This window comes from Homalodisca vitripennis, chromosome 6, assembly GCF_021130785.1.
Source record: "Homalodisca vitripennis isolate AUS2020 chromosome 6, UT_GWSS_2.1, whole genome shotgun sequence".
In the NCBI taxonomy this organism is placed as follows: Eukaryota; Metazoa; Arthropoda; class Insecta; order Hemiptera; family Cicadellidae; genus Homalodisca; species Homalodisca vitripennis.
The window spans coordinates 145,868,200-147,021,632 of NC_060212.1; the positions used below are offsets into that span (position 1 = coordinate 145,868,200).

Sequence of the window (1,153,433 nt, forward strand, 5' to 3'; positions counted from 1 at the left end):
TTAAATGGAGGCCTCGTACACAGATGTAAAAAATAGTTAAAAAGAGAGTACATGTATTATTGATAAATGTTAAAAAGTGAATTTGGTACATCACTTCCTTTGGGAGTGTAAAAGAAAAGTACAAAGAAGTGATGTGGAGTGCCCCAAAAATGGCCTTAGCAAACAAATTTGATTAAGAATTGGTATTTTTACTTTTACATACACTGAAATCTCTATGAAAATTGAAACATATTTTTTAAGGTTCTAGAGCAATTACACTGAACAGTTTCTTTTGGAAATGTTATTTTCATAGATTAATTAATGTCATAAAATTTAAGGTTTCTCCAAAAAATACTTATTTCTTCCCACTTATTTAAAAAAATATAATAGTCTACATCCTTATTTTTGGCGTTGTAAAATGTATTTTGTTAGTTGACCAAACAACAAAACTATTACTTGTGCACTTCTAGAGAAAACTTACAACTATATGGTTATGCACATTTTGATGGTTTGGGCTATAAAGATATTGCTGAGAAAGAAAGTTTTTTAAAGACTGGCTAACTCAGACAGCATTAGAGATTTTTCAAATATTCTTCAAATAGGTATTCTACATTTCATACAAATGTATATTATTTATTTTGTGGCTTTGGAAAAATTATAGATTTCTTTTCTATGTCTTAACCTCCTCATAAACCTCACCACAAAACCAATAAAAGTTCAGCGTTTGGAAACAACCGTTATTGTCCTAAATCAAATTTATTGTGTACATTAAAATCATGAAAGTTTGTGAATGTGTGGAAATGCCTAAAAAGATTAAATATTATCAATAGGAAGCAGAACTGAAAAGTGTATTGTGGTGATGAAAATAGAAATAATAATTAATAAGTCAGTGTTATTCTTTTATTGTTGTTTCGTGTGACAAAGTGTGTGGTGCACCTAGCGGATATAGATAGACATAAAAGTGTTAGGTGTAGCCATTTCCGTACAGGTAACAATTTTATAAAAAGCATATTTTAAAATTTATATTTCCAAGAAAAAGAAAAACAAATTATAACTATAGCAAAAACAAATTCAAACGAAATCTCTTTCTTTAGTGCTTTAAGAGGGTAAAAGTAAAAAAAACACAAAAGCCAGCAAAATCATCAATATTTTTTTTATGATTCATGAATACAAGCTGAATGTTATAAGGTGATTTCTGTTACATTGTACAAAATGGTTAAAAAGGCTGTTTATAAACATTTAAAAAGGACATAGCTCCATCGATATATATATATATACATATATAGTAGTTATTTACCTGTACTGTGTCCATACGAGAGAATGTTGCTGGCGGTAAGAAAATACGGAGCTGGATCCTGGAAACCACTGGGGAGTCAAGAGACTTTTGGGTACCAGCTGGTCGTATATACATTCCATTTTATCATTTATCTTGTCCATGGCTAAGAATTGGAAATCACACAGACCTGCAGTTGTTGAAAGAAGTATAGTTAGATATAAACACAAAAAGAAACCTTTCCCATATTTAAACTAAATACGATCTTCTAATAGCATAATTAAACAACACGCATTAAATCTAAGTTGTTGCCTTGGTTCCAATGTGTGTTGTAGTAGCTTGAGCTTTCGTAACAACATATTTCAAGTTCAAATTCCTTAAACTTTCACAATTCAGTGTTAAGAAAATAAAAACATTGCGTTATTGAAATGAGAAGCCCAAAGTAAAATATATAAAGCTAGAAGCTTTTTACGAGTTGTAGACTGAGTAGGAATACTTTTTAAAACCATAGCTCATTACTTAGAAAATGGTTTACACTATATGAAAATCACGGATCTTTTCCGTTATGTGTCAGCACATTTCTATTTATTGTCTATGAGGCAAAACTGGAGTGGAATTCACTTTGTAATGGAAGAATAGGTTTTTTTAGATATTACAAAATGCCGGACAGTAGTTATAAACCGGTTGGACTTTGCCCGTCTGGACAAAGATAACGAGGCGGCGCGGATAACGGGAGCCACTGGTTGAGCGGTGCAGAGTCAGTTCCTGCTCTTGCCTGTGCGTGTATTGTTGTCCTGTTTTAGTCGTCTTTAGTGTGTTTAATGGTGTGTAATGAATTTTATCCAGTTGGTTGAAAGTTGTAAAAATGATGAAGAAGACGCTGTGTCGTTTTTCCAGAAAAAAAGGATTGTTACACAAATCCACGTAAAATGTGCGACAAACGGGACATGAAATGAAATTATATTTACAAAATCGATTTCCGTTGGGTTTGTAATAAAACAACGTGCCGCGCGAGTACAAACAATTGCGTCAAGACACATATTTCACGGCTCAAAGTTTACCTTTTCGAACAGTTCTGTTTTTACATATATTGTTGGTCACAAGAATTGACGTCGACAAAAATTCTGCGAAAAAGAACTTGGTATAAAATCATGGAACTGCGGTGGACTGGAACAATTACATGCGTGAAGTGACCGCGAGTCACTTGGTACAAAACCCTATTGTAATTGGCGGACCTGGCCTGACGGTTGAAATTGACGAAAGTTTATTTGCTCGCCGGGAAGGAAAAATAACGGGTCGGTCGTGTTATTTATTCCAGAACAGTGGGTTTTCGGTGGAATCTGTAGAGAAACTAAAGAATGTTTCTTGGTTGCCGTCGAAAATAGATCAGCCACACAATTAATTCCAATAATTAAAAACTACATTCGAAGTGGAACGACAATCATTTCAGACGAATGGAAATCATATAAACAATTGTACAAACACGGTTATGAACAATTTTACTGTTACTCATAAATACAATTTTGTTGATCCGGAGACAGGTGCTCACACACAAACGGTTGAAAGTAAACTGGCGGCTTGCAAAAACAATCGGAATAAAGTTCAGTGCGGTACGCGGCGCTCTATGATTGATCATATTTGTGTGAATTTTTTGTGGTGTCGCCGAAATCGTGATAAAGGACTTATTTGAACAAATTATTAGTGATATTGTCGCCTACTGGCCTCCAGAATAAAGGTATGTGGTATTTGTTTTATTACAAAGACATAGAAATAATTTTTAGAAATTGCTGACACATAACGGAAAAGATCCAAAATCACATTGCTAAGTACCTTACAACAAATAACACACAATACAACACATTGCTATCTATTCTCTTTCGCTCTCTGCATATAAAAAATAATACGTTTCACTGTACTATTTCCAAATGGCTCAAAATATTCCACAATCCTAGATGCTCAGATCAGACATATTTCACACCTCTATGCATTGTGCTAAAGGAGTAAAAGATTGAATATTGATTACCGAAAGTGACATTAAAAAAGTGATAGAAAACTTACTTGTAAACTTAAAAGCCATATTGACCTTCCCGACAACAGTGGGAGTAACGTTCACTACATCTCCACTGCTCTTTTTTCCGTCTCACTTTGACAGACAGCAACAGACCACTGACCTTCTGTCTATCTGCACACGCAGGTCTGCAATACACATCATCTGGTCGAAAACGCAGCTCTAGTCTTCGATTACGCTCTGCGTAGACCTAGGACAGAAGTTACTCATGGCACTAAACTCAATTTGAATTTCTTTCTAATCTACTTATTTTGTAAATTATAAGTACAGTACACTCTCAAAATTCCGGCCTAATGTGGTGGGGGCCCCGATCCGGACTTTAAAAAATCCAGATTTACGGAGGTTGGTATGACTCATTATTTCTGTCATTATCATGGAGAAATATGGACAATGTGCAGAGGAAATTAATGGCATAAAGCGTTTGCAGTAATGTTTAAAGACAACACGAGCATTTTTTAATGTAGTACACTGTAAACTAAACACAGTTAAATCAAATAACATGTAGGAATTTTACCAACTAAATTAAGTAAAAATACTAGGAATAAAAATTATATTGTTGAGATTAAATGCATTAAATATTCACTGGTCTAACATTAAATATATAGGAATGGAAATTATTTCTTGAATGGACATCTACTGCACTGTTTTGGCTTGTCTTCTACCTGCAAAAGTCTCTCAACTTTGTCAAACACAAAATGTCAACTGTGGATAATCCTTCTAGTTGAGTGATGTATTCTAGTGGATAATCCTTCTAGTTGAGTGATGTATTCTAGTGGATAATCCTTCTAGTTGAGTGATGTATTCTAGTGGATAATCCTTCTAGTTGAGTGAATGTATTTCTAGTGGATAATCCTTCTAGTTGAGTGATGTATTCTAGTGGATAATCCTTCTAGTTGAGTGATGTATTTTAGTGGATAATCCTTCTAGTTGAGTGATGTATTCTAGTGGATAATCCTTCTAGTTGAGTGATGTATTCTAGTGGATAATCCTTCTAGTTGAGTGATGTATTCTAGTGGATAATCCTTCTAGTTGAGTGATGTATTCTAGTGCCCTGTCTATTATCTTAAACCCTTCGGAATGTGGGATACAATGTTCCTGGCTCTTGGGCATTTCATCTTTCAAAGTTTCGTTATTTGTCACCATTTCAAACAATATCGTCATCTGTTATTTCGTCTTCTTCATTATTTTTCATCCACTAATCAAAGCCGTGTTCATTTACTTAATCATATCTGGGAAGTTTTTTGTAACATTGAAACAACATTTTCTTTATCCAATTAATTTTCTTTAAGCCATTGATTTCTTTGGACTTGTTGCCATCATGTCCCAACAGAACCCTCCACAAAGAAACCAATTACAAAGGAACGATTTCTTCCCATCCTTCAGCTGCCCACCTAATTATATCTAACATTTCATTTTTTTTCAATGAACTGATGAAATTGTTATCATTATCTATTGCCAAAACTAAATAACTAAGAAGATGGTGGCAATATTTCAACTTTAATGTCTGAAGTATGTCTTGATCCATAGACTGGCAGAAGGTTGTCACATTTGGAGGTAAAAATACAGCTTTGATGCCTTTGTCTTTTAATTTGTTAGCCATTGGGTGTGTTGAGGCATTATAAAAAAAAAAATAGCTTTCCTTAATAAATTGTTCTCAGCCGTATTTTTTTCTACTGACGGCATAAATTTATTTAAAACCATGTCTTAAAAATTGTAGAATTCATCCATGCTTTTTGTTGGTTTGGGTACCAAACTGACAACATATCATCTTTCTTTTAGTTTTTAAAGGACTCTAGGCTTTTTTGAGTTCCAATGCATGTTAATGTAAGCTTATGACTGCTAGTTACATTGCTACAGGCTAACACTGTAATCTGTTCCTTGCTCTTTTTGTAGCTTGGTGTTGAAGCTTCTTTTTTCAAAGCAAGCATTTTCATGGGCAATATTTGTAGTTCAGGCCAGTCTCATCACAGTGCTATAACTTGGTCAATGGAAATTTGTTCTTTGTCAAGGAATTTGTCAATTTTGGTATGTTTTCCTTTGTGCATTGTTTCCCTAACTTCCACCGCACATATTTAGGTTTATTTGTTATGTATTAATTGTTATTGTTATGTTGGTTATATTGTTAATTTAGCTTGTTTATTTATTAATGCTTATTTATTGAAAGGTTGCAATTAATAAAATACTAAATATTTATTAGAATGTATAAAATTCAGTTCTATGACAGTTGAGTTATAAAATAAGTTTATTTGTTATGTATTAAATTGTTATTGTTATGTTTAGTTATATTGTTAATTTTATTGTTATTCCTTCTTGTAAGTTATTATATATGTATAGTTTGTTGTTATAAAATTTATATTGCCTATCAAATACAGGGAGATGGTGGTACAACAAAGACTGCTTATATAGCCAAATAAAAATACAGTATATTACAATTAAATTATAATAACCCCACACATGCGAGTGCACATGGGGAATGATGAAATGTAAAAAAAAAAATATTTTTTGTTGAATAAAGTTTTTTGAATTGAATTTAACTTCCATTAGATTGAGAGGAACAAGACTTTTCAATTTGTTTATAGTGTTTTCTCAAATCTGAAAACGTACTTGTTAAAATGCCTTACTCTAATGCAACATTTTCCGCTGATTCCTCAGCACCAATGCACTTTATGGCACAAAAATTTTGTCCACTGACACCAACATCTTTTAACGTTTTTCACTTATCTTATTTTAAAGCGACACACAAATGAAACAACAAAGCCAGTGCACTGAACAGAAAAGCAAGTGAACTGACCCTACTGCAGGCCACTGCGCACAACAGGTGAAGGATGATGCACTCTCCCCTCCACAACCGCATGGACATTTCCACTATCAAGTACAAATGAAACCATTGTACTGAGCAGCAAGCGCCCGAAAAACAGAAGTGCGTTAAATTTGTGTTATGCTGACTATCTGTACCAAAACTTTTATCTTTCAAAAAGTATTTTTTACTTGATAATCGGTCCAGACTTTACGGAGTTCGGATTAATGCGATGTGAATTTCTGAAAATGTGCTGTAAAATAATTATCTTTTATATGCACATGAACATATGCAACAAAATTGTAGACTATGTAAGCAATGTGTACCTGTTGAGAAGTAGCTGAAAGTGGTTTTAAAACTAGTATTGATAGTTATAACTCGACTTATTTGATCTCAAACCAATAACGACGGTTTAGCCATCCACAACAGGCTTGTTCAAATTAATCAATATTACAGCTGATTACATTCTCTAGTGATGTACTCGATGATACTATTTCCTATTTCACAGTAGTTAAGGTGCTGGCTCCTAATGTCAGAATAATAATCAAAGTTTTGACGCCAATTGTCCTGTCGTTTTCTCGTCCCAAACTCCTCTATAGCCTATTCTGAGTTATTGTGCTGAAGTGACTGATGTATGACTGTTTTATTAATACTGTGGTAAAATGGATGATTATCTTTAGTAAGTGTTGTTTACAAAAGTGATCTTATTAGAATACATGCAATCAAAAACCCTAAACGCAAAGCTTCACATCATGGACTTCTGAATAAACACAATCTGAAATTGGAAACACATGTTGCACTGAAAGAAGAGGCCGCAGCTGTTGCGTCCGGTGGATCAAGCCCAGCAGCGGCTACGCTTGTCAGGTTGCCATTTCCCGCATCCTTCACCAGCAAGCAGGGCCGTGCGCAGAATTTTATTTAGGGGGGTGTTCTATACTTATTTATTCGTGGCTGCAGGAGGACTGAGCGCTGCACGCTCCGTCGCTCTATCGCTCTGGTCCGCGCATGCGCACTCAGTTTTTGGTCCGCGCGCGACCAATTGTATAGTGCGTCGGAGCTCCAATTTTTAAACAGTATATAACACAAATCAGGCGGAAAGCGCGCGCAATCAAACGTTGGAAATATTTGTGTGCGCATGCGCGTAAACTGACGGCGCAATAGAGCACAATTAAAACTGATATATGCAAACAATATGATATATCCCAATCTTCAAGGGGGGGGGTTTGAACCCCCAAAACCTGCCAGCAAGAGAAAATGGCCAAAGAAAACTAAAACGCTGTTTTGTGTGCTCAAATACACAAGGACTGACTACAAAAAAAGAGAGTGCTTTTGATTGTACTACATGTGAAGTAGCACTTTGTATGTACCTGTGTTAAAAAAATATCATACTTTGGAAAAAGTAGTAAAAAAAGTAAAATGTACAGTTTTAACACCAAGAAAGTGCAAATAATGCATTATTTTGGTCTTTTATAATGTCTCAACAAATTTTGAATAAATACAACTAAAAAGTGCCATTTTACTCCTTGAAGTTCAGTAATGATAATTTTGCTTACTTTAGTATATGTTACGTAGGTTGACAGTTATAGCCGTCAGTACCTCAATAAGTTAAATTTATAAATAATAAGCACATAAAGTCATTATATTACTATATAATATTACTATATATTTACTATATATGTCATTATATAGTAACAATCCATGTGCAATAATACCAGCATTAGTGATAAATGGACATGCAAAAATACTATAAATTCACGTACATTTACAATAAAAAATTTCAAATGCATTATTTATTGGAAGATACAATGAGAATAATGCAAAATCATATTAATACAGTAATGGAAATATAATACATTGTAAATGGTTTCAAATATTTACGTGAAATGTCAGTAAGATGTTTATGAAACTACACAGGTTTTAAAGGTCTATGGCAAACTGTGTAAAGTGTGTATAAATTCTAATCTGAAGAAGTTCTCTTCACCTAGTTTCCAAACAAAAATATCAGAATTTTAATTCTGGTGATCAAAATATATCTACCTTTGATATTTTGTGGATACCACCGAGAGAGTCTGTATCATTTTGTCATCATTCTGTACAATAGCAGGATATTCTACGCATACCAGTGTTCTTCCAAATTGATGTTTCTGTTCTGTAGTATTGTCACAACTCATCCTGAAAACAATTACAGATAACTGTAAAAGACAAAAGAGATCTGTAAAACACAAGAACAGAATAAGATTTACTGTACAACTTCTTTAGGTTGTAGAGTTTGGATGTGATCAGTTTTCTACATGAAAGTGGCCTATGAAGCTGGAAGCAAGTGACAAATCTTTATACAAACAAACTTGATATTTTGTTGTGTTCATACAAACTTAACCATGTATGGGATTGCTTATGTAAAAGTAAAAAAGTTAATGTATTGACTGGTATAATTTAAATGTCTGTATGTCTATTTCAACTGCCCAATGATAAAGATTTACATTGCCATTTCTGATAAAAAAATAGTTCAATGTAAAAATAACATAATATTAAACAAAAGTAAAAAAATTTGAACAAATAAAGGACATAATAAGTTTATATTCCTTAGTTTCACAACAAATTTAACAGAATTACAATATTTATCCTTACAATAATTTGTGTCCATAATGTTAAAAAACTGACAGTATTATTAACTATTTTTATAATTTAATTTCTAAATCACCAATATATTTACAACTTATTAAAATTTTGAATTTGGACAAATCTGAATTAAAACTTTTGAAATATAGTTCTAAAATATTGGATATGAAATTGACAATTTCATTTCATACAACAGATTTACATAAGAAATAATTTTGATAAGTAATGATAAAACTGAGTTGCCAAAGTGGGAGTTTCTTTCATTTGTTCTAAACAGCCTCAGCTGTATAAACAATTTTTTAAAACTTGAGGACAATTTATTGCTAATCTATCTGCATTATTAATTCACTTTTATAATTTAATGGTTCTTCAATATTATTTATAAAATTAGATAATAAAGATACAGTAAACCAACTACAACAGCAGAGATAAATTTTGGTATTTTGTATTCAGTAGCATGTAGAAGTGGATGATTATAAATGAACACTAAAGACAAAGCAGCAAAAGTTCATTGCTACATAAAATGTTTTTATGTTATGCACTATTTTAAAAGAAATTTACGTCCAATTTACATGCAATAAATTAATAATAATGTTAAATATAGTAGAATTAGATATTTGCAATTATAAAAAACCAAGGTTAACTAATTTTTATATTTTATATAATATACCAATAATTATAAAATTAGTAATTAATTATAATTAAATATTTTTAATGAAATAAAAATAGTTTGTTCTTTGTATTACATTAAAAACTTGCTTATACACGAAGAAAATTACATTTTTACTGTTATTGGCTAAAAACACTAGGTGTGCACCCTCTTATGTTTCAGAATCCATGTCTTGTGACAGGTTAACCCTAGAGGTGGTAATGGTAAATTCTCTGTAGTGGCTGGGCGTTTTGGCCCAAATTTTCTATTTTTCTAAAGCATAATCTCAACCAATGCTTTAAACTTAATATATTGAAATGTAACATCATTTTTATCATAAAAAACACACAGAAAATATTTTATACAGACAAAAACAATAGAAACAATTTTTTACATAAGATTTCATCCTTGGATTCTGTTTTTTACTTAACTTTATGCACATAAAGAAACATTATAAATATATATATTAATTAAATTTTTATAAATGGCAATAGCCGAATTTAATTTTTTTTAACAAACATTGAATCACAAAAAGTATTTGCTCCGCTTGGACTCGAACCCGGATCTCTCACTTGCCGGGTGAATGTGCTACCATTACACCACAGAGCCCTTACTTTTTACGATTCAATTATTTTGTATTTGGCCGTATCAGTCACATATGCGTTTAAATAACCAAACTAACATATGATCGGAAGACCAAATATAAATAAATATATATAATATTACTATTTAATGTCGCTATTTATGATATACATTTTATCGTAAATTTAGTGGTTTCCAGAAATATTTATGAGTTTACATGACAATACATATGTACACTTTTTATGTATATTCATGAAAATGTACAAATGCACTCATTTATTTTTTATTTATAAGTGAGTAGCCAAAAGTTTCATTATATACATTTTTACATATAAAGTATTCAAAGCTCTAAAACACAGTATTAATGAAAAGTTTGATTTTTCCTTTTTTCAAATATATGAATTTGATCACAATCAAATAATATTGACTCTTTAAAAAATAATGAAATACAACACAATGTAATTGGGCGGATGTCCGAAGCTGCCACTTGAACAATAGCTTAGTGCACTGTATATCCGGTACCTGCCACTTCCAGAGTTAAAAGTCAAATGACGCCACTAGGGTTTAAGGTAATATGTTTTCCACTCTAACAGATAGTACAAGCAAGAATAACTTAATGTGCAGTAAGAAAAGTTTTAAAAGCTCACCTTGATATTTCATTTGAAAGATCATCAGCAACAGAGTCCATTGGTGCAGATGTACTCTCCATTAATGCCATTATTTATGTACCTAGTAAAACACATTATTATTGTAGGCGGGTTTTCATGAATAGCATACCTGTATCATTTTATCATTTATTTACCAATACCAATTTTTTAAATGTAGCATGTCGTAATAATATTCTTAAAGTTGCATTAGAATGCTTTAAATTAAATAGTATTTAATTTTATTTTTGGTATATTTTGGCTTGTTTTATGATTGAATTACTGAATGAGCGTTTAAATGAGAAAACATCTGATATTTTACTTTAATCTTCCATATTGTATATAATTAGGCTTATATTAAAACATTTTATATTTATTTTTTTAGACAATCAAGTAGCAAATATATTATAAACTGATTCATCCAAATTGAAACATTTTTGTCAAGGTTACATTTTTACTCTCTTAGTCAAAAACACTTCAAATTACACATTTCATATGTTATATTTACACTAGTACAGCAGTAAATTACTTTTTAATGTACCTAAGTAGTAATCCTACTATTTAATTAGAAATTAAGTAACTCAAAGTCAAATAAACTTGATTTTGTATCCCACGTACAAAAAATAGGGAAGAACACAATAACTTATTCTTCAATAACTCATACGCAATAAACTCCTAATTATACACTCACATCCCCAAACTAATGATGTTAGGCAACAAGGTTGTTACGTAAACTTTACAGCCAAAGCTGTGCTGTGTTCAGAAACTGAGTTTGTCATTCTTTTTAATCTCAGATTCTCTTGAGTTCCACATTCAGAGGATCTTTAAGCAAGCTTTCAAAACGGCAACCTTTATACCAAGAATTAAGAACCTAATTTGCAATGCCAATGCCAGGATGAATAATCTAATTTGGTATTAACATGTATCCTACATTGTTTTTTAGCCACCATAACATTATTACTTTTTATACTGTAATTTGAAATACAATATAATTAAAATATAACGTAATTTGGTTTAAGTAGTTGTAGCGAGGATTCTTTACTCATGAATATCGATTATTCAATAATGTTGATCACTCGACTATTGGATGCTTATTATACTGCAGCCGAGTTTGCTTATCATAGTCTACCTATCTAGGACTTTTCTATCCATTCATATAGCATTGCTTGGTAGGTTACTTAGGTAGCTATGTGGCTATATAATAACTGCTGTTAGAAGGGCTGCAGTATAATAAGAGGCCACCACCACAATAAAATCATATTTATGATTAACTAAACTATAGAAACAAAAATGTTGACACAAATTACGTTATATAAAAACTATCTATGTTATGTGTATATATAAAATATAACAGTTTAACATTTAGAAATTATAAGATTAAAGGCCGACCTGGCAAAACACGAATTTGACGTTATCAACGTATTCTGCTCATCCTCCTTAACAAAAACCCGGGCAGGTTCCTTTTTTTAAAGAACACGCTTAGACATAGAGACATATTTTGGTTTGGTGACCACGTTGTTGCATTTGAAGCCACTGAGACAACGCTATATTTCGTTGGAGTTTGGCGTTTCTGCACATTCTGTGGAACACACTAGTGGTAAGTGTTCTCTATTAATGTACTTTGGATTACAATTTAATTTATATTTCTGATCGGCCCCGCTAGAATTTTATATTTTATTGATAGGTACTATCTCGAGGGATGATTTTCTTTCGTTGACATCAGTGTGGAGTCAATCTTCTCACCTGATAACAACTAATTAATTTGTAGCTTGATATTAAGAAAAACATTGTTCATTTGGATCAAAATTCTGCTCATTTTATTATGGTACTTTGGGATTACACCGACCACACCAATATGAAGAACACAAAAATATAAATTTATAGAAACAAACATGATAGAACGAAAAAACAACTCTTTAATTACACAATTACAAACTTACAACGATTATCAATTGTTAATAGGGTCAGATTCCTTCATATGCTCCCAACGCTTAAACTTGTATCAATGAACTTAGAACGTTATAAAACGATGTAGTTGAGTAACAGAACTAACATTCCATCAATCAACAAACATTTCCAGGTATTGTGATCCGGTATTGTTGTCGCTGTTATCTTATCTTTCTCGAGAAACCTGATTACGGCAGGCCGCGCGGCATCACATGATTATTTAAGCTTTTTGCACGGTACATAATTGCCTTTCCATTACAATTCAATTTATATTTCTGATCAGCCCCTCTAGGAATTTGATATTTTACTGATAAGTACTATCTCGAGGGATGTTTTTCTTTCGTTGACATCAGCGCGGGTTTCGACAGTCGGAGGCATTCGCATTTTGGGTGGCGGAGTGTGATCAAGAATAAAAACAAGTTTTGTGTGTTTTTTTCAATAAAGAGTTTAGTTTTTGTTTGGTAATGTTTGTTTTTGTTGAATTTTTGTGTTTGGAGAAATGTAGGGGTAAAACACGGAAGTACAAAAAAGCGACGCTCCAGCTCAATGGGCGGCGAGACTGCAATCTACTAGACTGCTCGACTTTGACCTCTGTCTGAGGATGGGGAGGGGTTTGAGATAAGACAATTCCTGTTTTATATTGACGAAATATTGTTCTACGCTAATCTAGTAATCAGTAGAAGCAAAATGTCAAATAAGATTCATGTCTGGGTGTGGTCGGTATAATCCCAAAGTACCTTATTTTTCATTTACGTTTGCAAAGATGGTGCCGCATCCGATGAGGTTACCACGAGGTTGAATCATGGTCACATAAGGTCACGTGACGCTCGACGTGGATGTACAACATGGAAATATTGCTCCGCGAGGTGAACAGTTGTTCCATTTTTTTATATTCTAGAACTTTGTTATTTCTCATTTTCACCCCATCAAACCTTATATCTTTTTGTTCTATAGGACGATTCCAATAAGTTAAAAACGCAAAAACTCATATTTTGCCGCTTCCGGCCGTTGTTAATATGACAATTACCTAACATTTAGTTACTTTTTACTGTTTTTAAGGAATTATAGTAGCTACTATGATTCTATTGTGGTAGTGACCTCTTATTATACTGCAGCCGTTAGAAGACCTGACAAGTGATTGTGGTAGCACAACTCAAACTATGAAAAACACATTTCTTGACTGCTTTTCACAGGTTTATTCTAATGGTTTAGCTTGTTTAAATTAGTTGAGTTAAGCAGGGCCTAAATGGTTAAAGGTGTAATGGAAGTATAAATTGGTCAGTCAGCATTTTAGACATTCCAAAGCAAGAATAAATATAACTTAAGAAACACCAAAATAAACTTTAACATTCCACAAACATAGACTAACTAAAAACCAGCATCAAGATTGATTTTGATGATTCCCTAGTCTACAAGACTACTGTGAAAAGGTAATTGGTAGGTAGGATTCAGAATTCATTGTACTGGCTGCTTACTTGCCTAAAATTAAAATACATGTTCCACCCAGACCAACCTTGTCATCTACACAGACTATATTCTTTCTGCGTTTAATCGAAGACATCAAGTGGACAGCATTTATTTAGACCTTTCCAAGGCATTTGACAAGATTAGTCACTCACTTCTGATTTCCAAGCTCGAAGGATATGGTTTCTGCGACGGACATCTCTCTAGAATGGTTCAAGAGCTATTTAAGTGGACGCTCGCTGAGGGTCAAACTTGGAAACCATTTGTCTGAAGAATTTCCTCCCACCTCAGATGTCCCACAGGGGTCCAAGCTTGGCCCTATTCTTTTCAACTTGTTTGTCAACGACATCATCAGGCCACCTATCATCGGAATATCTCCTCTTCTTCGCAGATGACCTCAAGATATTTCAAAGAAATTTACTCTCGTGATGACTGTCTCAATCTTCAACGTGATCTGAACCTAATTGCTGAGTGGTGCGATGATAATAAGATGGTCATTAACTCAACCAAATGTCTTACAATCACCTTCTGTCGTCTGAAAGAATCCTGTTGCTTTCAAATTACACTGTATCCGGCGACATCAAGCGAGTGACCTCGATAAACGACCTTGGAGTTAAGTTTGACTACAAATTTGTCACCCGATGCACACATTGATGCGGTATCCTTGAAGGCAAACAAAATGCTAGGATTCATTTTTCGAATGTCTAGAGGGACGTTCGGTGACGAGACACTACTGTTCTTGTATAAGGCTTTAGTTCGGCCTAATCTGGAATATTGTACTCTTGTTTGGTCCCCTCATTACGCATCTCATATTCACAAACTACAGAGTATTCAAAACAAATTTTGCAGACTTCAAGGAGTCCGGAGAGGTGCAGCCTATCGGGAGGTCTCTGTCCCCGCACTTGAAGCAGGAATTTCTTCTGCCTACGCTGGAGTGCAGAAGGGAGAATGTTTGATATTATTTTCCTGCACAAGCTTATCAACGGGGCGATCGATTCACCAGAGCTTCTGAGTAGGATATCCCTCTTGGTGCCTGCTGGAACCAGATCCAGGAATATGTTTTTCAACCTGCACACCACTCAAACAATTACAGCTATCACGGTCCTATTGCTCGACTTCATAGGCGTGGAAACAGCATTCCTTCCGATGGTGATATGTTTTATGACAGCATCGCACACCTTAAAAAGAGACTGCAACAGTAATGAGTGATAGAGTTTTTTTTCCCCTTAATATCAGTTAGAGATGATGTTTGTGATTTTTCACTATTGTAACATTATTTCACAAATCTTAATACTTATTTATTATTCCACTGCATTAATCACTACTTTCTGTAATTTAATTGTTGTTATTTATTTTGTTGATGTTATATTTAAGTTGCATGAAAATGTTGTGAAATTATTGTTATATTGGCGGATGCCGTTGAAATAATAATAAATAAATAAATAACATGTCCATGATATTTACACTATTACATAAAAGAAACAAAGAATGGTTTACAAAAGCCTATAAATATAAAATTAAGAAAACATGTCAGTACCTTATATATGATCCTTGAGAGACGGCGGCTGGAGATCCTTAACCTAACCTTTTTCTTAACCAACACGACTAATAATCATAACCAGTACTTTACATTAATCTGCTAAAGTCCTGCTCGAACAACCTCTCATTTCAAAGTCTGAACAAAGTCGTCTTTGTTTGGAGTTTGTTCTGTATTCGTAATATCGTTACCACCCTACATTAGGTACTGTACATACCTAGACAATTCGAAAAATTTCATAAGTTGAAAACATACAAAGTAAACACTACTCACTACTGAAGTTTTTTTCACCGTTGACTATGCAGGCTAGCAAACATCTGCATTGTGCAACCCATAAAACTTCATTGTGATGTGGCTTGATATTGGTTTATATTATATATATATTAAAAAATGTATATAATACCTTTAAAATTACAAAAAAAAGAATAATTAACATTAGAACGTAATAGATGATAACAATGATTAAACCCGTTACCAAATAATTAAATATATTGAAAAATACGGAGTAAATGCAGTGTAATGGTAATAAAATGATATAGCCCAAAATATAATCACAAAGAAACATTTTAATAGCTTACATAACTTTTAGACACACATGTACAGACACATTCCTTTAACTATACATAAAAATGTTTTTAATAAAACATACATATACGAAAACAGCTAGGAATATAATCAAGAGCGAGCTGAAAAAAAGAGTTAATCAAACCGGTCATTACTCTGGAGGACTCAGGACTGTCCATAACTGACCCTTACGCTGTTTCATATAGTTTTAAAACAAATATTTCAATAATGTCTGCAACAAATTAATTGCATGCCCAAACGCCCAAAAAGCTTTTGAAAGTATTCAATGAGATGAAAAACCAGTACCGTATATCATATTAAACTTTGAACCCATTCTTGTAGACGATGTAATAAAAATTATATCGGAAATAAAGTTTTCTCGGGCAGCTAGCTGGGACGGTATTTCTCCTTTTCTTCTACAAGAATGCGCCTCAGTTATTTGCTCCACCCCTAACCCACTCCGTAAATATGTCCCTTCAAACTGGAGTTTTTTCCCGACAAACTAAAATTTTCTTCTATCACTCCAATTTTCAAAAAAGGTGATTTGAAGTCCATGGAAAGCTATATACCTGTATCCATTCTTTCTGCATTATCTAAAGTTTTTTGGAAATCTCAATTTTTTAAATGATTTCTCCTTCATGATTTTCAATTTGGATTCCGGAAAAAATAAAAACACACATTCCGCTTTGTACATCTTTCTCAATGAGGTCATCACTGCTGTAGATGAGTCACAGCGTGCCGTTGGAATATTCTGTGACCTGTCTAAAGCTTTCGATTGTGTAAACCATTCTCTTCTTATAAACAAGCTATCTTTTTATGGTGTGCAGGACAAAGTAAAATAATGGATCTCCTCTTATCTAAAAAATCGCCAACAAAAGGTCGTCATTGGAGATCAACACATTTCTTCAAAATATCTTAATGTTCAACACAGATTTCCACAAGTGTCTATATTAGGGTCACTTTTATTTCTGATCTATGAAAAATGACCTTTCAAAATGTCTATCAAATTGTACTCTTATTTCATACGCTGATGATATTATTAAGAATCCAAATAGGATGCAACTACTTCAACATCTTGCATCAGAAATTACAAAAATGAAAGAGTGGTTCAGCAATAATGGCTTGCTTCTAAATACAGAAAAGACGTTCGCAATAAATTTTCATTCCAACTATCAAATGAGTGCTAGGGCGGATGACTCATACCTGCAGCCACTGTTCAACATTAATCCGATAAGAAAGTTTCTGGGCCTCCAGATTGAGGGCAGTGTCACCTGGGGAGCTCCACGTGAGAAGACTTTCAAACAACCTTAAATAGAGCCTACTATGCCATTCTCACATTATCAAAAATCGTAGAACTGTACGTAATTTTGATGGTTTATCATGCCTATGTATATATTCTCATCTTCTCTATGGTATTATGTTTTGGGAATCTTCACACCATAAGTCAGATAATTTTTAAAATTCAAAAAAGAATAATTCGTTTAATTGCTAATGCCACAAAAAGATCATCATGCAAACCTCTCTTTTTCAAATTAAACATACTTCCTCCCTCCATGCATCTATATCGATCAAACAATATCTTTTGTAAAACAGTTACCCTCTCAGTTTCCCTCAAAGCTTTTACACTCAATCATCCTAACTTACAAGTCATAGAAATAATATGATCCTTCCTCTTTATAACGCATCTTCTTACGGAAGAACACCAGGCTATTAAGGGAAGAAAACTTTACAATAAACTCTCAATATACCTTAAAAAACGAACCATCAATAACAATCTTCAGAAAGAGGCTCCGTGAGCTCCTCATGGAATGTTCTACTCAGTAGACGAATTTCTTCGAAGACGCTGGTGGGGCTTTCCGGTACATCAAGTGTCATACCTGAAGTTTGTAAGAATTCGGCAAATATGTACAATTTATTAAGTTTGTTGTTAAATTAATTATTATTGTTACGTTTATTAAGCTTATCTGAATTTTATATTTATTATTTAATACCATAATATTCCATTACTTTTATCTGTTGCATATTTATTCATTATCACTAATAATAATATAATTTTTAATACTAGCACTTAAATTGAGTAATATCATATCGGCGAATACTACTTGTATGATTAATACAGTTTACAATGGTGGACAATATCACCTGTTACTATAGCGCTGCTATGATATGTAACGTTTATGTGAAAATAACAATTTGAATTAGTCCTCCTCCGTAGACTAATGGTTTATAGTCTCGGCTCTCTAACCGAGAGATCACGGGTTCAAATCCCGGGGAGGTCCAAAAATGTAATAATAGCAAAAACCAGTGCACTTCGAAGCCGGCATAGTTGACGCTGAGGCTTAAATGAGATAAAAAAAACAATTTGAATTTATAGGAACTATTATTTCTAACACCCCTTCAATTTCAAGTTTGTAGAGGGATTCTAATCTCATAGGAAAATATTAACAGGAACTATTCCTTGAACTGCATATGATGGGGATTTATTTAGTTGATATATAGTACAGCATACAGGTCCTCCCCAACGTTGCTTACGTAAATTAATATCTAAAAACATAGATATGACTTGATCGAATATTGTCATGCTTAACATTTTAATAACACTATTTTGCTAACGTGTGAAAGTAGCTGTATATTCTAATTTGATACAATAATATTTCCAATAATATTTTAAAGTAGTTTGAAGAGATCTCATATCCACTGCCTGATCTCAGCCAAGGAACAAAAAAATTTGCCCTCTCATCTACTCTGCTCTGCGGAAAATACTTCTTACGTATCACCAGGACTAGATGTTCTGTCTGGTGTCAGACTTGAAAATCCAGATCCGATTTCGTTCCCCGCACGTAGGTGTGTTTTCATTACTTCAACCCACCCCGTGATGCGTTTTACGACGTTCCTTCTTTCTTACTAGTCTATTTCTACAGTTTTTACTTGCAGAAGTCGTCGTGCGCAGCCTGCGACTTCCTTCCAGTTTTTCCAATGCTATAGCATGTGCAACGCCAGGCTTGACGGATGGAGAACCTTTCCAAAGATCGCCTCGGTGCTGGCTACGTTGGTTTTTCTGTTTCTCGCATTCGATAAACGCTTGCTCAGAGTCTTCGGTTTTTGTCTGGGCCATACTTGCAAATCGGGGGGTGGTGTTGGCCCACCTTGTATAATTATGCTTTGAACAATCCATAGCCCGTCAACAGCTGCCGTCAGAAAATCCTGTTTTCTTATGGTTTCCTTTGGGCTAGACGTTAATGTGCAGGATCAGACCCGCCCATCTATCTGCCTTTGTCGCACGTCGCCAATCTTTCTTGCAATTCTTCTAGCGATTCCACTCTCATTTAAATTGTCTTTCCCCCCCACCCCCCCCCCCCCCCACCCCCCCCCCCCCCCACCCCCCCCCCCCCCCACCCCCCCCCCCCCCCACCCCCCCCCCCCCCCACCCCCCCCCCCATAATATGGAAACTAAAATATTTCACTAATTAATACGAAAATAAGGAAGGATAAATTTTTTTTGAAATGGATTTAGATATAAATAATCTAAGGGAAATTAGTAACAACTCTCAAGCTTTAAATTTGTAAATGTTTTATTATAAATTAGGCCAAAAATAATGGTTCACAGAAATAGAAAGCTTAAAAATCAGAAATCACGATTTAAAATCAACATCTTTGTTCATTCATTGTTCAAAAAACATTAACACAACCAGGGAAAACATAGGTAATTTTTCTATTTTTGAATGTGGTCAAAGGGAAAGGTAACACAGCTTCTATATCCATATAATCAATATTGAATATGTCCCCTTCATTGTACACAAAATCGGTAATTTCATCATTGCAGCACCTTAAGCCTTGTACGGTAACTTCACCATCATCCATATCGACATGTTCTATGAGGCAGACATATTTGTAATGGGTTGATTTCCTCTTACCACCTTTAACATCAACTAAAACAAAAGTCCCTTTCTTTATATTTTCCTGAAAAACAGGTGCCTCATATGCAACAGGGTTGATTATGTCCTTTTTGGAGTTGGAAATTAAATCACTTAACGATTCCTCGTCAGTATCACAAAGAGACGGTTCATCACTATCAGAGGTATCTTCATCTATTTCTATCTTGATATGTCCTGCCTTTCTTTGCTTCTTTTTCATGGGCCTACTACTGTTTTCCATTTTTAGATACAACTGGTTGTCAGTTTGGGTAATTACTGTTGGCCTACCACTCGATATTTCATCTAAACTTTCTGCATTGGTTTTCTTACTTTCAGCATTTGAAGTTAGAGGATTACCATTACCCAGAGGAATAGATGATAGGAGGTTTTGTTTATTTTTAGGCCTAATCTTTTTGTTTGCGTTAGATTTCTTAGCAGTTTTTTTCCTCTTTATTTAGCTTACCAAGACATTGCTGTTCTTTTGTTTTTCCAATTTTGTCATTTTCCCTTGGTCTTTTTTTTCAATTGCCGGGCAGCAATCCCATTCATCCTTTGTAATTACTTTTGAGCTTGCCTCTACTCTTTTATCATCTTCTTTTTGGGAGCAAGGGAGTTTCTATTAATTTTTTGGAGCAGTAAAACATCTCAGAAAGACCGAAGAAGACAGTGACCCATCACCTACAGGTGAACCCAATAAGAAGACTCGGAAATTGCTAGTACTAGCCTTAGACATAGTTTATATCCGATGTAGACCATAGAAACTTCTAGATCTCGTGGCTTATCTGATGTCGAAGTGGCAAGGTTTTACATTGCCCAGAGAGCAGAAGACTCAGTGACAGTATTTTTGGATTTTCAAAAGTTTCAGCCTGTTATGCAATGCATTAGGAACCCATCACAAGTTGGACCTATCCCTGTTTGTTATTAAAAAAGCTCTATACCTGGCCAGCTTTCTTTTTTTTCCGCATCAAAGCGTGATACAGGATATTTAGCATGATCACATGGAAAAATGCCTACATGGCTGAAGCCTTTTTTCTAACGTTAATCTGGTGTGCAAACCATAATATGCCAAACCTGACAGAGTTGAATCGACAAACTCATTCTTTTGCCTCTTTCTTTGATTCAGTCTGGTACCACTCGGTTACTTTTAAGTCCCATGCATATTTCAATGTTTTGAAACTATTGTTGTGTCCAAAGGTTTTGGGAAGAAAACGTCTGTAGTGTGTGCTGGAAGTTTAATTATTGTAACCAGATTCTGTCTAGCATACATGAGCAGTGTGAAACATCTACTAGGTCATATGGCCATCGTAAATCAGCAGAAGAGCTCTCTCTTTCCCTTCTTGGCAGAACCTTCACACAAAAAAAACATTGAATATATTTGAGTGTCCAATCCAATCCCTTTTTCACTACAGGCATAGAATGTGCCTGGCAAATCATATTGCCCTTATCCAAGAGGAACCATAAAATTTGCTCCTTGAAAAATAATTAAAGGAGGAAGAACTACTCCTGCAGTGCATTACAACAGCCCAGTACAGTAGTATTGATCCCCCTACCAGTTCCTTCTTGAGTACGGTGAGCTTTTTGGCCAATGCCTGATACAAACTTGACTCATGGAGGGTTCCGAGCAGAATGATGTCTCGTCAAGATTGTACACATGTGATGGTTTATTTGGCAATATCCAATTCATCATATTTTTTTTTTTCAAGCAAATCGTAAAATTCATAAATTAGAAAAGGATCACTTGTGGTTTATTTTGCGTGCTTTTCTTCCAGAGGCTCCATATTTTTTTAAGCTTAGTTTATGCCCTTTTGCAAAAACCAATGTACCAATCATGGCCTGGACGATTGTCCCTTGAATGGAACAGTTAACGAATTTTGCTCAACATATTCCTTAAAACAACGTCCAAAACTTCAGTCTAACTCAGATCAAAACCATTTTTAGCCACGACTTTCAAGTGATCAGCTAATTTATTTTCAATCTCATTACTCAAAGCATGTTTTGTGGGACCTGGAGGTCCCTTAAATCAACTGCAGTTTCACACTTTTTTAAATAACGAAACAAGAAAGTTGTTTCAATAACTGAGTACTTTAGCAACACTAAAGCTGCCTACGCAATGATTCACCTTTAGTTACTCTTTTCTTAGCTTCAATCCAAAATGTTTCCTGGATAAACTCTTCTACTTCCTTTCTTTTTGTAATTGCGCACCATTTTCAACAATAACAAACACAACCACGTTAGTTTACACATCGGGTGTTATGAGGTTAGCTACAAATGGTAATGAACAAGACAATATTGAGAAACAGCTGAATGGGAACTAACGCAGCTGATAAAAATTCCCACCTTTTAAGACACAGAGTAAAAAAAAAGAAGCTGCATGAAAAAGATCAAAAAGATATGCATTTATTTGTGTTCAAATGAAATGTGGTGGGGTGGATACAAATTTTATGTTGTATAATAGTTTTGTTCAAGTTTTGTTTCTAATTAATCCCTGGTCATCGTTTCAATTAAGCCCCCAACCACTGTTTCAACATTAGCCCCAAACACTGTTTTCATATTAGCCCCTCAACTTTGGTGGTTAATATTTTAGGTTATGTTAGACTTAAGAACAAACATTAATAGCTAAAAATACTCACCAACTCCTCTAGAATGCCTAACAAATTAGTTATTGGTTTTTTGATAGTTATTTTTTATGACATGATGAAAAAAAGTTTTTGCATTCCGTTTAAAAGTTTTTTTACGTAAAATTCCAATGGACTATGATTTTTTATTTTTTTTCTGTATATGACACTAAGTGGATTCTCAGTAAGTTTAAAATGGGATTTTTAAACAAAGTAATATACAAGCTACAAAATGACATTTTTTTTTAGATATCCATCTAACAAAAACTTAGATAAATTATTTACATGTTTTCACATTAACCCCCAAAATTTAGTGTGTTTCACATGAGCCCCGATTGACCCTACGAATTTTAAAAATTTAGTATAAAAAGAAATTGTAAATGAAATACCCTTTTGAGTGTAATTGGTGAATTTATGTCCAATTCACATTTTATGAATGTTTTTTTTTGGGATAACGCTTAGATAGTACATTAGAAAAAGACCAGAAAAAACAAAGTCCATGAGGAAAACCCCCATAAATTTTAAAACATACAAAGACCTAGATAGATAAAGAAGAATATTTGGATGGGCTGACAATGACTTTCCTGAGACAATCAGTACAGGACAGTACTAGACTAAAGTGTGTTGACGAAACAAAAGATTTTCATTATCGGTCAGTAAAATAAAAAAATTCCAATGGGTCTGATCACGATTGAGATCGTCACCCTAAGTATCAATGGCACTATCCTATTTGGGAATAATCAGTTATGTATGATATTAATTTTTGTGTGTAATATGTACAGTTGTGTGTACCTTGGAACTTCTTAGAATAAGAAATGATACTACTAGAAAAAGTATTAATAGTGGTTTTTAGATACAGTTTTAAAAAAAATTACCCTTAATAATAATACAAATAACTATTTATTGTATTTTGATCATTTAACATCATCCGTCTCAAATTAAAAGAAACGATTTATTAGCAATGAATCAAAACGCTTGGTTTTCTGCTTTACGTGGCAAGAGCTTTCGAACAACATTACTAGTAAATGAAGCATACAAAGTATAGCATGTTTCCAAAATTATAAGTTTCCATAATATTGTTTAATCCCACAAATTTAATCCTGATTGATTTAAATTAAATTCTGATACCAGGATATAGAATATGGCTTTTCTAAGGTAGGTACCTGATGTATTATAAAGTATCGCCAATCTGTCTTTCTTCTAATCTTAATACAAACCAGATTGAGATGAACTTTTCTTCAATCTCTATTTAATCCCAATACTTTCTTCACATAGCCTATCCTTCAACCATATTTAATGCTATAAAATTCGAACAATTTGTGTGTTTCTATATAGTATTTCTTCTTCATACCGGAAGTAGAAGAAGATTTATACAGTAGTGTTCGGCAATTGCCACAACTGAAATGTTTGGGTTTGATTGCCATAAGAATGCTAGGCAGGGAAACCTATTCACTGTTCCAACCAATGCAAAATTTACGTACCACAGTGGTAGAAAAAAATTACAATTTAGACATTCGATGTTAAAAGTGATCTGTTAGAGCAAGAAACCAAAGTTTGTTACAATTTTCTATTTCTTTTACTGGGCTGGTAAACCCATGAGAGAAGTGACAATTCCGTGGAAAAAATCAACGTGATGCTTATCTCGTGTTGTAAAGTTATTCAGTTTCAAAATTAGGTCTGACTTTCTTCTCTTGATAACATCAGAGAGAGAAGTGGGTGGAAAACCAATTCATAGTTGTGTTTCACCTATGGTAGTCGCGACAAAGAATAAGTGATTACTTGGGTCGTTTAAGGATGGTATGAATGATTGTTCTCTTCATAAATCAGCATTCATTATGAATTAAACCAATATTTTTCTTTAGATAGGGTGAATTAATAATAAATGTTAGCAGCCTCCATGGGAAAAAAGGTCTGTGCTTCTATAAAAATAGGTAATGCACAAATTGTGTGTAAAAGCTGCCAATATCTTGCCCTGAGTTTAGCAAGGCTCTAAATAGTTTCCCACAAAAGCTTTTGAAATTTATTAAAATGGGTCCGTGTTTTGAAATGCCTGGATAGTAGAAGAGGATATTTTTTGTATTTCCACAAGTTTTTTTTATTCTTACGACAAACTCATATACTCTATATTCTGGTTAATCATGTTTGTTTTTTGATCGGATTGCTGTGACTAGAATCATTAACCTGCATCTTTCATTGAGACTGATGTTTAAAGAAATACTTCAATTTCAATTATGAAATCTCTTTGGAAGCGCACAAGCTGGCATCACACAGTATAGAGAGGAAAAAGGTTTTGGTAAAAAATGCTTTAATTCACATAACTTAATTTGTTGCCACCTTCTTTAGGATTAAGATTTTTTACTTCATTGGCAGTCGATTTTTTTTCCAACTTGGCAAATTGCTTTTTAGATAATTAGCAGAAATTATTCTAAAATGTGGGGATAAATGAAAAAATCGTTTGTTTTTTTTTATAAATCTTGCTAATATTTAATATTAACTTCGTTTTCACAATGAATTAGACAAGTACATGTGCTGTATAAATATTATCCGTTTATGTAGGGTCATATTCTTTAATAACTAAAAAATTTTATAAAAGTTAATTATATAAACAATAAAACAGGGTTGTAGGGGTTTGTGTGAAAAAATAATAAAGATAGAGGAAATGTTCCCTTGAAATCTATGCTATTTTATTTTTAAAGTTTGGTTTTATTTTTGGTTTTATTTTGTGACCAAATAAATGTTAATATCACCATTAGTGATCGGTACATTTAAACAGGAAATGTATGTGAAATTCATTATTTGATTTGTTATCTATGATTAGGAACATAAATTAATTTATTGTCTGACAAACATTACTTTTGGATCTTTGTATGTAAAACTATATTAATATAAAACTATAATCAACTAAACACCCGATACATTTTTCTTGAAACAATTACGTAGAAACAAGATCAAGATGGTATTTTATCTTCCTTGCTCGGTACTTACAGTAAGGAATGATAAAACAACAATTTTTATTAAAATTACTTTTTGTATTTTTTTTTTACTTTTTTTTTATATATAAATAAGATTACGTTGCTTTTTATGAGATAACGAAAACATTGTATAAACGACTTATAAGACAGAATAGTTATATTAATAATAACAGACCAAATGTTCATTAACAGTTATGTAAATGAATTTAATAAATCAAATAAGATTAAAACAATAAAGGAAGGGCTCTAAAGTATCCTCTTATTGGAGGCAAAGAAAAGTTCTAGGGACTACATGGTTGGTGTGAGGACATTATCGAGAAGGTTGCTGGATATGAGCCCATATTGGGATTGCTGGTCCATAGTTATTCACATCGGCTCCTTGCTTACATAGGTCTCTTGATCTTTTATTAGTAAGTGGGAATGTGGGAAGAAGCTCCAGGACTCTCCATAAGTGAGGTCAGGGGCAGACTAATCAGAACAGCTTGTGGAAAGGAAGCAATGTCTTGAGATATCGTGTCTGGTTTTCAAAACTAAGGAAGATGTATCTTGTTGAAGTTTTGTACTTAGAAAATACAATGGACAAGATCTAAAACTAGTATGTCAATAAGTTTTGTTCGGTCATCTATCTGAGATGTACTCTCATAGGTCAATGGAATAATAGGGCCATTCACGTTATTGAGGCTGTGTGAATGTTGAAATTTAGCTCCACGGTTCTCTTCTTTCTAGAATTAGCCACTTATTACTGGGTTTTGTAAATCGTAGGTCTGTCTCTGATTGTCAAAAATTATTTTAGGTGCAGTGGAGTTCATTGATAGCGTAAGGTTCTTTTGTCACCTGAACTCTTTTTTTTTATCTCTTGATCTACATGTTGAAGCCAATACATTGACTATCAGAATCCAGGAGTCAAGTCTGTGAACTAGAGTTCCGAAATTCCAAGACGTTTGTGCACTTCTATAAAGTAAAATGAATTGGGAGCCTTAAACTCAACATCAACTCTTTCCAACCTAGCTCATGTTTTGTTATTGAGCTGTTCATCACAATTATTCAAAATTATGGTTACAAATCGTTGTGGAGCGATTTACGACAAGTATGTGTAAATACTACTTCTGATAAGTTATATCGAATTAATGGATGGGTCGTTTACTACACCAATTGGCTGATGCTTTAATCGATGGAATATCCACTGGTTGGCTGCTGACCACTGATTACAGTAAATGTTCTGTATTACAATGCTCCAAGATTCTTCACACATAAGTACTGTGGTTAGGGAAAAACGAGTGGTCTCAAATTATCTGAAATATGAAAGGAGGTGATTAATTAGATGGCTTCTTGATGGCCTCTTCCAGTTCCTTGTTCTCACTTTCTTTAATTTTTAGGACTATAATTTCTGAAATACATTCTATAAAGATTATCTACATCAGTGAAATGTACTATAATGACAGATAGGTATTTCTCATATCGCCTTGCTGTTGTTGGTCATTATTTTTTAACTGACATCTAAAAGCACACTCTATCTCTTGGAGGTTACTCTAAATCAATCTATCAATTTCAAGAGCTTGCAAGAGTGAGGACTGAGAGAAAGACTGTGATAATAGTTTATAACGGTTAACACAACAAGTTGAGGAGTTAATGCTAAAGTCTTAACATCATCTGCTCTGTTATTAGTCTTTTTTAGTACGGAATATTTAGCCCTCTGAGACAACATTGTTTATGTGTTAGAAGATGATGTTCAAGTACACAGTACAACAGGATGATTTAACGGGCATCTTTATAGTTCACACACTTCAATTATTAACAGTACTAAGTTTCCCTTCAAATATAAGGTGCAAGCAGGCTTTGATGAGAGAGTTTTACAGTATCTTGCCTGCTCCCAATCTTCACACTTTACAGGATATTCCAGTACTGGATATTCAGCTTCTCAGTTTCATACTCGGTAGCTTTTTTGCTCATTTATCTAGGTAATAATTTGTGATTGTTTGACATGCATCATCAGTGGTGTAGTTAATGGATGTGATGGGGATAGAATCTCCCAAACCCTAAAAAGTTTTAAAATTAAACATGTAATAAGCATACCAATTTGTTTGGAATGCAACAGTTACATGTTTTACTTTGAATTAGGTCTATCTAACTTATTTATATTTATTCCCTACCCCCATGGTGTGGTGTTCTCTTAAGTCAGATTCATACACCCCCACACCAAGTCCTAGTTGTTTTTGCCAATGGGCATCGTGATAGCAGACCCTCATAGAATCTTATTGATCGTGATTCCCAAGGAGAGAATGGGTGTGGTTTACTGCTACTGTATCGGATTTGGATCTGTAAAACTATTAAAACTAAAACTTAGGCAAAAAAACTGTCATTTTAGGATCCTCCAAGAAAATAGAAAGACCACCTGTCAAGCAATGTTGTATTATAAACACTAATTAATAAAAGTAATTTTGAACAAAAATCAATTAGTTAAAAAAAAATTACTTTTTGTTTGGAAGTGTCATTAATAATAAGTGTATGAGGGGTGGCTGATTTACAATGGGAACAACTAATACTACAGTAGTGTATTAAATGCCAGATGTATAGAATATGTGACTTTTCGTGGTGATCTTCTGTTTCAGTTTCAGTGTTGAAAAAGTCCCCCACCCCCCCCCCCCCCCCCCCCCCCCCCCCCCCACCCCCCCCCAAAATAACGGCAAACAAGCTACCCCCTCCCTCCTCCCCGCCACCCGCCCCCCACCCCACCCCCCCCCCCCCCCCCCCCCCACCCCCCCCGGCGCGCGTTTATCACTGAAACCGTACATCGCCGCTCGCACACACCCACAGCAAACCATCAGGGAAGCGCGCGCCCATGGTGGCGAACGGGATGCCGGATCAAAACTAAACTAGGTTAAAAAAAAAAGAACACCGTGGTCAGCATACTCAGGTTCATTTACTAAGACACAACATAGGCCTATCTAGTCAATATAAATATATAAGTATAGATACTATAAATAAAAAAATAAATAAATAAATAAAAAGTGCCTGCAGTAGTATATTCCTCAAACAATCCTTATCAGGTGCACCTGCATACAAAAAATTAGAAACGCCATAATTTGAAACAAGAAATGCCAATTCCACCCGGTATCCTTTCGGCTAAGGGCGGGCTCCTAATGAAATCCAAGAAATAACTAAATAATATCTAAAACTAACTTAAAATTAAATAACAAAATATAAACTATATAAATGGCAACAATAACAATAACAAATAAATAAAGAATATGAGCAGGGTATCACAGATGTTGACTAGTAGCAATGTCCATCATGGTGGCCGTCCTTCAGCAGAGCGCAAAAGCGAAGGTTCTCTGCGACCACGCATGATGGAGAGATGACAGCAGAAAATCAACTCATCTCCTGGACCTCATCAGTGAGGGGCCGTAATAAACTTAGCCGCACATGTCAGAAGGAGAACAGCTCAGCAAAACTAACAAAAACACTTAATTAAACAAAATTTAAACTGAGCTACTCCTAACTTGTACACCACGGCTCGGAGTCTTTGCCACTCTCCCGGAAAGGCCAAACGCCTTCAAATGGTCAGTGGCCTCTGCAGCCAATAAACCACACACACATACACTATATAAAACACACATGAGCCGGGGAGATATAGGTATTGAACCGGCTCAGACTCCCCCCCCAAAAGGAGGAACTCCCCTCTGTTAATTTCTTCAAAATGAAGAAACCAAACGAAATGCCTCTCCCCCCCAATGGTTGAAGAATTATAAACCGGAAACCCTGAAGTCTGCAGAAGGGGAAAAACCAAGAAAATCCAGTTGGAGACAAGAAATCACTCCAAGAGTTGCGTGGGTACAAAGAAGAAAACAGGAACCTTGATCAGGAAGAAAGAGCAGAGGTGATCAGGCCTCTGGACCTAAAACCCTCCCGCACAGACTAAAGAGAAATCACGGATGACTCCGGCAAGGCTTCAGATGGGATATGTGCGCCTTCCTGAAAATCTTCCCGGACTGAGGATCTCCCAGTCGGGCAGTCACCGGAGTCAGAAACTTCAAGATGCGGTGGGGACCAGTCCACCTGTAGCAAAGTTTAGCAGCTCTTTTATCCACAGCCGAACTGACTGGGTGAGCCATGCAGTAAACTAGATCCCCCACCTGGAAGGGATTGGCCAATACGACCTCGGTTGTACTTCCTCCTTACTAACTCCCTAGCCCGAATGAGATTCCGCCTGGCTGTCTCCCAAGTGGCTTTCACATTGGGGGTACCAGGAGGTGGCAGAAGATCGCTAATTTTCCAAAGGTTCGCCAAAGGGTTGTTTGGCGGAAAGCCAAATAATAACTCGAAAAGGTACCGCCTTGTGACTTTCATGCTGGGCCGTATTAAAGGCAAATTGGATCCAAGGTAGTTGTTGATCCCAGGTGGTCTGATTTTCCGCATGAAAGGCAATGAGAGCAGATCGAAGATTGCGATTAAACCGTTCGGCGTGAGAAGGCTGAGGATAGAAAGGGGAAGTAGTCACATGGCGGATTCCGTGCCCAAAGCACATTCTTTTAAAGATATTGGAGACAAACTGTGAACCATTATCGGAAACTAAGGTGGCGGGGATTCCAAAGTGTTGAAAAAAATGGTTACGAAGTGCTTGCACCGTGAGCTGCGCGGTAGCACTCCGCAATGGGAACAACCAAACAAACTTGGAGAAGGCATCCACACAAACAAGTAGGAACTTATTTCCGGACTTGCTACGCGGGAGAGGCCCAACATAGTCAATGAAAACCTTCTCCAAAGGTTTTTCCGCCACCTCAGATGACAAAAGACCCAACTTGGTATTTTGAGCGGGTTTGCTTAGCGAGCACAGTTCACAAGAACGTACTCGAGCTGCAATATCCCGGTCCATACCTTTCCAGATGAACTGATCCCTAATCTTCGCGATGGTCTTATGAATTCCTAGATGTCCGCCCACAGGAGAAGAATGAAAATACTGAAAGACCATCGGTACAAGAAAGCTTGGCAGCACTAAACTTAGGTTTTCTCCGCTGCTTGTCACGGCAGCATAGAGCACCTCGGTACAGAAAATAAGGAGGGTGGGCACCTCCGTTTTTAAGCTCATTGATGATAGCAGTCAGCTCGGGATCCTTAAGTTGGTGTGGAACAATGTCCGAAAATGCCAGAGGAAAGTCTAGGAGCACGCCACAACATGGCGGCTCTGATAAATTCTGGTGGTCGTTGGGTAAGTGATACATGCGTGACAGAGTGTCCGCTATGATATTTTGGGTGCCTCGCACGTGCTGCACTGTGAACTTAAGGGCAGAAATTTGGACTACCCAGCGACCAATCTTCCCGAGCTGACGGGGGTGGGCAAGGAGCCAAGAAAGTGCCTGGTTGTCGGTTTCCAACAAAAATTCTTTATGTTCTAGGTAACGCCTGAACTTATTAATTCCAAACACGACAGCCAAACATTCCAGCTCATAAACAGAACAACTCTTCTTCTCACAAGGGGTTAACGTGCGTGAAGCATAAGCTATGGGCTGCCGGATACCATCTACTTCTTGCGATAAAACAGCAGCAACGGCTAAGGAGGAAGCATCAGTTTGCAAGACGAAACTTACGACTGAAATCAGGCATAGCCAAGACTGGAGGCTGCATCACTGCCTCTTTCAGCTGCTCAAAAGCAGTCTGTTGCGCTTCACCCCACTCAAACTTGGCACCCTTTTTCCTAAGAGAGTTCAGAGGGGCCGCCACTTCAGGAACATTGGGGATGAAACGACGATAAAAATTTATCATTCCCACAAAACGGGCAATCCCCTTGGCATCCTTAGGAGGAGGAAAACTCCCTGATTGCCTGGGTTCTCTCTGGATCAATACAAACACCTCGAGAAGAGACAAGATGACCCAGAAACGATATTTCAGGCTGAGCAAAACTCACCTTTTCAGGATTGACGGTAAGGCCAGACTCTCGCAGCCTAGTTAGAACTTCCTCTAGATGAGTCAAGTGCTCCTCCATAACTCTCACTGTACACAAGCAGGTCATCCAGATAGTTGAAACACGAACTTAAATTTGACATCATGAAAGATAGATAGGAATCCAGGAGTCTGGTGAGTGTCTGGGCCCCCACAGCCAAGCCCATTGGCACTCGGGTGAAACTGGTACAAATTCCAAGGCACACAAAAGGCAGTGAGAGGTCGAGACTCGTGTTTTAGAGGAATCTGATGATATGCCTGATTAAGATCAAAAATGGAGAAATACTTGGCCTTACCAAACCAGTCGAAAGCAGAATGCAAATCGGGGAGAGGCACGGAGTCAATTTCTATCTGAGCATTGAGCTTTCGATAATCCAGGACCAATCTGGACTTCCCATTAGGTTTCGGCACTAGAAACGCTGGACTGGAAAAATTTGAGCAAGACGGCTCGATTACCCCACTCTTAAGTAAATCATCAATCATATTTCTCAGAATTTCCATCTTGGGCGGAGCAAGCTTATATGGATGGGAACGTACAGGACGGGTGTCTGTAAGACGAATCTCGTATTCCAAGAGATTGGTCGTGCCCAGTTTGTCAGTTAGGACTTCAGGAAAACTGGAACAAATCTGCCTTATGTCCTCAGCCTCTTTCGGCGTAAGATGTCCTAGTTGGTCAGGAGGAGTCAAGCTCTTATCTTCCATCTCTAAGGCAGCAGTCCCACGAGACTCGACATCTGAAAAGGGAACGAGCACCCGCCTGAGCTCGAAAGCAAAGAAAACATGACTGGAGGCCAAATCCAAAATCATGCCAGTTTTTCCGATAAAAATCTGCTCCCAAGATGAAAGGAAAAGTCAGGTCCTTAGCCACCAAAAAGCTCCAATCCCAAGAGAAATAATTAATTTTGATGTGAATCTGGGCACTACAGATAATAGGTAAAGGTGTGCGTGAAGCAGTCCAGCAGATAAGTGAAACTAGGCTCAAACCTGCCGTATTAGCCCAGAGGATTTTAGATCTTCAAAAAACGACAAAGAAATCAGGCTGCGTGCTGACCCAGAATCAACCAGGGCCTTCTGCACCACATTCCCCACAAGTACATCCAGTTGTGGGCAGGTTGAGCGGGCAGCCCTTACTCCCTGCGCAGCCAGAGCAGCAACCTCCCCTCTCGGCCAACGATGATAACTGTCCCCAAGTCTATTTCTTTCTGTTTTCTTTCTGTTCTGCATTAAACCAGCTACCCTTTTACCATCAAAATCAGGTACATATTTGCCCTCAAAATTACCTTTACGGCACGAGTCGGGCTTACTCGTCCGCAAGCTTACTAGTTTTTTTTATTAAGTGGGACAAAACGGTCTAATATGTCCCACTTGCTTGCAGCCATAACAGGTAGGAGGCTGCCTACGGGAAGGAGCAGCTGCTGGCTCAGACTGCACCGGAGCATGGACCGGCCCCGGAGGCAAGTGAGGAAGATGCCTCGACATGGCCTCCCTTTGATCATCCGCATCCTGAACCCCTCTAGAGATGATGGAGAGGCGGTCCAAATCCGCAAAAGATTGCGGGACGGCTACAAAAAATCAAACGGGAGCGTTCTTCAGGTTTAATGCCCTCCAAAATAAGGCTCACCAACTCCGTTTCGCTCAAGCTCAAGCGCAACACCCGGGCTACATCCCGTATCTCCCCGACAAAATGGCTCAAACGTCTCGTCTGGTGCCTGAGGACGATAAACGCGTTCCACCCGCAAGCGCTCCCTAACCCGAGCAGGTACAAAGAACTCCAAGATCTCGGCGTGGAACTGGTCAAAGGTGGCACCTCTCTTAAGGCAGTCTAGAAGGCGATCAAAAAGCGGCCTTAAGGAAAACTGCGCTAAAATCTGCATAAGCATGGCATCTGTCATACCAGGAAATTCTCTTAGCTTAAAAACTTCCAGAAGGAAATGGATAAGTAAATTAGTGTCAAGCCCATCAACTCTGGGGAAGTGTTGTAAAACACTCCCCAAAGGATGGGGCAGTTTGCCAAAGCTAGAAAAGGAAGGCACAAACTATAGATGATGCCTCACCAGCCGCTTCAGGAGGGCCACTACCCATCGGAGACATAGTAACTCTGGGAGGCTCGAAAGAAAGAGCCGGAGGATGGTTAGCAAAAGTAATGGTAGTGGGAACCTCCGTTGGAGTGACAGCGGTAAATAGTACCCCCTTCTCTTTCACCGAGGCGCACCTCACTCAAACCATCTAAGGCTTGTTTTAATTTGTTACTGGCCGAAAAAGCCCAACTTTTAATATCAGAGTCTAAAACTAGGAGCTGACATAAGTAAAAACTATTCTGTCACGCCAATGTAAAAGCTGAGATGCCAATCTAGCCTTTGCTGACCCGGACATGGGAAGTGACTCAAAATTAATATCGTCTTCTAATTCCTCCATTCGGGTTTTACAAAACTCAAATTCTGTGTTAATTTGGAACTCTGCATTCCAGCTGCGGTCCAACGCTATACAAGCCCGTAATTGAGCCCTTAATGCCCTCACATCTCCCTCGGGCTTCTGTCCTCTCGCCAGGACCTCAAAAACCAACTCGGGCTTGCGTAGATGTTCAGGCACCAGGGAAAACGCCATACCAAACGATTAAGACAAATAAATACAACAATAAACAACAAAGCGTACGCAACAATTACTTAGTAACCTAAGTGGACTCAACTCACAAAAGGCTTACACTGACGAGGTCCAAGTGAAGAACCTAATACCTGCTACCTAATAGAAGGATACCCTGCAAATATACACTAACCACAACCTACAAACACAGAAGCAATAAATATAACAAAAACAACACATTGATAGGGGAGAAGTAGAGTACAGTTAGATAAATTTAGCGGTTAAGCAATTTAGAGTCCCTTGCTCCCTGCAAAGGGTAAGTCTGCAGGAAGCAAGACACTAAACCAATTCCACCCGGTATCCTGTGCTAGGGCGAGCTCCTAATGAAAAAAAAAAGTTGTGTACTCTAACCTCCCCCTACCTAACACTAACCTACACCAACAAACAAAACCAGAACTGAGAGGACAGCTGAGAGAGCAGCTAACCACGCTCTGCTACCATTGAAACCGTACATCGCCGCTCGCACACCCACAGCAAACCATCAGGGAAGCGCGCGCCCATGGTGGCGAACGGGATGCCGGATCAAAAACTAAACTAGGTAAAAAAAAAGAACACCGTGGTCAGCATACTCAGGTTCATTTACTAAGACACAACATAGGCCTATCTAGTCAATATAAATATATAAGTATAGATACTATAAATAAAAAAATAAATAAATAAATAAAAAGTGCCTGCAGTAGTATATTCCTCAAACAATCCTTATCAGGTGCACCTGCATACAAAAATTAGAAACGCCATAATTTGAAAACAAGAAATGCCAATTCCACCCGGTATCCTTCGGCTAAGGGCGGGCTCCTAATGAAATCCAAGAAATAACTAAATAATATCTAAAACTAACTTAAAATTAAATAACAAAATATAAACTATATAAATGGCAACAATAACAATAACAAATAAATAAAGAATATGAGCAGGGTATCACAGATGTTGACTAGTAGCAATGTCCATCATGGTGGCCGTCCTTCAGCAGAGCGCAAAAGCGAAGGTTCTCTGCGACCACGCATGATGGAGAGATGACAGCAGAAAATCAACTCATCTCCTGGACCTCATCAGTGAGGGGCCGTAAACTTAGCCGCACATGTCAGAAGGAGAACAGCTCAGCAAAACTAACAAAAACACTTAATTAAACAAAATTTAAACTGAGCTACTCCTAACTTGTACACCACGGCTCGGAGTCTTTGCCACTCTCCCGGAAAGGCCAAACGCCTTCAAATGGTCAGTGGCCTCTGCAGCCAATAAACCACACACACATACACTATATAAAACACACATGAGCCGGGGAGATATAGGTATTGAACCGGCTCATCACTGATAAGATAAGACGAGTGGAAAACGCACCTTATTTAGGTAGGATGTGGCCAAACTCGTGATTCGTTGGTTAAAAGTGACCAACCAGAGTTTCAGGATTTCCCGCTTTTCAAATGACAATGAATTAACCGTTTTAATTACGATCTTTGTGAATGCGGGGACATATTAGAAAAGACCCCTCAGGTAAGCTAGAAAGGGTATTTCAACGCAAGAGTGCGTTGAAACAATTTCTTGTGTCTGACTTCTTCACTCTATTCATTTTCTTTTTACTCTGTGTTTAAGGTCTCACGTGTTTGGAATTAATTTGTTTAGAAATATGTTTATTCTGCTATTTTCTCGTTCGTGGTTACCCATAAGACCATTGTAAAACATTCGCTAAGCCAAATTCCATGGAGAGACCATGCACTATCGTCAAGATAAGTGTTTCTCATATAGAAGTGAAGTTTCATGCAGTTTCCTTTTTGAGATGTCGTGCGGACAGACTGACAGGTAGAGAGACGGAAATGACTTTTTCCAGTAGGCTTCGCTAACGCTCAGTCAATAACAAGTTTACGCTAATTTTATATGCAATGTTCTTTTCCAATAGTGAATGTCACTTAACAAAGAAACTGCAGTAAATTAAATAAGGCACCACTGGACATTTAGTAGTAATAGTTTAACACTGTTCGGCAATAAAGTTAGAATTTCAACAGGAGTAACGATTGAATGGTATCAGATGTTATTTAAATCATAGAAGAAAACAACTTACCATCTAGTGTCATGACACTAGAAACATATTACAAGTACTTTAAGATAAAATTCACTACGTTTTTACATATTTTTTTTCCCAAAAGCCATGCTCATGCACCGTCAGCTGCTACACTTTTTTTGTTCACATCTGTGTTTTCTTGGTTAAATCTAAACTTTCTGTACTTATTCTATATATTTTAAAGATATACTCAAAGAAGTGTACAAGAAACATTTTTTACTATGCCGTGAAGAAGGTGCACTCTTGTTTTATTATTCATCTGTGCCTTTTACAACTTCCAATCATAGTATCATTCCAGTCCACAGTCTTATTAAAAGTGCTGTTACAATTATTCATTATAATACTTTCATATATTTTATTTTTAAATGAAAAACGTAGAAATGAATCCTGTTCTCTTAGCTCAAGTGAAAACCCAATTGGAGCCAAGTAATTTGTACATCATTAGCGGATACCCCTGCAGATTCGTATGCACGTTATGAAGACGCTTTCGTCAATAAGATACAAGCCTGTTCGATGTTATTGTAATTGAAAAGAAAGTAGTCACTTTTCAGCTGCATCTAAGTCTTTGGATTAACGCTGCTCTGAACGATGCTCTCTTGATTTCTTGCACCTTCCACATTACAAAGCGTCGGGCTGCCGTTTAAAACACGCCATTGATAACACTGAGAGTATTTGACTGATATAGAATTGATACGAATAAATGTTGAACGAGGAAATGCATGTTCTTGTGTGATTCAGTGGTTTCGACACGATACAGTGATCGATACTAGCGAATGTCTAAATTTATCATTTCCCATAATCCTCACCATATCTAGCGAGGAAATGCCTTATCAGACTTTGCTGTTTTAGATAATGCCATATTCAGTTATCGATAACCACAAGAAGCTTACCTGACGGTACTTTACACGAATGCTTCGTAAACAAAAAAAATGTGAACTATAATTATAATCCTATGATATTCCCCTCCTTTCCCCCTCTCTTCACGTTTCCCCCATTCGCAGATCCGATGATTTGTTGACATTTCGCATTTCTATGTCAGTGCGCACACCGCGGATTGTTATCAGCTGCCGATAAGTCAGATTGTCCTCCGCCTTGTCGCAAGGTGTGAGTCACGGGCCGCACCTCGAGGCTCAGACCAGTCGTCCTTCCACCGCCGCGTGGTGCCGATGCCGAAGTGGACCTCTCTGGATCTTGGACTGTAGAAGTTTTTGCGTTTTAGAATGTAAATTTTTGCCAAGACTGTTTTTGTAGTGAAATGTAAACAAGTGCCGTGCCATGGCATGCTTCCGCTGATGTGTTTCTGTTGTGTTGTTGGTGTTCGACATTATATGGATTCGTCATTTTAACCTGTGAAGTGCTGTACTCAGAATAAGTGATCGGATCCCTTCAAACCCATAGGTGTGCGTATTACTGTATTGTATTTCAAATTGATTGGTTCATGTTTGTGATTGAAGTTTGCGTTGTTGTTTTCTGTGAGGTCATCCTTTATCAAATCACTTTTATTCCACATACTTACAAGTATATACAAGAAAATAAAAACGCTTATTCGTATGGAAAAATTCCCAGCAAGATTATAGGTCAGAGTACTGAGAAGAGATCTTTCTTAAATTTACATACCATTACACAAAAAGCTATATTAATGTATGACAGAATAAAAATAAAATTTCTTTAAAAGTATAACCTAAAATGCTAACAACATTGAAAAGAAAGGATTACAAACTAATACAAACAACTTGTCTAACAAACAAAAGTAGGCTCACATATGAAAATTAATTGCTACATATTTAAATTGACAGGTGCCAAGTTGTATGCAAAAATTAAATTAATAACTAATAGTCATAAAATAATTATGGGATAAAAAATGATATGATTGATTTGGATGGAACAGACAACCCATATAAACATGCGTGTTTGAACATTACATGTAGTATTTTAATGACTTGCGTATCAACGAGTACTAATTCTTATGTATTTAAAACTTACTCTTACTTATTTACTCCCATGGCCATGGATAACCTAGGTGGTATTTGGCCTCGCCAACCAGCTGCTTCCATCTCACCCTGTCTTCACAATCCCCCTGACCCGCTCTCAATTTCCGCAAGTCCTTCTCCACCTGGTCCTTCCAGCGATTTTTGGGTCTACCTCGAGGTCTTCTCCAACTGGATTGTGTTTCCAAACCTCTTTAATCAATTTATCACCCTCCCTCCTCATCACATGGCCTGCCCACCGAAGTCCCTTGTTCTTTGCTTCTCCTACAAACGTCTGGAGATTGAAACATCTCTCTGATTTCTTGGTTGTGCCTGATTCTCCAATCCATCTCCATCTCTAATAGGTCCGAAAATTTTCCTCAAAATTTTATTCTCAAATGTAACCAATCTCTTTTCTGCCTGTTTATCTATAATCCATGTCTCTGCTCTATAGAGAAGAACTGGTCTTATAACAGGAAATAAAACTGTATTTAAAACTGTGAATAAAAATCACTCCTCCGGGGTTTGGAACGATTTGGGTCACATAGCATCACCATACTTGATAAGCAATAAATTAAATCTCTTTAAACCGCCAAATAATCAATTTGGAGAATTGGGAACAAATCACTGGGATATTTACAGCCACACGTGATTAACCTTGGGCCTAGAGACCTCGGCACCTCAAGGTTCTGAGTTCCTTGGGAGAAGGACCTTTCTTTTCCTTGTGGATCACCTCATAACAATGCCTCAGAGTCGTCTCGATTGCATTTTCTATTTCCCTTGGACCCCCTTGAGCATTTGCAGTTGTACTAAGTGGACTTAGGACGTTACTGTACACTGGGCTGTTTTGATATTTATACAGTACATTGCGACAGTCATCACTGTTAGTGATTTTGCTAAAACTACTACAGTTTCTGGATCAAGATATGCCAATATAAACTATAGAAACTTATGTTGAAGCTTGTTATAGTTAAGATTTTAAACAGCAATGATAATAATACTTGTGTGGCATCAGTATATATCGTTCTAGTTCTAAGAGATAATCTGGATCCTGTCCAGATTACACGTCAATACATGACGTATTTTGGAACTGGTTTCGCTGTGCGAGGAGCCGTCAAGATTTAAACTCCAAATGTCTTCGGACTCCGTCCTGTCATTTACCGAAACATCAATGAATGTTTGAAAATTTGTGAGAGGTTGCTAGCTGTAACATTTCAGAATCCATCCGTTCCATTCTTTATTGCACAGTGTGAACCCAAAATTACAACATTAATCTTTCCGAAATTTCTCCTAATTATTATGGGTTTAGGTAATGTCTCCTTAGTGAATTCCTGGAAGAAATTAACCATTCCTAGTACATAAAGGGCTAAATGTTTGTAGTCGTTGAGCTATCAACTTGATGGTTTCCTAACATTTTTGTAATAACACTACGGCAAATATTCGCACTTCTTTTACATGTAATTAGACCACACCATTTCACAAGTGTTCTTCGTAGATAAGGTTAGAAATGAATAGTTATCAATTCTTATCATACTTATATGCATGTTCATGTTGCAGCGGCCCCCCAAGTGGTACTGACGGTCCAGCAACGGGCCGCCCCTTCACCTCCAGACACACCCCCGGTCGCCGTCAACCTCTCTGGCCTCCCCAAACATGGCACGGTCGCCCATGTTACACCACCCCACCACCCCCTGCCGGGACCGCATCACCGGCCCTCAGCCTGTCGACGTGAGTAGTTCTTCCACATTTATTATTGACGATGGATGCTTAGAAGGGATGACATGTTTTCTGACATTTACCTTCGATAATTGTTACACAACGTGGAAACTTAGTTTCAAGGATAAGAAACTAACACCATGTATGATAAAATCTATAAGGCATAATGTTTAGCAAACACAGAGTTGAAGAGTAATCAGTGCATAGAGATGTCTTCACCAAAGGCGGGAAAAGAACGAGTTGCTTGCACGTCGTAAGAAAACTTAGGTATTTACTTGAGGATCCAAAGTAAGTTAAATACACAAATCATGTGGCCGCACAAAAAAAGGTACTCAGAACGCTCCTAGTGTTTACCGAGTATGTGTGGTTCTGTAGGCCTATATTGTCCTTTCAAAATCTAAATTTCAAAATGTTTTTTCATACGTATGCAATTTATTCAGTGAATGATTCGTACCCCCCCCCCACTCTCCACCACCACAACATCGGTTGAACACCGCTAGTTGCTATTATGTGTCACACCGCTAGTTGCTACTATGTGTCACACCGTAGTTGCTATTATGTGTCACACCGCTAGTTGCTATTATGTGTCACACCGTAGTTGCTATTATGTGTCACACCGCTAGATGCTATTATGTGTCACACCGCTAGTTGCTATTATGTGTCACACCGCTAGTTGCTATTATGTGTCACACCGCTAGATGCTATTATGTGTCACCACCGCTAGTTGCTATTATGTGTCACACCGCTAGTTGCTATTATGTGTCACACCGCTAGTTGCTACTATGTGTCACACCGCTAGATGCTACTATGTGTCACACCGCTAGTTGCTATTATGTGTCACACCGCTAGTTGCTATTATGTGTCACACCGCTAGTTGCTACTATGTGTCCACACCGCTAGATGCTATTATGTGTCCACACCGCTAGTTGCTATTATGTGTCACACCGTAGTTGCTATTATGTGTCACACCGCTAGATGCTATTATGTGTCACACCGCTAGTTGCTATTATGTGTCACACCGCTAGTTGCTATTATGTGTCACACCGCTAGATGCTATTATGTGTCACACCGCTAGTTGCTATTATGTGTCACACCGCTAGATGCTATTATGTGTCACACCGCTAGATGCTATTATGTGTCACACCGCTAGTTGCTACTATGTGTCACACCGTAGTTGCTATTATGTGTCACACCGCTAGTTGCTATTATGTGTCACACCGCTAGTTGCTATTATGTGTCCACACCGCTAGATGCTATTATGTGTCACACCGCTAGTTGCTATTATGTGTCACACCTCTAGATGCTATTATGTGTCACACCGCTAGTTGCTATTATGTGTCACACCGCTAGTTGCTATTATGTGTCACACCGCTAGATGCTATTATGTGTCACACCGCTAGTTGCTATTATGTGTCACACCGCTAGTTGCTACTATGTGTCACACCGCTAGTTGTGCTACTATGTGTCACACCGCTAGATGCTATTATGTGTCACACCGCTAGTTGCTATTATGTGTCACACCGCTAGTTGCTATTATGTGTCACACCGCTAGTTGCTACTATGTGTCACACCGCTAGATGCTATTATGTGTCACACCGCTAGTTGCTATTATGTGTCACACCGTAGTTGCTATTATGTGTCACACCGCTAGATGTATTATGTGTCACACCGCTAGTTGCTACTATGTGTCACACCGTAGTTGCTATTATGTGTCACACCGCTAGTTGCTATTATGTGTCACACCGCTAGTTGCTATTATGTGTCACACCGCTAGATGCTATTATGTGTCACACCGCTAGTTGCTATTATGTGTCACACCTCTAGATGCTATTATGTGTCACACCGCTAGTTGCTATTATGTGTCACACCGCTAGTTGCTATTATGTGTCACACCGCTAGATGCTATTATGTGTCACACCGCTAGTTGCTATTATGTGTCACACCGCTAGTTGCTATTATGTGTCACACCGCTAGTTGCTACTATGTGTCACACCGCTAGATGCTATTATGTGTCACACCGCTAGTTGCTATTATGTGTCACACCGCTAGTTGCTATTATGTGTCACACCGCTAGTTGCTACTATGTGTCACACCGCTAGATGCTATTATGTGTCACACCGCTAGTTGCTATTATGTGTCACACCGCTAGATGCTATTATGTGTCACACCGCTAGTTGCTATTATGTGTCACACCGCTAGATGCTATTATGTGTCACACCGCTAGTTGCTATTATGTGTCACACCGCTAGTTGCTATTATGTGTCACACCGCTAGTTGCTATTATGTGTCACACCGCTAGTTGCTATTATGTGTCACACCGCTAGATGCTATTATGTGTCACACTGCTAGTTGCTATTATGTGTCACACCGCTAGTTGCTATTATGTGTCACACCGCTAGTTGCTACTATGTGTCACACCGCTAGATGCTATTATGTGTCACACGCTAGTTGCTATTATGTGTCACACCGCTAGTTGCTATTATGTGTCACACCGCTAGTTGCTATTATGTGTCACACCGCTAGTTGCTATTATGTGTCACACCGTAGTTGCTATTATGTGTCACACCGCTAGTTGCTATTATGTGTCACACCGCTAGTTGCTATTATGTGTCACACCGCTAGATGCTATTATGTGTCACACCGCTAGTTGCTATTATGTGTCACACCGCTAGTTGCTATTATGTGTTACACCGCTAGATGTGTAATGAGATTAAAAAAAGTGTTATTATTTTTTTTATTTTAAGCCTCAGCGTTCAACTATACCGGCTTCGAAGTGCACTGTATATCCTGTGTGTTCCTGCTGGAACCTCCCCGGGATTTGAATTCGTGATCCTTCAGTTAGAGAGCTTAGACTATAACCATTAGTCTACGGAGAAGGTTACTTAATTATATATGTGTGTTCGAGTTCAAACCATGCATACCTCGATATTAGTGTTAACATTACCTGACCGTTTAATCCGTATTACGTCATAATTAATTTAAGGTAGCTCCTTTTGAGTTGACATGTGTAGAGAAATTCGCCGGAACCATTCTACCTTACTAATTAAGAGTTTTTGTCGTATACGTGAAGTTTTACTCCTACTTTTCTACAAACCACAGCCCCAATAGTTACAGCTCCTATTTAGAGATCCAGAGAATAAACCTTCCTTTTTAAAGGAAACTTAAAGCTAATAAGAACTTAATTCAAAATTAAATGCCAATTTTGTATACAGAATATTCATCTTAACTCTGCCACAATTGGTATATAAAAAACAACAAAAATTTATAGGGTAGTATAATTAAATGGTAGGCTTCACCATTGTAGTTTTCATTAGAAATGTCATTCATCAGAATATTTGACACCCGGTATTTTCACTTAATACTATAAAGCCGGGTCCACACTGAACAAATGTTTGAAAAACATGTTTGTTCAAACAGTTTGGGCAAATTTTATTATGTTTGACAAACAATGTTTGCCCCGTGGTCAGTGTGGACGCCTCAAGAAACAAAATATTTCCAGGTAGGGGAGAACAGTGCCGCCATCATTGTTTGGACTCGATGTTTGCTCTCAGAGCGACAACTGGCAAACTGTGTGTCGTCAGTCTATGCGAGTTCCTAGTCAGAAACAGGTCTATTGTGGTGTTTTCTGTTAGTGAGTTGCTGCTCTTTGTGTTTCCTATTCGATTGGTAAGTGAAGAACAATGAGTAAGGACTTTTGGACACAAGATAATGTAATTTCGTTAATACAACTGTACGAATCGCATAGGTTACTTTGGGACACTAACGAACCAAACTATGAAAACAAATACAAGAGGAAAGATTCCTGCACTGGTATAGCGAAAGAGTTAGGTGTAAACAATACCGAAGAAGTTAAGAAAAAATCTTTTAGTGCAATTTAGAAGAGAGAAAAAGGCAGTAATACCAAAGTCAGGAATGGGAACTGCCGACAAGAAAAAGGCTTGGTGGGGTTTACAATTTTTTCAGTTTTTAAGTGACAAAAATGTACCTAGACAAACAGTGTCAATCAAGACACAGGATGAAGTTTCTGAAGATCTATTGAGTGAAAATGAAGATTTACTTTCATCTGCTGGCCCTTCAAGAACCAGCACACCTTTTTCGTCTGCTAGTCTTTTTAGTGGGCACTTCAAATAGTAGTGTCAGTAGTAAGCCTGTTGCCAAACGAGGAAATAAAAGAAAACTAGTTGATGAAGCATTTAATATCATGACAACTTGTTTCAACGAAATGCAGCAAGAGCCAAAACCAACGAAAGATGAGCACGCAGTTTACGGGGAGTGCGTTGCCAACCGAATAAGAAAAATACAAAAACCCCATGAGACTCTGCATTGTTAAAAACAAGATAGACAATATACTTTTTGAAGCTGAAATGGAAGAGTACAAGGACGTTTTTGAAAAACCTGAACAAAACAAAACATCTGAACAACCAGGAACTTTTGAGAAACCAGTGGAAGAGGGAAGACATCGGAAATATTTCTTCATTGATAGCCTCATCAATGAATACAGTTTCTGGATACTTTGAGGACTTATAACATTTACACTTTCTAATCAGTTGTTTGCAGTTATTTTTTATTACATTTAATACAATTTAATGATGGTTAACAGTGTTGTATTCAGTATTTGTTAAGAGTGTTGTATTCAGTGTTTGTTCAAGAAAATTAACAAGTTTTTCATGATACAATGTGAGTAATATTTATTTGATTTACCTTACAGTTAGGTTAGATTACAGTTAGGTTTAATTAAAATTATAATTAGGTTATAGTTATGGATTAAGTTATGTATGATTTGTTATATATTTACCTACAGCCTTTAAGGTAAATGTCCAAATTTCGAAGAACATCTAACTAACATCACTTCCAATTAAAAAAATTCAAACTTTATAAAATAAAAAAAGTCAGCTGTAGTTGTTTATGCCAAAAGGAACCAGAGTTCATCCCACACTGCTCATGAGTAGTCATTTTGCCACGGTACACTACCAATGTTGGAGACGAAGTAGTTTGCATATTCTTCTCTCACAGATTTCGCAAACTCACTGGGTTTTCTTTCCTATTCGAGGAAGTGGATAAAATGACTGTAATCCTTGGTTGTCTTCTCTCCATTCTTCAGGAACAATACTCCCATCTGGAGCTACGCTGTCTAGGGAACCAGGAGGTGTGTATACATTTGCTGATGATTTGCTTTGAAGCAAAAAGTTATGTAAATGGACACAAGCACATGTAACAAGAGTAGATTTTTCTGGGTCTAGGAGCATTGGCTTTCTCAGTACTCTAAAGACTGAACTGAGAATTCCAAAGGCATTTTCAGAACGTCTGCGAGCTCGAGACAAGCGATAGTTGAATATCCTTTTTTTGCTTCCCTTTTCTTGGTGGCCTGGGAATGGTTTCGTTATGTGCTTATGTAAGGCGAATGCATCATCTGCCACAATCACATATGGTACAGCAAATAATCTTCCAGGTAAAGCTTCTTCCTCAGGTAGACTTGTTCCATTTTCCAAGATTCTCCACAAACTACAATTTTTAAAAACGCCACCGTCAGATATTCGTCCTTGGCATCCAATGTTCACATAGATAAACGAGTAATTAGAGTCTACAAGTGCCATTAACACAATGCTGTGGTAAACTCTTGTAATTGAAAAAAGTAGAGCCACTGTTTTCTGGAGCTTGTATCACAATATGCTTGCCATCTAGAGCACCGATGCATTGGTCAAACTGCCAAGCTCGCTTAAAATCAGTTGCAATCGATTTCCACTCTTCTGGTTTGCTAGTCTACTCTTATGGGTCTTTGTATATAGTCCTCCAACATACTAACAAGGGCAGAACACACTTCAGGAACGATTTGGGATATGCTTTGCTTTGAATACTTTATATAAGTACATCAAAGAATGGGTAAGAATCACCAGTTTGCTAAAAATCGTAAAGTTTATAGCCAAATGATCATTCACACTTATCACTTCTCGCCAGTTTTGTATTTTTCTTAGCAACCATGGGTCCTATTATTTTAGCAAGTATTTAAAAATCTGCATTTGACACATCGTGTAAAGTTAGTGAACAAACAGCCAGCTCTCAAGTCAAGTTACGCAAGTCTCTCACACCACTATACTCATACCTCCTTTGCAACAGCTGCCTCTGCCACCATCTTCGAGGTCTAGGTGAGTTGATGAACACAAAACGCCGCGGTCACGGCTATACAAGCATGGCAACGAACGACCGGTAACAACAAATTATCGTTCATGTCTGTTCCATTTGATAGCTCAGCACTGACTGACTGTTTTAGCAAACACTGAAATGTTTGGCCAAACAGTAATTTTTTGTTTGACAAACAATGTTTTGACCAAACTTTTTAAAATGTTTGTCACCTGATCACCTCAACGAACATATTTGTCAAAACATGTTTTGTCAAACATTTGTTCAGTGTGGACCCGGCTTAATAATGAACACCGTAGCCGACAAACTAGTCACTTCCTTATATCCTTTCAATTCAAATATTCCTTTTATGTTTAATTGTTATACTCGTCGGTTTTTTAATTACAATACGTTTTTTATTATCGCGCTTTTAATACAAAATTGTGCTTACACATGCCAAAACGTGTCATTAAAAATAGGTAATTGGCTCCTATAAACGAGTAAGTGAAAAATAAAATTCGCCATGAATAAAAAACGTTTTCTAATGCTATATTATTTTTTAAACTGCACTAGAACATTGGTGATTCGTATAAAGTTTTAAATTTGGCAACCGTATTGAAAAATGGTGATTACCTTCTAATCCAAAACCATATTTTGAATTACGTTACATTAAAGAGAAGGTGAAATTCCCAATTTAACTTTCCTGGACATTTTGTAGTTTTTGAGATACCAGTGCACGGGGTTACACCGTATAAACGTTGAAGACGAAACAAAAGTGTAATGTTGTCACCTGGGATGGCTTGGGAGCTCAGTTCTCACTCGAGCTGGCCAGTTGCCCGAGTCTCGTAAAGCGGCGACGTTTGTCACTTTGCGCACTTCCTAGTCTGCGAGCTGCCACCTGTTTGTTGGCTATACACGGCTCCGTTATTTCTGTTTGTGATATAACCCCATCTTACACCATAGACTTCACAACAGTTTGGGCGCTCTGCTTAGTTAGAAAATGTTGGGGTCGAAGATCCCATTACTTTCCTTTGACCAAAAACTCAGATTTCAGGTAGATTTTGTATACACAAAATTGCATGCTCTATATTTAATTTTAAATTAAATTAACGTAAAACCTATAAGAAAATAAATACCTCTAAGGCAATATCACTTAATTTACAATATTCAGACCTATCCGATTAAGCATAACTGTGACCAAAACCACACTTAACTCAAAAACATTAAACCAGAACACTATTCTCTAACTCCAAAAACAAGCATTTTATTGTAATAAACCATGCATTAACCTCTCCGAGTAGCATGCCTGTAACCAACGCAACACAACTCAAAAGCATGTAATAAGTGGCATTCTCTAACTCTAACAACAGTATTTTTTGTAATAAACCATACATTACCTTGCCAAAGAAGCATACTTGTGACCAAAAGCCACGCTTAACATGTAATAAGTGGCATTCTCTAACTCCAACAACAGTACTTTTTGTAATAAACCATACATTACCTTGCCAAAGAAGCATAATTTTGACCAAAACCACACTTAACTCAAAAACATTAACCAGAACTATTCTCTAACTCCAACAACAGTATTTTTTGTAATAAACCATACCTTGCCAAAGAAGCATACTTGTGACCAAAACCACGTAAAGTGGCATTCTCTAACTTCCAACAACAGTACTTTTTGTAATAAACCATACATTACCTTGCTAAAGAAGCATACTTGTGACCAAAGCCACGCTTAACATGTAACAAGTGGCATTCTTCAACACCAACAGTATTGTTTTGTAATAAATCATGAATTGACTCTTTGATTAAGCACGCATTGTGGCCAAAACCACAGTTAACCCAAAAGCATGTAACAGTTTTTTTGTAATAAACTATGCATTACCTCGCAGAGTTAATCATACTTGGGACCAAAACCACACTTAATCCTAAACCATTTAACAGGTTGCATTCTCCAATCCCAAAAACAGTATTTTCAATATAATGTTGATCTTTATTTATACTTTTTGGTGGAAGGGGATTTTTCAAGGTTTATTGCACGATTACTTAAAACCAGACACAGCTGGCATTTATCACTAGACGTTATATTAATGTATTATACTTTTAAAATGGTTAGTGGAATATTCGTTTGGAATTTAAAGCCATAAGTTTAACCTTACATTACCTGAATAAGAATGAAATTATCAAATTAAAATTTTAGAATTAGTTTCAAAGAATGTTTATAATTGCTTTCATAGTTGAATTTAGGTATGCTGTCTTAGAATTAAACAACGCGTCGATACAAATATAGATAGATGATTCTTAATCTAACGCCGTGAGTTCCAAGATTTTAGAACACTTTGGTAAATAACCGAAACCAATTTGGATGCTTGCCGCCTGGCGCTCTGAGCGCACCGTATTCCGCGGTCTTATATCATCGTTTATCAGGGAGCTTCTGGCGATTCACCAATTTCATAATATACCTCCCCAGCGGTTGAAAATCGTGATTATTTTCGTTTTCACATTTTTAATTCCGCGACCTGTTTCCTAGTCTACCCCATTCCGACTTTTGGATTTTCCAATCTGATTAGACATTTCAAGATCACACACTAAAAGGAAGCTGCACTGGGAAAAGATTTTGAGTAAAAAAAGAAATAATAAAAGATTTCTTTTAATTGCTGATTGTTTCGACATTTGACCCTTTTACATTTAATTTGTGATGTCTCCAGCAACAAAATACAATGACCATTTTAAACGTAGGTTACAGCTTATCTGTATTCAAATACTTTTTGTGGAGTCGTGTAATATTTCTTATTAGTTTTTACATAGTTAAGCAGTTTCAATAATTACAATTCACTTTTTTACAATTCCTGTTACCGGAAAGACTGAAAGGCATTTTGATATCGTTACTTTTAAACAAAGCATATCGCAAAAATATGCGATAAAAATTAGGAAGTAGCCTAAAGTAGGCATTTTTTGTCATGGCTGAAATCAAAATGGCCGCCAGTTCAGGTAGCTCAGATAATTCGCAGTATTTTCTGTGACTATTGCACTCCGGTTTATTAGAAACCAGTAATCCCAATTAACGTGCCCACAATTAAAATAAAATCAATACTCACGGGAATTGGTTTCAAATCAATAATATAGACGATCCGTATCAGTTACCGGTTGTTACGGTTTTATGGTGGCGGTAAAATACTGGGAATGTTACGACCACGGCAGTAAATGTAGCAAAGCAATTCGTCCAGTTCTCACGTAGCTTTCAGAATAGTAATTTAACAACCACTCCTTACCGATATAAGTGTGTTATCTTATAAATTGAATTCCAGGTGATATGAACTCTTGCAGTGATAATTAATTTATTTCAGTCTGAGATAGTCAAGGATAGTCTTAGAGTAAAGGTGAGAGTTTCCGATCATGTCCTTTTGGAGATCGGATCTAATCAACATAGCTTGGTGTAGGTAAACTATGTGGAAAATAATTATAAGACAAAGAGTGGAATGTCGGTTCCAAATGTTGACCACCACGCGCTCTCCGGTTATACCGTCCCTAGCTCACCAAAAACGGCCAGGACTAGTATCCGGAATCTACCACAAGATCCCAATATCTGCTAGAAACTAGAAACGTTTGTTGACTTTGGTTTCTAGACATTTCTCTCAAAATGATCAACTCGTCTTTTATTTCACTTTGCCCTACAGTTTTTGTTAGTAAGGTAAGATAAGCACATGGTTTACAATGGATTAAATGAACATTTGAATACTTATAGCAATGTGAATAAATCATCGTAGCAATAAATAATTAAAGGTAAAAGAACGTAAATTTAATCATTATTAATTTTATTCGTTATTTATCTTAACTACTCTTTGGCATTCAGCGTAAATCGGCTTCAGCCAATAGAAAACTGCGTACCTTCACTAGCGCTCTTTTCGGTGTGGTTTGTTCAATCATAGCTGAAGAAGAATAAGAAGTGGATAATGGCCCGATCTCCTTGTGTTTAGTAAACCGGGTCTAGTCTTATCAGCCAACGAATCACAGTGAGGAAAATACGGCCGGAGCTATTTGATACATAATTATAGTACTGTATAAAATCACACTGTAAGTATGGTTGGACTTATTTTGTCTAAAAAGACAAATATTTGATTTTGTATTGTGAAGTCTTATAAGGTTCCACACTGACCTTCTCCGTCGTTAAGTACACGACATATCCGGAGACAGTGAATTGGCCATGGATGGAGGTGGCACAATAAATTATGTTTATCTTACGGGTTTAGATGATGATAATACCCTTCGAAAACTACTTGAAAAACTAGAGAGTAGATGACAATAATTCGTGTTTTAATCCCCCAGATGTCTGAGAGGTCACGCGCTCAAGCCTGGCGTTATTTAAGTGGGTGCCATGAGGGCTTACTGCAGTAGTGGCAGATTGGCGCAGATCTGTCCACAATGAGTTGATTGGAGGCGGTACAAGGCACCACTACTAGCTTCTCCACACTTCACTCAGTAGTTGTTGTTTTCATCTCTTGTCATACTTTCACAACCTGGCAGGTTAATAGGGAAGTATGGTGGAAGTAGGAGAGGACATAAACTGGCAGGTAGAGCTCGACTTCCTCATGTGAATGAACTATCCAACTCCACATATCCTCTTAGAGTCCAGGTAGTTGTCTTGCTACCCGAAAGCAGGTACGTATGACTGTCTCTGAACCCATATCTCTCAAAGTCTGATGTGTCTATGCCGCTGAGGTTCAGAACTACCAAGGACTTCAACCAAGATGTCTCGTAACAGGCTTTGCTAAGTTTGCACGCAACATTTCAAATTTATATCGCTCATTCATTATCTAAATGTCATGCGGTCAGATAGACAGACATACAATTATACGAATAAGAAATATTTCAATTACTCCGGGAGGCAAAGGAGACATAAAATTGTTTCAGCTTACTGAGTGATAGGATTCAATGACACTCAGCCAACTTCCATGGTTGGACGTGCGCCATCATAAGATTCAATGGAGCTCAAGCCAAATTCCATGGTTGGATGTGCACCATCATAACATTCAATGGAGCTGAGCCAAATTCCATGGTTGGACGTGCACCATCATAACATTCAATGGAGCTCAGCCAAATTCCATGGTTGGACGTGCACAATCATAACATTTAATGGAGCTCAGCCAAATTCCATGGTTGGACGTGCACCATCATAACATTCAATGGAGCTCAGCCCAATTCCATGGTTTGGACGTGCACCATCATAACATTCAATGGAGCTCAGCCCAATTCCATGGTTGGACGTGCAACATCATAAACATTCAATGGAGCTCAACCAAATTCCATGGTTGGACGTGCACCATCATAACATTTAATGGAGCTCAGCCAAATTCCATGGTTGGACGTGCACCATCATAACATTCAATGGAGCTCAGCCAAATTCCATGGTTGGACGTGCACCATCATAACATTCAATGGAGCTCAGCCCAATTCCATGGTTGGACGTGCAACATCATAACATTCAATGGCGCTCAGCCAAATTCCATGGTTGCACGTGCAACATCATAACATTCAATGGAGCTCATGCCAAATTGCATGGTTGCACGTGCACCATCATAACATTCAATGGAGCTCAGCCAAATTCCATGGTTGGACGTGCACCATCATAACATTCAATGGAGCTCAAACCCAATTCCATGGTTGGACGTGCACCATCATAACATTCAATGGAGCTCAACCCAATTCCATGGTTGGACGTGCAACCATCATAACATTCAATGGAGCTCAACCCAATTTCCATGGTTGGACGTGCACCATCATAACATTCAATGGAGCTCAACCAAATTCCATGGTTGGACGTGCACCATCATAACATTTCCCCCCCCCCCCCCACCCCCCCCCCCCCCCACCCCCCCCCCCCCCCACCCCCCCCCCCCCCCACCCCCCCCCCCCCCCACCCCCCCCCCCCCCCACCCCCAGGTGCATGAGCATGGCTTTTTGGGGAAAAAATAGATAAAAACGTAAAGAATTTGATTTCAAGTACACGTAATATGTTTTCTAGTTCATGACACTAAATGAGTTGATAAGTTGTTTTCTTCTATGATTTAAATAACATCTGATACCATTCAACCGTTACACCTGTTGAAATTCTAACTTTATTACCGAACAGAGTGAAACTATTACTACTAAATGTCCAGTGGTGCCTTCATTTCATTTACAGCAGTTTCTTCGTTAAGTGACATTCACTACAGGAAAAGAACAATTGCATATTTTTGGCGTAAACTTGTTATTGACTGAGCGTTAGCTCAGCCTACTACTCGAGAGACTAAACGTTTCATTTCTGTATATATCTGTCAGTCTGTCCGCACGACATCTCAAAAAGGAACTGCATGAAACTTCATTTTTATATGAGAAACGCTTGGTTTGACGACAGTGCATGGTCTCTCTATGGAATTTGGCTAAGCGAATGTTTTACATTGGTCTTATGGGTAACCACGAACGAGAAAAATAGCAGAATAAAACATATTTCTAAACAAAATAATTCCAAACACGTGAGACCTTAACTTGTGCCATATTTTTCACAGAGTAAAAAGAAAAATGAATAGAGTGAAGAAGTCAGACACAAGAATTGTTTTCAACGCACTCTTGCGTTGAAATTACCCCTTCTAGCTTACCTGAGGCGTCTTTTCTAATATCTTATCTTAAATATCTTTTCTAATATGTCCCCGCATTCACAAAGATCGTAATTAAAAAACGGTTAATTCATTGTCATTTGAAAAGCGGGAAATCCTGAAACTCTGGTTGGTCACTTTTAACCGACGAATCACGAGTTTGGCCACCTCCTACCTTATATAAGGTGCGTTTTCCACTCGTCTTATCTTATCAGTGATAAACGCGCGCGCCACTTGATCTGGGCTTGGACTTTGCAAGCTCGAGTTAATTTTTTTTCTAAAAGAGCAAGCAGCGCGAAGCGCTGCGCAGCGGGCAACCATCGCGTTGATCTAACCCATTCTGAAAAATTTGTTGATCCTACAACAGGAGCACACACACGGAGAATCGAATCGCTCTGGGCGTCGGCAAAACGGCGTAATAGGAACGAATGCGGTACAAGTCGCAACTTGCTAGACTCATACTTGTGTGAGTTTCTGTGGAAACATCGCCACCAAAACACAGATTTGTTCGAAAAAATCCTGGAGGACATTAAAGCGTTCTGGCCACCAGAATAGTATATTATTTTAAACATCTTTCATTACTAATTTGTGTTTTTTCGTACAAATTAATAAACTCGTTTTTCAATTGTTTTTGCAAATTATTGTCAAAAACCTAACTTAACCTAACATCAATTACCTTTAGAAATTACATTTGTAGCTCTAGTAACGTAATCTAACTTATAGAAATTAAAAATAGAGAATGCGGGGACATACTAGAAAAAGACCCTACCTGAGCTTTTATTATTTGAACACAACTATGAAACCTAACTTAATAACACAAATGTGAATGTATCATGTGGCAAGAAAGATCTTGAGAAAGATTTCTCCGCAAGACTTTGAATTTTGTATACAACTGCATTTCTCCATAGACAAGGATGAGTTTCTACGATGATGGAGTATGTCCAACCAAGGTATTTGGATGTGTCATTGAAGCCAGCTAAGTATTCGGACACAATTTGTTTTTTGTCTGTAAAGGGATATAACAATTTTTTATGTATGATTATGTGGTCACCTATCAGTCCTTGTTTTTTAAATGAAGAATGAAACGAACGATTATGTTTTGCACCCAATCTCGACGCGTCACCGCACCTTGTATTATACCATATAGGTTAGTATAGCATAATTAATTAAGTGCAGCACACCGGCAATGTCCAGAAGCCAAGATTGAAATTTCATTGTGTTAGCACATAATCTGTTTTTTGTCTTGAAATCGATATATGAATTTCTCTGCTCGTAAACAAGAAATACATCGTTAGTCACGCTAGGTTTGGTGGATTTTGTATTAAAAACATGAAACTATAACTTTTCCTGAGGTTATAATTTGAGAAATCAATAGTCAACCACGTTACTTTTGATCAGGATCGAATTATTAGGCGCTAGAACAATTTCATTTCTGTACCTCTATTTGTCAGCAGGATTCTCGAGAGCGAACCGACATACAGACTTGTTATTGTGCATGAAGCTTAGATTTTACATAAGCAAAGTCGAATTCGATAATGGTGCATGGGATTCGGCTGCGTCTTCAGATGATCTGATTTTCATCTCTACCATGATGGTAGCGAGAAAATCGTACGCAAAATAAATGCGTAAACAAACTGATTACAATTATATGAAATTTTTTGGTCAGATTTCCGTTACATGCCCCCAACGCTTAAACTTTTTTCAATGAACTTAGAACGTTATAAAACGATGTAGCTGAGTAACAGAACTAACATTCCATCAATCAACAAGCATTTCCAGGTATTGCGATCGGTATTGTTGTCGCGGTTATCTTATCTTTCTCGAGAATCCCGATTACGGCAGGCCGCGCGGCATCACATGATTATTTAAGTTTTTTACACTGTACATAATTGCCTTTCCATTACAATTCAATTTATATTTCTGATCAGCCCCTCTAGAATTTGACATTTTACTGATAGGTACTATCTCGAGGGATGTTTTTCTTTCGTTGACATCAGCGCTGATGGCCGGAGGCACTCGCATTTTGGGTGGCGGAGTGTGATCAAGAATAAAAACAAGTTTTGTGTGTTTTTTTCAATAAAGAGTTTAGTTTTTGTTTGGTAATGTTTGTTTTTGTTGAATTTTTGTGTTTGGAGAAATGTAGGGGTGTGGTCGATATAATACGTAAGTACCCTTTTTGCTTAGCTAATAACCAATTGTAATTTATTATAATCATCCGTAAATGAAAAATTAGCGTTGTGGGCATAATGTTAGTTCTGACACTCAACTACATCGTTTTTTATAACGTTCTAAGTTCATTGAAAAAAGTTTAAGCGTTGGGGGCATATAACGGAATCTGACCGAAATTTTAACATGTGACCTAATACAATGAGTATATATCTAAATTATTACATGCAAGCTCAGCGTAGCCTGTTACGCGACCACGTAGTGGCGTACTCCTACCTCGTAATAACAAAGCAACGATCAGAAACCGCGAACGGGGACGACGAAACACAAATGCAAATCTCCGGCCTCATTATACGTTAGGAAGAATAAACTCCTGATCGCGTTGAGTTGTTATCTTTCTGGTCACTGCATCATCTCTTTGTGCCTCGCCGCCGCCGGCAGATACCGCGATGCCGCCGGCGCTGCCGTAGCTACTCGTTCAGAGAATCAATAAAAACTTGTGGGAGATAAAAAATAATTTGTAATCGTTTAATTGCCTTGTTGAATCCATTTGTGTTTTTCTGCTGACATTTGTTGTGTGTCATTACGTAAACCGTTTATTGCTGGAAGTGAACGCACTTATCTCACTAATTGCTTCATTAGGCTGATACCGGGGCGTGCGTACGTTTTGCATGTAATAGAGCTTGATAATTGATAAAAATCCACCACAATTAAAAAGCTATTAAATGCATAAATCATTATTGAGCGAAACACGTGCCCCTCAGATTTATTTTCGACTATGCAGAATTCTCTGTATCTGTGAAGGAAAAATGATTTTTCGGTACATTTGACATCGTTCAGTGATACAATACATGCTACGTTTCGAGATCTGCAATCTGGTATTTTCTTCAGGTAAACTAAATCATGACAACAACCTAGGTTAAATTACAAAACATACCAGAGCGTTGTTACACGCTTAAAGGCCGGGCCACACATGCCCGAACCGCGCCCGACTCATGAGTCGGCCGAGTGTTGGCTGTCCATACGGTAAAAGAATTGCAGCACAGTATTCAACCTGCAAGTTCAGACATGTCCGCACCGACACCAGACCGTCGTAGCCGCACCGTCACCGATATGTGGAGTTTGAATTTTGACGGGCACGGTGCGGTCTAACGAGCGGCATCAGTCATGGATATAGAACACTTATCGAAGAAGTAAGGAAGTTTGCTGGTTATTTATATATTATTTATCTGTTATTTATTTATCCTATTTTAAAGTTATGATCAATCAAGTGAAAAAATATCGGAATGAGAGTATAATGAGAATGTGTGGAATAAGATTACGGAAAATGAGGAGTTGAAAAAGCATATATTTGAATAGAGTTTTGAAATATAATTCTATGTTGGTTACTGGTGCATTCTTCTTTTTTTTAAACTAAGTAGTCTAAACGTTCTATTTTATTGAATTATTTAGTATAGCGCTTCTCGGCCTTTTGGCTAAGATCAAAGTGGTTAATTTGATCTTAGCCAAATTTTAATATTAAAATCAAAATTTTCGTGCAAAACCGGACAATCCGGTTGTTTTCCGGTTTTGCACAAAATCATTCCGGGGGTGGTGGGGACGCACCCCTGGCAGCTTCGCCTTGCCTAGGCGGGTGGGGTCGGTCTGACGTGCCGACGTTCCTGATAAGGCGGTGAGCCTAGGATTCGTCCGGGGGCTGTTCAATGTGGGGAGTTCGCTGACTCCCCGTCTGTAACACCCGAGTCCCCCCACTCTTCTTCCTTCCTTATTTTTGGTTTATTACAAATCTGTAATAAATCTGTTTGATACTTTAGGTTAGGCCTCTTTCACACACATCGAATTTGGACGTCCGATATTTTATCGACCGTCCATATTCCAATAGTGGCGCATAGCAGTAAACGGGAGCTTTCAGACTAGACGATTTCTGAACGGCAACGATAAAATGCCGTTTAGCAGCCGTCCACTGCCACTGCAGACCAAACGGCACCGTGCCGTTGCCGTCCTTACAGTGGCGTACGTGTCCATTCGTGCGCTTCCAGACATCTCGATATTTTACCGTCCGGTCCTCACTCCTCACTTCTCACTGCGCCTTCTCTCTGCACAATCGCTGTTAAACTGTAACTGTGCCCAGCTTGTTAATATGGATGGAGAATTTGCTATTGATAATGAAGTGCTTATTTCCCTAGTGGAAGCCAAACCATCTTTTAACATCTCGTGAAGTTCATCAAACAAAACCGTAGACATTCTAAAGAAATTAAAAAACTTCTTTCCATCACGTCGAAGTTCTTCAAAAAGGGTGTGAAAGGTTCCCACCTGTTCCCTTGACTTATTAATTGGATGTATCCAGCACTTCCGCTTAATCCTACGACGCTTTATACGGCGGTATAGGAACCACATAGCCACAACACGTTTTTATTTATTAGAGAGAAGCAATACAACACTCACTACAGCACACCATATACTCGAATAACTTTCTGAACGGTAAAAAAATCGATGTGTGTGCAAGCGGCACCCAAACGATAAAATATCGCCCGTTATTTTATCGGAGTCCAAATTCGATGTGTGTGAAAGAGGCTTAGGTTGTGATTTATTGTTAGTTCATTTTTCAAAATTGGCAACCGAAGCGGCCTAATTCCAACTGATGGTTGAGTTAATTAATTGGTTTGCCAATTTAATGTATGAAGTTTCAATTAATTTCCTTTTCAAAAATGAGGTTTCTGATGTAATATGATAGCTTCATCCCAATTCATACGATGGTCTTCGGACCAACAATGATGTTCAGTTTTAGACTTTTCTGTCAGGCCTTTTCTCGTGTTTTCTTTTTGTGTTCTTGTATCCTTACAATTAATGGTCTTTTTCTCTCGCCTATGTATTCTCTACCGCAACTAAATTTTATACTGAAAACACAGTTTTTGGAATCCTGTGTGTCATTTTTTGGTTTTGTTTTTACGAGACTGTCTTATTGTGTATTGTAAATGCGGTTCTACTGCTGTATTTTCTACCTACTCTTCTAGTTTTTTCAATAATCCTGGCACATAAGGGATTGACATAAACGCAAATTTATCACTATTTTGGTTGACTAACTTAAGAATGTTTCTTCTGGTTCGTTTGCACTTGTTTATTATTCACTTAGGGTATCCATTGCGTCTAATACCAGATTCAACTTTCTAAAACCTCTCTTTTAGTCCATCTTTATCTGGGCATAAGCTCTTTTGCTCTATCAAATAAAAAATATACCACTCCTTATTTGACAGATTTTTGATGGTTTGACTGATAATTATATATTTTCCTTTGTGTGTTTTCTTTCGAAACCCGTAGTCTTAAAAAACATCCATATCTATTAACAAAATTCTCGACTGTGACTATTATCCATAGTGTATCTTAACAAACCAACAATTACTTATGGCATTCGAAGCATTTGTACAAGATAAACCTTAAGAAACCAGCTGAACAAAATAACTCGAATTCTGAACATTAATAAACATACAAAAGCCAAGTGAGAATATATTATACAGCCGCACCAGTTTTCTTTGTCATATACTTTGACTTATACATATATAAGCTATTTTCAATTTGCGTTTCTAAGAAACAGCAGTGGGAAACGAGCAGTTATTATTTTACTCGGTACTCGTTTCAGATAAGCTTATCACCTTGTGTTGGCTGACTAATGAATGTGTTCAAGCTGACATGTGGCGCGTTCCTCTACTGGCGTTGTTATCTTCAATTGTGTTTAAACTGTGTACTAATGGATTCAGCTGAGGCTCAAACCTTATAGGCATTAACAACTTTTGAAGGAAAAAAAAACTAGTAACCGTAACTGACGACTTGACAATCCTACAAATTTTACTAGATTTTTTCTTTGTACTAACAAAAATAAGACCTAAAATATAATTTCGAAAACTAAGGGCACTTCATAAACACAAAAAGGGAAATATTTTCATATAATAATATAATTTTCATATAGTATTGCAAGTAATTAAAGGCAGCTTCCAGTTTATAACAATAACCACCAAACACGTGAATAACAGCATGACACTCAACACTAACCACCAAACACGTGAATAACAGCTTGACACTCAACACTAACCACCAAACACGTGAATAACAGCATGACACTCAACACTAACCACCAAACACGGGAATAACAGCATGACACTCAACACTAACCACCAAACACGTGAATAACAGCATGACACTCAACACTAACCACCAAACACGTGAATAACAGCATGACACTCAACACTAACCACCAAACACGTGAATAACAGCATGACACTCAACACTAACCACCAAACACGTGAATAACAGCATGACACTCAACACTAACCACCAAACACGTGAATAACAGCATGACACTCAACACTAACCACCAAACACGTGAATAACAGCTTGACACTCAACACTAACCACCAAACACGTGAATAACAGCTTGACACTCAACACTAACCACCAAACACGTGAATAACAGCATGACACTCAACACTAACCACCAAACACGTGAATAACAGCATGACACTCAACACTAACCACCAAACACGTGAATAACAGCTTGACACTCAACACTAACCACCAAACACATGAATAACAGCATGACACTCAACACTAACCACCAAACACGTGAATAACAGCTTGATACTCAACAATAAACACCAAACACGTGAATAACAGTTTGACACTCGACGCTAACTACCAAACACGTGAATAACAGCTTGACACTCAAACACTAACCACCAAACACGTGAATAACAGTTTGACACTCAACACCAACTACCAAACACGTGAATAAATGAGGGTCACAGCTAACGAGATACAAACTGAAAATGTAAACTTTCACAATCTTATATTTATCTTAAAAGCGGTCTATTACTTAGCTACTACTTATATGACTAAAACGATTGGTTTACGCATGTCAAACTTAAAAAGATATGATGTGTGAAAATAGTTCATATGGTATTTATAAAGTTTCGCTACCAAATTGTATATCCCTTTCTTATAGACTCGTTTTAAGGAAAAGCTAGGTTTTGTATTCAATAAGTGCTAAAGTAGCTCTCGCATCCGAGCTAGGTAGGCAGTAGCTTACAGAAGCCATGTTTGAAAAGTTCAGTTGTTACCAAGTCAACTAGAAAAGGCGTCATTCGAACATTCCAATGTAAGAGGGAAATATTACAATAATCATTGGGACAGGGTTTAAGTTACACTTGGATCAAACTTATGCCAATTCCGAGCTGTACTTACCTGATACGTTTCCAAAAAGGGTAAAACTATTATGAATTTCCATTATTCAAAACCAATACACCCGTCGTATGTCTGAGTTGTATGAAATGAATAGATTTCCAAGTCTTTAGTGATGAAAAATGTCGAAGCAGCTACGTTATTCAGTGGTAGAAGAGGTGCGAGTATTAACTAGTCCTCGGCGTACATATCTTTTGCTGTATCGACAATTGTCAATTATACGATATATATAATTACGAAATCACTGACACGGCAACCCTTACACAAGATATTTTGGAAATACTCAATACGAAACAAATATTATTCATATATGTTTTGGATGTAAACGAAGCGATGCATTTGGAAGAAATCCTTTACGGATACCAAATTGGAATACAGAGAGAACAAGAAAGCTCCGTGGACTATTGAGACTTAAATTTTGCTTTTAATTATTTCCACTCTTCCACACAATTTAATTAGTTATGTAATTTTCAGCTTTTAGTATTCAAATTTTAATTTGACAAACCCCATTTACAACACGGCATTGAACGCCTATTTTATGTTTCAGGATCGAAAAACAAAAGCTGTCGACGAAGCTGTTACTGTTTCTAAATTCGATGCCTTTCAGATAAATTAGCTGCTCGTGTGATTCACGTAAACCATTGTATATGACGTGTAATTCATCATACCTTAGCTGAAGTTACAACGCCGTATCTTAATTCTGACTGTTTTTGTTTTTGTCTGAGCATAATGCAAATGCATTTTTCACAGACTATGATAGGCAAGTCCGTGTGCAAGGTGAAGCCCGACAGCTTCGCACTCAACCACCACAGTCACGACCTCAGGAGGAGGTGGACCCTCGTTGCCTTCAGTTCTGCTTCCAGCTCAGCTGTAAACTCAGAATTTTATCAATCAGGTTCCAGTGTCAATGTAAGATGGGTGATTCTGGCTAAAAAAGATCAACTTTGGACTTCAGACACTCATCATCAGTCTGAACATATTTTTCTGTAAGCCTAACCATGTTTATCTGTTAGGTGCGAGACAGCGACAGTCTGCGACTTAAGGGGTGATTTCAAATACGTCTTCTTCAGGAACTGAGACAGAGGAGACACGTTGCGACATGTCTGTACATGTCGCCCCTTGTGTTGTGAACCACTATGGAAGTATATTCGTTGTTATATTTTACATACGTTTCACACGTACTGCCTAGACATCTCGACTGCCAGCATGTGCTTCTCTGTGGCCAGACATAGTTTACCGGTGGTACACTGTTCTAACACTAAAGCAATTTCAATACCAATAGAAAGTAAATCAGAGACACAAAACAAGTAGTATTAAAATATTTTAACATCAACGTATTGGTCTATTGAGCGAGAACAGCAGCTTCCACAATAAAGCCACAAGTACCTCTACACTGAGATGGCACTAAGAGGTAGGTGTCACCGAAGTTGTAGGCACTTTCAAATTTAAATGAAAAATACACTTCATCCGAAGATGAGCAATAAAATTAAATATCACAAGTGTTTATAAAAGCAATTTAAGTGTATAATTTTAAATGGGAATAATAAAAATTTACATTGATAAAAATTTGTTTAACAGTTATATGCAACGAAACATTGAAACTGTCAAATTTTTAGTTTTATACAGCAATGTTTGTTAGTTGGAAGCAAAAAGATTCCACTGGAATCCTCCGAAGTACTCTCCAGCAGCACTCCTCTCGACCACAAGCAGCGCTGGAATGAGATGTCATATATTTCGCCTCTGAGAAAGAACAAACAACGTGGAACTATTTATTTGCTCACGGTTATTTTGCCTATCATAAGTACTTTTACCAAGTAGAACTGACTTCGATTTTGAAAATGACGTGTAGAACCGCAGGTAACAGCTAGTTTATAATGTAATGTTAATTAGTATTTTTAATAAGTGTTATACTAATTTTCTATACTCATACGATGTTAAAAAAATGAACCTCAGGCCTAAGGGCATTAAACAACAGTAAGAAATACAGACACCTAAGTTAAAGTACTTACAATTTTATTCAAATTTATTCATTCATAAACATAAGAACATAAACTTTTGATAAACTGAGTTTAAAGTTAAAACTATTCAATCGTATTGCAAGACGGGACTGTACGTTTTTACAGTCACCATATATTTCTTTTCCCTCTGGAAGGTACCAAAATCACTAAGCGACGTGCCAACTGAATAACCAATAAAAGAAGTTAAATACATTCGAATGCGTATTAATCAAATCTTTATATGACACATTTCCATGATTTCATGATTCAAAGTTAAGAATGTACAAGGCTTTAAATTTAACATTGTAAAATCAAGACGGGAGTAAGTAACCGCCATATCGGAATGTCAATGACATAATCTATATTGATACTGGCTTGAGATCCTTTGCGACAACCGTCACCAGACGGCCACTCTGTCTGAGACTGCGATTGCACTATCAGAGACGCTGTGTCACCAGCAGCGCCACTGATAAGATTCGCTGCAAAAAGAACCTTGAAGATGGAGTTTGTCTCGGTCCACCGCAGTGTCGCGTACTCTGTCTGCGACTGCGGTTGCACTATCAGACGCTGTAGCAAGAACCTTGCAGATGTCAACCGTTTGTCTCTGGCCACCGCAGTGTCGCGTACTCCGTCTACAACTGTGGTTGCACTATCAGAGACGCTGTGTCACCAGCAGCGCTAGTGATAAGATTCGCTGCAGCAAGAACCTTCCAGATGGCAACGATTGCCTACGGCCACCGCATTGTCGCGGAGTCTGTCTGCGACTGTGGTTGCACAATCAGAGACGCTGTGTCACCAGCAGCGCTAGTAATAAGATTCGCTGCAGCAAGAACCTTCCAGATGGCAATGATTGCCTATGGCCACCGCATTGTCGCGGAGTCTGTCTGCGACTGTGGTTGCACAATCAGAGACGCTGTGTCACCAGCAGCGCTAGTGATAAGATTCGCTGCAGCAAGAACCTTCCAGATGGCAATGATTGCCTATGGCCACCGCATTGTCGCGGAGTCAGTATGCGACCACAGTTGCAGTATCAGAGACGCTGTGTCACTAGCAGCGGTACTGATAAGGCTCGCTGCAGCAATAACCTTCCAGATGGCAACAGTTGCCTACAGCCACCGCATTGTCGCGGAGTCTGTCTGCGACCACAGTTGCAGTATTATATACGCTGTAGCAAGAACCTTCCAGATGGCAACAGTTGCCTACGGCCACCGCCTTGCCGCGTACTCTGTCTGCGACTGTGGTTGCACAATCAGAGACCCTGAGTCACTAGCAGCGCTACTGATAAGTTTCGCTGCAGCAAGAACCTTCCAGATGGCAATGATTGCCTACGGCCACCGCATTGTCGCGGAGTCTGTTTGCGACCACAGTTGGAGTATCAGAGACGCTGCAGCAAGAACCTTCCAGATGGCAACCGTTGCCTACGGCCACCGCGTTGTCGCGGAGTCTGTCTGCGACTGTGGTTGCACAGTCAGAGACGCTGTGTCACTAGCAGCGCTACTGATAAGTTTCGCTGCAGCAAGAACCTTTCAGATGGCAATGAATGCCTACGGCCACCGCATTGTCGGGGAGTCTGTCTGCGACCACAGTTGCAGTATCAGAGACGCTGCAGCAAGAACCTTCCAGATGGCAACAGTTGCCTACGGCCACCGCCTTGTCGCGTACTCTGTCTGCGACTGTGGTTGCACAGTCAGAGACGCTGTGTCACTAGCAGCGCTACTGATAAGTTTCGCTGCAGCAAGAACCTTTCAGATGGCAATGAATGCCTACGGCCACCGCATTGTCGCGGAGTCTGTTTGCGACCACAGTTGCAGTATCATATACGCTGTAGCAACAACCTTCCAGATGGCAACACTTGCATACGGCCACCGCATTGTCGCGGAGTCTGTCTGCGACCACAGTTGCACAGTCAGAGACGCTGTGTCACTAGCAGCGCTACTGATAAGTTTCGCTGCAGCAAGAACCTTTCAGATGGCAATGAATGCCTACGGCCACCGCCTTGTCGCGTACTCTGTCTGCGACTGTGGTTGCACAGTCAGAGACGCTGTGTCACTAGCAGCGCTACTGATAAGTTTCGCTGCAGCAAGAACCTTTCAGATGGCAATGAATGCCTACGGCCACCGCCTTGTCGCGTACTCTGTCTGCGACTGTGGTTGCACAGTCAGAGACGCTGTGTCACTAGCAGCGCTACTGATAAGTTTCGCTGCAGCAAGAACCTTCCAGATGGCAACACTTGCCTACGGCCACCGCCTTGCCGCGTACTCTGTCTGCGACTGTGGTTGCACAATCAGAGACCCTGAGTCACTAGCAGCGCTACTGATAAGTTTCGCTGCAGCAAGAACCTTCCAGATGGCAATGATTGCCTACGGCCACCGCATTGTCGCGGAGTCTGTTTGCGACCACAGTTGGAGTATCAGAGACGCTGCAGCAAGAACCTTCCAGATGGCAACCGTTGCCTACGGCCACCGCGTTGTCGCGGAGTCTGTCTGCGACTGTGGTTGCACAGTCAGAGACGCTGTGTCACTAGCAGCGCTACTGATAAGTTTCGCTGCAGCAAGAACCTTTCAGATGGCAATGAATGCCTACGGCCACCGCATTGTCGGGGAGTCTGTCTGCGACCACAGTTGCAGTATCAGAGACGCTGCAGCAAGAACCTTCCAGATGGCAACAGTTTGCCTACGGCCACCGCCTTGTCGCGTACTCTGTCTGCGACTGTGGTTGCACAGTCAGAGACGCTGTGTCACTAGCAGCGCTACTGATAAGTTTCGCTGCAGCAAGAACCTTTCAGATGGCAATGAATGCCTACGGCCACCGCATTGTCGCGGAGCCTGTTTGCGACCACAGTTGCAGTATCATATACGCTGTAGCAACAACCTTCCAGATGGCAACACTTGCATACGGCCACCGCATTGTCGCGGAGTCTGTCTGCGACCACAGTTGCACAGTCAGAGACGCTGTGTCACTAGCAGCGCTACTGATAAGTTTCGCTGCAGCAAGAACCTTTCAGATGGCAATGAATGCCTACGGCCACCGCCTTGTCGCGTACTCTGTCTGCGACTGTGGTTGCACAGTCAGAGACGCTGTGTCACTAGCAGCGCTACTGATAAGTTTCGCTGCAGCAAGAACCTTTCAGATGGCAATGAATGCCTACGGCCACCGCCTTGTCGCGTACTCTGTCTGCGACTGTGGTTGCACAGTCAGAGACGCTGTGTCACTAGCAGCGCTACTGATAAGTTTCGCTGCAGCAAGAACCTTCCAGATGGCAACACTTGCCTACGGCCACCGCCTTGTCGCGTACTCTGTCTGCGACTGTGGTTGCACAGTCAGAGACGCTGTGTCACTAGCAGCGCTACTGATAAGTTTCGCTGCAGCAAGAACCTTCCAGATGGCAACACTTGCCTACGGCCACCGCGTTGTCGCGGAGTCTGTCTGCGACTGTGGTTGCACAGTCAGAGACGCTGTGTCACTAGCAGCGCTACTGATAAGTTTCGCTGCAGCAAGAACCTTTCAGATGGCAATGAATGCCTACGGCCACCGCATTGTCGGGGAGTCTGTCTGCGACCACAGTTGCAGTATCAGAGACGCTGCAGCAAGAACCTTCCAGATGGCAACAGTTGCCTACGGCCACCGCCTTGTCGCGTACTTTGTCTGCGACTGTGGTTGCACAATCAGAGACGCTGTGTCACCAGCAGCGCTACTGATAAGTTTCGCTGTAGCAAGAACCTTCCAGATGGCAATGATTGCCTACGGCCACCGCATTGTCGCGGAGTCTGTCTGCGACTACAGTTGCAGTATCATATACACTGCAGCAAGAACCTTCCAGATGGCAACAGTTGCCTACGGCCACCGCATTGTCGCGGAGTCTGTCTGCGACCACAGTTGCAGTATCATATACACTGCAGCAAGAACCTGCCAGATGGCAACAGTTGCCTACGGCCACCGCATTGTCGCGGAGTCTGTCTGCGACCACAGTTGCAGTATCATATACACTGCAGCAAGAACCTGCCAGATGGCATCGGTTGTCTACGGTCACCGCATCGTCGCGTATTCTGTCTGCGACTGCGGTTGCACTATCAGAGACGCTGTGTCACTAGCAGCGGTACTGATAAGGCTCGCTGCAGCAAGAACCTGCCAGATGGCAACTGTTTGTCTCCGCCCACCGCAGTGTCGCGTACGCCTCTGGGTTATTGTTACAATGATGTATGATCGTCCACCACCGACCTTAATGGAAAGATGATCCCTACACATACACTCAAGAGAATCTCGGGCTTTGTTTTCAAATCACCTGGTTGTTCCAAGCCCGGATGGTAGAGATAGCCGTTTTTCGAAACAGACGAGTGTCCAGAAACATAACTAATGGCACAAACATTTTCTTGACAAGAGAATTCGTCCCCCAAGAGATTTTATCAGTCACATTTCGGAAACTCTCTCGCTCTTAGGAGTCTCTCAAAATCCATTCTATTTTGTAATGTTTTACTCTACGTATAAATCTAACCTTCCATAGTAAAATCGTATGCCTTTTGAATCAAGGATAAAAATTGTTAAAGAATTACTTACGGCAATAAATAATCTTCATATATTTTCTAGTGGTATTTCTAAGCAACAGAGAAACCTACTTTGTGTGTTTTTGTACAAAACACAGTACAAGTTATTCAGTTAATTTCATGTTATAGTTATTTTATTTCAATCATACAGCGTTTATGGTTTATTCTTTCGAAATTCACGTTCAACTAACATAAAACGGCGATTTTTAAGCAAGTACTACATTACTTTCCTATAAATATTTTCTAATATTTAAGATTAAATACTAAAAGTAGGCTACGGAGTATGTACTACATGAGTGTGTGTATTTATGGCGAGAAAAGTTACGCAAGAAAACGCAGAGTAGTAAGAAAATGTTTCCAGTATATTAGCAATCGGAGCCGAGCAACAATGGAGGCGAACGAATTGAATTATTGAGAAAGACTCGTATTTGGTGCTAGAGCGTAAGCTAAGACTTAGAATATAAGGGCTGGTAACAGGTTACCTCTTCAACAGAGGTATAAGCACTAACATATATCAACAAAACATTTAAAAAATCTAAGTAAAACAACCCATATTTAAAAGGAATGAAATGTAATTAAACCTAAAAATTGCAACAACGTACGAAAATCCATTATTTGTCCAAATAACAGCTAATTCGCTGAACTCACTATTAATTTTACTGTAAATGAACAACAATTACAAACATCAGAGAGAAGATTTAATTACAAAGTAACGATTGTTAATATTTTGGAAACACTACCTTGATTAATCTTAACAAATAAAACTATTCACTGATACCGTAAATAGATATCTGCAAGTCACCGATAGACGATTACTGACTAGTGCTGTTCCCATACCATCACTATGTTCAGTAACTGTCACTTCCAGTTCGTGTAGAAGTATAAACATATTAGTAATGTAACAGAAATAAAATGTTTTAGAAACTTTGGGAATTTTGAAAATCCGAAAGAGAAACCACCTCTAAATTAACACTTTCGCTCAAATCACCCCTATCCCTTCACAACATGCAACAATGTAAGATGACATAAATAAATAACCATGAACACTGTGAATGAACATTTTTTTAATCAGCAAAAGTGATAAAAATATAAAAGTGTAGTTTTGCAAGTGCCTCTCAAACTAGACTACGAAAAAGGCTTGAATTCCTTCTGTTAGTTTTAAATTATGTTTTTACTCATAACTTTCGTGCCAATTCACCCGATAGCACCCACTTTGGTGCTAAAAGCAAGTGTAAAACAGAACGGGGGATTTGATTTGAAACGAAATACTTTTTATTGCACTAAAACAACGTACATTTTTCAAGGCGTACTATACTAACTACAAACTGAACTAACAGAACACTCAAATTTAACTTCGAGATCCGCACCACACTGGGGTGAGACTGTCAGTCTTGTTTCCAGTAGAATCAGTGAGCTTCACATTTCTTTTCCACTGGAGTCGGTCGCTGTACATTCTCACAGGACTCTGTCCATTCCATAACGAGATCTTCCTCGATTGATAATTTTCCTAGCTCTATTGAAGGAATATCATCTGCAGATTCCTCCCATTCCATTAACTCCTGATTAGTTTTCTTTCTTGCCACATTCTGAATTTCACGCTCTAAATCGAAATTCCACTTACAAAATCCCTGTACATTTGCAATAAAACCCATGTTTCACTAACGCTGAATTCTTTAGTCTGTATAGTAACGCAGATGTTCTAAAGCTGCGACCAGAATTAACCTCAAATTATAATATAAAACTTTGGAATAATAAATAACCTGTCTCTACGTACGTCCAGGTATTGCAGGAGCGACGCCAAGTCTTCTGTCCACAGCGATAGTTTCATGAATCAATAGCACTTGTTCAGAGAAGAAAATTATTAGTTAATTTTAAAATGAAGCAAAGCATGCAATAAATTATAAAAAAGGAACATTCGATATTCCTCTGATGCAATCCAAACATTTACTGAATAAATGATTATTTAGATCCATATTATTATATGAGAATGATGCCAAATTAATTCCGTTTTCGAGTGAGATGATGACAAGGCGTGATGACATCAGGGTGCCTGGTGTAGAGCGCCGACAACGAAAGCGTTAGCGTTCATGACCTTGGCCACTGGTCTCAGAGCTGAGGATGACTTGCGTCACGTCGATATGGCACATTAACAGGCACACTCGCCTGTAGTGTCTGCTGCAGAACAGTATAAACTTAATTGGCAGTTATCCGACATCGTACTGTGTATCAATTATCCCTGTAAGTCGGCAGCACATTACTATAGTAACAAACTATTCTACAGAGCTGAGAATGACTTGCGTCTCGTCGATATGGCACATTAACAGGCACACTCGCCTGTAGTGTCTGCTGCAGAACAGTATAAACTTAATTGGCAGTTGTCCAACATCGTACTGTGTATCAATTATCCCTGTAAGTCGGCAGCACATTACTATAGTAACAAACTATTCTACAGAGCTGAGAATGACTTGCGTCACGTCGTTATGGCACATTAACAGGCACACTCGCCTGTAGTGTCTGCTGCAGAACAGTATAAACTTAATTGGCAGTTATCCGACATCGTACTGTGTATCAATTATCCCTGTAAGTCGGCAGCACATTACTATAGTAACAAACTATTCTACAGAGCTGAGAATGACTTGCGTCACGTCGTTATGGCACATTAACAGGCACACTCGCCTGTAGTGTCTGCTGCAGAACAGTATAAACTTAATTGGCAGTTATCCGACATCGTACTGTGTATCAATTATCCCTGTAAGTCGGCAGCACATTACTATAGTAACAAACTATTCTACAGAGCTGAGAATGACTTGCGTCACGTCGTTATGGCACATTAACAGGCACACTCGCCTGTAGTGTCTGCTGCAGAACAGTATAAACTTAATTGGCAGTTATCCGACATCGTACTGTGTATCAATTATCCCTGTAAGTCGGCAGCACATTACTATAGTAACCAAACTATTCTACAGAGCTGAGGATGAGTTGCGTCACGTCGATATGGCACATTAACAGGCACACTCGCCTGTAGTGTCTGCTGCAGAACAGTATAAACTTAATTGGCAGTTGTCCGACATCGTACTGTGTATCAATTATCCCTGTAAGTCAGCAGCACATTACCATAGCAACAAACCATTCCTACAGAGCTGAGGATGAGTTGCGTCACGTCGAGATGGCATTACCTGAAGAACGTTGTTATACGCTTCAAAACCATTTGTTTTTGGTTTTCTATTATGTATGTTATATCTAGGTTCCTACAGTGTAAGGTACGGATGTTTAAGCAAAGATTTAGTAAATTGACATCAATACAGCCCCAATTCCGGTGTAACTGATTCGAAAAATCTGTTAAGCTCCTCAAAGTTGTGTGTTGAAAAATCCTATAATAACGTCATCACGGGCATTATACGAAATATTTTAAGCGATGTAAAAGACATGGTTTTGAAGATACAAATACGTACTTCAGAGAGTTTCAACGTATTTGAGTTTTTATTAATGCCTAGATGTAGACCTTAAGGGGCCCGTAATGACGTCATCATAGGATTTTCATCGGATAGTTTTGAAGAGCTTAACAATGATTTCGAATGTGTATCACCGTATTTGTTTTTGTATTTATGCCAATTTACTAAATCCTTTTTTAGACATCCGTATTTTAAACTTTAGGGAACCGACTAAACTTGAAAAAATATACCTTTCAACCCCAGTTGGAAGAAACATTTCACACGATACGAGGTTCTTATCTTGGAATAGCTGCCATGATCGGGAAAAAATCCAAAATTCTGTTCATGTCCTTTCCAGTTTATTTGTGGATCATACGAACAAGGTTTTTTTGACGTTGCAATTTAATTTAAACAATTTCAGCGTGTACAAGATATGTTACAGTCTCAAAATGTAACATTACGTTGTTCACTAATTTTTACAAAGCTTGCATCAAAACATCAGTAATTATAAAACTATTGAAAAGATTTTGCTTGTTATAATTTTGTACAGTTTACGATGCTTTACCACGTTTTTTTATTGTAAATTTGTAAAAAAACGTTAAATTGATTTCCAATTAAGGTAATAGATTTGAAGAGGTTTTAAATAATAAATCACTACAAACTATTATCGTTAATAACTCAAGTGAAAACTAAAATTTTCGAAATTAAAGTTTGTATTGCGCGCCTGAGTTGAAGTAAAAATTTCTTGTAATGTACAGAATAATTCTAGTGATACTAGCAATGCAGGTACGGTTGGTTATAAGGTAACTGTGCTGTAATTAAACGAATTATCCCTGGAAGGATTTTTACAAGCATAACAATATTTATAATTGCTCACTGGAGGTAGATTTTATTATTAAAACTTTAAATTCCGTATTTAAAAAACGACGATTCATTTAGCACAGGACCTGTCAATCTATAGTAACACACTTTTATCTTTCTTTATAGCTTTGAATCGTGTATAAAAACATAAATAAGCCAAATGTGTTTCAGTATTTTCTAAATGAAGTTATGAATATGAATATTCATTAAGTTTGTTTGAAGTGATAACAATCACTCCTACACAAATGCGAACGGACTTCACGGACTTGTACGACCACAACTATATTGGAATTCTTTGTTTGAAGGTTATTTTTGACGATGGAAGGATTGTGAAGGAAACAGGATTTTTCCGGACATTTGCCATTGTTCAGTGAAACAAGAAATCAGTAACACTACGTTTCGAGATCTGCAATCTGATCTGACTACTGAGTCTCAGGTGGCAGTCGTAGGTGGTTAGTAGACGAGTGAAGACGTATTGTGACCTGTATTCCGTAGTTAAGTTTTAACGATTAGTGTTTTGTATAATTTTTTTATTAAGTGCATGTTTATATAGTTAGTGAAGTTGACAAACAACATGTAGGTTGTGATTCCTGACTTAGGCGTGCCACAACGCTTTGGTAAGATTTGTTTATTTTAACCTAGTTTGTAATTATGTATTAGGTTAGTTCTTTACCTGAAAAAGAGATCAGATTGCAGATCTCGAAACGTAGTGTTACTGATTTCTTGTTTCACTGAACGATGGCAAATGTCCGGAAAAATCCTATATTGGAATAATTAACGAAATAATAACTAGAAAAATAACATTTAATAATTGAGTGTTTGTTTGAAAATTAATTAAAACTACATGGGTACGAAACTGTATCTCAACTATCTTAATTTATAATTGAGATTGCTGAAAACATCGATACTACTAGAGTCACTAGCGATGTTCCCGTTCCAATCAAAACAGTAACAAAGAAGTTTTTATTTTTACAAAACAAGTATCCAAAAACAAACTGACTTTGACAAAACTTATTGTGTAAATCAAACACCACACCACACACACCATACGTCTCACTAAGTTTACAAACACTAGGACTAGTCAACAGAGTTCGCTGGTGTTGCGCCGATGGTATGTATCGGCAATGGTAGTTCCTAGGTCTGGCCGTCGGATGGCGCTGTCAACAATGTTCCACTAAGATTTCAGTATTCTATATGTTCTGTGTATTCTGTGTTGTATATTGTGTGTTGTACTTGTAATGCAGTCTGCCTAACGTAGCACCTTGGATGCATTATTTAGATATCTGCAAAGTACGCGTGATGCGGCTGAAATACTCAGTAAAAAGGGAAGGACCATTGATTATCAAACTTTATTGGCTGAGCATCAGCGAAGCCTATCGCATGAGGGTTTGGAAATTGTACTAACTGTCTGTTTGTCTACACAATATCTAGACAACTATCTCACCTATAACTTGAAAAGCTTAATTTCTCTATAAGCAACATCGGGGTTGTTGACGGTGTAAGTTACTCTATGTGTTTAGCTGAGCTTTAGCGAACATTTATACATCGGTCTTATGGGTAGCCAAAATGGCAACGAAAAAGTCGCAGAATAAATATATTTGTAAACAAACTCAGAACAATCATGTAACATTTCAGCATTTCTGATGGACGGATCAATAACACAACAAGTTTAGAGAAATAGGAGATCAAAATAGCATCGAATCGTCCAGGCCCTGTTCGTATTACAGTTGCGAATTGAATGCGATTGCATGTTGCTTAGGTTAACATGAGCAGAAGAAGCTTTTTCTTAAGGACACCAAGGTTCATCTGCGACGGATGACGATTGCGATGACAGTGTGGGAGGCCTTGGAGTATAAACATAGCGATGCGACAACCGCTGGCCTACAGCCAGTCGCCCCGAGCCCGAGCTGATCAGCTGGGATCGTCTAGTGGAGAACGGGAAACTGGCAACAGAGAAATTACAGGCAGGCAGACACCACACCACCATTGTGCCATTGTACAGTTGTGCTGCCTCGATAAAAGTGGAGTATGACTTAGTTTTTAAACGGAAATTACAGCTGTTAATACTTTCTAACTCAATCTTGAAGTATTATTCTAAGAGGGTACCTTCCGTTTTACGTAAATGCAGAATAGGTGACGTAATAGATTTTTGGTTGAGCAATTTTGAAAATTTTATATTCACAGTCCTTTAAGATAACTTTCCTAAAGATTTTCCCAAAATGTCATATTTTTATCTGTAAATACTTTTATTTGTGTCTAATTATAAGATTTCCCAAAACCTTCAAATTTCTACCACTCCATCTAGAATAATCTTTTCAACAATTCTACTCTCATCAAAATGAAATCATTAGAGGGCTGTGACCAACGTTTTCTTTAAAAATTTTAAAACATTATTCCAACTAAAAACCAAAAACGCCAATACTTCTAAGTTACTTCGTTAAGACATGCCCGTTTTATATCCTATACGTTTATTTCCGACCTCAACTGTTACGTAGAATATTCAATCCACGCGTCTTCAAATTTCGTGTTTTGTCAGAGATACCTAGTCAGAGTACTTCTTTGTTCTTGCACAATCTATTGTCGACAAGGGATGAGGAAAATGTTTATCAATTATACATTAATTTATCACAGTGAAAAAGAATGAAAGCATGGAAAACTCGCTCAGTAGCGAACCGAAAGGGCTGGACAGGTAAATAGGGTTGTAGGATACTTGCAACACTGAAAAGTCTGATACCTTTTTTCTATCACAGAAACCTCAACAAACTTTTTCTTAAAAAAAAATTAAAACAATTATTCCAACCAAACCAAAAACGCCAATACTTTGAAGTTATTTCGTTAAGACATGCCCGTTTTATATCCTATACGTTTATTTCCGACCTCAACTGTTACGTAGAATATTCAATCCACGCGTCTTCAAATTTCTTGTTTTGTCAGAGATACCTAGTCAGAGTACTTCTTTTTCTTGAGCAATCTGTTGTCGACAAGGGATGAGGAAAATGTTTATCAATTATAAATAAGGTTATCACATTGAAACAGAATAAAGGCATGACAAACTCTCTCGGCAGCGAACCGAAGGGGCTGAACAGGCAAACAGGGTTCCTGCAACACTGAAAAGTCTGATACCTTTTTCTATCACAGAAACCTCAACCATTTTTAATTTAAAGCCCATATCGTATCTTAGTGGGAAAATATGATTGTCAATACATTTAAAATTCGAATTAATTATTAACGTCAAAATTTGTTCACGTCTCTTCGGCGACAATCTCTCAGCAGAGATCTGCAAATATAGAACAACACACAAACAATCTTAAACATAACTTTGAACATAGCAACACCAGACTAGACTTTCACTGGATTTCACTGTATTGCTCACAAAGGAGATACATCCATCATATATAGGAATGTGGTGTGCCCCATTATCTGACCCTATACTTCTAACTTTGTAATGTCACAGCATGTCTTGTTTCGTACCTTATATGGATCAATACTACCAGTAAGAGCTTCCTTTATTATAGGAAGGCTAGAATAGAAGGAATAGAAGTGTCTAGTTTTGCAGATACAAATAATTATTGTAGACTCTTGGAGCAATTGGAAAATTCTTTAAATATTACTAAATGTTAATAAAAACACTACTTTTTTCCAAATTGTTTATTTTTTGGACGAGGCCTTTCGAAACCAAAGGTTTCATCTTCAGGCAACTCCACAAATAAATATTTACACATTGTTTGTTACAATTAATATTAAAATAACATATGGTGTAAAAATGTAAATACAAAAATTTTGGAAATATTTCAGCCAGTATGAAAAATTAAATTTGACTAGAGTTTAATTTTTGAATAAATTGAGAAGAAAGATTACATAAAGATTCAAAATGTTTGTATTTGCATTTTTACACCGTATGTTATTTTAATATTAATTGTAACAAACAATGTGTAAATATTTATTTGTGGAGTTGCCTGAAGATGAAACCTTTGGTTTCGAAAGGCCTCGTCCAAAAAATAAACAATTTGGAAAAAAGTAGTGTTTTTATTAACAAATAATTATTGTTTATTTCGCCCTTCTATAATCAAATTTCCGTTAAATATGAAGTTTCTTCGATGTAAATCTACTTGTACAAGGAATAGATGAAAATTACTGGTCACACAACTTAAAATATCTAGAAGTTTCACAGCAACTTTCTCACTTTGCCGAACTTCCTGCTATGAGCTAAATAAAGATATGCATCAGAGCTGGGGGCAAAAAGGAATTACAGATTAAGCCGAGGGAGTTAATAAATACGTAAACATTTCCTTAATACCTTCAATTAATGTGAATTTACAATAGAACAATTTTTAAACTGTATCTAATGTGGGAATACTGGATACATGTTTCAAACTGTATAATGTTTATAATTTTAAATTTCCGTTCAAAACGTAACAACTTAACAATTATTTACGTTTTCAGCACAGCCATATTTCATATTTCTTTATTACACTGAAGCAAATTGAATAAGACTTTTATTATACAAATTAATATTTTCAAACTATATACATTTTCTAAATATATACAGCAAATTGTAAGCACAAAGCTTAGAACAAAAAAACCTGGATCGTAAAAAAAAACTATTTTAGCTGTTTAAATAGTTTTATAGCGGGCCAAGAGGCTTACACGGAGATTATTAAAATAAACCAGAAGCAATAATTATTTTAATTGTAACAATTTATCACAACATGGTTACAATGAACGACGAACTTTTCCCTTCCTTACAAGACTATGCGTCATTTAACATCATTAGAATTACCTGGTGTGTCATGTTTTCGCTTTTGCAATTATAATTTTTCTAAGAGACAAACTTGGGGAAGCCCATTGTTTGTTGCACAATTTAGGTTGCCAACAACCTAAAGGTACATAACTATGTTAATATTGTTACACTGGTATAAACAACTAAAATCACTGTTTAATATGTCACTATAACAGTATTATATTGATACTGAGTATTATAGTGAAGAGTATTATATTACAGGCTTTTTTCATCTGCGTATGTATCATCGAGCCATAAATTAATATAAGGTGAGTGGCTGTAAACTGTAATTAGCTCTGCGATTTATTGCGTGTTAAATCAAAGGTCAATATCTCCGCTCCCATGGAGACCATATTGCCAACTCCTAGCAGTTTTACAGCCAATAGAATAGACGATGTATGTATGCATCATCGAGCCATAAACTAATATGAGCTGAGTGTATATAGTGCGTGGCTGTAAACTGTAATTAGCTCTGCGATTTATTGCGTGTTCAAACAAAGGTCAATATCTCCGCTCCCATGGAGACCATATTGCCAACTCCTAGCAGTTTTACAGCCAATAGAATAGACGATGTATGTATGCATCATCGAGCCATAAACTAATATGAGCTGAGTGTATATAGTGCGTGGCTGTAAATTGTAATTAGCTCTGCGATTTATTGCGTGTTAAATCAAAGGTCAATATCTCCGCTCCCATGGAGACCATATTGCCAACTCCTAGCAGTTTTACAGCCAATAGAATAGACGATGTATGTATGCATCATCGAGCCATAAACTAATATGAGCTGAGTGTATATAGTGCGTGGCTGTAAAATTGTAATTAGCTCTGCGATTTATTGCGTGTTCAAACAAAGGTCAATATCTCCGCTCCCATGGAGACCATATTGCCAACTCCTAGCAGTTTTACAGCCAATAGAATAGACGATGTATGTATGCATCATCGAGCCATAAACTAATATGAGCTGAGTGTATATAGTACGTGGCTGTAAAATTGTAATTAGCTCTGCGATTTATTGCGTGTTCGAACAAAGGTCAATATCTCCGCTCCCATGGAGACCATATTGCCAACTCCTAGCAGTTTTACAGCCAATAGAATAGACGATGTATGTATGCATCATCGAGCCATAAACTAATATGAGCTGAGTGTATATAGTGCGTGGATATAAAATTGTAATTAGCTCTGCGATTTATTGCGTGTTCAATCAAAGGTCAATATCTCCGCTCCCATGGAGACCATATTGCAAACTCCTAGCAGTTTTACAGCCAATAGAATAGACGATGTATGTATGCATCATCGAGCCATAAACTAATATGAGCTGAGTGTATATAGTGCGTGGATATAAAATTGTAATTAGCTCTGCGATTTATTGCGTGTTAAATCAAAGGTCAATATCTCCGCTCCCATGGAGACCATATTGCAAACTCCTAGCAGTTTTACAGCCAATAGAATAGACGATGTATGTATGCATCATCGAGCCATAAACTAATATGAGCTGAGTGTATATAGTGCGTGGCTGTAAAATTGTAATTAGCTCTGCGATTTATTGCGTGTTCGAACAAAGGACAATATCTCCGCTCCCATGGAGACCATATTGCAAACTCCTAGCAGTTTTACAGCCAATAGAATAGACGATGTATGTATGCATCATCGAGCCATAAACTAATATGAGCTGAGTGTATATAGTGCGTGGCTGTAAAATTGTAATTAGCTCTGCGATTTATTGCGTGTTCGAACAAAGGACAATATCTCCGCTCCCATGGAGACCATATTGCAAACTCCTAGCAGTTTTACAGCCAATAGAATAGACGATGTATGTATGCATCATCGAGCCATAAACTAATATGAGCTGAGTGTATATAGTGCGTGGCTGTAAAATTGTAATTAGCTCTGCGATTTATTGCGTGTTCGAACAAAGGACAATATCTCCGCTCCCATGGAGACCATATTGCAAACTCCTAGCAGTTTTACAGCCAATAGAATAGACGATGTATGTATGCATCATCGAGCCATAAACTAATATGAGCTGAGTGTATATAGTGCGTGGCTGTAAAATTGTAATTAGCTCTGCGATTTATTGCGTGTTCGAACAAAGGTCAATATCTCCGCTCCCATGGAGACCATATTGCAAACTCCTAGCAGTTTTACAGCCAATAGAATAGACGATGTATGTATGCATCATCGAGCCATAAACTAATATGAGCTGAGTGTATATAGTGCGTGGCTGTAAAATTGTAATTAGCTCTGCGATTTATTGCGTGTTCGAACAAAGGTCAATATCTCCGCTCCCATGGAGACCATATTGCAAACTCCTAGCAGTTTTACAGCCAATAGAATAGACGATGTATGCATCATCGAGCCATAAACTAATATGAGCTGAGTGTATATAGTGCGTGGCTGTAAAATTGTAATTAGCTCTGCGATTTATTGCGTGTTAAATCAAAGGTCAATATCTCCGCTCCCATGGAGACCATATTGCCAACTCCTAGCGGTTTTACAGCCAATAGAATAGACGATGTATGCATCATCGAGCCATAAACTAATATGAGCTGAGTGTATATAGTGCGTGGCTGTAAAATTGTAATTAGCTCTGCGATTTATTGCGTGTTCAATCAAAGGTCAATATCTCCGCTCCCATGGAGACCATATTGCCAACTCCTAGCAGTTTTACAGCCAATAGAATAGACGATGTATGCATCATCGAGCCATAAACTAATATGAGCTGAGTGTATATAGTGCGTGGCTGTAAAATTGTAATTAGCTCTGCGATTTATTGCGTGTTCAATCAAAGGTCAATATCTCCGCTCCCATGGAGACCATATTGCCAACTCCTAGCAGTTTTACAGCCAATAGAATAGACGATGTATGCATCATCGAGCCATAAACTAATATGAGATGAGTGTATATAGTGCGTGGATATAAAATTGTAATTAGCTCTGCGATTTATTGCGTGTTAAATCAAAGGACAATATCTCCGCTCCCATGGAGACCATATTGCAAACTCCTAGCGGTTTTACAGCCAATAGAATAGACGATGTATGCATCATCGAGCCATAAACTAATATGAGCTGAGTGTATATAGTGCGTGGCTGTAAAATTGTAATTAGCTCTGCGATTTATTGCGTGTTCAATCAAAGGTCAATATCTCCGCTCCCATGGAGACCATATTGCAAACTCCTAGCAGTTTTACAGCCAATAGAATAGACGAGGAGTTAATGCAATGTACGTAACGAGAAATACTTGGTGATAGGGTGTTAAAATTATTTTAAAGTAGACACAATTCTTCTTTGTAAAATTTGTTCAAACTTCGAAAGGTGAGATCAATCAATACTTATATCACATTTTTATCATTAGAGACTAGCCTATATGCAGCGGCTGCAGAAAGTAACCTTGGTTTTTCCCCTATAATAACAATGTTAATCCTCATGCATGAAGTTTAACATTGTTCTAATTGTTTTAACATTGTAGAAAAATCATTTTACTACAACCGGCTCGCAAAATACAAGTGAGTCCAACAATCCACTTGCAACACATTTGAAAACTCCATTTTGATAAAGTACCTGATAAGTTATGTTATTCAATGGTCACTGTATCAAGAAAGTGGCTAAAGACCCAAAAAAGGTCAATGACCGGAAAGATTTTAAATTGTAATGCGAAAATGCTATTAATGATTACGAACATTTGATTCTCTCGATGATGTCTTGAAGTCCGACTAATAATTTCGGTCACATCTCCATATTAAGTAGCTGAGCCATATGTTTTTTTTTATAAGAAAATTTGTTATTCTAAGTAATAACGTCTACTATTACGCTTGTACTCATAATGATAAGACCAATACCAAGGTTCGGTTAGAGACTGGGTTGCCTTAAAAAAATAGTTGGTTGGTAAGTTTCACGTTGGTGAGATTCACACATCGTGCCTCACAACTGTAAGCATTTTAAAATGTAACATTACTGATTTCAATGATTTCATAATTAATCGTTGTAAACAGATTAAGTCAAAATAAAAAAACAGAAGTTGTAGTAAATCTTTGTTACGTCGTTTTAAAAAACGATTGGGCAGTAGTTCAGTGCACATTGCAGTCACACTAATCCCTGTCCATGATAACACATTGGCGCCATTGACGGAACCAATGCCAGAGTCTAATTCGGTATTTTCAGCAGTTTTGTTACGATAGTATCGACGTTGAAGTACATTTATTGGATCTGATTGAACTCTGTGCAATGGCTCTCCCAAAAATATAAAAATTACAACTGTTAATTCTGAGGAAAACTGTGTTTTTGACGTGACAACGTCTTAAATTAGGTTGCGGCTCGGAGTCACTCATGAAAAAGTGTAACGCCCGGTAACGTTACGATGCCCGTCCAGTGGGTCCGCCGCACGGGATCCGCACGGGATAAAGCAGATAACTGTGGGTCCGCCGCACGGGATAAAGCAGATAACTATGTTTATTCGTGAAAATGTGGGAGTGCTTAGATTCGTCATTTACAACAACTACAACAATAAAGGTAAATAATTGTACACTGATATTTCATTATCGTAAACTATGATTGATTGATTAATTGTTAGATTGACACAAAAGTTGAAAAACTGAGTTTATAGGTTATGTCATACTATTGACAAATGTTGATAGTGTTTAAGTAAATTATTAGTTTAAATCACTCTGCAATCAATCGTAATTCAGTCGATTGAGAAGAAACAGCGCGTATTGATAGTCAAACATTTAAAATAACAAATTATAACCTCTAACCTGTCATAACAGTGCGACCAAACAAACGAACTAAACCGACCAATCACCACACGCAGAGTTAGAATTTAACTGTGTTTAGCAAGAATTTCAAATTCCAATTTTAGTAAATGTTTTATTCAACTTTACCATTTACAATAACAAATTTTAATTAATTTCAAATTATGTACAATGTTTTAGTAAACAAAATATATTTCTATAGTTAAAATTTGTGCAATTCTTATTTTCCTTGCATTTGCAATTCCTTGTTCCTATTGTGCAATTTAATAATATTCATATCAATAAATATTCTACCGAGAAAAAGACGTTGTCACGTAAAATCTTCGCCCGTAAAACCGACTTTACAGGCAACCATAACTTTTTTTTCCTTCTAAACCATTTCAATAATATTGAGTCTGATCTGTAAAAGTTAAGGTTAAAACCGACAGAAACCATCTTAACTATCTTGGAATCCCCATACATTGTTCCACGTGCGCCATGAGAAAGACTTACGCCGGTAGTTGATAGCTTCAACAGACACAAAATAACTGAGTTCCCAAGGCCCAAGGCCGAGGAAACAAAGACCAGTTAGGCCGGGCAAAGGCGTGACTAATTAAATATCATTCATCCTTCCGTCCTGAGGAAATATAGGTAAGATCTGGAGGACACTCAAGCACGACGTGATTTATCGTCTGAATGAAGTCAAAATATTGCTGAGATGATTCCTCTTGACTATTTAAGTTCCAATATCCGCACAGATCACTTCAGGCGGTACGTAAACGGTTAATGGAAGACAATCGTGTAACATTTACTGCATGGAATTGTTAGGTTGGCAATAAAAAAAAAAAAAAAAAAAAAAAACCACAAATAGTTGGAAGAAGATCACTTAATAACAAGAAGATTTGACAACAATTAGCTGGAAATCTTTAAATTATTTGCCATTATAAAACAAATTGACAATATTCGCTGACTAGATATTATATAAAAGATATCCAAAAAGTCCCAGGAAGGTTAAATATTTTTGAAAAGATTTAAGGTAGAGATACAGAACTTGGTACTGACCTCCTACTGGACATAAAACTCTTCTACTCTGGATACCCAGTGATCTTCTACTTGATCAGGGGTCGGCCCACATGGAGTCAGAAGAAAATTACTATATTTGTATATTACCTCCCTCGAATCAGACTATTAATTTTTCTTTTGCTTTATTTATTTATTAACTCGTTCTTTGCCCTTGATTAACTAGCTATTGATATAAATAAATACAAGTTTAATTTACAATTATTATTGAGTTTATTTATCACATGTATAATAGGCTACAGGGTTTCGTGAATTATACTGCCATGGGCACATAAAAAAATATATCCAACATAAAAAAGGTTTGAGTGCATGTTGTTTGAATTTATACAAAAAAATAGATTTGATTTTTTAAAGATTTGGAATCATAAATTGGGTAGATCTTACTTGAGTTCAAGTCCAGTTTTACTTTGTGTGTTCCATTGACACTCATTCATCCTCCAATCATCCTTGTCGGTTTAGTGTGGATTTAATATTGGCAATGTTAATCCTTGAAGATCTGAGAGTTCTGGTTGCCATCCAATATTCGAGTGGTCATCATCTAGTAAATGTCTATTCTGTTCGTTTACAAAAATCGAGATACACCAATTTAACACAAATAATAAAATGTATGACTGTATTTAATAACTCAAATGTTGATTAACTTTGTGTTTTTTAATAAATTTCTTGACGAAAAATATTCTTGTCTGTCTCATTAAGTCATGATTCAAAAGAATAAATTCCATTATTGTAAAGTCACCATCTGATCTAAATACACTTTATAACTCAAGGTGATGTAAACTTACTTTGCATAACAATCTCCTTGTTTTTGATATTAAGATTTAATGTATTCTGTGGTATTTGGTCTAAAGAAATTACTTTATTTTGTCTAATGATCCAATTTTACAATAGTCTATGTATTCTATCTTATATGTATGATAATTTGTTTTATATTAATGGTAACTCTAAAATAGGTTGGTATTGATCTTAATTTTAAAATCTATTGACTTATATATGTTTACTAGCGGACCCGGCGCGCTTCGCTGCGCATTTCAATAAGTTTCCCGCGGCTTCGCACGCAATTTCCCGTTGAAAACAGTACACTATATTCACTTATTCATTTTCTATCACATTCTAAACATTGCTGAGATAATTGATAGTCGTTCCTTCGTGAGCTTCTTGGGCGCATTATGAAGGTATGTACCACATTCCTGATACTTCTGTCAAAAAAAAAACAACTAAGGTTGATTTTATAACATTCTTTATATTTGTAGCCAACGTAAGATAGTAATTATGATATCTGCATTGCTCTTCTGATCAAGCATGAGCATGGTTTATATTAAATAAATATTGCAGTTAAAGGTGAATTTTTACGTCAAATTTTAATTGTATTATCTGGATAGTAAAGTCTATGTTTAACAGTGATTGCAGAAACAGTTTAAACAAAATTTGTCGTTTCTCTTAAGCTTACTCTATGCTTTAAAACTATAAGTGTAGTAATTAAATTATATATAAATATATTTTTTGTCGCATTATATATGTTTACAAAGAACAGCTGATTAAAAATTTGAAAAGACTCTTTCACTTAATAACGTATGTTTGCTGCAATGCATTTCTTACGGGTATTTCTGTAACCAGTGGGGCGGAATCCTGAATCGGGAAAGGGATAAAAAGTATCCTATAACCTTCTACAGATCAAGACGAACAAATTAAAAAAAAAAATTAGGCGAATCCGTCCAGCCGTTTGTAAGTGATGCTGTTACACACGAACAGTTTCATTTTTATATAATAGATTGTAAGTTATCAAAGTTGTATTAGTTATTTATTAATCTTTTATAAACAAACATAAAATAATATAAACTATTAACTTTTCAAAACAAAACTGGAATAAGACCATTTTTAGTTGAGGAATTGTATTATTTTCGCATATTCACCCAGTGAAACCCGGCACTTTTTGTCTGTATGTAAGCCTACTGTATTGGGGAACCAAGTCTATGAAACTTCTTCCAAACATTGAGTTTTAGCGTCTTATTATAGTGAAGTACTACAGCAGTTGAATGGTGTTAGAACGAATGTTCCTTTATGATGTGACTTTTGGATGTTTGTTGTTTAGAAACAAATAATCTGTGCTAAGGGTAAATATAGGTCTATATGAAAGGACATCATAATATTCAAGCTGCAGAAAGAACGTATTCACACTCTAATACTCTGTGAAGATTGGTGTCATTAGAACTAATTTCAATTCGAACCTTTTATTCCACGGTAAAAGTCGCCAAACACTTTGGCAAGGCTAGTCTTAAGCGTTTGCGTCAAGGGCCCAAGAGCCGACAGCCAAATTTCAGTGTAAAAGCACTAAACCCGGCTGTTCTTGAAATCTATTTTACATATTAGATAGAATGTCTTCCAAGAGAGAAGTCGATCGTAGCCACGTTAGTTTTCAAAATAGAAGAGTAACAAAGTGTTAAAAATATGAAACTTTTATCCTTTGCCAGATCATAGTTTTCAACCGAATTTTTCCCCTTTTTCGAAGGTCACTTGGATGGTCATATGTATAACTTCCTTATCAGTTACTTGCCTAATTTATTGTTGAATATTTCTAAACAAATTATTCAAAAAAATTGGTTTTTGTGCGATGGGGCACCAGCACACTAATTTGAAGCGGTATGAAAAACTCTGGACGAGAATTTTCCTCTAAAATTGATTGGAAGAGGTGGACATGAAGAGGTAGCTGGATAATCTTAAAACAAACCTCCATACTCCTAAATAATGTGAAATCAACGTCACCTAACCATTTACAGAGAGACGGTGATAGTTACCATTTTAAGTTTATGTACTTGTCCGACAGTTGTACACCTATAATTTTTGTGTTTGACGGTCAGCTTTAAGTATATCACGGTAGGAAAAAATAACCTGAGAATAAAATTGTCGATTCGTCTTTAAACAACTTTTGAAACCCTCCCGTTTCCATCTCCACCAAAACTAGAGCGGCTGATAACTCAAATTATTTTTTTAAGAAAAGTTCCTATGCCGATTTCAAGAAACAATTTGTGTGCTTATACAGTGTGAAATAGCCTCCGGCTCCCAGATACGAGGTAAGGCCACACCACGTGTCACGTAACAGGATTCGCTGAGGTTGCACACATAATTTCAAGTCTATATCACATTTAACTTTCGATATGTTCTAAAAACAGATTGACAGGCAATCATAAAAAGAAATGTTTTAATTTTTCAGATTTAAAATGTAACCTTTACTTAATCTGTTTTACTGGTTTTAAAGGAAGTCCCTTCGTCATGTATGGACTAAAGAGAACAAAATACAATACGGAATTATCTTTCACGCTATAACATTGTAGGAACATGGATTTGTGTATATATAGCTGCATGTACCACACATTGTCGGCGATGGAGGATCCCGCGGGTATGGGGGCTACACTATGATATATTTTTAAGATGGAGAACCATATAAAGCAGCTTGCGGAAAGGCCCAATTCCTTGCCGCCGCCATGGACTCCACTAAGCTCCCAGCATACTAAAAAGTATTGTTTGATCAATGACTCAATATGAGTAATAAAAAGTATTCGCGTATGAGACAAGCGCATAAGTTGGTCCCAGATACGTTAGACAAGAACAACGAAGCCTTAAAGTCATCTGCCGTGATATTATATTTGTGTAGCCCTAAAATGTGTAGAAATTGAAAAGGTCAATTTTCCTCGCGAATGGTTGTGGAATACAGCCAATAAAATATGATCTAGATAGTCGAGCAGGGTACGTATTTAGTTGTAATTTAATTCAGACTGTCTGTGAATTAAGTTTAAAAGAATAACCCCAACAGTCTCAACGAAAAAGAATACGCGTTAATTGTAGACAATAAATTTGTTACAAATCGGTAAAAAACCCGCCTACCCAATGCCAGCCTCGACACTGAAGTGTACAAAGCGACAGCAGTGTGTTTCCGAGTGTATTGTCCCGTCTATTTACTGTTTGTTTAGTCATCAAGAACGCGGCGTGTGCAGTTACATTCCTCGGGTACTTCCGGCAATCGGTACCGCCTGACGTGTCTGCCTGCGACCTTCCTCGTGCACAATACTTACTGTACACCTCTAACCTTTCATGGTTCTTCAGAGGTTGTTAGACCTTCCTCATGAATAACACTTACTGTACACCTCAAACCTTTCATGGTTCTTCAGAGGTGGTTAGACTTACCTCATGCACAACACTTACTCTACACCTCAAACCTTTCATGGTTCTTCAAAGGTGCTCAGACCTTCCTCGTGCACATCACTTACTGTACACCTCAAACCTTTCATGGTTCTTATGAGGTGGTTAGACCTTCCTCATGCACAACACTTACTGTACACCTCAAACCTTTCATGCTTCTTAAGAGGTGGTTAGACCTACCTCATGCACAACGCTTACTGTACACCTCAAACCTTTCATGGTTATTCAGAGGTGCTTAGACCTTCCTCATGCACAACAGTTACTGTACACCTCAAACCTTTCATGGTTCTTCAGAGGTGGTTAGACTTTCATCGTGCACAACACTTACTGAACATCTCAAACCTTTCATGGTTCTTCAGAGGTTGTTAGACCTTCCTCATGAATAACACTTACTGTACACCTCAAACCTTTCATGGTTCTTCAGAGGTGGTTAGACTTACCTCATGCACAACACTTACTGTACACCTCAAACCTTTCATGGTTCTTCAAAGGTGCTCAGACCTTCCTCGTGCACATCACTTACTGTACACCTCAAACCTTTCATGGTTCTTATGAGGTGGTTAGACCTTCCTCATGCACAACACTTACTGTACACCTCAAACCTTTCATGGTTCTTCAGAAGTGGTTAGACCTTCTTACGCACAACGCTTACTATACACCTCAAACCTTTCATGGTTCTTCAGAGGTGCTTTGACCTTCCTCGTGCACAAAACTTACTGTACACCTAAAGACTGTCATGGCTCTTCAGAGGTGCTTGGACCTTCCTCGTGCACATCACTTACTATACACCTCAAACCTTTCATGGTTCTTCAGAGATGCTTAGACCTACCTCATGCAACAACACTTACTGTACACCTCAAACCTGTCATTGTTCTTGAGAGGTGCTTAGACCTTCCTCGTGCACATCACTTACTGTACACCTCAAACCTTTCAGGGTTCTTCAGGTGGTTAGACCTTCCTCGTGCACATCACTTACTGTACACCTCAAACTTTGCATGGTTCTTCAGAGGTGGTTAGTCATTCCTCATGCACAACACTTACTGTACACCTCAAACCTGTCATTGTTCTTCAGAGGTGGTTAGACCTTCCTCATGCACAACACTTACTATACACCTCAAACCTTTCATGGTTCTTCAGAGGTGCTTAGACCTTCCTCGTGCAACAACACTTACTGTACACCCCAAACCTTTCATTGTTCTTCAGAGGTGCTTAGACCTTCCTCGTGCACAACACTTCAGTACACCTCAAACCTTTCATGGCTCTTCAGAGGTGCTTAAGACCTACCTCATGCAACAACACTTACTTTACACCTCAAACCTTTCATTGTTCTTCAGAGGTGCTTAGACCTTCCTCGTGCACAACACTTCAGTACACCTCAAACCTTTCATGGCTCTTCAGAGGTGGTTAGACCTTCCTCATGCACATCACTTACTGAACACCTTAAACCTCTCATGGCTCCACAGAGGAGCTTAGGCTGGCCGGACTATGGTCGTTTCTGCACGTATGCTGACGATGTCTCACTATGATTTCCGGGAAGATAGTTAAACTCGTTTTTTATCTTCAGTAGACGGTCTCCTAAACAGCAATCGCAGGAGTGTCTCCTGATGTCTAGCTGATGATACAGCCGTGATACTGTTAAATTACTAAACTTATAAAAATAAGAAATAAAACTGTAATCTGCCATAACATTGAATTGTATTTTCAGAACCACATTTTTTTAAAACATAAACAAAAAAAACATCTGATAGATTAATTATAATAGGCAAAATTAATCAATTATATGTATCAATTCTCCCCCCCTAAACTTCACATTTCAATAGCTGGTCAACATGCCTCCTCCAAACATTCCATCGTCCATTTTAACTTTGTACAGTAGCGAACTTTCTTTTTCCATAAATTGTTCCAAAACTCCATTTGTATCTTGAGTTGGGTGTAATCTCGAGCCTGTACTCTGTCTCCCACCTGAAATTGTCTGCGTACGATTCGTGTAACTTCTTGTGCATTTTTTGCTATCTGGTAGTAATAGGCTCAAGTGAGTTCGAACACTTCTTCCAAACATTAAGTTGTATGAGTTTGAGCCCAGTTGTGTTTGGAGATTGTCGAAGTTGCATCAAAAGCCTGTATAATTTTAGCTCAATCTTTCCCCCCTCATCTTCCATTGCCCTCAGTGATTTTTTTTACTGTTTGGACATAACGCTCAGCTTGTCCATTAGACGAAGGATGGTAGGGAGCTGTAGTTTTGTGTACAACACCATTAGCAGATAAGAACTGGCGAAAATATTGTAGATGTAAATTGGCTTCCATTGTCTGAAACTAAGACCAAAGGAAGGCCGAATGTAGAAAACATTTTTCTTAGCTCCTTCATACACCATCTCTGCTGACGTGTTTTTAGTAGGGATTACTTCAACCCACTTGGTAAAGGCGTCCACAACAATGAAATACCACTGACCCTTGTATCGGGCCAGCAAAATCTATGTGTAATCTCTCCCATGGGTGTTTGAGGGGTCAGCCATGGATGATTCGGTTCTTTTGCAGGTTGATTTTGTTTTAGTCGACATTGTTTACATGTACGTACCATTTGCTCAATATCTCTGTCAATACTTTTCCACGTGCAAAAACTTCTAGCAAGGATTTTCATCTTCTCCATGCCTAGATGTCCAACATGTAGTTCATTTAACACTGAGTGTTGTAAAGCTTCTGGAATCAAATTATCCTGTAGCCCTTGAATATGCAACCCATTTTGTAGTGTTAGTTCGTTGTCGTGGAAACCAAAAGGTTCGACCGTCTCTCCTGTTTCAAGAGCATGTAGTACTGGTTGTAAATATTTATCTTGAGCAGTTGTTCTGGATATAAGCATACTGTCAATCTGCAATGAATCAAGTTGATTAAGTTGAAAAAAGGCTGCAATCGTCCACAAAGTTTGTAGTGCTATGTTCAGTAGGAAAACGAGACAAAAAGTCAACGTTGGCATGGTCAGAGGTTCTTCTATATTCAATTGAGTAGTCAAAACCTGATAAAAAGTGTGCATAATTGAACAGTCTTGTAGCAGATATTGTTGGAAGGGTTTTGGTGGGACTGAATATTGACACTAACGGTTTATGGTCAGTCACTAAAAATGAACTTTCGCCCGTAGCAGTAAGGGAAAAATTTCTTGAGTCCCCAGTAAATACCTGTTGCTTCCTTATCAATTTGACTGTATTTTTGTTCACATTTGGTCAAAGTGCGTGAGGCAAAACTAATTGGCCTCTCACTTCCATCGCTGTATCGATGTGAAAGACAGGCTCCAAGGGCCCACTGGAGACGCATCGGTTGCAAGCACTAATGGAGTTCTGGATTGTAGTGGACAAGTACATGTTACTGGTTATTTCCGACTTAACCTTCTGAAAGCTTTCTTCACATTTTGAAGGCCACACATAACGGTTTGCCTTTCTTCAGTAAATTATTGAGTGGGTGGAGGATTGTTGCTAAATCTTTGATGAACTTGTTGTAATAGTTTGCCAGACCGAGAAATGTTCTAAGTTCACTTATGTTTTCCGGTTCTTTTGCTGTTCATGATAGACAAGACTTTGTCTTTGGTTTTGTGAAGTCCTTGAGCATCAATGACATGCCCAAGATATTGGTGATACTCGTTTGAAAAAACTTGCATTTATCTCGGTTCATCTTTAAGTTATTGTTTCTTAATCGTTCTAGAACTTTACGTAATCTAGCCAATAATTCTTCAGCTGTTTTACCCTGAACGATAATATCGTCAAAGAAACATTGTACACCAGAAAGTCCCTGCAAGGTTTTGTCCATGAATTGTTGCCAGAGAGATGGTGCTACCTTCACCCCAAACATCAAACGATTTACTTTGTACATACCTTTATGGGTGCTGAGTGTCTGCATGTGTGCACTTTCTTCGTCCATTTTCATGTGGAGGTAAGCATTAGATATATCCAAGGTACAAAATAATTTTCCTCCGTTCATTTGAGAGAAGATTTCTTCAATCCTGGGTAATGGATGGTTTTCGTCTTTGATCACTTTGTTTAAAGTCACTTTATAGTCAGCACAAATCCGTGTTTGACACGTTCGGCTTGACAACAGGTACGATGGGTGTTCCCCAGTCTGAATGATCTACTTTTGTTATGTGATTCCACATTCTTCTAGTCTCGTAAGTTCATTTTCTACTTTACTTCTTAGGGAAAACGGTACTTGTCTTGGTTTTACAAATATTGGCGTCGCGCCATCAGTAAGTCTAAAATGTCCCAGATATTCAGGTATAACACCAATTTTTCCATCAAATAAGTCACTAAATTCACTTAACAAGCTTCCTAGATTTGAAGTCTGACTCGTTGTAAGACTTTTAATCTCACCCCAATCTAATTTAACTTCTCTCAACCAGTCCCTTCCGAATATGGCGTCAACGTTTTGATCAATTAGGTAAAGTTTTCCAACAAACTTCTGAGTCTTGTACGTGCATTTAACAAAATGTTACTCCTTTCGGTTTTATGGTTTCTCCTGTATAAGTTCGAAGTTCAATGTTAGTAGGAAAAATTTTTTCTGTGGGATGGCAAGCTTTTTAAACTCGTTGTAAGACATTGTACTAAGAGCTGCACCAGTGGATTGTCTAATTCCATGGGTAATGTCCTGCCTTCGATGTTGATGTTAACCATAAATTTGTCATTATTTCTGTCACTAATTACATTAATCTCATATTCATTCTCACTATTCAAGTCACTTTTGTTTTCAGTTTGATGTTGTCCAGGTTTCATTTGTAATTGAGATTTACTTTGCAAACAAACACTAGCTATGTGTCCAACTTTTCCACATTTTCGGACAAGTTGCATCTATGAATCTGCAGCTATTAGCACGATGGGAGGGTGAACCACAACGATAGCATTTTCCTTTGAGCTTTTCAATGGCTGAATTTGTTGAACGTGGACTAAGTAGAGGTTTTGGCCGAGTGAGACTCTCTTAGATGTGTTTTCTTCATTTTGAATGTCTTTGCTGAACCTGATTTAATTCAATGTGTTCAGTACGTGTTCGGCTAACAGTCATTACTTTCTGCTTTGGCAAAGCTCTATAGCCGAAGCTATGTTCACAATGTCCTGATAGGTGTGTTTCTCGCGGTCTTGGAGTAATTTTAGTCCGAATATCTATGTCTTTCAATCCACGAATAAACTGTAACTTGAGAAATAAGTCTGCAACTGATTTACCGCAACCACAATTGAAGTTACAGTTAATTGTCATCTTCTTGAGAGCCACCGAGAACTCACTAACTGATTCATGTTCTTGTTGAGTCCGTGAAAATAAATTTATGCTGCAAAGGCCCACTGGCTTGGTTGCGGGTCGATAAAATCCTTAAGAAGCTGTACTAACTCGTCGTAATCTTTATCTAACGGGTCGTTGGGAGCACAAATATCGTACAGTTGTTGGTGCAGTTGGGGAGTGAGAGCATGTAGCAATGTGTAAACTTTTAAGTTTTATCATCAGCTCTTTGATTCTTTAGTTGTAAAAACACCTCTAATCTTCTCACAAAATTTGAAATGGTTTCATCAGGGTGGTAGGGATTGAAATTTATATTCCTGAAGTGTAGTTTTGAAACCGTACAAACAGCTTCACTTGGAGATGAAGTAGATGTAATGTTTGTGTCTTTGAGATTGTGTACCATTTCTTGTAATTTTGTTGTAAGGTTTAAATACTCATCTCCACATTACATCTGTATTCTATTTCATGTTCTAAATAGTTTTCATCTGTCAAACAATCAATGCCATTCTGGAACCTGCTTGTAAACGTTCCCAGTATTCAGTCACAGCCTTGATTTTTATATTTAGTTCGGTTAATGTAGGGTTACCTTCAGCAAGTCTTTTGCCCTTTGAAAATTGGCCCTTAATAATAGATCGAGCTTTTTTAGTTTTTGTAACTCTTCTTCTTCATTAGTCATTTCTCCTTCTTTTTACCTCGTCGCCACTGTTAAATTACTAAACTTATAAAAAATAAGAAATAAACTGTAATCTGCCATAACATTGAATTGTATTTTCAGAACCACATTTTTAAAACATAAACAAAAAAACATCTGATAGATTAATTATAATAGGCAAAATTAAATCAATCATATGTATCAGATACGTTAACTACAGCCGGCTGTAAGTTGGTGGTGAGTACTTTTGGTATTACAAAACTGGTATCAGGCAACCAAAGTGAAGTTCATTTGTTAAGAGGTTACTGTAGTAAAAATATCATGATTTTGACGTCCAAGCACACCAAACTTGAATGTTTTTCTGAACAACCCATAAAAATATCGAAAAACTGTATTTGCGTACATATGGATTTTAGCCCCATATGAACAATCTTAAACCTCGTGTACTTTGATAGCCTTATTTTTAGTTGCAGAAATGGGAGATGTCTCATTTTAAAGACATTTTCATCGATAATTTCATTGTTCATTTTGAGATAAATAAAAAGCTTTTAGTACTTATCATTTAAACATTATCCTAACAAATTATATACGTATTCTTATAATATTATAAGAAAAATTAAAACGCGTATTAATAATATTTTCATAATTATACATCGCCCATATCGCTACGACCAAAAAATAAGGGGTTAAAGTGAGGTATAAGATTGTTTTATAGGAAGAAAATAAATACCGTTTTCACTATATCCTGCTCTTAAGAGGCATTTTTTTAATTTTTGTGTCTACACCTGTGGCCCTAGCATTTGTAGCATGTTTAAGGGACGAGTTTAAACCCTCTTTGAATAAGATGAATAGTGCCCTGTGTAGAATTGACGCCGTATTAATCTTAAGTCATTGACCCATGGAATGGTCAATTTCATTAATCAAGCTGGTACACACCACTGAGGCAAAGGTGTGACTGTACTAAGTTAGATTTAACAAAATACCTCTCTCACTCTTTATGAAGTCCGAATAAAATTCCCTAGCAACACAGAAACATTTGAAATCTCTTAACTGTGGCCAAACTGGCCGTGAAATTCATGTGGACATGTGTCAAGTTAGCACGGGATTATGCATGTTCAAACCTGGTCGCCTGAAATCATCTATCTGTTTAATCCTTCTTGCTGTAATCCTTCGAGGATTTGGATTACGGCGCTGCTCCAGTTGTTCTGACCGATTCAATTTGTACAAACCCCAATAGTAAATCTACGCTCGTAGGCCCATTAGACATTATTGCGAGAGTTGGATTATATTTACTTATGGATATCTTTTGGTAATACGCACTTCTATATCCTAACAACAAACTATTAAGGATTTTTCCGGACATATATCATAATTCAGTAATACTAAATATCAATAACACTACGTTTCGAGATCTGTAATCTGATATCTTTCTCAGGTGAATAGTTATAATAGTTATTCACCAGAGGAAATATCGAATTGCAGATCTCGAAACGTAGTTTTTTTTGTATTACATTGTTCGATGGAAAATATCCGGAAAATGGAACAACATTTTTCCGGATATTCACAATCTTCCATCGATAGAAACTTGAAACATGGAAAACAAATCAGTAATTAATTCATTTTATTATATTTTTAAACTGTGTTAACATGAATTTATATAAGTTTATACTTAATTCTGTATGAGCTAGCAACGTAGCCTACACCTACGTATAAACTAATAACATACAGTGAGTGACACGTAATCGTACGCCTGATTTTATTCTAAGCGATGAGGCTGTGCGCCCCCACTGTGCCCCCGTCCTGTTATCCCACATTCAGACACCTGTCTTGGCTACGTAAACCGTACTAACAAGTAGTTTGCGACTTAAAGGATTGGTTCTATGCGAGGCATTTTCTAAACTGTTCTCTTAACCTAAGTAAGGTTCATGACACAGACACTCATATCGTACTCGGTGACAAATATTTCATCATCATTTCAAAAGTAAGGCTCTCTACCACAAGCTTCCCTCAAGGTGGTGCAATCGAGTTGGTTGCTATAATATATTGTCCACTTTAAAGCCATAACCCTTTAATATAACCTTTCCTGCAGACTGAAAAAGTAGAAACAATTTTTATCATTCTACGAGGAATTAAAAACATTTAAGTAAGGAAATTTGGCCAATTTTGTGATTAAGCTCGAATATAAATGAATAAAGGGTAAACATTTTAAATTTTCGCAGTATTTACATAAATTTTAGCTAACAGAGAGGAATTTTTATTGATTTCAGAATATAATTTAAAAAATACATCTTTTTAACACATTATAAAGGAAATTGTTTTTCTTTTTATATACAAAAACTGCATTCCCTCCACCTATTCTTTATGTACATACTGGAAAAATGTCATATTCATATCTTCTTATATCCTCTTTTATTTGGGCCTAATTATAAGATGTTCGAAAATTCTGCTTCAAATCCCTATCACTTGTCGCGGAATAATATTTTTTCCTACTTGAAAATGATCTTAACGGGATGTGATTAATATTAGTTAAAAAGAATTCTAACCAAATACCGATTGCACTACCTTAACGTAGACCAGTATGTATCACGTAAACATGCACGAATACGTAAGACTTTGGGAGAGCGTAGACTGAGTGGCAACTTATTATCGATAAAAATAAATGAAAGTATTTAATATCGACTTTACAGTTAATTTAGGTTTCCCTTTTATATTTCTTCTCAAACTTGGCTCTGTATTAACAGGTGAAATCTCACTCAACAACTGAACTCTGAAGTTTGTGTTTTAATACAAATTTTTAACATGCACGATGTTGCTTGTTTTAACTTTTTGGGAGCATTGTGTACAGAATGTCTAAATATCTGTTGGATATAAAGCACGACATAATATCTTGGATTGCTGTTTTCTATTCAAGCACTAGAGAAGACACTCGCGTGTGCACATCCACCTAGAGAACTCTGATACATAATATATATATATATATATATATATATATATATATATATATATATATATATATATAAAACACATCTGCAGAAGCTATATTACAGTGGCAGACAACTAAGTCCTAAATAACTTGAATCCAAACTAAAGATTAAACTTCAAGTATGTCGATTTTCTCAGAGTAAACATGCAGATGTAGTATCTTACTATTTTTGTCGTTTAAGCCAAATGATTTATGGCTGAACCAACACTCTCATTCAACATAATTTCAATAAAAACAAAAAGGTATGTGAAGTTATTTTTTGAGTGTAATAACAGTATAAGTGTAATAAATGGTGTAATGAACCTCGTACCATGTTCATTTACTCCTTCAGATGGTTAAAGTTGAGGAATATGTTTACTGTCCAAATATAACTTTATTCTGTAATCCTGAAATTACACATAATAGAAAGAATTATTAAGTCGAATTTTAAAATTAGGTATACATTTATTCTTCTCGTATTTCAATAATAATAATAATAATAACGATTTAAATAAATATATTGGCAGTGATTAAAATGGTAGTTCTTAATCGAAAACATTGAGTATAATTATTTATTTTCTGTGTTTAACATACGCTATCTTTACAATATTTCCTTAAACTAGATCAATACGTAAATATTAATAATAAACGTCGCTGTATTTTATTCAGCAGTACCAAACTATGCATACCAACCATGTTCCCAGAACATTCCCACTATTTCTATAGTTTCTTACGTGCAAATGATTTGCATTTATAGTACTGCAAAGTGTGGTTATTACATAAAATGAAAATGACATTCTACTGTCATTTCAAATGAAATTGTCTACAACTCACCGCACTGTATCACAAAATTGCGTTCACACTTACCTGAAACAAATAAAATTTATAAGCTAAACAGAATGTATAAAATAACCAAATTCCAATTAAACGTAAGCTACAATTATTTTAGGCGCGAGTAAGTTCCGCCACTCCTTTTCAAAAATGGCGGCGAGATCCAACTAATACCAATTTAAATTTAATTAACTGAAGCGCACAAAAAAACACATTCCATTAAAATAGTTTGAGTTGCCAAAATTATTAGTTTTAGGATAGAGAATGTTAGAAACCAAGGACTATAGTACATCATATCATCTTATATAAACTTTTTAGTCTTTTTCCGTGTTTTGGTGATAGGTCAATAATTTTAAAGCCTATCATACACACTCCAATAACATGACAAATCCATAAAAGGAGTTAGTTTCAATCTATCGACCCATTTAAAGATATGTTTGTAGAGGTATTAATTCATACATTAAATCAACTGGAATTGAATTGGAATTAGGAGTGGTCTGTGGCCGTAGCACTTTTTATTAGTACCACTGACGTTATCTATTTTGTATAAAGATTATTCCCCTTCCTATCTGTCTGAACGCTTTTCTTTCATTTCTGAAACAAGCAATTGGAATACTCGACGTGGAGCCTCTCTGTTATCTATTCCTGTTCATAGATCCTCTATTTACAGTAAATCATTCACAGTCTCTGCTTGTCGACTTTGAAATAATCTCCCGGATCATATCAGAGGTATTCGTAGTCGGGAACGGTTTCGGGGGGTGCTTAGGGACCATCTGTTTTGGGCCTCGTCGGGTTGACGATATCGTGGCATAGGGTATGGGACGATGGCTTTGTATGAATGGTGATGGAGATGAATGTCTGTTAATTTCCTAGTAAGTTTTATTCTATTTATTTAATTTTAGTTTCATAGAGAACCTTTATTTCATTTTATTACTTTATATAAATAGAGATTATAATTTTTGATTGTAAAATAGTAATGTAAACTGTATTGTGGCTCTTGTTTTACAGTAATAGTAGAGTTTATTAATTTATGGTTAGGTGTAAGAGAGGACTTAATAGTCCTAACCTCGCCAATTGAATATGTTTTACGTTGTATTCAATAAAGACATTTTTCATTTCATTTTCATTTAATTTCATTTCACTGACCTTGAACTGTATCCAAAGAGACTTTCCTCTTTATTCTTTTTTAAAGATCCTTCGCACAAGCCCATGGCCCATGAGGACGGGGAGAGTAAGGCTTATGAGTACCCAGCAGGGATCACTTCTGGCTGGTTTATACCTTCCAGTTGAACCTACCACTGGGCACAGCAAAAACCGATGTGTCACTTAAATCTGAGCAACCCTATGGATGTCTAGGAGCGGCACATCACTAACCGCAATGTCAATATTCTGGGGTGCAAAGGCAATTCGATAGGTCTAGTCTACTGCGGGAGATGACTGTTGGAGTTTGTTCCCTAACTATCAGAGGTTCTTGCTAGCCTCAACAAGGATGTGCCACCCCCTGCCTGCTTTGACTAAGCTAGACTCCCCTGCTTCCGGGGGGACATGACTTTGAGATTAGTGCCCTAATTCTTCCTCATGTATCACGATAGGAGGCGGCCCCTACCCCCTAACCTTACCCATCTTGAATATCGTGACACTACGGAAGCAGCGCAAATGTTCTAAGAGGAATAAGTGCAATTTATAAGCCCTAAGAGAACAAAAGAATAAATAAATAAAAAACAAAAAGGTTTAAAGAGAATATGCATCTTAAAAAACTGCATTTCACACTCGACAGTGATATCTGGATCCAGTTCGAGTTGGACTGCGTTGATTGGATTTCCGATTATTCGCAATTACGGTGGACGCATCTCAAATCATGATGTGCTATATATATATATATATATATATATATATATATATATATATATATATATATATATATATATATATATATAGCATATATATAAAATATATGCTATATATAACACAGCTTAACCTCATGCTGTTTGGCCTGTTAACACCGGAGGTACAAGAGCTTTGTTTGTCATTTATGATTATATGGAAAAAGCGCACAGCGCACGGCGAACAAATATCCATATAAATATTTTCGAAGAACAAGGGCCAATATGATAGTTTAAGCTAAGGGTACGTTACAAGAAACTGAATACTAGGAACTGCTTGGAGGTGAGTCATCATTCAATACAATACTTCAGGTACATTTCTCCTGATCATTCAACCCAGTTCATAGCACCCTTGGGTGTAGTGTAATACACTAGCTAGGGTCATTTCTGATCAGTAATTCCCGACCTCAAATAATGCCTCACATCGTCCAAGGTCAGATTACGTTTAAGAAAGTGGGAAAAGTACCGATCGGAAATGCCCCTAGTCATTATTGCGGGATTCGGTCACCTGCAATTCTATCTGAAACAGAAAACATCTTTCGAGATAGTCCTCAATTTTAAGCTCAAATTACGCGAGCGCTCTGTGTGCGTAACGTTCCTTATTTATCAGAATGTAGGGGCTGGATTCCTTTTCCCCAAAAGGGTTAACTGAGTGCTTTCTTCGCAGTGCGCTTTTTCGTGACTCCGATACTTATGAGGGAACCGACGTCTGAAAAAGAGGCTACGACAACCTGTGGTCACTTACGTTCAATTGGAAATACAGTGACTACTCTTAGTGGTTTGCACGCTGCTCAGGATGCTTGAATATCGAATGTTGGGCTGAAAATGAATCAAGACTTGGATTCCATGAAGAAGCCATGTGAAGTTAGATTATGCAGTAAGACGACAGTCTGGATGGAGCGACTGAGAGGTTTCAGATGGTCCGCCCCCCTAACCCACATGTGGGAGAAGGGTGTGTTAAAAGAGTTTAGTATCGAGCGTACGTGTTCACTTCCATTAGTCCTGAAAGGAGAAGCCATTTTGTGTTGGACAAGAACACAACCTGCTTTCTTTTGAATTTGATAGGCGGATTCTCCATACGAAAGAAAATAAAATGTTTTCACATGTCAAAATTATTTTATTTTGACATACTTAAAACTAGCTGTCAGATTCATCGCAATAGTTATATCAACGCCAACCAATGAAATGAAGAAATAACATGAAACTCACACATAATCTCGTCCGTAAACTATTATTGTTAAGGACCCATAACGATAAAGTCACTTGTCTGTCAGTCTATGCGTTTATTTTTTATATACAGGTTCTAGAAACTTGAAACTTGGTGGATACGAGTAGATTTGGTTTGGCCAACAAACTATATTACATTTGGGGATAAAACATCAAAGGGTATCATATTTGCAATCTGATTTTAAAACTTTCGGTGATGAATGGAATAAAGTTACAGTAAGTTCGGTCAGACTTTCGTTACGGTCTGTCGGTTTCGTCTACATTCCGTTGTATTAGTTTACTATATTTGTGTCCATGGTATTATTAACTCTACCGCAACCATTCTATTTCGACCTCCTCCAAAACTAGCGCTAGAGATGAACAAGCCCTTTCTTACGGGACATTCATATATTGGTTTATAAAATATTTTGTTTTTATACAATGTCTGTTAATTTTCATATCCCGGACCACAGTATGGTAAAGATAAAAATACTTAAAAGGGGGAAGAGGGATAAATCAAGTATTATTTAACCAGATGAAGTTAGGGCTAATAACCTTCTGTAACACTTAACTTGGAGACCAACGACTTAAAGGTGACTTCCGAACCACCATCAATAACCGGGCAGGCGAGCTGCTTGCAAGGACAGGATCTATCAGCGGTCACCCATCCAAGCAGCAGCCACACTCGACGTTGCTTGATTCGTTTCAAATCAAATCAAATCAGTTTTATTGAAGCGAAAATAGTACATTGCATAGGATTTTAATCTAAAATGTCTTACATTCATATCACAAGATTCTCATTCACATATACAATTTTACAATTATGCACCTTTCATTCTTCGCCAATGTACAGTTCGAGGACTTGAGCTGTGCGCGTGACCTTGAGTGTGTGGTGATAAGCGGGAGGGGTGGCGGGGGTAGTACCATTATGCGCTGCGTCCCGAAAACATTTCCTGTGACACATAGGTAAAACCCTCCTTTCAGGAATCGTATTGGCCCAAATAACTCATCACACTCGCTAAAATCAGTCTGTTTTGTGACAGTGCTGATTGTGGTGGAATTAAAAAAATAAGAGAATACCAAATAATAGCAATAATCCTTGTTTTTCAGTTGTTATAGTGTTGTTTAATGTGTTTTTGAAAATAAAGTATTTGTCAATACTAATCTGCAAATCGAAATCGTGAGTTTAAAGTCGTTAAAGAGATTGTCGCGCCTTCATCTCAGCGGCTAGCACGTAAACGCAACCCGCCACACAGATAGCGTTTATTTGTTGAGAGGGTAGTTATTAGGGCCCTACGAGCACAGCTAAATTCCTCCAACTGTAACCCACTTTAAACAGCAGAATCAGTCGTGTAATTGGGCGTTCTCCCAGTTGTACTTATCCAGAAATCTTGTACGGCGATAACCACCGTACCTGCTTGCTACACTTCGCCATTTGCCACAACAATATAGTATTTCTTTTCGTATTGATGACTAGATATTTTATCATTTTCCCAACTCCGTTATATGCCCCCAACGCTTAAACTTTTTTTCAATGAACTTAGAACGTTATAAAACGATGTAGTTGAGTAACAGAACTAACATTCCATCAATCAACAAGCATTTCCAGGTATTGCGGTCGGTATTGTTGTTGCTGTTATCTTATCTTTCTCGAAAATCCCGATTACGGCAGGCCGCGAGACATCACATGATTATTTAAGATTTTTACACGGTACATAATTGCCTTTCCATTACAATTCAATTTATATTTCAGATCAGCCCCTCTAGAATTTGATATTTTACTGATAGGTACTATCTCAAGGGATGTTTTTCTTTCGTTGACATCAGCGCGGAGCAGCACCGAAGGCACTCGAATTCTGGGTGGCGGAGTGTGATCAAGAATAAAAACAAGTTTTGTGTGTTTTTTTCAATAAAGAGTTTAGTTTTTGTTTGGTAATGTTTGTTTTTGTTGAATTTTTGTATTTGGAGAAATGTAGGGGTGTGGTCGATATAATACGTAAGTACCCTTTTTTCTTAGCTGGTAACCAATTGTAATTTATTATAATCATCCGTAAATGAAAAATTAGCGTTGGGAGCATAATGTTAGTTCTGTTACTCAACTACATCGTTTTATAACGTTCTAAGTTCATTGAAAAAAGTTTAAGCGTTGGGGGCATATAACGGAATCTGGCCCCAACCACTTATGTATGTGCTGCACACTTACAAAATATTAATATTACTTGACACTTTAATCAAATGAGCTCGAATATATGGATCTAGAACTCTACAACTGTACAGAATGATCTGAGCGGCGACACTTCGAGTTAGTGCTGAGAGTAGTTTGGTGTGACCTTAGTTTATAGCAGTGTTCTCTAGAGTCTAGACCAGAGTGTAGGCCTACAACCTGACAACAGGCGGGTCCAGCTCGGGCGTGTTCAGTGCCTCATTGTAAACACACAAGAACGCTACGCCACGGTCGTTCACAGCGATACGCCCCCGCTACGCCGCCGCCGCGCCGCTTACCACAGGACACAGGATAGGATTACCCAATCATGTCATCTCCTTTATTGCCAACCACGGAAGAAACCATTACTACACCAACAAACTAAGAGCAACCACATTCGTTTTTTCTGACGTCTACTCCTTTTAGGATTATACGGACAACATTCAACATGCAGATTGTCTGTTAGGCAACTAACACTACTCAAATAATAACACATTGAATAGTTACAATTATTATTATTTCCTGTTGCATCTATAGAATTTACTCCAACAAAAAATGCTTGTTCGTTCCAACCAGCCCGAGTAACTATTATATTTTGAAAGGATAAATAGAATTTTGCCATCGTTACATGGTACAAAAAGGTATAACATTATGTTTTGAGCCGTGAAATCTACCCTCCTTTCCAGGCGTTAAAAAGACAATCAAAACTAAAATTGCGGATATGGGCTGTCCCTCAAGGTTAAAATGATTATTAAGTGACACCTCGTGAACTGTGTGAAGTCTAAACTGCAGATAATGAACCCAAGCGATTCCACTACGCTGGAGCGAAGAGCACAAACAAGTCACCCTTGAACTAAGAAAGGTGAGGCAAATCAAATATTACTGTTTTGTTGGAAAATATAAAATTTAACGACACGACAAAATGTCTTTTTTACTAACATGGATTTGCAGTAAAACAGTCTATTCAGAAGGAGAATAGTAGAAAATCAAAATGTCACTGAAGTCACATAAATGGAAACTTTTTCTTGAGTCGATAACAGGTATCTCTAGTTATAGCGTGCGTCCTGGACCTGGTGAAACGTCAGTCAAAAATGGGTGGCTCACTCAACCATGGTTCTAGAACATCTTCCAAAAACTGTGTCGTAAACATCTTCCCAAAAATGTATTGTAAAGCTTACTTAAAGTTAAGAGACAATTACAACACAATGGTGGATATTGAGAAGGATCTTTCATATGTTCCACATGAAGGATTACTGTGTAAAAAACGTATTGTCCAACAAGTTCTGTTTACTGGTCACGAAGATGATTTAAAGTTTTCCACGCGGTATGATACAGAAAAATTATATACATGTTAGTTAATAGTCGGTAAGTCTACGAATGAAAAACATCAGTACCAGTACTACTGTATGTGTTGGATGAGTGGGGGCAACTTACATATTCCTAAAATACTTCAACTTTTTCCTCTAAGACAACCGCCAAGTGGGGAACAACTCTCATCGTCATTAGATGGGTGTGGCAAAATATTAGTAAAGCATTCCAGTTTATCCAAAGGACGACCGTCAATGCAGGTAGCAACTGAAGTATAATCAACTTGTTATATGGATGGGCAAAAGCACAATCCCAGAGCATTACCAATTTATCCAAAGGTCAACTGCCATGTAGGCAGCAGTTTAATAATATGCTCTGAGTGATAGTTGGTGGGCAACGTGCACCACCCTAGAACAATGCCAGTTTGTTCACAGGACAATCGCCACGCAGACAACTCAGTGTCTGTCTGTACTATGTGATGGTTGAGTGAGCAACAAGCAAATGCGTGGAACATTGACACTTTCCCAAAAGGAAAACCTCCAAGCACACAGCAACTCAAGAGTGTCAGAGCAGTGCGTGGACAACATCAGATAAGGAGGCTTACACAAGGAGAGACGTCATTGGTGGCGGCTTTCTCTGGTATATCCGGGCCGGGCCAGGACAACCGCGACCTTCGCTATTGCCGCTCCGCTACCTACATACGCTTCCGGCGATATCGTCGGCCCTCACCATTCAATGTGTTCTCTCCAAGTAATTCGTGAATCGTTTACTTCAAAAACTGTTACCAAAACTTAGGAAGTGCTATCGTATACGTATATACTCATTTGCTCCCGTTGTTGCCAAACCGGAACTAGATTCATTGTAACTTTTGGTGTGGATAAAGGAATATAAATATTAATGAACCTTTAAAAATTTGAACATACCCTTATCAAGTACTCAAAAATGAAAGTATCAATGTTCTTTAGGGTTTACCGTTTAAATTACGAGCCAAATCGTCAAAAGCCGACGTTGTTTTTGGTTTCATATAATCGGTTTGACAGTCTTTGGGTGCACACACTTCTGTACTGTCAAACCTTTCCAGAGGTTTTGATTGTGTCTAGCATTTTCTTTCGTGAAAAGGCTGAAGTTTTGCGGCATTAAGAGGTGTAGCCAACGACTGGTTGGGTTTTTATCTATTCGACAGGAAACAGAGAGTAGGTAGTTTACACGGATAGCTCCAATACAAACCACATGTGATCTAGAATTATCAACAGTCAGGGTTATTCAGCGGGCCGTGTTGGGTCCAATTCTCTTCTATATCCTTCCTCCAGAGCATAATTATTTGCGGATGACACAACATTAACTACTTGACCAATGTTCTTTGGATGTTTGGGTAATACATTGGATACAACCTTTATTTAAGTCAATGATCTAATGTTTAATAAACACTAAAGAGTGGTAGTGGTTTAAGATTAGACTAAACACTCATTGACATTCTTAGTTCAAAGAAATTTCATATATGATTCATCGAAGATTCTGGCGTTCACAATAGGCTTATAATGTAAACTGTATCAGCTGTTGCAGGAAAACTGAGTTTTTTTATCTCATTTAAGCCTCAGCATCAGCTATGCCGGCTTCGAAGTGCACTGGTTTTTTATTAAAGTACAAAGTACATGATTGGACCTCCCCGGGATTTGAACCCGTGATCTCTCGGTTGGAGAGCCGAGACTATACCCATTAGTCTACGGAGGACAAAAAACTGAATTCTGCATGTTTTCCACTTTTTTTCTGTCCTTCTTTTTCTGTAACTCATTCCGAACACATTAAAAACTGTCTACTATGCTTAAGTATATTGGCATCGGATATGTGGGGTGGTGCTTTGGGGTAATTGAAGTTTGACTCGGAGTGTTTTTAAAATTTAGAAAAAACTAATACCGTAGTTAGAATCATGTTTCGGCTGAGCCCCAGACAGTACTGTAGGTAATTTTATTCTACAGAACTCTTAACACCCCAGCTATAAGACTATATTTTCTACTATAAGGCTAATTCAGAAAAAAAAATTTAACCAAGAACACCAACAGTATCTGTTGAGACATGACATTCTTGAATACCCAGTTCACAACTGACTATTTACAAACGAAAAGCTCAATATGCGTCATTAAGAGTTTATGTACTGAACACTATTCGGACATTGAAACAGTTCAGATTGTCCCAACCAAGTTAAGTATCACCACCAACCGTACTCTGTTGAGACATGACATTCTTGAATACCCAGTTCACAACTGACTATTTACAAACGAAAAGCTCAATATGCGTCATTAAGAGTTTATGTACTGAACACTATTCGGACATTGAAACAGTTCAGATTGTCCCAACCAAGTTAAGTATCACCACCAACCGTACTCTGTTGAGACATGACATTCTTGAATACCCAGTTCACAACTGACTATTTACAAGCTCAATATGCGTCATTAAGAGTTTATGTACTGAACACTATTCGGACATTGAAACAGTTCAGATTGTCCCAACCAAGTTAAGTATCACCACCAACCGTACTCTGTTGAGACATGACATTCTTGAATACCCAGTTCACAACTGACTATTTACAAGCTCAATATGCGTCATTAAGAGTTTATGTACTGAACACTATTCGGACATTGAAACAGTTCAGATTGTCCCAACCAAGTTAAGTATCACCACCAACCGTACTCTGTTGAGACATGACATTCTTGAATACCCAGTTCACAACTGACTATTTACAAGCTCAATATGCGTCATTAAGAGTTTATGTACTGAACACTATTCGGACATTGAAACAGTTCAGATTGTCCCAACCAAGTTAAGTATCACCACCAACCGTACTCTGTTGAGACATGACATTCTTGAATACCCAGTTCACAACTGACTATTTACAAGCTCAATATGCGTCATTAAGAGTTTATGTACTGAACACTATTCGGACATTGAAACAGTTCAGATTGTCCCAACCAAGTTAAGTATCACCACCAACCGTACTCTGTTGAGACATGACATTCTTGAATACCCATACCCAGTTCACAACTGACTATTTACAAGCTCAATATGCGTCATTAAGAGTTTATGTACTGAACACTATTCGGACATTGAAACAGTTCAGATTGTCCCAACCAAGTTAAGTATCACCACCAACCGTACTCTGTTGAGACATGACATTCTTGAATACCCAGTTCACAACTGACTATTTACAAGCTCGACATGCGTCATTAAGAGTTTATGTACTGAACACTATTCGGACATTGAAACAGTTCAGATTGTCCCAACCAAGTTAAGTATCACCACCAACCGTACTCTGTTGAGACATGACATTCTTGAATACCCAGTTCACAACTGACTGACTATTTACAAGCTCGAATATGCGTCATTAAGAGTTTATGTACTGAACACTATTCGGACATTGAAACAGTTCAGATTGTCCCAACCAAGTTAAGTATCACCACCAACCGTACTCTGTTGAGACATGACATTCTTGAATACCCAGTTCACAACTGACTATTTACAAGCTCAATATGCGTCATTAAGAGTTTATGTACTGAACACTATTCGGACATTGAAACAGTTCAGATTGTCCCAACCAAGTTAAGTATCACCACCAACCGTACTCTGTTGAGACATGACATTCTTGAATACCCAGTTCACAACTGACTATTTACAAGCTCAATATGCGTCATTAAGAGTTTATGTACTGAACACTATTCGGACATTGAAACAGTTCAGATTGTCCCAACCAAGTTAAGTATCACCACCAACCGTACTCTGTTGAGACATGACATTCTTGAATACCCAGTTCACAACTGACTATTTACAAGCTCAATATGCGTCATTAAGAGTTTATGTACTGAACACTATTCGGACATTGAAACAGTTCAGATTGTCCCAACCAAGTTAAGTATCACCACCAACCGTACTCTGTTGAGACATGACATTCTTGAATACCCAGTTCACAACTGACTATTTACAAGCTCAATATGCGTCATTAAGAGTTTATGTACTGAACACTATTCGGACATTGAAACAGTTCAGATTGTCCCAACCAAGTTAAGTATCACCACCAACCGTACTCTGTTGAGACATGACATTCTTGAATACCCAGTTCACAACTGACTATTTACAAGCTCAATATGCGTCATTAAGAGTTTATGTACTGAACACTATTCGGACATTGAAACAGTTCAGATTGTCCCAACCAAGTTAAGTATCACCACCAACCGTACTCTGTTGAGACATGACATTCTTGAATACCCAGTTCACAACTGACTATTTACAAGCTCAATATGCGTCATTAAGAGTTTATGTACTGAACACTATTCGGACATTGAAACAGTTCAGATTGTCCCAACCAAGTTAAGTATCACCAACCAACCGTACTACTCTGTTGAGACATGACATTCTTGAATACCCAGTTCACAACTGACTATTTACAAGCTCAATATGCGTCATTAAGAGTTTATGTACTGAACACTATTCGGACATTGAAACAGTTCAGATTGTCCCAACCAAGTTAAGTATCACCAACACCCGTACTACTCTGTTGAGACATGACATTCTTGAATACCCAGTTCACAACTGACTATTTACAAGCTCAATATGCGTCATTAAGAGTTTATGTACTGAACACTATTCGGACATTGAAACAGTTCAGATTGTCCCAACCAAGTTAAGTATCACCACCAACCGTACTCTGTTGAGACATGACATTCTTGAATACCCAGTTCACAACTGACTATTTACAAGCTCAATATGCGTCATTAAGAGTTTATGTACTGAACACTATTCGGACATTGAAACAGTTCAGATTGTCCCAACCAAGTTAAGTATCACCACCAACCGTACTCTGTTGAGACATGACATTCTTGAATACCCAGTTCACAACTGACTATTTACAAGCTCAATATGCGTCATTAAGAGTTTATGTACTGAACAACACATTGAAACAGTTCAGATTGTCCCAACCAAGTTAAGTATCACCACCAACCGTACTCTGTTGAGACATGACATTCTTGAATACCCAGTTCACAACTGACTATTTACAAGCTCAATATGCGTCATTAAGAGTTTATGTACTGAACACTATTCGGACATTGAAACAGTTCAGATTGTCCCAACCAAGTTAAGTATCACCACCAACCGTACTCTGTTGAGACATGACATTCTTGAATACCCAGTTCACAACTGACTATTTACAAGCTCAATATGCGTCATTAAGAGTTTATGTACTGAACACTATTCGGACATTGAAACAGTTCAGATTGTCCCAACCAAGTTAAGTATCACCACCAACCGTACTCTGTTGAGACATGACATTCTTGAATACCCAGTTCACAACTGACTATTTACAAGCTCAATATGCGTCATTAAGAGTTTATGTACTGAACACTATTCGGACATTGAAACAGTTCAGATTGTCCCAACCAAGTTAAGTATCACCACCAACCGTACTCTGTTGAGACATGACATTCTTGAATACCCAGTTCACAACTGACTATTTACGAAAAGCTCACATGCGTCATTAAGAGTTTATGTACTGAACACTATTCGGACATTGAAACAGTTCAGATTGTCCCAACCAAGTTAAGTATCACCACCAACCGTACTCTGTTGAGACATGACATTCTTGAATACCCAGTTCACAACTGACTATTTACAAGCTCAATATGCGTCATTAAGAGTTTATGTACTGAACACTATTCGGACATTGAAACAGTTCAGATTGTCCCAACCAAGTTAAGTATCACCACCAACCGTACTCTGTTGAGACATGACATTCTTGAATACCCAGTTCACAACTGACTATTTACAAGCTCAATATGCGTCATTAAGAGTTTATGTACTGAACACTATTCGGACATTGAAACAGTTCAGATTGTCCCAACCAAGTTAAGTATCACCACCAACCGTACTCTGTTGAGACATGACATTCTTGAATACCCAGTTCACAACTGACTATTTACAAGTCAAAGTATCACCAGCACTGAACACTATTCGGACATTGAAACAGTTCAGATTGTCAGTTAAGTACAGTACCTTGAGACATGACATTCTTGAATACCCAGTTCACAACTGACTATTTACAAGCTCAATATGCGTCATTAAGAGTTTATGTACTGAACACTATTCGGACATTGAAACAGTTCAGATTGTCCCAACCAAGTTAAGTATCACCACCAACCGTACTCTGTTGAGACATGACATTCTTGAATACCCAGTTCACAACTGACTATTTACAAGCTCAATATGCGTCATTAAGAGTTTATGCACTGAACACTATTCGGACATTGAAACAGTTCAGATTGTCCCAACCAAGTTAAGTATCACCACCAACCGTACTCTGTTGAGACATGACATTCTTGAATACCCAGTTCACAACTGACTATTTACAAGCTCAATATGCGTCATTAAGAGTTTATGTACTGAACACTATTCGGACATTGAAACAGTTCAGATTGTCCCAACCAAGTTAAGTATCACCACCAACCGTACTCTGTTGAGACATGACATTCTTGAATACCCAGTTCACAACTGACTATTTACAAGCTCAATATGCGTCATTAAGAGTTTATGTACTGAACACTATTCGGACATTGAAACAGTTCAGATTGTCCCAACCAAGTTAAGTATCACCACCAACCGTACTCTGTTGAGACATGACATTCTTGAATACCCAGTTCACAACTGACTATTTACAAGCTCAATATGCGTCATTAAGAGTTTATGTACTGAACACTATTCGGACATTGAAACAGTTCAGATTGTCCCAACCAAGTTAAGTATCACCACCAACCGTACTCTGTTGAGACATGACATTCTTGAATACCCAGTTCACAACTGACTATTTACAAGCTCAATATGCGTCATTAAGAGTTTATGTACTGAACACTATTCGGACATTGAAACAGTTCAGATTGTCCCAACCAAGTTAAGTATCACCACCAACCGTACTCTGTTGAGACATGACATTCTTGAATACCCAGTTCACAACTGACTATTTACAAGCTCAATATGCGTCATTAAGAGTTTATGTACTGAACACTATTCGGACATTGAAACAGTTCAGATTGTCCCAACCAAGTTAAGTATCACCACCAACCGTACTCTGTTGAGACATGACATTCTTGAATACCCAGTTCACAACTGACTATTTACAAGCTCAATATGCGTCATTAAGAGTTTATGCACTGAACACTATTCGGACATTGAAACAGTTCAGATTGTCCCAACCAAGTTAAGTATCACCACCAACCGTACTCTGTTAAGACATGACATTCTTGAATACCCAGTTCACAACTGACTATTTACAAGCTCAATGTGCGTCATTAAGAGTTTATGTACTGAACACTATTCGGACATTGAAACAGTTCAGATTGTCCCAACCAAGTTAAGTATCACCACCAACCGTACTACTCTGTTGGAGAATTTTTTGAATTTTTTTTAAATATTTGTTTATAAACTCAGATTTTGGGGTCATATAATACTTGTATTTCTTTATTAAAATTTAGTTTTTTTAATTAGTATGTTAATTTCAGAAATTATTTTTGACAAGTAATATATTCATTAGCTAAGCGTCATTTTTGTAAGAACATTCAAGAAATAAAAATAAATAAATAAAACGTGATTAAATTTGATGAGAGTAGTTATAATTAAGATCAACTGCTTCTTACTCTGATAGTCAATGGAATCTGCTCGGAACGCTCTTTTCATATATAACACTTAACTGCCACAATTACTCTTTTATTTCCATTGTTGCACCATATAACAGTGTACTTTATTACTGGCGTGTAAAGTATTTTGGTACGAGATCATGATTCGCCCGAAGGCAAATAAGTAGATTCGTCGCATGCTAAGAATTTTGGACGAGGATTGAACGATACTTTTCAAACATGCTACAAAATAGTTATTGAGAAGAACAATAAAAAATCAATTATATGCTTCACGCAATTAAACAGTAGTTTTTCATACTTATACTTCTACAGGGTAGAAATACGCCAAACCACGTGACGCATAAGAGGCTTCGCTAAGGCTGCATGTAAAAGTGGAAGTCTCGACTTCTCATTTCATTCGGCTCCATCTGTTATGTCTTATGTTCTTATTATTATTCCCAGTTTGTTTACAAATTTATTCACTTCTTGGCAATTCTTTGGGGTAAAGCCAGTAACTCCAACATCGAAATTCTCCAACGTTTTCAGTCTAAAGTCCTTCGGAACATCCTGGAAGCTCCGTGGTATATAACTAATCAATTAATACATCAAGACACCAAAATTCCCACAGTAAAAGAGGAAATAACTCGCTACAGCAAGAAGTACCAAGACAAGCTGTATTCTCATCCGAACTATCTTGCGATGAACCTGTTGGATAATAGTGCGTCAGTTACACGTCTGAAGAGACACTCAATCCTGGACTTACCTCTTAGGTTCTAATTTCAAACTTTCTTGTTTATTTGTGTTAGCTCTATCGCTGGATAGAGTCTAACTCGTGTTAATTTATTATTTTATCTAATTTACTTATTGTTCTAAGAATGTCTGAACAGATTGTAAATAAAATTGTAAAAAAAATTTCTCCTTGCCATTATGGTTCCCACGGAGTGATATACACCATTATCGAACTCGTTTTTCTTATATAAAAATGAAGCTTCGTCTAAAATTTCAATTTTATACATTAGTTCGCTCTCCAGATATTGTGGAACAAACAGACGGACAGACATACAGAAATTAATTTGTTCCTGCCTCACGTGTGACTGGCTTTGCTAACGCTCGGGAAAAGAAAAAAGCACAATATTAAAAACAATAGGCACATATGAAATACAGTCGGTTTCAATGCAGTTTGATGAAAATAATTATTTACCGAATCTTATTGTATTATTGCGATACGCCTTGATAAGACTAGCCAAACCATCTGTTTAATTAAACTTTTGCTATCACATATACAGTGTTCAATATAGGCTCTCTATATTGGATTCCAAAAATTTAGACTTCCAGATAAAGTTAATTAATACCTTAAAACTTTAAAAACTTTGTACCGAACAATTATGAGGTAGGTAAGCAAATGTTACAATGCTCGAAACATTCATTTTCAGACTGTATACAATTAAATTTCATCACTAAGAACATCAAATTTTGATTTTTTTTAAACAGATAATTGGGAATAATTAATTTCAAACCTCTTTTTAATTATTAAACCAAAATTAGTATCACAGTTTCTTTTTAGAAGCTATTTAACATCATGTATTACAGCTAGACAGTTATTGTACAGTCTAGTTTAAACCATTAACAATTATTATTTGTTTATATTTATGACCGTATATCTACTTTCGAAAGTTCAATAAAACTGTAAAATGTATTTTGAACACTACAATAAGTTTAAGGTTAATTATGAGACTGCCCTAATTTCGTCTTGCGAGATAAGACATTTTTTACCTTTTTTTTGAATAGTAAACATAATAACTATTAGTATATTTAATCACACCACGACCATATTCATACCATGGTTCAAAAAGGCTCGAGTTGAAGTTATTTAAATATACGAAAGATATTCTCTCTTTTCTGCCAAAAAGAAGAGCCATCAATATTCCAGCAGTAAGGACCCCATCGTGTTTTCCAGGCACGATCCCTTTCTCGATTTACTCTTTAACGGCCTCCATCCCCTTCCCGGGGAACAGTCGATTCTCACACTCCCGGGAGGCTGGGATTTACAACTCCCAAGCTAAATAAACGTCACACATTCCTCACTGTACTCTCAACTCGGATACCAACATCCTGCTCCGTAGGATCTTACCTTACACCAAGCTTGATCTTTTGTATAGTTTCTTGAATTAACGCATCATTTAATGAAGATGATTTCTAGATGTGTTCATCCGTTGTTACATTCGATTTCTGAACATCTCGGAAAAACTAAATGATTTTTCTCCTTAAACTAGTTTCCTTACCTACGATTAGAATCCCCTTAAAAACCTGAAACTCTAAATGGAAAAATGCAACTTCCCTTAACACACTCAAAGTAGGAATTGATATTCCTTAAATAAATCCAGTTTTGATATTGCACAAAAATTCATTTCCATTCAAAATGTTGATAACGTTGTTACATACGAGGTAAAAATACATGAATTATTCTTAAATTAGTAAACAATGTACAAGAAAATACTATATATTTCTCTTCCCAAAAATATTTTTAAGTGCTTCAAACCCATTAAATGTATCAATCTTTAAGTCCATTAAAATCTGACATTAACTGTAGAATAGGAGTAAGGAGATTCCCATGTCTCTTCCCCTCTGTTAATAAACATAATTAAAAACCCTGCTGCTCTCTAACCGAGAGGTCACTCGTTCAATTGCAGAGAGTCCAATAAAAATTTGCAAATGATTTGTTCAATTTTCCATTTCAAATCAATTGCCGCTGTAGTGCAATCAACTCGCCTTCGGCTCGCTGGGGGGCTACGCCCCCAGGTCCCTAAGTGAGGTGTCGCTAAATTCGGGGATAAGTGGAATTGGGTGACAGAGTAAGCCCGGACATTAGATTAGAGGTTAGGGAGTTTAAAGTAGACCTATTGAATTGAATTTTCCGGATTTAACCAACGTTTTGACTTTGAGGGCGTTTTGTGGCTGAACCGTTAGAGATAAGAGAAAAAGTGACCGGACCTTTCCTGTAGGAAATTTAAAATTGGAGGGTTATTCTGCTATCAGATTTAAGGTACTACCTCTGGTTTAGCCGGTACAGAGCTTGGGAGAAATGACTGCACTGGTCAGCTATTGTGAACCGTTTAGTCTAAATAAAAAAAAACCGACCAGCTTTCAAATATGTTCATGGTGTTTCACATTCTAAGCAAAAATTGCACCAAATTTTAAATTTCTAGCATAACAGGAAGTGGATTAGACTCTGTACTGAGTAAATCTTCCCACCAGAGCGTTATGAGACAAGCTGTTTTATTAGTCTTAGATGTTTCCTGCACCTATCATATTTTGGTCTGAACAGCGCCCTTATAAAGTCCCCTGTAAAGTATAATCTTATAAAAGCCCACTTTAAAGACTAATACATACACACTACACTGACTTCAATGACCCGACCACTTTTCTGTCCCCTAGTCCTACCTCACTCTTCGACCTACCCACTACGAACATGTGATCTCGATATGTCGGCACTATCGCGTCAATTAATGGGAAGGTTATTCGAGATTATCACCTTGTTAAGCATTCACCCAGGATATAATACGGGGCAGGATAGCCGATTGTCCGAAGATAGTGCGGCGAGGCCGGGGTCCCAGGGACAATGGGCGCTATTGAGCCCGTGACTTCTCCCATGCCACGCCGCTACCCTGTGGGTTTCGCCAACTTTCGATGTTCCAGATATTAGAAGAGCCTCGTTAAACTTGTATTATATGTATCCTAATTGCGGGAGAGAGTTATCCAGAACATTATAAACGATGCAGAACTGGCGGAGAAAACGTTTTTACACGCATTGGAAATTTTCACATATTACTGGTTACGAAAAAAATCAATAATGAAGTAAACATTTAGATTCTCTACGTTAAACCTACTCCTGTATAATTGAGAAGCATGCTAGACTCTGCGACAGGGGAAACCCCTGTGGCGGATATTTAAGGAATAACGTAGAGAGGAAAAATAACGGGTAGATTGGAGAAGAGAATGAAATAAAACTTCAGCGATAATACATAATCTTGTATATTTAAAAATAACTAAAAGCGATATAACTGGGTAGAGTACAAGATAAATCTCCTGCGACAAAATATAAACCTGTGACGGATATTTGGGGAAAAAAAAAAAAAAAAAAAAAAAGAGGAAACGTTCGTTTGGGGGCAGGTTCTGCGACAAGGTATATCCCTGTGGCGGATATTTTGGGATAACGAAAAGAGGAAACACACTGTTTAAAACAAAGGAAACACGAGAAGAATATAATAAAAAGACAATAATACTAAATAAATATGTCTGATAACCCAAAATTTACAACTGACAAACATTCTAGACGATTACAATATAGTTTTAAGTAGCTGTTAGGGTATCACTAACAGGGTATCAACTTATGTTAGTGATATCCTGCATTATTGCAGGATTGTAGTGAATTACATACGATCGTAATAACCTTGACGAGTACCGTTACGAACTTTATTGAGCGCGTGTTAGTTTTTTACATTATTTTATCTACGACAAATACCATATAGTACATTTAAAAAACTATTTATGTCCTATACATTCCAATACTACTATTTCTATGTTCAAGAATCTTACTGACATCACTATAGTAACAGCCGAAGTAAGTTGAACAATTGTGTATCTAACCAAAGTGTCAAGAAGAAAATGTTGTGTTCAGTACCGTAGTGTAGTTGAATATGTAATATCAACGACACTATGAAACAAGTGTTGGACGAATTCAATGCTATACATGCAGTTTGCTACGTTCTCTATAAAAAGTAAATACATAGCCCCATTGGAAAGGCTGATGAAAGCGCTATCCGACGGCCGTTTTAGTACTACTATTGGTGGGATCTATCGCAACACTCGCGAAATCTGTTGACTGGCCCCAGTAACTAATCTCAGTAAGACGTCTAGGTTAAGATTGTCTGGTTCCTATTACCCTCAAGGCGGTGGTAACCACAAACTGTGTATGAGTTCATCTACATTCTGAGAAACTGTTTAAAAGGCAATTTAATTTCAAAACATCCATAGATTTAAAAATATAGCACAGGGTTAAAATAGTCCAACACATGTCGCATAACAGGCTTTGCTGAATTTACCAAAGATTAATTTGTTCTCGATATCTCCTATGGATATTTAGACTTCACTAACGCTAGACCATGGAGGGACATGCACCATCTCCCAACTCTATAATGCCTTATGTATATAAATGAAGTTTCATTACTTAAAATGAATTAAATTCATTCTCGAGATACCTTATGACAGACAGAAGAGACAACGCCCTTGAGTGACAAAATATCGTGAAGATAGATAATTGAAATCGATATTGGCCTCATACATGAGAGGTTCAAACAAAATTTCAAACTTATATTTCAATACGTTCTCGAGATATTAGATGGAAAAGAAACTTCGTCAGCCCTCCGAGTGATAGGTTGGGCTGAGTTGGGTCAATCAACATCAATGTTTTTCAAACTTATATTTCAATACGTTCTCGAGATATTAGATGGAAAAGAAACTTCGTCAGTCCACCAAGTGATAGGTTGGGCTGAGTTGGGTAAATCAACAACGTTAGGTATCGAGAAAATATAGTGATAGTCTAATAGTTAGATTTAAGATCTTTGCAAACAAAGTTAATAAATTCAGCCAACGTGATGTGAGACGGGCCACACCCCGCCACCATTCTCGTGTAACAAAGGAGTCAGAAGGTGAGACAGGAAACATTCTTCATACCAGGACTCCAGGAGGTTCTCACATCACTCAGCGGGGCTCATAACATATTTCTGCTGGGAGTACAAGGTTATTCAAATATGGTTCCCGTGGAAATCACGAATATTTTTGCGAATTCGAAATTGAGCTTGATGATTCATTGATGTGATTTCTCCATCATCGTTCCTGAGGAAGATCCAAAAACCATCGATCCATCTTTACGCATGACTTTATGTACAGACAAATTGTCAGCGAAAGCTTTTTTCGAAAGCCAGAATAAAATAGTACAATAACTTGTGATCGCATCGGTTGAACTTACCTTGCTCTTCCGAGTCTTTGCGTTTCTAAAGAATACTGATATTGTTTTGGGAAAATATAGTTAAAACGATATCTGAGAAATATCCTTTTTTTTTTGGTACTGAAATTCACGGAAAGGTGTAATTATTGGACTTTTCAAACAGGGAGTTTTTTGGTTTGGAACATAAGGGAACATCATTTTTCATTTTGCACTGGATCAAACTTTTTAAGTGCTTTTGCGGTATTCATCGCTGCAAGACAAACCATTTAAAATTAATTACATCTTGACTGATGTTTACGTTTAATATTTTAGTATCTTTGTGAACCATCCTCCAATGAATGTGAAGAGTCACTAACTACCCTAAAAACTATTTCTTAGGTCCAGTACGCATTTAGAAAGTTTACTATTCCCAATTTGAGCCAAGAAAAAAATATTCACTCGTCTACAACAGAACATACATAGTGGCTTTTTGAAACTGTAAACCTGCGCCATGTATACAGGGTTTGAACCGTTTCATTTTGGATTTGCGACTCCGTATTCTCCTAATAGCCATTTAATTTGGTGTACTACCCGACCTATACTGTCAATAAGATTGATTGTCTTCTGACTCTTTGTAGGCCTTCTCCCTGATGTTACATACGAGTAAATCTGATATTAATTAATTCAAAAAGTAAATATTTGGTGTGGTAATATACCAATTGTTAGTCCTTTGTCTGTATCTTTTAGAAAATATTTGGTTAACTTTAAGAACACCCTGTATAACCCTGCACTGCTACGTTCGGACGCAATAACTTGATAATCCTACATATCCTATTTTAAAATCACGAGAATACGAAATTAAGTTACAGATTTTTCCCTATTTGGAACTCCATCAGTTTCCCTTCCGATGTTGACATGAATGCTGCATACCGCGAGTGTCCCGGCTCCTATAACCCTTTGCTGGGAGAAGGCCAACAAGGAGACAGATGAGATGGGAGGGTGAAGATGGAGAGCCGTTGATATTATTTATGTTTCGGGAAGGAGAAGGGTCTGGGGAGCCAACTCGTTGTTTGCCGTGTCTGGAACGGGGCGTGGGGTGGCGCTGTTTACACTGGTCGAGAGAGAGGGGGACACACACGTGTACGCTCACTAACACACTCGTACACGTCCCCCCGTATCATTGACACCGGCAATGGGGTGGTGTCTGGACCCGAACTCAATTGTCTAGACACGAGATCAAACTGAGATACCGCTATTGGCTTCCACGCGCATTCGTCGATGAACGGAAAATTACAGATCCAAAAGTATGGCCAAGTGGTTGAGGAAGTTGCAGGAATTACTAAGCTATACTGCCAACACCTTACTTAAGTGCCTTGAGTTAGTTAAACGTAATAGCCAGGTTATTATTGTCTATTTATTCTAATAGCACAAACATATTTCTCCAAAATGACAATGATACTGGAGTTATTACTCCAGTAATAACAACAATACTTTGTTAGCTCCGGTAACTATAAACCCTCTCTTAGAGAACTTTCTGGTATGGCCAAATAACCTCCAGCGTAAATTGAAATCCCTGATGAAATTATTCTGCTGATAAATTTTATTGATTTATATGAAGTAATCTGAAGGTAATAAAATAGCTCGTCATAACCCTCTGGACCTGTCATGGAATTCCGCTTATCCTCGGATTTGGAAATAACCCCAGTTAGGAGCCTGGGGGCGTAGCCCCAGCGAGCCGAAGGCGATTTACTAAGCTATAGCCTACTAATGCAATTAAATGCTGTTACACAAGGCCCTAAAAAACTAGTATTTCAACAGGACGTTTATAAACATAATTCTGAATGGAATAATCTTTAGAATTAATAGTATAAATAGAGCGATATATTAGAGAAACAAAGTGAATATGAGCTTTCAGGACAATTAAAAAAAACGAAATTATCATTTTTTTAAATATTTTTTAACCCTCCTCTTTCCAAAAAAACTGCTCATACATGTTACGCAATTTTAAAGGTTGCAAACTACAGGCATGTTTGTTGATTGTAAATTTGGAAAACTGATTTGACATTCCACACTTACACTTTATTTTAAAAATCATTTTTCATTGACTCAACACATTAACAATTGTTTACTCAAATGGTTTATTATTATTTGTTTAAGATTTATCGATTAAAATTTAAAATTTTAATAATTTTTTAAATTTAGAAAAGTGCAATTGCACCATACAAATATGTATATCAGTATAATAATATATTCTTTGTTTAAAGTTTGTTTTTGACGATGGAAGGATTGTGAAAGAAATAGAATGTTTCATAACTGAACGATGGCAAATGTCCGCAAAATTCCTGTTTCGTTCATAATGATATATCTAGCCTTGTGCACTCTTCTACTTACACTGCCTGATAAATGTATTACCCAAACCAATTGATTGAATTTGGCAAAATAAGGTTAAAGCGAGATCAGTTTCTTAAAAAAGAACATAATTGTATTATCAAAGAGTAAGCTAATCTGAAATGTTCAATCATTTTTCAAATAAACGTCCGCTAAACAAATCACGTTTAAATGTGTACATAAGGATTTTATCCTAATCATTTGTACAATGCTTCACATAAGCACTCGAACTAAAATGAAGTATAAATAACATAACTTGATACTAACATTAATTTGTATCACAATCTTAAGTAAGAAAAGAAAATGTGATGGAATAGTTTAGAGTAATCCGGACAAAAATGTGATGATTCGTCCCAAACAATGGCGGAAAACGGAACAGACGAATGCCTCAGTCGCAATGAGAACGCGAGACGATGAATGTTATCACTAAGTGTGACGTCTGTTTGTGTACAAATACAACCATGTGTCACTCCTCCGATAGTAAGTCGACTTGTCTCCCTGGTGGCCAAACGTCAAGTTCAGTATCTCATCTTTCAAGTTTATCCGTCAGCGCTTTAATTTCTTTCCGTGTTTTTGATACATGGATCATTCCTACTATTTTAAAAACTCTGTGTTATTAACTTTGTAACATATGCAAAACTGGAAATAATTTCAATCAAGACACATTCTGGCTAGTTATCTTGCACGATTGCCAGGTAGAATCAAACGTCTGTTACCATGTTATTTTAACAGTCCGGAAAAACCTATTTAAAATGATAAAAATTAGCAATTTAGTTATTAGTTTCTTTAGATGAAGAATGGTCGTATCCTAAGTGATATATTGAAAAAAAGGAAATACAATTTTTGTTTCATCGCTACGTTTTAATGTTTTATTTTGAATAGACAATATTTTATTGTCTCGCTTTTACGACTAGTTATCATGGTAATCATGTATTGTGAGGGAAGGTATCAATGATGGGTGATTTGTGTATTTAAATTATTCGAAGCAAAAATTTCTGATTCTTTCTTACTTGACTCGAATGATTTGAAGAACATTTCTGACTCTTTCTAACTGACGTAATATGTTGTAGCATTTTATTCTGAAAGGCAATGCAATAACGTATTATTCTCTTCGAACGCGCCAGACAACAAAACTCGTACACTGGTTTTACTCACAAGAATAATCATTTATAAAAGTTATCTACAAGACCTTTCCCAAAATTTCCTGAAGTATCCCAAAATAACCCATATCCTGTCACTTTTGAGTGACAATACTGAGAACGACTTGATTATCTGGGTGGCTATGTGCACAATACACTGGTCAAAACACATCGGGTCTATTCAACCATTTCACCCTTGTTTGGTAATTAAAGTCGAAAATGACGTTGATTTAACAGCCACATCTTTAATTTAATACAACAAATTTAGTTTTTTATATGTTTAGTCGATATATAATAAATTAGAACTATTCGATACATTAACAACATCTTATACTGTACAATTATAAATAAAATAGGGGGAAGAATAGATCCTTGAGGTAGTCCTCTTTCGAAATTTCATAAACGGTAAAACACGAAAAATATTTCCATTGATTTATAATAATTCCTGTATACAGATATAACAAAAGGTAATAAATCATGGTTCTAAACTTCATATTTTAGTTATTATTTTAGGAATAATATAAAATATTTATGATGAAATGTACCGCGTCACGAACATTATTTAATCACCGAACACATGGAGTATTTTTTTTTGTATATAAGGATAGATTTGGTAATATATAAAATTGTGTGCAGGTGTTAATAGGGAATCCAAACTTTTACACATATAGTATCTTACTACACTAAAACTCATGATATAATAGACAAAATGATTTTTGATAACTCGTGTGGCAATGCAATGACTGAAATTCTTAGAGGAATAAAGTTGCTCACCAATGTGAACTGACTGAATTTTGCTGATTTAACTTGTAAAATTAACACCCAAACTAAAACAATAATGATATATATACATTAATTATTTTCCCCCCGTAACATAAAAACTCAAACAAATGCAGTTGAAGCGACAGCGTGAGTTCGTTCCCACAGTGAGGTGCGATATTTAGAATGTTGGTCTAAACTGAGACTACACGTGCGTACTGCTTCGCTTATATAATCAAATTATGTCTGTTGCGCTCCTACATTAACGTCAACTATGCCTCTGTAGGGTCGAGATCAAACTTGGCTCTAAATACAATAATCAAAGTAGACGTTATAATTTGCGTTTTAAACGTGTGATTTTTCAGGCTTAACAAACCTTTATAAAGAGTGTATACGGAATGTGAATAAACGTTCGTAATTTTAAACAGATTCAAATAAAAACCAACATGGGTGTTCAAGAAGGAAATGACAAGTTTTACCCTTGGTACTTTAGATCCTGGTACATATTGAACCTCTCAAGTTACCTAGTAGTTATTAGATCTATAAGGCTTAGTTCATTGTTGAAGTTAATTGGAATCTACGTAAACGGAGCTCCATAGCCAACAGAAAGGGGGGATCAATACATAAAGTAGCCATGGCAGGAAGGGTTGATTCCTTGTGAATGTTGAGTCAAGCTCCAATTCACCTTCCTCTTAGTGCAGCATCTGGAATCTGACGCTGTTACAGTCTTGTTGACTCCTGAAATCTGAAGTCATTTTCCTGATGAAGTCAATTGTGAACCTAATGAGACGATGAGAATACCTCTTCATATTACACTATATCTTGTGGTCTAGGTGTCTCTGATGTCGAAACGATATAATAAGTTCATTTTGAGCTTCTTCGTCGCCAATTTTTTTATCTCTTCAGACGAACTTGACTCCAGATTTCAGAAGCTAAGTCTGTAACAGTGTCGGATTCACAATATTGGGATTCTTGTTTTATGGAAAATATGTTGACAGAGAATATGTTTTGAGTACCACTGTATACCTGGATATGCCAGGACCAAATCCATTTTTCTATAACTATTCTCTACGTCCAAAGTATCCATATATTTGGATCAAAATTAGTATACACTCTAGGAATGAACACGTTTTCACCAAACTACACTGCACATCTTAAGGATGCATGGATTTGAACAAAAATGTGTAAAAAGTCTATGGAGTATCTACGGAAAATAGTCCAACAGACACCATATAAATCCGTGCATTTTTATTATAAATTGCAAGAATTTTCCATAGACACAGAAAAGTTACTGAGTGCATTTAGGACAGAGCTCCAGATACGGTTCCACATAACTGTTCTACATGTATTATAAGTTTTCATCAAAATTGAAATTAATATTCGATAAATGGAAATAACGTCAAAATTGTTGGTGATTGAGCTGTCAAAGACGCGCAGGTTAAAGGTTTAAATCCGTTCCCCCCACAACCACTTTCGACATATTATAATGCATGGATTTTTCAGAAATTAGGACGAAATCGATGGAACAACAGTTTTTTAACGACGCTTACTGCCATATACACACTTTCCATCATAAATTGATTGGCATGATGTTTACAAATACATGTACTCGTATTTTACCCAAAGTTTGTATGTCTATTCTAGGGAAGCCTATTCTCCTAGAGCTTTCAGAGGCCGGAAGTTGTGTTTGCCCGGAAACTCAAAAATCATGTACAACCATAGGACAGACAACACATACAACACAAGTAATGAAGTCTAGATGCCACTAAGGACTAGATTATCCATGTACCTATTTTAAATAGTGTCATAATGAAACGACTCTAGTGGCCGAAATGTTGTATATGGCCAGGGCCTCCTGATATATGGCAAAGATTGACTTTCCCCAGAGCTAATAAATGAACACTTCAGGAGTAAGTTCGTTCAATGCCTGAAAGTTTCCTAAACGTTTTATTTGTGATCAACAAGAAGGAAAATATCAATACTGCGATCAGTGACCCCAAAGAACTGGTATTTACATTTATTGCCTATTTCGTACATCAACATTGAAATAGATACGGACGTGCGGTTTGCGGTTATTATTAGTGGAACATATTGTTAAAAATCCCATATTAAAGATGCGATATTTTTTAAATTTTCAAAACCTATTTAGTCATAGGAAAATTTATTTTCTTCATTAAAGTAAAAAAATACCGAATTTCCTGTTAGGTTCATACCCAAATATGAAGAAATAGATACGGACGTGCGGTTTATTATTAGTGGAACATTATTAAAAATCCCATATTAAAGATGCGATATTTTTGAAATTTTAAAAACAATATTTCTTCATGGTAAAATTTCATTTCTTCATTAAAGTAAAAAAAAAATAGTTAATTTTTTGTTGGGTCCTTACCCAAATATGAAGAAATAGATACGGACGTGCGGTTTGCGGTTATTATTAGTGGAACATATTATTAAAAATCCCATATTAAAGATGCGATTTTTTGAAATTTATAAAACCATATTTCGTCATAGGAAAATTCCATTTCTTCATTAAAGTAAAAAGAATAGTGAATTTTCTGTTGGCTCCTTACCCAAATATGATGAAATAGATACGGACGTGCGGTTTGCGGTTATTATTAGTGGAACATTATTAAAAATCCCATATTAAAGATGCGATATTTTTGAAATTTTAAAAACAATATTTCTTCATAGTAAAATTTCATTTCTTCATTAAAGTAAAAAAAAAATAGTTAATTTTCTGTTGGGTCCTTACCCAAATATGAAGAAATAGATACGGACGTGCGGTTTGCGGTTATTATTAGTGGAACATATTATTAAAAATTCCATATTAAAGATGCGATTTTTTGAAATTTATAAAACCATATTTCGTCATAGGAAAATTCCATTTCTTCATTAAAGTAAAAAAATAGTGAATTTTCTGTTGGCTCCTTACCCAAATATGATGAAATAGATACGGACGTGCGGTTTGCGGTTATTATTAGTGGAACATTATTAAAAATCCCATATTAAAGATGCGATATTTTTGAAATTTTAAAAACAATATTTCTTCATAGTAAAATTTCATTTCTTCATTAAAGTAAAAAAAAATAGTTAATTTTCTGTTGGGTCCTTACCCAAATATGAAGAAATAGATACGGACGTGCGGTTTGCGGTTATTATTAGTGGAACATATTATTAAAAATCCCATATTAAAGATGCGATTTTTTGAAATTTATAAAACCATATTTCGTCATAGGAAAATTCCATTTCTTCATTAAAGTAAAAAAAATAGTGAATTTTCTGTTGGCTCCTTACCCAAATATGATGAAATAGATACGGACGTGCGGTTTGCGGTTATTATTAGTGGAACATATTATTAAAATTCCCATATTAAAGATGCGATATTTTTGAAATTTTAAAAACCTATTTAGTCATAGAAAAATTCCATTTTTTCATTAAAGTAAAAAAATAGTGAATTTTCTGTTGGGTCCTTACCCAAATATGAAATTTTATTTAGAAAAATATGAAATCTATTTGTTCGTTTACTGCTCTGTAAAAATATAAAATATTGATAACAACTTCAAACTCTCTAGAACCTTGCTAAACAAAATAATATTATAATGACTTTTTTTAACTATTCTTACATGCTTTCATATCAAGCTGAATTATAACTTTAATCAAAATACCGATGGGTTTCACTAGCATGCTCTGCAAGCACGAACTTGGACTATTCTTCAATGTCGAAAAGATCTTTTATTACTCTCTCTAATTGTAGTTTGAAAAATAGAAGCTTCCTTCGTTCTAAAATCACGCAATGCGACTTGATATTCTATGGAATAAAATAAGAACGGTCTCTACAGACTTATCCTAAGAGTATTCTCCCACAAGACTGTGTCCGCGGTCGCAGGTGTTAAGCAAGAGCCGCTGATGGATCGCCCTCACCTAAGGAAGCGAGTAAAGCCTTGACTCCACAATGGACACTTACTTCACCTTATCAGATAGACAATACGGCGGTACGTATATCGTATACCAGCATTCCCTCTCAGGTGATTTTCCCAAGCGTCGCCGTCTCAGCGGCAGCTCAAGGTGCGAGTTTCATAATCACCGCGGTGATTGTGGACCTGAGGAGATTTATGGTCGTGGATAAGGTCTAGCTACGAGTGCGATAGAACCTTGCATTACTTAGCTAGCTTTGTTCTTAGTTATTCCATCTCCCATTTTCTATTTCCCCTGCTCTTGTCACATATCCTCAGTCATGCTCTAAATCAATAAGGATGCTTACAACGATAATAACATTATTCACTATAGTAACAATATTCACGATTTAAATTCACGATAGTGCCAATTTTCCGAAATTTTAGGCTCTATAATAAACCATATATAATTCCGGTCACTAAGATGTATAATATTCTTGTTCCAAATCAACAGTGGACACATTCAACATGTCCTCAAGAAAGATACATGAAACAAACTGTTTAGAACATAAACTATGAGGATTACAGACAACCATAAACAGACAAAAGAGATTTCCGTGATGTTTCACGTTAGTTGCTCAGGGGTTGTGATGAATTTAGCTACTAAAGATCAGTTGATGGGATTAAAGCTTATTTCTCACGGTAAGTTTACACCGTTTCTCGATAAGATACAGATCACAATGTAAATGATTAGAAATCTATATCAAACGAAGCATGTAAAGCAAATCTGATAACTGATATTTTTAGATTTGATTCTTTATGGAAAGTAGTCAAGCTTAGATCCTGTCACAGTACTACCAAAGTACTCACAGCCATTCTTTAAATCGTTCATCCTATGCTTACTCTACGGAATTCCCCATCAAAACAATTTTACAAATGATACCACTGACAATTGTACAAACACTTGCTCAATTTAATTAAAATAATACTAAGAAGCCGTAATTAATCAAACCTCTTTACGAGTAAAGCAAGGGAACCCGAGTCAGCTATGTCACCAGGTCCGTCTCCAATAAAGAATATTATTGCCAAGAGTAGTCCAAATCCCTGACAATGCTGTGTAGGCTCCGAAAATGCCACCTATTCCCTGGTGTCCGCCGCTTCGTTTAGCCTAACACACTGTCATTAGGGTTACAATGCTGGTAACCACACCAAAAATGTTTCCGCCGAGTAAGCCACGGAACCCGAGTAGCTATGTCAGCAGATGCGTCCTAACAAATAATATAATTTTTGCCAAGAGTAGTCCAAATCCCTGACACAAAAAATGCCGCCTAGTCCCTGGTGCCTGCCGCTCCGCCTAGCCTAACACACTGTCATTAGGGTTACAATGATTGTAACCACGCCAAAAATATTTCCGCTGAGTAAGCCACGGAACCCGAGTTAGCTATGTCAGCAGGTGCGTCCCAATAAAATTATCATTGTTGCCAAGAGTAGTCTGAATCCTGACAATGCTGTGTAGGCTCGACAATGGCGCCTAACCCTGGCGTCCGCTGCTTCGCCTAGTCTAACACACTGTCATTAAACCTACAATAATGGTAACCACACCATGACCATTTCCGCTGGATAAGCTACGGAAATATCCAAGCGTTTGCAGATTCGTCACTTCGCCAACAATCTTTTACTGAGATGATTTATCCAGCATTGCTTTATTCTAGTTTTATTTTTTCTGGTTATTTATCTATATTATTGATTAATTTCTTGCTTATTTTGTCCATATTCCGGTTTAACCCTATAAAACCACCGACGATGTAGCTTTGTTAGGTTAAAGCTTATCTGCTACAGTCTATATCGTCAGTTAGTCTCCAGAGGGTCAAAACCAATTTCAAATAAATTTTGAAGTAAAAAAAATATAATGATGTAGAAATATGTGTGTTATCACAACATGAATCCTTGTGGCACGCCACACACCCACATATCGCGTTAAAGCTACTAAAATTGTTGTCGAATTTAAATTCAACATGTTAATGAGTTTTACTTCCATCTATTTCAAAATAACTATTATATATATATATATATATATATATATATATATATATATATATATATTGCTATATATAAAACAATAATAGTATAACAATTATATATATATATGTAACAACAAATATATATAATTGTTATATACTATTTGTATGATTCAGTTTAGAGAAATCATTGTTTAATTTGAGAATGGTGTGAAATAAAGAATGAAGTGATACACACAGAGCTATTGATACACTTTAATCTTATAGAAAAAGCTGCAATAACGTTAATATTTTCTTTTCACTTTAGATAAAATGTAAAATAGAAGAAGACTATACACTTCGTTGTCAAGCAAGATTATAACTTTGTAAAATCAACGAAAACTACACAGTTATTGCTTCAATTATTTGAGAATAGTTTTTTAACCCATGCTTATAGACACAAATTAGGCTTACTGGACCGTTATTCTTTTTATATGGGGAATAAATTGCGAAAATGGCAACACTTGTTTTGGAAACAACCGGTATTGGGGTGTAAGTGAATTATGAATGAATGTTAACGTACGTAGGATCGAGTGTATAGTCCCGGTTTGATCACCCACCGTACAAGTACAACGGTACTAGTATAGTAACTCTCTGACACGTTATATACTCTCAAAATCACAAAGACGCAGGTACTGATAACATTATATATTCCCACAAGACTCAGGCTTCAAACTCACTGCAACTTATGAGATCCATACAAAAGTTCGTAACTCTCACCGGAAATCAAAACCGCCTCCTCCCGCATTAGTCTGGACAAGATATAATAATATATAGCCTACAGAGTGAGTTTTATGTCCTGGCACACCTGGATATAATTTAAACGGCACGAGATAGCTATGTGAAACCTTGATCCTAGATATTATAACATATTTTTTTAATTTTTCAAGTTGTTGAAAATTTTGCCCCCCTTTTCTAAAGGGGGGTAAAGGGGGGCAACTAAAAATTTTCAAATACAAACCCCTATCATGTGACCCCTCGTTTTAAAGGGAATAAAAAAAAAAGAAATCCAATAATGCAAACTAGAGGTCTCTACGTTTATTTTAACAGATTTTATGACAAATTTACAATTGAGTAAAGGGGGGAGGTAAAGAGGGGCAACTAAACATTTTTAAATACAAACCCCTATCATGTGACCCCTCATTTTAAAGGGAATAAAAAAATAAATCCAATAATCCAAACTAGAGGTCTCTACGTTTATTTGAACAGATTTTATGACAAATTTACAATAATAAAATCAGTAACTATCTTGTTTTGTTTATCGTAACATGAGTCAACACTAACGCAAATTCTAAAAACAGTTATTTGAAAATTGTTAGTTGCCCCCATTTACCCCCCTTTAGAAAAGGGGGGCAAAATTTTCAACAACTTGAAAAATTAAAAAAAACAAATGTTATAATAGGTAGGGTCAAGGTTTCACATAGATATCTCGGGCCGTTTAAATTATATCCAGGTGTGCCAGGACATAAAACTCACTCTGTATATACTCAAAATCACAAAGACACAGGTATAATACTGATAACACTACATATTTCCATAAGACTCTGGCCTCAAACTCGCTGCAACTTATGAGATCCATACAAAACTCTCACCGGAAATGAAAACCGCCTCCTCCCGCATTATAGTCTGGACAAGATATGTATACTCAAAATCACAAAGACAGGTATAATACTGATAACACTACATATTTCTATAAGACTCTGGCCTCAAACTCGCTGCAACTTATGAGATCCGTACAAAACTCTCACCGGAAATGAAAACCGCCTCCTCCCGCATTAGCCTGACAAACATGAAAGACTGCGACGTCACCGCACCGTCGTGTACATGTCCCCGGGGTGTGGGCGGCACGACGGCCTGACAAGGCGAGTTCGCCAGGTGAAGGATGCCCGTGGGCGTGAGCCAAGGACCGGGACAGGACACAGACACCGACTACACGCCGTATCCTCTCGCCTTGACATAGTCTCTTGTGCTGCATAATTCGGCACCTGGATAATCAACGCAGCCATGTGCCAGAAAATCAAAGAGAAAATCCTAACCTGTTACAAACATGGGATATCCTACAGAAATCCTATTTCAGTGTCCGGAGGAACACGTCGGGGCCGTTCCGATCTTCAGGAAATTACCTACAAGACAAAAGTCCTAACACTTATTCGATAGACCCCTGCATCTCGTAGCGTGCAATTTTGTGAGCAAAGTCTTTCCATACTAAAGCACCCACCTAGAAGATTTTTTAATCTTGAAAGGTCCCCCGCCCCACTAACCTATATAACTTACAACTACAAATGAATGGAGTTCAAAATGCCGTCACCGATTAGGATTTACAACTATTACCCTATTTCTACTTATTCCATATTCAACCATGCAACGCCAAGAGTATCCAAAATGATACGCAACAATACACAGAACCTTTTAAGGCAGGGAAAAAGGTAAAATTTACTTTTACTATCGGAGACCAAGGGAGTTTTAAGATAAATAAGACACTTATAAACACTAAATTGATTATTTTTAAATCATTGAAACAGTATTGGTGATCCGACAATTGTTCATGTCTAAGCAGTCTGTTTCAATCAGTAATTTTTGACGACGGGACGATGGATTATTTTTATCTATTGTGTAATTAGCAAGGTACAAGTGTTTTGATACATATAGGTCAAACTATAAACTAACGCGTGTATTAGAAATGATACACGTGTCCCAATTAGTAGCATGGTGTATGTATCAATTCTGAAACACGTGGCGCTGAACGCTAATATATAAAAAAGTAATGGCCTGTGGGGAATGGGTTACAGGTGATGGCAATTAATGTGTTAATACTGTGCTTGTGCTCCAAGTCAATAAAAACAACGACTGCGACGTGTTTAGTATAAATTTAAACTTGTCAATATCTTTCCTTTGGTACCTGAAACGCAGCGTTTTAAAAATTGCTAATACACAAGAATTTTGTATTGTACACCCAAATGGCGTCTGCGAAAAACTAAAAGGCAAACGCAATAAAACCAGCTCGTTTGGCAACTGCACTTGTAAAACTGAATTTCATAGAATTTAGCAATGTCATACATGATATGTTACACTGTGTTGCTCAACAGCTTTGTCCTATTGACCATGAAATTGCTGTAAACTCTGAAAATATTGATCCAAGTTCACATGTTTATTCTTGTTACATTCTATTCACTCACTAAAAGCTAGCATGATAAGAGATTCGGTCATGAAATTGCGGTATACTCTAAAAATATTGATCCAAGTTCACATGTCTATTCTTGGTACATTCTATTCACTCGCTAAAAGCTACCATGATAAGAGGATCGGTCATGAAATTGCGGTAATCTCTAAAAATATTGATCCAAGTTCACATGTCTATTCTTGGTACATTCTATTCACTCACTAAAAGCTACAATGATAAGACGTTCGGTCATAAAATTGCGGTAATCTCTAAAATATTGATCCAAGTTCACATGTCTATTCTTGGTACATTCTATTCACTCACTAAAAGCTACCATGATAAAAGGTTCGGTCATGAAATTGCTGTAATCTCTGAAAATATTGATCCAAATTTATTATGTTCTGTTTACATTCTATTCACTCGCTAAAAGCTACCATGATAAGAGGTTCGGTTATGAAATTGCTGTAATCTCTAAAAATATTGATCCAAGTTTCACATGTCTATTCTTGGTACATTCTATTCACTCACTAAAAGCTACCATGATAAGAGGTTCGGTCATGAAATTGATGTAATCTCTGAAAATATTGATCCAAGTTCACATGTTTATTCTTGTTACATTCTATTCACTCACTAAAAGCTACCATGATAAGAGGTTCGGTCATGAAATTGCGGTAATCTCTAAAAATATTGATCCAAGTTCACATGTCTATTCTTGGTACATTCTATTCACTCACTAAAAGCTACCATGATAAGAGGTTCGGTCATGAAATTGATGTAATCTCTGAAAATATTGATCCAAAATTTACGTGTTTATTCTTGTTACATTCTATCCACTCACTAAAAGCTACCATGATAGAGGTTCGTCGCAGTGACTTTAGAAGATTCAACAGCAACTTTTAAAATGTTTTAAACTACTCAGCCAAATGCCTTTGTTCCAAAGCGGATTGTTGACAAACCGGATCGATTGCCAGGTTGTGAGGCTTTCCGCCAATGGGCTTTAAATATAAGATCAACGATTTGGAAGTGGGTTGATTATAACCTCCAACGCACACCTGACGAATGCCTAGGATGCCATTTTAAAATGTTTCCGTGGACTGCGTAGAACCTTTGAAATATCAAGCTATAAAAATATGAAGTATCATATAAACTCGTACAGTAATTGTCGATTGCATCAATTCAAGAAATTTCATGGCGACCACAAATGGTTCTATTTCCGGTTACAAACCGAAGTAGGTTGTATAGCAGTTCTATACTCATATCCGACCAGATAACGAGATCGGTCGTCAAGGTCTTCAACTGAAACACAATGAGATTCTGAGCAATGGTCGTATAGTGACTGTCCATCTACAAATATCGGTGACTCAGCCTCACTATAGCGGTCACCTACCCGTTGGCCGTCACTTACTCACAGGTCGTAAACCTACGTCCATTCCAAAGATCCCTTATTCCGATTAACGATAGGTTCATTGGAACGGTGGACCAATGAGAATGCTATACTTGGATAGCCTTTATCTTAGAGGACTTTATCGGGGATCCCAAAACGTCTAGTGGTGTTCTCATTTGCAGTAATGGGACACAAAACGACAGATAGTTTGGAGTGGTAGTGGAAGTGAATAACGAATGCGGATAGAATTCTTTTGAGCAGTTCGTAGCCCCTGGATGATCTTTAAGTGAGATAACGAGCATAAGTTTGATTGCAAAATTTGAGAAAGCTGGTCAGTCAAAAACATGGTTGATACTCAATAAACGTTCCTTTGAGCCGAGAGTAATACACTACTGAGTAAATGACAATATGAGGGAATCAATTCATTAACGTAGTCACTATTCAGGTATTATCTCAGTGTAGTTGCCATTTGGCTAAAATAGACTACCGGGATATGACAAAGGTCCTTTGCCTCAAAAGGGGGTCTTTTAAGAAAACGTACTATATGGCGGGGCGGACACTTTACTGATGGAGACTAGAACAAAATTTGGTGATCGAAACTGTCCTGCAAGATCATGCCTCATTACGGCTTATTATTTGTAGTTACTGGCGTACTTGAATACCCACCAAACTGTTCAGAATTATCAAGAACAGAGGAGAAGATTCATTGTGTTGTTACTGAAGTTCGGTCGGCCACGTGTGAAAATGTGGTTGCCAATTTTGTCAGAAGAGCGAAGGATAACTGTGGATTTTGTTATTTAAATTCAAATGAGATTTTATTGGTACGCCTTTTATATTAGGAGCCCGGCAATTAATTACCAATTAAAACCGTAGGAATATGATCGAGCAAGCAAGAAGATTCTACGAAAAAGAGCTTGGAACTTGCGTTTTCAATGCCTTCATCATAATCCACGTAAAGGATTTGAAACGGTTTCGCCTCTGTTATCAATACAGGACTGTGGCCTGGTTGGGCCGCAGACGAGGTCACTGTCAGTGCCGTGCCTCGCGAACTGGCCGTGAAACTCGGTGTCACACATTACTGGAGGAGACCCGTGCTGTGATAAACCACCATAACTAACCTTGACAGCGAGGGGCTTGCTTCATGACTCCTCTGTTCCACTTTCTATCACTTTTTCATCACAAATTAAAATCATGTCCTGTTCGGGATTTGTGAGGGTCCATACAAGATGAGTAGACTCACATGGCAGTAAGTAAACCATGCCAAATGTTCAATTGTTGTGGTAGCCATGATGGTGACATAATTGGAATTAAATGTCCTTACAAAAATAGAAATGTATGCACGTTATTGGATTGTGTCAGTTTTAAATTCAGGATAGAATCATCTATGATGTGAAGAGACTATCTTACACCAACATTGTTGCTACTGCCACTACCATCCTCTGGAAGACTTTGTGAATCCTGCCGTGAGAGAGCTGAAGTGACGTCTGTACATACTGCAGTAGCTCCGGTGCCTCGGAGAGAGAATGAGAGAGAGTAAGTTATATTTAAAGAGATGACGGACAAGACAGGTTAGGCCTCGAGATGAAATGACGTGTCTCGGTCCCCACCTGACGGCCTTGGCATACAAGTGGAAGGGACAACACCACACCACTGTCCAAACCGCGAACTTTACAACTTTCTGCTTGCTTAAAACTTTATTCCTGGATATACAAAACTGTACACAGGGTTACATTTCAGGAATTGAAAGAGCTATAACAAAGTGCTTTCACGTTTTTTTTCTGATATCAAATATATACTAGGTAACTTGGCTAAAGAAGGAAAGTCAAATAAAATACCATTCACCGTTTTGCACTATTGGACTTGGAAAAAACTGTTGAATATAGGGACAACTTGCAACTCTTATAAAGTACTGAAGGCAAGTCATTTATTATTTACGAAATTACATACAATGCTCGCAACTAAAAATTTCTGTTTTCGCGCTAGTGTTCCTAAACTGCTATTTTACTTTGCAGAGAATTTTAGTGTGGATTCACCATGAAAACAAAGTCCAACTGTATAAATTATCCACAGATATTGATAGTTGTTGTTAGCAAAATACAACAATTAGGATAATTTAAAATATTTGGGGAAACGTTTCCATAAAACGTAAAAAAACTACATTCTAGTCACGTCAAACCAAGGCGTAATAATGACTACACCTTTCCCTGGCCTGCCTGAAGCTATGACACAAAGGCCAGAGAATTTTTGGAACATTATAGACACTAGGCAAAACATACATCAAACACGAACGAGACCAAGATTTTGTTCGCTCAAACCTAGAGCCAAATAACAAAGGAAAAGTGCATACAGTTAGTATGGTCAAAGTCTATTAGAGCAGCCTGCACCAATCTAGTTCGACATTTGAGGCAGTGTTGCTATATCTATCAGCTGCTCCCGGTAGGCCGTGGCTACGATCAAAATTACCTTTATTTGATTTACAAGTTGTTTGAAAAACAGACGAATGAAACAACATACGTACGTACATTTGTTTATGGCAACATTTAATGATGTTTGTTGCAACAGACGTTGAGACGTGTCAATAATGCTTCACACAGGTAAAACTGGCAACAGTGTTTAGCGCGGGTTGTAGGGAGGGGGGATTGAAACGCAACAGCCAACATCGGACTGTTTTTGTGCGGGCTCCTTTAGTGTCAAAAACGGTTTCGAGACCAAACGTAGTCCAATTATCGTTTTTTACAGATAAATTTAAAACCATTATATAATTTCTTGCACTATATGTGTAAATATAGAAACAATTTATTAAAAAAACCAATGTGTTGCAAACAAAGAGTTATATCTCAATACCTCTCGGATATAGTATGATATATATATAATATCCTAATAAAATCAAATAATTTATAAATTAAAACCGTACAACACAATGATACTGATCGAATTTTTAAGTAGTAAGAAGGAGGACCATGCTGTTGCTGCTGGGAGGGAGTACCACTAGCAACTACCAACTACCAACATCATTCGGAGTGGAAGTGCTGAAGTACTATTAAAAAGTATCATGATAATGATCCTCTTCCAGATGCGAGAGGAGTACCTGAAGTAGTTACATGAAAATCCCCTTAGCTGAAGTAACGCCAGAACCGGCCTACTTAGGTGGTTAGGAGAATATAGAAAAATATGTCATTATTCAGTAATACAAAATATCAGTAACACTACGTTTCGATAACTATAATCACATATTTTTATCGGGTGGTTAGATGGTAAACCCCCTTTTAAGGTGGTTAAATCAATTTTGAGCTTGAAAAATACGTTTTAATTTTATTTCATGTCTCTTTCATATAAGTAAGCTAAGCACAGAAAAAGAATACATTTTTACTACTCCACGTGAAATTTCAGGCATTTTAAGTAGGAAATTCAGGTTTAAATACAAAAACAGCTGAAGATAAGGATATGAAATTTTACAGCATGTGACTGAGTTAGATTCAGATATTTACATGTTTTTGAATATTTGTTTTTGAACGAAATTTTTTTCACAAGTAGAAATACGTCTATTCAATATGCTATAACTCGTACATGCTGTTAAAGTTCACAACTTTATCTTGAGCCTGAATTGGGCCTGATTACAAACTGCCTACATTTCCCAATTTAAATACATGTCATATCACGAGGAGTGGTAAACAAATCTTCCCTACTTTTTTGTAATGAGGGAGGTCATCTTAAAGAGCTATGAATTTAACTAAACAGTAGTTTCAAAACCCAAAATTGATTGCCACCTCATTAACCTCAATTGCAGTTTTATTGCAAATATCGAGCGTAGGTGCTCATCTTTTGTATCACTGAATAATGACAACTGTTCGAAAAATCCTTTTACATCCACAATTATTCCATCGTCAAAAACGAACTTTTACTAAAGAATTGGGAGCAATGCTTCAGCAGATGAGGATCCTTAATAGCCAGAAAGAGAAACAAGGAGTGTTCAAAATTCCATGACAGTTGACAGATTTTCTTCTTTACGAAAGAAAAAACGACGATGCACGAATTTGCTAAAAGTTATTATTTTATCTAAATCAAATTATAACCGATCAATTCGTGGTCAAGCTCTAACTCTATTAGAGATTGCCACCCACCTAGGATCGCACCGCGGCTGTCGTGTGACACAGGGACGGCGCAAGTCACCTTGAGCACATACGCCGTACGGTACTCTGTCTTCATCGCTTACTGGAATTCTCTACTTGTTTTTCTATAAAACCATTAACAACACGACAAACATCGGCTCTTTCCTCATTCTGTATTATTCTCATTTTCTATTTATCCTTCAGCCAATTAAGTGCTTGCACAAGAACATTATTTCATTTGTCGAAGCAATCAATGATCCTTGGTAGCTTACATTAAACATTAGGAGGTCATTTACTATATTTCTGGAATGATTCAATGACTTAATTCATAAAATTGTCCTACCAAATAGAGGGTTACAAATGAAATAGTGTACGACCTACAGGGATATGCCTAAAAGACATTCATTACCCATCTTATAGTTTTAAGGGATCTTTTTGGGAGGTTGTAATACAAAAATTTCCCATAAAAATTCATTTGGACGATTTTGTAAACTTCCATAAAACCCAAAATACTCGACGAAACAATAAAACATTTAGCATACATGTAGTTTTAAACGTTTATTTGTTACGTGTACAATTCAACAGTATCGAAAATGTTACTTCAATATGTGGGAGTCAATATTTACCTTGGTAACAATTTGTTTTGAAATTCTCGAAATACCTCAACGATGATCAACTGAAAAACAATAACTATATTGAATAATAATGTACGGTGGAATTATAAAAAACAACGTACCCAAGATCGGAAGGGAGCCAAAACTTATAGTTACAGCCCTGGAGTCAACCCCTTGAAAAGGTGAGTACGCTATAACCATGGGCGCCGCCATAAAATTTTATAGTGGGATTTTAAATACCGGGGGAAATATAAGGTTCTGTATTACGCTCCTGGGAAAGTTAGCGAAATCTACGTCTCAACAAGAATTTTACGTTATTAAAAGTTCTTAAAATATAATAGTTTATTACAACTCAGTGGACTTTGTATACTTGTGAAGAAGAGGGTGAGGTAAAATGCAGATTTTACAATTTACAAATCAAGCAATCAAGAAATGTTGACACCAGCCAAGGATAATGTTGAAGTTTGTGGATTTAACGAAAACAAAACTAAAGATTTGTGTAAAATCGTCCACATTTGCAATAATAAACAATGACTTACGAAAAGTAATATTTATTTTTTCATCGATTTCCCTGATGTTGATATAATTTAATAGTTCAAGAACCAGGAAGGGTGCACCCTCTTGCCGGCGTCCACGGATATAGCCAGGCACCACTGCAGGTGTCACCAGAGGAAAGAAGGCGGCCACCCCGGCGCGCTCCAGGTGTCATTTCACGCTCACTAGTCGCTGTGAAATCGCTTCTGGATTTATTCCATTTCATTAACCAAGTCCCTCGTCAATTTGACTTGTTAATATCCCCCCTCCCTCTCGCCCCGCCTGCCACTCTTGCTCTTTATTCCCAGTTCCGGCCTCCAGCAGCCACACCGCACTCGCCACTGCCCGCCAGCTGGTTCACGGCACGAGTCCTGCCTGGACCCTTCCTGACCTCTCCGAACTTCCTGTTCCAGTGGACGTGACACAACACTTCTGTTACTCATAGAGCATTACTTAACAAAATTACAGGTTCCGGTAATAATTAGGAGTAAATACGATTTATAATATTTTATTGGCTATGCGTTAGCGAAGCCTCGTGGAACTGGAAAAATTGCATTTCTATCAATCTATCTATCAGCCTGTCACACGATCTCAAAAACTAACTGACCTACAGTCTTGAAATTTTGCATGAAGCTTAATTTCCATAAATGCAACAGTGAGTTCCATTTTGGTGCAAGTCACTAAATGCGAACGGAGAGAAACGCCCTGCCTGACATCAAAATGGCCGTGTTAGTCTGGCACCTAGCGGCTACAGAGCAAACAAGCGTGATGCTTGTTCCGTGACGCGAAACAAAAAACTTACATCCATAGCCCGCCAAAAGAAGTAGTTACTTCCAAAATAAAACCATTACAAACCATTTTAGTCGTAAATTACGAATTAGCACGCAATCATGAAATGAAAATTCTATCTTATAAACGGGAATAGTGAATTTTCGACTACTTATTTTTGCACTGTAACAAGGCAAAGGTGGTAGTTATACGGTATAAACATACATATAATCTTGACCATACAGCGAATCAATACGGTTTTATACGGGCTCACATTTTCCTCAGTTATGATAGAATGGCTGTTATTTGTATATAAACATTTAGTTAATATATATTTTCCAAACATTACCATGATATCAAGTGTGTATCTAGAGATCAAAACTACAAATTATAAGTTTAAAATATTAGACAAGGAGTTGTAACATTGTAATGGAGAGGCGACAGTGTCCAAATACCCTTCAGCCATGTACTCACTACTACCTGCTGTTCCCTCCCTCCCCTACTTCCTGTGTGTGATAGTTGTTGCTACCCGATGCAGGGTTTTGTGGCACAGAACTGTTCCAGAGGCCTACCAGTGACACAGATACTATAAGACCTAGCTGAATAGAGGAGGGTTATAATTTAACCCAAAATAACACTAAGTAATCAAACTACAAAAAAATATATACATAGTACACACAGTTTATATAATTTATTTTCAAATATTTTTCAATATACTAAGATACATTATTAATGAAAGATTTATGATTTTTTTACTATTCATTAATTGTGATTTTGGATATCAAAGAGAAATTAAAAAAAAACACACCTGATTGTTTTTGTTTTTCATACCATTGTTAACTCCGATATTGGCCAAAATAACTGTGTAAATAGAGAAACCTCATTTCTGCTGCTGAGGATTAAATTGTTCCTAAAGTAAAGGTTAAGCACAATAACATAGTATCTTGTGTTACCTAATCTATTAAAACTATTCTACTCCTTTTCTTTGCCTATATCTTTCTACACAGTTTTTCCTCAATGTACATTTCATTCAATGTTATTTACACAATGAGTATTCGAAATTCACAAATTCTGGACGAATTTGAGAATTCACATATCAGTCATGGACAACAGAGCATTATAAATATTCAACAAGCTTATTACAAGTTAATACAATACTAAAACGTCTTTATTACGGATCATTTAGATTTAGAATCAAATTTGACCGCCTATGGGTGCGTGAAGAGAAAAGGAAAAGGCAGGAAGTCTTGTCTCGGTGAAACGGTATAGAACAAGGATTTCACGGCGGAATGCCTCCGCTCTCCGCACCCGGGCTGTGCTAATTGCTGGGGTCGTTACACGCGCAAGCTGGTACGAGTATATGGTATAACTACTGTGTCTCTCACTCCAGAACAATCGATAGTTTTACTGTATTTACCAATGTACATATATCGATTCTCACTGCCTAAGTCGATAGTTTTACTGTATTTACCAATGTACAAATATCGATTCTCACTGCCTAAGTCGATAGCTTTACTGTATTTACCAATGTACAAATATTGATTCTCACTGCCTAAGTCGATAGTTTTACTGTATTTACCAATGTACATATACCGATTCTCACTGCCTAAGTCGATAGCTTAACTGGATTTACCAATGTACAAATATCGATTCTCACTGCCTAAGTCGATAGCTTTACTTTTTTTACCAATGTACAATATTGATTCTCACTGCCTAAGTCGATAGTTTTACTGTATTTACCAATGTAAAAATATCGATCTCACTCCCTAAGTCAATAGCTTTGCTGTTTTTACCAATGTACAAATATCGATTGTCACTGCCTAAATCGATAGTTTTACTGTATTTACCAATGTACAAATATCGATTCTCACTGCCTAAGTCGATAGTTTTACTGTATTTACCAATGTACAAATATCGATCCTCACTGCCTAAGTGAGATCAAATGACTATCGCCCAGGATTTACATAAGGGCTATAGCCTAGAGTGGCAGAAGTTCCCAAATATATAAAATAAAATATATTATAAAGATCTTAAAACGCAGGGAAATAAAGAGCCAAAAGGGCAGGCTTGATTACTGTCGTATCGTTGCTACAATTAAAAAAATCAATATTCGATAGCCTAATAACTCTCTGCTAACAGATGTACATTGCAGTACAGTATATGTCGTCGAGCTACTGAAGACATATGAATTGGCTGACACTGGTTTGATGAAAATTTTATAGAGAAAGATTTTTCATTCATGTGTGACTGACTATTGTAACAGAGATGGATATCTGTACTACCTCTAAAATCTCTTAAATTCTAGGCGATTACCGCGCAGATATCGGAATTTGACTAAATATTTGTAACCATCGCTATGATGATCGCGTAGTGTAACCTCATATCCACCGTTGCTGTGTATCTACTATCGCAATAGCCTATTGGAAGCAAATTTTCAAATCCGCATCTACTTTCGCCTGAGAAAGGAACGAACTGTCACTTAAAGCCGCGAGTTTCCTTTTGAATTTCTGTGGTCTTTGGTCTTGAGAGATTTATTTGGTCTTAAGTCTTTGGAGGTGAATTGTTTACCATACGCCGAGGCATTCTTGGAAATAGGGCGCCCCTTAGCAGAAGAATGTATTTGGAAGTTGAAGATTTACTAGAAAAAGACAAACCCAGCTAGCTCTATTGCTTATTTAGTGTCACCCTAATAAACTAGAAGAAAGAAACACAATAAATAAAGAAATGAACAATAAATAGTTACGTTAGCATTGTGTTTTAAATTACAATAGGTGAAGCGATATTTGTTGAAAATTGTGACTCGAGTTCTTTCGACACCAGGAAGTCCCAACTCCAGCCTGTGCTCTCTTCGTTTTTTTCGTTGTTGTTTTTTTTTTTAAGGAGAAGCCGATTCCCTGTTATGCCTTATTCTGCCCGTCCTCGTGGGCCACTGGCCTGTGCGAGGATCTTATCAAACAGAATAAAGAGGAGAGTCGATACAGTACAAGGTCGATGGTACTGATAAAAAGTGCAAGGGTCACAGACAGGATTCAAACCTGCGCTATCTCTAACTCAGACTCAAAGTCCAACATCTTAGACCGCTCGGCCATCGGCACTCCTAATAGGTTTCGCTTTCCTTTTTGGGACCATCCTGTTATTTTTCAAGGTAGCAGAAGGATTCCCAACTGTCTTGTTTGTTGCCTAGCTTCTACGCCTCACCTGTTTTTCCCTCACTCCAGTTCATGATCTCCAAACGTGTGGTACAATAGCGTTTATACAGGAGTGTCTGTTAATTACTATATCAAACTTCACTACTTGGATTTTCATGTTAAGATAAGACAGACAGACTGTAAACTAAGTAAAATAGGACTATACTTAAATGACATTTCTTACTTATTCTAACCTAACAAATAAAATGGTGAAGTTTGATAGTGTAATTAATGGACACACCCTGTTTATCTGTGCGCCTCTGTTAAAAAGAGACAAATTAATTGTTACCGTAACCCATTACTGTATATTCAAGAGCCTATAAGATTTCGCTCGGAATACAGTAACAATCCACACAGTTTCTAATTTGTCAAAACGTTGACTATATATTTCTTAGTACATTAAGCTACGAATTTGTCTCGTCACCGCTGGAATTGAGCAACAATAAGCCGCCAGTATGAGTACTCAGCGGTGTTAAATGTTTGCTAATATAGAATTACGAAAAACTAAATGAATCATTTGGGAATAAACGTTTCCCTTTGAGTTATCAGACCCACTTATCGTGCCCGACGTGACCGCAGGCGAGATCCGCGAATGCATGAACAAACAGCGGACTGGTGCAATAAAACATGCCCGAGACGGAACAGAAGAGCTCGGCTAAGTGAGTCACAATGCTGGGCCCACCGCCTGGGCGCTGCCGCGGCCTACACGGCTCCAATTGCGTAAACCGTGCAGTTTATATCCTGGTACAGTCAATTATCGATTATCAGATTCAACTATCGATTGTCAGATTCAACATACACAACGGAATCAAGAAACGATTCTCCGCTAACACGCTCCCACTATACGAGTGCACGGTCACACTAACTTCGGTTGTCCATGGAAAGGCAACGACATGCCGAAACGATTAGGAAAAAAATGGCGAATAAAGTGCACATACAGATATTTGCGAAAAAAGCTCACAAGGGCCAATGTGACAGTTTAGGGTAGTGGTTACGTTACTAGGAAATTAATATTTCGAGCTGCTTGGAGGTTAGTCATCACACAATATAATACCTAGGGTACATTCCTTCTGACCATACACCACAGTTCAACCACCTTTCAGGTGTGTCATCACGTAATACAAAAGCCAGGGGCATTTCCGATTGGTACTTCCCGACCTCAGATCATGTCCCAGATCGTTCAAATTTTCCGACGTCAGATCACGTTTATGAAAGGGACTAAAGGACCGATCGGAAATGACCCCGGCAATCGGTGGCGCTTATCCCGGACTTCTGGCGAAAAGAGAGATAAACATCCGTGGTGATGGTACACTAACTAAAACTCAGATCACGTGGGTGCTTTGTGTGCATAACATTTATAAGAACATGGAGGCTGTATCCTTTTTGTTCAAAAAGGTTAACTTTTTCGCTTTCTTCGCAGTGCGCTTTTTTCGCGACACCACCGAACCTGCGGTTTTAGCGTCTCGCTCCTAAGGTCGACGTAAAGTCCGGCTCTTGCACCCCCTCATGGTGATGCAACTCCTTTGATTTTGTAAAGAATATAGTCAAATGTAAATACACTCGATGGCAGTTCAAAAACAGGCAAGTTAATTTAGACGAATTAAGAGCCGACTGTACTGGTAGCCATGTTGATTTTAACCTCATAAAACATTGTTAAAACCTCACACTGTTACGCCCTTGTTGGTTGTAAAATGATAAAATATGTATCATTTTAAAGATTTGATTCTATGCGTTGTGTATTTTTTGTTAAATGTCACACTTTCCGTAATCGTACTGCAAAATATTGGGTGTAAAAGTGGTTGGGGTGTCAAATCAAATTTGGACAAGTGGAGCTTACTCTACTGTGTCAGTTCAAGACGTGCAATCAAACTGGCTGTATGAATACTGAACATCAGGTATTGAATATTTCACTGACACTGTTCATCCAGCAGTAAAACTGACTCTTTTAATTCAAAATTACTTTTTATTTTGTTATAATACAAAAACATTAGTAAATTGATTAGAAGTCCTACGTAAATAAAGTTACTGTTTTTGTAGATTATAAAATTTTAATTTTCTTCGTGTTCGTTTATTTATATTTTAATCAAAAGAACCTATAACCTAAATAGGTAAGGATATTATGGCCATAGTTCAACAATGCAATGTTATAATCAGGTGATAAGAACAGCTGATTGTTGTGGCTCACAAGCAATGGTGTCACTCAATGACTCTTGATACGGTTTAATACATGGCCTTTTAAAATCAAATTATCTCACTTATTTCTCAAACAGATTTTCTTAAACTTGGTATCGCTGAATTTTTAATTAAATGGTGTAACTAAAATGTAACAACTGTGACTTTTTTATTATGCCGTTTTTAAGATATTAACGCTTTAAAGATTTAAGAAGCTGCCATTTTGAAAATAAAGCTTGTTAAAAATGTTATTTTTACTGTAATTAGGCCTTTACGTTATAAAGCTGTGTACAAAATTTCAACTTATTACAAGCCACTCTAAAATAAAAAATAAATAAGTGAAAACTACAAAGTGGCTGTACATTTAGGTAATTATAAAGTTTTGAAAGTTTGAATATGATATTTTGGTTTGTCTTTGGTCCAGGAATAATTAATACTTAAAAATATTGGTACAGAGTTCTGGGACACCCTGTACCAATGTATATTTGATCCCGGCTTGTGCAAGCATACCTTTAAAGTGATCAAAGTATAGTTAGAATTATTACAAAAATTGCAAAATACTTGTTTATACATTGACCGATATCGTTGACAAAAGTACCTTGGAAATTTGTGACACCCTTTTGTGAACACCATTTACATACAGGCTATAATATAATGTAGCTTGATGAAAAATTGATTTTATATGTATCTCAGGTAAGTTAGCTGACTACCTTGTTTCATTATGGCAGCCGTTTATACCTTAAAAATTGACAACTCCCTTAATTATGTAACTAGAGAAAAAAACTTATTCTGGAATGAACATGACATTTCAAAAACATTTTGTATTATACAACTTTTTTGTATCGAAAGGTTTTAAAGATATTGATTACATGTAAATTCTCTGAGAGTAAAGTAATAGTCTTATTTGTCACATAACCTAGCTACTTCTTCTGACTAATCCGGAGGGACTATTTACTTTTTCTTTAATATAAAAATCAATAATGTAAATAAAACTAAATGTATCTAACCTAATCAATAACACAATCATCATTTCAAATACACGTTTCCATCAAATCTTTTTATTAAAATACATATCCACATAAGAACAAATCCATTTGACAGCACATCAAAAATGGGAATGTGTCCTTCTGCAGTAGCTCAATAGAAGAAAACCTTACGGAGACAAAGGAGGAATATTATCCTGGAGTGTTGGACTCAGAGGGAACCACTGAAGGACAGAGCTCTTGAAGGGCCAAACAAGGGAGTGGGTTTGGGATTGAAGGTTCTATCTCTATTAGCCAAGATACCCCCGAGATGCACCTAAACATCAAAAACGAGTTTTTTTATGTTTAAAACTGAAACTAACAGATTTAATTATTTTTAAAATAATATTGCATTGCAGGATCCTTATGACAAATCTTCAATCAGAAATATAGGGCTATGTTACATACAATATTGAGTAAATAGAGAAACAATACAAAGTTATTATAATGTGTTTATAAACTGTACTAGTGTTTGTAGATTAAATTTTATCGAAATGAAAACATACAAAACTTTTTATTTAAAACAGCATTGTAAATCTCCTTTTGATTTGCAGCATGCTTTTATTACTGTGCCTGTTTTTCTCAAGTAATTTACTTTACTTTAATATCTGGCAATCGACATTGTAAAAGTTTAGTAAAACTATTTTTAAACAACATAAACCTCAGTAAAGTATTATATATTAAATTATGTCTATGTAAAATATATATTATAAAAAAGTTTATATTATAGCATATATTATTATAGGATCATTGTTATTTACAACCGTGACATGAACACCTTACGGCTTAGATACCTGATAGGGACCATCACAACTAAAGCCTATTTTATATACAAGTCCAACACACAATTTAGTGTTGCATTTTATTATACGTGTGCAAAACTCATTTACAAATTTTGATTGAAATCATAATTATAATGGGTTTAATATAAATTAAACATAGTAATCCCTCTGTTTTCTACTTAGCGTAAAAAACCCAATACAGAAAGTTTTCTAGGTTAAGATTGGGGAAATATACAGTTTCATAACAAAATCTGTACATATATTCCCAATACAGCCTTGAGGTGGAGAAATATATAAGATTTTGCCAATGTCTATGTTCATAAAATTTTGTTCTTATTAATGAGTAAGTGAGTCCTTTTAGGACTAAGTGCAGGATCTTAAAATCTCTTTCCCTCACTCACACAAAAAAACTGGAAACAAGAGAGAGAGAGAGAATTGAGCCAAAACTTGATTCAGTAAATTTTAGTATAAATTGAACTAAATTTAAATAACACATGGTTCATTTAAATATATTATGAACATTTTATTTTATAGAATGACATGTTTTGGAATCAAAGGTTACAAAAAAGTTTGTGCCAATAGGATAGTAGTGTTACATTAAATTTTCTAAATGTTTAATCAGAATCATAAACCAAGTCAATAACTGCACAATAGACGAAAAAAAGATGACACATTGAAGTTAGATTTAATGAGTTTTGTACAGAACAAGGTAAGTCTTTGAGGAGCATCTACTTCCATGAGTTACGTAATTATCTTAAACAAACAATAACTATTCTGAACTATTTACACAAAACTTTTGCAAACCAAACATTATAATCTATAAATCATTAAAAAAATATTTATTAGCATTCAGCAGATCATTACGTGATAACAATAAAATTTAATTTAACTTCTACCTGCATTAAAGCACCATTAAACACCATACATGTACAAACTACTGCTGCCATTATAGAAAAGGTAAATAGCACAAAAAGATTACTTAAATAAAAGAACATCCAACATCTTAGGCAAATCTTCTAGGTTCAATATAACAGACTCTCAGACCAAGTTAATCTTTAATGTACTGAGTTAAAACTTTAAAACTCATGCAGAATATAGGTAATAAGACTTACATTTGATAAGCTCAACAACTTCCGTGTGAGTGGAATGAGTTACATTAACTCCATTAACCTGAAATCAAGAACAGATAATAAGGTGATGGTCTACAATAACTTATTTTTATTCTATATACAAAAACACACACAACTTATGACTCATATATATATATATATATAACAATTTGATATAACTAATTAGTATTTTACAGTAAATATTACGCCTACTGAATGTAGCTATTCTAATGGGTTTTACTACTTGTTCAAATTTTTAGAAAATGTAATTCATCAAAAGCCCAATAATTCACTGCAACAAAAAGATTTGTAGGGTTTTATACTGAATTCAAAACCATGGGAATTCTGATCTTAACCAGCGTCCAATGCTGAACTTCAACTCTTCATTACAAGATGACTAGAATGGGGAATACCGGCCACCATAGGGTGACAGAGAACTGACTCAACAAGTAGCGGGTTTGAAGGACATCTACAGGTCTCATCAGTCATGTTTTTTTCATTGAGGTTTTGATTTAGGTAATTCATCTCTATATGCCTTACGACGAACCTATGCAACTAGCAACCTTGAATCCACTAAAATAGCGTACTATGCGCTATTTGAAAGTCATTTTGTTGTGCTTCCCCATGGAATAGAAGCATGGGGAAGCACAACAAAATTCAACCTTTCAAAAGTCCTTAAAAAAAAAAAAAAAAAAAAAAAAAAAAAAAAAAAAACAATACGTTTAATGGGCAACCTAGGACCTAGAGAAAGTTGTAGAGCTACGTTTAAAGAATTGAAAATACTTACGGTAACATCCCTTTACATAATAGAAACAATATAGTATTGCCTAACAAGAGACCTTCCTCGAAATGGTGACCTCCATGAGCATAATACAATACATGGTCAAGACTTCCCACTACCTCTTCACAGAACAGCCTTATTTGAGAAAAAACCTACCTATGCTGGGAAGAAACTATTTAATGCTCTGCCAGAAAAAAATCAAGAATAATCAAAATAATCTAAAGAAAATGAATACAGTAATGAAGAACTGGCTACTGCAGAGAACCATCTATACAATAGAGGGATTCTACTCTTGGAGGCAACTCAATCAAGACCACTAATACTTTTATAATAAGACTTAACTAATAACTATGTACATGTATATCTTATTTTCATTGATGCTACTTGTAATCTTAAAGATTATCAATAAAGAATCTCTGATTTCTGTAACATTCTACTTCAAAAGAATTAAAAGTGTTTAAAACTACAGTTATTTAAAGTATCACACTAAGCAGATAAAATTAATGAGTGAGGTTTTTCACAGTAATAATTAATTTAACTGTTATAAAAAGAATACTTTAGTCTTCTTAAAAATAATTGTATTAAATGCTGGTTATATTTTAAAAGTGCAAAAAAAAGCATTGATTCCTAGGCTAAAAGAATGTTGGAGAAAAACATTAAGTAAACTCAGTGCAATCAGGTGTAAAAACTATATGAAACTATTAATATATTTTCAAAACATTCACACGTTACAGTAGTAGTAGTAAGTGGTAACACTTCCATATTAGACATTATACAATACCAACCTTACAATTTTGGCTACAATAAAGTCTTCCAACCACTTAACAAACATACAAAGAGTTTTAAACAAAGGCAATATTGCAGAATAGTATTTTTCTAATCACACCTAAATATTATAGACAAAGCAACATCAGTACCAACAAGCTAAATTAATACTGAGTATTTTACTTATGAAACATCTTACTGCAAGCACAAGAATTCTACCACTGTCTATACAAAGGAAACTGGTCTTGGCAACACACCAGCTTCTTTATGCACAACAACAAAAATATAACAGACAAATATGTGGTCCATTAAGACTGTGCAATCAGGTTCTCTGAAGGCAGGAAAGTTTGCAAAGAAACAATTTTTCAAGGAATTATAAGCACTTTAAGTAGTAATTTGGGCTATCTAGAAATTGAACCCATGGAAAATTGATGACAATGGGGATGAATGGTATAGATTTTTGACAGTGTCTACATTGTAAAATACGACTGGAGGAATGACATATTTTTAATAAGTAACACATACTATCTTTATGTCATACTAGCAGTTACTCACAATTCAATTTTGAAAAACAGGGACACACAATGAGCATATTCACTAAAAATGGAATTCTAAACAATCCTGAGATAAGCGATAGTCACTGAAAGATATTCCAATCTCTTGATCCATTTCAGATTCAAGTTTAAAGATGGGGACCTTGAAGTCAGAGTTGCTCTGAAATTTTTGGACTTCTCTCCAATTATTCGTGATATATTATTAGGTAGCTCTTAACAATTTTAGTAACAATTGAAATAATTTAGACCATTATGGAGAAATCATAAGTCTAGAGGGAGACTAAAGTCAAAAGTCCTTAGTTTTTCTGATAACACACTTATGATGTAATAAATGATGGTATTTTAACTGTAGTTAATTCAAACAAACCCAGACAAAGGAAAGCTTCAGCACATAACATAATAAATTATAAAGAGTACGTGACTTTGACACATGAATAACAACAAACATTTACTATCAGCTGGTTAAATGTGTATGATTATTATACTTAGTATTCTTGACTTTGACACGTGATAATTGGACAACACTTACTTACACCCTTTTACAAGTATTTAAATGTATTTGTGCATTTGTGGGGTTACCATGCACAAGTTATTTTAACAACAGCCTAATTCACCATATACATAGCGGTCTGGTAGAAAAAGAAAACATTTTAAGAGATGATTGTGGACCTAAAAACAAGAGAAAAAGTTCATAACTTGATTAAAAAATTATTTGTAAAAATACAAGTTTTTACATTTGAGGCACTATAATCTCATTAAATGGCTAAACAAATGCGTAAAATCTATTTTAAAAAATTGTAGAGAATTTAATTCTGAGAAAATTTATGTAAATAGAATCAATACCAAACAAATTCTAAATTAATCAATTCAAATGTTATTGAAAGAAAAACACTAAAGCAAATACACTTTGACAGTCTGACACAATGCTGTGCGTCTGCAATACTGTGGATGAATTTGGAAAAGCATCATTGTATTGTTTCAAGAATACTTTTTACTGATGAAGCTACATTTACTCGTGATGGTGTTAACAACACCAGCAATTTCCATCAGTGGTCATATGAGAATCCTCATGACACAACGGACAATAAGTTTCAACACAGATTTTCAGTCAATGTGTGGTGTTGTGTTGTCGATGATAAATTAACTGGCACTTTCATATTAGAGAACAGACTTGAACATACATGGAACTTTTACGTAATTAACTGTTTACTTCTCTGGAAAATACACCATTTTTAACACAAATGATTATGTACTTACAACATAATGGTGCTCCTCCACATACTGCTCATCGTGTTAAGAAAATTTTTAAAATAACACTTGGCAGGCAAACTGATTGGTGCTGGAGAAGTTATTAACTGGCCTCCAGACCTTACACCACTGGGCTATTGTATATAGGGTTGGATGAAAAGTGAAGTTTACAAAGTAAAAGTTAGTACACAAGTTGAACTAATCACTCTGAAAAAATTTGATGCTGCTGCTCTTATAAAGGAAAAGAAAGCTGTTCTAGCAACAGTGATACAAAATATTCTGAAGCGTATTAAGTAGTGTACTGTAATGGTGGAAATTTTCAAACCTTATTTATAATGTAATGAAATTAGTTATGTTTTATTTAAAACAGAACTATGATGGTAAATTAAATTTGTAAAAGTTTAATTTTTTTAAGTTTATTATTAATAATACAGTATTGTTACATTTTTGCAGGGTAATACAAGTTACAATAAATTTGAATACATTAATTTAGAATTTGTTTGTTATTGACTTTATTTACATCAATTTTCTCCTAATTGAATTCTGTACAATTTTTGTACATGGAGTTTATGTATTTGTTAGCCATTTAATAAAATTATAGCACCTCAAAAGTAAAAAACATGTATTTGACAGTAAAGTTTTATTTTTTAAGCAAATTATTTTAAAACTGAGGGACAACTTACAGTCTTGGGACCTAATTTATTCAAATTTTTCAGTTTAAAATTCATATGAAACGATAAAATGTTTGTCTTAATTACTGTTCTAATGGTTTCAGTCCGGGGTTCATTGAATCCTTGAAGTGGAAATCTGGACAAAATCTTTCACTAGTCTTATCTCACTAACAAAGCATTTCCAGACATATGTTTATATAAACTTTTTTTTCTTCTTTTTAGGTCTAACATCACCTGTTAAAATGTTTTCCTTCCCTCCAGGACATCTCTGCATATGTGGTATATACTACTTTGAAAGTCTAACTCTTATAATTCCTTATAAAGTGGTAAAAAAAATATATTCCTCTTGTTTTTGAGAAGACTCATAAAAGGGCTATTATTGTGAAAAAAATATAAACTAATAATTAATTGCACTATCAGATTATAACAGACTATGGTTAGTAAAAAGTACAAATTTATCTCTACTTTATTTAACTACAGTCTGAAGTTTATCTGTTTTGAACATCATTCAGACGTGATGTCAGCAGACATAAAGATAGGCAGAAGACGAAGCAACAATATCTTGAACCTTCACAATGCATAATAAAGATAGCTCTGTTTTAGTTACAACACTTTTTGCAATTAAGGCCATTACGTATTGCAACTTAACCTTAGGTAAGTACTTCATAATTGTCCAGAATTCCAAGAGGAGCCATTATTTCATTTATAAATTTCAATATGAATATAAATAAATACCTAGTTTTGAAGAACTAAAAAAATTTAAAAATGAATATAGAATGGGTTGAATTTATATACAACCCACACAAATCTTTTACAGACTCTGTAGCTAGCCTCATTTATAAAATAACAAACAGTAACTTTCTTTGGCCCAAGACTCCACCCATGATTATTATCTCACTTAATACAGAAATTACTATACATACGTGATAAATTAACAAAAGTACAAAACTAAAATTACTTGAATAAAGATAAAATGTATTTCTCTCATTCAACAGATTATCAATCTAAGGATAAAGGTATACTTCATCCTTATTCATGATCTTGGTATGGTTTGTACGAATATAAAAAGACATAGTTACATTAAATGTACTTCTGGGTGATGATTTGTTATCTCATATAAAACCAAAATTATATATTCTTACCTTGATGATTTTATCTCCGTGGTGAAGACCTGCTCGCTCAGCCGCACCCCCTGTAACATTGGTTTAAAAGTAAAATAAAAAGATCCAAAATTAAGTACATATTTGTTTTTCTTTATATGTACTGGGCATCCCCCCCCCCACCCCCCCCCCCCCCCACCCCCCCCCCCCCCCACCCCCCCCCCCCCCCACCCCCCCCCCCCCCCACCCCCCCCCCCCCCCACCCCCCCCACTTGAAAAACTAGAGAGTAGATGACAATAATTCGTGTTTTAATCCCCCAGATGTCTGAGAGGTCACGCGCTCAAGCCTGGCGTTATTTAAGTGGGTGCCATGAGGGCTTACTGCAGTAGTGGCAGATTGGCGCAGATCTGTCCACAATGAGTTGATTGGAGGCGGTACAAGGCACCACTACTCGCTTCTCCACACTTCACTCAGTAGTTGTTGTTTTTCATCTCTTGTCATACTTTCACAACCTGGCAGGTTAATAGGGAAGTATGGTGGAAGTAGGAGAGGACATAACTGGCAGGTAGAGCTCGACTTCCTCATGTGAATGAACTATCCAACTCCACATATCCTCTTAGAGTCCAGGTAGTTTGTCTTGCTACCCGAGAGCAGGTACGTATGACTGTCTCTGAACCCACATCTCTCCAGTCTGATGTGTGTATGCCGCTGAGGTTCAGAACTACCAAGGACTTCAACCAAGATGTCGCGTAACAGGCTTTGCTAATTTTGCACGCAACATTTTAAATTTATATCGCTCATTCATTATCTAAATGTCATTCGGTTAGATAGACAGACATACAATTATACGAATAAGAAATATTTCCATTACTCCGGGAGGCAAAAGAGACATAAAATTGTTTCAGCTTACTGAGTGATAGGATTCAATGACACTCAGCCAACTTCCATGGTTGGACGTGCGCCATCATAAGATTCAATGGAGCTCAGCCAAATTCCATGGTTGGATGTGCACCATCATAAAATTCCATGGTGCTCAGCCAAATTCCATGGTTGGACGTGCAACATCATAACATTCAATGGACCTCAGCCAAATTGCATGGTTGGACGTGCACCATCATAACATTCAATGGCGCTCAGCCAAATTCCATGGTTGGACGTGCACCATCATAACATTCAATGGAGCTCAGCCAAATTGCATAGTTGGACGTGCACCATCATAAACATTCAATGGAGCTCAGTCAAATTGCATGGTTGGACGTGCACCATCATAACATTCAATGGCGCTCAGCCAAATTCCATGGTTGAACGTGCAACATCATAACATTCAATGGAGCTCAGTCAAATTCCATGGTTGGACGTGCAACCATCATAACATTCAATGGCGCTCAGCCAAATTCCATGGTTGGACGTGCACCATCATAGCATTCAATGGAGCTCAGCCAAATTCCATGGTTGAACGTGCAACATCATAAGATTCAATGGAGCTCAGCCAAATTCCATGGTTGGACGTGCAACATCATAAAATTCCAATGGAGCTCAGCCAAATTCCATGGTTGGACATGCAACATCATAACATTCAATGGACCTCAGCCAAATTCCATGGTTGGACGTGCACCATCATAGCATTCAATGGAGCTCAGCCAAATTCCATGGTTGGACGTGCACCATCATAACATTCAATGGCGCTCAGCCAAATTCCATGGTTGGACGTGCAACATCATAACATTCAATGGCGCTCAGCCAAATTCCATGGTTGGACGTGCACCATCATAACATTCAATGGCGCTCAGCCAAATTCCATGGTTGGACGTGCAACATCATAACATTCAATGGAGCTCAGCCAAATTCCATGGTTGGACGTGCACCATCATAACATTCAATGGCGCTCAGCCAAATTCCATGGTTGGACGTGCAACATCATAACATTCAATGGCGCTCAGCCAAATTCCATGGTTGGACGTGCAACCATCATAACATTCAATGGCGCTCAGCCAAATTCCATGGTTGGACGTGCAACATCATAACATTCAATGGAGCTCAGCCAAATTCCATGGTTGGACGTGCAACATCATAAGATTCAATGGAGCTCAGCCAAATTCCATGGTTGGACGTGCAACATCATAACATTCAATGGACCTCAGCCAAATTCCATGGTTGGACGTGCAACATCATAACATTCAATGGAGCTCAGCCAAATTGCATGGTTGGACGTGCACCATCATAACATTCAATGGAGCTCAGCCAAATTCCATGGTTGGACGTGCAACATCATAACATTCAATGGCGCTCAGCCAAATTCCATGGTTGGACGTGCACCATCATAACATTCAATGGCGCTCAGCCAAATTCCATGGTTGGACGTGCAACATCATAACATTCAATGGAGCTCAGCCAAATTCCATGGTTGGACGTGCACCATCATAACATTCAATGGCGCTCAGCCAAATTCCATGGTTGGACGTGCAACATCATAACATTCAATGGACCTCAGCCAAATTCCATGGTTGGACGTGCGCCATCATAACATTCAATGGCGCTCAGCCAAATTCCATGGTTGGACGTGCGCCATCATAACATTCAATGGCGCTCAGCCAAATTCCATGGTTGGACGTGCAACCATCATAACATTCAATGGCGCTCAGCCAAATTCCATGGTTGGACGTGCAACATCATAACATTCAATGGACCTCAGCCAAATTCCATGGTTGGACGTGCGCCATCATAACATTCAATGGCGCTCAGCCAAATTCCATGGTTGGACGTGCAACATCATAAGATTCAATGGCGCTCAGCCAAATTCCATGGTTGGACGTGCAACATCAAAACATTCAATGGAGCTCAGCCAAATTGCATGGTTTGGACGTGCACCATCATAGCATTCAATGGAGCTCAGTCAAATTCCATGGTTGGACGTGCAACATTATAACATTCAATGGAGCTCAGTCAAATTGCATGGTTGGACGTGCACCATCATAACATTCAATGGCGCTAAGCGGAATTCCGTAAGTACAATTGTCACTTGTTAAGAAGTCATATGATTGTACTCTGTATGTTTGCAAGAGGAATGTATTCCAGAAATGTTTGGCCAAACGTATTTGCTCACGTTCAACCAATTTCTATGAGGTGACAGGTGTCATCATCTAACTCTGTGTCGCTAATTTAGAAGTTAAGTTTTTTAGAAAATCTTGTCCACAGTCAATTTATTTCCGAGATATTGTGTGAACAGACGGATATACACACAGACAGACTAAAATGAAATTTTTCTAGCGCCTGGGGTGATACCAATAACGCTTTAAGTGAGGAAACTACGTGATTGAACTCGGTATTGTACTTATAAATATAAACTAGCTCAAGGTACTTGAAGTGACATGAGTCGGATTATGTCTACATCGGTGTTTTGGCACATATCCATACAATGATTCAGGATATTGCCGGTGTAATGATCACTTTACTCGCACTTTTACACTTCACTCTGTGGTTGTTGTTAACACAAACCACTAACTGTCTGCCGGTGTTAAAGGTGTCATGGGTGGGCGATGTTATGTCTACATCTGTATATTGACATGGATCTCCACAATGACTCAGGATATTGCCGGTGTAATGATCACTTTACTCGCACTTCTACACTACACTCTGTGGTTGTTGTTAACACAAACCACTAACTGTCTGCCGGTGTTCAAGGTGACATGGGTGGGCGATGTTATGTCTACATCTGTATATTGACATGGATCTCCACAATGACTCAGGATATTGCCGGTGTAATGATCACTTTACTCGCACTTTTACACTACACTCTGTGGTTGTTGTTAACACAAACCACTAACTGTCTGCCGGTGTTCAAGGTGACATGGGTGGGCGATGTTATGTCTACATCTGTATATTGACATGGATCTCCACAATGACTCAGGATATTGCCGGTGTAATGATCACTTTACTCGCACTTCTACACTTCACTCTGTGGTTGTTGTTAACACAAACCACTAACTGTCTGCCGGTGTTCAAGGTGACATGGGTGGGCGATGTTATGTCTACATCTGTATATTGACATGGATCTCCACAATGACTCAGGATATTGCCGGTGTAATGATCACTTTACTCGCACTTCTACACTTCACTCTGTGGTTGTTGTTAACACAAACCACTAACTGTCTGCCGGTGTTCAAGGTGACATGGGTGGGCGATGTTATGTCTACATCTGTATATTGACATGGATCTCCACAATGATTCAGGATATTGCCGGTGTAATGATCACTTTACTCGCACTTCTACACTTCACTCTGTGCTTGTTGTTAACACAAACCACTAACTGTCTGCCGGTGTTCAAGGTGACATGGGTGGGCGATGTTATGTCTACATCTGTATATTGACATGGATCTCCACAATGATTCAGGATATTGCCGGTGTAATGATCACTTTACTCGCACTTCTACACTTCACTCTGTGCTTGTTGTTAACACAAACCACTAACTGTCTGCCGGTGTTCAAGGTGACATGGGTGGGCGATGTTATGTCTACATCTGTATATTGACATGGATCTCCACAATGATTCAGGATATTGCCGGTGTAATGATCACTTTACTCGCACTTCTACACTTCACTCTGTGCTTGTTGTTAACACAAACCACTAACTGTCTGCCGGTGTTCAAGGTGACATGGGTGGGCGATGTTATGTCTACATCTGTATATTGACATGGATCTCCACAATGATTCAGGATATTGCCGGTGTAATGATCACTTTACTCGCACTTCTACACTTCACTCTGTGCTTGTTGTTAACACAAACCACTAACTGTCTGCCGGTGTTCAAGGTGACATGGGTGGGCGATGTTATGTCTACATCTGTATATTGACATGGATCTCCACAATGATTCAGGATATTGCCGGTGTAATGATCACTTTACTCGCACTTCTTCACTTCACTCTGTGCTTCTTGTTAACACAAACCACTAACTGTCTGCCGGTGTTCAAGGTGACATGGGTGGGCGATGTTATGTCTACATCTGTATATTGACATGGATCTCCACAATGATTCAGGATATTGCCGGTGTAATGATCACTTTACTCGCACTTTTACACTTCACTCTGTGCTTGTTGTTAACACAAACCACTAACTGTCTGCCGGTGTTCAAGGTGACATGGGTGGGCGATGTTATGTCTACATCTGTATATTGACATGGATCTCCACAATGATTCAGGATATTGCCGGTGTAATGATCACTTTACTCGCACTTCTACACTACACTCTGTGCTTGTTGTTAACACAAACCACTAACTGTCTGCCGGTGTTCAAGGTGACATGGGTGGGCGATGTTATGTCTACATCTGTATATTGACATGGATCTCCACAATGATTCAGGATATTGCCGGTGTAATGATCACTTTACTCGCACTTCTACACTTCACTCTGTGCTTGTTGTTAACACAAACCACTAACTGTCTGCCGGTGTTCAAGGTGACATGGGTGGGCGATGTTATGTCTACATCTGTATATTGACATGGATCTCCACAATGATTCAGGATATTGCCGGTGTAATGATCACTTTACTCGCACTTCTACACTTCACTCTGTGGTTGTTGTTATCAGAGACCGCTTAACACGTTTTCGAGTGTTATAAGTAACAGTATTCAGCAAGATTATAGCAACATTGTACCTGTATTTGGTTGCAGTATCTGTTGTTGGTGGTGCAGGGAAAACAAATTTGCCTCACTTCTACGCTCAACTTAAAAACGGATTTTCGTCTAATTGTGTCTCTTATTTTTCGGCTCGTTAAGCTCCTCTCAGACTTTATATCGGTTATTGACAATACTGTTATCATTCTTCTGGTCACCGTTGTGAGTTATTTGTTCAATGTCATATAGTACGTTTTTTCAATAGCAGCTTTGTTGCTCGACAAGACTAAAGTGAATGGTAAATTTGTTCCATCTCTTCTTTATAAAACATAGTTTGATAAGTACTCAAATTGGCGGTGTGACGTATGTATTATTTTGTGTATATATTGGTTTTTAGAGTGATGCCACCACTACAATATGCTTCTTGTGGTGCATATTATGACGTGTGATTAAAAATACGTCTAAATCTTTTCAAATGAGAAATAATAATAATATTCTTGATTGCAGGAAACAATTAACAATAATTGTATTGCAAGCGTCATATAAAAATAAAAGTCCTAATCTAATAACTAACATAATTTTAATTATAAGTAAAAATAATAGATAAATAAATATAGAATTAAAATTACTTTTTGGGTACGTGACACCTGTCGCCGTTTCCTCAATAGTGGCTGAATTTTCTTGGATATCAGAAGGGGAGTTAGAAATTTTTTTATGTAAGTGAAGATTATCCCAGCGATCTATCGCAAACTCGCCAACTGAATAAAATGACCTAAAAGAAGTGTTTTAATCGAGATTTAAATTGTTTGTGGTTATCGACGCGTTTGATCTCTTCATTAGCCTTACACCAACCTGAGATGGCAAGCATTCAAAAACAGTAGTTCTGTGCTGTGCCATACGAAAGTTGTCCCGGCCTCTAGTTCCCTATTGGTGTACGTCGCTACCCCGAAGTGAGACGCGAATTTACACGACTCTCTTTGATTTAATTTGTAAATGATTCTGACAGCTTTCTTTTGCATTCTAAACACTATTTAATTTGTATCTAGAACAGCCAACCCTTAATCTCAGACCATAAGCTAAATGTGGATGTATTAGACCAAAGTAAGCTGTCTTCAGAATGTCCAATAAACAGAATTTTGCCAAATTGCGTAAGACATAAATGCTTGAAGCAACCTTTGAACAGACACTATCAATGTGATCGGTCCATTTCAGCCCTCGATCAAGGTGCATCCCAAGAAACTTGGTGGATTCTTCTTCTTCTAGTATGGTTTCATCCACCATCACAATTGGTCGGATTTCGTTTTCATGTTGCCGAAAACAGAAATTGATTACGCTTGTTTTTGAACAATTTGTTTTCAAATTGATTTTGGAAAAAAGATCAATGCATGAGTTGAGTTCTTCAAAGGCTTTCATTTCAAGATCTGGTTTGGTTTTTATCTAATGCAGCGAGTCGTATCGTCAGCATACTGAGTCATCTTTCCATTATGGATGGATGAACTCAATCTGTTGACGTAGACGAGAAATAGGACTGGCCCTAGAATCGATCCCTGTGGGACTCCATAGGGCATTTTAACTTTGCCTGAAAGGGTATTCGCAACGTGCACACATTGTTCTCTATCATTTAGGTATGAGAGCCATTTGTGAGGCAAACCACGAACACCGCTTGACCATAACTGGTGCAACAGTGTTTCATGATGCACACAGTCAAAGGCCTTTGAGAGGTCAAGAAATATGCTAAGCACATGTTCCCGCTTCTCTAAACCATCTACAACAGAATCAATGAGACTCGTGACAGCATCAGTAGTCGATTAGTTTTTTTATAAATCCAAATTGTTCAAACGTCTTCAAAACTTAGTTGAAATAATGCCTGTGGATAACTCTGCTACGAGGACGCAGTCTGGCGGTCAGATAAAGATTGTAAATATGTACTACGTGTAAAAATAACGGAAATAGGCAAGTAGTGTGGGGGCCACTACGTCCAGCACTGCCAGTAGATACGCGGTATCGGTATCGTATCACGCGGTTTGTTTGTGTCAGGATTAGTTGATGGTTTGTTGTGTTGTGAGTGGGAGAGGGAGCGCGGGGCTGCACCAAAATAATCAGCTGATCGCCACGCAGGGCCAGATGGTCCAGCGGCCCGGCAGGTTGGCCCCACTGCGTCTAGCAACAACACTTGGGTGTGGGATAGTTACACAATCATTCTTACCATTACCATTACATTCGTACCAAACACACAGAAAAAGGTGAGAAAAGAAAGGAATTTTGTAAAACCTGATTGAGTTTATCACTCTGGGACATTTAAAGACCTTGAGTCGAATAAGTAACTAATATTGAGTTGCGCGGAATTGTGAAGCAGATTATGTTTCACCTCCCTCAGCGGTTTGGTTCTGCTGTTGGTACAGTTGTAAAACATCCGTTTATTCCGCCAAGCTGACTGCTCAGAGCTTGCAGATAGCAGTGTCAGAGTTCTCACAATTAGAATCAGCTGACTAATCGTTAAATATCTGTTATGGGAAGAACAATGTGTTATAACCATTATCGATTGTGGATTTTAAGAGCCGGCTGTAGTAACAAGACCTTGAGTAATATTTCTAGATTCTTTCACGCTTATAATTTCTTTAACGCACAATCCTTGTCAGTTTTTTAAAAATCGTATCAATGAGTGGCTATTGCAATTAGGCGTATCAGAGGCGGAGATCATTATCACTGCCGGGTACAGGGGACCTGACCCTTGACCATGACGTTGTTACTATTACTAACCGAACACACACACACACACACACACACACACACACACACACACACACACACACACACACACACACACACACACACACACCTATCTCTCTCTCTTTCTCTCTCTCTCTCATCTCACTTCTCCATAAATTGATTATTTGAGTTTAGCAGCACATAAACCATTTTTATTTTGTTTCCACCGCTTGATTAAAAACAGTCACTTACACAGTAAAATTCAAGTAGCAATAGACATATATCCCCCTTTATCTTTTTTACCTTATTTTTACTCTACTACTAACATTCCAGCGTTTTATTTAAATTTTATGTTGGCGGCTAGATGCAACTAGGCCTACGCACAGGCAGATTGCCCATGTAGGCTTTCCAGTATTGTTATTTTCATTGTGCTATTCGTTACATTTTCTTACATTTCTTCTACATATATGAGCTGCTGTATATATAATAATAGCTATTTCATTTAAGAACCATTGTATATATGTTACATATAAACTGCTGGAATAAACGTTATTCATTCATTCATTCATTCATAAGAGCAATATTAGACGTCATACAGTTTTACGTCATATGTTTTATCGTAGCGTCAGCTTTTTTTCTGTAAAGTGTATATTTTTTTTAATACTTAAACAATTGAGTACAACAAAGTTTGAGATTCTTTTATGAATAACCCATAACAGTAGAAAAAACGAAACGCGTTTGGATGCGTATTAACTGGATTCATTTAAAATTAGACATTCTCCATAACTGTACGACTACTAAAGAGGGCTTTAAAGAGCACATGGTTTAACATTGTTCTTGTGGGGAAAAACTCAAGGTCATTTTATTACAACCGGATCTTCAAAATAAGGTTTCATTTGAATGATCAGGAGGAACAGAGCTAATTTTATCTTTATCAGAACAACTACACTTTTCGTGAAACTAATAAAGGAATTTCCTTAACGCAACGAATTGATAGTCAACCGCGTATATTGTAACATGATAAAAATGTTTACAGGTTTTTTTTTACGTTGATACATTTAAAAAAAATCAGCAATTAATGACGTAAATAATAGTTATATCGATGGAAGCCAACAAGTTAAAAGGATTTAGTGAAGTAAATAAGAATTATATCAGTGTGAGCCAATTAAATAAAGGATTTAGTGACGTAAATAATAGTTATATCAATGTGAGCCAACTAGTTAAAAGGATTTAGTGACGTAAATAATAGTTATATCAGTGTGAGCCAACTAGATAAAAGGATTTAGTGACGTAAATAATAGTTATATCAATGTGAGCCAACTAGATATAAGGATTTAGTGACGTAAATAATAGTTATATCAATGTGAGCCAACTAAATAAAGGATTTAGTGACGTAAATAATAGTTATATCAACGTGAGCCAACTAGATATAAGGATTTAGTGACGTAAATAATAGTTATATTAACGTGAGCCAACTAGATATAAGGATTTAGTGACGTAAATAATAGTTATATCAATGTGAGCCAACTAAATGGAAGGTTTTTAGTGACGTAAATAATAGTTATATCAATGTGAGCCAACTAAATATAAGGATTTAGTGACGTAAATAATAGTTATATCAGTGTGAGCCAACTAAATATAAGGATTTAGTGACGTAAATAATAGTTATATCAATGTGAGCCAACTAGATATAAGGATTTAGTGACGTAAATAATAGTTATATCAATGTGAGCCAACTAAATGGAAGGATTTAGTGACGTAAATAATAGTTATATCAGTGTGAGCCAACTAGACATAAGGATTTAGTGACGTAAATAATAGTTATATCAATGTGAGCCAACTAGATATAAGGATTTAGAGACGTAAATAATAGTTATATCAATGTGAGCCAACTAAATGGAAGGGTTTAGTGACGTAAATAATAGTTATATCAATGTGAGCCAACTAAATGGAAGGATTTAGTGACGTAAATAATAGTTATATCAATGTGAGCCAACTAGATATAAGGATTTAGAGACGTAAATAATAGTTATATCAACGTGAGTGAGCCAACTAAATGGAAGGATTTAGTGACGTAAATAATAGTTATATCAATGTGAGCCAACTAAATGGAAGGATTTAGTGACGTAAATAATAGTTATATCAATGTGAGCCAACTAGATATAAGGATTTAGTGACGTAAATAATAGTTATATCAATGTGAGCCAACTAGATATAAGGATTTAGTGACGTAAATAATAGTTATATCAATGTGAGCCAACTAAATATAAGGATTTAGTGACGTAAATAATAGTTATATCAATGTGAGCCAACTAAATGGAAGGGTTTAGTGACGTAAATAATAGTTATATCAATGTGAGCCAACTAGATATAAGGATTTAGTGACGTAAATAATAGTTATATCAACGTGAGCTGAGCCAACTAGATATAAGGATTTAGAGACGTAAATAATAGTTATATCAATGTGAGCCAACTAAATAAAGGATTTAGTGACGTAAATAATAGTTATATCAATGTGAGCCAACTAAATGGAAGGGTTTAGAGACGTAAATAATAGTTATATCAATGTGAGCCAACTAAATGGAAGGATTTAGAGACGTAAATAATAGTTATATCAACGTGTGAGCCAACTAGATATAAGGATTTAGTGACGTAAATAATAGTTATATCAATGTGAGCCAACTAGATATAAGGATTTAGTGACGTAAATAATAGTTATATCAATGTGAGCCAACTAAATATAAGGATTTAGAGACGTAAATAATAGTTATATCAATGTGAGCCAACTAAATGGAAGGATTTAGAGACGTAAATAATAGTTATATCAATGTGAGCCAACTAGATATAAGGATTTAGTGACGTAAATAATAGTTATATCAACGTGAGCTGAGCCAACTAGATATAAGGATTTAGAGACGTAAATAATAGTTATATCAATGTGAGCCAACTAGATATAAGGATTTAGAGACGTAAATAATAGTTATATCAACGTGAGCCAACTAGATATAAGGATTTAGAGACGTAAATAATAGTTATATCAATGTGAGCCAACTAGATATAAGGATTTAGTGACGTAAATAATAGTTATATCAATGTGAGCCAACTAAATGGAAGGGTTTAGTGACGTAAATAATAGTTATATCAATGTGAGCCAACTAAATGGAAGGGTTTAGTGACGTAAATAATAGTTATATCAATGTGAGCCAACTAAATGGAAGGATTTAGTGACGTAAACAATAGTTACATCAGTGTGAGCCAACTAGATAAAGAGATTGAAAATGGTTATTTTCATTGTCTTGTAGGTTGACGCTAATAATGTTTACGTGTCTGATTGTTGGTGTTTGAAGCTAATACAATAGGATATGTGAAAAAAATGAATCATTTGGTATTTTAACACTTTCTACATCTATTCTCCATCACGATCCGTAAAAAGGACTAATGATTAATTACCATCTTTAGAAGAAATACCCATATCGAATTTTACGAAAAACTAGGTTGTATTGTCGGTCTACAGTGCAAGTTGATTTTGCCTCCTGTAATCTTGACTTTCAACTATTTTATTTACAAGGGGTTTTCGACATTTTTTAAAAGGCCATGCAACATTTGTTTCAAATATTGTGTTCCTTAATATTCGTTATCTATTAACAGCTTTTTGTAAATTTGCGATATTTAAATATATATTGATATAAATTTAGATATATGTAGAAAATAAAAATATGCTCCATAGAAAGTACCGATTTACTGCCTATAATAAAACAATAGAGAGGGTCTGTGACGAGGAAATAAATACCGTTACAAGAAATTTGATATATGCTTGATATGTCAGGTAAGCTATATATACTTACCTGACATATAAAAAATTTCAAGATTTTAAATAGTAACCCTCTCAGCTTTTTAATATCCATACACTCCTATCAGGAGAGGATTTAAACAAAAACCGATGCAGACGAACAGCTTGCAGCACTCCAGTGAAATCAAGATGAGGTCGACATCATAAAGTCCGTATGACAATTGAGGGAATGGAAGGGGTCAATAAGAGGGGACGGGTGGGGATTCGCCGCCGGAGATACTGGCTCATCATGATGGTGGTGGTACCGATACTCGACTACGATACCAGCTGTTTCAGAACTGGCATTCCTTGACGAGATCTAGGCGCATGAATGAGCGTGCGCAGCGTGAGAACTCGTTTACCGTACGAGAAAATAATGTGTTATTTTTGTATGAAGGGAGAAGTGTCACTTTGTGCTACAAAAAGTTAGCTGAACAATTGCGAGGTTTAAGCCTATACTTGGTGTATCACAGGGATTTGTACTTGGACCTTCATTATTTACTTAGATTATAATTATCTAAGTTTTAAACGGATAATCCTTTTACGTTAATTTTTGTACTGATAATTTTTTAATCTAAGTTTTTGTGTAAAGTTTATAATTTGAATGCAGTTGTTAATGTTATCATTATTAATAAATTGAACAATTAGTAAAGTTGACTGAAAAGTATGGAGTTAGATTTGACTAGTACCGTCAAGGTTATCTATCATATTGGTTCCTCTTGGCCAATTAATTATGTGTATTGTCTAACAAATGTGTATAGTGTTACGAACTAATTATACCCAAACTGCACCTTAGGAACTTGATACAAGTGATTAACTAAGCAGTGGACTGGGCAGTTAATGTAGAAGCTGATCGTAAAAAGTTTTTTTTTACTTAATTTTAAGCAATAGAAATGGGTTTTAACATCCGTATTAAATTTTTAGTTGCAAAAAACTAGTAATTCTGAATTCGAATAATTATGACTGTGTGATTAATAACTGATTGTAGTTTTAGGAAACACATTTGAAGAAGTCAAATGTTTGCATCAGAAGCGGATGTTTGTTTGGTTTGCGAAAGCATAATAATATTGCCACGGGCCACTTTCGCGTATCGATGTTGAAATGTGCTTATTTAAGAATAATTTTGAATACATTAATGTTGTAAAAGAAACTTGTCAGCTATTTTAAATATGTTGGTGGAGATTGAGTGCAAGATAATGCGTACCTAACTACGAACTCCTGATAATAACTTTTCGATAAACCATAAAATGGCACCACAGCAATGAAGTCGAGCATGGAGTTCCCCTCTAGACTACATCAAATAATTACTGTAATTGAAACCCATGTCCAATTTAAAGCGGCTTTAAAACATTTCTGTGGACGAATATAGAATTCAAATAAAAAATTAAATAAATAAAATATCCTTATTGTAACAATAACCATGTTCTTTTTGTTATTGTAATTATTTTTAGTTGTTTATTTAAATTATATTAAGTAACCGTTAGTTTTAACAGCTCCTTTATTGGCTTAATGTATTATTCTATATAAATCATAATCAGTCCAATTAAGATTTTAAAGTTGGATATAGGACGAAGTGTAATTTAATTCTATAAGTAATGTGGAAATAAAAAAATTGTAATAAGTCACTCGGGCCATAAATAACTAGCCGGTTATGTTTTTATAATTTACATTATTTATTTTATTTTTTAATAACATCATTTGCCTTGGCACATAACAGCATATAATTGGCCACTACATGGTTCTTGTTGATTTTAATTTGTAATAGGCTACTTTTAAGGCGACGTGTTTGACAGTATAGAAACGATATACATATATATATATATATATATATATATATATATATATATATGTGTACATATAATTAATTGTATTATATTTAATTGTATATACATGAATTAAATGTTTATAAATGGCAATCGTTGAATTTAATTTCAATAAACAATGAATCACAAAAAGTTGCTCCGCAGGAACTCGAACCCGCCAAGAGATCCGGGTTCGAGTCCCGGCGGAGCAAGTACTGTTTGTCATTCTATGTCTATTGAAATTATATATCAAAATTCAAATATTTTCTGCCCGTGTACAGAAGTATATTGGTATGACGGTAAGCATTTTAAAAAGCCCAGTTTGTTTTTATGTTTATTTGGATCAATTATAAACATTAGTACCACAGCGTTAGTTTGTAAAAAATAAAACACGGCAAATTAGAAAGTAAAAAAATCTTGAACTTGAAAATATTTGGGCAACAACCCAAAACTAAAAGGCAAAAGATTATTTTTATATTTATATATAGAATCGTTTGACAGGTATTTGGTCTTCCGATCATATGTTAGTTTAGTTATTTAAACGCATGTGACAGATACGGCCAAATACAATATAATTTAATTATATATATATATAATATATATATATATATATATATATTATACAATAAATATAAATTATATTATACATAATATATTATATATATTTATAATATATATATATATATATATATATATATATATATATATATAATTGGGTTGTTGCCCAAATATTTTCAAGTTCAAGATTTTTTTACTTTCTAATCTGCCGTGTTTTATTTTTACAAACTAATGTTGTGGTACTAATGTTTATAATTTATTAAAATAAACGTAAAAAAACTGGGCTTTTTAAAATGCTTATCGTCATACCAATATACTGTACACGGGCAGAAAATATTTGAATTTGGTTATAACTGTAGCGTATGCTTTACGTTAGGTTAATGATATACGGTAAATTAAAACTGAGCCGCCAATAAAAGGCCGGCTGTGGTTCGGTTTAAACTTTTTTAACGCTTATTATATGAGAATGCTCAGTCTATTTCTTTCTCTGTTCTGTGATAGGAGGAGAAGTGGATGGGTAGGAAAAGCACTAGCTGGTAGATATGTTACAGACGGTGCCAGAAACAAAATATGTTCCCAAAATTCCTGAGGAGACATTGAGGGATCCTGAAGAAGCACGATATCTTACTGTTTGTACAATAATTTTATGTGGTGTCTCTAGGGCGAGAAGAAGCGGCAAGTGGAGTTCGAGAGAGTTCACACGCTACAGCTGATGTTGGAGAAGGAGCAGAGGTTCGTAGAGTGTCTGCGGAGCGAATTGGCCAAAAGCAACGACGTCAAGAAACAAGAGCAGCTCGTAGGAGCTGAGCGAAGAGTGCAGACCCTGCAGCAGCAGCTGCTAAATCTGTCCTCGCACTACGAGCAAGAGGTTAGAATTCGAGGATCGGACATTTTGAGTTTTGCTTGTATGATTTTATCTGATGTGTTGTTATGAATGAAATGTTCGTATTCGATGTTAGTTAGTCATCTTGAAAGTAGATGTCAATAGTTAATATTTTCAGTAGATTAATAATTATTGTAGAGTTATTTTTATTTTCGGTAACTGCTTTTATACAGGGTGTTAATTTGAAAACTTCAAATTCGTATTAAAAGACATAGACCAAGTATAAAAATTCTGTAAACGGGAGTGTATAGTACTAATTGGGGGGAAAAAATTATCAAAATGGGGGTGCTCATCCCCATGCCTCCCCGTACCCAAAGCCAAAATTTTGAAATGGCAACTAATACCTTGTGACACCTCAAATTGAAGCTCATAAAAATGCTGTATTTTGGTAAACAAATTGAAACTGGCCAAGCCGTTTGGTACCAGCAGCCAATAATGTAATTTCTTGCACAACAATTTTTAGTCTACAAAGTACTGTACTGCTGCTAATAACAACAAAATTACTCACTGAATACTGTTGTAAATTCTTTGTATACTCCAAATCAAATGTTCAAATCGGTAGCCATTGTTGTTTAAGCAAAAAACAATCTATTTTCTATAATAATTCTTGCATAACCTTTCTAAAAGTTTCTCTGCTTAAGCTTCTGCACTCAGCAGTGATCCTGTTTTTCAAGTCTCGGGACACCGTAATAGGTTTTATTTTCAACAAGATTATTTTCCATTCTATTCTTGTCAAGTGAGTTGTTTCTTTTCGCACAATATCGTAAATATTTTATTGAGTTTTTGTGTAGAAATTGGTCGGTGGCATGTCCACACTACATTTTAATAAAGGACAGCTAACACTATGGTTTGTGAAACACGGGAATGGTGATGAGACAGGGAAATTGGCCGGTAATGCCTCGCCACATATTGGGATTAACTTTTGGTTAGCGCTACCGTCCATTAAGTGAAAGCCTTCCTTATCTGCACGGACCACGGCGACGCATCGTCGGCATTAGCTGATTACCTCAAAATCATTAACAAAATGATGGATGAGGCTGTGTTTACCCCTGTCATGCAAATTGCCCCACGCAATAGATGCGTCGTTACTTTCATTTTGTTTTCATATAATCGTAGACTGCACAATTCACGCTGATTAGAACTAACACGTTATATGTAGCTGATCATTCTGTTAGTACACTTTTTATTGACCAACAAACTTACTAAGTCGAATTTTTCTTCGCCAACAGTCGATCAAAGTGATCGTTGTTGTCGGCTATTTTATCAAACTAAGACTGAAAAGTATTGGAAAACTTTCGTTTAAGTATTGGTTTATTGGTCGTTGAATAAACATACACATAATTAATGGTATGAAATTGATTGAAGCGGTATGGATCATTTTAAATCTTAAAAATTAAGCCCTGTTTCGGAACTTACATTATGATCAAAGGCACTAATGTATAATACTATACAATAGGCGCAGCGAATAGTGGAATTGCACTTCTTTGTGCAAACACTCGAATCGAAAGACATGAGCATGTTTATATGTGCCGCGCGTGGTTTATGTGCAGCATTCAAGTCTGAATTGTCTGGAATGCAGTATAATGTCGTTGGATCACATTCAAAATGCAGTACACATTCAACGATGGCGATACACACCGAACATCGCAGGAGGGCTTGTAGTGGGTGTGCGGTCGGGCGGATAGCGACGGACACGCCCCCATATAACTCATAGAGGATTTAACTGCCAGGTGCGTGAGTGTGCGTGTGTCCGTGCTGCCATATAGGACACAATCCGACGCTGCACGCACCGACAGTCGCGGGTAGTATGGAGCTGTGTACAAAGCGGAGTGTGACCTTTAGCGTGAAAGGTCGCGGGGCACCACTTTGGGCCCGGTTCCAAGTTGCAAATCCACGTAAATCCTTACAAACAAACACACCCACCTAAACACACTAATGAATAATCATGATCAACATTACCAAGTACACGGCACGTTACGAAATGTCACTGGTACTTGATCAAACGTGCCGATGTCGCTCAATACCCGGTGGTAATCACTCTGCCCTGACAGCTGCTCGGCGAGTGCATGTAAACACACTCTACTCTCGGGCCCGACATGACGTTATCTTCTGAGAAAAGTGACTTCATAAGGTCTATCTTGATGTGTTTCAAACAGCAATTTTGCCCCTTATCTCTTAACAGCCGCATAACGTTATCAGAACTAGCACTAGACGGATGATTTGTCTCAGTCTCACAATTCACCTTGTACCCACTTTGTAGTTGCACTTGCTGTGTGCTTGTGGACATAAAAGTGCTTTCTCCGACACTCACTTTGTTTCTTTATTACTTTTTAATGGCCTAAGAAAATATAACCGAACAATTAAAATGAAAAATCTTAAGGGCAAACGAACAATCATATCCAATTTGTTAGCAAAATTAAAATAATTTCTAAATTGGGGAATTCATAATAGTTACATTGTACCGAAATAGCGAAAAAGAGAAAATATACGTGACGTAATTAATCGGCAACGACAAGACCAACTACCAAATCTAGATTACCCTTTGGCACGATGACGTCACGCTTGCGAACATTCCCACATTCAGTGTTCCATCAATCTTCATTTGAGGACCTCCAGACTCAGAACTGCTGCAATTTTAAACGTTTTATATGATTCAAGTCCTTTAATTTCTATGCAGAGTTTAGTTTTCTTTTTGGGGAATTTAATCTGTTTGTAATGTACTTTTTGACATAAAAATATTTTAATCTAAATTCTAAAATGGGACTCAAATCGCAATTTCAAAGTTATTGCTATGAATCATTTGGTTCTCAAATTGGCCGACAAATTATTGATGACAGTTATTTTTGTATGCACATAATTTCAATAAACAATGAATCACAAAAAGTACTTGCTTCGCCGAGACTCGAACTCGGATCTCTCACTAGCCGGTGAATGTGCTACCATTACACCACAAAGCCCTTACTTTTTACGATTCAATTATTTTGTATTTGGCCGTATCTGTCACATATGCGTTTTAAATAACCAAACTAATATATGATCGGAAGACCAAATACCTGTCAAACCAAACAAATTGTATTTACATTAATTAAATTTGTATGACTGGCAATAGCTGAATTGAATTTAAATAAACATGGAATCGCATTATGTATTTATATATGTATATATATATATATATATATATATATATATATATATATATATACATAAATACATCAAGTGAGAGATCCGGGTTCGACTCCCCGCGGAGCAAGTACTTTTTGTGATTCAATGTTTATTGAAATTATATATATATATCTTATATATATAAAAATCTTGAGTCACGATGTATGTTGCCAATAAACTCCAAAACGACTGAACCAATTTTAATCAAATTTCACATGTATCCGTAATTTAGTCTAACTTAGAAGATAGGATAGTTATTATCTGAATTATTCGCTTATGTCGTGAATATAAACGAATAAAATGAAGAAAAGTTTTCAAAGCGCCTGCACATTACAACCTGCAATTACGAGATAGATACGTATATTAAACAGTGAAACACTATTTGAAGGCGCTAAGTTATGATGTATAATTGTCTAAACTAAATTTTTGGTTTGAACTTAAAGGTTGAGTGGTAGACCACTTTGTAATAAAATACATTATGCATGTACAATACATTTTTTGACATATTTTCTTGATCGTGACATCAAGGTAAAATCTACATCGGGGTTGGAAATATAATTTACTTCAACCAGAAATGCTCATACGCGGGCAAAACTTACGAAAAGCGTGCGAAGCCGCGGGAAACAGCTAGTATATATATATATATATATATATATATATATATATATATATATATATATATATATATACATATATATATATATAATAGTGAACGTTTTTATTTTTATAAATGCATAGCCAGGCATTGATCCATTCCGAGATTTTATTTTAACAGTAACATTTCTTCATTCCAAACAGGGGTTGTATTTTATCAGAAACAGTTTCATGATAACCGCCAGTCTACGCTATCAGCTACGATATTTCGTTTTATCAAGCATTAACTGTCCTCTAAAATAGTTGCAATCAACTATAGTGTTTCGTGGACGAAATTTGTATTACTTGTATTTGTAAAAATGTCCCACTGTGTTTGTGTAGTCATTAATATTCACTCTAAATTCGTTCAAAATATTTACTATTTTATTTTACTATGGTATTTTAGTAAATACTATAATATAACCGAAGTTTTTATTTGCCATCAAAGTAAATTGAAACTGCCGGTTTACAAATGAAACAACCAAAATTATTGGTATTTTTGAAAATTTTCAGAAGAATTCATTTTTTCTTCAAAGTGAAAATGTCTCGCCATATAATAATAGCACTGGATTAAAGAACCTTTTCTATGTAATCGAAAATTTCAATAAAGTTGATTTTGGAGTACTCGGAAAACGTAATTTTGAAAACAATAGTTGTCGAATCTTCTGTTTTGTTGTTAGCATTATTATAGTAGTAAAGTCCAGCTGTTAATTATTGTAAACGTAAACGGAATTAATTTGGAATCTGGGAAAAGTTTAGGTGGTTGTAGTTGTGGGTGATTATAAATAAAATAACGATGTCTAAGGCAGCACGGTACGTGACATGTGCAAAAACAGCGAATTAGCCTTCGTCTCCGTGGAGAGGCGATTACGTTGGTGACCGACTACTACAGAACTGCGCGGAACGGCCGTCTTGAATACCCCAGTCCGCGATCGCGCGGTCCAGTGCTTGGTGGTCCGCAAGGTCCGTGCGATGTTTACATTTCGTAATTAGTTTTGTGGCAACCAGGCCGCCGATCGGAGCTTGCTGGTGTGTGCAGTTACGCGTCTCCGCCATGGACGACGACAGTTGGCGCCATTATGTCCACTGCCCTCCCCAGGTACGGTACACTATCAGTGCACGACACTATTTACCCCACTGACACACATGATACAGCTATCGGAGATGTTAACCCTGCACTTGACCCCGGTCAGTGTTTATTGCTATATTATCGTGCGGTTTCTTCTTTGATTCCAAAGCGCTTCTTCCCTGCTTCACATTCCTATAGATTCAGAAACTATTGACAATTCATCTGTAAGCCTTTAAACACCGAGATATTGATTCAGATTTCAATGATTCAGTGTATAAAATTACATACTGTAGTTTGATTGTCAATGAATTTATTATTTTGTCCACATGAGCGATATATAGAAGAGACAATTAATTAGATATTTTAAAAAGAATTACACACACACACTTCATTGGTATCCAATCATTTAAAATATATAGATTGCAAATTTAGGTTTGATGAAGAATTGTCAACCATAATAATTATTGATAGTCTGTGTGTGTGTGTATCTGTAGCATAATTGAATATAATAGGATAGTAATATTCTAAACCTTTAATTGTATTTTAACAGTCCTTTGGAATTAGGAACTCCACTGGGTTATCCATACAACAATAAAAAAGTTTTATTTGGTTAAGCAGCTAATTACAAAATTTAAAGGTTTTTAACGTTATACATATTTTTTGTGGAAACTTGTTTAATGTCCCTGTTGTTTCTATTCCAAGCTCTGTGTAGTACTTTTTAAAGTTTGTGGAAATCCCAATTGGTTATAATTAAAAGCCTATGTTTTTAAGGTTTACACGTTAGATAAAAGTTATTTAAAATTCTTTGTGATCTAATCGGGGGAGGATTTATGTACAAAAACTGAACTTTCCACGAGTTGTTGACATGTCCTTAATTTTCTCATGATTAAAACAGACCAGTGACTCACGGCAGTTAATAGTTCAGCAAATTTATTGTTCTTCTGTTTCAACAAAACAATAACTCAGAACTCTGATCCTGATTTAAACTTGTTTCTCAATTTAAATTGTGGTGTAGTATATTAAATCAATTTTAAAATTCAGCAAACATGTTTATGAGTTGGTGGACTGGACTAAAATTCATCTAAAAGTTAAAAGGATTGCCATTATTAATTTGGGCCTCTTAAATGAATACCAAACTAACAAATGTTCCATCTAAAATTCAGCATTCTTTGTGTGGAAACATTATTAATTTGATTGTAACCAGAATTCATTTCAGTGAGAGGGGAGGGCAGTATATAGGAGTACTTACTTTTTAAACAGTATGTATTATCAGTTAAAAATTCTCTACCAAATTATGTTGAGTTGTAAACATCAAAATTCAAACTCAATATTATTATTAATCTAGATTTTTAATTCGTTTTCTGCTCAATAAAGTTAGCTTTGTTTTATTTTGTCAATGAGATCTTCTAACTAGCAAAAAGAGAGGTTCTGATTAGGTGCGAAAAAACTTTGTATAATTCATGAGAACTTGGGATGGTGTTAACCAATTGAGAGTCAATATTAAGAATTGTTTATTGTTGCTATTCTAAAGATGCCGAGGTCTAGTGTGAGAGGAGAGAGAGATATGGGACAGGACCACCAAGGCAGTGCTAATTGTGGGACATTGAGTGGGACAGGGAGTAGTCACTAGTCAGTACCAGTAGTCAGTAAATGTCAATATGTAGGTCATTACAGCCAACGTCACTCACACTCATCATTGCATAACAGCTTCAATAACTGCTCTGGTTATGCATCATATTGTGCATCTTGATATCACAGCTCAGGCTCAGTTCCACTATCCACTGTCGTTTTCAACTGTTAACAATATTACTGTGACTATTTGTAATACATTTATATTTGCACATTTTAAATTTTCTTGCACCAACTGAACAATATTTTTACTTTGTTCAAAAAAAGATAAACAAAATATAGAAATCAACATAACTGTAATTTTGTGTGTGTTATTTTCTGAAATTTAATAGAATCTGTATGCCGTTATATTTTATTTGTACAATACATGAGTATGAAAACGAAAACAATTAAATTAAAAATGCTTTTATGAAAGAGGTGGAGTTAGGACTATCAAGCCCTCTCTACCACTCAACCTCATATCTTATACAGTAATTTTACAATAGTTTGATACAGATATGTTACATTAAATTATTTACTTGCTTAACTTATACAAAACTAAATTAACTAAAAGTAAAAATCTATATATTGAAATGAATAAATTATAAAAACTTAAAATGCCAAAAATTCCAAAAATGTACATATATATGTAATAAATACAAGAAAATTTCAACGTGCAGAACGAGAAGTAAAGACGCATTCAACTGCTCTAAGACATCAGTTGCTAGATGAACACAAGCAGCAACACACGTCACCCCCACAGGCTCCTAGGCCATTTAAAAAAAATTTGTATCAATATTTTGAAAGTTGGTGTGTCATATTGTGCAAACAAAAATATTTGTCAATATGAACATGTAAAAAAAACCAATATAATAACACTTTTTATCTAAAATTGTAACTTAATTGACTAGTAATAAAAATTATTGTTTTCGCTCGTGTTTTGCAAGCCAACTTTTACTTTTTATCAGGAACCACATTTATTACCACAAAGTGAAGCTATTCTATTTTATATGAAATGAAATGAAAAATGCCTTTATTTACAGAGGCGAAGTTAGGACTTAAAAGTCCTCTCTACCACTTAACCAAGCAAGGAGTAAAAATTATAATAGTCAGCAACAAAAACATTTTTTTTATATAGTGTTTACATTTCTGTTTCTCAATCATTTACAAAACCTTTCCTATTTCACTTCATATAAATCTCAGGAGGTAATTCTTAAAGACACTGGATTATTTTCTTTAAATTAGAAAATCAAGAATTTTTGTTTGCGCCTTGTACTTGCTTGGTTAAGAAATACAACAATAATAAAATTTAGGATAATGCACTGCAAAAAAAAAATAAATGTTGCTCCAACTGACTTTTAATACACTAGAAAAAGGAAGCTAAAAACAGTAACTTTATAGACCAAGTCGATGTATTTAAATAAGATTTTTTTGCAATAAGGTAAAAATTGTTTGTTGAGAAAGCACAATTGTACGAGCTTTTAATAACTTTGAAATTTTGTAGTGTTTAACCTGTGAGGTTATTTAATCCACTGGCTGACACCATCAAAGCCATATTTGGCACATCATCTAGACACTTAGTGCAAGTTTTTATATTCTTTATTTTTTTTAAATGTAGTCGTTGAGTTAAACAATGTGTAATAATAATAATAATAATAAACATTTACTCAGAGGAATAAGCAGCGAATATAATAAAAAATTTGATTTACTCAAATAATGGTAGATGTTGTTGATCAGAAGTCCAAACTTTATTTTAAAAACTATTTTTGTTTTATATTACTCAAAGGAAACACAAATATTTGTCTTGGTTTTTAAAGAAATAAACTTGATGCATTTCAATCATACCAGGAGACTAGAATATGTACAATTTTATTTAAAATCTTCCTTTTTTTATAATGAGAGAGAGACAGCTTGTTAAATATTGGTTGATTTAAATATTACTGTTTTGTTTGCAACAGCTTAATAAGCTAATGGATTAAGCCGCAGAAATTATACTAATTCAAGGTTTAATAGACAATTTTATTATTGGAACTAGAATATGTTTTTTCTACAGTAATTGTAAATTAAAATGTATAGAAATAATAATTAAAGAGTATGTTTCTAGTTATAAAAAGTATAATGCAAACTACTTAGTATAGGTGCAGTTTAATAATTATGTAAGATTTAACTTAGAAATGATATAAGACACAGTATTCCCTTTGAATTCACATGACGTTTTCTAGCCTTTGCACAAAACTTATTCTTGTTTCTCAAACCTTTTGGGATGAGTCTATTGTATAGAAACAGTTTGATATATAAACACATTTATTTTAGATATTAGTGTTTCTAAAGCTCACACTGGATAAACATTGTTCGTCAAACATTTTATCGTTTGGCGACGAATTTTTGTTTTCGATTAGTGTGGACGCCTTGACAAACATCTTGGGGTTAGTATCCCATAATTTTTTTCAGTCAAAATTTTCACCCTGAGCGAACTGTTGTTGGGTTTGGTGAAGAAGCCCTTTGTGGTACATCCATTGCAGTCCGTTTCTTACCGAAATTTTGTTTCTAGTGAAATTTTATGTTATATGTACACCGTACTATAATAGTAGTAACCATATAAAGAACAGTATTTGGACATTTAAAAACTCTTCTTTAAATTATTAAATTATGTGAAGTTAATTTACTTAGTTTACTTAGGGAATTCATGAAATAATTTAGTGAAGAATAGACATAACAACAGTTTAAAATAATTGCTACAGAAACTGGTACAGACGTTAATTCAGTGAAAAAGAAAATTTAGTTTATTAGGACATTACAGAATTCCCATGAATGGGAATGGAGGAAAAGAAGAAAATCCCAGTGGAGTTTAAAATATTTCACATTTTTTAGTGATCCATTAAGGCCCACCTTGTCTAGCCTTACAGTACAATTTCAAGAGGAAGGAATAAAATATAGCGATGATATGTATGATGATATCGAAACAAGATGTCAAAAACCATTTAATATTATGAACAATTTTTATAACAAATTAAAATAAAAGTTGACAAGAGGAAAAAAGCTGTCTATTTTTGTAATTTTGTATTCTGCTTTGAACTTTCAGCAAGCATTTTAATTTTCTTTGCAATTTAAAAACAACATTCCGGTAAATTTGGAGAAGTAGGAACTATATGTCAAGTCCACTCTGATGTCTTCACTACTATATTCATATTGTCTGTTTAATAATTGTCTCTCCAGTTTCTCCCACCACTGGCGATGCCGTTGAAGGCAAATATTTGCAGCAGTAACAACAGTTCAAGAAAGTAAATTGCTACTGCGCACCAAAGTTTATTTTCATTGACAAAACAAACACTGAATTTACAGTGAACACCATAATTTGTGAGAAACAATTTTGGTAATAAATGTTTAGTTTAGTTTAACAAACAATATTATGTTTGGCAAAAACATGTTCTTTGTGAATGTTTGCCTAGTGTCGACGCATATTTATGGAATGATTTAGATTTAGTTGTTTCATTTGCACTGTGTTTCTTATACTTATTTATTTGTTTATTTTTCAACTTTTTAGTTTTTATCCATTATGTTGTAGTTTGTATTGTATGAAATTTTAATTTTTTGAATGATTTTCTGGTCCTTGAATGGTTGATGGCTAACAGCGTATAACATTAGTTCAAACACTGATAGTACCGAAATAAAGTCTAAAACAACTGATTGAAGTAAGTAACCAAACAAATGTACATAATCCATTTACAAGTATTATAATTATTATAATGCTGGTGAAAGTTTTGTTAATCATATTTGCCAATTACTTTTATTTAACCTTTCGGCTTCTTAAACTCATTTTACCCTTTCAATTTTAATCAGAAGGCAATTTTTTATCATGGTTCACTAACATAACTGATTAATATAAAACTTTAATTTGTTTCTTAACTGTATATTTGAATAAATATGTTTGTTTTGCATGAAAAAATAATGCTAAAGAAGCAGTAAAGTATCATTTTAAGGCGAAGTGTGAGCTTCACGCTCATAAATATTAATCTCTTAACAACAATAACAATAATATGGTGTGACAGAAGAGATTTCTAGTACTCCAGGTTGTCTGCTATTAGCGGAGATCAAGGGTTAAATGAGTTATACGTTTATAATATGAGAATATTGAATGGCACTAAAGTGGAAGACATGAGATTTCTCATGGGCTCCTATGTTGTCAATCATTCAAGGCTCCATGGTCGGTAGATAGTTGCTTGTGTGTGGCTTGTACTAATGGCTCTGATGGTTGTCTGCAGCCTCTGCCTACTCGACATGTGGACCCCGACACTCCCCCACCTTTACCTAGTCGTAACCCGCCTCAACCCTCACCGTCTCCTCAGACCCCACCACCACTCCCACCCCGCCAGTATCTCCTCGCTCACTCAGAGTCTGTCCCGGTGCCCGCCAACACTAACTCACCCGTAAGTAACATCTAACAGTGCATTTAATAGTTAGTAAATACGCATAACTACGTTGTGCTACAAGTACAGTTCTTTAGTAAAGTTGTTTAGATTCTCTAGCCAGAAACCCTCAAACAAAGTATTTTTGTAGGAGCCATGTGTGAAATGGTTCAGGTACTCTTAAAAGAAATCATAGCACTTAATTTAAACTGTTACGTTAAATAGAATTAATATTGGTTTAAACAAAGGTTTTATGTGATGGTAACTTTATTAAGGAGTATAAAACTACTGTCCCGTAACCACCTAAAATGTTTGAAAACTAAGACATCACCTGTAAGTTATTTATTATAATGCTCTATTGTCAAGTGACTTATATTGTCAGTTTTCTAACAGTTCATATAAGAAGTTTAAATCCTGTTTACAAGAGAAAGCCATATAAACTAATTAATTGTATTATTGTCAGTCTGCAAGAATATAGTAAGGAAAAGAGAATAAGAATTATTCAATGATGCATTCTGCAAGTGTTCAAACGCAGTTTGAAATAAAATTCCAAAAGTATTCGTCAATCTCAAATAGTAATTCATATAGTTTGGTTTTGTTCAAAATAATTTTTAGTTACTCAATGATTGATGGGAAATACACTTGTTTAGAGGGTAAACATTATTACAATTACTGCTCTAGAAAAAATATGAAGGAACAGAAGGATTAGTATTGTACTTGACTTACTATGCTTATTATCCTATATAACATGTATTCACATGTTACAGAGCCCCAGTGGTCATCATCGCACCAAATCTAACCCAGACACTATGTCGGCTCACAATCTATCACTAGCTGAGGGTAAGTTATATTGTTAGCAAGTAAAACTGATTGTATAGACATTTGCCATTGTTATGTTTTTCAAATCATCAAAATGTGTGAGGTTTTGAGAACTTCTGTCTCAATAATATTTCATTGAGCGTCAGTGGTCTGCACGAAAAGTATCCGGCCTGCGTTTATATCTTTGCATTGGTACTATTCCACGCCATCTGGGCTGTGCCGTCCTTCAAAGTAGTCCCAATTTGATCGAACCACATTCTCCCAGCGGTACTTCCATATCTTAAAGCAGTCCTTTAACGTCGATTTTGGAATGGCCTCTCAATGTCGTGAAACCGCTTTTCTTTGGGAACATCCAAAAGTCGAATAGAATTATATCGGGACTGTGCAGAGACTGGTAAAGAAAGTTGTGCAATTTTGTGTTTAACTAAAAATTGCTGCACAAGATTCGATAAATGCGCTAGCGCATTAGCGTGGTGAAGAAGCAAGTCACCGATTGACCAGAAACACTTTTGTTTTCTTCTCACACAGGAATCACACAGTCTTTATAAGACTGCAATGTATTATTCTTTGTTGATCATCTGACCTTTTGGAATAAATTTGTAGTGCACAACAACCTCAAAATTGAAAAAAATCAGCATTGAAATGACATGGCTCCAACTTTGATATTCTTTTTTTCCGTGGCTCGCTTAGATTCTTCCATTGTGAAAATTGTTGTTTAGTTTCAGGATCATAACCATAAACCCCATGACTCATCACAAGTAATAATCTTCTTAAGGAAATTATCATCATCACTGACCATTTTCAAGTTGTCTATACTGATTTCACAAACAAAGTTTTTCTACTCGGTTGTGAGCAATTTTTGAATGAATTTCACATGCATTCGAGTCATTCCAAAAATCTTATTCAAAATATCCCAAACAATAGTTTTTGGAATGCCAAGATCGTTTTCTAATTCACGAACAGCCAATAAAAGATCACCTTTAATCGTAAGTCAAACATGCTTAATGTTTTCAGTTAGTTTGTCACCGATCAAAGGAATGTCATTACCTCCTAGACTTTGTATTTAATCACCAAAGGTCTTGGAAAAGTTTTCTGGAAGTGCTGTGGAAGAATGCTATATTTATAGAACAATCCATTATTATTATTTTTTTTTTCATTTTCAAAATGGTTTGTCTTAATAGTTTTTATTTTTATAATTTAATTCTCCAATGTTCTTGGTTTTCCATTTGAAATTCTTTCTGCTTCAATTTTTATCATCATAAACTGAGGGTGCTACCAGGTCTATTGATTTATAGCTGTAACTTTATCCAGTTTTTAATGAAAAATCCGGAGCATATGTAGTTTTTTATTATTTTACTTGATTAATCTTTGAAGTGAAGTAAACAGTTATAAAATAAAAAAGCAAACAAATTTGTGTCATACAAAGTGGAACAAATTTATTGTGACACATGTTGTTGTGGCGGCACAAAGATCTGTACCAGCAATATCTAAGCAGGGTGACATTCAACCCGCCATGAAATATGTTTTGTAAGTTAAATGGAATTTTATTCTCAACGGTTCTCACTCTGAGTTTGTCGAATAAAACATTGAACACTAAGTATAAAATATGTAATTCCTTTTCTTCAATACTTTGACTGGTTTTTTTGTTTATTGCGGCAAGGATTGGATGTGGATTTCAACTCCAAACCAGTTGAGAATGAGAGTCGTAAGTACTGATGAAAGCTGTTATTGTTACTGGTCTGTTAAAATCCTATTTACTTAAATACAACCAAGTGAAAAACTGAAGGTGCTCATTAGATAGGACATATTGGATTGAAGTAGATTGGGAATCTCACCCGAAATAGATTGGGAACAATGTTTTCTTTGAAACAGCTAAATACACTTTTAACAAATTGCAATGAGGATGGACTTTAACCCTCCGGCTGGCAACGTCGTAAATTACCACTCATTTTTTCCCGCCGTGAACTGGCAGAGTCGTAATATACGACTCATTAAACATCGTCTACTAATTACGTCATAGTTCCGATAATTACCGCTCGAATCGCATAAAAGTTATATCACTTTAATCACAAGATCCCAAGCCTTCTAATAATGTATTCACTTATATATATATATATATATATATATATATATATATATATATATGAATATTTGTTATTTTACTGGCCGCTAAAAGCTCCCGACTACTTCCGCGTGATGCGACTCGGCAACTGTTAGTGCTTGTATATAGTTTTGTTTTTTTCAATTCTAATTTCATTTATAAATAAAAGTGTTTATAACTATGTATTTTCTTTTTGTGCATAAGTAAGTGAACATTATGCATATTTTAGATTTTTAAATAAAATTAATTTTAAGTTTTTTTTAATGGCTTAATATAAAAAAGTGTTTTTTTGAAAAAAAAGTTTTGAGTTCTGACCATCAAACATCCACCATTATTTAGGCAAGTCAAATTATAATTATGTTTATATTGTACAACATATTCTGCAGAGTAATTTGATGTATAACACTTTTGTGTTTTCTCCAATAATTAATTGTACAGGATAAAAAATTAAAAACTCTGCACAAAGCTTCAAAAGAGGGTGCCAGTCAAGGCTCAAATGCGCGCCAGCCGGAGGGAATGGTAGGGACAGAAAACTGTCACTTAGTTGTTTATGCTTATCAGATGAAACTGCAAGACCCCAGAAAAGACATATCAGACACATAGATTTGACATTAATGTGATGGAGAAACTTTTCTATTCGATCTTGATTCTCCCATCCAAGGAATTGCATTCTTTTAATGTTGATAAGTTCTGATGAGTTTTTGTCAAAATCAAAGATTCAGCCGTTGTGCCTTATTTGACTTTTATCTTCAAAAACTTAATTTGAACTCCTTGGTAGTAATTTTTTTAACAGCTGACTGTAGTTTTAACTGTACTCACAAATAGTAATACTTGGTCTCTTAAATGTTGCAGCATCAAAGCGGCTGATTGCATCAGAATCGATGTCTGAGTTGCGGAAAGCTAGAGGTGGAGTGGCGTGGGATGTGGACTCACCCCGTGTGACACCCCCCGGCACTCCTCCTCCTCCATATGGAGGTGGTACCACTTCGGCGGTCGAAGATTTGGTGGACCAGCCACTCGATGAGAATGATACTACACGCGGCGAGGTAACAGTTTACTCCTAATGACCTAATATGATGAATTCCTGGGTTCTACTAAAAGGAATAGAAGTAGTAACAAATCTTAACATTCTTGTTAACGTTTGTATAATTGTAACTGTTAAATAGTTGTAAAACTGCAAATAATGGACTAGTCCAACAATGTGAGTGTTAACAATGTGTGCTATTTAACTCTTGCAACTGGCTTAACAATATGTGTGTATTGTATTACAAAAATGTTTCATCAAAAATTGTTAAATAACATAAAAAAAATTCACTCTAGCATAGTTAAAATAATCTTAATAATTGATGTCATGTGAGGATGCATTAATTGTTTTAATGATTGAATGTTAAAAAGTTGTTCCTATGACATACCTGTATATTACTAGCATGTGACTACGTTATTTTGAAAATGTTGAAACTCTAGTGGTCTGAAACATTGCAAATATCTACATACTTGTAAGCACATATAAGTAGTTTCTAAAATCTTATTTTTTTTAAACAATATTTTTACACTATATAAGATAAAAACCTCGATGAAAATGTTCTGTGAAAGTAAAAACCATACCTTAGCCTACTCTTAGCTAGCAAACTCTTTGTGTATATTGTCTTGACACAAAAATACATTGCTTCAATTTAATCACTTTTTATTACTCGATCAAGCTGAAATGTTGCATGTAGACTCAAATACCGTGTCACGTTATTCTTTTTTAATTTAGAAAGATTAAATTACCTGCCCTCTACCCTATTGGCTTCTAAAGTTAAAGAAATCCATTGGTGAATAAATATTTTGAATTTTAGTCATATGTTCAAAGTAAACTTATGAGCTGATGTAAAGCTCTGTGTATATTATTGTTAATTGATTTCACCATTCTGTTTTAAATGTATAAAACACGAGGGAAGTTTGCAAATTAAATAGAAGAGAAGAAGCATTTACGATTACATAAAATAAAATGCGCTTATTTAACGAATCACAAGAAGAATGCAAAGCGTGATTAAATGCTTATGCTCTACTTTAACCCTAGAACCAGCATGCATTATAGCCTTAACTGGCCCAGTTTTTGACTCCTTGCACAGAGGTAAAAGAAAGGAAATAACTTCAAAATTAGTCACTTAGCAAAACAAAAATTGTTATATATATAATTTAATTCAGAATAAATACTGTATTGTAAGAGAAGTAAACATTGGGTTTACCTTCACATTAATGAATGTAAAGAATAGTTTTTACGCCTTACAGTCCAATTCTACTCTGTTTAAGCTGGTCCTCAGCGTGCAACCCCATTGAAATAAAAAATACAGGTTCCGTTTAGCCTTTTTCTTATATCCTACTATAAGATTTTTCCCGTACCTGTATTATTTTGGTTTTTTCAAGCCAAGACTCTCATTGAGTACTTTTTTTACACAAATCTCTTGAATTTCTATTTATGGGTCCATTAGTGAAAGGTATTTTACCCAACAACTCCTGGACAAGTGGAATTTCGGTATAGAAATTATCAGTACAAATATTGACCTTTGTCCAATAAGTGACAGAGTTAGTTGGTCCATACCTACTTTGTGTGCATAGGGCTCTTCACTTTTTTATAAAAAGTTCCTTCCATTGTAAACAGCAACATGAAGTATGTAACTAGTCTTACTATAACTTGTTTCAAAATTTTTACCAAATATTTTGTGCTTTTTGTTTGGCATATACTATAAATGTTCTAATAAATGTGCTGTGATTTTTTCCTAGTAAGACTTTTGTCTCTTGAAATATTCTGCTCTGCAATAAATTATCTTTTGAATAATTCATTCATGCTGTACAAAAGCTTGCGTACTTTGGACCAAGGATCATACCCAGCCATACCACAATTGACATTTTGGTAATGAGCTTATATGGAACATAGAACGTATTAACTGAAACTGTTTAAAAAGTTTTTCCATATGTCATATGGAAGTAGTTTTTCAAAAAAATTAGTCTTCAAAAAATTTTTTATGAATTAAGCCCATTTTTATTACTAGAAAAATAAATGACTTTATTTTTTTGACATTTCATATCAACCCATTTTTTGCAGTGGAGTGCAAACTTAACATTTTCTGTGGATTTCCCTATGTGCATGAAAATTAGTTTGAATAACCAGCAAATTCCAGGTTGCATTTGTAAAAAACACAAAAAGTATTTTATAGGTTTACTATTTTCTGGAGTGCCAGGTTTCCTTACTTACAAGTCTGTAGTTACAACTATTTCAGGCTTAGGAGGGGAAACACAAAGCCAAATATGTTGTTGGTCTTCTACAGGGTCTGTATAATAAGTAACCGGACTGAGCCTGCCACGCTCCGTCAAAGCGTCTGCTAACCGGTATCTGGTGCTGTAGTGGTGGTGGGGGGTCTAGTGAAAGGGAACCGGGCTGCAGCAGTTGCCTCCAAGCGCTTGGAGAGTTAGTATCGAGCGAGAGCGGAGTGCATGTTCAGTTACCCCGTCGGAGTGAAAATGGAGAGTACGATCGAGCAACGTTTTAGCATTAAATTTTGTGTCAAACTCAAGAAAACGGCCACAGAAACTCTTCAAATGATTCAAGAGGCTTACGGTGAGGATGTTCTTGTCCAGAACTCAGGTGTTTCAGTGGCACAAAAATTTCCGGGAGGGCCGCGATGACGCGGTCCTCCATCAACGAGTCACACGGACACAAATGTGCAAAAAGTGCGTGATGTGTTGAACAGTGATCGTTGTCTGAGCATTCGGGCTATCGCAGATGAGGTCGGAATTGATAAGATGACCGTTCAAAACATTATTAAGAACGATCTGGGCATGAGGAAGATCTGCGCGAAGCTGGTACCCAAACACCTGACTGATGAGCAAAAGAAGTGTCATGTTGCTGTTGCTTCGGAAATCCTTGATCGACTGCAAACCGAACCAGAGTTTTTCAACCACGTTATTACAGGAGACGAGACGTGGGTTTTTGAATACGATCCTGAGACGAAGCAGCAGAGTTCGGAGTGGCACACACCGGCGTCACCACGACCGAAAAAAGCACGCATGAGCAAATCGAAGGTGAAGTCGATGCTCATTGCTTTCTTTGACGTGAAAGGCATTGTTCACAAAGAGTTTGTGCCACCCGGTCAAACTGTAAACGGCCAGTACTACAGAGAGGTGCTCCGTCGACTAACCGCCCGGGTTCACCGAGTCCGTCTGGAGATTGCCGATTCGTGGATTCTCCATCACGACAATGCACCGTCGCACACCTGCCTGCTCGTCACCGAACAGTTGGCAAAACAGTCGAGGGCAACGTTGCCACAGCCTCTGTACAGCCCGGATATGGCACCACCGGACTTCTTTCTGTTCCCCAAGATCAAGAGACACCTTAAGGGGATGCGGTTCGGGACTCTGGAAAACGTTCAACGTGCTACGACGGGGGCTCTAGACAACATCGAGGTTGCCGACTTCCAGGGAGCGTTCAGGGATTGGAAAATACGGTATCAGCGTGTTATCGACTCCAATGGGGACTACTTTGAAGATTTCTAAAGAAAAATTGTACATATTTTGCCAATAAAAAATTTCCTGAAGTCAGTCCGGTTACTTATTATACAGACCCTGTAGGCATATCTCAGTTCTTCTTGTAGTATTTTCTTGGTCACGAACTTGTACAGGATTCGTAATATCGTTTTCAATATCACTGGATGATAATTCCTGACTGTAAGGAATATAATAATCATTAACATGCAAAATATCTTTTAATGAAAGTTCAGGAGGGAAATTTTAAGCAGAAACATTATTTTCATTATTAGAAATAATACTACCATTGACTAATAAACCGCATATGTCACTGGAAAGTAAATCAAAATCCATTTTCAATTCGTATAGTAAGAAAAAAAAAATATAAATAAACAGAACAAAATGCAAAACTATACAAAATAGAGTGATTCAAATCTGAATCAATCAAATCAAATAGAAAGCTGATTCAAACAACAAGAGTTGTCTAGATTGCACAGCACATCCGGCATCATTAGCTTTTAGCGGTCATTAACAATACAAAGAAACGTTTTATGTATAAAAGTGAATACATAAAAAGAATGTACAGAGTCTGAAAATTACAATGATGTCTTTTATTTGAACCAAAATTGTTTGAAAAATGACGAAGTAGATGATGTGTAATGCTTTTCAAATCAAGACTTAGCCAGTTCCAGGGTTGTAATTGATAAAAAAAGTTATGTTACTTGTTAAACAATTACTTTAAAGAGTCTGTATTTTCAAATTATTACACAAATGTTCATAACTGGCAATAGAGCTTATTTACTGAATTTTATTTTGAATGGATGGCATGGAGTCACTTGCAGAGGCAAGGTTTTTTTAACATATTGTTCTCTCAAAATAAATTTGTGATAAATAATAAAATTAAGCCAAATTAATTATAAAATATAATAATACAAAAGATTAATTGTTATCTTTTATAGCCACCTCCAGGAGAGATACCCCCTAACCCTGGACTCCCAGGAAGTCCTCAGCCTCCGATAATCTCAATGGAGGATGATGAAATGTCTGATCAGGAAATGGTGAGTTGTCACAAATAAAATTGTAACTGGTAGTTTTAAAAGTTCAAATTTACCTACCTGGTTTATGAAAAGTACCAAAAATATTTTATTATTAAACGTTTGCCTCTTACAAAATTAATGATTGGTAATGATTCTGGTGGTTTGCATGTAAAAAACGAATTCCTGTTCCTGCCGTTCGCAATAAATTAACAAAACCTGCTCAATTAAATCTATGTTATAAATTAAACATTTTAGATAGTGATTCAAAAGGTTACATGCTCGAGATAATGGCCTTAAGACTTCCATAATGTAACCATAATAAATCTGTTAACTTAACCTTTATACCATCTTGATTTTAAATAAAAGTTAAGATGGTAATTTACTTACAATTTTTTTCATATAGTTCTAAAATTACATACTTAAAAACAGTGCACATGATTACAAATTCTTCCTTATAAATTTGGTCTAAATTAGATAACAAATTTCGGAGTGATGAATTTTCTAAGTTTCAGTTTGGTTGAAAAGCACAAACAAACCTTTATTTTTTTATTATTATCGATATAATAAATGAGTGTTGTTGTTTGTAAATTATTTACTTTGTATGTCTAAATACAGAAATAGACATGGTAAATTTTAATGTAACTTCTGTTATTGTAGCTTTACTAGTTAAATTGTGGTTTACGTTCAAACTCGGGTATCTATACTATTGATCTGAGAATAATCACACATTTAGAAGATTTATATAATTATTTATGCCTTTTTTTAAACTTTAATATTTATAATGAATGATTTAAAAGAATAATAGGATTGGATAACTTTCCCGAAGTTACGTGTTACAACAGACACGCAAGTGTTTGATAATTGTAATTTAGTGTAGAATAAATAATTTTATTAAAACGGCTTGTCTGGATCCCATATGTCAAAAAATGTATGATAAATTTTATTACACCAAGTACAGAAACTCTGTGCCTTAACTAAACTATAAATTTAATCTCTTCTCCACCTTTACAACCATAAAATAACTGGTATCGTTCTGTGGTACACAGTCTTTTTCACTACACTTTTAAGTATATATAACTGTGAAAAAGAATTTGCGAACTATAAAACACACTGCCACAGAAAGTGGTGGTAAAAACAATATTATGAACAGATTTAATTTGAAAATGTATAACAAGACAAGCTTGAAACGTAATGCAGACTGGGCAGAAATTGCTAACACAAATAAAAAAGTGTATAACCCAGTTGAGTATGATCCAAACATTATGTCTTGTGTTTGAAAAAAATACTTCATAACCGTATCATACAATTGGCTTATAAAACAATTAACAATTTTCATAACTTTTAGATCCCGTGGAATTGACAAAAGGTTGCCCTTGGCTTGTATAACACTTTACAGCGGTTTGAATGATATGCACATTGGGCTGATTTGTCAGAATTCGTTTAAGGTTAATATCGAGTTGGAATTCAACCTATTATCAAAATGTTTGTTAATGTCAGAGCCAGCAAGAAGACCATGGGCCCTTCAAGAGCCTGTCTCGCTTGTGGAACCACCACGCCCACCTCGCTGTCTTCATGAACTACGTCATCTCCAACAGTGAACCCTCCAGTCTGGTAAGTTAACACCCAGCCATGACAACACTGCTTGCTCATAGGCTGACAGTGTCACATGAAAAAATTTGAAGAATTAATTACAAGTCACAATGTCCAATATTTAGATACAGTCAATGGGTTAATTTATGGGAGAAATAACAGCATGAAACCAAAGTATACAAAGACTAAGGGTAGTTGTATAACATTCAGTATTACTTCCATTGTTTAATTGTGTAAAGCTGGTCCATTTGGGTCTAAAAAGTAAGTATCATTTGTAATACAAAACACAGAAAAGTTAATGTGCCACCATTGTTCAGGCACTTGTCATCGTGGTTATCCACCTATCAAATCCTCTTGCAAAGAAACGTCCTGCTATTGAAAACTAAAAATCTCAAATCTAAAATAATGGGAATCTAATTTTGTTGAGATACGTATAATTTTAGTTTCGTTAATCGTCTTGTCTATTGCGATACACACACAGTTAATACCCTCCTCTCCTTTTACCACTTTGAAAAATATTCAATATACTCAAAAGTTAGTTTGAATAGTTGTATGATTTACAAAGCTTTATATAGGTATTAGGGGTCCCTAAATCATTATTCATGATATCTAAATACATATTTGTTTATTTGATATCAATTTAATTTTTATTTTAGCTATATTTCACCTTTTGCTCAGTGCAGCGATTGAATTCTGACACTGTCACAGACTTGACGTGTGATGGAGTGTACGTCCACCTGAAGAAGTCATAAAAATGTCGGTGACATAGACATTCTAAACAAACTCTACATATTTTTCTACATAATTCTTTTATAATTTATTAGTTTTTGGTCTTTACAGTTAGTTTTAAATTTTATTCTATTTTATCATATGTTTATTCTATTTTACACATATGTTTTTTCTGTAAACAATATCAAACTGATGATGCCTTAACCGGCGAAAGCGCTTTTTAAATAAATTTAATGTGGAAGTATAAAAAATGTCTTTTCCATTAAAACCTACTCACTTCCACCAAGAATACAAAGCAGAAAAAGCTTTAGTGTATTGGATACCATTTAAATACATATTGATTTTGTAATAATGAACCAACATAATCTAATTTTTACTTTTACAGCAATTTTATTCTAATTCATTTGTTGTGTTTCTTTGTGCTGAAAATAACAAAAATGGTTTGAAAATAAGTACTGTAACAAATACTTTTGTTCTGTTTCTGAAGAAATTGAAGGGTCGACAACTATTTTCTTATTTTTCATATCAATGTTCAATAGTATTGTTTAGTATTATTTTATATTGCTTGTCATACATGTTCTACTTTTTTCTGTTCCAGTTGTTTTACTTGGTAACAGACCTCTACAAGGTAGGGAATGCGAAGGAAATGAAGAAGTGGGCTTATGAAATACATTCAAGCTTCCTCGTACCTGGTGCAGTAAGTGAAATATGAATTGTTATTAGAATTAGTTTTCATTTAATTTGTTTAAAATTGTTTTAAATTTGAAAATGGTCACAAATAAGACTTAGTCTAACATCAGTGAAACATTGGAAACATACAAAAGGATATTTGATCCTTTCTCAAGGGCAATTATAGCAAGTCAACTTTGCTCTAATAATCGAAATACATACATGAGTCCATGTTCAGATATTTTTACTCTTTCGGATTTGGTGGGGTGAAGGAAATGTGTTTTCCGTTAAATTTTGTCTATAGTACATCAACATTTTGGGTTGCAATTGTAATTTTTTTATGCAAGATATTTTTGTTTAGAAAATCTGGGCATAGTAGCATATTTTCTTTTTATTGTTTTGCTGTAGCTGCAGTTCCAAAAAAGACAGATTCTTTTAAAATTGTTACATGATTTGGATTTATATGTTGTGGGTTGCATTTGTACTGTCTTCAAATATTCAATATTTTTACCTAATGGTAATCCAGAAAGTAACCACCATTTATGGATAGCATGAGAAGTATGGATAAAAAGGTCATGTTGACATCAGTGTGTACATTGGTCTGTATGCTTCTTACTGTGTAAGGCGTAGCATTGTATTTCACTCACGTTATTCAGTTAAAACCTCAAAATACGAGTGCCGTAATAAAAAATCCTACCAAGTGTGATGTGTGTGGTGTAAAAATATTATTCTTTGGCCAACATATCACTTAAAACCTGAGTTTCATAGTTAATTGTGTGTGGTTCATGGCCAAAATATTATAAGTGAAGATGTATTTCATAAAAAGATGCAATCTCGTAAAAATATAAGAACAACACTCACAGTGTTAACCCATTGCGGATCGTATTGTTTTGGCGCGCGGGCACGAATTAATTTACGGTTAGCGGCTGAACGAACAGCAATGGTGCGCCACATTGTATCGCTCGCTATTGTATACTAGAAAATTCAGCTGTGAAGGTATTCGTTCAGATGGGACATGGGTCTGCTGGGGTATCCGTGATGTAGGAACGATAATATGCAAGCAAGGTTCTGGGGTGGCAGGGATGATTTCTGAATCATAGTCTAAATAAAGCGGCTCGGGCGAAGCGATTACAACATCCGGGCCATTGTCTAGACTAATCCCGCCAACATGTACTTCTGCGGCGTTTAGTTCTGTGTCACTAACCTCAAAAATATTATAAGAACAACTGTGGAAAACACCCAATCAGAAGCGCTAAAAAGCAGATAGTAAACTCATATAAATGATTTTTCAACTTCGACATACAACTGCGATCTGTAGGATATTTATAAAACTTTTGAAAACTCTAAACGTAGACCGTTGTTAAACACTCTTAGTTGACTAGTGAAGACGATCGTCCGATCTATCAGACATTACTAGAACTATTTGGAGGGAAACTTAAAAGCAGACCTCTTTTGCAACCTGAGCTCGTCATCCCGTTATCGTTAGGCCCGGCCGCTGCGTGACGTGGGTTAAGAAAGGAGTGGTAGGTCTTCTCATTAACCTATTGAACAAAGTGAAATGAAAAGTTTGTGAGAACCTCAGTGAACAATTTCCAATAATTTTTCTGAAATTCTCGGAGCCTTTTTCATGAGTTAGTGAGAGAAAAACTAGGCTACCTCAAGTTTTGATCTCGTTGGGTAACAAAACTCTTTACCAACAACCACAAAACAAAAAGAATGAGTTCTACTGTAGACTTTCTTTTTTCTTTAATATTTCATGATCCCCAAATAGCCTGGATTTTGTGCTAATTGTTATATTAGGAGAAATAGTTGCTATATGGAAATTATTGTTAAATTGCATAAAGTATGATTATTTTTATAATCCAGATGTTTGGATTATGTGTTTAATTACAAAATATCCAAAACCCATGAATAATATGCTCTGCAAATGTAATACTACATTCATCAACTGTTATACGAGTACATAAAATCATCTTACAGTGATACCTGTGCTTTAATATAAAATGATATTGTACCTTACATCAAAGCACTAAAGATCTATATTTACTATAATTACCATGTTATATGTAATTAGCTTTTACAATTTATTGAGTTATATTGAAGGATAATAATGATATGAATTGGTTTTACAATGGGCTTTAATGGCTTAGGGGGTTTATTATTTTCTCAGTGACTATAGTGTTTTGACAAATTCTCATATTCCTTTTAATAATTTAAAATTTTGTTGTAAAAGAGGTACATATTTTTTTAAATGTTTGATTTGTTTCATCTCACTAAACTCTAAATATCATTTGGGAAAATATATTAAAAAATAGAGTAATATTTGCAATTGCATTCAAGTAATATTTTTAGTTTTAAAACATTGAATTTTTTAGGTGAAAACAAATAAAATTGGAATAGACAGTACTTTTCTCAGTAATGAGTAAATTATATATAAAGTGTTTATTGATTGATTCAGTATGTATTTTTTCAGCCTCTACGTCTTACCAATGTAGATGAAAACATTGCCAGGGAAGTTGACGATGTCTTGCTTAATGAGTCCGGCAAAGAAGAGATTCTTAGGAAGGTGAGTAACCTGGAATAGAACATAAACCTTTCCAGATTCAACCCATAATAACTTTATGACAATAATATTGTCTTGTTACTAAAAATAATTTATTGATAAATAAATAATCAATTACCAATTTGGAACTTGTACACAGACAAGTGAATATTTTTAGTTGAATATGTACAAAGGGAAATCTTGATCACAAACGTAATGGGGCGAATGAGATGTTGTCTTGTAGTTAGTCATGGGGAAGAAGGGTACAACTGGGTACTATATTATCCTATCTCTCTAACAAGTTCTGCATTCTACATGAAAATATGTGAACCAAGTAGCATCTGCAGTGTAATGACATATTATTCTAGTATTTATGTATTTCATAATATTTCGTCAAAATTGTCTGGTAGCATCGTAAATTGGAGAGATGATAAAGCAGATCAAGGTGATTTGGGGCAACTGGCTGGGAAAGGGGTAATGCAAATTATACAATAAAAATAATCAAAACTTCTGTTTTCTCTCTTTCATTGACAATAGCCCAGAGTGTTAAATCATCTTGGAGTCCACAAAATCTAGACAAAGACTGCCAGTAAAAGAGTTTATGATTATATGTTACTAATAATATTGTTCTATTACAATTGTGTAACTATATCTGATACATTTATTTCGTTAGATATTTTAAACAGCAGAGAATAAGTAGTCACATATATTTATTTTATTGGTTTAGAATTAAAATTAATTACAATGTTTTAGTTAATAAATACTTTTTAACACCAAGCCAAAACCATGGGCCTTGTGTTTCCTATAATAGTCGGTGCAGAAATAAAATATTTTATTCTCGCAATTTACAATTGTTAATTGGTTATCATAGACTAATTATATATGTTAGGTATTATACACAAATTAATTTCTCATAAAAGTATTCTCACACTATATTTACTTTTACGCTCTGTACCTACGCTATGGAAAGGTCATTTAATTATATACACTTTCTTTGTATGAGACAAATATTTTCAGACCGTGATTAGTTAATCTGGTTTTCACTGTATTGACTGTACATTTAATCCACAATTAATTTGATTTAGTGCTCATATATTACAGGATTATTATTTTTTAACAAATCACTAACAATAATAATTTTAATACTATTAACATGTTAAATTTGCTTTATTTATCTTGAGATTTCTGGTTCTCTCAAATATCATTAGTGCGAAGGGAATTTTAGCTTAGAGTAGCCCATTGTACAGCACATGTACTATTTTCTATTCACTATGCACTTATCATGCAAAACAGAATCAGATGTGGTGCTTAAAATAATATAAATTGTTCACTATAAAGGTGTATTGAGTCATTTTTCAGTTTTTGTTTTAATGCTTTACAATAAATATATCAAGGCTTTAGGTGTATGACTACATCATATCTTAATGCTGAAAGTCGAATATGAAATCAGAAACCTAGTATTTCACAACGAACCCTAGAATATTCTGATCACTTGTTAAACATTTTGCAATGTGTAGAAAATTTCTTTTGCAACAATATCTACAAAGCATGTTCATAAATTAAGTTTACTTCATTTTCCTAAGATGTTACAAGCCATAATCTCAAATAGATATACACTGTTTTGTGAAGGACAAGAAACCGGAATCGGAGTGTATCATTTGATTGCAGTTTAGGCTCTGATAAACATAGCAGCAGACGGATGGATGTTTTGGTCAATAGACAAAAGGCAATTCCTTATTGGTATATTCATAGAGAGCAGTAATGCGTCAGTTACAACTGCTTTTATTGAAGCTAGATCGAGTAGAACGGTCCGTCCAGGAGCAGTGTTGTCAGTTGCTTCTTTAAGTGTCTGGGTTGTTCTCTCTTGAGGTGCTCTGGTAGGTTGTTGAAGTGGAGAGCACCTTTACAGGATAATTTCCGCTCAAACAGACTAATGTGGTGTTGTGGAAGTGTAAAATTGGTGAAGTTTCTGGTGTTGTACTGATGATTATCTCTGTGTCTTGGCTGGGTTTTTGTGGTGGTGTGGATGATGAATTCTCTTATGTAAAGTAAAGCTCTTGTGAGGAATTTTAGGTTCTTGAAAGATTCTCAGCAGCTGTCCCTGTAGTTTAGATTGGCCAGGCATCCAACTGCTCTTTTTTGCTGTATAAGTACGTTTTATAAGTTTGTTTTCGATGTTCCTCCCCACATTGCAATGCCGTATCTAGGACTCAAGTAAAGCAATGCTGGCCACTTCTGAACTGCTTACTTGCTTGATGCTACATGTGACGTAGAGGCTTGAGCATAGTTTCTTGCTGAGTTTGTCTATGTGAGGTTTCCAGGATATCTTGGAGTCAACTATGGTGCCTATGTATTTTGTGTTTGTGGTGCGTTACATGGCCAACGCATACTGCAGCAAAAATATTTTGGGTCAGATCTGTCATTTTTTGGCATAATGTTTTGCTATTAGATCGTAAACGAGCACCCTATGCAAAACATTTGGGTCGTACAATTGACAAATTATCTCCCAAGGAATCAACATGTAGAGTATTGTGATCAAAACTCGGTAAAGCACTTTTTGTTTGATAGAGACTCAAACTTATTAGCACTCTAGAAGTTACCAGAATAGCTTACTTTGCACTATTTAAGACTCATCTTCGCTGTGGAATAGTTCTTTGGGGTGAGAGGTCATCCATCACCAACTACAGTGAGTGCTAATTTTGCAAAAGAGTGCAGTGCAAATGAATCATGGCTAGCTTAAATTTTGAAGACAGTTTTAGAGAGGCTTTTAAGAATTATATGTTATGTTAGTTATTTACCTAAAGAAGAGGTCAGATTGCAGATCTCGAAACGTTGTGTTACTGATTTTTTGTATAACAGAACAACGGCAAATGTCCAGAAAAGTCCTGTTTTCTTCACAATCCTTCCTTCATCAAAAACAAACTTTAAACAAAGAGCTTTTAAGAACTTAAGTGTAATCACAGTGGTTTCTATTTACATCACTGTGGCAGTTCAGCAGGCTTTAAAAGGAAATCTTTTGAGAAACAATCATATCCATAATCAAGACAATAACGATGATTTTAAATTGCTCTATTTTTAAAATAACCGTTTTATGCAAGTGCCAGGCTCTACAACAGGTTACCAAGAGAACTCAAGAACCTTGGCCCTCTGGTTTTTAAGAAGAAAATGTTCAAGTGGATAATGGACAGAGCTGTTTACATTCTGAAGAGTTTAAAACCATCATTATCAATGACTAATAGAAGTTTCTCTGAATGCTTGTAATTGTAAATAATATATCGATACTATCTCTGCTCTTAATGAATTTAAGATTATTTTTTATTGTCTTAGTTCAGAATCCAAACTGCTTCGCTGATTGTCACAGTAATCATGAGATGGCGTCAAATGTAAAGTGTGATGGGAATTCTTCAAAAAGTATTCCATGGGTCAATGATTTAAGTGATGTAGTTAAAGAGTTTCATAAAGAAAAAAATGTATACTTGTAAAAAGTTTTTTTTAATTGTGATTACTATTTTAGAGTATTGTAATTGATAGAAGCTATAATAATAGCAAAAATTCCAAATTACAAAAACCTGAGTAAATTATGCAAAAAATGATAATGAAGATCTTACACCGAGATTACACATTGGGGTGTGAAATAAAGTTGATGGTATAAATTTATTAGATAATCTGTTTAATTAAAATTTACCTAATAAAATTATAAATTAAACCAAACTGCCAAGATGGAGTTTAGCACATAAACTAGACAAAATATCTGTTTACGTATATTCTAAAAATCCCCCCTGATATTTTCAAAACATATACATATAGACAGATGGATTTGTGTGATTGGCACATCTGGTAATCTGTGGAGCATCCGTGTGCTGCCGTGTGCACCAGCCTTTATACTAGAACTTTGATTTACTTTGTCATGACAGTACTGATGTCAGCTGAAACAGGTCTACCACAGTAAAATATGTAGATAAATATTAGAGACATATAGATTTTTGAGGTGAACTACCTCACCTCACAATTGAAGGTAATGAGGGGTTTATTTGCCCTTGGTAATAAATAGTGATATTTTAAATCAATGATTATCTGCCAACTATCAACCAGAAAGAGTCCTATTGATGGTTAACTAAATTGACTGATTGATGTGGTGGTGGTCTGATAGGTATTCTGGAAAGCGAGGGTACGAGCGAAGGAGGACCTGACAGAACAACTAGCAGACTTCCAGCAGAAGCGTACAGCAGGCCTGGGCACGTTGTTCGGGCCCCCAGACACTGTCCTGGATGAGAGTATTCATGACAAAGGCAAGGAGATCAAAATTGTGGAGAGCATCTTATTGCCCAAGCTGGAGCCTTTTATGTGAGTCTTGTTTCAATTTTAAATAACTCCAAATTTAGATTAGCAAGATTGTTTTTGCACCAATTTGGTTTAATAACAATTTGGAAACTGCCTGAATTCTGTATATTTTATTTTTCAACTATTGCCTTTTGTATTTTCCAATTTTACTTAGTACAATTTTACTAAGATCACACCAGGCAAAAAAATAGATTTATAAATTAAAAATGGTTTAAATTTATCATCACAGGCAGGTGTCGTATTAGTAAATGAATTTTTGTACAATATACACTCTCATGTTTCATTTGGAATAAGTCTGTATGTATCAACAGAAAAAGAAAATCTTGATAAAAGTGTTAATCAACAAAAAATAGCAATTGGAATCATAAAAAACAACTACCCTGAAAAAATCTGGTAGGGAATATCTTAGATTTCTAAATATCTTAATAGTTAATACCCAACATGTTGTTGTGAATTTCTGTAGCAGCTCTACACTGGATTTCCTAATACATCCATAAAATACCAGAAAAAACTAAAAATCGTACCCAGTCACCATTTACATAAAACATAAAGTAGAAAGCACAGCTGTGAAAATTCAAATAAACATATCACAGCATTCTTTTATTTATGGAACCATATTGACTCCATGAATAAATTAATACTTTGCTTTGTAATTATTCTGCTTCTAGTATAGATAAAAGGTAAAATAGATAAATAAAAATTTTGTATTAAATTAGATACAGATAATAATCATATATACATTGAACCATAAATAAGTGAATAAATGTTAACTTTAACTTTTTTCAAGGTAGGCCTATTAGTAATAATTAGTAAACTACAAAATATTAAAAATGGTTTATTAGATATATTACAAATTATTTTATTTAAATGTGTATTAAACTGTTTGACAACTTTATTCACCAAGTGTATGTATATTGTATACATTTTTAAAATTTATACTGTGAGATATAGACAGAAAAAACTATTTTTATGAGGCTTATTCAGAAAGTAAGTACCGTTTTATTCTACTGCCGCCGTAGTGCTGCAATTGGTGTTCCGCGCATGAGCACTAGTCGTCCTTGTTCACTGGCTATTGATTCAAACCATTTTAGTTGTTCTACGTTGTGTTTTCAGTTTTCTTTGAATGTTTAAGACTATTAGTGATCCCGCTAAATATATATATTGTCTGAGCTTTGCAGTAGCTGACACTCCAGTTGTTCCAGGGAGGAGCTGGAGAAGGATGTGGTGGATGATCGCAAATTCACTACAGGAGCAGCTCTAGGTACTGTCATGGGCAAGGTGTTTGGGGTCCGAAGTCAAGCCTTCACCACAATGCTAGACCGTTGTCCCACATATGTCTCCAAAGACAAAAGTCTCAAGGCTAAGCTCCTTACCGGCAAAACACGAAAGGTAAGTTGTCATGATCTGTTCAAAGTGCTCCATTCTGTAATTTTTCCTTTCCTTTTAAATTTTTATTGTCTCCCCTACAAGCAGTGTGACTTTGGAATTACTACCCACTACCCTTACTTGTAACATGTGATTATGGCAGGATTCCCAACCTTGCAATTACTGAATATCCTGTTATTGCTGCAAAGAGACCCTTATAGGACTAAGTACAATGAGGTTTCTTCAGCTTCTTGTCCTGAGTACAAATACCTTGCAAGAAAAATTTCGGTATCGGACAGCACAGTTATTTACTCCAGGGTAGCAACCTGCTCGGAAATGTGGTGCACTGGGAATGTAACACATCGGGAATAAGCTGGGAATCTCCCTGTAGGACTGGGAAATACGATCTTTCGTCTCCAAGAACTTATGAAATCAAGAAATAATTTAAAAGCTCATTGAATCACAGATTCATTAATCCCAAACATTGTATTTCACACAATGTGATCCTTAAACCTGTAAATGAAGATGTGTGGGTGCTTATATTGCTGAGGTTAATTCAAGGTTGCCTCCACTAGTGTAGATGTGTTTATCTTAATTAGCACAACTCCTATGTTGTGTTAAGCCCTACCATACATATAATGATCCGTTTAATTAAAGTTGGCTGAACGGTCATCTCATTTTGGTCACTGAACAATTGCTCTTCATACACGTTGTGATTGGTCACCAGATTATATAGGTTAAAACAAAGAAAGTGAGGTTATGTTTTGATTTTGGAGCCGGCTGAATTCTCCACACACGTCAGTTTTCGTTGTCAGAGCAGCATTGGCTGGATGATGGCTGGGGGAAACCCCAACAATTTTCTGATCTAATGCTCATCTGAACGAATTCTCCTCACACGTTACGATTGTTTGGACAATTCAAACTGTTCAAATCAAATCGTCTAACCAATCTTTAGTGTTTGAGGTGTCATGTTTTTTATAGCCCAAGACTACAATCTAACGAACACGTTGTAACTTAAATTAGTGTATTTATTTACTTAATAGTTGTGTTATTGTGATGATGTGACCCTATTTCTGAATTATCTTAAGGCAGATGCAAAACATTTAAGAGCCAGTAATTGATTAACTTAATTATTTTTGTATTCCGGGGTCATGAATTAACTGCCATTCAGCTGAATCTCTAATCCAAATAACTCTATTTGTTGATGACTCTGATTAGTTGTAGACAAATTAGAAATTGTTAATATGTGTTTTTGTTATACTTTCTTTATGATAAATGTAGATAAATAACAAATTATCAAACTACTGTAGTTTAGCAAATAACATTATGGTTATAACTTGTATTTTCTATAGTTGTTTTGGCGCTTTGTCATGAATATGCTGTGTCTATTCATGGACCAACTGATCAGCAATACGGAAAATACTGATTGGTAAAACTTGTTTTTGTAGTTGTTTATTATTTAGAAACATATATTAGCAAAATAGCATGATTTTAATAATATTTAACTTGATGTTATTTTCTATGTTTATATTTGTCAACGCGTTGGCCAAGAATTGACCTGGAAATAGTCAACATTTACATACATATAAAACCAGTACATTTAAGCTACATTCTTAATTCTTAACACTAACGCATGTGTTGTGTGTGGGTGAGGGTCATGCTAATGCTTGCAAAATTATTTACGCAAAGGTCCAGGTCACTTTTGTTGTCCCCAGAGCAGGGGCGCACCCAGAATTTTGGTTTGGGGGGGGCTTCGGCTTCCCAAGTATAAAATGTACGCCTATAGTTTTCCATTACATGACCTTCAATGACCAGTAATATATAATTAGTTGGCCTATAAACATATCGAACTACAATAATGTAACATTTGGTACATCACTGTATTACATGATCATTAGATAATTGAGTAAGCTAAAACCAACTGTCTGTGGCCTGTTTCATAATCAACTACAAGTTAATCTTTATTAGAGAAAAATTTAAGTTTAATAGGCTACTATTACATTAAACCAGCTTTTTAGCTCCAATTTAAAACCTTATTAAAATTACAAGTTAAAGCTTTATATTGATTTTTATTATGAAATGTCATCCTGGAATAAGTTGGACTGTCATTAATTAGTTTTAAGTTTTCAAGGAAAGAAATAATACATTTAAATTTACAAATGTAAATTTAATGATTACAAAATGAGATGTAAGTTAAAGTTAAAATATTTACAAGACAAAATCTAGACGTCTGGTCGATTTTTTGAGAACAGAAACTAACCTCTGTATTGGTCACTTCTATTTCACGGTGAATATTCAAAGCCGCCAGTCCACTCAGTCTGTTTAGCACCCATGGTATTCCTTAGATAGGTCTTGAGTCTACGTAATGTTGAGAACGACCTTTCTGCTGTACTCGTAGTTACAGGGATAGTGGCACAATATTTCAACAATATGTGGATGTTAGGGAAACATGTCCTTATCACACAAGTTCAACAAATCAATTACATTTTCTTGGTGTGTTGGTGTGGGTCTTAAAGCTGTTGTGCCACAACTCAAACTCGGCTTTGAGCAGGCTTTCGTTGTTCCCACCACTTTCAATTATGTCATTTTTATAAAAACCAACACAGCTGCAGATAATTAAGTTTTGAGGTTTCTTCCTTTCCACGTGATCCATCGGCTGTAGGCATCAGACACTCAAACCCCTTCAATATGTCTTTATGTTTCATGAATCGGGATTCCAAAGAACTTATCAAAGATTCAATCCAAGGGATGAAAAATAGATCGCCGGTAGTACACTTCAGGCGTATCTGCTGGTGTGTTGTTTCTATTTTGTTGTCTGCCAACTGTTCGGGGCATGGAGATTTTACATCCAAAAGTTGTTGGCCATATGGGTAGCCTCTTCAAACAAGGAGTGAAACTCTTCATCCGCATTTGTTCTTATGGATTTTAGGCTTTCAAGTACAGTTTCAGCATGTGTGATTGCAGAAGATAGTTCCAAATCACTTCCTTGCAGCTTTTTGCTTAGGTTTACAGTGTAACCCAAGGAGCTTGTCTGATGCCAAGAGAGAAATGATGAATTCGCCTTGACGTAAAGAGCTGAGTAAAAATAAGAGTTCCAGAAGAAGAGTCTCTATCACTCCAGTTTTTTATTTCCTCCAACGCTACTTCACTGGTTGAAGAAGCTCCTTCATGACAAAGACGGCATCATGCCTTTGCACCCATCTTGTTGCACAAAGTTGTAGCAGTTTTTTTCCTGTTGGTTTCAAACATTTATCTCCGATGCAATACACTGTTGTAAAACGGCTTGTCTTTTAGGAGTGTTGAAAAAATTTATACACCCTCTCTACTATTCCGAAACAGTTTCTGATAGGTGCAACTTCAGAAGCGTTTGAATAATGCCAGATTAAGGCTATGAGAAGCGCAATGCACAAATATTGCTGTGGGGTGAGCTTCTTGGATACAGGCTTGGGTCCCATTAAACTTCCCACTCATGGCAGCCGCTCCATCGTACCCCTGGCCACGTAGGTTATTGACGTCATGTTACTATCTTCAAGTCCTTTTATTACAGTTTTTGCCAACTCCTCCCTACCGGTTGTGGAGGTTTAGTGGCATGAACTTGAGAAATTGCTCACATATTTGGTAATTATTTGATGCATCAGAATCTACGTATCGTAGACACAACGAAAACTGTTCAATTGTTGAAACATCGGACGTTTCATCTGCGAGAATACTAAAAAACTTAGCCTCTTTAACTTTAGTTGCTATTTTTTCAGTTATGATCTGGTTACAAGCATCAATTATTTGGTTTTGGGAAGTTCCAACTTATGTACGTAGCATTTTTTCCACATGATTCAAAGTGTTTTTTTAAATCTTGATCCCCCGCTTCAATTCTGGCTCTAAGCAGTGCTCTAAAGTTTACCCTCATTCTCGGCAGGTCTACGATTTATATCAAACTCGCCATAATCTCTATGGCCCCTAAGAGCAATATTTTGCCTTCCACACAAAATAATAGTGTCTATTATCGGAAGGATTCTTTTCACGTTGTTTTGGGCTTGAAGGTCTTTCCCTTTATCAAGGGATTTGTCGATTGATTTGATTTCACTATCCATTACTCTTTTAAAGTTAGCTGCGCTTACACAAGAGTCCTTGTGGTACTGTGAGGCTGCATGCTTTTCAAATTTTTTCTAATGCTTTTTTCCAGTTAGAAAAAACCTTCCTCAACAAGTTGGCCAGTATGTTGAGCGTTACTCTTGCCTACTTCTTTTTTGGAAAAAAGCATACAATGAACACAGTATGCAGAGTCTTCAATTCCAGAATAAGACAGCCAAGTATATTTATTTAGCCATGAAAACAAAAATTTTCGTTGTTGAGTCCCGTACGTTCTGTAAGGAAAGTTAAAACTACTTTGAGGGACCCATCTGTCATTCAACACTTTTAACTTTTCACTGTCTGTCAATTTTTTTGTTTTAAACAAAAGCAAATGTCTAAGTTATTTTGACTTACATCGGACTGCAGAGTTCTTACGTTAGCTCCCGAGACATCCTCCAACACAAACTCAGGCTGTTCAGCACATGTAGGCAGCTCCTTACTTGCCGAAATATTTTTGTGGCATTTCAACGGTTTAAAATAGTTTTGTATACTAGCTTTTCTTTTATCACCCATAACTTACTAGACTACTGTCCAACCAATTTGTCAGGGACCTAGACCACAAACACAGCTTGAACTTGACAGCCAGACAACCCATAACACACACTATACTGCAATTCGATAAAACTACGACTGTTCAACTGGACAAAAGACAAATTTCACTGCCGGGGCGGGCACGGGCGCGTCTGGTGAGAGTAGTGGAAACTAGAGCTGGTCGCCATGGCAACGGCACGTAGTCATCGCCATAGAGCAGGATGGAATGGAGAGGAGCTAACACAGCAGCGCAGGCAGTTATACTGTGAATACATACGTCTAAATATTTGTTTCACAACTCTTGATTTCTATGATTTAATCTGTGTTACTTTAATAAATAGGTTTAACGGTTACCATTCATTATAGTTTATAAAAGTACGATAAAACATATATGATGATACATAACGAATGATTAGTCACATACAGTATTTTATTAGTCGGATATATCAGGTCCTTGGGGGGGGCTTAAGCCCCCAAAGCCCCCCCCTGGGTGCGCCACTGCCCCAGAGTATACTTCCAACACTAATATTTTGCATTTTTTGACTCTATTCCGACAAAATACTGTTTGATCCTAATCCTGGTCAATGCTATAATACTGTCTTGCTCAAACTAACAACTTACGCAAATGGAAAAATCAGACCTGGTATCTTCAGTGTAATTTTGTACTCACTTCCTACAGAGTTCTTAATTTTTTAAATAGTCTTGAAATCCGGTGGCTCAGATAATCAGACTTCTGCTGTATTTCTTAATTTGTATTTTTTTTAGATCTTTGGTTTTCAAGATGATCATCCGAGTAAAATGTGACTGTTGCAGGTAACTGCGCGAGGCCACCACTTCTTAGCACATCAGTATTACACCGTGACGTACTGCAACCACTGCCAGCTGATTATCTGGGGCATCGGTCCTCAGGGTTACCAGTGCTCTGGTGGGTAATTTGTTAATTTTGTCCTTTTTGAAAATACTAGGCCTATATTAATACTTAGTTAAACCTTGATTATCAGAAAATACACAGTTAAACCTTGATTATCGGAAAATACACAGTTAAACCTTGATTATCGGAAAATACACAGTTAAACCTTGATTATCGGAAAATACACAGTTAAACCTTAATTATCGGAAATAATAAGGGCTACAATTTTAAACGAATAATTTTCTGAAAATAAACGTAAGTACACTCAAATTATAACATTATTGTATTTTATAATATGTACTGAACAAGAATATTTTGCGGAACATGTACAATCAACTGAATATGTAGTTATATGATCTTGACAAAGATCGAAAGAGAGAATAAACTACACTGAAATTGCCATTGCAAGACAAGCACTGAGCATGAGAGATAATGGGGGACTCAGATTTTGCTGCTGGGGTTGGCGAGTATAGCACTTTGGAAGAGGTGGTGGTGATGGAAGAATAATCATGACTCATCTACAGTTATGACTGGTTGTACGGCTTGTGAAACTCAGATGGTATTGAGGAGGAGGGTTTTTTATTGCTTTTTTGTGAACATTAGATCAGCAGCAAGGCGGTTAAGATTTTCTCCATTGACAGCCCTTGCAGTAAATATTTGGAGTGCTGTTAATTTAATATTGGGGTTGCCGCTTATTATTTCTTCTTTGTATAGCTTCTTGATTAGACCAGCAGCAAGGCAGTTAAGATTTCCTCCATTGAAAGCCCTTGCAGTAAATATTTGGAGTGCTGTTAATATAATATTGGGGTTGCTGCTTATTATTTCTTCTTTGTATAGCTTCTTGATTAGACCAGCAGCAAGGCGGTTAAGATTTCCTCCATTGAAAGCCCTTGCAGTAAATATTTGGAGTGCTGTTAATATAATATTGGGGTTGCCGCTTATTATTTCATCTTTGTATAGCTTCTTGATTAGACCAGCAGCAAGGCGGTTAAGATTTCCTCCATTGAAAGCCCTTGCAGTAAATATTTGGAGTGCTGTAAATATAATATTGGGGTTGCCGCTTATTATTTTCTTTGTACAGCTTCTTGATTTGAGGTTACTAGAAATCAAGTCATTTCCTATAATCCGGGTTTCCAATAATTGAAGTTCCGATAATCAAGGATTTACTCTACAGCGAAAAACAAGGTTGATCAAACAATGTCTAATTAATTATTCCATGTAAGCAGTAGTATGAGGTTAATAGGCGTTTCTTAAGTGCCAAAAACGAAACAATCTATAGTAAACTTAGTTACACTTTAAGCCTAATTATACAAACATAAACATTTGTAATAGAAAATTAAAAAAGTTGTTTAAAGTTATAAAACAATAGATGCAAAAACTGTACAAACAAGTTTGTTATCACCAAAACAATAAATTTAATTCACTTCTTAAAACATTTACTTGTCTTAGGAATTACATTATAAATCAATTGATTCTATAGCTCTGCTGCTTTGAGAGATAAATACCTTTGTTTAATCATTTTAAGGGTACAAATAACACCTCTGTGATTTTCGGAAAAGTTTTTATTTTGTTTTCTAGCTACAGAAGTAAGTTCAAATTCATTGATTATAAATTATCGCACTATTTGTTTTACAACAAATTATCTACCACAAAGACATTCAATAACATTTTGTATATGAAAATAAACAGTTTGGTACATAGTTTGTATATTTAAAAGTATATGATACAAATAAAAACATATATTGACTGTATGCAATACTTGTTGATTGTCGCTGTGTAAAGTTTTTTTCAGTATCAGATGAGGCTATTTTTGCCCCTAGGGTTGTATACTTTGTTATACAAAATGAAACTATAATAAAAATAATTATAACTGACTTATACTAAATTAATTCCAGCACAGTTAGCCTGTGAATTGCTCATTACCGTTTCTTATCAAACGTCAAAGAGGTTAAGGACAAAAATGTGTAAAAAGTATCATGTAAATCCAGGCTTTCATTTAAGAGATTTCGTGATGAGTGAGTCATTGGTATTTGGCCTTTATATATGTAGATTAATGTTGTATAATATTCAGAGGACAGGTTTTATTTATTTACTTATTTTTTTGCTAGAAATATATTTTTATTGGCTTTTTTAGCAATTTGTAAAATTTTATTCCAGTTATGATAATAGTAATAATAGTTTTACCAACTAATCAAATCTGAAACTGAATTTACCGTAAGTACTCATGTGGTAGTGCACCAAAAGGAGTATTTATGTATTAATGGACAACATTAATACTAATATGTATGTTTGTAGAAACATCTTTAAATTTTGAAAATTATTTCTAAACTGTTTCAAACACAAACCAAAATGTCAAAACCAACGTTTCAAAATGTATGCTGGAATAAGCTAATGAATGGTTACAGATTGTGGGTTGAACATACACCGATCATGTGTGAGAAGCCTAGATGAGAACTGCCCTGGCCCTATGGTTAAGAAAGATAAAGGCAATGATCGTATCAGCAAGTTGATGGAGAGAATAATGCCAGAGAACACCCGACGGAAGCCAAGCTCCCTCAACCTGGCCCACGGTAAGTTCACTGTTGCTTTGCCACATAATTTGGGTCACCTTACATTAATTTCAAACCTGTCCATTTGTACAAGGTCCATTCAAATAGTATCTGGAATTGTTATCATATATCTGCAGATAAGCATTACAGGATAATTTATGAGACTTGACAGAGTTGAATTACCTAACTTATTAAAAGGTTTGGTGAATCTATGTTGATTAGCTCTGTTACAGTATTAGTTTATTTTCATGATCATTGTGTCTTTGTCGGAAAAAAACAATAAATGTATGGTGAAAATTCTTTGAGCATTGGAACTATTTTTATTTAATACCAATATTGAATTAAAACACATTTTCCAGTATTAATTTAAATTTGCGAGACCTTTCAAAAAGAAAGAAGGATTTTTTTCGTGAAGGATTCCATTGTCTGGTAACTTCACGAAAATAAGTCTCAAAGCTGTAAGTCCCACTTCTTTTATAATAATAATGCAAATCCAGATACTTTTTGAATATGCCTTTTGAATACTATCTTCTTAATTTTGTGTTGACAGTTTAAAAACGTTTTGTTTTAATAGAATAAAGTATGTTTTTAAATTATTCAGATATTACATGTTACTCAACCAATTTTATTTTTGTATGCTGCTTAGAAGGGAATTTTCAGATTCTTCCGAACATTATGCCTGGTACAGTATAAATTTGAGCTTGGGTTTTCACAATAGTTATTTGTGTTCACAAGGGAGGAAAGTGTTACTTTATTACCGTGAAGGAGAAGTTTGAGTGCACGAGTCAGAATTAAGGGCACTGATTCCCTTGAGGACGACAAGGAAATTTCCTCCCGAGTTACACTCACACTTTTCCCCCACCTACAGCTTAGATACCATACATTAGTCCTACATTCTGAAGCACTATTGAAGCACTCTGTTTCTTACTCTAAGTTAAATAGCACAGAAAGGTTTAACCCATTGCGGATCACTGACGAGCTCAGGTCGCAAAAGCGGTCTGCGTTTAAGTTTCCCTCCAAATAGTTCTATTAATGTCTGATAGATCGGGCAATCGTCTTCACTTGTCTACTAAGAGTGTTTAACAACGGTCTACGTTTAGAGATTTCAAAAGTTTTATAAATATCCTACAGATCGCAGTTGTATGTCGAAGTTGAAAAATCATTCATATGAGTTTACTCTCTGCTTTTTAGCGCTTCTGATTGGTTGTTTCTCTCATCTGTTATTATAATACTTTGAGGTTAGTGACACAGAACTAAACGATGCAGACGCACATGTTGGCAGGTTTAGTCTAGACAATGGCCCGGATGTTGTAATCAGTTCGCCCAAGCCGCTTTATTTAGACCATGATTCAGACATCATCCCTGCCACCCCGGAAGCTTGCTCGCGTGTTATCGTTCCTACATCACAGATACCCCAGCAGGCCCATGTTCCATCTGAACAAATACCTTCACAGTTGAATTTTCTAGTATACAATAGCGAGCGTTACGATGTGGTGCACCACTGCTGTTCGTGCGGCCGCTGACCGTAAATTAATTCGTGCCCGTGTGCTAAAACAATACGATCCGCAATGGGTTAATAGTTATTAACATTTTGTTAAAAAAAAAAACACAAATGTTTTACTTTACTCCTGAAAAAGTACTGCTTCTATGCACATTAGGTGGGGAAACTAAATTTTTCTCGATTAAATCACGGTTTTCGCAATTGCACACTTTTTGTAGGTGTACTGCACTGTTGTAATGCTCCACTACAATGTTTGCACAATATTGTTTTATCAACCTCTAAAAAATCAAATAACTGAAAACCTCTATAGCATTCATCAATCTTTACAAAAACTAAGATCCTGTATGCAGGAAATTGGCTCTTTCCAGATGATTTCCTTGCTCTTTCCTTTTACATCTTTTAAAGAAAATATTTAGCATCTGCCTGAAGAGAGTCTGTCTAGGATACAAGGATTTTTTCAGATTTTTAAATGTTGGTCTATCTCAGAGGTGTGTTCTGGCACCACTCTTTTTAACATCACACTACAAACACTCCATTATTTGATAAAGTTTAATTTTTGCTGATAGTATTGTGCTAGTCAGTCAGCACAGGGAATTGTTTTAAAAAGTTTCTTAGCTATTCTCTCTGACTTCTTTTGAAAGTGGAGAATATACAAAAAGCACAAAGACAGAACTGACCTGTTCAAGATACAATTGTTACAACATAGAGAAACGTTACTAAAGTTCTGGATACCGTAACATTACTATTAACCCTCTCTTGGGCATTCGCGTCAAACTGTCTCGACAGGAAGGCTGGCGCTAAGTCCCATCACCACCTGCTTTATCATTACTCTCTACATTGTGCTCCTATCATACAACTACTTTTGGAACTGATAATTGAGATATCCTATTGGCAGTACTGTTTTCCTTGTTCATTTCATGTTTTATGCCTAGTGATACTATTTAAAATTAATGTATGAAACATTTTATTAATCTTTTCATTAACAGTGATTTAGCTGTTTTTCATCAAAATTCCAACTTCTTTTGCTATTTTATAGAATTATTAGATCTATTTTGTAACTTTGTGCAACTACTGTTTTTCTGGCATATTGTTATGTTGTTTTTACAGTTCTTCATATCAAGACAGCTAGTCTTATCTTAATATAACAATATGAACAAACATATCTTACACAAGTGAATTTTCATTTAGATTTAGTTTATCCTATAGATTTGATAATTTTTCAAATTTAAACATGTTATAGAGTTTAGTAATACTTACAATGATGTAATAGCATATGACAGTTTTCGTTGAATAGAGTTGTTAAAATAATAAAACACGAGAGTGTTCACCGTTAGTGGATCGGCCCAATTGGTAACACCAGAAGCGTGTTACTGTAATTCGATCGGGAGAGGGTTAACTCTAGTAGAAATGGCAGTTTATTTTTCTCTAACTGGCAGGGTTGTTTTTTTGGCTGTTTCCAGACTGTTTTTATAACATGTTAGTTGTAAATGTACATATACTTGGTATCCTTACACTCAAAAGGAACCGTAGAATACATGGATCTGTAATACTCTCCGTAGTAGAAACATGTCACATTTTCTTTGTAAAACAAATAAAAATAGTGTGTAAAAAATTATGGTTGCCTGTAAAGTCGGTTTTACGGGCGAAGATTTTACGTGACAACGTCTTTTTCTCGGTAGAATATTTATTGATATGAATATTATTAAATTGCACAATAGGAACAAGGAATTGAATGAAAATAAGAATTGCACAAATTTTAACTATAGAAATATATTTTGTTTACTAAAACATTGTACATAATTTGAAATTAATTAAAATTTGTTATTGTAAATGGTAAAGTTGAATAAAACATTTACTAAAATTGGAATTTGAAATTCGTGCTAAACACAGTTAAATTCTAACTCCGCGCGTGGTGATTGGTCGGTTTAGTTCGTTTGTTTGGTCGCACTGTTATGTTATGACAGGTTAGAGGTTATAATTTGTTATTTTAAATGTTTGACTAGCAATACGCGCTGTTTCTTCTCAATCGACTGAATTACGATTGATTGCAGAGTGATTTAAACTAATAATTTACTTAACACTATCAACATTTGTCAATAGTATGACATAACCTATAAACTCAGTTTCTCAACTTTTGTGTCAATCTAACAATTAATCAATCAATCATAGTTTACGATAATGAAATATCAGTGTACAAATTATTTACCTTTATTGTTGTAGTTGTTGTAAATGACGAATCTAAGCACTCTACATTTTCACGAATAAACATAGTTATCTGCTTTATCCCGTGCGGATCCCGTGCGGCGGACCCACTGGACGGGCATCGTAACGTTACCGGGCGTTACACTTTTTCATGAGTGACTCCGAGCCGCAACCTAATTTAAGACGTTGTCACGTCAAAAATAAAAAGGTGTGTGGGGTTTACCTAGGAAAGATAGTAAAGTAAATACGTTTTGAATACCAAGATAGCCAATTACATTCTAAATATGTTCTAGTTTGTGAATACACGTAGTTTTATGTATATGGTTTGTCTATGGTTTTAGTATATGGTTTGTGGTACATAAACTGGAAGTAGTACGTAACACTCTAAATTTGTTAGCATGGAAAAAACTTTTAGCATATGAAATTATAGCATATAACACGTGACATTGATGGAAGTCAGAATTAGTTTATGGTGTATTGTCCAACGTTGATGATGCCATATGAAGAAAGTCAGCTTCGCGGTGTGGTTAATAATCGTTCTAACTGCCCTCATACGTTGTGTGCCATACGTCGTACTTGATGATTAGATGGATGTCCGATGTAGGTTAAGATGAAGGTGTTGAATTATGTTATATGATGTGGTTCCAGTTCATAGTAAGGTTATGTTAGCCGGTACACATGGTCACTCACTGCATATGTTGAAAAACCCATGTCATTGAATTTTGTTAGCGCATGTAGTTGTTTGGATTTTTTGCACAATTTTATATACGATGAGTAGATCGAAACCAGTTTGCGGAGAAAAAAAACCCATTAGTTGCTGGAGTAAAGTTTTACAATAGTATCCCCGAAAATATCAAAAGCACTCCTAATGTCAAATTGTTCAGATTAAAATTAAAAGAATATCTTGTTGACAAAACATTATACTCACTTAATGAGTTTTTTTAAAGCAGTGTGGAATAAACTATAGATTATTGGTTAAATATTAATTATACTTTTGATTATATACATACTGTTTTAGCAAATTGACTTATGTATTTAGTTCTTAAATCTAAGTTCATACTATTGACACCGTTTATATTTGTATATTTATTCTTGTAATGTAATGTGCAAATGGTAAATGAAGATTGTTTTGAATTTGAATTAGATAACTTGATTGTGAAGTGATTCCAATCTAGGTCTGGCTGTCAGTAAAAAACACAGTGTACTCACAATTAGATGATCTCCAGGATAATAAATTTCTATATATTTCACCTATGTAAATTTTTGTGTGTATTGTAACGTAATTCCATTTACTAATTTTATTTACTTGAACATGTGACTCTGATGATCGGTATAACGCTTGCTCTTTCACAACATGATTAAAACTAAGTATATTCAGATACAAATTGAACTATATTTATCTAACTATATAATCTAACTATAATTTCCAATAGGCACTTCACAAATTTAATCGAAATAAAATTTTATAAAAATATATATGCTTTCTAGCACAAGGTATACCTATACACATCCTCTCTCTTTAATAGATCAGGCAAGAAGAAGGCTGGCAATCCGCTACAGCTGCCGGGTCTACAGACCGGAAGTTGTGTGTTCTTTCAGCCTCCGACCCAAACTAATACTTTTTACCTTGAAGTTCGTTAATATCGCCAACAGATTAAAAATTTTTTTAGTGGTTATCGCAATTAAATAACTCAAATCTATTCCAGTATAAAGTTGACTTATCTTTTGCTTTATTAATTATTTTAGATTTGCATGTAATAATCAGCTCTTTGTGATACACGAAAACTTCTGTCACCTATCTTGCCAATAAACAATAACAGAAAACATGACGAAGTTCTGTCAGAAAATTTCGAGTTAACAAAATATATATGAACGAACTGATCATCATTGGTTTTTGGACTGTTACTGTTATCACTATTATAGAAACAAATAATTTCACTATGTTATTCAGCTATCTATGAAGTTTTCAGTGATATATAAATTGTATGGTTGTTCATCTGAGTATGTGTACTATAGTAAACAACAACAAATAATGCAAATTGACGGATAATCCATTGATTGCCATTGTGCCAACACTGTGTAAATAAAGCAAAACTTATAGAATATTATTTCTTTATTAAATTTTTCCGAATTTACTTTCTAAATTCATTAAAAAGTTCCTCATTACTAATGGGAGATCATCCACTAAATGTCTCTAAGCTCTAACCACAAAATTTGTTTATCTGTCAAAAGTATGTAAATATTTACTGAATGCTATTATACTACCAGGTAAATACTTATACGGAATAAGGACCACCTTATTCATTAGGCCACATGTTTAACCCTAGAGCTGGTATGAAACGAATTTTCATCGCCAAAGGCCCGTCCGATTTGGCAACGACGAATATTCGTCGCCAAAGTAGACATGTACAGTTATTGGAAATTGTAGGCAATTAAGGTCATATAAATGATTTTTATTTGATATATTCTGGAAGAGCAATAACTATAGTACCGATTTACTGTTCTTACTTCGATTATTGTCTTCTTTGTTTACCATAAAACATCGTTTTTTTTTTTTTTACAGCTGACGTGAACGTAGTACGGGTCAACCACATTGTTGTGAAACTGTAAACAAGTGCCGGGTTTTGTGTTTGAGATTACGAATCCAATAGTATTTGGTGTTGTTATTATTGTTTTTTTTAGCTTTCTTATGTTATAGTTTTAGTTGTTCAGTAATGGGTGAAAACTTTAGAGACCGATCAAATGATCTTAGAGAGCTCGCAGGGCGGAATCTAGTGACGCTGAGTGAAAAATGAAACTTTGTATATATTGTACATATGTAAATAAGGTAAGATTAAAATTTATTATTTTATTTTATTTTTGTTTTAACTGTCTATAAGTATAACTGTCTATAACTATATATAAGTATAAATGCAGTCAAGAGATTACGTTTACCCACGAACAATAATATTTATTTAGAAATGTACGCATTTTTGAACATAAAGTAAATATGGGTGCTTTTTCATACAAAGCCCTGTAACACATACGTTTTGAGGTAAAAGTTACAATAATTATATATTTTTGGAATCAGAGACAAAATTTGAATAAGTTATACATTTACGGTTTTGATGTAAAGTTTATTGCTAAGCAGTTACACAACGGAATATGTACAAAAAAAATTTCCAAAAAACATTTTTCTTACATTTTGTAAAAAAAATTAAAATATGTTTCCATGGAAACAATAAGATATTGTTATTATAATGCTCTCCGTATAGTTTTGAATACATTGACATATAATAGTTTATATTTGGACAAACAGTTATGAAATGTGATACATTATAAGAAACGTCTGCGAGGCTGTTAAAATAGAGCCGCCAGTACAGAGTGACACCATTGCCAGTTCTAGGGTTAAAATTACCTACTTTGTTTTATTAAGTAATTTTTTGTTACCATGGTAATAAATTTTGTTTAGTTGAATTCTTCATAGGAAATTATTTGATCAAACTTGTGCTTCAATCCTAGAACTAGCTAAAAACTTCTGGCAAGTCCTTTGTGTGTGATCCCTTGTAGTCAAAAGTGAGTTTTTATTTTGGCAAGGGATTCGTTTATGAGTATTATTTTTTTCCGCCTTTTGTGGTTTAAGTTTTTGTGTTATATATATATAACTAGAAGAAATTTTACATTCGACAATGACATAATTTTATAGTTTAGTGTTTCTATTATATTTTTATGTAATTTATATAAGCAACACTATGTAAATATTTACATTTTTTAATACCTATAAACATAGCAAACTTTTGATTACAATTCAATCTATTTTGGATTTGGTTTAGATAATTATATTGTTTTTATTGTCATTTTTTTCTTTAGCGAATTCAAAATTCTGATTTAACAATGAAAATAAAATAAAATGTACAAATTTTTCAGTAAATCCATGGCAAATCCTGTGGATTAACTCATTTTCTTCAAATTGCAATGTATAAAAGTATTAATTGTAATGATAATTTAGGTTTTTAATTTTACACAAAATTGCACACCATTTGTTAGAATTTTCCTAATTTAGAAATGTTGTGTATATGATATAAAAGTGCATAAATTTTATTTGTAATTCTTATAGATATCTTTTTCTGTGTTTTTTATGTAATACATTTTACATATAAAATATTTCACAATTTTTCAAAGTCCTAAGCTTGTAATTTTAGCTCAATGGTAGGTGTTTATTTCGTTCTACACATAAGAAGAGTGCATAAACTGTTATGAAAAATTATATAATATAAAATTAAAGAGCATTTCTGTCTAAAACATTATGCAACATTGTAAGATATGTATGAGAGCACTATTTTTATGAGTTTTTAAAATATACCAAATCATTATCAATGAAGAAAAAAAACTATAATTTGTTTCATATATTATTCTTAGATAGGAAGTTACAAACAAGATTATAGTTGAATTAAGAACAGAAGGGTATTGAGAACCCGGCAGCGACGGCCGAGGTTCGGGGCTCTTCGGGACCGCGGTCGGCTACAGTGTTGCCAAGTTGTTCTGTCTGACTCGATCATCCACAGCGTTCACATCAACCGCTTCTAGGTAGGGGTGGTTCGCAGCGGAAACATGTGGACACATTTATCGAAGCGATAAATTAATAGCGTTTCGTTGTTTTGAGAATTGTTATTTTAATAAGTAATTGAGTCAGAAATCAAAACCTTTTAAAGGATTTTTACTGAAACCACGAGTGTATTATTGAAAATATATACATAAGCTTAATAATAATAATTTGAATATGGTACATTTTTATGTTATTAATAGTTAACTTCAAAACACCAAGGAGTATAGTGAAAAGAACTAAAATTATATTCGTTAAGTAAATGCAAGTCTGCTATGTTATAAATTATTTACTCAGTCTTATTAGTCTTAGCAAATCCATTGAAAATAACCACTGTGCCGCGGTCAAAAATCACCTTAAAACAAATAAAGATACTGTAGTTTGAACCTGATTAAAGCTCGTTTAGGATAGTATTTTTAAACCAATAAAAGGTATCCTGTTAAAACCGTTATAGGATTAATAATTGTTAATTGTTGAGTCTAAACTTAAATTGCTAGGGTGACCAAAATGCAAAAAATTTGCGACTAGGGCGTCAATATCCGACTATGATATGAAATTTCCTTCAGTGTGACTTTTATCGATCAACTTAATGTATGGTGGCAGACGAAGTACTCGGTGACCATGTTTTCTTCGCAATTTCGTCGACTTCATAATTTGTCTAAGGTTTGTTTCTTTGAATAAGTTCTAACAATTCGGCCTTTTAAACATCGCCTTTTTTCATACTGTATGTCATGATTATTTAACCACTCTATTATTTCATCCTTTCTAGAACTGCTGTTAGGTGGTTTTTTAACTACTTTTGAGTGGTACTTTGCATTGTCCATTACAATGAGCGAGGGGCCTCGTTAGGTTTGGAAGTAAAGCATCTAGAAACCATTTTTTGAAAAATACTTTGTGGTTTCATCTCTTCATGATACTCGTTGGTTTTCTTTGATGTAAAAACGTAATGCACAGTTAGGAATAAATCCAGCAGAGCTGCCAGCATGCAAAAGAATTATCCTCCCCCTTTTCCAACGGGAACAGGAAACGTAACTTCAACAGAATCAATCAGTCCGTCCAATTTTTTTACAGTGCCCAGAATGTACCCAAGTTTCAATCAAGCCAAACTATTTCGTCAAAATTTAAATCTGTTATTATTTCTCTAAGAAATCTGCACCTCCAAGCAATGATGTCTCCTCTTTCCATTAATATTTTTACGGCTGCCAAATTTTCTTGTGTTTGAAAACCCAATCTCTTCAATATAATGACAACAGATGATTTGCTTCCACGAAAAAGATCTGCTTCTGCAAGTCTTACTTGTAGCTTCCTTACTGTGGGATACTCTCTTCTTACGAAGAATCCGTAGACATGGTAGACATGGCGGCGGATGGCATCTTTTTGAAAAGCGTCCAGCTCCGTAACAGGCTTAAACCTCGAATATTTCTTATCGGGAGTGTTCAGTTTCAAGCCACTCTGTTCACTTTGTATTTTCTCCTTTCCAATTCTCACCAACTGTATTTTTTTTCCTATCTCCAAAGCCGCAGCAGTTTCTTTCGATAACTTTTTCTACTGGAAGTATCGGTCCTTTGTTAATTTTCTCTCGCTGGAAGTAGTCTCTCACTCGACAAACCAAACTCCCGGGATTGGCCTCGCAATGGAACGCTTTTTGTCTCCAACCTTGGTGTAAGGCACACTTATCACGCGAGTGCAGGCCTACCGCGTTTTTTAATCACTGTTTCAGTGCTCTGAGACATGGTATGGAATTAACAGTAATTAAATAATATCTGTCACAAAAAATGTAACACTAGAAAAGTACGTGCATACACTTGTCTTTCAAATAAGGTTTAGTCTTGAAAAAGACTGTTTAAACACTTGGCCACGAACAAACAGAAGCGCAATAACACCACACGAAAACAACATACATAACCAACAACCAATAACGTAATGAAGCACGTTTGCTACTGCGCATCACCCAGCTGATACCTACCGGATGACAGCTACAACAGAGGAGACGTGACAACGCTGCTTCCGTCGAAAAGGAAAGTGCTCGGCTGTGATTGGTGGAGTGGTAGGGCAAGCCTTTGTGAGGCAGTTTCGGCTGTCTTCGGTCGAGCTCGTCCCAATACCCTTCTGTCTTTAATTTCAACTATAGTAATTTTATACAATGGCAAAAGAAGTTGGAAGGAACTATTATGATACACAATTAAACCATTGTCAATGAAGAAAACTATAATTTGTTTCATATATTATTCTTAGATAGGAAGTTACAAACAAGATTAGTAATTTTATACAATGGCAAAAGAAGTTGGAAGGAACTATTATGATACACAATTAAATCATTGTCAATGAAGAAAACTATAATTTGTTTCATATATTATTCTTAGATAGCATCATTAGGTATTCAATGAACAAAAGTACTGCCAATAGATATTTCTATTAGCAGTTTCAAAAGTAGCCGTATGGTGGCAGCACAAAGCAGAGAGCAATGAAAAAGTAATTGATGGCAATCTGTCGTGATTGGAGCACTAGGCTCCCTGCCATGGTGATTGCCCAGGTAGGGTTAATACTTCTCCCTTATTTTGATGACGTAATTTGCTAAAAGAGAGCTATCAGTTTCAAATATATTTACTTATAAATGGTTTGACTTACAATTTGTGGGAAAACATTGCAAACATATTTTCAAAATTTAACCCTTGACCTGGCAGGTTGTTTTGCCCTAACTGGTACGTGATGTTTGGGTGAATTGTGTACTGTTTTGATAAGTCATAAAAAATTTTTTCAATAATTTTTTTTATAATGAACTAGAGTTTAAAGCACAATGTGATATATAATACAAATCATAAAATAACTTTTTTATAAATAAAAATAAAAATTCCAGTTGTAATAAAATAGAAGAGGGTGGGGTACGTAGGGAATTTAGTTGTGTGAATAAATTTACAGTTCAAAGGTAGCAAAAATATCACAAAAATATTCTAGTATTTGAAAATGAATAGTTATGTATGCTTTATTTCATAAATACATTATTCGCAATCATGAAAACATAAATTTTAAAAATATTTAAAACAGTTAAGTTTAGGGTTACACAGTTCCAATTTATGCTAACATTTAGCTAAATACATGTTGCCTACACTTAACAAACTTTATACACTGAATCTCTCTTCCTTGCACAAAAACAAATTACTAAAACAACAGTACACAAAATCACAAATCATTGGAATTTTAAGTTATGTACATTAAACGTAGAATTAAATAACTTAGTTTTAACTTAGTAAATAATAACTTAGTAAATAAATTATAAAAGTTCATTTATTGTGAGCTATGCTATTCAAAAGTTTTGTATAAAAACATAAGGCAAAACTTAAATTTGATCAGATCTTTAGGTAGGTTTTATTTTACACAATAAAATTAAATCATAATGCGTTTTGCTCATTAAAATATAACTCTCAAATGTGTTTTGGTGTGTTCAAGTTCAATTAAACAAAGTGTATCAATGCATGAAAACATATAAGACCAAATAAACAAACCATAATTTCTTTCAAGAAACTAAACATTTTATTTATTTAATATAAAATCTTTAGTTGTGACATTGCAATTTTATTGTTATTTTCAATTTCAACACACATGTGCCTTATAATATTAACCGAAAAAGTTAATTTATGATTTATAAAATGGGAGTTCAGTGTAGAAATTCAGCCACACACATACAATAATCACATACATTATTGTGACTAACTTGAGGTCACAATATCTACCAAGACCACAATGGATGATTTCTTATCAGTTGAGTATCTTTGTTCACCAATAACTGATAACAGAATGTGAGCTACTTATGCATCACGCATGTTTTCAGTGTTCAAATATCTCTTCGTTCTACTCTCCTGAAAGTGATCTTATTGAATGAATTCAGTTTAAGTTTAATATTTTTCAAAAACTAGTTTAGTGCAAACATGTTGTTGAGATGTTGTGTCTAGTTGAATTGGAGTGGCCTCCACGGAACTGACTTAGTTTGTCGTATTGATAATACCTCCTTATCGAACTGTGATAATGGCTCAATGGCACTAACGTCTCCCCGTACTCTACTCAGTATTATTGTAAGATGTCGAGTGGACAGTGTCAGATAGTGTGATAAGTTGTGTCAAAATGAGTCGGAGACATAAACAATACAGAGATTCACCTTTAGAGAGTCGTGAATATGTCAAACAGATTACAGCAGTTTTTATTCACAGTGAGTGATTTTTGTGTTCATTTAAAATTCAATTCAATTCAATTGATGTAGTGATTCAGTACCATTATTGCTTGGTAGGAAGGGATTTTTGTATATAAATGTTTCATTTTTTCCTTAAATTTACAACAGAGTAAATAACACAAGTTTTAGTTGCTATTGTCCCGTATACCCGTGTGTTTGATACAGCTGTTCTATTCAGTTTGCTAGTCTGTTTCACTTCAAAATGTGCTAAATTCTAGTACAGAAATATGATCTAATTCTACTTGGCTACTTTCATATACTGCTACCTCTGTACCTTTTTGCTGTAAATATGTCAAAATAATATGGTCATACGTGTAAATGTAATTTACCAGTTTTGTTTGTTGAATGTAGTGGCTGAATTTAGTTTTATAAATGATTCATTCAACAAATTGATCTTTCATAATTTGTAACCAACGAACGACTTTTTTAATTGATTTTTTTAACTTTTTACAGTATACCTCCCATTTTCTCCATTCCCCTAGATCCTCTATTTGTATACAAAAGAATGGGATTTTTATTTGCTTATTATACTGTAATGTAACAATATGTCAAGCATATATTCCTTACAAATGGATTTATTTAAAATTTAAGCAAATAAACGTCAATTTACGTATTGCAGAAAAAAGACAGCAGAGGCTGATACTGAACCACCAAAAAACCCCAACCGTTAAGAAGAAAAACGGGTTGTGAAAAGTGTTAAAATCAATGTAATTAATATTAACAAATTACCAAAGTAAAATTATAATAAATCTTCATAAATAAAATAAAAATAAATAAATCTTATTCAAAAATTTACAAGTCCTGTATTGGAAGCTTCTCAAACTCTTTTATTTAAAAAGTTTCTCGTGTTCGATTTATGGGAGAGAGAAACGGGTACATTAATGGTGTTCAACACTGTTAAATGTACAAAAAATAACTTAATACAATGTTTAAAAAACTTGTATTTGCTCTCTTCTTCAGTTGAGATAATAAACTAAAACATACAGTTAACAAAAGAAGTTGCCAATTCATAATAAAGTGTTTGACGGATATAATGTTGTCATTGAATTGTGGTTAAGTCTGTTGTTTAGTATCTAATTTATCTTAATTTAGTATATATATTTATTATATATACTAATTATATTTGATATTTATACATCTTTGACACAAGTTAGAAAAAAATAGATACTGGATTATTTGATAGTCTCATCGCTGTTTTTTAAAGTCAGTTGTTTGCTTGTGTTTTCGTTGTGAGTAACATAATATAATATTTGCAATTATTATGTAGGTAAATTGAAATTATTAATTGTCTGAATAAAACATTTGACTATTGTTTGAAACATTAGAAATGAAATTTGTATTTGACATGTAATATAGTTGAAGTTTTCTTGATGAATAAATATGTTCAGTTTTGCTAAAAAAATAGTTTTTAATTTTTTTGCTAAATTAGGTGATATTTATAAATGTTTGTGTAAATTAATACTATTTTAGGCATGAAACAGATATATTCCAATGCAACATGTTACCTGAGTAATTTCAATTTTAGAAACATGCTCCATACTAAGCTTAAATCAGTATAAAACTAAAAAGTTATGATATAAGTTCATCAAACTATACAATTTTTAAAACTGAAAGAATTTTTAAAAACTGGAAGAATTTTAAAAATTGGATTTTGAATTTTGTATAGCAAACATACTAAGTCTGTTGGGTGCTTCCTTTAAAAAGTAAAAATACTTTATTTATATATAGTATATAGTAACAAATATTTTTCACTTACAAGCATATTTATTAAACTATTAAAACTTGTTAAAAATATATGTATGACAAAAAATACGTAACTATAAATATTTATGACAGAAAATACATAACTAAAATAACTCTCAGTATTTCTTATGATTTTTATAAAATATCAGAGAATATAACCTGTCAATAGGGGTTATAACCTGCCTAATTATTGTTTTTACTTTTTAACTAGGCCTGTATTTAATTGAAGGATTTTTTACAATTATATTTCTTTCTAAATTATTGTTTGAAAAAAATAAGATTTAAGTATTATTGATTAAAAACTAATTCTTGATAGAATGAATCAAAACAGTATTTTAGTCTAGATGTTTACGATCTTTGACATGGTAAACACAGAACAACCATTCTGAGATTCGTTGAATTTTCTTACCCAAAATACTGTTTTCAAATCGCAGTCACATCATTGAACTACGATGCACACTAACAAGCGACAGGGTAAAAATAACCAGCTGAAGGCTGCAGGAAATTTGTAACGATGCAAACAGTGTTTAGTTTCGCTAGGAGCTTATAAAGAGTGTTGCACGACAAGCGCAAGCACTGCAGTGGCAGTGGCAGTGGAGTTGTGTTATTTGCAGTCTAATTGGATCCGCCTGTATGCCACTCAATCGAAACGTGTCCACAGCCTGCTTTCATCTCAATGTTAAAAACTAAATGTTTTAAAAATAAATGTATTCAATGTGTTTGACTAATTTTTAGATATCAAGTAAATGAAAAATAATGTTTACACGTTTACTAATACACTTTTTCTTCCCAATGCCAATCATAGAAACACTTTAGGGCACAATACCAGAAAACTCTCTAAAATTGTTCTGAACACCATAGTATTAGGGTAATGTGTTCACTAGGATCAAAAATTTCTCATAGAAAAAGCATTTCATTTTATACTTTTTTATTTTTTTTTTGTTTTAGCATTTTATAAAATCCTGAAAATAGAAGCAATAACAGTAACATTACATACACCTTGTATATGTATTGCTAATACTTACCTCATATAAGTGTTGTGTGTGATACATGATGTGAAGAGTCACTATTATTGTGACATACTGAATCATTTTATAATTTTGGATTTAATAATGGAGTAATTAGAATCATTTCCTTTGATCTAAATTTTATGATGTAAGCAAAATGTAGACAAATCGCAGCATTGATATTTCAAATTAAAACATCGGAACAATTATATTTTGAACATGACCCATATAAAGGTGATGAAAGCTGTAAATTAATAATAGTCAGAAACTACATGTAAGTGGAAAACGGTTTTTTTAATGAACTGTTAATGATTTTTTTATGAATAACACCTTGTGTTTAGATACCTCTGTAACTGGAAAAATGTTTTTAGAAAGAAATACTGCCCCATAATATTAATTCCTTTTTAACAAATTTATTTGTCCAACAGCTGAGCGAGTTCGAAGACAACAAGAGGAGGCAGAGTTCACCGATCCTGAATCTGGTGAGTAAGTTTAGTATATCAGTTCAATTCTTTTTTAAGTGCCAAGTGATTTTTGCTTTTAAAATTCCACATTATTTATATTACCACAGTGCTGGATTTGAGACAGAATAAGAAACTTTTCGCATCATCTCAGAAACACATAAATACGCTCTCTATGGTCTTATGCAATCAACATTTTTTGAGGGAGGGATCCCTGAACTCCCCTTTCTTGGGAAGTCCCCCTAACCCCAGGAGTGCCAGTTCTGTCACTTCTAGTCGTAGAAATCGTGCATTCTATATATATATATATATATATATATATATATATATATATATATATATGTTAAGTTTTTTTTACTAGGAATATCATCAGTTAAATTATTAATTTTTTTATGGTTTAATTGTTTGGCTTGTAATTGGGTAAGTTTATTGGTTTAGATTATTCTTTAGACATCGTTTGGGTTGGATTATTGTCATAAAAATTGTTTTAAAACGAGAAGAGCTGGATGGCCCATTGTGAAAATTAGAAATAAATACTGACCAGATGAATATCAGGTAGTCAAGTACTTGAATTATCATGTTGTGCAAGTTAACAATATTTCATTTGGTGTTTTTGGGCTATTCTTTGAGTAAAATAGTCATCAGATGTTTTACAGAGAGGGGTGCTCCCATACTACTACAGACCCGTATGATGAGGTGCTCGAATGTCAAAACAGTTCGGATAAACCTTGTCCTTAAACATCTAAGATTATGATAAAGATCTATTGACGTGTTGAAACAGGTAAATTTGAAAAACACATTGTAACAGTAACGAAACCAGTTTTTGTAAAATATTGAGCTAGCGATGCAGCACAGTTGTAAAGGCGAATCTCTAGACCACATTACTTGGCCGGAGAGTGCACATTAGCGTGTGCATTTATTGCTGAAAACTTACTGCAGTTCTGGGCATTGCGCCAGTCACTCCACTTCGACTATGAAAGTTAAACATAGTCATCAGGAAGTAACTGGGGCCAAAACCTCCGGGCCATCCCTCAGACACCACACCTGCACTCTTGCGAAGGTGCTGGCTATATTTACCACCAATTACTTCAGTCTTATTTAGCAGATCTCAAATTAAAATTAATCGGACATGCAGCATCGGTAACGTCTTTTATACAATTTAGCAACATTATGTTTGTTGTTTTGTTACAACTAATTTCTGTTTATAAGAAAATCTTCAGGATCTCCAATGGTTTACTTCTATATGCTAACTATACTCTGGCTCTATTTCCTCGAGGTATCCATGTACTGCAGGTTTAGATGCCATATATTCTCTGCAGTGATGTCCATGGGTACATTAATAGAGGTAGGGACAACTTGAGGGTTGAGCAGTATCAAACATAGTCTTTTAGAAACTTCCTTCAAAAGTCGGTTAGGCTAGTCAACTGGCTCCCTAGGGACACCAAGCAACTGCAAAATAATTTCAAAGCAAGAGTAGAACCCTTCTTGGCATCAAACTCCTTTTATTCGCTTCATCAGGTCATGGTTAGCTACTGGGAAACAATAAGTTAATTCACTTCTCCTGTTGCTTGGTTTGCTAAGTGTGAAAGAAGTGAATGCAACAATAGTAAAAGTTTAATTTTTAGCTGGTTTTATTCAAACGATTTCTCTACCATCTTACCATTAAGTTGTTGCTATACAATATAAATATTTTTTTTGCTATAAAGCATATTTGATTTGATGTAAAATTCGTTGATAATTAGAGAGATTAGTTAACTGATAAGCTAAAGATGATTTAGTAATATCAAAATTAATTCTTATGCAACTTATATGTAAATTCTCTCAAGAAAATTGTACTGATGTGACTGCACTCATTGGAAGGGTGTGAACTATACATAACTCCAAGAATGCTGTAGATGGAGCTTATATTGGTCACTGTTAAATTACATTAAAATACAAAACCAATATTTAATACATATTATTGTGAGGCCTTTCGATATCCAAGATACCTTCATCATTATTTTGTGATGTGTCTGATGAAGGTATCTTGGATATCGAAAGGCCTCACAATAATATGTATTAAATATTGGTTTTGTATTTTAATGTAATTTAACTCCAAGAATGTTTCTTTTTGTTTTTTAGCGTAAGCTTTTCTATCTGAACGTTGGATAAACTCATGTCATGGTTGTTCAGTACCTAAATTTAAATTTACTCACATCTACCTGCAGTATTGCCACTATTGCCACTCTGAATACTAAAGATAGTTAACACGTGATACCAGTGTGACCTATTTAACCCTTACCGAGCCAATGACGTTACTAGACGTCATGCCTAAACTGGCGCTAAAAGCCAACGACGTCCACTGACGCAAAATCAATTTTTTATTTTAATATTATTTAAAAGCATTTCTGGGTAACAAACTTAGTAAAAACTGTTAAACAAGGTTTATCTAAACAAGAGACAACCGTTCGTGTCTATTTTGAAGGTCACGGCTCTTGTTCGATCGACAAAATAGCGGGCGGCCGGACGTTCATAGTCTCCCGCAGAGCCAACGACGTCTACTGACGCGCGCTCAGTCCGCCTGTAGTCTTCCGTGAGGTTAGATGTTTATTCGCCCTTCCATTTTCGATCCGCGTATTTATCTTTTCAATTTTGATGTTAATCAATAATTTTGATCAATGTGCAGTGTAGTTTATGTATTATTATCGTGATGTAGGGCTTTATTGTCAAGTTTTTTTTTAGTTCATTGCTTTTATTTAATTTGTGTATATATATATATATATATATATATATATATATTTTTTACTATATTCTTTATATTTTCTCTAAATACAAATTACTATATGCTTGTTTTTTGTAAAATATAAGAATAATTGTGTTCAACTATTGTTAATTTTATATATGAACATATAGAATTAAATTTTTTCAGTGAAATTATGATTTTACCATTTTTTGGCTGTAAATTAACAATAAAGAGTGAAAAAAAATATTTTGTCATTTTTTTACCTCTTATGTTATAAGAATTATAAAAAAAATTGGTTTTGGTATGTGGGAATTTTTTTATTTTTAAGGTGTATGGCTCTTAGGAGTAGTTTTGGTTATTTATTTGTGGCTCGCTAAGGGTTAATGTACCAGTAGGATAATATGAGTTACATAAAACACACGTCCTGTTCAAGAAGTATTTTTATAATATTTTAAAAGAGAAATGTATAAAAAGTTTTATTTAAATGTATAAATTTAAGCTTAGTTCTACACTGGTCCTTAAGAAATTAAAATTAAATTTCCACACCAGCCTTAAAGGTTTCTATCAATTTTATCCTACATTAAAGTCTCTGAGATTTACTCAATGGTTCATAATTTATAGCTATTAAAACTACTACTATTATTATTGAATGGTATATACTAAACTATTTTATAATAACAAAAATTATAATACTAGCACTATATTCAGGAGTGAAAAAATAATTATTATTGTGAGGGTTTAGGCAAAAAGTACTTTTAGTGTGATATAAATAAATAGTGTTTAAATTTGTTTAAATTTTGTGCATGAATAGACAGGTGATATAGTGACTTAGACTCAAGAATCAAGATCTTTATTGATCTTCAGTAATACAAAATTACAATAGGCTTCGTCAGTTCCAACAATAAAATATCACAGCTTGCTAATTTAAAGATACATAAAAATAACAATACTAATAATAATAAAGTAATTTTTTGGGGTTAGTTCACATATTATATAACAATAACATATTATGTGCAATAAATAACACAAACACCAATACTAATATAATACAATACTACATTACATAAAAATTTTAAAATACCCACATTTAACTGTCACTAATATTATATTCTAAAAATTCTGTTATGGAGTAAAAATGCACGACTTGACAGCCAACTAGAAACCTGCCTCTTAAATGAATTAAAATCTAATAATCTCCATGATTCAGGGAGTTTGTTAATAAAAAATTTTATTTGTAAATATTTATGACTCTGCATATTTTTTCTAGTCTAGGAATAGGCAGGACTAAGTTGTTTACATTTCTTTCTTGTTTGATAACATGGATACCATTTAACCCTTTTAAGTGCTATAAGCGTCTACGTCGTAGACGCAGCGTATTTTTATATATATATTGGTTCAGTTTATGCAAGTTACTGGCTGCAAACGATGACAGTTTCATCCAAAAGCCATAGAGTAACGACATTTGTATATTTAATTGCCGACAACCAGCTATTTTACGTCATTTACGTGAAATAAAAAGGTCAGTTCAGATGTTTATGTTGTGAGCGAACTGACGCTGTGCTTTGTTTTACTCTGTTTTATGTTATTTTATCCATTAAATTGTGTGTTATAGTTGTGAAATTACTACTTCATTAGTATTCCAAATCATTGCATTACTTTATTTTTCATTGGTGTTTTTCCTTGTGTATTATATTTTACTAAGTTACAATGTCTTAATAAGAACATTGCAGGTTATGATGAGTTACTTTACCTTTTTTATAGTTTTATTACTGAATAAATACAATTATTTAGGTAAAAAAAGTTGTTAACTGTGCTTGAATTTCTTCTTTTATAAATTTAATAATAATAAAGTTAGTAAAGCATTTATGCTAATAATAGTAAGTGTATTACTTTTTCTCTTGAGCATTTCAAACATTAGGCCTATATGTAGGGCACATACATATTATATTTTTAATCCACGCTTCTTATTTGTTGTGTAAAAATAAAATCAAATATATGTAATTTGTTTAGTTTTAGTTGCTCTTTCCTATGGTAGCCTCAGAAAAATAATATAAAATTGTTTTACCTACTAAAATTGTATGCCAAAGTGAAAAACCAATTATAAAAAAACATTTAACATTATAAAGAAAATTTATTTTATAACAATCCAAATACGTAGAAATGTATTTTTTTTTTTTGTATTTATTTCTGTTTACTGTTTATTTATCTTCAATAAAAAAAAAGTAATAAGATATGACCTCAAATAAGGAAATAGTAAGGAATTTACTAAAACTCTGCATTTATGCACTAAAAATGCTTAGCACTCTTGGGTATGGCAATGCGCCAGACCCCTTAGCACTAAAAGGGGTTAATGAATACAAGCAACTGAATTCTTTTACTCCTTTACTCCAATCGCAAAATAGGCTGTTTGAATAAAAGTTACTGCCTTAATCTAATTGGGTAATACCAAATTAGGTCAAGAAAATAAAAATAAAGAGACATTGTACTGAATTATGTTTGTAATTAAAAGTATTTTTTATTATTATATATTCAGTTCCAGAGACTACACTTCATTACAATAAATATGAATTATAATATTTCTATTTATCATAATGGAAAAAATTACATAATGGAGATTTTCAGATATTGGAGGATTTAGTGCTAAACTGTTTTCTAGTACATATAAATGTTACAAATAATTAATTATTCAATTTCTTAAAATTATTGGTTAAACTAAAAACATTTAACCATTCTGTGAATTTAAAATGTATAGGATTTCACTAGTGCATTATTTCTCCTCCCGGAATTTTTCTGAAAACTATGATGTTCATATATTGATTAGGCTTCAAAGGTACATAATTAGAGATGAAATATAGATAGCAGAAACCTTGAGTAAGATTGTTCAACAAATTCGTCGCAGTAGAACCACATTTGCTAATAGGATTATGTATTTATAATCGTACCCTTTCCATGCCAGTGCCAAAGTGGCTCTACATCTTAAGGTATTAACTCATATTCCGGGACTGTTAGTTAATTGCTGTCAAGGCCGGTGGGGATATTTTATCGAGACATCCTTGAGTTTTTGTCTAAAAGCAGCGGGTGGCGCAGCGAGTGTGATGACAGGGCCTTGTATCCTCTGTGTTTTATGTGTCAGGTGTCAAATTAAGAGAGACAAACATCAGGTCGCCACACGTTCCAGTGTGTGTTACCAGCCAGCCGATCAGCCTCGCTGTTCACGGCTCGTAAACGTTATCGTGACACCTTGTGTCGTCTGACCACACCGAAATAGTCTCACGTACCAGACTGTATGTTTTCTAATTTGACCAGAGAAGTTTGAATCGTACATGTTTTTCACACAGCAGCATTATAGGCTGGTCGTTGAAAAAGTTGTAGCACCAATCAATACAGGAATGAGCCGATTAAACATGTGGTTGTTTGAATCCTAACTATTTCTTTGTTTACAGTCCATTATTGACGATAATTTTAAGGAATAACAGGCATTGACTTTCATATTTATTCAATTGACTTACATGAAAAATATGTGCCTAATATGTATTTTTTAAGGTTTATATGCTGTGATCATTGTAAATAATTAGCTATGACTTTGTCAATTGCATTTCTATGGATTGCCTAACGACAATAAAAACCTTGAATCTTGAATCTTGAAATATTTTGGTAATGAAAGAGCCACTTAACAATTGTGAGTATCTGTAATATAAATTTATTCATTCTTATCTGAGTTTAATATATTACTTCAATTTTCTAAACACCTCAGATATAATAGTAGTTTACATAATAATCCTATTAGTATTATAAATTAAAAAGTTTATGATAAATGATATTTTGATATTTATATGTTTGGGATGTTAGTATTTTTGATACTCAATCATACAAAATTTAGTGGACATATTCAGATGAATTTTTCATATTGTTTAGATACAACAATAACACATATTTATATGACAAATGACACAACAATTTATATATTTTTATTTTAAAATACTACTTATTCCAGAAAATTGTATTTGCATAAAAAGAATACCCTTTGAAAGGATAATAGGACTTGGGACATTTGACATTGTCATGTATTCCAAAAATGTATAACATTAAGTTTTGTAAAATTAATTTATAAACAAAAAAGTGCAGCAATAGACTGCCACTGTGATACCTGTCTGGTACATGAACAGCATGAAATCCTGACTGGGGAGAATGAACGCAAATCGATTTCACCGCATTGGAGCCAAAACCACAGACAACATAACTCACCCGAACTAATGAAGATGGAACACTGTTTAGAAAATCAATGCCAACATTTTCAGGTGGTGTCGACATTTCGAGTTTGACGTGTTATTTGCTCTTGTGCAATGACCGTAGTTTTAGTTAATTCTCTCCAGTCTGGACTTCATGCCGTTTATGTATCAGTCAGCTATCGCTTAAATATACCACCTTTGAGTGTCACCCTTTTGCCCCACAGTATGGTTTATAAGTATTTTTTAAAGAAGAGGTTAGATTGAAGAACACCTGGGAATGGATGTTGAATGTACTTTTAATAATAATAATAATAATGTTGTCTTTATTTTCATCAAGCGTTTCTCAGTTACATACAGAACAACTATCGTCACATACAACATATACATGAAAATGAAATACAAATAAATAAAGAAAATCTATACATTAAGCAAATTCTGCCTCATCTTATTCTTAAATGTAGCTATTGAACATTGTTTCACATTTGGTGGGAGGTCGTTGTACAATTTCGGGCCGAAATAAGAGAAGCTCCTCCTTCCCAACTCCAGCCTAACTTTGGGAAAGTGAAGAAGATTCCCATGGCGGGTTCTGCGCTGAGAGACCTCATCCCGAAATGAGAGCTTCTCACTAAGGTACTGAGGCTCCTGATTAACAAGAGCCTTGTGGGCCATGCAGCACGTCATGACCCTGCAGATCATGTTTCCCAGAAATGCTATTCCCGTAGGCTGGGAAACAGTAGGCGAAAACGGACAGGACTAGTGACTGCATGATACGTAGTTTCGCAGACTCAGGCAGAAGATTTCTAAATCTGTAGAGTCCCCTCAGTCTAACCGAGTGCTCGTTGACAGGCATGCGTGACATGGTCAGAGAACGTGAGGCCGCTGTCTAGCACAACGCCAAGAGTCCTCGCCCTATCAAATACAGCCAAACTCTGGCCATCAAGCCTCACCATCACTCCTCTTTCACTGAGGGACTGCACAATGTTGTGTGGCGCCGTATGCAACACAGTGCACTTGCCTATGTTTAGTTTCAGCCCATTCACCATTGACCACCCCAATATTTTTTCAAGGTCGACATTGATCATATCAATGGCTGACACCATCTGCGATGGCTCATAAGACAAGTGCAGCTGCGAGTCGTCAGCATACAAATGAACTGTGCAATTGTGCACACAGCTTGGCATATCGGCTGTGTACATATTGAACAGAATATCTTCCTGTTATGTGGAATAACTCTGTCATCATGATTCTAGTCCCAAAGACCAGATCTTCTACCCTACAAACAAGCTGATGCCATAGAAGTTAGTAGTCCCATTATGTCAATTACTCCAAGTGTATATATATACACAAAGCTAGGAGCAGAAAGGGCACATTCTGTGCTAGAACTGTTGTATACAAGACATAAAACAGGTATTTTAAAAATTAAATTTTTCATTCTTTTTATGTTTTTTGTCTTTAAATAAGTATCATTATACTAATAGATTTTCTCCTGTTTACAATTGTGATAATGTATTTGTACTATTGATTTTGAGCAACTGTTCATACTATTTTTGGGCAACCCAATTTTTAAAATACTTAGATAACAGACATTTCTTATATTTTACAATATAAAAACCAAGACAAAGTTGAAAATACATACAATATTCTGAGCACTGGTATTGCAACCACCGTACCCAAAGGCTGACTCAGCAACTTTTATATTTCCCACTAAAACTTCCTTGTTTCATGTTTTCTCACACCGAAAGTTCCTTTTTATAGGCGGCATAGACTCGCAGGTAGACCAGTTGGCACTTGGGTAAGGTGGTTGGCCCTATTGGCCCTCTGGTTGGTCATTAGGTGGTAAGATTAGATGAGTTTGAACCTTTTATCGCTTGCTGCAGAATCAATTCATTAGTAACTTCTAGTTTTCTTATACTTCCTTACCTTATTATTTAGAAAGTTTATTGAAAAGATAAATCAAATTTAAGCTGACAAATCAATAATAGCTCAAATTCACCTATTTACTCAGTTATGATTGTGTGTCCATACAAAATTACTTAAAACATACAAATAATTGTTTTGTGTATATAAAAATCTTTGTAATTGCGTTTAAAATATTGCTTTTGTTGTTTTATTGTTGTTTATTGCATTAATTAATATTATAATTTTGCTGATACATTGTGTTGCTTGAATTGCAATCAATGGATCTCTTTTTTAAATGTTTATGTTTTATTATTTTTGTTACTGCTAAAATGTTGACTAGATGACATGATCTTGTATGTACCGCAATGTGGTTTTTCACATACTTGTGTGTGTATATATATATATATATATATATATATATTGCACAAACAAGCATTTGAACTTGTATCAGATTATTTTAACCTGTATATTTGGAAAAAATCAAATAACGATGTGAAATGGAATGAAATGAGATGCACTCTATTGGGTTGTATTGACTAAGGCTTAGGTTGCAAATTGAAACTGGAGCCAGGTATGAAAGAGTTCAATTTAGTGTCTAACAAGCATCAATACTCCAACATCTTGTGATGAATAACTGCAGACTTTATTGTTCAACTTCACAGACCTTCCATATTTTTAAACCACCTCAAACAATATTGTCAGCCATACGGAGACAAATTCCACTTTGTAAAGATTTAACACAAAAATATTTTTGAAGATGGGATTTACTTTGTAGACTAAGTATTACAATTATTAACCAAGTAGTGCCTCTTTACAGAAAAATATTGATTTAATCCACTTATGTTATAAATAAAGATTAAGTATAGTATAGTCATTTTCTGCATAATATTTTAGGTTAACTGGTGTGTATTATAATGGCACTAAAATTAAGTGAAAATGTGGAAATACATTTAAAAATAGGTCCACACAAGAGCAATGTATATTTCTTTAATAAAAGATAAGTTGTTATGCTTCTCATAGAAATTTTAAGTAGAATAAAAATAAAAATTTCACAAGAACTACACAGATAAAATTGATCTATTATTCAAATTCAAACATTTACATAATGTGTATAGAACTTTGCTGGAAGTTGTTTCACATATTTTGTTTTTATAATGCCCTATGTGTTGCGTTTTATATGGGTTATATGAAGGGACTAAGTAGTCCCTTGATATAAGTACAAGTATGTGTCCTTTTGTAAGTACATTGAGGATAATTAAGAAACAGAAGAAAAATTACTAATTAAAGATAAACTTGTACCAAATTTACATTATATTTGATATGTAACAATATAGTACAACAATTTCAAGTACCAATTTCATTATAATTTAAATGAAACCTAAATGAATAGAATGAATCAGTTATCTGTTATCCAACATTTTTAAATGTTAAGATCCATTAAATGACATTTGAAAGGTCTTGGTAAAAGAAGAAAAACAATGGAAACTAGAGCTTTCTATCCAAACCGAGTACAAAATGTCATTTACAAATTTTGAGCCGCCTCTCCAAAATTCCATTTTAGGAAAATGGGCGAAGTTGTAACAGTGACTAAAAATTTCACTTATACTTTCTAGAAAGGTGTCCCGAGTTCCATCCCTCCATCTTTATCCATCAAAAACTAAACAGAGTATATCCATACTTTTAACTCACACTATATAAGCCAACCAGAAAGTGAAAGTGAGTCCTCCTGGGGAACATGAACAGTTAGTGGAGTTTCCCTGAATGAGCCAAAGGCTTGCAATGGCTAGGTGTCCTGAAGTGGTTTTAATTTACAGTTAATATCAGATAATAGCATAACATCACATAGTGATTGTGATTATGAAGTTTCAGTATCCAGCCTGAGGTCAGGTATGGATAAGAAACCATTATTTTTAACTTAGCACTGGTATGCGGCATTTTCCAATCTCCTCCAAACTAGTTGTGCATCCTTGTGTGCAAAAAGAGCTACCAAGACAGCTTGAAATAGACAGAAGGCATTGTGGGCCAAATCTGGACTGTAAGGTGAGTGCGAATTTCTTCGCAGCCTCCCACATTGTTCCACCGTGAGGTGTGAACTGCGACTGTGTGGCAGTGCCGGGCAGGTGTCAAGCCGCTCACAGTGTCACAGTGCCAGAAGGTCAGGGTCGGATGGAAATAGTCACTGTTGGCTTAGTTACAACTCCAGTGCATTAGTTCACTTGCACTCTGACAATTTTTGTTGGTCCTTTTGCCCCCTGTTTGTTCAAAATTTATTTTGCTCAATCAATTGTTATGCATCCACCACTATGAAATGATGTTATATGCTCATCACCCTTCAGTGGCTTTAATCATAAATAAATATGTTCAAGTTGATAAGATTTGTTTCATTCACTTAAACATACAAATGTTTACAAAACTGCTAAAAACTCAAAATATTTTTGGATAAAATTTAAATACAAAATAAGAGTTGATGTTAATAAAAGTTCTTTATTTAGTATGAAATTTTGTATCAAAATTAATATGTTTTTATTAGAACATAAACAGGCTACTTTTTTAATTAGCATTTAATTACTTTGAAAAACGAATGTACTTGTGCCATTCTATTTCGAATGTACTTGTGCCATTCTATTCGTGCACCTTCACTTTGCTATTTCATTCTCATCTCAGGAGCTGGCTCAAACATACTATTGCATGAAATATTTTCAAAGTCAAAAGACTCAATTAGGTGACTCGTGGAAGAATTTGTTTTGTGTGACACTGTTTGTTAGTTTTTGTAAAGAACCAAAGAAACTGCTTTTCACACATTCAATTTTTATTTGACATAAACATTTCATTTGTACTATGTTAACATCTGACATGTCATTACAATTTAATATAAGTAATATATTACTAAATAGAACATATCAAAAATATAAATACTATAACTAAATTTAATAACAAATGTACAAGGTTTGTAGGTATTATGTAAAATCCATCAAAACTTTATAGTTTTATAACTAATGAACTAAACAAAAAAATCACGTCTCAGCTACTAATTATGACAAATTTGACATTTTTTATACTTTAAAGTTAATTTTGTAAAAGAAATTTGTAGGCAGTTTGATAAGTCAAAAATATGGCAGCACTGGTCCATGGAGATACCACAAAAAAAAAAAAAAAAAAAAAAAAAAAAAAAAAAAAAAATGAAATGAAATGAATGTGTAAATGAAATATGAAATCACTAACAAGAAGGTTATGGAAATATTTTCAAATATATGTAAGGAATAATATTCTCGAACAATTTTGGAATCAGTTGTTATGGAGGTGTATTTTGCATTGTTGTTGAACTGATTAATTAAAAGAATTGCATGAAATTGTCCTACCTGGACCTTAAAAAAGTCTTTTAAAAAAGCACCTGCGTTTCTCTGTAATTCTGACATTAAAATAAAAATAATAGAGTTACAAAATCCACCCTTCTTTATCCCCACATTTGTTTAAAGATGAAATTGTAAAAATGAATACCTAAGTTGTAAATTTCTCTCAGTTCCAATATTTGGTACACCATTGAACAATGTAACCTTTTTTTAGGAGGAGAAAACATTTATAAAATTAAACACGATTTATACAAATACGTAAGTGGTTAATTCAAGTCTTTGCACCAATTATTCAAATTAATGTACTTAAACAGTGACACAGAAACTTCCAATAGTGTTAGCCAAACAGGTTTAAATAGACGAGTGAAAGTACCCTAGCGATGATGAAGTGACAGGCCAACTGGTAATCCTTCCTTTAGTTAATACTCCAGCACGCTAATCATTGATTTATTACAGTGGACAGATTTTTTAAAATACACAAGAGAAGACAAAATGACAGCTGTTCACAAACGAGACCACAATATCATTTACACAACATAATTTAATATTACGGACTTTCCATTTACAAATCAATTTGCTTTTCGATCTCCAATTAATTTGTAAAGGCATTATTGCAAGCTCTCAAACTGTTTTGGTTCTTACATGCGAGGTACACTCATCATGATGCCTACACATAACTGTTCTACACACTCATCATGATGCCTACACATAACTGTTCTACACTCATCATGATGCCCACTCATAACTGTTCTACACTCATCATGATGCCTACACATAACTGTTCAACTGCGTTTAACCTGCAATAGAGAAATCTGTTAAGTTGTTTAACATTTTGTTAAAATTGTTTATAAAGTATTTACTACACAAACAAGATGAAAATGACTAAAAACTCCACAAACAAAATTGTTCCTGAATTGAGATCACTATGATGAACAGTCAATTCTCTATCTTAGAAGACAAAGAATTTAATTAGATCACATTCATTACATCAGAAATATCTTCCATTAAAACTGTGGTATAGATTTAAAATTCACCAATAAAGATTTATTTCTATTACAAATATGTCAAATAATACAATAAAGCTAGTGTGGAATATTATAAATTAACTTAGATAAACTACATCAAAATTAAACACAAATTTAAGTTAGAGGTTAGTAATTATTGAGTATTATGAGCCACAATATTTTATGACTATTTTACAAATATCTCAGATATATTAAATAACGAGTGGTTAGTTAAATACGTTAATTAAATAAACGTTAATTAAATACCTGGATGATGATGATGATGATGATGATATTAAATAACATTTGATTTTTAATTTAATAGCAAGACTTCTGTATTATTTACATATAATCCTCAAGGAGAAATATATGGTAAATAAATATCATTATTAAATAGCCTAATGGAGATACTCATAAGCAGATTGTAAGCTGCAGAAATGAGATTTTTAAGAGGGATAGAGAAGACTACAAGAAGAGATAGAATAAGGAACGAAATAAACAGAGAAAGATTGAAGGTAGTTTCACTGCAAGAGACAATGGAAGGAAGAAGAATACAGTGGATGGGGCATGTGAAGAGGATGGGAGATAATAGAATGCCTAGAATAGCACTGGAGAAGGAGGAAAGAGGAAGAAGACCAAGAGGAAGACTGAGAGGAAGATGGGAGGACCAAGTGTGGAAAGACATAGAGAGAAGGGGACTACAGAAAATGCAGGTGGAGGAAGAGGAGACCTGGAATGACAGACAAAAGTGGAGGAGGCTGTGTACGACGACCCGTGATAACGGAAACGTCAGATGATGATGATATTAAATAACATTTGATTTTTAATGTAATATCAAGACTTCTGTATTATTTACATATAATCCTCAAGGAGAAATATATGGTAAATAAATATCAGTATTAAATAGCCTCATGGAGATACTCATTCTGTATAGTGCAACCCCTCTGTACAGTCACCCAAAGTGTAAAAAGACATTGCTGGAAACTCCTAACTATATACTGGAACACTATAGATTCCTTTTTAATCTGTATTTTTTATTAGTAATGAGAACCTATCATCTGTACAGTCACCCAAAGTGTAAAAAGACGTTGCTGGAAACTCCTAACTAACTTTATACTGGAACACTATAGATTCCTTTTTAATATATTTGTATTTTTTATTAGTATTGAGAACCTATCATCTGTACAGTCACCCAAAGTCCAAAAAGACATTGCTGGAAACTCCTAACTAACTTTATACTGGAACACTATAGATTCCTTTTTAATACATTTGTATTTTTTTATTAGTAATGAAAACCTATCATCTGAATAGTCACCCAAAGTGTAAAAAGACATTGCTGGAAACTCCTAACTAACTTTATACTGGAACACTATAGATTCCTTTTTAATACATTTGTATTTTTTATTAGTAATGAGAACCTATCAGTATTCCAAGTGTGTAGCTACTCATATCTGCACTTGAGATCGTGTTATGAGATCGTGTGGTCCCAGCTCAGGTGCTGGCTAGTTAGTATTCCATCAGCTTCCTTGTCTGGAATGCACCCCTTTCTTCCTGCGGCCTGTACAATGCTGGAGTATTGAGTCGATAATAGAACTCGTATGACCCTATTCTCCAATACTAAGATTCTATGGTGATGGTTTGTAATATTAAAAGGGTAAATATAATGAAAACTTCTTTATAAATGCCATGTGAATGAAATGAAATGAAAAATGTCTTTATAGAATAAAACGAGAAACATACTCAATTGGCGAGGTTAGGACTATTAAGTCCTCTCTTACACCTAACCATAAATTAATAAACTATACTATTAGTGTAAAACAAAAGCCACAGTATAGTCTACATTATTATTTTACATTCAAAAACTATAATCTATATTTATACAAAATAATAAAATTAAATGAAGGTTCTTTATGAAACTGAAAATAAATACATAAAATAAAACTTACAAGGAAATTAACAGACATTCACCCATCACCATTCATACGAAGCTATTGGCTCATACCCTATGCCACGATATCGTCAACCCGATGAGAATGAATGAATGAATGTTTAGAATTTATTTTTCTTGAGTTGTCATTTAATTATTTTTGTAATAGGTTTCTGTAAATGAAACTGGTAAGTAGTATGTTCCCAAATTAGCTCAGTTAATTTAGTTGCCATTTGGGATCAAGAAGGCCAACACTCTGGTATCCTTCTGGAGCTTTTGTTAGTTTACAAAGAATATAGTACTCATTGCTTTTAATATTAGGATTTATAGTTCTTTTCATTTTGGAAGACATGCTGGAAATGTGAGAACAAACATAAGCATTGACAACTACTCGATTGGCTGTGTAGAAAGTTTTAAATATGTGGGTGTAACAATAAACAGCAAAAATGTGGAGGATATAGAGATACAAAGCAAATTAGCTAATGGAAATAGGTGTCTTGGGGCGTGTACAAAACTCTTTACGTCAAGATTGTTGTCACAATGCTCCAAAATAAGAATTTATAAAACAATCATTCAACCAGTCCTAATGTATGGAAGTGAAACATGGACATTAACGAAGAAAAATGAGGGGCGGTTGATTGTTTTTGAGAATAAAGTTCTCCGAAAAATATTTGGACCAATATGTGATGAAGGTGTGGCGAATAAGAAAAAATAGAGAATTACGCAGTGTATACCAAGATCCTGATATTGTGGCTTTGGTGAAGGCAAAGAGAATTAGCTGGCTAGGACATGTACATCGGAGACAGGAGGGCACAAGGTTAAAAGAGGTCTACCAGGCGGTACCGGCAGGAAGGCGCCCTTTGGGTAGGCCAAGGATAAGATGGGGCGATCAGGTGGTCGAAGATGTGACCCGGTGTGGAGGGTCTGTGGATCTGGCGGAAGACAGGGTGGCGTGGAAGAGGCTCATAGACGAGGCAAAGAATCGACTGAGATTTGTTACGCCCCGGCAGTAAGTAAGTAAGTTCTTTTTATAAGGCAGGCATTAGCTCCTTTTTAATTGCTATGTATTTTGGTGATTGTTGGGCATGTTTATGTCTCTAACAATCAAAATATTTGGATGTGAAGTTATTTTCCTTTGGGATTTAAGGAAACTAATCCACCCACTAATACCATATTCAAATTTTTAATCAAACAAAAATATTTAACTGTCACTCTTTCTGAATTTCTTTACAATTCAATTTAAATATACGGGAAAAAACCGGTTATTACTCACACGCCCAATGTTTTTAGCCTGAGCCCAGTCTTGTGTACAAACAACTGTATGGAAGCATCTACTGATATAGTGGTTGCACAACATTAGTGTTATCATTCTAATAGTTATGTTATTTAAGCCGGTCTATAAAATTCTCGCTGCTGCAGTTTTATTGGTTTACAACTAATACATCTGTTAAACAGTGACCTTGTATTGTATAAATCTTATTTCCAACCAATTTTATCATATGGAGCAGAGACGTGGACGTGGACTAAAAATGATTTAAGCAGATTGCAAGCTGCAGAAATGAGATTTTTAAGAGGGATAGAGAAGACTACAAGAAGAGATAGAATAAGGAACGAAATAACCAGAGAAAGATTGAAGGTAGTTTCACTGCAAGAGACAATGGAAAGAAGAAGAATACAGTGGATGGGGCATGTGAAGAGGATGGGAGATAATAGAATGCCTAGAATAGCACTGGAGAAGGAGGAAAGAGGAAGAAGACCAAGAGGAAGACCGAGAGGAAGATGGGAGGACCAAGTGTGGAAAGACATAGAGAGAAGGGGACTACAGAAAATGCAGGTGGAGGAAGAGGAGACCTGGAATGACAGACAAAAGTGGAGGAGGCTGTGTACGACGACCCGTGATAACGGAAACGTCGGATGATGATGATGATAAAACAGTGACCACACTGGATTGAGAATGAATTAATTTTGTCTGCATCCATTATAAGTTGAACAACTATTTGATTCACCTCCTGGATTGTTTCTGTAGCAAGGAGTCTGAAAGTTAATACTTTCAGTATAATTACTGAACTCATTTTAGAATGATGGGTGACTATTATGCTTTCAATATTCATTGATCAATATTCATATTGATCAATCATGTGATGAATATTGAAAGCTTATATCAGAGCTAATTCTGGTCTGCTCTATTGTGTAATGTCTTCGAATATTGTTAACAAACATACATTTATTGTAATTTTAATATGCAAATAGAGAGCTCTTTGAAAGACTACAATAAAGGCCATGATTACAATTATGTCTCACTGAGGTTAGTTACTATCTAGGTCTAATTAACAGAGATTACTGACGTAATCAATGGTGGTATTAGAACTAATCATTAGATTGCACTCTAAACACGGTTTTACTGAGATACCCTTATTCTTTTGCTGTATTATTCGGTTACTTTTTATTTAGTTTTAAATGTTTTATACAAATAATAATGGTTTGTTTTTGTTACAGGTGAGTTTATTTTGTGCCAATTACTACATTTTGGTAAGAACATCTTCACTGTCTTGCTTGCTTGCTTGATTGGTTTTGCTTTTCATGTGTTGTGTGGTTGTATTTTATATTTGTATTAGTTGCTTCATTTTCCGAGAGTTATATTCAATAGTACTTTGTGCTTCCCTTGTTTGGATATAAGGTGCAACGCTCGCTCAAGCAGCACAGAAGCGGAGTAAGTGTGAGTTGTGAGTTGAGCAAGTTGAGTAGGTTGTCTCTCATGAGTCAAGCTTTATACTCGGTCTGTTAGTATTGGCTCACTGCTCCGGCCCCCGATGTTGTGTCACTTCTTCCTGTGTTGTTGAACATTTATAGACCAACCTGACACTTCTTCGTTTTGTGTTTCTGTTCAAATGTTCTTGGCCGGTTTACAAAAGAGTTCAGATTTTTAAACGAATTCTCCTTCATAATAATCTCAAGTTTACTATCCCATATGTACTAGTGAACCATAAATTATTCTTTTCTAGATAATAAAATTTCAGGCTCCAAAAATTAAGAATGTTTTTGTCCACTTATGAAGTCAATCATCTCAACCAAATTTGCTTAAAGTTCATGTATTGTAATTAGAAGCCGTTTTATGAAAGGATTCTTCTTAGCCCACAGGTGATATAGGTTTTAATTGTTACTTTGACACCAGTAGTAGTCTAGGAGTCGAGGGACAATTTGCATCGTGTGAGCACACAGTCTGGTTTATCCTAAAATTGATAGAGGAAATTTTCTTAGCAAAGAAATCGATGGTTAGCCACACTAGTTTTAATGGGGTATCAAAAGGGTTAAAAATATTAAATTGTATATTTTTTAGATACTGTTTTTTTCTATCTTGACGCAGTTAAATTTTTTTTATGAATAAATGATTTATTTCCTATAAACTTACAAAATTAAATTAACTTAACAATGATAGGCAGCAGTGAGGTCAGCGAGAGAAAAAAATCTACAATGTATACGACAATTAATTTCCAATTTGCAGGTTTAAAACAAAATAAATTTCTATGTCTACCTTCTTAAAACATATCTAAAAATATGACCTTCTGCAGCATCCACAATCATCCTAAATCAATTATTATATTATACTAATAGTTAATTATTTACACTAATTTTACTTATTTTCTTATTAAAATTTATCAAATTATACAGTTATCAACATGTCAAAAATTTACTGATATAGTTATGATAGTATTCTAAATAAACAACTTAATTCTGGTTTTCGAAAAAGCCACTTTTTTCACTTGTGCACAGAGTGCCTTAAAGTTTTCTATCTGCTTAATGTGCAAAGGCAACTGATTAAATTACTTTTGGACCAGCATAGGAAAAAGATTGTCTGAATTGTGATTTATAAATTAACTGTATGACACGTAAATAACACTTATATCACTGTTAAGACAACTAGATAAAGAGTGTGAAATTCAACACTTGTATGGTCTGTTTATGATTAGCTGACACAGATATAACATTATTGGCTGAGGGGCCTGAAAAAGTTTATTTCTGTATGTCTCTCCACGTTATATCTTGTAAATGAACTGAACTAGGTTTGTAATTTTGCATGGTACATAAATAATGGTGCATATCACTCAATTCGATTTGGCTGAGCTTTAGCGAATATTTTTACATTGGTCTTATGGGTAATCATGATGGCAATGAAAAAATAGCAGAGTAAATAAATTAGTAAACAGACTGAGTTCAACCATATGAGGTTTTAACATTTGACATATTAAAACGTGTATTGTCTTTTTTACAAAGCAACTGAAATTATGTTTTATCAGTGAGTCGACAGCTCAAGGCTTGTCAATGTCAAAAATACGTGATAGTTCAGATACAATGTGCCTACGCTGAAAATCCAATTTCATTGTTTCTACCACTTGGAGCCTTTGTCTCCTTTATTCTCCTCCTTAAACTTGATACTTTCTTGATATGAGTATTTTGTGTTTGGCCATGAGTGTGTTTCAAAAAACAAATTTGACTGGCCGATGAAATGTTTCTATTTTGTGAAAGAGATTTCCATTATTACTTATTAATATAAAGCAACAGTTTGATATGAAAAAGTATGGTAGTTCAGAATCAGGTAAATTGTAAAAGAATTAGACTCCAATTCCGTTCAAGAATTTAAAAAAAATCCTATTCTGTTCAAAATATCAGTATTTTATATGTTTATAATAAATTACCATGTTAGTATGCTGTACTATCTTCGTAAAATTGCAGAGAAATACATTTAAGAAACAAGGGTATTATTTGTTTATTTTAATGCTAATTAACTTTTTCCAATTTTTATAGGAATATTACAGAGGTTGTATTATTTGTATTATTTCAACCTCAGTTTACCGTGAGGTTGAAATAATCAATTTCAGAAATGCAAATCGCAGTTGATTTCCTTGATGACATGAAACTTAAGTTCAGACGACGAGAACCTTGTCTCAAAGCCGCCAACCCGTGTTTCAGATTCAGTGTAATGAACACGAGTTACTGCTTGTCTTAGCCCTAGCCCGTATTCCTCCCACTAAACTTTGGTGTCACTCTTGTGTACAAATTTACTTTCGCCCGCTTTCAAATTAAACTTTAACAATTATTGTCAACCATTTATTTTACTCTTTATTTTTGTTTATAGGTATTTAGTAATTAAAAATTGATTTATTAAAGGAATAACAATACATTTTTCTAGTAAAAGGTATTCAACGTGTTACTCTAAATCAAGAGTAACCAAATTTCTAATTCTAATTTCAAAATTCTAATTCTAGTATCAAATTTCTATGTTGATACTATGTAATACTGCTTTAGACTTTAGATAGTTGATATGGACTTAGTAAAGTATGATTTTTGTATACGTACAAATAGATTTTTAAAATGTCATAAATTCTCTAAATACTAAAAATTAATTCAAATCTACAACAAAAAAAATATGAGATTTCCATGAATTCTTAAAATTTAAAATAAGTGTAATCTATTTGCATTAAAATTTTACTTTATGATCAGTGATTAAACTTTAATATTTCTTTCTGCTCCTGGGTTCCTTAGGCTTGTTCTTTAAAAGTACCAAAGTGCAAGGGATCGTTCAAAACAGGTCAAAAATATATATTTTCAAAGCGAGTTATATATGTATAAGAAACAAAATCATAACACTTGTATTATTTTGTTAGATTTCATTTTCTACACTGAATGTAAAACAAATTTTTTTGGAAAATTTCAATCGAGGGCCATTATTGTACATAAAAGCACGTACAATACGTTGACCTGTAGAATGCCCAAAATCTGTACAATGAGAAACTGGATGGTTCGATTTACAAAGCAAACAACATAACCTGCACATTTGCTGGGGTTCTGTCTCAAGTAGTACATAAAAGCACGTACAATACGTTGACCTGTAGAACGCCCAAAATCTGTACAATGAGAAACTGGATGGTTCGATTTACAAAGCAAACAACATAACCTGCACATTTGCTGGGGTCCTGTCTCAAGTAGTACATAAAAGCACGTACAATACGTTGACCTGTAGAACGCCCAAAATCTGTATAATGAGAAACTGGATGGTTCGATTTACAAAGCAAACAACATAACCTGCACATTTGCTGGGGTCCTGTCTCAAGTAGTACATAAAAGCACGTACAATACGTTGACCTGTAGAATGCCCAAAATCTGTACAATGAGAAACTGGATGGTTCGATTTACAAAGCAAACAACATAACCTGCACATTTGCTGGGGTCCTGTCTCAAGTAGTACATAAAAGCACGTACAATACGTTGACCTGTAGAATGCCCAAAATCTGTATACTGAGAAACTGGATGGTTCGATTTACAAAGCAAACAACATAACCTGCACATTTGCTGGGGTCCTGTCTCAAGTAGTACATAAAAGCACGTACAATACGTTGACCTGTAGAACACCCAAAATCTGTACAATGAGAAACTGGATGGTTCGATTTACAAAGCAAACAACATAACCTGCACATTTGCTGGGGTCCTGTCTCAAGTAGTACATAAAAGCACGTACAATACGTTGACCTGTAGAACACCCAAAATCTGTACAATGAGAAACTGGATGGTTCGATTTACAAAGCAAACAACATAACCTGCACATATGCTGGGGTCCTGTCTCAAGTAGTACATAAAAGCACGTACAATACGTTGACCTGTAGAACGCCCAAAATCTGTACAATGAGAAACTGGATGGTTCGATTTACAAAGCTAAACAACATAACCTGCACATTTGCTGGGGCTCCTGTCTCAAGTAGTACATAAAAGCACGTACAATACGTTGACCTGTAGAACACCCAAAATCTGTACAATGAGAAACTGGATGGTTCGATTTACAAAGCAAACAACATAACCTGCACATTTGCTGGGGTCCTGTCTCAAGTAGTACATAAAAGCACGTACAGTACGTTGACCTGTAGAACGCCCAAAATCAGTACAATGATAAACTGGATGGTTCGATTTACAAAGCAAACAACATAACCTGCACATTTGCTGGGGTCCTGTCTCAAGTAGTACATAAAAGCACGTACAATACGTTGACCTGTAGAACGCCCAAAATCTGTACAATGAGAAACTGGATGGTTCGATTTACAAAGCAAACAACATAACCTGCACATTTGCTGGGGTCCTGTCTCAAGTAGTACATAAAAGCACGTACAATACGTTGACCTGTAGAACGCCCAAAATCTGTATAATGAGAAACTGGATGGTTCGATTTACAAAGCAAACAACATAACCTGCACATTTGCTGGGGTCCTGTCTCAAGTAGTACATAAAAGTACGTACAATACGTTGACCTGTAGAACGCCCAAAATCTGTACAATGAGAAACTGGTTGGTTCGATTTACAAAGCAAACAACATAACCTGCACATTTGCTGGGGTCCTGTCTCAAGTAGTACATAAAAGCACGTACAATACGTTGACCTGTAGAACGCCCAAAATCTGTACAATGAGATACTGGATGGTTCGATTTACAAAGCAAACAACATGACCTGCACATTTGCTGGGGTTCTGTCTCAAGTATCTATATTTGACTGCTCTGTTAGCAGAGCTGTTACTGTTTTACCAGTCATCTGCAACCACAATTATGTTCTATATACACACCATGCATAGTGGTCTTATTTTTAAGTTGTATTACACCATAACCTCTTACTGTTGAGAACCTCCTTGTTGGTGTTACCGAGATCCAAAAATTAACATAATATGCCCTGAAATATATAAGAGTAAATTAGATTACAATAATCGTCATAATTGAATTCTAACCTACAGTAGTAAACAGTTGAATAAAATACTTTACTGTTTAATATTTGTGGCCATTCTCAAATGGGTGGGCTTTCTTTCACAGCTTAGTGGGTTACAAGGTATAATAATATTTTAAGCAATTACAGTTAAGTGTGTAAAAAAAGTTAATGAAAAGAAACCGAAGTATTGTTACACATGTTAAAAGAATATTTTTATTTCATGAATAATTGATTTAAACAATTATATTTATAACTAATTTTTGGAGGATGTTAACAGTGTTTTATGTTGTAATAGTTTTAATTTTAATTAAATAAATCATGACACACAAGACACTCTATATATATATATATATATATATATATATATAATATATATATATATATATATATATATATATATATATACTGGGTGTCCCAAAATTACAGGACCAAACTTCACCAAATTGTTCAGGAGGTTAAACTGAACGAAAAATGTCATATAATGTATAATGGCCGCCATTTTGAAAATACACATAAGATTTAAAAAGAAATATTTTTTTACAACTTATGTTCGTTCATGTTTATAATATTTATGCCAAGTTTCAACAAAGTCGGTAAACCCGTATTGAAAATAAAATTACTTGTATGTAAAAAACAAAATGGCCGATCTAAGGTAAACGAAGCTAGATAGGACTATACATTATATGACATTTTTCGTTCAGTTTGACCTCCTGAACAATTTGGTGAAGTTTGGTCCTGTAATTTTGGGACACTCAGTATATTGCTTGTGTTCGTGTGTATGTGACTGAACTCCTCCTAAACGACTGGACTGGACATTACATTAAAAATTTAGAACATTATTATTGTAAAGTGCTTGATCAGTAGTGTAATGCAGGTTGCATAGAAGACGTCATTGCCTAATTTGAAATTTAGATTGCACCAATGATCAATAAACTATCTAATGCAATGAAAATACTATTAAACGCTATTATGAAAACAACCTCATTGTAAAAATCCGTGAATGTTTGTACATAAGGTAATCGAATTTGGTTAGATCGAAGGTAAATGAAAAGAGCTGAAAGAAGACACTTTATGATCGAAATTGGTTTTCGTTGATACAATTTCTTGAAGGCACACTCCTCAATAATACTGGAAATATCTTAGACAGAAAATTAATTTTAACAGACCGAATTTGATTCTTTATAACATAATTAGTTTATCGAGATTCATCTATATAAATTAATAGTTCTGAATAACTTATCAACACCTAGCAAAAACCACGAAAGATAGAGGCAGGGAATACGGTACATACCTTCATAATGCGCCCAAGAGGCTCACGAAGGAACGACTATCAATTATCTCAGCAGTTGTAGATGGAACTTATATTGGTTACTGTTAAGTTAATTACATTAAAAACGTAAAACCAATATTTAATACTTTTATTTTTGTGAGGCCTTTCGATAGCAAGGCTATCTTCGTCAGACACATCACAAAAGTAAAAGTATTAAATATTGGTTTTATGTTTTTAATGTAATTAAGTTATCTCAGCAGTGTTTAAATGTGATAGAAAAAAATACGTGAATATAGTGTACTGTTTTTCAACGGGAAATTGCGTGCGAAGCCGCGGGCAACTGCTAGTGTTTATGTAAATTTTTATATTTTATAAGTTATGAATGTTCAAAGTCGCAGTTTTTGATGAAAGTGAAAAAAAAACCGGTAGGCTTTTTCGTTGTTATTGACATGAAAGTGGAGTTGTTGTTTATAAATAATTTGCTTTAATACATAAAGGCAGAAATAAACATGCTACATTTTAATATATCTCCCATTATTACATTGTTTGTTATCGATTTCAGTGGAATTGTGGGATATTTAGCACCAAAGGCAGGCAACGAGGATAATGTAACAATAACCACATCACAACCAATTAGTGACTGCGTACATAGAGCCAATCCATTATCATCCGTGATTGAGCCCTGTTTTCCTCATGTATACAAATGAACATGTAAATGTAGGTTATGTTTGGCTGTGTACATGATAAGCCATGTCGGACACATTGTACTGGCTGGGTGCGTTGGACAACACGACTCAATGTTTGCCAAGTTCAATTGCCCTTGTAATGCTGTACACTCGAAACCTTTATAGCGTTCGCCCCCCCCCCCCCCCAGCTTTTCAGTGATTGGTACACACACGGCCTCATAGCCACGTGCATTGAGTCAATCCATTATGATCTGCGATTGATTGCTGTTTACCTCATGTGTGTAGGTTATGTTTGGCTGTGTACATGATAAGCCATGTTGGACACATTGTACTGGCTGGGTGCGTGAGACAACACAACTCAGTATTTGTCAATTTCAATTGCCCTTATAACGCTGTACACCCAAAGTCTTTATAGCGTTCCCCCAACTTTTCAATGAGTAGTACAAACACGGCCTCATAGAATAATGTAATGCTCACTTACTGGGATTGAAAAGACATTTTGGAACTAAGTAGAGGAAGGATGCGTTTGGACTTACTGACAAACACAATGTACAAACGACAAACCGAGTTTAAAAGTTTAAATATGCTGCAATTGTTGTTTGATTTTTATAAATTTCCATTGGTTTTTGTAGAAATTTGAAAATTTCCAGATTAAATCAATCTCTGTATGAAAACATTACACTGCTTTGGTTATTTATTCCGATTGTTTGTGTTTTTAATTTATCTACAAATCGTGTTTTTCTGTTTGTAATAGCTTCAAAAATTACGTAAAGTCATGATAGCGTACCTAAATTTTTCATTTCCAGTTGTATGTTTTGTTGGAAAATTTGTCTCAGTGACGTTACGTTAATAGGCAGTTGCCAGTTTGCACATGTTATTATTTAACATAATACCATTTAAAGAGCAACATGATTATTCAGCTAAAGCAGTTTAAATATAATATTGTATACCATGTATTTTTTAATTATGTTCTATTTATAGAAGACTGAACAAATTTTGGAATTATAGAAATCTATCTTACATTTGTATAAGTATTGTGTTATGGAAACATTTATTTATTTATTTACGTCTTAAAATTCTGGGCATCAATATTGTCGAGATTAGTTATGTGTAGAATACAAATTGTGAAATATGTTGCGGTTTCTAAATAATATATAAATTTAACTAACAGATATTATGATTTATTATATTTTTGAAATATTTGTTTATTAAAATTATGTGTACGTAATTCCTAAGAGATTAGTTTTGTGTAGTACAACGATGTGTCTCCGTGAATTCTTGTTACTAATAATGTACTAATCAATAGAAGGGGCAAGGACACGACATTTAGGACAACGAAACAGATATTGAAATACTCTGGAAATAACAAGGTGGTATTATCTTTATTGTATTAGTTACAAAATAGTTAACTCATCAATTCTATAAATTGGGGCATGGATAAATGAGCGCATGGATATGTGGTGTGAGAAGTCGGGTGGCAAATATTTTAACAGTAACAATCAAATTTAAGTGATGCAGCCCTTACGTCGCACCTCAGAATTGGAATAATTCCCTCAGACCTCAGTAAACCTTTGTAACTAATACAGTCAGAGTTAATATGTTCATTCATCCGGGTTTGAATACAACTGCTTCTCAACAATAATACAGTCGACTCTCGATAACTCGAACCTCAATAAGTCGAATTCTTTGATAACTCGAATTTTTTTCCGTTCCCTTGAGAAAACCTGCCTAAGTCGAAAAAAAACCATGCGTAACTCGAATTAATTTTGCACCCGAATTTTACCTCAATAACTCGAAGTGATAGAAAAATTACCTCTATAACTCGAAGTTCAGTAGATAAGTCGAAGTCTTTAAATACATTACCTCTACAACTCGAAATTTTGTATTGTATGTACGTATGAATTGTAGGCATACATTGCAGTGTGAGAGTAAGTACAAATGCTGTATGTAGTTACAGTACATACATTAGTTTTGCAAAGGATGTAGGGAATAAAAAACATAGTTTATTTGTACCTCTATAACTCGAATTTTATTTTGTTTACCTCTGTAAGTCGAATTACCTCTGTAAATCGAATTTAGTGAAATATTACCTTTATAACTCGAACTATTCTTAAGTCGAACTATACGTAACTCGAAGAAAACAGCCGTTCCCTTGAAATTCGAGTTATCGAGAGTCGACTGTACTACAAGGAGAATCAAGCTTTCATATGATCACTGCCGTGCTGTGTTACCTGTCATGTGTCGGAGACTACTACACACATGATACACAATTCCCTCAGAAAATAATACCTTTATAAGTTGGTGGGATTTAAGTGCTAGAGTTTTAATTGGTTTTCGATGTAGTTAATCTTTTTAAAATTGAAAAATACACTTTATAGCCTTTGAAGCTCTCTTTTCTGAAGAAAAGAGTTTAAATATTGTTTTTCATTTTGCGAAGAATTGTGGGAATTTATTAATTGTATTAATAGTAATAAGCATTACTTAGGTTACGTTGGGGGGCATCTTTACATAAGACCTACATAATATAAAAGAGCGTATAAAATGCAGTATTTGTGAAAGATGAAGATAATGACAAGTATTTATATATAAAAAGTAGTATTTTAAGTTAAGAAATGTAATATTCTTAAATTATATCTAATTAAAAAGGTTTTTTCCTGGAATGATAATTGATATGAACAGTGTTAAATTCTAAACATAATATTATCTTCTGCTTTTCAAGAGCTGGTTATAAAGTTACTCAAAATCAAATACGGCTGTATCATAGAACTCCGATCAGCTTTAACAATCATTGTAAACAAGTAAATGATTGCTTAAAATTCACATAATTCCCGTAAATTGTATATAGATTGTCCTATGTGGGTCTAAAATTAAAATAAAGTTTTACGTTATATTTTTGAGACAACAATGTAAAAATAATGTGTTTAGTTTGTATATAGTATGGAACAAAGAATTAAAATTAATATAAAGTTAGAAGGTATAATACTATAAATTATACTAGTATGCTGCTTCAAGACTTTGTCAAATATGTTCTAGGTGCTGGTGAATGTTTAAATCTTAGGTTCTAGAATTGAATAATTCAAAATTTTATGGAAATTTATTTTTACAAATTAATGAAAACGCTACTTTAAATTAAAATATTGCAGCAAAATAATTTTCTTGTGTTGACCTCTCTAAATTAAAATAATATATTTCTAGGAAGGAAGTTGGAGCGGCAAGTATTAAGAGTTCCAAGAAGTGCAGTAAACGTTTAATTTATTGAGCTCTGAAAGAAGCGGGATCTAGCCGTGGACTTAACTAAAAGCTCGGCTGTGTAGTTACGTTTTATGAAAAAGAAACATCTTTACGTAAAAGCATGTTGTTAATTGAAGAACTTTCCAAGAAAGGTGGATGTCGTGAATTAGTAAGTGTTTTCAACACTCAACAACTTGAAGAATGTCTATGATGATTGTAAACAATTCTTGAATAGCATCATTTAAATTGTAAACACTGTTGCTGCGCGGAGTGAGCAATTCGTCCATTCATTCTGTTTGCGGGAGTAGGTGAATCAAAATGACTCTGTGTTGTCAGCCCTGACATCCCACTCCTCTCCTTTCCTGTTACCACCCTCTTCCACTGTTATGTCAGTTTACATCGTATTTAAACAAGTGAATCATGATGCGAAAGAAACAATTTTGTTTGTTTGTAACTAGCAAGCTAAACTTCTCCACCCATTAGAGTTATCACACATTCGTGTTTGGTTCAAACGTACTTTGATCATAAGTGTCGGAGTGGCAAAATCATAAATAATATAACGGGAGTTCAGTATGCCATAAATACATTGATCTGATCGGCTAAGTAGACCATAGAAATCGATTTGCTTGAAGAGTATATAAAGTGATGTTTGGTTTGACGGGGATTTGGCTTGTAGCGGCTGAAGTAAAGGACGCTTTAGGGAAAATTTGGTTTGGAGTGGCTGGAGCAATGGTCACTTTGAGGGAAGTTTCTATTGGAGCTGTTGACATAATAGGCGCTTTGAGGAGAATTTGGTTTGGAGTGGCTGGAGAAATGGTCACTTTGAGGGAAGTTTGGCTTGTAGCTATTGAAATAATGGACGCATTGAGGAGAATTTGGTTCGGAGTGGCTGAAGCAATTGTTACTTTGAGGGAAGTTTGGCTTGGATCTGTTGAAATAATGGACGATTTGAGGAGAATTTGGCTTGGAGTGACTGTAGAAACGATCACTTTGAGGGAACTTTGACGTGAAGCAGATGATGCTAAGATCGTTTTGGGAGAATTTTGGCTTGAGCAGCTGTAGCGATGATCGCTTTCAGGGGAATTTGTCCTGAACGCTAGTCCTCCTTAGGGGTGTTAGCAGTCAAATTTGTTCTGTGTTTACAATATATTAAATAAAAGCACCAAATGCATGTGGAAGCGTATGTTATGGAAGTAAATAGAGAGAAGTTTCTTCTTCGAATCTTATAAAACAAGTTTACAAGTAAATAAATTCTTGTGCTATATATAGTGTAAAAAGTTATTTTAAATTACCATAAAATAAAATTACCTTCAATCACAAATAAACGTATACAACTGGAGCAAAATGACTGTATAGTGTTGAAGTATACAACAGTATACAGAAATATTGGTAGAAATTACATGGCGAGATGGGACAAGCAAGTATAGTAAGGTCGGAGCAGACGCTGAGAGTGGCTCGGTAATACAATAACCCTGACACAATGTTCCTCGGGCTAATGCCATTGTCTGCCTCATCACCTACTGTTCTCTTGTGCTACCATAGTTGTGTACACCTTACCTGTGTGTTGTATACACCATAAGGCGAGATGGGGACAAGCAAGTATAGTAAGGTCGGAGCAGACGCTGAGAGTGGCTCGGTAATACAATAACCCTGACACAATGTTCCTCGGGCTAATGCCATTGTCTGCCTCATCACCTACTGTTCTCTTGTGCTACCATAGTTGTGTACACCTTACCTGTGTGTTGTATACACCATAAGGCGAGATGGGGACAAGCAAGTATAGTAAGGTCGGAGCAGACGCTGAGAGTGGCTCGGTAATACAATAACCCTGACACAATGTTCCTCGGGCTAATGCCATTGTCTGCCTCATCACCTACTGTTCTCTTGTGCTACCATAGTTGTGTACACCTTACCTGTGTGTTGTATACACCATAAGGCGAGATGGGGACAGGCAAGTATAGTAAGGTCGGAGCAGACGCTGAGAGTGGCTCGGTAATACAATAACCCTGACACAATGTTCCTCGGGCTAATGCCATTGTCTGCCTCATCACCTACTGTTCTCTTGTGCTACCATAGTTGTGTACACCTTACCTGTGTGTTGTATACACCATAAGGCGAGATGGGGACAAGCAAGTATAGTAAGGTCGGAGCAGACGCTGAGAGTGGCTCGGTAATACAATAACCCTGACACAATGTTCCTCGGGCTAATGCCATTGTCTGCCTCATCACCTACTGTTCTCTTGTGCTACCACAGTTGTGTACACCTTACCTGTGTGTTGTATACACCATAAGGCGAGATGGGGACAAGCAAGTATAGTAAGGTCGGAGCAGACGCTGAGAGTGGCTCGGTAATACAATAACCCTGACACAATGTTCCTCGGGCTAATGCCATTGTCTGCCTCATCACCTACTGTTCTCTTGTGCTACCATAGTTGTGTACACTATACCTGTGTATTGTATACACTATAAGGCGAGATGGGGACAAGCAAGTATAGTAAGGTCGGAGCAGACGCTGAGAGTGGCTCGGTAATACAATAACCCTGACACAATGTTCCTCGGGCTAATGCCATTGTCTGTCTCATCACCTACTGTTCTCTTGTGCTACCATAGTTGTGTACACTATACCTGTGTATTGTATACACTATAAGGCGAGATGGGGACAAGCAAGTATAGTAAGGTCGGAGCAGACGCTGAGAGTGGCTCGGTAATACAATAACCCTGACACAATGTTCCTCGGGCTAATGCCATTGTCTGCCTCATCACCTACTGTTCTCTTGTGCTACCATAGTTGTGTACACTATACCTGTGTGTTGTATACACCATAAGGCGAGATGGGGACAAGCAAGTATAGTAAGGTCGGAGCAGACGCTGAGAGTGGCTCGGTAATACAATAACCCTGACACAATGTTCCTCGGGCTAATGCCATTGTCTGTCTCATCACCTACTGTTCTCTTGTGCTACCATAGTTGTGTGCACCATACCTGTGTGTTGTATACACACGTAGATTAATAACTGACATTATGACATAACTTATTTTTTAAAAAACTAATGCTATAATTTTGATTGCATGAACCAACTACAGCTAAACAAACACGACTGCATAATATAGACTTTCTTATATTTATTTTTTTGTAGAAATTAACCAGAATGTCTTTATGAAACTAAGACTTGCTTCAGTTTTAAACTGAAAAGTTGAAATTATAGAAATTAAAAAAGAGAACGTAAGACATTGTGGTTAAGTATTTGCATTTATAGCTCTTTGTTGGCGATGTAGATCTTATCACGTTGAGGAATCCTAGTTATCAACACAAGTAACAGATATGTTCGCTTTTAGTTTATTCTGAAATAAAAAAAAATTGCAGCACACACGCTCAGTTGTTTAGGAGCCAAGACCCTATTCCCATTGTATAAGCAAGCAACTGAGTTTTCTTGGAATCCGATGTGCAAGAAGAAATTAATCGCCAGTCACGCTAGTTTCGTTGTAGGTCAAAATGGGGAGTATCGAAAAGGTTAAAATTATGAAACGATAGTTTTTTTCGCAGATCATATTTTTCCTGCCTTGATACACTTCAAACCGGCCGTAAAACACATAAACAGTAGTTATATCACCGTTAGACAACTAGATAAACTCGGCAATTTCAGGATCTGTATATGGTGAGATGACTGTTTATGGAATAAACGAAGGACAACTGCTTATTTTGTAGCCTATTATAAAGGGTGACGCAGACCACCCGTTCGGTGATGTATGCAACCGAGAAACCTACCTTCCTCGTTTTAACGAAAATGTCCTGCAAATTAGTATTTTGATGCCATTTTTCCTCCATCCAAGGTACAGATGGTCTAATTTTAGGTACAGAACATATTAATTTTTTAATAGATCTGTTGTTGGGTGTAATAAAAGTCATGTTTTGGATATTTAAATTTGTTTAGTCTTCAAAAGTTTTTGAAATATATTAAGTTTGAACTAATTATAAAAATTGTAAATGAACTGAAAAGTGACAACTGTAACGTATTTTTTTAGAATTTTTTGGTAACCTTGGATAAAAAATTGGATTTACAAAACTTTGTTACAAGGTAACGCAGTAAAATCTAGTCAGTACAACTTTGACAGTTTACACCACCCTGTATACAAACATCGAAATAAATTAATACTTTTTTCTAAATGATCAGTGAATATTTAAAACGAAGCACGGCTCGACCTGCCTTTACATTAGAAAATATTTCAAAAACGATTTTTACCTCCCCCAAAAGTGCCATTTTTGTGTCTTTTTGGGTGTTGCGAAATATTTTCCCGAATTCTTTGTGACAAAATTTGAGGGTTTACGTTAAAACGAAGAAAGTAGGTTTCTTGATTCAGCCACTAGGCCTATACACCGCGGACGGGAGTTTTGTCTAGCCCCGGATAGTAGAACCAGTATTATACTTATACAACTTAGACTTATTGTTGTTTAACATAACCAACGAAGGTACGGTTATAAACTAAACTAAACTGCGCCTATACAGCTTTCTATCAGCTTCTCATCTTCTCTGGGAGGAAAAATCAGAACTTTGTATGAGTTTCCATGGTTACACCGAGCACAAAATGGGATTGTCTGCTAGTGATTTTATGTTCAACTAACAGGCTTTAGTACTGGGGCAGAAGTTCTGCGTCAGACATCGATTTACTATTTTTGAACGAAATAAAAAGCAGTTTTATATCCATTTTTCTTCTTTTTCTCTCCCCTCTCCGCCAATCGCAATGAGCCCTCACCCCTGTATTGATCATGACTGAAGATTAAGTATCATCACGTAGGAAGACACCAATAAATTGCTGGTTCCTACCGAAATCGTCCATTCCAGTCAAAAAATTAAAAAGTCTGTAAATTTTTATTAAATCATATGAAATAATAATAAAAATTGAAACTCACGTTTAAGTAAATTTAATGCTCTGCAACCCTCATTTTGTCAAATCATATGCAGAATGATAACTTGGAACACTGGAGACAGAAGTTTGGCGAAAATTGTGTTGGCAAAAAGGTTTAGTCGAAAATTACCAATTTACGATAGTTTATAGCCTACGTTATTAATGGTACCTACCATATAACAAAAAGTGTATAAAAGTTTATCAGCTTTAATTTTGTATACTTTTAAATTGTCTGTGGAACCAACCCCTGCTGAGGTATAGGCGAAAAAGGAAACTTTTGAAGCCAACTCCCCCCCCTCCCCCTCTTCCTACGCCCACTAGGTTGACCACTTTTAGTATGTTGTACTATCAGTTACGTTAAACTACGTCCCATATCTATGGGGGTTTTCCGTTTGTTGACTTTCTATAATCATCCGTTGATTGAGATATCAATGCATTATATGCCCCTTTCTAGCAAAAATGCATCTTTTACTGCAAATAACATTTAATAAAGTTGGTTACACTTGTAATTTAGTCGTTCTTAAAGACTAATTGCCTCTTTTCGCCGGAGGAGAAAACGGTAATCTCTGGTCGGTCGTAATGTGTTGCTTGGCCACGAGTGTCTCGGTGCGGTTGCGGGGGTCAGGTACAGCACTTCTCTGCTCTCTGGCCCGGTAGACGTGCGCGTGTGCCGCCCCCCCCCCCCCACCATGCACGTACACCCGCCTGCCCACCAGTGCTCGCCATGCCGCCGCCGCGCTCGTGTCTAGTAACGTGAAACTTCACGGTGTTCAGTGTGTGTTTGTGATAGATAGTGCAGTGCGCGCGTGTTGTTAGTTGGTGACCCGCTGGATTTAGTCGTACAAAATTCGGGAAGGGATTGTGCACCAATTGTGTTCCAGTCACACGTAATGATCATTCTGATTCTCTATTTAAAAATTTTCCATTTTAGAGTTTCCAATTTATTTAAAAGCCCTTAGCGTATTAGTTTTGTTCCGGGGGTTAAAGATTCTTCCTATATGAAATAGTACTAAACTTTTATTGTACGTATTTTACTTATACGGCATTTTCTCAAAATAATTCACACATTGTTTGTTTTGGCTCAAACATTAGGGCTTCCTTATTCGATCTAATATTTAAATGTATTTGTGGTTGCGTTTAAAGTACTATTAACAATTATTGGAAACACGATTAAATTGACGGATAAAGTAAAGCAGTATTCATTCGAACTGTGTCTTTTATTGAGATTCATTTCGCGAGTTTCCTAATTATGTTAAAATCATGCTAATAGTAATGTAATTGTAATAATAATACATCGATAACTTGAGCGATATCTTAATGTTCTCTCAGGGATATTTTATATCGTCGACAAAAGGAATGCAGTTACTTTTTTATTCCCTGATGTAGTTTTGCATTCCTCGCGATCATTTAATTTAGTATCTCCCTGATAAGATAGTTATTAGACGGGCTATTAACAAAACATTATAAACCCTGAACTTCATGCGTACTTAAATGTGGCAAAAACGTTTAAAAAATATTGTTGAAATATTGGACGTTGTTTAATTTTGTTATAGTTTATCATGCATTTCAGGTATATTAAGCAATATTTCAAGGTTTTAACGGTGATGTGCGTAAGTGGTCATCGACTATGTACGAATTTTAATTTGCTTATAATTCTCCAGCATTGCCGCGTATGTTAAATATATGTAACAAATCAACCTTTCACCTGACAATCGTCTCGTTGTAATATGGTTCTGGGCCAAGTAGATTTGGTTCAAAATTTCATTTAAAAAAAAGGTGGTGTTGTTAAGGGCCAATCAGACTAAAACAATATTAGAATGGTATTAACAATCCATTTTGTTATTAACGAATGATGGAATGTTATTCGTTCATTAAAACACCCAATGAAACCCTTAAAGCGAGCATGGAGGAAAACACGACTGTAAATTATGTAGACTACAGTGCATGACGGGTAATCAACAGTATATTTTCACCGATAGTAGGGATACTGCAGGCATGTGCAGTGAGTGGTACGTGCCAACTGCACTATCCAATCAAAAGTAATTGCTCAGAGGTTTTGCGCAAAATAAGGCTCAATAAATTTCTTGTTTGGTATAATAACATGTAATATTAGATTTATGTTTGCAGCTTGTTTTTGACGGTGGAAGGATTATGAAAGAAAACATGAATTTTCCGGACATTTGAGATCGTTCAGTGATAAAAAAAATCAACGTTTCGAGATTTGTAATCTGATCTCTTCCTCATGTGAATAACTACCGTAACGCAAACTATAATCCAGTTTAAAATGAACAAATCGTACCAGAGCGCCGACACACACAGTGTTGCCACCATGTTGTTTGTCAACTCCACTAACTCCAAAACATGCACTTAATAAGATCAAATACAACTAATTATTAAAACTGAACTACGGAATACAGGTCGCAATAGGTGTGCACTCGCCGACCATCTACCTAAGACTGATCTCAAAACATAGTTTCCGGCAATTGTCCGGGAAATTCTGTTTCCTTCACATAAAATTCATGTGGTTATCAACGCGTTATGTTTGCCTTCGATTAATTTGTTAATCAGAATGTTTTAACCATGACCTCATTGTAAATCAGATTGATGTTTTTAAATACGTTTATTAAACCGTGAATTTTTGCATATGTGTGTGTGCCTGACTCAAAAAGCGTTTTTATGCATTTTGAGAAGGAAGTATTTGGAGAGGTATTCTCGTATTTTAGTAACACAAAAAAAAAAAATGACACTAAAATTAATTAACTCACCACCGCCTAGCGTAATTAGCGCAATTATCAGCAAACTTAAACATGCCGGTTACTATGAGGTGGGAATTTTGAGCCATTTTTTACTCTGCTTTAGCATATTAAAAGCCCGCACGCGCTTACACGGGTATTGTACGCGGGGCAGAGAAATTGCAATGGTGGTCCGCGCGTGTGCAATGAACGTGCTTGCGTGCAAGGCTCATCCTACGGTCTTCTTGTCTTTTAATCAATTATTGTCAATGTCCGCATTTGATAATTGTAGACATGTGTATACTATTTCACATACAATATTTTAAAACGTGTATAAATACGTATAATATCAGTTATGAAAACGCAATATACAAAATTTGATTTCATTAAATAAATTTGTTAGCAACCATACTACACCATCGGTTATCTATAGTAACCAATCTTTTTTTTATTTATTATTTTTTTTTTAATATCTATAGAATGTTTACATTTAAATAATGAGGCGTAAATTTGCTGTGGTTCTCAAACTTATAGTTGGCTCTTAACATCTCTAAACTGTAGCAAGGGGGACTTACAGGCAAAAGATAAGCGGCGCGCGTTTATCACTGATGAGATAAGACGAGTTTATACTAGAAGTAGTACCTGGACTACTGCCCTACGAACTAATAACAGCAAAAAAAACGATTAAATGCACTGTCAGTCAGGTATAGTATGTTTGTAAGGTGCTGGCCCTTAAACGAAAAAGACCCACTTTCTTACTTGGTTCTGACCTCTGTGCAACATTTGCACCTCTTTGCAGCACCTGCAGCTCTGGTGGCCATCTACTACAATACCCTTCGATCTAGGATCAATAGCACAAAAAGAAAGAAATTAATTTTCATGATCAAATACATTTTCTGGAAATATCTAAAATTAATACTAAGCAATACAATTCTTTGGCTCGTTGAATGGACAAATAAAGTGTACGTTTACCTAAAATGTAGTAAAAGATAAAACTGTTGGGTGTGTTATAAATTTGTTTGCACATTATAATTTGTTACATCGTAAATATATTTTCTTTGATTTTTTCATTGAACGTTAGATATAATATACGTTTACAGAAAGAGAGTAACAAGGTTCAGCGCAAGACCCACAACCTTTTCGAAGAATATAGGCTTCGTATTGTCACGGTATTGGGTAAAAAAAATGAAAATCACATTCTTGATCATACTTGAGTGTAGAAGAAAGTAGAATGGCGATGATCAAAAATATTTTGATCAAATATATAATTTTATTTTTTTTAGCGCAACATAATTATTTTTATAGTTCTGTATAGAGCTAAATTTGACCTACTTTGGAATACGGATATAATAAATACCCGCTTACAGATCCTAAATGTTTTAATTTGGAACTTGTTTACAAAGTTCCGTATAATGCAATTTTATTAAGGGCTTTGCAATTTATTTCTCATTGAATACTTAACAAAATGGAACTGCATCACTGTGTTCAGATAGTTTTGTAAAATTCAATTAATTAAAACTGAGTCAGCTAGGGGCCATGTCGATGGCTTCTTACTAATAAAATATGGGCGCCCAGGTTTAAATCTTAGGAGGAAACCCTATTTATTTTGTAACATCAATGTTGTATTTAATATTGCAATCATCATAAATTATAATTTGTCTTGAAACCTCTTACTCATGTTGTTTTCAGATTTAAATTGTATTACTTTATTTTGATTTAATGTTTCTTAATAATAAATAGATCATTAAATGGTCAAATAGGTCAAGCAACATTTGCATAAAACACCGCTTTAAAATTATTAGTTATGGTTAAGCGTAAATATGGAAATGAAACCAGTAACGCTTTAATCTAGAACAACTTGGTAGAGAGAAGCGTTGAAATGTACTTTTTTAACGGGGAATTAAAAGGATGTTTTAACCCATTTTATAGTTTATATGTGCTATAATGACACAGCTAATGCTCTGGAGATATAAAGCTAGCTTTTACTCAGAGCTACTTTATTAAACGTATTGATTTCCAATTCGATAATCTAATGTATACAGTACATTTAGAATAGCACTAAAATCCTTTTCTTGGTACGAGCTTATTGTCTACAATATCAGAGGCGTATCCATTATTTTTAGTCAGATACATTAAAAATTTTAACACCTTCATACTTTATATCTATTGATATTTGTTGCTCTTATTTGTTCATATATTATACAAACCTAAATTGGTTTTGGTTGTAAAAAAGAAAACCCCCACCCGAAACAATTCTTGAAAATACGAATTTAGCGATTGGCTTATAATTTGATCCCCAAGGTAGTGTAAAAACAATATACATAAATTTAAAATGTTCAAGTATGACAGTTTTTAGGCGAGACTTTAAATTTAGTTGTATTATAGAACGAGCCCCTCTTGGACTTAAGGCCGAACAAATGAAGGCCCATTCGCATTCCTGTTTTATGGCCGAGTAAAATTACTTGTACTACAGTGGAATGTTTTCCGAAACATTAGTTGTAGGGAATTCCCTTTCCAATCGAAGCGGCACGCCGTGGCGCGGCGGTACCTCATAGTCGGCCTCAGAAGTGACATCACGGTCTGTTGGACAGGAAATGATCGCTGTTAGGCTCTCTAAATGTGGCAGTGTGGCGTGTGTATATGTGTGTGTGTGTGTACGCAGTGAGTCGCCCGAAATAGCACGTGATCTGATTCATTATCCGCAGACAAACGGTTAATGAGTGAACAGTATACTACACAGCCCCTGTTGTTTCCCTCCATTCACCAAACGGGTCAGGGTTCTGCTGCCGTAGTCGAGTTGCATGTGAAGTTTAAGGCGGGCGGCGCGCAGTCTTTCGCTTCTGATAGATCCTATTCATTATCAAGTACTTCGTGTGAATCAATATTTTTCTAAATATAGGAAAAGCTAACATGTAATATTAAAGTACTGCAATATATATTTCGCATTACGCTTCTTCAGATACAGTTTATCAACATTAAACACGTAACATTACCAAAAATATAAAATAGCAAACTAATAAACATAATCATTTTTTTAAAGTAAAACATATTCGTAACTGTGGTTGTAAAGATATGATGAGTGCTCAGATGATCTAAATTAATTAACTACAATTGAATCCATAAGGAAATTCTGATCTTGTGAAATTTTGACATGCTTGTTCAAAATTTCTTAATGTCCGTATTGGTCTTACTGTATACGAATTTTCAAAAGATTCGTTGTGTATTTTACCATGAATGACGAATGGTTTGTTCCATCATTATGCTTGAAATTATAACGGTGGCCTGCCATTCTTATTCTTAGATTATTTGTTGTAGAGCTAATATAGTCTTTCGGCCATTTTTTAAATTGAATTTGATCCACTGCATTTTTCGTATCACACGTCATATCGTCTATAATTTTGTAAACTTCTTTACTTTCTTATACATGTAATAGAATTAACACAGTACACAGTATAATCTTATTTTGCTGTAATGAGCCTTAAATGTAAGTAAATACGTTTACATTAAAACATTATCCTACATTTGAAGCTCTAAATGTTTCAATCTCCCTTTCTTCCGGCGTATGAAGCATTCAATTTGTCGTGGTCACCCGTGTGTACATTCCGGATAGTTTCAACTAAAAATAGTGAAAATCGACACAATTTGCATTTCTTTTATATATTATTAAATATTGTCTTCTGTTCAAAATCGCGGAATGCGAAATTTTGAACCATTTTCATACTTGCTTTTGAAATCTTGTTCTCATTATGTATAGTTTTGTGTGTTTTCCAATATTTCGTTTAAATTATGACAACTAAACCTGGGGTTTATGAAATTTATAAAATTTTTAATTAAAAAAAAATGTAATTAATTTTGTATATGGAAAAATCATAAAATATTGATTTTGAGTTACATGTTGCTACAGTTATCACTCCGCTATGTACAATAAAAGTTATTTTCCCCCTTAAATCGGTAGTAGTCAATTGTATATTTTTGATTTTTTGAGTTTATGGGGTTACCGTGTTTAGTGGTACAATTGAAGTTAACAACTAAACCTGGGGTTTATGAAATTTATAAAATTTTTAATTAAAAAAAATTTAATTAATTTTGTATATGGAAAAATCATAAAATATTGATTTTGAGTTACACATTGCTACAGTTATCACTACATTATATACAATAAAAGTTATTTTCCCCTTAAATCGGTAGTAGTCAATTGTATATTTTTGATTTTTGGAGTTTGTGGGCGTTATCGTTTATAGCGGTACAATATTGAAGTTAACGTGATTCTGGTCCGACAGACAGGAGGATTTAAGGCGATTGACGGTGTTGGAACAGCTGATCGCTGTTGACGTCACTCGTCAGTGAGTCAGTAGTTTGTCATCAAGTGTCTCCATCTGTAGTACCTTCTGCACATACAGATGTCGCCCCGCATTGTCTCAAGCCAGAGTCTGTATACCGACATCAGTAAGCGAATTTACATCCACGTGTCTAAACCACACCGGCGTTATTTTCCACTTCAATCATTATTTATCTTTGTCCAATAACATTATAAGTTCTCACAATGACGTAACTAGTACTTGGATTTGTAGGCGGGGGGGGGGGGGTTGAATATGAAGAGCACACCACTGAGGTGTAAGGAATATAACTGAAGAAATATAAATTTGAATAAATTATGTAGGCCTAATTCAAAGTTAAACATTTAACCAATCTATTTTAAACAAGTTGAATTGCTGCTGTACGAATATTGTTTTTTGGCTCTTAGAGAGGGAGGGGATGCTGTAAATAACCTGCATCCTTCATATTCATAGTTAAGCCACCTCGTTCCCGAGAACCAAGCAAGTAACTGGAAATTTGAAGGCCATAATAATTACAACAAAATCGAAAACAGAGTGTATGTTTAAGGCCTGTTAAGTGTTCTTTTATCCACAGCGAAAGCTTGATCCTAACCTGGATGTTTTCCACTCTTGTCTGTTACATATTCTAGTTTGGGTAATTGATACTACTCTTATTTCGTGACCATTCATATTCCTTATGAAATTTGAACAAATATCACTTTGTTCTCTCGACAAATTTTGGGAGCGGTTGGTCACGTGATCGAATTACTTAATAGCACATATGGCCTAATTAATTAAATTACTTGGTTCTGAACCTCAACTTTCCACCCAACTCTTTACTCCGGTAAGTCTGCAAATATACTTGCTTGAACATCGGACTAGGCGGTGGTGTAAACCTGCAATCTGCGTTCCTTTGAGTAATCATTTTTTTGTATATTTTAAACATTTATTAGTCACAGTATTTAAAACAATACCTTCAAAACTGAAAACATGTAATACATTGCATTATTCCAAGAGGGATTGTGGGCATATTTAGTATTTACAGACCCATCTACAGTAATATTAAGCCCAAAGAAAATGTTTGAATGTCTGATATTTTTACAGATGTATATGTAAGATGACTGATTTACTGTATATACAAATAAGTCCATAAGTAATACTGTATGTAAGTTTTTGAAATTATTTTTTATATTTAAACTATAGTCAAATTTTTATCTTCCATAATTTCTTGTTACAACTGAGGCTTATTACACAACTACTATAAATTCCTGTTGAATATAAACTCTTCGAACAGTGATCCATAATTTTTCTATTTTCACTTTGAAAAAAATGTCAACCTAAAATAATCGATAATCTAAAATAATCGATTTCACAATTTGCATAAATGAGTAATCGGAAACTAGTCAACTAGGTGACGACATCGAACCTCTTGCGATGACCATATAAGGCGAGATATCATTTGCAGGCCCTTACGGAAAGTTGTGATAATGCTGTTTTGATAAAAAGTATTTAATCTATTAGTAATTTACTTTTCAGTACTGGACGGCAATTATCAAAGCGTTAATTATCGTTGCTAGTATTGTTAGTGCTTAGAGCTTTATTACGAGTTTTCCGAACTACTGTTGTCCCTCAATATTGTACTATATATATATATATATATATATATATATATATATATATATATATATACACCTCACCGTTCTTATTTCGACTTAAACAGTAAGTTAGACTAATGTGTTTGTGGTAGCTACAATTGTTTATCTTTCACAATCCTTATATCGACCTCTACAATGAGGTAGAGTATACTGTGTAACAGGTATGATTGCTTATCTTTCACTATCTTTCACAGTTCTTATATCGACCTCTACAATGAGGTAGAGTATACTGTGTAACAGGTATGATTGCTTATCTTTCACTATCTTTGCACAGTTCTTATATCGACCTCTACAATGAGGTAGAGTATACTGTGTAACAGGTATGATTGCTTATCTTTCACTATCTTTCACAGTTCTTATATCGACCTCTACAATGAGGTAGAGTATACTGTGTAACAGGTATGATTGCTTATCTTTCACTATCTTTCACAGTTCTTATATCGACCTCTACAATGAGGTAGAGTATACTGTGTAACAGGTATGATTGCTTATCTTTCACTATCTTTCACAGTTCTTATATCGACCTCTACAATGAGGTAGAGTATACTGTGTAACAGGTATGATTGCTTATCTTTCACTATCTTTCACAGTTCTTATATCGACCTCTACAATGAGGTAGAGTATACTGTGTAACAGGTATGATTGCTTATCTTTCACTATCTTTCACAATCCTTATATCGACCTCTACAATGAGGTAGAGTACTGTGTTTGTATTAGCTATAATTTGTTATCTTTCACAGTCCTTATATCGACCTCTACAATGAGGTAGAGTATACTGTGTAACATGTATGATTGCTTATCTTTCACTATCTTTCACAGTTCTTATATCGACCTCTACAATGAGGTAGAGTATACTGTGTAACAGGTATGATTGCTTATCTTTCACAGTTCTTATATCGACCTGTACAATGAGGTAGAGTATACTGTGTAACAGGTATGATTGCTTATCTTTCACAGTTCTTATATCGACCTGTACAATGAGGTAGAGTATACTGTGTAACAGGTATGATTGCTTATCTTTCACTATTTTTCACAGTCCTTATGTCGACCTCTACAATGAGGTAGAGTACTATGTAACAGGTATGATTGCTTATCTTTCACTATCTTTCACAGTTCTTGTATGGCCTCAACAGTGAGGTAGAGTATCTACTTAAATTGACGTCTTTGTCTGAGCATAAAACAAATTTCCTTTTGATTTATTTGACGGTATTACCTGAGGCTTTTGTCACGTTCCACGTCTGCCCTTGGTATCCCATGAGGGTGTATAGTGCAGTAACTCGGTGAGAGGATGATCCCAGTCCGCGCTTTATGTCAGGAGAGCCTGAATCATTCACACCCTCATGCAAGGGTTGTCTGATATACTGCTGGTATTAACATAATCAGTGGCGACAGCTAGGACTGTCGTTTATTCAGGTGTGATTCCACCACGCCACCCTTATGCTATTGCCTCCCTCTTTAAACACTCTTTTTCTGTTTATCCCTAGTTTTTCGATTTTTACGAAAGGATTTCCCTATAATTTCCCAAAACAAACACACCCACGTAATGCGATAGACACCAATTTGAAGATTTTACATTTTTACATTCATCATTTACGCTACTGGGGTACAGCACTAGTAGGTCTACGATAACGAACGAATGGTAACGGAGGTAATGTGTCGAGAAATCGATTCTGTAGCCGCACACTTTAATGTTCGTTGAACAAATAATTGCCGGCACGACAGTACTCCCACGCACAAACATTGGTACGGCAGACAGTATGGCGTCATTAATTTACGTGACGTCAAAAACAGGCGATCCGTCGCCTCCTGATTGCCAATTAGTACATCTGATGGAATATCTCGTGGATCGCTATTCCTTCAGTCGATCTGTGAACTTATCATTGAGTTTTACTCGTCACGTTCCAGAAACAACCTCTAATTCTGACTTATTGAAGCATTTGCATTTGTAGTTTCTCCCGGGGTGTGCCAGTTTTGTGTGGGAGAGGTAATCAACAATTGGTTGTGAAGTTATTAGAATTTGGATTTTTAATTACGAACCGGGCTAAACTCGAATTTTCCAACCTAAACAGTAACAAAGTATCCAACCACCAAACTTGGGGTACACGTGACCCAGTACAGCCCCTGCAGCTCTGGTAGTTGCGAAAGTGTTTGGTCCAAACTCGGCGGTATAAATTAGTCATGTCCGAAGCCAATAGTCCTTCATGACAGGAAGCCAATTTTATTGGCTTCGGTATTGTACTTTTCAGACATAGCCAGTCTCAATGAGTGAATAAGTCTGATACTTGGGATACCTTCGCAGAATGCAACTGTCAACAACAAGAACTCTATTTACTAATATGCAATGACACAATTGTCGCCCCTTTTATAGACGAGGTAGATTTCAAGCGCTGAACTAAGTGTCCTTCTTCGAAGTCCTGTCATCACTGACATCATCAGATAAAGTCGCCGTCTTGACGTTTGATGTCAACTACATGTCGCGTGGGTGACAGTCTCCAACACATTCGACAATGAACATCTAACATATTGCCTTAATCTGTCAGCGCAGTGCCTCGGACATATTGTTGATGTTCACAGTTCTTCGAACGTGAATTGATCATCGATTCCAAGTAGATGCTATCATCTTGATGAGTGTATATTATCGTGATATATCATATCCCCATCGGTGCCTCAAGCGTATTCTTGTTGTGCAAATATCTATTGGAGGTAAGAACTGTCGTAGATTCGCAATGAACGGAAATGTATTAGTATAAATTGGCTCATTTTATTGTTTTAATGGCAAATCTTATAATATCTGATTCGATAATATCCGATCATGATTTGGTTTAATAACAAGTATATTAGATGATACAAGGATGGAAACATATCCATCCATAAATCACTGGGGATTTTTGTTGTGTAGGCATTAAGCTTTCCGCCAAATGTTTATTTAATTCGGTGTTTACAGCGCTGTTTGCCTTAGGTTATTCGATTTTAATTGCACAAGTAATGAGAAAGATTTATTTACGTTTGTAAAAGATTCACAATTTAATGCGTCAGTTCTCTGTAATCGATTATCCAACTTAGCATTCGACTAAACCAGATTGGTATCGATAGTCGAAATGAAGCTTCCATTGCGAAGTAAAAACTGAATTACTTCAATCATTTTAATTCATCGTCATCATTGCACGAATGTAATTGCACCCTCTTAAGGTTAAATGACGTTTCCAGTCACGTTTACACAAATTTCGCCCAAACGAGACGGAAATAAAGTTTGGTGGCAGAAGAGGAAGCGATTCACGGTTCACAAAACCGAGCTTTTTAATGAAGGAGACTCGGAACCTGGAGTTCAGTAGCTCTAGATGAAATTGAGAAGGAAGACTTTTCGCTTCCTTCGTTTTTCTCGGTAAAATAAGACGAGATCTTTTGCTGTATTATTGTTACAGTGTATATTGTTTACAATACCTGCGTCGTTTTAAGTCATGAAACAGTTGTATAATTCGCACTCTTCTGAAATTCTAGTTAGTTAAATGTAAATATCCATTGTGTGTTCGGTTGTTAACATTATGTGGCTAGGGGAAAAGGGTGGACTGGAATCAGAAGGAAGAGAGAACATTCGATTGGAACCGAATCTAATTATTTTGCCTAGAATATTGCCTTTGCTGTATTAAAAAAATAGAAGATCCTTAATCCGGCTCGCTTTTGCTTCATAATTGCTTTTTAATAACAAATCTAGCATAAATTTTGTAATGTAATGTGTGGAGTAGTACTATAAGTACATGTTAGCTTTATTCTTCTCCTAAAGGGTATATAAGTACATGTTAGCTTTATTCTTCTCCTAAAGGGTATATAAGTACATGTTAGCTTTATTCTTCTCCTAAAGGGTATATAAGTACATGTTAGCTTTATTCTTCTCCTAAAGGGTATATAAGTACATGTTAGCTTTATTCTTCTCCTAAAGGGTATATAAGTACATGTTAGCTTTATTCTTCTCCTTAAAGGGTATATAAGTACATGTTAGCTTTATTCTTCTCCTAAAGGGTATATAAGTACATGTTAGCTTTATTCTTCTCCTAAAGGGTAAACTTTCCGTCTAATATCGGGGCTTTTACTTTTACTGTTTAAAATTTTTTTATTAAAATTTTTGCAATATATCCATAGCAAAATCGAGAATATCCATATATCGAGAATCTTCCCGTTAGTGAACCTATAAATGAATGGAATGATACTCCTAGAGGGTCGGAACTTTATTAGGATCAATACTAAAGTAAGAAACGTAAATTAAATGTACTGGCAGTTAAATTAAATACTGTATTCGCTCTAATTTAGTTTTCATCACTTTGTATCAACGTTTATGTCCGGTGAAAAGATTGTTGTATATAAAGTAGTTTTTAGTTTGAATGTTGATCTCGTTAAAGTAAGATTTTTAATTGTGTTTACTTATTAAATTTTAATTTTAAAAATGAAGATAAATATTCGTTTTTGCTTATATTTTTTTAAATTCGGTATTTCATTTTTTTACGCAAACCGCCCTTTTGATGCCCGATAGTACTGCAAGAGTCTGGCAGTCTTCATATGATAATCCATTGTGGTTATCGGAGGGAAGGAGAGTTTTTCATTATCCTTAGCAATAGTAAAAACTAACAATGTGTACCTATAAATTGAAATTTCGCTTGTATATTGCGTTCTTACCATTCAATATGTGAGGGAAAGATATACTGGTATGTTTATTCTACATTTCTAAAACATTCAAAATAAAACTTTTTCAAAGACATTGTGCAATTGAAGAAATTTGATCTTTTTTAAACCTTCAAACTCATGGCTCCGCGTACACTCAATGAGTTAAAAACTTATTTGTAATCAACTTACTTTGCAACAAACAAACACCTGCACGTATAATTTACTTTAATTAATGTTTCTAAAATTGAACACTTATTACTGTTTCCTGCCGCCTGAAACACTTGGTTATTAAAGTTGCAACGGTGAATTTTTGCCAAGAAACCCGAGAGACTCGGAAAGAAATTACTGCATCGGACCTACAAAGACACACTGCGGCAGGACGGGCGCGGCGGAAATCAAAGGCTGTTCCATTTCCGCGCCGTGATTCGCGTGGTTAGCAAAGTGTGCTTTGAAATATTGCGAGAATTCGCAGATCGTGGTAGAGTGCTGATTGAAATATTAACAGTTATTCGTTCGTTGATTGCAAGTTTCTTCTTGCGTAAGACGCCGTGCACTCTGAATAAAAGATTGTAAATGCCAAATTCGTTATGTTTGTTAATGATTATTGTAAGAAACAAGTATCTTCTCTGTTGCCATGGAGGGGTCATCTGTGAAGGCAGAGGTCGTTTGGAAAGCAGTACAACCCTGTAGAAAGCATTTCGATTCTTGTAGCAAATATCTATATGTCTAAAAAAAATTTGAATAAATATGAGCACAAAATTGAATACAGATATTTTTTGTATAATCTGCACAGATGCTTAGGCATCTCCAAACGTCACGGGTTTGATTCTTAGGGAGGCCAATAATAATTCGCACCCCTCCCTTAAGAACGTTTAGTATGACAAATTGTAATGCGACGGGCGTAGAAAGAACCACCTTAAAAAGGTTTGATAGATAAGAAGTTTTATTACATTGTATAGCACGAATCTTAGTGTGGGCGCAATTACTATAAGAACCTGACCCTTAGCGAGATCCCTCCGTCTTGATGCCGTTCGTCACGCGACTGTCGCCCTTATGGCATTGCGTGACCTGTCGTGGCTACTTGTGTTTATAAATACAATCTGACAACACTAAAAATACCCCTTTTCGTGTGTCTCGCGATCCGCAGAATTACCGCATTTAAAATCAACCTCAATCTTATGGACGGAGGCAGGACAGCCTAATCATGCGCTATTGTTGTACTACAAGAATTGGTGAAATATTGTGACACCAACAGTACACTATTTCCTGGACACCACAGTCAACCCACCCTATTTTGATGGGGATATTTCGCTCAAATTGGGAATATACGCAAAAATGCTTAGTTTTTTGGGGGACTATGTTCTGGTGAAATGTGCGCGAAGTGCGGTTTTAGCTTGATCGCTCCCACTCAGTTATTTTGTGAGTGTATTGCACTTCCAGGTGGCAATGGTGAATCCGCTTATCGGCAGCAGTTTAGGCGCCACGTATGTTCATGAACAATGGCGTACTCAGCAGTTGGTCAGCAGTCCATGCAATCAGCATAGACTACAATGCACACGTATTGCAGGTTTACCTCGCATTCTAGGGCGTCTTGTTAGAAAAATTATTTGTCATATTGGATAAAGGAGATTTGGTCAAAAGTATTTAGACATTCTTAATGACCATACTTTTTAATTTTTTTTAACTTTTGGTGATATGCCGTTAAATTACGAATATGATTGGAATTTATAAATATTTATTTATAGTTTAATCTTTAGGAAAATCAGTTACATCTTTTGCAAAAACACATCGTTCATACGGCCGAGGTATGCTGAGGTCCGGGGAATTATTTGAGATAGTTCTGAGGTCCGACGCTAGGACTGCGTCGCGTAACTTTGATTGTTAACGTTCAAATATTTTACTATGTGTACCTCTCACTCCAAAATAGACTCCTCGAGCGCCCATTCATTCCAGACCTCGATTTATAGCATTGAATGAGTTATATCTGGTGCAAATAATACAATCGTAGGTTATTTTAATCATAATTACATTAATGTACTTTTTTTTCAAGATGCAGAGATGAAAAATTGTTGGTCGTTCTAATGGTTGGGTCTTGTAAGGATGACAGGAATCAGGATATATCCCATCGTTATCTATCACAAACTAGAACATTACGTTTCGAAAATTGAAATCCATCCTCTTCTTCCGGTGTAAAAACTCCTTTTCATGATACCTGCAGAAGAAGGCGAATTACAGTCCTTGAAATTCTTGTGTTGTAACACATGAAGTTGGTAAATGTTCGAATTTCTGTTACTTTAAAATTATTTTTATCATCGCCAATGATAAAAAAAAACGTATGCTCTTCTGGAAAGTAGAATGAAACGTACATTATTAATGTTGAAATAAGAGTAAATCAGCAAAGTGGATAGTGCTGAGCGCGGATGATGGAAACTCGGTTAATCGAATGTAGGCTGTGGATGTGATGTGCAGGATATTACTGCCAATAACCGATCACTGCAGAGGAACTCTGGCTTTCCTGCAACGTGTTGCCGTCTAATAACCAATCGCTGTCAGTGGTTTGTCACATCTTGTTAAGGATTATGTACTGTGTGCTTGTGTGTAAGGATATGAATATTTATTGGCAATCGCTCTTTCATTGCAACGGCCTCTAAATTATCTAAAAAAACTGCGATATTGTGAATTGTATTGTAACAATTTCTCGATATCGATTCAATTAAAGTTAAAGTTAGGAATTGAAAAGATACTAAAATATTCTATAATATGAAATAAATTATTTAACTTATGAAAATATTGTTAGTTGTCTCTATAAACTTAAATATGCCTACAAATATCAAATAAAGTAATTAATTTTTTAATCCTTTGCGGCGGTCTATGCTTGTACGATCTAAAGCATCGTTCTTTGGGACCGAGTTACGATAATGCATTCTTATCAGTATTGTTGACCTTGTATTACACCGATTCTTTTTATTTGGTTTGATAAGATTCCGTGCAGCCCAGAGAAGCCTATGGGAACGGGCGGAATAAGCTTAAAAAGTAGAGCGTTCTTTTTTTTATTTTTGTGTTGTTTTGTACGAGTATATGGACATGGAGAGACAACATTGTATTAAAAGTACTTCTTTGATGGAGATCAAGACAGCGAGGAAGTCGTCGGACAGTGGCGTATTTTCTAACCTATCTTTAACCGATTAGGAAATAAGAGAGGTGTACAGGTCCATAGGTGCAGTTAAATCAGAAGCAAGTAATAAATTTGTACTAAAACGACGTGATAAATATAGCAACTTTTATGTATAATATACATCAGTATGACATGATGGTGAGTTTACTTGCGTTTAATTACTTGATTTTTTCATACATATATTACGTATTCATGCAGATACAAAAACAATTACTCTATAATACACTACAAGTCCACAATGAATCACAATACTAGCCAGAATTTACTTGAGGGAAGGAAGGGTGATTTTATTAGCCGAGGCGCTACTAGCTTACGTTTAGTATCCACTGAATGAGGTGGAGAATTTGACTTCTGATTGTTGTAAAGCGGTCACCAATAATCAGTGAACGTGTAAGAGCATGTTGTCGCCCTTTAGGGTAGTGAACAACATATTTTGAGGCGGTGGGGGGGGGATAAAAATTTAGAAAAATTATATTTGGACAATACCCCGTATCTCACTTTTTATTGGTGATTGGGAAAAAAATCTTTTTTCATAAAGGAAACAGGATTTTTCCGGACATTTGCCATCGTTCAGTGAAACAAGAAATCAGTAACACTACGTTTCGAGATCTGCAATCTGATCTCTTCTTCTCAAGACTCAATGAAGAAGAGATCAGATTGTAGATCTCGAAACGTAGTGTTACTGATTTCTTGTTTCACTGAACGATGGCAAATGTCCGGAAAAATCCTGTTTCCTTCACAATCCTTCTATCGTCAAAAATAACCTTCAAACAAAGAATCTTTTTCTTTTTTGTATGTTTATAGTAAAATAATCTAAATTTTGATCTCTAGTAACATTATGCGATAAACTAAACGGTCATCACGTAGCAAGTCAAAATTTAACAACAGCTAAGCTTATTACAGTGATTCTCACCCAATACTATGACGTAACAGAACATTGCACAGCAAACCATAATGTATTGTAGCTATTAAAAATTTTACAAAATTGCCACTACATCAAAATCATGCTCTTAATACGTTACTTCAAAATGTTTTAGTAGATTTGCAACCCTCCCCCCCTCCCCGAGTAATCGCGGGGCGCATTAAGTTCCAACTGCCCGATTGTTAGATCACGTGTTAGAGCAGACCGGTACCCGGGAGCCTGGTGAAGTGCAGTCCTCTCTCCACTCCGGTATGACAAAGGCAGATGCAAGATAAGGTAATCTGTCCCGCTATAAACAGAGTACACACACAGACGGTTATCAAGGATGCGGGTCGTATATTACCTTACCTCACCGTAATAGCGCAGTGTGTACCGTGTAGGCACGCGTTGTACCAGTAACATCTGGTACGGTACCATGCAACCGTCTCGAGTCGTGGCGTACACACATTTGGGAAAAGGTCCATTTTGTAGATTTCATTTGGTACTTTGGTATAATGCGGAGGCCACTCACTATCTTTGGAAGAGTTTTTCTTACCGGGGTCCTAAAAAACTACATTATTAGAAAGGAAACACTTTATTTCACTTACCGTCAGAATGTCATGTTTTATGACGATCGGTTCTTGTGTTCTGCCTCCCAAAAGGAAGCGATGTCGGCGAGAAAGGGGCCACTCTGTCCCTATCTATTACATATTATTTTGCGCTATATTGTAGGTTTATATTACGTTATGATAAATATGATCGTAGTAGTACCAAAGTTAAAGATGACGCTTTTACGAGCGTTCACGTGATCTGAGTTAGAATTTGGGTACTATCTCGAGGGATGTTTTTCTGTTTTCACCAGAAGTGCGGGGGGCCACCGAAGCTCGCACTGATGGCCAGGGGCATTTACGCTTGGTACTATCCGCATTTCCTCCGGACAATACCAAAGTACCGTTTATTTAAAGAGGATATATACTTGAGGATGAATTCTTAAGTGTCGGTGTGGGGGCTGGTCTCAAAGCAATCCAGTTGCTGTTTGACGCGTAATCCAACAAGAGACTGGAGAATTCTGTGCTTACTGGAGCGAGCGGAGAGAACCGCAAGTCTGGACGACCCTAGATCTCAGGAACGATTGTGCTGGTATTTAAATCGTGCCTACAGGCTCGTGGACCACCAACATAAAGATCTGCCTTCAAGATGTACAGATCTGTACTTTTGTTATAAATATAGTGTAGCGTATGTTGTTCATTACCCGACCTCGATAAAGACAATTCAATGTAACATTAGCAGTTTGATTTAAAATTATGTAGTTGACCTTGTTTTCATGTTTAATTCGTAGTTCTTTAAGATGAATTTCCTGAATACAGAAATAGATTTTTATCACCACGTGAAATAACAGGCAATGAAAGTAGGAAATTCAGGCAGTTAGGCAGTTAGGCCCAAATAAAAAGCTGTTTTGAATATGTAAAATGAGTCATGATTATGTACATGAGTTTCTTCAGGTAATGACACGTTTTTGATTCATTAATTACAAGTAAATTATTTTTTAACAGACATTTTTATAATGGATTAACACGTCACGATTGGTACTTTGGTGCAAATATTCCTCACTATCAAAGTGGTAATTAATGCTACGTAACAGTAATTGCCGCATAATCTAAAAAAATCATAGTTTGGTTAAGTAATTTGGTCGTAACGACATGGGTTTGTGATAAATAATTGACTAGCTTTTTTTAATCACGTAAATGCATTGCCTCTTTCATTTGTAACAATATAAACGGTGCAAATAATTAAGAAGGTTTAGAAACTCGCAATTTAACGAACAGTGACATGGTTATTTCATCAGCGTTGTTAATTGTTATTATAAAAATCTGATCCTACTGCATTTAAAAAATCTATTTTATGGGTTTAAACTTAAAATGTAAATATTTTACAACAGATGCTGCATGACTGGAATCAGAATCTACGCTTTTTCTTGGAAAGATCTTTTAACGTGTTCAATTTAATTATCCGTTATTGTAAAAACTTATGATTCTTGCTTGTTATAATTATTGTGAATTTTATGTTATTTTAAAATTATTCCTTGAGATAAATGCATCAATAATTGATGATGAAGTACACTTTATCTTACACTTATGTTTTGAACAACTCTTTTCAAGCCATTAATATCCATCACGTTCCAATATTGCTGGCGTTCCAATGTTTCTGGAGAATTCTAGTTGGATTTTGGAATTTGCCAGTTTACAAATTAGAAGCGTTAAAATCATTTAGATCTGTTAACGATAGATAAAATAAAAAAAAACGACGTTCCGCAGAAAATCACTGCTACATACATGATTTATTTACCTGTTGGCAATGTATTACGACATGTAAAACGTTGTTTTAAGACAGAATCCAGCCGGTGTATGTAAATTTTGCCAGCACATTCAAACAAGAGGCGACATTTCCATGTAAATGTAAAGACGCGCTGTGCATGGCATCTGTGTCCTCTTATAGCTCGATTTGGCGGTGACGAATTCCTGACACTCGCTGTTCATTTTAATTGCGTTTTTGTTGTGGTTTGTATACTATTATGTTAAGCTGGAGTATCCTCTGGCGTTTCCATTCAGGTTTTAAATTTACACATCTTTTTAATTGATTTAATCAGGAAAGGAAACAAAGAAATAAATCGTGTCTTTTCATGTCTGCTTATTTTAATATTATTATTTTATCATGTTAAGAGTAATATACCTCTTATCACCTCAGGTTTGATTCGTTAAGCGAAAAGTTATTCGACTTATATTTATGTCTCTAACACTAAACTCTTCCGTTACACAATTCATCCATTGGAATTTAAATCATCATAGGAGTTTTCCCTTTTTGATCCTCCGTACCTTGAAACTCAGTCTGATGAGACAGTTACACTGATTTCTACAAAGTTGAAAGTATACACAAAGGGAAAAAACATTAAAAGTGGTAAGGGAAATCTGTTCAAATCGTAGAAGAAAAATATTTCCACCACTTAAAGTGAATTTATTTAGTGCAGGGATGCTACAGGTCAGGGAAATCAGGGAAAAGTCAGGGGGAAAAAACAGGACTGGAAATCAGGGAAAAGTCAGGGAATCCGGTCTCAAGTCAGGGAAAAGTCAGGGAATTTCGACGTTGGTCAGGGAAAAATATAAAATCCCTTTACACAAATAAACTCTGTAATTTCTATGTGCTACTAATTACTTATGGTGCAGTGTTCTAAAGTATTTTACTTCTGTGTTGTAAAAGATCATTTAAGTCAATCTTTTTGTACGTATTAAACTGTGTTCACTTTATTTTTTGCTTTTTTATATTTGCCACCCTGTTAGCCTCAACACCGCTTTTTTCCACCCATTAATTGCCAAAAACCCTGGGGATTGCGTCGAAAAAAGTCAGGGGAAAAATGAAAAATTTGGTCTGGAAATCAGGGAAAAGTCAGGGAATTTCATTATTGGACTCCTGTAGCAACCCTGTAGTGTTCACTCTTTCGAATCGGAACAAGGGTTAGTTTGATACAGTCCGAGCCTGATACGGTATACTGTTATAGAGCTTCAGATGATGTAGATGAATTAAAGATATTAAAGATTATTCGGAGTTTTTGCTAATTGCTAACTACGCCAGTAGACGACGAAAATAACAACGAAGAAAGATTAATCGGAAGAGGTATGAAAAAAGTTTTGTTTAATCAATCAAATGTCAGATCTATCTACACCGTGGCGACATATTGTTGCGGTTTAACATGTTGCGGTAGCAACTGAAGATGATTGTCCATGGCGAGACCGAAATATATTAAACTTTTCGGATAGTCAAGGTAGTCTGCACACCGGTCGCATATTTTTAAGAAATAAGGTATTTTATATGTTCACATAAGATAGAAAATAACTTAGAAAATCAATTTTTTTGGCTTTTATGATATGGAATCCAACAAGAATTTACATAAAATACAAGCCTATTCGAAAATTTTTAAATTTTATTTTATTTGTTATGTTCCATTCGATGTGATAAATTGATTTTGTTGATTTCCTCTTTATTTGATTTTTCGTTATTTTTAGCATATTTGTTATAAATCTGTTACTATATTAGTAAATGTTTCGGCTGTTCATTGCACTCCAATATTAATTCTATGTTGTAAGATACACATTATATCTTCATACAGTATTACCAACATTGTAAAACTTAAGGTGTAGTAGTATTTTTAAGGACAAATACATAAACACAACGACGCGAGATAGGCCATACAATAGTAGCATTATGGTCATTTTGATGTAATAACGCACGATTGTGAAATTTGTTAGTACAATTCAGTGATACCCTGTACACATCCAGACGCACTTTAAGTTATTTCTTACTTTCTACTGGTGTTATTGAGGTAATAATTTACGCGTTTAAATAATGCAGTGAAAGCTGTTACTTGCGAGGACAGTTCTTTTATTGTCGATATTTCCTATTTTTATTGCGCGAAATTACCACCCATTTACATATTCTACATTTGATTTATTGTATATTTACCTTTTTCCTGAAGAAACTCGAAGTACCTAGAATTATTCGAGTGCTTTTGCCACATGCGCTTTAGTTATCATCAAAGAACGTCGTTGTAAAAAGAAGTAGTTTTCAGACGGCTACTTGTTTAAACCACCACAGAACTATAGATGGACGAGTAAATCGTGAACTGAATGCTGGAAAAGTAAGCGTGTAATGGAAGCTCTGTTCCGCTTCTAAAGCTGAATTCTGAAGTGTGCAGTGATGCAAACATTGCCGTGTTTATCTACAGTTTTATGTAAATAGCGCTCGCCGTCGAGCTAAGTTGGGGTTTACGAAAGGGCTCATAATGGCAAAGTGGGACAAAGGTATTATTTTATTTTTACGGCGTCACAATACAATGTTTACCAAATTATCAAACATGATTTTGTTATGATGTTTAATAATGTTGAATGATACTTATCTCCTCCCCCTCACAACCCTCTCGACAGTTTAGACACACTGAAAAGATGACATGATTTTTAACATTTTCTATCGTTGCAAAAAAATAGAATACTACGTTTCGAGAATACTGATCTATCTTTTTCTTCAAGTATCATACAATGTTAAGACATGAAGTTAAACATACATAAAAAATCAAATCAAGCAATGTGCGGCGTTGAACTTGACAATGCAACAGTTGTAACTCGAAGAAACAAACCTATACCATGGCAGATTCTCTCATCGTCTTTGGTGCGTGTGGAGTATCATGCGTAGTGCGCCTGATTATGTGCAGTGGAAGTGGTTTCGAGTCATTCTTACTAGTGCAGTGTAGATTTATAGGTATACGCTAGGTTTTTATGAGTTAAAACTGCTTTTTTTTGTAAGTTTCATTCTGTATCTTATCTTTAGCAATTTGTCTATAGGCCTCCTTACCCATATAATTATAGGGTGTAACAAAATTTTTCACAAACTTTAGGATATTGTTGCATGGACCAAGATGAGCTGAAAACTAATTGCCACTGATGGGTTATCTCTTTTCAATTACCGTCTCTCTGTATGTATGTATCTTTTAGCTTTTTTTAAATTGAGAAACAAGTAAAGTAATAGAACTCAAATTTGGCACTGTTGTTTTTTTCAGCCTAAAATCAAGAGGAAACAAATCAATATTACGTTATCATATCACGCTCCAAAATGGCGGTATTTTTAATGCTTAATACTGTGTATATATTATTAATATATTATAATACTGTAAAAATATAACTATGACACTTTTTGAAGAATAACACAAGGTCCTCAATCTAATTATAAACATTTTGACATTGGTTGCATTAGGTTTTTAGCTCCTCTTGGTCTACCCTAAGGTTTGACTGGAGAGTTTTTTGCACCCGTATATATATATATATATATATATATATATATATATATATATATATATATATATATATTGTCCTCGGAAAAAACTAAAATATAACTGACTATAATTTTTCGGTCATTGGTTTGAAAATTTCCTTTAAACCACTGCTAAGATGAGGGTTCAACGTCTTAGACGTTGATAGAACCGGTATTTGACTGGTATCCTTGATTATAGATCCTTCTGAGGATCTTCTTGAAGGATCCATAATCGATGCTAGTACCTAGACGCCGCGCCGCCACCAGAGCGCAGTACGAGAGCTGTCAGTGCAGTGCAGAAGCTGGCACCGTGTCAGGCGACATTAGCTAGCGACAGACGGCAGTTATATGTCGTTGCATAACTGTCACTATTGTTAATGACGAGTTAGCTAATGTAGACTGGCCTCTCAATGCTAGTCTAGGGGACTCCCACGCTCGCTTAGCACCACGATGTGGATATGTTCATCACATATACTGTCCTCTTTTGTACAGTAGGTGTGTTAAGTTTGTGCTTTAACACCGTCATTAACTCTCGGTCACTCCAATGAAACTGAAACTTGCCAGCAGTGTATGAAAGTTATACGTTAAATTGTTCAAAAAGTCATGATATTCCTTATCTCAAATTTCAAATAACTTGTAAGCAAGTAACATTTCTGTATATCCTTTTGAGGACCTATGAATAGAACAGCTTGTGTTTAAAACCGTTACACTAATATAAACAGTAAAAAGAGAAAATTAAATATAAACAGGCATATACAGATCAAGGCGTGTGGAATAAAACGAAGCAGACTGTGAATTATGAACTGTGAACCGAGTTTTCTCGCGTAATATTCTCTTTATTTAGGCTTAAACATTAGTTCTAAATGTAATTTTAACTGCTGTTTCGTATTTTATACAAGTATTATTATTACATTTTAAAACTTATGATGCCATTATTTGGCGAAAGAACTTTCGTAAAATAGAACTTTCATTTAATATTATAGTAAAAATCATGGTTTTACTTTTAAAACAGCTCACACTGATAGGTTATGATCATTCAGATCAGTCTGTATCATTCATATTATGTTTGAATGTTTTTAGATTGTATCCTTATTTAATGAAATATGTTTATAATGCTTACTGACTGTTTGAAAGTAATACTGAGTTAACCTTAAGGCAATAAGAGGCCTTAACACTCGTATTTCTTACTAAATTGATTAGTATCGAAGTATCATTGGAGAACTAATTGTATTGATAAATAAATACCCCTTACTACTCGTACGATGGCTTATCCCACTTGCACCAGCGTAATTAGAAAATATTGAATTCTCATCGGAGCACTAATTGTGTTGATAAATAAGTACCTCTTACTATATTGATTCAACTCCCACTTACTACAGCGTGTATTCAATAGTTGTTAATGAGTTGTTTTTCGAAAGCATTCTTATTTTTACGTTTGTTTCCACTCATTCTCTTTTAGTTTGCTTTCGGCCTCTTCGTATTTTCGATCTTCGATGGTTTATCGATCTGTCTGTTCCCCTGTTCCAGACGTCCCCTGCTCGCAGGTATGCCCACCATACTATGATAAATGTCAGCTTAGAGGTCAAAGCGATCCTGACCTCCGCCGCGCCGCGCCGTACCTCCAGACTGGGCCGAAAAAACCGGTCCACGTACACCTATGATTTATTCTTGCATCATTTACGGCCGCGTTCAAAAATTCGCCCTCGTTATGTTTTCGCGGTCACGAAGCCCTATAATTGCACGGTTCGCCCGCCTGATTGTGACGTGTGTTGTCTGTATCCTGCAGGAACAGGTTATTAGTAGACCATCGGTGTGTTCCGACTGTTCGTGGCGATTGTTTCATTGTCATCACAGTCGCGTGTCTTGTAATACTCACTCTCCAATAGTTTTCCGACAAAACCTCCTCTTAAGGTACATTTATACCTTGAGTGAGGGTCAATTGAGTAGAGCATGTTGCAGAAACTGCTATGGCACAATGAGAGTGCCACAATGGGGAGTGCCGATGGCCGAGTGGTCTAAGACGCTGGACTTTGAGTCTTAGTTAGAGATAGCGCAGGTTCAAATCCTGTCTATGACTGTTGCACTTCTTATCAGTACCATCGACCTTGTACTGACTGTATCGACTCTCCCCCTTATTCTGTTTGATAAGATCCTCGCACAGGCCAGTGGCCCATGAGGACGGGCAGAATAAGACATAAAAGGAGAATCGGCTTCTCCTTCAAAAACAAATAAAAACAAAGATTTGCAGAAATATGCAACCAACTACTCAGCATGAGGTGGCCGTGTCGATTCGTTAAGTTGTTTTATTTCATTTCTATATTAATGAATCAAAATGAAGGTTGCTGTTGAGTAAGGCCGAATGAATCAATATTATGAGAAGCTATGTCGAGCTCTAGGAAAATATTAAATTTACTACATCTTCTTGATTCTTCTTGGTTAGTCACATTGTTCAACTTTGTATGTGATGTGATCCAAAAACACCGCATTCAGTCAGTGGTAATGTATTCTTTTTATCCAGTTATATAAATATTGATGACCACCATTTTGACGCCTTGATAGGCTATATCCAAGAAATTGAGTAACTGTGAATGGTGATGAATTTATTAATTGGAAGAACTCACCAATCATTTGCTGGTAGCCATCCTGTTGCACCTACTTATTAAATTACCAACGGCTGTTTCATGGCGCTTAGTCATTATTACCAAAATATATGTACGATAAATTACGATTGATCATGACGAACAGACGATATCAAAAGCCTCAACTTATATCCGAGGTACAGCTAACGCCGTCAATGGTTGATAACTTCGACAGTTACCCTGTTTCTCGGCGTATAAACCATTAATCGCAAACACTCCAATTATGAATAACACTCAGGTCGTCGCTTCTTACGCAGATCACAAATGCAGTCCTCATCAGTAATCTACCGAGGGACCTGCGGGGTACAGTCCATCCAATTGAATCTCTTTAGGGGATTCTTTCTACGCCAGTATTATTCTAATTTATTTAAAAAAAAATGTTTACGAGAAAACTGTCCAAACCAAATGAAACTTTGTATAATTTCAAACCTACCTTTCAGAGAATCGAACCCGTGACCTCTCGGTTAGAGAGCGGCAGCGTTAACACCACACTATGGTGAAGGTCGTACGTGTTCTTCGAGTCCACCACAATTCGGCATTGGATTGGACAGTAGTCAATATGGTACTTAACTGTTTAGTGACAACGGAAATATGTATATTGAATAATGTGGCTTGAGAGCCAGAATGTGCTAAGTGATACTCGGTTGTTTTCGTCTTGCCGGAACAGATGTAGACAACTCTATTATAGTTGTGGCTAAGTGAGAGGTAATGTTTACAATCCAATGCCACCTCGACCCGCCTACGGTGGCCGCGAACCTCAATATTTACGCGGCACTGCGCCTGCTGGCCTACGCTACCAACAGATCATTTTCCTACAGTGAGTCAGTCACGGCGGTGTCGTATTTCGAGAATTGGCGCACTCAAAAACTGTATGTATTTTTAGATTACTGCCGTTAATGGTGCCCCTGACATTATTTAAAATATTAATGTTTTGGCTGAGATAATCTGCTAGGTTTTTTCAACCTGACAGAGAATTTGTAACAAGGTTATAGAAGAATGCCAAAAATGATGACGCGCATTGTAGGAGTTTGAAAAAAGACTGTTTTCTTTTAAGAGCACATGTCTGGAAATGATGTACACCCCATAACGTGACGAAGAAGTATTATTTTTGTCCTTTCATCCAGAGGAATACACTTGATCATGAAATTTTTAACAGAGTTTAGGGTGCAAAATTTAATGAAATGTCAGTTGAATGTTGGAATGGTTTTTTAGTTTCGACAATTTTGAGGTGGCACAACAATTTCGGTGCAGAAGAGAATATACATTTTTCCACAATTCATAAAGAGAGTAGGGCATAGAACTATTGTTTTGCATAATATTGCTGCAATTTTCCGCTTCTGAAATTTTACTAGATTATAGATCATGTACTTATAATATCTATATACTTCTGTATCGCTGACATAGGAAGAACCTTTCTTAAATTAAAATACAATAACATTAATGGTTTCTGATAAATAGTAGTACCGTGATAATAAACCAATATTCATTGGCTTTGTATCAGCAATAACTGGGAACAAACGGCTGTAAGAGGCATTACAGTTGCTAAAGGTCAAGAAGTAAGTGGAATTTGAACACTTAGTCACGTTCGATTAATCCTCAGTTGTCCTTTCCACTTGACGGATCCTGTAACTCGGTATTGGCTTTCAGCCTATATTGTACGAGCAATGCAGGCGAGTGAACATCAATTTATCATTGCCAATGTAACCCATAGATAACCTCTGACAAAGTTGATATCTCAGTTGAAATTAATTGAATTATATGCGATTGTCTGCATAAATTACGCGTAAGTGGGGCAACAAGTCTCGTAGGCTGAAAAATCAAGGCGAGTCCGTAACCTAATTATTTATTTTTCTCTTATCGTCATTGTTGCACTGCTTCGATCTATTGCATACTTACTTATATACTTTATGTAACACTGAATAAATAATTTTGAAGCACGTTAATTAAACCAAAGTGGTAAGCATTAAGAGAATGACATTAACATAAAGCTGTATTATGGTGTAAAGGGGACAAATGAACTAATATTTACACGTGGACTCCGAACCATATATCGATAAATCGATGGTGGGTGAGATGTATGACTATTTGTTATGTGACCTCCGACAATACAAATCGATTGTGGCACCGATAGTATTGTTCGATTGTGAGAGTAGTCACATTAAGCTAAACACTGTGCTGTCCGTGCGTCAAGTGACATGTGCGTGTGCCACTGATGCAGCCATTAAAGGCTCTGTACGAATTCAGGGCCTCGAGGAAAGTACTATTGTAGTATCTGTGTGCTAAAACATCCATACGAACTCAAGGTAGGCGCCTTTGGCATTTGAATGGCGATGGATTCATTCATCCATTGGAATGTGGGGGAGACTGCTGCGTGCGGTTCCAATCTAACGTAGCCGGGAGCGTAGCGTGCCGATATAGTGTCTGCTAGCCGGTGTCGGTACCGGGGCCTCCTTATTGTCTGCAGCGGCGGCGGTGGCGGCTGCAGCATTGTGCGCAGTCGCAGTTACTACGCGGTCGTGACCGTGCGTATATTTGGGAAGTTCTGCAGATGTTTTTACAGTGAATACTCTTCCCTTTCACTGTTGTCGGTTGAGCAGTTGTAGGCTCCTGCGGCGGCGGTTTGGTTGCAGAATGAGACGCTTAAATATTCATATTTTCTTTCAATGTGGTACTCAGTGATAGTTGTTTTTTATGCTCTGCATATTACTTGAGCAAGTAAATCAACAAATTCAAAATTCATTGCTACCGATAAATGGGATTAGAGTACTATATCATCGGAACAAAATTAGGAAACGAATAATCTTTTTTTGATCTATAGTACTGTCTAAAGCTAATTGATACCTAAACTTTAAACAAGCCATCACAGATTCCCTCTGATAATTTGGTACCCTTACAATCATGAATTATCTCATAGTCGTTGAAGGAGGAGCTCTTCTTATTGGAAAAAAACAATTTTCGATTATTTCATAAAAGAAAACTCACAATTATCCAATATTTTTTTATATTTTCACACGAGGCCTTTCAACATCAAAGATGATTCAGACCTGACGGTAGCATCTTTGATGTTGAAATGCCTCGTGTGAAAATTTAAATATTATTGGATAATTGTGAGTTTTCTTTTATAAAATTATCTCATAGTCGTTTAGGAAAAAAATTGTAAAATTCATTTTACTGCTATTTCTAGCTATCAAGCACGATAGGCTGCAAATAATTGTCGTTTTTCCGCAGATATACATCTGAGTTACAGTATGGTAACCAATCTCTGTATCAAGGAGTGGCAATAAATTGAGTTCTATTGGAAATATTGATTCAGTTTTATTGTTGCGTAACAAAAAAAGGGTTAGGAACATTTATACCTGTAGTACACATTTTTTTTCGAACAATAACATAGTAAGAGATACAATTAACTATTATTTGAGAATTTGGAATAAAAGGATTAATGGTTCGGACCGAATTTGATTTACATCTTATTCAGACCAAATACAAATTCTTATCTCTTAATCTTATCAATTAATTGTTTTCTTGGCTTACTTGCTTTATACAAAGTTATAGTTTATAGTTAGTACTTCTTTCTAACGCAGGGTTAACAACTGTATGGAAGAATACTTGGTGTTTATACCTTAAGAAAATAATGAACCAGTTTTCTACTTGTGTCGTGACAGTTTTGCTTTCGTTTAGGGAATACGTTTCAACCATTGTCAATAATCATATGAAACAAAAATGCTGTACCTCTTGTTATAAAAGTAATGTATGGAAAATGAATGAATCCTCAGGAATAGGCTTATCTCCCCGATCTTCCCCGATGTCATCAAGTCACATCAAAAGCTTCATCGTCGTTCAATCAAGAAGGCTTTTGCAGATAAAGTCGAGGTTGATGTAATTTGTCACTGCTTCTTTTCGGATTATAGCCCACTCCGCAATTTCACCTTCAAATATTACTTTCCTCAATTTTCTTTCTTCTCCCATCTCCACTGACTTTCCCCGCATGTTTCGCCGCCAACCAGCCTTGCCTAGGTTTGTTGAGTCAGACAGAGTAGGTCGACAAATCGCCGCATTGAATTTGTATCCGTAGCAGTAGTTTTTATGGACACATGTAAAAAGATCATGCAACATAAATCTACGAAAAAGTTAAATGTCATTGGAATTTCACCTACGTTCATGTGATTAAAATGTTCACTGTTTAAATGTCATAAAAAAAGTTACATTACTTTCTAGTTCGGTAAGGCGTGACGATGTGGTAGGACGTAGTAATACACGAATTAATCTTAATATAACACTAGTTACCATACATATTCTCTCCATAAATATAACTACAGAGAAATTTATACCTGAATATACCTACGTCCAGTGTCCAATCCAAAAACTATACAAACTACATAGACGTCTTACTGGAGTTAGTAACCATTACGCGTCAACAGAGTTCGCTAGTATCGCACTAGGTCCCGTCATGGCCGTCGGAAAGCGCTGGTAATGGTCAGTGAGGTTTCTGTTTTTTTTTTTAATTTTTTTTTTTTATTCGGACTATCATTTCATCGCAGGCTAAACTTAACGCGTCGTATGACCTGCAATAATTAGTACGCCTTAGAGTACAGAGTACAGAGTACGCCTTAGAGTACAGAGTACGCCTTAGAGTACAGAGTACGCCTTAGAGTACAGAGTACGCCATAACTCTGTATACATATAAAGCCAAATAAGGAATATTGAGTAAAGGAATATTCCTGGGAACATTACCAATCTGGATCGGAAGATAATATTACAGCCATGTGCTTGTAGTCCGCTACTAATTATTTTAGTATACTAGAGATTAAGATATTCCAATTTTGGATTCCATAAAGAAGTTCAGTAAATGTCCTGTCATTTATACCTGATACCGGACGTATTGTTCCTTATTGTGTGCTTGTTAAATTCCGGAACGGGCTGCCTGGGCGGCCATCTTGACCTGCTTTTGTCCCGTAAGAACAATACTAAACCTTAATTCATTATACTCTCTTTCTGTCTCTCAGTTACATAGTGGTGAGAGATATGTAACTTTAAAGGTAGGAATTATCCGCAATCAACTGCATTATAGATTTTTCCCCGTGTTAGTAGACGATAATTATGACTAATACAAACTCTTCACACGAAAATAGGGGAGAAAAGGGGTGTAAGTGTAAACATTACCTTATGAGACCAAACTCAGGGGCATTTAAGTGCACCTGAGTCCTAAAGCCCAACAGTGAAGTTTGAAAATTCCTGACTATCATACAATTATTTTCTTATAACTTGGGCTTATTTTTATTTAACATCTGTTGAATAAAGTTGGAAGATTTCCACAGTGAGGACAACATATTTCAAAATTTTCAATTGTGTTTACAATATTACGATTTGGTGTAAACCGGGAGAGGTTGTGGCCACGTAAGCCCAACGACTGTTATTTTAAAATTATATCCAAGCTTTGGTATTGTAATTGTTTTATAGGGAGGTTAAATATTTGTTATTATGATCGTTCGTTTTATAATCAAAGTTCATATTCTATATTAAAAATTATAAATTATTGATGAGTTTTTCGATTTTACGAGGGTGAGTGTTTTCGTTAAAGAACGGTACGACTCTTCAGTGTGGAACGAATTTAATTGGATAGAGGAAGAACATTTCTCTCTCCGAGCGATTAGTGACCACGTAATCAACTGTAAGACGTAACAAGCAGCAAGCAATGATCATAACTATTAACTGTTAATGGAAAGGCACAATGATTGTTTCCATTAGGTGCCACTGTGAGGACGTGTAGTTTCTGCTTTGTGCTCAATAGGGGTCGGCGTGCTCGATATCGTCCGAGTTCTCGCTCCCGCTACACTTCAGGCCCATAACTCAGCGGGAAAGTCGCACTGTACAACTAGACCGTTGCTGGTGCGCGTGCGTGCGTGCGTGGAGCGGTTCTATTACTAACAAACTTGTTATTAACTGCGCTATAATCTCCGTGGATTGTTGTGCTCATCCTAGTTGCAGAAATGTATTTCTTCTGTTTGTGGCTTACCAGCTATTAAAACACCTTCACACAATGATTATCTGGTTTACGGATAGGAACCCTAATGAGAGAAAAGCTATTACATTAAGTTTGTACATGTTTACATGCACCGTAAGTATAATTGCTGTCCGCCAAAATTTTTTAATGTAATAGTCCAGAAGCTGAGTGCCAATTTGTGCTGTATAAGCACTAAGTCTGGGTTTTCTTGAAATCGACAAAGGAATTTCTCCCCTGAGGAAGAAATCACTAATTTTTCATAGAGGTCGAATATGAGGATATCGAAATTGTTAGAAAAATGTATAAAACTATAATTTTTGTTGTCACATTTTTCTTAGCACGAGACAAGTTCAAATCAACGTCAGAAACAAAAGCAGATGTTATATCAGCGTCAGCTAGCCTCATACAGACCCTAAAAATGGCGGCTGTCACTAATTTCTTGATATAATTATTATTTACTTGGAAAATAATTGGTTTTTAATGTGTCAATATATGGAAAATATGATCTGAAAAAAAAATGTATCTCTTCATATTTTTAACCTTTTTGATTATTTTTTAAATTGTGACGCCCACCAAAACGAGCCCGTCTGATGATTTATGTCAAGAAAAACCAGGTTGTATGCTTACGCAGTTCAAAATCGCCTTTGACGTCTAGAAGTTAAGTGTTATATAATTCTTAGAATTTTAATACTAAACATAATATTCGAAAAATTGTTAAAAAGACGTTTTGCAAGTTTATTAATAAGATATAATAAACCGTATAATACAACTAATGAGATGGATTTCGTATGCAGAGAAAATTATACATTACCATACGATCTCAAAATCCAAGTCAAGTAAATTTGCCTTACCGGACCGCCTGGTTGCCGAAAACTAACACAGTACTGGTAAAAACTCTCAAAACTGCCTCGCGAAATCAAAATTTTATTGTAAACTACAAACGATCTTTTCAGCAAAAACGCAAGAACTATCTTATTGTCGGCAGCTACCACTCAGTATCTGAGTGTTAGGGCCAATCGTAAAAGTTGTACTTTTTCATAGTCTTCTTATAACATTTGCATACAGTGTTGCATAATTTGTATTATTTATTACCAATGGAATATGCTTACTGTAAATGTAATACAAATAATAGTATTCTTCTTGACATTCTTACATTGTTATAATGCTCCTGACAATAAAGAAATGAACGTTTGATTGTTGGATCTTTATGACGTGACAGACTTAAAACTACTATCTATATTAATGTTCCTTCAGAGTCTTCAGGTCAAAGATAACTTCTAGCTTGTCGCAAGTAAGGCTAAAGTAGGGTGGAAGCCGTAGGTCTACGGACAAGGCTTCACCGACACAGAGTCGTCCACAACGCGGTCACGACGCACGGCTTTAATTTACCCAAGGTTTCCCGTTCATTAGGCAAAACTTGTGAACACCGGCGCCTTCGCTCTAGCGACTGTGTCGCAGTCGGCGTATTTTTATCTTGCACTTGCACCACTGCTGCTACTAGCAGTATAAGCGAATAACGTAGCTATGGTGGGAAGGGCGGTTGATTCGGTGTAGTTCAGCTCCAGTTCACCTTCCTCTTAGTGCAGCATCTGAGATCTGATTTTGTCACAGAAAATGACTCGTCTGAAGGGATCCAAGAAAAAGTCCGAGACGAAGAAGACCAAAACGAATTCTTTGCATCGTTTCGATATCAGAGACACACATACTACAATATATAGTGTAATCTACGTGAAGAGGTAATCTCATCAGGTGCACAGTTGAGTGCACTACGATTTGTGACACGATCCCAAAAAAAGGATAGAGCAACAGAGTTTCTACGGCGGGAAGGATTGATTCAAAATTAATGTTGAGTTTTCCTCCAATTCACCTTTCTCTTGGTGCAACGACTGAAATCTGACGCTGTTACAGACTGGCGTGTACGAATATAATAAACATATATAATTATATATTCCACATTGGGGAAATCCAAGATGGACCATATTCGTCTCTTAGCGGATGAATCAAGGTGGCGAGCAAAGCTACAGGTACACTAGGGGATGGTGGTTCACCCTTATTCCCACGAGAACTGCTATCCGTAAATAACAGATGTTATACATCCACCGTCGGTTGTTGAACCTTGCCGTCTATTGGTAACTAATTCCCTCCCAACACATTTATCCTTTATTTGTCCAATGTTTTAATAATCTATGAGCTGTAAACTGAAACATGGGCTACTATAATATATTTACCGTTATTTTACGTTTTAAGTTGTGTTGTGCCAGATTATTAAGCACTTAACAATGATTGGTTAATCTAACAAGAGGTTTAACAGCCACAGCCTTTTGGTTTTTTTTATAATATGAACAATGCAGCCTAATATATTTTTTATTATTGGTTTGATTTCTCGTTTTAAAGATGTCGCCGGCTTTTCGTATATTATTGTTAGTGTTTTAAAATGTTTACGGTCAGCTATGATTAACATGTACTTAACTCCCATAAACTCCCAATAAACTGTTGGGCGATTGAAAATAAATACTGCCAAAAATGTGAAACATGGAGTGCTTTACAATGAAAAATAATGAAGTTAAAAGGAATAAAACTTCTTATGGTTGTATAGGTTCTTATAGAGAAACAAAATCAAGACGGTCGCCAATCTAGCGCCAATTTTACATCTCAATTTTATATTAGTAAGCAAAACAGGCTATTTACTATTTAAAAGCACTATTCAATAAGCCCGGATAGCTCAGTCGGTAGAGCATTAGGCTTTTAACCTAAGGGTCCAGGGTTCAAGTCCCTGTTCGGGCGGTTCTTTTTGCACCCTCGGGTGAAGAACCCCAGCCGAGCACACACCGAGGCGAGACGCCGCTTTTCGTTTAATGTTTCTTTTTTATTTTATTTGATATTGTTACAAATACAAACTAATAATGATACTTTTGTTTTTTTCTACCAACAAATGTTACCTTCGCCATGACGTTTTCATTCCACGCTACTACTATAGGTACGCGTGTTAGTTAGTGAACAAATGAAATGAATACATTGAGAAGTTACGTGACAATTCAAATTATCTCGTACTTTTTAACAAGCCCATTACTTCATTAGAGGTTTCACTGTTGTTTCGGATTTAAAATTCGTGGAAATAAGACGCATGAAGTTAGGGGATATGATTTGTAAAGTATTATGTATTTTTTTTATCAAACTCAAACTTAAAACAGGGGTGATTTACTTTACCTGCGTTTTCATGATTTATAATCGATCTTGTCTTTATATGATTGGATAGTATCTCTCGAACTGTGGAACCAAATCCAAAGTTCGAGTCTCTCCTCGACGAACTGGTTTTACCCACTTGAAGTGTGCCGACCAACAGGACGTTTAGTGATAGTGATACCGCCAGTGATGGAGTGATAGTGATGAGTGTGGTGATCGCGAGTGGGCCCCGGAGGGTGGAGTGTTGCAGACCGGAGTACCAGGAGAACCAGTAGTATGCCCAGACAGGTGTATGGAAGTCCTCTATCATCCCTATATGGAACACCATGAACCCTCTAGGAGTGGGACGCTGAAACGCAGCAGCAGCTTCAAGAAGATACTCAAGCTATGGGGATCAGGTAATGGTAGATGGTTAATCTAGAGTTGTAGTCACAGATTCTAGATGTACGTTGAATGGTTGAATCAAGGAAAATCACTTTACACAACAAGTACATTCCCTTACGATCAGCTATAATATAGGCCTGTATACTTGTATTTGTTTAATATAAAAAAAACTTTCAGCACCGTAGTTTTAGTGCTCTGCCAAAAATACCAGCGCGGTTTTACAGACCGTAGTAAATCATTCATTTCGTTTTTTTTTCAATTTATATTCAAAAATTGTCCCTTTTCTTTAGCATTAAAGTATACATAATTATAATGAACGTAGAAAAATATTTAATCGCGCAATAAATTATACATAATTTTAAAAAAACTGACCTAAAACAGTTTTAATATAATTATTTGACTTGTTATTTTGAAAGGTATATAAAAATATAACACTTATCTGATCGCTTATATAGTATGTTAAGTATGGGCAATATAAGAGGTTTAATTAATTTATCACATAATAAATATAGGATATTTACAGACTGAACTTTTTTCATGAATTGCAAGTTTACTCAACATTACTAGTATACTAAGTCAAACTTTGTGTGCTTAACATAAAAAAACCCTTAAAGTATAGTAAAATCATAGAACAATAACAATAAATTCAGTTATAATTTACAGGTGATTAACACATAGAAGTGTAGCAAGTTACAATGCCAGCTGTTACTTTGGAATTGAAAAATTCGTAACGTTTTATATTTTGAACCAATCAATATAACGTTGGCATCAAAATGGTCCAAATATCATTAATATGGTTTTCATTTTGTGTTTTCGTTTTAGTATCTCAGTGAGATATGCATGGCTCGTTTTGATTAACACATGCTGAACAGTGAACATTAACAAAGAATACAAAATTAACTGGCTGTCAGTTCCATAGAGAAACAAAATATAGCTAAACTTACTGCTTAAAATAAAGAATACTGAAATAACATGTTGCACTGTTGTATAACAAGAAGTAATAAAAAAAGAAAGAAAGAAAGAAACACTTCTTTATTGAGGCGAAATTAGGACCACATGGTCCTTTCTTACATTTAACCTCTTAATAATACAGAGATGTACCGCTTTAATAGATGTACAGTTGTTGTTATCACCAAATTTATTTGTTTATTTAACAATTCTCTGGTAAAAATAAGACAAATAACTTGAAATACCTGACCTAAAGGAGTGGAAATCGGAAATATGGTTTTACGTTAGGTTAGACGAATTGAAATAAAACAAGATTTGTAAAAAATCTAAAATCTACAATATTTTTGAATTATTTAATTTCAAATAAATTGAGTTTTGCCTGAAAAAAGTATGTGCTCTATAATTTAAGAAATAACGTAGTTGGCCTAAATCAGGTATTTAGATGATTTATGGTTATAGTTTTAATTTTGTTCATATTTTGGGGTTCTTTTTTTACATGAATATTTATTTTTATTTATAAACTTAGTTTGGCGTTTTGAATTTTAGTACATTTGTACTATTTACACATATCAACTTTATTTGACTAAACACCCCAGAGTTAATCAAGTAAAGCACAGGATAAATAAGTTCTGTTTTCCCCTTATTATTAAGAACTATATTCCCATTTATTAAGCCATAAGAGTTTATTTTTAAGATATGTCAGCGCAGACATTAAAAGTGCCCTAAAATTGTACATTGAATCTTGTCCAATTTAAATGTCAAAATGCAAACAATGTTTTGCTTTACCAGCGAAGTTAAGGCTGAGAAACCCTCTCTAACACCTAATACTGTAGTAGCGTTAGTGATCGACTGTCCTGTATTATGGTATTATGTAAAACTCGGCTATCGTAGAGCTTTGCTCTAAACTTTCCTCTTCGAATGTGTTTACATGGATTTTGAGCATTCATAATCAAACGATATGCACCAAGTAAGTTTAATGTTTTGTGATAAATTCTATTTGAAAATTTTATAACCTGGTGACCTGTTTCGTTATATAATAATTGCATTCGCCTAAAGAAATTATTCAGAATATCAAAAACATAGGCACATAGAATTAGTAATGCAAAGACTAAATGTAAAACATTCGTATTCAGGCGTTTACTGTGTGTAGAATATTTTACGTCGGATTATTTTTGTGTCAGGTCTCAATATAGTTTGCCAAGTGGTGAACGCCGAATTCCAAGCAGAGACCGTGTTCAGTGCTCGGTGTGTAATTTTAAATAAACGACATACCTCGTTGAATTTTCCATGAAGGAAGTTCCTTTTGTAGCGTACATTAAATCGACTATCGGCATAACCGAGTTTGACAGGACGAGGAGCTTTGAATGCCACGCTCGACTCGCGTTGTTTAAGTATTCACGAGCGCCAACTTGTAGTCCAATATAATCAGCCAGGCGCAGGCGGCCCGCCCCGCCAACAGCGATGTTCAAAGTAAACTTAGCAATATACCCTTTGTCGGACGTCTCACACTGTTATGCACGGAGTTTTATAAGCTAAGTGGTTTATTCTGAGTTCAATTTTCTGACGGAACATACGTTTCTATGTTTCGTTGAATTTTTATCGCAATTTAAAATACATTACAGACTGTTAAGTTAAGTGCGTAAAATCCTTCTCACCTGCAATGAAAAATCTATATCGTAAACTTATTCTTTTTTAGTTTTTATTGTGTAAAGTCTTTTCCATTGTAGTCAGTTATCAAGATTGGTTAAAGCGCTGGCAGCTTCCATCAATAATATACCATTCGAATGCTACCCTCATGTTCTACTTTTCCTACTGTTCTCTAACTAGCCATATTGGGAATACAGGATTATTTCTTTAAGAAGAAACTAATTGGGTTACCATACATAAGTAAAACATACCAATATCTGCTCTGTTGTTGATGATCAACTTTTTGGAGATCCCTTTATACAATATGTTGGCTGAAAAATATCCCCCTATCCTACCACCCTATGTTAACCGTAACGACATACGCGATGTTGTGCTCTTGCTCGTACTGCAGAAACACTGCATATTTATTGTTCGTTCCTCAGGACGCAATACGCGATGTTGTGCATGAGCTCGTGCTGCAGAAACACTGCATATTTATTGTTCGTTCCTCAGGACGCAATACGCGATGTTGTGCATGAGCTCGTGCTGCAGAAGCCCTGCATATTTATTGTTAGTTCCTCAGGACGTATTACGGTATGTTTTGCATGACCTCGTGCTGCAGAATCCCTGCATATTTATTGTTCGTTCCATTGGACGCAATACGCGATTTTGTGCATGAGCTTATGCCGCATAATCCCCGCATATTGCTGTTCGTTCTTCAAGACGAATGAAATACGAGCTGTTGTACTTGTCCTCGCCTATTTCCGACTGTTCTCCGAGACGATATTTGCTATGTTGTTTACGATTTAGCCGAATGACTGAGTTTTATGTCTTTTAAATATCATTCCTTATTGGGTTCTCTGTAATGAATTAAAATTTCAAGGCATGAGTTGTTCTTTTCAATAAAATTAACATTAGCGCTCCTGTCGTGTCCTCCCACTTCTGTAAAGACGCCGGATATACGCTCATGTACACCCCCGAGACTAGCGATCACCGAGTTCTGATGAATCATTGACTCCTGAACACACTGGGTGACTCGGGTCGGCTGTGGCGTGGCGTGAGTTGTCCCGGTCAGCATACCAAGGTCGGTTGTCTTCGGAGAGTTGTCTATTTTCATGCCGCTTGGCAGAGATTTTGGCAGGGGACTTGCGACCGCCCGCGCCCCCCGCGTCACAGCTCTTCTCTTCAAGTGCTGTCTACTCATTGAAGACCACCACAATTGGTGCAGAAATAGAATGAATATTTTGGAACACCTTAGGGTCAGTTTTCAACTTTGCACCACGTAATATTCTGTTTCCCTGATTTTTTTTTATTTTGAATTTATTATGTTTGGAGGATTGAGATACATATTTACTCGAGTTAACCGGTTAGTGATATACAAATCTCTATGTTACTATTATGCAATTGTTAATGGTACATTCGCGAAGACATGCATTGGAATGTTGGTAACAGTAAAATATATTCAGTGCGATATGTTTGTATCGCGGATACTGTTGTTTGTTATGTAACTATGGTTACAATGTTAGCCTATTGGGCAGAACCATATAGCGGGATTAGTTTTCCAATCCATTGAACGAGATTGGTATGTCTGACATTATGAAATAGCATTTTTCTATTCGTTGTCGCCTCCTTCTTAGCAAAAATGTCACAACAGCTCTCGACACTATTTGCTATTGAAAAAATTCCACTTAAAGAGTTTTTATCTAAAAATTCCAATTAAAAAAATACGATTTGTATTTTAATGTTTTCTTAGTTTGGGAGTACAGGTGGCCGAGCGATCTGAGACGTTGGACTTTGGATTTAAGTTAGAGATACCGCAGGGAAATCCTGTCTGTGACCTTAGCTCGTTTTATCAGTACCATTAACCATGTTCTACATCGACACTACCCCTTATCCTGTTTGATAAGATCCTCGCACAGTCCTGTGGGCCATGAAGACGGGCAAAACAAAGCTTAAAAGGTGGTCGGCCTTTCCGTCAAAATAAGTTAAACACTGTTTTAGTATTATTTTCTACGAAATATTTAATTTTTGGAACTGACTAGCATACATAACATTATAATAATAGTCACATTCCCTACAAGTTAAATAATGTTTCTGATCTTGAATATTCGTGACACCAATACATGCATGAGACACGAGGTAGAGAACTACTACGAACTGCGAGACACAGAACAGTGGTTTTTGAACACCTACCCTTAAGTAGGTGTTAATTTTATTAGCAGACTGTCAAATTTAATAAAAAATTTCCTAACGCCCAAGGCGTTCAAAATGCGCCTTAAACACCTTTTGGGGTTTTTAGCTGGGGGACCTCCCAATTACACGACTGATTCTACTGTTTAAAGTGGCTTATATTGGCGGAGAATGAAAGGTGCATAATTGTAAAATTGTATGTGTGAGTGAGAATTTTGTGATATGAATGAAAGACATTTTTTATTGAAATCCCTGATGTTTGCTAAAAAATGTCCCATTGTCGCTGCAATAAAACTGATGTGATATGACCAAATATATTTGTTATAGGCGGAACAAAAAATGTTGAAATTTTTTGGGAGTAGTTAAACCATATAATTACAAAATACTACAGCCCTATATCATGTACAAATACAATAGTACTATGTTTTAACCCGCCGCGATGTGTTGTGGTTGCCGCGGGGAGGGGGGGGGGGTCAGGATGTCGCTCTACACTCACGTCAGGTACCTGAGCACACTTGCTATGCGAACAGAGTGCGCGGGGCCGGCCGAGGGACTTTCTCTCCACGCAATGTCTCGCCACTATCCCGGCAATGAGGTTAATTGAGATTTATCCCGAGTAAATGACCGGTTATAGACACATCTTCACTTGTTGGTCTGTCCGCTTATAAGGAACAGTTTTGATAGGCGAGGCGACGTCTGGAATACCTGGAGACGGCGCAGATAAGCCGGCTGGCTCGACGTTTGTCTCGTAACAGCTAATATTAAAACTTTAAACGATTTCACTACTATATTTTTGTTACATAGTTTTGCATGATGTCGAGTTTTAAATATACATGTAATACTTATACATATGCACTTAATTATACGTTTACATAACATTAAAGGTTTTTGATTATTACAGTCGTTTATTCTACTAATTTTGAACATGTAGGATAATTGGTGATTGCTCAACCTGGGTGATGCTACTGCAGAGGCACTGATTCGTTCGCGTTACCAATAAAGTATGTAGAAGCCTGTTAACAGGAAATAATGGACATTCCTGTTAACATGGAAATATTGTGTACATAAGCATTATTATTGTGGGATATGGTTTGGTGGGGCTGTTGGATTGTTTCCATCCATCTGATAGTAAATATGGTGGTTAAGCAGTGCTTAAATTGAATAGAGGTAGATGGGCATGTATGAATATATAAGAAAAGACTAATTTATGGACTCTTCCCCTTACACAGACCTTTAGTCTATATTGTTAATTTTTAATTCGAAAGTATGGAAGTGTACCGCATATGTCATTGTTTTGTGTATGTGAATAAAAAATTTGAATTGAAATGTCCAAATGTTACAAAGCGACATAGGAATATGATACAAAATCACGCACAAGTCTTGACTAAATTAAAATTGGGGGTGCTAAACTAAGGTAGTTTAGCAATGCTATTCCGTTTGGGGAGGGAGAGGGGTATGGTGGTCGTGAATATAGCCAGCCAGCATTTTAAGAAGTAACATTACGGTTAATTCAGAATGGGTAAAATTATTTATTTTAAATGCGAGGACAAATTTACTTCAGCTATACATAAAAATTGTGCTAATAGTACGTAATCGCTTTTGGTGCTCTATGTTCGGGTCTAGTTGATTTTTTCTCAAAATTAACTGACGTTAAAGGGGGTTATATTCAGGTATATGCAGAGATTGCGTGCAATTGCAAGATTGTGTGGGCCATCTACGAGTACTTGCAGGCAAACTTGAGTGAAAGATTTAGGTCGACGAGGTTTGACCACAGTTTTGTCACGGTGACTATATTGTCAACATCATCCCTAGCAGCATGACTCTGCAAGAGAAGTCCTTTATATCAAGGACCTTGGTGTGTCCTTCCTCCGTGATGAAGGAGGTGATGAGAATTAGGTCGTAATAGTTGCAACCAGTCCAGCGCCTAATGGTTCGGAGGTTTAGGTGAGTCATTGTATGATTCCATATTTATTTAGCCATCATTCATACTTTTATTTCGTGGTAAACCTCCTCCGACAGTAATTTTATCCCGTAAAACAGCAACTAGCAGTTCTCGTTCAAAGCATTTCGTTAGGAATAAGAGACAAATTTGGCACCTAATGGTTCGGAGGTTTAGGTGAGTCATTGTATGATTCCATTTTTATTTAGCCATCATTCATACTTTTATTTCGTGGTAAACCTCCTCCGACAGTAATTTTATCCCGTAAAACAGCAACTGGCAGTTCTCGTTCAAAGCATTTCGTTAGGAATAAGAGACAAATTTGGCACCTAATGGTTCGGAGGTTTAGGTGAGTCATTGTATGATTCCATTTTTATTTAGCCATCATTCATACTTTTATTTCGTGGTAAACCTCCTCCGACAGTAATTTTATCCCGTAAAACAGCAACTGGCAGTTCTCGTTCAGAGCATTTAGTTAGGAATAAGAGACAAATTTGGCACGTAATGGTTCGGAGGTTTAGGTGAGTCATTGGATGATTCCATTTTTATTTAGCCATCATTCATACTTTTATTTCGTGGTAAACCTCCTCCGACAGTAATTTTATCCCGTAAAACAGCAACTGGCAGTTCTCGTTCAGAGCATTTAGTTAGGAATAAGAGACAAATTTGGCACGTAATGGTTCGGAGGTTTAGGTGAGTCATTGGATGATTCCATTTTTATTTAGCCATCATTCATACTTTTATTTCGTGGTAAACATCCTCCGACAGTAATTTTATCCCGTAAAACAGCAACTGGCAGTTCTCGTTCAAAGCATTTCGTTAGGAATAAGACACAAATTTGGCACCTAATGGTTCGGAGGTTTAGGTGAGTCATTGTATGATTCCATTTTTATTTAACCATCATTCATACTTTTATTTCGTGGTAAACCTCCTCCGACAGTAGTAGTTTTATCCCGTAAAACAGCAACTGGCAGTTCTCGTTCAAAGCATTTCGTTAGGAATAAGAGACAAATTTGGCACCTAATGGTTCGAAAGTTTAGGTGAGTCATTGTATGATTCCATTTTTATTTAGCCATCATTCATACTTTATTTCGTGGTAAACCTCCTCCTCAGACAGTAATTTTATCCCGTAAAACAGCAACTGGCAGTTCTCGTTCAAAGCATTTCGTTAGGAATAAGAGAAATGTTTGGCACCTAATTGTACAAAATTGAACAATAATTGTATGTAGAGCAAGCTATGTGTAAGTTATTGGGGGTAGTACTTTTCAAGTCTTTCGGAAGAGTCATTGGTAACTCAATTCCATGTAAACTGTTACATTCATAAGGTGCTACGCACTCTGAACTTTTTATTGCTCAACTGACATGTTGAATAGGGTATTAACCTCAAAACAAAAGGCATTATCACTATTTTCTTTACCTATAACAATAAATTGAGAATTGAGATAATTACAAATTGAAATGAGATGGAGCGTATTTTTAGTAGTGGTTTCTTCTCCAATAAAGCGGTTTTCCTTATAATTGGACTTTAAAAACCACAAACTTCTTTTAAAACTGTTACTCGTTAGATGGCGAGTAACTTGAAGAGAAAATCTTCATCCTAGCTTGTAGAATGTGAATGAATTAATTAATAATTTCTTTATTTACACATGAGTACAGAGGTGAAATTATGGCCACATGGCTCTTTCTTACATGTAACCTAAAATATCAACTACAGAACACATAGCAAACCATATGACCACATAATATGGATTGTGTCCATTTGTGATAAACTGCGTCAGGCAGTCTGTACGAGAGGATGCCATCCTCGTACAGGCCGACCGATAAACGGCGGAATAGAGCAGAACAGGCAAGCGTGTGTACTGCACAATTAACCAATTACCCTCGTAATAGTGTTACCTCATTTGGTGACGTAATTCTCCTGAGCATCGGACGTCCCTTCTTCGTTGTTTCTTAACCTCAAGAGTACAGTAATTGGCAAATGGTCTGGTAGTGTTTTGTAAGTATCCCCTTAAGAGATTACTGTCGTCGGTAATTTGTAAGTTCAATGCAGAGGTTTACGATGGTATTTGTATATTTTGAAAACAATGTACCTATGATGAGTTTTAGATTCGTACCCACGCTTTTATTCTTCCTCTCTCCTAGTAAATCTTATTAAAGGACCCGGCAGTGTCTTCTCAAAATCGTGTAGTTTTTGTATGTCTGTCTGTACATATACACGATGAATATTCTTATAGGGTTCATAGAGACTTGAACCTTAGGTTCTTCTCGATTTTGGGGTTTAAATGTCAAAAGCATCCAATTCTAACATTTTACATTGGTCTTTAACCATGTAAATAATGGAAACGATGAAATCGTCGAATAAACAAGTCTGTAAACAAACTGAGTACAATTATTTAACATTTTATTGTCATATGACTTAGTAAAATGGTGGAAGTTGGATCCACCATTTTGGGACAAACCTACTTTTTCAAGTACAAAATCACTCAAGATTTACATAATAGTTAATATTGACTATTGATTATTTTTTTCGATTTGCTGTTATTGATTTGTGGAATGTCGAAAGTCAACCCAGTTGATGGCCAAATGGAGGTCAGACATTCACATAAGATTAAATTTATGTCCATTTGAAAAACCTCTCGTTTGTTCAATAATACCCAAATATATTGTTGGCTACACATTGAAAACCATCGAGCAACATCGAGCCTCTCCCCAACCGTGGCCGGCTTCGCGTAACCGTACACGCGTTTCGAGTTGTAAGGCTTCGTGAGCTCGAGTGACGTTTCAGCCTCAGCGTCGTGCATCTCCGCTTGTCTGCAAGGTCGTGGTCGGTTCTTTGAGTTGTCTTCTACTATTGGTCGCCATACAATTATTGACGTCCACACATGTTTTCGTCATGCGTGTAACGTAAGATCTCAGTATTGTGGTTAACTTTGGACTACCTACAATAGATTTACAATAATAACTGATTACCAGTAACAACTTTCTCCCTAAATCGCAATTCAATTTTCAGCGCCGAACACGTCAGGTTGAGTGATGTAACAACTCCTAACCACTTTGGATAATCATGTTTGTGCAACGCAGAGATAACCTCTCTTTGAAATAGATTCAGTCATAAAACCGCTGTATCGGAACAATTACGTCACTTGTCATCGTGCACGATCGGTGATTTCTAAATCGGATTATCTTAAGTTGCACAACTTGACATTTGTTGTGTACCTTAATTTATCTTTGTGAACAGTACATGGTGTCAAACAGTACCTTCTTTTATACGCCTCCTCTTTTTTATTTAGTTTTCATGGCCATTTACTTGTATGGGGAATAGTCAGTACCGATATCCATAAAGCCTAAATGCTAAACGCAATATAGAAACGTTTGTATACTATTAGTGTAATATTAAATCTGACTGACTAATTGAAAACCAAGTAACAGATTAAAATGCTAGGACTGTGGATATGTTTTACTGGTATGGGTGAGTGGAACAGAAAGATTGAGAGAGTGAATAATAACAGTTTTTTACAAGGAAGTATTTAAGCTTTTTTAAAGATGAAGGGGAAGGGCTGGTTTTTTAATAATCTGGAAATCTATAACAAACTGTACATATTATGTATTCTTTTGATTTTCGAAACGTGTTATTATTATGATGGGAGTGCATTCAAACTGTTTTTGTTTCTTGTAGAATACAGGTATACATGATTGGGAGTAGAGAAATCTTGAATATTTTTAAAAGTGTAAACCGATTTCTCGTTCTTTATTTTGTATACTCTCTCTTTAACGGTTCAGAGGTAACCTGAAGAGATTGTTGGATGATTTCAAGATCGTACTCTCCCACCATAAACTTTGTACTTACTCTTACAAACATTCATCTTTGAGGGAGAGGTAACATATATATGTATCAATACTCTCATCTGTCATACACACTCATTTGACGGTTTTAATTAAAATAGAACAAAAGAAATAAAAATATTAAGTTGACTCCGATTGACATAGTGTTCAATTACAGTGTTAGTATTTTCCTTTGTTCTAATGGTACTTATTTAGTATAGAGTGGTAAAAAATCTTTCTTTAGTGTCATGATATTGTACTGATTTAATACTGCTTTTACTCAATGGGACAACTCGTTTAAAAACTTTTGATTGCCCCTGGTCCCCTTTTGCGAGAAGGGTGGTAATTTTCAAACTCATCTGTCATATACTCTCATTTGACGGTCTTTATTAAAGTAGAACTAAAGAAATAAAAGTATTAAGTTGACTCCGATTGACATAGTGTTCAATTACAGTTAGTATTTTCCTTTGTTCTAATGGTTACTTATTTAGTATAGAGTGGTAAAAAATTTTTCTTTAGTGTCATGATATTGTACTGATTTAATACTGCTTTTACTCAATGGGACAACTCGTTTAAAAACTTTTGATTGCCCCTGGTCCCCTTTTGCGAGAAGGGTGGTAATTTTCAAATTCATGTGTCATATACTCTCATTTGACGGTCTTTATTAAAGTAGAACTAAAGAAATAAAAGTATTAAGTTGACTCCAATTGACATAGTGTTCAATTACAGTTAGTATTTTCCTTTGTTCTTGTACTTATTTTGTATAGAAGTGGTAAAAAAATCTTTCTTTAGTGTCATGATATTGTACTGATTAATATTGCTTTTACTCAATGGGACACCTCGTTTAAAAAACCTTTGATTACCTCTGGCCCCCTTTAGCGAGAAGGGTAGTAATTTTCCAGTTCATCAAAAACGTCTTCTGGTAGTTTTATTCTTTGTTAGGCAATGTGATTTGAAAATTGTCAACCGTTCTAAAAGTTTATTCATAATAAATCTCTGAATGTCTTCTGTCAATAAGCATTTCCTGATGGCAATTGTGATATTAAAATTCCCATTGGGAAAATGTATATATATATATATATATATATATATATATATATATATAATTTTGAAACAATTAGAAGTACAGTATATGAATAATATCTTCATAATCATACCAACTTAAAATAATACGTCGAAAATGTGCATTTTATTTGGCACTTATTTTTCCAAATAATAATATTTTGTGTGCTGCTGCCGGACGTGCAAAAACCATCTCGGGTGATATTTAATGCCCAAGAAAAACTTAACCCACTCAGGTAAATCGTGTTTGAACAGCTTCTGTGGAGGTCCCATACACGTGTGGCTAGATAGTCCGGGGGCCACCGGGAATCTGTTAACCTCGCTGTCACTCACCTGTCACCACGGGGACACCGATGATTTGCATGTAATTGACGCGATATTTACGTTGTTATAATTACACCTTAACAGCTTGGCTTTTGTTGAGGCATAGTGTTTTGTGTCAGGGTCTCCCTTTGTTACTACCAACCCGATTCAAGGGCAAGAACTTCGTAGAGCAAGTTTTATTTTTCAAACATGCCCTAAAATTGAAAAGCTTATATAAATCGCTGTTTTGAGATGAATATTGATTTTTCATTTTAATTCGAAAGAGTGAATGTTTTAAAGCCACGACAATTTCAAGTTTAATTTGCGCTATTGAAGAGCGCATTTCTGTTATTATAAGGCTCCTTATTTTATTCATCTATTCCAATCCTTAAGATATGCCTTTTAAAATGTGTTTCAGACTTGGTTATAAGGACAATGTTGTCAGTCAGACAACGTTGTCTGGTTTAGATGGCCTGACTGTGTGAGAAGGAATGCACGATGGACCAGTATATGACCTGGGCTGCAGCCAAGATGTCACGTCAGTCAGACGGCTTTCTTAGGTTCAGCTGGCCTTACTTCACCTGGCCTGTACGTTTATAGGTGACTGTGTGAGAAGGAATGCACGATGGACCAGTATATGACCTGGGCTGCAGCCAAGATGTCACGAGACAGTCAGACGGCTTTCTTAGGTTCAGCTGGCCTGTCTTCACCTGGCCTGTACGTTTATAGGTGACTGTGTGAGAAGGAATGCACGATGGACCAGTATATGACCTGGGCTGCAGCCAAGATGTCACGTCAGTCAGACGGCTTTCTTAGGTTCAGCTGGCCTGTCTTCACCTGGCCTGTACGTTTATAGGTGACTGTGTGAGAAGGGAATGCTCGATGGACCAGTATATGACCTGGGCTGCAGCCAAGATGTCACGTCAGTCAGACGGCTTTCTTAGGTTCAGCTGGCCTGTCTTCACCTGGCCTGTACGTTTATAGGTGACTGTGTGAGAAGGAATGCACGATGGACCAGTATATAGACCTGGGCTGCAGCCAAGATGTCACGTCAGTCAGACGGCTTTCTTAGGTTCAGCTGGCCTGTCTTCACCTGGCCTGTACGTTTATAGGTGACTGTGTGAGAAGGAATGCTCGATAGACCAGTATATATAGTCTATGTTTTAGGTAAACATCACGAGACAGTCTGTGGGCTGTTGTTAGGTTCAGCTGGCCTGTCTTCACCTGGCCTGTACGTTTATAGGTGACTGTGTGAGAAGGAATGCACGATAGACCAGTATATGACCTATGTTTTAGGTAAACATCACGAGACAGTCTGTGGGTGTTGTTAGGTTCAGCTGGCCTGTCTTCACCTGGCCTGTACGTTTATAGGTGACCGTGTGAGAAGGGATGCTCGATAGACCAGTTTATAGTCTATGTTGCAGGTAAGATGTCACGAGACAGTCTGTGGGTGTTGTTAGGTTCAGCTGGCCTGTCTTCACCTGGCCTGTACGTTTATAGGTGACTGTGTGAGAAGGGATGCTCGATAGACCAGTTTATAGTCTGGGCTGCAGGTAAGATGTCACGAGACAGTCTGTGGGTGTTGTTAGGTTCAGCTGGCCTGTCTTCACCTGGCCTGTACGTTTATAGGTGACTGTGTGAGAAGGGATGCACGATAGACCAGTTTATAGTCTATGTTGCAGGTAAACATCACGAGACAGTCTGTGGGTGTTGTTAGGTTCAGCTGGCCTGTCTTCACCTGGCCTGTACGTTTATAGGTGACTGTGTGAGAAGGGATGCTCGATAGACCAGTATATAGTCTATGTTTTAGGTAAACATCACGAGACAGTCTGTGGGTGTTGTTAGGTTCAGCTGGCCTGTCTTCACCTGGCCTGTACGTTTATAGGTGACCGTGTGAGAAGGGATGCTCGATAGACCAGTATATAGTCTATGTTTTAGGTAAACATCACGAGACAGTCTGTGGGTGTTGTTAGGTTCAGCTTGCCTGTCTTCACCTGGCCTGTACGTTTATAGGTGACTGTGTGAGAAGGGATGCTCGATAGACCAGTATATAGTCTATGTTTTAGGTAAACATGACGAGACAGTCTGTGGGTGTTGTTAGGTTCAGCTGGCCTGTCTTCACCTGGCCTGTACGTTTATAGGTGACTGTGTGAGAAGGGATGCTCGATAGACCAGTATATAGTCTATGTTTTAGGTAAACATCACGAGACAGTCTGTGGGTGTTGTTAGGTTCAGCTGGCCTGTCTTCACCTGGCCTGTACGTTTATAGGTGACCGTGTGAGAAGGGATGCTCGATAGACCAGTATATAGTCTATGTTTTAGGTAAACATCACGAGACAGTCTGTGGGTGTTGTTAGGTTCAGCTGGCCTGTCTTCACCTGGCCTGTACGTTTATAGGTGACCGTGTGAGAAGGGATGCTCGATAGACCAGTATATAGCCTATGTTGTAGGTAAACATCACGAGACAGTCTGTGGGTGTTGTTAGGTTCAGCTGGCCTGTCTTCACCTGGCCTGTACGTTTATAGGTGACCGTGTGAGAAGGGATGCTTGATAGACTAGTATATAGTCTATGTTGTAGGTAAACATCACGAGACAGTCTGTGGGTGTTGTTAGTTTCAGCTGGCCTGTCTTCACCTGGCCTGTACGTTTAAAGGTGACCGTGTGAGAAGGGATGCTTGATAGACCAGTATATACTCTATGTTTTAGGTAAACATCACGAGACAGTCTGTGGGTGTTGTTAGGTTCAGCTGGACTGTCTTCACCTGGCCTGTACGTTTATAGGTGACCGTGTGAGAAGGGATGCTTGATAGACCAGTATATAGTCTATGTTTTAGGTAAACATCACGAGACAGTCTGTGGGTGTTGTAAGGTTTAGCTGGACTGTCTTCACCTGGCCTGTACGTTTATAGGTGACCGTGTGAGAAGGGATGCTCGATAGACCAGTATATAGTCTATGTTTTAGGTAAACATCACGAGACAGTCTGTGGGTGTTGTTAGGTTCAGCTGGCCTGTCTTCACCTGGCCTGTACGTTTATAGGTGGCTGTATGAGTAGGGATGCTCGATAGACCAGTTTATAGTCTATGTTTTAGGTAAACATCACGAGACAGTCTGTGGGTGTTGTTAGGTTCAGCTGGACTGTCTTCACCTGGCCTGTACGTTTATAGGTGACGGTATGAGTAGGGATGCTCGATAGACCAGTATATAGCCTATAAACGTATAATTACAGTTTGGATTAATTAAAATTTTAAGTTATAAACAAGTGTATGTACCTTAATATATAGAGACTATTTAAAACCATCAATATAATTTTTGAACGTAAAGTCAATTAAAGAATGTAACTAATAAATATGTACTGACGATTTTGAGGAAGGGTGTTTCACGAAAGGGGAGCCCTCCAACTTAAAATACTCTAAACTCTCTTTCCTTTTTGATTAAATCTTTTGGCTGGAGACAATATGCATGAAATGTATGTAAATCGTGAAAATTCTTGTTTTTAATCTTTTTCAAGATCAACATTTCAACAATATACATAAGTAACAGTTTGGCTCATCAACCTGTAGAATATGCCAACGAAGAGGGAGGGGTTGTGTACAGATTCCTCGTTTAAATAATTAGTTTTGGACTATGGTAGGTTTAAGCAGATTTAACAATAAGATATTATTCACAATGAAACAAATAACCAAAAGGCCTAGTAATTAATTACGTGTTTATTGTTTATTTTAATTTTGTGTGTGCTGTGTATATTAAAACTTCTGTATAAAGTACTGTGCATTTCCCCCAATAAATCAAACCTAAAGTGACTTACTCTTGTAAATGACTCGGGATTCACCTGACGACAGTTGTCCAAATCTGATGGTTCTCTCTTAAGGAATTACTCTTCAATTACCAGTACTCTTTTTCGTTCCTTTGTCTCCGTCCCCTTTTCAATGGTCCTTGTCCACACCAATCGATCGTTGACTTTCAGTATTCAATTCAGTGCAGCCTTTTGTTTCACAATTTCTTCGACCAACATAACCCAGTCGCATTATAGACTTATAATGCTTTTTTTTGTTTTTGCAAGTGTCTGAAATAGTCCCCAATAGATTATACACAAATTCGTAACGCATTTCCTTCCATTTTATAGTTTTATTTTAAATTTAGCGGCAAGTATAATTTAGAGCAGGGCAAACCCATGGGTAATTGTTGGATAAAAGACTTTCGAGAAAGAAGAACTTAGGTATTGAAAAGATTAATATATAAGTTTTAAGAGTTGGTTGTACTGGCGGCTATCTTTATTTCCGCTTCATAAGAACAGTGTTAAACTTAACCACGTGTCCTTATTATTAGTCATAGAATAATGGGATATAACACTTTTTAATGGCTTGATAAGTACGTGTTCTATCGCCTTATGGTTAATTCTATGTCTTTGTTCGTTGTTCAGAAAACAAATCCTAACCTCGTTTGCACACCATCGTTTAACCACTAAAACATTGTACAATTTAAAAAATATATAAAGAATTTGGACGCGATCCCACTATTTCACGTAACAATTAAAGGTATAAAAGTGTGTAAATATTAACATGGTTCTTATGGTGTACAACTCAAGGTCGTTTCACCACAGCTTGCTCTTAAGGTGCTCCAGAATCGATTAAACCGCAGTGTAGTTCGATATTTAATGAAAGGTTCACGTTTAATACTCTCTTAGCAATGCCCGATGTCGGGTGGCGGCCTGCCAGTTGGCACTTTGACTACGGTGCCGATGCAAGAGCGCCGCCTCGCCTGATTGGGATCGAATTGGGGAAGACCTTCGATCGCGAGACAAACAGACGCAGTGAGCTATTTGACCCAATTTGCGGTGATACCAACATTGGAAACACATGACTACGATAGACGGGAGTTCATACTCGAGGGCACACCCATCTCGTCGCCACACCCTCTAATGTGTTTGTTCTGGCCGCCAAGTGTACGCTCGCCTGCGTCTCAGTGACGGGGCGGATAAAACGGACAGCTGGAATACGGATAAAAGTACAATTTCAATCCTTTCCACTGGATTTGGCATTTTACCGAAAAGCTGGTTCGTGTCACATTGATTGCTGGTAAAGGAACAATTCAAGTTTTTTTTCTATTTGTATTTTGTATTCTATTTAAATCCAAATTGTAACAAACTTAATTTTTTATTTTAATAAAAATACCTGTTACGAATTTTTTTTTAAGTACGGTACTTCATTGAGCAAATATTAGCAATGTAAGTATTCATTGTAAAATTAACGTACAGTAAGTTACAGTACAGAGGACCAACTCGTAAAACGCGATCATGAATGTACATAGATGGAAGTCTTCATTATAGAGGTCATTTAAACTTATACGATTCAATTCTTCACTGTAGAAGTCATGAAGATTCACCAGGACGAATTAAAAAATAATATACATCCAAACTTTAATTACCGAATGGTAATTATTAGACCATTCATTTTTTATAATTACAAAAGACCAAGACATTTACAAATACATTTTGAAAAGTAATGTCGATCGTTCTAGCGAGTGCTGTACAAATATAACACAGTGAAAGCGAAACAGTAAACCTTAATATGTAAATCGTAGACCTCGTAAGCTGAATTGTAAGCATCATTACTGAATCGCGACCCTATACGCAAGTATAATCGTTTACTTTTAAGCTGAATCGTATGCCATGTTAACTGGATCTTAGACGGTGGTGAGGGGATGGGAGGGAGAGAGGAGGGATCTGGAGTACTGATTAACCAAACATGGCAGATTTCCCGTTGTTCTCTGAGGAAAATGACGGCTGAGTGTACATTGATAGTGACAAACTCAGGGAGGAAGCAATAGATCGAATCAGTATTTCCTTATCCTTCCATGAATTATATGTACAGCGTGTAAGCTTCGTCTTAAAATAGAACGATGAGATATGTTTCCCTCCGTATCCAATATACAGGGTGTATATTATGTCTGGAAACACCCAAATATATCCTTTAATAATTTAAATATAAATTTGAAACCTCTTACAATCGTGATAGAGATTGGGCATCTACTTTTTGGAACAATGTTTTGTTATGTCACACCAACGGGGGACGTCCTGCCGAGGGTATCGTGAATATTCTTAATGGAAGCCTATACCTTGAGATACATAATTTTAAAGGTAATAGCTTACTGAATTGAATGCCACAAACCGCATCTCAAAGGAATTATTCTATCAGAAAATAGAGCATTTTTAGTATTGAAAATTTACTGATGTTCAACAATGTAATTTTAACATGGTTCTTGCCACAAAATGTGTTACACTAATTTTTTAGCATTTTTTAAATGTTCAATTAAAATAAAATAAACAATTTATTTTTAAGCTGGTTTCATTAGTACAAATTTACCAGTTTTTATTACAATGAATAAAACTTATGAGTCACTTTCTCTGATTACTTATGAATCTGTACTTGGTGTTTTCCAGTCAGCAGGAAGGTTTAAAGAGACAAAGGTCACTAGCCTATGAGAAACATTATTGTGTTATTAATCATCTGGTCTACAGGTTTCAGTTTGTTGAGCATGGAGCTTTCACTAGACAGGTCTAAGCTTGGGAATTACAAATGGACAAAGGTCATATCATTCCTGTCGAGTTAATCAGTGTCTCTGAAGCATTGCTGTCAACAAGTTATCTAATTACAGTAGTTCAGTTTTTATTTGGCATTTTAATGGAATTGTCTGAAAGAGAACGAATTACTCTGTTGATGATGCGAGGATATGGCGATCGTCAAAGATCTTGTCGGGAAGTTTGTAATTTGTTTAATGACACTTTCCCAGAAAGGAATCCCATAAGTGTTTCAACAATATCAAAAACTATTGAGCGTTTTGAAATGACAGGGAGTGTACGTAATCGGCCAAAGTCGGGTAGGATACAATCTGCAACAGATGAAGAACATGCACTAGATGTTTTGCAAACATTTATTGAAGACCCACATACATCGCTCAGAAAAGCTGCACAGCAACATGATATGCACCCTATGTCTGTGAGTAAGATTTTGAAAATTAATAAATACAAACCATTTAAAGTTCATTTAGTCCAACAGTTAAGTGAGGATGATTACGACAGAAGAGTTGAGTTTTGTGAACTTGTGATGCGCAAATGTGATGACAATAGAGATTTTCTGACCAACATACTATTTTCTGATGAGGCAACTTTTTTCCTAAATGGCAATGTTAACAGGCACAATTGCCGTTACTGGGCTAGTGAAAACCCACATTGGATTACTGAGTCCCATTCACAGCAACCACAAAAACTGAACGTATGGTGTGGAATTTTAGGTAACAAAATTGTTGGACCCTTTTTCATCAATGGAAATTTAAATGCCGAACTTTACTACAATATGCTCCAAAATGAAATAATCCCAGCTATTCAAATTGCATCAGGAGAATACTTTGATAATGTATGGTTTCAGCAGGATGGTGCTCCACCCCATTATGGGAGACAGGTAAGAGAGTATTTGGATTTAAGGTTTCCTCATAAATGGATTGGCCGAAGAGGAGAAATCGAATGGCCTCCAAGATCTCCGGATTTGTCACCAATCGATTATTTCCTATGGGGTCATTTAAAATCCAATGTTTATAGAAGAAAGCCTCATAATTTGGAAGACCTAAGAAACAGGATTATAGAGGAGATTGCTTTGATAACTGAAGAAATGTTAGGCAACTCTGTCGAATCATTTTACACAAGATTGGCTCATTGTCAAACTGTAGAAGGAACACAGTTCGAACAATTGCTTTGACACCAAATGCAGGTAAAACGTTTGTTGTAAGACTTTTCTAACAGCATACATTATTTTTTATTTGTAATAAGAAATCAATAACATAAGTATTTCCATAATTGTACTGTAATAAAAACTGGCAAATTTGTGCTAATAGAACCAGCTTAAAATGAAATTTTTGTTTTATTTAATTGAACATTTAAAAAAATGCTAAAAAATTAGTGTAACACATTTTGTGGCAAGAACCATGTTAAAATTACATTGTTGAACATCAGTAAATTTTTAATACTAAAAATGCTCTATTTTCTGATAGAATAATTCCCTTGAGATGCGGTTTGTGGCATTCAATTCAGTAAGCTATTACCTTTAAAATTATGTATCACAAGGTATAGGCTTCCATTAAGAATATTCACGATACCCTCGGCAGGACGTCCCCCGTTGGTGTGACATAACAAAACATTGTTCCAAAAAGTAGATGCCCAATCTCTATCACGATTGTAAGAGGTTTCAAATTTATATTTAAATTATTAAAGGATATATTTGGGTGTTTCCAGACATAATATACACCCTGTATTATGAGCAGGAGGGGGAGGGGGGCGATGTAGAAATCTACTATGTTTAGGTGCTAAATGTAATACATTATTGATGCGGTTGGTGGCGTAATAAAAGTATGTGTTTGCAAATACGAATGTTTAAAAATTTGTAGAAAATACACACTTCAGATTGTGGTTTTCACCAGTTTCGGATTGTATGAATCCAAACTGGAATAGCATTTTCAAGTGTTTATGTTCATTTCATTGCTAATATCACCTACCACACGTCCGGGTTGGTTATTTGACAAAAACCTAAATTTCAAATATTTTTAAGGTGAAGACCTTTTGGTGACTGGAGGGTAGGGGTTGGTCTTCAACAGTCTCCACAAAAGAAAAAGACGATACTGAAACACCTTAGTCCTCCTGCCGGAATAATGAGTTCCAAAATTCAACTCGTCGGTTGCCTCTGTCCGTTATGATCCATTATTTCTGAGGGATTCAGGCCAAGTATTCTACTCTGCCCTGCGCGGCGCGGCGTGTGGAGCCGGACATACCCAGGGTAAACGCTACGATAGCCACGGGGACAGGATTAAAGAACCGTTTGAGAACCAGCTTATCTCGTTGGGTTAATTAGAACAACGATGTGTACTGATTGCGCCGGCCTGGCCTGTGTACCTGCCGGTTGCTATGGCGACCGTGTGTGATTGGCTCTGTTATTATCATTGCTGGTGCGTGCCACTCGCCACTCGACCCGTTCTCTCTTCAGACATCACTTATCTCGGTCGGTCTTCCTCTGCCAATTAAAGACACACTTTTCCCGCTAACATTTGTTTTCATCAGCGTTTTACCGCATTATTGTGTTGAAACGCATACTTCCATTCCTTCCTCGCTTTATCCAATTACGATTTATCTATGTGCGCAGCAATGCTGCACCGAGTATTTGGTAAATGTTAAAGGATTGCTTTTGAAAACGTATTGGGTGCGCGTTAGCAAAGCGTATCACTCAAGGTATAGAAAAGCTTTATTTCTCTCTGTGTGTTCCATAGAGCATAGAATATTCTGTGCTCTTTGGTCTGTTCGCACGATATCTCGAGAACTGACCTTATAAATTTGAAGACTTGGTTGTTTTGCACGAAGGTTTATTTCGTATATAAGCAACATCGAGCTCGATAATGGCGCATATCACTACATGTAATTTGGCTGAGCGTTAGCGAACTTTTTACACTGATAGGTAACCGTGATAGTACGAGAAAACCCTTGAATAGTGGATTTGTAAACAAACTGATTACAAAATGACATGACACTTTAATATGTGACAGAAGTATTCTAATGAGCAGTAAACTTGAAATTTTGCTTACAACCTCTTGTTTGTAGTATTTCATACCACGCGGTATAGTGTACTCCTACATTGTTTGACATAAACTATTTACTACGTACGAGTATAGTTTTTGTCATTGATAAGCATTGTATACAAACCCTTCAAAATTTATTGGATTATTATTTTTATATTAGTTTTCACCATTGTTTGTTGGAAATTAATTAAGCCGTCTTGATGTGTGATTAAAACGAAATGTCGCAAACTCGATTCTAGTGTAGACACCGATATTTGATTTATAATTCATTTCGAATTAATATAGATGAAATTCTTCGATAAGTTATATCACTTTTTTAACGAACCCATTTTTATCGTCTAATACAGATATTTCACTTGCCTTTAGAATGTGTTAGTTAAAAGTATACTTCTGTGAATGGCAAACAGTTGCATTATTTATGGTTTTGTATTTCTCTACATCGCATCGCTTGAGTATTAAAGAGCGGCTCCTCACAGAGCTGTTCATGTTTACGACGAGGTTTACTTTTATGTCCCCGTTTGCTATTGACGACGGTGGAAGACAGTAGTTGCGGACATCAAACCTGTTTCCACCATTGAGGACAGATCTATCTTCAATACTTTCCAATCTACAACACCAATGTACTTTCTATGCTTTTCGTCGCTAATTACCGGATGATCCTTAGCAATTTTTAAATCATTGCTAGCTAATGCGACTAATGTTATGTAGCTTTACAAATTTGTATTCTTTAGTAATTTATAAAATGTCCATTTTGATGCTGTGTCTTCTTAATCGTCATAGATAATGTAATTTTTATAAAGACATTGATCATTAGCTTAAAAGATGACTAAGTTGGGAATAAAGATGACGTTTTTTTTTTGGTATTCGTATAATAGTTAGCCACTAATGTTCTGGCCTGTCATTTTTAACTGTTCTTTCATATTGTCGAAGTTGGTTGATAAGTCTAAAACGGAAACATCATACGATTTTGAAAAATAAAATAACCAGGCAATAAGAGTTTTTTTATATTATCTCTCGTTATCATACTAAAGGTGAATCTAGTCACTTACTACTTTAACTCGGAGCTTACAGACGAACTGGGTGTTGTGCTGTGTACACTTGGCAAGTTTCCGTTGAGCCAATCTTCTTGACTGAGAAAATACTTGTAGAAGTCAGATGTAAGTCAGTTGCGTCGTTCTGCCGAATGGAATGAAGAGGCCCCCTGGCCAGCAGAACAAGTCCAGCAGGAGCAGCAGCAGAGGTGGACTCAGCCGAGACTCAGCACGACCGCCCTGGGCGGGAGGCGGACGCTGAGCCGGACTGCTAATGCTTCTGCGCGTTATCCGGGATCTGACCCAGGACATCGTGACGGACCGGCGTGACCTGGCCTGCCGCGTGCGTGCCTGAGCGTGTGTCAACCTGCAACAGATTGTTCATGGTTGGAGATAAGCGATAGACCATAGGATGCAGTAAATTAATCATTAAATGTAAAAACCATCACTGATTTACTACTAACACCATCTTTTAGGTTCGTAGGGTCTAAAATTATGTCTGGCTCCGTCGCGTCGCCCTGGAAGACATTTTTGTTCTTGATTTGAAATTTTAAAGACAAAAATGTATTTGCACTGGGACACCAATTTTATTTGCATTATCCGGCCCAGTGAGGACCTAATTGTCTGATTATTGCGTAACATGCATATAACACATAGCATTGTACTACATAGACACAAGAACTAATCATGGCCTAATGAGTGATAAGGAGATCCCAACTCACTCTTAACATTTAATTATCTATAAGCCTGGCAGTCCTTTCTCCCATAAATCGCTGTACAACTTTAAAACACTAATTGATTCGTCTATAAATACACAGTTTAAACTATAAAATGTCACGATCACAAAGCGAACCGATTCTGGAAACCTGAAAATGATAGATCGGAATCAGAGAGATAGACAGACGATGGCCGCAGAGTAGTGAAAGTACATGTAGTTCTACAGTACTGTACCCGTTGCAAGTACAAGAGCTACAATTAATTGGTTGTAATGTAATACTGCAAACTACAGTGGAAGTGTCCATGGGATAGAAACAAAGATAGCAGCACTGTGCATCTATGTCGTTACTGAAAAGAGTATAAAACTTAAATCTGAGAGGATTTATGAGTATGTCGTTACCTTAAAAAGAGAGTCAGATGTCCGGGTCTGGCATTCAAAGTTAAAATCAATGAAATATTAATTTTAGAAGATTGTAAAATTAACTTCTAAGGTATAATAGTACAAAATTCAGACCATTCATCGTGACCATATGGAGCAATGAAGATTTTGAAACTCTTACGCCCTTATATTGGGGGTCGTTTTATCAGAATAACTCAAAAGAGTTTTAGTGCGTATTTGTTATTTATTACTTAAGGAATTCTGCGTATAGAAGGGTAATTTTTTTCATTTACTTCTTTAATTTTTGTTATTATTTTAGATTGCCCACATACAAAACCATGATCTGAAATCTTTTTTTAATGATATTTCGTTTTGGCTTAATGCAACAAAAATAAACGCTTTTGGGAACGCATTTAAATAAAATTTAAATTTATATGCCATGGTGATAAAGCAATATAAATTCCCGATTTATTAAATATTTTGTAGCCAATACCAATCACTAAAATTCTATGTATTTTCAATGTATTTTTTAGTTATATATTCGAGAATAGGTATTGCATATATTTTATAGTTTTTGAGAGTTAATAATTTTGATATAATAAAACAAACAAAGGTATAATATATAAAGACTGAAATGAAAAAAATGAATAGTAACTCAACCCATAAACTGATTGCACAAACTATTTCTTGGAATTGAAATGAAAATAGCAGTGTAATGCGTAGTTAAATGAAGAATATCTTTGTTTCTTCAGTGGATAAGATTAATTGTTTTCTGCAATTCAGTAGTTGGAACTTTCAGCTAAATCGGAATTAAAACGATTTTGATCGACTGTGATTGTAAACAACCGAGCGTGCTTCAACAAAACACACACACACAAGAAATGGACTGCCGCAGACTGTAGTAGTGTTTGTTTAGACTTGGGAACGGAGGACACATAAACCCGATGTCTGTGGGTCAACACCCCCGCCGTCGCAACCCCCCCCCCACACCCACTCAGCCCCCCACAGCACGAGACTGGACTTTGCAGTTTTTATTACCTTTCGGCCGCTCTCATTCCGTGCTGACACGCGTTTCTGGTGCCTTTCAGCCTGAAACCGACCGGTTTCGTTATTCTAATCACGGTACAAACCGTACAGTTCATCCCGGCGAATGTGTTACTGGCGAAATTTCTATTTTACTTACGCAAAAAACCGCACACCAATTCGGTTGAGAACCGGGTTTAGTGAAACGCCGTTCGGTTTTATCTTGCAAGAACCATTTTGGAAACTTTATGCACTTATTTTTAATCTTAGAATTATGGAAATGTCTCATTTTAACCGTAAAGATGTTATATTATTTTTTTTTATTAAATATAGTATTAATATGCATCCAAATTAAAGTATACTTTTTCCTATTCAAGCGATGACATACAAAATGCTATGAGAAATTTCTTCCGAATAGACAATATATTTTTTAACTGAGATATGTTTAAACGTGTTTTAGCGATAAATCGCAAAACATTTCTGTAGTGTTTTTCAGAAAAACCTTAATTCTAATTTCTAAAATTCTTAAAAAGCGTATCGATGCTTATTGGTTATAATTTTAAAATGAGACATCTCCCATACAACTAAAAATAAGAGTGTTATAGTGTTTGAGGATTAAGGATTAAAATAATCAGGTCTATAGGTTTTATGGGATGAACACCAAGATTCTCGCCAGTACAGCCATCACTTGAATGATGCTCCATGTTTGTTTCAATGAACCCGACATGTTCTGCTGTGATAATTATGTCGTTTATAATTTTTACATATAGGTTATGCAATAATCCTTTCTAATGTCATATATGATAGTAAGAATCAGTTGGGAAAATTTGCGCATTTCAGAATAACTCAGCCCAATTGAATCGTCTCATGGCATTTTCCATGTACGGTATTCTTTTGGAGTTAAATATATAAGCGTATTTAATAATGACAAAATTATAATAATATACTAAAAATTAATTTGAAATAGGTATTTCTTATCAAACCTCGCACTCCCACCTAGCACACTCCCCAACCATAATCTGTAGACAAGGGTCATATTTTTACGGGTTACTTTTAAGTAAAACTCGTAACACGTTGTACATTCATATTTAATGAAGATTCGCAGATCATGTCACAAATTTGATCATGTTTCGAATGCAGGAAGGAAGTAACGGACAAAGGTACCATCTTTTTTTCCTACCCGGTAAAGTACATTACTGGAGAATTGACTTGCGGAATAAATGGTTGGGCTTAGAACCGAAATAAGCGGCAGAGCGATCGTGCCGATTCGGTTAACTCTCCTCACAATGATGTCCAAGTGATATATAGGGTGGACTTGACTTTCTGCGGAGATCTTTGTAACGGTTACGGTCTTCACAACATTTTCCGTTATTGTTATAGAGCTTCAACTCTGCTGCAACTGCAATTGTTTTCATGTACACTTTTGCTATCGTGTTGTTTTACGTACTATTGCATCTTAGATAGTATTAATAACCATTTTGGACTGTGATTTGTCGATTTTACTAAGCTCAACTCAACTAAATGTAATAAATTAAAAGGGACTTGTTATTATTGAGACCAATTATTAGAAAAGTTGAACGCTAAAATTATTTCTACAGACTAAGAACATTATTTAAAACCGGTTTGACTACTTTGGTAAAGCGTCATGTTAGATGTAATGTTGATGTACAAAGTTTTAACTCAACCGATTGTAATCAAATAAAAAGTTAGGGTCTTCTTTTGTACAGATTTCATTATTTTTTTAATCAAACAACGCGTAGTAGATATGTATGTGATACGATGTTCAGTTGGAGTATTAAATTAATTTGTCGTATTTCAGTTTCGAATGCTATTATTGTGAGCAATTATTATAAAATTCTGTTTCGAATTTTTTTAAATTCGTTCTTTGTTAATTATTTAAAAATACTGCAATTATCACCTCTACAAAATGGTATATTTGATTTGAAGTAGTAATTTTTTACAAAGTTAGAACTACAACTATTATTAACTGAAATTTATTGCACCTAGTTTATCGTCAGGTAAAGGTCAGTTGACGAGCAAATCACCCACTCCTACGAATAGCGCTATTTTAGACTTTAATTGTGTACGCGATGAACAACACGATACGCAAACTGACTCGGACGCTTGTTAAATACGTTTTTAAACCATTCGCTTTAAGCGCGTTACACATTGCTATCCCTATAATGTAGTAGTTTCAATTTGTCATCGCTTTATTGCAACTATTGAATGAAATAATAGTAAAAATCAATGATATGATACTAGCGTTCAGTCTCTCATTTATGGTTCGATCGCGTTACCATTTTAAACACTCCTTCCGTCTATGCATGTCGTAATTAAAATACCCAAAGTTATTTTGTTGATACAAGAAAAGTCTCCGTGGACTAACTAATGATAATGCGAAAATCATGTATGATAATAATCAGAGAGGGTGAAATAGCTTATTATACCAACAATAATGTAAATAACATCAACATATATTATACTTGCAGTATATAATTATAATAACATATATTATACCAACTTCTTTCATAACTTTGTACTGCTAGCTGTTTTATTTTTACTGAACAGTAATGAAATTGTAACTAATGTTTCCGGACATTTTATCTGGAAACTTATTTTTTACTAAGGACCTTTTAGCGATTACAATTGTAAAATCGGTTGGGACAAAGGCGTTGTTATCAGCATTTTCTCAAATATAGCTAAAGTAGGGATAGTCATTAGATTAAGTCAGATTTTGTACCCTTACTGCACCGACCCGTAATCTCATGTGTTTCATATTTGAATATTATCAAGTATTCGTTTTCGATCCATATTTCAAGTCCTGTTATCCATTATTTATGAATAGGATTAATTTCAGTGAATGATACCGCGATTTACCACAAATTCACGAAATCTGTTAATATTTAAAAAAAAACATGCAAAAAGTCTCGTCATAGCTATAGGACTCTGGTGGAACCTAATGGTAATTTTAATGTTTTGAAAATTGTAAATGTGATACAAATTATCATTAAAACTGTCGTGGATTTTTCATACAGTTTTTTTTATTGTGCACGTAAGAAGATTTATACAAACACGTGTACTAAGTGTCAAGTCAATCACAATATGTATATTTAGATTCCTCTGCTATTATAACACTGTACAAACTTCCCGCTTTACAGTTAAATAACTTTTTTGATATTTCCATGTTGCGTAGAGGATTATTTTACGTTTACAGTTAAACATATTACACTTTATTTACATAAAACAAAATACCTATTCCGACGTTCCAACAACCGTTGTTATTATTTATTTATGTATAACCACAACAATCGACCCAAGACTAAGGTCGAGTCATCCAGTTCAATGGTTGTATCTCGCGATGCCCTCGATAGATCTGGCCGGCGTCTCCTTTGTAACTCAGATACCGACTCAGATACGGGCCTTTTTGTCTGTTACGTATTGCAACGTGTGGCCATTTTACCGCAGTCACTTATCTCACTGGGACAGTCACTTGTGAAGAATTCGTTAGTAAAACTAGTCCTTTCCACAGTTTTTATCGTTTCTGTTGAAACCACCATTGGTATTAATAAGGCTAAAACTAGGTTGACTCTGGTAGCCAAAAATAAATATGTTATTGAAAGTTTTATCTTGAAAATGTTCACCAAATTTGAATCGATCAAAGTGTAACTGCATGCTTAAATGTAGAGGTTTGATCCCTTAAGAAGATAAGAGCGTACGACAAAATAAATATAATGTAATTTTGTATTAAGTGACAAGATTCCCTCTTCATATTGAGTCAAGATACACATTTAGGAGAATCTTCAATTAACGACTACAAAAACTCTACAAACTGATAAACAAGAAATGTTAGATCCTACTAGCTTCTACACCTGTTGTAACATTCCAATAACATCGTTTTTGATCAAATGTTAAAAGAATGTTCTACATTCTTCAATCCATACATTATACCATAAAAAAATAACTTATTTTTAAAACCGTTCTGCAAAGTTCAACAACTGAACATTTGTATACTGAGTGGTGAGCTGATACAAAACAACTTTATTTCATTGAGTATTCAGTTATATTTACTCGCATCATTCTTCAATATCTTCAACAACATAGGACATCTTTTTTTAATGGTTCTGCAAAGTTCAAGAATTGAAAATGGGTATTCTGAGTGGTGAGCTGATACAGAAACAAAAACTATTTCAACGAGTATTCAGTTATATTCACTTTTAGCATACTCGAGGGTATGATTTAAGTCTTCGTAATTAGTCACGGAATAATATTCTATAAGAAATTAGTGACGTCATCTATATTAACATAAGAAAGGGGAAATGGTAGAAGTGGAGATACGAAGACTAAATATATTTTTGTGAAATTGATTTAACAGTCATTGATATAGCTGACACAAATCGCCTGGCCTTAAAGAACAGTTTTTATGCCGGATGGAGAGAAGATCGCTCTCAATAAACTTCCGGAAACATACTGAAATCCCATGAAAGGGCAGATGTCACCGCCATTGGTATGCAAGGAGTCCAGCCCTGTCGGCGCAATCTGTATTCCTGCCCAGACACTCGAGTGTCACCCTGTAACATTTCCTAGTGTCTGTTCACGGAATAACGGTATTTCTGTACAGTCGAGTTGAAGTTGGCCGTCAAATATTCATCAGCTGTCTGCCTGCAGATGATCGATAGACTGCACCGGTTGTCGCGGGGCGCGCGGGGTGGAGGGAGGGTGGAGTTAATGGCCCTTTCGCTGACAAAATAGGTGTAATAAAACCGTAACCACGATACCAGTGCAGTGTGAGACGGGGGAGTACACGTTATGCGGTAGCTTGTTCGCAACGTTCAACCCACGTGTGTAGTTTTCAACTTCGTATAAGAACAGTTTTCTGTGTATTAGTTGCAGTTTGAAAGTTCATGTTTGGTGTAGCAGACAATACCGGTTTACAGTCTCACGGGTGTCTCAGACAGTACAAAATCCAGTTACAGTTACAGTTACAGTTAGAAATCACATTTCAAAGTTCTGTTATAGTAAATTAGTATGCTAGCTTTGTAGGATATACTGACTATAAGATGTAACAGCGTCAATAAAGATTCTTTTATGAATCTACACAGTTTAAGTGTTTCAGTTCAGTCATAAAACGTTATTAAAACAGTGTTTCAATTTCAGGAAGTACTTCACCTTGTTTGTCGTCCGGAAAGTAATAACTTACTGATCCCGTAAAAACTTATTTTGTTTGGAACTTATTGGAAGATTATTAACACAGCGGTCCGTCAAATTCAGTTTTGCGTCAAATTCATCTACGAACTCTCTGTTTTAGCATTAATTCATTATACATTGATCAACGTACGATGGGAGTGGTTGATTCAAACAGCGTTACTATCATTTTTGTGGATTTTTATTTTGTAAATAATCTCTTATCATTTAGGCTGACAGTTATCAAATCGAACGTCGCTGTTGCACAACTCAGTTACACTTCCTTATGAAGGTGTCCACTGATGTTGTGTAAATGCAACATGTTATGATCGAGCGCATGACGGCATCTATCTTGTTATAGTGATAGATATTACCTGTACCCCGCCCCCTCCTTTCTCAGTAACACACAGTGCACTGCATCAATCATTTACAGCCAGACATCCTGTGAGCTTGCTGCAGTCATACAGGTCTGGTTACACGTATCTCGCCAGAGCAGTGACCTGAATTTACTCATAATTTAGTTTAAATTGCAATCATGCGACCTCGTGTCGTCGCGACCGGAAGAGGGCACCTTCCAGAGGAGTAATAACCGTGGATCCGCCACTAGATTCCTCCTATCCAAAACCTAACCAGCTTTGATGACTAAAGATAACTAATAATAAATTTGGATATGGTTCCGAAAGGTTCCCAGATGGCTGATGGGGCTGGGCAGGGATCGGGTTAAGCAAGTGATTGCCTTGATCACTGGACACGGCCACTTCAGGAAACACCTAAACACTCTAGGTTTACGAAATGAGGACTCGGAGTGTAGACTCTGCAATAAGTCTGAAGAGACTGCAAAACACATAATACTGGACTGTGAGAGACTGGGAGCAAGGAGAAGGGCTCTTTTCGGTGATAAACAACCAGGCGACGAACCAGATGCTAGTATCGGGGAAAAGCTTCTTAGCCTAATTAAGGGCACAAAGATAGGCTTACCCCTCTAACATCAAAGGGGCACACAATAAGCTCAGGTTGACGTGTGAGGATCTATGAATCCACCCCAATATCCCAAAGAAAAAAAAAAAAAAGAAAAAAAAAATCCCAGGCCACGTACACTCACTTCTACCGTCCACTCTACCCGATCGCTGCACAACGACTCCCGCACAACCTACGGTCTCAGCTTGCTAACGTAGCAGGAATCATCCTACCAGAACCTGTCCAGAAGAATTCCGGATGGTAGGAGGCTCCTATTGTTCAAGCTAAGAGCTAGAGGTCGGCGCAGCTGGCTATCGCGTTCGCGGCTACTGAAGGATTACGCGCGCCAAATTCAAATCTATAGCGGCACTCGCCGCAATCATCATGCCAAAACTTTGATTAATGATTGATCAATTGCTTTAGATACAAACAAACTGCTATATAGAACAATAGAACACGTATAGGTTTTAAAACACAACTAAATGTGTTGAGGGCTAATACCTATTAACTCAACCACCTGTACTCGTAGCGTTTTTCTATCTTATAAAATTAAAGTACGTTACGTTAACAAGAAATATGTTTTAGATATAAATTATTTGCGGGAGAATAACAGGATAACGGATTGTTCTACCGTACTTCCGTCATAAAAAACGGGTGTACACACGGCCATTTTAATTGTAGTCCCATAAAAACAATGGTAAACTTCCTGACCTTTTACGACCTTAGTTTTAGTTAAGGAATCTTGGCAGATGACTTATCATACAGATATATTTAATACGCATCCAAACGCTTTTTAGTTGATGTTTTTTTTTTTAATTTTTGCAGAAAAAAATTACAAAATTTTCCACACTTAACGGCTTAAATACTTAAAAAGTATATACTTTAGAAGAAGAATTAAAAAGAATTCGTACGCGTGTTATTTATATCTTCAAAATGAGACATCTACTATAACGCTGCTACGATATATACGATATAGACCTAGAGAGGTGGAGTTACAAGAGCATAAGGCTTAACATCTGTTCCTAAGGAAGAAATCTGAAGTTTGTTTCACGCCAGTCGGGTATAAATTGTGGCCAGAATTGAATTGACTGAAATTGTACTTATTTCTTAAACACTTCCGTTGAAATAAAACACAATTGTGTTTGTAGTGGTAGTTTGTAGTGTACATAGTATGTGGTGATGAAGCCGATTTAGGAACGGTAGCGTGGCGGTAAGAACCGGGCTGTGGAGGCCGGCGCGGTGGCCGCGGCACGTCTGTGCGGACAAGTCCGGTTTTGACCCATTCAACTTCTCTGGTAGTTATAATCAACTGGTTTGAACTAATTTTCTCTCTTCTCGTCGCTTCCAGATATTTTACAAATTGCCTCCATTTCCTCCTACCGACACAAGTTCCCCCCAGGCCATGCTGGATCTGCATAATAGATCCGTGTTCAATCTAGAACCAATCAAATCCAGACCAGATTACTTTGGTTTTAAATGTATTTTAAAACCACTTTTTTATTCGTGTCCAATGTAACTAATAATATTGATTTTGTTGTTTATTCAGTCAAACCATCAGTTTTCATTAATAAAAGTAATCATATAGTTCAAATCACCATTAGAAAATAGTAATTACAACGAAACGCGATTCGATTAAGCAATTTGTAGCTATTTTTATTATTTAATTCACTATTGGAATTAGGACAGGTATTTTATGACTCTTGTACGATCATTTTCGTTCTAGACTTTCGTGCTTTTTACAGGTCGAGACATCATTGCAAGCCCGGCCATTTCACTGTATTATTTAGTAACGATATCAAGAGATTTCAATTAATAATGTTATTACTTGTGTTATCGTAATATGCTAATCTTATGCTATCTGTACTCGTACGAAGTTTAGACAAACTACACTTTATATGCCTCAACCTCAACTGTACTTTATTATAAACTAGCGGGCCCGGCGCGCTTTGCTGCGCATTTCAATAATTTTTTGCAAAAGTTGCCCGCGGCTTCGCACGCAATTTCCCGTTGAAAACAGTACACTATATTCACTTATTCTTTTTCTATCACATTCTAAACATTGCTGAGATAATTGATAGTCGTTCCATCGTGAGCCTCTTGGGCGTATTATGAAGGTATGTACCATATTCCTGCCTCTATCTAGCTGTTACCCACGGCTTCGCACGCAAATCTTAAGAACCGAAGTCCTTATATTACTTAGTAATTTTTTTTTTTTACTATAATAAATTTTAGATTAAATTAGTTATATCTCCGATGCCACGATTGAGCTTGCTTTGTTGTCTCGATCGAGAGAATATGTACACACGGAGTTTTGAGAACCATACTTCTGTCAAAAAAAACAACTAAGGTTGATTTTATAACATTCTTTATATTTGTAGCCAACGTAAGATAGTAATTATGATATCTGCATTACTCTTCTGATCAAGCATGAGCATGGTTTATATTAAATAAATATTGCAGTTAAAGGTGAATTTTTACGTCAAATTTGAATTGTATTATCTGGATAGTAAAGTCTATGTTTAACAGTGATTGCAAAAACAGTTTAAACAAAATTTGTCGTTTCTCTTAAGCTTACTCTATGCTTTAAAACTATAAGTGTAATATATGTTTACAAAGAACAGCTGATTAAAAATTTGAAAAGACGTTAACATATGTTTGCTGCAATGCATTTCTTATGGGTATTTCTGTAACCAGTGGGGCGGAATCCTGAATCGGGAAAGGGATGGGCATAGCTTATAAACCTTCTCTGTGGAAAAATACATATACGTACAAATTTTCATCATGATCGGTCCAATAGTTCACGATTCCATAAAGGACAAACATACAAACATTCATTTTTATATATATAGATAGAAGATATAATACTTTAAAATACCCTGAAATTGTTACCGTTTCCGGAATAATGGTTAGACGTGTAACTATCGATATAAGCGATATATCGGTTAGTTCCTCTCGGTGTATATATACTCGTATGTACGTATCAGATTACGAAACGTGTAGATATATCTGTTTGTACATTTTCAATTTAATTTTAAATATGTAATTTTTATTGATACATAAACTTTAATGACATCTTTATCATTGCATTAAAATTACGTATCAGGTCTCAGGTGGCAGAATACTCGTACGTTTAAAAAACTACGTACTTAAGAAAACTAGCTAAAGGATGGCATTTTATTAGAACAGCGATTGGCGTAATATTACAGAATCCATCGTGTGATGAAGGAAAGGTGTATAATCAAACGTCGAGCGGTCAGAATTACCATAGAAACAAATTTATATATGCTTCAAGTTTTATTTAAAAAAATTATAGCACTGATTTTACCAGGGACGAAAACGTTACTTTTGTTATTAACTTAAGAACAATTTATTTCATCATCTTAATGATTTATTAAATATTGATTTGTGTCGATATATTCCAATCGCTGACATTGATTGACATTTTCGTATTATCAGATGGTAATTAGTTGTATCTTTATTATCATTGGTTGGCTGTGGTCTATAGCGGGTAACATTTGAGCAGTCGGTGGAGTCGATTCCTCATTCTAATCCGTGGGGAGCTGAAAGGAAATGTTGTAAGCATTTATAATTAGACAAAATGTATCGCAGACATAAACAAATTATACGCCGATATAAGGGAGAGATATGATATAACAGGTTTGTTTCCTGGTCCTGTTTAGTTTTTTCCAAAATATATACTTTTTATAGGCGTCCCTTAGCAACGATAATATAATAATAACTAATCTGGAGACCAAGCAAGTAAAGATACTTTTAACACTGATTCACTTCTAACGTCCGCTCCACACCATTTACAGTCTGTTCAGACACCGAGGACGGTTGAGTGATAGGCGATCGGTTATATTGTGACGTGTATGGTCGTTAATCCTGTCGCTGCCAACGTTGTTTGGACAGAGTATAGGAAATGTATTTGAGTGATTGCGTCTTGACTCTGACGTTGGCCTATGACCAGTTTGTCTTCAATCACGTGTATCAAAGTTCTAAAGATATGTATTTTGTTATAAACGCTGCGTTCCATTCACATATATTTTTTGTGTGATTCTTTGGTGTTATATCTAAAATATAACCAATATGTAACATTTTTTAATACTTTTGGTATTATAATTAAAAGAAATGTACCACCATTTTGTATTAGCCATTACAAACTGGACAAAGTATTTTCATTCAAATACTTTTTTATTGTTTTTGAGATAGAATACGTGCTTTAAAATGAATACAGTGCAAGGTTTTCTACACGTATGCAAAACAGTTTGTGTATCACGTTTGGGGAGTTTGTTTTGAACAAGATAGATGTGCTCTCTTAGAATAGAAAATCTGGACACTTAATTCATAAATCCATCTTCCTAGTTTAAATATGTATAGAAGACATTGAAGTTGAATTTTTGAAAAATCGGTGTTATGTAAAGAATAGATTGCAAACAGCTGATTCGATTATATAAATCATTCGAACTGAATAGTTCAGGAGCCAAGAACCAATTTGCACTAGGCCAATCAATTTCATGAATATCTTCTATTTGGCAAAGGAATTTCATTCTCTTTTGGTTTTCTCGGTTGGCCTGGATAGTCAAGTCTGTCAAGATAAACACAATATTATCAAGAAACATTGTTTTTTGATATTGTTAACCCTTTTGGTGCCCTCCCATTCCAACCCTCACCAAAGTTAGAGCGGCTGATGATGTATTTATTTTATGTGGGTGAGTTTTCGATTTCAAAAAAGTAGGCTGTGACTTTATGCAATGAAAATGGCCTGTCGAGTCCTAAAGTAAGGAGCACCGTGGCTTAATTGATTATGTGGTATTCCTTTTTGCAACACGAATTATTTTTTATCCGGATTAATACTAATCGGACTGTTAATTACCATAAGAATATCGTGTAAGATGAGCGTGTGAGACTATATCGTCAGCTGTTCTTGCCAGCAATGACAGAATGCGGTAGCGGGACAAAAGCCAACGGGGGCCAAGAGCACAATGCTGCTGCGGTGCTCAATATCCCCGCCACCCCACTCCTGCTGTGGCTTATCAATTAGATACCCACACGTGATAATTTCACCTCCTGTGGACTTGTGTATAGATATTGATCGCTAGTAGGTTTAATGGAAACGTTGGAAAGGGAATCATATGTTTATTATATAAGGTAGTACTGTAGTAGTACAGTGCGGGTAGGCCCTAGGGTTAGATTTGCCGAAGTTACATAGCAGTCTACGGGCTTATTTAATTCTCAATCAAACTTACAGACAATGAGACAGAAAATACATTTTTTCGACCCAAACATATCCCATGGATAGGCATTGAACCTTCATTGAACTCTGTCATTGGCCGTTCACTGATATAACGGGGTTTTGAAGGACCCGAAAGATTACATGTAAAGTCTTTACAAACAGTCTACCAAATATCGCAGGTTACATTGTCAAATGATTATACTAAGTCTCTTTACAAATAAAAAGCTTCATATAAAATTTAGTGTATAGGTAATTCGTTCTCGAGATCGTGCGGACTACCGAACAACTTTTTTATTATCTCATCTCGTTTTTTGGGTAATAAGTGTTTTAGTTAGTGTCATATTCAGGAGGGAGCCCTAGCGGCGGACCTCCAAACCCTTTAAGAAAAATAGTAAAATTCTCCAACTAGGGTAATTTTGCAATTTGATTAAATGTTATAAATTTTTAGTTTTTAGACTACAAATTCATATTCACTTATTAGTGGTAAATTTGTGTTGTTTAAGGAAAGGAAATTTAATGTTTGATTTTGTTATCTGTTGTTAGCTACAGCAACATGAAAGGATAATATGATTATGGATATTTGCCACCCGTTACATGTTACAAAATGTATAACACATAAATATAATGATCACAAGATGCTAAGTACCCAATTTTAAAGATATAATACCACGTTAAGTTCAGTTTTTAAGTAATAAAATGTTATACGAGGCACGTCCAGAAAGTAGGTGTACTGGTACTCTCACAGCTGTAGGGAATACTTTTTCGACATGTCGGCAACACTGCCGCGTAGCCTGAATCCTCCCCTTCAAAACGAGACGAATCCGAGGTTAGTGTGTTGAAAACTCTTGAGCTTTTCCCTTCACAACGAGGTAGCGAATGACGGCGCGAATTTCGCACTTGGCGGGAGATACGATCGATATTATTCGCGAGAGATGCTACTGCGTCAAGAGTTTTTTAACACACTAACATCGGATTGGTCTCGTTTTGAAGGGGAAGATTCAGGCTACGCGGCAGTGTTGCCAACATGTCGAAAAAGTATTCCCTACAGCTGTGAGAGTACCAGTACACTTACTTTCTGGACGTGCCTCGTATCAAGTTTAAAAAAATATTTTATCAATAGTTTAAACGCTCCGTATCTGAATTACTTTCGAGGTAGTCTACCCAATGCTCATGAAATATCCGTTAATGGGTTTGGATGGACTCTCCAAATCCGAATCCTGGATTCACCACTGAGAAGGATCCTAACTCCATAACTTAATTTATGAACCCTCATAAAATTAGACGTAAAACGAAGGTAAAGAGTACGGTTCTTCTAATTCATGGATTCGTGGCAGGCTGTGTAGGATTAAACTATCATTGGCCCGATTGGAAGTTGCTAGTGTACGTTAATGGGTTTGGATGGACTCTCCAAATCCGAATCCTGGATTCACCACTGAGAAGGTTGCTAACTAATGTTGTTTACATTAAGTCTTGTTGGATTAATCTATGTATTTGCCCGATTGGAAGTTGCTAGTGTAAGTTGAACGTTAATGGGTTTGGATGGACTCTCCGAATTCGAAAGCATTTACCACTGGCGTGGATGCTAACTCCATAACTTCATGTATGAACCCTCATAAAATTAGACTTTATGCAAAATAATGAAGGTAAAGAGTACGGTTCTTCTAATTGGAGGATTCGTGGCAGGCTGTTTAGGATTAATTAAATAAAGTATTTGCCCGATTGGAAGTTGCTAGTGTAAGTTGAACATTGACAGTGATGTAGTGGTGCATGTATGTTCACAGGGGTGACGAAGTGTAGCAAGGTGCCGCTGAGCGCCGCCTGTTTCCCCCCCAAACACGGGTTTAGGATACCCTCCACCCCCACGTACCGTGTGCTGGAGGAGGCTGTAAGTTGTGGAGGTGCCACACCCTCTCTGTGTTGTTGTGTTGTAGCGGGTACCACGTAGGCCGTTGGTGGAAGGGAAGTCACTTTCACAGCTTCAGCACCGGTCCCGAGCAGCGTCAGTCTTCACACTTGTGCTTCTACTGACACCTGTCCACTTAGCGTCCAGGCTGGAGTACGTGCAGTGTTAAATACACGCAGGAACGAATTAGTCGTGTTTTTGTAGGTTCTCATTTTATCAGTGTAAACGCCCAAAGGAAATATTCTTAAAAAAAAACTCACTTTAACAGTTCTTTTGAGTAACGTAGTGCCAAACCGGGCTGGAGGAATTTTGCATTAAAGTTGAGAATGTAAAAAGCTAAATTCGTTTAACTTTCATAATTAGTGGTGAAATAAACGTAAAAGAGAGGTTAGAGCGCAGTTAAAAGAGAGCAAAGAAACAAACCAGCGCTCCCAACGGAAACTAAAAACATTGACTGACCCCGACAACTTCTCTCCATAAATTCGTGCTGTTATCCTCAATTACCCACTTCTGTATGCAAAATCAAAGTTTAAACTACTGGATTTGTCTGGCTCTCATAAGCTGGTACATAACAAAATATTGTAATTATTAATCGAAACGTGTTTACTATTTTTAAAATCGGTAGTATTTATGAAACTTGTTACGGCATTGAGATCGTTTTCGATTGTGAAAGGTTGGAACTAAGTATCTAAAAGTGGGTTTAGGTAGCTTACGTATAAACGAGAATTGTCGTGGGTTGATCTCTGAAAGGTTTAGGATCTATCCGTTACAACTCGACATTGTGGTATTAAATTAATTTCTGCTACTTGCCAACATTACAACCACATTTAACCATCAAGCTTGTCCTTCATTTATATTAACCAAATACACACTTGGTTATATCAGCATATGTGGTTGGTTATTGTCTTAGGTCGAATTAGTTGCCAATATTTGTATGTACGTGTTAATGTCAGTGTTATTGTTGCAGCTTTTGCAGTGTTTTGGTGCTTCTGTTTAATGCAATTTTGTGCTTATCATGTTATAGTTAATAATACTATATTACCTAACTTAAATATATAATACAACTCATTCATTAGTCATAACAACCGATTTGTTCGATCTTTTCAGGCTTCTACATGCCGATGACTGAGTTGAACAGCTCAACTAAAGCCACTGACGTCGTATTGTACTATATAACTTACGTACTCTGAGCAAAGCAAACAATCTAGTGTTTTCGTATAATCATTACTAGCATATCCTCTAAAAAGGGCATTTATAGTTTGTCGTGCTAGTATTGGTGAATTTCTAAATGGAGGTATCAAAATAGTTAAAATTTCAAGTGGTAAATTATTTACAGGTAAAACTACTTTCTACTTTAAGTTTCTAACTAACTAGTCCTCTGGTAACCAAATAAATACATTAGCGCGGTGTCAACTAACGAGATAAAGAGACTAAAAGTTGCCAGTTTCAGCTGATATATCGTTATCTTTTCGTTGGCTAACGCTAGTTTAAATGTTATTTGTGTGTCGTGCGATTCATTAGGTAAAGCTTTAAAAGATATAATCTAATATAAAATTTAGCATTTATCTAGTAGGTTTAACCTCTTTCAATGGGTTTCCATTTCAACCCAACGAATATTATTACAGCTGAAGATCAATTTATTTCAATTTTACTAAAAACTAGGTTAAGATTTATACATTACAAATGGGCTCATGGCTCCCAAACTATGAAGTTCGATACTTGTAATTCAGCAATGATTTTCCGTGACCATAACACGAGTATTGTTTGTTACAGGGGATATTGTTTAGATATCCCATTGTGTAATATATACTAGTAATCATAAGTGATAATATTGTTGTCCAATGTAATGCGTTGCTACAGATTGTGGGGATATTTAGGGTATCAGATGCTCACAAGAGATTGTGTTACTGTGTTATGTAATTGGTCTCGACGCTTTATCAGTATTACAATGTGGCAGTTTAGTGGTGACGCAGAGTAACTGGTGACCATTTCAGCTTATTCTTGAACCACTTGTAGTTAGTCATCTTTAGCGAGCGTTGATGAACTAAAATCCATTATTTAATCGAACGTATGTGTAGTTTCAATTTTAATTACGAGAACATCGACGTGGTGATTTCTTTGTGTCCGTAAGCAAGGAAGGATAATCATGATGAAGTGGTAGAAAGAACAAGGCTAAACCTTAATTTAGCCCTGTTTAAAAAGATAATTACACTGTAGTAAATGAGGTACGTCTGAATGGCAAAGGGCCGATTAAGATAGTTTATAAGTCGTGTAACAGATTCAATCACTGCGCGTTGTCTCTGATTAAGGCACACGGAAATCATGTATTAGGAAATGCGGGTTTGGTGAAGTCAGATAGAGAATCACTAAAACATCAACAAAACAGTGTCCACAAAATCAGTCCTCCTTATCAACAATCCAGAACTTCTCTTACCAACAATCTAAGAGTCCCTTACCAACAATCCAGATGTCTCCTTACCAACAATCCAGCAGTTGCCTCACTTACAATCCAGACGTTCCCTTACCAACAATCTAGACGTTCCTATACCAGCAATCCAGATGTCTCCATACCAACAATCCTGAAGTTCCCTCACTAACAATCCAGACGTTCTCTTACCAACAATCTAAAAGCCCCTTACCAACAATCCTGATGTCTCCATACCAACAATCCAATTAATGTTTCCTCACTAACAATCCAGACGTTCCCTTACCAACAATCTAGACGTTCCTATACTAACAATCCAGATGTCTCCATACCAACAATCCTGAAGTTCCCTCACTAACAATCCAGACGTTCCCTCACCAACAATCTAAAAGCCCCTTACCAACAATCCTGATGTCTCCATACCAACAATCCAATTAATGTTTCCTCACTAACAATCCAGACGTTCCCTTACCAACAATCTAAAAGCCCCTTACCAACAATCCAGATGTCTCCATACCAACAATCCAAATGTTCCCTCACTAACAATCCAGACGTTCCCTTACCAACAATCTAAAAGCCCCTTACCAACAATCCTGATGTCTCCATACCAACAATCCAATTAATGTTTCCTCACTAACAATCCAGACGTTCCCTTACCAACAATCTAAAAGCCCCTTACCAACAATCCTGATGTATCCATACCAACAATCCAGATGTTCCCTCACTAACAATCTCTAGACGTTCCTATACTAACAATCCAGATGTCTCCATACCAACAATCCTGAAGTTCCCTCACTAACAATCCAGACGTTCCCTTACCAACAATCTAAAAGCCCCTTACCAACAATCCAGATGTCTCCATACCAACAATCCAGATGTTCCCTCACTAACAATCCAGACGTTCTCTTACCAACAATCACTAACAATCCAGACGTTCCCTTACCAACAATCTAAAAGCCCCTTACCAACAATCCAGATATCTCCATACCAACAATCCAAATGTTCCCTCACTAACAATCCAGACGTTCCCTTACCAACAATCTAAAAGCCCCATAAGACGTTCTCTCACTAACAATCCAAACGTTCCTTCACTGTTGGTCTAGAAGTTCTTTTTCAATGGTATGCCACACTCCATAATTAACCTTGCCTGATGATAAAGTTCGAATAACATAATGCTACCCAAATTACAAATCAGATTGGCTAGTCTCTCAAGTATTAGGCAATTTTTCCATTGCAATCTCGAGCCCACCTTGAATACAATAAAACACCCCAACAGAGTAGGCCAAACCACCAAAGAAGAATTGGTGAGGAGCCAAGTGTGCGAATGGACGCGAATAGTGTATGGTGACTAAATAATAACCTAGCACAGACAGGTAAAACTCATTGGGCACTTTAAAAACTATATCGAGTAGAAGGAGCTAATTGGCCTAATTTGACGTAATTGACTTCTACTTAAAATCTGATCGTCTAAATTGCTCTGTCTTAACTCTGCTGGCTTATTAAAATCAATATTGGTTACAAAACGGTCGCATTTAGGTTATCATTTGCTCATTATTGTTACTTAAAATTAGGTAGGTGAAAATTATCTTTCCATTTCTTTAAAAAAGTCATTGATAATCTTCTTGGCTTAAACTTTGAGGAAGGCATTAGCGCGGCAGCTACAAGTAATTCAGAAATATTGGGATGTTGGCAAATAGAATAATTAACAGAAATAGAACAATTAATTAATTAAAGCTATTAAAAAAAGAACAAAGTTGATTTGCCGGATGATATTTAAAACTAACAAGTTATTTCAGAATTAACCAGGTTCACGGCAATTAGTTGCTAGAGTGTTTAAATAACGTTGAAATGGCGTGATTAACAAACTTAATTGGAAATCTTAATCGTGTAGCAGAAATAATTTGAAATACCCATTAAAGACCTATAGAAAGGTTAATGATATGGAAACGTCTATTTACCGATCTCAAATCAATGCTTCGGATATTTTCACTAAAGGGAAGTGAGTGGGATTCAGGTTATTTGTTTTCCTCGTCCTAAATGGGACCAGCTTCCTTATTCCGTTCGGCGAATTGCTTTCCGATAGGTTGCCTCTGTGGGCCTCTATAGGGCGATCTATCGATTGTTTTAATCCTCGTTCTGGAATCGAATGAATTATTTACGAAATTCAAGCAAACAAACAAATCATAATAAGAGATCTCCTATAGCATATTTGTTATTGTACTAGGGATGGGCATTATGTATACAGGATGTTTCACTATTTAAGTAGGTCTCTGCGCACGTACTTATTATCTAATAAACTGTTTGAGATAAAAAAAAAATGGTTAACTCGAAAATGTTTTGGAAATGTTATCAACAGTCTCCAGAAATTTTAATTTTTTTTCTTAACGTTTATAAATAATATCGGAGTAAATTTTGTAAACGTTACACGGCCGCTATGTTGTTACAAATTCTCATAACAGGCTGGCAATAGAACGTGGTTGACATATTTATAAAATACATTTTTGTAAGAAGTTTAAACTTGTTTTGGCTTATTTGGGGAAGTAATCGTTTTCAAAAGCTATACAGGGTGTCCAGCAACCATTCGAACAAACTTTGCCACATTGTTCAGTAGGCCAAAACTAACAAATAATGCAATATAACAGGTGCCCTATTTCGCTTCGTTTAGCGTCTGTCTGTCTGTATGTGTTTTTTGGGAAAAAAATTACTACTCAAAAACCACTTAAGATACAGATTTCAAACTTAACAGTTATGTTAACCTAGTGTTGGTCCTTTTCAGTGAAAAAAATAAAACAAATATCTCATTGCATTTCAAAATGGCGGCCGTTCAAAATTTTCAAATTGTATTAGCTTTGAAACGGCTACTTTGAAAACAAATTCACCAGGATAACTTTTTTTAGCGTATTTTATTACCAATTCAACAATTTTTGTTTCAAAAAGATTGAATAACAAATAACTGGCAAAGTTTGTTCGAATGGTTGCTGGACACCCTGTATATGTAGCCTATATATAATATTTTAATAGGGAGTGGTTTTGGCATTTTTTGGTGAGTTGTATTGTGGAAGGTGCTTCCACGAGGATACTTGCAATAAACTTTATTTTGTATACAGAATCGATTTAAAATTAATGATTTACCATAAATCAATCAAAATAGTCACCTTATATTTATATCTTCGTTTGGAAATGAGTTTTTTACAGGACCGGAGAAAACCTGTGTCCGTGCTTTTATCATAAGTTTCCTTCTACCGATACTTCCTAGAATCCAATGATATCCAAAATACAGTAGGTATTGAATCTTTAGGCTGTATTGAAATGGCATTCACCTAATTTTCTAAACGTGCTAAATTCATTTTGGGTAGGAAGATGTATTCATATCACTCACTGCCTTCACAGTGACTTGAAACTTTGTCAGTAACTAAGTTGCGACTATTTGCTAACTCGTCCTTCAGGTGGACATCCTTAAATGGATTAATTAATTACAAGGATGATGCTAATTCAAGTCATAAGTAACTCGATTTCAGATTGAAAATATCGTGTCAAGTTTAAACTGTTGAACTGTTCCAGAACATTTCAATATAAACAGTTTGTGTAGTGAAGTGTTGCATTTTGCATTTAACACGACTGTACTATATATAATTGCTTCCAAATGGTACAATGCCCCGCGATCGTTTTGCAATGGAAAAGCCTTATTGCACACAATTGCACGTTCCCCGTCTGAATCTGCCATTGTTTGTGCAACTCCAGTAACGTGTCCCGTATAAACCAATTCCGCCACTGTGTTTCCAGTACAATAATATTGTAGTGCCACAATTCGCCTACCGTCGGTGTAGAGGTTCAAGTTTCCTTCCCCTCCCATCGCCACTGTCGATGTAGCAACCCTGATTACCCTTCCTACCCGGTGGATTGCTGAGGTATCCGTCCGCCTGTCTGTCTGTCTGTTGCACGATTGTCTCTGGATCAGCACCTTGCATTTCATTCGCTTCAGCAGTTGTCGCTCACGTGTTTCACCTTTGTCTTCCAAAGAGGTATCGAACAATTGTGCAAACTGCTGTGGATAGAAATTGTGGCAATTTTATCGTGTTCTCTCGTTTCTTATACAGTTCTGACTGATCAATCAACAATTCGAATGTGATATATCATTCAACAGATTTATTGAAAAATGTTCGAATGAAGGAACTTGCTACGAAACGTGACTAAATTAATTGATTATGAATATTGTACGAGGAAACAGGTCATTATGATACGATATAACTTTATACAGGGTGAGGCAGACCACCCGTACATTACGTATAGCGGCCATACCAAACGAGGTAGATTATTCGTAACAACTTAAACCCCCCTATTTCCACCCCAAAGAATTTGGAGAAATTATTTAGAAATCTCTAAAACTCCCCAAAAGGGTAGTTTTTGGGGGGTAGGGGTGGTTTTTGGAAAATTTTCAAATGTAAAGGTATGTTGAGTTATACCTCATTTTAAAGGTATTTCTTCGCTGATTATTTTGATGCAAAAAGTTTGAACCTATCTTGCCGCTTATGTACAGGGTACACCAAAACGTTAAAAAATCAGGGGTTTGTGGGTAAATTTATTGCAATTACCTGCACAAATGTAGAGAGACGATATTTTTATTCAAAACTAATGATGAGACGGCTTATCAAAAAATATCATCAAATGCCACCCTACCCCAAAATTTACACATTTTAAAAATACATAGAATTTTGAAATACTTAACAGCCCCAATCTAAAAAAAAAATCAAATAGCAACCTAGGTCGTGTTGTACATCATTAGAAAGGTCTTTAAAAAATAAACATTTTCTTTACATTTAAAGTTTGTCTCTATCTCCAATGGTTTCAAAACTGTAGTTTTGTGTTGTTTTATTTCATATTGTGCCAGCCATCAACCAACACGTGAGAAAAGAAACTTACTGAGAAACAAACGTTAACACTGTTGTTTTGCGACCGATAATTTGAGACGGTTTTAAACGGTGAATTAACGTGACTTGTAATTATCAACCGTGTATTGAGATAAGTATAACCTTAACAGCTGACTTCGTGTTCGGCGTTCTTAGGCGGTGTAGCACGTGGATGGCGGAGCAGCACGGCACGGCGCGGTGGTAGCGACAATCGATACAGGCCTCGGTTTGTTGGGGATGTCGAGTGAGGGAGCGGTTGTCCGGGCAACTGGCACCGCCGCCGCTGGTACTCGCGCGAGTAGTACAAAACTGTGGGCAGGTTGTGCTGTCAATATTCTTACTTGAAAGTATCAAATATCTAAGCAGAAACATTCTGATTACTATACTAAATTTCAATCTTCTATTTTCACTATGGTTTGATAAGACATTTTAAATAATAAAAAAAAAAATGAAATGCAAAGATTTTCACACTTGAGTTTGTGCGAAAAAATTACAATGTACTTAAGTAGAACAAAATTGTATATACTTGGTCTCGATTATTCCCTTCTTTGCTCAAATATATAAAGAACCGAGTGCACAATTTTTATAAATTAGAATTTATGGACGAAAGTTTTGTAGTAAGAACTGTACAAAGAAATCAAGTGTAAAATGAATAGAATAAAAAGACAAATTTACAAAAAGGAAATACGTAGATACTGTAGAACTTCTGGTTGGAAGTAGTACAGTGTTGCCAGAAAGTTTAGGGACACCCCACATAAAGTGATATACTACTTGTGTCCCTATACTAACAGCAGATTGGCTAACTCTATATATTTCCCCATTAACGCAGTGAAAACAAAGTATTTTGGTGTGACTTTCATTACTTTATGTATAAAATCTTTCAAAATATGAACTTTTTTGTTCCTTTAATTTTTTTTTACAAACACGGAAATGGCAATTTTTTTGTAGCTGACGGCAACAAAGCAAATTATGAAAAAGGAGTGCGTGCGCATCAATATCCCTTCTTCTGTTTTGTGAGGAACAAGCTGGTGTGCGTGGATTGCCTACCACTCTCATAGTTCGAGCGCTACAATTCACTAAAGTTATCAGTTTTTCATTTCTGAAAAAAATAAAAATAAAGGAACTTTGAGCGATCACCAAACTGTGAGTTATTTTTTTCTAGTTGCCACAATTGCATTTATTTACTCCATATCTTATGTTAAAACAACGTACCAATTATTAAGATGATTGGACAATTATTTTAGAAGTTATAAATTTTAATGTCTCAAAACACAGGTGTTTCATCCAAAATTTTAAAATCACAAAAAAGTTCATATTTTGAAAGATTTTATACATAAAGTAATGAAAGTCACACCAAAATACTTCGTTTTCACTGCGTTAATGGGGAAATATATAGAGTTAGCCAATCTGCTGTTAGTATAGGGACAAAAGTAGTATATCACTTTATGTGGGGTGTCCCTAAACTTTCTGGCAACACTGTACATGTCTATTGCTTATAGAGCAGGACGGGCTACATACCTTTTCATAAGAAACTAGAGCCAGTAAAAAAAAAAAATTCACCTCAGAATTAAAGGAAACGCTGAAAAATGTGGACCAGTTATTTGCTTCATCTTCATTGTCTGGTAATGAAATACAATGTTTTCTACACATATTTTTTAAGTGTACTCCAACAAAAATATAGATAATTCAGCGGAAGAAGATTAAAGTTATAATGCTAGCAAATTTGTTACACAAGGTGAACATCGCGTATATGGCCCTGTTAACCTCGCTTAATTAGTGCAAACGCTTTTCTTCGTGTATTTCATGTCATGTGTTCGTGCATTGTGTTTGTTGCTTGTTTTTGTTGCAAAGTGTTTGGTAAAGATTTTCATTTATAATATAACTTGTTAAGATATTCTGTATAAGCCTTTTAGATTTTTAGATACTCACTCTTCTATGGAATCATATATTTTTCTTGTAACATTTATTGGTTTTATTTATTGTCTTAAAGGATGTTTTTACTCACATCGAAATTGAGATTTTGTTTTATTTTTAGATCTTTCAATGTAGTTTCTTTTAGTTCTATTTATTCATAGTTATGCAGTTATTCATGTAAGTCCAGTATTACATATGATATTTACCAAACTAATTTAGTTTTCTCATTTCAGGTAAGTCTGTCCGATGATGAGTCTTTAACATCACTCGGTAAGTTATGATATCTCTGCTCCTTAACACTGAGAGTTGGTACTGTTTTAGTATGTAATAATTTATTATTTCGTTACAATCATTAGAAAAAAATTGTGTCTTGTTGCAAGTGCCATGTGTATTACAAGTCCGTACATTAAAAGACTCTGTTTCTATAGAGTTGCAACTATCATGGGGAAAACAAAGAAGTTTCATTATGGTAAATTATCCATATAATACAGTTTGGCTCTGGGTTTCGAATAACTAGACGAGATATTTGTTGAGACTAGTTTTGACATATTTACAACACTTACCTGAAACTAACACCTAATTAACTTTAGGTATTGATTCTTTGTAACCGCAAGTGTTTTTCCAAAAAAATTACTTACTTCTTTCTTTAATTAATTTGTGTGGTTAGATTGTATTGTCCATCCCCAGAACAAAAATTTGTAACAAGGTATGATTAATGAAGAATCTTGGAGCATTGGAAAAAGTTTAATTTACTAATAAATGAATACACATTATTGTTAAGTACATTTTAGAATACATCTTTCTTTAGTCCAGTATTCATTAACTAAGTTTAACTTTCACAACTTGAGCTAAGACAAGAATATTAAACCACCTAGAACAGGACCTACATTGTAAATGTTTCAAACTTTAAACCTGCGTAATTTTTTAGAGTGAACCTTTTCAGGTCGGATTTACGGCATTGTACTCTACTAATAGAAATCTTTAATTTGGTGTATTACTCGATCTTTCCTCTAATTTAAGATTTTCTTCTGACTCCTTGCGGGTCATCTCCCAGAGACGATCAAAAATGGTAGTTACTTTAAAAAGTAGATTTATTAGTGCGGTAATGATGTACCAAGTTTTATTGCTTTACCTGTAATCGTTCGGGAATTATCAAGCATGTGCGCGGGACTCTTTTACACCCTTTACCCCCAAGAATTTTAACCAAGCATCACCTTTTGGTGCCTTTATCGATGTATAGTAATGACATTAATAGCTTGGACTTTTACCCTCGTTGTCGCTCTTCTGTTTAAACCGTTTTTGTGTTAATCTTTAGTTGTGTAACAAACTTTGTAATTTAGAAAGCGGGAAATTTAGCCAACGTAAGGAACCAAAGTATTCTATGGTTATTATTATTTAATTAGAATACGTTTTACGTTTTTTATCAGAATTAAAATAAATGCGATTGGGTAGTGGTCCATTTTTTAGTCTCGGCATGTCAACTCTGGTACATTTTTCTCGTAAATCATCAAAGGTAGAAACTTGTTCGTTGGCCATGATTAAAAATTATGTAAAAAATAGTAAAATTGTATTAAAAACTTCTATACATTATAACCTACGTTTAAAATATTGTACCATTTGTATCTATAAGTGGTAGATATATAAAAATGAAAATTGTATAACTTTATATGTACTACTTAAGTAATTTTGATAAAAATTTACACAGATAATAAAAGAAAGATTAAAAAAAAACATAAGAAATTCAATTACTAATGATTAAGAATGCTCACGGGAATATGGATTTCCATTTCCAGGATCTTCACTGTCATCAGATACAACCTATTCTTGTTGCCTCATTTTTAAGTATTTCTTCCAGTGCAAAACCGTGGAGCGCCGAACTTTCTCATAGATTTCATGCAGCTTATTTCCAGGATGTAGGCCCATAAGCTTGAAAACAAGGCAGTTAAGATACTTACGTAGGCTTTACAGTAACGAGTTACAGCTTTGTTTACGCCAAGGTTAATGAATATTACAAATGCCCTTTTTGGGATTACAGCACCAAATTATAATGTTTAGCGACCTTAATGTTTTGTATTCAGCCATGACAACATACACTGTTCAAGTGGTATTGGTAAGGTAATCGATAAATTTTTAACGTAATTGTCATTTTATTAAATTAAATATTGATTTTTCATTTACACCGTAACTGTTTTCTACTATTTAGTAATTCAACATATTATACACTTCTATGTAGCTAAATGTTATACATTTAAACTCACACGATCAAAAAATTACGTATATTTTTCCTATGCACGTGCATTAGAAATTTGTGTTTCCAAACACCAAAAATTTCTTTTTTTCACTGTCATAATGTTTTGTGGTTATAATATAATATCTTATAATTTATATATTTAAAATTTATACATTTTTTTGAAAAAAAAAAAAAATTTGGGTCTTTTTCGTTTAAGGGCCAGCACCTTACAAACATACTATACCTCTATACCTACCTGACAGTGCATTTAATCGTTTTTTTGGTGTTATTAGTTCGTAGGGCAGTAGTCCAGGTACTACTTCTAGTATAAACTCGTCTCATCTTATCAGTGATAAACGCGCGCCGCTTATCTTTTGCCTGTAATGAAACCTGCGTTAGTTCTGTCTTTAGTTTTTCTTGTTCAATAAAGCGTGGTGAGTTGATCTGGGCTTGGACTTTGCAAGCTCGAATTAATTTTTTGTCTAAAAGAACAAGCAGCGCAAAGCGCTGCGCAGCGGGCAGGCATCGCATGATCTGAGTTTTGAATAGGCAAGCTAGGGTCTTTTGTGCTGGCCCTTAAACGAAAAAGACCCAAAAATTATATTGTATACTAAAGGGTTTAACTAAAAATATATGTCAAAAATATAAACGAAAGTTATTTCAAAATGGAACTTAAAAGACTTGCGAAAGGGTGTTTTAACCTAGGTTCATCGAGGGCCAATCAAATTATATTCTCAAAGATAAAGCATTCATACGGATGTGATGTGTTGAGGCCCCGGGAATTATTTCAGTTAGTTCCGGGGTCTGCCGCTAGTGCTGCGCCACCTAACTGTATTTGTTATTGTTCCAATATTTGCTACCTCACATCTCACTCCACAGATGGCAGTCCGAGTTCTCATTTTTGCCGAGCCTCAGTTTATTGGATTAGATGAGTCATATCTTGCGTGACTAATAAAGTCAAAGCTGCTACTGAACATGAAATACAGCTGTATAAAAACTGTCTGTAAAATACATAATCACTTAACAGTCCCCTTGTTATGGAGGAACTTCGCTCGTTATTACTTGACCTGGTTTATCTAGCAGCAACTGTTTCACCTACTAGATTACTACGTTGGTCTCGAGACCACAACTGTGATACTGTCACTGTATTAACCTCTGCAACCTTGCCTTGGAACTGTCGGGCGCAGATTGTCCTAAACCGTTAAGTATTGTTTGGCCCATTTTGATGGTTTCCTGTCTGACAACGAAGACATTATGGAAACGGAAACCAGCGCCGGATAGCTCTCTCCGAGTGGGCTATTTTGCCAAAAGCTGTCGAATTGATACCTCACAAATAGACATAATGGGTTATCCAAAGATTATCATAATGGAAATATTAATTATTGCCAAGAAGTTGACATTTAAATTGGGACTGCCGATGGTCGAGTAGACTAAGACGTCCGGACTTTAAATCTGAGTTAGAGATAGCGCAAGTTCAAATCCTGTCTGTGAGTGCACCACTTTTTGTCAGATCTTGTACTGTGTACACTCCTGACCTTATTCTGTTTGATAAGATCCTCACACAGGCCAATGACCCATGAGGATATGTCGAAAATAGTAAGGCTTTAAAATGGATCGCCCTCTCCTTAAAAAATGTTCGTCTTTATTTTGTAATAGCTGAACAAGTGTGAGCGATCTTAATAATGAAAGCCAGGGGATAAATAAATTTGTGTTATATCCAATTGGGACTCCATGCTCTGTTTTTTTTATATATTATTCGAAATTTGTGTGGTCTATGACGATCGATGTTAGAAGAAATCAGTAATTTTTCAAGAAATAATTTGTATTCCTTACTTTCATACCAACGAGGGATAGTATATATATATTTTCATTTTTTGCAGCATAATTTTGAAAGGTGCCGTGCTGGATCAACTAACCCCTACCGCTAGGAACATGTGAGGCGGGCAGGTTGGCTAAATGACAGTTACCGCTCGACTCCAGAGTCCACACACGTACAAAGCTAACTCTGTTATCCCGCCTTTCTACCCTCTTCTCCTCACCCCCTCGCCCTCCATCTGTGGACCCGCTATAGTCATACATCCGTACAGGTTTTAGTGACCGTCCCGACTTTGTGGCCAAACTATAAAACCTGTCTCGGTTATTCCCAGCTTGTCGTGCTACTATTGTTGAATACTGACCTAAAAAGTCGATTGAAACTCAGGTATAGTTTCATTTTTCACACAGTACTGGTGGACTATTAATTTTCATTCGGTTTTAGGACACTCTCCGTTTCCAAAGCTAATATAATCTGTCCGTAGGGCCGTGGCCCCTAAACAATTATAAACCATATTAGCTGTCTCATGTTATAGCCTACCAGTGCATACAGGAACTATTTACAAAACCTTGTTTGTAACATTTAATTAATAAATATTATGAAATTTGTTATGCCCACGAAAAAAATATAGTTACCTATTTGTAACATTTTATTGTGAACTAATTTAATAAAGTAATACCAAAGACTAGTCAAAGCACAGTCCATGATTTAAAGAGAAGCGCGATCGGGGTCCGTAATACTGAAGGGGGCATCGTTCAAATGGACAGGATATTATCATAAACTAGCGTTTCGGCTTTACAAAGGTGATTTGACGGTGACTATTGAGTCGTGGAAGCCCAGTAATTGTGTTATTATCAAAAATTAAACACTGCCAGAACGATCGCTTTTAAAAATAAAGCATTTTTTTCAGTTTTTCATTATACAATCTTTTATATATATATATATATATATATATATATATATATATATATATATATATATATATATATCTTGTGGAGTAAACTCTTTGCTTACGTATCTAGTGGTTCATTAGTTGTTAGGCGGGCGACTACGTTAAATGTGTATATCCATACGTACTTTTTTAATGGTTTACTTTAGTTACTTCATAATATTTGTTGTTTTTCTAAAGGAAACGTTTGAAATTTGAATAAACACACAACAGATAACAATTGAATTTCGTAAAGATTTTTTATCTCGTAAAATGCACTCACTAGTAGGTTAAACGGGCTAACGGTAATGCCTGCGAGCAATAGCGCGGAGCGGGACATTCCCGCGGTGCTTCCCCTCGCGGATGGCGACGTACGATGAAAAATCCCTGAGATATACCCATCAGTAAAATATAAAATTCAAACAGGCTTATCACTAATGTTTAATTATCACAAACTTATTAATCCGGTCTAAAACAAAGAAAACAACAGTGCATCCTCAACTAGAAGACAAACTACACAATATCAGAACGTCATTATAAAACAATCAAAAACTTGATAAAGCAACGGCTACACATATTGTCCGTAAGTAAAACTTTCAGAAGGTAAATCCATTATTCTAGAAGCTGACTATCACACAAACAGCACAACTAGTGTACGAATGGCTAATTTAATTTTTTTTAAATTAAGTATTTTTAATTTAAAATTCACAACACAGCAAAATCTGACCAACCACGAAATGTGAAAACTTAGTTTAACAGTAAGATGTGCTAATAAGATGCGTATCGGCAAACAAGACCGAGAGTTAGTCAGACAAAAAAACGACAATCGAAATTCACCATATATGTAGAAACTGTTGCATAAATACCGAAATAGAGGAAAAAGTTACCGAAAAACTCATAAATTATCCCGTTGCATGAATATTGGTATCCCAATTGTCCTCTTCAATGCCTACCCGTGCTTATCTTGTTTCCTCCCCCACCCAGAAACCCCAATCCCCTAGATTCAAGGACTATTTATTCAAGGACGAAAATTTCAAACATATAATCAATTACTTTGCAATATATGAATCTCTAGCTCCTAAAACTTCTGCCTGGTAATGAAAACGGTAGGCCTACTGTTTTAAGGAATGATTTAAGTGGATTTAGATGATTATAGTTAATATGGCTAGTAGTAATTTCATCCTAAACGTTTATTACTATCATAGGAAGCTATCTGATTCTGTGTATACATTAATGAATGAACAGTTTGGTTGACACATCTATTTTGGGGTTATTATAAAAAATTACTTACGATACTTTCAGTTTTGAGAATAAATAATTCTAATATTTCTGAAAAGTTTGTTTTAAAGCTGTCTACGCGTGATTAGTAACGAAGTAATAAAAACACATTGTGTCAAAATTGAAAAATGTGTCCAGTAAAAACATACAGTTGGCCCGAGAAGGTTTCAGTCCGTAATATAACTTTTGTTCTAAACAAGTTTTACCGCGCGTACAAGTGGACTCTGGCCAAAACGTGGTAACCGGGGCCGTAACTCAAGATGTGTGTAACTTTTAGTTCGCAAGATAACTAAGTTCAGGAACTGCTGTCGGTTGGTGATGTGGTTGTGCGGTGGTGAGGGGGGGGGGTTGGGGTGGAGCTGAAGTTTGTGTATAAACCGCGAGTCGTAGCTCAGGCGTGTCGACTCATGACATCTGACAGTTCAGTACCATAGCGGGGTTAGCGGACTCTTCTTAGAGGATATTACTTACGTCATTGCTGCGTTTCTCTTGTCGTTGTTCAACTTTTTAACGAAACTTCCCGAAACGAGTTTGTCCCATAAGAGCATTGTTAAATTAACGTTTTTATTATGGGACTAAAATCGAAATGACCGTCACGTATCATTTGGGTCAAGTCAAAGTCAATCTGTATTTTGTCTGTAGGCAATCTTGCATTGTGGTTCTGGGCGTTCCTCCAAAAATCGTTTGGGAATTACATTCCTAAATATTGGAATTTTATATAGTTTTTATTATTTCTGGTTGGATTATAACACATATTGTGGTACAAAGGCCATAAGAAGTAATAGTTTTAACGATGTAATATCTTCGCCGTTGTTAGAGTCAGCGAATTGTTAGGGTATGTGTTTTCAATTTAGTTTTTTTTACAAAGTAGAGAGAACAAGAGCACTTTCCTCATAATTTCACGTTGTTTATCCAAAGTGTGTTTTTAAAGTCACAGCTCATACATTCATTAGGTTACTTATCAGTTGATTGATGAATGATCCTCAATGAAAAATACAATGCTAGTCGTGTTAAAAAGACATGGTCATCATAAATAGACCTGTTATAAATTGCCAAAGTTAACGCGAGTTCGGAGTTATAGTTTGTTTTGGGTCTGCAGTACTTTAGTATTAATAATCGTGACGCTTGGTTCTTCCGGTTGCAGATGCCCGAACGACTCCACCTGATATATGTTACTAATTTGAAACCCTTATAATGGTATTATTTATAAAAATGACAATAGAGCATTTAGTATGCCGAACCTTAACGATACAATTAATTGTACCATTTTCCCGTTGTAATATTTCCACATCGCTTCCATTATCAGTGACAGACTTTACTACGCGTGAAGCATTTTATTTCGTAATGCTGGGCATTGGATACTTTTCAGCATCTCGGCGGAAGTTGATCCCAGGATGTCTTATACCGTACCCCATTAAAGCCGTCCACTATACCAAGTGGTAACGGCGGAACTCTTGAATACCATTAGATAAAAATGTAGAGTTTTTAATTTAATTTAATTTTTTTAACCTAATCTTAGTAAACGTAATTTCTTAATTTTCCAAGATTCCCAATTGTTTACGAAACTCGTCTTACAAGATTTGCTGTAAAGACATGTCATTCGTTTATAGTTATGTTATTCAAATGCTTATAAGACCAATGGCAATTTGTACAGAGTAACATAATTTTTCTGTAGCATTTTATTGTACATTATTGATGAGCTACATAAACCTAGAAGATACATTACGCTGGTATTGTATCCCGGGGCTTGTACCGCCAGTGTAGCCAGAGGTAGGGTTCGGGAGCGGTTGTAAGGGGAACTGCTCTGGAATATATAATAAGTTGAGACGCATTCTGTACTCGAGCGATGTGCTGGTGTACTGTTTGAAGTGGGGTTGTGTTTAGGCTTATATAGACATATGCTTTGTTTGAGGGTTTTTTTTGACAATGGAAGGATTGTGAAGTAAACAGGATTTTTCCGGACATTTGCCATCGTTCAGTGAAACAAGAAATCAATAATAGTACGTCTCGAGATCTGCAATCTGATCTCTTCTTCAGGTAAAGAACTAACCTAATACATAATTACAAAATAGGTTACAAAATAAACAAATCTTACCAAAGCGTTGTAGCACGCCTAAGTCAGGAATCACAACCACTATTGACCACCATTGACAAACAACATGGTGGTTGTGATTCCTGACTTAGGCGTGCTACAACGCTTTGGTAAGATTTGTTTATTTTAACCTAGTTTGTAATTATGTATTAGGTTATTTCTTTACCTGAAGAAGAGATCAGATTGCAGATCTCGAAACGTAGTGTTACTGATTTCTTGTTTCACTGAACGATGGCAAATGTCCGGAAAAATCCTGTTTCCTTCATAGACATATGCTTACTATTCAAGATAATATTTCGCTTTTTTATCGTAGCACAGAGGCTTTCAAATAAAAAAAAACCCTTACTGAATGCTCTCCTCATTTCAGATTCTTTAACGACCTGAAAACATGGAATTTCAAATGACTGAAAATCTTATATTAAAATGTGCAAAAACCCCAAAGTCTTCTTTTTACATGTTGTCATCCCGAATCAATATGTTTAGATATTATATTATCGCTCCTTAATTTGAAGAATATGCCCCACAGTTAGGCCTACTACGGTTTTTTAGAAAGCTCTGCTAAAATAAGATGTTTTAACTCAGATATTCCCTATTTTCAAAATTATAACAACATAGAACTCGTCCTCTTAAGTTTTGGGGTTATATAGATTCTTTTCTGAACCAGCATTAGAATTTGACCAATGAAAATGATCATAACTAATCTTCTTCAACTAGAGCAATTGTTGTGGTTACCTTAAATTGATTGATGTACTGTTATGAATATTATGTCCAACAAATAATAATATGAGTGTTTTAGTATATAATCCTAATCGTTATAGCAATTTATTGGTTTTTCACTATTTTGCTACGTCACAATTCTATTGTTAAAAAGGTAAATACATCCAATTTTTGTAAAAATAAGCTGTATAATGGGTAAAACGTGAATGAAGTAAAAACTCACGGAACGAAATGCGTTAATAAATTAATCTATTTCACTAATTCATATAGTACATCTGGTCAAAGTACGTACAGTATTGTATGAGAATCTAAAGTAATTTGCTGAGAGAGAAAACAGATTTTTGCGATCGGATATACCGGTTTTTCCACGAAGAGGTTTAAACGTTTGATTTTATCTTATTTGCCCATTTATGCACCGAACATTTTCATACTCAACACAATTAATGAAGTAAGGTTTTAAAAATATTCTGTGAAAATTAAAGCTCCCTAACAATTGTATAAAGAAAATGGTGACACATTGAAAATCCTTTTTAGCGATTACTAAATGACAACGTTCATGGCCGTTGGATTGGTCGTAAATGTGATTTTTTAGATTGGCCACCCTGATCCGCAGATTTAACTGTGTGATTTCTTTCTATGGGGTTACTTAAAGGAACAAGTTTATACTCGTAGCTTCAATAAGGATGAGGAATTAAGACAATCAATTGGAATGTAACTTCTCCGGACACCGCAGTATTTCTTTGTAAGAGCGTTTGATTAATTTGTTAAGCGCTGTTATCAGTGTGTCCCTGTGGATGGATTTCAGTTTCGAATAATTGTGGACTGTGATTGTAGCTTTTTTAAAAGGCTATGTTCTAATTTTCTGATTGAAATGCTTTATTTCTGTAGAATATGACAATAAATAATTTTACAAAACCAAAAATACTGTTAAAAGCAGTATAGTTTTTTTCAAATTGCCACCACTTGTTTCAACAATTGCTAGAGAGCTGAAATTTTCACAGAATATTTTTAAACCCCTATTTAATGAATTGTGTAAAGTTTGAAAATGTTTGGTGCGTAAATGGGCAAGTAATATAAAATCAAACGTTTAAACCTCTTCGTGGGACACTCGGTACATATTTGAGCAAACCTTGAAAAGTTGGTAATGGATGTCAGTAGATAGTTTGTAGTACTTATACTGTCACGGACACTGAATCCTTGTCATACACTTTCCTCTTGGGCGTCTGGAAATGACATTTAAAAGGTCTGTAAATCGAAAACTACACAATATTTCCCATTTTGATATTTACTTATATCTCATATACTAATCTCACGTGTTGTTTCTTGAGGTTAAATCTTTGGATAACGTGAGTAATGTTTTGTATGCCCAGTTTGCCCACTTTAGGCAATGACAAACGAGTCCTTAAGACGCTAGAAACATTAATTTTAACTTATAATCTCTTTGCCTCAGTGTAGACAGTTGTTAGTTTGTCTCGTTCAGTTTTGATAAGCAATTCCAGATATGATTCGGATACAATTTACCTCAAGAATATATGTTGTTGTAAATAAAGCAATATAGTCATTTCATTATAAATATAGATAAGAGTTTTTAATGTTGTTTAATTAGATTGTAATTAACGAAATAATACAAGAAAATGGAGAAAACTTGGTTATAAACAAATGAGTTGGGAATTTTGTGAGATTTACACAGTGCGTGTAGATTTAGAAGCAAACCAAAAATGGAAGTAATTATGCCAGAGGAAACGTTTGCTACATCGATAGAGTTCACCAGTCCAATACCGGAGCTAAAATTGGGACGCCCGAGTATGGAGTCCCAGCAGGATGTGCGGCGTGCCGGCACGATTAGCATATGTAGAACCGTCGTGCAATAATAATACCTTGGAATGATGGAGGGGAGGGAATTTGTACTGGCAATCATATGCTACTATTTGTGCTATTAATCCCCTGTGTATTTCCTATTCTGAGTGTTCCAATCAATTTTCTTGGCAAAACTATTCTATAAACAACCCCCTCCCTCTTCACCCACCGTTGTGAAATATCATGCGAAGTCAAATATAATGACAGCATAATATTTCTGGGGTATAGAAGTAGCTGAGAAGTCGTAACCAGTTGAGGTGTAAAAATCTGAAGCTCCCAGTAATATAATCCGGTTAGCGAGTCCTTAAAAGAGCGTGTTGAAGGGTTTCAGCCCTCCTTCCCTCACCTAATAACTAAATCTTCTAATTTTGAATATTAATTTACCCTTTCTTTGGAAACTTTCACCACATGCTATTACGAATGTCCGGAAAAATTGTTCCGCAGTTTTTGCTTCTATTTCACATGCTTAAATGATTACTTCACTCACTAACGCGGAATTTTATAATGCCGGTATTTTACTGCCTATTATTTGAAAAAGTCGTTTATTAGAATAGAATGCTATTTTAAAAGTAAGTACTTTGAGGTGTTGTTGGTTCAATAAGGTTTAGATAAATTTTAATCATAATGTGTAGGGGACGTAACTTAATGGAAATGAGCCAAGGAAATACAATGTACCCGTCGACCATCGCCACCAAGAAAGCATTCACCTAACCTTGCTCTTTGTTGCCAGATAATAGTTACTATAAATTCTGTTTAAACGCACCAGGGGTCTCCGCTTTAGTTAGTTTTACTTAAATTGAACCTCTTTAAGAGGAACTAGAGTTACCATTACCACAGTATACGTTATGGGGAACCACAGGGTGTAGCGCTCGCAGCCCTTATATTTATTACACAAATAAAAATAAAATTTACGGCTGCTTTAGCTTTAAATATTTTGGTAGTATATTATAATGTGTGTTACAATGTAATGTGGTCATTCAAAAGCATCAGAAATAATTATTCTTAAATGACTCATTATTGTAGATCTAACCAGATAACGACTTTCAATTTCATCATAGCTGTGAGTCCAGGAATAAGTTTTAACCGCATTATTCGCACATTAGCCAGATAGTTGAAGATAAAAGAGTTACATCTGACAAAGAGCAGATTAGAAGGATTATTTTACTGTACAATTTTGTGAGAAATTCAATTTTAAGACTGTCTTTTTCTCATTAAACTGTGGACTGGTTTTTATATGTAAACTATAGTGCGTATGATGTGTGTGTATCTATTTTGTCGAATGTTTTGAGTGACAATATAACTAATAACAGTATTGGAAAAAAAGATATTCTGTTCCGTACGAAATATTAATGTAATATGAAACTCTTCCCAAGGTAATGGAATCAAATCTAATGAAATGGCCACCAAAACAAACTACTGGTCTATCAACACTTTTCGAACTTTAATGGTGTGTTTTTGTTGTAGCTGGATTTTTCCATGATCGACTAGTCGTATTTATTAAGTCAGATATTATCGGGCTAATTGCTATTAAGATGAATTTAATAAATACATTCATACATAAATGAGAAAAAATGTAAAACGTTCCTGGCAGCAGCATCACCAGTTCAGTAACGCTGTTGGGAGGACGCCTTCAATATTTATAAGCAACAAGTCGTGTCGCGTTGTACACTGATTGCCAGCATAGCGCCGTCATATTTCTTCAATTTTTTTTTTAAATAGCTCTTTAGAAAGAACTGAATTTTTTTATATAATACAATAATATTAAAAAATGGGATAAACAACAATAATACATTTTAGTAAATAGTTGCTGTAAATTAACTACAATTAATAAAGTAATTAATTACTACAACTCCGTTTGCAATTATCTTGCAATAGTGAGGCTTTCAGTTTTTAGAACAATTAAATCTTGTCACATTATTTAATTTCGTTATAATTAAACAGGTTTACTACCTGACCTCTTGATTTTATTCTCATACGTTACAATATTGAACCTTGATTCTTTGAACCTTATTTTTTATTGTAAAAGTTAGGTAGTTAATTTGCCTTACTCAATACGAATTCAAACTACTTTATCTGTTTTCTATACCGTATTAGTAACTCAGTAAACGTCCTCGTGAACTTTTTGATGCATCATGTGTGTTATAAAGTTCACCCATTCCAAATTTCTGGGTCCAATAATAATGGGAGTAAAAGTTTTTACGTCGTATTATATCAAGTATAAGTTTAACATAGTTTTCTTTTCAAGAACGTGGTCTCACTACACCCGGAATTAGTTTTTTATTTTACTGAAGGAATTTATGCAAGCAATTGAGGGCTTTTCCTAATTAAGATAATACTTTGCCTTTAATAAATTCAGTTAAATCTGGGTTTCCTAGTATTGACACGTTATTCATGAATAATTGTTGGTGAACATTTTTTTGGCGAATTATATCACTCGGAGGGCTGATCAAATTTTTTCTCTTTCTTGTCTGTCTGTCTGTCTGTCTGTTTTTGTACGATGCATCGAGAACAAACTGATTTATAGGCCTGAAAATGTGCACGAAGCTTCATTTCGATATAGGTAATATGAGTTCGATGATGCTATGTGTCACGCCATGGGATAACATGGAACATAGTTCTTTGTCTAAAATTTATTTTTGACGATGGAAGGATTGTGAAGGAAACAGGATTTTCCGGACATTTTCCATTGTTGGGTGAAACAAAAAGAGATTGTGTTACTGATTTTTTGTTTCACTGAACGACGGCAAATGTCCGGAAAAAAAATCCTGTTTCCTTTCATAAAACATAGTAATACATACACGTAACTATACGCATAATATCTCGAAAAAGATTTGTTCTATGGACTTTAAATTTTGCATGAAAACTTCATTTATACATTGACGAGAATGACTTCCATAATGGGATTTGGCTGAGAGCTTATTTTGAACTGAGTAGGCTGGCACCACAGTTTATCTTTTATCCGCCAGGAGGTGTAAAAAATCGTTTACTTTTTTATTTTCTTTCTGTCCACAGGACATATCAAGAATAAAATGAAAGCATGCAATTCCTCATGCAACCTTAGCTAAGCAGGTTAAAAGTACGTCACGTGGTTTGGCATACTTATGCTTTATTTACAGTATTATCGACGTTTTTAAAACCACCGTTATGGGTATTTGGAGTGAACCGGCTATTTCCTATGTCTGGAAGGGAAGTAGTTAGGAGGGCCCAGTGACTCAAAATGAACGCACGTAAGTTCCCCACCACGTCCCCAAGCCATAAACTTCCCCTCTGTATTCCATACAGCCCCTGCCCGAATGGCTGGATGGGGGAAGTACGGGAAGAGCCACCCGTCCTCGCTCACCCCCCCCCCCCCGCAACTGTCTCTCTTACAAACCCATCCGCTATAGCGCTAAATTAAACCACCGTCCATGTTTGTAGTTCGTTGCCGGTGTAATTTACAACCGGGTGGTGTTCCAGATCGTCCCCGTTAGTTATTGCACAACTTTGCACTTAATTTCGCTCGTATTTTTTGTTTTTAATATGTGCACATCACAGTGTATTGCATTTGGTGTTGTTTACTTGGTTTATGGTGAAATATAAAATGAAAAGTTAAGTTCGTTGCACTGTAAATGTGTTATAGCGCTTTGCTTTTTTTTATTTGTTGCGCAATAATAAGTTACATGTTTTAAACTAATATTTACTTAAATTAATTCACCACTTTAATTTAACTAAGGATGGCAATTCCCTTGATATTGTATCCAAATTAGCTATATCCAATCCCTAGTAATGTTATGGAAATTAGGGATTAGCAGCATATAGGAGATAGCAGCGCCAGTGGAAGTTTCTTCCTTGAAATTTAAAATGTGTCCTTGAAATTCAGAAAGAGTAGATAAAAGGTTATATTTTGCTATGCTTTTTATTGAGCACCCGGTAGGTTTTCTTAAAATCGTGTATGTCTGTCCATCTGTCTGTTTTGCCGGACGACACCTCTTGATAGGTCGTAGAGAGTTAAACGATACAGACGTTATCTTGGTCCAAGGAAGAACTCTATTAATTTTTAGAGTCTAAAGTTTAAAATTAAAAATAAAGTTTTAACATCTTCGTATTGATTAAGGGTAACCATTTTGGTAATGAAAAATGAGGTTTTACATAGTAATTCGTGTTATGATGATACATTGTTGGATTGGTTCATAAGATTTTCGTTACGTTCTGTCGGGTCCTTCTTTGTCCCGTTACAATATTGATTTATTAAAATTGAAGAACCAATTACAAAAGGATGGCCTAATAGATCCAATAGGTTCTTGAATTTTTGCAAAAATTATTAGTATGCGTGCTACAAATTTGCCGTGGTCTTTTTGAAAACGAAATCGTTTTACTGGAGCTATTATCGGAGTGATCCATGTAATTCAATCTTTAGACTGATACGTTTGGGTCCTAACAAGACAACATTTTTTGTGAGCTAGTACGACCGTCGAGTTCTCTAATGCGTCGTGTTTCAATCTCTCCAAAAGTTTAACTTTTCGGAAGACGTCGTGTAGCGTCGTGACGCCTGTGTGGAGGTGGAGCCGAGCGTTGAAGGTTACGCGGTCCCGGAGCGACGAAGATCGACCGACAGGGAAATGCCAGGCTGCGATAATGCTATAAACGGACACGGTACAGTTCCTCGTGTCACGTGACGCCGCCATTTTGTCCGAACTGGTCGGTTATATCAGACCAGTGTCATTGTTCATTTTCTTGTAAGTGGTATCTTAATTTTCACATAAAACAAAAGGTGGAGGATGTCGGAGTGGTCAGCTAAGTGACGCTGGTAGCATGTAAGTGGCAGATGTTGAATCTAACGCAATACTTATCGTCCGGTATTTAAAACACAGTGTTTTGTAGTGACACTAACACAAAATCATGGGATACTGTGATTCTCTATTTTCCTTTTTTGAAATTTGTTTCGCCATCCTACCTCCAACAACACACGTTATGCTATAATTCGTTTGAAGCATGATCAGTGTAATATCGGCAACCCTGACGGTACCGATCGCCACGAGATAATACTAACACGTTTGATATAACAATAGTGAGCTGAAAGCTGCTTATATCAGCTCGGTGTACGGCCACCAATGATCGACAATTTGAAGTATCATTACATTGCGTTCAGTATTACAATTAGTACATAAGATTAGTTTTAGTACTCTTCTTCATTATGACAATCTCAATATTTTTGACGTTTTGCCGTCAAGTATTACATTCTATCGCGATTTTTCATGTATCGATTGAATGTTTCGGTTGTTTTGTAAATTTTGAGAGTGTACCCAATAAAGTGTTCAATAGATTAATTAGCTTGGGTTTCTCCAGCGGTTCTTCAACACACCTTTGTAGTAAAATTTTCATGCACTAATTGAGGATTTTGTATCTATTGAACAATTCAAAATGTAGTATTAAAATTATACACATTGAGGTACTGTGATTTAAGTTCCTAAAGATCCAATGACAGCAAATCCTTTTTATCGAAAGACTCGGACCAAGAAATCTACGTTGCAGGGTATCCTGACGAACTGCTATAGAATCCTATGTTGACTCGCAGAGAACAAAAACCTGAGTCTTCGTGAGCCACAATACCAGAAACTAGACATTTTAAAATACTTCAATTATTCGAAATAAAAACCTATGAACAAACAAAGTATCTCAAATACAAACGGATATTTGAAATACAAACAAAACATCCTAAAAATAAATGTTGGTATCATACGTTTTTAAATAAGGACCCATGTTACAATGGGAAACAGTTCAAACCCGTTTCAATCAGTGCATTACCAACTAGCTAGTAATAAATTTAGAAAGCAACTTGCTTTTCCGTGCAGTATGATGAACAACTGAGATAAAAGTCTACGAACTGTCTGTTAAAAATTTACAGCACTTGACTTCTCCAAGTAAGACGCTGTGGCCAGTTAATAATTCAGTCTGATCAATACTGCCGTTGTGATGTGGGCTTTCCACTAATGGTTCCTCCCCTTTCTGTCTTGGACACGTCCACAAATTATATAAATATAGTTAATGAACAAGCAAAATACCGCATGGACAGTCGAGTATTGGCAGCGATATTATTACACCTATAATGGAACGTCGAGGATTGGCAACATTTCGTGAAACAGTGTTGAGCAAACTATGTTATTACACCTATAATGGAGCGTCGAGGATTGGCAACATTCGTGAAACAGTGTTGAGCAAACGATGTTATTACACCTATAATGGAGCGTCGAGGATTGGCAAAGCATTTGTGAAACAGTGTTGAGCAAACGATATTATTACACCTATAATGGAACGTCGAGGATTGGCAAAGCTCGCGAAACAGTGTTGAGCAAACTGATGTTATTACACCTATAATGGAACGTCGAGGATTGGCAAAGCTCGCGAAACAGTATTGAGCAAACTGATGTTATTACACCTATAATGGAACGTCGAGGATTGGCAAAGCTCGCGAAACAGTATTGAGTAACTGATGTTATTACACCTATAATGGAACGTCGAGGATTGGCAACAGCTCGCGAAACAGTATTGAGCAAACGATGTTATTACACCTATAATGGAACGTCGAGGATTGGCAACATTCGTGAAACAGTGTTGAGCAAACGATGTTATTACACCTATAATGGACGTCGAGGATTGGCAAACATTCGTGAAACAGTGTTGAGCAAACGATGTATGGAGCGTCGAGAATTGGCTAACTGATGTTATTACACCTATAATGGAGCGTCGAGGATTGGCAACATTCGTGAAACAGTGTTGAGCAAACGATGTTATTACACCTATAATGGAGCGTCGAGGATTGGCAACGTTCGCAGAACAGTATTGGGCGAACGATATTATTACATCTATAAGAGAGCCTCAAAGATTGGCAAAGCTTGCGAAATAATGTAGAGCAAACGATATGTTATTACACCTATAATGGAAGCGTCGAGGATTGCAACATTTGTGAAACAGTGTTGGGCAAACGGTGTTATTACATCCTATAATGAAGCGTCGAGGATTGGCAACGTTCGTGGAAAAGTACTGGGTTGAATGATATTATTACACCTATAAAAGAGCCTCGAAGATTGGCAAAGCTCGCGGACAGTGTTGACTGAGCGAACAACATTATATTATTTCATTATTTTATTACACCTATAATGGAGCGTCAAGGATTGGCGATCGACATTACTCCTATAATATTCAGTATTATATATGATTACACTCCATTTTAATAGCTCATCAAACAATTACTTTGTTGAATATTGATTAGTATTCACTGAATCATCAATTTTGAAATATTTATAAAAGTCTATAACAAGTATGTAAAGAACATAGATAGGTGTTACAAAGCACAGAAGCACTACATTGTGAGGTGTCCAATCCAATTTCTACCACTAGAAAAATAGGAACGTTAAGATATCAGACAAGTAAGGTACTGAAGGTTAATCTAAATTTCCATCTGCTAGAGACCGCGTACACTCGAACTTCAATGTTATATCTTTGTTATTGGCTGTTCTTGTTATAATTCCATTTCTCTCTGTCTGTCTGTCTGTCTGTTTCTGTCCGCACGATATATCGAAAACGAACTGGCCTATACACTTGAAATAGTTACGCCATGTGATTTGGCTGAGCGTTAGGGAATATTTTTACAATAGCGTTGTGGGTAACCACGATAGCAACGAGAAAATAACAGAATAAATAAATGTGTGAACAAAGCCAATTCATACCCATAAGAGATTCTTACGTATGACATATTAACACATGTAACCGAACTATCCCAAGACATAAATACGTCATTTTATAAAACGTCATGACTTGGTTTATTACTTAATTGTAACTAGTACTTATCAGTACTAATATTATTTAAACACTGATATGAAGCCCAATTTAACCCTTTGAATGCCAACGTCCGATTTTACCGGACGTTCGCGAAAAAAAATCACTAAAAATCGAAAACTGAATATTTTAAAACTAATATTATATTAAATTGTTTGTGAAGAACTGTTCTTTTCAAAATAAATTGTTATAGTACACTTCCGATCAATTGACTTTAACGAAAATCAACCTAGAACTCATAAGTAAACAAACATTTTTGGTTGACATGGCTACAGGAAACAATGTGACATTAGTTGCTTAAATGTTGTATAACTCACTCATTGTTGAAGATAATATAGAGATATACATTTTTCAAGATTTATAGATAATTGAATACCCTTTCCAGTGATATGGACAATGAAAAGGATATGATTTTATTGGTAATGATAATTAGGTTAAAAATGAAATTTAAAATATTTCTCGGAATTTTTTGACGTAAGTACTTTTTTTGATATTCCTAAATTTAACTTTATGGTAACTTTGTTATTTTATGTTAATTAGGCAGAGTTTTATTTTATGTTAATTAGGCAGAGTTTTATTTTATGTAGGCAGAGTTTACAAAGAAGAATTACAAATAAAGTATGTTGATAGCTTATTAAATAATGAAACTGTGAACTTTTTACTGAAAGCTTGCAAAATGCCTTCAAAAGGGCTGGCATTTTTAGTTGCACACACTAGAAAAATACCTGGCACTTTTCAGTACACCCACTTAATAAACACTTGGCACTCAAAGGGTTAAGGGAGAAAATCTAAATACATATGTTATGTGGCAAGATATGTAGAGAAAGATTTCATATGTTAGACTTCAAATTTGCATGAAACTATGTTTCTACAAGAATATGTTGTATGATGCTTCATTTGTCATGTCAACTTCTTTTCTGTATGATTGTCTCCTGTCTTTATGTCCGCAATACATATTGAGAATGTAATAATTTGAAATTTTGCCTTCCCTCTCAGCGAAGCCTGTTACGAAACTTGGCACTGTTCAACCTTGCACTTAGATTTGGCAAATATTCATAACAATGTTCTTATTCTGACAAAATTGTTCTTATACATTTTATTTTTACTATACCACATTTAAAACGAAATGTTTCACGAATGGATTTTATGTTATGTATTTCACATAAATCAATACATTTCGCCACATAGAAGGCAACCTGGTTGTATTCAGTGTATATTTGGTTGGTTCTAAGCATAAGTGACTTATTTTTGAAACTACAGCCAAAAAGTGGTTATTCTCAGTTGTTCGGCTGAGTTAATTTATCGCGTGGACGGCTTTGTGATTGAAACAAGGTAGTCTGGAGTAAGAAAAATAAGTAAATCCTTATCGTTATACCTCAATTAAATTAAATAGCCCTTATCATATTAATTGTATTTTGTAGACTTTTAGGAAGTGAGAATTAACTGGATTTCGGAATTTTACCGTGTTTAAGTTTATACAGGACTGAAAACCCCGTTTCTAAATGTTTATCTGTCCTCTTGTACGAATTAGCATTGGAGTAAACATTCACGTAAACACATTACCATATGCTTAATATATGATCAAACACTCAAAAATAAATGAAAAATGTTTATTTTGTGGGGCCTTTCGTGCTCAAAGAACACATCGTCAGACCCACATAACTGAAATAAAAGTAAAGTAATAATACAAACAATTTAGATTTAAATAAAAAACATATGTCTTGAAAAATACAAAGAGATAAGATTTTAAAGGCCAGGAAGTATGTCTACTGTATATATATATAAAAATTAATATTTAATTAGATTAAAGGCAGTAACGGTGAATTTTTAGAGGTCCAGGCTCATTATTTACTAAATAATTTTGGTTCTTCTGCATAAAAATAGTTTCGTAAGCATCGAGGAATTTGTTGTTTTTGATTTCTTTTAATAATTTGACTTGTGAAAAGCAGTGTCCAGTATGAAGTGCATGTTTCGCCATGGCCGATCTTTCCTCTTGTTGATACTTCAGACATGCTTTATGTTCCTTTACTCTCTTTTTTATTTTCCTTTTTGTTTGGCCAATATATTTTTAATCACAGTTGTCACAATTACCATGTGCCAAATGCCAAAATGTTGCGCTGTCCTTTAAAATCATCTATAGTCAGTAATGTGTGGACAAAGAAACAGATTAATACTCGTAAAATATTTTTATAATCTTTACAAAGTTTACAAAAAATCTTTATTCAGTAAACATGCAAGTTTTACAAGATAGGCTACATCCCATGCACCACTAAAACGAGCGCGTGCGGGAACTCGTTTGTGTTTTAACATTATGCTTTTTACAGATTTGCTTTTTATTGATTTTTTACCTTTTTGTCAGTTGTCAGTGGTAAGCTATTACTAAGTAAAGACCTGTTATTATCTGTATTCTTAGGTTTAGTTTTAATAATTAGGGTTTGTTTTGTTGCAAGCATTGGGCATACTGTGGATAGATTTTGACACACGTTGTTTTGTTGTAAATCTCGACTCATGCTTGTCACACTGCTTTGATATGATATGTTTATTTTAACTTAGATTTTAGTAATGTGTTAAGTGAGTTAACCACCTGAGGAAGACTTGTGATTGTTAGTTTCGAAACGTAGTGTTAGTAATGTCTGAAAAACTCCTGTTACTTTTATGATTCTTTCGTTGTGCACATCCTAATTTATTTTGTTTGTGCTATTTTGTTTTAAGAATAAAACGGTAGACTATGGTATTTATACTTTTAATCGGTGTGACATAATTTAGATTCGAAAAACGTTTATACGACTAGCTCGGATATAGCGTGGCCGACCAGTGCGGACTCACTACACAGCCGTCATATAAAAGTGCCGCATACAACGTCCTGTGTTTATTACGGCACTCAAGTAGTATTGGATCGATCCCGCTAGATGGCGCAGGTGTCTAGGAGCTCTCATTGTTGTCGCGTTCCACAAAGTGTATTGTCTGCGTTAATTTAGGTGCCCTCCCCTCTTAATTAATCCTCAGTTAATGACTGTTTGGATTTAATGCGGACTTCTCGTTAATTACAATCCGCTCAGCCAGCACTGTTTGTTTATTCAGGCTGTTCGTACTGACAGTTACTAGAGTGATCTTGTTCTTGAAAAACCAATTATCAGTGAAATTCTTTCCTTTCAGTGTTGGTAGTTTCTGAAACTATATACATTTTGTCCAACAGCTGTTGAAAGTTAATCTAAAATTAGGACTTACAACGCTGTGCGAAGTGCGAGGAGTTCTAATTAAAAATTAATATGTTGGTGAACTTTTGCAGAACTTTTAAGATAAAGTAAGAGTCTAAGTACAAAGATATTACGTTGCGATATATAAGAACCACATTTCCTTTAAAAACAGAATTATGCTCAACAATAAAAAAACTTCCTATTATTAAAATTTAGTATATTAACTAAATTTTTGTCCTTCAACGTAAATCGCCCCCACCCACTCATTCAGCACTAAACATTACAACCTTGTAGAATGTAGACAATTATACGCTATTTGTGAATATTGAATACGTTTAATGTGTTTTAACAAAGAACAGCTCAAACTGACAATAATTTGACATTCATTATCTAGGGCATATTGTTTTGTTTATTTTGTGTCTCTCGCCTTTTCGTGGATGTTATGTTATAAAGTTGGCTTTCATGAGTCTCTAAACCGAACTGTGACAAAATTTTGTGTAAACAAACTGTAAAATGATATTGTAATAAGCATTGTGTACAGATTATCATATAGTTAATGCAACGGTTATTTTAACAATACTTTATTTTAAGCCTATGTCTAGAGAATTTAATAATTTTTCCTCTCACTGCAGAGTTGTCGGCTCGCAGAATATGCAGCTCTTGGCGACTGACGCGGCGGCAAGAGAACGTCCTCCCAACACTTCCGCTACGTAGTAAGTGCAGAGGTGCCAACACAGATGGCGTTACAAGCGTTATTAGCGCGTCTGTTTCGAAATCATCGTTTTTTCCATGTTTGCGGAAAGTATCAAATACGATGTCCTCCCAGGATTAGTTAGAGCAAACAAATAATTATTTCAACAGCGTTTTCTTCAATAAAACAGCTAGGTTGTCGCAACTTCTTTTTACCAGAGATCTATTTAGAGACGAAGTATCCGGAAATAGATTGATTATATTTAGGTGTCTGCCCCAAAATTCTACGATTTCATAGAAAGTTATGGTTGGTTGAGTTTATAATACGTGTTAGCTCTCTCTCTCTCACTATTTCTATCAGGCATTCGTGATCATACGCGAATTAGAATTTTGAATTGCTATGCTATAGATCTTGTCCCGAGGAATATCTATTTTAAATTTAGATGACAGGTTTGCTATTCTCTGAACTGTAGAGAGTGTGAGAGTTTGGATCTATAAGTTGTAAATTGTATGAATATTTGATTTTTCAGGTTTGATCATTTTCAATTGAATACGATAATTGTATAGTGATACTATGCTATGTGTATCCCCCATGGTACGATTATTACCATAGATAATATTGAAACACGTTTAAAAGGTAAAGGCTGGCGGGAGTGAGTGGCAGGCCGGATGTTGTGTGGTGGATGTAGCCAACACGCGTGTGCAGCGTCCAGGGACTAGTAGTGACCGGCGCGGCGTGGCGCGGCACGGCGGGCGGCAAAGCGGCGAGGAGCGAGGGCACCGCGACCCCTGTGACCCCGCAGTCAAGTATAAATAGCCCACTTTATGCTGTGCCGCGGCCGCGTGCGCTAGTGCAAGTCGCTAACCACTCCGAGGCCATAAACTGCCCGGCGACCGCCATGCCCGTAGAGATGTGGTGTCAGGCTGTCCGGAGAGCCATAGAAAATTGCACCATAAACCGACTGACTACCAGTGGGAAGATCTAAGAAAGAGGCTGTTATATAGCTACGCTGTAGTGGCGAGAGAGTATGAGCGTGCACGCAAAATCGAACTGTTTAATGTTGTAACATTGCCAGCGCTGGTTTTGCTGGTAAGCCATGCCGGCTATCCCAGCTTGCAGCAGCAACTGGTGCCTTCATTCCATCTCCTCCACATTCTGATCTTGGAAAAATAATAGAGGAATATTCAATACTCAACTTGCACCAGCAACTGGTGAACTGTCACGAGGCCTTAAAGTGCATTTATTAGTTCTACTCCACATTCTGACCTTGGAAAGATAATAGGGGAATATTCAATTCTCAGCTTGCGCCAGGAGCTGGTTAACTATCTCCGTATGACCAGGCCTAGAGAGGGCCTATATTCGTTTTACTCCACATTCTGATCTTACAGAAATAATAGAGGAATATTCGATTCTCTGCTTGCGCCAGCACCTGATAAACTATCTAAATGTACCAGGCCTTAAGACTGCCTTTATTCGTTTACTCCACATTCTGATCTTAGAAAAATAATCAGAGAATATTCAATTCTCACCTTGCGCCAACAGCTGGTGAATCATCTCAGTGTGACCAGGCCTTAGAGTGCCTTTATTAGTTCTACTCCACATTCTGATCTTGGGAAAAATATCAGAGGAATATTCAATTCTCACCTTGCGCCAACAGCTGGTGAATCATCTCAGTGTGACCAGGCCTTAAAGCGCCTTCACTAGTTCTACTCCACATTCTGATCTTGTAAAAGATTAGAGCTAACTTGATGTATGTCTGAATGTAAAATTTCATTTTAATTACACGATCTTTATCATTATTCTGAATTAATTGGAATGTTAGTCTCTTTACACGTCACCAGTGAAGGAAAAACCTTGTTATCATACTCTAAACGAGAGGTAACTGGATCAATACCGGATAAATGAACTGATGATTCTGGTCTTCTGTCTGATGTCGCTTCCATTAAAAGTTCAAGAAGCGATTGAATTAAGATGACACAGCATCCACTGAATCACAAAGTAAAGTTCTCTTTTTCTTGGGCAGGTCCATTGATTGTCCTTTGATCTCTACTCTCCTTCCAGGCTTTCAGTGCCGGTCTTGATTGAATTACGGGACTGAACTTAAATTTGTAAGTGATTTTTAGCGTTTTTACTCGTCGTTCTTTCCCACGAGACTTAGCTAATTTTTGACTTTAATGTAGTGGTTACATGTACATCACGTATGACATATTAATTAAAACAACTAAAGTATTTGCCGAATCAAGTTGTGACACTTAAAAGTACGTTCTTTTGACAAATCACACGGAATTATACTGGTTTGAGGTCAACTTGTTCTCGGGAATCGTACCCGAATAGAACCCTGTCCCAAGTCGTTATCCACTCGAAGCGGTTGACCTCAGTTCAGGTGACGCGGTGACAAGTTTGTTGGAGAGGCAGCAAACCGAACTTCAACTTCGCAGGTAGGAGATTCTATCTTGAAAGTTGACCAGAATAAATTTTCGATAGCGCAACTGCGACCAACTTCGATGTCTCTAAGTTGGTCCAGATAACAAAGCTGTCTGTACTGGTGGCGAGTTAACAAACTACGACATCAAATCAAAGTAAGATGTTGTGATGACAGTATATTACGTCTTATTGCACACTTCGTTATACGATAATTGTTTTGAGTTTGTGGATTCTGATTCATTTCCAAAGGAATGTGATTGGTTTAATGAAATTTGTGTTAAATATGAAATACTATATTATTGCTTATGTTGTATGTAATATAAGTATTTGAACGGTGAAAATCACAATTACGTGGCGCAATTCTAGTGTCATACCTCAGAAATAACTGAAATAATCCGCTGGTCCTTGAAAGACCTCGCCCATATGAATGATTTATCTCTTGTACAATTATTGCAATCAAGGATGTAACGCATGATGGTAATTACTATCCTCCATCGTCCAGTGAGTTCCGAATATCGTAATTTTTTGTGTTTATATTACTGGAATTACAATATTAATTACTGCAAGTATGATCCGCATTAAAACGTGGGAAAAGGTTAAAACTCATATAAGTAAGATATTTTGTCAATAAAGGAAACAGTTGAAAAGCATGTTTTTTTTGTCAAACATATTATTAAATTGTATTTTAAAGAGTCTAATATAATTAGTTCACACCTCAAGGTCGTACACGTTATCGTAATAATTTAAATCCAAATTTCACACACACACACACACACACACACACACACACACATATATATATATATATATATATATATATATATATTATATATATATATATATAATGTCCGATTAAATATTGTAAACAATCATGTGAGCGTCGATGAATTATTTTTTTTTTTTTTTTTTTTTTTTTTTTTTTTCCTGGAGTCACGCGCTGGGGTTGCGTCACGTAACTTTGATTGTTACCTTTAAACTATTCACTACCTGTGCTACCTGGCCTCTCAGTCCACAGAGGACAGACAGTCCAAGTGCTCGCCTTTTCCGTGCCTCAACCTTTAGTACTGCATGAATTATCTCTTGTGTAACTAATGCAATCTAAGGTATACTTATATTATTATACGGTTAATAAATGTCATACATGTAGATTATTTACATCTCACAAATACACATTTTATTGTGTTGCAACATTTAAATACAGGTGTCATCTTAAATAAATGGTTGGTTAGTTCCACATGACTTACGTCTATGGTTGACTATCTTACAAATCTATGGCGGTGCTTATTAGTGGTCCATAAATATTGTGTTCATTAGTTTTAGCAAGAAAATTGTTTTCGTCTTAAAGATTCCTACACAAATCGTCTTGTAATTAAATGAAGACTACTTTTTTTCGGTCAGTCTAGCAGAACATGTGGATTGACTTGTTATATAGATTAGAGTTTTTTTTACCCAATCAATTAATGTATGATTAAATAAAATCTTTTAAGTGTTATATTTACTAGAGTTCAGACTTAGTTTTGAGAACTGATATTTTTTCCATATTTAATTTATATAGTTGTAATTACGTACAATAGCTGTACAAGGGCGAGGTTGAAGAAGAAGTGTCCAGAGCGTGTAACTCTGGGTTGGCGTTCAACCTCTAATATGATCAACCCCGGCGTTTCTAGTCGGTGTCACCAAATATAACGCCAACGCCAAACTTTGCCTGCATGACAGTGTAGCAATCAGGTCACCTTCATTCAATTAAACGGCCGGCTTCCCGACGTCAATTTAGACGCTTTGTGCAAGTGGCAGTTCATTAGTTATTTCTGCTCAAATATTCTCCAGTCGGGATGGTTTCCGTTGTGTGAGCTGTTAAAACTGGAGTTTGCAATTTGTTTTCCGAGTAACAGAACAGTCTTGGGCCAAATATAGAAATTATACATTTGAAACATTCTCTTGCTGACAACATTCTCTTGTATCAATCACAACGTCGTTAATAGTGCCACGAATATAACCCTTTGAATACAATGAACAGGTATTGTAACTTTTAGAAAGTAACTTCCCCGGAGACGTTTACGGAATAATGCAAAACTGTAAATCTAATCAATTTCTGAGAACATAAAAATACCATGTAAATAATCTCCACTTCTTCAGTATAGAGGGTTTCTGCTTTGGGAATCCTAAAATTGTCGTTAGAGATTTTGATTTCTACAGAAAGTTTATATTCTCATTCTGAATTGTGTGTTGTGACCACGAATATAACTGCTGAATGTGCAAGGCCCCATTATTGCTCCTTTTTAAAATACAACTACCCTGCAGACATTGCATGCAAGACTGTAAATCTAATCAATTCCGGAGAAGATAAAAATACCGTGTGGATGGTTTAAATATTCTCCTCTTCTTCAGTATGGATGGTTTCTGCTTTGGGAATCCTAAAATTGTCGTTAGAAGTTTTGATTTCAGCAGAAAGTTCATATTCTCTTCTTGAATTGTGTGTTGTGGCCACGAATATAACTGCTCAATGTGCAAGTCCCATTGTTGCTCCTTTTTAAAATCCAACTACCCTGCAGACATTGCATGCAAGACTGTAAATCTAATCAATTCTGGAGAAGATAAAAATACCGTGTGGATGGTCTAAATATTCTTCTCTTCTTCAGTATGGATGGTGTCTGCTTTTTGAATCCTAAAACTGTCGTTAGAAGTTTTGATTTCAGCAGAAAGTTCATATTCTCTTCTTGAATTGTGTGTTGTGGCCACGAATATAACTGCTCAATGTGCAAGTCCCATTGTTGCTCCTTTTTAAAATCCAACTACCCTGCAGACATTGCATGCAAGACTGCAAATCTAATCAATTCTGGAGAAGATAAAAATACCGTGTGGATGGTCTAATATAATGGATGGTGTCTGCTTTTTGAATCCTAAAACTGTCGTTAGAAGTTTTGATTTCAGCAGAAAGTTCATATTCTCTTCCTGAATTGTGTGTTGTGGCCACGAATATAACTGCTCAATGTGCAAGGCCTATTATTGCTCCTTTTAAAAATCCAACTACCCTGCAGACATTGCATGCAAGACTGTAAATCTAATCAATTCCGGAGAAGATAAAAATACCGTGTGGATGGTCTAAATACATGGATGGTTTCTTTGTGAATCCTAAAACTGTCGTTAGAAGTTTTGTTTTCAGCAGAAAGTTTATATTCACTTCCTGAATTGTGTGTTGTGGCCACGAATATAACTGCTCAATGTGCAAGGCCCATTATTGCTCCTTTTTAAAACTCAACTAGTCTGCAGACATGGCATGCAAGCCTGTAAGTCTAATCAATTTCCGAGAATCTCCACTTGTAAAAATGCCATGCGGATAGCTCTAAACGGCCTCCTCGCGTGAGCACCTTTGAGCAAACTGATGTCTGGCCGTAATTTATCCTTACACAAAGCCACGAAATGAAGACGAGGGTCTGTACACAGCCAACAGGCCACAGTTAGATTGGCAGCGAAGCACGCCCTCATCACTTTGCCACGCCCATTCCAGGTGAGTGAGTGAGTGAGTGAGTCAGACCCTTGAGTACTGACGTCATCTGGTGCCGCTTGTTGACCTATTGGTTGCAGATTAAACAATCGCTGTTCCTATAGTGTATTGTCTTATACAGACAATTTTATATTTAACCATCGTCAGTCCTTAAATAGGATTCTTCATATTTACGTCTTCTGCAGAGGAGAAGAAAAAACTGTACAGATGCGTAATAAAGTCTCTTAAATGTATGCTGAAAGATTCCAGTTAGATTTAGGTATGTTTTGCGCCATAAAAATATTTAAAGTGATAACTTTTAATCCATAAATTCATGATGGCTCTTCATCGTACTGTCGCCTCATTTGCTACCACCAAACTCGCAAAGAGAATTGGTGCTTAATGATGCTTGAAGCACGAGGGCTGTGACAATGCTGCGTGATGGTGTAACCAGCGAAGGGGAAAATTATGCTTCAAATAAAACCGATGGTGGAACTTTGATGGAGTCCGTGTTTAGGGTAATCAACGCATAACGTGTTACAGTATCATTCAGTCGATGGAGCATCATGCTTCGGAGGAGTGGTGTACTTTCTCTGGTATTCTTAGGACATTTGAGGATTCCTTCTCGACTTGTGAGGAGCTTCTCGCCGCTAAGACTAGATTCTAGTCTGCAATTTGGCTGGATGGAGTTACTTTATCCAATGAAATGCAGTTCCATTATTTTCAGCGTTTTTATTCATTTGATTCTCTTTCTCTTACGTTTTATTTGGCAGTGCTCCAAAATATGTGCTTTGGATCGAGAAGTAGTGAGCAATTATTTTTATTTCCTCGTTGATTTTTTAAAATACTGATTACAATTAAGGATTTTTACACTAAGTCTCTTTTGGCCAATGGCGCAGTGTAACACACTGAGTGGATCTGTCCTTGAAAGCAGCCCATCTACACGGCTGTTGGAGGTGGTTCGGAAGGTTCCCACGTTAAGTCTTAGAGAGGGCTTCTAAGCACTAACTTTGCTTGGTAAAATAAGACATCATTTACTTTACTCCGTCATAACAATAAATTTCTACCGTTTTTTTTTTTTTTTTTTTTTTTTTTTAATTAAGTCACATGTTCCTTGTTTCTGGTTGAAGGGGGGGGGAGGGTCGTGAGGAAAACAGCGTAAGCGTTATCTTGTGTCAGATAAAACAGGAAATGAGGAAGAGAGATTTGTTCGCTTTGCGTCATATGATGTTGATTGCGGTCTTTTACAATGAATAAGTTTTATACGATTATACATTATAGAAAATTACTTTACTTTCATAAAGTTAAAGATATTTAACCCGAACACATTGTCAGATTGTGAGGCATGTTGCTGTTGGTTCATTCGTCAGCTTTATTTGCTGGCAATAACTTAGGGAACGTATGTATACCTGGAAAGTAAAATGCAGGAAGTAAAATACGAGTAAATGATCTAAACCATTTAATGGAGTTGTGAAAATTACTCCAGGCTGCTGCTTCTGCCAATGTAAGGGGGAGAAAGGATCCGTCAGTAATATACAGTCGGCAGTTGCTTTAATGTGTTGTATAATTAAATTCCGTTAAAAGAAAAAAAACTTTATAAATTTTAGATGTCAGTGATTGAAAAAATCCGATTCAACGGAGGTAAGTGAGAAGTCTTTGAAAGTACCGACAGACCGAGGCCACAGCTGCGGTAATCTGAGACTTATTGGGGCAGTGTGGGTATACCCTTGACATGACTGTAGTTCTGTGCTACCTGCAGAGTACCACTATCACCAGAATGTAGTGTGGATGTTGGACTTAGCTCCATTTCACCTCCCGCTTAGTGCAGCGTCTGAAATCTGAAATGAAGCTAACTCAACATTTCAATTGAATCAACCCTCCTACCATAGCTACGTTATGACCTGAATAAAACTAGGCTAATTGTTTAGCTCGCACAAAATCGTCACTTTATGGCTGATCACAACAGAAATTAAGGATACATCCATCCATAATTATGAATCCCAATAAAGTTAGGGATTTTGTAGACAACAATTCCAACCATGCAGACCCGGTAGTAACGAAACGACCATGTTAAACAAATCTTAAACCTCATTTTACCTTGGATTATAGTTAATGTCACATTTTCAAGATACAGTTAAAACGCATCCAAACGATTTTTACTTTTTTGCATGTATAATTTTTAGTATATTAACTATTACGAATATGAATAAGTATTGAGCTTTTCTTTCTATAAAAAGCTGTGCTAATTTCAAAAAATCTAAAAAGACGTTTTCACGCGTGCTTCTTATTTTTTTTAAATAAGACATCTTCCAAGAATAAGAATGGGACGAAAACAATTGTCACAAAAAGTGATTGACATTAAACATTATTCTTTTGGCGCTAAAATCAAGAAGTCCGCCAAATATCCAAACACTATTTCGCCCTAAATCCCTTGTTTTGATTGTTGAATTATGATATATGTCTCATTTTAAGATACGGTTGTGCATCGAAATGATTTTATATAATTTTAAATGACCAATACCTGCCTTAAAAATACTATTGGTAAATTATTTAAATGTGTATTTATATTATTATTTATATATATATATATATATATATATATATATATATATATATATCCGGGTTCGAATCCCGGCGGAGCAAGTACTTTTTGAGATTCAATATTTATTGAAATTATATATATATATATATATATATATATATATATATATATATATATATATATATATATATATAATATTTTATATATATAGAGCCCCGCAAGAACAATACTAAACTTAAAGCATTGTAAAATTTGATTCCACAATTGTTACAAAAAGTAAAGGCGTTACAATGCTTCAAGTTTAGTATTGTTCTTGCGGGGCTAATAAAATCGAAATTGGCGCCAGTGGAGCCAGTACTTGAGCGAATATGTGTAGCCGCCTTCACCAAGTTTTTTTGTAACTCGGATTTATAATGTAAGGCATATTCAATCTTTTAATGTCAATCTAATACAGCATAAGTTAAAATCAAGTGAAGTAAAATGATGTTCGATTTTTAATATTATCTCTAAGGAATAATTATAAATGTCCCTTTTAAAAACTATTGGAATTAACTACTACTTTGCAATTCATATTTAATTTATTACATTCAGAATTAAATAGACAGTTTGTGTGCGTGTAATATAAATGTGTTTTCCTTCGTACCTTTTGAAGTTTAGTAAATGTAGAAGGTTGTATCCACCTGTATTTATGTACGTACAGGAATTAATTACGCTTACTAGTAGGTTTTTAAAATAAAATAAAACTTGTGCTAATAATTGTCCTACTGAAATAAAAATACAACGTTAGAGTACGCCACCACGTGTCGAGTGACAGGCTTCGCAGAAACTGCATACCAAATTTCAATTCTATAGCTCATTTCATTTTCTAGACATGCGGACAGACAGACAGACAATAGTACAGAAATGAAATTTGTACAGCCTCCAGGCAGACAGAAGACAAATTGTGCTCGCCTCTATGACGCCCAGTCAAATTCCATGTTTCCACATGCATATCAGTGAACTCATACTTGTCTACGTGGAAATGATGATTCGTGCAAAATTTAAAGTCTACATACAATATCTTTCTAGATATATTTTGCATCTTGAAGTATAAGTTTTACCATGTTATAAATTTAAAACACACCTATGAGTGTGTTTCTTTACAAATCCGTCCGGTCTAAACTTTTCTCGTTGCCATCATTGTTGCCCTTAAGACCAATGTAAAATTGTTCGCTTAACGTTGAATCAATTCCATGGCATGACAAGCGCCGTCATTGAACCCGGTGTTACTTGTATTGTAATGAAGCTTGATGCAAAATTACAAGTCTATAGGTCACCTCGTTCTCGAGACAGACAGACATCGTGCGGATAAATTGGCATGACATTTTTCCAGACTCTCGAGTGATGGCTTCGCTAATACTCGACCAAAAATGATACGTGATAATTTTTGTCATGGAACGAAAAAAAAAAAACCCGTGAAGATCATGTCAATTCTGAGTCACCTGTGTAGTCTGTCGGAGGCACGACGCTGTTGGCATCTCTCCACAGTGGGATCATTTGTTTCTGTGTCCTCGCAGCTTCCTTATCGCAGTCTTTACCGCCCCCCCCCCCTCCCTCTTATACCGGCATTTCCGCCTCCATGTCCTACTACAGAACCTGACGTTTCGTGAATACAGATTCGCTAGTTCAGGACTCGAACAAGAAACATCGGTTTTTATAAAGCTCTACTTTATTATAAAATGCATAGAAACTTTAACTAAGTACATTTTATTGATTAATTTCATCTCAGTCCCAAGGAAAGTTTTCGTTCTCGTACCAAAATGACAGGTAATAGGTAGCATGTTCTCCACCACAATAGTAATCAATTTTGGAAACCCTTTTACATGCAATACACGTAGAATGTTGTAGCGAGTTGGTATATTAGTGTTATATATCTGACGTCATCAGTGTTGAATGTTGTGTTAAAATATTTCGCAAAGCGGCGACACTGAATATTGTATTTCATGAATCATTTTATCCTATTTGTTTTGTGTTTTCTTTTACCCTTGCTTTGTTTGTTGGAGAAGATTTTCCTCAACTAGCCAATCAATACACGTGTGACATTGTAACAGATATTGTCATTAAAACAGTTCTAATTAAGTCAGTGAAAATTATAAAAAGTTGACATTGAATAAAGTGAAGAAAATTGCATATCTTTCCAACTAAATAAATTAAAGAGTAGGAAAATATTTTTTTATTCAAATTTAAAATCTCCTATTTTAAGTCGTTCTTCAAGTGCGTTATATTTGTATGTAAGTAGCTGCAAGTTATTACTTGGTATTTCATATATGTAATTCAGACAAGTTGTCCACATATAATAATAATACCAGGTACTATACGTATCTACGTTTATATCTCAAAACTATTTTATTGCAAAGAAAGGTGGTTTAGATTTTCTTCAAATGTTGATGAAGTAATACAAGTATATTCTCGTAAGTGGAGTGTATTTGAAACTCCTTGTATGATATATTTTATACAAAAGTAAAGGTGGATATGACTTTTAGATTAAAAAGTTACCATTTATCTGCACTTCTGCAAAATCCGTTAAAGTGTAGTGGTATTCTTATCTTTTTGAGTTTTCCACTGAAAGAAACAAATCCAATAGTAGATTTCAGATGACAGTTTTTTTCAGTTAATTTTTTGTTGTGCCGAGCCGATCTTAGTACCGACAAAAAAGTCTCGAACCAAAAGTTGCTGCACCGCAGGTCCCTCTAACTCGCAATGCTGGGCTCCCTCCTATGCCACTGCAGCGGCGTGTTGGTAGTTGTTTGTTGTCTTAATTATTTTCCGAATTGGATTTGTGTATTTTTCTAACATCACAGAAAGATTATTAGTTATGCATGATGGTACGTGTTTACATTGAAATTTATTGGTAGTGACGAAAATTTGTCACAACTCCTTTCCTTTCTGGAAAGTACAGCTGGTGACGGAATTTCTTCAACGTGGTACTCGGTACAAAATGATTAGGCTTAAAATGGACTAGAGAATAGGAAATTTTCGACCGGCAAAACCGGGAATTTTGAAAATAGTTTTAAGTGTACACCCTGTATCAATAAGATCATTCATGTTTTCTTTGAGACAGTCCAGGAAATACATTTTTGTAACAACGTAGCCCTAATGTGCCATCTGTTTATCTGATGGTGGCTCGGTCTACACAAACGTTGGCAACACTGTACACGGGCAGGTGCGGGAAGCAATTGAAACTTATGTCAAGTTCCCTTGTCCAACGTTTGGTTTGGCCGCCAGCCATTGTCAGTTTTGTCCACCTTCGTCTAAAACTGTCCTACAGTCAGGTTTCTGCCTCGGTGTCATTCTGACAGTGGTTTTGACCGAAAGGACTCTTCTTAGAATTGCCCAGCATCTATTTTGAATACGTACATACTCATTCCTCTTGGTTAAAATTTCCTAAAATCGTTAAATTTGCTCAAATTACCATCAATTGTTATGTTGGTATACCTGACTGTTGATCGTGAAACGTATCGAACCTTTTACATAACAATTGAAAATTCAGAAACCATTATTAATTCAATAATTTCCTTTTTGTATATAATAGTTAGTGTATATAAGATAATGAGTTAATCTTTGCCTCAGAACATTATTTTGTATTATCCATAGTTTAAGGCGTTATGTGCCTTCTAGGAATACAGACAATCTCTTTATGTGGTGCAATAATTTAATTCTTTCCGGTGCGGAATTCATTATACAGATTAATTTACTGTCCACTGCATAAGTTGTTAATATACCTATTGAAAGTTTCCCATTCTTAATCTTTATCTGAACCTCGAAGTACATTTCTTTGGCTTATAACCAGGGAATAACAGTATATCAGAGGCTCAATGCAACAGGAATAAAGGTATAATAAATTATGATTATGTAACCTACTACATCATCAGCGGTTATTGCTCTGCCGCCGTATTTATTGGTAAATTTATTAGCACTCCCTGTAAATCCGCTTCTGCAAATGGCGAAGGACAGTGAGAAAGTTGAATTGCCTCCTTCTGACATTCTCTGCAACAGCGACATTCCTCTGGCTGCACTCCTGTGGGCTGTGGCCCGGAGAGGTGTGTGGACAGGCTGACAGATTGTACTGTGGTAGGCAACTGTTTAACGTTTCCCCGTATAAATCTACCGCTTTACTAACGTTCTTCTAAATATATTAGGCATGTAGATTATCCAGCCGTCTATTTCGGTCTAAGTAGGGTTGCCTTTTAGATGTATTGAACATTCGTGACATATATGTAACTTCTATGAATTTTCAAATTATTGGTGAAGCTGGCAACTTAATTCTTAATACACCTTACTGTTATTAATTTTCACATTCCCGATGCAGCTGATCACTACATTCGTGACACACCTTACAGCTATAAATTTTAACATTCCTGTAAAGCTGATCACTACATTCGTGACACACCTTACAGCTATAAATTTTAACATTCCTGGTGAAGCTGGTCACTACATTCGTGACACACACTTACAACTATGAATTTTCACATTCCTTTGAAGCTGGTCACTACATTCGTGACACACCTTACAGTTATGAATTTTCACATTCCTGGTGAAGCTGGTCACTACATTCGTGACACACCTTACAGCTATAAATTTTCACATTCCTGGTGAAGCTGGTCACTACATTCGTGACACACCTTACAGTTATAAATTTTAACATTCCTGGTGAAGCTGGTCACTACATTGGTGACACACATAACAACTATGAATTTTCACATTCGTAGTGAAGCTGGTCACTACATTCGTGACACACCTTACAGCTATAAATTTTAACATTCCCGATGAAGCTGGTCACTACATTCGTGACACACCTTACAGCTATAAATTTTCACATTCCTAGTGAAGCTGGTCACTACATTGGTGACACACCTTACAGTTATAAATTTTAACATTCCTGGTGAAGCTGGTCACTACATTCGTGACACATGTTACTGCTATAAATGTTAACATTCCTGTAAAGCTAATCACTACATTCGTGACACACCTTACAGCTATGAATTTTCATATTCCCGATGAAGCTGGTCTCCACATTCGTGACACACTTCACTGCTATGAATTTTGAAGCTGGTCTCCACATTCGTGACACACTTCACTGCTATGAATTTTCAAATTCCTGGTGAAGCTGGTCACTACATTCGTGACACACCTTAATGCAATGAATTTTTATATTACGTGTTAAGCAGGTCACTACATTCGTAACAAACCAGTGAAATGTTTGCCAGTTTCGCATTAGCTAAAATTCTTCTTTTCAGCGTTAGTGCGTACTTTGGTCTATATTTTAGACACATTTATTCTCAGTCTAAATGAAAACTGTATTCAGACACAAATATATACGGAAGTAAAAACTTCATCATAACAATGAATTAACTAGTACTTTTCGTAGAAAGAAATTTTCAGGTATAATTTTGTAGTAATTTAATTTTAAAAGTTTACTTTATTGACAAAATTAAAGTTATTCCACTATATTTATAAATGTACTTTGTTTAGCACGTTTTGCTGATATACAGTAGCTTGGGCCACAAGGTTGAAAGTCGTTTTCGCTTTCGGGTAGAAGGCAAAAGGAGGCCACATCTGGCTAAATAGAAAAAAGGATTATATGAAAAGTAGGATACTTGTCACTAAGCCCTTATGTAACGGTCTGTATCGATATTATAAAAAGCTTTTTCTATGTATATACTACTGTAAAAAACTACGCTCAGTTAAAAAAACTTACCACAAATTAAAAGCCAAATACGAATGTATGATGTTTTTTTTAGTCTTGCGTTTTGCTGTGTTCAAAACAGGAGTGAATTGGATAAATCATGCGTAAAAAAATGTTAATTTGCTAAAACGTGTGTTGTTATTAACGCTGTACACCTAAAAATGTCTGAGAATAAAGTACTATATTTAAATATGGGAACAAGGTTTAACAACGTAAATTTCGAGATTTCACTTATAATGTTTGCATTTCCGAACATCTCAAATCATAAACTCACCAGAGAGGAATTCCTTTCTGGAGATTAGGAATTCCATCCACACAGTTACGGTATCTTGTCACACGGAGAGCCAGGAAATAAATATTTCTAGAGCTGGAAGGGACTGGAGAGGAACCAACAACAAGGTCATGTAGTGTTGTTGAGCTGAAATGTTGTTTTCGAACAGAGTTGTTAATTTCATGTACCGTACTTGAATTCTTTGAGTTTGTCTTTTCTGCTTAGAAATGTACAAATAATTCAAAGTACTGTACATGAAATTAACAACAAATCAAAACACTATATACCTATGTAATATTGGTTGTCGTCATAGACGGGCATTTGAACCATCACTAATGTCCGTTCTGTTCTGCTCTTAAGAGCGCTGGAATAGTAAACGCGTACTGAAGGCGTGGGTACGGAACAACACTACACATAATTTACCCAAGTTGTAGTGGCCGGCAATGATTGTACCTCCAGTGTAAAGGTCAACTGATAGTTTAATGGAATATTTATTTGCTCATGAAAAGGTCAGTCAGGTCCGGGAGATTTCGAAGGATCGATCCGTCGCCTTTCACCGCCCATTAGCCTCAGTTTCCCACCACGGATTAACGGCGTCTATAGGTCAATATCTGTGAAATTTTTGTAGGTCATCACATGCCGGGAGTTATGCCCACTTGTGTGTGTTAATAGGGCACAGATAGACTGGCTAGGACTGGACTGGCCTCGCTTTTAGCACCGGCCAGTACAAAGACAAAAAATTCCAATAAAAGTATAAAAATAGCACAAAGTCAAAAATAAAAATGTTTCATTATGTACAAAGTATTTTATAATAAAGTTTTTCGTCGTTAGTATAGATATAAAATGCATTTTTTTAAATAAATTCGTATTAATATAAATTTAAAACATGAACGATATATTGTTTATATTAGTCAGTGATTAATATTATTTTATTAATATTGTAATTGAAGAATCCCGGTAATAATTGGATTAAAAAGTTGTAAATACCTGGATGGTAATAATTGTGTTTTTATTGTCAAGTATTTAGACATTTATATGTTGTGTTCAAATAATATATTCATCAGCTCAGATTTTAATTAAACATGAGGGGGTAAAAAAAGTCCCAGAAGACCGAAATCGTCATAGTCTCATTCATTTCTTAATGAATTGTGGTAAAAATTAATTTACGAAAAGTTTTTTTAAGTTATAGTTTTCTTGTTCCGATTTCCATACGACTTTGTGTTAGAACTATAGTCTGAATCGTTGTTTTAAGGTGGGTCTAACTATATACCGCGTTGACCCACATGTCGGCGACTTCATGAATTGATTTGCCATTACGGGGCCCGTGTGTTGTGTTGTGTTGTGTGCCTCATGTTGTGGTGTCGTGCTCCCCGGTCTCCGTCTCGTCCACGCTCCACATGCGACCCCCCTCCCCTTCCCCTCTCCGCCTCCCACCACGCTGGACGGTCTGCTTTTAGTGTTGTGGCTGTAGTTCTCTGTTGGATGCCGCCGCGGCCGCTCGATCAGGCGATGATTGTGTGTGTGTACTAGTTACAGTGTCACTTGTGTGTCACCCAGCGCGGGTCAGAGGTGACGTGGGGTGTCCACTTGCCGTTTGTTTGTTTGATTTCGTGCGGTGATTCACCGAAATGGCAACAAAGTGTCTCTGTCAGTTCGACCCGTCTTTGGTGTAGTGGTTGTTCTAGTGTAGTACTTGTAGTTACGCGTGTGATCTGTAGTCGGGTTGCGTCGGGACCGCGCTATGTGGTTCACGACACCCGAAAATAGTTTCCGGATGTCGAGCTTCAAGACGAAGATCAGACGCCGGAAGTACGCTCTGACGCGAGGCAACAGCAGTGCCGGCGACAAGAGGAAGGAGGAGGAGAGCCACGGGGCGAAGGGGGTGCCGGCCGATTGGGAGTTCGTCAACTTCAACCCGGTGATATTCGGACGTCGCGGGATCCCCCAGGGTGTGGAGCCTCCCCAGGCCCCCCTCCTGGAGCAGGACGAGGACGCCCCCGACGGGTACGGCAGTGTCAAGAGGCGAACCTCGCCCTCGCCTCCCGCCTCTAGACCCAACTCCAGACCACCCTCTTGGCTCGCCGCCCTGCCCCATCACTTCGTTATGGAGGAATCGGACGAAGGTAATCTGTCCTGAGTTTTTGTCCACAGTCCTTCCCTCCTTTGTTTTGTCCGGCTCGGAGACGTGACAGGTCCTGGCTATTGCGACGTTGTGAATGAGTTCCAAAATGTGGAGAAGTGAAAACGCCAAAGCGGTCATCAGACGAGAACTCGCAGGCACAGTAAGGGTTTCAGCAACTGTGATTGGTCGGTTTATTTACAGCTTGCGTCAGAGGTTATCTGGATCGTACTTTTTAAAATTCGTTTATCTCCTGAGGTCACTAGAGAATCTAATGTACTGTTTAATTTAAGTACAGTGTGTAAGTATAGTGTAAACTCCACAAGTTTGCATTTTTCCACTGAAATATATTTTGCGCAGCCTACTTACTAATATAAAAATGACCAAGTATATGCTCTTAACCAACACTACACAATCTCCCTCCCATTTATTTGCCTTTTGTTATCTTATGTCAACCACACAAATGCGGACTAATCTTCTGCAACTGGACACAGAAGAAATATGCAACGTTTCTCATTATTGTGAATTGCGTTCAAACTGTAGGAGCGTCGATAACTACAGTTACAGTTAGTATTGTAAGTTAATGAGTGATTATGATCTTGGGGCTTTAGAATAAGTAATTGTCCTTCTTCCATATCTTCCATTATCTTCACGATCGCAATTTGCTAAATTGTTGCAAGGAGGAAACGAGTCATCAAAAACGTTATCGCAAGTATCGCCATCACTGAAACTCCCCCGTTTATTGCTTACGTCGTTATTTCCTAATTGTTATTGAGGGCCGATAAGGGTCGGAGTACAACATTGACTTGCCATTGGTTGATGGGCATTGCTGTTAATAGTAGTTTTTAGAAGACTTAAGAATTGTCATGCCTAATTGTTTCATTCACAGTTCTGTGTCGAGATTAAATATTCATATTTAGTTGGGAAAACGCAAAATGTTATATGAAATTGCACGCAACAATATAAATCCACAGCACATGTTGAATATTTGACATTCTCATTTGTTGTCTGCTGTAAATATTTGAAAGCCAATTGTGGCACTTTTATCGTTTGTACATCACATTGACATTAGGCTAACTCTGATGCCAATGATTCAACGGGGAAGTGACAAGTGATACAAGTGACATCCTGCCCACATCATATCAGCTGCTGCGTGCGATAAGCTCGACTTATTCATCATTTTTTTTTTTCAGTCCAGAAACGCATGATCAGATCACAGAACTAAGAACGCGTGTTGTTGATCTAGATAATTTTTTAATGTTAAAAGTTCAGTTCTTACAGTGGACCAACTGAGCCAGTACGGATGTGCCGTAATGTAAGACACATCTCAGGAGTGACTAACTGATCCTGTATCCTTTTACAAGAGACATCCTGCTTTAGCACTCACATTATTAGCTCCAACCGGAGCTAAGATTGGCCAAGTTAGTTTGTACAGATTCAGGATACTTTGTTTAACCGATTCGAGTTAACTATATCAATGTAAATCACTTTTCAATAATTTGTAGTTTAAATTGTACTTGAGTTTAATAGTACAAGTTTTTCCAGGAGCAAAAGAATGAAACTTTAATACATTTAAAATGTTTTAATTTGCCCTAAAGGGCAATTTTTGTGAAAATGTAATTGGATTTGAGCTTGAAAATTAATATGGTCACATTTTGTTGGTTTTATCATAAATCCTAGCTAATATATTTAACACAAATTCCATATTAAAACTGAACTGCCAGTTACAATGGAGTGCTGTACATGGAATGTGAAATTGAAATTGAATTGCGATGTGGTGCAAACCTTTACAAAAAGATTTAAAATTGTTGATAGTCTACTATTACTTACACAACAATAAAGAAAAAGTTTGTACATTTTGGGATGAGGAATAAACATTTAAGTAGTCTACTTATTTGGTTTTCCCACCTAGTTACAAGTTTAATTATACTGAATAATAATACAACTGAAAAAGCGTAGTTTTGTGCGGTCTATGGTTTATGGAGTCTCCCTATGCATGATTTACAAGAGATCGAGACTTCATCGATGTATCATGTCATAAGCCACATCACTCGATATAACATATCACAGAAATAATGTCATCTCCTCGATGTCTCGTGTTACAAGACATATTATTTGACGTGCGATATGTCACAGTCATGTCATCTGCTCGGTATGCTATGTCACAATGAAATCATTTTCGAAAGAGTGTAGTATCAATAGGAAGAGCGCCTGGCTCGTGCACAATGTGATGAGGAACGTGCATGTGAACTGTTCCTCACGTATTGTTGTAACGATCGCAAGCGGCGGGGAATTGTTGGCATCAATGGAATGATGTGTTGTCACGCTATAACGAAATACGTATCTTCTTCTCGCATAGTTTATAAATAACGTGTGTTTATACAGGGTGTTTGAAAAGTATGGGTACGGCTTAATATTTTAAAAAACCATAGGAGATAACATCTATAAACCTTTGCACAGTGTCATATGGACTACGAAAACTATTTTTATTGCTATTACCATGACATGCCAACCATGGGGGGACGGCCCACAGAGGAAAACATGGAAATCTTAAATTGAAGCATGGGTCGAGTGATACCTCATTTGAAAGAGCTCACTTAGTAGAGTTGAATTCCGCAAACCGCATCTCAAAAGGTTTATCCAATCAGAAATGGCGGGTTGTTTTAGGTACACATTGTGAAGTACATTATGCGCTGCCATTTCTGACTGGATCGTCGTATTCTGATGCGGTAAGCGGCGTTTCTACTGGTTTCACTGATTAGAATTAACTGGAAAGCTATTCACCAACATAAAGAACGAACGTAATTAATTGTGTAAAGACGACTATTTATGACATAACTTGCTAGTTAAAGAAAGTCAGTGAAAGCACATCGGTTAGTAGAGTGAAACGCCTCGTACCGCATCAGAATATGACGATCCAGTCAGAAATGACAGCGCATAATGTACTTCACAATGTGTACCTAAAACAACCCGCCATTTCTGATTGGATAAACCTTTTGAGATGCGGTTTGCGGAATTCAACTCTACTAAGTGAGCTCTTTCAAATGAGGTATCACTCGACCCATGCTTTCATTTAAGATTTCCATGTTTTTCCTCTGTGGGCCGTCCCCCCATGGTTGGCATGTCATGGTAATAGCAAGGAAAAATAGTTTACATAGCCATATGACACTGTGCAAAGTTTATAGATATTATCTCCTATGGTTTTTAAAATATTAAGCCGTACCCATACTTTTCAAACACCTTGTATGTATGAATTCATTGTAATAAATCTGTGTTAATGGTCAAACGTGCCATCATTGATGGCGCTTTTTCACCGATATTTATTATTTTATTTATTGCCGGATAGTGATGGATTCATAATAAACATTGTAATAAAAATTGTGTCCTTGAATACTCGTTTATAAACGCAAGGGATTTCTAATAATTTAAATTTGAATGTTTCGTACTGTCGCCATTCGGAGACAGGAAATTATTTTTGTAATACCCACTTGACAAATACAACACTTAAGAAGTTTTGATTTTGTAATGTAAGTGTTTTTTTTTTAGTGACATTTAAAAATGAACAAATAAATGGAATTGTATCGTTTTAGTATAAGTCTAATGTCTAATAAATATGATATTTTATTTTACCTCAATAATTATGGTGTATATAAAACAGTGTCACCAACGCATCTTTTATCAACGTCTTTTCCAATATACAAGAGTCGTATAAGTTATTTAATTTTTTACGCATATTTCGAAGTCATGTAAGAACATGTACTGGTTATACTGTGCGCACGCCCTTGTATGCGGTATTTTGCTATCAAAAGGACAGTTAATTACCTGGGAAACAATCAATCCGTTATCGACATATTTCCTTCAGTATTTATTTCATTAACTTTTTACATTCCTTATTGTTTTTTCCGTGGGTGAAACATAAGTTAGATCAAGTCCTGCGCTAATTTGTTTGTCCCTTGGCGACAAGGTGTAATTTAATAATTTGAAATTGCGTTTCTGAATGTCATTATATATATTTTTAGTTGTTTTTCGTCCAAAAAGATAGAAGGCACATATAGGATCTAATTAGCAAAATTTCAAACATTTAAAATAAAAATGTATATCATGTTTAAAGTTTTATTGAATGTACAAATTGGAATCTAATAAACATAAACATGCTAACTATAATAAAACTGATGTAGATTTTTGAGGCGTCAAATCAAAATTTGTTTTGCCATTATTTATAAACTTAGTTGTTTTGTCGAATAAAGATCGACTGTTACGCTGCTGTGTATTTTTCAGGGGCGTTTAATTCATTTATTCTTTCAATAATTTTGAAAATTAACACTTACATCAAGGAAAAATAACATTAATTGTACACCGATTGCGTAAAGGTTCAAGTGTGAGACTCCATCTAGTGCATTCCGGTGCTTGCATTACAACTAGACGTATAAGTACAATATATCCAACACCAACTCCAACACTGTCAGTGTAGCTGGCTGTGTAAGTACGTGATGTACCGGTTATTTGCCGGGCTTGCCGCTGCTGCAATATTTGGACAGGTGCGTCTGTCGTGTGTACTGTTCCACTTGTGTACGTCATAACATAAGCTTCGTGTAACACCGCTACACAGCGCTGTTCTCTGAAGTAGTTTCACTTGAAATTGTTCGCTAGAAACACACATTATAAACGCTACCTTGAGACGTTTCAAGTAATTTACCAATGCTGTCATCGTTATGGTTTCTTTCTCATTTGTTACAACGTTGTTTGTCACCAATGAAAAACAGTTTTACTGCGTTGAAGATATTCTGCACTGGAGTAGGCCATTTTGTATTTATGAAAAAAAAAACTGTTATGTATTTTGTGTTTTAAAGTAATTAGTTAAAAGGCAAATTTGTGGCATATACATTTTTAAGTTTGTTTGTGGTTAATGTTTACGTTTTATGACAGTGTTTGTGCAGTAAATATATTTCGATGCGTGACAAATAATATAGAAAATTGTGTTTACAAACAATTTTTTATCACATAATTCTTGTTAATTTTACATAAAAAGGTGTTTTGGCTATTTCGAATGCAGATTTCATTCAGAGTATATGAGGCTTCATATATTTTGTTTTCGATCTGTAAATACTTTAGTGACTACTATTTAGAAATTTGAATTTGTCTTAAAATTAAGCCGCTGTACGAATTTAGAAACGCATGTATTTCTTTAAGTGTAGGCTATATTTGAGCTTAGCACAGGTCCATATAGCGTACTACTCAATGATTTTGTGGGAGGTCTGTATAAAGCCCACTTCAATGCAGCTTTTGTGTGGCAGAGAAAAGCGGTTAGAGCAATTGCTGCTGGCTTCTCGATCTCATTGTAATGAGACATTTAAAGGTCTTGGAATTTCAATTGTTCCGACCTTTATCAACCCAATCCAGAATGTTTGATCAATAATGGACTTTAATCCAATTTTAATAACCTCACACACAAACAATACTAGGAAGATAAATAATCATTTTTCTTAAAACCATTGGAATACTCTTTGAGATGAATATTTTACAGTCTCCTGCAATATTGATGAACTTCTGTACTAAAATGAGAATGTAAGAAACAGATGCGCGTTTGAGTAAGAGCATGCAATAAAACAGTTTGGAATCATTAGAACCACGTATGTAAACGTGGGATTTTAAATCATGTAAAATATAAAAAAGGGCTTTTCGTTGTATGTAGGTGGATAGATGATGATGTAGCTTTTTAATTGGGTGATAATCTGGGACATGACCTCACTCTAGGCGGACTACCGCACGTGGTTGTGAGATAGGGACATCTGGTCGCCAACTGGCAGAAATAATGGTGGTCACGTCATGTCGAATGCGCACTTTGTAACTGTGAATTTCATTTTGTGTGTTTTGTTTCGCTTGATAATTTGAAATCTTGCAGTAACATTTCGCATAGCTATGAAGAAGGTGTTCATGATGTCGAAGTCCCTCATTATATCAACACAGTTCGATTAATCTCGGTATTCAAATTTTGAAGAGAAAAAAATTCTAGCTCCACTAGGTAGAATGGTTAAGGTTGATGGTTTCGGTGTAAAGTTCAGGTTCGATCTCAAGAAGATGGTGTTGGATGAACAGAATTGTAGAATTTATTCTCAATAGATATAGGTGTATGACATAGATAATTTGATTTTTAAGGTGTGGACTTCTGCAGGGTTGTAAACTTGACCCACTGTTGTTTGATTTTCACTTGTAATGAAACTCACACTCTTAAGTTCCACTACTAGCAAATCGTACTAAATTTTATATAAATAAAGTAAACACATTAAAATCATCATTAGTGCGCAAAAACGAGCAGTGAACTTTTGAACTCCTGTACATTGCACATATCTTATCACCGAACGATCGTCTTCGTAACCATAACAGTAATGTTCTGCAGATCATAGAGACTCCGTAACCTAAATGGGCTAGATGACATCAACTGAAATTATATTCTATTCTCTTCCGTAACCGATGCATGCATCATTAAAATGGAATAAAAGTGTTGCGTTCTCTGCCTTGAGGCAAATCCTAAAGCGTTAAAATATACCGACACTAGTCAGTAGGATTACAATACCGGTGCAGCGCAGGGCGGTTCGGCGTTGTTACACCACTATCGACCTCATTCGCTTTGCTTGTAAACCCTAGTCACGACATGTGAGCTAACTATTATGCTCTAGCATACAAAGTACCGTGCTTGTACACAACTTTTTCACTACGGGCGTTATTAGACTGCACAATGTACATTTTGCGTTCGTAACGCGTTTTTCATTCCTTAACGCAATTTTCAGAACACTATTGTCACAGAGAGCCTCATTGTACTATCTGTAACTCGAAGGGTGTTTAAGAATGTTTAGCGGTCAAGGTCACATGTAAAATTTCTGGTCGGATGCAACAAAAAATTGGATGTGGGACACTCTGTCCTTGTCATGATCCTCTATCAGTATATATGCAATATGTAACGACATAACCGTACTATGCGCTAGTGCTGATCACAATGTAATTTTATCCACACACAGTGGATTATTTTAACATTATTGAGTAATGTTCACAGCAACCACTGTTATAGTTGCCTACCAATGATGTGAATGTATGAAAACAGTTTGGAATGTGTGTAGTTGCGTAATGAGCTATTGGACAGCTATAACTGTTAATGCTGCAGTCGAAGTCAGCAAATCAGCAAGCGCGAGCGCACCGAGTTACGATGGATGGTGGGGAGACTCTTTTAATGCATTATTAAAACTTTTGCAGAAGTACTGCAAATTAATGTACTTTATGTTATATTATAAAGCGTTCCAAATCTTATGCACACTGAAGTGATCTTGTAACCCGTAAGAGATACAGCAAAGATTAAAGGGACACAGCTTTGCGTATTATGACCAAATAATTAATGTGGATCCAAGTTGATTATTGGCTGCGTCGTTCACTCGCCACGGTATTGAAGCTGACTTTGGTCTAAAATTTCAAACTGCTACAGCTCTCTTATTAAATCCTGTATTGAAACTTTTTCACGTAAATTGTGCATGAAATTTCTTATAGTTTTTAAATATCACAATTAAAAGTTATGGCCAGCGAGCAGCAGGTGTAACGTTCGAGTCAATATTAAAAAAATAAAACGACCCAAATTTGACTTAATCAAGAAAGTAAATTTTAAACTGATTTCAAAAATATCATGCACGTTATACTATCCTTGTGGTTTTTATCAAATAATTCATAAAACCCCATTTTGTATGTTTGTGTGAAGGGAATTTTTATTCTACTATTCGGGTAGTTTGGTAGAACTGACTGATATTTTCACTGCACACATTGCTGGAATCAGCTGTTTACTGAAATATATGATCAAAATAGAATGTTAGTTTCAAATTCTATCATAATTTATAGTTTTATAAAATATAAAAATTATATAAAAACAATTAGACATCCTAATTAAATTTTTAAAACAGCCTATTTTACTCTACTACTACTACTACTACGTGTAGTAGTACGTACGCTCTGCTTAAAAAAAAAAATGTCCACTGGACTGCACGTTCATAGTCTTGGAACCATTAGATATTTTTTTTTTGGAATATTACACCAACAAATTCTATACCTACGCACCAAAAAAAGTAACGCGTAGTGTTGAAATCGTAGGACGTGACATATGCAAATACGTTATTGAACACATTTTGTAAATTAAAGGCTACTTAAAAAAGCGAGTCTTTATGTTTACATTTCTATTACGTAAAACAAAATTGAACTATTTATAACATTCCTTTTCAGTTAGAATACACTTAGTTGCGTTAGTTAGTTTGACTAATTGGCAGAGCGTCAGTCTGGTCGGGGGGGGGGGGGGGGGTGAGAGAAGTTTCATTTCTATCTGTTCGCACGATAGCTCGATAACGAAGTGACCTCAAGGTTTGAAATTTTGCACGAAGCTTCATTTTCTACACAACCAACAGCGAATTCGATGATGTTACATGTCACTCTTTAGGGATTTGGTGAGCGTTAGGGAACATTTTTACATTGGTTTTATTTATTTATTTTGTACAATAGCTACAGGAATATTATCCCAAAACAGCTATATTGAAAATACAAGTTAGTAATAATTATTTACAATATAATATACTATAAGTACGTATATGAAGAAACTAAATTACAAAATCATTATTAGGCTGAGTAAAAATTAACTGTTTCTGTTACAGCACGAGAAAAAATAAAAATATAACATAATACATAATAATAATTTAAAACTTTAACAAAACTAGGTTACTACCTTAAGATTAAAAAATAATATTTAGCTTATTTACAAATGAATTAAAATTATTATTAAATATATCCAATTCATTTTTATACATGTTTAACAACCTAATACCTTTAAAAAATGAAAAATTATAAAACTGCACTGTATTACAACGTGGTGTAAAAAAAACCAAAGAGGGTCTCAGATTATTTCTTGGGACATGCAGAAAAACCTTACCAACTAAAAAAGAACTATCAACTAAGTTATGTAAAACTTTATAAATGTATAAAATAATAGATCGGTTTCGTCTTGTTAACAAAGTTTCAAAAGAAAAAATACTTCTTAAGACAGTTGTTGACAGGTTTCGCTCACAAGAAACATGAAATCTTTTAAAATATAAATACCTTAGAAACTTGTTTTGAATTAGCTCCAGAGAAGCAATGCTGTGTAACGAATAAGGGGTCCAAATTATTGCACAATACTCCAGCCTACTTCTTACGAATGCATTGTATAGTTTTAACGTAGGTGGGTAGGTGGAACCTTGTTATAGGAATCGCGCGAACGTACATCGCTACTTGTGTCGTATCAGTAACATCCGATGATCATTCGACCACATTTAGCCCAAAAGATCCTGTAGGTGACAAGAACACGTTATATGTAAATCATTATCTTTAAAAAAATTATTAGTGTATTCACATATAACGTGTCTTAGTTCGTTGTGCATCTGCTAAAATTATTAGATTGAAATTTACCAACACTATTTGGATTCCTTCAAAACTTAAACCTAAGTGAAGGAAATGACGAGTGTTTCAAAAAATTTATACTTTTGTTGGCACACTTATACCGCGTGTTCTGTACATTCTTTGTTTAAGGAGAGGCCAACCCCCTTTAAGGATTTGAACCTGCACTATCTCCAACTCAGACCCAAAGTCTTACTCCTTAGACTGTACGGCGACCGGCTCTCCCAAGCATGCATGCACACACAGTAAAATGGTAAATAATATATGTGAGGTTCATGCCGCAGATCTACCTCACCAAACTGCCAGATTATCCGATACAAAAATTGGTTTGTCCTTTATGTCCGTTTAAAAATAAACGCGATTTAAGGTGGCTTCTCAGTGACAACTTGTATATCATCAAGTAATATAACATTCTTTTCGTTAAAACCTGCTGATCCACATACAAATATTTGTATTCCTTAACATAGACATTGCGTCACACTGCTTAAACGTTTTCAGAAAAACCCTTTTAGTTTTAATTAGTGGTATGGTAAAGCTACAGGATATTTAAATCGTTACAATAAAAAGTCAGTTGTCAGGGCCGATCCTAGGATTGTTGGCACCTAGGGATTTACGTACCTCTGCGCATTCCCCTCCCCACCCCCACCAACACGATTATAACAAGTAAATTGAAAACACTATTTTTATTTGTAATAATAGAATTTAGCGTAAACTGTGATGGAATTACTATCGCGCTTCTTATTTCAGCCTGAAACCGCCGTGGCCACCCCTTCAGCCTACAATCGCAGTGCCCCGGTCACTCCCCCTTTCGAACGGCCCTGTCAGTTTTTACGCATCACATTACAGTTTACAGAGACGGCGTTGTCGGCAACTAGGGGGTAAGGTTAATAGAATCCTCTTGTTCAGTTTTTTCTGGATGTATTGGAATGCACGCATTAGTTCCACAATATTGAACCGATGTTGCTGACAACTCCGAACAGTTATGTATCGTAATGTGCTGAAACAGATAACCGATGTTTTCATCCAACGTCATAAAACTTAGCAATATAGTAACGGTGTATTGGTCTAGCATGGCGTGTTTTCTCTTCACCATTAAACTCAGATCCCGTAGCAGAAAACCCCCGTTTTACTCGTTAGAGTTTTTTTCTACAGATTTCATTAAGTCAGGGGTTTGTTGTTAATTTTATCGCCCGATAGTAGAATCAGTGGCCTAGTAAAGAGCTAAATCAATTGATTATTGTCCGAAGATAATAATCAATTGCCATACATTTGGACGTCACCCTTCAGGGGAAAGGGTACTTTTTTATGGACTAATACTTTCCCCACCTGACGAAGAGGATAGACTCCAATCGTAGAAACGTTGTGTTATACCTTTTATAACCTATAACGATGGCAAATCCTGTTATGCTGTCCCTCAGGGAAGTTGGTACTTGATTAAATCTGCGTTTTGGCGTGTTTAACCTTTCGCATTTGTAACGTATTTATCTACCAGATATCACAGCTGGATGGTATAGTCCCCCTACGTCTACAGTACTAGCACGGCACGGTCCGGGCCGGCCACGCTATGCAGAGCACGCTGCCCGCCGCCGGTGAAGATGACGTGTCCGGTCAGTGCCCCACACTCCGGATGTCGGGCTCTTGGTCAGCGCTAAAACTGCTAATTATCGGCATATCAATCACTTACCTGACTTTACCCACAACTGTTCTCTCCTATCAGCTAGTTTTCTCTTTATTACGTAACATTAACTAATGTATTATACATGCACAGTTACGCGCTCTTTCTATAAACATTGCAAACTATATTATTTTGCCAGAATAGGCAAAACATTTTGATGACCATCAAATCAATGTCCTTGATGACTTTCCTTATCGTCTGTCTGTTTGTTCACTTTACTGCCGGGTGCCAAGCGATGATTTTGCAGCACATTAAATGCGATTATCACCTTCCGTTACATTTGGTTTCTGTGTAGTAACTGGAGTTTTCCGTGTAGTAACTGGAGTTTCCGTGTAGTAAGTGGAGTTTCCGTGTAGTAAGTGGAGTTTCCGTGTAGTAACTAGAGTTTCTGTGTAGTAACTAGAGTTTCCGTGTAGTAACTGGAGTTTCTGTGTAGTAACTGGAGTTTCCGTGTAGTAAGTGGAGTTTCCGTGTAGTAAGTGGAGTTTCTGTGAAGTAAGTGGAGTTTCTATGAAGTAAGTGGAGATTAAGTGGAGTTACTGTGTAGTAAGATGAGTTTCCGTGTAGTAAGTGGAGTTTCCGTGTAGTAACTAGAGTTTCTGTGTAGTAACTAGAGTTTCCGTGTAGTAACTGGAATTTCTGTGTAGTAACTGGAGTTTCCGTGTAGTAAGTGGAGTTTCCGTGTAGTAAGTGGAGTTACTGTGAAGTAAGTGGAGTTTCTATGAAGTAAGTGGAGATTAAGGGGAGTTTACTGTGTAGTAAGATGAGTTTCCGTGTAGTAAGTGGAGTTACTGTGTAGTAAGTGGAGTTTGCTGTGTTGTGTGGTTGGCAACCAGCGATAATACAGGATAACCAGTCATTTAGTCTGGTCATGTGTCAGAAGTATAATGTCAAGGTCAAAAACACCATCTTCTCGTCGTCTGTAACCTCTTGGTGCATAATTTAGTCGGCTGAGACTGCCGAGTTCTTGGTGACTGGTCACAATATCTCGTTTGCTTGAGGTCGCCCAGTTGCAGTTATACGAACTCAGTAGTTAGAGTCACGCGAGAGCCGGTCGCCGTACAGTCTAAGGAGTAGGACTTTGGGTCTGAGTTGGAGACAGTGCAGGTTCAAATCCTTAAAGGGGGTTGGCCTCTCCTTAAACAAAGAATGTACAGAACACGCGGTCTAAGTATGCCAACAAAAGTATAAATTTTTGGAAACACTCGTCATTTCCTCTACTTTGGCATAAGTCTTGAAGCAATCCAAATAGTTTCGGTAAATTTCAATAACATAATAATTTAGCAGATGCACAACGAACTAAGACACGTTATAAGTGAATACACTAATAATTTTTTAAAGATAATGATTTACGTATAACGTGTTCTTGTCACCTACAGGCTCAAGTGATCCTTCCCTTCTCTCCCACATGTGGGAATTGATGAATTACACAGAATCGATCTCGATCCTTATTAGCCTCTTGTTATGTAACCACTAATGTAATCTACATTCGTTTTGCACATCATTCTTCCGCTCAAGTTCGTCTTTGATTCTGAATCTGTTGGACTAGATGATGAAACACAACGATTACTTTGAAGAAATGAATAGGTTGAGTTGTAAATGGTTTCTGTCACTGAATTCTCCGTGTCAGTATGTTATTAAGAGTGAATAAGAATTATTTTCCATATGGATATTTGCTGTCTTTGCTGATAACTTTCATTGCCGTTACTCATTACATTTGACACCGATCGGAGAATTGGCTGAAGGTGTGCTGTACAATGTTCAACACAAAACCATCCTTAGTGCTTACTGTTAGTAAAGCTGTTCTATTGCTCTAGCCGTCTAGCGGATGAAGTGGCGGCAAGGCGCGGCGGCTGTTGATTGTTCCATTTACATGATTAGTGATCAATTAAAGGGCGGCGGACGTCGTTGTCGCTGGCGAGGCGGCACTTGGTGACTCCACGTTCTTCTGTGGCACAACCCGGCAGTAAGCCATCTGATTCCATCCTGTGAGATTCCTCTCTAATAAACTTTCGGTATCACTAATTGGCTTGTTGAGTAATCCTTTGGTTCTTGCTGCGCTCGATTGACCTCTCGTGCGCAACGGCGTAACGCCAGTAGTTCCTAGATAGTAGACCATTGAAGAGCCTGGGGATAGGTGATTTTTGCGCCTCTGGAAGGAAGGTTGTGATTGTTTGTATTGTTAAATATACTTTATACCTAAAATGGTTACTTATGGCATAACGTTTAAGGATTTGTAAGTTAAGTATTTTCATTGATCAGCAGTTCTCTATCATTACTTATATTGCAGAGTGCTAAAGTCCGTTTTCATAATTCAGAAAATTCTCCTTAAATATTTATGTTTACATTTAATTCGTGATTATGTAATGTGAATATTTCAAACCAACCTAAACTTGATTAACCTTTCGTATTTCACTCTGAAATGTGAAATTGCAATAAATTCCATGGATTTCCAACAAATTAATTAGGGCTATGAAGTATTGCGCAATCAGTCAAATGGAAATGGCTAGATATTCAGTTATCCCTAGATTGTACAGCTTTGAAGAAGATTACCCGAGAATAACCGGCTGTTATTGAACTTCCGGTGGTAGGGGGAGGCGTGTCGTACATCGGCCCATCGAGGACGATGACAAGAGGGATGATGTCATCACGGCTGGGGCAACATACACTGGGCTAGATCGATTATTGCAGTTGGTGTTATGATAATAGGGCCCCCACACGGACATAGACTCTTGTACTGTTACTCGTGGAATTGTGGCGATCAGGGACTGCTGCTGGACAGTTCCGGTATTGTCATTGTTATAGATTATAATAATAGTAATAAATAGCGTGGTGTATTACGAGCCAGAGCATCTGGCAGCTCGGAACAGTTTGTGGTAACTATAATTTGACCATCGCCCGCGTATTTTAATATTCGCAACGTCAGTAGGGCCGTGTGTTTGTCGGTTGATTTAGTGGTCTATTTAAATTACATCCGGTTCCGGTATTGAATATGTATTAAACCTAAACCGGGTGAGGGTCCAACTTCCTATGGTGCCTCCTGCCCTCATCAACTTTTGCGATGAACTTCAAAATGTCTAGATCCCACTCAGCATTGAACATATGATTTCTTTAATACTAATGTTCATGTCAAGTATGGAACTATGTGGTTGCTTATGATTGTCAAGAATCGTATCAGTGTAACGCCCATAATTTTGTAACAAATTTATCCGACGTTCTATCACATTACCAGTTAAAATTACCTTCGCATAATACAGTATATTTTATTGAATGTTGATACCTGAAGTTTAAATCCGCATCCTAGAATCAAATCCTACAGTCAAATACAATAAAATTACTCGAAATATCAAAAATTTAATGTTTTCTAGGTAGGTTAAAACAATATGTATTGAATAGGTTTTAAAATCAATACACTGCAAACTTGCTTTATTAATTTTGTTCATTATCAACGTTTTATGGTCTTTATTAATCAACAAGAAAAATATATTACTCTTAAATCAGTATGTTTGCAAAATGTTAGATAATGATGTAGTTTTTCTAAACAGTAATAAGAAAATTGTAGATAAATTATTTCGCATGATTTCTTAAAATGACAATTCTTGACTAAATTGTGATTCTATCTACAAATGAGAAATCGGAAATGGAAGATCTTAACGTTTTTCTATGTTAATCCATATAAACCCAATTTAATCACCTTAACTTTAAATTGGCAATCAATTAATTGAGTCTAATAAGTTTACCCTTCGGATGATAAGGATGTAGTTATGTACATTGCTGAACTATTCTCAGCAAAGACGAACAAGCTACAGTACGTGGGCGGTTCTTTATTTATGACAATCCACCCTCTTCAGACGTAAATATTAAACCGGGTTTATAACCAAATTTCCCTCCTGAAACTTGGTTAATATTTCATGTCCTCCCACACTTTGCAGCGCTATTACTGTGGCCACGCTTTCCATCAAAGTTATGGAAAATATAATTGACTTTACCTGTTGAAGTGGTGCTGTATTGAGGCGTTGTTATTAATGCTATTTTCGGATAAACCAGTATGTATACAAATATATTTATATTTTGTTTTAGATAAAGTTTAATAACAAGCTTTCCAGAGTTTTAGAAAATTGATGTTTTTACATTAGAATGATTCAGTATGTGTGTCAGGCTGTATTGATTTCTTTTTCATTTGTTAGGCGTCAACATTTTCCAAACCTCTTGCACGTATATTATTACAGCTACATAGCACCATTTTGTTGTTCGCATGTCTGCCTCGTATAATAATATACTTTCTGTTTGCTATGTGAGAGTCATGGAGTCTGTATGCGAGATCTTTCCATGCTTCTACGCTTCAGTTGTGCCTTTAAATATTTAAATTCTACCTGCGTAACGATAAAGGTTTGATGATTGCAAGGTTATCTAGATCAAGTCATCAAAGGTTTGATGATTGGAAGGTTGTATAGATCAAGTCATCAAAGGTTTGACGAGTGAAAGGTTGTATAGATCAAGTCATCAAAGGTTTGACGAGTGAAAGGTTGTCTAGATCAAGTCATCAAAGGTTTGACGAGTGAAAGGTTGTATAGATCAAGTCATCAAAGGTTTGACGAGTGAAAGGTTGTCTAGATCAAGTCATCAAAGGTTTGATTGGAATGTTCTGTAGGTAAATTCGTCATATTCGATTTCTACGGCAGGCTTGTTCTGGGTAAATTAAGAAAAATATTGAACGTAAATTGGATTTTAATTCTAATTCTAGATTCCAACTTGGATTCTACTAATTTATTTCGGTGGAAAAAGGTTATTTTCTAAGAGTACCAATTATTTGTATGGGTATTGGTGAACAAATTATTTTACAGATCTTAGGAGACCCCTTACTGCACTTAGTCCTAGAAGTGACCCTCCGGAGTTGCAGGATTTTCAGGATGTGTAAGGTTTGTGGTAATATTTTCTCAGTGGACAGCAAGACTATCGTTTTCAAGACAACATTTCGACACGGCTTTGAAAACTCTATTTAAAATGGCCGTAACGTTTTAACAAAAATAATTAGTTCCTTAAAAAATGTAGGCAATTACTGTAATAAAATCGAAAAATACTAATCAAAATATTTAAAGAAATATTGCAGAAGCCATGGGTATGAAGAAAAATAAAGAAAGGATTCCAAATGAAACTTTTTTGGAGGTCAACGAAAGGTTAAAACTCAAAGATGTAAAATATGAAGCAGATTTATTCAACAAATGTTACGTGAACGTAGTGCGGTTCTCCTCGAACCGGGGCCTGTAAATTTTAATATTTTGGTGAAGAACAGCATTTCATTGCTATATACGTACAAAAGTAATGCAATCTAGGTGAAGTGGAAGAATATTCTCATTGTCTCATCAGGTGCACAGTTGAGTGCACTGCGATGTTGACTGACACGTTCCCAAAGCACGGAGGAGCAACAGTCTTCTACATATAACGCAGCTATAGATTGATTCAATGCGAGTGATGATCAAATTAATTTGTGATTTAATCAAATATAAAAAATGGGGAGACTATGGCGTATATAAGTAAATGGAGCTTATTGGTCTACGCTTCGTATTTATTTAACGGTTGTTACCAATCTCTCGCATGGGTGTACTAAAGCGTATTTCTTCTCCCACAGTTGATAACAGAGACGTATAGAGCCAAGGGTGTAGAACTGGTTCATTGTTTTTAATCGAAAAGCTCTTCGAAACTAGCCGCTTTTCATTCAAAAACAATGAGCAGCGTTAACGTAGCTAATCGCTGTAGGAAAGGCTTAACCCGTTATCAAGAGGCACCTTGCAGCAGCTACCTGTTGTGGAGCCTGTGGCTGTCACACACAATGGGGACTCACAATGGCAGGTATTGTGTCCAGTGATGCCGGCACAATGGCAGTGGTATCAGCCATGATTGGTGCCGCCGGCGCGGCGCAGCTCTCCTATTCTCTTATAAATTCATCTCAACTTCTGGACGCAATTTTCTAACCTCGAATGATTTTCATCTGAGTTTTGTTGTGTCATTTTTCTCTTGTCCTGAAAAAGGAGTTCATGTACAAATCTGTCTTAGGACGAATTTGCCTGTTTAAGTTATCTGTATAGCCTATTATTATTATTATTTTCAACGGAGTGACGCTTTTTTGCGTTTAATATGTAACTGTTACACTTGACAAGGATTATATGATTCTGGTTTTGGAAATCTTCATTGATGATTAGGTCTCCAAAAGAAGTTGTTTAAGGCACTGAAAATGGTTCATTATAATTTGGCACAAGCATTATGGCATAAGGAAATAGTTTAATCTTGTTGGTATTTCATCGGTACAAGTCTTGCTTTCACTGATAAGAATGGCCACCTTAGAAGAAATTGGCGTGGGAAAGTAGCACAGTATGACACCGCCTTAACGAAACAAGGTTGGAGCTGTGGAAGACCCTGGGAATTTGACTCAGAGATAACCTCGGAGGGTACGATATGACGTCATGACAGCCGCCGATAGGAGACCTTGGCACTGGGCACCCGGGGCACCAGTTGACCTCTGACCGCCTTCCCGCCCTGCACTTGCTACAAGCATCTCCGTCCTGGTTAGTCACTTCGTGTGTAGACGCGGCGTGTTGATTTTAATGCGAATTATTGATGTTTGTTCACTTGATGCTACAAAAATACCGGGGTATTTATAAAACCAATATGGTAATGGACGGGTAGCCTCTATGCTCACGTTTAGTTAACTTTCCCAATTAAGGTTTCAGTTTATTATTTCAATGAAATTTTCCAGTATTTAATAGTATACGTTTACTTAAGAGGTTTATTTCGTAACATTTTGCGATACAATTTTAATATAAGAACAAAACTGAACATTTTTATTTTCTGTCGAATAATATATAGTTCGGTTTAAAGTAATCTGAAAAAATTTTTGAGGCTTGGATAAGTAACCAAGTAATGGGTATCTGAGAATGGTAGCATATTCAAGACTTCGGTTGGGTTTCTTTTGCCTATAAGGGTTAATCCAAACTTACTGACATTCAGTTGAAAAAATACATATATACATATATAAAATTATTATGTGTGTGTGTGTGTGTGTGTGTGTGTGTGTGTGTGTGTGTGTGTGTTGTGTGTGTGTGTGTGTGTGTGTGTGTGTGTGTGTGTGTGTGTTCTCAAAAATTGAAATGTATAAAACGTCGAAAGGATCTTTTAAAAATAGCTGAGCATTTGCTTATTAGAATGGCGCTTTTACAGCTTCTTGTTATATTTACATTTTCTAAAAGTAATTTTCTGTGGGTTGTTTCTATAAAATGTTTTGTTTTTTCTGTCTAAGCAATTGCAATTTATGTAATTGTGTCTCTAGAGAAAGAATTGTGGTTTCCGCTCAGATGAAAGGCACGGACTTTCAGTCTGGATTAGGGATTAAGTGGAGTCAGATCCTGCCCTGATCGCAGCAGTTGATATCGGTAGTGTTAACTTCATACTTTGTGTTATCCCCTCTTTACAGTGTTTTTCAAGTTCCCCGTAAGGCTCCACACTTCTTGGTAAATCAGTACCAGTCAGAGTCAGGATATAAGAGGGCAGGTTTTGGCGGAAAGTAGAGGCTTAAGTTCTGACCGTCAGTAATTTTTATTTTCTTCCTCTCGCTAAATGAAAATACTTAACCATAAAAGACTGTTTACCTGTGGACTATGGAAATGACCTGAAGGTTATTGTAAGTGTGCGTGGTTGACCGCTTCTTTCCTCTACAACTTGTCTGTCTCAACAAAACATTTTCTAGAAGTCTCTTCTGTACTTCTAAAAAGTAAACTCAAACCACCTTGGTTTATCTATTGTATATGGATGACCAAATGATTATGAGTAAGACATTTCTCTTAGACAGAACGATATGGCCCATTCATTGAAGTTGCCAAGTCTTCTAGTCACCTTCGCTGCTTCGGCGGAATAAATGTCAGCAATTTTCCTCACTACAATTGGGACCATAAAACAATATTTTTCACCGGCGTGATAACCACTTGATACTCTCCAAAAGCATTGTCTCTCCGCGCATCGCTTCCTCTTGCTAATGGCAATCGCGGTGGATTCCCCAAGACTCCAGCGCATTCCCTCGGTCTGACTCACGGTGGGGAATGCGATAGTTGACGCAACGCTAGGACGCTCGAGCCGGTGCGGTGTCGAGAGAAAGCGATAATGCAGGAATTGGGACATCGACGATAATGCTCTTCCTGTTGCAAGTGTCACTTACACATGATGGAGGCGGTCTCTGGCTGTGTCGCCATAATACTGTATCCGCAGTTCCCTCGAGGTTCTTTCACTGCTCTTGAGGATAAGTGAAAGAGTTCAAATTTCATCACAGAACAAAGCGTCATGAGGCTGTGAGCCATTTGAACTAAATCTATTTTAATATAACATACAGCTTACTGAGTCGAGCTAGGAAGCCTTCAAAAATGTACAACTGTTGACGCTGCCCAGTCTCTACATCTTGGCCGAGACATACATGCGTATGAGACTAAAGGCAGAGAACTACCCAACTGGTAGACACAGAACAGTAGTTTATGAACGCTTGCCTTCACAGGCAGGTGTTAATTTCGTCAACACGTTAACAAATTCAATAAAAAACGCCCCAATACCCAAGGTGTTAAAAACTCGTTTCAAACGCTTTTTAGTGTCACAAACATTTTATAATATAGACGAGTTTTTTGCATATGATTGGGAGACCACCAATTAAAAAGAATGATTGAATCTCTCGCCGGAAGTGGGAATCATTGGCGAATGAAATCTATTGTGGGGTGTATGACAAAATGTTAGCAAATAAAAAGTTCACTTTTGCCATGCGTTGTAGAATGTTCCGGCAATAAAAATCTGATTTGATTTGATTTGATCTTGAATCACAAAATACAATGTCCATACTGTCGAAGTTTTTGGAGCATAGTTTTAAACGTAACAAATTACTGTAGATTTGATCTTATCTGCATGAAAATAATGAACACCCATGTTTAAAAGTTGGCAAATTGAGGGAAAACTCTTCTCCCAGTGCCGCCGCTCTGCACTTTCACTGAGCTGTAATTAAAAGTAATTATTTTCCGAGAAACGAGATTTCGCCATGTTTTAATAAAGATTATAAATTTAAAAGAATTATTCACGGAGATGACTTTCAACCTACTAACCTTCGTCAACCTTTCTTATATTCTAGCTCTCCTATTTAATCTCTAAATGCAAGTCAATCAAGCAGTATATACATTAGAAATGATGACTGATGTGGATAGTGGGTTATTAAACTTGTATTTATTTTCTTCCTGAATAATGATTGTGCATTTTGAAATAGATATAATTAATGTTTGTTACTTAATATGTTATGTTACTTAATTTTAATATGTATGCCCATTCTTATCCAGTTCTCTAGTTTATTATTTGTTTTCTTACAATTTACTAGTTCAAACACGCAGCATTACATTTTTATTATTGTTCTTCATATTTTGAAATTTTAAATTTAATGTTGCAATTAACACTATTATACAGATTGTCAAATCAGTCAAGTTTCACTATTGATATATATCTCTTCTTTCAATAATAGCATCTGGTATCGTGTCTTTGTTATTTTTAGTCGGTTTTCTGTATGAATACTCAGTTATTCTTTGGACTCAGTTGTTCTTTGGAAACAAAAAATATTCCTAATACTACATAAATTAATATTGTTACTCCTACTATTAGACACAACTAGGATATACTTTGTTTAACCTCGTATGATTGTTGATAGTAGTATTATTATTATATGGGTATATTAATAAATGTTTTAACATCAAAAACTGATTTATGAATAAATAGTTTGATATGTTGTATGAGCCGATATCTAGAGATAACTAACTATAAGCGTGACAGCGAAACTAGGAGCGACCAGATGTAATATGATAGTCAGTGGTGCTTTCCCACAGACGCGCCTTTCGGTCATCTGTAGATTGGTTATGCGCGCTAGGGGAGCAGTTTTCAGTTTAGTAACGGAATAAACTCGTTTTCCCCAGGGATTATTTATATACGGCTAATCCGATTTCCACTCAAAAATGTTTGCGATTTAAGTGTTACTGTAATTAAATTAAATCATTCTAAATACAAATTTAACCTTTTAATGTTACGAAATTCCTAGAAACTACAAATTATCCTCCAACAATCCACAAGCATTCTTTAATCCCACGTAGAAATATTTGAAACGTTTCTTCAAATCAGGAAATTGGTTTCTTTTATACGATGTGCCAATAAAGAAGTTCGACGTTACTTTAAGCTATCTGTTGGCTTGATTCATTTTTATATTCCTTTTAAGATAAATTCCCGGAAAACAACAATTTAAAAATGAATACTTATCACGCCACGTGGAATTACAAGAATTTAAAGTACAAACATGTAAGCACTTCTTTTACCAGGTCTAAATATAACGGTTTAAGATAAAAACATGAATATATTACAATATCTACTTACGTGAATTAAACTTGAAACAATGACATGACTGTATTGATGATTTGTGGCTTAGAAAATGTCATGATTTAAATAAATAAAATGTCGCTTTGGAAATCACATGACTTTAGTCTATATATGGACATTTCAATCTTTCGTGTCATCTTCCTAATTCATACTGTAAAAAAATAAATTTATCCTCAGCCGATTTTATGTTGCCCTGCAGATGCCCTAAATACTTCTCTAATTGCCAACGGTACTTCAAGAAATTATCGGAAAAACTTCTTTCTTCTGATTAAGAAAATGTATATTTAATGGTTGTGAGTAAAAAACGTTAAGAAACTAAAAAAAAAAAAAAACACAACACAGAAATAGACGGAGCTTGTAATGTTATTAAGACTCTTCACTGTACCTTACATATCTTTTCTCGCAAATATTTTCTCTTTTTATTACTTGTTTTTATTGGTATAGTAAACATACCCGTAGTATTGTAGAACAATTATCAATTGGGGCAAAACCCCCAAACTGATGAAGAGGATAGATTTCTTTCCTCGAAACGTTGTGTTATACCTTTGTAACATATAACGATGAGGAATGTTCGAAGTCATGTTATCCTTTCATACCTTCCATCGTCAATGACAAACTTTGATCAAAGAATTGATCAATGAATCCGTTCCGTAACATTACCGCCTGCTCCGACTTTACATTCACGTCACAGCGCTGGTTTGATCCACAGTCTGGGATCTGACAATTGGTAATGACGTTCTGTCTCAATCCAACTCCGGTTTAATCTGGATCTCAGAGCATTGACGATGTCAGCAAAGTGTTTGGTCTGAACTTGTTTCAGCATGAACACTGAAGTAGTATTTGACTCAGAAAATGAGATTGTTCGTAAATGGGCCCTTAAAACATTACAGAAGTACCTTACTAGTTCTTATTTTTCTAAATATTATCTTCATAAATGATCACATCTTTCCAATTATCGTTGGAGTGCTCTTTGATCTGAAAGACCATCTAATCTAAACTGTCGTCACGTTTGTTCAATGGGCTGCTACGTTAATGATACAATTAATACAGTTCAATACAGTTAATGGTAACCTATAACAACTGAATTTAACAGACATAAACTTTTTAAAAGGATTACGACATTTGCATAATGAGAATTGAGTTTACGAAATAAAAGTTAACGACAGCAGTGTCAAAGTTCTGAAAAGGTACTTTTTTTATAGCTCAATGCTTTTAAGACAATTCGTTGTACTTTACCGTTCTTCGTTTTACGATATCTACGTTGTTAGCATCTTAATTTTTCCTTTGCCTCAGTATCCTTTTTCAAATTATTTACTTTTAAACTAATTTGTTTTTCTGTTTTAGGTGAGTGCATTGTTGCTGTAGTACGTGTTGGTGAGTTGATTTGCACGATTACTTCTCCAATAGTATAAAGACATTAGCCTACTTTAATTAAATCATATTGCTTTCTTGCTGTACAGAACATGTAAAGTAGAAGGGATAGCTTCTTATATAAAATTGTTTTTAATGAAAAGTGTTTATATATTATAAGTTTAAATGTGTATTTTATGCTGCATATGTACAATAAGTACTCAATAATTTTATTAATTATGTTCATTAATTAAACATATACAAGTCTTTTTTAGCCCGAAAACGGTTTTGACGAAAAATATTGTTTTACATCAACGACTAAAATTGAATTTTGCCGTTTATGATACATACAGAATTAACAATGTTGGGGAAAAAACTGATTTTAAACCATTAGTATAGTTTCATTTCCGTAGCTGTCATCAGTTAATGAGTATCACAGAGATAGTTTAAGTTTTTATTTATGGTACGAGTATTTATGGTTAATACCCAGTTTTGTTCCTAAAATTGATTCATAATAATTTTTATTCAATTGCTATTACTGGATTAAGAAAATAAAAAAAAAATTAAAAATCACACATCATGAAATACAGTATATATATCTAATATACTATACAGCCGCATGTGTAACTGACTCACTGACTGATATATAGATACAAAAATTCTTAACTAGAGTTCTAGAAGTGCTGGAACTTGAAATTTGGCACGCAGGTTCCTTGCACAATATGACCCGAGGAAAAGTCTGAAAACCGGACCTTTTTTTACTTTTAAACCCGCCTCAAAAAAATGCTCAAAAATCGCGCATTTCTTTACCCCTGCAGGCATTTCTTGTAAGCCTGATAGCGGCGGCTCGTGAACCGTTGGAGCTACCTTCGATCTGACGAAAAATCGTTAGTCAGGAGGTTATGAAGTGAACTACAAAAAGAGGTCTAGTGACTTTTTGTCTATCTGTGTGGTTAAGCGACAAAACGCGGGGAATGTTTGGACATCAGAGATTTTTTGGCTATATATAAAGTTCGAGGCCTGTTAGTTGTTCCGAACGGTTAGGTCGTAGCTAAATTGATTGACCCATCAAGATTAGGCAAATTGCAGCGATCTACAGAAAAGGTCCAGTGACTTTAGCTCCATCTCCATTTGTTATTGGCCGAAAAGAAAACACGTGATTATGTGCAATTTTTTGTAATATTTCGTGAAAGTTTGTTTTTGAGGGTCGATAGCGGGCGAAACATTGGTCCGGAGGTCAAAATCAATCAAACGTTCGATTTTAGGGAACTAATGTGATCTACAAAGAAGGTCTAGTGACATTTTACTCTATCTCCATTTGTTTGTCGCACCAAAACGCTATTAAGAGAAAATTATTTGGTTTTTCGCCTACAAATTTACATTCGGGCTTGTTAATGGCTAAACGGTTGGTCGGTAGCTCAAACAAAATCTTCAACAGGAATTAGGAAATGACGTGATCTACAAAAAGGTTCAGTAACATTTTGCCCTATCCTCAATGGGTTGGCCGATAACGCGTTTTTAAAGTTTTGATTTTTTTTGGAGTTTTACGTGAGATTTTGTTTTCTGGGCTTCTATTTAGACAAAAAAATCTTAGTTCTAGCCAGATTGTTGAAAAAAAACTATTTTGATTTTATTTTAAAATACAAAAGGTTTTTTTTATTTTTTTTAATTTTTATTTTTTTTTTTTTTTTATATATAATTTTTTTTTTATTTTTTTTTATTTTATTTTTATTGGTATTATTTTATATTAATTTTTTATGTTTGTTATTTTTTATTTTTTATTTTAATTATTTTTTTTATTTTTTTTTTTTATTTTTTTTTTTGAATTTAGTTTTTCATTATTTTTTTTTTTTTTTATTATTTTTTTTAGTTTGTTTGATTAAGTTTTTTTCTTTTTATAATATTTTTTTTCTAATTTTTTTATGTTTTGTTATTTCTTTTTTTTTTTTATTTTTTATAATCATTATAATTGGTTTTTTTTGTATTCTTTTAAGTCTTTTTCATTATTTTTTTTAATTTTTTATTTATTAGTATTATTTTATTTTTTTATTTTTGTATTTCTATTTTATTTTATTATAATTTTTTTTATTATTTTTTTTTTTTTAGTTTTTTTTATTATTATTTTGTTTTTTTTTTAATTGCTTTTATGTTAATTTTTTGTAAAATAATTTATTTTTTTTTATTTTTGTTTTTTTTTTAATAACTTTATTTTTTATTATATTTTTTTGTTTTTATTTTTATGTTTTTTAATTTTTTTTCTCTTTGTATATTTTCTATATTTTTTTTTTTTTTTTTTTTTTTTTTATATTATTTTATTGTTTTTTTTTTTAATTTTATTTTATTTTAATTATTTTATATTTATTATTTAATTTTTTTTTTTGTATTTGTTTTTATTTTCTTTTTTCTTTTTATTTTTTTTAGTCTTTTTGATTTATTGTTATTATTTTTTGTTTTACTTTTATTTTTTTATGTATTTTGTTTAATTATAAATTTTTGTTTTATACTTTTTTATTATTTTTTTTATATTATTTTTTTCTTATTTTTTTTTTTTGTTTTATTTAAATTTTTTAATTTTATTTTCTTATATAATTTTATTTATACTTTTTTTTTTTTAAATTTTATTTTTCTATTTTTGTTATTAATTTTGATTTTTTTTGTTATTTATTTTTTTTTTTTTTTTTTTTCTTTTTTTTATATTAATTTTTTTATTTTTTTAATTTTGATTTTTTTTTATTTTTATATTATTTATTTTTAATTTTTTTGTTTTTTTTAATATTAGTTTATTTTTTTTTTTTTTTTTTTGATTTTAATTTATTTTTTTTTTTTTTTTTTTTTATTTTATTTTTCGAATTTATGTTTAAATCTTTTTAATATGATTATTTATTATGTGTTATTTTCTTGATTATGGTTTTTATTTTTTATATAATTTTTGTATTATTTTTTATTTTATTTTTTTTATTTTTAATTTAACTTTTTTTATTAGTTTTATTTTTTGTCTTCTATTTTCTTTTTATTTTTTATTAATTAATTATTTTTATTTATATGTTTTTTTTGTGAATCTGTTCTTTATTATGTATATCTTTTTCTGTTATTTTTTTTTATTTTATTTAATTTTTGTTTTTTTTTTTCTTTTTTTATATTTAGTTTTTAGTATTTTTTTAATTTTTTTTTGTTTAATTATAGTTTTATTAATTTTATTTTTTTTTTTTTAATGCGGGATCTTACACAAAAGGTCTAGTGACCTTTATACTCTATCTTCCGATGATTAAGCGTTAAAAACGTGATTATATTGAAAATTTTACTTAAAAACTTACTTTTCGTGCTCGTAGTGGCCCAAACCGTTGGCCCTAGTTAATGTAAACTTTTTGTAAGTAGCTATTGATAGGATCTACTAAAACGGCCCGCAGCTTCTATCGCTTGATCTTTCCGTAAGCCTGATAAATGCTCTAAATGGCTATTTCTTTGTCGTCACTTTTAGGTGTTTTAATTTTTTGCAACTATAATTAGTGCGATTCATGCTGGTTCCAGATTGACCTGTATTACTACGATAACGAGGTGGAACTTAATAAACCCCCCATCCACATCGGGAACGTTGGCTCTGAAGCGTTAGGTTATTGAAAGCTTCAATAGTAGTTAGGGGACAGAGATTGTTTTTGTTAAATTTTATGAACTCTGGTTCATTGACAAAACTTGGCGTGGACTTATAGATTTCCGAAGTAACTTTAACCCCTGATCAACGGTTAATTTTGATAAAAACTCTCGTTGCCCAGACACAAATTTCATAGGAAAAGTACCACGCGTTCTTTAACCGCGAGAACAATAAACCCCCTCTCCCGGGAAATTCATGGTTGATTGAATCCTGATTAAATTAAAACCCCCTGATCAACTTTATTATGCTGATAAAGGTAGTTTTAAATTTATTTACACCTATCTCTGTTTACACAACAGCTGACCAGGCAGACTTTTATCCCAAGGGCGTTGGTACCGACTAAACCAGAGATCGTAGCTTAAATCTGATGGCATAATCGAAAGACAATATTAAATTTCCGACAAGAAAGGTCCTGTCACTTTTTGTCGTGTATCTCTAACGGTTTTAAAGCCCGCAAACCCCCTCAAAGTCAAAAGTTTGGGGTAAAATCCGGAAAAATGAACCTATGTTATACATACGTCCTCTGGACTTTGGTTATTAAAACCTAATTCTTTTGTCTCCAAATATCGCGAAACATAATTAACTTTTACCAATTAAATTGACTACTATTGTACACCACACATCTTTTGGGCTGAGCGTTACGCGAAGCTTTACGACCCGTAGATTCTGAGAACGGATACATAAAACTTGGAAACATCAGTCTGAATTTAAACCAATCACGAATTTACGCTTATCCCCGAAATTAGGCAACACCCAATTGGGGGCCTGGGGGGCGCTAGCCCCAGCGAGCCGAAGGCGAGTCCATTGTTATAAGAAGAACGCTTGCTGAAAATACGGTAATGAGAGTAGGTACCAACCCAATTCGATATTCATTTCAATTTAAATTCGTATCCTTATCTAAGCGATCGATTCTTTTTGTTAACTGTTTTCTTTTCATAGTACTACTGTCTTTAGTTGCAAGTTGTTAAAAATGCAGTGACTTAATATTCACGACTCGGCTGTGTGTTCAGCAAATTCCGTTTCCCAGTCAGAGAGAGTGACATTTTAAAAATATCTGGGTAAGCTGAAGTTCCTTTGGCCAGCGAAAGTCCAGTTGGAAACAGTTGGGTACGAGTTATAAATGCCAGTAAATTCCAACTCCAATTCCCTCTAGTGACGTAGTTCCCGTTACAAGTGTCTACATTATGTAAAGAGTACCGTTATACTGGAGCCGTTCTAATTGTTACACTGGATCCATCCCTTTCACTCATCTCCCCCCCCCCCCCCCCCGTATCAAGTGGTCTGTATAAAATATTTGGTGTTCAACTGTGATTTCGAAATTGGCAATCTGACCTCTAAGTTAGTAGAAGGGTCAGTACTAATGTGTGCAGTAGTAATGCTTCTACTTTCCGTCAGTACTTTCGCTCTCCGCCAAGTAAGTCAAACAGTTGCCAGGTCAGTGTTGTGTTGCACTTTCGCCACAAAAACGCGCGCTCTGCCTGTACAGCTCCTGCTCTGCGCAGAGTACCCGACATTCCGCGGGAAACGTACTTTCGATTTCATGAATTACAGATGAGATCGACGCCGCGTCATCGCGTTTGCTCTCGGACCAGCGATGTGGCGCGGAACAGCTCTCTAGAGGCGGCGGGATTGACACCATGTCTTTTACTTGCTTTGATACAGTAATTGGCTGAGCTCTAGCGAAGTCCATCACTCGTAGAGTTGAAACATTTTCATTTGTCTGTCTGTAAACGAACTGGCTTGTTTACTTTCTACAAATTGTGCATTAAGCTTCATTCATGTGAGGAACCTGAATTTGATGATGGTGCATGTCACTCCATTCGATTTTGGCTGAACCTTAAAGAATATTTTTATATTGATCTCAATGTAATCATGATGTCAACTAGTAAATAACAGAATAAAAAAATTGCTAAGAAACTCAATACACCCATAAGGGATTGAAACATGTGGCACACATACTAACCCATAGAGGCTAATCAACCCTACATTTACGTCATTTTATAGTTACTTTCCGCGTATATTTTTATTATTTAAGCACTGATGTTGAACCCAATTTAAGTCTGTTACGGCACGTGGTATGGCGTACTTCTACCTAGTCTAATCTACTATAACATATTTAGAATTTTTAATATGGGTTGTTAGCGACTGTTAAGGATGTATAAAATCTCAGTCCCCTTCACCATCTTTGTAAAATTTCAAATTTATCTTCTAGCTTGTAGGACTAATAGGTAAAGTTAAAATGGATCTGGTGACGAAAGTGTTATATGTCAGGCGTCTTAGTCAGCTTCATGGGGGTATGAATTTTTAAATAAAATTTCATATACTTCAAATTCAAAATTGCAGGTGCCAACGATTTTCAGAGTTTACAGCCGGCTATCCATTGTGGATGGCGGCTCGGTCACGTCCACTTCTATGGAGATGGAGATGGATGTTCAGGGGAGACGTCTGCGAGATTCTACGACCGATAAAGAGGGACCGGTCCGAATAGGGTCGCCGGTATGCGGTACCTGACTCTTTGCAGACTCCGTAGTCGACTAGAGTTCAGTCGTCGAAGGTTTTTTTCACACACGTTTTAGGTAGATTTTGTAAACAGCGTATTGCAATTGTCCCTATTGTCCACTTATCGAACATTCTAGCATAGCTTCAGCGAACACAAATTTATTCTTACGAAATGTACATGCTCTGTTCAAACACAGAAAAAATGTGTTAATTAGAAAACATTTAGTACATTTTATAAGAATTTAAGAACCATTTTCTCTAGGTTCATAATAAATAACGGAATTGTGATTTTTTTAAATTTGAACGCTCACTATGTTGAAACGATAACACGTACCAAGGTGGCCAACGAGCTTAGCCGAGGTATTTTATAAGATACATTTTTTACCAAGTTTCAACATGTTTAGGTTTTTTTTTGACATTTATACCTGGTTATACAGCACAACGAGGCTTGTGGGAACGATAACGTTCCTATAAACAGAACTAGAGAAAATAAAAAAGTGCTCTAGTATGCATATAATATTTACTTGAAAAAGTATCTAATTACGAATTGCTCTGTATGTTTGAACGGAACACACAAATTTCATAATGATAATTAATAATATTTCAGTTGGCACAAAATCGATCAAATTTTCCGACCGAGCCGGAAAGACTATTTATAACAACGCGAATCTGTCAGTCAGCAGTGTTTTACACCATGGATTTATGAATATTGTTTACTATCCTACTAACAGTGTAACTGCGTAATTGAACAATCTGGTACGTGATATTGTCCCCAGCAGCAATGGTGTAACACGAGTGGTGGCGGTGTTGAGTTACAGCACGAGTATGACAGGGGTTAAAGGTACAGCAGGTATGTCGGGAGTTTATTACACAGTTTGTGTCAGTGGCGGACAGTAAACTACTGCACTGTACGGAATCAGCGAGTGTCACAACTCGTCGGCTCGCCGTGCCAATTTACACGTCGCGTCCGTCCCTCCCCCGCCACTGTGGTGTAATAATTGCTCTATATGTGACGGATAGTTTGTACCGTACAGTGAGGGAAGCGTGCGGAAGGATTTTTTTATGACTGGGATCGGTTTAATCTGTAGAATCAGGACTGGGTTGTTATAACGTACTGATAAGAATTTAATCAAGTTCTTAAACTCATGGGGATTCTCTTATTGTGATTTTATCTGTAGAATCAAGAGGGGGTTGTTATTAGGTTCTGATAAAATTAACCACATTCTTCAATTTATGGGAGGTCCTCTTATTGTGATTCTATGTGTAGAATCAGCACTGGGTTGTTAAAAGTTTCTGATAAAATTAATCACATTCTTCAATTTATAGGGAGTTCTCTTATTGTGGTTTTATCTTTAGAATCACCTCTGGGTTGTTAATAGGTGCTGATAAAATTAATCACGTTCTTCAGTTTATAGGAGATTCTCTTACTGTGATTTATTTGTAGAATCAGCACTGGGTTGTTAAAAGTTTCTGATAAAATTAATCACGTTCTTCAATTTATAGGAGGTTCTCTTACTGTGATTTATTTGTAGAATCAGCACTGGGTTGTTAAAAGTTTCTGATAAAATTAATCACGTTCTTCAATTTATAGGAGGTTCTCTTACTGTGATTTATTTGTAGAATCAGCACTGGGTTGTTAAAAGTTTCTGATAAAATTAATCACGTTCTTCAATTTATAGGAGGTTCTCTTACTGTGATTTATTTGTAGAATCAGCACTGGGTTGTTAAAAGTTTCTGATAAAATTAATCACGTTCTTCAATTTATAGGAGGTTCTCTTACTGTGATTTATTTGTAGAATCAGCACTGGGTTGTTAAAAGTTTCTGATAAAATTAATCACGTTCTTCAATTTATAGGAGGTTCTCTTACTGTGATTTATTTGTAGAATCAGCACTGGGTTGTTAAAAGTTTCTGATAAAATTAATCACGTTCTTCAATTTATAGGAGGTTCTCTTACTGTGATTTATTTGTAGAATCAGCACTGGGTTGTTAAAAGTTTCTGATAAAATTAATCACGTTCTTCAATTTATAGGAGATTCTCTTACTGTGATTTATTTGTAGAATCAGCACTGGGTTGTTAAAAGTTTCTGATAAAATTAATCACGTTCTTCAATTTATAGGAGATTCTCTTACTGTGATTTATTTGTAGAATCAGCACTGGGTTGTTAAAAGTTTCTGATAAAATTAATCACGTTCTTCAATTTATAGGAGATTCTCTTACTGTGATTTATTTGTAGAATCAGCACTGGGTTGTTAAAAGTTTCTGATAAAATTAATCACGTTCTTCAATTTATAGGAGGTTCTCTTACTGTGATTTATTTGTAGAATCAGCACTGGGTTGTTAAAAGTTTCTGATAAAATTAATCACGTTCTTCAATTTATAGGAGGTTCTCTTACTGTGATTTATTTGTAGAATCAGCACTGTTAGTTTCTGATAAAATTAATCACGTTCTTCAATTTATAGGATACTGTGAATTCAGCACTCACGTTCTTCAGTTTATAGGAGATTCTCTTACTGTGATTTATTTGTAGAATCAGCACTGGGTTGTTAAAAGTTTCTGATAAAATTAATCACGTTCTTCAATTTATAGGAGGTTCTCTTACTGTGATTTTATGTGTAGAATCGGAACGGTTTTGTTAAAAGGTTCTGATAAAATTAATCGCGTTCTTTAAACTCATGGATGTTCTATTATTGTGATCAAAACATAGATAAGACACATAATTATTTACTTTGGTCGTCTAGCTATTATCCACTCCTTCGAATTTAATTTCCTGCTGTCTAACTGGAGCATCATAGACATATCCTTTTTAAATAGCTGCCAAACTCTTTATCTGAAGGAAGATTTTGAAAAATAAGTCTATCTCGGGATTGTAGTTCAGTCATTCCGCAGCTGTAAATGAAAAACAATTATAAAGCAAAATTTTCCTTCCGATTGTCACTATTACGTAGACAGTCTGGCTGAATGTCCCCACCCCAACCGTCTTGCTTTCCCTTCCATCCTTTCTGAATGGTCGCGTTACCAAGCTCTTGTTTAACAGGCCATATCTTTGTAAATATTCATGATATAAGTGTAGTCTTTTGAGAATTGATTTTCCTCGATGAATTCTCTACAAATAGTTTTATTTAATAAACTGTATAGCCTAATAGATAAAAAACCAAAATGTTAACACTTTCGCAAACATGGGCTTAGACTAAAATCAATTTAATGTGAGTGGTTGTCTCACATGTATTGACATCACCACCAAATTGTCTGAGTACATTACGACTCAACTTTGGTCAAATAGAAAACGGTTATCAACTATTATTATAGTGTTCGTCTTTTCGACAAACTAATAAGATAATCAAGTTATTTGTCTTTTTGTGAAATGATAGAGAATTTATGTGGACATAGTAATTTGGGTATATTTACAACAAATGGATTAAGAGCGTTTTGTTTTGTTTGGCTGGGATATTTACATGTATTATCCAGCAAACGCCAATATTTAGTTAATACTTATCGAGCTACCTAATCTATTAAAAATGTTAATATCAATTTGCCCCGATGTTTTCGTAGTAAAAAGTTTGTTTCCCAAATTAAGGATCAGATACTGAAATCCGATTAAGATTGGACACCAACCAACATGACAAAGTTTGGTCTGGATTTAAGTGCAAAGTTACATGCAGTCCATATAAACTCCGTGCTAAAAGTTATCAAGCACCGCCAGCTTTATTGTAAATGACCTCCCTATTTAATATTTGAATAACCATTAAAACCTTAATTATAGTTGAATGACAGATACATACACCTCTGGCAAAACCCGATATGGCGCGTTTTTGTTGTATTTTTGATTGCAGCGACCGATATCGGGTCTTTTAACACGGCCTGTTTTTTGTTATATGTCTTTAAAATATGCTCAAAACGTGCCGATATTGATCTTCATACAAAGAGAAAAGTCTAATTTATTTAAATAATAAACATTCTGGTCAGGTCCCGTTATTTCACCCCATGTTTTTAGATCGCTACTATAGCCACGGAATTGATAGTTTTAACTATTTATGATCATAGATGAGTACGGAGGTACTAAACTAGATAGATACTGTTTTGTTTTCCTTGACGACGTCTTATCTTATCAGCATCAGGCATGCCCAGACTGTTCTTGTTATCGAAATGAGACGAGTGCCTCCGGCCCTAAGGTGCTACCGAAGCCCGCGCTGATGTCAATAAAAGAAAAACATCCCTCGAGATAGTACCTAACAGTAAAATATAAAATTCTAGAGGGCGTGATCAGAAATATAAGTTGAAATGATTAGTTCACCTCAAACAATCAATTCCGTGGCTATAGTAGCGATTTAAAAACATGGGGTGAAATAAACGGAACTTGACCACATTCTAACCATGTACATTTTATGTTACAAGTTTTTAAGTTTTGTAATCTTGGAATTATGTCTTATGTTTTCTCGTACTGCATGAGCTGCGCGCGCTTCGACGGATCAGAAGACTCATATAGAAATATTTTTTATGGTTCAGTAATATTTATTTTGTGCTGTTATTAGCTAAACGTGAAATTAGTTATAAACACTGGTTACAAGACTGAATAACCAAAAGTGAACATTGAAGTATTACTTTTCGGTTAGTTGTAATTTTGACCATCTGTAGTTATGTTTCTTTTATTTGTCACAGTATATAAAACTATTTTAAAACTTTTTACGTTTTTTGATTTAATCTAAAATAAATGCCTCATATATAGTATTTACTTACATCACATCAATTATAATTATATACAAATCAGAAACTTATTTTATGACAACAATATAAATACATAATATATACTTCTTATTTATAAGGAACTTTTACCTTGAACATTCAGGAATAAAATGGTTTTATCATTGCAATTATTATTAAAGTCCAAGTGTAAAAGTAGAAACTTTGTTGCCACTTAAACAAATTTGACCACCAGTTCCAGAGTTAATCCTTAGTGGTTTAATAGTTGGGAGACAGTTTGGTAACACAGCCGCTAATGTAGCACTAATCACGGGTCACACCTGGCTGTGAAATGATACAGGGAAGTGGAAGTTGCTGGAAGAGATAAACAAGGGTCACTATCACCGGAGGTTTATCAGGGTCAGTGCGGGGTCGGGTCACTTCCAGCCGGTCGCGTAGGACTTGAAAGCTAGGCGGCGCGGCCGCTCACTCCTCAGATCCTGCGATTGTATTGTTTTCCGCGTATCTGACCCAATTTTCGCGTGGTTTCCGTTCTCTTGGAATAAAAGTGCCGTCCTCCGTACCCTGCTGTTTGTATCGCCGGAATGGTTTGATATTCTCAACTACAAGTCTCCATGAACAGAATGTCTCTCGATGGGTAACACCTAGATGCATCCCATACTTTTTCAGTGTCACAGCTTGCAGAAGCGTGTATGACTATGACTCTCATGTATGACTCTCATGGGAGTGCCTAACAGTAACCGTACAGAATTAATACATCATTAAGTAATAATAATAATACCAAGTAATAGAGATAAGAATTAAAAATAATTTCGGTTCGTTATTTTCATATATACAGCTACAGCATTTTAAATCCAAGGCAATCACGGCGTTATGCACTGATACGTTTTGAGGGATTCCACAAAGAAAAACGAATCTTTAAATGTGTTCTAGGCCTTTGAAACGTACCTGTGACTGGATTTTCTCCCCGGCATATTCACTGTCAAGAATTGACTGGGAGCGTTAAAAGTTTAGTGAATTGTTTCATTTTGAATATCTTAACCAGCAAATAAAAACCATAGATGTTATAATTCTTGTTTTAACGCCTTTACTTCTGGCTCTAAAAGCAACTTTAAATGCTCTTGAATTTTGTTTTGTTGACTGTGGTTTTTCAAGAACTAACAGTAAGTAAACAGATAAGCATCCAAACTCAAACTCTCCTTTTTTGTAAAGTCTATATATTTTTAATATCTATGAATAATGAAGTACAAGTGAGTTTGATATTTTTTCTAAATAACCAATAAAAATATCTAAAAAAGAAAACTCAAATCCTGTTGGACTTTTAGTAAATATATCTTTTAAATGACACAGCTTCAAAAATACTACGTCTTATAATGGTCGTACAAGTGCATAAGATTTAACGGGGCTAATTCAAGGTGCCCGTCAATACAGCCGACTCATGACGCCAGACAAAGTAATACGCCGTCTGGGCAAAAAAGACTCTTGTAAGTGAAGAGATAACATTAACATGTGTAATAATGGAACTAATAAGTCGAAATTGCAAATTTGCTGGAAATGGCGTTCAAAAGAAACCTATTATGGATAAAGGACACCATAATTGACAATCCTTACGTAATAGTTGATGGAATAAATAAAAGAAGCCATTTTTGTACTATGTTTGGAAAGAGAGACTGTACCGAATGGACAAAGCAGACGGGCTTGGAGATCTCTGAGATCGTAGTAATAAATACTCTAAATTTAAAGTTTACCTATAAGTTTAACTATAGCAAATAAACCTACAAGCTCCACTTTTAGATGCTAAAATAAAAAAATATGACTTGTGTTGCTGCCAAAATAGCAGCTGAAGTCGCAAAAATGAAGACTAGAATCAAGTTAGTCCTTGTAGAAGAATCATTCTTGGGCTCCAAAACTCGCGACAGGATTAGAAATTTTTTAGGACAACCTATATATCACGAAAACGTTGTCTCGTCAGAAGGACATTACCACTAGATCTGTAGTAATCTAACAAATAAAACATCAACTCAGCTAATCTATTTTAATATTTATAAACTTACTTTATAATACATTCTAAAAAGATGTTTCGCATTAAAGTGATTATTTATAATATATTTATTACGGAATATATATTTATATATTTTACTTACAGACAATGCGCGCGATGTGGTAACCGGTGAGCTCTGTCGAATAGCTACCAAGTTCCAGAGAGAAACGATTACTACGCGTATAAATTAGGTTATTGGTCCGCCAGGAATTTAGTCAAAGAACATGGGAGAAAATACCACTAACCAGTAACGAGTAACAGGGTTGTGAAAATATACATTATATATAATGCAAGTAAATAACGGTACATGACACTGATTAACAACAATACATACATCTTTCATTCATTAATATTATGAACAAAAAGTACTCGTTCCGACGGGACTCTGAACAACTATATTTCATTTGGCGGATAAACATGCAAATTGTTCTATTATCGTATTAAATAGGGTGATGCTAACGCATGTTTTAAGCATGAAAGTAACCATTGTAAAACTTGCAGTTAAAACAAAGGAGAATGTCGAGCAGTTCACTAACACTATAAGGCAGATGTTTATTTGGAAAATCTGTAATACTATGCAAAATCGCGTACTACATTTAGTTACCAGAAAAGATTATTCAACGTTTTAATCACCTCTTTTCAATAAGTTTCATTTTAAAACGTTGGTAATTTAGATTTTTAGTATTTGCTTGGAAACTACACAGCTAGAGTGGGGTTTTTTATCAGTTATGTGTAGTTTCAATATCTTCATGGGATTTTAGTCAGTTGGAAACTTTAATGACATGCAGCTTGCGCTGTCTATAATGACAATTTACTAACACAATTTCCATTTGCTTTTAAGTACATTTTTGTTTATTTATTTGTATACATTGCAATTCAAAATGTATTATTTAAGACCAGTTTAACAATACCTCAAGGTTTTGAATTTTAATTGAATCTTTCTACAAGATATTATAAAATAGATTAGTCGTTTCTTAGCAACTCTGGAATATTATTCTTATTCACTTTACACAAGAAAATGTATCCCTTAAAATACTTTTCATTTGGAAATAGATTGATATCTTAAGGTTAAAAAATTGTTAAAAGTGGTAGGTCAGCCATTTGGCCGTTATCTTGTGGTGAAAGGGACAGAATGAAACGTCTACGATTGTCCTGCGGGAAAAAATTCGGACCCTAGGGACATTACCAATACCTATCACAAACACAGTTGTTATGTATTCACCAAATGTATTCTTTGTTATGTTATCATTATATGTTTTCGTATTGTTATCTTGTTCTATTTGTATTAATACTACCAGATTATTTAATAATCTATTTTACTAACATTTCTGTATACTACTTATCTTAGTAATGCTTTCTGGAGTAAGTTTATGTATAATTGTGGTACTTCCAAGCCTACTTGATTCCTTATATTATTGTATCTCTTACAAAATAGCGAACTTTGTAATAAATCAACAAATGTATCACTTAAAACTTATCTTACTACTTTACTTACTAAACTACTACTTAAGTTACTAAATATCCGATTTTTTTACTCTGGATATAGCATCTATGAGGGCAATGAGAGGAATTTGTTTATGCTGATCAAAATACGTTTGTGTTTGTATATTTTTCTCTCTTAAGTGTATAACAATGAATCACTAGCTTAATTGACACTCCAAAAATGTTGTTTTACTAGCATATCAATAATTTATTAATCATTCATTCATCATTCAGATTAAAAACTTCCAAACCCAAACATAAATGTTCAAATGCCTTTTTTTTTAAAGCTTTCGTGATTCGATTATATTTACCAAAGCCTTTTTCCCTTTAGGAATTGAATTTTCTGATTATCAAACTACCAGTTGTAAGTAACCACTAATTTTGATGGTGCCATTAATGTCCAGTACCAGGGACTGTTATCGGAGAGGTTATCAGTGGACGATGATAAGCTGCTGATTATGTTGCAGCGCCAGTTGGTGGTCGATCTTTTAATAACATTTAGTGGAAGTCGCCTGTCGAGACGCGCGGTGTGGTGCGCATGCGCCAACAATCTGTCATGTCATAGCGTCGCGTCAAGCTGACCTGCAGTCAACGCTCATGTCGGACATTATTTTGTTGATGTGTATCGACAGTTGTTTAGTTTTTTGTTCGAGTGAGTGACCGATATCTAGTCGATATGAAACGACAGTTCTCTCTGTACGGAATCCGGAAACGGAAAGTGTGCCTGAAGGAGGAGAAACACAAGAAGGAGAAGCTGCTGAATGCCGTTTTGCGATGTGAACACAAGAAAGGTAAAGCCGATTCACAGGTGATATCTAAACACGAATAATTACCTAAATGTAGCGTTTCAGTGTGTAATTTACAACATGTTCGGTTAGGTTAAAAAATGCCCTTTAGTGTGATGTACCATTGATGTTTTCATTCACTTTCTTTCTTTGTTAATCTATTCTTAGTTTAAACATAGAAAAAAAGAACCATATGACTGAAATTGGACTGGCCGTTTAATTTTTAAAGAAGTTCGAAAAATTGATGGACCCGCCAACCATGGGTCAAGTGCTCAGAAAGTTGGTGGTTTTCTTCTATATTCATTTCTACAATGAAAAATCTAAGTTAGGTTTGACTTAGGTCCTTAACAAAACATTCCAAAAGTCTGATTACGCCATCTAGTATTGGCAGAAAGATGAAAATAATATCGCCGTTGGATATTTTAATTGGAAATCAAGCTTTAAAAAAAAACATTAATTTTCATTTTGTCTTGTCATAATTTTGTTTAGGTCTCTTGTCGATTTTGGTCAGACTTGGGACTCTTTTCTGAATTAGTAGTATTGAAACCCCTGAGAGGCTTTGAAACTGATAAATATTCTTCTTTTTTTTAACTGAAAACTGGAAAAGACTGATTAGCGTAAATTGTGACATAATTTATATTTTCGTTTAATTATAGCTTTCCCTCATTAAATTCCTACGGCTTGTATTTTACCTTTCGGACCCTCTAGAAGTGGACAAACATAGCCTGGCTTTGTTGTACCAGTAATGTAGGCTTTAAATGAAAAGTGTGTAGTAAGTTATTTCGTTGATGTTGATTTGCAGTACATAACTCGATTATTGTTAAAATAGAACTGTAAGGTTTAGCTAAGAGATTCTGAAATTCACGATTAATTCACAAGATTATAATTTTGGTCATTCTTAAGTTACTTTTAGTAACTATGTTTTTTAGTAGTTAATAACATTAAAATTAGTTCAGTGGAGCACACGAAGAACTAGTTACGCAATAAAACTACGACAATTTAGTAACCTATGGGAGGTTTGGGAAATAATGCTGCAGTAAACATACCAAGGTAGAATATTAATCTTCTCTCAACAACGAATTAACGAGTTAGTAATATTGTATGAATACTAAAGAGATGTTCCCAGAGTAGGCGTGTACATAATAGGGTATAGTTATTTGTATTTATAGTTGTCTTGAATACGGGTTAAGGAACGATAATCTATTCCACTACAGTGTTGTAGTCTGCGATATTTCTGTACAAGTGGAATTTGAAGCGTTCCACAGAATCGCTAACAGTCGTCATGACGTTAGGCAGACAGACACCTGTGTTTGTTCTGTCACTCACACAACCCACGGTGCCGCTCTGGTTCAGTAGTAAGTACATCCACCACATGAAGCTACGCTGCCGTTGTCCCTGTTCCCGGATCATCACCAGGAGGAGGAGGTCCAAGGACCTGGACACGTCTGCTAGGGAGAGGTTGTTGCTGTCGGAGTTTATCCTGAGTGCGAGGGTCACTCGAGGTAGGAAAGAAGGGGACAAGTTGGGGAAGTATCTTACAGTCCAAATGAATTTTACCGTGTCTAGTAATTTTGAATTTACTTGCGGAATGGTCTTAGCCTTTAGATATACCTAAAATTGGTAAAACATTGAGTATTTTGTAGACTAAATTGTAATTGTGTATAAAATTAAGGAATTTTAATTTCAACTACACGTATACTAGTAATCAGAACTTAACACGTTTCAACGCCATGCACGTTTTTTAATATTATAAATAATTTAGAAACGTGATCTGTTTATATTGATTGGCCTATTGTGACGAATATAAAATTCGCATTAGATTTATGGTTTATAGTAATTTACGGGTGCAAAGTTTGTTCTAAGTAAGTCATGTTTTACAGATTTTGCAGTAGAGCCAGTTTAAACTTGTATACTGGTCTCTTTACTTTTAAACGATTAATCTGACTATTATCAACCAATATGTTTATTCAACGTAGACTTTTTTGTTGCTTGACCAGTTTTTACTGGGTAACTTACCGGATTTTCGCATATACCATTAAATAAAAAAGATTTTTTTAAATAATCATAGCTTTAACTCACTTTTTGTATAAAACGTAAGAATACATGTTTAATTAAACAAGACGTAACAGTGGAAAAATACTCCTCCAAAAGTAGGACATACAGACTTACGTTTAGAGTTGCCATATTTTCTAAATTAAGAGCATTAATAATGTGACAGTAATTAAGTTCAGGTTGACGCGTTGCACATAAAAATTAATTTACCTGGATCTCTTAAAGTACTTGATTACCGTAACGACCGTTATTGCATAAACATCAGTAACCTTATTTTTGATTCGTATTGCACTATTTCGTCAGTGCTTTTGTTCCAGGGCTAAGAAAAACTGTAATATAGATTGGTTGCCAGATCAAAAAATTTTATGGGTATATATGTAAATGTAGGGTTTTGTAAAGAGTAGCATTTTTTTCTGCAGTAGTAATATTTCTCACTTCGCTTAACGCGTTTCTTATTATACAAAAGAATGGATGGTCCAGCTGACGTGAGATCTCGGGTACGCATGCGAATAGTTGACGATCGAGATAAAAGAAATCAAAATCCTTTTTTCACCTACGACAAACATAAAATATATAAAAGCTGAAACTAGGCTTATGTAAAATATATTTTAACTTCTTATCCACAGAATATTCTATTTGCATTAATAACTGTTTTAAGATTTTTTTGTTAATCTCGATGTAAGGACTTTTCTTTTTAGAGATGAAAAGGTGTACGGTTTAAAAATTGTAGTAAGGCTCTTATTTTATCTAACTAGTTAATAAATAAGGTGGAAGTAAGTAAGGGCTGCATAGTTTGCTTGCAGCGGTTGTATACAAAGCGTCGATTGCAGCACCAGCTGTACAAGACCAGTTATGAATAGATTAATGAGGACGCAGTCATCGCCATATTGGATGGAATCGGAAATAGCCGTGCCAAAGTGAGTTTCTAAGTAGGTGGTAGGGCGAGCTCACTGTGCCGTCCACACAGTGTACTTCCATAGCTTGTATACTAAAGTTGTGAGTCTTAGACCTTTAAAATACGTACTAAAGATAATTGTTTTTCACCTTTGAGTGGAACAATATTTTCCACACATGGAAACGAGGTCGAATAATATAGTAATAACTCATCCTGATCCTTGGTCGACTCATTATTGATCGTTAAAGATGAATGGGATCTCTACATGGACACGACAATAATTTATGGTTTGTTAGGCCTCGCTGCGTGTATTTATGTATGGGGAATATAAAAGTGAAGGTGGTATGGGTCGGTTTTTATGATTATTAAACTTCTGCTTTTCAATTGAAAAAGGAGCGTTGAAAAGTTCAAGGATTGTTGCGTGTGATGCATTCGCTTCGAGCAGGCTATAACCTATTTTGATAAATCTGACTTTTACACACGATAACTGAGTGATTTATGTTGTAGCTTTTTAAATTTTATGTTCGTAAAATAGTAAATGCGTCCTTTACTGTACTTGGTTTTTATTTGTCCTTTATTAATATCTAAACATGGTATTGTTGAATAAAGAAAACACGTGTGGTTAGAAATAAGAACAGCTGTATTCAATCAATGTTGTTAGATAAAACCGCTGATTAAGCGGAATAGAGAGGCGGCTCCACTAAATTCTCTGTATTGTAAACTGCCTATTATTATAGACCAAAATTAAAAGTACAAGAAAAAATTGTTTTTATCGTTTATGAATGGAAAAGAGGTTATTCTATTGTAGTATTTTCTCACCTATTTAGCTATGCAATTTCAGCTGCCTTTCTTCAACTCGCGTCTCTGTCAAATTCTTGCATGTGTAATTAGGTGGTTTCACTGGATGTCTTATCACCTTGCCTGTCAAATAAATATTTGGTAACACCGGTTTGCAACTACGTGTTAAGTTTACATTGCTGATCTCTTAGACCACATTTTCTTTCTCTGTCGTGCACATGCGCAAGCATTATTAATACCATTATATACATTATTAATGTAATACCAACACACATTGACACCTCGTGTGCAGTCCCAGATGATAGTCCAAGAGTTTATAGCCAATCTTGATTTTTTTAAACACACAACGAAGTGTTTCGTGAAATCGGTAAAGTAAATGACCGTAAAGAAAGAAATTTATCCTCAGCCGCGATAGTTTCAGTGGGGATCAAAAGGGTTAAAATACCAAGCAATTATTTCTCCTCCGATCACCTTGTTCTTAGTTTGAAACACTTAAGACAAACCGTCATGACACCACAATTATATAAATAAATCAGATTCCGCCATCCCAATATGGCTGAAAGTAGCCAGACTTTTTGATTGAAAATAAATCTTTTTGTCTCGTAGTCTTACGCTGACACAGTTATTAACTATTACTATTATGTATGTCTCTGACGGCAGGTTTGAAGTGTATCCAGCTGAGAAAATGTAACCTTAGATAATGAGTTATTGTTTGATATTTTCCTTAAAGAATAGTACTTTTTAGATTTTATGGAAAACTAGGTAGACTACGTGTGTGTGCTTGTCGAATGCAAATTGGCTTTCGCCTCCTACGCTGTGGCTCTTGTTAATAATTCGCATACCCCAACATTGCGGCGAATGAAATTTGTAAATCTACTTGGAAAAATGTTGCGACTAGTGATTTACTTTTATATATTGTCATGGTAGAGGACACTCTTTTAGAGGAAGTGGAATCCACTGGATTTCTAGGAATATATCTCGATAGAGGATTAACTTGGACCGATCATGTTGAGCATGTATGTGCAAGGGTTGCTTCAGGCGATTTTGCCCTGAGGAATTTGGCACAGGTTTGCTCTTTTGACGTTCTAAAGATGGCCTATTTTGGCCTTTTATTTCCTCATTTGACCTACGGCATAAGCCTTTGGGGTGGATGTGCCAGGATCAGATTCAACAGAGTTTTCAGGCTTCAGAAAAAAGTCATCAGAATCATGTGCAAATTGAATCCTAGAGAGTCGTGCCGCGATGCTTTCAGGGAGCATGGTTTTCTGACTTTACCCTGCCTCTATATCTTGGATGTAGCTCTGTATTGCCGATTCCGATGTGAGTTAGTGCGTGGCAGGGACGTCCACAGGTATGATACTAGAGGTGGGGACAGCTACAGGATGCAACATCATAGAACACTGGCATCTGAACAACTTCCTTCACAAGCTGGTGTCAGATTAATTAATAATCTCCCTGAGAGCATAAAAAATGTCAACAACCCAACCCTGTATAAAGCTCGATTAAAGGACCTTTTAGTGTCTGAAGTGTTTTACTCTGTAGATGAGTTCATGTTACGCCGCTGGGACCACTAAATTTTCGTAACAGTACCGATACTGAAGCCATGTATGAATGAGAGGGAGAATGTAATTATGTATGCGAGCAGTGAATGAATCTTAGAATAGCAAATTGCAGGATTTTTAGCTTTATTTATTGACGTTTGCAAATACAATGTAACATTGTTTGAAAGCAATAAAAATATGATTGATTGATATATTTTCATAATGCCAATGGGGTATTTCAACGTACCCAATGTTGGGGGAAATATTTTTTATTAAGGAACCGATGATTGTTCGGGAAGCCGCTTCTTAGGCCGCAATGAAATGGAAGCCCACCTTGGCCTGCATCTATTGTGCCGTCCGCCGACTCGGCCTCGTCAGTCAATTTTTAACGTGCGCCGTCCATCGTCTGTTGTTGGGCGATAAACAGCACAACAAGCTGTGCGACCAGTGCCAAGAGCAATCCGCAGCATCTGTGCACTGGATGTACACAAGTTATTATTGGCCGGCCTACACCGCTTCGGATACGTCTGTGTTATTCAAGAGTCTCAATTGACTGATGTGGAGGATCTAATATAATCTTATAATATCGTGTTCTCACTGTTAAGCCCACACCATCGTTCAGCCCATTAGTTCATCGTCGTGTGCGCTGGCACTTTTACGAGCATATAAATTGTCGTGCGGATTGAAATGATGTGTTATTATTCTCTTATAATTAATAACCCATGGCGACTAATACATTTTCTTACCAAGACAATTACTAATGCGGCAAGTTAATCATGAATGGTGATCGTAATAATGGTTCAATTTAGACGATCTGTCTTGAGGTGGTGTATATTATCCATGAAATCACTTCCCAATTTGATCATAAATAACAAACCCACTTAGTGGAAAAGTAACTACGTTTGGCCTGTGCCCGTACAAGAACAATTTTAATTCAGCTTATAAAATTAATTGGAGCTCCTGATATAGCTTTCCCACGGATAAATGATATAAGATGCTGACGTTTATGCCTACCTTCCTTATAGGGTGACATTTTAAAATATCACGGTGGAAAAAATACATTATGCGTCTTTTAACGTCTTTAAGTCACCTGGCACTTTGGCCACATTTCGAGCTTGGGTTATACTAAGTAGTGATTTTGTTAAGGAACGCGTGATGTTAAAATGTTAAATAGTCCTTCACCGTGACGTAGAAATGGGGTTGAAGTGGTCTTCAAACTGAGAGGTTACGTGTTCGATTCCTAGTGTGGTCTTAAATATTGTCTAATAGGTTTGGACAGTTTTCCCTTCAAAATATATGCTGTAATAAATTAAAGTGCCTCTGGCGTACTAAGAACTCCCTTGATAAAGAAATAGAGAATTTCCATAAGAATTGTAAATACGAATGTCTAATTTCTAAGGTACTGTGAAGTTGCGGTTTGAATTAAAATGCTCCTGGTTATCTTTGGGGAAAACTATACAGACTATAAAAAATCTTTCAAATCTAGACGTCTACGGTAGACGATAGGGACTAACTACGACCAATCAACAGAATCTGTTTGTGTCAGTCATAAATATACCAGTACTAGGCCTGGCCTTTTGATCGCGTTGTGAATAATTATTATAGTGAGATCTTAGCATTTTACATTTCATATGACTTACCGTTTAGTTTATGAAGGCGACAGTCAGTTTTTATGTTAAAGTTTTCGTTAAAGACAAATATAGTTTTTCGAGAAATCAAAACAGGAATTTTCCCCGCAAAAGAAATTGTTCATAAAAGTTTTTGTAGGGGTCGAACTGGAAGATGAGCATAATGATTAATAATACCTAACAAATAATACATTTTTGTCGCTTACATTTTTTGGTTAAATAGTCTTAAAACCAATCGCCAGACATGTACTTAAATCAGTGTCAGGAAAGAAGTAAAGGTATTGACAATGTTTACTTATAGGAAAAATCTAGAGCGTGGGTGCTCGTTTAATCAAAGGCAGGGAGAGCTACTTGCTTTGCTTTTTGCCCAAATACTTTTTGCTTAAAAAACTGCCCAAATAAGCTTTCATTTCAAAGAGCGAAAGGAGCTCCAAGCAAGATAAATTCATGATCGAAAACACGTTCTAGATATTTTCTATAGGATGAACCCTATTGGTGGTTTCTTGTATTAAAATAGAGCCGTAATTGATTAATCTTTACTAAGAATTTGCAAAAGAAACCGCGTGGTCATCTCTTCCAGTGAAGTCTTATCCGGTACAGGTATTAAACGTGAGTCAGAGGCCGCGCGCGTTGTCATCTCAAGGCCAATCAGATTGCGGTGTCGCCAATCGTTGTTGGCCATTGTCTCTCGTCGTTTTTGTGCAGTGGATAGTAATCGCGTCGCCGACCGCTTCCTACAATGAACTCTACTATATTCTCTTTGTGGTATAAAACGTCATGGATGCAAAGCAGGAATATACATTTCAATTCCATTTTTGCAAAAGAAAAAAGCCTCCATGAATTCCATTGTTATTTTGAGATCCAGAAGTTTGTTGACACCTTTCTAATACATAGTGCTTTGTTCGTATAGCTCCATTGTCTTGAAACTAGTTGTTTATTATGTATTTAATATAAATTGATTTACAACTGCAGTCAAACACAATAATTAGTTGCCCGCATATGTTCCTCTGATATAGATAATTTCCAAAATATATAGTATAACGTTATTGTTTTATTGAGCGTTGAGTTGTGACTACATGTTATCGCTTTATATGTTGAACGAAATCACTGAACTTTCCCAAACGAACCAGTTGTTGGAGTAATGTAACGTCATAACCAGTTTCAAACGTTGTAATGACTGACTATCCGAACCAGTGGTCGTTCTTCGGCGGCAGTTCTTAAAAGTAATTTACATACTTTTCACTCTCCCTTCCGGTCCACCGTAGGCGATTAGAGACAAATTGAGGTTCGAGGAATACGATGTTCGCGTGATCTGAACAATTTGTGAGAAACCGGCTCGGATGCAACATTGTGACAGCACCAGCCATTTTTGATATCTGGACATCGTTATCCTTCTTATAACTTCCAATTAAAGCAAATTATGGGCATCTTGTAGGTTCGTTTCGACATGATAGCGCCGTACTTTTGCAGAGGTCACACAGTTTCAGTATCCATTTCACTGTGAAGAAGTATACTGATACAAAAAAATGTATATCCGGTCAGGATAAAGTTTTAACATTGTAAACAGAAACCATCGGGGTCAAATAGATTGTTTAACATGAACTATGAATATCAAGTTATATGCTACAAATTGATAAAATGCCCACTAAACGATAGCTAAATTTCTAGTTTTTCCATCCATCCCTATTTTGATGGATAAGGGCTGGAGAGCAAGCAAGGTGTTTGTGCTCGCATTTCGCACAGCTGGGGCTGGGGCTGTCGTGGCGCCCGTCTAGGGAGGGCATAAAGAGCAGGGGTTCGACACTCGATCCTTGGGGCACTCCTGCCTCAGCGGATGTTCTGGAATCATCTGTTTCTCTGAATGTCACTTCAGCTTCCTCTCGAGCCTCTCGTCTTTGTTCCTCTTGTTTTGAATGCGCAGACTTGACTTTCCATCACGTACTTCGTGTTGAATTCCAAAATGTTCTTACCTCACTACCAATGTTGACTTTTACTTAAATTTAGTAATCTTTCACGCACTAGTAACTTTGATCATTACATTATTTCTTTTAACCCTAATACGATTAATTATTGCCTAACAAATATCCGAAGAATCTTTTAACCTAACGACCACCGTCGTTAGAGGGTATCATCTTTATTTGATGATTGATACGTAACTAACGGTAATCCCTTGGTAAAAGTCATTATCAATTTATTAGCCCAATTCTTAGCTTAGGCTGACTAACTGGTATACCTACAGCAATTTAATTCATATAGTAATTTGTTGGATATTCTCATATGATGTCTAGTATTTTCTAGACAATAAAATGTCCGTTGGCAACAGTTGAGACAGTAATATGGCGAAAGATTCAAATCCACGATGTTCTTCAATTGTTGGAATGAGCGCGGCAAGGACGGGAACTGTATTGCTCCATTATGGGAATGTTGCCGTGTGACCGTCTATTGTACTTTGCAATGTTACTATAGTGTTGCCACAGTGTTACTATAGCAATAGCGTCGTTACAATATCCGCTCTTCAAGGATACCAGACTGTATAGTTGCAGGGATGTAATCGTCCTTGCTGTCCTTGGTCCTTGTTAGCAGTAATATTAGTTGCATCAATGAAAAACATTTCAAGGATTCATAATTTAATATAAGAAATAGCTTGGAAATAATTTAAACAAATAACAATTTTCTTGTAAACAGGAGAGACAGTTGCTACTAAATTGTAGTCACGATCTGTATGCCCCCGCCCCGCACATCGCCCGACAGTGGTCTAGTCCCGTCTACTTGTTCTACGATATTCACAACCACTCTCTCCCAACCTCCCTTTCCTCCTGGGGCTATCTCTTGATCCTGGAATATAAAACTTTCATACAGGACATGCCTGTGGAATCCTCTGTAGAGTCTTTAAGGACTTTCTTTTCCAATTATCGAGAGGGTACGATTGACCGAATCTAAAGGATCCCAGTATTTGTACGAGAAATAATAAAGATATATCTTTGGGAAGAGCGCTCAAAAGTCGAAAACTTTCACAATCCCAGGCTATATTCCTTATTATTTAACGTAACGTTTTTCCTATTCGTAAATTCAAATTTTTAGTAAACACTAAGAAAAGTCTACGTGGAATATAACTTTACCCATTATTGCAAAGAAATAATTGCAACGGCATCGCTGTAAATTAGCCCTTTTGTAGCAAATGATTGCGTGATTCACGATTGTTTTTTTAATGTTATTGGCTGAGTGTTAGCAAAGCTTACAATTTTATTGGGTGGAAGATTTTACTTCTGTTCTTCTGTCTCCCTGATAGCATCTCTAGAACGAACTGAACCTTAGACCAGAAACGTTGTAAAATATTCTTTTCTATATAGAAAACATCCAGTTCAATGGTGTAGGCCATGTCACTCCATGATCACCATTTTGACATTGGTCTAAAGGGTAACTATGGTGGCACAATCATGTGAGCTATTAAAATGTGACATAGTAACACATTAGCGTAATTGAATGAACAATAAACATGAATTGTGCGTATAACGTAAGCGAAGTCTGATACGCAGTACGTGGTGTGGCGTACTCCGACCTCGTATAGAACACCTCGCGTACATTTACGTGCAGCGTAACCTTACTGCTTTAGCATTTTACAGTGCGTTACAAAGGTATTAACTAATCAGTAAGTGGCAATGCCCTTGGATTTTGTCTGCGTTATCGTGCTTCATTTCTGTCAGATAAGGTAAACGGAGTTTACACACCCTCGCCAAAAACGTTTGCTGTTACATTTCCCACTTCAATTCAATTTTTCCTCCTAAAATGCTTTCAAAATGAAAATATCTTTTATTGTACTGTATTACACTGGTAATCTTTTATAAGAATTGTAGTATTTAGGATATAAATATACGTAGTGTGTGTTACATTCTATTGTTCTGAAATTGCAATTTTATGAATATTTAACCCTCTCGAAAGTTTAGTTTTTATATTAATAAAAGAATCAGAATCTCCGGCGATGCAAGTTATGTAATTCAGTCATATGCTTCATAAGACTTCATTCACATCTATGGTGTGGCAACTCCTTTTTTGCAACATCATATATACTGGTTAATAACTGCCAAAAAGATTGTGTAATTAATTTAGGAGTTATATCGAGAGATTGTGTCATTCTGCAACTTATGACTCCATTCTCAAAAATATATTATTTGTTATAGCTATTATAATCCCAATATCTGGCATTTTGGGATCCTATATATATATATATATATATATATATATATATATATATCAATTGTTTTTATTGTGTATTATTTTTTCTAAATTATTTTTCTAAATTCATTCTCTGTTCATGATATTATTTATTTCTCTTTGGTGTTAATCACATGTTCAAAAATTCTTGTTTATTTATGTCAGTTTTTATTTATTTATTTGCTTTTGTAAATTTTGTTGCTGTGTTGTTATTTTGTATTATACCTTATTATACCTTTTTTTGAAAACGGCAAAAAGCCGAAATAATTAAAGGAACTTTATATTAAGTAAGCGCTCTAATAATGGTAGCACATTCACAAGTGAGCAGATTTCGACTGAGCAAGTACTTTTTGCGATTCAAGTGTTTATATATATATATATATATATATATATATATATATATATATTAATCGTTACTCTGTTGGTTGTTTCTTCGCTTCTAGAAATTTGATAAGCGTCCGCTCCCTCTTGGCAGTTGGATAAGAAAGTTCTGAAAGACTCTGGAGAGAATTCCAGACGCGTGTCTGGACGTGAAAGTTTTATATTCCAGGACCTGGAGAAAGCCCCAGGAGGAGGAAAGTGAAGATAAGATAGAGAGGGTGGTTGGGGGAGAGTGGTTTTGAATATTGTAAAGCAAGTAGACGAGACTAGACTATTGTCAGGTGGGTGATGCGGGGCGGGGGGCGGGGGGCACATGGGTCGTGACTGCTTTGATAGTGACTGTCTCTGCTGTTTACGATGAAATTGTCTTTGGTTTAAAGTACTGTACGTGTAAACTTGGCACGCCCCTTGCGTGAAGAAGAACGGGAAGAAGGAATGCTTTATTCATAGCAATACCTTGGTGTTTATTATTCACATGCAACGCATTTCAGTTTTGGAATTCTGTAAAAAGGTTGTTATTGATTTGTTGCACTACTTGTCGCAAACATTTTTTTCTACAATTTCGTCTCGACGTTAATAACAATGCGAGTTTTATTTTAGATGTAGCAACATTGTAATAACCCCTTCTCCTTTTTCTATCACCAATTACTAATATTAAGATTGATATCCATGTGAAATTTCAGCTTAACGGAACAACGTCAAAATCTTACTGTATTTAAATTTACAAAATGTTTCTTTATGTTGCATTATGGGTTAGTGGTTTTTATTTACATTTTACATCTATTCAGACCACAATGTGAAGGATAAATATTCTTGAGGACGGGCTGACGGAATGAGAGGGCGCCAAGAGAAGGCGGTGATGACCAAGGTCTAGGAGAACCGCGGGCACGCGCAGGAATGTGTGTCTCTGGGCCTCCGTGTGTGTGCGGTCCACACTACTGCGCTCGGTGTTGAGGTATCGGTGTGTGACTGGACATGATGAGGTCCGTGCCACGTGACACGGCCAGTACAGGCCAGCACTGGTAACAGTGTTGTGCACAGGTCACTTGGTAATATAAAGTGTACTTAGACGTAATGTTGAATTCACGCTATCAAAACGTTGTTAATATCAACTTACAACTAAAATAAAAGTAACAAAATAGGATTACGTCACACCACGTGTACCTTCGCTGAGGTCGTGTACAAGATTTCGTCTATAGTTACATTTGTTACTGTGTTACGTGTAACATGTCTTATAATTGTACTCAATTCGTTAACACATTTATTTGCTGTCGTGATTACCAATAAGGCCAATTTAAAAATTTTCCTAGTGCTAAATCATATGTAGCGACGTCCACCAGTATTGAAATCGGTACACATAAAGCGTCATGCGAAATTTCAATTCTATCGGTTAAGTTTGTTCTTGAGATATCGTACTGATGGACAAATAAGTAGACATACGGACAGAAATAGCATTTTTCTAGCTGAAGGGTGGTTACATGTATGCAAGTGATATATGTAAATATATATATATATATATATATATATATATATATAATAACAAATTAGACTTCTTAGTTTAAATTTCCTTTAATATTTCGGCTTTGCCGTTTTCAAAAAGGTATAATAAAAAGGTATAATAAAAAGTATAAAACAAAAATAACACAGCAACAAAATTTAACAAGTAAATAAATAAACATTTGCATAAATAAATGAACAGGAATTTTTAAACATGTGATTAACACCAAAGAGAAATATCATGAACAGAGAAAGAATTTAGAAAAATAATTTAGAAAAAATAATAATAACAAAAACAATTGATCATTTCATCTTTTATTCAGACCAAAGGGTACTTTTGATTTTAATATTAACTGATGTGCCTGTTCTAAATTTTCTAAGTATATTTTGTTTCCATCTTCTGGTACTTTGCAAATACCTTTCAATGAATAACATTGTTCAAAATTTTGTTGGTGGCCTAATGCGTGTTGTGAAACCAATTTTTCATCCTGTTTTTTAGACGAACAACGATGATTATTCATTCTTATGTGCAATGGATTGGTTGACAATCCAACATAATCCATTGCACAATTTTTACATGTTAATTGATAAATTACATTTTTGCTTTTGCAATTAATTTCTCCTCTAATAGGGTAAGTTTTCTTTGTTTTACTACTGGTAAAAAAATTGGACGATTTTATAATTTTGCAAGTATTATTACATATATATATATATATATATATATAATATATATATATACTTCCACTTCTTGGTTAACGTCACCATGTTTGGGCAGAAACATTCCAGTCATAACCAGACCGTTTTTAAGGATGATAATTTTTTTAAAGATGATTGATTTTATATTACATCGAGGGAAAAATAAATTTCACTATTGTTTTCGAATATAACCTTTCGTCTTGACAACCGCAGAGTTAAAACTTTATTCACAAAGCCACTCTGATGGTGAGAAATTAACTGTTGACAAATGTTACCGATTTTCACCCCAGTAAAACTTTAGCGTTGTTGTAGCTCGATAATTAGCTTGTTAACAAAAAGTTAGTTAAAAAGCCGGTAAGTCCCGGGCTTGTAACGATTACAGGAGACAAGTCGTGTCCTTAATAAGATCATGCACAAGAAGTTGACAATGACAGCAACAGCCGTGCCAAGGATGAGGATAATTAGTTTCCGCTTAGGTGTTCTCATTAATAATATAGCGGTGAACTGTCAAAGTTTTAATCGACAAATGCGTTAATCTTTTTTTACATAGAACAAAGCGTAATGAAATTTAAAAATACAAAAACAATGTTCACGTTACTAACTAATGCACTACGCTAATTTTTAGGCTACAATATTAAGAGGCGGATGTACTGAAGGCCATGTTTATTTTAGCACCATAAGAACAATGTTAAAGTTCACTTTAACGACCCTATTTTTAGTCGTAGAAATGTGGCAGACAGGTCATTTTAAAGATATACTTACTTTGCATCCAAGCCCTTTTTAGTTATTCGGTATTTTTATGGGTTATTAAGGAAAAATCACAAGCTTAGAAAGTACTTTATCGCAACTTTTTAACACAAAGTATACACTTTCCAAACAAAACTTAAGTGTTCCTTAAAAAAAAGAAAGAAGAAGGCTGATCCCCTTACTTTGGCCATCCTCATTGGCTACTGGTCTGTGCGAGAATCTTATCAAACACGGTACAGTACAAGGTCGACGGTACTCATAAAAAGTGGCACGGTAACGTACAGGATTTGAACCGGTTTTCTTACGTATTAATTACGTCTTTAATGATGGTACGCCGTTTCCCATAACACTAGGGCGTGAGGTAACATTGTTCTTACGGTGGAAAACTCTATTCATTTCACTACTGCCAGCTCTCAGGTAGTTTTCAAAGTTATACTTTTTTAGTATGCATAATAAACTTATATAAGTTTTAATGTAACACTAATATGGTATATTGTAGTGTCAGTTGTATTTTTGAAAACTTCGAAATTTATGTAAATTAGTACTTGGAAAGAATTTCCGCAATACTATTACTTTGGTATAGTATTACAGTGCTATACAAAACCAAGCAGCCCTTAGAATTATTAGTAGAATATATAATTAAATTAATAAAATAATGCATTACATTTATATATAAGCGGAAATAGTCTAATTTAATTTTTCAATAAACATTGAATCCAAAACGTACTTGCTCCGCCGGGACTCGAACCCGGGTTACTCACTTGCCGGGCGAGTATGTTACCACTACACCACAGAGCCCTTACTTTATACGGTTTAATAATTTTGTATTTCATTATTTCTGTCACACGCGTGTTTCAATGAGCAAACCAACATAAAATGATCGGAAGGCCAAATACCCGTCAAATGACGTTTTGCAACAAAGTGATGTCTCTCAACTGTTACACGTTTTGACGCTCCCGGCCTGTACAAGCGTATCTTTAAAGTGGTCGTGCTCGCTTATGCGCTGATGGATTTTGTTGAAAAAAGTTCCGTCGGACTTGTTATAAAAGTTGGGTTCTTGTGAAAGTGTTATAACTTATGCAAAACAGCTGATGCCTATCAAAAGACAAAATGTTTTCTGCTCCCGGCTTTTGCTAGCGTACCTTTAAAGTGGTCGTGCTTGCTTTTTTTTTGTTGAAAAAAGTTCCGTCGGAATTATTATAAAAGTTGGGTTCTTGTGAAAGTTTTTATAACTTATGCAAAACAGCTGATGCCTATCAAAAGATAAAATGTTTGCTGCTCTCGGCTTTTGCAAGTGTACCTTTAAAGTGGTCGTGCTCGCTTATGCGTTGATGGATTTTGTTGAAAAAAGTTCCGTCGGACTTGTTATCAAAGTTGGGTTTTTGTGAAAGTGTTATAACTTATGCAAAACAGCTGATGCCTATCAAAAGACAAAATGTTTGCTGCTCTCGGCTTTTGCAAGTGTACCTTTAAAGTGGTCGTGCTCGCTTATGCGTTTTTTTTGTTGAAAAAAGTTCCGTCGGACTTGTTATAAAAGTTGGGTTTTTGTGAAAGTTTTATAACTTATGCAAAACAGCTGATGCCTATCAAAAGACAAAATGTTTGCTGCTCTCGGCTTTTGCAAGTGTACCTTTAAAGTGGTCGTGCTCGCTTATGCGTTGACGGATTTTGTTGAAAAAAGTTCCGTCGGACTTGTTATAAAAGTTGGGTTTTTGTGAAAGTATTATAACTTATGCAAAACAGCTGATGCCTATCAAAAGACAAAATGTTTGCTGCTCTCGGCTTTTGCAAGTGTACCTTTAAAGTGGTCGTGCTCGCTTATGCGTTGACGGATTTTGTTGAAAAAAGTTCCGTCGGACTTGTTATAAAAGTTGGGTTTTTGTGAAAGTATTATAACTTATGCAAAACAGCTGATGCCTATCAAAAGACAAAATGTTTTGCAAGTGTACCTTTAAAGTGGTCGTGCTCGCTTATGCGTTGACGGATTTTGTTGAAAAAAGTTCCGTCGGACGTTGCAAAACAGCTGATGCCTATCAAAAGACAAAATGTTTGCTGCTCTCGGCTTTTGCAAGTGTACCTTTAAAGTGGTCGTGCTCGCTTATGCGTTGACGGACGTCGGACAAAAGCTGCTCTCGGCTTTTGCAAGTGTACCTTTAAATTGTTGACGGATGTTAGTCAAAAGACAAAATGTTTGGTTTTTGTGATTTTGTTGAAAAAAATATTATTATAACTTATGCAAAACAGCTGATGCCTATCAAAAGACAAAATGTTTGCTGCTCTCGGCTTTTGCAAGTGTACCTTTAAAGTGGTCGCGCTCGCTTTTGCATTGACGGAAGTAACGTTAAAATTTTAATGAAACCCTATCAATAGTTGCTGTCTAATTGATTTGTTATAACTATACTGTTTATTGTTATTTTATTTTTAGAATGTTCAACAGACGCAGTTTTGTTAATATTAAAGAAAATAACACAATTATTATTTTACATTTTTCTTGTATCTTTTTAAACCTATGTGCCAAATTTGGTTTCTTTAGCTTAACTAGTTTTAGAGATAATAATATTTTTATAACAAATACAAAATGGCGGCTAGCGGCTTTACGAAACATTTCTCGGCGTATGTTTGTATGACAGTATTTGTTTGAAATAACGAGTACTGTCAGCCACAGATTTTTGTGACACCCTTTTGTGAACACCCTGTATATAGGCCTACTCGTGAACAAATTGCACCATTTAATATTATGTATGGATAATAAGAAAGATTGCTCGTGCATAATAAAAACCCATATAAGTGATAACAGCTCATTGCTGAAATGATGTCCGGTAAACGAAGTGGCTATATACGCACGAAGGCCAAATGACTCATGCATCCTGTGAGTATCCTTGCCCCTTTATTGTGCATGTCATCCTGTGCTCATTCATTATAGGTTGGTCGATTCCATATAAACTGTTTTTGTGCTGCCAACAATTGAGTTCACTTTAGTTTCTCTTGAATCATGTTGGAAATGTCATAGGAATATTTCAATTGGTAGCGATTTCTTGCTACCTAAGGTGTTAACATTAATTATTATAGGAATCGTTGATAAACAATGTACAAAGTGTTCAGAAAATGTTTGGCAATAGAAAATGTAAGATGAAATCAATTGTACCCATAATAATGAGCGAGATGATTAATTTCAATATAAGAAACAGGGTTTTCCATATCTTTTTTAATTAATAGCTTGAGAGTCACTTGCGTTGCGGTAATAAAACTTGGAGACTGTAGTGATTGTGATTGTGTATTGTGATTCACCTTTGGATTCATCAGGATTGTTGTGTTACGTAATTTATTCTTGCCCGATTGACCCTAAATACTTTTGATACGCGTTTTTGATAACTAAATATAAAAAAATTTACCGTTTCAAATTAAGATCGTTTTTGGAGCGATCATGTGTACAATAAAAAAAAACTTTTTTAGTATTTAGGACACGTAATCATACGAACTATTTTATACAAATAAATTTTTAGTTTTCTTAATTTTGTTGGTGCTCTAAAATTATAAAAGTTTTAATATTTGCGTTGTATCTCCATCATGAATACATACATCATCGTGTATATACTCCGCACTCAAGCGTTTTGTGTGTGGATACTTTATGTCGTGATAAAAGTAATTGCTCAGTGGAAAATTGTGAGATTCATAACTTGTAGAGACCGCCCTACATTCGCCACACAGAGACTGTTTGTTGTCGGATACATGATACAAGCCGGCCACCGACCGCGACCTACCCAAGGTCTCGTACACACGTGCTACCGCTCACCGAGCGCCGCGCCGCCGCCCAGTCTCCCATTGCGTCACATTAGCCGTTGCTGTCGCTTCTTAACGAGACAATTAGCAGACAACTGTAAGATTCCAGTGCAATTATAATTAGATGGTCTTTGTAATGTTGCAGTGTATTTATTTGGCATTTGCACCTTTTTCCGAGTGAATTTTTCAGCCTGGATTGTGGCAAAAACATTCAAACTGGTGTGCTGTTTATTGTGTTGGCGGATACACTCAAGAAGGTTTTTTGTTTAAATTCACAGTTCAAATACGTTTATTTATTAACAGTTTTTATTTTATTTTATACATGATCCCATGTGCCTCACAAAGCACGGGCAGGATTCTAAAAAAAAACAAGCATTATTAATACACTTTTTTCATATGGCTACCATACAGTGCAATACTCCCAAGAAAAGCCTACAATTAAGTTACTTTTTATAACTAATAATGATAACATTAACAATTTATAATAAAAATAACAATATAGTCTATAATAACAATTTAAAGCCAGTAAATACAACATTTTAAAACAAATTGTTGTTATTAAATAACAACAATAACTAACAATAAACATCTAAATTCAACAATTAATATAAAAAATAACAACAAATAATAAATTTCTAAATTCAACAACAGGATAATAAAACTTTAAACAAAAAAATCCAGTAACAGAACTCAATAAATATAGTTAAATGTATAAAACTGTTCAACTGCAAAGCCATAATCAGGAATCACATCATGGAGCATTTCATTATATTCGTTACACTATGAAGTGTAAAGCAACAACATGATAGATTAACGCAGACAGTCTAATTGAATACAAGCGGGTATATGCATATTATTATACTAGAGCAGGTCGCACCTAAATAGTCCGGTGGTGAATAGTGCGACTCTACACCTCGCGTCCAACACCGTTGCCAATTTTACGAGTAGGAAAAATTACTGAGCCATCTCATCATCTGTTGCAATAAACAAACAGAAGTTTTTGCGTTGAACAAATTAACGTATGTATTTTTTCGTTGGTCTGTTTTGAACACTACATCAAGCAAGCTGTGACCGCTCGTAGCGAGTTGATCAGCAGCGATATGGCAACACTGGCTCAAATGGCATCGGACTAATTTTTTTGCGGGCTACTGTAGTAACATGCACTCAGCTGTGTAAATTGGACCATCTGTCTGCCACATTTTAACCCATTCCTAAATTTACTAATTCTAATCGTAAGCTACTCTATGATCTATTAAGTATAGTGCAAGTGTTGAAATAGGATTCCCGCCTTATTGCAAATTTTAATAAGTTATAAATTGAATCATATGTGGAAACCATAACTTGACAACCACTTTAGGGGCTTCTTAGACATTATTTTGAATTAAACAATTTCAAAACTCTTGTGCATTATTAACTTATTTCAAGATGACGCCCACACTAGAAGTCTACCGACTGTGCTATATAAGGAATATTTTTATTGAGATCAAATGGAGATCGAGCAGCGACTGAATAGATGTTTACTGTTACGTACGATTTAATACATTGTTCAGTAAGAGGGTCAAACGGAATTGGGTCACCGGCTTCTATACAACTGGGACATTTTTTGTATTTTTCAAAGAATCTCATTCCGATGTATTTCAGTAAAAGCTATTGAAGAAGCTACATGGCATTACAACTTTGTCTGCCCTTTTATTGGACATCGCTATTTATATTTATATTGAATAGCGCTTCCACTAGTCGTTATATTGATTGAACATACTTTTATAGTAGTTTCATGGAAGGAGAAGCTCTTCTTATTGGAAAAACTATTTTCTATTATTTCAAAACTATCCACACATGTCACAACTATCCAATAATTTAATTTTTTTCACACGAGGCCTTTCGACATCAAAGATGGATGCAATCGTCAGATGTGAATCTATAAATTGTGAAACACACTCATATAATGGTGATGATATTTTTTCATATGCCGTGGTCGATTGTTCGAATATTTTCTTGATTATGGAAGTTTATGTATATGGAGAATCACTTTGGATACGATCCATTGTAGATTAGGTTACGTTTTAGCTTACATAGGCCTAATTAATTGTGAGTTAACAATAATATGCGATTAAAAGTGATTCGTTTAAAAGTGAACTTGTTTGTGTTTATCAACTATTAATACGCCATCGTTTATTACGTTATAAGTGTGTTAACTGAAACCTGAGGTTTTCTCCACGTTGACCTAAAATAGTTTAATTTTTACTGATATCGTTGGAGCTATTGAATAAAATATCATAAAACATTGGAGAGAATTTTGAGAGATAGCATAAAAACAGTTTCACTCTACAATTTTAGGGTCCCATCTTTAAACTTAAAAAGAAAATCGATTAAGAGATTGGAATGTATTTCCAGTATCTAGTAGATTGTTTGGAATATAATTAAAAAATAATATGCTCATTGTGTCCCTGTTTTTTCAAAATGAAATTGCGTGCGAAGCCGCGGGTTACTACTACTATTAATAAAACTATAAATAAATTCTATTTGGATATCTACAGTGTACAAAGCTATGTTTTTTTAAGTAACTGGTACGTACTTGTTTTAGTAAAGGATATACAATTGTATATACCGGCTACAATTGTATTAGTTTATAATTCCACGTATGTGGATCGCATTGTGGCAATATTTATTAGTGGTTAATTCTTTTCAGTTTAATTTTTACTTTTGTGTGTAAAATCATTTGAAATTATTGCTGCTTATCGCCATATGATACAGAGTTCGAATCCTGGTTTAGTATGGTATGGTATTTTCAATAACTAACAAAAATTAAATCGAGCCTAGCCTAGTAAGTAAAGTGATAAACGGTCAGAAATCCAAGCATCAGAACATAAAAAATAATGAGAATTGTTAGCATTCTCAGTCCCAAAAGATGAAATGGAATAACTAGGAATACACAGTAGTGACTCCGAAACGAAAAAAATATCAGTGTTTATCTTTTCCTCTTGGAACCACAGGTGTGAAAAGCGTGAGTTTGCTTGCTCTGGTGTGTTAAATTCAAATCACAATTCCCAAACTAATTGAATTACCGTTGTGTTATGTGATTAGTGCTGACCGCACAAAAATAGTCCGATGGCAATTAGTACGTTTGCATCTCCCCTCTACACCCCCTGCCCAACACCGTTGCCAGTTTTACATGATCCGCCTCATCATCTGTTGTAATAGACAAATGTCATCATCAGCTGTTGCCCTAAACATATATAGGTAGGTACATTTGGTTTCATTCATCTTATTTTCAGACATGTCAATTCAGGAGGCAGTGTGTAAAGTATTGCGACGTCATATCGGGAACGGCTCGGGGTCAGTGGCGTGTTATGGCAACACCGCCACAAATGTCATCGGACTATTTTCGTGCGGGTTACAGTAGTATTGTTAGCAGTGCACAAATGAAGCGTAGGAGAGAAACTGTATTTCCACAGTGCAGTCGAGTGGACGATTTGTTTATAATAAACAACCTTGACAACACCGGTCAGACAATGACAGTAAATAGGACAAGCTGGGGGTTATGTCCGCACAACCGACCCAGATACGAAAGGATTATATTACGTACGTAATTATGTGTGTCATCTTGAGTTCTATTCTCAGACATATTATGGTATTCTCTTATAGAAAACCCCTCAATAACTCGTTTTAGGTTTTAGTACTTTTAAGGTGTAATAATTTTTAAATGCTACGGATGTTTTATACAACAAATACATGACCGTCATATTCCAAATACATTTACTCCTTTCCTACTACTTATTTACTTCAAAATATGCATCCTGAGGAAAATATAAAGGAAATTTTTTCTCAAATAACGATGTAATAGAATCTAGATATCAAAGGAAGACTGCTTGGATCTGGAGGAGGATGAACTGGTACTCAGTATAAAGGGCAATATTTGTTTGCGATGATGAGGAATAAGGATTCGACGTAGTGAAGGGAGGAGGTTTATTACATAGTTTTCATTTGTAATTTATATAAAGGTGAATCTATTTTGTTTTTTTTTTTGTTTTTAAAAGCTATTTAAATCGCAGTCGTTTAAGGCAACTAACTTTTTTTGAAGACAACAAATAATTTTGACCCCTTCATAGGGAGTTGCAAGTTTATGAAATGTAGATAACGTATTAGCTTAGCCAGAATAACACTGAAGTTGTAATATGTGCATAAGATATAGCTCCAGAGCGGCGTGATTTTTAAAAGTAATTTATTATTTACGAAAATGTCATTTTTATGGGATATAATTTAAGAAAATTGCGTATTATTTTATACATTTGTAAGGAAATTATTTTTTTTTTTTATATATATAAAAAAAAATACAATTACCGCCAGTTATCCATAAAGCATACCGGTACTGTACAAGTGTTGTATCCTTATCGAGTTTTCGTTTGCCATATAGGATTCGTTCAATTCCTTGGGTAATTATAAACTTTTTAAAATTTTCCTTCTACAGAAAATATTTCTTGGATTGAAGTCACTAGAAATTGTTTAAAAATATAAAAACAATATTCGAACAAAAATTGGTTGCACCATATGGGAGATTTAAGTACCTTGTGTACAATGTTAAAGTTAAAAATACAGTAGCCAGAAACCCCACTTGAACTAATTTATATTTTGAGTGTTTAATATTAAAAATTCAGTACTATATTTTTATGAATCGCGTTTTAAAAATGTTATACAGTTTATAAATGTACAACAGTGGAACAAGTGACCCCCAACTTTGTCAGGCTTTGACAAACTCAGTTTGTCCAGTTATGGCTGTTATCTCATGAGGATCTTCAAAATGGTGTACAACAATATGGCGGTCACAGTTCTGAAAGCGTTATTTATTTTCCTGTCAGATATCACCGAGGACCATACTTCCACTGAAGATATAAATTGATGGCATGAATGTAAATTACTTATGTTCTGTAATGACTCTAGAAAGTGAACCATTCCAAAAGCGTTACCAAACCGTTACGGGATTGGTTGCCATACAATCGATTCTATTTGTACAAAACCAGTTTTGACAGTAATCTTTAAATCTGGGAAGGCTTACAGGGCAGACATGTACTTGTAAACGATGGCGATTCCCTGTCGGACACGGTGCAGGCTAAAATTCCCTCTCTCTCTCTCCCTCTCTTTCTCCCTCACTCTCACTCACTGCACATAGTGAACATTTTAGACCGTTAAACAAATCAACGTAACTGGAGGAGATGACGCGGTAACATTGTAGTAGCGAGAACGAGAGTTATCCTCCCACTGGTAGGTAGCGGACTGTGACGTGCCCGGGGGCTGTGGACTGCAGCGTGCAGCTGTCCCTCACCTGTCTCGGTCTTGCTCTGTTACCCTAAATAACTTGCTTCTGGACGCGTTGCTCGCCGCTAGCTAGGCGTAGAGTGGAGACGACACCGAGTGCCGCTCGTGTGGCTGCTTCCGTTCTAGACTGTAATAGGTGATATGAATAAACACACAAGCAAATGCGTATTTAAAAAACATCAGTTTTCGCGTAAGTCTTTATCACCACCATTCGATGTTCTCGGTGGAAATTAAGACGCAGTCGAATTCATAAACATTTAGCATTGTCTCTGGTAAATTATCGTAACAAATAAGTTAATTTTAAAGTTACATCTCTGAGGAGTTAAACTGCGTGAGAGACAATTTTGAGTAATAGAAAAGTTGAAAGGTCCTAGGGCTTATTGATTTTCGAAATAAACAAATAACATGTAATCCTTTTGGGTAAATGTTGAAGCTTCTCTTTTTCTTGCATTCTTTGGAAATTGTTGGAAAGTCATGATAAAGTCAAACTATAATTTATAATTACCTGATTTTCTCAGAAATCAGCATCATTTCAAAGGAATTTTGAAGGAAAGGCGTTAATGTTCTATTGGTTAAGCTGGCCAACAGGTCCACACTGAAAGGTCTCGGGCTTATTGTTTTGCGAAATAAATAAAATGTAATCCTTTTGGTAAATTGTGAAGCTTCTCTTTTGTCATGATAAAGTCAATACTTTAATTACACGATTTTCTCCGAAATCAGAATTATTTAAAAGAAATTTTGAGGTAAAAGCGTTAATGTTCTTTTGGTTTAGCTGGTAGACAAATCCACACTGTAATCGCTTGCATCATCAGGTTGATCTTGCCAAAGGACTTGACCTCCAAGTAACCACCTCCCGCTTCGACCTCCAATAACACAAGGTTGAATTATTATTCCTTCTGAGCAAAACGTTCCTTTGATACTGACCTGAGACTCAACCACCCTACAATAAACGTTACAAACGTTTCTTCTTCTACAATCTGAACCCAAACCTGAATCCCTTCTAATATTACGAAATTACCACGTTGTGGAGGACACAGAGGATTTAAATTAAATTTTGAGACTGAAGATGTTAAGATTTCCCACCAAAACGGAATCCTCTCAATACCATTCCAAAATCCAACAACATCATTCTTTTAGAGTTAGATATACCCTTTACCCTAAAACTAGCTTGTAGGTCAGTGACGTCTCCACTCTGAGTTTTCGGCTGCCACACAATTGGCCATAAAGTTAATAGTTTATGATAGAACGTTACGTTAGGTCTTCGCCAACAGGAACCTCAGTTGGGGGCATATGTCCAAGGCAACACCGAGGAACCGAGAATCTGTCTCCGGACGTGTACACCAACCCCGGTCTTTGTCCAGGGCCGATACCGACGTCACTCACTAATTAACCCTTTGTGGGGTCCAGGGCTCGCTAGCCGCGGCACTGCTCCGTGTAGTACACACAGTGAGGCAGGTCAGTACCCTGGCACTAGGCCTCGGGCCCCGTGTTTTGTGCCCCGGTGATAAATTACCGCATATTCACAGTTTAACTACCCCTATTGTCTGTCTGGAGCGGTGGCTGTCCCGACAAAGGATCTCCATCCAGTCCTGGCTGTACCTGGCGTGATTGGGGGTGACAAACGAAAACAATCAAGATCTCCTTTGATTACGTGGAGATCAATAATTCATGGAAATATATTACGTATTTTCTATAAGAATATACTATCATGGAAAGTTTTTTGTCAGTTTTTCAAATCCGTACTTTGATCACAATTATTCTTCTAAAGGTATTATATATTATTCAAATTTTCGTGCTTGGTTTATTAATATTAACGTTTGACGTTTGTAATATAAACACGTAAGTAAAACTCCGTATTGTTTACTGACAGGATTAAACAAGTAAAGTTTTTTTGTTTGAGCCAAGAAACATACATAGTGAGAAAGAATAGAATAAAAACAGAAATTTTATGGAAATCAAAATATACATGTTCACTTGACCCTTTGGTCAACACACAGGCTTATCAAAAACCTCCTGTAAGCTGTAGAATATTTAATTGATCAAGTGAGTTGTTAAATAAGATTTTAACTTGTTGAAGCTGCCAGTCGCTTAGCATATATGTGGCGAGAAAATGAGTCGATCCAAAGTGAAAAGTTTAGTTTTAAGCAGAGAGTCTATATTAATCCACCACAAGATCATTATTGTGTCTAGTGTGGCATAAGTGGTTTAGTATGAAAAAGTGGTTTTTGTCCCGTTGCCCTTGACCGCAGACGATCCTCAATGCTCTCTTCTGTCGGAAGAAATTCCTCGTAAATGAAGTACCCCGCAACTATAATATAAGGTACGTTTAATAATCGTGCACTGAGGCAGAAAATTCACATTTCGTTGATGCCTTTGTTCATATCAGAATGTGACATCTTAAGTACCGGTACACACTTAACAGTAGAAAAAAGATTTTTGTACTCCTCCGCTAGGTTATTGAAACTATTGCTATTCTAAATTTGGCATTTGACTTAAATATTATTTCAGAAAATAAAAAATCCCATAAAATTAATTTATTTTTTATAATAGAAGTGTAAACATAGTCGGTGCCTACTATGTTTTCTTCAGCAGAAGTAGTAAATTGAACTCATTAAAACACACATTTAACGTCACACAATAATGATGAGTATCGAAAGTTATTCGTTCCAAAGGTTGGCAAAGTTGAACGTCTATTGATAACAATTAACCTTCGACCCGGCACCGGGGACCTGCTCCATGATAAGCCGGTGCCAAGCGGTCTGTGTGCCAAATGCCACGTAGATGTGCCAAATACTTGGCAACTCTCCTTATTGGTTGTTTGCAAATACAGCGTCCGCGCCGACGCGCATACATCCAGTTGCCAGCTGTATAAATACAGTAAGCGCATTCTTTCGTAATCTGCCGTCAGTACGGGGCTATTTATAGGGCAATTACACGGGTTTCCTACGCGCTCACTCCGGGGAACATTTATTCATCGTAAAGCTCAACATGGGGCTTGATAAATTGTAATTCTTGGTGCATAGCTCTGTGGCAGGATGCGTCATCGCGTGTGCAATCTTTCCTCGTCTAGGATTCTTCTGTGGCTTGGCAGAAGCTGGGATATTGCGTACATATAATTTATAAATTTTGAGGACAAATTTCTATTGAAAACCACTGGAGGCGTAAAATTGAGTTTTCAGGAAGCTGCTGTAATAACGTTTCCGATCACATCATGTTTCTGAATTTTGGTTGTGATTCTAGATAGAGTTAAAGGTTTGTTGTAAATTCGATAACTGAAAATAAATATTGTTTAATTTTGTACAATGCAGTAAGTGATATATTCGAACCAGGCAAAACCTGATCAGATAGGTCGTGCTCCAAATGACGGGGTTTAGATTGATGCGGCGTTACAGTGTGACTTGTTTTCGAAAACGATAATGCAGAATTGGTTTTAAACTGTTTCCCCGCCTAATGAATGAACCCACGGACATCTCACACTTAATTAACAGCAATCCAAGATTCTTATTCTGAGTACAGATTGCCTTCACTGTAATTTCCCCTAAATTCCTCATAATTTATTACTTCCTATTATTCTATCTGTTTCGGTCTATCCCAGTCAATGTTCCAGGTAATCGTAGATAAACTCCTTCTGAGCGATTCGGGTTTTGTGATGACAAAACTGTTTAGTTGTCGCGGCCGCCGCTCAACAGCGCTGCTGATGACGCGTTCCCGCCAAAACCGCCTCATTTAACAACTGGCCGCCAGCGCGCCCTCATGATGATGGAAGTAGTCAACGTCATACCAGTGAAAAAGAAACTAAGTTGACGATGAGAGGTAAAACGTCTTGTTCTGATTTATACTGTTATGTATGTTTTATCTGCTCACGCAGAAACTATACCGGTCAACTAAATCTTATTCGCCATAATTAATCATATCTGAATCCTGTGAATTTTTAAAATTAGGTACGATTTTTTAAAATGTCTTATGAAGTGCTCATTAACGAGTGATACCTTTGTCCTTTATTTGAAGTATATTTTTAACGATGGAAGGATTGTGAAGGAGACAGGTCTTTTTCGGATATTTGCCATCGTTCAGTTATTTTACCTGAAGAAGAGATCAGATTGCAGATCTCGAAACGTAGTGTTACTGATTTTTTGTTTTCACTGAACGATGGCAAATGTCCGGAAAAATCCTGATAGCTTTGTGTTTGCTCGAGTGTTCGCTTCAGTAAGAGCTAACTAACAGCATTGTATATATTAAAAAGTTACCTAATCTTCAAAGGTTTCACCTTAGGCTTCCATTTTAATGAATGGTGTGATGGTCTGTTGCAGGTGACCGGCCCGTGAGCGGGGCCCGAGGGCAGGATCGCCGCCCAGACCCGGTCAGCGAAGAGAGGGGAGGTTCAGCGGCCGGCGCCGCCCCCCACGACCCCGAAGACGACAGTACGCAGCAGGACCAGTAAGTATACCGTACTTTGCAGATTAGTCATGCTTTTCCAAACTCACGCCTCTTGGACAAGGAAATGGTCGTTTTGAATTTCAAGTCCACCGTGGAATTCTGGTCTGGAAACCATCACCTGAGTTAGTTTTTTCCTCGTCTTTCATTGCAGAAACATTTCAAGTACCTTTGAGAAATGGTGACTTTAATGAGTAATGAAATAATGTTTAGACGGGTTGGTTACTGGCGTTCATACGAGTAGTACAGATTAAGTGTTTCAACTACTTCAGTGTGTTTAGAGAATCCATGTAATAGAGTTGTCGCAGCCGTGTGCTTTTGAAGTCGTCAGACCGAAAGCTGGTACGGTCTGCTGTGAAATGGGGAACTAGGCCGTGCATAACGTATTTATACCTCATAGTGGTGCTGAATATGAACTTGTTAACAACGTGCATGTAAATAGCATTCGCTGTGACAGTTCTTTGACGAGTTGACTTCAAACTTCTGTGCACGGCGTTTCCTGCAGTATTTAGTGTTGACAGCACTGCAGCAACATCATACATAGCCAACGATAACGTATGCAAAAATGTAAATGAACCTGATCGCATTCCTGACTCGATTACTCAGTAATGTGTCCTGCCCCGTCTCGATCCGTTCTCGATGTGTTTGAACAATGTCCAAGACGCCATATCTATCTATAATAAGCGGATGGCTGGAATATTTCCGTTACCGACTTCCGACGGTTGTTTTATCACAGCTGCGTTGTTGTTGCCCTTCAAACCCGGCTGACAAGTTATCTGTCAGTGACGTCACTCACCATGTGCTGACATTGGCCCACATCTGTCAGTCAGTTGCTGTCAAGTGCGCGGCTTGGCGCGGCGCACAGGATGTATAACCACTACTGTATGTCCAGCTGAAAGCCTGAAGCTTTGCCGGTTAACACTGAGGTAGAGCCCATTGAGCATTGTCAGGTATTTCTAAGCGGCTGGAAGCTGCAAAATATCTCTATGCCAATGTATGTTTAATCATGTATGGATTGGATGAAAGTTTTCATACATCTCGCTGATAGTCGAGATTGTACTGTACGAAGCTTCCAATAATATGGAAACACAATTCTTTATGTTTTTGTTCTCGCCTTCGCTCAGATCTGAATTCTTTACTGGAACCCTTCTTTAGAGACACCATATTTTCGTCTGGAGCTCACAGGATTAAGACTTGAGTAGACTAAGTTTAGACCCCTCTCCCCCCTCACAAAAGGCAAATTATTTCTGAGGATTTAGTATGTATTAGCTTGACAAAAGTAGTTAACTTCAATCAATCCATAATAACTTATACAAATTAATCATTATATGGAAAGTTTCCTCGTGTTTATCAAGATCTAATGATCCTTCAACGCATTGATTATAGGGCAAGTTTCCTTTTGTGTATCAAGATCCAATGATCCTTCAACGCATTAATTATATAGCAAGTTTCTTCTTTGTGTATCAAGATCCAATGATCCTTAAACGTATTGATTATAGGAAAAGTTTCCTTTCGTGTATCAAGATCCAATGATCCTTCAACGCATTAATTATAGGGCTAGTTTCCATTCTTGTATCAAGATCCAATGACCCTTCAATACATGAATTATATGGAAACACCATATTTTCACCATGGAACACCCCTTCTTTAGAGACACCATATTTTCGTCTGGAGCTCACAGGATTAAGAATTGAGTAGACTAAGTTTAGACCCCTTCCCCCTCACAAAAGGCAAATTATTTCTGAGGATTTAGTATGTATTAGCTTGACAAAAGTAGTTAACTTCAATCAATCCATAATAACTTATACAAATTAATCATTATATGGAAAGTTTCCTCGTGTTTATCAAGATCTAATGATCCTTCAACGCATTAATTATAGGACAAGTTTCCTTTTGTGTATCAAGATCCAATGATCCTTCAACGCATATAGCAAGTTTCTTTTTGTGTATCAAGATCCAATGATCCTTAAACGTATTGATTATAGGAAAAGTTTCCTTTCGTGTATCAAGATCCAATGACCCTTCAATGCATGAATTATATGGAAACACCAGTTGCGTCTGGTGTATCAAGATCCAATTTTGATCCTTCAACGTACTGATTATAGGACAAGTTTCCTCTTGTGTATCAAGATCCAATGATCCTTCAACGCATTAGTATTATATAGCAAGTTTCTTCTTGTGTATCAAGATCCAATGATCCTTAAACGTATTGATTATATAGGAAAAGTTTCCTTTCGTGTATCAAGATCCAATGACCCTTCAATGCATGAATTATATGGAAAGTTGCGTCTGGTGTATCAAGATCCAATGATCCTTCAACGTACTGATTATAGGACAAGTTTCCTCTTGTGTATCAAGATCCAATGATCCTTCAACGCATTAATTATATAGCAAGTTTCTTTTTGTGTATCAAGATCCAATGATCCTTCAACGTACATTGATTATAGGAAAAGTTTCCTCTTCGTGTATCAAGATCCAATGACCCTTCAACGCATTAATTATATGGAAAGTTTCTTCTGGTGTATCAAGATCCAATGATCCTTCAACGTACTGATTATAGGACAAGTTTCCTCTTGTGTATCAAGATCCAATGATCCTTCAACGCATTGATTATAGGACAAGTTTCCTCTTGTGTATCAAGATCCAATGATCTTTAAACGCATTGATTATACGAATATCCGAATTCAGTCAAGTTCACGTTCTACACCAAGTGGATGGAGAAACAACTGTGACATTGTCTATTCTTGGCGAGAATCCAGAGTCCCTCCTGTGATGTTCCGTCTGGGTCTGGCCCGGCATCAACATAACATGGAGACCTTGACACGCCTTGATAACGGGGCCAAGGTCACTCAGTCACCGGAAGTCATAAATAGCATTTCTGATAGCGAATTTTAATAACGGTTTCAAGTGGTCTACAAGTGTTAAGATGCGGACATCACGTTGGCTTTTACTTTAAGATTTAGATTTAACATTTGAACAGCTACGCGTCCTATATCTGTTCTATCTAATTAAAACATTTCATATATGCGATTTTTATTTCAGCTTATAAACAATTCTATTATAATGAATATTACTCATCTAAAGATTTCTTTATAACGGCTTCAAAAAACATTTAATTGAACGAAAACTGTTTAGAAACTAATTTCCTATCCACATCAACATAAGCCATGAGTAATTTTTCTCAAATCAATTTTCAAAAATATTAATAGATAAGAAATAGTTGTTCTTGTTGCAAATAGATGTTTATAAAATTTATTTTTTAACGTGAAATGCTAATCTGGGATATCAATGGGTAACTTGCTTTTATTTGTCAAAGTGTACTCGGTTGTAGTTTTAAACAAAAATATTAATTGTTGTAAACGTGAAATATTTCGTATTTGTCAACTATTTTGATTATTGACGTATTTCAACCTCACTATGGTGGGGTCAAACAGTTGTCGAGATGGTACTGTAAGTAGCTTTTAATTTGGAACCCCCCCCCAGTTTGTGTTTGTGTTTGGTGTTCTCCAGTTTTCGCCCAGATGTTAATCCTTTCCTAGAACGTCTGTTTTAGAGATTTCACATTGTCATCTGGAGCTCTCATGGTTAAGACTTGAGTGGAAACAATATTAGATTGTAATATATTAAAGATTTAGGAATTCTGGAAGGTTTTGTCTTCTTTAGATTAGGATGAATTCAGGAGTCTGTGTTGAGTATGAGTTGGTCTGTTTTCAGTTGTTGAGAACGAAAGGAGATTTCAGGAGTAAGGGGTTTTGGGGGTTAAGGATTAGACATTCAAAAGTGGTCACAAATTGGAGATATTAGAAATGGAGATGAAGTATTGAGGGATTGAGCGGGCTTGGATCCATTCCCTCTGAGTTCTGTCGTAGAAATTAAAAATCCCTCAATTTTCGGCCAGTAATTTTCCGCAAATCCGCCTAAATAAGGCAATAGCGGTTTTCATGTTTACGCGAAATTGTCTGAAACATTTGATGAGTCACAAGAGTGCAAGCATCTTTGGATAGATGAACTTTGTTTGGACGACAATTAAAATGCTGTGTACCACAAGAACTGGAAAAGTTTATAAAACATCGTAATAGATAGACAGGGACTGAACAAATATTACCCAAGTTTGAGCTAAGCAGCCAAATCAGTACATTCATAAAATTCGTCATTGAGACGCCCAGTTCTATTTCTGTTAATGAAAAGAAAGTCTCACTTTGTGTCTTTAAAGGGAAATTTAAACATGAGCAACAAAGTAAATTGTACGAATTTGATTACATTTTCAAGTTATCTAAGAGAGTCCAAATTCCGCTGACTGAGATGTGCAGTTTTAAAGTTAATTATTCCAAGTTTAACGAACTCCGTCTACACTCGTGGTCCAAGTAGTTCCGATGGCTGACGATAGGTGGCTCTGCCGACTAGTTAGCCGTCAGTCAATATTGGAGTTTAAACAATATTGGATTGTTAACATTGGTGTGTACAATAAATAATACGATCAGATATATCTGTTCTCTCAGGAATCAGAAGCTTGTTGCCGTATACACACAATTTTATTCTATTAGTTTTGTAGCGATTCGGAAGGTAGAAAGGAATTCGATGATTAGTAACTACATGGATATTTAAAGTAGATATATCAGGTCATACCTGTATAAGACAACTTTATTTCCTTAGTAACCTTTTATCTCACACTTATGGTTTTTTTTTTACTACACAAGCTGTTCTTTTCATTTCAACATTTTCCAACCTATCACTGAATTTTGCAGTTTTCAAAATTGGTTTTATTATGATTGTTTTTGTTTAATTCCACTTGAAACTTATTAATGTAAAAAGGTTCCAATACCTACAATTTCATATAAATGGAGAACTTTATCGCTTGAATGCAGTTGAACAGTATTTTTTAATTACAAACTGTTGTCATCATTTTTTTTATTATTCCGTAAACATAAAAATTTAAATTTAAAGTGATTTAATTGACTTGGATATACGTGCATGCCTCCAGTTTTTCAATAAATAAGCATTGAAATAATTTGACTAAAACTATTAACTATTTTTTTATATAAAATATATTAAAGAAATAATTTGGTTACATTTGATATTTTTAAGGTTCCCGTTTATATTAGAAAAGTTTAATGTGTTTTTTATAATAACGATTTTTAATTGTTTTAATATAGCATTAATGAACCTCTCCAAGTACATATATTTCGTAAAATACATCAAAATCTCGTCAGGTTTGTCAAAATTTAAAGTTTGAACGTTAGTAATTATTTAGCTTTGATCGTAGGAAATTGAGATTTATTAAACTTGTCTTAAAATATGTTTAAACGTTAGTCAGTTATGTTTTTAAGTATTAGTAATTATACACATATGTTTATTTAATGCGATAAGACTTCATATAATTTTTTATAATCCTTTTATATAATATACACTTTACATGATACGCTATGTACTTGTCCGGATCACCCATCGATCTCCAGATTGTTGTCTAATGCGTTAGCTGTATTTGATTACATCAGCAAATCTCCGACATTGTGTTACCTGTGGTTGTAAAAAGTGTGCATAAATATACGTCACAGCGCTTATTAACCATTTCAAGACTCGTTTATGTACGCTGGGCGGCCATCAGAACGAGCGGTGTATTAACGTATAACGTAGATGTTGTACGAATGTGCTTATGTATCTTTGATGGTACCGTATCACAAAAGATAATGAGAGTATAATAACACTGCTAAGTTATTGCGCTGTAATGTTGACTTGATGGTAATCGCTTTTCGTCGTGTTATTGCACCGTAAATTTCATATTGTTACAGTCCGGTGGTGGAAGGGGTATATCGTCTCTTACATCCTCCCTCCACCTCTTGTAAAACCCTCCGTTGGGCGACGACCTTGACCTTGTTCGAGTGTCTCTCCTCGGCACTTCTCGCAATCTCCTCTCTCGATCCTTCTTCCGTGATTGAGGTAGATCAATCAGACCACCAGCTGTGTGCCGAGGGTGTGAGGGGGCTCCGGCCACGCCCGCCTACCCCACTTACTTCCGTATCCGGTGATAGCGCGCAGCGCGCCGGCCACAGTAGTGGATCGCGGTCGTGTGGCAGCCACCGCACCATGGACCGACCATGGGTGACCCGCGCCTAGCCGGGGATGTTCCAGAGGAAGCGGAGTCTCCCCGCCTCAGTGTCAGTGTACGTACTGTAACGTGCTCGTTATTTACTGTTAGCGTGTTTAACCTGATTCGCGACTGAGTACACAAACACGGCACTGCGCAAGATGTGTGCGCCTTTCTGCGAAAGCATAACTTTCGAGAAACTTAAAACTCACAACAAGCCGTAATTTTAGCGTAGTTTGACACAGTATACAACCATCTGTATACAACCTCTTCCATTCAGTTTTTTTTCTGAATAAAGACGATTTATGAATACTTCAAGATGAACAAATATTTTCAATGTATGGTGTACCGGATTCTTTGTCATTGCTATACGTTGAAACTCATCCCACCAACTTTGATCCTGTAATGCCACTTTTTATGCCATCAGTGATTAAGCCAGTTTATATATAGTTTTTAACCGTTAAATAAGTCGTGTGAAAATGGTATGAACAAGTAAGTTTTACATTTCTTGATGTTTGAATGATGCTCGCTTACAGTTTCTGAATACTGAATATTGGAATATTATTTTAATCATACGGTTGACTGCTACAATTAGAACATGAATTAGAGTAGAGAATTTTTGTTATTGACTGGTTTATTTAATATCAAAATCCAAAACTGTCCATTGATTTACGTTTTTAAGAACGTCCTAAATTATTTATTGTTGTTAATATTGTTCTTGCTTCATCAAAACATTCACATTTACATGAGTTATTGTTTCTGTTATTTCACGGATGCTACAATTAGAACATGAATTAGAGTAGAGAATGTTTGTTATTGACTGGTTTATTTAATATCACAATCCAAAACTGTCCATGGATTTACGTTTTTAAGAACGTCTAAAGAATTTTTATTTTGTTAATATTGTTCTTGCTTCATCAAAACATTCACATTTACATGAGTTATTGTTTTTGTTATTTCACGGATGCTACAATTAGAACATGAATTAGAGTAGAGAATGTTTGTTATTGACTGGTTTATTTAATATCACAATCCAAAAACTGTCCATTGATTTTCGTTTTTAAGAACGTCTAAAGTATTTATTTTGTTAATATTGTTCTTGCTTCATCAAAACATTCACATTTACATGAGTTATTGTTTCTGTTATTTCACGGATGCTACAATTAGAACATGAATTAGAGTAGAGAATGTTTGTTATTGACTGGTTTATTTAATATCACAATCCGAAACTGTCCATTGATTTACGTTTTTAAGAACGTCTAAATTATTTATTTGTTAATATTGTTCTTGCTTCATCAAAACCTTCACATTTACATAAATTATTGTTTCTGTTATTTCACGGATGTACAATTAGAACATGAATTAGAGTAGAGAATTATTGTTAATGACTGGTTTTTTAAATATCAAAATCCGAAACTGTCCATGGATTTACGTTTTTTAAGAACGTCTAAATTATTTATTTTGTTAATATTGTTCTTGCTTCATCAAAACATTCACATTTACATGTGTTATTGTTTCTGTTATTTCACGGATTCGTTACCCAACATCACTCAGGAAAGACGAAGAATCAAAGATGATATAAATGTAGCAATTCAGGCACTATGTTAAATTAGAGTGTATTTTTGTGTTATAATTTTTCACTGTAAAAAAACACTCCGAATTTTTCACATTGATCAGAATTTTTTGTAATTTCTTTAAGTACAGATGTTCTAAATCTGAGAACTATAGGAAGATAGTAGGCCTACAACTGTATCATAGCAAGATAGTGGTCTTCTTATAACATTAATTTGACCTCTGTAGCTTTCACATAAATCGAGTGTTTCGAGTCGCCCAAAGTCCTCTTTTTTGCCAGAGATTAGTTTATTAGTCGAGTTGAACGAACTTGTAGGTAACACTGATTTCAACCTCCTGTTCAACTCGATGAACTTGTACTTATACTCATATTGCTACTCTACCCTATATATCTGCGTGTATGTGCTGAAAGTCGAAATGAGTGACAACAAAGCCATCGAATTTTGTTCAGCCAATTTCCTCCTCTCTGGTAGTGAGTGACCGGGCACTGGCTATTACATGTGCGAGACTGTTTATTGCTTCATAAAAAAGCTTTGTAGAATCATTGCGAAACTTTTATCATGTTTACAATGTTATTATCTGACTAATGTCCTTTTTTCACATCCGAAGAAGATTTCGCGAGTACATAGCAGGCATATGGTTATTTAAGCAAGTAATTAATTATTAATATAAACATATTTGAGAGATAATGATATTTGAAAGATTTTTCTGTTGTCTTTTATTTAATACAATTGCATCGAAAATGTTATAACTTTTCTCCATATTTAAATTTGTTTTTACTGAATAAATATAACGGCAAAACGTCCATTTATTCATTTTTAACTTATTACTGTAATGTACTCATTATAATTAACACTGTACAATTTGCCAAATAATTTTAAAAATAAACAATTATAATAAAAATTATCCTAAGTGGCAATTACTAAAAGACCAATAGTTACCAAAAGAGCAATAACATAAGACCTTAAGTTTCAAAATTTATTGTCAATAAAATATCTTACATTGGAAAAATGTTAATTTATGAGTTTCAAAAATATTGTAAATAGTGTTTTGATCAAAATTAACAAGTATTGTTACAGGTGATTTAAATAATATGTTTAATAGGTATTATTACAAATTCCTTTCAAAACCTGTTTTTAACGGTGTGTTTGGCCTTCAAGATATACTTTTAAATTTCGAACTCTACTTTATTGTATTCGGTACATTATTACATATTTTATATCGAAGAGATACTTTTAAAAAATTGTATTTTTGAACAGGATAGACCATTTTACTACATTTACATGTTTTTATTTATGGTAGTCTTATACCTAAAAAGGTGTTCCCTAGAGTAAAAAATTGGACAATGTTTCGAATTTGGTGTTCATATTTCAATCAAACGGAACGGCCCACTACTTAACATTAGTGAAACTGGATAGACATTGCAGTTATGATCGGTGAATTATATTTGACTTTATCTAAAAGACAAATATAGGCAAAGCCGCCATAACTAGTGCAAGTTATAAAACTGAAACTCCACGCTCCAGCTAAGGGTTCAAACTGAATATGAACTAAGATTTGTATGCTAATACCTTTAAAGTAACCCTTCGCAATGCAGTCATTCAAACTTAAAACTCGAAAACTGAGTAAACTTCGAGTTTTGTTGAATTGGCAAAAGCTTACTAATTCAGTGTTCCGCTTCTACTCTCAAGAGAGAAAGGATTGTATTTCCCCGACGCATTCTAGGCCTATAGGTTATCAAATTTTTTACGCTAAAAGTTACGTAGAAATATATATTTATATCTGATTATATAAACTAAATTTCCCCTTGATTAGCAATAAGTTGTTTACAAAATATTAAACCAGGAAGTACTGTAAGTGTTAATGAAATCTAATATATTCGTTCATATTATTAAAAATGATTTTGTACACTATTCCAACATGTTTAGTTGTGTACTACATTTTCTAAAGTTTACATGTTTGTTATTAAACCCACCACTTGTGACCCAAAATCAACTGTTACAACTATGAAGCAAAAGAAAAAAATGCTAATCCTGTAATTTTTGTCTAGTAAAACCGTTTATATTTTCCGAAGCTTACTGCAATATGTAATTTATTACTTAAATTACTTTTTGTAAGGTCTTGTTTAACGCGAACTATTGCAATTATAATAATTGCTTTATGCTGTTTCTAAAGATTCGCTCCAAAATAATGCCTAATCCATCTACCGTCTTAATTGCATAAAATGAAAATGACGAACTTCCCTAAAAACGTTATCTTTTTCGCGTATAGGTACTGGCGAAACGTCCATCAAATCCTCTCTTGAGGTCATTGACTTTTAATTTTATTTGTGTAAATCCTCATCTCTAGAACGAAGCACGAATTTGGTTCTAACAAAGGAAATAAAGCTGTTTAATATTTGTTTGTTGACTACTACCGTGTTCTATATCTCCATGTTTTGAGCAGTTTTAAAATTTGAATGCTTTCCCGCATTGACTCCGTGATCAACCTTTCTTCCATGTCGTTAACCTTTGTATTAAACTATCCAGCAAGGTGAGATATCAACTTTGACATTGAACAGTCGATTGAGTGAAAGAACAGGTATCCTTGCAGAACTTGGTGGGCAAACTGTGCAGATTGGTTGTTCCTGGGCACGGTGAGCTGGCGGTGGCGTGACGGAAGACGGTTTTGATTAATCGAGTGTGTATCGATCACGGGAGAGTCAATTTGTGAATGGCAGCGGCTCAGCGCGGTGGAGAGGCGAGAGGTTCGTGTCTGTGAGCGATCAATCCGGGTCTAGCCCTGCCACGCCCGCGATAGTGGCCACCTTACCGGCCAACGGAGACGTTCCCGGGGGTAATTAAGTCCCTACAAACGAAGGAGAGAAGCACACGCACGCACCTGCACACTTCTACTCGGCGAAGGTTATTAGGCACACACTCAGAGTACTAACCGGAGGTACACGGATTCACGTATCGTATATGTAGATCAAGGTTTGCATTGACGAGTAACATTTCCCATGTTACACTGCTGAATGGTGCATTTTTCAACTTGCGCTTTTCACAACTAATGCAGAGTGAAGCGAAGAAAGGAAAATTACAGCACTTTAACGCTAGGAAAGATATAGCGGAATCGTCTCTTGTGTGTGGGGGGGGGGGAGAAATAGCTGCATCGTTAGCACTTTAGGAGACGTAACTTTTTTCTGTAACTCACTTATTCAACTCGCACAACTACTTTTTCTTCTTCTTGTATAATTCGAATAGATCTTTATTGCAATTTTTCTCTTATACGAGTACATAGTGCTTTATATGAGGCGCATTGGATTGGTAAATATATCTTTGATTCTGAATTTTGTGTACCTCAGTATTGGCAGCCGATATATGCTATAGTTCTGAAACTTAATTTTCTAAATTTTCTTGCAAATAGTCCGTACATCTTACAAATCCGAACTAATCTCATTGTGGCCAATATATTTTATGTTCACAGCTTAATTTACTGTAAAAAAGATCAGTTGCTGAGTCTCTACTTTCGCTCGTTCCAAAATTTTTTGGCAGAAGAATTGTTTTTCTAAATTTATTAATCAGTAGCCCAGTGTTAATAAATATAAGTTGGTCAAACAAGACATGTTTAAGTACAGTACTTAGGAGTGGTTTTATTGCTTGTTGGTTAATTGATACTAAGAATATCCAGCTGAAAAAAGATAAAAACACAGAAGTCTCATTCTGGATTAGCCTTCCAAAGCGCTACCTGACCTGAGGTTGGACCTAGCATTGCCATGGTGGGGTGTTGGGCAACAAAACTGAATTCTGTTGAGTGATGTCAATTATTAATCAAACACAGAAGTCTCATTCTGGATTAGCCTTCCAAAGCGCTACCTGACCGGAGGTTGGACCTAGCATTGCCATGGTGGGGTGTTGGGCAACAAAACTGAATTCTGTTGAGTGATGTCAATTATTAATCAAACACAGAAGTCTCATTCTGGATTAGCCTTCCAAAGCGCTACCTGACCGGAGGTTGGAACCTAGCATTGCCATGGTGGGGTGTTGGGCAACAAAACTGAATTCTGTTGAGTGATGCCAATTATTAATCAAACACAGAAGTCTCATTCTGGATTAGCCTTCCAAAGCGCTACCTGACCTGAGGTTGGACCTAGCATTGCCATGGTGGGGTGTTGGGCAACAAAAATGAATTCTGTTGAGTGATGCCAATTATTAATCAAACACAGAAGTCTCATTCTGGATTAGCCTTCCAAAGCGCTACCTGACCGGAGGTTGGACCTAGCATTGCCATGGTGGGGTGTTGGGCAACAAAACTGAATTCTGTTGAGTGATGCCAATTATTAATGAAACACAGAAGTCTCATTCTGGACTAGCCTTCCAAAGCGCTACCTGACCTGAAGTTGGACCTAGCATTGCCATGGTGGGGTGTTGGGCAACAAAACAGAATTCTGTTGAGTGATGCCAATTATTAATGAAACACAGAAGTCTCATTCTGGACTAGCCTTCCAAAGCGCTACCTGACCGGAGGTTGGACTTAGCATTGCCATGGTGGGGGTGTTGGGCAACAAAACAGAATTCTGTTGAGTGATGCCAATTATTAATCAAACACAGAAGTCTCATTCTGGATTAGCCTTCCAAAGCGCTACCTGACCTGAGGTTGGACCTAGCATTGCCATGGTGGGGTGTTGGGCAACAAAACCGAATTCTGTTGAGTGATGCCAATTATTAATCAAAGTGAGATGTCAACGTTTGGATTGTCTTGATCACAACGTTTGCCACAGCTACCGCACGATTGGCTCTCGTTATCACATAAATGTCTGTACTGTAGTGACCTGTTATAAAGCGACGATGTACCTGTAGTGCCGCGAGGGTTTTGAAATCGCCCAATCGGAGCTTCAGTAGTCCGAAGCCCAGTTAGAAAGTCCTGGACACAACGCCTCCTGATCAGTGACATCCCAAATATTTGTTTCGGCCGATGCCGTTATCCAACAATAATTCTTCAATAACGTCACTTATACAGTGTATGTCGGTTCTACACTGCACGGATTCCGCTCTGATGCAATTCGTAAGCTAGACATTTCCATCTTGCCATTGCTTCGATTTCTCTGAATACATTTCCGAATAGCTGGGATACAATACTCAAGCGTAGTAGTACTCTTTTAGCATTATATACATTTAATTTTTTAGATGCAGTAGTCTAAGATCATCAAAATAATCTGTGAATTTACGAACGATTATGTGTTGTTTACAACGGTCTGGCCATATTGTTTCAGGAGCCAGCATGCGGCCAAGTCGAAGCCGTCCGCCACCTCCATTAACCGGTCCGAGAGCTACAAGGAACGCATCCACCAGAAGAAGGTGAGTAACAGCTCCCTTGATAAGTGGCCTTAGCACCTTCCACTGTTCACTACTTAAGGATGGAGCAACCCCATAATCAGGGGGTGGTCGAACGTTGAGAATTCCCACACGTTAAAGTAGTGTGTCCGCCGCTCAGACGATTATCTGGTCATGTGCCAACCGTGTGCTAAGTGTAAAAGACATGAGTGGTCAGTATGTGGGTAACGTACCGTACAGAAAAGCCTAGGCCCTTAAAAGAACCTAATATTGATTTAATTCAAACCAGTTTCTAAATTCTAACGCATTAAAAAATTCTAAACTGAAAAATCGTTAAGATATTGAAATAATAAATACGTACATTGTATATTTGTTTTTGTGTGGACTTTGGTAACCGCCATATTAAAAGAACTGTTTTCATAACAACGTTAGATTGTTATATTTATTTTGGATTATTATTCGACTAAATAAATTTACGGAATTTTGATAAATCAACTCTAATCTAATCTTATTACTGACATCTGTTTAATAATCCATGCATGTTGTTCGATCAAAAACCTTATAAGACAAATAGCCAGGTTTCCTAATTAAGCAATTGAATAGAAAATGTTGTCGTTATACGCAAAACGACTATTCCAGTACTAACATTAATGTAAGACTGGATTTTCTCGAGAGTTCATTCACAATCTGAGATTAAGTTTTCCTTGCAGCGCATAAACAATTATGTTGTAGAGCACGCTGCAAGATAATTTGGTTTTATCAGTAATGTAATACAGGTACTCTAGTGGAATTACAAATTCCTGTGAACGTTTGACGCCCAAAGTCTACGTATCTGGGTGATTTTCTATCCGAGTACAGCAAGGTGGCGAAGTAAACGTTATCGCTATTTAACAAGCCAGTGGTTTATTGGAAGCACCTCGAGCAGAGCAGAAGTGGTAGAACGATCCCTAACGAGCACTGGCGAACGACGATGAAGCACCAACGATGACACTCCAGCCGCTATCGCCCTGGCACAGTACGTGCCCTAGCAGTCGACAACGTCAGATACCTTCCCTCCGATAAGCCACACGGCCTTCTGATTGCATCTCAACTACTAAGACTGGATTTTCCTCTCTACTCGTTTTTAAAACAGACAATACGGTTTGAGACTGTGTTAAACACTAACAACAATATGATTTTTTGAAATTAAAGTACATTTAGACTCTTTCAATTTTATAGAAACATAATTTCTTATAAAGTTTCTTTAGTAATTTGTAATTTAGCGTTTTAAAAAGTGATAAAAGTATTTTTTTTTTTTAGTTACATGGAGATTTTTCTACTGAATTGAAACATATTTTTACTGGCGAGGACGAAATATGAAGATTTAAGCAATCTAACTTATTCATCAAACAACTTTTTTTATTAAAAAAATTAATTTATCAATAAATAAGTTTAATTTGATCAATACCCCCATTAATTAAGCTTTGGTTACGGCCCTGGCCATTAGCAGAAAGGCAGGTGGGTGGCGCTCCTAGCAGGGAATTCAGTAACTACGTGATCGTAGCCCGTCTTGAGTATATTGCCATGTGACGCTACCTTTCTTTTAGATTGTCAGCTTTTTAATCGCTCTTTGTTTTATGACAGTTATTAAATAGGTTGGTCAAATTAATAAACGTTCATTTGATGTGAGTAAATATAATTTCATTATTTTTTTCATACATTTCGAAATACAAATTTAATTACAATGATGTGTTGAGTTCATTGTAAAGTATACATAACATAATTTAAGTCCTACTATGCCACATAAAACACGAAATACTGTCATCGATATTTAATGAAAATGCTATTCTTTAAGACTAACGATTCCTGAAATGACAAAATCATTAAAGAATCAATCCTCAACATGTTTTTTTTTTTAACATTTTTTAATGCATAAAGTTAATCTACTGTGTAATGCATCAGTATTATTTTATGAATAATAAAGTGACAATTTTAGAGGATGGAATGTCATAGTAATTTCTTACTAATGTAAGTTTAAATATCCAGTCAGATGTCCTCTTCTTTCTTTTAGGTGTAAGCATGACTTGGAAAATATAATTTAATACAAAACTACTTTAATGCTGTCAATTTAGTGAGATCCGTTCAAAATTAATTTTACTATAGCGTTGATTTACCTCAAAATGACTTGTTATTAGGTATTGCGTACCAACACAATACCTTAGTTGCACTTAGTATGTGCAACTAAGTAAATACGATACACTTGATAAAGAGATAAGAAATTACCTGTAATTCACTGACACTTTTAGGGGAGCAATTAGAATATTGTGTATGCAAACTAGCCAGGGACAAAATAGCGAAATTAACATTTAACAATTAACAGGATTTACCTCCCGATAGTTTGACGTATGCATATACTTAGGCTGAATTCGTAAATGTTAGTACTTTTCCGTCCGTTTGAATAAAATCTGCATAAGTACGTCATCTACTCGTTAAAAGTACTAAAATAAATTCGATTGTAGAAGATCGATGGTGATGTTTGTCAGTAGCATGTCAAGCCTGCAAGAGGGCGTGAGGACTCGAGTGTGTTTGCGCCCCGCTGCGAGCTATTGCGTCAAGATTGCCCCTTGACATTTGATATTGATTTTAAAAGACGGTTGTGTACATGACGTCAGCCCTGCCGCAAATGCATCCGATCACAGTGGGCTGTTTGTTAAGGCGGAATAAACAATAACAGCTGTTTAACTGTCGCGTTCTAGACAGCACGTAAGGAAACTACGACCTATGAGGTGCGGAATGTACGTGACTTACAGTTTATGTGTTCCATTGTTTTTTTTCTGGTATACTTACTTTTGGATTTTCTTATTTCCGGGTCGGAGCTTTGGTTATATTATGCTAGTATTGTCATAAGGCTTTACCGTTTATGTAAAATTTACCTCTTAAAATCGATGGAGGAATTTTTTCTAAGAAATAGTCGACAACCACACTAGGTATGTTGGTGGAGGTCGAAATTAGAGGGTATGGAAATAATCAAAATATTAAATGATTTTTTTCTTTAAATTTTATTGATACACCAAAATCCGAGACGTATAAATAATTAGTTATTTCGCGTTCTGACAACTAGGTAGACCTAAAGTAGCCACCTTAAGGGTTTGTATATGGTTAGTTGACGCCGATTCAACATTCATTTACGTGCCTGACGGTTGGTTTTATGTGTAGAAAGGTAAAAAATATTCAGAAAAATATTTCTTATATACCTTCCCATTTTGGCTTCCACTAAAACGCGGCTGACCATCGATGTATTTTGTAGAGTACATTTCTTTATTAATTTAAGAAAATTTAAAGAAAACCAGGTTGTGCCCTTAAACAATGAGAATTTGCTTTTGGGTTCCAGACTATTGCAATGACTGTAATGTGTGTATTATGAGATCGTAATGTCAGAAGCTTGCTGTTAAAAACATAAATTCGAATAATGGCATTCTTCCAATAATGACATTCTAATATAATAACTTTTGCCAATATTTATCTTTTACTCGATCAGTAAATCAGTAATTGATTAGATATTAACTACCTACGTGTACCGGTTTTTGTCATGTATAATACACGTAGGTATAACCACCAACTTGTCCAGGTGATATAATATTTTGTATGTTAAGTTATTGATGGCGATAAAAAGGTCTAAACATCTTTTTGTATACGGAATAATTTAAGTATTTATCCCCTGGAATACTGATGCACAGGTTTTCATTCAAGAATGACCCTCTTTCACGTCACACTTTTCGGGTGAATTTCGGTGCACGTTATTTTGACTTTATACCTCACTTACTTGTATACCGGTGCATTTCACCGTCGTCACCTTTACGTATGTTTTAAATGTGTACAACTAAACGTTACGCCGTGTATTCTTCGTACAGAAGATATTTAGAGGGGTTGACAGTCATATTTTGTTTCAAGTGAAACTATATTTTCCTCATTAAACCTAATTAGTTACATTCTATAAAAGTACGATTTATTCTCCCAGTGTAGTTGTTCGTGTGTTAAATAAAAGTGTTTACCATTGAAAATTCCTATAACAATAAAAAAAGTCAAAAGCATGGGAAGCGTATGAGACACCTAGTAAAACGCAGCACTGAAATGAAAGTAAAATTGTTAAACGTCTCCCTCACATATGTACGTAGTATTTCAGTGCGCTACCTCACGTTGGCAAGAACCTAGAACGTACAGTTTCTGCAGGAACCTCCTCGGTGCGCAACTCTCAAGGTAAGAGAAAAGTCAAGGTGTGTGTGCGGAGGTAATGAATCGGAATAGTTATTTTCTAGCCAAGTATAGATTCGCGACTATCGCGGCGACCGTGGTCAATGATCGTGACCTCATGTGTAGAGGTGTAGTAGTTAGCCTTCGGTCAGACCAGGCAGGCGGCCACGTCACAGCGGAGGGAAAGCCCTGCAGTATTGACTTAGCTCGGTCGGTGCACACACAGGCCCGATGTTATCGCGGTCTCTGTTATCAGAACAGCCGGCCCAGTCTTGTCCGTGATGGCAGCCGGGATCTGCCACAAGTGCCGGGTACAGCTGGCGAAGAACGCCAAGGACATAATCCGGTGTGTCAGGTGCGGTCATGTCTTCCATTCCATCTGCGTGAGGATCGCGTCCGCCCTGCGCTACACGGGCCTGAACGTCGGTAGCGACTGGGTGTGCGACAAGTGCGCAGGGGAGTCCCCCCACTCTGACCACGATCATGTGAGTAAGTCCTTTTCTCGCCAAACGTGCGTCAGTCAGATTCCAGAAATGTTCTTCCATGAGGAAAAATCAAAATTAGTGTTTGCAAAAGCATTAATACTGCTTCTCTGTGCGGCCGTAAAATTTAACTTTTTGTAACAAATAACTCGAATTTTGTGTAAAAAATCCTAAATTCACAGTTTTTAAACTACAACCATAGTACGACTCTTATTTATAATCAAAATCTAATAAATAGTCGGAGTAAATTTTAAACAATTTAAGCTTTTTGTTTTTTTTTATCAATTTTTAAATTAACGCTTTTTATTTGAGTGCCACAACATTCCAAATACTACAGAAACATTTTTTTTTTTCACGTTCGTGTATAATAATGTTGTATGTATATAAATTTGTGAACAAGTATTGAAATCTAATTTCTTAGTGGTTTTCTTACTCTAAAAATGTTTACGTATCAAAAAGTGTAGCCCATCAAAATTTCAACGTTGTTAACGTATTTTGCTCGTTCTCCTGAACAAAAATATTTATGGCTATTGAGACTAATCACAACTGTAAATGTAAATGTCAATTTGCGGGATTTGGATTCGTGAAGGATCAGCTACACAATTTTTAAAGTTCATAACATGAGTGTACCAAGTTATTTTAGTACATGATGTAATCAGATGTCAACAAATTAAAGGTTACTTCGTGGAGTTACAAGAGTTACTTGTTGTATGCTACAAAGCTCAAATCATTAACTATCGTGTTTTAAAAATATTTCCGAAAAGAAGTAAAATTAACAGTATTTTCAAAAAATATATTTCAAAAAGCTCTGCACACATAGGCCATAATTTGCTCAAACGCTGTTACGAAACTGAGCTATAGTTTTAATTGAAAAACTGATTAAATCTTTAATTTATAATTCAGAAACGAGGTTACTCCTTTATCATAGAGTAGCCTTTCCCAAACATATGTTTTGGCGCATTTGTTCTATTATTGTGTCCTACTAATTATGTATAAACTCTAATTGGAAATTTGTGTCTAACCAACCCTTTGGGCCGAGTTGTAGGGACGTCACAAGGTAACGAGACATCCACTCCAAGTGGTTTCACAATGCACAACATCGTTATGTAGCTCTCAGAGCAATAAGATTAATTGGATACTTCTCCTATCTCGACAGCAAGTCTAATATACATATTACAAATGTCTTAAATTATTATTTATTTTAAACAATGTACATTTAAAAATTAATAATATCAGAAAATACTCTCAGAAATTGATTAGTTATGTTCTTATCCAATATATTTAAATAATTTATGGGTTGAACTTTTACACGCCAAAAATCCAATACCTCCAAAAGGCGTTCTCTTGTTAATGAGGGGGAGGGGGAGGGATGTTTACTAATATGGGCCTAGAAGATTTCCCTACAGGTTCTTTATCACTACGTTCACTATATTTTAAAACCACGATAAATTGACAATTTGAAAATTCCTGTGTTTAAAAATGGCTGTTGTACTTTCGAAATAAAATGCGTGATAATCAGGTCATTGCATAGCTCCTAGAAAAAATAAACACGGTCAGTTTAATTTTGTCTTGAAAATGAACGTGGTTGTTGGTCAAATACATTATAATAACAAAATATTTAAATTGTATTATACACTCATTTAACGTGTGGACAGTTAGGACCTAGCTTGTACCCATGGTAAAATTCCTGTGAGTAGCGAGGAGGGATTATAGACTCGTATCTCAGTCATACCACCATGGTACAATTACTTTGAGTAGCGAGGATTGATTGTGGACTCTCAACTCAGTCATGCTACCATGGCACAATTACTATAAGTAGCGAGGATGATTTGTGGACTCTTTACTCAGTCATGCCACCATGGTACAATTACTTTGAGTAGCGAGGATGAATTGTGGACTTTTTACTCAGTCATGCCACCATGGTGCAATTACTTTGAGTAGCGAGGATGAATTGTGGACTTTTTCTCAGCCATCCTACCATGGTACAATTAGTAGGCCAGAAGGGATTTGGACTCTTATCTCAGCCATGCCACCATGGTGCAATTACTTTGAGTAGCGAGGATGAATTTGTGGACTCTTTACTCAGTCATGCCACCATGGTGCAATTACTTTGAGTAGCGAGGATGAATTGTGGACTCTTTACTCAGCCATACCACCATGGTACAATTACTTTGAGTAGCGAGGATGATTTGTGGACTCTTTACTCAGTCATGCCACCATGGTACAATTACTTTGAGTAGCGAGGGTGAATTGTGGACTCTTATCTCAGCCATGCCACCATGGTACAATTACTTTGAGTAGCGAGGATGAATTGTGGACTTTTTACTCAGCCATGCCACCATGGTACAATTACTTTGAGTAGCGAGGGTGAATTGTGGACTCTTACTCAGTCATGCCACCATGGTACAATTACTTTGAGTAGCGAGGATGATTTGTGGACTCTTATCTCAGCCATGCCACCATGGTGCAATTACTTTGAGTAGCGAGGAATGAATTGTGGACTTTCTACTCAGTCATGCCACCATGGTACAATTACTTTGAGTAGCGAGGAATGAATAGTGGACTTTTTCTAAGCCATGGCACCATGGTACAATTACTTTGAGTAGCAAGAATGAATAGTGGACTTTTTCTCAGCCATGCCACCATGGTACAATTACTTTGAGTAGCGAGGATGAATTGTGGACTTTTTACTCAGTCATGCCACCATGGTACAATTACTTTGAGTAGCGAAGAATGAATTAGTGGACTTTTTCTAAGCCATGGCACCATGGTACAATTACTTTGAGTAGCGAGGATGAATTGTGGACTTTTTCTCAGCCATGCCACCATGGTACAATTACTTTGAGTAGCGAGGATGAATTGTGGACTCTACTCAGTCATGCCACCATGGTACAATTACTTTGAGTAGCGAGGATGAGGTGTGGACTTTTTCTCAGCCATGCTACCATGTAACAATTAGTATAAAGAGCCAGGAGGGATTGTGGACTCTTATCTCAGTCATGCCACCATGGTACAATTACTATTAGTAGCGAGGATTGATTGTGGACTCTCAACTCAGCCATGCCACCATTGGCACAATTAATTTGAGTAACGAGGATGATTTGTGGACTCTTTACTCAGTCATGCCACCATGGTACAATTACTTTGATTATCGAGGGTGAATTGTGGACTCTACTCAGTCATGCCACCATGGTACAATTACTTTGAGTAGGAAGAATGAATAGTGGACTTTTTCTCAGCCATGCCACCATGGTGCAATTACTTTGAGTAGCGAGGAGGTATTGTGAACTCTTATCTCACCTATGCTCATGGTACAATATTATTATGAGGAGCGTGAGTTACCATTGTCATGTGAGTGTAATAAGTGACAAATACATGCATTGGAATAAATTGGAGTGACAGTTCGTCAGAATTAATCTGTACTGTATACAGTCTCAATCACGTTGTAGTAGGGTGCAAATGATACACACTATGCAAGTATTGAACATTGTGTTTTTATGTATCACTAGAATAGTGTTATTCTAGGCTTTTGGAATTTCTACTCTGTAGTGTATCATACTGTGAGAAAGTTATCATCACACAACCTGAAGCACCAAGTGACGTACGCTATGCATGCAGTAGAATAACGTGGATAGACAGTTCGTCAGTATCTGTATTGTATACAATCAGACACGGTGCGGTTGCACTCAGATAAGACATTGTAGAGAGAGAGTCTCTGATGTACAGCCTTACAATGATGTACCGCAGACGTGCTGTGTCGCTCTCGTTCCTACACTGCAAACTGGTGCGGGTACGTTCTCTGCTCGTTGATGGTGTGCTACTGTTTGTCATTCATATTTATATTGTGTGCTTGTGCAAGGTACAATAACAGAGTCTTCTCGTCGAACAAGATTAATCTTAGCCGAGTTTCTATTTGTTCAAATTTGCGGTTATGGTGGTGAGGGAAGGTTACGCCATTTTTGTCAGATTACAACCACGAAACCGTATTGGTTTCCATCTATTGTTTTCAGTTTTTTTACTACTTAACGTTTAAATTTTACATCTTCACGCTATTGGAATTGTAATGAACAGGTACTAATGAATATGTGAAAGTTCCAGCAGATAAAGTTTTCATATTAGCCGCGCTTCACATGATGTCAACATTTGCTTGATATACGATTGGTTGTCCTTGTACTTCGCTTGTATGAAGTAAGCTTCGTTCAACTGGGACGGTTCTACAACATTGTTAATCTACCAAGGTTGAACAAGTGTTTACTTACCTACACTGTATCCGAGCGAAATTTCGCTTCTTTGTATACGGAAGAGGAGAACGAGTCATATTAATATATTAATCGTATGAGACAGTTTTGAACTGTAATTTTCATCAGCTTTTGTTGTTATTACTATATTTAATTGTGTGTACAAAAATGTAAACATTAAACGCATATGAGGTTTAATGTAAGCAAAACTGTTTTTAATGATTATTAAAAAAAAATGTTTCATAACGATTAATTACACAGAAATATATCGTAAACTGTGTATTTAAGTATTTTTCCTAGTTGCTCCTGTTGCTTAGCTTATCGATCAAATGCCTACTGAAAATGTAATAATTTGCACGAGTCAAAATAAACATTGGCCTCTTTATGGTTGAAGCAAGCAGATTTATTTCTTTTTTTCACAATTATAATAGATCGAATCGGAGCTTCTGGAAGTTTTTGAGAACTAGAAACCTAATGATTTAAAATGTACTGTATAAAAATGTTAAATAATATTTCAACCCATATTTTGAAATCGTTCCTGAACAAATAGGCGCTCATGGCAATAAAACATTGTTTTACTGTGACTAAACAGCGTATTAAATACTAATATTCCTTTTCTCCTAACTTTATCGTAAACGTTATTGTTTGAAAAGTCAAAAGTTTTTACATTCTTTCTAAGATGTTAATTTCGCTATTTTGTCCGTGGCGAGTTTAACAACAAACAATATTGTAATTGCTCCCCTAAAAGTGTCAGTGAATTGCAAATCATCTCTTATCTCTTTACTAACTTTATCGTATTTATGACTTCATTAATGGCGGGCGTCCTTCTAAGGGTACGAACAGAACAAGAGGGTCGCGGCGGATGTGGACAGCACATAGTGAGGATGTTACCTGCGCTGCTTAGTCAAGCTCAAACTGATATTGATTTATATTTTCTGCTGTAAATTGTTTTTAACGTACAGTTCCTGATATTACATAATTCGAGTGAATATAGTGACGTAATATAGTAATATAGTGAATATACATTAGGAATTAACGTAATTAATTTATAATTATCGTACGTTTAACATGTTTATAGTATGCTACGTATTTAAATATACACTTATTTATCATAAAATTCCTAAGTTATGGTAACCATTACAATGTGGCCGACTCTTTCGTATTTGTGTTATCAATATCTTTTAATGCAAGTAGTTTAAACATATAAAATAAATTGATAGCAATAAAATTACAAGTCTATTAATAATATTAAACAACGTTACAATCATATTAAAATAATTACCAACACTAGAGGTACTACTAAATAAAATTGTCCAATAGACAAAAATAAAAAAAGAGCAACGATCGAAAGAACATTGTTAATAATATTATGCTAACATATTTAATCAAATTATAAGCGTGTAGTTGAAACGTATGAAATAAATTGATAGCTACAAAATTACAAGTCAGTTAATAATATTAAACAATGTTACAATCATATTAAAATAATTACCAACATTAGAGGTACTACCCAATTAAAATTGTCTGACAATAGGTACTACCCAATTGATAATAATAACAAGGAACAAGGACCGAAAGAACATTGTTGATAATACTATCCTGACATATTTAATAAAATTATATTTTATTGTGATTACAAATTAAATGTATATTATTTTATTTAAATAAAAACGTAAGAAAATTATTCATAATTTAGCATGCGCAATGTTTTTAGAAATGCATGAACAGTGATTGACAGAGAGCACTCCACTCGTGAGCTCCATACAGTAGTCAGTGCAGTGTATGAGATCCCTCGCACAGGACTGGCCAATCACAACTAAGCAGCCTGGCGACCGCGTGGTAATTAATTAGTTTGATTTTTAAAAGCATCACTGTAAACACTGCAATGCGGTGAACCTCCACCGCGACTTACTCGTCTTGTCCATCTTCGTTTATAACACTGTTTGATTTACGTGGATATCGACCGCGACCGAGATCCACTTTTTCTGTTTGTACAGTTCGAAGACTTTAGCTGCGCACGTGACCTTGAATGTGTGGTGTGATCGGCAGGAGGGGTGGCGGGGTAGCATTATGCGCTGCGTCCTGAAAACATTTCCTGTAAACATTGGTAAAACCCTGTTTTCAGGAATCGTATTGGGCCAAATAACTTATCACACTCGCTACAATCACGTCTGTTACGTGGCAGTGCTGATTGTGGTGGAATTAAATTATAAGAGAAAACCAATTAATAGCAATACTAGGACTTATCCGTATTTTTCAGTTGTTATAGTGTTGTTTAACGTGTTTTTGAAAATAACGTAATTGTCTATACTAATCTGCAAATCGAAATCGTGAGTTTAAAGTCGTTAGACTGTTGCGCCTTATCTCAGCGGCTAGCACGCAAACGCAACCCGCCACACAGATAGCGTTTATTTGTTGAAAGGGTAGTATTTGGGCCCTACGAGCACAGCTAAATTCCTCCAACTGTACCATAAGCAAAAGAGATGACTCTCTGTCTCACAATCGTAGTAACATTTGGATGTATGGTTTTGACGACAAAATTAATGATATCTCATTTTTTTTACGCCATGGTTCACTCGATAAACCAGCGATTTAACATGAAACACTACTGAACTCCGGAAATCCTCTACTTCTGGTACGGTAATCTCAGATTTAGGTCGGTTTAGCATTATTATAATCCATAACCTTTCCGTTTGTTGATTACAAAACTACTCTAATACTGAATATTTATAAAATATTATTTGTGTGTGTTATTATTCTAAACCGTTTTATAGCAGATTTGGAATAAAATAAACCGTATTAGATCGAACATAATTTGTTATCTAATAAATAATACAACTCACTTAATTAAACTAAAGAGATTTGAAACTCTTTCAAGGACCCTTAAGCTGGAAAGTTTGTGTAAGTACGGTTAATGACCAGTGATCATTGATCGTATGCTCTAGGTCTGTATACCACGCTTGTATAATTGAAATAGGTTTTTTTCCATTATACACATGTATTATTGTGTATTATTAATTGTAAAGTGGTAATATTTTTATGTACATTGTAGGATATTACGTTTTATACTTAATATTAATTTACAATAATCGTTTGTGTAGGGTATATGAATCGTTTATAAGTTGTGTTGATATCATTGGTGATCATTTTGTTACAGAGACAACTTCGAGAACGGCGGAAAACAAGCGACCCAAATCTCTCAAAAACTAACAAGTAAGTTGCATGTTTTTTTTTTTTTTTGAACTGTTAACAATAAATGCAGTTCGCAGTGTTACATTCAACCGGAGCTGTACTCATGAAAACTATTACAAAAACCCTAATTTTTTAACGTTTTAACAAAATTGATCTAATATAGAACCATTGAAGGTTAAACAAATAATAAACAAAAAGAGCTCAAAACATATTTCTGTTGTTAAACTTTGTTTGGGAGGTTAAATATTAGTTAGAACATTCGGGAGTTGCTGACATTTTTAGGTAAACGGAGTAAATCTGATAATTAACTGTGAAATATTGACATCTTGTAACTGCATCCGCTAAATGTCGCAATATAATTCATAAGCAACCTTTTTCTACATGCAAGGTTTTCCAAATAAGTTGTAGGCTACTAGGGTGTAACTTTTTCATTAGGGTAAAAATAAGTTATTTCCATAAATTAAAGAGATTTTTTTTCATGTTTCTGTGAGAAACGACCTGGAGTGGAGTTGTGCACCCAAATAAAATTAATATCAGCAAAAAGTAAGCGCCCGAACAGGGACTCGAACCCTGGACCCTCAGGTTAAAAGCCTGATGCTCTACCGACTGAGCTATCCGGGCAGGTTATGTATATATTCTTCATTATCTTGAATTTGGGTATTATATGTAGAAAAAAACGCTTAACTGACGCTATTCAGACCACTTCTGCGTACTTTTTATTTACTTTTTTATTCTTGATATTAAGTAAAATGGAAGTTAACCGATTTAAGTATCCGGATAACTCTTAAATCAAGTTAACTTCCTCATTCTCGATATTACTCGTAGAAAGGGAGTTAGACAAGTTATGAGGAAGTATCATGAGATATTAGGCCTACTACTACCTCATTCTGGATATTATGTAGAAAGCAAGTTAGACAGTTATCCGGGAGAATGATGAGATATTAGGCCTACTACTTCCTCATTCTGGATATTATGTAGAAAGCAAGTTAGACAGTTATCCGGGAGAATGATGAGATATTAGGCCTACTACTTCCTCATTCTGGATATTATGTAGAAAGCAAGTTAGACAGTTATCCGAGAGAATGATGAGATATTAGGCCTACTACTTCCTCATTCTGGATATTATGTAGAGAGGAAGTTAGACAGCTATCCGGGAGAATGATGAGATATTAGCCCTACTACTTCCTCATTCTGGATATTATGTAGAAAAGAAGTTAGACAGCTATCCGGGAGAATGATGAGATATTAGCCCTACTACTTCCTCATTCTGGATATTATGTAGAAAGGAAGTTAGACAGCTATCCGGGAGAATGATGAGATATTAGGCCTACTACTTCCTTATTCTGGATATTATGTAGAAAAGAGTTAGACAGCTATCCGGGAGAATGATGAGATATTAGGCCTACTACTTCCTCATTCTGGATATTATGTAGAAAGGAAGTTAGACAGTTATCCGGGAGAATGATGAGATATTAGGCCTACTACTTCCTCATTCTGGATATTATGTAGAAAGGAAGTTAGACAGCTATCCGGGAGAATGGTGAGCTATTAGCCCTACTACTTTCACATTCTGGATATTATGTAGAAAGGAAGTATGCCGATTTAACTATTCAGCCTACTTCCGATTCACGTTTATTCTTCATTCAGGGTATTACTTCGAAAAAAAAGGAAGGTATCAGACTTTACTATCTGGGTGAACCATGAAGTTATTTTATTACTTCATCATTCTGGATATTTTGTAGAAAGAAGTTAGCAAACTTAAACTGTCCGTGTGACTCCTGAGTCACTATGACCACTATTTATTGTTAAACTCTCCATTTGTCTGTGCAAAGTGCCACGTTCTTCGTGCTTCTTATTCCGCAGTAAGATCTCAGCTGAGACGTTGTGGGCGTTTCTGATATCGCGTATCTGTCGCTCACAGCGTGACATGACCGCGAACGCCATTGGTTGCTGAATGATATAACCGCCCCCCCCCCCTCGCCTTGTGTTAACAGTCTGCTGTTTCGCATAATTACTTCAGTATAAATACATTTACAAGTCGTGAAACATATACTAATATTAACTATTGAGACAAGCTATTAAGTTTTTAAAATCTTGAAGGCTATAAATCGTCTTTTTCCTACTTGAATGAATTTTATTTTGAATAATCGCAGGACACTTTTTTGTGCAACAAAATTTAGCACGTGTATCGGCCAATTACTAATAGTCTATAATACAATAATAAACTATTAATCTACGTAGATTATAGAATAAAGAGCCAAGTGTATTATCAACAATCTCAATTAGCTTCATAATAACAATGTTAACACCTTTAGCACTTTTTTCCGGTCTCATTGCTGATGCTAGAATTATGGAAGATACATTATTTTCAAGGTATAGTCATCCAAAAGCCTTTAATGATTTTCATTAGTTTTTCAGGAAACAATTCGAAACCTTTTTTAACTCTATTGTTTGAATATTTATAAAGTATGCACTTGTTTTGTTGTTTATAAAATGAGACATTTTCCATTATTATACGACCAAATCCTAAGTACAAATAATTGTTTTCAATTACAGTGTTCTTATGGGGTGCAACTAATTAATGGTCAATTCAATTACTACATTCATTTTCGTAATTCAGAAACCCACAAACTATTACAAGCCAGATGAGATCAAATGTAAACATCGAGTTAAAATTCCAGATTTAGAAACCTTGAACTTTGACTTTATTATGACATAATACCTTATAATCAACAGTATGTTGGTTCATTTTGAGTTCAATTACTCAAATACGCAATAAGGAACTAAACCGTGAAAGATGGAAAGTGAAATATTTTGCTGTAGGGAGAGGAAACTCAGCGTTTCTAGATACCGTATTCCACTGATCTGAACGGAACGATTATTTAAAGAAGGGTTTCCGGGTGCAGTTAATTACTAATTAAGCTCCTTCGGGGATTTAAGAAGCAAGCAGTCGCCCACGCACGTTTGTGGGGTGGCGGGGACGGGCGGTGGCGGCGTCGGAGGCAGCAGTGTCAGTTGAGGCCGGGCGTCGCGGCGGTGAGGCGGGACGTCGCGCTGTACCTCCCCACGGGCACAACACTGCACCCGCCGGCCGGCTCCCTCAGCGATCTGACAGGCAGTGGAAGTGAGCAGTTGGCCAGTAGTATCCGATACACGTCCGGTGGTGTGGTTATGAAAACATCTGTAGTTTCCGAGTAGTGAGTTCGGTTATGTTGTGAAATCTACTGAAGGTAAAAGTGAGGTTAGGTCATCTCGGAGTGACCACCGGTAATAACCCCCCCCTCCCCGCTCTCTTACTTCCCGCACCCTCACCGCCCTTATCACATGATCGATCTAACACGGTGTGCCCACCGTAAATGAATTACTTCTGGAGTACCAGCAATTTTCCCCCGCGATGACCATAGGCTGGAATGCTTTTTTATCCCAGTAAGGCACCTTAGCGGTTTTTTGTAACGTTTTTCTTTTTCTCCCAGTCCAGTAAGATTTAAAGAGTGGTCAATTATAAATTCCGTCTCTTATTAGGTTTGAAGATTTAGAAAATAAAATTAAAGCTTAAGACATGTTTATAAACCAATAGATAACGTTTTGTTGCACTCAAGATTGGATTGACCCCGTAAGGATGCGATTCTTTTCTTGTCAAATCTTCCTTTTTGAAATATAAAAAGCATAAGGCAATTAGGATTGTTAAGGAAAGTTTGTATTTTTATCTTCACCTGTTTTAAAGGTATTACAAGTTTTGGAAACTAACTTAGATCAGCCCTTAGTCCTAATTTAAAGTTTGAAAAGTAAACTGTGCTTATAATACTTGAGGATGAAGAATTTTAGAAATAGGAAACATTTTGAAGCTACCTGCAAGAGGAGCCTTTGCTCTCTACAGATGTGAGTTGTTGCTAGACAAGACGGCCCACGTGTGGTGCAGCTTGCAAACCGTTTTCCTGCAGGTTGTTTAAAAACTAGAATGTTCTCATCAATGTTTTTCTAGTCATATGTGTGTTACAGTCAAATTTTTTCCAGTGATCCAACTTAAATTTTGACATTAATCAAATACCTTGAATAGAATGATGACGATGACATGAAATTACGTTTTTAACCCTTGTTTTCCCCACTTCCTCACAAAGTACGTCAAGGGGATTGCTACTTTAGAATTTTGTTCGGGTCTCCAGACTAATTCTCGACTATAATTCCAACTGATCTAGAGTCAAGGTTAATTTTGATTTCCTGACGTTGAATTTGTTTGCCCAGAAACGATTGATTAATTTAGAGAAGGAAAGTAAATACTTCGAATATTTTGTTATTTATACATGGATTTTCGTTCTTTTCACTTCAAATCCTCGTTGTGTTATTAATTTTTAATAAAATGGGACTATACATTGATTTAGTGCTTTAATTTTGGTCCTAATAAATTGTTTTCATTTTAGCATTGATTTACAATATTGGTACAAACATATTTGAATACGTATAAGACGTACGTACTGTTAATTTCCTAAAAATTTACCTAGAGATAGGTTGTTTAATCAAGGATTGTAAAATTGATGTACCCATGGTAAAATTATTAAAAATAACTTAATTTGTTTGAAAACTACATTTACACTGTGTTTACTATCTACAAATTTTTAAATTATAAACTGAATGACGGTTTTACAATTTAAATTCAGGTTTTTCCAAAACGTTTATCATCAATGGTTTCGGCGGTTTCTAAACAATCGGTATTGAAACAAAAGTTTTTTTGCACTAAATGATCTATCACAGGTCTAATATACAAATATGCTGCGATAATGTTATAAAAGTATAAAATTAGTCATTGACATTGGAATATAATATAAAAGTATTACAATTTCTTTATTCTATACAGTATCATAATATTTTAATGCCTAATTAATTGCAATATATTAGGTACTATTAGTCGTAAGGTATTCATGAAAACAAATCACAGTTAAATCGTTATGTTGTGATTGGAATTTATAATTTTAAAGAATGGCTAATGAAAGCAAGTAATTGTTCACTATTGGTTCCTACAATTCATGTTATCTGTACAGTGAGGAAGTGGAGATTAAATAATGTTTCCTGCAATGTTGTTAATAATTTTTTTTTATCAGACTAGTTTTCACAAATTAAAAGAGCGTGCTATATAAATTTGTATTTGGCGCCGTGCAAGTCATTGATATTTTTCAGATCAAGTTTCAGAAGTCAAAGACGCATAACTCCTTCACTAGAAGAGTAAACAATCGCTCGGGAATATTCGAGTGTCAACTGTCACTGTCAAGTTATTTAAAGTCGGTGGCGCAACACCGTTCTTGGCAGCCAATTTTACAGTTTTCGCTTCGTTTTATGTGCTTTGCATAACGTCGTGGGGCGCTGGAGTGAAGTCGGCAGTGACACATGTACGTCCTGTGTCAAGAACGCTTTCCGGCATTTTACGTCTAGAAGGTCAGAAATTGGTCAGAATTCTGTACCGGAACGCTTTAGGTGAATAATTTGAAGAACCTTTACTCAGAGTTTCAGTTACAGCATTTAACGTTGCCGAAACTTTGCACTAAAACTTTGATTTGCACTTACACCCGGCATTGATCGCGCTAGAGACACTCTCTGCATGAAATATATTTGCATGTTTTAATTCACAAAAGGTCCAAGTTCCATCTAAACCTGGCGTGTTTTATTGAGGAGATCACTTTCAACAACATTTCCACGTGGTATTGCCATCAAGTGCATCTTCCAGATCCAATCGGTTCGTGCCATGCAATTTCAGTGCATACATCTCATTTTAAAGGAATCATTATCAAGTTGGTTTTGATAACATCTATAAAATGCACCAATTCACGAGTATTATTCGGATTCAATTCTCTCTCCATAATCGCTGTTTTTATACTAGCTAAATTAATATCGTTGTAATACACCCTTCCACGAGTATTCGTTTTGTCACGCCTTTTGGTTCCTTTAATCTAAACTGCGGGGCTTCCACTTTTCCAATTCCTTTGATCCAACTCATTTCTATCCCGACCGTTTCCTTTTGTAAACTTCTATTTCAGGCTTTCACGTTGTTCCCATCCTTGCATAGACTTTCCTTCACACCGTGACGTTCCGGGATTGACGATATAGTGGACGGTGTGTAGAACTGGAGGTGAGGTTGTAGGTGATGAGGTAGACCGGCTCCAGAAAGATGGACCCACAACACGGACGGCCTATGGAGAGGAATCTCTCCAGCGTGGAGACCTCCTGCCTTTCCCCGGAGTTGGGACCAGATCGCCGCTGCTACTCTGAGAGGTACCACCTTGTATTCTGCAGCAGTGGAAACCACTTTATTTCACTTGTTATTTACAGTTTTCGTGTCCTCAACAATTACTTACATGTTTCAAAGTCCCCAGAGAATAGTCGCTGGTACGAGAAGTTTTAAAGAAATAGCAGGACGTGTCTAACCAAGAAAAGGAATCTCTTGTAATCTAATACTTACTGTTGATTAGTACTTAGTTACTTCTACTGTAATAGTGGTTGGAAGAGGGAAGCAATCCCTTATTCAGGAATACATTGGTGTAGTACATTTAAGGCAGGCGAGAATAAGGGCACATCTTCTTCGAAAGATGTCACGTATACATCCTACTCTCATTATGACCATTGCCTGAGGAACAAACATCGTATTAAATATGGCGCGATGGAAGCCTCAATATAAAAATTCGTCAATAACTGCAGCGATATTTGAAGCATAGCACAATCACAGATAACCCCCCTTTCTCTGTAACAGAATGTGTGTTGATAAGGTAATCTTGGCGTACTTGACTGTACCGGTGACCGACACTACGTGTTCTCTGTAAGGATTCTGATCTTGCAATTACGGAAGCTCAGTTGTAGGGATGCAGAAGAAGCCCCTTTGAGATTTCTCTTGATACATTGATCCTGCACTTAAACTTTAAATGATTGCTTAAATATATTATTAAAAAGCAAGTTTATTTCCTATGTATGCAATACAGAAACAGGGCATTCTGTTAACCACGAAAAGTCCAAATTCATGTATAAGAGAGGGATATAGGTTTTTATTATAATTATAATTTTGGGTCTAGTTTTGGTATAAATCAAAACTTTCAGTATTATTATTCTTTTAACATTTTCATTTGAAACTTATGACTTCAGAATCAGTGGTTAGCAGGGGAGTTTTGCTATAATCTCCAAACTACCAAGCATGATATGCTGTCTGTTCCCTCCGAAATGTTATATGGTTGTGTCATATAAGTTAAAATCAATCAGTCAAGATCAGTTAAGCGCACCAGCGGATGCCTTCCAATCAAAGGCGGCGCAATTGATTCATATTTAGTAAATCGTTGCAGGTCAAGATGTAATTTTGTGTGGCATAAACTTTACTAAAACATTGTTTAGTCTTACACACGAACAAGTTGTTTAAATAATTTATAAATATTTTGTAAACCGAAGATAGTGGGTAGTGTGTTTAGTCAAGTAATTTTAGTTCAGTATGAAAACACAGTGCCACCTGACGCCAGTTTGTCCTAATCTCTGTCAAATCAGAATCAGTGAAATAGAAAATTAGTCCAATTAAAATTATTTTACAACATATGATTATCAGTAGTGCAAGGTAAACGCAATAATACATTTAGTACGTACAGTTCACGTATATGTTTCAAAAAACAGTAGAGAGTATATAAACAATATTGATAGGCTATTAAGGAAAAACGCCAGCTTGGCTAATAGCCTGTGTACAAGCTCGACTGATGAAGCGACAAACTCGGAACTACTGTCACACTTATTTGAAATAAAAAATAATGTAACACAATTTTCGAATATTCCTTTTTTTGTACAGTAAATGGCTACTTACAGAAAAAGAATTGATTCGTAAATGAAGAATGAATACTGTACTAAGGACAATAAGGGACAGAAATGTATCTGAAGGTTTATCAGTGTTCTAACATTGTAGCGTTGCGCGGGCCGGATTGAGTGTGTGTGACATCGACCCAATGGAACGGATGTCTTTTCCATCCGGCGGCAATCCCTCTCAGCCATCCTTTATGTGGACTGCTTGTATTGTCACGCGAACAATGTTCCTTGTCTCTCGTCGCTCTGTTCAGTTCTGACACTTGCGGCCGTGTATTTGGCACTGTGGTGTCATATTCTCATTATTCTCGCCGTCTAGACGGCTAGTGTCTAGCCTTCTCATGCGGCCGTGTATTTGGCACTGTGGTGTCATATTCTCATTATTCTCGCCGTCTAGACGGCTAGTGTCTAGCCTTCTCATGCGGCCGTGTATTTGGCACTGTGGTGTCATATTTCCTTGCCGTCTAGACGGCTGGTGTCTAGCTTTCTCATGCGGCCGTGTATTTGGCACTGTGGTGTCATATTCTCATTATTCTCGCCGTCTAGAAGGCTAGTGTCCAGCTTTCTCATGCGGCCGTGTATTTGGTACAGTGGTGTCATATTCTCATTGTTGTCTGGTGTCGCCTTCTCATACGGCCGAATATTTGGCACTACGGTGTCATATTCTCAATATTCTTGCCGTCTAGTCGTCTGGTGTCTAGCCTTATCTTACAGCTGAGTATTTGGCACTGTGGTGTCATATTCTCATTATTTCGCCGTCTAGTCGTCTGGTGTCTAGCCTTATCTTACAGCTGAGTATTTGGCACTACGGTGTCATATTCTCATTATTTCGCCGTCTAGTCGTCTGGTGTCTAACCTTATCTTACAGCTGAGTATTTGGCACTACGGTGTCATATTCTCAATATTCTCGCCGTCTAGTCGTCTGGTGTCTAGCCTTATCTTACAGCTGAGTATTTGGCACTACGGTGTCATATTCTCAATATTCTCGCCGTCTAGTCGTCTGGTGTCTAGCCTTATCTTACAGCTGAGTATTTGGCACTACGGTGTCATATTCTCAATATTCAATATTCTCGCCGTCTAGTCGTCTGGTGTCTAGCCTTATCTTACAGCTGAGTATTTGGCACTACGGTGTCATATTCTCAATATCTCTCGTCGTCTGGTGTCTAGCCTTATCTTACAGCTGAGTATTTGGCACTACGGTGTCATATTCTCACAATATTCTCGCCGTCTAGTCGTCTGGTGTCTAGTCTAGCCTTATCTTACAGCTGAGTATTTGGCACTACGGTGTCATATTCTCAATATTCTCGCCGTCTAGTCGTCTGGTGTCTAGCCTTATCTTACAGCTGAGTATTTGGCACTACGGTGTCATATTCTCATTATTCTTTCGCATCACTCACGCATCGTTTTACAAGTTATGGCGTCTTTACCTTATGGGAGTAGTTTTTTTTCGCCATTTAGGCGTCGATTCTGCAGTGTTCCATCCTGTTGTCGTGTTATGAAACATGGGAACGTCCGACTTTGACGTGACGTTGACTGTATCAGTCAATAATACAGAATTAATAGAATCACGGGTGGCTTATTGTAAGTGACGAATGAGTGACAAAATGTTCTTATTGTTAAAAACAAACAAAATTTTTAAAAATACATAAACCGCTGTATATGCGTACGTAAATTCGTGTTGGATACATATGTGTTTGCAAATGTATTTTTCATTATTTAACAAAATTACAACGTTACATATACGTGAAATGGCTAGAAAATTGATTCGCTGTAGCTATGTTTGTTTTTATCTTTATAGAAGAAACTTAATTTTAATAGAAATATTGGTCATAACTTAAACATTGTTTAATGTAGAGCGCTGTGTCATTTTAACTAATAGATGCGTGGTTATACGGGGATTAAAGAAACGAATGTTTTATTCATAATATTGCATATATGGTGTGATCACACCAACACAGTCTGTCTTATGCGAAAACGAGACAATGTAGACGTAAAACAAACAAATATTGGAGGGGTTCCACATTCAACAAGTTGTGTAAATAGGACATCGCCTTGTCCGAGAACGAGATGTTTGATAAATATAGTGTTAGTGTTTACATAATGTCGGCGATTCGCTGCCAACTGTTGGGCACTACATGTCCCTCACTGTTCCCTCCACATCGTTGGTCACATCCAAGGAACATTGGGTTCAGTAGTGAACTAAAACTGTGGCCGCGCAATTATAGCAGGCGAGTATACTGTACAGCACAATTTTCTTTCCTTCGCCACATGGATTGTGCTTTTAAAAGCTAAAATCTACAAATCTGGTATTTGCTTATAAGTTTATGTCAATATCAAAATTCGTAGTTGTACTGTGCCCAGACCAATCCTCGGCCCAGATAGTTTTAAGAACACATAGCTTCACTGTGTACGTTTGATAGTTTATCCAGAATATAGACGGACGAGAGCACTGAGCCGTTTTGGGTCTGGGAGATGGACAAGGGCGCTAAGTTGCTCTGTATCCGGAAGATAGACGGACAGGATCACTCAGTTGCACTGTCTCCGGAAGATAGACGGACAGGGTCACTCAGTTGCACTGTCTCCGGAAGATAGACGGACAGAATCACTCAGTTGCACTGTCTCTGGAAGATAGACGGACAAGGTCACTCAGTTGCACTGTCTCCAGAAGATAGACGGACAGGATCATTCAGTTGCACTGCCTGCGGAAGATAGACGGACAGGGTCACTCAGTTGCACTGTTTCCGGAAGATAGACGGACAGGATCACTCAGTTGCACTGAATGCGGAAGATAGACGAACAGGGTTACTCAGTTGCACTGTCTCCGGAAGATAGATGGACAGAATCACTCAGTTGCACTGTCTCCGGAAGATACACGGGCAGGATCACTCAGTTGCACTGTCTCCGGAAGATAGACGGGCAGGATCACTCAGTTGCACTGTCTCCGGAAGATAGACGGACAGGGTCACTCAGTTGCACTGCCTGCAGAAGATAGGCGGACAGGGTCACTCAGTTGCACTGTCTCCGGAAGATAGACGGACAGGGTCACTCAGTTGCACTGTTTCTGGAAGATAGACGGACAGGGTCACTCAGTTGCACTGTTTCTGGAAGATAGACGGACAGGGTCACTCAGTTGCACTGTTTCTAGAAGATAGACGGTCAGGGTCACTCAGTTGCACTGTTTCTGGAAGATAGACGGACAAGGTCACTCAGTTGCACTGTCTCCTTCCTACCCTCCAGTACAGATTGTAACATGGACCAATTCCATAGTCTTTCCTTCCTGTGTATAAAGTATTTATATTTTGTTAATAATTTAGTGTAAGAATAACTTTTAATTTCACAAAGGAAGGGCTCAAAGGAGGCATAGTACAATTGTTGACACCAAATCAAGATGCCAACTAATGTGAATGTGTTTGGGGGAATAACGGTTTCTGGGGTAACACTCGTATTACAAAAGCCGTGGGTGAAGCTCGTGCGTCATAGAAATAATACCAGTTTGTTCGAGTAGACCGGGTGTTATTTATTTACAGCTGTTGGCTGCTACAAAGTAACAACATGTACGGTTGACCGCGTTTGCCAACTACCATTCAGACGTGAACCTTTACAAGTAACAAAGAGTTCAAAGGACAGGAAGTAAGCAGATGAAACTTTGCCAAAACAGTCACATTTAGAAGTGTCTGATGTGAATTGTAATGTTCAATCGTACAAGTACCGTTTAGTACGGTCGGCTACTGATTGTCGTTCGGTACCACCTTAGATGACGATGTCAATCTTGCATTATTCCATTGGTATTCTGTGACGTACTTTTTTGTTAGCTTAAATGTTCAGCTCCGTTTTCAACCGCTTGGTAAAATATTACTATTTGGTTCAGTATTATAGATGCTTATGCAGTTTTTTTTCATGTCATCACAAGTTTGTGATTAAACAGCTGGCTGTATTACCCGCCATCTTGCCTTATGACGTTTCTTTTTTTTATATCAATATTTTTCTAGGTTATTCAAAAATAATCCCAACGTATTTTGTGCTTTCGTCATTCAAATATTAAAAAGTGTACACTTTACAAAAAACTAGAAGCGCTTGTATCCTTATTAAATATATCTTTAAGAAAACTAAACATCTCCCACAACGCGTAATCAAAACTAAGAGCGTAAAATTGCATGGGGTTTAACGTTGTTCTTATGGAGAAAACAATTCAAGGTCATTTCACTACAAATTAGAACTCGCAGTTGGAACCCAACAAACCTGTACGTTAACATAATGTAAGTAGTTATTGCACATTTGTACAAACATCGTCTGCAATGTTGCGTTCATCTGTTTATCCGACGAACGCAATATTTATGGAGCAGTAACCAGAAACCTAAAAGTGGCCAGCATGATGAAAAGCTGTGGTGGGCAGATTGTAAAAAAACATTTACTAACGTTTCTAGTTACTTCCGGTGTACGACTAACGAACGTTTCCAAGAAATTTCAGTGGTCCCGCAAACGTTGTCATTGGTGTATTTCGTACAAATTAGTCATCCTTACTGCGGCTATCAACCTTTCTCGATTTTCAGTGAACGTAGGATTCCACTGAACGTTGCCAACTTGTACCTAGGAACGAGTGGGACGTACACGTAGCAGACATCGGCACTGTCGCGGTGGTTTGGCAGCTTCTCAACTTGAACGTGATTCACCAGAAATCCCTTTCGTGACAGAACACAACAGCTGGCTGCTGGTGACTTACTGTTGTGTACGGTTTTAAGTCTGTTGATCGCTTGTCCAAGCGGCGAGCCGCTTCTGTCGTGGCTTCCACCCTCTTTATGTTCACCTTGTGTCCAATCGTTAATTGCCTTTCTGTTAAACCGCGAAATGTGTTTGGAACGATGCTCATGTTCCGAGCCAAAATTCTAACGTGATGGGTTTCCATTAGTTATTTTAGAGGACGTAGCAAGCGGTGACGTATATTAATGGATATATCAGAGCAAAGTGTAGGATGCTCGTTTCAGATGGAAAACATAGTATCAAAACCATTGAAAAGTGAAAAATAATATATCAATGAGTTGTAGAATGAGATGTGGCTCGAAAAATGTGGCATGTTTTGAATCAATTTGGGTTAATTACACAACGGTTGTTCAAGGACGGGGTTTAGCCACCACATTGTGCAGTTATAAATTGTATGGTGAAAACTCTCTTTGTAATTTAGGCAAGGATTCAAATTGATAGCGTAATAAATAAAATTGAAAATATAATTCTATAATTATCTCAAATTTTTCAAAGTTTTTCTTACAACATGGCATTCCGATACAATTACTTAAAATGACGTGTACTACTGGATACAGACCGATACAACGGAGTTAAGTAGGACCTGATAAAACGTTAAGTTAAAATGTCCCTTCTTTTGATGAAACCGACTAATCCAACAAAATATTTCTAAATTTGGAAAAATGTCTTAGATTATTTTACAGTATACTCTGTGCGTTCATAATGGGTTTTCTCGTTGCGACCATGGCTCCTTAAGATCAATGTAAAAATGTTGGAATTTTGTCGAGTTCTTCCATGGATCCAGAGGGACCTACTAAAATTTTAGTGTATCAAGTCAATTGTGTGTAGAGTATCAAGTTACTTTAGGACCTTTCTGTAACGATATATCACCCAAACGGTCATACAGACAAAAAAGCGATTTTAACTCAACTTGTTGGATCCATAATAAATACTACATAATATTTTCGTCAAAATATGAAAAGACATTTATACAAAAAGTGTGTAGTTATCGCAAGATAAATTATATTTTAGGTCATGACATGTGTGTATATATTTGAGAAGTGAACGAATGTTCTGTAGTAAGCTTGACGTCTATAACCCTACCATTACAATATATTTTTTATCCGGTTTAATATTTGAATGGGTTTGCTTTTAATCCATTACACATTAAGATGACGAGACAATACCCACTTTCAATTAGGAAGTATATTTTATTTCCGCTTCTATTCGTAACCATCTAGTTCCCACTTTCCCATCATAATTATGTGTGTCTTTTAATTAATCTCTGTCACATTTCCGACACTGCACAAGGTTTCTGGTAATCGTGGCAAGAATATATGTCATATGCGATTATTATTATTTCCCGAGATCCAAAAAATATGTCCAAGTCAAGCGATAATATCAGTTGTAGGATCCGAGTATCTTTACATGTGTATGTAACCCGGCCAGTATTAAATATGGGTATTTCATATTTGTCTGCGCATCCTATTTTTGTTCCTAACGGTAGAGAAAGATCGCTATAGAGAGAACGTCAGCAAATTTCATCTCGTGAAATGCAGATGGACAAGAAGGCCGTTAAACATTACAAACACACAACTTGTGGTCCAGTTGACTTGGCTGGTACAGGAGACGTTACAGTAGGCTTTGTACAGAGAACTTGCCCGCATATCCTTCCCGCACGACTTGAGCTCTGATTGCTTCTGTACCCGTCTCTTCCATCTGCCAAGCCGTCCGGAGAGGACTTGTCTTATCGACCCAACCTCTTCTACTCCTCGCAAACTGCACCCGCCTGCAACACTCGACTGTTTTACAAACGCTTATGTTCCTCGTAAAAATCGTATAGGTATTAACAAACTGTATTCCTGTTTCTACCAAATACGAGGTTTTATCAAATAACTCATGTATACTGTATTGGCTGAACGTTAGCAAAGGGCTGGACAATTTAATTTCTCTCTGTCCGTCTGTCCGCACGATATCTCGAAAACAAACTCACCTACAGATTTCAAATTTAGCATGAAGCTTAATTTCTATATAGGCAAAACTGAGTTTTTAGAATAGTGCATTTCACTCATTATTATTTTAACACTGCTATGTAATCTAACTTAATGAACATGAGTGCGAATGTATCATGGACTAAGATATCTCGAGAAAGATTTAATCCGTAGACTTTAACATTTTGCTTGAAATTTCATTTCTAGATAGGCAAGAATGAGTGCTATGATGGTGTGTAGAATCATGGAGTTTGGCTGAGCGTCATTGAAGCCTATCACTCAGTAGGCTGTTACAATTTATCTCGTCAGGTTTGGGGGAGGGTGTGTAAAATTTTAATTTTTGTGTAATTAGCTCATCAAATTGATTATAGATTTGAAACTTTGCATGCGACCTCAGAGAAGCCTGTGATACACACGTGGTGTGGCGTATTCCCACTGTGTTGTGCCAAGATGTTTATGTTGCTAGAAATGTCACTTCCAAATGTTTTGTAAGATTATGGGTTTGGCTACTGCTTTAAACACATTATATATATATATATATATATATATATATATATATATATATATATATATATATACCTGCCGGTTCTGGCCCACTTTTGGAGACGAACGGAAATTCTATGTAAAATCTCACGTTTTTACGTTTTACGTTCACGTTTCGTTCAAAACGTGAACGTGGAACGTGAAAACGTGAACGTGAAACGTAAAAACGTGAGATTTTACATAGAATTTCCATTCGTCTCCAAAAGTGGGCTAGAACCGGCAGGTATATATCTACTTGTATATATATATATATATATATATGTGTGTGTGTGTGTGTGTGTGTGTGTTTATTTATTTATACATACGTAGGACTGACAAGCCTATCTCGGTCAAAGGAGTCTACTTCCTTCCGTCCAATTTCACTGACAGTGCCACAGTTGAGTTTGCCTTATTGCCCGATCAAAAAGATATAAATGTATGTAGGTCTCTGACACCTACTTCGTTCAAAAAACGTCTACTTCCTACTCTGGTTATTTACTTTCGGTTTAGTATTTCAAGTGCCATAATTGAGTTTGCCTTGTCCCAATAGAGAAAATATATAAACCTACGGAGAATTGAGAAGCCAATAGGTCGGGGGGATATAGGGGAGGTCCATTATAAGGAGTATAAGAGAGAAATACTGATTAAGTTCCTGCAACATTTCAAAATAATCGCTTATAAGGTTTTGCATTGTAGAAGGTTTGTTATTGTCAAGGAAGCCCGCCAGTGTCGAGTACCTTATGTGAAAATATTCACAGCTTTATTCACTAAGGTTGGTTTTATAATGGTGTTTATAAACAATATTCTCAGTGCATTAAATGGTTTAAATTCGTCACAGTCGTAATGTGAAGTTGTACTTGATATCTGCATTACTACTAATTAAGTACGGTTCTAAAATTTAGATTATGAACAAATATTTATGCCTGTCAATAATAGCTGTTTAGTGTCAGTTAAATTTGGATTATGAAATATAAATATTATCATTTTTTTTATTCTAAAATATTCAAGGTAACGTTTTTGTTTTTATATATTCCTCCCCCCCCCCGAATCCGAATATTAAAAAAAAGGAATTAGCCGAATTGGTCAAGCCGTTCTCAAGATCAACGCTTAGAAACACATTTGTCCATGTTTTTTATAAGGATTATTTATTTCTTAGCTGAGTAAGATATAAAGAAATACGGATATACATAAAACTCGCGTGCCGCATTGGTCTCTGAAGAGAGCTGTAATGAAGCATCTGATAAGAGACTAGATCTGATAACAGACCCACGTAATCAGCTCTGATAAAAGTGAAGAGTGGTTTTATCCGTAATGAAATTAACGTACGAATGTCGACTTGTGGCTTGTGTGTAAAAATACATAGTTTTGTTTTGGTTATAAATACCCGATTCCATTGGCAACTGTTTATACATATACACTTTCAAAATGTCTTAAAACATGTCATAGAATGAAAATGTAAAACTGTTGTCTTAAGATTAGATTAAAAAGTCAGTGGCTTCGCTTGGATCATCTAAGAAATACGTGTATTATATTGTTGGTGGTTAGTAATAGTCTACTGTATATTGATCTTTGACTATGCATCGGTTTAGTTTTAGTGTAATTGTAATCGACCAAATAGGACAGAGGAATCATTAAAGATGTGAAGGATTTTAATTATTAATAATAACAATATATATATATGATATATATATGTATTTTATCAACAACAAAGTCATCCTACATGAAAAAACGTTTTCGTTGAACATTCCCAAATAAAATTCAAACGTAATTTGTTATGAATGGATATCCATATCACAATTAATTAACTATTCAAGAAAGGAAAACATCGTATTTAAACCATGCAACGTTTGGTAGTAGTGGCAAAATGTTGGAGAAACATCCGAAACATGGCCACCCTCCTGAGGGATTCAGAAATATTAAAGGAAACTGGGAGCGCTCGTGTTCAGCATCGGAGCACCTACAGCTGTACGTCATTAGTTTGTACAACAGCCCGTCTCTTCTCTATCGTATCGAAGGAAACTGGAAGCGCTCGTGTTCAGCATCACAGCACCTACAGCTGTACGTCATTAGTTTGTACAACAGCCCGTCTCTTCTCTATCGTATCGAAGGAAACTGGGAGCGCTCGTGTTCAGCATCACAGCACCTACAGCTGTACGTCATTAGTTTGTACAACAGCCCGTCTCTTCTCTATCGTATCGAAGGAAACTGGAAGCGCTGGTGTACAGCATCAGAGTACCTACAGCTGTACGTCATTAGTTTGTACAACAGCCCGTCTCTTCTCTATCGTATCGAAGGAAACTGGGAGCGCTCGTGTTCAGCATCAGAGTACCTACAGCTGTACGTCATTAGTTTGTACAACAGCCCGTCTCTTCTCTATCGTATCGAAGGAAACTGGGAGCGCTCGTGTTCAGCATCACAGCACCTACAGCTGTACGTCATTAGTTTGTACAACAGCCCGTCTCTTCTCTATCGTATCGAAGGAAACTGGGAGCGCTCGTGTTCAGCATCACAGCACCTACAGCTGTACGTCATTAGTTTGTACAACAGCCCGTCTCTTCTCTATCGTATCGAAGGAAACTGGGAGCGCTCGTGTTCAGCATCACAGCACCTACAGCTGTACGTCATTATTTTGTACAACAGCCCGTCTCTTCTCTATCGTATCGAAGGAAACTGGGAGCGCTCGTGTTCAGCATCAGAGAACCTACAGCTGTACGTCATTAGTTTGTACAACAGCCCGTCTCTTCTCTATCGTATCGAAGGAAATCTGGGAGCGCTCGTGTTCAACATCAGAACACCTACAGCTGTACGTCATTAGTTTGTACAACAGCACGTCTCTTCTCTATCGTATCCTGGGAGCGCTCGTGTTCAGCATATGAGCACCTACCGCTGTACGTCATTAGTTTGTACAACAGCCCGTCTCTTCTCTATCGTATCCGAAGGAAACTGGGAGCGCTCGTGTTCAGCATATGAGCACCTACAGCTGTACGTCATTAGTTTGTACAACAGCACGTCTCTTCTCTATCGTATCGAAGGAAACTGGGAGCGCTCGTGTTCAGCATCAGAGCACCTACAGCTGTACGTCATTAGTTTGTACAACAGCACGTCTCTTCTCTATCGTATCGAAGGAAACTGGGAGCGCTCGTGTTCAGCATATGAGCACCTACAGCTGTACGTCATTAGTTTGTACAACAGCCCGTCTCTTCTCTATCGTATCGAAGGAAACTGGGAGCGCTCGTGTTCAGCATATGAGCACCTACAGCTGTACGTCATTAGTTTGTACAACAGCCCGTCTCTTCTCTATCGTATCGAAGGAAACTGGAAGCGCTGTGTTCATCACCTACAGAACCTGTACGTCATTAGTTTGTACAACAGCCCGTCTCTTCTCTATCGTATCGAAGGAAACTGGAAGTGCTGATGTTCATCATCAGAGAACCTGTAGATATACAAGTTGTGTTTGTATAACAGCCCGTCTCTTCTTCATCGTATCGAAGGAAACTGGAAGTGCTGATGTTCATCATCAGAGAACCTGTAGATATACAAGTTGTGTTTGTATAACAGCCCGTCTCTTCTTCATCGTATCGAAGGAAACTGGAAGTGCTGATGTTCATCATCAGAGAACCTGTAGATATACAAGTTGTGTTTGTATAACAGCCCGTCTCTTCTTCATCGTATCGAAGGAAACTGGAAGTGCTGATGTTCATCATCAGAGAACCTGTAGATATACAAGTTGTGTTTGTATAACAGCCCGTCTCTTCTTCATCGTATCGAAGGAAACTGGAAGTGCTGATGTTCAGCATCAGAGAACCTGTAGATATACAAGTTGTGTTTGTATAACAGCCCGTCTCTTCTTCTTCGTATCGAAGGAAACTGGAAGTGCTGATGTTCAGCATCAGAGAACCTGTAGATATACAAGTTGTGTTTGTATAACAGCCCGTCTCTTCTTCATCGTATCGAAGGAAACTGGAAGTGCTGATGTTCATCATCAGAGAACCTGTAGATATACAAGTTGTGTTTGTATAACAGCCCGTCTCTTCTTCATCGTATCGAAGGAAACTGGAAGTGCTGATGTTCAGCATCAGAGAACCTGTAGATATACAAGTTGTGTTTGTATAACAGCCCGTCTCTTCTTCTTCGTATCGAAGGAAAACTGGAAGTGCTGATGTTCAGCATCAGAGAACCTGTAGATATACAAGTTGTGTTTGTATAACAGCCCGTCTCTTCTTCATCGTATCGAAGGAAACTGGAAGTGCTGATGTTCATCATCAGAGAACCTGTAGATATACAAGTTGTGTTTGTATAACAGCCCGTCTCTTCTTCATCGTATCGAAGGAAACTGGAAGTGCTGATGTTCATCATCAGAGAACCTGTAGATATACAAGTTGTGTTTGTATAACAGCCCGTCTCTTCTTCATCGTATCGAAGGAAACTGGAAGTGCTGATGTTCATCATCAGAGAACCTGTAGATATACAAGTTGTGTTTGTATAACAGCCCGTCTCTTCTTCATCGTATCGACGGAAACTGGAAGCGCTGGTGTTCATCATCAGAGAACCTGTAGATATACAAGTTGTGTTTGTATAACAGCCCGTCTCTTCTTCATCGTATCGAAGGAAACTGGAAGTGCTGATGTTCATCATCAGAGAACCTGTAGATATACAAGTTGTGTTTGTATAACAGCCCGTCTCTTCTTCATCGTATCGAAGGAAACTGGAAGTGCTGATGTTCATCATCAGAGAACCTGTAGATATACAAGTTGTGTTTGTATAACAGCCCGTCTCTTCTTCATCGTATCGAAGGAAACTGGAAGTGCTGATGTTCATCATCAGAGAACCTGTAGATATACAAGTTGTGTTTGTATAACAGCCCGTCTCTTCTTCATCGTATCGAAGGAAACTGGAAGCGCTGGTGTTCAGCATCAGAGCACCTGCTACTGTACGTGATGTGTTTGTAAAACAACCCTCTCTTCTCCATCTAATCGATTGCTGCACTACCACAGAACAGTGAATTGGAGTTTTCTCATTTTCAGCGTTCATGAATATTTTCTGGTGGTTTACAGTTCGACTTCGTTAGAAAGAAGAGGCCGAGTAAAAGAGACAAAACCAAAAGACACTATTACTTTGTGAACAACTGATTAAAAAAAAATGTTTGGAAACAACATCGATGATATTGTAACAAAATAAACGTTTTCTAACTTAGATTTCTTTTTTAGGGTAGCAGTATCATTCAATGCTTATTTTAAATTATTAAAAACGTTTTGAAATCAATGTTTCCTTGTACTGCATCATATTGATAAATTAAAAATACATCCCAGCTTAATTTTCGTAAATTTCAGTACTTAAGATATTGAAATAAAATTTGATTGTATAATTCAAGAGGTACATACATTTATTTTGCATCAAACGTGTAAAACGCCAATGAATGTGTGATTGAATGTATTTTTTAAAATTTTTATTAAGTTTGAAATATTTATCCACGTTGTAATGAGACGGTTGTATATTGGGACGAATTTATTTGAGAACTAGTTTTATTTAATAACAGTACACCTCCACATATTGAGTCATACGTATGGAAATTGATTAAAAAAATTAATTATGAAATTTAAACATTATTATTAATTATGTATTATTAAAGAAGATTTGGAGTCAATAAGGTAACTATACAAATTGCAACATTTTTACATTAGTCGTACGGGTAACTATGACGAATCGAGAAAATCTCAAAAGGAACGGATTTTGAAACACACTGAGCGCAGCAATCTTATGACATTTATCGTGTTACATATTAACACGTTATGTGATGAAGAATTTACTGTGTTGGGAAAGGTCGTTGAAGCTATCGGGCCCTTCGATATTCCTTTGTATAAATTTAATCACACAAATGAAAACTGATGACAAAATAATACACATATGGATTTTTCAAAAGTTATGGCTTACATTAATGTAATAAAAATAAGTTTTACTCCTACCTGCTAAATTGTCGAAACGTTTAGAATTGTTCAGAAAAATTCTTCATCGATTATGATAACGCGATGAAAGTGTGTACAGAACGTGAGTTTCACAGCTCCAAAGAGACCCATTTAGTTTGAATGAGACCTAAGGGAATTGGTCTCACCGCTCTAACCCATAGAATGTTCCTTCTGGACATAAGAGATGCGTGATTATAATATACGGCTTTAACGTGCAGTAACGTAAAACATAAATGTGTACGTCTTTGTAAAGCTAGTCTTGTTTGTGCATTAAGAGGTTAAATTTTTATCAGAAAGTAAAACAAAGTTGTATTGAGAACAGAGATTTAAGAGCTTAAAATAATGGACTGTTCAGTTAGCCATGCATTTGAATTTAGTATTATTGGATTCCAAATTACTTTTCACTATTGGAAGTATGAGAATGGGTAACAGTATAATTTTTGAGCAAATAAGGAAACTGTTTATTCTTAAATCAGTTACCAATAGTGGAATGCAGATATGATACAGAGTGTCCCGTAACTCTCTGGAGAAAGGTATACCACGTTATTGCTCAGGTCAAGACAAACAATTTCACCATATGAACATGGGTTTCCAATGCTGTTTCCCATCTGTCTGTCAGTATGTGTTTTTATTAAGAAATTATTATCTCAAAGACCAATAAATTAAATTATACCAAATTTGGCTCAACTGTTTATGAGAACAAGGCCGGTTACTGAAAAAAAATATAATGTAATTATCCTTAGTATTTTCAAAATGGCGGGTATAAGAACTTTCAAACTTTGAATATCTTAAAACCCAGAAGTCTTTCTCAAGAACTTCAAGAATAACAGTTTTCAGAGGTTATTATCACAAATCTAATAACACCATAATTATTTAACTAGAATAAAAAATAATTGATTTAGAGCAGATTTACTGTGACAGCATCACAGACCCAATGTTTATATGGTGAAATATGTCTTGATCTGAGCAATAACGTGGTATACCTTTGTCCAGAGAGTTACGGAATACCCTGTATACTGCTATTAAAAGGATGATTTTTGAACGCCGCGTGATAACGCTGAGTCACCGTCGATGCGTAGAACTCCATTAAATTTAGACCTCGAGCAACTTTATTATAAAAAGTGGCCGTATGCTTGAGTTTTAGTGGTATATTACATCCTATAGCGCCATCTCGGAGGCGCCACCGGCGTAAAAATACAGAGTTACGCGTCAGCTGGGCGGTCGGCCGGCGGCTGGCAGAGGTCCCGGTCACTCCCGCGGGAATGTAGAGGTCTCGGTGAGGCCTTCGTCCCCTGAAATATCGTGTCGCCTGTCGCCAGAGTTGTTGTCCCATCCGCTCGTCCATTCACTTCTCCGCCGCGAAGCGACGGGCGTCCCGAAATTTCCACTACGTGACCATCTAAATTGCTTTCCTTTTAAACCTTGGCAGCAAAATGTAACGAGTGAATTGCGCCAAACGCTTAGTGGAATTCCGAGTCAAGCTTGTGGTAAAACTGGATACCACGAATTTATTTACTGTGAATTCCACTGTAGTGAGATAGAAAAACTTGAATTCTACTTAGATTTCCCGCTGATTCCATTAGTACGGATTTAGATGAACCATTCATACTGTGCTCTGATTTCGTATTGTTGATGCTGGGATCAGGGCCGGATGATAGTATTGTCTTGATACAATATTCTAGGCCACGCTATGATTGAAGCGTGGTGTGATTGAATGCATGCTTTCTGTATGTGTCGTACAGCATCCCTTTGTGAGTATGATAGTTTGTAGAACTTCGTAGTAGAATTCGTAATCAGAGGCAGCAATAATTGCGCCATCTTGCTTTTGGTCCTTTACTCTTTTACTGTTAGCCGGGAAATTTTATAGTAGAGTTCATACTCCATCCAGTTTTTTCTCGATCATGTTCTAGGTAATAAAAAAAACAAATCTTATAAGTATATATTTCTCTTTAGTATGTATAATATAATACTGTAATTACACCCAATATATTAGTTGCGGATGATAATGTGTGATACATTTAATATGACGTAGCCGACTAATCCCTGAAACAAAACTTAGGAAAGCAACACGATTTAAAGTTCAAATTATTCTCGTGAGATGAATTCAGGTCGTCCGAGTAAGCAGCTGGCTCTTCTAGTATAGATAATAGGTAGCGGAAATAGACACCAGACCTTGCAGTAGGATAATTTTTGATTGTATAGGAAATTAATTGTACAAGGGGTGGAAAGAATTGAAGAACTTACATGTTTCATTATCTGCAAAGGAAGTCTGGTTTTGCTAAGCGCATAATATGTACAAATACTTGTTTTATAATAATATCTGTTCTCAATGCTTAAGAATGTAATACTGAGGAAAAACCCTTAACGAGATAGCTCTCTATGTTAAAATTTTGAGTCGGAATTCGATACTTAATACTGTCTATTATTAGTTAGTAAAATGCATATGAAAGTTGCCATAACTAATTATTTATTTTAAAACTAGAAATAAGTTTGGACGGGTATTGGGTATAGTATTGATGTACGTTATGAATTATAACGCACTGATATACGACAATTCGAAAACTGGTGCGTGCCCTATTTTTCAGTTATCAACCCCTAACACCTGATATTAAGCATGGAAGAAAGTTAAGAAATCGAATAAACATTATAATGAAATCATCAAAGTCAATGTTAACAACATTGTAACATTGTAAATTCACATTGGCCTACGCCTACATGAGATCCAGCTGTATGCATCACAATAACAACAACACAGCACACCCGCACTGATGCTACATATGGTAAAATGATACTCGTGTAGTTTTTAGTTCTCCTGTTTTCTTGAATTGTTTATTTTACATTTCTTCCTACTCCAATAGGGCGTGATTGTGAATGTCAAACTCTTACCATATAAATTTCATTAATTTCTGGAATATACATAATTTAGAATACTAAGTCTAGGGATATATTAGTATTATGTATGAAATAATCTTAGTAATAATAATAATAATACTGTATATCATTTACATACATTTATACTAAATATTTCTGTTAACGAAAAAACCCTTTTCCTTAGAGTTATCAAGTCTGGAAGTTGTATATATTCAATGTGTTGTTAGCTTTCTGTAATGTTGTTTAGGCTTTTTCTTTTTGTATTCTTTCGCAAAATCGTGGTGGAAAATATTTCATATTTTTCCACTTCTACTTCCATACGACATGGTAAAGATTTTAAATTGAGTATAATTTTGCCTTCAGAATAAAAAGCATATGTTTAGGAGCCGGTTGTTGTTGGAACGACCTTGATTTTTTACCTCATAAGAACGATATTTACTTTTACACACTTATTTTGATCGTAACATTATCTGAGGTTTCTCATTTTAAAGATATGATTATTAACATGCTTTCAAACTCGTTTTAAATATTCAAATGATGCAAGTATAAAAATGATTGAATATGTCGAAAAAAAAAAATGGATATGTACTATTTATGTCTTTAATTATGTCCAAGTTAAGTGTTAGAGAGGGCTTCCTAACCCTAACTTTGCCTAGTAAAATAAGACATCCTTTACTTTAAATTTAGAGATATCTCGTAAGTCTGCAATTAAAAATAAGAGAGTAAAAATTTCGAGGTTTTAACATTGTTCTTATGTGGTTAAAATCAATATGGCGGCCAGTACAGCCGGCGTTTAAATCAGCTCTGTTTCTTAAAAGGCTCGTTCGTTTCAAGTACTTTTAAACAAGCAAGGAAATTAATCAGATATTACCGTATTTTAATAAGTTACATCTAGTTCATCAAGAAGTTTGGGTGGTAACACTGTTAAAAGTTAAGTTGGCTTTGGGGCTCGCTTCTGCCTGATCGGTTGGCTGCACTGATTGAACTGTGATGTTTGGTCCCAGGGACCACAGGGAAGGATGCAGGGGCAACAGCGCTGGCCGAGTACAATATGCGACCCTCGGAGAAATGTGAGTTCACCACTCTACTGGGGAAGTCTCAAGTTTGGTTTGCTTTTGGAGGAAACGCTTATCGCTTTATGTTTGTACAAGTATAGTGGTGTACCGCAGTACTTTGCCGTTACTAGTCAGTTCATTTGTATATTGGACTTTGTGCTGCTAATGAGTAGTATAGTTTTATATTTTTGAAGTTTCTTCGTTTAATGGAAACATTCTACGGTGTACTGGGCGAATCACAACTCTAATGTGTACAACACGCAAGGTGCCTTTCATTATTAACGGAACAGTGAATCCCCCGTAATTCAGCCTACTGTGAATTACTTCACGGCGGAGAACTGTGCATCCATAATATACAAGGAAGTATTGCCGTTTTATCTGTGGGTAGATCAATTTGATTTTTTACACCATGTTATCTGGTATGTATTTGCTTCTAATTACGGAAGAAGTTGAATATACCGGGTGAGTTTTTTAAAGTGATCCAGTAGCTTTTCAATATCTCTAATGGTTCAGGAGCTACGTGGACTGGAAGATTTCATAATTTTTTCCAATATGGCGGCCAACTTTAAAATCTTTTTTGGATCACCCTGTATTTTATTAGAGATATTGAAAAACTCTCAAAAGCAAAAATGTTTTATTTTGTAGAGTAGAATCTAAAAACAACATAAAATACAGGGTGTTCCATAAAAGATTTTAAAGTTGGCCGCCATATTGGAAAATGGCGGCCTTCTTCAAAAAATTTGAAAGTGTATTCCTGAGTGAAACTTAAAATTGAGCAAGTTCCCAATTTAAAGTGTGGTGCTAAGTTGTGTAATAAAAAGTTAGCTATTGGATCACTTTAAAAAACTCACCCGGTATATCATCTGTTTAAAACCTTAGTATTGTTGTAAGGAGTAACAGATCTCTTGTTAATCCTTATTCAGCCCATAGTCATGAGTCACTGGCCTGTGCGAGAATCTTATCAGAACAAGGGGAAGAGTCCACCGGTGATAAAAAGTGCTAAGGTCACAGACAGCATTCGAACCCGTGCTAAAAACACCCTCAGTGCGGGGGAGTTCTAGTGGTAAATTGTCTTCACCCTACAACTTTATGAAGCAAAGTGGGCCATTCATGCATACATTCATGCATACGTTCATGCATACATTCTGAGTTGCAGTGCATTGTAAATACCCTAAATAACTCAAGCATGTTTGTTACTGTCAACCATTCATTGTTGGTAGAGTAACAAACAATATACGTAAGACTATCCATAGCATAACAAGAAGACTGTAGTTTTACTTTACTCGTGGGTTCGGAAAAGTAAATAACTACTTTTGCAAATCTCTTGGGGCATATTACATTGGTTTCGTATTACTATTTTTGTTACTAAACGAAGCTAGAATTATATTTATACTCTAGGTGAACCACCTTAGAGTGTAGTAAATCCCCTACAGTGGTATTCCTGAATAATGAGCTTGAACAGTGCAGGTTAGTCAGTTCTCCAGATACATTACGGATTGACGAACACATCATCTGTTAACCCTTTGGCTGGTATGCAACGATATATCGTTTTCGGTAATCGTGCCGAAAAATGCTATGCAACGATATATCGTAGTTGGCCTTTGTTCCGAAAAATGCTATGGAACGATATTTCGTTGTTGCGATTTTTTTTCCCAGCGCTAAATATTACGTTATTTACACGCGGATTGCTGTAAATGACAGTTGAATAAGTTGACTTTTCCTTAAAAATAGTAACAACACTTGTATTTGCTGGTTTTTTAATAGTACACTAACAGCAAAAACAGCTGTGATCTAGATAACACAGGGTAAGTTTTTTGTGTTTTTTTTCATGACATAAGTAAAAATGTTTTAGGTAAAAATGTATTTAAAAAAATAAAAGTTAAATTTAATTATGTTTTTCTGTGCCAAAGTTGAAAAAAAAACAAAAACAAAAAAAACAAAAAAATATTTATTTATTTGTTTACATAGTTTTGTATTTTTCAAAATGTGTTATTTTTTATTTTTTTACATATATTATACTACAAAACAAAACATAAATCAATGAAATAGGTTAAAATTTGAGAAACATGAGTTTTTAAGTAAAACTCTACAAATTCACCATTTTATGCTTAGCACTTTTGGGATAAAATCCGATTAAAACCTGAGCACTTTTGGGATAACATGTCAAAAAATTCTTAGCAGCCAAAGGGTTACAGTTTATCCACCCACTGAACTTTGGCTATTGTTCATCTTAAACTCCACTTTATTGAAATTTGTTTGATCACTTTCTCAGTGAAGTCACTTTTTATTGGCGATGTAGTGGAGTGACGTTACCAAGAGTTGCAGGTGGGTGGGTGGTCTCGTGGGAGGGGTGGAACTCGAGGCAAGATGTCAGCTGTTGTGACAGGTTTACGGGCAGTTATTGTCCACTCCGTGTTTGTACAAAGGCTCTACAATTCCCCTTAACCCTTCCCCTCTCACCCACCCTCATTGCCGCAGCAACTTCACTATTTACCACTCCAGTTCTCGGAAGCAATACGGTTAATCAGCTGATTCTTGGACACCTTTACACGTACTTTGTAACAGCATGCTGTTTTATGCTCTATTATGTTATTTATAAAAACTTCCTTTGGTCAGTAGTATATAAGTTTTTTGTTTTTTTTTTGTTTTTTGTAAACCCCGTTATTCTCTTTTTAATTACTACGAAATTGACCAAGTCATCAATTGAATATATAAAATAGACTATAGACCTTTTACCACTACACAAGCAAACTTTTAAAGCTAACGGCCAACCCCAGCTACCTGGCTGTCCTAAGTCATCAACTGGTAGTATAAAACCCTACATCACGTACAAAAACCTATTTAACACATTTTTCTGCATTGAAATACTTTATACAGTTTTAAATTTTAAAGTAGTGGTATTATTACTTGGATGCAGCCTCATACACAGAGTTAGCTTTAATATTGTATAAGAACATAGTATTTTGAGTAATTGTTTTTATTTTGCTATAAAGGTTGCGTATGTAATAAAATTAACCGAATTAAAAAATCAAATATAATTAATTGTAGTTTTAGCTAATAGTGACTGCTGCTGGGGTACGTGTAGTTTCGCACCAACACACATACAGACCCCACACACATACACGAAAGTGCAGGGGATTAGGATCGGCCACATTTCCGTCTTTGTAGTTACCTAGAGACTACCCCTATCAAACCTAGATTATTTTATTTGTAATTGTCTCTTAAAGTGATTAGTAGTGTATTATATAGATTGTAAACATCATAAAAAGAAAAAAAACTATAGAAAACAACATATAATGCACTGAAACTATCACCGAGTATAGCATAATCATTAGTCTTAAGACTTTACTGAATATCCCGGGACATAACACAGCAGGTGTCGTTGCCCCTATCCCCTGCGCTCGCGAGTGTGGGGGTGCGTGCGTACGAGGTGACTACCTGTCTTTGTGGATCGTCAGATGGGACCATGCCATTAAAAAATTACTTTTCTACTTTTTTAATGCATTGACATTTTTTTATGAAGTTCTTACGTATTGCGGTAGTGGAATGTTTATGTTAATGTTGCATACACGTTAACCCATCTAAGTACGTAGTATTTGGACTAATTGTCTTTATTTATTATAAATATTGCGTATGTAGTAAAATTATTCGAATTTAATAATGAGAACTAATAGAACTAATTAATCCAAATTAGAAAAAAACAATCGATTATCGACATGACACCCCGACCATTACACAGATGTGACTGCGCGTGGGAAAGAGCTTGGGTCGTCGAGGGAGGGAAATCGTCAGTGGCCACGATTCTCCGAACAGAGTGTACATATGGAAAACTATCTGAAGAATCTCCATCGTAGTAGTATTACTGAATGAGTATAACAGATTGTCCCTGTGATCCATGTGGTACTTGATATAGGAAACATAAAGGCACAAACGTTTCTTAAGACTTGTTCAGTACTGTCCTCGGTCTGATCCTTCGTGGGGGTGCCGTGTTCACAGAATCGCATACGATGAACAAGCACACCGTAGATTCAATTGATTTTAACGACATTTAGCTAAAGGTCGGTGATTGTGGGTGGGAAGGTAGAGCATGTGGGCGGCTGATAACCACCGTGTTATATCGGGACCACAACAGGCATCGGCAACAGTATCTCAGCAGCCTTGGCAATAAACTGTGCTAACAAACACTCCAACAATAGTGCTGTAGCGGTAGTCTTATTGCGTCTCAGACTAGACCGTCCCGGTACTTGCCGAGTACAGGTGTCGTTCGGTCGTGAACCGTTCGTTTAGAACTGGTCTGTCAAGTGAACGAGTGACCCGGCAGTCCAGTTCGGTTTGCGTATTGTATAATTTTTCTCGTCTGATAAATATTTTAATCACGGCTAATGTTCCTGAGCATGACTCATTTTTCATACATAAGTTAATGTTCAATGTGTTCATTTAAAAGTTCAGTATTGTAATCAACACGAACGATCTAATAAATTTGTTGGGTGTCATAATTTAATTTATAGTTACTCAACCCCTGACCTAAGTCGGCTGGTTATTGCACTGCTTGTAGTACGGGGTTGATTTTGGTGGGAACCTCGATAGCCGTTTAACCGTTTGTCGGTGTCATTCTTTGAAGCACGAAATTTGCGTGCGTCTTTATGTGACCAGAATAATAGTCATTGTAACCTATCGTTACCGCAACTGTTGTTAAGCGTTGGATTAATATTATTGGTTGAAATCCAAACAGAGGAGCCTTAGAGTTTGCTGTGTATTAATTCAAAGCAAAAATCAAATTCAGTAAGAGAGATGGAATAGTTGGACGATAAAATGAGGCCAAAATGAAAATAAACTGCACATTTTTATGGGTTTTAGAGTTGCCAGTGTAAGGTTTTGACTCATTATTCTCAAAACCTACTTCACGCCATCCTCAACCTATTAATCTCCAAATCTTCATACTGAACACCACTAAAAGACAGCATTGAGAAGTGAAAAAATAAAGTAAAGAGAAGAAAAGTAACAAAGCTGACAAGTCACTAGTACAAATTTTAACTGCACTCTATTTTCTCATTATGTTTTAAAATATCTTCATAATATGGTGAATTATATTCATCTCAGTTTTCTTTCTTATTAGGTCTCGCTTCCTTTTAAAATCTCTTCATAATATGGTGAATTATATTCATCTCAGTTTTCTTTCTTGTTAGGTCTCGCTTCCTTTTAAAAATCTCTTCATAATATGGTGAATTATATTCATCTCAGTTTTCTTTCTTGTTAGGTCTCGCTTCCTTTTAAAATCTCTTCATAATATGGTGAATTATATTCATCTCAGTTTTCTTTCTTGTTAGGTCTCGCTTCCTTTTAAAATCTCTTCATAATATGGTGAATTATATTCATCTCAGTATCATAATATGGTGAATTATATTCATCTCAGTTTTCTTTCTTGTTAGGTCTCGCTTCCTTTTAAAATCTCTTCATAATATGGTGAATTATATTCATCTCAGTTTTCTTTCTTGTTAGGTCTCGCTTCCAATATAGGCCACCTTGATTTTTGTTCCTTACGAATAATGCTAAAACCGGTACAATGTTATTCCTTTTTTTAGTTTTAGAACTATTCTAGATGCCTCATTTGACAAGTTCTTTTATTTTGTCTCCAATGTTACGCCAAAAACACAAAATTAAAAATCACGTGGTTTTTGTGAGAAAATTTAATAATGAACAATTATTAATTTTTGTTTAATTCCCAAAGATCAAAAATCTGTGTGTGTCATACGTTCTGTGTCGTTAGATGTGTGCGAGTCGTACCTTTATAATTATTAATCACTTCGCGAAACTCCACGATCAAATGTACGGAAAGTTTAAGTTTAAAATTGGTGTTATGGGCTAACGCTGAAAGTAGTAATATTGCATGAGGTGCTCAATAAGTGAAAAGTAAGCAGTGGTAGAACAGTTTGGCCTCTAATGATAACACGTGTGATGAAATCAGCTGGAAACTCCAAACTGTTTTTAGCGCCTGTCGAGTTGTGTTGGCGGTGAGTGGGAGGGGGGGGAGTCGTTCAAGCTACACAATTTTACCCACAATATGAATCCAATTTATAAGTTAATTTTTTTCCGAGTAACGCTATTACAATGGAAACAATAAACTTTTTATTTAACTTTTCGTATTGCGCACTGATTGTTTATACATGTTATGCTCACCTCCCTCGGATTCGTTTTATTTTTTTTCTCAATTCCCGATTGTCATGAACGACACCAAATCTCCGAAACGTCTGTTCACAACTACTATTTCATCGTAATTGCCGTTGCTGCATCCTCCTAATTGAATGGGATATTACGAAATTGTCCAACCTTTTTGTACTATTCGAACCTTAAATTCTGTTATTTGTTAAGTCGTCATCTTAAAAAGTTATTGAACCGTGTTCTCTCTCGAGCGGATGATATGTAAAATGGTGCATCGGATACTCATTACAGAAAAGCAAACTGTATGATTCATTCACTGAAGTCCCCAATTTGGTATTCATAAAATATGAGAAAATGTTGAATGAGCGAATAGCGTTATCGCATCTATGAATTTGATTTCGTTACAGGTATTAATCGATTATCGATACCGGTTTTTTGTCGATATTTGTAGCCACTGTCAGTATCGCATGTAATTGTGTACTGTAGTGGAATCAGAAACAAAAACCGAGCTCATCGCGAAGGAACATTGACGTTTAAAAGTCTAATATTATTTTATTTTGTTCATGTTATGTATCACTCTTCGTGCAATTCAAGTACTATTAACCGAACACCTAATCAAGTAACGAATGAAAATCATCGATACGTTTTTTTTTATCGTATGGGAGTTTTATAGTTTTATTTTACTGGCAGTAAATTGTGTATTACGTTTACTACAAACGAAAATGTATGTTTTATGTTAATGGTCTAATGCATAAGTAGATGAAAACACAAGGCTTTGATCAAAGACATTTAGTTAACTACGAGAACCTAAAAAAAATCATTAATATCATTCGAAACAGTTTAAAATACTTGTGTAAATGTCCACAGTCGATTAATTGACTTTATAGACAACACGAATATCATTAGCAGTGCTTTGTTTGAATTCTGTTTGTAATTCTATCGTAAATGGGTTGCACTTGTAAGGCCGAAGTAATTTCTCCGTTGTTGAGAACAATACGGTTCTCATTATCTCAAGACCCACATATTGACCGGTCTAAACAGTTCATTACAGTTTAATGTGTTATTGTACTGAACATGCATGTGTATAAGGGCGAGAGAGATGGATGATGAGGGGGACGTGACGATGGACCAATCAGGTGCATGATCGATGTATGACGTCATAGCCCTGTGTGTTGACGTGTCCGCATGTTAAATATGGCCATCGTTGGCGTCCCTATATAACAGCATAGGTACTCGTATGTCACCGGTTGAGCCGCTGTTTTAGCGCATCCGTCGTCAGTGTGCTTTGTATATAGAGAACAACCTAAGTCAATTTCTTCATGGTTCTTCTTCTACGTTTTGTCTCAAAAACGTTTGACTTCATCGGTTACTTATGTATCACTGAACGATGACGACAAAACCCCTCATTTCTGTTAAATTCCGTATAAACATAGTTGAAAATTTAGCTATAATTTATATTTATATATAACACTTTTTTTATATATAAAAAAAAAACAGCCTACTTTGGATTGTTTAACTTCAAGTAGCACGCACTCTTTGGCTAAATCATTAAAACAAATTGTATATACGTTATTAATGCTGGCACGAAATTGTTTAAAATATATAAACAGCTGCGTATTTTATACAAGTGCTGTTGTAGTCATAATTGGAAACTTTAGTTGGACAATTTTAGTTAAAGCTATGAGAAATAAGGTTTACAGAAAAATATACTTTTGAGTGAGCCAGACACTGTATTAGGGTCTTTTTCGTTTAAGGGCCAGCACCTCACAAACATACTATACCTGACTGACAGTGCATTTAATCGTTTTTTTTGGTGTTATTAGTTCGTAGGGCAGTAGTCCAGGTACTACTTCTAGTATAAACTCGTCTTATCTTATCAGTGATAAACACGCTCCGCTTATCTTTTGCCTGTAATGAAACCCGCGTTAGTTCTGTCTAGTTTTTCTTGTTCAATAAAGCGTGGTGAGTTGATCTGGGCTTGGACTTTGCAAGCTCGAGTTAATTTTTTTCTAAAAGAGCAAGCAGCGCAAAGCGCTGCGCAGCGGGCAAGCATCGCGTGATCTGAGTTTTGAATAGGCAAGCTAGGGTCTTTTGTGCTGGCCCTTAAACGAAAAAGACCCCTGTATTACCACTGAGGATCCAAACTTAATACATCGATAGTGGTATGACTGACTTTATTGTTATGTAAAACTAAATAAAAAAAATGCGTACATAAACTATTTTATATATATAATAAAAAGGCTAATGCCATTTATACAAATTTAATTAATGTTAATCAAAGCCGTTTGACACGTTTGGTCTTTCGATAACATTTTTGATTGCGCATATGTGACAGAAACGGCCAAATACAAAATAATTTAATTTTGGTAGTGTTAGTGCACTCACCCGGCAAGTGAGAGATTCGAGTACGAGTCCCGGCGGAGCAAGTACTTTTGTGATTCAATCTTTATTGAAATTAAATTAGGCTATTGCCATTTATTTAATGTTTATAAATATATAATTTTATTGATAACATTATACAAATTATAGTACTATCGTGACATACATGAAATAATGATATAATGTTGTATGAAGTTTTATAAATTTGTGTTTTAGACAACTAATTAAAGTAATACTTTTTCCTTCGAATCGAGATAGACTGAGCTCACTGTTTCAGTCTAAAATCGATCTTTATGTGGTTATGCTGGCGTTAATTCAACTTATTTTTGTTTTAGTCACTTGTCTGACGGGTGGTCTAAGTCTGGTGGTTATAAAAAATGTCGGTGAAAAATTATGCAATGATATATTTACCCCTTTAGATATTCACCCATTAGAATCCTCTCCCCTTACCTAGCGCGGCTGACGATGGCTACCTTCCTTAGAGAGTATCCATCTATCGCTTTCAAGGCTAACTAGGTTGTGTGCTTATAAAATGCATATTGGCTCTAGGGCTATAAGAAAACACGCGGGATTGTTAATTTTAAAAGGCATAACACACATAAGTACTTCTTGTCTCAACAGACGAGAAGTACTTTAGAGTGCATGAACACTCTCACAGTCATCCATACCTGATTTGTGGTGTCACAAATCACCGGTCGAGTGGTGAAGAAGTGTTTCAACAACGTCGAGGACTAACAAACTTTGAACGTTGCCGCCCTCTACAACGGCCTGTGTCTAGTCTGGCGGGCTCGTCACTCATGACATAGTTCCCCGAATTTCCACCAGGCACCTCTGCGCGTCGACATTGACATTGATTCTTCCGCCCTAATTTATGTAAAGGTCAATGACACAACAGGCTATAAATTTGATTACTTCCCCTTTTGATATATACGCATAATATACCCTGTATTAAGCAAAATTAATGTATCGTACAGTTTTAGTTAAAACATATTCAAGTAATACAATTTGATTTTTTCACCACTTTTTGTTGTAATGAAAAATACCAAATAGTTGCAAATAGGTATTGTTAACATTTAATTTTGATTAAAGCGTTCATCCAGAATTCCTCTCTGTTGCCAATATAGTGTATTGACGTGACGATATATTAATTTTTTTTTTATTATGCAAAATAAATGTTATTGTGGTATTATTGATTCAAAGTTTAAAAGAAAACTCCTGCTTACTAAAGACTAAAGGTTTAAAAGTACATTGAGAGTTATTTTTTGTTTAAAATATAAAATTCGAACCTTTTGTACTTCAAAAAAAATAAGAAGTCGTTATTTTTTACGTTATTGATAAAATGTATGTTTTTTGGCGTTGTAATTTTCATCTTGATATTGAAGAAATTAACACTTGTTTTCTTATCAACTTATCCGTTCCATTTTTTTAAATTAAGCGTCAAAGCGGTGCTCCATATCCCGGGAATGCTTGTGGAGAATGAATTACTATTACAGCTAATGTTGGTTACTGCTATATTTATTAACTTACACAAGATTTGTACAATAGGAATGTCACTTCAATAAGACAATTTAATCATTATCTGTCTTATTATTTACATTTCACTCTTGTATATTGCTTAAGTAAGAGGTTATCCCTGTAAATTGTAAGTGGACTACATTATAAATTTTAGTGCAATTTACAGTGATTTTTTTCTCTAAGAAAGTAGGTTTAAGGCAGAGACTAAAGAATGGCAGGAGGAATGGTATTCCTTGGGTGTCGGTTTTAGGTGCTTGGATGCAGCATGAAAACGTACCGCTTAAAGATATACAGTGATATATTAAATATCGGGTACTTGGAATTAACTAACATTGGTCATTGCCTGGCAAAGCACGTCTAATTGAGCGCACTCAGAATGTGTAATCTTGCTATGCCTACCCTTACTAAAAAGCAACAAGCTAAATATGTGGGCTTTTGAAAATTTTGGCTTCATAATATTTACAACAATTTTGATTGGCAGATTATTCGTGCCAAAAACTTTACATATTAAAACGTCTTTACTGGGCGTACTCGTCGTTTCATCATCCTCTGACTCGGTTGAATTCATCAGTTGTTTGAGAAAACGTAATGAAATGTTTGTAGTGTTGTATATGGCAACAGAACTGCCAAATTCGGCCATGCAAATGTCAGTCTGTGTGTAGTGGCAGACCTGTAAAGCATACCCGCCTAACGCTACAGGATAGTTTCATTCATTTATACAATGGGTTTGACATGTGATATCATGAACTAACGTGTAACGCAATATACGGGTGTCCCGTAACTCCCTGGTCACGCTTTTGCAGTTGATCTGGACCAAGACAAACTAAATAAACGGGTGCCCTGTGGCTTTTTCGTCGGAATGTTTTTTTTTTTTTTTCAGTCATAATTCATAACCCTAAAGGGCACTCATAACAACAGTTACATTCACATAATAGGCGAGTCACAGACAAATTATATTCCTCCAATGAACGTATTAAAAATTATGGCATTTTTCAAAAGTTCATGTCTATTTTCAATTAACATAAAAATAAAATATTTAGAAAAAGGTAAAATAATAATTTGTTGCTTATTTTATTCTATTGTATTGTATTTATGGAGTGTATTATATATACATTTTTTACATATATTTAAATACAGTTTAGTTGTTTAAAAATAACAGTATTTTTATCTCAACTAGTCTTAATAAACACATTAAAAAACCTAGTGTCTCTTTGAAAGATTTTGTGGTCTCCTAATTTTTTCTTGTTTATAAATTTTTTAGAAATTTGACATTTGTAAGTAAGTTTAAACAATATATACATACACATATGTACATTGTTCAAATTGTGTAAGTTCTAACCTCTAGCATCTCTTCGACGACAATTTATTGAAGTCGGCCATAAGTACTTTGGTGGTTGTAATAAGACAGTACTTATCTTTCAAACCTATAACTAATATAACCTGCCTATTATCAGATAAAACTCTGTTTGAAAACAAGGAAGAACACACGTTTAACCTTAAGATACTTTAGTTGTCAATATAAGTAAAGATTATTGATCTCTTGTTTAAAAGGTCTGTTTTGATATGATAGCAATTAAATAATGTCAACAAATTTAACTGAAGATATAATTGTTTACTCCAAACTGCAGTGTGTAAATAGCTCGTTCTATCTCCTTGTAGAAAGATGCTTCTGGTGGAAGAAGATACGTTTACTCCAAACTCCATGATATAAGCAGCTCGTTCTATCCTCTTGTAAAAGATGCTTCTGGTGGAAAGAAGATATGTTTACACCAAATCCAATATATAAGCAGCTCGTTCTATCTCCTTGTAGAAAGGATATGCTTCTGGTGGAAGATACGTTTACACCAAATCCAATATATAAGCTAGCTCGTTCTATCTCCTTGTAGAAAGATGCTTCTGGTGGAAGAAGATACGTTTACACCAAATCCAATATCCTTGGTATAAGCTACCTCATTCTGTCTCCTTGTAGACGCATGCATGCTTCTGGTGGAAGAAGAGATATATATTCCAAACTGCATGATATTAGCATTAAAAGTGTCGTAAAAGTCACTCTTTGTCAGAACTTAAAAATATCTTCTGATTTGGTGAACTGTATTTCTGTAGTCTAAGTTATGCCTACTTATGTTCGCATAGATGATAACAACGTAGGCTACGCGATTACTTTGCCGTTTGTTTAAAACAATGTTTGACACTACACCCATCTGAAGCTTTAGTCTGATATAGTTCCTTCATAATAGACTCTTATTATTATTTGTTAGAGATACAAATTCCGTGCGGGATTCGAACCCGGGTCCCTGCAGTAATAAGCCTAGCTAGCGTTGTTCTGGATTGGTAGCATTCCCCACCTTGTGATAGAAGTATTTTAGAGTTGACTGAGGAATGTATAGCAAGGACCAATGGTCCATGATGAGATAGGAAGATACCGGCGCGGCGCCCAGCGAAAGGTGTCGGGAGGTAGACTCCCACTTGGGCTTGCAGAAGTCGGAGATCGATTCTCTCTCTCATGTCAGCGCTATGATGAGATAGGGAAGATACCGGCGCGGCGCCCAGCGAAAAGTGTCGGGAGGTAGACTCCCACTTGGGCTTGCAGAAGTCGGAAATCGATTCTCTCACTCACATCAGCGCTATGATGAGATAGGGAAGATACCGGCGCGGCGCCCAGCGAAAGGTGTCGGGAGGTAGACACCCACTTGGGCTTGCAGAAGTCGGAAATCGATTCTCTCACTCACATCAGCGCTATGATGAGATAGGGAAGATACCGGCGCGGCGCCCAGCGAAAGGTGTCGGGAGGTAGACTCCCACTTGGGCTTGCAGAAGTCGGAAATCGATTCTCACTCACGTCAGCGCTATGATGAGATAAGGAAGGTACCGGCCCAGCTAAAGGTGTCGGGAGGTAGATTCTCACTTGGACTTGCAGAAGTCGGAGATCGATTCTCTCACTCACATCAGCGCTATGATGAGATAGGGAAGATACCGGCGCGGCGCCCAGCGAAAGGTGTCGGGAGGTAGACTCCCACTTGGGCTTGCAGAAGTCGGAGATCGATTCTCTCACTCACATCAGCGCTATGATGAGATAGGGAAGATACCGGCGCGGCGCCCAGCGAAAAGTGTCGGGAGGTAGACTCCCACTTGGGCTTGCAGAAGTCGGAAATCGATTCTCTCACTCACATCAGCGCTATGATGAGATAAGGAAGATACCGGCGCGGCGCCCAGCTAAAGGTGTCGGGAGGTAGACTCCCACTTGGGCTTGCAGAAGTCGGAGATCGATTCTCTCACTCACGTCAGCGCTAATGTTACTCCCCGCGGCAGCCCTTTCCTCGTTTATTTTGAGCCGCCATCCGTCCCTGGGCAATTCGACGCTTCCAAGCCTTATTAATTCACTTGCTGCGCAGCAGTTGCATTTTGTTGGCATCCCGGCCAACTGCGTGCTCTGCTATTGGTTACGGGCATTATGGCGACGTGCAATGTCAATTTAATTATCATTTGAAAATTACTGTTCATGTTTCGTGAACTTTATAAACGTTCACACAGACCACCTAATCGAATATCGGTCGTCTTTATTACAGGCGTTATACAGCCGTACCTAAACGTAAACACTCGTAGTACAAAATCAAAATTAAATCACTTTATAAATTGCGTCGTTCTAAAAGTTTTTATTTCTCGAGATTTCCAAATTCTTTAATATCACATTTATTTTGCATTAGTTTTTGCATTTTTATCACAGTGGATAATTTATAAACTTAATAAATTTATCGAAAATCGTGGATATTTATTTTTAGTAAAACTTATTATTACAGTCAATACATTAAAGGTGTGAACTTTGTACAATATGCAGAACAATTTAGGCGCATCTTGTCCGGAACAATTTTTAAAACGGGTTTATTCAATAAAAATAGCTTTCAATTACTATTATACAGCCTAAAAATCAAAATATCCTGATTTCCCATTAGTCTTCGCTGGCTCCCATGATTTATAAGGTTTTGATTTCATAAAAACACCATAAGTTTCTGAAATAATAAAAAAACATTAACATTATGAGTCATTATTGAAGTAGTGTTATTTAAATTTAATTAATTTTGCACATAACCGTGAACATTGTTTATTCTAGACTAATCAATTGTTATTTCTCATAAAAAACCGTAAAATTTTACTTGTTTTGTAAGCCGAAACATTAAATTTTCCTTATTTTCTTTACTGCTGAAATATTAAAAATATATAAAATCGGGATCTTAGGTTGATTTCTTTACTGTACAAACCTTTTCAACGTTGTCAATAATAATCCATAGGGACTGTGCCTGTTTAATATAAACAAGCTCAGTTATCCGAGTTAAGGAACGAAAATGGACCACGCTAATTTATTTTGTCTCATAAACCAAATATCTGGTAGTGCTCTACGATCACGGGTGGAACGCTTTAAATTCCCATCAGATATGTTATTGATGCGGGCGAAAATATCCGGCAGGCGCTAAATTTAAAGCAGAGTTATTTTAACGGCTCCGAAAGTGGCTTTAATGACGTAGGCCGTTCCTAGCGGAATGTTATTGAACCAATTTTAATAAGACCGGTACTGTTTTTGGCAACGCTCGGCTTCTTCCTAGAGAAATATTTACCGAATTAGCGGCGTTGTGAGTTTGTTTTGGTACAATGTAATGGCGTAGAGCAGCTTTAATCAATCCGTAGTTTAGTTTTAATCTTAGGTTTTGGTCACTTTGGTCACAAGATTTATTATGTTGCGTAATATATTAACTTCAAAACATCTTCCTTGTAATAATATTTACTTTCGTTGTACTGTCCAATTGTTATACTCTCCCGCAAGGGCGAGCCAAATGTGCGGTCATTAAATATTGTGTTTATTTTTTTCAAATAATCGTTATTCTGTTCTCCTTGAAATAATACATTAATTCTAATTGTATACCCCAAATTTTAATAGATTTAATCCCAACTTGTAAAGAAGTAAAGGATTGGTTTTATCCTTATAAAAAATTACTTTAAAACAATTCAAAAAAATGTTATAGGCCCTAGTCATAGAATCAAATCCAGGGGAGCAAGTCATTTTCATTCAGCTTGTAAAGTATTCCTCTAGCAGTCGGTAGATGGTTCAAGATACTCATCGAATTTTATGTAATTTTAATGTGACCAGCTTTGATTATTCGTAATTGCACTTCTTAATTTTGTTTCGTATCACCACTTTGCAACCATTTAACTATTTTTTGCTTCTAAGGGAGAGGGGACTGCTGTCTCCTTGCCCCTCTTTGGGTACGCCCATGGTTGTAGACGCACCCTAAATGGTCGACTTCGAACACAGTTTTAAATTGCGAGCTGTGGGCAGGCACTTCTTACTGTCGAATCCTGCCATGAAAAATGTCACTAGTAAAAATGTCAAACGAAATCAGTTGCTAAATATTGTCTTTCTTTTTGCGTAAACTAAGCAAATAAATTGTTAGTTTTTTGTGACCACTCAATTCTTTTTACGTTAGTAAAAATGTCATTAAACATTAATTATTGAGACTTTTCTTGAGATATCTTCATATAATTTTAAGAATCGACAATTTACATTGACTTACGTCCAAAATCCATAATATATTATTCATTTTTATGAGCTGTCATGTTGCCAGTTAAAGAGATCTTGACAAAACGTTTATTTAGTGAACCAAAACCGTTAAAAACAAGACTCGGGCTTTAGAAAATGCATATTTATTGATTAATATAATAAAACCAGACAAATCATTAGTGCGTAATAAATACAATAACATTTTTGTACAGAGACAATTACGTTGACTCCTTATTTTTAAAGCAGTTGTAATATTTTTATAGGTGTCGTATATATAATATACTGTTTCAACGGCTCAAGACAATTTACTCAATTGAATATTTTGAATAATATTCGCTATCGTGTGCGTGCGTTTCTTGTTAAACGGATTGAGTTTTATTCCTTAAGAACAATGTTAACCTTCAAACATTTTGGGTCCTAGCATTATGAGAGATGTCTCATTTTAAAGTTATGGTTTTACGCATCCAAACACTTCTTAATTTTTAAAAATGATACTTTTGGAATATTTAAACGATGGACTACAAAAAGATACAGATTTTTGCTGAACAACCATAAGAAAGTATGATATTATAAAACGTATAAGTACTAATCATGTTTCTCATTATTATATGATAAAAATACGGTCGTAAAAATTTTGAAATGTAACATTGCTCCAAGAGGAGTAAAATCAAGATGGCCGCCAATACAGCCGGCTTTCGATTCAATTTTGTTTTCTGTGAAACTGCTTTGTACTTCCTTTAATTACAGGTACATACAACCAACAAAATAAAATCAAACATGGGTGTCTGTTACCATACAAACTTATTTACAGTAATAGAAATGTATGTACTGGGACAAATTAGGTACTACCATAGCGTAGGGTCTTCGTCACTAATGTATATTTCCTTTAGAGAGTGATTTGTCCGTTCCATTATTGAATTCATAGATAAGGTCCAAAAAGGTGTAAGGCCATCATATTATATTATGTGATAAAGACATATTTCTATGTGTGAATTAATTTTGAGTATTGTTACTGAAACAGCTGTTGGATATTTTGCAAAGATGCAAACACACAAGATGTTTTATGCTGCACTACCTAACGCTCTGTAATGTGGTAATAACTAGATGACGTAAATGGCACAGTATGGCAATTAATTAGTGTGATTGAATCAACTGACGTTCAATAATAATTTGTTAGGCAGTTTTAAACAGAGATAAATATGCCTATTTTATATGATATGTAAAGTGTAATCGAATGTGGCTTCAATTTAATAATTACATAAATACCTAGCTAAAACAAAAAAGTTTAAGTTTATGTGTTGGAAATATTTTGCACAGAAAACAGCTAAAAACATGTAAAGTTAATTAGAATTATTTTTTTTTAATATTATTGTCAACATTACTCTTATATATATATATATTATTAGGAGGATTTATAATAATAATTGTTAAAATATTTTTTTGCGTTAAAAGTGAACAAAAAGTTATATCGACCGTGACAGGATTCGAACCTGCAATCTTCGGATCCGAAGTCCGACGCCTTATCCGTTAGGCCACACGGTCGGTGGAAGTTGGTGGCGCAGCTCGCCACCTTCCCGGGGTGCCGTATTGCTCACATATCCACCCTTCTGAATATAGCCGTGTAGTAATTATTAATTATTTATTAGTACCATTATCTAATTAATTATTTCGGGATTATTTATTAGGTTATACAAAATTTTCCTAAACCAATTATTATAAATCTTACATGTATGCGTTCCCATATCGAATGTTTCAGATAAAAAATGTGTAGTAAATAAAAATAATAAGAAAGTACATAATTGTATTTTCTTTTAGGAAACATTTTTTGAACTATTCATAAAATAATATATTTCACATTTTTCAACTCAGATAAAAAAAATATTAAATTTTTCTTTTTGCTTTGGATATTCTACACAACCATGGTTATTTAACAAAGATGTTTATCAACTGTAGTAGAAAATTATTTTAGTTATACAAAACCGTGTGATAAATACAGCTTAATTTGCCTGTACGATATGAGTAAACCTTTCATATATGACTAACAGTTTTATTATTGTGTTTTTGTTGGTAACATTGCTTTATTTTAATGAAACTAATATTTTTTACTGTAAATTTGAAATTTGTTTACAATGTATAATTGACTAGTACCTGGATGGCATAAAACTAAATTTCCATTTCTACTATAATATTATAATTCTTATTAGTCCTTATTTATTGAAACTTATTTACTTATTATGCCCGATGTAGTGTGTTTATACAAATATAATGTATCCATTTCACAGTTTAAATGTTGTAATCTGCTGCAAAACAATGGAATTTATCATAAATCGCAAATACATAGTTATCTTTTGTATGTAAATTAATATAAATGAAAAAACCTCGTTAAAAATTCAGATTTTAAATATTTTTCTTTGAGCATTTTTTATGTGTGTAAAGGTCGGATTTTATTTCATTCATTCATAACATTTTTATATTACTATTTTCCTACAAAAGCTCATAGTTTACAGCCCTTGTTTTTTTAGTTTGATTTCACAGTTTTTCTTAATTACTTATCTTGAATAATACATACTGTGTAAAGAAAAGTGTGAAATACTTGATTTTTATCTTGGTACTCAATAACATCAAACGTACTGTTGTTATACTTCAATATGATAGTGTTAGGTACATCATATCAGTTTCAATTATTAGTTTGATAAGAATTTATGAATGAAATAATCCTCTGCAAAAGCTGATTACCAACAATGATTATAAGCTTTGCAATTTCTTATAGTCGAATTTAATATTTTACCCACAAATGATAACACCCATACTTTGAACACTTACTGACAGAGCATTAGCAAAGTCTATCACCCTAGGAGATGGAAAACTTTTGTTTCTCTCCGTCTGTCTGCACGATATATCGAGAACCCGTAGACTCAAAATTTTGCATTAAGCTCTATTGTTATAAACAACATCCTGTCAATGGTGGTGCATGTCACTTTGGTTTTCCATCAAAATAAACTCTTTACATCATTTCGACATCAGAGACACCTAAACTACAAAATGTATATCGAGATGAAGAGGTATTCTCTTTGTGTCATCAGGTACACAATTGAGTTTCTCAGTTGAGATATGTTTAGTTCATGTTAGGCTGAACTGTTTTCCTCTGTAAGAGGAAGGTGATATTTAGTGCCGAGCTTAGTGCCATGTATCAAATCCACACAGTGGTCCACTATCACTTGTGCGGGTGTGATGTGTGTTTGTGCTCTTGACTTGTGTGCAGTGAGTGACAGTACTTGTGTTAATATTCACCTGTCTAGACTTCAAGGTGTTGTCGTGTATGATCATTTTTTAGTGAGTCCTTTGTCGCAATTAAGGTTTTAAGTACTTTTGTATGCATTAAATTGCGTACCCTCACGAAGAGAATAGATTTCAATCCTAAAAACTTACTGTTATACAGTAGAGCCCCGTTAATCCGACCTAATTGGGACCGACCCCTATTCGGATTATGTGATTGTTCGGATTAGTCAGAATTACAGAAAAATACGGTTTTAAACTTGAGAATGGGTCTATTTTGTTATAGAATTATCAACACTGTTTATTAAAACATGTTTTCTGACTGTTGCATTGTATTTCTTGACAAATAAACGTGTTTGCGAATACTAAGCACATTTACCGTATTTAGTGTGAGAGTTCTATTGTTAAGCAATGTGAGTCATCCAATAAACTCTCTTCAATGCGACAGAAGACAATAACTGAACTTATGTCTTTTAACAATTAATATTGTACTCAATAATAATATCAGTACTGTACGTCCAATTTTTGTTTGATTTCACTTCTTAATACAGTAATTTAACTCATACTTAACCTATAAGTTTCAATTTGGTACTGTATTTAACTTCATTATTTATGTACGGTACCGTACACAGTTTGTCTTAATAAAATACTGTATGTCTATTTAATTAAAGTTTTCTTTGTTTATGTACGAAATGATGCACCCATTTTCATTTTTTATGTAATTAGTTCCTATAACTGTTCATTATCGTTATAAATAATTCCTCCTGGACATGTTCGGATTAACCGACGTTCGGATTACACGTGTTCGGATTAGCGGGACTCCACTGTACATTTTATAACATGTAAAAATGGCAAATGTCCAAAACCATATTATCCTTTCAAACATTACATTGTCAATAACAAATATGAAACAAAATAATGTTTTAAATGCTGCCACCTATTGTAATGTAAGACTTGTAACATATATGTTTGTTGTTCTAGTGACGTGGACTTGGAGGCACAGGCTCTCTCATACAACTCCGGCAGTTCCTCCAACTCTAGCCTATCCACAAGGTCAGTAGCGTAAAAATTATGTTTGTAGCAAACAAGGTCTGTGTTTGTTTATAAATTATTAGTTGCAATAATAGAATATAGTTAACAATTACAGATAACACAGGGTGTTTTGAAACAACCGTAAAATGCTGAAGAAACAAATGGTGCTGTACTTAAATTTTGCATTTGTAGATTTATGGATCATTATTGTTTAAAACTCATAACTAAAATTTCATCAAAGTATCATCGATAACATTTATCATCCACACTAAAACTTCATCAAAGTATAATCAATAAGATAACATTAGGGTAATATTAGGTACCAAATTACATAATTAGTTAAATCAAATAAAAATGGGACTTTGTTCCCGTAAATTACATACTGGATCAGTCACACTTGTTACATAGGAGAAATGTGAAAAGGTGATAGATGAAGTCTTGTATCTAATGCAACATTTTGCTTGCCATTACACCCCTGTCTGATGTAGAGGTTACACTGGCACAGGCAAATGCACATTGCCTTATCATCGTGTTTTTAACGAAGGTGTGTTTTTATTCTCACTTTGAAATTCCCACAAAATTGATGTCTTACTTAAGTGAGACATTAGGGCTAAAAACGTTTAGGAACATTTCAAACTATTGACAAGAAGAGTTGTAACTATAAAATGTTAAGGTTATAATTTATGTCTTGCTATTTATTTGAAAATAATCATCTCATGTTTGTTAAATTGACGATATTTTTCTAAGGTTTGTTATTTCATTGACAATATTCGTCTCAAGTTTGTTATTTCATTACCATTATTGATTTCATGTTTCTAATTTAGTTGATAACTGTATCAGATATGTCACGTAATTGATTTGCATTAGGTTTTTATGTAATTGAGCATTCATATCTGGTCTTAGATCTATTGTTTGATCTTGATCAGCGTCTTAAGATTCGTATAATTTTGATCAGCTTCTTAAAATCCGCATAGTTTCTAGATAATTAGAAATAAGTTTTAATGCATTTTATTGCAGCATAACATCATTGGGTTAACGTAAGGTTAGTTCTATGGATGTTGAACAGTACAGAAAGGATATTTTGAAATAGCTCTGTAATTGATTATAAGAAAAAGAAAATTATTTTTTCCACATAATAGTGATTTGTTATGAGTCACTAGGCAATTACTACGGTTCTGGATAATAAAATAGTGATGTGATAGAAGTTGTATCTATTTGTTGAAAACCTTATGGTACTATTTGAGAATTCACTAGTATAAAATCTGCCTTATTTAAGGCTTTATTTGCACTAATAAGGAAAATAGCATGAAAGGTTCAGGGCAACTGTGTCTGTCCTGCTGAATGAAGGATGGAATACCACCATGAAAACAAAAAAGTCAATCTTGTTTTTGTGTCCTCGTCTGGTAAATCTCTTAGGATATTTTATAGATTTTGGTTAAACTAACACAATTGTAGAAGTGTAGTATTGTAATTAATTACTTCATGGCGCTATGCTCTACAAAGAGATTTTCGTATATACTTGACATAATGTATACTAATAGTGAAAATAGACAAACATATTGATGATTGATCATATTTTTGTATTATTACCGTTGTTAATTATATTCTACTAATCTTAGTTAAAATTTACATTTTAAAGCTTATTAGTTCATTGTTGCTAAGGTGTAAAATTATTGAAAATAGACAATATTTATGTAGGTATTCAATTACTTTCAACTTGCAAAGATAGTTGACATTGCTTTAAAGAAGACGTGGTTGCATTTGAGTAAAATGTAATTACAAATGAAAATACTCTGGGAGTTGTACAGAGAAAGAGGCTTGGTGGGATCTCAGTTTGAAATCTTTATGAGCAGCTGAAGCAATTTCCCAAGGGTCTAAGGTGGAATGTTTTTATAACAGCACTAAACACATCCTTGAATTTGTTTTTTCATACTACAGTACTCCTCCTTCAGTTGTTCTACCTCATTCATGACCTCCACAGAGGCAGTCAAAGTTTAATATAATTGAACCTTCTTTACCCATACATTTTACGACTAAATTAAGATTCCTTTTCATCAGTATATTTTATTGAAGCATTTAAAAGTTTTTATATATTTACATATTTTTATTTCACAACTGAAAGTAATATACAGGGTGGCCCATAAGTCAGTTGTCAGAAATGAAAATACAAAGTTACCAGAAAAGTACAAGTACTTTATTTGTACAAAGTATTGTATTATTAATGTAATTATTATTATTTATTTTTAATTATTAATTTAAAGAGTATCTAAGCTACAATAGGTGCTCAAAGTGGCTTCCACGTTGTTCTATACAAACATCGTCTTAAAAAATTGCAAGCGACAACTGACTTATGGGCCACCCTGTATTTCGGTGTTCTACATTCATTTGTCATGGTATAAAACATAGTATTCAAAAGTTACCCCAACTAACTCCATTTTACCAATGGAAACAGTTTGTATGTTCCAAATTATAAATAATGAATCTTTTTGTAGAAAAATTACAAAATAATTTAAACTTTTTTAACAACATTATTCTTAAACACAAACATTTAACTTTTGAGTTTTCCACAATACTTTTAGTTTGATATCTCTAAAAAGGATTATAAAAAGGAGCTTTATTAATTGAATGTGCACCTAAAATGTTTTAAATAATGTAATGCAACAGTTTATTTTATACAATTAGTCACATTCCTTAAGATTGCAAAAGCATTTTGTATATATTGAGGTGGTGTTGTTAGTAGTTTATCGAGGACTAAATTTGTTTTAGATATCAAACTCTTGATATATAAAAATACTTACTGAATCACACAAAATATAAATTGCAGGAGACTTCTCAAATTCATTTCTATACATTCAAAACAAACTTTTTAGAATTTATTAACTTTTTATTTATCAACTAATCTTACTGCACTATAAGAATTCGAATGAGAACCACGTCAGTACTGGCTTTCATTGTGTTAAGATAATAGGAATTTACCTATAATGTTATAAAAAAGATTATTGGTAACCAGATAACTGAACATAATTATTTGTGGATTAAGATAACCTCATGAAGTAAAAATCTGTATCTTTGAGATTCATTATTCCACAGACAAAGTAGTTATGTAAGTAATCTGTTGAGTTTGGGTAATCTGCCATGTGTAAAACAGATTAAACAGTGACATCTAGTAGCAAAGTGATGTATTAGCACCACTTATCGTAATGAGACCAAAGAGTCTGCAATGAATAATGGTTTCACATTATCTGAACACCATTAGCTTTTTATCTTTGCTACAACTTGAACAAAATGATGTACTCTTATATAAGGTTGCAGAGTGTAAGTATGAACAAAAACACACAATTGTTTTTCAACATAAATTTGATATTAATCATGATTTTTTATTTATTGTCCCACGAAAACAAGTTTAATGAGATAATTATACAAGTTTCTTAAGTATAGTTTTTAAATTTTCCTATATTAGGCACTAATGTTCATGCAATCAGATTTTTTTAAATTTGTCCAATTATTATATTTTTTTATATTTCAGGGAAGTTATGTTAATGGGTTATAAATTTAACAGAAAAACCTATTTTCTAAACTAAAAATCTATTGCACCACCTTTCATGGTTTCATATTTTGTAAATATTTCAAAGAGAAAAACCCCTTTCTTATAGATCCAAACCAAACAGGGTGGACACAACATTTTTGTCATTTTGAATTTTTCCTTAATGAAAGATTGTGTGTGTCCAATCCATTTCATCATTCATTGCACTTTCACTGTAATTAATTTCCTTAATCTTTTGATGGATTTGGGTTCTTTGACATTCTTTGTATTAGAAAACTAAATAACACTGAATCTTAATGTTGTAGGGGTAATCAGTTGTTTCAAATATTTCAAACTGTAAGATTAAACATAAACACAAGACTATTCAGCCGTCATTGTGTCAGTATGAGGCTCATAAACTGAAGATACAAGTATGCATGTGTGAAGTACTGACAGTAGCCCTATGGTGACACAACATCGGAATGATGTTTTCCACATAAGCATTGTAAAGTTTATACTAACAACTTATTTCTATCAGAAGAGAATCTAACGCCTTTGTATTAAAATATATGTACCCTCTCTACAAGTAAGAGGAAAATAGTTAAATTTTTTTACTCAATTTTTACTTGAGATGTACAATTTTCTCACATCCGCGAATGTTTGTAACTGTATGATTGTTATGGTGCGCAGGAGCTTGGACTCACCAAGCAACTCGCTGGAAGCGGTGAGTGGACGGGGGGTTGGCGGAGGCGGAGAGGCTGTTACACCCCACAACGGCGGTGGGGCGGGCTGGGACAGTGACACGGAGGCGGAAGCTGATCCCCCTGACTGGAAGAACACTGTCCCTGAGGATATTCTCAAGACCCTGTCGGCCCACGAAATTAAGAGACAGGAAGTAATCAACGGTGAGAACTTTTGTTGGTTTCAGATAGGGAAAGTTTAAACGGCTTAGTTTTGCTGAGTTTAAATTAAATGCTGAATGTTCAGTATCATTTGGGTAGCTTTATATTGATTGTTTCATACATACTTAACTTTTATGATGTGAAAATGCAGTGAGTAAAAAAAATTCAGAAGATTCACAAATAGACTTGAAAAAAACAACGTAAACAATCATAGTCACAACTGTGATTTTCTTTCACTTTGTTAATTTTTTTAAGTGTTAAAAGCAGTAAGTAAACATGGCTAGTTCGTTTGGAAGTAAGTATGAGCTTTATAAGAACAGAATAGGTCTTTTATTATCACTCTTCAAAATAATGTAGGTATAGCTAGAATAATGTGATAAAAATGTATTATAGAAGAAGATATAATCAAAGTAAAAATGACTGTATTTATGTGTATTCCACAGAATTCAACACTCTCTCTTTATTATAAGAATTCAATGTTCCTTACAAACTCCCATTTTCAATTAGATGTTTAGATTCAGACCACTCTTTTAATATTCAGGTATATACATACAGTATATAATAAAGTCATTAGTTATTGAGAAAATATTATAAATTCCAATAATATCAATATGAGTAGAAAATCTTTCTATTGCAGGATTATTACTTGCTTATAAAGAAACGGCATTCGTATTTCAGAATAAAGTCTCTTATAAATGTATTATATTAAACTGTTCTAAAAAGAGAATTGTAGTTATAGGAATGAAAAGTCTGGAAATAGGGAATTCTTGGATCTGCTTAAGGAATAGATTTCTGATCAGTTTAGCACCTAGCATTGTCTATTTGCCAAATTATATCAGACATGAGAAGATCGAGGGTCCTGGATGAGTTTTCTCAAATCTCTTGAAGGAAAAGGCCTGGTTCTGACTGAGAAACAGATTTTTTCTCTTCAGCATTTAACGAGCATTTTCCTGTTCAGCATCTAATGAATATTCTCCTGTTACAGAATTATTCCAGACAGAAAAGTCACACGTGAGAGGATTGAAGGTCCTGGATAGAGTGTTCTACAGGCCCATGAAGGAGCAGCAGGTCCTGCCCCAGGATCAGATCTCGCTGTTGTTTGCCAACTTGGAGGAGATGCTGGACATCCACTCCCAGTTCAACAACAGTATGAAGGCCAAACGGAAGGAGGGTGCTGTGGTCGGTGAAGTAGGAGACCTACTGTATAGTATGGTGAGCCGATTGTTTACTACACTGTTAAATTCAGTTTTTAAGAAGCTCATGGAACTAAAAGTATCTAGAAGTGTAACAAGAAAGTTATTTCAACTATAGATTCTAGTTCGGCTTGTAATGCCTTAAAAAACTCATGATAGACTAATCCCATATTCTGTACTAGGCCAAGTAGACTTAAGGACGCTCTATTATACAGTCTTTTGTAAACTTAAGATAACACTCAGGAAGGTCACAACATTTACATTCTTAGCAGATTATCTTTGAGTTTTCTCATATGTTGGATTATTTTGAACATTGTAAACAGTGATAGTTACTTAAACGAATTGTGATAGTGATTTTATGTTTTTCTATTGAAAGTCAGCATTTAAAGACCGACTTACAGTTGGTCTGTGTATCTAGGGTAAGGTAGACATCACATATTAAATCATCAGTACCAACGCTTGGTTTTTGAAATTGATCATATTATACCATTTGTTGCTAATATAGCAATCTTCTCGAATAAGCTGGTACATATCAGTCAGTTTATGTTATTAACATAAGAACATTTTAATGGATCGTGCTTATTATCAGTTGTCAATTGATTGGATTACGAAAGGATGGTAACAAGTTTGTTATCACATGTCATTTTATATTACCATACTAAATTTGATGAGTTATTCATGAGAATTCAAAAACGGTGTGCTCAAATGTTTTTGGTCCAGGAAATCCTTTAGATAACTCATAAATAAAGTAAGCCGCTATAATAAGCACTTTTAGACCTAAAACAAGAATATAGAGCAATAACACACAGAAGATATTACTTTTGATTGTATTAGTTACACAAGGAAGTATAGAGTTGATTTTGACATCAGCGTACTAGATACATACAATTATTAAATTATTACTGTATACACAAATATTTAATCCAAATAATTAGCAAATATGACCTCAGTTTTAGTACTCGTTAAGAGTAGGCAACTTTTTCAATTTGGGTACACATTATGTTTTTATGTATTCTTTGACAAACAAATATTTTATTTAGCTCTACTGATAATGCATAAACGTTTAACAAATAAATAATGTATTGATCACATCAGAAATATGAAATATTCATTACTTATTGCAATTAACCGTTGCTGAGGGGTTATAAATTTGTCAAAGAGCAGAGGTGATAGGGACAGGCACCATCAGCAGAGCTGCACTTAGAAGTGACTTTTGTTGCGACTCTTGCGAGCTGACCAAAACGGGGGAATCAACTCATCATTTTATGCTACTTTATGAACAGAACGAGTGAGAGAGACAAAAGTTCACTTCACGGTAGTAAGGGCGCAACACTGTAGTGTTCAAATATTTGCTACCTGAGCCTTTCACTCCACAGAAGGATGTCCGAGTTCCGTTTCTCAATGTACAAGATTGTATAGTTATCTATTGTGTAACTAATACAATCAAAGATATTACTGAAGATCTCTTTTTAACTATTTTTGCGTCTCTTTTAAGCCCGTTATTGTGTTAAAATGTCCCATTTGCCACTGTGATAAGAAGTAATAGTCTGAAGCCTTTGTACATGAGGTGAATAAAATGTAGAATGATTGTGGATACACTGTATAGTCTTCTTATTTTCTGAAAACAACAGAGGCTTGAAAGGGTTAGTAATAGTCCAATGCCAAGTGAAACTAGTAAATTAAGTTTTAACGTAGGTTTCAAACCATTCAGAAAAACATGTGTTTGTATTGGTTTATTTGATAAGGCCTACTCGCAAATAGCCAGGAACACAAGATTCCTAGAAATTTCACTAAATTGTAGAGAAATAGCACATTGATATCTTTGATAAATCTTGTCACCTGAATCATCCAAATAATTAAAGCAATACATATGTTTCTTATTGTAACAGAACGACAGACTTTACAACAACACTGAATGAAAGGGCTCATCCGTTATATTTATAACGAGTGGATCTTATCAAATAATACACGGAACACAAATCATATCCATTAATGATTGAATCAATAAATTTATTATGGTTCAATCCCTAAGAAAACCAATACAATTTGATTTGAATGATTAATGAAGTACATCTAGTTACTTTCCAGCGTTATTATAATTAGTACTTATCCATATTTCTTCGATTGTTTTGCTGTGTTTCCAGTTTGAAGGCTGTGAGGGTGAACACTTCCAGCAAGCTGCGGCAACTTTCTGTGCTCGGCAGCACATTGCACTGGAAACTCTCAAAGAGAAGCGGCGGAAAGACCCCAAACTGAACAGTTTCCTGACGGACGCTGAGGGCAACCCTGTTTGCAGGAGGCTGCAACTCAAGGACATCATTCCTAGTGGCATGTTGAGGTGAGTCAGATACACACACCTCAGAAGAGAACTGTGTAGGTAACATTTATTGAGTTTCTTTGAGTTTTGTATCCAAATCCTCTGGATAGATTTATCTTACTTAACCCTTCCCACGCGGAATTTATCTTTCAATTTTGATTCATAACGCGTAATTAACTTTAAAATTGTTTTTTACATTTTATCAACTCTAATTTGTTTTTTTTGTTAGTGGTGGCTATTAGGAATAAAAAATAATACAGTATCACAAAATAATCAGTCCCCTATATTTTTTAACAAATTTTCAAATTTTACAAAAAATCGTCAGGATTCGCCATTGCATAGAACAATATAGGCCTAGAACGAAACAACAAATAAAGTAATAACAAAATAAAAAGATAATATAATGCTAAATACAACAGGGACACGAATAGTAAATAAGTAAATATGGCAAAACAGCGTTAAACACTAAAATATGCCGTGCCGGGATATATCCGTTTACCGCGTAATGGTTTCGCCGCAGACTGAGGCTAAATCACGCCACGAGGGACAAAGCCACGCCCTCCCACCACTGCGACATGCCAATGAGGTTCAAACTGTAACATCTGCTTTTCGGAACAAGTATTCAACACTCCCTTGAACTCTAGCGAATTCCACGGCAACTACAATTTATTAAATAACACAAAATAGGTTTTGAAGGATATATCCGTTTACCGCGTTTCGGTCAAAATTAGGCCTAACAGATATACCCATTTGCCGCGTGGGAAGGGTTAAAATTTTGGCTACCAAGCAGTGCAGTCATATATTGGAAGTGTCATCACTGGATATTATTGACACCTGTGATAGTGAATATGTTAAAGTGTCTTGTATTACTCGTTGCTAACAGCTATTTGTCCTTTTTATAGCAAAACTCAGCAAGTTGTGTATTGCCCTTAATTAACAGAAAGGCCATCACAATATTACCAGAAGTATATTGTTAAGTATAAACATTACTGTTGGAAAAGTAATTAAGATGCAGTAATAAATAGTATATGAGTCAAGAACTAATTTGCTCTTTATATATAAATGCTATATATATACTACCGAGTTTGTGTAAAATCCATAAAGGAATTCCCCCTTAAGAAAACAATTGGTCATCAAACTGGGCTAATTTAGTGGAGGGTTCAGAATGGGATAGTAAAAAAAAGACAATACATTTTTTAATGCCATATTCCTTTAGCTTCACACAATTACTACTAATCAGAGAGGTAATTAAAAGTTAAATATTTTCAATCAATGAGACAAAGACTGACATTTGGTGAAATGTAATGATTTTTTTGCCTCTTAATCTCCCTTTGCATTAGGAAAAAAAGTGTATTCTTTTCACAACTAGGTTATGTGCTTATATAATACAAATAGGTTCTGTACTCTCAGACTATAAGTTTCTGTAATGTAAGTATTTGAAATTAAACACGTAAATAATAAATGCTTAATATATGATCAAACACTCCAATAAAATGAAAAAGTTTTATTTTGTGAGGCCTTTCGTGCTCAAAGAACACATCGTCAGACCCACATAACTGAAATAAAAGTAAAGTAATAATACAAACAATTTAGACTTAAATAAAAACATATGTCTTGAAAAATACAAAGAGATCAGATTTTAAAGGCCAGGAAGTATGTCTACTGTATATGTAAAAAATTTATATTTCTTTAGATTAAAGGCAGTAACAGTGAATTTTGTAGTAAATTACTTTACTTTTATTTCAGTTATGTGGGTCTGACGATGTGTTCTTTGAGCACGAAAGGCCTCACAAAATAAAACTTTTTCATTTTATTGGAGTGTTTGATCATATATTAAGCATTTAGAATTTCCAATAGAAGACGCTGGTAAAATGTATGTAAATAATAATTCATTCTTAAATTGTTATGTGTAGTAACTGTTAGACTTTATTATTTTAAAATAATAACACACAATCAAAGGATTTAGTTTTGAAAAACTAATTATTTAAAGTGGTAAAGTTTACATAGATTAGGATTTAAATTTTATGTGTAGGGTTCCTCAATTTCAAAATTTTAATCGCAATATTGATATCTATGAGACCAGTTGTAGATCTTGTGCAACGCCATAGTTCAAGTTGTCCCCAGTTTCGAGATGGAGCAAAGTTCAAGTGTGAAACATTAGGAGAGTCCAACCAATTGGCAAAAGAAATTTGGCTTGATAAGTTTATTGCCGGAGAATAATAGTGCTCTGCATAGCTGGAGCGTTGAGTCAGCTGAGTGGTGACTTTGATGTAAGCCATTACTTGAGCAGATTGGAACTGAGTATGTGTGGAATGCCAGCATCAGTTCCATTGAGCCCTTGTGTTTATTGATTACACTGTCTGATGTAATTCTGATATTGATGGAAGGCATTACGATCAGATCAATGATAAGATGATGTTTTGATACGCCACCTTGTGCAGCTTGCCAGCTCAAACTAGTCCGGGTCCGTTGTGGCCTGTTTTCATTACTAAAGCATTTGTATTCTAAATTCCATTGAACTTCTGTATTTGTTGCGTTTTAAGAAAGAATTCAAGGAGAATAAACTCTGATATGGCTGTAATTTTCTCAGTTTTTGACCAATACAACGTACATAGGATTGTATAATTTAATTTCTGTTTTCCTTCTGTTGGATTTTAATGTGTTCAAAAATTTGTTTGCTGATTGTAGGGATGGTTTTTGGACCTTATACCAGCTAACGTCGTTAGTTCTCGCAAAATAAGGGAAATTGGAGTCCATTCATTTTCTAATTTCCTCCTGATTTAATTCTTCAGGCCTTGTTATGACGAGCAAGTGGGAGAAATTATTCTTTTAAGTACATCAGTAGGGAACTTTAAGGATAATCGCCATAGGGTAATCAAAACTTAAAAAATTACAGGATAAAAGCTAGAAAATATAGGCCTGATTCCAAAAATGTGTTGATCACTATGTCACATTTAAAAAAGCTCAACTGATCAAATATATTACAAATTGGAAAGTTTACTGTGTTCCCAACCAATATTATTTTTGACAAAAATTTCAGCTTTATAAATTTTGTTATCATGGTTATTCAAATAGCAGCATTTAGGTGTTTATAAATTATATATTTATAATATTTGTAGATTTCATCTTATGACTAAAGATATAAAAATGCCAGTCGTTATACTTAATGCATGAAAATGAAAGTGTGGAATCTTATCTTTCCAATAGTAATGTGTACATAAGCGTCATATTGTAAAATCCAACAAAGGATATTTTCTTTATTACAGCCATATGTGAAAATTATACTTTGTTATTTTTTACAAGATGTTATTTATTTAAAATATCTTTCAGTGTTTCAGCTGAAATTCAGTAGTTTTCTTAGTACTGAATTTAAGTTAAGGAGCTAGGTGGTTAAGTTATGTTCAGAGATAAACTATCCTACAATTCGTAATCCTTTTATCTTTCCTTAATTGTTTATTTTAAATTGTTAGAGAAATGCAATCCACTTTGTTCTGTGAATATGAAGTGCCAACAAAAGATGATATTAGTAGGAAAATTGGGTGCAAAGTTTAAAATTCTTTATTAAAACTCTAGTTTATTGTAATGCTGAATTTTCTTCCCTATTATTTGAATAAATATGCAGTCCAATTAAGTGTGATATCTCCCATACAAAAAAAAAAGAAAAAAAGCTCCTGCGCTATATTTTAAGTGATAAAAGTCCTCTGGTATATTTCAGATAAGTTAAGTTCAATATACGATAATCGCTTTCAACTTTACCTTGGACTATAAAGCATTGGTTTCACCATGTTTTCTATGACTTGATAATTTCCAATCATTACAGCAAAGCTTCTCTATTCACTCCGAATTAGGTGTAAGCTAAAACATTAAGCATCATAATCCTACCGAAGACAATAGTGTTTCGGCTTTTCCATTTTATGTAGAAATCTTCTAAAGAATCAGTACATATTTGTGTTCTGTCACAAATATATATCCACATAGACACTCAATACATAATCACAGAACTATAGTGCTATCCAATGGGCCCTTTCTACTTGTTCCCAATGCTGCTGCTCTGAAACTGCTGTCACAATTTTGGAACTTTGTACAGCTTTACAAATGTTGGAATGATTTTGAAAATTGTGCTGAATAATAAGTAATTGTATGGCAAATGACAGCCTGGGCTAAAAAAAGATCTCAAGATATTCCATTCTCTAGTCTTACATGCAATTCATTTGGTATGAGGAATAGAGTAAACAAAGCATTACAGCGTCACTATACATCCCCCTGAGGACAGTAATGTAGAGCAGGTTTCAAATCTCCCACAAGAACACGTACTGAAGGAGGGAGGACACCTTTATTGAACATGCAGCTCTTATCAGTCTTTGATTAATACAGAAAAGACTTAAACTTAAATTGGTTCCAAGATGTGTTCCCCAAACAGCTGTTATGAAACACTTTAAAGCGTACTGATTCCATCATTCAGTTTGAGTTCTAGATTAGTAGTCCACTTTCTAGTCATTGTCTACGCCTTCTTAATGTGATTGGCGGATTTTGTTGAAACAAGTACCATTGGAGTTGTAATAAAACAAATATTTGGCATCTAGTAAAACTTTTTATAACTATACTGGATTTTTTTTATTTAACATTAAAAACTTTTTTAACACACACAATTTTGTTATTATTAAAGAAAATAACCTAACTATTTTTTTAAAACTTTTATCTTATTATTCAAACCTATTTGTGCTGAATTTGATTTCTTTAGCTTAACTAGTTTTAGTATATTAGTTTTTTTATAAAAATACAAAATGGTGGCTAACGGCTTAACGTGGAATTTCTTGAACTATGGTTGTATAAGATTTTTTGTTCGAAATTATGACTATCACCCACATAAGTTTGTGACATCCTTTTGTGAACACCCTGAGATATTAGTTTGATTTAAAATTTTGTGTGTTTCAATGTGGAATCGGAGAAACATACAGATACCGTATTAACAAATTGTTTGGAAAACAACAATTGTTTTGCATATGTAGTTATGTTTTCACTCCAATACTCATTGCTATGTCAATAACTTGATTTGTTTACATACAGGTTAACCAAGTACCCTCTGCTACTGAAAAACCTGGACAAGTACACAGTCTGCGGCACTGAGGAGGCAATGAGGATACAGCGAGCAGAGGAGCGCAGCAGGGAGATACTCAACTATGTCAACATGGCAGTGAAGGAGGCCGAGGACCAACATCGACTGGCAGATATACAACGGCGGCTAGACAAAGCACCCTTTGACAAGGCGGACCATCCTCTAGCCTCTGAGTTCAAGGTAACTGTGGAGGAGTGTTGGCAAGGAGTTGTTTTCTGGATTCACAGATATGTATAGTACAACCTCGTTTATCCAGATCCGATTAATTCAAATCGGTTTTACTGTGTTAAATTTTGTAAGAATATACTTTTTGTTGTATATGTAACATATGATAAGGTACTGAGAGAAAGGATATGGGAGAGTATGAGAAAGAGAGGATTGCATGAGGGAATAGTAGTAAGAATAAAGAACCTGTACGGCATATGTAAAAACAGGGTGAGAATTGAAGAAAAATATACGGAAACTTTTAAAACAGAGAGAGAGGAGTAAGGCAGGGAAGCATATTGTCACCTTTCCTTTTCAATATTATAATGGATGAAATTATTCTAGAAGTACAAGGAAACAGAGGAGCAGAAGAACTTAAGACGATAGAATATGCGGATGACATAATGATATGGGAAAATAGGGAAGAAGAGTTAGAACTAGAGTTGAACAAATGGGCAAAAGTGGCGAAGAAATATGGTTTAGAGAAAAACATACAAAAATGTAAAGTAATGAAAGTAGAGAGAAGGGAAGGAAATAACAAAGACGTATTAGTTGAAGGAAAAAGACTTGAAAAGGTGAAGAATTTCTGTTATTTAGGAAGTATCATAACAGATAGGGGCACAATAAGAGAAGAGATAGGAAACAGAATATGGAAGAGTGGAAAGTTTTTCAATATGGTGAAGAAGATTGTGTGGAGTTGGAACATTGGGAAAGAATCAAAAGTATTGATGTATAAATCTTATTTCCAACCAATTTTATTATATGGAGCAGAGACGTGGATGTGGACTAAAAATGATTTAAGCAGATTGCAAACTGCAGAAATGACATTTTTAAGAGGGATAGAGAAGACTACAAGAAGAGATAGAATAAGGAACGAAATAACCAGAGAAAGATTGAAGGTAGTTTCACTGCAAGAGACAATGGAAAGAAGAATAATACAGTGGATGGGGCATGTGAAGAGGATGGGAGATAATAGAATGCCTAGAATAGCACTGGAGAAGGAGGAAAGAGGAAGAAGACCAAGAGGAAGACCGAGAGGAAGATGGGAGGACCAAGTGTGGAAAGACATAGAGAGAAGGGGACTACAGAAAATGCAGGTGGAGGAAGAGGAGACCTGGAATGACAGACAAAAGTGGAGGAGGCTGTGTACGACGACCCGTGATAACGGAAACGTCGGATGATGATGATGATGATACTTTTTGTTGAATTTCCAGTTAAATTTGTTTTTCTGTCAGCACATATTTCGTATTCAGAATAATGCATACAATATGCATAAAAATAAACAATGTAGTAGTAGGTCTATGAGAGATTTATTATTGTAAACTTGGAAGATGTAAGTGATTGGCTTCAGACCGACAACAACATCGGTTAACCAAAATAGAGTATCAGCTGCTTGATCTTCAATGGTAACAGAGGACAGTGAAAACGATTTTTAAGAACTGGAATATATCATTACTCTTCCTCATGCCACAACTCAGTTAGACATATTGATGGTTTATTTTAGGTTATAGTCTGAAATGATGGCTCGTCAGCGGAAACTATGACCTTGAAATGTTTGTTTAATTGTATTTTTCAGAAGAAGTGTATAACATGAAACAAAAGAAATGGGCTAGGATTTCAAGACAATAAACACCATTTTTAGTATTTTATTTATTTACTATTTGTTGATCTATAAATAATCTCTTTAAAATAAAACAATATATTACTGCTATATTTATATCTTTGATGTTTTCCCAGTTTATCCAAACATTTGGTTATCTTGAGCACTTCCAGTCCTAATTACTCCAGATAAATTACTCCAGATAAATGAGGTTGTACTGTATCTTATTTTATATATTAAAATCATTGAAAATTCTTCAGGTTTTGTTTAATATCTATGCAAACATATCCACGCATATACAGATTTGTAAAATTCAAGTCAATATAAAAATTTCATTATTTGTTAAATATATCCTAGGTCCCCATTACTATTATCCTACAATCTGGGGAACACTATAGACAATAAAAGTGATTAATTTAATTGTTGTCTACAGAAACTCTTTTTGGTATAAAACAAAGTATGGCCTGACTATGAAAGTAACCAATAATACATTTAAAAAAATGAAAATGATAAATAATGTAAATGTCAGTAATATGAGTTTGCATAGATAAAATCAGCCTTACAAAGATGAGAACAAGACAACAAAAATTAAAAATATATGTTGGTATATATATATATATATATATATATATATATATATATATATATATATATAAATATATGTTTTAGATTTGTACAAATAATAATTGTAATAATGTTTTACTTTTAACTTTTTTGTGTGTAATTTCACAGATTTTACATTATTATATGTACTTTTATTCATATCTATACTATATACATTGTGTTTTTTACAATTACTGGCTCTTTACCAAAGTTTTGACGTTTTCCAGAACCTAGACCTAACGAGACATCGACTGATTTACGAAGGGCCTCTCAACTGGAGGATAGCCAACCGGCCAAAGCTTATCGACCTCCACGTCCTGCTATTGGAAGATGTTATCATCCTTTTGCAGAAACAGGACGACAAATATGTCCTCAAATTCTACAGTTCAACATTCAGTCCGGTCATCAAGGTGTCGACGGTCATAGTCAGGCCCAACGCTGTCGGTACGTACTCATTCTGTGCGAAGATATGTGTGTTCTTATCATGGGCGTTGACTTCTTAAAAATTATTGGTGGAGCCCATCATGGGTAGGATTGTTTGAAAAATATTTATTCCAAACAAACATTTGTTTGCATTTCTTACTACAAAAGATATTTTTGGAAGTTAATTATAACAATAAGTAAAAGTACGGCATTTGAAAAAGTTATTTTTAAACCTAAAGCTTGAATGATATATTTTAATGTAAAATATTTACATTTAAATATTTACACCGTATTACTGTAGTTTCATTAATCTACATATGAAATGAATAGTTAAATCAATTATCCCCTTGCCACAAATGTTTCCACAATCTTTTTGTCAACTCTTGATCATTTAACCCTAGAGCTGGTATGAAACGAATTTTCGTCGTCAAAGGCCCATCCGATTTGGCAACGATGAATATTCGTCGCCAAAGTAGACATGTACAGTTATTGAAATTGTAGGCAATTAAGGTCATATAAATGATTTTTTATTTTATATATTCTGGAAGAGCAATAACTATAGTACCGATTTACTGTTCTTATTTCGATTATTGTCTTCTTTGTTTACCGTAAAACATCGTTTTTTTTTTTTTTGACAGCTGACATGAACGTAGTACGGGTCAACCACATTGTTGTGAAGCTGTAAACAAGTGTCGGGTTTTGTGTTTGAGGTTACGAATCCAATAGTATTTCGTGTTGTTATTATTGTTTTTTTAGCTTTCTTAGGTTATAGTGTTAGTTGTTCAGTATGGGTGAAAACTTTAGAGACCGATCAAATGATCTTAGAGAGCTCGCAGGGCGGGATCTAGTGACGCTGAGTGAAAAATGAAACTTTGTATATATTTTACACATGTAAATAAGGTAAGATTAAAATTTATTATTTTATTTTATTTTTGTTTTAACTGTCATACTTATATAAGTATAAATGCAGTCAAGAGATTATGTTTACCCAGGAACAATAATATTTATTTAGAAATGTACGCATTTTTGAAAATAAGTAAATATGGGTGCTTTTTCATACAAAGCCCTGTAACACATACGTTTTGAGGTAAAAGTTACAATAATTATATATTTTTGGAATCAGGACAAAATTTCGAATAAGTTATCCATATACGGTTTTGATGTAAAGCTTATTGCTAAGCAGTTACACAACGGAATATATACAAAAAAATTTCCAAAAAAAATTTTTCTTACATTTTGTAAAAAAAATAAAAATATATTTCCATGGAAACAATAAGATATTGTTATTACAATGTTCTCCATATAGTTGTGAATTCATTGACATATAATAGTTTATATTTGGACTAACAGTTATGAAATGTGATACATTAAAAGAAACGTCTGCGAGGCTGTTAAAATAGAGCCGCCAGTACAGAGTGACACCATTGCCAGCTCTAGGGTTAAACAACAAATTACACTTTTATTCCACATTTAGAATAAAATTTGAGCTGCCATTTGTAGATTAAGTTGTACCTGCCACAATTTTCTGGGAAAACTGGCATCTGTTTCCGGCAATACCAAGCAACTGTCCCAAATTTGCTTGTCTATATTAAGAACTTGAGACAAATTTTACTCAGTAATATTTTCTACATAGGAACTTCTATCATATTTTGTATTAAAGATTTATGCATATATCATAATTTATTTATTTGGATGCATATGTAAAATATGTGAATTTTACCCAATTAAATAGCCCATATGTAACAATATTTTGGAAGTATTTCTAGGAAAAAATAAGATTCCTTTTGAAGGTTAGACCAGATTTATAATTTAAACTTGTGTGTAGACTCCTAATTTTCAATTTTTTTTTAGTACATTTGACATATTGGTAACATCAGTCCATTCCCAATTCTGGGAATTTTAGCATAGATTTTTCTCAGACTTTTCATACACACCCCACTTGTTTTTAAAACATCAATCAAACATGCATGCTTGGTTTCGACTTTCACAACACTCCAATATATGTTTTTTTTTTAAACTTATTCAACTAAATGTTAATAGATTTCAAAGAGATAACATGATAAAATTCTTGAACTGAGTAATTTTATTTACATATATTGAGCGTGTAGATGCAGTGTTCAAACTGTCGAGTTCAACTTATTGAGGTCTGAATAGTTGTTAAAAATCCAGTTTACTTGTATATATGATGGTCGCTTTGTCCACCTTGTTGGACAAAATGGTTGAAGTTCACCTGTAGAAACTTTTCAGTTCCAAGAACGTCTTTGAATTCATCCATTTTTTTGTAAGTTCTCTTATTTTACTAGTAAGATCTTTTACCAGATTCATTATATCCCTCAAGCGAGGAAAATTGTCTTCTTCAATCAAATTTAAGCTGAAGGTTACATAATATATTATGTTAACTATTGTGATATACGTCTTTTACAGTTTTTCAGACCCTTAATCTATCTGGCATTTGTCCTCAACGATCAGAATGCTGAGGATTTGGTTAACCATTGTAAGCAATAATGGTTTTTTACAATACTGATAAGGGTGTTAGTTGTGTTTATTGACACTGCATAAAATTCTAAGAAATCTCTTACAAATCTAAATTGTCATTTGCTGTTCGAATAGAAAAAGTTCCTCCTTGGTTAGATATTATTAAACCATGTCTCATCAACTATGACAGCAAAGAGATCATAATTTTGGATTTCATGAATCACAGAGAGCAAGACAGGTTGTGTTTTCATTTTCAAGCGGTTCATTCAACAATACTGCAACACTTTGCTCACATGTAACTTTTAATGTGATTTCTTCTTGAGCATGAATGTTTCATCTTTCATAATTACAAAACCGTTCCAATGTAATTTTTAATTGATTTACTTGGCATATCTTAAAAATATTCTTGTTCATGCTAAATATCATTAACTTATCATAGCCCTATAATTTTGTAAAACAGAAGAGCTCAACTTACTGCAATTATATTTTGTTAACATAGAATTTTAGAAAATCATTTTTTAATCTGCCTTGATTCTGCTATATGATATTCAAATGAAACGGAAAAAGAACTGCAAGATAATAGCTTTAGGTAAAGACGCTGCCATTTTATTCATCTTAGCGGTTGGTATGAATTGGATTTTTAACATTGTATCAGTATACACAAACTATTATTGTTTTAATTGTCACGTAGTATTTTATTATAATAATAGTCTAACTTAATTTATGAAATTGAGCTTCATCGTTACTAAATTAATGGATACAAAATTGTGTATTTTTATTTTTATGTTCAATTTAATGTGTGTATTACTTGCTAAAGTATTTCAAACTTCAAACACTAAAATTTTGAGTTTTGACTACTTTTATGCGAAATTTTAAAATATTGGTGGGGCTGAGTTCCACCTTTACAATCTATGTTATTGTTGATTGTGTGATGTAGACAAGACCAAAATATATATTGTCAACAGCGCGGTTGTTCATTGGTTATACCTAAGGTGAAAGCTGAGTCAAGCTATACTGAATATGGCTTAATGAATGGTCACAGATTGATTTTGTCCTTACAAGTAATCAACCTGTTCAGCCAGTAGAAGTCAGTTTTCAAAAATATAAACCGAATTGAAAGATTGTTTGTTTTTATATGAAATATAATACCTCAAACTATTTTTTAACATGGCTTCCACCATTGATCATACTCATGTCTTAGTGTGAGACCAGATTATTTACAGAAACTAGAGAAAGAATCCTGCCAGAGAATATAGCCTTATCTGTAGACTTTTATTTTTCATTAGATTCCATGCATCGATCATTAAGTTTGCGTTTCATGTGCAGAATCGAGTAGTCAAGGGATGCCAGATCTGAGCTGTACTGTGGGCGATTAAACTGCTCTCAACTGCTTCAATTTACATTTGCGTTTCATTGGTAGAATTAGGTTGAGCATTATCATGCAGCAACACAATTCATTTAGCGAATTCCTCTATGTTTGTTGTGAACTGTATATAAGGTTTCCTCAAGTCTCACATAATATGTTGCATTGACGGTTTCACTACTGGTAATAAATTCCACTAGTAAAACACACAATAAAATACACAACGTTTTGCTCCGACATTGTCATTTTGAATTTTACATTTTTGAGGGTCCTGTGAGTGTCCAAGTGTTAAAAATTGCTCTCCTTCATCATTGTACCAGGTAAGAAATAACGGAAACTGCCAATTCACTTTATTTCATGGAAATCTTATAGCATTTTTGGAATCCAGAGGGAACACACCTAGTAGTGATTCTTAAATGGTAGAATGCGTTGTGGCCAGTTACAACATCATGCAAAAACAGTTCTCAAAACTTTTGAAATTCTCCTGAAAGCATTGTCATTGTGAATCATCAGTGCTCTTGAATTTTCTCATTAACCAGGTAATAATTCATAACAGAGGTTATCCACTTTGTGATAACAGAACAAATCCCACTGTTCGTGAGATCGTCGGTTGTTTTGAACGGCTACAGGTAACACAAGACTAATTGGTTGTATTGGTTTCAATATACAGCATCACATACCAACAACGATGTGGTGGAGTTAAATAGTAGTTACTTTCTTATTATGACTGATATTTTCTCCTGAATTTGTGTTTTAATATCTCAATTCAATATTGCTCAGACAGTTTCTGTTCTCTCTCGTTTGGTTTGGATACTTTTTTCTGTCTCTAGATCAATGTTCCCCTCAAATGAGAAACTATATGGATTGTGTACTGTTAGGATTTTCAATTGAATTATTTACAGTAATAGATGTGTTTTTAGGAGTTTCCAAGTTATATTCTATTGTGCAAGGAAATGATTAGAGGGAGGTATGCACTAGCATATACATGCAATCAATTATAGTGTGCATGTACAGAGACTGGTCACATGACCAACATCGTTAGTCAATTGTAGGTTATTAAACATCTAATCCCTGCTAAGTGCTCATTGTATTTTTGCATTAGATGTTGTCAAAATATATATTTCCGCATTTATCAGTAAGTTGACAATAGGAGAAGACTCTTTGAGTAAACATAAACTAGATGAAGGAGCTTTACTAAAGGTTAGAGATGGCCACACCTCATTGGATAGTGAAATTTGTTCTGGAAGACCAGCAATAATTTGAAAATGAAATTACTTACTCTTACTCCCATGGCCATGGATACCCTAGGTGGTATTTGGCCTCGCCAACCAGCTGCCTCCATCTCTCCCTGTCTTCACAATCCCCCTGACCCGCTCTCAATTTCCGCAAGTCCTTCTCCACCTGGTACTTCCAGCGATTTTTGGGTCTACCTCGAGGTCTTCTTCCAACTGGATTGTGTTTCCAAACCTCTTTAATCAATTTATCATCCTCCCTCCTCATCACATGGCCTGCCCACCGAAGTCTCTTGCTCTTTGCTTCTCCTACAACGTCTGGAGATTGAAACATCTCTCTGATTTCTTGGTTGTGCCTGATTCTCCATCCATCTCCATCTCTAATAGGTCCGAAAATTTTCCTCAAAATTTTATTCTCGAATGTAACCAATCTCTTTTCTGCCTGTTTATCTATAATCCATGTCTCTGCTCCATAGAGAAGAACTGGTCTTATAACAGTCTTATATATGTGAAAATGAAATTATAGATCAAATTTTCACTTCAGTAATGGAGGATTAATGTATTAATGTTCATGAACTACTTCGACTACGAGTTAAGTGTGTTACTATTGGTCCAGTTTCCAACTTGTCAGCAGAACAAAGTAGTTCCAGCTTTGAGTCTCTCAGGACATGTCAAAATGCACACAGTATTACCCTAATTTTTCAAAACAGTCACAATAGGTGATGTGGGTATATGGGTATGGCCAAGAAACCAAAATACATTCTTCCCTGTGAAAAAACATAACATCATCCCATCTGAAAAAATGGAAGAAGATAAGTATTTACAACAAAATAAAAGTTTTACCTTCATATGCATGAACAGACATTTTCATGTAAAACGATCTTTATTGACAGCACACAGGACATCATCTCACTAAGTGAAGACTGACATATGGTCTGATAAAACACCATCAAGACTGCCAAGAATTCCTAAAGTATCTTCAGGAGCATCTGTTAATTTTTCAGCAGTGTTATTTTTGAACAGGCTTTCACTGAAGACTAGAGTTTGAAGAATTAAAATAAACAGCTGGTGGAGTACAATAGATTGCTTAGTTTAATCTAAAGTCTTCAGGTTGGTATTTTCTCTTGTAAGTCACATTACATCAGGTCTTAAAGTACTTACCAAAGTATTCATTACTTTTTCTGAATAGTGAATTATTTAATATTGGTCTCCTGGTATTGCGGAAGTACTTAAATATTAGCATCCAAACCCACAGAATGGCTACTGGGTTTTTCTGGAGTCTCAAAACATCTTCACTTTGTACACTCAGATCATTTACTGCACTTGTTAATGTTTCTTTAACATATTTAATCTTCATGAATCTGATGTTATTTAAGAAAGGTAGGATTTTCGCAGAAACAGGAAAAATAACTAATTGTCTTTTGACAACCATAAATTATACTCTCACAAATAGTAGTGAAACTTATGGCAAAAATTGAATAATATATCTTCCGGTGTTATTAGAAGAAAGATAGATTCTATGTGAGGTTGTGAGTTCAAAAAAGAGGATGTATTGTTAGTTTTCTTAGTTACGAGAAGGCTGTACAGGCGGCCATCTTAATTGTAGACGATTGAATTCAATCTTATTGTATGTATTGTAACCATCTGGAAATCTTCTTCAAAGGGGCAGACTGTTGACATGTACTCTGAGGGCCAATTGCGGTCCTCATGGAAGTACCATAAGCTTACCAGTTTAGATTTTAAGCAACCCCACAAAACATAGAAAAAGCCGATTATGTCCTCCGGGGAAAATAGACTACCCTTATCCAGAGTGCCAAACGTGGCATAACGCTCCCTTGCTATCACAGGGTAGTAAAAGAGCTGGTGGTCGGCAGGTTTGTTCCTGCTCATTACATAATCTACATATCAGATCATCCCTAAAAATTCAAAATCTTTAACAATTCTTCCTCACGTGCCCATATCCCGTAATGAGACCCACAAACTGAGAAGACAGCGATCTACTTAAGGAGAGAAGATCAGACGCTACCCTGGGGAAAGGTGACTTCAAAACCAGCTTACTCATTTTTACACCCGAATGCTATCTTCACTTTCTCATATCTTCAGTGTGAACCCACTTCAAAATAACCATAGAGAATTTATGCGTAGGAATTCCACAGAACCTGGAAAGCTTAGAAGACATTAAAGAAACTTTAGGAACAACAGTATTTGTAAATTAACTCAGAACTCTAAAACACCTTTCTGTTTTACTCTACAGTGCCTCATATGATATCTGGTGAGGGTATATATGTAATGGCAAACCTCTGATGGTGAGATAATATAAGTATTTTACTGGACATAGCACTCATAGTGGCATTTAAGAACACTATTATCTTAGTCAAGTTTTATTTGTCTTTATGTTATGATGATATTCTCTCCCTCTTCACACATAAAAAAACCTTTCATGTGGGATTCAATTATATAAAATTATTGGGATGTTTTAACAGTATTCTCTTTGTTTCCAGATAAGAAGGCACTGTTTCTCGTGAACACAGCACAGAATGGAGCACAGATCTACGACCTTGTCGCAACGTCATCGTCAGAAAAGAGGATGTAAGTCAATTTTGTTTACTTGCATGCATCTTTAATTTATATACAGCCCTATCAGCATGCATTATTGTTATTTGTAAATGTCATACTTGTTGTAGTGTAATGTACAATTTAATCATTAGGTATTTTGAACACAAATCATTCATAAGTTATATTGAAAATGTAATTCAGAGCGATTGAAGATAGATGGAGCTGAAAAATAAATAGACTCATCCTGTTTTTTAAATAATTTGGAGTTTTTTAAAGAATTTATCTGATAAATAGTTTGATTCAATTGTAAAATAACCGTTTACATGTATCCACCCTAAAATTTGAGAAATCTATTTTAATTATTATTAAACAATTAATTTGATGAATCTTTCCTCCATTAGCTTTTACCAAAATTAGCAAGCACCCATGTTTAAAAATAAAAATGTTCAGTTTTATTGTTATATCAATCTTTACATGTGTTAAATACTTTTTGTGCCATATTATGTGGATGGATATATCTTTATAGGGTATGAGAGAATAGGGCTTTGGCACTGTAAAAGCCAAAATCATGCACTGACGTAGTTAAGATATGAAACCCTTTAAGTATCACATTAGTATTAGTGCACTGTGTAATACTATCAGAATTAATATTCTGTAAGCATTCAAATCCTATATATTGTGGGAATCCAATATAAGTTTTTGAAAATCCAAGTTTAATACAAATACAAATTTCAAAAGTTTTATACAAGTAAATTACGTACACCATGACACACAAACACTTTTTTGGTTAGGCATGATTGCAGAAAACTGTCATCTTGATGTCAGATCGCAGAGTGTTCCATCATACTTATTTATGTTCATTAAATCAAGAAATCCCTAATTGTACTTAGTCCTCAAAAGACCTGTGCACTTGTTTCCAGCGATAGGACATTCAGGATGGGTAAGGTTGGTGGTAGGGTCGCTTTCAGTTTAAATCCCATGAGTAAGGATATCAGGCTCTATATCTCAGTTATGCCACCTTGGAAGAAGAGGAGGCTAGCCAGAGCGTGTAGGGGAGTATGTTTAGGGTAGCAACAGCTTTTAACACTAAGGAAGCTCATCCAACTCTCAACAGTCGTCATCTGTAGTAAACTGGACCCATCGATCAACACTCTTTTTACCCCAATATGTCGACATTTCTGGTCAATAATATACCATTCTAAGATATCCATGGGGTTGCCCAGATGTGACACATTTTGCTTTGCCACATCCCAATGTAGGTTCAACTGGAAGGTTTAAACCATCCTCCACACTTAGTCGAAATGTGGTAGTGTACAGTCTACTACTTCTGCATTATTCACAGGAATTTTTATTATTTTAGCATTTATTAAATTAAATCAGTCAAAAAAATAACGAAGAATTGAAAATGTGAGGAAATGCTGCATTATGAAATGTTTACGACCTATGTTTACAACTAAGACCACAGTAATTGACTACTGAATCTTTTGACTGAGGAAGTGATATCATTAAAGTAAGTGAAAAAACTTCATTAAAACTACTGCTTTATATGGAGGTGTTGCTTTATTATTTCAAATTATCTGGCAAACAACTGTAGCGTAAAACCAGGGCTTATACATTTATGTCAATGGTACCAACAAATTATGTGTACACAAACAGTCAAAAAGTATATTTTATAATGGTGATGTTAAGATAGTAATTATTTCAAATTTATCTAACGTGTTATGTGAATTAAACTACATCAAAACTATACATAATTAAATACAAAGTAGGCGTTTAGTAGTTTTGGGATTATATAAGAAGGTAATTCTTTTACTATGTTCTTATGAAAACCACTGTATGTTTTTTTAAAAGACATTATTGTATAATTGCTGTTCCTCTAAAAGCCCAATTCTTATTGTTTAAATGTAGAGAAAATAATAATTTGTGACCAATGTAATTTTTAACTAAAAATGGATTTGAAATTTTTTAAATATGTGTATTTATATAATATCATATTTTATAAATATTATATCAGTCAATGAATATGCACGTTTTTCTGTTTGTAAATTGATTGGCAAGACATTCAAGATAAAATTGAATTGGATTTTATCTGGTTTATATTGGATTATTGGTTTATATTGGATTAAATACTGGTTTATATTTTAATCACTTACTCCTCTATATGGATTTAGGAAACTTCTGGGAAGCTTGGACGTTTAATTTCATAACATTGGACTGATCTGTTTTAGTACTAGTACTCCTTAAGTAAAACTTAAATCTGACCATTTTAATCAATCTTATGTATGTGAAAAAAAACAACATATCTTCATTGAATATGACATCCTGACACCAAAACCACCCCTTTGTGAAAGTTTGTATGAGGTGTTTTTTTATGGATCATGATAGATATTGTATGTTAAAAAAAAAACACCTCATAAACAGATAATTATTTTAATTTATAACTGTTTTTGTGTCAAACATAAATGAAGGTATTAATTACACATGTACTGTATAACAAGTATGTTAGCCTTATTAAATATTTTCAAAATAGCAATCGTTTGAATTTGTGTTTTTGGATAGTGTTTTATTTCAGTTATTTATTACACAACGCAAATCAAAAGTGGGTTTTTTTTAATACCTTGAAATTGATTTAATAATTCAGAAACCAAAGTCAACAAACAGCTGTAACTATTATTTTATTAGGTGTTTTCAAATGCTTTTCAAAATTTGATCTGAACATAAAACAAAGTTGGTAATTATTTGAATTTAAGTACATTTATTTAGCGAAAACAGCAGTATTAAAAGTACTGTATAGATGTTAGATTGTGTGTATTACATCATTAAGCATATTTGGTTTGTGAGATATATACAGTCAATAGATAAAAAAAATTAGTCTCCAAGCTCTTGGATAAGGTATATAGAAAAATTGTTGTGTGAAGGTGGGATTTGTATAGGTGTGAGTGTGAGTAGACTAATTAATATAACCCAGACCAATGATCACTTATCAACAGTTCTCTCTGCGAGTTTATTAACAGCCCTGTTACATCATAGTTTCCATGTAGTATTTCCATAGTCCTGAGTAGTATTGTTAATGGCTAGTCTACCACCACATTAATTAATGAATTACACCTGAATTAAGTAGCTCCATTTGTAAGGTTTGTTGGAAACCACCATGTTGTAGCAATATCCCGTTCAATACAGTTATAGTCCCATTGTATATTTCCACTCATGGAAAGAGTACTATATCTTTTGATACGTACCACTTGTTATCGAATCATTTGACAATAGCTTCTTAAACGTCTGTTACTGCACCAAAAAAGGGAAAAGACAGATTTTCAGTGGAGGGGATGTGGTAAATTATTGAAACTTTCATCATACTACAGGTTTATGACAATGTTACAAGCACCTGTAGTATGATGAAAGTTTCAATAATTTATCATTATAAAAGAGTTTATTAAAACTTTGGCGAGTTTGGTCATCGTGTTAAACAATAAGGCAAGAATTCTAATTCATGAGCCAGTGAGAAATTAAAATAGCCAGACAATCTGGATCAGTCATCTCTTACATTTTATACTCGTAACTACTTTTTAAAAACTCACAACTTTTTGCTCATAGTTGCTGTATGTTTTATATAGTCTGTTCTTATTAAACAGTATGTTGTATTAAATTTCTCAGTAGCATAATTTAAATGAGGTACTCTGGAGAATTTTTATACACTTCTCTTTATCTTATCAATATATCTAGAGGCAGGTTACAAATTATATTTTTTATTAATAAAAAAATCATTTTCTAATTTAAAATCCTTCAGAGTCAGTGTTTAATAATACAAGCAGAAATCTAGCAAGCAAATATGGCTTGGCATTTATTTCCGCCTGACTTTTGTCTATTGTCTGAAAGAATTCAACTGCAAAGGTTACATATATTCCTGTGATTAAAAGTATGGAAATGACAAAAGTGTAAATAATTAGTTCTTTTTGTATTATACTTCTTCTATAAAATGGCAATTTTAATGTACTGTCATTGTTTATTTCATTATTTTTTTATTGAAAGTATACATGCAAAAGAAAAGAATTAGGAAACCAAATTCACATATTTTTAAAGTGTTTAACAAAAACAAGAAAAGTTTTTTTCATAAAATTGTTGTAAAATTCCTAAATAGGTTGAATAACAGTGAAAAGCATGTTGTATGTGTTGTGAAGTATGCAGCTTTATAAAAGAACGAGTGCCAACCTTTCTACGATCACTCACGGAAATTGAATAAAACAAACTAAGCAGGATTCTAGATTGGTTTATAACTTACTTAGATAAATATTATAACTGGGAGTAAGTTTAATAATACTAGAAGCTAGTTCCATTAATAACATAAACCTTATCTTAAACGTTCAATGTTAAAACTCAAGAGGACACTGTAAAGCGAGTGAAAACTTGAAGAAGTTCACTCGCTATCTCTTGGTATGATTCTTCGTAACAAGTTTTAAAAGCTCTTGCGTCGCCTTATTGGATTCAGAGTGTTTTATTTGTCGCAAAGTTTGTGAGAAGTTGAACAAGCCAGAATGTGCGCTGCATGCTTCTAGCCTCGCTGTAACTCGTCGTATTCTTATTATCTCGGGGAGCTTGAAGATTTATTAACTAGGCGAGATCTTGGTATTGAACTTATGACGTTGTATTGGTTTACTACCAACACGAGCTGAGTGCTGATGAGTTTATATTCGTACACAAAGTCACGAGTCAGTAGAGTATCTTCGTTATATCCGTCTGACTATGGGCCTCCACGTGCTGCCAATAACTTCACCCCATTCCATCCTCTTACTAAATTTGCACTGAAAAATTTTCATTGACGTTTAATTTACCTTTACTGCTTCTGAATAAAGTTGTATATGTCGCACAGTTTTTCTCTGTATTTTAGTTTTGTTGTTAAATAATTTTAGAAACTATCACTACATTCTTAATTTTTTTTTTTCAAGTAAATTTAGATATATTTTTGTTTATGTTTGTATTGTAATATATTGTTTAGTTATTTATTGTGTACTTTTCAGTTAGTTAGGCTACCTGTGTTTTCAAGGTCAGTTTCAAGCTTATTTAAAGTTTCTTACTCTACTCACGAATTAAATAGTGTAATATAGTATTATAAAATTAAAATTCTATAAAACTGTAAATTTCTAAGTTGATCAGACCTAAAGAATTTGTTGTTTAGGTTTATGCATACAACTTGACAAGGCTTTTAAAATCACAATTATGTGTCACCTATTCAAATTTTTAAATGTGTGGTTTAAAATTTAAACTGAGACAGTTTTTCCTCATATGGCTGAAATTATACAAGAAGTCTAACACATACTATATTTTATTAAAATAAAAAAAAAAAAAAAAAAAATGTTGGTTGGCTAGCATAATAATACTCTTGTATACAAAACTTGTTATTAAGTATTTATGATTATTAAATTTATTGTTTTCAAGTAATATAATGTCTATTAATATATTACTGTTTATTATATCAAGAATTATATCTGAGTAGCTTCATTGGAAACTCTATTCCGATTCAGTCAACATAACCCCATGCAGACCAGTTATTGCCATATCAAGTCCATACGGGGCCAAAGTTTACTTGCGTCCCACCAACCAAACAGCTTTGTTTTAGTTATTAAATAGCCCGTTAAAAGTGATTTATGCTTGCTTCACCTTGTGTTCGTCGTAAACCCAAAGTGATCGAAAACATTCTATTTTCATGCCCACGTTCTCACTTGACTCCCTTGTTTCACGTTTTATGACAGGAAAAACCCTTTGTTTATTCTTTATGAAAGATATTTTGTTTTTTGACAACCACCAGTGTGTGTTATAGTTTTCATTTTATTCCTATTGAATATCTAATGAAAATATGCAATAAATTGGTACACAATGCCTATACAACATTGTATATTATTTATAAATGAAATAGTTGCACTTGTAAAGTGTTCATTATAATTATGTTTATTAAGTTTGGTGTATTAATGAATCTATTTTTTTTTTTTAGTTTTTTTTAGTTTTTGTAACAAGCTATGAAGACTTTCTGTTACAATAATTTTGCTAATAAATAGATAAGAGTTCAAAAATATAGTTTTACTAATTATGAAACATACAGTGCATTACATTTTATTGTTTTAGAGTGCAGTGAATATAATTTTATCAAATCAAAAGTTAGATTGCAATTCTGTTCACAGCAATGCACATCAGTGCTTTGTGCATTTCAATGGTTTTAAGTCCAAGTAAATTGTTAGTAAGGGTTAATATTATTAATAACTCTGTAATTAGTTCTGTATAATTTTCTCTTGAGCTTGCCAATTGTCTATTGTCTTTTTATAGAGCTTTTATGGTTTGAAATTTGATTGAATGAACAAAGACTATTTGATTGAATTAAAATATTTAACTTTAAAGTCTCGGGGTATTTGTTCTTTAGTTAACTGACCTTAACTTAATGAGTTATTATTTTTTTTTTTATTAATAATTACTTTTTACACATAAGACTCGATTTTAGTGATTGTAATCAGAATAATATTGAATGAAGGATATAATTAGGTTCAATGGTTAGCTGCTCCAACCAGTTCATTTTTGTGTCCAGTAATAGAAGTCTGTTATAACTGTCTCCTTCTAGAAACACAATATTAGATATTTAAGACATATTGATCTTAGACGTATGTAAAGGTTAATGGTTTTTATTTGAGTGGTACTCTTGTACCGTTTAACTTGATGAACGAGAACATTGTTATCTAAAATAATATAAATACACTTTGGTGTGTATTACATAGAGTATAGAGCTAGGACTTGTATTCGGCAATACTATGTCACATCTCTCACTCTCTTCACTTTGTTTCTTGAGTGTGACCAACACTTTATCGAGAGTCTACTGTTTCTAGCCTTCCTTCTGTAAATGTAAATCTGTTAGAATGATATAGCACTGTTAACCAATCAAAAGCTCTTATGCTGGTAAGCAAGGAGGGTGAGATCACAGAAGGGTTTACATCCGCCCGGTCAAACCTGAAATGAGTGGAGCAAAGTCACTTATATGTAGGCAACCTAGTGGGTGTCCAGGAACAAGAAAAACTAGGCACAATCGTTGATTTAATGGGATTTGAGATACCTTAGTCAATAGATCAGGTTCAAGGTTTAAGTGTTAGGGTGGGACTTCTTCAAAATCGAAGACAAAGCACGCTAAGCCCGAGGAAGTCACCCTTCCATAATTGCTTAAGAGTGATGAATGTTGCAATAGTTCTCGCCTTCTTTTCTTCTTTCACATGAGCCGTCAGTGGCCGATTTAGAGAGTAGCCTCTGTCAATCCCCCTCCACCACTGTGTTGGATATTTCATGAACTCTCAATACGAGGTAAATATTCTGTTACTTCAGAAGCCACCCACTGATCTTTATGGTTTAAGTGTAATTCACTTTCCTGTCATAAATTTAAAAAAAACTAGGTGTTTAAACGCAGCCATACAAGGTCGAGCGATCTCATCTAATACGTTAGGCCCAGTGTGAGGTGAGGTGTAGGCGTGAGGTGTCGACTAGGTGAGATGTGATCTCCGGTAACTGGATAGTCAGGTGAAGTCAACCAGATGATTAGTACAGGTGATTTGAGACACAGGCTTTCCTTACATGCTTGTAACAGCTTCTGACAGCGTTCACATGGTCAAATTAGGCAAGTTTACCTCTGCAAAATTATGGCTATCATTTTTCATGTTTTAGAATTTTGCTTGGGTGGCATTGTCAACTCTTTGACAGGTACCTTACCTGATACTCTTGCCCTTCCTGCTCTTTAATAATCCCCTCTTCCGTCTTATGTTTCTCAAACCATGTCTTTCATTCGACCTAAGTGCGTGCACATGTAAAGTAATAAATATATATATATATATATATAATGATATATATAAAATAATATGTAGCAACAGCTATTACCTAAACATAATGGAAAGTAATAAAAAATTGATTCAAAAAGTACATAACCGCATTATAAACTAATTTTATATCAATTTATACAGGATATTTCATTCCAGTTGACAATGTTATAATAATATTGAAAAAGATATTTGACTTAACTGAATTGAAATCCTTTACTTCTGTAAAAGACGACATTGTAAGATAGTATTATCCAAATTTATTTGATGTAAGAGTGATGGAGGTAATTTCTCCCTGTTTTGATTTAAAATATAATATATGTATGCTAGAAATTTTACCATTGTGTTAGAGTATGTAGGAGACTGGTCACAATAAAAAAAAAAAATTGGAGTGACCAGACATTTTACAAGCCTTTACTTTTATTTTGTTTTTGGGATACATGCTGTAACATATGTTTATTTACCAACTCATTAACCTGATTAGCTTGCAACAATTGATCACATTCTGTATGTAAATAAAAATTTAGAAGAAAGTCGGTTTTCAGAATGTTCTCCAGGTGAATTTCTACTAATCATCTTAAGTCATTAGGTAGGTTGCATTTCAGTGTTTAAAATTACAATTAAACACTGAATTACTAAGTGATTCTTACATTCACATTTGTTAAAGTGGTATTGTATTTTTTATAATTCTCATGTTTATGTGGTGCTAGTGTTTGATTGTATGAGATGTAAATATTGAAGTATGTCTGCAACTAAGAATTCAAAGGGCTGGCATTTTAAATTTATACTGTGGAATTCAAATTCTAGCAGTGCATTAAATTTGGATACTTCTGAATTATTGTGTTAATAACATATTTAATAACATGTACGGTAATTAAAATACATTTCTGTATTTCTTTAAATTTATTAAAATTCTTAATTCAAAGTTTAGTATAAACGGGGGTTTTTTATTTTATTTTATGATCATGTCATATCACATAGTCAATTTTTGCACTTAAGTATCAAGCATCTGTCTAAATTGTAAGTTGCAGTAACCCCAGTACAATATGTAGTTAAGAATTTACATTTACATTTTGTGTTTTTTCGTATTTGTTAATTTTTTCTGTAAATGAGGAGCTGTGTACATTTTTGCCTCGTTGATATTCAACTCACATTGATTGTGTAAACAAGCTGTGGGATTAAAGTGAAGTTTTTATTATAATACACCTATTTTATCTTTTGGATATTTTGTTGCAATGTTAGTAAAAGAAAACAATTGCTGACTGTACTGTCCAAGTTTATCCTGGTTTTGTTGGCAGCAATGTGGACTTGAATGGAATATATAATGTGATATAACCTGCGACTGGGGACTGGTTATCACTCCCAGGGAGTCATGCTGATGCATGGATCAGGCCTTGCTACTATCTGCCTTTTTGTGAAAGCATTAAAATATTTTACAGTTTATACCTCAAGATATGTCCAAAACTTTTATATAACTTTTATCACCTTGGTTGACATCTATAAATGTATAAAGAAAAATGACTGTGCTAGGTATGGACTTAATAAATTAAAATACTATAATTATAATGAAACATCAAGAGGTCAGATACAAATTAACTATTGCCAATCATCTGTTTTAGTATAACAAAACAATTAGTTAAAGTGGAGTTTCTTTAGGATCTACTTTAAGTCCTATGATTTTCTTAATTTTGCATTAATTTTATATAGCTCGAGTATTGATTCAGAAAGGAAAATTTGTTATGCTAATTATATATCTGTTGTAATTACGGCGAACTCTAAACTGTTTAATTTGAAGTTCAGTTATAACTGGTTTAGATTGTTTTCAATTATTAAACTAAAAAAAACATTAATTGTTGATTGTTATCAGTGAAATTCAGAGTAATTTGCTTGAATATTAACTTGCAGTTAATAAACCGATACAAGAGAGTATAGAAGGACACAAATGAATGAACGTCTTTGCCAAAAAGACTGTAACTTTGTTGTCCTTTGACCTTATGACTCCAAAATCAATATGATTCTTCTTTAGACCAAGAGGAACCTATATTAAGAATAAAGTCTGTAGGATCTTTCTATCAAGAGTTATTGCGTAGATGGACAACCAGACAATGACACTGTTTTAAGAAGGACCTGCTGTATCGTTAATAAAATTTATTTACATAATAAACTTAATAACTTTTTTATAAATTTTGGTAGACAGTAAATAGTTAACAATCAATTTCCATATTTTCTAACATCATTATATGGACTTGATTGATTCCTTTATTTTACCTCATGCCTGCTCACTTAGTACAAAATTAATAAAATCTATCTATGATTGCAATACACAGTGGATTAAACCGCCAAAAAAGAATGAAATACATTTATATTATTAAATGTTATTAAATATTCTTTGCCTCGTCAATGATTGCAATCAGTTTTATCCAGCATCCATCCTCTGGTAACAGCTAATCTATTATGAAAGAACTTCTTTACATTTTCGTTAACAGCAAGTTTTAAAAGTGTCACACATAATTACATATATGAAAGAAATGATTACACAATCATAATACAGTTGAGATCTTTAGTTAATAGTTTACAAATCATTAAAAGGTTTATTAATTGTGTAAAAATATATTGTTCAAACCAGCATTTTAGAATACATGCCTTCTTATATTCATAACGCTTCACTGCTGTAGCTTTTTCTGTAAAAGTTGGGCATTTCTTAGATTGTTTAGTATACCCTGTATTAGACAAAACTCTAACTAGAAAGAAATAATGAAACTTAATGAAAATAAGTTTCAGTGCTAAATTAAAAATGATCAAAGATTTAGGTCTTTTTGTGTGTTATCGAATTTATCCAGAGTTTCACTACAATCAAGTCTAGATTAGTTTGGTGATTGTGTGATTGCATTACTTCCACACCACTACTTTCGCCCTCCCCCTCCACTGGCTTCATTCTGTTGGACAGGGTGACTTTCAATCTTCTTATCTGGCTAGATAATGCTAAAATTAATTTTATGTTTATTTTTCGGTCAGTTTGGTTTTGGCTTGATTTTTGAAAGCTATGATTTTACTAAATTTATGGAATACTATAGGTTTGTGTACCTGTACAGTGCAAATTAGTTTTCGGCCACTGGATCGTTATGAAAGAAACAGCTGAAATAAGATCACAGCACTTAGCCATTTAAAATTTATTTGAGGCTTTGAAAGATAATTGCAGACAATTGAAATCATACTTTGATGTGATCATTGTTAGGACAAATACGATTCATTAAATACAGTAGATGGAAAGAAATAAGAACAAAGTTGCTTTAATTTTTGTTATGCTGTCACGATCATTTTTATCGATCCCCTCTCCTCCTCGAGGTAATATAGTATGGTTTGTTTATTCTTTTAAGAACAGAGACAGCCTTCTTAGACAGCCTTCTTAGGTTACTATCTAGGATTCAAAAATTCATTATTAATTCATTGATTATTTCGTAGGGAAAAAAGAGCAGAACCTTTCCAGGTTGTTTCCTGCCATCGTTTCATGATTATTATTTTAATTCCTGTGACAAATTCTATTGCACCAGTTTTATTAATTCTATCGTACTTTTAAGATGTTGTTTTAAAAGAAAACTTTTCAAAAATTCACTTTTGGGTCACTATCATTCAAATTTTTAGTTGATCTTTATCCATGCTTTTTTTCAAGTAGGATGGCGAGATCAGTCTCTTTTAATTTAGATATATGTCATATGTTTATGTTTAGATAGAGCTCCATAATGTATTAGTTCTTCAGAAATCGATGTATATGTCCATTTCACAAATCCTGTTTTTTGTTATTCCTCTGAATCACATTTGTACTAAAGATGAGTTTCATTTCAATGTACTATCGTTATAACTAAATCTAAGTGGAGTTTCATAAGGCTCTACTTTAAGCCCTACAATTTTCTTAACTTTGTATAATTGTATAGCATCAACTATGCATTAAGAAAGGATATATTGTATTGCTAATTATATAACTCCATGGTTAAGGCGAACTGTAAACTGTGCATTTCAAAGTCCTTTAGAGGAGGTTTAATTGGTGTAGACAAGATTGTTTTAAATTGAAAACTGGGAAAAAATGTAGTTACGGAATTCATAATAGTACACTTATTGATGTACATTATTAATAGTTCACTATATAAAATAAAACTTTGTCTCAACAGTTTATTTTGAATCATGGTCCCTTGTACATAACCTTATGAATGACTCAGCTGGAGTGTAATATCACTGTAATAGCTGCCTATGGCGGTGTAATAGATCATTGTACTGATGTCAGTAAGCTGCATTGTGAGCTGATTGATCCCTTCACCCCCTCCCCTCCACCACCATACGCCATCAGCCCTTCACTCTACCGTCCAATTATCTTATCAAGGTGACTTCACCCTTTACACACTTCCCTCTTCCTATTTTTGCTAGGCGCTATAGATGTAAAGTTGAGTTGATGAATAAATTTACCATTCTCGTCAATTTTTTACAGTAATTTTATCGAAAACCTATAATTTTTAGTACATTTTTAATATTTTTAAATACATAAAGTAAGTTATATCTAATATTAAACAATTATCAGATATATGACGTATTAAAATTTAATGCATTTCTATGACTTCTATTACACAAAGTTTAGAATATTTTAACGTGTTGCTCTTTTGAGAAGAGTTGTCATTGTTTAGATAATCTTGGATCTTTTGAATTTATACTTTTGTCAAGATGAATCAGAGACATGGTTTTTCTATTTTCTATAAAGAATTTGGAATCAAGTGTTTAATTCTATCATTAATGGATAATGTATTCATCTCGCAAGCGATGAAAAATTAATTTCTCGAAATTTAAAACTACCAACAAATTATGTATGCAGTCTATTGCTGTAAAAGAAGTACACAATTCTCCAGTAGTTTTAAATTTATTTCGTGAAAAATAAATTAAAAACTATTAGAGAACCGTGTATTTCTTTAACACCAATAATTTGTATTCCAATAAGAAGAGCTCCTACTTCAATAAAATAGGTATGCAGTGCTTTAAATTTAAAATGGGTTTTACCACCTTACAGATTTAAATAGTCTTTGACTTTCACATTGTTACAAAAAGGCGCAAGTTTGATCCAGAATTCGTTAATGCAAAATGATCTTTTTCCTATCGTTGTGATACGGTACATTTAATTAGTTAGATCCTTCCATTGTAGTGGATCACGTTGTCTGAAACTGGGGCGAACTTGTCCTGAATATCTTTATTCTAACCCAATTAGTGTTTTGTCACCACCCGTTTATTTTCTACTCTCTGTGAACTCGACAATTCTAACCCTACCCGAGCTCTCTGAAATTGTCTTGTCAACTTGAATTGGCCAATTTACTATTCATGATTCTCTGCTATCTTGCTTGTTTGCAATTTTATACTCTGCTGCTTCTTGTCTTTATCGAGTGAGATTCTAAAATAATCACTTCTTTCTGTTGTTTTAATTGATGACTTTTAATTGGGAAAGTTTTACATTTGTATTGCAAATAAGTTACTTTTAGTATTGCATGTCAAAGTTTGAATAAATATTATTTAAATACCTGTTAGGTTTTCTCCACTAGGATTTTTAAAGGCACCTTAAAGAAGTTTCTGGCTTAAAATAGGCAACACTTCGCGTAGTCAACTCAATTTATGTAATTATGAAATTTGCCTAAACCATCACATTATGCATGAAAAGTGGAATAAATGTGACATCTTTAATTTTTCTTCTATCTACCTTTTTCAAGAAAGAACGTGGTAGCCTCTACTGACTTCATGACCGGGATTCCTCACCGACATTTCTCTAATGAAAATATGAAATGGACTTGGAACTGGCGAATTAGTTCAGACTATTTCAGTTCAGAGTCTCAGCCTAACGGGGCTGCACCTCCAACTATGATCTATGCACACAAAAAAACACAATTGGGGACTTTGGGGAAAACTAGGAAATGGAACGGGGATTGTTGAGAAATCGATAAAATGTAAGCGATTGATCGAGTAATTCGAACAGGGAACAACTTAAAAATCTTGAATTAAAAATGTTTGTGGAGAACAAGGATTTGAAATTGTCTGGGTAGTTAGAAGTGATATTGGTAGCAAAGCTTCTGCCATGAAAAACGTAAAAGTTTGTAATTAGGGGTTTTCTAAAATTTTGGAATTTGATAGCTGTATGTGGTTTAAAGAGTAATTCTAGATTTTATTTAATGGGGTAGCTATTATTTAGGAAGAAATCTTCACATTTAAGAATACTTTGACAGTTTCCAACACTGAAACGATGTGTTTTTGTAATATTGTTTTGAACCAGGGCAGTTTTATGTTCATTTTAGGCAAAGGTTTTCTTAGTATTTGCTTGATTTCAGATACTGTACATACTGTATACCTCGGTCTGTACCGTTACTGACATTTAGATGTAAGAATGTAGTCTTCGGACTAAAGTCTAAATCCTTGTAAGGTGAAAACCTGAAACCTTTATTCGGCTATTTTGCAAGCTTTTTGAATCTATTTGATTTGTAATCCTATTTTAGGCAGCCAATTAATGTTGTTGTAAATGCCTATTTATCCAACGAATATTAATATTGGTTGTATAAAAATGCAATATTAAATTTGATGAGTTGATTTGTTTGGAGTATTGAAACATCAAAGGTAAAATATACTATTTGGGGAACATTGCTCAAACAAAACCAGCAATAATTAGGATTGAAAATACAAATTACAATAGAACAAAGTTCAAATGGACAGTTTTCGCGGAAAAGTAATCAGTGTGACTGTTGAAAGGGTTGCATTGAATGTTACAATTATTTAGACTGCGGCACTGTTACCAAATCAAACATACAAAGCCAAAGGACGCGTTAGTCCGCTCGAATGGCTCTGAGCCCTGGCCGCGTTATTGACAAAAAGGCGGCAGCCGGCCACAAATTGAATTAAAACTCCCCTTTTTTGGTACGTTAACGCTGTTTTCACGTTTCACAATAGTACGTGCGCAAAATTTTGTTTTCAGTGGTTTGTTGCAACAAATTGACTACGTTTTCCTCACAATTTAAAATAATTGTTGCAGCAGAAGTATGGCGATTAAATAAAAAATATTGTTAGATTTTTATATAACCTAGTTTTCTACGCATAATTTAAGATGAAATGTTATAGGTTACATAGGTAACTATACCGAATTGCAATAGGTGATAATTTACGTGAATTAAGTAAAGAAATTAAACCGGTAAAGAGGTTGAAAACTACTTTTATCAATGCGGAGAGTTCGAAGAGCTGTGGTGACATTTATGGAGGGAATGACGCAACCAACTGTTGCAGGATCCAGATTTACGTCATCTACCTTCGTCGTGCTCGTGTCTTATTGATTTCTCTAAATGTGAACCGACAATTAGACACACTTGTCAATCGTGTTTCCTATCACATTCATCACATTTCCTTTCTTCCTATCCTTGGGTATATTTGTGAATGTATGGTTTGTGATGTACGTACAGTAATGAAGTTTTTGAATTGTGAAGTTGAAATGATTTCTCGGACATTTACCAGTATTCAATGATATAAAAAAAATCAGTAAACTACGTTTCGAGATCTCAAATCTGATCTCTTCCTCGGGTGAAAATAAACAAATAGTGCGGAGAACAAGTGTCACAACATACATGTGTGGAGTTGTTTAACATGGGCATTATCTCTAAATCATGCACTTAAAAAACGTACATGAACCATTTAAACTTAATTTAAAATAATATAATGTTCGCAATAGTTCTCTACTAAATGACCCAAAAATAAACATTATTGTCATTTATTTGTTATTGGCACACAATATGTTTGTTATGATTCCAGATTTATGCATGTCACAACGCTTTTGTATGATTTATTTGTCTATTTTAACCTAGATTATATATATAATCTAATAGTTTCCACCTGATATTAAAATCTGCACTAGTTCAAGTGACGGTCACGCACTCTTCTGAGCCGTAAAAGTTTTAATTCTCCTCTCTATTTTAATAAATTTGTGTATTTTTGTGTAAATTAGTGTATTTTACCATGAATGGTTTTGTTTCATCATTATGCTTGAAAGTATAACGGCGATCTGTCATTCTTATTCTTAGATTATTTTTTGCCGATATAGTTTTTGGCCACTATTTTACATTGGATTTAATACACTAAGTTTTTTTTTATTACATGTCAAATAGCCAATAATTTTTTTAAACCCTTTTAGTCGGATTACTTCTGAATTCTGATGACTCTTCTTTTTGATTAGTGACATACCGTGCATCTTCATTTATTATACGAATGATGTGATGGATGATGGATGTGCTCCGTTGAATTTAGTTTCCACATCAGAATCAGCTGGTAATTTCTGCTTTAATCTAATGTCCTTCAAGATAGGAGGTGTTTTAAAAATCACATAAGAAATACTTTTCAGAAATGAGTTTGTCAATGGAGAATTTTGAAGCATTTTGTTAGCTATTTTAAAAATGTTGTTAATTTTGTAGAGACTAGGATGATATTGTGTAGTTAGTTTAAGATCATTATAATTTTTCATTGTTACAAATTATTATTATTAAGGTTACATCCATTGAGCTGTAACTTATCATTCAATAGCTTGGCAGGATATCCCCGTTCTAAAAACGCATCATATATGTCACTAAAGTAATTTTTAAGATCTTCGCTATCGCTGTATAATTTTTTTGCTCGTGTAACCATTTTGTATATTTTACATAAATATTAGTATAATATCAAATCTTCCAAAGGCAATTATATTTTCAGTTTAATAAACACTTGCAGTGTTAACTGTGCACACGTAAAGGATGTGAATCATTTTGTGGAAAAGTACACTTTGTACCCTGATTGAGTTCCAACGTCAGCTACAGAATGTGTACAATACAGCTTTCGAGAAGAGTAACATTGATGTACGAGGCCACCAGTCTACTTCATGAGTTTTGAATTTTACACTACAAAATACGGAATATTTATCTATTCGGGGCGACGGTGTGAAATGAAATCTAATCAAGAGACACTGTGTGAAAAGGAATGCATTACAGTAGGAGTCACCAGAGAGTGCAGTTGAGGGAGGAGCCTATTTGGTGCGTGACCTTGGGGTAGCCAATGAGGACTGAGCGGCGTTGCCAATTTTGTTCCCCGTTGAAACCTTAGCGCTATGTACCGGGCGGTAGTTGTAGTGTCTTGCGGCAACGTCGCGCGGGCCTGTCCATTTTATTGGTTACCGCCAACTGCACTCTTTCGTGCCTTCTACTGTAGACAGCATTGTGGGACTTTAGAGACCGGATAGGTCCTTCTTAAAATTGTGTCGTTGTGTTCGTCCTTCTGTGTGTATGTCCGACTGTGCGATAAATCATAGTAGAAAAGGTTTAGAGGCTTGAAACTTAGTAGATAGGCCCCTCTTGATCCATGGAAGGAACCTAATGATTCTGGGCTCAAAATGTAAAAGGACAGCCCGACCGTCTTTACCTTCTGTCAAGTCCTTCGTTATTACGTTCAGTACCAGTTTATTTCTGTTGTAAAGAAAACATCGATTAGAAAACAATTATAGTAACTACCAGGTTTTTATTTTGACCAAATATGTCCCCTGAGTTAGTACCTCATATTCAATACAATTTTACATAGTAGAACTCGTTTTTCTGTAGCAAGTTTATATATATATATATATATATATATATATATATATATATATATATATATATATACATATATACTTTCAATAAACATTGAATCACAAAAAAATACTCGCTCCGCCGGGAGTCGAACCCGGATCTCTCACTTGCCGGGTGAATGTGCTACCATTACACCACAGAGCGCTTACTTTTTCCGATTCAATTATTTTGTTTTTGGCCGTATCTGTCACATATGCGTTTAAATAAGCAAACTAACATATGATAGGAAGACCAAATACCTGTCAAACGACTTTTATTTACATTAAATTGTATAAATAGCAATAGCCTTATTTACTTTCAATAAACATTGAATCACAAAAAATACTCGCTCCGCCGGGAGTCGAACCCGGATCTCTCACTTGCCGGGTGAATGTGCTACCATTACACCATTACACCCTATATATATATATAGGCAATGAAATAAATTACGAATATGTTTTTTCTAACTTCCCTACACTTGACTATTAAAAATCATTTAAATTTCATTTATAAAATATTTCAAATCAATATTTGGTAAAATTACCTTCTTCACCTATTAATATGGTACTCAAAATATTTTATAGGTTATATTCGAACGAGTTATTGTATTTGGACAAAGACTAAAAATTAACAGTTTTACAACTAACTTGGCTGAACGTAATTTGGCGTGACGTGAATGTCAAGCTATTTACCAAGTCGCTGGCAATACAAAGGCCTTTGTTCACTTTGTTTCTTGCATCGGAGTGAGCACTTCTTGCTCTTTTATTGCTTCCTCTGCAAAGAGCTATTGTGAGTCCATAGCTTTGTGCTTAGTGGAAGCATTAATGCTCTGTGGCACTAATTGGTGTGTTTTAATTTGATTACATGTTTTCCAATTAAAATTGATTTTGATAATAATGTAACGACTTTCGTGTTGAAATAAGGAAAGGGGACTTGTAAATCGTTAAAATTGTATTTGCAATGAGTTGACACTTAATACAATGAGTGAAAAGTGTTTTCAATACCCTGATGACACAATACAATTTCTGTTGAAGAACAGGAAATGACTTGCAAATTAAAACGTTTCCTTATTTAAAGTTCTTACACATTTTAAGTATCGCCAGACGAACCTATTGAGAATACATTACCATAAATTAATATTACATATCCACCTATCATACCTGGTCCAATAGTCTCCCTGGTCTGATAGGTCATAAAAACAATAAATAAATTACAGCTGACATTTTTTTTTAACCGAAACTCAATTCTCGCTGTTTATTAAAAATGCGCCTAAGCAAATATTTTATTGCTGAATAAGACTTTCCCGAGAGTCTGGCGGAATTATTATTATTTCTTTTATTGCCTCTATGCATGTCTCATAAACACGTATTTAATATAAATTGTTTTCAAAAAGCACAAATATCACCTGCATCTTCATTTTATTCTCTTCTAGTATTAAACTGATTTTGACAGACTAGAGTAATTAAATGTTTATATTAGTGGTTGTAGTTACTCTGATTGTTAAGTATCCATTGTAGTGTCATAAATCAAAACTTGCAAGAGCTATTGTAAACAAGCACAGCGGCAATACATCCATGTCAAGAACATTAGCACCGAAAGGCCAATATCACTTATAGTTCAGTGGAAGTTGAAAAATGTAGAAGTGCAAAGAGCAGTGCAACTTTCAAACACAAACAAACTAAAGTATTTTGCCCATGGTTTATGGAACAACATATGTATACACCTACACCCAGCTGGTTAATGTAAACTACGACCTGACTTGTAAATCACTATTTTATGTACGACAATATTTACGTGACTGGGACCTTCAAATGTTTGCAAATAACTCGGTTTAAGGTTGCCGGTTCGCCGAACACATTACACTCTTGAGTGAACGATCTTCCTGGCAATCACAATTATTAGCTCGAAAATGTCTACATTTCATCACAGACAGCCCTGGTTGTTGTGTGTTTATATTTCTTTTGTTGTAATAATTCGTCTTGTTTAGTTTTACACTTTTTTAAATATACTGGGACACTTATTGTTTTGTAATCATTCATTGGTTAATAATTTATAAATGTATTTAAGGTTGCAATAACCGTTACTTGATTAATATTCTGCTTTAGTTATGTTTTACTACTCTTCACTAGATTTTATCCGTCCGAATTACGTACAGCGTTTTGTATTTTCACAACATCAAGGTGTCCCACTTTTTTGGCAACACAGTATATTTGATCCATGGGATGTAGGCCTAAGTGTTCACTTTTATAATGGACGTGTCTAAGTATTGTTGTTCAGAAAAATATTTAAATGTAAAATAAAATTATATAACAACTTTTGAATGTTGTAAATTTAATTCTTTATACATAGAACGCATCGTTTGAGTCCTCATCCGTAGACTAATGGTTATAGTCTCGGCTCTCTAACCGAGAGATCACGGGTTCAAATCCCGGGGAGGTCCAATCATTTACTTTGTACTTTAATAAAAAAAACCAGTGCACTTCGAAGCCGGCATAGCTGACGCTGAGGCTTAATGAGATATTAAAAAAAACGCATCGTTTCAAAATATTGGAATTCAGTCTTCGTTGCAAATTCTCTAATGTACGTAATTGTTGGTCAGATTAAACAGGTATTTTCGTCGTCTTGCTGTGTTAATTTGATTTTTATAATTATTTACAGTGGGAAGATTTTAATGGATTTTAATGCCGCCATAAACTATAAGCGTTTTATTACTCGCAGTGTCGAAAATCACGTCTAGGTGAATGTTCCCCGGAGCGGTGACCAAGTTGGGAGGCGACAGCAAACCCTAGCAGTGCACACACAACACGGAACTGCACGGTGTAACAGAAGCCGCACCAGTGTCGGAGAGGCGTTGTGTTGTGTTGGGAAGGTCCAGGCTAGTCAAAACAGGCGGCACTACCAGCAGCTCGCGCTGTAAACACGACTCGCATCGTTGCCAGAGTTCGCCGTACACTCTCCTTTCTCTCAAAAAAGTTTTCAGTTCAAAGTTTATTATTCACATTTTTATTCCCGGCAAGATCTGGTCACTGTGATAATTCATCCCGTTACGAAATATTGGATGGTTAAATGCTCCTTTGCTCCTGTATATGTCTTATACCGCTTTAAGGACAGATAATCTTGTAATTTGTTCAAGGAATGGTCTTAAATTATATATGTTATGCCATGTCTGGGATTATTAACGCTTTTAATAGTTTTTTAATTTCATAATTAGTTTACTTAAATAGTAATTTCTAGGTCTTCTCAAGCCTTACGCTTTACCAAAACGTTAGCATAGACTTTTATAAGGACTAAATAACTTACCAATAAGCGCTGTCAGTGATTTTATCATGAATTAATGGATGTTTATTCCAGCAACTGTACATGAAATACAGTTAAAAATTACAACAGTGAATGCATCAAATAGAATTAATATAAAAACAATAGTTGTACTAGTCATCTAGCTAAGATAGAAATTATTTAATTTATAAGGAATAAAAGCCTGCATGGGTATTCAGCCTGTGCGCAGGCTTCAGTTGATCGTCCGCCACAATAACTTAAAATGAAGAACTTGACATCTTTAATAGCATTAAAAAAGGATGTGCTAGAATCTTTAACATAACATTTATAATTGAAAATAAAAGATGCAAAACGCGATTTAATTATGAGAACTGGCTTTGTTACGTTTAGTAATAAATTAATAAAACACGATTTAGTGTTAGTTTTTCTATAATAATGCAACGGCGTCACATCATTGTGCTTGGCCCAGGGAGATCAAGGTCAGCAAGGTTTTAGGTAATAAACACTTTTTCAAAGTCACTATAACAAGAACTGCTTTTTGCAACAGAGCTTCCTGTTTCTTTACTACTAATAAATTACTTTCGTGTGCACAAGTTATGTAACTAAGCAGCAAGGAAGTTAATAACATTTTACCCTTTTAACAGAGTGTAGGTAGTTAAAATTACTTAATGTACAACTGAATCTTGTTATTGAAAAGGAATGATTTATAACGTACTCGATTATTTAACTGAAACACATAACAAATAAAACAACTTCTTCACCTTCTAATTTTAGAATTAAAATATTATTTTGTTACCTTTTATTGCTTACAGTATTCTTTTATTGAATCGTTTTTTTTTCATCTGCTTAAAATTCATTTACATTCGTTCTTCTGGTGTTTTTCATATACCATTAATTATTCACATATATTTCATTATAAACTACAAATTAGTTTATATGTTATTTAAAAACTAGTTACCTTTCGGTTGTTTTCAACTGTCAATTTTAGCGATTTAAATTTACAATATTTGCATGTGGTTACTTACATAGGTATGTATGTTCGATATGAGAGGCAAATATAAAATTTCAAGACTGAAAACAGATTCCCAAAGATGTTTTTCTTTATAAAGCTCCGTATGAAAATTGGAACTCCTAAAATCTTCAGCTGGCCACCTTACATCATGATGAGAGAAAGAGGAAAGTGTGATATATGACAGTGACGGGTTTCCACACCAGGCTCCAGGCAATCAGCCGTGAAGCATAGGACTACGTGTGTGATAGAGAGAAGGATACAGAGAGTGTGTGAGAGAGAGAGAGATTGATGGACCAATCAACAGTGGAGATTTATTCCCAGAGTCGCCTCGAAATGACGGTTTGTCCGTTGCTGGACCACTTGTGGCCCGAGGCCACTCACTGTTTACAAAATGCAAAGGGATTACTTTTATGGGTTTAGGAAACCCCATGGGTTTTTGGTATAGACTCTGCTGTAATAATGTATTAATTAGGTTTTTCTGTAATCAGCGTGCACATATTTTTATGAAAAGTAAATAAATAATTGATTTAAACATTTTTTTTTAATTCAACTGTAAAATCTCTGTTTACAATCTTGTATGATTTAACACATTCTCTCCCAGAGCGTACACAGGCTGACTATACTGCTCACCTAAATACTAGATACTGTGTCGCTTGTTGGTACCCAAAGTGTTAAATTTGCTATACACACCTAGTATTTTAGTACTCCAAGTGACCAAAGGAACTGCTGATTTTGGCTGTCCGTTATTTTTATTTTGCAGTTGATTCGACTTTCTTGATCACCTAATTGCTGCAACTGTGTGTTTTTCAAGGATGTGATTTAAAAAAAAAAACCCTTATCACCCTGTTCTGAGTAGGTCATGTTTTAATGCATTGTACAATATAGCTCTGGGAAGATTAATATTATAATAAATAATAATAATAAATAATTTATTTTCCCAAAATAACTAACTGAATATCACAACCAAATATTATTGCCAGTGCTTAAAAATAAATAACACTATGACATTCGTGTTGTTGTACGAGGACGTCAATATGCTTTATAAGTTTTTCAATTCGTTACGAAAAAGAATAGAAGTCTTTGTTATGATTCTGGAAGAGCTTTTAGAATGAAAGAGCTTCTATAGTTTAAATAAGCTATACACACCTAGTACTCCAGCTAAACAATTAAAAGAACCTTGATTGTGGTTGTTCATTTTTGCAGTTAATTCAGTCTGTTTGCTTTCACAATCGCCTAATACAATCGCATCTGTGTGCTTCCAGGGGTATAAATAAAACAGAATCTGTAGTCCGCCTAATTAAATCGCGAATGAAAAGAAATATTATTGGAGTTAAATTTTATTTAAGGAACGAAAAGCAGCAGTTTCTCACGGGCGGAGTGTAAATATGCCGGTGAAGTGAACCAGAGTCTGTTCCATCTATCTGTGTTAGCGATGTTCCGGCGGACGGCTGTATAACAAGAGCAACTTCGGCTAGAGGTGATGGATTGCCTGTCTCGGACTGGAATACGGTATCTTGCCGCTCCATAAAGTGTTAAGTTTATACTCTGGTATATTGTAAGGCGGTGTGGTTCTGCATTTTGACATGTTGCGAAATTGAGATGTCTGGTTTTACTAAAGCACACTCCGTAGCCTATTCCAAAAAGGTGCGTGGAAACATTAAAACAGTACATACAATTAGTCCAGGCTACAGATACGGTGGGTTTAAATCCTAAATTCCAAAATATAATCGACCAGAACTGTAAACTTCGTATTACAGTGACTCCACCGTCTCCTCAATTCTGTGTTGAATATCCTTGCTATCACTGATATCAGCTGACCTTAATATTGGGCTGTGTTTTTTTTACTCTATAGTAAATAAAATAGTAAGTAAAATACTGTAATATTTTATCAATAGTAAAATATTGTGAAGGGACCTTTAGGCACGTTTTTGTTCAGAAATTACCCTACAACAAAGAAAATTGTTTGCAACAAACGTGCCTGAAAGCACGCAAACAAACGGACCAATTTGGAATAAAAATTCAGAAACTTTAAATTTTTATTATTAAGTAATGATTTTTATAAAAACTTTCTAAAATATTACTTAAACATTGTGAATAAAATTATCACTGTTTATATTTCACTACATGGTTAGCAAGATGGCAACAAATCTTTCTTTGTACCACAAAATAAAATAGATTCAAAAAGGTAAAACAGATTTTATTTTAATTTATAAAAGTGCAATTTAAATCGTAATTTAGAATTAGCCAGAAGGGTAAGCGCGCGTCTTTATGTGCTATTTTTCGTCCATTAATAACATAAATGTATTTTAATTTTAATCATAATTTAAATATTAAGATTAGTAAAACTAACGGTCAAATTAGGAGTAATAGTTTTTAAAACTTTGGTTTAGGATGTGTTTTACTTTTTCGAGTAAACAATTTAAGTGACTTATTCAACTAAGTTGAATGCTCCTGGAGCAACTTTCAGCATTTAACGTCTTCTTTACTATTTTACATTTGTAATGCTATTTAAAATTAATGCATTTTATTGTACGTTTTTTTAATACTGTTCAATCGTTGATATACATTGTAATGATTGGATTCTTTAGAAAGTTGAAAGTAATGTTTCGTCGTGGATGCCGTTATGTCCGGTCCAGTATCAGTACACAGTTTGTCATGCTGTCACATTGACTCTGCAGTTGTGTTTCCATAACGCCCGGAACACAACCATAACGGTAACAATGTCACCCAACGATGTGCCGCTGTCCCTGTGGCCTACTTTGGACTTGGTTTTGTCTGGTCTGTGAGTGGAATTATTTCTGTAAATTGTTAGTATTGCATACAAAATAATAACAGCTTATAACAATTGTCCATTTATCAAAAATGTCTGCATAACCTTCACCTAACATGCCCTTCCAGAGCCCCAAACCACCCTGCATTCCAAAGTATATACAGGGTGTCACGAACTTCTGTGGCTGGTAGTACTCGTGATTGCAAACGATAAATGTCAAACAAACATAGGACGGGAAATGTGTCGTTAACTGTTAGCCGCCATTTTTTTTTTTTTTTTTTTTTTTTTTTTTTTTTTTTTTTTTTTTTTAAAAAAAATCTGTTGAAATACTAAAGCTACAGATACCAAACTTTGCTCATAGGTGTGATGACAAATAAAAGAAAAATTAAACAAATAATTGTGTGCTATTCTTCAATATTAACAAAATGGCGTTTTTTTAAAAGGTCAAATAACAAAAAACCCAATATTATTATAACAAAATTACAACATACTAGCTACTTTGCAATTTCTATAACGAATCCAACATTCCTCAACGCATAAGCGATGGCACCTCTTTAAAGGTATGCTTGCACTAGTCGAGAGAAAAAAATTGTCAGTTTAAAGGCATCAGCTGTTTTGCATCAATTATAAAAATGTACAATATGCCAACTGTTTTGAAGTTGTTATTACAATTCCATCGGTACTTTTTTTTTTCAAAGAAATCAGTTAACGCATAAGCGTGCACGATCACTAGGTGCACTTGCTCCAGCCGAGATCAACAAACAACTGACGCCTCTCAACTGTGACATGTTTAAATGCAAAACAAAATAATACAAAATACAAAATGGCGGCTGGTTGCTTAACGAAACATTTCCCGACCTAAGTATATAGGACATATTTTGTTTAGTTTGGAATCATAAGTCAGCCATATAGGTTTGTGACATCCTTTTTTGAATACCTCTTTTATATATGCTTGATAACATAACGCAGCTGAGAGAACAATATCGGTCTCAAAAAGGTCCAAACTGTTGAAATGACGTCGTTAAAACGTTCACAACTCTGTTATCAATGGACCGAAAGATAAAATATTTTATAATAAACAATTTGTCTGTGTCGCGAGCTGTTTTTGAGATACCAATTAAATGTAAGTACCATAAGAATATTTCGCTCACCAAGAATGGCGAAAGGAAGGCCAAAATATGTTCAAACTTGGTACAAAAATACATGGGATGGAATTTCAACCAAGTTAGTTGGCCAGCCTGGTATGCTATTTCGGTTCATTTTGGTGGCTGATACAATTTAAAAAAAATAACTCTTAAATTATCAAAACTTCTTTAATTCTGTGAACCTGAAGAAAATAGTATTAAAGTGTTTTGGAAGTCTTATTAGATTTACTTCACTTATGATTACAAACAAACTTTTGCTATCTCGAACGAATTTAGATGTATCAAGGACGTGTAATTTCCATGAGAAATTAATTAATAATATTTCAGCTGTCACAAAATTTACCCACGTCTCCTGACTGAGCCGGAAGGACTATCGTGTTCTCATTACTTGGAAACATTATAGGTTTGTCTGATTAAAGACAATTTTGTAGTAAACTTCTGAGGAATGACAAAATAATCACTGAAAGAATGATCATTTGTAAAACAGATCTGATCTTTTAGACAGTAGTGATTCTGTTGACAATGGGCCAAATAAAATAATATTGTTTTCCGTAATAAATACATTGTGATAAAGATTTTCAATTACTAAATTTATTTGAGGTCATGTGTTTATTACCAACTGAATGGTTTTCCCCCTTCTGTATTAAAAGTAATTTCAAATCTTATAACCGTCGTACAATATTGACCTTACAAAGCGGTTTGTCTAAAAAAAGAAATGCTACAAATAAAATTGAACACGAAACCCTCCCACTAAGATGGAACAGTCAGTTCAAAGGATGGGGATAGATATCTCTTCCTGTCAGTCTACCTTTGAAGCGATTATTTGTCCAGTCTCAACTTTTTCAGTGCCTCTCTCAATTTGTTCAGTATATTTCAGCACAAACCTCTATTTTAACTTTAAACTGTATACAGTTCAAATTTTGTGTTTTATTAATCAATATAAGTTTTTATTGTTCGTCAATTAGTAGATATTATCAAGTATTATTCCTCTACTCGGTCTTCGAATCATTTGATTAGAGATAAACATAAATTCTATTATGATTTAAGTGCTATGGTTATTATACCAGTTTTATGATGATTATTATATACACTTCATGTACAATTTTCCAAAGCATTTACAGCCGTGTAGCAGGTGTTTTTAGATTATTGTGTATGGTTAATATAAGCTTTAGAAAGCATTTATATGCGTTTAGCATTGTTTACGTTCGAGAGAATTTGCAATGAATCATAACTTATGATATTAATCCATGCTTATTAAAGTTAAGCGGTCGTAGTACTTGCGACCTCATTACTCATAAATAAAGAATATTTATCTTTAGTGCTCTATTTACCAGATACTTTACAGGACCTGACTATACATACTTAGATAAGCATTTATCTCCAAACAGTGTCCTATTGCTGAACTAAATCACAAGTTTTATCAAATTTTGTAAAAGTTAGTACAATTTTGATACTGTGAAAAAAATAGTAGTAGCTGGAGAAATAACGTCACGGTTTACTCTTATCCATTACTCCGTGATGCTTTTCTATGTTTTCAAAAATACTAATATACTAATGTTAACCATTCAATACAGTTGGGATACGCGATTGAATTGCCACACACTTTTTTTTAGGTTAAGTTCTGAAACATGTGAAGTAGTGTTCCTGTTACAAGATATTTGGTCCCTGGAGATTCCCTTTCCTCTATAATCTTTTGATCGACATCGAAACAGAAATTGAGTCAAACCCTTTGAGGGTTGGCCGGCTCGTTTGTACAGCCTCATATCAATGAGGATCTCCCTTGGGGATGTAAAGGGATTTTTTACATTTGTAACATATATTGGTGTTGTACGCATCCATTGACGTTAAATATTTCCAACTGTGTAAGAACTTAACTTTCTTGTTACTTTTTTGTCGTAACGCAGGGATGTGTTATTTATTGATTCTAGTGTTGCTTAAAAATGTATTACTAATTTGTTTAATGCTATGAAAGTAGTTGGTAGTAACCTCTATAACCTTAATTAGAAAAGACAGTTTCTATTTGTGCCTTATTTTATTTATTTATATCAACAGATTCGCTGTTTTTTACTGTTAGTTTTGAAATAGACTAGTTAAAAATGGTTCCATTCATATTAATAAAATACAAATTTTAATTTAGTGTTACAATTATTACTTTTTCAAATTTAAACTTTTAAGTTATTTGTTGTATTATGTCCAAAAAGAATTAAATAAAAATATCTTGTTTCCAGTTCAGCACAAGAAATTAAATTTAAAAGTATGTTTTAGAAAAAATAATATTATGAAAAACTGATAAAAATGAATGCTTTCATACTGCGTGTCTCCCTTTTACTGATATCTATTTCTGACTTATAAGTAAATCACATTTTACCACGAAACTCCATACCAAATACATTATACCGTTCATCGATTTGTTGAAATTTAAATTGTTTCAATTATAACTTTATTGGATATCTTAGGTATGTAAGTTTCATGCTTTTCACCGAAATTTGAAGTTTAATTTTTCTCTGGAATTCTATGTATTTAAATTCTAAAATGAATAAAGTGTATTGAAGGTTGATTTTCGGTCTGCTAGGTTGTACTCTCTTATTTTCTCAAATTTTAACTTTTCGCACAAGAAGTAGCGTAACAATTCTCTGTAGGCTTCATTATTATCATCAATCTCTGCCTCATTAGAAATGACCAGTTTACCCTTGACCGAATGTGACAGTGATTGACAAGGTCTTTATACAGATTTGCTGGTCACAAGGAATTATCCTCCCGCGAAGCTGGGTGCTCTGCCCGGGTGTTGAAGTTTAGTTGTGGTGCGATGCCGTGCTGTGGTGGGGGGGGGGGGTGATGCCGCACGGGTGGTAGTCAGGCGGCAGTACATCGCGACGCCGCCGCCCGTGTGGACGTCGTGTTCGCGCCGCGCCGTGCCGTCCAGTCATCGTTCTGTCGTTGTTGACACCCCCTCCACTCTTGTGTGTTGTTATATACGTCGTGGTATTGTGTATCGACAATAACGTGCAGCAAACTAACTATCGGAGTGATATTTACATTGTTCGCTTCTGCGAATTGTCAATTGTTTCTAATGAGTTAGATATTATATTACTATTCGACTAGTTCCTTACTTAACAACCTAAAGTTTGTTGATACAAGGTTTTTCTGGGTATGTTTTGCTGAACTAGGTAAGTTAGAATTTGTGAAAAGGGTTTAGACGTACACAAAATTTCGTTAACAATTTCTCAACATGATTTCTGATAATCATATTAAATTTTACTCCTTTAATTTCAACCTTTTTGTGGAAAACGTGGACTGTTTATTTTTTTGTAAATTGATTTGTGACAGAACTTAAGTTTTTATACGGTTAATGCTTGAATGTAATAATTGTTAAGCGGAGGAATAAAGTTCATTGTAGTGCGCTAACATTGAATTTAGAGGCTAAGATTTATATTCCCTTTAAGGTGAAATATAATACATCACAGAATCAACTTACGTCTTTTATACCATTGCCTGGAGTTTCTTCTACCTTAAGATTTTCTCTGAATAATACTTATTCAAAAGCGTAATATACGGACTTTGCTCTATTGGAATATTTCTACTAATAAACATTTTTAAGTACATTTTAGAAGAAATTCTGAACTCCTCTCATGCTGAATATCTAATATTTTATATTTTAAAGCCATTTATTATTTTTCTTAGCCTACTCTTGATTGATACGAAATTTGTTTTGTGAATGATGTGTAGATTGAGTGTACGCTGTATTTTTTATGCTTCGTTGCAAAATTGATTGATCAGTTAAAACACTGCGAAACTGTTGTCGTTAAGATAAAAATATCTGTGAATATTTTGATTTTGTCAAAATCAATTTAGTGAATAATCTGTTTGATGTAAAAAAAGTCATTGAATTGATTTCCCCCAAAAAAATTTCAGTTACCACAGCTATAATCACTCGACTCTTCTTGCCCTCCAATCTTAAATTATTGTATTAAGGTCAAGCTGTGATATATGCCCACACAAATACAAGGCTTTACATTAGGCATTATGTGAAAGGAAATTTACTCACCTAATTTCCAATATCATAAATGTCACTTTGGACTAAACAGCTCAGTTTGAATAGTTTCAAAGAGACGCCCTGGTATTTTAATATATCGAGTTATTTCGGTGTTTAATCAGTTAAAGTATGTAGTTTGTACTAGTCTTTTAACAAAATTACCCTTCTGAATTTGTCTGAAGTGATGTACATGTCACTGATTTTCTTTTCGTCCAGTTAATTAATGGCATTGTTTGTCCTCATGTGGCCTCCACGCAAGTACAGATCTCGCGAACCCCTTCGAATTAGGTTCGGGCGTCCTTTCATGATTTAAGATTTCGTTCTCATTTTATGCACCTGTGTCGAAATCGTACGCACCATCGTGGCTTTATAAACAGTCATTAAGTTCAATAATAATTCGTATTTTAGTAACTATTATCACAAACAATACTTTTACATTATATAGCACGCACGAATCGATGGTTTTTACATTAATTTCTAAAATGCTGTTTTTTTAATATGGCGACCATTTTAGGTACGACTTGTGTTTTACTGGTATATAAATCATGGCAGGAGATAATCACACCGATGATATTTTCAATACAAATTTCCTAGATGGACTAAACTGTACTTACAGTGGGATACTAGGACAAATTGTGTAATTCGCACCTTTAAGTCCTTAGTGTCCTGTGTGGCATCAATTCCCCCGGTAAACGTTACGCTGAGGTTGACGTTAATGACGGTGTCGTAGTTAACGTCACATAGTGAGGGCGTCAGCATGTCTCATTAACTATCCATTACATCACTATCAGAACGTGCCTGTACATAGGTTAAACTAAAGTACATTGTTAACTGACTAAATGCAGATGCATCCCTCAGCACCATGGTCCTGAAAAAAGTTGTGGCAGAGCTCAGTTTTCCCTCCGTTTTCATACACATTCTGTTGGTATCCTTAATGTCCCTGGTAGCGGAATGTTAGGGTGTTGGCTTCCCCCGGGACTCGGGTTTGGACACTCATCCGGGTCTAGCTGAAATAAGTGTGGTTTAATTAAATTCCACGATGTGATATGCAACGGAGAGCAGTGGTTGTACCGCCTAGTAGTTTGCGCACAACTCAAGTCAAGATTCGTGTTGTTCATTGAGGCTTTCTCTGTCTAGGAAGCAGAGTGGTGGTGACACAAATACTATAGATTCCGTGCGTTATCACTTGGCTCGGGATCTGGTCACTGAATACCGGAGAGTCAACGTCACTGCTCTTTGTAAAAATCATTTCAAATTCTCCGAGTTCTCCCACACAAACTTCAGAAGATTATCTGCAGAGCTGCGGGGTCTGCGCAAGGCCAGGCGGTCCGTCCATCTATCCCACGTGTGGGTTTTGGGAATATTCAGATAGGCTCATGTTCCAAGTGAAAGTTAAAATAAAGTGATCATAAAATAATTGTTACGAGGAAATAAACATTTATTTGGTTCGAAGAAGTCTTCAAATTCGCTTTGAGTTTCTGAAATTTGTTTTTCCACGTTGTAGTCGGTTAGTTCAGGTAGAAGTGGACCTAAAGAATGAATGTGAGTTGATGGTGAACGAAGGTCTTGGACAGAAAAGAATGAAGAAAAATTCTTCAGTAGGCCAATACCACAGAATGCAGTAGCGTCAGGAATTACAAGTAAATACCTTGGACGTTTATGTGATTCTAATCTGAGCTAAATCAGTGTAACTTTCTCCCTTTATTTGGTATCGATAAACGATGCCTTTCGAACATCTAGTAAGGGAAGAATTTCAGTCCCCGGGTGATCTCACTTTGTCGATTGAAAGGTGACGGTGAAGGTTGACGGCTGCTGACAGGTGTTGCTCCCAATATTACAGTGACCGATCGATGACGCAAGGCCGACCTCGTCGATTTGTCGCCCGTCAATAAGATAATTTCACTGCCCGAAACGGTCGGAAGTGGTAGCGGTCGAGCTACGCGAGCGATGTTGAACATCGATATATTTATCGGGTCGATTGATGTTGCTTCATCGATTGTGCTTCTATGGAGCCGAGTTGTGAGATTGAATAATTCAAAACGATACTCTTTCTTTGCCGACCTCGCCGGCCGTATAGCGTCGGCCTTACCACAAATAAGTCTAAATTCGGTGAAAGCAAATTCAGTGAAAGCAGCGACTTCTTGGAATTGCAACCGGTCTGGATTACACAGCCGTGAAAGGCTGTACTCGGAACCTGATGCTCAGTATGAATTTAAACTTGGTTGAAAACTTAAAAAACCGGGACACATCTGGGTTTTACAAATTATAATCCTTCTGGTCATTGACACCATCAAATTTCCACCTGCAACGTTTTTATTGGCTGTACTGAAAAACCTTTATTTAAATCTCATTTGAAACATGTATTATTTTTACTACGCTTTTCACTCTCTTCCTATTTGTGACAGAGGATTTCTGAGTCGCATTTAAACCTATATCCTTTATATTTTCCATTTATGTACATGCAGTGTAAACATAAATGATTTAAAACTGCTATCCATAAGGACTATTTGTACGATTATCAATTTGTTTTATTAACTTGAATTATTTTTAACGGTTTTTTATTCTTTAAATTAATTTTCAATTAGTTCTTAATACAAGTTACACTAAATGATCCAAAAATGTAATATTATTGTTGTCATTTATATAACGTAAAAGTCTTGGTAGTTTTTCACCAATAATGGACTAAATGGACTTATTTAATATCGGAAAATGGATGTTTCCTTTAGGATTCTGGAAGAAAGTTTCATCCGAGTAACAAGCAGACTTTGGAAGTCTGCAAAGTCTTTGTGGGCTTTAAAATTATTCCCTTAACACTGTCAGTAAAGTTCGCGGAATTTAAAATCGTCAGCGCTGAAGTGAAATCGTTTTCTTTGGCTGCTGGATAATATTGTCGTCGAATCATTCAACTTCATTTGGAACAACATCTCTTTGCTCTTTATAAATCAAATAATACTCTTATTAATCGTGTTTTATGGATAAAAAGGTATAATAGGTTTTAAAAAATGAAGAGGTTTTGAGCAAACATATGTTCTTTAACTTTACTCCTTGTAAACTAATAGAAATGCGATTTTATCGATAAAAATTATGTTTTAACTAATGAAGAGGTCTTGAACAAAAATAGGTTCTACGTTGCTGAAATAGCTTTCACGCTATTATTAAATGCTCTCATAGATATGGTGTTCAAAGACTATTCAGTCTATGGTGTATTCAGTGTTCAAAGGATGGACGATGCCCAACACAAATATAATATATTGAAATGTACTAGTCCTATGTCTTCGCTTAGACAAATTATATTTCCACGCTCTATGGAAGCAGATCATGTTCTTGGTACTGGCAGAGAGCATGTCAATCTTGTGTGAAGTCTCATAATATGAGTGTTTTAGGACCAATGCTGGTGACAGCCGGACAGCCCCATGTCAGCCTATCTCAGTAACCAAACTATAATATATTCCACACGTAGCTAAGGGTGTGAGGTTGAGTCAGGATGTCTGAGGCATTACTTATGGCTGTCCTGTAATCCTTGGACAACTCAGGAGTCCTGGGCAGTCTGTTACGGGACTACTAGGCACTGCCTCTTTCAGCCCAGTGTAGTATCCGGTCGTGGCGTTCCGGCATTGCATTCCTACTGACCGCATGTAAGGAGAAAGGAAGGTTGACTTTGTCAAACGACAATCGCTTATAATTCCCCCACATTAGTGGAGAACGTAACCAGCTGATACCCTAGGGATTGATTATTTTTTAGTACATGGTAGCTCAAAAGCCACCATTGCTTTGTGGTGCGAATCATATTCTTGAAGGCTTCTATTGATTACGGAGGTATCAACAAGAATGTTGCTACACGTTGCCAGAATCATAAACCAAACCTGAGATGGTCTATATTAGTCAAGAACTGCACGTTTCAGAACTATTTGATTCCACACTATGTCATTGTGCACGAAATGGCAATGATCTTTCAGCATTGTACTTTTTAGGTAGAGCCATATATCTCTTGGCAGATCTACGAGCAGAGCTGATTCCGAATGAATTGTTAACTCGATATTTTACTACTTGATGTAAAATAAGCAAACATCCGCTCAACACCACCACTCGGAGTGGTCTTACGATCCTGTCGTCCCATTATAATCAATATCAAACAAAATGCAATTAGAATTCCAGCAGAGAACACATAACGTAGGCCTAATCTAAGGGGATTAAGGGATGGCTTTGTTATGATTACCCTGTAGATTGTTTTGGTGAAGAGAACCTTTAAAATAAGAATTGATTGATTTATTTCCAAAATTTATGTACAGAGTAAAATAGAATACATAACAAATATCTTATAGGAAATTATCCCCACATGGGCATCAGCCTGTGTGTGGGGAAACGAGTTCCTCAGTCTGCACTACCAACAACACACAAAAAAAACTTCTTATCCAAAATTTTTAACCAAATTAAAATAAGGAAATGAATTGTCATTAATAAAAACATTTTCATTCACAAATGAAAAATGAAGATTTAACCTCTAAAATAAACCATACAAGGCCAGAGCATGGAATACATGAGTAAATTCAGTTAATAAATAATCTAAAATTTGAAAGGAATATACTTATTCAGAAAATACAATTTGAAGACTTAAAAATGTAATTTATAAAAACTTGTAACTTACATAAATACAGCAATCAGAAAGACTTAATTAAAAATTAGCCGATATAAGTAGAGAGAGACTTGGACCTCACCTGCACACCCACGCACACACACTAAAAACACACACACACGCACACCAATCACGCACACGCACACATGCACGCACCACACGTCCTCGTTGGCCTGCAGTCAAAACGATTTTACAAACTCACCAAACACTCAGACTAACATTGATTGTAATACAAAAATATAACAGAAATATAATACATCAACCATATAATTCAACCAAGGATATAGTTTTGAAATAACATATACACATTGTTCATGTCGGAAACTCAATATTATATACGGTAAATGTAGTAACTTCGTGAAGTGTGTTTGCATTTTTCACTCTATATTGTATAGCGAACCATTAAAGTGTTGTTATTGGCGTAAACAACTTTGTAATTGTGTTTACGTAATTTATGTCACCAATGAGATTCAGTTTATGTCATTGTAATGGCTGGCAATTAAATATGTAATTTCCGGTCGGGACAGTTTTGTTGTTCACACCACGAAACGCAGACACGACCATGAACAACGCGTCGATACAAGTTCCTAGGACACACATGATTATTTAGTCGATAGCTAGTTTTGTTCGTTTTCCATCATTTATGGTCTGAAAGGATAATAAGACTTCCAACATTTGCCATCGTTAATATTAGACAATTTGTAGCACAACGTTTCGAGGATTGAATTCTATCATCTTCATCAGGTGCGATTTTATTTAGTTCAATTATCCTTTCAAAACTTCCATCGTAACAATCTTTAAACCAAGAATGTATGGTCTGCTTTCGTCAGTTTTGCCAGTTCGAAATTATTTCGGATAGTGTTTCGGATAAATACTCTTAACAAAGAGTAACATTCGAATTAATTAGTAACAACAAGGTACAATTAATTTGATTGACTACTACTAGTTTCTAGTCATCCTACTAGTTGTATTAATTATATGTAAAATGAGTTACAACTTTTCTTGAAATTATAGATGGTGGGTGAGTTAAATTTACGTATTTTTTTAATGGTGATCTGTAGTGTTTTCTTCACCTTCTTTGCATCTATTAAATTCATTCGGCACTGAACTTGTTCTTCATCGCCTACTGAAGTTCCGTTCTTCAGAAGTTGCTTGACATTTTGTGTATGGAGTACATGTGTCAAATACACACTTGACAGATGTTCAGAAAATACTGTCAGAATCACTGTGCAGAAGTATAATACACATCGATTGAGAGTTTTAGTGAGCTAGAACTGCTGAATTTGCCCTTTCTTTATAGCTTTGAGTTGGTGCAGAACTGTCAGATCAGTCAGCTCATTGGTTCTGGGTCAGGTACATTTATCAGTGTCGAGAGCCAGAGACAACTTACAAATCCATCTCTTAAGAAATCACGCGTTATCTATGCGCCCACTGCGACACATTTGTCACGTTAATCAATAACTTTACGTGATAGTATACAGGATGTGAATCACAGAAATTGTGTTTGGTGTTAAAAATCTAAATTATTTCAATCATTTTTTTTTAAACTTAAAGTTCAAAGCGTTTTTCGCAGTCGATGACCGAATAGCCGCTAGGGCAATATTGAAACTCCGACTAGTAGATTTGAAATCATTATGAATGTATATATGTGAATGTATAAATGCGTACAAGTGAATTTGCCATTCAAAAATTGGCAAGGTAACCAATATAACAGTTGTTGAACTTTTTAATCGCTTGTCTCACAAAAGACTTTTATAATCTTTTGACTTAATACTCTTTATAAGAATGACAGTCACAGTTTGTTTGTCTCGTAGATATTTTCTCATTTTCTCGGTTTATGATTCCATCCTAGGATCCGCCTGATGGAATCATTCCACCTGTGAGGGTGAAGGCTCGTGATTACCACCCTCTACCATGAGAAGTTCCACAAAACCGTGGAGAGGTACAGCGATATGGCGGTATTTCTATCCACAGTGTTGCCAGTTTTGTTTCCATATATATCTTTAGTATAATAATATTTTGTATGGTTCTGCTGTACTGTATACGTATAGACTGTATACATGATATTACATTTTTTTCCCACCGTTTAATAGGAGTGATGCAAATTGTTCTTTTTTTTGTTATAAATGAAGAGAATAGAATTTAATTTTAAACAGATTTCCTTTTTGATATCAGAATACTCCAATAGTGTCCGAAACGGTTAAGGTGGTTGCGTACGTGGTAATGTAGATTGTTCTTTGCTTTGACGCGATATCAGCCCTACGCACCAATCTGTAATGTGTTCTTGTAGTTCTTTGTTTGAAGTTTATTTTTTACGATGGAAGGATTGTGAGGGAAACAGGATTTTTTTCCGGACATTTGCCATCGTTCAGTGAAACAAAAATTAGTAACACTACTTTTCGAGATCTGCAATCTGATCTCTTCTTCAGGTAAATAAAAAAAAAACATTGCCTGAAGAAAAGATCAAATTGCAGATCTCGAACCGTAGTGTCACTGATTTTTTTGTTTCACTGAACGATGGCAAATGTCCGGAAAAATCCGGTTTCCTTTTTTGTAGTATTTTAATGGGGGCTCAGAAGAAATCGTCTGAAATCATATAAAAACACGCAATTCCGTTAGGTTCAAGTGTATACTGATTTTGCACATTGGAAGTGTTGCCTGCCGCTCCGATGCGACGCGCCGCGACACTTGATGACTAGCGAAGAGTGACGCGGGTTTTCTTGATTGCCGATAGTGATAATCAACGTTTCCATTACGAGAGACAATGCACCTGTGGACAATGACGCGAGAGATGAAACATCAGTCACGGCATTGTCTAGGTGGACCGCTGGCATTGTCCGTCCTCCCGCAGCACAACAGCACGGCAGAGATGGAACATTGATCGTCACCGCCAAGCGAGCCGCCACTGGCACTGCCGAGGAGTCGGACCCTACAACTCTTCCCGAAACCCTAGTGGCTTAAGAGGGATTTTGGCACTTTTCTTAAGAGATGTTCTCAATAGCAGATATTTTCGGGAAAATGCGACCTCGATAGGAAGGTGATATGGGGTCAGCGCCAACAAAGTTGTGATCTTGGCCTTCACGTCATAGAAGAGAATACAATCCGTTTAAATGTCTCGATGTACACTATCTTACAGATGATATTCTTCAATGCTCTTTCTGTAAATAAAATTCTAATATTTTCAGATGAAAAAACACCATGTTTTTTGTATTAATTAAAAAGAATCACATGTGGGAATATCATTATTACGTTATCAGAGCTCAAAAAAGAGAAATACCAAAAAGATTGAAAGAACTTGAAATTGATTACCCAGAAATGGAAATTTTTGTTAAGACATGGTGATCCAAATAGTATAAATCTTTATAATCAAATGAAAGAATCTTTAAATATTTTATACAACGGAAATCATTTTATCACAAATATGACTGAATCTCGACTGATTTATAAGATATCTAAATTGCACGATGAAAATGTTAATACATTTTACTAAAATCTTCAATTATGATATTTTGTTGGAATATTTTACCACTTTTGTTTTCCGTTATGGAATACTTTTCCAACGATATAGTTGATGAAAGAATCAGTGTACTTTGGTACTGTTAATCGGAGACCAGTAACATATTTTTGGAAGCGCTTTTCTTACCGAGGACGTAAAAAACTACATTATTATATAAGACTGACTATTTGACTTGCTGTGAAATGACATGCTATTATGCCGATCTGTTCTTGTTTTTTCTACCTCCCGAAAGGAAGAGATTTGAGTGAGAAGGCTACTCTGTCCCTATCTACTATTTGTTATTAGGCTATGTAAGTAGAAAAATACATACGCACGAATTAAACATATAAAAAGTTAAAGAGCGATCACTTGATATGAGCTTGAATATAGGAACTACCTCAAGCGATGGTTTTCTTTTTTTTCGCCAGAAATGCGGGCGCCACCGAAGCCCGCACTGATTGCCAAGGACATTTCCAATCGGTACTTTTTCGATCTCAGATCACGTGCCTGATCATCCAACATGATCTAAAGTCGGGAAAGTACCGATCGGAAGTGCCCCTGGCCATCAATGCGGGTTTGGGTGACGCCGTGAGCGCAAATCCCCACTTTTAGCGAAAAAGAGAAAAATCCCTAGAAAAACAAGACCCGATAATCATCATCATGACATGTAATTTTAACAGTAAATCAAATAAAGTCTGGTCTTTCTAACAAGGTAGTGTTTTTAGGTCCCCAATAAGAAGAATTCTTTCAAAAATAGTGGCCTCCGGATAATATCAATGTACCACAATCAGTACAACAATCATAATCAAATAATAATAAAACTGTGTAAGTTTGTCTCTGTTTGGAGACTCAAAATAGAGCGTGACTTTGTGTCTGAATGAGCTGTAGGAGTGTGCGGCTGTTGAGTGAAGAGGAGACGGGGTAATTTTGTTTCAACAATCGATCAAGTTTAGCTTCAAACTCCCTCCGATATCCGTCATTCGAATAAAATCCGTTTGACAGGCAAATCCCATTTGTCCCCAATTAGAGAAATCGAACACCGGCTCTGGTTCTTGTCGGCCAGGGAAGGAAAGCATTAACGAGCCTAATGTGTTTTATGTCGTGCTTCATGATTGATTAAATGTTTTCAACGGTGTGGGCGGAAGAAATAGTATCCGCAGATTTAGTTTTGATTTTTGATTCGGTACGAACTAAAATTGGACATTTTCATAGCGGACTATATTTAGACGATTTTTTTGCTCTGTCAAAAACATGTTACAATAAATGACAGCTCGTTAGTTCATAGCACTAGCATTATTGTCTCCATATAAACGCTTAAGCCCTACGTTACAACTGATGAATTCGGCGGAGGAGTGTAGCTGAATATTGGTAGGAAGGGCACTTTGTTAAAATACACAATACTCTTCTCATCTTATACATAAGATACCCATGTGGGTGAACTACTATAACAACGTGCAAACCCTGCAGCTCTGGTTGTCAATTTTATGCCGCCTTTTAACATGTTTTTGTAGCCTGTAGGAATATCTCATATAGTAGCGTAAACGGAGTAACTGTAATATCTTATTAAAGTATATAACACTAAATACGACTTTTCTTGGAATGATAATGAGACTTGTTTTGTTGAATGGATGCGTTGAGCGATTAGATCAAGTACTAATCATTATTTAGGTACATTACAAGCGTTGTATTTAGTGGTACAATTGTAGTACCAGTGTTACAGTAATTGTTCGTAGAAAATAGTAGTACTCTACGTTACTGATTACAAACTACTGAACAATACCGTATCATTAGCTCAAGTGAATGGGAACGGAATACAATGCATGGAACGCCATCGTACGAAAACCACATCTCTCCACTATGCCGAACGGCATAGAATGGCTTTTGCCTAGTGGCAAGTATGGATGCGTAGTCGGCTTGTTTTTTTTTTGTTTTTTTTTTATGATGTGTTATGTCTTAGCCGGATCTTTTATTATTTATCACTGCTATGAAACCTCTCTTAATGAATAAAAATGTTAATGTTTCATGTGGCAAGATATATCGAGAAAGATTTCATCTATGAACTTGAAATATTAATGATGTTGCGGCGAGTACTACTTGAGATTAGAATTTGGCGCGTAATCTAACAGTAGCCGCGAACACGATAGCCAGCTGGGCCGACCTTTAGGTCATATCTTTAACAATGGTAGCCTCCTACTATCTGGAATTTTCCTGGACAGGTTAGCAAGCGGCGAGCGTAAATTGTGTCGGAGTCGTTGTGCGGCTATCGTGTAAAGTAGGCTGGGTAGAAGTGTTTGTAGATCGTCTAGGCTTAAGGTTTATAGTTAGGGAACTTTCGGAACCATATCTAAATTATTAGATTATCTTTTCCTCATCAAAGTTGGTTGGGTTTGAATAGGGGAAATCCAGTGGCGGATCCACGATAAATAATTAGTCCTTTGGGAAGGTGCCTTCATCCGGTCGCGACGACACGAGGTTGCTTGCAGTGTTGAGTTCCCAAAACTGTCTCCTGTCACTGCACCAATCGTAATGGAAAGTCGTGATTTAAAGATCAGATGAATCGATAAAAGTCATTCATTGGTCTTAGGGAGAACGCAGTACTATACGACTTTGTATTGCAATTATTAACCTTTGCAGTTATGTATATACAGTTACAACAAGAGTTGCTGTAAGCGTACTGTACGCGCAGCCTGTGCACTGTTATATCTGTGTACGTGCCTCTCCGGCGTGCAACACTCTCTGTCGCAACCACTAACACTGGCTTATCGCATATCAGTCGCAATCATTTGCTTTTATTAATTTCCGGTTTCAGCGCAATGTTCAATAATGTGGGAACTTTTCTAACACTGCTATTCATGTCTATCATTTTGTAACGTTAACCGTATATTTGCTTCGACATTCGACCATGTCTCTGAGCCTCTCTTTACAGTGAATGTGCGAGGCTTCGTTATAATTATGATTAATTGTACCTTTTTAATTCTTAAATTGCAATTTTTTTATGTTTTCTCGATTGATACTACCGAAGGGACGACCCAAATATGCCCTTAGGTATCTCTGACACCTGTTTAGGCATTTTTCTCAAATCCCAGGTCACTGCACCGAAATGCCAACGAGACAGTTAAATTTGTAGACATGTGCAAAGCAACAACTGGCCGGTCATGTTTTTTTCACACGACTACGGTTTTTGGGCTGCATGGAAAAGTGTTTAATAACAGAAACTAGACATCATATATTTTAGAGACAATCTCGAATGTGAGGGTTTAAAAGTATTAGGCAAATTTGAATTGTTTGCTTTCCTTAATAACTTCACATCAAACTAGCCATATTGGCGTGTAAGATAGAATATTTTGTGAGTTTCGTATTTTCTGGAGCTTTTCATTGACATCAAGGTGGGTTTATGGAAAGGAAAGATATTTCTGAAGCAGAACTATTTTTTTTTTTATGTAACCAAGTAAACGATCTATCAAATGTTAATCTAAACTGATAGAATTTACAAAGTGTCGGCGACACAAAAATATGTTCTTTATGCTATTTTAAAATACATAAAACCTTTTGAATTGAATTCTTCATCTTAGCTAGCAAACAATTTCGTCAGCATTTGCAAGCCTACTAAAGTTAAGTACTCTCGCGACATAATCTGGACAAACAAGTCGGTAAAATGGTTTGGTTTCACGATAAGATTGCGTCGTCACCGTGATTGAATTATCTGTTCATTTAACCGTCTTTATCTGTTTCACAGGTGGAGATAAAACGGTTTGTTGTAACCCATTTTCCTGTGAACGGAAAATTATATCATTGCAAAGACGACCGTCGCTATAAAACTTAGCCATAATATACATCTGTAGATACAGTCAATTCGGTTTGCACCCATGATGGTTTAATCCATGATATGATAAATTAAGTTGAAGTTGTACTCTAGGCAATTAGAGATAAAGGAGACAATCAAAGGCATAGTTTATTAAAGCTTGTTAATACTGAAGCCCTATAATTAAAAGTGTTAATTTGAGTGTTGTATCCTGTTGGAAATTAAATTAGAATAACAATATTACTAACAATTAATGTTTTGTATAGTTTAATTATATTTTGCTACGTGCCATTAAACAAATTTTAATATCTGTGAAGTATCATATCTTCTTCATAAATAGTTGGCAAATACATATTTACAGTTATTTTAGGCCTATAATATTATTACATTTTATTGTTAACCAGTATAACGAGAAACAGTAGTGGTTGTCGCACAAGCGACATTTGATAGATCGTTTACTTGGTTAAATAAAAAAAGGTTAATGAAAAGCTCCAGAAAAATACTAAACTCACAAAATATTCTATCTTACACGCCAATATGGCTAGTTTGATGTGAAGTTATTAAGGAAAGAAAACAGTTCAAATTTGCCTAATACTTTTAAACCCTCACGTCCGAGATTGTATCTAAAACATAGGATGTCTAGTTTCTGTTATTACACACTTTTCCATGCAGCCCAAAAACGTAGTCGTGTGAAAAAAAACATGACGCACGAGGGGTATCCGACAACACGTAATGTAACTGGAGACAGGATTAGACTAACATTTTACAAAATATAGTTTTCTAGTCCGACAGTGGTGAGACATATATTATTCAGCCACACTCAATTATGTGCCAACCTAGTCTTTCCTATGTCAGCCGCAAATACCTCGTATACATGCAAAACGTAATCACTTGACATCCTTCCTCTTTTATGTCCGTTTTATCTTCATTGTCTGGATTGTCCTGCATTAGTATTTTAAACATTTGTGTTCGCCGAGTGTATACTTTTAGAAAATTTTCTGAATAGAATAGTACATTAAAGAATTCCTGGTTAGAAGAAAAGGAGCTGCAGCCAGGCAATCCCTCTTCCTGTATCTAGCTGATATTACTGCGGTGGCGAGGAAGTCTAAGACCGAATTCCTTATTGTTCGTTCCATCTAAACTTTATTAGACGCTGCCATCCATGTATGTTGTCTTTTCTTTGTTTTCGTCTTTCTATAGAGTTACGTATAATTGATGAACACTGCAATAGCATCATGACACTGCAGTGGTCGGTTTTCTACTATGAGTACTGTAATTTGTCCGTATCATTCTCAAAAATTGAGTGAAGTAACTTCCAAACGTTTCCTAAAATAAGTGGTAACCATGTCCGAATTTAGTGCTCTGTGTATCTTGGATTAAAAAAAGTGGGCTCAATCCAGAAGCGTGTTTTAATGACCCAGATCATATGTCAGGATTCTTTAGGTTTTAAAGTAAAACCAACATTTACCTCGCAATAATAATAATGACGTATCTTTTTACCGTACGACTGATGTGATATCATCGTGATTAAATTGAAGCGAGAGTATTTTATTCCCGATATGTGCTTCAAGACAACTAAGAATAAAGAATATCTTATTTTACAAGGCGAAATTAGGGCTTCTATTTTAGCAATAGCGTGTTTAAGCAATTGATAAAATCCTTGAAAATACTACCGTGTTAATGACTCGGTAATGAACCTCGGTTGCCATAAATGTGATCAGACATGTTCAAACAGGATGGATCTCCCTTAGTCAGACTGGCATTAACAATTAATTACGCTGATCCAATCTAAGTTTCAGTCCTGAACAGCTCACTAAAGTTGTACCGGTGTCTCTAGTGACAGACCCGTTTATCCAATCATCTCGCTCGCCCGTCCCTGTTCGGTTCTGAGTGCTTTGCAGTTTATAACGTCGTCTCGTACCAAAGGGTGAGTAATTTGGTATCACCGTAGATTGCCTTTTTATAGGCAACTCTAGAGCGTGAAAAATGCAATACAAGTCTTTTGCATCACATTCTGGTTCGTCTATTTTTCAAGTTCACAGTCAACACTCAGGTTAACAGGGTACTGCGTGACCTTGACCTTTAAAAAGCTAATTAAAGAATGCACACCTTGGTCTTCAACAATCGAGAGCTTGACCTTGAAAATGAGTGCGTAAGGTTGTTAATCCTGGTCTTGACCTTCAAAACGTATGAGATAAGAGCGCAAAATTAAATCGAGCAAGGGTAAGAATTAATTTCAGTAAGGTTTCTACCTCCTTCTCCCGCCTCTTGAAGTAGAGGTGTGCCTTTTTAATACACCTATCGATGTACTGATCATTCAGTCCTCTAAAGTAAGTCTAACATTAGTAACAAATACGGCAGGATGTTACATAAATCCATTTTCAATCGGAAATCAATGCAGCGTAATTGCATCTGCATATGCAACAGTGGTAAAGTTGCAAACAATGGAAGCAATCAACATAGGTGCTGTTTTTGTCAACAATCATGACAGTCGCGCTCCACCCTTATCTGCGGTAGCTGACGTAATTCCACGAACAAACCTGTGAAAGTTTGCACCCAGACGTTGTAAGGCACACAAGCTGAGATAGGTTTGAGGCGCGCATGACCCCGACAATGACGGGTGAACATGTGACCCATAGATCGGTCTTGACCCACTGGTCTAGTAGAGCTTATTCCAAACTAAACAAACACCCACTTTTGGCACTCGATATTCGTACTGACCTACATAAATACGGACATTTAGGCCTATTGTTTGTTCAGTCTGTAACACTCATCCAGCAAATGTTATTGTATTTTCCATACACATCGTGTTACTACCTCATTTTCAACCCTGACTTTAAAGCTATGCCAGTCTCCCATGGTCTCTACGCTTGACGTTTAAACTACTAAACCGCCATTAAATGTTGCAAAATTTTATATTACCTCATAGTGGTATGTCAAAAACTGTTGTGGCTACCAATTTAAAACTGCCATTCATCCCCTTTAAACCAATCCAATATGTCATTAATTTATCCATCATAAACCTGAAAAACTGTTTGGTTCGCCATTTCCAGACTTCCGACCCACAGTCATCACATCAGAACTCCGCTGGAGGTTCTGGAGATGTGAATGTTGTCGAATGACACGACAGAATAATTAGGGTCGCCGTTTAAAAGAGGTTCTGTGTGATCTTGTTACACTTCAGGGAAATGTTTATTTAATCAAATGTTACTTGTAACATTTGATTAAATTATTTGTAAGGCCTACTCTTTGTTCGCAGTAGAAAAGTAGTACAGTTGCCAATAATTTTTTCTGCTAACCTGTGGGTTGACGCTCTTTGCTTCAAGGGTTCTACGAATCGACTTCTACGAGGACAAATGAATTTGCGAGCAGTACCAATTAATTAACGATCTATATTACGACTACAGTGCGTGTAAAGGTGGCTGCCATCGACTTCTACGAGGACAAATGAATTTGCGAGTACCAATTAACGATCTATATTACGACTACAGTGCGTGTAAAGGTGGCTGCCATCGACTTCTACGAGGACAAATGAATTTGCGAGTACCAATTAACGATCTATATTACGACTACAGTGCGTGTAAAGGTGGCTGCCATCGACTTCTACGAGGACAAATGAATTTGCGAGTACAAATTAACGATCTATATTACGACTACAGTGCGTGCGTGTAAAGGTGGCTGCCATCGACTTCTACGAGGACAAATGAATTTGCGAGTACCAATTAACGATCTATATTACGACTACAGTGCGTGTAAAGGTGGCTGCCATCGACTTCTACGAGGACAAATGAATTTGCGAGTACCAATTAACGATCTATATTACGACTACAGTGCGTGTAAAGGTGGCTGCCATCGACTTCTACGAGGACAAATGAATTTGCGAGTACCAATTAACGATCTATATTACGACTACAGTGCGTGTAAAGGTGGCTGCCATCGACTTCTACGAGGACAAATGAATTTGCGAGTACCAATTAACGATCTATATTACGACTACAGTGCGTGTAAAGGTGGCTGCCATCGACTTCTACGAGGACAAATGAATTTGCGAGTACCAATTAACGATCTATATTACGACTACAGTGCGTGTAAAGGTGGCTGCCATCGACTTCTACGAGGACAAATGAATTTGCGAGTACCAATTAACGATCTATATTACGACTACAGTGCGTGTAAAGGTGGCTGCCATCGACTTCTACGAGGACAAATGAATTTGCGAGTACCAATTAACGATCTATATTACGACTACAGTGCGTGTAAAGGTGGCTGCCATCGACTTCTACGAGGACAAATGAATTTGCGAGTACCAATTAACGATCTATATTACGACTACAGTGCGTGTAAAGGTGGCTGCCATCGACTTCTACGAGGACAAATGAATTTGCGAGTACCAATTAACGATCTATATTACGACTACAGTGCGTGTAAAGGTGGCTGCCATCGACTTCTACGAGGACAAATGAATTTGCGAGTACCAATTAACGATCTATATTACGACTACAGTGCGTGTAAAGGTGGCTGCCATCGACTTCTACGAGGACAAATGAATTTGCGAGTACCAATTAACGATCTATATTACGACTACAGTGCGTGTAAAGGTGGCTGCCATCGACTTCTACGAGGACAAATGAATTTGCGAGTACCAATTAACGATCTATATTACGACTACAGTGCGCGTAAAGGTGGCTGCCATCGACTTCTACGAGGACAAATGAATTTGCGAGTACCAATTAACGATCTATATTACGACTACAGTGCGTGTAAAGGTGGCTGCCATCGCCACTCCTTTGGAGACTCGGGAGTCCGTAGTTTTTAGTATTTCTCCGTGCTTTGTTTAGTGTTCACTAAGGTGAATAACTCTTTCAGCGTAAATTCTCGCCAACAACAGAATACTAGCTACGCTCTAAAAGACTATTTATGTATGGTTGGCTAGTGTAATCGATGATCTTGTGGTGCCTTCTGGTCTACACTCGATCTGTTCTGGAAACTGTGTGAAACCTCATAATTACACGTGCTCTGGTGAGTTCCGAAAATAAATCGAAATTATTAATTGTGGGCGTTTATATTAACAAATATCGGCTACGTAAAGTTATAATGTTTTGGTTGGAGCGGTTCGGGGCCGACCGCCCGCGCGGCGCACGTTCTGGCCGATTATCGCGATTAATTTGTTAATTCAGCGGGGGAAAATAAATATCAGCTGTTATTTTGGAAGCGTCTTGCACAGCGTGAGTGTTCCCTGTCGGTTTATGGTCGGTTTCTATTTTTGGTCGAGGCGGTGGTGAATTTATCCTTCACATAATTGCGAGAAAAATTCAGTTAGCTATAATTCCTAATTTTCATATTTTTATTAATTAAATCTGAATATCCCCTGGACGTTAACCGTTACTTGCATTGCATTTACTTGAATGTTCCGTATTGAAAAGGACAAATTGTTTTTGTGTTTCTGAAGCGCCATATTGGAAGATACATGATAATAACAAAAGTATAGGATTTACATTGTTTGGAGATGTACATTTTAAAATATATTCTTTGTTGGTCATACACGTGAATCTTTACAGCGTATTACGAGAAATCTCATTAATTTTTCCGAACCAAAAACTTGATTCTATGTTTAAATGCTTTGGAGGAATACAGACACAAGACTAACATTTTGACTAGAATGTACTCGCAAATTAATTTGAATGTTACAGGATGAGAAATTATATTCAAATCAGATCATGTTTTATCGATGACAATCATGTTCATGTACATGTAAAATAATTTTTTTGTTTAAATTTTTTATGTGGAGTGAAAGATGTCGTATCTTCGTATATATGTTGTGGGAGGGAAGGGGAGGGAAGTATTGTTTGTTGGGTAAATGAGAGGTATCATTCTGGTAATTTCAGATCATAAAAGTTTTATTTAGTGAAAAAACCATTTCAAAATCTTACTATAAAAACGGACAAACATTTTATCTCTCTGTCAAGAGATCTACTAGACACTGCGTTCGCTGAAAAAAGTTTTTACTCAGATGAATTAATTGTTCTAGAGATATTGCGCGGAGAAATAACTAAGAAACAGGTGCATGTTCTCGCCGCCTGTTCTAAAAGTCTCATAATTGAAAGAAAATAAACACGCGTGACAAAATAGAGTTTTGATCGAATTTTAAACCTAGCAGATCTACGGCGGCGCCACTTTGTACGATTAGTTGGCAAACGCATGTTGCCTAACATGGGACGTGTCCTAATTTGGAACACTATTGAATCGGAAATACCCTTTCGTAAATCTCAACATACACAATGGTCGTTTATAGCGTAAAAAATTTAAATACTTTTCATAAAATGTTAATCTATGTTATAGTCAATACAGACGTAACTATTGTTCTTAATTTAACATCGCAATTGTGTTCAAATCCATAATCCATCAGTTATTACTATTTGACCCGACTACCTAATGATTGCGAGACAAAGACGTGTCTGGGTAAAGTGCGCCTAAGGTCCAAGTGCTCCTCTTACACTGTACCATTAGTTGGGATAAAGGTGCATTGTTATCTGCTATTCAATCGAGTTACCTGTTCATATTATGGGAGGGTCGAGTGACGCCGCCTCTCTCCCGCCTCCGCGCCACCCGTTCGCCAGCTCTCATTAGCAAAGTTTTCTTCTCTCCAAGCTCTCGTTTCGGATGGTTATTTTCAGTTCATCAGTGTTTTGCCATCATGAGTTGATTTTCTGTAACTAAAGTAATACGTTTTTACGGTCTTAATTGTGTTTTAAGACCACCTCATTAAGACCATTCTGTAACGGGCTATATCGCTTAGGTTATTTTAAAATTATTATATTTAAATATATTTTAAAAATTGAGTACAGCTATTAAAAAAGGTTTGATTTTCTGGAACTAAAGTAATAAGTTGTTACGGTCTGAATTGTTTTTTAAAGCCACTTCATTAAGACCATTCTCTAACTGGCTATTATATAACTTAGGTTACTATAAAGTTATTATATTGAAATATATTTTTAAAATTTAGTACAACTTGTAAAAGATGTTTTAGAGCATACTAGTGAAGTTTTGAATGCAATATTATCGTTTCTTTCTTTAAATTAAATATACGTTATTTTCTTTTAATGAAATAATCTTGGTAAATAAACGTAATGCATTCTACACTTTCTTTGGAGGAATTAATATATGCCTCTTATCTAACTACTCTAAAATACTTTTTTTGTTTTTATTGAAATTTAGTAGGTATTTGTAAATATTCTGAATTTGTGTAGAGTCAAGGGATAGTGAAGTTAACTCAGTTGAAAAGATCTACTAAGAAAGTCAACTTGATTTAAAAGATCTGTTGTCATTTCTGCCAACCCTGCCTCTTTAAAGATCCTAATCACTTCTCTACTCTAACCTGACAACAGTATAGAATTTTGACTCTTCTCCTTGCTAGTGCTTCACATTCTACCAAAGAAGCTTCTTGTACATCTTGACAGGATCTTCAGGTGCCGTCTTCTTTGAAATTGATATCATTCAGGTGTTCATTGAGCTTGACGAGTCCCACACTGTAAGAATGTTTCTATCGTCTGACAGGCTTCTCAGGTCGTGTCTGGTAATAATTCCCAAGCAGTTCTTTCACTTGTCTCAGCTTTTTGTTACTGCCGCAAAGAATTCTTTGGATGTATTCGCTTTCCCCGAGTTTACCTTTAGAATGCTTTGTTAGTGTTCGCCCGCATTCCGGCCCAGATCCTAGACGCGTGGAAGTCCTTTTTCTGGCTAGTTGGTCACCTCATGATGTATATAATACGATGGTATATAAGGGAGTTGGGAATTTTGCTCACACTACTGCAATATAGTAATTGATTATGGAGACATGATATTTGCTAAATAACTGTTGTTAAATTACACAAATCGTAAAATTAATGTTAAAATATTACACTCTAATTGTAAATTTGCTCCAATTTTTGCAACTGTAAATAGGGATACACTTTCCTATTGACAGTTATTATGAGCGTAGTTTCACCAGCTTTGTTGTGACATTTCATTACATAGTATTACAATTATCCCATCACGGATGAGTAAGGTTTTACATAAATAATTAGTGAATTGATGAAGGTGAAAAAATGAAAATGACTTTATTAGAGGCGAAGTTAGGACTATACTCGTAAAGTCCTCTCTACCATTTAACCTCAAGGAAGGTAAAGCAAGGAAGGTGTTGAGGGTAAGGAAACATTGGACCTATTTTTTCAATGAAATATTTCTAGTTTACCGCCAAATTTACGTCTTGTACTACTATACATATTTATCTGCCATTTCCAATCCGATTTTTCAAAGTCGATAGGATATTTTGTATCCCTGTTTTGTAACTGATCTTAGTTTTAAATTACTTAAATATGCAGAGCCAATGGGTTTTGTTGTTCAAGCTGGGAAAAATGGATCCGTTTTACTGTCATATTTTCGTCTTTTCGTTATTTTATGCAGGTTGAACATAAACAATGGTTGTTCGGCGTAAGTATTGTACTAAGTCCATTAGCTCCTTTTCCAAATTATGGTGTTTCCGACTTTTTCGAAAATTCTGACCGAATTTGTAGTGGTGATGAGCGACTGTACATACCATTAATCGAGACATTTTAATTTTTAATCATTCGGTAATTTAGCTAAATATACCATAACAACTTTTTCGATCACGTTAAAAATTGATCACAACATTTGATGCCCTTTAGGGATTTCGATGATGAGCAGATCTGAATTTCAACGCATGATCATTGTAAATGAATTATATTGGATACTGTGTTTGTCCTGGCTTTTTTGTCGTTATCAATAAAAGCAGTGTATTGCTATGATTTCTGTTGCTGTTGTCTCCTCGCGTGTGCATGCGACCGAGTGAGGGCTGAGGTACTATGAGTACGATATCGCACCGCCTACTTAGTACCCCCATGACCGCTGCACCTGACCAAACACTGGGAAAGCCGATTTGCCGCCGCGTCTGTGTGTATATTCATTACAGCGGCAAATGTGTGTTGACGTTGCTGCGTCCGATTCAAATTGCTCTCCGGAGTATTATGCGCCTCTCCAACTCTCTCCCGGACACACTCCACCGTTCAAGTGATATTGAAAGTGCTTCTACATTAAGAGAAGTCCTCTGTGTGAAGTTTTATTATATGAAAAAAATACTAAGAATTGGTATTAGATCACAAGTTAGCAACTGTGTTTATTTAACCAAAATGTTAAAAACTTGAAACATGATTGTCAACTTAATAACATTTGGAGGTCCAACACCACGTCCGCCTTCCCTTACAGTTATATTTTTGAGTTTATTAGCCTGATGGGATTCTGAGAGTTCTAGTAAATATTCGGAGCTGGCCTAGTGGCTTTCTGTCCAATTCGATATCTCCACTTATTGGCCTTTCTTTACTTGGTCATCTTTCACTACGCATTGGTATAAGGTACCATCGATTTTCCCTTACTGCGGCCCCACCCCTCAGAATGACCCAAGTACGAGCGTGTATGATCCGTTTTAGCATGTACAGTCCCATTTGTGCGCATATCTGATTTACACGTTGTAAACTATCGCAAGTGGTTCCAGCTCTCTTACTCCCATATTCTGTGGAAATTTTTGCTTCCTCCGATGCTTAATTTTGCTGTCACGTTTGCGAAAAGCCTCGATCGCACAGTTTTCATTTCAAGACCGTCACAGAATTTCAGTAATTATTATCTGTTTGTAATATGAATCACTTCCAAAATCAAGACCCAACACTTCTATAGTCTATCGATTCAAGTTCAAAATCGAAATGCCTTCCTTTTTTCAAACTTTTCATTGTTTTACAATGTTAGAAAATACCCCACCATTAACCGATGTTCCCCCACCCCATGTATCCTAACTATGTTTGTTTGCTTGTTTCTCAGACATTAAAATAATACAACACTTTTTGTTTTAACCTATTTTGATTTTTAACACACATTTTTATTCTGCAGTGATGAAAAACACGTCCCTGAAATTAATCATGTTGTTGTAAAATAAATCAATTTTGTTAAGTTTAGAAACATATAAGTTCTTTAGCGTCTCGTTTCAGCAAAAATACCGGTACAGTCATGGTGTGCAGTAAAAGTCCATAAACTTAGGTAATCTTACATTACAAAGTTATCCTGGTTAAAATCGCTAGACCTTGTTTTAAAAACGTTACAATATAAAAGGGTTTATGAAATCCATACACGTGCTCTCAAATAATTAAAAACCAACATCAGATTTAGAGATGAGGATGTAGGGTAATAACTGTATTGGAAAATGTTTTATCGACAGAGACTTGCAAGAAAAAATAACGCAGTATGAAGTTGCAGCGCCCCGAGTCGATATAAAGCTCATACATCGTTTGGCCTTTCTCCAGTGCGATTCCAATATTTACTTTCAATTTAACCAAGTGAACTAACGAGCATTTACGTTTTGTAACATCTGCAACGAAGTCTGTGAAAGAATTTTGCAGAAAACTGTACGTTACATTGAGACAGTCCAAATCAGTGAAAACGTGACAATTTTATCGTAGTAAGAAATGTTTCTGTCGTGGAAAGTAGATACAGAATATTTTATCCGTCATAGAAAATGAGAGTTGCCCACTTTTTGTTTAGACACTGGTGAGGTTTACAGAATATTTATTCTGAAGAAGGAGCTAATCCTTGGGTTACATTGATTGGAAAGGAAATTGACAGTGTAAATATCTCATTAAGCAGTAAAGTGTGCCCCAATCCAGTTAATTTATCTATTCATTTTTTATCGACGCTTATGATTCTTACATTTTTATTAGTCGCAGTCCACATTTAGTTTCCTAAATCCATTTTTCGATAAGCCATCAAACACAGACATGTAGGACTAACGTTTACACCACTACATTGAAAAGAACTTAAGTGTCTAGAGTTTTTTAAGTCGTGAAAATATTTAAATTATATTAGTTTGAATTATACAATTAGACAACATCTTCCGGTTGCATTTTTGAACCAATTGGCCCTCCTTCCTAAATGTTACTCTCAACTACTACTACATTAGCGAAGGACTCTTACGGAATATTTTTCAACCCAGAATAATTCCTGGAGACTCTCAGAATGCACATGGACAGCAAGATTTTCAAATCTATCGGATAAAATGATTCTTAGGCCCAGTGATGAGAATAACCGTTTCGAGCGGTCAGTGGGTTACTAACGTGACCAGAGATGATGACCGCTCTGCTGGGTCCAGCGGTGATGACGCAGAGGCGCCGAACCCTGACCCCACCCGCCACTCATTCGCTGGACAGATTAGATTACACCTCGCTTATCGCCATCTAGTGACATCATATAGACCGCGATGTGTGGACGGACGGCTGAACTTGCCGCCTCATTCCAAGAGCTCTTGAGTAGTCAAGTCTTCGTTGAGAGAAACTTATATGATTTGATATTGACGCCTCATTCAGGAACCGTAGCGTAGAATACACACTACACAGTGACCATTTTTACATCCCTTGTGAGTCAACATAAACAAATCTAGGTCCTTTGTTTATCTTTCTGTTGATATTTTATAATATCAAATAAAAAAAAATCTGATTGGTGACGAGTCTATTTCTTGTCGTTGTGCACATCGGTATTATAACAATTATCATATTCATCATAATAAACAATTTAGTGTATTGTAAAAACATTTACCGTAGCTCAAAACTAAAATAAAAATTAACAACTATAATTTAACTCGTTATATTTACTGTTAATGTGCCTTTTTATTGTAGATCTCACTTGCATTTCCCCTCTTAAGCGGAATAATATACTGTAGGTTCGCTTGAATGGACTAGTAATTTCGTGTACTAGTGTTCAAGAATAATTTAAATGAACTATAAACAACGCCTACGTACAAATTTAAACATGAAATATTTTATTTCTAACGTTGTTATTGTCCTGTTGCAAATTTGGTTAAAACGCTGAAGTTACTTTTATCCTCCTCTTCGTATTTGCAAACTCATGAAAGGTCGGAATGAAATAAAATGAAATGAATCTATTCCGAACAGCGGTAACTTGTATTTCCGATGCGCAATTACCGTTTCTATGAACGAAGTAGATAATATCCTTTTCTAGACTGATGGGTTTACGGGCTGAAGAGTTGTTTTCACCTCATTTAAAATAATAAATCTGCGACTAAATATTGTTTTGCCAGGTGATTAATAGTGTGTGAAAGAGGAAAACTGAGTTTCCTAATTTCCCACTGCCAACTCTGACGTGAGATAGTGTGCGCGCGTATTTTCAATATTTGCCGACCCCGTGTGTCGAGCGGATAGGTAGATATCCCGTCCCACCGGATAGACGGCTATAATTGATTAATCACGTCAAACGCAGTCCCCCAGAGCCTGACATCCTACATGACTCACCTGGCCATGTCTCTGCTGATTACCTTCTAAGGCAGTGTCAGCTGCAGCTCTTTTCTGAAAAATCCGTACCGTGAACCTTCCAGGTAGAGAAGGCGGAAGGGCTGGATACACGTTAAACGGCGTGCCCCATTGAGCATTGTTGTTAACATGACAATTCAGTACGAACTTCTTGCACGTTTTAATACGGAGTATACGTTTCGCAAGAAGAAGGCGGTTCCGTTTAAGACCCGCCTGTAGTGAAACGATCGAATTTTTCCACATAATCTCATGCACTGTTACACCCTTATTTTTTATCTTGGCGTTATTGGAAATTTCTCCTCTGGAAATCTCATTAATGTGCATCTAAATGCTTTTTTAGTCGTTCTTGTAAATTGTATAATTTTTTTAAGTATTTTAACGATGAAATTAAAAAATATTTAATAAGATTTTTTTTGAAAAGTTACTTTTCAAAAAAATACCTTGTGGAACAGATTTAAAAAGCGTTTGAATGCGTATTAGCATTATATCTTACAAATGAGACGTCTCGTATAAGTTTGCAATAATTAAAAATAATATCGTAAACGTTCATGGTGTTCAACATTGCTGTTACGTTGCATTCCTCTATTTCCCATATAAAATACATTTGCGTGAGTAGTTACACTAATTTTGATTATATTATTTAGACACACAGAGGGTAAAACTATTTTTGTTGTAATCAGAACAATAAGTAAGGACCCGAAGTATTTCGTTGCGAAAAAATATTTGTTTGCGAAAAGTAGAATGCCGCTATTGTAAGCTCATTATTGACCCATTTCGTTGAATAATAAACTAATATTGAAATTTAAGAGTCTATACAAATATATATATTATATATATAAAAATCTTGAGTCACGCTTCGCTGCGCATTTCAATAAACCCACGGCTTCGCACGCAAATCTTAAGAACCGAAGTCCTTATATTACTTAGTAAATTTTTTTTTACTATAATAAATTTTAGATTAAATTAGTTATATCTCCGATGCCACGATTGAGCTTGCTTTGTTGTCTCGATCGAGAGAATATGTACACACGGAGTTTTGAGAACCATACTTCTGTCCAAAAAAACAACTAAGGTTGATTTTATAACATTCTTTATATTTGTAGCCAACGTAAGCATAGTAATTATATACCTGCATTACTCTTCTGATCAAGCATGAGCATGGTTTATATTAAATAAATATTGCAGTTAAAGGTGAATTTTTACGTCAAATTTGATTGTATTATCTGGATAGTAAAGTCTATGTTTAACAGTGATTGCAGAAACAGTTTAAACAAAATTTGTCGTTTCTCTTAAGTGTACTCTATGCTTTAAAACTATAAGTGTAATATATGTTTACAAAGAACAGCTGATTAAAACTTTGAAAAGACTCTTTCACTTAATACATATGTTTGCTGCAATGCATTTCTTACGGGTATTTCTGTAACCAAGTGGGGCGGTAAAATCCTGACATCGGGAAAGGGAAAAGTATCCTATAATTTACAGATCAAGACGAACAAATTAAAAAAAAATTAGGCTCGAATCCGTCCAGCCGTTTGTGAAAAGTGATGCTGTTACACACGGGAAACAGTTTCATTTTTATATATATAGATCTATACCATATCTGATTACTCTGCATCCAGAGTTAATTAAATGGCTCCCTTTGATGGCGATGCTTCCACTAAGGGGAACTTCGGCCCGGATAATGGCTGATACCAAATGCTGTTGAAAGCGGGCGTGACAGTGCGACAGCAATTAGCCAGTGGGGGGGGGGAGGAAAAGGGGGGGAGTGTGTGAGAGTGTGTGTGGTAAACGTGTTCAATAGATGTAAAAATTGCACACGACTGCTTCGAGTCAGCTCGTGCTAAGTTCTCACTTTCGTTATCCAAGCGTGTCAGTATTGATATTGCAATGTTCTAAGTACGTGTTGAGTTGCGGGTTGTGATTGAAAGGTGGAGGTTTAGCCCCGGTGCGAGGTGGGGAGGGGCTGTATGGGGTGGTAAACCCTGAAGTATTCCCCCAGACCCAGTATTGGTCTGGGTGCAATATTTACCGACTACGCGAGCCAGCTCTGCGGAAATATTTGAGTTATTCGTTCCCTTCATTCGCGGATCCTCTCGCTTAACGCCTCCTCAGCTGTTTTACGAGGACGTCTCATCTAAAAACCAATCGCTCGTTGTTCTCATGAAAAAGCAATTAGGTGTGATCCCCATGAAATTGATCGCCTAATATCTTTCGCGTTTGAGTTGGATAAATGTAACACGTGTCCCATATTAAACCATATAAAGGCGTAGAATTTAATAAATTTGTAGCTATTAAAACATTGATTTTCGGTGTATCCTATTGGCTCTAAATATAGGCCTACCATTGGAGGTTTTATTTTCCGACAGGCTTCTAAAATACAAGAATAAGTCGTTTAAACCTGTCCGGGCTGTTTATTATTATTCACAATAATTAATTATGAATTACGAATTCTGTCTTATTCAGTGACAAATATATAACAATAATGACATATGTAGCTCATGGTAGAGGTACCTTGTCGTTCTATGTTGTTGATTAAACAATACAAATTTTGAGAATAATAAAGAAAACATTTTTTTTAATTGGTCGAAAATTGCTGTAAGATGTAAACACAGCTTGATTTTTTTGTACTTGTTAGTTTAAAGCAGGAAGTTTCAAAATATTTTTGGAACGTGTACAGGGAGCGTCGTAAACGTCTACGTCCGCCAGGGAAACAAATAATGCGACACGACAGGCTGTAACTCTTCCTTTTGTTTGGGGTAATTAATAACTCGTGTGAACATTGGTCTGGACGTACGTTAACAGTACAGCGGCACTCATTATTGTGTGTACTCACCGGTGTGACCGGTGCAGCCGGTGTACCGACCGGTTACCGTTCAAGTTTAACCATCCGTTATGTTTTAGTTTAAGCGGTTTTAAGTCGAAACCTACGCCGACTTCGTAACGCGCTTTTTTAAAGGCCAGTATCATAATATTCTGTCCACGAGAAATTTGTATCGCTTGACTCCGAAGGATGTACGATGGACTCCAATTTTAGTTGTTTTTTTAAATATTTTTTCGGGACTGGTATACCAATTTACATTGCATTAACGTACAATCTTGCTTTTCATGAAATTTTAGAGGAATTTTCTATATGAAAATAATACCAATTTACATTGCATTAACGTACAGTCTTGCTTTTCATGAAATTTTAGAGGAATTTTCTATATAAAAATAATACCAATTTACATTGCATTAACGTACAGTCTTGCTTTTCATGAAATTTTAGAGGAATTTTCTATATGAAAATAATACCAGTTTACATTGCATTAACGTACAGTCTTGCTTTTCATGAAATTTTAGAGGAATTTTCTATATGAAAATAATACCAATTTACATTGCATTAACGTACAATCTTGCTTTTCATGAAATTTTAGAGGAATTTTCTATATGAAAATAATACCAATTTACATTTCATTAACGTACAGTCTTGCTTTTCATGAAATTTTAGAGGAATTTTCTATATGAAAATAGTGCCAATTTATTACATTGCATTAACGTACAATCTTGCTTTTCATGAAATTTTAGAGGAATTTTCTATATGAAAATAATACCAATTTACATTGCATTAACGTACAATCTTGCTTTTCATGAAATTTTAGAGGAATTTTCTATATGAAAATAATACCAATTTACATTGCATTAACGTACAATCTTGCTTTTCATGAAATTTTAGAGGAATTTTCTATATGAAAATAATACCAATTTACATTGCATTAACGTACAATCTTGCTTTTCATGAAATTTTAGAGGAATTTTCTATATGAAAATAATACCAATTTACATTGCATTAACGTACAGTCTTGCTTTTCATGAAATTTTAGAGGAATTTCCTGTATAAAAATAACGCCAATTTACATTGCATTAACGTACAATCTTTTGCTTTTCATGAAATTTTAGACATATTTCCTATATGAAAATAATGCCAATTTACATTGCATTAACGTACAATCTTGCTTTTCATGAAATTTTAGACAAATTTCCCATATGAAAATAATACCAATTTACATTGCATTAACGTACAAGCTTGCTTTCCATGAAATTTTATAGGAATTTTCTATATGAAAATAATGCCAATTTACATTGCATTAACGTACAATCTTGCTTTTCATGAAATTGTAGAGGAATTTTCTATATGGAAATAATACCAATTTACATTGCATTAACGCATAACTATAACCGTCAGACATTTAAAGTAGATGTGGCCGCTTCAGCCAACAAGATAAACACACTGGAACTCGCCATTTCAGCCAAATAGTCGGCCTCCATCTCGTCGGCTTGGCTGATTTAACTTTATTTACGCGTCGTACGGTTTGTTCTAAGTGATGTATTTGTCCTTTCCGGCCCATTTAAGGGGACTTTCTTTATCGATACAAAGCAAACTGCAATGGTTTAATCCTGGCTCAAAGCGTGTTAGCTTACAATCCGTTTCTTGGGGTGAAATATCTAAAATTGTGCGTTCTTGTTGAACATGGCAAAGTACTTTTGTAATCTGTAAAAATGCGAGTTAATATTGTGAGAGAGTTGCTATCGGTTATTAGCTTTGGGGAGACGAGGCGACCGTGACGTTGATCTTATGTCCATACTTGCAATGGTAATTATTTGGTGAACGCAGACTAACCCAGAATAAACAGCAGAGTCCTACAACAGTTGATCAGTAATGCGACTTAGACGAAAATAAAGTCTATTTGTACATCCAGTGTACGTGACAGTTCTCCGTTTGGAACTATATCCGATGTCTAGTTTCTTAACGTGGTATGTGATCTTGTTTCCGGGTTTTGGTCAATTTTATTGATGTTTTTCGTATTTTTCTTTAGTTTCGCCTTAATATTTTTCCATAATTATAGAAAGGTGACGTCAGAGGCGCCCAGTTTGTGCATAATATCCATAGATAATTATATGACGTCATTTCAGAGAAAATCTATTATCTGTCATTGTTGTCATACCTAACGCCTAAGTTCAGCCACACCTGACCACGCGGGGACGCCAACCGTTTCGCCGAAGCATTAGTGAGCCGTTCAAGAAAGTAGGCTCGGCCGTGACTGTGTGTGTGTGGCGTGTGTAGGCTCGCAGAACAAGCCCATTAGCGGGTGAGAACAGGTAATTAGGGCAATTAATTCACTACGATACGCACACTAGTGTCTCGGTACGTACTCACGAAAATTTACACTTTTCTTTTTACCGTCTATGGCATACTTTTAAATGGTTCTATCTCTAAATCCATACAGTTTGTTGCAAATCTTTTGTAAATAACGCTTCAGGGTGTGAAATTCTAATTCGACTGTCAAAAGATTATTAGATAGTATTTATTGTGAATGTTAATAATATTAATATTGTATATATAGAGAGCTGTGAATTGTAAGATCCGGTTTTATTGGCGGCCATCCTGATTTTAATCCAGTAGTAATAATGTTAGACCTCAATCATCTCATTTTAATCATTATGGGAGTGTTATTTCAAAGGTATTTTTATTCGCACCCAAACGCTGTTTAGTTTTTTTATAGTTTTATCAGTTATACGGTAAAGACGTCCCATAACATTTTTGTACTTCATCGTTAAATATTCTAAAAGTATACAATTCAATAAAATAACTAAAAGAATTTAGATCCTTATTTATTACAACGAGACCTCAAATAACAACCAAATATAAGGTCGTATATTCGTTCCAGGTTTAACACTATTCCTTTTCAGTAAAACTTAAGTTGATGCCAATACAGCCGGCTCTTAATAAATACTTATTTACTAATACTGAAAGTAAAATTATGTCCATTGCAACTAACAAATATAAATATTCAAGCCCTTTTAGTAACCCCCATGTACATGTCGTCTTAGTAACTTTTTTAAATTTTTAAATGAGATGAACTAAACGAAGACTGCCTCTGTTATCCCTAATTTACCGCAAGTCTAGTCTGACAAGAGTGACGGCGCGGCGGGTCCTGGAGCGGTCGTGGTTACCCGCACAGAACCTGTGAACTATTACGTAATTAGAGTTCATGTTCGTGTTACACGTCAGGTTAAGCCTTTATTACATCTCGTGATACGGGCACTTTGCCTTTGGCGCTTGTGGTGTACCAAATAATAGTATCGTCTCTCCCAGTAGGTAATTAGAACCGAACATAACATGATCGGGCGTAACCCCGATTATTGAAAATTGAACCGTTTTTGACGGGTCCTGGATTCCTGGAATGGTCGAAAATAAATAAGGACAAGAATATTTTCAAGTGTTTATACCCCATTGTGGCAAGGTAACTGAGTAAGAAACCTGCTGCCAGCAGATTTGTACCGGGAGGACACCACACAATGTACCAAGTACCGTAATAGTTTAACCCACATAACACTAACTGTTGTCCTTGCCAACCCCGAGCCCACAGCCTACGGCCATGTGGGGCTAGACCCGTCATTAGTTATTGGACAATTTCAAATTTGATGGGCCAGCAGAATAATTGTGATACCTTTGTGCTTATTAGTAAATTCAGTTCCCATTGAAAGATTTAATAGTACTTTTTTTAGCAAGAATACTGAAATGTTGGCGGGAAGCTTAAATTAACAGCGGAATATATAGAATACTAAAGTTATTTAACTCTCCACCTTTGAGAAAGAGGTACAATATGTAATAATAGCAAGAGTAATAAAAACAGCAATTCTTATCTTTGCTAGAAAAATTCTGTTGTTTTGAGACCCATTGTGTGCTCGCTTCTTTTGTCGCGTTTTACTGATGATTCACTCCTCTCTACTGATAACTATTGTTAAATACCAACTGCTATTTATATAAAGCTCGTATTAATCGTGTAAGGCAATCATATCTTACTTTAGATGCGTGTCTAACACTATGGTGATGATTTTATCACTTAAAGGAGTATATCGTTTTTGAAAGAAGCTGTCTCTTAAGAGATCACTTGGAATTAATAATTGTGCTATGAACATATGAACAGTACGCTGAGTGGAGAGTGAGTGTCCCTGTTTGTGATGACTTAGCTGTGACAAATATTATAAAGTGGGAAGCGCAGAATCTGCGTCAGTGCGCGAGTGTGACCGACACGATGGACAGTGGCGTGGACAGGAGGTGCGCATGCGCCAAGCGCCTGTGTCACGGAAGAGGTTAGTAACCGGTTGTCGAGCAGTGATCGTGGATAAGGGAGATGCTGAGGGACCGGCGCAAGTCTCTCACCCTCGACCACCACAAGTCGCCACCCCTAGAAAGGCTCAAGGGGGAACGTCGTGGTAGCTTCGCGGCGCCCAGCTGCGGTCCGTCCACGCCGCCCCCGCACCCCCCGGCCGGGAGCCAACACCTCCATCCCTCTTCGGCCGAACACCACCCCTACAAGCACGAGCGCCGCGGCAGCCTCGTTTCCAGGTAGTGTGAGTTTATGGTTGTCGTGAAGAAAATTACCATTAAAAATGTTTTTATAAGGGAAGTCAACCTTAATTGAAGGTAACAAATCTAGTAACGTATTTTTTTATAAAGAATCTATATTTAGTTCAGTCTAAAACATACTAGTGGAATAAAAAGATATTGGAAACGCAAAATTAACATATTGTAATTGCATTAAAAAAACGCACCTACACTGTATACGTTGTGATCCTGTCCAGATCAAGGGCAGCAGGTTGATTAGATAAAAGCCTTTTCTTGTTTGATCCATTGGTCTCAAACATGGTTGTTTGGTCCAGTCAATGGACAGTAAACGTTCAACAAAATAACTAGGTGAAAGGTACGAGCAAGTAAGCTAACTATGTCAAGTACAGTAATTGTTATAACAGTTATAAACCAAGACTGATTGTTGATTAATTTTTTTATTACTCTCTCTATCTGACTCAGTGTTGAATAGTGTTACAAAGACTAGTATATATAATTATGTACATTACTTTGAACGCTAAGTAATTTATACTCTGTGAATTAAGCAAAACTATACTGATTACAATTAATCGTATGGGTTATATCACTTAGTGATCTGGGTAATACGTAGAACTGTTCTGATCACTGAATATTGCTGACGGAGAAGAAGTTATGTCAAGATCTTGGTTAGTACGAAATTGTCAAAAGTGACTAGAGCCGTTGTAGCCTGTACTGCTGAGTGTCCAGTCGTCAAGTCACTTGGTTAGAAAGCCATACTAAGTGACGTGAGCGGCTGCAGGCTCACTGATGGAGATGTGCCCAGTTGCCAAGGCACTTGGTTTGAAAGTTTTGGCAAGTGCCGTAGATGGTTGCAGGGTTACACTAATGAAGATGTGACCAGTTTCCAAGTCACTTGGTTTAAAAATTTTGGCAAGTGCCGAAGATGGTTTGCAGGGTTACACTGATAAAGATGTGACCAGTTGCCAAGATACTTGGTTTGAAAGTTTTGGAAAGTGCCGTGGGCGGTTGCAAGTTACACTGATGAAGATGTGGCCTCCAAGACAGTTGGTTTGAAAGTTTTGGCATCTGCCGAAGGTGTCTGCGAAGGTGGTTGCAGGTTACACTGATAAAGATCTGTGCAGTCGCCAAGTCACTTGGTATGAAGGTTCTAGCAAGTAACGTGAGCGGTTGCAGGTTACACTGATAAACATGTGCCCAGTTGCTAAGACACTTGGTTAGAAAGTTTTGGCAAGTGCCGTGAACGGTTGCAGGTTACACTGATGGAGATGTGCCCATGCGCCAGATCACTTTGGTTAGAAAGTCGTGTGAGCGTACGTACGCAGGTGTATTCAGCAAGCGATAAACAGCGGTGTGTCGGTCGCCCAAGCCCAGTTACTCACTCAAGGCGGTCTGCTTGTGGCACTGAGCCACATTTGATTACATTCAGTCTTAGATTAATTTACATTCCATTCTCGAGTCAAGCGAGAATCTGCTTCAATAAAAACAATCGCCTTCTCTCGCGTTTTCTTGTAGCAGTAATCCTTTAGCTCCTCGTTTCCCCCTTCAATATTGGTTTTTTATTAGCATAGCTTAAGGCAGAGTATTATTTGGTAAAGTTCATCTCGTCTTTATAAACTGATATTACATCAACGTTACAAAAATACTGCATCGCAAATAGCATATGGTGTTAAAATACTGTCGTTATTCCACATGCTTACATACATTAATATGTGTACAGTGTATTTCGCGTAAGATGTCTCAAATTGCTTACAGACAAAGTGTTTGTCGGTTAGGGTAAAAATAAACTTCCACCTCCCCCTCTCCAGACCATCGATGAGTAATAAAGTAAAAGCATTTTTAGCGCACTTAAAATATAAGGTGTACTAGAACTGATAGTCAAGGTGTGAATCTCGTCTTCTTAAAACTAGGTGATTTAAAACTGATTTGAGCAGAATAAAAACTAAGATTTTCAACTAAAGTACATGCTACGATCCCCTTTTCTTTAAACGTTGTTGGTCTCATAAATACAGGGTCTTTGTATTATTTATATTTTGAACAAGTTATAAACACCCTTTTTTATTTTACAAAATTTGTTATAACTGTATATAATACATTTTGTATAATATAAAATAATTGTTTTAACTCATTGACGCACCAGTACAATGCATCTGCAGGAACGTTAACCAAAACCATTTCCTAATCTCGGTCCTCAATCTTACCATTGTTAAGCCTTTCGACTTTCCTCCCTCCACCTCCTCCGATGTTCCTCCTCACCCCCTCCCCTATTCTGTTAGGTCAAGTGATACATCCCCACAATTGCACAATGCCCGCACTGTTTAATCTTGGCATTTGGCAAGATTGTGTTGCCGCCCTTCATTCAGTCTTGATCCCGAGAACGATTTCCCTGGAACAACGATTGCTTAAGACACACACAAGACTTTTAATAACGTGTTATTTCTCGCGGTTTACACACAGTTGAAGGTCCGCACTCCACAATATCGTGACCGAGCAGCCTTCTCTCGGCACGCCATTGCGTATCGGGCCTTGCGGTGAAGCACTGTGTTGTTATTAAACAGTGCTAATCACGTAATAGCTTGCCGTGCGGCAAATATAACTAACTAGGTATGTGCTCTGGTAGAGTCTTCATAAGCTGAACCAAAAAACGTAATTCTGGAAACATCATAAACGTTCATTAAAACTTGCTTGCATACTTAGTTTCCTAGTGGAATCTCTGCTACTAAATGATTACTTAACTGTTTTCCAATTCATTTAAATACCAATCACGCAATTTTTGTAACGAAATTGTCACAGATATCAAAGTGACGGCCTTATTAGAACTAACTGTACCTGTTGTGTATAGCATGTCTACATCAACCCGTTTGTTAGTATAAGACTTCCACCAAATTATTTGTTAACAGGATTTTCACTCTGGGACTCCTTTTATACCAAACGTACTCACTGTAATAATATAAAGGTCATATATACAATATCCTTGCCTAATGTGGGTAAAATAGTTCAATAGTAAGAGATCGCATTGTTTTCTGCTTCTTCAATTGCTTTTGTTCCGAGCCATAAAATCCTTGTCTAGTTTTGTTAGAGGTTCTTGGCTATTGTGCACTTCATACTGTAACATTGTTGTCACCCTACTACTCTGTCCTTTTGCATCAGTTCGGCTGGATAATGTACTTAATTTGTTTTATTCACAAGAAGAGAGATAGTGCCATTTTTAACATAAATCTGAGAAAAATGTGATCTTGTAGTGTTTACATACAGAAAAGTATTGAACATCTTTCGCCACTTGTATCAACTTCATTTCATTCAGGCAGTGCTTTTATAATTACTTTATAGTTTTTTTATTCAGTTTTCCTTGTGAATTTGCTTATATTTAAACTTAATATTATTTAGGCTGTAAGAACGGAAATATTATAATATTCAATAATAATTTTGGAAAGTGTTTTCGTGTATTAATCTTGAAGTGTATTACGAACAAAAATAAAAAAAAACTAGAATAGAAACATTGCATTGAGAAATTATGGATGAAACATATTTATTATTTAGAATTTGTAGAAATCTATGAAAATGAAAAAAGTATGCTCAGATTTTACAATACTGTTTAATTTACTTGACTTTTTCTTGGCAATGTTGATGGTTATTTTATTTTTTGGCAGCTGTATTTACCTAAAATAGTCTTTTTGATGAGCCAAATGGCACAAACCGGGACCACACCAGTGTTTCAACATTGATATAACGGCAGACGTGTAAAATTTGTGTTTTCTTCTTTGTATCATGTTAAATTAATCTGTTGAAATAATTATTATTGAAGTTTCTGATTGGCTATTTTTATGGGAATACTCAAAAATGTATGTCCTCACAATTTCCGTAAACTGATATCGTTGTCAATAAACCTTTCATTAATAAGATTTTCTCATTAAGTAGTTTGGATGCGTCCTATTCAACATTCTTTGCCGTTGTAACCAGTATTGTCGTAAGTTGTAACCAGCCTTAATAATAGTTCATTTAATAAAGTATTCTCATTGAGTATCTTGGATGCGAATATTAAACAATCTTTGCCGTTGTAACCAGTATTGTCGTAAGTTGTAACCAGCCTTAATAATAGTTCATTAATAAAGTATTCTCATTGAGTATCTTGGATGCGAATATTAAACAATCTTTGTCGTTGTAACCAGCATTGTCGTAAGTTGTAACCAGCCTTAATAATAGTTCATTAATAAAGTATTCTCATTGAGTATCTTGGATGCGAATATTAAACAATCTTTGTCGTTGTAATCAGTATTGTCGCAAGTTGTAACCAGCCTTAATAATAGTTCATTAATAAAGTATTCTCATTGAGTATCTTGGATGCGAATATTAAACAATCTTTGTCGTTGTAACCAGCATTGTCGTAAGTTGTAACCAACCTTAATAATAGTTCATTAATAAAGTATTCTCATTGAGTATCTTGGATGCGAATATTAAACAATCTTTGCCGTTGTAACCAGCATTGTCGTAAGTTGTAACCAACCTTAATAATAGTTCATTAATAAAGTATTCTCATTGAGTATCTTGGATGCGATATTAAACAATCTTTGTCGTTGTAACCAGCATTGTCGTAAGTTGTAACCAGCCTTAATAATAGTTCATTAATAAAGTATTCTCATTGCGTATCTTGGATGCGAATATTAAACAATCTTTGTCGTTGTAACCAGCATTGTCGTAAGTTGTAACCAACCTTAATAATAGTTCATTAATAAAGTATTCTCATTGAGTATCTTGGATGCGAATATTAAACAATCTTTGTCGTTGTAACCAGCATTGTCGCAAGTTGTAACCAGCCTTAATAATAGTTCATTAATAAAGTATTCTCATTGAGTATCTTGGATGCGAATATTAAACAATCTTTGTCGTTGTAACCAGCATTGTCGTAAGTTGTAACCAGCCTTAATAATAGTTCATTAATAAAGTATTCTCATTGAGTATCTTGGATGGATGCGAATATTAAACAATCTTTGTCGTTGTAACCAGCATTGTCGTAAGTTGTAACCAGCCTTAATAATATTAATAATAGTTCATTAATAAAGTATTCTCATTGAGTATCTTGGATGCGAATATTAAACAATCTTTGTCGTTGTAACCAGCATTGTCGTAAGTTGTAACCAACCTTAATAATAGTTCATTAATAAAGTATTCTCATTGAGTATCTTGGATGCGAATATTAAACAATCTTTGCCGTTGTAATCAGTATGGTCGTAAGTTGTAACCAACCTTAATAATAGTTCATTAATAAAGTATTCTCATTGAGTATCTTGGATGCGAATATTAAACAATCTTTGCCGTTGTAATCAGTATGTCGTAAGTTGTAACCACCTTAATAATAGTTCATTAATAAAGATTTTCTCATTAAGTAGTCTTGGATGCGTCCTATTAAACATTCTTTGCCGTTGTAACCAGCATTGTCGCAAGTTGTAACCAGCTTTAGTAATAGTTCATTTATAAAGTATTCTCATTGAGTATATTGGATGCGAATATTAAACAATCTATGTCGTTGTAACCAGCATTGTCGTAAGTTGTAACCAGCCTTAATAATAGTTCATTAATAAAGTATTCTCATTGAGTATCTTGGATGCGAATATTAAACAATCTTTGTCGTTGTAACGTAAGTAACCTAATGTCGAAGTTGTAACCAACTTAATAATAGTTCATTAATAAAGTATTCTCATTGAGTATCTTGGATGCGAATATTAAACAATCTTTGTCGTTGTAACCAGCATTGTCGTAAGTTGTAACCAACCTTAATAATAGTTCATTAATAAAGTATTCTCATTGAGTATCTTGGATGCGAATATTAAACAATCTTTGTCGTTGTAACCAGCATTGTCGTAAGTTGTAACCAGCCTTAATAATAGTTCATTAATAAAGTATTCTCATTGAGTATCTTGGATGCGAATATTAAACAATCTTTGTCGTTGTAACCAGCATTGTCGTAAGTTGTAACCAGCCTTAATAATAGTTCATTAATAAAGTATTCTCATTGAGTATCTTGGATGCGAATATTAAACAATCTTTGTCGTTGTAACCAGCATTGTCGTAAGTTGTAACCAACCTTAATAATAGTTCATTAATAAAGTATTCTCATTGAGTATCTTGGATGCGAATATTAAACAATCTTTGTCGTTGTAACCAGTATTGTCGTAAGTTGTAACCAACCTTAATAATAGTTCATTAATAAAGTATTCTCATTGAGTATCTTGGATGCGAATGAATATTAAACAATCTTTGCCGTTGTAATCAGTATTGTCGTAAGTTGTAACCAACCTTAATAATAGTTCATTAATAAAGTATTCTCATGGAGTATCTTGGATGCGAATATCAAACAATCTTTGTCGTTGTAACCAGTATTGTCGTAAGTTGTAACCAACCTTAATAATAGTTCATTAATAAAGTATTCTCATTGGAGTATCTTGGATGCGAATATCAAACAATCTTTGTCGTTGTAACCAGCATTGTCGTAAGTTGTAACCAACCTTAATAATAGTTCATTAATAAAGTATTCTCATGGAGTATCTTGGATGCGAAAAGTAATAGCTAGTTCTTGTATTTTCATTGTAACCAGTATCATTAATAAAGTATTCTCCTTGAGTATCTTGGATGCGAATATTAAACAATCTTTGTCGTTGTAACCAGCATTGTCGTAAGTTGTAACCAACCTTAATAATAGTTCATTAATAAAGTATTCTCATTGAGTATCTTGGATGCGAATATTAAACAATCTTTGCCGTTGTAACCAGCATTGTCGTAAGTTGTAACCAACCTTAATAATAGTTCATTAATAAAGTATTCTCATTGAGTATCTTGGATGCGAATATTAAACAATCTTTGCCGTTGTAACCAGTATTGTCGTAAGTTGTAACCAACCTTAATAATAGTTCATTAATAAAGTATTCTCATTGAGTATCTTGGATGCGAATATTAAACAATCTTTGCCGTTTTAACCAGCATTGTCGTGGATTGTAATCATTGTCAATAACGCTCCTTCTTTTAATCCTAATTGCAAAATCCTGTTTTTATTGTTACGTCCCTGTAGACCGCAGTATAATATTATAATCGCTGTATTATAGGAGATCTGTCTGCAAAGGAAGTAAAACATGTCAAATAAAAACCACTTCAGCGATGTACGACTCAAGTCCATTATCGGCGAAACTCAAGCCAGCTGTTGGCTGTTCTTTTCTTCTTTTGTTTCCCTTGATCTCCGCAATAAACAACCCAGGACCAGGACCCATTGTACTTCTCAGCCTCCTACGTTTCTTTTGTTTCCACGGCTTCCTTAGCGGGGTTTGCAATGCACTTTTAACGACATTTTACACCTCTCACTGGTGTTGAAATAATTTGAACGTGATCAATGGTTGCGAAGGTTGCGAGATGAGAATTACAGAAAACCTGTCATGCCTTCCCCATATTATTTAAGTGATGTAAAATTTAAAAAAATTAAACGTTAAAGAGATATTTTTGTCTCCACGTTTTCTAGTTAAAATATATTAAATAGCGAAATCTTTTTCTTACAGTATGTAATTAAAATGTTCACTTTTTAAAATAGTTATCCAATTAGTTTCTAAATTGTGATGTTATTTCTAAATTACTCATAGTGAGTATACTTTAAATGTAACAAGACACAGAGTTTTGTAATTTTGAGGAAATTTAATGTTTAGCCTTATTTCTTCATTACTGAATGTTTTAGTATACTACTCACTCTGACGCGACCATGTATAACAGCCTTGGCCATTATCTTAGATACCGTTATCATTTTGAAACCGCTGATTTCAACCGTATCAAATTTAAATGTGCTTTTATCAAAAAACTGTGTTTACTTTTTTTAATACTCTACAACAAAGAAGCTCGTCTCGATAACTGATTTTTGCTTTTAGGCTTGTAAAATCTTTGTCAGTAGGGGATTTTAGCACCACTTTTAATGATTTAGGTTTAATTTTTTTAAGTAAACAAAGATTTAATATTTTCTCCACAGCCCCTAAAAATGTCGTAGTCTGTAATATTAACTGTAGATATGGGTTCTTGAGGTTATGCCATATTAATTTTCATAGTGGTGATTTAACAGTGTACTACAACAAGGTGGATTTTTGAAGGCGCCTTAAGATCGCCAATGTAATAACGTGGTCCAAATTATGACACATAAGGAGTATTTTATTTATTACCCAATAACGGTTGGCTGTACTGTACAGAGTTGAATTCCCTCCATAAGTAGGCAGGGTTAGGGAGGTTGTAAGGATGGGCGACCAAAGGTGTGTTCTGTGAACGATAGAGCCACTGATGAGAGCACACCCAGCACGTACAGACGTGGCCGCGGTCACGTCTGTATATTTAGCGCTTCTGACCCCTTGCCGAGCTTTGAGGTCCCGCAGTGGCGCGCGGCCTCTGTAGCTCGTCAGCGGAATTAAACCTAACCTCACTTTATGTTCCTATACCTTATGTCCAGTATACTGTAGTGTAGCTATTTCCATTTTTGATTCCTATACACTGTAATAATACATGAGTTAACAAATCTTATTGAGATAACGTTAATTTTGTCCCTATCGTCAGTTTAAAATAAATATGGTGTATTGAATTATTGGGAACATATTGATTTGACTCTATCTAGGTATTAATCATGTCTCCCTCATGTGGACATGACATAATACCATACAGTTTTTTGGTTGATGGTTTTTAAAAAGTAATACAATAGTAGGGTGGTATATTGTGGAAAAATCACAAAATACAAGAAAGTGCTGTATGCTAATTTGATCAACATAGTTCTCGTTTAATAATCACGTTCACTTCGCACGTAACTAGAGCATTGTATGTTACATGAGTAGTGAATTGTATAAATCCTTTCTAATGGGAGATAGGTTGTAAGAATATATGAATATATAGGACTTGGCTTGAGGGATGAATCTGATTATAGAACACACCACACAAGGTATGGAATAAATATAAATTTAAATCAAATATATGAGCCTAATTCAAACATTGAACGTATATCAAACAATTTAGAGTGCTATTAAACGTGTATAGTTTTTTTTTTTTACTTTAATGGTTTTGGCAGGTAGTTATCCACCTTAACATACCCTAGTTTGTTACTTTACTGTGTCCCAAATACAACATAAAGTGTAACAATACTCGTTATTAAAGTGGAGAAACTAGAATAATTTAACGTAGTAGTTTAGAATGGCCACTCCCTTCTGTGAATGTTGCGTGTATTCTAAAACAAGTAAAAATAGTTCCACGTAAAGATTGTACTGGTAAAGTTGACTTCCCAAAGAAGGTCCTGATTGTCCTGTGGCCATTGCACCAAGGTACCCCGGTTGATTCCCATGCAGTCCACACGACACGGCGACAAGTAGGTCACCCCGGTATGTCGTTTGTCACTCCCAACAAGGTCCGGGCCTGTCAGTCAGTCTCTGTCCTCATCTGTGTACAGATTCTATCGGTGGCTTTATCCAATGGGGCGTTTAGTTCCATGAAGGTAAACGACTTCGTAATGAGTTTGTTTATTGCCAGACTATATGGTAACGTCACGATTTAATTGCCAGCTTTGTTGAAAAGTTTTTGATGGATTTGAGAAAGTTATTTGTAATCTTGGTTTCTATTTCGAAGCTAGTCTATTTAGGGGAAATGCGTTAATTGTTTGTAATAGTGCATTTCGTCGTATCTACATTCCCAAAATATAAAATTTATAGTAAAGCGAGACATTATTTCAGTGAAACAGCTGTGATAAAATGCCACCAGTGAGCGTTACAGCTGGAAAATGAAATTCTCCTCTCTTCTTTGACGAGCAGAGAGAAACGGATGATTAGAATGGCCCGAGGCACGAGTGAGCAGACCTGGGGTTTCCTCGTCATCCTGCACTCCTCCACCCTCTCCGCTACCCTCGTACTCCATCCGTGTACACACGTCAGCACCCTCCTCGGCCTCGGCTCGGATTACAAGAGGCACGTGCCACACGCGAGGGGCGGAAGTGTCGATGATGATGATTCTGCATCTTGGTTTCCAGTAGCTGTATAAGTAGTATTATTCAGTAATGACTACTAACATCACATGGCCAAAAACAATTCGACTGTATGAACCATTTCTGTGTACTCGGCAAAACATTTTTTTCTTCTTTAACTTTACTTTGGAATACCGTTTTAGCCAGTTGCAGAAAGGAGAACCATCCGAATGATTACTACTGAATTTGAGATTTTAACTACAATATACATACGTCTTGGAGTTGTGTGTTTACTATCACAAACATACAATATTTTATTATATTTTACATTTAAATTAGCGTAGGATTATACAACAGCGTAAGCATTCGAAAAATTCGTGATGAATTAAACCCCGTTACTGGGATGGTTAATTAGAAAAAAATACACTTGTATAAAAATAACAGAAATCTTGTGGGAAAAGTATTTATGTTGTCCTTCAGACATGTATTATTGTTTCACGCTAAACTCGTAAATTCTTATAACATTGTTATACATATTTTATTAATGTTCGTACAACAATCTTAGTGTATAACAATTTCCTTCGATTTTTGTAACAACAAAAATTAATTACTTTTCATTTTATTACTGTTCTTTATATTCTTTAGTTTTAATTTGTCTTTTTTGGACTTACAGGGGTTTAAGTAGATTTTGTGTTGTATTGCTGAAGAAATAATGTATTATAGTAATATATATACAGGAAAAAGTATGTTTTTAAATTTATAAAAATATTGTGGCAAATGGCTGACCTGGTACGGCTACCTAGTTTAACTTATTGCCATTCTAAAGTTAAAGAAAATCGTCAGCTGAGAGATCATGTAAAGCTTGTTCTCACCAGAATCCATTGTCAAGCAATAAGTGGTGGAGATTAACCATAGTACATCCTCCACATGGACAATGACCCTCGCCCCATGGTTGTTATTTGGGTATAAGGAAGTATTTAGTGGAACTATTAAGATAATTTGTTTATTGTTGTGTTGTCGGATATTGAACAGCTTTGACTCGGTAGTCCGGACATTTTGGGAGCTATCCACGATCGGTTTAGGATCATTGAAGATTAAAAAGACATAGAGGCAGAAATGAAGAATTTTTTCGCTGTCTTGCTGTTGATGATCGGTAAGTGAGGTTGGGCTGGCCTCGACTCAAGTGGCTTGTGGATCGTGCTTGTGGCCATGTGTGTGTGCGCGCTCGTGCCTACCGCACGCCATCACTGGTATTGAGACCATGTATGGGCGGACGGCTATAACCACAATCCATGCCGTCAGTCACGTTCAGTCCGCGATTGTTTGTATACCCTAATTATCGTTGTGTGGACGATGACGTAAGTAGTGGAAATTCTATAACAGCATTACTATAATTTCTCTATCTTGTTGATGATCGGTAAGTGAGGTTGGGCTGGCCTCGACACAAGTGGCTTGTGGATCGTGCTTGTGGCCAAATGTGTGTGCGCGCTCGTGCCTACCGCACGCCATCACTGGTATTGAGACCATATATGGGCGCCTTAACCACACAGTCCATGCCGTCAGTCACGTTCAGTCCGCGATTGTTTGTATACCCTATTTATTGCTGTTTGGACGTTGACGTAAGTAGTGGAAATGCTATAGCATTACAATAATTTCTCTGTCTTGCAGTTAATGATCGGTAAGTGAGGTTGGGCTTACCTCGACTCAAGTGGTTTGTGGATCGTGCTTGTGGCCATGTGTGTGTGCGCGCTCGTGCCTGCCGCACACCATCACTGGTATTGAGACCATGTATGGGCGGGCTATAACTCATGCCGTCAGTCACGTTCAGTCCGCGATTGTTTGTATACCCTAATTCTCGTTGTTTGGGCGGTGACGTAAGTAGTGGAAATGTTATTGACGTATTACTAAATTTTCGTTTTTAGTGTTTTGCCACATGAATTAAAATTGAGATACGCCATTTATTCTTGTTATTTGTGTTATTGGCAATAAGCGTTAGAGAAGCCTGTCACATAAGTAGCTTGAAAGATTTCATTTCTGTCTGTCGCATGGTATCTCGAGAAAAAGTTACCTATAGACTTGAAATTTTGTATAAAGCATCATTTATATGTAGTAAAAAGTATGATTGTCCGTCTCTCTGTCAAGACATCTCAAGAATGAAATGGAATATACAATTAAAATTTCCCATACAACCTGACACCTTTTTGAATATTCATTGTATTTCGTGGAATTCTCCCTACTGTCAGTTGTTGTTATACCCGATTTTTTTGCAATTCTGGGTTCACGGAGATTTTCCCCCTTGGCTTTCTTATTAATGCTTTACTTTTCATTGCATTTAGTTTTATTTTACAATCTCTACGAGTTTTTTTGTTACTTGAAACTCGTTTCACTCCTAAATTTGAATTTTTCTGGACCTTTCACTAGTAGCTCATTTTCCCGTTCGATTTGTACAACACTGGTTTCTTGAAAGTGTCCGTTCAGTCCATATGTTGCTTTGGATTGTATTCTGTGCCGCTTAGATATGTAGTGTCGCGAAATACAAACTAATAACGCCATCTGTCTCTACAGCGACGCCTACAACAGATTTGTCACGAGCTCGCTGTTCCTAGGCGTCTGCCAGCGGTGACGTAACCGTGACTAATCGATGTCAAAACTACACTTTAAATACCCTAACACTGCGCCACACTGAGGGCCACAGACAATAGATATTTCTGTTCTATATACTGTATGTCTGTGGTTCTAACTGTCAGTGATTTTATTTCTGAGTCATGGGGGGTTTCTTCTCCAATTGGAATAGTTCTAATATCGCTAACCGCTGAGTAAATATGTGCTGTTTTGTAGCTGTTATAAGTCATAATACTGGGTTTTACATTATAACAATACTATTTAAAGACTCTCTTTGCAATATAGACCACATATATAAAATACACAGTATTAATATGTGTCGTTGAGTATATATTCATGCTGCTGATCGCGTCTCGATCTCCACACACAGGCTACGCCCATGTGGAGATCATTTCCTGTTTTTGCATATATTTTGAGATCTTTGTATCTATGAGGAAATAAATAAACATTCATTCATTCAATATTCATTCATTCATTCATTCATTCATTAAGATTGTTAGTGCAATTCTTGAAGCACGGCGTTGTCGCACATTTCGTTAAATCAGATTTGTTTATCTTATTGTCTGTTTACAAATAAATAGTAATATAATTACTGTACCACCATTTCTACTATTGATGTGCGTACAAATCAAATATTTGCTAGGCCAGTTAAAATATTAGTGTGCGTAGCTGGTTTATTTATACGAGATACAACGCATACATATACAAATATTAGTAAAGTTATTCAAGTAATCTTTAATTTATGTTGGGATACAAAATATGTGTATGTAGTATGTTACGATTAGAATATTTTAAATTGAATTATTTAAAGAATACGGTTACTATGACAAAATAACATATTGTATAACACTGCTTATTTCCTACAGTATTTCGTGGCATTTTGGAGGCAAATTTCTCAACTTGGTTGCTCCCCCCCCCCCCCCCAACATTGTTTGACAAGTCAAAGTTCACTTTTGAACAAGGATTAGAGATTGTGCAGATCGAGCAGTAAACTTCATCAAATATCCTATAGATAGCGGAATTACAAACTAAGACTTCATTAGGCTTTTTGGACATTTTGATCATCAATAATTCTGCCTTTAGAAGTATAAATACTATATTTAATTACTATCATAAATAAATTAGCAAAACGTTCTGTTTCAAGATATATATTTACAGCCCGTTGTAAGAATTAGTCGCTTCTGTCGGTTAGTCTCGCGACTGCCTTTCCGTTTTTTTTAGTAATTAGTCTTTTTTTTAGCCATAGCAACCATTCCATTGTGTGATTTACATCCGGTGATTATTCATTTTGTCCGAAACTAGATTTGCTGCGGGCAGTTTTAACTCAATTGTTTGGAAAATCGTTTGTCTGACCGTTTATCTCACAACGACAACGATAAGTAGATTTATCGTCGTTTCAGTAAAAATACTTATATCAAACGTTTTTCAGCTTCTGATGTTAAAAAGTGTCATAATTTTGTACCTAAACCCACTATTGATATTAATGGCAAATAACATTTTACTGTTTCCATTGCTCTTTATACTTTTCTTGCTTACAAAAGAAACATTGTAGTTTAAAATTCTATAAAATATTAAAATTTCAGTTTGGTTTCCAAATATTAATTAAAATTATAATTTGAACAGTTGTGATTCGTAGGACTACTAATTTCAGTTATTAGTTTTAAGACTTTGTAATTTATGACCAGTTAACCTACTCTTCAAAGGTTTATATTGAGGGAAATATGCATTTCTTATCAGCTGGTGATATCAGTTTTCGTGTTTCAACGTCACTTTACTTATGGTTTGGTAGTGCATGTATGAATTCTGCACATTAATTTACACCAAATTCAAACATTATTAATTTTTATTTTAACTCATGTCAGATACTGAATAACCAAGGGCTTGATGAATCCATACCGCACAAACATTGAAAATTTCTGTCTAAATTATGTTTCTATTAGCACATTACCGTGGCTTCGCCTGCAATTTATGCAACATTCCGTGTCAACGAAACAACCTTAAAAATGCTTTATTTTGCGCTGGTACACTCGAGAATTCAGTATGCTATACATTGTTGGGGAGGTACTTACAAGACTTATTATTTTGAGAATAAGAAAATCCCAAAATTACCTTATCAGAATAATTACATGTAAAAAAAAGAGAGATAGTTCATTTCCACTATACTGCACATTAAAGATACTTCCTGTTCAACATCTATTTATTTACAAAGTCTTAAGAATATTTTATCTTAAAAGTGGAAATACTGGAACAACAAATTTAATGCACAATACAAGAAGTGGTTCAAATAGAATATTCAAACTACCAAAAGTTACAAAAAGTATTTTTAAACAATCTTTCCAATATATAGGGCCTAAGTACTTCAATCAATTACCATATGAGGTAAAAAGTTGTATAAACTTAAAAATATTTTCTGGAAAATTAAAAGAGTGGTTATTTTTAAAACAAGATGTAGACTTTATGAATGTTTGCTTAGTATAAATTCTGTATATATGTCGAAACTAATTTAAATTTTTTTCTCGTCTGTTTGTTGTTTTATTTTTCTTCTAAAAATTGTAAATTTAAGTACGTATATTATGTGAGAAATGTTAAGTTGAACTGCAGTACCACCTATTATAGGAATATAATCTGTACGGTACATATATTGATTATTTTTTAAGTAAACCAAGCGCCACAGAGAGTGTCTTTGGATGTATCGAGACTGGACTCATTTATACTTTGTTTACTATGTATTTATATAATTAGTTTAAGGATGTTGTAAATTTGTTTATATTTAATAATTCACACTGGCCACACATACTTGTAATTGTGGTCAGTTATTTCCAAGGACATATTATGTTATATTCATGTAAATTAAAGAATGGAAAATAAATTATTATTATTTATTATTATTATATTTGTTTGAAAAGCTCTTAAGATTTCAGTAACACAACTTATTTTAGATAAATGTAGGAACTCTAAAGTCGGAAGTGTATGCATTTCTTAGTGAAAGCACTTGTGATGTATTAGGACAGGATTCTATGATATTTTGAAAATTTAGTCGAAATTAAGTCATTGTATATCATGCACCCATAAAGTAATATTTCCTCGGCCTAGTCTAGGAATTATATTAGTATTTATATAACCAATCAGTATCGTAATTGCATTTAGTATATCGTGTATTTCTTTGTGATTCCACTTACTATAATCACAGACTCACTGCTCTACATTGTGGCCACTGAGGAAGTGATTTGTTGACCAGTCCTTCCGATTTTGGTCATTCAGCTGCTGTAAATACGCCGTCCCACAATGTCTAAGGAAACAAAATTCTATACCTTACATGCATGTGCACATTCCTAATTTACCTCATTAATTCGAATCCAGACTAATTGGTTAATACGTAAATCCAGCCGTATTAAGTGGTTTGTCTTGTTGTCACGATGTTGACATAAGAAGTCTAGTTAACGTTTGTTATGCTTTTACTCTATAAAAATGTAAACATATTGGAAATTGTTTTTAAATTAACTAAACAAACAGGGATGCTACAGGTCAGGGAAATCAGGGAAGTCAGGGAAAAGTCAGGGAAAAAACAGGACTGGAAATCAGGGAAAAGTCAGGGAATTTCGACGTTGGTCAGGGAAAAATATAAAATCCCTTTACACAAAAAAACTTACTGCCGCCGCGCCGAGTCCAAGCCTGCAGACGACGCACTTTATTTTTTGCTTTTTTATACTTGCCACCCTGTTAGCCTCAACACCGCTTTTTTCCACCCATTAATTGCCAAAAACCCTGGGGATTGCGTCGAAAAAAGTCAGGGAAAAATGAAAAATTTGGTCTGGAAATCAGGGAAAAGTCAGGGAATTTCATTATTGGACTCTTGTAGCAACCCTGACAAATGATCGTACTGTCATAATACAATATCTACGCATAATAGTTGGTGACATTTAACAGGCTCTTTCAATTCATGTTACTCAACTTTAGAGACCAGGGTGGGATTTTTGCTGTTTTACCCACCTGTAGGGCGTATCCCGGAGGGATCTTCGAAATAATAGTAGGTTTGTATTCATCCCAGGGCCCCTAGGATGAAAAAAATTAAAAAAAAAATTAATTCGTGTAAAATTTCAGTGCATTCCGGTAAGTAGTATATATGCGCGAAAGCAAAGCAAACAAACAAAGGCACTTTCACATGTAAAATGTTATTATGATTAGGATGAGGACCAAGAAGTAGTCAAAACTGGACTTACTTAATGTATTTGGCAGAAGTACAGAAATTCCATATATTACAATTACAATTTAGTGTCTTTAAAATAATGCTATTTAATTGTCAATGTTCAAATGAAATGGGTGTTTTTTTTTAAGTTTGTATGAAATAAAATCAACAGACATGTCAGATCTTGCTTGACACGCAGGATTTGTTTCGAAACACGACGATGAATTAATTGATGACAGTTATTGATTGATGCTGAACTATATAGAGTATTAAGTCATCAATCATTCGGGGATAGTACATGTTCACTGATCCCATACATCATTTTGTGTCAATTCAGTGAACGTCTCCGATATACTCTGTTGGATTAATAAAACTAATTATCAGACTCGGAAATAGTGGGCTGTTCAAATAGCACTTATAAAACCGTGGAAGTTCAATGAGTTTTAATTACGGTCTCGATTATGGTTCAGGTAATTTCTTTTCTTCGGTGAAACTCCTCTTCCACAGCTGGCCGACTTATTATAACCGATAATTATGCAAGTTTCATTTATATTTAACCCCACTTTAAACAAGAGTCCCTCGGTGAACATTTAATTGAAAACATTTCATCGTTGGATTCAGTTTCATTTAGATTCACCTGCTATCGTTGGTCGTGACGACGGGGTGGGGAGATTATGTACTAATATATATTCAAATACTAATTGCATTTCATATTTTGGGTATATTTCAGAGGTATATTTGGGTATATAACACTTTGTTCCTTTGCGTAATTGTTAGAATTTAACGAAGAACTGTGAACTGTAGTTCTGTTCCAACTGGTGAAGTTTTTTGTGGCGTTTATCTTTTAAATATATTACTTAACGCCAGTACGTCTTGTAGGCCACTGATTCGTACAGCGGGTTTAAAAGCTCGCTGCTGGGTACAGAGCCACGTTTGTAAAGCTTAGATCTGTCTATTAGGTATGACTATGCGGAGTTTTTGTTAGTCAAGAATACCAAAAGTTGAAATTCGGTACTTACATCACCTTATGATTTGCAAGTATATACCAAATGATGTTAATTTACAAATTTACTAACAATTCTCTGAACCAAGAAAGATTTTACATAATTATTTAATTTTTTTCTATTATTAGACCGATCAAAATTGTTTTTTTTTCTACGCCTCGGAGATTTTCTACACAAATTTCAATTTGCATTTATGAATTCGTATTGCTGCTGTATTACATGTTTCACATGAATGACAATTTCACATCATCAGTATTTGTGTAATTTCTGCTGTTATGACGTCATCCACAGCCAGTTCAAAATCTTACAAGGAATTAGGACATAATGTCAATAACAAGTCAATAATCATATTGGAGGACTATGGCTGGCGCCTGTTCATTATTTATTTTCTATATAAGCGTGTACGGGCATTTTGGTCTTAATCTACCAGCGAAAAGTATTTGTAATTCAACTAACTGTTAGTTAAAATTGTCGGCCAAATTCGAAAACACAAGAAATGTCAAAAATTCCTGCAATTTCTAAAACCTGTAACTCTTTTCCACATGTTGGTGTGTACTTTTGTTGTTTGAAATATTGGATTGAGGTCATACTAGCAGATCCATGTTGTTAAAACTAAATGAAAGGACTTAAAACATCCAAGTGTATTGAAACGGCGAATAGTAGAGAACGTCTATTATACTTTGGATGATCAATTGATTTCAATTATCACCCGTGTAATTGTTTACATTGAACAGCACGAAATGTGATCGAACTACAAACACTTCTGTGCTTTGTTTATTGTAACGTCGATAGTAACAAGAATGTGCCGGTGCAGGTCGCTCGCACAGTTCGCATGTTATCTGCATATTTACTCGTGCGGCGCGCACAACAGTGGCAGGCTCGTGGCTGACCACGCCGCAGTATATTTTACATAATACTGTACTTAGCGTTTATTGCCTTATTTACTTAGTCTATTGATTCCGCGCTCTGTTCCTAGCACTGTGGGTGTGAACCGAACCGACTCGGTTACGGTTCCGGTTACGGTCAACATTAACATTGCCATTATGTAACCGTTCCGGAACGCTCCATTAGCAAACATTACCGCCGGCCATTAGACATTAGTGAATAATGGGGCTTGCGCCACTTTATTGCTGATGTATTTGTGTACATATGACGTGCATTGTTGTATTCAATCACATGGCACGGTACGTTTGTTTTTGTATTTCTAATTGTGTCTTTGTTTGCAGGTAAGTGTGTGCTTGAATTGCTGTCACGGGTTTGGTGAGTTTTAGTGTTTGTATTTAAGTTCGTCTGATTTTACCAGGCCATCATGGAATGTCAATACTTTTTATAATTGGTTACTAGACAAAATTTCGATCCAAAAAGTTTGGTGAAGAAATAATCGAGCAGCACCAGCAGCTCTAATGAAGTCACGCTCAATAATTCTGCTTTTAGATATTGATAAATAAATCTAAAAATATCAGGTAAGTAACATCATTTTGGCACTGATTTTTTAGCCATTTTATTCCGGGAATAAAAAAAATATATTTGTAGGAGAGGCCGACCTCTTTTTAAGCCTTATTCTGCCCGTTCTCGCTGAAGTCCGTTATAGCTTTTCTTTATTTTACTATTACTAAGACTACTATAAATTGGTTGATGACTAACCGTAGGTTTTGGTTGATTTTGCACAAGAACAGTGTGAAACCCTCGAAGTAGCGTATTTAAAATACAATACTTATGTACACAAGTACAGTTTAACCACCATAACATTTTCTTCACCCTCTCATTTTTGTCAAAAATAGGTTCGCAAAGAAATGAAAACATAAATGCCGACATTGATTGTTCGTATTACAACAGTTGAAGGAGAGAAGAGACAAAACCATTTACATCGTTCACTGCTAGGTGTCGCTCACCGCACCCTGATCTACGCCGGGGGGGGGGGGGGGAGAATAAGAGGGTGAAATAAATAATTCCTTTTGTGTCGTGTCTTCCCAGAGCCGAGAGTTTCGCTCTTCTGAAGATAAATTAGACCCTAAACCTTAACCCGGCCGTTCTGTCGGTGTTCCGTTCTCCGCTCCAGTGTTGCCAACATTACCTGTATTGTATTGTATTGTAGTGTAGTGGTAGTGGTGTGTCGTAATAAAAGAGAGTGCTGCTCGCCACCCTATACAACTTTTCAAAATTATTTCGTGATTTTTGTAACTCCCTCTTACTGTTCGGTCTTGTACAGTCTTACAAGTTATCTTTAAAAGTATTAAATTAAGTAAGGGGCATTATTTACTATATACTATGGTATTTGCTGTCTAGCATATAATTGTAGCGGTACCATAAACAAAATTCTGGTTTTCGGTGGTAGTTTAACTTTACCGGTATTGTTGTACTATGTTTTATTGCTCAAAATCATGAACATTCTTGAATTATTGTAAGACGTCTTCCGGGAATATAAAATATTGCTTCATTTTTCAAGTACAAGCGCTTGACGGAGGTTAACGTGTATACGTACTTTTAAGAAGCTGCTTAAAACGTCTTTAGTCACTTAAATGAACTTGTATTATGGGTTTAGAAAATATCCGTATTTGGAGTATATATTAAAACTTGAAAATGTACTTGTGCATATGTTCCATAGAAAATAATCTATTTAAAAATATCATTTATTGACCTGTGGATTCAGATTGGGTTCTAGTTCATGACACACTTCGATATCCCACTAAGAAGACCGATGACCTCAGGATAATATAGTAACTGTTTCCTCCTATAAAGAACCTTTTTTTCCTTTTTACTTATTTTTAACCCTCAAATATTAACTTTAAAAATCCTGTAAATTTCAAATCCAGTAACTTAGTAGCCGATGGCATGCTACTGTAAGAGCAGACAAGGACTAAAAATTAACTGTTGTCACAAGTTAAAGTTAAATGCACAAACTATACATTTACAAAAATTCCGAAATGTCCAAACAGCATCGGTGTGCGTAGGACAAACAACAGAATGGCGCTGTTGATATCTGTGCGCACAACTGTTTGTGAACACGGGTTTTATCTGTTTGTTCCACTCTTGGGCCTAGCGTGACTGATTTCCAGTGAACAATTTGTCGACCTCGCTGACATAAAAGCTGTTGCATAAATTCGTGAGATACAATGACAATTCCGGTTTTTTAATTCGATGGTTTCACCAAGTGAATACAGCCGAGGCCTGGTGTTACGGGAAGACTGTATTACAAACGAGAACGTCTACTACGGTGATTACCTTCCGTAATGATCACGATTGTCGGAAGTAGCTTCGGCTTCGATATCTCTTAACTTAGCTTCAAACATACTGTTGCTGAGTATAAGCAGAACATTTATCTCCTTTAAATGTGTCCGTAATTTCTGAACACCGCTACTTGTATTTTATAGCCGACAATAAAACAGTGCTGAGTGCATTTTGTGTATAGTCCACGGAAACGTTGCATAAATAACGTTTATTAAATGAGTATTTCATTTCTGCCAGTTACAACTCATTCTGTTTAGTATAATATCACTATAACCGTTTATGACTGAGAAGGTTGTAGCAGTGAAATAGCTGATGGCTTTTACGGTTGGCCGCGAGGTAGAGATATTCCACAATTTACTACATAACTTCAATAGTCCACGGAACGTTGCATAAGTAACGTATACAAATTCATTTCTGCTAGTTTTAACTCATTGTATATTATTAATATCTTTATAAAGGTTTATGTTTGAGAATGTTATAGCAGTAAAACCTGCTGGTGGGTTCTGCGGTTGGCCTCGGGGTGTGATATAGGAGTATTGTGGACCTATATTCCACCATTTACTATATAACTTTAGGCAAGCACAGATGATTATTTCTTTGCGTGCAAAAATGCCGGGCTCTAATCAGGATTCGAACCCGGGCCCCTGTGTTGACAAGCTGCGACTCTGACCACTCGGCTACGTAGGACACGTACGTAGTCACGTGAGGGGTCGGTCCTTACCTTGGTGTCGTGTCGTATTTATACCGCACTGAATTACTGCTGTAATCGATGAGCTTGCTACCTGCTGGCACTGCAGATGCATTATACAATGGCGACTGTTCAGTAATCACCTGATACATTCAGTCAATAGTAACTGTATATTTCACCAAAGACAGTGCTCTTTTGCTGTGTTTAGCATCTTTCTGCTATTCTTAATTTACACAAAAACCATTAAAAATGTATACCATTTACAAGTTTTTTTAACTTTCCATGTTTTTTATTCGATTCCACGAAACTCAGCTAAGCAACAATAGATTGCTTATAGATATAAGAGATAGCCAAGAACTTAATTGTTTTTTTTTTTTTCGTTAAATAAAGACAAATAATCTTTTAATCATACGAATAAGCATAAACTGCAGTGTCCGTGTGTGTACTTTTATTTCTTTCGTACAGTGAAATTTGACATAATATATCCTTCTTCAGTTACTAATATTTTATTTTATTTCTTAATATATCGTTTACTTTATATTTTATTTACACATTGCCGAACTATAAGAATATTTTTATATAACTCATGTTAGAAATTATGTATAGATTTATTATAAAACAAACAAGTTTTTCATTTATTTTATTATTGTAACAAACACGTTGTTCGTGAAAAATACTAACGCTTTTGATTTCCAAGTTCTTTTGTACGAATATAATTGTGTCACTAATCTTTTGTTTTCTTCATCCGAAGGTATGTTTTCTGTCTTTTAAAAATCTCGAAATTATTTTGGGTGTTTTATAAACACCCAAATAACTTCTTTTGGTTGAACACTGTTGAAATTCAAACTTAAAATTTTCCAGTTTTGACGGGATATAGAATCATTCTAATGGTCTGGGGAACTGTTCTGAGTAAATACAGACGTATTCAAGTGCCTTTTAAATATGCTGTACCTTTGATTATACTAGTGTACGCAATTTGACTAGCGGAGTGTAACCATATTGCGTTCTCAAGTGCGACAGGCGCTCGCCATCACTTGAACCGGAGATAAGAGTTTATAACGAGAGTTCTACTAAAACGCTGATCCATATACAATTCATTTGTTTACTGTAACGACCACCCTTCTGGTGCGTGTAGAAAGACATAACTGTCTTATGTTAGTAACCCCTGTTACGAGAGTAAACCTTGTGGAAGCGTTATTTCGCACAACAAGACGCACCTTGTGTGCTGGTAGCGATAAAGTTGGAAAATAACGAACCACGTCAACAGGTAGGTTCGCGGCACATTGTGTTGGAGGCCAACCTGGTTAATGTACACATCAGCTCGTTAACGAGTTTACTCCCCCACACCCTCACACCTCTACTGCCGCCAAAGTTTTCACCTTGATTAAGATATATTCCCGCCGTCGCGCGCGTTCTCTGTATCGTCATACGTCTTTGCCTGATATAAAGGCCCTTATACCGATTGCACCAAACTTTAACCAACACTGGTTTAACTTCAAGCCATCAAAGGTTTTTAATGGTTGTGGTAATTATTTTACACTAAAATATATTGATCATAAAATATTGTTCATTCTGCTATACAATTTTACGGGTTTTATTGGCGGAAAGTATCGAATAAAAACTGCATTGTAATCCCTGGGGATCTTGAGGCGGCGGACAAACTATAGAGCTCTGTGCGCTAGCCACCAAATCATCCATGACACATTTTTGTGTTTTTTACATTTTAAACTTTTAAATGCCATTCTTCATGACAATCCGTACCCAAAAACGCCAATATTGATGGATTTATGGATATGAGTTTACCTAACCAATTATTGGGATTTTGGGATCAGCCTAAATCTGGACACGCTGTATTCTAAAATAATAGTAATTCAAAATTTGGAGGAATAGATTCGCTTGTGTAAGATTTTAAAGCGTAGATGCGAAGTCAATGAGTTGTCTGCCAGATAATGTATGGCGTGTGCTTGTAATAATGAACTTAAGTGAAATTTCGATAAAGTTATTAAATTTTGTTATGAAATCCCGAGCCCTTATCTTCCAAAAATCCCTTACACACTTACTCGTAGTTATCTCCGTGTTATATTTAGTCATAGTTCATTTAATCTTGAGTTGATTCCAAAAGTATCTCGAAAACTACTACAGAAGATCTTTTTGTGCTTGCTGATTTCAGCTGAGTACATTATTCATAGATGGCTACCGTTGCCAAGTTGACGACACCCTGTGCTAGCTGTAAGCAATTTTAGGTACTCGTATTACTAGTAGTTGACGGCTCCCTGTGCTAGCCACAAGCAAGCTCAGCTATTCCTAGCAGTTAACAGTTTACCATGTAACGCTCCTGTGGCACACAACGGAACGGTTCCAATGAGGTATTGAAATGAAATGGAAGTAAATCAGTTACTAGAAGTGACAGTTACTAGAGAAATATTCAGTTTGAAACAAAAGTTAGGTATGACATTGTAACTAAACCTTAATTAACAGTAAAGTAAACAAGAGTAGGTGGATAAGCCGCCGTGCAGTGTCGCGTAACCCTCAGCTACAGCTTTTGTTCACTTAATTGCTGATAATTTACTCTGTCTAAACATTATGTGCCGTTTGGAGTTTCGACTCGAACATTAATTACCTCAAGTCCGTAATTTGATCTTGTTATTGTCGTTTGCCGTATAATTGTTACTGTCGACGGGGAAATTTTGTCACTTTCGTTATAACCATAACAATTAGGTGCTATTCATTTGGGTTTTATCTGATACTTAAAACATACTTTATCTGTTACAATACTACTACGTTCTGGCAGTGCTAGGTCTGATAAAAGTAGTATCTCTAGAAGCGCTATTTAATTACAATATATAACCACTGCCGACATAATCATATATTGATCATTTTATTCAATTATTGAGTACCTCAATCTATATGCACATAGCAATTGTACTTTCTAGTATCCTATAAATGTTTGGTTTCTCCGTGAACAAAAGGGACAATATTGTTTCATTCCATTCAGTTCTCCTCTGTTCTTTGTAAATAAGCGCGCTTATACAGTTACAGAATAGTGTATGCAATTGTTCGTTTACTTGCCATAAAACATTTTTTGACTATAATATTTATTGCAACATTTGTATTTGACAATGAAACAATATGTTCACTCCGTTTTTATAGAAAGCGAACAAGGTGTTTCTACATTATTATTTTCATAACAATTCCTCGAAGATAAAAATAACTAAGATCCAAACATTAAATTTTATAATAAAAACTGCATGTATGAAAAACAAAACAACCATAACATATACATTTTTAATTGTTCAAAAATAATTTTACTAATATTTATTAAATGTGTATACGTGACAATAGCCTGATTGATTATAATTTTATATTTTAATTATTTTTTTATATTCAACAAGACAAAGACTTCTGGGACAGAGGAAGTTATTGGACACCTCAACAAGAAACTTCTATTTTCTACCAGAACTTATCCTGGTTGCAGTTGCGTTATACAAATCCGTAAACGGTCAAATCTGAAGCGACTAGAACTAACAGACGAAAATACGTAATCAGGTCAACTCTCTTGTTTTTTAATATGACATTTTGACCCAGTTAGTGAGCTGTGTTCGATAAAAAGCTGTCAATGATGGGGCGACAGATACGTTAGCGATCGGGTAGCTCGCAACGATGTCGCTTGAATGAGCCGTTCTGTAACAATATTTATTATAGCTCTCTTGGACTTTGGTGCGTATTGTTGTGTTTGCCGTCCCACTAGAAGTTTAGAAAATACGATGGCACATTCAGTTTTAAAAACATCAAAATCTAAAATAATTTTCTCTAATTATACATCACTTATTATTGCTTCTTTCGCCATTTCTTAAGTTCGTTCTGAAAAAAATGTTTTTTTGATTCCACCTACATAGACAAGTTTAATATATTAAATTGATGTTGTGATGTACCGGTGTTATATCCATAACCATAATGACGGAGTGGTTAGGCTTCTTTGTACTGAAAGTAGGAGGTAAAGAGGAGGTGTTGAAATTGAGTTTTATTTCAAGGGAAATTGTTATTTTCTTTAGAAGTAATTGAATGAACAAATCTCATGAATGTTATGCAGGCATGCGGACAGACAGGCCGTGGACTTTATAGGGACATAACTGCTGATATGGATGTCTGCACATTGTTGAACCACTATTTGTCGCATTTACCGTTATTCTGTTGTGTCCTACCCACCTTCCTTCCATCTTCCTGCCCTCCCCCTCCCCCAAAATTAGTTTAAATGTCGAGAACAGTTAAGCAGTTTAGTTCCTAAAGATATGTTATTAGTGGAAAGGTGTCTCGTCTCTACAACCATTTGGAGCCTAAATTCAATTTAGTTTGGCAAAATTCAATTAATTATGAAGTTTGAAATTAGGAACAACAAGAATATAATTGATTCTACTGCGAAAAATTTTAATATAGAAAACACTTGAACATTAGTAAATGTGAAAATGTTTGAATTATAACAACATGAAATCAAATATGGGTACATTCAATTTCTAATGTAGTAAAATGTGACGCCTTGAATGTAATTAAATAGAAGCCTAATGAAACCGATTTTAACAATTCGTATTATTAATTGTAAGATAAAATACATATGGTTTTGACGGACACTTAAGATTTTCAGTGTTATTTTTCGATTATTAACAATTTGAGAGAACGGTGTGATTTTTTGCGATTTATTTTATTTCATTTTATTGAGTGACTGGATTTATTTTAAATAACAAACCAATTAAATCGTAGTATTCTTCTAAAGAAAATATGCCTCAATGAAATTTATTGAGAGATATCAGGTGTATCATTTATTAGGCTCTGATCGATTGAAAAAACAAATTTTACTATTTTTTTTTTTTTTTTTTTTAATTTTAATTTACGTGTATTTGCGTAATAAGTTAGAATGCGGTACGTACAATTATTACTATCCCAAATTGGTACGCGAAAACACGCTATATTCGTCGGTTATTACGGTTACCAGGATACGGTCTTGTTGCATCTTGTGTGCAAGGTACCCTCATTAGATCTTTCAATGTTTCTTAGGATCCTACATTGGTCTTTTGGGTTTAATGAAAGAGTATAATAGACTTAAATAACTTACCACTGTTATATCTAAGTTTTCCTTGAGTCGAAAAATCTGTTTACATTCTTAAAATAGACTGACTCGCCGTGGAGAACCATTTTCAGTCAAAGATGTTGAATCGTGACTAGTTCAATTCAAGATTTTAACAATGTAATTGTTTAGACAATGGCTTACGGGGTTGTGCGCGCAATCTTAACCCCAAAGAAGACTTTACATCCATTTGGATTCCCTAATATTTGAACGATTTGTTACATAAATCTAACTTTGGATGCGAAAGCCTCTCTCTTGGGTATACGGAGAAGTCATTACAGGTGTGGTTTACCCTATAGCTTACCTGTAATTAACAAAAGCGTCCCGATTAGACGAACCCCATCACAAGCCGTTAAGATGCTGCAATCGATTTTGGGCTTTGAAAATGTTTGTGTTAAATTTATAGTCTTTAAGATAACTTCTATGACGATGACCCACGACTGCAGAAAGAGTACAATGTTTTTGTGTCACTTCACGTGGAATTACAAGCATTTAAAGTGGGACATTTTAAGCAATGTTTTAATCATGTCGAAATACAAAAAATGCCGAAGATAAAATGTAATATTGTACAGTATGTACATATATTGTAGCTACAAGGAGTGACGTGTTTTTTATTCACTTATGAGCTAAATAAAATTCATTCTGATGTACATAATTTAAAATTTTCCATTTTTATCTTCTGCCGGCTTTATTGGGTCTGATTACAAAGTTGCCTAAATTGTTTACTTGAAATGGCTGCGATTCACGTTGAGTGGTCAAGAAACGTTCTGCTCCTTCTGTGTTCGGGAAAGTTAACTTGAAGGGCGATGAATTTATCATAAAAATACACTTTGCAGCAAATCGATAAATCGATTGCAGCGCCACCTTGATTTGTTGGCGGAGTGTTATGGAACTAATATTTCGCTCCAGTTGAGCGCCAGATGCAGAGGACGCCAACCCACACACCGCTACTGTGAGACCGCCTACACCGGGGCGCGCAATGGTTCCTGTAAATCACCGAAACTGATACCGTAAAGCATTGACCGCGACCGCGAGCCCGGTTCCTACCCCTCACCAACCCGACTTAGCTGGGCAATAGTGTTCTGTACAAGCAGTACATATTTGTTGTCCATTATTGGGGATTGGAAAGTCTGTCTTGTCAACATTTGCAGAAATAGCTCATTATAATTCACTACGCATTTTAATGTTTTGTATTCCCAAATAAATGAGCGTCAACATCTAATAAGTTGGTTCTGCGAAATATATACGTATATTTAAAACCAAAATTCATTTACGGACGACAGAAGCTTTGTGTGAACATGTTCGTCCTATTTTTATGTGCTCGCTAAATAACTGCTTTGAAAAAAACACTCGGAGAATACGTTGAACCCCGCAATTAGTAGGTACGTTGGCTGCGGAAGACACATCAATGCGTAATGGATAGTTACAGTAGGAGTCACCAGAGAGTGCAGTTGAGGGAGGAGCCTATTTGGTGCGTGACCTTGGGGTAGCCAATGAGGACTGAGCGGCGTTGCCAATTTTGTTCCCCGTTGAAACCTTGTACCGGGCGGTAGTTGTAGTGTCTTGCGGCAACGTCGCGCGGGCCTGTCCATTTTATTGGTCACCGCCAACTGCACTCTTTCGTGCCTTCTACTGTAGACGCTCAAGATGTATCAGTATAGAGCCGCATTGATGGTGTTAATGACAATTGTTTATAGCATTCTGATTGTTAAAGCATTACAATTATGATCCCGCGTGAGTTCTACATATACGAGGTGGGCCATAAGTCAGTTGTCACTAGCAATCCTTAGACTTTGTTTTTCCTAGCGTAGTAGTTGTGAACTTGACTAAGTCAAACACAACTTTTCCTGCGGCCGGTTAAGGAAAAGTTGATATGCCAACAAGATGGAGCACCCCCCCCCCCCCCATTATGGACTTATTGTGAGAGACTTTCTAAATAATAACTTTAATGAATGGATTGGCAGACGGGGTACTATTGAATGGCCTCCACGGTCCCCAGATATAACACCGATGGATTTTTCAGTCTGGGGTGTACTAAAAAATGAGGTTTATTCAGTCAAGATTCGTAATGTTGAGCATTTGAAGGAACGAATCCAATCAGAATTTGAAAACTTACAGTCCAGGAACATTTGCGACAAAATTTGTAAATCTGTGTTAAAAAGATGCAATCTTTGCTTAGAACAGCATGGAGACCACTTTGAGCATCTTTTGTAGGTTCATTGAATACTACATGTTTTCCTGTATTAATAAATTGTATTTGTACTACATAGTAAAATAAATGTATTTGTATTTTCGCTTGTTTGGTATATTATTGCACCAAATGCATTTTTGACAACTGACTTATGGCCCACCCTGTACATTTAAGACGGGTATTTACTCGTTTTTATAGCCAACCGCAAGAACTTGGAAGAAACCGCTATACAGGGGACTTGTTTTGTTTGAAGTTTGTTTTTGACGACGGAAGGATTGTGCAGGAAATAGGATGTTTCCGGACATTTGCCATCGTTCATTGATGCAAAACAATCCGTAACACTACGTTTCGAGGTCTGCAATCTGAGCTCTTCTTCAGGTGCATAAACTAACACGTAGTTAAAATAAACAAGTCATACCAGAGCGTTGTGACACGAATAAGTCGAGGAATCACAACCACCATGTTGTGTGTCAACTTCACTAGCTCTAAAATTTGCTTTTAATAAAGACAAAACACATCACCAATTATTAAAATTGAACTAAAGAATGAACATTGGTCTACATTCGCCGACAAACCACCTACATGATACATAGGAGCTTTATTTCTTTAAAAGGAAATTAATCGAGGCTTCATATATTAAAGTAGCAGACCAACCAATCAGTCAATTAATTATCAGTCCAGATTAGGCCGCTTTGGTTGTAAATTTTGAAAAATAAAATAAATTGTTCCATATTTTAACCCACGATATTAACGGCGTGGTGTATTGGAGAGGTTTGGGTTGCAAAAATCTGAGCGTTTTCTCACGGCTATTACAGATTTCAGCGTTGTTTGGGAACAGGTCGACAACAACATAAATACTCCTTCCAATTCTACATTTGAATCGCAATGGGCGAAGCCGGAACGGGTCTCTGTTTCTAATAGCCTTAGACCCATGCTTCTTCAGATTAAATACTAAGTATTGTCACGGTAATAAACCAAAATACTTTTCGTTGTATTTCATCATAACGCATTTCTGTTTCAGAAAAAAAACTTAAGTATTTCTCTTATTTTGCCTTTACATAAATTAGGCTGTAGTTTTTGGATGTCTAGGTAAGGATTGCAATATTTACGAAGCCATGAAAAAAAATGAATTCAATGTAACACCCAGTGTCATAACATTAGTCAGTATGGTCGTATTTTACAAATTGAATAGTGAAGTGCAATATTTGCTTTGAATTCTCTTTTTGGTTTATTTTATCTTTAGCAAACTAATTTAGTTTCAAAGGGTAAAAGTTCGTGTTGTCAGAACTAAGTTAATTTATTCGGTTTGTGTGAATGACTTTAGCAAGTCAAATTCGCAGCGCAGCACCTCTCTTGGAAAACGGAGCGCCTGCAATTCTGTGCGACGCATTCACACTACACAACTGTGTGTGTCGTACCGCTATAAGTTGTCAGGCGCTTCTAATCAGATCTTTATTGAATGGGGTCATCATTACGTGCTGATTGCTTTAGGCCACTTTTAATGTGTGTTTGGTGTTGATTCACAAGCCGCAGTTTCACTTTTACTATGTGCTGCGATGCCGTACTTGTGTCATTACTCTCTCTAATCCCAATGTGTGGGTGTGTGTGTTTGTTTTTAAAAATAATTTTGTATCTCCTCTAATACTAAACTGTATCAGTTCATGAAAGGTAAAGCAGTAGCATTAATTAATACTGTACCTGGTCGTTAAAAATATATTTTTATATCGATTACTTCTCGAAACGTTTAAAAAATCATTGTAAGCTACTTCATATTTCCAGCATTTTACCATTCCAGTTGTCTTATCAGTTCATATAGTGTAAAGACATTCACTACAAACCAAAATCAGGGGTCTTTTTCGTTTAAGGGCCAGCACCTTACAAAAATACTATACCTGACTGTCAGTGCATTTAATCGTTTGTTTTTTTTTGTGTGTGTTATTAGTGCGTAGGGCAATAGTCCAGGTACTAATTCTAGTATAAAACTCGTCTTATCTTATCAGTGATAAACGCGCGCCGCTTATCTTTTGCCTGTAATGAAACCTGCGTTAGTTCTGTCTGAGTTTTGTGTTCAATAAAGCGTGGTGAGTTGATCTGGGCTTGGACTTTGCAAGCTCGAGTTAATTTTTTATCTAAAAGAGCAAGCAGCGCAAAGCGCTGCGCAGCGGGCAAGCATCGCGTGATCTGAGTTTTGAATAGGCAAGCTAGAGTTTTTTGTGCTGGCCCTTACACGAAAAAGACCCAAAATCAGAACCTATTATGGGCTGTAATAAATCGCGAGTTAGATGGTAAACTATTTTACCATTGCCATACTTTCATACTTTGTTTATTAGTAGGGTTTCCGATTATTTCGTAAAATGTAGTGTACAAGATGTTCCTCTATTGTAACCTCACATTTAGTTTTGACTACTCAATTATCATTTTTAAAGGTTTTTAAAATACGGTAGGTAATGACAATTTTAAGGGGCAATGTATAAATACTCGTATTCTTGTTTTGTAATTTATATTGTTCTCAATTACATTCCTTCAAAGTACGAATGTATAATTTATAACTTGTATGGTTACACAACACATATAAGCTCAAATCATTATTTAAATTAAATCATTATCCGTAAATAATAAGTACGATTTCATTGTAAAATTAACTTTAATATTCTTGAAATTGATGGAATGGCATGGTAATCTGTCAATAAAACAATTAACTAATAAATATCGCTTGGAACCCTTATAATGAATATTCATATAATGGGCTGTCACCGTGGCTGCAGAAGTAGTGGTAGTAATTCTAAAGTTATTTAATTGTAGAAACCGATTGTTACTGACAAACAATATATATATATATATATATAAAAATCCAATTAATATTTTGAATTTTCATTCTAGCTCGCAGTAATTTCAACATCAAAACAAGATTAATGTTAGATTGACTTTAGGTTAGTACTTTGTTAATTGTTGTTTGTGTTTTATATTTAGTTATTTATATCAGAAACTACATCTTTGATTAATGCGACAGACATTCACAGTGCCTCTCTAAAATTTAGATATTGGGATCAACCTGACATGAAACAAAAAAACAGTGTCAGTTTAATTAGAGAGAAGAGAGGGATGGAACTGTCGAACGGAGACTGGAGACTCAAGTTGTCACTGAACTACTGACATCTCTGACATTACAACACTACAAAGCGAGTTTGGGGGCAGGGAAAGACGGAGTGTCTAGTGGAGACTGGAGATACAAGTGGTCACGGAACTACTGACATCTCTGACATTACAACACTACAAAGCGAGTTTGGGGGCAGGGAAGGACAGAGTGTCTAGTGGAGACTGGAGATACAAGTGGTCACGGAACTACTGACATCTCTGACATTACAACACTACAAAGCGAGTTTGGGTGGCAGAGAGGGAGGGAGTGTCGAGTGGAGATACAAGTGGTCACGGAACTACTGACATCTCTGACATTACAACACTACAAAGCGAGTTTGGGGGCAGGGAAGGACAGAGTGTCGAGTGGAGACTGGAGATACAAGTGGTCACGGAACTACTGACATCTCTGACATTACAACACTACAAAGCGAGTTTGGGGGCAGGGAAGGACAGAGTGTCGAGTGGAGACTGGAGATACAAGTGGTCACGGAACTACTGACATCTCTGACATTACAACACTACAAAGCGAATTTGGGTGGCAGGGAAGGACGGAGTGTCGAGTGGAGACTGGAGATACAAGTGGTCACGGAACTACTGACATCTCTGACATTACAACACTACAAAGCGAGTTTGGGTGGCAGAGAGGTAGGGAGTGTCGAGTGGAGATACAAGTGGTCACGGAACTACTGACATCTCTGACATTACAACACTACAAAGCGAGTTTGGGTGGCAGGGAAGGAGGGAGTGTCGAGTGGAGACTCAAGTTGTCACGGAACTATTGACATCTCTGACATCAACAACTTCTGTTGCGTGTCTTCCATTATTTCTTCCTAAATCGGTATTTTATTTGTTGAAGGGTCGAGCTATCTCGAGTAACACGCAACTGATCTCTGTATTGTAATTTGGGGTGCTTTATTGCATTTTGAATACCCTCCTAATTGTTTAATTGATTATTCTTGTATAAACTGAGTCACACACGTTTTATGGTATCTTTGGAATTTTGTTAAAATACCAAAATGTAAATGCGCTAAGAGTATTTAAATACGTATACAATATGCAGAAAAGAACATAATGTGCCAAAAATTACATAATTTTCTGAAGCTAAAACAATTCGCCAAAACTGAAATAAAACTCCAAAACCAAAATGAAGCCTTCTTGATCCGGAGATTTCCCTCAAGTAGTTAACGTTATTTTTCAAACGTGAAAAGTTTATCAATTAAAACAAGGTATTAGTATTTTAAATTGGCGAATTTGTCTAAACCTTAAATTTTTAACTTGCCCAGCAATATCAGTGTTTACTTCAAGAACACATTAAATTTGGATCTTTTACACGGACCACTTAGTCGGCAGTGTTTTACAAATCCTCTTACCCGGATAGATATGTAAAGTCTTCGAGCTTCAATCAGTCCCAAAATTGTGTTTAAAATTTCAAAGGATTTATATATTACGGTAAATTAGTTTCTCGTGCACTTAAAACTATAAAATAGCAATAGAATTGGATCGCGTTCTGCACCATACACGAGTGTGCCGGGAGATGGGTGAGCGTTGTCTGGGGAAATCACGGGTTGGCCGGCTACCAGAACCGATCCAAACATTGCTCAACTGATAAGAGTGGGCAGTCGACCTGCTGATTAGATTAGCCTCCACCCCCCCCCCCCCACACCTAGTGCACAATACATTGTGGGCATTGCACTTTTACACTTCCAACTGTTCTGATGATAGAGAATCATGCGCGTGGGCTAAGCTAGCTTATACATGTTTTATTAGAAAGTTCTAAAGTTATAAACGCTGTGAATCACGTTTAATCTAATCTATATTGTACTACTAAGCTTTATTATAAACTATAAAATTACGAGGTAGACGTTAGCGAGTTGTTTAACAGTTGTAGTGAGGGGGTGGGGTGGGGGAAGAGAATTGAAAAAATATTGTTCTGCAAATAGTGATTTGACTTTATAGACTCGTGTATTTTTTTTAAAGTAAATAATACACTAATAGATATTTTATGTAGTAATAAGGGGCGTTGAAATTTAATTCTCTTTGTTAAAATAAAAATACCTTTTAGATGTTGTATGAAATATCGGTATCAATTTACAATAACGTGACCATGGAAAGGTATGTTCATTTTTTTTTCCTGAAAACTACAATTTTTCCTGAAAACAATAGTGAAGAAAAAAATTCGTCGGCAACGAAAATCAAAGGAGTTACGATTTTTTGAAATCCTCTGAAAACTCTGTTTTTGACAGTACCTCTGGCAATTTTACTGAAATGGTGCTGACTAGTACGTTAATCCTGTCAACGATGCCTGCCCCGCTGCGCACTGCTTGCTCTTTTAGAAAAAAAATTAACTCGAGCTTGCAAAAGTCGAATCCCAGATCACTTGATGCCCCTGATCCTTAACCCTCCAAGTGTTGTTCGACAAAATTTTCTCGGTTATTTTCCATCCTTAACGCAATAATGCCCGAAAGGCATCAATATAATACAATAATATACTTTCCCCCCAGTTTTATATGCACCTGTGATAATAATACTTGGCTATAAATGCCCAACCCATGAAAAAAGTCCATTTTTCATGGTCACGGTATTGTAAATAAATACCGAAATATCAACCTATACACAAGACTAGTTAGCAAATCACCCTGCGTACGTACGCCAAAGCCTTGTTAGCTGAAGCTGCACATGGGGTGACGGTCCGGGGCAAGGTTGCCTCCAGCTGTTCCCAAGTTGAGACGAAGTTGGACGAAGGGTTCGCGGTTGTGGGTTGTGGTTGTCCCCAACCGTCTGACGTCGCTCTTGCGGTCAACCTCCTCCCCGGTCCTGGAAACTACCGAGGGAGGTTTAATTCATCGTTTTGACAAATCGTTAATACGATTCATTATATACTACATAGAAAAGTCAATGCACAAAGTCTTCTTATAAAAATATATTTTTTTAAAATGCTTCTTCGTAATATTATTATGTTTTGACAAAGTCTATTGGAAGTGTTAAAATTAATACTTTCATAGGTATAACACGTTGTCACTTTCATAAAGATTTGTAATTCACATTTTTGTACACCTATTAAAATTAATGTAATGTCCATATGTTAAGTGTGTGAAATTCGTTTATAATATTTAAATAAAAAGTTGCACAGTTTGGATTCACTTTCCTTATGGTAATAAATCAACTTTTATGACTTACTAATTGTTAGTCCACAGTAAGCTAATAAATATGTTTTAATTTGTAACCCATATATTAAGGCCATAATTTTGTACTGAACGGTAGCAATATATTTTAGCCTTTCGTTTATATATTTCTTTAAGTTTTGGGCATTAATAAAATTTACATTAATTCAAACCTTTTTTTGTGATTTAAGTGATCATATTTGTTTGAACAGAATCTACCAAATATTAATCCAAAAACACCCCAGCTAAATGAACACTAAGGATTATTGGTCAGGTTCCGTTATTTCACCCCATGTTTTTAAAATCGCTACTATAGCCACGGAATTGATTGTTTTAACTATTTATGATCATAGATAAGTACGGAGGTACTAAACTAGATAGACACTGTTTGTTTTCCTTGACAACGTCTTATCTTATCAGCATCAGGCATGCCCAGACTGTTCTTGTTATCGAAATGAGACGAGTGCCTCCGGCCATCAGCGCGGGGCAGCCGAGCGCTGATGTCAATAAAAGAAAAATATCCCTCGAGATAGTACCTATCAGTAAAATATAAAATTCTAGATGGGCTGATCAGAAATATAAATTGAAATGATTAGTTCACCTCAAACAATTAATTCCGTGGCTATAGTAGCGATTTAAAAACATGGGGTGAAATAACGGAACTTGACCGGATTATTTAGTAATAAAACTGCAATAGAGTTTTAATTACTGAATATTTGCGTAATATATTGTTATTTAATTATATGTAAATTCAAATTTCTTCGTATACATTGTATTGTTCAATTGACAGTTGGATAAAAAAAATTTGCTGCAATGACACAAATTAGGAATCTTACATCTATAGGAATGAACTTTTCTAGGAAGTCTATTTATACGTCGCAACTAGTGCGTTAAGAAGTTACATGTCGTAATATATTCTGTGCAACGGTACCGTTAGTAAAAGAATAAAATAAAGGCTCTAAAGTAAGTAAGGGGTAGTAAAGGGCCTAGTAAGTAAGTAAAATGTGAATAATTGTATATTTTTAATACTTCGAGCTACAAGATTACCACAGTAATGTGTCTTGTAGAAATATGTTTTCACTAATACATTTGGAGACCAAATAACCGTTCCATATCTAAATTCTGGTCAAATGACTATTCCGGGTAACAATCTGAAAATATCTGGGGCCTAACCTCGAAATTCGGGACGGATAATCAGCCTAAGTTTAGTTAGACAGACGCCAATAGATTTGAAGAGCTCCTTCAAAGTGAACGATGCAGCCCGGTTTCACGCGATTGTTGAGCGTCGAGTATTCCATGAAAGGAAGGCGCTCGCGTGGATGGCACACATACTGAAATTTTCCCTTCTACGAAATTTAATTATCTTATTATCGCCTAGTGGATCATCAAAGCTGCTAGTATAGTTTTCACGCAGTACACATGTAGAGCCACAGCATATTTCAGTGTCACATACGAACCTGAGTATTGTACGCATGTTCACATCAAAGGTAGTACCGGTACTTATTATGAATCTGATTTAGTCAAGCCGACTGCGTTCTTGTTTCCTTTACTATGTATTGTCCTGTCATATATGGGATAGTTCGTATAGTTAATTTTCTCATTTATGGTTTTGTTTTCGTTGAAAATACAATATCTTTTTTACATTCCTTGTCCCACCATTCGTTCTTTTCTTGTTTCCTAACAGTACGTATATTATGAAATGGTACATATCACAAAATTATAGAAAGTACTGAGTTGTTCAATGTTATATAATACTTGTACTATATAACTAAGTATTATTGGTAGTAGGCTAATTATACTTTAACGAAAGGAATGAACTTTAGTTTCACTTTCTCGGCGGCTGAAATGTTTGTTATTCCAGATTTTCAATATTGTACCCGTTTGCTCCATGTAAAAGTGTATGAAGAACAGGAATGGAATAAGCATACACAGTTTCATCTCTTTGGTTTACTGTTTTTTACTAACAATGTTGGTAAGCCGCGTCTTTTTACATACCGCATATTGTGTCTACACGTTTGTTATACAGTGTTCTATCAACACGTATTACGTTTTATCTCAAGGAAGTATCGTGTAGTTGACACCATAAACTACATTTGTTAATCAGTTACAATAAATAAATACTTCCCCCTTGAAGCCTTAAAAGTCACCGCCCTCATGGGTCACTGGTCTGTGCGAGGGTCTTATCGAACAGAATAAGGAGGCGAATCGATACAGTGCGAGGTCGATGGTAAAAAGGACTACGATCACAGACAGGATTTGAACTTTCGTTATCTCTAACTCACATCCAAAAGTTCGACGTCTTAGACCGCTCGCAAATCGGCACTCGAAACACTTTAGCAATACAAATTCTGTAGCAATTTTTACAGTGGTTACTGGGTAAACTTCATAAAATTGTTATTTGTAGTCAATTTCACTGAGTAAAATTCCTCTCTCTAGAGGAAAACATGAATTCTGAAATAAGTCGTTCCACATAAAATAGTCTCTTGCGAGACTTCCAAAATGGTGTTCCAATCAGAAATCGACGGTTGCAGAGACCGAGAGTCACCGAATCGATAAACCGATGTGGGGCTTGTCAGGTGGAATGATCGTTGCCAGTGATGTCGTGCACGATAATCGGTGTAAGTCGTACTGGAACGATGCGGTCTAAACCGATGTCGGGCTTGTCAGGTGGAATGATCGTTGCCAGTGATGTCGTGCACGATAATCGGTGTAAGTCGTACTGGAACGATGCGGTCTAAACCGATGTCGGGCTTGTCAGGTGGAATGATCGTTGCCAGTGATGTCGTGCACGATAATCGGTGTAAGTCGTACTGGAACGATGCGGTCTAAACCGATGTCGGGCTTGTCAGGTGGAATGGTCGTTGCCAGTGATGTCGTGCACGATAATCGGTGTAAGCCGTACTGGAACGATGCGGTCTAAACCGATGTCGGGCTTGTCAGGTGGAATGATCGTTGCCAGTGATGTCGTGCACGATAATTGGTGTAAGCCGTACTGGAACGATGCGGTCTAAACCGATGTCGGGCCTGTCAGGTGGAATGATCGTTGCCAGTGATGTCGTGCACGATAATTGGTGTAAGCCGTACTGGAACGATGCGGTCTAAACCGATGTCGGGCCTGTCAGGTGGAATGATCGTTGCCAGTGATGTCGTGCACGATAATCGGTGCAAGCCGTACTGGAATGATGCGGTCTAAACTGGCTCTTCCGAAAATCCAGTGTGCTGTACGGAAAATCCGGTCCGAACGGTACTTCCCGGCCCGCGGATAAACGAGAGTGTGCCGGGCCAAGTGTGTCAGCCGCTGGCGGGCGGACGGGCGGGTCGGCTCTGCACAAATAGCGGCGGGCGCGGGCCGCGGTCCGCCACAAAGCTATTTGCGTACCGGTGTCGGCGCCGCTCTCCGTAGTGCCAGTGCTGGTGCCAGTTAGTGTTGTGCCAGTGTTGTGTTAGTGCTGTGTTTTGCCGGTCCCACTACTGCTGTCTGTGCGTGTTGTTACATGAATGGTTTGAAGTGATACATTGTTGATATTTATGAATGAATGTTGTGTCGTACAGTAGGCTAGGATGATATTTACAAATATTTAGTGCCTTTTTATATCTAGTACACAATGACTTGTTAAAATAATAAACATGGCCTCTATAATAAAAGTCGTATACATATATATTACGGTTTAAAATATAATATTTGCTCTCATTAAGACAAAGTAGAGATAAAAACTGCTTTTCATGCGAATTATGAATAAATAAAAATCTGTCTCCACGAGTTTAATATTTATAATAAAAGCTTTACTCAGTTATAATTGTTCTTATCAATAAATTTGTGTCAATAATATTAATAACAAGTTCATAAACAAAATGTTCAATGTTTTCAGTAAATTACGCTTTTTAGTAGGGTTCCTAAAAAGAGATGAGTTATTGCGTAGATGACCTTACGCCTCTGAGAAACTGTGCCAAGGGCTTGTAGGCTTGTAATGTACCTTGTTGCAGCGTGTACTCGATGAATAAATGTGCTCACATGAAGGGCCAAAGGTGGTAGAGGTGCGGTTTAATTTGATAGGAATATAGCCTAAGTAGTTTGCTAGGGTTATTGATTACTTCAATATTTTAAAATAAAAATCACCTAAACAATTTATTTTCCTGCGAAATAACTTTTAATCCGTACATTCTTTTCTCAGGTTCCAAAATAGTCCAATTACACTGAAACAATTAAATAATTATGTATTCGAAGTCCAAAACTTTGGACATGATTTGACAACGTACATTCTTGCAACCTATTTATATACATGACAGGGCCAAAAAACACGTGCAATAAAACCGGGAGCTGTATGTTGCTGTGACATTTCTCTGACAGTAAAATATTGTAAGCTTCACATTCTTGGAAACGTTTTGAAGTGTTTTTACGTCCATGGGTCACAAACTTGTGGTGACATTTTCTCTGTATGCCGTGTAAACGTTTAATGCCGCTCGGTTTTATTTTTGCAGTTCCGACAGTTTTTATTCTGCCACTTCAATCAACAGTTGTTGACTTATTGATATTTTATTCCTGTCCTTTGCCAAGTATATGTCGTAGTAACTGTTGCAGGACGATATTTGCCAGTGGAAGGTTTAATATTTGTTTTATTTCGAGTAGTTAACGTGACAGGGAATACACTGTTGCGGTACATTTCTGTTTAGTGCTATGGAAGATCTTCATTTTAATTCCTTGCGGGTTGAATACTGTCCTTATTCCTGTATCTGTTCAAGGTGTTTAAAATTCATAATGATGAACACAGCGGTTCCTCGTCGTAGTGATGATGAGGGGATGATTTCGTCCTTCAGATCAGGCGAAGGATGGCTATGTCTCGAGGTCATTTTAATCCAGGAAGATATAGCTGCCAAGGGAGACATGACGGCGGTAATCCCTGCGTCTTTAATCCGGCCGGTAAAAACACAATCTGGGGCTCAACGCACTCCGTGCTCTTCTGGGTTGCAATGGAGGTGGAAGAGTGATGGTCTCCGAACAGCGAGTGATTTCAGTATCTTATCGTAACCAGTTGTGTTCAGTTTTGGGCGAACTATTAAATTAATACCAGTTGGTCGCTTTTGGGACAAAGCGGATTTTCCCACAAAACTGTTTACCACTCCCAAGTACGCTTCTTGGGTAAACAGTTGAGAGTTCGAGCGCAGTTGGAGTGGTGAGGTAAATTCTTACCTTCGCAGTCCTCACCGTCATTGCAAGAGGTTAACTTTTCAAGATAAGCAAGAATTCTTAGCGCCAACCACTTTTCTTCTTCTGCAGAATGTTTAAATTAGAAAGAAGAGATCAAACCTAGATATTTTGCCTTGTCGGTAACAAGAATCAGTCAGCAAGTTTCAGTAATTAGTGTTGCGCTAGATCCTACCAATAGTAGTAGTAGTAGGTCTGCTCATCAGATCACGATATGATTAGATGTTCTAGTGAGGATTCTGCGATTTTCTGTGCAAAAGAGTCAGAGGTAGACACCGGCCCAATCTCGCTAGTCTCCATTGTATGGAGAATTGTTCATGGTCAGTAGGATTAGATCTCTGAATATTTAGAGGTGTTAAACCCCCAGATAGCAGAAAAGGGATACATAGTATTGGTGCTGGAAAATTTGGAGAATTCTGTCAAGGACTTTGAAGGCATCCTTTAATGATATTTCAGAATATCATATTTCAGAATACAATCTTGAGAGAAACTATTCTGTGTCTTGTGGGGGGGGGGGGGTTTGGGGCGATAATCTCGCTAACCAGTGCCACACCATGACAGCTGATAGTGGATTAGTACTGCTATGGATGAAAAAGTCTCTTCAATAACAAATGATGATACTGGTTGTTACTTTTGAGGGTTGAAAGAACGAAATTGAGAATGGAAGCATAGTTTCCGCAGCGTACCAATATTTAAAAGGCCAGAATCCTCTTTTATAATATTCAATGTAAGACTGAAGGATTCTATAGGTTTTCTTTGGTCTATTAATTAATAATTCTTTGTAGAATCGGACAATCCTGAATGCAGCCCTCGACTAGACTGTTACTTAAGCTACAAATAAGTTGCTTTCTTATGTTAATGTAAATGTTGCTATAATTGTGAATTCAATTCCTATGGAATTTAAAATGAGTGATCGTTGTTCCATAGAACCTACACCTAATAAGAGTGGGTTCGGTTCTGAAACCTCATCACGAGTGACATTCCACAGATTCACGAATGTCATGAAATTATCTTATCTGCAAGTTTGGATGAGTGAAAAGTGTGTCACAAGAGACAACATTGAGAAATGTGACAGTCGGCCCAGAATAGCTGCAGTTGGGTGAGTGACAGACAGGCAGACAGGCAGGCCGCAGGCAGGCTAGTGTCCGCGCGTTGTCCGGTTCAGATTGGCACGTTTACTCCCCGCGGACGTCACCCACTTGGCAACTTACCGGCCCATTCACTTCTCTTGTATGTCGACCGTTGCATACTGGATCACACCACACTTCTGTCTCTCAACCATTTGCATTCTGGATCATCATATTTACATTGTAGGTCAACCAGTGCACACTGGGCCATCACATTTCTGTGTATGTCACCCATTGCATACTGGATCAATAGTTGACTATTGACTATTGATCATCATTCTTCTGGCTCTCAACCATTTGCATTCTGGATCATCATATTTTCATTGTATGTCAACCAGTACACACTGGGCCATCACATTTCTGTGTATGTCACCCATTGCATACTGGATCAATAGTTGACTATTGACTATTGATCATCATTCTTCTGGCTCTCAACCATTTGCATTCTGGATCATCATATTTACATTGTAGGTCAACCAGTGCACACTGGGCCATCACATTTCTGTGTATGTCACCCATTGCATACTGGATCAATAGTTGACTATTGACTATTGATCATCATTCTTCTGGCTCTCAACCATTTGCATTCTGGATCATCATATTTTCATTGTATGTCAACCAGTACACACTGGGCCATCACATTTCTGTGTACGTCATCCATTGCATTCTGGATCATCATATTTTCATTGTAGGTCAACCAGTGCACACTGGGCCATCACATTTCTGTGTATGTCACCCATTACATACTGAATCATCGTTATTTTGGTGTATGTAAACCATTGCACTCTGAATAATTACTCTTCTGGTGTATGTCAACCATTGCCCACTGGATCGTCACACTTCTGGTGAATGTCAACTATTGCATACTTGATCATTACTCTTCTGGTGTATGCCAACCCATGATGGATCAACACACATTGGTCGAAAACTTTTATCGAATACAAATTAGGAACAACAAGTAATAACAGTATTAGATAAAACTTGAACTTTTCGCTATGACTAATCTCAACTTGCTGAACATCAAACTATGGACGAAAATGAGATGTTGCGTATAATGAATATGGGTGCCCTGTTTAGTGGTCTTGTCAGTGTTGGTTTGCTGTAAGGTTGATGGATTTTTGGAAAAGGTCATAATAACCCAGTGGCTAAGAAGCCCAAAGGACCTACAGTTTATCGAGGAATCACAACCATCTTGGTATTGGTCTCATTGTAACAGCGTGTTTAAACCTTGAAGCAAAGATTATCCAGTCTACCCATTAAACAGTCTTCATACACAATGAAAACCAGCTGTTGATTTTAATCATTCCTATTTACAGAAGGAAAAGCAGCTTTGTAAAGTAGTACATTTTTAAAGTTGTGCGATTTCAGTTAGTCGAACTTTTCCAGTAACTGAACATATCGATTACATGAACTTTAATCAGTTCTGGGATGTCTGACAGAACTAGGTCAGTACGAAGAGATGAGGTCAGAACAATGATCAGTGCGGCCCACAGTCACTAATTAGTCTTCAGCCTCGTAAGAACCTACGGTTATTGTTGGCTCTCCCAGACAATTACCAGCCGGTTTAGCCGGACTTAGTTTCGTGTTTGCCACGGACCATTCAATGATTCTGAGACTTATGAATGATCATTTTGGCGTTGGTCCAATCATTGTCAATCGATCAATACTTCTTCAATATGATCCTGCCTGCAACACACGACATTTAGTGTACATACAAGTGCAGTTAATATCTGAAATAGAAATTCTCTGGAGTACATATACGGGGTGTTGAAGATCTGTTTGAGGACTGGCTTCATTAATAACCACACAACTCCACGTAATCCCGAGTTTCGACGGAAGTGATGGGGACCAACATGTTTCCGCTTGTCACCTACGCTGTCCTAACTTCTCACTTCTGCTCTAACAACAAACTCCACTTTTCTTCATCAGTCCCGTTGATCTCTACAAGTTTTCTTCCATTTTCCTCAATAACCTCAGCTGTCGCCACTTTCAAAACTGTGAAGCAAACATAACCGGACAAATAAAAGTAGCCTAATTGATAACCGGTTATAAACAATAAGGTTATAAATTAAGTATAATAGTATTTTATCTTGCAATAATTTGTTTACATTATTCATGTGCACAGTGTCCGTCATTTGTTCAACAACGTGTCTGTGACTTAAAGCTTAGTTAGGATTGACTCGCTTAGTTATTATAAAAATGTAATTCAATGAACTACGTTACAAAAGACTTCTACCACCACAGAGAGACAAACCATACGTCGTTTGTATGTGATTCTACATAACGCCAGGGACTGAACAGTACATATTAAACATGTAACATTCTCCATTCCCCGTCATTATTTGATTGAAAACCTACCAGTGCTCTTGAAATCATCCTCATAATTCTGGATTTCTATTGAGGATTATATGCTTGTAAAGAGCCGGGGATTCCCGAATTTTATCTGTGACACTAAAAAAAACTATTCAGCATATTCGAGTGCTCAGTTTCCATCTTCATGGTATTCTTCGCCACATGTATGGGGGGGGGGGGGAGACTGTCATCTGACATTTATCGCCCATCAAAATTGTTGCATATAATCGTGGTAGCCTCTCAAGAATAAAACTTCCTCTGAAAGAATCCAAATTTAGAATGATAATGAAATTTGTTTTAAGAAGGACAATGCTGGATTAAAAATGGATTAACACTCACCTAGCCTGGCAAAATATCACTTATAATCGTGGTAGCCTCCCAAGAATAAAACTTCCTCTGAAAGAATCCAAATTTAGAATGATAATGAAATTTGTTTTAAGAAGGACAATGCTGGATTAAAAATGGATTAACACTCACCTAGCCTGGAAAAATATAACTTATAATCGTGGTAGCCTCCCAAGAATAAAACTTCCTCTGAAAGAATCCAAATTTAGAATGATAATGAAATTTGTTTTAAGAAATTAAAAATGGATTAACACTCACCTAGCGTGGCAAAATATAACTTGTGTTCTTGAGGAGTTAAGAGTTGTGTTGGTGGTACTATGAGGAGAATTGGTGTGAATGAGTACGTACAATGTGGAAGGAAAATAATATAACTCGTTTCGATTAACCTTGTTCGGTTGTTATAAACATTACAACCGAATAGGCGCATTATTTCTCAGATTATTAGTCACAGATCGAGATTGTCTACAATTGTTAGCAGTCATTGACTTACCAAACACATACTATGTCATATATGACGGGATGATAACTTGTCAAATTTTCAGAACATGCACTTGTGTCTGCACCGTGCTGTCCACAACGAATCTTGCACTTTTATCAAATGATATTTGATATCTCCCTCTCCCCGAAGGGACTGGGCAATTAACCTACCTTGTCTGTAATTGTAGCTCTGCTCTAAATAAATAACACATTAAAACGTTTTGTCCGGGAATGAAAATAAATTGGCACTGTGTTCTCTAATCACAAATCATAGAAAACGAAAACAATGTTCATTGTTTTTTAGAATTTTACTCACTGTAAATGAAATTGTATACATGTTGAAAACATTTTGGGTGACAAGCTTACCATATTTTATTGTATCAGCTTTATGTTATGAATTTTCAATTCATAAACTAAACGATCTTTTATGGGTTGCACGGGTGAAAGGCGATAGCATTTAAGTGTAGTACTAAAGCTCAAGTGCACTATTTCTCATAAAAACTGTATTTTATTAGAAAAAAGATATAGATTGCTAGTTAAATTTTTACAACTAAAATGTTCAGCAGTGAGAAGTCGCAACAAAAGAAAGTGTTCTACAATGCAATAGACGGTAGGAATGCGCGGTGAAAGTGTTGAATAAAGTATTTAAACCAGACGTGGCAGAATGGTCGGCAGTGATGGAACTGTATTAACGGAATTCTCGTCTGATTTGATTGCAGACGCTTTTAGCGTGTCATTCCCTTGAAAATAGCGTTGGCTCTCCAAACGTTGAGAGAGCCATCAATACTCCACCTCCCCCCTCACCCCTCAAGCCTCTCGCTGTGCGAGTATAAGCTCATAAGCGTGTTTCCACTCGTCATATTCAACTGGGCTGTATTTAGTAAATACATGTTTTTTTATTTCTCTCAAACAGTTTTTAACATCTCTTCCGAATCCTTGTTAAATTTAAATGGCTTTGGTCTTTCACTAAATTCGTTTCGTTTGAAGTCTAGTCTTGGAATACAATTAAAAATGGTCTTCATGAAGTAAATACATATTTTTTATATATTTATAATGTTTATAATGAAATTAATCAAGTTCTCTCCCTGTTTAATTCATTTATATATTTTAAATATATCTAGCTTATGGTTTAATCCTAGCGAAACAAACCAAAGTACAATAAATTTTTTTGGTAGGTTTAAAAAAAAAAACATTTTGAGGGACATGGATTGGTAAAGGTTTCACTGAGACGGTGTTAAGTATTTTTCTACCATTATTGGGAATAAGTCTGAAAACATTAGTACATATTTAAAAAATATTGCATTCGATTTTGTTTTTGCACTGTATTCTGCACCCATCACTCATTAGTAAACAGTGTATTAAAAATTAATCATTATTACTGAGAATAATAAATATAAATTGTATTTATTCCTAATTATAATATATAAGTGTACAATCCCTGATTAAGTAGAAATAATAAAAAAAATAGTTACGTCGATTTAAACATTTGTTAGGTAGTATTGAAACTAGATGTGTGCAATTTAAAAATGTTCAAAGGTAATTTTGTAGATTGTTTTGTAACTGATCCAAGCCAACCTTATATTGTACGTATAACGAAATGAGCTTTTTAAAGATATTAGTAGTGGTTTCGGAAAACGCAGTAATTTGAGAAACAGTACCACAGATGGCGAGATGATTGACAGAACACATGTGGGCATGGTGATGATGAGTCACAACAACCGTACAGACGCAGTAGTGTAGTGTAGTGTAGTGTGATCCTGCTACACACGAGTACATCATGTCACCATGGGACTGACAGACATCATGTCCTTCCTCTCCGCCCACCTCTCCCGGCAGCGCTATCAAGAACGTGTTGAACGGAGTCCAGTCGCAAGCCACCAGGTCAGCTCCTGACCCCAACCATTCCTTACTTCCGCATTATACTCTGTCCCTATCTACTACCTGCTATTACGCAATATATAATTCAGTAAGTTTAGATTGCGTTACCAGAATTATTTTACTAGTAGTACCAAAGTTAACCGTTACGAGCGTTCACGTGATCTGGGCTTGAATTTCGGTTATCTCGAGGGATGTCTCTCTTTTTACCGCTGGAGAAGATGGGTGATGGCCTGGGATTTTCCGATCGGTATTTTCCCTTCATTAGATCACGTGCCTGATCGTCCAATGAGATCTGACGCCTTCGGTGCTGCCCCGCACTTCTGGCGAAAGAAGAAAAACATCCCTCGGGATGGTACCTAAATTCATGCTCAGACTATGTAATTACTTGCAAAGGTTAACTTTAACATTTTTTTTTTATTTTTAATACTGTACGTGAGTATTTATTTACCTACGTATATCCGTAACTTTGCCTGTATAAAGAATTTTTCATTTCATATATCGCGTAATAACAAATAGTAGATAGGGACAGAATGTTCTCCAGAATAATACCATAGTACCGGTTCCAAAGACAATCCTGAACTAGACGACTCTCTGAGTTAGTAACTAGGACCGTTCAGTGGTAACACTAGGACTGGCCGTCGGATACTACTGCGAAAAGATGTCCTATTCATTCTACGCTCTGTTCTAATGTTTCCTCAAAAGCAGATTTGAATATCCATTTTAGGACTCTTCTATATTCTTTTGGAATTCAGTGTTTGTCTTATTGCAATATCTTTTCACTGTCCACTCTTACCATTAGTTAAGTTTGATGGTAGAATGAAAACCTATAAAATAATCCTGAGTATGAATAGAACTACTGAGTCAAGTGTAACAGCCAGACTAATCCCTATACAAGCGCTATACTTTGGCATCAATGTTTAAAACGGGTCTTCGTGATCAACTTGGTTGGTGACCATTGTTTATTTTTACACTTCAACGTTTTGTTCTTTTTTTTACCTATTAAAATGAAAAAAAAAAACGCACTAAAAGGTAAATATATAAAATAGCAATTACCTTTTGTACCTATTTAACAAATATTTGTATGAAAGACAATAAATAAGTATCTTGTAAGATTTGTGGTAATAATAAATTATTTAAATTAACTCTCACCATAAGAGCATGCTCGCCATTTTAACCCAGTTACTTGGAAATTCGTATCATTACCAATTTATGATATACCCATGGATTCCTTAATTTTATAAGTAGTATAGTTCTACAGATAGTCAATAAGAAATATTACATTTTGAAACATTAACATATAATTTTGAAAAAGAAATGTACAAATAGCCCTTGAAGACTAGAGTATACCGCTCTCCCTCTTCATTATCACCCCTCCCCCTCCCACGACACTAACATTGTTTATCTATGACCTTTTACATGTTGTATAAAAAAACCTCAATATACTCATACATTTCCCGTAAATTTATTTAACAACAGACACATATTTTCTAATGTTTCTTCATAATTTCACAAATGCTTATGTAATTAAAACTAATTTGTGTAAAAATAAAATGTACTGCATCGGCTCAATGTGTCAGAGTGCTGTCTAAAACGGTGTGAATTCCATTATCTGATTCCGAGCTCTGGGAAATGTTTGCCACTCTTTAAAGGGTTTGTCAGTCTGCATTACCCCTTTGTCTAACTGTGCTTTAGAATCCCCCCTCCCACCCCAGCAACAATGGGTGATAATATAAATCATCAGATCTGTGGGTGGATTTTGTTTTAGTTCTTTGTTGTTTTCTAATGCATATTTTTATATATTTTTTTAATTTTTGGTTTTGTATGCTGTATCAATAATGGTTAAAATTGTGTTTTTAATATAATTTACTACGGCTTGTATTTAATACTTTTATCAGAACATTAATTTAAAATCTCATTCTTTCTTATCATATAACAATCGTTTAGTTACCTTGAAATACGTGATGGTTAATTTTTTACGTGTTAAAATGATATTTCATGGAGTTTTCCAAGGATTTAAAAATCCTTGTTGCTGTGACCGTGTATATAAAACGATTGAACCCTAATGTCATGTTAAACTGGTAGATGGAGGGAAAACATAGACTCAGTCTGAGACTATCATTAACTTAGACTGCGGAGAGTTGACTTGCGAGCCAAGAGCCACAGGCTGGTGCCTCTCTCGCTAATCGCCGTTGGAGTGTCGGAAGTATCGATAGTAATTCGGTTGTCATATCAATACCATCGTTACCTGAATGGAGGTATTTTCAGCACGCACATAACAACAATATATCTTTTTTAGAATGGCAATTTTCTTGAAACTGAACGTTTCTCTAGGTATTATTTAACTACTGCTAAAACCTGAATCTCTCCCATACGCCAGGACCATGTCTAGTTACAAGCCCTTTCAGAAAATTCCCACTAGGTGAGTTAGACCGTTTTGACATGTTGATATAAAAATGGCAATTTGGGTGTTTTAACAATACAAGATTGTAAATCGAAGTATGCTGTCATTCTTGTCAAACAATGCTGGTGAAATCAGTAAGTTGTCAACACTATATGGAAAACAAAACTTGCGTATATGATGTACCAATTTATCTATACATCAAAGTTTTGTGATAGAGGATATCTTCAGAATATATAATTTTGGCCTCTACGGATAACAATTCTGTGGTGTATCGCAGCGAAGACAAAGAACGAAAATGCACTGAATGACTAAGCTCGAAGTCACCTCAGGCCAGAGTGAGGGAGAGGTGCCAAGCTATATCTGTCCTGCTCACTCTTTCATTACTCTGTGTTTACCTCTCTCTGAATCTGTACTCTTATTTCGCTCAGTCCACTTATCTTCATGAGTAGAAAACCGAACCGACTGTGACACAAACAACAAACAAAGTTTGGCGAATTAGATTTTTAAAATTGCATTACATTTACGTATGAAACCATCCTAAACACATTTTCACCTAAGAATGATTACTTTCTTGACCAAGATCATTTAAAATGAGAAAGGTTGATCTTACTTACTTACTTGATGTCTTCGTCTTTGACTGATAAAACAAGATAGACTGTGTCAATTTTGTTTAAAACTGTTTGCAATTTGTTCAGAACAATTTTGTCAAGTATTTAAAACTATATACACTATTTACAAAGGTTTATGGTGGCAGGACTAGAACCGTGGGTCATCTTCAAGTTCCTTGAGTGCATAGATAGGCCTAACTTGTAAGTCTGGACCATATCGCTTCCTTGAACTTAATAGTGTTCATATTTCTGATTCTTTCCGGTAGGCTGTTGTATAGTTTGACCGCTGCTATTGGAAAACTGTTCAACGATTTTGAAAGTCTACATTTTAGGGTGTTTAGGTCTTTTGCATGGCGGGTGTTGTAGCCATGGACATCTTGTCTTCTCCCAAACAGTGATTCATTGTCCTTTATGTATATAAGCGAGTTCATTACATATTGGCCTTGAACCGTTAATACCCTGAGGCGTTTGAAAATAGGCCTACAATGATCGTTTGTAAAGGTCTGTAATGTAACATTTTCCTCAATGTATTAAATAATCAAATCACAGGGTAAAATGCTCATAACGTAACACTGTATTTTGTTTCCATCGTGGATCGACAATTCAATGGTCTACTGCGAATCGGTGGGTTTGAGCCTTGTACATTGATAATTGCATATATGATGAAGATTTGAGGTCAACGCTGCCTGTAGGGCACAAGATTAACCTCCTGTTACCTGTTGTACGTATTGACTGTATTATATTGATTGATGATCTCTTCCTTAGAACCATCATCTGTTTACTGCTGCCGTGCATAATTTGTTACCTCCGGCTATATTGATTATACAAGCCGTATTGGAGCTGGCATTATTCAGTGCGTTAGCTGCGGATATTGGTTCTACGCGTATGTACATTACTATTTATCTGTATGAAAACAACCAATTTCCTATTTACTATTTTGTAATAAATTAAAATAATTTGTAAATCTTGAAATATAATATTCGTATTGTTATTCAAGGTTCGACATTGACATTGTGAAAATGTTACGTTAAGTAAATTAAATTTCATTTTGTCCAAGAGACTTTTTCGTCTAGGCAAAATTCATGATTTATTGTGATATATATGTAACTTTCTGTTGAGGTAATCTGTATCTCGTATAAAATTCCAATTCCACACACATTTAGTGCTAACTATGTGATCTGAAGTGATTTTCTCATGTCAGATAGTTCATTTCTTATGTAATATAATATTTCATTAAAGAAGAATCCAGTTTTTGTTTTACTTATTTGGGATGATTGGTACTATTGATATTCTAATTAACATTATCACAATGTTTTAAGGGAAATGTGATTTCTTTTACTTTGGAGAGATAATTAAAAATGCCACTAGAGAAGTAAAACCTCTCGACTTATAAAACTTAAGTAGTTTTATACAAGGTGTCCCACAAGTAACCCGACAAACATCTCAGGTGGTTTCCTCCCCTCAAAATAATGAGAAAAGTTCATATAAACATATGCCCGAAAACGCTTTATTAGCGAGCTACGGCTAGCGAAAGATTCTACCCAATTTTCTAGGAAAAGAACAAAAATTTCGCTTTATTTATTTATTTATTATCCTGATGTTTTTATGGCGTATAGCTAGTTGTTACATTTATTGCATTTTATGTCAAAGAACTGAAAAATCGAATAAAATACGTCCCAGAACTGCAATACAGACCAGCCATTTCTGAGATATCAGACAAAATATACAAAATTCGGTCTCGAAAAACATGCTTTGTTTAGATTTGAAGTACATTAACTTCATTAAATGGGTAATAAACACACAAACTTTTTAACCAAAACTTTTAGAGAATTTAATTCCGAAGAGAATAATGTAAAATAGGCTAATAGTAAACAAACACCAAATAAAATAAAATTAATGTTTAAATAAATCATCACATACTAAACATAACACGGAAAATGCAATATCTATTTATTAAATAGGCGTTCTTCGTTAAAACAAAATTACAGGACGTTCTCTCCAACAATTAACGGCCGGAAAAGATCCATTTGTTCGTAAGTTATTGAAAACTGATGCAAATCTTAGGTTAGTAGTTAGGTGTTCTTCTATTCGGGAATCGTATTTCATGTTCACGTTTAGCTGCATGACTATTGTCATTGTAAAAACCATAGACCAAAACAATATCTGCGTACTCTTGATTTGAAAATGTAAATAGTGGCATCTTGTCGTTAAAAACACGTATAAAGTACAAATAATACAATAATACACACACACACACTGCACAAACCAAAGATGATAAACGAGTTTCTGCAACAGCTGAACTGTTAGACAGCTGTACAATAATAACTTGTATTCAGGTATTGTTGCAGCAGTGTTGCCAACTCTCGATTTTCAATAAACTAAAAGCATTTCAATTGACGCTGTATTTTTAAAATCTTGTTTCCAAATCTAAAATGTTTTATACTGTAAATGTTTTGTAACTATTTACTTGACTGGAAACAAAACATCATTAAATAGATATTGAATCGTCAGTCTTATTTTTCGTAAGTGTTGATTTATTTAAACATTTATTTTATTTTATTTGGTGTTTGTTTACTATTAGCCTATTTTATATTATTCTCTTCGGAATTAAATTTTATAAAAGTTTTGGTTAAATAATGTGTGTGTTTATTACCCATTTAATGAAGTTAATGTACTTCAAATCTAAACAGAGCATGTTTTTCAAGACATAATTATGCATAATTTGTCTGATATCTTAGAAATGGGTGGTCTAACAGGTCTGGGACGTTTTTTATTAAACTTTTCAGTCCATTTAAATAAAATCCAATAAGTTTAACAACTATCTTTACGCCATAAAAACATAAGTTGCACTTTATTTCCGTTCTTTCCTAGAAAATCGGGCAGAATCTTTCGCTAGCCGTAGCTCGCTAATAAAGCGTTTTCGGGCATATGTTTATACTTACTTTTTTCATTATTTTGATGAGAGGAAACCACCTGAGAAGCTTGTCAGGTTACTTGTGGGACACTCTGTATAAAGTAAAGTAGAGATGTCTTATTTTTACCAGGTGAAGTTAAGACTAAGAAGCCCTCTCTAACACTACTATTCTGGTTTAGATATCGTTTGGCAAAAATAAAAACTCTGTTTAATTGATGTGCTTCAACTAGAATTCAACAAAATCTGATTTTGCATCACCTCTCTGCCGGTAACCTGTCAGAACATGTTGTGTGCCGCAAGCCTCGTAAAATCCCAGCAAACAACCCGCACCCAGTGTTTTAATTAAACACATAGCTCCAGCAGCCATATTAGTTCTGCTCTCTCATTTGTTTAGAAATATAGTTATGAATATTAGGATTTGGTGTCGAGTACACAAATTGCTTTGAGGCAAATTATTTATAAATGATTATTATGAAAATATTTTATGTATAATTCCAGAACTGTTATTTTCATATACAGATTTCATTAATTTCTACTTTATAGTCGTCTCAAAATTGTCCTAAATATTATTTTATAGTTAAGTAGATATTACTATCACTAGCGTTATATTGGTATCAGCAAAATTGTTACCATCCAGGTTTAATAGTTTTTCTTTAATGTTGTTCCTATATATGTACTTGTAACATTTAATGCTGCAAATAGGCAGGAACCCACAATGAAAGTTAGCGCAGTGTTGTAATTGGTGCAAGTTTGTGGGTTGCAACGCCAGTGTGTGGTGGTAGCACTGAGACACTCTTGACTCTGAGGTATGCCCTCATTATTACCTAGGAGCAGTTGGAATGTGCTAAGTGTCCGCTGGCTCTGAAAAAAATAATTGCCTGTTTGTGTTATTTGGTGAACACGGCCTTTCTCCTCACAACGAACTTTTTCATGCACCTTTGTGATTTTAACATTAGGGGAAACCCGAATAAATCACTGTTTTCATATACAGTGTTTCCCAGAAAGTTTAGGGACACCCCACATAAAGTGATATACTACCTGTGTCCCTATACTAACAGCAGATTGGCTAACTCTGTATATTTCCCCATTAACGCAGTGAAAACGAAGTATTTTGGTGTGACTTTCATTACTTATTGTATAAAATCTTTCAAAATATGAACTTTTTTTGTGATTTTAAAATTTTGGAGGAAACACCTGTTTTTTGGAAACATTAAAGTTTATAACCTCTAAAATAAATGTCCAATCATATTAATAATTGGTACGTTGTTTTAACATGAGATATGGGAGTAAATAAATGCTATTGTGACAACTAGAAAAAAATCACTCATAGTTTGGTGATCGCTCAAAGTTTCCTTTATTTTTTTTTTTACAAACACGGAAATGACGATGTTTGTAGCTGACGGGTACAAAGCAAATGATGAAAAAAGCAGTGCGTGCGCATCAATATCCCTTCTTCTGTTTTGTGAGGCACAAGCTGGTGTGCGTGGATTGCCTACCACTCTCATAGTTCGAGCGCTACAACGCACCAAAGTTAATCAGTTTTTCATTTCCAAAACAAATAAAAAGAAAGGAACTTTGAGCAATCACCAAACTGTGAGTTATTTTTTTCTAGTTGCAACAATAACATTTATTTACTCCATATCTTATGTTAAAAACAACTTACCAATTATTAAGATGATTGGACATTTATTTTAGAAGTTATAAATTTTAATGTTTCAAAAAACAGGTGTTTCATCCAAAATTTTAAAATCACAAAAAAGGTTCATATTTTGAAAGATTTTATACATAAAGTAATGAAAGTCACACCAAAATACTTCGTTTTTTACTGCATTAATGGGGAAATATATAGAGTTAGCCAATCTGCTGTTAGTATAGGGACGTAAGTAGTATTTCACTTTATGTGGGGTGTCCCTAAACTTTCTGGCAACACTGTACATATGACATGGTTTATTCCGAAATGGGTTTTGGGGGATATTCGTAAGAAGAAAGAAATAATGTGTATGGGATTCAGAATATGAGAGGAACGTTTGAAACTTTTGAGGAGGATATCCCCCCATGGCCCCCATTTATTCTGTAATGTGTTATGATTGTAATTGATATTTGTCATTACAATAAATAACAGGTACTTGTCCTAAGCTTTTTTAGGTGTAGTATATATATTGATGTAGAACTACATTCAGAAGTAGACCTATGTACACTAGTAGAGGGCGTTGTCATCTGCTTACTTCCTCAGTTTAATGAGGAAATGGAATCCTCTTCTGTCACTGCCGCTTCCCATCCTCATACCAATTACTGTTCAACAACTCTCATGGTTTCACGTGTGATGTTTACTATATAAATAAACATTACTAATTATAACAAATCAGTTGAAGTAGGTAAACCATAACAAAATATTCATAAAATTAGTTTGTAATACACATTTTTACACTTGGAGATGTTTCATTTGATGAATAGATGAGAGATTGGACATTTGCTTTTACAAAATATAACATCAATGTCTGTAACAATTCAGTTATTCTATCACTGAGCATTTCCCTCTTTTTAAATAGATCAATCATACTATATAGATATACTTAAATATTTGAAAATTAATTACTTTTTTTTATTAAAATACATCCATCCTTGTATTCCACATTCTCAATGATATTCGTCATCATCAATTTTCTGCCGACCCTCTTAATTTTATTTCAATGCAATAGATTAAGTAAGACAATCCAAATTAGATGGTGTTTAATGCTGTTTCATTCGAGTAATAAAAACACTTTGGCATTTTTCAATTTTGCAAGATAAATGAGATACAGAGAATATGAATTAAGCTGAAGCAGACCTAACCAAGCGTAAAAGTGCAATTAGAGTCCTTTCTGCTGAATTAAATGGCTCTTGTTGTCTGAAAATGTGCTCTTTCAACGTCCATTTATTCTTTCACAGCTTACCTTTTCAAACTTTCTGTTGCAAAGAAAACGTTATGAATTATTTGATCTTACTGATAACAAGAATTTTGTTATTCAATTGTTAATAGAAAAACATCACTGTTGAGTATTTTGCAGTAAGACTGGACCATTAGTAGATTATCATAAGGAATATAATCTACTGCGGCCTCCCTCATAACTAATAGACAAATCTTGGAGAGTGAAATATGAACCAAATAATGTAACAGAAAAATGCATGATACTTTTAAATGGTCACATAGAAAAAGTTATGATCTTCAATTTCAGGACTCTGCCCCTTAAATTATCCAATATTATCCTTGATAGATCCTCACTAAGAATGAAATGAAATGAAATATAACTTTATTGCACCCAAAATTAAGTCTACGTCCTCTATTCACTTAACATCAAGAATCTATTTTGCTGACTGAATCCAGGGCTGTGATCATTAATCTTAAAAACGTTATTAAATTAGAAGAGGTTTCTAAAGATGGAAATATCTCCAGCGATTGTCACAGGAATGATTAGAAAGTCTTTTAAAAACGTTTAGGAATTCTAAAGTAAATTTAATGAAGTATTCATTCTGAGGTGTATCTTGTACTCTGCAATAATGAATTTAAAATATTGTTCAGAGTGATTGCACATCACTACAACACGCTACTGTTTGTACTTTTATTTTCTTCATAAGACAAGTACATTATCATTTGCAATTTATTTCTTTGATACATTTTTTTTAATGAACTCTAAAAATGTCCTTCTTACAAGTTGAGCTTGGCATATTCTTCATTTATAAGTTTTGGTATTTGCCAAAAAGAATAACATAATTTGTTTCAGAATTCGAGAATTGATTACCGCTTTAGAACGTAATTTGAATTGAATGACATGTAGTGGCAATTTTTTCCCATGCCTAAACCAGTATAAAAGGAAAACCATCAGAAAACTGTCCAAACATTCCAGTTGCGATGGTGGAGAAGTGAAAGTGACCTCGGGTGAAAAGGACCTGTTGACCCAATGACCTCCGAGTTGAGGCATGGTATGTACGTTTGCATACCAAGTGGGTTATCCGAGGTGCACTCTCTATGATGTATCAAAATAGCCATACACACCAGCGTGCAGCTCTGACCGTGCCAGTACAACTGTACATTACTCCCTTTTAATCGCTAAACCGTCCTACTTGTGCTTGGCTGACATTCAAGTTACTTCTTGTATGTAATTTCAAGAGACAAAGATCTTCAATCCAGTCATTGATCATTTCATACCTAAATGTTTGGTTCCTTTTTAACAATGGCAAATATACGATCCATTCAAACCTTCCATTGTCAATGACTTGTTGGCGTTGAGTATATCTTCAGACAGATATTGTAATACGTATTGTCCATTTAATACCATTATGGTATAAACATTTGTCTGAATCATTTAAAGTTAGATTTTTAGTTATTCTCTGCACCATAAAGTTCATGATAGTGAACTCTTCTGATGCCGGACTAAATATTCTGGTATATTTGTATAATAAGTTTGTCTATCCATTTTACTTACTCTTACTGTACCAGTGGCACTCTAAACCTAGTTGGGTTTTGGCCTCACCAACAATGAGCCTCCATCCTCTTTTATCTGATCCAACATACTTTCCCATCTTTCTCAGGTCTGCTCTTGTCTTATCTCCCCATCTCATTCTTGGTCTTCCTTTTGGTCTCGTTCCCTCTAGTCTTCTTCCCTCCCACACTCTTCAAATAACTAATTCCTACTCCAGATACAAGTCTCTTCATTTCCTCTTTTTCCTAATTCTCTATTCTTCTTCCTTTTCTCCTCTCCTTTCCATCCATTTTAGCCAAATGTAAAAGTAGATCCTGAAAAAATATAAATACACAATTTTGCATGGGTAAACAGAGTTATAGAAAATTTAACACAAGTACTTATTAAAAAACGTATTCTTAGATATAAAATAACTGTCTTCAAACCTAATGGTGGTATTATTTCTTGGGCTTCCACCACTTTATTGTTTTAAAATAACATTTGGATTTTCCAAAATTCTTGAAATATTTGAGGAAGTTCATTGTGTAAGCAATGTTTAAAAGCTGTGTAAACCAGTTACTTAGATATTACTAAAGGTAAATTGCTAGGCTGTGAAATTTAATTTATTTTACCAATTAGTTTGTTTTTGGCTTTGAGTACAGAATTCTATAAAGCACAGTTAACACAAAATTCATTATATAGTCTAGTTTCTCATAAAAATTCATATAATAATTTCAAATTTATAAGAATAAAAAATAACTAAAGACACCCAATATTTATTATCAATACATTAGTATCGGTAAGAAAATCTCTAATCTTGTTTTGTTTATAAACTAAAAGTGTAAAACGCAACTAGAAATATAAAATATTTATGCATTATGTGCAGGAATCCATAATTTCAGGTGTTAGCGTTAAAAGCGTTGTTCAACTTTTTATAGGTTATTTTATTAGTTTTAATCCACTCTTTTTAATATAGACACTTCAGCGGTTAATTACGTCTGGCATAAATGAGGTGTTATTATACTGTTTATTAGCAGACTGTTGGCTTGAACCATTACTGCAGTGTTTTATAGCCGTACTGAAACCAATTAATATAGAAACTTTCCTCTCTAGAGACTTAACATGATATTGTTCCTTATCTTTATGTCAAATGGGATTGTTGTAAAAAAGAAGTGGTAGTCTTTTTCAATCAAGATACTGTGAATGACTGTTATAAACTTGCATTGTGAACTTGATGGTTATCAGAGATTTCGGAATAATTAGTTCTTCACTAGGTGATTTGAGTTGTGTGAAAGCAAGAGAAATGATTTGGTAAACCTTATTGGAAGACCTCAGTAAAGTCTGTATCATCCACTGAAACCATACTTGAATCTCTCATGTATAGGTTTACACAGTATGTAAAACTGTTAATGTAAAATAATATTCGTTCTAACAGTAATATTGTCTGTAATTTTGACAGTTTTCAGGTTAATAAGTGTTTTCACATGTATTCTGTTTGTTGCAGATGGTTTCAAACACATATCTGATGCTGCTGAGGCGTACAAGACCAGGGATGGAAAACACAGGCGACAGGACACAGCGGCACATGAAGACACCCTTTCCCATGACAAAACCAAAGAGTAAGTTCTGCATACTTTTAATTTGTGTTTGCTGTGTCTTGCTCTTAACACAGTATTACTATTTGCAAAATATTTATTGATGATTGTAAACAGGGTGTTTATTAACTTTCCAGCAATTAAAAAAAAACTGTTTTTGGGGTCAAAGCAAACAAAATTTAATATAAACATGGGTCAGGTCAAAAAATGCTTAGTTTATTATTTGTATATGTGTTTTTTAGATTTTGATTTTTTATTCCAGAAACCAATAAAGATGTAGTACAATTACTCAAATTTAGTGCAAATATGTTTTTCTTAGAGTATCAATTCAAGAGAAAAATTTATATTTTATCAACTGAGTGGTTTTTTAAGATGGTGGATAAAATTGATGAAAATTTTAGATCGATATCATTAAAACAAGTAAGATCATGAAATTGTGTAAAGAATAATCAAAGTTGCTGAATTGAATTACTAACATTTTGACTCATATATAATAAAAATCGATCAGGAAATAATGTTGATGTCAGTTTTTAAATGGTGGGCATGAACATGCACGGCAAAATCTTTGTTGTTTACACATTTACAGCATCACTAACATTGCATTATAACGGTTCATAACCAATTTACATTATTGAAATACCTATTTTTTTTTTTTTTTTTTTTTTTTTTTTTTTTTTTTTTTGTGCAAGTGTCAAAATGTTTGTTCTTAAAAAGACTTTTATTATTCTTTAAATCATTGCATAATTTAATTAGTTTTTACAATATTAATACTATAAGATTCAATAGTCTGCTATGTTGAACCGTGATGTGATAACGATATCTGTGATAACAATATTGTAATCTGTGGGGGCATATTTTCTAAAAATTAAAATACACAAATGGTTCAATAGTTTGCTATGTTGAACCATGATGTGATAACGATATCTGTGATAACAATATTGTAATCTGTGGGGGCATATTTTCTAAAAATTAAAATACACAAATGGTTCAATAGTTTGCTATGTTGAACCGTGATGTGATAACAATATCTGTGATAACAATATTGTAATCTGTGGGGGCATATTTTCTAAAAAATTAAAATACACAAATGGTTCAATAGTTTGCTATGTTGAACCGTGATGTGATAACAATATCTGTGATAACAATATTGTAATCTGTGGGGGCATATTTTCTAAAAATTAAAATACACAAATGGTTCAATAGTTTGCTATGTTGAACCGTGATGTGATAACAATATTGTAATCTGTGGGGGCATATTTTCTAAAAATTAAAAATACACAAATGGTTCAATAGTTTGCTATGTTGAACCGTGATGTGATAACAATATCTGTGATAATAATATTGTAATCTGTGGGGGCATATTTTCTAAAAATTTAAATACACAAATGGCTATATTTGCAATAGTGTAATTGTGACAAAAGCATCTCTAATCTCATAAATTTTGCATTTAATGGGATTCCTTATCTAGTAGAAAAACAGATATTTATCATTCATAACCACACAATAGCAGCCCGCTACTCGTATCAAAGGATCTGGGGCTCTATCTGTCAACTGAATTCTCCTCTCTTGAAATCTGCTCTTTGTTGTGTTCTCGTTTTGTTCTGTTGAATCTGAAATATAGTGTTCTTGATTTATTGGGACTAAAAGTTAGAGTATTGGCAGCGCATCATAGACAAACAACCATGCCTTAGTAAGACTTACATTTTTTATACAGAAAAATTTAAATATTATTTTTTAGTACCTACTTCAATTCCAGACTGGACTGATTACAAATTCAGGAAATGATACTAGAGTAAATAAAGAAAGAATGTGCTTTAATGATGATTCCCAAAATAGATAACAGTTTTTTCAAAAAATTTTTTTTGTATTTAAACATTTAATACTATGGTAGTAAGATGCCAAACCACAGGTCACAAAGGCAAAATTTCAATCCTATATAACTCATTTTGCGACCTCGTGTCGTCGCGACCGGAAGAGGGCACCTTCCAGAGGAAATAATAACCGTGGATCCGCCACTAGATTCCCTCTATCCAAAGCCTAACCAGCTTTGAAGACTAAAGAGATTAACTAATAATTTGGATATAGTTCCGAAAGGTTCCCTAACAATTATACCAAGTCCCAGGCCACGTACACTCACTTCTACCGTCCACTCTACCCGATCGCTGCACATACAACGACTCCCCGCACAACCTCCGGTCTCAGCCTGCTAACCTAGCAGGAATCATCCGGGAGAACCTGTCCAGAAGAATTCCGGATGGTAGGAGGCTCCTATTGTTCAAGCTAAGAGCTAGAGGTCGACGCAGCTGGCTATCGCGTTCGCGGCTACACAAGGATTACGCGCGCCAAATTCAAATCTATAGCGGCACTCGTCGCAATTTCAGTTTTGAGTTGTCCTGCACACCATAGACAGACTGTGTTACTGAAAACAAAATTTTTACACCCCTTCAGGAGACAAGAGAAATTGTGCCAGCCTACTGAGTAAATAGGCCTCAATGGTGCTCAACCAAATCCCACAAACGGACATACACCATCATCGAACTCTATCTTGTCTATATACAAATAAACTGATCGAATAAAACAGATAAACAAAGTATCGAAGGGTCCAGAATCTAATGAAAGTCTTACCTACCTATCCACCTCGTGTCACATGTTAAAATTTTGTATGGTATTATTTAGGTTTTTTACAAATATGTTTGTTCTATATTTTTCCTGTTGCCATCATGGTTTCGTATAAGACCAATGTAAACATTTTCACTAATGTTCAGCCACCATCATGGTTTCGTATAAGACCAACATTTTCTCTAATGTTTAGCCAAATCCCATGGAATGACTTGTACTGTCATTGAACTTGATGCCTGTATAGAAATGACACTTTGCAGAAAATGTTCATTCTATGGGTCATTTTCTCTCGGAAAAATCATGTGGACAGAAAGAAATAAAATTGTTCCATACCCTCTAAGTGATAGCCTTTGCTGATGCTCAGCTAATTATCAATTTCCACTAAACAACACAAACATTATGGAACTAATGAATACAAACAGGAACATGCTGTGGGAGGGCTGTTGTGAATTCAAATACAAGAGAAAGTAGACGATACAACAACAGAGAGATAAAAGAACCCATTATGCACAACTTCTCTCCAGGCCATTAGTGAACAGTTGTTAAACTAATAATTGATTCTGAGCAGCTAACATGTATACAAATCAATGTTTTTGCTAGTAATGCAAGGATAATAAATGCAAGCGATTTCAAATAACATGTTCATTCCAAGTGCTATTTTGTTGGGCAGAAGTTTTGTCTCTAAATGCTCTTTTTTGGGACAGCAGGATATTTGTGATTTAATTTTTCTCCTATTGCTGTTCATCCTAGATTGCTCCATTTTAGTTATGCCACTTATCTAATCTAAGCCTAATTATTTGAAATTCTGGAGCAACACCATAGTAATATCACTCATTCAAAAACACTCCAAAACTCAATCACTCATTCACTTTTTTCAATCCAAAAACACTAGTTTGAGAGTGCATCTTCCTCTTCAGTTTCAAATGCAACAACATTTACCATCAGATATGATTCAATATAAAATAAGATTGTAGGACTTACTCTGATGTAATATATGGAATTAGAGTATTCATATTACTGTTCTTGCATAAAAGAACCAAAATTACTCAAATATTTATTTTTAGTATTAAGAGTTGTGAAAGTCATACATTTTTTTGTAAGCAGCATCCCGTAGCAATGGAATTTGTTTCTCTATGGTGCTACATTGGTGCTTATTTAAGTGGCGTAACTAAAAAGAATAGCAATAAGAATCCAATAGGAGAAATCATTGGACCACCCACTTATCAGTCTAGTTTTGACATTTTTTTTCAACCGTGTGCAGTTATCTAATGTAGCTTGTTTAACAAGCATCCCGTATTTGTGACTTGGAAGAGAACGCTAGATAGCTCTAAACACTTTTAATATACGGACCTAGAGTTTAAAAATTGCGGTATAATACGGACCTAGAGTTTAAAATTGCGTTATAATACGGACTTAGAGTTTAAAATTGCGGTATAATACGGACCTAGAGTTTAAAATTGCGATATAAGTAGGGACTTGTCTCAAACCATAAATGTTCGACTCCAGAACCTTAGTATTTATATATTTATTTCTGTAATTTTAAAACCTTACACTGACATTAAACATGGGCTCCTATGACCCTACATATCGTCCTGACAAACACAGTGGGCTTAACAAGAAGTGCCTATTAAAGAAATTAAAATTAGTGGTTATTTCAAAATGATTGACTTATTTTTACATGCTTGAAAAGAAATATTGGATTTGAGAAACCTCAAGTGCGTAGTGTAAGATATAGTAAACTGTGGTTTTCTGGTCAAAGTAAGATTTACCAACAAAGGAGGGAAGGTAAGGAGCACGTTAGTTGCTCCTGTACATTTCATCAAGAAATAAAATTCCTTAGTGTACAATAAAGTTGAGTCCACTTGGGGAATAAAGAGAGCATCTTGATAATGCTTTCTTGAAGTTCGTGAAGTGAGTTTCTTTGTACGATATTTCTAACATCAAACTTGTATAATTTTGTAAAGTTTCACTCAGTTATTTTAAATTAAAAAATGCAATAATACTCTCTCAGATTGCTGTGTTAATTTGATATTTGTGTTTGTATCTTCTCTCTATCTATATCTGTTAGATAAAGTTAGGAATCTTTATTGCTGAATATTAAATGGTTAACCACATTATTTTAATACCAAGTGTGTAAAGGATCAAATAGTATTCTTAATTTATAATTAATATTATTGTTTGTTTTGATACTGTCCAGAAATATGTTTGAAGTTCAAAACCTTTTTGTAGCCAAAAGTATTAAACAAATTTAACTTTGATATAAGTATATTCAATCTAGATCAAAATAAATTCTTATCGTACAAAAAAATATATTTTATACAAATATTTGTTGCAAATATAACTATTGGCTTTATCTCATTGATCATGATCAATAATTTACACATTTTTGTTTTAAAACTTCAAATTAATTTATAGTCTCTTAATACTTATAATACATTTATATTAAATGTAATTGTAAGCTTTAGAATATGAGTTTGGTATTTTTAAATAAAACACACATTAAAATTCACCAACTGTTAAACCTTTTTTTATTGAATTTATGTTCTCAAAATTAATCTTATCAACTTAATTGCCTTTAATTTGTAGTAGGAGTTGATACTAGGCTATTAGGTTAGGTGCATTATCTAGTTTTAGGTTAGTATTAGTCTAATATTCTCCACTTCACTATTTAATTTTGAAAAATAGCAACAGACCATAGTTATTGTAGTGTAGGATATATATATATATATATATATATATATATATATATATATAAATTGTTACGAGCAATTTTCAAGATTTAGTTGATGGAGAACTGAATATTTGAGATTCAGAGAAAATAAAACAAAAACATTTTTGTATCAAGGAAACACAATTTTTGAAGTTTTTTGTTATCGTTATTCCATTGGGATATTCATAGTACAAGAAGTTTCTGAACTGCTCATGGCTTATACCTAATTCATCCACCTGGGTTATTCATAATATTATTTTTCAAGTAATGCCTCTTTCTAGTGTGTCTTGAGTCTGAGCACTAAAAATTTGTTGCAGTTTGGAGGACTCGGCCACCAGCGGCAGTGACCTGTTATCTCCGCCCAGAGCCAACGGAGCTGAGGACTCACACCCACCACTCCCACCCCTCTACTGTCAGGGGAGAGCACACCCCACGCCTCCCCCTCCTCCACCACCCCCCTGCCTGACACTCCAGAGCCCATCGTTAGGAAGATGGGTGAGTGGTACCAATTTGCCACAACAATTATTTGCTGATTTCTCATCATGGGAACTGTAATAAGAAATAACATATATACATTTTTGGAAGAATACAATTTTGTTAGAGAATTGAATACAATTCTCTTGCCATATTAAGTTTAGTCTTTTTTTTGAAAAATGTTATATTTTTTATGGAGCTATTTTTCATATCAGCTATTGAAAAACTTCTGTTGTGTGATGTAGGTGAGGGGCTGAGTCCCAGTCCAGTTCGCCGGGTTGCCGAGCCACTGCGTCAGACCACAGCCGAAAATTCTCTCATTGAGCCCACAGAAGTGCTTGTCTGCCAGAGCCCTGTTCTCACCGCCGAGCCAGTTCTCACACCTCTAGGTATTGCTGTAGTGAATACCTATTTGAAAATGTTTAAGAAATATCAATAATGTGTACACATTATGGTATTTTAGCTAGTACTTTTAATTTTGCTAAAGTTTTAATGTCTATGGGTAATAATTAATATCTTTAAAGTTATAAATAAAGAAAACATCTTCAACAAAGAAGACATTATTAGATTATCAAAAGATTGGCAGTCTGTACTAAAGGAGTCTTTATTGATCTCTGATAGGTTGAGCTTTAGCCTCCCCAGCTTAGCTTTATAAATAGACTCACTTAGCTGGACTCTTCACAAATAGAATAAACAAAATAGAGTTCTGGAGTCAACAATATGGTGACATGGTGTGAACCGGACAACTTAAAGATGCAAAGATTACGGATAAAACAAAGATTACAAAAATATCTCTTCAAAACATGTTTTGTAACTTTTAAAACTAATGCATTTCTGGGTGTAATTGGTGTTTTACTTTTGGGGTTGTTGTAATTTTTATACATTTGGTCAAGTTTTACCGCACTATCAAGATTACTATGAAGTTCTTAAATTAACTTACCTTAAATTTCAAGTAGATCAGTGAATATAGCTGTGTATCACTACTCTGTTTCAGCTGATTAATTGTTTCTGTATTTTACAATAAATTAAGATTGCAGAGAAACTGAGGCGAACAGACGAGGTAATCCGGGAAGCGCTGGAGGAAAAGAAGCGGTTGGTAGCAGATATCCTGCGAGTGTGCCACGTGATGACTACGACAACATCGCAGAGTTGGCAGCTGAGCCTAGTGGGGACAAGGAAGCTGCTGAGATCTTGCTAGCTGCCGTCACGCAAGGTATGAGCCTACTTATCTACTGTTACCACCACAATTTGAGTGTGTTATTCTAATAGGGCCGAGATAACACAATAATATAAATTTGTTCAGATACTTTTATTTCAGCAGTGAGTAAAAAAATTAGTTTAACCAACATAAATAAAAATTTACATTTCTAAATATAGCTGGATTTACCTTAATTACGAGTATTAAAAAGTAAGAAAAAAGTGAAGTAAAAGTAGTAATTAAAAGTGAAATATTGTATCTAAATTCTTATTGTTGACTGTGTGATGTCTTCTAGTGATGTTTACTATAGAATGTGAGATTTTATTAACAAACACATTATTGGTACCATAGTAATAGTGTTAAACAGTTGTATTAGTAATAAAGACATTAATGAAAAGAACCTGTTGACATCAGACCTTTTGTGTTGTTTTTACTCTGCAGCTGAACATTTAGATTTTTGTGGACCAGTTACTACAAAACTTAAAACACCCATTGAAGTATTATGATTTGTAATAAAAACTATTATGTTCTTATTATGATATGTAATGTAAAAGCTTACATTTTCAGATAAATTTAACATTATTTAGGATAAATATCAACTAGTTGGATGACTATAGCTTCTTATTAATTTATTCAAACATATTTCCCTTGCAACATTTAAACATTACACTGATTAACACCTGCATACATTATTAAAATATATTATATGTGCGATAAAAATGAGTTTGCAATTTGTTCTCTTTCTACCAATCCGAATTTGTAAAAAATTTAGTTATATTTCGCTATATTGAGAAATTAAAAAAATATATACAGTGCTTATAAGTTGTTTGTGTTAATATGGAATGTCCTCCACAATAACAACCTTTTAATAAGGAAATATTTATGTTCGTTTATTCAGCCAAAGTGAATACAGAAATATAACAAATATTGTTAGCATTTCCTTTAAAAGTTTCAAATGAAAGCCATGAAAAGACTTAAAACTTAAAACTATGACGTGTTTCTCTGAAACCAACTGCAATAATTGTTATTACAGTACGCAATGTACTGACATTGTGTGGTTTTGCAGCCAACAAGTTGTGGTCTGTGGTGAACGAAGCATTAAGAGTGACTGAAGAGGAGGCAGTGAGTGCCAGTGCCAGTGCCGGGCCGGACGGTACACGGCACCGGTTTCCTGGCGTGCCGGCACATCAGCTGCACCACATCTCCAGTACACTCAACTCCCAGTTGTCAATGCTCCTGGTTAGTAGCCTTTCCTTGTACTCTGGCTTCTCTGAGACCTGGGTTTTTATTGTCATTTTTAACAGCAGTTAACAAACCAAATGGAATCAAGTTGACATTTTAATTAATGAATAATTTTTGTTTGTTTATGCTGGGGAATTTCCAGTTTATGACAATTTCAAAAACTATTGACTATTGACTAAATAGCTTTTACATTTATACTTGTGTATTTATATTAGAAGTTAAATTGTGTTGAATGTAAGTGAGTAACCGTGATATAAAAAGAAACGAAATATGCTGTTCTTAATACAGATAACACAGTTGATTAGTTTTTACTTCAGTATATGAAGTTACCTTTGTGAAGAGAACTGTTTTTGAACAAGGATAGATTGAAGTATTTTAATTTGCAACTTTTTCTAAATCAATGGTGTAAGTAGGAATTGGCTTTGAGGGGTAGGGGAAATGGAATAAATCTTTATAAATTACATAACCTTATTCAAATTTAAATATTTATTACTGTATTAAAAACCACTTGAATGGCTGCTATATGAGTATTTTTTTAATTTTATGGCTTCTAGTAAGGGAGGAGTTCTAACCCCATTATCCTTAATTACACTATCATTCTAAAGTCATGCAGATAGTTATTTCCTTCTTAAGAATCATGCAGGATTGTATCTAGTGCATAAATGGTAATGGTAGCTGCAATTATTACAATTTTTTTACTTCTTTCTTACTTACTATAAAATAAAACTCAACTTATTTACAAAATGCTTAGTTTCCTGTTGAATTATGGTGTGGATCTACTTTATGACGGAAGTTACCCTGGTGGCTAGATATTCAAAATGTGAGCAGCTACACGCCCACGTACAAGCATTTGCCCGCAGATTGTCCTCATGACCCTAGTGAGTTCCATTACCAACACACTGTTCTGTTACAGAATGTAATGACAGCCAGAGACGAGGAAAGGGAGAGATTACGACAAGAGGTACAGCGGTCTCGAGAGCAGCTACACGCCATGTACGAGCGTCAGCCCGCAGATTGTCCTCATGACCCTAGTAAGTACCACATCAAACTGAAAAATTGTATTTTATATTAGTGATGATTTGGTTTAAATATTGTACCATATCGATTAATAGTCATGATGAGTTGAGGTTTTTGGTTCCAATTTCAGTTGTAAACATTCTTTCTCTTCATCAAGAGATCTTTCACTAAATACCCATATCACTAAACAATTTTACTACAATTTTGTAACAAATCGATCTTGCAACGGCAGCATAAAATCTGAACTAGACATAGTAAAACGATTGTGCTCCAAAGCAAAGACGCTTTGTCATTCGTAACAAACAATAATGGTAAAAACGAATAAACTTAATGCGGCATTAATAATTTTAAGCAAAGTTATAATCCTGATGTGGAACGAGCAGTTGTGTCCTAAGGATGGGCATAATCTTTATGGGAATAACAGCTGACTGGGGCCATGGAACAAACATTGATTACTTGTCGTAACCCCAAAAATCACAGTGGAATCAAAAACCTTCTCATCACTATTCTGTACAGCACTTTCCCTATTTCAATTGGTCTATTTATAGTTTAACAAGCTTTTAAATGTTACATGTAGCAGAGATGTGTCAATATTTTTGAAAACAAACCTCGGCAAAAGTATACTAAAAAGTCAATGGTGTTAAATTGATATGTAGCAATTAATTGACACTTTTGTCGAACATCAACCTTATTAACACGCACTGATTATGAAAAACAACTTTTATTTTGTGATAGTTAGTTATTAAAATTATAAATCATTTTTCACATCTTTCTAAGAGATATATTTAGTACTAATATATCTTCTTGTCCTTGTGCTGATTTACTATATCTACAAGATCACTACAACAAGCGATTTAATGCATGAATTAGTATTTCATGTATTTAACTTCTATTGGCACATCTCTAGTTTGAAGCCTTAAAACATTTTTATAACCTGTATACATTTTAATTCTGAGTTTCTGCCTTATAACCATGATTTTTATATGTATATACAATTTTCTTGATTATTGATTTTTTATAACAAAGAGTGTGTGGATTTTCTTAACAAATTTTACAAATGCTTCCAATTTTAGAAACCCATTAATAGTGTCTGTAAGCTTGTCAAGACATGAGATAAAATGCCATTAAATTAGTCATCATCATCATCATCATCATCTGACCTTTCCGTTATCACGGGTCGTCGTACACAGCCCATTAATTTAGTAACTAATTCATTCATTCATTCATCATTAAATTAGTATGAACAATATTAAAAGCCACCTAAATTTAATGTTTTAAAATATGAGTATATTGGCATAATGGTTTGAACGAGTGTTTTAAAACACAAATATTCATACTTAGGTTTTACATTTACGTGTAATATGCAATGCAATAAACATATACTTTATTAACACTTTTAAAAATATGGTGTTATTTTTCTAATCAGTAAATCATTGTCAGAGAAAATTAAAACTAGACCCTAATAAAAGTTCTTTATAAATTGTATAAAATCTTTTATAAACATTGTCATTGATAATCTGCTGTAAATAATAATTATTCAACTAATATAGAAACTGAATAATTTTAAAATTGTTAGGTGGTAAAGTCCTGAAGAAGTGTTACGTCTCCAATCAAATAAAGGTAATTTCAGCCCACGTATTTTGACAAAAAAAAATTTGTTTGGACTAAAATATGAATATTTTTTAAAGAGGCACTCTTTATATAATGCAAGACATTGCTGTATGTAATTCTCAAATTGTATGCACACCTTAACTCTGATATTTTTTTCACTCCAATTTCCAGCATGATATTCCCCTTAAGCAATACAGGTTTTTGTTGATCACGTCAAATAGTTATAACCAAATTATTCAATCCAAAACAGTAGCTTTATTCCTATAAGCCAGTACAAGCATAATCAAGTTTTTCCACATCCCATGTCTATAAATATTTGGTACAGTGTGTTTTGTTTTTGTTCCGCTTTTACCTTATTTTGTGCCACTCCTACGAATCCTGTTGAAAGACCACATTGGACACAGTAGCCTAGTAAATGCTTTGCTTTCCAGTAGATATTGACGCAGCATGTGCTGGCATGAGCAAACATGTTTGCAGTATAGAGGAGCCCGAGACAACGACCACCCACGTACCGACCACGCCAGAGGTGAGTCACCTGCGTCCACTTACTTTTAAATGAGGGAAAGGCACAACAATTTGATTTGTTCAAATTTTATAAACTTTTACATGAAAAAACCCGAAATGTTGTGCAAGAATGGAAACATTCTAGTTAGAGCTCATTTTCTAATAATCTGTAAACTTTTGATTCTAAGTGCAGTATTGTCTCTTTAATCTGCTTGTACATAGCCCAGTGCATGAAATTCAAATGATTATCGTTGTTAAAGTACTTCTATTGAGCTTCCATCAGCTTAGGTGTACACATAAAATTTGGTCACGGCCCTAAGTTAAAAGTTTCACTGGACTAGCCTTTTCATTTCTGCATATTTAAAATAAACATACATTTAAAAATAGCCTATTTTACTCTTGAGTACAGTAACATTTGGATTCTATTTTGTGGACAATAGCGATTTCTTTGACAGTTTTGACCAGGTGTAGGTGTATAAATACTGAAAATTCTAGTCTCACTGTTTTCTTGTGAACCAGGAGTTCCAGTTATGTTGGGAACAATTGTAACTCACGGACTGAGATTTTACACCACCAAATGTGTTCCAATGGTAGTACCTTCACTGAAAACTATAAACACTCCCCTGGGCGAATAATGGCAGCACACTTCTGAGATGAATTAGTTCACCCCTTCTGCCGTGGTGATACACTTATTCACAGTTTTCTAATTTTAACAATTCTATTCAAACAAAACTATTATGTTACACATAATCATAAAAATTAATCATAATCTTATGAGGATTCAGTTAATAAAATAGGCATTTGAATTTTCATCGAAATTTTTGTAGTTGCCATCTTTGTAGCACATAACAAACAAATTAGTAATGAAACCATAAAATAATGTCTTCAGTAGTAATTAGTTATAGTAAGTTGCAATAACACAAATCAGAACAGGAATAACAAACAACTGCCACACTGTCAATGGAGTGATGCATTAGTTTTATATGTTAATTCTAGTTAATATCACAAGTAGAACGATTTACATTCAGTAAACAAGGAAAACATTACTGCAAATAGGTTATTTCATTAGAAGTTCAAAATACCGCTTGATGGCACAAAGCAGAGAGTTGGCAATGCAGATTATGGAGATTGGATTTTAGTGCCTAGTTTCCCGAAATGGCGAATGCTCGGGAGAGGGTCAATTTCAATAGTAATTCCATATTATTTTTATTTTCTTGGGAATACTATCCCTGACATTCATAATGTGGAAACTACATTGATACTGCCTATATAAGTGCTTATTTGTTTCCATCACCGTATAAATGTAGTGTTACTGAACACGTGTGGCTGCGTGTAAAAAAATAATTTTCGAATCTTTCACCCTTTATGGATGATGCTTAAATGTGGAGAATGCAGGTCAGAGAGGTTAGATAACATTTTACAAAAATTCAATTTTGTAAATTATAACTGAATAAGCAATTAATTGCATATGAACATCTCCTACAAAACGAGGGGGTGTTTTATGTGTGATTCTTAGAATATGGTTGGTTTTTGTTGTTCCATCAATAAAACGACAAGGTTTATTGAGATTATTGTTTCTCTTCCCAAAACTTGTACTCCTTCACTCAGTGCCTCTCCTAGAAAATATATACTACTTCTTTCTCTTAATTTTTATATATGGGGGACACACATCTACATCTCCGATCTTTGACTATCAAATTGATACTTGAGACTCTCAACATAATTGATATTAAGAATTAGAAGTCCTCCACATTGTAAGATACCTTGAACAGTTACCTCTACATTTCTGGAATTCACGTATTGTAAGCCTGAAAGTCTGTCACCTTGGCTTCTCCTCCAACCTAGCTTACAACTCTTGAACTTTTAACTTTTCTAAAACTTAGGCATTTCAGCTCAAATTTTTTTGGATTTTCCTCTTACCACTCACCATTGACCTTTGTAAATAATGTTTCTTTACACACACGTACATTTAAAGTATCATAATCAACTGGCTTTGTAGATAATATGAACATTTCATTCATATCTGGTGTTACCAATAGTTTTTTTTCTCCCCTTCCTGAGGGAAAAGGACAGTTTGTCCCCGCGCTTAGTCCTAAAAGGACCTTTGCACCTCCCTTACTTTAATTTTGTGTCCTCAAAGTCGGAGGATTTTGCAAAAACCAATCAGATTTGAGGGCTCCTGTTCTCTGATATTCTTGGGGCTGAGGAGATATGCTCCCAGGTATCTTTTCCGAGTTTCTAAGATGGCAGGACAATCTAACCAAATGTGCTCTGCTGATTCCTCCTCTTCTCCACAGAGTCTACAATCGTTAGTCTGGCTAAGGCCTACCTTCATTAGATGTTTCCTTAGGGGGCCATTTCCTGTCAACATTCCTAATATTAGTCTTATATCCTCCTTTTCCTGATCTAAGAAAGCTGTCCACCCTTTAACGTAAGGAGAGATAAACATTTTGGATAGTCTTAATCCTGAGGCTTTACTCCATATTAATGTTTCTTATTCTCTTTTCCCAATCTTTGACCAGAGCTTTAATGTTGCAGAAGGCTATCCCGCAACCTGTAGTAAATTGCCAATATGTCTGTTGTAGGTGTTTGTTGATGCTCTATCCGGCGAAGCGGAAACTCAACTGGAGACTGCGGCTGAGGCGGAGTGATGAACACTTCGGCCCCACTGTCTCTCAACTCGCGTGTTGGCGTCGGCCAGCCTCGTACCTTCGTGGATCTGAGTACATGTCTCATCTCGTATAGTAGTATTATCGCGTGTACAGTAAGTAAGCCTTGCCCTAGTGCCTAGTGTTGTCGTTACCATCCCGGACTCCATATAGTGGTGCTCATTCCAACATAAGTTGTTGTACAGATAGACTATCATACGATCACTTTTTTATTATATAATATATAGATGCATAATAATTAATTATGGATAATCAAAGATTTGTTATTATTTGGATAAGTTTACGCGAGTGTTGTTTAACTCATTTTTTATTAAGTTTAATTAATTGTGGGTTTAATTTATTAAGATGAAGGTATTGTAGAGTAGATGTAAGATGTTTCCTATATGCATTTATACAGTATTGTACCGGTGCGGCTATGTATGTATGGTGCTACATTTTAGGCCACACGCTAGAGGTAACTTTTCCTTCTTTCTGTGATAATAAAAAAGAGTTTATATCAAAAAGAATATAATTTGAGTTTGTTTTCTCAAAGAGCCCAGTACTATTGAGTGGATCGTTGGCCATAATCGTGTTATTTATTGTAATGTTGTTTGGAAAAGTAGCTTTAACTTAAGACTATAGTGTAATTGTTTCAAAAAAGTTACCTCTAGTTTTGATCTGTGTATGTAATATTTTTTGTAAAGAACATTTTTGTATATTGTGGTCCTGCATAAAGCTATTTCTATTAACACTTATTTCTGGTTTTTATCACTAGTGGTTACTTGTATCACGATTTGAATTTTTGTGCAGTATTAATAAGCATTCTTTTGTAAATTATGAACTGTATTCATAAGTGTTACTCAAATGTTTTTCTTGTTATAAAAAATTCAAAATTAGTGTACAGTTGTTTTTGGTCACCCAGATTTAAACCTAAACAGAATGGTTGACAAGATAAAAACGTAGAAATTACTTTATCACTCAGATGTATATCATTGTGTTTGTAATTTGAAAACGACCTTTTTCTACAAAAACCAGGCTGTGTTTCCCATCACTGTTATGCATTTGTAGTCTATTACATTTTTCAGTTTAAATGCTGTGCCAAACATACCTAAATAACGAATTACTTTGAAAAATTGTTTATAATTTATGTGTATTGAATTTTTGAACAAGTAATGTTTGTTTGCTTAGTAAATATCTAAACAACAACTATGAAATCTGTTTCTCCTTTTACCTGACTGTGTTTTGTATGAAAATGTAGAAAGTTACATTGAGGTATTTTATAACCAAAGTATCACTGTAAATAAGACAAGTATATCTGTAAAATATTTATATACAGTTGGTAGGAGCTGATGATGGCCTATATGAACATTGATATAGAAGCATGCAATATGTATAACCCCAGCTGACGAGCTAGTGTATATTCTTGTAACTCACATAATGTATTGTACATAGACTGAATCACGTAAATAAACACATATTGATATATAAATAGTATAAGTGTTTTGTTTTTTTAAACATTGTCCACTCGAGTTATAAGTTAAGTTTATTTCATTTAACAATGAAAAGTCTTATTTTATTATGATCAGGAAAAATCACAGTTGCTGCTACATAAAAAGAGGAAGAGAACTTTGGTGAATTGAAGGATATAGACAAGATGCATTGTTAATTAACTTTTCCTATCACAGGTTTTGAACAGATCTCTCTATTTGTTGTTTTGTACACCATATCTAGAATGAAATATATTGGCAGTTCTATGAAACCCACAGCAGCATGACCATAAATAAATAAATAATACAAACAAATTTTTAAGTAATCAAATGATGAGTTTCTAAGTGCAGATGTCTATATTTCATCTCATATTATTAGAGACATCTCATATTTGCACAATTATCCAAGAATATAACCACAGAAGTAAGAGCCGAAGACAGAAAAGAAATTTTATTATTAACTATAGCATATTTAGCATGAAACTTTGTTCTATATAGACAAGAATGAGTTCTATGATAGTGCATGTTCAACCATTGAATCATGTCACGCAGTAGGCTGACATCTTTTGTTTGCAGAGGAAGGGGGATGTGAGTACAAATTTCTGTATGATTTTCTGTGCGTCTTATCTGTCCACAGGATATCTATAGAATTAAATAGATTTGAAGTTTTGCAAGGAACCTCAGTTGAGATTTATTATTCTTAAAATCTTAATAAAAGGTGAATAAAAAAGTGAAATTTGTGAAAAGTATATTTACAAATATAATACAATCTTGTTTCTGTATCTTTTCTATCTCTCATTTTCAAATGATTTTTGGTAAAAATGAGGGGCAAGCTCTTCCAACCACTCTGGCTCGATAACGGTCAACTCCCTCATGTAGGTCCGATCAGTCTGGAGAATCTCACAGAACAGCACCCTAAACGTGTCAACAGGTACTGAATTAGTAATAATGAACATTGCACATTTTTATATGCAGCAAAGAACTATTAATAAATAACCTGTATCTGATTAAGTAAATATTTTAAAACATCAATACAAATATCTCCTTCTCTCAAAATTCTTCTAAAGCATTCTTAAAAATAAAAATTTTAAACTAACTATTTTATTCTTGCTATAAAAATTAGCAGTCTATCTTTATGCACGTGTTAGCTGGTATTGTCTAAGATTGAAAGAAATTCTGCATGTTAGCTAAAAATAACATTTTTATCCGAGAAACCAATATAAAATCACTTACTTTACTGGATACTGCACACATACGGTTAATGTGTAGCAGTTGTGCTGTAAGGTGATATGTAGATAGCATTACTCTGCTAAATCATTGCTTAAAATTGGAAATCTTATTCAAATCTTAATTTTTAATTTAAAAAAGCAAAGGTTAAATAAAAAAAATGTCATGTCATAGCCTGATTTTACATTAATACATACATTTTAATACTAAAGTGTAAAATATTCATAATTTCTATTTAGGTTGTTTCAGCATTGGATAAGATAAGATATCTTTTTATAGATTACATAAAGACAAAACATAGAAAATATACAGTATCTAATTAATACACAAGTCTGAACTAAGTGTCTATTATATAAAAATGTAATAGTATTTCTCTATTTGTATGTTTTACTCAACACGTAAAAAACTACTGGATTGATTATATGACAGCACAACCATATGTTTAATTAATGTAAACAACATTATTTCAATTTGTTCACATTTATAGTTTAGAAAGGATAAAGTAAGCTTGATAGTTACAACACTTCTTGTTTCAACATTTTCTGCAACCACCTTTGAGTACAGAGTAAGAAAATATCCAGATAAGAAATAAAAAGTTTCAGTAAAACTATATTTTTGTACTCCCCCATAGTGTGCTAATACAATAAAAAGTCTTTTTTTTAGTTAAAGTTCTATTTGAATTTAGGTTTCTGAAGTTCTAGTAGGGCAAAATAATATAAAACTTCAATTTTTTTAAATGAATTTTACATTTTTGTATATATTTTATAATTAATTTAATATAAAACTAAAAAGAATTCACTGCAAGCACAGATACAATCACTATTTCAAATAAATAAACTCATTAGTCGTAAAACATTACACAGGAACAAAGCTTACACACCGGCCTCAAGATTTTGAACCAATCAATCCTGTATGGAAAATCCTGTCAAACGCACCAGCGTCAAGTCCAAAGGAGCGGTCGGTAGTTACATGGATCAATAACAGAAAACCAGGAACAGTAAAAGGAACACAGGTGTTGTATGACATTCAGCTAATACTCTAGTGCATCCTATCACTGATTTTACAAACTACTACAATGTACAATTCAGGACAAAAATAAAAACTTAAATTATGAAATTTCCCATAATACGCATGGGAAGGATTAAGTATGCAGTGCTTGGTTAGTACTGTAATGCAGACATCAAAGACAAAGTTAATACCTAACTTTTATTATAAATTTAGAGACTGTTATAAAATTTTAGTTGTCTTTTGAAAGAAGTAGGCTCCTCAGACCTCCTTATCTATAAATCTTCTTGATCAGGGCAACAGAACAAACTCAATTGTTGTACCAGAAATATTTTAGACCGGAACTAAATTACAATGGCCGAAATTAGATGCTTTATAACCGAAGTAGACTTCTCAGACCTGTGTATGTATACCTATCAGAGAAACAAGTTAAAATCAACTATTGCACAAAAAAAAACTAAGACTGGAGTAAAATTACAATCACCATAAATAACACTTTTTGACATATTTTGTTACCGTAGTAACAAGGCAAACAAAATATTGGCGTCAGAAATATAAGTCACTTGAACCAGAAGTGCTCATACACATGCAAAGCCTACGAAATTACGTGTGAAGCCTCAGGTAACTGCTACTATTTTATAAAGCCACAGGTTGCTGACCTACCTGCAGGACTGAAGAGAGGGGTAGTATAGATGTTGTGTTTCATCTGTCATAAAATTTTATATTGAAGAAGAAAATTCAAGATGTTATCATTAACAACTTTATAAGTGGAAACATTCGAAGAGCACAATCTTCTCGAAGCCATAGAGAATTAAAGTAAGAGCTACAGATTTAAGTTTTAGGACGGCACAGGCTTCATTTCCAGTTTTAATTCTGTGCAACAAAGCTGTGCACATTAAATTTGTGACTACAATAGTTTTCAAAATTAATAAAAGAATACAGCTAATTTCACGGTTGAGAGCCATCTTCTGCTCATAAAAGTCCATTATCGCAATCTTTATGAATTTTGTTCTGCACAGAACTCCCTTATATGACAAATATTATGGTTTAGATACTTTAAACAAGGGCTAATGGTGTGCTCCTTAAAGCTACTCAGATACTATAAGGACCAGAGTTTTTCCTTTGGATGACGTGGAATCTTGTACAGATTGCCAACCAGCTTTGTGTGGTGCCTAAACGATGGAAGAATTTGGTATTTGAAACTGAATTTATAAATATGCTATTACAATCAGAATGCAGGGTCTCTGTGGTTAAAATTCCGAGCAAATGGATGGACTGCCTCTGTTGCCAATGGCCATTGAAACATTTTAAATGAAACTACCTAAGATATGTACAGTGGAAATTGGTCTACACTAATTTCATTCAGTTAACCTTCAGCAAATGGCTATCAACATCTGAAGTTGTTAATTTTTTGTACAAGCCTAACAAATTTCAATGAGTGGATTTTATCTTTAATTTTTGGAAAATATGGGTTAAAGTTTTTGTCGTTCAATTTGTTGTCATGAATGTAATTTTAGGCTGAAAAATATCACACAGTCAGCAACACAATGATTTCCATTCAATCGTTCACTTTAAAAATATAACTCTGCATAGATTTATAATACATTTTTGTTACATTTTTTCACTATCAGTATGAAACAGTGAAATTTCTTGGATTTGTAAAATTGAACTCTTACGTTTCTAACGGATAAATTGTGAGATGTTATACCATACTCACCATTGTGGCTGCTCGAGGGTGTAGAGCACAGATGTGGGATGCACATGTAGCACCATATCCCCACGCAGAGTCTTGTACACTCCGGAGTGGTGCAGGTACGCTGCGTTCGGGAAGAATCCGGCAGTGATGCATCGGCGCACTTTACCGCTGTCTCCTATAACAGGATTCCCCAGTACTGATTCTGAAATTTTGTTAAGAAACTAGCAGAAGAAATAGTTTCACCTGAATATACCCATTCAACTCTGAAGTGTAATAAAACAATTATTGAAAACTCAAGATTTATTTCACAAGAATTTTAATCACTAGTAAATAAATGCGTCACAAAAACATGTTGCAGATTACCACAGATGGTATAAGTTCTCGACAAACCCACCATAATGTGTGGGTTTTCAGGGTTAATATTTTTACAGATGGAAGAAATTTGTTCTAAAATTTATTACCAATTAACATTTATTTATTTTGTGAAGGTTTCAATCAATTAAAATGGAATTCCACACAGAAACCTTGATTGCTGCAGATGGCTCAGCCTTCGATGCAGCAGATTTTCCAGTGTTGATATTTTACAAACAAAAGAACGAATCAATGGAGTTGGATACAGGTAAGCATTTAATTGTAGGTTGCGTCTTATCCATGTTACAATTTGAAGGGCAGAAAGAGAAGTTTCCAAATTGCTGGTACTTAGTTGACCAACAAAGAGCCCTTGGCGCTCCATGGATAATGTAAGGTTTGATTGTATTAGTTACACAAGAGATAACTCATCCAATGCTATAACTTGAGGCACGGAAACAGTAAGTGCTCGGACTGCCCTCTGTAGAGTAAGAGGCTCAGGTAGTAAATACCTAAATGGTAACAAACAAAGTTACACCGCATAGCCCTACAGTAGGAGTCACCAGAGAGTGCAGTTGAGGGAGGAGCCTATTTGGTGCGTGACCTTGGGGTAGCCAATGAGGACTGAGCGGCGTTGCCAATTTTGTTCCCCGTTGAAACCTTGTGCCGGGCGATAGTTGTAGTGTCTTGCGGCAACGTCGAGCGGGCCTGTCCATTTTATTGGTCACCGCCAACTGCACTCTTTCGTGCCTTCTACTGTAGTGTAGGAAATTAGCACACCCCATCCATATAAATAATGATTTATCTTCTATGTAACCAATACAATCAAGGTATAACCCCTCTCATTGTCCTTGATAGCCAGAAAGAAGTACCCTTGCATAAATATATTTTGTTCACTTTTTATCAAATGATATCTGCAGTCTACCTAAAGCATGAATCCAGCCACAGCTGATATAATATCTCCCTTGTAGGAGAGATCTAAGGAAAGGCACTTCATGCCCACAACGTATGCACACAAACACATAACAGGAGTCTGTCGAATACAATAATAATAAAACTACCATTGATTTAATCAGTGTATAAAACAACTCATGACAGGACTATTCAGGGGTGCCAATCCCACAAAATCCAATATAATATTCCTCTCCACAAACTACAAAGGTATTCAGTATGTTCTGGCAAGTCTACGATATTTATAATACAAAATTACTTAATTGAAATTGGGAGCTGTGACGATAAAATCTAATGCTGTCACTTCCCACTTTTACTCAGAATATGTTCTTCTGTCGTGTAACAAGATGATAAAGAGTGTGGATTAAGTAATAAACTTCCTAATTTTAGTAGTAATTGTTCACTAAGATACAATGTATTAAGTCAAGTAGAAAAGCCCTAAACTTAATACATTTCTACTTGTTCAGAACAACCTAAGATGCAGAGTACAATGTTAAAACATCGTAAAGCAAAACATGATTTCAATGAGAAGTAAAAGTGGAAATATCAATACCTGACCTGAAAATGTGGGACTTTATACTGTATATAACAGACATTTAAACTCTTTGTAGGGGCACAGTATCTTAAACCACTAGTACTGTTTCATTTTTCAAGAACTATGTAAGTCTTATCCAATGCTCTAAATATTACATATTAGACCAAATACATTGATGAAATTGAGAGCAAAAAACCTTTTTAATGTATATTACAAGCATGTTTACCACAGATAAACATAAAAAAAAATTAAATTAAATTATTATTTAAATTTATTATTATTAAATTTTTTATTATTATTTTTAAATTTATTAAATTTAGAAATTATTCAAAAAAGTACAACACAAATATTTACAAAGTCAGACATTGCGATACTGACTCTATCTGAAGATTGAAAAGTTAAAATTAAAAAGGTTAAAAATAGTAAGAGTTTCCTCGTAATAACAAACTACTTGTCACTTTCACCCACCATTAGAAGATACGGCAGGAACACCAAGCTTTTCCAGCAGGCTCAACATGTGTGTCCGTATCTCGGAGACTCTCTTCATGGCCTTGTGGTTGATGAAGTGTTTGTGACACCAGGCCCGGCTGGAGCTTTCCTGTCGCGCTACACTACTCCTATACGCTGTGTACACGTTCAGCATCGTAAGCAGGTCACCCTCTGCTACCTGCAAGGCACATCAATGGACAATAACTACTGGAACATTGACATAACAATGTTTAAAACAACACAATGCTAAATCTTACACAGTTTCTACGTTATCTATTATTATAAACTTCTGCAAAATCTCTCATTTTAAATTACTTACGTTTCAAAATATCTTTCAGGATTATAAAAATATGTACTGTTTTATCATAATCAACTTTTATTCAAAAGCAGTGATAATAAACTCAGGGAATACTAAAGAGGCTTTGATAAAAATATATTGTATTTTCAAAAGGGTAATCATCTAAATGGCTATGAGAGTAAACTGGTTTATAGTTTAGTACTGTTCATACAAACAAATGTCAGAACAACCACTGATACAGTCAGCTCTCAGTTTGAACAAATTAGCTTCATTTATACTCCTTTTTTAATATTTTCTGCATTAAACCTGACTAAACTAAAACTATACACAGCCTGTAGACATATTCCAACTTTGAAGTAAATAGTTTCTGAAACCATTACAATATTTAAGAGATATGAAATAGAGTAGCTGTTTTCTTTCTGTATGCATCATAAACATTTCAATCTAAGCTGTCACTAAAGCAATACAGAGTCTAATATTATGACAATATAATTTTAATTTATATTACAAATTAATTCTACAAGAGCATGTGATCAAGACACTGACAAAGAGAGGGAGAACAAGAACAATTTTCTATAGATTATTATATATGAAAGGATTTTTTATTACAGATTGAAACATACACGTTGTTGAGAATAGAGTACTACATTAAATTATTTACAATATAATATTCTGCAAAAAGCACTGCTGAAATTATTTATATGAGGGCTACTGAGGGGAAAAAACCTCATCAATTGTTGTGGATACACAAAACGATTAAGAAAAAAAAACATTAAAAAGCCATGCCACATAAGAAGTAAACTCTGACTGAGAGAAATACAACAAGACACCCCAATCAACATAAATTTCAGGGCAAAGAAAAAATCAAAAGCCATACGGGATATTATAAAGAGTAAAAAAGTACCAAATAGAGGTGAAAAAGGACAACAGAAGATTCAGCTGGTTATACACCAGAAGGAAGGCTCAACATCTCACAGGAAATTGTTGAACAATTATTTCTGCATCATCACTGAACATACATTTAGAGCAGCTGTATACGCAATACCTCAAGCCTTGTCAAGACCATGCCAGGAGATGTTACTTGGACTCACACACCTACAAGCACCTCAAATTCAATGAAATAATTGCCAGGTAGAAAAGCAGTAAAAACTACAATAATTTTAACAGATTGTATTGATCTTAGAATAGAGTGAACATCACTGCTTGTTCAAGAAGACCAGAGGTAAAGTATACTTGTAAGCCAATAAATTCAAAATGTCTTCATACTAAAAATTGTGTACCACAAGATTCAGTATTAGGTCCAGTGATGTATATTCTTTTCACACGACTTTCCTAAGTACATCAGGGTCTGTAACACTGCAGCTTACACTTATGCCACCCTCTTACTTTGCTAAGGTAATACAGCTGAAGAAGAAAACACAAATGCTTACATATTTTTAAGTACAACATACGACTAGTGTACTAAAAACTCAATGAAAATAAATCAGTTTCATTCTTGATAGAAGACATGCAAAAACTTCAGTTCTACCTGATGTCACTCAAGAGGAAAAGAGTAAAATCTCCTCGGGCTTACTCTTGATACCAAACTGATTCCAAATATTGTTGAACTGGTACAAAGCTAAATTATGCTATGTGATAAGATTACCACAGTTGTAGAAAAGTAGCATACCATGTACTCATGGAGATTTATCTTTGATACAGGATAGCACTCTGAGGAGTCACCCCACAATCATAAGCCTAAATAGACTGCACACTATCAACAAAGAAGCGATAAGGTCATTGAATTGAATAGGCAAAAATTGCAGTGAGCTTTCAAACAGTTCAAAATCAAGATTTTTTTATCCCTATCCACAGAAGAGATACTTTTGGTTAACAGCCTTTCCTGAGACTACAGAAACAGACATAACACAACACTCAAAGAATTCTTGTTCCAAGAACGGTTCGGTAGATTACCTCAAACTTGCGTCTCTCCACACGAGCTTTAACTGCCGCGGCACCACCACCTGGCTTGGTGAACACACTCTGCACCTGCAACAGGGACAGGATACTGGCCATCTCCTCGGAACATCCAAATTCTCCTGTCAATCATGAGATATTGTCAATATAGAAAATTGGCTAATTCTATAAGACTACCCAAGTAATTAATGAATAAGTCTGAATAAAAATTACTAGAGGTACTTCAATTAAAAATATAATAAGGGAGACAGACTGATTATTTTTTTCACATACCCATGATAGCCCAGTGTGGCCATATGGAGACAGTAGGTAGTAAAAGCATTATTGTCATTGAATGTGACTCACATTATAACATGCATTGTTAAAGTTTAAACTAGCAAGTTAATCAGTTATATAAAACGAGAACAGCCCATTGTAGTTAAATGGGAAGACAAACAGTAATATTAATGTAGAGCGGTAATTGTCTAACCAAGGTTATTACAGATTAATTACTGTACCGTATTAATATTGATTAATGTGTAATTTAAATGCTTTTTCAGGAGATGTAAAACAGTTACGCAAAATACTAAATTAAAACATGTTAATGTTAATCAGATTAAATACATTAAAATGTCTACATGATTTTAAAGTAAAACTGTCAATTGAGAATAAAACAGAATAGTCCTTGGTAGAATTCTCATGGTATGTGATAATTTTAAGTCCATTTATCCATTGTAAAAAGTCCCAGTAGTTACAATCTATTTGTCACAATTAGAAAAATTTTATAAATGATTTTATACTTCTAAATTAAATTATATTCTCTTAAGCACTTTACAATAACTCTTTAACGTCGGTCACATCATTATAATGTTCCTTTTTATTCTGTTATCTACCATAATATTGCGCAAGAAGCATTTCCATGACAACCGCATGACGCGTAGGTAATTCTGACATTTTCTACTATATGTCAGCAGTTCCTTGGTTCTCTGTCATGAGTGTTGTGAGCACTTTGATGAGTTTGCTGTTGTCGCACAGGAGAGAGAGCTACCGAGTGTTGTTGTTGTTGTTGTTGTATCTCACTCGTCCTGGAGTATTTTATGGTTTTATTTCTAGTGTTTATTGTTCCATGGAAATATCCGATGTTGTAAATAGATGATTGACTTTGTTTGCGTAATGATGGCACGGATAGTGAAAATGACTTAGTGGAAAATGAATAAAAAAAAACAAACATTGGAAAAAGATACCAAGAATAACTTTTTTACATAAAAAAGTATATTTATATATACTCTACAAACCTGTCCCTAAAAACGGCAAAAATATTCAGCAGAACATCATAATTTTAGGTACAATATTAAAACCGTGACTGGGTTAACATAAATAATACTATTGTATTAAATTTTGTATTTATATTTTTGAAATAATACATTTATAAGCAATTTTTTGCTTTTATGAAAAATAAAGAAAATAACTGAAAAATACTATTTCCTACAGTAAACTTATTTTTTTTTGTTCTTATAGTAAACTTACAACAAACCAAACATTTTTTAAAAATCAGCAAAATATGAGATAATGTTGTACCAAATTAAATTATTGTTACAGTGTGTACATATATCTTCTATTACAATACACTGATTATTTATTTATTCTGCTTGTTTTCCCCCTATTTTAGCTGTGCCTTTTTCAGTATACGCTTAAAAAAATAAGCACAATTTGAATGAATGATTCTGCCTGTGTAACTACCCGACATCTTACCTACCAGAGACAAGAAGAGCCTTGCTGTGCAGTGGAGGGAGAGGGAACTCTGCCATGTGCAGACCGAGGGGCGAGGTGAGAGCCCCGCTGTTATCTATCGCACCGAGACCGTGCAGCAGTTCTAAAGCAGAGGCGAGGTGGCGGGCTGGTGGCGGCGAGGGGAATGCGAACCTCAGAACGTTGTCTATACCGAGTGCCTTCAGCTGCAACACTGCCCCTGACAGTTCCATTCGCTGCATCTCGGGAGGCGTCGCGTTGTGTAGAGTGGTGTAGTCTTTCTCACAGTAAAGTCTGCCATATTGAAAAACTCAGTTAAAAAAATAGAAACTCTCACAAAACAGAAAAAAAGACTTACATGAGCAGCTGGGGATTATTTACAGTACACTTCAACACTATCTGTGAGCCAAGGGTAGAGACATTGCTTGCTTAGTTAAGCATGTGTGTGTGTGTGTGTGTATATATATATATATATATATATATATATATATATATATATATATATAAAGGCCAACATATCAATATTAAAGTACTATATTTCGCATTACGCTTCTTCAGGTAAAAACTAACAACATAACGAAACATAAAAATAGCCAAAAACATAAATGTAAACAGATAAAAAGATATATATATATATATATATTTACTGTGGTGTGTCTAGCTGTGCAACACTCAAAAACAACTCATTTGTAAAACTAATTTTGTAAATAATGTATTTATTTGGTGTAATTTTAGGTTTCTTTCCTCAGCTTACCAAGAGTAGAGTTGTTTTATCTGATTAATTTTCGATGTTGTTTGCTTAGTAATCTTTTATATCTGTTTTTTAATTAAATCTTGTAACTATGAAACTTCCATACACTCATAAATACTCCTGTATAGTCCCATTAATAAATCACACAATTAATACTACTTTATCGAGAGTTAAACAACTGTCCTTGATCGTATAAGTCTCATGTATCAGGATTTTGGCAGCAAGTTCGGCATAATTTCAAAACTATCTAGTTACACAGTTTTTAATGTTACTTTTAAAATCTAGCTTCAAATATCCAAGGTCCAAATAAACTGAATTTTATACCACTTTTCATTACCAAATTGCTACTGAATACACACATTGTAATAATGAAACATCCTTACAAGCTGCAGTGGATACTGACCTGTAAACCTTACCCGGCCTGACTCTACCTGCACGTCCAGCCCTCTGCTCTGCAGAGGCTTTGGAAACCGGCACCAACACCAAACTGTCACTGGACGTGCTCACGTTGTACCATTGCATTTTGACAAACCCACAGTCCACCACTGGAACAAGTTCACCACAAAATCCATGTAGAAAACACTTAATTGTTTGATTAATGTGACGTACTCTTAATGTCAATATCTTTCTGATAATTACTAAGCAGATTTTCCTTCTTAGTGACTTCAATACTATTTGGTTTATAATGTATTCATTATATAATGTTTACATGCTTTCAGGACAATATACTCTTACCTAATAGTAATCTACACAAAATATTTTGAACATTTAAAATGGATTTCTTAGAAAGGCAAAGCTAGACCTATTCTTTCTTGGACTGAGAATTCCCAAGGAGGGTGCAGTATGCAGTGAAGTAAGATGAACACATGAACACATATGATATAATAATAAATGAAGTTTATATAACTTAAAATAATCATAGTAAAAATATTACCTAAAACAATAATTGTATTAATTAAGATACAAATACAATACAAACAAGTAATTTATTGTTGTTGAAATAGCATATTATAAGAGTATAATAACATATCTGAACAAACTACAGATGTAAGTAGATTATTTTGTATACATTTAATAAAATCTAACTCAAAAAGTGTAGGGAAACTATTAATTTCTTATTACCATAAGGACAATATACTAAAACCAAATATAAAAAAAGAAAATTGTGATAAAAATATTGTTAAATCACAGTAAAAAATATAGAAAAATTGTTCAATATCACATGTTATATGAACATTTTGAGCAAAATCAATGCTATAGTTCATGTGCTGTTGTGGTGATGTACATTTATTATCGTGCATGTTTGAGTTATATATTTTAAATATCTTAATACATTTGTGTGTGTATGTGTTGAGCAATTTTAATTGATTAAGAAAAGGACTTCATTTCCACAGCAGCAAAAGTCCGCAGATGAGCTGATACGAAAAAGCATACTTTTTGCAAGCTCATACTTGTCTGATAAGAAAAAGCATTTGAAAAAAGTAACAACAATATAACATAATTAACCATTAAGCTGTTTGAAAGGGGCAAGTACCTAACTTTAGTAACATTAATTGAAAAAATAATGTTATTTCTGAGGGAATGAAACTTGCTTTTAGAACAGTTTCAGATTCAGGTTTAACACTGACCATAGACAATGCCGGGGATGGTGACTGAGGTCTCTGCTATATTGGTGGCGACCACAACCTTGCGCTGACCTTTAGGAGTACTCTGGAACACTCGGAGCTGGTCTGCATTAGGCAATGAACCGTACATCGGCAATGCCACCAACTCTACTGAACATAAACAAGTGTTTAAAGTTATACAATAAAAATAAATGTCATAAGTTACAGTAGGTACATTTATATCAACTTGGTACAGCAAAACCAGTAAAAAATTTAAAAAAGTCTTAATAGTAATAAGGAATGGTACTTCTTAACACATGGAATGAATAATGTATTCTCGAAATTTAAACCACCTAAACATAGACTGCTTTCACCTTTATTTGAAAATTAAAAATAAAATAATGTTTATTATTTTTACATAAAAAAAATCTTTGTAACGCCTAAGAAAAATTAAGCCATAAAAATTTCTCAGCAGTTCCATGAACTGTCACTTAGCCTAAAAGGGTTAATTAGTGTCAACAAATGTATTACTTAAAATTATATTTAGTACCTACTTTGTTATACTTTTAGATTAATAGGTCTATTGATTGTAAAACTGAATGGTCACAGAGAAATTAGACATAATCTTAATTTTTCAGACTTTAGTATAGGAAAATTGTAAATTTGTATGCTGTAATTATTGCAAGCCAAAATTATGAACAAAAATTGTATACAGGTATTTTTTGGAAAAATCAAATTTAGAGCACTTTTGAAATTGAAAGTGAAGAAATGATTCCTTTTGTAAACAGTTAACCCAGTGCAGATCGTATTGTTTTGGCACGCAGGCACCAGAGGGCACGAATTAATTTACGGTCAGCGGCCACACGAATAGCAATGGTGCGCCACATCGTATTGCTCGCTATTGTATACTAGAACATTCAGCTGTGAAGGTATTCGTTCAGATGGAACATGGGCCTACTGGGGTATCCGTGATGTAGGAACAATAACACGCGAGCAAGGTTCCGGGGTGGCAGGGATGATGTCTGAATCATAGTCTAAATAAAGCGGCTCAAACGAAGCGATTACAACATCCGGGCCATTGTCTAGACTAAACCCGTCAATATGTGCGTCTGCGTCGTTTATTTCTGTGTCACTAACCACAAAAGTATTACAATAACAACTGAGGAAAACACCCAATCAGAAGTGCTAAAAAGCAGAGAGTAAACTCATATGAATGATTTTTCAACTTCGACATACAACTGCGATCTGTAGGATATTTATAAAACTTTTGAAAACTCTAAACGTAGACAGTTGTTAAACACTCTTAGTTGACAAGTGAAGACGATCGCCCGATCTATCAGACATTAATAGAACTATTTGAAGGGAAACTTAAAAGCAGACCGCTTTTGCGACCTGAGCTCGTCATCGGCCGTTAGGCCCGGCCGCTGCGTGACGAGCCCAGCTCATCAGTGATCGATCCGCAATGGGTTAAATACTAGCTGCATGGATTTTGTAGTCCAAACATAAAAAGTGAACAGCAAATGGTGTTCTCACTTTTATTGTTAGTACTACAGTAGATAAATATTATTGTGTAATCTATATACTTTAAAAAAATTGTTACTATTTTAGGGTATTTTGCAAAATATTTGTTCATAATTAGACACTTTCCAACCCATTCTCAAGGATAAAAAGAATGAGTCCACAGTTTTGTATTTTTTTTATTTTCATTAACATTAAAGCTATTCCTTTATCACCCAACTCTACATTCTCTACTCTACCTGGCAGCCAAAGGCCCCCATAACTTTTCCTCAATGATCCAAATGTTCCAGTGTCCACTTTTATTGCGTTTTGAATATTATACATATTCATACACTTCCACAACTAACCTGTACATTAAGTTTGGAAAGACAACAGTACTTTCAAAATCCATAGTTACTCACAGTCCCTGCGAGGGTTGGAAGAAGCGTGGTCTCTCAACAGGCTCACTGTCCGATCAACTTCCTCTTGACCTGTCAAGAAGCACAATACATCCCCAGGTGGTTCATACTTATGTATTTTGACAGCTGTATCCACTGTGCTAGTCACATAGTCTGGCACTGGATCTGCAAGAATAACAAGAATAAAATAGAATATATATTTATTATTGCACATATTCTTGGATAAAAGAGCAAAGGTCATAAATTTGTATATATCACTATTTCAGTTTGTGTCAGTATTTGTCAAAATATGTGAAGCCAGGTTCTCATGGAAATTATGAAGGTCTTTTCTGGCAATCCTGTTTGGGATTCGGGTAGAATGCGGAAGAACATTGCTTCTTGATATAAAGTTTATTCTCAAATAGACTTAGATGATTTTTATGTAGGAAGTAGTAGCATCTGTGTCAAGGTGTGATTATCACCAGTCCTTGCTTGCCCTGTTTTATTGTAAAGATGATTGTCTATTGAATGCAGTCTTATAACAGTTAGGATTCAGGAATTCTTATAACAGGATTCTTATAGCAGATAAGTCCTTGAAGGCTGCTCGGCATGTGTCCAATGGTCCTTGTCCTTTCAGAGCTCTAATTACCCTCTTTTGTGTAACAAGCACCCTTTGAATATTTGAGATGTTCATGTTGGGAGCTCTTAACATGCCACAGTTGAGAGGTATCAGTTGTTTATTGCTCCTGGCTTGTGCAACCGTATCATTAAATTGGTTGTGCTCACTTATGCATTGACGGATTTCGTTGGAAAAAGTACCGTTGGAATTGTTAAAAAAATTCCAAAATAATTAGTACCTTGTTAAATTTTTAAAACCTATGTAAAACAGCTGATCCCTATCAAAAGACATAATGTTTGCTGTTCCCGGCTCGTGCAAGCCTATCTTTACAATTGTAATGCTTGCTTATGAATTGACGGATTTCATAGAATCAAGTACCGTTTTAAAATTATAATGAAATTGTTCAAATAGTTATTAAACTTTAAAAATTTGTAACAGAAGCCATTTTGGTAATTTTAAAGAAATTTCACAATTATTTTTTCAAATGTTCCTCTTATTCATTTGAACCTATGTGCCAAATTTTATTTCTTTACGTTAATTAGTTTTAGAGATATTAATTATAAAAAATACAAAATGGCGGCTAGCTAAATAGCATATTTCTTTACCTATGTTTATATGACATTTTTTGGTTTGAAATGATGAGTACTATTACCCATAAAAGTGTGTGACACCCTTTGTGAACACCCTGTATAAGAAGTGATGTTAAACAGAGGTGCTGTAGTACCGGAGGAAGTAAATTATATAGACAACCACATCAAATTAGTTACTTCACATTAACTGCTCATAACTAGCAGATCCAACTAGACAAAAGATATTCATCTTAGAATAGAAAATATTTTACTGCGTTGACAATATACTGTATATTACATTGTATTGCAATAGTCAATAATACCAATTTTTTACAGTATTTATCTTAAAAACTAAATCCATTCACTCGACTTTCTATACAGTTGCACGCAGGCATACATTCATACACATACAAAGAAATAAAATTCATAATTCGTGGGATCAACCCCCAGAATTGCAATACCGCCACGAATATCAATCCCAAGTGTGCTCCATGAACTCGCCAACTGAGTAAAAAGCACAAGACACCAGGTAGTGTTTTAATTGGGTTTTACATTTTTTTTTGGATTTGTTTCCAAATTTAGTGTTTCAGGGAGATTGTTAATGAATTTGATCCCAGCTTGAGAAGGGAGGCGTTCAAATGCTGCTGTTCTATGCTGTCAGGCTCGAAAGCGCTCCCGAGCTCTTGTCTCGTATCTATGTATATCACTGCCCTGTGTCAATATACACTGAAATCGACAGTAAAATGAAGTCTCTAAAATATACAAGCTGGGTAGAGTTAGCAAGTTGAGCTCCCTGAAGGCTATTTGACATGACTCTCTGTTGTCCAATTTTACTTTTCAAAGAGCTTTTTCTTTTGCAGTCTGAATACTCTTTCCAAGTTTGATAAGGCACAACTGCCCCACAGAGAAATTCCGTACGACATGTATGGAAATATTAATCCATAGTAAGCCATCATTAAGACATCAGACGTAAAAAACTTTGATAAATTTCTAAGGACAAAAATTCCAGTTGCCAATTTAGCGCATACACTTTCAATGTGAACATTCCAGGTTAACTCTTTATCTAGGTGTATTCCTAGAAATTTAGCAGAATCAGTTTCTTCCAGAACAATGTTATCCATCATTACTGTTGGGGTTTCATAAGTATTCAACCCACGTAAACAGAAGTTGATGTAATTTGTCTTTTCATGATTAGTTTTGAGATTATTTACCAGAAAATTTTGAATGCAGGAATTAAGATCAATGAAGGTTTGAATCTCCAAAGAAGTCAGAGAATCAGCCCGGAAACAGAGAGTCGTGTCATCTGCGTATTGAATGATTTTCCCATATAAAGCTGACGCATGGATGTTATTCACATAAATCAAGAAAAAGACACAACCCAAGATTGATCCCTGCGGGACTCTTTAGTATATTCTAATACTACTTGATACTGCATTCTGGACCTGAACACATTGACTTCTGCTGCTCAAGTATGAGTGGAGCCACTGGTGTGCTGTCCCCCGTACTTGTGTAGCAATATACCATGATTAAGGGTGCGCTCTACCACAGGCCAGAAATCGCAGTACGACGTTTCAAAAATCCGCTTGGAGCGCTGGCAAAATCGGTTGTAGGGAGGCAATGAGTAGTTGCTGTGGAAGGGATCGGAACTTACCAAGCGCCTCCGACATTTGCCGAGAGAGGGGACCCGAGTATCGGGACTATGGAGCATCTCAGCTATTTGCCGAAAGAAAATGCGTTCGGCTCGTAACAACGCACTCGCGCCACGTAGTGTGGAGATCGGCTAAATCAGTATGAAACTGTAACCGGTACTTTTCCTACCGTTACTCGTTGGTACAACATACTTTTATTATTATGCAATATAAACGTTTTAGTAAAATATATTTAATTTTTGTTAATTTAAATTCGGTCTACTGAAATATTTGAAAAACGAACAGAAACCGTAAATCATTCCAGTTATATCGTCAGGTCATAGTGTCTCTACCGATCTGGAATACGTGGAAAAAACTGGGCAAGGCAGGAATTGTTATGAAAACCATAGAAAATTTAAATAATTGTAATGTTATCAACAAACCTAACATAATTTTATTAATTCTTTGATACATAATGTAAACACCACACATTTTTATTGTAAATATAATCATTCTTTCATGTTTTTTAGAATTATCAGATCACATAAGATTTTTTAAGACTATACTAACCATGCTGCCAGCAACAGTATATTAAAAAATTACCTATTTTATGAGCTCAGTTCATATATTTACGACTTAATACACATAGCTACATGTCACTCTCTGTGCGTCTGCCAAATTAGAATGTAATTATAACTTTGTAACAACAATAAACTTTACAGAATTGAACAATAGTAACATAACAAAATTCAGCAACAAAAAAAACAAAGTCACAACAAAGGACATTAAAATTACAATCAAGCAAAATATCACAAGACCAACATGAGAGAAATTACAGCTTTTACTTAGCAAATTGTATAGGATAGAATCAAGAATCAAGATCTTTATTAGTCTTTAAACACAGTACACATGCAATTGACTTCGTCAAACTACTTATTAGTAATAATTACAGTTATTTTTATACAACCACTCTAAAGTTTAAAATATTAACAAAATAAAAGATTTAACAAGGATAATAAATTAATAAATAATTAACAACAAGAACATTACAAATAACAACAAATAACAATAACAAGAGAATAAAAACAACGAAAGAATGAAACGTGTCTAAAAACTTGAAACGTGATAAAAATTTACCTGAGTATATTACACTGAGTATATTACAGGGTGAGTGGCTCTTGGGTGTGACAACATTTTTTGGGTTATAATGCAATGTAAATGTGATACAATGGTGGTTATAAAAAATGTCTAACTCCAAACATTAGGTCTAAAATTAATTATTTTCAGTTTTTCTAAAAAACCTGTGTGTTTTTGTACGTAAATCTGTCATGCAGTTCAATGCGCATTTTCATCACAAAACCCGTAAATAAAGTGCATATCAGCGTATTCTCCAGTAGTGAACTCCATGGCAGCCTACACTTGACTAAATTGAGCAGAAAAATAGTTTATTGGAGATAGAAGTAATTCATGCGGACACTGGTCTTACAAAACTAGATAAGGAATGAATGAACGTACAATACTGTATAAAGTGATAAGATCAGGAATTAAAAAACATTGATAAAGGATGTGACCATTAATCTGTAACTAGCATCCACAAAATTATTTTTAAACTGCTTTACTTTTTTGTAATCTTCAATTCCTTGTTTTATGAGGCATTTTATAAAACATAAAAAATTAAGTACAGTTGTTATTAAATTGTTTTAATCTTTTTGTAGTTTGCGTGTTTTTAATATTCAAACCGATAAAAGTAGATAACAGAATACTTAACTATGGTCGTATGGCATACCATTAAAGCCTATTAAATGGCAAAAATTTTTAATATGACTTGACACATTCTTGTGTACAGGGTGTGGTAAAAAGATGGGGTTCAATGATATTTTAGTTTTTCTTTAAACTTAGCAACTGTGCCATTTGAATCGACCTGAAGCTTAATTTTCTTTTCTTACCGTTTGAACCGATAACTTTTTCAAATTGAAAATTTAACCGAAAATCTAAAAATGATGCAGTTTGCTCACATACTTTGCTGAGAAATATCAGATTTACGTACAAAAAACGCGCGGGGTTTTTTTTTTAAAAAAACTGAAAATAATTATTTCAGACCTAATTTTTGGAGTTAGACTTTTTTATAACCACCATTGTATCACATTTACACTGCATTATAACCCAAAAATTTTGTCATACCAAGAGCCACTCACCCTGTATACTGGATTAGATGCAAAATGAATTAAATGTCTCTAACATCTTTCTTCAAATTTTGGAAACAACTCATTTTAGTTTATAAAAATACAATTTCTATTACCCTCATTACGCAAAAATAATTAATGTTGCATTGAAATTAATAACACATACGGACCTATCTGTTATATTTAATTGTGTAGTTTGTTTTTTTACCACTAGTCTCCATGACTGTAAGGGATAATATAGGTATACATGTGAATTAAATGAATTACTATCAGTTGCTCTCAGTGGCGTAGCGAAGGGGGGGGAGGGGTCCGGACCCCTGGACATATTAAGACATATTAAAAAATAAAGCATAGAGCAGGAGAAAAAAGGAGGAGTTATCATTACTCTTGTCTACAAAGATTAAATTGATTGATTAAATTGACCGCTGTTAAAAATAAAATTGTCCTTTCGTTTAAATCATAAAGTATCAAACGAGTAAAAGTATAAATCGCAAAGTAACCTGAACCGTAACACGGCGAACAGTTTAAATTAGCGACCACTTCGTTCAAATTCGTCTTGGGGACGTAAAATGACAGCTTAGAAATTAAGTTACGACGTTGATTTTAGGTGTCATTAAACTGTAGACGTGTATATAATTATCGAAAAAAAATATAGAAAATCACTTTCGGTCGGAAAATAACACTTGAAAAACTCTACTGATTACAACTTCAACTAATTTGGACTTCAGTGTTTTTGAGGTAAACGTGGTGTTTTCAATTGAGTTAGGACGACGATTTTTGTTATCATTAAACTGTACACTGCACCTATATAATTATCGACAAAAAATCACTTTCTGTTGGTAAATACCGAAGAAAAGCTTTCTAATAGATTAAAGTTTTGACGATTTTGGATTTCAATAGTTTGAGTGGTTGAGGTAAATAAAAGTGGTACTTAGAATTATGTTAGGGAAAAACGTTGATTTTATGTATTAATTCTACGCCGACTAATACATATATATTTATCGAGAAAAAACATTAAAATCACTTCCGGTTGGAAAATTACGGAGGAAAAGCTCTACTGATTCAGACTTTGACGATTTTGGATTTCACTGGTTGAGTCGTTGAGGTAAAAGTGGTACTTAGAATTATGATAGAACATTGATTTTGGATATCAATTGAACGCCGACTGATACCTATATAATTATCGAAGAAAAATTGAAAAAAATTCCTTCCGGTCAGATAATACACCGAAAAACTCTACTGATAAGAAGTTCCGACTACTTTGGATTTCATTGACTGAGGTATTATTTCATTTTCCTTAGTATATTCCGATCGGAAGTGATTATTTTTGTTTTTTTACTCGATAATTATATACTGTATTTATTAGTCGGCGTAGAATTATTACATAAAATTAAATGTCCTAACAAAATTATAAGTACCACTTTTACCTCAAACCACTCAACTAGTGAAATCCAAAATCGTCAAAACTTGTACTAAACAAAATACCTCATAATGAGGTATGTCACTCATATTTTGAAAATATTGACATTATTCAATAATTTATTGCTCCCCAGGAGGTAGAGGTAGTAGTTGTTAAACGTTATGAATTTTATTGTTACGGAAAGAGTTCGCCAACACTATTTCGGTGATATGAAGATGTATATGAGAGCTTCCACACGACACGATCATTCATTAGCATGGGCGCGCAACTGTGGCGCGTAAGTAGTGTTTCGTCCATGGCCGTTGGAAAGACCCGGCGCACGCGCGGGGTAGATATTATAAAATCAACAAATTGAAGGAACACCAACACTGAAAGGCCACACGTTATAACCTAGCGAAAGCGGGTGAGGGGAAATATCCAGCAGGTAGTGGTGGGAGAGTTGCCTACAGTTTCCGGCTGTAGCCGCCACGTGCGCCACCTGACAGAGCGTTGAATAGCGCTTGCAGACCTTTTCATGTCTGCCTTATTGTACCTTAACTTCAGAACTTTTTAATAAAACCGTTTGCAGTTTTACTCTTACTATATTCCAATCTACGAATGTCTGTATTTTATTCTTTACTAAAAAATTCACGTTTTTATTTTATGAAATGTTGAAAATACCCTTTTTTTAAAAACTTTCCACCTGATGCGCAGCTTAAGTTGAATCGAAATTGAAATTTCAAAAACTAATGCACGTATACAAATATTTAGTTACTTAAATAACATCAATATGTTTGTAATAGCACAAAAAATGAGCCTACAATGAGGCAGATTCAAAACCCTTGCATCAGCGTTCACCAGAGTGGTAGAGCGCAGCCTTAACAGAATCAAATTCTTTTGAGAGATCAAGAAAGACAATGAGCGTTCTTTGATGTGTCTCAAAGCCTTCCACAATAAAATCTATAAGTTGTGTGATTGCTCCAAAAATTGATTTTCCTGGTCTGAAACCAAATCGTTGATCAGACAAAATTTTGTGTTTGTTAAGAAAATTAAAGAAGTCGGTTCAGGAACAGTTTTTCAAAACTTTTGCTAAAAATGGGTAAAATTGAAATTGGTCAATAGTTATCCACTATCTTTGGATCGATGTTTGAAAACAGACTTTGCCAATTGGAGTGCGGATGGGAATGTGCCAGTTTCGAAAGAAACATTCATGATTTTTGTCAATGGGCTTAATATGTGCTGATAACATTGTTTTATAAGCCACATTGATATGCCATTTATGTCATTGGAAGTTTTAGCTGAAAAACTTCTTACAATACATACCCACTTCATCCTCACACACAGGGGCCAGAACCATCATAGATGAAGCCATACCCTCCATGGGTATGTGTGGTGACTGTATCCAGTTCCAATTCACAGTCACCATCAAGAGAACTAGCCACTGAGGGGAAGAATTTATTAAATTCCAAAGCTATTGCATTTGGATTGCGGTTAATTTTATCCTATCACCATCAAGTTGAATGGATTTTGAAGATGCTTTATATGCTGAATTTTTTATAATATTCCAGGCTGTCTTAGAAAAGTTTGATGGCGGTTTTAGTTTATTGTTTATTTTGTATGATTTTGCAGCAGTTATTACTTTTTTATAAATTCTTTTGTAATTTCTATAGAAGGATTTGAATATTATATAATCATTAGTGTTCCTGAATATTTCATTTTAGGATTTTAGTTTATTTCTAGAAATTAGAATTCCAGGTGTTATCCAAGAATTCTTCTGAACTTTACCTTTTGTTTTTATTTTCATAAGGGGACAGCAAAAAGTTTAGTGGAACATGAAACAACTGTTGAAGGAGTCGAATATTGTGTCTGCAGAAATAAAAGAATCTAAAAAATTCCAATTTTCATTTGCCAGACATTTATTTAAAAGATTTATATTATGTGAGTGGACATTGTTCTCCTTAAAACAATATTGTGGGATTCTTGGCTCACTGAACATCCACGGATCACCACCTCCTGTGCGTAATGGTCGGATATAGCAGTATTCAGCACTGACACAGAACTATTGAGTACATTTGTTATGACATTATCAATGGCAGTACTCGATGTCGCTGTCACACGAGTCGGCGAGTTCACAGACCAGCTAAGACTAAAAGATTTGAGCAAATCTCTAAGCTGTTGAGTTTGCTTATCATTCATATTTACAACATTAATATTGATATCCCCCATTATAACAAAATATTTATAATTATTGAGGAGATAGTTTAAAAGCCGCTCAAGCCTCACGAAAAAAAAAACCAAATTGGCCATTTGGTGATCTGTACAAACCAAACCACGGCAATTCTCCCAAGAGAACTCAAGCAGACTTTAGCCATATCAAAATCTAATTTAATACCTACATTAAACTTCAGTGGCTCAGACTTGATTCAATCTCGAACTAAAATTGCTACTCCACCTCCCTTATAAAACTGACGCTGAAAGGATTGGGCCAGATCAAAGTTAATAATTTTGAAAAAATGTATTGTTTCATTTGTAAATCCGTATTCTGAAACTATGAAGATGTCTGGTTTTAGTTCCTCACATAGAAGAGGAAGTACATCTAACTTATTTTTTGCAGTTTGAGCATTTTGGTGGACTATGCTGTACGTAGAATGTGTTAACAAAGTTTTATGTCTGTGTTATACTTTTTGGAAGAGGTTTAAGTTTTTAAATTTAAGATCTTGATTTCTCATTCACTTATAGCGTTAACTAATCAGTCAGAGACCCTAGCAGTTCTAGTGATCAGCTAAATAAAATTGATCCCTAACAATTTTTAATCCATTCATTCTTCATTCTTCTTAGCATGTGGATGGAATGTCACAAAGCACTACTCTCTGTACATATGGGACAGTTACACAAATCGAGCAACCCAAACCCATAAAAGCACGCATGAGCAAATCTCGCATCAAATCAACGCTGATTGTATTCTTTGACATCTAAGGAAACGCCCATTTTGAGTTTGTACTGCAAGGACAAACTATCAACACAGCCTTTTACCTGGAGATGCTCAAGAGAATGAAACGCAGCATGCTCCAGGCCTGAAATAAAAAAAAGTCTTCAAGCTACAACACAACATTGTCCCCAGCCCACACGGTCTTCGTCGTTACCTGACCCAGAAAACAAGACCCCCATGGTGCCCCGGCCTCCTTACAGCTCTGACTTGGCTCTGTGACTTTTTTGTTCCCCCAACTGAAGAGAAAGCTCTGGGAGTCAGTGGAGAACATCCAAGCTAACGTTACAAGGTTCCTGAGAAGCAATCCAGTCGAGGAGTTCCAGGGAGCTTTCCAGGCGTGGCAGAATCATCTCCGCAGGTGTATTGATGCAGAAGGAGACTATTTTGAAGAGTTTTAACCATTTGTGATGAATAAATCTATTTTTCTTAGAAGATGTGCATTACTTTCATAATGCACCCTGTAGAACATATTTACCTTTCAGGAAATGGACCTGTACTGGATGTAGTTTGCCTTCAACACTCATTATAACAGCTGATTTCTTATCTTTCTCTGTGCTCTGGTTGAAGAAGTTACATAGATGTTCTGCATCCATTGTTGCTGATGTAACAATTAGTCGCAACTTCTTCTGTTTCTGGATCAATACATTAATTTGATTAGTATATTTTATTTAACCTGATTCAACTGTTATTACATAACTTACATTCAATCTGGGATATATTTTTATCAGGTGAAAACTATGCTAACATTTCCTAAAACTCTATCATGGATTAAAGTCTTTGTGTAACTACCTGTTATTATGTTCACACCATCTTTGACTTTCAGAGTATTTTCACAGAGAATCTAAAATAATTTCTCTTTTATTTTGTGACAGAAATAAGCAACATTGTCACTAACCATATGCATGAGTAATGCCACAGTGACTAATCAATGTCACCAATTATTTGAAGCCACTCTGTTTATAAATCTGTGACTTTCATATTTTGACACATCATGTAAGGCTGTAATGTTTGGAAAAAACATGTATCCAATTCACAAATATAAAGAGATCAAACTTAAAACACAGCTATGACAGATGCAAGCAGTCAAGCACTGTGGATTAGAGGACTACAATGCACCAAACATTTCTGTTCTAGATATTTGTGCCTATAATCAATAATTGGCTTTTAAATGTTTTGCATTGCCTTCAGATAGTAATTTACATAATAATGGAATCACTCCATCAAGATAACACTGGTAGAGGTATAATTTGATAACTAACTGTAATGACATTAATTACGAGGTCTGTCCAAAAAGTATCCGACCGCCGACCAGTAGGCAGCCGCGGCGTAACCGACCGGCTCGAACTGGTTAATGGAGGGGAGGGGCGAGCCTACTCCTTCCCATATTAGGCATTGAATACGATCCGGTCACTCAGTGAGTCACAGCGCTCAGTTCCATACAGTACTGCCGTGTGTGTGTGCGTCGCATTTCAATATGACTGAACGTGTTGAGCAGTGCATTTGCATTAAATTTTGCCAAAAACTTGGCCATTCAGCATCAGAGACAATTACTATGATACGGAAAGTTTATGGTGACGTGTCTATGGGCGATAAACAAATAAAAGAGTGGTTTAGGCGGTTTAAAAATGGCTACATATCAGTGGAGATTGATGACCGATCTGGCAGGCCTTCAGTTGAAGGCCAGAAACACTGGAAATGTTGAACGTGTTCGTGCAGCAATTAATGAAAACCGTCTATTGACTGTCCGAGAGCTGGAAGAAGATTTAGGAATACCAAAATCGTCAGTTTGTAACATTTTACAAGAAGATTTAAAAATGAACCATGTTTCGGCAAAATTTGTTCCTCAGCTCCTGACAGAAGACCAAAAGAACTGTCGACTTGAAATCGCACAGGACAATCTGGATTTGATAAAAAGTGACCCAGGGCTATTTAAAAAAGTTATTACTGGTGACTGTGAGTCATGGGTTTATGGATACGACCCTGAAACAAAGGCTCAATCTTCACAGTGGAAAACTCGCGAAGAGCAACGGCCGAAAAAAGCAAGACAAAGTCAAAGCAATGTCAAGACAATGCTGACAGTTTTTTTTTACCAGGACAGCGTTGTTCATCACGAATATGCTCCAAGAGGCTAGACAGTGAATAAGGAATATTATCTTGAGGTCCTAAGGCGGCTACGAGATGCAGTGCGAAGGAAACCACCTGAACTGTGGACAAGCCGTGACTGGATGATCCTGCACCACGACAACGCGCCAGCTCATTCCTCAAATCTTATTCAGTGTTTTTTGGTCAAACACGATATAAACCAACTACGACAGCCTCCCTACAGTCCTGACATAGCTCCTTGTGACATCTGGCTATTTCCGAAATTAAAAATTCCTTTGAAAGGAAGAAGATTTGACGATGTTAAACAAATAAAACAAAATGCGACGAAGGACCTGTTAGCCATTCCGCAAAATGAATTTAAGGAGTGTTTCCGGAAGTAAGAGGAGCGATGAAATAAGGTAGTGGCTTGTGGAGGGGAGTACTTTGAAGGGGACCAGATTGCCGTTGCCGCCGAGTCAGTTCATGCCAGACGTCAAGGTCGGATACTTTTTGAACACATCTCGTATATCAAACAATGACTGACAGTTATGAAGTAAATAAACACAAGGAAGGTTGTGGTTCAGCTCACAACTTGTTCACAAGATTGTACTCAAGAACTCTGAATTACGACAACACAATGTAAGGATGGGACTAACAAAGACCAACACTTCTTGACTAGAGGAGAGTCAACCTTGGATTAACCGGCATCAAACACAGCTTGTAAATATGTTGTTGTTACACCACACATCATCGATCACACAACACACTGTCACATCAGATGTTATCAGTATGCTCTGTGAATAATTTGGTAAATTATCGATTTTTATTAATACTTTCTCGATACACAGCTCATAAAATTCTAAAGGATGAAGTTAATCAGTTTCAGATTTATTAAACTAATAATTTTTAGCTTTCATAAGTTCTGTGAGAAAATTTTTCTTTAATTCTCCAATGAGATTCTCATTTTTTTTTTTGTGCATTAAATTTACAGCTTATTCCTGGTTTTCATGGTCCGGTCACCACCTTGTAGTTTATTAATTAGTACCAAAAGTAATTTTATGCGTATGAAAGATAAATCAGCTGAACACAGAGGGACCATATCTGAAAGATATGTGGTGCCTTCCTCAGCAAACTTGTACAAATCCTCTTATTAATAGCATATATATATATATATATATATATATATATATATATATATATATATAGAGAACTACAGTCCAGGGGTGGACCATTTCAATTCATAAAAATAGCATCATTTAAAATTCAATTTTACTTTTATCTCTTGGAAAAGCATTTACACTATGCACAATGACCACTTTCTCACACTTTCCAAGAAACTGTAACAATCAAAGAGAGAGAAACCCGTGGCAGAAAGAGTTAACCCAGTCTTAATAAGATAGAAGAGAGTATTGGACTTATAATCTCTTTATTTATTTGTATCACAATCACTAACCCTGAGGATTTTCTTGAGAAGCCCCATGAGGATGTCAGTGAAGAGAGTCCTCTCATGAACTTCATCCAGCATGATGACAGAGTAGCTGCGTAGCAGGGGGTCTGCCATCATCTCTCTCATGAGGATCCCCTCAGTCATGTACTACAAAACACATACTCAAATGAATTTGATTCACATTGATCCTCTATGAAATATTGATTTAAATTACCTGCACCTGACAGGTATCCGAGAGAATAATATTCAATAGTATAAAATTCTCAGGGGTAGTAAAATTTACTTGGGAAGCCGGACAAAATATGTAGAAAAAAGTTACATGAATGATATTGTTTAACGCAACTTTTACAATCTAAGTATGTCTCAGCAAGGATCTAATCCTATCACAATAGAGTATCATATAGATAGTATATGAATAATAAAAACTGGATAATAAGATTAGACAAACCATTATGTACAGATAATATGGAGTACCTTAAGAGTCTATCTTCAACCTATTTATTCTTTTAGTACTACACAAGAGAATTTCACAAACTCAATGAAATAATGTTGTACTTAATTATATTTACAAATCAATGTTGCTACAAAGGAAGCTATTGAAGTACTATTTTTGAAAAATCGTCAAAATTAGATAAGTTTATTTACATATCTTAAAAAGTATTTTTAATATTAGCATTACACTCATTCATCCGTAACAAGCAAGTTAAGCAACTTGAAACTGGTGCCTATTTTGGATTTTGCATGTGTAGGAGCACTACGAGCTCAAATGAATGATATATAAACGCAGATCTGAGGAGCCTATTTAAATAAAAATCTTCTTGTCTTCTGGGGTGCAGTGAAAAATCCCAACTTCCGGCTATGCTTTACTATTCGTGTTTTTATTATTTTAACTCTCTATTCCAAAAAAACTGTTACGGATTACACATTATTGTAAATGTTATTAAATTCTCTATAATATGGTGGTATTTGATACATTATCAAGTCTATAAAGTAAAGTAAATTTAAATAATAACTCATTTGTGAGAAAAAATTATGAGATCTATAAATAAGGTCCAGTAGCTTTTTGTTGCATATCCTTTAGTAAGCTCGCAAAATGCTCTCAATGGCAAAATATTTGTCGTAAACTGCCAATCTATATATCTAATATATAAACAGCGCATGTGTAACTCACTCACGTATACAAATTCTAAGGTACTTCTAGAAGTGCTAGAAATACAAAATTTGGCACGTAGTTGGATTTTGCCATGAAACCACCGGGAAAAATCTGAAAACAAGAATCTTTTATTTTAAACCCCTCAAAATAATTTGTGAGATTTTGTACTTTTCACCCTTGCAGGCTTTCCTTTGAAGCCTAGCGGGCGAACCATTAGAGTTAGCTTGAATCTAAGGAAAAATCGTTAGTCAGGAATGAAGTGAACTACAAAAGAGGTCCAATGACTTTTCTCTAAGTTATATCTTTATGTATTAACCCTCGGTAACATTTACCCCCCACCCCGAAATTTCCTGGTATGACCAAATAATTTCCTGAGTAAATTAAACCCCCTGATGTCTTAACCCCGGAATTTCCTGGGATGAATAGTTAAACTCCTGAGCAAATTATACTCCCTTAACATTTTAAAATTCTAACTTAGAATCAGTTTTTATTATCATTACACTAAACAATTCACAATAACTGACCAGTGCAAACTTTTCTTCCATGCTGTGTTTTGGCTAAACCGAAACTCGGAAGCTAAAATCCGAGATCAGAATCGAAAGATAAAATTAAATTTCCGACTAGAAAGTTCCAGTCACTTTTTCTCGTATCTCTAATGGTTAAGCTACAAAACGCCCTCAAAGTCCAATGTTTGGTTGAATCTGGAATGAATCAATAAAATAGTTCTACTTAAAACTTCCAGATCCCTAATCTAATGCTCGGACTTAACCTGTCTCTGAATTCCCCTTATCCCCGCATTTAGCCAACCCCCCCAATTAGGGGCCTGGGGGCGTAGCCCCCAGCGAGCTGAAGGCGAGTAATTCTATAAAATAGCAAAAGAAGTTGGAAGAAATTTTGATGAAAAACAGTTAAATCACTGTTAATGAACAATAAAATATTTCATATATCACTCCTAGATAACCTCACTATGCATTAAAACATGCAATGAAAAAGGATAACAGTACTGTCAATATGATCATTTCCATTAGCAATTCCAACAAGTAGCCATATAATGGCAGACAGCAGTTGGTGGTGTTCACTCGTTAGTGCTAGGCTCCCCGTCGAGGTCATTAGAGGCATATGGCTGGGAGATGGTTAATAATAAAACTGAATTTTATAATTAGATCCAATGTGTATATCCAATGGGCTGAAATAAATTTAAGTGAGCCAAACCTTTCATTTTAAATATTTTGAAACTCATGTCTATTTCACTATAATTTACATAGCATAAAACGGAAATTGTACAGAAACCAATACCAAAGAGTAAAAACAAAATTAAAATTATTCTCCACAAATGTACAGTATTATTGTAATAAAACTAGACATATTAATAGATTATTATAAAACTTGTAAGTCATGTTTTAAGATCTAATAAGTTATTCTCTTCACAGAATTATCTAATACCAAAAAGACTTAACTAAAATACCTTTATCTTGGTGACACCATGCTGACAGCAGTTGTCGAAGCGGATGCTGTACCCCACAGTTTGACCCAGCATCGTACCATTCTCATCTGCGACTCTAGTGGCAAGAGTAGTGGCTGCTACCCGTCTCGGTTCCGTCACACCCACCATCTTCTCTCCCTCGCACCAACCAGCTTCAACCAGGTACTGAGACAATAACAAATAGCGTAATTTTAGTGGCAAGCGTAGTAGCTGCCGTACATCTTGATTTAATCACACCAGCCATCTTCTCTCTCTCGCACCAACCAGCTTCAACCAGGTACTGAGACAATAACAAATAGCGTAATTTTAGTGGCAAGCGTAGTAGCTGCCGTACATCTTGATTTAATCACACCAGCCATCTTCTCTCCCTCGCACCAACCAGCTTTAACCAGGTACTGAGACAATAACAAACAGCGTAACTTTAGTGGCAAGCGTAGTGGCTGCCACACGTCTCGGTTTCGTCACACCCATCATCTTATCTCCCTCACACCAACCAGCTTCAACCAGGTACTGAGAAAACATGAAACATTATATTTAAACTTTTTATTTGACCTATAATTACACATTTAACCTACTCCATCTTTAGAGTCTCTGAACACTGGAACAAAGAATCAAAGATGTTTTAAGTGAACTTTAAAGGTTATTTTGTTGGTGTGTTGGTGCATTTAGTTACTTTTGTAAATTAAACTATAGAAAATGCTGTGTAATTGTTTATATACACTGTAAAAAAAAGATTAATATAATGTTCAAATTATACAGAAGATACTAAAATGGAGTGTAGTATAACAATAGCATTTCCTGTATCTTTAAATATTATAGATAAGGTTATAATCTATAAGTAATTTCAATAACAAATATATACTAAAATCAAACTAACTTGTGGAATTTGTGTGCTTTTTCCGCAACCTGTGTCCCCAACCAGAACTAAAGTTTGATATTCTTCCAGCAAATACAATATATGGTTACGGTTTTGAAAAATTGGCAGTTTCCGTCGTTGGTGATCCAACGCCAGAGAAATGTTTGGGTTATACACAAATCTGGTTCCAGACAAAGCTTCCACATCCGACTTGTCCTCTTCCCAACTCGAGGAATCACCTGTACAATAAAAACAACATTAGGGTTGAATGTTTCACTCAAAGTAAACAGCTGATTAATTAATTATACATTTAATTAGAATGACAAACTAACCAATTAATTATACTTTGTATTTTGTGAGGCCTTTCAACATCAAAGCTGCCCTCATCAGACACTTCACAAAATTATATATATATATATATATATATATATATATATATATATATATATATATATATATATATATATACTATAAAATAAAGACAAGTTGCCCCTTCCTAAAGTGAATGTTGATAACCCTGTTATCCCCTCCTCTAGTACCAGCCCTTTCAGTTCATTATCTCCCCCACCCAAAAACCCTAATTCCCCAGATCCCCTTGATCGATAGACTATTTGAGATATAGGCCTAACCTAAATTCAAATATGTTAATAATTGTTATGCAACAAAGGCCTATGGTTTGTAAGTGCCTAAAAATTCTTTCTAAAATTGAAAGTAAAACCATAATATTTTAAGAAATTGTAAGATGTTTAGATCGTTTTAGGTAGCATGGCTAGAGTAAACATTATCCTAATTGATTACACATAATTAGGCCTAACATAAATATTTCACTCTTAAAAAAAATTACATTTGTGGTTTCCTCCTTTTTATATCTACTTTACTAATATCCTAAACATGTATTTTCTTATTTTAAGTTGAAATTTTACAAATAATGTGAAAGTGGCTAAAGTAAATAATTACCAAAAAATTTGTATAGAGGTTAGGTATTCATTTAGTATAAAATAACAACTAACCTGGTCTAAGAAAAATTGGTTTAGCCGTCTTCATGATGATAAAAACCTTCGATACAACACTATATCGTGAACAAGCAAATCTTATGCAACTAATAATCTAGCGTAACAAGAACTTCAATTTTAAACTTTTAAACTTCATCTCCGGAACCTTCCTAACTCACTGCTCACTAGTAAATAAACAAGTGAAGTGAGTGACGGAGCTTCTCTGTTCTCATGTGTCACCTAGATAGGGTGATCGCAAGCTGCGGAGAGAAAAAAAAGGGGATGGAGGGGCCCCTACTGCCAACTACAGATAGCCCATGTATTGGAATAGTGGAATGAGCAGTCCGCGCGTTCTCGCTCCGTACTCCTCCGGAATTAATTTAGTTTAGTACCTGGCAAACCTATGTATCACTGTATTTTCAGCTTATACTCTGAGTTAAATCCCTTTCCGTAGTTTGGTACAGCATACATATATTTCAATTACATTTTCAGAGCTGGATGTTGCAGGATGCAGCAAAATTAAATTGATTTCATTAAACCTTGATTTTACAACGTAATTAATGACAGGCAATTAATCTTGTCTACATACAAATAAACCAACACAACGGAGTATCAAAGACCCAAAACGTAAGGAAGTCTAATGGAAGTGTAATGTAGCTAAAAAACATTCGAGGATGGATTAAACATCCGTGAGGTTAAAAAGAGCCCTACTCGTAAAATTTAGACATTAGTTTGTTTACAAGTGAATTTTCAAGCTAATTGTACTTGTTTTTAATGTTCTTTATCACTCAAATGTGATTGTAAGCATTCGTGCATGCAAACATTTAAACTTTTCAAAATATTCGAGACTTGTGTTCTTAGCATAGTAGTTAAATAATGATCTTCAGGGTCTCCAAAATACAAAACCAACCATTAAGTTGAGTATTTTTAATTGAATTGTTTGTATTAAAATGTATTAAGATTGCTGACTATAACATCATTACATTGGAAAATGAATGGCAATTGTTATCTTCTAAAGCACAAGAATTTTATTCAGTAAAAAAAAAGTAAAGAATGCAACACTGTTGTGTACTTTTGTGCTTACATTGTAATTCCTGTTTCCGTGACCACATATGTTCGTGTATTGATAATAGAATAAAAAAAACAACATGTGCAAGCATATCCATTTGGTGGCTCGCTCACTCTGTAGCAAAACTGATGAATCTCCTTTGGAAATGTATGAGACTGGGGTTTTGGAAATTGACATTGATGATGTTACGAACTTAAAAGAGCAAATACTAAAAGAAATTTCATGTGACAAAAACAACACTCCTAATGACGAGGCTCGTGCAGAGAATTTGCGAAAAAATTACAACGTGATGAAATACATGAAAAGAAAAACTACTTCAGACCAAAAAGATTATATTGATAAACATTTGACACAAATGTTAACTACATTAGATGCAATGGCCGCTACTGCGCAGATACCAGTTAAGGTAAGTCCAATCACTTAATGAGCAGTTTTAACTAAATCACTATTTATTGTTTAATAGTAAAGCTTAAATTGAATTAAATTTAAAACTAAACTTAAAGGGGTTACAAAGATCCTAAATTGTAAATAATTCAAATTGAAAGATCACTGAGAACTTACAACTAGTGTTAGTGAAAGTGGACATTTTTAGGAGGTCAGAATTGTAGAATTTATTTATGTATATGTGCCACAACCAATTAATACATGTTTGCGTAAAAGAAAAATTCTTCTATAAAATGCCACAGACTCTTGCTTGGCTTGCTTCTTATGCTGGAGCCAAGTTTTTCAACATCCTTCCTGACACAATCAAGAGAGCTGACCCAATTATCTGAAAGAAAAAATGCTGGACTGAAATTACTGTTACAAATGTATTGTATTAAGTGACACAATTTTCAATCTTGAAGATTGTAAAATAAAGATATCCCCCCCCTCTCTCTCTCTCTCTCTCTCTCTCTCTCTCTCTCTCTCTCTCTCTCTCTCTCGCACTCTACGTCGACATGCATCATTCTTCGTGCGGTTAGCGCATCTTCGTCAATCGTGCATGTCTACTCGGCAACAACTCGAACCTCTGGAACCATGGCTCAATAAGTGGAGAATAAAGTTGAACACTGCCAAATTTGAAGCTATTCGCTTCCCTAGGAAGAAGTTGGGACCAGTCATTCGTGAGAACCTTCATTTCCAAAACGAATGACTGCGGTGGACGACTAAAAAAAATATTTGGGAATGGTGTTAAACCGCATCCTGACCACTACACCGTTCACTATTGCCCGCACCAACTTGGGGAAAGCTTCCCATTGCGGTTTCTCATCGCCTCTAAAGCATGCCTCTCCCCTTTCGGAGAAAACTTAGCTGCTGCTGTATATGACCACCATTCCTCCAGTCCTCACCTATGCTACGCCTACCTGGTACCCCAGAACATCGGCCTCGACTAGAAAAAGGCTAGAAGCGTTTCAAAACTCTACACTTTGTTTCCTGACTGGATCGCCATGGCATGTCAGTAACGCAGTGATACTTCGTACCATAGGTTTACGACTGTATCTAGGACTAAGCGCATCGGCTCTACTCAGCGGCTGAACAGTCTGAGTGGGATCACATCAAGGATTGGCTTTCACGAAATTGTGCCCCACCTCAGAAACTGCAGAGACAAAGGGCACTGATGGACGATCCGTCCTAGCAAATATCACTTACCTGAACATCACCGACCAAAAAATTGCCCATCCCACTTAATCACACTCTTTATTGAAATCTTCTCTCTAAGCAAATATTCGAGAATTTAGCATTCCTCACCTGCCCTACTACACAAAAGCCCCTGTGAGCTAGGACTATTATCTGTTCTTCAGCCGTTGGGATTATTTTCCAGAAATTACCTAAAGAGGGGATGAACATCCCCTTCAACCTGCCTGGAGTCTAGAGAATTATTATTAAAACACTGCTTATAACAATTATCACTTTTTTTAAGTTATTATCTATTATTGTTTCCATTTGTGTCTATTCTGTTAGGATAGTGTAATTTTTGTGCATTCTTGCCTCTTTTTAAATTTTGTTCGTTGTTTACTTCTTATTGACAGTATTCTGGAATTGTTTTAAGTTTTCATTGTTTGTTACAATTATGTAATGGTTTAGAATACATCGCTGTATTTAACATTGATCAAGTTAATGCAGAAATGTTGTAAGTGTGATTCAACTTAATCAGTTCTTTGGTATTTTTTTATAAAATTTGTTTTAATATTGCATGTAATCATGATGTAAAATGTTGTATAACTTTTATAAATAAGTACACAATGGCTAATCATTGTAAAATCTTCTGTTACAAGCAGGAATCAGATATACAACAAACTCCCAGAATAAATTACATTAGAAACAAATAAAAGAAATTCAAAAGGAAACTGAAACAATTTTCGTTCGTTATAGCATTCTACACAGTGGACGAATTTATAGAACATAATGTTTTATAAATAACAAATTTTAAGATTTTAATTTGAAATTTTTTTAGCTTTTTCCAAAAATATAATTTTTTTATTGATTTATAATATCAAGATGTTAATAAATTGCAGAAAACTTCTTGTAAATAGAACATTAAAAAAATTACTAATATAACATAATATTTTTAAAAAATATTCACATACTAGTTACATAATGTATGATGTTGTAAAATATCAATACAATTATCATCATTACATTGACCATTTACTCTTTGAATGCAAACTGACAAACAAAAAGTCCCTTTTTCTAAATTGGCTGCTCTTAAAGTTTAATTATATGATAAATATTATAACCTTATAAAATAAAGGTATTAGACCTTATAACTAAATTTTTCAGAACAAGATATACTTTTTAAGGATAAAATGTATTTTTATGATACGTTTAGTTGGCTAGCAAATAACACAAGTTGTATTTTGTAATTGACTGGTATAAACATTGTATATAGTATTTTTTTAATGATACTCTGTTCTTTAAACCAATAGCCGAAACAAAGTATAAAAAATGTTCTAACCAAAAAAAATCACTGTTGGCGGGAGATTTACTATTCTGCTGTTTCTGCAATCAAAACAATCAGATTCAGACTACAGAGTGTTGTTTGTAAAACCTGCCAATTGAGTCTAAAGTTTTGGTGGTTTATTCATGATTGGGCAAGTGTTCTTGTAGTTTTTGAAACTGTATGGCAAACTTTTATTTCTATTTCTGTTCAAGATAGTGAAGAGGTAAGTAGTAGATTTTTTTGTGGTTACCAGGGTAGGGTACGAGTATAAGGGGACCCGGTATTTTATTTTATATCGAAATTGGCAAACGATATTACTTTATTACCTAATCATAACCATCGATATAATCAATCGATACTGATTAATTATTTTGAACTATTAACTTAAATTATCTATATCAACAGCTGTAAACACTCTAAAATAATACTTGTAGGATAATATTTCAATTTTACATAATTAATTCTGATTATTAAAAATGGCAGTCAATTTTAAAAAAAACTACATGACGTTGCTTTTTCCTGGCTTCAACATGTTGGACTCATACAGAAAAACCCATTATCTGAAATTTGTGGGAAAGAAACAACAGTAACTGTGAGAGGAGTAAATATGGTCGTCTTCAGTTTTTCTAATTTTGGTTATAATAATTTGATCACTCTAAATATTAAATTAATATTTTAATTTGAAACATATGATTGTTATTGAGGACTATAGGTACTTTTATATCGATTGATAATCTAGGATTTGAGATGCGAATATTAGGTATCAATGACTATATTCTTCGATATAAAAAACCGGGTCCGCTTATCGTACCCTGTCCGGTTACTATTCCTCCATTCATGTAAAAATATTCTAACATTAATTATGTTATACCTATTTAGAAATAATGGGTAGGGTATAAGCGGACCCGGTTTTTTATATTGAAGAATGTAGTCTTCGATACCTAATATTCGCATCTCAAATCCTAGACTATCAATCGATATAAAAGTATCTATAGTCTTCAATAACAATCATGTGTTTTAAATTAAAATATGAATTTAATATTTACAGTGATCAAACAAATTATTATAACAAAAATTAGGATAACAGAAGACGACCATATTTGCTCCTCTTACAGTTACAGTTGTTTCTTTCCCACAAATTTCACTAATGGGGTTTTCGGTACGAGTCCAACATGTTGAAGCCACAAAAACAATATATTTTAATTATGTCATCATCTTTCAAAGCAATGTCTTGTAGTTTTCAAAAATTGACTGCCATTTTTAATAATTAAAATTACTTATGTAAAATTGAAATATTACCCTACGAGTATTATTTTAAAGTGTTTACAGCTGTTGATATATACTATTTAAGTTAATAATTCAAAATAATTAATCAGTATCGATTGATTATATCGATGGTTATGATTAAGTAATATTGTTTGCCAATTTCGATATAAAAAAACCGGGTCCGCTTATAGTACCCTACCCGAAATAACTTGAATGTAGCCAAGTCTTCTTTGGCGACTATTAAAGCTTTTAAATTAATTGTATATATATATATATATATATATATAACTAGAGTAATAGCAATCATAATTGTACTATTATTTTAAAAGTTATACAGGTTTAAGAAGTATCAATACAGTTACTAAAGGTGAAAATGAGTTAAAAGCACCCAATTTTTTGGGTTACATGGATTTACTTGATAATTTACTACATAACATCTCATCTGACCCTCAACTTTAATTTGAGTTGATATTTTTATACTTGGGCTATACTCGGTTTATATACCATCTACAAAAATAAAAAAGCAATCTCTTTGTTATTTAATAATCTTTATTTTTGCCTCTTACCATCATTATAGAACTTGCATTTTTTTTAGATATTTGCAAAAGAACGAATTTGTGAGCAAAAAACAACCACCTTTAGGCACCAATATCTCAAAAAGTGTTTACTGTTGAAACAATTCTTATAGAAAATCTTTTGCTTATAATTCGTCCCTCTCTCGAATGGTAATGTTATTTTTCACAAAAATATTTCGCTGGTGCTATTTCATTTCAAAATGCTATATAAATGCTAATAGCATCACTGGTGGATGCTTATTATACTGCAGCCCAGTGCAAAATTAGTTAACACTGTTTTGCGAATACATGTGAAAGCAATATTTGTGTCTCTAATTGTAACCTTATGTAATGTATATTTTTCAGGCTTAATTCCTGTTTTTAAAATGAATTTAGAAGACTATTGTAAAGCCCTTAAAAAAGCTTTCAATGAAGACGTAACCATTAAAATCACTGACAAACCACCTGTGTACATTTCGAATTTAAAAATAAGTGGGTCTTCTGATCGTCTGATTTTGGTTTACAAAGAGGTAAGTTTTTATAATTATTATCTTAGCCTACTTCAAAGCTTATATGGTACTAAGTCTCATATAATTATTGTTTTACATGCTTCATGTAAACCTACTTAATCTAAGACAGTAAAGAACTTTGTCTTTGACAGTAAGAACTATGGTTAGTAATGGTGGAAGTGTCGAAGAAGAGCAATGCCTGGGTTGATAGATTTATTTTATACAGTAAATATTACTTTTTCAGTTGAAATGTGTGTAGGAAGTGAACAAATAAACAAGAAATAATTAAGGTGCAGAAAGACTTCAAAGAAAAAGGGAACTAGTAGTTGAACGGGCTGAAACCAATTCTCAGGTTTTGGGTGCTGATACAGCTTATATATTGTTTGTGATGAACAACAAATCCCTCGAAATAGTATTGATCAGTAAAAGGTCAACATTCTAGAAAAATCATTTAGAGAACTAAATATATTACAAACTCACCTAACCATAATGTTCTAGATAGAAATACGCCCTCAAAGATGCTATTAATTTTTGTGCAAATAGGCCTGTATGGTTTATGAGTGTAAAACTCTGCTGTGGAAATGAAAGTACACTTCTGTAGAGAATTGTTGAAAGTAGTTTTATAGATCGTTTCAGGGAGGTGGGTAAAGTAAATTTATCACCCATGTTTATTATTTCACCCTTTTTTTATTTTCAATGACAGCGTATGCTTTTTTAGTAGCAGAAGAAACTGAATGAAAAGAAAATTTGGATAAAGAAAATGGATAAACAATAATAGTTACCTTTTGTAACATATAATGATAGCAAAAGATAGTTATATTTTTTTATTAAGTTCATAGGAATGTATATTACTTTTGACTGTCCCCAAGAATATACGCATGGTTGAGGTGCTATTCTGTCTTTTCGATATTTGTTGTGTAGCTAAAGTGCTGTTGGATTCAAGGGGATTCGATACTCCAAAACAACTAAAAAAAAACATTTATGTTATGCCTTGTAAATACCTTGTATAGGGATGTGTATGGGCCTAAAAACGTAATTACTCAAAGCCCTGCAAACTTTGACTTCACAATTTGCAGAGTACAGTTGCTTCACACTTCACAATAAGTAAGTCAGCTTGAGTCTGTCTCGTATAGAATGGTATTCATTTCTTAGTTTTGTTTAATGGCATTTGTACCACCGTCTGCTTTCATGCTAAACGTCTATAAGTTGCTGAGTCTACTTTTAAATTTGTGTTTTTGTGGTACATTGGTTTTATCCGGAGGACACTAATTTTGGAAGAGTTTTCTTACCAGGGAACTAAAAAGACTTTATTTGATTTACTTGAAAAAATATATGACTATTAGTTTTTGTTTTCTGCCTCTCAAAAGGAATCAATGTCGGCTAGGAGGCCACGCTGTCCCTATCTACTATTTGTTACATCCAAACCAAATGCATTACCTGGCCTGTAGCATTACCGGTACAATAAAAATATAATAATGAAAACACACAAAATCTTGTAACCACAAATTATAATAGAAACTTTCAAAGTAATTACGTTACTGCAGCCTAATATAATCCAAATTATGAAACTAAGCCGAATTTGTTGCCAAACTTCAGTTGCGATTATCCGCAAATTAATTTTTCTGTTTTCGGACGCAAAACTGAATGTTCAAGAGAACCGTAAGATGATGAAACTTTTTGTGGAATATTAATATAGTAATACCTAGACATCCTTGTATTTTGAAATCATTTGGTACATTAGATTTTCTTATATATAATATTATGCAATTATCAGTTAAGGATTTTCAAATATTTTGTACGAATATATTTTTGCCATACTTCTAATACAGCTATGAATACGAATATTCATGATTTTTTAAAGGATTTCAATGTCTTTCATTTTATACATAGAAAAAAAAAGAATTAGCGATTTTTTTGTTTTGGAATATCAATTTTAAAAACATATATAATCCATACAAAAAACTTTTTTGTACATTTAAAAAATTTAAAATTGTGTCTTTTGTTTAGTTATGTACCTAGAGTCAATCAATTTTTTTTTAGTTTTAGTCATAAACAAATATTGTTTTCTTGGAGTATTGAATCCCCTTAAGCCATACATAGTAGGTATTTTCCGGCGATACGTTTTTTTTTTTTTTTTTCACAAGGTAAAACGAGATCATAAACATTGTGTATAATAGCTGTCTTAAAGGCTGTAAGCTTGCTTAGTGGAGACGGTTCATATTTTGAAAAACAAGGAAGGTTATTAACATGTTTAATAGTAAACCTTTGTTTCACCCAATTCCATTTGAGTCTGTAGAGATCCTAGCTGATCAGTTAAACGTCCTTTCCGTAGTGTTGAAGATCTAGAACACAAAATAGTATCACTCTTAGATGTCAGTTTAATCTTGTTTGTTCTTGGTTGGCTTGTTTCCATTGTTTTCTCAAGTCTGAAAAATATTATCTTGCTCCAAAATACATTGAATTTAAGTCAACCTCCTTCATGAGTTGATCCACTTGGTTCCTATCATGTTTTATCTCATTAGGCAAAGAAGAATCCCCATTAGTTTATAAATGCATTAAATTGAGGAAATTCATCCAAATTATGAACACATTTTATGAGAAAGATATTGACCTTCTCTTCAAAAGTCTTCAAAAATCCCAATCTAAAATCGTGGGATTAATTCCAACTTATAATTATATTAAAAGTTATAAATTAATATAATTTTGACTGGTTAAATTTTACTCTCAGTCGCAGTATTTGTAAACATAACTTCAATTTACAAATGATTGATAGAAATATGAAGCAGAATTTGGGTACATCTAATAATCAGCCCCAAAGTATAACGATTGAAGATGAGAAAGTAACAGACAAGTAACTCAGTACTGTAGTGTGTTAATGAAAATTTCATTATTTGTGTGTCATTATTCAAAGATATTGTTATGTCTCAATATAAAACCAATAAAAAAATTGAAACTTGAACACATATTTTATAGCAGTGGTAAAACGAAAGTTAAAATATTTCCTTGTGGCTACTGAATTTATCCTTTTTAGGGAAATCCGAATGAAACAGCTGTAAACGAGGCTGCAGTAACCCTCCCCACTGAAGACAGCCTGGCAGGTAAGATTGAGATTAATGGTGGGAGTGAAAAACAATTTTAGGTACTTTGGTATAGTTGGGGCCCACTATTTTTGGAACATTTTTTCTTACAGGAGGCCTAAAAAATTACATTATCAGAAAAAAACAGACTTTATTTGGCTTACTGTGAAAACTACATGTCATTATGACGATCAGTTCTTAATTTCCGCTTCCCGAAAGGAAGCGATGTCTGCGAGAAGTAGGCAACTATTTCCCTCGGTAAGAAAAACTGTCAAAAAATAGTGGCCTCCGGATAACACCAAAGTACCCATTTGTAAAAAATGTATTAAAATTGAAATTTGTCACAAATACTTTTATTGCAGTCTCAAATTAGAGAAAAATTAATATTATAATATCATATCCCATTTCAAGATGGAAAAAGATTAAAGTTCTTAAACCTCAATACCGTACTAACTAATAAGATTATTAAAGTGTTTAAAAAATAACACAAGTTGTTAAATATAAATACAAGTATTTTGTCACCTGGATCATAATATATCAGTCAGTAATTAATGTAGATATAAGCATATAATTGTTGTAATTCACAGTTAATGATGCCGTAAACAATGAAACTTTTGACATGCATTACATTGTAACTCCCTTGACATCTTAGATTCTTTTATTGCCATTAGGTTTCAATGTAAAGTGAAAGAATCATTTTAGAATAAAATTATAAATTTACTTAAATCTTATTAAAGCTGTTGTAAATTTTTTAAATACATTTTTCTAATGAAAAAAGGAGAAGGAAATAAAAAAAAAACAGCATAAATCCATTTTTTAATACCAACTATGACACATAAAGCAGCTATGGCGGGAAGGGTTGATTCAATGCGAATGTTGAGTTCAGCTCCAGTTCACCTTCCTCTTACGTGTAGCATCTGAAATCTGATGCTGGTGCAGACTTGACTCCTGAAATCTGAAGTCATGTTCGTCTGAAGGGATCAAAAAACAGTCAGCAACGAAGAAGCTCAAAACAAAATCCCCTACATCGTTTCGACATCAGAGACATCCAGACTACAAAAAAGTAGTGCAATATAGGTGAAGAGGTATTCTCATGGTCTCATCAGGTGTACTATTGAGTACACTATGATGACGATCCCAAAACACAGTGGACCAAGTCTGCAACATCATCAGATTTCAGATGCTGCATGTAAGAGGAAGGTGAACTGAAGCTGAACTCAACATTTGCATTGAATCAACCCTTTCCACCATAGCTGCGTTATGTGCAGAAGACTCGGTTGCTCCACCGTGAGACAATGAGAATACCTCTTCACCTAGATTGCACTGCTTTCTTGTAGTCTGGGTGTCTCTGATGTCAAAACGATGCGGAGGATTTCGTTTTGAATTTCTTCGTTCATTGTCATCGACTGTTTTTGGATCCCTTTAGACGAACATTACTTCACATTTCAGACGCTGCACGTAAGAGGAAGGTGAACTGGAGCTGAACTGAAAATTAGCAACTATGACAGATTCTAATGATTGCTGGTCTGTTTTCAGATCTATCCCTCACGGGACAACCGTTAGAGTGCCCATTTGATAATGGGGACGTGACTTTAAACTCCACAATTTATGAGGAGTCTATCAGCCACCCAGAAGATTACAGACATGTACCTCTCTCTCTAAAGGATGCCAGGTACCATATAGTTGACCATAACATCAGTCACCGAGGTTAGGCTTACATTGAATCTTAATGTTATGATTTCAGGAACTAATCATCCAATCCGAAGAATTGTTTGTGTTAGAAGCTTAACATTTTATCTTTGAATTAAGAATTTATCAGGAAAACCGAGGACCATGATTACTTGCCTTTCTTCCTTGGCGATGCTATTTGCAGTTGTTATTCTTTAAGGTGTGCTCTACGCTTGATGACTGCTTCAAATCATGCTCTTCATTTCATGCTATAGTTTTGAAAATCATAGACATCAACCTGCCAGTGGTATAAAAAAGCTAAGTGTGTTATTGAGCATTCATCCACTTTCTCGTTTTATCCTCGTAACATCAGTTCATCCAGTTATCTGCCGATGCTAGTCTTGTAATGTCAGTTGATCCAGCTGTCAATCAACAGTAGTTTCTTGACATCAGTTGATTCAACCATCTGCTGTCTCTAGACTCATAACATCAGTTGATCGAACATCGGCATCTCTAGCGTCATGACGTCAGTATATCCAACTGTCTGCTGGCTCTACCCTTGTGAATTCAGTTGATTCAGCCAACTCCAGGCCCTACCCTTGTGATGTTGTAGGATGAATTCTTTCACAATATGTTTTGAAGTAACAGGTATATATAGTAACATTTTATTGACTCAGAGGATATTGAGGACATGAACTATATATATGTTTGAGTACGATTATCAATTTTTTATAAATTTTTGGTTATAACCAGCCTTAAGATGGATTTCAGAAATGTAAAAATATTTTTGAATAATCCGAATAAAAAAACATAAAAACGGTAATAACATTTTGAGTTCCAAAAATATTTTGGAAACATATTTTAAATTCCTACCAAATATTGATTTACTAACGTGGTAATAAAACCCACTAAAGAAACACTAGCATTTGGCAATTTGTTTGTGACTTTATCATACATTTTGAATCCTGTATTTAGTTTCCTACAATGCCTTGTTCTGCTTTCAGGAGATGTTTGGCGATAGTGAATCTAAAGATGAGTCCCCCACCTCTGCCTGTATGGGTCCTCACAGAGGCTAGTGACAAGAGCAAGATGTTTCTGTTGGGTAGTGAAACCCAGTCGGATTGGAGTATTGAGAATTGGGCCATGTTACGTTCCAACCAGACTGAAAAGATTCCCGATAAAAGACATGATGGAGAATTTCGAGTCTCTATTTGATGTGAAGTCAGGTTATAAGGCAAGTACTACCGGACATTCTGGAGAGGCAGTGAAAAATGTATCGTATTGTAACACTTTCACTGCCGCCCATTTTAATGATTTTTTAAATAAATACAATTTTTTAACCAATTATAACAAAACCATGGCACTTACATTTTTTTAAAGCTGAGTTCTTCCTCTTTCTATACAAATGCTCATGCATAAATATTTTCAAACAGAAAGACTTGTTTTAAAACATAAATATAATTAAAACAAATTTTTTTTGTAAAAAATAAAAAGTTGACCAAAAACATCACCATGTACATAATAACATATGTATAACATAAGTATTTCTCATTATTATTTGCTGTATTCAGTATTTTAATTACTATCACTATAGCTACAAATATTTACAATTGAAATCCACTTTTTTTACAATTTTTTTTACTGTGGAGCCCAAACCCACATGTTCCAGGGCCATCATCAAAAGTTGAAAATAAAGAAAAAGCTATAAAATTCTACAATAAACCATTTATTTATAAAAACACAAGGATAGGATAAAAAAGTTTTTATTACTATTATGCTGATATTTGCTTTTTTGAGTATAAGAACAATGTCAACCAGTCCATCGGTAGTAAAATCAGGATCATTATTTGTGTCATCTTGGAATAAATCATCATTTTCACTGTCGCTTGAAAATCCGAGTAACTCTTCTAGCACTTGATTGTCTTCACTACTGTCACGAGTTATTGTATTTACTCACAAAACAATCATTGTAATAAAAAAGTAATAGCAAGCAATACAATAACAATGCAGACGACGAATTAGCAGAATGATAGCGGAACAACAAACGACCGTCCGTGACGCAACGACGAGTTCGTAACAAACCACTTTTTCTGATATTATACGAGTAGGTGACTCTCAACAACATTCCATAGATCATAATACATACAGTAAGAAGTAAAAACATGGAAATAGCGAATTTCCATTTATACAATAGCTAAATACATTTTTATTACTGTAAAAGTCGACGCCGTCAAAAGACGTTGACGGCAGTGAAAGTGGTAAAATTAAAGTCCACCTATTTAAATGTTGCAATTAGTCAAAAGGAAATAATGTGAACCAATGGCCAATGAATTCAGATTTTTTTTGCAGAAAAATGCTTTATGCACACAGGTGGCCAGTCTGTAGTGTGGGACTCCTCTAAGTGGTGGGATGTAACCCACGCCCACGCGTTACCCACTAAAAACCTTTTCTATTCTTTAGGGATCTTACCTGGGATTGTTTTTCACATTACTTTAGGGTAGGCCTAAATTTGGATTGCGGCCATATGGCTCTCACCATTTCAAGCCATGAATTCATTTTGTCGAGTCCGCTTCTCGGTCTAGATCAGTCTTCTTTAATCGAAGGAAACCTTGGACGATTGTAAAACTCAAATTAGTCTATAAACCTCTTGTTATTTAATTGTTGAATTTTAATTAAAGTAATTTATTTTAACTAATTGGTGGTATTATTTTAACAACTCTTTTTACACCTTAACATACAAAAATTATCACATTATAAAGAAGTATGAATTTGAAATGTAATAGTCTATCTGTAATTTATAGTTATAAGTATATCTAGATTTGGCATTGTGCTACAATTCTGATGTTAATACTTGTAAAAAGTTTTAAAGCAATAAATTGATTGATGATGACGACTGTGATCCTCATCATTAACATTGGTGTGGCTATTTCTAAAATCAATACTCCTTCCATTTCCACAGACGTCAAAAAGTTGGTGATTCATTTCAAATGGTTTGTAGTTTTTTTGCCAACAAAACTTTAACCAGTGAATGCGCTTTATAAGTGCAACCACTAGTGTGTGTGATTATAGTTGCAGCATGCATTTTATCCAGTGAGAAAAATAGGAGAGATACAAACCGCCCGTTAACAGAACTCAATGCTTATTAAGAATTTTATTAATGTGGTGGATCTACACCACCCAATGCCGAACTTGTCCCAAACGTTTCTTTCTTTATGTTTACCCTGTTGCGTATTAACAGCTTTCAATCAAATTTTGATTCATTATTTTATTTAGATCACTCTTAACAGCTAACGAGATTGTTACAATACTGTTGTAGAGATCCAGCAGTGTTTGCTGTGTATACGATATCAAAGATCAGCGAGGAATGGTAAAGAATTCCAAGTGTTACCTGGAGGCTAGATGGCAGAGACCATCGTATGAGGTTCCCACGTCTCAAGTTGACACTGTTCTGGTAAGTATTGTGGAGAACCTAAACGTCCTTCTGCACAATCAAGTATATTGCACAATATCAGGGATGGTAAAGAATCCCAAGTGTTTCCTAGAGGCCAGATGGCAGAAACCATCGGTCAAGGTGCCCTTGTCTCCAGCTGACACTGCTCTGTTTAGTATTCAGGAGAACATAAAGAACCTAAATGTCCTTCTGCTCAGTCAAGTATATTACACAATATAGTTATGTGATAGGGGTAGTACAATATGCTGCCCTTTCCTGTAGGTCAGCATGGTTGCACAAGTCAAAACATTGGAGCTTTTTCTCTTGGTTCATTATCAGTATATTGCATTATTTTTGCATGTTTCCAACGAGCTGGAGATTAGATCTATGCTACAGTTTCAAATAACAGTGCCGCTCCTAAAGTTAACAGTAAGTCTACATTATTTATTTCTGCATTTATTGTTTGTAGAGTGTAAATTTAAATTCAGTATCCGTTAAATCATTTGATCTGCTATCAATTATGTATTTTACATTCACGGTTGTATTGACTACAAAATTCTATGTGGAAAGTGACAAATTTGACATCAAAGCCAAACATAGTTTTACTTAGAGAAATATTTGTAGTGTCAAAGGTTTAAGAATTACAGTTAAAAACAAATAAAAAAACAGTTAAAGGATGTGATATGAGAGGAAAATTTAGAACTGAACGGTTTTGGACACAGTATGTGGTTGGTTCCAGATAGTGGAGTGTAAAGTGGGACAGGAGGAGTCTCAGATCTCGAAGTGGTGGAGGCAACTGACACTGCTGCTGGGTTATATAGATATCATCAAACAATGGAGGCAGACTCAGCAAGTGCGGCACATATATCAGAGCAACAGCATCAAACTGCCGTCATTTTCATCGAAGGAGGCAACGGTACAGTAAAAGATTGGGAAATTTAACAAATAGAAAAATAAGTGTGTCTTAACTCTGTTAATTTAAAAAAAAATAAAAATATTTACAGTAATCCAAAAATACATGTTGTACCTTTTTGTATTATGTTGCTTTGGACATTACAATTTGTTTTTTTTAGATGTTACTTTAAACATTCTGTACTTTACTACTTGTAGTTATAGTAAATGTTAAAACCAATCTGCTGTTAGCAACTTTGGTTAACGATGCCTGCTGTTCCAATCACTTCAACGTGTTCCGTTTTCATGTAAATTTATCAAATAAGTTCATTACATAAAGAAAGTCACATGGGAAGGAGACATGTCTGTAAATAATACAATAATGTGAAATTCCCACTGGAAACAAAGTAATTTTATAATAAACAAATAAAAAAATTTCTTTAAAATACTTTCTTTCCAAATTTCAAAATAAGTAATTGTATATGATTAATTTTAGTGGAAATATTTTGTTGTAAAACCAATTATATTAATTTTAAATAAGTTTATTAGCACATGGACCCTCCCATTAATCTCTACAATGCATCACGATTTTTGCTTTCTATCACATGTTGGATGGCATCCAATATCGTAAAGATGTCACCTTTACTTCATTATCAGCCTGTCTGCTATGTTTCCAATAGGTGCTGCGATTGCAAAGCAATTTTCTGTACAAATTCTTAGGAATATGTGTTAGGTCATTTCTCACCTAGCAGTGTGTAAGGTAAGGAAAATTCAATCCATCATCACCACTACCACTATTTTCTTTGGCCCTAGGCCTAGGATATCATCACCATCACTTTGTATATTTTCTTAAATACTAGAATCATTGTCGTTCTCTAACTCAGCAATGACTTCGAAATCGAAAAGAAGAGACTTTCTCAGTAACAAAATATTGAGTTACTAATGTGGATGCCTTTGAAGATATATTAGAAAATTTATTACAACTAAACCCAGCAGATGACAATAATTTTTTAACTGTCATTAGTTTCTGAGAATGCCGTGCAATCACAGCACCAATCAGAAACATCAAATAATGGCTGAAAATGAAGTATAAATAATATCAATACAGTGTCAGAAGCTGTCCAACATATAAATAGAATAACAAAATCGTGATATCTGACAATATAGATGTGGTTATTCGACAGATGGCTCCACAACACAAGCGACATTTTCTAAGGCTAAATTTTAAGTATTGAACATGTAGAACTCAGCTTACATTATCATCATTCTAAAATACTTATACTGAACTAATTGAATTATAGTAGATTCACAAATCCCATTTCCAAAATCAACAAATGATGCACATTCTTTAAAAACATGTTTAACTCAGAACATGCATTTCTGCTGCAAAAGTCTGACAGCATGTCAGTCTCAGAAAATGTGGTTTAGAACATGAATGTGGTAGTCGGTCGTTGTTGTACAGTTGGCTAGCCTTGTACAAGATCTTGCAGAAATACGAGGCGTGTTCAGAAAGTAAGTACTGTTTCATTCCATTGCCGCCGTAGCGCTGCAATCGGTGTTCCACGCATGCGCACTAGTCGTCCTTCTTTACTGGCTATCAACTCACGCCAGTTTAGTTTACGTTGTGTTTTCAGTTTTTCTCTGAACGTTTAAAATGTTTCAAGACAATTAGTGATCCCGCCGATTGTGAGCTTCGTTCTGTAATAAGTTTTTTGAACCCAAGAGATGTGAAACCGGCTGAAATTTATCATCAACTTTGAGATGTTTATGGGTATACACATCTCAAAGTTGATGAGTGAAGGAATGGTGAGAAATGTTCAATGGCGGTTCGAACAAAATGTGCATGATGAGAATCAGAGCGGTCAGCCTTTTTCTCGTCACCTATGATCTGGTAAGGGCAGTTGACAAAACAATCCAAGAGAACAGACGTTTCACTATAACAATGTTATCTGACGATTTCCAACAAATTTCACACACTCTTTTGTACCAAATTGTTATGGACCGCTTAGGTTATCGCAAGCTGTGTTCCCGATGGGTTCCAAAATTGCTCACTGACATGCACAAAACCAAGAGTCGGAAGTGCTTTGACTTTTCTCACACGGTACAGTGATAATGTTGAGGTTTTTTAAACAAAATTGTGACAGGTGATGTAACTTGGGTACGTCATGTCACACCGTAATCCAAACAGCAGTCAATGGAGTGACGACACTCGCAATCCGCGAAGAAACAAAAATTCAAAACAACAATGTCTGCACAAAAAGTCATGTGTACTGTCTTTTGGGATCGGAGGGTGTTTTGCTGATTGATTTTCTCCCAAAAGATGAAACTATTAATGCTGCAAGTTATTGCAAAACCTTAAGAAAAATAAAGCGGGCAATTCAAAACAAGCGGAGAGGAATGCTTAGTAACGGAATTGTGTTGCTCCATGACAATGCTCGGCCCTATACCGCTGGTGACACTCAAACATTGGTTCGACAATTTCGTTGGGAGCAGTTCGATCTACCTTCTCTAAAGTCCGGACTTGTCACTGTCTGACTTCCAATTGTTCCTGCACATGAAACGCGAGCTAGGCAGCTAACGCTTTGAAAGCGTTGATGAAGTGAAAACTGCCAAAGAGTCATGGCTACATTCGTTGGTGGGAACCTTCTACAAAGAGGGTATAAACAAATTGATCACCCGCTACAACAAGTGTTTGAACATCGGTGGAAACTATATCGAAAAATAGCTTAAGGCTTGGGCTTTCATGTAGAAATAATATTGTGTTAAAATAAATTGTTTTTTCTTGCTTTTTAAAAAAATATGGTACTTACTTTCTGAACTGGCCTCGTATAACAGCATGCTTGTCTCAGAACATGTATTTTTGGGAAAGATGTAGTAGCAGACAGCTCTTGTTGTAGGATAATGCAGTGCCTCTGACCAGCCTTGTACAAGATCTCCTGCAGAAGTCTGACAGCATGTCCGTGTGTAGGCAAGTGGCCTCTCCTTATTTCACATCCTCTGCTCTCAACAACACCATACACGATCTTCTCACCGACAAGAAGAAGGGTCAGGACTTTACAGATCGTCTCTGGAGCGTGCTGATAGGTATAGTTCACACTTTTCTTTATGTCACTAATTTTTAGAGTATGATACATAAAATGAGAAAGAGTGGATACAAAATCAACACTACAATGTGTAAATGAAAGTGCTTTGATGACAACACAACAATAAATCAGGATGACAACACAGTGAGGAAAGTAAAGGAAGCCAAGCATGAACTTCACTGCAGCACAGCATGAACATAAGGCTGCCCCTAAACCCAACAAAAATTTTGCAGTGTGAAAATTATGCCAATCTTAAAGGGTAACATGCATAGTTTAAAGTTTAAAACACAACTGTGCTTGAAAATTATAACTTTCTTTTCACATATATCAATAGGAAAAGTAATAGGAAGGAAACTAGAAAAATATGTGTGTTAAGTTTGTTGACTCATATGGTCCTTGTAACAGTTTATAAATTATTGATTAATTTCAAGTTATTTATTTATTGGTAACATTTAGTTAAACATGGCAATTGTTTCTCACCAGCCAGAGAATCGGGATTCGTTGGCAAAACCATTATTTATTTACTTTCGGAATGGTCTCTAGATGTTTTATTAGATTGAGTGAAAATGGAATGTATATAGAACAACTGTACTTGTCCCATTTGTAAATAATCTTACCATGAACTATTTCAGTGCTATATTCTTTATATCTCTGTTAATTATTGAGCCAAATCACAGAATTCAGCCGGCTGAAATGTCCTTTTATTTGTGAGTTTAACCTTCCAGTGACTCATAATTCAACTGCTCATGGTTCTATCAACCGATTCAGTAAGATTTGCAAGGTTATTTATTTTATTTCTAAAAATTCTATATTATTGCATTATTGTATAGTATAATTCAACATTCGTTTTGGAATTGATAAATTAAGTCCATAGTAATGATGGCCACAGAAATGTCACAATGTCTTGGCAATTGTAATGACAGTTTTGTGAGGTAAATAACATTATTTGTAGATTTAATTTTTCTCATGTGTTTTCTTTTTACTTTTACTTACTTTTTACTTTATGATCAGTGTACTGCTTGGATATCTGATGCATGTTCTCCCCTCCCCTCACACACACACACACACACACACACACACACACACACACACACACACACACACACACACACACACACACACACACACACACACACACACACACGCACACACACACACACAAACACACACACAAACACACTCACACACAAACAAACACACACACACACACACAAACAAACACACACACACACAAACACACACACACACACACACAGATGTACAATCATTATAGAGAATATTACTGCAATTCATTCATTTGTCATGATTTAGGCCTATTGTTGTTCTTTTTGAATAATTTTTGTTTTACTTTGACTTAATACACTACATACACAATGATACAGTAATGATTGACTCCTTTGTTTGCAGAAGCTGAAAGTTATGAAGAGCTTGTGGAGTGTTTCAGGATTGTTTTTAGGGAAGTTAGAAAACAGTCTGTGAAACCATTTGTAAGTACACGTGCAAACATTTTATATAATTTCAATTTCACTATTTTGCTAGTAATTGTTTCACTCTTATACAGCGTTATTGATATATAATTACGGATTTATTTGCAATGAGGACACCTATAGGCAATACAATTTTACCTTAAATCGAAGTCATTTATACACATTATGGATCTATGATAAGATCAATTTATTGAAGGGAAAGTAAATTTATATTTATTTAATATATAATTTATTTAATATTCATTTGTTTCTTATTGCAATAATAAGAATAAAAAATAAAAGGCATGAACTGGTGTAAAACGTGTTGTACATTTTGTAACATATAACTATGGCAAATGTCCTAAACCGTATTATCCTTTAAAACTTTCCCTTGTCGTTAACCTTACGAACACAGATGACGCCTCAGGCGTCATTGTGCATGTCTTTCTTTACGTTTTACGTATTTATTTCACTACATGTTGAATAAAACCTTTTTTTTTTTTTTTTTTTTTTTGTATGTTCTATAATACATACTTCGATTTAATACTCTTACTTACTTAATTTTACGACGACCCGTGAGAACGGAAACGTCTGACGACGATGATGACTTACTTAATTACTTACTGCCGTGGCTCTTGGTACCCAAGGTGGTACTTTGCCTCGCCAACACACTGCCTCCAGATCTCTCTGTCCATTGCCTCTTCTTCCCTTCTTCCCAGTTTTCTTATGTCTCTTCTGATCTGGTCTCGCCATCTCAACTTGGGCCTTCCTGGTGGTCTTCTGCCCTCCGGATTGTTTACAAGGACGTTCTTGACTAAGGAGTTGTCCTCCTTCCTTAGTAAATGGCCAGCCCATCTCATTCTCCCACTTCTCACCTCGGCCACTATGTCTGGGTCCATATATAGTTGCCTCAACTCCACATTATGCTTTATCCTCCACTCTCCATCTTCAAGGGTTGGCCCATAGATTTTTCTCAATAATTTGTTCTCAAATACTATCAAAACGTTTTTCTGTTTTTTTACTTAACACCCAGTTTTCTGAGCCATATAACAGAACTGGTCTTATAATGGTTTTATATATACGGAGTTTGGTCTTGTGTGATAGTAGTCGAGAGCTTAATAGCTTGTGGCATGCTGATAAACTTCTGTGTGCTGCATTTATCCTTTGTTGTATTTCCATGTCTTCTTCATTATTATTCGTCAGCATTACTCCCAAATAAGTGAAGCTGTTTACTTTTTCAAATTTGTGCCCTTCTATTTCTATATTATTTTCATTGTTTATTTGGGTTGTTCTCCCACACTCCATTATTTTGGTTTTCTCTTCATTTATGCTTAAACCAACTTTTTGTGTATGGTTTAGGAGTTTTGCGACCAGCACTTCCAGCTCTTCTTTACTCTTCGCTATTATTGCAACATCATCCGCAAATGCAAGAACATTTATTTTGGTCCCTATTGTAATTCCAGCTTCTGTTTGTCTTACTTCTTGTAATGCTTCCTCTAAAGCTAAATTAAATAGCAATGGGGACAATCCATCCCCCTGTCTTACGCCTGTGCTTACATCAAACTTTTCCGAGATTTCCCCATTTATCTTAACCTTGCATCTAGATCCTGATATGCATGATTTTGACAAGTTTATTAATTTGTTGGGTATTCCATACTTTTCCATAATCTTCCAGAGTCTTCTTCTATTAATCGATTTAATACTCTATGGAGATTAAAAGTTAATTGGACAAACAGGGTGTCCTGAGTTTTATTTTTCTTTCTTTGTCCATTGAAGGTTGAGCAGGATCCATCCATGCTTTTAACTGAATTAATTTCAATTAGCTGCCATTTTGTACTGGATTTGAGATAGAAAGCTCTAGTTTCCTTCGTTTTTCTTCTTTAATCAAGGCCTTTCAAGTGAGGTCACTTAATGGGTCTCTACATTTAAAAATTCTGTGAACTCCCCCCCCCCCAAATCCCATTTTGGAGAAATGAGCAAAGTTGTAACAGTGACTAAAAAGTTAACTTCTATTTCCTAGAAAGGTGTCCCGAGTTCCATCCCTCCATCCTTATCCATCAAACACTAAACAGAGTTTATCCATACTTTTAACTCACACTGTATGTTTTTTAAGTAGACAGAATTTTAGTACTGACTTTAAGGGGCATAACACAACGTAATGTTTACATGTTTGCATTTTATAAATAAAACGGCTCAATATCAGTTAGATACTAATTTATTGTTATTCAGCATCTAATACTAAAGAAATTTATATAACTACATATAGTTATGCAAGTACATAATCTTTTAACAAATTTATTCATAAGACTAATAGATGCACCTGATTTTAAATTTATATAAATATAGATATCTGGCTGTGTAATAACCATCATGAGATCCTTACACACTAGTAATTATAAACTCCATATCCTAAAACCAAATTTATACAAATCCATCACATATTCTGTGCAAACTGGGCGGTATTTGTAGAGCAAAAACTTTAACACATCGCGTGTGGCGCAGTCGGCAGTGACCGTGCCACACGCGATTTGTTAAACTGGGAATGAACTGGTATATTATAAAAAGTATGTTCTTGTTTCATATCTGTACTATGTTTATAATTATTATTACAAGTGAAGAGCTGACACACCCGTTATTGATTTTAAGTGGATATGAATGAGATGTATAAAATTGTTTTAACAGATATTCCAAAAAAACAAGACGAGACTGGCGAGTCTGCTGCAGGGGACCAAGGGGTTCAGTTCACACCTGGAGCTGCACATGGAACCTCTGGAGCTTATGGTAGAACTGGGAATCGAGAAGCTAAAGCGAGATTATATGTACATGTTCATGGCGTCTCAGATTGCGGACATAAAGGATCTCAATCTGCCCAATCTACCGAGGTGCAAAGTCATTCTTTCATAATTTGATGTACCGTGATATTTATACAACCACATATTCAACTCACCATCAGTACCTACTGTAACAGATCAATAATGGTTAAATATTAAAACAGTTTGTGTCAAGAACGGTAAGTGGAAATTGAGAATAAATACAAGAAGGATGTTTGTCATTCAAATTGAACATATCGGTTTGGGTTAGAGGCTAAAGAGTTGCCGGTTTCCCTCCATTTTCGGTTTGTGTACTGGTTGTGTAAGCCACCACGTTTTGTGAGAAAGATCTCGGCCTGATTCCTTCTTCTTAATTCTGAGACCGTAAGGGAAGCAGCACATATTAAAATTCTTTCCATTACTCTACATGTGATATCCAAATTTAATTTATACAATCTTGTATAATAATAATTGACTGTGTTAGAATGTATATGGTGTGACAAACAACAATTTAAATACCAAAATTGTATTTAATTTCAAATGAGACTCCCACACCTAAATTTGGTGTGCGCGTGCTATGCGTGTTTATAGAGAATGTTATAAGATATTCGGAATAGTAAATTCAATTCAACAAATTAATGATTTGAATGCTGAACACATTGCAAATGATTTAATTTCCCAGTGAATGAAATAAGTTATATGAAACTCAACCAATATAATGGAGTATATTTGCTATTATAAAAGGAGTGTTGGAGCAGTTGGAAATACAGGTGAGTCTCATGCAACTAATATAAAGTGTATCACACGATACAAATAGTGAACATTATCATGTAACAAACAATTTGGTGATAAATGTTCTTCAAAATTGACAATTAACTTATGATTTTTTTTATGATACAACGATAAGGAATCCTAAACATTAACACAGAATCCTTACTGACAACAATGAGGGGCTATTAACAAGAATTAAAAACGGATCTACTTCACTACATGTAAGAAGGGTTCAAATGAATGGGTGTATCTTATCAGTACACACGTGGCCGAGGCAGTTATCACAGCTGACTACAGACGGACCTGACTTTTGACCTTGCCTCCCTCCTCTTAATGTAACCCCCTTCACTAGCATAGATGCCTCTTGATGGATTATTTCCTTTTTTATTTTTATTTCATGATATTTCGTCATAAATCTTGGACTGACTATTACAAAAACTCTTAGTATGGCTTTTTGATTCTTAAAATACACCTTTTTGATTCCTGATCTTTTCACCTCTTTTAGTCTTTTCATTAAATTTTTGAAATATTTATGCTAGATAAATTTCAATGCCGTATTATGTACATACAGTATTTTTGACACGTGCGTGTATAAACTTGGTTGATGTTATATAAAATCACCTAAAGACAATCTGTCCAAAATTTCCAAGAAAGCAACTTGAGCCTTTGCACAAACTTATCTGCCCACGTAGGCTCATATCCTAGGCCACTTTAATTTTATGTTTATTGTTTTTTTTATGTAAACATTTAACTAGTATTAGGCCTAAGATAATTCAAACTTGTCCAAGATAATGGTAAAAATGTCCAATTGGTTAAATAATTTAATTCTATCAAATGCAAAGTAACTAATTTTATATTTACTTATTGTGGATTTATTACTACATTTTATTTTTGTTTTTCTCAAGGAGTTGTAGCTTAATAAATATACTGCATGCATGTAAATATTTGGAAATAAACTATGATCTAATTCAATTCAATTTATTTCATCTGTACATGTTTTTGGCCTTGGCTATGGTCTTGTCCAATTCCTGATTTAATTCTGTAGAATGTGCTGATGACGAGTTCTCCCTTGAGATTTTTGCCAAACCATTACTGGCCATCTTTCATGTCACCGCTGTCGGTTAAACATAGATTTCACTCTCTCATAAATCATTATAACCTATTTCCCAAACAGTGTAATAAAATATTGTTAACTCTAGTTTAACAAAATTTTGTTTATTAGTAAAGCCACTTAATATTTTGTGGACATTGTGTTGTAACCGACATTTACGCTATTCTAAAATGCATCTATTATATCCGCCTTGGGTTATGAATCTCATTTTTTAACGCTAGATTTGGCAAAAGGCCCATTACAGCAGTAGATTCACGCTCTGAATCTGTAAAATTGTCTTGTAATGTTATTATTTTGAAATAGTTTGCTCATGGTGGAAAGCAATGTCTATACTGAAGGTGACACAGGCCACGTAAGTTTAAGAACCAAGATCTTTAAAATTACTGCAAACAATTCAAAACTCACCAAAAATTAAGTTTTGTTTTTTTATATTAGCTGCCAATATCCATTTTACATTTATACGTTTATAGACTGGTAGTAAAGGCATACTAACTAAGTTTTTCGGTTACTAACAATAAAAATCATGATAAATTTTGGGATCACTGTGGAGAGCTTTCAGAGAGATTCTTGATTGTTTATATTAGTAAGTACAAACAGTTATTCCCTTAACAGCTTTTGCTGACGACTAAAAAAAGAACCGCTGACGTGTTAATCCGTTTTGCAACAATGACCTGGTTTATTTTTTATCTGTGACAGTTGGCGATCAACAGTACGTAGTTCACTGTTTTGCCGCTAGATGGTGTGGGCATGCTGATTGGCTTACATCGAGATGTGTAGTTTGCTCGAATCATAAAGTGCACAGAGAATTGAGACCTGTGCGTGATTGAGATTTAAATTTATGCACAGGTTTCCCGTAGCAAAAAAATGTTGTAAAATGTTGTAAAACTGGCATTTACAAACGAGTGTATGCAGAAATATTTATATGTAATGTATATAATGCATGAAAAGGTGTTATATCTAGATTTGTATTTATCGAAAAAACAGTCAAGGAGGTGTTATTTTAATAATTTTTAGCTTAAAAATAATTATTTTGTATTTTTTGTAGTTTTGCATTATCTGGAGACCACGATTTTTTAATGAGTTTTTCAAACCAGGAACCTAAAGAAAGTACATTATTAGAAAGAGCAGACTTTATTTGACTCACTGTGAAAATTGCAGGTCATTACGATTGGTTTTCATTTTCAGCCAGCCCCCAAAAGGAAGTGATCTAGGCAAAAATAGGAGGCCACTCTGTCTCTATCTACTACTTGTAATTACGCGATTCAACAAAAAGTAAGAACCGATCGTCATAATGACATGTATCTCTCGTTTCAGTTTCAGTGAAGTGATTGACAGTGAGTGGCAAGTGACAGTGGAAACCTGGTTGCAGTGGCTCTCGCAGATACACACTGTCCTGGAGCTGATGTCTGTGATACACGAGGTCTTGAGCACCCCAATTCTGGTGGAAGTGACGAGGCTGGCGTTGTCCAAGTTTGTATGTGCCGACTCGCCAGTACTCTCACTGCAACACCTGACAAACAACCGAGTGTACAGTCTGCGAGCGCCTGTCATCACCAAGGAGGTTGCCAACTTCATTGAGGGGTGAGCGCTTAGAACTTATGGTGGAATTAAAAGTAAAAGGAGATCATATTTTACCATGTCAATGTAGGACTAATAAACTTGGTTCAGCAATCAATGTTAACGTAATTTCTGAACCATTACTGGAGTATGGTGTAACCCGCACAAAAATAGTTGCCATGTACTGTCTGCTTGATTTACTGACTGGTTGGTTGTAGGTGGTTGGTCGGCGAATGCAGATCTATTGTGTCCTGTATTCTGTAGTTCAGTTTTAATAATAAGTGTTGTGTTTTGTTTTTTTTTCTTAAGTGCATGTTTTAGAGTTAGTGAGGTTGACACAACGCTCTGGTATGATTTGTTTGTTTGACCTAGTTTGTAATTATGTGTTAGATTAGTTATTTACCTGAAGAAGAGATCAGATTGCAGATCTCAAAACGTGGTTTAGCCGATTTCTTGTATCACTGAACGATGGCAAATGTCCGGAAAAATCCTGTTTCCTTCATTATTTTGGTGCCAAAACTCAATATTATGTTCACTTGTACAGAGTGTGACAAAATGTTTTTAATTTAGGTTTTAACAGTAAATTATGCTGTCAGCCTCCCATAAGACTTAGGCACACCAATTTTTTGTATTATGTTTATTATATACCCTGTCAGGAAATTTGGGGTAGCATAACATTTTACTTCTTTTTCAAATAAAAAAATCAATAAACATTAATTCGTTAAAAAATGTGATAAGTAAAAAATTTTAAATAGCAACCTACGTTGAAAAATACTTAAACTCCTATTATATATACTATACTCCCAGGGCCATTTATATCGGAGGTGATATTTAGCCGCACCAACAAAGCTCCTCCATCTTGAACGGTCCTCTGCATCTTCCTCTGAAGCGCCCATCTTCTCCATATCAGCCTTCACCTGGTTCCACCATCTCACTTTTGGTCTCCCCCGGGGCCGTCTTCCTTCTGGGTTACCGTACATTACCCTCCTCAGTTTGCATTCCTCTTCTCTTCTCAAAACATGGCCTGCCCAACGGAGTCTTCTGCACTTTATTTCTCCTATTACATCCGTACTAGATTTGTCTTTAAACTCCTATTAAAGACAAATATTTTTACACTAAAGTTATTTTGTAACTTTTGCTGTTTAATAGTAGCACTTAAAACACTTATTTTACTGTGTTTGTGGTGAATTAAAAAAATTCATTACTGTTTTTAAAACACAGGGGAATCTTTATCATAATCTCTACTGAACTAATTGGGATCAGGTTAGGGTAAATCTTACAGGAAATCCACTTTTTCAGTACAAAGTACGCCGTTATCACAGTGTTCAGATAAAAGGACTAAAGGACCCTAGTGTTAATTGTTCTGAATATTGGTTGTTGTTTAATTTTTCTTGCATTGACCATTGATTTAAAAGACGTTCTGTGCTTGTTTCAAGTGTGAATAACTATTCCTAAAATGCCTTATTCTAACAATGAGGGTTTTGATATGCTTATGGTGTTGGGTGAGTGTTTTCAAAACTATGTAGCTGCTGCGGAAACCTATGCACAATGTTACCCCAGAGCGAGAGCACCATTCTCGAATGGTGGTCCAGTAATTGGCTAATTGTGCTCATCTAACTGGTTGTGTTCAGCCAGAACAAAACAAAGATGAGCAGATTGTAAGACCTGTTAGGGATGAAAAAACATCTAACGTTTTGACAGGGTTTATGATGAATCCACACGATTCAGTTAGAAGGTAAGCTTCTGATTCAGCAGTGTCCAGCTCAATGGTTTGTAGGATTCTAAAAGATAAAAAATTTAATCCTTTTCAAATGATTTTTAGCATTTGGGCAACGAAAAAACTCCAGCAAAATCCGTTCTTTTAGAGAAGTCCTATGGTGTGATGAGGCAACATTCCGTAGCTTCAGAGAAGTACATCGCCATAACATGAGGTATTGGTCCGTTGAAAATTCCCATTAGACGAGGGAAGTTAACAACCAGAGGTATTGGGCTTTAAACATGTTGTGTGGAATAATATATGGCATGATTATTGGAAGACATTTTTTTAAAGTTAATTTGATTGTTGATGTGTACAATCACTTCCTGCAAAATATTCTTCCGGGATTGTTAATGGTACTCCTTGGGCACACTCGTCAAAATATGTGTTTCTTCACCTCACTATCCAATCAATGTCTGGCAAGATCACCGGACTTAACTTCTTTGGATTATTACTTGTGAGGACGACTATAGGACTGTTTACAGTACCCGGCCTACAACAAGATAGGACATGATGTTACGAATTATCAACACAGTGGAATATTTAAGTGCTGAAGAAGTGATAGATGCACAGTTTCTCAAACAGAATTAATAGGCCATTTCAAAATTAAAATTTTTACTAGTGGTTTTATTTGTCCAGAGATAAAACATTTCACAAATGGATGATACAGCTGGTAACCAGAGCAGAGATTGCCAAAGGTCCCCACATATGTTTTGCTGGAGTAGACTTTCCCTCTCATGAAGAACTTGATGGAAATATTATTCTGGCTGTCACTGATAGATTGACTTTTCCAGGGATAAAATATTTCACAAGTGGATGATGCAACTGGTAGCCACATCAGATTGCCAAAGGTCCCCACATATGTTTTGCTGGAGTAGTCTTTCATCTCTCATTGAACTTGATGGAAATATTATTCTGACCTGTCACTGATAGATTGACTTTTTCTATTGTGAAAGCAATAGGAAAAATTGTGGAAAACATTTTAAATAATTTTGAGAAAAAGATTATATCATCTGCAACTATTTGATAGATTTAAGTAAAGCGTTTGACTGTATTAATCATGAGTTGTTGTTAAAAAAGTTGTTTAGTTTATGGCATAAAACATAAAGCATTACAATTATTGTCATCTTATTTATCTGACAGGAAACATGATGGTTGTCCAAGGGAAGAACAAGTTCCCAATTTCAGAACAGTGAAATTGGGAGTTCCGCAAGGCTCTGTTTTGGGACCTTTTCTGTTTATTGTTGCAATCAATGATTTTTTCATCTAGCCTACCTTGTAATTCTGTTTTGTACGCGGATGATACTACTCTTTTAAACTGTAATAAAGACTCACAAACCTTAAAATCTGATCAAGAACGTTCATTTTAAATTAGCTCTAGAAATGGTTTAAAGCAAATGGGTTGCAGTGAATCATAATAAAACTGAATATTAACATTAATCCTCTACACAATAATACTAAATACAGTAATGATTCTGTTAAGTTATTGGGTGTTATCCTAGATAGTAAATTAAGCTGGCAACATCATGTTAATTAGTTATGTACTAAACTATCTAGAGTTATATACCTATTATGTAAAACTAAGGAATACTGTTACTCAGGAGATGTTGATAAACTGCTTATTATGCATTTTTCCACTCACACTTGAGGTATGGTGTGACTCTTTGGGGGAAACAGTTCCAGTGCCAAAAAAATATTTTTTATGGGCAAAAAAAAGCTATTAGGATTTAAAAAAAATGTTTCTAAACAAGAATCTTGTTCACCTTTTTTCAAAGAACTTCAAAATTATGACCTTGGCCAAGTTTATACATCTACTGCTCATTACTTGATGTAAAAGAAAATTTGAATAGTTTCATAAATAGACAAGATGTTCATACACACTGCACAAGAAAAAAGTATTTACTCGATCTACCCCCAGTCAGACTCGAAAAGACCAAAAACAGCCAGATATTTTTCAGTATAAAATTATTTAATAAATTACCAGAGAAAGCATGGAATGTTACACTTAATAATTTTTAAAGTTACCATTGCAAAGTGGCTGAAAAAAAAGCTTTTTACACTGTTGAAGATTACCTAGCCTGTGATATTAGCTCATTAAGTTTTTAATCCATTGTTAATTTAAGATTAGGATTGTTAGCACATGTTGTATAGATTTTTTAAATTATTTAATTGTAATTTTATTGTTTTTATTCACATTTTTATTATTGTTATTTAGTTCTAGCTGGGCAATACTGTATTTTGTCCTATAACTGTGCCTAGATTAAAGATTAGATTAAAGTAGGCTATATAATATGTTGACTTTCTCTATTGCATAATATGTATTGTGCTTAATGACAATAAAATATCTTGAATCTTGAATCTTTTCTAGGGATAGAATATTTCACAAATAGGTGCTGCAGCTGGTAGCCACAGCAGATTACCAAAGGTCCCACATGTGTTTTGCTGGATTAGACTTTCCCTCTCATGAAGAAACTTGATGTAAATATTATTCTGGCTGTCACTGATGGATTGACTTTTCCAGGATTAAAACATTTCACCATTGGATGCTGCAGCTGGTAGCCACATCAGATTGGCAAAGGTCCCCACATATGTTTTGCTGGAGTAGACTTTCCCTCTCATGAAGAACTTGATGGAAATATTATTCGGGCTGTCACTGATGGATTAACATTTTCCAGAGATAAAACATTTCACAAAATAGGTGCTGCAAGCTGGTAGCCACAGCAGATTGCCAAAGGTCCCACATGTGTTTTGTTGGATTAGACTTTCCCTCTCATGAAGAACTTGATGGAAATATTAATCTGGCTGTCACTGATGGATTGACTTTTCCAGGGATAAAATATTTCACAAGTGGATGATGCAACTGGTAGCCACATCAGATTTCCACAGGGTGTCCTCCACATATGTTTTGCTGGAGCATTCCCCCCTCCCTAAGAAGATCTTGGAACTTGTGGGCTCTGAATCTTTCAACAGTACCGCTGATTCTGGTAAATTTAGTATAAACAATAAGCATAATTAGTAAATTTTGTTATTAGTGGCATGAATATTGTTATATTATGTGTTGATCAAACTACGAGTACAGTGATTTGTTCTGTCTCATGTTGGTCCTGTAGTTAATTCTTGACCAATTATTTTGTTAATCCATTAATAAATATCATTAAGAGTTTTAATTATTCTGTATTACATGTTTTATATTGCATTAATATGATATTAATAAAATTAGTGTAAATTTTTAAAATATTGTAAGAATACAGAAGTAAAGGTTTTCTGTTATAGCTTTTATAATTAAGTCGAGATGAATTATTTACATTTAACCTGTTATTGTAAATTTTTAATTCATAAAATTAAAAAATTCCTTGAGAGAAATTATATTAACATTTAGAGGATTCCGAGATTTCATAACATTAATATTTGTATCTAGGTGAAAAGCTGTGAATTAAGGTTTATACCAGTTTCATGACAGCCTGAAGGGTTAACTATGTAGTTAGTGTGTCAGACTAATGAATCAAAGTATCACCTGTATTTCTCTGGCAATAGCAACAGTTGAGGAGCTTTTTCTTGTCTAATTGAGTTATATGTGTGTAAATATTTGAGAACATAAGTGTCAACCAGTTTGTTCCTGCTACTAGAACAAAGTATGGGAACTTCCTCTTGTTTAGTAATCTGATACTGAAATAAATCTCTTTAACTCAACATGCTGGAAACTACAATATAACTTACCAGCATATCACATATTACTGTTTTGGAGGAAATCACCATGCTTATGATGCAAGCCGTATAGCTCAATGCCTGCAGCCATAAAAATTCAGAAGGCAAAACCTTAAGATGGTACAATTATCCAAACTGTTACACGTAATGTAAGAATTCCTAATCAAAAAGGCAAATAAAAACTAAATATGTTTACAAGAGACCAGTAAACCTATATTTTGTTAATTTCTTTATATCAAATTTGGAAACCAATATGTTTCTCCATAATATTATAAAAAAGAGATTTTGACTTATTGTAATTATTTTTGTTCACAGATACTTTACAGAGATCTACAGAACTAAAAGAAGAGTACAGTTACCTGCAACTGTGTTCAGTTGCTGATATTTTTCCACATTAATTTTATGGCAGTTAAATAATGATTTTTAGCAATAAATATACATTTGTTTAAATAAATAATTTTTATACCAGAATTTGTGTTTATTTTTAAAACCCAACCATTTTACATTGAACATTGTTGGATTCAGAGAGCTATTGAGTGTCTTACACTTAATACATGAACTCAATGGGTCACTGTTAGAGTGAACAATTTGAGGCTGGTCAGTAGAGTTTGTATAGGCAACGGGTCCTAATACACCAAAAGAGAGCAATTGGGATCCTTGCAAGCCTACGCACAAGAGAATCATGCAGGCAAGCCTTTCAAGAACTGAAGATTCTCACTGTGGTTAACCTATACATCCTAGAAGCTGTGACCTACGTACACCTGAAATCACCCGATGAAGTGATGACTGGAACACAGCAACATGACTACAACACTCGGCATGCTGCAAACTACCATCTGCCAGCTCACCGCCTAGCGTCCACGGAGAAGAAGCCAACGTATGTCGGAGCAAAGCTGTGGAACGCCCTCCCACTAGAACTGAAGAGGAGAGACCGACTGCAGTTTAGACACAAACTAAAACTCTGGCTTCAAGACCATCCATTCTACACAATAAATGAATTTTTAAACAGAACTTTCTAACCTGCTGTAACAAAATAAAATCTGACGATTGTACTGTTCTCTAAGAATATGTTCAATAAAGAATTAATTGATTAATTGATTTGTGCAACTGAAACTGATTTTTTGAGTGTTTCATAAGGCTGAATTCATAACATAGTTGTAGTGGGAAGGGTTGATTCAATGTGAATGTTGAGTGTAGCTCCGTTTCACTTTCTGCTTAGTGCAGTGTCTGAAATCTGACACCGTCCCAGACTTGACTCCCAGAATCTGGAGTCCACAACCGTCAATGTCTGGAAAATTCCAGAAAAGTAAACGATAAAGAAATTCAAATCAAACTCTGCATCTTTCGACATCAGAGACACCTAAACTACAAAAGAGCTCTGTCTGGTTTACCCAGCAGTGGTAATCCCGAAAGTGTTGTTTATTTTTTACATGACTGGTGAGGTCAAGGAGACAAACTTACCTAAAAAAATAGACTGTTTCAAAAATACAATCTTCAATAAACCCCTAAAGGAACCAGAAACTTTCCATCTTAATTAAAACCATTCTGAACTTGACAGTAGAACAGGAACACTAAATAAATCAGGAGAAGAAATGGGAAACAGCCTAATAATTCAAAATTTCTTGAACAAGACCACAGCAAAGAAGATATATTAGAGATGGCGCCCAACGTGGGGACTTGCTTTATTAGAGGAAAACAACCAAAAAGAAAAAGTTCCAAGACTGGAATCTAAACTAGCATATATAGAAAAACAACTGGAAGAAGTAGAAAGCCATAGGAAAATTATTATTAGACCAATTTCAAAATTTACAGCAAGAGATACAAGAAATTAATATTAATCGGTTCCAAAAAAGTTATAGACTTCATCAAAGTTCAAAATGTATACAAAGAACTTGGGAATACCATTGATAATTACAGTATGAAGATTTCTGAACAGGAAAACCCTTTACCTTACTTAAAGCAAAATTAAATACTTGCATAGATATAAAAACAAGTAGCATGTCAACACAAACTGCACTAAAACTAATGAGGAAGTGTCCACAACCCGTAGTACTTCTTGAAGTTACTACAGTCTGTATGAAGTAACTTGTCAATGGCATTGAGCGCCATTCCCTGGCACTCTTGACACTTACAGGTATTTTCCTAATTAGTCACTTTTTAGATGCCCCGCTAGCTTAAGTAACTTTTTTACCTAAATCATAATTTCCATAATTGTATCAAATATTTGAAAAGTGCATTAAAAAATAAGATTGATACTAAACAAGACCAAATTTGCTAACAATAAAAAAAAAAACAATATAGAGTAATAAGAAATATAGTGGAAAAAGTCCATTTTACAATGGCTGGAAACTGGTGGAATCTTCTACCAACATCAATAAAGCAGCTTTAAGGAACAACTCTTAAAAGAACACTACACAACTTCCTTGTGAGCAAACCAGCCTACAAACTAGAACAATTAGTAAGTGCAAGAAAGAGAAAATTACCTAATATGCAATCATTATAATTCACAGACACCGCGCTTTTCTTCTCACCACTCTAGTGGTGATTAACGAGCTCCTCATGGGTCACCTTGGATGGGGTGATCGCACGATGCAGAGAGAAAGAGTGGGTATGGAGGGGCACCTCCTGCCAACTACAAATAGCCCGTGTGTTGGAATAGTGGAATGAGCAGTCTGCGCGTTCTCGCTCCGTACTCCTCTGGCAAACCCATTAAAATGTACCACTGTATTTTCAGCTTATACTCTGAGTTAAACCCCTTTCCGTAGTTTGGTACAGCATACATATATTTAAATTACATTTTCAAAGCTGGATGTTGCAGGATGCAGCAAAATTAAATTGATTTCATTAAACCTTGATTTTACAACGTAATTAATGACAGGCAATTAATCTTGTCTACATCTCGTACAAATAAACCAACACAACGGAGTATCAAAGACCCAACAAGACGTAAGGAAGTCTAATGGAAGTGTAATGTAGCTAGAAAACATTCTAGGGTGGATTAAACATCCGGGAGGTTAAAAAGAGCCCTACTCGTAAAACTTAAGACATTTGTTTGTTTACAAGTGAATTCTCAAGCTAATTGTACTTTTTTAATTTTCTTAGTCCCTCAAATGTAATTTTTAGCATTCATGCATGCAAACATTTAAACTTTTCAAAATATTCGAGACTTGTGTTTTTAGCATAGTAGTTAAATAATGATCTTCAGGGTCTCCAAAATACAAAACCAGCCATTAAGTTGAGTTTTTTTAATTGAATCGTTTGTATTAAAATATATTAAGATTGCTGACTATAACATCATTACATTGGAAAATGAATGGCAATTGTTATCTTCTAAAGCACAAGAATTTTATTCGGTAAAAAAAGTAAAGAATGCAACTGTTGTGTACTTTTGTGCTTACATTGTAATTCCTGTTTCCATGAACACATATGTTCGTGTATTGATAATAGAATAAAAAAACAACATTTGCAAGCATATCCATTTGGTGGCTCACTCACTCTGTAGCAAAACTGATGAATCTCCTTTGGAAATGTATGAGACTGGGGTTTTGGAAATTGACGTTGATGATGATACGAACTTAAAAGAACAAATACTAAAAGAAATTTCATGTGACAAAAACAACACTCCTAATGACGAGGCTCGTGCAGAGAATTTGCGAAAAAATTACAACGTGATAAAATACATGAAAAGAAAAACTACTTCAGACCAAAAAGATTATATTGATAAACATTTGACACGAATGTTAACTACATTAGATGCAATGGCCGCTACTGCGCAGATAACAGTTAAGGTAAGTCCAATCACTTAATGAGCAGTTTTAACTAAATCACTATTTATTGTTTAATAGTAAAGCTTAAATTGAATTAAATTTAAAACGTGTAGAGATGTTTTCACGGAGCTTGGGTTGCTGACATTACCCTGCCTCTATATTCTTGAACTGCATTTCACGGTGCACTTTAGTCCACAATTATGGGACTAGAGGCAGGGATATCGTACGTCTTCAGCAACACAGAACTGTTTCTTTTGCGAACTTTCCCAAACAAGTTGGCGTCAAACTAATTAATGGGCTACCTGAAGAGCTAAAACGCACTCAAAATTTAATCATTACAAAGCTCAGTTGAAACACCTTTTGGTGTTAAATGCGTTTTCCTATGTCGATGAGTTCCTGACATGCCGCTGGAATAATTAATCTCTAATTTCTGAGCGGATATGACGGTCCTAATAGTACTGAATGAGAGAATGAATGATCACTTATGTATGTTTGAATGTATGTGTGAATGCTTTAGCTATAGGAGTTTAAAAAAATTATGCTTGCAATACAATGTATATAATTACCGTATTGTTAAACTGCAATAACAATTATTATTACATAACTCTTTTTACAGCTTTTGTAGCGTAATTATTAATTTATTTACTACCAATTAAGGATTCCACATTATAATATGTTGCTTTTGCCCTATTAATTTGAATAGCTTTCCAATAAAACAAAAAATATATTTACCGTCGTTTTAAGCCTATATGCAAAATATGATAAAATTATGACACTTTATTCGTTGTGCACCATCTCACATTTTGTCAAATGTCTTTGGAGTTATAAATATTATCAATGCGGTCTCAAGACATGGTATTGATGATCAAATATGTGACTGAATAAGGGCCTTGCTCACAGACACGCTGGTTGTTACAACCCTCATGGGAGCAAGTGTTAGTGTGAGGACTATGAGGGGCTGTCGGCAGGGTGGCGTTCTTTCTCCTCTCCTGTGGAACCTAGTTATGGACGACCTGCTAATTTCTTTGAATAGTAACGGTGTCTTTGCATAGGGGTACGCAGATGATATTATGATTCTTGTGAGTGGCAAGTTCAACGCAACAGTCACGGAACTGACCAATGCTGCTCTGAACATGGTGGGAAATTGGTGCGATGAGGTAGGCCTCACTGTCAACCCCACCAAGGCTGCTGTGGTTGCTTTTACCAGGAGGTGACAGATGGAAGGCATTGGTCCATTTCTATTACCTGGAGATCAAGTACCTAGGCGTTGATCCTAGATAGGGTTCTAAACTGGGGACCTCATCTAGAAAGGGTCATCGCCAGGAGAAAATGGTCTCTAATGCAATGCAAACGCGATGCAATGATAGGTGGGTCCTGAGGACTAAAACCGAGACTCTTGTACTGGCTTTATGTTTCCGTACTCAGACCTGCACTAATGTATAGGGCTGTTGTCTGGTGGCCAAAAACGGAGGCCAAGATGGTTGTAGCTCGTCTGGCGGGTATCCAAAGGATGGCCTGCCTTGTCTCAACCTCGCCCCCCTGGACATTGTTATTCGGGCTATGGCCAGGAGGAGTACCTACTGTCTTCAGCAGATGGGACTCTGGTCGGGCTGCAGCAGTGGGCACTCTAGAAATAGCATCCTGATTCAGGAGGATGCTCTGTATACGATCTCTGATCAGATGCCACAAAAGTTTTCCTTTGACAAACCCTTTAGGATTGTTATACCTTCTAGGGATGATTGGTCGGAGGGAAGGAAACCTCTTCCACCAGCGAAGCTTTAATGGTTGACAAACGGCTCTAAAACAAAAAGCAGCACAGGCGCTGGAATTGTGGGAGTGAGTAGGGAGCTGGTGGTCCCTATGAGTCCGTATCCGACAGTTTTTCAGGCAGAGGTCGCAGCCATTATGGAATAAGCTCGTGAGAATTTTCGTCTGCGATATAGGAGCAAGACGATTAATATTTTCACAGACTGTCAGGCAGCACTGATGATACTGGACACATGTGTGATCAAATCCAAACTATTTTGGGATTGCTTACCAGAATCAACAATGTGACAGTTTGTTGGGTTCCTGGTCATAGGGGAATCCCTGGGAACGAAAGAGCTGATGCCCTGGCCAACCAGGGCTCAGTGTCAATTATGACGAGCCGTTCTGCGGTGTTCCAAGGCGTGAATCCTTTAGGGATGTCTCGAAATGGATTCGCGCGGAGCATGAGAGAAGATGAAGGTTGCATCCGGGCATGAGAATGAGCAGAATGGTATTACAGTCGCATTCCTACAGAGTGGCGTCGGGCCTTCTCTCACTAAATAGATCAATGTCTTCTCGGGTTATTGGTCTTATCACGGGACATGGTCACCTGAGGAAGCATCTTCACAGAGTCGGCATCCTTCAGGAGGATCCGCTCTGTAGAATGTGTGATGAGCAGGATGAAACTGTCGAGCACCTGCTCTTTGATTGCCCTTCAATAGCAAGGTAGTGGTATGCCATCTTTGGTAGTTTGGACAAGGATGGTGAATTTCCCCAGGAGGACCTGATAGGTTGTTTTCGGCGGTTTGTGGAACTGCTGAAATCATAGACTGGTAGGCTTCATGGTGTGCTTCCGGGTTGCGCAAAAAATCCTTGAGGCTTAAGGTCATGGAAGTAGGCCGCCCCAAGGGAAACCCCCACCCCCATTATACAGAAATTCAAGGTATATTTTAACTTGCCTTTACTGAAAGTATACTCGTACTCAAAAAATCATAGTTCAGTTTTGATTTAACTTGTTTTGATATTTTAACTATGACACCAGGTATATAGTAAAACACAAGACTCATGCTTCGTAATTTTTCGGAATGACGAGTCCGTCTGCGACCTGCGAGGATTGACAAATATAATACAAAACTTACTTCCCGCGCTTCGGGCGAGATACTACTAGTAGTAACTATGAACGACTGTCAGTCATCTCTTGAAGGACTAATTTGTAATAGTCTTAACGTATTTTTCACTGCTTTCGTTGTTGGGACTAGTCGTGTATTAGTGACTTGTGTTATTAATGAATACCAATAGTGGCAGTAATACAAAAAAAGTACAACACCTTTAGTTTGCTAATTTTACCATTAATAAACATTTTAACTCTTAAACGTGATTACATTTTACTCGCTGTTACTGTTCCACTTCTCCGATTTTGTTCTAACTAAAGTTGTGGGAGACGTATACAAAATTACTTAGTTATCAAAACGTGCTTTATAGTTGACCTACCGATCAACAAAATAAAATTTTAACCGTTTGGTGGTGAACTTCTGATATATCTGAGCTTATGGAAAAGCTTATAACACATTTTAATTATATTTTCATAAAAACTGTTAGTCCACAATCAACGTGTAGAGCCAGCGAGGACAGAATAAGATTCTGTCCTCGCTGTGTAGAACTGGTGATCATTGTATAGGTTGCCAACAGACACAATCAAGATCCTTTCATGGTCAAATTTTAATGTAGCAATAAATTTTATGTTCAAACTTTTTTAATGTATAATAACTATAAATTAATTCTGGTGGGCCATCGATATGTAAAATATAAGTATCTTGAATTTCTGGTCTTTTAATTTCTAATTTATCGATTAAACAAATTTGGCTATAAAGAGTAAAATAATTTGTCTTTCAACATCTCTTTCATTGAATACTTTATTCCAATTTTCATGTTGCAATGTTTTGTATACGTTTCATAATAAAAATTATCAGTTTTATTTTTACAAATTTATCATACTTCTAAGAAGCTGCTGAATAAAAGGCTAATTTGCTACGTGAGAGATTAAAAAATGTCTATATCGTGCCTCCCCTGTCAGACCTCAGATTGATGCTGGATTTATTTTTCGTCGATTTATATTCGTGTACGATCATTATTTACTATACTATTTAATTACCGATCGCTATAACGTGTTTTTATCACACTTTATGTATTTAAACCTAAAATTACACAACCAAATTAACGAAGTATCGTGCTTTCTAAATAATATTTAAATTCAAATTCATATATTGTTTGTTCCCGATTTGGCTAATTTTGGTCTTGAAATGTTCGTGGAAGTCCAGGGAAGGTTTAAATGATGAGAAAATATAACAAAATTGCAAGAAAAATACTAAAAACGACAATTTGATTTTCCCATACAAACTGTTCTTACCTGTCAAACGTTTGATTGATGTTCATGTATCCATAATAATTAGTCTGTGTTGGGTGCTTTCAGAAATATACATTGAAATTCGCAGACCCGGCGTTGCCAAATTAACTACTTTATAGTTAGATCATCTATAAAATATTCCTATTGATCATTAAAGTTAAAAATAAATAATTTAAATAATACAAATTTAACTTAATTTAATTTAACAGCTGTAACAAATACAAAAGACGAAGTGTCTCAGTATCATATGTTTACTTACTACTGTATGCAATTTTGGGTAAAAAAGTGTCGCCATTATAGGTTAACATTATTAGTGCAAGAAAACATTAATATCAGATACTGCTTACAATGCCGAGAAGAAAACGACCTAACATAGGTCGTCGAAGTAGATCGAATGTGCGGCGAGCTACCTCACGCGCTAATCGCACTGATGACCAGCAAGAGACTGATAATGATAACAGTCGTATTGGTATGGCACATTTGCGTTCTACAGTAAATCAGAATGAAGTGGATAGACAAAGAATGCAACGAGTTCGGGCACATCGATCACAACAGCAGCGAGCCCGGGAAAAGGAAATTGACCGATTCCGCAAACGCAATGCTCCTGTGAACCTGGAACGAGCAGCATTCTCCTACGATCCAGAAATCGATTATAGTGCCGACAAATCTGCAACAATTGGGAAAATGTCAATCATTTGTCAACATTGTAAATTTCGATCCTTTCTACATTTTCAAAAGTTCTTGAAAGGCTTGTGCTGACCAGACTTTCCAATTACCTGTCTGTCAATGGAATTTTACATGACCATCAATATGGCTTTCGTGAGGGGTTGTCTACAGTCAATGCAATTTTTAGTCTTCTAACTGAGGTATCAAACTCATTGGATAACAGGAATCACGTGTTTGGCCTATTTTTGGATCTTACGAAGGCTTTCGACGTTGTGGATCACGGGTTGTTGCTCAGAAAACTTGAAAACTTGGGTATTAGAGGGAAAGCTTTTGATTGGATTGCTTCTTATCTCCTGAACCGTAGACAGATTGTTGAAATTCCTTTTATTGATGATACAGGGTGCTTAAGAAAACAATTTTCTGAGGAGCGAGAAGTACGCACTGGAGTTCCCCAAGGCTCCGTACTTGGTCCTTTATTATTTTTACTATTCATAAATGACATCCATCGAAGCGTGAAAGGATCCAAGTTGTTTTTGTTTGCTGATGATACCTCTTTGGTCATCTCTGGTTGCAATCGAGCCGAGCTTGAAATCCAAACCTTTGTTCAGGCCAGTAATTTGCTGCAGTGGTTGGGTGAAAACTCTCTGTTTGTAAATACATCTAAAACCAATTTTCTTGATTTTGGAATTAGAAAGTCTGCTAAAACGTTGATTGAATCTCAAAACATTATGATTGGAGAGTCAGAAATGTGTCCTTCTTTGAATGTTAATTATCTTGGAATTGTTTTGGATGATCAGCTAAACTTTTTTAGTCACATTGATAAAGTCACGAAAAAACTAAGCAGCTGCATATTTTTGATGTATAGACTATCCTGTTTTGCTAGTGAGGAAATTCTTTTGCTTACTTACTATGGCTGTTTTTATCCTTACCTTTGCTATGGAGTCTCTATATGGGGATACGAGAGTAAGAAAACTCAATATGTTTTTCGTCTCCAGAAAAGAGCTATACGGATTATTTTCAAGTTGAGTCGTTCCCAGTCTTGTAGAGGTTACTTTCGCAGTAATAATATCCTTACGTTCCCATCCATTTATATCCTTCAGTGTCTTTCTTTTTACAAAAAGTATCCCCACCTTTTTTCAGTCAACGTTAATCCAGCCCATAATTACTCCTTAAGAAAAAGAAACAACCTAATCCTACCCTGCCATAAAACATCTTTTTTTGAAAAACAGAGTCTTTACTCCTGCATCCGCCTTTTTAACTCTTTGCCATCCTGCTTGAAAATTGTTGTGGACGATAGGGAATTTCAAAATCGTCTGAAAAAATTTCTTATTTCGAGAGAATATTACAGTGTCCGGGAATACGTTGAGGATAATAAATTGTAGATCACTCCTGTTATATTGATTTGGTCTTGTTGTGTTTGATCTGTCAGTAGTCTATACTTTAAGTTAGGATATTATAATTTTCTTGACGAATGCCTATGCATGTTATGTTTTTGGCAATAAATGAATTGATTGATTGATTGATTGATTGATTGATAAAGCATTAAAATATAGCGGTGAAACTACAGGTTTATGTTGTGCTGGCGGTAAAGTAAAATTGCCACAATTGGTCCCACCACCTGATCCGTTATACTCATTAATTTATGGGATGGAAAATGACTCTAAACACTTCTTGGTCAACATACAAAAATATAACAATTGCTTCCAAATGACGTCGTTTGGCGCAACGCATATTGTAAAGGACAGTTTCATGTCTACTTTCAAGGTAGTATACCATACTTAATTAATTTTTTAAATTATACTTTGTATTTGTATCACAAATAATTCAACAAGATCATAAACCATTACAGATACAAGGGCAAATTCATCACCTACTGGGGGCACTGCTGCCAGTGCCAGATACGGATCATAAATTCTTGCAAATTTATTTCATAAGCAATCAAGATGCGGAAGTTGATAGGCGTTGTGCTCATAATCCAGCAGTGAAGCGAACCATTGTCCAGCAACTGCAAACGTTTCTTCATCAGAACAATAATTTAGTGAAAGTGTTCAAAATGGCACTGGATCGGATGCCATCAGACAGCCATAATATTGTAATAAGAGCCGACAAAACTCCTGCTGGTGAGCATGCAAGGAGGTTTAATTCACCAACAATAGATGAAGTGGCTGTTGTCGTTGTTGGAGAGAATTTGCAATCAAGAGATGTGTGCTTCATCGTCGGAACAATGAATTGAAGCGTGTATCTGAAACGCATAGAGCTTATGATGGTTTACAATATCCCTCAATCTTCTGGCAGGGAGAAGACATATACCATTTCAATATCAAAATGGTTAATCCAACAACAGGTAATTAATTATATTAAATTAAATTGAAAATTTTTTTCAAATTCATAATATCTATGTCATTGTGTATCATTTCTAATTCCAGGTGCTGAAACCAAAAAAAAGTCAGTGCTATGAATTTTTATTCATACAGATTCATGATCCGCGAAGGTGAAGTAAATCACATTTTGATGTGTCAACGGCTTTTTCATCCGTTTGCAGTTGACATGAATGTCAAAATTGAGACCGAACGATTGACGTACATCCGTCTAAACCAACAGCAGCTTCGATCTGAAGAGTTCATTCATCTTCGTGATGCTATTAATGCCGATGCAAATGCAGAAAATGTGGGAAAATGACAATTTTGCCGGCCACTTACATTGGAAGCCCGCGCCACATGCACGAATACGCGCAAGATGCGATGTCGTATATTAGAAAATATGGCCGTCCAGACCTATTTATTAATTCACCTGTAACCCACAATGGATGGAAATTAAGAAAGAATTGCTACACGTCCAAACACCAGTTGATAGGCATGACATCACTGCCAGAGTGTTTAAGCAAAAATTAAAATCTTTAATGAATTTCATTATAAAGCATCGTGTGTATGGCCAAGTACGTTGTTGGATGTACTCTGTTGAGTGGCAAAAGCGTGGTCTACCACATGCGCACATATTAGTTTGATTAGTTGATAAATAAAGGCCAGAAGACATTGATTCCATAATTTCAGCCGAGATTCCCGATGAAACACTTGACCCAAAATTGCATGCAGTAGTAAGTAAACATATGATACATAGACCTTGCGGAGTTTTCAACAACAACTCACCCTGTTGTGGCATTGTTCAACAGCTGCTGTGTAGAAGGCGCTGTATTCATTGAATTTTGAACAGTTCTAAGATGCCATAGCATGGCCTATACTATGATGATGATGATGCCTTTATAAAGTTACCGGTTCTGCAATACATAATTAGGGTTTAAATTAATATGGTTTATGTTAAGAGGTAAGAGAAACGAAGTTCACCGGGTTAGCTAGTCCTCTATAAAAATACCCCAATATTTTTTATCAGGGATGACATTGTTTGAAATTTAAAAAAATAATTTAAATTTAAAATACATATTTAAGTAATAAAAGTACACGCCCATATGTTCTAATAAATTTATGCTAAAGATATGTAGCCTGGAAGCCTATATTAGAATGTATAAATTCTAGGTACAAAATGGATTGTGTGTCTTTTAGTTCTTAAGATATAGCAATGTTTCCGAGCCTCTGTTATTCTCATTAATACAGCGTAATTTTCTTGAAATTCTTTTGTGCTATCGGAAAGTTTCCAAAAGAGTAAATTTTCGCTTAAGTTATAGTCGTTTTTTTTGTAGAGCATAAAATAAGAGTAATAATAATGCTCTAAGACGGCTATCAAACGTATAATCTTTAATATTATTAGCATTTAACATATTCGGTTGGAGTGGGGTGCTCCCCGTGCCCTAGCTTGACTTCGAGGTATGGAAAATTTGTATGATAACCCCTCCATTATTTCATCCTAGATACGCCTATGATTGTGTCCCAAGACTCTATCTTGAATCCACGACTCTAAAATATTCCTAAATAATAACATGGTTTGATTATTTTAATACAAATATCCTGTTCGACGTTGACGATGCCACACTTTACACAGAGATCTCTTCCACCATCAGTATGACGTCAACATTATTCAGGATTTGTGTGATTGGAACTGTATGATACTAATCTAGAAAAATGCTTCGTAGTAGTCTTTCATCGACGAAGAAACTTTATCCTGGCCGACTATCAATTCAGGAATTCTACCCTTTAAAGGGCTCCAACAGAGATCTTGGAGTGATATTCGGCCAGGATCTCGGTTTTAATGCCCATACCAACTCCATATGCAATAAGTCTAACGGGGCTTCTGAGTTTCATTTTAAAATCGACATGAGGGCTGTTGAATGTCCTGGTTTTGAAAACATGTCTGTTTACTGATCCGTCAGGTCCTTGAGTACGTACGGGGGAAGACTGGAGGCCATTCAGATTAGATTTTAGATGTTGGTTAGGGTACGTCTAGGCATCTCGCATCAAAACATTTCCGTACAGATGTTTCAAATTGGCACGGGACTCTATGCCTTGCGATCTACATGCTATGCATCTGATGAATTGTTTCTCCACAAACTGATCAGCTCCAAAATTCTTTACTCTGAACTATACTGGCAGTAGTGAACTCTACCTGGAACCAGGGCTTTGAGAACTTTTCTGCAGACACAAATATACTAGGCTGAATGAGCACAGTACTTAGAACCACTGTGCAAGAAGGCAACGCTTGTCCAACGAGCGTGGATTTCCTCCACTACCACCTGTAGGCTGTGAGAGATCGTAATCTCAACCTTGCCCAGTTCCGCTGGAAATATAAACATTCTTGTGAAAATGTAGTAGTGGAGTTATTTTAAATAATCTAGTTTTCGTCATAGTCAGATTCATTACATTATTGGTTTTTTGTATTGGTTGCATGGTATTTTGCATGAAACTTAACTTGTAGATTTTATCCTACCTAATATAATTAATGTTGTACGCATCCCCTTCTTTTTGTTTTTTATAAATATAAATGCCTGTCGTTTACGTGTATAAATAAATAAATGTTATTTAGAATATTTATTTTGTAGTTTCGTCTTCAATAAGCGGTTACTATTTCCCAACTACATTGTATACAATACGTTCCAGTAGCCTTTAAAATGTATTACAACTAACTGAGACTAATATCAAATCAGTTATCACTTTAATATTGTTCTACCCATCAGTGTCGTAATGTTAGTTCAGAGAACGATTTCAAAGAATTTATATTAATTGATGAAGAGGAACAAATTGATAAATCATTGTAAAATGTATAATATTTATTACTCAGATTGCATTAATCTTCGGTGAACTCTTATTATCGATGAGTGAAACTAAACTGATTTCTTTGTTTGAAGTTTATTTTTTACGAAGAACTGTGAAGGAAACAGGATTTTTCGGACATTTGCAAGCGTTTATAGATGATATATATATATATATATATATATATATATATATATATATATATATATATATATATATATATATATTCAGTAACACTACGTTTCTAGGTCTGCAATCTGATCTTTTCTTCAGATAAATGGCTAAATTAATGCATGCCTATAATCTAGGTTCAAGTAAACAAAAATAAACAATAATTCCACACCACAACAACAACAATAATAACAATAACAAACAATAATAAATGCACTGTTTTCCCTTTTTTATCAGAGAGAAACATTGGTGAGGACGTGCAGGTGACACTTGGAGAAAAGGATTTGAGGTGAGTGATTCTCCTTAGTATCTGGGTACTAGTAGGAGCGTCACCCATATTCTCTGACATCGCATCACACGTGTTTTACAATAGGCTTTAGGGCCGTTGCATGGTCTGTACAAGAACTGATATATCTTCCAGGGATAACAAAGCTCTAGGTAGTCGGAATTTTGCCTTTAGGTACTGTATGCAGGGTGCACTCGTTCATCCTGTGTTGTCAGCGGGAGCTATACTGCCTAGTTGAAAAACTGGACACTTGTGTGTAGGTTATCCAGCGCAGTACTCGATAGATTAACTAAATGCATCTTCTAAAAGTGCGGCTGGAAACGTGAAAAAGAGGATTCTTCTATATTTTTCAAAACTGTAAAATCAGCATCCCCTAGTTTTCAGATAAAAATTAAACAAACTTTCAATATTGCTACCTTCAAATTATATTTATATTATTGCTAGTTGATTGTATTATTATTGATTGTCAATTGTCTATCGCAATCTATTGTAACGTTTTATCAACCTGATGATTTTTATAGTTTTAGATGTTGACTTGTTTTATAAAACAGTTATACTCAAGAAGCGCTAATGAATAAAGGTATTTTGATTCATCGATTTAATGCTGTCTGTTACTGTGTAAATCGACCAGGATCTAAAAATGTTTATACTGGTAATGAATGACAATATCATGAAATAAAATTGGATTATTTTATTTATTTACAGCCACATGGATGTTACAAAAAAAACAGAAACCTGCTAAGCTTAATGGTAAAAATGTACAACCTAAAGTTATGCAAACAAGAAAAAAATTGTGATTAAATTTAATTGATTACTCAACTCTGTCTCAAATTGTACTCAACTGGAGATCTGCCGAAATTGAAAATTATCTACTTGTGTTTATTGAGTATCACTTCTGCTAACTAATGTTTTATTTACTAACGATTGTTTATACATTTTCTTAGCTTGTAGTTATACTGTATTAAACTCAGTTGAACATTTTCAAATATTAATGCTTCTGCAATTTTAAAATCACAGAAAATGATTAATAAATAGGCCCGAAAGTGGAAAATAATATTGTTTTTTGCAGACCAAACAACATTAGAAATTTACGTTATTAAGTAAGTACCCGCCAACTTAAATTGCTCATATTTGTGCCGTACTTTTTTGTAGTTCTGCTATCTGTTACAACTTTTACACCTGTGTTTTATTATCAAACACATTCCCCGAGTGACTACTATTAAGAGAGTATCGTAACTTGTGAGTAGCAAATTAGTTTAAGTTGTGATTGCCTTAATTGACTTGATTATTCCTGTTAGTCAGTGTATTAACCTGTCAATATGTAGACGTTGCCAAACTAAATTGTCTTTAGTTACCTTTTGGTAGTACATTAAAACTAGGAATTTCTTTTTATTATTGTATAATAATAATTAAAAAGTAATACACTAAGCAACTCTTAATATTACTGTGTCAGGCTGGACTGGACGCCATGGCGGAAAGTCTAGCCACAATAGCCGACATGGAAACGGAATTGGCGGTATCTAAAATACTTTTACCTAATACAACAGATTTTATAATGATTGATCAGGCTACCCCTAGTGTAGAGGAGAACAACGAAAGAAAAAGGAAAAAGAGCGATAATGAAAATTGTTTAACGCCAATAAGCCTTCACACTCATAAAAACTTTAGTTTTCCAAGTAAAAAACAAAAAACCATTAGATATTATAAGTCACACTCTAGTGGACCATTTGAAGTTATTATCCAAAGTAGAGATAAAAAGAAAATCAATCCATTCGCTGTAGGGAAAATAATGAAAAATCATTGTGAAGATATAGACCACATAATAAGGGTAGGTAAAAACCTTAAAGTTATTTGTAAGACATATTGTGCTGCCAATAATCTTGTAGACTCACAATATTTGCAACAGTATTTGGTATTCGTACCTGCCAATAAAGGTTGAGTGCACGGGTGTAGTTTATGTTGAGCCTGATGTGACCGAAGAAGAAATAGTGGAAGAGAGTTTATGTGAATATACTATTTTAAGTGCAAATAGAATAAAAAAATGGATCAACAAAGAGTTGGTAAGTACCCATTACATGAAAATTATTTTTGATTCCGAAAAATTACCAGATTTTGTCACCCTAAACTATGTCAGGATGATGGTAGATGTTTACATGCTTCCAGTAAGACAATGCTACAGATGTTTTAGTTATGGGCATGTTGCCAACACACCCTGTGATAAAGATAGACTATGTAGAATATGTGGTCAAAAGTACCATTCAAATGAGTGCGATATAACACCAAAATGTATTAATTGTCATGGAGAACATGCTAGCAATAGTAAAAAGTGCCCAGAGTATGTAAGACAAAAATGTATTCTCGAGAGGATGAGCATACATAAAGAATCTTATCTAGAAGCTAGTAAACATCACCCCCTTAATCATCCCAATATATCAAAATATACAAAGAGTAGGCATAATCAAATAACTTACGCACAAATGGCAAAAGTTAATATTAATGATCATAGCTCTTTTCCCACCCTAAGAAACATACCAAACCAATTTAGCCATAATAATAGATACCTTCCACTTATGTCACAGGTAAGTGATAATGATGACAAAACCAATATCAGCCCAGAAATATATGGTAATAGGCCTAATAATAGAGATAGATATGGTAATAAACCAAAACATACTTATATAAGTAAAAAATAAATCTAACCATAACATACGAAATCTAGAAACGGAATCGTGTCAATCAAGTTCAAGTGTTGAAGGTAAACTTTCATTACCAGATCAAACCCTGATTAATGATAGGGAACAACAAAAAATTTTATTACGCAGCAAAGTTGATGAGTTGCTCAACCGAATTCAGGAAGAAAAAATTTTAAACAAAAAATAAAGTTGATGATATAATAAGAGAGTGTTTTAAATACACTCTTGAATCCAATAAACAATCAGTAGGAACAATAGCCAAACCTAATAATAGAAGCAATAATCGACCGTTACAGCTAGTTGGTAAAACAAACCTTAAAAACAAATCAAAATTAGTTAAAATTATGATCAATATTATTCAGTGGAATGCTCGGTCACTTAAGTCTAAGTGGCCAGAGGTAATTAATACATTAATACAAAATGAAATTCATATAGCGCTTATACAAGAAACCTGGTTACAGGCAAATGATAGGCTAACTGATGATAATTATAAACTAATCAGGCTAGATAGGAACGACTCGTATGGAGGAGTCGCCTTTATTATACATATTAGTATAAGTTTTAAGATTATTAGAGAATATAACAATAATATATTACAATTGTTAGCTATAAGTATTAATAATTTAAGTTCTCCTATTAAACTATATAACATATATTGCACCAATAGACATATAAATCCAGCATTCTGGTACAACGAATTATTTTCTAAAGATAGTGGACATACTCTAATTGGTGGAGACTTCAACGCGCATCATCCTTTCTGGAATTGTACTAAAGCCGACAGAAGGGGCAATTCAATTTTTAAGGTCTATAATGATTCCAATTTTATTTTAATTAATGATCACAATTATACAACAGTAAACAACATGTTTAAAAGGCAATCTATCCTTGATTTAACTTTTATAACTCCAGAACTATATGCACAACTGCTAACCTGGAAAGTAGGAAATGACCCTATGGGAAGCGACCATTTTCCCATTTACATTCAATTTCAAGAGCATTATAATAATAACCCCAATAGGTCTATAGTTTATTTAAAAAAATCAACAGTCTAAATGTCCAAACATGAAAAATTATAACCAAGCCAATTGGAAAGGGTATACTAAACACGTAAAAGAGAAAATTAGTAAACTGGAAATAAATGAATTAAATCATAACATAGAAAATCTATATGAAATTATTTACCAGGCTGTAGAGGAAAATATTCCTGATGTAAAACCCATAATGAAAAAAAACTACATTTAAACCCAAAGTGTACTCCTGGTGGACTCAGGAATGCTCCCATGCAGTAGCTAAAAGAAGATTAGCTTTAAAAACATTTAGATTAGCTATGACCCCTATTAATTACAATAAATACCAGATTGCACAACTGAGTACCAGAGAGGTCATTAGGCTAGCAAAAAGGAGGGGATGGGAGGAAACTTGCCAAAGCATGGCCTTTACCAACTCCACAGCTCATGCATGGCATATTATAAATAAATTAAAAACTAAAAATCATGCAACTACTTATTATGATAATTGCATAAAAAATAATGAAGAACTTGGAGAAAAATTTATTAAAAATATAATACCAGATTATGTCCCACATGTGACTGAAATTACTACACCTTTAATTACTGATACCAACCACATTCTTGAAACCAACTTTACATTGAATGAATTCCAAATAGCAGTATTAAGCAAAAAAAGAGATACATCACCTGGAATGGATAATATCAATTACAGCCTGATACGACTACTACCAGAAAATGGGCACAAAATGATTCTTAGAATATATAATGATATATGGAATGGAAAATCTAACATCCCTTCTGTATGGAAACAATTTAAAATTATTGGTATATTGAAACCAGGGAAAGATAAAAGTGACGAAACATCATATAGACCAATCTCATTGATCCCTTGCTTCATTAAAATTATGAACACTATGATAAGAAATTAGGTTAGAATGGTTTGTGAATAAACTTAATATTATACCATCTACACAATACGGTTTTAGAAGGAAACGAGGATGTGCAGACTACTTAACCACCTTCTCATCAGAAGTGCATAATGCGTTATCACAAAGCGAAAATATAATAGCTGCATCCCTAGACATAGCTAACGCATATGACCATGTCCATCTCCCCACACTATACAACAAAATGTTCATTCTAGGTATTCCTGCTAAGTTCATTTTACATTGCAGCAAATGGCTAGCCGACAGAGTATTAACAATAAATTATTCAGAATACACTCTATCAAGAAATTCCAGCAGAGGCCTGCCGCAAGGAAGTGTATTAAGTCCAATACTTTTTTATATTATATATATAAGTGACATAAATAAGAATTTGCCCTATGATATATATACATTACAATATGCAGATGATGTGCTTCTATATACATTTAACAAAAATTATATTATTGCGCATGATAAAATGCAGAATGCTCTAAACATCATGGAAAGCACATTTATGAAAATAAGGCTCAATTTAAATGCATCCAAAACAAAAATTATTATATTTACAAGAAAAAGAGTTATTGATAACAGCAGGCAATATTTCCTTGGTGGAGAAGAAATACCAATTGTAAATGAATTACGATTATTAGGCGTTATAATTGACAACAAATTCACATTCAAACATCACGTAAATAACCTACACCTACAATGTCAAAAGGATCTGAACATACTAAAAATAATTTCCTGCTGGAGAAATGGGGCTCATCCAAAAACAATCTTACAAGTATACAGAGCATTAATTCGTTCAAAATTGGAATATTGTTGTCACTTGTTTGGTCACCTGCCACAAAATATACTAAATAAACTAGATACAATTCAAAATCAAGCACTAAGAATCTGCACCGGAGCACAAAAATCTTCACCAATACTTGCCCTACAATTGGAAACAGCTTCACTACCTCTAAATTTGAGACGCCAAATTTTAACCGAAAGGTTAGTTCACAAGATTGTATCAGAAGCAAACCATCCAGCATATGAAAAAATGATGTATATGAATATGATGTGCAACATCAACCCTTACTGGCAGAAAAAGAAAATTCCACTATTTATATCTGCACTCAATACTATGGAAGTGGTTAACCCTAACTTTGTGCAAGGGAAAACAGCTACAATAGAGCATTGGGAATTTAATATGCCCTTGTTCATGGAAAAAACAACACTAAGATGCAATAGTACCATAAATGATCAGGAAATTAAAAAAGATCAAAATACCATGATGTTAAAACAATATTTCAACAACTGTATACACATAACCTATAAAGACCATATTATTGTTTACACTGATGGATCCAAAGACATTAGAGGTACAGGCGCTGCCTTCTTCATTCCACAGATAAACATAAAGAAAAAATTTTCTCTGAATAAATATATGTCAAACTATACAACAGAATTATATGCAATATATAAAGCAGTACAGTACATAAATACCCTCAATTTTGACAATTGTTATCTGTTCAGACTCACAATCATCGATTGTAGCACTTGAAAATGCAAGTAAGGTAAACACACCAGAGGGATTAATGATGAACATCATAAAAATTATTTTAGATGGAAATAAAAATATTACATTTCAATGGGTACCGGGACACTCAGGTATAGATGGCAATGAAATAGTAGACAAATTGGCCAAAGAAGCGATAGGAGATGGAGATAAAGAAGAGGAATTTTTCATTTGTGCACAAGATTTTAAAGCTTATAAAAAAAAAAATTATATATCAACAAATTTAATCAACATGTAAAAGACTCACCCAAAGCAAAATGGTATAAACAAATTAAGAGTGAATTTAATAATAAACCTTGGTTTAATACAATGAACATGAGCAGAGGAAACCTAATAAACATCATTAGGCTACGGTTGGGTCATGCAAATGTTAACCTTAATCTCTATAAAATGAAACAATATTTCACCCCCATGTGTCTAAAATGCTCCTTAGGACAAACAGAAACCATAGAACACTTCATATTCAAATGCCCCAGTAATTATTATATAAGACAACAATGTTTTAAGAAAATCAGTAGACTAATTGTTAGTGATAATGTAACATTAAGTAGCATTCTGGTTCAAGAAGATATAGAGTTATATAAGGAAATAAACCAATTCATTTCATTGTGTAAAAGAAATTTATAACATCACTCACACACACTAGGAAAAATTAAGTGTCTCCTGGTCATGGGCTCTGTCTACCGCGGTCCAAACCTTTTCGGGATAGACTAGGCCTGATGGACCCCTGGCAAGAAGATCATCCTAAAACCCAACCATCCAAGTTTAATCCTTCTCTCAATAGAATGTCCTTAAATCTTTTACTAATAAACACGGTTAGACACACATATTGTAAATAACCTGTTGTAATTAAAATCATTTTAAGAAAATCTAAATTCACAGGAAAGGACCTAATTTAAACTAACATCTAATTAATAAATTGTTAAACATAAATGTTATTATCACTCTATTGCATGCTATCAATGTCTATGTGTATTTATAATTCAAGGCAATCACAACTAAAAAGAGTTAAGGGTTCAAAGAGGCTTTTTGGTTTTCAAACCTAGCCTATGCCAAGTGGCATCAACAAGAATTAAAAAAAAAAAAATTATTAAACATAAGGGTAAGTGATGAGACTCAGTGTTCGACTGAAATACATGAAATAAATAACTTAGGCCTTTATATTTCCCTAGGCTTCATGGACTTGGTGGATAAATATTGCTTGTAAGTTTCTTTCTGATTTTGTTATGATTTTTTCACCAATAGCCTATTTCATATCTTAATAGGGAAATAAGACAAATTTTTGGGGATGAAATTGATTAGTAATTTAAATTTAGTAGCATTAGGCCTAATCCTTTGAGTCTCAGATACTTTTCTGTTATATACATGAGAAGAGCTGGTCTTTGGACCTGGTGGTAATGTGAGAATTGCCAGACCAAACTTAGCCAAGTTTTGACATTATGTAGTAAAACTACCCAAGTTTTGTAATAAGACTGTTTACATATAAGCAATATCGTATTAATTTTGATAAATGTGAAATTAACAGGTTGAGTGGCAAAATATGAGTCCCGCATTACCCTATTGCTCTTGTCCTCCTGAACAAAACAATATAAGGTTTCATGGGGTGGCAAAGACAAATTTTAGAACATTAAAAGTGGAACAAATTTTCTCACACACATCAATATTTCCTTGTACATCTGCATGGGTTGTGAGGTGATCTTTTGACTATGATTTGACCTTGTATTGGTTCATGATGACGACAGCCATTGCAGTATCTTTGGATATGTAGTAATAATACTGAAACCAGGGTGATTTTGACCCAAATATATGGTGTTTTTATTAATTTAGACCGTCTGAGGATAATATTTAGTATCGGCTGACAGAAGTGCCTCCGGCCATCAGTGTAAGAGAGAAAAGTACGCCTCTAGGTAGTACCTATCGCTAAAAGATCAAGATGACACCACTAGAGGGTCTGATCACGAATACCTCCAGCCGATATTCCGAGAATAACATTTTGGAAAGGTTTAAAACATTTTCGGGTAGGGTACGATAAGCGGACTCGGTTTTTATATTGAAATTGGCAAACTATATTACTTAATCATAACCATCGTTACAATCAATTGATACTGATTAATTATTTTGATCTATTAATTTAAATAATCTGTATCAACAGCTGTAAACACTTTAAAATAATACACGTAGGTTAATAGGTAAAATTGAAATATTATCCTTGATTATTAAAAATGGCAGTTAATTTTAGAAAACTACACACCTTTGCTTAGAAAGATGATAAGACATGCTTTTCGTGGCTTCAACATGTTGGACTCATACCGAAAAACCCATTATGTGAAATTTGTGGTGAAAGAAACTGTAGGCCTAATTGTGAGAGAAGCAAATATGGTCGTCTTCAGTTTTCCTAATTTTGGTTATAATAATTAATTTGTTTGATCACTGTAAATATTAAATTCATATTTTAAATTAAAACATATGATTGTTATTTAGGACTATAGGTACTTTTATCGATTGATTATAGGATTTCAGATGCGAATATTAGGTATCGATGACTACATTCTTCAATATAAAAAACCAGGTCCGCTTATCGTAATCTACCCACATTTTCTAATATCCTTAAAAGCACTAGTAGTTGAACGTGCCAAAAGTAATGCCTCCAGCCATCTCTGCTACTCTTCGATGATGGCAACGAACAAAAAAAGCATTCCTTGAAGTAGTACTGATCGATTGTATAAAACAATATAAATTCCAAAAAGGCTGGTTATTAATGCTTGAGAGTGAAAAATATTATAAACTCACCAAACCATATTCATACAGCAGCCAATGGCAGCACAAGAGCCCAGATTATTTAAATTCACATTAAAAAGTAAAATTAAACAACACAATGTCTTTTCTGCCCCTTCTGATATAGTAATATTTAGTATACTTTACAGTGCACATTTAACACTTAACTTTACATTACATTGCATTGAATTTCATTGTAAGAAAATATCACTCACTAGTACCACAAAGGAGATAAACCTACAGCCTTTTCTGTAAATGACTACATAACCAATCAGGAAAAGCAACATTGAAATGCTCAAAGAAGTTGTGTAATAGCCAACAGGAACAAAATAACCAATGAATAACAGTAAATAATCTTCACCATGAAGGTAAAAACGAATAAACTTCACCATGAAGGTAGGAATTGTGACGAAAAAACAGAAAAAAAGTACCGAAAAACTTAAATTATCTTCAAATGCAGTTGGTAGACCCAATCTTCATGATAAATTCTCACATCATTGTTGATAACTCTGCTATCCCCTCTTCTTATCCTTTCCCCACCCAGAAACACTCATTTCTCCCAGTCCCTAGATAGATGAACTAATTGAGATGGAGGTTTTTCACTTGATAGTCCCACATTGATATTGTGACGAGATTTCCACCAATAAATCCAGCCTTCACTAGGTGTGGACCTTTCTCCAATTTTTTATGGAGAATCAGTACCTTTTCTTTGATAGGCCCTGAGAGCAGAATCCCTTTACTCTTTTCTGGGCTAAACGATATCCATAATCCATTTCCTAGATGTTATAGTTTTTGTTTTGCCAGTGTTACATGCAAAACTATTTTCATTGCTTTATTGACCTCAATGATAACCGTTTAATTTTCAATATCTTTTCTGCTTTACCTCCAAATCATCTATTGCAATGTGAATCACATGTTATTTCTTTGGCAAGTTTTTGAAATGATAATCTTTTGTTCCAATCTCTGTAGCATTTTAAATTCTTGCCCTTAATGTAAGTATAGCTTGTTTCTATTTCATCCCCAAAAACCAATTATTATCAAACACTGCACCTAGGATAAGTTAGCAACAGATACTACACACCAGGTCAATCCTGCAGCAACACTAGTGACATGTAGACATAGAAGCACTGGGGAAGTTATTGGTCAATCAAGTCAGTGCAAGGGCGAAGTAGAGGGGTTCTACTGTAGTAATTACCTGCTCGCTTACCCTGTTCCAAGCAGTTCGGGTTATTAACTAGTGTAAAGGATCATCACTGTTTATTTAACAAGCATTGTTTGTTAGTAGAACAGAAATCATCAGGTTAATTTGCTCACTTGGAGTGAACGAATAGACGATTTTTGTCTATCTCCAAAACAAAATGGAATGGACACAAAATTCAAACCTATCTTACGCAAAATCTTACAATTTAAAATATAAATTTGTGTTATATTATAAAAATACGATGTTTTATGCAAGTTTTTGTTAGATTAATTATTTTTTAATTTGCCAATCAGTATAACTATACTTTAGTACGGAAGTGTGTGCGATTGTGGATTATTGTGTAACATTTTTTTTTTTAATTAGCATATCAGATGCATTTCACTCCACCATGTTCGTTTGCTGGGAACAATACTCCTGCCCATTTGGACCCAAGAAGAGTAGAGTACATCAAATCAGGTGCAATGTTAAACCAAAGTAAGTTAGAGCAGGTTGTATAAAATAAGTAATGTAATGCAGTCCTAATGTATTCTAGTCCGATAGGGGGATAATAAAAAATATATGAAGGATGGTGTATTTAATATTTCTTGTGATGGAGGTATAGTTTAATGTAAAATGTAGAAAAGTTAAATAATATTATCGATGCGTTCTGTGAGAGGCAATTAAAACTACCCTTATAAATTTAGTGTATTATTTTTCTCTGATTTATCTAGTCGACATGGGAGATTACCAGCCTTTGAGATCAGATGACGCTCACACCAACAACCATGTACCTGTCCACAATAAGCCCACTGTCTACTATTCGAAGCCCATGTCTCCTCTACGAAAGCTGGCCTTCGGCTGTTCCATTTTGTTGTGCTTCATTACCATTGTGGTGTTCTTGTGGGTTGTACCGTGCGACTGGTCCAAGTGTCCAGCTAAAACTCAACGCCAACCAATTATGTCTTGGGATCGCTCTGTGGAAGGAATGGGTGAGTCTTTGGTCTAAGGATTTTCAATCTTTGTACAAACAGTAAACAACCCATGTCGTAATTTTTCAAAAACTAGATATTTAGACTGATTCAACAGGCTCGTTTGATCATTAATGTACTGTTTCAGAAATAATGGGACCTTTGAAGGTGGTACGAGGCTTGCAAGGACTAAATATAGTAGCTATGTACCGAGGACCTATGCTGGCGTATGATGGAGCAAGGGATCAGTTCCTTCCAAAGGCAGGAGGTTTGATATCGTTTATTGGAGCGAGTGGACTTATAGCCTGGTTCAGAAAACTGCCTTTACTGACTCATCTGGACTGTTTTATGCTTCACATTGGCGATGAGTCCATGCAAGATTGTTTAGTGAGGGGAGAGCACGGCTATCTGGCACTGATTGACTCTCTTTCAGGTCAGTTTTCGTAGTATCAACGATACTGGATTTTTATAAATTAATATCAGTTGTTTAAGGTGTAACAGCGATTATTTCAGTTGACTTGCAATATAAATTTTATATAACTAAAATAGCAACTCAAACCTGTTTCACTTCTACTATAATTTTTGAAACACCAGTTAAGTGACACTTGCTTCACCGAAATAGCTCCTAATAAACGCTCTAATTAAAACAAAAAACTTTTTTTCACCAGTCACTTTCTAAGACAAGATAAAGTAAAAAGTTCATACGCACAGGTAAACATAGTTAAATTCAGTTTATTTTTCTTTTGATGTGTAATTTATAATCATTGTGAACAAATGATATAGGCCTAAATACTACAAATTATCGAAACTGGTTTTCATTTTGAAAAAAAAGAAAAAGTTTTATTTTTAGTTCCCTACAGTTTATCTTACAGAAAACAAAAATTGTTGCATTAAGTTTTTAACTGCAGATGTTACATGGCACTTATTCTTCTGTTACATAATAAATACTATATGAACACTGATGCATAATTGCATTCCAATGATACTTTGGTATGTAACACACGCACAAGCATGGTGGTTGGTTTTCCTATTTCGTGTTAAACAATGATTGGTACTCACGTGGGATTTTCATGTGGTATCACTAAGTGGAAGATGTAAATAGTACATGCAATTCAATGTGATTTTGTTATTTGTCCTAAATATTTTATGACATAATAATTGAGATAAAATAAATAAAAAACACAAACCAATTTCTTGAATTTACGATTTTGTAGGTTTAAATACAAAACAATCAATCTGTGTATAATTTGTGATATTTTGTGTAAATACAAAATAATAATTCAATTTCCAAGTTCTCATTAAAAATTTCACTTACATCTTCTTTAAACGTTTGTCATAGAACGAACATTAAATACGGCAACAGACTAGTGTAGCGATGCACCGTTGCTGGCAGGTTCGATGTGAAATGACTTTATCCGTGCACTTGATGGTCCGCGCCAACCTTGCATCACAGTATGAAAAATTTGTTATTGGCTTGAGCATAGAGGTCAGCAGCTTCTAAACATAAAAGAAAGCCTTACAAATGGTGGATGAGTAACCTACATAAGAAACGGTCCGGATCAGAAGTGATGTTTGATATGAAGTTTAAAGAAATTAGCAGACAATACAAGAACTTTTTTACACAAATGTCTGCTTCAGAATTTGAGTGTAAAAAAATTAGACCAAAGGTTGCGTAAAGAAAAACAACTCATAATGACAGTAATTACCATTCAAGATGGGTACGTTTTTTCCTAACTGTATAATCACTAGAAATAAAAGCATTTCTTAACACATCCTGTTTTTATGCCTTATTAAAATAATTAGTAAATTTTTTCAGAAACCAAAACGCACCCTACATAAATAAAACTTTAATTTCATCAAAGTATAATTAGTCCTTTTAGGGTTCTATAATGCTATACCAAATATTTATGCTTGATATAGCTGTGACACACACACACATTGTATGGAAAAATAAATGTGTAGAGGCTTCTTATAAGAATGAAAGACTTTGTTATGATCCTTTAATATTCCAACATAATTACTTCGTTCTCAAAAAAGTATATATAACAGTGTATATAAACAAAAATTATTTTTGTAAATCTAAATTTATATTTATAGTGTAATTTGGTAACTCCTTGGTATATTTTAAGAAATTTTGAAGGAAGTGGCCTTATATTAAATTGAAGATTAAAACAACTTCAAGTGTTCTAACAACTTCAAACTAAAATAAAATACAAACAGTAGTGTTGTTTTTGAACTGTACATTCAAAACAAGAAAATAGACTATAAATTTTGTTTTAAATTATTTTGACAGATCATTTTTTATTTAAATCAAAAGGTAATTTTGACGTAGTAACCAATTGATAGGCTTGTTCTGAATTTTCCAATTGGATTTTAGAAGAATCTTCTGGTAGTTTAAATTACACTATAAATATGAATTTAAATTTAGAACATTTCAGCAGATACTAAATACTTATTGTATGTTTACTTTTATTGTTTTTTTTTTATTTTTTTTTTTTTTTATTTTTTTTTATTTATTTTTTTTTTTTTTGTATACACTAATACACTATGTTTTACATCCTTTTTGAGAACATTATGTTGAAATATTAAAGGATTGTAACAAAGTATTTTTCTTTCAACCATATCCTTCGACTACATGTGCGACTGACCTGGCACCACAAATGCGGCCAAACTGCAACAAGGTATCTATGTGCGTGGGCCAAATGGATCGACCTGAGCCATTGCTGCAACGTTTGGGGTGCGTTAGTCCACAATATCGCGCATTTGGGGCAGCACAGGCTCAGCGAGTGTCTGGTGCCAAATTAATAACTTCGCATAAGTTTTAACTTTTTTTATAGAAAAAGGATTAATAACCTTGCAGAAAAAACAAAATTTAAACAAAGAACCTCAATCAGTTACTATTAATAATCTCACACATTGAATTTTAAATTATGCTAGAACATAGACTAACAACATCGCACAAGAAGTTTTAACTTTCTTCTTAGGACAAAGATTAGGAACCCCACACGGTTAGTTTTGACATGGATTTGAAAACTGGTATCTAATATGAAACACACTATAAAATCAATAATAATGATTTAAATTACCTTATCACGATATATGATAATCAAATACTTTTGTTGTAATGTAAATTAGATTAAATAAGTAATTGTTCTTAGGTATTGCAAAATGGAGGGCACAAAAAACCATTGGAGATCAGCTACTTGTGGACGTGTCATTTCCCGTGGTGACGCCTGATGTGGATGGAGATTGGTATCACGACTTAGCAGTTACTGGCCGTCTGGAGAACAGGAACCATCGCATCATTGCTATTATTTCTGGCCAAACTGGGTAGGTTGTACATCTGTCTGTATTTGGGAACCTTTACAGCTTATGTTTGTCTCTTTAACATGTTTATATGGGAAATTACAGTGCTCTCCACCTTTTTACTGCCACATTTGTTTAGATTTTTTTAAATAGGTTCTACTGAAATGGCATTTGAAAACTGATCCTATCTACATTTTAAATCTCTAGAGTTGTTATATCTCTACTTGTAGAGTATAGAGTTTTATATGTACAACATTTACACAAGATGGAAAATTAGATATCACTGTCAGTTGACTAACTCATAATAAAACGCTTGTTTGTTTCTTTCGTGGTAGAATTAAATCAGAGTGATCAGAATAAAATTAAATACCTTCAAAAAAAGTTTCTAAGGCCACGAAACATAAATGTTTTACAGGTACAAATCTGTTCATTTGTCCAAAAAAGGATTCCAAGGACAATATTTTGTCCAGCAAACTCTTTTGCACATACTGCCCTGGACGATATATCACCCATTTGTCTTCAGAGGGTTAATGAACTTAAGGTTCTCGATGGGTTTCAATAAACTCAAATAACTAATTTATTTTTCTTGTAATTACATTTGACAAAAATTCATGTAAAATAAAACAATAACTTTTTAGTATTTCTCTGACAGCTCTTTTCAATTTGAAATTGTACAAATAATTTAGTTTGATATATAATGATATAATAAAATCTTATATATCATCTTGCACTGCACCATGTACTAAATCTTATCCTAAGATTCGTAGTATGTGTTTTGCTATGATACAAGGTGTATAGGAAAAGACAGGAAATTATATCAAGCAGTATAAAATATGTATAATCTGATATGTATAATAGGTTCTGGTATATAGGTTGTTTACCTTGTTCTGTAAATTTGATGTTATTGCCGGTTGACATTACAGTTACTTAAAACTGTACACACCTTAAGTACCTAATACACCTAAAGCCATCGCTTTTCACACTGAACATGAGAGAAGGTGGAGACTGCATATGGGTCTAAGGATGAGCAGAAAGGTCCTACAGTTGCTCATGTCGTCAGGGTGGCGTTTGGACTTCTCTCTTTAAATTGATCGGTATCTTCTCGAGTTGTGGGTCTAATTACGGGGCATGATCACCTGAGGAAGCATCATCACAGAGTCGGCATTCATCTGGAGGATCCACTCTGTAGAATGTGTGACAGGCAGGAAGAAACTGAGCGCCTCCTCTTTGACTGTACTGCAATAGCAAGGGGGCGCTACACCATCTTTTGTAGTCTGGACAAAGGTGGTGAATTTCCCCCAGTAGGATCTGATCTTTAGTTTTCAGCGGTTTGTAGAACTGCTGAAATCGTAAACTGGTTGACCTCATGGTATACTTACAGGGTGCGCAAAAGGCCCTTGAGGCTTAAGTCCATGGCCGCCCCTTAGAGTAAGAACAAAGCTGTAGCTTTGGCATAGTTTTTGTTTTAATCTTTTTCATTACGTTTATTTTTTTATCCTTTTACTATACCAAATATCAGTGTATGTCAAATTGGCTTTTAGAGTATTTATTAGTGCAATTCACATTGTATTCAAATTATACTTGATATAAGTAAATAAATTTCATCTCTGTGTTTATTGTGATGATAGCTATTATTTTTCCTTCTTTGTAGATTCATACAAAGGTACAATTCATGGCACTGATGTTTGCATGCGTGTTAGTAAATCTATTAAGATGAAAGTTTGCAATATTCATTGAATTTAAAATTAAACTCTGCCAATCCTTGCCTGATTAGTAATTATGGCTATGTGCAGGTATATCATGGGGAAGCCAATGGAGGTGGAAGGTTGTACTGATATCAACAACCTCACTCTGGACAGAGACTACACATTGTACTACACATGCAAGAACAGCACTAGCAAATGTAAGTACTCATTTTGCTGTTTTTCTCTTCTGTCTATTTCACATTGTGGTGGCTGACCACCCCAGATATCTGGCTAACGGTCAGAACCGAGCATATCATTTTTCTGTACTTATGCATACTCAGTCTTACCTCACTGAATCCGACATTGATTGCTTCACTATTGTCCAATTAAGTGTCATCTATTAAGATCCTTTTTTCATGTTTAAAGTTTTAACTATTATATTGAGAGCTATTTAATCAAATACTATTGCACTATGAATGAGTTTTTTCTGAGTCAATAGAATATTTAACTTGGAATTGCGGTTTACATCATTTTGTATTTATTAGCATTTTGAGAGTCTTAATATATTGTTTTATTTTATGAGTTGGAAAGTAATTATCGTGAAATAAAAACAAAAAATTTTATATTAAAATAATATGATTTTATTTTTACATGACAGATTGTATTTTAAACTGCTTTTCAACATATTTTACACCATTTCTCAGGTACTTATTTTTGCGTTTGACCAGCCAGACGTATCTAAATCTCCCAGAAAAAAAAAAAACATCCCACCAACAAAGACAACCACCATATCTGTATTCCATTTTATGTGTTTTCATCACATTCAAATCACTCACTTCCAAACTGGTTTTTCATGTGTGGAAACAAGTGATTGTCCGAGAGTGCTAGATTTGGGCTGTACGGAGGTTGAGTAAATTGCTCCCAACCAAACTTTCAATTAGCATGTACATGTTATCAGCAGCATGAGGCGGAGCATTATCAAGCAGCTAATAAATCATTTTTTAGAGGATTATTCTATATTTATTTTGAATTTCATGCCAAAGTTTCCTCAGAGTTGTACAGTAACATTTTGCATCAGTAGTTTTACCTCTGGGAAAAGATTTAGTGAACAAATTTCCTTTCCTTTTCCAGAATACAGTAGAACATATGAATTATTTGTGCTGACATCGTAGTTTTGAAGTTTTTAGGATATCTTGTGTCTCTTTGCTTCATTCTACCATTCCTGCACTTTCACCATAACAGTGGACAGTGAATTTCAACTGGATTATTAATTGATTTAAAGTTTTAAATGACGTGTGTAAACACAAGACTTGTCAACCATAAGGTCTTCAGTGTGGAGTTGATAAGTGCCAGCAGTGTTCTATTATAGTATTACGGTGAAACAGTATTTACTCTCCGGACACACCTCTTATGGTGACTATTTTTATGAATAAGTGTGTGCTTCTGAAGCATGTGATTTACTCTCTAGTGTGTAGAAAAGCCTACTTAACAACCCAAACTTAGCCAATTTTTACCATTTTTAATTTTGTACAATGTAAAAGCACATTTTAAAATTTTGTTCTGACAACTCGAACACATATTTTATGGTATTTTTATGAAGGGTAATAAAATTGTAAACATTTGTTTGCATCTGTTCATTTATTAAAATAGTTGAGAGTTACTGCAGTAAATTAAGTCAATATAAAATTTTTAATTTATCACTTGTAGTTATTAATTATTTATTTTCATATTTTGATAATTGTAATTGTTTTATTAATGATATGGCATTAGTAGTAAGTAGTGAGAATCTCTAAATAGAACTCAAAACTATTGCAATTTGAGTGAAATATCTAAAATTAAAGAACAGGTGCATGTGTCTGTTTGAATCCCTAAATTGGTTTGTACATCATTTTAATACCTTTTTATGGCAAAAGACAATTCATTGCACAATATATTTTCATACAAAAAGATGATAAAAATTACTAGTAAGCAATTGAAATATCTTGAATCAATAAAGAGGGGTATGTTGTTAAATATTTACGATTTGAATATGATACTTTATTCACTTAAAATTTAGGTTTCACGTAATTCCTTAAAAAAAAAAAAAAAATAGGATTCGTGTATGACACAATATTTGCATTGCAGTGTTCAGCGAGCGTCAGGTGGCTTTGGTGAATGCGGTGCAGATGATGACAAACCGCTCAGTGGTTCCACACGGAACTGTACCGGTGACAACACGGCACCTTGGCAATGAGTGGAGTGTCAACGGCTACAGACTCAACCTGGTCAACTCCGGCCACTCACCCTCTGACTATCAGGTCCTCATAAACTTAGTGTAAACTTACCTGAAATTTTAGTGTTTAGTGTTAAGTTATTAGAAAATATCTTTTCAAGATTTGGATTAGAAATTTCCTTTGTTGTTATTGAAATAAATCGCATGATCCTCTAGGAGGGTTATTTAATGTAAGCAGGTTTAAATGATTTCAATATTACTAAATATGTTTTGAAAAGTATGTAGCATTTAGCTTCTTCTTCTCTTGTTTTCTATTGATGTGTATTGAGAAGCTTACGCTTCAAGCAGATACAGAGTATCTACTCACATAAAGTGTTGAAATTCAAAGGGATCAAGGTTTGTACCATATCAAATTCAAGGCTTTGTTAAAAATTTGTTTGATGATGTACTAAGGATTGTGAAGGAGAAAAGATTTTTTTTAACATTTGCAGTTCAATGATAAGAAATCAGTAACAGTACATTTCAAGATCTGCAATCTGATCTCTCCGTCACGTGAAGAAAGAACCTAGCATATAACTACGATCTGGGTTAACATAAACAAACCAGCGGGTTTTTACATAAATAATGCAGGAATTACAGCCAACATGTTGTGTGTCAACTCTATGCACACTATCTGTAAAACATTTGCTTAATATAAACAAAACAAAAATTATTAAAACTGAACTAAAAAACATAGGTCACAACAGGTCTGCCCTGAACGACCCTCAAAATTCGAGAGTGAGCACTTTCAAGATACAACCCAGTTGCTTTTCGTATAGCAACTTTTCTGTTGAAGTTGTTATCTGTGGTTGGTTGTTGATGAATCCTTGTAGAGTTAAATGCTGTTATTATGTCAAAAAAAATAATGAAATAAGCTATCCTTCTTGGTTTAATATTTTTCTTGATGATAGGTGAGTGTAACAGTGACTGACCACAACAACCAGAGTGTGTGGAGTCCGACCATGCAACAAACCTACGCTATGACACCCGTCGTCCTTCACTTCCAGCAGGCCATCTCAGGCTTCCTGCTCAAGTTCTGGTATTGGCATGCACCCCATGATCAGGTCAGTACGCTCTGGAAGGTGTGAGTTTAATTTTGCCTTAAAAATTATAATGCTCAAGATAACTTCTAGTTGATTGCAATTATCCGTTTGTTGGCAGAAGAAGGACAAGGAGGGAAACATAATGAATAGCCTGAGTGAACGTGTGGTTTTGGTTACGTTCAATGCCACCGGGAGCACTCACATCGTTAATGCCAGTCAGACCGACATTGTGCAGCTCTGCTCCAATCGAACTTGCCAACCCGAGCTGTCCAGCCAAACTGAGTCTTGTAAGTTCTTTTAGTTTATTATAAATTTGTTATTTTAATTTCATCTAGATATGATTACAAGTGTTTTTAAATGTACTGGCTACAAAAAGGCTCAATCACGACCACTCTTAGTTCAATTACAACTGAAACTGTTTACCATGATGGACTACCAAATATTATAACATTACACTTTGGAAAAAAAATGCAATTCCATTACGATATCATACTCTTACAAGTGGACTGAATTCATCTGTAATTATCAAAAGCAATCTGATCAGCTGATTGGCAAGTGTTAGTTGGCAGTAATCTACCAACACCACATTCGTGTTGTGTTAAGCTACAAAGCAATCCGATATTTTCTGCAGCTTACAAAAACAAATGTTATATCAAACATATTATTTACCATGTAGCATGAATTTTAAAAATTGTAAAATTTTCTATGGCAAAAAAACAATTTCTCTAGTCTCAACACAGTACATCTACAATATATGAAAACAGAGATATATTTCCTGTTGTGTCTGGATTATAGCAGGCATTAGTTGTTTTGTGCTGATACAAATTTTCAGATGTGCAAAATTAATTTTGGTAATTATATATCTTATTTTGTAAATCTCACAAATCTCCTGGTGTACATAATATGAGTATAATGAATCATCAAATTCAACAGACCAACAGCCATTGTGTTTCAACACAGCCTCATAACGCTTTATGCAATGAAGCATTAAGATTCATTATCATTAGATTCTGTAGTAACATGATTTTTGTGTTCCATATTATATGGCAAATAACTTGACACTAGAACGTTCTTTCTGTTAACATGTTGACGTCAAGTGCTTATTCCCAGATTTTTTTTATATGCTGTTGAAGTTTTCAATGATAATGGCAAAAAAGCCATATATAATGAGAAAAGTATTTAAATTTCACAATTTTGCACAACAAAATTATTTAAATATTTTTTTAATGTTTCTCTGTGTACTCCAAGGGGTACTTAAAAAATTAATTTACCATAAAAATCAAGCAATCATGCATTTGATGGAGTACACAATAGGTATTTATTTTTAAGCATGGGATCAAAATTAACAAACCACCAAGGCAGGCAAACAATAGAAACGCAATAAGGAAATCCATAGCAACGTATACTTTATTGAGCACACAACACGTTCTTTACAAAAGCCCGGTGTGTACCTGATTGAACGTATTAGAAACTGGATTGGAATGTATAAAATCTTGAGTACAAAACATAACTGATGAGTAAATTATGTACTTAATTGGTCTTCCAAAGTCTTATTTCATCCATTGAAGTCTGTAGGAGCTCAACTGGTACCTCATAATGATTTAACCCGGAGAAAAATTTACATGAGTCCTTGGTCTGTAATTGATAATAATGGATCTGGATGAGGATGGAATTCAGAAGCTCATCTCTTACCTCATGACATTCAAGAAAATCCTGCATATATTTGCAATTGGTAGTCAAGAAGGTTTTAGATGATTGATATATTCAGTTAAGAGTATTATTAGTAGACCAGAACAAGGATTGGGTTACAGGAATTATTCTCTTACCTCACAATAATTCACAGTACTTTTATTAATACAAGAACTTGGAGAAAACATCTTAATGCACTTAATCTTACAAGGTCTTCTGTGGCTGCTCTGTAGTGACAGGATCTGGTTGAAGATGGATTATTAGAGAAGTGCAAGAAAGGACCTCTAATCGTCTTAACGTCGCCCGTCAAAAATAAAGAGCTGACAATAATTTATGTCACTCTGCAGTTGCTCTGTTATAATTTATAGCCAAGGTAATGTTTGACATGAACCCAGCAGGGATCACTTCTGGCTGGTTTATACCTACCAGTTGAACCCACCACTGGGCACAGCATAAACCGATGTGCCACTTCAATCTGGGCAACCTTATGGATGTCCAGTAGCGGCACATCACTAACCGCAAATGTTGAGATTCTGGGATTCATGGGCAATTCGATAGGTCTAGTCTACTGTGGAAGATGGCTGTTGGAGTTGGTTCCCTTACCTCAGAGGCTCTTGTTAACCTCAACAAGGGTGTGCCACCCCCTGCCTACTTTGACTGGAGAGGCTGGTTCACAGCTGGCCTCCCTTCTTCTGGGATGACTTTGAGATGTAGTGCCCTAATTCTTCCTCACGGATCTCGATAGGAGGCGGCCCCTACTCCCTAACCTTACCCATCCTGAATATCCTATCACTCCGGAAGCAGCGCAAAGGTTCTTACAGGACTAAGTGCAATTTATAAGCTTCTTGTCCTAAGAGAGCAAAAAAAAAAATGTTTGACATGTCCTCTGTTGTAGTGTTGATAGTGGACCTGGATGAGGATGGTTCTCAGGAACTGATCTCTTACCTCGTGACATTTCAACCTCGGGAAAAGTCTGCTCCTGCCCTACCTTTATGGAAGCTACAGACCAAGTTGAGGCTGATACGGCTGGAATCCGAACTCCCCAAACTGTACGAAGCCATTCAACGCCACTAAGAGACACATCCGTTCTCTACCCTTGCTGGTTTCAAGATTCAAATCCCTTTATTTTTGTATGTGATATTTTTAAACTAATTTTTAAATGTATGTAATTTGGATATGTCATAACTTAGACAATACCTACTTACTGTTAAATTTACTTAATATATTTTTTTTACCTTAAAGGGCTGTTTTTGGATTGATATTATTTGTGATATTAGGTTTTTACGTGATATTACAGTCTTCTATAGAAATATTGAATATTTTTAAAAGATTGAGGTGAATTATATATAAAATATCTATAATTTTAAGGTATATAATTCTTAAGAAAATAATTGTAAAACCATACAATGACTTGTGTTTGTAGTATTTTTACGTTTATATGGACAGATAAAATGGATAATAATACACAACAATTGTGCAATATTAAGTTGTAGTAAGAAGTAATAATATTTTCAAGATAAGATCATTTTACTTTTTAAAAAGGAGTTCGTAACATCACTGAACATGTTTTGAATTTGATTTAATAAAGTAAACTTATAAATAATGTTCACAGAGAAATTAAGTACTTTTTAGTAAGCTTTTTTTATTTAGACTTGTGGGTTGTTGGTTTAACCAAAATGTATGTATTAAGAAAAACCATTTTTTTAAAGCATACAACTCATTCTGAATTTATTGGTTGAGAAACCGACTTTCAAAATTCTGTTTTTAGTCAATTAAATGTATGACAGTTTACTTTAACAGAGACAACTAAAAATCCAAGTTTTATGTACTACAATTTTTGTTGTTGTAAAAATGCATGTTTATTAACATTAAACTAATTCTTTATATTTAACACAATATTTTATACTTTTTTGCTATATAGCTAGCTGATTAGGAAACTTATGTCATGTTCACTCAGATTTTTAGTTTTTTTTTACAGAAAACCATTTTAAGGACACATTTAAAATTTGAGATAATCTTGTTAAGTGTAAAAATTCAATATTATATTGGAGTTGTTATATGAAAAAAGTGCTTTTTCTTGAAGTGGTTACTGACTACTAGCTTGACAGTGTCAGTTGTTTATGTAGTTCTGTAAAGTTGTAGTTTCTTGATAAAAATATTATATTAATTACGTACAAATGTTCCAAGGTAAGATTCATGTGCAAAGAAACAATTATTTGTTGGGGGTATTACCGCTTAAAACACTACTTTCTTAAGAGACACTTCACTAGTGACTGTAATCCGTCAGCCATGTAGGATTTCTTGTTGTTCAGTAGAAGTTTCTTGTTCAATCCATCTGATTACGTCTTCTGGTTCTAGTACATTGGAATACTGAAGTAAGAGCAGTACTGCCTCAGCACAACCTCTCTTACAAGCTTGCTCCATAGCATGTGGCATTCTACCGTGAGGTTCATCAGGATCAGCTCCATGTTGCAACAACAACATCCTTATACATCTCACAGCAGTGCTCACATTATAATAATTCATAGCAGCTAAGCAGGCGCATATCGGATCGGTGTAGCTGATTAAACTAACTTTACTTACCACTTTTAAGGGACTTCCATGATTAATCAATGCTAATAAGAATTCTAGGGTCTTTTCACCAAAATTGTACATCTGCATCTCAAGCAAATACGATATGGGTGTAAGCAATGTCAAGCCTTTCTTTCCCCAGTCCTCGTCACGAATCTCAGGGCATTGTAGAACAGCTGGATCAAAATTTGATTTCAATACCTTAACTAAAAACGATAAATCTTCCGTGTCAATAGCAAGACATATCAAACTATCAATTGTTTTTATTTTGGATATAACTTCAAAATCTCTATCCTCATCGAATGTGCAGTACTTCAAAATAAATTTATCACTGGTTACCCTGTGTAGTGCATTAAATATATCAAAATCTACACAGGAAGTACATGCATGATGAAGAGGTGTATAATTGATATTATCTGCAACATTAGCATTTGCCCCTTGTGATAATAACGCTTCAACAACTGATAAGTTATGAGATTGAACAGCCAACATTAGAGGAGTACGTCCATCCTTATTGCGAAAATTGATCAAATCACGTTGTGTAGAGGAGGTAAATAATAGGGTCAAAGTTTTTAAAAGACCACTTTGGCATGCAAAATGAAAAGGAAGTTTCCTTCGTCTTCTAAAACATCAGGATTAGCATTGTGCCTCAGAAGAAAATGACAAATTTCATGTATCATTTCATCTTGTTGCACTCGAACCCCTCTTCTAGAGGTGGGATAAAGAACTGCTTCATGAAGAGCTGTATAACCTTTGTAATCCTGAGCATTTACTTGCGCTCCAAATTCCACAAGAAGTTGCACAATTTTGAAGTTTCCTTTACTACAAGCCACATTCAGAGGACGAACTTCTTCAATGTTGGCAAGGTTCACATCGCACTTTGACTGTTTCAACAACAGATTCACAGCATTCAGACAACCATTCTCGCACGCAAGAAATAGTGGAGTGTTTCCTAGAAACGTTTGTGAGTTTACATCAGCAGGATACCATTCAACACCTTGTTTGTCCATTTGCAAAAACCGGTGCAGTTGTAGCCATGCTACACTTCTTTAACCAGTAATTTGATAACAGCTTCATACACTTTTCTATGAAGCAGTCTCATTAAACTCTATCAAAAGCCAGCTTTTTTGGGAGTTCATCCATTATCAGATTTATAGTAACTTAATTCTACCAAATTCCAGGCTTGGTGATTTCTCTTCATTTGAATCTTAAAGGTTTTACTCTTATAAAAGCTTGAATCTGATGGTTCACTCCCACTTTTTTTACTCATTATTAATAGGCTTAATTTAATTTAAATATAAAATAAAATAATAAACTACAACTAATTAAATACAGCACAGCTCCAAACAGTACACAAAAATGCCTTGATAAAAAAAGCGTTTACCAAACACTTTCAGGATAAAATAAGCATTTTCCCTACTCCATATAATAAAAAAAACAAACATTTAATTTTGACCCAGTCCTGCCAACTTCAAATATTTGTTAAACAAGCACTAAGAAAAGAGAAACTTCTATTGTCTTGTTGTCTAGGCTTTACATTTAAGTTTTCTTTTTGATGGTGATTATAACAAAATGAGACATTTTTTATCCTTTTTGACTTAAGAAACAGAAATAAATCACTGAGCTACAGCATGTAACTGTGTCAATTTTTCTTCAACTTATGAATATTTAAATAACTACAATTTCAAACATCTTGACTTTCCTGTGTATCTATTAATGTTTACATGCTGTAATTATTATGCAAACTTTATTTAAAAATATATAAATGTAAAACATACTCACAGATAAGAGTCATCGAAAGGTTAGAACTTTTAATTTTGTACGTTTTTGCTTCATAGCAAAATTTATAACCTTTTAGTAAGTTTTCTTAAATATGATTTTATAGTGAGATATACTTATCTTACTCATATTTAAAAATTAGTACAGTTTGATGTGGTTCAGATTGCTGTGATCAGCAAAGGATTGTTAGTATTTGTTTTAGATTTAACTATTATAATTAGGATATGAATAATTTATTATTGTTATGTTTGTTGTTTATTTATTATGAATGTCGATTTTAGTAATCATAATGATTAGATGTTAAGAATATTTTTGATGAGTTGCTTAGTTTATAACTAAAATGAGTATTTTAATTTTTCAAATTAAACTTTATAACAAACTTATCAATTTCTTTGGGATTGAGACTACAGATGAGAATTTAAAACCTTGCCATGTACGTATATTTGTACCCTGCTCTCTTGTATTGGATTGTAAAGTAAGGTTATTGAATTGGTTAAGAATGTTTTAAATATATGTGGAGAAATGGATGAAAAAGCTTAAAACATGTTGCCTGTATGCTTCTCAACAGTATACTGATAAATGGTGCTTTGATGTGATGTTCCGATCTTTTTGTGGTTTTTCGCTTTAAGTGGAACAGCTGTGTAAGAACAAACAGTCCGAGAAGTCCAATAGTTATTGGGGCCGCTTTACTTGCTCTAATAAATAGAATAGTTATAAGTTGTAACTAATTCTTATTTTTAATAAGTTAATTTAAAATACTTTTTTGTATCTTTGTTTTAGTTCAGTGTAAAATAGACTGTAAGATCACCACATGACAAAAATACCAAGCTGTAAAAAGTTAACACGTAATAAATTATACATCATACTACGTACAGTAGAAACATCTAATGGTGAACTTTTGAAAAACCACAGTGATATTTGGAGCGTTGTTTAAAAAAAATTTATATAATGCATTTGTAAGTGTTAGAAAATTGCTTAAATGGACATAACAAGAAGTACTTAATTGTACATTTGGTCATACGAAAATTGTTAACCCATTGAAGAAGTATTAATTGAGGCTTCTGGAGTACCAGCATCAGCAGTTAAATGAAGTAAAATTCAAGATTTGGGTTAAAGCTTTCTAAAACTAAATCTGTAAAAGAGTATCTTTTACACTACTATCCTTACAATAAAATCTTATTAAATATTATTTGTTACAAAGCTATTATGTAATTACAATGTTTTTAAACTTTCATATATTCGAGGGTTATCCAGAAAGTAGATTACATTTAGCTGCTAGGGGCCATTTTAATGTCAGGGTTTCTCTGTTCATTAGCTATCAAGCGGTGCTAGTGGAAAGTTACTTTTGCTCCTTGTTGTTTTACAATAGCAGTTTAAAATGTGTGATTCAATTGGAAATTCCACTAATTGTAAAGTGCGGTTGGTAGTACAGTTTTTGTTGCATAAGCACAATAAACCGATTGAGATTTATCACAAAACTCTGTGGAGTTTATGGGAACGATGTGATTACTGAAAGTGGAGTGCGTCAGTGGTGCATTAGGTTTAAAAATGTTCGAAATAATGTGCACGATGATAAACAAAGTGGACAGCCGAGCACTGTGACTGATTAAATTGTCTCTGAAGTCGATGATAAGATTAAGAAGGCCGCCGATTCACAATAACAGAACTCTCACTTAGTTTTCCTCAAATTTCAAGAAGTTAGTTACACGAAATTGTTACTTATGGTAACCTAAGTTTTGTGCAAGATGAGTAACGTCCACAAACGGTAAATCAGACTCGAGAAGGTGTGGATGCTTTATAGAGGGAGGTGTTGTCACATCTGCCTTACAGTCCGAACCTTGCACCCAAGGAATACCACCTGTTTCTAGGTCAATTAAGACCTGGCTTACAATGCAGTGCTTCGATGACGACGTGGAATTGCAGGAGGATGTAAACTATCTGGTTAACCCTTTGGCTGCTAAGAATTTTTTGATATGTTATCCCAAAAGTGCTCAGGTTTTTATCGGATTTTATCCCAAAAGTGCTAAGCCTAAAATGGTGAATTTGTAGAGTTTTTACTAAAAAATCATAAGTTCCTCAAATTTTAACCTATTTCATTGATTTATGTTTTGTTTTGTAGTATAATATATGTAAGAAAATAAAAAATAATACATTTTGAAAAATACAAAACTATGTAAACAAATAAATAAATATTTTTTTTTTTTTTCAACTTTGACACAGAAAAACATAATTAAATTTAACTTATATTTTTTTAAATACATTTTTACCTAAAACCATATGTTGTTTTGAGTACATACTGAAATTTTCATGCAAAAATATAGATTTTTACTTATGTAATGAAAAAAAAAACACAAAAAAACTTACCCTGTGCTATCTAGATCACAGCTGTTTTTGCTGTTAGTGTACTATAAAAAAACCAGTAAATACAAGTGTTGTTATTATTTTTAAGGAAAAGTAAACTTATTCAACTGTCATTTACCGCAATCCGCGTGTAAATAACGTAATATTTAGCGCTGGAAAAAAAAATTTGCAACAACGACATATCGTTGCATAGCAGCCAAAGGGTTAAAGTCTTAGGCGGCAGAATTTTACAACACTGGAATTTAAAAATTAGTTCATCGCTATGACAAGCACCTAAATTTATATGTTAATTATGTTGGAAAATAGCATTTTAATGTCACTTTCAAATGTATATAATACAATTTTTTTCTTGTATTTTGTTTTTGTTTATGTCAAAATGTAATCATTCAAAGTTCTTGTTTCCTAGGATACTCTAATTTGTTTTCACTGTACACAAAATTATTTTACAATTAATTAAACATACTGTACAATTGGAAAATAATCCAAATAGCTTTCATCTTAACGTTAAAGTTCTTCATCCTCGCACAAACCATGAACCGGCAAATAGTTTTTGAGCGTGGGAAATAATTACGTCTTCCACATTTCCATCACTATCGCTAATATCAGAATTGTACAGGTAATCACTGCCTAATAACAAAGCAACAACAGAGTTTCGCAAGTTTATTACACCCATTACAATTAATTTCACAATTAAACAAAAACAAATGCATCTAACTTCGCGTATAGTAGCTGACACATGCATTCATGACGGATGTTCCAAAGAATCAGGTGGTAAATTCAGTGCTGCCAGTAACAAAAACAAAATTAAATGTAATATCTTCTTAGTAAAGGAGTCAGTAAATACCATGGCAACAATATCTGTCAGATATTTTCAGAACTAGAACGGCCCAAACAATAAAGAGTGGCTAGAATAGACTATGTAACTGGTACTTGTGTCTTCTTAATGGGTTAACACTTGATTATAAGAGTTAGTTAAGAAGACTGTGATTAGGGGTTTGTCCATTATCAAGTAAAGTACATACAATTAAAAGAAAATGAACAGAAAAAAGCAATGTTAGGTATCTCTTGACAATTATTGGTGTGCAACGTAGCATTTACTTTGTAATTTGTGTATGAAGTAAATTTTTGGTGCTAACGACAGTGTGCTGAATGGATTGAAGTTTTCCAAAATGTCTGATCTTTATCTAATCCCATGTACTATTAATGGGATTTATTTCATTTTTTTTTCACCAGCAGGGATCACTTCTGGCTGGTTTATACCTACCAGTTGTACCCACCACTGGGCACAGCAAAAACCTATGTGCCACTTCAATCTGGGCAACTTTATGAATGTCCAGTAGCGGCACATCACTAACCGCAAATGTTGAGATTCTGGGATTCATGGGCAATTCGATAGGTCTAGCCTACTGTGGAGGATGGCTGTTGGAGTTGGTGGGGTTTGTTCCCTAACCTCAGAGGTTCTTGCTAGCCTCAAAAAGGGTATGCCACCCCCTGCCTACTTTGACTGAAGAGGCTGGTTCACAGCTGGCCTCCCTTCTTCCGGGATGACTTTGAGATGTAGTGCCCTAATTCTTCCTCATGGATCTCGATAGGAGGCGGCCCCTACTCCCTAACCTTAGCCTATCCTGAATATCCTATCACTCCGGAAGCAGTGCAAAGGTCCTTACAGGACTAAGTGCAATTTATAAGCTTCTTGTCCTAAGAGAAAAAAAAAAAAAAAAAAAAAAAAAAATTAATGGAGGATTTTTATTAATTTCTAAATTTATTTAACAAGCAACATAGTTAACCATCCCTTTTAATGGAGTCGACTGGTTAACAACTGAAAATCTAAAATAGTATGGTTAGTGGAAGGACAAATTTAAATAGAAGAAAATATAGTTCTCATAGAAAGGTAAAAGACGGTGTGTTAGAGAAAAAGTAAACAAATTTACCACAAGAGTACCTAATATTTCATGCATAAAAACAGATGTTCTACATAGTATACTTAATGTACTATAGTATCTATCAGGATTACTCATTTCAATACCAAGAATTTTTCTGTGACTGTCAAGAATCCCAGTTTCTACCATCAAGTAGTATATGTATAGCATCTCATTGTAATTTATTAAAATTTTTACAATTCAGCAAAATAATGCATTAGGCTATATATTTTTAGTTATATGTGGATATCCATGCTTGTTTATGTTTATTTTGACCTAGATTATAACATACAGTGACGAAGCTTAATAAAAATATGCAAAACATCCTTAAGATTGATTAATCTAATGAACTTTTACCAATGCTACTTATTTAGTAGGAAATAACTCTTAAAATTACCAACTTTACAGGAAGTTGAAAATCTTTGTCAAAACCTTATATCTATACAAAAGCTGTCCAGAAAGAAAAATATTTTAAAGAACAAAGTTAAAATGACAATTTTTATTATTTGAATTTTGAAGATGAACTCTTAGGCTATTTTTCTACATAATCGCCATATAAATAAAACATTTATTATAATGTGGTACAAGCTTTTTAATACCCTCTCTGTAGAAATCTGCTGCCTACAAGTTCAACCACTAGTTTACACCGACATCCAGTTGAGCATCAGTGTCAAATCATTGCATAGCAAGTTAAGGCTTCATCACAACATAGATGGTAGTCACGAGAAAAGGTGGTAGTCTCTTCATCACGCAAAAAGGTGGTAGTCTCTTCATCACGAGAAAAGGTGGTAGTCGCTCAGGGCCAAATCCGGGCTGTATGGTGGATGATTGAAAACTTCCCATCCAAGAGCTCTTGGTTACGATTGGCTGTGTGTGTCAAGCATTGTTGTGGAGAAACGAAACTTTCTTGCTGAGTTTTCTAACACGCTTGCTTTGTATTGCACATCTTAAGGTTCTGAGGGTTTGGCAATACCTATCTGAGTTGACAGTTTGATCATGTTCAAGAAAATCACTCCTTGAGTGTTTGAAAATATAGTAGCCATGGTTTTTCTTGCTGACAGCGTTTGCAGAAACTTGCTCAGTTTCTTGGGTTAATGCATGTGCCCCATCCCATCGACTGTCATTTTGTTTTACAGTTGATGTGCTGTACCTAAGTCTCGTTGCCGGTTCCAATATTATTGAGACTTGGTTTCCACTTTTGTTCTAGTCTTCCAAAAAGTCAGTGCTGCAGCAAGTCTCTCCTTTTTTCGCGGTCTTCTGTTAGGATTTTTGGAATCCATCTGGAACAAAATTTTTAGTAACCAAGTTTACAAACCACAATTTCATGAACTAAACTCCGTGAAATTTGGGTACTATATTCTGAGAGTTCCGTAATCGTGAAATGACGATTTTAACAGATTTTATAATTGATTTTCACTATTAATTCATCATTCCAAGACTAAGCCTACCACTGTGATGTTCATGAACACTGGTTCGTCCATTTAAAAATCAATGCACTACTGCCTCACTCAGCTTTCACTCATTTTTTTCCTTCCTGAGGGAAAAGGACAGTTTGTCCTAAAAGGACCTTTGCGCCTCCCTTACTTTAATTTTGTATCCTCAAAGTCCGAGGCTTTTGCACTCATTATTGTGATTTTTCACCAACAAAACCCTTATCACAGATCGCATTCTCAATTGCAGTGCTTACTTCCACACTCCACTGTATATAAAGTACGATAGGAGATGCACAATCTACCACAACTGGTTAGGTACTGCGTGTAGGAACACTTATGCCAAAATGGCAGCACTAGTCCCGCCCATTGCCGCGCCATGTCAGAACATCTGTTACTTTCTGGAACAGCCCTTGTTACCATACAGGTGTTTTAACAGTATGATAGTATTTGGGTGATTAAATATTTGTTTCTACTATATAACTGATGGCATGATTTTAAAATGTCGTGTTTGGAGGTGATTATAAAGTGAGGAATTATTTTGGGATATTGTTCAATAGAAGAAGAAAATAAACAAAACATTTACTCTTAATATTATAGTCTATTTTGCTTCGTTGAGTGTCTGTATTTCTCCACTTTTTTTATCACTGTAAGTACAGTGTGTTTGATACATGCAATATTTGAAATACAAAGTTTAGAAATACACTACTGGCTTATTTAAATAATTTTTTGAGATAAAAGGTTTTAAACTTTGATTAAGAACATTTTGCTTTGGCCTTTTACTAAAAAGGCAACTGTGTATACTTAGCAGTTTTGCTAGCATCTTCTTTTCCAGATGTTTGTTACAAAATTTAAAGTATATTGTAGGTCACATTAGTGAATAAAATTCAGTATTGTATTGAAAATTAAACACTTTATACTTATATAATTCAGTTATTTAATTTTTGATTACTGTATATGTGTTTGTAGTTGTTCCAATATGTTCCTGTTGTTATAATGATTCAGAAATGTATTTTGTGTCAATTAATGATTTTAGAAGAAAGTACTGAGTTGGATCTATTATATTTTGTACAAAGTCAAACTAAAAAACTCCATAAAGAGGTATACATTAGTTTAAAAAAGAAAACAAATTCTAGCTGTCTAAGATCATAAATAAGGATGGTCTGAATTGTTAACTCTTCAAGTGTAGTCACATGTAGACACTGAGGAATGTCTAGATAGTGTCAAGTAGCTTGAGATGTTTGCACTCAAGGTGTTAAGTAAAAATCTGCAAAATGTTTAAACTAGGCTGATTGTTTGGGAACATTTATGAGTGAATTGGCAGCAGTGTAAAGGTTAAAGATAATTCTGATAAGGTGGAGTTACAAGATTTGTCAATTTGGACATTGAATAGAACTGACTACAATTATCAAATTCAGTTCAGTTAGTAAAATTTGTGCAAATAATAACCATGTAAAAATCATTTAATTTGTGATTATAAAATGCTAGGGAAATACAATTAATTACTAAGGTAGTTAACATTGAGAATACTTGTTTTTACGAGGGTCATTGGGAAAGTAAGTTGCTTTAACCTTTGAGCTGGCAATCTAGTTTGTTAGACAAGTTGTTGCAATCCTCTTTTTAAATATTTGTTCAAATATGTCTAACCATACCTAAAGTGATGAAATTTTCATATCTTTTTTTCTTTTAAAAGCTAAGAAGTTAAACTCTATATTAGATATTTGTATGTGTATAGATTACTAGATATAGGTCAATGTTTATTTGATCTTTTAAGTTCTATGCATATACTCAAAGTTACGAGTTTGTCAACTTTTCAGTTATTAGTGGAAAAAGTTTATTTCACAAAATAAACTATACAAATTATATTTTTTGGTTCAGTACTAAATTTGGAAATCTAGTGGTTTTCTTTGTGTGTATTGGTTATTAAAAATATATTTTGTAAAAAACAACAATATGGTACTTCTTTTATTTCGATGTAGTTCAGGGATTGTTTGCTAGTATAGATCTACGTAATTACAGCTTGTAACAATCCATTCAATTCTTATAAGTGTCATGTTCCGCATGATTACGTTATTGTCAAACACACACTCAAATAAATAAAGGTGTATAATTATTTTTATAAATAAGCTTACAAAACAGCCCAAAGGAGCTTGCTTCAATTTAAGGAAATTTCAAATGACAGTTCCAGGGTTAATAAATACAAATTCACACAAAACTTTAACAGCTTTTTCATTATATACATTTAAAAGAACAAATCAATCTATTTTCAACATACTTAACAATTACATTTAATCACTTTTTATTGAAGCAAAAGCTTTTAAATACCAATTGAATAAAATTCTTCAGCATATGTAACCAATCACAGGCGCAGCAATGAGCTGTGGCCCCACTCAATTTATTGACTTTTTTATTGACATCAAAATAAGAAACGTATGTTTCATCACCAGTGGCTATTTGGTTAAAAAAAAGTTGTCACCTTTTCCATGGTACCATTAGGAAATTTTTAAAATAGGTCCCATTCTTTGCTTTGAATACAAGAATTTGGGTACTCTTCAGACACAAAATTGACAATACCTTAGTTTCTCTCTCAGCCACAATTTCATACACTGTAGTTCCTTTTGTTTTATTTATGGAAAATGTTCTGATATCTGAGTGTGAACCATTGATATTTCCTTAACCTAATATCGATTTGTTTGACAGTGTTACCGGTAACCACATTAACTTTTCTAACAAAACAATCAGCATCATTTTTAATTGCAATAGAGCTCCTATCTTCTTTTTCCATAGAACAGAATTCATGATAAATTTCCACAGGTTGCATTTATTTACCAAAATAAATCTAAATTACGCTTATGTACTTAAAATTTTATGGGAAAGTTGATTTCAAACAGCTTTTATCGGCCGGATGCATGCTTAATGTTGCCACCCAACACCAATCATATAGCGCCACTACCTCCCCCCGTTCAGCAATCAGATGCCACAGCAACTTACTTACCAAAATGCCCTTGTATTTATTACAACGTAATGCTCATTTCCTTCCTTATTAAAGTAAATAACAAATAAATAAATCTTTAATATATTTTAATTTTTAAATATCTTTTCATTTAAATTTTCACCCAATAAGTTTTTTGAATTAATATATTCATTGTTACCAGTATTTGTAGGATTATTTTCACATGTACTTAGATTGTTAAAAGAGTATTTTCCCACTGTCTATAAAATTTTTAAAAAAGGTCCAATATACGTTAGATTAGTACAGCACTAAGATAACAGATTTTTAAAGATTTGCATGAGATTGCCTTCTGTAGATAATAGATTTCTAAGTGCACGAAAATGTAGATGTTATATTTACACTTAGAATAGTGAGCTGAACTGAAAGCTCTGTACTGTCAAACAAATTCATGTGATAACACTGTTCATTTTTTTAGGAACTAATGTAGTCTCGGAATGAAAGAATCAAGTCTTAAAACCCTTAAGTCTTAAATTCATGCATAAAGCAATACCGACTTAAACCAAAGAATTTTAATCCATTTAAAAATTTCATTAAATACACAAAAACTATTACTTTAATTTATGTTTTGGATGTTAACAGCAAAGATATATTTTGTTTATTTGATAAAATGGTGTATATTTTCTACACTACAAGTCTTTTTAACAGTTTTATTTTGTAAACAAAAGCATGTCTTGTGTAACTGCATGATCGTACTGACTCTTTACATGACAAGACAATATTGGTATTTCTTAGTATACATGATATGTATATTATAGGATCTCAACTCTTGTAACTGAAGACTATACCTTAATATATTTTGTATCATATAGATTACACTTTCTAGTCATACCAGTATACAATAAAATATCACTTTCTATCCATAGCAGTGTCAATTTCTTCCATTATCACCCTTATATCATTTTCTGCTTTACACAAAAATAGTTTAATTTGTTAAAATCTGAATCGGAAGCGAGTTTTTCCAAAGTTAATTTGGCTTGCATTATGTCGAATTTTAAGTGATTTACACCCATGAACCAATTTCCGTACACTTTTAAATCTGTGTTTTCGCTTAGATGTATTAATCGTGTGTGAAATTATGTACAGTAAAAATGAACAGAACTGCTTGTAGTCTAGGCCAAATGATGCGTTTAACATGAGCTGACAATGTTCCTCCCACTCTTCCATGTCTTGACAGTCGGAGATCTCTGCCTTGACTGCCGCCAAATTGCCCCTCAGTGAGTTCCACATCTTTCCAATGTTACAGCCATTCACCCAGTTATGGTTTATGGAGATAGTATCATCCTGGGAAGAAAAGAATCAGTAACACCAGTGTTCTACTACTAACAAAATAGTGTAAAACAACCTCGTGATATGAATTTCCATGCATACTTTCTTCATAATTTTCTTTTTCCAACTCACCAAATTCCACACTTGATGATGCCAGCCTGAGGGGACAAATATTGCTTCTCCAGGATTTTGTATTACTTCCAACTGAGTCTTCAATTTTTGATAGCTTTCAAACCTGTCTCTATTTTTCAAGGTAGGATCTTCAACATCATATGCTAAGTTGCCATGTATATCGGTGAGATGTTTCTCCTCCCCAGGGGGAAAAAGCACCCACCGTTTCTTGCCACATAAGTTTACGGACCAACTGAATGATGAAAATACATCAGCATGAAAAGGCGTCCTGAAAGAAATATTTATTAATTAATGATTACAATGTATTTATTTAGAATGATAACTCTAGTCTTTTTTTTACAAGTTAGTTTCTTTTTTACTATTTTCCCCTTTCTATAGAAATACTAGAATAGGAAAAATGGGTATTTTACCTTGGTATATTGTATTATGAGGGTCACTGAAAGTTTTGAGATATCGGAAAAGAGTGCATACTATTTTATAATACTGTGCAATAATTTTATTTGATTGTCTGAGCCCCAGTCAGTATCTGACAGCGACTTGGGTTCATTGGTGTACTTGTGTCGTCTGTTCAGAATCAATCAATCAATTTCGTGAAGTCATAGAGTTATTAAGAGAACATTTAGCCTATGATTTTAAAGTCAGTTTGTTTCAAGAGGGGTGTGTGAATGTCTTAAAATTGCCTATTGTTCTGAAGCAAAGGTGGTAATCAGAATTTTAAAGGGGCTTAGAAAATGTTGATCGGATGCGCAGTATGATCAAGAGATATATGAGAACAGACACTGCACTTATTTAATGATTTAAACTTCCCTAGGTATTAGATCTACAGCAGTGTGAATAATCTTGCATGACTTTAAAGTTACAAAACTTGTTTCTTTATGGATACCCCACAATTTAACAGATGAACAAAAAATGTAATGTGTGAGAATCAGCCAGCAGACCCTCCAACTACTTAATAATGGTGGTCATTGGATTATTTCCAAAATTGTTACTAATGATAAGATGTATATATCATTTTATGACATTCAAATTCAAGGAGAGTCCCATACAGATGTTTAAAAACATTATCCGCCACAAAGGTCAAGAAACAACGATCAGTAAAGAAAGCAATGTATACAGTTCTTTTCAGGAGTATGGGACAGTGAAAGCTATTAAGCTGGAGGAACAAATGTTGTCACAAGAAGTTGGTACACTGAACAATGCTTGCTAGAAGGTCTTCAGCACTTGAACATCAAGTGTTTAATTTTGCACCACGACAATACAAATGTCAAATTCAACGTAAATGCTTAGTGAACTAGCTGAAAACTGTTGAAGAAGCCTACAACAAATTTATAATAACAGTAACATTAGCTTTAGATGCAGCCTGCCCTAGAAAACTTAAAAAAGCAACCAAAGCCTAGACTATTAGTGGATAAAAAAAGTCTGCAGGCTCAAAGAAAATGTTATAAGGCTACAACACCAGTATGAAACAACAGGACAGAGCAGACACAAAAACTCCTATGACCAACGCTTAAAACTACTGAGACAATAGGCCTCCGCTGACTACATAAATAGAACTGACAACAAGCTGCAAGCCATGTGGAAATTAATTAAGAATGTCCGTACCAAAAACAGGAGCTCTGCAGAGGACATTAAAATGGACAACGATCACAAAACCCTCAAGAAGTTGCTGATCATCTAAATTTATTTTTTGTCATTGTGGCAGAAACAACATTAATGGATATAACGACCAAAACTAGCATCAAAGAAGTTAAAGATACAATCCAAGAATTTTGCAGGAATTGATGAAATATCCTCCAAAGTACTAAAATTCTGTACTAATGAACTCACCCTCCCCTCCCCATTGGTTGTTATTTTCAACAAAATCCTTCAAAGAAGGAAAGTTCCCTTATAAGCTAAAATTTAAAAGTGGGAGCCACACGATGAATACAATTACAGATCAATTTCACTGATTCCAACATTTTCAAGATTATGTGAAAGAATTTTACTCTAACAACTCCTGGATGACTGTGCTCAGCACAACATGCTAAGTGAAAACCAACATCGATTTACAAAAGGCAAATCAACAACCACAGCATTGATCAATCTAATTGAGTTAGTGACAATCAGTATTGAAGAGGGGAAATTGACCACTGCCTTGTTTCTTGACAAGCAAAGCATTTGACTGCTTAAGCCACAACATCATTATGAAGAAATTAGGATCCTTTGGGATCAGAGGAACAGCTAATGAATGGTTTGAGACCTATTTTAAAGGGCCGCGAACAGCTGGTTGAACTAAACCATTCATCAAATGGTGTCACAAAGACAATCAGGTCAAAAATTCTTCCTGTGAAACGAGTGTGTGCCGCAAGGCTCTGTACTAGGACCAGTAATTTTTTATCCTTTTTACTAATGACCTACCCTAACATCTAAGAAACTCTGCACCCCTCTTATGTATGCCGATGTTACTACTCAAAGCAGGCAAAGATTTGTTACAATCACACAAATTCCAAAAATACAAATGTCAATTTGTTGGTGTACATTGCCAGATACACTGATAAACGGCCTGAGTATTTTTAACGTAATAATAATATAATTTTATAACAATTAAGTAACAACCATTTAAGTTCTACCTTAATTCCTTACCATGAACCTTTGGGTCCCATGTAAATGAATCTGTAATCATCCTGTACATCCTCTCTTGATGTGAAATATTCATTTAACCAATCCGAGGCAAAGATGTGTGGGACTCTGTAAATATTCCTATCTGGAAAATCTCTGGTAAAATGCCAGTCCTAGAACAATAAAAGTAAAATTAAAATAAAATATTAAAGAATATTGGGAAAATTAAGTTATATTTTTATTTACTATTTCAATTATAATACCAAAATATACTACAATTAAAATTAAACTGAAGTGGAGTTTATCCTCTTCAAGGACACTGACACACTTGTGGAAGTCTATATAAAATTTAGTTTTTTTTGTATCAACATATAAGAGGTAGCACATCCGATGCCTATGATCTCTACAATGTTGATCATCCTACGACTGTCTATTTATGACAATCAACTGGAATTATCACTTTTTTAGCATCTACCATAGTTGGCTTAAAATCTAACTACAAACTTTGACTACCTGTGCCATATTAGGTTGATATTATTTTGAATTTGTATTGCAACTTCTTGTATTATAGATTCATTACAAAATAAACGTTTTGTACAAAAATACAGATGAAATAGAGAAAAAGGTTACACAAAGTTACGACAGGAAGTAGATCTTGTTTACTTTAAAAATTATTTATTACAAATGTTATATTAATTCATGCAATCTTAAAGGGCTACTTGTCATTACCTTTATTTGAAACATATTTTCACATTTCATGTCTATAGATATTGTCAGAACATTTACACAAAACATTCAATGACATTACTATCTGTTTTTGCTATCCTATCTATGCGATTTTGAAGTAATATTATTGGATGAGCATTAGAGAAGCCTATTACTCGGGCTGTAAAAATTTCATTTCTGTATTTCTGGCTGTCCACACGATATCTCGAAAAAACTGACCTACAGACTTGAAATTAAGCATAAAGCATAATTTATATATAAGTAACACTGAGTTTGATTATTGTGCATGTCACAAAACCCATGGAATTTGGCTGAGCATTTGTGAATATATTTTATATTGGTCTTATGGATGAACGCCTAAAACCTAACGTTCAAAAGGGGTAGCAAAGAATCAAAAAAGAAGAATCATAAAAGAATCTTATCGCAGACTATTAACAGGGACAAATTCAGCTCTCCCGGAATTAATTTCTACATATACCCCTTGTTTACTATTATATTTATATATGCCTATTATACCGGGGTTCAGCGTCAATTATGACAGGACCTCAACCGTTCTGCGGTATTCCAAGGTGTGAATCCTTTGGGGCTCTCGAAATGGGTTCGCGCTGACTGAACATGAGAGAAGGTGGAGGTTGCATCCGGACATGAGAATGAGCAGAATGGTATTACAGTCGCCTTCCTCCAGAGTGGCGTCTTGACCTTCTCTCACTAAATAGAACAATGTCTTCTCGGGTTATAGGTCTGATCACGGGACATGGTCACCTGAGGAAGCATCTTCACAGAATCGGCATCCTTCAGGAGGATTCGCTCTGTAGAATGTGTGATGAGTAGGATGAAACTGCCGAACACTTGCTCTTTGATTGCCCTTCAATAGCAAGGGAGTGGTATGCCATCTTTGGTAGTTTGGACAAGGGTGGTGAATTTTCCCCAGGAGAACCTGACAGGTTGTTTTCGGCGGTTTGTGGCACTGCTGAAAAATCATAGACTGGTAGGCCTCATGGTGTGCTTCCAGAGTGGGCAAAAGGCCCTTGAGGCTTAAGTGCATGGCAGTAGGCTGCCCCATAGAAGAAGAAGAAGAAGCTATTATATCATATGCTTTATTTGGATTTAAAGGAAATGTTCTATAAATATATAAAGCTAAAGGAGCTAGCTGTCTGATTCAAACCTACTGACCTAATTCCCAAATATTTAACAGCTTGAAATTTTGCATGCTATTAGAATCACAGGAGAATATTGCTAGGATATATTTAAAAACCCTTAATTTCCAATCTTAACACTTTTACTACCACAATGTTTAAAATGTTCTGTAAATACAGATTACATAATCCGTAGTAAGTTAGCTGGATTCTACCTATAGACTGCCGCCACACATTTGCTGTGTTGTTCTCCTGTCATGAAATGGTTTTTAAAAATAACTGCCTAGTTTAAAGTTCAGCGGATGTAAGGCACTTGGTCTGTGGATATGAAAATTAATGATGTAAAACAGCTGACAAAAAATGCCATATGTTTTCCATTACAGACCTCAAATTAACCTTCCATTGCATTCACCATGAGTGTGTTTGTGAGTTGTTTGTTAGCTTTGTAGGTACTTTTGTATTATATGGAGGCCATGCTGTCCCTATCTACTACCTGTTATTACACGAAATAAGTATATTTAGATTAGGTTATCATAAATATATTACTAGTAGTACAAAGTTAAAGTTAACCTGTACTAGCATTCATGCAATCGCAGTTTGAATTTGGGTACTATCTCGAGGGATGTTTTTAATTTTCTTTTTTTTACCAGAAATGTGGGGTGGTATCGAAGCCCGAACTAATGGCCAGGGGAATTTCCGATGGATACTTTTCGCAACCTCAGATCACATGCCAGACTGTCTAATATGAAAAGTCGTTAAACTGATGATGATCGTGAAGTTTTTTAGATGAAGATAAAGTCCAGGTAGTTAGAACGGACACTGAAACTGTCTTCCGTACAAGAAGATGAACAAAATGTTAGGTAGGCCTAATGTAATAACATCTTGATCCCAATGTACAGTTCGTTGTCAACACTGTTCATGAGCATTATAATGTGTCAGGTTTATAGAGACAATTGGTCACACGTTTTTTAACTTTACTAGTAGGTAACAAATAAACCTACAAACTAATGATCCAATTGAAGTTTTCAGTAGTAATTTTAATATGTGCTTGATAAAATCGTCACATGGACGAAAAGAAAAGAGCAGAAGTCTATCGAGGAAACCCTCTCCTAAAATTGCACTTCATACATCCGACTAATGGCAGAGACAACAAAATTAACAAAGTGCTAGATCACCTCTTACGAAATATGATGATGTTTACAAACTCAGAAAATCACCCTCTCTCGATGAAGTAATGGTTTTGTATAAAGGAAGGCTGTCATTCCGACAGTATATTAAAAACAAGGGCAAAAAAGGCATGAATTTGTATGAATTTTGCACATCAGACGAGTCATTTTGAACCTTATTATTTATAAAGGTAAAGGAACCTTACTTCACCAAGAAAAAGTTTACACGTAATAGGTGGTGATGAAACTGGTAGAAAAAATTTTCTTGACAAAAGGTCATATTGCACACTTAGACAACTTCTACAACACTACCTTTCGTAAACCAAACGAAACATCTTTGGGACCTTGAAAGCTAGCAAGGAAGGGTGAAATTTATAAAGAAAAAGTTACGGTTTTTCACATAAAGCAGATGTAACTTTCATGAAATGACGGGAGAAACGTTATGTTTGTACTCTATCCAAAACAAAAGGACCTGATGACAGATAACACAAACAAGAGAGGCACAGAGGCCTTCTATAAGTGGTATCTTACAACAATGGAATGAGTGGCATTGACAGAAGTGACCAAACGCTGTCATATGATTCCAGTTTGAGGAAATACCTGGTATCACTTTTGTGATGTGTCTGACGAAGATAGCCTTGCTATCGAAAGGCCTCACAAAAATAAAAGTTTTAAATATTGGTTTATATGTGTTTGAATGTAAATAAGTTAAAGTTGTTTTGTCTTATTGATAACAGTTCCTACATCTTTTCAAAGTTGAATGGCATTGTGTATATCTCAACTTCAGAGACGTAATAATCAAATATTTCATTGAAGGCAAAGAAGTGCGACATTCTCTCCGAGCTAGCACCTCAGGGGCTTACTTACTCATCAAAGTGGAGAAAAGTCAGAAACGCAAAATTTGCTGAATTGTAGAACAGAAAAGAAAGGACATTTTCCACATGTATTCAACTTGCAAGGGCACAGGCAATAAACTAATTAGTCTGTGTAAGCCAATTTGTTTCATAAAAATACCATAAGAAGTAGACCCATACAATTCAATGATATGCATAAACTTTTAGTCATCAGTTTAGTATATTTTCATATGTATAATAATAACACTTAGTTTTATAAATGTACACAATTACAATAGTGACAACTACTTTATATAATTGTTCAATTGTACTGTATTTTTAAATTGTAAAAATACATTATTCTTTATCTGGTCGCTAGTATGGCACTTATAATAGTGAATGTATATACTGTCCCCCCCCCCCCCACCCCCCCCCCCCCCCACCCCCCCCCCCCCCCACCCCCCCCCCCCCCCACCCCCCCCCCCCCCCACCCCCCCCCCCCCCCACCCCCATGATCGTTTGTAATGGTCTGTAATGTAACATTTTCCTCAATGTATTAAATAATCAAATCACAGGGTAAAATGTTCATAACGTAACACTGTATTTTGTTTCCATCGTGGATCGACAATTCAATGGTCTACTGCGAATCGGTGGGTTTGAGCCTTGTACATTGATAATTGCATATATGATGAATGCAGTTCTGAGGTCAACGCTGCCTGTAGGGCACAAGATTAACCTCCTGTTACCTGTTGTACGTATTGACTGTATTATATTGATTGATGATCTCTTCCTTAGAACCATCCATCATCTGTTACCTGCCGTGCATAATTTGTTACCTCCGGCTATATTGATTATACAAGCCGTATTGGAGCTGGCATTATTCAGTGCGTTAGCTGCGGATATTGGTTCTACGCGTATGTACATTACTATTTATCTGTATGAAAACAACCAATTTCCTATTTACTATTTTGTAATAAATTAAAATAATTTGTAAATCTTGAAATATAATATTCGTATTGTTATTCAAGGTTCGACATTGACATTGTGAAAATGTTATGTTAAGTAAATTAAATTTCATTTTGTCCAAGAGACTTTTTCGTCTAGGCAAAATTCATGATTTATTTATTGTGATATTATAGTATGTAACTTTCTGTTGAGGTAATCTGTATCTCGTATAAAATTCCAAATTCACACACATTTAGTGCTAACTATGTGATCTGAAGTGATTTTCTCATGTCAGATAGTTCATTTCTTATGTAATATAATATTTCATTAAAGAAGAATCCAGTTTTTGTTTTACTTATTTGGGATGATTGGTACTATTGATATTCTAATTAACATTATCACAATGTTTTAAGGGAAATGTGATTTCTTTTACTTTGGAGAGATAATTAAAAATGCCACTAGAGAAGTAAAAACCTCTCGACTTATAAAACTTAAGTAGTTTTATACAAGGTGTCCCACAAGTAACCCGACAAACTTCTCCTGTGGTTTCCTCCCCTCAAAATAATGAGAAAAGTTCATATAAACATATGCCCGAAAACGCTTTATTAGCGAGCTACGGCTAGCGAAAGATTCCACCCAATTTTCTAGGAAAAGAACAAAAAAAGTGAATCCTGATGTTTTTATGACGTATAGCTAGTTGTTACATTTATTGCATTTTATGTCAAAGAACTGAAAAATCGAATAAAATACGTCCCAGAACTGCAATACAGACCAGCCATTTCTGAGATATCAGACAAAATATACAAAATTCGGTCTCGAAAAACATGCTTTGTTTAGATTTGAAGTACATTAACTTCATTAAATGGGTAATAAACACACAAACTTTTTAACCAAAACTTTAGAGAATTTAATTCCGAAGAGAATAATGTAAAATAGGCTAATAGTAAACAAACACCAAATAAAATAAAATTAATGTTTAAATAAATCATCACATACTAAATATAACACGGAAAATGCAATATCTATTTATTAAATAGGCGTTCTTCGTTAAAACAAAATTACAGGACGTTCTCTCCAACAATTAACGGCTGGAAAAGATCCATTTGTTCGTAAGTTATTGAAAACTGATGCAAATCTTAGGTTAGTAGTTAGGTGTTCTTCTATTCGGGAATCGTATTTCATGTTCACGTTTAGCTGCATGACTATTGTCATTGTAAAAACCATAGACAAAAACAATATCTGCGTACTCTTGATTTGAAAATGTAAATAGTGGCATCTTGTCGTTAAAAACACGTATAAAGTACAAATAATACAATAATACACACACACACTGCACAAACCAAAGATGATAAACGAGTTTCTGCAACAGCTGAACTGTTAGACAGCTGTACAATAATAACTTGTATTCAGGTATTGTTGCAGCAGTGTTGCCAACTCTCGATTTTCAATAAACTAAAAGCATTTCAATTGACGCTGTATTTTTAAAATCTTGTTTCCAAATCTAAAATGTTTTATACTGTAAATGTTTTGTAACTATTTACTTGACTGAAACAAAACATCATTAAATAGATATTGAATCGTCAGTCTTATTTTTCGTAAGTGTTGATTTATTTAAACATTTATTTTATTTTATTTGGTGTTTGTTTACTATTAGCCTATTTTATATTATTCTCTTCGGAATTAAATTTTATAAAAGTTTTGGTTAAATAATGTGTGTGTTTATTACCCATTTAATGAAGTTAATGTACTTCAAATCTAAACAGAGCATGTTTTTCAAGACATAATTATGCATAATTTGTCTGATATCTTAGAAATGGGTGGTCTAACAGGTCTGGGACGTATTTTATTAAACTTTTCAGTCCATTTAAATAAAATCCCAATAAGTTTAACAACTATCTTTACGCCATAAAAACATAAGTTGCACTTTATTTCCGTTCTTTCCTAGAAAATCGGGCAGAATCTTTCGCTAGCCGTAGCTCGCTAATAAAGCGTTTTCGGGCATATGTTTATACTTACTTTTTTCATTATTTTGAGGGGAGGAAACCACCTGAGAAGTTTGTCAGGTTACTTGTGGGACACTCTGTATAAAGTAAAGTAGAGATGTCTTATTTTACCAGGTGAAGTTAAGACTAAGAAGCCCTCTCTAACACTACTATTCTGGTTTAGATATCGTTTGGCAAAAATAAAAACTCTGTTTAATTGATGTGCTTCAACTAGAATTCAACAAAATCTGATTTTGCATCACCTCTCTGCCGGTAACCTGTCAGAACATGTTGTGTGCCGCAAGCCTCGTAAAATCCCAGCAAACAACCCGCACCCAGTGTTTTAATTAAACACATAGCTCCAGCAGCCATATTAGTTCTGCTCTCTCATTTGTTTAGAAATATAGTTATGAATATTAGGATTTGGTGTCGAGTACACAAATTTGCTTTGAGGCAAATTATTTATAAATGATTATTATGAAAATATTTTATGTATAATTCCAGAACTGTTATTTTCATATACAGATTTCATTAATTTCTACTTTATAGTCGTCTCAAAATTGTCCTAAATATTATTTTATAGTTAAGTAGATATTACTATCACTAGCGTTATATTGGTATCAGCAAAATTGTTACCATCCAGGTTTAATAGTTTTTCTTTAATGTTGTTCCTATATATGTACTTGTAACATTTAATGCTGCAAATATAGGCAGGAACCCACAATGAAAGTTAGCGCAGTGTTGTAATTGGTGCAAGTTTGTGGGTTGCAACGCCAGTGTTGGTAGCACTGAGACACTCTTGACTCTGAGGTATGCCCTCATTATTACCTAGGAGCAGTTGGAATGTGCTAAGTGTCCGCTGGCTCTGAAAAAAATAATTGCCTGTTTGTGTTATTTGGTGAACACGGCCTTTCTCCTCACAACGAACTTTTTCATGCACCTTTGTGATTTTAACATTAGGGGAAACCCGAATAAATCACTGTTTTCATATACAGTTTTCCCAGAAAGTTTAGGGACACCCCACATAAAGTGATATACTACCTTGTGTCCCTATACTAACAGCAGATTGGCTAACTCTGTATATTTCCCCATTAACGCAGTGAAAACGAAGTATTTTGGTGTGACTTTCATTACTTATTGTATAAAAATCTTTCAAAATATGAACCTTTTTTGTGATTTTAAAATTTTGGAGGAAACACCTGTTTTTTGAAACATTAAAGTTTATAACTTCTAAAATAAATGTCCAATCATATTAATAATTGGTACGTTGTTTTAACATGAGATATGGAGTAAATAAATGCTATTGTGACAACTAGAAAAAAATCACTCATAGTTTGGTGATCGCTCAAAGTTTCTTTATTTTTTTTTAACAAACACGGAAATGACGATGTTTGTAGCTGACGGGTACAAAGCAAATGATGAAAAAGCAGTGCGTGCGCATCAATATCCCTTCCTCTGTTTTGTGAGGCACAAGCTGGTGTGCGTGGATTGCCTACCACTCTCATAGTTCGAGCGCTACAACGCACCAAAGTTAATCAGTTTTTCATTTCCAAAACAAATAAAAAGAAAGGAACTTTGAGCAATCACCAAACTGTGAGTTATTTTTTTCTAGTTGCAACAATAACATCTATTTACTCCATATCTTATGTTAAAACAACTTACCAATTATTAAGATGATTGGACATTTATTTTAGAAGTTATAAATTTTAATGTTTCAAAAAACAGGTGTTTCCTCCAAAATTTTAAAATCACAAAAAAGGTTCATATTTTGAAAGATTTTTATACATAAAGTAATGAAAGTCACACCAAAATACTTCGTTTTTACTGCATTAATGGGGAAATATATAGAGTTAGCCAATCTGCTGTTAGTATAGGGACGTAAGTAGTATTTCACTTTATGTGGGGTGTCCCTAAACTTTCTGGCAACACTGTACATATGACATGGTTTATTCCGAAATGGGTTTTGGGGGATATTCGTAAGAAGAAAGAAATAATGTGTATGGGATTCAGAATATGAGAGGAACGTTTGAAACTTTTGAGGAGGATATCCCCCCATGGCCCCCATTTAGGCTGTAATGTGTTATGATTGTAATTGATATTTGTCATTACAATAAATAACAGGTACTTGTCCTAAGCTTTTTTAGGTGTAGTATATATATTGATGTAGAACTACATTCAGAAGTAGACCTATGTACACTAGTAGAGGGCGTTGTCATCTGCTTACTTCCTCAGTTTAATGAGGAAATGGAATCCTCTTCTGTCACTGCCGCTTCCCATCCTCATACCAATTACTGTTCAACAACTCTCATGGTTTCACGTGTGATGTTTACTATATAAATAAACATTACTAATTATAACAAATCAGTTGAAGTAGGTAAACCATAACAAAATATTCATAAAATTAGTTTGTAATACACATTTTTACACTTGGAGATGTTTCATTTGATGAATAGATGAGAGATTGGACATTTGCTTTTACAAAATATAACATCAATGTCTGTAACAATTCAGTTATTCTATCACTGAGCATTTCCCTCTTTTTAAATAGATCAATCATACTATATAGATATACTTAAATATTTGAAAATTAATTACTTTTTTTTATTAAAATACACCCATCCTTGTATTCCACATTCTCAATGATATTCGTCATCATCAATTTTCTGCCGACCCTCTTAATTTTATTTCAATGCAATAGATTTAGTAAGACAATCCAAATTAGATGGTGTTTAATGCTGTTTCATTCGAGTAATAAAAACACTTTGGCATTTTTCAATTTTGCAAGATAAATGAGATACAGAGAATATGAATTAAGCTGAAGCAGACCTAACCAAGCGTAAAAGTGCAATTAGAGTCCTTTCTGCTGAATTAAATGGCTCTTGTTGTCTGAAAATGTGCTCTTTCAACGTCCATTTATTCTTTCACAGCTTACCTTTTCAAACTTTCTGTTGCAAAGAAAACGTTATGAATTATTTTGATCTTACTGATAACAAGAATTTTGTTATTCAATTGTTATAGAAAAACATCACTGTTGAGTATTTTGCAGTAAGACTGGACCATTAGTAGATTATCATAAGGAATATAATCTACTGCGGCCTCCCTCATAACTAATAGACAAATCTTGGAGAGTGAAATATGAACCAAATAATGTAACAGAAAAATGCATGATACTTTTAAATGGTCACATAGAAAAAGTTATGATCTTCAATTTCAGGACTCTGCCCCTTAAATTATCCAATATTATCCTTGATAGATCCTCACTAAGAATGAAATGAAATGAAATATAACTTTATTGCACCCAAAATTAAGTCTACGTCCTCTATTCACTTAACATCAAGAATCTATTTTGCTGACTGAATCCAGGGCTGTGATCATTAATCTTAAAAACGTTATTCAATTAGAAGAGGTTTCCAAAGATGGAAATATCTCCAGCGATTGTCACAGGAATGATTAGAAAGTCTTTTAAAATAGTTTAGAAATTCATTGTATGTTTAGGAATTGTAATACGTCATTCTGAGGTGTATCTTGAATCTGCAATAATGGATTTAAAATATATTTCAGAGTGATTGCACATCACTCTATATTATACAACAGGCTACTGTTTGTACTTTTATTTTCTTCATAAGACAAGTACATTATCATTTGCAATTTATTTCTTTGATACATTTTTTTTAATGAACTCTAAAAATGTCCTTCTTACAAGTTGAGCTTGGCATATTCTTCATTTATAAGTTTTGGTATTTGCCAAAAAGAATAACATAATTTGTTTCAGAATTCTAGAATTGATTACCGCTCTAGAACGTAATTTGAATTGAATGACATGTAGTGGCAATTTTTTCCCATGCCTAAACCAGTATAAAAGGAAAACCATCAGAAAACTGTCCAAACATTCCAGTTGCGATGGTGAAGTGAAAGTGACCTCGGGTGAAAGGACCTGTTGACCCAATGACCTCTGAGTTGAGGCATGGTATGTACGTTTGCACACTAAGTGGGTTATCCGAGGTGCACTCTCTATGATGTATCAAAATAGCCATACACACCAGCGTGCAGCTCTGACCGTGCCAGTACAACTGTACATTACTCCCTTTTAATCGCTAAACCGTCCTACTTGTGCTTGGCTGACATTCAAGTTACTTCTTGTATGTAATTTCAAGAGACAAAGATCTTCAATCCAGTCATTGATCATTTCATACCTAAATGTTTGGTTCCTTTTTAACAATGGCAAATATACGATCCATTCAAACCTTCCATTGTCAATGACTTGTTGGCGTTGAGTATATCTTCAGACAGATATTGTAATACGTATTGTCCATTTAATACCATTATGGTATAAACATTTGTCTGAATCATTTAAAGTTAGATTTTTAGTTATTCTCTGCACCATAAAGTTCATGATAGTGAACTCTTCTGATGCCGGACTAAATATTCTGGTATATTTGTATTATAAGTTTGTCCATCCATTTTACTTACTCTTACTGTACCAGTGGCACTCTAAACCTAGTTGGGTTTTGGCCTCACCAACAATGAGCCTCCATCCTCTTTTATCTGATCCAACATACTTTCCCATCTTTCTCAGGTCTGCTCTTGTCTTATCTCCCCATCTCATTCTTGGTCTTCCTTTTGGTCTCGTTCCCTCTAGTCTTCCCTCCCACACTCTTCAAATAACTAATTCCTACTTCAGATACAAGTCTCTTCATTTCCTCTTTTTCCTAATTCTCTATTCTTCTTCCTTTCTCCTCTCCTTCCATCCATTTTAGCCAAATGTAAAAGTAGATCCTGAAAAATATAAATACACAATTTTGCATGGGTAAACAGAGTTATAGAAAATTTAACACAAGTACTTATTAAAAACGTATTCTTAGATATAAAATAACTGTCTTCAAACCTAATGGTGGTATTATTTCTTGGGCTTCCACCACTTTATTGTTTTAAATAACATTTGGATTTTCCAAAATTCTTGAAATATTTGAGGAAGTTCATTGTGTAAGCAATGTTTAAAAGCTGTGTAAACCAGTTACTTAGATATTACTAAAGGTAAATTGCTAGGCTGTAAAATTTAATTTATTTTACCAATTAGTTTGTTTCTGGCTTTGAGTACAGGATTCTATAAAGCACAGTTAACACCAAATTCATTATATAGTCTAGTTTCTCATAAAAATTCATATAATAATTTCAAATTTATAAGAATAAAAAATTTAACTAAAGAAACCCAATATTTATTATCAATACATTAGTATCGGTAAGAAAATTCTAATCTTGTTTTGTTTATTAACTAAAAGTGTAAAACGCAACTAGAAATATAAAATATTTATGCATTATGTGCAGGAATCCATAATTTCAGGTGTTAGCGTTAAAAGCGTTGTTCAACTTTTTATAGGTTATTTTATTAGTTTTAATCCACTCTTTTTAATATAGACACTTCAGCGGTTAATTACGTCTGGCATAAATGAGGTGTTATTATACTGTTTATTAGCAGACTGTTGGCTGAACCATTACTGCAGTGTTTTATAGCCGTACTGAAACCAATTAATATAGAAACTTTCCTCTCTAGAGACTTAACATGATATTGTTCCTTATCTTTATGTCAAATGGGATTGTTGTAAAAAAGAAGTGGTAGTCTTTTTCAATCAAGATACTGTGAATGATTGTTATAAATCTTGCATTGTGAACTTGATGGTTATCAGAGATTTCGGAATAATTAGTTCTTCACTAGGTGATTTGAGTTGTGTGAAAGCAAGAGAAATGATTTGGTAAACCTTATTGGAAGACCTCAGTAAAGTCTGTATCATCCACTGAAACCATACTTGAATCTCTCATGTAGGTTTACACAGTATGTAAAACTGTTAATGTAAAAGAATATTCGTTCTAACAGTAATATTGTCTGTAATTTTGACAGTTTTCAGGTTAATAAGTGTTTTCACATGTATTCTGTTTGTTGCAGATGGTTCAAACACATATCTGATGCTGCTGAGGCGTACAAGACCAGGGATGGAAAACACAGGCGACAGGACACAGCGGCACATGAAGACACCCTTTCCCATGACAAAACCAAAGAGTAAGTTCTGCATACTTTTAATTTGTGTTTGCTGTGTCTTGCTCTTAACACAGTATTACTATTTGCAAAAAATATTTATTGATGATTGTAAACAGGGTGTTTACTAACTTTCCAGCAATTAAAAAAACTGTTTTTGGGGTCAAAGCAAACAAAATTTAATATAAACATGGGTCAGGTCAAAAATGCTTAGTTTATTATTTGTATGTGTTTTTTAGATTTTATTTTTTATTCCAGAAACCAATAAAGATGTAGTACAATTACTCAAATTTAGTGCAAATATTTTTCTTAGAGTATCAATTCAAGAGAAAAATTTATATTTTATCAACTGAGTGGTTTTAATTAAGATGGTGGATAAAATTGATGAAAATTTTAGATCGTAATATCATTAAAACAAGTAAGATCATGCATGAAATTGTGTAAAGAATAATCAAAGTTGCTGAATTGAATTACTAACATTTTGACTCATATATAATAAAAATCGATCAGGAAACAATGTTGATGTAAGTTTTTAAATGGTGGGCATGAACATGCACGGCAAAATCTTTGTTGTTTACACATTTACAGCATCACTAACATTGCATTATAACGGTTCATAACCAATTTACATTATTGAAATACCTAAATTTTTTTTTTATTTTGCGAGTGTCAAAATGTTTGTTCTTAAAAAGACTTTTATTATTCTTTAAATCATTGCATAATTTAATTAGTTTTTACAGTATTAATACTATAAGATTCAATAGTCTGCTATGTTGAAACGTGATATGATATAATACAATATCGTAATCTGTGGGTGGCATATTTTCTAAAAATTAAAATACACAAATGGCTATATTTGCAATAGTGTAATTGTGACAAAAGCATCTCTAATCTCATAAATTTTGCATTTAATGGGATTCCTTATCTAGTAGAAAAACAGATATTTATCATTCATAACCACACAATAGCAGCCCGCTACTCGTATCAAAGGATCTGGGGCTCTATCTGTCAACTGAATTCTCCTCTCTTGAAATCTGCTCTTTGTTGTGTTCTCGTTTTGTTCTGTTGAATCTGAAATATAGTGTTCTTGATTTATTGGGACTAAAAGTTAGAGTATTGGCAGCGCATCATAGACAAACAACCATGCCTTAGTAAGACTTACATTTTTTATGCAGAAAATTAAATATTATTTTTAGTACCTACTTAAATTCCAGACTGGACTGATTACAAATTCAGGAAATGATACTAGAGTAAATAAAGAAAGAATGTGCTTTAATGATGATTCCCAAAATAGATAACAGTTTTGTCGAAAATTTTTTTGTATTTAAACATTTAATACTATGGTAGTAAGATGCCAAACCACAGGTCACAAAGGCAAAATTTCAATCCTATATAACTCATTTCAGTTTTGAGTTGTCCTGCACACCATAGACAGACTGTGTTACTGAAAACAAATTTTTAGATCCTCTCAGAGGACAAAAGAGAAATTGTGCCAGCCTACTGAGTAATAAGGCTTCAATGGTGCTCAGCCAAATCCCACGAACAGACATATACCATCATCGAACTCTATCTTGTCTATATACAAATAAACTGATCGAATAAAACAGATAAACAAAGTATCGAAGGGTCCAGAATCTAATGAAAGTCTTACCTACCTATCCACCACGTGTCACATGTTAAAATTTTGTATGGTATTATTTAGGTTTTTTTACAAATATGTTTGTTCTATGTTTTTCCTGTTGCCATCATGGTTTCGTATAAGACCAATGCCAATGTAAACATTTTCACTAATGTTCAGCCACCATCATGGTTTCGTATAAGACCAACATTTTCTCTAATGTTTAGCCAAATCCCATGGAATGACTTGTACTGTCATTGAACTTGATGCCTGTATAGAAATGACACTTTGCAGAAAATGTTCATTCTATGGGTCATTTTCTCTCGGAAAAATCATGTGGACAGAAAGAAATAAAATTGTTCCATACCCTCTAAGTGATAGCCTTTGCTGATGCTCAGCTAATTATCAATTTCCACTAAACAACACAAACATATGGAACTAATGAATACAACAGGAACATGCTGTGGGAGGACTGTTGTGAATTCAAATACAAGAGAAAGTAGACGATACAACAACAGAGATACAAAAGAACCCATTATGCACAACTTCTCTCCAGGCCATTAGTGAACAGTTGTTAAACTAATAATTGATTCTGAGCAGCTAACGTGTATACAAATCAATGTTTTTGCTAGTAATGCAAGGATAATAAATGCAAGCGATTTCAAATAACATGTTCATTCCAAGTGCTATTTTTATTTTGTTGGGCAGAAGTTTTGTCTCTAAATGCTCTTTTTGGGGACAGCAGGATATTTGTGATTTAATTTTTCTCCTATTGGATCATTATTGCTGTTGATTCTAGATTGCTCCATTTTAGTTATGCCACTTATCTAATCTAAGCCTAATTATTGAAATTCTGGAGCAACAACGTAGTAATATCACTCATTCAAAAACACTCCAAAACTCAATCACTCATTCACTTTTTTCAATCCAAAAACACTAGTTTGAGAGTGCATCTTCCTCTTCAGTTTCAAATGCAACAACATTTACCATCAGATACAATTCAATATAAAATAAGATTGTAGGACTTACTCTGATGTAATATATGGAATTAGAGTATTCATATTACTGTTCTTGCATAAAAGAACCAAAATTACTCAAATATTTATTTTTAGTATTAAGAGTTGTGAAAGTCATACATTTTTTTGTAAGCAGCATCCCGTAGCAATGGAATTTGTTTCTCTATGGTGCTACATTGGTGCTTATTTAAGTGGCGTAACTAAAAAGAATAGCAATAAGAATCCAATAGGAGAAATCATTGGACCACCCACTTATCAGTCTAGTTTTGACATTTTTTTCAACCGTGTGCAGTTTTTATTACATTATCTAATGTAGCTTGTTTAACAAGCATCCCGTTTTTGTGACTTGGAAGAGAACGCTAGATAGCTCTAAACACTTTTAATATACGGACCTAGAGTTTAAAATTGCGGTATAATACGGACCTAGAGTTTAAAATTGCGTTATAATACGGACTTAGAGTTTAAAATTGCGGTATAATACGGACCTAGAGTTTAAAAATTGCGTTATAAGTAGGGACTTGTCTCAAACCATAAATGTTCGACTCCAGAACCTTAGTATTTATATATTTATTTCTGTAATTTTAAAACCTTACACTGACATTAAACATGGGCTCCTATGACCCTACATATCGTCCTGACAAACACAGTGGGCTTAACAAGAAATGCCTATTAAAGAAATTAAAATTAGTGGTTATTTCAAAATGATTGACTTATTTTACATGCTTGAAAAGAAATATTGGATTTGAGAAACCTCAAGTGCGTAGTGTAAGATATAGTAAACTGTGGTTTTCTGGTCAAAGTAAGATTTACCAACAAAGGAGGGAAGGTAAGGAGCACGTTAGTTGCTCCTGTACATTTCATCAAGAAATAAAATTCCTTAGTGTACAATAAAGTTGAGTCCACTTGGGGGATAAAGAGCATCCATCTGCTTTCTTGATAAGTTTTCGTGAAGTTCATCTGAGTTTCTTTGTACGATATTTCTAACATCAAACTTGTATAATTTTGTAAAGTTTCGCTCAGTTATTTTAAATTAAAAAATGCAATAATACTCTCTCAGATTGCTGTGTTAATTTGATATTTGTGTTTGTATCTTCTCTCTATCTATATCTGTTAGATAAAGTTAGGAATCTTTATTGCTGAATATTAAATCTTTATTGCATTATTTTAATACCAAGTGTGTAAAGGATCAAATAGTATTCTTAATTTATAATTAATATTATTGTTTGTTTTGATACTGTCCAGAAATATGTTTGAAGTTCAAAACCTTTTTGTAGCCAAAAGTATTAAACAAATTTAACTTTGATATAAGTATATTCAATCTAGATCAAAATAAATTCTTATCGTACAAAAAAATATATTTTATACAAATATTTGTTGCAAATATAACTATTGGCTTTATCTCATTGATCATGATCAATAATTTACACATTTTTGTTTTAAAACTTCAAATTAATTTATAGTCTCTTAATACTTATTTATAATACATTTATATTAAATGTAATTGTAAGCTTTAGAATATGAGTTTGGTATTTTTAAATAAAACACACTTTAAATTCACCAACTGTTAAACCTTTTTTATTGAATTTATGTTCTCAAAATTAATCTTATCAACTTAATTGCCTTTAATTTGTAGTAGGAGTTGATACTAGGCTATTAGGTTAGGTGCATTATCTAGTTTTAGGTTAGTATTAGTCTAATATTCTCCACTTCACTATTTAATTTTGAAAAATAGCAACAGACCATAGTTATTGTAGTGTAGGATATATATATATATATATATATATATATATATATATATATATAAATTGTTACGAGCAATTTTCAAGATTTAGTTGATGGAGAACTGAATATTTGAGATTCAGAGAAAATAAAACAAAAACATTTTTGTATCAAGGAAACACAATTTTTGAAGTTTTTTGTTATCGTTATTCCATTGGGATATTCATAGTACAAGAAGTTTCTGAACTGCTCATGGCTTATACCTAATTCATCCACCTGGGTTATTCATAATATTATTTTTCAAGTAATGCCTCTTTCTAGTGTGTCTTGAGTCTGAGCACTAAAAATTTGTTGCAGTTTGGAGGACTCGGCCACCAGCGGCAGTGACCTGTTATCTCCGCCCAGAGCCAACGGAGCTGAGGACTCACCCACCACTCCCACCCCTCTACTGTCAGGGGAGAGCACACCCCACGCCTCCCCCTCCTCCACCACCCCCCTGCCTGACACTCCAGAGCCCATCGTTAGGAAGATGGGTGAGTGGTACCAATTTGCCACAACAATTATTTGCTGATTTCTCATCATGGGAACTGTAATAAGAAATAACATATATACATTTTTGGAAGAATACAATTTTGTTAGAGAATTGAATACAATTCTCTTGCCATATTAAGTTTAGTCTTTTTTTGGAAAATTTTATTTTTATGGAGCTATTTTTTATATCAGCTATTGAAAAACTTCTGTTGTGTGATGTAGGTGAGGGGCTGAGTCCCAGTCCAGTTCGCCGGGTTGCCGAGCCACTGCGTCAGACCACAGCCGAAAATTCTCTCATTGAGCCCACAGAAGTGCTTGTCTGCCAGAGCCCTGTTCTCACCGCCGAGCCAGTTCTCACACCTCTAGGTTAGTGCTTAGTGAATACCTATTTGAAAATGTTTAAGAAATATCAATAATGTGTACACATTATGGTATTTTAGCTAGTACTTTTAATTTTGCTAAAGTTTTAATGTCTATGGGTAATAATTAATATCTTTAACCCATTGGAGACTGAGATTTTAACGCTATTGTGACAACCCAGGACTGAGTTTTTTTTTGTTTAAAAAACGTTTAAATAGTTTTTTTCAGTTATGGTGGTATAACTTACCTGTAAAAGTTTTTGTTGTGGAATTCAATGTGTGGTATATATTTACAAATAATTACAAATACATTTTTACTTTTTTTAGTATTTATTTACTGTATTGAAAAATTTCAAAACAGTTCTCCAAATGTAAAGGAACTTTACATTTTTTACATTGGTAAATTGTTTCTGATCGCCTTCCGTGATCATAACACACTTTACATCTTTTGGATGGTCTAGCTTTGTTTGTTGGAGGAATTTTTTCAATGAAATGTCCCCATTGTTTACATTGTAGCCTCATTGGTTTGGTCTAGTGAAGGCCTCCCTCCTGTAGGCCTATCAGGAAGCTGAACTGTTGATAGTAACTGGTCAACAATGTTTAGCCTAAATTCTGAAAGATGAATTTTCTTTTTAGTGACCAAGTTGTGTACAATACTGAGCATTACATAATGCAATATCAAAAAAGGTAAAAAAATAATTTTTTGTACCCTTTGGCACTCCTACGCATTACTGGAAAGGAGGAAAGTTTTTGGTCCTGCTTGTCTACCCCACCACATATACTTGTTGTAATCTACAACAAACATTTGGTTTTGAGGCTTACTACTGGATTTTGTTTTCTACTTACTTTCTCGCTGAGAAGTTACTTCTTGAAATCTGGTCTCTCGTTGGTATGTTGAAAGCATTGTCACATCCTTCCTATCTTTCCATTTCAGACACAACATGTTATTACTTGAGCGAAATGTTATTTCTCCTTTCTTCAGGTTTTTCTTTTTTTATTTCCTTGGGAACATTTTTTCTATTGGCTCTCAATGTACCAATGCAATAAGTATCTCTGTTTAGGAGCTCCAAAAAAAAGGTTTGGCGATGAATACCAATTGTCCATAAACATAAGTCGACCTTCACCAACTAAGTCTTCTGTCATTGTCAAAACAACTTGTTCACTAAACTAGCATTGTAGTGTCATGGTAATTTCCTTCCCAGTGTATATCTTGAAATTGTAGCAGTACCCTGTTACAGAATCACATACCTTATAAATCTTAATTCCAAACCTAGCCCTTTTTGAAGGGTTGAATTGGATGTAGGCTAACCTTCCTCGGAAGGACATCAAACTTTCGTCAATACAACAAAACTTTCCAGGTTTGAATACCCTTTTGAATGATGACAAAAGAGTAATTCAACAACTGGTCGGATTTTCCTTAGTTTGTCAGTTTGCAGAAGTGAGGATGAAAAGTGTAAGTATCTAGAAATAGATTTGAATCTGTCGCGTGACATAACCTCACTATAGATAGGACAATGAATTATTTGTCTGCGAGACCAATAGTCAGTTACTTTTTGTTTTGGGTTTTGTGACATCAAAACAACAAGGCTAAAGTAAGCCTTCATTTCATCCTTGGTTACATCAGTCCAATTATTATTAGGCCTAACATCACCTCCACCAAGAATTTTCTCCCTAGCATACTTGTTAGTTTCACTTACAACTTTATCCAGAACTCATTGGTTAGAAATGATTCAATACATCTAGCTCTGTACAATCAGCATTCAATTGCCTGGAAACAATTGGATTTATACCTGAATTTCCAGTAAAGTTGATTTGCCTTACTGTGTTTGTGTCATTTGTCCAGGTCCAAGTTTGGAGGTTAGGCCTATTGTCATTGTCGTCATCGTCATCACTACTATCACTTCGCCCGTCATTGTCACTGATTTCATCATTATCGTCATTGATATTCACAGTTTCGCCATCTAAATCACACACTATCACTATCACTTTCATTCAGTACATTATCCACATACGCCAGATAACTCCGACGAACGGAAAAAACACTTCATCGCGAGACGCCATGTTGCTCGACTGATCGCTGTTCTATTGCAAACAGTTACGGTATTCAGGTTTATGTTCGGTTTTTTTTGCATTCAGTTTCTTGTATTCGGATGTTAGATACCGAATAATATACGATTCAACTATCGATCGCTTGTTGGTGAACGGAATAACCATACAAATAACCGAGAATTATATCGATTGAACAAATCCCAAAATTCATGACGGACACTGTCCGTCATCCGTCTTTACGCGCTGTATACATGATGACGGGCAATATACGTCATCCGTCGCCAATGGGTTAAAGTTATAAATAAAGAAAACATCTTCAACAAAGAAGACATTATTAGATTATCAAAAGATTGGCAGTCTGTACTAAAGGAGTCTTTATTGATCTCTGATAGGTTGAGCTTTAGCCTCCCCAGCTTAGCTTTATAAATAGACTCACTTAGCTGGTTTAGCCACTTTCAGTTTAACATCTTTTGACTGAAGACTCTTCACAAATAGAATAAACAAAATAGAGTTCTGGAGTCAACAATATGTTGACATGGTGTGAACCGGACAACTTAAAGATGCAAAGATTACGGATAAAACAAAGATTACAAAAATATCTCTTCAAAACATGTTTTATAACTTTTAAAACTAATGCATTTCTGGGTGTAATTGGTGTTTTACTTTTGGGGTTGTTGTAATTTTTATACATTTGGTCAAATTTTACCGCACTATCAAGATTACTATGAAGTTCTTAAATTAACTTACCTTAAATTTCAAGTAGATCAGTGAATATAGCTGTGTATCACTACTCTGTTTCAGCTGATTAGTTGTTTCTGTATCATCATCATCATCTGACGTTTCCGTTATCACGGGTCGTCGTACACAGCCTCCTCCACTTTTGTCTGTCATTCCAGGTCTCCTCTTCCTCCACCTGCATTTTCTGTAGTCCCCTTCTCTCTATGTCTTTCCACACTTGGTCCTCCCATCTTCCTCTCGGTCTTCCTCTTGGTCTTCTTCCTCTCCTTCTCTCTATGTCTTTCCACACTTGGTCCTCCCATCTTCCTCTCGGTCTTCCTCTTGGTCTTCTTCCTCTTTCCTCCTTCTCCAGTGCTATTCTAGGCATTCTATTATCTCCCATCCTCTTCACATGCCCCATCCACTGTATTCTTCTTCTTTCCATTGTCTCTTGCAGTGAAACTACCTTCAATATTTCTCTGGTTATTTCGTTCCTTATTCTATCTCTTCTTGTAGTCTTCTCTATCCCTCTTAAAAATCTCATTTCTGCAGCTTGCAATCTGCTTAAATCATTTTTAGTCCACGTCCACGTCTCTGCTCCATATAATAAAATTGGTTGGAAATACCAAAATTTCTGTATCTTACAATAAATTAATGATTGCAGAGAAACTGAGGCGAACAGACGAGGTAATCCGGGAAGCGCTGGAGGAAAAGAAGCGGTTGGTAGCAGATATCCTGCGTGTGCCACGTGATGACTACGACAAACATCGCAGAGTTGGCAGCTGAGCCTAGTGGGGACAAGGAAGCTGCTGAGATCTTGCTAGCTGCCGTCACGCAAGGTATGAGCCTACTTATATACCGTTACCACCACGATCTGAGTGTTGTTCTAATAGGGCCGAGATAACACAATAATATAAATTTGTTCAGATACTTTTATTTAGCAGTGAGTAAAAAATTAGTTTAACCAACATAAATAAAAAATTTACATTTCTAAATATAGCTGGATTTACCTTAATTTATTACGAGTATGTTGTTAAAAGTGAAATATTGTATCTAAATTCTTATTGTTGATTGTGTGATGTTTACTATAGAATGTGAGATTTTATTAACAAACACATTATTGGTACCATAGTAATAGTGTTAAACAGTTGTATTAGTAATAAAGACATTAATGAAAAGAACGTGTTGACATCAGACCTTTTGTGTTGTTTTTACTCTGCAGCTAAACATTTAGATTTTTTATACCAGTTACTACGAAATTAAAAAAAAAAAAATCAATTGAAGTATTATGATTTGTAATAAAAACTATTATGTTCTTATTATGTTATGTAATATAAAAGTTTACATTTTCAAATATATTTAAAATTATTCAGAATTCATATTAACTAGTTGGATGAATATAGCTTCTTCTTAATTTATACAACATATTGCATGTGCGATAAAAATGAGTTTGCAATTTGTTCTCTTTCTACCAATCCGAATTTGTAAAAAATTTAGTTATATTTCGCTATATTGAGAAATTAAAAAAATATATACAGTGCTTATAAGTTGTTTGTGTTAATATGGAATGTCCTCCACAATAACAACCTTTTAATAAGGAAATATTTATGTTCGTTTATTCAGCCAAAGTGAATACAGAAATATAACAAATATTGTTAGCATTTCCTTTAAAAGTTTCAAATGAAAGCCATGAAAAGATGGCAACTATGACGTGTTTCTCTGAAACCAACTGCAATAATTGTTATTACAGTACGCAATGTACTGACATTGTGTGGTTTTGCAGCCAACAAGTTGTGGTCTGTGGTGAACGAAGCTTTAAGAGTGACTGAAGAGGAGGCAGTGAGTGCCAGTGCCAGTGCCGGGCCGGACGGTACACGGCACCGGTTTCCTGGCGTGCCGGCACATCAGCTGCACCACATCTCCAGTACACTCAACTCCCAGTTGTCAATGCTCCTGGTTAGTAGCCTTTCCTTGTACTCTGGCTTCTCTGAGACCTGGGTTTTTATTGTCATTTTTAACAGCAGTTAACAAACCAAACAAAATCAAGTTGACATTTTAATTAATGAATAATTTTTGTTTGTTTATGCTGGGGAATTTCCAGTGTATGACAATTTCAAAAAATATTGACTAAATAGCTTTTACATTTATACTTGTGTATTTATATTAGAAGTTAAATTGTGTAGAATGTAAGTGAGTAACCGTGATATAAAAAGAAACTAAATATGCTGTTCTTAATACAGATAACACAGTTGATTAGTTTTTACTTCAGTAAATGAAGTTACCTTTGTGAAGAGAACTGTTTTTGAACAAGGATAGATTGAAGTATTTTAATTTGCAACTTTTTCTAAATCAATGGTGTAAGTAGGAATTGGCTTTGAGGGGTAGGGGAAATGGAATAAATCTTTATAAATTACATAACCTTATTCAAATTTAAATATTTATTACTGTATTAAAAACCACTTGAATGGCTGCTATATGAGTATTTTTTTTAAATTTTTATGGCTTCTAGTAAGGGAGGAGTTCTAACCCCATTATCCTTAATTACACTATCATTCTAAAGTCATGCAGATAGTTATTTCCTTCTTAAGAATCATGCAGGATTGTATCTAGTGCATAAATGGTAATGGTAGCTGCAATTATTACAATTTTTTTACTTCTTTCTTACTTACTATAAAATAAAACTCAACTTATTTACAAAATGCTTAGTTTCCTGTTGAATTATGGTGTGGATCTACTTTATGACGGAAGTTACCCTGGTGGCTAGATATTCAAAATGTGAGCAGCTACACGCCCACGTACGAGCGTTTGCCCGCAGATTGTCCTCATGACCCTAGTGAGTTCCATTACCAACACACTGTTCTGTTACAGAATGTAATGACAGCCAGAGACGAGGAAAGGGAGAGATTACGACAAGAGGTACAGCGGTCTCGAGAGCAGCTACACGCCATGTACGAGCGTCAGCCCGCAGATTGTCCTCATGACCCTAGTAAGTACCACATCAACTGAAAAATTGTATTTTATATTAGTGATGATTTGGTTTAAATATTGTACCATATCGATTAATAGTCATGATGAGTTGAGGTTTTTGGTTCCAATTTCAGTTGTAAACATTCTTTCTCTTCATCAAGAGATCTTTCACTAAATACCCATATCACTAAACAATTTTACTACAATTTTGTAACAAATCGATCTTGCAACGGCAGCATAAAATCTGAACTAGACATAGTAAAACGATTGTGCTCCAAAACAAAGACGCTTTGACATTCGTAACAAACAATAATGGTAAAAACGAATAAACTTAATGCGGCATTAATAATTTTAAGCAAAGTTATAATCCTGATGTGGAACGAGCAGTTGTGTCCTAACGATGGGCATAATCTTTATGGGAATAACAGCTGACTGGGGCCATGGAACAAACATTGATTACTTGTCGTAACCCCAAAAATCACAGTGGAATCAAGAACCTTCTCATCACTATTCTGTACAGCACTTTCCTTATTTAAATTGGTCTATAGTTTAACAAGCTTTTAAATGTTACAAGTAGCAGAGATGTGTCAATATTTTTGAAAACAAACCTCGGCAAAAGTATACTAAAAAGTCAATGGTGTTAAATTGATATGTAGCAATTAATTGACACTTTTGTCGAACATCAACCTTATTAACACGCACTGATTATGGAAAACAACTGTTATTTTGTGATAGTTAATTATTAAAATTATAAATCATTTTTCACATCTTTCTAAGAGATATATTTAGTACTAATATATCTTCTTGTCCTTGTGCTGATTTACTATATCTACAAGATCACTACAACAAGCGATTTAATGCATGAATTAGTATTTCATGTATTTAACTTCTATTGGCACATCTCTAGTTTGAAGCCTTAAAACATTTTTATAACCTGTATACATTTTAATTCTGAGTTCTGCCTTATAACCATGATTTTTATATGTATATACAATTTTCTTGATTATTGATTTTTTATAACAAAGAGTGTGTGGATTTTCTTAACAAATTTTACAAATGCTTCCAATTTTAGAAACCCATTAATAGTGTCTGTAAGCTTGTCAAGACATGAGATAAAATGCCATTAAATTAGTATGAACAATATTAAAAGCCACCTAAATTTAATGTTTTAAAATATGAGTATATTGGCATATTGGTTTGAACGAGTGTTTTAAAACACAAATGTTCATACTTAGGTTTTGCATTTACATGTAATATGCAATGCAATAAACATATACTTTATTAACACTTTTAAAAATATGGTGTTATTTTTCTAATCAGTAAATCATTGTCAGAGAAAATTAAAACTAGACCCTAATAAAAGTTCTTTATAAATTGTATAAAATCTTTTATAAACATTGTCATTGATAATCTGCTGTAAATAATAATTATTCAACTAATATAGAAACTGAATAATTTTAAAATTGTTAGGTGGTAAAGTCCTGAAGAAGTGTTACGTCTCCAATCAAATAAAGGTAATTTCAGCCCACGTATTTTGACAAAAAAAATTTGTTTGGACTAAAATATGAATATTTTTTAAAGAGGCACTCTTTATATAATGCAAGACATTGCTGTATGTAATTCTCAAATTGTATGCACACCCTAACTCTGATATTTTTTCACTCCAATTTCCAGCATGATATTCCCCTTAAGCAATACAGGTTTTTGTTGATCACGTCAAATAGTTATAACCAAATTATTCAATCCAAAACAGTAGCTTTATTCCTATAAGCCAGTACAAGCATAATCAAGTTTTTCCACATCCCATGTCTATAAATATTTGGTACAGTGTGTTTTGTTTTTGTTCCGCTTTTACCTTATTTTGTGCCACTCCTACGAATCCTGTTGAAAGACCACATTGGACACAGTAGCCTAGTAAATGCTTTGCTTTCCAGTAGATATTGACGCAGCATGTGCTGGCATGAGCAAACATGTTTGCAGTATAGAGGAGCCCGAGACAACGACCACCCACGTACCGACCACGCCAGAGGTGAGTCACCTGCGTCCACTTTCTTTTAAATGAGGGAAAGGCACAACAATTTGATTTGTTCAAATTCTATGAACTTTTACATGAAAAAACCCGAAATGTTGTGCAAGAATGGAAACATTCTAGTTAGAGCTCATTTTCTAATAATCTGTAAACTTTATAAGTGCAGTATTGTCTCTTTAATCTGCTTGTACTATTATAGCTCAGTGCATGAAATTCAAATGATTATCGTTGTTAAAGTATTTCTATTGAGCTTCCATCAGCTTAGGTGTACACATAAAATTTGGTCACGGCCCTAAGTTAAGTTTATAAGTTTCACTGGACTAGCCTTTTCATTTCTGCATATTTCAAATAAACATACATTTAAAAATAGCCTATTTTACTCTTGAGTACAGTAACATTTGGATTCTATTTTGTGGACAATAGCGATTTCTTTGACAGTTTTGACCAGGTGTAGGTGTATAAATACTGAAAATTCTAGTCTCACTGTTTTCTTGTGAACCAGGAGTTCCAGTTATGTTGGGAACAATTGTAACTCACGGACTGAGATTTTACACCACCAAATGTGTTCCAATGGTAGTACCTTCACTGAAAACTATAAACACTCCCCTGGGCGAATAATGGCAGCACACTTCTGAGATGAATTAGTTCACCCCTTCTGCCGTGGTGATACACCTATTCACAGTTTTCTAATTTTAACAATTCTATTCAAACAAAACTATTATGTTACACATAATCATAAAAATTAATCATAATCTTATGAGGATTCAGTTAATAAAATAGGCATTTGAATTTTCATCGAAATTTTTTAGTTGCCATCTTTGTAGCACATAACAAAAAAATTAGTAATGAAACCATAAAATAATGTCTTCAGTAGTAATTAGTTATAGTAAGTTGCAATAACACAAATCAGAACAGGAATAACAAACAACTGCCACACTGTCAATGGAGTGATGCATTAGTTTTACATATTAATTCTAGTTAATATCACAAGTAGAACGATTTACATTCAGTAAACAAGGAAAACATTACTGCAAATAGGTTATTTCATTAGAAGTTCAAAATACCGCTTGATGGCACAAAGCAGAGAGTTGGCAATGCAGATTATGGAGATTGGATTTTAGTGCCTAGTTTCCTGAAATGGCGAATGCTCGGGAGAGGGTTAATTTCAATAGTAATTCCATATTATTTTTATTTTCTTGGGAATACTATCCCTGACATTCATAATGTGGAAACTACATTGATACTGCCTATATAAGTGCTTATTTGTTTCCAACACTGTTGTTACTGAACACGTGTGGCTGCGTGTAAAAAAATAATTTTCGAATCTTTCACCCTTTATGGATGATGCTTAAATGTGGAGAATGCAGGTCAGAGAGGTTAGATAACATTTTACAAAAATTCAATTTTGTAAATTATAACTGAATAAGCAATTAATTGCACATGAACATCTCCTACAAAACGAGGGGGTGTGTTTATGTGTGATTCTTAGAATATGGTTGGTTTTTGTTGTTCCATCAATAAAACGACAAGGTTTATTGAGATTATTGTTTCTCTTCCCAAAAACTTGTACTCCTTCACTCAGTGCCTCTCCTAGAAAATATATACTACTTCTTTCTCCTAATTTTTATATATGGGGGACACACATCTACATCTCCGATCTTTGACTATCAAATTGATACTTGAGACTCTCAACATAATTGATATTAAGAATTAGAAGTCCTCCACATTGTAAGATACCTTGAACAGTTACCTCTACATTTCTGGAATTCACGTATTGTAAGCCTGAAAGTCTGTCACCTTGGCTTCTCCTCCAACCTAGCTTACAACTCTTGAACTTTTAACTTTTCTAAAACTTAGGCATTTCAGCTCAAATTTTTTTTGGATTTTCCTCTTACCACTCACCATTGACCTTTGTAAATAATGTTTCTTTACACACACATACTTTAAAGTATCATAATCAACTGGCTTTGTAGATAATATGAACATTTCATTCATATCTGGTGTTACCAATAGTTTTTTTTTCTCCCCTTCCTGAGGGAAAAGGACAGTTTGTCCCCGCGCTTAGTCCTAAAAGGACCTTTGCACCTCCCTTACTTTAATTTTGTGTCCTCAAAGTCCGAGGATTTTGCAAAAACAATCAGATTTGAGGGCTCCTGTTCTCTGATATTCTTGGGGCTGAGGAGATATGCTCCCAGGTATCTTTTCCGAGTTTCTAAGATGGCAGGACAATCTAACCAAATGTGCTCTGCTGATTCCTCCTCTTCTCCACAGAGTCTACAATCGTTAGTCTGGCTAAGGCCTACCTTCATTAGATGTTTCCTTAGGGGGCCATTTCCTGTCAACATTCCTAATATTAGTCTTATATCCTCCTTTTCCTGATCTAAGAAAGCTGTCCACCCTTTAACGTAAGGAGAGATAAACATTTTGGATAGTCTTAATCCTGAGGCTTTACTCCAATTAATGTTTCTTATTCTCTTTTCCCAATCTTTGACCAGAGCTTTAATGTTGCAGAAGGCTATCCCGCAACCTGTAGTAAATTGCCAATATGTCTGTTGTAGGTGTTTGTTGATGCTCTATCCGGCGAAGCGGAAACTCAACTGGAGACTGCGGCTGAGGCGGAGTGATGAACACTTCGGCCCCACTGTCTCTCAACTCGCGTGTTGGCGTCGGCCAGCCTCGTACCTTCGTGGATCTGAGTACATGTCTCATCTCGTATAGTAGTATTATCGCGTGTACAGTAAGTAAGCCTTGCCCTAGTGCCTAGTGTTGTCGTTACCATCCCGGACTCCATATAGTGGTGCTCATTCCAACATAAGTTGTTGTACAGATAGACTATCATACGATCACTTTTTTATTATATAATATATAGATGCATAATAATTAATTATGGATAATCAAAGATTTGTTATTATTTGGATAAGTTTACGCGAGTGTTGTTTAACTCATTTTTTATTAAGTTTAATTAATTGTGGGTTTAATTTATTAAGATGAAGGTATTGTAGAGTAGATGTAAGATGTTTCCTATATGCATTTATACAGTATTGTACCGGTGCGGCTATGTATGTATGGTGCTACATTTTAGGCCACACGCTAGAGGTAACTTTTCCTTCTTTCTGTGATAATTAAAAAGAGTTTATATCAAAAAGAATATAATTTGAGTTTGTTTTCTCAAAGAGCCCAGTACTATTGAGTGGATCGTTGGCCATAATCGTGTTATTTATTGTAATGTTGTTTGGAAAAGTAGCTTTAACTTAAGACTATAGTGTAATTGTTTCAAAAAAGTTACCTCTAGTTTTGATCTGTGTATGTAATATTTTTTGTAAAGAACATTTTTGTATATTGTGGTCCTGCATAAAGCTATTTCTATTAACACTTATTTCTGGTTTTTATCACTAGTGGTTACTTGTATCACGATTTGAATTTTTGTGCAGTATTAATAAGCATTCTTTTGTAAATTATGAACTGTATTCATAAGTGTTACTCAAATGTTTTTCTTGTTATAAAAAATTCAAAATTAGTGTACAGTTGTTTTTGGTCACCCAGATTTAAACCTAAACAGAATGGTTGACAAGATAAAAACGTAGAAATTACTTTATCACTCAGATGTATATCATTGTGTTTGTAATTTGAAAACGACCTTTTTCTACAAAAACCAGGCTGTGTTTCCCATCACTGTTATGCATTTGTAGTCTATTACATTTTTCAGTTTAAATGCTGTGCCAAACATACCTAAATAACGAATTACTTTGAAAAATTGTTTATAATTTATGTGTATTGAATTTTTGAACAAGTAATGTTTGTTTGCTTAGTAAATATCTAAACAACTATGAAATCTGTTTCTCCTTTTACCTGACTGTGTTTTGTATGAAAATGTAGAAAGTTACATTGAGGTATTTTATAACCAAAGTATCACTGTAAATAAGACAAGTATATCTGTAAAATATTTATATACAGTTGGTAGGAGCTGATGATGGCCTATATGAACATTGATATAGAAGCATGCAATATGTATAACCCCAGCTGACGAGCTAGTGTATATTCTTGTAACTCACATAATGTATTGTACATAGACTGAATCACGTAAAATAAACACATATTGATATATAAATAGTATAAGTGTTTTGTTTTTTTAAACATTGTCCACTCGAGTTATAAGTTAACATTATTTCATTTAACAACGAAAAGTCTTATTTTATTATGATCAGGAAAAATCACAGTTGCTGCTACATAAAAAGAGGAAGAGAACTTTGGTGAATTGAAGGATATAGACAAGATGCATTGTAAATTTACTTTTCCTATCACAGGTTTTGAACAGATCTTTCATTTGTTGTTTTGTACACCATATCTAGAATGAAATATGTTGGTTGTTCTATGAAACCCACAGCAGCATGACCATAAATAAATAAATAATACAAACAAATTTAATGTAATCAAATGATGAGTTTCTAAGTGCAGATGTCTATATTTCATCTCATATTATTAGAGACATCTCATATTTGCACAATTATCCAAGAATATAACCACAGAAGTAAGAGCCGAAGACAGAAAAGATGATAGTGCATGTTCAACCATTGAATCATGTCACGCAGTAGGCTGACATCTTTTGTTTGCAGAGGAAGGGGGATGTGAGTACAAATTTCTGTATGATTTTCTGTGTGTCTTATCTGTCCACAGGATATCTCTAGAATTAAATAGATTTGAAGTTTTGCAAGGAACCTCAGTTGAGATTTATTATTCTTAAAATCTTAATAAAAGGTGAATAAAAAAGTGAAATTTGTGAAAAGTATATTTACAAATATAATACAATCTTGTTTTCTGTATCTTTTCTATCTCTCATTTTCAAATGATTTTTGGTAAAAATGAGGGGCAAGCTCTTCCAACCACTCTGGCTCGATAACGGTCAACTCCCTCATGTAGGTCCGATCAGTCTGGAGAATCTCACAGAACAGCACCCTAAACGTGTCAACAGGTAAATTAGTAATAATGAACATTGTACATTTTTATATGCAGCAAAGAACTATTAATAAATAACCTATCTCTGATTAAGTAAATATTTTAAAACATCAATACAAATATCTCCTTCTCTCAAAATTCTTCTAAAGCATTCTTAAAAATAAAAATTTTAAACTAACTATTTTATTCTTGCTATAAAAATTAGCAGTCTATCTTTATGCACCTGTTAGCTGGTATTGTCTAAGATTGAAAGAAATTCTGCATGTTAGCTAAAAATAACATTTTTATCCGAGAAACCAATATAAAATCACTTACTTTACTGGATACTGCACACATACGGTTAATGTGTAGCAGTTGTGCTGTAAGGTGATATGTAGATAGCATTACTCTGCTAAATCATTGCTTAAAATTGGAAATCTTATTCAAATCTTAATTTTTAATTTAAAAAAGCAAAGGTTAAATAAAAAAAAATGTCATGTCACCTGATTTTACATTAATACATACATTTTAATACTAAAGTGTAAAATATTCATAATTTCTATTTAGGTTGTTTCAGCATTGAATAAAATGCATCTTTTTATAGATTACATAAAGACAAAACAGAGAAAATATACAGTATCTAATTAATACACAAGTCCTGAACTAAGTGTCTATTATATAAAAATGTAATAGTATTTCTCTATTTGTATGTTTTTACTCAACACGTAAAAACTACTGGATTGATTATATGACAGCACAACCATATGTTTAATTAATGTAAACAACATTATTTCAATTTGTTCACATTTATAGTTTAGAAAGGATAAAGTAAGCTTGATAGTTACAACACTTCTGTTTCAACATTTTCTGCAACCACCTTTGAGTACAGAGTAAGAAAATATCCAGATAAGAAATAAAAAGTTTCAGTAAAAACTATATTTTTGTACTCCCCCATAGTGTGCTAATACAATAAAAAGTTTTTTTTTTTTTTAGTTAAAGTTCTATTTGAATTTAGGTTTCTGAAGTTCTAGTAGGGCAAAATAATATAAAACTTCAATTTTTTAAATGAATTTTACATTTTTGTATATATTTTATAATTAATTTAATATAAAACTAAAAAGAATTCACTGCAAGCACAGATACAATCACTATTTCAAATAAATAAACTCATTAGTCGTAAAACATTACAAAGGAACAAAGCTTACACACCGGCCTCAAGATTTTGAACCAATCAATCCTGTATGGAAAATCCTGTCAAACGCACCAGCGTCAAGTCCAAAGAAGCGGTCGGTAGCTACATGGATCAATAACAGAAAACCAGGAACAATAAAAGGAACACAGGTGTTGTCCGACATTCAGCTAATACTCTAGTGCATCCTATCACTGATTTTACAAACTAAATTCATGACAAAAATAAAAACTTAAATTATGAAATTTCCTGTAATACGCATGGGAAGGATTAAGTATGCAGTGCTTGGTTAGTACTGTAATGCAGACATCAAAGACAAAGTTTAATACCTAACTTTTATTATAAATTTAGAGACTGTTATAAAATCTTAGTTGTCTTTTGAAAGAAGTAGGCTCCTCAGACCTCCTTATCTATAAATCTTCTTGATCAGGGCAACAGAACAAACTCAATTGTTGTACCAGAAATATTTTAGACCGGATCTAAATTACAATGGCCGAAATTAGATGCTTTATAACCGAAGTAGGCTTCTCAGACCTGTGTATGTATACCTATCAGAGAAACAAGTTAAAATCAACTATTGCACAAAAAAAAAACTAAGACTGGAGTAAAATTACAATCACCATAAATAACACTTTTTGACATATTTTGTTACCGTAGTAACAAGGCAAACAAAATATTGCCGTCAGAAATATAATTCACTTGAACCAGAAGTGCTCATTACACATGCAAAGCCTACGAAATTACGTGTGAAGCCTCAGGTAACTGCTACTATTTTATAAAGCCACAGGTTGCTGACCTACCTGCAGGACTGAAGAGAGGGGTAGTATAGATGTTGTGTTTCATCTGTCATAAAATTTTATATTGAAGAAGAAAATTCAAGATGTTATCATTAACAACTTTATAAGTGGAAACATTCGAAGAGCACAATCTTCTCGAAAGCCATAGAGAATTAAAGTAAGAGCTACAGATTAAGTTTTAGGACGGCACAGGCTTCATTTCCAGTTTTAATTCTGTGCAACAAAGCTGTGCACATTAAATTTGTGACTACAATAGTTTTCAAAATTAATAAAAGAATACAGCTAATTTCACGGTTGAGAGCCATCTTCTGCTCATAAAAGTCCATTATCGCAATCTTTATGAATTTTGTTCTGCACAGAACTCCCTTATATGACAAATATTATGGTTTAGATACTTTAAACAAGGGCTAATGGTGTGCTCCTTAAAGCTACTCAGATACTATAAGGACCAGAGTTTTTCCTTTGGATGACGTGGAATCTTGTACAGATTGGCAACCAGCTTTGTGTGGTGCCTAAAGGATGGAAGAATTTGGTATTTGAAACTGAATTTATAAATATGCTATTACAATCAGAATGCAGGGTCTCTGTGGTTAAAATTCCGAGCAAATGGATGGACTGCCTCTGTTGCCAATGGCCATTGAAACATTTTAAATGAAACTACCTAAGATATGTACAGTGGAAATTGGTCTACACTAATTTCATTCAGTTAACCTTCAGCAAATGGCTATCAACATCTGAAGTTGTTAATTTTTTGTACAAGGCCTAACAAATTTCAATCAGTGGATTTTATCTTTAATTTTTGGAAAATATGGGTTAAATATTTTGTTTTTGTCGCTTCAATTTGTTGTCATGAATTTAATTTTAGGCTGAAAAATATCACACAGTCAGCAACACAATGATTTTCATTCAATTGTTCACTTTAAAAATATAACTCTGCATAGATTTATAATACTTTTGTTACATTTTTTCACTATCAGTATGAAACAGTGAAATTTCTTGGATTTGTAAAATTGAACTCTTACGTTTCTAACGGATAAATTGTGAGATGTTATACCATACTCACCATTGTGGCTGCTCGAGGGTGTAGAGCACAGATGTGGGATGCACATGTAGCACCATATCCCCACGCAGAGTCTTGTACACTCCGGAGTGGTGCAGGTACGCTGCGTTCGGGAAGAATCCGGCAGTGATGCATCGGCGCACTTTACCGCTGTCTCCTATAACAGGATTCCCCAGTACTGATTCTGAAATTTTGTTAAGAAACTAGCAGAAGAAATAGTTTTCACCTGAATATACCCATTCAACTCTGAAGTGTAATAAAACAATTGAAAACTCAAGATTTTATTTCACAAGAATTTTAATCACTAGTAAATAAATGCGTCACAAAAACATGTTGCAGATTACCACAGATGGTATAAGTTCTCGACAAACCCACCATAATGTGTGGGTTTTCAGGGTTAATATTTTTACAGATGGAAGAAATTTGTTCTAAAATTTATTACCAATTAACATTTATTTATTTTGTGAAGGTTTCAATCAATTAAAAATGGAATTCCACACAGAAACTTTGATTGCTGCTGCAGCAGATTTTCCAGTGTTGATATTTTACAAACAAAAGAACGAATCAATGGAGTTGGGTACAGGTAAGCATTTAATTGTAGGTTGTGTCTTATCCATGTTACAATTTGAAGGGCAGAAAGAGAAGTTTCCAAATTGCTGGTACTTAGTTGACCAACAAAGAGCCCTTGGCGCTCCATGGATACCCCCCCCCACCCCCCCCCCCCCCCACCCCCCCCCCCCCCCACCCCCCCCCCCCCCCACCCCCCCCCCCCCCCACCCCCCCCCCCCCCCACCCCCCCCCCATGAAGTAAAATTAAAATAGAGTATCTTTTACACTACTATCCTTACAATAAAATCTTATTAAATATTATTTGTTACAAAGCTATTATGTAATTACAATGTTTTTAAACTTTCACATATTCGAGGGTTATCCAGAAAATAGATTACATTTAGCTGCTAGGGGCCATTTTAATGTCAGGGTTTCTCTGTTCATTAGCTATCAAGCGGTGCTAGTGGAAAAGTTACTTTTGCTCCTTGTTGTTTCACAATAGCAGTTTAAAATGTGTGATTCAATTGGAAACTCCACTAATTGTAAAGTGCGGTTGGTAGTACAGTTTTTGTTGCATAAGCACAATAAACCGATTGAGATTTATCACAAAACTCTGTGGAGTTTATGGGAACGATGTGATTACTGAAAGTGGAGTGCGTCAGTGGTGCATTAGGTTTAAAAATGTTCGAAATAATGTGCACGATGATAAACAAAGTGGACAGCCGAGCACTGTGACTGATTAAATTGTCTCTGAAGTCGATGATAAGATTAAGAAGGCCGCCGATTCACAATAACAGAACTCTCACTTAGTTTTCCTCAAATTTCAAGAAGTTAGTTACACGAAATTGTTACTTATGGTAACCTAAGTTTTGTGCAAGATGAGTAACGTCCACAAACGGTAAATCAGACTCGAGAAGGTGTGGATGCTTTATAGAGGGAGGTGTTGCCACATCTGCCTTACAGTCCGAACCTTGCACCCAAGGAATACCACCTGTTTCTAGGTCAATTAAGACCTGGCTTACAATGCAGTGCTTCGATGACGACGTGGAATTGCAGGAGGATGTAAACTATCTGGTTAACCCTTTGGCTGCTAAGAATTTTTTGATATGTTATCCCAAAAGTGCTCAGGTTTTTATCGGATTTTATCCCAAAAGTGCTAAGCCTAAAATGGTGAATTTGTAGAGTTTTACTAAAAAATCATAAGTTCCTCAAATTTTAACCTATTTCATTGATTTATGTTTTGTTTTGTAGTATAATATATGTAAGAAAATAAAAAATAATACATTTTGAAAAATACAAAACTATGTAAACAAATAAATAAATATTTTTTGTTTTTTTTTTCAACTTTGACACAGAAAAACATAATTAAATTTAACTTATATTTTTTTAAATACATTTTAACCTAAAACCATATGTTGTTTTGAGTACATACTGAAATTTTCATGCAAAAATATAGATTTTTACTTATGTAATGAAAAAAAAACACAAAAAAACTTACCCTGTGCTATCTAGATCACAGCTGTTTTTGCTGTTAGTGTACTATAAAAAAAAAAAAACCAGTAAATACAAGTGTTGTTATTATTTTTAAGGAAAAGTAAACTTATTCAACTGTCATTTACCGCAATCCGTGTGTAAATAACGTAATATTTAGCGCTGGAAAAAAAAAAATTCGCAACAACGAAATATCGTTCCATAGCATTTTTCGGCAAGATTACCAAAAACGACATATCGTTGCATAGCAGCCAAAGGGTTAAAGTCTTAGGCGGCAGAATTTTACAACACTGGAATTTAAAAATTAGTTCACCACTATGACAAGCACCTAAATTTATATGTTAATTATGTTGGAAAATAGCATTTTAATGTCACTTTCAAATGTATATAATACAATTTTTTTCTTGTATTTTGTTTTTGTTTATGTCAAAATGTAATCATTCAAAGTTCTTGTTTCCTAGGATACTCTAATTTTTTTTCACTGTACACAAAATTATTTTACAATTAATTAAACATACTGTACAATTGGAAAATAATCCAAATAGCTTTCATCTTAACGTTAAAGTTCTTCATCCTCGCACAAACCATGAACCGGCAAATAGTTTTTGAGCGTGGGAAATAATTACGTCTTCCACATTTCCATCACTATCGCTGATATCAGAATTGTACAGGTAATCACTGCCTAATAACAAAGCAACAACAGAGTTTCGCAGTTTATTACACCCATTACAATTAATTTCACAATGAAACAAAAACAAATGCATCTAACTTCGCGTATAGTAGCTGACACATGCATTCATGACGGATGTTCCAAAAATCAGGTGGTAAATTCAGTGCTGCCAGTAATAAAACAAAATTAAATGTAATATCTTCTTAGTAAAGGAGTCAGTAAATACCATGGCAACAATATCTGTCAGATATTTTCAGAACTAGAACGGCCCAAACAATAAAGAGTGGCTAGAATAGACTATGTACCTGGTACTTGTGTCTTCTTAATGGGTTAACACTTGATTATAAGAGTTAGTTAAGAAGACTGTGATTAGGGGTTTGTCCATTATCAAGTAAAGTACATACAATTAAAAGAAAATGAACAGAAAAAGCAATGTTAGGTATCTCTTGACAATTATTGGTGTGCAACGTAGCATTTACTTTGTAATTTGTGTATGAAGTAAATTTTTGGTGCTAACGACAGTGTGCTGAATGGATTGAAGTTTTCCAAAATGTCTGATCTTTATCTAATCCCATGTACTATTAATGGGATTTTTATTAATTTCTAAATTTATTTAACAAGCAACATAGTTAACCATCCCTTTTAATGGGAGTCGACTGGTTAACAACTGAAAATCTAAAATAGTATGGTTAGTGGAAGGACAAATTTAAATAGAAGAAAATATAGTTCTCATAGAAAAGGAAAAGACGGTGTTTAGAGAAAAAGTAAACAAATTTACCACAAGAGTACCTAATATTTCATGCATAAAAACAGATGTTCTACATAGTATACTTAATGTACTATAGTATCTATCAGGATTACTCATTTCAATACCAAGAATTTTTCTGTGACTGTCAAGAATCCCAGTTTCTACCATCAAGTAGTATATGTATAGCATCTCATTGTAATTTATTAAAATTTTACAATTCAGCAAAATAATGCATTAGGCTATATCTTTTTAGTTATATGTGGATATCCATGCTTGTTTATGTTTATTTTGACCTAGATTATAACATACAGTGACGAAGCTTAATAAAAATATGCAAAAAACATCCTTAAGATTGATTAATCTAATGAACTTACCAATGCTACTTATTAAGTAGGAAATAACTCTTAAAATTACCAACTTTACAGGAAGTTGAAAATCTTTGTCAAAACCTTATATCTATACAAAAGCTGTCCAGAAAGAAAAATATTTTAAAAACAAAGTTAAAATGACAATTTTTATTATTTGAATTTTGAAGATGAACTCTTAGGCTATTTTTCTACATAATCGCCATATAAATAAAACATTTATTATAATGTGGTACAAGCTTTTTAATACCCTCTCTGTAGAAATCTGCTGCCTACAAGTTCAACCACTAGTTTACACCGACATCCAGTTGAGCATCAGTGTCAAATCATTGCATAGCAAGTTAAGGCTTCATCACAACATAGATGGTAGTCACGAGAAAAGGTGGTAGTCTCTTCATCACACGAAAAGGTGGTAGTCGCTTCATCACACGAAAAGGTGGTAGTCTCTTCATCACGAGAAAAGGTGGTAGTCGCTCAGGGCCAAATCCGGGCTGTATGGTGGATGATTGAAAACTTCCCATCCAAGAGCTCTTGGTTACGATTGGCTGTGTGTGTCAAGTTGTTGTGGAGAAACGAAACTTTCTTGCTGAGTTTTCTAACATGCTTGCTTTGTATTGCACATCTTAAGGTTCTGAGGGTTTGGCAATACCTATCTGAGTTGACAGTTTGATCATGTTCAAGAAAATCACTCCTTGAGTGTTTCAAAATATAGTAGCCATGGTTTTTCTTGCCGACAGCGTTTGCAGAAACTTACTCAGTTTCTTGGGTTAATGCATGTGCCCCATCCCATCGACTGTCATTTTGTTTTACAGTTGATGTGCTGTACCTAAGTCTCGTTGCCGGTTCCAATATTATTGAGACTTGGTTTCCACTTTTGTTCTAGTCTTCCAAAAAGTCAGTGCTGCAGCAAGTCTCTCTTTTTTGCGGTCTTCTGTTAGGATTTTTGGAATCCATCTGGAACAAAATTTTTAGTAACCAAGTTTACAAACCACAATTTCATGAACTAAACTCCGTGAAATTTGGGTACTATATTCTGAGAGTTCCGTAATCGTGAAATGACGATTTTAACAGATTTTATAATTGATTTTCACTATTAATTCATCATTCCAAGACTAAGCCTACCACTGTGATGTTCATGAACACTGGTTCGTCCATTTAAAAATCAATGCACTACTGCCTCACTCAGCTTTCACTCATTTTTTTTCCTTCCTGAGGGAAAAGGACAGTTTGTCCTAAAAGGACCTTTGCGCCTCCCTTACTTTAATTTTGTATCCTCAAAGTCCGAGGCTTTTGCACTCATTATTGTGATTTTTCACCAACAAAACCCTTATCACAGATCGCATTCTCAATTGCAGTGCTTACTTCCACACTCCACTGTATATAAAGTACGATAGGAGATGCACAATCTACCACAACTGGTTAGGTACTGCGTGTAGGAACACTTATGCCAAAATGGCAGCACTAGTCCCGCCCATTGCCGCGCCATGTCAGAACATCTGTTACTTTCTGGAACAGCCCTTGTTACCATACAGGTGTTTTAACAGTATGATAGTATTTGGGTGATTAAATATTTGTTTCTACTATATAACTGATGGCACGATTTTAAAATGTCGTGTTTGGAGGTGATTATAAAGTGAGGAATTATTTTGGGATATTGTTCAATAGAAGAAAATAAACAAAACATTTACTCTTAATATTATAGTCTATTTTGCTTCGTTGAGTGTCTGTATTTCTCCACTTTTTTTATCACTGTAAGTACAGTGTGTTTGATACATGCAATATTTGAAATACAAAGTTTAGAAATACACTACTGGCTTATTTAAATAATTTTTTGAGATAAAAGGTTTTAAACTTTGATTAAGAACATTTTGCTTTGGCCTTTTACTAAAAAGGCAACTGTGTATACTTAGCAGTTTTGCTAGCATCTTCTTTTCCAGATGTTTGTTACAAAATTTAAAGTATATTGTAGGTCACATTAGTGAATAAAATTCAGTATTGTATTGAAAATTAAACACTTTATACTTATATAATTCAGTTATTTAATTTTTGATTACTGTATATGTGTTTGTAGTTGTTCCAATATGTTCCTGTTGTTATAATGATTCAGAAATGTATTTTGTGTCAATTAATGATTTTAGAAGAAAGTACTGAGTTGGATCTATTATATTTTGTACAAAGTCAAACTAAAAAACTCCATAAAGAGGTATACATTAGTTTAAAAAAGAAAACAAATTCTAGCTGTCTAAGATCATAAATAAGGATGGTCTGAATTGTTAACTCTTCAAGTGTAGTCACATGTAGACACTGAGGAATGTCTAGATAGTGTCAAGTAGCTTGAGATGTTTGCACTCAAGGTGTTAAGTAAAAATCTGCAAAATGTTTAAACTAGGCTGATTGTTTGGGAACATTTATGAGTGAATTGGCAGCAGTGTAAAGGTTAAAGATAATTCTGATAAGGTGGAGTTACAAGATTTGTCAATTTGGACATTGAATAGAACTGACTACAATTATCAAATTCAGTTAGTAAAATTTGTGCAAATAATAACCATGTAAAAATCATTTAATTTGTGATTATAAAATGCTAGGGAAATACAATTAATTACTAAGGTAGTTAACATTGAGAATACTTGTTTTTACGAGGGTCATTGGGAAAGTAAGTTGCTTTAACCTTTGAGCTGGCAATCTAGTTTGTTAGACAAGTTGTTGCAATCCTCTTTTTAAATATTTGTTCAAATATGTCTAACCATACCTAAAGTGATGAAATTTTCATATCTTTTTTTCTTTTAAAAGCTAAGAAGTTAAACTCTATATTAGATATTTGTATGTGTATAGATTACTAGATATAGGTCAATGTTTATTTGATCTTTTAAGTTCTATGCATATACTCAAAGTTACGAGTTTGTCAACTTTTCAGTTATTAGTGGAAAAAGTTTATTTCACAAAATAAACTATACAAATTATATTTTTTGGTTCAGTACTAAATTTGGAAATCTAGTGGTTTTCTTTGTGTGTATTGGTTATTAAAAATATATTTTGTAAAAAACAACAATATGGTACTTCTTTTATTTCGATGTAGTTCAGGGATTGTTTGCTAGTATAGATCTACGTAATTACAGCTTGTAACAATCCATTCAATTCTTATAAGTGTCATGTTCCGCATGATTACGTTATTGTCAAACACACACTCAAATAAATAAAGGTGTATAATTATTTTTATAAATAAGCTTACAAAACAGCCCAAAGGAGCTTGCTTCAATTTAAGGAAATTTCAAATGACAGTTCCAGGGTTAATAAATACAAATTCACACAAAACTTTAACAGCTTTTTCATTATATACATTTAAAAGAACAAATCAATCTATTTTCAACATACTTAACAATTACATTTAATCACTTTTTATTGAAGCAAAAGCTTTTAAATACCAATTGAATAAAATTCTTCAGCATATGTAACCAATCACAGGCGCAGCAATGAGCTGTGGCCCCACTCAATTTATTGACTTTTTTATTGACATCAAAATAAGAAACGTATGTTTCATCACCAGTGGCTATTTGGTTAAAAAAAAGTTGTCACCTTTTCCATGGTACCATTAGGAAATTTTAAAATAGGTCCCATTCTTTGCTTTGAATACAAGAATTTGGGTACTCTTCAGACACAAAATTGACAATACCTTAGTTTCTCTCTCAGCCACAATTTCATACACTGTAGTTCCTTTTGTTTTATTTATGGAAAATGTTCTGATATCTGAGTGTGAACCATTGATATTTCCTTAACCTAATATCGATTTGTTTGACAATGTTACCGGTAACCACATTAACTTTTCTAACAAAACAATCAGCATCATTTTTAATTGCAATAGAGCTCCTATCTTCTTTTTCCATAGAACAGAATTCATGATAAATTTCCACAGGTTGCATTTATTTACCAAAATAAATCTAAATTACGCTTATGTACTTAAAAGTTTATGGGAAAGTTGATTTCAAACAGCTTTTATCGGCCGGATGCATGCTTAATGTTGCCACACAACACCAATCATATAGCGCCACTACCTCCACCCGTTCAGCAATCAGATGCCACAGCAACTTACTTACCAAAATGCCCTTGTATTTATTACAACGTAATGCTCATTCCTTCCTTATTAAAGTAAATAACAAATAAATAAATCTTTAATATATTTTAATTTTTAAATATCTTTTCATTTAAATTTTCACCCAATAAGTTTTTTGAATTAATATATTCATTGTTACCAGTATTTGTAGGATTATTTTCACATGTACTTAGATTGTTAAAAGAGTATTTTCCCACTGTCTATAAAATTTTAAAAAAGGTCCAATATACGTTAGATTAGTACAGCACTAAGATAACAGATTTTTAAAGATTTGCATGAGATTGCCTTCTGTAGATAATAGATTTCTAAGTGCACGAAAATGTAGATGTTATATTTACACTTAGAATAGTGAGTTGAACTGAAAGCTCTGTACTGTCAAACAAATTCATGTGATAACACTGTTCATTTTTTTAGGAACTAATGTAGTCTCGGAATGAAAGAATCAAGTCTTAAAACCCTTAAGTCTTAAATTCATGCATAAAGCAATACCGACTTAAACCAAAGAATTTTAATCCATTTAAAAATTTCATTAAATACACAAAAACTATTACTTTAAGTAAATTAATTTATGTTTTGGATGTTAACAGCAAAGATATATTTTGTTTATTTGATAAAATGGTGTATATTTTCTACACTACAAGTCTTTTAACAGTTTTATTTTGTAAACAAAAGCATGTCTTGTGTAACTGCATGATCGTACTGACTCTTTACATGACAAGACAATATTGGTATTTCTTAGTATACATGATATGTATATTATAGGATCTCAACTCTTGTAACTGAAGACTATACCTTAATATATTTTGTATCATATAGATTACACTTTCTAGTCATACCAGTATACAATAAAATATCACTTTCTATCCATAGCAGTGTCAATTTCTTCCATTATCACCCTTATATCATTTTCTGCTTTACAAAAATAGTTTAATTTGTTAAAATCTGAATCGGAAGCGAGTTTTTCCAAAGTTAATTTGGCTTGCATTATGTCGAATTTTAAGTGATTTACACCCATGAACCAATTTCCGTACACTTTTAAATCTGTGTTTTCGCTTAGATGTATTAATCGTGTGTGAATTATGTACAGTAAAAATGAACAGAACTGCTTGTAGTCTAGGCCAAATGATGCGTTCAACATGAGCTGACAATGTTCCTCCCACTCTTCCATGTCTTGACAGTCGGAGATCTCTGCCTTGACTGCCGCCAAATTGCCCCTCAGTGAGTTCCACATCTTTCCAATGTTACAGCCATTCACCCAGTTATGGTTTATGGAGATAGTATCATCCTGGGAAGAAAAGAATCAGTAACACCAGTGTTCTACTACTAACAAAATAGTGTAAAACAACCTCGTGATATGAATTTCCATGCGTACTTTCTTCTTAATTTTCTTTTTCCAACTCACCAAATTCCACACTTGATGATGCCAGCCTGAGGGGACAAATATTGCTTCTCCAGGATTTTGTATTACTTCCAACTGAGTCTTCAATTTTTGATAGCTTTCAAACCTGTCTCTATTTTTCAAGGTAGGATCTTCAACATCATATGCTAAGTTGCCATGTATATCGGTGAGATGTTTCTCCTCCCCAGGGGGAAAAAGCACCCACCGTTTCTTGCCACATAAGTTTACGGACCAACTGAATGATGAAAATACATCAGCATGAAAAGGCGTCCTGAAAGAAATATTTATTAATTAATGATTACAATGTATTTATTTAGAATGATAACTCTAGTCTTTTTTTTACAAGTTAGTTTCTTTTTTACTATTTTCCCCTTTCTATAGAAATACTAGAATAGGAAAAATGGGTATTTTACCTTGGTATATTGTATTATGAGGGTCACTGAAAGTTTTGAGATATCGGAAAAGAGTGCATACTATTTTATAATACTGTGCAATAATTTTATTTGATTGTCTGAGCCCCAGTCAGTATCTGACAGCGACTTGGGTTCATTGGTGTACTTGTGTCGTCTGTTCAGAATCAATCAATCAATTTCGTGAAGTCATAGAGTTATCAAGAGAACATTTTTAGCCTATGATTTTAAAGTCAGTTTGTTTCAAGAGGGGTGTGTGAATGTCTTAAAATTGCCTATTGTTCTGAAGCAAAGGTGGTAATCAGAATTTTAAAGGGGCTTAGAAAATGTTGATCGGATGCGCAGTATGATCAAGAGATATATGAGAACAGACACTGCACTTATTTAATGATTTAAACTTCCCTAGGTATTAGATCTACAGCAGTGTGAATAATCTCGCATGACTTTAAAGTTACAAAACTTGTTTCTTTATGGATACCCCACAATTTAACAGATGAACAAAAAATGTAATGTGTGAGAATCAGCCAGCAGACCCTCCAACTACTTAATAATGGTGGTCATTGGATTATTTCCAAAATTGTTACTAATGATAAGATGTATATATCATTTTATGACATTCAAATTCAAGGAGAGTCCCATACAGATGTTTAAAAACATTATCCGCCACAAAGGTCAAGAAACAACGATCAGTAAAGAAAGCAATGTATACAGTTCTTTTCAGGAGTATGGGACAGTGAAAGCTATTAAGCTGGAGGAACAAATGTTGTCACAAGAAGTTGGTACACTGAACAATGCTTGCTAGAAGGTCTTCAGCACTTGAACATCAAGTGTTTAATTTTGCACCACGACAATACAAATGTCAAATTCAACGTAAATGCTTAGTGAACTAGCTGAAACTGTTGAAGAAGCCTACAACAAATTTATAATAACAGTAACATTAGCTTTAGATGCAGCCTGCCCTAGAAAACTTAAAAAAGCAACCAAAGCCTAGACTATTAGTGGATAAAAAAAGTCTGCAGGCTCAAAGAAAATTTTATAAGGCTACAACACCAGTATGAAACAACAGGACACAGCAGACACAAAAACTCCTATGACCAACGCTTAAAACTACTGAGACAATAGGCCTCCGCTGACTACATAAATAGAACTGACAACAAGCTGCAAGCCATGTGGAAATTAATTAAGAATGTCCGTACCAAAAACAGGAGCTCTGCAGAGGACATTAAAATGGACAACGATCACAAAACCCTCAAGAAGTTGCTGATCATCTAAATTTATTTTTTGTCATTGTGGCAGAAACATCATTAATGGATATAATGACCAAAACTAGCATCAAAGAAGTTAAAGATACAATCCAAGAACTTTGCAAGAATTGATGAAATATCCTCCAAAGTACTAAAATTCTGTACTAATGAACTCGTCCTCCCCTCCCCATTGGTTGTTATTTTCAACAAAATCCTTCAAAGAAGGAAAGTTCCCTTATAAGCTAAAATTTAAAAGTGGGAGCCACACGATGAATACAATTACAGATCAATTTCACTGATTCCAACATTATGTGTTAATTATATTCAAGATTATGTGAAAGAATTTTACTCTAACAACTCCTGGATGACTGTGCTCAGCACAACATGCTAAGTGAAAACCAACATCGATTTACAAAAGGCAAATCAACAACCACAGCATTGATCAATCTAATTGAGTTAGTGACAATCAGTATTGAAGAGGGGAAATTGACCACTGCCTTGTTTCTTGACAAGCAAAGCATTTGACTGCTTAAGCCACAACATCATTATGAAGAAATTAGGATCCTTTGGGATCAGAGGAACAGCTAATGAATGGTTTGAGACCTATTTAAAGGGCCCGCGAACAGCTGGTTGAGCTAAACCATTCATCAAATGGTGTCACAAAGACAATCAGGTCAAAAATTCTTCCTGTGAAACGAGGTGTGCCGCAAGGCTCTGTACTAGGACCAGTAATTTTTATCCTTTTTACTAATGACCTACCCTAACATCTAAGAAACTCTGCACCCCTCTTATGTATGCCGATGTTACTACTCAAAGCAGGCAAAGATTTGTTACAATCACACAAATGCCAAAAATACAAATGTCAATTTGTTGGTGTACATTGCCAGATACACTGATAAACGGCCTGAGTATTTTTACGTAATAATAATATAATTTTATAACAATTGAGTAACAACCATTTAAGTTCTACCTTAATCCTTACCATGAACCTTTGGGCCCCATGTAAATGAATCTGTAATCATCCTGTACATCCTCTCTTGATGTGAAATATTCATTTAACCAATCCGAGGCAAAGATGTGTGGGACTCTGTAAATATTCCTATCTGGAAAATCTCTGGTAAAATGCCAGTCCTAGAACAATAAAAGTAAATTAAAATAAAATATTAAAGAATATTGGGAAATTAAGTTATATTTTTATTTACTATTTCAATTATAATACCAAAATATACTACAATTAAAATTAAACTGAAGTGGAGTTATCCTCTTCAAGGACACTGACACACTTGTGGAGTCTATATAAAATTTAGTTTTTTGTATCAACATATAAGAGGTAGCACATCCGATGCCTATGATCTCTACAATGTTGATCATCCTACGACTGTCTATTTATGACAATCAACTGGAATTATCACTTTTTTAGCATCTACCATAGTTGGCTTAAAATCTAACTACAAACTTTGACTACCTGTGCCATATTAGGTTGATATTATTTTGAATTTGTATTGCAACTTCTTGTATTATAGATTCATTACAAAATAATTTTTTGTACAAAATTACAGATGAAATAGAGAAAAAGGTTACACAAAGTTACGACAGGAAGTAGATCTTGTTTACTTTAAAATTATTTATTACAAATGTTATATTAATTCATACAATCTTAAAGGGCTACTTGTCATTACCTTTATTTGAAACATATTTTCACATTTCATGTCTATAGATATTGTCAGAACATTTACACAAAACATTCAATGACATTACTATCTGTTTTTGCTATCCTATCTATGCGATTTTGAAGTAATATTATTGGATGAGCATTAGAGAAGCCTATTACTCGGGCTGTAAAAATTTCATTTCTGTATTTCTGGCTGTCCACACGATATCTCGAAAAAACTGACCTACAGACTTGAAATTAAGCATAAAGCATAATTTATATATAAGTAACACTGAGTTTGATTATTGTGCATGTCACACCATGGAATTTGGCTGAGCATTTGTGAATATATTTATATTGGTCTTATGGATGAACGCCTAAAACCTAACGTTCAAAAGGGGTAGCAAAGAATCAAAAAAGAAGAATCATAAAAGAATCTTATCGCAGACTATTAACAGGGACAAATTCAGCTCTCCCGGAATTAATTTCTACATATACCCCTTGTTTACTATTATATTTATATATGCCTATTATACCGGGGTTCAGCGTCAATTATGACAGGACCTCAACCGTTCTGCGGTATTCCAAGGTGTGAATCCTTTGGGGCTCTCGAAATGGGTTCGTGCTGAACATGAGAGAAGGTGGAGGTTGCATCCGGACATGAGAATGAGCAGAATGGTATTACAGTCGCCTTCCTCCAGAGTGGCGTCTGACCTTCTCTCACTAAATAGAACAATGTCTTCTCGGGTTATAGGTCTGATCACGGGACATGGTCACCTGAGGAAGCATCTTCACAGAGTCGGCATCCTTCAGGAGGATTCGCTCTGTAGAATGTGTGATGAGTAGGATGAAACTGCCGAACACTTGCTCTTTGATTGCCCTTCAATAGCAAGGGAGTGGTATGCCATCTTTGGTAGTTTGGACAAGGGTGGTGAATTTCCCCAGGAGAACCTGACAGGTTGTTTTCGGCGGTTTGTGGCACTGCTGAAAAATCATAGACTGGTAGGCCTCATGGTGTGCTTCCAGAGTGGGCAAAAGGCCCTTGAGGCTTAAGTGCATGGCAGTAGGCTGCCCCATAGAAGAAGAAGAAGGCTATTATATCATATGCTTTATTTGGATTTAAAGGAAATGTTCTATAAATATATAAAGCTAAAGGAGCTAGATGTCTGATTCAACCTACTGACCTAATTCCCAAATATTTAACAGCTTGAAATTTTGCCATGCTATTAGAATCACAGGAGAATATTACTAGGATATTTAAAAACTCTTAATTTCCAATCTTAACACTTTTACTACCACAATGTTTAAAATGTTCTGTAAATACAGATTACATAATCCGTAGTAAGTTAGCTGGATTCTACCTATAGACTGCCGCCACACGTTTGCTGTGTTGTTCTCCTGTCATGAAATGGTTTTTTTAAATAACTGCCTAGTTTAAAGTTCAGCGGATGTAAGGCACTTGGTCTGTGGATATGAAAATTAATGATGTAAAACAGCTGACAAAAATGCCATATGTTTTCCATTACAGACCTCAAATTAACCTTCCATTGCATTCACCATGAGTGTGTTTGTGAGTTGTTTGTTAGCTTTGTAGGTACTTTTGTATTATATGGTGGCCATGCTGTCCCTATCTACTACCTGTTATTACACGAAATAAGTATATTTAGATTAGGTTATCATAAATATATTACTAGTAGTACAAAGTTAAAGTTAACCTGTACTAGCATTCATGCAATCGCAGTTTGAATTTGGGTACTATCTCGAGGGATGTTTTTCTTTTTTTTTACCAGAAATGTGGGGTGGTATCGAAGCCCGAACTAATGGCCAGGGGAATTTCCGATGGATACTTTCGCAACCTCAGATCACATGCCAGACTGTCTAATATGAAAAGTCGTTAAACTGACGATGATCGTGAAGTTTTTTAGATGAAGATAAAGTCCAGGTAGTTAGAACGGACACTGAACTGTCTTCCGTACAAGAAGATGAACAAAATGTTAGGTAGGCCTAATGTAACATCTTGATCCCAATGTACAGTTCGTTGTCAACACTGTTCATGAGCATTATAATGTGTCAGGTTTATAGAGACAATTGGTCACACGTTTTTAACTTTACTAGTAGGTAACAAATAAACCTACAAACTAATGATCCAATTGAAGTTTTCAGTAGTAATTTTAATGATCATGTGCTTGATAAAATTGTCACATGGACGAAAAAAAAGAGCAGAAGTCTATCGAGGAAACCCTCTCCTAAAATTGCACTTCATACATCCGACTAATGGCAGAGACAACAAAATTAACAAAGTGCTAGATCACCTCTTACGAAATATGATGATGTTTACAAACTCAGAAAATCACCCTCTCTCGATGAAGTAATGGTTTTGTATAAAGGAAGGCTGTCATTCCGACAGTATATTAAAAACAAGGGCAAAAAAGGCATGAATTTGTATGAATTGTGCACATTAGACGAGTCATTTGAACCTTATTATTTATAAAGGTAAAGGAACCTTACTTCACCAAGAAAAAGGTTACACGTAATAGGTGGTGATGAAACTGGTAGAAAAATTTCTTGACAAAGGTCATATTGCACACTTAGACAACTTCTACAACACTACCTTTTGTAAACCAAATGAACATCTTTGGGACCTTGAAAGCTAGCAAGGAAGGGTGAATTTATAAAGAAAAAGTTACGGTTTTTCACATAAAGCAGATGTAACTTTCATGAAATGGCGGGAGAAACGTTATGTTTGTACTCTATCCAAAACAAAAGGACCTGATGACAGATAACACAAACAAGAGAGGCACAGAGGCCTTCTATAGTGGTATCTTACAACAATGGAATGAGTGGCATTGACATAAGTGACCAAACGCTGTCATATGATTCCGGTTTGAGGAAATACCAGGTATCACTTTTGTGATGTGTCTGACGAAGATAGCCTTGCTATCGAAAGGCCTCACAAAAATAAAAGTTTTAAATATTGGTTTATGTGTTTGAATGTAAATAAGTTAACGTGTTGTTTTGTCTTATTGATAACAGTTCCTACATCTTTTCAAAGTTGAATGGCATTGTGTATATCTCAACTTCAGAGACGTAATAATCAAATATTTCATTGAAGGCAAAGAAGTGCGACATTCTCTCCGAGCTAGCACCTCAGGGGCTTACTTACTCATCAAAGTGGAGAAAAGTCAGAAACGCAAATTTGCTGAATTGTAGAACAGAAAAGAAAGGACATTTTCCACATGTATTCAACTTGCAAGGACACAGGCAATAAACTAATTAGTCTGTGTAAGCCAATTTGTTTCATAAAATACCATAAGAAGTAGACCCATACAATTCAATGATATGCATAAACTTTTAGTCATCAGTTTAGTATATTTCATATGTAATAATAACACTTAGTTTTATAAATGTACACCATTACAATAGTGACAACTACTTTATATAATTGTTCAATTGTATGTTTTAAATTGTAAAAATACATTATTCTTTATCTGGTCGCTAGTATGGCACTTTATAATAGTGAATGTATATACTGTCCGATCAAAGTATACATTTCTGTCATATGTTTACCTTAAAATTTTGCTTTATTTCATAAATATTGCCTTGAAACTACAATACATGGGAACCACTGCACTTAGTTCCATAACAGATAAAGTAAGATTGTTAATGCCAAAAATCGAACACTGCATATTTGCGGTGTCTTAGAATAGGCTCAAAACGTGTAGATTCGCAGTGGTGCTTTCATTTGAGGTTATTGTGAAGATGAGGTTATGTAGATTAGATGAAAATTTACTTGTGGTCTGTGGTGAAGATCATACACATTATTCCTAGTTTAAGGGTAATGATCGTATTTTACAGATAATCTATCGGACTGACCTCGGCACCAGAAATATGCGGCATTCCGTAGTGAACGTGTTAAGGATATTTTTAAGAATAAAACTGCTTCTTATCAGAAAACGAAAATATCAAACTCAGTGCATATCTATAAAGATGAATACAGCCACTAAACTTTTACATTTGGGCTTACTAAATCAAAAATGTATTCCATCAGGACCAAATAAGAATGTAAAATTTATAAATATTAAACTAGTACAATATTCTCTCTTTAAATTTCAATATACCACAAAAGTTTAGAAAACTAAATTTTCTGGTACTGGGTATTTAAAAAGGAACATACTTTAAATTTGTAGAATAATGAATGTGTTGGAACATTAACATTCTAAAACACATATTATTTATCCAGCACCATAGGTGCTACAGTTTAAAATATTTCATTGTTTAATGATTGGAAACAAACAAGAATAGAAAGCTACAACAGACTTTCAAAGGAGAAAGACAGTATTGGCTACAGAACATTACATACATATAGAGGCTAAAAATAAACAAGCCAATACCTCTTATAGATTTATTTTTATACTACAAACATACTTATCAGTTATTAAGATAATTTGATTCATTGGTTCTCTACCTTGGCAGGACTCCTGAAAATTGTAATTCAAGTTTCAACTTGCCTTCAAATATAGACAAGGAATTTCTGGTGAGTAGTTGCTAGACATATATTTTTTCCAGTAGTTCAGATATTGTTTTAAGGTTTGCTCTTCTTTTTTCTGAGCATTATAATATCTATCTCCGCAATTGGCAACAGGGACAGACGCCTCACCTGAAAAAAAAAACTAAGTGAAGTGAAAGATTCACATTTTAAAAAATGTTCTATCCATAATAGAACAAGTTTTTATATTATTATATTACACAAAAACTATCAAGTAGACGGAGTTTGGAGACTAGCTTCCAATGAAACAGTCTACAAAAACATAGAACCTATTACAAGTATAATTAAAAAGAAACGAATATCATTCCTGGGGCATTTGTTAAGAACACCTGAAAATATAATTAGCAGGAAAATAGTAGAAAAACTGTGGTATAGTAAAAGTGACATTAAATGGATCACAGAATTAAAAGAAGATATGAGAGAGTTACAAATTACAGTAGAGGATTTAAAACACAAGACAAACACATTAAAGATATTAAATGACAAACACTCTACACTACAGCTGAAAAGAAACAAACAACGAATAGGAAGAGTGGTTCCGGAGGAGGAAAGGAAATTACGCTCGGAAAGGATGAAGAAATATTCCAAGGGTGGATAAAAGAAGAAGGACTAGAAAATATAAAGTGACTAAAGTGGTCCAATGTAGGCCATACAATTATAAATAAATAAATAAATAGAACAAGTTAATGTCATTATTGTAATATCACAGTGTAAATATTCACAATGGTTATATTAGATTTTTATTTTATTTTTTTATACATAAAAAGAGAATATTAAAATTCATAAAGAGAATAAGCAATCTGTTTCAGTCTTAAAGACTTAAACCCAAATAGCATAATTTTTAAATGAATAAATCTTTGCAAAAATGAAAAAGCTAATACTGTAAAACCATTAGGCCTAAAACACTGACCACTCCCATCTATATTTCAATTGAATCATGTTATAGAAGTTTATTTTACATATTATTTGTATAGGAAGGGTATTTTAGGAATTTCTACCAATAATTGGAATCACTTATCATTGCAATATCATGCTGAAATTTGTACAATACTAACCTATTTTCGTTTAACGTTTACCTAAGCTAAGTAACACCTACACAAATAGCAACTTTCACAATGTTCAATAAGATATTTAGATTTTATTTTGCCCTGGAAGCAATGCCTTACAATATTATTAGAGAGTTCTAAAACACTCTGTCTTTTAATTTGATATAAAATACACATAATTCAATGCAAAAATTAAAATAATTAATTATTTAGTTTACATATAGTACAAATTAGGCAGTCAAACAAAACACGCTGAAATATACAATAAATAATTAATTACAAGTAGGCTAAAGTTATTCTACTATAGGCTATAACAACAAAAATGAAATTCTGTTCATTGGCAAGCACATAACTTGAGAATGGCTGAACCAGCTAGATTATTTTTTGTTTTAAATGTTTTTACATTTGTTTTAAATGTAAATAGACTAAATGATATATTTAGATAAAGTAGGAAAAAGTTGTTCAGAATATTGATTAATTCAGGAAAATCTGGTATTAAATGTACAGAGATTTATCAATAGTGTACTACAAAATAAATATGACAAGGAATTTCATATTTTTTACTACAAACGGCAGCATTGACAAATTCAAAGAAAGTAATGCATTGAGAATATTATTTCAACACTAGCTGACCTAGCAAACGTTGTTTTGCCACATAAATTCTTATTAGTATGTGCGAATGTGGTGTATCAGTGGAAGAAGCATGGAGCGCTGTAAACGATGACGGAATATAAAAATTACAGAACACTGAAAATTGGTTCAACTTGATTTTTATTTTTACAATAGAATATAAAATTTCTTCTTCACTTTATTTCCGACAAAAATAGAATCTTCTGGATGGTTGCTGTACAATAGTTTGCAAAATTAAAGATCATTGCACATTATATATGACTATCGGAAAGGCCATAACACTCAGTGTGTTAAAGTTGTCCATAGCATCTAGTAAGAAAAGAATGTTTCTATCCTACCGGTGTACCACATGGTATATATAAAACAAAGCTGTACAAAACAAATCAAAACATTTAGTTCTCATTTTAAATTACATAAAATTTGATATTATTCCTGTAATATATGACACACAAAGACCATTAAAATATGTTAAAGCTAAGTGTTATAATAATTTATGAAGTGTGTAGTAATGATTAACTATCAAACATTTGTATTTCTGATAAGTGATACTGGGATTATTTTAAGAATAAAAAGTGAACTGAATTCTTAAACTTTATATAAGCAAGCTGTAGTGAGTGTTTTGGTGAGGAATGAAACAAATTTGTTTAAACTATTTTCTTGTTTTATCTCCTCCAGCAAAGCAAAATATTATGAAGTTTAATTCCCATGTAATACATGCCTTTTTCAAGCATAGTCACGCTATGAATAGAGTATTGGTACTTTGTTTTATTTCTAGTTTTGTGGATATGATTTGGAAGAGCTCCTGTAAATAACAAAAGTTTTTCTAACACACTTTAAGGTTTCTAAATTGTACAATGCAAGGAATAGGATTTTTATGTATAATTAAAAACTTCTCTGTATGAATCTCTTCAATCTATTTAAAAATTAATCTTATAACATTTTAAAGAAATGGATTCAATTTTTGTGGTTCCTAAAAGATAATACTATACCTTATTAGAGACACAAAATAAGTATGGTATAACGCTAATGTGTCATTCCAGATATAATCTATATTGCAAATACTGACTTGCTCAGCTTTTTTGAAGCATATTTATCTGAAGCTCCCAGTTAAGAACTATAGAACTGGAGTTGGTAATCTAATACCATAAAAAGCATCGATTTGGAATGGGATGTTTGAAAATTTAAGAAATGTATAACTTTTAAATTTCAAATCATTGTTTTGAAACCAATTATATATTTCTGTGATAGAATTCTCAGTTGATTTTTTCAGTGATAACGGATTTCTATCAATTGTCAGACAAGTGGTATCAACTGCGAAAAGTATCAGTTTTGTTCACATATATTTAACAGTTTAATATCTTTGGCAAAACCATTTTCTAATATTCAAAAAAATCAAGTGGTTACACTAATCAATGATTACACTAGTCGCAACACACAAGATCACTTTTAAGATTTTGAGTCACTTTAACAACATATAACTTCAATTCTTTCATATTTTACTATGATGATCAGGCAATCCTTAAAAAGTAATTATTTAACATAAATATTAACTGCCAGAAAGCCATCAACGACATAGTCAAGCAATAAGGGATTTCTTTTTGCACATGCCGCACCACTTCTTATCTTGATCAACCTGAAGGAGGTTCACGTGATCTGAGCTTGATTTTTAGATAATATCTCGAGGGAAATTTATTTTTCTGCCAGCAGCGCAAGGCAGATCAAATTAAATGATCTCACGAAGTACCAGTTACAAATGCCCCTGGCCATCAGTGTAGGCTTCAGTGGTGGTGCAACTCTGTATTACTGGCACAAATAGAAAAGCCCTCGAGATAGTACTTAAATTTAGGATCAGACCAAGTTAGCTTTCTAATCTAGATAGTTTATGGACCAAGTAATTAAAAAAGATAAGGATAGGTTACAATTTTATCCATCTGTAGTATGTATCAGACTCACCATTTCAGACAGGACTGATTTGACTATTTCACTTCTAATCGTTTAGCAATGTTAGGACAATAACATGTCGTTAGACGATCTGGCACATTGGATGTTGAAACTTTTTTTTTTGTTGAAATCAGGAAAGTACTGGTCTGAAACGCTCATAGCCATCAGTACAGGCTTGGTGGCATTCCGCACTTCTGGTGGAAAAAAGAAATACATCCCTTAAGATGATACCGAAATTAGAGATTGTGTAAGTGCTTATAAGGGTTTTAAATTTAACTTATATCTGCAGTACAAGAAGCAGCCACCACCTCAAATGAATTAACTATCAATTAGAAATATCTAAACTGAATATAAAAACATTTTACCTATAGATGTTCATAATTAATAATTACCGTTTTTATTTTACAGAGTAACAATATTGTTTGGTAAAATCTTAGAAGCCTATAACGTAATTCAGTTGGACTATATTGTTCCAAATTAATCCTAACACAGTTAAGTCATTTCTATGGTATTTGAGTAATGGCCACAAGATATAGGAAATCCATAATAGCTGCAACCTCCACCTGAAAAATTAACTTCTATGGGTAGGAAAAGGACCCATAGGGACCACATGCATGGTCTCACCCCCACAATTCCAGCGCCTATGCCGCTTTTTGTTTTAGAGCCGTCTGTAAACCATTCAAGCTCCGCTGGTGGAAGAAGTTTCCTTCCCTCTGACCAATCGTCCCTAGGAGGTACCATAATCCTAAAGGGTTTGTCAAAGGAAAATTTTTGTGGCATCTGATCAGAGATCATGTGTAGAGCATCTCCCTGAATCAGGATGCTAATTCTACAGTGGTCAACGATGCAGCCCGGCCATTGTCAAAGTGGCCGTTTATTATACTGCAGTTAAAATAATAGATAAGGGGTTGCATTTTACTTCAGCCACGTCAGCTATAACGATATCAAACCACTTTCATAAATTTCTTAAAATAGTATAATACTTCCATTCCCAGAAAGAATTTTTAGGTGGTCACGATACATAACTGCACAATAAGTGATATGTTTGAAATTTTAAGTTATATCACAATTTGTCCAACATTCTAGTGGACCGAGGGGAATCGGGGTTTCTGAGTGGAGGGGAAGAATAACAAGCTAAGGAGGGGTAGGCATTGGTAGAGGGAATAATCAAGATACCAACACTCAGGTCAGAAAAGTAGAAGAAATTTTAGATGTCCGTGCATTTTTGCCACAGTTTCTACTTCTAAGGTGAAGATTGACTGATGATTATTTATCAAATTCTACCTATATGTTGACGTTTATTCCTCTGTGCTCTTGGTCTCGTTTCTCTTTCAAGACATTTTTGCAACATTTTCTACCATCACATTTTAAATATTTTTAGCTATTTTGTGATTGGTCAGACTTTTCTGCGTTATACATTTGGTGTTGCCATTAGCCATTTTGTGTTGGCGCCTTTTTCAGTGGTTTGGTTTACATATTTCTCCAATTAGAACAATGGAGTTACCTTCTAAAAGTGGTGAAGTGATACAATAAAATAAATAAGTGCAGTGGGTGTTCTGTTAACACACTGACTGCGGTAAAACATATTTTACAGTATATGAGAATGGCTGAACTACACTGAACCCCTTAAACAAACCGTTGACCGCACCAAACGCAATGTGTTAAGTTGTTTGACTGCATTACAATGAAAAGTTCAGAAATCGTGTCCATTTTAGTCTGACATGGAGTTTTGAACAAGTTTTCCTTGCGTAATAAGACTGGCTTCATAACTTTCCCAGAGCAGCCGGGAAGTTGTACACTCCTCTTCATTAAATATTTTGTAAGTTTCTATTATTTTTACTTCTTTATTATTTTTATTACGTTTTAAATTTTATTACTTTAATTCTTGTGTTGGCTGGTTGGCTCTCAGGGTATGTCACTTTTCTAACATCAGATCATGATTAAGGAATTTTGGGTATAAACGGGTACAACCGTGATCTAAGCTCGAATTTAGGTACTATCTTGAGGACGTTTTTCCTTTATTTTACCAAAAGTACCGAAGCCCACACTGATGGCTAGGGGAGTTTCCGTTGTTATTTCTGCTATTATTTAGGCTTTCCCCCGTTATATACCTTATTTATTTTCTTATTTTAAGTTGAAATTTTGACAAATAGTGCGGAGAGGCTTGAGTAAATAATTACCAGGTAAGGACTGAGTATTAGCGTAATTCAATAGTTAATTTTTTTCCGACACCTGTAATCATCTCAAATGTAATTTAAAACGGTACTTTGGGATTATACTGACCACACCCATATGAAGAACACAAAAATATAAATTGATAGAAACAAACACGATAGAACGAAAAAAAACAACTCTTTAATTACAAAATTACAAGCATTTTCCAGGTATTGTGATCGGTATTGTTGTCGCTGTTATCTTATCTTTCTCGAGAATCCCGATTACGGCAGGCAGGCCGCGCGGCATCACATGATTATTTAAGCTTTTTGCACGGTACATAATTGCCTTTCCATTACAATTTAATTTATATTTCTGATCAGCCCTTCTAGAATTTGATATTTTACTGATAGGTACTATCTCGAGGGATGTTTTTTCTTTAATCGACATCAGCGCGGGCTTCGGCAGCACCTTCGGCCGGAGGCACTCGCATTTTGGGTGGGCGGAGTGTGATCAAGAGCGAAAACAAGCTTTGAGTGTTTTTTTTTTTCAATAAAGAGTTTAGTTTTTGTTTGGTAATGTTTGTTTTTGTTGAATTTTTGTATTTGGAGAAATGTATGGGGTAAAACACGGAAGTACAAAGCAACGCACCAGCTGAAACGGGCGGCGAGATTCTGCAATCACGTTATCTAGACCGCTCGACTTTGACCTCTGTCTGAGGATGGGGAGGGGGTTTGCGATAAGACAATTCCTGTTTTATATTGACGAAATATTGTTCTACGCTAATCTAGTAATCAGTAGAAGCAAAATGTCAAATAACGATTCATGTCTGGGTGTGGTCGGTATAATCCCAAAGTACCTTTAAAAACATTCACTTCAAAGGTTAATATCATACAATCCAAATAGTAGATAGAGACAGGGGATTACATTTTTAGCTTCATTTGATACTTTTGAATGACAAATTGTAGGATATTTCATTTCTTCTACACCTGTTATGTCAAATGTGATTAAAACATTCACTTTTTTTATATATTTCAATAATTTAAGAAAAAATTGAAGTTAATATTAGAATTGTAAAGCATTACCACTAGCCTCTGGCTTTTCGGCACTTAATTTGGTAATTGTCACATTAACGGCTGGAGCGGAAAAATACGAGTTTCGCGTTATTAACTTATTGGAATCGTCCTACAGAACAAAACAATATAAGGTTTGACGGGGTGGAAATAAGAAATAACGAAGTTCTAGAACATAAAAAAATGGAACAACAGTTACTGTTCAAGCACGGAGCAATATTTCCATGTTCTACATCCACATCGGGCATCACGTGACCTTTTGCGACCATGATTCAACCTTGTGATGACGTCATCGGATGCGGTGCCATCTTTGCAAAAGTAAATGAAAAATAATACTGAAATGAGCAGAATTTTAATCCAAATAAACAATGTTTTTCTTAAATTTCGAGCTACAAATTAATTAGTTGTTATCCGAGTTGAGACTAGTGCCTCCGGCCATCAGCGCGGGGCAGAACCTTCAGTCAACGAAAGAAAAACATCCCTCGAGATAGTACCTAGGCTATCAGTAAAATATCAAATTCTAGAGGGGTTGATCAGAAATATAAATTGAATTGTAATGGAAAGGAAATTATATACCGTGTAAAAAACTTAATAAATCATGAATACCCCTAATATGAATATGTATATAAATGGATATGTATATGTAATTAATAGAGAACACTTACCATTAGTGTGTTCCACAGAATGACAGAAACTAAATAATCTCGTTTTGGTCGAAATGTAAACTCTTAACATGCCCGACAAAACACTCTGATACACCAATTCACGACTGGTCGAACTAGTGGATGGTTGATCCATGATTGTCACGCACTCACTCGATCCAACCTACAGTACACGTTATCTCTGACTTCTGCCCCAGAGCGCTCAGATAACAGATACTCTTATCAGTCCCACCCGCAGATAATATTTACAGATATCCAGACACAGCACACAAACAGAACATTTAAACATTAAGAACTTAACTATTTATGTATATACCCTCTAATATCATGTTGTCATTTGCACCCCCTATAACCATAAATAGGCTATTTTTTGTTGAGGAGGATGAGCAGAATACGTTGATAACATCAAATTCGTGATTTGCCAGGTCGACCTTTAATCTTATAATTTCCCTTTAAAATTTTCATGTTTCTAACATTTTAAGAACTACCTTATCCTCACAATAAAATATGAAAGAAATAAAGGTGACACAGTAATTCCTCATAACAACCAAATCTTTGATTTGTACAGACATTTGCTTACACTAGGTATGTTACTTACCAAATTTCTCAATTAAATATTCAAAATTTGGTTTATTATCTGTTATCCACTTTTGGCAATGCCATGTACTAGTCACTGAATGTATTAAACATGGTACGTTTCTTAATGCATTTTCTGAGAAAAATGTGCTATATGATAAATCAGTCATAAAATAATTGTTAATGACTGGACTATTGATTTGTGCTGAACTACTGTCAAATCTCAGACTGTCACTCACAAAATTGCTTTGAAAGTCCAATATATCCATGTTTTTGTAAGTGATATGTAGGCCTATTAATACTATTATCATTTGGTTCCTGTTACAGAAATGATCATGTTTGTTTACATTTTACACAACCACTTTCTACTAACCCAAAACATGGTTAGGAAACGCAATGTATGGATCAGTTAAGAAATTACATTCCTAAGTTGATAGTATATTTTAGACAGCTACTGTCCAATTAACTAATATTTTTATAATTATTAGTATGTATGTATCATAAGCATGTTCGTTGTTCATCACAAAAACCCCACAACTGTTATAACTTTTTTTTCTTCTGATTTGCCTTTTGGCTCTGGCCTTAAATACTGTAAGGCGGCCTCAATGCACTGCACACTTCCTTTGCCTTTCTTTTGACTATTTATCCATTTTTTTTTATTAATTGAATGCCTTGTGGTTATCTGTTACATTAACTTAAATTATTACCATATTTTAGACAAATTCAAAGTTTGTTGCTATGTTAACAGTTACACAACACAGGCCATATAAATGTAAGTAATCTCATTGTAACCTATATGAATCTATAGGGTTTTTTTTTTGCTCTGATTAAAAATATATTTATTTCTTTATAAATTTGAATGTCTTGTTTTCTTCAGCAAGTCAGCGAGCATGCTTACCAAAGTCTGTAGATTGACTAAATTTACTTGTTTGTTGACCTTCTTGAAGCTTTTTTTCCACGGCCTTCTGTATATCATCCACGCTAAGTTGAATATACTGCATAATGTCTTCTTCTTGTCCCATTGTGTGTTAAGAAAGTGTTGGACACGGATGAGGGAGTTTCCTGTGATGGCGCCTGTAATCGTTGGTTTTCATCGGAGAATGCCTTAAAATGTCAAAAGCTGAATATTTGCGTCTAAGTGGAAATAACAATGAGAAGTGGTACTGTACTAGAACCGATTGCACAGCTCTCACTAACCAGCCTCTACAGTTGCACTCACAGTCCAGATGAGTACTGTTTCTCACAACAAATTGGATGATCTTTTAAAACAAAGTCAGCAAAATTGATGAAATATCCAAAGACATTGTTGGGGATTAAATCTGAGGTTACAGCAATACACAATACTTTGTCTAACCTTGAGCCAAGAGTGTCCTGCAGTTGAGGGTAAGATCGTGGAACTTGAAGATAAAATAAGCACCTCACTCCAACTAAACAATTCATCTAATGCTGAAGAAACCATTGCAGAGATTAACGACCGTGCTCGTCGTGCCTCTAATCTTATGATCTACAATTTGATTGAATCAAAAGATTCCAATGTTGAAAACAGAAAAAAGCATGACACCAACACTACTACTGAGTTTTCTTCGAACCTTTCTACCCAACTTTGATCCCGTTGCTTTGAAGACTTTTCGAGTTGGTAAAGTAACTAACAAAACAAAACCGAGACCTTTAAAAGTCGTACTGAGTAATGAGTCTGATGTTAAACTGGTTCTGCAAAACTTCACCCCTGAAGCTTCTGCCGCTATGGATGACGATTTCGCTGCTGTAAAGCTCTCAAGGGACAGGACTCCACGTGAACAAGAGTATTTCCGCCTTCTGAAAAATGAAATCCACGATCGGGGAATCGGGCGGGGGAAAGAGGTCTTGTTATCAAATACAGGAACAATGTACCATATATTACAAAAAATAAAAAAAACTAGAAGTCATCAACGGGCCACCAAAACTGCTGACTTGTTTTTTCCAGAATGTTAACGGCTAAGAAGTAAGTTGAATTTGTTCTCTAGATCTGCAGCTTCCTGTGCATATGATATCATTGCTCTTGTTGAGACTAATTTTGGCACCAGACATTGGCGACTCTGAACTCGGTCTGTCAGGATATTCTGTTTTTCAGATGTGACAGATCTCTGCTTACCAGTCGCAAATCAAGTGGAGGAGGTGTCCTGATTGCTGTGCGGGACTCTATCTACAGCTGCAGGTTATCAACAAGTATCAACACATTTGAAGGAGTTTTTGTGTCATGTGCCAAGTCCTCTTCTTGTTTTGTTATAGGCAATGTCTACATTCCCCCAAATAGCCCCTCATCTCATTACACCAATCTTTGTGATGCTTTTGAGGAGGTCTCAGCGCAGGCGGGGAACCCCGACAAATGTAATGTTAATGGGTGAATTTCAATTTGCCTGATCTTTATATAGATAATGTTGCCTGCTCTGGGAGCAGCGATTGCTCTCGTCCCGTTATTGATCTGACGGCTACACTTGACTTAAGGCAGTACAATTCTATTCGCAATTACCGCGGTGTTTGCTTAGACCTCGTTCTATATCCTCAATTCCTTCGTGACTAAGGTTACTGCTGCGGAGGATCTTCTGTTACATGAAGACAAACACCATCCTGCGCTTTCGATTTCCTTTTCTGTTGATTTGCCATCTGCATCAAGGGAGCCTAAACAAGTCATGGGACTACAGAAACTGTGATCTTGACTCTGTTTTATCGGCAGGTACAAAGCCTTGATTACCAAGCCTAACAGACCTATCCCAATCGGAGATAACATTCAACTTGTTCTTTTCTAAACTTAGTGAGGTAGTGATGTCAAATACTCCTCTAAAAGTAATATATCCTACTAAAATTTCCAGTATGGTTTTACCAAGGACCTTAAAATCTTAACTGTAAAGAAGAAAAGACTGTCATAAGAAGTATAAAACTATCAGGAGACTTTCATGACTATGACATTTTAAAAAGGCTAGGAGAGAGTGCAAAATACTTTCACACAAATGTCATGAGGATTATATAAGTAGAATAGAGAAGAGCATCCCGGGAAACGTCAAGTCCCTTCTGGTCTCATGTAAATAGCCAAAAGGGCTCTTCTATTCTCCCACCAAAGAATGTTTTTATGGCAATGCTGAGGCACATGAAGCTCATGGCAAATGCAATCTTTTTGCTGAATTTTTTACATCGTTTATAGTGACTCTGATGTCATCGCACCTTCGTTTTTTATTTTGAATGGAATATGTCTATCTCTAATTGTCCTGTTTTTTGCCACAGACATCCAACGGAGGCTTGAGTTATTGGATCAGCACAAAGGAGCAGGTCCTGACGGCGTACCCCCACTGGTACTTAAGCATTGTGCTCACATTTTGGCACCACACCCTTGCTCTGCATTTTGGGCCTTACTTAGATCAGGTGTCTTTCCTGCCGTTCTCAAGCAGAGTTATATTGTTCCGATTCACAAGTCAGGTGACAAAGCAAATGTTAAGAACTATCGTCCTATATCTATTCAACCTGCCATTGCTAAAGTGTTTGAAAGTGTTGTTTCTCGACTTCCTCTAGTTCGGCTTAGCCGTTGTATGGTAATGGAACAGCATGGATTCATGAGAAGGACGCTCGACTGTGACGAATCTTTTTCAATTCCAGGAAGTCGTCACTTCTGCGCTTGTTAGCGGTCACCAAGTGGACTGCGTCTACCTGGATTATGCCAAAGCATTTGACAGGGTTAATCATCATATTCTGCTTGCAAAGCTGCATGGATATGGGATTTGTCTGGGTCCTTGTTTAAAGTGGCTGGAAAGTTATCTACTGAACAGAGTGTTTCTGGTCAAATGTGATGGCACTACATCAACGCCTTATCCTGTCCTTTCTGGCGTACCGCAGGGATCCCACCTTGGACCCCTGCTGTTCAATCTATTTATAAATGACATTGGAGGTCTTATTACCACTAAATTTTCCATGTTTGCTGATGACATCAAAGTTTATACCTGTGTGCTTAGTGAGCAAAATCAACTAGATCTGCAATCATCATTGATCAGTATAAGTGATTGGTGCGACAGCAACTCCATGGAATTAAATCTTTCCAAGTGCAGGGTAATGACATTCAATCGTGGCAAGAGCTGTCGTCATTTTCAACTACAGCATCAATGGCAAACAGCTTGAAAGAGTGTTCAGGATACGTGACCTTGGTGTTATTCTAAACTCCTCCCTAAGTTAACAATGACCATATTTTGAACGTCCACTTCTAGAGCCAATGCTCTCATCGGTTTCATTGTAAGATCTACTAGAGACTTTTAGATCCCCAATCACCATGGTCAATCTATACAAGACCCTAGTACGCCCTGTTTTTGGAATACGGTTCTGTAATTTGGTCACCCTATCAAATTGGCCGCAATGAGATGCTGAACAGGGTTCAGGTACGTTTTGTGCGTCTCCTCCTCGGAATACGACTTGGATATACCTTTCTGGGCACTCCAGTGGCTGAAGTGGAGGACATGTTTGGCTTGCAGTCCCTCTCTCTCCGAAGGAAGTTCTCGACCATTGTGTTTTTGAACAAGATCGTGAGTGGTGTGCTGGATTGCCCGGTCATCTTAAGCTACATCGACATATCCATCCCAAGAGGTACTAGGTCGAGGACCAATCCTTCCAGAGAAGATCCATGCCCTCATACTATGCGTATAACACCATCAGTCCCAAGACTCCTCCGCTTGTGGCAGTGACGTGGCTCCACTGATTTGACTTCTTCATGAGGCCAACTGGATTTAGAAAATGAACTATTTCAAATTATTTATAAGAAAACCCTAGTTGGGCTTTTGTTGTGACAGTATCATAGGTATGGCAATTTTCTGTTTAGGGTAAAATTTTTTGCACTCTTTGTTACTTTATGTATGCCTAACTCATTGTGTGTTTGTTATTGTCTTGGTTGTTGAAGTTTGTTCTAGGTTTTATCTCTTGTTATTTCTTTAGGAAATTTAATTTTGTTATATTTAAAATTTTTATCATATTGTTATAGTTTGTTTCAAGTTTATTCCTTGTTATTGCTTTAAAAATTTTACTGTTGTAGTCGTTCAAGTTTTATTTTGATTGTTGCCTCTTTTTCTTGTCTGGACACTTGTCTTGTTACACTTGCTGTTTTGCTCACCAGCTCCTGACTTTTTTTGTCTTAGTTGTTGTCCACATACTTAATGCATATATTATTGTGTATTCATATAGTATTAGTATGCCTATATTGTATTGTGTTATTCCAAATATTATTAATTATTATTGTAAAAATGGTGGATACCGTTGATGAATAAATAAATAAATAAATAAAAGCTAAGGACTCTATAATAACAATACTTGGGGCATTCTAGCAAAATGTGCTCCATTGTTCCTATCTTACTATCTTAGCCGTTGTGCAATTCAGACAGAGTTGGATGAAGTGTCTTTTTATTTTGAATAAACATGCATTTACATTTCCGTAACCCAACCTCAATCTACAGATATTAATCATTTGCTGAGCTTAAATATTAAAATCAAGGATATTTTGGAAAGCTCACGGTCTTTGTTTAAACCTAGCTTTTGTAGAACGTTGTAAGATGATTGTATGTTTGTTGTTGAAATAAATTGTATTCACTACATTTTTTTCTGATAAGCTTTAAAATCTTCAATAGGGAGTGGAACACACCTTCATAACGTATAAAATAAAAACAACCAAACAAAAATAAACAAGATATCTTTATTCTTCTTTGTCTCGTGGACCGGCCAGTAATTAAATTTCCATACAATCTCACACTTCCATACTTCGTTCCACCTATTGCTTTTCTGATTAATTTGTTACTTCCTTGGGTGTTTCATATTATTAGTTCAAGGCGATTACACACTCCTTCTATTTATTGTTAATATTGTTATTTTCAATTTTAAACATTAATATGATTACGTTTCTTCCTAATAATGTTAATTTTGTATAAATCGATCTGGAATAAAGCATGGAATTTCTCTAGAGTTTTGTATGTGGCACCAGGATCAGGAGTCCATCAAGCTTGCCTAAACCGAGAAATTGTCACTGGTCACAGAATGAAGAAACCAAACAATATATTTATACTATTCTTCGTTGTAAAATTTTTATTTTTGTTTAAAAGATGTATTTCTTTTATAAGTTCTAAAGCTTCTCTTAGATTGTGTAGGTGTATATTTGTAATAATTTAGAAGCGTCGCGTCCTAACTTTCCATTTTGTGGAGATTCTATATTAATGAATGTTTTATTTTTTCATTCACTCCTAAAGTGCATTTTAAGCGGATTCGAGTTGTAAATAACTTTCCTAACTAACCATTTAATGTTCTTAACATTATATATGTGTGTTTGTGTGTGTGTCGATTTGAGTACAAACAAATTAAAGAGCTGTAAACACATTGCCACACGGTAGAACTATTTTGGACGGTTTTACTGTTAGGGTTAGACCGTAATCTTCTTAGGCTAATTCCAATGTTATCAATGAAGAATCTTTGACTTTAAACAAATAATAGACTTTGCATCCATATCAGGATTATGTTTTTATAAAGCATTATAATATTATACATTTCATTATAGGTATAAAAATCCTCTAGAGCTAAGAGTTTATTCAATTATTATCCATAATAGGTCTATTTATTTTCTTAAAACACTGTTGCAAAATTTTTTCATTCATAATAATTAGGATATTTAAGTATAAAGTGATCCAAAGTTTGAGTTTACTCAAGGGTGCACCTCAAACATAGATGCGTGAAGTACTGATTCATTCTAAATACATTGAAATTAACATTAGTGTGGCCTATACTAATCTAACGATATTGATGTCCCTTCTCTTTATATTAGTGTTGTTAAACCAAACTTGTTCAACGAATTTCCCTTATATTATCCAGTACCACTTGGCTTCGGAGTTCTTATTATGTATATACTGGTTAAATAGGTTTTTATAAGTTTTGTTGTTGTTGTATACTTAAATCTTGGTTACAGACAAACAATTTTTAATTATTATAAACTGCTATAGACCTCATCAAATCTAATATCACCAAATAGTTACTGTACGGTCACATCTCTTTAGTTCGAGTAGTCAAAAAAAGAAATTACAAAAACGTAACATAAAAACAAGGTAAAGGACGTCAATATCGTCCGTAGTGTACATTATTTACTCATAAGACAGATCTTGAAGTTTTGTAAGTGGAGTTCAACTCACAAGGTTAGATTTCAGGGGTCAGTGTATTATGAAATTTACATCCAGATTAATGTAGGGGTTTATAAAAAAAACTGCCATCCTATCTGTAGCTGGGTAGAAATCACGGCATTTCATATACTGTAGTTACACATTTCGCTTTTTCTTAATTTTGTGTGTGATTGCTGAAGTTACTATTTCTCAAATATAAAATGTAGGTAGCCTACTGTCAGGTTTCATACTTTGAAGATTCCTCTGCATTTCTCTCTTGCTCTCATTATTCTTGTTGTCAAATTATCCTATACCAGCAGGACCCTATTCTGTTTGATGCAGCTGCATATACTCTACACATATATTTTATATCCGACGCGAAACATTGAAGAAGGCCTAAGTTATTCTTAACGTGTCATTATTGCTGATGGACTTTACCCTTTGGAGTTTAGACAGCTGAGCCCAGCTTACAGCAAAATTTTAGATACGTGTCTGCGAGATAAATAGTAGTCTATTTTGTTTATACTCAGTCATTTAGAGTTCTGCACTATTTAAATATTGGGTATTTCAGATATTCAATTTTTCTTGTTTTCTATGGTAAGCGGTTTAAAAAAAAACAAGGAAAATAAAATTACTTAGATATATAGTTTTTATAAACTTGTAAAAAAGTAATAAAAACAGTTTGCATGAAATAACATAACCGTACTCAGAAACAAAGCTAGGTGGACAAGTCATGCTCGTTCAGGTTCTGTTTTAGAACACAAAAGGTAAATGAAACAAACATTTTATGAAAATGATAACAATATTCATTATAATCTTACCTAATTTTGTTTCGTATCTCCACTTTATTACCATTTGTTATTTAACTGCTTCTTAGTGGGCAGCTGGATATGCCCATACTTAATCATACTATCAGAAACAGTATGGCACTTATTAAATTCCTGTTCCATATAACTGTTGTGTACGGGTTACGGGGAATCGGAATAAAAGACTGAATTAGTTTACATCATCGACTGTGCTCGGTTTAAGGTTTGGAGGGTAAACTGAGAGAGAGACAAGGGCAGGACACTGGAAAGTGGTAGTGGTGGTATGATCTGGTGGCGTGATGAGAACAGCCAATGGCATTTATTCAAAACTGATCACCCCATATGACGTCACAGCATCATACGATCAAACAGTTGGTCTTTGGCTGTGGCTTTAACTTGCCAGTAACAATTTATAATATGTATAATAATTATTATTATAATTATTTATTATTGTAATTCAATACATTACATATTTCCTCCCTTCCAAATTTCAAAAAATAAATTGAATTCACACAAGTCCATAGATAAATTAAACAATACAAGTGTAATAATAAATATATAATAAACACATTTAAATATAAATAACACATAATCATTATTAAATGTCATCCTTAAGTACTGTAAGTTATTTACAAGTTTAATTTCTCTACAGGTTTCCTAATACGAGTTGGGTATCTGTTTGTATGATCAGCTGTTCTAGTGACAGGAGAAGGAACAGCTGAGGGTAGAGAAAGACGTGGTCTAGAAATGAGGGGTAGTGATGTGACATGGAGAGGTATGATGCGGTGAGGAGGGGGGAGAGACCAGCTGATCTAGTGATGGTCAGTGATTACTAATTCTGACTGGGCTTGGAGTTGGCGGACACTGAGGCGCTGTCTCACGCTCCGCAACTGTACGGTCCTGAGATGGTGGAATTTTGACTGTCACTTGTCAACAATTACTACTGTGTAGTCCAATCAGCTGATCAATATGTCTACTGCAAATTAAACCAGTTTTTGTCATAACAGAATACATCCACATTATTTAACTGTTTTATTACAATGCCCTCTATCCATTTGTCTTTAGAGCGATAATCCTCACTAATACAGATTGATTAGGAAATAGAATTCTCGTTTTTCTACCGCCAAAATATTCTTTTTTGTTTGTCCTGTTTTATTGCACAGTTCTGGCTACATTAGGTCTGAGTAAATCTAGCCTGCATCTTAGTGGTCTATTGAACATTAATTTGGCAGGTGTCTCGTTAGTGAGTACTATGAACGGAGTTTCTGTAATCAAATAACATCCTATTCAAGGCTACTTTAGTATCAATATTTTCTTGAAAAGCCAATCTCTATTCTTACGTTTAGCATATTAACTGAGTTCTCAGCCTGACCATTAGACTGAGGATGATAAGCTGGTGAAAATGTATGTCTATACATTAACCTCTTCATGCATGAATTATTAAATAATTAAAAGAAAAAATTTTTTTACTTGTTTTTCTTGTTAAATAGGCTTGCTTGATAACAAAAATAATTTTTTTCAGATTTTTTTGCGTCTTAGTTAAAAAAATGGCTGACCTGACGTCATATGACACACCATGCAATAAAGGAAACAAAAAATGAATGTTACCTTTTTTATAATTTGTTTTATTTTCTGTTACATGTACATGGAACAAGTACTATGTTTAAGTTATAAATGTATAAAAAACGTATTTAATCTCTTAACATTAAATATTGTCAAATTTTTTGTAAAATAAAAAAATATTTATTTTTTCAAATATTAAATTTTAAAACTAAAATCAATTTATTTTTTTTTAATATCCATATAAGAACATCCTATATTTACTATGGAAAGCTTTCCATACAGTCTGGACATACATGTAAAAACCACATTTTTTAACACTGGAATCTGGTTTTTTTTCCTGCAGAGTTCAAAGCGGCATCGCTGCTCCCCTGGCGTTTTCGACTTTCGATGGCCAGTGGTCAACTTTGTTCGTATCTCAGTTCCGGTGGTATTATGTTTACCTGGTAACTTTTTTTTCTTAAGAGTTGGAGTGTTGTTAGGAGACATTGAAGAGGGCCTTCCTCTCTTCTTCCCCCCATGTCACATAACCCTTTTGCAATGAGGGTGTTGGCTACACTTTTGATGATTTGAAAGATGATTTGGGAAAGTCAACAAATCTATTTTTCCATCAACTGATTTCCCTGTAGCACAACCAGGCATTCATAGGGACACATTTAAGAGGTGAAAGAATACTCTAAGATACCACTTCTTAGACTTTATGCCATGAGGGTAATGTGCTATCATTTCTGTCCGCCATGTCAAACTCCTCCCATGAAGGTGTTATACCTCGGATACAGCATGAGGGACCGGGCCTCGCGAGGGAAATGTGGAGGAAAAGTGTGATCGTTATAACTTCTTTTGGTTTTCCTGTCATAACGTTTTGCAGTATCTTTCTGGGATTGCTCCAGCATAAGTAGAGGCAATATGAACTTCCTTGTTATCCAACCACCTAACAATAGTTATATTGTGACTTGATGTGGTTATTGATGAATTACCTCGCTTTAAGTAATTTGCCTGACACTAATGTCTTTGCAGCATCCTTGATCCGGTTAAGCCTCACTGTACCCAATACATATATGCCCTTTTCTGTTAACTGTCTCAGCAGAGGTAGTGTCACAAAATAATTATCCATAAAAAAGTTATTATGGTTTTTGTTAGTGATGTCGTGGCACAATCTTACAACCATGTCTGCAACTGGACCTAAGGCTGTAACAGCATGTTTCTTTCCTCCGTAGAGCTCAAAGCAATGAACATAGCCATTTCTGCTTGCCCTTACCCCACATTTTTAAATCCCCATTTTTTGGGGCTTATTCTTTATATACTGCTTAGATGTATGGCGACCTTTGAAGGGAATCATCATCTCATCTATTGCAACATGTTCTCCCCTCACTTTGTGCTTTGTGAAATGATTCATGTAGACTTTCTATAACTGATTGTAACTTCCAAAATCTGTTACCATCATCTACCCTGGGTTCTTCATTATTTACAAAGTGTAAATATCTTCTAATTTCTTCAAATCTGTTCACTGTCATGGAATCAGCATACTAATGAAAATCGAAGAGCTGACAACGAGGACCAGTACATTCTCAACCTCGGGTAATGAATGTAAGTCATGACTATGTTGATTCCCTAAATATATCCTTAGCTCTTTAGTTTTGTGAGTTTGAAGTGCTCTTTACTATGTTGAAGAGCATATCTATTCGTTTCAAAAGCTATTTTTTTCAATAAGACTCATCAGTGAAGAGATGTTGAAAAAACTCATAAGGAGTTGCACCAGTTATATTTACAACCTGTTGTCCCAAGAAAAGGAGGGGTGCACAATTTTTATCCTCTACCACAAATCGGTTTGTCCTTGCCATCTTCCCAAGTAACATCTGCAAGTGGAATAGGCCCATTTGTCATTATTTCTCAGTGATCGCATCAGGGGGAGGTAAGCGTAGCATAGGTGCTGCCACTGGCTGAGGTGCTGAAGACGGCTCCGGTTGATCGTTAAAAATTAGCTAGCTCATCATTTTCCGGAAAATTTTGAAAATCCTGTGTGCAAATTTCCAGAAAGGTCTTCTGGTATTTCAATACCTTCTAAAATATTCTGTGATGGTAGCATCAAGTTTCAAATAGTTCGTCACTGATAAACTACACCGTCATCCTCTGACCCAGATGGAATAAAATTCTCACTAGGTAATTCCAAGTATTCGGCAATATCACTATCATCCAAGACAGAAGTATCCATTTTTTCTTACACCTAAAAAGAAAGAAAAAAATAAAATAAGTGAAACTATACGCCAATCAGTAATGGGCATCGGGATAGTTTCACTTATCGCATGGTGGTGTGCGTCATTTTGCACTCACTCAATAATTTGTGGCTAATTTTGATTGTATTAACAATTTCGAAAAATATATTTTAGTATATATGTTACTATATAATACCTAAAAACAGAAAATAATTTTTTCTTGACCTGATAAAATTTTCGTCATTAATCACGAAGAAAAAATGATAAAACTTCCAAAATAACCTCTCACTAATACCAATCAATGCTGGGACTGAATATAAAATGGAGGGAGAATGAACTGTTGCATTTCTCTGTGCTGGATAGTAGGGTGGCTTGTACTGCTATACCTATGAGCCCTTGAGTGAACTAGATGAGATAGAGACAGTTTGGAGTACATCTTATATTTTATATATTAAAAAATAAAAAATAATTTATTTATTGAGTGGTGTCAAATGACATCGTCATGCATGAAGAGGTTAAGTTGGCAATGAAATTTTTAATTCAACTGATAGTGTGTATGGATAGTGACAGGTAATCCAAATCTAGAAAAATAGTTCTCTTAACTTTTCTATAGCTAGCTTGCTGAAGTAGAGCCTACTTCAAATACTTCCAACCACTTAGTGTAAGCATCTATTACTACCAAGTAGGTTCTTATCTTTGAAAGGACCCAAGTAATCAATATGCAATCTTTCCCATGGCATACTAGTAGATGGATAGTGCCAAACATGTAGGATTACTCCTTACTAGGACTAGAACGTTCCATAAGACAGGAAGAGAAATTGTTTCGCTAGGCTTTCAATGTTTTCATCTATATTTGGCCACCAAATATAGGATCTTGCTACTGACTTCATTTTTTACAATTCCCAAGTGACTCGCGTTATACTCATTTAATACGTAGCTACGCAACTTGTTAGGAACAACAATTTTATATCCCCACATATACAATGCATGCTCAACTGTTAGCTCGTCCCTTCCTTTGGAAATAAGGTAACAATTCCCTATTCTCCTGCCTGACATAAAATTTGGCCATCCGTAATCACATAGTTATGTTATTTGTTTTATAATAGGATCATTTTGGGTTTTCAGCTTTTACATCTTCAAAAGTTAAAGGTACTGAACTTTCAGCGATACAGTGTAAATAGGTACCTTTCCACCTTGGTTCATTGTTAGTATTTACAACGTGTTTAGGTGCTTAATGGTAAGCGTGATAATGCGTCTGCGTTTACCATGCTTTTCTGACCTTACATTACTGTACATCAAAAATTGTATCCACTTAAAAATAATGCGTTTCTTTGTAATCGGCTTGCTGCGAAAACAGGTAAACCCTTTTTCGGTCCAAATATGCTAATTAAAAGGTTTGTGATCAGTACACAATGTGAATTTTCGGCCATACAAATATTGATGAAATTTCCTTACTCCTTTATAACTACTGCTAAAGCTTCCTTATCTATTTGTGAATATTGACATTCTGCTGGCGATAAAGTACGAGAGTGGTATGCAATAGGTTTCTCAAACGCCTTCAGGGGTTATGATACTAAGTACGCAGCCCAGCCCTGTCGAGCTTGCGTCTACTGCTAGTTTTACAGGCAACTGTGAATCATAATGCGCCAAAACTGGTGCTTTAGTCAAAACATCCTTGACATGGCTAACTGATTTGAGACATTTATCATCAAAATCAAATGGCACGTCCTTTTTTAACAAGTTGTACAAACGGATTCAAGATTGTGACAAATTATTGATAAACTTTCCATAATAATTTACCAAGCAATAAAAGCTTTGACGTTTGAGTGACAGATTTAGGTACAGAAGCTTGATTTATAGCTTTAATTTTAGATTCAGAGGTATGCAGTCCATCTTTTTCGATACTAAAACCAAGATACTCGATTTTTGTCTACAAAAGAACGTACATTTATCTTTCTTTACGGGTAAAATCCTTTTTCACTCATAGGCGTTACAATAAACCTCTTGCAACCTACTTACATGAGTTTCGTTATTAGGTGCGGTGATAAGAATATCATCCATGAACACCTGATATGCCTTCTAAATTATGCAAAGATTGTTCAATAACTCTTTGAAATATGCCTGGGGCTGATGAGATACCATAAGGCATTCTACAATATGAGAATAAAGACCCTTATGCGTGCTAATTGTACATAATTTTTGTGACTCACTGTCTAACTTTAATATTGCATATAGGCTTGACTAAGATCTATTTTAGAGAAACGTTCTCCATGCTGTAAATTTGCAAATAAATCTTCTATTCTAGGTATAGGGTACTTGTCTACTTCTAGATACTGATTTAGAGTAACTTTAAAGTCTCCACATAGCCTAATTTCACCGTTCTTTTTTAATACTGGTACAAATGGGCGTTCCCCATTCCGAGCTGCTTAACTGGAATTAACACTTGCTTCGTCTATCTAAGCGTTGTAGTTCTTTTTCTACCTTACTTTTCAATGAGAATGGTATCGCTCTTGGCTTAAAATACCTAGGTTTCTAGCATTTTCTTTTAGATTTTAGTTTTACTGGATTCGCCTGTATACTGACCTAGTTTCTCAGTGAACACTTCTGGAAATTGATTAGTTAGCTCGGACGTCATTGTCTCGAAATTAGCCTTGTTATCTATAGGTCTGTTTATAACACACAAGTTATTTTTTAAACGAAAATGTCAACTCCCAGTACTTTAAGCCAATCACGACCCATTAAAGGATGTGTGAACCTCCTCTAATCACATACAAATCTAAGCATTTATGTATTTTCTCATAGCAAACATCAACATTAACTTTGCCCACAGGTAATAATAGGTTCATTAGTGTACGAACTCAAAGTTAGGTCGTTTTCTAACAATTTACAAGAAAACTAAAATTATTTTCATAAAAATCCTCACTACACACTGTGACACTAGATCCAGTATCAACTTCAAATATGGTTTCTCGACCTTGCATTAGGACTTTAATCTTAATTGGGTCAACTCTAAATTCTTTCACCGTGAGTTTCATTTACTCTTAAATAAATTCTGTATGTCCTCGACATAACTCTCAAGATTTTCATCACTCTGAACATAATTCTTAGAATTATTTGAATCTGACAGTTCTGAACTATCATTTACAAAATTATGTTTCTTATAATCTTTGTTTTTCTTGTTTTGAAAATTAGACTGATAAGATATACCTTTCTTAACTTTCGAAAGCTGATTGTCTGGTAACTTACTTATTTCAGTAGATCGACATACCTTAGATATGTGATTTCTTTTACCACATTTGTGACACACAACACCAAACAATTTGCACTGCTTCCTATAGTGACCACACTGCCCACAGCACGTACAACTGCACCTTGACTTCGTGCCTTGCGTTGTAGCTCTCGCGCTGCCACCGCTGCCGCCGACTCTCACATGTGGGTGGTGATGCGCTGCCATCCGCTGGACCCGGCTGCCGCCGTTCACTGTCAATGCCGCCGCATTTCTTCTCGCCGCTTCCACTGAGCAGACGATTTTCACAGCCTGGTCGAAGGTTAGGGTGGTCTCTCCCAACAGCCTCTGCTTGGTCGACTCACTCCTGATGCCGCCTCACCAGTCTGTCTCTGAGATAGTCGTTGAGGGATGCGCCAAACTCGCAGTATGCAGACAACTTCTTGAGGCTGGCTGGCGATGTACTCTGCGACTGATTCTCCTTCCTCGGCTGATCCTTTTGCTGAACTTATACCTTTCAGCTATGAATGATGGCTTCGGGTACAAATGGTCCTGAATTAACTTCACTAATTCATCGAACTTTTTCACTGAAGGTTTTTTTCCGGCGTACATAAATCTCGTAACAAAACTGTACGTTTTCACACCCACGACTGTTAGTAAGTACTACTAACCTTTTTGTCGTCACTAATACTGTTACAGTCAACGAAATAATTCAAATCGTTCAACATACGAATTCCAAGTTTCTGCACTGTTGTCGAAGTCACCGATTCCGCCAATAATTCCCGCCATTTTACACTGTTTCACTAAATAGAGACGAAATGTTCCAATTTACGACCTTGTCTTCCAACATCAAAATGTACCGATTTTGAGTCCACGTGACGCCAAACTACAGACACACTTCCTCCCACTATAATTTTTCGGAGAAATTATTTACGCACAATCGAACAGGTTGCATTGCACTCGCGGGATCGCATTAATACCTCGTCGCCAATTGTTGTGTACGGGTTACGGGGAATCGGAATAAAAGACTGAATAGTTTACATCATCGACTGTGCTCGGTTAAGTTGGAGGGTAACTGAGAGAGCGGGAGAGACAAGGGCAGGGACACTGGAAGTGGTAGTGGTGGTATGATCTGGTGGCGTGATGAGAACAGCCAATGGCATTTATTCCAAAAACTGATCACCCCCATATGACGTCACAGCATCATACGATCATACAGTTGGTCTTTGGCTGTGGCTTAACTTGCCAGTAACAATTTATAATATGTATAATAATTATTATTGTAATTCAATACATTACACTTGACTTCCTATTTTTTTATATTGATTTTTCTTAAATAGTTTCTGTTTTACTATTGTACGATTTTTTCAAAATCTTTTTATAATTTTCAATGGTAACTGTTTCAGCTATCTTAAAGGCTCATTCTATCCTTACCATGTTAAATAGTCAAACTTCAGGAACATAATTGTTCTCCAAAACTACTCGTATTAGCGATTTTGAAATTAAACTGAATACGATGGCTGAACTTAACAGCATTCCAAAAGATGCCTTCCAGAAATGTTTTCAACAGTGGCAAAAGTACTAGGAGAAGTGTGTGCATCACCAAGGAGACTACTTTGAAGGGGATTAAAGTTCGTAGCTCTACTTTTTAACATTCCAATACTTTTTGAATAGCCCTCATAGTTTTTTAATATCTTTGGCACTTGTTCTCAACATTTAGGTGTGGTCATTTTATATAGATAAGCAATGTCAGCATTCAAAATATTAGTTCACCCAACCAAGTTAACAGCAAAAAGTTTTGATTTTGTTCAGAATTTTTTCCATACCTCATTATCCTGTAGTTTATCTTTTATTGTAATTAAACCTATACCCATCACAAACACTATTTGTACAATAAGTTGAACGTTTTTCAAGATAAAACAAATTCCACATCAAGAAAAAGAAATTTAATATTTCTGCCTTTAAACCTTAAGTTTGTCATTGACATATTCTGTAGTGACTATTATTATTAATAGTGGTGTAATAAATACAGCTGTGTTTTAACATTGATTGGTTTTGGTACACTCTTATCTTAAACACAAACGTTTTTGGAAATATAAAAAATTAATCCTGTACCTAAACTTCAAATTGATTATATGTTGTCCTCCTCCATATACTAATGGATATAATCTTGGCTCTCTGAGAGATCACGGGTTCAAATCCCGGGGAGGTCCCATGATGTATAGACAAGATAATTAGTGTACTATGTACAAGTGTACATCGAAGCCAGCATAGCTAACACTGAGGCTAAAGAGAGAAAAAAAGATTATATGTTCTAATGATGTCTTTACAGTTAACATTACACTGTCTCACCTTAGCTATCCCCTCTGTCTTAAAATTGTAGGAAAATGTTAAATGTAGGATATGTGTTATAAAACATATATATATATATATATATATATATATATATATATATATGTATATATCTGATACAATTGACTAATTGTGATGTGATAACAAACATGCTTTATAAATATGTTTCATTGTTAATAATTGTAATGTTTTTAAAACATTAGATTATTATGCTCAATACTTTTATACGAGTAATTGTAAAAAGTAACCAGAATACGATGCACAATCAAACAATACAGTGAATTATTTTTATTCCAAAAAGTAATAAACTTACATCAAATTTGATTTAATCTCCTTCAAAGTACTTTTCCTTGACTTTTTGATGCTCAGTCATGGCCCTCTCACTGTCAAGAAATGGTGTCAAAATGTTTTCAACAGATTCATAAGTTTTTAAATTGACCACACTTGTATACATGCTTACCACATTTTTGCTATAGACAGATTTTAACATTTCATGAGCTTCTATCGTATTCTTTTGCTACTTAAAACAAAATTTAATGTTAATGCGTTGTTCTAAATACATGACAGACACAATAAACACCTCACTCTAGCGGCTCTGTCAGACAACTGATAGCTGCAGCGTTTTGAAACTTGTCACTGCCTGTCCCAACAGATCACACTTATAGGCAAAATCCATTATATGGATGTAGTATCAGTAGTTGCTGCTATAAAAATTAAATCACCGTATTTCGTGATCACACCTGGTATTATCGTAGACAAATTTTTCTTTTTTACAGTGGATATCTGATGTGAAGGTTTTTTTTGGAGACAAACAGCAACAAAGATTTTTGACACGTTTATTGTTTTGTACAATGAAAAATTAATATGCAATTGATAACAATAAATTATGTACAGGAGCTTAGCATCTTTACAAACACGCTTTTATTATAATTACAAAATCGATAAACAAATACAAACACATGAGGACAGTGGACAAAGTTTGTACATTAAAATAATGTCTGTTAAACACAATGAGATCTTCGACTCGGCTATCTCGGAAATGGTTACGGTCACATCTCGCAGTCAACCGGTGATAATAAATAATGTGTGCACACAGTACACAACGTACAATGACCCTCAGGTCTGGCCCTACATCTAAAATCCTCCGAGTCCATTATATACCGTGTTCACAGAATTCTGATTCAGAATCTTCTTTATTGCTGAAACAAGAGAAAATGCAAATACAATATATTGTAACGTATTCATTTAGATAAGTTAATAACTAATAACATTCAGAGATTTTATGCATTGCATTAACCAATATAAATGCCCATATCTTATTTCTGAAAAGTTGTATGTCTCAATTAATATGAACCTTATGCTTTACATATAGCTTTAATCTTTTTATGACTAAGTGCAATTTCAGCAGCATGTAGTTGGCACTTTTGTTAATTTTTAATAAAGTACAAGTTTTAAAAGATCCTGAAAGGCTACTTCTTTTCTGTCTATCAAAATGTTAAAGAATTCTTTTTATATTCTAAATGGTGATTAAAATTTCGCAACATGAAAAAATCAATTCAAATAATTCATTATTCATATTAGCGAGAGTATCTGTAATATAGAATATTGTTCATTGACCATCAGAAATCTCAATTTAATACTGTATATACTTTTTGGCTTAATCTTGTTAAACTTATTCTTTTGACAAGATGTCAACAAGACTGTCTTAAGATAAGGCATCATAGTACTCTTTGATTTGCTGAGAACAAATTGTAGCAAATATGAAATAGTTTAAACAAAAATTTTTAAACGTTTTATAAACAAAAAATTCTAAATTGATAAAAATGGCCTGCTATTTAGAAAAGAACCAACAGCTGGTTTGTGAGTTTAAAATTACAAAATGTTCATATGCTATACTTGTAAACATATCACTGAAAAATAATAATTATGTGTTTGTTGTATTTTCAACAAAATACGAAATGGCGGCCAGTTAAAACGCTAACAGTAAATTTTACAAAAACTTCAGCCTGTACAAAAATGTTCAATTTTTTAAAATTTGATGCTACAATCAGCAGTATTTGAGTCATTAAATCACACAAAAAGTAAAGTGTTGTTACATTCTCTTGTGGCTTGTGGTTAAGTGTAAAATTATCAATAACAAACAATTTAAATTAATAAATTACTCCTTTTCTAAAATAAGCAACCATAACTCAGGACATGATCAAATAAAATAAAGAAATTATGTGGTAATACAAAATTTCACATTAACTTGGTTTTAATAAATTCACATTAACTTGTCTACAAACATATTACACCTAATCATTTCAATAATTTTCTGTTTTAACAATCCTCTGATAAAGCATAGATTAAATTACAGTTAATTGGATTTCACTAATAAAATAATATAATCACATATTTTATGAAAAAAAAATCCAATTACTGTATTACTAATTAATATAAATGATCCAAAATAGAAAACCTATATTATAATGCCTATAAAAATATTGAAATCTATAATCTAATACTGAAAAAGAATCAATTATATTACCTTCTTTGTCCTCATTAGAAAGTTCGGACTTTGGAAACTCAACATCAAATGTTATGTACAGAGTTCCATGTAGATTATTATTTTCATAGTTAGGCATTCCCTCGCCCTTCTTTCGGATACGTGCTCCTGGCCATGTTATCTTGTCCCTTGTCACCACCACTTTACGGCCATCCAGATGTTCAATCTCCATGGAGAACCCAACCAGGGCATCCTGTAGTGACAGAGTGACGTTGGTGTAGAGATCATCCCCACGGCGCTCAAACGTCCTGTGTGGCATCGTCCGGATTCGAAGAACTAGATCTCCTGGATCTCCATCAATGTGGGGCTCTCCTTCTGCTACAAATCTAGTCTCCTGACCGTCTGTCATACCTGGCTCCACCTCTATCTCCAGTGTCCGTTCCTCATTTACGAGTCTGAGTAAAGAAGATTAAATGATATTTTAACATACCACAGTTCAAGACCTACATACATTGATACATCACAAGAAAAATGCAATTTATTGCAGACACCTGAAGAACTTCTCACCAAGACTATGCCTAAAAGTTCTGAAAATAACAATCAGAATAAAGAAGACGAGGAAAAAATCCTAAAGAGAGGTGAGAAATGGTTTACATTGAACACAAATCGTTCACCCAAAAAAGCCAACTTTTGAACTTCTAATAAACGCATCACAAAAGAAAATCAACAATCAAGGTTAGTAATCCTCATTGAATCAGAAAAATTCAATAAATTACAAACAAAATTAGAAGAAAACATAAATCTAATAAAACAGTTTTCATAGAACAAATGTTAAATTTTTAATCTGCTGAGTCAACCAAGGGAGGAAATTTCTAGGTATAGACCAGATAAACAGCCATGAATTAAAGACCACAGGTAAGTAACAAAGTTTTCAAAAACTGAAGCTTTAATTGAATAAACAGTTATTTTAGCTATAAAATTAATATTTAATAAAAGACTTTAATTTAATTTTTTTTTTTTAGTATTTTTAACTAAAGATTTGGCATTTTACAGAATGCTTCAGAGCAGCCGCCCACAATCTTCTGTGTTGAATTATAGCAGCTGTGATGTGATAAACTGCAATTCTATTAAATGTCATAAAAATTGTTAAAATCTAGCATTTAAAATACAGGATGTGCCCGAAAACGAGGGTCACAGGTTTGAATCTTGAAAATTTTAAATAGGAAGATTGGTCGTACAGCACATTTGAAGGTGTTTAAATTCTGAACAATTTAGTACAAGTTTTTTATTAAATATCTTAGGACTTGTCCAAATGGCAAGGATTTTGTAACCATGACTCACCACGTTACTGCTAAAATAGAGACATAATTCACTAAATTGATATCTTGGGGGATGAGTCTGGTGGTTCCAGTGTTCTTTGGAATGTTAGTTGCTAATTTAGTCACTTCATAAAACTTTGAAATGACGAACTGTTGAATGGCTACAAAATCCAAGAGAGAAAAAAATTACTATACATGTCATTTAGATCATTATTTCACCAAGAATTCAGTTCCAAGAACATAGGATAAAAATAATACTAACCAGTAATTAGTAACAAGGTTGAGAATATATATATATAATTTCAAATTTATATTTAAATTATTAAAGGATATATTTGGGTGTTTTTCCAGACATAATATACACCCTGTATATATATATATATATATATATATATATATATATATATATATATATATATACAGGGTGTATATTATGTCTGGAAACACCCAAATATATCCTTTAATAATTTAAATATAAATTTGAAACCTCTTACAATCGTGATAGAGATTGGGCATCTACTTTTTGGAACAATGTTTTGTTATGTCACACCAACGGGGGACGTCCCTGCCGAGGGTATCGTGAATATTCTTAATGGAAGCCTATACCTTGTGATACATAATTTTAAAGGTAATAGCTTACTGAATTTGAATGCCACAAACCGCATCTCAAAGGAATTATTCTATCAGAAAATAGAGCATTTTTAGTATTGAAAATTTTACTGATGTTCAAACAATGTAATTTTAACATGGTTCTTGCCACAAAATGTGTTACACTAATTTTTTAGCATTTTTTTAAATGTTCAATTAAAATAAAATAAACAATTTATTTTTAAGCTGGTTTCATTAGTACAAATTTACCAGTTTTTATTACAATGAATAAAACTTATGAGTCACTTTCTCTGATTACTTATGAATCTGTACTTGGTGTTTTCCAGTCAGCAGGAAGGTTTAAAGAGACAAAGGTCACTAGCCTATGAGAAACATTATTGTGTTATTAATCATCTGGTCTACAGGTTTCAGTTTGTTGAGCATGGAGCTTTCACTAGACAGGTCTAAGCTTGGGAATTACAAATGGGGACAAAGGTCATATCATTCCTGTCGAGTTAATCAGTGTCTCTGAAGCATTGCTGTCAACAAGTTATCTAATTACAGTAGTTCAGTTTTTATTTGGCATTTTAATGGAATTGTCTGAAAGAGAACGAAATTACTCTGTTGATGATGCGAGGATATCGCGATCGTCAAAGATCTTATCGGGAAGTTTGTAATTTGTTTAATGACACTTTCCCAGAAAGGAATCCCATAAGTGTTTCAACAATATCAAAAACTATTGAGCGTTTTGAAATGACAGGGAGTGTACGTAATCGGCTAAAGTCGGGTAGGATACAATCTGCAACAGATGAAGAACATGCACTAGATGTTTTGCAAACATTTATTGAAGACCCACATACATCGCTCAGAAAAAGCTGCACAGCAACATGATATGCACCCTATGTCTGTAAGTAAGATTTTGAAAATTAATAAATACAAACCATTTAAAGTTCATTTAGTCCAACAGTTAAGTGAGGATGATTACGACAGAAGAGTTGAGTTTTGTGAACTTGTGATGCGCAAATGTGATGACAATAGAGATTTTCTGACCAACATACTATTTTCTGATGAGGCAACTTTTTTCCTAAATGGCAATGTTAACAGGCACAATTGCCGTTACTGGGCTAGTGAAAACCCACATTGGATTACTGAGTCCCATTCACAGCAACCACAAAAACTGAACGTATGGTGTGGAATTTTAGGTAACAAAATTGTTGGACCCTTTTTTCATCAATGGAAATTTAAATGCCGAACTTTACTACAATATGCTCCAAAATGAAATAATCCCAGCTATTCAAATTGCATCAGGAGAATACTTTGATAATGTATGGTTTCAGCAGGATGGTGCTCCACCCCATTATGGGAGACAGGTAAGAGAGTATTTGGATTTAAGGTTTCCTCATAAATGGATTGGCCGAAGAGGAGAAATCGAATGGCCTCCAAGATCTCCGGATTTGTCACCAATCGATTATTTTCTATGGGGTCATTTAAAATCCAATGTTTATAGAAGAAAGCCTCATAATTTGGAAGACCTAAGAAACAGGATTATAGAGGAGATTGCTTTGATAACTGAAGAAATGTTAGGCAACTCTGTCGAATCATTTTACACAAGATTGGCTCATTGTCAAACCGTAGAAGGAACACAGTTTCGAACAATTGCTTTGACACCAAATGCAGGTAAAACGTTTGTTGTAAGACTTTTCTAACAGCATACATTATTTTTTATTTGTAATAAGAAATCAATAAACATAAGTATTTCCATAATTGTACTGTAATAAAAACTGGCAAATTTGTGCTAATAGAACCAGCTTAAAATGAAAATTTTTGTTTTATTTAATTGAACATTTAAAAAAAATGCTAAAAAATTAGTGTAACACATTTTGTGGCAAGAACCATGTTAAAATTACATTGTTGAACATCAGTAAATTTTCAATACTAAAAAATGCTCTATTTTCTGATAGAATAATTCCTTTGAGATGCGGTTTGTGGCATTCAATTCAGTAAGCTATTACCTTTTAAAATTATGTATCACAAGGTATAGGCTTCCATTAAGAATATTCACGATTACCCTCGGCAGGACGTCCCCCGTTGGTGTGACATAACAAAACATTGTTCCAAAAAGTAGATGCCCAATCTCTATCACGATTGTAAGAGGTTTCAAATTTATATTTAAATTATTAAAGGATATATTTGGGTGTTTCCAGACATAATATACACCCTGTATATATATATATATATATATATATATATATATATATATATATATATATATATATATATATATATATAAGGAAGCTCATACATACAGGGTGTTTCCTAAAGGTGTTCCAATATTGTGGTATTTTGTTCTAGACGTGAAAATGAGCAAAAAACTTCATATGGAGGTATGTCCTAAACTTTTTAGTTTTCCGTCTATCTGTCTATATGTGATTTTTATCAAAAAAGTTATATCTTTTATACCAGTAAAGATAAAGTTATTAAACTTTGCAGTTGTGTTGGCCTTTTTTATGCCCATTTGAGAAAAAAATATGAACAAATTATCTTTATCGGTTTCAAAATGGCAGCCAATCATAAATTTTTATGTTAAATTCCGCAAAATCGATACCCTGTATGAAAATTTTACAAGAATATTAAAATGTTGTAAACTTTATTCTAAATCTAACAGTGGTTGTTTCATTAAAATCGAATAACAAACAACTGATTAGTACTACCAAACATAATACCATGCTTTACACATTACACAACATGAAGTATAGTTTTCTAAACTGTTTTACTCTGAACAGCTGATTTAAAGTCAATGAACTGATTACTGTGAACAGCTGTTTATTTAAGCTATTAAAAGTTATTTATGTTTCTGGCATGGTTTGCATTTTACTCATAACTAACTTAACCTATTTTCTTCTGTAATGTAAAAGTTGTTTTGTCTCCATTCCAATTACTTTAGTATAAAGTATTGTTTGTTTTAATTAGTAAATGTTTATGATTTAGTTTCTTTTCATTAGAAACAGGAATGGCAAATAATGATATTACCAATTTTACCAACGCTTATATGCAGAGTGATAACCCAAGAGTGAGCATCCCTCATGGAAAACATTCCAAAGTCTAGCAGCTTGGGTAAAAGAGACTGGCCAAGTGCAACCTCACCACAATAAATCCAAGGAAATTGTAGGACTAGTTACGAGTGAGAAAGGTCTCGAGATTATAGCAGCTGCTTTTCAAAATACTCACGACACAATCTGCTGAATTTCTCCTGACTTTGGCACAAGTCCATCATCTATTTGCAGAATAGTGAAAGCTCATAAAATGCACCCTTTTAGATAATTATCAGAGGAAGATTACATGTACAGGATGAACTTTTGCCCATTGGCAAGGGACCTGATAAAAATCCTCATTTCTTTTGATATTTTTTATGGTGTGAAACCACGTTCTTCAGCAATGATGAAGTAAATCGCATATGCGCTATTGGGCATTTGAAAATTCTCACTGGATGCTTGAGGTTGACAATTAAAGGTATTGGGCATTTGACATGTATGCAGTATAATCTGAAATGTAATTGTTGGTCCTTATTTCTTTAAAGGTACATTAACTGGAGTAGTGTACAACAATTTCCTAATAAGTACACTTGAAAATTTTGAACATCTTTAAGGGAACATAACATAGAATCTAAAAATTAAAATATATCTAAAGAATTTTAATAACATAATTATACTGACATGTAAGTTATGCTGCTAGTTATGACATATGTTTTTATAATTAGTAAACTGTAAAAGGATTAATATTTTTCCCAAACAATTAGTTTTAAATCAGTAATTACTAAGAGCAATGCTTGAATCGTATTATAATACAGTTTTTTTCAATGTAAAATAGAGGATAGAAATGAAGTTTAAAATGTTCCTTTTTTAATGACCTTTAATTTGATGTGCCATACAACCTGTTTTTTATTTAAAACTTTTTGAGCACAGGGGTTTATTGTATTGCTCTTTGTGAACGACAGGATATTGCGGCCTGGTGGTAAGGAACACCTTGTGTGTGTGTGTGTGTATATATAAATATATTTTGTGACCCTGATATTTGCTTTCAGCAATAAAATTCTATTATGACATTTGACTCTTGGCACCCAAAATATTAATTTACACTACAATACGATGTTTAATAACCAACTTACTTGACATTTGGGCACTCATCACAGACAGTCTGCTGCATCATCTGGAACCGGCCAGGCCCCAGCTGTCTTGTTGTCATCTCTTGTCTACAGTTGCACTTACGAGTACCCTTCGCAGGCCTCATAACTGGTTTATTACGTGTGATCTATAAGAAAAATTAAAAAGTCAGATATGTTAAAAATAACCATTTTCCACTTCTATGGAAAAGTCAATTTTACAATGTAGTAAATTTCATGGTGGTCAATATTACTTAGTAATAAGTTGGACACATCACGCTTGTTTATGTACATCCAACTTAAGCAATTTTGATTTTACGTCTTTTGTGATGTGAAAAGAGCCAATATATTAATTTATGTTGCAGTAATATTTTGGATGATTTAATGATGGATTAATAAATCATCATCTTCCATTTCCTTTCCATTAAAATGCATTTTATGAGGCACACAAAAAACATTATGGATTTAATAAGCCGCACAAAACTCAAGGGTTTGAATGAATAGTGACGTGAGAAATATGTGAGTAACACATTTTAGAGTTTTTTGTATTAATATTTGAGAGTGGGAGGTTATATAATTTTAAAATTTGTTAAACTTTTTGATATATATTTTTCATTATAATTGTGAATTTTATAAACTTTGGTGATAAAACAAATAGAAAAAGGTGGCAGTCCAAAGATTTTCTTGGGCTGAATGATTGTAATGCTGCATCTACCAGGATAGTTGAAAGACAATCAAATAAGACATTTCATTTGCATGTTCTAGAACAGCTGGATAAATTCAGTACAATTTAATTGAAAAATTGGACAGCATTGATTACATGTACTGTATTATAATTGTGTTACTTAGTGCATATGCAGTAACTGAAGTTTATTTTTCAAACAATGGAATATTTTACTAATTTACTTTGATAATTCAAGTAATTAAAAAGTACTTCTTGTATTGTCAACATGGTATATCAGACTTTCTGTAATGTATTTAGTCTTTTGTGTGTATGGCACATCTTCATCTTCATGTTTGATATGATTTTTAAATTTTATTTAGAATTATTTTAAACTTGTTCTAATATAAAATGTAATAAAACCTACCTCTATAAAATTTCCACTGTAGAGCTCCTCTAAAGTTACGTATAAGTCCATCGTTATGGTGGCACCCTTGGGTGTATCTCGGGACTCCTGACCTCCACCACCAAAGAAACCAAAATCTCCAAAGAAACTTGCAAACGGATCGGCCCCACCCATTCCCCCACTATCTTTCTTCACACACTCTTCACCGCAACGGTCATACAGTTCCCGCTTCTCTTCATTAGACAAGACCGAATAGGCATCATTAATATCACTGAACTTCTCTGAAGCTCTTGGGTCATCAATGTTCTTATCTGGGTGCATTTTTTGTGCTAAAAGTCTATATGCCTTTTTAATCTGGTTTTTTGAAGCATGTCGTGGTACATTTAAAATGTTATAGAAATCTCGCCTGAAACAGTCACACTTAATTAATACAAGCCGCAAATTGCTCAACAATGGACTAAATAAAATTATGAACAAATACTCCATTTAATGGTTGCCAACATTGAACAAATATGACTACTTTCAAAATCAATTCAAAACAATTAATTCGGACAAAATGCAAATACATAACATAATACGAGACCTGAGTGCTTTCAACTCATCTTATGTTATGTTTTGACAGCATGTTGTGATCTGTGTTTTATGATCATCATAATTTGAATTTATTCGATAATATTGAATTTAAGATATTTATTATAAATGTATTTAAAACTTGTTTCACAAATAACTATCATCTAAGTTTTGATTCGCACAATACTGAATTTTTTATTGCTAAAATAATTATATGCATGGGCATTCATCAAGAGACACTACTTGTCTACGCACTATTTGTACAATAACAATGATTTAAATTAAGCAGAAATCGCTATTCACCAATTAAACTAAAATAATTCATTAGCTTATTGCTTATTGGCAATCATTTGCTTTTCTCAACAACTTCAATTGAACTGCCAAATCTAAAGAATGTGTTTGGGTCTATCATACTTAGACACTCAGGTCTTTATTCCAGTTGGTATTGACTATTTTTCACTGCTAGGAAGCAACTTGACAACATTGCATAATTTGTATTGGTAATGATCAAGAACAGGCCACCTGCAATCTAATGGACTTCATTCATGGTGCTTGTAATTTAGTCAGTGAATGTTTAAGTAAATTTGCCAATTTCCATTTTTCATTTCACTCATATAATCAGAGTTTGCTTTGTTGGTGATTTTTTTTGTAAACCAGACACGGCAAGTAAAATATACTAAGATTGTGAATCAGTAATAAAACATTCAATTGAATCTCTCACATTTTTTGGAAATGATAAGCACAATACGAGAAGTTGTTTCAAGAGTTCTTTTCCTTCAGTGTAAAATAAATGCAAAGCAAATTTAACCCTAATATAATTTCAAACAAATTTTATATATATATTCTTACAAACTCATTTTAAGTTTATTGGCTTTTAAATGTTGTGTTAAATCAAAGATTGTATCACATGGACATCTCAAAATCATAAAAAAATGAACAATGAAAAAAAACAATACTGCACTTAACTGTGCACCATGAACTTGACTGATAACAATTTGGAAGAACTTATATAATTTACTACCAAATGATACTTTGATTTAACAATAACAATGTTTTACTATGGTTTTGAGATATGTAATGCATTTACATGAACATTAACTACCTAGGTCCTAAACATTTCACTAATAGCCTAAAAAGATATCACTAGACCAGGCAGAAATATGAAAAGAATCATTGGTAACCAAACTTTTCCCAACGCTGGACCAATGGTTGACTCCAAAACTCATTAAATAAAAACTAAACACTGTTTTAGTTAACACACCGGTGAACTTTGTCTTGTTCTCTGTTGTAAGAAAATTAATCTACAGCAGAGGACATCATACACTCCGATAATTTATTATTCATAAATTATCTTTACTTGCTAGTGGCATATTACAATAAAGTATGCAAGTTTCTTATTGTTTTGTAAGTTTTGGAACATTTTTTGATAACTAGTATAAACGTGGGTGTCGATTTAATGGCCGAATCATCACATGGCATATTTACGCGTCCATTCTCGAGCCAGTTCGTTGTACTTTTCTCGGTCTGTCTTGTATATCCTGGCGATCTCGGGGACTAGAGGATCATCCGGATTTGGATCACAGAGCAGTGAGCAGATAGACAGCAACACTTTTGATATTGTTAATGCAGGTGACCACTGAGATCTTAGAATATCAAGACAAATGCTACCGTTGCTATTTATGTTAGGATGGTAAATTCGAGTTGTAAACGCAACCTTAGGAGGTTTGAATGGGTAATCTGTAAGAAAATGGATTGTTAAAAAGAAAACTCCCCCTTGATATGGACTGTCAGGAGGTCCCATAATTGTGGCTTGCCAATGAAATAAATCATCTCCAACTGGCCCCGCTGAACATTGTGCTGGAGGGTCACGGCCCAGGTCTTGCAGTTCCTTATTAATTCGTTTTAATGCCATTTTCTGAACTGCTGTTTTGTCACACTGTCTCCAAACTAGACAATGAAACCGCTATCAAAAGACTTAGGATCGGAAAATACAAGATTTATTTACAATACAAAATACAAGATTATTCATAAATTATCTTTACTTGCTAGTGGCATATTACAATAAAGTATGCAAGTATATTCTAAGGTCAAACTTTGTTTAATAGGATTTCAAACATCTGAAATCTTTACATAAAATACAATAAATAAAACAATCATTTTTCTATTGGATATCAATAAAATGAAATGAAAATGTCCCATGAAGCCCTCTCTACCACTCAACCTCATATTGTATACAGTAAATTTACAATAGTTTGATACAATTGCTGCTGTGAATAATTAACTTATGCTTTAACCCTGGAGCTGACAAATAAAAATCCTGTACTAGTAGGCTATTTTTGCTCCATTTGCAAGCGCTTATTCTAAATTATATCTTCACTTAAAATACTATGTTTTTATAATAATGTAATATTTGTTTTATTCAGTAATTGTTTTAGGAATAATAATACATATTAATATAATTCATAATATTTTTTACAATAGGTGAAACTTGAACTTAAATAATTAAATTTACATACTTTTAGAGTGGACCATGCATAGCGAACTAATAACGAGTTTTAAATTGATAATTCCAAAATAGCTAAAAGATAGAAAAAATGTAAAGTTTCAGAAAATATTGGGATTTTACAACAAAACATTATTTGGTAAGCTATTACACCAATCTAGGACTATTTCAAATTATGGGTTAGATTCAAAACAAGTCATTGATATGCTTACTGCCAAAATACTAGCACTTCTGTCCGAAAAATGTCCAACATACAGTTATTTACAACATACAGTAAATAACTAGTAGAAAAAGTGACGAGACAGACTTTGGATACCAAAGTTTTTACATCAACATATTTGAAAACACGGGTTAGTGAGATAGACTTTGATACACTTCCGGCAAAACAACAAAACTTTCAAAAAGTTGAAACAAATGTAAATAAAAAGTTACATAATTATATTTTGTCACACACAATCAAACTGTACTATATATATATAATCTTCTTCAGGTATATCAAATTCAACGAGAATGACATCTCTTGAGAAACAATGACAAACCATCATGAATCAGCAGTTTAGAAGGAAAAATAAGAATAAAAACATTTTGTGTGTTGATAAAACAACTATTCATCCGTCATTTCAATGGTACCTAAATATCAGGGCTAAACTAGATTTTAAATGTTATAACAAATGAACCATTTGACGTCATGACGTTCAATTTTGAACAACTGCCACTACAGGGGTAGGGGTGGTCCTCATCATCAAAAAAATGAATGACTGCCAAACTCCCGGGTTATATAGAAAAAATAAAAATGCTTAACCTATATTAAGATATTCCATATTACCTACACTATGGATATTCATGTTAAGAAACAAGTATTCAATCAAAGAAAACATCTTTCATGACTGTTATAGGTTTAGTTAGTGTCATGAAGCCACTCTGTTACATTAAAATGGCCGGGACCTTATTAATTGGGTACTTGAATACTACTCCATAAACTGGTCACCTTTTCTTTTTCCTTTAAATTTTGCCTTTTTCAAGGTTACATCCACCAACATACAATCCAAGATGGCAGATGTACAACTTCTCTAGTGAAAGTGCTCCCCATTTAAGTGAAGTTTTAGTACAAATCCCTACAAAACCTCTCAACAACATCAATCTGTAAGTTAATTATGAACTAATTAAGCAAGATTTACTCACCAAAGAAGACAATATAGAAAAACATTTTCATAACATTCAAAACCACTCAAGTTATCTTATACCTTCAATACTAAGCTCAGCTAATTAAATATATATATATATCCAAGAGTTTTACAAGATCTCAAGCTAAAAGATAAGTAACTAAAACAGTTTAAGGCATCTAAAGCATAAAAAATAAGTCATAACAAACTTCAACATTTTGTACAAATATCTCTAGAAAAGTAACGTCAGAGCCAACTCACACTACATAAGCTCCAACACATCATTTCCTCCAACTCATTAACAGCGAAGGTGGCAGGCCTACAGACAGACAGCTGTAGTGTGCAAGTGTGAGCGACCTGACACCTGCTGTCACAACAACCCGACCTACCGTCACAATAGCTGACAGTAGTAACTGGCTGACTGACTCTTCATTGTCACCTAATCAGCTCATGTAATATTGACTAAACTGCATTGACAAGGGAAGTTAGCCCTATATTGACCACTAAGAGCCTGGCAAACTTAGTATAAAAAAGCAGCATATCACAGTGACAAACTCCTATATTGACCACAAAGAGTCTGGCAAACTTAGTATAAAAAACAGTATATCACAGTGACAAACCCTATATTGACCACTAAGAGTCTGGCAAACTTAGTATAAAAAAGCAGTATATCACAGTGACAAACCCTATATTGACCACTAAGAGCCTGGCAAACTTAGTATAAAAAAAACAGCAAGGATTGCCTATTTTGCCTTTTTTGAATCTCACCCATGATACAGAATCACCCTATGGAGTGGCTCCTCAGTTGGTAATCACCAGAGTGTATTAATTGTTCAAAAGTGAGCAATAAGGGCTGTGGTCGGCCTCTCTCTCGTTGACAGCTGTAGAGAAGCCTTCAAAGACCTAGACATCCTTACAGTCACCTCAATCTACATAATGAGAGGTATTATTTATGCTTCAAAACAAAATCTGTTAAGAAATGAAGAGGTACATGCTTATCAAACTAGAAGAGCTCAGGCATATCATCTTCCAGCCCACAGAACTACTCTCTACACCAAAAAGCCATCATTTGCTGGAGCCAAGCTTCTCAACAAACTTCCCGAGGACCTTAAAAGTTGCAACCTGAAGACGATGAAAAGATAACTACATGACTGGCTGGTGAAGTAGTCAATCTACACCATAGAACAATTATATTGCATCCTTGACCTTTAATTTTTGCCCTCTTGTTTAAATTTTCTTCTCATGTAATATAAACCGATTTGGACTTTTTACTATTTTATGATGTGACAAACATTCTGTTCTCAATGTTCATGAATAAAGAGTTCTCCTTCTCTTTCTTTCTTTCACACAATTTCTAAAAGACTACAATTAGTGCAGTGCAGATTCCTTCGGCTCACAGGTTTGCAGTTGGGTAATCGGTACTTGGACTCCCCCATTTCTGAAGTTGAGGTTCAGCTCGGCCTTGATCCTCTCCACTTGCGTCATGAGATTGTGGACATTTGCTTTCTGTACAAGATACCAGTGAGGTGGACTGCCCCGTTACTATCCCTCATAGAGTTCAAATTCCCGCTCAACACAAGATCCTAAGACCTCTTTGTCAAACAGTCTCACTAAATGTACTACCTACGATCCCAAGACTAATGAAGTTAGGCAATGCTGTCGCCCCCATGTCGACTTATTCTGGAACCACAGCGGTATGAGTTTCAAGCATAAACTCAAGACCATCCTTCAGGATCTCAGCAGGAACCAACTCTTACTATAGAATTATTATATATTCTATCCTTTAATGCCAACCAAGTCCCAACATCTCGCTTTGGATGTTGAAATGGTAAGCTCTGGTCTCAGTGAATGAAGGAATGCAGTGTACAAAACCAAATTTAAACAAAAGCAACAAAGTTTAAACCTACAGCTCAGGCAGTTAACATGTAAATAATCATCAGGGAATTGTCAAAGAAGTTATATTTTTTGTGTTGTAAACCACAGAATTCAGTTGTCGTTCTTCTTGTTACAATTGATTTTTTAATGTTGTCCTGTTATTATTTATTGGTAATATTGTAAATAAATACATTATTGTTTTTAATTTTTATTTGTATTTTTATTGTTGTTGTTATTTCAATAGCCTTTACATTTGCAATATTATGTGATTTTTTTTAACAAATCTCATTTTGTAATTTTTAAATTAGTAAGATTCCCTTTATAAAATGGTGTTTACCGTAAATAAATAAAAAAATCAATCAGATAACTTTTTAATCTGATATTATTAATTGCTTCAGTTACGACAGTTGTGTTGGGAATGTGCAAAAATGAAATGTCCGGACTGTTATTGAGGTCTCACATTGAAATTATAAAAAGTTTAATAGTACTTCGAATTTCACCTTATAAGTACTTAGCATTAACGAATTAGGGAACTAGAAGGAATCTGATTCTGGGTGGGGGATTAACAAGATAGGAAGAGAGATATCAGGGTGACCAATATCTGAAAGCCAAAAACTGTAACTTACTTATTTTATCCCATAACTTCCTTATTTCGAGTTTTCTCACCCTAAATGTTCCATTTCTACATTAGTGCCACTATAGAAGGAGTTTTTAATAATATTTAGCGCAAAAATTGGTATCTTTAATTTATATACCTACAGTTAATTGTTTTACATAGTTAATCTCATGTCTTTGGTTTTGAAACTTAAGTACTGAACATATACCAGTTCTCTAAAAGAAGTTTTTAGTTTTTGTAACATAAAACAATACGTTTCTCAAATCCTGCTATACTTTCAAAGCATCTAGCCCAGAATGACAAAATCATTCCAAGAGTAAACCGGGACAAATTTGAACCCTGTCCGATTAACTGGTCAATTATTCTCCTGATAGACAAACTTTTCTCTAAATTATTCATTGAGCTACAGTAGCCTATTTGTTTTCATAATAATATTATTTAGTTTAACACAAAATACACTCTGATTTGAAATGAAAACGCTCTTACTAAGTTAAAACTATTACAATAACAAGTAAGTTAATCACAAAATTTGCAAGCAGTTTTCAGTACTGCGCAATTCCATATAACACTAATAATTATAACTTAACACGTATATAACACGTGGATACAGGTATAACTTAACTGTAGTATAAAAAGCGGCCACTAACATAATTGAATCATGATTATCGATTATAAATATTGATACTATCGAATACAACATAAGACCTATAGATATTCATAATTAATCATTGCCAGCTGTTTTTATTCCATTTATGTACCAAGTAGGCTAATGACAACGGCAAAAACATTGAAGATGAACATGCAATTATTGTTTGTCAATTATTAATCTACTGTTTTAAATGGTTACAAGATAATGACTTTGTTCCTTTAACCCTCTAAGTGGCGGTAATATGTTGCTGGAATGGCGGGCTATTTTTCAGAGTCAAGCAGGACTGTCTTATAATTTAAAAATAAAATGCATATTCTAATATGAGCAATGCTTGTTATATATCAATTTTTTCGTAATAAACTACAGAATGACATAGTATAGTTATTTTTTACATACCTTAACCTTTTTGTTATGATATCCACACAAATGTTCAAAAAAAGTTTTTTTCTCCACCAAACTTTTCATTTTTACGTTCTGTAACTTTAAAAATGTCATTCCTAGGAGATTATGTTAAATGCAACCTTTATTCACAATTTAATTCTAAACAAAAAACCTTCAATAATATTTTTTCTATTTACAACACTGTAAAAGTTATATGGGAAAAACTGAATCTAGAAAAAACACTTTTTCTAGTCAGAATCGCTAGAAGTTGCTTGCCTTTTCCTCCCTTTCCCTCAGTAAAAAAACAGACCGCGGGAGAAAACTTAGACATGATCGTTATTTATTTGGTATTACTTTGGGATATCAATATACCAGATCGAAGAGACACAAAAATATAAATTTTATAGTTTTAAACAGACATGATAGAATTCAACAAAAACAATCAAAAACAACTCTTTAATTACAAAATTAAAAACTTACAAGCATTTCCAGGTATTAATCGAGTGCCTGTATTACAGCACCTTTCTCTGATGTCGACGAAAGAAAAACATCCCTCGAGATAGTACCCGCACGGCATCACATATTTGAATTGCACGGTACATAATTGCCTTTCCATTACAATTCAATTTATATTTCTGATCAGCCCCTCTAGAATTTGATATTTTACTGATAGGTACTATCTCGAGGGATGTTTTTCTTTCGTTGACATCAGCGCGGGACAGCACCATTTTGGGTGGCGGAATGTGATCAAGAATAAAAACAAGTTTTGAGTGTTTTTTCAATGAAGAGTTTAGTTTTAGTTTGGTAATGTTTGTTTTTGTTGAATTTTTGTGGAGAAATGTAGAGGTAAAAACACGGAAGTACAACAAAGCGACGCGACTCTGCAATCACGTTATCTACTAGACCGCTCAACTTTGACCTCTGTCTGAGGATGGGGAGGGGTTTGAGATAAGACAATTCCTGTTTTATATTGACGAAATATTGTTTTACGCTAATCTAGTAATCAGTAGAAGCAAAATGTCAAATAACGATTCATGTCTGGGTGTGGTCGGTATAATCCCAAAGTACCGGATTATTTCAGTTAGTATCATTGATTATTTCATCGTGATGTTGATGATACTATTATGAAATGTATTTGAAATTTAGTGGTGAACGCAACTGTGCAAACTAGGCGTAAAAATAATTATCAGTTGCCTAGCAATAAGCGGCAATGTGAAGCGACTTCTAAGATGTCGCTTGCCACGTCACGGCGGCGTAAATAGAACGTCTCAGACGTCGCTTGCCACTTAGAGGGTTAAATCCAAAGTGTCCTGTTTGTAGTGAGAAGACGAAAACTAGAGTTAAAGGAGGAAATCAAATAGTGTTTTGCTGCAAGAAAAGTTAGAGCAAAGAACAACATATCAAAAAACACATTTGAGAAGACTTTTTTTGAAACATTCTAAATTTTGTATTATGAATATATTGAAAATCGTGTACTATTTTAGTTGGAATCAAACAAACTTTGACTTTTTAATTGATGAATGTAGATTTTACAGCATCCAAAATCTGAGAGGTCAAGATCAAGACCATTGGTTGATTTGATATGGAATACTGCAGCTATAGTTAACTTGACTGACATAACATTGTCAACAACAGACATTTTGACAGCAATGTAGCAGTTTTTCTGTTTAGTTAGGTACAACAAAATCACACAAATGCAACATCATAGCTAAACTGCTGATAATTCAAATAAATCTTATTAATAAAGCTCAAATCTGACAAAATAAGAGTGAACCCTATAAACAATTGAACTCCGGAACTTTTAAATGTTCTAAAAAAATTTTACTGAGACACCGTACATCATTATAAAATAGCATAAAGATTTTCCGGAACGTTTGATCGTCTTAAACTACACTATTGTCAATGAGCTTCAAATGAAGCTTTGCATTTAGATTCTACAGAAACAGTATTGGCAAATCCTTACGTATATAATAATGTATTAAATATACTCCTGAAAACCAATATTTTTCCACCCCTAGGAATAAGATATCCTGAATTCTCTACATTAGGTAAATAAACATTAAGATATAAATGTACTAACATACTTGATTTTAAAAATACACTTTGATGATATTCACAATATCTGTATTTGAAAACGAGAAAGAAAGAAATGTAGACTACTTAAGCGTTATTATTTAATCAACCATAGCCTAACTCTATATTGCTTTACTTACCCACATAAAACTGTCAAAACGCACAAGCTTAAATTAACTAATAATATATACCAGAATACTTCAATGTTCATTATAAAAATAATATTAAATATCAATATATTTGGAAAAAAAGAAAACAATTAGTACAGATAGTCCGTAATTTCTACAAATATTGTAAACTGTTTCTATTACACTGTCCTATGAGTATTTCCCGGTAACCCAACCAAAGCTTGCAGAAGACACAACGCATTCTCATGTGTTTTACGTTGATTGGCCAAATCAAATGTCCAATAGGAAGTCTTAAGCAATTCAAATGCGTCGATCTTTGCCAGCTGAAACTTTTTTTCTTAAACAAAAACTTTGATATGTAATATTTGTTTGGTTTTGGTAATATTATATAATAATATAGTAATCATAATTAATTAACAAGTTGACTGCGCAGAATAGTAGGGAGAGTAGTCGGTCTCATTCAATGTATAGCCGCAGTGAAGGTGTTAATGTGTCATTTCTTCAACTTCCAGGTTCTTATTAAAGCTCTGTCCCATATACCCTTACTTAATTTATTTTCTTTCTTTTAAGCCCCAGCGGTAGCTATGCCGGCTTCGATTTACACTGTTTATTATTCTTCACTATATCATGTCTACACATGATTGGCCCTTCCCGGGATTTAAACCCGTGATCTCTTAGAGAGCCGAAACTATAACCATTAGTCTACGGAGAAGGACTACTTAATCTACCTCCCATTTCATAAAAATCTTCTTCAAAAATGTAAAGTATAAAGCACAAAAAGTCCCTTTCCACTTTCAGAAGTCGATATGTAGTCCCATGCTGTAATAAATCTGTCAAACCTGTTTTAAGTAGCAAACGGGAAAAATCCAATGTTGGGCTCTAAATAGTATTCCTTTGAGTTTTCAAAGAATAGATCTTGCATGCAAATATGGGAATTGTGTGGCAGATACTTTATTCGCTAAATTTTAAAATTAAATAAATTTTAATTAATATTTAAATGTTGAGTATCTCATTATTATGTCACAATTTACTTCATATAACATCTGTTTAATTGTTTTGTGTTTCCTTAGTTTGTTACTAGATAGCTCACAACCACGACGTTTCAAGTGACAACAGATATATCGTTGGATGCAATCTATGTCTTCTCTTAGACCATTATTAAAAGGTAGTATATCTTGAACTTGAAGCTCTTAAAGTTAAGACGTCAAGAATTGCAACAGCCAAAAAATTCATTTAAAGTAGGAAAGGGTTGCTCTTGTAGCCAGTTCTTTAGGTCTCTTGTAAAGAGCCGCTTGTCCCTTTCCTTTAGCGCATATGGCAGGGCGTTCTACATCTTGGCACCGATGTAGCTCGTCTTTTTTCAGTGGAGCTGAGTTTGTGCACAGGTAGGCAGTAGTTGTTGGCATGTCTGATGTTGTACTGGTGGAATTGTGATCCACTTCTAGCGGATTCCGGTTCCTTGATGTGGACATGGGTTATTGCCTCCAGGATGTACAAGTTGATCACTGTAAGAATCCCCAGTTCTTGGAAGGCTGCTCTACAGGATTCTCTGAATTGTAGATTATACAGGATTCTAATGGCCCATTTTTGGAGGATAAGAATGCGCTGCATGTTTCCTGCTGTAGTGCTGCCCCACACTGCGATCCCATGTCAGAGATGTGGTTCAAGTAGAGCTGGTGATTAGATGTGGTGATAAGCTGTTTTTGTGGTTTTCATATCACTTACATTTTTTATTCTCCTTATAACAAACAGTCCTGTACTTAAATTATTGCAGAGAGTGTCTATATGTGCCGTCCATGAGAGTTTGTCATCGAGAGTTATACCAAGGTAGTCTGTGGTTGTGACTTCTTCCAGTTCAGGTAGTCTTCCTGTTTTGTCGCTTTGCTTACCCAGTATTAGCTGCTTGGTTTTACTTTTGTTGACAACAAGGTCATTGTTGTGACAGTATTATATTGCCATGTTTAGGGAAACAAATCTGTCTGAGCTAACTGTTTCTATTTTACCACCTACTAAATGTGTAATTTGAACCAGTTGGCTTAGGTTGGTTAGGTAACTGGAGAAACTTTTGCATTCCCTTGTATTCTAATAAAGGGTGGCTAATATTTTTAATAGGTAGTCATGATCCAGTCAGTCAAAAGCTTTACTGTAGTCTAAGAGTACAGCAGTTGATGTGTTTCCTTCTTCTAGTTGATCTAGAAGAAAGTCTACTAGACTTATCAATGCTATGGTTGTTGATCTACAGCCAAGAAACCATGTTGATTGTGTGTCAGCAGTTTATTAAGTGTGAGGTGTTCAAACAGTCTGATTAAAACTATTTTTTCAATTATTTTAGAAAAAGTGGGTATTAGCGAAATGGAACGGTAGTTGGTTGCTTGGTTTGCGGAGCCTTTTTTGAATTTGGGATAAACTTTAGCTATTTTGAGTGCTGAGGGAAAGGTTCCTGAACTGAAAGACTTATTTGTAATGTCTGTAAGGGAATCTATCAGTTCATCCTCACAAAACTTTAATAGTTTAGACGATATATCGTAATACCCCGCTAAAGTTTTAGGTTGGAATGATTTAATGATTTTAGACATTTCTTGAATACCAGTTGGTGTTAATACAAGATTTGGCGGAACTGTGTTAAGAACTGGTAAAGTTAGTTGTCTTTTAACATTTCCATTGCTTTTTATTGTTTCTTCTACAACAGTGGTGAAATATTGATTTAAATGGTCTGCTATCTCTAATGGGTTTGCTTTTTCCTGCCCTTGAACTTCAAGTCTAGTTAGATGGTTTGTCTCTCCTTTGGGTTTTCTTTCACAGTTTATTATATTCCAGATAGTGTTTGATTTATTACTGAATTCTGCAATTTTAGATGTATTTATTTGTTTTCTTATTTGTCGTAGTTGCAGATCATATTCCTTTTTTAAATTTGATGCTATTCTTTTGTGTTCTTCCATCCCACTTGTGAGGTATGTGTTTTGAGCTCTTTGAGTTGTTAGTTCTATTGCAGTGGGGTTAGTAATAGTATTGTTAGTTTTTCTTTTATGCCTTTTCTTCATTAGGGGACATGATTGATTTAGTGCTTGCTGAATCAGGGTATAGAATTTAGCATATGCATTATTTGTGTATATTGTACTGTATACTTCAGTCCATTCTTCTTGTTTCAATAGCTGTTTTAATTTAAGTAGGTTTCTATAATTAATGTGTCTTTTTGTTGTTGTCAGTGTTGTAGGTGGGTCTGTGTTTCTAACAATCCTGCAAATCTGACCTGTGTGGTCGTATATGCATGTGTCTAGAACTTCAATATTCAATTCACTTGGAAACAGGTTGGTGCAGACACAGTATATTGATGTTTGAGACGTTGGTATTATTCTGCTTGGTGGGAGATCGACTCTATACATGTTATGGCCACTAAGTGTGTCTCTCAGCTGGAGGTAGTCGTTCCTTCTAGCAAGGCAGTCTATGTTTATATCCCCAATGAGTATAGTGGAGTATTTTTCAGCGTAGATTATTTCAAGGACATCATTGATTACTTCTAGTCCTATCTCTAGATTTCCTTGTGTTCTATAAATTCCTATTACAAAAAGTATTGATTTTTAAAGGTAATTTTTAATGCGGCCACTTCACAGGTCATTTCAGTGCAAAGCTCTTTTAAGTCAACTGTTTCAGTTTTAGCTGTTAATGAATTTATTGTGTAGATTGCGACACCTCCCTCTGTATGAGTTCACGACAGGAAGATGCTTTCAAGGTGTAGCCAATGAGCCTGGTGTTGTTAAGAGTGTTCTTTTTTGTCCATCTTCTCTGAGAACTACTAAATGAGGTTTTATTATGTCTAACTGTGCATTAAGTATCTCAATGTTAGTGGCCATCCTGTCTGTGTTTTTGTGAAATAGTATCAATGGATTTCTTTGATCTTTCCATTTCTGTATTTGTTCATTTTTTTGTGGAGAGGGGCTAAAAAAACTATTGTTTGTTTGGGAGTTTTGAGTTGGTGTTTGAATGAGTAACTCGGTTACTGAAAGGTTAGGGTATATGTTTTATAGTGTTCAATATCGAAAACATATACTATTGTTTCTGTTTCCCTTCTTATCCTAGCATGTTCTGGTGGGAGTCTACAGGTTTTAAGCGGCTGGCTAATTGTCACTGTAGCGATTTGTTTAAGGGGTGATTCATTTTTTTCTGTAGAGCAGGAAATATAAGTCATAGTAGCTTTTTGAGCTTGAAGCGAGACATTGTAGATTTTGTTGTTGCATTTAACTTTTTTACAGTCAGTGTTTAATATAGGTATCTTATTCTGAGATTCAGGCGTAAAGATGATAGTTTTTGTTGGCTGTCTGAAGGGTGCTTATTGTTTAATTTAGGTATTTGTTATAGGATTTTTATACTTCACAGATGGTGAGAGTTTAGTTTCTGAGTGATCTTGAACTACTCACAATGTATGCTCCATTATGTCTTGACGGATTTTAGTTTTAGCTATTTCAAGGAGGTTCGAAGAAGAATTTTGTTGTGTTTATTACACAGGTATAAATCATTCATACGGATGAGGTGTGCTGAGATCGGTAGAATATCTTAGCATTATGAATTGTCGATTAGTGCGGTATGGATGGCCTAGTTATTTACCTGACAATGCTAGGGAACTGTTGGTATTTTTCGGAGGAAAGACGAATTATCTATTGAAGGTGTGCTAATGTGGGGGTTATAAAGTAATAATGCCATCAAGTTTACGTACAAATGTGTTAATGATCTACATGGAAGCCATTTGGGTATAATCAAATTGACATCTGTGGCCAGGTATCGATCAAAATATCGAAGCACTTGCTTTCAGCTGTTCCTCCTGCCTCTCCAAGCGAACTCCATGATTGTCGTTATCCTAGTACTCCTTGGCATAACGTTTACATTTGTACTACACGGTACAATTTAAACGCAAAGTGTATTTCATTATAGTGAATGCTCATTCTAAATGGCTAGATGTGTTCGAGACCAGTTCCACATCAGATAACCAAGCTATAGAGCACTTGAGACCGTTATTAAATCATTTTGGATGACCGGTGTATATTCACACTGAAAATGGATCCTCATTCAATTCTGAGGAGTTCGATTTTCGCACTACTAATGGTATCAAGCATACCGCTCATTCCAATTCAGCTCACCATCATCCTCAATCTAACGACCAAGCCGAACATTCTGTAACGTATGCAAGTCTAAAATAAAATGTGCCTTAAGAGATAATATTGATATTACAGTAACTTTAAGTAAAAATTTTTCCCATCACGCCACTTTATTTCCGTCTAGCGTCCTTTTGTTTCCTTCCGCTCAACCACGCCAGTCAGCCTGGAACTCCCACAACCTACACCACAACGGTCACGTGTTTTTTAGTGGATTAAGTGTTTTACAGATGGCAGAGAGGACGTTGGAGATGATTTGCGGTCAGATCACCCTTCAACGTCAAAAACGGATGACAATATCGAAAAAGTCGGTAATTTGATTCGGTCTAACCGTCGATTAAGTATTTGCGTAATCTGTTGGTATTGATAAAGAATGTGTACGGAAATTTTAACATGCGAAAAGTTTGTGTTAAAATGATGTCTAATATTATAACGTTTGAACAAGAAGCTCGCAAAAATGTTTTTGGAAAGGATAAGATATGACGAAACGTGTTTCTTTTAATGATCCGGAAACGAAGCGCCCATCCATGCACTGGAAGAGACCAACCTCACAGAGTGTCAACAACTCATAAAAGCAAGTCAAAATTGAAAGCAATGATGATTGTTTTTTATATCCATAGTATTGTGTACCTTCACTGGGTTCCTGAAGGTCAAACAATCAATCAATATTTTTACCTTGAGGTATCTTCTAAACTACGTCAAAGAGTGAGGAAAAAACACCCCAAAATGTGGAAGGGCAAATCATAGATTCTCCACAGAAACAATGCGCCAACTCATTCCGTGTTGATGATCTTTCAAGAGGTACCTAGCCAAGTATAGCATCCTAGTGTTAGAACATCCAAATTATTTACCAGATCTTGCACCATGTGACTTCTACCTGTTTCCTAAGGAGAAATTTGCATTAAAATGGACAAGACTTGAGTCTGTGTAAGCATTAAAAAAGAAAGTGGCACGTGTCATGCAGGAGTTGACAAAAGATGATTTTCAACTATGGAGAATTGTAGGGATAGAGGAATGTATATTGAAGGTGACTGTGTATGTATGATTAATTAATTACGAATAAAATATTTTTTTAAATTTCAGTCTCGTTATTTAATAGCCACACCTGTAGAAGTATCTTGCTGCTGCTAAGAAGCATAATACTGTACTGGTTCCGACCACAATCAGTAGATCAAGGACGTAGCTAGCAAGGGAGTCCGGACTCTCTCCCAAATTTTCAATTATTTTATTAGAAAAACGATTATTATTTAAATAATTCAGTATTACTGACATGAACTGCTGAAAGATCGTTCTCAACAAAGAAACGGGTGATGATTTTTTAAAGGACAAAATGGGGCCTTACCGTCTATCCACTACAGTAAAATATTAGTTGTCTGGATCCCCCCAAATGTTTTCCTAGCTACTTTCTTGCAGTATACAGCCCCTCGGTTCTAATACTTACTTACTTACTTGATACTTTTGTTTCCGCAGGAAGTTGGCCCATCTTAGGGCTTCTGCAGGTCCAAAACTGCCCTGCATAGGAGGGACAGTGTTTATGGTAGGGTGGGGTGTTCCAGCCCTTTACAATGATCAAAAAATTGTTCCATGCTATAGAAGGATTGATCTATTAGGAAATTTTTTAGCTCACTCTTGAATTTTTTTGTTACAATTGATTGTTCTTATTATTAGTGGTAAAAACTTGATAAATTTTTAGTCCAGAGAAATTTGGTTTTTTTTCAAAAAGAGTAAGCCTATGTTGCATTGAGAAATTGTTCTTAAATCTAGTATTGTAATTATGACTATTGTTTATAAATTCTAAGTTTTGAGATTTTATGTACCAGGCACATTCATAAATATATAGACATGGAACTGTTAATATTTTTAGGTTTTTGAAGTGATCACTACAATGTGAGCGGGGAGGCAGGCCCAACATGGCTCTGATGGCCTTTTTTTGCCAAGTAAAAATTCGTTTGAGATTTGAGGCTGAGCCCCCCCACAGGATGATTGAGTAAGAGATGTGAGACTCGAACAAACAGTGGTATACAGATTTTTCCAATTGGTTGTTTTTGAGTTTTGCAAGGTTTCGAAGGACAAAAACGCCTTTGGCTAATTTGCTTTCAATTTTGACCAACTGTTCATTCCAGTCTAACCCATCATCCAATACCACCCCCAGCAGTTCTGCTGATTTTGTGACATCCATCTCCCTGTCACCTATGCACAAGCTAGGAGTCCAGGAATTTTTTGAATTTTTCTTTTGTTTTTGTTTGGATGCAGATGCATTTTGTTTTTTCTTGATTGAGTTTGAAGTGGTTTGTTTCAAAAAATTGGGCTAGATTGTTTGCTTTGATGAAGGATTCTAATTCCAGGACTCCACAATCTCTGTGCCTGGTAACTAGGGTAGTGTCATCAGCGAACATGTAAAGATTTTCCACTGGAATCTTACTGGTTATGTTGTTTACATAAACCAGGAAAAGCAAAGGGCCCAGGATTGAACCTTGTGGCACGCCATTTCGGATCAAAACTGGGTCGTGAAAGTGTGGATTTAATTTTGAATTTGGTTGTGCTGAGAACCTCCACTACCTGGTACCTATTGGTCAAGTATGAGGTTAGCCATGCGATGGCAGAATTTTGAACGCCCAGTGCTGATAATTTCTTCAATAAAATGACCGCATTGACACAGTCGAAGGCCTTCGATAGGTCAGCAAAACAGCCGAATACCGTCTCACCAGCCTCGACCGCATCAATGCAACCATTTACAAAATCTATTAAGGCCAGTTTGGTTGATTTGGATTTTCTGAAGCCATACTGCCTCTCCACCAGGAGTTTATTTTCCTCCAGGTAGAGAGTCAGCTGGTCACAGATTACCCTCTCAATGATTTTGGATACTGCCGGAAGGAGCGATACTGGACGATAGTTGCAGACATCGGACTCATCACCCTTCTTTTTGAAAAGAGGCCTCACCTTGGCCACCTTGCAGGCATCCGGGAAGGTGCAGCTGTTTATGGAGGCATTCACCAACTCCACAAGGGGTTTAGTCAGTTCCTTTTGACAGAATTTAATAGCCTTCATACATAGACCATCCACTCCGGCCGATGTTTTCGGTTTGAGTTTTGAAAAAAAGTTTTTTTAGTATTCTATCATCTATGGGCCTGAAGGATTCTAGTTTTGTGTTTAGGGTCTATGTTTGGACCGTCATTGTCATCAGAGCAATAGTTTAAATTTTCATTTATTTGGTCTGCAATGTTTATGAAGTAATTGTTAAAAAATTCTCCGATCTGCTTTGGGTGATTTATTTTTTTGTTTCCATTAAACTATCAATAATGCCATGGAGATTTGCTTGGTCCGACAATACCTTCTTTGAATTATCTGTCTATCTTGTCTTTAATGAACTCTTAATCACTTTTAAAATAAGAACGAGATTGGACAGCTATCGACTTAGTAAACAGAGAGGTGAGCAAAAATGCCAGGAGCCGCCATTGCTTCAAGACCACAAACAGAGAGAATGTTCATGCTACTTCCAAAGTTAATTGCTACAGATGAGTGTAACTTTTATCATCTCCAATAATATGAGCACAAATATCAGGCAAAATGGAAAGAAGGCATTTGCTGTACTGCTGTAGGAGTGATCAAGAATTTTAAATCAGCCACACAAAATCCTTTTGAGATTCCAAAGCTGTTGATGCAAATTGCAACTGGTCTCCGACCTGACTTTTAAACATTTTACAATACTTCTCTCACTAAACTTGTAGAGCTACTAGTGTCCATTAATACAACTGCCTTCTTCCCAATTAAAGTAACACAAACTTTAGCATTTTGTCACATTCTGGAAAGGACTTTTAAAATATGGATATTAGGCATAGCAACAATAAAAACATTTTCCTTCTCTCTGAAGCTAGTAATCAATTTTAGGTTTAGCTTAGGATTCAGCCAAGACTGCTCCATTCTATCTTTTTGTTCTGGTTGAATGTTCTCTGAGGTATGGCATTAACTGATAAAATAGTCTCAAATTTGTGTAAACTAAGCATTGCTGCTGTGCCATCTAAGGGTATGAGCCTGTGAGAAAGCAGTTTCTAAGTTCAAGATATTTCCTGGCAGTCTGTGCCAAATATGATCTGAATAAGTCCACTTATGAAGGAATTTCATATTTAGTCATTCTGATTTTAATGGTAGTTACTTATTTAAATTCACAACGTTTTATAACTCTGTTATAGAGCACGAGGATGAGTCAACTGTTTCACCAGGCTTTTTCTCCTAAGGTTATTGAGTACCTAGGGCAAATATTTCGTTCTTAGGTTTTACGTAATTGCCACCAGATTCTCAAGTGCATTTCCCTAGTTTTTCTTCACACTGACGTATACAACTATATACAAAAGACCTGACATGATTTATAAATAACTGATAGTTTTGAGACTCTGAAACTTTGTTTAGAATACCAATGAAGTTATTGAAAGTTTTTAACCAGGGAGTCCACTGTTAAGTTGCATCTGAAGACTTGGGTTCTAAATCAAAAGTGATTAAATTATAACAAAACTTTGTTTGAACGACCTAACAGGCCTACATGGCTTTATTCATCATACAATTCAGCTATATTGAAACAAGACTAATACGAATAATATATAACATGTGACAGATATTGAGTGTCTTAAATATAGTTTTATCAGTTGAAAGCAAAAAAGCGCAAGACCAGGGAGGGAAACTCTGACCTCACTGAGAAGAGGATAGTGTGTACATAGAGGGCTATCTTAGATACACCTGAATTTCCAGGTACGAGTTATCTTAGAAATATGTTCCTAATCTTCAGGTTTTCATCATAGGCAATGATGATTGTGTGATATTTTCTGACTAAAGGCCGTTTCACACCGCGGTCGCACTATGTCACGTTACGTCACGTGACAGATGTCACGTGACAGACGTTACAGTTCACACCGCCACCGACGTCTGTCAGATACTGGGACATTGTTTCTGCTCTCAGTCAGTCGTTTTTAGTTGAAGCAGGTAACATGGAAAGTGGTTCGTGGTGCGATAGCGCGTTTACAAAAAAATGTGCCTTGGTTGGATGACGGCGATAGTAGTTCTAGTAGTGAAGAGGAACTCATGCTGTTGTATTCGGTTACAAACCGAACGCATTGGGTGCACCCTATCAACCAAAGACGGGGGAACAGTGCGGCGAGTATCATCATCTGATGAAGGATTTGGAGCTAGATGATGACAGATTCACAAAATACTTTCGGCTATCTAAACCTGAGTATGAAGAGATATTAACATTGATATGTAACGATATTAGTAAAAAAAGATACCAACTACAGGAGATGTATTTCCAGCAGAGAAAGATTGGCGATATGCCTAAGGTAAGTGTTACTAATGCTCTATACAATTTTACTTGTTTGAAATCTTATTGTAGATGGTTTATAATTTTTGGGTGAAACTTATTTTAAATATATAAACAAATATTTATTACTTTTGAAAATTATTTTAGCACCCATTTATTTATTTAAAAATTATTAACATTTAGGAATCTCTACTTTAATTACGCATATTACAACTAATTTTAACTTAATAAATCGAGAAGGAATCGGACAATGAAAACTATTTATTATATTCAACTGAAAATCTCTTAAATGTAGTTAAAGAGTACAAAAATTTTTTCGAAGAAAAAATACACATTACATTATTAAAATTAGCATAATGTGCAAAGTTACTGAGAGATTAGAGAGATTCAAAAAACTGTTGGTGTTATCACTCAAATAAGAGATGCAATGCATGTTCGAAGAGGTGGATGAAGAAGAGGGGCAGGATGAGAGGAAATGAATAATGTGGTACACTTAATGGTTCTTGAACAGCTTGCTGTTGGTTCGAAGAAGCGCCAATGCTCTTCCTCCGCTTTTGCGATTGACTGCATGAGTTCCAGTTTAATCCGTGTCTGCAAAAAAACGAGGGAGCAAACGAGTGGAACTTGCAAGCACTGGCGAAAAATAAGTCTAAGTCATCAGCTTCTGGTGCACTTCTTTTGGCTTTCTGTCTTTCTTGAAAATAATTAATTAATTTGTCCACATTTCTGGGATGACGGTTTACGGGGATTCACCTAGTGTTGCAGCATTAGTAGAGGGCAGAAAACTAGTCCTCTTCATTTTCTTCTACATCAGTAATACTTTCATCTCCTGGAGTGAAAGGACGGTCGCAGATAGGGACTGTTGCCCCCAACAACACTTTGGTCCATTGGAGGGATATTAGTGTCACACCTGAAAACACACAAAAACAAAGACGGAGAACTACGGTGGGATCACACGCAGAAACATATTTAATATCAATAATTAAATGGAGAGCTAAATTTCAAACATTAATGTGTATTTACGTTTTAATTAATAATTACAACGTATATATTAATTTATGTCTTACAACCGTATTTACAGGATAGTAAGAATATATACAAGGACAATCGAGTTTGATCAATCCCACCGGTCATCATCAGGCCTAAGAATGGCAGAAAGAAAATGGCGTCACTGCTTAAATACTGTTGGCTACCAGATTTTTCCGGATACAAATTATGATAGTTGCCACTGGGGTCAATTCTATTATTTGGTAGTTTTTAGTATTTAATCAATGTTGCCATATTGATTCTGCCATTCATGTGCCTCATGTTGACCTTTTGTGATTGGTCGAAATCGAATGCCTTTTTTGTATGTTTACCGTCTTGTATGTAAAGTGCAGTATAGATTTAAATATATTTTAATTGCTACAAGACGTAATTTGTTGCATCCGTTGTAACTTAAACAACACTTATCATGATAATTAAAAATTATCACTTGAAAAACGACAACCATAGTCTTCCCTCATCCCCATCACTTTTAGATTGAAAAAATAGCATATATACTTGAAAATGTAAAAAGGTCTTTACTTCCTATGTTTCATTGTTGTAACGAGGAACTCCATTTGTTTCTCGTATTTCTATGGCTTCAATTTTGTAGCTGATTGGCCTGACTTGGTCTTCTTCCGGAAGAGAGCTTGGCGGTGGCGGTCACGTAATTTCCTCCATTCCTCTTTCAAAATTTCGCTTCTGTAAAAATTAAACATTATTAAAAGTGTTGAAATTTTTTCAGATTTCTTGTTCTACAGGAGATACATTTACAACAATCAGCTTCAGCTACAGAATTGGAGTTAGTACCGTGTCAAAAATAGTTGAAGAGGTGTGTGATGCTTTATGGAAGAACCTGCAAACCCCTATACATGCCAACTCCAGACGAGAACATGTGGCGAAACATTGAAGAGGGCTTCCGTTCCAGATGGGATTTTCCCCATTGCATAGGAACCATTGATGGCAAACACGTACAAATACAAGCTCCCCGAACTCTGGATCAAACTTTTTTTAATTACAAAAAATACTACTCTACGTTATTTTGGGACTGGTTGATTCAGAATACAAATTCATCGCTATAGATTGTGGTGCTTATGGGAAAAGAATCTGACAGTAGTATTTTTGTTGAGAGTGAATTAGGGAAAAGACTAAGCAACTATGCTATGGCAGTACCTCCTGATGAACCATTATTTGAGGAAAATTTCAATAATCCTTATGTGATTGTGGGGTGACGAAGGTTTTCCTCTTAAACGTTTCTTGCTTCGTCCATTCCCAAAGGACCGACATCTTAACGACGAAAGAAGAATTTTCAACTATAGACTTTGTAGATGTAGAAGAGTAGTTGAAAATGCTTTTGGCATTCTTGCACAAAGATGGGCGTATCTACTTCAGACCCTTAATCTACTTCAGACCCTTAAACTGTAAGCTGCACTTAGTAAACAAGATAGTCAAAGCAACAGCCGTCCTCCACAATTATCTTTGCTCCAAGGGATCATTTTCTCCAGTAATGACGCCTGAGGAAATTTTAGTAGCTTATGACAAAGCATGGAAACCTATTCCTCGTTATGGTGCTCAGGCATCTAAAGAAGCTACCGAGATAAGAGATCACTTTGCTAAATACTTCATGTCCGAAGAAGGAAGTGTCCCATGGCAGTGGAACCACATTTAATGACAACCAAATCAACAATTAATTGTTCTAACAATTTGTATATATTCTGCTCTTGTGTATGATTAATATTTAAAAAATATGTTTGCTTACAGTTTTGTGGCATGTAGTAGAAATGATTATTCTACTTGTTTGTATATGAACATTATTTAATATGTAATTTTCTGTTGAATCACTTTCGTATAAACATAATTCCAATTTTTGATTTAACCCTAGAAGTGGCGCGCAAACGTACTGTAGTGGCACAGTGTTTTTAGGGTAACCGGTAAGGTATTTTTCTAAAGCTTGGTTTTTACTGCAACGATGGTCCAAATGTAACATATTATACATCATTTTTCTCACAAAAGAACAGAGAAACATCTTTTGGTAATTTTATTTTATTTAACATTATTTTTTTTTTTTTTCAAAAAGTATGTGAAGTTTTTGGTTTTTTAAAATTTTTTTACTCCAAATTCCGTTTTGTACCTAATTTTGAGTTTATAAAACAAAGATTTTCAAAATACCCATTTGAACTCGAAATTTTATGCTGATTTCAGAAAATATATAGTTTATATGGCTTAAACGTGATATATTTACATATTTTTACGAAAATTCATAAAATTGTACAAATTCAGTTTTTTGTGTCCAGAGAAAGTGGAAAAAAAATAATAAATCTGTATGTATTCAAGACCATGAAACTACATCTAATAATTTCTAAAAGTCTAGAAATTAAACTTCAGAAACAAAATAAAAAAATATTTATTACAACTTACCAGTATTTACAATATTTACAAGTGTAGTCCAACCAGTTTTTTATTCTGAATCGCTGTTGGTTGCCTTCCTCTTCTTACCAACTACTGTTGGTCTATAGAAGTGTTTCTAGAAGGTGGGGTAACAATTCTGATGGACCCCGCAGTTGCAGCCTGGACAAAAAATAGCTGGTCCTTTTTCTTTATTTTGTGTTTTTCATTACACACAGCACACAACCGATTATTTTTGTTGGGGAGTAAAGTGAGTTCGTGCACTGGACCGACTACATCACCACCCGCTCCTGGGATTGGTAACTGTCCTTGAGTTTCATTAGGAGCTGCACTCAATTCCTCTATTATGCTGACTATAAAATCTCTTCGAGACATGGGCTGATCACTATTACTTTTGTACAGTATATATGCATTATGCAAAGACATATCAAGGAAGTTTGAGAAAATATTCTTTCCAATACCTTCTAGTTGGTCTACTGCAGGTGGCATGGTAGATACTTTTATCCTTTACGTCAACACCTCCCATAAAGGAATTGTATTTGGCAATTAGAACAGGTTTCTCCACTTCAGTACCTCTTTTACTCCTCACAACTGCATCTCTCTGCATGTACAGCGGTAGACAAACAATAGACTGGCTTACTAGATTTTTTTCTCTCTAAAGCCCTACAAGTAGGCAAACATTTTTTCATAAAATAAACAATTTCTTTTGGTTGTAAATTTTTGTTGATTAAAGATTTTGACAGTCCTTTAGAATTTTTCCTAATCGTTCCTGTGAGGTATGTGTTTCTTTCAAGAGTTTTTCTGCTAGGGGAATTTTAGTGTACCAGTTATCCGTAAATAAGTGGTATCCTTTTGTCCAGTAGATCAGATTGTTCTAAAAGGTAGATAACTACCCTCTGTGCCAATGGAATCAGTGCCGTCTGATAAAAAAATTCATGCCCACAATACAATTCAGAATGAATCATGTAGCTAGTCCTGCTATCACATAACCTCAAATTTTTTTCAAACCAAATCTGCAGTGCCTTTTGTTTGGCATATATTGTAAATAAACCATTCTGTTTTTTCATGCCTATTAGACTTTCGTCTATACAAATGTTTTGGGAAGGTACAAAGTACTTTTTGAAATTATGGTTTAAGTTCGTCAATGTAAGGTCTGACTTTGTGCCATGGGTCATGACCGGGTTGTCCTTTTTGAGTATTTTCTGTAGAATTGAGATGAAGCATTGCATTTAATCATTTGAAATCGTCTGAGAGACATTACTTTTTGGAAAAATGGTAAATGTTGGCTTGAGTTGGTATCCCAGTAATGAACAATATTGTTACGGAATGATAACCCCATATTGATCACTACAGAAATGTATTTTTTTATTTCACTCACAGTTACAGGTACCCATTTATTTACCCTACTATGCGTTTTCAATTTGCCTTCATTCCTAGCCTTATCAATAGAATTTTGAGCATAATATTTGTTTCTCGAGATATCAGTCTCCAGATTGTTTGCGTGAAGAATAGATACAGGTACATTATTGGTGGTGAGTTTCTTGCAGGACAATTTCTAGGTCCAGTATTAGATTCCCTAACCAAAAAGGGTATTTCTTTTACAGGTTCAGGGGGGAAGACAGACACCCATACAGAGTCAACAGGATCAGTAACTTGGGGATCAGGTCTGGAACTAGGCCCAGAAATGTCAAACAGGTTGGGAGATTCAGGCCTAGGCCTAGAGTTGAGGTTAGGCCTACATGGAGCTTGCGGCACATTTTCCAAATGTTGTTCAAGGTTCCACTCATCAATTTCATCAGCCATTGGGCACATAATCATCGTCTGATGAGCTATCAGATAAGCTATCACTAAAGTTACCTTCCCTTGTAAATGTCGAAATCAGAAATCCTGTCCTTCATCAATCACTTGACATAGGCTCACCCACTAACTCCCTCAAATCACTTGAACGATCTTTATAGTTTGTGGAAGACATATTTTTCACTAATACGGAAAAAAAGGTTACTAAATACACTGAAATAATATAATATTATCACTACTGAACCTAAATAACACAAGTAAACAAACGCTTACGTGACTGCACAAAGACACGACACGACGTCAACATAGCAACCCAGCCACCAGCTGTCTTCATTCCAGCTGTCAGTATTTCACACAACACATAGAGGAAAATAAAAGTGCAATACAACTTAAAAACTCGATATTAGAGAAGTTTGGTTCTTCCTCTGTGCAACCATATAAGTTTTATCACGATCGGATAATATTTACGACTTCAAACGTTACGTAATATGAAAGCATGTTAATGCGCCGTATATACGGCCATTGGCGTCTGACGACGGCCTAATGCGCCGTATATACGGCGCGCGCCACTTCTAGGGTTAACATGCATGTGTTTTTCTTTTTGTAAGTCGTGTTTTTTTATCCTTACGAGATTTTGTACCAAATTTAATTTGGGATGTTCATTAAAGAGTATAAATAATAAAAATGTATGCTAATATTAAAACCAGTGAAATAGATATTACCACTAAACATTTATGTTGTCAATATTATTAAACTATACTCAATTATGAAGGGTTAATTTTGAAAGTTTTTAAAGCTTGAACAAGTACAATTAAGAACTAAGTTACTTACTATTTTGTTCCAGTTGCTCTGCTATTTCACCCCATGCTGTGTCCTTTAAATTACTGTCTCTATACTCTTCCAAATCTGTATTCCACAGCAGTGGATGCGTTTCTGACGGCTTCAATTAACTGTTCCATAGTAAAATAACAAAAAAATAGCAAATCCAACTTCCTGTAATGTGTGGAACTGAGCGACAGGTCTGGTCATGAGCGCGGCGGGGCAGCGAACCAGTGCGCATGCGCGAGGCCACAGACGTCAACAGATGTTTTAAAAGATCGCTCTCGGAGCGATTCCGCAGATTCGTCTGTCGACGTCTGTGGTGTCTGTGAGGTTCTGCGAGGTCAGTGTGAATTACACCATTTACAACAATGGAAACAGATCTTTGAAAAATCTGTCACGTGACGTAACGTGGACATAGTGTGGACCGCGGTGTGAAACGGCCTTAAGTGTCTCAAATCAAATTACTGTCTCTATAACTCCCTTGCCTTCATATATTTTTTCAGATGTGTCTTGGACAAGATTTTGGATGAAGTTTAAAGGAAGTTGGATCCTCAGATCGCAGAATTGCCTAGCCAGTCTAATTACAGATCGTATTAATTACTTGTGAGATATATGATTTAAGTCCACCATTCCTCATGCGTATGACACTCAAAATCTGAATCCTGTTGTTGAGGATCTGAACTTGTTTGATGTTGTGAGGGGCACTGGAGGCTGCGTGTTTGATGCAACCGGATGTCTCATTCCACAGATATACACCAGGCACTTAACCTTTATTTCTGAGTACCATTCCATTATCAACCACTTACCCATTGCATCTCTGATTGGCAGAGAGTGCGGGTAAAATAATATATAGAAAGTGTTGCAAATATGAACAAGATTTGTTTACAGGGTGGCTATTCATTGGTAATTTCGGGATTTAGGCTTTAAATTTTGTTTGAGAAAAACAGGTATTATTATGCCTGATTTACACAAAATAATAGGAAGGTGCTTGAATTATTGTATCTATAGTGAATATAATTCTTGTGCCACAGGAAACATAGTTAACCAAAATAAGAAAATATTTCATATAAACAACAAAATGACTTTAAATTTGTGTATTCAACGTTATATTTGTGCCTCTGTGTATGTTTACTCACAAATGACAGCTGACTGGAAATTTGCAAATTACAGTTCACTAGAACTATATTTTTGTACAATACTTTTTGTTTGAAAACTGTAAATAGAAGATGTAATAAACACATTTTTGTAATTTTGTAAATATCATCTTGATTCAGTTAATTATTTTCTACATTCATTGGCACGTTATCAGCTGTTTCTATTTACAGATAAATGCCAGCAGCAGAACGCAAATTACCAATAACTAAACCGTGTCTTTTCGTACTTCATCTATTAAATATACATATTGATATAATTATACAATGCGTACACATCTAAAGGAATGAAGGAAAATAAAATTCAAACATTAGAAATGAAAAGAATTATATTATATAATATAATTATAGCCTATATCCAGCTTCGATCAAAAAATGAAAATACATCTACACAACATAATATGTAATTTTTGTTTCATGAATCAGTACAAAATTGTCTAGGAAAAATAATTAGCGGTAAGAATAACAAGAAGTACAGCACGAGTGAGCAGACCGGCACGGGCTTACCTTAGTACAACGGTTTCTGTTTGACTAGTCACTCCACGGGCCAGGGGCCACTCGCAAACCCAAAACAAAACTTTATAATTTTGCTAATAAATATAAATAAATAAATGCTTGAATGAGACTCGGAGCAGAAACTAGCGATACAAGGATCACCGTGCCTTCTGCTCAACCGCGTCTCGTCTTATTTTTCCTAGAGACTTGGGGCAGTTACTGCCGATCAGTGGCGCGCAGTTTTTCCTCCACGGCTTCCTCAGATGCTTCCGACAGGTCCGTGGCCTACAACAAACCACAACTTGGTAAAAATCATAGAGTATAAATTGAAATGCTTACCTTACATATACACGCTATAATATATATATATGTGATTCAAACAATCTATTAGCTCTAGAAAGTTTAATATAGGACAATTATAAGGACTATAAATAAGTACTATTTTTAAATATGCGTCTGGTGTATGTACCTGAATGTACTTCTGAACACCAACCAGCGATTTCTTAAGGGCATCAAAGGAGGAAGAGTACAACATCTTCTTCTTGACCTTGGCAGTGTCGGGGCACCAGGACATGAGGAACAACTTTTGTTTCTTGGAGGCCTGAGTACAATAAATATGCAAACACATTACTTTTTCAGAAAATCAAATTATACTACCAAAACATTTATTCAGAAAGAGCTAGCATATTGTTAGATATTTCGTTTTTACACTTTATTAATTTAATTAATGTATAAAAGATAGTAATTGTTATGTCTTCCTGTGTCTGATGTCTGTAAATAAAGAGAAAGTTACTTTTAATGTTAGGAACAAATAACTCTGTCTAAAACACAAAACATCTATTATTTCTAACTTAAAATAATCCAAACAGTTCTATGAACCATTGCATATATAAATAATGTTTGAAATAATCAGAGCATAGTTTATGATATAATTGTTGATTTTATTAAACCATGATATGTCATCACAGTGCCTTTTATGAGACACGGTACTTCATCCACTACAGAGTTGTATCTTATGCACTATGTCAATTGTTAGTATTATGCCTTTCAATTACTTTTAAATAAAATATATTCATACCATTTAAAATAATTATAGCTAGCCAACTACCCTTTAAACTTCAAGAATTATCTCAATCTTTTACCACTTTTTACTTAGCCAAAAGTGGCAAAACAACACAAGTGTTTGAGTGATTTTAGCCAAATGGTCTTATATATTTTTTTAAGTATTAAAGCAATATTCATATATTTCAGTAAATCAAACTGAAAAAAAAAACCGATTGTAGAACTTATAAATTACAGCAATATTTTAAAATTATTATTTTTAATTGAAGCAATTGTTTAATTAACTCAACAGAAAATTTAAAAGGGAACATGAAACCATAAACACTTTACAGCTGTTTGGCAAAAATCCTGCAATTTTCAACTGTACAATTACAATCATCTGGAAGCAAAATTGTACTAAAAATTTGGGTGGAATGCATCAACAAGAGGCTCAATATACAGGGGGGTGCAAAAGTAGGTATACAGTAATTAAATATGTTAAAGAATAAGTAGGTTTATTTCTACAAAAACTAAACTTTTACAATCTATTTTAAGAGCGTTAAGAAACAGAAATTAACTCTTAAAAGTGTTGTACTTCACCAATACACTTACTTCCTTTTGTGTTCAAATTGTTTGCCTTCACAGTCAACACACTGCTGTAACCTTGAAGTTACGCTTAAACACACTTTTCGGCAAAGTTCTTTATTTTCATCTATGTCTTGGCAAGCTTGGCGAATGAATTCAACCATCTGATTAAGATCACGAGGTTTTTTCGAAAAAACCTTGTCTTTGACAACTCCCCAAAAGAAAAAATCCATCGGTGTCAGATCGGGAGATCTTGCTGGCCATTCAAACCGATCCTCTTCGACCGATCCACGAGTTAGGAAACTCCCGATTTAGTAGGTCACGCACGATTGTCGCATAGTGGGCAGGAGCTCCATCTTGTTGGAAGTAGAATTCTTCATTACCCTGCTGGATTTTGATTTGTGGTATAACGTCAGTCAGCATGTTCCTGTATGCATGTTGGTCCACAGTGTTATGAAAAATGACAGGTCCAATGACACCTTTACATGAAATGCTAGCCCAAACTGTTACTCCAGGTTGATTCAGCTGTTCTTCGAATGTCAAGTGTGGATTATCAAAACAGTAATAGACACAGTTGTGTCTATTGACTGCACTTGAAAGCTTAAAATTAGCCTCATCGCTCCAAACAATTTTTTGAATAATTCCCGCACCTTGAAGTTCCTCGTTTAACATTATCTCGCAAAACTGCAGTCGACGATCAGGGTCGTTCTCTATTAGCCCATGAATAAGTCTTGGAATGTACATTTTCAAACCTAACCGTTTCATTAGGCGTCCTAAAGATCTGCGTTCAATGCCCAGTTCAATTGATGCCCTTTTTCTTCGACTTTTTTGGGCTTTGAACATAGGTCTGCGCAACAATCATTTCGTTTTCAGGAGTAGTGACAGTGATTGGTCGTCCAGCCTTTGGACCATTGCAGATAGATCCTGTAAGGTTAAACTTATCTCTTAGTCTATAAATACTTAATCTGGTTGGTGGTGGTGTATCAAACTCTTCTCTCCATCTCTCTCGAACTCTTTCACAGTTTTCTGTCTTCCAATATTCTTTCAAAACCCACTTTCGTTGATCGTTGGTCATGTAACCAGCCATGATGACAGAAGTGTAATAATAACAACAGTAACAATGAGAAAACATTGCCAGCTGTTAGTAGCAAACGTATTACACAGCTGATCAGGTGGCTAACTTGGGTATTACCAACCAACTAAAACTGTATACCTACTTTTGCACCCCTCTGTATACCAGGATCGAAGAAAACACAAAGTTCAGATCCAGTTTCTTGATTGCATCTTATGTCCAATAAATCTTTTTAGAAATAATCAAATTATACTTAAATCTATAGTAAAACTTTCACTCACCTCAGACGTGCCCTGGCATTGATGTGTGTATTCAAAGTCGAAGAGGCCATATCGGCATTCACCTGTACCAGCCTTCTGGAGGTCTTCAAGGAACTGGTCGTACGCAGCATTGCGGTCACCTATCATACACAAACACACGAATACTGTATACAAGTCTCTGTTAGTTTTTACATACTATTAGCACACCAGGATAATCTTCTGATTCATATGAGCATGTTTAGAAACTGACAATTTCTACAGAATAAGTTTAACAAATCCATAGAGATTTTTTTTAATAAACGTGAAATGCAAATCACTATTTACTTAGCTAATCTTTTAATTCTGACTAACTCTATATAGTAAAATTTCTACACTTTATGTGTGAAAGAATTAGTTTAAACCCCTGAGCAACGGTGGGCGATGTCAGTGAGCCTAGTCCCTGCTGAGCAGTTTTTATGACTTATTGTTCCAATTGTAGCAATACTTCAACCTGTGGGTACAAGCCTAAGAGAAAGGCCAGAATATGGCTAAAAAGAACAATATGGTCTTATGACTTACAATAGAATGTTTATGGAAGATGACTTAGCACAAAACCAAGATAAATATGTCTAATGTTGCGGTTCACTCTAGATTATTTAAATGACTGTTAAATAAATGAGGCCTTACAGATGATTGCCATCTTGTGTCGAAGGTTTTAAATAGAACAAGTGTAAACCACCACAAATAAAAAAAGCTAATGTTGTTTAGTGAATGTTAGAATCAATAAGCTGATATTGAGCGACACATGTTCTAGTAATCAGCTGTTTAAACTAAACAAAAATAATACCATAAGATTAACAATGGAACCTTCGGAAAACTGTGAGACAGAACCCTATAGCATAGAGTAAAAAAAAAAAAAAAAAAAAAAAAAAAAACGAAAAACAATAGAGCAAAAATTTGATTTAACAGACTCTTGTGTTGTAGTACCCACTCCAGCTCTAATTAATTGTTATACACTGTACATTAACTGCCACACAGCATAAAAATGTTTTAATAAGTTAATAAGAACTATGAAAACTGGATCTGTATCATAAACATTGTTTTTAATAAGCTAGATCACAAATAAATATGGCAATGTTGATAAACTCAAAAAGAAGTACATAGAACGTAAATCATGAATAACAACATGAATTCATTTAGACAACTGATATTTTGATATTAATACTGCAGTATAAAACCCTCAGCCAATCAGAAACAAGGTATCATGAGTACCAGGTACCCAACAGCACCCATATACGGAGAAGAAGCATATGAATCATGGCCCTTGTATTAATCAGACTTCCTCTAATTTCAAGAAGTATTAAATTAAATTAAATTAAAAAAAAAAAACATCTAAAATGTTAGAACTTTTTATTCATACCAATTTTGTGTATAAAATGATAGTTTTAGATACCTAAAATCACCTTACAAATATTCAGAAATTCTCTTAATAATAATGATTATAATTTACACTTACAATAAAGGTATTTTTTATCACACTTCTTTTTACAGTACTTAGTTTAAATATGCTAAACTATATTTCTATTAAATATAATTAAAAACAAAACTAAACTAAGATAAAAAAATGCAAACAAATGTTTTATTTTTGCCTTACTAGTTTTATGTATATTGTGTGAGAAATAATGACACACACACACACACAAATTATTTAACAAAAAACTTTAAAAGCGTCTGTTATGAAATAAAAAGATGTACAGTCGAGGTTGAAGTACTAGAATTTGGCATTGTTACTTTCTCTGTGGATAGAACAGATAAGCATACTTTAATCAAGATGGTGGATGAAATAGACTGGTTGAATTGACATAGAATTACCCTCCCCCTGCCAATAATATTCAAAATTACCCTCTCTCTGCCCATAATACTAAAATTCTTTTCATTCTTATTTGAACTGGATTATGATATAAGTAATTACAAAAGTGATTTTAAAACACACCACTAAAACAAATTCTACAAAATAAAAGTTCTTAACAGTAATCTTTTGAAAGTACTAGAATGAAGGTGACAGAAAGCCAAGGTCATACAGACAAGAAGTAGTAGGCAGACATTCTCTGAGGTCACCAGAACTGACTCATCCATTCCAGGTACAACTTAACTGGTTCTCTACATTTTGTTGCTTCATACATTTGTTACAAGTCATTTTCCACTGATTTATATCCTCTAGACTACGTCCCTAATTTACTAATTTTGAAACTAGGTTACAAATAAAATTACTTCGAAAAATCAGACACACCATTACTGATCAATAAACAATCAAAATGGGATTAGCTAATTCTGTATAATTTACAGATATCTTCAAAACAAAGTGACAATTTGTTGAATAGGAATAGAACTTCATGTAGAAGCATTATGCTGTAGTAATCTATTCATTCTCTATAGCTTACATAACATTATTTGCAAATACAAATTAAAGCAATACAATTAAAATAAAATGGAAGACTTTTTATAATACAATGCACATTACGGATGTATTACATGCCTCATCTGTTAATAATAGGTAAACACAAATCAGCCGTTGCCAAATTTAAACAAAATCTGGAGAAAAACGTCTACAAACGATCTAAATTCATTAAGTAAAGTAGATACATTTTGAAAATATATTTATTCAGTCACAGACTCTTCACAGTGACTAGAATTTCAATGAAATGGTATAATTCTTCACAATATGTACAGCTTGACATATAGTTCAAGTAAAAGGAAAAAACAATGATGAGATGACACAGACACATTGTAATGTTTTAAAACTCTTACAGATCTTTGAGATATAAAGGCTTAATTAAAAAACTGTTTTAAATGTAAAAGTAATAACTTTCAAATAATTGATGTAAAAACACAAATTTTAGTTGAACTATCTACAACATTCACAATCTAATTGTTCATTAAAATTCAATTAATTCACATAATACACCTTTTTTTATATAAAATTTTTGTAAGAGTATAAAGTTAATGAGGCTCAAATTTATTTTCACACATTATCTACTATTAAAAACCTAACAACCAATTAATTATAGCAGTTAAGTAATGATTGCTTACGTACCTATATACTCAACATCGATCTGTTTCTCATCCTTGATATAAAAGACTACGTATCGATGTTTTTTATCCTTTTTGATCTCTTCATATGTCGTTTTACAAGCATCAGACACCGTCACCCCTGAAGCCTGTAACAAAACCAACAGTCAGAAAAGTCACCTCAATAATACAACAATATAGAAAGTAACCTCAACTATACATGTTTGAGTATAATATGCACACAGCAAATTTAACAATACAAATACCGCAAAATTAGCATTCAAGGAAATTACAAATATTAATCAGTGAACTTTTAAAGCTAGACCATTCAATTATGTCCATACAAATAAACATTAGTGGTAATAATATATCAGAAAGGTTTTTGAAGTAACGTTCTGTTGCAGTCTCCCTACTTATTAAGAAAGCAACCTAGAATCAAAGATCTTCATTTCCAACATTATCTAGACAAGTGAATAAGTATTTTTTTTTTTAGTTACATTAGTTTTATCTGATTATAATTTCTTATAACTAACCATTCAAAAAATACAATTGAATTTATTTATTATAATGGGCAGGTTTGCAATTTCAAGTATAATATACATATGTAGAGAAGGAATGAATGTCTTTGATGTATTCCAAGATATAATGTAATGATGGACACAAAGGGGTTGTATGAGAAAGGACATTTGTTGAAAAGCAGTATAAACCTGTACACCAGTGTACACTCTGAGCACAAAAAATATGCCAAAATATTGTCTTTTCTCGTTAAAATTACAGTAATAACACTATTTTGTTAGAACAATTTGAAATTGTATACATCTGAGCACACCATAAGTAGTTGTTTATTTAGTTTCTGAATTTTGATAAGATTAAGTGAAGATGATTTCAGTTTCCAAGTTCAGCCACTTGCTCACATGAGAACTTATAATCTATTTTGTATCGGAGAGATAGAATCTTGTGTACGTCAGTAAGACAATTTAATAAATACATTCAAATTCAAAAGAGAACCTGCAATAACTTATTAAATTAAATTTAGAAATTCTTACATAAGACCGATAGAAACCGATAGAGACCGATAAATGAAGTTTATGATGTTCAGTTGTCCACAAGGATTGTAATGGGCAACACAACATATTACGTAAGCTATATATTATTGCTGTGAGTATTTATTTATTACCTTCATGATGTTGCGTCTACATGAGTGGCACCACTTCAAGTGGATGAGTCACAACATACTTTGGTGTGGCACTGATATCTCGGCCCTGATAGTGATAAACTGAACTGTCTTTACCATCCACTAAAATATCTAACCATATATAGACTGCTGGTAAAGATTACATTCACAGTGTTATTAGCAAATTGAGATTTTACTCTAATAAATTAATCACCTAATTTTAGTGATACCGGGAATGTTTTTTTATCATGCTTTAATTCCTTTCTATTAATTTATTTAATTTTAATTTCACTTTTTGGCTAAATATTAACCCGGGAACGGTCACCCTGTTAGATTTTTTCTAACATAACTAATCGTTGTATTGAAAATTTTTTTATCTACAGTCCTAGGCGATTGAGAGCCTAGGTATGTGTCCTTTACTATATAAGACGCCTTTTGCACGTGTTTTTCCAATGACTCATTCAGCCGGAGGGGTGGGGGTAAGATTGGATGTGGGGCGCGCACGGACCCGCAGTCGGAATCTAACGCTCGACCGGATACGTACTGCCTATTGTTAAATTTTTTCTAACGGTGCGACCTTTTATGTCAGTGTATATTTCATTTTGTGTTGTTGTTTTGAGTGCTGTTCTTTGTAATTTATTTTATTTAGTTTAGTGCAATGGCTAATAAATCGCATGAAGCCCTTATTTTGGGATGGATTGATGAAGTTGAGGAGAGTGAGCTTGACAACTGCGATTCTATGAATGAAAGTGATGCCCAGACTGAATACTCGGACCATAACACAAATACAGACCAATCAGATTGTGAAAGTGTGTTACGACAAGAAGACACTGTGCAAATGGAAATACAACATTCACAAGCTGCAACTGCACCTTTAGCTTCGACATCAAATATTCAATATGTACAAGGTCCTCTGATAAGTCAGCCTATGTATTATGTAGGGAAAGATCCATACACTAAATGGTTGGTTCACAAGCCTACAAACATTCGCAATACCAAAACTACAAAGGAAAACATTATTATTTCATTACCTGGAGTCAAATCAGTGGCAAAAAACAAAGTGACTCAATTAGATTGCTGGAAAGTATTTTTTCCAGACGAAATGATTCATCGAATACTAATTTGGACTAACAAAGAACTTCTATCAATATATTAGGACCTTCAGAGAATATTCCAATAACTAATTAATTGATACTTGGTATAAGAATACGTTTGAAAAGCTGTAAAACAAAAGGAGTCAGATGTTAGATTTTTTCTATACGCGCGACCATTTACGTAAAATATCTAGGGTGACTTCTCCCGGGTTAAATTTCGTATCAGATGCGAATATGTAAAACTTATGAATACAAATTTAAAATAATTTAAAAGGGTCTTTTCTATTTAATTTAAAATTATTTTAAATTAAATAAGGCATGTCAACTGCTTGAAGCTTTATACTGAATTATATCAAAATTAAGAAAAAAAACCCATAAAAAAAACTACTGCATTGGTGGGGTCGGACTTGTCCCCGAAGTACTGTCTGACTTACGACAGGTTAGGAACAGAAAGACAACAGTAGTTCCACTCTTTTTCAGGTTACCGATATTGCACTGATTAGCATCATCCTGTGACAGCACTTTGCAAACTAAATTTTCAGGATAGACTCTACCAGTCAAGGGTTAAAAACTAGCTACAATAACATGACCTTTGAGTTATATCCAATAAGAACAATATTACATTTTAAACACTTTTACATCCTTATTTTACATCAAGGAATTATGGGAAATATTTCATTTTTAATGATGATAAATAAGAACCAAAACGGTTTTTTTTCTTAAAAATAAATCTTACTATATAAATAACTCTAAAAAGCGTTTGATATTATCCTTGGAATGACCATCTTAAAAGTCTTTGGACATATATTAATATTATATCTAAAACGGGACATCTCCCATTAATTCTACGATTATTGTGTGAACAAAATCAAAGGACTTAAAAAATGGCAGTTAAAGGAAGGAAAAGTCAAAGTATTATAATACTATTTAAGTATGTACTCATATAAAAAATCTGAGGAAAAGATTACAAATGTTCGTGGCAGAGTAGTTTGTATAGTTAATATTTAACTTTTATTTCATGAGACAACAACTGTGTCAGATGAAAACAGTCTTACCCACAACAGTATAATTGAGAAATTAATGAGAGCTAATGTTCCGTAATATGCTAATTAAATCTTAAAATAACCATAAACACACGCACAACTGAACAGAGCTTGCCAAGCTTAAAATTAACTGAAATTGTGTCAAGACAGGGACGGCACTCTGGATAGAGGCCAACTCGTAAACAGCTGACAAGTTGTAAAACCTATTCGCTCGTTCAGAGTTAAGAAGGACTTTCTGCTATTTAGATCCATCAATAAAAAAGCAGAAAACGCTAACTGGGGCTTAGTATAAACCAATTTATGGAGGATTCTTCCAATTACTTCCATGTATTATGGATATTCATTGAAGGCAAATATATTGTATTTTTCCAAGAGTGTACATAGTATGTCATAAACTTAGTTTAACACACGAAATGTTGGTTGAAAGTTCTTTATTTAGTACTTGTAGTCTGATACAAGTTTCAAAAACCACGTAGGAGGATACATAACCACAAGACCAAATATTTTAACGGCTTTTTAAGGAAAGTTTTTACATTATACTTATTATTTATATAGGCTTTTCAATTTTTGAACTTATTTAATTAACTGAAATCTTTAAACTTACTTTAATAAAAAACTTACAGACTCAAATTGTAAATAAATATCTGTCTGTCACTTTGGTTTTTCTTCTATGATCAAATTATTTTAAATAATGATAATGACTACTCAAATTGGACCATAACTCTTAGCTCTTAGACAATGAGTTTGATAATGGTCTCCATTTCTTACATAAAAAGTTTATTGTCATATGTATTTATATTTAGTGGTTCATGCCATTTTAGTTTTTATGTCACAATTAAAAGAGTAATTAATTAAAATCTATGACATAATTATAAAGACATGTAGTAAAAAAAGAGCAAGGCATTGTGTTTTGTTACCCAATTGGGATAATCTGATAGTTTACTGTGGAATAACTAAAAGTCTATATGACATTAATAGATGGATGCAAATATTAAACAAAACTGGAATGTTTTTTGTCAATAGTATTTATATTCTTTCATCTATGTATATAACCTCAAGGTTTAGAGGTAATGGACTCTGGGTCACAGAGCTACAGTTGACGTATACAAAACTATGAAAACAAGTGATACCACTTGTGATTACATACTGTCGTACTGTATCAACTCCTCTTATTCTGTTTGATAAGATTCTCTCTTCAGGCTACTGGGCCATGAGGATAGATACATAGCTAACAAGAAGGCTGGCTCCTCTTTAAAAAATAAAAACATGTATGTGTGTCTTTAATTTGTAAAAAGTAATGAAACAAAAAAGGCTTTTTCAATAAAACTCTGAAACAGTAGCTAAAATAGTTGAAAGATCAATAAAATCCTTGAAATCCAAATCAATCCAATCAATAAAAACCTTAGAAATAATTAATGTTTATGTTGGATTTAACTTGCTACCTAACTTTTTTTGAGTAAAGTAGACACAAAAAGGGAGAAAATAAAAATAATTAAAATGTGAAAAGTTTGTGATAAATTTCTTGTTTGTTGTCTTGTAATCTGAAACGAAATCTGTGACTAACCTCTATGTGTTATTTCGGGTTCTTGGATTAAAACCTTTTTGATGCTGAGAAATGTTACATCAACCGAATGTGAGTAGAACATTCATATAAAAATTACTATCACCACAAAACAAAGGAGAGTGTAGTTTGACAATTGTTTCTTTTTAAAGATGGCAAAAAAGATCCTGCTTGGCTGGGATACAGTGAAAGTAACAATACATTATACTGTATTTACTGCAGATTATGTTTGCACTTTATATTCAAAATTCAGTCAAAAATCTTAAAGATCAGGTTATGAAGAAGAATCACACTGGAGGGCAGTACTCTTTGGAAGATCAAGTTGCTGACATTGATGCGGATATAGTTGTGGATCCTATGTTTAAGCAATGTGTCTTCAATACTTATTTTCTTTTTATAATTTTAAGGTGAGCATGTATAAAATTGACTTTTCTCTGAGAAAAACAATAACAATTTAACTCAGTAAAATAAGGCAAAATAAGGATGCAACCTCGGAATGAAAGATAATAAGCTAAAAATTTGCATACGTCTTTATTTTGATGGTATAAAGCTTACCTCAAAAGTCTCATATAATCACATGTACGCGTCTTTAGATATTTAAGGTCAAAGTTCACGAAAATCAGTTTTTTGAAAATATCTCGTTTCCCTTACGCTAAACGACTTTGATAACATACCGATAACAATTTATTTTATCCCTTAGTTGAAAACGACATCTTAGCATTAACAGACGTACGATTTTGAGTGTATCTTTTAATTGCAATGGCTGATTGTTTTTTTTTTATTTGTAGTAAATTAATATCAGAAAATGCTTCTGTGATCGGTATAGAAATACTAACACAGAGAAATACCCTACCATTCCCATCATCAAGTAAATATCTCACCACCACTACTGTACTTATACATAGAAATTCCAAACTCACTCGTTACGGTGTGTAGAAAGTCAACAAACAAAAAAAACCGGTCAACAATGGAACATCTGCTACTAACTCAGTAAAATAAGGCAAAATAAGGATGCAAACTGTTCTGTTACAGAATCTGATACAGCTTCGCAGAAACAGCAAACGTCGTACAAGAGATTTGTATTTCGAGATATAATATTCATAGTAATATAGTAACATGGACGAATAGTATTTCTTTTAATATTGTATGTTTTGGTAAAAATAAAATAAGTATTATTTAGAGAATATATAATTTATAATTAATATCTATAAATATGGTATATTAAATAATACATAATAATAAAAAATTTAATAATAATGATAATAATGCTAACAATAATAATAGTATTAAGTAATAATAATAATAGTAAGTGAATAATTAACAATATAAATAATTTATTTATTGTATTCTAATGGCTGACCTCGCATTATCGTATATACAGGTAAACGGTCCCCTACTCTTTGCGCTGTATCTCAAAAAGGGTTGGACGTACATAAAATTAGTACAGACAAAAGTTGAAGAGAATTTTTCGCTCTACAGTTTCTCTAACCACCTCCAAAGTCATTTAGCGTAAGGGAAACGAGATATTTTAAAAAAACTGATTTTCGTGAACTTTGACCTTAAATATCTAAAGACGCGTACACGTGATTATATGAGACTTTTGAGGTAAGTTTTATACCATCAAAATAAAGACGTATGCAAATTTTTAGCTTATTATCTTTCATTCCGAGGTTGCATCCTTATTTTACCGGACTAATTGATGATTACAGATTGAAGTATATGAAACAGAATTATTCCATATATGGTTACAATGAGAGAAAATGGTCCACACATTTTTTGCATATCTGTAGACAACGGAGATGAGTGACTTTGCCTCCTTACTGGACAATAATCAACAGCTATGACTTTTTTTATTGAAACCTTTCAAGAGAGGAAACATAAGATAGATTGGTGTTTATAAAATGAGTGAAATATCACCCGAGTCACATTACCGTTATTATTACAACTTTTATGAACGTTAAGAATAGTACTTTCCAGTTTGGTCAGGTAAGACATTTTTTTTTTTTTAATCAACTACAAAGTTATTGAATAAACCATTCGGACATAATTTAACAAAAATGAACATACCACATAGTGTAATACTACCAGCACATTAAAGACATATTGTCTTAACAGTGGAATACTAACTAGCATTTGGAGGAGGGTACCACACTAGTGCTTCATCCATTATTACGACTAAGTCTGATAGTTTTTAACGCAATCTTTCTATATATGCATTCATATTTTCAAGAAGCAAGACTATATATAACGGTTCTTGTATAATCCCTTAATTACAATGGTGGGGTTTTATGACCCCAGTCAATTTCTTCACTTTAATACATCACAACAGTATGAGCCATAAAAGTGTGAAAATTGTGTAATCTATTATCTTTTTAGATTACATTGGAAGGTGCCTTGCTCACACCACTGTGGTTTCTTAACTAGAATCTGTTGGGGTCATCAATGGTAATTAAGCTTCTATTCTGTTTATACTTGTTTTTTTATTTCAGTCTGGATTTTTAAGAAAACACCAAATTAATTGTTTGCTGAAAACACAGAGTAGAAGAAAACACTTTAAGAAGTAAGCCCAGTAAATTAGACAGACAATTAAAACCTATCAGATATAGTTATTTGATTTTTGTGATGCTCTTTTTGGACAAAGTGAGCATAAAACTAATAATGATTTAAGTTGACATAATTTGGACTTTCTCCTTTTTTCTGGTGAAGAATATGAACTTCAAGAACTACCTTAACCAGTACCATACACTTGTGCACCTGAAAATTTCCTTGCCTGGAGAAACCAAATAATTGATCAAATATAAAATAACCCCTTTTTAAGTGGAGTAAACTGCCTACACCAGCTGGTTGTGTGGGAAGTGACAATTTAGTTAAAAAGTTTCCAGTTCTAAAAGAACAAGCTAAGTAAGATAAGCCAAAAACTGCTATTGAAGTCTGGCATTGAGAAAAATGGTGTATGATAGATAAACTTTTTCAGAACATTCTAGAAAATATAAATGAACAAATAATGCGAATGGCAAAAAAATATGAGTCCTAACCTTGGACAATCACACAAAAAAACAAACAGATAATTTGTGCTCTCGAAAGATTTATTTAGTCAAATGTTAGTGTTCAGGTGGTGTTTGCTTCTTAAAACCATCATAGATCTTTTTGTTTTCAAAATAGTCAAATCTTTGGGGTTAAAAAGGATCCCACAATGGTAATAACGTTATAAAAACCCATGATAGTTAAGGGCTACCCAAGCTCTTTTTTATTCTCCAACACCTTGGAGAACAAACTTAAAAGTGAAATATGACGCTTGCTTAAAGCTATTTGGAAGTGTCCCATTAGTACAAGCCAAAATTTATAACGTATAGGAAGCAACTTGGAAATTAATTAATTGTTTAAAAGTACATGTAGAACAGGAAGGGGCAACTTAAATATGTGAAACTAATTTCTCTAAATGGTGACTTTATCATGATGTTTTTTCAAACTAAGGCAGAACGACAAGGTCTCTAGTATCACAATTCGTACAGCTCCGCCTCCCTTACCACGAATAAATATATATTTTTTCTATTGAAAATTGAAATTCAATCTCAAGTAGAGGATCGTATTTTTCTGCTAGTGGTGGCGACAAAAAATGTATCCGCAATTGCACAATTCCTCGAGAGTGAACGCCTCAGCCGGTAACCAGAGAAGTATGGAATGGGAAAGTGGGGTTAGGAGGGGACAGGGGGAGGCCATCAAGAGGTATTGAGCAGTACCCCTCCCCGCGCACCGGACATGAGTCATTCACCCGAGGCGGCCGGCCGGCGCGGCGCGAGTGAGCGAGAGAGAGAGGGCCAGACGTGGAGTACAATCGCACATCTATCGTACCACCGAGCTGGCATTTAAGATTTATTACAGTTTCACACTAAGACAGCAGACAACACACTTCCACAATGAAGATATCAATATTTCATTTCAAGGAAAAAACATTAATAGATCGTTGGACAGATTTAAAAAAACCGTGCACATATTGTTATGAACGATCTATATTCATATAAAACCTCATCAATCAGTTATATTAATAAATATAAATGCAAAGTACATTAAAAGTAAATAATTTTATAGTTCAAGAATGATTTATGACTATGCAGTATCATTCTACTAAGTCAAAAATTAAATCTAAAATGAATACATCAAAGTTTTTAAGACGAGGACACAACATTCCAGTTACTGAGACTCTTGAAAGCTTGTGAATATAACGAACTGTAATTCAATTGAATTTAACTTGCTTTTAATTTTAGTATGAAAAGGAACTTAACTAAAAATCATTCTACTAAAATTTATCGACATACTTAAATACAAACGCACTGATAAAGGTTGAACACTAAAAGTATTCCAATTTTCCGATCAAGCTACTGGAACACCAGCTAGAATGTTCCGTTTCAATATTGAAAAACAGTAAGCCTACACTCCACTGTTCAATGCAAATTTATCATTATTTGTCAGTAACAAACCAGTCGTAACAAGATCAACCTTGTATTAATCAACGAAGTTGCTATCTAGTTACTGGAAAATGATCTGCAGTGAGGATTACGTAAACAACCACTTATTGTTGAGCGAGGCGAACATATCAAATGCCGCCATGAAACCAGACTACAGTACACGTCACGGTATGTGGGTTCTGTAATTGATTTAATCACAACACAACACTACTCGATTTTAGTAGTGCCACACTTCGTACCAATCGCATCACTCCTAGAGCAGCTTCAAGTCGACTGAGACTACGTTCTTCTACCAGTGGGTGGGATACCTTTTACACAAACAAATGTCCGAAATATTCTTTGCGGTTGCGCTGAGTCATTTAGTTTCACCAGCAGTTTGGTGCGATCGACAGATGTCAAGATGGTCGGATTTTGCCAAACCGGTTCAGTTCTGACTACATTGGTGAAACGATTGAGTCAGCAATCTCAGTAGTCGAATATTTCTTCAAAACTCACTGTGTACACATCATTGTTTGTTCCCTAATCAACTACTCATATCCTGGAAATGCAGATAGTAGTTTTTTTATTTCGAAAAGTGTCGATATACCGTATAAAATATGTCAAAAGTTCGGTTTCAAAAACAAAATAATAAAAACTAACAGTATGACCTTCAATTTAACCTGTTGGCGATTACACCAAAATGATTCCAAACGAGTACTGACTTCTTAAGACGTTTGTTTTCTCGTTGGAGGGTTTACGTCTTAAGAGGCCATAATGCTTCATAATGGGATCTTTTCGATTCTTTGTTTAAGTAAAGCAAGTGGTATAATAATTTAAATTGAAAATAGTGTGAAGCACAAACTATATTGCTGGCCTAGCGAGAAAGTCATTAATGAAAGTGTAATACATTGGTATACAGTTCCAATACGTATTTCACTGACGATGTCACAAATACAATAATAGCTGTGTCAGAATCACGTTTTATTTAATTTCTCATAAAATAACCAGAAACCATAACGCAACACGGCTGTTACCAAGTTTATCCATCCATGTCATTGCTTATTCTGACATAAATCAGAACATTGTTTTGTGGTTTCTAAAAGTTACTACCTCTAGTGAACAGTAAATTACATAAGGAGTAAAATTGTCCATTTTAATTCCCAGAGGAAAATAAATCAATAGAACTCGATATCGCATTCACGAGTAGTTCAAACAAGCTACTATAATAATAACCGAGTACATACGGACGGTGTGATAACGGTTTGCTTAGTAACGTCCTTTAAAGCTGCAGAGCTTCAATATATATAATAGGCATTAAAATACGCTTTTTAGCCTGTTAGTATATAGACAACTGAATACAATACCATATCTGTCTTGCCTCTGGCCACTAGTCTCACAGAAACGATGACTTCACTGGTTCCGAGTATCGCCAGACCGATATCTTATCGCTGCAGATAGCCTACCACTAATTACTATTGTATACCACAACCATATAAGGCTCTGTCAGAGACCCTCCCTTCAAATTGTCAGGAAGTAAGAGAACAGGATAAATGGAATGAACTGCAACGATGATGATGGAGGGGAGAGCCGGAGGAGCCGTATAAGGCAATGGGATCGAGACTCGCGGATGCCAGTTGCCTTATTTAGCCGTAGTATGGCTGTGGCGTAGCGCTAGCAGCACGACCTCCCGACCGTCTGCGGCCCGTCTGGTCGTAGCGCCACGCCGTCCACGTCGCCGAGATGCCAAGACGAAAAATATACAACTAGAAATATATCAAAATGTACATAGACTGTGCAAAAGACTTTTAAAATATCGGTAATGTTTTGAAATGAGACAAAAAGTTATTTTATAATTTTAAATTTGACAATATTGCACACCGTATACTTTAGAAACCAATAATAAAGTAAGGAACTTGAGTATGCTTTCACGACTTCACTGACACCGTTGCTTGATCCCTTCAAATAGTGAAGAAACGCAAAAAGACACTAAAAAGGGAAAGAGAGAAATATCCGCAGTTTCCAGGAATAACACTACATTCATAGTTCTACTTCCACGCTGACGACTTGGGAAACAAGGGGTCGCATTGACCTTCAGGCGAGTCCATGATAAATATTCGGAATGTGATGAGGACAGTATTGTGATTGTACGTAAAACTCGGCAGCAAAATGGAGTATCAACATCTCGCTTGCTTTGTTTATATAATTCATAATGAGACTCAACTGAAATACTAACAAAGGACTTGTACTTAAATGAAGTTCAATTGACTACCGACCGCGTGCCAGAGTGGTAGTAATGGAGTACACCAAACGATACGCAAGTGGCGACTTTTGAGTCACATGACATGCTCAGCGGGAAGTCAGCGAACCCGAGGAGAAACACCGAATTAACTTGCGTGGGTGCCACAGCAGACACCGCACCGCGCCAGCGAATCTTCACGCGCCCGACAACACTGGGAAACCGAGAAAATTGGAGTCAAACATAACCTCAAATATATGATGACAGAGACCGTGATTAACCAGTTAAGGTAAATTACCGTCAGCGTCTCATACTTATAGGATTTTGTGTAGTTTTGCTTGCATGTGCATAACACAGTAAATGGACAATGTGGACTAATGTTGGTTGCAGATAGTTTGCGTTTTATGCGGATAAATAACGAGTTACATAAGAAACACGTTTTACTACTTCCAGAATGAAAATGAGTGTTCACTTGACACTAATGTACTGTAGTTTAAGGGAAAATAGCTTTACCCGAGTTTTTATTAAATGCTGTTCACATATAAATTTGATTTAGATATGTAGTAAGTAATAATGGATGTTTTAATATCCAACTATAATTTTAACTTCTTCAGGTCTGATGGGATTGTTTATACAACATAATACTGCACGGCGAATTTCAAGAAGCTGGTTCTCTGTTTATTGCATGCAGATGCGACTGGGGAATGCGATAATATTCACCAGAGCTCACTATCTCTGAATAATGAACATAAGTAACTGACACGATAAACATCTTGGGGCAGGGCAGCAACTGATGGAATAAGAATTATATCCTCTTTTATTTTTGTAATAAGAAAAAAAATTGCCTTCACGTCATTAAGGTAAAAGCGAGAGAACTCATTTGAATTGATTCTGCTAACAATTAAAAAGACACAATATTAACTTCAGCTTGAAATAATTGTAGTTCGGTACACTCAACCGTTCTTAAAAAATTCTTTTTCAATATCACTCGCGACCAATTTGTTTGATGTCGTAATGACTTAATAAATCAATTACATCCACGATCGTGTAGTTTTCGACCCCGACAATAAATTACTAAACAACGCATAAACCCTAGAACATTTTACGGTGGTCCGTGGTGGGTGAAGTGAACAATAGGTTCCATAACAAAGCATTTCTTCTGGCGCATGACATCGGAAGAGTTTCATTAAAGCAGAATTTTGTTATTGCATTTCCAACAATGCAAAGAAACGAAAGAAATATAATGGCAGAAAGGGGAGAATGTAAGATTATCCACAGTATTGAGTACTGCTTAGTTCACCAGCCTCCTACTCGTGAGAGGTGGACGAATTTCCCGTCCACGCAAACGCTATAGTTGGTGACCATTTCTGTCCACCAGTGAAGTTTATATAACAGCCTCGGAGAACTGTAGTTGTAATTTTCCTAATAAACTGAGGTGTTAAATCTTAACTCAACTTAACACAATCGCGACCTTGGATTCCAAGAGTCAACAAATGAATTTTACGCAACGAATTCGTACTCTCTCAAGTTTAAACCCATCGATCGAAAATCCGTTTTACTCTAGCACTCTCCCGGAAGTACTTTAATTCATAGTTGTCCCTCGATCCGAACCCAAGCAACTAACTTCGCGACCCATCTGGAATATGACACTGCTGTAAAGACCGGGACTAATTAACTTATAACAGTTTTACAATCTGAGGAACATTAAACCAGGAACGACGAAATTACGGTGGCATTAGAAAAACCTTCGCGGCCTGTAGAGAAGAAACACTACACTGCCGGATTGGAAACAAAGTGATGTGCAGACACTATTTGCTCCATCCATCTAATCGCGAGTTGTTTAAAGAATCCAATAGGTAGAAGATTCATAAAGAATTGACTTACTGGCTCTTAATCTCCAAGAAACGTGAAGCAATTCCAATGGCGCATTCGACGAGATAGCGATACGAAATACTGGAACTTTCTCAGCAAATTCATCCCCAAAATAACGCTGGCGCAAGTTAATCACGCCCGCCTCCCGAATGAAAAGCCGGCACACAGATCCTACCCTGCCGAGTCTCGCCCGTCATTTTTTGTTTGATTCGTCAACGTGGTTAGTTGTTTAACGACGTTACTATTGTTCTTATTTTGCATATCATAGACAAAGGTACTTCTTTACAGTACCGATAATTTTAAAAATACAGAAAGCCAAACTACTTGAATGAATCGGTGAACACGTGTTTAGAGTAAAAGGATGCGTCCTCCGGCAAAATTTGCTTTCCGAGCAACCCATCCGTCACCAGCTGTCGGCGTTGCTCCGTTCCCGGACGAGACTGGGTGGTGCCAGGCAGGGCAGGATTTGTGCGACGACTACACAACATAGGTGGGTATCGGGATTGCGCAAATCTGTTGTATGACTGCTGAATTAAGTCGGGGTATCAAGCAACGACACGGCAAGCATGAACCCTCAGAGTAAACATCAAGCGAATAGCGAGTGCATTCAGCTGTCAAGGCATGAACGTGAGTTGTGTGACAAGTGGCAGCAAATGTGTACAACACACACTCACACTGACACAACACTGTACCAGTCCCAGTCCAGTTTTAGCATCGGCCGCGTGTGGGACGCGTGTTCTATTTCAAGCCACCCCTAGGAAGGCAGCGCTATCCATCCCCTCTCTCGCACTCACATTTGAGTCGTCGTCCTCCTAAAAGTTTTACTTTAATTCCCACGACTTCTAATTAATTACACATCGTTAATGGCTCTTGTCGGAAGAATGGTTAATTAATGAACTAGATAAGATTGGTTGAATGTTTCGCCTTCAAATTTGATAACATATACCAAAAACATTTTGTTACTCTGCGATCTAACATCTAACATCGCCCTTAATCTCGTAATATTCCATAAATATAACACACACTCTAATATAGTACAAACCGAACAGAAAAGTTATGTTTAAATCTCATCATTGTTGGAATAATGAGAAGTCCAATAAACACTGATAACAACCGATCTGCTTATCTACTTCCTGCCCGGCAAATCAGCTTGCCAGGAACCACAGCCTCAGCCTCTGATCAAATGTCAGTGTTAGTTCACCAACTGAAATATTTCAAGTAAAAGAAATGCCAGCAACATAGCCACTGAGGTTATTTTTTAACTTCAATTTTGTTCATGAGTCTGTCAAAGCTCACACAATTGCAGAACATACCAATCCTCTAATTTCAATGACATTTTATGCACAGTGTGGTAGAAAAGTCCACCTTTAATTACTTTACAGATACAAAAATTTGTTTATTTACTTAAGAGTGTAACATCCTGAGGATCTTGCTCAGCAAAACACAATGATGCAAACTAAACTTCACCCTAACAGAAATAGCGGTGATTTTAATTTCTATTCAGTTACACAAAGAAAATAAAAACAGCTCATGCCACACCAATTGGCAACAATGCTCCTAGCTGAAGACTTGATTTCTGGGATATTGTATTCAACATGAAAACAAAAATAACTTCAACATCTAGCAATGTAATGAAAGTTGTTAATAGCCTTGCTGTCATTCCAATAGTGAATGGTGCATCATTGCTTATCTTGGCTCTCAATCACTTGCATATTGATATCTGTTTAGATTTATGAGTTTCTAGCATTTCCTCCTTGTGGTCAGTTTTCCTGACAAGAGTAGAAAGTGGGTTATCACAATAAAGTATATTTTTATCTCCCATGTCCATGGACAAAGTTGTGTATTGATAAGATTAAAGATATAGTGGTTAATAAAACTGTTCTGGGACTTTTGCTACCACACTTTATTTGTAGATATAGCTTTAATATATTGAATGTCTTGAAAAATGAAATACTTGTCTTTGACACAACAAACAAGGTGGGTTTTAAACAATCATGTCAGTTTAGTAACAGATTTTTTAAGCATAAATCATTGAATCAGAATATTGATTAACTTAAGTACCTTAACCCTTTCCCGGGCCATGCGGCAATATATTGCCGCCATAGATCCTGTTTGAAAAGCGCCAGGCAGCAAAATATTGCCTTCGGTGACATCTGCGAAAAGCGCCAGGCAGCAATATATTGTCTCATTGATATTCGTCGTTTTCTTAAATAAATACAACAACAAATGATTAAATTTTTATGTTTGTTTTATTCCCTAGTATATTTGTAGATAATTAATACGAATATCATTTTTATTTTGGAGGTCTACGTATTTTTATTTCGTAATTGTCACGTGACATTATCAGCTGACTCGATCTTTCGTTGTTAATTCTTTATGCTTTAGTGTAATCGTATTATTGTATGCTGGACTCTTCATGATTTTATTTTGTGGTTGTAAATATTATAGTAGTTTTAGTTGTTACGTGCTTAGCTATTGTGTGTAGTAGTTACAATGACTGGCAATTTACGATCTTACAGGAGTGAAATTGTAAATAGCACATTTGTAAATAGAAAAAGTGTAAATAAATTTCAAATAAAATTGTGTAAATACTTCTTGGTAAATAGTGTTTTTTAACTGTATTGAAACTGTTTATGGATCCTACAATCAACTGTTGTAACATGTTGCGAAGTACAATTATGCGTATTTATAAAAAATGTGTCATAAAAAATTTATTTATGAGAGAAATAACACAAAATTTTGTATGGTTGTTCCTTTCTTAATGTATAATATAATAAAGTAGCTTCCCACAGTAAAATTATTTTTCCTTTTTTAGTTATTTGCAAAAAAATAAAAAAATAATTTTTTTCATGTTAGCTATTAAAATATATTTTTTTAAATTTTAAATGACTTAAAACTACATCTATATATTTTGTTGTTGATAGTATACATCTACACGAGTAATTTGGTGCAACTTTTAGGTCATTTTCTAATTTTTACGAAAACTTATAAATTTTAATCTAAGAGACTGCAAAATTGCAACATCTCATATTTGCTCCTGGCCCTGAAAGGGTTAAAATCATAAAATTACTTTTTAGTTCAATGAGATAACAGTGATGGCATTCACTTGTGTGTGAGTTAAACTCATTGCCATGCCTGACATTACGGCTTTCAAGTTTTGTAGCAGGAGTGCATGAAATATACATCTAAAGCAGCTGTTTTTGTGGTTTCCAGAAAAGTGTCAATATCTCGAAAACTAAGCGACTTTTACTAGAGTCATGTTTTGTTATTTGGGTTACTCATTGGCTGACCTATCAACCCTTTTAAAATTATTATTGACTTTTGGGACGCCCTGTATATATATATATAGATTTTGTCTGTAGCTGTTAATAGGAGACCATATCCTAGTACTAAAAAAAATACTTTTAATTATAAAAATGTGTAGGTCCACTAATAATAAGAAATTGCTTCTTACATAGGCTTAACTTATCAAATTTATTTTAATTTACTTCTTTCATAATATCATTTTAGACAATACACCCCTTTACATGTTAAGGTTCCATGTTAATATTTTACATTTACACAAATTTAAATATAGTCCTAGAGATTTTTTTAACTTTACTTCCTAGTATTTCCTTATTTTCATTTCGATTGCAATTTCTTTGTTGTTTTAGTGCTTTCCAACTTTATAAGATGGTAGGTACACTTTTCCAGTTTGAGTTGTGGGAACTACCTTGGTGTAAACATCTGTCTTATTTACTAATAAAATGTCTGGCATCCTAGGCTATTTAAATGGAAGCGATGGATCATGCGGTTCCAGAAAACTTATTTTAACATCTTCATTTTCTGTATCAATGACACAAACTAACCATGTTTTGTAATTTGTTTCAAGGTCCAGCTTTTAGGAAGTGTTGTTAAAATTGGTCTCCTGTACTACCCGAATTTTTCTTTCAATCGATTAATAATCTCGCTGTCATAGTTGGGCTCGACTAGATTTTTGGGACTTAATAATTCTGAACGCGTTCGTAACTTTTTTAAATTTATCTGGATATTTCTTTTTTCCTCAGTCTCTTCTTTTTACTGGCATTTCATCAATCAGACCTAACTTCTAATTTGCTTGTTCTTTTTAGGAGTAGATATTAAAAATTCTTTTCTTACATTTTATTCCTCAGGTCCAGTTCCTGTAATGGTAACTGCAAAACTGATTTGTAACAACTATCACATAATTTATCACATATTCCTTCATGACATTTTAAAATATTTTCATTCGCAGTTCTTAAAAACGTTCTTTGTAGTAGTCACGCCTTTGTGTATAAATGGATTACAATATACATTAGGTTTTTATGAACCTGCTTCTTCCATATTTATAACAGCTTAAACAACATTATTAACACCATAATACACACATATTAACACCTGATAGTAAAAAGTATTACCTTCAAATCAGTTCACCAAACTTAAAAACACAATGCTATCTTACTAAATCGTTGAAATAGTTTAAACTTTTTTGACACTAAAGAGTAACAAAAAATTAACAAGTAAATAATAAACTGTTAGTATCAAAATAAAATCACAAAAAGAAACTTAGAACAAGTTTTGCACTTGTTCACTCTGTGAAGCAACAGGCAGACCGAAACATCTGGCACAATAGCAATATTATTACTTCTTCATGTTCCATATCAGCAGATTAACAAAAGCAGCAAGCATAAAAAAAATATATCCTTATACAACTGCTCACACATGGACCATCAATATTGTTTCTACAATAAGAGTTTAGTCAATGACCATTTTCCCATGCAGCACCAATTTTCGTAAAAATTTGGATTTAGGTTCAACTTGTCCTCTATTTCAAAGTATACACTGTGCTGGAGGTTGTTTTTTCCCTGGGAGTAGATGCCACCCCTTCTCGTGGATGAGCAATATTTAATTGAAAATTAGTGTAAAAAATCGATAAATTGACTAATTATAAGCAACTTTCGTTGTATAAGTTTTTTCTGATAGTCAATACTTTTCGACTAATTTACGAATTAAATTGTCCACTTTCAGACAAAAAATGTTTTCAGACGGTTTGTCGCGAATAACTGGAAAAATACGCCTTTAAACAAAAAACCTCTAGCAAAATTATAGCTTACAAGAAAAAAAAAAATGTGTAAAGTAGTCTCGAAGTTAGGGCTAAGAAGCCATCTCTAACACTCAACCTGGGGACCAACGGCTTAAAGGTGACTTGAACCACCACCAATAATTGTTGGGCAGGTGGTGTATGATATATTGAGACCCAATACAAACGGAATTATTGCTTATTGAAAGTTGATTGGCATTTACAAACACCAAAATGGAAAGGTTCTACATACAATAAAAAAAAAACAAATGCATTTTTTTGGGGAAAACTCAGAACCTTTTTGAAGTACTTCTTTAAAAAAGGTTTAAAGAAATTTTTATTTTTTATAAAAGGTCCCAGGCATCAAAACTAAGCGAGTTACGAAGAGAGTAATATCGATTCCTATTCTTTTGTTAGAAAAAAAATAGTGAAAATTTCACCCTCTCTTCCAACCCATTTGAAAAAATCTTTGTCACTTTACAATTAACTTTATTTATGTTCTTATATACGTTCTGAGTGTTTGACAAGTTTAAAGTACTTATTTTTGAAAAATATTGAGCTTTAAGTGAGAAAATATTTTTTGTAATTTAGTGACAAACCGTCTTTTTACAAATAATTAACTATTAATGATATGCAAAATTTGGTATAGTACAAAATTGCAGGTTTTTCTTCTCTAAAAATATGTGTTTTAATTTTTGTTGTAGGGTAAAAATTTATTGAGTAAGATATGGCTGTTTAACCTTTTGAGCACCTAGATTTATTGAGTGGGTGTACTGAAAGGTGCCAGGTATTTTTCTATTGGATGCAACTAAAATTGCCAGCTCTTTTGAAGGCATTTTGCAAGGTTCCAGTAAAAAATTCACAGTTTGATTATTTAATAAGCTATCAACATATTATTTTGTAATTTTTCTTTGAAAACTCTGCTCAATTAAAATAAAATAACAAAATTACCATAAAATTAAATTTAAGAATATCAAAAATTAACTTACGTCAAAAAATTCCAGAATTTATTTCAATTTCATTTTTCAACTTAATATCATTACCAAAAAAATCATATCCTTTTCTTTGTCCGTATCACTGGAAAGGGTATTTAATTGTCTATAAATATTGAAAAATATACAGTAGAACCCCTCATATCCGGCCACCACGGGACCGAGCCCCTGGCCGGATAACGATTCGGCCGGATAAACCATCCTACAGTACACAGCACTTGACGAAACAAAACAATTGTACTGTACTGTACTAACCGCACTGGAAATAATCAACGAACTGTTTACAGGTTAAACCTATTAGCTCAACTGAGGACAACACAAGAAAATGTAAACAAATAGATACACAAAAATAACGCAAGAGTCGTGGGAGACTAGTGCGTGCAACTGCGCGTCTGCAAGCCGTGGTAAATAAATTTCGATATTGGCTTCCGGGAAGTGGCCGGATAAACCGAGGTGCGGTAAAACCGAGGCCGGATATGAGGGGTTCTACTGTATATCATTTTCTTAAATAATGAGCGAGTTATACAACATTTAAGAAACTAATGTCACATTGTTTCCGGTAGCTACGTCAACCAAAAATGTTTATATGCGAGTTCTAGATTTAAGTTTTTGATTTTTAGTGATATTTTCCTGAACGTCCGGTAAAATTGGACGTTGGCATGCAATGAGTTAACATGTTTGAGCAAAGTACCTTTTTGGAGCCCATTTATTAGCATGAACATTAAAAAAAATAATATCTGAAAAAACTTAGAAAATATTTTTTTAAGGACTTGATTGCTTATAAACTAAGCGAGTTATAGGGGAAAAACATAAATGTGAATGCACACAAACTTTAAATAGCCAATGTAACTGTGTTACAACTGAAGATTTTGTTAAAGTATTTTGTGCAAAGTATTAAAAATACACAAAAATGCCCGGACACACTTTATTTATTTTAATTTAATTTTTAAGGATAACTATTGTTGCTAATTTCAATGTAAGGCTTCAAATGAGCGTGTTACAATCCTAGTTTTCTCAACACTGTAACAAAACAACATAGTTTTGTATGAAGCTCAAAAACAAAAAAATGCCCTCATTTTGTGTATTTACCATCAGGTAAATACCCGAGTAAATAACCAATTTATATTTCACTTATCACTGGGTATTCATATCACTAGACATAGCAGCTGTTTTCATTTTTTCCTTGGACTTTGTAAGTTCGGAAATTGCTTGTATTTACAATAGACTAGTAGCACATAGTTACCATAGCCTAGTTTTATCCTTTCACCTTGACTGACTCTAGCCAGCACTACATTAACATAGGTCTATATACAACACTTTGTAGCATTTTAACTGATAACTAGATCTGTTGTCTGATAAACTGATTAAAAAGATCATCGGCTATAACCACAGTTTTGAAAATGTACCTGACCATTGAATACACAAATTTTGTTTTCATTATTTGTTACTATTACTAGATTTTGAAAACAATAAAATTAGGTACTTTGGTATTATCTGGAGGCCACAATTTTTGTTAAACAGATTTTCTTAACCAAGGATCTAGTAAACAAATTATTTATTTATTTATTATTATTTCAACGGCATCCGCCAATATTATTATTAGAAAGAACAGACTTTATTTGACTTACTGTAAAATTTACATGTCATTACGGCAATTGTTTCTTGTTTTCTGTCTCCAGAAAGAAAGGAATGTTGGCAAGAAGGAGCCACACTGTCCCTATCTACTATTTCTTTTATTAGGGTTTACATTCGTACGTATTATACATAGCGGAGCTCACGTTATTTTAGTACCAGCTCAGGGTACTCACCAAAAGTGTGGGGGGTGCCGAAGGCCACCACTTTTGACAAAAACACAAAACGCACATCCCTCAAGTTGGTACCAAATTCAAGTTTTGATCACGTGAGTGCCCATAAAGGTTACCTTTAAATATTTATCATAACCTAATCTAAACCTACTCATATCGTGTAATAACAAGAAGTAGATAGGGATTTTGTGGCCTACTTCTCGTTGCCATCACTTCCTTGTGGGAGGCAGTAAATAAGAACTGATTGTCATAACAACATGTAATTTTCATAATAAGTCCAATAAAGTCTGTTCTCACTAATAATGCAGTTTTTTTAGTTCCCAGTAAGAAAAACTGTTCCAAAAATAGTGGCCTCCAGATAATACTAACGTACTCAAAATTATTTTATTAATAAATAATGAATATTTATTTATCATCAAATGTCCTGCCAGTCCAATGACGGCATTTCAAAAGGTCAACATATTCTGAGACAAATCTCTATGAATCCAATATGAAGGGTAATTTTTGTTACATCCAAAACACAAATTTGAATAAGACAACTAATTGGGTAGAGTATAATAAGCAAACCAAGTTTTTATAATATAGACCTAGTTTAAGTAATATAGACATATATTACTAAACTATGGGTAGGGTACGATAAGCGGACCCGGGTTTTTATATCGGACAATGTAATCATCGATACCTAGTATTCGCATTTCAAATCCTAGACTATCAATCGATATAAAAGTATCTATAGTCCTCAATAAAAATCATATGTTTTAAATTAAAATATGGATTTAATATTTACAGTAATGAAATAAATTACGAGTATTATAAGCAAAATTAGGAAAACGGAATGATATTTGCTCCTCTCACAGTTGAGTTACTGTTGTTTTTTTCCCACAAATTTCACATAATGGATTTTCGGTACGAGTCCAACATGTTGAAGCCACGTAAAACATGTCTTATCATCTTTCAAAGCAATGTCGTGTAGTTTTCTAAAATTGACAGCCATTTTTAATAATCAAATGTTATTTATATGTAAAATTGAAATATTACCTTACGTGTATTATATGAAAGTGTTTACAGCTGTTGATATAGATTATTTAAGTTATTTGTTCAAAATAATTAATCAGTATCGATTGATTATATCGGTGGTTATGATTAAGTAATATCGTTTGCCAATTTCAATATAAAAAACTGGGTCCGCTTATCGTACCCTGTACCCCTAAACTATAACTATTGATATAAGCAACCAACCATTACTGATTAATTAATTTGAAAACTTATTAACTCATGTCATCTGTATCGACTGTATACACCTTTTCAGATAATAAAGATATTTTACATTTTAAAAAGTGACTTTGTACTTACAATTCAAAATGAGTCAACTTGAAAATCTAATAAAATTACATTAAAAGATGACAAAATGTGTTTTCTTAACTTCAAGATGTAGATGTTGTGCCGAATAACCGATTATGTAGAACACTCATAGTCACAGACATGTGGAAGGCATATTTTAGGTTGAGTGAATGTGGTTTTATGCATTTTACCATTATATCAGCAACTGGTGTTAACACTAAATCAAAAGTTCATGGAGGCTGTGAAATGAAGTTTAAAAAGTGGTATACCAACCGAACTGCCTGCAGATCATCTTTTTAATTATCTTTATAGAGAGGTATGGTTCTAACAATAACGCTTGGGATAATGCTTCTTGAAGCAATTACCCATTGCTACTAAAAAGAAAACACAAATGGTTCTATAACTATTCTAAATGTTGATTGTGTTATCATTTCATTATTATTATATATTTATAACTCCTTTTCTAATTGTTTCTTTAATCGTTACGATTCCTTTATTATTTACAAGATTGATACCGTGTGTATTAAACTAATTATTTTCATTTCAACCATGATTGTTATTATGACTATAGATACATTGATAGTCCTGTATTCGATATATGAATATTATGTATATCGGGCCAGTTTATCGTACTCTAACTACTACTAACTTAATTGCTTTTATAGCAAAATTCTGTATTTGATGACAACTATACATTTTAAATAAAATTACATACCCTCCAACCAAATGGTAAATTCAGTCAATGATGTTACAGCAATAAGTAAAGAAAGGCTGCTATCTAATTCAGCAGAAGCCTACATCATGAGAAACTTTAAACAGAAATGGTAATATTTTTATATAGTAGCCTTATAATTAATCGGAATGCTAATTATGAATCACTAGTATATCCATATAAAATTGCAGTATGATATTGTGTCATGCTGAGTTGGGGGATTGTCCACTCCTAATTGGTTTGTCCATTCATTCATAGATAGGCTACCTGGTTAGTATGAGATAATTTTTTTACCACGAGATTGGGTTGTATATTGGATTGTTGTTATTAAAACTGGAAATCATGATCAAAACCCTAAATTAGCCAGAACTGCTGGTTTGAGTTAAATTAGGGCACCCATCTAACCAAGGCAATATTGGGGCCATGCCTGATGGGCATTACAGGTCATCCAACTACTTAGACATAATAAAGTAAATAAACCAGCTTACAGACAAACACAGATTTATGACATGCCATCAGTTTGGAGCTTTGAGGCATACTCATAAATTAGTAAAGTATTATTTCGTGCGAAAATGGCGGTACCGGCATGCAGATCTCTGTCGAATCACTTATGTGTATACGACTACAAACCAATGATAACACATAAACACAGATTAACAATTTAACTTAAATAGACAAATGCTGAATAACTTTGAACTTACCATTTTTTTTGTGCGATATCCGTATCACCTTTTACAAGTCAATTGCACTACAAACCTTAACGTCACCTATAACGAGTGGAAGAGAGGGTGTTCACTGCTACCACTGCCAACTAAATCGAGGAAATTAACTCTGCAACTGAAATTCATCCGCTAGGTTTTCAACTCTGTGGTACGATTAGTCCCATTGGTGGATTATCCTTCCCCTCCACAACAGACCACTGCTGTAACCAATCAAAATGAATTTAACATGTACGATTTCCAAGAAACATTTCCTCAAAAATTACCACGTTATTGCAAAAAATTGTTACTTATAGCACCTAGTTTGACACATTATAAACTGTGTAATATTTATTTTTAATATCTGAACTCAAATCGTAAAAAAATAAGATTGAATTTATTTCTTTGATAGGAACTACTTTTTAAACAACACCCAATCAGACTATAAGTCAAACTTTGGAGAATGCACTACTCATTCTGAATTACTTCCTCAAATTTGAAATTATGACATTTATTTGTGGGAATTTTCTTTAATTTTATTTTGATGTGGTAATTTTTTAGAAATGCAACAAAATATATTTCTTTATATTCTATTTAGAAAGCTTATTTATAAAGCCGGATTAATTATCATATGCAAACGTGAAGAAGTTTCTTCTAATTTCCTCCCGCCACCCCAGTCCCGGAGAAGGAAATTAGTCACCGGCTTGACGTTTCACACTCTGACCAATCGAGAATACACATGGAGGGATATTACCTTTTATGGTATGGTTATGGAGGGCAGTAAGAATAGTGATTGAATCTACTATCATCGTTACTAAAATTACCTAATCAATGGTACTAATCTATTCAGCTGATATAGTCTGCATATTTTAGTACATATTGCTTATTCTTATTTTTCATTAAACGCTCCAAACAAATTTTGCCAATTTTATGTTTTATTACGTTTGTTTTGTGTTTTAAACAGCCATTAGTTTTTTATTACCGTAATGACTCTTATAAATATATCAGCGCACCTTTTCTTTTGTAAAATATTTTTTCTATATTCATCCCCGAAAATTACATAAACTTACAGGGCCGGTTATACCCTGAGCGGTAGTGCCTTCACCCACTGCAATCTTACAGTAGGCCGTAGAATAGATAAAGGTTTTGGCACATATCCGACAATACCTATGCAATATGATATGTCTCTTAACTGCATTCTCTCATCTCATTGTTAAATGATTCTTCCTCTAATCCTCCTGAGAAAAAATAATAAAAACTTATTGTCACGAAAAGTGTGCCTGTATTCATATTACGGGTCAGTGCGGCCTCGAGCTTCAAATTGTGATATTTTGAAACAACCAGAGAAGTCGTTTTAGGCCTGTCTATTTCAGTTATTGGGTTAGTAATACTTTTCTTAGTATAAATGTGCTTAAAAATATAGAAATCTGAAAAAAGACAAATTAATATATCAGATTATAAAACCTAGCTTTTTTATTGGTTTGCATATAGAGAGGGTTTATTACCAGTGATATAAATGAAAAATAAATGTAGTTAATTCATGTCATAAAATGCAGCACTTAGAAAGAGACATAATATATCTATGCACATCACTAAGCAGATGACAAGGATTTGGAGTTTTAATTGGTTTGACATTTTACAAAGTGATACCATCCACTGGGATATAACAAGAAGTGGTAAGTAATTAATCCATATTATATTTTGTCTCTAATATTAATTAAATGACTACTTTAATTTGTTGTCATTTAAGAGATATTCACTCCCTGTTGGTGCCCTCCAGTCTGTCATCAAGAATACAAAAAGTCTTGCAGTCTGTGAGATTAATTGTATTCCAGTATTCATCATGAAAGATAAAAACCAATATTCTTGCTAAAGACCTTTTTTTAGATGAGGTTTAATAATAATACAATCTCCCTCCATTTGGAAGGCTGTGGTAGTCATACTGATTTCAAAAAAGGCTCATCCACTCTAATTTTAGACCAGTTTCTGTGTAGGAATTGTACCAAAAATATTTAAAAAATATTGATGCAGTTTACTTCGTTCTTTTCTTGAGTTTGCCAATTTATCTAAGGTTGATAGCTTGCAAAAAGCGCATGACAAGTACTCACATCACCTATTTTTGAGGAAACTCCCTGCTTTTTAATTACTCCTAATCTTATTCACTACATCAAATCCTACATTTTTGAAAGAACAATGGTTTAAGATTTGATAGAGTCAGTGATGTAACAGGAACTTTGGGAGTGGGGGTGAATCTGATCTAAGAGTACATCACTTGGAGAATATGATATAAATCTTTAAAAAAAAAAACAAAAAATTAATTGGAGCTTTTGGGGAAGGTCTTATCCACCTTATCCCCCCCCCCACCTTAGTTATGCCATTGAATGGAGTGTATTCTGAGTTTTGTTGCCATTTCAGTACTGGCTCAAGGCTCCAATTTGTGGCCCTTTGTTCATGTTGAAATGCTAGAACATCTACCCTGAAGTGTGAAATCCACCTTTATGCTGATTATATCAAAATCATTCTACTAAATTGTGAAGGCAACATACCATTAAATTTAGTTCTTTAATTACACATTAATTCAGCTTATGTTGGGTTGAAATCAATAACATGCTCCCTGAATATCAGCAAAACGGCAGTAGTTATCTTTGCTCTTAAAACATATTCTTCACATATTTAATGAGATCAAAATATATTCATATGAGGCAGTAGGGTTGAGAGAAAGCACATTGTACAGGATCCTGATATTTAAAAAAATTCCAAGTTTGATTTTAGCTGAACATGTAAGCAGTGTTGTTTTAAAGCCAAGATATATATATATATATATATATATATATATATATATATATATATAAAACTGCTCATCAACTTGTTTTAAGGTCAAAATTTCCTTTCGGTTTGAACATTCGTTAATTTCTTAAATTTTTTACTCTTTGGTATTTGTGATAAAACATCAGCTGTGAGGTATTTTTCGCCTGTTTATTATTCTATTTCAGTTCATTTTCTTGTTTGTATTTAGTTAGTTTCATTATTTAATTTTGTAAATATTTATACACTGTTATCTGAAGAAGTATGCTGACATACGAAAATTAATAAAAAGAGTTTACCAATATTTGGTTTTTTATTTCTACATGAAGAGAATACATATTGATATATATATATATATATATATATATATATATATATATATATATATATATATATAATAACAGGTCTTATGATGTGGATCACCTAATATTTGTAAAACAGATAATTATATGATGCATTCATTACATATCCTTGGTCTGAAGCTATCTTGAGTATGCCAACGTCATACTTTTCATGGATGATCTGGAAGTTTCCTGAGTTGGTCTAAGTAGATGTAGGAAAGGAGCTATGACATATTGACCTTTCAACTTCTCATAATGTGGTATAGGCAAATCCTGGGGAGGGGCCAAGGCCCTCTCCATTATTAAAAGTACATGTTTTTATAAAAAAAAGTGTTTTTGCATTGTAACTATAAAAATAAAATAAACTTAACTTAATAAAATAAATTCTGAGTATGAGTACATTTCTAAACCCTTTATTTTGTTGTTGTATCAAAATGCAAAATTTCCTGGCACAGTAACGATAGTGGTAAACTAAAACCACGGTGGTCCCTTCCGAAAATCAGTACAGTACTGTATCCGCCCCTTGCTTGTTTGTCTATAGTTTCCTATGAAGCATGGTCACAGCCTATCAAGGAATATTATACATTACTTTAGGGATGTACTTTCACATGAAATATCCATTTTGCTAGTGCTGTATGTTGAAATACAAATTCTGATAAAATGAACTGGGATCAAAATAACTTTTAGCAATCTTAAGAGTTTTTTAAAAACAAATTTTGGCAGGTATTTTGTGAAAGAAATTACATATATCCTATACATACTCTCACTCATGTCTTGTTAATTAATTTTCTTAAATGTAGCATGTTGGCTTTGGTTGTTTTAGATACTCCATTTTTCTAGAGTTCTTCTAAAAGGGAGTCATTGTTCAATAGGAGGTAAGTTTTAGAGGCAAGAGTGGGAGCCTTACTAATATATAATTTCTTAATGGATCTTTAAGAAAGTCGATGTAGAATTTCTAAAAGGAAAGTAAAGATAATTTTCTACACTACTACTCCACACTTTGCGGTTGGTTGAGTTTTCACCCTAGAAGTAACAATGTTGAACTTTTCACAGTGGCAACTTGTTGTTTGGCTCTTTGCAAGCTATATCTAAAAGTATAGAAAATAACAAAGTTTTTATACTTGCCTTAGTTTTGAAACTGATTTTAAAAATATTTGAACTTCTTTGTTATGATACAATTATGTGTTTTATTTACTTTTAGTTACGCTCATTATATGTAAACCAAAAAGAATTTTAGAACAACTAAAGTTTTAAAATTAGCCATATGAGAAAGTTTGTAAATGTTTTGAACAAAATTATTAAGTTAAATAAAAATATTGCAGCTGAGAAACTGGTAAATTATTACTTCTAATACATGTCAAAAATAGCAAGTTATGCAACATTTTATATACAGCTATGAATGAAAACGATTTATGCAACCAATCATATTGTTTTAAGAAAAAGACTACATACTACATATAATCTGTACCAGTAAATTATTATAACATTTTTAGATCATAATATTGAAATATTTTCCACGGACATTATGAGTAAACATATTATGCAAGAGCAATTAAATATTTTATTACAAACTATATAAAAAGTTACATGAAGTGAAATTGGAATAGTTTATACATTTTAGTTATCTCCACAAATACAGCAAATAACAAGGTTTTTCATCAATCAATTATTATTAGCTTTTAATGATTGTAAAACAAAAGTGAATTATATTGAAACATTTAGCATATCTTCCTGTGTTTATTAGTAATAGAATATGTGTCTAAATATAATTAAGTACAAAAATGCTTTACAAATTTATTTATTATAAACAAGTTTTGCCAGTGACAAAACATTTATGACTCAAGATTACTCTTTACCACTTACGGGGTAACTCAAATTGATATGAATGTTCTAAAAATTAATATTATCCATGGATAGTTCATAGCACCTTTGTGGCCAATAGACCAGAACCTTAAGCTGTAAGATTTCAGGTGCCAGGTACTTCAAAATGCTGAAAGTTTTAAAAGTAGAGAGAGTTTGTAGAAGTCTTAAGTTGCCATGGATCGGATGTTGAAGGGAAGATTATGAAATCTGGAAGAACCGTTTTCTTGTCAGCTTTCTTTAAAGCAGTATAGAACAGAAATAGAAACACTTCTTTATTGAGGAGAAATTAGGATCATATGGTCCTTTCTCACATTTAACCCCTTAAACAAAAAACAATCTTAATATTACAAAATAAGGCTTATCTAACTAAAACTTACTAACACAGTATTCCATTCACATAGTCACGATTCAAAGAGTAGGCCCGCCATGATTATCCGGTCCAGGCATCTTAATCTCAGCTCCGCCAAAACTGCTCCCAATTTGTTTGACAGAATCTAGTTAGGAGTTCAATAATCTACAGGCAGTAACAGTGAAAGATCGGTTATAGATTGTGGTTCTGTGTATTGGAATTCTGAGACTTAGTGCACCAGACCGAGTTTTTCTTGTGCCATTCCCTGCCAAAAACTGGAAGTTTTCAGATACATATTTTGGTGTATCTGTATTAATAATAGAATACAACAATGACAAATGCAATTCGATCCTGAATTGCCTAATTTTGATGGCTGTATAAAATATGGCATAACATGATCCCTTCAACGTAAATCAAACAGAAAGCGAATACAGTAATTTTGTGCTATTTGCTTTTGATATCTTGGAAACAAAAGTACCTATTGACTTGAAATTGTCCATGAGGCTTCATTTCCATATGAGAAACACTGAGTTCCATGATGGTGCATTCCATGGGATTTTGATGAGCATTAGTGAATATTTTTACTTTGGTCTTAACTGTCAACTATTGCAAAATATAGTTAGGCCAAAATTTCATTGCTTTTGTAGTGGTGAAAATAATTTTCATTCAACAAGGACTTAATTTATAAGTTAATTGAAGAGATTTCTAGTGCTGAACTGAGGCTTGAAAACTACTCTGTATATAGACTGGACAGATTGTCATCCCCACAAGTATAAAGAAATCGGGTGGAGGTGTCCTGATTGCGGTAAAGAAATGGTACTCCTCACGGCTTATCTCCATTGATGAACCATTAGTTTAAACCATTTTTGTTGCTTTGAGGAGTGTAGTTCTCAGTTCTGCTCCTTAAATTCTACCCGATGCTGATTACTCCCAACACATCCAACATCATTTTATAGCGAATCTGTGTGTAGACTTTTATTATTAAACTCTGATATGAAACCAAATTTCATGATAAAAAATGTGAATGTATCATATGGCAAGGTATCTCGAGAAAGATTTCATCTGTAGACTGAAAATTTTTGCACCATGACAATGCACCTGCTCACGCTTCATTGCTTGTTCATGAATGTTTGACCAAAAAGAGTACTGTAAAGATACCTCAGCTTCCATATTCTTCAGTTATGGCTCCATGTGACTTTTTTATTTTCAAAAATAAAGGGAACCTTAAAGGGTTTTTGTTTTACAGGCATAAATAACATTAAAAGTGCATGGCTGAAAAAGCTAAAGGCTATCCCAAAGATCGAGTTTGAGAAGAGTTTTGAGGATTGGAAGAAGTGCCGGCACAAGTGCACAATATCTAATAGGGACTATTTTGAACGTAACAATATAAATGTAGATGAATAAATATTTTCTAAAAAATTAAAACTCACATTATTATTGAACATATATTGTATCTGTCCACAAAACATTTTCACAATGAAATGAGTATAGACTTAAAATTTTGAATGCAACTTTAGTGAAGCCTTTACCTTGCAGTACCTTGTTACTGTAAACCAAATCCTTAAAAGATTTATAGTTTTTTAGTTCCCTTTTGATCTGTATCATATCAAGCTTGTTTATTCCTAATATTGCAATTTGGTAATTTCTTCCTACTTACCTTTTTTAATAACTGTACAAAACTGACTGCACAGCTGCCAAGTCTTAACTGGGACAATAATAAAAGGAAGGCAATCAATTGGTAAAGGGCAGGTATGTTGGACCTGCATGAAGAATAAGGACAACCCTTTTTGTAAGAAAGCACAAGACATAAATAGATAATCAGATTTTTATTAGATTTTAAAAATCATAAATTGACAAAGCCAGTAAAATTATACAGTTTAATAACAATAAATAATAATTGAAAGTTTGTAAACATAAAAAATAAATCTGAAATATAGAACAATTTGAATAAAATTATACATCATGATCAAACTTATTTAAATCACTGCCGTTTATAAATAAATCAAGGTAAAATTATTTTGAATAAACATAAAAATTCCTAACAAGATCATTTAATATTTACATATTGGATATAAAAAGAAAACCACCTGATATAAGAGAGAGTTGACCAAAATTGAATCCAACAGAATTTTATAATATGTAAAAATTTATTTACACAATTTTACAATATTGATGCATACCTAAATAAACATAATTTTTAGGTATAATTCCATCCAAATATCTAATTTAGTACTTATTTCTTAATTTAGTTAGTACTTAACACTGAATTAAACATTTTCAGTTTAGTAAGCAAAATATAATCATGTAATCTATAATGTGTATTTAATTACACATAAAATAATGTTCAATTTAAACAGAGATAAAATGTTAGTTTCAAAAATAAATCTTCATGGGTTAATGCAATTGTTGATTTATTGCAATTGAGAATACAGATCCAAGTCAATAAGTTAGATTAATAAACTCTAAATCTATGTTAACAATAATTGATCCAATCCCTCTACAGCACACTAGTATATGACAAATGATTTAAGATTACATGCAATATTCGGGACTTAATTTATATCCTTCTTTTAAAACTATCCTGATAATATATAGATCCTTGAGTATTTGTTAGGTATGAAATTAATGAAGGTTTCAACATAAAAATGGGTAGAAAGAACACAAATTGTTACTATATCCACAAAGTAATCATATAAACTTGTGCATTGAACTACCACCAATCTATTGTTTGTTTGTGGTTACAAGGACAGTAAACTGACTGCCTAATGCATGTTCAGAGCCCAGTGCCGTACCAAGAAATATTCTCTGGGGGGGGGGGGGAGAGGGGCGTCCGGAATACCATCCAGTTGAGGGTATGGAGACCTGTATCAGAAGGTGTGTATCCAGGGGTTATAAGTTTGAACTTTAAACTTTGTTTGATTTCAAAGTTCCAACACAAAATAATGTAATTTTTGGTTGAAAATAGACTATTATGCGATCGATTATTTTGAAATAAAATGCTCTTGGGGGGAGAGGGGCAGGTCCCATTCGTCCACCCCGTCGGTGGAACCAATAAGTTAAAATGCGTAGGTAGTGAATGCAGCTTTCAATGAATGCATTCGCCATGACGTCCAGTTAAACTGAAGAATCTGGCATTCTGATATTAGTCATGGGATTACTGTATATAATTTATGATGAGCTAAAATTAATAAAGTTAAAATATTTATAAAAAAAACATTGTTACTGGTGTTAGTTGTGGTGTTTTCAGTGTGATCCAGATCCATCTCACTAAACAACAGGCAGCTGAATGTACGAACCGGTGAGGGACACTCTTCAAAGGCGAGTGCTGAGAAATCAGAGGTAAAAATCATGTTGATAACATTTTTTGATTGCCGAGAAATTGTCTACCAGAGATTTCTGCCTCCTAACCAGACAAATGGCAGGAGCATTCTACAAAGACGTATTACAGCATCTATTGGATCAGATTCACTGATTATGGAGGGAAATATGGGAAGCTGGAGACCGGTTTCTGCTGCTTAACAAAACACTAGCACACAAGGCATTTGTCAGGTAACTTTTGCCAAAGAAAAACATTGCAGTCCTTGAACATCCTTATTTTCCTGACCTTGCCCCAGCAGACTTCATGCTTCATAACGTTTTGAAAATGTGGTAGACATTCCGAAAAATGTTACACCGATTTAAAACAACATCTCTTCAGAAGAGTTTGAGAGTGCCTTCCAGAGTTAGTATGATCATTGTAATGAGTGTATAATGAGGAGAAATGTATATAGAATACTTAATTTTTTCTTTACTCAATACTGTCAAATTTATTATAGAAATAACCTAAAACTCTTTGAATGCACTATGTATATGGTCACCAAAGTTTTAAAGGTGATTTGTGAACCACCACAAATGGACGAGCAAGCAGGCTGCTTGCAAGGAAATCATTTCTTAGTTCCCAAAGAAGCCCTCAGGAATGCCAGATGTAACAACCTAAATGATAACTGGTGAACCCATTAGTTTGTGAACCCATAAGGCTAATGGTCTGAGTAAATTTCATCCATGTAGATGGGTGCATATTAAATACCAAAACTTTTATAGTTTAAAAGTATTTAAATGTTAGGTTATTGTAACAATACAAAAAACTACCACTGCTTTTTTAGAAAAAAGAATATTTTTAAGGACTAAGGTCAGACTGAATTTGTTAACTGTAACTTGGTCTTTAGTAATAATTTAATTCAATATTTTGCCAATATCCAATATAAAAAATACCATAATTTATAACTCAATTACCCATTCTTTGTTCGTCAAATGAGTCGTAAAAAATTGTATTTGTTTTTACTAACACAAAATTTAGAAAATACATGACTACAGTTGTATCTGACAAATTTGAACCCACCTAGTGTAGACATGTTAACATACATAAATGACTTTTTTTAAATTCATTGGATCTAATTAATGTAATGTTCAAACATTGACTTAAGATAAATAGATAATGTAACCTACTCTATGTTACTGCTCATTGTAATATGTACAATATAACAGCAGGTTAATGAAATAAAAATTATGCCTTGCTAATTAAATTAATACACACTCACGTTTTTTTTATAAAAATGTGGAAACAAATATCATTGAAGTTCCATTAGAAGGAAGAAATAATATTAAAATGTATATGCTATCTACAGAAAACCTAATATTATGTACTTTTCAGAGTACAAAAAGTATTCAATTCTTCTATAGTGTTTTGCCAACTACAAATGCCACTTACAGAATTAATTATAAATGGACATAAAAACAAAACCGAAACAGGATACTAAAATGGACATCTCCATTTCCAAGAAAACAGTGTTTGTTATGTTTTTATTGATAACTAGGCCTCAGTTATTATTACTAACCATTATCATAAATTTATCTAACTGATAGTACTATCTATATATTAAAAAAATTATGTTTATGTAATTACGATGTGTGTGTGGAACAATAAGTTGAACCACTGTATTATTTATTCTAAGTCAATGGGAAGTTCACCAAATAAATAATTTATCGAGAATACAAAATTAATATCACAAAACAACAATATACATATAATACTACACACGCCTTACACAAACAAATGTAATAAATATATGGTCACACTAGGGGCATAATTATATGGAGGAAATTTACCCAAAATATGCCTGTAAAATTACTTTTTATAGTTATAAGTATAATAATAATACTATTGAAACTGGAATACTTTATTATTTACAATCAATAAATTTTAAAACACAACAAAATGTAAATTAAAGGATGTATTTTACAGCCATTTACCAAATCGCGCTTTTGACGGTGCATTAACTAAGCCATTTCCAGTGACTAAGTTTTGTAATCAGAAGCATTAGCTACTAGCAAAAGATGATGCTTGCATAAATAATCTTGCGTGTTACTCTTAATAATGTCTTATGGAGATGGCCTTATTTTACAACAAAATCATAGTTGGCCATTAAAGTGCAAAGTGTTCCTCTTTATACTACACATTTATAATTTGATTTTCATTGTGCTGTGATGATTTTTTGATGTTGTGTATTTAATTAATTATTATATTTACATAAACCAAATCAAAGACGGTACAATTTTTTGAGAGACTTAGGGTGTTTTTTAAGGCCATTTCACACTACAATACATAATGTTCACAAATGGGAGTGAAAAATTTCCTTAATGTGTATTTGAAAGGAAGGTGTGGGTATTCACACTGATGTGGAGCAATCAGTTTGGTATATATATATGAAGTAGAAGAGTATGCGCGATCAAGCCGACCCAACTAGAAGGATGTGTGACCAATACAAATCCGTCTACGTGGTGAATTGGTACGTCCATGGACATTGCAGATGCCATTGTAAAAAGATCTTTAAACCAAGAGTTGTGGGAATATATCAGCTGTATGTTCTATGTTATTGAATCTAGATATGTGTTCAATAATGTAACTTTTACTAAAATATTAGAGTATTTTTAATGTCACCTTATTGTGCTAAAATTATATACATCTAAAATGCCAATCATTCCAAACGGTTTGATTTTGTTGAGTTTAGAATCATGCCCCTAGTATACTTATCCTAATACCAGTATTCGTTTTGTACAAGTACCACTACAAATTTTATTAATGCTAAAAGTAAAATCCAATAATAGAACAAGTATTGTTATGAAAAACAATCAATAGATGATACATGTAAAAATATTTCATAAAACATTATTTGTATACTTTTTGTGTATAGTGTAGTAATAATAAAAGTTCAAAATCTTAACAAATAGAACAACTCCTAATGTCATATGCAATCAATAATGATTTCTATAAAACCGGTAGTAATTTACTATTTTATAATTGAATTTTACTATTGATAAGTTTACTAAAGTAAAAAAGCCCTATATAAACGGGATGAACCCCTAAATGTATATAATACATTTATTGCTAAGAAGAAACTGACAGGCACATTAAAACTTGATTATAATTCTGCTATAATCACATATAGGACTTCTATATTTTGTTTCGACAAAGACACAACCTTTAGGTAACCTAGCATTAAGGATTCTTCACTAAAAATGTGTTTGATCAAAAATACACACTTTCATCACACTATTAGTGTAGTAATATTTTTTGAGAATGAAAACTTACACAAAATTAAAGTGAACACTTTAGATCTACTAAAGTGTTCAAACAATCCTTGCAATTTAACCTACAAAATTCGTTTCTACTTTATTGACTGATTTTTATACAACACAACTATTTACACGTAAAAAGTAAAAAACATTAATCGCTATAATACTCACTCCCACTACTCACATAAAAATAAGCTAAGCTTATCACTTACCTACCACTACAATTATTCACAATTCTCTGTATTAAAAATATTTATTTTGTGGTCAACGCTCTCTTAAGTAGTTACAACAAAGTCAAAAAGTGTTAAATGATCATGAAAAAACAAGTAACACAATATGCATTGCCTTGTCTCAAATCAGTCCTCTTTTCTTCTTATAATCTTCTAGGTTTAGTGACCTCCGGGGCCCACTGTCTTTCATGACGTTTGAAGGTTTCGGAGTTATACTGACTGGGTTGTCTGAAAAGATAAACAAACTTCAGTACATGATAGTTGTAAACTAAAATCATATAAAGACACCGCAATTACGACTCATCTTAATTTGTGTGATATTTTCCACATAAACAGAATACAGCAATGCATACATTCAGGCTTGGTCTCTCAACAGGCCAATGTGTGTCTCATTACGAAGAATTCCTTAAACTGGATAAGGATAAGTAGCAAGCGGTGGGACGAAGTAGTGGTTCAGTAAATCAAAAAGTGAGATCAGGTATAATTTATAAATAAAAAGCAATATAAAAGTTATAGTTAAATAACTTTAGCCACTTATAGTAAGGAATATTCCCCAACAAAATATAAAACATGATAAAAATGATAGTAAAAATACGTCACTATTCTCTAGTACACTTGAAATAATCCCAGCTGACATCTGGTGAAGCGATAAGATAACGGCGTATGGTGGAAGTGGGAGATGAGAGGCCTGGCTGGTAGGGGGAACCACATCAAGATATGTACAGCAGAGCGAATATTATGGCTTAGAATGACTGAGTCTACCCAATAGTTTGCTCCAGCATGTTCCAATGTCTGCTCTAATGCTCAGTACATATAAAGTTTTATAGATAAAAAGTAACAATATATGGACTAAAATAGGGCTTACCACAATTTCTAACGTAAAACCTTAAACATTTTTAGGGAAGAATTGATTTTCCCATATGGGAGAATTGGCACGCAATTCCAAATTGAATTTCAAGGTGGTTTACACAATGATTTCTAGTAGTCACTTGAAATTTTACTTGGGTGTACCTCCGTACCTACTGATTAACGGGATATTTTTTAATCTCTACATAACATTGGAATAACACCTTAAAAATATCTCGATTAAATAAAATCTTAAGTTAAGATGATAATCTTAAACTGATTTATGGCTTTTGACTTTCATAAGAGTTACAAATGGTGCTTTGGATAAAGTTCTAACATTTTTTTGCAATATAATTATTTTAGAAAAAAGTAGAGTGCTGAAAATCAAAAGTGAAAGGGATGAATAAAAACAATAATTAAAAAAGGAACCTCAAATACAAAAGATGTCTATTTACCTATTTTGCCATTGGAATTTACCAAATTAATTTCAAATACATCATTTTTTTGAACCCTAATTATGTTTTGTTTTATTTTACATATGTTTAAATTAACTGGACTTTTATATAGTGACAATTTAGTAGATACTGAGGTAAAGTAATAGCTGTAATTTTCGGAAATGTTTTAGAAACCCTGACGGGCAGCTTGACTAGGCTGTATTTCTAATACTACCCCAAATGTTGAACAGCAAAATTTATAAATAAACGTTCTTTAATGACAGAGTAAACTGATAGTACTATAGAGAAATAACATTTATTGGAAAGAAAAAAATGTGTATTAACACAATCAATTTGTTTGTAATCCTATCAATAATTTAAAAACAACCTACTGGCCACCAAAATATGTGTGCTGTTTAAAAACCATTGTACTCTCCTGTTGTTTTGTAAAAAAATGTGATGGAGACTACTACATTTTCAATCTAGAAGCTAAAAATCAGTCTCTTCAAAATCAAAAGCAGTTGCCTCCATCTCAATAACAGTTTGGCTACCATAAACTCAACACCAGAATCAAACAGTAGTATACCAGCTAAAATAGTGAGGGATAGGGGCTATTCTAGATGAATATCTCACTTAAAAATTTCCAAAAGGAGATTTCTGAAACTTACTTGGTAAAGGTACTTCGAGGTCAATTTTGATGTCAAAATCGTGGGCTGAAAAGAGATCCTCCGTTTTACCCTTGGGCTCCTGACCGGGTCTGCTGTTCTCCAACCTGCTGTTGGGTTCAGGTGCTGAGATTTTCAATGAGCTTTCGATGTTTTCTTTTGAGGCCTATAAAAATTTGTAAGATTAGCAAAAACCTGCAGATACTCTAGTTTTGCCAAATCCACTGCAGTTTTAAGAATTAATCTGAACACTTTTATTTTGCAGAATAAATTGAAATAACATTGATATACAGTATATTTCTTTATGTTACACACTAGATACAATAAATTTATATTTACACAATACTCAGTATCTTTTGAATTTCAATACTTACACAATGCTGTGTGGAATAAATATGGTCATAATTAAAACACTTGCTAAACAAAAATGTTCAGTTTAGTTCAAAAGTTTACAACTTGGTTCTTTGAACAGTTCATTACAAAATATTTAAGTTTTTCCCTAAAAGTTAATACAGTACTAGTAACTTTTTGCGTTCCTGGATTCACATCTGCTATCCGAATGCCAGGCTTAGTTACATACTAAGGTCCCCCAACACTGAGTATTTTCCCCAATTTTACGAGTTTTTGACATAACACATTAAAAACATTATTCAAAGTTTAATAAATGGAGTAAACAATTAATAATGTTTACAAACATCTCAAATAATGTCAATTTGTCAAATCATTACAACATATTACCACTGTCACACAACTATCTATGAATAAGCATTGGGAAACATCTTGTAAAATATCAACATTACAATTTCCGAACTTGTGTATGATACAAAGCACTTGGTGTCCAATTAACTTGATTAATGTCCACAAGATTACACCATAATAGAACACCAAAAAACACAATGTAACATCTGATACAACAAAAATAAAACAGCTGATAATATGAAAACGAGTATACTCAGGTATGTTCAAAAAACCACAGTTGCACAGCGTATCTTGGGTGTGACAGTTGTTCGTAAAACTCGAGTTGCACGATATATATCGGGCGTGGCAATTAAAGGGTTAACCAGAAGTAAAAAAAATTACATTTATCGTAATTGTAGATGACCCTTTGATGAGAGAGAGACAGAGAGAGTAGGTTTTAAAACTAAGCAAAGTTCTTTTCAAATGTTGCAATAAACTCAAATCAAATGGGAATTGAAAATTAATGTTCTTCAAGATCCCTACAATACTCTTGAACCATACTATGTTTAAGTCACAACCAATAGTTCCATTCACCCTGAACAGCCATTTAGAATTAAGATAGTTCTGCACTTAGTAACAAAACTATGGAAGAAAATTACATGAAGAAGGATTACATGCATTTACTGAGAGATTTTAAAATAGTTACTTTTTAGCTTTAGAATTACTTAAAAACTTAGCAATGATGCCTATTTGATGAAAATATAAAATTACTTTGGAAGTATAAAGGACTTATTTATACTGTCAACTTATTGCATTAAGAAAACAGAAGTAGTGTCTAGAGCATTAGCGTAACTATGAGGAGGGAGATAGAATATCCCAAGAGCTATAAAAATGCACAGTATGGACAGTAATCCAAATTTAAAAAAATTATTTCAGTTAAATATTTTGCTTAGAATTACACCTACTTATCTATTTCATTTACATTTTTGTTTATTCTAAACTCCCCAGTGTAGTGTGCTATTCAACCAAATTCATCTCCCCTCCCCCCAAAGCCAAGTCCTGGTTACTTTCCTGGCCTATAGCGGTCAAAGAGGGTGTGAATGAAACAATGATCTAATTTAGTGTAATCTGTCGTTAACAAAACCGTGGGTAATGTGGACATTTCTGATATTAATATTTTTAATTATAGTCTCACTAGGAATCCCTCAAATGGTGGTGGAAACCAGTTAGGTATAGAAAGTTCAGACTGAATCTAATTCGTCAACTTGTTAGTAATATAAGAAATGTAAACCAAAATATTAGTGTCAAGTAAACACTTACGTTTGGTTTTAAAAAATAATTGTAAGCATTAAAATGTATTTAAGCATACTTTGGGTGTTTATTATCTTCTTAAAATGTTTGTTGCTCAATGATGCATCAAAATACCACTTTTTCTTCTCCGGAACGAAGCATATCTGTTCTATTAGATTGTCTATCTTTCTTTATGGATATGTTTTGAAGATGTCATGGGATGTAAAAAGCTTCAGGTAAAAGGGATGGATAATTTCTTGGCTTAAGAATACATACCATTTTGAAAGGTGTGTAATAATTGTAAGACTCCTTGAAAAGATACGCTCCAAACATTTCCACACAAATCCACTTAATTGTAGTCTTGAAGTGAAACTTTTCATTAAGATCTTTTTTCCTGTTCATCAGTTTCATGTTTTTCATCACATTTTCAGTGTCTCTAAAATGAAACTGCATGACTATCACAATATTCTTTTTTGATGATGAAGCAATAACTTCACGATACTTCTCAAGAGTATAAATGTTTTGGTATTTCCTCATTCTTTTATCAATGTGTCCCAAATGCTCAATCCGAATCTAAATATGAATGCCCCACCTCTGGGAACTTGTGGTCAATAGATTTGAAGATGCTTTTCCCTACTAGATATTAAAAAAAAAAAAAACATGACAAAAGGTTTTTATTTTGTCCAAAACATGAGTCTGCCCACAAAATAAGATGACATTTTCCTTTTAGGGCTGGATCCACTTCAATAGCTTGGAAAATAAAAATTTCAGAGCTGCCTCTGGAAGCTTAATTTTCAGTCCATGTGCAGGAGACGGGGATTTTTTTTTTAATTATGTGGATTCCCAAATTATAAATACTTACATTTCCCTTAAATAAAAAGCTTTTGAAGTAATGAGCCTTGGTAGTGGCATAGTCTATTGTAGATCTACAGATACATGGACAGTGTTCTAAGAGTTTCTGACATATTCCCTATCTACTTTTTGAGAGTCAAAAGCTGATATGTAGTGTTCAGTGTGTTCTTTGTTTGCACTACCCTGAATCACAAGAAGTACATGTGCCACTTTTAGGATGACTAAAAGTGAATTAATTGATTTTTATGATTTTTTTAGATTGAATTTTTTTTTAGAATTTATTATTGAAAATGAATCTGTAAGTTGCCTCTTTGATTAGGAATAGTTCATCTTTTCAGTCATTTATCCAGGTAAAATTTTATGCATTCCCGAGATTGAAAGTAGAGGTGAAAAATACTTTTTGTGTATATTACAATATCTGGAGTAATTTTATTCTTCAGCTGGGAAACTGGAAAAATGCTTCATGACATAGCCAGCAACTTCATCTGGTGTCTTGTGTTTTCCTCTTTCTGTCGGGTTCAGGAGCACATTTTCCTAATTTTATATATCTTTGGATCAGGTTCACCTTTTTCATACTTATTCCAAATAACGAAATGAAAGCTTCTTTGCATAAGGCTGTCTACCACTACTAGCCACATAGTATTGGCATGAAGTACTTTTATGTTTTAATGCTCCAATTTTCTTTCGTTTCAGCTAATTTTTTTAACGCTCTTAAAAAGAATGCAATTATTTACATCTATGTCTAGTTTTTAGAAGGAGGAAAATATTGATTCCCTTTCCTTTTGAGTTCTTGAATGACAAATCTTGTAGCGGCAACTCTCATTGCATAAAATTCATGAATTAACTGTTTTAGCGGATCCTTTTCAGTAGTGTAAAGCAGTTCACTTTCTCTACACTTAGCCCATTTTCTTGCTTTCCATTCTTCAATACTTTTCTGCTTTTTTTCTAGTTACTTTTAATTTTTGTGGAAATATTTTTTTCTTCTTGGTTTTAGCAGGCAAGTTAATAACATCTTCATTTTCATGTACTTGTACTTTAACATTTGTATGAACATTCAGGTTTTCATTTTCATGCTTCTTGACTCATTAGTTGTATTTTATATATTATTGTTTAAGATATTCAATATCACTATTAACTTTTAAAGCCAAGTCTGCTAAAAGCCTTCCTCTGGAAGTCATTGTATTAAAAGTTATTACTTATTTTGACATTACTGTACATAAACTGATAACCCAACAGTTGTACACAGTTTAACAACCTTTGTTGTCTTCTTCTCATCTGATGCTTGGTAGCTGACAAGTGCATGAAGGAGGTACGTTACAATTTTTTTTTCTCTGTGATGTGGATGAAGAAGGTAAGTACTAAATGTAGTAACTTACCTCCTTCATACACTGGCCATCTAAGCTGTTTTGACTCACAGAATGCTGGGAATAAGTGGCAAATATAAGGTACTTTGGGATTATACCGACCACACCCAGACATGAATCATTATTTGACATTTTGCTTCTACTGATTACTAGATTAGCGTAGAACAATATTTCGTCAATTTAAAACAGGAGTATTGTCTTATCGCAAACCCCTCCCCATCCTCAGACAGAGGTCAAAGTCGAGCGGTCTAGTAGATAACGTGATTGCAAAGTCTTGCCGCTCGTTCAGCTGGTGCGTCGCTTTGTTGTACTTCCGTGTTTTACATCTACATTTCTACAAACACAAAAATTCAATAAAAACAAACATTACCAAACTAAAACTAAACTCTTTATTGAAAAAACACTCAAAACTTGTTTTTATTCTTGATCACACTCCGCCACCCAAAATGCGAGTGCTTCTGGCTATCAGTGCGGGCTTCGGCAGCACCAAAGGTGCTGCCGAAGCCTGCGCTGATGTCAATGAAAGAAAAACATCCCTCGAGATAGTACCTATCAGTAAAATATCAAATTCTAGAGGGGCTGATCAGAAATATAAATCGAATTGTAATGGAAAGGCAATTATGTACCGTGAAAATCATGTGATGCCGCACGGCCTACCGTAATCGGGATTCTCGAGAAAGATAAGATAACAGCGACAACAATACCGATCACAATATCTGGAAATGCTTGTAAGTTTGTAATTTTGTAATTAAAGAGTTGTTTTTTTCGTTCTATCATGTTTGTTTCTATAAATTTATATTTTTGTGTTCTTCATACTGGTGTGGTCGGTATAATCCCAAAGTACCAAATATAATTTGGCAAGTACACCCTTTATGCATGTTGAACACTCATTTTCTTAAAAATTGTCACTTACCTCCTTCATACACTCACCCCTTCAATTATAGAATATTCTAAACATGTTACACTAAGGTTACATCTACATTGATTCTGGATAGTATTAATGCTGAGGATTATAATTGGTCCAAGCAAAATAAACATAAACAGTATTACAGAGATTTGGATTTAAATAGGCCTATTTAGAAGCCACAAAACATTGTATTAAAATTAAACATTTAATTAATTATTATGCTACCTGACAAACAAACAAACAAATAATGGGAACCTTTAGTCGCATTGGCACTGAATTAAGAGAAATTAAAATTACTTGTGAAATATACTCACAACATTCGGTTTAGGTGGTGAAGGATTTGTAGGAATTTCAGGAGCCTTAAACACCATTGTTGGCTTTGTACTTCGTCGTGTGAAAGGGTCATCCACTTTCTTCCCTTTATTTGCCTTGACTTCTTCCTGAAGACATAAGATTTACATTAACAATTTTATCAAAATGAATGTACTTGTTTGAAATAGTTAAGGAGATAATTTCTTTATGAACAAACCATAATTGCTTTCTCAGCTTCTTCAACGTTCTTCTTGCGGTTCCTGTCATTGATATAGCTGATGCTGGAGATGGTAGAAGTACGCATCTTGTCCAGCTCTACGGCTCGCTCCTCGAGCTCTTGCAGCTTCTGGATGATCCTGGCGGCTTCCACCTCATCTCCTCTGTTGGTAACAAACATTGTTCAGTGGTTAGAGTCATAATGACACATTCTTCTACACATGATGTATACTTTAAATACAACATAAAAATCAATTTTGTTATTTTTAGAATAGAAACAGAAGAATCTAATTTTTTTAACTTGTTGAAAATAAAACCGTAATACTAAATCAAATATTGTAATAAGTTAAAAATAAATTTACAGTCCATGCGGTCGAAAATGCATTATGTAAAACAACTGCAACAGAGAAAAATAACGTATAAAAATTCAAAAACTGAATGTTTTTGGTTTAAAGTTTGTTTCCCTGGTCTTTTTACAGAATTTTCGTGTCCTCGCTTATGATAGGGTAAGACACTGAACCATCAATAGTGTATAAGTTAACAAATAGCTGCAGTTGGGCTCATGTTACTATTCCAACAGGGACACCGGTGACTTAAATAGAACTACAATTACTAACAATACTAAAATCACAAGTCTTATACTAATAATTTACCATTATTGACAGTTTTTAGAGCAGTTATTTACATTTTTAGAGAAAAGGTACATTTTTCTGCTTGAAGGAGTCATTAATAAAAGTGATTAATGTCTAATATTACATGTTTAGTCACGACTTCAACCATTTAGGCGAGTTTTGCTAGTTTAATTTCCTTTAGTTCAAATAATTCTGGTCTAGAATCCTTCCTTTATAACATATTTAATATGAAATTGCAAAAACTGACACAAAATTGTCTAGTCAATACTTACTTAGCTTGAGCCATGTCCCTGTCTTTCATCAATTGAGTTTTCTTCATGGCATAATTATAAGGGTTCTGTTTGAACCGTTCTTTTTCTTTGACAATCTGGAAAATAATTCAATTACTTTATTATTCAAGATTAAAAACATTTGGATATTCACAAAATTGTAAATATACAAATATAAATGTACATCATCAAGATATTTATATATATTTAAAGATGTATTGATCCTTTTCAAATCAAGACTTTAGAGGGGAAAAACCACTTATTTTAATCACAAGAAGCAAGATCACATTCACACAATATTGTATACTTTACTTTAATTTCTATTTGCTTGTTACTAAAATTAAATTGACAATGCTTACCTTTTCAATGTCTTCCTCCTTGAACTCGTAGATCATGGCCTCCTTGATATCCCGCAGCTTGTTATCAAGATCCTGGACTGTCGGTATGGAAATACCCTGCAAGGCACAAGTCTCACGCCATTTGAGGTATTCAGTGTCTGTGAATTCCTGGTTGCTGACAAACTCTAGCCGAAATACCCGCTCCTGTGCACCGTGCCGTAGCTTCAGCCCCTTATTGGTGCGTGTTGTGCCCAGCTGGTAGATCTTGGCTGTCTCACACACACCACTGATTTCTGCTACCTGGAACGAGTTCCAAAATAAAGTATTTGCTACTAGCCAGTGAATGGAGATCAGAGATCTTACAGTGATTTAAATCGCTAAGTAATGCTAGGTGCTAGAGGAGATGCTTTCAAATCTTCATCACAAGCTATAAACACATTGAGCCCAAAACTATAACTGAAGACACTATGCCTATGGCCTAATACAAGACATGCGTACAAAAACTTAAACAAATTTGAAATCCTGCAAGCAGCATTTCTCGCGGAGTAATATTAAGGTAAGAGTAAACAAAAATTGTGAGGTTCTTTAGAAAAAAACAGCTTGATTCCATTGGAGCAACTAAGGAACAACAAACTTTGGAAGAATTTTTACAAATCAAGAAACTATTTTGAAATTACGAGATAGCTGCCATAAAACAAATTGGATATGAAACACAAACTTTCAAAAAGACCAATCAACATGAACTAATGGCTGATGATGGCAGGGAAATTGTGCCATTTTTTTGAGAATTGTATTGTGTAAGCATTGTTTTGATGGAGCATTGAACTGGAAAAAGTAGATGTTAGCTATGACACCACTCATGGAAGCCAAAGAACAAAGGAAACTGTAGTTTTAGAAAGCTCATATTCACAAGTCATTGGCATTAGCAGCTTTGTTAACACATTCACTGCGGCAAAACCTTTAGGTTCCGCGCCGGCCGTACACGTGGTGCGTTCGGGACCTTTCGGTTCCGCTCAGTTTATTCCGTTGCTATGCCAGTCTGAGATTGACAGCACAGCGGTGTGGCCGATTGTTATTTTGCAGCATGTTGTGAACGATCTTGGTTAGTTTTTGTTGGCTTGATGGAGATTGATCACCATTAACGTACCGTGTACCTGTGTTTGAGTATTTGTAGTGTAATGTAGTGTTGTTATAATTGTTTTTTTAGTGTTTATTGTGTGAACAATGGCGGAATTGCCAGGACCTTCATGTTTAAATCCAGTGCCTGTGACTGACAGTGACTCTGAAACAGACTCAACACATTACTCGAGCAACAGTGACCTTGACGCTGCGCAAGCGCATCAGTATCCCCTACCAAATGACAGGGAGGAACTAGAGGGATTTTCGAAGTAACAATAGGTGTACATTCATACCAGGAACCCTAAGAATGTCCATGTAAAATTTCAGTACAATAGATTGAACAGTGTAAGCGTGAAAGCAAAACAAACAAACAAAGGCACTTTTGCATTTATAATATTATTAGGATGTGTTATTTTCATACCTTCCAGTTACCCATCTAGATAACAGTAAGTGGTAGATAATTGAACTATCCTTATTTAAAAGAGGGATTTTAACATCCTGAACAAAAAACTGGCAAAATCATAACTCATCAATATGGGAAGAAAAGTAAACAGCAATGATACTTCTTATCCAGGATGCCATTTACCCTACAAGCAGGTTTGTTCACAATAACTTAAACGAGTCATTAAAAGACAATGAGATTAATAATTTAAATTTTTTGAATTAATCGAATAATACAATTGTTTAAAATTGTTGCAGGTGGAAACTAATTAGTGTAATGAATTGTTCTGTTCAATTCCCATGCATAATACATAAGTACAGGTATGTACCGTTATTTCTAACAATATGTAACTGCATTTGAATTACTTACCCTATACACAGGTTTTCCATTATGATTTCCAATCCCAATCCTAACAAAACAACCTTCAACTACTCTGTTGAAAATTGGTAGATGGACAAACCTATAAAAGATCAAAATCAAATTAATATGTTAAAAATAATTTGATTAATTAAATATTCCATTACTTTAATATTCCAAAATAGCATAGCCTAACTAAAACTCTCAGAGGTATTGATTTGCTAGTTGAAAATGAGTTCTGTACATGGTTTGGATTGCAGAAAAACTTGCTTGTTTTATTAACACTTCAACTGGTGGAATTTTTAAAGCACCACCCAAAAAATCAGGGTATGTTTGGTTAAGGTTAGCTAAAGAACCTATAACTTAGAAAGGATTGGGCTCTTATTACAATTAAAAAATTTTATTTTTGTAATTCTTTACAAAAATAAAAATGTACTAATGTGATAAAAAAAAAAGTTAAATAAATATTTGCAATGCAAGGCACCAGATGACCCAATCCCAGTTAAATAAAGTACATGTACCTATAAAAGTCTTTAACCCTTTGGCTGCTATGCAACGATATATCGTAGTTGGCCTTTGTTCCAAAAAATGCTATGGAACGATATTTCATTGTTGCGAATTTTTGTTTCCAGCACTAAATATTACGTTATTTACACGTGGATTGCGGTAAATGACAGTTGAATAAGTTTACTTTTCCTTAAATGTAGCTGTGATCTACATAGCACAGAGTGTTGTATGCTCTGCGCAGTTGGAGCAGACAGCTGACAGCTGTTATTGTTATGGTTGTTCCGATGTTTATTGTTTCGTGTTTTTAAGGTTATGGACTTTGTTTACAATCAAGTTTTATTTTATGGTTGGTGTTTTATAAATTTAGCGAATTATGGGTGATCAAAATCGATCTAAATTTGATTAGACTCACAGTTTTCCAATTTCTTGACATTAATCTACACTAGGGTAAGTATTTTGTGGTTTTTTTCATTACATAAGTAAAAATCTATATTTTTGCATGAAAATTTCAGTATGTACTCAAAACAACATATGGTTTTAGGTAAAAATGTATTTAAAAAATAAAAGTTAAACTTAATTATGTTTTTCTGTGTCAAAGTTGAAAAAAAATAAAAAAATAAATAATATTTATTTATTTGTTTACATAGTTTTGTATTTTTCAAAATATATTATTTTTTTATTTTCTTACATATATTATACTACAAAACAAAACATAAATCAATGAAATAGGTTAAAATTTGAGGAACTTATGATTTTTTTTAATAAAACTCTACAAATTCACCATTTTAGGCTTAGCATTTTTGGGATAAAATCCTATAAAAACCTGAGCACTTTTGGGATAACATGTCAAAAAATTCTTAGCAGCCAAAGGGCTAATGGTGTGAAAGGGTCACACAACATACTCAAGGCACATACATGCTGTTCCGGTGCCACTGTTAGCCAACAGCCTTTTCTGTCCAGTCATTTTTACCACTATCGGAATTATCATCACAATAGTAATTTTGTAAACAATAGTAATTGTAACAAACTTCAGTTTGTCAACAAGTTTACTTAACAGTTTTTCTTGTGCCATTCTATATAATCACTTATTGCACAAATGTTTTATTCCTAATTAACAGTTGCAATCCAGGAATCACATCAACCAACCACGTAAAAATTATTTTTGTAAATAAGACAAATTAAATATAACCAGGTGATTGCTTTTATTATTTTATTGTTCTGAAACAACAAGCCATTGCACTCTACTACGCACAACCCAATCTGAAAGTGAAAGTTATGACTGTCAATCCTCAATCTCACATGCAAACTATTTATCAAGCGATGAACTTGCTATTACTATTTCTTATCCCAGCAGCAGGCTTGATTCAATTTGAGAAAGCAAATTAAATAATTTATACATTGAATGGACACAGCCTATCTTTAGTGATTACTCTAAACCATAAAATTTATTTTAGTTTAAATGTAAAACTTGATAAATTTGCAGACAACAAACTCAATATCAAATAAATACTAGAGTGGTGATGTTCTACATGGTAGTACATCCAATATGATTCAGTTTGACATCTCTCTAGAAACAAATATAAAGTATGGTAGAAAGATAAATTTGATCACACTTAATTTAACCTTTTTACAATCACGGTTTTTAGATTTTACCAAAATTGTAATAGTTTATGAGGATGTAATGCAAATTGTGTATTTTTAACACTAACAGACACACTTAAATTATTTTGAAAAATATTTATTTGTATGAACAAGGTAACATTAAATATGTCTGTGCAGGAAATTTTGTTTATTGAACCACAAAAATATTTTTAGTCTACAAATTTATTATTTTTGTTTTACAAAAATTAAAATCTTTAAAAAATGTTGGGGTAAAATTGCATACATGTATTATTTAAGGGTTAGTTGTTAGGAGATTGTAATTTATTTGAACAATTTTTATAAATAATTGACACATATAAGAAAAAATAAGAACCAACACAGGAAATCAATGAGGAAGTTATAAACACCGCCATATCAGATCACACAGGCCAACTGTGCACACTTTTCGAAGAGATATAGACAACTAATGACTCTACTATAAAAAGAAGACTAATGAGCACCAGAAACCTTCGAGAACTGAAAGAACTACTGGCCAATGAAAACTGGGAAGATGTTTATAAATCCTTCAATGTAAACGAAGCCTACAATAATTTTAGTCACACTCTCCAGGGAGCACTAGATCAAGCGTGCCCCTTAGTTCAGTTAAAACAAAGAAATAAAAAAAGCAAAACAATTCCCAATGACCCCAATACACTTCAATTAAAACAGCAATTTCTGGCTGCTCAAAATGCCTACCACGCAAGTGGTAGGGAGGAGCATAAAAGATATGCCTCACAATTAAAAAAAGAATATGACTTACAACTTAGAGCTGAGGAAACAGACAAATGCTAGAACCATCTTGGAAGCGGACAACAAATCTAAAGCCATTTGGAATGTAATAAACACTGAACGCAAGACAGCTGAGGAAGCTAACTCGCTAACAAGACTCAAAATTAACGGAGAAGAAACTACAAACCCCAAAGAAATTGCAGACCACTTCAATCAGTATTTTACATCTATCGCAGAAGAAACTATAAAAAGTAGCGGAATTACACGAAAACAAATAACCCAGCCAATATTTAACAGAAATGTGCCGCATTTAATCCTAACAGAAACAAACTGGGATGAAATGATTAACACCATAAGGTCATTGAAGACAAAGAACTCAGCCGGATATGATGACATTTCATCAAAACTTTTGAAGTTGTGTGAGAATGAACTGAGCAACCCTCTGGTAGATATTGTCAACAAGTCATTTAGAACAGGAGTCTTTCCTTCTGCTCTAAAAATGGCCAAAGTGTACCCAAAATTCAAAAAAGGACCAACAACTGAAGCAGCTAATTACCGCCCCATTTCTCTTATTCCAACCTTTTCAAAAATAATAGAAAAAATAGTTTTAACACGACTTTTTGATCACCACAACACATTTCAACTTTTAACACCCAATCAACATGGCTTTCTCACAGGAAAATCCACAACTACCGCCCTCATTAATCTGGTTGAGTTCCTACTTGACCAAACTGAAGAAGGAAACACCGCTACAGCAATACTACTGGACTACAGCAGAGCCTTTGACTGCCTGGAACATCTTCTTACAAAGCTTACTACCCTTGGAATTCAAGGCTTTTCCAAGTCATGGTTCACAAGCTACCTGACTGAAAGAATACAAAAAAGTTGCAATAAAATATGTACAAAATGGAAGAACAAATATAGTACATTCTGATGCAAAACCAATAACCCGAGGAGTCCCCCAAGGCTCTGTTTTAGGCCCAATACTCTTTATCCTCTTTACTAACGACTTCCCACAATTCATTCAACAATACAGTGATACACTCATGTATGCTGATGACACTGTACTGCTACTTGGAAGACCCAGACCAGAACATTTGGATATAGACAGCTTTGTGGCCTTAAACATGGCAATACAGTACTGTCACAATAACGACCTGGTTGTTAACGAAACTAAGACACAGCAACTAATACTGGGACGACAAAAACAGGATGTATCAGGACTACCCGACCTTGAAGAAATTTCTTCTTGTCGATACCTAGGAGTTACTTTGGACGACAAGCTATTCTGGAGACCTCATGTGGATACTCTCTGCCGTAGATTAAGCACAGGACTCTACGTAATACGTCGAATTAAGAACGCCAGTGTCATTGATAGTGCAAAAATAGCTTACCACACACTGTCTTCTCATCTTCGCTATGGGATTGCAGTGTGGGGAGGAACCACAATGGGAAATTTGCAGCGAGTACTTGTGCAACAAAAACGAGCAGTTAGAAGCCTTAAAGGTTTGGAACCGAGAGCATCCTGCAGAGAAGCCTTCCGGGAACTCAAAATTATGACAGTAATCAACCTCTACATCCTAGAAGTAGTCTCCTACGCTCACTCAAAATGCCATCAACAGTGAGAAGCGGAGTATAAATTCACCAGTACAATACAAGACATGCTACTAACTACTGCCTTCCAGTACACACCCACGCCTCAACGGAAAAGAAACCAAGCTACATCGGTGCGAAGATCTGGAATTCACTACCAGAAGCCCTCAAGAGGATAGACCGACAGCGGTTTAGAAAAGATCTGCGAGCCTGGCTGCAAGACAACCCATTCTACTCCGTCACTGAGTTCTTGGAATGGAGACCACAGAACAACCCTTAGTGTACAAATTTTTGATTCTTGTTGTCTATGTATACGAAATGTATTATTATGTAAATTGACGCAACTACTGATCTTAAAGATCATGTAAATAAAGAGTTTTGACTTTGACTTAATGATCAAAATCTGAAATTGTGGTTAATGACAAAAATATTGACAGCCTTTATCATTTTTTGTTCAAATGTCTCTTAACCCTTTAACTGCTGTAGATTGTACAACCGACTGAGTCAGTTGCACTGAGTTTTTCTTAGCCGAACTTGATCAGACCGGGCCACACTGGCTTTAAGATTGTGCCGTCGTGATTGTTTCATTCACCTTTGGTAATCATAAATGTTGTATATAACTATTCTGTTGCTTTTGTGGTTATTTTCCGTATTTTTAGATTTCACCCAATCTAATACAAAAATCTTTGAAAGTGTATTGTTATCAGGATATTAATAAGGCAGTTTATTCTACAGGACAATTTATACAGAATACAGTGCTCGAAGTAGTTCATGGTATTTTGAAAAACATGGAACAACAAATAAAGCGACATCGTAACTGTTATGCATATAGTGAAATACATGTCTCGCTTTTCCCTCCAACCCCCCCCCCACACTATACAACATTTCGCTCCAACTCTCAGCCATTTACAATACACATCAGACAGCTGATTGGTGCGGTAAGATTTTGCCAGAGCGCCGATAGTGCAGTACGAGAATACTTGACAGTAGCGATGATAGCAAGTGCTCCGCTTGCAAGTACACTGGTCTACAGTGGTCAAAGAGTTAATAATTTTGAAACATCATAGTTAAATGTAAACATACTTAAATGTAATAATGTAAAGAAACTTGTTGAAGAAAAATAATGTTATGTTAAATTTTTAGTATCATTTGCATAAAAAGCGAGGACTATTGTCATGACCGGGTCAGTTGTAATAAACAAACGCTGCAAACTACTTATTTCTTTACTCTCACAAAATCGATCATAGTTATTACAAGATAATTCACTGTGAATATACTAAACTACGGTCTAAACAAACTAAAAATAATGTCAGGCAGCTGGCCATAGCATGTCAATCTTGACAAGAAGTGAGCATTACCAGATGACGTGAGAGCAAGAGGTGCCAATTAATTGTGCAATTACTTTTTTCTTATACAGTTGGGGATTGAATCACTACTGAATTCAAAGACATTTAACAATATAAAAATTATTTATATGGTTGGTATTTGAAGGTACACTTGGCCTGAGTAAAAGTGCATTATTAACTTTCTATAACTTAAAACCTAAACTACTAATACATTTAATAGATTTAGTAAATTATCTAAATAATTCAACCACAAAAAAATTATGCACGCATGCACATACACATACACACAAATAATTATGAACTTACCTTTCCATCTTATGCCTTGACAGCCTAATTCTGTTTAGCTCCTCTTTTGATGATATAAATTGCACTTTTTTCACCTTCACTTTGGAACTTGCAATAGACCTGTGTCAGAGAAAATACTAAGAATTAGCCCAAATTATATTTATTTATCATACTATGCTAAACGTATAATTTTTAATTATAATTATAAAAATGAAACTAAAAACTATTTTCCAACATTCACAGAGAATCTTTATTTTGCTTAAGTTGTAAATTCAACAAAGAACACTGTTTTAATATTTTCTTTCTTCTTCACCACAGAAAAAAGTCTCACTCTTATTCTAAAACTGTTCAATAAAAACTTCAATAATTTATGAACTACTTAATTTTAATTCTTTAAATCAATTGTAATTAATTTATTCTATACTGAATTAAATTTTCTAAATTCATTCCTAGTTTTAAGCAACTACTGTTGTGTTTTTTTAATACATTTAATTATAGATTATAAGGAAACGTTACCCCTTTTTTTTAAAGCAGTTTTAATAAAATTTCAGTGGAGTAATTTTGCACATCTTTTAGTTCAATAAGAAGGTATTTTTGGGTCTTGTTAAAACCAACTTGTTTTATTCTTGATAAATTAATTTTTGAAGATACAAAAATACTAGATTGGAGCTTCTATTTCACATAATTTTGTGAAACCATACATTATATCAATATACACGTTTGAAAAACATTATTATAAATTACCTGAGAACCCTAAAATAGTTATTTATGTTTAGCGCTATAATGCATAATAATTCCTTTTCCAAACTTTAAATGGCAGTGATCTAGAATCATTTATCTTTACGATCAGGAGGCCTCTAATGTGGCCAAAACTTATTTCTCGTTCTGTTCGGATTTAGTCTCAAGTGGTTGTCTTCTTAGATCACCGGACCACACATAATGGCCGGTTGTGTTCTGCGTCATCACTCGGCATTTGCGTAACCATGTAAGTCACTTTCACTCAGATATAAATGGCTGTATTTGACATTCAGCTCATTAAATAACTGAGATTTAAATGAAATTTTCAAGTAACTTAAAAAGCTTATTAGCTTAAAGGTTGAAACTTTATCGATTGGTTAATTATTCTTTGCTTTTAAACGAACCACGTAATACATAATTTAAGCTATAAGTTGAACTGTTTTTAAAAGTAGTTGTATTTGCAGGATAAAGAAAAAAAAAAAAATCAATCAGACCCAAGTAGGTTTCCATATTTTGAGCTTCCTCTCTGCCAATTAGACCAATATTTTAACAAGTTGATACACTACAGCAGCTACAATCCAAATTCTATGAAATCTACTTTAACCATTCTGTTCATTCCAAAGTGAATTATTAGGTATTCTTTGATACTATTTCAGAAAAACATATGGTACTTAATCGAAATTTGATCAAGAATAATTTTAATGACATAATAATATTATTATGCTAATTAAAATATTTAATAAATCAGTTACATAGTTGAATTATAACATTTTTCAAACTTTGTTGGACATTAGAATTCTAGCAAAATATAAACATTCCAATAAAATAATAGTGTGTTTTTGTTCAGGATTTTACATTATAGCTTTGAATTGGCAATATGTAGTAATTTCAAATTAAAAAAAAGAGATGATAAAACCATATTTCAATGAAGACATCATTTATAAGTTATCGTCGTTATCGTTAAATCGTCTTATTCACAAAACAACTACTAAAAGGTAATACAAAAATTTTATATTACACTACTGATTATTTAGTGACATTTGTTAAACTAAACCATCTAAATGGTGATTATCAAACACAAAAGAACATTGTTGAACTTTTAATATATATATTTAATTTAAAGGCAATATTATTTCAAGAATGTTGAGAAAAATTGCTTCATTCTTGCAAATGATTACAACTTACCAGTATACCGCACTATATGGGGCCATTTATCATTAAAACTGACATTATCAAAGACCTTATACTCAACCTGATTAAAGTGTTTGTGTATGATAATTCTACATTTCTTACAAATAATCACAATGAGCAAATTACTAATCTATAGCTTCAATACACAGTTTTTAGTTCTAAATATCATTGAATTATAATTTTTAACCTACATATTACACATTTTTAATTAGAGGTCAATTATTGCTAACCATATGTTTGTTTTATAACCTGACTCTAAATAATAACTAAATGAAATTACACTGTTCACAATGTTCTTGATTTGTATATTTTTATTAGTATATTACCTTTGGCTAAACAAATATCTACAAAAAAGGATTGCTCGAAAATTTAAATTTTTAATGCTTTAAAAAAGCCTTACACAGCAGGCCACTTTTACAATAATAAATTAAAATAATTGTATAAAACTATCTTTAAATTTTCTTTGAAAACAATTATAATTGTAGTAAATACAAATAAAACTTGTTTTATTTTAAAATTTGCATTAGGAAAATATTATAATATTCACACAGTATGAGAGTTATATAAGAGAGTATAAGATAAACTTTATACCTGGGTGGACTTTGATACAAAAACTAAACAAATTCCCTTAATCCATTGCAAGCGATGAAAAACCTTAGATAATGAGTTTACTTATGCTAATTTTAACTGCATTATTTTAACACATATACTTTTATCTAAAACTATATGCATTTATTTATTTAGATAAGGACTGAACTACAATAATAAAATAAATTTTGAAGGCTTCGTACATCTCAGGATTATACACTAATATACATGGACAAACTTAAACTAATTCATCGTCAAACAACTCATCGTTGACATCATATTCTCTGTCACTGTAACTTTCTAATAACAATCTTTCAAGTTCTGAAGAACACAGATTTATCGCCCATTGTAAACAACAAATGGGACCAACTGCCATTTATTATGGACAGAACTAAAAGTGAAAATCATACTAGTAACAGCTGAACCATTCCAGCTAATATTAATTGTAGGCTAATACTGCGAAGGACAATACAGTACCAAACGTAACTGAGAGTAACCGGTTGGACGTCTTGTGCGTGTCTTTCGCCCGCAATGGGTTAAAGATATTAAACAAAAAATTGCATTATAATTATTCACTTAAAATTGTATACCTTGGAGGATAAAAACATATGCAACTAACATTAAAAGTTGCATATTACAAAAAGTTATACTTCTTATGACATTTCTGGAGTACACCACATCATGTGTTGCGTAATAGGCTTCGTTGGGGTTTAATTAAAAAATGTTAAACCCTAACATACGGCAGTTACATCTGGTCGATCATTTTATTATTGCCAGATATAACGACTTTTGTACATCTCCCAGCAAACCAAAGAGAAATTAGACCAGCCTAATGAGCAATAGGCTTCAACAACGCTAAGCCAAATTCTCTGGTCAAACATACACTATCATATAACTCAATTAGGTTTCATAGGGAATTAGAAGTCTAAAGATGAAATCTCAAGATCTTACCACATGACACATTCACATTTTTGTTCATTAAATTGGGTGTCATATCAGTGTTTAAATAATAAATGGCTACACGCCAAGTCACCGTAGAATGAAGTTGTATTTACTGGGATAGTTAGACTTTGTGTGTTAATATATTACATGCTAAAACCTCTTATGAATGTACTTGGTTTGCTTATAAATTTATTTATTTCAGTTATTACTCATTGCCATCATGGTTGCCCATAAGACCAATGTAAGAAGATTGTAACGCTTAGCCAGATCCCATGTAAGTGGCACGCATCATCACTGAACATAAAAATGAAGCCTCATGCACAATTTCAAGTCTATAGCCCATTTAATTTTTGAGATATTGTGCGGAAAGACATGAATACAATTTTCCAGCCCCTGGAATGATAGACTTTATTGCTCAGGTGATCAACAAACAGTCTTAACAATACCAACGGAATTTGCTAATACCATACTGACTCATTATAAAAAATGTATAATTTGTAAATTGCTAATAAATAACTCTTATTATTCTTCTAGTTTTTTCTCCTAATATTTATAAATAAATTATAAACAAGATAATTTGAGAAGGTTAGGTCTACAGTATGAGGAATGTTCTTTCAATGGACTATTTACTAGTTACCAAGTAATTTTCAAAAGTAGGCCTACACTGTTCTCTTTTTAGAAACCTATAAGAACAATTAATAAGTTCCCATACATTAATATATTAAACATTCCACGTCAACAGCCATCTATCCTGTTTGTTTTGTCTAATTTTTATGCAAGAGTTGCAAAATCTAACACGATAAATCAATGGTCATTTTGAAGTATTTGCAAGGAAGGAAGACAGACATCTTTTGTTAATTCCACTTTTCGAGTAGTACATTACTATTTTGCAATGAATCGTTTAAATTCGACAGAAAAACAAGAGAAAACGTTTGATGAAAATATTCTTATTTTAGATACATTGTTGTTACTAAATGAGAAAAACATTTATATGACATTTTCTTAATCCCATACCATAATTTCAAAAAGTTTTACCTTAGGGTTTCTTATGTTTAGAACAGTAAAATCAATAATTTAAACATGTATATTTTTTGTATGTGACTTGTACAGTATTATATAAACACGGCATGCATACATTTTTAACAGTTATCATTATTAATCTTTTTAATTTGTGCGATTAAGCAGAACAGTATCAGTAGAAACATACCTATTGTCAGAGCCCGACTCAGAATCCGAGGAGCTGTGTGCAGAGCTTGAACTACTCCTCGCTCTCGCCTTATTGGGACGCTCTCTTGCTTCACTGTCCGAACCACTGCCACTATCATCGCTGTAGATATCCGATGCCTTTAGTTTGGTCTTGCTCCCGGACGCATCTTCCCCATCTTCCTCTTCACCCTCTACCTCTACTTTCTCTTCGTCCTCTTTTTTCTTCTCCAACTCGATCTTCTGCTGCTTCTCTTTCTCCTCTAAAAACATATTACAACTCTATGGCGTTACAGTATTTGAGTTTTGCATGTAATATGAATATTAAACAAATAAAATATATGTTTTGTGCTTTCAACATAAGCAAATACCAGTGTTTGCTTATAAACCAATTAACCCTTCAACGCGTTATTTTTTTTTCATGGTCATACTCCCTCCTGCGTTGATTTTTCTGGCGGTTTTTTAGAAATTTTGTGTTTTATAAATAATATAAGCAAATTACCCAAGTTTATAATTATTTTATTATACTTCTATGTTGTTAGTGTTTAAAATTAGCCAAATTAAACAAAATTAACCTACTTTAGGTTAATTTCCCTAAAAGCTAGCTAACCTACAAACCATCCCCAACTCATGTTTATAAAACACAACAAATTGTTCCTGTCAAAACGGGATTTCCTTCTTCAAAACAATATAGTTAGCTTGTAAAACTAATAATAATAACTAAACAAAGGAACGTAAAACACACAAAAATATGTCAGCTGAACATAACCATCACACTAAAAATGACTGTAAACAACAACAAACTTAAGCTGACAAACGATCGGCTGCACGGCAATGACGTCTTGAATGCAGCTGATTTCTCAGATATTTTTTTCTAAAGATCGATTTTTCGAGATATCGACTCAATTAATCGAAAGTTTGAATCTTCTCCTTTCGATTGGTATACATTTTTCATTGAAAACATTCGATAGTCGTCTGTTACAGCTACAAAAATAACCGACTACTCCATGACGTACTCAGTACGGCAAAACGCGATCTCAAGTAAAAGTGTCATGACGTACCTAGTACGGCAAAACGCGTTGAAGGGTTAACAATATTCATAAGAGGAAGAATAGGGAGCATGGAGATGATAACGGTTTGTTTTTTAATTTTTAATTATGGGTCCTTTTTATTGTACTTTGAAAGAAAGTTATCTTATCTTATAAGTTTCAGTTCATAAGTTTTTATCTTTCAACTGTACAGTACAATCACCGGTGAAAACCATTATCTACAGAGAGTAAAGCATGGATTTCCAACATTACTGTTGATCCAGAAATTCATCAACTTAGTAACATAAATGAGGCTTAACATTTCAATATTGTTTTGAATTTTGATAGGTTTTCTAGTATTGAAGATTTCTTTGTATAAAGTTTCTACATGGTAGTATGAAAATTTAACAAATTTATTTTAAACACTATAAGTGACCTGGAGTATAAATTAATACTGTTCCAGGACATTTATAATTCAGTTACGTCACGTGATACAACAACCCTGAAAATATAATTCTTTTTGTATTATTTAAGAAATGTTTTATATATCTATTTATGAATGTATAGTTATCTCAGTTTCTATTATAAATTTTAGTTTTAAAAGTCTATAATCTTACCTCGCTCTCTTCTTTCTTCTCGCCGAGCCTTCAACAAATTCATGGCAACAAATTTTTTATCAACTTTTCCTCTATTTTCTTCAACAGTCTTTTTTCTCTCCTTGCTTCTTTCTTTATGGTCCATGATTTCCTCCCTTTTCTTTACTGTATGACCACCCTTCTTCTTCTTCATCTCTTGTTTCTTAGCTAACCGTAGCTTTTTCTCAATTTCAAACCTGAAAAAAAACAACAGTTCTAAAATCAGAATCAGAACAATTTTTATATATCATTTTAGAAATCTTTAGTTTAACTGTTTATGTATGTTACTGAAACAATAAAACAATAATTACAGAAAAGTCTAAGAAGTAGTCTATAAATCTGTAAAAATAAAATCTTTAAGATTTATTTATAATATAATTTTTATCAAACCAATTTGTTAAAATAGTTTCAATTACACTTAACAGAAGTTTTCTGAACTTACCTTGTTTTCATAACTTCACGCTGTTCTATACGTTTGAATATTTCTTGTTCTCGTTCTTTCTCTGTCATCTGGGCTAACCTTTGTTGATCTTCTTCATCACCCATTAAATTTTCATCATATCCATCGTTGAACTCCTCTTGACTCATATCTGACGAATCGGAGTCACTTCCTTCAGAGTCAGAAACTTCACCTAAGCAATAAATAAAGAATACTGTAACCCTCCAAGACTATATTATACAATGAATACCGTAATATTTAAAAAGTTACTGTATAAAAACCAATGATCTCAAAAACGTAATTATAAAAATAATGACACCATATTATTAGTTTACCTTCTTCCGGCTCGGAACTCTTGTTCATCTTTTCGGGTTCTTCATCACCTGATTCTTCATCAGACGATGACTTTGAAACTGTCCTTTTAGGGGCAGTCTTTGTTTTCTTTTTCTTTTTGCTTGAATTCTTGCTTCCCTTAGCATCCCAATCATCATCTGAGCCCGAAGAAGTGTCAGAATCAGAATAAGCTGCTGTCGCTTTTGGGGTTGTAGTTTCTACTGGAGATTCAGCATCATCATCACTATTCTTCACTTTTTTCTTCTTTGCTAAAGACAGAAGTTCCTGAAAAAAAAAAATTGATGAGCAATCAATAATGTTGTTTAATAGGGCTTTGCTGATAGTAAACTTCATTCTTGATTATTTTCTTACTTTATCTAGCAGGACCCTTATTTTAATGAAGCTATGCAAAAAGTAAAACCCTTACAACTTGGCTAAAATTATATTAAATTAGTCTGATGGTTTATAGTAGCTGCTCCATTATCAAAGGTCGGCATTATTTGATTGTGAGCAATGAACTTTCAGATTCTAGTTAGAATAATGAAATAATCAGTACTTATCAAAGATTTCCAGGGAGAAAATACTATTTTTACTGCAGTAATTACCAAAAGGTGATGTCAGACCAAGGTGCACTTTTGCTATAGTTGAATAAGATACATCTCTGAAAGACTTTATTATACACTAACCAAAAGATAACCATGTGAGCCCACTGTTGTAAACACAGTAGAACTCCCAATTATCCACATTAATTGGGACCACACACTAATCAGTGTAATTATCCAAAACATATGTGTCCATACTTTATGGAATTATGGCACACATGACCCATGTATGTTCGATCAGCACATCAGTTGCCAAAGAAATAATAGTCAATTTACAAACTGAAGAGAGAGAAATACAATAAAAATATTCTTATATATAAAATAGTTTTGAAATCCGTCAAATTCAATTAATGACTGGAATAAGACTAAAAATTATCGAAATATCTAAACCATTGTTGTGCATGATATCAATTTTTCACCGTCAACGTAAGGGACCATGTAGCACCCAAGGGTTCTATTTGATTTGTTACTCTTCAATAATAAATATTGGTTTATTATTTCTACAGATGCTTATACACAAGAAAAATCTCAGGCATTTCTTCCTGAAGTGAGATTATAAGTTGACCTACTCCACAAACATCTAAAATGTGTGCATTTGATTGTTAACACCCAATAAATTTTATCCCTGGTTGCCAATCCTGTCTGCAGGATGTGTTGCATGAAGGGGTTGTGTCACTCTGTGTTCTCCTTGTACATCTCAGCACCATTTACAGAAGTCCAACTTTATTCACTAATAGAGCTCGCTTGCCTCAAGTCCACTAGTAAGTTCCCTGCCAGAATATAACCTACCAAAACTCTTTAAATTAAACTTTTCAAGGCACTACGGACACAAAGAACATGAACTATTGATTCTTATTCTTTCCTACACTTAATATATAGTCATGATGTTCTTCAAATATCAATACATGAAGATACTTCTAATGTGTTTTGGCAAGTAAAAAGACTTATTACTGAATTCATGAGATATATCCTCAGGACAGCAATTTCCACATAGCAAATGGGCAGTCAATAAAGGTTTAGTCCATTCTGTCTTAATACCATTACTTTTTCTTTTTACATCCAATTCTTTACTTTGCTTGTCAGTACTTTGGTATTATATGGTGGCCTATAAAGGCTACATTATTAGAGAGCAGAAACTTTATTTGACTTGTTGTGAAAATTACATGTCATTAAAATGATCAGTTCTCGTTTTCTGCCTCTTAAAAGAAAGCGGTATCGGTGTGAAGGAAGCTTCTCTGTCTTCACCTACTACTTGTTATTATGCAATAAGTAGGTTTAAATTAGGTTATCGTAAACATGTTATTAGTAGTCCCAAAGTTAAAGATAACCTTTACGCTCAAGTAATCAGAGTTTGAATTTATGTACTACATCGAGGTTTTTTTAGCAAAAGTGCAGGGGCCAACAAATCTTGAATTATCATTCATTATCTTGCAACCATTTAAAACCTTATTCAATGTAAACATACCATTTTGATAATAACTGCATTTGTATCACCATTGTTCTTGCCTGTGTCACTAGCCTACTCACTTCATAATATATAAAAAAAAGCTCTAGCAATTATTAATTATGAATATCTATAGGTTAAAATATGTTGTAATTGATAGTATTGATATTTATAATTGATAATCATGATTCAATTATGTTGGTGGCCACTTACTATAGTACACCCTTTAGTTTATAAGACCCACTTAGGATTTTCATTGGTTTTAAAAATGGAAAGTGCTTAATAATTGACTTGGATAGCAATGCTAATGAAATTGAAGTGATGAAAGACCTAAACTTAAGTGTGGTGGTAGGTTTTTGGGTAGGGTGGAACACAATTAATAGTGCCACATTCAAATAGTTGTAGCTACAGTACTATAGCAAGCGGCCATCACCACAATCGAATCAGAGTACCAAATTATCAATTCTAAATGCCTAAACTACCAAATACAAAGACATTCTAATTGTAGTTATTATTGCAAGATTTTTGAAAAGTATTGAATAACAATAATGTTCCAAATTAATTTAAACAAAGTAAATTCATTTGTATGATATTTTAGTTAATAACCGCAAGTACAATGACGATGTGTCACAAGCTGTCAGGCACGTTAATCCTTAAAAATAGTAAAAAGTAACTAAATGTTACACTGTTTTTTTTGTTACTTTATAAATACACATAGCCTAGATAGTTTTTTATTCATCATAAAAGTATTACTTTTTCAGACATAAAAACAGCTGAACTATAGCCTACTATAATTTTAAACTACCTATAATGTAATTCGGCTTGACTTTCTGGTTTCGGTGGTTTAGATAGTCATGAATATCGATGATTCTATTGTAGTGGTCGCTTATACTGCAGCCCTAGACAGATTAGGTCAGTTTATGACCAAAATAATGTTTTTCCTGTAGTCCTCATATTTTTGTAGTTTTATTATTTTTTTATTATAATCTTAGTATTTTAGATTTAAGCTAGGAGGATTAAGAATCCTTTGCTAAAGGGTTAACAAACCTGATAGCTGATATTGTGTCGATACTTATTAAATGTATAGCAATTTTTGTAAATAAAGTAGGTCGATATTTGACTAAATACTGCCCACAAAATATGCTTTTATGTTCTAGTAATCAGTATGATAGTTGAAGTGAATAAAACCTACTCACAAGTGGTTAGTATCCAATGCATAGTCCTAGCTCTTACTTCAGAACCAAGTGAAAAAACTAATTAAATTAGTGTTAAACCTAGTTGACAATTTATAGTTAGGAAAGCGTCTGCATATGTTGAGAAAAATATAAGCAAGTTCTATGTTTTCTATACTTAGCTGCAACTTAAAATTCTAACAAATTTTTAATGTAGAGTTTCAATATATTTTCTGGAGGACTATTTCTTTTTATGTACTGTATAAATTCAAAATGTCTCTTTTTTACTACTCTTAATCCAATAACACACTTTAAATAATGCTTACTAAAATACATAAAACAGGGTAAAATAGTAATGAATTTCATGACAAACAATTATATCTTATTAATTTTACACTCCTTTTCAAACACTTTTACATATTTTTACATAATGTAATTACTGATGGTTCAAAAACTAACAATTCTTGTCTCTTATGTTGCTGATTGATCAATCTGAGTACTGCTGTTTGGATTTTGTTTCGTTCTTGCATGCCTCCATCATCCTACTTAGCATCAAATTCTTCTTGCCTATCAAAAACATTGTTGACATATTTTGTGAAGACATGGAGTACAGCACACCAAACTACATGTTTGGTGTTTTCCCCAGTAAATCTCAAAGACAGTTTTATAAAATTGGAAAATGTCTTCATCTGATCAAAACATCTTATTTAAACATTCGAATATACCATGCCCAGAGTCACCCAGTAAACATGTGGATCCATCAAAGCGAGATGTAATCTTTTACTTTCGCACCACCATCAATCCTTACATTGTGAAACTTCCAGACCATTCAGCACACCTTTCATTTTTAAACCTTTCATTTTCATTGACATCAAACGTGACCTGAACATTATATAGTATCAAGTAAGAAAGGTACTTTGGGATTATACCGACCACACCCAGACATGAATCGTTATTTGACATTTTGCTTCTACTGATTACTAGATTAGCATAGAACAATATTTCGTCAATATAAAAACAGGATTTGTCTTATCGCAAACCCCTCCCCATCCTCAGACAGAGGTCAAAGTCGAGCTGTCTAGTAGATAACGTGATTGCAGAGTCTCGCCGCCCGTTCAGCTGGTTCGTCGCTTTGTTGTACTTCCGTGTTTTACCTCTACATTTTCTCCAAACACAAAAATTCAACAAAAAACAAACATTACCAAACTAAAACTAAACTCTTTATTGAAAAAAACACTCAAAACTTGTTTTTATTCTTGATCACACTCCGCCACCCAAAATGCGAGTGCCTCCGGCCATCAGCGCGGGCTTCGGCATCACCTTCGGCCGAAGCCCGCGCTGATGTCCGGCGAAAGAAAAACATCCCTCGAGATAGTACCTATCAGTAAAATATCAAATTCTAGAGGGGCTGATCAGAAATATAAATTGAATTGTAATGGAAAGGCAATTATGTACCGTGCAAATCATGTGATGCCGCGCGGCCCTGCCGTAATCGGGATTCTCGAGAAAGATAAGATAACAGCGACAACAATACCGATCACAATACCTAGAAACACTTGTAAGTTTGTAATTTTATAATTCAACAGTTGTTTTTTCGTTCTATCATGTTTGTTTCTATAAATTTATATTTTTGTGTTTTTCATACTGGTGTGGTCGGTATAATCCCAAAGTACCGTAAGAAATCTGAGATGTACATTTTGCTCCAAATTTTATGCTTATTTCGGAAATACATAGTTTGTTGCACTTTAAATGCATAAAATTATACTTATAGTAGTTTATAAAAAATCCGTACCCGTATTTTATTCTAAGAGGTACGTCCAGAAAGTAAGTGTACTGGTACTCTCACAGCTGTAAGGAATACTTTTTCTACATGTTGGCAACACTGCCGCGTAGCTTGACTCATCCCCTTCAAAACGAGACCAATTCGAGGTTAGTGTGTTGAAAATTCTTGACGCAGTACCATCTCTTGCAAAAATTTTGATCGTATCTCCCGCCAAGTGCGAAATTCATTCCTCATTGTGAAGGGAAAAGCTCTGGTTGAAATTTATAATGAGGTGAAAACTGTTTAGACTTCCTCTTAGTCTCATAGTATAGTGGGTAACCAAAGTTTCGTCTCCAGTAACAATAGAGTAGAGAAAATCATCGCCTTCAAGTTCGTAGCGTTCCAAAAACTCTCTGTAGCTCTGCACTCGATTCAACTTGTGCTGTTCTGTCAGCTGTTTTGGGACCCATCTCGCAGACAATTTCCGATATCCGATAGTTTCTGTGATTGTTTCGTATATCAGGGAATCTGGAGATTTGCGGAAACATCGCAGAAAGTTCATCTAACGTCAATCTGCGATCGTCACGGACCACAATCTTGATTTTTTTCACAAGTTCGTCAGTCACAATTGAAGGACTTCCACTCATCTGATTGTCATGATTCAGAATCTAACTAAGTAGTTTAATAATGAAATATAAAACAAAACAAACATAACCTATACAAAATAAGCGGAAACGACTGATCAACTACGATGAAACAAACGTGTAACAAGCGCTACAGTTGTTGTCATCAGCTGTCTACCGATAGACTAGTGCGGGGCAGAATAACATTTTGCAATGTACAAAGAGAATGCAACATAAAAGCAAAGACCAACAAAACCATTATCAATATGTAGATTGATTCTTCTTCTTTACATTGGTGTGAGATAAAACGTGATTGGTTAATAATTACACGTTCACAAATCATGAAAACAAAACAGTGCAAATGGACCGCATATGGAAATTAATTTGCAATTAGTAGTCTGAATAGTCTTCAAACTATAACAGGATTTCATTATTATTAGTTAAACGATAAAAGGTAATTATAGTTTTGGGTACAGTATAATAAGCGGCCACCAACACAATCGAATCGACTTTGTTTCACATGGAGTCAGACACATTTATCCTTGAAAATAGTAAAAAGTAAGCATATGTTATTATTTTGTTTTTAAATTTTTATAAATACATACAGTATTTTTTATTTATCATTATATATTGATTTTAAACCAGCAAAACTATACTGTTATTTGAAAAATTGTTAATGCAATTTGGTCTGAAATTTTGTTTTCAGTATTTTTAGAAGGCCATGAATATCAATGATTTGATTCTGTTGGTGATTCACTATTTCTCATTTCTCCCTACTACCATTTTAGCTTTTCCCACCATTAAATCTTTAGCCACGTTTCTTTGTAATTAATCATTAGGCCTAGGTTATACTGTAGATTAATTTTATGTCCAACAAAATCAAAGGCTGTCTAGTTGTAAATAGCTTATAGTACGTTATAAATCATTACTTATTAAAATCTAAATTAAATATATCTAACTTAGCTAGCCTATTTAGGATTACATGTGGACAAGTTAATGTTAAATAAATCAATTTTCTCACACTTACGTATTGACGGTTCTAATGCATGTTGTGAAATAATAGGAACTTACAAAGTTTAGCTGTGCCCATATTTCAATTAATACAATAATACTAACTTAACCTTGGATTTAAGGTGACCTGATACATTAAATTACGTAGTAATCTACCAAATAAATACTTTACCGTTTCTAAATCGCTTCCGCTCCCTTCACTGTCACTACTGTCTGAATCAATCAAAACTTGGTTCTTCCTTTTTACCATGTTGAAATATGTATTAGTATTTATGGGCTAAAACTTATAGAGAATCAATCCTCTTTAAACAACTGCCAAGATTTTAAATATTAATTTTAATATAGGCAAGACAAGTCATTCACACACAAACACAATGTCATAACCACAACCTCAGTCCTCGAAAAACAAAATCACATTGAAAAATGAAAACGAAATGAAATTGACAAAGCAAAGACAAGAGAGATCAAAGACGATTCCAACGCCTTTGTAAGCAAAACGTAATTCTGAAAACCACGTTAGCTGATACTATACATAAAATCACATTATTTAATTTGTTTCTGATGGTTAACTGCTATAATATCGGACATTTAATAATCTATTTAATGCACATACATGCGTAATCACTCAAATAATGTAGACAAGAAGAAAACAAAAGGAGATGATACATGCTTTTATATAGATAATGAATAGTATATGGCTTTCTAAAACAATATATTAAAAATGGCATATTAATTATGCAAAATCATTAAAACATTACAAATAAAGTGGTTACCATTCACTTAAATTACATAACTAAAATCTACAAAATCTACGTGTGTGCTGATGATTAGTAGCAACTATTTTTTTTAGTAACTAGGCATTCATTTCATGCGATGATGCATTAAATAACAAGTAACATTGAATCTGGGTTTCCAGCGAGTAATTTTTCTTTAAGTAATAAAAAGTCAAATTCTATCATATCTGGTCTCAAGCCTGAAATTGTAAGTGAGATGTAAAGTTTATGGGTCTGATTGTGGATCAGAAGCTTACCCATATGGGTCTGATTGTTAGGTTATGATGATTTCAAATAAATAACTTCATTGTTAAGGGGGGAGTCTGCGTCAAATATGGCAAAAAAACATATTTTTAACAAAAATTTTTTTATTTATTTAAATTATTCTTCACTATCTCCCTGACCCAATTATATAAGTATAACCATGGAAATATCATTTTATCCCATTAAAAATAATTTTCAAAATAAGCGCTGCACAGGCCAGTCTCACATTTCAGGAGTCTGTTTGGTGAGCCGTTGCGTCTGTTCTGCTTGTAACCTGTTCTGATGCATTGTATTTTAGAGTTATTACTCTATAATATATATCACAGAACATACCTTTACATGTACTTGAGATAGATACTTTAGTTGTCTTTGGTCAAAACCAAAGATACATTATATTTTTCCATATCCAAATATATCAAGTGCCAGATGGTTTGCTATTTGTCATTTGGAAATAATTCGTTGTTGTTGTTGTTTACAAACATTGAAATCCCGTGATTGTGAATTTCATTTACCTTCATTATATTATTTTGATCTAATCATTTTATTAGTATTATAAAGTGCTTAGTTTATGTTCGTGGGATTATTTCAGTGATAATCTAGGCTAGGATCCCACCTAGTTTTGTGTGAGATTTGCTTAAAAAATCTCACACAAAACTAAATTAGAATGAGAAATATTCAATCAGAAGAAAAAAAAGGAGCAGGAAGGTTCCTTATATGGGCCAGGAGAATTCTAGCAAGATTTTAAGTTTGTACTGAATAAAACGTTGCTTTTTGAATATAATGTATTGTTTTTTTTGCGTTTTCCGAAAGTTTTAATTTTTGACACGGGAAAGGTTGTATTTTGGTTATTTTAAAAGATATTGCCACAATTCTTTTTTTGTTTTATTCAAAATAAAGTTTTCTATGACATGTAGTATGGGTTTAGCATTTAAATGCTCCAAAAAATTTAAAAAAATTGAAATGTTCATAAAAATATAGAATTTTTAAATTTTGTTTTTGAAAAATTTATTATTCGGCTATCTAATGGATTTTGATCAAACCCATACTTGATATCATAGAGGATATTGTTGGGGTTCCAGGGAAAAAAAGAAAATTAAAATATCTGTTAAAATGTTGGAGCTAGAACCTTTCTTGCAAGGGACTACAAATGTTCTAAAAAACTACCCCGAGGGGGTGGGGGGAGGAAAATGGTAATTTTTATAACAGATTTCCCATCCTAATCTAACCTAGTAAAGTTTCCTAAAGTATCAAAACAAAATTCCAAAAAATTAAAATAATTATTTTTTTTACAGACTCCCCCCTTAAGCAAGATAAATCAAATTTTATCTTCCGTAACTTATGTAAGCTATTTTAAAAGGATTTGATGAATCTGCTTGGGGCATCCTTGGATTCTAACATTATTTGGCAGAGACTTAATAGTTTATTATCTAAACGATTAGCATTGGCGATCCATCTGAAAGGACGAGAACGCTGTACTTGGATAAGCCACTTAAGATTCCTATGCTATTCATACTATGCTTTTTGAAGTCACTACCTCTTTTGGTGGGCTACGGATGATTGTTTTGCACCGGGAAAAACTTTCGTTTTGCTTTACGCATATTTATATTTTCCATATGCTTACAAAGTATAATGACAGCTTTACCAAAATGTAAACAAACAGTTATATAAACATCTGACCTGAACTAACAAAAGTTAACTTTAATGAAACATCTTTTTAAAAAGATTAAAAGGGATACATAAACCACAATAACATACAACATTATATATATGATAAGGAAAATAACTAAACGCTTCTATAATATAGTAGAGTGTTACAATGATTTGTTTTCTTAACTGTTAGATCAGTTTACTTATATTATTATTGACGTAAATGTTATCCAAAATATCAGTTTGTCTGGATCCATCCCTGCTTCTGCAGTCTTTCCTTGGTCATATCATTTTTTCAGGTTACGTTACTAAAGCTCCAATCTAAATGCTGTCGAAACTTACAAAATCAATATTCATATTTGCCTGCTAGTAGCTATGCTGACATTAATACACTAAAAATCTCCCAACGGTAAATAATCATTGGAAAAAGGCTAAAATATATATTATAATAGTGGTTTGAACAAATTACGAAGTACCAATGTATTCATTAATGAATCCAACGTAAAATTGATTAAAATACTGCATAATGTAATAGCAGTATTTAAGGCTCATTGGATTCTAAATTGAATTTCAGCACGTTTAGTAATAATTTATATTTCAGTTCACTGCTATATTCTTCTTGACGAGATTTAAAAACAAATTAAAAATAAAGAAATAAGATCTTGTTTAGCTAACAAAGGCTTAGTGTAATTTAATCCTAGAATAAAATTAGTCTTTATGTTTATTATAATTATACCCTTTACTTAATCATATTGTGTCTTTTAGGTATACATTCAGTTAAAAATACTTGAATTATATACAAAGATGAAGTCCAAAAGAGCAAACCATACTTTGCCATCAGTTTTTAATTTTTAAAAGTGGTTTTACATTCAAAAGCTGACATTTAATTAATGCAGTTCAAATAAAAACCTGACACATAGAAATAGTAAACAAATCAGAAACTTGGATTTCGTTATACAACAAAAATCGAAAACACGCAGTATGTTTGATTAGTGTTACGTTGTAACACTTCTGTATTCTTTTTGTTTAATTAATTTGCAAAATAATAAAACGTTATCAACAACAAAAAGCACGAACTATTCTAATCAACTGTTTATTTTCCGAGTAACGTTTAAAAACTACGAGTTACAGGTTGGAAAATAACAGTGTATTTATTATAGCAAAAGTAAACGTGACACTGACTAAACCTCAACATCAAAATAGATTATACTTTGTTCCATTTCGTTATAATATGTTTGCTCCTAGTAAATTATGTGGAATGAAAAAATTCTTTATTAAAGAGGCGAATTAGCGCCTATCAAGCCCTTCCTATCACTGAACCTTAAATCGTATACAGTAAATTGACAATAGTGTGATACAATTGCTGTACGTTATTAACTTATACTTTAAATATAACAACATTGCTTAACATATACAGTACTAAATAAACATAAAGTTTTTACTAACAAAAGAAATCTATATATTAAAACTAATTCAAAACTTATTAATAAATTTATAAAAGTACAAGAAAAGTTCAAAAAGCAAAGATACATTCAATCACTCTAACACATCGACTGATCACAAGAAGCAGCACCACCTGTCACCTCCTAAGTCCCCCCGTAGGAGGAAACCTCTATCCCTCTAAATACGAATATGTTGCGCGACCTAGTGTCCGGTTTCTGAAGGAGGGGGTGAAAAGGTGATAAAATGTCACGTTTTAGCAGTTTTCCCCCAAATATATCGAGTACCAAGAGATATGATGGCGCAAGCATTGTATAATTAAAAAACAACGTATGTAAAGTATTAGAAAATTTGTCCACTCCATCTATATGCTGCAATAAAGGTTTACGATTAAATGGACAGAATAAAATGGCATAATTTACAATTGGATAAAAATAAGTTCGGCGGCGGCTGCCTTTACCTTTCTTCCCCCCTACCAGCGCCTTCCTGTTTCATTGTTTCAGATGACTTGCCGAGATACAGGAAATGCCGACTTTGTTTTTCTCGTTAGTGTCCCACTTTGCCTGTATTAGTGTGACGTGTGTTTGTGTTCTTGCCTTATTTGCAGTGACAACACCTTGGTTTATTTCTCCTGTATGGACTTCTTTTCGGTATGATTCCTTACTTTTCTTTTTTTTATTGATAGTCTATCGCCGCACTTTGTAATGTTTTTAGTAAATGTTTATGTATTTACTTTTTTCACACCTGACGAAGATGATAGATTTCAATCCTCTGAAATAGTAGTGTTATACATTGTGTAACATGTAACGATGTCAAATGTCTGAAATCCTTATATAATGTTACAGAAATATTGGTTTCTAATAAGTATTGAATATATTCAAACTTTCAATGTTTTGTAAGTACAATTTACGTCATATTATTAAATATAGATGACATATATGTTTATTTGAGTGTAGTTTGTGTTTTGTAATATTAAGTAGTCAAACTACGTAGTAATGTAATTATAAGTAAAATATTAGTTTAATAAATGAAATAAATAACTTAATACGACAGGTATATACATCAACTTGGAGAAGTGCGTCTTCAGTTTAAGAGCTCCAACATATAAAATGTTGGGATTCACTTAGTTGCTGTAAACCATTACAAGTTTCTCACACAATCATTATAATTAATATTTGGTATAACATATCTGCATATGAAAGTAATTAAAGTAACTAGTTGTTGAAAGGATCAGTATCGTTGTAGGGAATTTAAAATTGGTAACACAGACAGAAACCGGAAAGTAGATTATTCAGTTTTCGGTGGCTATAGGGAGGGTACTATAACTCATGAGTGCGCTGAAATAAAATCGTGTAACTGTCTTTTAACATTGACTTTCCACTCTTAAACTCTTAATTCTTACTCTATTTTTGCCAATTCCTTTTTGTTCAAGTTTAAGTAATTAAAAACCTAACATATATATATACGGTTTATTATATGTTTATATTTTACCTCAAAGACATTGGAATGTATGAACCTTAACACCCTTTTACGATGGGGTATGAAGCTATGACACAGTCGCAAGCGAAATAGGTCTGTAGTTTCCCAAATTATTCTTACTATCTTTCTCGTGTAAGGGGCGTACTTTTGAAATGTTCAATTTCAAGGGAAAAGATGCTCGTGCTAAATGCTTATTAATTGCTTTACAAATTGATTTTTGGATATTAGTGTAGTTATCACTGACCCCTGCTACTACTTTTGGTTTAATCGTTTTAATTTGTGGTCATCTCTTCAGTGTTTGTAGTTTGAATGGTCTCAAGTTTATGGTAAGGATTGTGACTGCTAATATCTAGGAAAGGTATAATATTAGCTGAGTTATTGTCCTTGAGGGAGGCTCCTTAAAAATTGCCAAAGCAATTGTTAAAGTGACCATCCACGTTGTTAGTATATCCACTTTGGACTGTCTCCAGGCATTTACATTTTCCAACCAATCTTTTTGCTTTCCTTCTAGAATCTTTCCCACTGTTAATGAGGTATCATATTGCCTTGCTCTTGCTTACTGCATTTGAGATTACATTTTCGTTGACTGAGCGTATTTAAACTTTAAATCAATCTCTTTTTCTCTCGGATACGACAAATTTTCTTTACTTATATGGTGAACATGTTTTGGTACTTTTCTGTGTTCTGCCTCTTGGTTTTTTTGTTTTTTAGTCTCTGCCTCTTGGTTATGTGTACTTGCTACCATGGTGTCTCTCCGTTATAGTTTTGTAAGGACTTGCAGCATTAGGAGAAAATAAGAATGTGTTGACAAAGCAGACCTAGGATTATGTGCAACGTATTTATCTTCCCAAACTTGTTCGTTCGTGCTTTACAGATCCAAGACGTACCTCTAGTTGGCTTCGTGAGAACGAGATGCCATTTTACTTTTTGAATGGACTAAAAATCATTAAAAATAAGTTGCTGTTTAAAAACAGAAATTATATATCTCCTTAATGTGTGTTATGAATTCAGTAATAAAGAATTCTTGAACACGTGGTAACAGTCTAACAATTAAATGTGATATATCATCACATTATGGGACAATTTTTAAAAAATGCAATACATTTTGTATTAATTACATTATTACAATACTACTACCGGGCATTGTTTGTCAATTACTTGATAGGTATCTAATAGAAAATAATCCTTTAGTGTGCATCATAACAGCAGTATATGTAAATCTTGAATTCTTCCTTAATTTTGTACATAACTGAAGATCTGGCTAGAGACAATAAAATTTAAAGATCCTATTGTATCTTTGGGTGATCATCGTTTATGTGCCCTAGTATACCATTGTTGTATAATTATCACGTAGTGTATTACTAAGACGTATGAAACATAATTTTGCAGTTAATCGATTGTAATTTTTGGTTGTACTTGATTTCATCGTACAGCTGTTGTCAACTTGGCGGGAAAAGCGGTTTCGTTCGTGTTACTTTTTATGGAGGATGTTTATTTGACATTTCTTAGTGTTGATGTGCTTTTCTGATTCTGATGTGGTAGTAATTTTAGATTGTGGAGTGTAGATAACTAAATTATTCCACTATTTACTTTATCTTGATTCGGCTGAACTATTGTTTTTTCCCGAACTGGCCTTGTTGATATCTACTTTTTATTTAAACTAAAATATGAATGCCAAACTAAATCCAAGTAGATATGCCCACTGTGAGGGTCATACAGGTGTTTGTTTTTCTGAAGATGCCAAGTAAGTACAAGGATTGGAACACATTCTTACAATGTTTGTACATTTTAAAGTGTTTTTTATAGGAAACAAATATTTTATCAGTGCAAACTAAAGTTTGTTAGCTTAAGATTAAGAACTGATCTGACATGGTAACCTATATGCACTTTACTGGTTTGATTGAAAGCATACTTGTATGTTAACTCGTTATACAATACATATTTAATACTTTATGAATAGGCTAACTAAGATCATCCCTGTCTGGTTGCTGGGCTAAACATATTTCTCTGTATCTTTTTTTGGGTAGGGTACGATAAGCAGACCCGTTTTTTCATATTGAAGAATGTAATCATCGATACCTAATATTCCCATCTCAAATCCTAGACTATCAATCGATATAAAAGAATCTATAGTCCTCAATAACACTCATATGTTTTAAATTAAAATATGAATTTAATATTTACAGTGATCAAACAAATTATTATAACCAAAATTAGGAAAACTGAAGACGACCATATTTGCTCCTCTCACAGTTACAGTTGTTTCTTTCCCACAAATTTCACATAATGGGTTTTCGGTACGAGTCCAACATGTTGAAGTCACAAAAAACGTGTCTTATCATCTTTCAAAGCATTGTCGTTTGTTTTCTGAAATTGACTGTCGTTTTTAATAATCAAATGTTACTTATATATAATTGAAATATTACATTACAAGTATTATTTGAAAGTGTTTACAGCTGTTGATGTAGATTATTTAAGTTAATTGTTCAAAATAATTAATCAGTATCGATTGATTATAGCCATGGTTATGATTTATTTATTTACATACGGTATACACCATTTTACATTTGATATAGGTATTATGAAAATACAAGAGGCTTGATAAAAACAACTTACATAAATAGTTTACATGCATACATGCTAAAGCAAACAAAAGCCAAAACAAGCAAAACAAGTGCCAAATAACATCAACATCGTGAATAAAAAGAAAAATTACAACATCAATATAGTTCATAAACAAGTGATTAAGTAATATCGTTTGCCAATTTTGATATATAAAACCGGGTCCACTTATCGTACCCTACCCTTAATTTTGTATAGATTGTACAATGTTTATGATTTAATGCAAGAAATATTATTTGTTGATTACAAACACTCCATCGTAAATCTTTGTAAATAGTAAATCATGTAATCACCACATCATAAAAGTTCTTTGGTGTCATCTAACATCTGTTTATGGTTCCCATTATATCGAAACATTGTTCACTCAATTAAATTATTTGAAGTGTTTCGGCCTTGCTGTGGTTGTTGGTTTAACTGAATCGTTATTTGTGTAGGGTAGGGACCCGGTTTTTTATATCGAAATTGGCAAACGATAAGGTAATACTTATGAAGGAAACAGGATTTTTCCGGACATTACTTAATCATAACCATTGATATAATCAATCGATACTAATTAATTATTTTGAACTATTAACTTCAATAATCTATATCAACAGCTGCAAACACTCTAAAATAATACACGTAGGATAATATTTCAATTTTACATAAGTAATTCTGATTATTAAAAATGGCAGTCAATTTTAGAAAACTACACGACGTTGCTTTTTCGTGGTTTCAACATGCTGTACTCGTACAGAAAAACCCATTATGTGAAATTTGTGTGAAAGAAGCAACTGTAACTGTGAGAGGAGTAAATATGGTCGTCTTCAGTTTTCCTAATTTTGGTTATAATAATTTGTTTGATCACTGTAAATATTAAATTCATATTTTAATTTAAAACATATGATTGTTATTAAGGACTATAGGTACTTATGTATCGATTGATAGTCTAGGATTTAAGATGCGAATATTAGGTATCGATGACTATATTCTTCGATATAAAAAGCCGGGTCCGCTTATCATACCCTACCCTTTGTGTACTCAAAATCATTATCCTCAGCGGGGCTGAAATATTTTAGTAATTTTTCGATGCACTTTGATTCAGAAAACTTAGTTCTTAATAAATATTTTGAATACAATTTCAAGTGTCCAAGACTACTAAACATTTAGGAGGGAACTAGAATTTGTAATTAGTCTTCAAGCATCTTGTAATTTCATTGTAAACATAAAGTTAGATACTAATAACAATAATAATACTTTATTTTCCACCATTTACAAACAAACACAAAACAATATACATTCTTTGGAAATACACTGACCAAAAACCAGTAGCTGGTCAGCGTAACAAGAACAAAACAATTTACAAAAATAAAATAAAAGAGTCCTTTCCTAATAAAAACAATATTAAAGCCATCAAGTTGCTCTCCATGACGTTTGCATCTGATTAAAACAATTAAGATCTATTTGGTTAATATTGAATTTACTGACTATCAAACCAATTTCGGGTAGACTTTAATAAGTGGTCTACACTCGTTATTCGGTTAGTTTCATCGAATAACAAATCTTTTAAACAAATCTCTCACTTGTGAGAAATATCTCACATATTATTTTCATATTCATCGCCGTTTTCAAAGACTCAAAATATTAGTTACTTCTTGTTTTTTTATTGTTTACATTAAAATTACTATAACTAATAAGTTAAAATCATATGCTAAGTTAAATAAATTGTAATATTGAATTATTCCTTCAGATAAAAATATCGAACCATTTGATAAATACAACCGAATAACGAGTGTGGGCTGCTTATTAAAGTCTACCCCCGGTTTAAAAAATTCTTATTTTAACGCATTCTACTGACAATTTTAAAACACTTTTCAGCAGAAGCTATTACAGGCTTATTTACTTTTTTGTTAATTCTTATAGCTAATGTGAAAAATGGCAATTCTTAACAATTATTGGGTCAATTTCTTTAATATGATCAGACTGACTGTCCTTGGATTCAGAAATATAAAAATTAAGTTTTGAAATGCCTTAATTCTTGTCAAGTGATAAGAATTTTCAGATTTCATGCGTTGTCACACATACAGGACAGAATCAAATAAATCCAAATCAAGTAAATAGACAGAATCAAGTAAATAGACTGCTATAAAGTCTATATACAACGATATACTCAGTAATTATGCATTAAATCATGCAATACCTATTGAGATTGGAGTGCTATCATGGTCTGAGTTAGAATTTTGTTTGGCTAAACCAGGGATGTTTTTCTATTCCTGGTAGCAGTTTCGAGGAACACCGAAGCCGACACTGATGGAGCTAGGCATTTGTGATCGATGCTTTCCTGTGCCAAATCAGTCAATATGATCTGATTACGGAAAAGTGCCAAAAACAAAATCCCATAGCTGTCAGTGAGGACTATAGTTGCAGTATAGTATCAGACTCTGGGTCATTTGTTGGCACCATTTCTATTCCTTGTCTCTTGTTTACTAACTGAACATTTTTTTTTATCCTGAGGGAAAAAGACGGTTAGTCCCCGTGCTTAGTCCTAAAAAAGACCTTTGCGCCTACCTTACTTATATTTGTGTCCTCAGAAATCTGAGACTTTTACAAGAGCTGATCAGATTTGAGGGATCCTGTTCTCTGATGTCCTTGGGGCTGAGGAGATATGCTCTCAGGAATATTTTCAGAATTTTTGATATGGCAGGACAATTTAACCAAATGTGCTCCGCTGATTCCTCCTCTTCTCCACAGTCTACATTCAACAGACTGGCTAAGGCCCACCCCTCATAAAGTGTTTCCTTAGGGAGCCATGTCCTGCCAACATCCCTAATATTAGTCTTATATACTCTTTACTATGATCTAGGAGAGCTGTCCACCCTTCAGCATAAGGAGAGATAAACATTTTAGATTGTCTTAATCCTGAATCTCTACTCCAATCAATGTTTCTTATCCTCTTTTCCCAATATTTTACAAGAGCTTTGCTGTTGGAAAAGCTACCCCGCAACCTGGCTCTGGCCCCACCATAAAGAACTCCGCTCCCTTTTTGATGAGGACGTCTGCTTTTTCATTTCCATGAATACCCTAATAACCCAGCACCCAACAGAGTGTTACTCTGTTATGTTATTCGTAGCCAGCTCAGCCAGAGCATTCTTACATTCCCAAACTGCTTTCGAGTCAAACAAACAGGTATCAGGTGCCTTTAGTGTTGCCTGGCTATCAGATAGTATCAAGTATTTTGCTCCTTTTGTCCTCCTAGGAACTGAACGTTACTTTAATGAGAATCGATAGCAGTATTACAACTGAACTATGTGAATTTTTCAGATACATAGTAACATGTGGTGGTGAAGGAGACATTCGGATCTGGACAGGTATCGAGGATGACGAAGCTGTGGATAAATGTGTGGGGGAAAAGGCTTTTGCTGTTTGTCAAAGGGTAAGAGGAAATTGATTTAATTTGTGACATTTGTCTGCTTGAAATAATAAACAGACAGTATTATTTGAGAGAAAATTCATGAATAGCTTAATGTCAAACATAATGCTAAGTTAAAAGGAAATCAGAAAATTTATAGTAATTAATTACCATTTAAGTAATTACTTAAAAACCATTACTTTAAAAAGATTGAATATTAAAATTGCTTGAAGAGTAAAATTATATATTTGTATTAATTTAACAAATATTAAAATATATTAAAAACTATAAAATTTACTCATGTAAAAAAAATCCAGAAAGTTAAATAAAAATTCTGAAAATTAAAATTACTCCTAAAGTCTTCTGAAACAAAACAGTTGTGTCACACATTGACCAATGTGAAACAGGAAGCTTCATATTTTCTAACATTTAAAATTTTCCAAACCCCTAAATTACCTGGAAAAGTTATTATTTTTTACTACACACTGCATAGATTAAAATAAATTTATTTAATGGAATCAGGCAGTGACTTACAATTAATTGATGACTATTGGAGGTGCAGCCCAAACAAGTTGCGCACTAGATATTCTGATACTTCACTGGTCTACCATACACCAGTTCATCAGTTTGGGACAGGAGCGAGGAGGTGGTGGAGGGTAGGGAGGGGTAAGTGAGATAGTCAGATCCCACTGACAAACATGAATTAACAAATAAACGAGCAGGTTCGTGTGCTATAATCGGCCTTGGTTCCAACTCAGTCAATGGCCTGCTCACAAACACAAGTTATTGCCTGATGCCAACAAAGGAGCCTAGTCATGGGCCAATTGTCGTTAAAAATTTTACTTTGTGGTACAAAATTACAGAAGATACTGTACAAATTGTTTTGTGAAGATGAATTGGTACGCCCCCTCCCCTTTGTAGATATTACAAACAAGTTCTTTAGCTCAGGAATCTTTCTCTCACACAAAGAATACAGAATACAGAATGCTTTTATTCGTGATCATTGAGAACAGAATGGTGTCAAAAAAATACATTTCGTTATTCTACAATAAAGTCAATTTCATTCTTCTCTATGAACGCGAGCTCGTTCAAAGAATTCCTCCATACTGTAGAATGGATCTTCCAGCAACCAATTCCGCAGCCATTTCTTAAAGGTTCTTGCTGGAACATCCGTGGTACTTACCGGAAGAAGATTGAGAAGCTTGGCGCCGGCGTAGGATAGTTTCTTAGTGTAAAGTACAGTGCGGTGGGCAGGGATATTGAAGTTCCTGGCAAATCTTGTTTGGTGATTGTGGATATCCATATTTCTGGTCAGGTTCTGTTGAGAGGCATAAAGCATAACCTCATATATGTACAGGGAGAAAACAGTGAATATCTGTAGATCTCGAAATCTTTCCCTGCAGCTTTCTCTCGGTGGGAGTCCTGTCATAGCTCTTATTGCCCGCTTTTGCATTAGAAAAACACGTTGCATGTTTTGGCATGAGGATTCACCCCAAAGTATGATGCCATATCTAAGGTAGGATTCGAATAAAGCGTGGTATGACATTTTCACTGCTTTCTCTGTACAGACGGAGTTCACTCTGCGCACATAAACATAAACATAAACATACCCAGTGTTAACCCAAACTTTAATAATGGCTCTGTAACCTCAGCAGCTATTGATATACTTTTCCTAAAATAATCAAAAAAAGGTTTTAACCAGTTTTCTGAACGACTAATTTAAAATAGGTATGTACCAGAAAATATATTTGAACAAAGATCAAGATAAATGATTTAAAAATTTTCATTCCAGCCACTGAATCCAACACTTGAAGCCTAAATATAAAGAATATTTCTTAATCTAATATACATTTAGATTTAGAATCGGAATGGTAGTGCATACTTTATAAATGAAAGAGAAAGTTTTGTAATGTATTCTTTTTTAAACTTTCCAATTTACTGTATTTAGGATCCAACTTCTTGAAATCGTGTTGTCCATTTGTTTTTGTCTCGGTCTATATGCCTGTCTGAGTGATGACTCTTGATAGAAATGTCCTAGAGACTTAAAACTAGGTACATAGTTTTCTTCTTGGTCTAAGGAAGGGCTCAATTGATTTTTGGATCAAATAGTAAAATGGCATTTGCAGATGATGTAGCCATTCTAGCTGAGAGAAAGAGGGACTTAAACAGACTAGTAGAAGCCTTTTTAGTTGAGGCTGCAAAAGTAGGATTACAAGTAAACGAAGACAAGACGCACTACATGAAAATAAGCAGAAGAATGGAACAGGAAGGAGAAAAGCTAGAAGTACTCAACCATGATTTCAAGGCTACAAAGGAATTTAAGTATTTAGGAGTGACGATAACACATGACAATAGAGAAGAAATTGAAGTCCAATGTAGATTAGCAGCAGCAGATAGAACATACTGGAGCCTTGCAAAACTTCTCAAAAGCAAACTATTAATGAGGAAAGTTAAATTAAGAATTTATAAAACCATGATCTTGCCAGTTTTGATGTACGGGTCGGAAGTATGGGCACTCACAAAGAAATCCCAAAAAAAGTTAATAACCTTTGAAAACAAAATACTAAGAAGAATTTTTGGACCAGTTCAAGAAGGAGACATATGGCGGATCAGGAAGAACAGAGAATTAGGAGAAATATACCAAGATCCCGATGTGATTGCACTGATCAGGAGTAAAAGAATGAGATGGATGGGCCATGTTGCCCGTAGGTGAGAAGATAAAATGATAAAGAAGGTGTGGCGAGGGGAACCAGAGGGAGTGAGGCCATTGGGCAGACCTAGGATGTGATGGAGAGATCAGGTGGATCAGGATTTAAGAACGATTGGCGCTACACTGGAAGTGGCTCAGGATAGAGGAAGTTGGAGAGACATTGTTGGCGAGGTCAAAAATCATCTGGGTTTCGAGTGGCCACAGGAGTAAGAGTAAGAATAAGTAAAATGGCAGTTCATCTTGCCTGTGAGCTAATTCTTTCGTTACGTTCTGTCAGGTCACTTGACACTCCATTGTATTTATTTATTTCAACGGTTTCCCATTACACAGACTTGATACAATATTGTGCAGCAAATAAACTTAACTATTGTAACCCTTTCTGGGCCAGGCGGCAAAATATTGCCGTCGGTGACGTATGCCAAAAGCGCCAGGCGGCAATTAATAGTCTCCTTGATATTCGTCGTTTTCTTAAATAAATACGACGTCAAAGGATTAAAGTTTTATTATTCCCTAGATATATATTTGTAGATAATTAATATGAATATAATTTTTTTTGGAGGTCTATGCATTTTTATTTCGTAAATTGACACGTGAAATTATCAGCTGACTCGATCTTTTGTTGTTAATTCTTTATGCTTTAGTGTAATCGTATTGTTGTATGCTGGATTCTTCTTCATTATTTTATTTTGTGGTTGTAAATATTAGTAGTGTTAGTTGTTACGTGCTTAGCTATTGTGTGTAGTAGTAACAATGACTGACAATTTGCGATCTCACGGGAGTGAAATTGTAAATAGCACATTTGTAAATAGAAAAAGTATAAATCAATTTCAAATAAAATTGTGTAAATACTTCTTGTATAAATAGTGTTTGTATTGAAACTGTTTATGGATCCTACAATCATCTGTTTACCGGTACATCCATAATGTGAATATTTATTTTAAGTTTCTTGCAATGTAAGAGTCAGTTGCTTTAACACTTATAAAATGTTGCGAAGTACAATTATGCATATTTATACTAAATGTGTCATAAAAAATTTATTTATGAGAGAAATAACACAACATTTTGTATGGTTGTTCCTTTCTAAAAGTACAATATAATAAAATAGCTTCCCACGGTAAAATTATTTTTCCTTTTTTAGTTATTTGAAAAAAAAAAAATTGTATGTAATCTATTAAAACATTATTTTTTAAATTTTAAATTAATACTTAAAACTACATCTATATATTTTTTTGTTGATAGTATATATCTATACGAGTAATTTGGTGCAACTTTTAGGTCTTTCTCTAATTTTTATGAAAAATTATAAATTTTAATCTAAGAGACTGCAAAATCGCCAATTTGATTTTAGCCTGGGACTTTTGACTAGTCACAAGGGGATATGAGATATGAAAAAAATTTGCAACATCTCATATTTGGCCCTGGCCCTGAAAGGGTTAAAGCATTTGCAACAAAGTAATCCATAACAACAATAAAAATTTAAAATAACAAACATGTAGTTATGGAGCCACTATAGTTTAGTCAAAATTAATGGATAAAACAGGTTAAAATTAGTGTAATAAATTAACTAAAGAACATAAAAAGTATTGTAAGCATAAAAATAATAAGAAAAACAGGAAATAATAAACATAAATCGTGTAACAACAACAATAAACTTAAAAAAAAAAACCAACAGGTATAAAGACAGGTGCTGAATATGTCACTCATTGTAACAAAAGAGAGAACAATTTAGCAACTAAACAACAAGAGAATGAAACCAATAACACAAAACTTGTATTGGGTTATTACAAGTAAAGTTATTTACAAAATGATACACAGATTTCAAGGATGTTTAAAAAATCAATATGTAAACATTGAGAAAGTTAATCCCATCTTATTTTACTTCAAAATTTGTACCATGGAATTTAATAAAACCCCATGTATGAAAGATTTAAAAATCACCTACAACTTTATACTAAAGAATCATTATATTCATTTTTGGCTGGGTTGTTACAACTGATACAAATAGTTCTAGTTAGGATAAATATTTTAAATTTGAACACACCTTTTAGTTTTTAAGGTTACATTTTAATTTTTTTCTTGGTTTAATTTTTACTATAACAATTAGTTACAATTCTTTGAACACATTTTAGTGCTTTTGACACAAATTTCTGTTCTTTAAAGGGTGAGAAACTGTATGTAGGCACGAATCAGCACAGTGTTCAAGTGTTAACATTTCCGGAAGCAGAGATGGACGGAGTGGTGACACGTTTCACAGCTCCTGTCACACATATTGATGCTTCAACTGATGGTTCCTTGGTCGTATCTGCTTCGTGGTGAGTGCTAGTTTGCATAATTCATTTAGTACTGTATACTTTATGAAATCAGTTTATATTGCAACATTTCATGAGTCAATAATTATTTAGTTTTAAGAATATTTGATTCATTTAACAAGTGCAACCAGTTGTATTAATTATGGTTTAATGGATTAATAATTTAGTAATCCTTTCGCTGTTAGGCTATCTGTTCACAGCTTGTTCCAAACCTGACAAGCCTTTGACGAGAGGCATATCTTAAAACTGCCAGGCCGATTTTAGATAATTTAGAGTGTTTCACATAAAACTTTGTATAATAGTTATTATATATTATATAAAGCCAGATTTTTTCTAAAGAATCTTATTATTAGAAATATTATTAAAATGTTTAATGTAATAAATTTAAAAATAAAATAGAGTTTTATTTAGAATTTTGTTTGGAGTTTTTAATACTTGTTTTTTTAGTTTGACATGAAAAAGAATATTAAAGTTCCAGCTCCATAATTATTATATGATTATTAATTGATTCACAATATATATCTTACTGAACCAATAATAAACAGATTATGTCAATAAATTTATAAATAACATTTTTGTGAAGTATTGCAAATTGTTTCATTCACAAATACAAATATGCAACTCACATTAACATAGTATATAATTATAAAATATAATTGAACCTTTAGTATTTAGTAACTAACATTGCACTTGTCAAAAATTACACACACTTTTAAAGTTTATTTGATCATTATAATAAATTTTACAAGTCAGATTTTTATAATTCATAAACAAAATTACAGAACTCACATACACATAAACATATTTTCTTAAAAGTAATGCATTCTGAGGAATTTATAAATTAAAAATATGCTTATTAAACATGCAGAACACTAAAATAAGTCAAAAGTTTATTTCAAATTATTTATAAACTTGTATTAATTATAAACATTTTTACGTCATAATTATTAGCAGAAATGAAGAGACTAGCATTTCGTTTGAACTTTTTTCTGTATTTGTGCCTACATACATATGTAAATTTTTTATAAAAGAATTATCTTCATTTAGGGTATTTAATTCTAAACATGATTCAAATATTAAGTTACTTCAAATTTAAATTATTATTTTTGCAAGACTTGAATCTAAATTATATAAACCTATTCAATTGAATAATGATACATATCTCAACTATATATTTCAATATGAAGACAAACTCATTGTAAGAATCGATTGGACATTTTAACTTTCAATAACTGCATGCCAATACAAGAAGGCCTCTTCAACATTTTTCTTCTCAATAAACCCAACCCTAAGATAAAAACTTGCTAACTATTAAAATGCTATGAACATACATTGTAGCTGAATGTACAATTCTGTTTTATTAATTCCATACATTTATAGATTCCTTAAATATTTGTAATCTTCAGTTATATTTAACCATTCTATTTAACACAACATTGTATTTAAATAAATAATTAAGTTTTATTGTAGAGATTAATGCACAGTTCTGTTTTATTTATCTCCTAAATACTAACATAATAATAAAATTTTTACAACATTTAAGTATTGTATTAATGTTATCTGTTCTCTAGTGACATGACGATTGGTTTGACAAACACAAAGACTTCCAAAACTGAGCCTATTGAAGGTCACAGAGCTCCAGTGCTGAGCGTTGCGTTAGATCCAAAACTGGAATACCTTGTGAGTTTGCATCCTCATAATTATATATAAACAAAATATGTTATAAAAATCTATTACATTTTGAAAAAAAATATTGTGTCAAAAATGGTTTGATAAAGTATGTGGGGAAAAATGTCCGTAAAACAAAACTAAGCCTTTTCAAAATAGCCTTGTGGCAAGGCTTTGGTTTTATAATTAAGAGGTCATGAGTTCAATTCTCAGGGAGGCCAGTACAAAATTGCATTTGAGTTTGGATTATTTTTCTTAAAAATGTTTATCAATTATTACAATAAGTAGTACCATTAACTTAATTATCCCCTAAAAATTTGGGAAGAAAAATTTGAAAATAAAAAATATTTTTTGAATACAAATATATCTGGCTGGTCAGGTAGTTTGATCACTAGAGGTGGTTGTTTTATATTTTGTGGTAGAAATAGTCCTGGAACAGTTGAATATTTTGTTATAGTCATAATAAATAAAACAATTAATCTTTGTTGGCTGAGCATTTAGTAATTTTTGCGTGCCTGTATCCATAATAACTAGAATGAGTTGATCAAGAGTGTTTAAATTTAATGTGTAACTTTATCTCTGTTTCTTTTACATTGATATTGAAAATGATAAACCTTGAGTCCTGATTTCTTTCTGTCTGTCTGTCAAAATAAGTGTCCAAACAAAACACATTAGTCTTATAAATTGGTAAGTCATGTTGACAATGAGAAAAATCCAGGATAAATAAAATAGTAAACAAAGTATCGTGAAGGTAAATCATCTGACATTTATAGTACTGTATCAACACGGGATGATGTTATTTTATTGAATTGGTTGTTTCCATACAAAGCTTTAACATTTTAGCTTATCCTGCAACAACTGTTTTTTACTAACAGCAATAATAATAAGCATAACTAAAGAGAAATTTAATAGCATCTCCATTTTATTTTGTGTGAAACTTTTGAAAACCGGTTTGTGGTGTTTTAGTATGACTTTATTTTTACTTTTCAGAGGTCGTCTCTCTGATATGATAAATACTGATAGCTGCTGAAAAAGTGTATTTTTATAAATAGTATTCATATAGAAGGTTAACGTGTTTCACACTTTAAATCAGTGTGGGAGGCTTCACATTCGCCTCACAGCAGGTAATATCAGCCCGAAGATTAATTTCTAGTAGATTTTTACTATTTTCCATTTGATTTGTTGTGGAATTCGACAACACAAGCTATGTTATCATTTAAGGTTTTCTTCGTACTCCTTGTGGACTGACTTATCCTTGGTGATATTGAAGACTAATAGTAGTGTAAAAAAGTAGGGTTATAGTATTGTACAGATTTATCCATAATAGTTTAAAAATATTTTATTTTGGAACTTTCAACCAAACTGTATGCAATGTATACACAAATATTTTAAACACTTTTTTTCAAGTCGGAGACTTTTCAAAAGAATTCATGCAATGACTACCCAAGGTATACCACATTGTCCCATAATTTCTCTCAAACTTGAAATTATTTTGAACAACTTTGTTATCATATGTTAGCTGTGCTAAGTTCGTGCTGTTATTGCTCTATAAATAAATGATGAGAATTGGTATAGAAGAATTGACTATTTTTGACATACACTTGTATACAAGGCAGTGTATTGGAAGATATATTAATGTTGCAATCTATTGTAGTTTGTTTTACAAGGTTGGGCACAGTTTATCCATCTTTTAGGTATGCTCCCAACTTATTCTTGTATAATTAATTCACTCTTTCTTTTAATAAATCTGAGTTCTTAACATTCCAAGTTGTGCCTGACTCTATGCTTAGGCCTCGTCGAGTTGTGATGGCTCTGTGCGTGTATGGCGCCTATCGGACAGGAGTCAGCTGGTGTCATGGGACTGTGTGCCTCGTAGTAACTCGTTCCAACACGCCACCGCACTTGGTCAGCCCGCTTGGCTACCTGGCTCTGGTGCACAGTTGGCTGTCCCAATGAAGAGGGAGGTGCAACTCTTCCATCGAGACTCGTGGGAGAAAACTGTTACTTTTGTTGACCCTAATCCCGGCAATCAGGTGATCAATCTTAATAAACTGTAGCATTGTGTCTTATCAATGAACATTCCGGTTTTACAAAAAGAATCCAGTTAATTTAGGGTATTTCATAAGTATTACCACAGTAATTTCAGCCAATGCTCAGAGTATACTTACTCAAAGGATGACAAAAGAGCAAGATGTTGAATAACCATAATCATTAACATATGTGTAACATGGTCTTCCAACTTGTTCTTGATTGCATTAAGTTTTGGTTCTGTGTGAAGTTGCATGTCGTACTACTAGTGTCGTGTACATTTTGTTTTAATCGTGGTATATGAGTTATGTTCAAACAGTAACGGGAGTTATTAATTTTTTGAACAAATATTTATTTATTTGTCTACTTTAATGTTGTCACCTTCAAAATAGTCCCCATTAGATATGCATTTGTGCCAGCACTTCTTCTAATCCTCGAGACACTTCTCAAACTCGACCTTTCGGCTAGCCTTTAGCTCTTTTACCGATGCAAATTTAATGTCATCTCTGCTGGATTAAGATTCTCTTTATTTTTGGATTTAAAAAAATCACATGGAACCATGTCTAAGGAATATGAAGGCTGGAGCATCATTACAGTACTGTTTTTGGCCAAAATTTGTGAACAAGCAATGAAGTGTGAGTAGACACATTGTCATGGTGCAAAAGCCATGAATTGTTTTGCCAAAAATCCGGACATTTTTGGATTGCTTCACGCAAACTGCATTGTAGGTAGTACTTGTGGCTGTTTGACCTTGTGGTAAGAATTCATGATGCACTATGCCTTTAGAATCGAAAAACACAGTGAGCATAAACTGTTCGACTACATTTGTCGAGCCTTTTTCTGTCTTGGCAATCCAGAATTCTTCCATAATGCGATATAAAAAAAATTACTAAGTTCATTAAACAACACACAGCTGCCATTGAAAAAGTAAATAATGAATATGACTGGAAATTTCATTATACTTCAGTGGCATGAGTACCAATATAGTATCTTGACAATCAGATTCTCCAGAACTGTGAAATTTAAAAATTCCAGTTACTTTTTGAATGCACCTCGTATGTCTGTCAGTCTCTAAACTACAGTTGAAAAGTGACTAAATGGTTTAAAGTCCACATTAAACTCTGGTACCTTAATCTTTCTTTGAATGATTTAATATTAAGTTAACCATTGCAGTTTCACTACGAGTACTGAATTGAATAAAAAATATAGGGTTACCTCAGTAGGACTGTGATGAAATAATTTTATTTCCATAATTTTCACTTTAAGATCGAGTTCTAGTAGAATGTAAAATAAATAAACTCACTGTTCATATTGAAAATGCAAAACATTTTCCCCTTCGAACATTTAAAAAGCCATTGCATGAAATGCCAATGCAACTCTTTTCCTTAACACATTTAATGCTGAAAAATAAGTATATATGATATCCTATGGCTAAAAATGTTTTATGTCAACATAGTTTAGTTTGTCTAAAGCTGATATTTGTAGACGTCCACCACTTGGCAGTGCATGTGATGCTGACTAAAAGCGGCACAATCATTCAACATGTTAAATCAAAATATGAATGAATTTTGAAAGAGATATAGTATTTTTATTATTGTAGTTATTAGTAGATTTAAATTTATTGTTAGTTAATATTTGGGTAACAAATATTAATCACAGAGCCAAACAGTTTTATTTAAGTTTAACTATAAGTATTGTGTTTATGTATTAATAACTATGTCTAATAATGAAGAGGACAGGTTTTTTCAGTGGTCAAGTTCTCGTCATGTGGGGGCTACCTGGCAGCCTCCACTACCGAAGGTCATATGGTTATATGGAATGTGACCACTCAGGGTCTGGTGGCCTCTGTACAGACAGAGGAGGCCAAGCACATTTGCGCACTTGACTGGAGTCCAGAGTTACCGCAAGTTGCGTTTTGCGACAATCACGGCAATTTTGGCACTATAGATCTTGACCTTCCCCCAGCCACCAATCAGGTTGGTAACAATGTTTGTCTAGTAATATCAAAGTTGTCTGTAACATAAAATAAAACACATGTTATTTCTTTTTTAAAATTTATATTATTTATTTATGGTATATTTAGCTACACAACCTTGTACAGTTCATTTGATTATAATAAAACTTAGTTCTTGGTTCCAAGCTTGGTATATTTGAAACAGTAAATGTCAACATATTGCAGTGGACATTTTCAGAGCTAATCAATCTTGATTTGAAAAGAAACTCGAGTTTGTTAATTCTTCATGAACAGATCTATTATATTGGTGAAATATTTACTTCAATGAATAATTATTAATAAATACAGCTTGAAACAAAGCTAAAAGATTCATATTTAATTCAATCAGCTTTTTTATTTGTAAATTCCTGCATAAAAAAGCTGAAAACTTAAGGCCCTACTAAATAGCTTAGTTAAACAATGTAGCTAACTCTGAACTGATAATAATAGGAGAGTAATCTGAGGCCAGAGGACGTACCGATGACAGACCCACAGTTTGGCGACACGGATGATGAAGATAATGACAATGTCATTTCCTTGGACAAGATAAAAAATGAATCGGGATTCCTGGCAGACGATCTTCTGGATGATGACGACAAACCCAGTGTCAAAGGTTTCTGAACAACATTATCCTAAATTTGAGAAATTATGTCATAGTTATTAATTTTCCTCTTACCGCTGTCCTCTGAAGAAGAATGTCCTCGAACCCTTTGATTCTGTCCTACCTAAAGTCAGAGTGGTGGTGCATTCTTTGGTTTGGTAATTTGGTACTTATGCATTACAAGGCAAAGTAATAGTAATAAAAAAATATTAGTTATAGCTAGAAAAACTAAGTAAACAAATTTCAGATCACTTTATGACAAATTGTATGCATTTGAAGTAGCAATTAGGGATATTTTATAATCAGGCAAAAGAAAAAGAAAAGTTTTTTACAATACCTATATGGAAGGTGTTTGCAGTAAAATATTTTATTTAAAAGACATTACATTTCTTTTAGTAGTATTTTATCTAAAAAATGTAATTTTCTTAAATTATATTTCATTAGAAAGTAATGTTTACTTAAATTATTTTAAATCTAAAAATAACTTGTTATATTTTAAAGTAATTCAACAATATCCTGCAGTTAAATTTGTATTCATACTGCAAAAACTCAAATTCTTAACTTCAGCTCCTTTTATTTCAATATGGTTTGCCCATAAGTTCCACTTTAAATGTCCATAATTGCTGTGAAGTTGTAAATAAATTTTGAATTTTTTCTATCTCAGGGAAGTTAAAGGGTAGAGAAATTAAAAATAACCTTAGATTACACTATCTTAATGTGAAAGCGTTCCATTTTTCCTCTTACATTCTCATTTATTCATTTTCATTCTATATTATGTATCAGATAGTAATTTCCTTAATGTTGTTTGTGGAGAAATTTTTGATGTAATAGACGAACAAAAATTATACCAAATTAGAGTTTTATTGGACATTTTTATCAGTGTTAATATTACAATGGTAAACTTAAAACAACACACTTGCTTGTGTGGAACAAATAAATGAACATTGATGTACTTCAATAGATGAAGATGGCAGAGCAAGTCCTCAGAGTGATGTAAGACAAATTGTCTCAACACCTCTCTCAGACCTGCAGCCTCCCTTCCAGCCTTCGTCCACCCCAGTCAGTCTGCAGTATCGCTTCATGGTAGGTTATCATCATGATTGTGTTATCAAATGTATATGTGCAGTATTTTAATGTTGTTGTTGGAGAATTTTTGTTACATTTTTAAGTTTATTCTATTGTTAACTAGTTAAGTCAGTGTTTATCTGTTCTTGTTAATAAGCTTATTTTTTATTAATTTTCTTGTTACGAATCTATATCAGTTGTATGTTTGTCTTTAATTATTATTATATAATAATATACAAATTAAATTACATTAAAATGAATCATGACTGTTTTAGCTTTTTTTTTTGTTCAATGGTGCAAAGTAAACTGGTCTTTAACTGATTGAAGAACTCCCTCTCTATTTGTAATTAATTTAATAGTGCTGCAATGCAATTGGGTACCATCCTGTTTTGTAGTATTTTCCGTATAAATAAAGAAATACTGCGTTATCTCAGATTCACACAACCCTCTGTTTAATATTAACCTGGAGTAATTTGTCAGGTGTGGAACGATGTGGGGATAGTGAAGCAGACAAACACAGAAGAAGAGAATGCTATAGATGTGGAGTTTCATGATACAGTCCTTCATCATGCCTTCCGAGTGAACAACATGGCAGGACATACTCTGGCTGCTCTCAGTAAAGAAGCACTGGTTATGGCTTGTGAGGCTACTGAGGACAATCCAAGGTCAGAGAAGGAATGAATACAGTTCTACTAGTTTATTATAGACACAACATTTTTATTGGTATTATAAATTTTATTAAACAGTCAATATAAATGCTCCAAGTTTTAGGGATTGCAGTCAGAGTTTACGGTTTCCACCTTGAAAGAGAAATAGAAAACTGTTTTCCACTTGCTGGTGGAATATGGGAGTTAGGCTTGAGAAGGAAAACACTATTTATTATTATTTAACTATCCATTATTGTACTTTCAAATAATAAAACTTGGTATAGTGATTATTAAAGTGATTTATTGATTACAATTTCAAATCCACCTTCACTCTTTTTCTTTAAGACTTTGATTTTAGCGTAAGTAAAGAACCTAAAATGATAAATTAAAAAAAGTGAAAAACAATGTATACATATGTAAATGAATTTAGGACTTACTTAGAAATTTCTGTTTCGAAGTTGAATTTAGCAACCTTCAAAGAGAGGAGTTTTATAGTGGCTAAAAACTGGGGAGGATTTGTTGCAGCAAAATGGTATGTGTGATGCTGAACACCTGGGACGGCAGCAAGGAATGGACAGTTCAGCTGGAGGGAGAGGAGGCGTTGTGTGTGGCTGCGGGACAAGGCTATGTGGCTGTGGTCACAGACACTCGACTACTGCGGGTATTCACCACTTGGGGCACACAGAGGGAGGTGATATCTCTGCCAGGACCTGTCGTGTGTATGGCGGCTCACCAGCACACCCTGGCTGTTGTCTTCCACTCAGGATTAGGTCTGAGTATAGAAACAGATGTTATGCCTTATGCCTTTATTTAAATTACATTAAACGAATGAATATTCATGAATACCATGAATTTTGATGCAATTAAAACGATGTTGAAACTGCTAAATATTCTTACCAATATCAGGTATAAAAAATGTTTACAGTTCTTAAGTATGTAATCTATGATCACACTCAACAAATGTAAATGTTACTTTTTTTAACATAATGTAACTTAATTGCATCTAGAAAATTAACCCTTCAACGCGTTATTTTTTTTTCATGGTCATACTCCCTCCTGCGTTGATTTTTCTGGCGGTTTTTTAGAGATTTTGTGTTTTATAAATAATATAAGCAAATTACCCAAGTTTATAATTATTTTATTATACTTCTATGTTGTTAGTGTTTAAAATTAGCCAAATTAAACAAAATTAACCTACTTTAGGTTAATTTCCCTAAAAGCTAGCTAACCTACAAACCATCCCCAACTCATGTTTATAAAACACAACAAATTGTTCCTGTCAAAACGGGATTTCCTTCTTCAAAACAATATAGTTAGCTTGTAAAACTAATAATAATAACTAAACAAAGGAACGTAAAACACACAAAAATATGTCAGTTGAACATAACCATCACACTAACAATGACTGTAAACAACAACAAACGTAAGCTGACAAACGATCGGCTACACGACAATGACGTCGTCTTGAATGCAGCTGATTTCTCAGATATTTTTTCTAAAGATCGATTTTTCGAGATATCGACTCAATTAATCGAAAGTTTGAATCTTCTCCTTTCAATTGGTATACATTTTTCATTGAAAACATTCGATAGTTGTCTGTTACAGCTACAAAAATAACCGACTACTCCATGACGTACTCAGTACGGCAAAACGCGATCTCAAGTAAAAGTGTCATGACGTACCTAGTACGGCAAAACGCGTTGAAGGGTTAACAAAACCTGGATGTGCTTCTTGAACTCTTTTTAAAAATATTTAAGAAAATCCTACAATCTTTGTAGTGATTGTCTAATTAATTGCGATTAATATAAATTAGAAATATCGTAATCTGTAAATTTGATTCGCTAATTTAGTTTAAACACGTACTAAACAGCTACCATAGTTAATTTTTAAAACTGATGTTTAATATTAATTTTAATATTGTTTTAGTCATCAATCTAGATTAAAACTGGCTTTAAAATTACTGTCAATAAAAATCGATACTTTAACATTGCAGGGTTGGAAGGAGATCAGAGTCTAAGCTATCTGCAAATCTGGTTGGGTGCGGGGGATACACTTGTACGCCACTGTGCACCACGTGCCCTGCCACTCACTCCTCGTGCACGGCTGCGTTGGCTGGGATACTCAGATGAGGGCTCTCTGTGTGCGCTGGACATGGCCGGCATGCTGAGGAAACTGACACCTTCCTGCATGTGGACACCCATATGTGATGTAGACAACCAGGTGAGAGTGCTGTGATCTATTATTCATCTCTAGCTTCTGAAGAATTAAAGCAATGATTTTTCCCTTTTCAAACACTTCTCGTTTCCAATAAGAGTGATATTGTAATTGGTTTAGCTACATACTTACTTACTCTCTTACTTACTCCTGTGGCCACTCGAAACCCAGATGATTTTTGACCTCGCCAACAATGTCTCTCCAACTTCCTCTATCTTGAGCCACTTCCAGTGTAGCGCCAATCGTTCTTAAATCCTTCTCCACCTGATCTCTCCATCGCATCCTAGGTCTGCCCAATGGCCTCACTCCCTCTGGTTCCCCTCGCCACACCTTCTTTATCATTTTATCTTCTCCCCTACGGGCAACATGGCCCATCCATCTCATTCTTTTACTCCTGATCAGTGCAATCACATCGGGATCTTGGTATATTTCTCTTAATTCTCTGTTCTTCCTGATCCGCCATATGTCTCCTTCTTGAACTGGTCCAAAAATTCTTCTTAGTATTTTGTTTTCAAAGGTTGTTAACTTTTTTTGGGATTTCTTTGTGAGTGCCCATACTTCCGACCCGTACATCAAAACTGGCAAGATCATGGTTTTGTAAATTCTTAATTTAACTTTCCTCATTAATAGTTTGCTTTTGAGAAGTTTTGCAAGGCTCCAGTATGTTCTATCTGCTGCTGCTAATCTACATTGGACTTCAACTTCTTCTCTATTGTCATGTGTTATCGTCACTCCTAAATACTTAAATTCCTTTGTAGCCTTGAAATCATGGTTGAGTACTTTTAGCTTTTCTCCTTCCTGTTCCATTCTTCTGCTTATTTTCATGTAGTGCGTCTTGTCTTCGTTTACTTGTACATACATGGTTTATTATACAATTTACATATAAATGTCCATGATATATGAGGCAAATTCAATGTGCTTTTTCATCCTTTACTGCTTCAGCATTATTGCTCTGTTAAAGAGATTGCTTTCATTTAACCATATCTAAATCTCCATCAACCTACACAATTTTATTTTTACAAGGTGTTGAGGGGAAGTAGATGCCAACTTCACTGGGGTGTGTGTTATTCCTGTTTTTTCCTCAAGATATCTTATCTGATATTAAAAATGACTGAATCAAGTTTCTAAAATTGTTGTTTTCAGCTTCACATCTAGTGATGGCAACCAACAAATTTTAAACTGCCTCTAACTTACTATGGTATTGACCTTCAGTATTTGATCATACTCATGTTGGAAATTTATTACAGATTTTATTACTGATCTTAACACAATAAATTGTAATAGTTCAATCAAAAATAACATCTTTGATTTTTTTATTAGAAGTTACAACAATTTGCCAAGAATAAAAAGTGTTGAAATGTAATTTTATGTTCAGAATAGCAAGAAAATATAAATAGGGAATGAAGTTATGCAAATATTAGATCACTGCCCAGCTGATAATGCAGTTAATATAGTGACAGCATCAATATAACTTGATCCTTCAGTCTTCTATGTGCGAGTATATCTAAAATATACAGACTGGGTTGTTCTACCAGTTTTGTTCGTGTTATGACTCAATAATAATTTTGACGGAGTTAACGGCTATGTACGGTGTATCCTCGTAAGAGATTTTAATCTTGGATTGTATAAGGTATACGTATTAGCCTGTAATGGTTTGGGTTGCACACTTTTCCACTTGACACCTTAAGAGTCAACATCGACAACTACAGCTAGTCAGGTGAAGTAATTTAAGGATAACAAACTCCTATAAACCATTTCATCTCTTCAAATGCCGTACTCTGTGTTATCCAGTGCAAGGGGAAGTCAGATCACCATTTCGTAGTAGGAATCAGCGAGCGGTTCCAGACAATCCGGAGTGTGCTATGCAAGGGAGCTTTCTACCCTCCGACCATGCCCAGGCCGACAGTCACGGAGATATCTTGGCAGGTGAGGTCTGATCACTAAACTGGCTGTGTAAGGTCCCTGTATAGGCACACCATTTCCAGTAATTTTCAACCTTATTGTAAGCTATTACATACTACTGAAACATAAAAAAATTCTTTTCACTCTTGTGGTTGAGGATAAAAACTTTCAAAATTGTACATGTCTAGGTGCCCTTGTGCGAGATGACTAGTGAAAAAGGACAGTTAGAAGAGGAGTTCTGGAGATCACATTTTGCGCTGACTGGCATGAGTGATGCTGACGAAAGCACACGGGACAGCGCTGACCGTACCATCAAGAAAACACTGCTTAAACTGTTTGCGGTAAGCTATTATGTATATAAAAGTGACAGTTAGAGGAGTTCTGGAGATCACATTTTACACTGACTGACATGAATGAAGCTGATGCAAGCACACACAACAGCGTTGACTGTACCATAAAAAAATACTTTGAAAACTGTTTGCTATAAGCTACTATGTATATAAAATTTACATTCATAGGCTTTGGAGTCTAGATGACCAACCAGAGTGAAGTTGAATTATGTATAAAAATAACACTAATAAACTAATTAAGTGACAATCACTTGTCACAAAACAGAATTTTTGGGCTGATGGGGAAAACTACAAATCAAATTGATTTTGTGTAATCTGTATCATCATCTACACTCAAATTTAGCTATTTAACCTACAAACAGGATTGATTCAATTATTGATTTTGTTAAGGAATTGGCATATAGTTGGTTCCAGTCATACTTTCATTATCAGTAATGACAAGTTCAAATAGGATTAAATCTGAACTTAAAATTTTGCTTCCATTTATAAATATTTTATTACATCTAGTTGTATTTCACTAAGTTGTAACAAATATTACATTGTAACTCAAAATGTTGATGTACGTGTTATGTACACAGCTGGCATGTCAGAGCGGGCTGGAGATGCGGGCGTTGAGTTTATGTCAACTGATGTCCCCTGAAGTAGTACAGCTGGCTATCAAATACGCCTCCAAACTAGGCCGATCGCAGCTCGCACATTTGATAGCAGAGACCTTGAGTAGAGCTCCTCCCTCCCCTCCCCCACACAGGTAAGATGATGGATATTGATCAGTATTTTACTTTTTTTTACAACAAACATCTGAATTAAACATTTGATGAATTATATTTTCATACTTTTATTATTGTAATGAACTTTTATAATTTATTAGTGTAATTATTGTGTATTAACACTAGAAAATAAAATATAAAAGTGGTTTGTAAATCTGTGCAGAGTCGGAAAGTTTCTTAGTTTGTAACATCGAAATAAAACCAGACATATTAGTTATTACAGAACACAAAATGAAAATAGATGAAATTAACAGACTTAATGTCCTTAACTATAACATTTATGCTCACTATTCTAGAGATAGTATGACGGGAGGAGGTGTAATTATTTTAGCAAAAAACATTATGAAGGTAAAAAAAAGTTATGTTTCCGGCTATTAAATCCCTTTTAAATGATCAAATCTTTGAATTGTGTCTGGTTGAAATTCAGTTTGGAAAAATAAAAATATTGTTGGGGGGAATTTATAGGTCTCCAATCAGTGAAAACATAGATATATTTATGGGAAAGTTGAACTACCTCTTAAGCATCCTAATTAATAAGTATAAATACATAATAATATCTGGAGACATTAATATCAATACCTTAAAAAAAAATAATTCTCGGAAAAAATTGGAGCAAATTCTAAAACAGTATGATATGAAATACTTGGTTGACTTTCCCACCAGGATCACCAGAAATACACAATCAGCTATTGACAATGTATTAACAAATTTTAAACAATCACAGATACAAGTCGAGTGCTTGAATACGTTGTTGTCGGATCACGATGGTCAGCTCATTAGGGTATACGATCATACCTTTAGTATAAAAAAGCCACCAAACTATGAATTCAAATACTCCAGGATTTTCTCTGATGAAAATATGAAAAATTTTAAACAAGCATTAAGCTTAGAGAAATGGTTACAACTATATACAGCTAATGATAATTTTAAATATGACATATTTATTTGTATATTTTTACAATATTTTAATACTTTTTTTCCAATAGTAAAAGTTCGTAAACACTTAGATAAAAAACCCTGGTTTACTGAAGATTTAAAAATAGAAAAAAGGAATTTAATCCATGAAAGTAATCTGGCCAGAACAAATAAATCACAAAGAAATATTGAGCTCATCAAACATAAATACAACCTTTTTAAAAAGAAAATTATACAAGAAAAACAAAGTTACTATGATACAAAAATTAAAAAATCCAAAAATTGTCAAAGGGATACCTGGAAAATTATTAATTCCGAAATTGGTCAGCCTAAATTAAACATAAAAAACATACAACTAAGGCACAACAATATTACAATAACACATCCTAAAAAAGTTTGTGAAGTTTTTAATGAGTATTATATTAACATAATTAGGGACAAAGTAAATTTAAACATTAATTTAACCACTTCAAGCTTTAATATACAAGAATATACAAATCAGTTCAAATGTAGATTACTTGATAGAAAAGATATGGTAAAAATTATTAGCAGTTTAAATAACAGTTATAGCACTGGATATGATGACATACCAGTACCTGTAATTAAAAGTGTAATGGAATTTCTAATTGATCCCTTGCTTCATATAGTTAATTCTTCCTTATTATCTGGAATTTTTCCAGAAAAACTTAAAATAACAAAAATTAAACCTCTTTTCAAAAAAGGCGATCAGATGGATGCTGCAAATTATCGGCCACTTGCTTTGCTACCAGTTATATCAAAAATATTTGAGCGGGCAATGGCTGATCAGTTATCTAGAAGAAAATGATTTAATTGATAACATACAACACGGCTTCAGAAAAAGGAAATCTGTTGTCACAGCTGCCACTGAGTTTCTAGAAGGCGTGATTGATTCTATTGATAGAGGAGATAAAGTGATAGGAGTGTTCATGGACTTACATAAGGCTTTTGATAGTGTTTGTCACACCACATTACTGTCTAAATTAGCATTACTAGGTATTAAAGAAAATGAATACAATTGGTTTAAATCATACTTACAAAATAGGCAACAATTTGTAGAAATAGCTCACCAAAACACTAAAAATAATTTTAGTATCAACTACAAATCAAATTTAAAACAAACCATTTTTGGGGTTCCTCAAGGTTCCATATTGGGACCTCTGCTATTTCTCTGCTACCTAAAAGGTCTTCCTGAATTGGAAAAATTATGTTTGTATGCTGATGATGCCACTCTGCGAATAAGCGCACCAACTAAGTATGACATTGAAATGGATGCGTTTCTTAGTCTATCCAATTTAAATCAATTTTTCCAAGAAAATAATTTAATTCTAAATCCAACCAAAACAAACTATATTGAATTTAATACTAACCGGTGTAGAAACAAAATTAATCCTAGTATACGAATGGATCAAATTTCTATAGCAAAAGTCGAGGAGGTAAAATTTCTGGGATTAACATTGGATAGCTCATTGTCATGGAATAAACACATAGACAATGTACTTTCAAAAATGGGTTCTGGTCTTTATGCTCTTCGAAGAATATCAAAATTATGTACAAACAATACTTTGAAGTCAGTATACTTTTCTCATATTCATTCACATATTGTTTTTGGTATTGCCCTATATGGATCAACTTCAATTAGAAATTTAAATTCAATCCTAACTGTACAAAAAAAGGCAATTCGTATTATGCTCGGCTTACAATGGAATGAATCCGTAAAAAACCACTTTCCTCAATTAGAAATCATGACTGTCTATAGTGCATACATATATGACACTATACTGTCAGTGAAAAATCGAATAAATGATATTGAAAAATGTGGTAAAAACCACTCATATAATACAAGAAATAGAAATAATATGGCAGTCATCCGACATAATTTGGAATTTTTTTGTAAAAAACCAAAATACATGGGAGCTAAATTCTTCAACTTGTTGCCAAACTACATAAAATTACTGGAAAATAATAATTTATTCAATGTTAAACTAAAAATATATTTAACTAACCTTCCCCTGTATTCGTTTTCTGAATTTTTTGAAATCCATGGTGGAAAACATGGATAAAAACAGTTTTATTACATTTTTGTTTCTTTAACTTTAATTTTTAAATTTTCATTTGTAATTTTAATAATTTTAGTATGAAACTATTGTATTATATAATGAATTGTGACCTGTTACTATTGTTAACAATGATGTTAATGTTAATAATGTTATTATTATATTGGATTGACACCATTCTTATGTACACCATGTGTATTAATATGAATAAAGATGTTTCTGATTCTGATTCTGATTCTGATCTCTTGGAGAAAGCGACACCAGTTTTCAGCCATTTTGAATTATTAATTAGTGCCTACTACTTGTTTCAATAAGTTGAAAGGTCAGCAAAATATTCAACGTCCGTTTTTGTTTCTTGTATAAATTATGTATGTACAACACAATTTATGCTTATACAATATAAATTTTAATTTATATTTCTTTACCAAATTAACCACCGCATAAGTTAACCAGAGCAAAATGAGCCATCCCTCACAAAATTTTCAGCCGCCACAACTGAGTTTTTCATAGAAAAGCACTTTATTAATTCTCCTTGCAACTCTTTTTTTGTAATCATTCTAACAATTCACATACACACCTGTGATACTTTATTCCTTTTATAAACAGATGAATAAGACACTTTTTCAGCTAATAAAACGGCCTTCTTTTTGTGCATATCCTTGGGCAATCCATTGTTTGGATTGTTATTTCAAGTGAAGTAATGAATCTACATATGTTTCATGTATAGATGTATAAGTCTTCAGGATCCACTTCTTTGGAACACATCAAAAGATTGTTTATAATGAATCAATTTTGTTATAAATCAAAACTTGTCCTTGGGCAAGGATTACAAAATTCTTTCCAATCACATTGTAAAAATTAAACAAACTAATATTCATGATTTCAAATGTAAATTACACATTTCTAGTCAATACCCACTTTTAGTTGCTGTTTCTAGAACAATGTTTAATGATTGTGACTAGGAAATAAATTATTATGAAATCAGTAATACTCACCTGAAAGGATGACGTTAAAAATATTAATCAGTGTAAAAAATGGAAGCAATAATTACTACGTTAGTGGCACTAATTTGAGAAAAATGTGATTGAAATTATTTAAAACGATCTATTACATAAGTGTAGCAGATTTTCATTCAATTTTACTAACCTAGAACTCACAGTCAATCTGTTATGTGAAGGTTAATTAAAAGTGTAAGTCAATAGAATCCCCTTTTTCTCATAATAAATTATCATAGATTCTGTAACTAGTTGAGTTCGCATGGGAGTTACTCCACCCACTCCTTCTATGCTTTTTGGAAGCTCAAAGTGCTGCAGCACTCTTGTCTTGTATATAGAATATTTGTTGTTCCTTGAGACGTTTTCTCACATTACGGTGGTGTTTGTTTGTGTTAACAGTTTTGTTTGTAATAGTTTAATAGCAAATTTCTATAAGGTATATTACATGTTATTATTAGCACTTAACGTATTAACCCTTATAACGTCAGTATATCTTTTCACTACTTCCAGCAAACGGCACAATATTAAAAAAAAAAAAAAAAATTAAATGTGTAAAGTTCATTTTTATTTTTTCTTTCTATAATTATGGTAAGTATAAAAAAGTAAAAATTTTAAAATTATAAAGTCACTGTACTCAGGATCGTCAATGTTACGAGACATGTTATTTATCACTAATAATGAACACGGTACTTTGGGATTATACCGACCACACCCAGACATGAATCGTTATTTGACATTTTGCTTCTACTGATTACTAGATTAGCGTAGAGCAATATTTCGTCAATATAAAACAGCAATTGTCTTATCGCAAACCCCTCCCCATCCTCAGACAAAGGTCAAAGTCGAGCGGTCTAGTAGATAACGTGATTGCAGAGTCTCGCCGCCCGTTCAGCTGGTGCATCGCTTTGTTGTACTTCCGTGTTTTACACCTACATTTCTCCAAACACAAAAATTCAATAAAAACAAACATGATCAAACTAAAACTAAACTCTTTATTGAAAAACACTCAAAACTTGTTTTTATTCTTGATCATACTCCGCCACCCAAAATGCGAGTGCCATGCCTTCTCGCTGATGTCAACGAAAGAAAAACATCCCTCGAGATAGTACCTATCAGTAAAATATCAAATTCTAGAGGATCTGATCAGAAATATAAATTGAATTGTAATGGAAAGGCAATTATGTACCGCGCAAATCATGTGATGCCGCGTGGCCTGTCGTAATCGGGATTCTCGAGAAAGATAAGATAACAGCGACAACAATACCGATCACAATGCCTGGAAATGCTTGTAAGTTTGTAATTTTGTAATTAAAGAGTTGTTTTTTCGTTCTATCATGTTTGTTTAGCTATAAATTTATATTTTTGTGTTCTTCATACTGGTGTTGTCGGTATAATCCCAAATTACCTGAACACTAAATAGGTGACACTAAACACTAAAATGACACTAAAAACACTAAATGAATACTAAAACTAAGATATCAATACTTTTAACAAATAAATAAAAACCATATAAATAGAAAACACGACGAAGGAAACCGACTCAGCGATGTTTAGACACGCACTACCTGAAGTCAAACTGCAAACAAAAGCGTGCGCGCTGTACGGCGTCTGTGCCGTGTGGCGGGGAGAGTGTCTAGACACCGCGTCTATTGTTTCAAACAATGTAACGCGACAGCTATATTTTGACGCTTGACATATGTCAATAACCCACACACATGGTTGACGCATACCGTTAGTGACATTGATCGGATTTAAAAGGAACTTAAATTTGCTATAGACGCAGTTTTGTGTCGATGCGCCGTACCGCGTCTTTGCCGTTTGGAGATAGTTTGTCTATGCGCCGTACGGCGTCTGTGACGTTATAAGGGTTAAAAGTATTTTCATCAAGGACAGTTTTTAAAGTCATTTATACCTACAGTGTACACAGTTTTTAAAAAATATTAAAAACTAAGTAAAAAATTACAGATTCATGATATAATTAATGGAAAACAATTGTTTCAACAATCATACTAAATATTTACTCAAGTATTATACGAGGTATGTCCAAAAAGTATCCAACCTTGACCTCTGGCATGAACTGACGTTACTCGGCGGCAACGGCAATCTGGTGCCCTTCAAAGTACTCCCCTCCACAAGCCATTACCTTATTCCAACGCTCCTCCCACTTCTGGAAACACTCCTTAAATTCATTTTGCAGAATGGCTAACAAGTCCTTTGTCGCATTTTGTTTTATTTGTTCAACATCGTCAAATCTTTTTCCTTTCAAAGGAAATTTTAATTTCGGAAATAGCCAGAAGTCACAAGGAGCTATGTCAGGACTGTAGGGAGGCTGTCGTAGTTGGTTGATGTTGTGTTTGACGAAAAAACGCTGAATAAGATTTGAGGAATGAGCTGGCGCGTTGTCGTGGTGCAGGATTCAGTCACGGCTTGTCCACAGTTCAGGTCGTTTCCTTCGCACTGCATCTCGTAGCCGCCTTAGGACCTCAAGATAATACTCCTCATTGACTGTCTGGCCTCTTGGAGCATATTCGTGATGAGCAACGTCATCCTGGTAAAAAAAAACTGTCAGCATTGTCTTGACATTGCTTCGACTTTGTCTTGATTTTTTTGGCCGTTGCTCTTCGCGAGTTTTCCACTGTGAAGATTGAGCCTTCGTTTCAGGGTCATAGCCATAAACGCATGACTCATAACCAGTAATAACTTTTTTAAATAGCCCTGGGTCACTTTTTATCAAATCCAGATTGTCCCACAGTTCATTTTTTAAATCTTCGTGTTAAATGTTACAAACTGACGATTTTGGTATTCCTAAATCTTCTTCCAGCTTGGACAGTCAATCGACGGTTTTCATTAATTGCTGCACGAACACGTTCAACATTTTCAGTGTTTCTGGCCGTTGAAGGCCTGCCAGATCGGTCATCACTCTCCACTGATATGCGGCCATTTTTAAACCACCTAAACCATTACCACTCTTTTATTTGTATATCGCCTTTTTTATTATTTTTTTTTTTTATTTTTTTTTTTCCTCCCTTGGGGCGGCCTACTGCCATGCACTTAAGCCTCAAGAGCCTTTTGCGCACCCCGGAAACACCATGAGGCCTACCAGTCTACAACTTCAGCAGTTCAACAAACCGCCGAAAACAACCTATCAAGTCCTCCTGGGAAAACTCGCCACCCCTGTTCAGGCTACCAAAGATGGCATACCGCTCTCTTGCTATTGCACCTTCCACAGAGCGGATCCTCCTGAAGGATGCCAACTCTGTGTAGATGCTTCTTCAGGTGACCATGCCCCGTAATGAGACCAATGACCTTAGAAGACATTGATCTGCTTAATGAGAGAAGGTCCGAAGCCACCTTGGAGGAAGGTGACTGTAATACCATTCTACTCACTCTCAAACCCGGATGCAACCTCCACCTTCTCCCATGCTCCGCGCAAATCCATTTCGAGACAACCCTAGAGGATTCACACCTTGGACCACCGCAGAATGGTTGAGGGCCTGTCATAATTGTTGCTGAGCCCTGGTTGGCCAGGGCATCAGCTCTTTCGTTCCCAGGAATCCCCTCATGACCAGGAACCCAACAAACGGTTACATTGTTGATTCTGGCAAGGGAGGAAACGGTCTGATAGCAATCCCAGACCAGTTTGGATTTGATTGCGCAAGAATCCAGCGCCATCAGCGCTGCCTGACTGTCCGTGAAAATGTTAATCGTCTTGCCCCTATATCGCAGACGAAGATTCTCACGAGCACATTCCATAATGGCTGCGACCTCCGCTTGAAAGACTGTCGGATACGGACCCATAGGAACCACCAGCTCCCTACATGGTCTCACTCCCAGAATTCCAGCGCCTGTGCCGCTTTTTGTTTATATCGCCCTTAGACACATCACCATAAACTGTTCGTATCATAGTAATCGTCTCTGATGCTGAATGGCCAAGTTTTTGACAACATTTAATGCAAATGCGCTGCTCAACACGTTCATTCATATTGAAATGCGACACACACACACACGGCAGTACTGTACGGAACAGAGCGCTGTTACTCACTGAGGGAACGGATCGTATTCAATGCCTAATATGGGAAGGAGTAGGCTCGCCCCTCCTCTCCAATAACCGGTTCAAGCCGGTCGGTTATGCCACGGCTGCCTACTGGTCGGATACGTTTTGGACAGACCTCGTATTTATATCTTACTGTTATGTTTTCACTGATATTCCCTAACTGGTGTTCTGGTGATGCAGCAGAGGTTATGGGTATGAGAGCAGTTTCCGTGGACCGGACGCTGTGAGAGAACCACATCCTGATGCACAGCCATTGTCTCAAGACATGTTTGCATCGACTGTTGAAGACCAGGAGGACACAGGTTTGCATGTCTTCTGTTATGAATTGTATGTCAGCAAGCAGAGCTGTGAATTTTGATTGACCAGCAGGGTTTTTACCATGTCAAGGACAGTGGAAATTGTGTCCCTCAAGTCAGAGTGGAAAGGGATTGTTTATTAGGGAATAGAAAGCTGTAAAGGGGAATAGCTTGGATGCTAAGTTATTACAAGTTGTGCATGTCCCCTTAAGAAGAACAGAAGAAGGGAAACATAAAATCAAGAATATAAAGATGAATTTCTGATACCACCTTTCTCATAAAAATTATAATTGAAGTAAGGCCATTTTTTATAAACTAGCTGCTGATTTACATTGCGTACCGGTTCACAACCTTTTTCTTTTTACCCCCACCTGTAGTAGCAGTTATGAAAGATGAACACACCTAGAAAATAGTTCGTTTCCCTTTCAGAAAGTATTATCAAACTTATCAAGCACTGTTTACATAATTTATAAAATTTGTCAGGACTCTGGGGAGGGGGGGGGGTCTCATGTCTAGATTATAGCAATCCCACAACATTGGGTGTGCAATTAGTTATTTAAGCTTTTCAATCAGTTCTCTCAAACTCAAGTTTCTGTCGGGTTGGAATGTTTTATAAACCTCACAAGTTATTTTTACCAGCCATTATCTTGTGTGTCAACTTTGGAACATTATTGATGTTGACAGAAAGGAACTTTAATAATTAGTGTTGTGTTTAGTTTTTTATTAAGTGGATGTTTTAGAGTTAGTGAAGTTGACACACAACATGTTGGTTATGATTTATGACTTAGGCATGTCACAACGCTCTGGTATAATTTGTTTATTTTAACCTAGCTTGTAATTATGTATTAGGTTAGTTATTTACCTGAAGAAGAGATCAGATTACAGATCTTCAAACGTTGTTATTGATGTTTTGTTTCACCGAATAATGGCAAATGTCCGGAAAAATCCTGTTTCTTTCACAATCATTCCATCGTCAAAAAGAAACTTCAAACAATATAGTTAATTAGAATGGAAACTGATGCAATTTTTAATTGTACAATCAATCTGACTGGAAATAATATTGCAGAAATTGTACACAAAATATTTTTAGTACTTGATCTAATGTCTTTGTAAATGTGATTTAAAGTAAAGAATGACTGTTAATTAATAAATAGTTTCTTTTTTTAATGTGGATGAGTATATCAGTTTCAATTAGTTAAATAAATACCAAGAGTCACAAAATAATGGCTACTAAAAGATATTTTGTAAAAATTTTTTTAACCTTAATTATTTTAAATACCATTGTTCATTTATTACTGGATTGTTTGGTAAGGCAAGTGTCCAAATGATGATCTTATTAAACGATTTCAGATGTGATATTAAGATGTAGTTTTGGAAATTAGCCATCATAAATTATACAACAAAAGACCAATAATAATTGTCCCTCTCTCTTCTTGGGATTACTTTCCTTTGTTATTTTACATAGGTTTGTAGTGGATCAAAAATTCCAGTTAAAAGAAATGATGAAAGAAACCGTCATTAATTTGGGCGTTTTTAATATTGTTAAAAATCTAGAACTTTTAGAATATCATATTGTTTTCGTTTACAATAAGTATAAGTATTTTTGCTGCTTTCCTATTTCAGACAAAGAAAATCCAATTTTGGCTCTTAAAAAGAAACAGACAGGGTTGAGTTCAAGTGCTATGATGGCCAGCAAGTCCAGACGATCGAACCCCTTCAAGAAGACATCAGAGGGTGGAGAGGAAAGCACCAAGGGATTGGCAGGACTAACCAAACAGGCAGTTGGTAAACCTGCTGTGACTCAACCTGCAGCCACAGTGAGTAGCACTGAGATTGTGTTGTAGATAAACTGGTAACTTTCAGTGGGTCATTGGTTTCTGGGTTACATTTTAAAAATAACTTTTCCCTCCCTCCCATGTACCAGTTACTAATCATAATCATCCAAATGAATATTCTTCGACATTTTAGTCATTGTGCTTAAAGATACCTTTTAACTAAATTATTACTTTCTCCAAATTTGTTCTTCTATACCATAGTCAAAATGTATTATTTTTGAAAATTACAAAAATAATTTTACAGCATTTATTTTGTGCTCACCGTAACTTTCAGTGGGTCATTGGTTTCTGGGTTACATTTTAAAAATAACTTTTCCCTCCCTCCCATGTACCAGTTACCAATCATAATCATCCAAATGAATATTCTTCGACATTTTAGTCATTGTGCTTAAAGATACCTTTTAACTAAACTATTACTTTCTCCAAATTTGTTCTTCTATACCATAGTCAAAATGTATTATTTTTGAAAATTACAAAAATAATTTTACAGCATTTATTTTGTGCTCACCGTTAGTTAACTCTTTCTAAGACGGTTTCATTAATTTAAGTAAAATTTGTAGAACATGTTCACAAAAGTAATATATTAAAAAGTAAATTAAGTTGTCACCAGACCTTTAAAACTGAATATCTTTTACACCAGTGGTTCGAGAAGCTAATTTTAGAAGTTGATCTTTATTCTGTTTTATGTCATAAATAATGGAAGAACCTATAGTATATTCTTCCATTATCTTGTACCTATTCTTTACAAACATTTTATGATGTCAAGCTTTTGCTGAATAGTAAGCGTAACATGTTTAAGTTTTTTGCCACTTTACTTGTAGAAATGCACAGTTTAGAAAACAACACAGTAAGTTAGTTACAATACATCAAACAGACCGAAAATATTGTACAGTTTTGTACTGTACCGTACACCACTTACAATTAACAAGCTGCCTAGCAGGGACTGATGTAAACATCAGACTGACAAATAAATGGCGGGCGCTCGTTGTCAGTAACCTTTGGTATGGCCTCTCCCGACTGAATCCGAAATTGTTTTGACCATTCTTACTCATTTTAATACAAAACTAAATACTTAGGCACTGTCAGTTGCAACCAAATACTTTTTAGACTTTTAATGTAGCATACTTTCGCGAGATTGATGCCAGACGATTGAAAGTGCCGAATCATCGGGTGCTGGATTAGCGGACTTTTACTGAATTATGATTTTGTTACAATTTAGTTTTTTTTTATTCAAATTACTAAACAAACCTGTTTATAAAATATCAATGTTTTTTGTGTGTACATTACATAAAATTTGAAAATATGTTTTTTAGTTTTAAGAAAGTTTATTCATACAAGATTTTTTAATCACTGTATTTTGTAACCATACTATAAGCAGATAATTAACTAAATATTGTACTCTGAGGTAAGATTGTATTTGAACCTAGTAACCGTATATTACAGAAAAGAACTTCAAATGAAAATAAACCAAAGAAAAATCCTTTCATGGACTGGTTCTCGAGCAATAAAGAAAGCTTGGAGGAGGAGTTCCCAGATTTAGATTCCGGAGAACTGACCAAGGTTGCTCTCAAGAGGTTCAAGGAGGAACAGAAAGGGAAGCCTGCCAGCCAAAACATGAAGAAATTCTTTGGTTCTACAACCAACCGAGAGGTACACCATTTGCTGATAGTTGTAGAAGATTAACCCTTATAACGTCAGTATATCTTTTCACGACTTCCAGCAAACAGCACAATATTTTAAAAAAAATTTTAAATGTGTAAAGTTCATTTTTATTTTTACTTTCTATAATTATGGTAAGTATAAAAAAGTAAAAATTTTAAAATTATCTTGTACGTATATATTTATGGGACATTAAATTGTAGATATAAATAAAGTCAAAATAAAAGGCACACAAAATTTTATTAGCTAAACTATAAACATTACCAGACAATTATATAAATATAATTAAAATAAATTATATTTATAATAAATTATATATAATAAAATTAAAAATAAATAAAAACCGTATAAACAGAAAACACGACGAAGGAAACCGACTCAGCGATGGTTAGACACGCACTACCTGAAGCCAAACTGCAAACAAAAGCGCGCGCGCTGTACGGCGTCTGTGCCGTGTAGCGGGGAGAGTGTCTAGACACCGCGTCTATTGTTTCAAACAATGTAACGCGACAGCTTTATTTTGACGCTTGACATAGGTCAATAACCCACACACATGGTTGTCGCATACCGTTAGTGACATTGATCGGATTTAAAAGGAACTTAAATTTGCTATAGACGCAGTTTTGTGTTGATGCGCCGTACCGCGTCTTTGCCGTTTAGAGATAGTTTGTCTATGCGCCATACGGCGTCTGTGACGTTATAAGGGTTAAACTTAATCCTTTAAATTTAAAACTACAATATTTTTAAAAGAAACTATATAACAGTTATGATTGATTAATTTTAGTCCAAGTTTTCTCCAATAAAAATACAGGAGCTCTTAATATTTACTTATTTTAATCAAATAAAAATTAGCTAGTGTATTTCTCCACGTCTGTGTAAGCAATTTCAATCACATTCATAAGTTGGTTTCATACAAAAATGTGTTTCCATCTCATATGATAAATGTTTACTTTTCTCATTTCATTCTTGTTTATTAATAATATGGTAATTTACCTACTTATTTTGTAAGGCATGTTGATACATACTTAATTTCTTTTTAAAGTAAATCATTAAACATGAAGGTTCATTCAGTGTTTTACAATACCGTTTCCTTTGCAGAACAAGACTGAAAATGAGAAAGAAAGTACAGCAACCAATGATGATCTCGAATCAAAGAAACGGAAAAATTCCGAAGATGAAACATCTCAAAGCCCACAGCCTAAGAAAATATCTGCAGCCTCAAAGTTAAAAATGTTTTCATTTGTGAAGCCCTGATGCCTGATGTGTTGTTTACTTGCAAATGTTTCACATACAATTTGGGAAAAACTATTTTATTTTAAAACTAATTAACTGGTAGAAATATCCATGGACATAAACTTTTAATAGTGTCTCATTATAAAATGTTTTTTAGATTTTATGAGGTGAATCATAGATTATTGTTTAGTTCTCTGTGAGTTCTTAAATGAAAATGTAATATTGAGAATGTGAGAGTAACTCTGATCCAAGATCGACCCACTCTCCTTGCAACTTTGATGTTAAGTAATGAAAGATATATATTCAAATATAAAGTGTAAAAAAATGAAATTTTTTTCAATTTATTTGCGTATGTACAATATATTTGTAAATACATTTATTTTCCAACAAGTATTAGCATTTTTTTATCCTTTTTATATGCTAAGATATAAATTGTTGAAATCTTATAAAATTATAACTAATCTCTACTTTTGGTTGGACTGATTTAACTTATTAAACGAACTTGACCAAGGTTTTAAGCCTACAAACAATACTTATTCTTGTTGATATTTAAAAATTATAGCCTCTGTTGTGTTAACATGAATTAACCCTTTAAGCGTCATGAAAAATTAGACATGATCTTTGATAAAGTTACAATTTTTTTAAATTTCCAATGTATAAAGTTAAATTTATTTTCGTTTCTGTATGCCAAAATAGAGTTATTTAACGGTAAATAAAATTTGTTTAGCCCTTTTTTGGATTTCCTAGGCTAATTTTCAACTTTTGAGAATATCGTAGAATAGCAGTGTAGTTGTCACTAATATTTTTATCATTTATTCAGTAAGTATGGGAATGAAACACAGTTTTATAGATAAACATATACTATATTGCAAACCAATAAAATTATAAAAATACAAAAGTAGACAAAAAGTGTTTATTTGGTGGCGGGCTGTCACAACTGACATTCCGCGCGTCTCCCGCAAGCCACTGTTATCGCGTGGGCTTTGAACCTTCTTATCGCTCGGCAACCTGTAGGACAGTGTTGCGGGGCTTGAATTATATTTCTTGCTTTCTGATAACATCCTTATGATCGTAGTAAAATATTAAAAAGTTTGGGGTTGACCAAGTAATTGCTCAGAATTACCAAATCTTCAAATTCCGAATCGTCTGGATTCGCCATTTACACGAATAATGGTAAAAAACACTAAATAAATACTGGAAACTGCTGTATATAATATGAATAATTTACTTTAAAAAGAATAGGACACAACAGAAAATTAGCGATAACCGAAATACATATGGGTGTACCGGACGCTTCTCACTAACTAACTGGCTAGATGCCTTGACGGGAGCTCCCGTCAATGACTTTGTGAAAGGCGCGGGGCCACGCCCGCTAGACAGTGTTTGGCCAATTAGAAACAACTGCCACTCCCATTGTAACAGAATTCGAGGCAGAGCAACCCGTCTGTATGTCGCATGACTACTAGAACCATCTAGCAGCAAAATATTCAACTAACATAGCAGTAAGAAAATAAAGAATGCAAAAACGCGGATCCACGGCAATAACGTTTTGAGCTTGTAGTGGCCCTCCGCGGATCCGCATCAATAACGCTGGAAAGGTTAATATATAATGTACAAATCTTAGAACTAGTAGTAATATTATACTCAGAATGTTGAAACTACACCCAAGAGATTTCTTCTGGCAGAACCTACAAGGAAAGTTAAGATATACGAAGGCCATTTTTTTCAACCTCCATCTTACACCATGACGGCCAGACAAGTGACAGGTTAGTGGTGTGGGCAGTAGTTGATTGCACATCTTTCCCATTACATTTGTCACTGCTGAGTTCAAGTATCCAATATTTGTTGAACTTTAGTTGCACAAACATGGCCGCTTCTATTGATTATCCTGCCTAATGTGGATTGTGAAGTGTTATTCGTGAAAGAAGGGAAAAGTGCAACAGAAATCTATTGGAGATAGTGACTTGGTTATGGAGAAAACCATGGTATTGTGCGTGAATGGTGTTGAAAGTTTAAAGATGGCCGAATCAATTTACCGAATCAAATTCAAGGTACATTGTACGGCAATTGTCATATATTTTTAAGTTTAAACTTTTTCATACTTCCATCTAAATTCCTTTCCAACATACAATCTCCATACTCACTCATCTATGCAATCATTCAGACTACTATTATTCCAACAGTGGTCAGTCTTTTCATTAACCTAAGGTAACCTAATTAACAAATTATCACAGTTTTGTAAATAATATTTTGCTTTTAGTTCTGTACTGCAAGCATCGCTGCAAGTCTGTGAGCAAATCACTGATCGCTAAAATCTCTTTTTGTCGTATTTTGTGTTTGAAAACCCTTAAATAAATAACTTAATCAGTAAGTTATAAGTCTGCTATGTATGTTAGCGGAAGAACACTGATCGGCAGTACACAAATTAATCGACCACTACAATGTGTTTTTAACACACTTTGTTAATGAGAACCAGTTGATAGATCACCTAATTATCAATAAGCAATGTTACTTGTTTCCTGCATCTATACGTAGATGTCGACTACTCAACAGATGATTGCTTATTTTTTATTACTTCGCAATCCATGTACTGGAAGAGCCGAATTTCACAGAGTCAAATAGCTTGAATGAGGAAGTCAAAATTTAAAACAATTTTTTTTATATCCATGGGATTGTGTACCTTCACTGAATTCCTGAAGGTCCAAGAGTTATCAATATTACTGTCTTGAGGTACTTTCTAAACTACGTCAAAGAAGGAAAAAATGCCCCAAAATATGGAAGAAGAAATCATGGGTTCTCCACCAATACAATGCATCAGCTCATTCCATGTTATCTGTCTAGAGATTCCTAGCCAAGTACAGCATCCCAGTGTTACAGACATCCACCTTATTCACCAGATCTTGCTACATATGACTTCTACCTGTTCCCTTAGATGAAATCTGCATTATAAGGAACAGGATTGGAGGAAGCTATAAAGAGAAAGCGGCATGTGTTCTAAAGGAGCTGACAGAGGATGACTTCCAGCAATGTTTCGAACAATGGAAAATTCTCATGGAGCATTATAGGGATAGAGAAGGAATGTACATTAAAGGTAACAGTAAGTGATTATGTATAAAATAAAAATAAAATATTTAACAATGCAAGTCTCGTTATTTAATTGCCGCACCTCATATTTTATAAAACTTTGTTTAGGAATCTCATGAGTTTATATTTTAGGCCTATGAGAAAAAGTAAAAACACAGGTTCACACAAAAAGTAATGTTATCTTTACAGTTTTGTGGATAGTAAAATAATTGTTAGTGTATGCGTACAAAATCAGTTGTTGCACATAGCAGTAAAATTTGTTTTTTTAAGTACTATTTTGCATAAGAAACTGGAAAAATTTCAAACAATTTTTGGTAAGTACCATTTGTGTTCTTTTTTTAATATAATAAATTAGAAATGTATGCGTGTTTTATGTGTTTTTTAATTAAAAAATCTATCTGAAAGAAAAAAAAAAAAATTAAGAGCCTATCTAAAACTATTTTGGTTTAATAAATGTTTACGTATAATGTTACAAAATTGCTAAAATAGGCTTGGCATTTTTCAACAGTAACTTGAGTGAAACCAATGGCATTGTTCGGACAATTATATATTAAGTTCTAGCAATATTACAAGGCATATTCAGAAAGTAAATGTATTGGGGCTCTCACAGCCAGGAGGACTTTTTCTTTTAACATGTTGGCTACACTGCCGTGTAACCTGATTCTTCCCCTTCATAATGAGACTAGTTCTAGGTCAGTACATTGAGAACTGTAGATACAATACATTTAGTGAAAAATATCAATCCAATCTCCATCCAAGTGCGGAATACACGGTTTCATTCATTATCTCGTCAAGAAAGGAACAACAGATGAGGTTTATAATGCAGTTGCAATTTATCTTTATGGAGTTTGTAGTGTCTCAAAAACTCTTGACCGGCCTCCGCTTGATTCAACTTCTGTTGGTCTGTCAAATGTTTTGGTACCCACCTCTTGAAAATTTTGCGATATCCAAGTGTTTTTCTGCTTGTTTCATGTAGCAGAGATCTGGAGATTTGCGGAAATATCACAGAAAGTTCATCCACAGTCAATCTGTGATCGAGACAGAATGCATTTTCAAGTTTTTTCTAGAATTTTGTCTCACTTAAAAATCATGCACAGACACACGACCGTTTTTAAATTTGTGATACAACTTGAACGATTCATAGGTTTATCACTGTAGGCAGTTATTACCTACCTCAATATAAAACTAAACTGGATTTTTTCCTTCCGAACGAGATAACAGATGAATCCGTGTATTTTTCACTAAATGTATTGTTGCATCAACAGTAAAGTTTTCAACAAACTGACCTCGAACCGGTCTTGTTTTGGAGAGAAGGAATCGGCCATGTAGCCAATATGTAAAAAGAAAATCCTTACAGCCGTGAGAGCCTCAGTACATGTATTTTCTGGATATGCCTTGTATATGTTCTTAATACCTTCACTGTGGCACGAGTTACGTACTAACGTAAGGACAGTTGGGATAGTAGCAATGTGGTTCATCTCAGTCGATGATTGTGTTAAGTATGAGTGTTAAGATGTCATCTAATGTGTAATCAATAGAATATTGTGCATCCAAAATTCTTCATTTACAAATATGTAAAATAAAGCAGTTTTATCAGTTTATTAGTATCAAGTTTTCAGTTAAAGCTGTAAACAATTGACAAGGCTAATCTTTTTGTTAAAAATTAAATTATCTGTAACTTTGTGCTAATTTGAAAAACAAGATATATACCAACCTCATATTTTCTGTACCACAGATTGATGAGACAATGGCATATACTCAATTCTTACATCACATCTTTCTCATATATGTCATAAATTTTTTCACAGAATTGACGATACTCCATTATAAATTAGTTGATAAGATGGCGATTGTAATATAATATAATATATTTTATTTTGCATTGAATGTTAATCACAGAAGCAATTATATATATGTACAAATATTTATACAGAAACCTCTAAGAGCACAACATTCAATATTTCAGTCTTCAAACTATCACATACATTAGTATATAGTATCATACAATTTCAAAAGCATTTACAATGTATGATCTTCATGAACAGAATAATTCTCAAAAATATGATAAAATGTGAAATATAATAAAGCAAGTGAAATAAATAAAATTACGCATGAGCAACTGAGAATGTTGAAGAACGCCTAAAGATTTTGAGATGAACTTCTTCACAAACTATGATTCTTACAACCCACTTGTGCTAGACCTTATGTCGTGTTTGTCAATGAATTCCCGACATTGTCGTATATCTTCTGCGTCTGTTTGACAACACCCTCCGATATACTGAGCTCCCAGAGAGACCCACTCTGGCAGGTAATGTACCAAGGGTAGACACGCTTCTTTGTTTGTCCAACTGAAAATCCAATTGACATGATCAAAATAGCAATCAGGATATAACACTTCATAATTCTATTCAGACAGGTGCTGAGTCAGCCTTTCTGCACATACTAGTAATAATAATAGATCTAATAAAAGTGATCAGCACGTTAACATGCAGTAATATGCATGTCCGATTCTCATACTTATACTGACAACAAACAGAACCAAATTAGTTATGAGAAAACATATTTGGAATACTGGAAATAGAGATTCACTTGATTAAATAACTTTCTGGCATATATAATATGTAGGTATCAAAATTCAATAAACCAGTGTTTCAGAATATTTAGTTAACAAATACATTTATTTTCTTTCTAAATAGGTAACCAATTGCGATGGCTGAAAAAACTTAACATCAGACACCTCATGGTCGGAGTTCTTTTAAATGGCAGCAGCATTCAGATAGATTAGGATAATTTAGCTATGGTATGGGAATTAAGTGAATGTTTTTATAATACAAAATATTCTACAATCAAAAATAAATTCTGATTAATTTTTTTAGAAGGTTTGCACTTTTTTAGTATTTTTACAAAACATTTTCTTTTTTAATTTATTATTATAATTTACAGAATGCAAATATGAATAATAAATTATTATTTGAAGACTAATTCCTTTTCGGCATTTGTTATTATACAAATGCAGCCTTTTTGATTACGTTTGGTTCTACAATACAACTAGGTAGAGGCTCAATAAGATTATTATCAGTAGGCCTTAATTTGATGGGTTGAAATGAACCCTTCTCAGAGAATGAAAGTGGTTTTAAATCTCAATAAGAATAAATGCACTTATTGCCTGATTAGTGTTTTCGTGATGGTGGTATAGTGACGGGATTGGAACTGACTAAACTCCGTCATCCTGGTCTACAGTTGAGTAGCTCAAGTACTAGAGAAAAAACTTAAACCAAATTGTTATCCATGAAATACTGAATGTTAATTGTTTTTGTGTTTTAAGTATTTTTGAAGTAGTTGCTATTGTTTTAAAAAGTTACCAAATAGTTTTAGTTAGTATATATCATACTCCCCAATCTGATAACTTATTTTTGAAAAAAATAGAACATTTTCTAAGTTTTCTTCCCAGAAGGTTTATACCTGGATATGACTTGATTATCACATGTGATTTCAATGTAAATACTTAAGAAAACTCACAACAGCCTCAAAATTGTCTTAATCTGACGCCTTACACCTTATTTTGTTTAAACAAAAATACTACTAGAGGATTGACTTGTATTGAAAACATCATAACTAACAATGTAAGTGAGTACAAAGTTTTCAAACCCCATATATCAGCTTGCATTGTCAGATATTTAGCGAGAATATAAAAAACAAACAGAAAGATTCATCACCTTGAAGTCTTAAAGTTCTATCTGTAAAGGCTATCAATTCTCTTAAATATATGTTAAGTAAGACAGACTGGAGCTATATGCTCTGTGAGCGTAATATAGAACTACTATTTACAAATATGTTACGTTATCTTCGAAATTCATTTGAGCAATAAATTCAAGCATGATAAAACAACGTAAACAAAAAAGTGGTACAATGGTGAATTGAAAAAATTAAAGAAAAAGTAATTGCGTGCTATAACTTATATGTCCAATGCAGTAATTATGAGTTAGATAGAAAAAGACAATTACAAGGACTGTATCAGAAGGAAAAAAACATTATAGATTTAAAATTAATGAAGCCAAAATTTTACACAATAATAAATTTATTGAAAATTCTAAAAACAAGTGCAAAGCAGCATGTAAAAAAAGATAGTTAGAGAAAAGTTTGGTGAAAACAATGAGACCTTGAGTAAAACGATTTCATTAATGCACCAACAGAAATGAACACAAACCTACTGGTGTCATGGGAGCAACCTCAATTGTAAATCAATACTTACATAATAATATTCTAATAATGCAAAGGAAAATTTTGTCTGGCTTGCAATAACTGAACAACAAAAAAGATTATCAGTAATTTTAGCACATCTAATAGTGAAGACATATATGGGTTATCAAAGAAATTATTGATTTTATAATTAAGCCACTTTTTTTCTTGTTCAATACAGCTTTAGCTGGTGTGTTCCCAGATGCATTAAAGTCTACAAAGATACGAGGCGTGTTCAGAAAGTAAGTACCGTTTCATTCTACTGCTGATGTAGCGGCAATCGTTGTTCCGTGCATGCGCACTAGTTGTCCTTGTTCACTGGCTATCGAAGCATGCTATTTTAGTTGTTTTACATTGTGTTTTCAGTTTTCTCTGAACGTTTAAATTGTTTAAGACAACTAGTGATCCCGCTGATTGTGAGGTTCGTTCTGTAATAAGATTTTTGAACGCAAGGAATTTGAAACCAGCTGAAATTTATCGTCAACTTCGATATTCTTTAAAACATAACCATGCACACATTTTGTCTAATTTACAGTTTTCAATGATAAGTTTTTTTATATTATAAAACCGTAGTTCAGGTTCAGCCGACAACCAGGAATATTTTTCTAATTTATATTATGTGAATAATGATACATTACTAGGATAAAATCCTCTTTGTCTTGTTACATTGAAAGGCATTAGACGGATATTCTTTGTAAAAATCTTGCTATTTTTACAATTATATTGCGTACTGTTACATAGTTTTTCTCTGCTACGCTGCTATAAATAGTTTATTCTATCTTACTTTGTTAGGTACTTAATTTATGTTCCAGGTCTTTTTTTTTTAAGCGTGAGGAAATTGTTTGAAACTGTCATAAATTTGAACGTGTATGCTTAGTGTTAAGCGTTATTATTCTATTTGTGTTGCAACTGATTTACTTTATTATGGTGGGTATCACTTGTTAATATTATAATTTATATTTAGTAAGTATATTATTGCAGTCTTTCTGGTCAGCTGTTTCTGTCATGTACAGTATTGTCAGCTATGCCATCTTATTGTGTCAAATGTGTTGTATGATTATAGTGGTTTACGGTTGGAAATAAATAAATTTGACAGAAAGTATTTTTCCCCCATGAAACATCAACATTATTTATTTTATAGGACAGTTTAGTACTTTTAATTTTTAAATGCTTTACGTGGATAAAATTATATTCATATATGAATTGTTCTTGGTTCATTATTATTGGTGTCAGCATTTAGCAAGCTTTAACCTGTGGCCACCAATGGCTCACATCGGATACTTGTAAAGAGGTCCAAAGCAAAAAGCAAATTAATGGCCCTCATTGAAACTTACATGTTAATGAGTGTTTATGGATGCTTACTAATGTACATTAATTTTTACATTTGTAGGTATTTATAATTATGTAAAGGCAAATACACCAAGAATAGCTAAAGATATAAAAACTTTAAATACATGTATATTTGCCAACAATTTATTTAAAATTGGAAACAAAAATTCATCTTGAACATTAAATAAATCAGACAAATTAAAATACATGGATTAAGAAAGGCATTGAATATGAATTAGTAATTTCTTAGTGTTTACGAAGACGAAAAACCAACAACATCTTAGGCAACTTTTGGCTCCCTATTTTCATTAGGACTGTAAACAACATCGTAGGCAGCTGCCAACTCGTGATTTTACACAAAGTAGTAATTATCCTCAGTGGAACTGCGAAGATGAAGAGTGACATCGTAAGCAGCCACAACTTCGAATTTGGCACCAAGTAGAAATTGTCCTCAGTGGAACTGCGAAGATGAAGATTGACATCGTAAGCAGCCACAACTTCGAATTTGGCACCAAGTGGTGAATGTCTGCAATCCTTGGTGGCTACTATGTGTGTAGTGGCTAATAGGTCAAATTTTGGTCTTCAGTTTTGTATCAGCAATGGTGAATGTTATAAATCTTGATTTTGGAAATGTTTTCTGTTAAGCTTCAATATCAATGTTTTTAAGTCAAATTAGATAAAACCATGTGGTTTACTATAATAACTGATACCATAAATTTAATTTTAAACAAGAGTTGAATTATTTTGAATTTCAAGTAATAATTTACAAATTTATTGTCATGGCTACAAAACTATCTTATTGTTGAGGTTAGTATCTACTTGTATTTTCTTTTGAAATAAAACAGGAAATCACAATCATCCCAATATGAGGATTCATAGTCAGGATATTTACATTTCTTGTAAAGTAAAATAATGCTCTGTGCTGAAAGTGGTAAACATTATTTGTAATACACAATGTCCAAGATCCCTAGACTCAAAAACTTTCTAGAAGTCACTAATAAAAATTAACTTTTACATAATTATTATACACTTTGAAAACACAAAGTAGAAAGTTGTTGGTGTATACCCACTGCTCATGTTTGTATCAGAACATTATTTTGTAATAAAAAAAATAATTAAACACCAACTCATGGAAAGGCACTTGTATTACATGTTATTAATTTAAACTATATTATAGGTTTGAACTAATAGGATTGAAAGCCAGGGATTGTTACTAGTTGATAGGAAAATTGGCAGCCTTACTTAGGATCCACTGATTGAAAGAACACATAATGGTAACATTTTTTCACATAATTGGTTAAACCAGCTTTTTGAAGATAGCAGGAGTAAGAGTTCGGCAGCAATATACAATATTTGAGATTTTCTACTAACTTTAATTTGTAAAATTATAATTCCTGTTCTCACGACTATGTATTTAAAAAGCCACAGACATTTAGTCATCTGAATTTGTTCATGTTTCTGAATTGAGGAGGTTGTCAAAGTGAGATTGTTGTGTTGTGTGTCAGAGACTTCTGAAAATATACTGTAAAATAGTATATTGGTGTATGTCTAGTTGTTGTCCTACCACTCATCAACCACCAAATATACTCCAGTTCATTTTTAGATCAGTGGGATTGCCATGTCTAATTGTTTACTTGTTTAGTATGTCTAACCTTACGTTTATACGGTTTTACGTCTGAAGAAGAGGGTAGATACTATTTCCCAACGACTCCAGTACTCCAGTTGTAACACATAACAATACCTCAGAATTTACAGGATCTTCCTGAAGGATAGGCATGCTTATTATTATGCTGAGGCAGTTCTAATAGGACAATCTTCCATATATTATAAATTATTTTCTTTAAAAATTTCAGAAGATAAAAAGACAGAGAATCGGACAAAATGACTTTTGATTCCTAACAGCTAACCTTATCAGGTTTGGGAACAAAGACCAGTGGTGACAATCTCCAAGACTCAGAACCAATATAGCTCCAACAACCCTGCAAGGACAAACGGAGGCAGGACGTCAATATATTTTTATAGTCAAAATTGTTTTATATCACCACTTCCTGATGACTTAAATGGTCTTCAATCCACCTTATCTTCCTGAATGTTATAATACAAATTGACTTAATCCAACTTTGCTCTCTCTCTACCTCAACTTAAATCTTACCTTGGGGATGATGGAGAGGAGGTCGACCAGCTCGTTTTCAGGAAAGGGAATACCTACTGTTGCTTTCAGCATTTTCTGATAGTAGCCTTCTGAAGCTTTTCAAACTAGTCCCACCAAGTGATAAAGAATCATCTTTGCAAAAAAATGTTATAATCCTGGAAGTCTTCTGTGTACTCTGACGATTTTAACAACCCACACATAAATGAAAAAGTTACATCCGTACACTTCTAATTACTTACTTACTGCCGGGGCGTAACAAATCTCAGTCGATTCTTTGCCTCGTCTATGAGCCTCTTCCACGCCACCCTGTCTTCCGCCAGCTCCACAGACCCTCCACACTGGGTCACATCTTCGACCACTTGATCGCACCATCTTATCTTTGGCCTACCCAAAGGGCGCCTTCCTGCCGGTAACGCCTGGTAGACCTCTTTTAACCTTGTGCCCTCCTGTCTCCGATGTACATGTCCTAGCCAGCTAATTCTCTTTGCCTTCACCAAAGCCACAATATCAGGATCTTGGTATACATTGCGTAATTCTCTATTTTTTCTTATTCGCCACACCCCTTCATCACATATTGGTCCAAATATTTTCTCAAAAACAATCAACCGCCCCTCATTTTTCTTCGTTAATGTCCATGTTTCACTTCCATACATTAGGACTGGTTGAATGATTGTTTTATAAATTCTTATTTTGGAGCATTGTGACAACAATCTTGACGTAAAGAGTTTTGTACACGCCCCAAGACACCTATTTGCATTAGCTAATTTGCTTTGTATCTCTATATCCTCCACGTTTTTGCTGAGGAGGATATAGAGATACACACTTCTAATTAATCAATTAAAACAGTTAAAAGCCTGAACCTCTCAAGAGTATAGTTTCTCTGGTAAAAATGAACACAATTATACCTCTTTCAAACTGAAAACCATTACTGCATTCTCCTTCCACTCCTTAAAACAAACTAATTACTCTGATTTGAGTCAGATAAAGGTTTAAAAACTGATCACAAATAACTGGCGAAGGCTAACATCTGAAACTAACCCAACTCCAGGAGTCCAGGTCTCGCCACTGTTGGGATAAACTATAAACGGCACCTGTAGTCCTTGCACACTGGTCAGCAAGGAGGAGACTTGTGCAGGAGCCACGCAGTTTACACCGACTGCCACCAACTGAGATCTGTTGGTTTGGCAGCACTGCAACACTGCCTCATGGAACGGCTCACCATGACTTGTATGTACCTTATCCTGGACACAATGAGGAACAATTATATATCTATCTAGATATTTTATATATATATATATATATATATATATATATATATATATATATATTCATTTCAATACCTTGTGTACTGGAATAAGTCATCCAATGCACATATGAATGTTGGTGGTTAAAATGTGAATAGATGTTTGCATTTGAGCCATTTTTTACTCTTTGTGATGGACAGGTTTACTAGTACAAAATTCATACTTGTCTACATGTTCAGTGTAATCACACTAAATGAAATTCTTACCAGACTATCTGCACAGTAGAGGGATGAAATAATGCCCCATATTTAATTAAGGCGGTGCAACTAATTTTACAATAGAATAATATTTTCTTAATTTTGAAATAAAATTTCAATCACAGCACATTTAGATACCTTTAGAAAAGAATACACTTTTCTTGATGATTCAAACAAGAATAATATGCATTTAAAGCAGAATTCTTAAGTAGAGGGATGAGTTAATGTCCCAAACTTAATTAAGGTGGTGCAACCAATTTTACAATAGAATAATACTTTCTTAATTTTTAAATAAAATTTCAATCACAGCACATTTAGATATCTTTAGAAAAGTATACACTTTTCTTGGCGATTCAAAGAGGAATGATATGGATTTGAAACAGAATTCTGGAGTATATTATAAGCAGGTCCAAAGGAATGATTGAAGATGAGGTTATTATGATTTTACTACAATGTGTACAAGATAGATGACTTGAAAAAATGAACACAACAATGTAATTTCCTTAAAACAGTATGAGAAAGAATAGTTTAAGAATAGTTATTATATTTAAATCGCCATCATTTCACAATCCTCTAGTTTGATTACACTTAACCAAAAACTTTTTTACACTTTGACATTACTTCATATAATTTATTATTTATAGCATAAACTCCTATTTACGAGGAACTTGATAATATTATGACAAAGATTGTCATTAGAGCCCAAAAGTGAAAACATAGCAGAGAGTTTTTCACCAAACAAATAGAAATTAGGCCAACAATTTTCTTTATGTCCAATATATTGGTTTTGTAACAGATTTAGATTTTAATTATTTATTCTTTATAAATTTTATGTTGACAAATAAATTAGTCTGTTATTATTTTTATAAAAATGAGGCCTTTATCAAATGAGCGTCTTTCTCCTACTGCTAGAGTGTATATCAATACAATTAGTTTCTAATATCATATAAATTTATACATGCTTATAATAGTATATGTACTCTTTTATTTGATGGTTTTAATCATTCCGAGTATTCTACTATATATTAAAATATCACTGAAAACTTTTAATTAGTAAAAAAAAATAATAAAGTAATTTAAAAATTCAATTTTCATTAGATTTTACTGTAGTATTTCTAATTATTATAAAATATTATTGTTAAATTATTATTGGAGTAATTTAAAAAGTGTCTAATATCGAAATAATTTTATTCTTCATGCTGTTTGAATAATTTGTGATTCATTTTTATTATTACATTGGACATTGCTACCCAGTCAAATTATGTTCTATTTTCCGTGTTGATTTTTTTGAATTTTAATTAGTCTTAATTTTGACCTGTCTCATTATCTATACTATTTTTTTATCACTAGGCTAAGAACTAAAGGCTGGAAAAGTTTAAAATATCAGCCTGAGTTGTTTACACACAACATATTAAATAAACACATTTGTGTATTTTACATAATTTTAAGTGAAACTAATTTTAAAACTTTTCACTAATGCTTTGCATAGCCAGCTTACCTTGCACGTGAAACTAACCCACGCTTTGACATCAGAGAACTCTTCCCGGAGTAGATTCAGTACAATGACAGCCTCCTGCACTGCTGGTATAGTCTCCACAGCTAGTAGGTCCACACCAGCAGCTACCAGCGCAGTTATTCGTGGTCGATGCCAATCCCTTAACTGCTGTGCTGTCACATCTTCTATATACTCTCCACGATACTCGGAACCGTCGTGGAGGCATGCGCCATATGGGCCCACAGACCCTGCTATCATCACTTGCTGTCTTGGAGGATTTGTGGAGCTAGCTGTAGGTAAACCATGTAGATACAGATAATACACAGTATGTATCACACATTATAAACCACATTATAGTAACGTATTCGTTAATTATTTATTTGATTAAAATTGAAAAATTGTAATTAAATTTTTACATCCTATTTTACTTTAATGAATTATAAAAGTGTATACTATTTTTTATAGAAACATTGGTCAAACTTGTATGTGACTAAAATTCCAATTTTATCATCACATCCGGTATTACACTCCAAGAATATCTACCGTAATATCATAAAATTATGCTAAAATAAAAAAATAGGCCTACTTACTTTACATTTTCTGCTTGCATTTAACAAATTAGGTATATAAAAACAGGTCTACGTAAAATGAAATATAACAATATTTCTCATTTCCGGAGGACAGATAACGTTGAATTTACAGCACCCAGAAAAAAGGCAATGGTTGATTGAAAAATAATATTGCATCGTCATTTATTAGAAAACTTTCTTATTTCTAAATTTAAATTATATATGACTTTATTGAAATTGCATATATTTTTTCAAATTCCTGGAAAAATTAGTTTAGCGATACAGTGCACTTAGGAGAGGAGTATTTTCATTTTTCTGGCCCAACATGGGCTGACTTCTTGTCCATCTTCCCAACTCGCATGTCATTTAATTTTTTAATTTTACAAATTTTTACATTTTTTTATTTTAATTTTTACAATTATACAAGTAAAATATATGGAAGTTAATCGATATATTTACTACACTACTCATATATCTACTTATAATTTCCCTAGAAGTAATTTATGCTGTTGCTTGTTATCACATTTGTAATTGTTATCAATAAAAATCATTACTAACACAGGGAAGCTAGTTACTGGCATTTTGCTCTCTGCTATATTGCCTTGGCAACTCTTTTATTTTAAACAGACTTGACAATATGGGCTTTAGAGGTACTGCCCTTTACTGGTTTAAGAGCTACCTGGAACAACGCAGTCAACTGGTTGAAGTTAAGCTCACAGAAAGAGGACAGATCTATAGTATAAGATCAAAATCATTCCTTGTAAATAGAGGTGTACAACAAGGATATGTCCTTGGCTCTGTTTTGTTTATCCTATTTACATACAACATGTCTCGGTACATGGATGGACTCTTTCATACGCTCATGTACGCAAATGATCAAGATTCAAGATCTTTATTGATTTTTAAACATATACAACAGTGCAATAGACTTCGTCAGAACTAAAATATTCTGAACTAAAATAAAAATAAAAATTCAGATTCTACTTAATCAATCCAGCCTACCAGTTACCTACAAATTTATCCAATTACCAATACCTACAAATTTATATAGATCTATATAAATTAATAACAATGATAACCAAATAACTAACAGATCTATATAAATTAACAAAAGTAACTAAATAACTATTAAAATATTCAACATGGATAACATTCTAAAACTCAACAATGGCAGAACTACATAAATAAACATTGAAAATAATAATGTTGTGGTATGACAATTTAAGAATTCATACATACAATAAAATAGATTAACTTTTAACCAGCATTTAAAAACTGTTTAAAATTTGACTAAACATAGAGACCTGCATTTAATGGTAACTTATTAAAAAATTTGACTTTTATAAAAAGATGTCTGTATTTAGTTTTTGTTAATTTAACTGGTAAGAGTTGTAAGAAATGGTTTGTTCTAGTAGGATAATCATGAATATCCTGTCTAGTTGTAAATTTTATATGTTGTTCCTTTACACTTACAAGACAGTAGAACATTTACATATTATTAGTAGTAACTATTTTAGTTATCTAAAAATTGGAATACAGGTCTCTTTAAAAAAAACATTTTTCATAACTCGTAATCTTTTTGCCATTTCAATATTCTTAGTACACTACTACTATTCCCCCATAGAGTTATACCATTACATTAGTGTGAATTGAAAAATGCATAATAGGTGGCCAGAAGCATATTCATAGTAACACAGTGTTTCAATTTACTCATGAGATAGACCACTCTAGATCACAATTGACACAATTGATCTATGTTGTTGTGTACGGGTTACGGGGAATCGGAATAAAAGACTGAATTAGTTTACATCATCGACTGTGCTCGGTTAAGGTTGGAGGGTAACAGAGAGAGAGAGAAGGGCAGGACACTGGAAGTGGTAGGTGGTGTGATCTGGTGGCGTGATGAGAACAGCCAATGGCATTTATTCAAACTAATCACCCCATATGACGTCACAGCATCATAGATCATACAGTTGGTCTTTGGCTGTGGCTTTAACTTGCCAGTAACAATTTATAATACGTATAATAATTATTATTGTAATTCAATACATTACATTTCCTCCCTTCCAAATTTCAAAATAAATTGAATTCACACAAGTCATAGATAAATTAAACAATACAAGTGTAATAATAAATATATAATAAACACATATAAATATAAATAACACATATCATTATTAAATGTCATCCTTAAGTACTGTAAGTTATTTACAAGTTTAATTTCTCTACAGGTTTCCTAATACGAGTTGGGTATCTGTTTGTATGATCAGCTGTTCTAGTGACAGGAGAAGGAACAGCTGAGGGTAGAGAAAGACGTGGTCTAGAATGAGGGGTAGTGATGTGACATGGAGAGGTATGATGCGGTGAGGAGGGGGAGAGACCAGCTGATCTAGTGAGGTCAGTGTTACTAATTCTGACTGGGCTTGGAGTTGGCGGACACTGAGCGCCTGTCTCACGCTCCGCAACTGTACGGTCCTGAGATGGTGGAATTTGACTGTCACTGTCAACAATACTACTGTGTAGTCCTATCAGCTGATCAATATGTCTACTCCAAATTAGACCAGTTTTTGTCATAACAGAATACATTACATTATTTAACTGTTTTATTACAATGCCCTCTATCCATTTGTCTTTAGAGCGATAATCTCTCACTAATACAGATTGATTAGGAAATAGAATTCTCGTTTTTCTACCGCCAAAATATTCTTTTTGTTTGTCCTGTTTTAATTGCACAGTTCTGGCTATATTAGGTCTGAGTAAATCTAGCCTGCATCTTAGTGGTCTATTGAACATTAATTTGGCAGGTGTCTCGTTAGTAGTGCTATGAACGGAGTTTCTGTAATCAAATAACATCCTATTCAAGGCTACTTTAGTATCAATATTTTCTTGAAAAGCCAATCTTATTTTACGTTTAGCATACTTAACTGAGTTCTCAGCCTGACCATTAGACTGAGGATGATAAGCTGGTGAAAATGTATGTCTTATACCATTAAGTTGCATGAAATTTTTAAATTCAACTGAGGTAAATGGTGGTCCATTATCACTATGGATAGTGACAGGTAATCCAAATCTAGAAAATAGTTCTCTTAACTTTTCTATAGCTAGCTTAGCTGAAGTAGAGCCTACTTCAAATACTTCCAACCACTTAGTGTAAGCATCAATTACTACCAAGTAGGTCTTATCTTTGAAAGGACCCAAGTAATCAATATGCAATCTTTCCCATGGCATAGATGGATAGTGCCAAACATGTAGATTACTCTTACTAGGACTAGAACGTTCCATAAGACAGGAAGAGCAATTGTTCGCTAGGCTTTCAATGTTTTCATCTATATTTGGCCACCAAATATAGGATCTTGCTACTGACTTCATTTTTACAATTCCCAAGTGACTCGCGTGTAACTCATTTAATATGTAGCTACGCAACTTGTTAGGAACAACAATTCTATATCCCCACATAACAATGCCATGCTCAACTGTTAGCTCGTCCTTCCTTTGGAAATAAGGTAACAATTCCCTATTCTCTCCTGACAAAAAATTTGGCCATCCGTACATCACATAGTTATGTATTTGTTTTATAATAGGATCATTTTGGGTTTCAGCTTTTACATCTTCAAAAGTTAAAGGTACTGAACTTTCAGCGATACAGTGTAAATAGGTACCTTTCCACCTTGGTTCATTGTTATTATTTACAACGTGTTTAGTGCTTAATGGTAAGCGTGATAATGCGTCTGCGTTACCATGCTTTTCTGACCTTACATACTGTACATCAAAATTGTATCCACTTAAAAATAATGCGTATCTTTGTAATCGGCTTGCTGCGAAAACAGGTAAACCCTTTTTCGGTCCAAATATGCTAATTAAAGGTTTGTGATCAGTACACAATGTGAATTTTCGGCCATACAAATATTGATGAAATTTCCTTACTCCATATACTACTGCTAAAGCTTCCTTATCTATTTGTGAATATTGACATTCTGCTGGTGATAAAGTACGAGAGTGGTATGCAATAGGTTTCTCAACGCCTTCAGGGGTTATGATACTAAGTACGCAGCCCAGCCCTGTCGAGCTTGCGTCTACTGCTAGTTTTACAGGCAACTTTGAATCATAATGCGCCAAAACTGGTGCTTTAGTCAAAACATCCTTGACATGGCTAAATGATTTGAGACATTTTTCATCAAAATCAAATGGCACGTCCTTTTTTAACAAGTTGTACAACGGACTCAAGATTGTTGACAAATTTTTGATAACTTTCCATAATAATTTACCAAGCCAATAAAAGCTTTGACTTGAGTGACAGATTTAGGTACAGGTGCTTGATTTATAGCTTTAATTTTAGATTCAGAGGTATGCAGTCCATCTTTATCGATACTAAAACCAAAATACTCGATTTTGTCTACAAAGAACGTACATTTATCTTTCTTTACGGTAAATCCTTTTTCACTCAGGCGTTTACAAACCTCTTGCAACCTACTTACATGAGTTTCGTTATTAGGTGCGGTGATAAGAATATCATCCATGAACACTGATATGCCTTCTAAATTATGCAAAGATTGTTCAATAACTCTTTGAAATATGCCTGGGGCTGATGAGATTCCATAAGGCATTCTACAATATGAGAAAAGACCCTTATGCGTGCTAATTGTACATAATTTTTGTGACTCACTATCTAACTTTAATTGCATATAGGCTTGACTAAGATCTATTTTAGAGAAACGTTCTCCATGCTGTAAATTTGCAAATAAATCTTCTATTCTAGGTATAGGGTACTTGTCTACTTCTAGATACTGATTTAGAGTAACTTTAAAGTCTCCACATAACCTAATTTCACCGTTCTTTTTTAATACTGGTACAATGGGCGTTCCCCATTCCGAGCTGCTTACTGGAATTAACACTTGTTCGTCAACTAAGCGTTGTAGTTCTTTTTCTACCTTACTTTTCAATGAGAATGGTATCGGTCTTGGCTTAAAATACCTAGGTCTAGCATTTTCTTTTAGATTTAGTTTTACTGGTTCGCCTGTATACTGACCTAGTTTCTCAGTGAACACTTCTGGAAATTGATTAGTTAGCTCGGACGTCATTGTCTCGAAATTAGCCTTGTTATCTATAGGTCTGTTTATAACACACAAGTTATTTTTAAACGAAATGTCAACTCCCAGTACTTTAAGCCAATCACGACCCATTAAAGGATGTGAACCTCCTCTAATCACATACAAATCTAAGCATTTATGTATTTTCTCATAGCAAACATCAACATTAACTTTGCCCACAGGTATAATAGGTTCATTAGTGTACGAACTCAAAGTTAGGTCGTTTTCTAACAATTTACAAGAACTAAAATTATTTTCATAAAAATCCTCACTACACACTGTGACACTAGCTCCAGTATCAACTTCAAATATGGTTTCTCGACCTTGCACTAGGACTTTAATCTTAATTGGGTCAACTCTAATTCTTTTACGGTGAGTTTCATTTACTTTAAATAAATTCTGTATGTCCTCGACATAACTCTCAAGATTTTCATCACTCTGAACATAATTCTTAGAATTATTTGAATCTGACAGTTCTGAACTATCATTTACAAAATTATGTTTCTTATAATCTTTGTTTTTCTTGTTTTGAAAATTAGACTGATAAGATATACCTTTCTTAACTTTCGAAAGCTGATTGTCTGGTAACTTACTAATTTCAGTAGATCGACATACCTTAGATATGTGATTTCTTTTACCACATTTGTGACACACAACACCAAACAATTTGCACTGCTTCCTATAGTGACCACACTGCCCACAGCACGTACACTGCACCTTGACTTCGTGCCTTGCGTTGTAGCTCGCGCTGCCACCGCTGCCGCCGACTCTCACATGTGGGTGGTGATGCGCTGCCATCCGCTGGACCCGGCTGCCGCCGTTCACTGTCAATGCCGCCGCATTCTTCTCCGCCGCTTCCACTGAGCAGACGATTTTCACAGCCTGGTCGAAGGTTAGGGTGGTCTCTCCCAACAGCCTCTGCTTGGTCGACTCACTCCTGATGCCGCTCACCAGTCTGTCTCTGAGATAGTCGTTGAGGGATGCGCCAAACTCGCAGTATGCAGACAATTTCTTGAGGCTGGCGATGTACTCTGCGACTGATTCTCCTTCCTGTTGATTCCTTTTGCTGAATTTGTACCTTTCAGCTATGAATGATGGCTTCGGGTACAAATGGTCCTGAATTAACTTCACTAATTCATCAAACTTTTTCACTGAAGGTTTTTCCGGCGTACATAAATCTCGTAACAAACTGTACGTTTTCACACCCACGACTGTTAGTAACGTACTAACCTTTTTGTCGTCACTAATACTGTTACAGTCAACGAATAATTCAAATCGTTCAACATACGAATTCCAAGTTTCTGCACTGTTGTCGAAGTCATCAATTCCGCCAATAATTCCCGCCATTTTTACTGTTTCACTAAATAAAGACGAAATGTTCTAATTTACGACCTTGTCTTCCAACATCAAAATGTACCGATTTTGAGTCCACGTGACGCCAAACTACAGACACACTTCCTCCCACTATAATTTTCGGAGAAATTATTTACGCACAATCGAACAGGTTGCATTGCACTCGCGGGATCGCATTAATACCTCGTCGCCAATTGTTGTGTACGGGTTACGGGGAATCGGAATAAAAGACTGAATTAGTTTACATCATCGACTGTGCTCGGTTAAGGTTGGAGGGTAACAGAGAGAGAGAGAAGGGCAGGACACTGGAAGTGGTAGGTGGTGTGATCTGGTGGCGTGATGAGAACAGCCAATGGCATTTATTCAAACTAATCACCCCATATGACGTCACAGCATCATAGATCATACAGTTGGTCTTTGGCTGTGGCTTTAACTTGCCAGTAACAATTTATAATATGTATAATAATTATTATTATAATTATTATTGTAATTCAATACATTACATATGTGATGTTCCCAACTTAATTAAATCAAGGTATACTCTTAACAGTTTTACAGATCTAAAAATAAGTAGTTTGTCTCAAACCAATCCAAGGCCGATTTTAACACTTGTTTTTCTTCTATAATTAGATTCTCATAACTTTCACTGAAATTCAAGAGTGTGTTGTCATCTGCATATAATACTGAGGAGCATGGTATATTAAACGAAAAATCATTAACAGCAACAGCAAACAAAAAAGGGCTCAGGACATAACCTTGTAGGGCTCTAATTTCAATAAGTTTTTGTTCAGTCCTATCTTTATATTCCACTACCATTTGCTTTCTATTTGTTAGATAGGCTATCATTAATTGCAATTCTTTACCTCTAATACCATATCTATAAAGATTGGATTAGTACTCATGATCTATGCAGTCAAATGCTTTGGTCAAGTCAATTAATGTTGCAGATGACAACACACCTCTTTCAAAATTTGGTAAAATTTTATCAACATTTTCTACTGCTTTTAGTGTACTTTGGTTTTATATGAACCCAAACTGTTCCTTAGAAAATAAATTATTATTAAAAAGATGAATTTAGTTGCCATTTCATACATGTCTCAAATATTTTACTAAAAATTGGCATTAACGAAATCGGCCTGCAGCTACGTAGGCCAAATTTGTCTCCTTTTTATTTACATAGGAATTACTTTAGTGACCTTAAGGGCATGAGAGAATACACCGTCCTTCCAAATAAAATCTGTGATAAAGCTAAAGTTTTGACATAACTTTAAAAAAAGATTATCATCTAATGCATATAATACCAAAGTTAGTCAAAACTCTTCAAACTGTTACATCTTCACTACCTGTCAAATTAGTATCAGGACTCAAGACAAAAAATATCAAGTTTGAAACAATTAAGGAAATGCATGAAAAAGTTAAAAATTGGGGTGCTATTCTTAAGAGAGTGCAAAATCAGAGCAATATTAAAATATATACTGTAAATATGGATTTCATTTGTTATGAGAGTTGATATTGTTTCATAACACAAATCTAAGGAATTTTGGAAAGCTTCTGCATTACAGGCTCTAATAATTTCCTCCTTCTTTCTTCTGAGAATATTGAGAATTAGTCTAGTGACTCGGCCAGGCTCTGTGGCCACCAGTAAGTTCACTGGAACTTAAGTGAATTCAAAAAATGAAAATGAAACTAGACTCTTCTGTAAAATTGCAGCAGCATATTAAAGAGCCCCCCTTCCCATTTTTTTGATAAAAATAATACTAACCTCTAGAATGGGTATAACTTATAACTGTAGCATTAAATAAAATAAAAAAAAAAACATATAATTGTGTAATTGAAGAACTAACATTAATATTATATTATAAACAATATTGAATGTAACTCAATAAAAAAATTAGTACAAAAGTAAAAAAAAACTGAACCAATTTAACACTTACCACACTTGACTACAGCTTGTTTTGCCAGTGTGACAGCTTGTCTGATTAGAGCAAGGCCACTTTCCACGTCCACACCCAGATGTTTTTGGAAGCCTTCTACACTCGCCTGGTATGTGTTGGTTGATATTACCTGACAACCAGCTGTAACATAACCAATACTAGTTTTACACTTATCACACTTAATAACAGCTTTGTTTGCCGGTTTGACAGCTTGTCTGATAAGAACCAGGCCACTTTCCAAGTCCGCACCTAGATGTCGTTGGAAGCCTTCTAAACTTGGTTGGTGTTGGTTGATTTTACCTGACTGCCAGTTGCAGCACAACACTACAGGGTCCAATTCTATGGAATCTGGAAATACTGAGTTTAGCCTTTCTTTACTTAAGTAAAAAAGATTGGTTTTTAAACAGATTTGAAGGATATGAATGGAAATAATACCTGATTAATTCAAATAGATTTTGATAAAAAACTTAAAGTGAAAACTGCTTTCTAAAAAGTCAAGTTTTTTAACAAATAAAACTGATTGAAAGACTATTACATTTTAATAATCTATAGCACACTAGCAGTTTTCTGCAGCTTTGCACGTTAATTCCTGCTGAACAGCTGGGCTATCAAGACATACCAAAGCTTTTTAAAAGCTTTACCAAACACTCCTGTGATAAGTGATGGTCCTGGAAGATATTCCTATCTCCTTACCCATATTCGAGTAACGAACTAAGAGCTTAAAGAGCAGTATTTTGAGGCTCTTATGTCGGAGAGTGAAACAGATTTATAAGTACCAATGAAATAAATCAAATTTCTCTGTAACATTCCAATTAATTTGATACAATGGTTCAATGATTTCAGTAACAATTGAAATATTTTAGGCCAGTGTACAGGAGTCCAAAGTCTTTTAGTTCGATGCCGATTTTAAAACAGAAAAAGACATGTATGAATTAGGCCTAGATATGTTTCTAGTGTTTAAGTTAAAGAAGATCAGAGGTTAAGCAAAACTGAAACTGGCTCTTATTATTTAGGTTGAGCACGTGTAGAACCAATTCTGGTTCTAATGAATTAATTGTGGCCGCCACACTTGAGATTGTCTTCTTGCCCCAATCAAGAATATATATAGTTCAACTAGAAGCATATTCCGTTCAAAAGCATATACTTCTACTGTTTGTAATCAACTTTGATACAAGGAATAGAGTAAAAAATATAACTTCTGGATTTGCCTCACTCGTCAATAGACCAACAATGTTGGTGCAAACTCTCTTCACTGTACATCAAACAGTTCTCAAGACAATGTCTGGACATACACAAATATACCTACTAAATCAAAATCTTTTTGAACTCAGAAGGGCAACCATCTCTGGCCTTGTTTTGGTCCTGGGTATTAATGGTATGTGGACTAATTTTATTGGTTGATCGTTCACACACACGTTTTAAGTTTCCTAGTTAATTCTATTTTTAATATTTGGTAGCTAAAGTGGCCTAACCTCAGACCAAAATCATCTATAGACTGTACTGCTTCAAACATGGTTATTGATGCACTTGATATAAAAGTTTGTCACACTGAGCTTTCTGATCAAACTGCCCAGATGTGCATTATCACCAACTCAGAGGAAATAAAACCACTTATATCAGTGCACAGAACTCATTTGCCCTCCTACTGACATCTTCAATAATTATTTTAAACGAAACCCAATTTCCATGAGCACTAAAGATATAAAAAATTTATTCTAAATTTAAGACTGGCAGTAAAAAAGAATTAAGTAACTAACGACCCATATCACTACTCCCAACAGTCACAAAAATGTGAAAAAATTGTGCTGATAGGCTTTTAGAACACTGTACATTTAACAATCTGATAACTAGCTTCATCAAAGAAAGTCAAAGAAATGATTGAATCAGTAGAAACCATAATTGATAACATAGAAAAAGGGAACTTGACTACAGCAGTCCTAGATTTTAGTAGAGCTTCTGACTGCTTGGGACACAATCTCATACTGAGAAAACTGAATGCACTAGGTGTAACAGCAACAGCCCTGAAATGGTTTGAGAACTACCTCAAAGACAGAGGTGAAGTAGTCGAACTACAATCTACTGTAAAAGGAGCCACAAGCGTTTTGATGTCAACCGCAGCCAATCCAAAGAAGGGTGCCACAAGAATTTGTGCTTGTCCCAGTGCTGTTTACTTTCTTTACTAATGACCTGCCAGAATACTTAAGCGAATACACTACAATTTTGATGTATGCCGATGACACTTTAATCCTTGACAACCGTCCATCTGAAAATCTATGCCTGAATACTTTTATTGCTGTTAACATGGCATGTCAGTATTGAAAAGCAAACGACTTAGTGTTAAACCCCTTTAAAAGTAGCCAAGTAGGAAGTGCTTTTTCAACTCTAAATATCTTGACTATGACAGCTCTCTACATCCAAAAACTTGTTTTGTGTGTGGACAGAGAAAACCTTGCAAGGATTGTATTGTATTGGCTCATCATTATTGTATGATGTATGTAGGCTTGCTGAGGTACAGGAATAGAACTAACCAAGATTAACTCTACCACACTAGTGGAGGCAAGCCTCAGATGAAACTTGCGAACATATGTTGATCTTCATTCACAATTTCACGATCCACGTCACGTATAATACAATGTTTTGAGATTAATAAATTCTTGATTCAAGAAGCTGTCAAATTATGTCTTGATTTTATAAGATCTTGGAGAAAAAAAAAAATGTTTTTGTAACTTTTCCGGTTCTCAGAAAAATTCCCGGTCCATTAAATTCCCAGCTTATTCCCAATTTCACCAGTTGGGTGGCCACCCTGTGTAAGTCTGAATGTATCAAAGATGTATCTACCTACTGAAGTTAATAGATTTGTTGATGATTGGGATATTGTAAATAAATGCAATAACAAGATTTTTATTATAAACAGCACAGAACACAAACAAAATCAATCTACTGGACAGATTATTGAAACATTATTTTTCCCAATGAAGAGGGAAAGGGAGTTAGTTCTAAAAGACACCTGGAAAAATGGATAACCCAACCTAACAACCCTTAATAAAGCATTTTTTATATTTCCCAGTGCACAGAATTGGAGACAAGGTTATTAAGTGGTATACTTTTAGTATATATCTTCTTATCTATTTAAAAAAAATTGTAATCAAATTTGGGGAAATATATATACAGGGTGTATATTATGTCTGGAAACACCCAAATATATCCTTTAATAATTTAAATATAAATTTGAAACCTCTTACAATCGTGATAGAGATTGGGCATCTACTTTTTGGAACAATGTTTTGTTATGTCACACCAACGGGGGACGTCCTGCCGAGGGTATCGTGAATATTCTTAATGGAAGCCTATACCTTGTGATACATAATTTTAAAGGTAATAGCTTACTGAATTGAATGCCACAAACCGCATCTCAAGGGAATTATTCTATCAGAAAATAGAGCATTTTTAGTATTGAAAATTTACTGATGTTCAACAATGTAATTTTAACATGGTTCTTGCCACAAAATGTGTTACACTAATTTTTTAGCATTTTTTTAAATGTTCAATTAAATAAAACAAAAATTTCATTTTAAGCTGGTTCTATTAGCACAAATTTGCCAGTTTTTATTACAGTACAATTATGGAAATACTTATGTTATTGATTTCTTATTACAAATAAAAAATAATGTATGCTGTTAGAAAAGTCTTACAACAAACGTTTTACCTGCATTTGGTGTCAAAGCAATTGTTCGAACTGTGTTCCTTCTACGGTTTGACAATGAGCCAATCTTGTGTAAAATGATTCGACAGAGTTGCCTAACATTTCTTCAGTTATCAAAGCAATCTCCTCTATAATCCTGTTTCTTAGGTCTTCCAAATTATGAGGCTTTCTTCTATAAACATTGGATTTTAAATGACCCCATAGGAAATAATCGATTGGTGACAAATCCGGAGATCTTGGAGGCCATTCGATTTCTCCTCTTCGGCCAATCCATTTATGAGGAAACCTTAAATCCAAATACTCTCTTACCTGTCTCCTATAATGGGGTGGAGCACCATCCTGCTGAAACCATACATTATCAAAGTATTCTCCTGATGCAATTTGAATAGCTGGGATTATTTCATTTTGGAGCATATTGTAGTAAAGTTCGGCATTTAAATTTCCATTGATGAAAAAGGGTCCAACAATTTTGTTACCTAAAATTCCACACCATACGTTCAGTTTTTGTGGTTGCTGTGAATGGGACTCAGTAATCCAATGTGGGTTTTCACTAGCCCAGTAACGGCAATTGTGCCTGTTAACATTGCCATTTAGGAAAAAAGTTGCCTCATCAGAAAATAGTATGTTGGTCAGAAAATCTCTATTGTCATCACATTTGCGCATCACAAGTTCACAAAACTCAACTCTTCTGTCGTAATCATCCTCACTTAACTGTTGGACTAAATGAACTTTAAATGGTTTGTATTTATTAATTTTCAAAATCTTACTCACAGACATAGGGTGCATATCATGTTGCTGTGCAGCTTTTCTGAGCGATGTATGTGGGTCTTCAATAAATGTTTGCAAAACATCTAGTGCATGTTCTTCATCTGTTGCAGATTGTATCCTACCCGACTTTGGCCGATTACGTACACTCCCTGTCATTTCAAAACGCTCAATAGTTTTTGATATTGTTGAAACACTTATGGGATTCCTTTCTGGGAAAGTGTCATTAAACAAATTACAAACTTCCCGATAAGATCTTTGACGATCGCCATATCCTCGCATCATCAACAGAGTAATTCGTTCTCTTTCAGACAATTCCATTAAAATGCCAAATAAAAACTGAACTACTGTAATTAGATAACTTGTTGACAGCAATGCTTCAGAGACACTGATTAACTTGACAGGAATGATATGACCTTTGTCCATTTGTAATTCCCAAGCTTAGACCTGTCTAGTGAAAGCTCCATGCTCAACAAACTGAAACCTGTAGACCAGATGATTAATAACACAATAATGTTTCTCATAGGCTAGTGACCTTTGTCTCTTTAAACCTTCCTGCTGACTGGAAAACACCAAGTACAGATTCATAAGTAATCAGAGAAAGTGACTCATAAGTTTTATTCATTGTAATAAAAACTGGTAAATTTGTACTAATGAAACCAGCTTAAAAATAAATTGTTTATTTTATTTTAATTGAACATTTAAAAAATGCTAAAAAATTAGTGTAATACATTTTGTGGCAAGAACCATGTTAAAATTACATTGTTGAACATCAGTAAATTTTCAATACTAAAAATGCTCTATTTTCTGATAGAATAATTCCTTTGAGATGCGGTTTGTGGCATTCAATTCAGTAAGCTATTACCTTTAAAATTATGTATCACAAGGTATAGGCTTCCATTAAGAATATTCACGATACCCTCGGCAGGACGTCCCCCGTTGGTGTGACATAACAAAACATTGTTCCAAAAAGTAGATGCCCAATCTCTATCACGATTGTAAGAGGTTTCAAATTTATATTTAAATTATTAAAGGATATATTTGGGTGTTTCCAGACATAATATACACCCTGTATATATATACAGTATATAAAATCATAAATAATAATATAAATATAAAATCAATACACACACACGTACACACACACACACACACACACACACATATATATATATATATATATATATATATATATATATTATATATATTGATTTTATATTTTACAAATAAATAAAACAAACTTCCAACACAAGAATTGCCTTTCATATTATGTTCTTAAAATGCACAATGTCCCAATGTTATATATTTTAGTATACTAAAGACTTATATACTTGTACAATACACATTCGTTTATTTCCATTACAACAAATTTTGCATATAAATTTTAAATATGATAAGATTCATCTAATGGATCAATATATTTGCATTATATTATTAAAAAAAGAAAAAAAAACAGGAAATTGGGATATATGAAAGTGTATTATACATATTTTTTAGTTCCAAAACTACTAGAAAACAATTTTGCAGAGGGTAATTTTTGATAACAATTTCTTACTGTTACATATTGTGTCAATAAAATGTCGATTGGTCATTGATACGCTTTGTCTATTAGTCTTCAAGGTTTCAGTTAAAACAGCGTTATTGTGGCATATTATAAATTTGTTTTATTGAATACTTTTTGTTCTGAGAATTAAAATAAATATATCTGGAACATTAGTGTTAAAGTAAAACAGCATTAAAAAAACTGCTAAGGGCACAAACCATTGATGTAATCACAGTGGGTGTTCAAAACAGCATTGGGATCGGTTGACAGATACTGAGAGCTCCAGAGTGGACTATTGGTCATTTCTTTTTCATCCACATATTTCTTGATTTGGGTTGCAAAACTTCCATCAAGTAGCACCACCATAATTAAACTGTGATAATGGCAGTAAAACAAGGTTCTGTAAAAAAGCACAGCTTTAACTTGTATTTAAAATCAAGATAAGAACAGTCTAATCTATCAGAATCAATTTTTCACTGTAACCGATTTCCATCATTTTCAAAATAGAGGTAATACAAATATTTAACATCACATACACTATTTTAAGCCATCTCTTATTTTTTATATTATACAAAAACTGGTCAATGTCAATAATCATAGGACTAAATCTTATACCACGTTCCTGCCTTTATTGAAAATTATAATGGACAACAGCATGGTATTTTGGTTTCTCTGAAGACTAGAATATTGTTTTTTAGTGTCAATTCTGAAATTCTATTGTATAGTTTACTTATGAAAGTTCAAACTTTCAGTGCAATAAATCAATTTCCACTTGTACATACATCCGTAACTGTTCCTGGTCCACTGTTGGTCTAGATTTTTTTATAACATTTTTCTAACATGTTCTTCATCCTACAAGTATTTTAAAAATTATATTCCAACACCAGTTGGGAGTACTGATGGCTGAGTGGTCTAAAACACATGACTGAATCTGTGATCAGAACATCTAGAATTTGATCTTTTAATGATAGGTACTACTGTGAAGGATGTTTTTTGTATGTCGACGTAGGTGCTGCTGTAACCCACGCTGATGGCTGGAGGCACTTGTGTCAGGCTGATATGAACTTTTATTGGTAATTGTGAAGTTAACGGCTGGATCGACAAAATACAAGTTTTACGTTATTAACCTATTGTTATCGTCCTCCTGAACAAAACAGTATAAGATTTCAGTGGGTGGAAATGACAAATAACGAAGTTATAGTAAAACTACTTTTCTCGTGCAAAAAATATTTCATTGTTCTACGGGCATCATGTGGTTTTGCTATGATCATAAGTAAACTTGCTATTGGTTGTATGTTGTGTATTTGTATTATTCGTGTACTGTGTATATTACAATAAATTATTTTAATTTCAAATACAATTGTTATTATTACAACAGATACAATGATATGATTTGAGTCTTGTATTCCATATATGAATATTATGTATCAATTAATATACTAATCTATAAAAAAAACCAGATCTACTTTTCTTGTCTCTACCTATACATCTGTGCCACTTCTAAGGTTAAATGGGGAATCTATGCTTTGTAGATATTACACAATACAAATTTTATTATAGCTGAAATAGATGTACATTTCACTTTTCAATATAGACATAAGCTATAAAACCATACATACAACTAATGCCTGTATTTAAGTATTATAGTGTACATAGTATAAACTATTTCTCAATTCATTACATCATACCTACCCAACTGAAATAAAATTAATTATACTCGTTATTACTTAGTTCACTTTCATTACAATCTCAAGTGTTTTGCTGCTGGTACATTCGCTCATCGCTAATAAATTGAGGTTATTGTTATTGTTTGAAATTTTTTTCAGAGAGTTCAGTATTCACCAGACCTTAACTCACAGCTGGTTTTCTCTTTAGATTTAAAATCCTCGTGTTTGAAGACTAGCCAACAACGAATATATAAAAACAGAAACCGGAAGCACCGGTTAAAATTACTTCCTTTAATTATAGAGTAAAGAATATATAAAAAAAACACAAATGTCTAATTTCACACTAGATAAATATTTATTTTACTTATTTTATTATAACTCGATAAACACACAAATTATAGAGGTTGAATATAATTTACCGGCTGCTTCGATTTAATAGATATTGCCGTTTTAAGAATATACAGTTAATACAATTATAATGAGTTACTACATAAAAACAAATAAAATATATATGCACCATATTTTGAGGAACAAGTTACAGCAGGTTAAAGGCTACAGCTATCAGCTACGTTTATTTTTACGTAGCTGCTAAATAATGCACTTAAAAAAAACAATAATATGGAGATTATATCGGGAAATATTTTGATAGAATTATAGTTCAAATTTATACACTACAATAATCATATATTTGCCTATTGACAATGTCGAATGATGTGAGTAAACAATGTGTGACTTAAAGTTTGTTCTTTTAAAATGTATGGATTAATTGAATCAGTCATAGATCCTCCTCCGATGAAATGTTCTAGATCTCATCCTTAAGCGGCTTATAGACGGGGAAAGTAGAGACAGCAAGTTACTGGCGGCCAGTACTTGACAATACGTCACTTTCCACCAATTTCCATTTACACAGGGAAAGTTATTGGCAGCAAATATATCGGTTGTACTCTCGGCCAGTAGGCCGGTCTGTTGTGAAATCATGTCGGATTGTGATGAAGAATATTGCGAAGCTTTTAATGAAGCAATTCAAGATTGTGTTGTACTTTTAAGTGAAGAATTGCGATCTATTTTGAATAGGAAAAGAGTTTAGGTGAAGAAGTGGGTCGACAGGAGACATGAATTTGGTGCATCTGAACCTCTGCAACTCTTTTTCGCGAACTCGCAATGCAAGATCCTCTGGATTTTAAAAGACATTTACGTATGAGTGCCGAAAAGTTTGAGGAGCTGCTACATATGGTAGAACCCATAATTCGTAAACAAAGTACTCCAATGCGTAAAGCATTGACCTCCAGACAAAAGCTTGAAACAACTCTGCGTTTTCTGGCTACAGGTGACAGTTTGCAGTCGTTATCACTGCTATTTCGCATACCAGCACCTACAATTTCGATTTTTTTTACCTGATGTTATCACAGCCATTGTGACCAGCTTGAAGAGCTTTATGGAGGTAAGCAGATTCAACGCATTCTTTGAATTACTTAATGTTTAGTAAAAACATACAATTTTCAATTAAAAATATACAAATTTGACACAACTTAAGCCTACGTAGGCCTACTTTGCTACGTAACTTATACCTACACAATTTAAGGTTTATTAAAAGTAGAACTCACTTTGCAATGTAAAAGTTTTATTTAAAAATGTATCATACACTAGTTTGTTAGGTGAACTTAAAGAACGGAGTGTTGTATGAAATATATACTCGTATTTCAATTATATGTATTCAAAGTTTGATTTGTAACGTACCAAAAAATGTGAGTAGAATGAAAAAATTTGAAAGAATGTAGAACAGTTTTAGTTTAATTCTGTATAAAACGTGCCACGATCTTGAAAAAATACTTTGAGAGTAAGGTTACAGTTCGCTGTCATCATTGTCATTGTAGCTGCTGCCTGTCGACATGATTGGAGATGGGGGTGGGTTCATGGTCTTGAGCCTTTCTTTAGTTATTAGGCTTTGAAATTGTTCTTGCAGGATAATAAAGCTTCTGAGCGGGAGGGTCCTCAACTGGGTAGCCATGTGTTGAGCAAACGCATCATACGCATCTTGCTTTTTACTTGCAGAAGCTGTACTTTTTGGTCAGTTTTCTGCTACCTTTTGTAGTTTTGCAATTGATTGATCGACTTTGGCTAACTTACTGACTCGTCGTTTTTTAATATTATGTGGAGGAACAAAAGTTGTTTTTTCAACAGACTGATCTGCATTTTCATCCAGCTGGCTCTCGATTTGAGTGTATCAGTCTCTTCCACCTCCACTAATGTTTCCTCTATGACGTCCTGGACCATAGTGTTATCACAATCAGCCCACAACATAAAAGGCTATCACCATTAGTGTCAATGCTATTTATGTACACTGTCTAATACAAAATGTTGTTTTCAGGTACCAAGCACTACACAAGAATGGGAAAACATACAAGGAAGCTTCGATGTAAAATGGAATTTTTCATCATGCTGTGGAGCCCTCGATGGCAAGCATGTCGCGATAAAAAGACCACCTGGATGTAGCTCTGAGTTCTTTAACTACAAAGGAGGTTACAGCATAATTTTGCTGGCATTAGTAGATGCAGATTACCGTTTTTTGTAAATCGATGTTGGATCAAACGTCAGAGCAAACGATAGCAGCGTCTACCGACTATCTTCACTAAAGAGAGCTATGGATTGAAATCAGCTTAATTGGCCGAATGACTATGTAATAGTAGCAGGTGATGCCTTTCCACTCAGCACAAATGTGATGAAACCCTACTCTAAAAGGAACTTGACACTAGAAGAGCGTTTATTCAATTACCGCTTATCACGAGCTCGTAGGGTTGTTGAAAATGCGTTCGGTATTTTGGCATCACAAGATAGGTATGCAATAATCACGCCACCCAGCAGAAGAAATTATCCTTACAGCCTTCTTCTGAAGCTTTAAAACTGCTTCACTTCTAGAAGAGTAACCCCACATAAGACCATAGCTCAGGTGATTGAAAAGCCGTAGTAGAGACAAGATGTTCTTTGGTTAACTGAGATTTGCGCCTTTGCAACAAGTAGATAACACGAGCCAGTCATGTGAAAACGTTTTTAGTATGCTGGTTTCTTGTCAATTTAGGATCAATAGTAAATCCTAGCAGACTGGCAGCCTCCGCATACGGAAAATTGATGGATTTCAGGATGCAGACCATATAATTTGTGCCTTATCAACATTAAGACTGAGCTTATTATTTTGAAACCATTCCCTGGCCCTTTTAAAAGTTCCATTTGTATATGCACTCGCCTCCTCAGGCGTTCTTCTCTCAGAATACACAGTAGAATCATCGGCAAACAAGATAGTATCACCCAACAGGCTAATATAATTTATTGCAATCAAGGATAGTACAGGGCCTAGGATGGATCCTTGCGGCACACCATGCATAACAGGCAAAGGTGAAGAGGTGGCACCACTTATTGACAATGCCTGCATTCGGTCTTGAAGGTATGATTGCAGAAGATGAATCACCCGATGGATATGACCATAACTCTTGAGCTAGCCTAGCACAATGGAGTGTGTGAGACACAATCAAAAGCCTTACTTTAATCTGCGAGAACCACCGCTGTGGAGTTGTTCCTTTCAAAAGCTTCAAGGACACTAGTGACCAGCCTAAGATTGGCAGAAAATGTGGATTTGCCCCTTCTGAACCCATGTAGATCATCTGAAAAGAGGTTATTTTCAAAATAATTAACCAACTGATCCTTAATAACGGTTTCAATAACTGTAGCTGTGGTGGGAGTCAGTAAGATTGGCCTGTAGATAGCAATCAGCTCAGGATCACCCTTTTGACAAGTGATCTGTACTGGTATAGGTGTATATTTCGACCCAAAGATATGTCTATACAGACAGTTGGACAATAGTTTCAGCGAGTGCTGTATTGGACTCTATGTGTACTATTTAAGAGATTTTGGTTCTCTCAACGAGTCTTGTCCCACTGATGCCAATTCGACGGCGAGGCGCGGCTCAGACCCCATCAACTCACAGTCAACCAGACATCTGCCCACTGTCTTCACTACGTCCTACTGCTATACCACCCATCTAGCGTATCTCATCTGGGATCTCATTTGATCTTAGTATTGGTGAAGTAATACGCCACATATGATAATATATAATACGTGTACATTTTCCTTTAAAGGTTGTGTCACAAACCTAATATTTAAAAAAAAACTTAACATTTTATCATAATTTATTTCTGGTTAGAATTCAAACTGAAATAGGTAAATTCAGTTTATTTTTGGGCATTAAATTTTACCTAATCATTCATATACTTTCGTACATATTTTATTTTAAGTTAGCACACGGCAAAGTACAGTAATTATATAAAAACAACGAAACATAGCACTAAAGCCAAGTTCTTTTTTCGAGGTTGTTCTCCAATATTTTAATAAAAACATTGCTGGTTTCCGGAGAAACATAAGTCTCTTTATATAAAATAAAGAATACAAATAATTTTTAATTTCAAACAGCATATTTAATAGGCTACATAGAAATAATTGAAATTAAATGTTATAGGTTTTTTAGAGGTGAGGAAAGGTTTTTTATTGTACCATTTTTATCATTTGAGGAAGTTTTGACAACATTATTTCTAGCGAAAACACTCTCAATAACTTATTAATTGGATAATCTTATACCTCATTAAATTGTGGTAATTTTTTATGCCTTACATTTCTCAGCAAACATGTTTTATTGTACTAAATTGGAGTCTTATTAGTATTATAAAATGCGAATGTATATACATTTGTAAGATATGAAATGGAAATACGAAGAATCATTTCAAAACAACCTATTGTAGACTAAAGCAAGTCTACTTTAAAGGACAGTAGAAATGTACTGTAAGAGTTTTAGTATCTTAAACTTTGAGTGCCAAGGACCTCGCTACGAGACAATGTAAAAAAACACGCTTGAGTGCCGAGTCTCGCTCCGAGACGAGACGTTCCTACGCGAAGAGTGCCGGAGTCTCGGAACGAGGCGATTTCTATTTCATTTGTAGTACCTCTATAACATAATGGCATATAGATACATTAAGTAAACTAACCTTTTCAACTATTATTTTTACTTTTTAATGCTGTTAGGTGACGTAAACAACTAACTCAATTACAACACTTTCTCAGTTGGATCACGATCGCGATCGCGGTGCCGTGACGAGTGGCGGAGTGTTTTTGGGTTATATAATTGTGCGATTTTATTAATTTATGTCTCTAAATTATATTAGATATTTAAATTAATAAAAAAAGTTATGAAAGTCACTTCCGAATGTCCATGAAGACAGTGTTGAAGAATTGTTGAAAATTGCCTGAATAAGGTTATGTTTATGTTTTCAGCTTCGTTTTAATAATTATTGTTATATTACACATGATTTTGTATTTTTAAGATTTTTAAGTAGCTTTTATCATTAAAATATTTAAGTTTTTAAAAGAATTTAAACAAGCTTTTTTATGGTGAAAATAAACTTTGACTGAATATTTTCCAAAACCTGTGCTTTTTTCCCAAAACCTAACCTCTAGCGCTTGAATACTTTTTATAATTGTGTTTATTGTAAAATTTTAGTTTATTTCAGATGATTTTAGGGTGTTTTTAAATGCTCTTTATCATAAAAGTATTAAAATTTAAAAATAAATTGTTCTTATATTAGTTATTTTACCTTAAACTGGATTTGTATTTTGTTTACGTAGCAAAGTCACTGTCTAAGTCATTTTTAATTTTTTTAAATTGTATGGATATCTTATTGTTATATATTTTTTGAAAGACGGGTTATTTACCTTTCAAAAGAATTTAAAAGTAGCTTTTAATGATCAAAATTAAATTTTAAGTGAATTTCTTTCTAAAATCTTGCGTTATAGTAAAAATAATCTCTGGCAATTAACTAATTATAAAAATTTTGTTTATGGTACAATATTAGGTTATGATACATGTATTGGGTGGCTTGTTTTAAAATTATCTTTATCATGAAAGTATTAAAATTTCAAAATGAAGTCTTTTTATAAAAGTTATTTTACCTCATACTTGATTTTTATTTTGTTTCCGTGAAAATGTTGCTGTTTAAAGTGACTTCAATTTAAAAAAAACTTATATATATATATATATATAAATTTATATAGTTTCTGATAAGTAATTCATTTACCTTTAAAAAGAAGTGAAAAGGAGCTTTTTATGATCAAAAATAAATTGTAATGTAATTTGTTTTCTAAAACCTTGCGTTTTCGTCCAAAACCCTCTGTTACTTTTCATATAGTCAAACAAAAAAGAACTCGGCACTTTTTGACATGGGTTTGATTTTTTTCTCTGGCACTAAAATAGTTAAATATTAAACCGATTAATTGACAATAGAGTGTCACCTGTTACAATTCCTTAGCTTTCTTTATTTGGTGGTTTTACCACAGAAAAAGAATCAAATGTAATAATAAATAAAACGCAGAATAATATTTACATCAGTATACGAGTATTTTAACTCTTTCTTTGAAGCTTGTTTTTGACGATGGAAGGATTGTGAAGGAAACAAGATTTTCCGGAAATTTGCCATTGTTCAGTTATACAAATAAACACAATTTGTGTTACTGATGTTTTGTATCACTGAACGATGGCAAATGTCCGGAAAAATCCTGTTTCATTCAGTATTTTAACGTACTGTTACTTATTATTGTTCTGCTGATAATTATTTTACTAGATCGTTCTAAATAAAAGTTTACACTTTGTGTCTACCATATTTTTACTTTTGCTATAGTTGATTTATTGTTATAATAAGAATTTAACGTCATCTGAATAAGCTGACTTTTATAATATAGACTCTAGATTTTAGCAGCATAATTCCATTTTAATTTGTCCATGACTACCTATTGAGTAACAAATTAGGCTGATGGATTCATGTGGTATCTTGGCCTGTTTAATTAAGATTTTACAAAATATATTTATATGGGGTTTTAGACAAGAAAACATATTTAATACATGCTATTTGTGTTCTTATTTCATATTATTGGTCCTATTTATCGACTTTGAAGTTGCATAAAATAGTTTTACCTAATTTCTGAAGTAAAAGGTACATTACAATTAATTACATTAGGTACAGTATTGGAATTAAGGCGCAATGGATGGATAGCCTATACCCAAAAAATCATTGCGTAGTTCAACGATTCAATTTATATAGTTGTATTATTTACAAAAATAAAACTAATATTATTATTTGTAAGATTAGTATCGGGAAAACAAAATTTCAAGCGATTACCTGTTAAAAAATAACAGATATATCCCTTAGTATAGTAATGTATTATTGCTGTTTGGTAATTTAAGTCAGTTGGAAAAAAATGTTTTGAGATTACAAAGAAAGATTCTTTTTAATGTGGTAGGCCTAATGGTTAAGTCATTTTTGGAAACAGGAAATATTGAAAATATGTATACAATTATTGTTATTCAAAATGTAGATTAAGACAAATCAGACAAGTTGTGACTTTTACTTATCTTCATTTCATCTAAATATATCCTTAGATTTAAAAATTTCTATAAAACGGGTTACTTATATTCAACTTATATTGCTGTTTGTTTTGCAGTTAAAAGAATGAAACCGAAATATTTTTTAAAATATCGTATGGATAAAAAGCAGAGTTTTGCTAGAGATGGATTTGCTTAGACTACAATCTGACAAGCTAAACCAATACCAGAACTTGAAAAAAGAAATCACTAAAATAATCAAAGGTAATTATTACAATGTCGAGCACTGCCGTAGTTAAGTAATCGATCATTAAGAAGAAAAAACTAACTTCGCCAATGGTTTGTATACAATATTTCGTATAATAGAGAGAACATACATATTTTTGTTGTTGGTAACAAAATACTGGCACAAATTTTGTGTGACGTAGAGTATAGGCGCACAGTTGAAACCAATTAGGGAACTAATAAAATGAGCGAAATAAATCAGTTTAGGAATAAATTAATTTATTTAATGACGACCACTTATTAGTGATTAACTATTTTCATTACAAACTGCGTATTTGAAACAACAATATGGACAAATAACGTCCACTACATTATCGAGAAAATTAACATTCGACCAAATGATTGGATCCTACATTGCTAATATTGTAGTACGTGGTTAATAGTAGTTTACCATGATAACTACAATGTACGAGGTTAAATTGAATTACAACCCGAGTTAAACTTCAACGATGTGCGTTCTGCTTGCAATGACGTGATCTTTGTGTTCATTACTAATTAATTTGAATAATTATATGTTTAAAACTGTTAATAACTGTCTTAAATCCCTTACGGCTTTACTTTCAGTAGTTATTCTCAATAGACCAGCCGATTCTTCTTGTGCGCGTAAAGCTTCATTAGTTTACGATTATTTGATCTCTTGATTTAAAGAAAATATGCTATGAAGAAATACGTACGCTAAGCCATCTGTTTAATTAAAAGTTTCAATACTTTATTCAATAAAATGTATAAAATTGGCGTTAGAACAAAACACCGATATTTTATTCTATGTATATATCGTACCTTATGGGAAAAAATCATTAACAGTTACAACAAAATCGAACTTTAACAAACACTTAACAAAGTTTAAGGTGGTGGTAGTCCCTAACTTTTGAAAAGTATGTGCTACACGTCATCTATGATGTAATCGGCGTAGCAATATTTACATTTTAATCAGCACTGTTAGTGCAATTTCAATTGAACTTTTCCATACAGCAACCTACGAGTACTATGAAATATATATATTTTTTTCAATTGTGAATGAAGTGATGTTTAAATGTTACAACCGCTCGTCCAGGTTACACCAGTGCAAGTCAGTAGGAGTTTTCATTTTGAGTTGACATGGTTCGAATTCAATTTACATATTGTTCAGCATATGAAAGTTGAGTTTAGCTCCACTTCGCCTTCCTCTTAAAGAAGCGACTGGAATCTGGAGCCACGTTCGTCTGAAGAGATGGAAAAAACTCACGACGAAGAAGATCCAAACGAACACTTTATATCGTTTCGACATCAGACACCTAGATTACAAAATATAAACTAAACTTTAATCCAGTTGAATTGGCATTCTCATTGTCTCATCAGGTACACAATTGAATGCATTGTTTTACAATAATAGTAGGCCTATGGCTTTTTTATGTAGGAGCTGTTTATACGTAGATCCATTAAAATGTTTATCAGATAAAATTTATGAAGTGTGATAATTTGAATTATTTTTCATCATTAACACACCTTCGAAAGTACTATACATAAAAGAATGGCATTTTATTCAATATCATAGCTGACATCATTTTTACAAGATGTTTCCAGGTGTTCTTTTCCCATCCAAGCTGAAGAAAAAGAAGCAGAACGTGGGCCGAGTTTGTTGAACGAATCACGGCTGCAGCAATTGTATCAGAGGTGCTGAGTTAGCGTTATTGGATCAGCGACGCCCTCAGCAAACTGCCGGAGTCTGCAAATGTCTGGACAAACTGGGTTGGATGTAGTTAGTGTGACAAACCTTCTAGAAAAGTACATTCAATTTTGTCAAATGTGGTTTGAACGATAATTACATTTCTAGGCTTTTACATTTAAATAATAGTATAATAGAGCCGAACAAATACGTACACTTATTGTGTATAATTTGCTTGCCGATATATTTTAATGTTATTAATGAGATTGTTAAATTTAAATTTCTTCGAATATTTGATGTGCCAGCATCAGTATATTGAAGGCTGTTTATGAATTTCTATTGCAGTTTTGAGAAAATTAATGAATAGCAGTATTTTTGGATTTAAACCTAATTAGTACAACAGATGTTACAAAATCGAACCATCATTTATTGAGCTATTGTTTATTTTTTTCGCCATAACTCTCATCAATATACAACTCATAAAGTTCATATGCACAGTTGTAAAACGATATGTATTCACATATTGTGTGGACTTCTACATTATACGTATAGTCCGTTTCGTGTTACATATGTGGATTGTGAAGGCTTTTGAACATTGCCTACTTTTTTAGGATTAGCCAAACAGACTTTAAAAATATTAAGAATACTCTATAGGAAAATTAAACAGTATTTAAAATGGTAGGTGAGGGGTTGCTGGTTTATCGATATGTAATATTAGTCAAGGCAGGACATTTAATTATTATATATCTTGCAAATATTGTTTTGAACGCGCTGTTCAAAATGTGGAGTTTGAGACTGATTACAAATTTCAATCCTTTGGTTTTCGTTGCCAATACTCTATTGTCTAGACGAGGCCGGACAACTTTGGGTTGGGTAGATAACAGGGGTATCGTTTCAGAGGTTTCCTTAAATCTAGCCAAGTTCAGTGCTTTGTCTTTGCACTGAGTGGCAAAGTTAAAAATACTATGGCAATTGAAGATTCTACGTTTACATTAGAACATGCGTCTATTCCCCAGTTTTCTGATTTTAGAGAGTGACGTTAAGTTCTCGTGGACTTCAAAATCATGTCGAGACTGAAGGAACCAGTGGAGTACTAATTTGTCAAAGGACTGTCACCATAGCTCAAAAATGTTCTTTCCTTTCTTTTATTGTCTTTATTACAATTTTAAAGTGTAGTAAAGTAAAAATGTGAAATTTTAAATTGATAGATTGCTTGATTTGTGTTCGAGTTTGGATAATGACGTATTTACGAGTTCTTATTTATGTTATAGTTTTTAAACTGAAGATTAAATTTCCCTTCCGTGGGGCTCACTATACCAGGTTCATACTCTGCCGTTTACCTAAAAATTAAAAAAAGGACGATGAATAAATAAAATAATGATGTAATCGGAACAACTTATAGTTTAATTTAGTCTTCAACATTTGAACATTATTATTTCAAATAATGATTTTATTATCTCAAGACGATACATGCAATAAAATTCATTAACATTATCATCAGTATGGCAAACTCTCAAACGATTGATACAAATGTTAAAAAAACCACTGCATCAGCAAGATGTTTAATTATCTTTCCATCGGAATACTCAGTTGTTATATTTATATTCGTCCACTTTCAAATTAAATTCTCTCCTTATATGTACCAACTACAAGGAGGTTTCAAGTTTTGTAGTTGGTGGTTACTAACTACAACGTTTAGAGTTCCAGTGCTTTATCGGTTACCATAGAATAATGATACTTATTTTATACAAAATGATCATTTACTTGTTCATGTCGTATTTAATTGTGTCATGATGCTGGATGCTACACGGGCGTGGCGCGGCTGTGGCTTTACCCATGGTATGGATTGAATCTCAGGAGCAGTTGCTCGACGCTGACGAGAGGTACCGTGTAAGTCCCATATGGTATATAAATGTGACAACAGTCTCAACTTGTATGTTATTGAAACTAAAATACTTGGTTGCACGTCATTAAAGTGAGGAAATATTCAGTTCACAGAATATATAGAACAAAGAAGTTTCACTGAAGCACACACAGTATACAGTATGTTATTGAGATCAATTCAGTACAAAACTTAAGATTCTCTTGGGAATAGAATCCAATTGCTCTGATTGTTCTAAAAATGTTGATATGTAGTATAAGAATTATACTTTTCAAGATATAATTATTGGGATCGTGGACAAATATTGGTTTTAACAGAATTTCCATTCACATTGAGATGTCTCATTGCCAATTTTCAGCTGTTGAAGAAGCGAGTAGTTGACGGCATCGAACTGTTCCCAGAGAACTATTTAAATACTTAACTACAAATCCATACAACCAAAAGTGGCTACATGGTTCAAATTGAGCGATGTCAAATAACGTTGGATGAAGAATAAACGTTACATAAACTTCTCATGGGTTGAGAATTTATTACGATAACCCAATCACTGGATTGATACTTATCTATTTATTTAAGAGTTCTCCAATGTTTCCATTTTTAATCCCAAGGTGAACGCAGGGGAGGTGCCATAGGTGTTATCCTCCCTTCTGTAATTTTGAATAAGACGTTTGTCAACACTCCTGTATTGTAAGTACCAAAAATAAATTAACTTCACTCATTAGAATAAACTTCCAGTGCCCGAAATTTCTTTTTGAATACTTTATCAAATCAAAAAATCAAAATATTTTTATTCACATACACAAAACAATAACATATACAATACACTTCCATAATTTCAATGAATTTAAATTATATACCCCATATATACCGTAGGTCTGTGTAAGGGAAAGAGTCCATAAATCAGTCTTTTCTTAATTTTTTTTATTTTATGTTTTGTTATATTGAATGCAAAATCTCCTGTTCCAGTAACGATAATGGTAAACTATAAAACCAAGGCACTCGTCTTCCCACGAAATCAGTATCGAATCCGCCTTTGCCTAATCCCTAAACATCAACTTTGTAACGTATTCCGTCGTCATAGCTGAAAGGGTGCAGATTATGAACTGCCTTCAAATTTGTTTCTTTAGCTATAATATAAACATATTTAACACAATTTTAGTAATAAGAAGGACCACCAATAGTATTAATTTTTATTTTTAAAACAAATTAAATATTATTGTAGTTTAAAAACATATTTAGTTTAGCGTCGGTCCGGTTTTTACCATTTACAAATAGCTTACAAATTTTTACATGAGGTTTTTGCACTCATTCTGCACTGAAATGTACATGGTCTAGCACTGCGCTGAATACATCAAGTGGAATAATAGAAAGGACAATGAGTAAACATACTTTCGAGAGAAAACTTATTTTCTTACTGCATGAATAATAACAGCAGTCCTCGTTGGAACGATCCCGGTGACAGAATAATTCCAGAATGAGTGAAAGCCGGGGCGAGACAAGGGATTATGAGGGAGCGATCCAGACACCGTAATAACGAGATAATTTGAAAAATGGAGCTAAAGTCGACGTCGCGATGTGACATCGTCACGCGCCCGCCCACTCGCCTGCCTGCCTGCACTGTTTTTATTCATTAAGAAAAACTGGATTATCTCTCTTACTATACGGTGACTTAACAGTGAGACCAAGTCCTTGACGCATAACATTTACCCAATTTCTTCTAATGTGATAACAATAAATTTGCTATAACAATGACAGTGACGTGTAAGATATACCTCATAAAATAATGTCGGTAATTCTAAGCAATATATGGGTCAACCTCGATTTTTCTCCTATTACAATATAATGTTCCAATAGTCAATTAGAAAAGGAAATGACTAGAATTTCTTGCCGGAAAGCAGTTATAGGGAGCAGGCAACTGCCAGACGGCCATGTGTTTAAAATTGTTTTACATACATTACCTACATTATATTGTAATATGTAATAACAATTTATCAGTAATTTTTAATAAAAAAAAGGATCACGCACGATGCCTGCCCGCTGCGCAGCGCTTCGCGCTGCTTGCTCTTTTAGAAAAAAAATTAACTCGAGTAGTTCCAAATTTGAAGCCCAGATCACGTCAGTGCCCCTGATCACTAATAGGTAATTCTAAGCAATATTATGACCGTCTGGCGGTTGCCTGCTCCCTATAACTGCTTTCCGGCAAGAAATTCTAGTCATTTCCTTTTCTAACTTGACTATTGGAACATTATATTGTAATAGGAGAAAAATCGAGGTTGACCCATATATTGCTTAGAATTACCATAATGTCCAAATTCATCCGTCATTAGACTAACAAACAATGTTATTTTAATGAATAAATATTTATTTCCTCATAGAAACCCAGATCACAACATATATACAAAAACAGGAAATGATCTCCGAAGGGGCGTAGACTGTGTGTGGAAATCGAGACGCGATCAGCAGCATGAATGCATACTAATTAACGGAATAAGTGTTGTAAAATCTTCGTATGGAAAAAGTACATAATGAAAACATGAAATTTACAATATAAATATGTAATAATTAACGCATACATACTTGTAATATAAGAAAAAAGAAAAAGAAATACATCAATGTCAAATATATTACAACATTTTAAAACAACTTCCAGACTCCTACACTAATGATTTATTTATAACTCAACAGCGAAACATGACAGTTTAATTTTACATCCCTAACGTATTTCATCTTCCCACGTCCACGTCACTGTCGTAACGTACTTTTCAACAAGTGCCCAACTCTTCAACAGTCTTTCTAAGGAATATTATTCTACCAACTATAATGCTATAATTTAATAACATTTTTAGGATATTGATTTTATTTTTTATTTATACCCATTTTAAGTCCCAAACGAGAACGAGTAATAATTGCACAATGTTAATTATCAAGAATCAGTAATATTGTTATTGCACAATAAGATACAGATGGATATTAAATAAAAAGTGATATAAAAACGGGACGATTTAAACAAATGTAAAAGTTGTTGAAACAAAATTAGGCACTAAAATGTAAAAAAGTTTAAACTTAAAACTACTTATCTATTGTATACATTATGAAATGTTCAAAGGTCGGTGCAACAGACAACAGACAATCACTTAGAAAAGTCCCTGAGTTGCCCGTTTATACATATTGTTATTTTATTACAGTTTTTACAATTTTGTAAGCAACTATATTAAAACAATAGTATGTTTTTGCGCATAGTATTATAAAAATAGGGAATTTGATTGCTGAATGTTGACAATAGTACCACCAGATAGCTCACTATAACTACTTATGTACGGTACTTAATACACGTGAAATATTTGCCGTTATGTGGCGATTATCAATGTAATTCATGTTTTGTACATAAGTCATTGTATTCTCTTTGAAAGTATAAATCATAGGTATTCATCATATATAGAATACATCATCAATAGAACCATTTAAGATATAATTCGTGTTTCTAATGTATTATATTGTTTTATTTATCCTGATTTATAATATGGTGATCCGTAATAAAATGGAATCCACTTTTTTAAACCTACTTCATTACTCTGGGTTTACTAAAAATTTGGTAACGACATAAAAATGTTATTTGATATTTAAACGAATTAATATATTTCAATATCATATCTTAAAAGTTATTTTAAGATAGCATTATTTATAAACAATGTTGTTTATTTATAATATTTTATTAAATATTTTTCTTTTTACTTCTTCTTTTCTTTATATAAGACGTTTCGTTAGCATCTATCTAGCATACCCTTTAGTTTCAATTATATAAATGTAAACAAATTGAAAATAGTGGTTAAATTAATTAGACACATAGTTTTGCTGTCATAAAGCAGTGTTTACACAGAACAGTTGATTACATTTAACAGGCTCTTTCAATTAATTGCATTGGTTTGTTTAATTAACTTATTATGACATTTTTCGCAACTTTAGAGACCATTTGGGGTAGCCCGGGGAGAATTTAAAAAAGAAAATGACTACATGTTAATCAGGGACCCTAAGAATGTCTTTGTAACATTAACAATCGGTCCAATATTTGTTACATGGTTGAGTAACACACACATAAAGATACGATCACATGTTTATATAATAACTAGCTGTTTCCCGCGGCTTCGCACGCTTTTCGTAAGCTTTGCCCGTGTATGTGCACTTCTAGTTTAAGTCAGTTATATTTCAACGCCGATGTAGAGTTTGCCTTGTTGCCACGATCAAAAAAATCTGTGTATGTTTATAGCCATTGTACACGCTTTACAGTACTATAAAGTGGTCTAATACTTAAGGTTTAATCTTAAAAACAAATATAGGTACGTCACAACTTAGCGCCTTCAAATAGTGTTTGGCTATTTAACATACGTAACTATCTTGTAATTGCGTATAGAATGTTTAGGCGCTTTGAAAACACATTTTTGCAGCGCCGCCCGGTGGCGAGTTACATCAATGGGAATAGGATATAAACCTTCTCCGTGGAAAAATACATATACATACAAATTTTCATAATGATCGGTCAAATAGTTTACGATTCCATAAAGGACAATCACACAAACATTCATTTATATATATAATATATATATATATATATATATATATATATATATATATATATATATATATATATATGTTTCCATAAAGACAAGGAGAAGCCATTGGCCAAACATGCTGCTGAGCACAAAAAAGAAAAAAATTGAAGAATGTTATAACCTTAAAGGAATTAATAAGGTCTTCCCTTGTCATGAAGAAAATTTAAATAGATTAAAATTAAAAAATCTGGAACAAGCACCTCAATTACTTTTAAAATCAAAATACCCAAATGGTCTAAATTTAAGATAATTTTAACTTATCCAAATTTCCATCTGTGCCATTAATGATATATCAGCTGGGTTTTTGAATGTTTTAGTTGCGTATTTACATTTTTGGTTATTTTATTTGTTGTGTTTCTTGTTTTCTTCATTTATATTATGCTTCCTGAAGATGTGGGTATTAAATCCCACGAAATATATAGAAGCCTTGTAATCTTTGTTTTTTCATTTCTATAAGTGAAATAGTATATATATATATATAGAATATTTTATTATTGTTTTACAAATTTATTACCTCATTAATATCCTTCTATTAACAATATTTATATTGTGTGGAATGATCAATTGCAATGAAACAGTCCAATGATTAGATCACAATATTTGTAGATTAAAGTCACCAGTAATAAATTAGTAATTTTTGCATAAAAAATGTTCTGTTGATACATCTGAAAATGGCGCCTTGTGGTTGCTGCCGGAAACTAGGACTACTCACTTCAGCCCTCGATTATAGATCCTTCCGAGGCTTTAGGCTCTAGAGGCTTCAGCTGAGCTACAGAAAAGTACCGCACCACTCCAACAGCCCACTATGATACTGTGTGTTCACTATGGTGTATGTAATTAAACTTTTAATATCGGCTTTTAAAATGGATATTTGAACAACGTTTTTATTTGAAATTTTAATATTCTCAGCCAAACTGTTGGTACACAACAGGTTGAAGGAAAACAGCGTAACCTTTGCGTCGTTTACGTAAATAATATAAACGATTAATAATTGATACAATATTTTTTTTTTAACTTTTAGACAAGAACTGTTTCGCGTACTAACAAAGTATCATATTTTAACGTATTCTGTAGCTAGACACATACCTTAGTTTAAACTAGACTTTAAAGTGGGGAGGAAAACACATTCCGTTTCCCTCTTTATTAGATTGAAGTATCTTCTACTACGAATGTATAGCAATATCTCGTCAAAATAATATCGACACGGAATTGTCATTGTTTTAAAGAGTAGTTTAATAAATAACTATTAAACTTTAAAACATATATGGTTACATTATAAACTCCAAAATTAAGAGTTATCTTTATAGTTAATGCAAGGTATGAGTACACCATGCCACTTGTCGTGTAACAGGCTTTGCTAAGGACGTGCAAAATTTCAAATCTGTAGCCCATTTTATTCTCGAGATGTAATGCGGTTTGATAGATAGACAGGCATAAAAAATAAAATTTAAAATCCTCCAGAAAAGTCAAAAAGAAAATTGTATTAGCTTGCTAAGTGATAAGTTTCAATAACGCTCAGCCAAATTCCATGGTTGGACATGAACCATCATGAAACACAGAATCTTTTTTCTATGTATAAATAAAGTTTCATGCAAAATTTAAAGTTTGCAGATGATATTTATAGATACTAGGAGTTACCCGGGGCTACGCACGTAAATTCGCAGGTTTTGCACTTATATGAGCACTTCTGGTTCGAGTAAATTATATTTCCGACGCCAATGTTCAGTTTGCCTTCTACCCACAATCAAGAAAATGTGTTAAAATATATATTTATGGTCATTTTAATTACTCTGGTATTAGTATTTTTGGTTCCAAAGCTGATTTTGCCTCTCTCCCGAACAAGAAAGTATATATACATACACAGCTCTCAGAAGCCTACTTATGTCATGGGCAGTTTAGATAGGTTTCATAATGGTTTTTAATTGTATCGTAAAAGTTATATAACATTTTTTCTTATACATAATATACACACACACACACATATATATATATATATATATATATATATATATATATATATACATATTATATATAATATAACATTGTCTTATACTGTATAAGCTCAGCTAACAGTTACTCGCTACTTGGCATGCACATTAGTAGGCGTTGCACGTTTATAACCACTGCTGATTGGAGTAAGCTATATTTCCGACGCCTTGTTTTTACGATCAAGAAAATACGTCAAAAAGTTTATAATTGTGGCCATTGTAATTTACTTCGTTTTTGGTATGTTTTGTTCTATTGTTTGTTTTGTTTGTTTTCCGATCAATAAAATATATAAAACAGATAAGAGAAGCCTACTTCTGTCAAACGAAAACTAAGACGGGTTTTATTTATATCAGTCTTTAAATGTATAGTAAACTTTTTAAATATTTTAGAAATTTTAGAACTGGAATTGGTACATTAGTTCAATAGAACAGTCTAGTGAACTTTCATCTACCATAGTTCTTGCCGACTGCTTCGAAGGGAGTCTTCGCAGTTAAATTCTGACTTTATGTTTTAGGGTATATTCTAAGGTACATTTAGTACTTACCTAATCGCTGAAATCTAAAACGGCGTTAAAATTATGATTACTTATAAAAAACATTACTCACTATAAACGTAAACAAATTGAAAGTAATAAAAATGTTTGCACAGAGCAGCTGATTACATTTGACAGGCTCATTCAATTAATATTGCAGAAATTACCAATCAATTAATATTGAAAAAATTACCAAGATGGGATATTCCGTTATTTTAAAGACCAGTGGGGCGTAGTTCGAAAGGATTTACGAAATAAGAATAGGCCCATGTACAGTACATCCTAGGGACCTTAGGAATGTCCATGTAAAATCTCAGTACAACAGGTTGAATAGTTTTAGCGTGAAAGCGTAACAAGCAAACTTACTTTCAAATTTATAATATTATTAGGATTATGATCTTTCCACCTGATATATTCACTTTTTCAAATTTTGAATAGTAAAAGTTCCGATGAGGTAGAGAGGGTACTAAAAAGAAAGAGTGCGCGGAAATCAAATCTTCTCACCGAGTTTAACATCAATTTTTCACTCCATTATTTTTCCTTCAGCATAAAAATTACCTAGTTGTACTCATGTTGTTTACATACTTATTTACTCCGCAAATTTTCGTTGCCATCATGGTTACCCATAAGATCAATGCAGAAATATTTGCTGACGCTCAACCAAATCGCATAGAGTGACATGCATCATCGTAGAACTCAGTGTTCCTAATATATACATCAAGCTTCATGGAAAATTTCAAGTCTATAGGTCAGTTCGTTTTTGAGATATCGTGCGGAAAGACAGTGAGAAAAATAGACAGACGGACATAACTGAAATTTGAAGATCTCGAAATGTAGTGTTACTGACGTTTTGTATCATTGAACGATGGCAAAAAAACCGAAAAGTCTTAGTTACCTTCATAGTTCTTTGTGGTTGGATGTTCAGATCAGACCTATTTTGACCTTGTATTTTTAGTTCAATTTTAATAATCAGTGTTTTGTATTTATACTTGACTGTTCTGGAGACAGAGTGCTTGGATTTGAAACACAAAATGGTTGTTGTTATTCGTGTTACAATGTATGATTTGTTTATTTTGATCTAGATTGTAGTTATGTTTAACGTTAGTTATCCTCCTGAGGAAGATATCAGATTACAGATCTCGAAACTTAGTGTTATCGATTTTTTATATCGCCGAATGATATCCTGTTTCATTAAAAATCTTTCTATTGTGAAAAGCAAGCTATAAACTTTTAAAATGTGTGGACAGGTATTCTCGTCAATATTTAGTGAGCGACTCTTAACACAAATAATTTGAAAACGATTTTCAAAACCTACAATTATTGTTTAGATAAAAATTTGCTGCATTCTGAACTTTTCACTTAAGTAATAAATTAAATATTTCATGAACAAATTTTATGATTTTTTCACTTCCTTCCAATTTTTACTATATAGTTCAAGGCTTTAATTTTATAATTTATATAGAGCAATATTATTTATATTACGATGTCATAGATTTCTAAATCGTTAGATGAGTAGAAAAATTATTCGTTGTTCCCATTCTTTCTAAATGATATCAAATTTATGCTTGATAAAAAAAACTAAACTAAACTCAACACTAATTATTAAAACTAAAAAACTGCAAAGTAAAAATTGCATGTTTTAGAGTTAGTGAAGTTGACTCATGGTTGTTGTAATTCCTGACTTCGCGTGTCACAACGCTATGGTATGGTATTTTATCCTATTTTGTAATTACTGTATGTGTTAGGTTAGTTATTTACCTGAAGAAGAGATCAGATTGCAGATCACGAAACGTGTTACTGATTTTTTTGTATCATTGAACGGTGGCAAATGTCCGGAAAATCCCGTTTTCTTCACGATCCTTCCATCGTCAAAAACAAACTTCAAACAAAGAATAAAGATGTGGTTTTAATAATGTTCTCATAATGGGTATAAATTTAGGACTTTTCAATCATTCCATTGGTCGGGTAATGTTGGTATTTGTGATGGTAGAATGCGAAGTAATAATTTCCGATTTAATATAAAATATTATATATATATATATATATATATATATATATATATATATATATATATATGTGTGTGTGTGTGTGTGTGTGTGTGTGTGTGTGTGTGTGTGTGTGTGTGTGTGTGTGTGTGTAATTTTTAAGTAAAAATAAAATTGGAATCACTAGATAAAAAACACCCATTTTCCGAGCCCTGCCACTATACATAGTGTAGAAACCAATCGCACAGGCAGATACAAATTTATTCCATACTCTACCTCTGTTACGTCAAAAGTAGCGACATAAATAAAACGTGTTGTTGATGAGTTTCCGCTGAACTCGGTTGTTGTTCCCACCCAAAACAGAGACAGGGAGAGGAGTTAAAGCTGGGATTGTGGAGAACTCGAGTACTTAGACCATTTGTAGTGAGACACTCCCCTCTATATATCTGCCCTGTCTAACTTCCACTTACACTAAATCTAAACTCTCCTCTCTCCAACAGTCACATCTTTTGTTTTCAGATTTCCAAGCTGGCTTTCTCTCCGTAGAGCACTAAGAGCAAAAAGTCACAAATTCCAGAGCTACTGTTGTAATTTTTCTTTTAACTGAATTTCTCCTAAAAAAACAAAAGGGATGTTTTATTGTAACAGTTTTTAGTTTTAGTAGCTATCAGACAATTGAATTCTAAAAAGTATTCTTTACCTCGGTAAATTAATGCATAAAAAGGAACAAATCTGTGGGACATATATTTTAAATAAATACACGATTGAAACAATGAAAATCATAAGGAATAAACAGTAACTGCTGATTCAGAATGTTATGTTACTATTTGGTCAGTGTTTTCCCTGTTGCTATCGATTCTACAGCTCTTTGTTTCTAACAGGGTGGAACAGCAGCAGTCCATACCACCCAAACCTGTACATATGTTTGTCTTTACATGTGCAGAACTCGCTTGGCCAGATCATTAAATCGATCTCGGAGTACTACTCATTTTCTTGTATTGTTCCTAAAAGGTTGTGTATTGCAGCGGCATTAACTCGTATGTCAGCATGCCAGTTATTGTTGATGAAGTTACTGCAATAAATCCTACGCCAACTTCAAGAAACCTTTATAACCCACGGCTAGTTAAGTTTAAAAACTGAACTTATAATATGTTGGAAATAAATAATGCATTTGTGGAAGTATTTCAAAGTATTCACGGTTACTTTTCCCTGTTTTCCACACATGATCTGTAACCATTTGAAATGTAACTGTGTGCTCCGCACTCATTTCAAAAGACTGTAAGAAATTCTGCCAACATAATTTTTATGTTGTCAATTATTCCTAATCGAAGTTTATTTTACCATTTTCATACAGTTTTTGACAATTAAAAAATACACATTTCCCATAAAAATGTTAGCATGTTCATTTTTACAGGCATTGAATACCACATGGTTTACCGATAACCAAAATAGTAGATCGTTATAAACGAGTTAACTACAAAACAGTAGCTTTTTAGCTGTAGTACACGTTGTTAACGAAGACTTTAATTGCAGCTAAAAGGGTTATAAAGTTGAATTTATCGAGTAACACCTTGAGTTTTAACGTAACTTGCAGCAATGAGTTATCGAAATATTATATAACTTTTCTTTATACGTAAAATAAGACCCCAGAGTAAAGTGGAGCTATATATTGAAGTAGACAGGCGTAGAGCAGAATTGGTAAAGTAAATCATGGCACACATGGCGTAGTCACTTACACACGCACTCGCGCATTAAACCTATCACGTCTTGAATTATTGACAATATCTGAAATATTGTGAAACTAGCTGTTACCCGCGGCTTCGCACGCAATCTTAGAACCAAAGTCCTTATATTACTTAGTAAAAGCAATTATGATGTAATATGATGGGAGTCCTATAAAAATTTTAAAACGTAAGTAGGCATACATCAGGTAGATATGATTAAGTTCGTGGTAAATAGTTTCAGAATTTAACTTAATTATTATATCATGTTTGGCACGTGTAGGAGCATTTCTGGTTCTAATTAATTGCATACATAACGTCACAGCTGAATCTGCTTTGTCATCCCGATCAAGAAAACACAAATCTCAGATCACACAGGTCTCGGAAACTTACTTCGGTCAAAAAGCGTATATTTCCAGTCCTTGTCATATATTTCAGGTCTTAGATATTTCCAGTACTATAGTAGAGTTTGCCTTGTTGTTCTGACGAAGAAGAAGATATATATATAGACTGTATATATATAATATATATATATATATATAATAATTTATTTCCAAATAAATACATACATACATTACATAGTTCTTTGTACAAATACAGGATAATAAAAACCATAATAATATACTTAGGTAACAAATACATTAGCCATTACCACAATAATTGAAATCTAAAAGTATCTTAAACTAAGTGCCAAGCCTAACTTTACATCCTTAAAACTTAACGCATTCATTCCAACATGAATAAAAGTACATACACTCTTCACATTCATACATGCACAACAGATATAAAGTACGATATTACTGTGAAATTCATGGATTGACACATTTAAATATAACAAAATTAAATCAGAATGTTGGGTCATGTATTGTACAAAATATATTCGATATTCATTATTATTTATTTGGAACTAGAGTACTCCAAGGCAGTGCCTGTTTGGAGGTACTTTCACCACTAGAAATCCTGTAATATTATGACAAAACAGAGTATATATATATATATATATATATATATATATATATATATATATTATAATTTTCCAAACTTTAACATACTGATATTTCAAAAGAAAATTTATCGTTCAAGTGCAATTTTTGTATAAGTCCTTCAATACCAGGAAATGTCTTTGTTTTCAAAGTTTAATTTATATTTTTTGACGTTATTTAAATTTGTAAATTTCCATCCTTTCCGAGGCTGTTCTTATTTTTGAAAGCAAGGTTTTATCCAAGCGTTTGCTAGACCTGACGTAGCTTCACCAGAGGTTAGCCGTCTCTTTGAGCCGTTGCCCGTCCCTACGACGAGGACGATGTTGGACTTAGAGGGACTGGGAGGATATAGAGGATGGGAGATAATAGAATCTTCTAGAATAGCACTGGAGAAGGAGGAAGGAGGAAGAAGACCAACCAGAGGAAGATTCTAACTTTATTAGCATAGAGAGAAGGGGACTGTTTTTGAAGAGGAGACCTGGAACGATTAAAGTGGAGGATTTCAGTTGAGAACGGAAACGTCTGACGATTATCTGATGATGCTAAAAAGTAAATATGTTAAAAATTTGTGAAGTATGTATTGGAAGGTTTTCAAGCGTTTCTATGCAATCATAATAGGATAGTACACTAGTAGTTATGAAAGGAATGTTCTATTGAACTATATTAAACATCTTATCTTCAATATTTTCAACAGTAAAAAATATTCTAACTTTATTAGCAGAAAAGGTTGCAGGGTTTTTAAATTTTGAATTTCAGTTGGCAATTTATTAAACATTCTTGGTGCTAAAAAGTAATATGTTTTTGTGAAGTATGTATTGGAAGTTTGGGTACAGTAAAACTAGCTGCATTTCTTAGTTTAGACTTAAAAGCCTTTTTTGCAGCATCTGCTACGAATGAAAAATATTTTTAAAACTTTATATACGAACATATATTGCAGGGGTAAGATTTTCAAATTGCAAAAAATTGGGAAAGATTTTTCAGTTTTAAGCTTTTTTTCTATTATTCGTATAAAATGTTTTTGAATCATGTAGATTGGTTTGATATTTGAACGATAAGTCCCTCCCCAGCAAATTATTCCATAATCCAATCGACTATGCACTAGTGAAAAATATAGAACCCGTAATTAATTCTTTACTGCATATATTTCGTAAAAAATAAAATAACCTTAAAGTACTATTTATTTTTGATTTCAAATTCATGATATGATTCTTAAATATATATATATATATATATATATATATATATATATATATATATATATATATATATATATATATATATATATATATATATTTCTTACGTAGGACCGAGATGCCTACTTCGGTTAAATAGAGCCTACTTAAGACCATTTAAATTCACTTACCTACTATGTCACAGTTTAGCTTGCCATATTCCCTCGATCAAATTTTATATACGTTCGATTATCTAGTTCTCGGAAATCTACTTTGGTCAAAATCGTGTTGACATAGTTGAGTTTACCTTGTCCTGATGAAGAAAATACACACATAAGTAGGACTGAAAAGCCTATTACGACCTAGGGGAGAGTCCTACCTACTTACTATGTACTTCCGGTATGAGAGGGAAATTCTTATTAAGGTTTTGCAACTTTCCAAAATAATCGTTATTAAAGTTTTGCGTTACACTTGTTTTTTGGACTGTAGCCAGGGAAAGAATGAATCGTTGAGGCATGTTAGTATTCGTTTCTCTGTTTTTCCATTAGCTATTGTTAAAATGTAATATCATAATGTCAAGGAAGCCCGCCAGTTTAAAGTAACTTATGTGAAAACATTCGTAACTTTGTTCATTAAGGTTAGTTTTATAACAGTATTTAATGCATTAGATGATTTTAATTCGTCACTGGCGCAATCTGGAGTAAAATTTATATATTAATGTTTTATTTACTATCTGCATTACACTACCGATCAAGCACTGTTTACTTATTATTGATAAAATTCAAATGGAAACAGATGGTTCAGAAAGTTTGTCGAACTATAGCTGTCAACAGCTGTCAAAATACGTTTCGTTCTTATCATAAAATTCGAATGTAAACAAACTAATTTTTCAATTTGAATTCGACTTTATTTGGTGAAATGAATGTGTTATGGGTGGTAAAAAGCACTCTAAATGTTAATTCAGACCAAAAGCTATACCTGTTCCAAATTTCAGCACAATCCGTATAGCAGTTTCAGCGTGATTCGAGGACAAACCTCGAAACATCCAAACTTCCAAATATCCAAACATTTCGCATTTCAAACTTTCGCATTTATAATATTAGTGGGATTTAGATTTATATAACTTACCTTAATAATGCTGATGTAATGTATCCTTATCTTACAATAATTAATGCATATTAACCAATAATATAGTTATTTTGAGTTATATTAATTTCATATATTAGTAACAATACTTTTCATTCCGTAACGACTTTATATCTGTTACGAATGGATTTTTATCTACAATTTACTTCCAGTGAAAGTCCCACTAATATTAAATAAAATTAATTAGTTTAAGAGTGCAAGAGTTCCAGAGATACTAGGAAATTAACGACATTTGAACTGTGAGAGAACTAAGTATTTATTCATGCTCTTTAAGTATTTTCCTGTTCTAGAGCTAGTAGCTAAAGTGGTAATATTCCCATCCTGGCGTAATATCCACCCTCCTTCAAACGTCACAGTTATGAATTTCTTATCTCAAGAGTCATTCCTATCTTCAAGTGCGTCTTATAATTCTAGTCACAAATATATGGTCCTCAATTTTGTATAGTTTTCAATACGTCCCAGGAAGTTTAACCACAAAATACATACGTAATTTTAAACTTGTTTTAATGCATTAAGGTGATAAAATCTTACTTTAAGAAGTAAAAATTTATGGTTTTGAGCTGAATGTTTTTTTTAGTTAAAACGCAGTAACAGGCGGAGACCTGAGATGGCCGCCTGCCGACTAGTGTTCCCTCTAAAGGTTTATTGAGGGTCAAACTCATATTCTGGTTTAGAAAAAACAAAAAAAAAACCGAACGACAAACAATAACGCAGGTGAGTGATGTATCACAAAACTATCGCTTATGAATAACTTTCATATCAAGTTGATGTCAAAGTATAGAATACATAATTGGGAGAATTACTGAGAGATCAATAACATTTATTTTGTTAACTCTGAAGCAATGTAAAAGTGTAATGTTGACAGTGTATAAAAAGTGACTCAATAATGTAACGTATAATTTAAATCAGTGAATGAATGTTTTATTCTCAATAATAATAATAATACTTAAATGATTGACACATGCTATACAATAGGAGTAGGGTAAGATAAGCGGACCCTGTTTTTATATCGAAATTGGCAAACGATATTAGTTAATCATAACCATCGATATGATCAATCGATACTGATTAATTATTTTGAACAATTAACTTAAATTATCTATATCAACGACTGTAAAAACTTTCAAATAAAGCTCGTAATGTAATATTTCAATTTTTTATAAGTAACATTTGATTATTAAAAATGGCAGTCAATTTCAGAAAACTACACGACATTGCTTTGAAAGATGATAAGACATGTTTATCGTGACCAACATGTTGGACTCGTACCGAAAAACCCATTATGTGAAATTTGTGGGAAAGAAACAACTGTAACTGTGAGAGGAGCAAATATGGTCCTCTTCAGATTCACTAATTTTGGATATAATAATTTGTTTGATCACTGTAAATATTAAATTCATATTTTAATTTAAAACATATGATTGTTACTGATGACTATAGATACTTTTATATCGATTGTTAGTCTAGGATTAGAGATGCGAATATTAGATATCGATGATTACATTCTTCGATATAAAAAACCGGGTCCGCTTATCGTACCCTACCCTACAATAGTACACATTGTCTAACGCGTGCCCTCCTCCGTAGACTAAAGGTTACAGTCTCGGCTCTCTAACCGAGAGATCACGGGTTCAAATCCCGGGGAGGTCTAATCATGTACTTTGTACTTTAATAAAAAACCAGTGCACTTCGAAGCCGGCATAGCTGACGCTGAGGCTTAAATGAGATAAAATAAAAATTGTCTAACGCAATATAGGATAATTGAATTTGAATTTGTAATAGAGCATTTGAGAGGGCGTAACTTAAACTATCGGTAGTTGGCTGGGATAGATGAATTCTTGGCTGATAAGCTGCCGTGAGAATAGTGACCTTAAACAAAGCATGATAAAACACGAAGGAAAGAGTCAGAATATTAAGAGTGAAGAAGGGCTGAGGTAAAGTAATTACAGAGAGAACGCGACTGCCCGGGCCGAGCTGTCCGGAGATAATCAGCCTGGACTTGATTATCTCGGTGCCGTCGCGTCAGCTGTGAATGTGAATCCAGTCAACAGTTTCATCATCCCACCCCTGGGGGATACATTAGTCACATAGTCACGTCTGAGCCAACCAAACACGCCTGGACAGCTTTGTTCTTGTAATATACTGCTTTAGGTTCTGAATTTTCCCAAAACTCTGAGTTTTCGATGGGAAAACGTGTTATTGGCTACACAGAATGTATTGATGTAACATTGGAGATCGACGATTATGTCGTTTACTATTCTATATAATTTTATAATTTTACACGGTCTTAAATGAAGGAACAAATCTATATTATAATCCAGTCTAACGATAGTACAATGGCAAATATAAACTTGTTTTTTTTTTAATTCATCCATATATACATACATATGTTATCTCAATAATTATTCTGATGAGTATTTTAAAACGTTCTCAATATTGTATTTCTTTCACGTGTTAATTTACCTTTCCTCATTAAACGCATTGGGTAGTACAAATATAATTGTAGACTTTGTGCAGATTTATATATTGCATTCACTCACATGACAGAACTTCCGAGAAAGGTTTCCACAATTGTCAATGGGATCCTAAACTATCCCTATTAGAACACTTATGTGTTCGATATTATGTAATTTAATGCGAGTTTGTGTCAATGCATTTACCGCCGTCCTTTTCGATCTAAAAAAAACTAGATATTTGCCATCTTTCAGTGAAACAAGAATCAGCGAGATCTGCAAACTGATCTCTTCAGGTGAGAAGATACCTGAAGAAGAGATCAGATTGCAGATCTCGAAACGTAGTGTTACTGATTTCTTGTTTCACTGAACGATGGCAAATGTCCGGAAAAATCCTGTTTCCTTCACAATCCTTCCATCGTCAAAAATAACCTTCAAACAAAACTAGATAGTTTTGTTTAGATAGTTCAAAAGTCACATGCTTTGAATAAATTTGATAGTCCGCCTCAGGAAGTAAAAATAGTGTAAAGATAGATCTTTAGCAGTTATTGGAAGTACTATCTGAACAAATGCATATTACAGAGCAATTATAAAACGTTCCTTGATGTTTGATATTTCCTAAATTTGTATAAAAAGAGTAAGATATATTTTAACTATTAAGATTTCGAAGTGTTTTTGAAGAGTTATAGCATTTACAATAACTTTATTATTAAAGTTTTCCCATATCTCGTAACCTTCAAGCAGACGTAAGTGCAAAGTTTTGAGAAGAATTCATGTACCATATTATCAATACGAAATAAAGGACAGTTTAGACTGCATCATACCAACTTAATTTGGAAATAGGTGTTGTACAAGTTTTAGATAATTTTTTTACGAACTCGATTCAGGTAAAATTTGAAGTATCTAGATGAAATATTGATCGATATATCTTGCCTTATAATACATTCACAATTTTGTTCATTAAGTTAGGTTTAATTTCATTGTCCAAACAATAACATTCTTGGTGAGCTAGGAAGACTGCATAACGAAAGAATGCGCTGAAATCAAATCTTAAAACCAAACCACTCAACTATTATGTACACTATGAATAAAAATGACACATGTTAAAGTATATGATTGTCCTAAGTTTGCTTACAAAGTTTTTTATTCCGTTATTTTTTTGTTGCCATCAAGATTACCCGTAAGACCAATTGTAAAATATTTGCTAACGTTCAGCCAAATCCTATGGACTGACCTATAATATTTAAGTGTATAGTTTTCGAGATATCATCATGTGGACTGACAGAAAAAAAAATAAAACAAATTGAGGCCAATAAGTGCAGATTTGGAAGCTTGCTTGCAGCTTTATTTTTATATTGGTACAACTGAGTTCGTTTATGGTGCATATCACGTCATGGGGTTTAGCTGAGCGTTAGCGAATATCTTTAATTTGGTCTTATGGGTAACCAGTATGGCATCGAGATAATAACATAATAAATTTGTAAGAAAATGGATGGGAAATCAAGGGACTGACCGACAGAAGTGACTACTTCTTAGAACGGGCTGTGAACATATATCTTGAAAAAGTACATTTCCTAATTATTAAATGGGGGTTTTTAAATTTAAATTTTATTCATTTTATTTTTATAAGGTACTAAAGTCCTTAACATAGAGAAGTTTTCTATTTTCTATTAAATTTATACATATTTTTGTAAAATTTTTTACATTTCATATACTACAATGATCACAGACTTCTAAATATAAGTAACAAATATGTAAAAATCTTCATTATTAACCTTTTTAAAGATTTGTTTCTATAATTCAGTCGGTATAATTTTCAATATAATCTTGTATTTCCGAAATAATTGTTTAATTTTTATTTTCATTATATTCTAAAAATTAAATTACGATATTGATGACTGAAATAAGAAATAACAGTTCTGCAATAAAATCTTGCTAAATACTTTTTTTAACACAGCATCTATTGTTGATCCATATCTCTTTGTCCTTATGTTTTTATCGTTCGACATTGTTAAATTTAGTTTATCTTTAAAATGGTTTTGGCGTTTCTTCATCAAAATTTGTATTAAAATATGTTTTAATGTAAATAAATTTAATAAGTTAAGTGAATGTGAAGTAAGGCCCAATTTAATTGAGTGAAGGTTATAATTATAACCACAAGAAAGACTAATTTTCTTCCATAATAAAATTAATAAAAAGACTTTATTAGCTATCAAAGATCTAATCAACTTTTTTAAATCCCGTCAGGACGAAACTAGTAATGAACTGGAATAGGAATTAATATTAACTGTGCTGAATATCAATGTAGAATCCGATGAGGTTTAAATACTGCTATTAAATTATGCAGTAAGTTAATCAATTAGACGTTGGATTCATTAATAAATAAATTATTAGTTGGTTGATTTATTGAAACCAGTATTTTACCATACATGTTAGTCTCTTTGCAACGATTGTTCGGCGTTAGAAGTTGTTTAGTGTGTTAAAGGCAACATAGCTACTAATAGCAAAGTATGATTAGATTTTGTAAGTTGTGAAAGCTTTTAAATTAACACTACTAGATTAGAGAAGCGCTTCGTTATTTTCCTTTTGTAATCTCTATATTATTCATTAAAGTCAACTTTTATTAGTTCAGACCAGACAATTATATTTTCTGCTTTGTATTCTTGGCGGAAGTGAGTAGGTTTTAATGGAAAAGACATTTTTCATACTTAATTTAATATAATTTCATACAAATTTAATGTGTAAGTATGAAAAATGTCTTTTCCATTAAAACAGATAATTATATGACGGTTTGTTTACGTTTAGAAGAAGCTCTCATTCTATTTATGGAGCGAGTCTTCAGGCTCCAAAAAAAGCCGTAAGAGTAATTTTGAATTTAAACAATAGAGAGTCGTGTAGAAGCGCGTTTAGGGAGCTGGGATTTCTGACTCTGCCCTGTCTCTACATTCTCGAGGTGATCCTCTACTCCGTGTCAAGGTGTGCTTTGGTTAGGGGATTAGATGTTCACCAACACGGGACGAGAGGCAGGGACAACTTGCGCGTCCAACAGCACAGGACAAATGTGTTCAGAAATTTACCATCCCAGGTTGGTGTCAGATTGATCAATAGTCTCCCTGACCACATCAAACAACAAAATGGAAACATTTCAAAACTCAGTTGAAAACTCTTCTAATTTCGAGGGCATTTTACTCAGTTGGTGAGTTTATGATGGATCGCTGGGATGATTAAAACCTAAAATTCTCAAAGACCATCAAAACAAATAAATTTGCCGGGCCTGTAAATCGTGTGAAAGAGGCGTGAGTGATACAATGTATGTCTGAATGGTGTATTGTGAGTATGAATGATTAGGTTAGGTAGGACGATTGTGATACAATGTGTGCATTGTCTGTCCACAATACTGTTTATTATTATTATTATTATTATTTTGAAATCAAGTGGAAACCATAAATATGCGTGACACGAAACGAAAGTTTTTCCCTGTGCAAAACATATGATAGACCACTTGAAGACTGATGAGAGAACTAACTTATAAACTCAAACAATCACGTTAGAGTATGAAAAATTGATTGAAGCTAATCAACTAGGCAGAGCACACCCGTCTTGTGTTCACTGCCGTACTATAGGATACTTAAAAAATGATGAGAAAACTCAAACAGTCAAGTTAGAATATGGAAAATTTATTGAAGCTAATCAACTAGGCAGAGCACACCCGTCTTGTGTTCACTGCCGTACTATAGGATACTTGAAAAATGATGAGAGGAACTAGGTTATAAACTGAAACAGTCAGAGTCAGAGCGTAGAAAATTGATTGGAGTTATTCAACAAGGCAGCTCTCCTCTGGTTTGTGTTCACTACCGTAAGATACTAGGTTCTAAACTTTAACAGTCAAAGGTACAGCCTGGTAAATTTATATATAATGGTAAAAAGAGAACTTTAAAATAAAAAATCCCTTATTTGAATTTACAAACAGCGGGTATAAAACAAACATCAAACGAAAAATAATTGATACATCATAATTAAGGAAAGAATATTATTATCATATCATTTATAAATGAGAATAGTTAATTGTTAAAATCTTGCACGAAATCTATGAGACCACTTTAAAAAAGTGTTTATGTGAGATAATTTTTTTCCGATTCCAGCATATTTTTAAAGTTATCAATTATTATTTAGTGGACATCATTATTGATTGCAATGTAACGAAAGGTTTTGGGTAGTTGACTGAAAAATACAGAAATTATAGGCATTCGAATCTCTCAGTAACTGGAGCAATAGTAAAGATAGGCGTTTGGTATATCACACATTGAAATTTCTGTCCAAAAGTTTAAAAATTTGCAGTAAAGGATTACATAGATATTAGGATTAATACCACCACATATTGTGCAACAGGGTTTGATGAGATTTGAAAAATGTCTATACACGTTTATAGATACACGTGTTATGTCATGTACTAAAATGTAATGTGACTGTACTCAGTCTGTTTACAAATTATTTACCCTACAAGTTTCCTGTTTCCATCGTAGTTCTCACCCTCTTTACCCATAAGACCAATGTAAGTATATTCGCTAACGCTCGGCTGAATCACATGCACCATCATTGAAATCGATGTTGCTCTTATATATATATTCACTTCGGTTGTATGATGCAGAATTGCTCTATTATAACAAATTAGACTTCTTAGTTTAAATTCACTTTAATATTTCGGCTTTGCCGTTTTCAAAAAGGTATAATAAAAGGTATAAAACAAAAATAACACAGCAACAAAATTTACACAAGTAAATAAATAAACATTTGCATAAATAAATAAATAAACAAGAATTTTTGAACAGGAAAGTTTATTTATTTATTTATGCAAATGTTTATTTATTTACTTGTGTAAATTTTGTTGCTGTGTTATTTTTGTTTTATACCTTTTATTATACCTTTTTGAAAACGGCAAAGCCGAAATATTAAAGGAAATTTAAACTAAGAAGTCTAATTTGTTATATATATATATATATATATATAGGTCACTTCGTTCTCGAGATATTTTTAGATTTTATTTAGTAAACTACCAGTATACGAGTATTTATTTTAAATCCTAACAAGAAACGGATAAAGTAATAGTTCAACGTTAACAAGTTTGAACGCTGCAGTGCTTCACAGTATTGTCCCAATTATCCAACTTTACAGAGATGAAATCGAATTGACGAGCACTGGACGTGACATCCATGTTCAAATACAGCAATTCCATGAAATATTCCACTCAAATTGATGTGGCAGGAATATGAGAGAAAACAAGGAAAACTTTTCCATTTGGAAATAATTTGACTATAAAGCAATGTAAAATATATTTTCGAATACAATGTTGGCATCACACAAGATGTTTTTACATCAATAAGTCTGGTGGGATCGCCCCGGGGTAAACCCATCCGGAGCGGCCGCCGCACTGAGAAAACACATTACGGCAGAGTAAACATTGTTCCATATGTATGGGTCGGCGGGGGGGGGGGGGTACAGGCTCTAGGCTACATTCCCATGTGAATGATTGAACAGATATAACTGAAAGTTAACTCCAGAATAATAGCCAATCACTAAAGTTGAGCTACCATTTTCATTACGACGAAACATTTGATCCCTTCCGCAGTATTCTTTTTCCAGTCGAGATAACATAAAGGGGTTGAAAAAGCACATTAAAATTCGTCAATATGTTGGATTTTTTTTATTAATTATAGTAAACCAAACATTCAGTTTTTATTAAATGTTTTTTTTCCCTTGGGGCGGCCTACTGCCATGCACTTAAGCCTCAAGGGCTTTTTGCGCACCCCGGAAACACCATGAGGCCTACCAGTCTACAACTTCAGCAGTTCAACAAACCGCCGAAAACAACCTATCAGGTCCTCTTGGGAAAATTCACCACCCCTGTCCATGCTACCAAAGATGGCATACCGCTCTCTTGATATTGCAGGGCAATCAAAGAGCTGGTGCTTAGCAGTCTCCTCCTGCTCATTACACCTTCCACAGAGCGGATCCTCATGAAGGATGCCAACTCTGTGTAGATGCTTCCTCAAATGACCATGCCCCGTAATGAGACCAATGACCTTAGAAGACATTGATCTGTTTAATGAGAGAAGGTCCGAAGCCACCTTGGAAGAAGGTGACTGTAATACCATTCTACTCACTCTCAGACCCGGATGCAACCTCCACCTTCTCCCATGCTCCGCGCAAATCCATTTCGAGACAACCCTAGAGGATTCACACCTTGGAACACCGCAGAACGGTTGAGGGCCCGTCATAATTGTTGCTGAGCCCTGGTTGGCCAGGGCATCAGCTCTTTCGTTCCCAAGTATCCCCTCATAACCAGGAACCCAACAAACGGTTACATTGTTGATTCTGGCAAGGGAGGAAACGGTCTGATAGCAATCCCAAACCAGTTTGGATTTGATTGCACAGGAATCCAGCGCCTTCAGCGCTGCCTGACTGTCCGTGAAAATGTTAATCGTCTTGCCCCTATATCGCAGACGAAGATTCTCAAGAGCACATTCCATAATGGCTGCGACCTCCGCTTGAAAGACTGTCGGATACGGACCCATAGGAACCACCAGCTCCCTACATGGTCTCACTCCCAGAATTCCAGCGCCTGTGCCGCTTTTTGTTTTGGAGCCGTCTGTGTACCATTCGAGCTCCGCTGGTGGAAGAGGTTTCTTCTCCTCTGAACAATCATCCCTTGAGGGTAAAATAATCCTAAAGGGTTTGTCAAAGGAAAACTTTTGTGGCATCTGATCAGAGATCATGTGCAAAACATCCTCCTGTATCAGAGTGCTAATTCTGCAGTGCCCATTGCTGCAGCCCGACCAGAGTCCCATCTGCTGAAGACAGTAGGCACTCCTCCTGGCCATAGCTCGAATGACAATGTCCAGGTGGGTGAGGTTAAGACAACAGTCCAGAGCCGCGCCTGGCGCACTGGGAAAAGCCCCAGTGATAGCTAGGCAGGCCATCCTTTGGATACCCGCCAGACGTGCTACCACCGTCTTGGCTTCCGTTTTTGGCCACCATACGACAGCTCCGTACATTAGTGCAGGTCTGACCACGGAAACATAAAGCCAGTACAAGAGTCTCGGCTTCAGTCCCCAGGGCCCACCTATCACACGTCTGCACTGCATTAGAGACCACTTACCCCTGGCAATGACCCTTTCTAGATGAGGTCCCCAGTTTAGAACCCTATCTAGGATCACGCCCAGGTACTTGACCTCAGGCTTCAGCTCAACGGGTGAGCCTTTAAATAGAAAGGGACCAATGCCCTCCATCTGTCGCCTCCTGGTAAAGGCAACCACGGCAGCCTTGGTGGGGTTGACGGTGAGGCCAACCTTATCACACCAGTTCCCCACCATGTTCAGAGCAGCATTTGTCAGTTCCGTGATTGTTGTGTTGAACTTGCCACTCACAAGAATCACAATATCATCTGCGTTCCCTTGTGCAAAGACACCGCTGCTATTCAGAGAATTTAGCAGGTCATCCACAACCAGGTTCCACAGAAGAGGAGAGAGGAAGCCGCCTTGCGGACAGCCCCTCGTAGCCTTCGCACTAACACTTGCTCCCATGAGGGTTGTAACAACAACCCTGTCCGTGAGCAAGGCCCCTATCCAGTCACACACCTGACCATCAACGCCACGTCTTGAGACCGCATTGATAATCGCCTGAGTGGCTGTATTATCAAAGGCACCTTCAATGTCTAAAAAGACTCCTATGGCTACCTCTTTTGCCGCCAGCGTCTTCTCAATCCTGCATACCAATTGATGCAGGGCCGAGTCGCATGACTTTCCTGGAGTGTAGGCATGCTGGTTAGAATGCAATGGTCGCTCCAGAAGAGCTCCCTCCCAAACAAACCTGGCAAACATTTTCTCCATGGTTTTGAGAAGGAAGGAGGACAGGCATATCGGCCTGAAAGACTTCGGCCGATCCATGCCCGCCCTCCCCTGCTTCGGTATGAACACCACTCTGGACACTCTCCAGGATAGTGGGATATACCTGAGAGCCACGGAGGCTCTGAACAGTCTGCACAGCTGGGGAAGGAGAATGTCCAATCCCCGCTGCAAGCAAACCGGTCTCACCCCGTCGCCCCCAGAAGCCTTGTAAGGACTGAATGAGTTAATAGCCCACTCAATCCTACTGAAGGTAACAATACGGTGCGCCAGACTCCACTGCAAATGGGTGGCGCGACCCGCATGTCTCCCCTCACTTTCGGGTGGTTGTTCACCCTCATGAACAATACAGTCCGGGAAGTGTGTTCCCATCATAACTTTCAGAACTCCTTACGGCTCAGTAATGTAAACACCTTGATCGTCCTTGAGACTACCAAGCGGCGAGATGGGATTCTTTGCCAATAGCTTTTGCAGACTTGCACAGCCCTGCACACTGTCAATATCGGTGCAGAGCTTCTTCCAGGCTAACCTCTTGGCCGTACGAACCTTGCGGTTGTACAGTGCAAGAGCCTCATGGTAGGTGTCCCAAGTGCCCCAAGTTTTGGCTCTCCTGAATAGAGCCCTGACCCTCTTCCTCAAAGAGGCCAGTTCAGAGCTCCACCAGGCTACCTTTGATCTATTTTTGTTGATAACCGGGCAGCTGAGATCAAAGGAGCCGACAATCGCAGAAGTTAGACCGTCAGCCAATTCGTCCAGCTGCGCCGAGCTGTGAATCCGTTTCCCATTAGTGGAATCAGAATACAGCCGTGAGGTTTTCCTTGTATGATACCCAGTTTGTGTTCCTCGGATTCCTATACTGAACTTTTTCCAGCAACTGTTCACCGATCTTAAAACAGATGTGAGCATGATCAGAGAGGGAAGGTTCGTCAGACACATGCCAGCCATGCATCCGACCAACCATACCCTCCGACATCATGGTCACATCTAGCACCTCCCTTCTTGTCCTCGTGCGAAACGTGGGCGCATTTCCCACATTTGAAATCATTAGACTACGGGACATTATATATTCTAGAAGTAACTTACCTCTGTTATTGGTGTTGGTGCTGCCCCACGCCTCGTTGTGCGAATTGGCGTCGCATCCCACCTCCAGTTCCGCTCCACTCCTCCCAACATGGTCCACCAAGGCAGCCAGTTCCCTGGAGGGCGTGGACTCCGCATCATCATACGGTAGATATGATGATGCAACTAGCAGGGTTCGTCCAGTACCAGTCACCATCAGCCTGACTGTAGCGAGATCCCTGCAACAAAATTCCAGAACAGGAATGCTGTCCACCTTGTTGCTTACAACAATACATGTCCTGGCATTTTCAACCTGGGCACTAACAATTTTCACCCCTGTCATTGAAAGCCCTGATATTTTTCCCTTGCTGATCCAAGGTTCCTGTATCAGGGCCACATGAAAATCTTCCGACAGGAAGCGTCTGCAGAATACAGCCGAGGCAGCCTTATTGTGCTGCAGGTTGATCTGAAGAACCTTGATCCCCATGATCAGCCGCCTCCCCCGCGCCCTCAGCTGGACCTGCTCAACACCAATGAACACCCTCCAGCCCCTCCCCTTAAGAGTGGCTGAAGATTGTTCATCTATTAAAATTACGAGTGTTCTGGAATCTCCCGTGTGGACATCTCCAACAACCCTCCAGTCCGACACAGAGATCCCAGCATTCTGTTTGTTTATGGCCTTGAGAATGGTCGCAGAGTCCTTCTCGGCCATGGGACCATCAACCCTTAGGAAGACCTTGGTAGATCTTAAGAGGTCTTTGTAGTCCCCACAGATCACCCCTATTCCCCCAGGGCCACCGATCCCAAGCCCCGGAGCCAGACCCCGCAGCCAATCCCTGGTTTCGTCACTGCCACATAGCATGACGAGAGCCCCCCTTTCCGGGAAACACCTCTTAAACTGCAGGCACACACCCTCTGCTGAGAGTACCTCGTCGAGAATGCGCCCCCGAAGCTCCATAGCCTCCTCCTCTGAGAGGCGCCTCTCAGGAAAGTTCGCAGGGACCAAGACTAGCTTATGTCCCGTCAGAACCTCCCTGAATGTTTCTCCCAATCCCTCCTCCGTTAAGGGATTGGTACTCCTCGCACGCTCTGCTTGCTCAGGAGGTGCGGTCGGGCGCCTCTTCGGCAAGGGTTTTTCCGCCGAAGAACCGCCCGAGCGTCCCCTCTTCCCACTAGGAGTAGAGACTGCACCTGCAGTTGCCTCCGGTGCTGCCTCCCTCTGTTTCCTCATCTTCCTTCTTTCATTGGCCGACATCTTGCCCGTTTGCCTCCTCCATTGACTGTCCGGAAGCCAGGTGCCGTCGGCCTTCTTCTGCTCCATCGCCCAACGCTTGCGCAGTTTAAAGGGGAGCTTAAGGTTGTAGTCCATTACACATGCACCAGTGTCTGTGTCCATGGACTCAACCCTTCCGCTTGCATCATCGAGTACTACATTGTCGTCGATGGTGGTAGCGCTAGAAGAACAGGCAGATACATCCAAGGCCTGGGTGCCGGATGCAACTGCCCGTTGCAGTTCTTCCAGATCTAAATCTGTTGGTGTTTTTTTTGTCTGTATTGAAAGAATCCATAAAAGGTCCCACGATTACCGAGGAAATAACGGTCCACCCAGCCAGAGCCCCGCATGACCAGGTAAGGCTATTTACGCTTGGGGGGGGGGCGCCCAACCCCCAAGGGCTCCGTTTACGACGCACAATCCCTGCGCCATGCATCCCTTTCGGTTTTTATTAAATGTTAGACTGTGAGTAGTTTAATTATGTTTAAAATAGAAAAACTGTATTTTCTTCAACTTGTATACATTTCACAGTTCAAAAAAATCTTTTAGAAATAAATAAAGATAATGATTGGTTGAGTGTAAGTGAAACAAATATCTCATATGACCGAAAGTTGTTTCTTTATGTCCGTCGAATGAATATCTGGAAACAGTTTTGACTTGGGACAAATTTAATATACACTATAGTGTGTATAGTTTTATTGTTTTTCATACAAACATTGTAAATTGTATAACTATAAAAGTTGCTTATTCTGACCACGTCAGTGTTTACAGATGAAGTATTTATAATTGGATAAAGAAAGATGAAGTCATACATTGAAATTAAAATGAAACTTAAACGGATAAGAAAACAATTTAATTTTAAAATAACAATTTGAAATGCATTCGCAAATCCGTTTTAAAGATACATATTCAGCATATATAAACATATATAATATGTATTATACATGATATTTACATCCAGAAGTACATACAGGATGAAATTTTGTAAAATTGTAGGTCAACCTAAAGGGCTCGTGTAACAAAACCTTGGAAAATTAGAACTTGATCTACAACATCAAAAGTAGTAGGTAGTTTGTGTCTATGCATAATACTTATTTTAACCACAATGAATTGTTTTATACCATAATATCTATTTTTATGATTCATGTGGTTGCATCATAGATATCGATATAACGTCCAAGTTCTTTTTAATGGCAACTCAAAATATGGTGATTGGCATTTTACAAAAAAAGATGGTTTGTACAGATTTTGGAAATTGGAGGTGTCCGTAATGGCTTTAGATCTTTTTATACCATATCGTTGAGTTAGCTATTTAAATTCCAGAAAACAAACAGGGTTATTGAAGGCGGTCGCGCACAGACAGCAGATGAACATATGCATGCGGACGGATGTTTTGGTATTGGTTCAAACGGATAGTTTGGCGGCACACTGCCGCAGATGGACGTATCTTTTGCTTCAGAACGTAAACTGCTCCGCTGCTTCACTCCATTAACCCTGCGATGGTGTCAACTGTTGTGTGGTATGCAAGCAATTTTCAAAAAGTATTCCGTGGCTAGAGGACAATATTCAAGTAATGGAGAGTTCTACAAATAAACCATTCTTGCCTTTAAGAAGTTTTGTACATTGCACATAGTTACTAAAATTAGTGGATCGTAAATAATAAAAGCTGTAAATATGTCAAGTTGAAAATAGCAAAATCGTTCCGAGTAATTTAAGTAGAAAATATCAAGAAAACACTGGTGTAAAAAGATGACATTTTTTATTTTTTAAGGTCCTTAAACGTGAGTTTGAAAATAATATTAAGTAATATCAACGATTTATTTTTTATTTATCGAACAAATATTTTACAAGAAAATCAATGCTATCAACAATTTAACAAATCCAAAGCCAAATAATTAAACACAACTGTTGATACACGAGTTTAGCGCATGCGTCAGACTAAATGCCTGCTTGCACACATTCTAAAAATCGCTACCGGAGCAATACCAAAACATATGCAGACGGTTGGACTTATATGTGCGTTGGTAAATGTGACAAGCTGAGGAGCGATTTGCGTCCGTATGTCTGCTGTTGTGTGTGTAATTTGGAATTTTGTCTTATGCACTTCAAAGGATAGGTTTATTTGTGTAAATCATCCGTTATATGTGTCAGTGATGTAATGTCTTTATCGTGTGCAATATACCGAAAATTACGTAGGATATTACATCTAGGCATATAATGTGCTATAGTACTCCACTTGCTTGGTGTGCTGAGCTTTCATGTCCAGTGCGTCAGATGATAAGATAGTGATAGTTGGAGGTTCTCCCAAATGCTCAGAAATGTTCTACGAGATCGGCATATTTCAAAGTGTTAAAGAAATTCTTTGATTTGGAGGGAAATTAACATCATTATGATGATTATCGTTTAATAAGAAGAAAGTACTCTTGTCAGTTTGAAATAAAGAAACAACTTGGCTAAAAGCCACATGTCTGTGTGCCAGTTACGTCTAAGTAACTGACCAATAAATCCAATGGTAATAATAATAAATATAGTGCGTAAGTTACTGCAGATATTTCACTATTGATCGTACAAGTACTGCAGAAATATATGTGAAAATTTATGGAAGACTCGAGCCATAAATGTGTTAACTGCAGTTGAGAGGAAATAGAGTCCGTCGGCAGGCGGAAATTGTGTAGCTAACGTATCGCTTCATGCAATGAATGTGAGTGTTTCACTTCTCGAAGAACAACCGAGTTCACAATAATAATAAAGCACAAAACAGCGAACTAGAATAGTATATTTTATATTATAGCTGTTTAAATGCTATCTTTGGGTTATTACGTTTTCTTGATTTTGTGAATAGTGTAATATAGTTTTGAATCTATTTTTTGGAAGCTTCGCAATAGGAGGTAATTTTGGTTCAGTAAAGAACTTTATAGTAATATGTCTTCAATTTCCTCTTAAAAATTGACTTGTTATATTTGTTAAAAATCAAAATAACTTATAAGTGTTACTCAATGTAATAAGCTTTCCTCCAATAACTTATTATTTTGTATCTCAAAATTATCAGCAATATTATAAAGATTGCAATCGATAGTTTTTCTTAACGGACTGAATAAAGTCGAATTAATGATTGTATATAGTTTATCAGTTGGTACGTATTTTTATCAGCCGCTTAGCGTTCAGCAGGAGATCTTAAAACCTTATTCCAGCCAAGCTGTAAATACAAATTAGATTAGTAAAATTACGCCGTATTATTACGTAACGGTAAAAGTACGTATTACGCAACGAGAACAGACATCACAAAAAGTAATAACCATACAACTTTCACGAAGAATAACATTGGTGGTTTACAATTATAATTGGAAATTAGAGTTTTGTGGCCAAGTTTATAAACTAATTGAAGTTTTATAGGGCATTAGTCAAACATACTATATCAGGTATGTAATGAAATAAAAAAACATTAAGTAAATATGGCTGCCATTATTATTTTCACTACTTATCATATATCTCCATGAGAGTTTCATACAATAATGAAGCGCCCTTTTCAATTTATACAGGATTTCCTAAAAGTACTGTTTTATGAGGTTTTTAACAAGATTTCTAAGATCCGAATCTTATAAGCCAAATCCATTATTTTTCTTAAGTCCGTAATAGACATGACAGTTGACAAAGTACACATTAACTTTTCTGAACTAAAGCTATTGTAGGGGACTTTCGTGAGGTGTTGACAGCAGTTCATAAAACGATAAGTGACACAAAAACAAGAAAAAATTTTTATAGGAACAAATGCATTATTTTTCTTACAAATATTGTGCAAGAATAATTTTTTGATATCAATTCCAAGGAAAATCCAACAAATCTCTTTTGTTTAAGTTTACTGTAAATAAAAAGTGCGGTTGCTTATTTTTCTTAAGAGTAGACAATGTACCATTACCCAATTGCAACTTTTGTTTCATTTTTGGTTTTAGCACCCTTATCAGAAGTTTTTAATTAAAATAGAACATTTCTATTCACAAATAATTTTATTTTGTTCATATACCTACAGCTAAAATAGTTATTAATCTTTTATTTTTCCAGTATAGTACTGTTGAATTTGTTCTTAAATTTACTATATAATATTATTATAGACAAATTACTGAAGAAATTACAGTGTTTGAGATCTAAATTTTCGAAAACTATTACATGAGACCATAATTTTATTTTTTAATATTGTTATGCTTGTCTTTTTAATCAGCTCAGAATAATTGCCTAGTATCATGCTATCCGTATTTGCATTTGTTGGTATATGTTTTTTTAAATAAATGGATTAAAGAAAGATAGAGTAATGCTCATATGAACATTATTGCTTTTTTGTGTCGACTACCATTTCCTGTAATATTGAAAACCTTTCACGAATCACTTGTATATAAAGTTTTATCAATGAATAATACAACTCTACAATGTTTGACAAAAATATAGCTATAATAAGAAACCCAATATCCAATGTTTTAATGTCAAAGAACAATGGAAAATTCTACACGGTGCGGTGCAGGGAAATACTCCCGTAAGATAACGGATTACAAAGTATTTGTTCACAAAAGCAGACTGGTATTTCACAAGTTTCACCGCACTGTAATGTATGGTAGCTGCAAAAACATCTCATTGTGGTCACTGAATAATGCCTCCCACTCTCCCATCCTCTCACCAGCCTAAAACCTACCACATTAATATCTTGCTACTCTGTTAAATGGAAACTCTGAATATTAAATTTCCATTGTCATAGCGTGTTTAATTCAAATGCCTTAAAATGCCCGTTCTTTAGTTCAGAATCTTCAGATCAACGTTTACTCTCTTCGTGGATGAGTAATAAACGAAACCCTGTAAATACAACTACATAGCTTAAACGCTAGTTTGAACTGTATCATAAAATTGGGAAAGAATAAAGCCTTTCTGCAGGAAGAATGCGAAATGATGAAAAACTTCGAATGACGCATAAATGGCTGCAGGACGAATCAAGGCTGCAGCAATGGTATCAGACATGCTGAGTTAGCGTTATTGGTTCAGCAACGCCCTGAGCAAATTGGCGGTGTCTGCAGATGTCTTGAATTATTTATGAGTTACGGTTTTTCCTAGGCAACATGCCAACACAAAAATGTTGTTAAATGTCGAGGACAGCAATTAATTTGGAATTGACATATGTTTAATTTTCGTTGAAAGAATGTTATTCTAAATTATTCATAGTGCTTCACTAGCGACTTCTGTTGGTTGGTCATAATTACTAACCTCTGGGGGTCGTACAGATCTGGATTGGCTTTAATATAAATTGTGGAACAGTGCACATGTTCTAAATGCAATCCATTATTTTTTAAAGTATCAAATAGGTGTTTTTGTTAGAGAAGATGCAGAAAGATTAAGGATCACTAAATTTTGAGAAAATGGAGCTTGCAATAAGTTTTGGTCAGTTCTAAATTTAACCTCGAAATTCTTTGAAATTGAAGGATTCTTGGAAGAACCGGGGAAAAATCAATGTACTTAACAATAGTTATACATTTACCAATATACATGTATATTTTGTGCAAGATCTTACGAAGTATAAAATTTCATCTCCATAAAACCCTGAAAATATGTACAAAGTTTTACAAATAGTCTGTGCTAATCGTGAAGGATTTGGAAATAGGTTTAGTCAATATGAAATATTCAGATAGAGTCACAATTGAATATTTTTATTAATTGAGAAGAGACTGTTATAAATCCAATTTTAAATAGGCTCGCTTTCATTGTTTATAACTTTTCTTGATAGATATTGATTGCTTTATATTGACTTTCTTCAATTATTACCTACATATAAAAATTAGCGCATATCCCTTTATTATAAAAATCATTTTATTTTTATCTCAAGTATCTGACCCCGTCAGTCTTACGTAGTTTTAGATGTTATACACTTACCAGTACCGACTATAGTGCTCATAACGATCTTCCAATCACTGTAAAAATTTCGATTTTGCTCTCCCCCATCCTTTTTCCCTCAATCGGCATTGAGTGGAATTGAAAACTTTACTTATTCGAACTTTACTTATTATAGTATAAAGTTTGCAATAGCCCATACAAATGGTCAACATGTGTAGTTTAGAATATTTCAAAAATCGCCACACCACCCACTCAAGTCTTAGCCCTTGCCAATCTTAAATCCTTTGTGTTATTAAGATTTAGCGAAGCTTTCATTCGTTTTCGCTGGTTTGGAAATGAAGAGTTACACCCAAAGTCTCAGAACCATAAAATATGTATATAATCATTATATATTTACGAACTTGTAGAAAATACATATACTGATTGTTTTGAACTAAAGTTCATTGTAGAAATTTATTTTCTTTTTAAAGAAATTTTTTCCCCCAAATGGTATTTTTTGTTATAAACAAAATTCGCAGTATTTTAACTGAAAGGTACACTTCCGTTGGCAAGGAAGTACAAAAACGTAGACCTTTAATATCTATTTCAAATCTAAGCATATGTCAAACAATTCACAATATTTTAAAATTTTATCATAAGTAGACGTGTATTTAAATTTACTTTAAAAGAAATTTCAAGTTTACAATGTATTTTATTATTAATAATATATAGTAAATGTGTCTTTAATACAAAAGTAATAAATACACTCCGAAAGCGCAATATATAAAAATAATAAAAATGAAAGGTAAAGAAGTTATTTGTAACTATAGAAATCCCTACGTAGTATCTTAATTTTCTCATTTACCCTTTGTGTTATTTAATAGTCTTAAAAGATTTATAAAACCTAGGATTATAACAGTAATGTAAAGTTATAATGATGTTTAAAGTGAGTGTAAAAAGTGTAATATATCTTTAAAGAGATGAGATCTAGTGTTTAACACCAACTGCTAAGAAAACCGCCTCTCCTTCTCCCTATGCGGGTAATTCTGTTACACGAACTTTACACCAGACTCAGCTGCAGAAACTTCTCCAACAGCGAGGTACAAAACTTAGTAATCAACCATTTCTCGCCTTAATCTACGGCTCTCTACAGGACAGAGAACACAATAGATGTTGTAGTGCAATAGAAAATAGTTAATAGTAATTTATTGTTATTTAATAGTAGTTGTATGGTAAATTATCTAAACCTGAAATACTTCTGAAATTATGAAGATAATATTTTATGTTTGTAATGTGGCTTTTATAGACGAATATATTACAATACACAACATATTCTATCGTGAGATGATAGCTAAGGTGAATGTTAATGGCTACCAAATACTACAATATAAGTACAGAGTTCTTATTGTATGCTTAATGTATTTATAGGTTATGTCGCAAAATAATAAAATAATGAAAATAGTAATTCTGTTACACGAACTTTACACCAGACTCAGCTGCAGAAACTTCTCCAACAGCGAGGTACAAAACTTAGTAATCAACCATTTACTACAGGACAGAGAACACAATAGATGTTGTAGTGCAATAGAAAATAGTTAATAGTAATTTATTGTTATTTAATAGTAGTTGTATGGTAAATTATCTAAACCTGAAATATTTCTGAAATTATGAAGATAATATTTTATGTTTGTAATGTGGCTTTTATAGACGAATATATTAAAATACACAACATATTCTATCGTGAGATGATAGCTAAGGTGAATGTTAATGGCTACCAAATACTACAATATAAGTACAGAGTTCTCATTGTATGCTTATTGTATATTTATAGGTTATGTCGCAAAATAATAAAATAATAGTCAAAATCAATAGAGTGGACGTGGTGCACTAGATTCATGAAGGGTCGAACGCCTGCATTGCGGAAACTGCAGTTTTATCCCAGTATTCTTATTGCATACCTCATGCATTGCGCGGCGCTTTGTCATGGCATTTCACTTATACTCGTACGCACACATGGAATAGACTTTATTTTTATCAATTTTCAGTTTTTATAAGAACTGGCTTATTTATTTTATATTCTGATTAAAAGGTGACTTTATTGGCAATCTGCTTCCGTTAATGACGAAGTACACAAGAGTACAATTTTATTGTTAGGCTAGAAATGTTTTAAGTATTACGAAATAAGGTCGTTGGTCCCAAAATATGATAGCTTAAATCTATTCCACTATGTTAAAAACCAAAGAAAATGTGTAGTAGAATCTTATTAAAAAATAAAGTGTTTAAATTGTAATTCAGGTGTTTCTCAGGGATTGTCTTTTGCTCTATTACTATTTTACTTATAGAACCAATTTATTTTTATCTTTTTTGTATTTTAAAGTTTCCCATACAGTATTAGAGCCTGTTAAATTATACCTGAATACTCTTCTTCTCATTGGTCTTTGCAACACAAGAATCTTTATTATTAAATAAAAAAACATAAATTATGATTGGATATATAATAGTGACGTTTATAACATGTCGCATCAAGGATATTTTGCCCCATCCATTACATAAAGTACAGCATGTTTTATGTTAACCGGTTTATGTGCGTTAATACAGTTTTACCTTACATTGTTTGTGATATGTGTTATGGTCGTAACATCAACATAATAAAGCCAGTGTTTACATTACTTAAGTATTCTGTACATGAATTAATATAACCCATTATTATTATTAAGCTGGAACACAATGTCTAGCACAAACATACCGTTATAAAATAAATTAAAGTGTGTAAGGTGAATTAATCATAGAGATTATATTTGAACATTACTGATTCCTAAAATATTAGAGTTTAAACCTACACATCACGTTATATCTTTCGTCTAATTTTCAATTTATACAATTGTAGATGTAATTTAATCTATACAGACTAACATAAGATACTCACTGCAATACTAAATATTTCTTCTACTACAGTTAGAAGAATAGATGATATGTGTTGCTGTCTTATCGAATTAAAGAACTGAAGATATATTATTATTTTAGACGGTAATTGTGTACAACGGTGACACTAAATCCTATTATTTGTCATGTTAATACAATACATATTCAAGTAGTTAAACACACATAAGTGATTTATTGAAATAAGAACTTAGTTTAGTTGCAGTCATTTGGAAATTTGATCGATATTATCGTATCTGAAAACTGTCTGTGACAATTATCTTGAATCTTTACAAGATTTAAGTATAAATAGAAACAAAAATGTTTTAAATAACATACGAATTATAAGAAAACTTATTGTATTGATCTACGATGTCTAATAGATAAGATATACAACTATCTTATGAAAACTTTGAATTTGAACGGTTGCAAACTTGAAAATTTAAAATGAATAAAAAACATGAAGTGAAAAAGTTGTTTGAAGACATTTATGATAAAACAAACTTTTGGTCTATATTGTAAAATAGGTGAGATTAGAATGAAATCTCCATAATCAGTTTAGTTTGATAAAAAGTGATGACACATTTTATGTTATTTACTCGTATTAACTAGGCGGTATTTTACATGGCATCAAAATTTAATTGAAAGGGGTCGATGACCGATAGTTCCAAGATGTTGGACTTTGGATTTGAGTTTATGTTGTCTAAGACTTTGCTATAACTAATGTGTACTGTTTTTACTCCTCCATTTACACTGAGGAAAATAAAATAAAATCCTCGCTCTGGCAAGTGGTCCATAAGAACGGACAGAGTAAGGCTTAAAAGGGGATCGTCCTCTCTTTTATTTTTAAATAAATTCAAACACGAACCTTCTTGTAAGTAATATATTTTTCAAAAATACGTATCTTTTCAGATGAATTATTCAGTATAGAAACGATATTTTACACTTCCGACCATGTTGTATTATGGGGGAAAAAGTGCAAAGTGCATTTCGTACAGAACTGTAATGAATTCGATGGGTCCAATAGCAAAAATTAAAAAGATTATTCCACTTTTTATGAATGCTTGATTTGTACATTTCATTATAAACTATGAAAATAGTAATGGCATGACATTGATAAAATATAGGCTGTCGAATGCTTGAGGTTTTATTGCTTTCTCAACAAGGAAACGTTGTTTGGAAGTCGTTTAAAATGAAGTATTGCCTCTAATGCGACTTGTGAAGAAAGTATGGATGGTGCTTTTAACTCCAAAGGCAAACAAGTATATGTGTATCGACCATCTATGAATATCAATCAATCGATAGTTGGAAGCTCTGTTTAGAATAATGTACATAAAAATACAACATTGTCTGTGTCAGTTCAATATAATACACCTTATTGCTTTGTAAAACTTGACCTTTAAAAACTATGACTCAAACAAGTGCAATATAATTTCATATTTTGTAGGAGAAATGTTTATTTCTATAAAAGCTTTATAATTTCAAGGGTACATTACTGATACGTTTTATTGAAACTGTAGTTATTGGTTCATTATATCTTTTAAACGGAAGTACATTTATTGTACATAGATTTGCCATAATTGTTTAATAACTTGAAAACATTTACATCCAAGAGATATATTTGCGCGAGATAATAAAAGAATGGGTACATTAGACTCTAAGACATTTTACATTACATTCTCGGGATGTTATGCGGACAAATAGACAGACAAAAATCACACGGAAAAGAAAGTTTAACATTAATCCCGCAGACAAAAGAAAAACTGTCAGCCCACTGAGTGATGGGTTTAAATGAAGCTCAGCCAAATCACATCTGAGTGATATTTACAGTCATATAACTCAGTGTTGAATACATATAAATGAAGATTCATTTAAAATTTCAAGACTGCAGTTAAATTCGTTTTGAAGATATCGTACGGAAAGAAAGACAGAAATAAAATGTTTACAGCCCTCCCCCTCCCCCCAAAGTGATAGGTTTCGCTAACGCTCATCCAATAATCTTGGAGATAACATTCCATTAATATGCATTTACATTTTTAATTTATTTCTGGTCTAAATTACACTAGATTAGAAAAGAACTAAATAATTTGGTTTTCAATATCGAAAAAACTACTTAATTTTCTTTACTTTTAGTAATTTTGTATTCGAATAGTTACATAAAATGGAAATATAAAACATATTTCCTTTTTATTGACGTAACTGTGTTATTCAAAACACCTCGTACAAGAATGAGTTTATTTATCTATTGACAGAACAAAGCAGGAGTGCTTAACATTTCATCATTTTAGGACATTTGGTAGTTAAAAAAAACAAAAAAAATTACTACTTATATGGATTGCACCCCATTTCAGTCCGTATGAGTGGTTGATATTAGAGAAAATGCTTTAATTTGTTCGTTGACGGCATAAGGTACGTGTATTTTAAATGTAATACCTTTCTAGGACATCTAGAAGTAAAAAAAGAAACAAATCTACTTCTTCTAGGGTTGCAACCCTATTTCAATTCATATTGGTAGTTGATATCCATGAAAATACTTTTGATATTCTATGTAAGGTATAATACACTCGTGTGTCAAATTTCATCTTCCTAAAACATAGGGAAGATGAAGAAACATTTTTATTGTTCTTCTCGGGGTTGCAACCCTATTTTAACTCCTATAGGTTGCGACCTAAATGGATACTCATTTATTTGTCTCTTGAGAACAAAAGACACGCGTATGTCTAATTTAATACTTCTATAGGTTAAAAAAACGAAATATATTTCTTTTAGAGGTAGCAACCCGATTTCAAGAAAAAATATTTTAGAGTTTCTATGTAAGTCATGAGGTATACATGTGCCAAATTTCAATTTCCTGGAGTTTGATAATTAGTGATGGGTCAGTGAGTGAAGGCTTTGCCTTTTATACGAATATATAGAGATTATCAAAGTCTTACAGTTTTTAGGCCTGGACGAGGCATATAGAGAATATTAGTTACTTCACAATTTAAAATCAATCTATTTTTTGTTAAATTATATTCCTCAAGCATTTACACTAATTAAGCTATAATAAATTTATTGATTTTTTATATTTAATTTATAGTTTTTATTTTTAGTTGTACATTAAAATAATTACCAAATTAATACAGTATAACATTCATATTGCATAAAGTTTACATAGGTTTTTTAATGATAATTAACATAATTGAAAACATTTTTAAGACACTTCTTAAAAACTTAATTTTTGAGATAGTAATATTCTCTCCATTCAAAATAAAAGAGGAGAACTAACTAAATAAAGTCAAGCATCCAGAGTTATGGGGTGGAAAATTGAACAATGCTAATAAACTTGGTGGGCTTCCTTCCGTCTTTCTCTGCGATGAGCTTGTTTTTATATTCACAGCAAAAACAACAATCATGTACTGCCATTAATGTTTTGAAACTATCATCCTTTAAACTAGTTTCATTATCTTGTGTGCAGTTACTGCAGTGCAGCATACCATAAACTAAACTCATGCCATGCTCGTTGTAAATTGCTTAATCGTTTATTTAAATATATGAGACAAATTTAATTTCAGAATATATTAAGCATGTTGTTTAATATTTTATAAATTAAGTACTATTATAACTATTTGTTACATGTTTATTCTCGTGTAATGAGGAAATTTCAATTGAAGCTCGAAAAGATGGGAATTCGTTAATAGTGGTTGAGTTTAAACATATTATCAGTATTCTCCAAGTTACACGATTATGGGGTAGCATTTATATTGATTCAAATGAAAATTGCAGTAACTAACAAAACGGGCCTCTCCAACCATCCTGCACCTTGTACAATAAATGTTTATTTAATATTTCTCTCTATTTTGTCACAGTTTTTACAATCATATTGTATTATCAGAATTTATGATTTCCACTATTTTTGTCAATCAATTGAGAGAAATAAACGCTCTAGTTAAGATCAGTAAAGGAAGCTTCATATTAGTTATACCAACTACAGATATCTTACACTCCCCCCACTCTAAGTAGTGCTATTACCTTAGTCATTAGAAACAAAATACCTTTTGGAGATCCGACCTTCCATTTTATGGTGGTATAAAATCATTGTATTATTCTACTTTTAGGTGGTATTTTTTTTCTATTTTGGTAACATAATGTTGAAATTTCGAATACATCCCTTTAGAATAACTTTTATGAAAAATATAATGAAGAAAAATATATTTACTCTCTCCACGAGAGTTATGAAACCATGTTCAGTAACCATCGCATTCATATAATATAAACAGAATATTTTAAAGTAACGACTTAGAAAATTGGCGTTATTCTCGTTTATTGTTTTTAATGATAACATACTGTGTTTAAATATAATATCATTTAAATGTAAATAATACCCGCGGCTTTGCCCATAATTTCTATGCAACATTCCGTGTTTCATTGAATAGCTTCCATCATTTCAGTCACACTTGAACTATTTTAGACCTATTTAGAGGAATTTCAAAGTCGAAGTTCACAGCTTTCTCAGTGAAATCACTTGTGATGTAATACGATATGGTCTTATGATATTTAAAAAATATAATTAGCCATGTTACATTTTCAGTGATCGTGATTAAGAGGACCAGAGGTTAAGCAGAATTGCGAAAAAATCTTATTTCAGGTTTTGCACTTTTAATTAAAATTTATTATATTTCCAAAGCAAATTAACTCCAATGCTATTTTGCCCCGAGAAACAATATATTATACTCATTAGGCCGGCACAACTTCTCTTTTGTCTGCCGGTGGTTGTAAAAATTTCTTTTCTGTACGATTTTCCGTCCGCAAGATATAACAAGATTGCATTGAACTATAGAATTGAAATGTAGCTTGGAGCTTCAGCAAAGCCTGTTGTGTGACGCGTGGTATGGAGCAATATACCTTGTAATAATATTGTAATAATACCTTGTAATAATAAGTCTTACATCATAATCTTTTGAATGGCACATAGAAAGTTGGCTACCTTAATCAAAACATGCATTATCCACGTAACAGGATAATACTCAATGCATTTGCATTCATACACATATACATTGTTCTCCCATAGTTTAATAATAACATTCTTAGTTAATAGTGTTATTTAAATACGTCTATTTCTAGAAAGAACTAATAAGGAAATCGACGGTGCCTAGAAACACAAAAAAGTTTATTTTTGGTATACTGAAATTTGTGGCCTAATAAATATGTACACGAATGAATGCGAACATTCGTTTCAGAGGCAAAAGAAATCATAAAGAATTCTAACACCGGTTCGCAGATTTTTCGAATCAATTTATTGTAAGGTCAGATGCTACTAGAAACAGGTGACTTTTTACAATAGATTAGAGTTTATGAAAAAGAGACATTGGCACCCATATTATGTTTAGTAAAGACATTAATTTTTAGAATAAAAAGTTTTAACTGAATTACGAATAATCAGCATTGACTTAATCAGCTCTTATGTACTTGACCATAAATGTATAGTTGGTAGACTAGCCCAGTGATATATGGGATTTCGAATTTGTCATTTTAAAAAAATCCAAGAATAACGCTGATAAACTCTCGAGAATATTTGGAACCGAGCGAAAGGAACGAGTGTTAATATTACGAAACACTCAAACAACAGCGAGGAATGTTGCTGTAGAAGAGAGACATCAAGCTGAGACCAGCTGCCATAAAACCATTGTCTACTAACGACATAATATCGAGGGAGTAAACGCCTGACCCGAGTCTTTCCCTGAGAGTGCCTCAATTTTTATTCTTGTAGTTACAGTTAAAACATTGACGTCCTATTTCATTTGAATTTTATCATAAATTAAATTTAACTGCCAAAACCAAACACTAAAAAAAACTTTAAACTGTGGATGGTTGGACTGTCTCGTACGGTAACTCATCCAGCCTTATCTATGAATTCAATCATATATGATAAAAATGACACAAAGGTTGTGGAAAGCATAGATACTAAGTGCGTTTACGTTTCAATATACCTTATATGGCGTCACGGGTTATTTAAGAAGGAAAATTATTGTAACTTTTTTATATTAATGCTTTAAACAGAGTTATACACAAATTAAATATTAACAAATGATTATAATTTTCAAAATAGATTCTGATCTTAATGTAAGACAATGCTGTAAATGGCTACGCCAAATTATCAATGAAGAGAACAAATGCCTTTCAGAAGATCCATAGTTTTACAACTAACAATAAACAGTAGAATTAAATGACAGGTTCATCACAAAGAATTGTTGTTTCTATTTATATAATGTGTCTATGTGTGAGTACTTATAAACAAAACAACAAAAACAACAAAAACAAATCAACAAAACAACAACAAACACAAATTGTAATAACAAAATTAATTAAATAATAAAAAACATTCATTAAATAATTAAAACAATAATAATAAATTATAATAAGAAAATAAATAAAATAATAATTAATTAATAATAATAATAATTATTAATTAATAATAATAATAATAATTATTAATTAATAATAATAATAATAATAATTAATTAATAACAATAATTATTAATTAATAATAATAATAGTTATTATTAATTTTTAATAATAATAGTTATTATTAATTTTTAATAATTATTGGTTTTTTTTACATAAATTTAAATTAATTAAATTGTAATTGTAACTGTGTTTGTAATTGTGCATTTGTTATAATTATTTTCTATAACAAATTATAGTTATCGAAAACATAGTTGTCGGCTAGTTGCGGTTGGTAAAATTGATGCTATATCACTCGCTCGTTAGAGTACACATATAAATATTTCAATATATTTCAGTGTATCTTAAAGTATGGATACAGTATTTTTATTTTATTATGTCATGTAAGCAAGATATTTCTTCAAATAAGAACTTGACCTTAACTACGTCACTAGTTAGCCTAGCTTACTTAAACCACGATTATCCTACAGGTACATATATAGGACACCTCTGTATGGCGTATTGTCTACTACTCATCATGATACCAATACTCTACAGGCAGCTGTGAGTTAATCTACTTAAAACTTCCCTTGCATTATATAAATACAACATAAGATTCTCAGAGTTAATTGATGTCATCATAAAATGTAGAACGTTAGAACATTTTATGCGCATAAATATGTAATTTTTCTAAGAAGCTGACAAAGACATTGCTTAAGATAATTAAAGAATTAAACACACATGTTTGGATCATTCACAAATCATTCACTATGTTTTAAAACTCCAATGTGCTTCAATGTGATCTCTTTTTACACTGGCGTGTTTACTTCCTCGAAGGATGGCTGCTGTCTAATTATGGGCACTTTTACTTTACTATAAAACTTAAAATAACACATACAAGTACAGCCTCTTATATGAAATATCAACCATGTTATGCTACTCATATAATATAAACATTATCCGAAACAGACATTACTTTACTTAGATATTTCCTATATGCTAAAAATGCATAAATAGTTTTACTTATTATGTTTCTAGAGACTCCAAATCAAATAAAAATCTGGTTTTAAATTTATTATAAACCATGGTTTTAATGACTTGCATAATGTGTAACTTCTTTACATATAATGTATTAATAGACTTAGTTTTATGAGTTTAAGTTCACTGTTCTTATTAAATTTATATACACCTTGTATACATAGCGTTTTACTTCTTAGCTGTAAAGTTCATGTAGCTTTAAAATGTCAAACTAGTACTTTTCTAGGTAACTTTACTAGGTATATATTAAGCTGTAAGTTTTCCCGGGAGTAATAATATTTACGGTGATAACCGTATTTATTGCTCCCCTACATACAGGTTTTATTGACTTGTAATAACAGTTTTTGCTATTTGACCAGCATTATTACAAATAAAGCATAATTTGGAACATTCACCCTGAATTATGGCCCTATTGCAGATAACATTAAGTGGATACATTATGTTGTTCTGTCTAGTAGGACTGTCCCTGATATAATAATAATAATATTTAATCATATTTTTGATTGGATATTAAAACATATTCCAAATTATTAAAATTAGTTAAATTGTTTTCAAAAATGTATTTATATTTCAGGTACGAATTCCTTGCATGATAAAATTGTCAATAGTGCTAAGCATATTATTGCAAGCCTTGGTTCTGGCAAATAAACTGCTGTTTGATGTCTGTAGGCCTTTTATAAATGTGTAGTTTAAACTTCACATGAGTATAAGAGATTAGTTTAAGATATAAAAATACATAGGAAATTGTCCATCATACCTTAATATTTGTAGTTACACTCCTCTGTAACGGATCAACCGATTTTCATTAAACTTATGAGTATATTTCTTAGGTACAAGAATAGATCAAAAAGAATACTTCATACTTCTAGGCGATTAAGGTAAACAAATTGTAGGCAAACTAAGAACAATCGTTATAAAATCTTTCAGTAAGATACCAACACATATGATTAAATCACTTTGTTAGGTTGGTTGGTAACACTTTCGGGACGTTTTTTCGGTTTATTAAAAAAAAAACATGTAATAAATACATGTATACATATAAAATTGAGTATCTTATAAAAACGTTACCATCTATAAAGAAACTCAACTTTTTAAGTGTGTTCGTAAATATACCATACTGGTATTGCAAAAAAATATTGGACCTTTCAAAGTTACCTGAATGGACTACTAAAAAATGATTATCTATTTATGTCAACCGCCAATTACCGACTCTAGTTTCACGTATGCATTTGATGCAAATATTAATAACGCTTGAGTTTAATTGGTGAATGAGGTGTAGCATTGCTCCAGGCTAAGACGTATCTCAAGCAAATGTAAATCTTTAAAGTAATAGCATAAAAACCAAATGTAAATAAAAATGTGCTACAGTTAAAAATTCGAACCAAAAGTACTACACCTTGGCTTTATTGGCAGAGAGAGTATAAATACAGTTCCGAATACCAAGTGTTATCCCTGATACCAACCAATCACGATTTGGTCACCATTCTCCATGTTATTCTAGTGATAAATTTTAGATTTTTAGTGATAACCATAACTATTAGATTTTTACATTATTTGCTATTCTATGATTCCACAATATTGGCAGAAATCGAGGGGGAATGAAGGAACACTGCTTGGAAACTATGTATTTATAGGGAATCTGTTCATGGCCTAGCAGAGCCACATCAGAGTGATTAGATAGCATTTCACTCGTTGACTTTGGTAGACGCGTTAGTGCATCATATACCATTACCACTATATCTGTTAAAGATCACTAAGTATTAACTACGAGTGAAGATGGTAACATATTTAGAAGAACCACAATAAAAACAAGATATTTTAGGCACGAATAGACTTAAACGATGATTCATATGTTTAGAAATTGTTAAGCAGTATCCTTACGAGGGATATTTAAGAATAAGGAAACATACACTTCATAGAGGGAGAAAATTATAAACAGTACTAAACAAAGCTTCCAATATTTTGAATTCTAAATGATGCGATAGAATATAACTGTAGTAAGTTGGATCTTCATCAGGACTGGGAATCTAACAAATTGCTTTCTCATGAACTCTTGACTCATAGGTTATAATACGAAAAGGTAATTCAACCCCTAATATATCATCAATGTTAATAACTAGGACCAACCAACATAATTTGCTAGGCAAAGTCCGAGGCGAAAATGTTTTGCTGCCGCGCATACCACTGATTTCCACAGACTGTGACAGTTGCATTCAAACGCGTTCAATTTCCTATTGAACTGGAATTTGCAATGACACAGTGGAGTGAGATGAAAGTTCACGTGTTAAATATTTGAACCTACGCAACTTAACAAAGTTAACGTAGCGAACCTATAGCGTCAGACCTCAGAACTAGCTGAAATAGCCTTCCATGCTTCACAAAACTACGTTGATATGAATGAAATATCTCATATATAAGCTAACTAGCTGTTCCCCGCGGCTTCGCACGCTTTTTGTAAGATTTGCTCTTGTATGAGCACTTCTGGTTCAAGTGGATTATATTGTCAACGCCGATGTAGAGTTTACCTTGTTGGCACTACAGGTATCAAGAAAATCTGCCAAAAGTGTATGTTTATAGCCATTGTACACGTACATGTACTTAATAATAAAGCGGTCTAACATTCAAGCTATAAGGCCAAACAGAAATTCGTTTGAAAGACAAATATCCATAAAAACTTAGCGCCTTCACATAGTGTGTGGTTATTATACACAACTATCTCGTAATTGTAGTTTACAATGTGCAGGCGCTTTGATAACATATATTTTGCAGCGCCTGCCGGTGGTGAGTTACATCAATGGGCATAGCATATAAACCTTCTAAGTCGAAAAATAGATATACATACAAATTTTCATAATGATCGTCAAATAGTTTCTGAGTATAAAGGACAAACACACAAACATTCATTAATATATATATATATATATATATATATATATATATATATACTATTTGTTAGTAGATAGAAATGATTAATTAATAATCATTGATTAATTAACTAACACTGTGTGACACCTCGGTGTTAACGCCCCAAAATTTCAACAAATAAATTAGTTTAACCTAATACTACGAAAAATGTCTTATTGTTACTTTAATGATTATCTTAACCACCTTTATACTGGTAAGACCTCCACAATATGTAACAATGCTGCCGTACACATCAAGTGCCATCCAGATTAATATAGGAAAATATAGGCGTTAAGGCCACTTCAGAAGAAAGGGACAGGAGTTCTGCCACAGCCTGTATGTGCATTAAATTGAAGCCCGCGGTGATGCTACGACACCGGTGTTGTCGCAGCCACGTGTACGGAATGCGCTGAAATCAGCAATAGTTGTGTTGTACGCAGGATTTGAGCAGTCTAAAACCACCATGTACTTTGTTAATTACTAAATGAATCGCCTAGGCGGCAGCACCTCTCAGAGTACCATCCTAAGACGAAACGCGCTCTGATTGGTCTGGAGCCTTGGCAGCGGGAGGATCGGGCGATGTTGAGGTGATGCTCGGAGAGTCGGCTAACTTGTGCGGAACGCGACAGACGTTAACTTAGGCCCTCTCCCCCCTCTTTCTCTCTATCCATATTTTAACTTTTCGGAAGCCAAATTCTTAATTATGTATTAATCAAACCTAATTATTTTATTAATCTAATCCAAAGAGTGTGCCAATTTTAATAAATCATATATTAGTTCGACTCCGTTGTTTTATTTGAAAAGTTTATACAACCTTCCTCACCACGAACCCAACTGAATATCTTTCGCCTCCCACTGGGCAAACGAAGGCAACCTACCACAGTACGGAAGGCGTTAGTACGGTGTTAATAAAAAACTGTGATAAATACCAAACGTGTGTGAAAAGCAATATTCGCTCCAACGTTTCAAGTTAGGGTATAGCTCCAGTTCACCTTCCTCTTACGTGCAGCATCTGCAACCTGATACTGTTACAGACTTGACTCCATTTTACTGAACAATCTGCAGTATAGGCTTTTTTAAAAAAAAAGTAGAGGCCGATCCCCTTCTAAGCCTTATTCTGTCCGACCTCATGGGCCACTGGCCTGTGCGAGGATCTCATCAAACAGAATAAGGAGGAGAGTCGATACAGTACAAGGATCAATAGTACTGATAAAAAGTGCCATGGTCACAGACAGGATTTGAACCTGCGTTATCTCTAACTCAGACCCAAAGTCCATCAACTTAGACCGCTCGGCCATCGACACTAACAAACAAACGTAGCATATAGCGAGGATATGTTTGATAAGTTGTTTACTAACCATAGTTTTATTTCATAAAACTATAAGAATGTTTACTAGATAACATAGGAAATGATGGGAGGATAATGGTGAATCCAAAGTGGGCAGCACCTACCAAATTCGAAATTGTGCGGTTTTAAAATTAAAGTTGAGAGCAATATTTACTTTTAAATCAATATCGCTTTTCCACATTAAATACCTTCCAATGTGAAATTCCGCACATTTTCGTAAACAAGAGGGGTTGTAGATGGTTATTGGATTCGTTAAGAAAACAAGAGCAGCAATAAAAATGCAATTACTGGCTGAGTAAAGTAACGAGCTTGACGAGATAATGTGTTTAATGACCCGCAAGCGAGCCTAACGATAACGATAAATGACGCGTAGTCTTGCTTGCATTCTCGTAAATTGAGTTTAATTGTGTATTAAAAAAACACATGAATAATCAATTGGGAATTGCTATTTAAGAGTATGTGGAAAATAAAATGTCCAGATACAAAAGAGACAAATAACACAGTTAGGAAATATATTGTTTCAGTTTATTGGTGAGCGTTAGCGTTTAATGCAGTATGTTATGCAATAATTCGTAAATGCATTAAACTAATTAATTATGGTATCTGAATGATGTATGGTCTGTTAACGTATTTTACAATATTGTTCTATTTATGAACAGGATAGGGGTACGCCACATCATATGTCGCGTAATAGGTTTCGCTGAGATTGCATTAAAAATTACATGTCACATGTTAAATGTCATATGATTGTACTAATTAAAAAAAAAAAAATTAATTTAGTCTGCGATTTTTTGTTACCATCATGGTACAATGTACACATGTTTGTTATAGCTCAGCTGAATATCAAGGTATGACATGCACCATAACGATATTGCCTATGAAGCTTCATGCAAAATTCCAAGTCTATAGTCGTTTTTGAAATGTAGAACGGGCAGACATACAGAGGTTTTTTTTAAAATTTTAAGTGGTTATAAAGTAAAACTAACCACTGATTGAAAATGTCATTACGATACTACAGGAGTAGTGTTTTACAATGGAAACAATGAATTGCAGACCGTTTTTTTTTAACAAATATTTGGTTGTACATGGAGATTTTGTTAGTTATGACTACCTTATTGAATTAAACTTAAATTTACTATATTAATATTAAAAATAAAAATAGAAACATTAATGTCAAAAAGTATATAATTCAGTTACGGCGAGTGATAAGTGATAGCATTTATTTACAATCTTGATTTAATCATTCCTCTTCCATAAAAAAAATTAATTACAGAAAATAGGCTATATAGCTTTTGCTCTTTAGGCTATATATTTTTTGCTCTTAGTTCTCGGGTTATAATTTTTTAAAATAGTTGTTAAGCAGTTCCTACATTCAACACCAAATAAGTATTCGGAAAAAATCCAAATTTTCAGATCAAAATGCCAGGGAGTGAAATCCAAGCACTCTTATTATAGTATATTGTAGATGATTTTAATGGTTATTTCAATGAAGAAGGAAACGATAAAGCCAGTTCTTGATGGAACGGAACATTATTATTATGCTGAAAGTATAATTGTATTCACTTGATGTACGCTTGGTGAAAAGGCCTGTGGGTTGAACATTCACAGCGCCACGTGTGCCATGCCGGGTCATATTGAAATTTCAGGCTAGAGATAACCTGCCGTATTGGTTAGACTAGACGAGGTTTAGAAAATTAACTTCTGAATTATTACGAATAAATTGTCTTAATATACATGAGCAATACATTGGCTTGTTGTAATATACGTGGATGTTTATTTTTGAATGCAGTTGAAAAGTGGTGTCATGTGTATAATTCTATAGACGCTTCATTATAATGATTTGAATAATTAGTATTAATAATTGAAAGATGATGTAAGACTCGTATACAGTATTATAACCTAAAATAAGATTTTAAATATTTATGAGTGATCGATTAACGAATAACGATTTTATTTTTAAACGTAATATGCGAAGAGAATTTCGTTTTCAATTTCAAATACTTGTATTATTCAGGGGATTGCGCAATGTTAAGTTCTTATTGACCAATTATTGTTTACAGTTTTATTTTCAAATTATTAAAAGTTTTAGAGAACCAGATGGTATGTGTTTAGGTTATTCAGTGACAGATCTTTTATTTTGAAGAACAAAGAAACTTTGATAAACTTTGCATTATTATGGTTCAAAATACAATGAGGCAATATAAGAAATTTATTTATAAATATGATTTTTTAAGATTGTTAAGTTCAGCTCCAGTTCACCTTTAACTTGCAGCGTCTCAAGTCTAACGCTTTTGACTCCTGGAATCTGAAATCAACATCTATCAGAGATCCAAAACAGTCAGCGACGAAGAACTGGGGGAGGGATGGAAGGGAAAGGGTGTGAGAGGGAGGAAGAGGAAGAGAGAAATGGATTATAATTATGGATCTAATCGTCATTTGAGTAGACTGCTTATACTGCACCCACAGTCGTTTTATATCTACATTCGCTGAACTCATTACGGCAAAGTTATGATGACGTATAAGCAGCTGGGTATAGCAGCCTAGATTAGCACAGCTGTTAGTCGTTGAGCGTGTAGGATCATAAAATACCACGCGGAATATTATTATACACCTCTGTTTATTGACTAGCTTTAAAGTAATTTATAGCGTAGAGAGAAACACTATTTAATAGAGTGTTACTCGTTTTAGAGCTGTGTTATTTGATTAGTTTAACAATTTCTTGTGTTTATGGTTGAAATATGTTGATTTTAAAGGATTAGAAGACGTAAATAAATCATTAACATGGGCATTTTTATTAATAGCTATCATTTGCATATTATATTATACACATATCATGTAATGAAGTATATTTATATTTTAAAATACGAAGATTTTATACAGTTTTATATCGTTACACTACATTCTCGATAAGTATTCGATATTAATATATATATATATATATGTATATGTGTGTGTGTGTGTGTGTGTGTGTGTTTTTTTTACTGATGTTTGTGTTACAAAATAACTCATTAAAGTGTACATAAACTCTGGAAGTAAAAAAATGAAATTTATCTCTTTAATTAATCTTTCTAAAAGTGAATGAATCATTTGTTTCTAAATGATAAATTTGTGCATTTAAATACTTATGCACGAACAACGTACTTGGCAGTGAAAAGGAATGTTGGAAGGGATTTGCTAATTCCAGGTGATTATATATGCTATTACAAATGTGTGGTTACACTCCAATATCGGATTTTGTACTCTCTCACCCCTTCGTGCAGTTTGTAACATGTAGTAAATCAGGAGATGATTACTTTTCAATAACAGTATATGTATATTTTAAAATATTCAGAGCTTGAAATTCAGGTTAGTAAAGTTTCCTGACGATACTAAAAACATGGTGTCATCTTAACGCCACACCTCAAAATGCTAAAGGAATATTTTCGGCACTCCCTGGAACATACTCACTAGTCCTTGACACCCACACTTAAGAGGTGCTTAATCAGTGCATAATTTTGAATAAAACGCTTATTTATAATGCTCTATTTCAAGAGGGTGCCTTGTCTGGTTAAGTTGTCTTGTAAAATCGATAATTACAATTTTTAACGTAGTACTAAAACACTTGGAATTATATTGTAAAAGTGGTTTGTACTTCAATACTAAATTACACCATTGAAGCCTTTTGAGATTTCAGATTTTCTGATAAAGTGGTATTAAACAGAGCGGAAGGTGCTAAAATTCAGTTGTGAGCTTGCCTCTCTTGCGAGTCTATTTCTGCAGGCGTAGCAATGCAATTAATAGGCTAGCGAACCATGTCGTAGGCTGTAGGTGCTGTAGCTCGTGTTTAGTGGGCAATAGTACAGTTCTGTGTTAATGAAGGGATGGTGCAGTCTCATACCTTATTAGGTTTACATATTATATATTATACTTTTGACGTTATTCATAGGTCAAATTATTGTTTTAGGTACTTCATAATTGATGTAAAAACCCGATAAAGCGGAGTATCGAAGGGTAACGAACGTAACGAAGAGTTAGAGAATAGACAGACAGACAAACAGTCGGACAGACTGCCCTTTGACCTTTAGATCTCAAATCAATGGACCTCCTCCTTGGATCAAGACGAATCTATGTACCAAGTTTCCAGGAGTTATCGCACAGACGGAAGAAGAGCGGACAAGGACACAATTTCACGAAGGCCCTGAGCGATCCTCAATATTGACATTTTATAATAGTTAATTGTGAATTACATTAATATTACGTTAATGCGAACATCAAATTACTCTTTAGTAATATTTTAATCTAATACCCTTGGTATGTTTTAAACTGTACTACCTTTCCTCCATAACTGTGATATAAGTAAGTGAATCAGCCCATGTTTAGAGGCATATGAGCAGATTTATTGAATCCATTGTTTAAGAGCACAATAATGTAATCCACGACATTCACATAGTTAATGTAAATTTACTGTAGATTAATTTAAATGTGATACTAATGTAACTAGCATAACAAAAAAATGTTATCGTTTTAATAATAAACACACTTTTGGATATACTATACCTATAAGGCAGTGCGATTTGGAATTAAGCAGCTATAGAATATTTTTTCAAGAGGTGTACAAAAAACTGCGGAGTGATAAATGAAAACATACTTTACTTCCTAATCGTCCCCGACATATTTATGGCGCTCTGGCGTCTTCACGCTGAATGGTTAATCTCTAAATTTATTATCCTTAGTTAAAGTTATCCTCTCAAAGGAGATTTTCTCGGAAAGCTAAGTAGTTAGTTTTAAATAAATAACAACAATATATTAATTTAATTATATGATTCACAATAAAAAATATTGATGAAATTTGAAGTTATTACTGAAGGTTTCCGCAAGTCACAAATCTGCCCGCATGATTCAGTCTAATCTACACGCAGTATTGACTGTATTCAGTAGTCAATACTTATTTTAACCAAAGGCCATGGTCAAAACCAGTTTTAACGAAACAATACAGTTTTTACTAACCCTTATAATTAAAACTAGTTAGGCCTAATAAATTTTACTCAATATCAGTTACAGATAAATACAGTATAAATCAGTTATGTCCGATAATAGCTTAAACATACTTTTCTTGTAATGTATTGTATAGTTTTTACTATTTAAATGATATTATTTCTTTAGTTTTCCATTCTCACTCTTTTTAATTTTTTTTAGTAGAAGAGAAACAATATTATTTATAATAGTTCAAAACTTGGGGAAACTATCCTTTTTTATTCTAATTATTTGGAATAAGTTCACTTTTTCAATATTGAAAATGCTTTAAAGACGCATTCAATTACTAAATAAATTTTATCCTTTGAAAATGAATTTCTTCAAACTCCATTTAGTTTTATGGTTGCGATGTAAGTATCCTAGCCCTGTTCTAAATGAATTCCTGCTGTAACTGCAATTTGGACTGAATTTTGTTCTCTGTGGTTCAGGCTATGTAAAACATTTAGAGTAGGTACCAAATTTCAACTTTAAAAATAAATCAGATTTAAAAAACAGTTTTGCACTATTGGAAGCAGTGAGTAAACAGAACGAGAAAGTAAACACATGTTTATACACCATATAACTTAATAAAAATATAAAAAATATAATAAAAATATAAAAAATAATAAAGCTTAAACGTCTTTCTGGTTATAACAGAAGAAAGTTTTATTCTGTAATTAATAGTTTCCGGTGCATTTTTATTGTTTAGTTATAAGATGTATGAATAAAGGTGCACAATAAAAGGAAACATGTACTGTATAACAACATTTATTTATTAGTAAAATACAAATAAAACAGCGATGAAACTCCGTCGGTTCCAGTCGAGACATTACTATTCATGTCAGCTTAAGATTGCTACCTTTGAGACAGAGTTAAAGAATGTGAGTTGAAGAACTGAATGTTGAATGCTTGTCAGAAGTCAATTGACCTAAAGTTGCTCCGCCTTCTTTCAAAACTACTGAAAGAAACGTTCCTCCTATCCTTGGCAGAGAGAATACAGACGCTGACCTGGTACTATTCAAATTGATGTAAGGTTTTTTCAACAAAAAATGCTTTGTAGAATCCATCAATGTGAAAGGAATCTATTAAAGAAGCTTGGATCTGTATATTTTTAAATTAATATTGGCTTCTAGATGGGTGCAAAGATTGTACTTTTGCATATCATCAAGTTTATTTGATAAAGTCAAAAACAGTATTATGTGAGACATAATTAGAATAAATGTTTCTTTAGTTTTAACTGTGTTAAATGTATTGCATTGTTTCATTTCTACTGCTACAATATTTTAATGTGGAGGATAATTGGAGAGAATAAGACTGAGGTGGAGAATATAGGAGAAGAGAATGCATTCATTGCAGACAAAAAAGCAATATAATCTAAAATGTATTTGTAGTAGATAACATATGGTAGGCGAAGCTAACTTTAAACATGTATGAAAGGTAGTTTTGACAAAAATATATAAGTAAAAACAGCTTGTTTTCTGAATTTTTGGTCATAACTGATATTGAATTAAATTTATTATTAAAAACAAGTTTTGACCGTGGTTTTTGGTTAAAATTAATTTTGACTGATTTCTATTGAAAAAAATAATTCACACACACACACACACACACACACACACACACACACACACACACACACACACACACACACACAAACTCCCATTTTATACATGCGTGTTTTCATCTTCTATAAATCAAAATATGGCAAGATGCTCTTTCAAAATTGCGAAAGTAATAGGTGGTTTTTTATTAAAATTAATTTAGACTTATTTTTGCTGAAAACAATTGTTTTCAGGGAATTGCAGTTCTGACTGTAAAACATTCACCTCCCCTCACCCACCCAGGGTATTTCTTTTTTAAATGCATATAATCGTGTGTTTTTTCATCTTCTAGAAATCAAAGTATGCCAAGAAGTACTTTCTGAATTGCAAGTAATAGCTAGACTCGGAACCGGACAGCTGGTGAAAAAAGCGCGAAGTAACGTAGCGAAAGAAACCACAAGTTATCCAGGTTTTATAAATGGCGGGAGAACCAGTGCCAATGACATCCCTGAATTGTGGGAATCTTTTAATGCGATATTATTTGGTTTAGCCGCACGGAACTGGCAAACCCCGCTATTGGAAATCGCTTAGCGGCTTCCGTCCGTAATTCATTGCTCTGCAATGCGTCTCTACCTACAGACCAGTGTCGTACCTTGAGTGAACCAAACTGTCTTTGTGGTTCACATATTCTTGTTATTTATGTATTACCGTTTTAAATTTTACAACTGAATGATTAAGGAATTTTGAGTGTTTCTATAGTTACGTCTTATAACGCTCTACTATTCAGTGGTTTGAATTTTAACTTAAATAAACCTAAAAAATAGAGAAATGATTAAGATCCTGTTGAAGCCGTTTAAGTTACAGTAAAAAATGGTGCCCTCATAACAAAAATTCATAAGTTTTTGACTATTAGATTTAATATTATTACATTTTGTTACAGAACGTGCAAAATGTCTTGAGTTTTGGTCTATTTTAAAGAAAATTAGCGATTTCTTCAGGAAGATCTTGAGCTTGTGATTCTTTAACATGTATATGCAGTGCAACAGAATATTTCGTGGCAAATAAACGATTACCTACATCACTGCCTGGCTAACTTTTGGAACAATAGCTCTTGAAACTTGAAGGAAAAAGGATTTTTCCGGACATTTGCCATCGTTCGGTGAAACAAAAAAATCAATAACTCTACGTTTCTTGATACTTGCTCTTAAGTTTGTACGTTTTTCAAAAGTGAGTTGTATTTTATCAATTTGAAAAAAGTAGTCAAACACGCTTTACGCAGATTTTTCGAAATCGAATAGCAAGAACGTTATAATCGAGCAATCATGTATCTCACTCCGAGATGACACCACAAGTGATGAAAACGCGATATACACTGTTCGCCATGAACAATAGGGTCCTCCAACGATGCGTTAATCATGGAATTGGCATTGATTTGAAGGAGATATCAGCCATATGGAGTAAGACATCGTTGTTGAAAATGCACCGACTATAGTGGATGCAGGACTCTGGAAACGGGACCTTCTGTATTATCTGATGAAAACAGCGATCCATACTCCATAGACAGTTTCGTGAATATTTTCTAGAGGGAGAAGATCAGCAGATATCCATGAAAGTTTCATTAGACAGACTATCGGACAAGACAGCCACATGCTGTTTGTTAGACCATGGTCATAATACTATATTGGCTAGCAGGGGGACAGCACAAAGCTGATGTCTCGGGAGAGTGACCATCTGAAGTCACACGTCTCATACGTATGCTGAGATTATCCCTCCTGAAATATCCAACTATCCAGCTCATCATTAGTAGATTGCTCTTACCGACATGACAACCATCGTCATTTGTTATATAAAACTAAAAATCTCAAACTCAAAATTCAGGACAAACAATTTCGTTATTATCTTCAGGATCATTTTCGTACCCTCCTTGGTACTTTACTTTTCAAAATTGTACTTATACGAACCGCCAACATTTATGAATTGAAACAGGAGATCAACTTAGTTTGCCTATCTCAATAAGAATGACAATAACGAAATGTAATAACATTAATTGTATTGCCAATCTGATTCTTCCTTACGTTAAATGTCGATCTTGCAGGAAACAATCTATACAAAATTCTAACCACAGAGTTTGCCTATTTCTGAAAATTCGTAAAAATGATATCAGGCTACGAGTATGACTTTAAATAATGGTATAAAATCGTAATCTGACTTATTTCTTATGCAAAAAAGATTATCTCCCATATAGACCAAAACCACCATCATCTGAAACTCTGTATACTTTATATTTGTACTTGATTACGCAATACAACGCGAAGTTGTGAACACGATAAATGCCGTAATTTTTAATAAATCCTTACCAAATTAGTGCTGCGACAATATTTGTACATGAGTTAGCAGAGTTTAACCAATGAAACGTTTCAAGATGGTGGCTAATTAATTTGTGTAAAAAATTAAATTTCCCAAAATAGGAAAAAATGGCACCTTAAAAATATTAGGTAATTTTTAAAAACAGTGTACAACATTGTGGAAATAATTATGAACACCATAACTGACATAATAATTATGTAATACATGCCATATAATAAATTATTAAAGTTTATACTAATTACTTTTATTCCTAATCGACAGAAATAAAACACAGAATGAAATGTTGCAGTTTTAAGGTGGAAAATAAAATTCATGCCGTGTTAAGGCGCTTTTATGTTGGAAACGAAGTTGAAGCTCACAAGTTGAAGTACCAAATGTGAAATATTGCACAAACGTCAATTGGACTAAAGTTGACATTACTTTTGAATGCTCGGAAGAAATGTTCTCTCCATTATTCATAAAAGACGGCGCTATTTTTTGACGAGTTCTTCTTGGAATAACATATCCAAATAGATCGCAACTTGATATTATTCATGATTTTTCAAATATAATATCAAAATTAACTAGTAGAATCGAAAGCAATTCTGTAACTTTCCTTAAATATATTCTGTATGAGACTGCTAACTAGAAACAATTAAAGTTCGTTCCAAAGCTTCAAAATCATCTATAACAGTCAAATGCAAGTACTACTCAACGAAATATATACATAGAAAGTGAATTAAATAAATCTAAACGTTGTGAACGCATTGTTGTAAATTCCAAAGGCGCTCAATTAAAAAAAGAAATGATATAACGCTCTGCCCTTCGGGTGTTAGCCGACTGATCTTTAAAGAGAAAATAATCATTACAGTGCAACAGTGTTTTAAAAGTAATACAAGCTAATACCATTTTAATATTAGGTATATTTCAGAGATATAAAACATTCGATTGGTTTCAGAACAATGCAAACAGTTGCGTTTGTCAAATATACGCGTATTTGGTAAATAAATGATAAATTTCAGTTGCAGGTTATGTATTTATAATAAGTAGTTTTTACTTGATTAGTCATGGAATACATAAGATTTACTACTTGATTAATTTGATTTGATTGACCACTGAGCTGATGGTAAGAAATATCGTTGGTTCTTAGGTTGGATGAAGCAATATACATGTTCAATTAATATGCAGATTTTGCTACCGTACACCGTTATACCACCTATATCGGACTGACGATCCTCCATACCTTACATTTTATATATATATATATGTCGTAAAAAGTGAGACCTCTGTGGTGCAATGGTAGCACATTCACCCGGCACCCGGCAAGTGAGAGATCCGGGTTCGAGTCCCGGCGGAGCAAGTACTTAAGTACTTTTTGCGATTCAATGGTTATTGAAATTAAATTAGGCTCAATAACCATATAACAATAAATATATATATATATATATATATATATATATATATATATTGTTGAGCATTTTATGGTAGTGTCTACAAAAAAAGGAAAAGAAAATCGCTTGCAGTTATATGTGATAATAGGGGAACTATTTACAAGCGAGAGTACGCCATAGTATTAAGATCTCTAACACCATGTGTGAATTGAAAATGAATGGTATTTATAACATTTCTCATGGATATGAATTATGAATTATATAAATTGTATAATACAGTGTGTTAATGAATTATGGAATCTAGGTGTTGAAAAGACCAGACCTATGGTCTAGAAGTTGAAGACTGGAAGTCTAGAAAACCTTTTGAAAAATAAATGAACTAAAACAGATCGCGATGGAAATATAGATTTGAGTAAGAGAAAACTATTCAAAGAGAACATTTGTAAAAAGCATTTGGTGATGTTTATCTTTGAACTACAACTGATACACAATATGAATATTTAGAAGGTTTAAATATTTACTGACTTTAAATATGTTTGCACATCGCTGCAACATCAATTGTATTGGCGTTGTTTTTATATCCTTTCGCTCTCCCTTCCTTACAACGCCAGCTCTGCCGGGCAGTAACGGACATATAAAAATGTCAAGGCTGGTCTTTATGTGTGAGCCGGCCGGCCTGTAGATCTGCGGATGATTCTTTGCAATCTTTATCACCATTGCGGGGAGATTTATCTCTTGTATTATACGTTGAATAAGTGATAAACACCGCCATATTACTTTCTATATTCAGAAATTAAATACAGTGCCCTTGAATGTACGAGGTTCCTACCTACCTGAGTACTCCACACAGTGTAGTTTGTGTGTAGTTTGTGTTTCGTGTAACAAGCTTCTATGAGATTGCGTGACCAATTTCAAGTCTTTAGCTTACTTCACTCTTGTGATGTTCTGCGTAGTCAGACGGATACTCAATCCAGGGAAAAAAGTTAACATACTCAAATTCAAATTCAAATGACTATTTGTATTATATATATATACAAAAGGGCAAATTTAGGGCCATAAGGCTCTGTCTTACAATTAACCCTAAAATAATAATATAGAACTTAAGAAAAATAAAACTACTACATTTAAAATAAAACAAAATTATATAATAAAGGTATCTTTAAGAATTTAGTACACATACATTCATACAATAAATTCATACACACATTCACTAGCACCCTATCCGTCCTCCAAAACCTACCCCAACTAACCCATCGCTGACATCGTTTCTAGCAATTTAGCTTTCAGTAAGGCTGCAAACCGGTTTCGACTCCCTGCTGACTTAATATGGTTAGTAAGGGAATTCCAAGCTCGACAAGCAGTAACGATAAATGATTTGTTGTAAGTTGAGGTTCGATGGCCGGGAATAAGAAGAATTTATGAGGCCATTCTTGTCTGTCTTGCGCTTGTTTCAGAGATCAATTTGAATTTTTCAGACAGGCTCTCCAGAGTTAAGACTAGAATACACCAAAATAAGAATTTTTAATAATCTTGCATCTGCCAATTTTAGAATGGAATTTTGAATATAGATATGTGTTTATATGGTTGTCATGTCTTAGATCAAATACAAAACGTAAACAGTAATTTTGCCATCGCTGCAATTTGTTAGCCAGATCCACACTCAAGGCAGAAAAAAGAGAAATGGTGTTCCCTGAAAAACCTTTACTGGCAATAAACCATCATAGAACTATTGTAGTCTACGTAGAAAAGTCTTTGGGTAATAGATTTCTCGATATAACTATGTGTTACAAAGTCACACGATAACATTTCGTGTAATTTTATTCAGTTTATTTCCAAATTTATTTATTATGCGATTGTCTCATTGTTCATCAAGGTTACCCCATAAGATAAATGTAAAAATGTTCTCGTACGTCCAGTAAAATCTCGTTCAGTAAAATACCAATACCAACCATCATTAAACCCTATGTTGCTGGTATATAAAAAGCTTCGTGTAAAATTTCAAGTCTATAGGTCACGTCCTTTTCGAGATATTTTGCTGACAGCTGAAACTATGGATTTACAGCCTCTAGAGTCATATGCTTCGCTAACGCTCAGCAAATACTACAGAGTTTCAACATATTCATCTAATGTTCAATTTAACTTGTCACCAGCAGCCTAGTGGTGTTTATAGCACGTGACATAATCATTCCAAGGTAGATGACCTTGAACTTTGTTCTTTAGATATCCGATCGTCAACTACTTACTTACTTACTTAATACTTATAGGCAAAACCCCGTCACCAATATTTCTAAGTGGTTGCTATTCCCAATGTGTTTATAAATTAGAGTTTTGAGTATTTATACTATCACTAATTATTTGTTTGTATTTGTTTTACCAAAATTACCAAATTAAAGTAAGGTTCTTGTTTTTTAAGCAAAAATAATATTTTAGAAATCATGTGTTCGAACTATAACTTGGATTTAGGACAATTACTATGATTTACGAGTAGCATCCAGACTTATGGACGAAACCTTTACCCGTCATACTCCGCGTCTACTGCCTAACGCGTTACTTATCCAAACATTTTCAGATCATAAAGTAAAACAGAATCTTTCCAGAATTTACTGTGTGAAAAATTTATCCAGTGTTGAATTTTGGAAACACTTTCCTATTACAACATACGGCTGAACATGATGTGGGCAGGATGAATGTGGTATGAACAACGTAAATGATAAATGCTTCCAACGATAATTTTTAATTACGAGATTGGTATTATTTTGTAGGATATTCTTCATTTGAAAAATATATCTTCTTCTTAAATAGACGGACTTTACTTTCTGGCTTAATAGGATTACTGGAAAACTAATTTATTGTTTAATAAATTACTTCGAAATTTGATAAAAAGTTGTTAAACACAATAATGATATAAAGTTAGTGAATACAGGTGCACAATAAAAGGAAACATGTATAACAACATTTATTTATTAGTAAAATACAAATAAAACAGCGATGAAACTCCGTCGGTTAAAGTCGAGATATTACTATTCATGTCAGCTTAAGATTGCTACCTTTGAGACAGAGTTAAAGAATGTGAGTTGAAGAACTGGATGTTGAATGCTTGTCAGAAGTCAATTGACCTAAAGTTGCTCCGCCTTCTTTCAAAACTACTGAAAGAAACGTTCCTCCTATCCTTGGCAGAGAGAATACAGACGCTGACCTGGTGCTATTCAAATTGATGTAAGGTTTTTTCAACAAAAAATGCTTTTGTAGAATCCATCAATGTGAAAGAAATCTATTAAAGAAGCTTGGATCTGTATATTTTTAAATTAATGTTGGCTTCTAGATGGGTGCAAAGATTGTACTTTTGCATATCATCAAGTTTATTTGATAAAGTCAGGTTTGAATACGGTTTTATAAACAATGACACATACATGTATTTTCGAATTTTTCAATAAACAATTACGACATTAACGATTTAAAAATAAGTCACTAGTAAGTTCTTAAAGTTATCTATTTAATTGTACCTGTATTTTAGTAAATAGTCTCTTTTACATTTTAATATTATATTAGGTTAGACAGTTAAAGTACTAAAATTAGGTTTTGCCATGTCTTTAAGTGCCTAAAAGTTTTGTTAAAATAAGTAAATCAGATAAGTTTTAAAGGCTATTACATTTTTATAGTGCTTGTAAGAAATATGCTTCTGTTATACATAAATCATGGAAACTGTGAAGGTTGTCCCAGACCTTAGTGTCATGGTGTGGGTACAAATTAAATTTAGTTGGTTGAGATTTGTTTTATTGATATAATATATTAGGTTTCCTAGTTAATTATTTTTTAATATTGGTACCCAAAGTTGTCTAACCTCAACCGAAAGTTGACTTAACGGTTGGTCTGCTAATTTTATGTACGAGTATGAATGCTCAATAAGTTGTCGTTTGAAAAAGTCTCTTTGCGGTGTATTATGTTGCCTTAGTCCTATTTCATATGATGATTTGCAAAACCAGCAGTGGTGAGCAGTTTTAAACTCCCAAAAGTCCATTATTCGTTCTTTAATACTTACATTTAGTGGTCTTTTTGTCTCGTCTATGTAAGAGTATACCCTATTCCAAGCACTGTTTGGTATTTTTTGGTTTAGTTTTACAAGACTTTGTATAAGAGTGGCTTGTGTTCTAAAAGCGGATTTAATGTTATATTTCTGCCTACTTTTATCATTTTCTCCAATTATCCCGGCACATAAGGGATCTACACGTACGTAAATTCTTTTTTTTATTACCTGACTCTTAGATTTTTATATTGTTTCTTTTACACTTATTTATGACAGACTGAGGCTATCCGTTTTTTAAATATCTGATTCAACGTTTTGATTTTATATTTTAACCCATCTTTGTCTGAATACAAAGATCAAATAACTTAAAAAATAGTTTACTCCAAAGATGTAAATATATTGTGATAAATTTAAAAAAAAAGGTAAGGCTGATAATTTAAGTAGATAATCACTTAATTGATGAGAGAACTAAGCAAGACTCAATTGGGAGGTATAGGATCTTGTATTACTCTTGCAAAACTCATCTGCGAGAATGTATGAGTAGCTTTATAATATGATGTTTTGTGACAGAGAGGGTAATACTCACATTAATATCTTTGTTTTTTTCGAGTTAATCATATTTTTATAACAATTCTGAATTACGTAAATGTACCTTTGATAAAATCGGTCAGATATCGCATTAATTCTAAATACTGCTGTATTCGATACAAATAGTTACATCCTTATTATTATAATAGTAATTGGAAACTTCACTGTCTGTTTTAATGAGTAGATAATCCTCATAGTGCATTGGATAGTCGATGTCAGCATTAAGTGACACTATATACCTTCAAATCACGAGCTGTAAGCAACTGTAAACATTAAACTTATACACGCTTTTAAGTTTCAATTTTAATTTACATTTAAAACTAGTGAGGACAAATATGTTAAAAGTAATGATAGAAATTCTTAAGTCACATTTAAGAACATCTATGAAGCCAATTTGCTCTTTATAACCCCCCATCCCATTTTTTTTTTTGAAATAGATTAGGGATTTTCTTGATAAAGAAATAGATTTTCAGTTACGTTAGTTTTGGAGGTATTGAATGGGTAAAAATAAAAAAAATATCTTTTCTTAGATTTTAGTTTTTTTAGTGTGATAAACTTAAAACGATACACATATTAGTTATATCACCTACAGCCAACAGAGAATGAAAGCCACCACTCTAAGTGTTTATATATGGTTAGCTGATTTAACATTTTTACTTCTTTGCTTGACGATTGTCTGTGTTATATGTGTCGAGCTAAAAGCAACTGCGACGTGAGAAAACATTGTCATGTCACACGCACCTTTTAATATTTTTACATTTCGATCTCTACCTATACTGTCGCCACTGACGACCAATTTCTTTCCTTTGGAAACTTCTCTACCAATTTCAAGAAAATCAGGTCTGATTTATGTTTAAAATGTATTACTCTCTGATCGGCATTTAAGTTGAGAATGCATTTGAAACTAAATGCAATCACTCTATAACTTTTATTGAAAGATAGAGGACAATGACACCCTTAAATATACTTATATGTATCAATATGAACAAGTATAATTAATTGCTTTCTTTAGAAAAAAGTAGGAATGACTTAAAAGACAGATTACTTTGAAAAATACCTTTTAAATTGAAGAATAGTTCAAAGGCCTCGTTTTTTAGGAAATAAAATACATAGATTTGAATAGTACTAGGTCAACGTCTGTGTTTTCTCTACTCAGGTCAAGAGGAACGTTTCTTTTCATAGTTCTGAAAAGAGACAACTTTAATTTCAATTGTCTTCAAATGTTCTATTGACTTCTGGCAAGCATTCAAAATTCAGTTCTTCAACTCACATTCTTTAACTCTGTCTCAAAAGTAGCAATCTTAACCTGACATAAATAGTAATATATAAACTGGATCAGGGTTTCAGCACTATGTTATTTGTAATATTTTACGTAAAATAAAGTTTTGGCACTAACGTTATACTTATTAAGTCTACAAATGATCTAACTACGCTTCATTTCTTATATAATCTGTCAAACATACTAAATGGACCAAATTAACTATTTAACGATGTATACTACGATAACAATTAACTAGTTTAAAGCCAGTGTGCATAGTTTCCCGCCTTTTTATCGCCATTTTTCTTTAAAAATTTAGAAATATACAAAATTATTCTAATCTAACGACTAAAAATTGTTGGTTTATGTTTTTTCATTGAATAAGCCCATTTATACATGTTGTTTTGCAATATAGAGATCACAGATGGCGAAAGAGCAAGATAATAATGATTTCGTGTATTGGGGTAATTGTGACACATTTATACAAAAAAGTCCTTACAAAAATAATAACAAACATCAACGAGAGTAGAATAGAAAATGAGAGATCTAGGAAGATTAATACAGAGGTGTTTTATGCCCGGGGTGGGTCGTTTAGATGCGGGAAACATTCGCTTACTCAAGATTTCTGATTGCTACAACTCTTTACTTACCTGCACTTTCTGTTTGTCTTTCTTGTTCGTTAGGCAATTTTGTGTTTGGCGCTGAAAATTAAACCCGTACTTTATTTGCAAGACGAACCCAATTAAAGCCTGGTCCTGTAAACAATACGAGGTTAAATAAAAATACCAGTTGTTAAAAGATTGATCGTTAATATAAATTTTTAATCGTTTCGATAATAATTCACAGTATTTGTTTACACATTTGTGGGATTTATGCCTGAGATAAATTTTAATTGGAAAATAGGCTAGGTAGAATAAAACGCTGCTAAATTGAAAATGAGCATGATTTTTACAATTAATTGATTAAGGAAAAAGAGCAAGTCATAATATGTAACTCCAGTTTTAGGGAATAAGAAATTCCGAACGTGTTTAGTTTTAAGGATAGATCCTTCAGTTCTTTGTTAAAGCTAATTACTAAGTGCTCCTGTTGATGTCGTATTCAAAAATAGTGTTGAGCCGCAGAACTAGGTCATGAAGATAACGAAGTACTCCCTGTTTAGTCTCATCCTTTCTTTTGTGACGCATCATTTATTTCATCCTTAAAAATATATCTTATCGAAATTTTGAATTTATTCTCTCCTTACTTGGCGCTTGCTTAAGTTGCATGTTTTTGTATAACTTTATAATTAATTGTGAATGACTTTTATGTTTAAATGATTTTTTGCATCATATGTGTGCAAAAGTTAATGGTTTTATATGCTTTTTATAACTGAGGAAGAAGCCGGATATCAGTTCTCAAAACGTCGTGTTTTTGTTGTCTTAATGCTAAATAAATTCATATAATAAAATTATCGTACAGGATCGGAATAATATTTAATTATACTCTGAATATAGAGGCTATTGAATATCTCGATAAATAGTAATCGGTTTAGTACACCAGTATTATTAACGTAATTATATTGAAGATGAAGGTAACATTAAATCCTTTAGGATTTTTCTGTAACTTAAGCGTGTTAATGAACCCTATACAATACGTCAGGAATGAGAAGCACAGTAAAGTTGTGTTCACTATTCAGAACACGTTCACGTCCAATCCGCAGCGCCTCTTTCCGATATATCAGCTCACTACCGATATATCAGTGGCTTCCGCTCGGTCGGCGCCGCCAAATTGAAAAGCTACTTGAAGCGTGCGAGCCGTGGAATATCGTCTCTTGGCTTCCATTTTGTATTTCTGGTCAGACGACTGTGTAAGTGAGTTATAGGTCAAATCCAATTGGTCAATCTGGAGTTTTTATAAATTGGGTCAGACTTAAAAAAAAAACTAAAAAAAATAAATCTCAAGAGGATGTAACAGTTGACTGACTATTTTTGTGAATAAAACTATTCCAAAGTTTAGCCATTTATAAGTAAGTGTATGGATTGCACGTTAAAAAATAGAATTAATGTTGCGTCCTTTTGATGAAAACCTTTTTTACAAATATCTGAAAAACCACGAACTACTTTGCCCTTTTGCAGATGTTTGGAATATTAAATACAAATAAAAAAGTACTGTAAGTATTAAAGAATATTATTTTAATGAAAAAAAGTTCAATGCAATCATTATACTTGTTGTAATTGCTCAATATTAATAGTTAGTTAAACATAGAATACAAGTGAGTAAACACCGAGCGAACAACAGTGAGTTGAACACCGTTGTAAATAATACAGTTATTGCTACGGATAAAGTATATAATTGCAATAACAATTAAATCCACAATATTTTTAAAACTAATAAATTAGTTAAATTAACTTGGTTCTTTCGTAAAGGTATTTTTATTGCAAAATAAACTAATTTATTGAGTTAATACGGTATCAGTGAGCCAATGCGCCAACTACAGTTCCGGCAGAAACGTTCACTCATCACTTCATACGCTACTACAGGCTAAACTAAACTTCCAATAAAAAAATGATAAATTACAAAAAAAAATATTCATCTATTTTCACACAACTTTCTCGCTGACAAATTTTGTCTGACCAAAAAATAAAAAAAATCCTCGCTTACTACTTTTTTCTTGTCATTGTAAACGCTATGTAAAATGTAAACAATAATCAAAATTATTTCGAAATTTGTTTAATATTTAAAAATGTAACCAATAGATTGCCAATATTAAGAGCTTTAATTTGACGCATCTTACAGAATTGTACGACATTGGCTTCACTTTTAAATCGCGAGAGGAAGCCGTAAAGGTCACTGATTTTCGCAGTCTGTTTTCATACTCCGCCGGGACAGTTTTAACACAGCGAGACTGACTTTTTCATGCAGGTTAGTAGTCCGCGGCCAAGTCTACGGTTAAAAAACACAGCGAGACTGACTTTTTCATGCAGGTTAGTATCATTAGCATGTCGGTGACGCGAACCGAGGATTTTACCCTCTACCGAAACGCTCAACGCGCCTAAAGAAGTTTTCACTTCAAAAATAACTGAAAATCTTATTGACTTTGGCTTTACGAGATGTTTGTCAAAAATAAGCAGTTATCAGATCACTTCATACAGCAATACAGTTAAAATGATCAATCACATGAAAAATAAAAACGAAACTTAATGATTGTTACTTTTTAAAGAAATTTAATGTTTACTCAGTGTTACGAGAAATATAAAAAATATAATGCGTAACATTACAAAAGAGCACGAATTTAAAATAAATATAAACGTTAAGGAGTAATAAAAAATTAACCAACAATTGAAAATAACTAGGTGAATAAATAATACACAAAAAATTACGTGTGAAGTCTATAATCATAATTTAGAGCCGATTTATATACAGAAGCAGAAATAGCAACTACACAGATTAGTTATCTCGTAACCCTAGTAAAATACTGCATTGGAATTCAGCTCACATCTGCATTATAAAGATTTGTTACGTTATATATTTAAACAATAGTATAATCGGACCACGGATAAACCCATGCTTTCGCATTATGTGCAAAGTGTTGTATAACGTTAGGAAATTAAATTTAATCTGGGATTGTTTGTTCAGTTTATATTTAGAAACCCTATCATTTTATTGTGTGTGGCTATACATTTTATACGAATATATATGGAAACGTTAGCGACGTATGTCTTAAAGTTTATGAACATAGATAATTATGTATAATTTTGATGAGTAAGCTGTTAATCTTTTATTTGAAATTATTATAAAAAGAGTCGGTCCCATATTTTTTTTTCTTTTTTTTTGTTCACTTAGGACAAGAAGCTTATAAATTACACTTAGTCTTGTAAAAACCTTTGCGCTGCTTCCGGAGTGACAGGATATTCAGGGTGGGTAAGGTTAGGGAGTAGGGGCCGCCTCCTATCGAGATGCATGAGGAAGAATCAGGGCACTACATCTCGAAGTCATGTCTCCCCGGAAGAAGGGGAGGCCAGCTCTGAACCATCCTCTCCAGTCAAAGTAGGCTGGGGGTGGCACACCCTTGTTTAGGCTAGCAAGAACCTCTGAGGTTAGGGAAGAAACCCTACCAACTCCAACCGTCATCTCCCACAGTAGACTAGACCTATCGAATTGCCCTTGTACCCCAGAATCTCGACATTTGCGGTTAGTGATGTGCCGCTCCTGGACATCCTATACGACCTTACTTGGTTATCGGCTGCGGTGGTCATTATTTACGTAGTAATGATGTATTGATAGTGTTGTAAATAAGTTAATTACACTATGGTTTTATTAATGAACTTGGACATGATACCAACAGTCCAATACCGATATTAGAATATCAAAAACTGTAATTATAGATAGATTTCATATAAATCTCTCCATTACAATCACCCTCACGATGAAATTTCCCGGAAATAATATTGGATTTTATTCGATCACGACTGAATACAAAAAATCCAAAACCACCATACTAAATACTTACTATATATATATCCAAGCAGATAAATTTTTTAGTCATGTTACGTAATTACAAATAACCGTATTATTTTATTAATTTTGATAATGATATCGTATGTAAAGATTATATATAAAATAAAAAAAAAATAAGTGAAACAATAAATTCTTTTACAATTAAAAGTTTAGATTTTAAGTTGGCTGTTCTAAGTTTGTAAAGGAATGGTTTTATATATATATATACATATACATATATATATATATATAATATATATATATATATATATAATATATATATATATATATATATATATATATATATATATATATATATATATGATATATACAGCTAACTTGAAACCTAAACTTTTAATTGTTAAAGAATTTATTGTTTTACTTAATTGTTTTTTTTTCCCTTATAATTTATATATATATATATATATATATATATATATATATATATATATATATATACATGTTGTTATGCAGTATAATGCAAGTTTTTTTTTATTTTTCTGGTTATTTTTGTTCTAACGTGGTTTTTGAAATATCATATATGGTTTCCAGATAGTGGATGTACAAAGTTTTAACAAGTACGTATACAACATTGTACGAATAATTACGAACACGATAAATGCTATAAATAAATAAATAAATTAAAAAAATAATACACAACATTATAAACAAGAAATAGGTATTTTATAGCAACAAGTTCTAGCTATATATATTAGAGTTTTCTGCTCATCTTGACCAAAACTGTAGGTACTTTCAAACATATGGCTTCAACAGGTGTTCTTTGAACTTAAAATTTTCTTAAGAAATCCAATTAAAACAGTGTCAGTGCAGCTTACCATGTTTCGTTGAATCTGGAAAGTTTCTCAGAGTGCCTCGTAGTTTTCGAGAAGTTTTTTTTTCCTATCTTAGCCCCGAATGTTTGTTTGTAAGTACGATCCTTAGCTCTAATGCTGGTGCAGGTCATATTAAATTTATGTAGTCCGTTCTCTGGCTACCTAAGTATTTAGTAAGCTTCTTTATTCTCTACGACTCCAAGAAGAGGCTGTTCTATTTTTCCCCCATTCATTGAGGATTTCCTTAAAATTCTAGGTAATAACTGACAAGGCTAATCACGCTCTTATTGCTACTTGATTATCGAGTAAAATGGAGATGTTTCGTTTTCTATAGTTTATTATGGGGTTGAGTTGAGCGCGTTTTGTAAGGTTCACTTCTCTCTAAAAAATATCAGGTGTTTCTCCCAACAACTGAGAATTCTTGAAGTGGTTATACACTTTTTTTACACACAGCAATGGTGCATTGTGATGAAAATATCCTTAATCAAATTTTAAAGAAAGGACTTATAAAGAATTCCCTTAAATGAACAATGCTAAAAATGTACACAGTTAAAAGATCAGTATTAAACAAAAAAGTAGTTTTGAACACTTTCACAGGAGTATAACTTTTAACATTAGCTACTTTTAGGTTTCATTTTATTTTATTAATTATTATTAATTTGTTTTGCTCCTGTTACTAAGTGTAATATAATTATATTAATACAGAGAATAAGTAGTCATCAGCGTACCTGCAGTTTTTGTCAAGATTGGCAGGAAACGCTACCGTGTATTGGTAGCATTTTATGTATTAATAAGGTGAAAAATAGGATATCCCACATATGCACTGATCAAATATGAAACAAGTTTTCATCTTGTAATGTCTAAACCTCATTAATATATAAACGCGTAGTTTTAAAACGAAACATAATGTTTTAGGAGATGACTTAATTCTTAAACATAATAATTATATAGTTATATCTTGATTTAAAATTTAATAATATGTGAGTCCAAAGATTATACGTTATTTTATGCAATTAAAATGTCAAAAGTAGCCCTGGATTTTAATATTTCCAATAAAAATGATGAAATGAAATTCCCAAATAAAAAAATACGCGTATTGATCATAATAGACAAATAATATGCGTTAGAGCAGGAACAAAATGCGTTTATGTTACAGATTACCACGTTTAGAGGTTCTTTTCTAACACAGCGCTTAACTAAGTAGCAAAAAATGCTGTAGTTTGTATCAAACCCCAGATTTTACAAGCGCTGTATCTGGATTCCAATAACATTTTTCATACATCCAACCAAAGCTGTATTTATTGTAACGGCAACCCTTCCCATCTTTACTTCCGACAGTAATGGCTTGGCCTCTTGTTTATTTGTGATAACGGCCTTTCTGTGTGCATTCACGTGGCGTTAAAGTGTATATTTTACCAGCTGTAGTTCGAAAAATTGTTATTTCCATTTTACACATTTCCAATTACAAACTGTTATAGAAGTTCAAAATTCTCTGCTTTAACAATGGTTTATGTTTTAATTGGTCATATCATAAATTTATGTACCGTCGTTACATACAAATAAGTGTATGTTACGAAATATGACTCATGTGCGACCAGCTAGCAATGAACGTAAAATTTATAATTATTAGTTGTCATAATCAACTGGAAAACCTGAAGCTATTACTGTAACAGAAACTGTTTTGACTAGCCAAGTGTAGCCGAGATAAGTTACGGTTTAAAGCAACAATCTCTCCGTTATCTACATATAGATTGTATCGCCCTCGGAAAGGCGCCACCCTGTAAAGCATAGTAATAAACTAACATCGTTGAGAATTACATATACCAAATAATGTATTATTGCCGTTATCTGATGTAACCCCGTTTAATGTTTTCAATTGCAATACATCACATACATGCACACATATAAAGAAATGTTGCATCTTCTAAACGTAACAATTGTACGACATAACTTAGTTTATTCAAGTGTTAATGCATATTGCGTTCAGTTGGTAAAAAGTATTCTATATTATTTGAACTAGAGTCTAAGCAATGATAGTTGAACATTTCAGGTTACAATGTTAAATTTAGCTTAAATGTCGTTATTCATGGAAGAAGATAGAAACAGATTTAGTTCCTTCCATCTAGTAGGAAACCATCCCGATTACTAATGATATTTACGATTAGTTTAATTTCCTAAAAGGAAATGCTCGCTTGCCTTTGTTTTTACCCTCGATGTTAGTTTTTCGAAAGAATGGATATATGTAAACCTGATAAAGTATATGTTCTTGCTTCCCAATCCCTCTTCGCTGTATTATTTTATATTCTTGGTTCAGTATAGAAATGATATCTATATTTATACTAGCTGTTTCCCGCGGCTTCGCACGCGTCTCTTAAGCTTTGCCCGTATATTTCTTTGCCTTCAAATAGTGTTTGGATATTTTAATATACGTAACTACTGTGTTGTAATTGCAGTTTATAATGTGCAGGCGCTTTGATAACTTTTATATCTTGCAGTACAGCCTGGTGGTTAGTTACATCAATGGGCATTGCGTATAAACCTTCTACATAGAAAAATACAAATTTTCATAGTGATCGGTCCAATAGTTTCTGAGTCTATAAAGGACAAACACACAAACATTCATTTTTATATATTATGATTGCAGAAACAGTTTAAACAAAATTTGTCGTTTCTCTTAAGCTTACTCTATGCTTTAAAACTATAAGTGTAAAGAAATTTATATATAAATATATTTTTTGTCGCATTATATATGTTTACAAAGAACAGCTGATTAAAAATTTGAAAAGACTTTCATTTAATAACATATGTTTGCTGCAATGCATTTCTTACGGGTATTTCTGTAACCAGTGGGGCGGAATCCTGAATCGGGAAAGGGATAAAAAGTATCCTATAACCTTCTACAGATCAAGACGAACAAATTAAAAAAAAAATTAGGCGAATCCGTCCAGCCGTTTGTGAGTGATGCTGTTACACACGAACAGTTTCATTTTTATATATATAGATACCTAATCGGTGTCGTATAAGTAACAGTAAAAAATGGACGCGTTGTCCCTCGATGATTTTTTGTCATAAAAACAGCATTTATTAATTGGTCTATTAGTCTCTAAATACTCTTGCTATAGTCACGGAATTATTTTGGCTGCTCGTTTCCCCAAATTGTAGTCACGGAGCAAATGGTTGGTTTATCCAGCAGGGATCACTTCTGGCTGGTTTATACCTTCCAGTTGAACCTATCGTTGGCCAAGCAAAATCCAATGCGTTACTTAAATCTGGGTAACCTTATGAATGTCCAGGAGTGGCACATCACTAACCGCAAATGTCGAGATTCTGGGGTGCAAGGGTAATTCGATAGATCTAGGCTACTGCGGGAGATGACGGTTGGACTTTGGTGGAGTTCGTTCCCTAAGTATCAGAGTTCCTGCTAGCCTCAACAAGGGTGCGCCACCCCCTGCCTGCATTGGCTGAAGAGTCAGAACTGTCAGACTGAAGAATCAGAGTTCAGAGCTGGCCTCCCCTTCTTCCGGAGGGACATGACTTTGAAATTAGTGCCCTAATTTTCCCTCATGGATCTCGATAAGAGACAGTCCCTACTCCCTAATCTTACCTATCCTGAATATTCCGGCAGCAGTGCTAAGATTCTTACAGGACTAAGTGCAATTTATAAGCTTCTTGTCCTAAGAGAAAAAATATGGTTGGTTAGATCATGTTAATCCTCAGTCCCTGCAGGATACAAATATCTAAGGAAAAAATTTCAAATGTCCTAAATGTACAAATTCACAATTAATTCCTTAATTAAAATCCAGAATAAACTAATAGGTTTGAATTCGTCACAGCTGCTATAAAAGTTAGATAGTATTATATGCCATCACTATTCACCTTACAACGACAACAGATATTTATTTATTCATACAAATACCAAATAATGTGACATTGTGGGTTAGCTGTCAAACATATTTCCTATCTGATATATATATATAAACTTCACACCGAATTTCTTTGGTTGTTGCAACTTGAATTCAGAAGATGAAATCTTTTTGATTACTTCAAGTGAACAACTGTACGAGAAATTAACAGTTACAAATTTATATTTTACCTAGCATATTTTTCAGACTTTTTTGAAACAATAAATCTTCTGAGGCTAAAGCTACAAGGTCAGAAAATTACTTTGAAGAACTATGATTCAACTTAAAGAGTTTTTCTGAGAAGATGGCTCTTTGGCAACGCCACCTGCAGAATTCGGAGCCTTTCCAAAATTGAATGACCTCCACGATGAAACCCAGAGTACTCCAAAAGACCAAGTAAATGAAATGAAATAATGCTAATATCTAAGCATATTTTGTCTCTGAAAAACAAAATCGGAGCTAGATATAGATTTATGCTATATATAAGCTATTTGCTAGATATAAGCTCGGAAAAACTAGGAATTCAATTTAACAAGAGAGCCATTTTAAATCAACGTTGATATACTTCTTGATCACTCTCAAGAGCAAAAAAATGACATAAAATGTGATTCCAAAGCTAAAGTGGATTTTCCAAACATGGATCTCGAAGATTTATGGCTACTATATTTCCCAGTTTATCCAAAATTAACAATGAAGGCAGCCAAATTGCTTGTTCAATTTTCATCAACTCATCTATGCGAGTCAAGATTTCTTTGGATTCTTTGTCGAAATTGCAACCAAACATACAAAAAAATAGTTAAAGAGAAACAATGCCAGCCCTCAAAGTAGTACTACAAAAGTAAAAAACATTTTTATAGTTACATTATTGATATTTTGTTGTGATTGTTTCGGTGATTTGTGTAGTAAAAAGTTTTTTTACAAACATGATTTTCTATTAGTTACCAGAGTATGTCTAGACTAAGTTCAAAGTAATTTTACTCAAAAATATTGTAAGTAAATTTATCATATTATAAGTCTAAATTAACTTAATTCGTAAAAGGAGGCTTGAACTCACACCAAAGTATGAAGGGAGGCTCAGAGTCTGAAAGGTTGAGAATCCCTGATTTATTACATCATAAATCTGTTTTAACAGAAAAAATTTCTTCACACTGGTATAAAATAATGCAGTTATCCCATAAAGTGAATATTAGGACATAATTTCCTTGGGTGATAATAATAATTCGCTAATAGTGCTTATACTGTTCTAAATAATCGATTTATTTGAAAGCACTGAGTAAGTAATAAAATTCTATTAAAATAGAGAAGTATACATTCTGCTGAACATCTGATGGAATCTAGAATACAATTATCACCGTTACAATGTCCTGAAAAAAAAAAAAAACAAAAAAGCATGTAGTATAATATTTATCTTTTTTATAGTCTTTACTAACATGTGGCATCAAGAAACGATTGATCAATTTTTAATGTACAAAAAATTATGAAGAAAATATTTTTAGGCAACGGTATCACTTATTTCCAGAATAAGTATTATTTTAATTGTTAAGATTCTCTACAGATACCCCAATTAAAGTGTGGTAAAATGGAACAAATGGTCGTTATACACAGAGTAAATTTGTGTTTACCAACATTGAAATATAAATTCACATTTAAACATATGTGAAGCTAATAAATAAAAAATAAATAAAAATTGTTATCTGAATCCTTATCAATCCAGGATAACAGATCTTATTTATCATAATTCCTCCTTATACAAATTTATAAATCCACTTAGCTAACAAAAAGAAGCAAGTAAGAGATTTACTGATAATCAATCGCGAGCACTTCTGAACTATGTATTTCAAAATGCAGTAGACATATTTAAGAAACCACACTGTATGGGTAATTAGACGCATTACGCTCAATTTCATAACAAGCAGATGCTTATACATTGTTTAAAGTTTGTTAATGATGATTGAAGGGTTGAAAGAATAATAGGGTTTCGGAAATTTGTTATTGTTAAATGTTACAAACACAACGTTTCGAGGATTGAAATCTATCCTTTTCGTCAGGTATAATACAATTAGTTCATAGACTGTATTTTCTTACATTTTCTATGAACTAAATCATCATCTGACGAAGAGGATATTCATATTCGAAGCGAGACTGATGTGGAAAGGGGGAAGGTCGCCAAAAAACTTAAAAATACACTTTTTATATTTGTTTACATTCATAAATTTCTGATATATTCACGGAAACAATGATTTATAATACAATAAATATAGCCCTATATATTACCGACTGATTTTTAAATAATTTTTTTTGTAACGTCTTACACTGAGTTTAGAAATTGTTTAGTTATAGTCTTCTGCAATGTTACTAACCAAATATTTTAGGCTTGGTTTTTTTTTCTTGGATCTGAACAGCTGTGTTCTACTGAGTATAACAAACACTTATGTTTTGTATTGGTTTAACTTCTGTTTATACTTATTCAGTTAAACAAACTGATTCATTTGAAAAAACTTGTACTTAGTTTATTGATGGTAAATAGTGATTTACTCATAGTGAATAGTGTTTCAAGTGATAGAAAAAAACCACGTCCAGTAAGTTATAAGAAGAAAAGACAATTTACAGGTAATCAGTACACAAAAAGTGCTTCCTTTGTTGGTAACAAGACTAACATTACAATAACCTCTCAGAGTTCCAGGGCTACCCAAAACACACCACTCAGTTCTTCAAAGAAAAAAAAACTTAGTTACTTAGATATGCCTAGTGAAAGTTTAAATGAAAATGTTGGTTCAAATGTGAATATAGTTGTTGATTTAGAGTTTCTTACACCATTCATTTCACTATTCACTAAATGCAAATGTTGCAACAGTGAAAGGTACTCTTCCAGTTTCTGAACATGAAGAGGAAAGAAATGGGTTAGCCACTGGTTTGGTTTTAGAGTGTAGTAATTGTAAGGAGGAGAGGTCTCAAATGACTTCAAAAATTGCGACAAAATATTCTGGTCGTCGTATTGTGAAACAAACCTCAGATTTGTGTAGGGGATAAGCAGTGAAGTTGTAGGCCTATCCGGGTCACACATTTTGTCTGCCATTATGAACCTTCCACCACCGCCATATAAATTTGTTACTGACATGGTTGGTTTTATTCAACCTGTAGCTGGAAAATCAATGACTAAAGCTGCTAAGGAAGTAATTGAAGAAAACTCAGGAAATAACAAGATAGCTGCTGCATTTGATGGGACATGGCAGAAGCGCGGCCACACATTCCTGAACGGAATTGTCACTGCTACTTCATTTGACACGGGTAAAGTGTTAGATATACATATTTTATGTAAGTACTTTCAGAGATGCATTAAAATTTCCAATGAAGCCCATGTATGATTTGTAAAGAATTACCAAGGTTCCAGTGGCTTTATGGAGTCTGTAGTCATATTGAATATTTTTAAAAGGTCGGAAGATAGAAGAAACGTTCAATATGTTCAATAAATCCTTTTATGATGGAGACTCTTCTGCTTTTGACACTGTAAAAAAGTAAAACCCTATGGTGATGACATAGAAGTTGAGAAGTTAGAGTGCATTGACCACATTCAGAAAAGGATGGGTTCCAGACTACGTCGCCTCAAAGCTAAGTCTAAAGACATCGTACTAGAAGATGGAAAGGGCTTATCAGGAAAGCGTAGGCTAAAAGATGCACAAATTGATCTTTCACAAGCCTATTTTGTTTTAGATATTAGGAGAAATGTAAATGATTTAGAATCTATGAAAAAATCTATATGGGCGCTTTCTTTCCATAAGTTATTAAGTGATGAAAAGCCGCAACATGAACTTTTCCCAATGGGACTTGATTCTTGGTATAAATACCAAAAGGCAAAGGCAACTGGTAAAGTTTATGCACATAAAACTCAGCAGCAGTAATGCTCCACATAAAACAACATTTCAGAAACCTCTCAAAAGATGAACTCTGAAAAAATGTCTTCATTGAAGGACACAAAATCCAAATGAGAGTCAATCTAAATCATGTCATTTGGTCAAAAATTCATAAAGGAGTGTTCGTAGGATACAATACTCTGAAATGTGGAGCATTAGATGTAGTAATAACATTTAATGATGGTGCAATGGCCAAGTTAAAAGTTTTAGAGAACATGGGTGTAGAAGCATTACATACAATGGATTGCGTAAAATTGATGCAATAAGAGTAAAATATGCTGAAAAAGCCTCGGAAGAAATTAAAAAAGAAGCTAGTGTGAAGAAAAGACAAACTAAAAGGAAGAAAGAAGACCAGGGGCAGGAGAAAGAGTCACAATATGGAGCTGGAGACTTTTAAAAGTAAGTTTTGAAGTACTCTTTTCTTTCCGTGAGGTTTTCCGAAACTTGTCATTTTGAGACTTTATATACCTGTATTTCAGCTTTGGAGTAATCTACTGACTTGAAATTTTGTGTGTATTACATATGTTTATAGTAAATATGTGCCCAAAATAGTTCATTTCTGTAGTGTCTGTCAATGACAAAAAAAGTTATACTATTCAAACTCCATTTTTTCCAAAAATGAATTTATTTTTATAATTTTTATTTTTAGAAATGTTTTAATGAAAGTGGGTACATAATTACCTTAAAGTGTTCTCAAAAAGGAACTCAAAATGTAAAAAAATCATGTTAATAAGCCTTGTAGGTTTTGCTCAGCAGGTACATGGAATGTGTATTGTTTTTCCATTTGAATGCCTGAAGAACCATGTAGAGGACATTCTCGCCTAAATGCACTGTTTGCGATGCATCAGGAAAACGTCAAATTTCAGCGGATAGTTTGCCAAGAACATCAAGGCATTGCGTAATTCAGAACATGGAAGTAGAAGCTTTAGTGAACAGCGTTTGTGATCAGTGACGGGAAAACATGTAAGAGGTTTAGACGATCAAAAGCAGTGAACTGAAACCACAATTATTAAACCTAATTAAATTGGTTAAGCATGCATGGGTAGCCCAGATATTATATATATATATATATATATATATATATATATATATATATATAACGCTATTATATATATATTATATATATATATATATATATATATATATATATATATATATATATTTACAGAAACAGGTTATTCTCTTCTAACAAATAAACCACTGTACATATATAATAATTCCTGGAGGTTAAGAAGTTATCTTTTCTGGATGAACTAACAACACTATGTATGATAGTTTGTTAGTTCAAGGAACACAATATGGAGAAATTGAGTATTGTAGCGTAGCAGGAGAAACATCTCACGTACAAGAACATATTACAAGGCGGGTGTAAGGCGATAGGCCCAATCTTTCTCGGCATCATTTGTCACTTGTCGATCGAACATGTCAAGCGGTGTTATAGCATCTAACACCGTTATATCCTTATTTATAAGGACGTGATGGAAAATAATATGAAGTAAGAGTAAGTCCCATCATTCATTTATTTCATATGCAATATTTATCTGTTCAGTAGATCACAAGCCACTTTTCTTTATTACAATACAATTTACGGTTAATAACACTATAGTGCGCCTTATTGTTTACACGTACTGGTATTTTGATATATAATACACTAAAACGTGAACGAACTGGTTTAAAGTGGTGAAATATTCTGAAATTTATAAAATATCATCTATAACGATCGGTTACGAACTAGTTACTGGAAAAAAAATGCATTACTCGATTTAATTGACAACTCGAACTAGGCATCTAAACATTTTTCAATTATTCTTATTTTTTTACTTAGTTGTAGTTGATCATAGTGTGCATATTATGATATTACACAGAACAATATGGTAAATACAAAATCAATATCACCCCCCCCCTCCCAGACTGGGTGTGATAGAAACTAAAACATGATTAACTCACTTAACGCGGCCCTTTGTCTATAGAGAGTTGTAAAAGAGTGCTTATGCTATCTTGCTATCTTAAACGGATTAAATAGATAACGTAAATAATTTAACAGCGTATGATAGTGTCACAATATTCTGATATGTAACTAACAATTAAGTATCTTAAAAAACGTGCAGTACTTAATTTTCTCATGTACTTTTCATATAAGCACTACAAATAAATTAGTACTTTATAAAAATAAAAATGAAAAGTAATTAAAAAAATAATAAAAATATAAATTTTTTAATAGCTATGTTGTTATTAATAAAATTTAAAAGTTCTTTTAACTATCGTTTATATTTAAGTTTTTAAACTACTGCTGTTGACTGTTTACTTAAGTAATATATTAAAAATATGTATAATATATATATATATATATATATATATATATATATATATATATATATATATATATATATATATATATATATATTTCGAATACAATCTTAATTATAAACTTAACCAGAATTAATTACAGGGACACTATAAATATTTTTGAATTCAATGATCTGGGTTAAACACATTTAATTTAATTTTACATGATTTTCTACACGTTTCCGTTATTTTAAAAATAAATTTTAACAAATGAAGCAACATTTCAGATATAGTTTTAAAATAACGAAATAATATTAACTTTTAGCCGTAAACATGTTATTAAACGTTATTAAGTTTTATCCTATATCCTTTTTCGTAAAATAATAACATTGTTCATTCGAACTTTAACAGTAATCTCCACAAATATATAGGATCTAGAGTTAAGTAAGGAGTTTTTTTAGTAAAGTTTTGTTAGAAGCTATGAAGACGTTACTGAAACAAAACCACGGCAATGGGGTTTATGGTGGAATAAATCCATACATATGAGCTTCGTAGGACATAATACTGTCATCTTCAATGGTAGGATAGACCTACGGCTGACCTCACGTATAAACAAGGGTATCATTTCAGTCCGTTTCTGTAACGTTACTGCCTCGTACAACGGTACCATACGACTTCTCCGGAAGTTAAGTCTTTGGACTGGAACTACTCTCAAGACAGAAATTGTTGTCTGGATGGGGTAAGTTGTGTTTAACAGCACTTTATAGTTAGCTCAAACGTCTTTGTAATGTTTTTATTACTTACCATCTTCGAAATATAACATTTGAAGGAAAATTGTATTTTTATTTGTTCAAACCAAGGAATCTCACTGTACTGTTAGTAATTAGTTGAGTTATGTATATTTTTAAATAAATGTTTAAAACAGATTTGGCATAAGAAGTTTTTTTGCAATAAATTCTTGAAAATAAGAGTGGTTTTATTTAAGGGAAGGGAATGAAATTCATTGCCACTTCAAAAATTTGGAACTAAACATAAAAAGTAAAGTTCGCTTTACGATTTCGATTTATAGTGTTTAAGCTATCGATGTATCGGGGTACTAAAGAGGTTTGTTATATCCTGACAAATTTAATGTGAAATCACGAATAGAAAATGATTTCTATAATTAAATGTAAATATTTACACATTGGTACTATAAAAATACTAGACTGTTAAGAATAGAACGTTTTACGATACATAACTTAGACTTCATCCCCTAGTCGGCTTTATATCAGGTATTCAACAACAGCATAAAAACTCGATCTATAAAACTGAAGCTTTATAAACTACAGGACTATAAATCCTCTATAAAGTTTATAGACCGAAACCGCATAAGCTCTCTCTCCTCATATACACATGATGGATTCGAATAGCAGCCGTTTTATTATAATAATGGAACAAATTACACTGTAATTTATCTGAATATATAAAGAATTTGTCTAGATGATAAAAAACTAGGTGTGATACCAAAATATTACAAAATATAAACATTTTCGGATGCTAAGTAGAAAAAATATTTGTTCTATCTGTTTTCAAATCGCACATGACTACCGCTTGTTTGTATTACTAGCCCTCTAGGGACCCTAGTCACATACTGCTTTCTCAGCTTGGTCCAATTTGCCTTTTTGTTCTTCTTTAATTGAGTTTGTTTTTATTTATAAATCAGGCTTTAACTTTAATGGGAGTCTAACGGCAAAGTACACAGTTATTTCTGATGGATTTCTGTAAGAATGTACTAAAAATACGAACACTTTGGTAAACTTAATCAAATAATAGCTTGATAAATAACGTAACAGGGACCGTTCTGTAATTTGTTTTCGTTATTGAGCTGATAAATTGTAGTAGTTTGAAATGAACTGAGAAACACACAAAATTACGAAGTATGTAACGATTTCTTGACCAAGCATTTCTTAGAAAAATAAAACTTTGTGTGGCAGGATTTAAGAGTTTACTTGTTGTCATATATGATTACGCCGTACACAATCCTTTCCTGATTTTACAGTGTCCTACAGCAAGTTTATGACAATAAAGCGCTACCGCAATTATAAAGTCATAGATTTTTGCGCTCAACGTCTGATTATTATGGAAGCTGTATTTCTATAGACTACCAATACTTTTTCTACAAACGTTTCAATATTTAATAGAAACACAATGTCATGGATAAAAGATCTCTGCGACGTGTCTAGCAAAGGTTATGGGCAAATAACCCCTTACTTATCAAGGTGTAAATTAAGTCCTGATACGCCTGGATATATTCCAAACGAATTGAGATATTGATCTACAACCTTCACTATACCTATTAAAATACTTTTTGTTGAATGATAAACAAAATATCCCTCCCCCAAATTCAAAGAGAGGGGGGTACCCCCCATAATTAAACTTTCAAATTGCAACCCATATCTTGTGACATGTAATTTTAAAGGTCTATTTAATAGAAACACAACGACACTCAGAAATCACATCTACGCCGTTTCTAGTAAAAGTTATGGGCAAATAACACAAAAAATAATATCTGTAAAAATAATGCCAATATCTTGCGCATTTCAACACAATGTGTGCGTGATATCAGTTAGTAAGACTTTGAGGTGGCCAGCTTATCCCTTAACGTAGTACTAACGTTTCTGGTGTGCGTAGTTTTGGTTTTTTCGGTTCTTGCATGATTTGGTTTTGATGTCTTTCTAGGTGGCATTGCAATGTAATGGGTTATTTGCTCATAACTTTTACTAGAACCTTCGTAACGATGTTTTATTCATGTCATGGTGTTTCTATTAATTAGCTCATTAAAATGATAATTCGATTGAAAATTAAAACATATAAAATAAACCTTTTATATCTACATCTTCAGGAAGCACAAGAAAAGAATGTCAAAAGTTCAATGAATACAAAAAAAAGAGAAAATAACAACAAAATGAAAATACGTAACAAAACATTCAAATACATAGCTGTTATATCATTAGTGGCACAGAAGTGAATTTTTAAAATTTATATTTATATTAAATTAAACCCACTTTGGGACTGTGGTTTTATAATTAACTGATAGGCTTGTTCGACATTTTTTAAATTATAAACTATTTAAATTTCTTTAGGGCAAGAAAATAACTTCTTCATAAGATCATAAAACTCTTCAATTTTGTATTTTTTGTGATCAGCAGCTTGTTTGGCCAAAATCTTTGCCCTCTTTTTCTGACTCTAAGGTGATTAGACGTTTTTGCAATGTATTTTTTGTTACACAATTTATAATTAACTAGCTGTTTACCTCGGCTCCGAACGCTTTTCGTAAGCTTTGCCCGTGTATGTGCACTTCTGGTTCAAGTAAATTATATTTCCAACGCCGATGTAGAGTTTGCCTTGTTGCCGCGATAAAGAAAATCTTTATACAGGGTGTCAATTAAGTCTGGAACCTCTTTTTTAATTTTTGAACCATAATAGAAAGAAATACCAAAGTTCACACGTGATTACTGGTGATAGTAACGCACACATCTGTCCAATTACCGACCGGATAATCCCTTTGGGGGGCGGTCCATAAGGAGTCAGACAAAATTCTTAAATAGCAGCATAGGTCAAGTTTGGTATCAAATTAAAGGTCTTATTTAGCAGAGTACAAAGCCGCAAATCGGACTTAAAAAGGTGGATTCATTCAGTAGTTATAGCTATTTGAATTTTAAAACAATTAAACAATGTAAATTATTAAGTATTACAAGTAAACACCAATTTTTAAGTACCTGTAATCAAAGTAAGTGTTCAAAATGTTCCCCACCCATCATCTGAAAATGTAGTAATCGAAGCCAGGAATCAATAATTATTACCAATAACACAACTACTGTTAGAATGTGAAAGTGGCAGATTGAGTCATACACAGCATCCACAGAAACTTAACGTTTGGGCAGGTATTATAGGAAACCAAATTATGGGCCCATTATTTATCAATGGTAATTTAAATGGTGACTCATATCTAGCAAAGCTCCAAAATGAGATAATTCCTGCACTACAAGCTGCTCTTGGTCGACAATTTCAAAGAATTTATTTCCAACAAGATGGCGCGCCACCACACTTTGCTCTCCTTGTTAGAGAATACTTGGATACAATATTCCTTCACAGATGGATTGGAAGACATGGTGCAGTAGAGTGGCCTGCTCGTTCCCCTGATTTATCTCCACTGGATTTTTTTCTTTGGGGATACCTCAAAGATAAAGTTTATCGTACTAAGCCTCGAGATTTGGCGCACCTAAGAAATCTCATAGTCCAAGAAGCTCAAGATATTCCTCGTGACTACCTTCAAAATGCAGTGGATGGCTTTTACAACCGCCTAGGACATTGCCAGACGATGGTAGGGGAACATTTTGAACACTAACTTTGATCACAGGTACTTAAAAATTGGTGTTTACTTGTAATACTTAATAATTTACATTGTTTAATTGTTTTAAAATTCAAATAGCTATAACTACTGAATGAATCCACCTTTTTAAGTCCGGTTTGCGGCATTGTACTCTGCTAAGTAAGACCTTTAATTTGATACCAAACTTGACCTATGCTGCTATTTAAGAATTTTGTCTGACTCCTTGTGGACCGCCCCCCAAAGGGATTATCTGGTCGGTAATTGGGCAGATATGTGCGGTACTATCACCAGTAAGCACGTGTGAACTTTGGTATTTTTTTATATTGTGGTTTAAAAATTAAAAAAGAGGTTCCAGACTTAATTGACACCCTGTATGTTTATAGCCATTGTACACGTACATGTACTTATAAAGTGGAACGCTCAAGCTTAAATTTCAACCAGAAATTTATCTTAAAGATAAATATAAATCATATCTTAGATCCTTAAAATAGTGTTTGGCATCAATGGGCATAGCATATAAACCTTCTCGATGTAAAAAAATACATACACATACAAATTTTCATAATGATCGGTCAAATGGTTGACGATGTTATTAAGGACATACAAAAAAACCAATTATATATATATATATATATATATATATATATATATATATATATATATTTATATGAAACTGCCCGTGGTAAATATCTAGTTGATACTATATAAGGGTGTGTGTGTTTATTTAGGTTGGACATGTTGAGATATGTTAAACCAGCTATGCTGCTTTACGAAATATTACCCTACTGCTTTTTACCATTAAATTTTTCTGGAACTGCTGCGTGATTGCACGGTTACATTCTTTAGTAAAGGGTTTTAGTAATTTACTGTTCATTTTGTGTGGTCCAAGAAAACATTGGATAGGTGTACAGATATTAAGATTAAAAAAATTACTAATATACCTGTATTATATATACCACTACTTTATAATGTATATCTGTAATGATTATGTGTAAGTACGAGTAAAAGAAGTTCTATCTCGTTCTGTATGACTTAAAACTTGATATAGAAAGATTTACTAGACCATGTTACATTCCTCAATCAATGTGTTTTATTAATTTTCCCCTGAGTCCAACATTTCCAACACTATCGTGACAACGCGACCATAGCAACGAATGCCTGGAGTGGTGCTGGAACGATAAGATAACCGCAACTCTATCTATATAGGCTATAGAATAATTTACCATAATATAGAGAGAGTGTTTGTTTGAAAACGTTGTTAAGGGTTCAAGAAGAAGTAACGATAAAACAGGTAAACAATTAACACAAGAAGAAAGTCGGGTGAAGAGTGCATTATGTAGCACAAGCTTTTAAAGTTTACCCTTGTTTTATACACTTCTGCTGCTGCTGAGAGCAGTATAAAATGTGGAGTGTAGAAACTAAATCCTGTAAGTTTGTTAAAATTGCAAAAACAAAACTTTCCTAATATTTCTACTTAATTGTCTATGTACCATAATGAAAAAATATTCATGTTTACTACTCTTTTGATCTTACTATAAAAGTCATTAAAATTTACAAACTAATACGGTATTTAGCTTATCATGCTGTATATATTTATATTATCAAGCATAATTGAACTTGTTTTGAACTTTACTCAAAAAAGAACTATTTTACCCCTAATTATCTTTTAATTTTATTCTCATTCTTGTCACCCCTCAACCTTAAAAACATTTTTATGCATTTTCATTTAATTTTATTCTTTATTGTAATACGATTTGTTGTCGATCAAATGTCTTTTACATATTTATACTTTTAAGTTTTCCAGATTCATTGTGTACATTGTTTTGAACTAATCTTAAATTGACACCTCTGGTGTCAAGTATCAAATTGAAATAATTTGTAAAAGAGCATTAATTGGATGTCGAACTTCATTGAACAGAGACAATTGAAATCCTCCATAGTTGGACATCACACATTTACTTTCGTCAGGTTTAAAGTTGAGACATATTTATTAATATCTACGAAAGGTTTCTTTTAAAATTATTAGAAGGTTTAAAAGAACCAGCTGATTTTAATTTACTGACTGATTGACATTTTGAACAAAGAAACTTTATATTTTAGTTAAAAGTATAATCGAACAATATATTTAACTATGTAAAGAAATCAGGTGTTTAATTCATGGTGTCCTATATATATATATATATATATATATATATATATATATATATATAAATAAAAATAAAATAACCTTTACTATTGTTATTTTAATTTTTATTTGATTGCATGTGATCTAGTAAGAACACGGTACAGGCCTTACCAGTTCTATTTAGTGCATCACTATCTGTAGCTACTTAGCATCCTCTTCGGCTTCCACCTCTTTTAATGTCCATCTAATTTCGTATTTCTCCAAATCCTTATGCTGCTTACTCTCTTAAGCTTCTAATCTGTGTTCATGGTTTTTAGTGAGCGTTTGAACGTATTCCTAATATCCTTAGTTGTCTTGTCTTTCTTTTCTGCCTTACCACAATGGAATTCTTTAAATTTTTGACGGCTTTGGCTTTTTCTCACTGTCGCCTCAGAATGAGTTATTTAGGGAAAAGAGGGAAGTAGAGAGAGGGCGAGGGAGGGATCGGAGAAAGAAAATGGGCGAGGAAGGGGAAGAGAGAGAGGAGAAAACAAATGGGCGAGGAAGGGGGACGAGAGAGGAGAAAAAAATGGGCAAGGAAGAGGGAAGAGAGAGGAGAGGAAAATGGGCGAGGAAGGGGGAAGAGAGAGGAGAAAGAAAATGGGCGAGGAAGGGGGAAGAGAGAGAAGAAAGAAAATAAGCAAGAAAGGGGGAAGAGAGAGGAGAAACAAAATGGGTGAGGAAGGAGGAAGAGAGAGGAGAAAGAAAATGGGCTAGGAAGGAGGAAGAGAGAGAAGAAAGAAAATAAGCAAGAAAGGGGGAAGAGAGAGAAGAAAGAAAATAAGCAAGAAAGGGGGAAGAGAGAGGAGAAACAAAATGGGTGAAGAAGGGGGAAGAGAGAGGAGAAAGAAAATGGGCGAGGAAAGGGGAGAGAAATAGATTTATAATTAGTGATCTAAAAATCACTTGAGTAGCCTGATTATGCTGCACCCACAGATGGTTTATATTAACATTCGCTGAACTCATTAAGGTGAAGTTTATGATAGCGTGTCGGCAGCTGAGTATAACAAGGGTTTAGTCGAGCACAGCTGTCAGTCACTAAGCGTGTAGGATCATAAAATACTACGCGGAATATTATTATTCATCTCTGTTTCATTGATACATTTATACATTGATTACTGTTATTTATAGCGTAGGAAGAAAACACTATTTAAAAGAGTGTTTCTCGTTTTACTGTTGTACGGCTTTATTGGTTTAACAATACCTTGAGATTATGGTTAAAGAATATTAATTTTTAAAGTTAATAAAAAATATGTTAATCATTAAAATTGATATTTTTATTGATAACTATGTCTTGCATATCATGTAATAAATTATATGTATAACATAAAATAGAAACACTTAATTAAGAATAAAAAAACTAAGTTGGGAAAGAACTGAAGTTTTTGAAATACAATATAGTTACACAAAATTTTTGACAATTAGACACTTACATATATTCTTGTAGTTATCAATTTTCGTCAGCAATTATGTATTTTCAAGTGATAGTCTAGTTTTGTAAATGTGAAAAGCCTACAAGAACTAATGAAAGTGAATTTAAACCGTGATGTTAAAGAAATATTGAAATATATTTCTTGAATTCATCTTTTTAAGAAATAAAGCATATGTTGATAAATGATAAATTTGTGCAGTTATTGATTTTTACGAAAAAAGGTATTGACAGTGAGAAAGAAAAGTTGCGAGGGATTTGCTAATTCCAGTGCTTGGTTACACTCCACTATCGGGTTTTGTACTCCCTCACCCCTCCGTGCAGTTTGCAACATGCAGTCAAGCAGGAGATGATAACTTAGCAACATTTTAGATAAAATTAATACTATAGTATAAATAATAATAATATAGAGAAACAGAAATTCAGGTTAGTAGAGCTGCATGACCATCCCTGGACTTGGAACACCCTGAATATTACGTAATATTAACGCTGCCTTTCTAAGTGATAAAGGGAGCTTTTTGGAACACTTTGAATACACTCACTATTTGCCACCTTAACACCACCATTAACAGGTGATTATTTGAGCGCATAGGCATGAAAAGGGCACTTATTTATCACAATCTATTTCAAGAGGGTGCCTTCTTTGGTTAATTTGTCTGGTAAAACTGATATTTAAATTTTGTAACGTAGTACTAACACACTTGGAGTTATATTAAGTGTTTTGTACTTCACCACTAAATTACACAATTGAAGTCTTTTTAGATTTCCAGATTTTCAGATAAAGTGGTATTAAACAGCGGAGAAGGTGGCAACATTAACCAGTTGTAAGCTTGCCTCTCTTGCGAGCCTATTTCTGCAGGCGTAACAATGCAGTTAATAGGCTTAGATAGCCCTTGAACCAAGTCCTAAGCTCGTGTTTAGTTGGAAATAGCACAGTGCTGGGTTAATGAAGTGATGATGATATAGATTCAAACCTTCTTAAATTAAAAATTATATTTTTGTTATTAATAACTATTTAGGAACTACATAACTGTTGTGAAAATAAACCGATACAGCGGAATATCGGAGGACTTGACAAAACGTAACAAAGTGTTAGGGAACAGACTTCCCTTTGACCTTTTGACTCCATATCAATAGACCTCTTCCTTGGACTAAGAAAACCACAAGAAACAAAAAATTTCAAATTCTTTCATATCAGGAGTTTATCGTACACACGGATGGACAGACGGAAGACGGACGGACAAGGAATATGTTTTACGAAGGTCCTGTCGGTTCCTTAATATTGGCAATTATATAATAATTAATTAATTGTTGAGTTATTGTTTATAGCACACTAAGACCAAAATCAAATCACTCAACAGACAATATTTTGTCCTACGCCTTTTGTCTAGTTACTAAATATAAATCTTAGAATTTCATAGCTCCTTTTTTAAGTAGTAGTGTTGGTAAAAAAAGAAATTGATTCTGCAAGTTTTATAATGATTTTATTCCTAAGCTTTTCCAGTCTACTTTCAATATGAAAATTGTTTAGTGACACAATATTAACATAATTTCGATATCGGAGCTGTATGGTTTAAATGAGTTTAAACTGATGCTATAAACGATTCTAAAGTCTTCATGGGCTTTGTACCTCCTAGTCCATTCTCCCCAGATTTTGAAATAATTAGTATATAATACTAACAACCTGAAGTTTTTAAAATATACCTTCTAGACACACACTCGGGACTGTTCTTAGTCATTATCTGTGCCATCATTGTTGACGTTATTGTCTTATAAACTTGTTGCTATATAATATGTTATTGCCTATTTTTTAATATACGTGTTTTGTGTTAATTTTTGTTTTGAACTACTTGGGTAAGTGACGTTTTTAAATTATTAAATTAGAAAAAAAATTAAAAAATACATTTAAAAACGCAGTTATAATACTTGTTTGGAAGCAGCACGGAGACAATAAAATACAAAATATTTATTGTAAGCTATTTCTAGGGATATTTTCTAATTGTTTAGTAAACGTCCTTTGCTAATTGGATGTGGTTTTTTGAAGATCGTTTCTGGTTTTGCAAATATGCCCTTTTCTGGTTTGCTCAGTTTGATCTGGTTGTCTGAAGTCTATTACTCGTTGGGCTGGATAATTTCATTTTTGTCAGTATATCTGTCTGCCCAACCGAACTCCAACCATTGGCCAAAAAGAAATTCTTCAAATGGGATAATTACTGCCATTTCCGTCTGAATTGCCAAACCAGCAGATAAAGCTCCAAGATCGTTGAGATCCATCTTTGTGAGCCCAAGTCCTGTAGGAAAAGCGTTCTCCAGTCTTTCAGAATTTCTTACTTTAGTTTAGAATAACTAGTTTTCCGCCTTAGTAGAAAAGACGTGGTTTACCATCATCTTCTTGAGCTCGACTCGTTAAACCAAGGCTCCCCAAACTGCATTAGCTGTACGGTGTCACCCATCTCTCCATTTCTTCCTATAGTGACCAATGACGAATCGTAATTGAAACATCTCACGTGTTTTACAGTTTGTGATTTCCACTAACTACTTAAGAAACGGAGTGTCAAATAATTAAAGTGGATGAATACACTCAGCTGTAGGTGATGTTTTGTGTCACAGTCTACTTCTTATTGTATTTACGCCTATAAGCTCACAAGGGATTCCGATGAGTGCCATCTACCGACAGGTGTCCCCTCACGTGACCTACATGTATGTCAATGTTTATCTTATTCTGCAACCGGAATAGCAAATTGAACTCAGCGTCCAAGGATGACTGAGTTTTACGAAAACTTGGTGGTTCGTTTTTTGGAGGAAGCTGATATTGGAACTGATGGACCAAACTGAGACTGAGAATTTCTCAACCATTATAAGTTACTTTGAAACCCCAAGAGGTTGTTACAGAAAATGACCTATTATGCCTAAATGGAACGTTAAAATTTGAGGTTTCAGACTCAAATCGCACCAGATGCCAAATTTCTAGCACTTAATTTCAAACATAGAAGTATATAATATTTCAAAAATAAAAATATTGATGTTTTTAAGAAAATTGTCATGCTATGTTTTTAACCGTACTACTTACCCTTTCTAACTGTGCTGCAAATGAGTGAGTCAGTCCAATATTAGAGGCATATAAACAGATTTATAGAATCGACGAAATTTAAAGTTCACAATAATACAGTTCATAACATTCACATGGTTAATATGAATGACAACCATGGTTATGTTTTTGTTAATGACAATTCATTTCATTATTTTAATTTAAATTTTTTGTGTGTTATTGGTAGTGCAGACTGAGGAAATCGTTTCCCCACACACAGGCTGATGCCCATGTGGGGATAATTTCCTATAAGATATTTGTTATGTATTCTATTTTACTCTGTACATAAATTTTGGAAATAAATAAATCAATAAATCAATCAATCAATATAACTGTACTTTAGTTGTAATTAATACGATACAGTAACTAGTAATATCAACAAATACTATCGTTTTAATAATAAAGACATTTTTGGATACAATATATCCATAAGGCAGTGTGATTTAGAATTAAAAAGCTATAGAATATTTTTTCAAGAGGTGTTCAAAAAACTGCGGAGTGATAAATGAAAACATACTTTACTTCCTAATCGTCCCCGACATATTTATGGCGCTCTGGCGTCTTCACGCTGAATGGTTAATCTCTAAATTTATTATCCTTAGTTAAAGTTGTCCTCTCAAAGGAGATTTTCTCGGAAAGCTAAGTATTTATTTCCAAATAAACAACACAATAAATTAATTTCATTTTATGATTAACAATTACAAAGAAAGCGAATCGCGCTAAAAATCATCTATAAAAAGGTGCAGTGATTTAATTTGTAGCACACAGAAACCAACATTTCTATATAATCGATTTTACTTTACAGCGTCTCTTGCGTAAATTAAATTAACCACAAAACTATCAATAATAAATGAGTAAATTACATAAATGATAGTTAATGGGATATCTGTGAATATATTATTGGTAAGTAAAATAAAAATTATAAAAAGTTAGTTTGCTACGGAATATAACCATTTTTATGCAATGCAATTTTAATAAATAAAACGATTTGAAAATTAATTATAAGTGTCAAGCCACTGTTGCTAGCTTATTTTTTTTCTAAATAAATTTTCAAGTGTTTATACATATTTAGAAATATGTATGTTACAGTTAAAAGTATAATTTATATGAAACTAGTACTCACTAGCTAATAGATTTTTTAACGAAAGGCCATGGTTGAAACCAGTTTTTACTAAACAAAACTATTTTTTACCAACATTTATAATCAAAACTAGTTTAGCCTCATAAGTTTTACTCAATATCGGTTAAAAAAATACAGTCAAAACTAGTTTGTCCTATAATGGTTTAATCTAACTTTTCCTGTTATGTACCATGTAATTTTTTACTATTTAGTTATATAATTTCTTTATAATAGTCTCCCATTCCACTCTTTAAATGTTTGTTAGTAGAAAAGAAACAGTATAATTTAAAATAGTTCAAAACTTAGGAAAACCATCCTTTTTTATTCTAATAATTTGAAAATAAGTTTAAAAGTTCACTTTTTACAACATATAAAATGCTTTCAAGAAAATTGTAATTACCAAATAAATGTTTCCCTTTGAAAATGATTTCTTGTAGCCACATTTAGTTTCTTAGTTGCGATGTAACTATCCTTAACATGTTCTACATGAATTTCCTGTAGCTGCAATTAAATTGAAATTTCCTTCTCCGTGGTTCAGGCTGTATGAAAACTTTAAATTAGGTACCAAATTTCAACTTTTAAAATAGATCGAAATTAAAAAATAGTTTAGGATATTTTGAAGCAGTGATTTAACATATAGCTTAATAAAAAATATTAAGACAAAGTTTGTAAATCACAGTGACATAAATGTTTTGTTGGCTATAACAGAAGATCGTTTTATTCTGTCATTAATAGTTTTTAGTGTTTTAGTTATAATATAATATAATGCAGTATTATGTGAGATATAATTAAAATAGAAATGCTGATTTTATTGAGTTACAACTGTGTTAAATTGTACTATTTCATTTATACTGCTAAAAATTATAACGAGGAGAATGGGAGATAACTGGAGAGAACAAGGTTGAGGGAAGAATGTGGGAAAAAAGAATATATTCATTACAGAGACAAAAACGCGATATAATTAAAAATATATTTGTATTAGTTAACACATGATAGGCAAAGCTACTTTTGGCCATGTATGAAGAAAGGTAGTTTTGACAAAACTATATATTGGAAAACAGCTATTTTTTGTCATACTTATATTGACTTAAATTTATTAGTTTTGATTGAAACCGTGGTTTTTGATTAAAATTAATTTAGGTTTATTTTTGCTGAAAACAATTGTTTTCAGTGAATTGCAGTTTTGACTGCAAAACACTCACCTTCACCTCCCCTCACCCACCCAGGGTATTTCTTTTTTAAATGCATATAATCGTGTGTTTTTTCATCTTCTAGAAATCAAAGTATGCCAAGAAGTACTTTCCGAATTGCAAGTAATAGCTAGACTCGGAACCGACAGCTGATGAAATATGCGCGAAGTAACGTAGCGAAAGAAACCACAAGTTATCCAGGTTTTATAAATGGCGGGAGAAGCAGTGCCAATGACATCTCTGAATTGTGGGAATCTTTTAATGCGATATTATTTGGTTTAGCCGCACGGAACTGGCAAAACCCGCTATTGGAAATCGCTTAGCGGCTTCCGTCCGTAATTCATTGCTCTGCAATGCGTCTCTATCAACAGACCAGTGTCGTACCTTTACTAAACCAACCTAGCTTTGCGGTTCATTATTCTTGTGCTTTGTGTATTACCGTTTCAAATTTTGCAAATGAATGAGTTAATGGAATTCATGTATTTCTGTACCTATGATTTTAAATTTTGAGACGTAATCAACTATGCAGTGATATGAGTTTTACCTTAATTAACCCTAAAGTATACATAAATGAGATCTAACATCTTGTTAAATAGGTTGAGTACAAAATGGTATCTTTATGAAAATTCGTTGAAAGTCTTCGATTATGGCATTTAGTATTATTACACTTCATTAACCATTAAAGTAGTATGCAAGATATGTTGAGTGTTGGTCTATTCTTAAGAACATATGCGATTTAATCGTCAGATCTTAGGTTTTTTTATCAATTATATCCAGTCCAGCAGAATATTCCATGACAGATAAAGGATACATCACCGTTTGACAAAATCTGGATTGTGAGAATCTTTTAATGCGATATTATTTGGTTTACGTAACATTGTATAATAACATATGTTAAATATTTACAAAATTGAACTACCAAACTTACTAGAAATATATACAAGAAAAAATAACTGAAATAGAATAATAAACAGTGGAAAGTATCTCACAGCTGAATGTTGGATTTATAACTCAGATGATCTGTTAACTCAGTTTCTTATCTGTTCATTATACAATACTAGCAGTTTCCCTCGGCTTCGCACGCAATTTCCCGTTGAAAACAGTACACTATATTCACTTATTCTTTTTATATCACATTCTAAACATTGCTGAGATAATTGACAGTCGTTCCTTCGTGAGCCTCTTGGGCGCATTATGAAGGTATGTATCATATACCTGCCTCTATCTTTCGTGGTTTTTGCTAGGTGTTGATAAGTTATTCAGAACAGTTACTGTATACGGATGATTTTCGGTAAACTAATTAGGTTATAAAGAATCACATTCGGTCTGTTAAAATTAATTTTCTGTCTAAGATATTTCCAGTATTATTTTAGGAGTGTGCCTTCAAGAAAATGTATCAAAGAAACCAAGTTTCAATCATAAAGTGTCTTCTTTCGGCTCTTTTCATTTACCTTCGATGTAACCAAATTCGATTACCTTATGTGCAAACATTCACGGATTTGTATAATGAGGTTGTTTTCATAATAGCGTTTAATAGTATTTTCTTTGAATTAAATAGTTTATTGATCATTGATGCAATCTGAATTTAAAAACACTACTGATCAAGCACTTTACAATAAAAATGTTTTAAATTTTAAATGTAAACAAATGTTTCTGCCTCTTTGATGAACTTCAGCTGAAAGTATTATCAGCTGTTAAGTATCAGTTCGCTTTGTATTACGTGTCGTAGCGCAGTCTGTCGGATCCAAATAAAACACACCAACATCAACAACAATTTATAATTAAACAATTAATGAAATAAACTATTAAAATTGGACCAAATACCTCTCTAAAAGTATGCCTATGTTACTTCCAGGACCGTGTAGAATCACTGTACAAAATTTCACGATGTTTCGTGCATTGGTTCCAGAGTTATAACGGAACATACAAACAAACATTCGCATTTATATATATATACTAGCTGTTTCCCGCGGCTTCGCACGCTTTTCGTAAGTTTTGCCCGCGTATGAGCATTTCTGGTTGAAGTAAATTATATTTCCAACCCCGATGTAGATTTTACCTTGATGTCACGATCAAGAAAATATGTCAAAAATGTATTGTACATGCATAATGTATTTTATTACAAAGTGGTCTACCACTCAACCTTTAAGTTCAACCAAAAATTTAGTTTAGACAATTATACATCATAACTTAGCGCCTTCAAATAGTGTTTCACTGTTTAATATACGTATCTATCTCGTAATTGCAGGTTATAATGTGCAGGCGCTTTGAAAACTTTTCTTCATTTTATTCGTTTATATTCACGACATAAGCGAATAATTCAGATAATAACTATCCTATCTTCTAAGTTAGACTAAATTACGGATACATGTGAAATTTGATTGAAATTGGTTCAGTCGTTTTGGAGTTTATTGGCAACATACATCGTGACTCAAGATTTTTATATATATAAGATATATATATATAGAAGATAGATTTTTGACTTAGCAAGGCTCAAATTCTGTCTCAAATTCGTAACAGAACTTAGATCTGTAAAACAGTGCTATAATGTGCAACTTACTACTTGAAACAATAAAAACTGGTATATACTCATACGTGTTTGCCACATGCTTAGGATAGTGCACTTGGGCAGATACGAGAATAAATTCTGTCACCTAATAACCAATTTGACGTTCGTTACTGTTCAAGCACTTTTTGTTAACTTATTTGGTTTTTCAGACTCAAGAGAACTTAGATTGATATTCAGAGAATGTATAAGTAAATGTTACAATAATTTTATTGATTGTTAACTCTAGGTTAGTGCTAGTAAAACCTATTAATATATTTAAAATGAATTCAGAGTTTAGTACGCTGTGCGTTTAAACCCACTGATTGATGACGAAAGCAGATGTCTGTGTTTGAGTGTTGTCTGTACGCCCAAATTTAATTTAGAGAGTTTAAATTTGGTGAGAACTCCACTACTTCTTTACCAAAATTGAAAATGGTAAACATTGGTCGGTTCAGCCGGAGTAGGTGAGGATGCCCTTTGTGGGGCAAACGTGACACCTTACACTCTGACTCGGAGTCTGGTATGATGAGTAAAGTTTGAATGCATAAGTATATATACTACATTTTTTCACAGGATTATATATATATATATATATATAAATATATATATATATATATATATATATATATATATATATATATATAATACTAATGTATATGTATATTTATTTATATGTTTTTGTAGATGTTTATGTTTATTTTGTTTTTATAGCCCTATGTATAATTTTTAGTTTCCTGAAGACGGTTTAAGCCGAAATAAAGAATTTGTTTGATATCTTCCTATTTATTATTGACGATTACACACACACACACACACACACACACACACACACACACACACACACACACACACACACACACACACACACACACACACACACACACAGTTATATCTGTGTATTTGCTGGTAGTGTTCACAACATTTGTAATGAAAGGAAAAACTCAAAGTTATGAAGGGCAATGATAGTGATAGTGTTTTTCAGTGGTTATGAATTATGTATGAAATAGACTACATAATACAGAGTGGTAATGACTTATGGGAACTAAGAGCTGAGGAGACCTATGATCTGGAAGTTGGGGACTGGGAGCATTATGAATATATAAATGTATATAATTATGCAACAACAGGTGGCGGTGAAAATATCGATTAGAATTAAAGATAATTATTGAAATGAAAAATTGCAATGAAAATATATTGATTTGAATAAGAGAAAACTATTCAAAGAGAACATTAATAATAAATATTTTGTGATGTTTATCTTTAAACTGCAACTGATATAAAATATGAATATGTAGAAGGTTGAAATATGTATTGACTTCTAATATTTTTCACATCGATGCAACATCAATGTATTGGTGTTATTCTTTCACCCTCCACCTCCTTTACAACACCAGCTCTGCCGGACAGTAACGGCCATATAAAATTGTCAAGGCTGATCTTTATGTGCGAGCCGGCCGGCCTGTAGATCTGCGGATCATCCTTTGCAATCTTTATCACCGTTGCGGGTAGATTTATTTCTTACATTATACGTTGAATAAGTGATATAAACAGTCATATTATTTTATATATTGAGAGATAAAGTACAGTACCATTTTCATGAACAAGGTTAAGTACACCACACCAGTGTGGTCTGTGTGTCGTGAAACAGGCATCTATGAGACTGCATTAAAAATTTCAAGTCTCTATCTTACTTAATTCTTGAGATATCCTGTGGAGACAATCATGTAATCATACCGAAAAGAAATTTTTTCACCAAAGCAGGTAGAAGAGAAAATTTTGCTCTACAAAAATC

General features: G+C 34.7%; 13 protein-coding genes, 5 long non-coding RNA genes and 3 other non-coding genes across 40 annotated transcripts; 9 read left to right on the plus strand and 12 right to left on the minus strand.

The window, feature by feature from the left end:
• Nucleotides 1–1,282: 1,282 nt before the first annotated feature.
• LOC124364988 lies at nucleotides 1,283–15,805 on the minus strand. Its single transcript, XR_006922685.1, has 5 exons — nucleotides 15,560–15,805; nucleotides 10,615–10,696; nucleotides 8,155–8,289; nucleotides 3,311–3,510; nucleotides 1,283–1,442 (listed from the first exon to the last, which is right to left on the minus strand). It is a non-coding gene; the product is annotated as an uncharacterized LOC124364988 (long non-coding RNA).
• Nucleotides 15,806–37,537: 21,732 nt separating this feature from the next.
• Nucleotides 37,538–808,174, plus strand: LOC124364989 (rho guanine nucleotide exchange factor 11-like). Of its 10 annotated transcripts, XM_046820851.1 has the most exons (34): nucleotides 37,547–37,657; nucleotides 39,782–39,952; nucleotides 164,992–165,198; nucleotides 175,948–176,112; nucleotides 176,859–176,931; nucleotides 178,571–178,615; nucleotides 179,864–180,057; nucleotides 184,477–184,575; nucleotides 186,052–186,165; nucleotides 187,472–187,570; nucleotides 190,016–190,108; nucleotides 194,235–194,428; nucleotides 195,628–195,814; nucleotides 201,263–201,374; nucleotides 203,765–203,929; nucleotides 219,597–219,650; nucleotides 325,900–326,003; nucleotides 335,501–335,537; nucleotides 440,374–440,500; nucleotides 453,406–453,490; nucleotides 465,574–465,629; nucleotides 490,512–490,577; nucleotides 510,424–510,495; nucleotides 514,688–514,902; nucleotides 515,885–516,111; nucleotides 518,237–518,430; nucleotides 523,477–523,705; nucleotides 526,160–526,376; nucleotides 533,927–534,014; nucleotides 798,155–798,268; nucleotides 802,955–803,130; nucleotides 803,351–803,494; nucleotides 806,918–807,092; nucleotides 808,037–808,174. In XM_046820851.1, the coding sequence occupies exons 2-33, from the start codon at nucleotides 39,878–39,880 to the stop codon at nucleotides 807,037–807,039; spliced, it is 4,149 nt and encodes a 1,382-aa protein (XP_046676807.1). In that variant the 5' UTR covers nucleotides 37,547–37,657; nucleotides 39,782–39,877; the 3' UTR covers nucleotides 807,040–807,092; nucleotides 808,037–808,174. The 10 variants fall into 10 exon arrangements, with proteins under 10 accessions (XP_046676817.1, XP_046676807.1, XP_046676812.1 ...); XM_046820856.1 differs by lacking the exon at nucleotides 175,948–176,112 and having other exon boundaries at nucleotides 37,548–37,657; XM_046820853.1 differs by lacking the exon at nucleotides 490,512–490,577 and having other exon boundaries at nucleotides 37,549–37,657.
• Nucleotides 142,826–149,915, minus strand: LOC124364997. Its single transcript, XR_006922689.1, has 3 exons — nucleotides 149,864–149,915; nucleotides 144,706–144,763; nucleotides 142,826–143,088 (listed from the first exon to the last, which is right to left on the minus strand). It is a non-coding gene; the product is annotated as an uncharacterized LOC124364997 (long non-coding RNA).
• Nucleotides 287,233–287,305, plus strand: Trnak-uuu. Its single transcript has one exon. It is a non-coding gene; the product is annotated as a tRNA-Lys (tRNA).
• On the minus strand, nucleotides 466,157–466,229 carry Trnak-uuu. The gene has a single exon. It is a non-coding gene; the product is annotated as a tRNA-Lys (tRNA).
• Trnar-ucg lies at nucleotides 507,636–507,708 on the minus strand. Its single transcript has one exon. It is a non-coding gene; the product is annotated as a tRNA-Arg (tRNA).
• Nucleotides 659,677–662,196, plus strand: LOC124364994. The gene is made up of 4 exons (XM_046820867.1): nucleotides 659,677–659,816; nucleotides 660,041–660,184; nucleotides 660,833–661,008; nucleotides 662,060–662,196. The coding sequence occupies exons 1-3, from the start codon at nucleotides 659,813–659,815 to the stop codon at nucleotides 660,991–660,993; spliced, it is 309 nt and encodes a 102-aa protein (XP_046676823.1). The 5' UTR covers nucleotides 659,677–659,812; the 3' UTR covers nucleotides 660,994–661,008; nucleotides 662,060–662,196.
• Nucleotides 662,211–668,911, plus strand: LOC124364995. The gene is made up of 3 exons (XR_006922687.1): nucleotides 662,211–662,232; nucleotides 663,149–663,266; nucleotides 667,953–668,911. It is a non-coding gene; the product is annotated as an uncharacterized LOC124364995 (long non-coding RNA).
• LOC124364990 (probable ATP-dependent RNA helicase DHX35) lies at nucleotides 670,226–701,583 on the minus strand. Its single transcript, XM_046820862.1, has 13 exons — nucleotides 701,404–701,583; nucleotides 700,415–700,632; nucleotides 699,520–699,702; nucleotides 696,908–697,048; nucleotides 693,848–694,004; nucleotides 684,010–684,171; nucleotides 682,115–682,261; nucleotides 680,890–681,031; nucleotides 679,743–680,029; nucleotides 678,005–678,129; nucleotides 675,733–675,931; nucleotides 673,452–673,605; nucleotides 670,226–670,417 (listed from the first exon to the last, which is right to left on the minus strand). Exons 1-13 carry the CDS (start codon nucleotides 701,435–701,437, stop codon nucleotides 670,291–670,293), a joined length of 2,076 nt encoding a protein of 691 aa, XP_046676818.1. The 5' UTR covers nucleotides 701,438–701,583; the 3' UTR covers nucleotides 670,226–670,290.
• Nucleotides 713,486–733,499, plus strand: LOC124364993 (protein zwilch homolog). The gene is made up of 9 exons (XM_046820866.1): nucleotides 713,486–713,682; nucleotides 715,765–715,899; nucleotides 716,618–716,794; nucleotides 719,667–719,853; nucleotides 721,260–721,339; nucleotides 724,001–724,200; nucleotides 727,325–727,591; nucleotides 732,153–732,307; nucleotides 733,344–733,499. Exons 1-9 carry the CDS (start codon nucleotides 713,635–713,637, stop codon nucleotides 733,424–733,426), a joined length of 1,332 nt encoding a protein of 443 aa, XP_046676822.1. The 5' UTR covers nucleotides 713,486–713,634; the 3' UTR covers nucleotides 733,427–733,499.
• On the plus strand, nucleotides 748,076–773,701 carry LOC124364991. Of its 4 annotated transcripts, XR_006922686.1 has the most exons (11): nucleotides 748,076–748,366; nucleotides 757,799–757,909; nucleotides 758,146–758,403; nucleotides 758,531–758,815; nucleotides 761,541–761,712; nucleotides 763,482–763,591; nucleotides 765,498–765,670; nucleotides 766,536–766,688; nucleotides 766,786–766,954; nucleotides 769,252–769,486; nucleotides 770,715–773,701. XR_006922686.1 is itself a non-coding variant. In XM_046820863.1 (10 exons), exons 2-10 carry the CDS (start codon nucleotides 757,807–757,809, stop codon nucleotides 769,428–769,430), a joined length of 1,602 nt encoding a protein of 533 aa, XP_046676819.1. In that variant the 5' UTR covers nucleotides 748,076–748,366; nucleotides 757,799–757,806; the 3' UTR covers nucleotides 769,431–773,701. The 4 variants fall into 4 exon arrangements, 3 of the variants coding, with proteins under 3 accessions (XP_046676819.1, XP_046676820.1, XP_046676821.1); XM_046820863.1 differs by having other exon boundaries at nucleotides 769,252–773,701; XM_046820864.1 differs by lacking the exon at nucleotides 757,799–757,909 and having other exon boundaries at nucleotides 769,252–773,701.
• Nucleotides 808,175–808,632: 458 nt separating the features above from the next.
• Nucleotides 808,633–813,855, plus strand: LOC124364996. Its single transcript, XR_006922688.1, has 3 exons — nucleotides 808,633–809,086; nucleotides 811,155–811,249; nucleotides 813,808–813,855. It is a non-coding gene; the product is annotated as an uncharacterized LOC124364996 (long non-coding RNA).
• A 2,210-nt stretch (nucleotides 813,856–816,065) lies between these two features.
• Nucleotides 816,066–819,924, minus strand: LOC124365593 (probable ATP-dependent RNA helicase DHX35). The gene is made up of 3 exons (XM_046821586.1): nucleotides 819,904–819,924; nucleotides 819,231–819,430; nucleotides 816,066–816,202 (listed from the first exon to the last, which is right to left on the minus strand). Exons 1-3 carry the CDS (start codon nucleotides 819,922–819,924, stop codon nucleotides 816,076–816,078), a joined length of 348 nt encoding a protein of 115 aa, XP_046677542.1. The 3' UTR covers nucleotides 816,066–816,075.
• A 1,414-nt stretch (nucleotides 819,925–821,338) lies between these two features.
• LOC124364999 lies at nucleotides 821,339–827,137 on the plus strand. The gene is made up of 2 exons (XR_006922690.1): nucleotides 821,339–823,432; nucleotides 823,514–827,137. It is a non-coding gene; the product is annotated as an uncharacterized LOC124364999 (long non-coding RNA).
• LOC124364998 (2-oxoglutarate and iron-dependent oxygenase JMJD4) lies at nucleotides 826,360–845,440 on the minus strand. Of its 5 annotated transcripts, XM_046820870.1 has the most exons (6): nucleotides 844,513–845,348; nucleotides 840,038–840,219; nucleotides 836,371–836,519; nucleotides 831,194–831,342; nucleotides 828,561–828,828; nucleotides 826,360–828,443 (listed from the first exon to the last, which is right to left on the minus strand). In XM_046820870.1, exons 3-6 carry the CDS (start codon nucleotides 836,413–836,415, stop codon nucleotides 828,012–828,014), a joined length of 894 nt encoding a protein of 297 aa, XP_046676826.1. In that variant the 5' UTR covers nucleotides 836,416–836,519; nucleotides 840,038–840,219; nucleotides 844,513–845,348; the 3' UTR covers nucleotides 826,360–828,011. The 5 variants fall into 5 exon arrangements, with proteins under 5 accessions (XP_046676826.1, XP_046676827.1, XP_046676825.1 ...); XM_046820871.1 differs by lacking the exons at nucleotides 840,038–840,219; nucleotides 844,513–845,348 and adding an exon at nucleotides 845,389–845,440; XM_046820869.1 differs by lacking the exon at nucleotides 840,038–840,219 and having other exon boundaries at nucleotides 844,513–845,351.
• Nucleotides 845,441–862,611: 17,171 nt separating this feature from the next.
• Nucleotides 862,612–881,601, minus strand: LOC124365000 (dnaJ homolog shv). The gene is made up of 5 exons (XM_046820874.1): nucleotides 881,378–881,601; nucleotides 871,429–871,813; nucleotides 870,347–870,489; nucleotides 864,317–864,729; nucleotides 862,612–862,988 (listed from the first exon to the last, which is right to left on the minus strand). The coding sequence occupies exons 1-5, from the start codon at nucleotides 881,446–881,448 to the stop codon at nucleotides 862,924–862,926; spliced, it is 1,077 nt and encodes a 358-aa protein (XP_046676830.1). The 5' UTR covers nucleotides 881,449–881,601; the 3' UTR covers nucleotides 862,612–862,923.
• On the minus strand, nucleotides 873,374–873,969 carry LOC124365002 (ubiquitin-conjugating enzyme E2-17 kDa-like). Its single transcript, XM_046820875.1, has one exon. It carries the CDS (start codon nucleotides 873,887–873,889, stop codon nucleotides 873,446–873,448), a length of 444 nt encoding a protein of 147 aa, XP_046676831.1. The 5' UTR covers nucleotides 873,890–873,969; the 3' UTR covers nucleotides 873,374–873,445.
• Nucleotides 881,602–899,330: 17,729 nt separating the features above from the next.
• LOC124365003 (cofilin/actin-depolymerizing factor homolog) lies at nucleotides 899,331–929,720 on the minus strand. Of its 2 annotated transcripts, none has more exons than XM_046820876.1 (5): nucleotides 929,574–929,720; nucleotides 905,546–905,669; nucleotides 902,494–902,612; nucleotides 899,984–900,115; nucleotides 899,331–899,799 (listed from the first exon to the last, which is right to left on the minus strand). In XM_046820876.1, exons 1-5 carry the CDS (start codon nucleotides 929,574–929,576, stop codon nucleotides 899,731–899,733), a joined length of 447 nt encoding a protein of 148 aa, XP_046676832.1. In that variant the 5' UTR covers nucleotides 929,577–929,720; the 3' UTR covers nucleotides 899,331–899,730. The 2 variants fall into 2 exon arrangements, with proteins under 2 accessions (XP_046676832.1, XP_046676833.1); XM_046820877.1 differs by lacking the exon at nucleotides 929,574–929,720 and adding an exon at nucleotides 916,202–916,220.
• Nucleotides 929,721–937,276: 7,556 nt separating this feature from the next.
• Nucleotides 937,277–972,630, minus strand: LOC124365005 (RNA polymerase-associated protein RTF1 homolog). The gene is made up of 13 exons (XM_046820879.1): nucleotides 972,476–972,630; nucleotides 965,692–965,974; nucleotides 965,360–965,549; nucleotides 964,900–965,114; nucleotides 963,259–963,517; nucleotides 958,614–958,712; nucleotides 952,504–952,594; nucleotides 950,595–950,873; nucleotides 950,239–950,333; nucleotides 949,336–949,498; nucleotides 949,121–949,246; nucleotides 943,719–943,881; nucleotides 937,277–941,998 (listed from the first exon to the last, which is right to left on the minus strand). Exons 1-13 carry the CDS (start codon nucleotides 972,551–972,553, stop codon nucleotides 941,892–941,894), a joined length of 2,148 nt encoding a protein of 715 aa, XP_046676835.1. The 5' UTR covers nucleotides 972,554–972,630; the 3' UTR covers nucleotides 937,277–941,891.
• Nucleotides 972,631–979,401: 6,771 nt separating this feature from the next.
• Nucleotides 979,402–1,015,622, plus strand: LOC124365006 (WD repeat and HMG-box DNA-binding protein 1-like). Of its 2 annotated transcripts, XM_046820881.1 has the most exons (18): nucleotides 979,402–979,650; nucleotides 983,829–983,940; nucleotides 988,787–988,938; nucleotides 990,507–990,615; nucleotides 992,394–992,636; nucleotides 994,371–994,607; nucleotides 995,075–995,237; nucleotides 996,187–996,308; nucleotides 996,771–996,955; nucleotides 997,463–997,707; nucleotides 998,931–999,157; nucleotides 1,000,943–1,001,077; nucleotides 1,001,242–1,001,394; nucleotides 1,001,982–1,002,151; nucleotides 1,010,390–1,010,511; nucleotides 1,012,129–1,012,322; nucleotides 1,013,784–1,013,990; nucleotides 1,015,098–1,015,622. In XM_046820881.1, the coding sequence occupies exons 1-18, from the start codon at nucleotides 979,574–979,576 to the stop codon at nucleotides 1,015,251–1,015,253; spliced, it is 3,009 nt and encodes a 1,002-aa protein (XP_046676837.1). In that variant the 5' UTR covers nucleotides 979,402–979,573; the 3' UTR covers nucleotides 1,015,254–1,015,622. The 2 variants fall into 2 exon arrangements, with proteins under 2 accessions (XP_046676837.1, XP_046676836.1); XM_046820880.1 differs by lacking the exons at nucleotides 979,402–979,650; nucleotides 983,829–983,940 and having other exon boundaries at nucleotides 988,803–988,938; nucleotides 1,010,393–1,010,511.
• Nucleotides 1,015,623–1,020,176: 4,554 nt separating this feature from the next.
• LOC124365007 (homocysteine S-methyltransferase-like) lies at nucleotides 1,020,177–1,045,810 on the minus strand. Of its 2 annotated transcripts, none has more exons than XM_046820883.1 (6): nucleotides 1,045,679–1,045,810; nucleotides 1,044,205–1,044,386; nucleotides 1,037,976–1,038,116; nucleotides 1,029,036–1,029,322; nucleotides 1,027,128–1,027,277; nucleotides 1,020,177–1,020,664 (listed from the first exon to the last, which is right to left on the minus strand). In XM_046820883.1, exons 2-6 carry the CDS (start codon nucleotides 1,044,350–1,044,352, stop codon nucleotides 1,020,533–1,020,535), a joined length of 858 nt encoding a protein of 285 aa, XP_046676839.1. In that variant the 5' UTR covers nucleotides 1,044,353–1,044,386; nucleotides 1,045,679–1,045,810; the 3' UTR covers nucleotides 1,020,177–1,020,532. The 2 variants fall into 2 exon arrangements, with proteins under 2 accessions (XP_046676839.1, XP_046676838.1); XM_046820882.1 differs by having other exon boundaries at nucleotides 1,027,075–1,027,277.
• Between the last annotated feature and the right edge of the window lie 107,623 nt (nucleotides 1,045,811–1,153,433).

Bases quoted from the DNA above. Each gene is read 5' to 3' on its own strand.
- LOC124365006 (XM_046820881.1), top strand. From the start codon at position 979,574: ATGAATGCCAAACTAAATCCAAGTAGATATGCCCACTGTGAGGGTCAT. The intron at 1,010,512-1,012,128 runs GTTTGCATGTCT...TTCCTATTTCAG, and splicing joins TGAAGACCAGGAGGACACAG to ACAAAGAAAATCCAATTTTG. The intron at 1,013,991-1,015,097 runs GTACACCATTTG...TTTCCTTTGCAG, and splicing joins GTTCTACAACCAACCGAGAG to AACAAGACTGAAAATGAGAA.
- LOC124364991 (XM_046820863.1), top strand. From the start codon at position 757,807: ATGCATTTCACTCCACCATGTTCGTTTGCTGGGAACAATACTCCTGCC. The intron at 758,404-758,530 runs GTGAGTCTTTGG...GTACTGTTTCAG, and splicing joins TCGCTCTGTGGAAGGAATGG to AAATAATGGGACCTTTGAAG. The intron at 765,671-766,535 runs GTCCTCATAAAC...TCTTGATGATAG, and splicing joins ACTCACCCTCTGACTATCAG to GTGAGTGTAACAGTGACTGA.
- LOC124364993 (XM_046820866.1), top strand. From the start codon at position 713,635: ATGATGGAGAATTTCGAGTCTCTATTTGATGTGAAGTCAGGTTATAAG. The intron at 716,795-719,666 runs GTACAGTAAAAG...CTCTTGTTGTAG, and splicing joins TTTCATCGAAGGAGGCAACG to GATAATGCAGTGCCTCTGAC. The intron at 721,340-724,000 runs GTAAGTACACGT...TTGTTTTAACAG, and splicing joins AACAGTCTGTGAAACCATTT to ATATTCCAAAAAAACAAGAC.
- LOC124365003 (XM_046820876.1), bottom strand. The intron at 902,613-905,545 runs GTACGTAAGCAA...TGTGTATGATAG, and splicing joins GATCGATGTTGAGTATATAG to GTGACCGCAATGCTGCGTAC. The intron at 900,116-902,493 runs GTGAGTGAAAGT...TATTGTACTCAG, and splicing joins AATGCCAGGGCACGTCTGAG to GCCTCCAAGAAACAAAAGTT.
- LOC124365002 (XM_046820875.1), bottom strand. From the start codon at position 873,889: ATGGCATTAAAACGAATTAATAAGGAACTGCAAGACCTGGGCCGTGAC.
- LOC124365005 (XM_046820879.1), bottom strand. From the start codon at position 972,553: ATGGTAAAAAGGAAGAACCAAGTTTTGATTGATTCAGACAGTAGTGAC. The intron at 963,518-964,899 runs GTAAGATTATAG...ATATGTTTTTAG, and splicing joins AGAAGAAAGAAGAGAGCGAG to AGGAGAAAGAGAAGCAGCAG. The intron at 941,999-943,718 runs GTAAGTTTCAGA...TTATCTTTTCAG, and splicing joins CCTCGAAGTACCTTTACCAA to ACAACCCAGTCAGTATAACT.
- LOC124364998 (XM_046820869.1), bottom strand. From the start codon at position 844,801: ATGATAATAGTATTAATAGGCCTACATATCACTTACAAAAACATGGAT. The intron at 836,520-844,512 runs GTAAGTAACATA...TTTTTTTTTCAG, and splicing joins ATATTTAATTGAGAAATTTG to GTGAGGCGTCTGTCCCTGTT. The intron at 828,444-828,560 runs GTGAGTTGGAAA...TTTTCTTCCCAG, and splicing joins ATCATCAAGTGTGGAATTTG to GATGATACTATCTCCATAAA.
- LOC124365007 (XM_046820882.1), bottom strand. From the start codon at position 1,044,352: ATGGTGGTGCTACTTGATGGAAGTTTTGCAACCCAAATCAAGAAATAT. The intron at 1,038,117-1,044,204 runs GTTTGTGCCCTT...GTTATGTTACAG, and splicing joins CCACTGTGATTACATCAATG to CTGGTTGTCAGGTAATATCA. The intron at 1,020,665-1,027,074 runs GTTAGTTTCAGA...TTGGATTTTCAG, and splicing joins ACCTGGACTCCTGGAGTTGG to TTGGACAAACAAAGAAGCGT.
- LOC124364990 (XM_046820862.1), bottom strand. From the start codon at position 701,437: ATGAAGACGGCTAAACCAATTTTTCTTAGACCAG. The intron at 694,005-696,907 runs GTTAGTGATTGT...GTATTGATCCAG, and splicing joins TTCTCAAGAAAATCCTCAGG to AAACAGAAGAAGTTGCGACT. The intron at 681,032-682,114 runs GTCAGTGTTAAA...AACTTGTTCCAG, and splicing joins CATCCCCGGCATTGTCTATG to TGGTGGACTGTGGGTTTGTC.
- LOC124364989 (XM_046820851.1), top strand. From the start codon at position 39,878: ATGGCACGGTCGCCCATGTTACACCACCCCACCACCCCCTGCCGGGAC. The intron at 176,113-176,858 runs GTAAGTAACATC...CACATGTTACAG, and splicing joins CCGCCAACACTAACTCACCC to AGCCCCAGTGGTCATCATCG. The intron at 187,571-190,015 runs GTAAGTGAAATA...GTATTTTTTCAG, and splicing joins GCTTCCTCGTACCTGGTGCA to CCTCTACGTCTTACCAATGT.
- LOC124365593 (XM_046821586.1), bottom strand. From the start codon at position 819,924: ATGGAGCGCCAAGGGCTCTTT. The intron at 819,431-819,903 runs GTTGGTCAACTA...TTCTTCTGCTAG, and splicing joins TGGAGCGCCAAGGGCTCTTT to TTTCTTAACAAAATTTCAGA. The intron at 816,203-819,230 runs GTGAGTATGGTA...TGACACGTTTAG, and splicing joins ACCCTCGAGCAGCCACAATG to GGTGCTGTTCTGTGAGATTC.
- LOC124364994 (XM_046820867.1), top strand. The intron at 660,185-660,832 runs GTATTGCTGTAG...TTAAGATTGCAG, and splicing joins GCCAGTTCTCACACCTCTAG to AGAAACTGAGGCGAACAGAC.
- LOC124365000 (XM_046820874.1), bottom strand. From the start codon at position 881,448: ATGAACATTGAAGTATTCTGGTATATATTATTAGTTAATTTAAGCTTG. The intron at 871,814-881,377 runs GTAAGTAAAGCA...TGACTGTTTCAG, and splicing joins GTTTTGACAGTTTTATGTGG to GCGAGATTTCTATAACATTT. The intron at 864,730-870,346 runs GTAAGTTGGTTA...TTCTTTACTCAG, and splicing joins GATGAGTGCCCAAATGTCAA to ACTCGTAAATGAGGAACGGA.